The sequence below is a fragment of the Geotrypetes seraphini genome, chromosome 18 (genome assembly GCF_902459505.1).
Source record: "Geotrypetes seraphini chromosome 18, aGeoSer1.1, whole genome shotgun sequence".
Taxonomy (NCBI): domain Eukaryota; kingdom Metazoa; phylum Chordata; class Amphibia; order Gymnophiona; family Dermophiidae; genus Geotrypetes; species Geotrypetes seraphini.
Genome location: NC_047101.1, coordinates 17522885 through 18600001, shown reverse-complemented (window position 1 = coordinate 18600001; position 1077117 = coordinate 17522885). Strand labels below are relative to the sequence as shown.

The following is a 1077117-nucleotide window of genomic DNA, read 5'->3' as shown; positions in this document are numbered from 1 at the left end:
CCAAGAAGGAAAAAAAAGAGAAGACCTTAGAAGAAAAGGCTGAATTATTGGATATGCTTCACAGAGTAAAGTCAGCCTCCGCTGGTGCTCACTTATCCTCTTTGTCTCTTCCTCCTGCACTGCATGTAGTACATGTACAGGACGATGAGGCTGAAGACACCGCCTGAGTAAGAGATAGGTACTATATGTCAGCAAAAACGGCAATAAATAACTTGTTTTCCAAAACAGTGGCAAAAGTGAACATTGATTTTTATTCGCGATGTCATCATATTTACGAGGGTTTTAACAAAAAGACCGCGAATAACATATAAAAAGTTATTCACGGTTTTCCCATATTCACAGGTCAGCTCTGCCCTTAACCCCCACGAATACGGAGGGAGAAGTGTAGTCTTATAAAGACACATCCAAGAAAAAGTTCTTGCAGATTCTGTATCCAGCTCTGTATCGGTTCATTGGCTCTTCAAGCAGGCAGTGGCCAGTAGATGAAGATAAGATGGGGTGTACTGCCATTATTTGTCCATTTATTTCATCCTCAGATTTGATGTGCTGCCTTCCAGCAATTATCACAAGGCAGGCACAAATGAAATAGAATATATGTAAAAAAAAATGACAATACATTAAGGGGCCCTTTTACAAAACTGTGGTGAAAAGTGGCCTTAGCATGCCCTTATATCAGCGGTCTCAAACACGCAGCCCGCAGGCTGCATGCAGCCCCCAGGGACTATTTTGCGGCCCGTGATCTGTCCTCTCCACTTCACAAGTTTTCCAATTGTGGAGAGGACAATTGCGTTCAGACCGTGACTGCTGTAATTGGACTTGCAGAAGTCTCTCTGGAGGGAATGTCGGCAAATGGCTCGCTGCTCGCCTAATCTGCTTCCCTTCCCATCTTACTGCCCTCCCCCAAGCCACCGCAATCGGGGAATGGGCCAGCGCCGAGGTCTTAGCTCTCCCTGCTTATCTTTCCCAGCTCGGAGCTGACCAATTCTCGCCACCCGACATCAATTCTAACATCGGGGAGGAAGTTCCGGGCCAGCCAATCGCTGCCTAGCTGGCCCGGAACTTCCTCTTGGATGGCAGAATTGATGTCGGGTGGTGAGAATTGGTTGGCCCCGCGCTGGGGAAAGTAAGCAGGGAGAGCTAAGACCTCGGCGCTGGCCTGTTCCCCGATTGCGGTGGCTTGGGGGAGGGCAGGGAGAAATAAAGAAAGAAAGGGGGGGGACAGGGAGACAGAGAGAAAGAAGGGAGACAGGGCACAGACAGAAAGAAGCATGGAGAGAGAAAGACAGAAAGAAAGGACGGGCATGGAGAAAGAAAAAAAGAAAGAAATGGGGCAAGGAGAGAGAGAGAAAGACAGACATATAGAAAGAAAGGGGGCATGGAGAGAGAGAGAAAGAAAGAAGGGGGCAGAGTGAAAGAAATAAAAAGTTGGGGGAGGGAAGGAGACAGATGCCAGACCAGGGGAAAGAAAGGAAGGAAGGAGGGAGGGAGAGAAAGGAAAGAAAGAGATGTCAGACCATGGAAATAGGGACGGAAGAAGAGAGAGATAGAAGGGAAGGTAAGACATGGAAATGTAGATTTTGAAAAGAAAGCAGAAAAATTGAATATTAAGTTAATGCCAAAGATGGATGCAACTACGTTATAGCAAATTACAGGGATTGTCTATGACCAATAGTCAGTAAAAGGCTATGTGTATAGAAAGAAACTGACTATATAATAAAGTAATTACCAGTGTGGAGAAAATGAATAACTCATTAACTACGCTCAGAGAACTGAAACTCTGAAGAGGGGGTGAAAACCTCCTCTTGAGGTAAGAGTTTACCTTCCAATCATTGCATATGTTTCATGAAAAAACACATTCTCTGAACACTGGTTGAACATATATTAGTGATTGAACTTGCTTATAAGGCTGGCGTAAGTATTCAAATTTCATATGCCACAAATCTCACTAGATTGCTAATTTGGACCACTTATCTTGTAAGTATAACTCTCAGGGGTCTCAATGCGGCCCCGTTTCGTGTTCTGCTTCAGGAGACCCAGAAACACTTAATTGAACGATGTACTCATTGGGACTCTGTACAACAGTAACAGCTTTCCGTGAGAAAATCAATTGCAAACTTCAAAGGTTCCAAGCAACCTTGGAACCTTTGAAGTTTGCTTGGAACCTTTGAAGTTTGCAATTGATTTTCTCACGGAAAGCTGTTACTGTTGTACAGAGTCCCAATGAGTACATCGTTCAATTAAGTGTTTCTGGGTCTCCTGAAGCAGAACACGAAACGGGGCCGCATTGAGACCCCTGAGAGTTATACTTACAAGATAAGTGGTCCAAATTAGCAATCTAGTGAGATTTGTGGCATATGAAATTTGAATACTTACGCCAGCCTTATAAGCAAGTTCAATCACTAATATATGTTCAACCAGTGTTCAGAGAATGTGTTTTTTCATGAAACATATGCAATGATTGGAAGGTAAACTCTTACCTCAAGAGGAGGTTTTCACCCCCTCTTCAGAGTTTCAGTTCTCTGAGCGTAGTGAATGAGTTATTCATTTTCTCCACACTGGTAATTACTTTATTATATAGTCAGTTTCTTTCTATACATAAAGATGGATGCAAGGCAGAAAGTGAAGATGGAGAGAAAAACAGTCAAAGGACAAGAAGGCCCTGGAAACATAGTTAAAAGCACAGAAAAATAAAGTCACCAGCCAACAAAGGTAACATAGTAACATAGTAGATGACGGCAGATAAAGACCCGAATGGTCCATCCAGTCTGCCCAACCTGATTCAATTTAAAAAATTTGTATTTTTTTTTTTTTTCTTCTTCTTAGCTATTTCTGGGCAAGAATCCAAAGCTTTACCCGGTACTATGCTTGCGTTCCACCTGCTGAAATCTCTGTTAAGACTTACTCCAGCCCATCTACACCCTCCCAGCCATTGAAGCCCTCCCCTGCCCATCCTCTACCAAACACAGACCGTGCAAGTCTGCCCAGTAACTGGCCTTAGTTCAATATTTAATATTATTTTCTGATTCTAAATCTTCTGTGTTCATCCCACGCTTCTTTGAACTCAGTCACAGTTTTACTCTCCACCACCTCTCTCGGGAGCGCATTCCAGGCATCCACTACCCTCTCCGTAAAGTAGAATTTCCTAACATTGCCCCTGAATCTACCACCCCTCAACCTCAAATTATGTCCTCTGGTTTTACCATTTTCCTTTCTCTGGAAAAGATTTTGTTCTACGTTAATACCCTTTAAGTATTTGAACGTCTGAATCATATCTCCCCTGTCTCTCCTTTCCTCTAGGGTATACATATTCAGGGCTTCCAGTCTCTCCTCATACGTCTTCTGGCGCAAGCCTCCTATCATTTTCGTCGCCCTCCTCTGGACCGCCTCAAGTCTTCTTACGTCTTTCGCCAGATACGGTCTCCAAAACTGAACACAATACTCCAAGTGGGGCCTCACCAATGACCTGTACAGGGGCATCAACACCTTCTTCCTTCTACTGACTACGCCTCTCTTTATACAGCCCAGAATCCTTCTGGCAGCAGCCACTGCCTTGTCACACTGTTTTTTCGCCTTTAGATCTTCGGACACTATCACCCCAAGGTCCCTCTCCCCGTCCGTGCATATTAGCTTCTCTCCTCCCAGCATATACGGTTCCTTCCTATTATTAATCCCCAAATGCATTACTCTGCATTTCTTTGCATTGAATTTTAGTTGCCAGGCATTAGAACATTCCTCTAACTTTTGCAGATCCTTTTTCATATTCTCCACTTCCTCTTCGGTGTCTACTCTGTTACAAATCTTGGTATCATCTGCAAAAAGGCACACTTTTCCTTCTAACCCTTCAGCAATGTCACTTACATACATATTGAACAGGATTGGCCCCAGCACCGAACCCTGAGGGACTCCACTAGTCACCTTTCCTTCCTTCGAGCGACTTCCATTAACCACCACCCTCTGGCGTCTGTCCGACAGCCAGTTTCTGACCCAGTTCACCACTTTGGGTCCTAACTTCAGCCCTTCAAGTTTGTTCAACAGCCTCCTATGAGGAACTGTATCAAAGGCTTTGCTGAAATCCAAGTAAATTACATCTAGCATATGTCCTCGATCCAGCTCTCTGGTTACCCAATCAAAAAATTCAATCAGGTTCGTTTGGCACGATTTACCTTTTGTAAAGCCATGTTGCCTCGGATCCTGTAACCCCTTAGATTCAAGGAAATACACTATCCTTTCTTTCAGCAACACTTCCATTATTTTTCCAACAACTGAAGTGAGGCTCACCGGCCTGTAGTTTCCTGCTTCATCCCTGTGACCACTTTTATGAATAGGGACCACATCCGCTCTCCTCCAATCCCCAGGAATCACTCCCGTCTCCAGAGATTTGTTGAACAAGTCTTTAATAGGACTCGCCAGAACCTCTCTGAGCTCCCTTAGTATCCTGGGATGGATCCCGTCTGGTCCCATCGCTTTGTCCACCTTCAGTTTTTCAAGTTGCTCATAAACACCCTCCTCCGTGAACGGCGCAGAATCTACTCCATTTTCTCGTGTAACTTTGCCAGACAATCTCGGTCCTTCTCCAGGATTTTCTTCTGTGAACACAGAACAGAAGTATTTGTTTAGCACATTTGCTTTCTCCTCATCACTCTCCACATATTTGTTCCCAGCATCTTTTAGCCTAGCAATTCCATTTTTTATCTTCCTCCTTTCACTAATATATCTGAAAAAATTTTTATCTCCCTTTTTTACATTTTTAGCCATTTGTTCTTCCGCCTGTGCCTTCGCCAAACGTATCTCTCTCTTGGCTTCTTTCAGTTTCACCCTGTAGTCCTTTCTGCTCTCCTCTTCTTGGGTTTTTTTATATTTCATGAACGCCAACTCTTTCGCCTTTATTTTCTCAGCCACTAGGTTGGAGAACCATATCGGCTTCCTTTTTCTCTTGTTTTTATTGATTTTCTTCACATAAAGGTCCGTAGCCATTTTTATCGCTCCTTTCAGCTTAGACCACTGTCTTTCCACTTCTCTTATGTCCTCCCATCCTAACAGCTCTTTCTTCAGGTACTTTCCCATTGCATTAAAGTCCGTACGTTTGAAATCTAGGACTTTAAGTATCGTGCGGCCGCTCTCCACTTTAGCCGTTATATCAAACCAAACCGTTTGATGATCGCTACTACCCAGGTGAGCACCCACTCGAACATTAGAGATACTCTCTCCATTTGTGAGGACCAGATCCAATAACGCTTTTTCCCTTGTGGGTTCCGTCACCATTTGTCTGAGCAGAGCCTCTTGAAAGGCATCCACAATCTCCCTACTTCTTTCCGATTCCGCAGACGGAACATTCCAGTCCGCATCCGGCAGGTTGAAATCTCCCAACAGCAGAACCTCCTCTTTCCTTCCAAACTTTTGGATATCCACAATCAGATCCTTATCAATTTGCTGCGATTGAGTCGGAGGTCTGTAGACTACACCCACGTAGATAGAAGTTCCATCTTCTCTTTTCAGAGCAATCCATATCGCTTCTTCCTCTCCCCAGGTCCCTTGCATTTCGGTCGCTTGGATATTGATCTTTACATAGAGAGCTACTCCTCCACCTTTATGACCATCTCTGTCCTTCCTAAAAAGATTATATCCCGGTATGTTTGCATCCCATCCATGTGATTCACTGAACCATGTCTCTGTGATAGCAACAATATTTAGATCTGCCTCTAATATCAGGGCTTGCAGATCATGAACTTTGTTGCTTAGACTGCGAGCATTTGTGGTCATCGCTTTCCAGCTATTTTTCAGCGATAATCTCCTTTTTCGTATGGATTTTTGTGTCGTTTCACTTTCCGTTGCAATACTAAGAAATGAATTGCTGATATTGCTTATTTTGCAGCCTTTACTACTATCACATCTTTTCTTGTTCTCTATAATTGTCCTTCGTACATACACCACCCCCACCTTCTAGTTTAAATGCCTAGAAAAATATTGTCTAAATTTCTCTGCAAGGTTTCTTTTTCCTGCTGTAGTAATATGTAGCCCATCAGTGCAATATAGCTTCTTGACCTTCCATGTATTTCCCCATCCTCCTATGTACCTGAAGCCTTCTTGATGACACCAGGCTCTGAGCCATCTATTAAAGTCCTCTGTGTTTTTCACTCTTTGCTCTCCTTTTCCATATGCAGGCAGTAAGGAAAATGATTTTATTTTCAATATAGTGATTGAAATGTGTCAGTTTTGAGAAAGGAAAGATATTAAACTTTAAATGTGAGGGCTGCAGAAAAAATAGTTAATGACAATTTTGCATAAGGTAAAACTCTTTATAGTTTATAAATCTTTCCTTTAACTGTTAAAGGAAAGATTTATAAACTATAAAGAGTTTTACCTCATGCAAAGTTGTCATTTCTTTAATAAGACATTAACTATTTTTTCTGCGGCCCTCCAAGTACAGTGGTGCCTCGCATAACGGACGCCTCGCACAGCGAACGCTGCGCACAACGAACTTCAGGTCTTGCTTCCCACAACGAACTTCGTTTCACACAACGAAGTCGCCCGAGCTGCATCCTTAACTGCCCTCTCTCCGCCTGGCTCCCTGTGCAGTGGCGCTACATATTTTAAACCCCCCTGCCGCCGCTGCTGCATATTTTTAAGCCTCTGCCGCCACCGCATATTTTTAAACCTCCCCCCGCCGCCACATATTTTTTTAAAAAAGCCACCACTTTAGGATCCCCCCACCCCCAAGAGAAGTGCATTTGGTGACTTGAGGAACCAAGGAATCCACTTTTGGGGAAACAAAACGATTGTTAAAAGTGTCTACCATGGGATAAAGCCAACACATGGTGCAAGCACATTTCATCCTTAAGCGCATCTTTGACTCTGCAGCTGCCGGCATAAAGGCAGTGATGGCCTCTTCCTTCGTGGTCAGGGCTTGCCATTCCAAGTTCCACCATGATCCTGATGCTGTTGTGCTCTGGGACCTGGATTTTCTGGTCTTGGGGGTGGACTGTTGGCTGATGCCCTGTATGACATGTTAAAGATTTTCTCTAAGCTGGTCGCCTATTCCATCTCGGCTCGCAAGATGCTGTGGATCTGTCAATGATCCCGTGATTCGTCCTCTAAGGCGACCTTGAGCCAGGTGCCCTTTAAGAATTAACTTATGTTCAGCCAAGGGTTGGATGACCTTATGGCCAGTGTTTAGGATCATAGACCTAAGTCTTTGCCTGTGAATAGGTCCCACCCTTCCAGGGGTTTGGGGTGCACTAATTTTCATCCCTCAGGCATTCTCGTTCATATTCAGGACCCCCAGCAGCCCTCCTCTGCCATACCACGGAGCGTGGAGGCTCAGCTTCTCTTCCTGTGGGCAGAGAGACACTTAGTGGCACTGTCAGCAGTGCATGTGGCTGGAATGGACAACTTTCAGGTGGATTTTCTCAAAGGGTGTTTGATTGCATAGTCCCACATTTGACCTCATGGCTACTGCGGCCAACAAGAAAGTCAGTCAGTTCTTCAGTCAACATCACAAGGCAGGCAGCAAAGGCCTAGACACTCTGGTTCAGCCCTGGCCATGGGAAGGTCTCCTCCATCTTCCCTACGTGGCCCATGATAGGGTGTCTGTCACAACGGATAATTGCCCATAGAGGTCCTGTGATACTTGTCACAACCGATTGGCGGAAGCGTCCGAGGTATGCCGAACTGGTTCGGCTCCAGTGGGATATGGGTCACCGGCTCTCTTGTCACTCCTCGCCTCCTTAAGTAGGGCCTGATTGCACTGCAGTATCTGGACCACTTTGGTCTTACGGCCTGGCTATTGAGAGAGCGGCCTTAACTGGCCAGGGCTATTCTTTGGTGGTGATTGTCACGTTGCTTCACAGCAAGAAGAAATCCATAGTGGCTGCCTATGCGAAGGCTTGGAGATGTTTTCAGGCATGGTGTGTCCTGAGACAGGTGGACCCGTCTGTTCTGTTGATTCCTCGTATCCTGGAGTTTCTGCAAGATGGCCTGATGAAAGGCCTGGTGGTGGCTTCTCTTTGGGTGCAGATTGCTGGTCTTTCTTGAATGGGCTCTTCTTCTCTGAGGGGCTCTTTAGTTGCTCATCCAGATGTCGTCTGTTTTCTGCGGATCGGTCTGAGGCTTTTGCCTCTGCCTCGCCTTCCATGTCTGTGTTGGAATCTCAACCTGGTTCTCCATGCTCTGACTCGTCTGCCTTATGAACCTCTAGAGCAGACATCCCTCATGGATCTTAAGGATCAAGACTATATTTCTGGTGGCCATTACCTCCACCTTTTGGGTTTCGGGACTTCAGGCTCTTTCCTTTTGGGATCCCTTTCTGTGTATTATGGATTCTAGTGTAATGCTGTGCACTGTTCCTTCTTTTCTTTCAAAAGTGATTTCCACTTTACACATGAATCAAGAAGTCTGGCTTCCTGCTTTGCTTCCTCCAGCTTGAGGGAGCAGGACTGAGTTTTGCAGTCCTTGGATGTGCGCAAACTTAACCTGGAGGATATGAATGATTTTCGCCACATTGACCATCTTTTTGTTCTGATGGGTCCTGCCCCCAGGAATAGGCTGGCTTCCAAGACCACCATTTCCTGACGGATCTGTATGGCCATTTCCGCAGCTTTTGTTGCATCTGGAAAGAAGCTCCCCTCCCTGATAGTGAGGGCTCATTCTACCAGAGGTATCTTGCCTCTTGGGCAGAGTCATCAGTGATCTCTTTGTAAGAGATTTGCAGGGCCGCTACCTGTTCCTCTTTGCATATGTTCACCAAGTTTTATAGGATTGTTGTGGCAGCCAAGCAGGATTCTGATTTTGGTTCCTCTGTTTTGGCAGCAGGCTCATCAGTCCCACCTTAATTCTCTGGGACTTCTTTGTTATGACCCACTGGTCCCAGAATAAAGTGGGATTGTACAAGAACGAAAGATTAGGTTCTTACCTTTGCTAATCTTTCTTGTAAATCCACACTTTATTCCGGGAACCTGCCCTGTGCTTTGCTGATTCGCCTGTCTTTCCAAGTACTGGTAAGCTGGATTTCTGACAGCCTTTATAAGAGTTCATCAGAATGGGTTTAGCACTTAGTTTTGGGGGGTCCTTAGTTAGGGCTCTCCCTTCTGACAGTGCAGGCTATGTCTCCTTATAGCACTGTTTTCTTGTTATTCAGGTTTCAAATGTTTATTGACCTGGTTAAATTATGTTTAATTGTTGCTGTTTTGTATTTCTTGATATGAGCAGATTAGACCTATTTGTCCAGGAGTATACCCGTACCCCTCTCTCTCGTTTTTGTCCTCTACAGATGTTCCTGGCTGCTTTATGACTAACTGATTCCTGGGAGGCCAGCGCTGGGGAGGGAGGGGTGGAGCTTGGGTCTCTGAGATTTGGGGCTTCCTGCGGAGTCCTGGCGGGTGGACAGGGTTAACCCATTGGTCCCAGAATAAACTGTGGATTTACAAGAAAAAAGATTAGCAAAGGTAAGAATCTAATCTTTTGTTCATGTCCACAGGAGTGTTCTGAACTGTAACATGCCCATTTGTCGTACCTTCTAATGCCCCCCACTTTGCCCATTGCACCATGGGGAAACAATAGATGGAGTGTTATTTTTGTGTTCCTGTCTCCTTGTATCCTGTGCAGCCACACCGCTCTCACAGATCTTAGGACAGCCCTGCATGCACATTAACTTGTCCCTCCAAACATATCTGTCTTCTTGATATACCAGTTTAATTTTATAATAATCACAAATTGCTCCACTCGTAAGGCTGAGTGTATTAACTCAACGGAAGAAAAAGTCTCAAATTTGTTCCGGCAGGGCATAAATGCTCAAGCCTCCTCCACCCACACCATCGGCATAAAAAACTTCCATGGAGAATATACAATTGCCACTATGCTAATTTTAAGTGTAGGACTGAGATGTTATTTAGCAACACTTACAACTGTGTTGTAAAATTTTCAGGTGGCATCTTGTCTACTAGCCAATGTTTCACAGTAAACAACCATTTCTTCAGGACTTCCTGACCTCCACTTTCTTTACACACATTGTATTGTTTGCTCGCACGATCTCACCAGAAAAGGAATAACTTAATTATTTTTAATCTGAAAGGGAATAATTTAATTATTTTTAATCTGAGCAGTTATCTTTCCAACAATTATAATTTTCAGATACAGAACATCAAATGTAGTATGTGAAAATAAAGTAATAAATTATTATAAATGTTAAAAAAAAAAAAAAAAAAAAAAAAAAGCCACCACTGCTGCAACTTTAATCTCACCCGCTCACTCGTAACTGGTGGTCTAGCAAATTTCCCAGCCAGAAGCGCAGAGATCAAGAGCAAGCCTTCTGTGCTACTGCCTGGGCCTGCGCTGATCTCTGAATGGCTGCAGTCAGCTCTCGCGGGACTCACAAGAACTAACAGCAGCCATTCGGAGATCGGCATGGGCCCACACAGGCGTGCAGAGGAATTGCTCCTGATCTCTGCGCTTCTGGCCTGTACGCCACTGGCTGGGAAAGATGGGAGGAATTAAAAAAGGTACCGAGGGGGGATGATTAAAAAGGTACTGGGGAGTATGTGGGGGGTGATTATAATACACAGCAAGGATCAACAAAACCCCTGTCTCCCCTCCCCTTCACATATATCCCCTCTACTATCAAGAATTTATCTTTTTTTATGTCATCTTAGCATATTTTATGCTACAGAACGAATTATTTTTTTTAACATGTATTGTTATGGGAAAATGCGTTTCACATAACGAACTTTTCGCATAACAAACTTGCTCCTGGAACCAATTAAGTTCGTTGTGTGAGGCACCACTGTACCTACAAATCCAAAATGTGGCCCCACTAAGGGTTTGAGTTTGAGACCACTGCCTTACATAGATTATTCCTGCGTGCTAAGGCCATTTTTACCACAGAGGTAAAATGGCTGATTTTCCTAGACATATGTTTACAGATTCTCCTTTGCAAGAGGTAATCAACAATTTAAATTATCTCTTCCTTCCAAGAAAGGGATTAAAGGAGTGAAGATTTTTAGTCAATCTCTGATTTTAAAGTTTTCTCAACTTTGGAATGATCTTCCACTCCTTTTAAGGAATTCTGGTTCATTTCAACTTTTCCATAACTCTTTAAAAACCATTTTATTTGCTAAACACTTTGAAAATTAATCTCCTGAAACTTAGTCATATTCTTTATGGTTTTTATTTGTTAAGTTAACTATTGTAAACTAAGTCGAGCTTTCTTGGAATGATGTCTCGGTATATAAAGCCAAGCCTTAGATTAGATTAGATTAGATTAGCGCTGTACGTCAAAACGTGGAAGAGACAATCAAAAGAGCTTACAATCTAGTTAAGACAGACAAACTGGACAAGAAGGTGCATCAATACACAGTGCTCAGGTTGGGGAACCATATACAGCTGCATCATCAAGAATTCTGGGTATGACCCCGATGCATTGTGATGTCACTGAGCGTTCACACAGCTTCTGCTACTCCTAATCATTTCTATAGCGCTGCACATCAAAACATAGATGAGACAGTCCCCGCTCAGAAGAGCTTACAGTCTAGTCAAGACAGACAAACTGGACAAGAAGGTGCATCGATAGTGCTCAGGTGGGGGAATTACAGAGGGAATAATGTGACAGCTATTGGTGCTTAGAAGATGGGTTGGAGTTTGGAATTGAAAACAGCTTCAAAGAAGCGGACTTTGAGTTAGGATTTGAATACTGCCAGAGACGGAGCTTGACGTACCAAGTCGGGCAGTTTGTGCCAGTCATACGATGCAGCAAAGTAGAAAGGATGGAGTTTGGAGTTGGCCATAGAGGAGATAGGTGCAGATAAGAGAGACTCACTCGATGAACGGAGTGCCCGGGGGGGGGGGGGGGAGAGATACTGAGGAGTTGTGGAGCGAATACACTTATAGGTCAGTAAGAGGAGTTTGAATATGCAGAAACGGATAGAGAGCCAATGAAGTGATTTGAGGAGAGGGGTAATGCGGGCATAGAGCCATTAATGGATTATGAGGCGTGCAGCAGAGTTCTGAACAGATTGAAGGGGAGAGAGATGGTTTAGCTGAAGGCCAGCAGGCTGCAGTAGTTTAGGTGAAAGGTGATGAGGGTATGGCCATGGCTAATTTTTCCATTAGCATGTAGCCATTAGTAAGCAAACCCAGGGCAGGATTTACCTATAGGCCAAGTAGGCACATGCCTAGGGGCTGAAATGGTCAGGGGGGCCCGATGAAGGAAGGCATCAACATTGTTTTTTCCAAACGGCGATGGGCCCCTCCAGCATCGATTGGCAACGCGGGCCCACTCCTGATCGGCAAAACGGGGCCGCCCCATCGATGGAAAGTAAGACAAGCAAGCAACGCGGTAAAGAAAGGCAACGGGAACTGTAATTGTGAAAGTGGTGCTGCTTGCCCAAAGCTTCCCTCTGACGCAGCTTCCTGTTTCCGCCTGGGCGCATGGTAGGGTGGGGTGGGGCAGGGGGGGCCCAGTGTACTTGTGTGCCTAGGGGCCCTCGACGAATTAATCCTGCTCTGAGCAAACCCCTACTGTCACCCATTATGTAGGTGGTAAGGGTGCAAAAAAAACCTCGAATTGGAGGTGCTGCAGAAAAAAAATCACGCTCAAAAAATTAAACTACTCCACTATACTATTCCGCTGGTTATAACGGCCGTCACCACTCTACCCTCTTCTGCCAGGCTATACTAGAGAGTCGGGGAAGGCCTCAGAAGCCACGGGCCAAATGTTGCACAGGTGCTACAAGTAGGGGGCCAAGGAACTTCAAACCATCCCTCCCCCACTCAAACTTCTATCGTTGGCCACAGTCTCCCCTCTCTCATCCTTTTTTTTCCTTTTTAAAAATTTACTTTAAATCTTCAAGCACTGGCACAGTCCACAATAAAGATAAACAAGCAGAGCTAATAATTGCTCATCTTATCTCCGATAATGCGCTGCTTGCTTTAGGTCTCTTCACTTCCTTCAGACCGCCTAGTGCAGGCCAAATCGAAAACGGGTAATCCTCCCGACTGTAGATCTGGCGCATGTGGTTAGGGTGCATGCGCCAATCGGTTAGGGCACAGCAATGTAGTAGCTGCCCTAACCGATTAGAACAGAACACTTTGCTCTCCAACCCCCAGCGCGTGGGTAGCATGCCCCGATCCCCAAATTACCACTGGACACCCGAGTGCGCCCCATGGAAAGACATTGTTTGTTGCAGTAGGCACAAAGGCCCCTAAATAGAGCAACAGCCAGTGTTACAAAGACATACTGGTGGTCATCAATTATAATAAGCCTTCAGCCGCAATTCATCATTCTTGCAGTTCTCGGTTGGCTTCTGCCTTTCCTTGGCAGGTTTGTAACATCAGTTGGCAAAGAGAAGGTGGTGATAATGATGGCGATGTGTTTGGGCTTCTGTAACTGTGTCTTGCTGACAGAATATGTCAAGGTCAGATATTTTTTTTTTTTTTTTAATCTCCTGTAATGTTTGGAGGAGAATACAGACTATTAAATCTAATTTTTTTTTCATCCAGAGAGATGATGTTGGTGGATTATTAATCTCCAAATTTATAATCTCCAAGCGAATTAGATATTAACACATTTGAGATAAGTCATCTCTCCTTAAATTTGAAAAAAATTATATATATATATATATATCCTATATAATAAAACCCTAGCCGCTCCTATCTGCGTGCTTCCGTGATCAGTAGGTCTGTGGCCGCAGGAGTGCGCATGGCGCGACTCCCCAGCCTTACTTCCCAGCATCTGTGAACTACTATTTTGTTTTTCTCCGTCCCTGTCAGTCCCTCTAAGCTGCACAAGCGCGTTGGATCGAGCTTCAGACTACGGACCCAGAAAGCCGCCGCCGCGGCTCTCTCATCTTCCGACGCAAGTGCAGCACATGAGAGGAGCCGCGGCGGTGGCGGCTTTGAAAACGGCTCCCTTGCGGCGCTTTACAGAGAGTCACAAAGGCGACAGTCCCCCGACAGATATTCTCGGAGTGCCCACCCCCACCTCCTTTTTTTGAGATCCATCGACAGGCTCCCCAGCCTTCTTCCAACACCTACCAAGCCCCCAGTGCTGCTTTCAGCTCCTCCTGCACGGGGCCCAAGCCGAGCCAGCCGAGCCGAGCCAGCGATAACAAACAGCTGAAAAAGGAGGCGGCACTCTTCCCCACCCGAAGCCCTACGCCCGCTGCTCACACATGCCAAACTCCCACGCAGCCGACAGGAAGATCTAATAAGACAGCTCTTTTAGGCTGCAGTCCAGTTCCTCTTTACAAACAATCTGAAAAGCCGCTGTCATGGCAATTCCTCTACCATTTCTTCAAATAGAAGACGTTAAAAAAAAAGAAACAAAGCGGCTAATGCTGCCCCTCCATTCAATGTTTTTTCAAATTTATATATAAAATTTTTTTCAAATTTAAGGATTTTTTTCAGGCTCAAAAATCCTCAGGCATGTTTGAACAGTACCTAGACTTCCCTCGAGCCTATCGCTATGCGTTCCGGTGGTGACCTCAGAATCACTAACAGAAAGAACTTTTAGATGCTGTGCCATTAGTAATCCACTGTTCAAATCCAAATGATGTTACTTTATACTACAATATCTGAACTCACAATACAGTCTCCAAATTTATCATCTCCAGGCGAATTAGATATTACCACCAGCTTGAATAAATTCTTCTGAGCCTCAGCGGCTCCACTCCTCCGCTGACGTGGTATTTATATATTTAAAAGCTTTAAAGAATATTAATTAAATAAATATTTAGTTTAACATAAATTTAAAAGGAAACAGAAAATACAATTGAGCCAGTGACGATCTGACACATAAATCTTCACTGCTATGAAAGTTTACTGAGCGGAGGAGTGGGGCCGCTGAGGCTCAGAAGAATTTATTCAAGCTGGTGGTAATATCTAATTCGCCTGGAGATGATAAATTTGGAGACTGTATTGGGAGTTCAGATATTGTAGTATAAAGTAACATCATTTGGATTTGAACAGTGGATTACTAATGGCACAGCATCTAAAAGTTCTTTCTGTTACTGATGCTGAAGTCACCACCGAAACGCATAGCGATAGGCTCGAGGGAAGTCTAGGTACTGTTCAAACATGCCTGAAGATTTTTGAGGCTGAAAAAAATTCAGAGTGTAGATGACCCCAAAACGGTGGCGCCTGAACGGTTCCTGAGTTAAGTGTTTTAATTGACCATTAATGGTGCTGTAAATGACCATGCCATTAAAAACCAATTAAAAATGAATTAATTAAAAAATAGTGAGTGCCACGAGGCACCTACAAAAAAATGGTGCCTGAATTGCATCTATGTGGATGCTTACCAGTGCAGAATGTCCAAAGAGGTGTGGTTATGGGCGGGGTTAACGTTCAGCACCACTAAGCACGATTCTAAGTTGAAGACAGGCACCGGAAATGTAGGCCTCTTAAAACCCTGCCTATTTTTGACGAAGACTGCAGCTCTCAAAATGGCACCATAGTTTGAGTGATATGCGACCGGTGCCATATTTTTAGGTGCCAGCCAATTCTGGCGCCGTTTTGAGAATCTGGGTCAAAGTTCCTGGGGCATTATGAGAGGGAAGCAGCTGATTTTTACAAGCCAATCTTAATAATGGACTTTTCATTTAGGAAATTATCCAAACCTTTTTAAAACCCTGCGAAGCTAACTGCTTTTAGCACATCTCCAGCAACAAATTCCAGAATTTAATTACACGTTGAGTTAAATGGCACTATGCAGATGAAAAACAATGTTTACCACAATGTGATTGTTCATTTGCAAAATGTGGAGTATAGTTTTGGTAGAACAGCTCACACAAGACTTTGTGATTTATTGGTGAGGCTGAAGAAAGCAACTTGGGCCTTGAAGAAAAATCCCTTTTCTCCATCAAATAATCTATCCATATTTAGTTATGAGTTAGAAAAGGATCATAAATTTCAAATTATTTTTTGTGAAAACCCATTTGGACACATAGAAGCATCCCTATGAAGGGTGGATTACGTAAAAAATGGAATAGCATGCATACATAGATCTTTTTGGACCCCTGTTCATTTACAGAAATTGGATAGTTCTCAGTCTAACAGATGCTGGCACTGTCATCTCGATGTAGGGGACATTGGATCATCTGCTGTTCTATTGTCCCTTGATACTTAAATTTTGGAGATCCATTTGGGATCAAGTGAATAAAATATTGGAAAATCCAGTGGCATTGATGTATGATACTGTGCTATTTGGCTCATTAGTGAGGGCTAAAAGCCTAATATCTTTCCAAAATAATAAACTTCTCTTTATTATGACAGGAGTTGCCATACAACTTATTTTGAAGAACTGGGACCGGTTAAATTATAATTTCTGGTGGGAATCGTTATGCCACATTTTTAAAATGAACGTATGATTGCTATACAGCAGGGTCGTTATAGGAAATTTAAGGAAGTTTGGGAGCCATTGACAGAATTCTGTAAGGAGTGATTACAGATTTTGAACATACACGTCCAGGTTGGGGAAATACTTTTAATTTAATTATGGTTGAGTGCAATTGTTGGGTATATAGAAGGGGGAGGATACATATATTTGTTATGAAATATAATTTGATTGAATTTAAGTGCTGTTAAAGTGTAAAATATCTGTATAATATGTTGCACTTATTTTAAGCGTTAAAATGAATAAAGATATTAAAAAAGAATAGCATGAATCTGACTGATTTTTATTTCACTCTTTCATTTTGCAAAATGTTTCAATTTCCTTTAATTTTTTTCTTGTCATTCCTTTTTAGTTCTCTTTATAACAATTTTTCAGTTTCATTCTTTATTTTTCCTATTACATGTCATTCAAGTCTTCTATAGCTTATTGGAATTATTGATGTCTTTTGCATCTTCTAAATTTATTTTCTATACTTTTCTTCCCTCCTTCACCTCTTCTTCTGTTTTGGTTTTCCTTTTCTTCCTTCCACTTTCAGTATTTCTGTCTCCTGCCTTATCCATGTCATAGAAACATAGAATATGACGGCAGAAAAGAGCCACTAGCCCAACAAGTCTGCCCACTCTAAGGACCCTCCCCCCTAAGCACTTCCACGAAGTGAACCCACATGTTTATCCCATTTTTTCTTAAAATTGAGCACTTTGCTTGCCTTAATTACCTGAAGTGGAAGATCATTCCAACAATCAACCACCCTTTCAGTGAAGAAATACTTTCTAATGTTGCTATGAAATCTCCCACCCCTGAGTTTCAACGGATGCCCTCTTGTTGCTGTAGGTCCTGTATGGAAAAGATATTTTCTTCTACCTCAATACTGCCAGTTACATATTTGAACGTCTCTATCATATCTCCCCTCTCTCTGCGTTCCTCGAGAGAGTATAGCTGCAACTTACCTAGACGTTCCTCATATGGGAGATCCTTGAGTCCTGAGACCATCCTGGTGGCCATTTGCTGAACTGACTCCATTCTTAGCACATCCTTTTGATAATGTGGCCTCCAAAATTGAACACAATATTCCAGATGAGGTCTCACCATAGATCTGTAAAACAGCATTTCAACTTCGGGCTTCTGGCTGACAAAACTTCTTCGGATGCATCCCAGCATTTGCCTAGCCTTGGATGAAGCTTTCTCTACTTAATTGGAAGTCTTCATATCTTCACTAATGATTACTCCTAGGTCGCGTTCTGCAGCAGTTCTTGTTAAGGTCTCACCATTCAGAGTGTAACTACTGCATGGATTTCTGCTGCCAAGGTGCATAACTTTACATTTTTTGGCATTAAAACTCAGTTGCCAAGTTGTGGACCATTGTTCCAGTAAGAGTAGGTCCTGCGTCATACTGTCGGGCATTGTGCTTTTGCCCACTATGTTGCACAGTTTAGCGTCATCGGCAAATAATGCAATTTTGCCTCGAAGTCCGTGAGGCAGGTCCTGTACAAAGATATTAAATAGGATGGGACCCAAGACCGAGCCCTGCGGCACTCCACTGATCACTTCCAATGTTTTAGAGGAAGCACCATTTACCACCACCCTCTGAAGTCTGCCACTGAGCCAGTCTTTAACCCATGCCATCAATGTTTCCCTAATCCCAACGAACTCATCTTATTCAATAACCTACAGTGTGGAACACTGTCAAAAGCCTAACTAAAGTCCAAGTACACAATATCCAGGGACTCTCCCATATCTAGCTTTTTCGTTACCCAGTCAAAGAAACTGATCAGATTGGATTGGCAGGACCTTCCCTTTGTAGATCCATGTTGGTGGGGATCCCTTAGTCTCTCATCGTTTAGGATTGGATCTAATTTGTGTTTAATCAACGTTTCCATAAGTTTACACACTATCGATGTGAGATTTACCAGTCTGTAATTTTCAGCCTCTGTCTTGCATCCCTTTTTGTGCAGCGGAATGACATTAGCTGTTTTCCAGTCCATTGGGACTCTTCCTGTACTCAGGGAAAGAGTCTAGACTTTCAAATTCTCCTCTCTGTCTCTGCTTTCTTCTAACTCCCCCCTCTAGTTTTTATCCTGATTATCTCTAGGATTCTGCATCCTTTTCCCTGCTGTTTTTTGTCACCTCCTTTCTGTCTCTACTCTCCTTCCTTTCCTCCCTCTTTCCTTCCCTCTATTAGCTCTTCCTCTCCACTGTTTTTCTTTGATTGAATCTTTGCCTCACTCTGTCTTTGATTTCCTCTGCAGCCATGCATCTTAAAGTGAACCTAGTTCTCATTTTTTGCTGTTTCACTTTCCTGCTTCACCACCTGTCCCATTTTTCTTCTCCTCACCTCCTTGATAACAATTCCGTTTCATTGCATTTCTCTTCAGTATTGAGCCGAATGCATGTAAACATTTTTTCTAACTTATTTGAGCCAATTTAGAGCTATTATGGGGAGTTATGCAACCAGTGACTCAAGCTTTGTACAGGAGAGAATGAATTTCTAGTTCTCTCCTCCAGAAGACAAAGCTGTCAGGCAGAATGTCCAGAAGCATCACTCATGCAGTACTTCAGTAATTGGACTCACCCAGGAAAGGAGTAAATAAAAGTGATCCTGGGAGGATTGCACAAACTGCTGAGATTTTCACAAATTGAAAACAGATTAGTCTGTGCCAGCCTCTGTTCCTCCACAGATGAAGCTCTAGAGTTCCCAGGAGCTAAGGCGTCCATTTCTCTTTCTTCAGCAATAAATCCTTATTGTGTTCCCTGACCAAGTGAAAAAAGTTTGTGGACATTTCAGGACCCTCTGAAAATCAACTTATAGAATCTGACTTCGCCCAACTTCTCTATGCCTTCGTCCTCTCCCACATGGACTACTGCAATGCGCTATTCAACAGTCTCACAGCAAAGAATGTACAATGCCTCCAACGTGCACAAAATACAGCAATCGGACTTCTAGAAAACCTTCACGCCCAAAACCCTGTCTCTCGGGCTCTATCATCAGCGACTGCGACTTTAAGGGCTTGATGCTAGCGTACAAATCCCCGCACAACATGGCACCAGACTACATGTTAGCTAAGCTTCCTCCATATGTGCCAGATCACTCCACTCCCAGGATGAAACACGCCTCCAAACACCCCCTGGTTGCATCCTTCAACTACAGAGCGCCAGATGATGATTCCACTCCCATTTCTTGCCAAACTACCGCAATCAACTGCCCCCGCAGATCAGATCCCTCAAAGGACTCCTGAACTTTAGGAAAGCAATTAAAATTTACCTCTTTACCTAGTCCCTTGCCTATTGGAATGAGATTCTATGTACATGTTAGCCAGGATGAACACATTGTATTATAAGTATGTTTTGATTGTATTCTATGTATGTTATCCAGTAGCCCATTCGGAGCTCATTAGGGAGAATGGGATAGAAAATGAAATAAATACATATTTCTTCTTCATGCTTGAATTTTTGAATGTATTTTTCACATTTTGTTATGTTAACAATTCAGATTTACATACATTTAAATGAGTTTCCTCTCATCAGTGTAGGATACTCCATATCTTTCAGGGGGAAAATACATTGGGAGGAAACCATACACACAATGCAATGCAGCGGCTCCTCGCGCGTCCCGTGCCTCATCCAGAAGTATTCCCTCTGACGTTGCAACGTCAGAGAGGCGGCTTCTGGTTCAGGTGCAGGAGGCGCGTAGAGCTGCTGCACACGGCTTCGTGCACACTGTAGCTGTGAGGAGGAGGGAGCCGGCCAAAAGATAACACCAATATTGGTCGCCGTACCTTAAAAAGGATATGGCGATACTTGAGAGGGTTCAGAGGAGAGCGACACGTTTGATAAAAGGGATGGAAAACCTTTCATATGCTGAGAGATTGGAGAAACTGGGTCTCTTTTCCCTGGAGAAGAGGAGACTTAGAGGGGATATGATAGAGACTTACAAGATCATGAAGGGCATAGAGAGAGTGGAGAGGGACAGAAAGAGAGAGAGAGAAAGGGAGACAGAGAGAAATAAAGAGAGAGAGAGAGAAAGATTGGAGAAACTGGGACTCTTTTCCCTGGAGAAGAGGAGACTTAGAGGGGATATGATAGAGACTTACAAGATCATGAAGGGCATAGAGTGGAGAGGGAAAGAGAGAGAGAGAGAGAGAAAGATTGGAGAAACTGGGTCTCTTTTCCCTGGAGAAGAGGAGACTTAGAGGGGATACGATAGAGACTTACAAGATCATGAAGGGCATAGAGAGAGTAGAGAGGGACAGAAAGAGAGAGAGAAAGGGAGCAGAGAGAAAGAGAGAGAGAGAGAAAGATTGGAGAAACTGGGTCTCTTTTCCCTGGAGAAGAGGAGACAGAGGGGATATGATAGAGACTTACAAGATCATGAAGGGCATAGAGAGAGTGGAGAGGGACAGAAAGAGAGAGAGAGAGACAGAGAGAGAGAGAGAGAGAGACAGAGAGAGACAGAGAAAGATTGGAGAAACTGGGACTCTTTTCCCTGGAGAAGAGGAGACTTAGAGGGGATATGATAGAGACTTACAAGATCATGAAGGGCATAGAGAGAGTAGAGAGGGACAGATTCTTCAAACTTTCAAAAAATAAAAGAACAAGAGGGCATTCAGAAAAGTTGAAAGGGGACAGATTCAAAACAAATGCTAGGAAGTTCTTCTTTACCCAACGTGTGATGGGCACCTGGAATGCGCTTCCAGAGAGCGTAATAGGGCAGAGTACGGTACTGGGGTTCAAGAAAGGATTGTACAATTTCCTGCTGGAAAAGGGGATAGAGGGGTATAGATAGAGGATTACTGCACAGGTCCTGGACCTGTTGGGCCGCTGCGTGAGCGGACTGCTGGGCACGATGGACCTCAGGTCTGACCCAGCAGAGGCATTGCTTATGTTCTTATTAACACCGGGAGCATCGGATTGCGGGCTGCATAAAACGGCCAAGTTTGACACCTGTGGTTTATAGAATGAGGGCTGCAAAGCATTATGGTACATACCCATACCGGGGGGGGGGGGGAGGGGGCTCTTGATTTTCTGCATGCTTCTTCTTGCGTGTCGCCCTGTACCACAATCTTTAGTAAGAATGGTAAAAGCACACAGAAATGGAATTGTTCCACCCTGAGTAACACTGACACACTTTGCTTTTAAGCAGGCTTCGCCTCATGTCATGCTCTGATTCCGCCACTGCAGTTTCAGCCCCACTCCACTGCTTCCAGTGCAAAGATGCAATGGATCTGACAGTCAGAGATGCATCTACTGAAGCAGAGAAGGAGGTGGGGGATGGGAGTGGCAGTAAGGCATAGCTGTAACTCATGTCTGGGTTTGTGGTACAAGTTCAAGTTAAATTGACACACATTATTGTTAAATAATGAATTTTTTTTTTCCCCATGAATGTAAGGGTTCAAATACCGCTTCGCGCACTGGTGGTTTTTATGACTATTATTCCATCGCATTTATTACAATGTTGCAATGCTGATATAACGCACGTTATAAGGATAGTTGGAATGCCACCCAAGTCACATAACTCAGTGTGGCAGCACTCATAGATCCATATATCCACGTGTATATCTAAACCACCTTTGAATTCTTCTTCAATAAATTATGCTTTAATTGTATTCTTTAAAGTTTTCATTTTATGTGTATAAAGTTAAATAAACTTAGTTTTAACTATGTTACTATGTAAATAATGTTGCATCACCCCTCGCCAATGTGTTTCAATACTTCATCAGGGTGTCATATCAGCATTGCAACACTGTAATAGATGCAATGGAACAATATTGTAACATTTTAATTTTAGCGCTATAGCGGTAGCAGTTAGTTGAATTTAAATGTGCATGAGTCAAGTCTCTTTCATTTGAAATGAAACTCTACAATGAGAGGGCATAGGATGAAGTTAAGAGGCGATAGGCTCCGGAGTAATCTGAGGAAATTCTTTTTTACGGAAAGGGTGGTAGATGCGTGGAGCAGTCTCCCGGAAGAGGTGGTGGAAACAGAGACTGTGTCTGAATTCAAGAGGGCCTGGGATAGGCACGTAGGATCTCTTAGAGAGAGGAAGAGATAATAGTTACTGCGGATGGGCAGACTGGATGGGCCATTTGGCCTTTATCTGCCTTCATGTTTCTAGGTTTCTATTTTCTGACTTTGAGCATGCCATTTCAGGGGTAGTTCTATAAATTAGCACAGCGGGGTTTAAAAAAGATTTCTGCCACTATGTCATTATGAGTTCTGGGCTCAAGCAGTAATGGAAATGATAGCATAGGGAATGTTGGTGGGCTAAGGACAGGGGTGTAAAACTCAATCACATAAGGGGCCAAAATCTAAAACATAGGCTAAGTTGTGGGCCAAATTTTTAATTAAGATACTTAGGGGTCCTTTTATGAAGGTACACTAACTGATTTAGCACGTGCTAAATGCACCCCTTAATAAAAGGACCCCTTAGCCTTATTTGATCACTCCATTGGGTAATTGTTCCACTGCTTGACTAGTTCAAAGTTAAACTCTCCCTAATCTAACCAAAATCTTCCCTACTGCAATTTAAAACCATTGCTTCTTGTCTGTTCCTCAGTGAAGGTGAAAGATGAGTTATAACAATCCTTTAAGTTTATATGTATGTCTTTGGCTACCACTATCAAGTTACCTCTGAGTTTTCTTCAGGTTTAAATGACAGCTTCTCCAATTTTTCCATGCATCGTAATATTTTCATTTTAGAATTATATAACGAAACTTTTTGCCAACAGAACACTCAGGCTCACCTCGTAACCTTTCTCAGCACAGGGAAAGCAGGTGCATGCAGTCTGGAGGACCAGGCGAACATGAGCGGTGACAGCAGCCGACCGGCAGTCGGGAGGACCAGGCGGACCCGAGCGGCAATGGCAGCAGGGAGGACTAGGCAGCTGGGAGGACCTAGCGAGCACGAGTGGTGCCGATGCTGGGAGAACCAGGGTGCAGGCAGCCGGGAGGACTAGGCAGCTGGGAGGACCAGCCAAACACGAGCGGCGATGGCGAAGGCAGAGGATGGCGCTTGTGAAGAGCAGCGGCAGTGGTGATTACCCCGGTGGCAGTAGAAAGAGTAGTCGTGTTGACCGTGGTGGGGGGCACAGCATTGCAAAGCATGGCGGCCGTGAGACGAGAGGCGCAACGCATCCTTCATGTAAACCTGCAGCTGATGCGGCACTTGTACCTGATTGGGTAAAAAAAAAATAAAAAAAAGTCTGCCAGCGGGCCAGCTTAAGTGCAAATTTGTAATTGTCTGGCGAGCCAAATTTTATTCCGCGGGCCAGAGTTTGACATGTCTGGCTTAGGGTTACCATATTTTTCTCTGGGAAACCCCGGACACATGACCCTGCCTCATTCCGCCTCCAGCCCCACCCCATTTTTCCCCAGCCACGCCCAGTTCTGCCTCCAGCCCCACTCCCGCAAAGCCTCCTCTCTTCTGGACGAGCTCCATCCACGTAACTGTAACTATATCGCTGATGCCACTACCCTGGATGCCTCCTTCCCTCACTGCGCTGCTGGGTGGATGCAGGTGGGGCATGGGCATGTCTTCACACATGAAATATGTTGCATGCATTGCATGGTGCAGTTAGGCGCACCAGCCCACAAATGCCAAAGACCTAGCTTAAGTGGGTGGATCGCAACGTAAGGTGCTGACTAACCCTAGAATTCCATAAGGAAATCTTGGTGCAAAGATTCCATTACAGAGGTGGTGTTTGGCGTGGCACAGAGTGAAAAAAGTTTTTTTTGCTGCTGCCAGAGAACCCATTTAATACAAATGCCATGGAGCTGTGGCATTAGCAACCTCGGCCAGGCCAGCATCTGTGGTCGTATGGTAGGCAGCTGATTCTGTAGCAGCTGCTGTTTGAATCGTATGAGAGAGGAGAACCCGAATAAAAGTGCCAAAATGTATCAGGAAGGGGGGGAGGGTGTCATAAAGTCTGGAAGGGTTCTGAGTTTCTCGGCAGAAACTAGGTCACTTAGCAGCGCTTGCAGTAACAAACAACTGCTCTTAAGACAGGATTCAGTCTAGCTACAAAAGTCACCTGAAATTACGAGTAGCACAGCTAATTGGAGTCTTGCGCTCTCCGAGTAAGAACGGAAAGTCTTTTGCCCATCTGTAATGACTCATAAACATTGTAAGTAGCATCAAATTTCACTCGACTATTTGCCTGCTGGCTTATACATACAGAAACTTGGATGTAATTAGTTTTTTCATAAAATACAATTTGCTGATGGCTAGCGAAATGGATTTATGGACCCTGATGATCATTGTTTGACCCCCCCCCCATCCTGACCATTTCGTCTTGTTCACATACCTCCCACTCTGCAAAGCCTTCTTAATTGGAAATAAATTGTTCTCTTACTTGCACCTTCTGGTAATTTGAATTTTCTATTATTTGTCATGTGAGGGAAAAATCTGAATATCATTAAAGGCGCCATTTACTACATCACATTTCTAATGTTCCTGTTAATGAAACCTAAATGAATAATGCTTGATGGTAATTGCACCTTGGGGATAAAAATGAATATGGCAGTCCGGAAGGCAAAATACGATGCTACAGTGATGTATGTGTGTGTTTCGGGTGTGATTTCTGGGACTCAGAAGGCTCGTTTCATTATAAGGAGTTTAATTTTGCACAAGGAAATTTAGCAGCTGCAGGGCCAGATCCAAGTTAAGATAAATCTAGGGTTACCTTATGGCTCTAGAAAAAGGAGAACGGATTGAGACATCCTGGTTTTACTTCCATTGCTTTCAATGGAATTAATACCCGGATATCTTAATCCATCCTCCTTTTTCTGGAGCCATATGGTAACCCTTGATAAATCTGCCTTAGTTCCCCAGACTAGAGAGACATATGCTAATTGTTGCATCATGGTGAGAGTGAAGTTTAAGCACTTTTGTGGTTCGGAGTCCAGTTTTTAAGATTGTGAACTCTGACTGAGCTCTAAGGTTGAACTTTACCTCTTGAGGAAAGCTAATTATCCTCTTGAAAAAATGGAATTGTTTTCTTGTGGCAAAATTTTGAATATTCCATCTGACAGTAGTCTTTTTATACATTGGTTGAGTCTCAGGAAATAGAAACATTGTGCCATTAACCAAGTTCACCCAACGGTGTCTCAATAATGACTGAGACTGGTGGCATCTTATAGGTTAACCAATTTATTGAGGTATGAACCTTTGAGGACCGAAATGGACTCTGGTCCTCGAAAGCTCATGCCTCCTATAAGGTGCCATGTGGCTCTGTCATTTTTGTTACACCAGACTAACACGATTACTCCTTTGAACCTTTCTCATATAGATTCCTTGGAGTACATGTATAGTTGCATGGGAACCTGGTGCATTGACGATCTGTAGAATTAATGTTCATTCTCGTGGTGTCAGCCATGCTTGTGAAACTGCCATTCAGCACGGCACTAGCCATGTGATGTTATAAGACCTCACGTGGATTAAAAACTGGCTATTGGATAGGAAACAGAGGGTGGGGGTAAATGGACAATACTCGGACTGGAAGAGCGTCACCATTGGGGTGCTGCAGGGCTCGGTGCTTGGACCCGTGCTTTTCAACATATTGATAAACGATCTGGAAATGGGTATGACGAGTGAGGTGATTAAATTTGCGGACGATACGAAGTTATTCAGAGTAATGAAGACGCAGGGGGATTGTGAAGATCTGCAACGCGACATAACCATGCTCGAGAAATGGGCAGCGACATGGCAAATGAGGTTCAACATGGATAAGTGTAAGGTAATGCATGTCGGGATCAGAAATCCCATACGTGAATAGAAGATGTCCGGGGCGGTACTTGGAGAGACCCCCCCAGGAAAGGGACTTGGGAGTACTGGTCGACAAGTTGATGAAGCCATCTGTGCAATGTGTGGCGGCGGCGAAAAGGGCAAACAGAATTCTAGGAATGATTATGAAAGGGATCACGAACAGATAGAAGGTTATCATGCTGCTGTACTGGGCCATGGTACGCCCTCACCTGGAGTACTGCGTCCAGCACTGGTCGCCCTACATGAAGAAGGACATGGTACTACTCGAAAGGGTCCAGAGAAGAGCGACTAAAATGGTTAAGGGGTTGGAGGAGTTGCCGTAAAGTGAGAGATTGGAGAAACTGGGCCTCTTCTCTCTTGAAAAGAGGAGACATGATTGAAATATTCAAGATAATGAAGGTCATAGACTTAGTAGATAAAGGCAGGTTGTTCATCCTCTCCAAGGTAGAGAGAACGAGAGGGCATTCTCTAAAGTTAAAAGGGGATAGATTCCGTACAAACGAAAGGAAGTTCTTCTTCACCCAGAGAGTGGTAGAGAACTGGAATGCTCTTCCGGGGGAATGCCGACATGGTCTCCAAGTCAAGATTGTCGCAAACCCTCTCCCCACTACATGTATAATTTCGCCCCGAAAACACCGCTCCCTTCATGCACGCACTTGTCGGTGTGCGCATATGACGGAGCAGAATTGTCGAGGCGCAATTGTCCTGCGCGCTATTGACGGTGTACCATTTAAGCTGGCAATAAACCAGAAAGGAAAATGCCTAGCATACCAAATGGGTCTATCGGCCCATGATCTACTGTTAGTTATCATCTTTGGCCATCTGCCTGAAGCAGCCAACCATTTACTCTGTAAACAGAGGGGAGAAATAAGACTGAATAAGCCCAACGTGGGCAGGAGATTCCATATAATTATTTGGCCTCTGCAATGTAAAGCTTCATATTCTATCATGTTTTGCATTTCCTTCTGCTAAGGTATGTCGATAATAAAAAAATACTTCAATAGGCTACTCTTGTTTCAGGCAGCATCCAGGGACAAGGAATTTATTGGACTAATTCTTAAGGCTGAATCGTATAGACATTTCAAAAAGCTTTTGAAAACTTATCTGTTTGAAAAATTCTTGTAATTTTAAAATCAGGACTCGATTATCTGTTACTTTGGGCTCCTTTAACTAACCACGCACTAAACGCTAACGCGTGCATGTTAGTCTATGGATGCATTAGTGGTTAATGCATGTGCATATTTATGGCGCACTACATGCACGCTAAAACGCAAAGCGCACCTTAGTAAAACAGGGGGGGGGTTGTGTAATTCCTGAGGTTGTCTCAGCTTCTTATACTGTGACCCGCATGGAACTGTATAGGTTTTGCGGCATACAAACGATAATGTAATGTATTCTGCTAGTAAATATCATGAAATCCTTTGGCACTCGCAAAAATCAGCAGTGGCGATAAGAATATTAGCCGCAGCATTGTAAATTGCATTTTGTTGTTTTCTTTTATTTGCACTTACCCATTTAATACAAGGCTTTCCATACGAGCCAACCTATGTATTTAACTAAGAAATTGTCCTGGTAGGTTATGTCGAGAGCATTGCGTTCATCCCCAAAAGATCTGCTTCAGTTACCTGATCTTAAAGACGTACGTCCTTCGATGACTAGAAAAAGGGCCTGTTTGTATGTTGGAATCTAGTTAGACGATTTCTAAGATTTAACCTCTTATTCTGTTTTTCAGAAGTCAATTAAGACATTGTTATTTCATCAGTATTTTGCCAAGTAGTTTATGGGAGCCCGAGACCCCATGTTGATGGGCGGAATGTAGCACGGGGCTGGTAGGGCCCGCGTGTCGCCCATCAGCTGGGGTTGTTAGGTTAGTTGGGGAGGGGGGAAGTAATTGGGTGAAGGGCCCATTGGTGTAGGGAGATTTAAAATAATTGGTGGGGAGGCAGGGAAGGGTGCGGGGGTGAGATTTTAAAGCCGGGACCTTGGAGGACTCGGCTTCTTCCGGCGTCCTCCAGGGCGGCTTTTTCCCAGACGCCCGCCGATTGTTTTTGGCAGATCTCCCGAGCTACTGGTCATGGGGCTCATCAGGTGATGAGCGGTGGGCCAGCGGGGAGCTGTGCCTGGTGGGTCAGGTGACATGAGGGACATGCCACCCCTCTGACCTTTGCTGAGGTGGCGGGGTCGAGGGCACTGAAACTATGTAATTCCCTTCCACAACCACTCCGAGAAGAACAAAATCTCGATAAATTTAAGAAGAGCCTAAAAACATTCCTATTTCTTGACGCATTTTCTTCGGTTTAAACATCTCTTTATTATCATACTTTTACATACTATTCTTCATCACATACATTTTTCCCCACCCAATTTGTTATAACCCTAACCCTTCTATCTCCATTTTTCTCTCTACAATGTAACTTTACCCACCCTTTCCCCTTTTGCCCTCACTATCCAGTTGGTCATGTTAAAGTCTTCAATGTACACTACGTATTTTAATTTATTTTAATATTTTATAATTACTTGTACCATTTCTTTTAGAAAATTTTTTTTTTAAAACTTTATGTAAACCGGCTAGATATTTGCTTGATAGTCGGTATATTAAAATTCTAATAAACTTGAAACTTGAAACTTGATTTGGTAGCTTGGGAGGAGCTCTTTTAGTTATGATGATAATTGAAGTTACGATATGTTAATGTTGTGGATTAATAAGACTGAGCTGTGGCTAATTTTTACCATCATAAAGTCTGTGGTGTGTTTGTGGTAAAAGGGGGGTGGGGAAGGTTATAATGGGAAGGTGGGTGTGAGTTTGTAGGCGGACAGCAGGGCCTGTCCAGATCCCGCTGTTAATGCACTGTGGTTATATGTAACTGAAGAAATCTTTTGCAGTCAGCAGCATTTAAGGAAGTTTTATTGCAAACATAGCTATTTTAGCTGATTTTATGTGAAATTGTGATTTATTTAGTATAATATCAATTTTTAGTATTGTACATTTGTATAACAGAAATTGTTAGCATTGTACATTTCCTAGTTCTGATGTAAGTAGCAGTATATCAAATTTATTATATCCCATCCAATATAAGAATAAACCCGATGAGAAAGAACATAACAATTCATAAGAAACCCCAAGACAGAAAAAGATAGGATAAACACTACTTCAGGCCAACAACAATTAGAAATCAGAAAACAGAAAAATCAAAGAAATCAATGAAAGGAAAATGAGAAAAAGGAGACCACAAACCCTGCATAATAGAAACATAGAAGATGACGGCAGAAAAGGGCTACAGCCCATCAAGTCTGCCCACTCTGCTTACCCACCCCCTGTCTATGCCCTAATGACCCAATTTCCTTATCTTGACCCTCGTAGGGATCCCACATGGGTATCCCATTTATTCTTAAAGTCTGGCACGCTGTCTGCCTCGATCACCTGCACTGGAAGCTTGTTCCAATGATCAACCACTCTCTCTGTGAAGAAATACTTTCTGGTGTCGCCATGAAATTTTCCGCCCCTGAGTTTGAGCGGGTGCCCTCTTGTGGCCGAGGGTCCCTTGAGAAAGAAAATATCATCTTCCACTTCGACACGTCCCGTGAGGTACTTAAATGTTTCGATCATGTCTCCCCTCTCCCTACGTTCCTCGAGAGTGTAGAGCTGCAATTTGTTCAGTCTCTCTTCGTACGAGAGACCCTTGAGCCCCGAGATCATCCTGGTGGCCGTCCGTTGAACCGATTCAATTCTGCGCACATCTTTACTGTAATGTGGCCTCCAGAATTGCACACAGTACTCCAGATGAGGTCTCACCATGGCCCTGTACAACGGCATTATGACTTCAGGCTTTCGGCTGACGAAACTTCTGTTGATACAACCCAATATCTGCCTTGCCTTAGATGAAGCCTTCTCCACTTGATTGGCAGTTTTCATGTCTGCACTGATGATTACTCCTAAATCTCGTTCTGCTGAAGTCCTAGTTAATACTTACCAGCTCTTCTATTACACATAAACCATAATAAAAGCAGGTAAAGAAAGAAGAAATTTGCCTCACAATACACAAATGCAAACCAACACAACAAGGCAAAAGAGTTTTCCCACAAGTTTATTTTAGAACATAAGAAGCACCGTCTCCAGATCAGACCCTTGGTCCATCAAGTCCGGTGATCCGCACACGCGGAGGCCCCGACAGGTGTACTCCTGGCGCAAATTTTAGTCACCCATGTCCTTCTATGCCTCTCATAGGAGATGTGTATCTAGTTTGCTTTTGAAAGCTAGGATGGTCAATTCCGCAATAACCTCCTCTGGGAGAGCATTCCAGGTGTGTGAAGCAGAACTTCCTGATATTTGTCCTGGACTTGTCCCCCTTTAGCTTCATTCCGTGTCCTCTTGTCCGTGTCAAATTGGACAATGTAAATAATTTTTTCTGCTCTATTTTGTCGATCATATCACCTCGCAGTCTCCTTTTCTCAAGGGAGAACAATCCCAGTTTCTTAAGTCGATCTTATCAAGGTTTTACAATCAGGTACTTAAGCCTTTTTCCCTGTCTGTCCCGGTGGGCTCACAATCTATCTAATGTACCAGGGGCAATGGGGGGATTAAATCACTTGTCCAAGGTCACAAGGAGAAGCGCGGGGTTTGAACCCACAACCCCAGGGTGCTGAGGCTGTAGCTCCAACCACTGCGCCACACACTATTTTCACAGAAAAGACTGGTCAACTATTGACTTTTGATGACTTTTGAATGTTGTATTAATAAAGCAACTGTTGGGTTGACTTATGACATCTCTTTTTTGCCTCGTTGCGTTTGTTCACATAAGCCATAGGGCTCCTTTTACTAAGCTGTGCTTGTGGTTTTAGCGCACGCTACATTGCCACGCATGCTACACGCTAATGCCTCCATAGAGCTTGCGTTAGTATTTTTTTGTGTAGCGCGGGGTTAGCACGCGCTAAAAAATGCTAGTGCAGCTTAGGGCTCCTTTTACGAGGGTGCGCTAGGGTTTTTAGCGCCCGCACAAAATTGCCGGGCACCATAGTGGGTGCTAGCCAAAAATCTACTGCCTCCTAAAAAGGAGGCGGCAGTGGCTAGCTTGGGAATTTAGCGCACGCTATTGCACGCGTTAAGGCCCTCGCGCACCTTTGTAAAAGGAGCCCATAGGGCCATATTCAGACTTCAGAGGTAGCAGGAGAGAAATCGTAGGAACAGAAGTCAAGCAAGAAGAATATAATGGGATTCCAACTTTATTGACGGACCCGACTGTGAAAATCTCCAGTTAGCGCCTGTCTCAAAATCAGCTATTTGAGGAGTGTGGGGGGAGGGGCATCCTGGGAGTGGGACCAGCACTTTGCCAGTTAAATGCCGATATTCAGCTGCCCAAGATTACTGTACTACATAAATAGAATAAATATAAAGTCAGTCCTATCTTTATGTGGTACCTCATAGCCAGTTAAGTACTGAATATTGCTTTTAACCAGCTGTGCGTTCGCTGGCTCCACAAATCCAAGGATGCAGTGCTGAAGCCTGGACATGGCTTGGCATAGCATTTCACAGCATAATGCTGGGCGGCGATCAGCAAAACACTGAACGCCTCTGAGTGAATATCGATCCTCCTCTGAGTGAGTAGGTTTGATGGTCAGGGCCACATCCACAATCGACTTAGCAAAGAATAAATTGTCAAGTTAAATTCAGTCCATGGAATAAGCTGAAATTCTCTCCCCAGTGCAGATTGATAACCTAACCTCTACTAATAAAAAAACAGCTTTTCAGTACTGCTTCTGGATGTCAGAAAGATCTATAGCTGTCCCAGAAAGGAAAGGGGGCACTGAAAATGGGTCTGCCAGCCCAGGGGGTATTGACTCATCTAACACTGTTACTACTGCCTTTGCATCTGGACCTATCAAATATAGGGGTTCATAATTTTGTAGAACAGAAGATTCACCTGTATCTGAATGCCAGCAGACAGATGCATGGATTTTTTTTTTTCTGTGTGCATGCTCAAGATTCATGTTGCATGAGCAGTATGGAGCTGCCTCTAATTGTGTGCATTTCTAGGGCACTGTCTTTCTTCTATTTTTGTCCTTGATCTCTTTTCCGCTGTATCTTCTGCACAGGTTCATCTCCCTGCTGCATTTGTCTTGAATTGTGCTTTTCCAGACAGCTCAGCACCCCAAGCCCTCTGTTATTAATTCTCCCCCTGCTCATCTTCTGGGTTTAGACTCCTTTCTTACACAGATAGTCCTCTCAGGCACCTTTATCTTACTGTATCATTTTCATTTCAGATGTTTTTGCTTTGTTCTGCTACCCTATGTGGGGGTATTTTTTTGTTGTTGTTTGTTTGTTCTTTAATTTTAGCCAATCCTTAAATATCTTCTTTCATAAAAGCTTGGAACAAATCAAAATTGTGTGCGTATCTGTGTCAGTCGAAAGATTGTTATCAAGTGAGATAATCCTGAGACTTTGAATATCAAATACACTGTGGGCCAGATTCTGTAAACATTACCAAATCAGCGGGCACCTTGAAAAAAGGTGGCGGCTGCGTGCCAGTCATGCTTAGGCGCGATTTACAGACTCACACCTTGATGGCACCTTTTGCAAGGCGACTTTCACATCCATAACTGTGGCAGCCCCTCTGTGCACAAGTGGGCCCTCTGGCGCTGACAAAGCCGTTCCCGCGTCCCCCACACAGATTCTAACAAGCCCACCACTACACTGCAGCCTGCACACCACTACATTGTGATCCCCAAGTATTCACGTGCACCCGGCACCTGCAAGATGACTGAGGATATCTTATACTGCAGAACACAAGGCTGTGCTTGCAGGACAGGGGGAGCAGGAAGAGGAGCTGATTGACAGGGGGGAAAAAAAGGAAGGGAGGCCTACTTCTGGACAGGGGGAGCAGGAAGAGGTGCTGATGGGCAGGGGGGAGGAAAAAGGAAGGGAGGCCTACTGCTGGACAGGGGGAGCAGGAAGAGGTGCTGATGGGCAGCGGGGGGGGGGGAAGGAAGGGAGGCCTACTGCTGGACAGGGGGAGCAGGAAGAGGTGCTGATGGACAGGGGGAAGGTAAAATGGGAGCAGTGAAGGGGTGGTGGTGGACACAGGGGAGGTAAAAGGAAGGGAGAATGGACAGGGGGAGCACGCAAGGGGTGGTGGTGGATAGCCAAAAGAAAGATAGAAATACAGAAAGCAGCTAAGGAGACAGAGAGAGAGAAAGAAATAAAGACAGACACACACACATATATTCTAGCACCCGTTAATGTAACGGGCTATAAAGCTAGTATGTAATAATGTTTGAATGTGATTTTGCACCTGTTGCCAGAAGTTATGAACCATGGGACAATAGAATAACATATGATCTAGCCTTCCTTTTTCTTGTCCACAAGACCAACATAGAGGAGAATATTCGTAGTTAATTTTATCTAGTCTAACAGGAGTCCATATTACACGTTTGATTACAAAAAATAGTGATTGTTTCATGGAGGCAGATTGACAACATCGGATGCGTTTAAGGCAGTGATTCCCAACCCTGTCCTGGAGGAACACCAGGACAATCGGGTTTTCAGGCTAGCCCTAATGAATATGCATGAGAGAGATTTGCATATGATGGAAGTGATAGGCATGCAAATTTGCTTCATGCATATTCATTAGGGCTAGCCTGAAAACCCAATTGGCCTGGTGTTTCTCCAGGACAGGGTTGGGAACCACTGGTTTAAGGAACATGATTTGCCATTGATCATCAGATATAGACACCATTAGTTCCCGTGACCATATGTCACGTAAACCATCAATGCTTCGTTTCTTTGCTCTAAATGTACCAGTATTTTATACCAATTTGATGCTTCGTGACCTAACCCCAATATTTTTTTTACATTTTGATAAACAATTCATTCCCATTTGTGCATTCCACTCCATTCACAATTTTTATAGTGTTCTGCCTCTCCTCAGCCATTCTTCTCCAAGCCGAAGAGCGCTACCCTCTTGAGCCTCGTTCCATTCCCTTTATCATTTTGGTCATCCTTCTTTGTAGGTTTTCCAATTCCACTACATCTAATTTGAAATGCAGCAAATAGAACTGCATGCAATAATCAAGACGTGGCTTGGGACCGAGGGTTGGGGGCTAGGGGGTTGGTGGAAGAGCAAAACTTTGATTTTGGGTCGGGTGTGGGTTCATATAGCTGCACCCACAGCCCTTTTTAAGGGATGGGATATAGGGGTGGGGTTATATAAGAATATAATAGAAGTCAAATGTGTACCACAGAATTTTCTTTGCTGTTATTGTCAAAAGTTTTAATTAAAATAAACAAAACCCTGTAAAAAGATATCTTTGGCTGCCTGTCAGGATTTCCCTTTCATTTCACATTTTGCTAAAGGAAAAAAAAAAAAAAGGAGAGTTGGGCTGTGGATCTGTGCTGAAATCAATGCTAGTCTGGAGGCGTTTGCAAGGGTAGGACCAGGTAATATAATGTACTAATAGGAATACACTCCGTTTGGTGTCTCTGAGTGTGAGAATGATATAATTACATAGAACCTGGCGATTGAAGAGCAAACAGGAAAGAAAAACAGTCCCCCAAAGCCTCTCAAAGAGAAGAAGCTACTTCAGATGCTAAGGATGCAAAACATTTTGAATCATGAGTATCAGAGGCAGATTAAGGTCACATTAGTATATATTTCTCCCCTTCTCCGCCCTCGGCTTTGTTAGCTCTACCCTCTTGTTCTTTTATTATTAGAAAGTTTGAAGAATCTGTCCCTCTCTACTCTCTCTATGCCCTTCATGATCCTATAAGTCTCTATCATATCTCCTAAGTCTCCTCTCCTCCAAGGAAAAGAGACCCAGCATTGTTTGCATTGTGTTTCCTTCTTTTAAGGCAATCTGTCTCAAGAAGATACTTGTACAGTCTTTTTTCTTTCTTGGCAGCTTCAATGTGGAATGCTGTTCCAGTCAAGGTCAAATACATTTATTTATTTATTTAGCCCTTCCTCTCAAAGGAGCCCAGAATGGGTTACAAGGGTCTAAGCAGGACAAACTTTGGTGGGAAAAACAAACTTAGTGTACATAGCGGTATAAATTTCAGCTTTTACAGTATAGTCATAACATACAGATTTGGAAATTTAGACTTAGTGGACATAGGGTGTTTCAAATTGCAGCATTTTCCGAAAAGCCATAGCCTATGGTGGTTTGAATCACATCATTTTCCGTATTGGATATAGCCTAACATAAGGTAAAATAGCTTTGTAGGTTTGTGCGTCATTGAAGTATGGTGGTTTTTTGGTCCGGTGGTCTGACGTAAGGGCCAGTCAGGGATGCAGACGTAAGCTAAGGAGCTGGGTTTGTAAAGAGGAAGGTTTTCAAGGCCTTCCTGAAGTTCCAAAGACTGCTTAAAGATCTGACAGATGGGGGGGGGGGGGATGATGTGCCATAATCTGGGTATGAAATGGGCTGTTTCAGATGTGAGTGAGCATCTAGGTGGAATGGCTAGCCGTTTTTCAGCTTGGGATCTCAGTGATCGGTTGGAGACATAAATTTGTAATTTTGATACTAGGTAGCTTGGTGTCATCTTGTGGAATGTCTTGAAAGCTAGAACCCCTATAGGTTGATCTGCCAAAATCATAAGACTTTTTATTTTGGAAAATCTTTGACTGGACTTTTTTTTTAAAGTATATATCTTTAATAGTTTTGTAAACCACTTTGAGACTTTTCATTAGGAAAGAAGTGGTATAAAACTTACAACGAATAGTCACTATTAGGCAAAACTAAGCTGTTGCCTAGGGCAGCAGCTTCAAGGGCAAAGCAAAACAATAGTCCTGCCAGTCACACAAACTCACAAGAACCATCAGCCTGTACTTTTAGGCAAAGGGAAAATGGGAATTTCCAAACAACCCTTTTACTCAGGTAGATGACGTCTGGAAATTACCCTCATTTCCTCTGAATTCTAAAAGCTTGAATGCACAATTTCATGGCTTAGAATAATGTCTGGTATAATTATGAAATTAGCCCCACCCCCCTTTTACAAAACCATGATAGCGGTTTTTAGCGCAGCTCAGTGCACTGAATGCTCTGTGTTCCTTCCGACGCTCATAGCGCTATAAACTGCTTTCATGATTTTATAAAAAGGGGGCGAGGTAGGTTTTAATCAGTAGTAAGTACCAATAATGGGTCTTAACTGGTATTAAAGTTTAATATTTAAATGGATTATGTACAATTAAGTGTTTTTACAGGACTATTCTGGGAGGCATGCCATTAACGTGATCATGCTTGTTGAATTTGTCAAAATCTCTGGGGCTTTGAAATTAATTGAGGGGTGTGAAAGGCTAAAGATTTTCCTAGGACATGTAATACTCTTGTATTGACCCTGTTCATCGCGCATCTGATGAAGTGGACTCTGGTCCTCGACAGCTCATGCCTGAATAAATTGGCTTATGTCTAAGGTGCCACCTGCCTCTGCCAGTCATGATTGGCTCGAGACATCTTATTGCTCTCTCACTTAATAGCCCAACACAAAGAATCTAAAGGAGGCTGAACGTTTTCTCAGAACTGCCTTTCAGAAAGATGACCCCCCCCAAAAAAAAAAAAAATGAGGAATTAACAAAACCCTTCAGAATGTGTAGTCACCACCTGAACCCAGTATCAACAGAGACGGGCTAAGCCTACGGTGCTTTTAACAAACAAAATAACCATGCTGTTTTTAAAATAATTTCCATAATAAATTAAACTACCCGGTGGCGTAGCGAGGGTGAGAGGCGTCAGGGCAATAGAAACGAAAAGTAGCAATAGTGATATAACCATTTTAGGAGCTTGCCATCCCGATTTTCTCCCCTATGCCGGGAAAACAGAGCTCCAGACCATCAGAAAGCAGTACAAAGTCAGTGAGAAAGGGCACAACTGAAACAATCCCATTCTTCCAAAACTTTCCATCCTTCCTGATGGGCAGAAGATGCATTCTGCAGAGTTGCCACCATCCCTTGCCCAATGGCGTTCACAGTTGATCCTGCAGGCATCGATGGAGCGGCGCTTCTTTACAGACATTGACTCTTCACGGGGACGCAGCTTTGCAAAAATTTGGGAACCTCTCTGGACTACTCTAACCCCTGTGGCACGTAGTTGCCTCCTAAATTGCTGAGGTGACAGGTGCTGCTTGGACTGACTGTTGGTTGTTATTACCCTGGCAGGGAGGGGTGGATGGGATAGGGAGGTTGGGGAAAGTTGGGGGGGGGGAGGAGGGTCTGCATATACGACTGAGGGTTGGGTCTGAAAATTGCCAGTTCTGTTGTTTGTGTTCAGTTTTTGGCAGGGCCTCTTCTGTCTATTCGATTGTTTGCTATATTGTGTTTTGGTGGCTGGAAGCCTTGTTGGTTATGGGAATTTGACAGAACTGAATAAAGATGATTAAAAAAAAACCCAAAACAAAACCTTTCCTTCTTTCAACAGATCTGGGGCTAGAACAGGGGTAGGCAATTCTGGTCCTCGAGAGCCGGAGCCAGGTCAGGTTTTCAGGATCTCCACCATGAATGTGTATGAGATGGATTTGCATGCACTGCCTCTTTGAGATGCAAATCTATCTCATGCATAGTTATTGTGGATATCCTGAAAACCTGACCTGGCTCCGGCTCTCGAGGACCGGAATTGCCTACCCCTGGGCTAGAAGATGCCAATGAAAGAAATCCATCCTAGAACTGTTTATCTATCTGGGCCAAAGACTTGTGTAGTTTTTCCAATTTTCCCAACAATCACACTCATTCTCAAACCAACAAACCAGTAATTATTTATTTTACTTGCTAAGTTTCAGTATAAGATGTCCACCCCCCTAACTCCCCAAGATTGGTAAAACCTGTACTCAGTTGATTTGAACTTGGTATAAAATGCTTATAATTGTTGTTGATCCTTTTTGCAGCATATGGGGTGAAAACCGTAGAAGTTTGCCTGGCTTCGACTACACTGCCCCACGGCTGGAGTTGCAGTAGAAGCTAACTCCAGCCTCTCCCCCCCCAATCCATCTTGCCATATACAGGACACAGACCTTAGAAGTTCATCCGGCATCATCTTCCTTCCCTGCTGCGGGGCTTCTATTTAAGCACCACTCCTGTACATCATAAATGAAGATATAGGGGTCCTTTTACTAAGGCGTGCATGTGCGTGCTAAATGGTAACGCAAGGCAACACGTCCATAGGATATAATGGACGTGTTAGCACATGATAACATTTAGTGCGCGCTAAGACTCACAAGCGCGCCTTAGTAAAAGGACCCCATAGTTTTTGATCTGTTGAGTTTTGGGTCAATACTCTCTACACATTTTTGAACGTAACTGTTTTTGCCTCCACCACCTCCATAGGGAGGGCATTCCAGGCATCCACCACCCTCTCTGTGATGAAGCATTTCCTGACATTACTCCTAAGTCTACCACCCTGCAACCTCATATTATGTCCTCTAGTTCAGTGGTTCCCAACCCTGTCCTGGAGGACCACCAGGCCAATTGGGTTTCAGGCTAGCCCTAATGAATATGCATGAGAGAGATTTGCATATAATGGAAGTGACAGGCATGCAAATCTGCATCATGCATATTCATTAGGACTATCCTGAAAACCCGATTGGCCTGGTGGTCCTCCAGGACAGGGTTGGGAACCATTGCTCTGGTTTGACTGCTTCTCCATCTCTGAAATAGATTTGCTTGTAGATTAATGCCCTTCAAGTATTTAGACGTCTGTATCATATCTCCTCTATCCTTTCTTTCCTCCAGGGTATTCATATCCAGGCATCCAAGCCTCTTCTCACATGTCTCTTGGCGCAATCCCAATATAATTTTTGTTGCCTTCCTCTGGACCTTGAGATGCCAATAGCTTTGCAAAATAGTTGAGCGGAGTGCCGACAGCATCACTTCTCATGACCCACGTCTTCAGCTTCGCCTCACCTTTTTTGGCTGGATTGTTATTGATGGAATTAGCCTAGTCCGGTGTTTCTCAGCTCGGTCCTGACCTGGAGTACCCTCTTTTCAGTCAGGTTTTCAGGATATTGTGATATTCTGCCTATGCCTGCTAGGTTTGTCCCCATAGCAGTGCGCAAACCAGAAGCAGATGCACTTTAAATCTCAAGCTGACAATTTTGAGGATATTTCTTCTTTGGCCTCTAGAAGGAGCAGGAGAACAAATTTGCCTGTTCCACAACACACACACACAACTCTAGCTTAGTTCCCAGCAGACAGTGCAGGCTGAAACTAGAACCAGCAGGAAAGCCTTTGCACCTGAGAGTTTGGGGCATGGCTGCAGGCTTTTACTCCAGAAAGTAGAACAGCTAGAGAGGTGGAAAAAGAAGGAGCAGCAAGGAAGGCAGGAATGCTCAGGGCTGAGAGTGCTGGGTGGTAGTGAACCATCTGAATGCATGAATCTGCTAGAGGCTGGTTCGGAGCAGCTGGAGTTCTGGAAACCAGGAAATTCAAGCCATGGAGCTGGAGCCATACCACGAGCAGCTCACTGGGACATTGCCTATGGAAATTTGCTGCACTAAGGGCAAGTGAGTTAAAATTGCCTTATTTTTTCTGTTTTTGGATTTGCTTATGAAGAACTGAATATTTTGGGATAAGCTTACTGGATGCTTATGGCCGTATAACCCTGAAAAAGGTGTGGTGCTCCGTGGTACCCAAAAGAACTGTTTTGTTTCTTTTTCCCTCTGTGTGGGGGAAGGGCTGTTAATAGTCCTAGGAAGTGGGGACTGCTCTGTGTTTTTCTGTGTTGGGTTTTTGAGGACATATTCTTTGCATAAAGAGCACATCCCCCTGGCAAGCACGTCATATGCTGGTATCTAGTGCATTAGCACTAGGGCAGGCTGAGTTATCAGATATAAGTCCAAGAAACTGTTTTGATGATGTGGAATTTTTGCTGAAGAAGCTGTGACGACTTGGAGAAGCCAGAAATGTGAGTTTGAGTTTATTTTTATTTCCAATAATGAGAGTCTCAAGTTACAGGGGTTTCAAAGAACTTTATTGATTTGCAGTAACACAGAGACTGATTGAAAATGCCTTTCTTTTTGTGTGAACGGTGTCCTACTGGTAAAAGGACCATACTTTTTGTGCTCGGAACCATTTGACACTATTGCCTTCTTTTGGACCTGGAGCTGTTTAGACCACAGGTGTCGAAGTCGGTCCTCGAGGGCCGGAATCCAGTCGGGTTTTCAGGATTTCCCCAATGAATATGCATTGAAAGCAGTGCATGCAAATAGATCTCATGCAGATTCATTGGGGAAATCCTGAAAACCCGACTGGATTCCGGCCCTCGAGGAGGGACTTTGACACCCCTGGTTTAGACCCTTATGCAAGAAGGCTGGTTTAAATGGGGTTTTTTTGGCTTGAATAAACTAGGTCCTTGTCATTTGAAGCCATACTTACCTGGTACTGTGGTGTTTTCCTGTGGTTGCTTCCTTTCCTTGTGAAGCCCGCCGCGGCTCACAAGAGGTTTCCTTGCCACTGGTGCCCTAGGACCCATTGTCCTGAGGCTGCCTATGACAATATCCACACTGAATTGGCATAAACTTGATTTGCATACACTGCCTCCATTATATGCAAATTTCTCTCATGCGCATTTATTGCGGATAGCTTGAAAACCTGACTGGCAAGGGGGTACTCCAGGACCGAGTTGAGAAACGCTGGCCTAGCTTATTCTCTTGCCCCCTCTTTTACAAAGGTGCGCTAAGCTTTATAACGCGTGCTAAACGCTAACGCGTGTATGTTATTCTATGGACGCGTTAGCGGTTAGTGCACGTGTTGATTTAGCGCACGCTAAACCCGCGCTAAAACGCTTAGCGCGCCTTGGTCACTGGGAGGAGGGGGGAGGAAAATAATAGTCTTCACTCCTCCACTCTGCAGCTTTCTTTTATAAAATTCTTTATTTGATAATTTCTTAATACAGCAATATTAGAAATCAGGAAAAAAGGCGCATAGGAAAACGTAACCAGCCATTATAATTATTAAACGGCTTTACAAGTCCACATTATGGGGAGAGAAGATGCAGAAAACAGAATAAGAAAAACAACAACTTGCATTGGCTGGAAATTTTAAATCAAGTTTCAAGTTTAATAATTTTTTGATTAATCGCTTAATCATATTTCTAAGCGATGTACAGTTTAAAATTACATTTGTTGGGTGACAATACAAAAAAAAAAAACCCAATACAGAATTACAATCAATTTTAACATACTCATAACATTAGGTAAGGAGGGATGAAATACAAATCTTTAAAGTAAAGAGAAAACATTTAAGGAAAAATACAAAAGGTTAACAAAATAACAAAGTATAATAAGATAAAACTTAATAGGGTTATCGGATATTAAAATTAGTTTTCAAAGGCATCCTTAAAAATAAATGTTTTAAAATTACTTATAAATTTTCCGAATTCCTGTTCTTCCCTTAAAAATATTGGAAGGGCATTCCAAGTCTGTGGTGCAGTAACTGAAAAAATAAATTGCCGTCTTGTATTAATAATTTTCAACGCTTGGAGTGGATTTAAACTGATTTTTTTTTCCTCAGGCTTATTCAAAAGAAACAATTCTAACTGGCTTGGTTCCAAAAAAGTATACGAAGTATTTTCCCACGTAACCAGGCATTTAGAAGGAAACTTGACGAAAAAGGAATCTCCCATTGCCAGGATTTAAGGCCTCGGCAAGAGAAAGGCCTTATATCTAATTTGAGTCTGCCTGGAAACATCCAGGGAAAATTGAAATAGGTTGACCGTAAAACACTCTGCAGCTTTCTTTACCTTCAAACATTCAAACCGCAATTCTGTTATTAACTTTTAGACTGCTGGCAGGTTCCTCCGAACTGAAGACCCGCCAGCAGCGTAAAAGTAGGTTCAGCAACTTTGAATATGATGAATGACACCTGCTGCTGAATCAATGATTCTCCCAGGAAGAGGGATACTGTGGAGAGGATTATTGTTTAACTTCGCTGTTGCATTTACTTCCAGATATTATTGTGGGTCTTGAAAGCAGAAGCAAAAGAATGATAGACAGGGGGAGGCGAGCGATAGGACGGGGAAGGAAAGCCAGAGGGAGCATGGATTATATTTCAGAGCTGCTTATCTTCTCTGCAAAGGTGTTCGCTGCTTTTTCCAGTAAACCCTAACTTAGCAAAAATATACCTAGAGCAAGACATTTGGACTTAATTAGACTTAAGATCAGACAGCAAGGAAATAATATAGTGCTTTTATCACTGCATGCACCTGGTACACTGAAATTCTTGAAGAGGAGAAGAAATATAAGAGGAATGAACAAAGCCTAAGGGATAATGGTTCTTATTCAAGTGGTTTTCTTGTGGCAGTCAGGAATTTGGCGGGTATCGGTGAGGGAATATGATGAAAAGTCTCTAATCCTCCCATGTTTTGAGAGAGAAGTTGATGAAAGCAGCTGGATTGGTTTAGCAAGCCCCTTCATGGCATGTTGTAAGCATTACACATCAGTGTTCTGGAAAAGCATTGGGATCACAGCCGTAAGAAAATTGTGGGAAACGACTGATAAAAAGCTGGATGCCAGAAAACTGGATATATTGGTAAAAGGGGTGGTAGACTCAAGAGCAATGTAAGGAAATTCTTCTTTATGGAGAGGGTGGTGGATGCCTGGAATGTGCTCCCGAGAGAGGTGGTAAAGAGGAAAACAGTGACGGAGTTCGAAAAAGCATGGGATGAACACAGAAGATCTAGAATCAGAAAATAATAGCAAATATTGAAGGACTAAGGCCAGTACTGGGCAGACTTGCATGGTCTGAATATGGCCGTTTGGTTGAGGATGGGCTGGGGAGGTCTTCAATGGCTAGGATAGTGTAGATGGGAGTTTTGATGTAGACTTCAGTAGTTGGAACCTTAGCACAGTACCGGGCAGAGCTTTGGATTCTTGTCCAGAAATAGCTAAGAAAAAAAAAACCCCAACAACAACAACAAATTTCTAGATTGGATCAAGTTGGGCAGACTGGATGGACCATTCAGGTCTTTATCTGCCATCATCTACTATGTTAGAAAAACAGCAAAACAGCATGGAAGTGTTGGTCCTAAGCGATTACTCAGTGAATCGTATGGAGAGAGGGAAGAAATACAGTTTGAGACCAAGAGAAGGTGGCAGAAAGATACAGGCATATTTCCCATCATTTTGGGTGCCACAGGCTTGATCAAAAGGAACTTCCAAGAGCCCATACATGTTACATAACATAACACACCAATCCACATATATACCGCAATGCCTTTCAGTTCTAAGCAGTTTATAAGAGTCAAGAAAACTACATACACAGTAAATTATAAGCTCACTTATAAAATTTATCAAATAAATGGGTTTTCAACTTCTTTCTAAACACCTAAGAACTACAACCTGGTGCCAACTTACTAAAACTCTTATCCCAGCACACGCTCTGAAAATGCTGCTTATAAATACAGCCTTTAACTGTGGGAAATGAAAATACAGTATTTTTTACGCAATGATGGTTTTCTGCCTACACATCTGAAATGGTCAACTAGATTGGTTGGCACTGCAAGCATCGTGACAAGTGTTTACAGTAAATTGTAAAGACTGAGATTATGCTCAACTTACCAAGGCGTAGGAGTAAGGTTCATTCCTATCCTACAGTGCGCAGAACTAACCCATTTGGAGAAGTTGCAGCATAGAGTGACATTATAGTGGACTAGTCTGAAACTCTAGGGATGCACATGGGGATTTATTTTTTGGGTTGCTTGTTTTTAGATTTTTGGCCTCTTTATTTAAGTTTAAGATTTTCAGTTAATTTCATTCATTTGTAAGAATTTTTTAAAAATATTTAAATTTTATTCTGGGTTTCCCCAAATATGTGGTAACAGCACAATTATATTGTATAATGACTTTCTTATTTCGGGACACTTTTAATCAAACCTAAATTTTTTTTTTTTTCTCTCTCTTTTTTCTTTCTCTCATCAGGCAAGCATCCATCATTTTCACGCTTCCCCTTCCCTTCGTTCAATCCCCCTCCCACTTTTCCCATCTCATCTATACAATGTAACTTTTTCCCTTTCCTCCCCTATTGCCCTCACACTCCAGTACATCAAGTCTTTGTCATTTACGTTTAATTTTAGACATCTTTATGCACATTCTACTACATTTAAACTCTTTATTAATTTTATTGTTAACCGGCCAGACAATTGTTTGATGGTCGGGATATTAAAAACTAATAAACTTGGAAACTTGGTAATGAGAGGGCATAGGATGAAATTAAGAGGTGATAGGCTCCGGAGTAATCTGAGGAAATACTTTTTTACGGAAAGGGTGGTAGATGCGTGGAACAGTCTCCCGAAAGAGGTGGTGGAGAGAGAGACTGTGTCTGAATTCAAAAGGGCCTGGGATAGGCACAGGGGATCTCTCAGAGAGAGAAAGAGATAATGGTTACTGTAGATGGGAAGACTAGATGGGTCGTTTGACCTTTATCTGCCATCATGTTACAATGTTTCTATAATCATAAAGTTCTATGACATCATAATGCAGGTATAAAGAGCCTTAGCCAATAGGGAGAGGAGGAGTGGATGCTGCAGATAGGCAGACTGGATGGACCATTTGGCCTTTATCTGGCCCATCCGCAGCATCCTTTATTTCCTCCTCTCTCTATGAGATTTCACATGCCTGTCCCATGCTTTCTTGAATTCAGACACCGTTTTTGCCTCTACCACCTCTACTGGGAAACTATTCCATGCATCTACCACATTTCTGTAAAAAAGTATTTGCATAGATTACTTCTGAACTTCATTGATTGTCCCCTAGTCTTTGTAGACTTCAATCATATCTCCCCTCAGCTGTCTCTTTTCCAAGCTAACCTCTTTAGTCTTTCCTGACACAGGAGAAGTTTCATCTCCTTTATCATCTTGGTTGCTCTTCTTTGAACCTTTTCTTGTTCCATTTTTGAGCCGCATGACTTTACAAAACCATCTCCCTGCTGGGAAACTGTTGGCCCCGTCTGCTGGTGATGTCACTGGAAGTACGTGGGAGATAAGCGAGGAAAACACACCGGAGGGAAGAGAAGTCATTAGATGAATTCAAAGGATCATTTAAAAAGCTTTCTATAAAAAGATGCATTCGACAGATAGGATTCCTACGAGGCTTTGCTTATTATTTTTCCTGTCCTCATGTTTTGAAATTGTGACTTGATCAAAATTTTATTGAACCTGAAACTTGACACAGTCACATTGATGAAGGAGCGTGACTAAAGAGCTCCTTAGGTTGCTCCTTTATTTGGGCTGGTGTTTGGGACAGTGGTTGGGACTATCAGTGAGTCCAGCCACTGGTGGTTATTGGACAAGGATGATATATTAATAATAATAATTTTATTGTTATATACTGCCAAAACCATGGAAGTTCGAGGCGGTTTACAGCAAGAAGCGCTGGACAATCAGCAAAGAGGTTACAATCAAAGTCAACAATACAATCTTACATAATGAAAGAATTGGAAAACTATATAGTTTTTAGGGTTACTGGTTGAATAAGCAGAGCAGTATAGAATCTTAGTTTACAAATCGATTTGAACAAACTCGTTTTTACCAGTTTTCTAAAATTGAAGTAGGATGAGGAGAGCGTGATAACGTTACTAAGCGAATCGTTCCATTTGCCTGCCTGGAAGGCAAGAGTTCTGTCCAAGAATCTTTTGTAGTGGCAGGCTTTTATTGTCGGATAGGTGAACAGATATATTCTTCATGTGGGCCTAAAAGAACTTGTCAGATTAAAATGAGAAACTAGGTAAGTGGGGGCCAGACCAAATATTGATTTATAACACAGACAAGAGGAGCAATTGGAGAGGGTAAGGAGACCTCCTTGAAAGTGGCAGAAATTTGGGATCGGTGCCCTTTGGGGGTCGGGGGAAATGTTGCATGTGGGTTTAATTAATGCACATTTTGTTAAGGTAATGGCGGTTGCGATAAGTGACATGATTGAGGAGTATGATTTGGAATGTCTTAGGAGTGATTGAGTCATGGTTGGAAGATACCCATATGGTGATTGCGAATGGGTGTTGTCGAGCTGAGTATGCATGGGGTTGGCAGTGTTGTGGGATTAATAATAATAATAACTTTATTCTTGTATAGAAACATAGAAACATAGAAATAGACGGCAGATAAGGGCCCACAGCCCATCTAGTCTGCCCACCTTAATGTCCCTCCCCTACCTTTGCCCTGTGAAGAGATCCCATGTGCCGATCCCATTTGGCCTTAAAATCAGGCACGCTGCTGGCCTCAATCACCTGTAGTGGAAGACTATTCCAGCGATCAACCACTCTTTCAGTGAAAAATAATTTCCTGGTGTCACCTCGTAGTTTCCCGCCCCTGATTTTCAACGGATGCCCTCTTGTTGTCGTGGGACCCTTGAAAAAGAAGATATCTTCCTCCGCCTCGATGCGGCCCGTAAGATACTTGAACGTCTCGATCATGTCCCCCCTCTCTCTGCGCTCCTCGAGCGAGTATAGCTGTAATTTGTCAAGCTGTTTTTCGTATGGTAGATCCTTGAGTCCCGAGACCATCCGGGTGGCCATTCTTTGCACCGACTCCAGTCTCAGCACATCCTTGCGATAATGCGGCCTCCAGAATTGCACACAGTATTCCAGGTGGGGCCTCACCATGGATCTATACAATGGCATAATGACTTCCGCCTTACGACTGACGAAACCCCTTCGTATGCAGCCCATGATTTGTCTTGCCTTGGACGAAGCCTGCTCCACTTGATTGGCAGACTTCATGTCCTCACTGACGATTACCCCCAAGTCTCGTTCTGCTACCGTTTTTGCTAGGATCTCACCATTAAGGGTATAAGACTTGCATGGATTCTGGCTGCCCAGGTGCATAACTTTGCATTTTTTGGCATTGAAGTTGAGTTGCCATGTCCTAGACCATCGCTCCAGTAGGAGTAGGTCGTGCATCATGTTGTCAGGCACTGAATCTTCGTCTGTTGTGCATTTGCCCACTACATTACTCAGTTTGGCGTCATCGGCGAATAATGTTATTTTACCTCGAAGCCCTTCTGCCAAGTCTCTTATAAAGATGTTGAATAGGATTGGGCCCAAGACTGAGCCCTGTGGTACTCCACTAATCACCTCCGTCATTTCGGAGGGGGTGCCGTTCACCACCACCCTTTGGAGCCTACCTCCAAGCCAGCTCCCAACCCATTTCGTCAATGTGTTACCTAATCCTAAAGAACTCATCTTGCTCAGTAACCTGCGGTGTGGTACGCTATCGAATGCTTTGCTAAAGTCCAGGTACACGATGTCCAGGGACTCCCCAATATCCAGCTTCCCCGTTACCCAGTCAAAGAAGCTGATCAGGTTGGATTGGCAGGATCTCCCCTTAGTAAATCCATGTTGTCGGGGATCCCGTAGATTCTCTTCATCCAGGATCTTATCTAATTGGTGTTTGATTAGAGTTTCCATTAGTTTGCTCACTATCGATGTTAGACTCACTGGCCTGTAGTTTGCTGTCTCCATCTTTGAGCCTTTCTTGTGGAGTGGAATGACGTTAGCCGTCCTCCAGTCCAACGGGACGCTGCCTGTACTAAGGGAGAGGTTGAAGAGCGCGGACAGTGGCTCCGCCAAGACATCACATGGAAGTTCTATGCGGTTAACAAATGAAGAGACTGTACATTTACAGCGAAGTTACAATTTCAGTAATGTTACATTTGCATTTTAGACGATACATTTTCAGAGATGTTACATTTACATTTTAGACGATACATTTACGGTGAAGTTGTTTTTTCAGCTAGGTTGACATATACTGAGTAGTTACATTTGCTGTAAGTTACATACAGCGGTGTTACAAATAGCAGTGTTACATACGGCGGTGAAGAGTCTGGGGTGAGTCGAGATCAGAGGACGAGGCAGGGAAGAGGGTGGATAGAGCAGAGGAATTTGTCAAAAAGGTAGGTTTTGATTAACTTCCTGAATGTTTGGTAGGGGGGGGGGGGGAATTGGAGATGAGAGTTGAGAGGCATTTGTTCCATTTGCCCGCTTGGAATGCTAGGGATTACGAGGGATGGAGGTTTTTCTGTTGGTGTCTCGAAGTGTTCCCAGATGTGACATCAGCGGGAGAGCTGACGAGGTCCCGAAGAGTATGTTTTTGACCGCCGCGAATAACAACTTCAACTAGAGATATGGGAAAAGGAAAAGGTACGTGTGCGTGGAGGGGAGGGATGGGAAGAAGCGGGGGGTGGGGGGGCATAGAATTAGTGCCGGCACCCCCCACGAACATGGCACCCAGGGCACCCCCTCTTACTATGCCTAAGATTTTACATATGTCATTCTTCAAACCAGATAGTAAACTTTTACTATCATTTCTTTTGCAACCCTATCTTTTTCACTTTTTCAGGATCCTCAGCGCCACTACTCAGAGCTCAAACAGATCTCATTGCTCAAAGCTTTACGTGCCAGCTCGTCATCGGGTCCTTTTTCTACTTATTTTCATATATGTAAACTTATTTGCTTTTATATGCTCTACTTATTTTATTTTATTTTTATCATTATTTAAGCATGTACTTAGCTTTTAGCTTATCTTGTGGTCTCTGGCTAGGGGAACATCACGCCAACATGTTTCGCTATTAAAGCTTTGTCAAGGCTTAACCCCTATGATAGAACAAAAGCTGTACTTATTTGCTTGTCCTCTTTATAACAAACACAACTAGTAACAATCTCCACTATGTTGCACTGTATATTTTTGCTCACCTCATTATTTAACCGCCAAAACCTGCAACCACTCTGTCCTTAGCTATGGCGGCGGCGTTCTTTTCTGAAGTTCAAATAGAGCGGAGCCCTGTTTTGCCGAAGCTGCGTCAGTACGCAGCGTCAGAGGGCCACCCCCTCAAACTAAACTCATAGTATACATAATATTATTTAAAGAAGATAATTGCCATTATTTAGGCACCCTCCTTACCCAGAATCACATTAGATCAAGGATCCCCACTCTAGCTCAGCATTCAAACCATGTGGGACAACTGTATTTAAGGTGTAAATCCAACGTTGCGCTTTATAATTCAGAAAATCTTCACTATTACCTCCCTCCCGTCCCCATTTTACATAGGCACAGCAAGCTGGGATTCTGTACACCGTGCCTAAGTGTGATTGACATGCGGTCAGTGCCATTTTTTTCTAGACGCCATTCATAAAATCAGCCCCTATGTTTCTTTTGTCAGCACTCGAATGGACTCTTGTGTGATTCGATCTGCCCTATCCTCTATTGAGTTCCTTTCTTTTATTTGGTTTCATAATTTTATTTTGTGACCTGCTTTGACTACAAGTAAGGTGGTATATTAAGCCCATAATTAACGATAATCAGCAAATGATAAACGCATGCTGGAATTTCATCCAATCGTTACTACTATTAATTATCTTTATAGCGCTACCAGACGTACGCAGCACTGTACAGAGTCACGGAGGAGACAGTCCCTGCTCGAAGGAGCTTACAATCTAAACAGACAAGACAGACAAACAGGATGCCATGGATACAGTTAGGGGAATGATTAATCTGCTGGCCTGGATAGTGGGCAGTGGGGAGTAGGGTTATGGATTAAGTGGGTTTTTAGTTTGCTTTTAAACAAGGGAAGAGGTGTGGCGGATAAACTTGGGTAGTTTATTCCAGGCATGGAGTGCTCTTTTGCAGAGTACCAGTTTAGTATGGATCTTCTGAATGTCTAATTGGGTACCATCAGGGCTGTGGAGTCGGAGTCGAGGAGTTGGAGTCGGGGGAAATTTTGGGTACCTGGAGTCGGAGTCGGAGTCAGAAGTACAAAAAACGGAGGAGTCGGAGTCGGAACATTTATCTACCGACTCCATTTTTGAACTTGGCATACCAATCACGAGCGATTCTTTCAGCTATAGCACCCACTATATACACAGCACAAATGTTGCGAGCAGCTTCTGCGGCCTTAGAACCTTGATTAAAAGCAAAAAGAAGGTGGTGTCGAAAATGCTCATTTCTCTCAACTTGACATTCCATTTTAACGATCTGAAAATTAACCAGTGCTGTGGAGTCAGAGTCGGAGTCAGAGTCAGAGTCGGAGGAAATTTCGGGTACCTGGAGTCGGAGTCGGAGTCTGAAGTACAAAAAACTGAGGAGTCGGAGTTGGAACATTTATCTATCGACTCCACAGCCCTGGGTGCCATTTACTGCATTCCATCCATGTCACTTAACCCCTCTTTTACTAAGGTGTGCTAATCAAATTAGCGTGCTCTAAATGCTAGCGCGTCCATAGACTAACATGCACGTGTCAGTGTGCGCTATCTCGATTAGCGCACCTTAGTAAAAGAGAACCTTAGTGTGACCTTACCCTGCTGGCATTTTCACGAGTAGGTATATGGTTACATACTAGTAATCTATGAAGGGAAGGGTAAAACGCGGACCTTACGGACCTCGTGGATCTAAAACCGCACGTCCTTAAAAACCCGAGGTCCGTGCATTGACAAGTCCGCCTTCGCTTTCCCTGCAGCTCAGCTCAGGCCCCCGGCTCCCTCGCGGACCTCACGGATCTGAACTGCACATTGCATCCTTAAAAATCCGAGGTGCGCGCCACTTTTGCGGTCCGTGCCACTTTTAGTCTCTGGCTCTGACAGACAATTTAACTCTGACGGATCCTAATGCTTTTTCCCTCCCTATGCTAGGATCCGTCAGAGTTAAATTGTCATAGAGGTCTGTCAGAGCCAGAGACTAAAAGTGGCGCGGACCTCGGATTTTTAAGGACGTGCGGTTTTAGATCCGCAAGGTCTTAAGGTCCGTGAGGTCTGCGTTTTACCCCTTCCCTTCTATGAATTTACGTGCACAAGTATTAGATAAATGCTAATGCTCAGTTACAGCCTTGACAGTCACATGCTGTATGTTAATACGCGCTAATGTCTCAGATGGGAATGCCAACAAATGAACGCCCCGTGACATTTCCTTTAAAAGCAAATCTGAAAAGTAGAAGAAACTCTTTTGAACTGGCCGTAATTTCTTGAGCCAATCGGGAGACCCTTTGCAGCATCCGTTGCTTTTGCCTCTTTTGTAGGACAATAAAAGAAGGCCTCGCCTTGGCAACCTTCCGGAAAAATAAAAATAAATCTCCACGATTATTGATTCTTAAGGAAGGAATTTTGGGTGGCTTAATTGTTGCAGCAACATTTTCATTTTCATCATTTGCCCATTATGCATCCATCTGGACTTAGTTGGACGGTATCCAAGCTAGTAATCCAGCATTCAAGCATCATTAGGACATGGTTGGTAGACACCAGATGCATATGATAGCCCAGTTTCAGTTTTGGACTATAGAAGATTGTTTTGTTTCCTGGAAACACAGAAATAATGAACATATTTTCTTTCTATCTGCAAGATCTATGACGAGAGAGTTGCCAGATCAGCACAGAATATTTTCTTTCTTCAGCACCATGTATTTCGTGCCCTTCTGCTGTTCACATTTGTAAGTTAAAGCTGGGCATCCATTGTATTCTAACTATGTCTTATTCATATTCATTGGGGGTTATACTGGAAACAAGATTTATTACTGAGGTTCAGTCTCCTCTCTAAAGTTCATTGGCGATCTCCATGGTCTTCTCGCTGCAGTGGCACTCAACACATAAGAACATAAGAAGTTGCCTCCGCTGAGTCAGACCAGAGGTCCATCGCGCCCAGCGGTCCGCTCCTGCGGCGGCCCATCAGGCCCATTGCCTGAGCAGTGGTCCTTGACTATTTTTATAATCTGTCTCTACTCCTATCCCTATCCTTAATCCTTATCTGTACCCCTCAATTCCCTTGTTCTCTAGGAACCTATCCAAACCTTCTTTGAAGCCCTGCAACTTGTTCTGGCCTATCACAGCCTCTGGAAGTGCGTTCCACATATCCACCACCCTCTGGGTGAAAAAGCATCTCCTAGCGTTTGTTCTAGACCTGTCCCCTTTCCATTTCTCTGAGTGCCCCCTTGTACTTGTGCTTCCCCATAATCTGAGTTCTGCAGGACATGGGCAGTCTGCAGGGGTTGCTGGCCTTGCATAGTTCAAACCGCCAAAAAGGCTAGAACGCAGCTGGCGTGGAGAAAGGTGACTGGCATCACCAACTAGTCCTTAAGGATTGGCAAATTGGGGCTCATGTTCAGAGGGATAACGTTGGCTTGCAAGCCTGTTCTTCTTGAATATAGCACTTGGGTTCAGACGGGGACCAGAATAACTTGGGAGACATTGGCAAATTAATCCACACTCTCCACAGTTTATCAGCATTGAGCAATTTTGTCCAGGCCAGAACTGGGATTCTGAACCAAACCTTTTACTAGAAAATAGTCAGACTCTATATGTTGGAATTGTATGAAAGAAGCTGGGACTCTTGATCACATGCTTTTCCACTGTGCTCAAGTTCGTTCCTTTTGGACGTGCATTTGGGACACCATAAAGTCTATTACCAATTGTTCAGAAGAAATTTCCTTTGACATTATAATTCTCCGATCTCAACATCCTTGTTTTACACAGTCAAACTGTCCTCCTAAACTCATTGATGCAATGTTTGTGACTGCCCTTATGCACATCTTGAAAAATTGGAAGTCCTCTTCATTACTAAACTACACCTTTTGGTGGAATTCTTTGAGCATGTATCATAAATTTGAATCATATGCTTATGAAAAGAAAAATATAATTCGACTTTCCAAAAGTTTGATACAATGTAAATCACCCTGGAAATTCCTGGACTCATATGTTCAATCTATTTCATAGACACTCCTGTCTCCTTCTTCTTCTTCTTCTTCCTCTTCTTTTTCTTTACCTTCATCTTTTTCCTCATTTTATTCTTTTTCTTTCTTCCTTCAATTTCTCTTTCCTCTTATCTTTTCTTTTATTATTTTTTCATGAACAGTCCTAGTACTTTGGATCTTTTAAAACGATTCAATTCTACATTGCACACTGTAACTGAATATTTGTTATGCTAAATGTTTTGTTTTATTTTTTGATATCTTGTACTTGAACTGTTTCTTATATTTTTTCAAAAAACTCAATAAAAAATATTGAACTAAAAAAAAAAAAAAAAAAAGAAAATAGTCAGACATCTTAATGCTTAATACTCCCAAGGATTTTACACTCCTCAGGAAATTTTTTTTTTCCAGACTTCCCCAGAATCACCACATAGAGCTGAACTGACCACAGAAGTGGTCAAAGGAACTCTCTTTTTATTTACTGGCCCTTCCTGCCTAAATTCAGGAAATCCACTACATCCTCTTCTCCCTGTTGCTTTCTTGTGTTCCAAAGGCTCTTTTATTTATTTAATTTTCTATACTGAGGGAGTTCAGAATGGTTTACATGAATTTATTCAGGTACTCAAGCATTTTTCCCTGTCTGTCCTGGTGGGCTCACAATCTATCTAATGCACCTGGGGCGATGGGGGATTGGATTGCCCAGAGTCGCAAGCAGCAGGCTGGGATTCAATTTACAATCTCAGGGGGTGTCAGGTCAAAAGTGTGCCGCGACAAAGGCGCGCCCAGACAATTGAGTGCAGCGCGGAGGCGCGCGCCGCTCTAAATTACTGGTTTTAGGGCTCCGACGGGGGTGTGTGTGGGGAGAACCCCCCCACTTTACTTAATAGACTTCACGCCGCGTTGTGGGGGCGGTGTGGGGGGTTGTAACTCCCCACATTTTACAGAAAACTGAACTTGTTCCCTGTTTTTAGGGAAAAAGTTCAGTTTACAGTAAAATGTGGAGGGTTACAACCCCCCAAACCTCCCATAACGCCAGCGCGATGTCTATTAAGTAAACTGGGGGGGGGTTCCCCAACAAAACCCCCTGTCGGAGCCCCTAAAAACTGTAATTTTGTGCGGCGCACGCCTCCGCGCTGCGCTCAATTGTCGGTGCGCGCTTTTGTCTTTCGCGCCGTTGTCTATGAACCATCTCAGGGTGCTGAGACAACAGCTCTAACCACAGTAATCTCACAAGACTGAGGTGAATTTGGTTTATATTTGAGTCAACTTTTTTAACCCCCTATTTTTGGGGGGGAAGGGTTACAGAAGGGTTACCTCGGTTTATATTTGAGTATATTGATCTGACCTAGTCTGGCTATTCTTATTATTTGTTCTTAACTTAGGCCCAAATTCTGTAACCATCTGGCGTCCTTTGTCACCTACTCTTTTCAATATATACTTGATTTCCCTGGCTAACCTTTTACAAAAACTTAGGGCTCCTTTTACTAAGATGCGCTAGCATTTTTAGCGTGCGCCTGAGCTACACGCCAAAAGCTCAATGATGGCGTTAGCGTCTAGCGTGTACGGCAATGCAGCGCGTGCTAAAACCGCTAGTGTAGCTTAGTACAAGGAGCCCTTAAAGTCAGATTCTATATCTATGCTGATGACATTACTGTGTTATTGCCTATGTCATCTTTTTCCGAGGACGCAAAAGTCCAGATTGCTGAAAATTTGGCAAAGATACAACTCTGGATGTTTAGATTTAAACTTAACTCAGATAAAACAAAATTTTTTCTTGCCAGCCCCAATGATACCATTTTAGACAAACAGGTTTTAATCAATGATCAAACCTTTGAAATCGTCCCTTCCATTAGGATTTTAGGGGTCACGCTAGATAGACAGTTAACATTTGAGGATCACACTGACCTTAACATAAAACGATGTTTTATGATCCTCTGGAAACTCAGGACCATCAAAAGATGCTTTGATTTTGTTTCTTTCAGAATTTTGGTACAGTCTCTAAATCTGTCTGTCCTCGACTATTGTGATATTGTCTATCTTGCATCATTTATGAAAACTTTACAACGTTTTCGTTTAGTACAAAATACGGCAGTGCGCCTAATCTTTGGCCTGAAGAAATTTGATCACATTAACCCATTTTATCGGCAATTACATTGGTTACCTTTTGAGGCATGTATTCTTTTTAAATTTGGTTGTCTTTGCTTTAAATCTCTTTTTGGTTTGGCTCTGGGATATCTAGCCTCTCAATTTATTTTTTACCTCATTAAAAACCACTCGTAATAAGTTAATGTGTATGTATCCTTCAGTTAAGAACTGTTGTTACAAGAAATTTTTGAATAAGACATTTGCCTTTCGACTAGGCAAACTGAACTCTTGGTTAAGCCCGCTTATTTGTCAAACAGATTTTTATAATGTTTTTAGAAAGTTTTTAAAAACACATTGGTTTGATAAGTTTGTTAAATGATTATTTATCATTAATTTGATGTACTTTTCACTGATTGTATAGTTTTTCTTTGTTGTTAACCGCCTGGAACGTTGTGGATGGGCGGTATACAGGAATAAATTTATTATTATTATTAACCGGCACCTAATGTTATTTTGGCGCCTATTTTGGAGGTGCCCAACTAGATAGGCGCCAACCTTTTAGTTGTGCCTAGAGCTGGCCTTTAAGGGCAAATTCTATAAGAGGTGCCCAAAAGGTAGGTGCCTATGTAAGCGCGAAACGCGCTGAAGAGCAGCGATTCCTCAATAAGGCGCCTAACACATAGCCATGCCCACGCCTAACGTGCATAGCGCCTATATTTTTGAAGGCCCCCTAAATTTTTAGAGGCACCTTATTGCAGAATCGCTCTTTCTTGATAGGCGACTAAATTTCAATTATTGATTAAAACGTTTAATTGAGTTTGTTAATCAATTTAGATAGCGCCTATCTAGTTGGGCGCCTCCAAAATAGGTGCCTAACATTAGGCGCCGGTTACAGAATTTGGGCCTTAATGTCATACTATAGTCATGATGGGTTTCCCATAAAATTGACTCTGTATTCTAGTGAGAATATCTTACTTGCCATTACGTAGATGAGAACAATCATTGGGAAGCAATGCAGTTTGAATGGAGAAAAAAATTGACTATAAATGAAAACTTTGCCTTCTGTTCTGCCCTCTAATTAAAAAAGTATAAAGAACATAATTCACAACTGCATCATAAAAATGGAAAATATAAGTGATAGAAATTTCTATGCTCTTTATCTCATTCGTCAATGACGCAGTGGTTGGAGAAAGTTGTTACCGAACGGGAGAGGGAGCCTTGATAAAGCCCTGTGAGACAGACGGGCGAAACATGTTGGACATTTATGTTTCTACCCTCCCGACTAGCGTCAACTAAAAGCTAAGTACTTTAAGAATACCTATACTTTAGTCATAACACTAAAATGTTACACTTAACTAAAAAATCAGGTCCAGTGACGAAAGGGTGCATAAAGCCCGCACTATGAAATATATTTGAGTGCGTGGTGGCCCTCTGAGGATCTATATAAAAAATTTGTGAATAAATAAGTTTAAAATGGAGTAAGGCACATTTGTAAGATAATTTCTTGCATTTAACGGACTGAATTATGCAATAGTCTCCATTTAAGTTAACCAAGTGCTGAGATTTTCTTTATCTCATGCAACATCTGTTGTGCTATTTCCCATGTTCAGATATAGGAATTGGGTTCTCCTTGCCAAAAGTAGACTTTGCTTCATAACACAAGCTTTTATGGATAAGTTAAGGCAGTTCTGGGTTTTTGGTGCTGTTTTAGTAAAAAAAAAAAAAATAAATCCAATTTCATCACTTATGTTGAAGATTATGTTGGCCTCTACAATCCGCTACTCCTTCCTCATCTAAAGTTTTAGAACTTTGTTCTCTTAGATTCACTCTAGGTCAGGGGTCTCAAAGTCCCTCCTTGAGGGCCGCAATCCAGTCGGGTTTTCAGGATTTCCCCAATGAATATGCATGAAATCTATGTGCATGCACTGCTTTCAATGCATATTCATTGGGGAAATCCTGAAAACCCGACTGGATTGCGGCCCTCAAGGAGGGACTTTGAGATCCCTGCTCTAGGTTATACTACTTCATTATTTTATAAATTTTTTATAGATTCCTCTAAGTGAGCTTATGCTCATATTAAAATAATTTGGCCCTCTGAATCTGCCTGGTCTGGATTCGATGCCCATTGGTTTCAATTCTTCCAATAATCTCAACGGCCTACTTTGTCAATAAGTCTTATTCAAACATTATATTTTCTTTTTCATAAGGCTTATTGGACCCCCCCAGTAAACTCCACAAAACACATTTATTAGAATCGAATAAATGCTGGCACTGCAACAGTCAGCTGGGTGACCTCAAATACACAATTTATGAATGCTCAATTATTCAACCGTTTTGGCGGTCGATATGGAAGACTATTTGTACTATCCTTCCTATTTCTGTCCCATTGTCTTTCGAGATTATACTGTTTAAATCTCTCGCCGTGCCTGCTGATTTAAATGTCTGGAAGTCTACTTTATTTGATACTTTATTAGCCGTTTCCTTACAAATGATTACTTCCCATTAGAAATCCGCTCAATTACTAAACAGTACCTTTTGGTGAGCTACAGTCTTGATGATACATAGTTATGACTGTAAAGCCAACTCTATTACTAATAAGCGTTCTAAAACTAATAAAATATGGCTCCCTATAACGAACGTTATTTAGGATATCCAACTGTTGTATCTGCTGTATTATCTTGAAGACTTCTCTGTATATTTACTATATACTATCACTGCTGTGTAAATGTTAATCTGCTGGGATCTCTATAGGGATTTCCTGTATTGCTCCTGACACATGACTTCATATATTTATCTCATCCTATATAGGTGCATGTTGTCTCCTGTTGCACCTATGAGTATGTTCATATCTGAACAACATGATACACCATTGTACTTGTTGTATTAAATATTTTCAATAGAAAAGATTTTAAAATGAAAAAAATGACTATAAATGAAAACTTCGCCTTCTGTTCTGCCCTCTAATTAAAAAAGTATAAAGAACATAATTCACAACTGCATCATAAAAATGGAAAATATAAGTGATAGAAATTTCTATGCTCTTTATCTCATGCAACATCTGTTGTGCTATTTCCCATGTTCAGATATAGGAATTAGGTTCTCCTTGCCAAAAGTAGACTTTGCTTCTTAACACAAGCTTTTATGGATAAGTTAAGGCAGTTCTGGGTTTTTGGTGCTGTTTTAGTAAAAAAAAAAAATAAATAAATAAAAAATCCAATTACATCACTTATATTGAAGATTTTTACTAATTTGCCTCCATCATAATGCTGTATGTTGAAGTTCACTGACTAGGAGGCATAGGAGAAATAGGAGCTCATTTTCAGACTTTGGGAGGCAGCCCGGCTACCTCCCACGGTTGGCAGTGAACTTGGAAATTTAAAGCCAGGGCTATATCGGGTGACCGGCACTAAGGGCTCCTTTTACTAAGGTGTGCTAGCGTTTTTAGCGTATGCTGCATTGCCACACACGCTAACCCCGCGCTATGCACCATAAACGAACACCAGTTTAATGCTGGCATTAGTGTCTAGCGCACGGGGCAATTTAGCGTGCACTAAGCACGCGCTAAAACTGTTAGCGCAGCTTAGTAAAAGGAGCCCTAAATTTCCAGGCTATAGTTAGCCACTTTTAACGTAGCCAGCCAAACTGAGGCGGAAGCTTCCGAATAATCTCTATCATTGTATCTTCAATGGAATGATTACACATTTCCCTCCGTATTCATGGTTTCAGCATTTGTGGTTTCGATTATTTGCCGTTTTTAGCTTGCTGGATCCTTCCCCCCCCCCCCCCCATTATGTCAGCTTGCACAGCGAAATTGCTGATTCCAAGCGTTTACAGAGAAAAATCACAGATTCCTGGCACTTTCTTCACCGTGTTTTGCCTCTCCTTCAGGAACAGGCCAGGTCTCCCACCATGTTATTCGCAGTTTCACCACATTCACGATGGTTTTTAATAGAAAACAGCGAATAATATATGAAAAGATTACGTGCGGTTTTTCTATATTCGCTGGTCTGTTAATTCCCTAACATAGCGAATACGGAGGGAGAAGTGTATAGGAATGTAGCTCAGACAGTAGTACTGTCAAGCCTTGATTACTGCAATGCTATTTTGTTGAGTGCAGTGACGTAGTAAGGGGGGGGGGGGGGGGGAGACCGCCCCAGGCACCATCATGATGAGAGCGCAGGCATCCATCCCCTTCGTTTCTTCCCTTCATGCCATGTGCACACCGCTTCCCTTCTCCTGTTCCTCTGCAATGTTCTCGGCTGCTGTCGCGCCAGCATTGGCTCTTCCTCTGATGTCACTTCCTGGACCTGTGCCTAGGAAGTGATGTCGGAGGAAGAGCCGATGCTGGCGTGACAGTAGGTTGGGGGTTGCTGTTCATGCCGGGTTCGTTGCAGAGGTACAGGAGAAGGGAAGGCGGTATGTGAACAGAAGGAGGGGGCCAGGAAGGAGCGTGTGGAGGTGGGTGGGGCAGAGAAGAGGGCAGGTAGGGTGACTCTCACCCACGCTACGCCACTGGTTAGGTGTTCCCTGAAATATATTGAATGCTCTACAGATTGTGCAAAATCCAATTATTTGCTCTTTGTATGGGTCGACAAAAAATGAGCACGTATCAGAATATTATATTATTTATTTTATTTATTCGATTTTTTAGCCCGTCCTCCCAAAAGAGCCCAGAACGGGTTACAATGAATATATTGGTGCATTAAAATTATAAGTAAGATAGGTACTTAGAAATTCCCTTACTGTCCCGAAGGCTCACAATCTAACTAAAGTACCAGGAAAAATGACAATTAGAAGAGTAATAAAGAAAGAAAAGAGAGATAGAGGAGAAAAATAAGAAAATAAACATAATAAGATTACAATGATCTAAAGGAATTTGAAAGGTTAAAAAGAGGGGAGATAAGAATAGATGCAGAGGGAGAACCGATGAAGCAATAGAAATTTAAATGAAGCTTTATTGGCTTAAGATTAATTTTTGAATTAGGTATAGATTATAGTTGCTTACCTATTTGAGCTTACATGGGTTGGCTTCCAAATATTTGGTTGAGAGCATTTCATGTTATGCTGCACTTCCAAAGTTGCACTCTGCTGGGCACGGTGGTCTTTCAATACCATCAAGAAAGGAGTTAAGGTTACAGATCATTAGAGTAGGTGTTTTTTTTTTTCCTGCGCAGGTCCAGCAGAATGGAGCAATCGTCCGTTATATATAAGGCAGCAAGGGAATTTGACCATGTTTAAGCGATTGTTAAAACATCATAATGATTTAATTTGCATACTAGGGGGGGGGGGGGCTCTAGGCATGTAAATCTCTCCCAGTTTTCCATGCGTTAGAGTTACCCTGACAACCTAACCTGGTGGTGACTTCTGAGGACTGGAAGTGAAGGACAGGGCCCTGAAACCTTCTTGGTAAGTTTTATTATTGAAATTCAATTTTACAAATATTTGCATTTTTTTACTGTATTATTGTATTTCGCTGATTGTCCAGCTCTTTTTAGTGTAAACCGCCTGGAACTTTTGGTTATGGCGGTATAAAAGAATAAAGTTATTATTATTATTCTTGGAAGAAAACAGCTTACACGAAGTTTAAAATTTCCAGCCACCGTGAAATAACTTTATGGTACAAATTATTGACGTTTAGTTCTCTTACATTCTTATGTAATGTTCATTGATTTTCCAGTGAAATCCTTGTCATAAACAAGGAGTCACCAGCAGTTAGATTTTTGTAAGAACATCATTTCACAGGAAGATGCTTCTTTTCTGCTTCGCTAGTTACTCTATTCACCGGCACACTTCTTATCTGTTTTTAATAATTACCTTAGGTTTAATTCTTCATGTTTTTCCTTATTATTTTCCATTAATATTGGCAATTTCAGCCTGCATGATGAACTTCCTATTAGTGATAGATAAGCACTTCTTCTCTTCAGATATTGGCTTTCATTAGAGCCAGATGCCTTTATCTCTTCGCTGTGAAGTTTACAGACAAGCCTGGCTTTCATGTTTTCTAAAATGAATATATATAAGACAGATCTGCATAAATTTAGCCTGAGATGCAGGTTAATTTGCACAGTTAACTTATCTTAAACCAGTTCTGCTTGTGGTCCATGGAAACCAGTGTTGAGAGCTGCTGATCTATATACACGTGTGTGTGTGTGTGTGTGTATATATATATATATATATATATCTTTTTACATTAACTCTAGGTTGTCAAAATAGTCAAGAGGAACAGATTTTTTGTTTCTTAATAAGCATATAAAGCACATCTTTTCAGAGGACCTAACCCTTCATCCTCCATTCCCCTCGGTTGAATTCTTTTCAGCTTCAGCTAGATAAAGGTCAGCGTACTGTCTAATTCATCTGGGTTTCCGGCTGTTAAATTTCTTTCTTATTCTTGGAGGAATCCAAGACCTACCTGACCTTTTTATGTTGCTAGATAGCATCTTGTGTCCCTCATGGGACAACTTACAAGGCGGAGAGGAAGAGAGGCGGAGAAAAGGACGCAGACTGAAACATAGCAAAAGACAGGCGGGGGCAAGTAAGAAAGACGGGGAGAGAAAGTAAGCTTAGAGGAAAGCTATTTATGCAAATTGTCATTCGGAAAATGAATGGTCATTTGTAGTGACATTCTAGCTACTCTGCTGTTGAACACAAAAACAGACTGGGATCCCAGTAGGACGGAGAAAGCTCCTGCACAGAACATGTCAGCCATTTTGGTTGTACCACAGAAAGGCAGTATATCAAGTCAGTGACCATGCTCACGAAAACCGATGCCATTTTGACTATAAAATGACACCAGTATTATAAGTATCTTGGTTCTTTAGGACAGTTATATATTGTAGAAGTTGATGAATAATGAAAAGTAGCCTGAACTGCCTGAATTATCTTTGTGCAGCAATTGGTTGACTCGTATGGCATTTTAAAATGAACACAAAGGCCCTGATTCTTTAAAAGATGCTTACAGTTAGGCATCTAGATCGGTGCGCCTAGCCCAGGGGTAGGCAATTCCGGTCCTCGAGAGCCAGAGCCAGGTCAGGTTTTCTGGATATCCACAATAAATATACATGAGATAGATTTGCATCTCAAGGAGGCAGTGCATGCAGATCCATCTCATCCATATTCATGGTGGATATCCTGAAAATCTGACCTGGCTCCGGCTCTCGAGGACCGGAATTGCCTATCCCTGGCCTAGCCAATCTAGGTGCTTAACTTATCCCCCTCCCCCTTTTACAAGGCCACGTTAGACTTTTTAAATCACAGGCCATGGCAGTATTAGGTCTGACGCTCATATGAGCATCAAAGCTAAGACTGCCGCAGCCGATGATAAAAAAAAAAAGCCTAACGTGGCTTCATGGGGGGGGGGGGTGTTAATTTTTAAATTGGCTTAATTGGTGTATCACCGGCACTAAAAACCACGTTACGGTTTTATATAAGGGGGAGGGTGTTAATGTTTTTATAATGATGATTTTAGTTTGTATGTATGCTAGACTTGAATGAATGTTCGTCCTTTCACTTAAAGTCATTCTTTTCTAATTGTAACATCATTGTTTTTGTAAGCCGCTTTGACCTTTTGGATTTAGCGAGATATCAAATAAACTATAAACATATGAATAGCCTTCCTGGGTCAGACCAAAGGTCCATAAAGCCCAGTAGTCCATGCTCATGGTGGCCAATTCAGGTCACTAGTACCTGGCCAAAACCTAAAGAGTAGCAACATTCCTTGCAGAATCTCAAAGAATAGCAAGATTTCGGAATCCCAGATAGTAACAAGATTCTATAATCCAAAATACTAGCAACATTTCCATGCTACCATTCAAGGGCAAGCAGTGGATTCCTCATGTCTTTCTCAATAACAGACTATGGACTTTTCCTCCAGGAAATTGTTCAAACCTTTCTTAAAACTAGCTACGCTGTCCGCTCTTACCACAACCTCTGGCAATGCGTTCCAGAGCTTAGCTATTCTCTGAGTGAAAAAAATATTTCCTGCTATTGGTTTTAAAAGCATTTCCTTGTAACTTCATTGTGTGTCCCCTAGTCTTTGTAATTTTTGATAGAGTGAAAAATCGATCCATTTGTACCCGTTCTACTCCACTCAGGATTTTGTAGACTTCAATCCTATCTCCCCTCAGCCATCTCTTTTCCAAGCTAAAGAGCCCTAACCTTTTTAGACTTTCCTCATATGAGAGGAGTGCCATCATCTTTATTATCTTGGTTGCTCTTCTTTGAATCTTTTCTAGCGCCATTATATTATTCTTGAGATAAGGAGACTAGAACTGAATGCAATACTCTTGAGGTCGCACCATGGAGCGATACAGAGGCATAATATCACTCTTAGCCTTGTTAACCATCCCTTCTTTTATACTGTGTGGACTTGATAAGGAAAAAATGCTAACACATCTGGGGGTTTTTTTTTCCCTTAGAAATCACAGATATATGCTATGGAGAGAATTTTGGAAACTAGAAAAAGCTTGCAGCGTTGATCCTTGTAAGTTATTGACATACAGTTCATACAGGAAATTCTCCTAATCTAGTGACAGCAGTTTATCTGATCTGGTTATCATCCCAGCTATGCTTCTGATCACTTGGTAGTGTTAACTAAGCTGCTGATCTCTTTTGCAATGAGCTTGAAGCTTATTTTCTCACAGAGCTTATGATCAGTGCTCCTTGCACCTTAAAAGTCATTTTCAATAAGTATCTGGGCCTGCAGTAGACTTTTATGTCCTTACCATAGTTGCTGAGAGCTTCTCTTCCATAGGCAAAGCTGTCAATTAACTGCATAACTTAAGTCAATCTTGCATTCTTTAATTTCCCTTTCCTATGGGTTTTTCCTCTTCTTGTTTTCTGAACGTTTAGAGATGAATATTTAAAAAATAACCCACAGTGTAAGGCCTTGTGAAAGTATAACTCTTCACTGGGAGTTGATAGTGCTGCTATGGGTTCATATAATAAATTTTTTTAAAAAAAGGATTGCATATCTGCCTTTCTTAAAGAACCCATTGTCTGTTTTGCATGTCAGGACCATTTTCTCAGTGATGAGTCCTTGAGAAAGCATTACCCAGTCCCAAAAGATAAAACAAAGATGAAGAACCTATGATAGGTGTACTCAAAGCAGTTCTACTGGGATCAGGTGATAATGACATGTATGTCACCTGATGCTGTTGCTTATTTTGACGGGAATTTACGTGGTGCATTCTGATTTTGTCAGATGCTTGTTTTATTATATGTATTCTTTGTAATAAGTATTTATTCATGTTTAGTTATGAACTGTAGATAGGCAGGCTTTACTTTCATAAATAAACTGAAACTCAATGGCATGCCGTTGACATCACCATCCACTAACTTTATAGTCTACAACTCCTAGCATGAAGACATTTGGCTTCACAATCCATCTCCTGCTGTCCAGAATTGGACAACTTTATTGATGGGAATTTCCCCTAACAGATAATTCCCACGGAGCTAGAATGACCCCAGGGTTGTGGGTTTTATTTGCCAGAAGATCCTGTTTTACATCCTTATAATGACTTGCTTGTTGCAGGTTTCTGGGTCTTGCTGCATCTTAGGTAGAAACCGACGTTTCAGCCATCATGCTGTGGCTTTCTTCAGGGTATGCTTTGAACTCTGCAATATGACTTTGGAAATAGTGGGTTCACTGACTTGATTGGGAACAGGGCAGTCCACCAATTTGAATTTTGGCGGGAAAGTCAGTTGGTGAGAAATTTGAGTTTGCTGTGAAAATCCATAGAATGGAAAAAGTCTCTGTTAGGTTTAAAGATGTTCTCCCTGTGGAGCTGGGTTAGATGTTCTCTCAGGGTTTCCGCAGCTGGCATTGTGCTTGTTGCAGGTTTCCGGGTCTCGTTGTGTCTTTGTCAGGTAGAAACTGACATTTCAGCCACCATGCTGTGGCTTTCTTCAGGGTATGCTCTGAAGTCTGCAGTATGACTTTGGAAATAGTGGTTTACTGGCCTGATTGTGAACAGGACAGTCCACCAATTTGAATTTTGGCGGGAAAGTCAGTTGGTGAGAAATTTGAGTTTTGCTGTGAAAGTCCATAGAATGGAAAAAGTCTCTGGTAGGTTTAAAGATGTTCTCCCCATGGAGCTGGGTTAGATGTTCTCTCAGGGTTCCCGCAGCTGGCATTCTGCTTGTTGCAGGTTTCCAGGTCTCGCTGCATCTTTGTCAGGATTAAAGAGACCAACTGACTTTCCCACCAAAATTCAAATTGGTGGACTGCTCTGTTCCCAATCAGGTCAGTGAACCTACTATTCTCCCCCCCCCCAAAAAAAAAAAAAGGCAGTGCATCTAAGGTTTTAATGCCTACTGGCGCCTAAGACAGTGATGATATTTACATTTCTATCCAGGCAGCTAACTGGATATAGTTACAACGGCCTTTTTGTTGTGGATAACTTCTGGCTCCAGATCCATGCCACTCTCATAATGCTCTAGTACTATTCAGGTAGTGTTGTGTTTAAGATGCTACCTTTTCCTAGGTAAGCCCTTGTTCTGTGACTCGTGGATTATTCCTAAAACCTTTTTCAAATAGAGGAGGGGGGATGTAAAAAAAAAAAAAAAAAAAAGATTGTCTCCTGGTGTCACATACACTAGGTATACCACTGAGACAAATTATGGTCTCTGTTGCACATGGCGATAGTACAATGGCCATTGAATATAACAAGTGAACCAGGTCTCAATAGCTTCCTCGCAGTTCCTGGTAGATTTGGACTGTTATCCGTGGATGATCCTTTTTGCCCACAATATCCAGCCTCTATCTAGATACCCCCATTTTGTAAAGAGAGTTTACAAAACATAAAAAGAGGGGATGTAATCAGGAGAAGAGATTATTATATGCTAGAGAAAAGCCAGGTTTTCAGTTGTTTTCGGAATAGTTGGAGGGAGTCCAGGTTCCGCAGCGGGACAATGAGGTCATTGCAGAGGCCGGTGATTTTGGAGAGGAGGGATCTACCCAGTTTACCTGCGTGGAGGATGCCGTGTAGAGAGGGGAAGGATAGTTTATGTCTGTGGGCAGATCTGGTGGTAGTTGGTGTCGGGGCGAGGAAGGATAGAGGGATTAGGGGCGGAAGGATGCCGTGAATGATCTTGAAAGCCAGGCAGGAGCATTTGAAATGAATTCTGGAAAGTACTGGGAGCCAGTGAAGATTGGTAAGTAGAGGGGAGACGTGGTCATATTTGCGTTTAGCAAAAATCAGCTTGGCCGCAGTGTTCTGGATAAGCTGGAGTCTGCGAAGACCTTTTTTTCATTAGGCCTAAGTAGATGGCGTTACAATAATCGAGTTTGGATAGGATGATGGATTGTACAAGGACGGTGAAATGCTTTTGGTGAAAATAGGATCTTACTTTCCTCAGCATGTGGAGGCTGAAAAAACAAGATTTTGCCAGGGAATTCAGGTGATCGTTGAAGGAAAGGGAGGAGTCGATAGTGATGCCAAGGACCTTGCTTGAGAACTCAAGGTGTAGAGCAGGGCCTGTGGGTAGGGTGAAGAGGGCGGGCAGGTGAGCTAATTTTGGGCCGAGCCAGAGTAATAATTACCGGCAGAGTTGCTATTTTGTTTAGGCTGTGTATTTGAATGTGAAAGGTGTACAAGCTGTAGCTATCGAGAAAGCAGACAAGGCATGAAGGGGTGTGTGTAGCTGTCCAGATTGATCCAAGTAAGCTGTGTGCTCGGCAAATGCTATGTTTGTTCTGCTTCCGTACCTCTGTGTTATGCAGGGTTTGTGTCTATTGCGATATTATGAGCTGGGAGGATTTGGGAAGACTGATGTAAAAATCCTTATGTTGTGGAAAGGTGCTTACTTCTGTGCTGCACTATGAACGTCCAGGCAATGGGGTTTTAGGTTTGTCTTCTGTTTCACAAATACTTTGGAAATAATATTCCCCTAAAATTAGTATGTAAACTCCAAGATATATTCACCCGAAGTGGTTCAAAACACAATATACAAAAATGATACCAAATACCACTTCCAGAGAGTATGTATCCAAAATTAATTCTGCAATGGTTATAGCTACTCAGGAAAAGGCCTCAGAATGGGAGCTTACGCAAAGTCCTATCATGGGCTGAAACTTCAGCGTAACTGCTCCTGCTCCAATCACTGGCCCCAAAAACCTGAGGGTATATTCAATACAGTTTACTTCAAGTTTGAATAAATATAAATTTTTTAAACTTTTTTTAACTTTTTATAAGACCTTTATGTAAACTGTAACTTTTTGATAAACTATAGATACATCTCTCTATTAGTTTGCAATAGAATTTGACAACTAAGTACTTATCTTAAACGTTGTCATTGTAAGTTCAGGAGTTGCCTGTAAGTTGCCAAAAATTGCCTAAAATTAGTATGCCATAGTTAAGTCATTCTTTACAGTGTGTCCTTGGCACGAGGGGCTGCCGAAAAGTTCTCAGCCCGGCCAATCTCCTAAATTCTGAGCATTATTTTGCCGCTGTAGCCGAAAAGAATGCCATTTTGTTTTGCAAAGTGCCAATGTGCAGAATCATAATGCTATGTTTTTTTGACATTGTTTCAGCTCATTGATTGAACCGTGTCAATGAAAAGTGTGGAATGTTCAAGTGTGGAATTCCGAGCTACCATGAAGTTTCTATTCCTGCAGAAGAAAACTCCAAAGGAAATCCTTCAATGTATGCTGCAAACATTGAGTCACAAATGCCTATCATACTCCATGGTGAAGAACTTTCCATGGTGCAAACTTTCAGCAAGGAGATTTCAAGACCGAAGATGCAACAAGGTCTGGGAGGTCTCAAACAGTGTCACCTCCTGAAAATGACCATATCCATGACTTGATTATGCCAGATCAGCGAATATCAGCTACAACAACTGCTGAGACACTACAGATATCCAGAGAATGTGTTGGGTGTATAATCCGCAAGCAGCTGGGTATGCAGAAGCAGTTAGTCAAGAATGCTGCAAGAATCATGCCTGATTCAATCAACTTAGACCATGAAAATGGACACAAAGGATCCTTGTACGGAAAAAGGATGGAATCAAAACAAAACTTATCAATGCATAGACAGCAATTCCAGTTCTCAAAACTACACTCTTTATAGAAGCATTCCAATAAAAGATGTTTTGCCTAATGCTGGTTTTAGGATGACTTGTACTATGAGGAGCTACGAACCATGGCTTTTTAAGATGTAATTACCCATCTGTAATGTAAGTCTTGTTTGTTCTGTTTTGTGTATGTTACTTTTGTAAGGCCGCCCAGGAATAGGCGGTTGACAAATTTTTTTTAAATAAAATACTTTTCAGATAGGCATCGATAGGCATCGGATGGTGCTTTAACTTAGGGGTCACTGGGCGCCATTCTGTGTTCCATGCAGAACTCTTAATTGGACATTAAAAAAAACCTATTAACTTCAATGGTGCAGCCAAATACCACGCCATTTAAGCTAATTGAAACAATTTGGGTTGCGTGCGGATTTTGGATAGGCTCACTAACTCAAAATAGGAGGAGTGGAGGAAAAATGATACACAATTAAATTCAAAATAACTCTCCACTGATTAATGGACCAGATGCCAGGATATTAATGTAAACGAAAGAAAAATCCTCAGCTATTGGTGAGTCATTAGACCCCACCTCCACCTCATCATTGGCATAAAAAAACTTTTGTATATAGCATTAACGGTGGCCTGTCACATGCGCGTAGGCCAATTTCACACTGACAATTGTGCCCCGACATTTGCGCGCAAGGACAAATGCATGAGGTGACTCGACAATTAGGATACTATTTTGTCTTTTGGAGGGTTACAAAATAACCCTCTTTTTTGAGTGGGTTGGGGAGAAGCCCCCCCCCCCCACTACACTCAAAACATTCACTTCCTATCTAGTGTTAGGGTTAGGTTTTAATCATGATCATGGATATCTGGAAGGCCCTGATTTGCTCAGACTCCTCAGGCCCCGCCCCTTGGGAGGCACCTCAAGCTGAAACTGGAAATTTGTGTGATGTCAATCCTCAAGTGAATGTAAACCAAAACCTCCGGGAAATGCCGCGAACAACTTCAACTAGAGCAGGGGTATCAAAGTCCCTCCTCGAGGGCCGCAATCCAGTCGGGTTTTCAGGATTTCCCCAGTGAATATGCATGAGATCTATTAGCATACAATGAAAGCAATGCATGCAAATAGATCTCATGCATATTCATTGGGGAAATTCTGAAAACCCGACTGGATTGCGGCCCTCGAGAAGGGACTTTGACACCCTTGAACTAGAGGGATGGAGAAGGGAAGGGGATTGCGCACATGGAGGGGAGGAATGGGAAGAGGCGGGGAGGGGAGGCAGAGAGGAGGAGAAGTGCCAGCTTTGGGAATGATATAACACAGTCATTTAACAGTATATAAGGAAGCGCAGCTGTGGTGTGGTGAAGCCTAAACAGAAAGTGAAAATTGAAAATTTGGGTGATGTTAATCCTCAAGTGAATGTTCCTCAAAGGAATTTATATCCGGGCAACACCGGGTGATCAGCTAGTCCAGTGTTCTTCAACCTTTTTACACCTATGGACCGACAGAAATAAAAGAATTATTTTGTGGACTGGCATCGGTCCGCAGACTGGCGGTTGAAGAACACTGGGCTAAGTCGTGGGCCAGACCCTGCCCATCTCTACCCAATCTCCACCCCGACCCTGCCCCCATAGTTCTAATCGTAACACTATTTTTTTCCATTTATTTTTCATATATACACACAATATAATCTTATTAACAACGCATCGATCGCACCGCAGACTGGCAGTTGAAGAACACAGTTTTGGGCCTGATGCACATGCCGGCCCTGTGGACCGGCAGGAAATTTCTGTGGACCGGCACCGGTCCATGGACCGGTGGTTGAAGAACACTGAGCTAGTCAGTTTATAAAGTCAGGGGAGTTTGTTTTAAAGGTGTTAAATTTGAAGAGAAGTATTTAATATGTAATTCTGTGACAATGCTGCTTTTCTGCAGTGCTCTAAACCTAAACCTCTTTTAGCTCTCTTGATAAATTGAATCTTTTTTTTTTTTTTTTTACTCTCTTTCTTTAGTTTCCATTTTGATGCGAATGTCGTATTGTTTATTTATTAAATCTCCATGTAGGCTTGAAAAAGCCGTCTCCAGCAGAGACCACTCTTGCACCGAGTGAACGCACAACCGCTTCAAGGAGGCAAGCTTTCTCTGTTTTTGCGAGACGGGGGGCTTTGTGACATTTTGGCTCGACACGCATCCTCTTGAAGTTCATTACGGATCCAAGACTCGGAAGCTGGGGGAGAGTGGATGCCATTACAGAACAATGGCAGCTTCATTAAAACAAACTCCCTTCCAGAGGGGAGGCGATGGCATAGGAGAAAATATTGCTGACGCTGTACGGAAGACAGGGCACCGAGCATTTAATGAGTGAGCTCCGTTGCTAAGAGTTGCTGATGATCCCATTCCTGCCTCTTTGAGAGAAAGGTTATCAAATGTTTCCCTCCTCCCCCTCGCTTCTCCTGGGCGCCTCTTTTATAAAGGATGGTATTTACACATGGCTAAACCATAAATCTTCCTGACCTTCTTATAGTTAGAAGCATTTAAAGATGCATTATTCCTTTTTCTTGGGGACAAAAGTCCATAAAGCCATCTAAAGCAAAGATAAAACCATTTCTCTGTCAAGTCCAATAATCCACAGGGCATTTGGTTCTTCCACCAGACAGAAAGAAATTGCTTTTTAGTTTTTCACTCTTTTTTCTTGGTTTGTTTTTGCTTCCTGTAAAGTACATTTTAAGTGTAGTACTTTGATATAATCTGGGCTTCTAGCAAGCATACAATCTGTTCTGCTATTGTGGAAGGGTGGTGACAGTTAAATGGTAAGATATCGAGGGGTGCTGTAATCTCCCCAGATTAATATTTCACAAGACACAAGTACATTTTAAGGGGTGATAGAGAAAGGCATAGGAGTGAATGTGTTCCCTCTGTTGAATGCTAAAGATAATTGGTTTATGGCCACAGATTCACAAAATTTACTAAATTGCTTTAGGTGTTTAGTATGGCTTTTAATGAGTGTTTGCTAACTGCATAACGTTAATAATTATTAAAAAGCTAATGTAAAAATTCCAATGAGTTGGCATGCAATGGCCATGGAATGCCCAAGTCCAAAACAGTAACATAGCAACATTTCAAGGTTTCTATAAGAAGTCAGTGTAAGGTATTACATTACATTACATTACTGACTTCTATTCCGCCTGTACCTTGCAGTTCTAAGCGGATTACATCAGAAGATAGCTGGACATTTCCAGGAACAAAAGATACAATTAAGAGAACTGGACATTTCCAGGAAAAAGTTACAATTAAGGAGCTGGATACATTGTACAATTAAGGAGCTGGTTCATAATGAAGTTTTGAGAAGAGGGTAGACGGCAAATGACAGCAAATGACGGCAAATAAAGACCCGAAAGGTCCATGCAGTCTGCCCACCCATACAAGCTCTATAAATTTATAATTTAGTGGTTCCTTTTTCTTAGATATTTCTGAGCCAGAAATCCAGAGCCCTGCCTGGTAGTGTGCTTAGGTTCTATCTACTGAAGTCTCCATCAAAGCTCACTCCAGCCCATCTTAACCATCCCAGCCATCGAAGCTCTCCACCGCGGGAAGGGGTAAAACGCGGACCTGACGGATTTCGTGGATCTAAAACCGCACATCCTTAAAAATCTGAGGTCCGTGTCCCTGTCAGTTTCTGTCTCTGACAGACCTCTATGACATTTTAGCTCTGACGGATCCGTCTCGGCATAGGGAGGGAAAAGTATTAGGATCCGTCAGCGCTAAAATCTCATAGAGGTCTGTAAGAGACAGAAACTACTAGTGGCAGGACACGGACCTCAGATTTTTAAGGACGTGTGGTTTTAGATCCGTCAGGTCCGTGTTTTACCCCTTCCTCTCCCCAGCCCGTCCTCTGCAACACAGCAGATCAATGGAGACAAGAGCGGATCCCAAATCAGATCAAATCTCCCTTTAGTAAACCCAAAATACCCGACGTGGGCCACATTTCACCCTAAATAAGTGCTCCGTTAGCTGCCTGAAGATTCACTGTCCTCCATCCCCAGGGTGGCAACTGCTGATGCTGTCAATACGAACCAGAACTGAGTTTCGAGCATCTGCCACCCCTGGGGAAGGTGCTGAGGTTTTAAAGTGTCTTTGAGAGTGTAAACATTTTTAATAATAATAATAACAAATTTAATATTTATACCGCAGTACATCTTGGTTCTATGTGGTTAACAATAATGAAAAGCTGAACATAAACAGCGATAGTACAGCAATAGCATTAAAATTTGTGATTGCATCAGGCAAATTTATCAAAAAACATAAGTTAACATTTTTCCTAAAAGGTTGGTAGGAATTAGAAGCCACAATCAAACCACGTAATGTTTTCTCCATTTGGCAGCTTGGAAAGATAAGAGTTCGTTCAAGAAATTTTGTCTACATGCATCCTTTTAAGGATGGAAAAGAGAAAAAAGAACAGCCACATGTACGGCATACATTACCTGAAAGTCTGAAATGTTTCAACCTGTAACATGGTACACTTCCAAGCAGAGTCTTATAACTGATACAAGAAAATTTGAAACGTATTCTCGCTTCAACAGGAAGCCAATGCAAGTTCCCAAGACAAGGGGTTATGTGTTCAGATCTCTTCAAGTTATAGATCAGATGAACCGCCGTATTCTGGACAACTCTCATCTTCCTAAAAGTTTTCTTATAGGAGCCCAAATAGACAATATTACAATAATCTAGTAGGCCCAAAAACAGAGACTGCACCAAGAGTCTAAAATAGGTGAAATCAAAATACGCTTTAATAGTATAGAGTTTCCAGAGAACAAAAAATGCTTTTTTTAACCAAGGAATCTACTTGAGTATCAAATATCAGATCGCGATCTAAGACGACTCCCAATATTTTAATAGTAGGATCATTTAATTTCAAGGAAGTTGCCTTAATTTTATCCAGTGGGCTTCCTAGAAAGACTTTAGTCTTTTTACAGTATAAACCCCTGCTGCAACCCTTATTTGGGGTAAAACATGGCCCACATCGGGTATTTTAGATTTAATAAAGGGAGATTTTATTTGATTTAGGATCTGCTCTTGTTTCCATTCATGGACATGGAATGGGCAGGAGCTGTAGTCTAATGTGAGGTTATGACACTAATATGGGGACAGATTGTTTAAATGGTGCCGATACAATTTGGAACTCAACACTGTTCTATATAGGGCGCTCTAGGATAAGCACTCTTTATAGAATAGCATTGAATGTCGAATTTAGCGCTCAACTTTAGGCATTGAATTCGGCATTCAACTGAAACCAGATCCCCACAAATAAAATGTCAAACCAAGAGAGCGGGGAAAGTTCTTGAAACAACCAACTGAGGATATACTAGAAGCAATACTCCGGACAAACCTTTTGAGTTCTTCAAATAGATCCTTTATTATTACGCATCAGGGATCAGAAAATTTGTGCTGTATAAAAACCTCCCAAATGGTAAAAAAGAAAGTAATTGTTTGTCTTTATCGGCGATAACTTCTTCACCGCCAATTTTTGCTGCCGTACCCCAGCAATTTGCTGCAATGGCGGTGAAGAAGTTAGTTACGATAGAAAATACGATAGTTAAGATAGAAAATTACGTTCACTTGGGCAGTGAAATAATTTGTATTCCTCCTAATTCACTTTGAGTTTCAGGTCGGAAAGAGCCAGTAGCTAAATCCAAATCTAAGGATGTTTAGGGGCTCATAATAAAAAAACAAACAAACGTCTAAAAAGTGGCCTAAATGGCTACTTGGACGATCAAAAAGCCTGATCGTCCAAGTACCCATAATCAAAGCTGGTTTTAGACGTATCTAAAACCAACTTAGGCCTTTCTCCTGCCTCTAAACGCACAGATAGAAAAGAGGCTTTTTTAGAGGAGGGGAAAGGGCAGGAGGTGGGCCAACCTAGGCATGCAGCAGGTATAACCAAAACTTTAGGCAGGTTGTCTAGTCGGCACTTATACGTTTTGACTTAGACCAAGTCAAAACAGGTCTAAGTGCCGAAAAGGGGCCACTGAGCTGATCGTGGCTGCAGCAGCCCCCTACAGCAATGATCGCGGCAGGAGAGATGGCTCATCTCCCATGCCGCGATCCACCCTTCCCCCCCACCACAACGATCAGGGCAGGAAGGAGCCCAAGCTCTCCTGCCTGCGGCCCCCCCCAAACCCCCAATTACATTCGGGGCAGGAGGGATCCCAAGCCCCAGGTGGGGCCTGAGGCGCCTGGGCCAACCAGAATAGGCCCGGGAGCCTTAGGCCCCTCCTGTGGGCGGGGCCTTAAGCACATGGGCAGGGTTGGGCGTTTAAACAGCTGAACGTAGAGGCAGGCCATTATAAAAAAAAACCTCCTTTTGGACGTTTTTTTTGATAATGGACATTTTCCCTGCTTCTACTTTCAATGTTTAAGGCCTTAGGCCAAAAGGGGACTTAGACGTTGTTTTTTTTATTATGGCGCTCCACTTTTTTACTGAAAGCTTCTATACCGCTGCTAATGACTGGGAGAGTCAATTAAGAGTGATTTATATGAGCTTCTGCAATGGTGTTACAATACATGAGCTTCTGTAATGATGTTACAATATAGAGTTAGCGTTTTCTGGGTTGGGTCTCAATACAGCCCTCTTAAACCATAAATCAATCCTCTTTCTTATTTCCGCCTATAATGTGCTGTTGTTTTAAACTGACAGCATTTGCAGTTTCCTTTCATGCCATTTCCTCTCTGAAATGACACCAAAAAAAACAATGAAATGTCTTCCCATCGCATGCCAAAATGATTTAAGATCCAATTTACTAAACCTTGTTAGATGTTTAATGTAGGGTTTTTTTTAAATAATTCTTTATTCATTTTATAACTTATATCAAATACATCAACATTGGTATTAACATTTTAACATAGATATATCACTTGAAATTCTACAATTAATCTTATCAAATTAAATTTATCCCCTTCCCTCCCATCCTTTTATATTGCATAAAAACATTTTCCAATAATAAATACCCCCCTCCCCTCGCCCAATTTCCATTTGTACTAATCAGGGAAGAAAAATATATACTCATTCTTTACAATAATCTGATAATGGCCTCCACACATCCTGAAATTTATTAAAATTCCCTTTTTGAATGGCTAATGTTCTTTCCATTTTATAAATATGGCATACTGAATTTCACCAAAAACTAAAGTTCAATCTATCCCAACTTTTCCAATTAAGTGTTATTTGTTGTATGGCAACTCCTGTCAAAATGAGCAATAATTTATTATTTGTAAGGTAGAGGATATTTGACTCTTAGCTCTCATCTCCATGCCAAATAATATTGTATCATAGGATAATGCCACATGATTTTCTAATAAACAATTTATTTGACTCCAAATTGATTTCCAAAATTCCATAATAATGTAGGTTTTAATGTGTAGCTCAAAACACAATTAATGTACTGTGTTAACAGTGTGTGCTAACTCCCATGTTAAACATGAAATTATATGTTAGGGTAACATAGTAACATAGTAGATGACGGCAGATAAAGACCCGAATGGTCCATCCAGTCTGCCCAACCTGATTCAATTTAAATTTTTTTTATTTTTTTTTAAATGTGTGGTGGAGGGGCTTGCAATTAATTTTGCAATTAATCAGTGTTTTTAGGTACGTGCCTTTATATTCACCATAGACCAGGAGTAACTGCTCACACCTAAATATTGAAACATAAATGCTGACTTGCCCGGTTTTTATAATGACATGTGGACACCCAGACGCTGTTATAGAGTAGCATATAGTCCCTGCCATTTGGCCCCGATTCTATAAAAGATGCCAAAAATTAGGTACCTGGATTGGCATGCCTAGTCAGACTGGAGAACATAAGAATTGCCGTACTGGGACAGACCAAAGGTCCATCAGGGCCAGTATCCTGTTTCCAACAGTGGCCAACCCAGGCTACAAATACTTGGCAAAAACCCAAATAATAGGAACATTCTAGAGCTCAGATTATGATGTCATAAAGCCTCATTCCACCAATGCCTAAGAGCCAAACTCATCAGTGATGTCACAATGGCTTGATTATCCTATACTTGGCTCACATAAGAATTGCCATACTGGGACAGACCAAAGGTCCATCAGGGCCAGTATCCTATTTCCCACAGTGGCTAACCCAGGTCCCAAGTACCTAGCTACTGTATATCCCAAGTAGTAAAACAGATTTTATGCTGCTTATCCCAGGAATAACCAATGGATTTCCTCAAGTCATCTCGATAATGGCCTGTGGACTTCTCTTTTAGGAAATTATCCAAGCCTTTTTTAAACCCCGCTAAGCAAACTGATTTCCCACATTCTCTGACATCCTTTATAGAATAGCGTGGGTTGCTGATTTTTTTCCAGTGCCCAAATTTAGATGCCAGTCACCGAAGCTGGTCCTAAATGTCTTCGTATGCACATTTTCAATGGCTTCTTGGAGCAGTGGAGCCACGTGGTAAAGCTAGTACAGTTAAAACTTTGTTAAAGCTACTTTGCAGGTTTCATTAATGCCTCAGTATAAATTTAGGTAAAAACTAACAAGAAGCAATAGAAGAAAAATGCAGCAAAAAATCGCCACAAGGCCGAGACAGGTCCAATTAAACTGCAGGGGTTTTTAATATAAACAAAACTGAGTTTAATTAGCACTGTTCTGAAAGCTGTGAGCAGCAACGCCAGCTGCAAAGCCTCAACCCTGGCTTCTGCTCTCATTTGTCCATTACCTTACAAGCATTCATAATTCAATTACTTTGAAGTACAAAAAAAGTCTATTAGTAAATCTTTTATTCACTTACCTCATGTGAGGATCAATAAGGAGAGCTAGGCATTCTGGCCCTGAGCTCCACGATGGCTCCCATTAGGAAATTTAAATATGAGTAAGACAAGAAAGCTTGCAGGGGAAATGGGATTTTTTTTTTTTTTTAATGGAGGAAAATGGACGACGTGCATGAAAAAGGTTCATTAGGATGCTGAACTGGGAACCTAAAAGATTTAGGGCCCCTTTTACCTCAGAGTATCACGAATAACATTCAAAATAGCTTGCATCATTCACCGCATACTTTATGGAAACTCTGCGGCCTCACTCATCCAACTCTTCTCAATAGCATGGTCTACTTCCCACAGAACCCTCAACCGGATGCTACTAAATTACATAAGAACATAAGAACATAAGCAATGCCTCTTCTGGGTCAGACCTAAGGTCCATCGTGCCCAGCAGTCCACTCACGCGGCGGCGCAACAGGTCCAGGACCTGTGTAGTAATCCTCTAACTATACCCCTCTATCCCTTTTTCCAGTAGGAAATTGTCCAATCCTTTCTTGAACCCCAGTACCGTGCTCTTTTATTCTGCCATTACCTTGCGGTTCAAGGCGGATTACATAAGAGGTTATCTGAGCATTTCCAGAAGAGTTACAGAGTTGAACGGGTTACTTCGGGGGACTGACAAGCTTCTTGTGGTGTTGGTTTGATGGATTTCTTGAATAGCAGGGTTTTTATTTCTTTTCTGAAAATTTTGTAGTCTGGAGTCGTGGTCAGTAGATTGGAGAGTTAGTGGTCTAGTTTCGCTGCCTGCATGGCCAGTAGGCCATCGTACAATTTTTGGCATTTGACGCCTCTGATTGGGGGGTGCATGATGGTGTCTGGGTTCTCCTTTGCCTGGTTGTGGTGGCTCTGATAAGGCGGTTGTTTATATAAGTTGGGCTGTCACCATCCATGGCTCTAAATAGTAGACAGTAAAATTTGAATAGTAACTCTCCCATCCACTAAAGATCTTCACTATAAACGAGTTTTCCACTCCACGTTTACCTTCCTAGGAGTCAAAACTTGTAATGGCCTTAAAGAAAAGACCAGAACTGAACCTTGCCACATCATCTTCCGAAGAAAACTGAAAACCCATCTGTTTGATACTTAATCTCCTTTACCCTCTCTTCTCTCCCTTTCCCTTCCTCCTCTCTCCCCTTTTTTTCTCTCCCCTTCCTCTCCCTCTTACCTATCCACCTCCTCTCTCTCCATCCTCTTTCTCTCCCGTCTTACCTCTCTTTACAGTCACCTTGAGCCTGTATAGGTATGAGCGACGAACAAATAGAAGATTAGATTAAAGTTTAGAGTAAGGTGATATAGCACGGTGAAAATATGCAAAGCGGAAAAAGGATGTGGCCACACTAAACTCCAACCTACCTGCTAAGCACCAATACCTGTCTTCTCATTCCCTCTGTAGTTCCCTCACCTGAGCACTGTGTTTAGATGCACCTTCTTGTACAGTTTGTCTGTCGTGACTAGATTGTAAGCTCTTTTGAGCAGGGACTGTCTCGTCTGTGTTTTGATGGAAAGCGCTGCGTATGTCTAGTAGCATTATAAGAAATGATAAGTAGTAACAGTACTTTTTTAAAAAAATCTTTATTGATTTTACAATCTTCAATAGTGCAATACATAAATATATCATATATAATAAGTCAATATAAGCACATTTAACTTTCAAATATACATAACCAACCAGTTTCTCCCCTTACCCCCACCCTCCCACCTAATAATAATTTAATAAAACACAGAAACATAGATTTCCCCAATAACCTTACCATATTAGCCATATCCTTCCATCCTCCCACCCATCCCAAGTGTAAATATTAAAAAAATCTAATATGACAGAAATAACCCCCCTATTACCCCTCCACTCTGCTGCTTTCAACCACCAATCGATAGCCTGGAGTATTGGCCCTGAAGCAATGGTTTATTCCACGAAACGATCGTCGGCCAGTGGTTAATACCAGTGGTTTCTCACTATTCTTTTCTTGGCTATTTTGAGGCTCCCACCTGCAATAGGCTGTGTGCGCAAAAAATTTCATCTGTGCACATTTTAAAGAAAAACTAAATTTGTGTGCGTTATAAAAATGATTGCCAGAGGGCCCGGAGTTCAGTTATGGGCATTTATGGGCAGGTCTTTGAGTTTAGTCTAAATTAACGAAAACACAATGTAATTTTAGTTACACTTTATGTTAGTTACACTTTATGTAACATAAAGTCTCATTTCAATAAACATAAATTATGTTTCATTGAAATGTTTCATTGAGCGCTACCTATAAATAAGGTATCATTGTACTTTATACTTAAAATTTAGAAAATAACAGCAATTTAGTTTTCAAAGTATTTCCCTACAATCTTTCATATTTATCCAGTCTGAATAAATTCTGTCAAGATCTGTTGAGCCTCCATCTTGAAGGTGACTCTTAACACGCATCAGCATTTCCAAATGCTCTAAATGTAAACGATTCCTTTGTTTAGTCTTCAAATTGTTCATTAGACTAAAACCACACTCACAATCTGAACTAGATGCTAAGAATGTGGCACCAATGTCCATCAATTTTGCTAAATCTGCAAAGTGATCATTCTGAAATGCAAATTTCGTCATATCTGGAAAGCTGTTTATCAGATTGCTTTTGATTTTTTTCTGCAACAAGGAATTTAAAGTCATTGTATTGCTGAATAATAACACTTTCCTCCGGAAGAAATTGTTTATACTTTAAACAAAGAGATCTGATATGTCCATTTCCGAAGTCAAAGTCGCATTGTGATATTGCTGTACAGTCAAAAGCAGACCATTCCTCAACTTCATTTTCAGGAAATCTTTCACCCAAATGCAAACATAGGATGTTGATGAAGGTTAATATGGAATTAGTATCCACTGAAACTTTTTCTCCAGACCTCATCCTGTTGTCAAGAAGACTATTGACTTTATCACTCCACTTAACCTTGTCGCCTAAGTATTGCATTCGAAGTTTGTTCAATTTACCCTGTGCAAGATGATAAGCTTCCAATGGTGTCAAACCACGTTTTTGAAATGCCAAGGTTAAGGAAGCTAGTTCTGATAAGACATCATTCAAAACTTCAAGTGTAATATGAAATTGTTCACTGTTCAGCTTCTTATAGCAGTACTTTGCAATAGGATCATTATCTTTGTCTTCTTCAAAATATTTTAACAGGGGATCATAATTTCAAATAATTGCTTTAAGTGCAAAGTGTCTAGATAACCAGCGCACTTCATTCAGAGGTCTGAAAGCAATTGATTCACATTCAGAAGCATCTGCTATTTCTTGAAATTTGCATCGTTTAGTAGAAGACCGACAGAATACCATGTACACAGTTCTCATTACAGTTTCTACTTCTTTCATCAATTTTACTTCTTTCCATGAATCAGAAAGTCCCAAATCTTCCCGATGTGCAACACAATGTTGCTACACTAAATGTGGAATGTCTTTTCTCAGCTGTGCTGCAACCAGTGTTCCCTCTAAGCGGGCGGGTGTTGTGAGCAAACTTTTTTCACTGTGAGCTAAAAATATCGGGCGCCAGCAAGTTATGAGCCAAATAAATATGTTGCTTTCTACCACAGAACTTCCTTACGTTTGTATGGAATCTATCCCCTTTCAACTTTAGAGAGTGCCCTCTCGTTCTCCCTGCCTTAGCTACTAAGTCTATTCCCTTCAGTACCTTGAATGTTTCTATCATGTCCCCTCTCAATCTCCTCTGCTCAAGGGAGAAGAGGCCCAGTTTCTCTAATCTTTCGCTGTACGGCAACTCCTCCAGCCCCTTAACCATTTTAGTTGCTCTTCTCTGGATCCTTTCGAGTAGTACCGTGTCCTTCTTAAAGTACCAGTGCTGGACGCAGTACTCCAGGTGAGGGCGTACCATGGCCCGGTACAGCAGCATGATAACCTTCTCTGTCTCTTCAGTCCAGCATCTGCCCCTTCCATTCACTGTCTGTCTTTCCCTGCCATCTCTCCTCCTGCCCCCCCCCACCCCCCAATTTGGTCTAGCATCCATCATCTTCCTTCTGTTCCCCTCATGGTCTGGCATCTCTATCCTTCCCTCCCCCCTGTGGTTTTTAGCATATCTCTCTTCTCATTTCCTCCACTCAGATCTGATCATTCTCTGCTCTCTCTTCCCTTTTCTTCTCTGGTCTTCCTTCTCTATTTTCTGCCTCCATCTAAATTAAATTCTTTCTTACTATTTAGTCCCGTTTCCCTCTTTTCACTGTGTCTACACACAGCTTGTCACCCCTTTCCCTCACCCCTCCATTATCTTACTATTTTCTTCCCCCTTTATTTATCTCCTCCTTCCATCCAGTATGTGTTCTTTCCCCACTTCCATTCAGCATCTGCTCTCCCTTCTCAACTGACATCCATCTGCCTTCTGCTCTCTCTCCCTTCTTCTCACTTCCATCATCTGTCCCCTTCTCTCTCTCTCTCATCTCCTCCATTCCATCATCTGCCCCTTCTCTCTCTCTCTCTCTCTCCCCCCCCCCCAACTTCCATCATCTGCCCCCCTTCCCCTCACCTTTGTGGGTCACTTTCTTTCCCCTGAGGGTGGCTCATGTCACAGGGGAAGCTTTGGCCGAGCAGAACCGCTTGATTGACAGTGGAACTTACTTGATTGATGTCGATGCTGGGGCCCGTTGCCGTTTGAAGGAAAAAAAAAAAGGTGGAAAAAAGGAACCTGTAAAGGCGAGAGGAAGGGAAACCTCCAGGACAGCTGCTTTTTGCCCTCCTTCAGCGGCCCAAGAGTTCAGACCAGCAGCGGCAGCTCTGTATGCTTTTAACTTCGGCACAGAGCTGCCCCTAATCAATAGTTTAGCGCGGTTTCATGAGGCAGCCTCGGGGCCTTTGATAGCCGGCCCGCTTCGATGATGCGATGTGGGCCGGCCTAGCAAAGGCCCCGAGGCTGCCTTATGAAACCGCGCTAAACTATTGATTAGGGGCAGCTCTGTGCCGAAGTTAAAAGCATACACAGCTGCCGCTGCTGGTCTGGAGGTGCGGAGACAAGGCAGGAGGCAAACGCGGTGGAAGGCAGGAGTCCCGGCACAGCGACTACAACAGGAAGTTGCAAGTCAGCTGACGCCGGCCTTTCGTTGCGGCGGGGACCGAATCCTTCGCGGACCGGCAAGATTTTGTTTGCGGACCGGCGGTTGAAGAACTGTGCTCTACACTGTGTGCGCTGTGACGAGAAACTTGTGCGCTGCGAGGTAATATTTTGAGCGCCAGCGCACCCCAGCGCAGCTTAGCGGGAACGCTGCAACACCATCTATTTTGCCCAGCATAACAGAGGTACCATCAGAGGTGAACATAACCATTTTATTCAGGTCAAGTTCATGTTCCTATAGAATTCCCTAATTGCTGTTACTATTGCCTATGTGGTGGGGAATATGTCTAAAGTGCTGCAACGTGTAGAAAGCTTGTAAGGTGTGTGCTGACTTTAAGTTACAGTTAACAGGGTGAATTTGCTTCAGACTCGGTTGACTATGCAGAAAGACTGAATCAAAAAGAAAAATACCAGCTTCACCCGCCCAACACTAACATGAGAATCCACCTCCTTAACGTCAAAAGACCAGATGTGCAGTCTTGGAGTGATACTGGATGGCCACCTGTCCCTCTCCGCCCACATCTCGCAGGTGGTCTCCACCTCTTTCTACTCTTTGCGCCAACTGAGAAGGACCAAACCCTACATCTCTAAACCTGACCTGCCTCAGCTCCTCTATGCCTATGTACTCTTCAGGATGGACTACTGTAACTCCATATTTAATGAAGTGACCACAAAAGAACTCAAACACCTCCAGCGGGTTCAAAACTCAACAATCTGCCTCTTGTACAATATCAATTACCATGATCCCATCTCCCCTAGCTCTCCAGGCAGAGCACTGGCTACCTATCAACAAACGCTGCATATTTAAGGCCCTTGTAATAGCTTACAAAAGATTCCACATCACCACCCCAGCCTCCATTACGTCCAAGCTACATCAGTACACCCCTACCCACCCCTCCACTCTGATGCAGAGAGACGACTATGCATCCCCTCCCAGGAAGATCGCTCCAGATGGAAACCGCACGTAAACGCTCCTACAGTCACTTTGTCCCTCGGCTATGGAACCAACTGCCTGCACAGGTCAGATCACAAAACTCACTGATGACCCTCTGAAGAGCAGTGAAGACCTTTCTCTTCAACTAAATGGCCACCAGCAGACAGTCTCCTCTATATACACTTCTTCCAGTGAACGCATGTTATGCAACCAGTCACGTCCTTTATTAACAGTCAGTGGCATACCTAGCATATGTGACACCTGGGGCCCATCATTTTTTGACACCCCCCATCTGTATGAAAAACATGATTTTTAGTAACAAGCCACTTGTCACACATGAGTACCTAGGAAAAGGCAGCATCTTTCATACTGCAGTGAACAGTACAACATCAATACACTCACTGTAAAACTAAACAAGCCAGACTAGTACAGATCAATCCTGCAGTCAAGCCTAACAAAAAAACATGTCTTTCGAACACACAGAACACAGAAAATACCTTCTCCTAGTATGGAATATGTAATCACAAACTAACCCCTCCCTCTTTTACAAAACTGTAGGGTGGATTTTCGCCACGGTGGTAACAGCTTTGACGCTCATAGAATTCTGAGCATCAGAGCTGCTACCACCATGGCTGGCGCTAAAAAACGCTCCACAGTTTTGTAAAAGGGGGATAAAATAGAAATACATAGACAAAGGTTAAATTGAACCAGTAAGAAGCTGGACTCTGCATACAGTGCACCACAGAAACAGTGACACACGTCTCCTAAAGCAATAAATAGAATATTTTTTTCTACCTTTGTCTTCTGTGGTTTCTGCTTTCCTTATCTTCTTGTAACTCTCTTCCTTCCATCCACTGTCTGCCATCTCTCTTCCCCTATATGGCATCTTCTCTCCTTCTATGCCCCTTCCAGAAACTGACAACACTGGAAGAGTGGGCCAAAAAGTGGCAAATGAGCTTCAACATAGGGAAATGCAAGGTCATGCATGTAGGGAAAAAGAACCCGATGTTCACTTACAAAATGGGGGGATCACCGCTAGGGGTAAGTAACCTTGAAAGAGACCTAGGAATGATGGTAGACACAACATTGAAGGCGTCGGCGCAGTGCGCCACAGCCTCAAGGAAAGCAAACAAAATGTTGGGTATCATTAAGAAGGGTATTACGACCAGGACGAAGGAAGTCATCCTGCCACTGTATCGTGCAATGGTGTGCCCGAATCTGGAATACTGTGTCCAGTACTGGTCGCCGTACCTCAAGAAGGACATGGCAGTACTTGAGGGAGTCCAGAGAAGAGCAACTAAGCTAATTAAGGGTTTGGAAAACCTCTCATATACTGACAGACTGAAAAAGCTGGGGCTGTTCTCCCTGGAGAAGCGGAGACTTAGAGGAGACATGATAGAAACCTTCAAGATCCTGAAGGGCATAGAAAAAGTAGACAGGGACAGGGACCACAAGTACAAGGGGGCACTCGGAGAAATTGAAAGGGGACAGGTTTAGAACAAACGCTAGGAAGTTCTTTTTCACCCAGAGGGTGGTGGATACATGGAACGCGCCTCTGGAGGCTGTGATAGGCAGGAGCACGTTACAGGGATCCAAAGAAGGTTTGGATAGGTTCCTAGAGGACAAAGGGATTGAGGGGTACAGATAGGAGTAGAGGTAGGTTATAGGGATAGGAGTAAGAGGTAAGTTATAGAAATAGTCAGGGACCACTGCTCAGGCAATAGGCCTGATGGGCCGCAGCGGGAGCGGACCGCTGGGTGAAATGGACCTCTGGTCTGCCTCAGCGGAGGCAACTTCTTATGTTCTTATGTATGCCTCCCCCTTCCATCTCTCCTTTCACCCCCATTGGTCTGGCATCTCTCTCCTCTCCTTCCCTCTCTCACACCTTTCCTCTGCAATCCCTTTCCCTTTTTTCCCTCATTTTCCTTTTCAATTTATTTTCTACATCTGTCTAGATTACGTTCTTACTACCCTCTCATCAATGTCCTTTTTTACTGTCTACCTAAAGCTTGCCACCTTTCCCTCACCCCTCCAGTGTTTCCCTAAATCAATCCTTTTCTCCCCATCATGTGCCCTCCTTTTATTTATCCTCTCCTTCCATCATGTACACTCTTTCTCCAACCCTTCCATCTAGTACCTTCTCCTCTCTCTGTCCACTTCCATGCAGCGTCTGCTCCCCTCTTTCTCTCCTCCCATTCCCTTCCTGCATTTGCTCCCTTATCTCTCCCGTCTGCACTTCCATTCAGCATAGGTTCCCCACTACCATCCAATGTCTGCCCTTTCTCTCGCCATCCACCTCTCTTCAATCAGCATCTGCCCCCTTTCTTTTCCTCCAATATCCTTCCCCCTTATGTCTCTCCCCTTTCTCTGTACATCAATTCTATCAGCACCACCCTTCCATACCATCCTGCCCCCTTTCTTTCCCTCCACCACTCTTCCATTCCAGCAATCCTGCTCCTTTCTGTCCCTTTATGCAGCAAAGTCCCATGATGACTGTAGTTGCCAGCTGCCAGTCCACCCCACTCCGACGTACTTGCTTTGGAGCGGACTCAGTAGCCGCATGCTGGAAGGTCCCGTGATGACTCGTCTGCTGGCTCTGCTCCGGCAGACGCAGGGAGTTGTAGCAAAGTCTCGCAATGACTGCGTCTACCGGGTCCACCCCCTCCGACATAACTTACTTCTTCCGAAGCAGAGCCAGCAGACGAGTCATCATGGGACCTTCCTGCACCTCAGCACGGCTGCCGACTCTGCTGCAGAGAAAGTAAGTCCAGTAGTTGACTCTAATCAATCTTCAGACCTCCACTTAATCAAACCAACAAAATAATTAGCTGGAGATTCTTAATTATTTGTTTGTACAAAGTGTTTATATTCTTACGGACCTCAGCGGTACCATCTGTATGCCACTAAACTTTTAGATCATACAGAGCACTGGCACCCCTAATTGTCATTGGTCCCTTATAGTGATAAATTTTTTCATATATAAATATTTTTAAAATATTTGTAAATAGTTGAATAAATATACTCATCATCTGCTACGCGGGTGGGGGTAGGCACTCAGTGCCCCCAGTGCCTCCTTCCTGTGTCCTTAGTGTCCCCAGTGCCTCCTTATGTCCCCCCCACTGCCTTCCAGATTTTGTCCACCCCCAAAGCCAGCCTGCCTGTCTGCCTACCTATCTCTCTCCCTCCCTGCTGCGCTAAAGCCAGCCAGCTTGCCTGCCTACATCCTGCCCTCCCTGCTGTGGAAAAAAGAAAAAAAAAAAAGCGCCTCTCCCCTTCCTTTCCCCCGGTCCACACCTGCAATCTTACCTCCCCCCACCGACAAGAAGTCCAACGTCAATTCTGATGTCGGAGAGGACATTCCGGGCCAGCCAATCACTGCCTGGCTGGTCCGTAACGTCCTCTCCAACATCAGAATTGACGTTGGAAAGACTTCTTGTCGGCGGGGGGAGGTAAGATTGCAGCGGCGCGGGCCGGGGAATTGGAAGGGCAGGAGGACCCAGACCTGGCCGGCTGTGCACCCCCCAAGCCGTGCACCCAGGGCGGACTGCCCCTCCCACTCCCCCCCTGGTACGCCACTGTTAACGGTAAACATCTCTTTGTAATTTACTGTGAATGTCCTTTTGTAACCCGTTCTGAGCTCACAGGAGGACGGAATAGAAATCTAAATAAATTCATTGAACTTGGATATGCTAGGGTTGGTGGAACCTGCTGATTGTTTTATGTTTAATTGAAACTTTTTCTTTTCTTTTTTTCTTTATTTATCATTTTCAAACTTATATCAAGCATATTAACTTGTACAGAAAGAAGTTAAACATGAGAACAAATTCCATCAAGTTGACATTACAACAACAGAAAAGAGAAAAAAAAAATATGTTAACTTTACTCAAGTCCTACAATAGGATCCAAGATTAACAAAATGTGAGAAAATTAAGAAAATAGTCAAGGATATAAAACTGTAGAGCTGAGAGCTAATGATGTTCTTCCTTCAAACGAGATAATGTCAAGGTTTTTTTAAAATCTTTATTCAGGAAATAATCAGCTAGATCCTGAGAACTGGGTTGGGTGGTGTGTTTGATGGGTCTGGCATTGGCAGTGCTGTTAAAGTTCTCATTAAGTGGAAGAGTTTCTTAGGGCTGAAGGTCCTATTTCTGTGGCAAAGTATGCTTTCTCTGTTTCTGTCAACAGAAGAACAAGTGGGGCGTGGGATAGACGACCACGTCAACCTTGGGGTAGACAATCTTTATTTGTATAAATCAATTCACAATAATAATACTACCCAATACATATTAAAATCCATGTCAAAAAAAAGTCCAAGAATGGAAAGTCCTGGTGCTATCAATGGGGGGGGGGGGGGGGAGGGGGGTGGTAAGTGCGTGATCATTTTTTTTCAGAATTCCCACATTGCCTCGCTTTGGTCATGGGGTCTTTTAAGCTAAGGCTAGTCAAACTGCCTTTTCTTCGGAATGAAATGAAACATTCTTTCTAGCAGAATCTGAACTTTCTAATTGAATGCAGGTGAGGAAATAACAATATTATGTCACGGAAAATAAAAAACAAACCAACCAAGCCCCCAAGGTAATTGCGCCTAAGCCTGTTTACCTTGATCTAACACTGGCAGTTCTGATAACAGTTGGTCTGATGTATTGGCACAGGGCGAGTGATTTGTTTTCTCACCTTCTTTCCATTTGGATGACAACTCTATTTCCGAAGACAGCTGCTCATGCATAACATTACAAATAGACACTATCCATCTGATAAACTATCCTCTGCTTAATAATTTATATCGCTTGATCTCTTCTGAAAGGTTAGGCTTATGTTAAAATAACAACTCTGAATAGGGCAGCCTGTTATTTAAAGATAGATTGCTTCACCCTCTTTGTCAGGGAATTGTAAGTCAATGACAACATTGGGGTTGTTTTTTTTTTTTTTTTAAGTTTCAAGTTTAATTAATTTTAATATACCGACCATCGACGTGCACCTGGCCGGTTTACAATGCTAAAAATGAAAGGTTAAAATAAATTTTTGTAGGGGGGGAAATGTGAACATTAAAGGCTCCTTTTACGAAGGTGCGCTAGGGGCTTAACGTGTGGAATAGCGTGCGCTAGCCGCTAACGCCTCCTTTTGAACAGGCGGTAGATTTTCGGCTAGCGCGTGCTAATCCAGTGCGTGCAATAAAAACGCAAAAGGAGCCCTAAATAGACAAATTACAAATACGAACATGAGCTTGAGGGGAAAGGGGGAGGGGGAAAGTTAATAATTACATCATTAAGGGTGAGTGGCGTCTGGGGTGGTGGCGCTCCTCCCTACACTCTTCCCTGCCCCCCTCCCGGTTGTGCGTGCGCACCCGCTTCCCTTTTCCCGTACTTTTTGTAACGGCTCCAGTGTGAGCAGCGTGCCCACGTCAGTAACGGCTCGCCCTATGACATCACTTCCTAGGTTCAGGATCCGGAAGGGATGCCAGAAAGAGCGCCGATTCCCATGTCGATAGCAACCTTGCACTGGGAAAGTTAAAAAAGGTACGGGGGAAGGAGAAGAGCGTGGGGGGCGGGGGCAGGGAGGCAGAGAGGAGGAGGGGTGCCACACCCTTAGGAAGACTGCGCCCGGGGCGGACCGCCCCCTTGCAACCCACTTACTACGCCACTGTATTAAATTAGTTTCATCGCTGATAGATCCATTTTATTTTATTTTGGTCTTTTTATGGATCTAAAATATATTTTTTGTAGTTGTTTTCCCATTTTTTTTATATTGTTCTTGTTTAAATATTAAAGCATGCGCACCGCAGGTTAATAAGCAATACCATGGAGTGTGCTGTGGAAGTTAAGGATGGTTTTGCAAAATAGTGTTAAGGGACATGCTATATGTGGATAAGTATGCACAAACACATGCATCTGCTAATCTAAATATTTATGTATATATTACACATGCAAATCTTAATGCCTAGTTTACAGAATTGCTATGATTGAGGAAGGCACTGTTTAAACATCCAATTATTTGCATGGAAATTATGTAATCGCAGTTCTGAAAATCATCCTTCTCGTGGTATAAGGAGGAATAAAAAAAATCTCACATTTTAAGCTCTGTATTAAAAGTTGAAAGATGAAAAGTTATGGCACACACGCGGCTGTTTTCTCTGCTCTCTTTTGCTATAGCAAAATCACAAAAATAGTTGCTGGTCTCTGATCACAGACTTCATCGGAAACTCAGAGCATCTGTGGTGACAAAGCATCACGCAGACTGCCTAGCAGGGCAACAAATGCTATATTAGGGAATACAAGTGTGAGCCAGATGTTCCCGCCATATTGGTATGCTGTCCTTTTTCTACAGCTGCAGAGATTTATCGAAGTTCAGCTTCGCATGTACTCTGTTACAAATACTGGGAAACTACAAATCCCTACGGCAGTTTTTCTTTTGATGATTTTAAGCATGGACCCCCTTCATCTCTTCATAAGAACATAAGAAGTTGCCTCCACCGGGTCAGACCAGAGGTCCATCGCGCCCAGCGGTCCGCTCCCGCGGCGGCCCATCAGGTCTGTGACCTGTGAAGTGATTTCTGACTATTCCATAACCTACCTCTAGTTCTATCTGTACCCCTCAATCCCCTTATCCTCTAGGAACCTATCCAAACCTTCCTTGAACCCCTGCAATGTGTTCTGGCCTATCACATCCTCCGGAAGCGCGTTCCATGTGTCCACCACCCTCTGGGTAAAAAAGAACTTCCTAGCATTTGTTCTAAACCTGTCCCCTTTCAGTTTCTCCGAGTGACCCCTAGTACTTGTGGTTCCCCACAGTCTGAAGAATCTATCCCTGTCTACCCTCTCTATGCCCTTTAGGATTTTGAAGGTTTCCATCATGTCTCCTCCAAGTCTCCGCTTTTCCAGGGAGAACAACCCCAGCATTTTCATAATGCATATTGAAGATGATTAAAACAGCCACCACTTTATTTGGTATTTCTGGCAGTGTGATATTCTTTCTGCCTTAAAGAAATGTTGGAAAAATTATAAATAAAAGCTTGAAAATATTTGTCCTGTCTGTGGGCAATAACACTCTGAAAACTTAATGGAGCAGAACTAAATTTGGCACTGGAGAAACGACACAATGAATTTTTTAAAAAATGGGTCAGACTGGAACAGTAAGTGCAGAAAACTTCAGGAAAGGAAACTATGAAGCAATGAGGGAATTGGTAAGGAAGAAACTTAGGAACACTTCCAAAAAATGGCAAACAGTAGAACATGCCTGGTCTTTTTTCAAAGACACAGTGAGCGAGGCACAAAATCTGCACATCCCCAGATTCAGAAAGGGGTGCAAAAAGGGTCGAACAAAAGACCCAGTATGGATGACTAAAATAGTGAAGGAAGCGATAGGCAATAAGAAAAATTCATTCAGGGAATGGAAAAAGGACAAAACTGAAGGGAACCAGAAGGAGCACAGGAAGTATCAAAAAGAATGTCACCGTGTGGTTCGAAAAGCCAAAAGAGAGTATGAAGAGAGGCTAGCCAGGGAGGCACGAAATTTCAAACCGTTCTTCAGATATGTTAAAGGGAAACAGCCAGCTAGGGAGGAGGTAGGACCGCTGGACGAAGGAGACAGGAAGGGAGCGGTGAAGGAGGAGAAAGAAGTCGCAGAAAGACTCAACATGTTCTTCTCGTCTGTATTTACAAACGAAGACACAACCAACATACCGGAACCTGAACAAATATTCAATGGAAATCAAGCAGAAAAATTAACATCCATGGAAGTGAGCCTTGATGATGTACACAGGCAGATAGAAAAACTTAAAACTGACAAATCCCCGGGTCCGGACGGAATCCATCCCAGGGTTCTGAAGGAATTAAAGGAGGAGATAGCGGAACTACTGCAGCAAATTTGCAACCTATCCTTGAAAACAGGCATGATCCCGGAGGATTGGAAGATAGCCAATGTCACGCCCATCTTTAAAAAGGGATCAAGAGGTGACCCGGGAAACTACAGACCAGTGAGTTTGACTTCGGTTCCGGGGAAACTGACGGAAGCACTGATTAAAGAACACATCGATGAACATCTGGAAAGAAACGAACTTTTGAAAACAACCCAACATGGTTTCTGCAGGGGGAGATCGTGCCTAACGAACTTATTGCACTTCTTCGAAGGAATTAACAAACGGATGGACAGAGGAGACCCCATAGACATCATATACCTTGATTTCCAAAAAGCCTTTGATAAGGTGCCTCACGAACGTCTACTCCGGAAACTGAAGAACCATGGAGTGGACGGAGACGTACATAGATGGATCAGAAACTGGTTGGTGGGTAGGAAACAGAGGGTAGGGGTGAAGGGCCACTACTTGGACTGGATGGGGGTCACGAGTGGTGTTCCGCAGGGCTCAGTGCTCGGGCCGCTGCTATTTAATATATTCATAAATGATCTAGAAACAGGCACGAAGTGTGAGATAATAAAATTTGCGGACGATACAAAACTATTTAGTGGAGCTGGGACTAAAGAGGAATGCGAAGAATTGCAAAGGGACTTGAACAAATTGGGGGAATGGGCGGCGAGATGGCAGATGAAGTTCAACGTTGAGAAATGTAAAGTATTGCATGTTGGAAACAGAAACCCGAGGTACAACTATACGATGGGAGGGATATTATTGAATGAGAGCAACCAAGAAAGGGACTTGGGGGTAATGGTGGACATGACAATGAAGCCGACGGCACAGTGCGCAACAGCCGCTAAGAAAGCAAATAGAATGCTAGGCATAATCAAGAAGGGTATTACAACAAGGACAAAAGAAGTTATCCTGCCATTGTATCGGGCGATGGTGCGCCCGCATCTGGAATACTGCGTCCAATATTGGTCTCCGTACCTTAGGAAGGATATGGCGTTACTCGAGAGGGTTCAGAGGAGAGCGACACGCTTGATAAAAGGGATGGAAAACCTCTCATACGCTGAGAGATTGGAGAAACTGGGTCTCTTTTCCCTGGAGAAGAGGAGACTTAGAGGGGATATGATAGAGACTTATAAGATCATGAAGGGCATAGAGAGAGTAGAGAAGGACAGATTCTTCAAACTTTCGAAAAATAAAAGAACAAGAGGACACTTGGAAAAGTTGAAAGGGGACAGATTTAAAACGAATGCTAGGAAGTTCTTCTTTACCCAACGAGTGGTGGACACCTGGAATGCGCTTCCAGAGGGAGTAATAGGGCAGAGTACAGTACAGGGGTTTAAGAAAGGATTGGACAATTTCCTGCTGGAAAAGGGGATAGAGGGGTATAAATAGAGGATTACTGCACAGGTCCTGGACCTGTTGGGCCGCCGCGTGAGCGGACTGCTGGGCATGATGGACCTCAGGTCTGACCCAGCAGAGGCATTGCTTATGTTCTTATGTTCATTGCTCAATACATATTGGAGAGGGAGTTCCAGCAGCTGTAGTATGGAAATATTGATACACTGAAATGCAAGAGTTAATGAATTGGTTCTTTTAAATTGTGTCTCCCCTTTCTCCTTTCTAAATCACAAATACATGTAGAACTAGTAGATGCACACACAGGAATTGGAAAAAATTCTATGAAACATTCTCCATATTTTGCTCTCACCCCTATTCCTTCAGGGCCAGCTTTTAGTGATTCAGAAGATGTGTATTTTTTTTTTTTAATTGATAAGTTCTACTATGAAAATCTAGTGAAGGAATCAGGTTTTCTTATAATTGCTATTTAGAATGACACCTAGTGACTGAACTATGTAATTTGCTACTAGCTGCAATTTATACTGCCATCTAGTGGTGGAGAAGAACGTGATTGAAATTTGAAATGCATCTTTACAAATCTGTTAACTATGACATGCAGTGGTTAGATATATAATTTCAGTTAGCCTATTATTATTTCCAACCAGTTGAATGTTTGGAAACCACTCCATTTGAAGCAAACACACACACACAATTCCATGAGCCATGCTCTGCAGTCTCTCCCCACCTGTTATAATTTTTTAGGCAGAGACAAATAAGGTGGCACTTCTAGCACTGTGGCACCTTACAAAACTTTTGATAGGAAAACCTGGGATCTTTAGATGGGCTCTGAAAGTCTATGACTGTTCAAGTCCAGTTATTCACTTATGCATTGATATATATTGATATATTCCAATTCTCCCTGGAAAAGCGGAGACTCAGAGGAGACATGATAGAAACCTACAAGATCATGAAGGGCATAGAGAAAGTAGAGAGAGATAGATTCTTCAAATTTTCAAAACATAAAAGAACAAGAGGGCATTCGGAAAAATTGGAAGGGGATAGATTCAAAACAAATGCTAGGAAGTTTTTCTTTACTCAGCGGGTGGTGGATACCTGGAATGCGCTTCCAGAGGACGTAATAGGGCAGAGTACGGTACTGGGGTTTAAGAAAGGATTGGACAATTTCCTGTTGGAAAAGGGGATAGAGGGGTATAGATAGAGGATTACTGCACAGGTCCTGGACCTGTTGGGCCGCCGCGTGAGCGGACTGCTGGGCGCGATGGACCTCGGGTCTGACCCGGCAGAGGCATTGCTTATGTTCTTATGTTCTTATGATAATGTGCTGTCAATAAATTAGCAAAGATTCATTTCCTGTCCTAGGATTCACCTCTAACGCTTTCCATGACAAAAGCTCAAATTGACAGTTTTGGATGTCTCAAGTAGCCTAGTGTGGTATTCAAAGAGTGATGGGCTGTCAGTTTGGCATCAGAGGGTTCTCTCCCTCTCTTCTCCCTTTAGGGGGACACTTTTTATCGTAAAATAATTTAACAAGGACTCCTAGGAGCCCCTAGGCATCCCTTCTAGCACATCACTAATTTCAAAGGGTGGAAAGAAAGGTCAACACTGCAAGGTACAGGCGGAATAGAAGTCTCTAATGTAATGTAACACATCATTTGAAACTGATAGCATTATTGGACTGACAATATAGGCTTGTGATTAGTTTTCAAACGCTATGCTTCCTGCAGCTCTAAACCCGATTTCAAACAAGCAGTTGCTAAACACTCAGTGGCAGAGCGAGGGTGGGAGTCACCCGTGATGGAGGCGTCCCTCCCCCGCCCTCATCTCCGCCCCCCTGTTCCTTCCCCCGATCCCCCCTGCCATGCATGTGCCCCCTTCCCTATACCCCTAGTTGTTCACTGTCGCGAGTAACAACTTCAATGCGTTCCTCGCGACCCCGGCAGCTCTCCCTCGGACACCACTTCCTATGCGCGGCATCCGGAAGTGACGTCGGCGGGACAGCTGACGTGGTCGTGAGGAACGCGTTGAAGTTGTTGCTCAAGGCGGCGAACAGCTAGAGGTACGGGGGAAGGGAAGGAAGGACGTGCGCGTGGCAAGGGGAGGAGTGGGAAGAGGCGGAGGGGGGCCGGGCCCCCACCAACATGGCCTTGCCACCCCCCCTTTATTACACCACTGTAAAATACTTATCAAATATTAGGAACTTGAATTAGGAGGGAGAGAATGATACGGGGACAAATTTTTCCCCGTCCCAAAATAACTTATTTACCCATCCCGGCAAGTTCTTTTCCTGTCTCTGCCCCATTTCTGCAAGCTCCATCCTCATCTGCACAAGCCTTGAACACTTTAAAATCCTAAGTAGCAACATTCTAGAGCTCAGATTGTGATGTCATAATGCCTCATTCCACCAATGCCTAAGCTCCGTCCTCATCTGCACAAGCCTCAAACTCTTTAAAATCCTAAGTAGCAACATTCTAGAGCTCAGACTGTGATGTCATAATGCCTCATTCCACCAATGCCTAAGGTCCGTCCTCATCTGCGTCTCAAACACTTTATCATAAGTAGCAACATTCTAGAGCTCAGACTGTGATGTCATAATGCCTCATTCCACCAATGCCTAAGGTCCGTCCTCATCTGCGTCTCAAACACTTTATCATAAGTAGCAACATTCTAGAGCTCAGATTGTGATGTCATAATGCCTCATTCCACCAATGCCTAAGCTCCGTCCTCATCTGCGTCTCAAACACTATCATAAGTAGCAACATTCTAGAGCTCAGATTGTGATGTCATAATGCCTCATTCCACCAATGCCTAAGCTCCGTCCTCATCTGCGTCTCAAACACTTTATCATAAGTAGCAACATTCTAGAGCTCAGATTGTGATGTCATAATGCCTCATTCCACCAATGCCTAAGCTCCGTCCTCATCTGCGTCTCAAACACTTTATCATAAGTAGCAACATTCTAGAGCTCAGATTGTGATGTCATAATGCCTCATTCCACCAATGCCTAAGCTCCGTCCTCATCCGCTCAAACCTCGAACACTTTAAAATCATAAGTAGCAACATTCTAGACCTCAGATTGTGATGTCATAATGCCTCATTCCACCAATGCCTAAGCTCCGTCCTCATCCGCTCAAGCCTCAAACACTTTAAAATCATAAGTAGCAACATTCTAGACCTCAGATTGTGATGTCATAATGCCTCATTCCACCAATGCCTAAGCTCCGTCCTCATCCGCTCAAGCCTCAAACACTTTAAAATCATAAGTAGCAACATTCTAGACCTCAGATTGTGATGTCATAATGCCTCATTCCACCAATGCCTAAGCTCCGTCCTCATCCGCTCAAACCTCGAACACTTTAAAATCATAAGTAGCAACATTCTAGAGCTCAGATTGTGATGTCATAACGCCTCATTCCACCAATGCCTAAGCTCCGTCCTCATCTGCACAAGCCTCAAACACTTTAAAATCATAAGTAACAACATTCTAGAACTCAGATTGTGATGTCATAATGCCTCATTCCACCAATGCCTAAGCTCCGTCCTCATCTGCACAAGCCTCAAACACTTTGAAATCATAAGTGTTCGAGGCTTGTACAGTTAAGGCAGAGCTTACAGGAATGGGGCAGGGACAGGGACAAAACTCGTGGGAATGGGATGGGGAAATTGAGTTCCTGCGGAGATGGGGAAAAATTTGTCCCTGTGTCATTCGATAGTAAGAAGCATTGTTTTTTTTTCAAAACAAGGAGGTCAGGAGAGGCTGATAGGGCCAGATTCTGTAATTGGTAGCTCAAAAAGATGGGCACCTAAAGTTAGGGTGCAACACAATGATGTCACACGCAATGTGCGCATGCATGTGATGTCACTGCATTGCATCCGCACATGCGTAGATGCCGTCCTGACGGTGGAAGCTTTTCCAAAATCCAGACAAAGTGCCGAGTTTTGAAAAGCCATCCGGAGGCCCGGACGTGTCCTTTAAAAAGAAGACCTGCCTGGATAAATCCTAGGAATAAGCAGTAGATTTCCCCCTAGCCATCTCAATAATGGCCTATGGACTTCTCTTTTAAGAAATTATCCAAACCTTTCTTAAACCCTGCTAAGCTGATTTCACCACATTCTCCAGCAACGAATTCCAGAGTTCAATTACACTTTGTGGAAAGAAATATTTTCTCCGATCTCTTTTAAATCTACATTACATTACATTACGGATTTCTATTCCGCCTGTGCCTTGCGGTTCTAGGCGGATTACAATATAGAAATTATCTGGGCAGTTCCAGTAGAATTACATTTCAGGATAAGGGTAAGTTACAGGAACAGTTAAGGATAACGGTACTTCAATTTCACAGAAGATAATACATATCACAGAAGGTAATACATGTCAACTGAATCAAGTTAAATCGGGTGTAGTGTAAAAGAGTTACAGTACATTCTGGATCACAGACAAAGAGATACTATAGGTGGGTGTTTCCAAAGGCGTTGATTGGGGACTCATTGGGAGGTGGTTAGGGTGATGGGAGATACTTTTTGAACAGTAGTGTTTTTATTTCTTTACGGAACTCTACTACTTAGTAGCTTCATCGCATGCCCCCTAGTCCTAGTATTTTTAGAAAGGGTAAACCAGCGATTCACATCTACCCTTTCTACTCCACTCTGTATTTTATAGACCTCTATCAGATCACCCCTCTATCTTCTCAAAACTGAAGAGCCCTAGCCACTTTAGCTTTCCCTCATAGGGAAGTCGTTATATTGTAAATGCTTTCTGTCTTTATCTGTTTTTAAGTCCATTATTCTAATTTGTATTTTATTTGTATCCCATGTATTAGCTCACCTTGTTGTGAACCGCCTAGAACTTTTTTGACATGGTTTTCTGTTAGGATTGACGGTGTAGGATTGATCTGTGCTAGTCTGGCTTGTTTAGTTTTACAATGGGTGTATTGATGTACTGCTCACTGCAATATGTAAGATGCTGCCTTTTCCTAGGTACTCATGTGTGACATGTGGCTTGTTACTAGAAATCATGTTTTTCGAACAGATGGGAGGGGGGTGCCAAAAAATGATGGGCCCCAGGTGTTACATATGCTAGGTACGCCACTGCATAAACCGATCGGTTTGCTTAGTGAATCTAGCCCTAAGTCCCTGTTGACCCTATCACAAGTAGAAATATACTTTCTTCAAAAGTATGTTATCACTTTCAATATAAGACTATTTTTATATTAAACTTAGGTTTGAATTTAAAATGCATTTGACCTTTGTACAATACCCCTGCTATTGCACAGCAGATATGATTAAGCCTGATGAATAAAATATACTAAACAGCATATTTAAAACCATTCAAAATAAATGATGTTCCGATCCTCTGGAGAAACAGTTCCAACTTACGTGGACTCCACGCGCCAGCTGCTTTATTCAATTTTTAGAGTATTTAACTCATCAAAGACCAGGGCAGACTAACAGACGTCGCTAAAAAAGAATATTACAGTGTAAGAGATTGTAACAGAATTGTTGAGTGTTGCTTAAAAGGGGAGCTCTAACAGATCGCCAATTATAAAATAAATCCTTACCCTAGGTCTCAAGCCTTCCGGTACTTTGCTAAAAAATTGTCAAACGAGGCATTTGCAAATTAGCATTTACAGAGCGATGGAATGAGGATGGTCAAACTCACATAATGGTTAACACTTTCGACAGAGCTAGAAGAGACTTGTGTGAAAAAGAACACTGGGGAAAGTAATTGCTCCACCGCAGTAATTGATATAGAAAAAGGTTGAAGGGTGATTTACTGGAGACCCCAGTTGAGAAGAGCATTTCTCAGCTTTACTGATTGTCTTCCAAGACATGGCAGAGGCTGCTGCAAATAGAACAGACACTTAGCTACCCGGAAGCAACCTCTCTGCTGTGCTTCCTCAGACTGCTAATGGATAACGGCATCACATTTATCACAGAGCTCTTATGGACCATAGTACACGACGGCAGATAAAGACCTATATGGTCAATCCAGGCTGCCCAACACTCACATTCGTTCTCAAGGCAACAGACCAGTACAGTAGACTCTATGGGTGTGTAATAGCATACGTTAAACTGCTGGCGGTGCTAGCCGCTAACGCCTGCCTTCAGCAGGTGGTAGTTTTTTTGGCCAGCGTGGGGGTTAGCGCGGCTTGATAAAAGGAACCCTATGGTAACCAGAACTCAAGCAACCAGCAAAAAAAAAAAAAAAATCAAAATACTGTAATACTTTAAATAAAAATGAAGATAAATTTCCACCAGAAATTAATTTTAAATTTAAATTTGGCACCCAACACCTGAGCATGCCCACGCTTTACCTACCACATGTCCGGTAGTTTGTCTGGAACAGTTTATGGTATGGCATAGTATTAGTTAGTACAAAAGGAAGTGGGAACGGATAATGAACAGATCTTCAACAGAAGGTGCTTTGGCTTGCGCAAAGTGTGCCTAACAGATCTTGACTTTGCAAGCCAATGGTAGTCATATAATCAACTATAATCAGAGAGATGGAATATCATAACAGAGGACAGAGAGAAAGGGGGGATTGTAAGCAGAAGAAAGACAGAGAGAGAGAGGCCTGGAACAAAGGGGAAAGACAGGAGGCAGATGTTGGACTATGGGAGGTGCAGACAGAGGGGGAGAGACCCTGAGAAAGAACAGAGAGATGGAAGATCATAACAGAGGAGGGAGAGAGAGGGAGACCTGGAGCAAAAGTGGTGGTAGGTACAAAGGAGAACTGACAGTGTTTCTGGGGAAGATAAGCAGAGGGATAAGAGAGATTGCATTTCAAAAATTTGTTAAGAAGTTTTGTTTTTAATACTGTTTGTTATCATATATGATATTTTAATTGTACATCGCTTAGAAAGTGTTATAGGCGATTCATCAAATAAAATTGAACTTGAACTTGAACTAGAGAGACCTGGAGCCAAAGGGGATGGGGATGGATTGTGAAAGAAATGTTGGATGCGAAAGAAAGATTGGATGCACAGTCAGAAGGAAGTGCAACCAGAGATTCATGAAATCACCAGCCAACAAAGGTAGGAAAAATGATTTTAATTTCAGTTTAGTGATCAAAATGTGTCAGTTTTGGAATTTATATCTGCTGTCTATATTTTGCACTATATTTGTCAATTTTTCTACAGTTGCTACTGAGGTGACATTGCATATTTTAAAGCCATCTGCCTTGACATTTTGGTCCTCCCCCCCCCCCGAATATAAATGATAATTAACATTTTCTCTGCGTACAGTGTGCTTTGTTGTGGTTACCTTATGTATTAATAAGTTTATATTGTGTGTATATGAAAAATGGATGGAAGAAATTGCATTACAATTAGTATTATTATTATGGGGATGGAGTCAGGGGTGGAGTTTGTTTGGGTCTGGGGCGGAATTTGGCCGGGGGTACTTAGTTGGTATTTGTTAGGCTTAGGGGATACTTGGCTTGAAAAGATTGAGAAACACTGCTATAAACGGTGCCTAAATTGGCCGGTGCTTAAAAAAAATTGTGCCGAGCACGTGTCAATCACACTTAGGTTCCATATACAGAATCGTGGCTAGTGGCACTTATGTAGAGAGTTGCGTGGGGACAGAAATCCCACCCATCCCCACCCGTCCCCGCCAGGATCCTCTCCATCCCCACCCGTCCCCGCCAGGATCCTCTCCCTCCCCACCCGTCCCTGCTAGGATCCTCTCCATCCCCACCCGATCCCGCCAGGATCCTCTCCATCCCCACCCATCCCCTCAAGGAATTACCTCTATCCCCGCCCATCCCCATAAAAAGCAGCAATTACTTCTGACAGGATCATCAATTCTACAGTTTCTTTTGTGTTTGCGCTGCTGTTTTCCTTGTGGAATCTCTTTGGTGGAACCCATTTTTTGTTTTCTGTTCAGGTAATTAACTTATAAACCCTCTCTTTTACTAAGGCTGACGTGTCCATTATATTATATGGACGAACCCTGCTTCCAAAGCCTTCCATCCCCATGGCAGTCCTATTGGCTAGAGGGGGGGTCCCCGTGGGAGTCCTGTGGGTTAGGGGGGATTCCCGTAGGATCCGCGGGATTCCCGCGATCCCTGTTCCCGTGAAGACCTCTACACTTATGTCAAAACTTAAGTGCCTGAATTGTAGGCCAGGGTTTTAAAGGCCTACATTTCAGGCACTTAAGTTTTTGAAGAATCGTATTTAGCGGCATTTTAAGTCATGCTCTGCCCATGGAAGAACCCACATAGGCGTTGGGGGTCGCTAAGCGCCCTGTGATAGGTGCCTATCTTTTATAGAATGAGATAGTCGGCTATCAGTGGCATTGTGAGGATGAGAAGCGCCTGGAACGGTAGCACCCCTCCCTCTCCCTCATCTCCGCCGCTCCTTCCCCGTTCCCTCCTGTCGCTCATGCGCCGTCCTTACCTTTCCCTGTACCCCAGTTTTGTATTGCTGGGGTACACTTATTAAATAATTTACCTGGCCATTAAAGGCTGTGTACGAACTGTGCTAACTTTAAGACGTTACTAAAGACACAACTTTTTGTTAATGCTTATTTGTAAGGAGGCTGTTTCCTCCTTCAACTGCTTTGATAGTCAGTCACCATTTATGATGAGAAAATAGAGATTTTTAAAAAAATATGTTTTATTAGAAATTTTATATGTTTGTCGCTGGAAACCGCTTAGATATTGAGCGGTCTATAAATGTTTTAAATAAATAGTTGTTAACCACTGCGAGTGACAATTTCAACGTGCTCCTGGTGACCCCGGCGGCTCTCCCTCTGACATCATTTCCTATGCGCGGCACCCTAAAGTGACTTCAGCGGGAGAGCTGACGCAGTCGCGAGGAGCACGTTGAAGTTGTTGCTCGCAGCGGTGAACAACTAGTGGTACGGGGATAGGGAAGGGGGGTGCACGTGTGGCGAGGGGAGGAGTGGCAAGAGGCAGAAGGGGCGGAGAGGAGGAGGGGTGTCAGCACCCCCACCAACATGGCACCCCTTTGCCCTTCCCTTACTAAGCCACTGCGCACAATAACATATTTTTAGTGATTATTGAGGCTATTAAAGGTATTTTGCCAATTAAGTTTGGCGCCTAAATTTTGGCGCCATTTATAGAATCAGCCCCTAAGTGTAGAGTTTTGTTCCTCCCCCCATAATATACTTTAGTGTCCCTTAGGGGTCCTGTTACTGAGGCGCGCTAGCCGTTTTAGCGCTCGCTAAATATTAGCACGTGCTAAACGCTAACGCATCCATTATATCCTATGGATGCGTTAGCGTTTAGTGCACGATAAAACGGCTAGCGCGCCTTATTATAAGGACCCTTTAATATACTTGTCAATTTACCTCTTGGCCTTTCAGCAGGCAGGGCAAGGCACGGCTACCTCTGCGATGTTATTTCAGAATGCACTGGAACAGTGACGTAGCAAGGGTGAGAAGAGCTTGGGGTGGTGATGCCCTTCCCCCGCCCCTACACATGCCTTTCCCGCCCTCCACTGCTGTGCACACGCATCGCTTCCCTTCCCCCATAACTCTGTAACGTTGCTGATGTGAGCAGCAACCCCAACCTGCTGATGCGCCTGCTTGGGTCTTCCCTCTGATGTCACTTCCTAGGTGCGGGCCCAGGAAGTGATATCAGAAGAAGAGCCGATGCAGGCAAGGATCAACAAAACCCCTGCCTCCCCTCACAAATATCCCCTCTACTATCAAGAAAACTGAAGTCAAATTGCTACATAGAAAAATCAAGCTAACAGAATTCTTCGGTCACACGTGGCAGGAATAGTGTTATGGGAGTACAATTAGGGCAGTTGCCCCCTGGTCAAAGAGAGAGTTCAAAGCCAATTGGAGCTAAAGAAGCACAGCCTGGGCTTTGCAGTCCCCAGTTATGTCTAAAGCCAGCTCTAGCAGGATACATATTTAAAATCTGATATATTTTAATCACAAAATAAAAAATACATTTTTTTCTACTTTTTGTTGTCTGGTCATTTTATTCTTTACATCACATTGGTCTCAGGCTCTGGTTTCTGTTTCCATCTGTCTACACTTGCCAGGATCTCCTGACCATTTGACATATCTTCCTCCTCCATGTTCACCATTCATCTTCCATCTCTGTATAAGTTTTTCCCTCATGTTCAGCAAGCATCTCCCTTCTCTGTCTCCCATACTTCCCTTTCTAGTATTTCCCCTTTGCCCATCTCCTTGCCTTCATCATTTCACCATTCTATGATCCCCTCCTTCCTATGGCCCCCCTGTCCAGCATCTTCCTTCTGTGTTCTTATTCTCCCTCATTTCTAGCCATCTTCTCTCTGTGTCCATATACCCTCCTATGTCTAGCATTACCCGGCTGTGGCCATATGCCATCCCCATGCAGATGCAGCATTTCCCTTTTTGTCCCTGTTCCTATGCTCCCATCCATGCCCACCATCTCCCCTTTGTTTCTATATCTCCAGCTTCTCCCTTCTCTAACTTCCTTACACCAATGTGTCTCTCACCAATGTGTCCTCCCTCCACTATTCACTCACTCTTCCTTCATATCCATGGTTCAGCTCTTCTCTTTCCCTTTCCTTCCTCCCTGCAGGTCCTGCATCTCTCTCCCTTCCCTGTAGCCCCTTTCCCATGGGTACAACACCTCTATCCCCTCCCTTCAGCGCCCAGGTGTAGCTCTGGCACCTCTCCATTCCCTCCAGCTCCACTCCACCCACCACATGGGCCAAGCACCTATTTCCCTTCCCCCCCAATCCCCAGACCAGATCCAGCAGTTGTCTCCCTTCCCTTCAGCTCTAGCTGGTTCACCAGCCCAAGCAACTCCCTCCCCCCTTTGCGGGTGTAGCAGCAGCAGCATCCCCCCTCGCAAGTCCAGCATCCCCTCTCCCTTCCTCCATATCGCGGGTCCAACATCTCCCACCCTCGCACCCTCCCTTGCTCCCGAAGGCAGGCGGAAAAAACAAACAAACAACAAACCTGCAACTCTCCTGGGTTGGCCTTTTCGCACCTCGTGGGGCGGACCTACCAGCCTGTAAGAAGTTTCCTGCATGCAGGGCTGCTCTGATTGGAACATTCTTCCTGCTGAGTCCCTCCTTCCAATGTAACTTCCAGCCGGAATGGTTACTGTGGATGGGCAGACTGGATGTGCCCTTTGGCCTTTATCTGCCATCATGTTTCTACATTTCTATGTTTCTAATGTTCTTATGCCCCAGGTACAAAAAACCTCACCATTTTGGGAGCCTACTAGGGACAAAGAAAGTACCTGCATATAATGTGTATAGCACTGCATATGTCTAATAGCATTATAGAAATGATTAGTAATAGTTCCTTGCTAAAGAGTTATGGGTGAAAAGTTTCCAAATACAAACCTACTCTTCCAATCAGCTAACAAGACCATTGTCTAGTGCCGTAGTTCCCAAAGCTGTTCTGGGGGCACCCCAGCCAGTTGAGGTTTCAGGATATTCACACTGAATATTCATGAGAAACATTTGCATGCACTACCTCCATTGCATCCTGACAACCCAACAGGCTTGGGGTGCCTTCAGGACCAGACTTGGGAAACACTGGTCTAGTGTTAATCAGGGCTTAATTTCAGGGGCAGCGAATGCAGTCGCAACACTACTTTTCAAACTTTGGAGCAACAGCCTTTGCTTCGGTCCCTTCCTTTCTGGCAAACTGCAGAACAAAGGACGGAAGGGGTAAGCTTGGAGCCGATCAGATAACAGTCTGTCCACTCCCTAATCCATCCCTTCTTTTTCTATTGCTCCTGGCCCTGCCGTTATTCTATCTCCCTTGCCCTCCTTCAGCTCCACAGTTCCTACTTAACTTTCTGTCTTGAAATTAAGCCCTGGTGTGAATACTATATCAAGCTAGTGCAATATTCCGGACAGTGTGAGATGGACAGCCTTGTCCAAGTGGGTTGACAGTTGGCGAAAGGATACCATAGCAGACTGCAGTGTACCTAGGCGTGAGAGCGGCTATTCTGGGATTCCAGTGGGACTCATTACCCAGATATGACTGTGGCAGATCACAAAACCTGTCAATCAGGATCTTGCTGTATGACTGCTATCGTAAATGGGAATGCCATTAGACAGAAGTTTAATTCTGTCTGGTGCCTCTTGGGAGCCAAACCTTTTCAAAACCTAAAGATGAAGACACAGAGCAGGAGAACAGGGCATTGCAGACAGGCCATAAAAGCGCACCGTCAAGAGTTATTTCTGTTTGATAACACAGTTTCACACACAAGCAACACAAAACATATGGCGAACATAATTGCTCTTCATGTTAGATGCTTAAAACAAGTGCATTAACTATTGCAGTGCCAGAGAGGGTGGATCACAGTTTGGGACAATAGAGGGCAACAGGGGAGAAGGGAATCTTGGGGGCCCTTTTATTAAGTGGTATGATATGAGGGCGTGTCATAGAATGTCATGTGACTAGTCAGGCAGGCAAGCCGGCTCATCTTGCAGGTAGCGATGCAATTTGCTTTTGAAATATTTAATAGTGTTAAAAAAAAAAAAATTAATAAAAGTGCGGAAATAAGATCCCTTGCAGTTTAGGAATGTGTGCGCACCCAATAATATTTTAATATTATGTATTTTTTCAGGGGGGCATGTCAGTAGGGTCGCCAGATCTAATCTAATCTAATCTAAACCTTAGGTTTGTATACCGCATCATCTCTACATTCGTAAAGCTCGACACGGTTAACAAGAGTTAGGGTAGAAAGGAACTCCAGTGGAGGGAAGAGGCAAAATGAAGAGAAAATTTAGAGGACTAGAATAACCAGAGAGGGAGGAGGAGTTACATTTTTGAGAATAACCAGGTTTTCAGATGTTTACGGAAGAGTTGGAGGGAGCTCAGATTCCTAAGAGGGAAGGTAAGGTTGTTCCAGAGCTGAGTGATTCTGAAAGGGAGGGAAGAACCTAGTTTTCCTACAAGTGAAACGCCTTTTAGAAAGGGAAAGGAAAGTTTCAGCTTTTGGGTGGATCTGGCAGAATTGGGGTTAGAGGAATTCCAAGAAAGAGGAATGAAGGGAGGGAGAATACCGTGTAAGATCTTGAAAGTGAGGCAGGCACATTTGAAGTGGACTCTGGAGATAATCGGAAACCAGTGGAGCTTGGATAAAAGCGGTGAGACGTGGTCGAATTTGCTTTTTGCGAAGATAAGCTTAGCAGCGGTATTCTGAATCCGCTGGAGTCTTTGAAGGTTTTTCTTTGTTAGGCTAAGGTAGATAGAGTTGCAGTAGTCCAGTCTGGAAAGGATGGTGGATTGGACAAGGACAGCAAAGTGTTTTTGATGGAAACAGGATCTCACTTTTCTCAGCATGTGAAGGCTGAAGAAACATTTTTTTTACTAGGGAGTTGAGGTGGTCGTTGAAGGAAAGTGTAGTCAATGATGACTCCCAGAACTTTACTAGAATATTCAAGATGCAGAGTGGAGCCAGAGGACAGTGGGATGGAGATGGGCAGTTGGTCCAATTTTGGGCCGAGCCAGAGAAGTTTTGTTTTAGATTTGTTCAGTTTCATCTGCACAGTGTAGGCCCAGGATTGAAGGTTCGATATACATGAGGATATGTTCGCCGAGAGGTTGGTGAGGTTCCGGTCGGTCTCGAGGAGGACAAAGATGTCGTCGGCGTAAGTGTAGAGTGTTTCAAGGGGGGAGAGATGGAGGAGTTTAAGGGATGTCTGGGGAAACCTGGACAAGTCCTCTTTTTAGAGGACTGGGCTCCCAGATGATTTTTCCAAAACCCCGTCGAGCTCCGGCTGCATCCGGAGGGCCTCTGAGCTTGCGCGGGTGACATCACACACATCCCCACATTCTCCAAAGCCTCCAGACGTGGCTGGAGCTCATCCAGAAAAAGAGAGGAAGTTTTGTGGGGGTGGGACTGGGGGGGCGGAACAGGGCAGGGATGGGGGCAGAAGTAGGTGAGGCTGGGGTGGGGCTGGAGGCAGAATGGAGAAGTGCCATGTGTTCGAGAAAAATATTGCAACCTATGTGTCATCGGTAGAGAACAGGTGTTTTTGTGCTAAACATTTAGTGCATCTATATTACCACACACTAACTTCTTAGTGCATAGATAATAATAGCCTTACTGGATCAGACCAATGGTTCATCAAGCTCAATAGCCCGTTCTCACGGTGGCCAATCCAGGTCACTAGTACCTGTCCAAAACCCAAGGAGTAGCAACATTATAGCATCTCAAAGAATAGCAAGATTCCAGAACCCCAATGAGAGCAACAATCCGGAGCTGAGATTGTGATATTATAATGCCCCAGACCACGCCCCCATAATAATACTAATTATAACACCATTTTTTCCATTCATTTTTCATATATACACACAATATAATCTTATTAACACGTAATGGTTAACCACAAAATTAAACTACACAAAACACACTGGATGATTCTCAACATTCATTCCTACCAGAACACAGATAACCCCTATGCAAATACGGGACCAAAAACTAAAAGTACTAATATATTAAAAAAACACCCTAAGATTCAAGATTCTGCATGCAATACAACCCCCAGAGAAAAATAAACAAATATATTTCTTCTTGAGCAGTGCAAAAGATAGACAGCAGATTAAAAAGCTCAAAATTGACACAATTCAAACACTAACTTGAAAATAAAACCATTCCCTTTACCTTTGTTGTCTCCCTCCCTCCCTCCATGCAGTGCCTCCCTCCAGCGGGTGTCTAAACTTCTGGCCGGCTCCAACCTGGTCATTTTGTGCGGCCTGCGGTCCAATGCCTCCCAGTGTCATCTTGTGGCCGGCTCCCTCCTCCTCACAGCCGTAGTGTGCACGGAGCTGCATGCAACGGCTCCTCGTGTGTCCTGCATCTGAACCGGAAGCCTTCTCTCTGACGTTGCAACTTCAGAGGCAATGCTTCTGGATGTGGTGTGGGACGCGTGAGGAGCCGCTGCACACTATGGCTGTGAGGAGGAGGGAGCCGGCCACAAGGTAAAACTGGGGGCATCGGACCGCAGGCCGCAGAAAACGACCAGGCAGGCCAGATTTGGCCCACGGGCCTTGAGTTTGACACTTGTGTCGTAGAGGATCTGGGGAGGGGTGGGGAGAAGAGAAGAAAAAGCCAAAAGAAAGAGTTTGCAAGGAAAGGCCAGGAAGAGTCAGTTTTGCTGAAAGGATTGAGTAAACAAGTACACCTTAAGGTTATTTTTTAAAATTAGGTTGATAGGTGAGCTCTGTTCTGATGTAGCGAGGGATGAAATTCCAAAGGGAGTGTGCGAAACACTGATGGGCCGATTCTCGGAACGTAATGCTGGCGCTAGAGCCAATTAGCATTGGACTTGCACCGAGGTTAATCTGCGCAGAATGTTCAGAGGGCTGCAGCTGAGGAAACGGACTCGCCAGAAATGGTATTTTAAATGTAGTTATACTGATGTAAATGAGGCCCTTTGCTCTTCCTTCCCAATGCTCAGAGAACAGCGCACAAACAAACCCTGCCTTTACTTCTGGAAACCTAGTGCCAGCTCGGAGCTGGCGTTGAGATGCCTTGGAGGGGGGGGGGTCAGCGCTCAAGAAAAAGATCTGGGTGTCAACATGGACAATATGCTGAAACCTTCCGCCCAACCTTCCGCCCAACCGCGGCAGCCAAGAAAGCAAACAAGATGCTAGCAAATTATTAGATGGGGATGGTAAACAAGACTAAGAATGTTATAAGGCCTCTGTATCACTCAATGGTAGAACCTTACCTTGAGTATTGCATTGAGTTCTGGCCTCATCTCAAAAAAGATATAGCGGCACTGGAAAAGGTTCGAAGAAGAGCGACGATGGAACTCCTCTGGTATGAGGAAAGACTAAAGAGGTTAAGGCTCTTCAGCTTGGAAAAGAGCTGGCTGAGGGGAGATATGATTGAAGACTACAAAATCCTGAGTGGAGTAGAATGGGTACAAGTGGATCGATTTTTTTTTACGGCATCGAGATTTACAAAGACTAGGGGACACTCAATGGAATTACAGAATAATACTTTTAAAACCAATAGAAGGAAATATTTTTTCACTCAGAGAATCAGCTCTGGAATGTGTTGCCAGAGGATGTGATAAGAGCGGTTAATGTAACAGCTAGTTTTAAAAAAGGGTTTGGACAAGTTCCTGGAGGAGAAATCCATAAACTGCTGTAGAGACAGACATGGGAGAAGCCACTGCTTGCCCTGGATCGTTGACATGGAATGCTGCTACTATTTGGGTTTCTGCCAGGTACTTGTGACTTGGATTGGCCTCCATGAAGACGGCATACTGGACTAGATGGACCATTGGTCTGATCCAGTACGGCTATTCTTATGTTCTTATGATGCAAAATTGTTTAGCAAAAAGAGGAGAATGGGAAAAAACCCTCTTTCTAAAAGACATTGATAGTATGCAGGCTCCATAACTCCAATTGCTATGCAAAACAAATACATCAGTATGTATACTGCATCACACAGTATTCAATGGATTGGATACTGTTTACTTGGATTTCAGCAAAGCTTTTGATACTTTTGCATAAGATTCTCATTAATAAACTAAGCAGCCTAGGGGTGGTTCTCAAGGTGATGGGTTGGATTAGAAATTAGTTGGGTGATAGATGACAGAAGGTGGTAAATGAAATTCTCTTTGAGAAATGCACGATTAGTGAAATGCCTCAGTGATTGAGCCTGGGGCTGATTCTGTTCAATATCTTTGTGAGACATAATGCAGAATGGTTAGAAATGTATGTAGAGACAGGCCATGATTCTATAAATGGCGTCTAACTCCCAGGTACCGTTTGGCACGGTGGTCAGTTTAAAAAAACGTCTGGATTATTTCCTAAAAGATATGGCTTGGGGAAATCCATTGCTTATTCCTAGGATATGTAGGATAAAAATCTGTTTTACTACTTGGGGTCTAGCTAGGTTTTGGACATGGGCTGGCCACTGTTGGATACAGGATACTGTCCCAGTACGGCAGTTCTTATGTGAGTCAAATATAGGATAAAGCCATTGAGACATCACTGATGAGGTTGGCTTTTAGGCAATGGTGCAATGAGGCATTATGACATCATAATATCAACTCCGGAATGTTGCTACTCTATGGGTTTCTGCCAGGCACTTGAGACCTGTTTTGGCCACTGTTGGAAACAGGATACTGATCTTAATGAACCTTCAGTCTGTCCCAGTATAGCAATTCTTATGTTCTTAACCATTAGGCACTGTGGTGCCTAGCAGAGTCAAATCCTTTGGCGCATTGCCATTTAGGCCAGTGTTTTCTTGGTCTAAATCGTTCCCAAACCTGTCCTGGAGAACCCCCAGGCCAGTCGGGTTTTCAAGATAGCCCTAATGAATATGCATGACAGAGATTTGCATATAATGGGGATGCCAGGAATGCAGATCTGCTCCATGCATATTCATTAGGGCTATCTTGAAAACCCGAGTGGCCTGGTGGTCCTTCAGGACAGGCTTGGGAACCACTGGTCTAAATGAAGGCGCCTATGTCAATCCATGCTCAAACTCCGCCTCAAATCTGCTGTGAATTTCCCCTAACCATGCCTACTTGTTTCTGGGTGCCTCGGTGTAGGCCTCTACCTCTGGCACCCAGTAGGTGCCTACCAGTAAATTAATTTTTTTTAATTGGTTTTTGAATTGCTTCATAATGGTGCTTTCAATTAAGCTGATTAATCCAAATAAAAATATTAACTTAGGCACCTAGATCGGCTAGGCATACCCGATCTAAATGTCTAACTGTAGGCATGCTTTATAGAATCAGGGCTTTGGTGTTGCATAAGAGTATTTTTCCCTATGTAAGTGTTATGTAAATAAAGATTTTTCCATAAGTTGGTAAGGTATGAAAGAGAGTGTTTCTGTTTATTCCGCATAGAAAGAGGCAGTGATGCATGAGGTGTACTCTAGTCTGGACCTCAGGAGGGAATGGGAGTTAGCTTTTTCCTTGCAAGTCCAGAGAGAAACATGCTCTTCTGAGTGGTGAAATGAGGTTTAGACTGTGGGTGCAGTGGCTAGAAGAGGAAGAGTTTGCTAGTTAAAGGAGAGATCCTATTCTACTGTGCAGGCTGGAAAATTCTTTGCGGCAGTCCTTAGCACTCTTGGAAGTTCCTTGCTCTTCTGACTTTCCCCAACTGCTTTTACACTTCCTGGTTGAGATCCCACCCAGGCTATAATTGGTCTTAGTTGGGGCTAATTGACACTAATTAGCAGTTACGCGAGTAGATGGTAAGCTCTTTTGAGTGGGGACTGCCTCCTTTGTGACACTGTAGAGCGCTATGTACGACTGGAAGCAGTCTAGAAATAATTCATAGTAGTAGTTAACTGCTATTAGTTGCAATTCTATAAGTTGCATTCCCCAAATCCATTGGGAACCAATGAAAGAAGAAATGGACCTGGGAGGGGCTTCAGCAGGTTGGGGACATCAGGCAGTCACACGCACTGGTTATAGAATGCTAACATTTACATGCCTGTCTCCCCCTACAGTTAGGTGTGAGCAATTACACCCGCCATTGAGCTGGCATAAGTGCTCGTGCTGAAAATTAGGCATGCAAATGCAGATTTATGCTCCTACTAGTGTTTAAGCCCGTTACAATAACGGGTGCTAGAGTAGATGTCTGTATGTCTGTTTTTTGTTTTTTATTTGTCTCTCTCTCTCTCCCTGGACGCTGTCTGTCTGTCATTCTTTGTGTCTGTGTCTCTCCCTGGTCCCCTGTCTGTGCGTCTTTCTTTCTGTCTGTCTCCCTGGCCCCCCTGCTTGCCAAAGCAGCCTCCTTTCCCTCTCCCCCTGTTGTGCAATGCCTGCCTGCTTCTTGGCCCCCTTCTGTTCCCCCCATGATTGCTGTCTGCCCCCAGAACAAACATCCCCCCAAAGCAGCCCCCTTTCTCTCCCCCCCTGGCCCCCAGTTGTGCCATGCCTGCCTGCTCTGTGGCCCCCTTATGTCCCCCCCCCCATGATTGCTTTCTGCCCCCAGAACAACGGGGAGTCGTCGACTTGTTCCCTACTGGTGCGGCGTGAAAGTTGCTGGGCTCCTCGGTGGGGGCACTGAGTGGCCGCGATCCCTCTCCTCCCAGAACCCCCCCCCCCCCGGAGGAACGGAGATCGGCGGTGTCTTCTATCCACTGCTGAGTTACCGAAGAGCAGGGAGTACCGCAATGGCGGCCAGTGCTGCGCGTGTAGGTAGGAGCTGGGGACTCGCGCATGCGCACTCCTGCTTGGCCACGGACCTACAGAACATGGAACAGGGATTACAGATCACGAAAGTTGGAGTGCGCATGCGCGGCTAGCGTTTTATTATATAGGATAATGGCATCCTATAATGGGTGTAACGTATGTAACAGCTGGCACTTTAGGGGTTTTTGTCCCCATTGTGAGCTGTGTATACTGAGGACTCCCCATATTTCACATAAATTTAATAATAATTTTTTCATGTATTATTTCATTTCTGGTTTCAGCTGTCTCTTCCTATCACCCCTGCTTTAGGGTTAGGGAAGATCTTTCTTTTTCATTATTTGGGTTTCTTCCCATTTTCGGGTTTTTGGATTTCTTTCCCTATAATGGCATCTGCCTGCGAATCACTGTTATAGAATCCGCGCTTGGGCCCAGATTCTATACAATATGCCTATAGTTAGGCAACTAGATTGGTGCACCTAACTTAGTTATTTATAAAGCATAATTGGTGGCAATAACAAGATTAATTGGCTTAAATTAAAATTAATTTGCTTTCTAGGCACCTAACTAGGCCTCGCGCTTTCATCTAGGTGACTAATCCAAGACACCACCAGAAAGTGTGTGTAGTTAAGGGCGGATCGTGGGTGTGCTTTGCTTGTAGGCGCCTAAATCGGACTTAGGTGCCGGTATTTAGGCCAACAAAACCCTGCATAAATAAGGTGGGCCTGTGGTTTGACGTCTACCAGTGCCTAAGTCCAGTTTAGAGGCTGCCAGGCGCAAGCCTATAAATGGCGCCTAACTCATGATTGAGGTGCGCTGTGTGCTGCATTCCTCAGCGCTTACATTTTAGGTGCCGTTTACAGAATCGGGGGCCTTAGTGTGCATCATCCTAGTACCCCCTAAACCCCGTTTGCCAACAACCCAACCACAATTCTCCAGCTTTCAAAGAACAAAACCGACCTTTTTCACTGTAGTTCGTACCTACTTATGCCCTCCTTAACCTGCTACTTTCTGAAATACTTTCTGTGTAAGATACCTCTACTTTCTAATGTTTAAGCTTCACTTTCAAACATTTATCTTACTGCAGACTCATGTACAGTAATTAGACTCGTTCTGTCCACAAATTGTCTTTGCGTTGCTTTGCAAATCAGATCACCCTCTAAAGCTCTGGACAGTTCTTTGGTTTTTACATGTGTAAAATTTAATAGTTGAACTTGGATTTCCTTAAAAAGCCTTTTCTCTCAGCAAATGCCATCTTCAAATATTAATAATCCTTAACCTTTTGAATGCAACATGGGAGTTTTAGGCTCGGCCTCGGAACTTGTCAGTGTTTAAAATCCTTGTAGACATTGTTCATTTCAGAAGTAGGGAGTAGGAAGGGCAGAATCTATCCCGCTTCAGTCATGAAAGATACAGGTGCCGTTTCTGAGCACAGTGTACTGATACACCTTCTTGTCTAGTTTGTCTGTCATGACTAGATTATAAGCTCTTCTGAGCAGGGACTGTCTCATCTGTGTTTTGATGTACAGCGCTGCGTATGTCTAGTAGCGCTATAGAAATGAGTAGTAGTAGTAGAAGTTGTCTGAACATTCAGTGACATCACAATGCATTTAGGTCAGGGGATATTCCTTGAAAAAGCTACTTACAGCGAAACATGTCGGTATGACATTCCTCTTGCCAGAGACCACACGAAAAAGCTAAGTGACAGCTTTTAAACATTGATCAAAAAATATCTTAATTCTAAAAATGTTTTGATAAAATGCAAGAGTGAATAATAGTATGATTAAATTAGATAGAAAAACAGGACCCGATGACGAGTAGACACATAAAGCTTGGAGCAATGAAATGTTATTGAGCTCCAAGTGGTGCCGCTGAGGATCCTTTAAACTGACTCAAAGTCTTTGTATGCATAAGGGTATTCTAATGGTGGAAAAGATACACTGCCATTTGAGATATAATTTCGACTGAGGACCCTTGTGGAATAATTAGATTGTGTTATTGCAGAATAAAAAACATCAGAAGCATCAAAAAGATAACAATGGACTTATCTCAAGCAGTCTTGACCATGCTGTAATGTTACAATCAGGGAGGCGCAGAAATATTAAAGTGCCATGATGAGCTTCACCAGCTGGCAAACCAATTAGTGATATGTTCCCTTATATCCAAAAATCCATAATATAATCTAAGATCCAAAAGGTGAAGATAAAAATATCAAAGTCTATACAAAATTTCAATAATCCATGAATGTGCAAACAATGCACACATTTTTAGGTTACTCTGGAGGTAGGGAGTAGAGAATGACACGGTGACAAAATTCATCACCGTTCCCGTCCCTGCGGATAACCGGGGGAAATAATCCCATGTCATTTTCTAGTGTCTATTTCAACCTCAGTCCTTCTACACCAGCATTCTTCAAAGCAAAGCTTGAGGGTCAGTGGTTGTGGCCATTCATGCTCTGATTCTTATGTGAGCCAAGCATAATGAAGCCATTGTGACATCACTGATGTGATTGGCTCTTAGGCACTGGTAGAATGAGGCATTATGACATCACAATATCTGGATACCAGAGACTGTCATTCTTTAGTGTCTATTTCAACCTCAGTCCTTCTACACCAGCATTCTTCAAAGCAAAGCTTGCGGGTTAGTGGTTGTGGCCATTCATACTCTGATTCTTATGTGAGCCAAGGATAATGAAGCCATTGTGACATCACTGATGTGATTGGCTCTTAGGCACTGGTGGAATGAGGCATTATGACATCACAATATCTGCTCTGGATACCAGAGACTGTCATTCTGTAGTGTCTGTTTCAACCTCAGTCCTTCTACACCAGCATTCTTCAAAGCAAAGCTTGAGGGTCAGTGGTTGTGGCCATTCATACTCTGATTCTTCCCTCTCTCCTTAAAGAATGATATGAAGATGGTTTACCGCGGTTATCCACGGGGACGGGAACGGTGATTAATTTTGTCACCGTGTCATTCTCTAGTAGGGAGGGCTTGTGCTTTGATGTATAAAGTTGTACATTCTTTTAGCCTTCCAACTGCATTTATGCATGCTCACGTCACTGAGCACATATTTATTTATTCAAAGATTATTTAAACTTCTATTAAACAGATACAGTAAAACCTTGGATTGCAAATAACTTGGTTTGCAAGTGTTTTGCAAGACAAGCAAAACATGTGATTAAATTTTAACTTGATATACAAGCATAGTCTTGCAATACGAGTACATACAGTATACACGCGTCACATCATCACAACTGAGCCGATGGTTCTTCTCTCTCTGACGCTGCGGGAGTGTAGTGACTGTTCTAAATGAGTGAGGTCTTGCAATTCGAGTAAGTATGATATTTTGTATTAAAGTTTTTGGGTTGTGGAACGAATCGTCTGAGTTTCCATTATTTGCTATGGGAAAATTTGCCTTGATATACGAGTGCTTTGGATTACAAGCATGCTTCTGGAACGAATTATGCTCGCAAACCAAGGTTTCACTGTAGTTTATTCAGGGCTGCAGGTAAGTCTGGTTCGATGAGTATGAGTCATGTCATCTGCACAGATGTGGAACTGAGCATCTGTTGACCAAATCAGCTCAGCTAGAGGCTTGAGGTAGAAGTTAACAGAATTAGCTTTCTTCGAACTGGACTTTCTGAAGCTGGTTAGGTAAATATGTCACAGAGAGATTCTGATGATGGTGATATCATAAATCTCTTTTATTGGTGGTGGCAAAGACCTTATATTGCTTTTAGTGATCTCATCAATCTTGCATTCTGCCAGAAGTAGAGACGTTGGTACTGACTTAATATGATATCCATACAAGAACAATCTCCTGTAAAGGAGCCACAGCGGAGAACATAAAAACCGAAAATAGTTCTCTAGCTACATATCATTAAACTAACCAGGCAGATGGCTGTTTCGAAGGGATGGGAATCCTCCATGGATTATAGCTTTAAAGCTTATCTCTTCATTTTGACTTTATTTGTAGACAGATCTACGGTTTAATGGCAGGGAGAGCACAATGAGCCATCTCAGGGTTTTTAGTTCTCAGTTGTAAAACGGATTTTGCCTAGTACTCTGGGACTGTTAGCCAGATGAATTGAACTCATGTGATGCATACCTGTAGGAAGAATATTCTCCATCATCTTCTTGATTTGTGCGCTGTTGCTCTCTTATACATATACATTTCAAACAGTTAAACAAAGACTTCATTTTATTTTTTAATATTGAGTATATGTTATACTTCCATTCATTATACACATCATGGTGGTTTGCAGTTTATAGACTGAAACAGAACAAGAATATATATTGTAGTAGTCAAAGCCTCAGACCAGCTTGAAAGTATTCTTAGCACTATATGCCCATGTAGTAATTCAGCTAAATACATCTTTCTCAGTCACCAGAGGTCTCCTTCCCAACCAAACGGTCCTTTCTGGTCCTAAAAAGGCCCACAATCTATCTTATAACTCTAGGGCTCCCTCAGGCCTTTATTGGGTACTGTCTTTTCTCCTCCCTGCCCCGCTGCGGAACCTAGGCTCATTCCAATTATTCTGAAAGCATCTGAAAACCTGGCTTTTCTCAAAAATGTAAAGCTATCTATTTAAAATGTAAAGCTAGCTATCCTCTTTTTAACCTCTAATTTCTTATTATGTCCTTCCCTCATTTATTGAATTACCTGTAAACCGTGCCCAGCTCTATCTTTATGGAGATGATGCGGTATGCAAACTTAAGGTTTAGTTTAGTCTTTTCTCTCAGGGTGAAAAGAAAAAGAGGTCAACATAATATTAGTCCATTTTCTTGCCCCTTTTGTTGTCTCTGGTGTCCTCCCCCGTTAACCAGGAGGGTTTGTTCTACCTTCTGGTAAGTCCCCATTCAATTGTTTCTCACTTTTATGCAAATAGATATGCAAATAAGGACTCAGAAACCTCCTCTCAGTCACAAGTCCTGGTTGTAGGTAAGTCCAATGCAGTTTAGGAAGTGTTGTTTAACTTATCAATCCCTGTTCACTTAGGTACCACCCCTTGGGATAGTTCTTTCTCTTGCTAAGATTTATCCCACCAACCACTTACTGTCATCACCCTAAGCTGAAAGGATAGTTGGGAACCTTCCCTGCCTTCATACCGATTAGGTCTCTTTCGGGGTTTCAGCATAAGTCAATGCTATGTCCTTGGGATCTTACTGAACCTCCTCAAATGTCATTTCAATTTTCTTAGTCCAAGTTATCCAGAGGTATAAATCCACTATGAATAGCTCATAAACTTAATTCCTTTTAGTTACTATCTAAGGGGCTGAGCCTCAGATCCCCGTGTGTTGTATATGTTTCACAAGCACACTAGAAAGGGAATTAACCTCACTGGCTCATGCTCCCCTCCTGCCCTGTTGTGAATCAAAAACACTTTTAGTTCTTAAACTTATGGTTTTTAAACAAGGACTTAACTTTTAGATCCTGGGCAGGGTGTTGTTGAAAATAGGCAGTGAAAATCATTTTTATTCAATATTTCCTGCTGTCTCTGCGCTAGTCCCTTCGCCAATGTTAAGCTAGCTGTCCGTTTCGCCCTCAGGCTGCATCAGGGCTGTGGACCAGTGTAATGTCTAAAAGAGAAAGAGCAATAGCAGGAGAAGCTGTTCAAACTTACTGTGGCTCTAAAAGTTAAGTCCTTGTTTAAAAGCCATAAGTTTAAGAACTAAAAGTGTTTCTGATTAGCAACAGGGCAGGAGGGGAGCATGAGCCAGTGGCTACTTAATATAACATAGATTCCGTACGAACGTAAGGAAGTTTTTCTTCACCCAGAGGGTGGTAGGTTTCAGGTTTATTTAAAAATCTGATATATCGCCTTATCAAAATTCAAAGCGGTTTTACATAATATTTAAAAAAAAAAGTATAAAAAGAGCGTACGATAAAAACAAATTACAAATAGTGCTACAAACATTCAAACGCACTGACAAACATTAACTTACCGGATGGAAAAGGGCAGAAATACAATTTGTATAAAGAAAAAGAGGGGGAGAAGGACCAAAACAAAAGGAAGGGGAATAATAAAATAAATAGTCTAGTATTTTGTAAAATAGGCTAAAAATGATTAAAAAATGGCAAGGAACTGATTTCCATTACCGTCCTTAGAAGGACTATTATACACCGAAAGCGTCTTTAAGTTACTTTTAAATTTATCAAGGAATGTAATTTCTCATATAATTTGGTGCTGAGTTCCAGATGGTAGGGGCCATAACAGAAAAAATGCTAGTACGCGTAGTGTTAATGTATCTTAAAGAAGGGATGGATAGCAAATTTTGAAAACTGGAACGCTCTTCCGGAGGCTGTTATAGGGGAAAACACCCTCCAGGGATTCAAGACAAAGTTAGACAGGTTTCTGCTGAACCAGAACCGTACGCAGGTAAGGCTAGTCTGTTAGGGCGCTGGTCTTTGACCTAAGGGTCGCCGTGTGAGCGGACTGCTGGGCACAATGGACCACTGGCCTGACCCAGCAGTGGCAATTTTTATGTTCTTATGTTAACATTAGTCGATTTTTTTCCAGCATCATCAAAGACTGTGCCATTTACTAAATGACTTATGCATGTTTCTGTAAGGGAAATCATCCAAACCTTTTTTTAAACTCTGTTAAGCTAACTGCTCTCCCCACATTCTCAGGTAATGAATTTCAGTACACATGGTGACTTCAGAAAGTATTTCTTCACCGAGAGGGTGGTCGATCATTGGAACGAACTCCCACTGCAGGTGATTGAGGCCAACAGCATGGCAGATTTTTTAAAATAAATGGGATATTCACGTGGGATCTCTAAAGATGTAAAGTTTCAAGTTTCAAGTTTATTAGGATTTTATATACCGCCTATCAAGGTTATCTAAGCGGTTTTTACAATCAGGTACTCAAGTATTTTCCCTCTCTGTCCCGGTGGGCTCACAATCTATCTAACGTACCTGGGGCTATGGAGGATTAAGTGACTTGCCCAGGGTCACAAGGAGCAGCGCGGGATTTGAACCCACAACCCCAGGGTGCTGAGGCTGTAGATCCAACCATTGCACCACACACTCCCCCATAAAGGGGGTGGTGAACAAATTCAAGGCGAAGGGTCACTAGAGTGGGCAGACTTGACGGGCTTTGGCCCTTTTCAGCTGACATTTTTCTATGTTTCTATATTATGAAAAAGTTACTATGGAGCATCGAGTTCATTTTGCTTGATAGATGTTTTTATAATCTCTTAGAGGGCGATACTCTTAAAATGACCGACAGTTGTGCTGTAGTAAAAATAAACATTAAAAAAATGTGTCGTTATGCCACGAGCATCTGTGCCAAAATCAGAATGTACCGTGACTGATATGAATTCGGGAACATCCAACTGTGAGGTTTACTCTAGAGGGTTAACTGTACATTATTACTCATCATCTGTTTGAATTATTTTTCATTTTCAGACAGTTTTCAGTGACTGGATTGAGCCTGCATACTAAACATGCAGGCTTCATCATTTCACAGGTTGTTCTTATACCAGTGGTCTCAAGGTCAAACCCTTTGCAGGGCCACATTTTGGATTTGTAGGTACTTGGAGGGCCTAAAAAAAATAGTTACCGTAATGTCTTGTTAAAGAAATGACAATTTTGCATGAGGTACATAAGAACGGTCTGTGTCTGTGCATGGCTGTTTGGAGGAGGATGGGCAGGGGAGGGCTTCAATGGCTGGGAGGGTGTAGATGGGCTGGAGTAAGTCTTAACAGAGATTTCGGCAGTTGGAACCCAAGCACAGTACCGGGAAAAGCTTTGGATTCTCGCCCAGAAATAGCTAAGAAGAAAAAAAAAAAAAAAAAAAAAAATTTAAATTGAATCAGGTTGGGCAGACTGGATGGACCATTCGGGTCTTTATCTGCCGTCATCTACTATGTTACTATGTTATGTTAACATAAGACTAGCCTTACTGGGTGAGACCAATGGCCCATCAAGCCTAGTAACCCATTCTCACGGTGGCCAGTCCAGGTCACTAGTACCTGGCCAAAACCCAAGGAGTGGCAACATTTCATTCAAAATCCCCAAAGAGTAGCAAGATTCTAGAATCCCAAGGAGTAGCAACGTTCCATGCTACTGATTCAGGGAAATTAGTGGCTTCCCCCATGTCTTTCTCAATAACAGACTATGGATTTTTCCTCCAGGAACTTGTCCAAATCTTTCTTAAAGCCAGCTACGCTATCTGCTCTCTGCTCTTACCACAACCTCTGGCAACGCGTTCCAGCGCTTAACTATTCTCTGAGTGAAAAAAGTATTTTCGTTTGGCTAAGTCTTAATAATAATATTGTAATTTTATAGCTAAAGAGACATACGATCAAGAAACTGTTTTATTTTACTTTTGTGATTATGATAAACATACTGAGGGCCTCAAAATAGTACCTGTTGGGCTGCATGTGGCCCCTGGGCCGCGAGTTTGAGACCACTGTTCTTATCTGCAAGCAACAAATAAATAGACCAGGGCAGAGGACATTCATAGCATATTCCCTCTATTTCTGCTGTGCTTAGTGCACGCTTGGTACAGTGGCAGTGGCGTAGTAAGAGAGGTGCGGTCCGCCCTGGGCACGACTTTCCTAAGGGCGCAGCGCCCCTTCTCCTCTCTGCTACTCCCCGCTCTTCTCCTTGCCTCATGCGCACACCTTTGCCTTCCCCGTACCTGTTTTTAACTTCCCCAGCGTGAGGTTGCTGCCCGCGTTGGCATTGGCGCTCTCTCTGATGTCACTTCTGGGACCTGCATCTAGGAATTGACGTCAAAAGGGCGAGCCGACACCGACATGGGTATGCTGCTCACGTCAGAGAAGTTAAAAGGGTATGGGGAAAGGGAAGGGGGTTCGTACGTGATGGGAGGGAGGGTGCCACCGCCCCAGGTGGCATTAGTTCTTCAGAACTAGAAGTTTATCAGGTACAACATAATATGCAAAATTAAAATTAAGTTGATAGTGTCCAAACTAACTCTGACCCATTAATGTCTAACCGGGAAACAAATTTTTAATTTTTTTTTTTTTTTTTTTGGGGGGGTGTTATACAAAAGGAGGTGATGAACTCCACTTCTGCTGACCTGAGATTAATATTTTGGCTAATGTTTGCTTCAGGGGTCCATATGTCATATTCTCCATATTGAGAGTTGTCAAACGCAAGTTTTAAGGAACTGATTCTATAAACGGCAGCTAAATTGGTAGGCGCTGTTGGAAATGACACTTACTGCATGTCAATCAAAGGTAGGTACTATAAATTCCTTCACTTATATGTCAATGAGAGAAATATACACAACGATGTATGGAAATTCCAATGGTTGTATAGGCTCACCATTCACATTGTTGCTATAATGATGAATTAGTTGTACAAGGGTGAAAAGACTTCAAGAGCTCACCAGTGCAGGATATTAGATAACTCTTGTCCGGTCACCACAATTGTGAGCAATCATTAGTATTTTTTTTTTTTTTAACCCTAATTATATGCATACCACTATACGCTTTTGAGCTACAAACTGACATTAAGCAATTACTTAGCTTTTTGCTAGAAGCTGGTGGATGAACAGCCAGGACCTTTAATAATAATAATAATAATAATAACTTTATTCTTGTATACCGCAATACCATGGAAGTTCAATGCGGTTAACAGAGGAAGAGACTGTACATTTACAGCAAAGTTACAAACATGGCAATGATAAGGCATATAATATATAGGCGTAACAAGGACACGCCATTTAGATAAACAGAATCGATTATGAGAGGCCATATAGTGGCTTGGCAAGGTAGGAGGGTTCAGAGTTTAGAGGCATATCAAGGGCAGGAGAGGGGGAGGGGAGTTAGAGGAATTTGTCAAAGAGATAGGTTTTTAATGAAACTTTATTCATGAAAGTACCCATATACACTGCTTCACCTTAGGCCACCCTGAAGGGCACCCTCCATCTTGGGGAGCATGCCGGGTTCATTAAGGCTATCCACTAATAATAATAATAATAAATTTATTTTTATATACTGCCAAAGCCATGATAGTTCGAGGCGGTTTACAACAAGAGGCGCTGGACAATCAGCGAAGGAGTTACAATTCAAAGTCATCAAAGTAGTTACAATACAAAGTCGAAGAAGTTACAATGCAAAGTCGTCGGAAATAAGGTACAGGTTGGGAGGAGCGATACACTAGATTCATAGGTTACAATCGGTTAAACAAATTCGTTTTTATTGATTTTCTAAAATTGAGGTAAGATGAGGACTGGTTGATGATGTCAGCCAGCCAGTCGTTCCATTTACCTGTCTGGGAGGCGAGAGTTCTGTCCAGGAATCTTTTGTAGCAGCAGTCCTTTCACGATGGCAAGGAGAACAAATGAATTCTGCGTGTGGACCTAATGGATCTGTCCAGATTAAATTGAGAAACCAGATACATAGGGGCCAGGCCAAAAATTCATTTATAGCAAAGGCAAAAAAATGTAAACAAAACTCGTGCTTCCAAGGGCAGCCAGTGAAGTTTTTGATAGTAGGGACTGATGTGTTCCCATTTTCTCAACCCCAAAATCAGTCGAACCGCTGAATTTTGAATGATTCGGCGTCTTTGTAGGGTTTTTTTTTTTTTGAAGGTACCCAAATAAATGATGTTGCAGTCGTCAACTGTGCTTAGAATGCAGCTATCAGAGCTAAGGCTGGGCGGGTGAATCTATATACAAAACTATGCATCTACCCAGAGGGTAGGAACCAATTCATAAGAATATAAGAATACTGGGTCAGCCCAATGGTCCATCTAGCCCAGTAGGCCAATCCAGGTCACAAGTACCTGGTAAAAATCTGATCCCAGGGCAAACAGTGGCTTACCTCATGTCTGTTTTAATAGCAGACTATGGACTTTTCCTTTGTTAAACCAGCTACGTTAATTACTCTTACCACATGCTCTGGCAGTGCGTTCCAGTGCTTAACTATTCTCTAACTGGAAAAATATTTTCTCCTATTGGTTTAAAAAAATTATCTTCCTGTAACTTCAATGAGTGTCCCCTAGTCTTTGTAATTTTTGATGGAGTAAAAAAATCGAGCCACTTGTACCCATTCTACACCACTCAGGATTTTATAGACTTCAATCATATTCTATAAAAAAATATTGAATACTAGTGTCTCAGTAAAAAAAAATTTAGGGAACAGCATTTACAGTATGTCAGCTGTAGAGCTGGGGTAAGTTTATGTGTCTACGTTCTGGTGATGCACAAGTAACTTACAGTGCTTTATAAGTTACATAGATATCTTCTTCCACCTCCGTCTATGTGAGTCCTCATACATAAAATATGTAAAATGCATACTATGTAAGATATGCAGATATTTACAGTATACCCCTTCAAATTCGCAATTCGCAGACTCAAGTCATTCACGATATTTTCTGGTCAGAAAATACCACAAATGACTGACCAATGGAAAAGCTCTCTACGCTCAGCCAGCCTTCCCTTTCCCAACCTGCGGTCTTCCCTAGCCACGCACCTCCCGTGCCCCCTCCCACAGCATGCTGAGCAGAAAATCACCACCACCAATCTCTGGAAGATGCCACCGACTAAGGCAACCAGGGCACCTTTGCTGGGGCTGATCGCGGGGAAACCTCGAGGGTCAGCACTGTGGCACTGATGATCTTGATAAAAACGTTTATTTGAAAAAGATGCAGATAGCAATGAAATAAAAAACACGGTGAATAAATTATGGGTATAGCCCGACACGGGCTGTCTTTCGGTCGTGAAACAACCTTCTTCCGGGGTCCAGTATTGCTATAAACCACAAGTTAAGGAATTGTGAAACCCCCCCGCCCCCCCATAAAAGATTAGAAGAGTACGTTCATTTGTACTCAGTATTTTTTCTCACAATTCCTTAACTTGTGGTTTATAGCAGTACCGGACACTGGAAGAAGATTGTTTCACGACCGAAACACGGCCCGTGTCGGGTCTATGCCACAATTTATTTACTGTGTCTTTTTGTGTTATTGTACACTTTATTTCGTTGCTATCTGTACTTTGTTCAAATAAAAGTTTTTATCAAGATCATCAGTTCCACAGTTTTTGGGTTTTGTTTTTTTTGCCTTCTGCTCTGCTTCTGTTTTTGTGGAAATATTTTAGTGGACTTTCCTTCTTTTTCCCTGTTCTGGCTTAAGTGATTTGCCCAGGTCACAAGGAGGAGCGGTGGGAATTGAACCCAGCTTTTCAGTGACTGGGGGGAAAATGGATATTAGTAGCCATTCATGGCAGGAGGTCTGAACAATAACAGTTATCAATGCATCTTCTTTTTACTTGGGTTATACATTTGTTTCACACTGACGGTGACCTTGAACCACAGTTTCCCATTTGTAGCAAGAATGTCATTGTATCTCCACATTAGGTTCGGAGAATACTCATATCTGGCCAAGGACATCATTTTTTCAGATGCTGTGTGCATAACAAACCACTCGAGTCTTCTATGCTGTCTCCGAGCATAACCATGGATTTGAAAGATGAAGCCGGGCTTTGACAGGGCAGTGCTCTTGTTTGAAACAAAGAAATCCTTTGAATATTATCAAGGACAAGAGACAATTACTGACCCAGTCGGCTGTTTTCATAAGCATTTTTGTAGGCTTGCTCCCATGCTAATGATGCCATAAAAAAACCTTAATCTAGTGCTATGGGGCTGACTTTCGTTTGTTTTTCGAAAACACATATCTAAAAGCAAGAATTCCAATGCGGTCTTCTAACACATTGTATTATAGTTTTAAAAGACCCAGAGCAAAGCAGTTGTGTCTTGTCCAAATCTTTCTCTTCTTTTGAAGGGAACTAAAATGCAAAATGTTTTGTCGCTTTCATTACCTCTCACAGAACTCACAAGACCCTAGATAACCTCATAAAAAAGTTCAAAGTTTGTATATGCCATAAAGCATATCAAGTACAGCAGGGGTAGGGAACTCTGGTCCTCGAGAGCCGTATTCCAGTCGGGTTTTCAGGATTTCCCCAATGACTATGCATGAGATCTATTTGCGTGCACTGCTTTCAATGCATATTCATTGGGGAAATCCTGAAAACCCGACTGGAATATTGCTCTCAAGGACCGGAGTTCCCTACCCCTGAACTACAGTATATATTTTCTGTATCAAAACTGTCTCCAACTTCTTATATAGCATTAAACTTTTGAAAAAGAAATGTAATGTCTATAATCCTGACCTTTGAGGAATAAGATCCTTTATCCATTCAAGATGCAACAATCAACAACAGTAGAATTTGACCACTAGCAAATACAATGCTGTAACTATACAAGAGCAAAGGATGGGGGATTCATTACATTACATTATGAATTATATTCTTTTATTACCCGTAAAAGTTCATTGTGGATAACAAAATCTAATACACCAGGAACAAATCGGGTTAAAGAGTTCTAAGAGAAAAATTCTCACATCAGTCAGTTCAAAAAATTGTACATAAATATGTTTTTAACAATCTCTTCAGTGTCATAGAATCACACTCGGCTCTTATTATTATTATTGTCAAATGTGACACAAACAAGAGGTCATAGACTGAAACTGAGGGGCGGCAGGTCCAGGACAAATGTCAGGAAGTTCTGTTTCGCACATCTCTTGGAATGCTCTCCCGGAGGAGGTTGTGACGGAGACTACTATTCTGGGATTCAAGCGCAAGTTGGATGCACACCTTCTTGCAAATCACATTGAGGGATACGGGTAATCAAGGTCTCCATCAGGGAGCACCTAGATTGGCCTCCGCGTGTGTGGGTCTCCGGACTAGATGGACCTAAGGTCTGATCCGGTGAAGGCGTTTCTTATGTTCTTATTGTCAAAGAATATATCACACTAGAATTCTTTTTCCCCTCTAATCACTTACCTGGATCCCCCAATCCCCCCCCCCCAATAGCAGCACTTCCTACCTCAACTCCAAAACCAATAGCCCATGTAGTCTATCAGTCCTCTTCCTTCTTTGACCAAGCCCCTTTTTTTTGGCCAACTGACCCCCACATGGTGTGTAGAAGAGGATCGAAACTCATCATAAAAAGTGAACACAAATTTCAATGTTTTGGCTCCTTTCACATTATTTATTGTTATCTATAATATTTATGTTAATGTATTTACATTTATGATTGTTATATATTATTTATGCATGATTATATTTAGACCCCTGGGACAGGCATTTTATGCAGAAACATGCCCCATGTCGGGTCCAATGGCAATACATTTTACTGAATTTTCCTAAATCTGGATGGCCCATGTTGCTTTTTTCTTGATGTCCTCACATGGTGTGTCCCAGGATGCACTGTTCTGTATAGGGTCATGTGTCATCATTTTCCAAGATGGCAGCACAGAAGTAGGAGTGAGTGGGCATCTCCTCTGGGAGGAGAAGGACTGAAAGGTTTTGGGAGGGGGTACATTTGACTATCAAGGCTGTTTTTTTAATGTCAGAGGCAGGAGGGTATGTTGGGGTGCAGGGAGGGGGACTGCTAGCCTACCTGGGATATATGATGTTGGGGAGATGCAGACCAGGTGATTCTTTTTAAAATGTTCTTATTCTTATTAGTGTAATGAACCAATCACCACTCGTACTGGCAAGAAGAGGCATATTTATAAGAGACTTGGCAGAAGGGCTGCGAGATAAAATAACATTATTCGCCGATGACGTCAAACTAAGCAATGTAGTGGGCAAAAGCACATAAGACATAAATTCAATGTCCGACAACATGATGCACGACCTACTCCTACTGGAGCGCTGGTCTAGGTCCTGGCAACTCAGCTTCAATGCCAAAAAATGCAAAGTCATGCACCTGGGCAGCCAAAATCCATGCAAGACTTACACCCTTAATGGCGAGATCCTAACAAGAACTGAAGCAGAACGAAACTTAGGGGTGATCGTTAGTGAGAACATGAAGACTGCCAATCAAGTGGAGCAAGCTTCATCCAAGGCAAGGCAAATCATAGGTTGCATACGCAGGAGTTTTGTCAGCCGTAAGCCTGAAGTCATTATGCCATTGTATAGATCCACTGTGTGCAATTCTGGAGGCCGCATTACCGTAAGGATGTGCTGAGACTGGAGTCGGTCCAGAGAATGGCCACATGGATGGTCTCGGGACTCAAGGATCTCCCGTACGAGGAATGGCTGGATAAGTTGCAGCTGTACTCACTCGAGGAACGCAGAGAGAGGGGTGACATGATCGAGACATTCAAGTATCTCATGGGCCGCATCGAGGTGGAAGAAGATATCTTCTTTTTCAAGGGTCCCGTGGCAACAAGGGGGCATCCGTGGAACATCAGGGGCGGGAAACTGCACGGGGACACCAGGAAATTCTTTTTCACTGAAAGGGTGGTTGATCGCTGGAATAGTCTTCTACTTCAGGTTATTGAGGCCAGCAGTGTGCCTGATTTTAAGGCCAAATGGGATAGACATGTGGGATCTATTCACAGAGAAAGGTAGGGGAGGGTCATTGGGGTGGGCAGACTAGATGGGCTGTGGCCCTTATCTGCCGCCTATTTCTGTGTTTCTATGTTTATTTTAATCTTGAGCTGAGGAGTACAGCCACAAATTTAACATTAATAGTTAGGAGATTTAAAAATATCAAACAGTTATTCTACCCCGCATAATTTAAACCATCCAAGAATGAAGGGTAGCATCAAAACATTATATCTCTCCAGAAAACACACGAGTCTCCCTAATCCTACTGCAAAAACATATTTCACCACTTAAAGCTGCATAACAGTTTTAGTCCACACATATTTTAAAAACGTTTTTTCATAAAGCAGTGTTTAGAAGTGAAATCCCTTTTGAGCGAGATGTCGTCTCACAAACATGTATGCCAGTGAATCCCACGAGTCAGGTCTACGGACCGAAACGCCAGGAAGGGTCAGTATAGTAGCTGTACCCGGGCATTGGGAGTGTAATTCATACAGCTCTGGAGTCCTAATGGACAATTAAGTAGAGTCTCACACGTTGTTGTTTTTTGAAGTTGACTATGATTGAGCTGAAACTTCAATATTGCTCTTATTAAGGTATTCAGTAGATCAAGGGGAGGAGGAAGAAACAAATGGTTATATTTGCTTGAAATTGGTGAAGTGGGTACTGAAATAGCTGTGCTATAAGAGGCCCCATGATCCCGTTCCAATTGAAATTCTGATGTTTCTCTCCTTCATCTGTACCTTCTTGGTTTGTTTGGGATTTGGGATGCTTTTTTAAAAAAAAATTATTTAATTATTGATTTTTAACTTAAATACCAAGTATTACAACTTGTACAGAAAGCAATTAAGCCCAAAGACACTTTACATTCAAGTATATGACTTTTATATTTTTTTTATATAACAATTTTTATTGACAGAATCGAATAATTTAATTTCCATATGAATTAATTCAATCTTATCTACACCCCCCTTAATTCCATCCCCTACCCATTATCTTCCCCTAAATGAAATCAAAAAGCATCGGCTTAAATATACTCAAGTCCTCTATAAAGATCCAAGATGTTCAAATAGCGAGAAACTGAAGAAATACAAAAAAATTCTCCCTACCTTGGAGAGGGTGAACAACCTGTCTTTATCTACTTTGTCTTGAAACCCTGGAAGGTGTTTCCTCCTATGACAGACTTCGGAAGAGCATTCCAGTTCTCTACCACTCTCTGGGTGAAGAAGAACTTCCTTACATTTGTACGGAATCTATCCCTTTTAACTTTAGAGAGTGCCCTCTCATTCTCCCTACCTTGGAGAGGGTGAACAACCTGTCTTTATCTACTAAGTCTATTCCCTTCATTATCATGAATGTTTCGATCATGTCCCCTCTCAAGAGCTGTGATATTGGATGGTGACTATGTTTCTCTTTAGCCATAAAGCTCTATGACCTCACAATGCAGGTATAAAGAGCCGTGAGCCAATAGAGAGAGGAGGATATAGTGGATGCTGCGGATGGGTAGACTGGATGGGCCATTTGGCCTTTATCTGCCATCATGTTTCTCTGTTTCTATAAAAGCAGTAAATTATCCATAGTTACAGTGGAGTTCCCGAAACCCAAACTGGAGCCCCGGAAGACTCAGGTTTGAGCATCCTAGTTTAGACTCTCTATTTTTGTCTGTGCCATTATACTTATGATACAATTCCAGAAAACAGAAAAAGAGTACCCCCTACCATGAAGAGTCCTTGAGTACAGGAAGGATGTCTGTGCCTGATAATCCAGCTATAGTAATGAGTTGTTTTCAATTACCATTCTGTTGCCTTCTTTAATGTTTTTCTTCTGCTGAATACCCATTGCTACTAATGAAACACACTCTAGCTTTATGGTCCCTGTTGTAGAAACATGCTGGGCTTAATTGCTTTGTCTGCATAGCAAACAGACGTTCTGAACAATTAGACAATAATATGCAAGTGAGATAGAGGAAGTGGCAAAGGATTCTTTCCTTTTAATTACGTGGAGAGGGCACCCCCATGGTTTCATATCGGTACTGGAGCGCTGGTTTTTGATGGCATGCAATGAAATTTAAAATTAGATCTAGTACATTTTTAAAAAACTTTCCTTTGCTATGGTATACAACAGAAATAGGCATTGTAATGTAATAATTTTCTTCACTTCTTCTTATTCTCCATCACACTATTCCTTCCCCCCCAATTCTTTTTCCTATCGTGTGTCTCGGATGACGGGACATTCCAAAAATGACATAGACAGTGGATAAACAGTCTGTATGGACTAATAAAGAGCCAGGAACATAAAATATTTAAATTTACAGACTTATGATTTATTTACATTATGTTTACAATAGCCGTAAATGATAACAGTGAATAATACAAAACGTTGCTAAAATAATTACGATTGGAACCAGCGTAACGTAAAATTTATTACAGATTGGCTAGGTGTGCCTATGTAGGCATCTAAATTAATTGAGTAAATGTTAAGTTACTCAGTTACATTAGGCGCTTACATAGCTAAATTGGCACTGATAATCAGCACCCAACGCCTCTTAATTGGCGCTAATTGGAGTTAATTGGAAGTTAGTGCCTAACTTGGAAGGCATGATTCTACACCAGTTAGGCGCCTAGTGAATAGTTAAAAGTAGGAATGTTTCTGAGTTAGGTGCCATTTATTTATTCATTCAATTTTCTATACTGTTCTCCCATGGGAAGCTCAGAATGGTTTGCATGAATTTATTCAGGTACTCGAGCCTTTTTTCCTTTCTGTCCCGGTGGGATCACTATCTATTTAATGTACCTGGAGCCAATCAGGGCCTTCAGCCCCTCCCACTGCATCCCAAGATGCAATGGAAGGGGGGAAACTCCGTCATTTGCACCATGCAGTCCTGTAGGCAGGAGGGAGTGAGGAGGAATGTGGGGGATATCAAGGGGATGTCAGGGGGAGGGGTGTAGGGCTCTGCGGCTCAGCTGATCCTGGCGGGGGGAATCCCCATCAGTTGAGCCACCAGGAATCCCCCAGACCGGTTCAGTTGATGGGGATTCCTTCTGCCACGATCAGACTAGAGAGCTGCGTGGGGACAGAAATCCCACCCATTCCCGCCCGTCCCTGCCAGGATCCTCTCCGTCCCCACCCATCCCCGTCAGGATCCTCTCTGTCCCCACCCATTCCCGCAAGGAATTACCTCATCCCCTCCCATCCCCATAAAAAGCAGCACTCTCTGGGTGAAGAAGAACTTCCTTACGTTTGTACGGAATCTATCCCCTTTCAACTTTAGAGAGTGCCCTCTCGTTCTCCTTATCTTGAAGAGGGTGAACAACCTGTCTTTATCTACTTTGTCTTGAATCCCTGGAGGGTGTTTCCCCCTATGACAGACTTCGGAAGAGCATTCCAGTTCTCTACCACTCTCTGGGTGAAGAAGAACTTCCTTACGTTTGTACGGAATCTATCCCCATCAATTCCACAGTTTCTTTTGTGTTTGTGCTGCTGTTTTCCTTGTGGAATCTCTTTGGTGGAACCCTTTTTTGTTTTCTGTTCAGGTAATTAACTTATAAACCCCCTCTTTTACTAAGGCTGACGTGTCCATTATATTATATAGATGAATCCTGCTTCCAAAGCCTTCCATCCCCATGGGAGTCCCGTTGGCTAGAAGGGGGTCCCCATGGAAGTCCCGTGGGATAGGGAGGATTCCCATGAGACCCCCGCGGGACCCGTGGGATTCCCGTAATCTCTATTCCCGTACAGATCTCTAGATAAGACAAGGTAGTTGGTGGGTACGTTTAGAAAACTTGATTTTGTACGTTTTTCGCGTGGACATTTTTATTTTTGAAAATGGGCAAAAAATGTAGACATCCTAAGGACCAAAACTTATACCTACTCATTTTCAAAAATTTGGCAGTTTTGAAAATGTACATTTTTCCTGCTGGGTTTGTGGATGTCGTGCACAAAACGTCCATCCTCAGACTTAGGCACATTTTTGATTATGGCCCTCCACGTATTCAATGCATGAACCGCCTTTATTCAAAGTCTTTACAAATTGTTTCATCAGTCCTAGCTTTATATGTAGTGGTGGTAATATGATTCTATCTCGTACTACCAAAGGTTCATTGATTACATTTTGTCGTCTATATATTCCCTCGGAGGCCAATTTTTTTTGCCCAATGTTCATGTTTGGATCTACTGTCCCAAAGGCATAAATTCAGCCATATCTAAGAAACTAGAGCTGATGTGGTCTATCCAATGCAAATTTCTGAATTAGTGCCCCATATAACCCCAGGATCAGGTCAAAAACCCAAGGCACCGAGAATTTTTGTTGTTGTTGGCCTGTGTAATCAATATGGGGCAATAGACTGTACCACAAGAATGCAGGACCTTCAAAGTAATTAAAGTAATCAAGCCGTGTCGTTACAAGAGATTTTTCGATAGATTGCTCGGTTTTCAGGCAGGTAAAATGAATATATGGTTAAGTACTATTATTTTTCAGGCACACTTTTAGGAAACTACTGAAAACTGATTTATTTGACAAATTTATAAACTGATGTTTTAGAATTGAAAGGTAAATGTACATTGATTTTATACCCAGTACATTTTATTGGATCTTAATGTATTAGCAAATTGTATTTTAGCAAATCTTATTTTATTCATTGATTGTATAATTTTTTATGTATGTGAACCGCCTAGAACTAAGTGGTAGGGCGGTATATAAAAAGAAAATGATTATTATTAATTATGGCTCACCCTTAATCTTTGTAACATTGCAAAGGTTTTCTTAATAACCAGTTTAACTTGATAATCCATAGAAAACAAATTATCTAGCTGAACCCCTAAAACTCTTGTCTGCGAATCAGATTTATAATTATTATTTCCAAGCGCTGCTAATGTTCTCCTAATTTCCTACACAAAATAAGGAGTGGAATTGTCCTAATGAGACTTGTGAACACAAGCTGTTATGAAAATGTCATTTTATTCATCCAACTAGTCTTTAAGCCCGTTACATTAATGGGTGCTAGAATAGATGTGTATGTCTGTCTTTCTTTCTTTCTTTCTTTCTCTCTCCTTAGCCGCTTTCTGTCTGTCTTTCTTTCTGTCTCTCTCTCCTTGGCCGCTGTCTGTCTTTCTTTCTTTCTTTTTCTCTCCTTAGCCGCTTTCTGTCTGTCTTTCTTTCTGTCTCTCTCTCCTTGGCCGCTGTCTGTCTGTCTTTCTTTCTGTCTCTCTCTTTCCTCGGCTGTCTACCACCACCCCTTGCCTGCTCCCTCTGTCCAGCAGTAGCCCTTCTCCCTTCATTTTACCTCCCCCCTGTCCAGCAGCACTTCTTCCCTGCTCCCCCTGTCCATCAATACCTGTCCAGCAGCACCCCTTCACTGCTCCCCCTGTCCAGCAGCAGCCCTTCTTCCTTCATTTTATCTCCCCCCTGTCCAGCAGCACCTCTTCTGTGCTCCCTAATACTTGTTCCGAAACCGCCATGCCTACTCTTCCTCCCTTCCGGCTTCCTGGTCTCTTCTGGACCACCGGCACGAACCGCTGCTGCTCTTCATTCACGTCTGGCCTCTTTTTCAAAGCCCTCTTCTATTTCTGTCTGTCTATCAATGTCCCTGCCCACTGCCTGTCTGTTTATCATGCCCCTTCTCCTACCTACCTTTTTATTTGGTTTGGTTTTTTTTTTTTTGGGGGGGGCAACTGGCACACAGTAACTGCTGTTTTATTGTACTTGTATCCCCTCTCCCCAGAGGGTTTTCTCTTGTTGTCTTGCCTACCTCCTTAAATTGAGGACTATATAGTTAGCATATTGCTTTGTATATTTTCTTTAGTCTGTATCGACTAAATATTTGTATTTCAGTATTTCCTGTACCATTTTATGGTTGTATAGAAATTATAAATAAATAGAAAATTAAAAAAAGTACTTAGGCATCTATAATTACTACTATTATTCCTTATCACTTATATAGCGCTGAAAGGTTTACGCTCTGCTCGGAAGAGCTTACAATCTAACATGGACAGACAGACATGACATATAGGGTTGGAGATGCAGAACCCAAGGTGAGAAGAGTTAGGAGTCGAACGATGTATAATGAACAATGTAGGCTTTTAAAACCCTGGCCTACATTGTAGGCAGGCATGATTCTGTAATGGTTGCCTAAATGGGACTGACATGAAAATAGGTGCCAAACTTTAGGCGCCTATCTTTTTAGGCACCCAATGACAGAATCTGTACCTTAGTGACCATAGTTTTACCACCATGTCAATAGAACCAAAAAGTACGAGGAGGAGACATTTGACCTTTTTAAAATGAGTTTTTCCTTTTGTTCTTTTCCTCGCCAGTTCCTTTCTCTTTCTGGTTTTCTTCACCTTGCTTTAGCTGAGGAGTCGTAATGAGAAACAGAGGGTTAAATAAAGCTGGACAGCCAGGAGATTATAAATCTTTACACTCATTCACTCATGCAAGAAATCTCCTTCTTTGGCAGTAAAGAAAGTAAATATTTGCTGTAAAAAGCAAGAGAAAGAGTACGATCAGAGTTGCAATCATCAATCACCATGTAGCACATTCCAGTAGGAATACAATGAAGAAGAAAGGCAGAAACCATCTTTGTCACAAAAAATTCATTTTCAGCTATAGAAGACACAGGTGATTTTTTTGAAAGTGAAAGCAGACATCTTATCTTATATGAGAAAATAGAAGGGCATTGCCTATACAGTAAAACCTTGGTTTGCGAACATAATTCATTTCGGAAACATGCTAGGAAGTTTTTCTTTACCCAGCGCGTGGTGGACACCTGGAATGCGCTTCCAGAAGACGTAATAGGACAGAGCACGGTACTGGTGTTCAAGAAAGGATTGGACAATTTCCTGCTGGAAAAAGGGATAGAGGGGTATAGATAGAGCAGTGATTCCCAACCCTGTCCTGGAGGAACACCAGGCCAATCGGGTTTTCAGGCTAGCCCTAATGAATATGCATGAGAGAGATTTGCATATGATGGAAGTGATAGGCATGCAAATTTGCTTCATGCATATTCATTAGGGCTAGCCTGAAAACCCAATTGGCCTGGTGTTCCTCCAGGACAGGGTTGGGAACCACTGAGATAGAGGATTACTGCACAGGTCCTGGACCTGTTGGGCCGCCACGTGAGCGGACTGCTGGGCACGATGGACTTCGGGTCTGACCCAGTAGAGGCACTGCTTATGTTCTTATGTTATGTTGTAATCCAAAACACTCATATATCAAAGCAAATTTTCCCATAAGAAATAATGGAAACTCAAGATGATTCCTTCCACAACCCAAAAACTGTAATACAAAATACTATACATACTTGTATTGCAAGACCTTGCGTTTTTTTTAGAACAGTTACTATACTCCCGTCAGAGAGAGAGAGAGAATCGTCAGCTCAGTTGTGATGACATGACGTACGTATACTATATGTGCTTGTATTTCAAGACCTCACTCGTTTAGAACAGTCACTACACTCTCACAGTATCAGAGAGAAGAACCATCGGCTCAGTTGTCATGCACGTATTCTGTACGTACTCGTATTGCAGGACCTCACTCGTTTATCAAGTTAAAATTTAATAAAATGTTTTGCTCGTCTTGCAAAACACTCGCACACCAAGTTACCTCCGATTCAAGATTTTACTGTAGCAGTCTTAAAAGTCCAGTGTTCGAGGGATTGCTGCAGGAAAGGCAAACAATAGTACCTTCAGCAGTTTCTAGGGCCAATTTCCACAGAACCCACATGGTTCGAGGAGCGCAGAGAGAGGGGGGACATGATCGAGACGTTCAAGTATCTTACGGGCCGCATCGAGGCAGAGGAAGATATCTTCTTTTTCAAGGGTCCCACGACAACAAGAGGGCATCCGTTGAAAATCAGGGGCGGGAAACTACGAGGTGACACCAGGAAATTCTTTTTCACTGAAAGAGTGGTTGATCGCTGGAATAGTCTTCCACTACAGGTGATTGAGGCCAGCAGCGTGCCTGATTTTAAGGCCAAATGGGATCGGCACATGGGATCTATTCACAGGGCAAAGGTAGGGGAGGGACATTAAGGTGGGCAGACTAGATGGGCCGTGGGCCCTTATCTGCCGTCTATTTCTATGTTTCTATGGTTGCAAACTTAGGGGCACTTTTAATGCATGCCCTTTCCCCTGGATTTTATATATGGTACCCAGAGTTGGAAGCTTAGTTTTGAGTGTCTTTCTGAGATGTGCATGCAAATAAATTGGTTGAGTTCATAATAATGGGTGCTAGCAGTCAATTAGGAGAGTGTGGCACCGTGGTTAAAGCTACAGTCTCAGCACCCTGAGGTTGGGGGTGCAAACCCACGCTGCTCCTTGTGACCCTGGGCAAGTCACTTAATTCCCCCCATTGCCCCAGGTACATTAGATAGATTGCGAGCCCACCAGGACAGACAGGGAAAAATGCTTGGGTACCTGAATACATTCATGTAAACTGTTCTGAGCTCCCCTGAATAGTGTGAAAAGTTTCTGTCTCTGGTAACCAGAGCTGGTATTGTGATGTCATAATGCCTCATTCCACCAATAAGAGCCAACCTTATCAGTGATGTCACAATGGCTTGATTGTCCTATACTTGGCTCACTTTTACTACATTTTGATTTCTAGAGTGGCGCAATGGTTAAAGCGCCCTGAGGTTGTGGGTTCAAACCCAGGCTGCTCCTTGTGACCCTGGGCAAGTCACTTAATCCCCCCATTTCCCCAGGTACGTTAGATAGATTGCGGGCCTGCCAGGACAGACAGGGAAAAATGCTTGGGTACCTGAATAAATTAATGTAAACCGTTAGGAGCTCCCCTAGGAGAACGGTATAAGTAAATAAGTATTGATGTTAATAGGCACTCATTAAAATCTGCTGCACATTTGAATGCATGCTCTTCTGTAAGCATGGTACCTAACTCCCATGATGTGTATCTCAAAAGAGGGTGTAGCCATGGGTGTGTCAAGGGCATTCTGAAAAGTTACATGTGGAATTACAGAATATTGTCTAAGTGTGCCTTACTTGGGTGTTGGCATTTACAGTATACCAGGTACCCAAAAGTTAGGCATGGATCCAATCTAAACGTTATTCTATATAAGATCTGTGCCTTTTATAGAAAAGCAAGTTTCAAGTTTAAGTTTCAAGTTTAATATATATTTGATTGATCGCTTTATCGGTTTCAAAGCGATTTACACATGATTAAAATTACAATATAAAAGAAGTTTTAAAAATAATTAAAGACAAACGAGACATAGACAGTTACGAGATGAACTGGAAACATTGGGATAAGTAGGGGGAGAAATGACAATATATTTAAGCAGAGTGGGAAACAAATAAAGGAAAACACATATGGATGGATAAGAGTAGGGATAATTGAAAAAATGTTATAGAGAAGAGAATAGATTGGTTCCAAGACTTGTAAAAATATATTAAATGAGACCAAATAGTATTAAATAACAAAGGCATCGTTAAATAAGAAAGTTTTTAGTTTACTTTTAAATTTTTCTAAGTTGAGTTCTTCACGTAGATAATTGGGGAGAGAATTCCAGGTTTGGGGAGCTGAATTTGTTTGGGTACCATTTATAGAATTTCCCCCTTTAAGCCAATGTTCAAAGAGAAGCTCCCCACATTGCTTTTCTTGGGAAGTGAGCAAACATTGCATAAGTAACGTGTGAGCAGTGGCTAGCTATTTTGCACATGCTCCCGATGTGGGTGCTGAGTGAGTGAAAATAGCTCGTCTGCCTTTAGAATTCAAAAGTACGAAGGGGTGCTGAAAAGTTCTCAGCCCAAAGAAGACGAGCATGATGTGGATACGGTTCAATCATTGATCTGAAACAGTGTTATAAAAAAAAAAAACCACAGAGAATTTTGTTTCTGCAAATTGGCACTTAGTGAAATAAGATAACACTCTTTTCAGCTATAGTGGCAAAATAACACTCAGAATTTAGGAAGTTGGTTGGTTGGGATGAGAACTTTTCAGCACCCCCTCGTACATGTTCCGTTTTTCTTCTCTGGATCTAAACATATCCATGCGGCTTAAAGACATATACCGAAGCAAATTCACTAAATGGTGCTGAAATTTAGGTCAATCAAAATACAGAAGGAACATACCAGGCATACGAATGGGATATAAACAAAACAAATCTTTACCGGCAATTTTGGCATAAGACTTCATCAGGAGTCCATATCAAAATCAGTGCTTTTTTTTTATTTTTTATAATTACACACAGCTCTCTTGCGCTTATATTTTGTAATTATCAGAATACTAAATCAAACCATATTTTTTGGGCTGCCAACCTTTAATCTCTATTCACAGCTCAATAAAGATATGTTATTACCTTTCAGCACTGCTGTCTGGACAGCTCCTGTGATGAACAGAGACTGGAAATGTGAAAGGGAAAACCCATTTTGGCTTATTGTCTAGGGTTCAAGTGAGTTGTAACTTTTAAGGAAACAATTATGCTCCCCCTCCCTCTAAATATATGTGACCATCTCTGAGAAAAGGTGACTAAAGTCACCAAAAACAACAAAAAAATAAGGTTTTAATGATAGAAACTTTCAAGATCATGAAGGGCATGGAGAAGGTAGACAAGGATAGATTCTTCAAACTACGGGGAACCACAGGCACAAGAGGGCACTCGGAGAAACTGGAAGGGGACAAGTTTAGAACCAATGCCAGGAGGTTCTTCTTCACACAGAGGGTTGTGGACACATGGAATGCGCTCCCGGAGGAAGTGGTCAGGCAGAGTACGCTACGGGGATTCAAAGAGGGATTGGATGGATTCCTGAAGGATAGGGGGATTGAGGGATACAGATAAGGGTAGATAAGAGTATGGAAAGAGTATAGATAAAAACAAGGGGGCTATAGGGCTAAATCAAGATAACATGACAGGTCATGGACCTGATGGGCCGCCGTGGGTGCGGACTGCTGGGCACGATGGACCTCTGGTCTGTCCCAGCGGAGGCAAATTCTTATGTTATTAATTCTGTTTGCAATATAATAGTCCAAAACCCATCTTTTTAAGTGAATAAATAATAATGAAAAAGTTCATACATATAACTTTTGCAGACTGCTTATGGACCTATGACATGAAAAATCAGCCATTTTCAACACTTTGGATTTACTACTTTTAAGGGAAAGGAGCTGGGACTGGATATTTTGCCTTTTTTTCTACCCGTCAACATCTATTCTTCGTGCCTTCATGAAAGATTATTAGTACTCGCCGGTCAACAACATTCTTAATAACCGTCCCCATGATTTGGAATTATTTGCCATTTTATATTAGAGAAGAGCAAATCTGGATCAGTTCAAAAGGAGCATTAAAATGTTTTCTTTTTAAAGACGCCTTCGAACACACTGACTTTCCTTTCTCTGCTTTTAAGATATCCAGCGATAAAGAAACTGTTCCCCTTGTTCCTGTTGTTTTTCCCTTCAACATTCTTTTTTCAATACCTTCACCCTTATTACGTCTTGTTTAATTCTATGTCAATTCTATGTGTCCTGAATGTATATGATCATTGTTTTAGATTTTGTTCTCCCCTTTTTATCATTGTAAATCGCCTAGAATTTTGGATAGGCGTTTAATCAAATTTTAAATAAAACTTGAAACTTTTTATGATTACAATCAAAGCAGTTTACATATTATATAAATGCACGTATTTTTATACCTGGGGAAGTGGAGGGTTAAGTGACTTTCCCAGATCCACGAGTAGTCTCCGTGGGAATCCAAGCCAGTTCAGCTGGTTTTCAGGCTACTCCTCCACTCTACTTTAATCACCTTTTCTCAGAGACAATCACATATTTGACTACCTCCACCAGGGTATAAAAACTACATTTTTAAATTGATGAAATGGATGGTTTTAAGAAAGGTTTGGACAAATTCCTAGAGGAAAAGTCCATAGTCTGTTATTAAGACATGGGGGAAGCCACTGCTTGCCCTAGATCAGTAGCATAGAATGTTGCTACTGTTTGGAGTTCCAGAATCTTTTTCTTACTCTTTGGGATTCCAGAATCTTGCTATTCTTTAGGATTCTGAATGGAATGTTGCTACTCTTTGGGTTTCTGCCAGGTACTTGTGACCTGGATTGGCCACCGTGAGAATGGGCTACTGGGCTTGATGGACCATTGGTCTGACCTAGTAAGGCTGTTCTTATATTCTAAGTCCCCAGACCCAAGGAAAGAATGATCTTGCATGGCTGGTGACATCATAGTTTATTTGGATGTTTAGAACTCAGTGGACTACAAGTAAGCCATGAACATTTGATTTAGTAAGACAGCTCCATTTTAGGGCGTTCATTTTCCTTGTACCTGGTTCCCATGAACATATAACTTATCTTCATAAGCTGATCTCTGAGAAGAGATGCCTGCTTGTCCTTGAACGTGGAAACCTCTATGCTAGTTTGACAGGATCTATATCAATATCATTATTAGCTTCTTTAGATTTTTAATATTTACCCATCCGCTGACATGCTTGAGAAGCACCGATTGACTCTCTTAGGAAATCTTCACCTCATCTAGCAATTTGTACATTTTGTGCTTCGCTGAGTCCTGGGATTGATCTGCCCTTGTTATGTACCAAGCCCTTTCATGCACAAATCTTAACACTGGCAATCATAAAACAGAAGTGAGGAGCTGCTCATTAATGGATTGCAGCAAAATTCTTTTGGAAGGCGACCCAAGCGGAGGTAATTAGCCACTGATGGAACAAAACACTAGGAATCGCAGTGAGATCATAATCCCCTTTGTTTTGATGGTTCATTACAATCGCCTATTATTATTATTATTATTATAGAAAGCTAAAGAACAAGTCGTGATGGAAACACTGACCCTCAGATTCTATATTTGCTGCCAAAAATTTGGGTGCGGATCCAAAATGTGCATACAACTTAATTGGTTAACAAGCTTATTAATGAGCAATAATTGGAGGCCAACAACCAACTAGTGACATTAATTGGTGCCAATTAAGATTTGCATGCACCTCTGGCTGCAAGCTATTCTGTAACACTGGGTACTCAAATCCCATAGCGTATATCCCAAAAGGGGAGGGGCCTGGGAACGTCAGGGGCATTCAGTGTTGTAGAATATGGGGGATCTATGTGCTTTGTATCAGGTTTCAGCTGGTGTAAGTCAGGCACCCAGAGTTGGGCGTGGGAATCGGCTAGTAGCTATTGTCTAAAGCAGGGGTAGGCAATTCCGGTCCTCGAGAGCCGGAGCCAGGTCAGGTTTTCAGGATCTCCACATTGAAGATGCCTGAGATCTATTTGCATGCACTGCTTTCAATGCATCTTCATTGAGGAAATCCCGAGAACCCGATTGGATTCCAGCCCTCGAGGACCGGAGTTGCCCATGTCTGGTCTAGACCAGGGGTAGGCAATTCCGGTCCTCGAGAGCCGGAGCCAGGTCAGGTTTTCAGGATCTCCACCATGAATATGTGAGATGGATTTGCATGCACCGCCTCCTTGAGATGCAAATCTATCTCATGCATATTTATTGTGGAGATCCTGAAAACCTGACTTGGCTCCGGTTCTCGAGGACCGGAATTGCCTACCCCTGGTCTAAAGGGTGCATACCCTTTATAGAATAGTGCTTTGTTTCGATTTTTTTCCAGCACTGAATTTTGAGCATCATTTATTCCTGATTGCGTGTTAATTTCGGGCACTTATCTTTTACATGAATCGCTGCTATGGAGGTGCTTTATAATGCCTAATGCCACTTCTGGCGTTAGCCATGCCTATAGTGACATTAGGTGCTCCTTTTACAAAGGCGCTTAACGCACGGAATAGTGCATGCTAAAATGCCGTGTACGCTAGCCGCTACCACCTCCTTTTGAGCAGGCAGTAGATTTTTGGCTAGCGCACGCTAATCCAGTGCGTGCGGTAAAACCCATAGCGCACCTTCGTAAAAGGAGCCCTAGGTGTCAAAAAGCACCTCCATAGCCACAATGAAGGGGCCATTTTTCTAGGTGCTCATAGGTGCTTACATATATATTTTTTAAATGATTTTAATTGTGTTTAAATGGCTTTTTACATTATATTACATTAGTTTCTTTTATTCCGCCAATACCTTGTGTTTCTAAGTGGATTACAAAAGGAAGAGATTCTGGTCATTTCCAGAAGATTACAGGGAAGCTATTGGTTGTAACATTTGGAGTCTTGTGATGGAGTCAGGATAATTGGTTGCATCAGGAGTTTGTCTTGACATATTTCTTGAAAAGCCTGTTTTTTTCCCCCCTCCTGAAGGTTCTGTAGTTTGGTGCTGAAATCAGTAGATTGGAGATGCGACTGTCTAGTTTCGCTGCTTGCGGGGTGAGTAGTCCGTCATGTATTTTGTTACGCTGAACGCCTTTGATTGGAGGGTGGGTGAAGGGCGTCTGGGTTCTCCTTGGTCTGGAAGAGTTGTTTTTCCACTTAAGTTAGGCTCCAGTAGGGCACCTACCAGCGTCTAACTTAGAGGTACTCTTTATAGCATGAGTCTCATGTTTTGTTGACCATCAACAGCATTAAATCCAGAAATTCAAAACTGGGCTTTGTCCAAGCACCAACATTGAATTTCCAGGTTTATGGAACCAATGAACGCCTAGCCAGTTAACTGCAATATTCATCACTTAACCAACTATGGGTTACTGCATAAAGACAGGACTGGCTTTTCTGCGGTCCTGTTTATAATTAACCTGGCTGGTTAAGTGTTGAACATTGGTACTTGACTGGCCAAATGCAGACTCCGCTAGACAATTTTCAATTCAGCACTAATCTGTTATTTTCAGCCATACTAACCAATTAAATGCTACTTAAAATTAATTGTTAGCTCTAAACAGGCAATCTAGCAGACCAGGAGCCATTTATTTTTCTCTTTTTCTGGTGCAGTACCTGAGTTGGGGGGGGGGGGAAGGTTCTCTTAGGTACCCTTAGATACCCTTGGGCTGACCATATTCCCTTAGGGCTCCTGATATGGAGCTACGAGTAAGTTGGAGTGGTATGGGCATTCGCAATACAAAAGCCTTGACTTGGTAGAATATCGAATGCCTATTAGTTGCCATCCCATGCAATGACTGGCAAAAAAAAACCAACATACCAAAGCAGAATAATTTAGAGGCATGCAACAGTGAAAGCAAACATGTTTAGAAGATTTATTGAAAACAGATTACCTTAAATTTATTGCAAATTATTGATTTTAGCATTTTAAGGTTAATAAGGTTTGCTCTGTCCATTCAGTGCAACTGCTCTGAGAAGAGTAATGAGTATGCCGGGATGTATAAGCTATTTAATTAAAGGAAGCGAGAGAAGCAATGGATTCTGACACAGATCTTAATTTATATGATGGAAGCGTGAGAATAGGTGGGTTCGGAAAAGCTGAGCAATTGGGAAGATTGTGGGGTTGATATTCAATGCAAGTTAACAGGGTCGGAAAGGCTTCTACCTGGATAACTAGCAATGATCAAGCCAGGTGCTCATATTCAAAAATTTAAAGTCCACTAAACAATTCTCTCTTTCTATTCAGTATCAATTAGTAAAATGGTGGAGCCAACTCCCCATTAAATTGTGCTCTTGTGGACAATATCTTACATTTAGAAAACATTTAAAATCTTTTTTTGCTTCAAGATGTTGATTTAATTACAAACTGATCGTACTGTCAAATGGATTCGAATGATCTATTGTAGCTTCCTGGGAAATTACCTTGATTTCTTTAACTTGTAATCTGTTATCTGAGTAGGTAAAGGCAGAACTGAAAATCTGGGTAACATGACATATAGGGGTCGTTTTATCAAGATGCACTAACCGATTTAGTGCACGCTAAAGATGAGCCCGCCCTATATGCTAAGATGCCCATAGGAATATAATGGCTGTCTTAGCATTTAGCACGTGCTAATCTTTTAGTGCACCTTACTAAAAGGACCTCATAGTGTTGGTGAGTGTCAGTTGCAGTCAACCAAAAAAGTGGGAAACAAAATTTGGCATACATAGGACTCAACACCAGCTGTGTTTTAGCTAACATGCCTTGGTTTTCAGGCATGGATTCATGGCTAAGTTCTGTTATTTCTCAGGCCTGTTCATGCATGTCCTTTAGGAAACGATTGAAAACTGATTTATTTGAAAATTTTGTAAACTGATGTTTCAGAATATGGATTGGAAATTTGCACATTGATTTTACAGTTGTACTTTTTAAGGAATATCTATCTATTTTTGCGAATGCATTTTAATCAATTATTGTATAATTTTAGTTGTTTTTAGATTTTGCACTTTTATTCACTGTTTGTATATTTTTGGTACTGTATGTGAACCGCCTAGAACTATGTGGTAGGGCGGTATATAAAAAATAAAATTATTATTAATTATTATTATTATTCATCAGGAGTCCGCATCTAGAAAAGATACATACTAATAAAATAAACATGATAATATAAAACAATAAACAAAAAATAAATGAGTATTTAAAAAAGGCATCTTACCGGATAGCTCCCCAAAAGAGATCAATGAAAATAAATAAAGAGCTCTTATAAAAACAACCATCTAAAAACAAATGTGAATGCAAACAGAGATTAAATAGGATTCTTATAATACATAAAAGTATAAAGCATCCATGGATAATAAATTTACAATATGTTGAAACTCATAATTAAAAAAAAAATAATGTTTAGCACCACTGGACAACTTGGACGAGCAACAATTTCAGCTGACATTTAAATAAAATTAGCGACATAATACAAAAATCCATTTCAATATGAAATTGTAATTTATAAAAGACTCCAAAATGATGTCAAGGCAAAACATATGTAAACTCTGTGTTGTCTCCTTGTGCATGATTGAGAAGACAGCAGTACATCCGTGTCTTGAATTTTGTGCAAGAAAAATGAATTCCCGCAATGTTTTGCCTTGATATCATTTTTGAGTCTTTATTTATATTTGTACTTTTATGAATGAATTGTATTAATAAAGAGCCTTTTTTTACACTTTGCCTCATCTTGTCACCCTCCAGTGTGCCAGTTTTTGTTTTCCACTTTTTCTGGTGATTTGGCTGTTTTTTTAATGGGTTAGCCATAATTTCTTTGTTTTTTGTAGACTGTCTAAGCGTAATCGGGGTAGAAACAAAATTCACCCAGGCATCATCAATATTCAGCGACACTATTGAGATAATTATATAGTTAACTTAGTACACAAAAAAGGCTGCTCAAAATTACCATTCCCTCCCCCCCTTTTATTACAAAGCCACAAAAATGGTTTTTAGCGCAGGCTGGTGCGCTCAATGCTCTGCGCTGTTCTCAACACTCATAGAGTTCCTAAATTCAGCGCACCAGCCTGCGCTAAAAACCGCTTTCACAGATTTGTAAAAGGTGTGTGTGTAGGGGGGGGGGAAGGGTTAACCAGATAGCTATCTGCCCATTAATATTGGTGGTACCTGGATAACTCCTGGTGTTACATAGGAGACCCAAAGACAACAAGGAGTAAAACATTCAGCTGTGTAGGTGCCATTGAAACATTAAGGGCTCCTTTTACTATGCCCCTCATGATCTTGTAAGTCTCTATCATGTTCCCTCTAGGTCTCTGTTTTTCTAGGGAAAAGAGCCCTAGCTTCTCCACTCTTTCAGCGTATGAAAGGTTTTCCATACCTTTTATCAAGCGCGTTGCAAGATTAAATTGGCTAATGAGCCAATTAACACCAATAATTGGGAGCTAACGATCAACTGTTGGTGTTAATTGGGTTTTATTGTAGACAATATGCTGAAGCCTTCCGCCCAACATGCAGCGGCGGCCATAATAGTAACAAGATGCTAGGAATTATTAGAAAAGGGATGGTAAATAAGACTACGAATTTTATAATGCCTCTCTGTTGCTCCATGGTATGACCTCACCTTCAGTATTGTATTCAATACTGGTTGCCGTATCTCAAAAAGAGTTATAGCAGAATTAGAAAAAGTTCAAAGAAGATCAACAAAGATGATACGAGGTATGGAACTCCTCTCATATACGGAAAGGCTGAAGAGGTTGGGGCTCTTCAACTTGGAAAAGAGACAGTTGAGGGGAGATAGGATTGAAGTCTAACAAATCCTGAGTGGTGTAGGATGAGCTCAAGAGGATCGATTTTTTTTTTTTTTTTTTACTCCATCAGAAATTACAAAGACTAAGGGACACTTGATGAAGTTCAGGGAAATACTTTTAAAACCAATAGAAGGAAAAATATATTTTTTTTTCCATTCAGAGAATAGTTAAGCTCTGGAATGCATTGCCAGAGTAAAAGCAGTTAATGTAGTTGGTTCTAAAAAAAGGTTTTGACAAGTTCCTGGAGGAAAAGTCTGTTAGTGAGACAGATATGGGGAAATCTAATGCTTGCCGTGGAATCAGTAGCATGGAATGTTGCCACTATTTGGATTTTTGCCGGGTGCTTGTGACCTGGATTGGCCACTGTAGAAGCAGGATATTGGGCTAGTATCCTGAACCATTGGTCTGAACCTATATGGTCTTAAGTTCTTATAGACCATCGGCCTGACCCAGTATGGCTATTTTTATGTTTGTTTAGTTTTGACATTTCTGTACATTTTTTCATTTCAATTCACACGTTTTCTTAATAATTTTTAAAACCTGCTTTTCAATTTTTAAACCTGCTTTAATTGTCTTTGTGCATGTTTATTTGAAGGTTAATGTCCTTTAAACTGATTTAGTATAATTAAAATTTTTGTAGTAGAGTACCTGTGGGGGGGGGGGGTTTAGTTATGGGGGGTTGGGTTCCATTGGTAGTTGGTTTTGAGTCTATGCTTTTGGGTGGGGGAGGGGGGATGTACGGTTTTGTACATTTATACTATGCTTACAGTTTATTGGTTCGAGTGGGAGGAGGGATGATGGATGGCCTAGTCCAGGGCCCTGGTTAGTGTCTCTGGGCCTAAGTCTTTAGGAGGATTAATTAGGTAGGTGAATTTGCATTATGCACTTATAAAATGTTGATGACTGTTCTTTTGTTGTGGAAGCTGCTCTAGTGTTCCTTGCTTGACTTTGCTATCATCTGTCTGCTTCTGCTGTTTTGAACAATAAAATCGTTTGAACATAACATTTTTATAGTATGTTAAAGAATATACTGTATATCCCTATGTACTGTATATATGAATGTGTAGCATAGTCACTAGGCAAAACAATGCCCTGGGCAATCCTTTCTTTCGGGATTGTGTGCACCCAGACTCACAAACGGACTCAAAAGGGTAATGCAGCATCCTTCCCCTAAGCTTGGCACCCAAGGCAGGCGCCATGCTTGCCTATCCCTTGCACCAGCACCGCAAATGAACATTCTTGGATGTCTATGCAGAAAGGCTTGATTTATGCGAGTGAAGAGATGCGTGCTGCACTGGAATTCTACTCCTTCCTCCTTTGTGTAAAATAATCATTAATTTAATTTGCATGAAAATGTCAAGTTGCATTTGTACTCTACTTGGTGCTCTGCCTCAAAGGGAGTTGTTGACTTTATTTAACATGAGCAAAATCAAAACTGTTTCTCTTGGTTACGATTAATGATTCTATTGGGTTGAACAAAGAGACTGCTAATGTGGTCAAAATGTAGGGTTTTCCTTTCTAAAATGTTAAGATGGCCCACTGGGTACTAGTAGCAACATTGTCAGTCCTTGGCAATGCTTCATCCTCTGCACCAGCATGGCTATTATTTATCCTGCAGGGGCAACTAAGGAACATTGGAAGCTAATGTTAAGGTATCTGTATTCTCCCTAAAGTTTACCTTCCTTAAAGAAAAAAAAAAAAAGTTAAAAAGGAGCAACGAAAGCTTCCGGAAAAAATGTTTTAAATACATTCATTAGCAGCTTTTCTGTACTGCACTTCACATTATCTTAATTTCCATTAAAGCTTAGACATCATTAAAAAAAAAGAATTAATATCCACTTCCTCTGTTGATTTTCTTTTTGTAAAAACAGAGACAAGCTTTGAGACAGAGAGAGCTTCTTTAAGAGTCATTCATATTCAGAATGAGAAATGTACCCCCCTTTTACAAAACCGCGATAGCAAATTTTAGCGCAGGCCGGTGAGCTGAATGCTCTGCGCTGCTCCCGACACTCATAGAGTTCCTATGAGTGTTGGGAGTAATGCAGAGCATTCAGCGTGCTGGCCTGCACTTAAACACTATTACGGTTTTGTAAAGGGAGGGGGGTTAGTTATAGGAAGGACACATAATTTGGGAAGAACACATACGGTAATTTGGGAAGAACACATAATTTGGTTAGTTAAAGGAAGAACACATAATTTGGTTAGTTAAAGGAAAAACACATAATTTTGGCCAAATAATGTTGTGTTAAGGGCTAGAATTAGTAATTGGTGCTCAAAATTTGGTACCGAAAATATCAACACTGAATAGTATTCTATAAAGGGCGCACCGGAATTGGTACCCAACTTTGTGTGCAAGCATTTATACCAACTGAAACCAGATATAAATCTCAGCGTTCAAGTTGGGACCAGATCCCCCAAATTCTAGAATGCTCCTGACCTGCCCATGTCCCCCCCCCCTCGCTATGCCCCTTTTCATATCCACAAAGAACCAAAAAAGAATTACTGCAGAAGCAATGTATATGATGCCAAGTCTTTATTCCCAACACAACGTCGTTATAAAGTGGTACACCTTTGTAATGGTGGAACAGGGACCTGACACGGTCCACGTTTCAATTGACCAATCTTCCTCAGGGGTCTGAAAGAATTCACAAAGGCCCACAATGATGTGCTAGGAAACCGAACCACTTATAGGTACGAGAATGCCTTGAAGTGCTGCGTATCAGAATGAAACTGATCAGCAAAGTCTGATCAGCAAAGTCTGATCAGCAGCACTTCGTTATTTTTTTTTTTATAATTCAAATCTGTTCATTTTTAATGCGTTTACCTGGTTCATCAGTTTATTATTATATATATATTTTGTTTGTTTGTTTGTTTATTTTTATTGTCTCAGCCTTTGGTACTTTTAATCTATTAGGGCCTCTTTTACACAGACTCTGGATCCCTGAGGAAGGCAATCTTTGCTGAAACAAGGCCCATGTAGGGTCAAGGTTCCAGTGTGTATTTTTGTTACAATTTTAATAAAGCACTGTATAAGTTTTACCTCCTGGCTCCAAGTTCTGGTTCCATTTTGTGTGTTTTTGGACACTCCTGTTGTGTTGCGAAACCCTGGTCCTTTGCCTCTAACTTTGGGCTTGCTGCCGTTGGTATACGCCCTCTTAGCGACACTTTTGGATTGCGCCTCTTCCAAAGCCATGTGAGCGAGTGATGTGTGGCCGATTCAGTCCTTATGGGCATCAGAGCATTTACCGCATCAGCTTTGCAAAAGAGGGGTTTAATAATTTATTAATTTTGACTTTATCACGTATGTACTTTTTCATGTATCTCTGTCTAAGGTTTATGTTGACTCCTGATGCATGCTTCTTAGCCAAAACATGGCCAAGTCTAGTCCTCCTTATGTAATACCCTAGGAAATAAAAACTCTTGGACTTCACTACTTGGCGGTCTTTCGATTTGTGATACCCCATTTTTTGTGTCTTCCTTGTGCATACCTTTGGGATGACTTCTCTCTCCTTCATCTTTTCTTTTGAAATGAGTGCTTTCCATAGTCCAGAAATCATGCTGTTGCCATAATATTCAATTTATCACCTTAATATCTATAGTAATGGAGGAATTAAACCAGATAAGAGTTCCAGAAGAGTGATAGTCCTCGAGGTCTGAATATCCAAGAATATTTTTTTAAATGCAGTGTTTAAAGGCAGTGCCAACTGCAGAGTTGAAATATTGACCTGAAAGTTTTCCCAGTTTCAGAACAACACAGGCAGAGTTACAAGGTATCTGGCAGTTCCATTTTGTCCATCTGGAAATTCAGAAGGGTGCGAGAGGTAGATTAGGGATAAACCATGAAAGTAGTGATGCAAATAGATCTCATGCATATTCATTGGGGAAATCCTGAAAACCTTACTGGATTGCGGCCCTTGTGGAGGGACTTTGACACACCTGATTATTGAGTACAGCGACGTAGCAAGGGTGAGAGGCCCTCCCCAAGCTTGACTCCATCCCCTCTGCCATGCGCATACCCCTTCCCTTCTCCTGGACCTCTTGTTGTTCACTGCCATGAGTAACACGTGCTACTCGTGACCCTGATGGCTCCCTCCAACATCACATCCTATGTGCGGCGCCCAGAAGTGACATTAGCGGGAGAGCTCACGCGGTCACTAGGAACATTTTGAAGTTTTTGCTCACAGCGGGGAAGGGGGAGTGCGTGTGGTGAGGGGAGGAGTGGGAAGAGGCAGAAGGGGCGGGGAGGGGTGCCCCCACCAACATGGCCCCCGGGGCAGACCACCCCTTACAGAATGAGTATTCCCGACAAGCAGATGGGGAGAGTCGTCAAAACTGACACATGATGCGCTGACTTATGGAGAGCTTTCGACCACACAAGGACTTCTGTCATGTGTCAACGTTACTTATCTTAAAAATACATTAAGAGGGCCAGCGATCTAAACAAAAGGTCACTAGTCAGAATAAATCACAACAGTGTCACCTGCATTTAAAAATGACAAGCCACAAAACTCCCCGGACTAAGTAGAAAGCTTTCTGACCCATGCATTTCTAAACACAACAGTTGCTGAAATATGTGAAACAACGAGAATGGAATTAAATTATTTATGTAGAAGAAATTGGGTGGCATCGTGAAATAAACCTTAAATACAGCAGGAAAGGCTGTAGAAGAATTGAAACAGTTTGCTGAGGGCTCGGGCAGTGCTTGGAATCTGGCTTCAGATTCCTAGTCTGCAGGGGCCGGTCGGGAGGTATAAGTGGATCAGGGAGTGCCAGTGATCCAGGGAGAGAACAAACATGGCAGCTAATTGCAGTTAGTTATTTAATAATTTATAGATTACCTTCCTGGTCAAATGGACGGAGCTCTTAGAGGAGACACATGTCTAGCCTTTAGACCAGCTAGGTTACCCTAAAAAACTTGGGCATGGCATATACCAGTGGTTCCCAAACCTGTCCTGGAGGACCCCCAGGCCAGTCGGGTTTTCAGGATAACCCTAATGAATATGCATGAGAGCGATCTGCATATAATGGAGGTGCCAGACATGCAAATCTGCTCCATGCATATTTATTAGGACTACCTGAAAACTCGACTGGCCTGGGGGTCCTCCAGGACAGGTTTGGGAACCACTGGTATATGTCATTGCTTCAGGTGCAGTTTTAGAGTGTGACCCTTCCAGGAGCAGGAAAATACTTACTGTACCTGAATGTAACTCTTTTTGACTTACAACTTAAAATAATCCAAATAAATAAATCCATTCTAGGAGGACAGGGGAAGCAGAGAGTAGTTAAGTGCCAATGACTCATACTTGAGTCCCAGCGACTTGATGAATTATAGATGTAAAAAGAGATTGGTTTTGTGTTGGTCTGGTAAGGTCTTCCATCATCATCCCCATGGTTGTTTTCAACATGTCTTGCCATCTGATTGCAGGTCTTCTTCTTTGCCTGGTTCCTTCGATCTTCCTAGAGAATACCAAGCAGATAATAATGTAGGGCCTGATATTCAAAGGGGTTTAACTAGGCAGGGGAGGCTCTTGCCTGGTTTAACCCTGCTGAGCAGACCAGTTGCTGATACTCAGCAGCACTTAACTGGGTATTGCCACAGAATATCTTCTAACTGGCCATTCCCTAACCAACTAGGTGAGGGGCAGTCTGGGGACAGAGTTTGGGTGGAACTACAATTCAGCCAGTTAAAGGCGCTAATCAGTCTGCCAACTGGCTAAGTAAACACATCGGGGGAAATTCTATAAATGGTGATTGAATTGTAGACGCATACATTAATAAAAATCAATTTCAAAATTAGAGTTAATGGCATCATTAATGAGTTTTAACAAGCTCGTAATAACAAAAAAACATTAAGGTTAATTGGGTGGTAGGCATTTAAGTTAGTAGGCACCTACACTTCTGGTGTGGGCACCTACACCCAGGTGTGTAACACCATAAAGGCATGGTTAGGAGTGGATTGGGGTGTTTTTTATTTTATATTTTTTTACTAGGCGTCATTAGGTGCCTCGATGTAGGTAATGTAAGCCCTGGCCTACATTAGATACACCTACAAAGTAGGCACAATTTTGTTAGTGATTCCTAACACATGATTGACATATCTAGGCACCTAGGCACTCGAAGCCCAAATGATGACGTTATGGCTGTCTTATTTTGGTCACAACATCAGAGGAGAAAGATCATTGGAGAAGGACATTATGTTTGGGAAGATCAGGGGAACCAGGCAAGGGGGGTGACCTCCGATCAGATGGCTGGACGTGTTGAGGGCAACCATGGGGATGATGCCGGACTAGCACAAAACTGATCTTTTTTTAGATCTGTAATTCATCAAGTTGCTAAGACTCGAGCACGAGTCAATGGCACCTAACTAATCCTCCCTTTTGCAAAACCGTAGCACAGTTTTTAATACCGGTCGTGGAGATCATGACAGGTCATGACAGGTCATGGACCTGATGGGCCGCCGCAGATGCGGACTGCTGGGCACGATGGACCTCTGATCTGACCCAGTGTAGGCAAATTCTTATGTTCTTATGTTCTTAAGATTGCTTTGTGAACCATACAGGCTATCTATGGAGAAAACTCAGAAGGATTAACTTCCGATACTAAAGTCCCAAATTCCTTCTTCAATTCACGCACTACACAACACTACAAACCATCCTTCCCATCTCCTCAACAAGTACGGCGAAAGAAAGTATTCAAAACTACATTTGAATACCAAGGACCTCTCAACTGGAACAAACTGCAAGTACACCAAAGACAACCTATCAACTACCTTGAACTCCAGAAGAAATTAAAGTCATACCTCTTCTCACTACAGTCACTTTCCTACCCTTCAGCCCTTCTAAACCAACGCTCCTTCTAACAACGTAACTCAAGAACTTGATCTAAATCTTATGATAAACCGCTTAGATTCCTTGTAGAAAATGGCGGTATATAAGACACTGTATTGTATTGTAAACTCTTTGAGATGGGAGATATGACACATAGGCATGGTCTAGTTTCCTTATATTCATTCAAAAATATAGGCTCTCCTTTACTAAGGTGTGCTAACTGATTAGCACGCACTAATCACTAATGCATGCATGTTAGACTATGGACATGTTAGCGTTTAGCGTGCACTAATTCGATTAATGCGCGCTAATCGGTTAGCGCGCCTTAGTAAAAGAGGAGGATAAACTTCACAGTTTACTGTTCAATTCAGTGGCAATCTAAATAGATATAAAAATAGATGCGGGCTAACATGGCTTCCAATAGTGAACTTAGTGGTACAAAAATATTTTGATCCTTTATCGTTCAGACTATTGGTGCAGGCATTAGTTTTATCTATTTTAGACTATTGTAACAGCACCCAAAAAAATTCTAAGGAAATTAAGGATAATTCAGAATACAGCTGTTCAATTGATTTTTGGTTTAAAAAAGAACTACCATATTAGTCCATTTTATCGTTTACTTCATTGGCTGCCTTTGGAGGCAAAGAGTATTATTCAAATTTTCCTGTATCTGCTTTAAGCTGATATTGGGATTGTCTCCAGCTTACCTTTTTCCTCATTTTGTGTTACATAGACCAGGATGTCCGGGGTGGTACTTGGAGAGACCTCCCAAGAAAGGGACTTGGGAGTTCTGATCTACAAGTCAATGAAGCCATCCATACAATGTGTGGCGGCGGCGAAAAGGGTGAACAGAATGCTAGGAATGATAAAGAAGGGGATCATGAACAGATCGGAGAAGGTTATCATGCTGCTGTACCAGGTCATGGTGCGCCCTCACCTGGAGTACTGCGTACAGCACTGGTCGCCGTACATGAAGGAGGACACGGTACTACTTGAAAGGGTCCAGAGAAGAGCGACGAAGATGGTTAGGGGTTTGGAGGAGCTGCTGTACAGCGAAAGATTAGAGAAACTGGGCCTCTTCTCCTTCAAACAGAGGAGATTGAGAGGGGACATGATCAAAACATCAAGGTACTGAAGGGGATAGACTTACTAGATAAAGACAGGTTGTTCACCCTCTCCAAGGTGGGGAGAATGAGAGGGCACTCTAAAGTTGAAAGGGGATAGATTCCGTACGAACAAAAGGATGTTCTTCTTCACCCAGAGAATGGTGGAAAACTGGAATGCTCTTCCGGAGTCTGTCATAGAAGAAAACACCCTCCAGGGATTCAAGACAAAGTTAGACAAGTTCCTGCTGAACAAGGACGTACCCTGATAGGGATAGTCTCAGTCAGGGCACTGGTCTTTTACCAGAGGGCCGCCGCGGGAGCGGACTGCTGGGCATGATGGACCACTAGTCTGACCTAGCAGCGGCAATTCTTATGTTCTTATGTTCTTATCAAAAGAAACTAGAAACTTCTACTTATTTACTTATCCAAAAATGGGTGTAGATATAAGTTTCAAGTTCAAGTTTCAAGTTTATTAGATTTTAATATACCGACCATCAAGCAAATATCTGGACGGTTTACATTAAATTTAAAAAAGACAGATAAGAATAAGAACAATTGAAGAATTATTTAGCAATTTAAATAATATATAGTGAACATTAAAGACATTAACAAGACGGACTTAACAGTGAGGATAGAGGGAATGGATGGGTAAAGTTACATTGTAGGTAGAAAAAGGAGAAAGAGGGGTTGGGAAAAAAACATGTTGGATGGGGATAAAATATATGAAATGTTTATAAAAGAGAGAAATTAAATAGAAGAGAAATTAAAAAGAGAGAAATTAAATAGAAGAGAAGGCATCACGAAATAAAAATGTTTTTAAGTTTTTCTTAAATTTGTCAAGATGTTGTTCGTCTCGAAGTGGTTGTGGAAGAGAGTTCCACAATGTCGGGGCTGTTACCGCAAAATTTATTTTTCGTGTGTAATAAAACTCTTTTATAGACGGAATCAATAAGAGATTTTGATTTGAAGATCTCAAAGTTCGAGTAGAGCGCTGAGGAATGAGAAGTTTGTGAAGATATAGCGGCAGGTGAGAAGATTTTATTTTAAATGACAAAAGTATAATTTTGTAGGTGATTTGATGTGTCACGGGTAGCCAGTGAGCTTCTTTCAGAGCTGGCGTAACATGATCATATTTACCTAGGTTATAGATGAGTTTTATTGCGGTGTTTTGTATAAGTTGAAGACGTCGAATTTCTTTTTGTGGGAGGCCATTGAGTAGGGAATTACAGTAATCCAGGTGAGAGATAATTAAAGAATGGACAAGAATGGATAAGACCTTCTTAGATAGGACCCTAGCATTTCAAGTTGGTAGGCAACAATCTTGGTTAGGTAAATGGATTCAGCAAGCTATGTTATCCTAGTGCAGTTTTCGGAAATGAATTAAGACCACTTTGTTCGATAAGTTTATTACTTGGTGAGTTTTATTATTGAAATTCTATTTTACAAATATTTGTATTTTTTACTGTATTATTGTATTTCACTGATTGTCCAGCTCTTTTTAGTTTAAACCGCCTAGAACTTTTGGTTATGGCGGTATAAAAGAATAAAGTTATTTTTATTATTATTAATCTGCTCTGTCATCTAGCTTTCATTTTCGGTAGCTTAGGTGGATGTTAAGGATAGCAAACTGAGGTTGTGTTTAGGTGCTCTGGTACAGCTTTTTTTGTTGTTGTTGTATGTGTATTTCTCACCCGCCCTTATCCAGGGCGAGTTACATATTAACATGCAAAATAAAACATTTACATTTGTTGTACAAAACGCTTCAAGGACACGCTATAACAAATTACATACTTACATATCAAATCAAATTACATATAACATACATGTCGCATCAACGACGAATATCATTTAAGGCCAAAAACTGGCCAAACCCACACATACATCAAAATATAAAATTCCATAAATCATCATAAGTCTTGCCTGCTGTATGCTGAGCAGAGAACTTCATTCAGTCAGGGTTGTTCCCTCCTGTCAAATCATGATGACTGAAATGGACTTTACAGGGCACATATTTTCTCTGCAGTGCACACTCTTCTAAGAGTCCCTTCTGTTCGACAATTATTCCATGATACAACATGCGAGACTATTTATTCGGTGGTTGCACCCACAATGTGGAACACCCTCCTTTTGGCCCTTAGACAGGAGACTAACTCCAGTAAGTTCAAATGCAACCTCAAAACCTTTCTCTTTAAAGATGTCTACGAGATTTATACCTAGGATCAAACGCATATGAGACTCAGACAAAGGCCAATCAGCAAACAGTAAAAGATCAAAATTATTGTTAGAAGACAAAGGGATTGAGGGGTACAGATAGGAGTAGAGGTAGGTTATAGGGATAGGATTAGAGGATTAGAGGCAGTTACAAAATTACTCAGGGACACTGATCAGGCAATTAGGCCTGATGGGCCGCCGCGGGAGCGGACCGCTGGGCAGGATGGACCTCTGGTCTGACTCAGCGGAGGCAACTTCTTATGTTCATTTTAATTGTAATTTCTTATTTCTTGACCAGTAGGACAAATGCTATCACGTGGCGATGTGCTGTGTGGATACTGGGAAAGAAGGGAGAAAGGAAAACGCAAGACTGCCTTAATTTCTTGAAATACAGAAGTACAGTACTTCACTTTTCCTTCAGTGAGTTTTAAAAGCATTTCCTCTCGAGGCTTAAATACAGCACATTTGAGATGAATTATGCACTGAACCAGAAATGAATTTCTGCCTCATTGTGCCAGTAACCTCAAATGTCTTTGAAGCCTCAAAAGGAAATGCATTTAGAACTAATTGTAGAGAAAGTTAAATGAGGGTTAAAATGGAAATGACATTCATTTCTATACCATTTTCTGGAAATTTAACTGCAACGCGTTGCATGCACTGTAATGAAATATTATCTTTTCACGCAACTGGAAATATTTGCAAAGAGCATCCTATAAGGATTGCACAAAGGTTGTTTTATTGGGTGGATGGCTTGTGCCTCCCAGCTGCAGGTGGGGCTGGCAGGCTCTTCCACATCTTCACGTGCTTCTGAGTCTGCCATGCCCTGGACCAGGGAGGAGAAGCTGCTGATTGCCAGTCCGCCTGACTCCACCACCAACCCTTTGGTGTGCTCAGGGCGCTGTGTCTAGGATGATTCATCATGGCTGCGACAAAACATCCTATGATGAACGGGCTATGATAATTGTCCCATTCTGGCCTATGAGGATTGGCAGCAGGATGTGAGGCTCCAAAATAGAGCAGAATAGAGCAGTGGGGTGGGGTGCAGTACTGCTTCCTCTGCTGCTAATACTGTTGGACCCATGTGGGGGTTTTTGCTATCTGTCATTACTGCCATCGGACCTGTGTGGAGAGGGGTGCTGCTGCAGCTTTCCGCCGGAGGAGCTGGAAGCTGGAGGGATGGGAGAGAAGGTGCAGGACTCATATGTGGAGAGGGGTTGGCTTTTACTGTGGCTGAAGCTGGAGAGAAGGGACAGAAACACTGGACCCAGGGTGGGGTGGGGGTGGGGGACTGAAGGAAGGGAGAGAGACACTGATCCTTTGGCTGACGTTAGGGGGAAGGTAGAGAGATGGACCTATGGAGTGGGAGCTGGAGGGAAGGGAAGAGAGAGAGAGAGAGAGTGCTGGCCATATGGCATGGGGGTGTCAGCGGCACTGGTGGTTGGCTAGATATAGAGGGAAGGGGGAAAAGCACTGGACCCATGAGAAGGACTGGAGCTAGAGCTGGAGGGAAAAGAGAGAGGTGCTGGATCCATGGAGGGAGGCTGGAGGGAAAGGAGAGAGACTCTGGACTGGGGCCCGTAGCTGGAGGGGAAGGAAGAGAGATGCTGGACCTATAGGGAGGAGGAAAGGGAAGAGAGATGCCAAACCAAGGGAATGAAGAAAGAGGGAGTGAAATACATAACACAGCAGGGGATAAGAGAGAAGACGGGACACTGTTGTAGAAGAGGAAGAGAGGGGAGAAGCTGGGCACAGGGAGGTATACAAAACAGAGGGGAGATAGGGATAGGGACACAAAGTGCAAATGCTACATGGGGGAAGTATAAGGACACAGAGGGACAATGTCAGACATGGGAGGAGTAGATAGACAAAGATGGAAGATGCTAGACATGGGGAGAATAGGAACACAGAAGACAGATGCTGGACTTGGGGGGCTTAGTGGCACAGAGGTGTGATGCTGGACACAGGGGGATGGGATAGGGACATAGAGTGGTGAAGATGAATGCGGAGGAAATGGGAGATACTAGAAAGGGACATATAGGGGACACAGTGAAGGGAGATGCTGAATGTAGGGGGATAATAGGCACAGAGATGGAAGATGGATGGTGAACACAGGGAAAGAAGAAATGTCAAATGGACAGAAGACCCTGGCGAGTGAGTTAAGAGAAGACAAACAGAAACCAGAGCCTGGGACCAACATGAACTGAATAATAAAATGACCAGGCAATAAAGGGTAGAAAAAAATAATTTTTTTTGCTATTTTGTGATTTGAAATATGTATCCTGCCAGAGCTGGTGTTAGACAGGCTGAGGTCCAGGGTAGAAATTTGGGAGGGGAGCCTCAAGCCCATTACCAGACCATGCATAAATGCGACAACATAAAATAGTCCTATCTCTATGTGTTAACCCATGGCCAGTTAAGTTGTGAATAAAGACTTAATTGACCATGTGTTGCCCGGTGACACATAAATACCATATAATACAATTTTTATTTGTATACCGCCAATACCTCCATGAAGTTCACAGCGGTTCACATAAGTAATTACGGTGATACAAATTAAAAACTAGTGTTACAATATTTAGGAATTATTAGTAACAAATTCATGAAATAGATAGGTATTTAGGTCTTTTTTTGAAACACTTAAAATGAGATTGCTGGTTAATATTAGTTGGTAATGCTTTCCACAGTTTTGCTGCTTGATATGCCTACGTGGAGTTTAAAGTTCTATTGTATCGAATGTTCCTAATGACTGGATACCAAAAAGTATCAGGTTCAAAGATGGATTATTAGAAGATTTAACGAGATTTGGCATATAATCAGGAGTTTCTCCAAATTGTATTTTAAATAGAATACAACAGAATTCATCAAGTATTCTCCCTTCTATAGGTAGCCAGTGTACTTCACGTAAATAAGGTGCAATCTTATCACTTTTCTTCAATCTGAAGATTAATCTAATGGCTGTATTTTGTAGTGTTTGGAGGCTTTTTTTTCAAATTATAAATTTAGGGCAATCTAAAAAGGTGGACATTGGATATTTATTGTGGAAGCCCAGACATGCCCAGCATTGGATATTTGGGAGTAACACCTGCAGTGGTCAGCAAGAGGCTGACCGCCACTGATTGAATATTGATCCCCTAGTTTTTCCCTGGGCTGAACTGCTCTAGGCCTCTGCAGGGTGTCCACATACCTTCATTGTTGCTGCTCAAATCTAGGCAGCTCCTTTAATGACCCTTTGTTCACATGTACACTAGAGAATGACACGGGGACAAAATTCATCACCGTTCCCATCCCCGCGGATAACCGCGGGAAATAATCCCATGTCATTTTTTAGTGTCTATTTCAACCTCAGTCCTTCTACACCAGCATTCTTCAAAGCAAAGCTTGAGGGTCAGTGGTTGTGGCCATTCATATTCTGATTCTTCCCTCTCTCCTTAAAGAATGACATGAAGATGGTTTCCCACAGTTATCTGCGGGGACGGGAACGGTGATGAATTTTGTCACCGTGTCATTCTCTAATGTACACCACTGTATAGAGAGACTTGATGGCCAGGGAAACTTCTGGCTAATTTGAGATCTCATCCTGTAGCAGTTATTTTCTTAAAAAATACAAAAAAAATCTGTAGACCCCCCAAAGGAAACAATATTGTCCATGGATTGATCATATTTTGTCATAGCTTTTCAGGTTATAATTAGCTCTAATTGCTTGGACTATATACCATGTTACCAGCTTCTAACATGCCAATAGGGAGAGATTTGCAGTTCTATAAATTTGAACTAGATTTTTTTTTTCTCCCATCAACTTTGAGTTTCTGATTCTTTCAACTATGTTGCCCACTTCTTGGCTTCCTTCTCCATACAGATTATGCCTGACCCAAATAGGTGTTTTGACATTGCAGCTGACTCTCTTCCCACACTCCTTTTGCGCTGGCGAGTTGAGAAGTTAACAGATGGGGAAACATTTGAGCTGTAGACTCAATCCATGACAGTATCCAGGTTTGTCCTGACTGACCTGTTCCAAGAAATTTGGATCATGTGTTCCTGAATCGACTGGAAACTCTCTCACCTTCTTCTCATACTTTTAGCAGCTATTTGGGAGAAATCCATCTACTATTGCTTTCAGCTTATCAGTCTTCAAGTCTGCAACGAAACACAACAGATTGTCAGGATGTGACATTGTTCACTTCTCTGACAGCATCCAGCATGTCAACTGATATGACTGTGCATCTCTCAGCTGCTATAGTGTTATTTTCAGTAGCATTAAAAGAATTTGATTACTTTGTCTATTTTGAGGTTTTGGGGGGGTTTTCCCCCCTAATTTTGCACTCACTCAGCTGCCCCTCACTATCTCTCTTCACTTATCTCCCCCATGATCCCCTGTGAGCTCCGCTCAGCTAGTAAGTCCCTCTTATCAGTGCCCTTCTCTTCAACTGCCAACTCCAGACTCCGTCCTTTCTGCATTGCTGCACTGTATGCTTGGAACAAGCTGCCCACATCCCTACGGCAGGCTCCGTCTCGGGCATTGTTCAAGGCCCAATTAAAAGCCCACCTTTTTGAGAATGCTTTCAACTCCTAACTCCTTTCACCTTGGGTTCTGCATCCTCAACCCTATATGATCCCTTTCATGTATATTTATTAGGGATATCCTGGAAGCCCAACCCATTGGTGACCTTCAAGGACTGGGAATAAAGACCACTAGTTTTGGGCCTTTTGGGTGGGCCATTCCTCCATCACCCCTGCTGCTCAGTTACCGTGATTCAGGCTGCTCTGGAACAAGAATTGAACTTGTGCACATAATTTCTTATCAAGGGCAAGATAATATGGACTTTTTACTCAAACAATGTTTATTTAGAATAAGGTTGCCAACTGGATCCAGATTTGCTTGACAGTGTTGATCCAGTTCTGGGTTTACAACATTTCATGCAAAGACTTATAATACAATTTTCCCATTGCATTGCCTAAGACAAACAGGACTGGATTATCCCAGTCAGGCGAACTTGGATTTAGTTGGAAACCTTAATTTATAACATTTTATTGAAGAAATCCAATAAATATGCAATAAAATAATCATTACATAATAAATTTACCATATTAACATTTCATCACATGTCATTCATTTCTTCAAAATAAATTTTTAAATTACCTATTACAACTATCAATATATTCCCCCTTTTACCTTCCACCCTTCCCTTCACCCCTTCCCTCCTCTCCCCCCATTATTTTATATATAACTTTTTATTGAAGAAATGCAATAAATATATAATAATATAATAAAATAAAATGGAAACCTTAATCTAGAATCACAAGATGGCTTTAGGTCATCAGGGTCAGGAACAGACTGAGCCAGTCCTGGTTTTACTCTCACTGAATATAACGGGGATAAAACCTTTCACCCTGTCTTTGATCTGGTGCTATCTGGTAACCGCATCCTCAATCGACCATTTGATTAGCACCATTATTATGCCAACAGTGTAGTAACAAATCCTACATCTTAGACTTTTAATCTTCTGTTTAATAAATGTCCATGACTATCAATATTTTCTCTTGCTCATCAGCTCCAGATGTGAGCGAGTAAAGACTCCGTTACCCACGAGAGCCCGTGCTCAAATGCGAACAGATATTTGAATCACCTCCTAAATGTTAGCCTGTGTTTCTCAGTAAGATTTGCTGCTGTTGGTACAAGAATAAAGGGGAGAGCATCAGACAACATTTTGTGCACTTCATGTAACAGAGCAAATAAACTTTTAATTTACTTAAAATCTTCAGACATTTGCTGAAGGGGGGGGGGGGGTGAGCGATGTAAACATTAACACAGTGCAAACCAAGCACTTGGAATGAAACAGATCTTTAACTTGGAACGATCCCTTGAAACAAACTTAGACTTAATTATTTCTGCTTTATTGGACTGAGAATTTTATGTTCACTTTAAAAGTGTCCTTACCACCCCCCCCCCTCCCTCCCGTGATTCTCAATGTTTTATATTGAAGCTTTGGTAACATTCATTGCATTCCAACACCTGGTAATTTGTGTCACTTTCCATTCTTGGGGAGGGAATAGGAGGGATGATTGTTGTTGTTTTTTTAAAAAAAAAATATTTTATTATTTTATTTAGTTACAATAGTGTAATACATTTGATTGAAAGTAACAAAATATTACAAAGAATACACTATCTCAAACAATAATATTACAGAATCATAGCTATACCCAACCCCTTTGCATCAATTATTAATATTGACAATATTAAACATTCTAAATATGAAGAATTAATATCCATATATATCAGTATCATTCCCTATCCCACCCCCCCCATCCCAACCCAGATGTGTAATGAAAAAAACTCAGAAGGTATTATTTTATCTTTTAATGTGAATCAGCAAATAAAGCCAATGGACTCCATATTTTGTTAAATAAAACACTAAACCCTAAATATTCTGCGTTCATTCTCTCATATCTATATGTATTACATACATTTGTCCACCAAAATGTATAATTTAACCTGTCATGATTTTTCCAGTTTGTTGTGATCATGTGAACCGCAATTCCAGTTAAAATCAAGAAAAGATGACTTTTAAATTTATCAAGGGGAGGTTTAATATGTAAAATAGTACCACAAATTATTGCTTCGTATGTTAACGGAATAATTGTAATATGGGATGATTGTAATATGTATGGAAATACTTGAATTGTATATTTGCTTAATTCACTCATTACAATGTTATAATTGGAAATCAAAAGAATGGGGGGAAGGGGGAAGGAGGAAGGGGGGAAGGAAAGAGGGGAAGTGTATAGAGGTATAAATAGGTCTTATGGAAATATATTTTGGAGGAATGATAGAAATATGTATGGGAAAATTAGAATTGTGAATATAATTGTAATGAATATCTTATTGTATTATATTATTTGTATATTTTATTTGAGTCCTTGAATAAGATGTTATAAATTAAACAAGGTTTATGGCAAGATTGTTCATCGTTAAAATAACACATGGCTAGAAAACCATTTTTTTCTGATTTACAACTCAAATAGCATCGGTGGACAGTAATCCAGCCGTGAGCTGCCTACTGAACAACCTCAAAGCCGTATCATCTGTCATGCATGGTGTGGCCATTAGCGAATGAGACCTGGCTCGACATTTAGCGACATGCTTCTGTGTCGTTTTCAACACGAACACTGTTTCCTGAGGATTCGTGCCCTGCCATATGTTTAACACATGCTATCATCACACCATATTTATTTTAGTTATCACCTTTTTGGGGAAAAAAAAGGTACTGATGGCAATGCGCAGCAGGTGTAAACTGAACAGAGACAATCTACAATTACAACGCTGTAAAATATTTATATAACAATACACCTAATTACGCACATTCTAGAGGAGAGAAGGGATAGAGGAGATATGATACAGATGCTTAAATATTTGAAAGGTATTAGTGAACAAATGGATCTTTTGCAACGATGGGAAAGCTGTAGAATTTGAGGACAGGAAATAAGCTTCAAAGACTTAAAAGCAACAGTAGTTGGGCAATCATTGAACATTTTAATTGTGAAATGAAAACATTTAATCGCACGATTAAATGTGCTCAATCATGGCATGCAAAGGTGAAATAGGAAGCTGTGTCAGGGAGGGGTAGGACTCGGAACCACTAATGACCATTTCTATCATGCTACTATTTATTTATTTAATTTTTTATACTTCTCCCAAGGGATCTCAGAACAGTTTACATGACTCTATTCAGGTACTCAAGCATTTTTCCCTGTCTGTCCTGGCGGGCTCACAAATCTATTTAACGTACCTGGAGCAATGGAAGGATTAAGGCCCCGATTCACTAAAGTCAGCGATCGTCGCGAAACCTGACGATCACTGCTAACCGACCTGATTCACAAAATGGCCCACGGCGTGTTTTTCCCATGGTTTGCCCACTTTCTGATCCGGCCATGCAAATTTGAAAGATCCCATGCAAAACAGCCAAGCGATTGATTCACTAACATTTGCTTGGCTATTTTGCAGACTGCTGTAGACCTGTCGGTAACTGTTACCAAAAGAAGAAAATGGATCACTAAGACATCACATTGGTGTATATTTAAATATTTTTCTAAATACACTTTTTATGATCCATAGAGACCCCCTCTTCTATGATAGTAACTGTGTTACCGACATATGGCACAGACATTTTGCATGTATTACACACACAAAATATCTGCCCCGTAAAAAAAAGAAAAAAAAACCCCAGGCAGACCTATCAAAAAAACAGCAACCCCCCCCCCGACAAACGCATGCCCCCTAGCACGCGGTGACCCACAAATGGCAGGAGGGATACCCAATCCTTCCTGCCACCGCAATGCCCACTCCCCTCATACCTTTGTCGTTGGGAGCAGGAGGAACCGCAAACACCTCCTGCTCCTGTTCCTCCACCTCCACCCAGCCTGCTACACCACTGGACCTTAGGTCCCTCCCTGGTGCAACATGTGATGCACAGGGAGGGGCCTAAGGCCCTGATTGTCTCAGACACCTCATGCTCCTCCCTTAGGAGGACCCTGAGGCATCTGAGCCAATCAGGGACTTCCTTAGGAAGGAGCCTAAGGAAGTCCCTGATTGGCCAAAATAAGGAGCCTAAGGAAGTCCCTGATTGGCTCAGATGCCTCAGGCCTCTCCCAAGGGAGGAGCATGAGATGTCTGAGCCAATCAGGGCCTTAGGCCCTTCCCCATGCATCACGCCTACCGTCCTACAGTCTCCTAACGGACCAATTGGGACACATGTTTAAAAAAGAAATCAATGCGGCGAATGATGCCCACAATGGTAGGCATCTGACTCGCACCTATGGAAGTGCCTAGGCATGTCTATGGATGCCTAAGGCCAGCGTAAGTGTGGCTTATGCCAGAAGTGGCCTTAGGTATGCTTAGGCGCTTCCATAGGCACAAATCAGACACCTTAAATGTAGGCCTGTGTAACACCGACCTACTTTTAAGCCATCTGTACAAAAAATAGACGCAATTCTGGTGATTGACATGAGGTAGGTGCCTATTTTGCAGGCACTGTTTCCAGGATAGCTCAGAGCAGGTTGCAAGTTTACATACGTAACAAAGAATGATAAAATGCGCCTGTTTAACTTTCAAAATCCTATATGGTATCCTCTCTCCCTTTATCCCTCTTTCTTGGAATTCCTCAAACCCTAATACCACCAGATCCTCCCACAAATTAAAACTATCCTTCCCCTCGCTAAAAGGCATTTCCCACACAGGAAAGCTAGGGACCTCCCTCCACTTCAAAATCACTGAGCTCTGGAACAACCTTACCTCCCCTCTTCGGAACTTGAGCTCTCTCCAAGTTTTCCGCAAACATCTGTAAACCTGGCTTTTCTCAAAAAATGTAAGTCTCCCTCCAACTTAGGAATCAAGGAAACTCTTATATCTTGGCATCCCAAGTCCTCTAAATTTTCTTCACACTTCTACCTCTAACCCTCTGTTGTAGTTCCTTCCTATTTCTCCTACTGTAAACCGCGTCGAGCTCTACGAACGTGGAGATGATGCGGTATACAAACCTAAGGATTAGATTAGATTAGATTATGATACAGGAAACAGAAGAACACCTCACCTTAGGATATAAGCAGACGAGCGGAAAGGCAAGGGAGGCGTCTTTTCAACCAAGGATTGGATCTTCATTCAAATTAAGTTGTCCCAACAAGGATCCCAGTTTCGGCGTATGGACACTCAGGGGACACTTGGGTGGTGGGCATGGAATCCAAACCACACTTTTGAAGACAATCTGCAGCGCTCTGAGCAGTGCAAAATGAAAAAAAAAATATAACATGACAAACGTGGGACAGTGTGATACAGCATGGCAGCTTAACATGATAAACATAGGGTCCCTTTTACTAAGCTGCGGTGGCGTTTTTAGGGCGCGCTGCGGATTAGCGGGCGCAAACCCCCGCGCTATGCGGAAAAACTAACACCAGCTCAGTGGAGGCGTTAGTGTCTAGCACGCGCGCTAAGCGCACGCTAAAACCGCCAGCGCAGCTTAGTAAAAGGAGCCCATAGTATTATAAGTGTGGCAAACATATCATGGCAGACATAGTATTATACATGGTGAACACAGTATTATACATATACTAGTGTTTAAGCCCGTTACATTAATGGGTGCTAGAGTAGATGTCTGTCTGGGTTTTTTTTTCTTTGTCTCTCTCTCCTTGGACGCTGTCTCTCTGTCTGTCATTCTTTCTGTCTGTGTCCCTCCCTGGCCCCCTGGGGGGGGGGGGGCAACGACGACGAACTGCCTTACAGTGAGTGAGGGGGGAGTCGAAGCACGCATGCGCACTCCTACCTGCCACGGACATACGGATCACAGAATACGCAGATAGGAGTGCACATGCCCGCTTAGCGTTTTATTATTATAGACAAATGCAGCATGGCAAACATAGCATAGTGCTTGCTAATAGCATGTAATAATGTGGTTAGCGTGAGCCAACATGGTTAATGTCCATTGATGAATATAATTTATTTTCAGGATCTAGCATTACTTGGAAATCTCTCCTCCTGCCTAGCCACCTGTCAGAAAGGTATTCATTTTACAAAATGGTTCTAATACGGAAAAGGTTATATTTCTATTCATCACCTCATGCAAACGTGGACAATTCACCTCGCCTCAAGACACGCACAGACAACGTAACTCATGGGTTGGCTTCACTTTGTACCAACCTGTGCCAAGACCATTTATCGAAATCTCTTGGTTTAAACCTTTGGTAGCATAAGGACAGCAATATAAACCATTTGTTGGCAAGATTGCATTATCCGTTGGACAGTGAGACTCGAGGTAGTAACATTTTATAGATTGCTGGCAAAGGCAAAGACCTGAGATTTCTGTTAACCATTACAGAGCAATATGTTTGAAAAATTCAAAAATCTACAGTCTGTCTTGTGAGCTAGTGGTATAATTTGAACTCTGCCCAAGCAAATTGTAGGTCTTTTGTTCCTGCTGTAACTGGGGGATCATATGTTGCTTCCATACTTATTCTCCCCTTCCAATATTTCATGGGCCAAAGGGGTACAATCTGAAAGCTGAAGAATCGTGATGTGATTCGTGGGACTGCCTGGGGCTTCTCTAGTCACCCGAAAGTCTTATTTCAGTGCCGTTAGGGCTAAAGATTTACCTTCATTGAATGAAAATCCCACGTTAACTTGTGTTCCAAAATTGAAGAAGTTTACTGGATTACTTGCGAAATAGTAGTAGGTTGACATAAAAAAAACACATTTTTTTTCTGATATCAACAAAGTAAATTTAATTCAAAGAGAAATGTAGTGAGGTCTCCATTGACTCAATGTATTGCCCACCATCAGGCTATGCCCCGAAACTATACTTGATTTTTTTTTGGGGGGGATGGGGGGAACTCCATGTTACCTGAATTCTGCTTGATACTATATTGTTGACTCTCACTTTCATTTAAAATATTGGATGGTACTTCTGGCACCTTTATTTCCTCCTTCATTGCTTCAACCGCAACTGGAGAGTGTCCTGCTGTGCCCTTCTCCTCTGTAGAAAGCAGTGTTCTCTTTCATTCGGTTTTGTGTGGGTGTGCCCTACTGTTGGCGCCTAATTTTTGTAGGTGAGAAGCCAAGGCAGGGCATCCCTTCTTCCTCAACATGCATATCCTGCTTCCTTCCCCACACCATTCTCTTTCTTGCCCTACATCACCAGTATCTTCTCCCCCCGTTACTTAACCCCTACCATCCCCCATTTCCAGCAAATCTTTCTATGAATGCCTGATGAGCAGAAGTAGCCCTGTTGCCATTACTGCTGCTCCTTCCTGTCTGTGCCAGGCCCGTGCGCATATTCAAAACTCATAGGCTGGCACTCTCTTTAAGGTGATATCGGGCATTGTGAGATCAGCAAACGGAAAGTGATAGTTCATTGCTCCTTCTGCTTTCCAGCCTTACTGTCACCCATTATACGTACAGTAAGGACTTATGTGCTAAGAATATACCAATCAGAGTATGGCCCATTGAGTGCATTCTATAACAAGGCACCTAACATTTCGCAATGCCCATGATCAGCCCCTGGCTACTCCCCCTTTTCAAATTTGCACATTGCAACTAAGTACATAAGTACATAAGTAGTCGCCTCCGCCGGGGCAGACCAGAGGTCCATCCTGCCCAGCGGTCCGCTCACGCGGCGGCCCATCAGGCATATTGCCTGATCAGCGGTCCCTGACTAATTTTATACCTACCTCTACACTTATCTCTAAACCTTCCACTGCTCTTATCTGTACCCCTCAATCCCTTTGTCCTCCAGGAACCTATCCAGGTCTTCCTTGAAACCCTGTACTGTGCTATTTCCTATCACGGCCTCCGGAAGGGTGTTCCATGTGTCCACCACCCTCTGTGTGAAAAAGAATTTCCTTGCGTTTGTTCTAAACCTGTCCCCCTTCAATTTCATCAAGTGACCCCTTGTTCTTGTGGTTTCTTTCAAATTGAAAAATCTGTCCTTGTCAATCTTTTCGATGCCCCTCAGGATCTTGAAGGTCTCTATCATATCTCCTCTGAGTCTCCGCTTTTCCAGGGAGAACAGCCCCAGCTTCTTCAGTCTGTCAGTGTATGTAAGGTTTTCCATACCCTTAATCAGTTTAGTTGCTCTTCTCTGGACTCCCTCAAGCATTGCCATGTCCTTTTTGAGGTACGGTGACCAATACTGTACACAGTATTCCAGATGCGGGCGCACCATAGCCCGGTACAGTGGCAGGATGACTTCCTTCGTTCTGGTCGAGATACCCTTCTTAATGATACCTAACATTTGGTTTGCTTTCCTCGAGGCTGTGGCGCACTGTGCCGACGCCTTCAATGTCGTGTCTACCATCACTCCCAGGTCTCTTTCCAGCTTACTGACCCCTAGCATTGATCCCCCCATTTTGTAAGTGAACATCGGGTTCCTTCTCCCTATATGCATGACCTTGCATTTCCCTACGTTGAAGCTCATTTGCCACTTTTTCGCCCATTCTTCCAGTGTCGTAAGATCCCTTTGGAGATCTTCGCAATCTACCGTGGTTTCAACCTTGCTGAATAGTTTGGTGTCATCTGCGAATTTGATGACCTCACATTTTGTTCCCGCCTCCAGGTCGTCAATGAATATGTTAAACAGGAGCGGTCCCAGCACTGACCCTGGTGCATACTTTTTGTATAATTGCACGTTCCAAGGTGTGTGTGTAACTTTTAATTAGTGCCAGTTATCATCAATTATGAGGTGTTTATTGCTAATTATCATCGCCGATTAGACCAATTAAAGTTTCAAGTTTATTAAATTTTTGTTATGTACGCAATATCAAAAGCTTCAAAGCGTATAACATTTTAATAATGGGGGGTAGAACAAAACTCCTTAACATAATTACAATCAAATTCTATCCATTCTAATACATAACTGGTACGGAAGGTGAAAGGGATGAACTACAATCTTTAAAGAGAGAAAGAAAACATTTAGCGGGGGAACACATTTGGTAGGTAACACAGAAAGGAAAAAAAAAAGATGAATCTATAATCTATACAGAAATCTAATTTAGATCTAAAAAGTTTGGTGTTTTGTAAAATTGTGTTGTCTATTTTTCAAAAGTGTCCTTGAACAAAAAATTTTTTAAGGAACGCTTGAATTTTTCTAAAGAAGATTCATTATGAATATAAATTGGTAGATTGTTCCAAAACTGGGGTGCTATAACTGAGAAAATGGTAGATCTTCTGGCTCCTATTATCTTTAATGAAGGGATAGTCAATAGCTGTTGTGTTGATCTCAATGTCCTGGATGGAGAATACGGTATTAAGAAAACGATGTAGAAAAGTTGGAGCATGAGTTTGTTGAATTATAAAGGTTAACAGTAAAATTTTAAAGGTTATTCTATGTGTGATTGGTAGCCAATGAGCTGCTTGTAGAAGTGGTGTAGCGTGATCGTATTTTTTTGAGTTACTGATAATTTTTATTGCTGTGTTCTGTATTATCTGTAATCTTCTTATTTCTTTTTGTGTTATGCCCTGATATAAAGAGTGAACGCCAGAATATAAGGGGTTGTAATCCTTATATATATATAAGCCTAATTCATGAAAAAATTCTAAAGACATACGATCCTCATCGAGGCCACCTCCCCACTCAATTTGTATTCATAGTAGGCGACTTTACACCTCCACTCATCACTGGATCCTTACATTTTAAATGTTTTTGTATCCTTTTATGCGCTTATATTCTTTTTATACAGACTTTTATTCTTTTTTTACTTAGATAATTTATAAATATCAGTTAAAATAGGTTTACTTAGCTTTAATCAGCTCAATTTCTGGTCTCATTTCACAGAACGGGGGATAACCGACATGTTTCACCCATGTGTTCTACAGCGGTTTTTTTCAAGGCTATCACTCCCCATAACTTTCACTCCATCCCGAAGAGACCAATTTCCTTTCCGAGACCAGAAATTGAGCCGATTAAAGCTAAGTAAACCTATTTTAACTGATATTTATAAATTATCTAAGTAAAAAAGAATAAAAGTCTGTATAAAAAGAATATAAGCGCATAAAAAAAAACAAAAAAAAAACATTTAAAATGTAAGGATCCAGTGATGAGTGGAGGTGTAAAGTCGCCTACTATGAATATAAATTGAGTGGGGAGGTGGCCTCGATGAGGATCGTATGTCTTTAGAATTTTTTCATGAATTAGGCTTATATACAACCCCATATATTCTGGTGTTCATCTAATATAATAAAATGCTAGGCCGCGCATGCGCACTTCCTATGTGTGCGCCGGTTTTCCGTGAGCTGTAGCGACACATAGGAAGTGCGCATGCGCGGCTTACGATCTGTCCTGCTCCCTCTTCAAAGACGCAGCGGTCCAGAGGAGAGCAACGAGGATGATAAAGGGTATGGAGAACCTTTCATATGCCGAATGGTTAGACAGGCTGGGGCTCTTTACCCTGGAAAAGCGGAGACTGAGAGGGGACATGATACAGACTTATAAAATCATGAAGGGCATAGAGAAGGTGGAGAGGGACAGATTCTTTAGACTAGCAGGGGCAACTAAAACAAGAGGTCATTCAGAAAAACTGAGAGGAGACAGATTCATAACGAATGCAAGGAAGTTCTTCTTCACTCAACGGGTGGTAGACACCTGGAACACGCTTCCTGGAGAGGTGATAAGACAGAGTACAATTCTGGGGTTCAAAAAGGGACTGGATGACTTCCTGAAAGCAAAGGGGATAACAGGGTACAGATAGAGGTTTACCTTACAGCACATTGAGCTAATAGGGTATGGATATTTTAGGTTAGGTAGGGAACACTTTCAGGTCATGGACCTGGGGGGCCGCAGCGGGAGCGGACTGCCGGACACGATGGACCCCTGGTCTGACCCGGCAGAGGCAATGCTTATGTTCTTATGAGAAAGAAAAGATTCCCCGTCCTACCAGCTGTAGAGCGAGAAAATGGAATTCTCAAATTCCCCTGTAGCTTCTGTGGGAAATTTCACACATACTTTGTGCTTATTATTGCATTTCTTACTACAAATAAGACTAATCCGCTCCCGGTGACCTGGCTGTTGCAGCTTCAGCTTGTTCTTAATCCTGAGTCAGCAGAAACAAAATAAAGTTTGCTCACATCAGTGAGACACTTTCCATTTTCAGATCTCTTGTAATAGCCCCCTTTCCTATCCTTAGTCTCTCCAACATAGCCACAGGCAGGAACACAGTGAATGACTTTCAGAGTTGTAAGTTGAAACGTCAAAAGGGCCTTTTCTAATGCCTGACTGAAAAGTCAGCTTGGGTTAGAGTACTTGCTTCCCGTTATAATTTTAGGCCCCCTTGCTCACTTGTGCATTTTTAAGATAAGAACAAGGGTTTAATCTTTGAAGCAGCAATGATGCCGAGGAACCTCAGAAATCCTTAGCTCTTTCCTCCCTCTGCTGGTGTTAATTATGAACCCACAAATAAATTAATTTAAAAAAAATAGACTCTACTATATGTGTATAAAAATGATTTTTGAAGATACAGAATATTTCAAAATCGAGGGCATGCATTTTTGTGTGAACAGCTTAAGGATGACCTCCATGCCAATCTGTCCTGACTGCATTTTCATATACAGTGGAACCTTGGTTTACGAGCATAATTTGTTCCAGAAGCATGCTCGTAACACAAATTACTCGTATATCAAAGCAAGTTTCCCCATAGGAAGTAAGAGAAACTCGCTTGATTGTTTCCACCTCCCCTCCCGGCCACCGGCGCTGCTCCATCCCATTACATCCCCAAAAGATCCCCACCCCCACCTTTGTGGCCACTGGTACGCTTCCACATCCCCCTCCCACAAACCGGCATCGTCCCCCCCCCCCCAACTGAAGCCTTACCCCCAGTCTGGCACTGGCACGCAGCACCAACCCACAGGAGGTGAAGATCGTGCTGCTTACCGGACTGGGCCTTGAGCATCTGCGCATGCTCAAGGCCTTCTGGTTCCTGCCTCTCTCCGAGATTAACTAAGAACATTCTGGACTTTTGCAGTTGGTATTTAGCACTGACCCACGAACATACACCTGAATGATTCTTTCTTTCATTTTGGCTTTGTCTGAAGCCAGTGATGTGCAGAAATCTCAGATTCATTCAGAAGCCGGCAGGAAGCGTGTTGCTCATGCTTCTGATTTGGTTCCTGGGATTGGGCTGAAATTACGACATACTCAAATTTTTAAAAGTACGGTAGATATGATAGGGATTGTACCTTATAATCTGTCCTGACCCCACTAAGGCTACGAGGGGGGTGCTGAAAAGTTCTCAGTCCAGCCAAGAAGAGAATGATATGGATATTGTTCAATCAATGATCTGAAACCATGTCAAATCACAGAATTCTGTTTCTGCAAATTAGCATTTAATGAAATAGCACTCTATTCAGCTATGGTGGCAAAAAAACCCCCAAAACGCTCAGAATCTAGGAATTTGGTTTCTTGGGCTGAGAACTTTTCCCTCGCAGTATGAAGAGTTTCAACGTCTGGTAACAAGAGCTGAAATTGTGAGGTCATAATGCCTCATTCCACCAATAAGAGCCAACCTCATCAGTGATGTCACAATAGCTCACTTTTATTACACTAAATTCTTATAGACTTTGGCTAAAGCCCAAGATAATATATCCAGAATGGATGTAATGGAGAAATACTAAGGATCTCAAGCGCTCACAGCTATAAGCCTGACGTATTTTTCAAGCTAATAACCACAGGGTGAGCTATCACCGGTCCTGTATATTCTCCTTTTTCTTCGATTTTTGAAGCTAAGCACTTCATAACTATATTCTCAAATGGGAGAGTACTGTTTAAATAAATGAAGACCAGTACATAAATTGAAATAAGATTTGTAAAGTATTTAATACATTGAAAATATTGAAATCATGTTTAACGAATTTACTTCAATTTTTTGAGACCGTGAACAAGCAAATTGATAGTGGAATGCCGGTGGACATAATATATTTGGACTTCCAGAAAGCATTCGACAAAGTTCCACATGAGAGACTTCTCAGGAAACTACAAAGCCATGGAATAGAGGGAGATATACAAAGGTGGATAGGCAAATGGCTGGAAAACAGAAAGCAGAGAGTGGGCATAAATGGGAAGTTCTCAGACTGGGAGAAAGTGACTAGTGGTGTGCCCCAGGGCTCGGTAATTGGGCCAATCCTATTTAATATTTATATCAATGACCTTGAAGACGGAATATCCAGTGAGATCATTAAGTATGCAGGCGACACAAAGCTATGCCGGGCAATCAGATCGCAGGAGGATAGCGAGGAACTCCAGAGCGACTAGTATCAGTTAGAGAAATGGGCAGAGCAATGGCAGATGAAGTTCAACGTGGAGAAATGCAAAGTAATGCATTTAGGTAGTAAGAATAAGGAACACGAGTATAGAATGTCAGGCGCAACTCTAGGTAAGAGCGAACAAGAAAAGGACCTGGGTGTACTGATAGATAGGACCCTGAAGCCGTCGGCACAATGCGCGGCAGCGGCAAAGAAAGCAAACAGAATGTTAGGCATGATAAAGAAAGGAATCACGAGTAGATCGGAGAAAGTCATAATGCCGCTTTATAGAGCAATGGTCAGACCACACTTGGAATACTGTGTCCAACATTGGTCTCCCAACCTAAAGAAGGATATAAAACTGCTGGAGAGGGTGCAGAGACGAGCAACGAAGCTAATAAGAGGTATGGAGAACTTGGAATATGAGGAATGACTCAAGAAACTGGGACTGTTCTCCCTTGAGAAGAGGAGGCTGCGAGGGGACATGATCGAGACGTTCAAAATGCTGAAAGGCATCGATAAAATAGAGCAGGAAAATAAATTATTTACATTGTCCAACGCGACACGGACAAGAGGACATGGTTTGAAGCTAAGGGGGGACAAGTCCAGGACAAATGTCAGGAAGTTCTGCTTTACGCAGCGAGTGGTAGACGCCTGGAATGCTCTCCCAAAGGAGGTTATTGAGGAATCCACTGTGCTAGGATTCAAAGGCAAATTAGATGCACATCTCCTTACGAGAGGCATAGAGGGATATGAGTGACTAAAACTACATCAGGTGTATACCTGACTGGGCCTCCGCGTGTGCGGATCGCCGGACTCGATGGACCATGGGTCTGATCCGGAGATGGCAGTTCTTATGTTCTTATGTTACCTCTTCTCCCTTGTAACCAAAAAAAAAACAACCCCAAAACTGTTGTAACTTCACTGGAAATGTCCAGTTAGCTCTTTTGTAATCCGCCTTGAACTGCAAGGTATAGGCGGAATAGAAGTCCCTAATGTAATGTACTTGGATCCCTATTTCTTAATTTTGTGGACTAAAGAATGTATTATTCTTTCTTTCTTTCCCTTACATTTCTGTTGTGAGTGGTGTTAGGTTTATTAATTTTCTTGGATTTTTATTGCAAATCTGTACTCAAGTATTAATGTGCTTGTTTAAAATTTTGAAAAATTGAATAAAGAATAATAAAAATTTTTTTAAAAAATTGTGAGCCCACCAGGACAGATCGGGAAAAATGCTGGAGTTCCTTGAATAAACCCATGTAAACCGTTCTGAGCTCCCCTGGGAGAAGAGTGTGGAATCTGAATAAATAAATATAATACCTGATTAATTGCTGAATATAGGAGACTTCAGTTTGAGCACATTTAAGTCTGTTCTGAACCAGTTGTATTCCGATCGACATCCCGTGTAGTGGCTTCATTATTAGATGTGCGTATGCATCCGTGGCAGTGTGGTAGGCTGCCTTTGGAAGACACTTATTCCTTTCCTGGTGTAGTGGCAAAGTAGCTCTGTGTCTCCCAAAATATGCTGCATTGTGACAGCCACTGTGAACACAAACCGAGTGTAATTAACACTCCCGAGTGTGAATGCACGCCTGCTCCCAGCCTCCGCTGCGAAGCCCTCAGACTGCTCTGGGAGAAGGAGAAAGCTGTCATCCGTAGGTAGCAACAAAGGCAGAGAAGCTGGTGGAAAACATGACAGCTGACCTGCCCTGGCGGTAATTACAGGCCCTCGGCTAGGCTGGTGGCAAGAAGGAGAGCAAAACAAGCACTAACTAGCCAATTAAGACAAGGAAAGTAAATTTAGAAAGTGTGTAGGGTGTTGAGGAAACTACAGGCCTCTTCATTCTGGGTAGCACTGGGGAAAGAAAATGAAATAAAAGATAACCTCCTATAATATGTCATGATATTTTAGGCAAAAGGACTGCATTACATGTCTGGTTGTGCTATTATGCAGTATTTGGGGGGGGGGGGGGGGGGAGGGGATATCAATAGGGTTCCATTGATGGTGAACAAATCTTTTTTGATTAAGGGGCTGGATTAAATCAACTGAGGACTTAAGCACAGCAGGGCGATGGGGTCCCTTAGCCCTTCCATTGCTTAACTGAAAAGACATTAGGAATACAACCCAAAATATCACCTATATTAGCAATGATTAGAAAAACAATGACATTCATATTGGATAATGGGTATGTCAGCAGTGAAAGAGTTAAGGGCATGATAGCTAGAGGGGGGGGGAACCTATGTTGGAGCCTCACTTCCCTTGGTCCCTTAAACATGTGCCTATTTTGCATAATGGTTAATCCAGGGCGGGAGTAGAGATAAAAACGGCATTGGAATTCAAGAAAGCTTGGGAGAAGTACATAGGATTTTCTAAGGGAGTGAGAGAGAGAGAGAGTTGGTGGCATGGATGGGCCATATGTTTTTTTTAATCTGTCTTCACTCTGTTTCCATGTTTCTACATGTATGAAGTAGACTGTGTGGGGCATATTCTATAAACATTGTCCCGATTGTAGGCGTTCTTCTGCTGTCTAACCAGCCAACAGGGATGCACGTTTTCTAAAAAGCAACCCGAGGCAGGCCACCTACACTGTAGGCATCTGTCGCGGGTCAGGGAGGCACCTAGGGACGCTAAAGCTGGCCCAAGGCTGGGCGTGGGCTTGGTTTTGCCTGGATGTAGCCTTAGGTGAGTTTAAGCGGCCCTAGGTGTCAGTTTAGCAGCTGCGTCCATTTGAAATGTAAGCCAGCATTTCAATGGCCTACACTTCAGGTACCTGTCGCGGCCCTAGGCAGACACCTAGGGCCGCTAAAGCTGGCCCAAGGCTGGGCGTGGGCTTGGTTTTGCCTGGATGTAGCCTTAGGTGAGTTTAAGCGGCCCTAGGTGTCAGTTTAGCAGCTGCGTCCATTTGAAATGTAAGCCAGCATTTCAATGGCCTACACTTCAGGTACCTGTCGCGGCCCTAGGCAGACGCCTAGGGCCGCTAAAGCTGGCCCAAGGCTGGGCGTGGGCTTGGTTTTGCCTGGATGTAGCCTTAGGTGAGTTTAAGCGGCCCTAGGTGTCAGTTTAGCAGCTGCGTCCATTTGAAATGTAAGCCAGCATTTCAATGGCCTACACTTCAGGTACCTGTCGCGGCCCTAGGCAGACGCCTAGGGCCGCTAAAGCTGGCCCAAGGCTGGGCGTGGGCTTGGTTTTGCCTGGATGTAGCCTTAGGTGAGTTTAAGCGGCCCTAGGTGTCAGTTTAGCAGCTGCGTCCATTTGAAATGTAAGCCAGCATTTCAATGGCCTACACTTCAGGTACCTGTCGCGGCCCTAGGCAGACGCCTAGGGCCGCTAAAGCTGGCCCAAGGCTGGGCGTGGGCTTGGTTTTGCCTGGATGTAGCCTTAGGTGAGTTTAAGCGGCCCTAGGTGTCAGTTTAGCAGCTGCGTCCATTTGAAATGTAAGCCAGCATTTCAATGGCCTACACTTCAGGTACCAGTCGCAGCCCTAGGCAGACGCCTAGGGCCGCTAAAGCTGGCCCAAGGCTGGGCGTGGGCTTGGTTTTGCCTGGATGTAGCCTTAGGTGAGTTTAAGCAGCCCTAGGTGTCAGTTTAGCAGCTGCGTCCATTTGAAATGTAAGCCAGCATTTCAATGGCCTACACTTCAGGTACCTGTCGCGGCCCTAGGCAGACGCCTAGGGCCGCTAAAGCTGGCCCAAGGCTGGGCGTGGGCTTGGTTTTGCCTGGATGTAGCCTTAGGTGAGTTTAAGCGGCCCTAGGTGTCAGTTTAGCAGCTGCGTCCATTTGAAATGTAAGCCAGCATTTCAATGGCCTACACTTCAGGTACCAGTCGCGGCCCTAGGCAGACGCCTAGGGCCGCTAAAGCTGGCCCAAGGCTGGGCGTGGGCTTGGTTTTGCCTGGATGTAGCCTTAGGTGAGTTTAAGCGGCCCTAGGTGTCTGCCTAGGGCCGCGACAGGTACCTGAAGTGTAGGCCATTGAAATGCTGGCTTACATTTCAAATGGACGCAGCTGCTAAACTGATCGCGGCAAAGAAATTTCCCTGCCGCTATCAACTGGGCGGCCGTGGCAGGGAACCTCGGAACCCCACCGCAAGTCAGCCGGCAGGAGGGATGCCAACTCCCTCCTGCCAGAACCCCCAAAACAAACCCTGACAGGAGGGATGCCCAGTCAAAACACCCCCGACACACTCCCTTTTCCCCGTAGTCAGGGCAGGATTAACCAATAGGCCAAGTAGGCACTTGCCTAGGGCCCGAAATGGTCAGGGGGGCCCAATGAAGGAGGGCATCAACATTGTTTTTTCCAAATGGTGATGGCCCCCTCCAGCATCAATCGGCAACGCAGGCCCCACCCCGATCGCCAACGCGCCCCCCCCCCCCCCTCCTCATCGATGGAAAGTAAGACAAGCAAGCAACGTGGGTAAGAAAGGCAACGGGAACTGTAACTGTGCAAGCGGTGCTGCTTGCCCAAAGCTTCTCCCTACGCAGCTTCCTGTTTCTGCCTGGGCACATAGTGGGGTGGGGCGGGGCAGGGGGCCAAGTGTACTTGGGTGCCTAGGGGCCCTCAACGAATTAATCCTGCCCTGCCCGTAGTTAAAAAGTGGCCATAATTTATAGTGTCTTAAAGGGATACATATGTGCCCCCCAGTCCAGGATCCAAGCCTGTGCTTGCCCACCATACAATTATGCTCTATGGTCATCGCATCTTGAAAAATATATAGTGGAATTAGGAAAACTACAGAGAGGGCGATCAAAAGGTTTAAACGGTTGGAATGATTCCAGTAAGAAAAAGGCTAAAACAGTTAGGGTAAATATTAACCTTTACTTATAGGGGCATGTTTGTTGGAAGGCTGTGGATGGGAGTGTTGTACGAGGGTCATTTCATAAATAATGCACACTATTTTTTTTTTTAATCTACATGTTTTATTTTGTTTTTGCAAGTATTTCTTTACAATCCTTCAATATAGTCTCCCTGATTTGCAATCACGGAGCCCCAATGTCCGGGAAGCTTCATTATTCCATCCAAGACACCGTTTTAGTTCAGTTGCCGAATGCCTCGGGGACCGGTGGAAGAAAGCTCTTCCAGAGATGGTGGTCTCATGTCTGGACTGTAGGGAGCATGAGGTAACACCTCCCAGCCGTATTCGTGTAGTTTTTCCAATGACATTTCCTGTGTGCGGGCGAGCGTTGTCGTGAAGAATGAGTGGCCCAGCCAAGAGCAACTGAGGTTGGGTTTTGTGCATTTTTCTGCGCATTTTTTTTTTTGCAAAAAATCACAATAATACACTGCTGTGACACTTCTTCCTCATGGAACTTTGTCTGTGATGATGATGCCTTCATGATCATAAGCAAAAAATCATCATTTGTTTGACTTTTGAGCTCATCAAAGATGGAACTCTTCACTCGTCATTGAAAAACTACGCGAATACGCCTGGGAGGTGTTACCTCATGCTCCCTACCGTCCAGACATGAGTCCACCAGACCTCGCCCTTTTTCCAAAGTTGAAACAACCTATGTGAGGACATCGTTTTGCATCTCTGCAAGAGCTTTCTTCAGCCGGTACCCGAGCCATTTGGAAACTGAACAAAATGGTGTTATGGATGGAATAATGAAGCTTCCCAGACATTGGAACTCGGTCATTGCAAAGCAGGGAGATTATAATGAAGGATTATAAAGAAATACTTGAAAAAAAACCCCAATAAAACATGTAAATAAAAAACAAAAATAGACTCCCTATTTGGACAGTTTGTCTCCCCGTGTTCGTAGTCGTATCTTGAATCGACTGCAGTTGTATTCCATTCCGCCTGTCTGATCTGGGGGGGCGGAGGGTTGGGGGGTGGGGTTCTGGAGGGGGTCTGCTTTGGGGGGGGGGGTAGGGGTGGGGCGCTTTGTAACCTGAGAGGACATAAGTGTCCAGTCCTCTTGGGGGAGGGTAGCCATGTCTTCTATATTTGACTTTTTGCCCGATGTTTGTACTTGTTGTAGTTTGTTGCTTAATAAAAAACAGATTTCACCTAAAAACCAAAAATAGTGTGCATTATTTATGAAATGACCCTCGTATATTAAGTATTTATTGTTTCAAATGTTTATAGGGTGTGGGTGGGTGCGTGCATTTGCTTGGCGTATGACATTTGTCGATAGGCTCTGCGTTTGTTGTTAAAAGGCTCAGTGTGACTTGTTTGCGGATGAAATATATGCTGGCTGCAGTCTGGGCAACCAGAGACATCCTTACGGCCAGATTAATTTCTTAACCTTGTTCACCTTCATGTCGTAGGTCGGGATCATCGCTTGCTGAAAGAAAATATTATTCCACCAGAGTTTACTGCAGAGTACCCCTTCCCCCAACAATATTGACTTAATCGCTGGACTGTGTCAGCAAATATTAGCCACTTTGTGCATCTTTATTTTGGGTCAGGAGGTGGAAGGGAAATTTTCCCCAGAGTATTGCAGAATGCAACCTGCTATTAGCACCGGAATAGCTTTAATGAGCATACACAATGTTTGGGAGATAGAACTCAAGGGGCTGTTATTTTGATTTGCTAAAGATAACATCTAAGCAAATGTTTTGGATCCCTGAGCGGCTTCAGTACTGCTTGTAATCTCTCAACGTCTTGAAAAGAAGACACCCCCCCCCCCCCCCCCCCCCGGACATACAGTGTCCAGTCTTCTGATCTGATTACTTAGTGCTGCTTAAAGAGATTCAGAAATGAAACTCACAAAGTTTCAGAATTGCACAGTCAAAGATAAGTACGCAAGATGTGAAGCTCAAAGGGAAGAGAGATTCTTTCTCTGATAGTGTTTAAAGTTACATGGAAATATTGTTAAAACAAATAGGAGAAAATATATTTTTTCACTCAACAAATAGTTAAGCCCTGGAGCTCATTACCGGAAGAGGTGGTAACAGTTAGTACAGCGGGGTTTAAAAAAACGGTTTGGACACATTCTCTGAGACAGAGATGGAGGATGCCACTGCTTACCCTGGGATTAGTAGCATGGAATGTTGCTACTCTTTGGGGTTCTGGAATCTTGATACTCTTTGGGGTTCTGGAATGTTGCTACTATTTGGGGTTCTGGAATGTTGCTATTATTTGGGGTTCTGGAATCTTGATACTCTTTGGGATTCTGGAATGTTGCTACTATTTGGGGTTCTGGAATGTTGCTACTCTTTGGGTTTCTGGAATGTGCTACTATTTGGGGTTCTGGAATCTTGATACTCTTTGGGATTCTGAAATGTTGCTACTATTTGGGGTTCTGGAATGTTGCTACTATTTGGGGTTCTGGAATCTTGATTCTCTTTGGGGTTCTGGAATGTTGCTACTATTTGGGGTTCTGAAATCTTGATACTCTTTGGGATTCTGGAATGTTGCTACTCTTTGGAGTTCTGGAATCTTGATACTCTTTGGGGTTCTGGAATGTTGCTACTATTTGGGGTTCTGGAATGTTGCTACTCTATGGGGTTCTGGAATGTTGCTACTATTTGGGGTTCTGGAATCTTGATACTCTTTGGGATTCTGGAATGTTGCTACTCTTTGGAGTTCTGGAATCTTGATACTCTTTGGGGTTCTGGAATGTTGCTACTATTTGGGGTTCTGGAATGTTGCTACTATTTGGGGTTCTGGAATCTTGATACTCTTTGGGATTCTGGAATGTTGCTACTATTTGGGGTTCTGGAATGTTGCTACTCTTTGGGTTTCTGGAATGTGCTACTATTTGGGGTTCTGGAATCTTGATACTCTTTGGGATTCTGAAATGTTGCTACTATTTGGGGTTCTGGAATGTTGCTACTATTTGGGGTTCTGGAATCTTGATTCTCTTTGGGGTTCTGGAATGTTGCTACTATTTGGGGTTCTGAAATCTTGATACTCTGGGATTCTGGAATGTTGCTACTATTTGGGGTTCTGGAATCTTGATACTCTTTGGGGGTTTTGGAATGTTGCTACTATTTGGGTTTCTTCTATGTACTTGTGAGTTGGATTGGCCACTGTGGAAACAAGATACTGGGCTGTATGGCTAGTCTTATATTTTTATGTTCATCTCCAGTGATACTGATTCTGCATGTGAGAAGACAGGGAGAATTCCCAATAAATAAGTCAATGATCAACAGCCTAGAATCCTGTTTAGTAAAGATTAGCATGTACTTTAGGAGCTCGTGTAGTATCTGTTGGTGTGATGGGGCTTGTTAATTTGTATGCGCACTACATATCATACTTTGTGGTGCAAAAAAATTGAGCTTGAGCGAAGAATGGGCAGGGATTGTACATTTTAGAGAAGGAAAAGTATAATGGATTTATTTCTTGCTGTCACTTAGGGTATAGGGGCAAGGCTCTTGCCTATATAACTATGGCGAGAGCTTGGTAGAACAACCTCCTGTTATTCCTGTGGACAAAGAAAGCTGCTTTTTTCACGAGTTTGGTTTAAGGACTCTTTGGACCACCTGACATGGACTGCACCAAGAGTTCAGGTCAGGCCAAGCCAGCCTTTTGGAGCCTGGACATGGGAAGACCACAGCACCCATGTCTATTGAGACTTGGGTAGAGGACCGTTGACAGGGGTGGCCGGATAGGCGAAAGAATCCAGTGGGCTGTACGAGGGGCCGCTGAAAAGCTCTCAGCCCAACCAGCGAAGTTGGGGCAGTCTCCATCAAGGGCTATAATAATAATAACAGTTTATATACCGCAGGACCGTAAAGTTCTATGCGGTTTACAAAGATTAAAAGATGGTACAAATTGATTGAACTTAATAGAGGTGAAAGAAAGTGGTTAATAGGTCAAGAGAACCATTATTGAAGAGAGAGAGAGAGTTGTACGGGTCAACTGTCTAGATACTTCAGGAACAGATATGTTTTTAGGTGCTTCCTGAATTCCTCATAAGTAGTGGGCGAAAGCAATTGTTCTAGATCTTTACCCCATAATGCTGCCTGATGTGAGAGAAGGCGTAGAAGGTGTTTTTTGAGTTTACATCCTCTAACTGGGGGGGAAACGAAGTTCGAGTGTGAGCTTCTCTTGTATCTGTTGGCTGAGAAGGAGAAAAGGTCAGTTATGTATTTAGGGGCTAGTCCGTATAGTACTTTAAAGCAGAAACAGGCGAACTTAAACTTTACGCGTGCCTCCATCGGTAACCAGTGCAGCTGTCGGTAGTAAGGTGTCACATGATCAAACTTCTTCAGCCCGAAAATTAGTCTGAGTGCTGCATTTTGCATTAATTGTAATCGTCGCATATTCTTCTGAGAAATTGCTAAATAGGCGATGTTACAGTAGTCAAGTTGACTCAGTACTAGGGATTGTACCAGAATTCTGAATGCTGACATATCAAAATATGCTCTAATGGATCGAAGCTTCCAGAGAGTGATTTTTTTCCTTTTTTCATTCCTTCGGAACCAAAAAGTGAAAAATCGCTGGCCTAAGTGGATAGCCCTCGATGGAGACTGCCCCAACTTCGCTGGTTGGGCTGGGAGCTTTTCAGCGACCCCTCGTACGTATGACGCCCATGCCATACGCATCACCCAGAATTCCCAGTGATCAGCAGTGCACCCAGTACTAATGCTGAAGAAATAATGGCGTTTCATCAACGCTGTGATTCAACGAGGGAGTCTGCGATCTTTAAAATATGAGGGCACATATTTCAGCCATTAAAAAAAAAAAAAAGAAAAATCCCTAAGGGTCCTAGTAATCACATTGTTCAATTCCAATAACGTCATTAGGATAATCATCCTCTTTCCTTCATTAGAATTTTATGGGCAAGTATTTAACGAATGCCATCAAAAGTCTGTGAATTTCAACTCCCTGCAGGCAGCTCCGGGTCTCAGTACAAAGACCAAAGAGCACTTTCTTGTTTCACTCATGTAGGAAATTAAGCAAGGAGCTGTCAATTAACCAGTTCAGTTTTGCCTCTTTATTAGCGGCATCATTCATAATCATCGTAAGATTATATGACCTCTTTAGATATTATGAAAGCACAAAGTGGGAACACAAGGCTCTGGATACCCAGAAAATGTTGTTTATTCAAATAGTAAGATTAAAATCCAAATAAAAGCAACCGCAGGATTTATTTAGGTAGAGAATGTGTCACTGATGGTACACGCTCACAAAAGTGAGACTCGCACCCTACACGGTCCGTGTTTCGGCGAACACTGAGCCTTCCTCAGGGGTCCTTGAATATAAATTGATATTAAAATAGAACCTAAAGATAATACAAAACAATGAAAAGAATGAAAATGTAGTGAAACGAAACCTGAGGCGTGAGGTGACACAAAGGGCTCCTTTTACGAAGCCGAGGTAGCGGCTTTTAATCATGCGCTAACCCCAGCGCTAGCTGAAAAACTACCACCGGCTCAAGAGGAGACGATAGTGCCTAGCGCGGCCGGCAGTTTAGCGTGCGCTATTACGCGCGTTAAACCGCTACGGCGGCTTTGGAAAAGGAGACCAAAGTGAAAATGAATAAGAGATTTAGTTGATGGGTGCTAAAATACGGTAAATCTCATTTTCATTCTTTTCATTCATTCTTTTTTTTTTTCTTTTTTTATATCATTGTTAGGTTCTATTTTAATTTAATTAATTTTTTTCAAAGATATTTTATTTTTCAAAATAAAACCAATACAAAATACCAAAACCATACAGCAAAGACACAGAATAATACAGCAAAAGTAAAACCCCAATCGCCCAATGTCTTCCCCACCCCAACTATTTTAATTTTAATGTCAATCCTTTGCTCGTGTTTGCTCATTAGATATTACAAAGGAAAGACAATGCCCTCTGTTTGTCTTGGTCTTGCAAGATGATACTATAGAGAAATTTGGTATTTATTGGTTTGTTTGAGTTTTTTAATCTAATCTAATCTAATCCTTAGGTTTGTATACCGCATCATCTCCACGTTCGTAGAGCTCGACGCGGTTTACAGTAGGAGAAATAGGAAGGAACTACAACAGAGGGTTAGAGGTAGAAGTGGGAAGAAAATTTACAGGACTTGGGATGCCAAGATATAAGAGTTTCCTTGATTCCTAAGTTGGAGGGAGACTTACATTTTTTGAGAAAAGCCAGATTTTCAGATGTTTGCGGAAAACTTGGAGAGAGCTCAAGTTCCAAAGAGGGGAGGTAAGGTTGTTCCAGAGCTCAGTGATTTTGAAGTGGAGGAAGGTCCCTAGCTTTCCTGTGTGGGAAGTGCCTTTTAGCGAGGGGAAGGATAGTTTTAATTTGTGGGAGGATCTGGTGGTATTAGGGTTTGAGGAATTCCAAGAAATAGGGATAAAGGGAGGGAGGATACCATATAGTTTTGATGTTTTTGTTTGGACTGCTATAGGGGGCTCTAACCATAACTAACCCAGAGAAGTCAGAGAACATACAATCACCAGCTCCTGAAGATGACAGGCTACAAAATGGGAGAGCTGTAGAAATGGCAGTGCAGAGTTGAGATGGTTAGATGCCTTTTGTATGTTCTGGCACAATTAACAAGTACAGATTTTATCCACAAATAGGAGCATCAACCATAGCCGAAAATATTAAAATGATTCCTTTACTTTGGTACCACTGCCACTCGTATTATTCGGCATTATTTCTAGCACTTCTAGAGATACCCATTGATGTGCACAAATATTAGGGATGGCCATTCGTTTGAAATAAGTGCTATTTGCCGCCAAGCCTTCACTATGGGCATATAATGCCTGGTCTCCTTAAAGAGTGTGTGCAATTTGCACCTAGAGCGTGTCCTTTCCCGATGGCGTGCGCATGCATCAGGAAACTTCACACCATCAAACACCACTTCGACCACCTCTCCTTCCGTTTACTGGTCCAATCATTAATCTTAAGCATACTGGACTACTGTAATATCATATACCTAGGAGCCTATAAAAACACCATCAAACGTCTAAAAATAGTACAAAACGCCGCCGTCCGCCTCATCTTCGGCCTCAAAAAATATGATCACGTTAGCCCCTATTACGCTAAACTCCACTGGCTGCCGGTGGAGGCAAGATTCACCTTTAAATTCGCTTGCCTCTGCTTCAAAACCTTTGCAGGCTCTTCACCAATCTACCTATCTGAGCACCTTGAAATTGCTGGCCCCTCACGTACTCGAAATACCTACCTGTTCTCCTTTCCCTCCCTGAAGGGCTGCCTCTACAAAAAATTCCTTGACCGATCCCTAGCATTCCAAGCAGGCAAATGGAACAAATGCCTCTCTACTCTCATCTCCAATTCCCCCCACTATCAAACATTCAGGAAGTTAACAAAAACCTACCTTTTTGACAAATTCCTCTGATTTTTCCTCCCTCCTCCTCCCTTCTCTTCTGACCTCTCCCCCCCAGACCCTTACCGCCTCATGTAACACTGCTATTTGTAACGCTGCTGTATCGAACTTATAGCGAATGTAACTACTCTGAACATATAACCTAGCTGCCAAAATAACTTCACCGTATATTTATTGTCTAGAATGTAAAGGTAACTTGACCGAATATGTATCGTCTATAATGTAAATGTAACATTAACGGAATTGTAACTTCGCTGTAAATGTACAGTCTCTTCATCTGTTAACCGCATAGAACTTCCATGGTAATGCGGTACACAAGAATAAAGTTATTATTATTATAATAAGTAGTGCGTACTTTTTAAGGGAAGTGCACACTATGGACTAAATTCAACAAATGACGCATAAAAAAATCAGCACCGACCAAATACCACCGAGTACTATTCTTTAAATGTTGCTTATAGTTAGGCGCAGTCATTTACATCAACTGAAATGTGTAAATCCTCACACCTAAATTAGGCGAGGATCCCTTCCTTATTCCATAACTACATGCAGAAATTGCAGAAATGCCCTTAATCCAACCATAATGTAGCAATAATATTAGTGGCTATACATTAACTGGAATCCAATTTAAACTCTACAAACCATATCAAACTTCCAGTATTATTTATACCAACTACTTTTATGCCAAACCTTAAACCAATTAAGGATGGTCCAGATCCTCAGAGGGTTAAACTACCCAATGGTTCATGTGAAACACATCACTGAACCCAATCTTCATAGGATCGATTGTGCCTAATTTTTATTGTATATATAATTTTATAACATTTCTTTTTACTTTTTACAATTTACTTTTTTAATATTTCCTTAAAAGTACTTAGCTTAAATAACTTTAAGGGAGCGCCTCCACCAACATATCTATGTTTCAATGCTTTCGTCAGGGTTGAGGCTCCCGATTTAAATTATCATGCTTTCAAGAAACCACTCCTCTCAATAAAAAGCATGATTATATATCGAGAGGAGCGGTTTCTTTAAACTAAACTAAACCTTAAGTTTATATACCGCATCATCTCCACGGATGTGGAACTCGGCATGGTTTACAAGAACTTAAAATATAGGAAGAGAAGGAAAAATAAGGTTTTCATGAACTTATATATAGAAGAGAAGAGTAAGGGGGGATAGAATTACATTTTAGTGAAAAGCCAGGTTTTCAGTTGCTTGCGGAATAATTGGAGGGAGCCCAGGTTCCGCAGTGGGGTAGTAAGGTCGTTCCAAAGACCTGTGATTCTGAAGAGAAGGGATTTTCCCAGTTTGCCTGCATAGCGAATACCGTGTAATAATAATAATAATAATAACAGTTTATATACCGCAGTACCGTTAAGTTCTATGCGGTTTACAAAAGATTAGTGAAGTACAAGTTGAGTTGACGTACAAGTTGAGTTAACTTAAGGGATGTGGGAACAATAGGGAGAAAGGGCAGGAACACCGTTAGAGAGGGGAAAGAGAGAAGTGGGTCAGCTGTCTAGGTATTTCAGGAATAGGTGAGTTTTGAGGCGTTTCCTGAATACCTCATAAGTGGTGGGCAATAGGAGTTGTTCTAGGTCTTTACCCCATAGAGCTGCTTGATGTGAGAGAAGATGCTCATGGAGGAGAAGGATAATTTATACCTTTGGGCGGGTCTGGTAGAGTCAGGACTCGAGGAGTTATAAGATAGTGGGATTAAGGGAGGAAGGATGCGGTGAATGATCTTAAAAGCCAGGCAGGAGCATTTTAAATGGATTCTGGAAATCACTGGGAGCCAATGAAGTTTGGCTAGGAGTGGGGAGACATGGTCAGACTTGCGTTTTGCAAAGATCAACTTGGCTGCAGTATTCTGGATTAGCTGGAGTCTTTGAAGCATGATAATTTAAATCGGGAGCTTCAACCCTGACGAAAGCATTGAAACATGGATATGTTGGTGGAGGCGCTCCCTTAAAGTTATTTAAGCTAAGTACTTTAAAGGAAATATTAAAAAAGTAAATTGTAAAAAGTAAAAAGAAATGTTATAAAACTATATATAAAATAAAAATTAGGCACAATCGATCCTATGAAGATTGGGTTCAGTGATGTGTTTCACATGAACCATTGGGTAGTTTAACCCTCTGAGGATCTGGACCATCCTTAATTGGTTTAAGGTTTGGCATAAAAGTAGTTGGTATAAATAATACTGGAAGTTTGATATGGTTTGTAGAGCTTAATCCAACCATGACACTCCCATTGCTACGTCCTCTTTTTGGACACGTGCGTTAAATTTAATTTTTCCAACTAGCACCAATAATTGCTGATTAAGAACCCAATTATCAGGGCACAAATGGTGGGGTCCTTATATTAAGGTGCGCTAACCGATTTAGTGCGTGCTGAATGCTAAGGCACCCATAGAATATAATGGATGCCTTAGCATTTAGCGTGCGCTAATCTTTTACATATGCTAAATTGATTAGCATGCCTTAATAAAAGGACTCCTATATGTCCATATGCCAGGATTGTATACAGGTCATCCAAAGTTGGGTCTGGAATTTTCAAGCAGATCTGAGATGCGTGTGCAACTTAATGAGGAAATGGACACCAATTGGCCACTTAATTGATGCTAATTGGAGATTGAATGAAATTGCATTTGGATCTCCCCTGTACTGTTCTATAACGTGGCATCTACCCTTTCCCACACAAAACACAACAGAGGATAGGGTCATAAGAACATAAGAATAGACTTACTGGGTCAGACCAATGGTCCATCTAGCCCAATAGCCTATCTAGGTCCCTAGTACCTGGCCAAAACCCAAACAGTAGCAACATTCTGGAATCTCAAAGAGTAAGCAAGATTCCAGGACCCTAAACGGTAGCAACATTCCATACAGAATCTCAAAGAATAGCAAGATTCCGGAATCCCAGAGAGTAACAAGATTCTAGAATCCCAAAGAGTAGCAACATTCCATACAGAATCTCAAAGAATAGCAAGATTCCGGAATCCCAGAGAGTAACAAGATTCTAGAATCCCAAAGAGTAGCAACATTCCATACAGAATCTCAAAGAATAGCAAGATTCCGGAATCCAAGAGAGTAGTAAGATTCTAGAATCCCAAAACATTCCATGCTACCAATGCAGGGCAAGCAGTGGCTTCCCCCATGTCTTTCTCAATAACAGACTATGGACTTTTCCTCCAGGAAATTGTCCAAACCTCTTACCAAAATCTCTGGCAAAGCATTCCAGAGCTTAACTATTCTCTGAGTGAAAAAATATTTTCTCCTATTGGTTTTAAAAGTATTTCCCTGTAACTTCAACAAGTGTCCCCTGGTCTTTGTAATTTATGACGGACTGAAAAATTGATCCACTTGTACCCGTTCTACTCCACCCAGGATTTTGTAGAGTTCAATCATATCTCCCCTCAGCCGTATCTTTTCCAAGCTGAAGCGCCGTAACTTTTATAGTCTTTCCCCTTTATCATTTTGGTCGCTCTTCTTTGAACTTTTTCTAGTGCCGCTATATCTTTCTTGAGATAAGGAGACCAGAATTGAACGCAATACTCTCTTGGCTAACTCTGAATATTTAGCGGCATTAAAACAGATATTGCATCAGAATATTCATGGTTAGCACCGGGGCTGATTTGTGGGAGTTCCAGGGGCTGAGTTGGCACTTCAGTGGTCGATTCAACCACATATGATAACTGCAGAAATTGGGTCGCATGAAAAGCAGTCCTATCTTTATGCACTTCCTGTTAACGTGGTTAAGGGCTGAATATTGCACTTAACCACATAAGTTTAACAGCTAACATACAACTGGATATTCATGGCCTGGCAGTGAAAACATAAAAACACTGACCACTGTCAGCTGAAAATAGTCTATTTATTGTATCAAATCTTCCTATGAATATCTAGTCATAGACTAATACACCCCCCAAAATATTTATGGTTATGAGTGAAAATGTTTTCCCTTTTACTTTTTAATTGCCTAAGGGGAAAAAAGACTTCAAGGGCTCACGGCTGCCTGATTTTAGAACATATCTTATCAGGTCAGCCTCTTGTGGGCTTTCATCAGTCTCCCCCCAAACCCCTTATTTTAGGCATATTATATTATATATTTATATAATGTTCACAATGAATTAACTGCATACTCGCCGTTGTTGCCTCCCGTCGCAGTATATCAAGAGCCGTGGAATAAAAAAAATAAATAACAGCCAATGGGCTTTTAACCTGGATTTGAATAGGGCAAACAGTAGAACCTGACCCAGCAACTCAGGAAGTTTATTCCAGGCTTATGGTGCAGCAAGATGGAAGGAAAAGAGTCTGGAGTTGGCGGTGGAGGAGTCGGGCACAGAAGTCCATCACTTACTTTACCACTGTCAGAGATGGTGCAGCAATGTCAGAATTTCGGTTGCATGGGGGCAGGCAGGCTCCCAGGGGATTCCACAGCTCTTCCCTGTCTGCTTGATTGAAATTGTGATGTTGGTACACCATTCCTGATTGTAGGAACATGGGTGTCAGATTCCAACACTCTTTAGAGCAGTGGTTCTTAACCTGGGTTCGACCGAACCCCAGGGGTTCGGTGAGTCAGTCTCGCGGGTTCGGCGGAGGTCAAAACACACCTCCGACTCATATAGCGTGCAATCCTTTGAGGATGCTGAACATAAAAACGAAGAAAAGGAACAGACTTTGTTGCGAAAATGACATGAGAGTGGCACTTGCCAAGGTAAAGCCGCGCATTTCTGAACTGGTCACTGAGAGGCAACAGCAGAAGTCACACTGATTTGCAGTAAATTTCATTATTATGCTATTATTATTCGAAATATAGGAGAACTTTTTTGTTTTCAAAATTGATATTATTTTTTCCCTCACTGTATACCTATGTTTTGAATTTGTAAAAATCATATTTTATTTTTCCAATAAAGAAGGGTTCGGTGAACACGCATATGAAACTGGTGGGGTTCAGTACCTCCAACAAGGTTAAGAACCACTGCTTTAGAGGGAAAGTTGCGTGCGAATCATTCATATTCCAAAAATACAAGGACTAGGGAACATTGCGATGAAGCTAGTAAGTAGTAGATTTAAAACAAACTGGAGAAACTTTTTCTTCACTTAACGTGTAATTAAACTCTGAGATTAGTTGCTAGAGAATGTGGTAAAATCAGTTAGATTAGCAGGGTTTTAAAAAGGGTTGGATAATCTCCTTAAACAAAGGCTCATAAGCCATTGTTGAAATGGCTTGGGGAACTCCACTGCTTATTTCTAGGATAAGCAGCTTAAAATCTGTTTTGCTCCTTGGGATCTTGCCAGGTGCTTGTGACCTGGGTTGGTCACTGTTGAAAACAGGATTCTGGACTTGATGGACCTTTGGTCTGTCTCAGTACGGCAATTCTTATGTTCTTATGTGAGCCACGTGTAGGACAATCAAGGCATTGTGACATCACTGATGAGGTTGGCTCTTAGACATTGGTGGCATGAGGCACTGTGATGTCAGAATGCTCTGGACTGGTGCTACTCTTTGGGTTTCTGCCAGGTGCTTGGGACTTGGGTTGGCCACTGTTGGAAACAGGATACTGGTGCTTGATGGACCTTCAGTCTGTCCCAGTATGGGAACTCTTATGTTTTTATGTTATTCCAAAATCAGAGCATCACATCTGAAGACTTCTCAGGTTTAATAGAAACAAATATATTTCTAAGATTAATCTTAAATTATATATGCTATCAGTTGTGAAAAGGAATCACCTGGGAACCCAGGATCAGATGAAGCCTAGGATAAGTTCCCAAGGAAATGAGGCTTATTGCGCACACATTTGCAAGGAACCCTACCCGGCTACTCCTGGGGCTTGGCAGGGAGCCCCGCACGTCCTAATACTTCACACTGCCTCTTGCTGGTCTTCATTTTAAAAGACTGATTACTACATTAAACCAGGACATAAAATCACCAATATTCTCAAAGAGCTCTCACAGCTGGAAAAAATGAACCCGCTGTGGCAGATGCGAAATGGAAACCAGCCCTGAGCTCTAATTCAGGTAGCCGACTGTGTCCAATGCAAATGTGGTATTTTACTCATTCGCTTGACACAAAATCCTGCAGTTTATTATTTTTTTTTAAATTATCCAGTAAAGAGTTATAAATAAATGACAAAATATGCTGAGCCCAGCAGTATACTTTCCATGTCCTGTTATTCTATTTCCGAAGCCCCTACGGAGCTCTGTCGGTGTACAGATGTACTCCTGGCTCAGCTATGCCCCGTTCTTGACCAGTGTCTTAATTCCCTGTACTGCTCTGCAAATGCCACTTCACACTGTTCAGTCCATTTCTTTCTTGCCAACTTTAAAACTCCAACATTGCACCTTATTCCTGGTTTGTAACATCCCTACTAGAGAATGACACAAGGACACCTAAATTTCCGTGCAAATGCTTAGTCTCATATGGAAGTGATAAGTATACCTTTTTTGAACCAGTCCAGTTAGAAGACTTTATTAAAGGAAAACTTTTTTCTGAAAGTATAATTTCTATTGTTAATAACTTTATATATATTGGAGGATGGTATATTATCTATATGGATTGGCCAATTATTGCCTGCTATGTTAAATGATAGATAGATTTTTACTTTTTATTTAATACTGGCGACCATTCTAATGTGAACTATATCATGGATGATTTATTTCCTTTATATGTTAAGTTGTATCTTGTTTACAGAATTTGATGGATATTCGTGAATATTTGTTATTATAATGAATAGTCAAATAAAGAATTAAAAAAAAAAAAAAAAAAAAAGAGAATGACACAAGGACATATTTGTCCCCGCAGGAACTCAATTTCCCCCGTCCTGTCCCAGCGAGTTTTGTTTCTGTCCCTGCCCCATTCTTGTAAGCTCTGCCTTAACTGCACAAGCCTCGAACACTTATGATTTTAAAGTGTTTGAGGCTTGTGCAGATGAGGATGGAGCTTAGGCATTGGTGGAATGAGGCGTTATGACATCACAATCTGAGCTCTAGAATGTTGCTACTTATGATTTTAAAGTGTTTGAGGCTTGTGCAGATGAGGACGGAGCTTAGGCATTGGTGGAATGAAGCATTATGACATCACAATCTGAGCTCTAGAACGTTGCTATGTAGGATTTTAAAGTGTTTGAGGCTTGTGCAGATGAGGACGGAGCTTAGGCATTGGTGGAACGAGGCATTATGACATCACAATCTGAGCTCTAGAATGTTGCTACTTAGGATTTTCAAGTGTTTGAGGCTTGTGCAGATGAGGACAGAGCTTGCAGGAATGGGGCCAGGACAAGAAAAGAACTCGTGCGGATGGCACGGGAAAATGAGTTTTTGCGGGGATGGGGAAAAATTTGTTCCAGTGTTATTCTCTAATCCCTACCTACACCATCAGAGAGGTAAAAAGGAGAGAAAACTGAAGGAAGATGGGGTAGAAGCAGAGAGAGAGAGAGAGAGAGAAAAAAAAAAAAAAGAAGAGAGAGACACATATCTGCTCTGGTTTTCATATTAACTAACCTCATTAACCACATGTCATAATCTCTCCCACAAGTGAAAATTGGGTCTTATTGGTTTAAACTGAAGACATCATAAACTGACCTCTTCTGGCAGCTGCCTACCCATCTGCTGTGGGCTATGGATGCCAAAGGAATGCAGCTGACACTCTCCTTATGTGATCTGCACGACCAAACATCTTAGATCTGGGCAATTTGCCTTGATATTTATAGAATCCTATCCTTGCCATCAAGGGCTTGGTGGAAAGAGGTAGAAAACAGTGCTGTCTTGGGCAACATCCTCTTCCTCAGCTTCCTGAGGACCACTCACCACTTTTAACTGTGCAGCACTATAGAATGTCCCACATAGTTCATAGCAGTTGTCAGTCTCCAGACTTCAGAGGAGAAGGATATGACCTTACGAGGGGCTGCTAAAAGGTTTTCAGCCCAACCAATGAAGTTGGGGTAGTCTCCCTCTCCAGCAATTTTCCACTGTTTTTCATTTTGTATTTTTTCTGACTAAGTGTGTAGCCCTCAATGGAGACTGCCCCAACTTTGTTGGTTGTGCTGCAAACTTTTCGGCGACCCCTCTTAAGTATTACCATACTCTTTTTTCACAAAGAGTGTCAAGAAAAGTGTGGAATAACTTGTAAGTTTCATGGCTCCACATCATTCTCTTCTTGGTTGGACTGAGAACTTTTCTGCAGCTCTTCGTATTGTGAATCACTGTCATAATGCCTCATTCCACCAAAGTGTCAAGAGAAGTGTGGAATGACTTGTAAGTTTCATTTCTCCACATCATTCTCTTCTTAAGAACATAAGAAAATAAGCAATGCCTCTGCTGGGTCAGACCTGACCCATGCTCACGCGGCGGCCCAACAGGTCCAGGATCTGTGCAGTAATCCTCTATTTATACCCTTCTATCCCCTTTTCCAGCAGGAAACTGTCCAATCCTTTCTTAAATCCCAGTACCGTACTCTGCCCTATTACATCCTCTGGAAGCGCATTCCAGGTGTCCACCACACGTTGGTTAAAGAAGAACTTCCTAGCATTCATTTTGAATCTGTCCCCTTTCAACTTTTCTGAATGCCCTCTTGTTATTTTATTATTCGAAAGTTTGAAGAATCTGTCCCTCTCTACTCTCTCTATGCCCTTCATGATCTTATAAGTCTCTATCATATCCTCTCTAAGTCTCCTCTTCTCCAGGGAAAAGAGACCCAGTTTCTCCAATCTCTCAGCATATGAAAGGTTTTCCATCCCTTTTATCAGACATGTCGCTCTCCTCTGAACCCTCTCGAGTAATGCCATATCCTTCTTAAGTTACAGCGACCAATATTGGACGCAGTATTCCAGATGCGGGCGCACCATCGCCCAATAAAATGGCAGGATAATTTCTTTTGTCCTGGTTGTGATACCCTTCTTGATTATACCTAGCATTCTATTCGCTTTCTTAGCAGCCGCTGCGCACTGTGCCGTCGGCTTCATTGTCATGTCCACCATTACCCCCAAGTCCCTTTCTTGGGTACTCTCATTCAATAACATCCCTCCCATCGTATAGTTGTACCTCGGGTTTCTGTTTCCCACATGCAATACTTTACATTTCTGAACGTTGAACTTCATCTGCCATCTCGTCGCCCATTCCCCTAGTTTGTTCAGGTCCCTTTGCAATTCTTCGCAGTTCTCTTCAGTCCGAGCTCCACGAAATAGTTTGGTGTCATCCACAAATTTTATTATCTCACACGTCATCCCTGTTTCTAGATCATTTATGAATATATTAAATAGTAGCGGCCCGAGCACCGAGCCCTGCGGAACACCACTCGTGACCCTCCTCCAGTCCGAGTAGTGGCCCTTCACCCCTACCCTCTGTTTCCTACCCGCCAACCAGTTCCTGATCCATCTATGTACGTCTCCGTCCACCCCATGGTTCTTCAGTTTCCGGAGTAGATGCTCGTGAGGCACCTTGTCAAAGGCTTTTTGAAAATCAAGGTATACGATGTCTATGGGGTCTCCTTTGTCTATCCTTTTGTTGATTCCTTCGAAGAAGTGCAATAAGTTAGTTAAGCATGATCTCCCCCTGCAGAAACCATGTTGGCTTGGTATCAGAAGTTTGTTTCTTTCCAAATGTTCATCAATGTTTTCTTTTATCAGTGCTTCCACCATTTTCCCCGGAACCGAGGTCAGACTCACCAGTCTGTAGTTTATCCCAGGACAAGCAGGCAGCATATTCTTAACACATGGGTGACGTCACCGACGGAGCCCTCGGTACGGACCTTTTTAACTAGAAGTTTCTAGTTGGCCGCACCGCACGTGCGCGAGTGCCTTCCCGCCCGACGGAGGAGTGCGTGGTCCCCAGTTTCTTCGTTTCCGCGGAGCGAAGAAGACGCGTGTGTTTTTTCAACGGCCGTTGAAACCACTTTTTTGCCTTCCCGCTCGCGCTTTTTTCCTTATTTTTTCTCTCTCTTACCTTCGGGTTTATTTTTCTTTGATTTGCAAAAAAAAAAAACAAAAAAACTTTGCTTTTTCGCCTTTTTTCTTTCGTTTTTGCCCCGGCGGGGCCTGTTGCCAATATACAGGCCTCGGGCTTCGATTTTGCGGAGGCTATCTTCCCCTTCATGCCCCCGCAGGTCGGTTTTAAGAAGTGCCAGCGGTGTGCACGCCCGATCTCCATAACTGACCCACACAATTGGTGTTTGCAGTGTCTGGGTCCGGAGCATCGGGCGGACTCCTGCACCCGCTGTGCCACTCTTCAAAAGAGAACCCTTAAAAACCGAAGAATTCAACAAACTCTTCTCTTCGGCACCGAGTCGGCGATGGACTCCTCACCTTCAACGGCGGTACCTCAAAAATCGGCACCGTCGACCTCGACACCGACCGACCCCACATCGGCGTCGCTGGCGCCAGGTAAGCCGGCTAAGAAGCCTTCCTCTTCCCTCGAGCGCCCTCCAGCTACGGTGGCGACACCGTCCCTACCGGCATCGCACCGGTCCCGCAAACGCTCTGCCCCGATCTCGGTGAGTGCCTCGTCATCGGCCTCCTCATCGCCGGGGCGTGGAGCGGCATCCAAGGAACCGAAGAAAAAGAAAGCGGTTCCGATGCCACCCCTAGATGACCGTATCTCGGCCATCTTAAAGGCTCAACTCCAGGAGCAGTTGAAGAAACAACTTGAACAACTGTTGCCCACTATCCTGGCACCGCTCCTTCCGGTACCAGACCGGCCCGAGCCCCGTACCGAGCCCCCGGTGTCCACCCCTTCGGTACCGGTGAACACCTCCATGCCGATCCTTTCGGCCCAACAACTTCATGGCGATCCGGTGGTTCATTCTCAGGCCACATTGGATCCTCCTCGGCACCAGGCGGTACGGCATTCTTCTCGGGACCGAGATCGATGCCGGTCGTCCTCCCCTGGTACCGTTTCGGTGCGCTCTGGAAAGTCTTTGTCCAAGACTCGCCATACCGCGCCCTCCACCCCGGTGTCTCGACATGCACCAGAGGTCAGGGACCCTGACTTATGGGAGGAAACTCCTCTCGGTACCGAGGAGGATCCCTCCTCATCTGATGAGGAACCATCGGCACCCGATGCCACCTCTAAACCAGAGCAGTCCTCATTTTCTAAATTTCTGAGAGAAATGTCTGCTGCCCTGTCCCTTCCCCTAGAATCTGACTCAAAAAAGTCTCAAGCCTTTCTAGAGGCTTTAGACTTTGAGCAACCTCCTAAGGAGTTCCTCAAGCTTCCCGTGCATGACATCCTACGGGAAACGTTCTACAAAAACTTGGAAAATCCCCTCACGGTACCGGGAGCCCCCCGTAAACTGGACAACCTTTACCGTGTCATCCCTATTCCTGGATTCGACAAATCTCAATTGCCCCATGAGTCCCTTCTGGTGGAATCCACCTTAAAAAAGACTCAGGGCTCCAGTGTCTATGCCTCTACCCCTCCTGGCAGAGAAGGTAAGACCATGGACAAGTTTGGCAAGAGGCTTTACCAGAATGCCATGCTTGCCAACAGGGCAAACAACTATTCCTTCCATTTTTCTTTCTATCTGAAACACTTGGTCCAACAACTGTCTGCCCTCCAGAAGTACCTTCCTGAGCGCAAGGTCCCGCTATTCCAACAACACATCTCTGGCCTTCTCCAAATGCGCAAATATATGGTCCGCTCAATATACGACTCCTTCGAGCTCACCTCTCGGGCCTCTGCCATGGCCGTAGCCATGCGTCGCTTAGCCTGGCTCAGAGTCTCCGACCTGGACATCAACCACCAGGATCGTTTGGCCAACGCCCCCTGTCTCGGGGATGAACTCTTTGGAGAGTCACTGGATTCCACCACCCAGAAACTCTCGGCCCATGAGACCAGGTGGGACACCCTGATCAAGCCGAAAAAGAAGGCTCCGCCTGCCCGACCCTATCGGCCTCAATCATCTTACCAGCGGAGGTTCTCAGCCAGGCCACTCAATCCGCCTCCCCAACAATCTCGGCGACCCCGTCAACAGCAGCACCATGCCCAGGCTCGATCTCAGGCCACTCAACCCTCTAAGCCTCCTCAGCCTGCTAAACAATCTCAGCCCTTTTGACTCTTCTCTCCAGGGCATAGCCAGTCATCCACCCTCGCTACCTCTTCCACAGCCTATCGGGGGTCGTCTCACCATTTTCTCCAGCCGTTGGGAAGTCATCACGTCGGACCAGTGGGTCCTCAACATCATCCGCCACGGCTACTCTCTCAACTTCCAGACTCTTCCACCAGACAACCTTCCCGTAGAGTCTGCTTCACACTCATCTCAAACCCCCCTCCTCCTGAGGGAGGTTCAATCCCTCCTCCTTCTCAATGCCATCGAAGAAGTGCCTCCAGATCAAAGGGGTCAGGGATTCTACTCCCGCTACTTCCTGGTTCCCAAAAAGACGGGAGACCTCCGTCCCATTCTCGATCTCAGGGACCTCAACAAGTGTCTGGTCAAGGAAAAGTTCAGAATGCTCTCCCTTGCCACGCTTTACCCTCTTCTTTCTCAACACGACTGGCTATGTTCCCTGGACCTCAAAGAGGCCTACACTCACATCTCCATCAATCAGAATTCTCGCCGCTACCTGCGGTTCCAGGTGCTACACCACCACTATCAGTACAAAGTGCTACCGTTTGGCCTCGCCTCCTCCCCCAGAGTCTTCACCAAGTGCCTTATAGTGGTGGCGGCCTTCCTCAGGTCTCACAACCTCCAGGTGTTCCCCTACTTGGACGATTGGTTGGTGAAAGCACCTTCATCTCAACTCGTGCTACAAGCTACTCATCACACCATCTCTCTCCTCCACCTCCTGGGGTTAGAGATCAACTACCCCAAGTCGCATCTGCTTCCCACCCAGCGACTTCAATTCATTGGAGCAGTTCTGGACACCACGCTGATGAGGGCCTTTCTCCCCTCCGATCGCCAGCGGACCCTGCTCCATCTCTGCCGTCAGGTACTCATGCATCCCTCCATTCCTGCCCGACAGATGATGGTCCTCCTGGGTCACATGGCCTCGACGGTGCATGTCCTTCCTCTGGCACGTCTCCACCTTCGTACGCCTCAGTGGACTCTCGCCAACCAATGGTCACAGACTACAGATCTTCTTTCTCATCCCATCTCTGTGACATCATCTCTTCAGCAATCTCTCCAATGGTGGTTGAACTCCTCAAATCTTTCCAGGGGTCTACTTTTTCATCTGCCCCCCCACTCTATGATCATCACCACCGATGCGTCCCCCTACGCGTGGGGAGCTCACCTAGGAGATCTACGCACCCAGGGACTTTGGACCCCACAGGAGCGTCGTCATCACATAAACTTCCTGGAACTCAGAGCCATGTTCTACGCCCTCAAGGCTTTCCAACATCTTCTCTGCCCTCAAGTCCTCCTCCTGTGCACAGACAATCAAGTCGCCATGTACTACATAAACAAGCAAGGCGGCACCGGATCTCGCCCCCTTTGTTTGGAGGCTCTGCGCATCTGGACCTGGGCCACGGACCGCAATCTCTTTCTCAGGGCGGTCTATATCCAGGGCGAACAGAACTCTCTGGCCGACAATCTCAGCCGCATCCTTCAACCTCACGAGTGGACGTTGGACCCTCCGACTCTGCTCTCCATCTTTGCTCGATGGGGCACTCCGCAGGTGGACCTCTTTGCAGCACCTCACAACCATCAACTGCCCCAATTCTGCTCCAGACTCTTCTCTCCTCACCGTCTGGCTCCGGATGCATTCCTGCTCGACTGGAGGGATCGGTTCCTGTATGCCTTCCCTCCACTTCCTCTGATGTTGCGGACCTTGTCCAAACTCCGCAAGGACAACGCCACCATGATTCTTATCGCACCTCGGTGGCCTCGCCAACACTGGTTCTCACTCCTGCTCCAACTCAGCTCCAGGGAACCCATTCTCCTTCCTGTGTTTCCTACTCTACTTACGCAGCAACATCAGTCTCTACTGCATCCCAATCTGTCTTCGCTCCACCTGACAGCTTGGTTTCTCTCGGGCTGACCTCTCCAGAGAACCTATCTCAGCCGGTCCGCCTCATCTTGGACGCCTCCAGGAAGCCGGCCACCCTCCAATGTTACCATCAGAAATGGACCAGATTCTCCTCGTGGTGTCTCCGGCATCGTCAGGAACCCACCTCCTTAGCGGTGGAAACTGTATTGGAATATTTACTCTCGCTGTCCAATGCTGGCCTCAAAACTACCTCCATCAGAGTCCACCTCAGTGCCATCACTGCGTTTCATGAGCCTATTCTCGGAAAACCCCTCACGGCTCATCCTCTGGTTTCCAGATTTATGAGAGGTCTCTTCAATATCAAACCGCCTCTCAAGCCTCCTCCTGTCGTCTGGGACCTCAATGTGGTTCTCTCTGCACTCATGAAACCTCCGTTTGAGCCTCTTGCCACTACTTCGCTCAGGCTTCTTACCTGGAAGGTGCTTTTCCTAATTGCCATCACCTCTGCCAGGAGGGTTAGCGAACTGCATGCACTGGTTGCTGACCCACCATTCACTGTTTTTCACCATGACAAGGTTGTCCTGCGTACCCACCCTAAATTCCTTCCCAAGGTGGTCTCGGCTTTTCACCTCAACCAGTCCATTGTGTTGCCCGTCTTCTTCCCTAAGCCTCACTCGCATCCTGGGGAACAGGCGTTGCACACGCTGGATTGTAAGCGTGCCCTTGCTTACTACCTTGATCGTACCAGAGCTCAACGAACATCCCCTCAGCTATTTTTATCTTTCGATCCCAACCGTTTGGGTCGTCCTGTCTCCAAACGGACACTTTCAAATTGGCTTGCTGCCTGTATTGCATTCTGCTATGCTCGGGCCGGTCTCTCACTGGAAGGAGCTGTCACGGCCCACAGAGTCCGAGCTATGGCTGCTTCTGTAGCTTTCCTCCGTTCCACGCCCATCGAGGAAATCTGCAAGGCGGCCACTTGGTCCTCAGTTCACACGTTCACTACTCACTACTGTCTGGATGCGTTCTCCAGACGGGATGGACACTTCGGCCAATCTGTGTTACAAAATTTATTTTCCTAATGGCCAACCATCCCACCTCCCTCTTTGTTAGCTTGGAGGTCACCCATGTGTTAAGAATATGCTGCCTGCTTGTCCTGGGATAAAGCACAGTTACTTACCGTAACAGGTGTTATCCAGGGACAGCAGGCAGATATTCTTACGTCCCACCCACCTCCCCGGGTTGGCTTCTTAGCTGGCTTATCCTAACTGGGGACCACGCACTCCTCCGTCGGGCGGGAAGGCACTCGCGCACGCGCGGTGCGGCCAACTAGAAACTTCTAGTTAAAAAGGTCCGTACCGAGGGCTCCGTCGGTGACGTCACCCATGTGTTAAGAATATCTGCCTGCTGTCCCTGGATAACACCTGTTACGGTAAGTAACTGTGCTTTCCCGGGTCACCTCTTGATCCCTTTTTAAAGATTGGCATGACGTTGGCTATCTTCCAATCCCACGGTATCACGCCTGTTTTCAGGTATAGGTTGCAAACTTGCTGCAGTAGTTCCACTATCTCCTTCTTTAATTCCTTCAGAACCCTTGGATGGATTCCGTCCGGACCCGGGGATTTGTCAGTTTTTAGTTTTTCTATCTGCTTGCGCACGTCTTCAAGGCTCACTTCCATGGATGTTAATTTTTCTGCTTGATTTCTATTGAAGAATTGCTCATGTTCCGGTATGTTGGTTGTGTCTTCGTTCGTAAATACAGACGAAAAGAACATGTTAAATCTTTCCACGACTTATTTCTCCTCCTTCACTACTCCTTTCCTGTCTCCGTCGTCCAGCGGTCCCACCTCCTCCCTAGCTGGCTGTTTCCCTTTAACATATCTGAAGAACGGTTTGAAATTTCATGCCTCCCTGGCTAGCCTCTCTTCATACTCTCTTTTGGCTTTTCGAACAACACGGTGACATTCTTTTTGATACTTCCTGTGCTCCTTCCAGTTCCCCTCAGTTTTGTCTTTTTTCCATTTCCTGAATGAATTTTTCTTATTGCCTATCGCTTCCTTCACTATTTTAGTCAGCCATACCGGGTTTTTTGTTCGACTCTTTCTGCTCCCCTTTCTGAAGCTGGAGATGTACAGATTTTGCGCCTCGCTCACCGTGTCCTTGAAAAAAAACCAGGCATGTTCTACCAGGCATGTTGCCATTTCTTGGAAGTGTTCCTAAGTTTCTTCCTTACCATTTCCCTCATTGCTTCGTAGTTTCCTTTCCAAAAGTTGAAAGTTGTCGCTATGGTTCTTTTACCTTTCGGTATTCCTACTTCAACTTTGAACTTGATCATATTATGATCGCTGTTTCCCAATGGTCCCACTACTTCCACTTCCTTTGCAGGGCCCATTAACCCATTTAGGATTAGATCCAGAGTGGCATTTCCTCTCGTCAGTTCTCTAACAAGCTGCTCCATGAACCAATCTTGTGTACCCTCCAGGAATTCTGTCTCCCTAGCGCATCTTGAGCTTCCAAGATTCCAGTCTACCCCGGGGTAGTTGAAGTCTCCCATAATAACTGTGTAACCGCTTTTGCATTCTCGCTTCATCTCGGCTTCCATTTCTCTATTGATATCTCCGGTTTGCCGGGTGGATGATAGTATAGGCCCATCTTTATTTCATGTCCTTTCCTACCCAGTATTTTAACCCATAGCGATTCCAGCTTGTTGGTCAGACTAAGAACTTTTCTGCAGCTCTTCATATTGTGATCTCATAATGCCTCATTCCACCAAAGTGTCAAGAGAAGTGTGGAATGACTTGTAAGTTTCACGGCTCCACATCATTCTCTTCTTGGTTGGGCGGAGAAATTTTCAGTAGCCCCTCGTATTACCATTCCGTGAAAAGTGCTCATAGTCTAAGAGCTCAATCAAAATGGCTTGTACAGGTTTCTAAATCTAGTCCCTAGACTGAAGTTCTCTAAAGTAGGCACCTGAATTGTAACTCACCTTGAGAACATGTTTGGAAAGGTGAGTAAGCAAATTTAAAACCCAAATGCACACCATTGCCAATTGTACTTGGATGTGGTCTAAACAGAATTGTGTCTGGAATCAAGTGATTCATATCTTAAGAACTTAACGTCAATGGAAAGGCACTTCATGAAAGGTTTGACGTGTTTGCTCAAAATGTGTTTCAGAAAATTAATTAGACTGCAAATTGACAGAAGCCAAATTTTTTGATTGCATGGCACAACTTAATTAATACTCCCATGCGCGGACTTTTATAGAGAAACACCATCTGATTTATGATTTTAATCAGGTCAGTCTTTGCTGATACCCACAGTGAAAAACAAAATGGTTTTTTTTTTTTTACAGGCTGCTTGTACACAGGAAGGCAGGAGTCCGCTTTCTCCAGCATTTCTGCATCTCACCCTTGCTGAGTCTGCTTCCTCAGTCTCCTGGTGATCTCAGGCTATAAACTTGATCGTATAGGCCTGGCTTCTATTTTATGAATTCCCGAGCAATGTAAATGAAAAAAATAACCTAGTGATATTTCACCAGTGGCGTTTCTTTTCTCTTACTGCAAACAAAAGAATATTCCGGACTTTTATTCCAGGGGCATTCAGCTCTATCATGTGGAGATTTCCTCTTCGGCACCCTTTTTTTTTTTTTTTTTTTTTGCATTTCTATGAATACAGCATAGTGAAGAGCTTCCAGCTCTGAGATGGCGCCTTTATTTGTGACTAAAAGAAGGACTTTTGGAGGATAATGTTCTAAGCCATTTATGTCAGTAAAATTATGTTATTGAATGCTATTTACAAATGGCACACATTAAAAACACGGGAGTAATTTTACGTTGTAAAATAGACTTAACCCCTCCCTCCCCCCTTTTATCAAGCTGCGCTAGAGATTTTTAGCTGGCACGGTAAATGCTCCAACGCTCATAGAATTCTTATGCATGTTAGACCACTTCACTCACTGATCTGCGCTAGAAACCTTTAGCACAGCTTGATAAAAGGAGGGGGAGGGGTTAATTTCTGGGTGAACAACCTGGAATACAGTTCTGGCACTCCTTTTCAGACAAAACCAGAGAAAATTGATCCTAAAGAATCCAAGAGAAAAAAGTCCAAGAGAAACAACCCCCCCCCCAAAAACAAACAAACCCCAAAACAACCCACTATAGAGTGACCATGTTCCTGAGATGGACTTTACTGAAAATTTCAAAGTTCCAAAGGTACAATTAAGCAATCCACATGAGAATGAAATAATCCACATAAAACCCTGAAAGCGTAGTGAAGGAGTCTGGGACTGGTTTTCCTAAGTGTTGAACTAAGTTTTCTCTTTAATAAAATGCTGAATTATGTTTAGCTGCAGACCTAACATCTCATGTTTGAGTCTGCCTGCACTGGGGGTGTTAGCTTGGGCATTCTAGCTTCTTATGGCTATCTCAGCATACATGATATTGTATTCCGCCCTCCTGGACATGTAACAGAAAGACTGCAGGGCTTAGATAAGTGACCTGCTAGTGACCTGCTAGTGTGAGCTTAGGACCAATGATTGTTAAGAAAAGTAACACGTGAAAAGTTTTTTCTAGAATTCAGTTGTATAGCCAGAAGAATGTATAAATATCTCTGAAACTTCCTGGTTTCGGGACTTCTGAAGCCAGCTTTGGGTTCAGGGCTCCGCATATGCTGAATAAAACTTCTGTGCTTTCTTCAAGTCTCTTAAGTTTTGTGGCTGACCAAAGTGACCTTTCAGTAGGACTCAACACGGTCCACGTTTCGAAAAGATAGTCTTCTTGGAGTCCTATAAATGATAGTGTACATTGGAGACTCCAGAGAAGCGTGGGGGTTCTGTTTCTGCCCCTTCCAGGCAGTCTGCAGGGAAGAGAGGGGGAGGGGTGAGCATGAATAGCGACTTAAAAAACAAACAAACTTAACAACATTCAAGCCAGTTCTTAACATACAATTATTAAATTGTTTTCTATCCCATTCTCCCCAAAGAGCTCAAAACGGGTTACAGGTTAAACATATACAAAATACAGTTAACAGGTTACAATATAATATAATTTCAGTATAAGTTTATCTAATCTAATCTTCTTTTTCTGCGTCACACATACCTAAGCAGGCTCAAGGTGACTTAAAAAGAGAAGTGAGAGGAAGCGGAGAAGGGGAGGAGACATGGGGGGAACATTTGGGCAGGGGAAGATCTGAGATGTTCAAGTTGTCAAAGAGGTAGGTTTTCAGTTTTTTTCCGGAATGTGGTATAGTCGGGTTCCGTTCTGGTCGTTTCAGTGAGGTCATTCCAGGTTTTCACCCCTAGGAAGGTAAGCATGGAGTGAAAAATTCACTTGTATTGGAGATTCTTTGTTGAAGGATGGTTTAGTAGTATCCTGTTAAGGGTTCTGTGAGAGGTAGACCATGCCTTTGAGAAGAGTTGGATGAGTGGAGCTGCTGAGTTTCCGTGTATTATTTGGTATACGATCCATGAAGTTTTAAATTTTATTTGCAATGGAATGGATAACCAGTGAAGTTGCTTGATGAAGGCTGGTTGTGTCCTAATTTGATACACACTAGGGGGGTCTAATACCAATAAACATAATATACAGTTTACAGGTTGCAATTTGCCATAGTTATCCTTAACAGTGCAAGTTTTTTCGATGCAAGTTTTTATCCTAACATGATACATACAATCCATTTATACTGAAATAAAGCAAGCAGCAGACCACAGGGACATTCAGGGCTGAAATCTGTAAACGGCATCTGAATCAGCAGACGCCTAGAAAAAAGACACCAGCCATGTGTCAGTCATGCTTAGGCGCCATTTACAGAATCACGCCTTATGGAGCCTATCAAAAACTTAGCCGCTGGGAATTTAGGCCAGTCTTTTACTTTAGGCCTGGGTTTCACTTTAGAGAAACATAGAAACACAATGGCAGCTAAAGGCCAAATGGCCCATCCACAGCATCCACTATCTCCTCCTCTCCCTATTGACTAAGGCTCTTAACATTTGCATCTCCTCTTCCTATAGGCTAAGGCTCTTTACACCTGCATTGTGAGGTCATAGAGCTTTATGGTTATAGAAACATGATGGCAGATAAAGGCCAAATGGCCCATCCAGAACATCCACTATCTCCTCCTCTCCCTATTGGCTAAGGCTCTTAACATTTGCATCTCCTCTTCCTATAGGCTAAGGCTCTTTACACCTGCATAGTGATGTCATAGAGCTTTATGGTTATAGAAACATAGTAGCATGATGGCAGATAAAGGCCAAATGGCCCATCCACAGCATCCACTATTTCCTCCTCTCCCTATAGGCTAAGGCTCTTTACATCTGCATTGTGAGGTCATAGAGTTTTATGGCTATAGGCTAAGAGGTACATTATCGAAACAAAATTATGTCTCAGAAACCCACCTAAATCAGCACTTGGATGACCATATGCCGAAAAGCAAAATGGGTTTTAGACGTATCTAGAGGCATCTTAGGACTCTTGACTACCGATGTGCATCCAGAACGAAAAGGGGCATTTTTCGAGGAGTGATTAGGGTGGGAGGTGGGCGGGATGTGGGCTGACCAAACTTAGTCATCCTGTAGCGATAATCGACAGTTTGATGAGACTGCCTAGATGGAACTTATACATTGTGACTTAGGCGATCTAAAAACAGGTCTAAGTGTCCAGAAGGTATCCAAAGTGACCAGATAACCACTGCAGGGGCAAAATACAGACCCCCCACACACTCCCCCAGTGATCACTAACTCCCCCACCACACCACCATAAAAATCAGAATAAAATCATACATAACTGCCTCCAGAACATCAGCACCTGGTATAGGAAAGCCTAGTAGAGCTGAACAAGGGTGGCTTAAGTAGTCTGGGGGGTGGGCTAGTGAACCCTAGAGAGGAAGACCCAGGCCCATAAGCCACTCTAACCATTGCATTCATGGTGAAAAATGTGAGCCCACCAAACCCCCCCAACCCTACTGTACTTCCATATAGGTGGCACCTGCAGCCATAAGGGCTATTGGGGTAGACAGGTAGGTATAGTAGGTTTTTGGGGAGGCTCACCATGATCTGCAAGGGAGTTGTGGAGAGATGTTTAAGTGGCACCCTTTTTGTGAAGTCTGGGTGGCCAGTCCATCAGTTTGCTGACTGCTCACATGTCCAAAAGATCTTGCTCTAGACGTTTTGGACTTGGATGATTTTTGGGACGAGAATGCGGTATAAAGAGAGATGACTTGGCAGTCTGGACGATCAAACGGCTGGACATATAATTAGACGATTCTCAAAAAATATATATTTTGGACATATTTTTCAAGAATGAACTTTAGACGCTGCCAACTTTGGGTGACTAGCACCTTAGGCCCAAAACGGGCTTAGACGTTTTTTTTAAAATTATGCCGCTCCTCGGCTCTTAACACTTGCTTTGTGAGGTCATAGAGTCTGCCCATCCACAGCATCCACTATCTCTTAGCGGCCAATTAATTTTTTTTTCTTTTCATAGTAACATAGTAACATAGTAGATGACGGCAGATAAAGACCCGAATGGTCCATCCAGTCTGCCCAACCTGATTCAATTTAAATTTTTTTTTTTTTTTTTTTTTCTTCTTAGCTATTTCTGGGCAAGAATCCAAAGCTTTACCCGGTACTGTGCTTGGGTTCCAATTGCCGAAATCTCTGTTAAGACTTTACTCCAGCCCATCTACACCCTCCCAGCCATTGAAGCCCTCCCCTGCCCATCCTCCACCAAACGGCCATACACAGACACAGACCGTGCAAGTCTGCCCAGTACTGGCCTTAGTTAAATTTTTAATATTATTTTCTGATTCGAGATCCTCTGTGTTCATCCCACGCTTCTTTGAACTCAGTCACAGTTTTACTCTCCACCACCTCTCTCGGGAGCGCATTCCAGGCATCCACCACCCTCTCCGTAAAGTAGAATTTCCTAACATTGCCCCTGAATCTACCACCCCTCAACCTCAAATTATGTCCTCTGGTTTTACCATTTTCCTTTCTCTGGAAAAGATTTTGTTCTACGTTAATACCCTTCAAGTATTTGAACGTCTGAATCATATCTCCCCTGTCTCTCCTTTCCTCTAGGGTATACATACATATTCAGGGCTTCCAGTCTCTCCTCATACGTCTTCTGGCGCAAGCCTCCTATCATTTTCATTGCCCTCCTCTGGACCGCCTCAAGTCTTCTTACGTCTTGAGGCGGTCCAGAGGAGGGCGACGAAAATGATAGGAGGCTTGCGCCAGAAGACGTATGAGGAGAGACTGGAAGCCCTGAATATGTATACCCTAGAGGAAAGGAGAGACAGGGGAGATAGGATTCAGACGTTCAAATACTTAAAGGGTATTAACGTAGAACAAAATCTTTTCAATTATGAGTTTGTTAAAGCTCATAATGGAAGCTATTAAGGTAAGTGCCTAGATCGGCATCGCTTATAGAATCTGGCCCTCAGTTCTTCTGCATGCACAAACACGTCAATGTGAGCACACCTTCTAGAATTGTCTGAATTCCACTGAACACATGATGTATATTCCTACAATACTTGAATAATAAATGCTCTGTAGTCACTGCACAGCTTAGACTTGACAGCTATTAGTTGGCTTCGTTGACACTTCTTTGCCACTTAGCCAGTCATTTTTAGTAACAGCTTTACTAATGCCCTTAGCCATGTAAACATCTTCAAAAGTTGGCCGTAACAGCTCAGGTCGTGGCTTCTGAAATGGTATCAGTTCTTCTTTTCAGCTTCTGCCTGTCGAATGACGGTACAAGTTGACACATTTTGTTCAGATGCTGCTAAAATGTCTTATTTATGTCGTTTCTCTGGACAGATCAATGAGGATCATAATATTCACGGTCACTGGCTAGGGCACCATTACGGAAAAAAACTTGTTATCCGTGTCATTGTTTTATGCAATCAGTTACCACAGTGAAAACTGCGAGCCCAAATTGTATTCCACAGGGTTCTAATCTATTTGATTTGCAATAAGTCCAGCTGATATTTTTCGCTTTCTTCTTCTTCTTCTTCTTTTTTTTTTTTAATTTGCATCAAGCATTTCAGCTTCACTTAAACACGTGTTAGCTGTTGCACTGGCATTTAAGGACTCTCTATGAATGCTGTGTCAAGGCGTGTAAAGTTAAACTGACTATGCCTGACTATAACAGAGACTAAGAGTTTGCAAATAATCAGAGAGCAGAAAAGACGCTTGGGCCTGGATTATGTATAGTTCGACCCAAGTTGTGCGTGCAAATGTGGCATAGTGTATCTTTTCCGTATTTTTCTCCTGTGCCAAATTTGGGGCTCCTTTAACCCTTTCAGGACCAAGGGACATATTTGTCCCATAACTTTAAAATCCTATAAATTTTGATTGGGATAGTCTACAGTTCTAAATTTGATATGTACGGATTCCATATGATACTGCCTTTATGTAAACAAACTGGTTCCGACATTCATTCATTAGCGTCGTTGCCAGATTGACGAGAAGATTCACTTGCCCCACTGTCCATAAGCCAGAAGTGTGATTTTTTTAAATAAAAATAATGATATTTCACAAAAAAAATCAATTTTTTGGCATCTGCAAGCCCTTTTTACCATAAAAATGTCGTCAAAACCACAAAAATTGGCCTACGATCCTTATGGTCCTGAAAGGGTTAATGAAGCCTCGTTGGCGGTTTAACGCACGTAATAGCGCACGCTAATTTGCTGGCCGTGCTAGCCGCTACTGCCTCCTCTTGAGCAGGCGGTAGTTTTTCGGCTAGCGCAGAGGTTAGCGCGCGCTAAAAAGGTGCGTGCAATAAAGCCATTAACGCGGCTTCGTAAAAGGAGCCCTTGGTCTCACTCCATTGGGTTTTTAGAGAGCTATTTTGTTGGCAGACAGATGACCAGACAGACATTTTTAATATATTATATATATAACTAGTCTTTAAGCCCGTTACATTAACGGGTGCTAGAATACTGTTCACCCTCTATGTTGCCCCTTCCATTCACTGCCCTCTCTTCTCTTTCTATCTCTCTCTTTCTCTCCCATATGGCCTCTCTCCATCTCCTCCTTCCTTTTGCCTTGGTCTGGCATACCTTCCTCCTTCCCTCCCCCTCTGCTCCCTTTCCTCATTTAACTACTTCATTTGGCAGCAGCAGCTTCACAATTCATTGCTCTCTGGCCGGTCCTGTCTTCATGAAAACAGGAAGTAGGCAGGACCGGTCATAGAGGAAGGCCTGAAGCCAGCAACAGCAGCGAAATGTAAACGCTGCTGCTGCCTGAAGCACCCGAGGCAGACGCTTCTCTCCCCTCCCAGCCCAACCCCCGCTGACTCTGCGACCCTCCTAGCAAGATGACTTTAATATCAAACAGGCTGCTTCGGCTTTCTTCTGCCGTTGAGTCTCTCTGTTGCGTCATTGATGACGTAATCAGTGACGCGGCAAAGGGACTCAACTGCAGGAGAAAGCCAGAAGCAGCCTGTTTAACGTGCAGCGACTGCCAACGCTGGAGGGATGTTTGTACCGGTGCAGAAGCGATATGTCTCTCCCCCTCCAGTACCTGTGCAGCACTTTGCTGCGGCGCATCCTCCCATGGGGGGGGCGGGGTGTTTGCACAGTGGGAGCGGGTGAGAGCGGCGATCTCCAGTTGGGGGGGAGGGGGTGAGAGCGGCGATCTCCAGTGGGGGGGGGGTTTGCAAAGTGGGACCCGGGTCCCGGGTGAGAGCGGCGATCTCCAGTTGGGGGGGAGGGGGGTGAGAGCGGCGATCTCCAGTTGGGGGGGGGTTGCACAGTGGGAGCGGGTGAGAGCGCCGATCTCCAGTTGGGGTTTTTTTTATTTTTTTTGTTTTAAGTTGAAAGCTGGCGCTGCAGCTCCTCTCTCGATCCTGGTGCAGTTCGAGAGAGGAGCCGGTACCATTCACAGTGAGAGGCGGGGGTGAGGAAGGCCGCCGCAGCTGTGTAATTTTTTATTTTTATTTGAAAGCCGCCATGAGCAAGTGGTGACGTAAAATCCGCGCATGCGCAATCGTGTTTTCGCGACGGATCAGGGAACACGTTTTTTTTAGTGCGCATGCGCGGCCTACCATTTTATTATATTATATTATATATTATATATATGCTTAGGGAATTGCTCCTGTCAACTCGATTTTCTCTTCCCCTCTACTGTCTGTATGACAGACACATAGAGAACCAACAAATAAACACTGGTATACATACACCTATAGGCAAAGTTATCAAAAAGCAATATGTAATAACAAAATTTATTGAACCCAACATATAGCGGCAAAGATAAAAAGTGGACCCGACAATGACCACATTTTGACTATTTGCCTGCATCAAGAGTAATATTGTAGCATCATTCAATTAACAGTAACATAGAAACTTCGAAAATGATGGCAGATAACGACCATATGGCTCATCCAGTCTGCCCATCCACATCATCCACTGTTTCTTCCTCCCCCTAAGAGATCCTACGTGCTTGTCCCAAGCTTTCTTGAATTCAGATGTAATAGGAAGTGACAGGTATCAACGATCAGTATTTGCATCCATATCCAGCGTGACTTGAGGGTTTAAACCACGGGTGTCAAAGTCCCTCCTCGAGGGCCGCAATCCAGTCAGGTTTTCAGGATTTTCCTAATGAATATGCATGAGATCTATTAGCATACAATAAAAGCAGTGCATGCAAATAGATATCATGCATATTCATTGGGGAAATCCTGAAAACCCGACTGGATTGCGGCCCTCAAGGAGGGACTTTGACACCCCTGGTTTAAAACATTAGGTTATTCCTTGAGGTTGGCTGCATCCCTCTGTGAGGACTCTATTCCTGGGATTTTAACTGGATTGAAAGTTTTTAGAGTGTTGTTCATGAAGTGGCATCTGTGGGCCTTTAGAAGTACATAGCATGGTATGGTGTGGAAGTTATAAGTTGGCTGCTTGTGAACAGACAGAGACAGAGGGACAAACATGAGCTTTTAGTTTCCAACCCACACACAGAGCACATTATGGGAGCAAGAACTATTTCTCCAAGGCGCATAGGGCAAGGGTCTTGCAATACTGTGAAGCAAGACAGGCATTAGACATACAAGGCCCAAGGGAGGTTTGGGTATATGGGTTCAGGGGAACTGCCTTGGTTGTCATCTACCAACAACAACTCTGTTATGATGACAGCAATTTTACACGTAAGTGTGAGCTTGTCCTGGATCGATAGCATGGAATGTTGCTACTGTTTGGGTTTTGGCCAGGTACTAGTGACCTGGATTTGCCACTGTGAAGACGGGCTACTGGGCTAGACGGACAATTGGTCTGGCCCAGTAAGGCTATTCTTATGTTCTTATGAGAGCCAATTAAAAGACAGTCAAGCCATTGTGACATCACTGATGAGGTTGGCTCTTAGGCATTGGTGAAATGAGGTATTGTGACATCACAATGTCAGCTCTAGAATGTTGCTACTATTTGGGTTTTTGCCAGGTACTAGTGACCTGGATTGGCCACTGTGAGGACGGGCTACTGGGCTAGATGGTCTGGCCCAGTAAGGCTATTCTTATGTTCTTATGAGAGCCAATTAAAAGACAGTCAAGCCATTGTGACATCACTGATGAAGTTGGCTCTTAGGCATTGGTGAAATGAGGTATTGTGACATCACAATGTCAGCTCTAGAATGTTGCTACTATTTGGGTTTTTGCCAGGTAATAGTGATCTGCATTGGCCACCATGAGGACGGGCTACTGGGCTAGATGGTCTGGCCCAGTAAGGCTATTCTTATGCTCTTATGTTATGTTCTTCTCTTTGATGGGTTCCAGGAAAACAAGCATGTTGGATACCACACTATAATGCAAATACACCATAATAGGAATGTGAGAACACATTACTCTCTACCCCATCTTACCTCCCCATCCCTCCCCTAGCATAATCGCCTTGATCGGCTCACCCTGATTTCCTCTGCAGGTGTAGCCAGTGGGTCTCCAAAACTACATTGTCCCACGTGGTCCCGACTTCAGTGTAAAACTGGTAGAGAAGGAAGCAGCAGGCAGGAAGCACTGCTTGCCAAATCGTCTTCTGAAAAACCCTCTCTGAAGAAATGAAAAAATGACCAGTTTGCACACCCCAATTCTATTTTTGATTGATCCTCTACCTGTACCAATCTCACTGTGATTACATTCTGCTTCAATCTTTCATTTGCTTTTCAAAATACCCAATCTCGTGCACTGTATGATTACCCAAGGAAAGCGTGAACCTGCAGAAAATTGATGTTGTAATGAAATAATGAAATTGATGTTGTAAATATATAGCCGTTGTGGTGAGAAACAAGTTGAAAACATTCATGTATCACCATGACTGAATTGCAAGAGGAATAGTAATCTCACACCAATATAGGGAACCTGTATTAAAAATAAAGCAAGCTGAGTCATACAAGATGAAAGAGGTGCAAGTCTCTGGGACTCTTCTTATCTACTGCAAAAGAAAGCCTGAGATAATGGCATCCATTACAAATTAGCAGTCTCATCCAAACAGTATGTCTGCATTTTAAGCCTTCTAAATAAAGAGTAGTTATAAAAACATTTAATGAGTGAACATACGTATTTTCAAGATGGCGCCTGGCTAGATCATAGATTGTGGTGCCTCCTTTTCCTATAAGAACATAAGGATTGCCGCTGCAGGGTCAGACCAGTGGTCCATCGTGCCCAGCAGTCCGCTCACGCGGCGGCCCCCAGGTCAAAGACCAATGCTCTAAATGAGTCCAGCCTCACCTGCGTACGTTCCAGTTTAGCAGGAACTTGTCCAACTTTGCCTTGAATCCCTGGAGGGTGTTTTCCCCTATAACAAACTCCGGAAGAGCTTTCCAGTTGTCTACCACTCTCTGGGTAAAGAAGAATTTCCTTACGTTTATACGGAATCTATCCCCTTTTAACTTTAGAGAGTGCCCTCTCGTTCTCCCTATCTTGGAGAGGGTGAACAACCTGTCCTTATCTACTAAGTCTATCCCCTTCAGTACCTTGAATGTTTCAATCATGTCCCCTCTCAGTCTCCTCTTTTCAAGGGAGAAGAGGCCCAGTTTCTCCAATCTCTCACTGTACGGCAACTCCTCCAGCCCCTTAACCATTTTAGTCGCTCTTCTCTGGACCATTTCAAGTAGTATTTATCTTATTTTTGTTTACTTTGTTTTATTTTTTACTTTTTTGTTCTGTTGTGGTTTATTTTGTGTTGCCGTCCCAGTTTTCAACATGATTTATATTTTTCTGGAGCTTAAAGTTGCTATTTTTATTTTATTTACCTATCCCTCCTGTTTGACCATTGGCTCTGGCCCAATGGTCGTAGGTTTATTACTTATTACATTCCGGGAGATCGGCCCTGTTAAGGGCAGCTGGATTTTCCTCCATCAGTGGCAGAGCTCCGATTTTGGCGTGACTCGCTCTCGTGCTGGTGGAGCTGTGATGCGCCTGACAGCTATACCATTAGTTCCCGGTTTCCTCAAGAGCCCGGAGAGGGTAGTGCACCGTTGCCCGGTGGTCAGGGACCAGAGACGGTTGCCAAGAGTCTGTGTGGTTTGTGAGTGTCAGTGGTGGGTTGATGCTGGCATCAAGGGACCTCCTGTGGGCCTGCCTTCCCTCCTTGGCTTGCTATCTTCGGCCATTAGGCCTCTCCTGCATTGGTGGATTTCCACTCCTGTTTCGGACTGATGGGGGAGGTGACACAGACATTGGTTTCCTCCTCTGTCAGAGGTCGACCGTCTGCTTGCCTGCCACGGTGGTGTTCTGCTGTGGCGACAGAACTGTCTTCTGCTTCAGCGAATCAACAGCCTTGCACAGAACTGATGTGGCTGATGAGATGATCTTTAAAGATTGGCCTTTATTGTATTCCATTTTATTTTATTTTTCTGTAAGATTTTTTTTTTTTTTTTGCCTTTTCTTTCCGATCAATCTCTTCTTTTTATAGAGATCTTGGTATTGTTTTTCTCTCCTATGTTTATTGCTTTTTCGGTTTTATATATATATATATATATATATATACACATATGTATGTGTATATGTGTATGTATATATATATATATATATATACACATATGTATATATACACATATGTATGTGTATATATGTATATATATATATATATATATATATATGTATGTGTATATATGTATATATATATATGTATGTGTATGTGTATGTGTATGTACATATGTGTATGTACATATATGTGTATGTGTACATGTATATGTGTATATATGTATGTGTATATATATATATATATATATATATACACATACAGTTCACACCACTTCCGTCTTAGGCACTTTAGCTTAGATTGTGAGCCCATCTGGGTCAATTAGGGAAATTCTATGTGCTAATAATTTTATTGTATGTAACCCGCACAGAATTGTAGAATGCAGCAAGATATATGTCTTTAAATAAATAAATAAATATTGTTAACTTGGTGCATTCCAAAAGATATGTGGTCATTTGAACTTTTAGTATTCTTCTCATACTAATTATAATTCCAACCCTTCTGCCTTTGTATCTGTGTGCTGTGTGTCACCTGGAGCAGAGAGGGAATAGGACAATGAAACCAAGTGCAGTTATGTATCAGACCATTAGATGTCACTGTCAACCAAGTTCAAAGGATAGATTGTTACAGTTTAACCACAGAATGCAACTATCCCATAGCAACAGGTGTTACCATGCTTCTCTACCACTAGTTGGCAGTACATATAGCAGCAGCTACAGAGTTCAGCCAGACAGGCACTGTACATAGCAGCCATTAAGAAAGTTGTATGGTGCAGTTACTAAGGGCTAGATTCTATAAATGGTGCCTAACCGCCCCTAACTTTTAGGTACCGGTCAATTAGCCATTAGATTCTGTTCATAGAATCATGTCTGGCGGAGCCTAAGGAGACGTAGACATCGCTAGACATCCTAGAGGTAGATGCCGGTATATTTAGGGGTGCCAGATTGCTAAAACAGAACAGCATACGGATGGTGGTTATGAAAAAGGGGCAGCCTTGACAAAGCAGAACGCGAAACATGTTGGCAAAGCTAATTCCAGGTAATGAGGACAAATCTATGTTAAGTGAATTTTTTGCTAGACCTCAAACACCCAAGGCACTACTTTTTGATTCTATTCATGCCCTTGCTGGGGTGGTGTTTTCATCATTGGTCTTAGCAAGTGGCGTGTGCAACAAATTCTTTTATATGAATTAATTTTCAACAGGTCTGCATAAATTATAAAGTGCATGAAGTGCTGTAAAGTGCTATAAAGTGCTGTAAAGAAAAGGCACTTATTTTTATGCCCGACGGCTTCCCAACCGTTTCACTCCTAGTTTCGTCCGGGGCTAGGCCTCCTTTAATACAGACACCAATATCTCCAAAAAAACAAAATCAATTTAATTAAAGAAGCCCTCATTTTGGGCTAAAAGACGCTGCTGTTCTTAGCACTGCACTCTGCCTGTGTCGCAGAACGCAAAACATGTGGGCAAAGCTAATTCCCCATGTATAAAACCACAAGCTAAGTAAAATCCAAAATAAAATTTTTTTTCTGCTATAAGGATTAAAATTAAAGAAATAAGTTTGATAAAATATGAGCCAATGAAGTCCAGACACACAACGCTTAAAGCTATCTATCTTCTTAGTCCCTCTCCTTTATCCCTTCATTGTAGTTCCTTTCCTCTTAACTTCTGTAAACCGTGCCGAGCTCTGCGCTTGCGGAGATGGCGCGGTATACAAACCTAAGATTTAGTTTAGTTTAGTTTAGTTTAGTTGTTGAGGCTCTGATAAGACGGATAACATGGTTGCATATGAGAAAATATAGATTGTTTATATGCATAATTGGTCTGAAGAGTTAAAGTTATCCGGAAAATAATATTGAGCTGAATTGGGCAATGAATAAATTCAAGACATTATCTCATTTTATAAGCCATCATCATTCATAGCAGAAATCAAAGCCTAACTTGTAGGCATTAGTCGGCATGGTTGTCAATAAGCTGCTAGGCGCCACTTATGGAATCATGCTCAGCAATGCCTAGGTATGCTTAGGCGTTGCTCAATGTCCTTGCAGTAGGCGCCTATTTTCCTGGCCTAATTTACCGGCATCTAGCATGGATGCCTAGTGACACCTATGTCAACCACGCCTATTCTCCTCCCTTAACCATGCCTACTTCTCAAGTAGGCGTCATTAGGCATCGGTAGGTGTCGCTCCAAGTGCTGTGTGTAACTCTTTAATTGTTTTTTCATGATTATTTTTTTTTTTATTAGACATCAATGGTGTGGTCAATTACCACTCCAATTAAGCCAATTAAAACAATTTAAGTTGCATGCAGATTTCAGTTAGGCATCACTAGGCAGCCCAATTAGTTTGCCTGGTGGCGTTTTAACTAGGCATTGTGTGTAGAATCTGGTCCTCGGTGCGCCGAAGTGAGACACCTAAATGTTGGCGCACCTCATAAAAGGTACAGAGATATTTTCTACGGATCAAGGTTCAGCTGGCAGCAGTCATAATTTGTTTTAAGCACTGTCCGACACCAGCTAAATTAACCTTGGAAATTCATAAGAACGTAAGAATTGCCATCTCCGGATCAGACCCTAGGTCCGGTGATCTGCACACGCGGAGGCCTTGCCAGGTGTACCCTGGCCTAGTTTTAGTCCCCATAACACCGTATGCTTCTCAAGGGAGTTGTGCATCTAATTTACCCTTACCCGTATCACTCTATGCCACTCTTAAGGAGATGTGCATTTAATTTACCCTTACCCGTATCACTCTATGCCACTCTTAAAGAGATGGGCATCAAGTCCGGTGATCCGCACACGTGAAGGCCCCGCCAGGTGTACCCTGTCATAGTTTTAGTCCCCATATCACTGTGTGCTTCTTAAGGGAGATGTGCATCTAATTTACCCTTACCCGTATCATTCTATGCCACTCTTAAGGAGATGTGCATCTAGTTTACCCTTAAATCCTAGAACGGTGGATTCCGCAATTACTTCCTCTGGGAGAGCATTCCAGGTGTCCACCACTCGCTGCGTGAAACAGAACTTCCTGATATTCGTCCTGGACCTGTCCCCCCTCAGCTTCAGTCTATGTCCTCTTGTCCGTGTCACACTGGACATTGTAAATAACTGCTTTCCCTGCTCCATTTTGTCGAATCCTTTCAGTATTTTGAAAGTCTTGATCAGATCCCCTCACAGTCTCCTCTTCTCAATGCTAAACCCTGTCTGTGCACCGACAGTGAAAATGCAGGACTTTGGTGGCACCCGGAAGTTATGTGGAGACTGATATTGAATTACAAACAGCAAACAAGGAACAATAATAGTTATTAATACAGTTTTAAAAATGGCGTTTAGAATCCAAAAGTAGAGTAAAATAACTCAGCATAGGGAAAAACCCTTTTTTTAAACTTTCATAGAATCAATCATTGCACCATCTTGTTAGAATAAATGATTTTTAAATAACTTCATAGATTCATAAGTAATTCTTAAATCTCCATAATGTGAAAATAAAGTCCAAAGTTTTGTGAAAAGCTAATATAAGTAAACAGATTATAGTTTCAATGTCTCTGCAGCGGTGACCCAGCGGGGTTCTGACGCGTTTCGCCGTCCTGGCTTCCTCAGAGAACCCGCTAATGCTGTGTGTGACCTTAAAAAATAAATCCTTTTCATCTCATAGAACACGAGGAAGTTTCTTTTCCCTTTTGAATTAGGTACCCAACTGACAAGTCTAAGGATTTATTTTTTAAGGTCACACACAGCATTAGCGGGTTCTCTGAGGAAGCCAGGACGGCGAAACGCGTCAGAACCCCGCTGGGTTACCGCTGCAGAGACATTGAAACTATAATCTGTTTACTTATATTAGCTTTTCACAAAACTTTGGACTTTATTTTCACATTATGGAGATTTAAGAATTACTTATGAATCTATGAAGTTATTTAAAAATCATTTATTCTAACAAGATGGTGCAATGATTGATTCTATGAAAGTTTAAAAAAAGGGTTTTTCCCTATGCTGAGTTATTTTACTCTACTTTTGGATTCTAAACGCCATTTTTAAAACTGTATTAATAACTATTATTGTTCCTTGTTTGCTGTTTGTACTACATTTCCTTTGGAACAATATTCAATTTATTCAATTACCCAGTTGTATTATATTGGGCACCAGGACTGATATTGAATGCCATTTCCGCATATCTAACAGGGCAAGGTTAGGACTGCCCTTTTCGCAGTCCAACTGGACCTGGGATCCAAGAAAGCCAGAGATTTGGTTTTGGCCTATTATAGCAAGGTACTCATAGGTTTATGTGAGAGAATTTCATGAGGACCCCCCCCCCCCTTCACAACTCTGAGAAGCGCATTAGACCATCACAGCTGGTCACAACTTGCCTTAGGGATGTGGGTGCTGATCCTGAATACCCCTGGTAGTTGCATCCCTTCCAGCTAGGGTTACCATATGGCTCCAGAAAAGGAGGACGGATTGGGACATCCGGGTTTTACTTCCATTGCTTTCAATGGAAGTGAAACTCAGGTGTCTTCATCTGTCCTCCTTTCTTCCGTTGCTTTTAGTGGAAGTAAAACCCGGATGTCTCAATCCGTCCTCCTTTTTCTGGAGCCATTTGGTAACCTTACTTCCAGGACCACCCTGACTGCGCCAATGAACCATCCCAGAACTGCACTGCCAGTGCAAAGGGGAACAGAGAGATAGTCAATGTCACTCCCATGCTTAATATCTATCTCCTAATATTTAACTCTTGCTAAATGTGTAATTTATGATAATTACATTTTATGTAAAACAGAATAGAACACATTATTAACCTTGATTAACAGAAGAAATCTGTCTGAATTTCAACTCGGTGTATTCTGAAACTTGATTTCTCAGATAAAGAGGATTAATTAATTACATAATCCCTACATAATGTGTCTGGGTAAAACAGCGACAAATAATACGCACATTTCCTGACATTAGCTGCTTATGTTTGTTTTGAATATGGCCTTCGATGTTTCCTAAATAAAATCGCTGATGCAAGAGTCATATTTATTAAAATTAAATACATATTTCAAAAGGGTTTAGGCACCAAACTTTGACCCTCTTTTATGAAGCCGTGTTAGCATTTTTTATCGCCGGCCATGGCGGTAAAAGTACTGACGTTCATAGGAATTCTATGGGTGTCGAAGCTATTATCACCGTGGCCGGCAATAAAAAAATGCTAACACGACTTCATAAAAGGGGGGTGGGGTGTTGAGAGTTAGGCTTTTAAATTGGCCTCTTTGAAAATATATTAGGGCCGAAAGCCTAAATATATGCTCAAAATTTTGCACGTTTTGATTTGACTTTTTGTTTAAAATGGAAGTATATCAAATAAAATAAAATCAAATCAAATAAAAGGTAGGACCTTTTACTATGGGCTCCTTTACGAAGATGCGCTAGTGGTTTAACACGCATAATAGCGTGTGCTAAACCGCTGGATGCGCTAGCCGCTACCGCCTCCTCTTGAGCAGGTGATAGTTTTTCGGCCAGCGCAGGGGTTAGCGCATGATGAAAAGTCACGCGCATTAAACCCGCTAGCGCGGCTTCGTAAAAGGAGCCCTATGATTCACTAATGGATCTGGCCTACAATCTATAATTTCCTCTCTTACCATGGTCTTAACTGCACCTCAGAACAAAGTGGGGTTATCCAGATGCTCATAATTAAAAGTAGAATATTTCTACCATCTCTTCCAAAGATATTTGTGGAATTCCACATTCCAGTTAAAAAAAACCAAAATGTAGGAAAGCACAAAGTACCTCTGAGCTTGCTTTTCCCAGGGATTGCCAAATCCAACTGGATCATAACATGATCGTAGAATGGCTTAACTCTAATATGTTATCACTTAACATTAATAAAACCAAAGCAATGCTTTTTCCAAATAAGAAAGGGTCTTTTTGCTCTCTCCAATCAAATTCAAGTCTGTTCCGGTTCAGTCAGTCAACTTAATCAAGCTCGTAGGGATTACTGTACTCTAGATGAGAACCTCAATTTTCATGACCGCATAAGCACAATAGTTCGAAAATGTTTTCACCGCCTCCGGATGATCCGTTCTTTCTCTAACTTTCTTGACTATTCTGCTGTAAATATTCTTACTCATTCTCTTGTCATTTCCTGCCTGGACTACGGTAACGCTTTATATCATGGAATTACAAAAAAGGAGATCAGACGTTTACAGAATACTGCCGTTAAAATCATATTCAAGGCCAAGAAATTCAACCTTGTCACTCCCCTTCTGATTGACAGAGCTGTACCATGCAATCACAAATCAACAAAATAATAAAAGCATCATTCGCAACTATGAGAAACCTAAGACAAATTTGAAAATTCTTCGACAAGAAACAATTCCAACTTTTGGTACAATCTCTTATCCTTGGACTAATAGACTACTGCAACATATTATACTTCCCCTGCCCAGCGGCCATGATAAAGCAACTACAAACATTACAAAATACAGCCCTAAAACTCATCTACTCATTGAAAAAATATGACCACATCACAGAGGCATACCACGACTCACACTGGCTCCCAATACAAGCAAGAGTACACTTCAAATTCTATTGCCTACTATTCAAAGCTTTTAACGGAAACAGCCCAGCCTACTGGACCAACCGACTAATTCAAGCCACCTCAACCAGACACAGAAGAACCCACTCACTATTCACACACCCGCCAACCAAAAATGTCAAATGAAGAAAACTATATGACAACCTAATGGTCACCAGAGCAGCAAAACTAGACAGACAAATCGCCAATCTGCTGTCTTTAACCACAGACTACAAAACCTTCAAAAAAGAAACAAAAACTCTACTCTTCAAAAAATACATAAAACCTATCTAACACGACCAGTTCCTTCTCAAGCTCCACCTACCACACTGTCTACTCCTATCAAATCTAAAATGTTCAAATTACCCAACACGTATTACCTTAATTTCTCGACAATTCTTATGTAATCCACCTATATATATCTTGTAACTTCATGACAATTCTTATGTAATCTGCCTTGAACCGCAAGGTAATGGCGGAATATAAATCACTAATGTAATGTAATTAAAGCCCATTGGCATCCTATTGATCGTTGTATCACTTATAAAACATTACTGCTAACATTTAAAACAAGAAAAACAGGACAGCTGGAATTTATCAACAAACATCTGATCCCATACTCTTCACCACACACCCTTCAATCCTCAGACCAGAATTTATTAGTAGTTCCATCGCTTAGACACATCTACACCAGGAGAAATTCCAGTTGTTCCTTCCCTTTGGAACTCGATGCCTAACTCCTTAAGAGAGACATCTATGGAGAAATTCAAATCCTTCCTTAAAACGTTCCTTTTTAAAGATGCTTTCCAAGTTTGACTGTCCTATTAAGGATTTTATAAACTTAATTTCAGTCCACTTCAGTCAGACTGCTAATTGTTTTGTATTTTCCTGTGTTTCTCTCTTTTCTTTCTTTATATTGTAGTTCTCCCTTTTTTCCCACTCATTTCCGTATGTCCTTTGGTCTTATCTGTCTATTGTTTTAATCGATTATGTTGTTTCTTTGTTATTGTTTGCTTCCCCCTTGATTTTATTGTACAACCACTTTGAAATCTTTGATAAGGTGGTATAAGAAATTTTTAATCAACTTGGAATCTTAGATCATTAAGGATCCAATCACAACAGTCTCGGCTCTGTGGAACAGTGTCCTTAACACAAAGATATGAGAATGTGTTGGGTGAACTCTTGACTTATGCATTAAGGGGGGAAATTCTAGAAACAGCACCTAAATTTAGGCAAAAAAACAACACCATTAAAGCGTCTACCGGTGCCTAAATAACATGCACGGGAATCACGCTTTAGGCCGCCAAACGTCACTATGGGTGTGGCTAATGCCGGAAGTGGCATTAAGCGGCCCTAAAGCGCCTACTTAGGTGCCAGAAATGTAGGCCCAGAAAACCCTGGTGTTCTTTTCCAACGCCTATCTTTTGCGAAAGCCGTCGCTTGATTGACACATGATCAGTGGCCTTTTTTAGGCAGCCACCAATATCGGTGCTCTGTAGAGAATCTGGGCCTTAGTCTCTCCTGCAGTATGAGAGCTCACCAGGCATCTATTAAATATCATTGAACTAGGGTATTCCCTCTAGATGAAGGCTCTCATTCAATGGGCTCATTTTTCTAGGTCAATGGTCTCAAACGCAACCCTTTGCAGGGCCACATTTTGGATTTGTAGGTACTTGGAGGGCCTCAGGAAAAATAGTTAATGTCTTTTTAAAGAAATTACAATTTTGCATGAGGTAAAACTCTTTATAGTTTATAAATCTTTCCTTTTGGCTAAGTCTTAATAATAATATTGTCATTTATAGCCAAAGAGACGTATGATAAAGAAATGTTTTTATTTTACTTTTGTGATTATGATAAACATACCAAAGGCCTCAAAATAGCACCTGGCGGGCCGCGAGTTTGAGACCACTGCTCTAGGCTAAGGCTCTTTACACCTGCATTGTGATGTCATAAAACTTTATGGTTGTAGAAACATTCTAACATGATGGCAGATAAAGGCCAAATGGCCCATCCAGAGCATCCACTATCTCCTCCTCTTCCTATTGGCTAAGGCTCTTAACATTTGCATCTCCTCTTCCTATAGGCCAGTGGTCTCCAACTCAAACCCTTTGCAGGGCCACATTTTGGATTTGTCAGTACTTGGAGGGCTTCAGAAAAAATAGTTAATGTCTTATTAAAGAAATGACAATTTTGCATGAGGTAAAACTCTTTATAGTTTATAAATCTTTCCTTTTGGCTAAGTCTTAATAATATGATCAAGAAAATAGTACCTCGTGGGCCGCATGTGGCCCCCGGGCCGCGAGTTTGAGACCACTGGTCTAGATATATGTCATAAGAACATAAGAATAGCCATATTGGGTCAGACCAGTTGTCCATCTAACCCGGTATCCTATTTCCAAAGTAGTCAATCCAGGTCACAAATACCTAGCAGAATCTCCAATAGTACCAACATTCCATGCTACCAATCCCAGGGCAAGCAGTGGCATCCACCATGTCTGTCTTTATAGCAGACTATGATCTTTTCCTCCAGGAACTTGTCCAAACCTTTTTTTTAACCCATCTACGGTAACTACTGTTAGCACATCCTCTGGCAACACATTCCAGAGCTTAACTACTCTCTGAATGAAAAAAACATTTCCTCCTATTGGTTTTAAAAGTTTTACTCTGTATCTTCATCAAATGTCCCCTAGTTTCAATAAATCTTGATACACTAAAAAACTTATCCACTTGTACCCATTCTACACCACTCAGGATTTTGTAGACTTCAATCCTATCTCCCCTCAGCCGTCTCTTTTCCAAGCTGAAGAGCCCTAACCTCATTAGTCTTTCCTCATACGAAAGCAGTTCCATTCCTTTTATCATCCTGGTCACTCTTCTTTAAACCTTTTCTAGTTCCACTATATCTTTTATTGAGATAAGGCAATACTCAAGGTGAGCTCGCAGCATGGAATAATAGAGAGGTATTATAATATTCTTATTTAACATCCCTTTTCAAATAACTCCTAGCATCTTGTTTGCACTTTTTGGCTGCCACCACACATATGCAATATTAAAATCCCATCCATTAATATTTCATGCTCCTCAAACTACTATAGCCTGATAAAAACAAGGTACCTAATGTTTTGGCACATAGAAATTCACCAGTACCAGGGGTCATGGCACAGAACTTTGCACTTTCCGGATCTTTAATTATGATATGTATTGTGTGCTAAAAATCTGTGAAAGAGCACTGCCACCCCTTTCCTTTTGGAACCCAAAGAAGGCAAGAGTATTTCCCCTACTGACTATCTTTTCGGTAACGGGACTAAATCGTGCGAGACAACAGCGCGCCGACAACTGAGCGCAAGATTGACGGCACGCTGAAGAAAAGCACTATTTTAAAGGGTTCTGACGAGGGGTGTTAGTGGGGAACCCCCCTATTTTACTTAACAGACATCGCACTGGCGTTGTGGGGGGGGTTTGGGGGGTTGTAACCCCTCTCATTATACTTGAAACCAAACTTTTTGCCTGTTTTTTAGGGAAAAAGTTCAGTTTGAATTTTGGATGCAGGAACCCATACTTTTACCTTGTTTAAAAAGGTCAGTCTCAATGATATTGTATGCTGCTAACAATTATGCCAGTCGCTTGGTGGTGGTGGTGGTGGTGGGGGGAACCTTCCCTTTTCCTCCAAGGTAAGATTTATCAAGATTTTTGGTGCACTAAACAGGGAGAGAGGAAGAGAATCAAGAATAGGGTTACCAGACGTCTGGATGTCCCCGGCTTTGTCCGGGTTTTGAAAAGCTTTCCTCCACATTGCGTCGGGCAGGAGTGGAGACAGGGGGGAGAGCCTGGCAGGGCAGAAAGGGAGGGGGCTCGGTGCAGAGCAAGGGAGGGAGGGGGGATAGGATGGAGAGCCTAGCAGGGCAGGGAAGGAAAGAAGGGAGCTGGATGCAGAGCCTGGCAGGGAGTGTGTGTGTGTGTGTGGGGGGAGGGGGGCTCAGTGCAGAGCCTGGCAGGGGAGGGAGGGAGAGAGGGGGGCAAGGCACAGATCCAGGCAGGGCACATGAATATTAACCACCCCCTAGTCTTATATTTGAGTCAACCTTTTTTCCTCCTTTTTTTTGGGGGGGGGTACCTCTTCTTATACTAAAGAATAAATGATAATTTATAATATAATATTTTTCTTTATTTTTCTTTATTTCCCGAGGCACTTTACAATGTGAACCCGCTTGGGACAGAGAGGGAAGTTTTTCAATTTGCCTTAAGACAACACAATGTATGTAACTCGTAAACCACTTAGGTTATAAGCAGAATAGAAATGTTAAAAACAAATAAATAAAGGTACTGGTAATATGTTCCACTGGAAGGAGCAACCCAGCTGAAGGCAGTATTTGAAGAAGAGTTCAGTGGGAGTTTAACCAAAGAAGGAACAACCATAAAATTGGCCTGGGAGGATAAGGATGATAAAAGGGTTCAAATAGAGAGGACGTCCAGTGTAATATGCGCAGTGAGTAAGGCTGAGTGATGGGGATACACGGGCTGACCGCCAAGTATCATAAATTAGTGTCTACAATTTTTTTTGTTAGCGCCCCATCTCTTTGGAACAGTATTTCTTCACAGAGAGAGTGGTTGATCATTGGAAAAAGCTTCCAGTGCAGGTGATCGAGGCAGACAGCGTGCCAGACTTTAAGAATAAATGGGATACCCATGTGGAATCCCTACGAGGGTCAAGATAAGGAAATTGGGTCATTAGGGCATAGACAGGGGGTGAGTAAGCAGAGTGGGCAGACTTGATGCCGTCATCTTCTATGTTTCTATGTTTCTATTACACTAACAGACTTCAAGTCGAAATTAAAGACATTTCTCTTCCTTGACGCTTTTGAAACCTAACTGTCCTTTTAAGGACCACCTAGTACCTAGAAGGATTCTTAATACCTGCCCCCCTCCCTATTGATTTTTCCCTTACTTGTTTTCTTTTTCTTTACATATTGTAGTTCTAGCCCTTCTTTCCCTCTTGTCTCTGTTTGTAAAATTTTTTATTAAGTCTTTTAAAGTTAGTATTTTCCATAGTGTTGTGTGTTTTTAAACTGTATTTTAGTTAATAGTCAGTTTTAACATTTTTGTACACTGCCTAGAAGGTTTGATTAGGCGGTATAAGAAATTTTAAATAAACTTGATTAGAAGGGAGAACAACCAAAAGACGACACGAGCATGCAGTAAGGATTTTATTGCTCTATTATTCAGATAAGGGTTCAATGACCTAATCCTTTGAAAGGCCAAAAAAGACCCCTTTTCCGCTTGAAAAATATGAGAGCCAAAAGAGCGTGAGCTATCCAAAGGATACCATGAGAAAGAATGGAACCTTTAATTGGGATTAAGGTGTCTTTAAAGAGACCAATTATGTCAGACCAGCCATAATGCTTGTGTGTTCAAAACACATTTGTCTAGGCCAGGGGTAGACAATTCCGGTCCTCGAGAGCCGGAGCCAGGTCAGGTTTTCAGGATATCCACAATAAATATGCATCAGATAGATTTGCATCTCAAGGAGGCAGTGCATGCAAATCCTTCTCATACATATTCATGGTGGAGATCCTGAAAACCTGACCTGGCTCCGGCTCTTGCGGACCGGAATTGCCTGCCCCTGGTCTAGGTTTTTGAATCAGGTTATCTTGAAATATCTGACCCCAAGAATCGAGGGCAATCAGGCACAGTGGGATCAGTGTTTTTTCGACAATAAGGTTGCAAATGTTTCCTGCTTCTGTTGTAAGGAAAGACAAGGGGGATGTCGTAAACAACTGAGATAAGTCTTTATTCAAAAGAGTAAAATCCCAACAAGGATCCTAGTTTCGGTGTTTGGAAGACACCTTCTTCAGGGGACACTTTGTTGGAGACTATGCAAGGATTTTTGCTGCTCACGTCACTTTTTATTTGCATCGTCTCCAGCAAAGTGTCCCCTGAAGAAGGCGTCTTCCAAACGCCGAAACTAGGATCCTTGTTGGGATTTTACTCTTTTGAATAAAGACTTATGTCGTTTGCTTAAGACATCCCCCCCTTGTCTTTCCATGTGTTTTTTTGCTAATATACCAAGACGAGGGGCTTTTCTGTTTGGCCTGCCTGTTTTTTGTTTTACATATTACAACAACATCTCTGAGGGTTTACTGCTAATTAGGGTTTTTCCAAATCCTGTTTCTGGTTGTGTCAATATTCCTTTATTTTCTATTGCTATTTTAATGTGTGTTTGGTCCGTTTATCTTCACTGTTATGCCTATTTAGCCATTGTACACTGCCTTAATGTCTTTGATGAAAGGCAGTTAGTCAAATTCATAAACATTACAAATAAGGCTGTGGTTCTTTTTGTTTGCAGTTAGTATTGAAGTAGGTATTTGTAAAATTGTGTATTTGTTAGGCATGCAAAGATATGCATGTACAGCTGGTATACAGTACAGTACTCTCCCGAAATCCGCAGGGGTTCCGTTCCAGGAACCCCCACAAATTTCAAAAAACTGCAAGGCAGGGGAGGCAGGAGAGGGCAGCTGGAGTGCCAGCGGGTGAAGAAAGTCACTCGCGGTCTGCTTCGACCGCCTCTTCCTGTAGTAAAGTTGGGCTACACCAATCAGGAGCTGCTTTGACACGCAGCTCCCAATTGGTGTAGCCTAGGGGTGTCAAAGTCCCTCCTCAAGGGCCACAATCCATTCGGGTTTTCAGGATTTCCCCAATGAATATGTATGAGATCTATTAGCTTACAATGAAAGCAGTGCATGCAAATAGATCTCATGCATATTCATTGGGGAAATTCTGAAAACCCGACTGGATTGCGGCCCTCGAAGAGGGACTTTGACACCCCTGGTGTAGCCCAACTGTACAGGAAGAGGCGGTCGGAGCAGACCGCGAATTCACGAGTCTGCGATTCGCAAACCACGAATTCGCGGGGGACCACTATACCTATATCTTCACTCAGGCTGAAGAAGGGCATTCCCTGTGATCGGCTTGGTAGGGGTTTGTGTTTTATCAGATCTCCACGCATGTGTTTAAGTAAACCTGCAAAATATGTGTGCTCAGTGGCGTAGTGGGGGTGAGAGGCGCCCCTCCTATGCCCTTATCTCCGCACCCCCGTTCCTTCCCTGATGCCCCCTGCTGCGCATGTGCCCCCTTCCCTTCCCCCGTGCCTCTAGTTGTTCACCGACACAAGTAACAACTTCATCGTGCACCTCGTACGCCTCCATCGTACCCCAGCGGCTCTCCCTCTGACATCACTTCCTTTGCGCTGCACCCGGAAGTGACATTGAAGTTGTTGCTCGTGGCGGTGAACAACTAGAGATACAGAGAAAGGGAAGGGGGGCACGCGTGTGGGGAGGGGAGGAGTGGGAAGAGGCGGAGAGGGTGGAGAGGAGGAGTGGTGCCACAATATGGCGCCTGGGGCGGACTGCTCCCTTCCCCCCCCTCACCGTTTACGATGCCACTGCATGTACTGGCAAAAGAAAGTGGCCAACACATACCGTCAGGTTCTGCGGTCATTCTGATTTGAGCGCGGATCCCAGATCTGTGTGTAAACTAGCTAATGAGGCACTACTAATCAAATATTGGAGTTAACAAGCAGAAATGAGAAGCTATGCTTAAATCTCATAGGGTGCAACTCTAAGGGGGCATGGCCATGGGAAGGGTGTGGGTGGATCGCGGTGTTCCCCAGAAATTAGGCACAATGTTAAAGATCGCTTAAATATTTCTTCCTACTAGATTAGCGTGCATTTCACACTTAACTTTGGGCCTGAACATTTACGCCTGTCAAAGGCTGGCGTAAATGCTGATGCCCAGCTGATGACAGTGTCAGTTTAATAAAATGTAAGGATGGTCGCACCCCCACAATGTTAGGTGGTAGGGGTTAAGTGAAATGCGCACTGACCAACGCCAGGTCCCAGGTTCAGTTCCCTCACCGATGACTCACCAGGAAGTAGAATCAGAGGCACAGCCAGAGGTTTTTGCATAAAGAATATATTATAGAAATAGTCTTACAGAAAAGCAATATTTATAAGCATTACAATTAAGTAGAGAGTATTATACTTAAATAGAGAGCCCAGCAGTTCCCCTGCCTTACAGAGTCCAGAAGGAATTGAGTGTGAAGTTTCAGGGAAAGGCAGAGAGAGAGAGAGAGGGGGATGGGGTGATGCTTTGTGTTCCATAGATAAAGAGAAGGATAGACAGAGAGATAGAGAGAGCTCAAGAGAGAACCAGAGTGCCAAGCCAAGAGCCAAGAAATAGCTAGATAGAAAGAGAGAGAGAGGGCCAAGACCCCTCTCCTGATAGCTTGATAGGAAAAGAGACACACACTTGATAGAGCCGAGAGCAGGCTTTTATACCTTGGAATCTTATTCTGACTAGAGAAAATATTGTATCTCCCAGTATCTTTCTGTTTAGAACTTGCAAACTGTTTGAGACAATGGTCAATTTAATTGACAAAGGAGAGTGTGACATCTGCAAGCATGGTGATGGGATTAAGTCTCTGGCTTGATCTGTGCACCATTGTCCTAAGCACCCTCTTAATCAGACATTAACACCTTTTAGCTAGTCATGATTCAATCAGGGAAACTTAAAACCATATCAGGGAAACTTAAAACAGTTTCCCTGCACTAAGGGTCTATCTGCCTTCCCATGCCAGAGCCAGATTGATATAATCTCCCATAGGCCTCTAGGCTGACAGACAGATGTGCAAATACTTGCAAATATTTCTTCCTATGTTAAGCACAATGTTATAATCGAGTAAGAAGAAATATTTGCGCATGTTTGCATATCTATCTGTCATCAGTTGGGCATCAGCATTTACACCAGCCTTTGAGATGCCCAGAGATGCTGGCAAGGAGGAGAGGCACCGGTACTGGCTAATTACTTACAGGACTTGCCTCTCACAGCTTTATCTGCCATCATGTTTCTATTTGAAGGAAATACTTTTTTTTACAGAAAGGGTGGTAGATGCATGGAACAGTCTCCCGGAAGAGGTGGTGGAGATAGAGACTGTGTCTGAATTTAAAAGGGCCTGGGAAAGGCACATGGGATCTCTCGGAGAGAGAAAAAGATCATGGTTACTGCGGATGGGCAGCTCTATGACCTCACAATGCAGGTGCACAGAGCCTTAGCCTATAGGAAGAAGAGATGCAAATGTTTATAACCTTAGCCAATAGGGAGAGGATGAGATAATGGTTACTGCGGATAGGCAGCTCTATGACCTCACAATGCAGGTGCACAGAGCCTTAGCCTATAGGAAGAGGAGATGCAAATGTTTAGAACCTTAGCCAATAGGGAGAGGATGAGATAATGGTTACTGCGGATGGGCCATTTGGGCTTTATCTGCCATCATGCTTCTATGGGCTTAGCTACCATTGAGCAAGTTCAGCAATATTTATTTATATATTTTTAGTATTTATATACCACTTAATTAGCCTATGTGGTTTAAATTCAGGTACTCAAGCATTTTCCCCTGTCTGTCCCGGTGGGCTCACACTCTACCTAATGTACCTGGGGCAGTGGGGGATTAAGTGACTTTCCCAGGGTCGCAAGGAGCAGTGCAGGATTTGAACCCACAACCTCAGGGTGCTGAGGCTATAGCTCAAACCACTGCGCTACACACTCCCTGCTGCCTGCAACTGAACCCTCTTTTCCACACGCCGAAGTCCGGCGACTGTCATCACTCCGCCCTTGCACTTAGCTACTTACCTGTCTGCCAGGTCCTTCATAGCTACAGCATCAGAGACAGTGCTAAAGGCTGTCTCTCTGGCCAGCGGGACCTATCCTCTGCCACACCACACTGCACCGATTCAACTTCCTGTGGGCGTGGTGTGGCAGAAGAAAGGTTCTGCCAGCCAGAGAGGCAGCCTTTAAGTGTGGTCTCTGACACCGAAGCTGTGGAGACAGGTGAGTAGCTGAGTGAGTGTGTGTGTGTGTGTGTGGGGGGGGGGATCCATCCAGGTCCTCCCACCCAGGGCCCACTGAGTTCCAGCTACACCACTGTGGTCAGCATTTACGAAAATAAACTGACTGACGCCAGCTGTGTATCAGGGCGACAAATTTGTTGGGCCGTTGTTCAAAATGGAAGTCTGTACACACTTCTTTTCCAAATATTTTTGATTAATTTTAGCAAGTAAATACATCAGAGGCAAATAATACAGGCAACATAAATGAATTACAAAGAATAATACACAATTACAGTGGTGCCTCACACAACGAACTTAATTGGTTCCAGGAGCAAGTTTGTTATGCGAAAAGTTCGTTATGTGAAACGCGTTTTCCCATAACAATACATGTTAAAAAAAATAATTCGTTCTGTAGTATAAAATATGCTAAGATGACATAAAAAAAGATAAATTTTTGGTTATTATTTTTATTTAGATACATCTAAAAACATAATTGTTTTTTAAAACAACACACATTTTTTAAATTTAAAGACAGACTAAGTAGAGTCACACTGTTTTACCCCACATTCACTCCTTCTAATTATTTCCCGTTTAATTTCAACAGAAATCACCTTCCTGCTTTTTTTAGAAGCCATGATATACTGTATAAACAATAATTTTACAGTGAGAGAGGGCAGAGTCTCAGCGGCAAAAACTGGGACTGTTCATTTTTTTTTTTTCTTCTAGCATCGGGGAAGCGGCGAGAGTAGCTCCGCCCCCCCCAACGCATCAGCAGTAGGCGCCGGGCCCCTGCGAGCCGACGGTCCGCCACTGCACAGGGAGCCAGGCGGAGAGAGGGCAGTTAAGCGCAGTGCCTGCGCGGAAGGATGCAGCTCGGGCGACTTCGTTGTGTGAAACGAAGTTCGTTGTAGGAAGCAAGACATGAAGTTCGTTGTGCGCAGCGTTCGCTGTGCGAGGCGTTCGTTATGCGAGGCACCACTGTATGTTGAAAACAACAGAATAGAGGAAATAACCTAAAACAAATTAGACCAATTAAACATAAAATAAAGCAAAATGCACAAGAGCTGCGGACAATCTTTTCAGCTATAGAGGTGTCAAGCGAGATTACAAAGGCCCTCTTTTACAAAGGCGCGCTAAGCATTTTAGCGGGGATTTAGCGCGCGCTAAATCAACGTGTGCGCTAACCGCTAACGCATCCATAGGATAACTTGCACGGCATTAGCATTGAGCGCGTGTTTAACGCATGCTAATATTTAGTGCGTGCTAAAAAGCTTAACGCCCCTTTGGTTTCCACAGAAATCGTCTCGCGGGGCCCATTTCTTATTGAAGCTAGCAATACTGTCATGTTTGAAAGCAATGATTTCATCAGATTTTCTAATTATACACAAATGATTCCACCATTCGTGATAATTGAGATTAGAATTGTCTTTCCAATTGCAGGCAGTGGGCTCCTTTTACTAAGGTGCACTCGGGCTTTTTACACACAGAATAGCGCGCGCTACATCGCCCCACGTGCTAGACCTTAACGCCAGCATTGAGCTGGCGGTAGTTCTAGAAGCGTAGCGCGTGGTAATTTCCTGCGTGCGCTGAAAACGCTAGCGCACCTTAGTAAAAGGAGCCCTATGTGATGGATAGTCAGAGCTATCATAGTGTCAAATATTTTTTTCTTTTTAAAAACTTTGATGGAATCGAGATATCAGGGTTTGAGGAGCGCAAAATAATGGCCTTATAAGAGATAGGCAAGCCAATGTCTAATTGAGTTAGAGAAAAAATTCTAGGCCATATACTTGACCAGAACAGATGTACGTTAGGACAGTGTTTTTCAACCTTTATACACCTATGGACCGGCAGAAATAAAAGAATTATTCTGTGGACCGGCATCGGTCCGTGGGCAAGCGGTTGAAGAACACAGGGCTAAGTCATGGGCCAGACCCCGCCCATCTCTACCCAATCTCCACCCCAGACCCCGCCCCCATAATAGTACTAATTGCACCTTGCACGTCCCCTGCCTCATCTGGAAGCCTTCCCTCTGACATTGCAACGTCAGAGAGAAGGCTTCCGGTTCAGGCGCAGGATGCCCGTAGGAGCCACTGCCCGTGCACTAAATCAGTTAGGAAGAAGGAGCTGGCTCAAAGATAACGCCGCATCGATCGCACCATGGACCGGCGGTTGAAGAACACTGTTTTGGGCCTGATGCACGTGCTGGCCCTGTGGACCGGCAGGAAATTTCTGTGGACCGGCACCGGTCCATGGACCGGTGGTTGAAGGACACTGCGTTAGGACATTTATAAAGGAGATGTATAAGAGTGCCAGGCTGTGTATGGCAAGACCAGCGTTTCCCTGATGAGACTCGGGCCCTCTTTTACTAATGTGCGCTAACCAATTAGCGCGCGCTAATTGAATTAGGGCACGCTAAACGCTAACGCGGGCATGTTAGTCTACGGACGCGTTAGCGTTTAGCGGGCACTAATTGGTTGCAGGGGTGAGTGTCTGTGCATGCTTTTAATTAGAAAATTTTGCCAATAGCTATATAGGGAAAAGACTGCATCTACTATTTACATATGCATTGAGCTATAAAAAATCCCCTCAAAATCAGTCAAAGTATTAGTACGATGAATCCACTACTGCCATTTATGACTTCCATTGCAGAGTTTTCTGCTTATTAAAAACTCTGTGTGACTCTCAACGGCTTCCATTTTCACATGTTGTTACTTTTAGCTGTAGAATAATATTCATCCTGTTGTCAGAATCTCTGAGGTTAAAATGATATGTTTTGCTAGTTTATAATTGAATATTTATGCATGAGAAATGCTGTCCAGCAGAGCTTCCAGCACCAGTATATACAAGCTCACTTGCTCTCTGCTTCTATCTCATTTCTAAAATAAACACATTAGGAGTCGGTAGTTTTGCATTTCAAAAAGAATCCAAGACAAAGCTTTCCGCGTAATAAGCAGCTGAAAGTATATTTCTCATGGAAGTGTTTGAATTGCTAGGCTGAAGCAAACTGTTCAAACTGCTGTGAACAGATGGCTCCGTTCTTCGTAAGGACTGAAATTCGTGGAGGAGGGGGGTTCGAGACGTTACAGACTGATGTTTACTAACGTATCTGCTGCCAATTATTACAGGAATCGAAAGTGATTCCATATTTGAAACATAGAAACATAGAAGATGATGGCAGAAAAGGGCCATAGCCCATTAAGCCTGCCCACTCTAAAGACCCCACCCCCTTGATTTTACCCCCCTAGAGATACCACATGTGTATCCCATTTCCATTTTTACCCCCTAGAGATACCACATGTGTATCCCATTTCCTTTTAAAATCTGAATGCTTTGGTCAAAATATAATTGGAGAAGAAGCAATTCACAAACACTAAAAAAACAAAACAATCTCAAAAATTCCCCTTGGAAACTATAACCCGGGTGGCCTAGTTGTTACAGCTACAACCCCAGCATCCTGAGGTTGTGAGTTCAAATCCCACACTGCTCCTTGTGACCTTGGGCAAGTCACTCAATCCTCCTTTGCCCCAGGTACATTAGATAGATTGTGAGCCCACTGGACAGATAGGGAAAATGCCTGTGTACCTAATCCAATCTAATCCTTTAGTTTTATATACTAACTAGTCTTTAAGCCCGTTACATTAACGGGTGCTACAATATATGTATGTCTTTCTTTCATTCTTTCTTTCTCTCTCTCTCCCCTTGGCCGCTTTTTGTACTTTAAAGGGTGCTAGAATATATGTGTGTGTGTGTGTCTCTATTTCTTTCTCTCTCTCCTTAGCCGCTTTCTTTCTTTCTGTCTTTCTTTTTCCTTGGCTATCCATCATCACCCCTTGCCTGCTCCCCCTGTCCATTCTCCCTTCCTTTTACCTCCCCTGTGTCCACCACCACCCCTTCACAGCTCTCCTTATGCAGCAGCAGCCCTTCTCCCTTTGTTTTACCTCCCTCCTGTCCAGCAGCACCTTCCTTCTCCCCCTGTCCAACATTAGGCCTCCGTTCCTTTTTCTTCACCCCCCCTGTCCATCAGCACCTATTTCCTTCTCCCCCTATCCAGCAGTAGGCGTCCCTTCCTTTTTCTCCCCCCTCCTCCTTCTTATCCCTACCCCCTCCTCCTTCTTATCCCTATGATACACTTACCTTGCTCTGCCTCTGATCAGAGGCTCCCGACAGCACCCATTGGAAAAGTTTCCTCTGCGGTATCCCGCACCCCTCCTGACACGACTCCCGCTGTCTTTCTTTCTGTCTGTCTCTGTTCCTGGCCCCCTTTGTCTTTCTGTATATCTCCCTGCCCCTGTCTTTCTTCTTTTCTTTCTGTCTCCCTTCCTCCCTCTGTCTGTCTGTCCAAAGCAGCATTCCTTCCCCCTCCATTTCCCTCCCCCACACCATTTCCCTGTGCACCTTCCCCTGTGTCTTTCTTCTTGTAGCGTTTCCTCTACCCCCTTTCCCTTCCCACAGTCGCGACTACAAACGCGTGCCCGAGTCCTTTGCCGCCCCCCCTTCCCTTCCCTTACCGCGGGCCCGACTGGCGATTTAAGCAGCGTGTCAGCACTCTTCACACGCTGCTTCAGGTCCTTCTACTGCCCTGATTTACTCTGGCACGTCCGGAGCAAATCAGGGCAGTAGAAAGGCCCGAATCAGCGTGTGAAGACTGCAGACACGCTGCTTAAATCGCCAGTCGGGCCCGCGGTAAGGGAAGAGGGAGGGGCGGCAAATGACTCGGGTCCCAGGCAGCGGAAAGTTGCAGGGCTCCTCGGTGGGAGCGCTGAGTGGCCGCGAACCCTCTCCTCCCAGACCCCCCCCGGAGGAACGGAGATCGGTGCCTACAGCCGCTGGCTTCGGCGTCTTCTATCCACTGCGGCCAACCCTAGCGGAAACAGGAAGTAGTCAGAGAGAGTGGGCCGCAGTGGACAGAAGACAGCAAAGCCAGCATTAGTGCAGTGTAGTGCTTTTTTCTTTATTTTTAAAAGCGGGTGAGCCGGCGAGAAGGAGGAGGTGGTGGTTTTGGCAGTGAGGAACAGAGATCGTTGGTGGCGCGAGATGGAGAGCAGGTGACGTAAAACCCGCGCATGCACACTCGTGTTTCCGCGACGGGATCAGGGAACACGATTTTTTTAGTGCACATGCGCGGCCTATCATTTTATTATATTAGATTCATAAGAACATAAGCAATGCCTCCGCTGGGTCAGACCTGAGGTCCATCGCCCCCAGCAGTCCGCTCACGCAGCGGCCCAACAGGTCCAGGATCTGTGCAGTAATCCTCTATCTATACCCCTCTATCCCCTTTTCCAGCAGGAAATTGTCCAATCCTTTCTTGAACCCCAGTACCGTACTCTGTCCTATTGTGCCCTCTGGAAGCACATTCCAGGTGTCCACCACACGTTGGGTAAAGAAGAACTTCCTAGCATTCGTTTTGAATCTGTCCCCTTTCAACTTTTCCGAATGCCGTCGGCTTCATTGTCATGCCCACCATTACCCCCAAATCCCTTTCTTGGGTACTGTCATTCAATAACATCCCTCCCATCGTGTAGTTATACCTTGGGTTTCTGCTTCCCACATGTAATACTTTACATTTCTCAACGTTGAACTTCATCCGCCATCTCGTCACCCATTCCCCTAGTTTGTGCAAGTCCCTTTGCAATTCTTCGCAGTCCTCCTTAGTCCGAGCTCCACTAAATAGTTTGGTGTCATCCACAAATTTTATTATCTCACACTTCGTCCCTGTTTCTAGAACATTTATGAATATACTAAATAGCAGTGGCCCGAGCACCGAGCCCTGCGGGACACCACTCGTGACCCTCCTCCAGTCCGAGTAGTGGCCCTTCACCCCTACCCTCTGTTTCCTGCCCGCCAACCAGTTTCTGACCCATCTAGAGGGCTCGACTCAATTTACAAATATTAAAAATCAAAACAAAGAAAGTATCATGGCTGACAGATAGAAGATCCTTAATTAGAAACATTAATTTATTAGGGATTTCTGAAATAGGTGAGTTTTTAACTTTTTCTGGAAAACTGATAATTGGAATTTCATTTGGGGAATATATGGAGGGCTGAGTCCCTGTAGGTATGTACTTTTTCTGATTATTTGGTGTGGAGGGAAATAGTTGTACATTAATGTCTATAAGTTTAATGTGCATTTAGTGTAAACTTATGTATATTGAAATGGTTTGTTTGCACTATGGTAGTTTGGAAATTTAATACAGATTGCAAGAGAAACGCACACATTTGAGGGATGGGTTGCATTGGTACAGGGCCCAGAGAAATTTAAGCTCATCCCAAGGCAGTTTGCTAAGTATGCCACCTGTATGGTTCATGAGGAAAAATTGCTGCCAGGCAAGGGCTTTTGGCTAGTTGTTCTGTGTCCATGGACTAATTATTCCTGGAGTTGAGACAAGAATTTAACATCACGAAATTCAGGAGGAGCTATGTCTCTTCTCTTTCTGAATTTTATGATGTTAAATTCACGTCACAACTCCAGGAGAAAATTAGTTCACGGACACAGAACAACTAGCCAAAAGCCCTTGCCTTCCTTCCAGTGGCGTGCGGTTAGGGCCTTCGGGGCCTTCACTTTCCTCCTAAAGGCCCTGAGGGCACTTCTCTGAATTTTATTGGCTGAGCAGGCAAGAGGCAGCTGCTGCTCAGGCAATTAACTTCAAATCAGTCCTGTCAGGGCCTTCAAGGGGGGTTTGGGGGCTGTGCCAGAACTTCTCTGCATTTGGTGTGTGGCCTGAACAGACGGTCCCGACTTCTCATCTGGATGGCAGAAAGACTGTAACCTCTGACGCAGCAGTGCAAAACAGATTTCCCCATCGGGTTTACTGGCTGCGCTGTCTGGAGGTTGGAGTTCCGAGTGAAGTGCTCTGTGAACTACTCAGACCATTTTGGCAGCTAAGTTTTCTCTGGTTTTTTTCTGCTTTTGGATTTTTTTTTTTTTTAAAGTTGTTGGTGACTTTATGTTATTGTACGGGTCTTGGTCACACAATTTGTTTTTTGATTTTGGCGTGCCTTTGTATGTGCTGGCTTTTCCACCTATAATTATCACTACATGTGTGCACGTATTTCCATCCTTTTGAGTGTTTTCTAGAAAGTGGAGTTTTTTTTGCCAAATGAAGCTGAACTGAGGCTTTTTCTCCACTTTTCTTTGGTTTTTTTCTGATTTTGAGTGCTCGGGTTGTGTTTGTGTGAGCCCGTGTGTGTGTTGGTGGGGTGTGCGGCCTTGCAGTGTCTTTGAGGCCTCCTTATGTTTCCATTTAGGACATATTTGTTAGTAGGAGTGGTTTGGAGAATCCCCAGCCTAAGAGCCCTGCTTTTTTGCTTGTTTACGTTTTGTTTGATGTAGTTTGACTGGTTGAGTAGGTTACCTACTCGACAAATCAAACGGCAAGAAGCAAAAAAAAAAAAGCAGGGCTGTAGAAATGGGGATTCACTGAATCCACAAAACCAACTCAAATCAGAACCCTATATGGAAAAAGATACACCCTCTGCAACACTAAAAGGCCTTACTCACATACACTCATCAACCATACAACAAACAAGGAGAAAAAGAAAAAGAAGTGGAGAAAAAGGCCTCAGTTCAGCTTCATTTGACCAAAAAACTCCACTCCTTAGAAAACACCACTCCTGCATGAAAGACAAAAAAATGTACAGAGAAAAAGCAACTGTAATAGCCGGTTCATAGACAACGGCGCGAAAGACAAAAGTGCGCACCGACAATTGAGCGCAGAGCGCGCCGCCGCGCCGCTCTAAATTGCAGTTTTTAGGTGCTCCGACGGGGGGTTTTGTTGGGGAACCCCCCCAGTTTACTTAATAGACATCGCGCCGGCGTTATGGGGGGTTTGGGGAGTTGTAACCCTCCACATTTTACTGTAAACTGAACTTTTTCCCTAAAAACAGGGGAAAAGTGAAGTTTTCAGTAAAATGTGGGGGGTTACAACCCCCCACACCCCCCACAACGCGGCGCGATGTCTATTAAGTAAAGTGGGGAGGTTCCCCCCCATGCCCCCCCCCCCCCGTCGGAGCGCTAAAAACAGTAATTTAGAGTGGTGCGGCGGTGCGCGCTGCGCTCAATTGTCTGGGCGCGCCTTTGTCCCGGCGCGCTTTTGACCTGACACCGTAATAGCCTGCAGAGAGATATCAAAAACAGCACGCCAGGGCACTCACGCCCAGAAATGGTGATATCAGTGGATAAAGTGAAAACTGTAGCAATACGGTCCAGTACATAGCATGAAAAAGCAAAAAAACTGAAAGAAAACCACTTAGCTACTACTGGCTGCTTCAATAAAGCCAGGCAGCCGCTGCGCCCGATGGGGAACCCTCCGTTTCGCTTCGTGTCGCTGCGTCAGGGGTGAGTGGAGTTTTTTTGGTCAAATGAAGCTGAACTGAGGCCTTTTTCTCCACTTCTTTTTCTTTTTCTCCTTGTTTGTTGTATGGTTGATGAGTGTATGTGAGTAAGGCCTTTTAGTGTTGCAGAGGGTGTATCTTTTTCCATATAGGGTTCTGATTTGAGTTGGTTTTGTGGATTATACTGACCCTGGTCCTGAGGTAAAGTGTTTAGATTCACTGAATCCCCTGAAAGTCCTCGCCGCACGCCACTGCCTCCTTCCAATATGATAGCAGCGCTGGGCGTCAAATAATGGAGTTTAAATATTAAGTGGCGAATGGCGCCTTCTGGAAATCCCTTAAGTAGTCTCTCTGGCTGCTTTATTTTAATGCTTGTTGTCATTTATTGTGAATTGAATGTCCTTTAATTTTGCTTATAATGTGTTTTAACTGTGGTTATAAACCAATTTTGGATGACTTTGTGCCAGGCTTTATAGACAAATAAAATCCCGGACCTTATTAGCCCTCCCTCACTGCTTGATTTGGCAACTTCACTTCTTCATTGCTCAGAGCCTTTGTGTATCAGAGTCTAATTGAGAATTGTGTCTCCTGTACAGATACAGTCCAATTAGTGTTTTCTCCAGCAATACAGCACTCCAATGGTGAAGAAAAGCAAATGAAGCAATTCTATTCAAATGAACAGGGTCTGGGTCTGAAACTCGGATCTCAGCTGGTTGCCTCTTTCTATATGACTGCCATAAATCCGCTGTGAAATGTACTCACTGATTATAATATTTCACGACTCGGTATTGTACCGTTGAATACTTTATCAACTGAGATCATATAAAAAGGTGATCAACGTTTAATGTTAATTTTTCACTTGGATTTTATGTGACGCGGAAGTCTCTTTCCCTAAACTGCAATAAGCACCAGCACGCACTGGCCACAGGTTAGAAACACATACCGCGAGATGCGCTCGGGCACTTTTGCACGTCCAGAGCACACGGATTCTGTAGTCGTCTCTGCTCTTTTCTTGCTGCTCCGATTTTGTGCAAAGGTTTCCCTCTTCTGTTGCTTGTTGAAAATCCGTGTCAGCCATTCAGTGATGCCGATCGGGAGTAGAGGTGAAAAAAAACCCCGATCCTCTCTTTTCACAGATCCTAAGCTAGAGTTCTGAGTGATTAATCTGTCTGTTAATTCTTGTCTCTCTGTCTGTGGATCTCGCATCCATGCTGGAGAGTTCCCATTAATCTCTGCCGCTCTTCCTCTGCCTAACCATGAGTCTCGTATCATTCTATTGCTATAACCAGGTTAATGATTACTGATGTCATCGTGTTAATAACTACCGTATTTCCCTGCCCATGAATTTGAGTTGTACGCCCTTTAAGCAATAGACCTGCCCTACTTCATCATTGTTCCTTCTCTGTTCTCTGTGGATATGAGTTCACCCGTTGAACCTTTAGTCACCTAGAATACCTAATTGCTGTAATTTCTCACTGTCCAAAGCAGAAGGTTCACCCAGTGAATAGTGCCTGCTGCCTCTACTTAATCACCTCAGTCTTCTACTGTTTGGAAAACTGTGAAAAGCAGTGACATGAGGCCTGCGTTAATCACTCAGAGGCCTCTCTTTGCATACCGACTCCGAGTGGCAGCAGTACCAATGAACAGGCCAATTTCTCACTGTCTCTATCTTTTCTCTTCAAAGGACACAGATAATATTTCTGTCTGAGACTCTGCTCTCTCGGCTGTATAATAGCACATTAGCGTACCATCTTACGGACAAGATCTATTGGCTGGATTGAAGATTACACAAGAGTGAATAAGGAGCTCTTTTCCTAATTAGTACAACGTCATTATCAACACGCTGCTCTTCCCAGAGTATCGATATTGTCTCCTTGGAGAATCGTTTTTCCGATGACTTTCATCTCGAGGGCAATTCTATGAAGGGCGCCGAAGGATAGATGCCAAGATGCAGTGTAAAATCTATCATGGCATCTGTACACCTAGATTCTGTTATAGAATACTTCTGTAAGTCAACATTTATGCTCCAATATTTAGGTGTATCAGCTTACGCCATGACAATAGCAGGCCTCCTAAGAAGACCCCCAATAGACTTGAAAACCTATTCAGACTAACAAAAGAGTTATTCACAACATCGCAAGGAGACAACTAAAGCCTGTATGTTCACTTAAAATGACCAAATTGTATGCTAAACTTGACTCTCTGTATATCTAACGGTGCTGTACACATGCAAATTCATAATTTGTTTGTCTTTGCATTATGTATGTCAACCTTGTTACCCGTTCTGAGCTCACTGGGGAGGACAGATATAAAACTAACCAAATAATTAAACAAATGTGACACTTTAGTGTGTAACTCACAGTATTCTATAAGTTATATAGAGCTCGGCCTTCGACTTGGTGGACCACAAAAAATTGTTACAATGTTTAGACGCAATAGGCATCGGAGGCGAGGTACTTGACTGGTTCCGAGAATTCCTTACGACCCGCACCTATCAAGTACGCTTCAACCGCAACCTCTCTAAAACATGGAGAAACCCATCAGGCGTCCCACAGGGATCCCCACTATCCCCACTACTCTTCAACGTCTACATATCTTCACTAGGCACGCAGCTGGCCCAGAGGGGTATAAAAGTATTTAGCTACGCGGATGACTTCACAATCATTAACCCGTTTAATACGTCTCCCTCCGAAATCACCCCCACAGCAACAGAAGCGCTAAACCTGATGGTACAATGGACCTCAGAATTCAAACTGAAGCTCAACTCAGACAAAACTAAATTCTTTATAGCCTCGCCACACACACATATCGCGACAAAATCACTATGCATAAACAATCTTAACTACCCCATTCAACCAACAATGAAAGTTCTGGGGGTAACACTGGACCAAGGTCTAACCATGAAAGACCATGTGGACTCCCAAGTCAAAAAAGGGTTTTTTACTCTATGGAAACTCAGATCCATTAGAGCATACTTCGACGCATCAGCATTCAGAATCCTGGTACAATCCCTAATACTAAGCCACCTTGATTATTGCAACATTACCCATCTGGCAATCTCCCGAAAGCAAATGCAGAGACTACAACTGATACAAAATGCAGCAGTCAGGCTGATTTTCGGGCTGAAGAAGTCCGATCACATAACCCCTTCCTACCGACTCCTGCACTGGCTGCCAATGGAGGCACGTACGAAGTTCAAGCTGGGATGTCTATGCTTCAAGGTATTATCTGGTCTAGCCCCTAAATACATAACAGCCCTCTTCTCATTCCCAAACAACAGACATGAAAGAAGTGCACACCTGAAATTCGTCTCCCCACCGGCTAGAGGATGCAAATATAAGAGATACCATCAACAACTTGTATCGTATCAAGCAGCCTTATGAGGCAAAGACTTAGAAAAACTAATCACACTCACAAACAATTATGGAGAATTTAGGAAACACCTAAAAACATTCCTGTTCTCGAAATACCTAGGTAACGAACAAGAACAATAGCCCCCTTCGCAATCCCACCCAAATCTGATCTTGTAAACTGCTAACCCCTAATCACTAACAATGAATGCTCCATTCAATTTATGGAATTTTTCTAATTCATTGTAAACCGCATGGTACTTCATGGTCCTGCAGTATACAACCTGTTGTTATTATTGTTAATGCTGTTACTACCAGATGAACACTGCCATACTCTGTAAGTAGCTGTCTGTACAGTTTCTTTTTGTTGTAAACCGCCTAGAAGTCGCAAGATTGTTGGCGGTATATAAGAATAAAGTTATTATTATTATTATTATTATTATATGTATAATTGTTGGACACAGCCATTTTCCACTTATGAGCGCCGCTTGTGAACCCCCATTTACTTTTATATACTAGAGGTCAAATTCTATAAGTGGCATCTGGGTCAGGCATCACTAAGCGATGCCTAATTACATTACACACGCAATTCAAACTGAATTAACAAGCTTCATTGGTAATTGACCATGCCATTGAACTTTAATTAAATTTTTTTTGTTAATCAATCAAGTAAAAGTTGTGCGTGGAATTACAAGCGGCACCTAGTGATGTCTAAGTCCAGGTACCCTCCAATGCCTAATGATGCCTACTTGAAAAGTAGGTATGGTTAGGGTAGTGAATAAGCATCCAAGATAGGTGCCAGTATGCCAGCGCCTATCTCTAGGAAGCCTAACAATGCCTAAGTCCACTTGGGTACAGCTAGGTGTGATTAAGAACATAAGAACTGCCATACTGGGACAGACCGAAGGTTCATCAAGCCCACTATCCTGTTTCCAGCAGTGGCCAACCCTGGTCCCAAGTACCTGGCAGAAACCCAAATAACAGCAACATTCCAGAACTCATATTCTGATGACTTAATGCCTCATTCCACCAATACCCAAGAGTCAAACTCATCAGTGATGTCACAATGGCTTGATTGCTCTATACCTGGCTCACACAAGAACATAAGAATTGTCATACTGGGAAAGACTGAAAGTCCATCGTGCCCAGTATCATGTTTCCAACAGTGGCCAACCCAGGTCCTAAGCACCTAGCTAGATCCCATGTAGCAAAACAAATTTTATGCTGCTTATCCTAGGGAAGGGTACAGATAGAGGATACTATGCAGGTCCTGGACCTGATGGGCCGACGCGTGAGCGGACTGCTGGGCATGATGGACCTCGGGTCTGACCCAGCGGAGGCATTTTTTATAAGCATTGGATTTCCCTAAGCCATCTCAATAATGGCCTATGGATTTCTCTTTTAGGAAATTATCCAAACCTTTTAAAAACCCTGCTAAGCTAACTGATTTCACCACATTCTTTGGCAACAAATTCCAAACTTTAATTACACATTTTGTGAAGAAATATTTTCTCCAGTTTGTTTTAAATCCACTACTTAGTAGCTTCATCGCATGTCTCTTAGTCCTAGTAATTTTGGAAAGAGTAAACATGTTGATGGGCGGAATGTAGCACGGAGCTGGTAGAGCCCGCGTGTCGCCCACCAGCTGGGGTTGTTAGGTTAGTTGGGGAGGGGGGAATGCTCTCCCAGAGGAGGTTATTGCGGATTCGACCGTCCTTGGATTCAAAAGCAAACTAGATGCACGTCTCCTTACGAGAGGCATAGAAGGATATGGGTGACTAAAAATTACGCCAGGTGAACATCTGGCAGGGCCTCCGCGTGTGCGGATCGCCAGACTAGATGATCCAGAGATGGCGCTTCTTATGTTCTTAACCTATTAGCTCGCGCTGAATGCTAACGCATGCGTTAGTCTATGGACGCGTTCACGTTTAGCGCACCTTAGTAAAACAGGGGATTAGTCTAAGTGTACAGCTTCGCCTATTCAATTTTTAGATTGAGCACGTGAGACTAGTCAAAAACCAGAAGGTGACTTTGGAGCAGCAATATCTTTTTTTCATTATTTTGCTTTCCTGGAATTACCTCAGAAGAATCAATTGAAGCTGTTTTCATTTTATTCTAGAGAGGTCTAAGTTGGAACAGAACATTTCTAGGATGGCTGCACAAAAATCACACTGGGGTTTTATTTATTTTTTTTGGGTGGGGGGGGTTTACTTCTTTATTAATTTTCAAAACAAGAACAAAGTGCATTAAATTTTACATACAGTTATTATCATAGACAGCACTTACAATCGATCAATAACAATACAAATTATATTCCCCCCCTCCCTTCCACTACATCCATCAAGGAATAATACAATATATACCCTCTCTAACTGAATTCCATATGTATTTTTCATACAATTCTTCACTGTCAGTTTAATTTCCATCCTATAAATTCACATAGAATTTTTCTTTATTTTCTTTATTTATTTTTATTTCTTTATTTATTATTAATATTTCTCTTCTTTATTAATTTCCAGGTACTTTAGTTAGATTGTGAGCCTTCGGGACAGTAAGGGAATTTTTTAAGTACCTTCTTACTTCTCATTTATAATCTTAATGTATATTTTCTTCAAACCGCTTAGAACCTAACGGATGTAGCGGTATATAAGAAATAAATTACATTACATTACATATATTTCCCCACCTCCCTGGATGTGTGTGAACCTCCTTTTATCTTTACTATTACAGCGCCTCAGACTTGGAATTCACTTCCACTTTTCTTAAGAGAGGAAAAGAACTTGGAAAAGTTTAAGAGCAAACTTAAGAATTTTCTTTCTAAAGATGCATACAATATTTAATTGAATTGCCTACTGCTCTTCTGTTTATTTTTAAACCTTCAATTCAGTTTTGTCTTTCCCTTCCTGTTGTGTTTAACCTCTAATTGTTGACTCCTACATTACTTAGATTGTATTTTTTCCTTGCCTTACCTATTGTTTCATTGTGTTCGTAAATGAGTTTTTTTTATTATGTTTTGCAAACTTAGTCCCTTTGTTAGTTTTCTATGTTTATTTTATGTATATTTTAACTATGTATTTTGCTGATTTGTACATCGCTTAGAATTTGGAATAGGCGATTAATCAAATTGTAAATAAACTTGAAATAAACTTGAAACTTTAGTGATCGGTTTTTACAAATGTCGCTAATGGCCTCCAAGTCTCATTAAATTTTTTTTTTAATTTCTCTATTCATTTTAAAGCCACGATTAAGTGCAGGATATAATACAATCAAATAACTGTATACAAGCACTTAAATACATTTACAATTATAATTTATGACAAATAGATATATCACCCCCCCCCCCCATTATATTCAAAAAGTACACTGAAATTGAGAATTGAAAAATACATTCCAACCCGCTCTCCCACCCACCCTTGACGTGTATGACCAAAGGGCATAATCACTAATCACTTTTTACAAAATTTTGTCAACGGCTCCCAAATCTTCAGAAACTTCTTATAATGTCCCTGATGTATAGCCATACTTCGTTCCATCTTAAAAATATGACATATAAACTCCCCACCAAAAGGTATAGTTCAGTCTATCCCAGTTTTTCCAATTCCTTAAAATAAGCTGAATGGCAACCGCTGTCATAATAAATAGAAGTTTATTATTGTGAGATGATATTTGGCTGTTATCTCATTAAATTTTTTGTAATGTCCCAGCTGTTCCAAATTCATTCGCTCGTGTTTGTTTTAATAACAGCACAGAGCTATATCAGAATAGAATATGGAATAGTAAATTCAAAGAATATCATTGTACAAAGGAGGAAATGAGATTGTTAAGTAAGATAGTTTTCACAATTTACCCAATGTCTTCCTTGGTGACGGGACTAAATCGCGCGAGACAACGGCGCGCCAACAACTGAGCGCAAGGTTGACGGCGCGCCGAAGAAAAGCACTATTTTAAAGGGCTCCGACGGGGTGTGTGTGGGGGGGAACCCCCCCACTTTGCTTAACAGACATTGCGCTGCCATTGTGGGGGGTTTGGGGGGTTGTAACCCCCCACATTATACTTAAAACTGAACTTTTTCCCTAAAAAACAGGCAAAAAGTTTGGTTTCAAGTATAATGAGGGGGGTTACAACCCCCCAAACCCCCCACAATGCCAGCGCGATGTCTGTTAAGTAAAGTAGGGGGGTTCCCCACCAACACCCCCCGTCGGAACCCTTTAAAATAGTGCTTTTCTTCGGCGCGCCGTCAACCTTGCGCTCAGTTGTCTGCGCTCAGTTGTCGGTGCGCCGTTGTCTCGCGCGATTTTGTCTATGAACCGTCTTCCTTTCCCTCCCCCTTTTCTTTCGGTCTTCTAGTTGGAGTTCAAGCATCTATTCTTCTTCATATGTATCAGCTAAACCAGCGTTTCTCAACACTGTTGCATAGTAAGGGGGGGCAAGGGGGACATGTTGGTGGGGGTGCCGGCACCCCTCTTCCTCTTCCCATTTCACCCGTCCATGTGCGCGTTCCTCTTCCCTTCCCCCACACCTCTCGTTGAAGTCGTTGCTCGCGGCGGTCAACAACATGCTCTCTGCGACCCTGTCGGCTCTCCCGCTGATGTCACTTTGGGTGCTGCACATAGGAAGTGACATCAGAGGGAGAGCCGAAGGGGTCGCGAGGAGCACGTCATTGATTGCCGCGAGCAACGACTCCAACGAGAGGTACAAAGGAAGGGAAGAGCGCATGCAGCATGCGGGATCGGGGAAAGAGCGGGGGGATGAGGAGATGAGGGCGGGGGAGGGGCGTCACCACCCCAGACGCCTCTCACCCTCGCTACACCGTTGGTCCCGGAGTAACCCTTTGCCAGTCAGGTTTCGGGATATCCACAATGAATATGCGTAAACTTGATTTGCATACACTGCCTCCATTACATGCACATTTCTTTCCTGCTTATTCATTGTAGGGAAACTGTGCCTGCCGTTACACCGACAAATCCGCGCAGGACAATTGCGGCAGGAGAAATGCACCTCGACAATTACACGCATGGACAAGTGCGCGCATGGACAATTGCGGTGGTAATTGGTCGTAAGTGGAAGGCCCTGATTTGCTGACACTCCTCAGGCCCCTTGGGGGGGGCCTGAGGAGTGTCAGCAAATCAGGGCCTTCGTGTTAGGGTAAGGTTTATATCATGATTATGGTTCCCATAGTCATGATATAAACCTTACTCTAACACTAGATAGCAAGTGAATCTTTAAAGTGTAGTGGGGGGTCCCCTCACCCCCCTCAAAAAAGACAAAATAGTATCCACCGCCACAGTTGTCCATGCGCACAATTGTCGGTGTGCATATTTCGGAGCGCAATTGTCCTTGCACTCAATTGACGGGTCACCGTGCCTGCCGCATGTCAATCAAATTTAGAGAATCGTGCCTACCAGTGCCTAACTTAGGCTCCAGTATATGACGCCAAGACTTCTCTGGCCTAAAATACCCCGCAGCTAACGCAGACACCTACCGGTGCCTATTGTTTTCCAAATCCAAGCTCCGCCCCTATCCATGCCTATGTTTCATGTAGGCGTCAGTGGGCGCCACACTGATTTCTACTTTTTGAGCCCCTGTCTCGCACACAGCTTTTACGGATCAGTTTATTTCCGACAGCCATTTTTATCCATAAATCTTTACCATAGGACTTCATAGGGACCCCTGAAGAAGACAATCTGTCGAAACACAGCCCGTGTTGGGTCCAGGGTCCAAAGCTTTTCAGCGGACTGCGTCCTAGAGGTTTTTATGTGGTTTGGCAAGTATTAATATTATTTTAATATTAATAAAGTCCATCTCAGGAACATCATTTCTCCACATTGTTTTTTTTGTTTCTTTTTGGATGTGTCTATGCAGATCATTGGGTCAATTCTCTTGTCTTCGTCGGAACTTAAATTAATCATTTTTTAAAATTGTGTTTTGATTGGCTTTTAATGGCATTTTCAATTATCACGCCGTTTAAGCTAATTAAAAAATATTAGGTTCTGTGCAGAAATCAGCTCAGTTCTACTAGGCGCCGCTGTTCTAGGCAGCATTTAGCTTCTCAGATGGTACACCGACAAATGTGCACCGTCAACCACGCCCGTCAAATGTGCGCACCAACTGCACCCAGCCCAATGGCACACCGTCAATTGTGCTAGTGTTAGGGTAAAGTGTAGAAGATTATAGGAACCCCACCCCTCAAAAAAGAGGGTTACTTCGTAACCCTCCAAAAGTCAAAATAGTATCCGCTGTATGGAGCGGAATTGATGGCGCGCCATTATCCTGCATGCATTTGATGGGTCACGTCTCAGACAGGTTGTGCTCTCTTTTTTTTAAACAAAAGAAAGCAGAAGGAGGGGAAAGAAGAAAGTCCTTTGGTTCGTGCCTTCTGAATTGAGACTCAATACTTGATTTTATTCCGCTTTTGCTATTAAAAAGTTCACAGTGTTTATTTCAAAATATTTTATTAATGAATGGCAAGCATAATGGAAACTTAAAAAGAAAGCTGATCTCGGAGCTGGACCTGCCACTAGGCGGACACAATATCTGCCTAAAACGGCAGCAGGAGGGGGAGCAAGAATGCTGTATCTCACCTGCCCCTTTTTCTCTTCCTTTTGCCACTGCTGCTGCTTCTTCCACCACCCTTCCCCTTCTGGAGCCAAACAGGAAAGTGAATACAGGGCCTTGGAGCACAAGCCTATGTGTGAGCACTGTCATTTCCTGCCCTCCCCTTCTGATGCAAGACTTCCTCTCAGGGGAGGTGGGACACAACAGCACTTGCGCCAAAGCTTACACTTCAACACCCCATGCCAGCACTGAATCCTCTTGCCTCCTGTGCTCTGGAAGAGGGTGGGTGATGGCAGCAATGGCAGCAGGCCTGCTAAGAAAATGGGAAACAGGGGAGATGCTGGACACAATGGAATGGAGATAGGACATGATATACTACATAAATGGTGGTGGTGGGAGGGAAGGGGAAATGCTGCATTGTGTGTGTGTGGGGGGGTGTAGGGAAGGGGAGATAGGAGATGCTGGATACCAGGGGATGGGGAGAGGAGATGATATGCTAAACTGATTGGTGGGGGAGAGAGGAGATGCTGCAGTTTGTGGGGCTTGGGGTAGAAAAGGGGAAATAGGAGATGCTGGATATTGGGAATGGGGAGAAGAGATGATATGTTAACCTGGTTGGTGGAGGTGGGAGATGCTACATTGTAGGGGGGGCAGGGAAAGGGAGATATGAGATAGAAGTAGAGAAGAACAGTTGCTGGACTTGGAGGGGGTGGGATAAGGCTTTGAGCTGGCCCTAGGGTGATTTTGGGAGAGGTCACATGATTGAAGGTTTTCCCAGGTATGTCAGATACCCTTGGACCAGTCCTGCTTAATATTCCACTCCCTACCACCACCCAAAATTATCACAAACAGTTTCTTAAAAATTTATGCAATACAACCTGATACAACAGGGACCTCAAGATTGTAATTTTACTTCTGAGGCAACAAAATAGTCGGTAACAATCCTGTTTTGCAAAAGGAGGTTTATCCCTTTAAGAAGTGGCATGCAAGACTCCCTTTGAAGAAGAGCTGTTACAGAATGTCTTGGAGCTGGCCAATCATTCCATAAAGAAACCAGATCTGTGAATGCAAGCTTTGTCAGTCAGGCTTTGGGACTAAAATCAATAGCAAAATTGTATAATTAAAAAATAATCTCTCGCAGTGCGTCTGGCAATGGGTAAAGGTCGGCTTCTCAGAACTGACTGCATTGATTTATCAGGGACCTTTGATGTCAATGGGTTGTGCCATTTCATTAGACAACTTTGCAAATGTTTTCATTTTCTCCTGGCACACAGAATGTAATAATTGCTTAATATGGTTCTATATATTCTTGAAATACCCAAAATGTGGTGTGAAATTCTCATTCACTATAGCTTTGGCTCACAACAGATTTACTAAGTATTTGATTTTCATATGAGTTGCAATGAAAATCTTCCAATTATCCACGTCATTCCTTCAGTACCATACTGCCATTCTGAAAATGCTCGCGCATGGGCTTTGTACTGAGAATGGCAAACTACTGTAGCTCATTTATTATAAGAGGGAAAAGACAGGTCAAAATAAACAGAGAAGAGAGCAAATGAGATTTTGAAAGACTGGTCAAAAAATGGAAGTATGGGTAAAGTGTGTGTGTGTGGGTGGGAGGGGAAGAGGAAAACGAGTATACAAAGAGCTGGTATGTCATCCATAGTTGCAAACTTTCATATTGAAGATAGTGCTTGATGAATATTTTAAGAATATTTTTATTTCCATAATAGTGTACAATAGTGGAAAAACCTGGCATTCATTGCAGTAGAATCTGCTGAGGGCAAAAGCTTATTTTTTAAACTTTATCTAGTTTTTAATGCCAACAAAAAATGCAATACAATTTATATACCAATAATGATAATCAACCAAGCACTTATAATCAATCGGTATCTATACAAAAGATAAAAATTAGAGCAAAAGCTTCTAAGGCTGAAGATGAGGGGGGGGGGAGAACCCCCTCTGATCCCCTCTGATCTCTGCCAGAACCTTCTGCTTCTTTCCTCTTTCCAAGTCTAACACTGTTTTTCATATCTAATACCAGCATTCTTTTTCTCTCTTTTCCTCTCCTTCCTTAAAGATGGTATAACCCAGTGTTCTGAAGAAATTTCCTGCCGGTCCATGCAGTGGCTCCTATGCGCGTCCTGCACCTGAACCTCGATGCCTTCCCTCTGACACTGCAATGAGTCACGGCTTTGTGCACTGCGGCAGTGAGGAAGAGAGAGCCGGCCCGAAGATGACACCGAGGGTGGCATAAAAAGGCCAGGCGGGAGCAGGCCAGAAGGTAAGGCATAGCATGGAGGGAGGGAGACAACAAAAGTAGGGGGAATGATTTTATTTCTGAATTTAGTGACTGAATTGTATCAATTTTGAGAATTTACATCTGCTGTCTGTATTTTGCACTATTCAGGAAGAAATGCATTTATTTCTTTTTCTCTGGAGTTGTACTGCATGCAGAGTCTTGAATCTTAGGGTTTTGTTTATATATATTAGTACTTTTAGCTTGTGGTCCCGTATTTGCATAGGGGTTATCTGTGTTTTGCATGTGTGGCCAAGGCCAGGTGTTCTGGTAGGAGTGAATGTTGAGAAGCATACAGTGTGCTTTGTGTAGTTTAATTTTGTGGTTAACCATTATGTGTTGTTAATAAGATCATATCGTGTGTATATATGAAAAATGAATGGAAAAAATAGTGTTACAATTAGGGTCCTTTTATCAAGCTGCGGTAGTGGTTTAACGTGCGTAATACTGGGCGTTAGACCGCCTGCTGCGCTAGCCGCTAACGCCTGCATTGAGCAGGCGTTAGTTTTTTAGCCGGCCGCGGGGGATAGCGCGTGATAAAATGTCCGACACGCTAACCCCGCTAGTGCGGCTTGATAAAAGGACCCCTTAGTACAGGGGCGGAGATTGGGTGGATATAGACGGGGTCTGGCCCACGACGTAGCCTGTGTTTTGGATTTCGGCCCCTTAATGTGATTGAGTTTGACACCCCTGCAATAGAAACTGTGTCTGTACAATACAGAAGCAAACACGACAGTAAGCAGAACAGTGTCTGACGGGGGAGATTAAAAGAGATGTAAAGCAATTTTGTATTATAGGAGATTTGGTTGGTTTTGTTGTAATAAACTCCATAATTACTTTCAAATTTAAGTCTACAAAGCAGAACTATGACAAGAGTTATGCTATATACCAGTGTTCTTCAACCGCCGGTTCGCGGATCGGTGCCGGTCCACAAAATAATTCTTTTATTTCTGCCGGTCCATAGGTGTAAAAAGGTGCAAGAACACTGGTATAACCCAATTCAGCTGCAGTACCAGAAGTAGCCATTAGGTGTGAGTAATGCCTACTGTTCATAGACAACCCCGTGAAAGACAAAGGCGTGCACCGACAACTAAGCGCAAGACGGAGGCGCGCGCTGAAGAAAATTACAGTTTTTAGGGTATCCGACGGGGGGTTTTGTTGGGGAGCCCCCCCCAGTTTACTTAATAGAAATCGTGCCGGCGTTATGGGGGGCTTGGGGGGTTGTAACCATCCACATTTTACTGTAAACTTAACTTTTTCCCTAAAAACGCCCCCACAACGCGGCGCGATCTCTATTAAGTAAAGTGGGGAGGGGTTTCCCCCCCACACCCCCCCCATCGGAGCCCTAAAAACAGTAATTTTGTGCAGCGCGCACCCCCACGCTGCGCTCAATTGTCTGAGCGCGCCTATGTCCCAGCGCGCTTTTGACCTGACACCAATGCCGGTTCATAGATAACCCCGCGAAAGACAAATAGGAGGGACTGACAATACAATACAGTGACAAGATACAAACATTGCAAATGCGTTTTATACATATATCTTAATATAAGGGGATCCACTGATCCACCTTAGAGGTAATATGCTTCTTCCAGTTGAGGGCACTGGGAAAAATACTTTTAGTGGGTGTGATGGAAAGAGGTATTCTAAGAGTGCATAGGAAGTACTCCCCTATTGGAGAGATTTATGGGAAACATTTCTCTATTTGAATTGTAGAGGTTGTGTGGAGTTAGGCGGCAGTAAGGAAGATGGATGAGGAAGAGAAGGATGTATAGAGGAGCAATAGCTGGACGCTGTCTTTATTTCTTTTCAACTATATCTCACCCTGAGAACAGAATTAAGTGGGATAGGACTGTGTGAATGAGGAGTAAAAGCAGCACCAGAGAGAAAGTTTGGATGCTGGGATCCATGAGGTGTCCAGGGAGCATGAGCAAGGAACATCAGAGGAGCCACAGGAGGCATAGGGGGAGGGGGAGTCCCTAGGCTCCTACTCAGAATCCTACAGTTGTAGCCCTAGCGAATTAATAATAAAGTATGCGTAAGAAGAGAAGGTGACTGAACCAGGAGAGAGCAGAGTAGATAAGGACGTACAATTCTGGAGCGCTTGAGGGGGGTATCTAAAGCTGAAATCTAACCAAAGAGGTGTCATTTTGTTCTGAAAGTAAGGAGGGAGAAAGGAAATGCATAAAGATCCAAAAACACAAAGTTATTCAGTACCGGGTTTACCAATTTTGATGTTTTCCTAAGAATGACTATGAGCTCCGTTAGTAAAGAAGTTGGATGAATGTTTTGAAATATATATGTCGTGCAAACTTTTACAAGAAAAACAGTGGACAGGCAAATGCTATACAAATTCCAACAAAGAAGAAAACAGCCAAAGAAGAATATAAAAAAAAATAAAAATGTAAAAAGTCTATTTATTCAATAGCATAAAATATTAACACAGGATAATGAACTGGATTTGGATTTAGCTTAAGCCCATGTCTTAGCAGCATCTTCCTCAGACATCATTGTGCTGAGCTCCTCCCCTCAGCCTCTCTTTGGTTTCATCACATACTGTTTGGTTAATCAGGGGAACTGAACATTATCCCGACCCCTTCCCCTGCTTGCCAATTTGTCAGGGTGAGGTCAATTGCTCCCTTCCAGTGGCCAGGCTAGCTTTTCCTTTACCATAGGGTGATAAAGTTGTTCTGCCTATGATTTGGGGTGCTCCTTTCAGGCACCTGGTGCTCAAAGTGGACTGGATAGGCTTTATCATTGCACTTGTCTTGAAGATGCTAATGGAGTGACAAGAAATAAATTGATTGCTTGAATTGAAATGCTTTGAATAACATGCTATTTTACTTTTTATGTTGACCGTGCAGTTAGATATTTCTTGAATTTTCAGATTTGTGGTTTGGGTTAGAGCTGGCAACTGGATTGGGGGTATCCCATTCTTGATAACACAGTTTTGGACAGTGAGAGTGCAAGCTTCTTTAGTCTTTGGCTTTCAAAGCACTTTGACACTTTCCTAAAGAGAGATACAGTGGAAATCAATAATGGCATTGAGAGCAATATAAATCTAAGCAACCTCAGTTGTCACATATAAAGTGACACTCTAATAATAAGTGTAATCAATTCTTTTGTAATAAGCAGGATTTTCTGTAAGAGGTCAGGCACAAGTTTAACTTAAATATATCCTTAGCCGCTTCTGTTTCACCAATGGTTTACTCCCGGCACTAATTTCCATAGTACATATTTTTCGACAGTGTGCATAATTTTACCTGCAGACAAGACAAGTCATTTTCAGATGACCCATCTCTATGACTAAACATGTGGAGTGGCATAATAAATAAATAAAAAAAGTCTAAGTCCATTTTGGGCCTAAGTTGCTAGTCGCCCAAAGTCAGAAACGTTCAAAGTCCATTCTCGAAAAATATGTCCAAAATATACACGGCATATTTTTGAGAATCGTCTACTTGTACGTCCAGCCGTTTGATCGTCCAGACCATTAAGTCATCTATCTTTATACCCCATTCTCGTCCAAGAAATCATCCAAGTCAGAAACACCTAGAACAAGACCTTTTGGACGTGTGAGGGACCAGCAAAGTGATGGACTGGACACCCAGACATGGCAACACAGTAGTGGGGCACCTTACAGGGCACTGCTGAAAACTTCACAAAAAGGGTGCCACACAAACATCTCATAACAACTCCCTTGCAGGTCATGGTGAGCATAACACCCCCCAAACCTACTATACCCATCTACCTACCTCCCCAATAGTCTTTATGTCTGCAGGTACCACCTATATGGCAGTACAGTAGGGTTTGGTGGGCTCACATTTTTCACCATGAATGCAATGGTTAGAGTGGCTTATGTGCCTGGGTCCTCCTCTCTATGGTTCACTAGCCCACCCCCCAGACTACTTAAGCCAAGTCTGTGTAGCTCTTTTAGGCTTTCCTAGTAGTAGTAGTAATTTTGCTCCTGATTGGTGTTTGTATAGTTCAACAAATTGGCTTGAATTTGCTAAACTTTCTCTTTGAATCTATTGGCATTGACTTACATAAGCAGTTCTGAATATATTAAAATAAGGCAGCAGGGTGACTAGAGTATGAATAAGCAGTTTTGGCTTCTTGTCCTAATTCTGAGGTCAGATCATTTAATTTACTCGACACCAGATGTTGAAGAGTCATCGGGAGTCATCATGAGGCTGGAGAGGGGTTGGGAGTTGTAATGCAATATAGGGTTTTAATTGTGATTCATTAGATTTCAATGCGGGTTCTATGAATGGCCAGCCTTAAATATTTCCAACTATTGAAATAATTGTGAGGGCAACTAACAGTGAATATCAACGAGGCCCATATAAGCTCCGGCACGGTGCCCAGATGTGACCCAGCACTGAATATTGGGGGCTAATTTTGCTGGCAACAATAAGCATTTTACAAAAACGCTCACCATCCCTGGTTGATTATCAGGGGAGTGAGTTTAAATAGCATTCAGTTCATATCTGGCCCTTGTAAACTTCATCTGAAACAGAGGAGTTAAAAAAAAAAAAAGTGAAATGTTTATACCATACTTTTCCCAACACTTTAAACTATTGGTGCAGTTACAGAAAAGGCTTTTATCTTAGGATGTGGAAAGTTGATTCTGAAGGTTTAAGCGTAAAGCCAAGCCATGCTTAATCCACTCCTTGAAGCTAGTGTCAGCTGAAAAGACAGAGCATCTTCAGAATCCAGGGATCGGCAGGTACAATAGAGCAGCTTGGTATTACTTAAGAATCTGTGAGATTGTCTCTGCTCTGCCTGCAAATTAATCTTACATTTTCCCGAACCTGCTGCTGGAAGGGACACTGAATTGTTGCCTTCCAATCCCTGCTTAATTCAGGTATTAAAACACCTTATCTTCCTGCTAAAACTTAAACTGTGCGGTGTATAAAACAAATTCCTCTGGTCTTCCAGCTGATATGTTCAGTCCTTTGTGTGGCTTTCCTGTACATAAATTTCCCCCTTGGCCCCATGTAATGAATTCTTGTGCTTAAGTACGAGCTGCTACAGTCTATCATAAGCCGATATGGAGTTTAGAACTTCACAAAAGGCAAAATACAAAATGGCTGCCGCGTTAGATACATGGATCTTTGAGTTATCCAATTTTAAAGCAGTTGGATCAGTTATTGAAGGCATAGGCATCAGAACGGCAAAACTGGCGGTCAGTTATGGCTTTATTCCCCAACCCATCTCCTCCCAGCTGCTGTAATTTTAAGCTAATTAAAACAATTGGGGTTGTGCATGGATTATAGTTCGGCAACTCTAGACGCCCTCAATGTAGGCACCATTCATAGTAGTGTTTCTCAACTCGGTCCTGGAGTACCCCCTTGCCAGTCAGGTTTTCAGGATATCCACAATGAATTTGCATAAACTTGATTTGCATACACGGCCTCTATTATATGCAAATGTATTTCATGCATATTCATAGTGGATATCCTGAAAACCTGACTGGCAAGGGGGTACTCCAGGACCGAGTTGAGAAACACTGATTTACAGAATCTGGCCCATTGTGCACACAGGTTTTATTGTGCATGTCAAGTACTAGTGTACTCACAGAAACACGTTTGAAAATTATCCTCATAGGGCCTGATTCTCTATATCATGCCTAAAATATTAGCAGCAACTAGTGCGGCGCTAAACACAATTCTATAAAAGTTATGCACAACTTGTAGAATCACACTTAGTGCCAGTTATGAATCCTAACTTTTAGGCACACCCATGTAGGCCAAGGATAAGCTGGGCCAATCAGAACTTTGGGCCCCTTCCCGGTTGCATGCATCCGGGGAGGACCCTAAGGCTCTGATTGGCCCAGATGCATTAGGCCCCACCTATAGGGAGGGCCTTAAACAACCTGTGCCAATCAGACTCTCAGGCCCCTCCCTGGTGCTTCCTAGGAAGCATCGGGGAGGGGAAGGCCCGCCATTTTGAAGAGGTGGGCCAGCTGGCCGGAGGGAGTAGGCATTCCTCTGGCCAGCCATTTGAAAGTAAGGTAAGGGGGAGAGGGCAGGGGTCATCAGAGGCACGGGGGTTTCATGGTGGCAGGAGAGCTTGGGCATCTCTCCCGCTGCCCAGGGGAGTTGGGAGCTGTCGGTTGACAGCAGGAGAGATTGGGAATCTCTCCTGCTACCAGGGTGTGTGTTGATTGGCAGTGGGAGAGACTGGGCATCTCTCCTACTGCAGGGCGTGTGTGTTGGTTGGCGACGGGAAAGATTGGACATCTCTCCCACTGCCGGTGGATGTTTCTTGGCAACTGGAGAGATTGGGTATTCTCCCGCTGCTGAGAGGGTGCTGGAGGTGTGTGTCTTGGTGACGGGAGAGATCAGGCATCTCTTCTGCTGCCGAGGGGAGCTATAATACATGCCCTCAAAAATCTTGCTTTTACTTCTCCCACAAAAATAAAAATAAAAAATAGACAATTTATGATTCTTCCTGTAATTTTTTATTTTTTTCATTAGCCACAATCGAAACACACCGCACAATGCTGTCATTATACCGGCAGCCCCAGACCAGTCACTGGTTTTTGTTGCCAAAAGCCAATGGTGCTCTTGGAAAATAACTCAGTGATTTTTAAGAATCCATTGGAGTGCTGGTTTCATTATTCAAGGCCCATTTGCATGGCAGTGTCTGAGACTGCTAGAAATCTTGCTAAAGACCGCGATAAGCCATTTTGATAATCCACCGCTAAAATGCAACCAGTTTAGTGACCACGTTAAAGTTATGAGAATCTGGCCCTAAGTGTTCTTCTGTGGGACTTAGTGTGGCGTCTAGCAACACCTAAGTAATGTAATGTAATGTAATGTAATTTATTTCTTATATACTGCTACATCCGTTAGGTTCTAAGCGGTTTACAGAAAATATACATTAAGATTAGAAATAAGAAAGGTACTTGAAAAATTCCCTTACTGTCCCGAAGGCTCACAATCTAACTAAAGTACCTGGAGGGTAATAGAGAAGTGAAAAGTAGAGTTAGAGGAAAAATAAAAATAAAATAAACAGTCCAGGCACTCTCCAATGCCTTGAAAAGTAGGCATGGTTAGGGGCGGAGAATAGGCGTGGTAGGCTTAGGTAGGCCCAGTCTAAGTAGAGTCAGGCCTGACTAGTTCCTGGGGAATACCAGGTGCTGTAAACTACAGGGCCCTATGTTGGGCAGCAGCAACATAGTGGGAGAAGGCAGTGGCAAACCAAACCTGTACTCTGCATTGAAACATCAGCCATGGGTCAGTGGTCAATTCAAAGGCATACACGCACACTTGTGACCTGGGTTGTCCACTGTTGGAAACAAGGTACTGGTCTTGATGGATCTTTGGTCTGTCCCAGTATGGCAGTTCTTATGTTCTTAAGTGAGCCAAGTATAGGACAATCAAGCCATTGTGACATCACTGATGAGGCTGGCTCTTAGGCATTGGTGGAATGAGGCATTATGACATCACAATCTCAGCTCTGGAATGTTGCTACTCTTTGGGTTTCTGACCTGGCCTACAGCCTGGCTGCCCTTGATAGGCCTGCTCTTGCTATCAGAAGCTAAGCAGAGTCAGACCTGGGTGGGAGACCACTGGGGAATACCAGGTGCTACAGGGCCCACTGTTGGGCAGCAACATAGTGGATCTACACACTGCACAGGAGAAGGCAACAGTAAACCACTCCTGTACTCTGCCTTGAAACATCACAGGGAGGACTCCTCACTATGCATGTGGCCAACTCAAAGACACACACACTGGTTGATTGAGAACTGCATGATATGTGCAATGAAATCAAATGAGATTCCAAAAGTTGGATCATAAAGAGGAGAAATTTGGAAAAATATTTGTTTTATTTTATCTAAATGAATTTCATAGAAATTTATGGTTAAAAAAAGAGACAAATACGGTGCTTTTAGATTCTATATTTGTGTTGGTTGATTTAATTTGCTTATAATCATCTCTAAAATGTAGTGATTTGTGCCCAGTTTAGATGTGCCTGTGCCAAATTATTTAAAACTGGCACTTCTTTTAAAAAAAATAGCAGCTGGCAGCCTGCAACGAAATTGTTATTACACAACTAAATATTAATAATCCTTTAAAAAAATAGCTGAAGGAAATGTCTGATAGAGAATTAGTGACCTCGGCAACCTTACTTTTGACAGTAGCTCTCGCACCAGATAAAAACTGGTTGCTGAGACTTTTCTTTAAAAATAAACAAAAAGAGTTTTTAGGTTGTAAAATTCAGATGTTCCCAGATTTGGCCAAGGATACGCAGAGAAGGAGACGAGAATTTTTGTTAAGGAAACCTGGTGTTTTATCTCTGGGGGCGACTTTTTACTTGCGACACCCATGTAAATGTGTTGTTAATTATCATTCTCATAAATATGTTTTCTTTGAGCCATCTCAACTGACAACTTTTCTCTCAACTGCATCTCTGGAGAAAGAAAGTGCTTAGTTTAAGAAAGGGTGCCTTAATCTCATCCGACTAGTTATTACCTGGTTTAAATAATTTCTTTGATTCGCCTATTTCCCTTCTTGGATCTCTTTGAGGACTTGAGTAGAAATTTATGCTCATATTCGATATTCTTTGATATATGTTTTCATTTGTATTAATTTCTTGCTAAATTTCCTTTCTGTACAAGTTATGCTTGAATATATTGAAAAATTCAATAAATATTAAATTAAAAAAAAAAAAAATAGCTGAAGGTAGCCACTTTAAATTGTGAATGTCTACTTGTAACCCGTTCTGAGCTTCTGGGAGAACAGGATAGAAATGGAAATAAATAAATAAATAAATACATGAATTAACGGCAGGAATATTATTGGTATACAGAGGTAGAAATCTGAGGATTAATTACCCTGTTGCTGGAACAGATGTGTATTTCATTTTGTCGGAGCACTTCAAATTACAAGTATAGAAATTATCTTCATAAACACATGCTTTTAGAATTGTAGTACAGCATTTGGTGCTACAGAGGCTGGACTACTGCAATGCTCTTTTTTTAATTTATAATTTTTATTGATTTTATATAATAACATACAAAGTGCAAGAAAATATCATAAAAAAATCAAACAAACAGCACTTTTCTACGACATCGCATTCTTAAAACAACCCAAACTTGCTCCCACCCATCCCCCCCTTACCCCTCCTGGATGTGTATAAAGAATATGAATTATACAAAAAATAATTTGAATAAAATAAAAGAAACCATCATATACCGCCATGGTCTTTAACAAACATATCCAATGGGCTCCAGATGTCATTAATTGCAATGCTCTATACCAGAGAATATTTTCCTCTACGTGTAGGGCATTGCAGCTGGTCCAGAATGCTGCAGCACGGTTGATCTGTGGTGGTTTGAGGTTCAACCATCTCACTCATTTCTTCAAACAACTGCACTAACTGCCTGTTAAGTGCAGAATTATATTCAAGGTGCTGGTGTTAATATTTCACGTCATCCATCAGGGAATACCTTGGAATTTATCTCAAAATATGACGTATCATCCACAGTGTTCTTTGAGGTCAGAGGCAGCAATGCGTCTTTCATTAGACGGTTTACATAAAGTGAAATATCCTGGCACAAGAGCAAAAGTATCTCTATGGACAGTTACGGATAGAAATATGGAAGCATGATGGCAGATAAAGGTGAAATGGCCCATCCAGTCTGCCCATCCGCAGTAACCATTATCACTTTCTCTCTCTGAGAGATCCCACGTTGCCTATCCCATGCTTTCTTGAATTCAGACACAATCTCTTTCTCTACCACCTCTGCCAGGAGACTGTTCCACACATCTACAACCCTTTCTGTAAAAAGGTATTTCTTTAGATGACTCCGGAGCCTATCACCTCCTAACTTCATCCTATGCCCTCTCATTCCAGAGCTTCCTTTCAAATGACAGAGACTCGACTCGTGCACATTTACACCATGTAGATATTTAAACATCTGTATCATATCTCCCATCTCTCGCCTTTCCTCCAAAGTATACATATGGAAATCTTTAAGTCTGTCCTCATACCCCTTAAGACGAAGACCACGCACCATTTTAGTAGCCTTCCTCTGGACCAACTCCATCCTTTTTATAGCTTTTTGAAAGTGCAGTCTTGAGAATTGTGCACAATCTTCTAAATGAGGTCTCACCAGAGTCTTATACAGGGGCATCAATACCTCCTTTTTCCTACTGGCCATACCTCTCCCTATGCAACTAGCATCTTTCTAGGTTTCGCTGTCACTTTTTGAACCTGTTTGGCCACCTTAAGATCATCACCTACAATCACACTCAAGTCCCGCTCTTCTGTCGGGCGCATAAGTTCTTCGCCCCCTAAACATCCCTTTCCTCAGAGCGATCTCCATTGATCACTACCCTCTGCCGCCTTCCAATCAACCAGCCCGTCACTTTGGGACCCATCCCAAGGGCACTCAGTTTATTTATTAGACGTCTGTGTGGAACTGTCAAAGGCTTTGCTAAAATCTAAATACACCACATCTAGTGCACATCCTTTATCCAATTCTCTGGTCACTCAGTCAATGAAGTTGATTAGATTTGTCTGACAAGACCCTACCTCTAGTGAATCCTGAACAGAGGTTGGTTTAATATAGGTAATACCCTATGCCATTTTAAAATAATTTAATTGGTAATGCTTTTTCTTGGGAGAAGTATGTTTATTTTTTGTTTAATATTGGAGGAAGATGCAAGAGTAATATGTTGCTGTTTTTATTTTTGTTTTAATGATGTTTATTATATATTTTATATGTCATTTGTATCTTATGTATGTGATTTTGTAACCCGCTTAGGATTTAAGCAGAACATAAACTTTTTAAATAAATAAAAGTTAGGAACCCATTATACCAGTGGTTCCCAAACCTGTCCTGGGGGACCCCCAGCCAGTCAGGTTTTCAAGATATCCCTAATGAATATGCATGAGAGAGATTTGCATATAATGGAAGTGACAGGTATGCAAATCTCTCTCATGCATATTCATTAGGGATATCTTGAAAACCTGACTGGCTGGGGGTCCCCCAGGACAGGTTTGGGAACCACTGCATTATACTGTAGAAATCGCGCTTAGTGCCACCTAAGTGTGCTTAGGAAGTGCCAAGCTTAAGTGCCCGAGCTTAAGTGCCCAATATCACCTAACTCAAAAGCATGCCCCCGATCCACACCTAACCACGCCCGCTTTTAACGAGGCGCTTTGCACTAAGCGCCTGTTGTAGAATCACGCTTACCAAATTAGGCGCCTAAGTTTCAAATGATTCCAATTAATGCCAATTAAAGGAGTCACACCACTTTAGTTTATTAATTAACCCTGTTTTTGACTAAGCTGCAGTAGAAGTTTCTTCCGTGGCCCCGAGCGCTAAATGCTCCGATATAGCTCTGACGCTCAAAGAACTCCTATGAGCGTTGGGGTATTTAGTGCTCCAGGCTGTGGTAGAAAGCTCTGCCGCAGCTTAGTGAAAGAGGGAGGGAGTAAGTTAGGTGCCTATGTCAGCTAGGTGTGCCAATATAGGTGCTTAACTATAGGTGCACTTTAGGGTAATTTCTAGGGTTCACTTTAAATGCGTCTGCCTAACATTCAAGATCTTTCATGCCACTCTTCTTCCTCTAATTCCACTATCTTGGAATTTTGCGAGTCCTGATGCTAGCAGATCCATCCAAAATCGTAGACGATCTTTTTCCTCATTAAAAGGCGTTATCTATGCTGGAAAATTAAGGAAATCTCTTTTCTTCAAAATCACTGAGCTATGGAGTAACCTTTCTACCCAGCTACAGAATCTGGGCTCCTTCCAATTATTCCGAAAACATCTGAAAACTTGGCTATTCTCAAAAATGTAAATTTCGCTGCACTTTCCGTATTCACTAATTCTTATTACACTTCTCCCTCGTCATTCGCGGGGAATGCGGGTAGAGCCAGACTGCGAATGCCGAAAAATCACGATTATCTGGCTCTGACCCACCCCCACCTCCCTGCCGCCTTCCCGGCCTTAACTGGTGGTTTAGAGGGCTTTCGGGGCAGGAGCGATCTTCCTACGCTCCTGCCCCGTGCAGATCGCCATCAGGAAATGGCTGTAGGGAGTTCCTGACGTAGTCTCGAGAGGCTATGGGAACTCCCAACATGGACCGTGTTTCGGCAGCCTGTACCTTCATCAGGAATCCTTAGAAAAAGGAAGACACATATGATGTTTTTCACGATATAACTGCAATTTTAATAGTGTGTGTGACAAAGTGAGGTGAAATGCAATTTTGGAAAATTAATAATATGTGTGACGTAGTGAAGTATTGCCAGGGCAGGATTAATTCGTCAAGGGCCCCTAGGCACACAAGTACACTGGGCCCCCTGCCCCGCCCCATCCCACCATGCACCCAGGAGGAAACAGGAAGCTACGTCAGAGGGAAGCTTTGGGCAAGCAGCACCGCTTGAACAATTACAGTTCCCGTTGCCTTTCTTACCCGCGTTGCTTGCTTGTCTTACTTTCCGTCGATGGGGGGGGGGGGGGGGCTGCGTTGCCGATCGGGGTGGGGCCCGCGTTGCCGATTGGGGGGGCCCGTGTTGCCGATCGATGCTGGAGGGGCCCATCGCCGTTTGGAAAAAACAATGTTGATGCCCTCCTTCATCAGGCCCCCCTGACCTTTTCGGGCCCTAGGCACGCGCCTACTTGCCTATTGGTTAATCCTGCCCTGAGTATTGCGACATGTGGGCTACCACCACCGTGAGAAATACTAAATAATACATAATGGTGTGAATCATGCTGAGCATAACACTTAACCAGCTATGTTTTATCTGGCTGCCTTTGTCCAGAAATTTATGCTGATGGTCAGACATGGCCTGGAATTGAATATCTGGGAATATAGCCATCGGTGATCAGCAAAACCCTGACCACTCGTGACTGGATATCGGGCCCATTCTTTTCAGTATTTTTTTAAATTTACTAATCACATTTATAAAGAAATTCATATGACAACTCAAGCCAGCTTCACTGTTGGGAAACTTCCTTCTCTGGACGTCATTTGTAGGGTTTTCAGTGTGTATCACTATATTTAATTTTTGCACATAAGCAGCATTTTTCTCTGCATTTTTTCTTATGTTACCATTTGAAACAGCGCCTTAAATATATAATATATTTATCTCTATAACCCAGATTAGCATATTTGAATATGAAGCCATGGGTACTGCATGCAACATAATATATAATTGAATTCAATGCTAGCAGTAAAAATAAATTAGCAGAAAAACTCTGCGCATGTGACAGAAATATGGTTACAGCAAATAGTCCATTCTATGGTATACAGTGACTAAAACAACAGCCACGACTACTCCAGGAAGACTTACTGCATAATGATTTTTTTAATTACTATATAGTACTTTTGGAAATAGACACTTGTGAGAAAAATGGCTACAACATTACACTTTTTGTTATTTATCTTTGGCAAATGAAATCACAGTGTTATTCAAAACTCTCTTAAATAACCTCCAGAAATGCCTGCATGAACCAAATGAGGCTAAATAGTCTCTAATGGAACCAAATGAGGCTAAACGACCTCTAATGTACATTGGATTCTAAAGATGGAGAACTAGAACAGCTGACTGCCTACTCGGTGCTATACTCGGAGAGAGCCCCCAGGGAAGAGACTTGGGAGTATTTATAGACAAGTCAATGAAACCGTCCGCGCAATGTGCGGCAGCAGCAAAAAGAGCAAATAGAATGCTAGGCATGATTAAGAAGAGGATCACAAACAGATCTGAAAAGGTTATCATGCCGTTGTACCAGGCCATGGTATGCCTCCACCTGGAATACTGCGTCCAACACTGGTCGCCGTACAAGAAAAAGGACATAGTACTACTCGAAAGGGTCCAGAGAAGAGCGACAAAAATGGTTAAGGGACTGGAGGAGTTGCCATACAATGAGAGGCTAGAGAAACTGGGCCTCTTTTCCCTTGAAAAGAGGAGACTGCGAGGCGACATGATTGAAACATTCAAGATATTGAAGGGAATTGACTTAGTAGATAAGGACAGGTTGTTCACCCTCTCCAAAGTAGGGAGAACAAGAGGGCACTCTCTAAAGTTGAAAGGGGATAGATTCCGTACAAACATAAGGAAGTTCTTCTTCACCCAGAGAGTGGTAGAAATCTGGAACGCTCTTCCGGAGGCTGGAACACTCCCTTCCAGGGATTCAAGAAAAGGTTGGCTAAGTTCCTGCTGGAACAGAACATATGTAATGCTAGACTCAAATAGGGCACTTGTCTTTGACCTAAGGGCCGCCGTGTGAGCGGACTGCTGGGCACGATGGACCACTGGTCTGACCCAGCAATGGCAAATCTTATGTTCTAAGACATTCCGGTATTTGAAAAAAGATGTTCTAACTGTTGACAATACTTGTTCCTTCATTGATAGAGCATAGCGCTTAGCACTGAACTAGTCGGCACCGATTTTTTTTAGGCAACATACACTATTGGGCCCTTAGGCCACGATTTTATAAAGTCCATCTAAAGTTAGGCGCCAGTATCGGCATCTAATTGAGCAATAGGCTTAACCAGCGCCCACCTCATAATTGGCCTTAATTGGACTTAAATGTAAGTTAGGCGCCTAACTCAAAATCTTGATTGTATAGAAAGTAGGCGCCTAGCCCAAAGTGCTTACACTAAATGTGGGCATGGTTCGGAGTGGATCATGGGCGTGTTTTCAGTTAGACGCCTCTGTGAATTAGGTGCCATTAGCCTCTGATATCGGAACCTATCTTTAGGTATAGGAAACCCTGGCATAAATTTGGGGGATGCATCAATGTTAGGACGCTGAGCACTGCATAAGTAAGCTTAGGCAACGCTGAGTGTGATTCTATAAAGGGCACCTATGTTTTATATAAAATCGGTGCCGATAGCAGCACCTAACTTTAGGTGGACTTTATAGGCCTTACTGCCTAAAAATGGGTGGGTAAGTGCTCATGCGGTAATTTTTTTTAACGGCTGTGCACTAATGGTGACATAAGCGCATGGCCATTAATTGAAAAAAAAAAAAGGAAATCAGCCCGCCAAGACAGCACCCAGGGCCGTCCCCCCCCCCAACTCGCCCCTCCCTTACCACGTCCCTGGCTATATTTCAAGTTCTTCTTTCACACGCGAATCACTTTGCACTTGCTCACATTAAGGGCTCCTTTTACTAAGGTCCGCTAGCGGTTGTAGCGCACGCACAAAATTACCGCGCGCTAGCAAAATTATTACCGCCTGCTTAAAAGGAGGCGGTGACGGCTAGTGCACGTGGCAGTTCCGCGCATTAAGGCCCTAGCGCACCTTCGTGAAGAGAGCCCTAAATGTCATCTGCCATTTTGACACCCAGTCTCCCATGGTCCTCTTGCAATTTTTTCACAGTCTTCTTGAGATCTGACAAGTGCTTTTCCCTGGCCCTTGGAAGTTTAGCGATTCTTGTGGTGTTTACGGTGGAATTCTGCTTCCCCCTTCCATAATTCAGCTCTCTGTGAGCACGAGCCGCGCAGCGCTGGGTTGTTTGAGTTGATTTTACGGTTTCAAGTCTCGTGAGAACTGAAACCACGAGATCAACCTGAACTTCCGACATTGCGTGGCTCAAGCTTGCAGAGAGCCAAGTTGTGACGGGGAAGCGGGAATCCCGCTGTTTCTTCTGAAGCTGAAACCAGGTGAGGGAAAAGAAACTGAGTGAAGGCTGGGAAAGTTCCGCGAATGAAATTGACTGGGTGAAGGCTGAAAGGGGGGGGGGGGTGAGAACAAGACTGGGAGAAAGCTGGGGAGGGTGCAATGCTGAGTGTATTTTGCCACTATTTGATGAAACATGCAGTAAAATACAATGATGTGTATTATGGCCCTGCCGATGTTAAAAAAATATATCAAATATGGCCTCTGATAGAAAAAGGTTGGACAAATCCGATCTAGAGGATGAAATCTCAAAAGCGATTTTGGGCCAGTAGGAACTCCCTCGGCTTATCCTATTTGTCTTGAGCGCACAACTTCCAGAGAGCGCCCAGCCTTGGATGGAAATCTAAGGGCTCCTTTTTATTAAGCGTTTTTAGCGCATGCAGGAAATTATCGCGCGCTACGTTTCTAGAACTAACGCCAGCGCGATGTTGGCGTTAAGGTCTAGCACGAGTTAAAGCCCTAAATCCAGGTCACCAATGCCAAAGAGCACAATACTGAACCTGAATCTGAAGAGCTGTTTGAAATATTAATTTTATTGGCGTTTTCTTTCAAGAATGACTTTTTATTGTGTTTTACTGTAAACTTTCAATTTTACTTGATATTTGAACAACTTTCTTGTTTTTCTCAATCATAAAAAGTGCTAAATCAGCTGCACGGGATATGCAAGCATATACTGTAGATTGCAATCTTGTTGCACTGAATACATGTGTATAGAAAACTCTTTGTGAAGTCTCATTTCCTTTCGATATATTTCGTAGGGGTATTAAAAAAAAAAAAGCAGTTTTAATAAATCCAGACTGCTGTTACAATGAAAAATTGCTGAGCCGGGAAGCTTGCTGTAATGGATATGTCACTTTAAGTCTTTAGATCTGTTTCACTGTCTAATTAAATTTGCACAAAAAGCATAATTCACAATCGTATCCTTCCAGTGTCAGCGAGAAGTGATATAAATGTCTGCATATGATCTTTATTCCGTTAGGCATAGATCTGCTCTGTTTTTCTTCCATTCCTGATGATGTCAATTCCTGGAGAAACAGCATCATTTCTGACCAGAGCTACGTTTCAAAGAAATGAAACATAATAATAATAATAACAACAGCTTATATACCGCAATACCGTGAAGTTCTATGTGGTTTACAAAAGATTAAGCAAAGGTACAAATTGACTGACTTCAAGAGGGGAAGAAGAAAGAGAAGTAATTAGACAGGAAATTCATTGTTGAGGAGAAAAGTGATCAAAAGGACAGTAGGTTGCTATTGAGAGGAAAGAGATAAGTGGATCAGTTGTCAAGATGTTTTAGGAACAGGTGTGTTTTTAGACGTTTCCTAAATTCCTCATAAGTAGAGGGCGAAAGTAATTGTTCTAGGTCTTTACCCCATGATGCTGCTTGGTGTGAGAGAAGGAATTCATGGTGTTTTTTCAGTTTGCAACCTCTCACTGGGGGGGAAACGAAGTTGGAATGTGAACTTCTCTTGTGTCTGTTGGCTGAGAAGGAGAAAAGGTCAGTAATGTATTTGGGGGCAACTCCGTGTAATGCTTTAAAGCAGAAACAGGCAAATTTGAACTTTATGCGTGCCTCCATCGGCAGCCAATGTAGCTGCCGGTAGTAGGGTGTCACGTGGTCAAATTTCTTTAGTCCAAAGATTAGTCTGACTGCCGCATTTTGCAACAGTTGTAGGCGTCGCATATTTTTTGGGGGAAATTGCCAAATAGACGATGTTACAGTAGTCAAGCAGGCTTAGTACGAGGGATTGGACTAGGATTCTATAAACCGATGTAACAAAATAAGCTTTAAGGGATCTGAGTTTCAGGTGTTCACTATAAGGGGATTCTTTTTTGCACAAGGAGAAATAGGTCGGTTTGTAAGGCAAATGGCGGTTTCTATCATTGGTGATGCATCTGGGTAGGAAAAACAAGGAACATGAATAGATGTAACATTAGGCAAATGCGAACAAGAAAGGGACTTAGGGGTACTGATAGACAGGACCCTGAAGCCGTCGGCTCAATGTGCGGCGGCGGCAAAGAAAGCAAACAGGATGTTGGGCATGATAAAGAAGGGCATCACGAGTAGATCGGCGGACGTCATAATGCCGCTATAGAGAGCAATGGTCAGACCACACTTGGAATATTGTGTCCAACACTGGTCTCCATACCTTAAGAAAGATATAATCCTGCTGGAGAAGGTGCAGAGGCAAGCCACGAAACTAGTCAAGGATATGGAGAATTTGAGCTACAAAGAACGCCTCGGAAAACTAGGACTGTTCACCCTTGAAAAGAGGAGACTGCGAGGGGATATGATAAAGACTTTTAAAATATTAAAGGGATTCGACAAAATGGACCAAGAACCAGCATTATTCACTTTTTCAGATGTGACACGGACAAGAGGTCATGGACTGAAACTGAGGGGCAGCAGGTCCAGGACAAATGTCAGGAAGTTCTGTTTCGCACAGAGAGTGGTGGACGCTTGGAATGCTCTCCCGGAGGAGGTTGTGACGGAGACTATCGTACTGGAATTCAAGCGCAAGTTGGATGCATACCTTCTTGCAAATCACATCGAGGGATACAGGAAATCAGGGTCTCCAACAGGGAGCACCTAGCTTGGCCTCTGCGTGTGCGGGTCGCCGGACTAGATGGACCTAGTGTCTGATCCGGTGAAGGCGTTTCTTATGTTCCTATGTTCTCATTACACCCTGATTGGCGGATTAGTTTTAATTGAAATGGATTTCTTTGCACTTTTAAATATGTGTTGGTTAGAGCGGTGGTTTCCCAACCCTGTCCTGGACGACCGCCAGCCAGTCAGGTTTTCGGGATCGCCCTAATGAATATGCATGAAAGAGATTTGCATGTAACGAAGATGATAGAAGTGCAGATCTGCCGCATGCATGTTCATTAGCACTATCCTGAAAATCCGACTGGCTAGTGGTCCTCAAAGGATATGTTCTTTTTTTTTCTAATGCGTTCTCCTTCATTATATAGAAACATAGAATACGACGGCAGAAAAGGGCCGACTAAACTAAACTAAACTAAGCCTTAGGTTTATATACCGCATCTTCTCCACTGAAGTGGAGCTCGACACGGTTTACAGAGTTTAAAAAATATGGGAAGAGAGAAGAGAAAGAGTTTACAAAGCATAAAAAGAGGGGATGTAATCAGGAGAAGAGATTATTATATGCTAGAGAAAAGCCAGGTTTTCAGTTGTTTTCGGAATAGTTGGAGGGAGTCCAGGTTCCTCTGTAGCGACCCCACATGTTTGTCCCATCGTCTCTTGAAGTCGAGCGTGCTACTAGCCTCGACTACCTGACGTGGAAGACCATTCCATCTATCAATCACCCTCTCGGTAAAGAAGTGTTTCCTGGTGTTCCCATGAAATCTTCCTCCCCTAAGTTTTAGCGGATGTCCTCTTGTCACCGTGGGACCCGTAAGAGTGAAGATTTCCTCCTCCTCCTCGATGCGGCCCGTTATGTACTTGAAAGTTTCTATCATGTCCCCCCTTTCTCGGCGCTCCTCGAGTGAGTATAAGCGCAGACCGCTCAGACGATCTTCATATGAAAGATCTTTAAGTCCCGAGACCATCCTTGTGGCCATTCTCTGAACTGACTCGATTCTCTTCACATCCTTTTGGTAATGTGGCCTCCAAACCTGGACGCACCTCCAAACACAACTTATCCACCAAACGTATGCACATGTTGCTTGACAAACATGCAGTAAGGACCGCAGAACTACAGGACAATCATCCTTCAACATCCTGAAAATAACACAGAGAACTCTAAATTCAATGCATACACTGATCGTTAACCAATGCAGTTCTTGCAAAATTGGTGCGATACGATCAAATTTGGATGCCCGTACACCAGTTCCATTTACTTCCTTCTTAACTGTATACCTTGAGGGGCACAAATTCTCCATCTGCTGCCAAATACGGACTACAGCGTCAAGTGGAAGTTCGACACAGCTGCTCCTGCAGCTTCATTATGACACTTTGTGGGATTCATTGTTATAAATAGACTTTTTATTTGCCAAGAATCATGCTGAGTGTTTTTACTATAAATCTGTCAATTCTTCTGGTTGGTGGTGTTAAATTCCTTAGCTGTATCTTAAAGAGTATGATTGAGTACCTGAATAATTTGTAATGCACAAAGAATTGTAGGATATGCGGAATATAAATTATTAAATTAAAAAAAAAAAAAAATTAGGCGTGACTTCCGATAGACAAAACAAGACCTATTGAAGGATGCATCGCATCTGCTAATGCTAATTAATGTTTTTTTTATTTTATTCATATTAAAACTTTCCATAAGTGTGATACAGTATACAATCAATACCCCCTGCTCTCCCATCAGTTTCCCACTCAAAAGACCCTAAGTATCCCACCCTCTCCCTTCCCTAATTACCGTATTTTCACGTAGATACCGCGCACCCGTGTAAAACGCGCACACGGGTATAGCGCGCGGGGAACACAAATTTATGTAAAAAAATTTTAATATAGCGCGTACACGCGTATACCGTGCATGCTTAAACCTCCTCCCGCCTACTCCGAACCGGCATCCTCCCCCCCTCCCCGCTCGCTTACCCGCGTTTTACAACTTTTTTTTTCAATCCGATCCGGCATCCCCCCTGCGAACCGGCATCCTCCCCCCCGCTCGCGTCACCCCCCCCTCCCCCGTGATCCTACATCCCCCCCAGCACCGCAAAACTTCTCTTACCCGATTGGGCACCAGCACCAATGCACAGAACGTGCCAGTGCCAGTGCCCGAAGATCCTCCCTCGTTGGTTTGGGCTGGGCTGGGCGGTGCAGTGCAGGAGAGATCCTCCTTCTTCCTGCGCCGGGCTGGACTAGGCTTTGAGCATTTGCGCATGCTCAAAGCCTTCTGGTCTCGCTCTCTCCGAGTTATCTCGGAGAGAGCGAGATAATCTTGATGAGGTATTCATCGGAATATTGTATGTAACTTCGCTGCGTGTGTGCGGTTTCTTTTTGCTGTGAACCGCTTTGAACTGTTATGGTACTGAGGTATGCAAAAATAAAGTTATTATTATTATTAAGGCTTTTGACCGAACACTCTAAAGCAGGGGTGTCAAAGTCCCTCCTCGAGGGCCGCAATCCAGTCGGGTGGTTCAGGATTTCCCCAATGAATATGCATGAGATCTGTTAGCATATTCATTGAGGAAATCCTGAAAACCCGACTGGATTGCGGCTCTCGAGGAGGGACTTTGACACCCCTGCTCTAGGGTTTAGACAGAAAATTAATTATATCTTTTGAAACAGACATGCTGCACATAGAATCGGTTCATAGACAAAAGCGCGCGCCGACAACCCAGCTCAGACAACTGAGCGCAAGGTGGAAGCACGCCAAAGAAAAACAGTATTTTAAGGGGCTCCGATGGGGGGTGGTGGTGGGGAACCCCCCCACTTTACTTAACAGAGATTGCGTTGTGGGGGGTTTGGGGGGTTGTAACCCCCCTCATTTACTGGAAACTTAACTTTTTCCCTCTTTTTTAGGGAAAAAGTAAAATTTTCAGTATAATGTGGGGGGTTACATCCCCCAACCCCCCCCAATGCTGGCGCGATCTCTGTTAATTAAAGTGTGGGGGGGGGTTCCCCCCATTCCCCCCCGTAGGAGCCCTTTAAAATACTGTTTTTCTTCGGTGCGCTTCCGCTTTGCGTTCAGTTGTCTGCGCTGGGTTGTCGGCGCGTGCTTTTGACATGTCACCCATAGAATCTGCCTAGGAGGAACTTGCTGCATTCCATGCTATTATGCTCACAGTAGAAGCCATGTGCTCAAATAATCTGCGCACGGCTCTACCCCAAGTCTTTCCATCTATGTTTGAACACGCATAAAAAGCAATTCTAGAAACAGTGCACAACAGTTATTTGAACCTGGCGTAAGCAAGGGAGTGCCTAAATGAGCAGTTAGGCCTGCTAGTACACTATCCATAGGGTTACCAGTTGTCCGGATTTACCCGGATATGTCCTTTTTAGAGGACTGTCCATGCGTCTGGACGGTTTTTCATAACCCGGCACTTTGTCCGGGTTTTCAAAGCCATTGAGCTCAAGAACGCGTCTGGAAGGGCATTTGCCCAGTGCGGATATGACATTGTCGCGACGCAGCCATGTTTTGGAGATGCCCACCAGACGCGGCCTCGAAGAGACAAGGTTTCTGTGGGGCCAGGGTTGGGGGTTGGAACGGGTTGGGGCCAGGACAGAACTGGGTGGGGCCACGCATCCCCTTTTTTGGAAAAAAAATATGGTAACCCTAAGTATACGCTAATCTGTAAGGTAGTGCATAAGTGCTTTAGCTCACCTCTACAAAGAAGGGATGCACATGGGAATGCCATTGGCATGTCTGCTATCAGATATGTGGCACTTTTAAGTGCAAGACCAAAGAAAACTGCAGACAGATGTATAAAAAATGCAGGCTAAATTTATTGAACCAAAATCATGAATGCGGTTAATGCTACCACCTTCAACCAAACCAGAGGGCCCGACACGGTCCATGTTTCGGTAAACACGCCTTCATCAGGGGTCCTAATGAATCAAAATAAAACATCGGACAGAGTATACTACGGGGGTTCAAAGAAGGATTGGATAAATTCCTGAACGATAGGGGGATTGAGGGATACAGTAGAGGTAGAGATAGGTTTTAGATAGAGTATGGATAGAAGGATAAAAGGGATCAAAGGGCTTAGAGAAGGATCACATTACAGGTCATGGGCTTGATGGGCCACCGCGGGTACGGACTGCTGGGCACGATGGACCTCTGGTCTGACCCAGCGGAGGCAACTTCTTATGTTCTTATGTTCTTATCTCAATTGTACATGATAATTAAAATGTAAATGAAAATATAAGACATGTAAAAAGATATAGATATCACAAATGGTTTGAGTGGCATAAAGAATAAATATGGTGTCATGCAGAAATTCTCGTGGTAACCATCAACATGTTAGGACATGGTGATCAAAGTGCTGAAAAAGCATGCTTAAATACAAGTATATGCAAATAAGAAAGAAGAGGATATAAAAACTAGGAATATAAATGTCAACCTACCCAGGTGGATAAGGTATCAGATAAAACCGCAAAACATAAACTGCAAAATTGAAACTGAATTATAAAAACAGTAAAATTAAAACTAAATAAAAAACAGAGAAAACAGACTTTAGAATCCTAAAACATAAGACATTTCAAAAATTCTGGAATATGAGGGCAACACTAGGGCATGATTCTGGAAAAAACCTGCCGACTCCAGCAGCGTCTGCAGCACTCTACACACGCTGCTTCGGGGCCTTCTACTGCCCTGATTTGCTCTGCCGCATTTCTGATGATGTCATCAGAGATGTGCCAGAGTAAATCAGGGCAGTAGAAGGCGCCGAAGCAGCGTGTATAGAGTGCTACAGATGCTGTTGGAACGGCAGGTTTCTTGGGACCGCGGGAAGGGAAGGGGGGGGGTGGCAAGGGACTAAGGGAGCCGGCCAGACCGCGGGAAGGGAAAGGGGGGGGGTAGGGGAAACGCTGCTGCTGCTGCACAGGGAAGTAGTGTGGGGGGAGGGAAATGGAGGGGGATGGAATGCTGCTGCTGTGGCTGCTGCACAGGGAAGTGGGGGGGATCAAAATGCTGCTGCTGCATAGGGAAGTAGGGTGGGGGGAAATGCTGCTGCACAGGGAAATGAAGGGGGAGGGAATGCTGCTGTGGCTGCTGCACAGGGAAGTGAGGGGAGAGAAATACTGCTTCATAGGAGGCAGGGAGAGAGACAGATAGATAGAAAGAAAGACAGTGGGAGGAAGGGAGACAGAAAGAAAAGAAGAAAGACACAGGGGCAGGGAGAGACACAGAAAGACAGACAGACAAAGGGGGCCAGGGAGAGAGACAGACAGAAAGAGAGACAGCGGGAGGGAGGGAGAGAGAGACAGAAATAAAGACAGACAGACATATATTCTAGCACCCATTAATATAACGGGCTAAAATACTAGTGTCAAATAAAATGAGGGCAACACGGGACTGACAATACGAAGGTTACATAAATAAAATAAGTAATAAGTGGAGGAAACAGGGCCGGGTAAGGATGACAAAATAATAATGACGAAACAAAGCCGCTATTAGTGCGTAACATCGTGGGCCTAAAAAAAGAGCACAATGGAAGCATATAAAACTTGCATGCAACGCAGATAAGGTTATGCTTAAAAGAAACGTTTACTATACTTTATAACTAAACCTGTTCTTAAATAATGCGTGACGTCAAAAGAGTAAAAGTTAAGTACTAAAGAGACGTGAAGCTTAAAACACTAGAAACCGTAGTGCACCAACTTACACCTGCCCTTTACGCTGGGTTTTACTAAATGCTGGTAGAGGTTTCTACCGCAGGCCGGCGAGTTAAATGCTCCGACGCTCATAAAATTCCTATGAGCATCGGAGCATTTAACTCGCCGGCCTTCGGTAGAAACCTCTACCGCCGTTTAGTAAAAGAAGCCCTTCGACCAGTGATTTTCCACCTTTTTTTCGTCCCGTCGGAAAAATACAGAACAAAAAAAAAAAGCGGAAAATCGCCGGTCTAAGCGCGCAGCCCTCTATCGAGACTGCCCCAACTTCGCCAGTTGGGCTGAGAACTTTTCAGTGGCCCCTCATATACCTACCACCACGCTGGTTAAACATATGCGTACTGTGGAGCTCCCACCCCCCTCCTCTCACACAGCTATTTTTTAGGCAGATTTAGTGAGTCAGTTTACAGACAATCAGTTTATCCAGATCATTCGTTAAAAAAAATTTAACATCTTGATCAACTAGAGGGCAATAAATAACATTTTAAGAAGAGATTATCTGTCAGAATTTCTATTACGTGTGGGTATCCTCAGTCTGTGAATATGAAAAAGCAAAGGTCCACCTGAACACATTTTTCTTTGGTTTTCTTTTTTTTTTTTCTCAGTTTAGTGTAAATTCTGCCTTTTAAAAAAATATATGAAAGTGGGAAAAAGATAAAGAACTACACCGCTAAGCTAGACAACAGCAACTGAAGCTGTGAGAACTGTCATAGTACATCACATCCTCTCCCAGGCCGGCAGATTCCCCACTGCGCACCGGTACTTCAGAGCTGGCTGTCCCCCCCAGACGCACATCTAGCCCACCACCTCCAGTGGATTGCGTTTTTATGGCAGCTGCTGCTTCTCGGGCTTCTCTGTTATCTCAGTCAGGTAGCCCAAACGTCTTGCTCCTTTCTCACATTATTACTTTCTGACAATCAGAAATGAGTCAGATGAAGGCTGGGAATCAACAGATATTTGCAACTCCTGTTCTTTGACAGCGTGGCGGATAAGAGGCAGCTGTGCTCCTTTAGTGATTCGTTTTCATATCAGTGAGTGAGCCAGTGAACTTTTCTGTTGAAATGTATTCTCATTATATTCTGGTAGCACATCAAAACATGACTTGTGAACAGCAAATTTGAGGAACAGGAGGAGGAAGGGAATAGAAGAGGAGTATGTGAGAGACAGATTCTCTCTGGATTTATAAATCAAAATTGAAATACCACTCGAGCAAGTAAAGATTCTTGATAAACATTAAAACTCATCATACGTTACGGACTGGCCACTTTGGGTGTTCCAAATGAGACTGCATCAGGGCCACTGCGAGGGTACTGGATGTCTTAGATAATCTTTCATTCTTGCACCATTGACACCTGCTACTCCTATTTATTATTTCTATAACAATGGTTTAATGTATGCAGTGCTGTACATTAAACAAGCAACAGAGGGTCCCTGCTCACAAGAGCATACAGTCTAATTATGACAGATACACAGAACGGATCAATAGTTACTGTTCATGAAGGGGGATACAAAGGGAAGAAGAGGTGAAAGGTTAAGGGCTACAGAGGGAATGAGAAAGAGATATTGTATATTACAAGTTGAAAGTGTTAGGAGCTAAACGCAGTTTCAAAAAAGTGGGCTTTGAGCCTGGAGTTGAATACTGCCAGAGATGGAGCCTGGCAGTAGTGAGGGGAGGGGGCAACCCCCCTGCGCATGCATCCCCAACACCCACTGCGTATACCCCTTTCTTTCCAAACCCCAGGAACCCTCTGCAAATACATCGCTCTCCTAGCGGTGCACAAAAGAGAATTTCCCCCTCGTTTCCATAGCTGCTGGTATCTGAAACTAAGCCCCCCCCTTCTGACTTCCCCAATCACTCCTACCACCCCAAAACAAAATCCTAGTGGGCTGGGGGAGGGGGGTCACGTCAGCCATCCTCCAGCTCGATGACCCTCCAATGCCAATGCCCCCCATACCTTTTGTTGAAAATCAGGCAGGATTGATGCCCATTCCCTCTTGCCTTGAAGGGCTGCCTCTTCAAAATGGTGGCTCTTCCCTCCCTCCTGGGGCATTCTGGGATGCACTGGGAGGGGTCTAAGATTCTGATTGGCTCAGGTGCCTAAGGCCCCTCCCCTGGGAGAAACTTTAGGAGCCTGAGCCAATCAGAGCCATAGGCCCCTCCCCGCTGAATGCTCTGAGAGTTCCTATGAGCATTAGAGCAGCACAGAGCATTCAGCACACCAATCGGTGCTAAAAACCTCTTGCGTGGTTTTGTAAAAGGGAGGTTAACTGTGGAGGAGTGGAGGAGTAGCCTAATTCTTACTGCAGTGACCTGAGAAGTAGAAGAATTGGGTTCAGTTCCTACTGTAGCTCTTTGTGACTCTGGGGAAATCACTTAACCCTCCATTGCCCCAGGCACAAAATTAGAACTTGTGTATAATATGCAAACTGTTTTAATTGCAACCACAGAAAAGTGGTATATCAAATCCCATCCCCTTACAAAGTGAATATTTGCATAGGGGACATACACAGGGGTAGAACATGGACAGATCATAGACTGGGCTCCTCCTTACACGTGTACCTGCCACATTTAGATTCCAGCTCTATAGCTCAGTTTTGCACGTGCTGGGGAGGGGGGGGTGCAAGCCCACACAGAAGTGGCAGCGACCACAAGTGGGAAGAGCTTTTCTGCTGGCACGGATGGGGATCCTCTCCACTCCAGTGTTAGGTATGTGGGGATCATGGGAGGGGGAGGAGCCAAAAAGTGGCAGCAGGGCAAGGCAATATTTTGTGCCCCCCCCACACCTTTTGATCCCATTACCCCAGCACTGTATGAAGTACACTGGCTACCTATAAGAATGCAGACCATTTTCAAGCAACTATCACCTTTAAGCGCTTTCACGGCATGACCTCCCACTACATCAGGGATCTCAAAGTCTCTCCTTGAGGGCCCCAATCCAGTCGGGTTTTCAGGATTTCCTCAATGAATATGCATTGAAAGCAGTACATGCACATAGATCTCATGCATATTCATTGCAGAAATCCTGAAAACCCGACTGGATTGCAGCCCTCAAGAAGGGACTTTGAGATCCCTGCACTACATGGTGGAAAAGCTCCCTGACCAGACCATTCAGATGGTTAGGATAGGCTGGAGTGGGCTTTGATGGCAACCCAGCAGTGAGAACCTAAAGAAAGTACTGGGCGGACTTCTATGGCCTATTGCCAAGAAATATTAAAGAAAAGACAATTTAACCATGTATAATGAGTGTGACTACTGGGCAGACTGGATGGACCGTTCAGATCTTTATCTGCTGTCATATACATTTACTATGTTAGCATGCTTTTCCACACTGAAAATTCAATGCAGAAGTCATGCCTAACCTTCAGAATTCCCCTGTTACAGTTTTGCAAATCATGTAAATGTGAAGGCATTTTCACTGCAGGAGGTTCAGATGGTGTGGGCCTCATGGGGTTCTTTGAAAGAGGAATAGACTGAATTAACAGGGATCGTATGCAGTGGCAGAGCTGCTACCACTGCTGGCTCAGAGAAGAAAGAACCATGTACTACTGCTACTGCTATGAATTATTTCTGACGCACGCAGCACTGCACAGAGTCACAAAGAAGAAGAAAACAGTCCCTGCTCGAAAGAGCTTACAATCTAAACAGGCAAGACAGACAAAACAGGATGCCATGAATACAGTTAAGGAGAACGGTTAATCTGCTGGTTGGGTTGGAGGGCAGGACAATCATGCCATTGTGACATCACTGAGGAGGTTGGCTCTTATTGGTGGAATGAGGCATTATGACATCACAATCTCAGCTCTGCTTCCCAAAGGCTGAAACTCTTCTCACTACTACTAATTATTTCTATAGTGCTACCAGACGTACGCAGCGCTGTACAGAGTCACAAAGAAGACAGTCCCTGCTCAAAGAGCTTACAATCTAAACAGCCAAGACAGACAAACAGGATGTCATGGATACAGTTAAGGGGAACAGTTAATCAGCTGGCTGGGTTGGAGGGCTTTCTGCTTGTACTTTCTACTGTTTCAGAACTGACATATATCCTTGGAGGAGCAGGGAAGAAAGGGACAAGGGGTATGTGCATGGGGGAAGAAGAGAAGGATGATCATCCCGATCATAAAAGACCCAAAAGGAGATCTACCATCCAACTACAGACCCATAGTCTCAATCCCTTTATATGTCAAGATAATGGAAGGCCTCGTAGCTAAACACCTCACCAACTAACTAGAAAACCACAACTTACTCCACCCTACACAGTCTGGGTTCAGAACCAACTACAGTACAAAGACATTACTAGGTTCCCTCCTGGACACAGCTAGACAACACCTCAGCACAGGCAAAAAAATCTGATTATACAACTAGATCTCACCCTAGACCATGACATCCTACTACAAATACTAGAAACAACATGAATCACAGGTAAGGTGCACACTTGGTTTCAAGGATTACTACAATCTAGGACCTACAGAGTAAAGACAAACAAAGAAAAATCAGAACCATGGTCTAACTCCTGCGGCGTACCCCAAGGGTCGCTATTATCCCCAACACTTTTCAATCTCTACATTATGTCCCTCGGCTCCTGCCTAGACAAATTAGGCTTAACCTCTTATAGCTATGCAGATGCCATCACCATCCTCCTCCCTTTTGATCAACCAACACCCACCATGACAGACACACTACATAGAACACTAGATACAGTGGCAACATGGATGAAAGATCACAAACTTAAATTGAACCCAGACATAACAAAATATATACTTCTCGAAAAAAATAAAACCTCAACCATAGCAAACTTAGTAATAAACTCAATCACATATCCCATTCAACCCACCCTATGACTCCTGGGAGTGATGATAGACAGATGCTGTACAATGCAACCACAAATCAACAAATACAGAAATTGTTCATGGTCATGCGAAACTTAAGGCTAATCTGAAAGTTTTTTGACATAAAACAATTCCAGCTCATGGTCCAATCCCTAGTCCTTGAACTTCTAGACTACTGCAACATCCTCTATCTCCCCTGCCCCACAGTCATGATAAAACAACTACAAACAGTACAAAACACAGCTATGAGACTGATCTATTCGCTGAAGAAATATGACCACCTCACCACTGCATACCTCGACTCACACTGGCTCCCAATACAAGCAAGAATATTATTCAAATTCTACTGTCTATTTAAAGCCATAAATGGAGACAGCCCAGCCTACTTGAACAACCACCTTATCCAAACTACCACAACCAGGCAAAGGAGAACCCAGACACCATTCACACACCCTCCAATCAGAGGCGTTAAATGGCCACGTAGGCAGCGAAACTAGACCACTAACTCTCCAAACTACTGATCACGACACCAGACTACAAAACTTTCAGAAAAGAAATAAAAACCCTGCTATTCAAGAAATCCATCAAGACAAACTAACTCCGCAGGAAGCATTTCAATCTCCCAAAGTAACCCGCTCAACTCTGTAACTCTTCTGGAAATGTACAGATAACCTCTTATGCAATCCGCCTTGAGCAGCAAAGTAATGGCGGAATAAAAGTCACTAATGTAATATAATGAGAGATGAAAAAGCGTGAGGGGCAGAGAGAAAGTGAATCGGGGGGAGGGGGGGAAGGGGAGCAGAGAGAAAAAAATTAAAGCAGCAGAGGAAGATTTAGGGAATACAGAGAAAACATAGAACCGTCAACTCTGGAAAGGGGGTGGAAAAAAAATGGTTGTTTACCCTGTTGGTAGGGAGGGAGGACAGGAAGATTAAGCCTGGAGATGGGTTTAAGTTTAGTTGGAGGGAGAGAGGGAGAACTAGGGAGTGAGATTGTTGGGAAAGGTTGGGTCTAATGAAGCATAGAGCCAGGAAGAGGGTTACAGACCTGGCCACCGAATAGCAGAGTTTAAAATTGCAGGCCATATTAACAGGGTGAAGGATTGTCCTTTACAGTAAGCTTATATATTACAAGGCAAAGTGCAGAAAGGGGATGAGCAAAACTCATGAGGTGCTCCTGGGCACACATTACATTAAAATGAATGATAATAATAATAATAATAACAGTTTATTTATATACCGCAAAACCGTGAAGTTCTATGCGGTTTACACAATTTAAAATACAATAAAAGCAGCAGGAAATTAGAGAGTAAGAACCAATGGCTAAAACCCTAAAAATCTGATAATTACATAGTGTAACATTTTACAAATTAACTACCTAAGTACTTCAGAAATAAATGTGTTTTTAGGCTGCCATATATAGAAGAAAAGAGTAGCTTTTAAGGTGTGCACAAAGCAAGAATATTTTTTCCAGGTCTGGGGCAGCATAGAAGGATCGGTTGAGAGGATTTCGTGCCAGTTTTGGGGGTTCTGAATAACATGTAAATCACAAGTCAGCAGCTTTGAGGCATCAGGCCTACACTCCCGAGGGAGGTGGTGGAGAGGAAAACGGTGACAAGAGTTCAGACACAGGATGTCATGGATACAGTTAAGGGGAATGGTTAATCAGCTGGCTGGTTTGGAGGGCTTTCTGCTTGTACTTTCTACAGTTTCAGAACTGACATATATCCTTGGAGGAGCAGGGAAGAAAGGGTGTAGGACCAGACAAGCGTGGGATGAACACAGAGGATCTCTAATCAGAAAATAATGGGTATATATTGAAGAACTATGGCTGGTACTGGGCAGACTTGCACGGTCTGTGTCCCGTATATGGACATTCAGTTAAGGATGAGCTGGGGAGGGCTTCGACGACCGGGAAGGTTTAGATGGGCTGGAGTGAGCTTTGACGGAGACTCCAGGAGATGGAACCTAAGCCCAGTACCGGGCAGAGCTCTGGGTTTCTGGACCAGAAATATCTAAGAAAAAGGACCATTTATGTATAACAATTTTTATTGAAAGAATCAAATAATCAGTACAATAGGATAATACAAAAATACATTCAATACAATAAGAATTACAATAATATTTCATACAAATTTAAATCATTCTTTCAAATTTAATTTCCATATGAATTAATTCAATCTTATCTACACCCCCCTGAATTCCATCCCCTACCCACTATCGTCCCCTAAATGAAATCCCTCACCCTGGATGAAAGTTGACAAAAATAAAGAATTAAAATAAATAACTGGAATGTAATTATTAAACCTAATTTTCATAATAAATCATTGATAACCAAACTTCGTATTTTTGGTGAAAGATTCTGAATATAAGGATCCCAAGCGTCCATAAAAAGATGAGGTTTTTTAGGCGAACCTCGAACCTCCCAACTCTCAAATAAAAATAAGCGATGTAATTGATTCCTCCAATGCCAAAAACTTGGAGATTCTTTCTGCAACCAAAATTGCATAATACATTTATGCCCAGTCATACAGGCTTTCTGAAATAAAAGACATTTTAGTTGGCCAAAAAATTTAAATTAAATTATTAATTTATAGAGCATGTACAGTTGGGCAGACTGGACGGACCATTTGGCTCTTTATCTGCCGTCATTTACTATGTTATCAGGTTACTCGTATGTTACACTTAAATCACCTTGAAAGGTGAGGCCAGGGGTCAGAGCTGTGCCAGATCTCAGATGCCACAAGCATTTTAAGCGTTTGTCTCTCTCTTTTTTTTTTTTTTTTTTCCAGTGATTCTTCAAACTTTCAAAACATAAAAGAACAAGAGGGCATTCGGAAAAATTGGAAGGGGATAGATTCAAAACAAATGCTAGGAAGTTTTTCTTTACTCAGCGGGTGGTGGACACTTGGAATGTAATAGGGCAGAGTACGGTACTGGGGTTTAAGAAAGGATTGGACAATTTCTTGTTGGAAAAGGGGATAGAGGGGTATAGATAGAGGATTATTATGCAGGTATGTTGGGCCGCCGCGTGAGCGGACTGCTGGGCACGATGGACCTCAGGTCTGACCCGGCAGAGGCATTGCTTATGTATCTTATGTAACTTTGAAGGACAGACGAAAGATAACAGCTCATGTTCCACATGTGCACCTATCGTTCTGCGAATATCATCACCCTCACAAGTGTTTTATGCAAAATGACTATGTATGTGCAGGAGCAAGACGCATGCTGGCGCTTAATGTTTGGTTCAAACACGTGCCCAGTGGGCCGTTCTCCCCGCAGAATGTTATGCCCATGTGTCTAACCCTCGATTAGCGCACAGGCTTTGCATTTTTGGAAATTAGCATCTCGTTCGTTTACCGCGTCATAACGGTTGTAATTTTTGCAGTAGAAACTGTGCTCAGTCATTCACTCACGGCTCTACCACATGGCTTTTCTACATCGACCCCTCGGTGTCGGGAGACGCTGCCTGTGGCTATCCTCAAACATCTGAGAAGTCGCCTGAAACAGCCTAGCCAACCATGTCAAGCAAGTGCTTCTTTGTTCTCCTTTCAGCATCTGTTCCTTCACAGATCACAGCACAGTTCCAGGTCCCTAAGGCAACACTGGCATCACTTCGATACAACTGGTTTTTAAACACAGGTGAGCACCAACTTAATGCCGCAGTTGCGATCCTCAACTATGCCTTGTGATGTGATTAACCCTTAGTTGGCAGCTTTCCTGGCTTTTATTGGAATGCCAGCTGCTCTGTCTCTCTGTTCTCTCAACCTACCACACTCTCCTGTGAGCATCCTGTGCTTCCCTGGGAGATCTCTATATCTTCAGCATCTTTTGTCCCATTCGCGTTCTACCTGGCTGAGGCAATCTGTAATTATCCTCACACGTATACCTTCATTACTATCACATTCCTCTGAGGCTGGATATTCAGTAGTACTATATGGCCAGGCCTTGACAGATGGCTAGAGCAGAAGAAGTCTGGAGATGGAATGAGGGAAAAGACAGGCACTAAAACAGTACTACATGCTAATCCGCAATCAGTGGCATAATGAAGATAGGAGGCGCTCAAGGCAATTGGTGCCCCCCATGCCCTCCTCTCTGCCCCTTAGATGGAGGGTGATAGATAAAATTCAAGTAGGGTGGGAAAGTGGCCCTTATGAGAGATTTCTGAATTACCAAGAGCAGAGATGGATATACAGGCAAACCTCGGTCTGCGAGTAACGCGGTTTGCGAGTGTTTTGCAAGACGAGCAAAACACTCGAGCAAATAATTTTAACCTGCAAAACGAGTGTTGACTCGATAAATGAGCGCGGCCCACCCCCCAAACCCTTACCTCCAGCGAACACCACCAACCCATGCCGGCACCACCGCCTTGCCCATGCTGCATCCAGCTCCGCCGGGAACAGGAAGTGCAATCTAAGATGGTGGAGCTTAGCCAAGGGCATGGCCGCAATGGCGGACTGGGATGCACAGAGCGACGAGGAGGCCGGGCACTGGGGGGGGGGGTGAGGGTCCTCTGCGGGAGAGAGACCTTCGTCGTCCGCCTGGAGAGGCAGCAAACAGCGACAAAGTCCTCCCCGAGAGAACTGGAGGAGCCACGCGGATAGGTCCGTGGCCGAGGTAGCGGTGGAGGTGTCACTAAAGATACAACTCTGGCAATGAATCTATTAAAATTTTTGGGATGTGGAACGAATCGTGCGAGTTTCCATTAATTCCTATGGGGAAATTCGCTTTGATATGCGAGCGCTTTGGATTACGAGCATGCTTCTGTGACGAATTATGCTCGCAAACCAGTTAGTCCCGATGGATTGAATACTGAACTGGAATGGATGATTTTGATTTGAAAACGTTGTGCTACCTGCAGTGTTTCTGATTGGTTGATAAAATCATAATTTATGATTTATAATCATAATAATCATAATATAATCATAATATAATCATAATATAATAATCATAATATAATCATAATAATCATAATTTATGATTATTTCTTTTTTTTTAAATTTTTTATTCTTTATTGATTTTTAATCAAAAACAGTGTCATACAAATGAAAGAACAAACGATATTCCACATATTACACTATTATCTATACAGGTAATTTTTATTCATTTTTTTAAAACTCACAATAAGTATAACACAAAATACAATCATTTTTTACTTTAACAATACTTATTACATCATCAAATTATAGCTTTCATCAAATATCCCCCTCCCTTATATCCAACAATTAATCATAAACAAAATAAATCATAAAATATTTCCAATCCCCCCACCCCATCCTGGTGATTATGATTATTTCTTGGTATTTTATAGGGGAAGCTCCTTGACAAAGCAAGATGCGAAACGTGAATTCATGTCGGAGCCCCAAAATTTAACTTATGAGATGAGTATCGACAGCAGACAGTCTGAGAAAGTATAAAGCAATATTGATTTGTTGAAATAAAAAAAAAAGAGAGATAGTTGTAAATATTGCATAGGACCGATGTAGAGGCTGGCAGCGATGAGCTCAAAGCAAATCAATAATGCTTTTGAGAGTAGCCGCTGAGGTCTTTTGAGAATCTTTTTGAGTAGTCCCAAGCGCTGTATAATTGTTGAAGGAGAAACTTTGAGATATAAGATTTGGATTACTTCGCCTCATCTTATGTCTATAAAGCCAAATTAAGAGTATTTTATGACACTGCGTCTAGGGCTCCTTTTACGAAGCCGCGTGACTTTTAATCATGCGCTAACCCCAAAGCTAGCCAAAAAACTACCGCCTGCTCAAGAGGAGACGGTAGCTGCTAACGCGGCCAGCAGTTTAGCGCACGCTATTATGCGGGTTAAACCGCTACCGCAGCTTCGTAAAAGGAGCCCCTAGGGTCTGATTCTATATATGAGGCCTAAAAATTAGGCACCGGCTAGCACCGGGAAGGGGTAAAACGCGGACCTTACGGACCTCGCGGATCTAAAACCGCACGTCCTTAAAAATCCGAGGTCCGTGCCACTTTTAGTCTCTAGCTCTAACAGAGCTCTATGATAATTTAACTCTGACGGATCCTAGCATAGGGAGGGAAAAGCATTAGGATCTGTCAGAGTTAAATTGTCATAGAGCTCTGTCAGAGCCAGAGACTAAATGTGGCGCGGACCTTGGATTTTTGAGGATGTGACGTGCAGTTCAGATCCGTGAGGTCCGCGAGGGAGCCGGGGTCAGAGCTGAGCTGCAGGGAAAGCACCTTGGATTTTTAAGGACGTGCGGTTTTAGATCCGCAAGGTCCGTCAGGTCCGCGTTTTACCCGCTAGCAATTTTATAAAAGCTAAGACACACTTTACAGAATCACGCTTAACACCACCTAAGCAAATGTAGGCATCACTAGATCTCCTGACTTTAGGTGTACTCGATTTAAACCAGGGCCTAATTATCCTCTCTGTTTGAATTCCAAAGTATTCAAAGTCAGTGGCAACAATCAGGTTACTGGGAGTGACAATAACTTATCATACCATCAACAAATCAGTACGATAATTCAAAAATGCTTTCATAGGCTCCACCTGATCCACTCTATCTCTAATCAGCTTGAAACCCCTTCTCTACATTTGTATTTATTCATTCTGTCCTGGTGGGCTCACATTCTATCTAATATACCTGGGGCAATGGGAGAATTCAGTGACTTGCCCAGGGTCACAAGGAGCAACAAGGGATTTGAACCCACAACCTCAGAGTGCTGAGGCCGTAGCTTTAATCACTACACCACACGCTCTAATCATGTCTCAGTTGCAAGCCGAAAAACGGCTTGACAAATTCCAGCTCTACTCGCTCGAGGAGCGCAGAGAGAGGGGAGACATGATCGAGACGTTCAAGTATCTTACGGGCCGCATCGAGGCGGAGGAAGATATCTTCTTTTTCAAGGGTCCCACGACAACAAGAGGGCATCCGTTGAAAATCAGGGGCGGGAAACTACGAGGTGACACCAGGAAATTCTTTTTCACTGAAAGAGTGGTTGATCGCTGGAATAGTCTTCCACTACAGGTGATTGAGGCCAGCAGCGTGCCTGATTTTAAGGCCAAATGGGATCGGCACATGGGATCTATTCACAGGGCAAAGGTAGGGGAGGGACATTAAGGTGGGCAGACTGGATGGGCCGTGGGCCCTTATCTGCCGTCTATTTCTATGTTTCTATGTATTGTAATGCCCAATACCAGGGGTAGGCAATTCCGGTCCTCGAGAGCTGAAGCCACAATAAATATGCATGAGATAGATTTCCATCTCAAGGAGGCTGTGCATGAAGATACATCTCATACATATTCATTGTGGATATCCTGAAAACCTGACCTGGCTCCGGCTCTCGAGGACCTGAATTGCCTACTCCTGCCCTATACCAAGGAATTACCCAAAAAGTACTCGGGGAAACTACAAATAATTCAGAATACTGCCGTAAAACTTTTATTTAAAGCAAAAAAAAGTTTGATCATGTAACCCCCCCCCCCTTTTAATTAAGGCACACTGGTTACCCATATAACATCAGCTGACTTATAAAATTCTACTCCTAACCTTTAAAACCAGAACGACACAATCCCCAGCATTCATTAATAAGTACCTTACTCCACTGGTTCCCAACCTTGTCCTGGAGGACCACCAGGCCAATCGGGGTTTTCAGGCTAGCCCTAATGAATATGCATGAGAGAGATTTGCATATAATGGAAGTTGGATCATCGGCGTCGGCTTCCTGAGTCCCGGAACTGTAGGTGTGATGTCGGTCTGGGGAGGAGGGAGCGAGTAGTGAAGAAAAAAAGTGCCTAAGCCACTGTTATTCGATTCTCCAGCACTGCAGTGGCTTCCCTATGTCTGTCTCAATAGCAGACTATGGACTTTTCCTCCAGGAACTTGTCCAAATGTTTCTTAAGCCTATGAGTAGTTATATTAACCACAGTAACCACATCCTCTGGCAATAAGAGATCCTAGAGGTGCAGACAGTGGCATAGTAAGGGATAAGTAGGGGACGGACCACCCTGGGTGCTGTCTTGGTGGGAGCGCTGGCACCTCCCTGCCCCCCCATGCCATGCTCGTGCCCCCCTACCTCTTTAAATCTTCACCAGCGCAAGCAACTACTCTGGCCTGCTGCTCGTGCCGGTCTGGCTCCCTCTGAAATCACTTCTTGGTCACGTCGGCCAGGAAGTGACATTGAGGGCCAGCCAATGCTGGCGCAAGAAGCAGGCTGGAGATGCTACTCCTATTGGCGAAGATTTAAAGAGGTACAGGGGTGGGAAGCGAATGTGGTGTGTGGGGCAGGTGGGTGGCAAGGAAGGATGGGGGGGGGGGGGGTGGAGATGAGGGCGCGGGGGGTAGGCCAGCGCCCTGGACGCATCCTACCCTCACTACGCCACTGGGTGCAGAGAGTATGCCCAACAAATTAGATGCTGGAGAGTGATCTTCCCCTGCCCCTTAAATCCCTAAAGAAGAAAGTGAGTTCTCCTCTCCACTATCTGCAGCACCCAGTTTGCCCATAGACTTCTCATCATTTCTTAGCTCTCCATGTTTTCTTACTGTTTATCACTGATTCCCCATGCAGTTCTTTCTATCTGCTTTTTTCTGGCTGTGCTTTGTTTTCCTTTGCATAATTCAGCCTCTCATTCTCTATTAATTCTCTCTGGTTGCTATGTGACCAGGGTTTTTCTACTGTTTCTATATTTTAATTTCATTAACCTCCAGGGCTCATATATTTGTAAAACGCCTCCTTGAAGAAATTTGTTGGAGAAAGTGTAAAATATCTGACATTATGCATGTATTTCCTATGTTATTTAGGAATCTAGGGCCCCTTGTACAAAGCCGCGGTAGTGAGTCCCAGCATGACAAATCTGATGAAGCTCGTAGAAATTAAACGGGCTGCTTCGCATTTGCCGCACGGGAAATACTAGAGCAGCTTTGTAAAAGGGACCCATAATTGTAATAGACACATTCATAAATCAAAGGATAACAAGGGATGTCTAGTGATGCACTCCGCCCCTGATTGGCTCTGGCACCTAAGGCCCCTCCCAGTGGGAGGGGAAAGGGCTAATTTTAGATGGTGGGAAGACATCCAGGCAGCAATGTCAGAGAGGCAGGCTGAGACTTGGGCCTGGATTTCCATAGAAATTTCAGGTATAGAGAGGTAGATTTGCGAGTCGTCAGCATAGAGGTGGTACTGGAAGCCATGGGAGGAGATTAGCACACCAAGAGAAGAAGTGTAGATTTAGAAAAGACGTTGGAGATCATCGTCTCTTTGTGTTCTTTTGTAATCTAAGGAAATACTTTATTACAGAAAGGGTGGTAGTTGCATGGAATAGTCTCCTGTGGTGGAGACAAAGACTGTCTGAATTCAAGAAAGCACGGGACAGGGACATGGGATCTCTTAGGGAGAAGAGGAGATAGTGGATGTTGCGGATGGGCCGTTGGCCTTTATCTGGCGTCATTTTCTGTGTTTCTATTACAGATAGGAATTAAAGTGTTGCCATACCAGACTATGACAATGAATTAATTTCTAATCTGAAATATGCAAATGATTTGCAGAAAGTTCAGTAGTGATATATTTTAAATGATGGTAGGATGGCCCATCAAACATGTAAAACTGAGTAAAATGTAATTTTTACTTTTTTGCCTGCCATTGTATCTACATTTGTAAAATTTACCTAGTGGCTAGGGGGGTTCATAGACAAAAGCCCGCGACGACAAAGGCGCGCTGACAACCCAGCGTAGACAACTGAGCACAAGGCGGAAGCGCGCCGAAGAAAAACAGTATTTTAAGGGGCTCCGACGGGGGGGGGGTGTAGGTGGGGAGCCTCCCCCACTTTACTTAATAGAGATCGCGCCGGCATTGAGGGGGGGGGTTTGGGGGGTTGTAACCCCCCTTATTTACTGTAAACTTTACTTTTCTCCTCTTTTTTAGGAAAAAGTGAAGTTTTCAGTATAATGTGGGGGGTTACAACCCCCCAAATCCCCCACAACACCGGCGCGATCTCTATTAAGTAAAGTGGGGGGGGGGTTTCCCCACCTACACCCCCCGTCGGAACTCCTTAAAATACTGTTTTTCTTTGGCACGCTTCCGCCTTGCGCTCAGTTGCCTGCGCTGGGTTGTCTGTGCGTGCTTTTGGACCTGTCACCGGCTAGGGTTACCTGGGTACAGCTGTTTGGGGCATGGGCTACAAGAAAGGAGCTAGGGAGACCGGTCTCTTATCCTTTCCTTAATTCCAATGTATGTACTGGTAAATGATTCTGAGAAATAAATTCAAGTCGTTAGTATTTATTGGTGAGGGTCTGGTGTTAATGGAGAACTAGCCCCCGGCGCCTGTCCCTTTTCCCTCCAGCAGAGCCATAGCAGTGGAAAAAATAAAAAGCACTCTGAGAAAAGAGTCCTCACTGAACACCTTGGATTTATTTTTATCTGTTCCCAACTCCCATTAATAACTCTCCCACCCATCGTCAATGGAAACCATTTGTATTATTCAAATGCATCTCGTCCTAAAGCAATCTTTTCATAGTGCATGATGCCTGAAAGTAAGACATTTTGAATAATAAATCGAGCAAGCAATTGATTTATGACCTTCCCCCCACACCTGACATAAGCGTTATCCTGAATGCATAATTACTTCTGCAGACAGTAATGTCCATCTTTTACCTGGGATAGGACACATTTTGCTAAAAACTCAATCTGCACATCGGCTGCCTTGTCTAAAAGTGTGTACGGCCAATGAATGCGGAATTAGCATTCCATTAGCAGAGGATGAAAAGCGAGATTTGAATAAATAAAAAGAGCAAGAGCACTGAGCGAAAAGAAACACCCTGTGTCCTGAAAGAATGCAGTTGAAGGGCACCCTACTAGACTGGTCCTCGGCTCAGAGTTGCCACGTTACCCACTTCCAAGAGGGAAACTTTTTTGCCCCATCCTGGTTTTAAACTTACAGACCACAACAGTGTGGCATTTGTCGTCCTTAATTTAAAATCCAGAAAAGACCTAAAACCTCTCTCCCAGAACTGGGTAACATAGCAGTTTTGTCACTGTGCACCAAAACTTTTGATGATTGGGGGGAGGACCTTTTGTGTTTGGGGGGGTGGAGGTGGGGTGGGGAGACCTTTTAAAACTGGAATGCTCTTCCAGAGTCTGTCATAGGGAAAAACACCCTCCAAGGATTCAAGACAAAGTTAGATAAGTTCCTGCTGAACCAGATTGTACTCAGGTAGGGCTATTCTCAGTTAGGACACTGGTCTTTGACCAGAGGGCCGCCGTATGAGCAGACTGCTGGGCATGATGGACCATTGGTTTGACCCAGCAGCGGCAATTCTTATGTTCTTGTGTAATGAGTGCCAACTCATATCAATAATTAGTTGTTAGTACTTAATTATGGTTCATAGACAACCCCGTGAAAGACAAAGGCGCGCGCCGACAACTGAGCGCAAGACGGAGGTGCGCGCCGAAGAAAATTACAGTTTTTAGGGGCTCCGATGGGTGGTTTTGTTGGGGAGCCCCCCAGTTTACTTAATAGAGATCGCGCCGGGGGGTTGTAAGGGAAAAAGTGAAGTTTTCAGTAAAATGTGGGGGGTTACAATCCCCCCAAACCCCCCACAACGCCCCCACAACGCGGTGCGATCTCTATTAAGTAAAGTGGGGGGTTCCCCCCCCAGTCGAAACCTAAAAACAGTAATTTTCCACGGCACGCACCTCCGCGCTGCGCTCAATTGTCTGCGCGCGCCTTTGTCCCGGCGCGCTTTTGACCTGACACCCTTAATTATTGATGGTTCAGACTGAGCCTATTCTCCAATTTATATGTATGCACATCTCAAAAGCACACCCAACGTTTTGCATGCAACTTTGGGCACCATATATAGAATCTGGGGAATGAATATATATATGAGATAGATTCACATGCACTATTTCCTTTGTATGCAGTTGAATCTCATTCATATGCATTGTGGATATCCTGACCACCCAATTAGGACTTGGTTGACAACCGCTGCAATGAAGGTTCACGTGAATTGTTCCAGACTTTGTTGTGTCTCTACAAGCAGATCAAAAACTGTGTCCACATGGAAGCTGTGATGTTCATGAGCTCTGGTGAACTCTCACCATCTGCAAACATAGGAAGCACCTTCGTCATCCAAGAGCTCAGGACACAATGTCCTCCACGCATCTCTTAAAACAATAGATAAAGACAAAGTGACAACAAAACACAATAAAGTCTGGAACGATTGTCTGCCTTGTAGTTGGTAATTTATGGTCCGGAGCAATTAGCATCAAAACCTTTTTAGCCATTAGTTTAAGAGATGTTTGGAGGACATTCTGATGAATGTGCCTCTTCTTTTGGCTCAATACGGGTTTTATGTATGTGTTGAGATTTGGCAATTGTGGACACCAGTTTTTGTGACCTACCTGAAGTATGGAAGAACACTATTTTGTTTTACCTTCAATAAACAGACATCTCAAAAATTTCAGGGCAAGATCAATAAAAGGCAGCTTTCTTGATGCCTAGACTATAGCCCTCTAAATGTTTCATACTATTTCATAATATTAAGAACATAAGAATAGCCTTACTGGGTCAGACCAATGGTCCATCTAGCCCAGTCTTCATGGTGGCCAATCCAGGTCACTAGTACCTGGTCAAACCCAAAAAGTAGCAACATTCCATTCAGAATCCTAAAGAACAACAAGATTCTCAAATCCCAAAGAGTAACAAAAGATTCTGGAACCCCAAAGAGTAGCAACATTCTATGCTACCGATCAAGGGCAAGCAGTGGCTTCCCCCATGTCTCCCTCAATAACAGACTATGGACTTTTCCTTCAGGAACTTGTCCAAACCTTTCTTAAAACCAGCTATGCTGTCCGCTCTTACCACATCCTCTGGCAACGCGTTCCAGCGCTTAACTATTCTCTGAGGGAAAAAAAAGATTTCCTCCTATTGGTTTTAATATTACATACTTTGTTTTCACATTTTGCAATACAGTCCAACAAGGGAATTAATTAGTATACGTTAATACACATTTTTTTTTTTAATTGTGTATTTATATCTGTTATAAAGGGAAGAAAGGTAATTCAACAGTAGCAAAATGCAGAAAACATCAAAGATAAAACTAAACGCAATCTAAAGTCCACAATATGGAGATCACTGCTGCAAAATAGGGAACAAATGAATGAAAAAAAACCAAGAAAACATATACGAGTATCTCTTCGTCTAGAATAGAAAATTATGCTACTATTAATTATCATTAAAATTATGCAACAGTATGTTCTCTAAGGCTTCCGCAGCTGGCATTGTGCTTGTTGCAGTTTTCCAGGTCCTGCCGCATCTGGTGAAGCATAACCGATGTTTCAGCCATCATGCTGTGGCTTTCTTCAGGGTACACTGTGAGATCTGAAGTTTATCTTTATATATAGTGGGTCCTTGGACCCAATTGGTGGGGCCTGATGTGAATGAGGTAAGAAAGCACATTGGTCACCAATTAGAATTTTGGTGGAACGATGTGGTGGCCGCATTAGTCCACTCTTCAAGGTAATATCTATATAATAAAACCCTAGCCGCGCATGCGCACTCTTAACTGCGTGTTTCCATGATCTGTAGGTCTGTGGCCACAGGAGTGCGCATGCGCGAGTCCCCAGCCTTCTTCCCAGCACCTACCTACACTGCCGGCAGGACTGGCCGCCAGCGCTAGACTCTCCACAATATTCGGCTCCTCTCACCAGCCGCACCAGCATCGGAGAAGGCTTCCGACACTGGCGGGGATCGAGAGGAGCCACGGCGACCCCTCGCGGGGTGGGAAGGGAAGCGCCGAAAAACCACTCCAGCCGCTACGTTCGTCGCGGTCCCGACTCCAGCAGCGTGTGCAGCACTCTACACACGCTGCTTCGGGGCCTTCTGCTGCCCTGATTTGCTCTGCCGCGTCTTTGATGATGTCTTCAGGGACGTGCCAGAGTAAATCAGGGCAGTAGAAGGCCCCAAAGCAGCGTGTGTAGAGTGCTGCACAAGCTGCTGGGATCGGCAGATTTGTCGGGTCCGCAGGAAGGGAAGGGGGGTAAGGGAAATGCTACTGCTGCACAGGGAAGTGGTGTGGGGGGAGGGAATGTTGCTGTTGTGGCTGCTGTACAGGGAAGTAGGGGGGGGAATGCTGCTGCAAAGGGATTTGGAGGGGGAGGGAATGCTGCTGTGGCTGCTGCACAGGAAGTGGGGGGCGAAAGAAAGACAGACAGCTAGCACCCATTAATGTAACGGGCTAAAATACTAGTGTAGAAATAAAACAAAACATAAAGGAAAAAAAAAAGTAATACCTTTTTTTTATTGGACTACCTTACCTCCTCCGCCCCCACCCTCTTTTACAAAACCACAGTGCGATTTTTAGCGTCGGCCATAGCGGTAACAGCTCTGAAGCTCATAGGAATTCTTTGAGCGTCGGAGCTATTACCGCTGTAGCTGGCGCCAAAATCCACGCTACAGTTTTGTAAAAGGAGGGGGGGCTAATGTAGTTCATGATCAGCTTTCTAAGTTAACCCTTTCTTCCTCAGATCGAAAGCTAATCATAAACTACATTAAGTTAGTCCGATAAAAAAAGGTATTATTTTTTTTCCCCTTTATGTTTTTGTTTTATGTCTACATATTACGAATTTTGGTGGGAAAGTGCATTGGTCACCAATTTGAATTTTGTTAGGGAAATCTGTTGGCCTCTTTTTCCTATAGAATGGAAAATTCTCTGGTGATTTTAAAGATGTTCTTCCTGTGAAGCTGGGTTATATTTTCTCTTACGATTCCGCGGCTGACATCATGCTTGTTGCAGTTTTCCTGGTACCGCCACATCTGATTAGGTAGAACCAACATTTCAGAGAATTTTCCAGTCTATGAGGAAAAGAGAGCATTAGAGTTTCCCACCAAAATTTCAAATTGGTGACCGATGGACTTTCCTGCTTCAGTCACCTCAAGCCCCCAACCAATCGGGTCTGAGAACCTACTACATATAAAGACAAACTGCAAACCTCACAGCATACCCTGAAGAAAGCCACAGCACAATGGCTGAAACGTTGGTTCTACCTGACCAGACATGGCGGGACCCAGAAAACTGCAATAATTATGCAACAGTACTTTGTCAAACAGCTTTACCTTGAAGAAAATCTCCAAATGGGTAGGATTAGAATATTCACAGTTAGCCATGGATAAGTGATTTAAGTGGCCAGGAGCCTCTCTGGGCTGCTTAAATCATTTTGCATATCAGATGGTACAATTTACATATGTTCAGGCTATAGGGCTGGTGTAAGTGCAAGCAGCTAGGGCAGGGGTAGGCAATTCCGGTCCTCGAGAGCCGGAGCCAGGTCAGGTTTTCAGGATATCCACAATAAATATGCATGAGATAGATTTGCATCTCAAGGAGGCAGTGCATGTAAATCCATCTCGTACATATTCATTGTGGATATCCTGAAAACCTGACCTGGCTCCGGCTCTCGAGGACTGGAATTGCCTACCCCTGAGCTAGGTTAAAAGAATAAGCAGGTGCTTTTTTCAAGTTTATTCTCTTATCCTAGGTGCCCTTTTCTAGAATTACCTTCCGTAAGCCTGAGCCCAAATTTCACTGAAGTCTCTATATCCCACCCCCCTCCCCCACCCTCTTCCCTGCCCCCCTGCCGTGCACACACACCCCTTCCCCCTACCTTTTTCATTTCAGCGCAAGCAGCCACCAACTTACTGCCCGCGTGTCTAGGCACGGGTCTTGGAAGTGAAGGAGAGAGCGCCAAAGCCGACGCGGGCAGCGAGTTGGTGGCTGATCGTGCCGAAGTTAAAAAGGTACGGAGGAAGGGAAAGGGCGCATGCACGTCAGGGGGAGGTGTGGGAAGGGGGGGCGGAGAGGAGGAGGGATGCCGGCGCCCCATGCAAGATAGTATCCAGGGCAGACAGCCCCCCTCACACACCCCTTACAGAGTCACTGACCCCACGGGAATTTAGGCCCAAATTCTGTAACCGGCTCCTAATGTTAGGCACCTTTGTTGGAGGTGCCAACCTAGATAAGCGCCTATCTAAATTGAATAACCAGCTCAATTAAGCTTTTTTAAAAATAATTTTTATTGAAAATTTTTTATATTACAAACATACACTCCAAACAGAACAACAGCAGACAACGCAAGGACCTCCGTGTCGATCCTTTACGAAGGCCTAAAAGACCCAACCCAACCCCCCCCCCCCCCGCCCCAGAAGACCAACCTAACCCCCCTCCACCCCCCCACAGCACTCCAGTGTCAAAAGTTCAGGGGAGAACTTCTGGCTCTATGGGACAGACCTTCCCATACAGGGGGTCCAAATTCTCTGAAATTTCCTCCAGGGACCAGGGCCACCTTTATGTACATCCAGGTATTCAAATTTTAATAAGGTAAACAGTTCATTTCTCCACGTCGTTACCGTAGGTGTCTCAGGTTGACGGCACAACTCAAGGATACATTTTCTGGCCAATAAGGATGCTTTGTGTAACAGCAAATTACCCCCTCTAGACAAGCCCAATGTGCTAACTTGGGAAAAAAACTAAAATATCCGCCCGCAGCGGAATCCGCTTACTCAATATAGTTTGTAAATACAGGCCAAAAGGTCTGAAGTCGGTCACAGGACTGAAACATATTTAATCAGCACTAATTAAAACGTAGGCGCCTATCAAGAAAGAGTGATTCTGTAACAAGGCGCCTCTAAAAATGGAGGCGGCCTTCCCAAAAAATAGGCGCTATGCATGTTAGGCACGGGCGTAGTTTCGTGTTAGGCGCCTTGTTACAGAATCGCATGGCCGCCTAACTTTTAGTTACATAGAAACATAGAAAGGTGACGGCAGAAAAGGGCCATCAAGTCCATCAAGCCTGCCCACTCTATTGACCCACCCCATTGAGTCTGAGTGCTAGTGACCTAGTTCCTCAGCTCGACCCTCGTAGGGATCCCACTGGATGTCCCATTTATTCTTAAAGTCGAGCACGCTGGTGGCCTTGATCACCTGCACCGGAAGTCTGTTCCAGTGATCTACCACCCTTTCCATGAAGAAATACTTCCTGGTGTCACCACTAAACGTCCTCCCTCTGAGTTTGAGCGGGTGCCCCCTTGTGACCGAGGGTCCCTTGGGAAAGAATATGTCGCTTTCCACCTCGACACGACCTATGACGTACTTAAACAATTCAATCATGTCACCCCCTTTCCCTGCGCTCCTCTAGGGTATAGAGCTGCAATTTGCCCAGTCTTTCTTCGTATGAGAGACCCTTGAGTCTGGAGACCATCCTAGTGGCCGTCCGCTGGACCGACTCAGCTCGAAGCACATCTTTCCGGTAATGTGGCCTCCAGAATTGCACACAATATTCCAGATGAGGTCTCACCATGGTTCTGTAGAGTGGCATTATGACTTCAGGTTTGCGGCTGACGAAGCTTCTATTGATTCATCCCATCATCCGCCTTGCCTTGGATGAGGCCTTCTCTACTTGTTTGGCAGCCTTCATGTCTGCACTGATGATTACCCCCAAGTCCCGTTCCTCTGAAGTCCTAGCTAGCGTTTCTCCATTCAAGGAGTATGTTCTGCATGGATTTCCGCTGCCGAGATGCATGACCTTACATTTTTTAGCGTTGAAGCCCAGCTGCCATGTCGAGGACCAGTTTTTCAACGTGATCAGATCCTGCGTCATACTGCCTAGAGCTGGCCTATTTATTGGGCGCCTTCAAAATAGGTGCCGCTCGGCGCAATTCAAGTAAAATTGGGCGCTGTTTTGTGAATCGCGCTGAACGGTGTCTATTGCGGCCCCCAAATGCTTCTGTAAGTCACTATTGCTGTTATAAACTGTTTAAGAGGTGGTTTTATTTGGGTTGTTTTGTTTGTTTTTTTTACTGCTGACACATCTACAGCTCTTTTTATGTTTCTGTAAGAGAACCTTGTGTACAAGTACACAGTAGAGTACATGATTCATGATAATGTGACAGATCCTCTCTTTCTGATTATATGGTGACCCTCACCTACCTATCTGTTGGCATGCAGAGCTAAACCCTAATAAAAGCCCATTTCGCTTAACATGATAAATGTCATTCATTCGTAGATAGAAACCACAACTTTTCGAGGGTCATCTACAACGAAATTTTGAAAGGCCTTCAGAGGGCACGGCCTTAACTGTAATATTTGCTACTGAAATTTGAATAAATGTAATTTTATTCCCCCCTTACTCTTCTGTTCTATATATAAGATCTTGTAAACCTTTTTTTTCCTTCTCTTCCTATATTTTAAGTTCTTGTAAACCGTGCCGAGCTCCACAACATCCGTGGAGATGATGCGGTATATAAACTTAAAGTTTAGTTTAGTTTAGTAATATAGTATAGCTTGTGAGACATAAGGGTGCAGGTCCGTATGTGATGGGGCTAATGACATTTAGGGGTCCTTTCACTAAGCTGAGGTAAGAAATAGCCGTAGTCCGCCCTTAGGAAGGTCTTTCCCACGCACTAAGGCAATTTTTACCATGACCATGAAAAAGGGCTTTTTTCTATGTGAGCGTGTGCTAATGTTAGCATTAGCATTTGGTCATTTAAAAATATTACTGCAGCAGCACTTACTAAGGGGTCTTTGGTTCATAGTCATTCGTGCGCTGACATTGCAGCGCTGACAATTCAGCGCAAGGCACCAGTGCGCCGCTTAAAAAGCGACTTTTAAAGAGCTCCGACGCGGGGTGTGAGTGGGGAACCCCCCAGTTTACTTCATACTCTTTGCTCTGCCGTTGGGGGTTTGGAATCCTCCATTATAGAGTAAACACAACTTTTTCCCAATTTTTTAAAGAAAAAGTTAAGTTTTCTCTATAATGTGGGGGATTGCACCCCCTCCCAACGGCGGCATGAATAGTCTGAAGTAAAGTGTGTGGGGGGGTCCCCACACACACACCCCGTCGGAGCTCTTTAAAAGTCGCTTTTTAGGTGGCGCGCTGGTGTCTTGTGCCAAATTGTTGGCACTGCAATGTCAGCGCACTGAATTCTCGCGTGCTTTTGTCCCATCACCCGGGGTCCTTTAACTAAGGTGCGCTAAAATGGCTAGTGCGCCTTAGTATAATGACCCCCCCAATTTTTTGTTTTCATTTTCTAGTTTGAAAATGGCCATTTTCTCTACTGGATTTTTGGATGTTCCCCCCCCCCCAAAAAAAAAAAACCCTCTAAAATCGGATTGTGACATCCTATTGAAAATACCCCTACTCATATAATACAATTATACAATGAGCAACACATGTTTTTCCGTGTTTGCTTTTAAGGTGGCAGTTTTCAAAACTGCGCAGACAATTGCGTTGCAAACGTCAAGCAAAATTGCCCCCATAAATATATCCATCTGGAAAATGGAAGGAGGGGGCTTGCTCCAGGCAGAATGAGAACTGCTTATAAGGAAAACCTCTCTGTCGTTTTCCATATCTAGCATGGTGGACCCTTAAACGTGAACACTTTTTGCAGCAGGTTCCAACCTTAATGGATTCTCTTTAATAAAATGCACGGATGTTTTGTTTAATGAAAGAAGATGAAAAGTTGCCTAGTGGGAAAACCTGAGTGGAAGGTATTTAAAGAAAGATCCCTAGAGCATTCAGATCAGTTCAGACTTTGAAATCTATTCAATGAACCATTCTTTGCATTTCAATGTGGCATTTCAGTTTTCCTTTTTGTTTCTAAATATACATACTACCGTGTTTCCCTAAAAATAAGAGTGTCTTATGTCCATTTGGGGCCCCAAAAAGGCACTAGGTCTTATTTTCGGGGTATGCACATGATCATCTCTCCCTCCCTCTCCTTCACCCCAATTCTTCCTCTTTTCTTTCGCTCTCCCACATGTGCAGCATCTTTCCTCCCATCCCCCTGTGCAGCAGAAGTTTATTCAGCTTCTATCCTTCCCTCCCTCCTATCCCTTATGCAGCAGAACCCTTGCCCAGCTTCTATCCATCCTTCCCTCCCTCCCATCCCTTGTGCAGCGGAACCCTTGAGCACTCCCCCCACACTGCGCAGCCCTGCTGACCCTCCATCCTTCTCTCCCCGCCGACTGCGAGCGAGCCCTACCTTCAAGCGAAGCAGCGTCGGACCGGCAGCACTCTAAACAGGATGCTTGGCCTTGTCTGTCGGGGCAGAGTGAAATCCCTGATGGACAAGGCCAAGCAGCCTGTTTAGAGTGCTGCTGGCCCAACGCTGCTTCGGTTGAAGGTAGGGCTCGTTCGCAGTTGGCGAGGAGGGAAGGAGGAAGGGTCAGCAGGGGTTTGGATGCATGGTGGAGGAGGGGGGGGAAGGGGTTGAAGAATTGCCAGCGAATCCCAGGACTAGGACTTATTTTTGGGGTAGGGCTTATATTACGACCTACCCCAAAAATGATGCTAGGTCATATTTTCGGGGAAACATGGTACTTGTAGCAGTCTCCTAAAGATCTTCTAAGCACAAAGGAATCCTGTATGGAAGGAATGCAACCAAAGAGACTTAGTGGTGCTTAGAAGGCAACTCCAGTAATTGGGAAGCAAGCTGGGCCATCCCCTTCCCGGTTCATCCTGGAATGCACCGGGGAAGCGGCCTAAGGCTCTGATTGCCTAAAACCTCTTTCATAGGAGGGGCCATAGACACCTGGGCCAATCAAGGCCTTAGGCCTCCTTCCTAGTGTATCCTGGGATGCAATGGGTGTGACCTAAGACTCCAATTGGGCAGGGATATTTTTCCCTGATCAGCTGAGCCGGCAGGGCTCTGCCAGTTCACCTGACCAGGAATTCCCTTGCTGCGCTCAGTTCGGCAGTTTTTGAAATGCTGGCCAGCATTTTGTTGGCCTACATTTCAGACGTCTGTTGCAGCCCTAGGGAGACGCCTCGTGCCACTTAAGCTTGCCCAAGGCCACTTCCAGGTGAAACCACACCCACGCCCAGCCTTGGGCAAGCTTAAATGTTCCTAGGCATCTCCCTGCAACTGTGACAAACGCCTACAGTGTAAGACAGCCTGCCTTGGGTTTCGGGTTTTTTTTATAAACGTGCATCCCGATTGACTGCCAGACAGCAGTAGGACGCCTACCTCTGCCTACAATAGGGACCCCTGTTTATAGAATCAGCCCCTCTGTGCCCTGATTGTGACTGGGAAGATTTGGATGGGCTGGAGTGGGGCTTCGATGACAGCTTCAGTAGTTCGAGAACAAGGACAGTGCCAGGCAAGGACAAATGAAGATTATGTATGTACAAATTGTACCAGCGGCGCCTTTCTCAAGGATGCGTAGCAACTCCTAAATCCACTTAGGTGTTGCTAGGCATGATTCTATAAAGGATGCCTAGCGGTTGATTGACAACTGCACGGACCGGCGCTTAAAAGTTAGGCCCTAAGAGCATCTCCTGCCTGCTTGAACCCTGTTGAATATCAAACCTACTGTAGTGCGTTTTATTTTTGTATTGTTTTGCCTTTCTAAATAAATCTGAATGGTTTTTAGGTCTCATAATAACAGCCAATTGCCCGAAAAACACGTGAATAAATGAAAATACTGAGAGACCTCTTAAACAGAAACTCTGGTACCGGAACAAAGATGAATACTTTTCCCGTTCTTATAAATAAGCCACTGGCTTCTTCACCAACAATTAAGTAAATCACTTCCTCTCCCATTTATATATTAACAGTGAACTTGGAATTTGACAGGCTGGGCATTGCTCGTTATGTAATTAATGGAAGCTGGGCAATCTTAAATCAGACTGCAGAAGAAACCATCCATCTACCTGCCCTTAGTCTGTCCTAACGCATTAGCTGATTCTATGTGCGAAACCAGAATACTAACTTTGTTTCACAGTACAAGCTGCTACGTTCGTGAAAAGGCCCTTCTGTCAAAGTCTACGTTTATCAATAGAAGGTATAAAACAATGCATCCTACAATGAATAAATTAACATAACATAAAACTCACCTCTATGCGGTTCACAAAAGATCATGTGTACAAAAGATGAGAAGAAAGGCAAAGCATGCCTAATTTTCAAAATATTCAGTAAAAAGATACATTTTTAAGACACGTCGAAATTGTAGCTAAGAGTAGGTCGACATAATTAAGAAATCCTTATCCCATAATGCCGCCTGAAAGGACAACAGACGTTGTTGAAATCTTTTAAATTTACAACCCTTGGCAGATGGAAAAGAGAATAGTGCGTGTGATTTCCAGGAATGTTTGGAGTTATTGAATGTAAATGATTTATTTATTTTGATTTCTATCCCGTCCTCCCAGTAGCTCAGAACGGGTTAGAAGCCAACATTCACAATGGAAAACATTTTGGACAGTCCAAGACTATACAGCAACTTAAGTACATTTTGGACAGTTCAAAGACTATACAGCAACTTAAGTACATTTTGGACAGTACAAGACTAAACAGCAACTTAAGTACATTTTGGACAGTTCAAAGACTATACAGCAACTTAAGTACATTTTGGACAGTACAAGACTAAACAGCAACTTAAGTACATTTTGGACAGTTCAAAGACTATACAGTAACTTAAGTACATTTTGGACAGTACAAGACTAAACAGCAACTTAAGTACATTTTGGACAGTTCAAAGACTATACAGCAACTTAAGTACATTTTGGACAGTACAAGACTAAACAGCAACTTAAGTACATTTTGGACAGTTCAAAGACTATACAGCAACTTAAGTACATTTTGGACAGTACAAGACTAAACATAACATAGTAACATAACATAGTAACATAACATAACATATAGTAACATAACATAGTAACATAACATAGTAACATAACATAGTAACATAACATAACATAGTAACATAACATATAACATAGTAACATAACATAGTAACATAACATAGTAGATGACGGCAGATAAAGACCCGAATGGTCCATCCAGTCTGCCCAACCTGATTCAATTTAAATTTTTTTTTTTTTTTTTTCTTCTTAGCTATTTCTGGGCGAGAATCCAAAGCTTTACCCGGTACTGTGCTTGAGTTCCAACTGCCAAAATCTCTGTTAAGACTTACTCCAGCCCATCTACACCCTCCCAGCCATTGAAGCCCTCCCCAGCCCATCCTCCACCAAACGGCCATATACAGACACAGACCGTGCAAGTCTGCCCAGTAACTGGCCTAGTTCAATATTTAATATTATTTTCTGATTCTAAATCTTCTGTGTTCATCCCACGCTTCTTTGAACTCAGTCACAGTTTTACTCTCCACCACCTCTCTCGGGAGCGCATTCCAGGCATCCACCACCCTCTCCGTAAAGTAGAATTTCCTAACATTGCCCCTGAATCTACCACCCCTCAACCTCAAATTATGTCCTCTGGTTTTACCATTTTCCTTTCTCTGGAAAAGATTTTGTTCTACGTTAATACCCTTTAAGTATTTGAACGTCTGAATCATATCTCCCCTGTCTCTCCTTTCCTCTAGGGTATACATATTCAGGTCTTCCAGTCTCTCCTCATACGTCTTCTGGCGCAAGCCTCCTATCATTTTCGTCGCCCTCCTCTGAACCGCCTCAAGTCTTCTTATGTCTTTCGCCAGATACGGTCTCCAAAACTGAACACAATACTCCAAGTGGGGCCTCACCAATGACCTGTACAGGGGCATCAACACCTTCTTCCTTCTACTGACTACGCCTCTCTTTATACAGCCCAGAATCCTTCTGGCAGCAGCCACTGCCTTATCACACTGTTTTTTCGCCTTTAGATCTTCGGACACTATCACCCCAAGGTCCCTCTCTCCGTCCGTGCATATCAGCTTCTCTCCTCCCTGCATATACGGTTCCTTCCTATTATTAATCCCCAAATGCATTACTCTGCATTTCTTTGCATTGAATTTTAGTTGCCAGGCATTAGACCATTCCTCTAACTTTTGCAGATCCTTTTTCATATTTTCCACTCCCTCTTCGGTGTCTAAACAGCAACTTAAGTACATTTTGGACAGTTCAAAGACTATACAGCAACTTAAGTACAGGAGAGTGCAGAAAGGAGGGGGAATATAAGGGGGTCAAGGGGTAATTTGCAGTTAGAATTTCAGTTGAAGAGGAGGGTCTTTACTGCTTTCCAGAAGGCCATCAGAGAGTTCTGAATCTGATTTGTGGGGGGAGTTGGTTCCAGAGATGGGGGATGAAGTGGCTGTAGGAGCGTTTGCAGGCGGTTTCTGACAGGAGAGACCTTCCGGGGGGGGGGGGGGTACATAGGCGTTTCTCCATTTCAGAGAAGGCGGGTGGGGGTGTATAGGGTTAGCTTGGATCCTATGTATGCTGGAGTGGTGGCGTAGATTCTTTTATGTGCTATCACCTAAGAGATTCTAAGAGATATTCTGGAATTAAACCTGCCAGCACCTTAAAGCAGAGACAACCAAAACGTGAACTTAATCTGCGGTGCCCTATAATGAAACCTAGCCTATACGTCCTAGAAGAAAGAAGGGAAAAAGAGATATGATAGAAAAATTAACATATATAGCAGGTTAAAGGTCATGGAGGATACCACAGGAGTGCACCTGAATATAATAATAATAATAACTTTATTCTTCTATACCAGGGGTGTCAAAGTCCCTCTTCGAGGGCCACAATCCAGTCGGGTTTTCAGGATGTCCCCAATGAATATGCATGGGATCTATTTGCATGCACTGCTTTCATGGTATGCTAATAGATCTCATGCATATTCATTGGGGGGAAATCCTGAAAACCCGACTGGATTGCGGCCCTCGAGGAGGGACTTTGACACCCCTGTTCTATACCGTCATCACCAGCAGTTCTAGGCGGTTTACACAAAAGAGAAGCTGGGCAGTCAGCGAGAATACAATCACACAGTGAACACACTAATTACAATCTTAAAAAACTCCTAATTTGGGTAATGAATTTGTGAAACAAAGTGGTCTTAACTCATTTCAAAGTGGTCTTAACTCATTTTCGAAAAAAACAGTAAGACAAAGCTTGATGGATACATTCACCTAACCAAGATTGCAGTTTGTAATATCTCAGCTCTTACTTGGTCTTCCAATCTCTTTTTGCACACATTTCCTTTTGTCTAGTCATGATTGGACTGGATGACTTCCTGGAAGCAAAGGGGATAGCAGGGTACAGATAGAGCAGTGGTTCTTAACCTTGTTGGAGGTACTGAACCCCACCAGTTTCACATGCGTGTTCACCGAACCCTTCTTTATTGGAAAAATAAAATATGATTTTTACAAATTCAAAACATAGGTATACAGTGAGGGAAAAAATAATATCAATTTTGAAAACAAAAAAGTTCTCCTATATTTCGAATAATAATAACATAATAATGAAATTTACTGCAAATCAGTGTGACTTCTGCTGTTGCCTCTCAGAGGGATTAAAATATTAAGATAGGTATCACACGAGGTACCATCACAACAGTTACAATTCGACTACTGTGCGCATCAAATCCCCTGCAGCACAGATAGGCCAAGCGATGTTGCGTGATCACCTGCAGCCAATTATGGACAAGCGGGGCGTATCATCATGAATCATAAGCGCTTCGGTCACGTTCAATCATCTATCAGTTAAATCACAAATTTTGATCAGGAATTGATTGATGTATATAAGGCGTTAGTTACAGATTGATAGATCAAGAAACCGAGTACACGATCAGTCTTGATCAAAACCACTGAATAACTGATAGACGATTGAACGTGACCGAAGCGCTATATGAGTCGGAGGTGTGTTTTGACCTCCGCCGAACCCGCGAGACTGACTCACCGAACCCCTGGGGTTCGGTCGAACCCAGGTTAAGAACCACTGAGATAGAGGGTTACTTCACTGGACTTTAAGCGAACAGGGTATGGAAGTTGTAGGTTAGGAGCACTTACAGGTCATGGGCCGTGGGAGCGGAGCGGGAGCGGACTGCTGGTCACGATGGACCCCTGGTCTGACCCGGCAGGGGCAATGCTTATGTTCTTATGATTAAAGAGAAGGGAAGGGTCTCCCCCTCAAGATCTTATTTGCTGGAACTGCACTTAAACCCATTTTCCTAGTGCCTAATTTTAACCGATCGTTATAGAATTGCCTTCATAATGTACGAAGTATATCTCAAGAAAATCATCTTCCTCCATGAGGAGCCACAGAGAAAGTGATACATTCACCTCAGTTTTTCTGTACATGAATTACACGGTGAAGTTCATTATACAGGGTGCCCAGAAAAACACTCCTTGATTTTAAATGGTTACAAAGCTAAAAATTATTGGAACATTCTTTCACCTTTGAGGCTACGGTTTCATCAGCTCATGAAGTTTCGTATGGTATCTGTTGATTACATAGACTCGATGTGCGCCCCACCTGTTACTCGGCAAACATCGATGCAATAATCGAGCTCGGAACAGACTCTCCAAAGCATATCCGGCGTGATCGCGTTTATAGCTTCAGCGATGCGTTCCTGCAGATCATCCATAGTTGTGGGTAGTGGAGGCACAAACCCCCAAAGGAAAAAGTCACAAACAGTAATGTCCGGTGATCTCGGGGGCCACTTGAGGAACACCTGGCCATTTTGTCACGTTGCATTGTCTGAAAGTTGTAACTTACGCACCAATTGCAGCTTATAAGGGTGAAAGTGCAAGCGATTGTGTGAGATCTTTCTAACCGTGCTTTTTGGGACTTGTATTTGCTGTCATCTTATTTATAAACGTATTCCAATAAGTTTTGATTTTGTAACCATTTAAAATCAAGGAGTGTTTTTATGGGCATCCTGTATACTGTAGCACTTGCCTTAGAAGTCGTGCACAGTCTTGGCAAGCTGGTCTGTCTGTCATTATCATGATGGATTCATCACGCAGACGATACGCTTCAAGAAGCACATCACGGGGGCCTTTGTTTTGCTAGAGCAAGTCTGTTCTGTAACTTCCATGTCTTTCCTGCTTCTTGTACTGGTCTCATCAGACAATGCCCTTCTGCTTATCCAGTAACACTGGCTCCTAAAAGAATCAACATGGCTCTTTCATTCTACTCGGTTGTTTTATTTCCCCAGGGGCTCACTTTAAAAACAATTGAACCATTTTCAGAGGAGATAACTCTTTTGTCCTGTCATTTCAATTTTTAAAACCTGGTTTATTCATTTATCATATATCCTTTTTCTCATCATTTTCTTGGCATTATGAACTCTGCATTAATATACTCTGGGAAGCAATATGAGCAAGCCAGTGAACCATTAGTGACTGCAAGACCAGCTAATCAAATTTAGAAGCTCTTTCTTACCCCTCGTACTGGAGATTATTGATATTATAACTTTTTTTTTATTATTCACCAGATACTCTTATCCAACTGGTAACTTCTTTTTTCAACAAATGCCGTAATGATGGGAAGTCTACTCTCCATTCCAAAACATTCACCTTTTTGTTGCCTTCTAGCCTGAAAGTAAAAGATTGGATAATTTTATAGTAATAATTTTTATTTTTATTTTATTGTAACCCGTTCTGAGCTTCTGAGGAGGATGGGCTATAAAAATGAACAAATAAATAAATAAATAAATATTTGAACAATAACAGTGTTTATTCCATGTATCCACACATCTTATCCCACTGTAGTCAAGCGAAAAATATATTTCAAAAGTATTAAATTGAAATTTAAAAAAAGTGTAATAATGTGGCTGGATAAGTGGCATTCTTATTCTATATGCTTTCCCCCTCATTCTAAAACTTGGCACCTGATGTTAGCCAAAAGAAGAGAACATAAGGACTGCCATACTGAGACAGACCGAAGGTCCATCAAGTCCAGTATCCTGTTTCCAACAGTGGCCAACCCAGGTCCCAAGTACCTAGCAGAAACCCAAAGAGTAGTAACATTCCAGAACTGAGATTGTGATGTCATAATGCCTCATTCCACCAATGCCTATGAGCCAACCTCTTCAGTGGTGTCACAATGCCTTGATTGTCCTATACTTGGCTCATATAAGAACATAAGAATTTAATTACTGGGAAAGACCGAAAGTTCAGTATCCTGTTTCCAACAATGGCTAACCCAGGTCCCAAGTACCTAGCTAGATCTCAAGTAAATTCCAAGCATTATGTTGCAACTGTAGCTGCAAAGAGTGTTCTCTTATTTTGGCACGTGCCAATTTGCAGAAGCAAAATTCTACATTTTGAAATGGTTTCAGATCATTGATTGAACCTTATCCACGTCGTTCTCTTCTTGGTTGGGCTGGGAACTTTTCAGCACCCCCTCGCAGTGTGAAGACTTTCAGTCTCTGGTAACCAGAGCTGAGATTGTGATGTCATAATGCCTCATTCCACCAATAAGAACCAACCTCATCAGTGATGCCACAATGGCTTGATTGTCCTATACTTGGCTCACTTTTATTACAATCAAGGGGGTGCTGGAAAGTTCTCAGCCCAACCAACCAACTTCCTAAATTCTGAGCATTATTTTTCCACTGTAGCTGAAAAGAATGTTATCTCATTTTGTTAAGTGCCAATTTGCAGAAAAGAAATTCTATGTTTTGACCTTGTTTCAGATCATTGATTGAACCTTATCCACATCGTTCTCTTCTTGGTTGGGCTGAAACCTTTCAGCACCCCCTCGTAGTGTAAAGACTTTCAGTCTCTGGTAACCAGAGCTGAGATTGTGATGTCATAATGCCTCATTCCACCAATAAGAGCCAACCTCATCAGTGATGTCACAATGGCTTGATTGAAAGTTCTCAGCCCAACCAACTAATTTCCTATTGCAGCAGAAAAGAGTTATCTTATTTCGTTAAGTGCCAATTTGCAGAAACAAAATTCTGTGTTTTGACCTTGTTTCGGATCATTGATTGAACCATATCCACGTCGTTCTCTTTTTGGTTGGGCTGAGAACCTTTCGGCACCCCCTCGTAGAATCAAGCTAAGTGGCAGTTTGCATCACAACTTTTAGGCCAAGGACAACCAGGCCTATAAATACCTGTGCCTAAGTTGTGCGCAGATCGGGCATATTCTTTTTTTTTTTTTTTAAACATTTTTATTATTTTATTTAGTTACAATAGTGTAATACATTTAATTGAAAGTAACAATATATTACAAAGAATACACTATCTCAAACAATAATATTACAGAATCATAACTATACCCAACCCCATTACCATCAATTATTAATATTGTCAATATAAAACATCTTTAATATGAAGAATTAATATCTATATTTTCATTACCTTTCCCTACCCTACCCCCCATCCCATCCCAGATGTGTAATGAAAAAACTCAGAAGGGAACATATTATCTTTTAATGTGAAACAGCAAATAAAGCCAATGGACTCCATATTTTGTTAAACAAAACCCTAAACATTCTGCATTCATTCTCTCATATTTATATGCATTACATACATTTGTTCACCAAAATGTATAATTTAACCTGTCATGATTTTTACAGTTTGTTGTGATCATTTGAACCACAATTCCAGTTAAAATCAAGAAAAGACGGCTTTTAAATTTATCAAGGGGCATATTCTATAATAGTTTGCATAAATTGAAGGAACGCCCACTGAAAGGGGGTTATATCAAATTCCATTCCCTTCCCCTCACAACACATAAGGTAAGTACTATGGATTTCCTATACACACTAGTTTAAGTCAATTTCATGCCTACCTTTAGGCCACACCTCCTTTGGAGATATATTAGGCATACAAATTATAGAATAAGAGTGCAGATCAGATATATGTGTAACTAGTAATTACTGCTTCTTAATGCCAATTAATAATTGTTACTATCAATATAGCCAATTACTTTAAGCACATATCTAATCTAATCTAAGGCTTGGCTTTAAATACCGAGTCATCATTCTAAGAAAGCTCGACTCGGTTGACAATAATTAACTTAACAAATAAAAATCATAAAAAATAAGACTAAATTTCGGGACATTAATTTTCAAAGTGTTTAGCAAATAAAGTGGTTTATAAAGATTTGCAAAAAAAAAAATAAAAATTGAAGTGAGCCGGAACTCCTTAAAAGAAGTGGAAGATCATTCCAAAGTTGAGAAAACTTCAAGATCACAGATTGACTAAAAATCCGTACCCCAAATTGTGCGACTAACTTTGAGCATTCTATACAGAATTCTCCCCTTACTGCTTGGGTTGGGACCTCACACGTTCTGTTAATCTCACCACTGGCTGTCTCTAAAAGCCAATCCGCTGCAGGGTCACTCATGCTAGATGAGGAACTGGGTGGGATTGAAAATATTTATTGGCGTTTGATATCTGTGGAGAAGTTCAGGACAGTGTCCTCTAAGCATTTTGCCTATCTGTCCCAACAGACTCACAATCTAACTATGATACATGGGGCAATGAAGGGTGGGGCGACTTGACTTGAGGTAGCAGCTCTAACCACCAGGTCACTCCTCTGGCTTCCTGACTAAGAAGTCTGGTCGTTATACAGTATATTTATCCCTGTATTGACAATGATTGTCATCCTGCAAGTGTTTATGAGGGGGCCACTGAAAAGCTCTCCACCCAATCACGAAAGCCGGGGCAGTCTCCATCGAGTGCCCCAGCTTTCCTGGTTGGGCGGAGAACTTTTCAGCGGCCCCTCGCATTCCATTATGGTAACACGAATGAAACAGAATCCTGCTTTTCTCACTGGCTGTATCGTCGTTCTAAATCTTTTTTTGTGGAACCTAAAGAAAAATAGAGTCCACAAAATTAGTTCATCTTTTCCTTCGCCATATTGAGCATACATTGCAAACCAGTAAGGAAACTGGCTTGCACTGTAAATTCAGGGACTAACAGAAAGAAGATTATCGAAGGTGTAAACCTAATCTTCCAGTCTGCTATCCTATGCTTGCCATGCTAGGCTTGTATATACAGTACTCCCCCGATATTCGCAGGGGTTCCGTTCCAGGAACCCCCGTGAATCTTGAAACCCCCCCCCCCACGAAAACGGTTTTTAGCGGGGGAGACAGGAGAGGGCAGCTGGAGCTCCGGCGAGTGAAGGAAATCACTCGCGGTATGCTCCGACTGCCTCTTCCTGCACTAATGTCGGGCCTCACCAATCAGGAGCTGCTTTGACACTCCGGCTGCTCTCTCCTGCCTCTCTGGCTGCCCTCTCCTGCCCGGTCGGAAAATTCCGCGAATGACTGAGACCGTGAATTGCCGACCGCGAATGACCGGGGGAGCACCGTATAATCCAATGTCTGCCGCACTATGTTTTACCATGCTTTCTTATGTACGGAAACTTGTAACCTGTTCTGAGATCACCTGGGAGGCAAAGGCACGAGAGCCTTTCTCAGCAATCATAGCAGTAGTAAGCACTTAAATTAGAATTAATAGGAACACAAGCACCCTTTGGTACACAGCTTGGCACGAATTGCAAAGCTATAATAACTCTGCTTCCTAACCCCTGTTAAACAACACTTAGCATTTATTTTTATCATAATCTTTATTTAAAAGAGATTATCTGCTAACCCACAGGGCAACGCCATCTGTCACATGAACTTAAACATGGCTGGGAAGACTGTGGTAATGCAGCCTATTGACTGTACTTTGAGAGCAACATTTCTCCCGACATAAGCTGGAGTCTTGTAGTGTCGGCCACTGCTTTCTCTCGGAACAAAAACGATGATGTTTTTCTGGCCCTCCAATCTGATTTTCATTTCATGTACAATTCTGTACTCAAACCACATAAACAAATTGTTCGGTTGTGGTCGTTGACCGGCATTACGTTTCAAACCCGGTTTCAAACTTTTAAGAGAGAGAAAAAAAAAAGTTTCATTCTCATGTAGCAGCATATAACAGACTTTTCGTTCAAACTGTTTTCGGTATTATCAATGGCATAAAACAGCGCTGGATTTTTTTTTCATTAAAAACTGTGTGGCCACAAGGACAGAATGAAAAAATTGAGTGGCATCCTTTTTATTGACATGTTGGATGATTCTTTGGTATGGCGGGCGAAGGAGGAGCAGTCATCAGACTCCCCCCGCTCTTGCCACAATCTTGGGGTTGTGTTAAAAGGAGTCAAGGTTATCATAGACTTTAAAACCCATGACATTATTACCGTATTTTCACTCATATACCGCGCACCCGTGTAAAACACGCAAACGGGTATACCGCGCAGGGAACACAAATTTATGTAATAAAATGTCAATATAGCGCGCACACGCGTATACCGCGCATGCTAAAACCTCCTCCCGCCTACTCCGAACCGGCATCCTCCCCCCCCCCGCTCGCGTCACCCCCCTCCCCCGTGATCCTACATCCCCCCCAGCAAAGACAACTCTTACCCGATTGGGCACCGGCACCGGCACCAGCACCAATGCACAGCATGTGCCAGTGCCAGTGCCCGAAGATCCTCCCTCGTTGGTTTGGGCTGGGCCGGGCGGTGCAAGAGAGATCCTCCTTCTTCCTGTGCCGGGCTGGACTAGGCTTTGAGCATTTGCGCATGCTCAAAGCCTTCTGGTCTCGCTCTCTCCGAGATTATCTTGGAGAGAGCGAGACCAGAAGGCTTTGAGCATGCGCAAATGCTCAAAGCCTAGTCCAGCCCGGCAGAGGAAGAAGGAGGATCTCTCTCGCACCGCCCGGCCCAGCCCAGCCCAGCCCAAACCAACGAGGGAGGATCTTCGGTCACTGGCACATGCTGTGCATTGGTGCTGGTGCCAGTGTCGGTGCCCAATCGGGTAAGAGTTGTCTTTGCGGTGCTGGGGGGGATGTAGGATCGCGGTGGAGGGGGGGTGTCGGAAGCCGGAGGGGGGGGAGAATGCCGGTTCGCAGGGGGAATGCCGGATCAGAATGTAAAAAAATATTGTAAAACGCGCTCACACGTGTAACGCGCATGGTTATGCACGGTTTGTAAAATCATGTATAACGCGCGCGTTATATGCGTAAAAATACGGTACCTACGAGGAGCAGTCTTGATTTACGTACAGTCACAAAGGTTGAAGGATACAATATTCTTGTTTGACATCTAACACTTTTGTGGTATTCCCTGCTACCTCTGATCATAGAGGCTTTTTCCAGGGTGTATACTGAGGGCCGGATTCTGTAAACGGTGCTTACATTGGCAGCATCTACAAAGACTGTGCAGATATGTTTTGCACAAATACATTTACTGTATCGAGTGAGGCCGATGTTGGCATCTTTTTTTTTTTTTAATCTTTATTCATTTTTAAAACTTTCAATAAGTGTGATACCATATACAATCAATTTCATTTAACATCACTTAAAACTCTTACAAAAATTTCTTCATAACAATTACCTTCCCTCCCCGACAATCAGTTCCTTATTCAATGACCTTAAGTATCCCACCCTCCCCCTCCCTCCCCCTGGATGTGAACAATCAGCATAGAAAAAGAAAAAATATTATCAGTCCTTACAGTATTTTTCTAATGGTCCCCAAACCAACTTAAATTTCGTTAAATGCCCCTGCTGTATGGCCAGATTACGTTCCATTAGATGTTGGCATCTTTGACAGGCAATGGGCTTGTCGAGGATTGACTATTGCAATGCCCTGTATCGTGGAGTGACTAAGGGCTCCTTTTACGAAGCAGCAGTAGCGATATAGGGCATTGCAAATAGTATAAAATGCATCAGCCAGCCTGATTACAGGAACCTCAACATATGCTCATATTACACCTTGGCTTCAGAAGTTGCACTGGCTGCCAGTGGCATTTAGGGTACAGTATAAGACTGCAATGGTTTGTCATCAGTTTTTGTATGGTACAATTCCGGAGTATTGTAAGAGCAAGATGATTATTTATCATCCTAAAAGATTGTTACGCTCTGAAAATTCTGCTTTGCTAAAGGCCAATGTGAATCCGAAGTATGTCAAAATTTGTGCAATGACCTTTTGTCGTGCTGGGGTCAAATTATGGAATTCGCTGGTAGGGCAGTTGAGAAAATGTGCCGATAGAGGAACCTTCAGAGAGCTCCTCAAAATGCACTATGAGTTCAAATTTTGGTGATCTGTCTCTGTTTTGTATTGGTTTTTTAGGCACTTAGACAGTATCGAAATTTTAAAAATAAATAAATATGGAAAACAGCTGGGTGTCGGTCACGCTTAGGCGCTGTTATCAGAATCATGGATAATGACACCTAAGAAAAACCTTAAATGCCTGCAATGTAACATAGTAGATGACGGCAGATAAAGACCTAAATGGTCCATCCAGTCTGCCCAACCTGATTCAATTTAAATTATTGAGGTTTTTATTTTTTCTTCTTCTTAGCTATTTCTGGGCAAGAATCCAAAGCTCTGCCTGGTACTGTTCTTAGGTTCCGACTACTGAAGTCTCCGTCAAAGCTCACTCCAGTCCATTTACACCCTCCCAGCCATTGAAGTCCTTCCCAGCCCATCCTCCCCCCCAAACGGCCATATACAGACACAGACCGTGCAAGTCTGCCCAGTACTGGCCTTAGTTCAATATTTAATATTATTTTCTGATTCTAGATCCTCTGTGTTCATTCCACGCTTTTTTGAACTCCGTCGCCGTTTTCCTCTCCACCACCTCTCCTTGGAGCGCATTCCAGGCATCCACCGCCCTTTCTGTAAAGAAGAATTTTACTGGCCTGCATTGGAGGTGTCTAAGTTCCTTAGTGAATCATGCCTGACGGTGCCTAAGTCCCGCTCCACCCCCTAACCATGCCGACTTAGATGTAAGGCGTCTTGGACACCCTGCTGTAGATGCGTTTCCGATTCCTACACTACAGATGCCTCCCGGTGCCTACTTTTAAAAAAAATGAGTTTTTAATCGGTTTCAAACAATGCGGTCAATTACTGCACCAATTAAAATCAATTAAAATAATTAGGCAGCCTACCACTGCCTGACTTATGGCAACATTTATAGAATATGACCTGAGTGTACAACTAAGCAGAATTAGGGAGATGAAACCGGAACCAAATGCTCTTATTTTGGAGCTCAGACTGAACCAATAGCTACTACAAAATCTCAGACAGGTGGCAACGAATGAGAGCAACAGCTGTGGCAAGGGTAAGAGATTGATAGAGACATGCAGGCAGGTTGGCAGATAGGAGGCACTGAAAGGAGAATCACAGATGAACCAGTAAACTGAAGTTGGCAGCAGAGTCCTATAATTCAGGAATGAAAGAGTGTGACAAATTGCACATTGGAAGGTGGAGGTAGCAGCAGGTGGCATCTGGCAGAGGCCAAAGAAAGAAGGCTGCCGTGTTTTCTAACTCAGGCCAGACCATCGTGACACTAAAGCAAGTAGGCCAGCAAAAACAGCAGTAATCACACAAGTGACCACGAGACATGAGAGTCACACATATCAGTCAGTCTTTTGTTTTCAAGTTTGTAGAGATCTGGAATGAACCGCAAGGTAAGGGCGGAATAGAAATCCCTAATGTAATGTAATGTAATGTAACTTCCCTACTCCATTAGGTGTTTAGGCCAGCTGCAATTATTTCGTAAATTCCTGAAAACTTTGTTGTTCTCGAAATTCTTAAATGGTTTAACTACAACCTCAATGAAATTATAATATTATAGTTATTTTTCTTATGCTTTTCTTATTTTTAGTTTTTAATTAGTACTTCCTTCTCCTATGTTTTCTGCTATGTACTCTAGTCTTAATTATATGTGAACTGAGTCGAGCTCCACTGGGAGATGACCCGGTATATAAACCAAAGATTAGATTAGATTAGATCTTAAACCTGGCCACAATTGCCAATCTAGGTCAAGCCATTATGGAACTAAGGCAGTGGTCTCAAACTCAAACCCTTTGCAGGGCCACATTTTGGATTTGTCGGTCCTTGGAGGGCCTCAGAAATAAATATTTCATGTCTTATTAAAGAAATAACAATTTTGCATGAGGTAAAACTCTTTATAGTTTATAAATCTTTCCTTTTGGCTATGTCTTAATAATAATATTGTCATTTATAGCTAAAGAGACATATGAGCAAGAAACTGTTTTATTTTACTTTTGTGATTATGTTAAACATACCGAGGGCCTCAAAATAGTACCTGGCGGGCCGCATGTGGCCCCCGGGCCGCGTGTTTGAGACCACTGAACTAAGGCATACAAACAGACAGACCAAAGCAGCACTTGTATGCATGGCCAGCCGCTAAAGATCTTGGTTGATGCAAAGCATTAAATTAATGTGTCAGGAAATTGAAAATTTGGAATGGGGCGGGGGACTTTGTGCAATTCTGAAGACATATAGGGGCTCATTACCTCCTATCCCATGATTTTCTAATTTCCTATGAAGTCTTTCACGAGGTACTTTGTCAAATGCCTTTTGAAAATTCAAATATATAATATCAACCAGCTTACCTTTATCCATATGTTCATTAACCCCTTCAAAGAAATGCAGTAGATTGGTGAGGCGAGATTTCCTTTGACTAATTCCATGTTGGCTTTCTCTCATTAATCCATGCTTACATAACATAACATAAAAATGTATTTATATACTGCAATACCTTAGGAGTTCTATAAGGTTTACATAAGAAAACAGTGACAATAAAAACCAAATGAACTAGAAATTACAAAAATTTCTTAAGCGAGTAGGTTTTTCAATAATTTCCTGAACTGCTGGTAAGAGACAGAGCTAAGTAGCAGATTTTCAAACTCTTTATCACAAGAAGCTGCCTGAAAAGATAGGAGTCGCCGAAAATAGCTCACGTATAAATGACCCTTTACCGATAGAAAAGCAAACAAATTACAGTTACTTCTTGGGCGTTAGAAACATAGAAACATAGAAGATGACGGCAGAAAAGGGCCATAGCCCATCAAGGCTGCCCACTCTAATGACCCCACCCCCTTGAATTTACCCCCCTAGAGATACCACATGTGTACCCCATTTCCATTTTTACCCCCCTAGAGATCCCACATGTGTATCCCATTTCCTTTTAAAATCTGGCACGCTGCTGGCCTGAATCACCTGAAGTGGAAGTTCATTTAATAAGTTAACGAATAAAAAATGATCCACAAGATAATGAGACTGTGCCAAACCATGTACGACTTTGTAGCATATGCAACCAAAATGAAGGGCTCCTTATATTAAGCCACGCTAGCGGGGTTAAGGCGCACGACTTTTCATCACGCGCTAACCCCCGCCCTGGCCTAAAAACTACCGCCTGCTCAAGAGGAGGCGGCAGCGGCTAACGCGGCCGGCGGTTTAGCGTGCCTTTGTAAAAGGAGCCCCAAATCTGACGCTGGCCTCAAACGGTAACCAATGTGGTCTTTGGCAATAAGGTGTGACATGATCTGATTTTTCAGATTGAAAATTAATCGATCCAAAAATACGTAGAATTAATGACTGTACCAACAGTCTAAAAGAAGAAACGTCAAATATGGTCTAACAGTCTGTAGTATCCACAACATATAGAAACTTTTCCTTACTAAATAAAGCATCTGTATTTGAAGTCATTAAAAATAATTGGTACACGTCGTACCTCAATTTTTTCTGTGACAGCCCCTATGATCTGGAATACTCTTCCTTTACACTTAAAAATGGAAAAAAAACTTAAAAAATTTTAAAAGCACTTTAAAGTGCTTTCTTTTTAAAGATGCTTTTAATTGATCAACAGTGTTTTAGTAATTAACCTATTCTTGTTTCTTACATTTATTTTCCCAATCCCCTTTTGTGTTTACCTTAAATGTTTCTCACATTTTCTATATCGATTGCATTTCTCCCCCTATTCCTATTCGTGTCCAGGGGCTTTTTGGCCCTTTTTACCCAGTACGTATTTGTTGTCAGTCTTGTAGTTTTTTATAGAGATGTATGTTTGAATTGTTAAATTTTTGTTTAAAAGTTAATTTTAAATCTTGTTCAATTCTTTGTAGTTTCGAAAAAGCGTTCAATCAAAAACCTGAATAAACAATAATAATAAATAATAATAATAATTTTGATCTAAAATAACCCCTAGAATTCATATAGTATATAATATGTATGTGTTCTGTCATTTTCTTCTTAATAATAGTCTCTACCATTTTGCCTGGCACCAATGTCAGACTCATCGGTCTATAATTTTCCGGATCACCTCTGGAACCTTTTTTAAAAATCAGCATCACACTGGCCACCTTCCAGTCTTCTAGTACTCTGCTAGATTTTGAAGAAAAATTACAAATTGCTAATAGCTAGGCAAGCTCATTTTTCAATTCTATCAGCACTCTATGGGCGTAGGAACAGGGGTGGCCGCAGGGGCAATGGCCCCTCAAAATTGGTGGTTGGCCAGAAGAGATGTCTCTCCTGCCTCCCCCCAACTGCCTCCTCCCAGCTGCTCTCATTTTAAATCTTGTGAGCCTGCTGCTGTCGGTGTGCCCCAGAAGTCTTCATTCTGCAGAGTCCAATTGCTACAGAATGAAGACCTCTGGGGCAGGCCAATGGCAGCAGGCTCACTTGTTGCTACTGCCTGAAGATTTAAAATGAGAGTGGCCAGGGAAGTAGGGGAGCCGGAGAGAGGGAGGTCTAGGATGGAGCTTTTGCCCCCACCCCTTCCAGGGTACACTCCTGTCACTGCCTAGGGCAGGGATGTCCAATGTCGGTCCTCGAGGGCCGCAATCCAGTCGGGTTTTCAGGATTTCCCCAATGAATATGCATTGAAAGCAGTGCATGCACATAGATCTCATGCATATTCATTGGGGAAATCCTGAAAACCCGATTGGATTGCGGCCCTCAAGGACCGACATTGGACAACCCTGGCCTAGGGTATACTCCTGTCACTATCCTTTTCCCTTGTTCCAGGATGGGGGACCAGCAGAGCCGATGGACCCACAACCACTCTATGCACTATTCTACTGTCTAGAGGAAGGGGTGCTCTGTCCCGGGTACCCCACAGCATGTATGCCTCCATTCTTGCTCTCACTCTTGAGGCACACACATGCACATAAGAACATAAGAATAGCCACTGCTAGGTCAGACCAGTGGTCCATCGTGCCCAGCAGTCTGCTCACGCGGCGGCCCTCTGGTCAAAGACCAGCGCCCTGAGGCTAGCCCTACCTGCGTTCATTCCGGATCAGCAGGAACTTATCTAACTTTGTCTTGAATCCCTGGGGGGTGTTTTCCCCTATGACAGCCTCCGGAAGAGCGTTCCAATTTTCTACCACTCTCTGGGTGAAGAACTTCCTTACGTTCGTACAGAATCTATCCCCTTTCAGTTTTAGAGAGTGCCCTCTCGTTCTCCTTACCTTGGAGAGAGTGAACAACCTGTCCTTTTCCACCAAGTCTATTCCCTTCATATTTGCTGTATATCACAGTCAACTAATTTCAAATGAATCATATGCTTAAGTGATAAGATACTTACCTTTGTCAAAGGTTCCGACAGACAAAGCCCGTTTCGCTCCTGCGTCAGGGAACCAAGAGGGTAAAAAGATTTTTTGATGGCATTTAAAGCATATGTGATGACTGGGTGGTGAGGTGATATTCTTGGAACTTGTCCCTTGTTTTGGCCTTCAAGTCTCAGCTTTTTGAAATGTGAATTCTATATACTAACAAAATATTACATCTATGTGAAACAGCCTTTGAATCTTCAACAGAGGAGTGACTTTTGCTCTTGATATCACATCAGTTGAGCTCACCCTCATTGAGATATATTTCACCATTCATTTTGGTTTCCCCATTCATAGATTGACTGAGCTCTCTGTCTTAGCCTGCTTCAGCAGACCCCTCACACTTTTCCCCATTTTTCTTACCTCTCTACAGCTTCTCATCAACACCCCTCCCTCAATGCTCACTGTTTCCACCGACTGTCCCCTAGGCTCTGTGTGGTTCCCTCCCCCCCCCCCCGCCCCAGCACTTGCAGCTCATCCCTCTTGTGACTACCATAGCTTTCCCATTGCCTCGATCCTACCACAAGCTCTGCACTGGAAGGAGAGAGGTGGAGGGCTGGATGGCTATAGAACGAAGAACTTTGAAAATATTCAGCCACTTCAGCAATCCTTCTGGCTTCAAGGCAGCTAATTTACAAATCTGTGAAATATGGAAACGATCCAATTTGCATTCCAAGCCTCCTGAGTCCTGACCACATCTGACAAGGCACCCTAAGCCTTTGGGCCCTAGGAACATGTCTAGTTTTCTTATGCCTTAATGGGGGCCCTGAATGTAATTGTCCTCCCCCCTGTTGTCGGATTCTATTTTTCTGCAAATGATGTGAATAAAAGATCCCAATTGTCTATAGAAGCATGAGCCCAGAAGCTAATCCATTCATTTCTTCACTTGAAAATAAGATTTATAATAAAGTCATGCTGTTCAAAATATTCAATGTCAGACAAAAGCCAGGAGTATTTTACAGAGTAATACTCTATATTATAATTACCTATTATTTATTTTTTCATACAGAAAAATTCTCTGATAGTTTCTAACAGCAATAAATCAATTAATATATTACAATACCAGGATGCACAGAGGTTGCTGCCAGGCTTGTCTAAAAACTTACATCAAGAGAAATAAAATAGTGCTGGAGAGCTAAATGAGAGAAGAACCCCCCTTTCTCCAAAAATTAAATATGGCGAGACAACTAAAAAAGAAGAGGATAAAAATGTAGAGAATGACATGGGGACAAACTTTGTCCCTGTCCCCGTGGTTAACCACAGGAAACCATCCCTGTGTCATTCTTTAAGGAGAGAGGGAAGAATCAGAGTATGAATGGCCACAACCATTGAACCGCAAGCTTTGCTTTGAATAATGCTGGTGTAGAAGGACCGAGGTTGAAACAGACACTACAGAATGACAGTCTCTGGTATCCAGAGCAGATATTGTGATGTCATAATGCCTCATTCCACCAATGCCTAAGAGCCAACCTCATCATGATGTCACAATGGCTTCATTATCCTATACTTGGCTCACATAAGAATCAGAGTATGAATGGGCCCAGCCACTGACCCTCAGGCCTTGCATTGAAGAATGCTGGTGTAGAAGGACTGAGGTTGAGATAAGACACTAAAGAATGACACAGGATGGTTTCCCACGTTTATCCACGGGGACGAGGATGGGGCTGCCAGCATTGCATTGTTTGTGGAATATGTGAAAGATTTGCACGGAGGGTTATGTTGAATTGCCTTTGATGCAGGAATTTTTACACCCCTGACGCAGCAGGAGCAAAACGGGGATTTTTCCGTCGGGTGGGCTGACTATCTACGAAGGGTTGAGGTGCTTGTGAGTGAGCATGATTGGAGACAGCTGGGACTTCATGGACAGCTAAATGTTTTTCTATATCCCTTGGTCAAGTTGCAATATTTATGACTGTGCCTTTGGATTGCAAACTTCTTCCACACAATGTTCGTATTAAGATTTTAGCGGTCTGGTTGTGAGGTGTTTTTTGGGGGGCTGCTACTGTGCCTCATTTTTTTTCACCACTGTTTTTGATATACTGGAGATGCACAAGTGGAGTTTTTTCAGCCATATGAAGCTTAACTGAGGCTTTTTCTCCACATTTTTTCTGTGTAATTTTCAGATTGTGGGTGTATGGGTGGCCTTGCAGTGTCCCAAAAGAACCTTGAGTGTTCCATTTAGGGCACATTTTGAGGTGGTTTTTTGTGATTGTGTCCCTATCCCTAGGTAGTTTGGACAAATTCTGCCCCCATGTCAGTACTTAAGTTCCTGATCATGGAGGCAGCACAATTGTTTGCTCAGAAATAGTCATATAACTTGGCATTATAAAGTTGGGGCTAAGAAACATGCGAAACAATCACTCTTAGATCTTGTAAAGGTCAAGGAGAGAATCCAAGAAGGTTGTAGCCTTTTGTTTAATGAATATTCATATTCATAATATTAAGGGGTTGTGATCACTGTACCTTTAAATTTGTAAGCATGTATGTGCGCACTCTGATCATGAACCCTGCGTACACAGCAAAACATAGAGGTCCAGATTCAATGAAAGATGCCTAAAGTTAGGAACCTAGACTGGCGCTTAACTGATCTAGGCACGTAACTTAACTCTGGCTTTTACAAAGCTGTGCTAGAGATTTCTACCGTGGGCTGGTGAGGTAAATGCTCTGACGCTCAGTTTTGGAGACCGTATCTGGCAAAGGGCATAAGAAGACTTGAAGCGGTCCAGAAAAAGGCGATGAAAATGGTAGGAGGTTTGCACCAAAGGACGCCCGAGGAGAGACTGGAAGCCCTGAATATGTATACCTTAGAGCAGGGGTGTCCAACCTGCGGCCCCGTGAAGTATTTTGTGCGGTCCCGGTCAAGGGCGATGCAGTGTTTTCCTTTGCTGCCCCCGGGTGTTTACTGTCTTGCTGGCTCCCTCCTCTGTCTTGCTGCAGCGTTTGCGCGGCCCCCAGAAACATTTTTTTCGGCCAATGCGGCCCAGGGAAGCCAAAAGGTTGGACACACCTGCCTTAGAGGAAAAGAGGAACAGGGGAGATATGATTCAGACATTCAAATACTTGAAAGGTATTAATGTAGAACAAAATCTTTTCCAGAGAAAGGAAAATGGTAAAACTAGAGGGTATAATCTGAGGTTGGGGGGGGGGGGGGGGGTGGTAGACTCAAGAGTAATGTTAGGAAATTCTTCTTTACGAAGAGGGTGGTTGATGCCTGCAATGCACTCCCGAGGGATGTGGTGGAGAGGGAAATGGTGACAGAGTTAAAAAAAAAAAAAAACATGGGGTGACCTCTAATCAGATAATAAGGGTACATATTGTGACCAGTCAGGCTCCAGGCCTGCCTTGGTCCATGTTAAATCTGATAGAAAGGGTTGCAAGAAGCCCAAAAAGGGGATTTCCAAGGCCAGCTCCCAGTACCAGTCAGACCAGCTGGGTGATGTCACAAACCCAGAATGGGGGAACAGGGAAACCCTACCCAGGCACTACCCTCTAAACAGCAGACCTAGAAACCTATTCCTGGGAATAGGGAGCAATGCTATTTTCCCTAGTGTCCACTGGGGGAGCCAGAGAGAGACCCAGGTGATAGCGGGCTCAGCCAGGATAGAGCTTGGCTCCCCAAATGAAAAGCCTTCAGGTTTGAATAGGCTGTTAGAGAAGATAGAGAGGAGGAACAGGCCTCTCCCCGAGGAGAAGCTTCCAAAGTGGAGGAGGCAGGTTCTGCCACAAAATTGCAGCTCCAGCCCAAGAGGAGCTGATGGAGTTCCAGGAAACATTAATTCCCCAGGAGCTGTTCCAGGAACCAGACTTGAGGGATGTGGATTTGGCTGCCATTTGCAAGTACTGATTGGAAAACTGTGAGTTGTTTTTTTTAATTTTTCTGTGTTTGGAATGGAACTGTTTTGTTTTTGCTTTTGCTATTTTGCTGAGGTAGTGGTGGGTTGTTTTTTTTTTTTTGCCTTTTCCATGGACTACCAGAACTGTGGGGGTTTTGATTGCTGTGTTTGGTTCTCGGCTCATGCTGGTAGGAAGCTGAGATTGTCTTGTGGGAGAAGTTTGTCATTATCTGGGAGGGAATTTTGAAAGCTGTTTTTTTGTGCTTTACATAATACAAACTTGAGGCAATTCTCCTGGCCCCAGCGGTGCCGTGTTAGCTGGAGGCTTTTTTGTGTTTGGGTTGTTTGAATGCTTGGACTGCTACAGCTAAGGAGCTGGACTTACCTGGGACCTGCATTGAGCAGGCTGGGGAAAGAACTTTGGAAAAGCAACTGAGTGAATAAGTACAGTTTTGGGAGTTGAGGGAACTGTGTGGAGAAATCCTGAGCACTACACAGGATTTTCCTTGAAGGTTTTTTTTTTTTGTTTTTTTTTTTTTAAATTACACTTTGTTTTAGCTTGGCACATTCTGACTATTAAAGCTATTGTGAGAACTGTTGTAGTTGGAATTTTGTGTGTGTGTGTGTGGGGGGGGGGGGGGGGAAGGTTTATATAGTATTTCAGTGCCTGCAGGGTTGACTCCTTTCTGAGTCACACGCCAGGATCATTTTTTTGCTGTGGCCACTAGGGACACTATTGAATCCTGCCTAGAGACCCTGGTGGTGGCTACAGTATATATTGAAGAAGTAAGGCCAGCATTGGCAGACTTGCATGGTCTGTGTACCGTATATGGCCATTCAGTTGAGGCTGGGATGGCTTAGATGGGCTGGAGTGAGCGCTGACGGTTCATAGACAATGGCGCGAAAGACAAAAGCGCGCGCCAACAATTGAGCGTAGCGCGCGCCGCCACGCCGCTCTAAATTACAGTTTTTAGGGGCTCCGACGGGGGTTTTGTTGGGGAACCCCCCCAGTTTACTTAATAGACATTGCGCCGGCGTTATGGGGGGTTTGGGGGATTGTAACCCTCCACATTTTACTGTAAACTGAACTTTTTCCCTAAAAACAGGGAAAAAGTGAAGTTTTCAGTAAAATGTGGGGGGGTTACAACCCCCCACACCCCCAAAACGGCCCCACAATGCTTCACAATGTCTATTAAGTAAAGTGGGGGGGTTCCCCCCCCACGTCCCCCTGTCGGAGCGCTAAAAACAGTAATTTAGAGCGGTGCGGTGGCGCGCGCTGTGCTCGCCTTTGTCCCGGCGCACTTTTGACCTGACACTAGCTCTGACGGAGACTCAAGTAGATGGAACCTAAGCACAGTATCAGGCAGAGCTCTAGGTTTTGGCCCCAAAATATCTAAGATAAAGAACAATTTAAATTAAATCATTAAATTATAGAGTGTATTTTTGGGCAGACCGGATGGACCATTCGGATCTTTATATGCCATCATTTATTTTATTACTATGTAATAAATTAGAACATAAGAATAGCCTTACTGGGTCAGACCACTGGTCCATCAAGCCTAGTATCCAGTTCTCACGGTGGCCATAATCCAAGGAGTAGCAACATTCCATGCTACTGATCCAGGGCAAGCAGTGGCTGGGGTATCTGACTATCCTTGAGATTTGAACTGGTGACCTTTGCAAATTGGAAATCGTGCTTTTACTCACTGAGCTACAGGTGCTTTTAAGATGGACAGGGGGAAAGCCACAACTAATCTCTGAAGTCGGTAGCATGGAATTTTGCTCCACTATGGGATTCTGCCCAGTACCTTAACCTGGAAAAGGATATTGGGCTAGATCAGGGGTAGGGAACTCCGGTCCTCGAGAGCTGTTTTCAGTTGGATTTTCAGGATTTCCCGAATGAATATGCATTGAAAGCAGTGCATGCAAATAGATATCATGCATATTCATTGGGGAAATCCTGAAAACCCGACTGGAATACGGCTCTCGAGGACCGGAGTTCCCTATCCCTGGGCTAGATGGACCATTGGTCAACCCAGGATGGCTCTTCATATGTACTTAAGTTCTGGAAGTACTTTTTAAGCACTTTTTATTACTATAGATGGTAATTTAGTTTGTGGTATTATATCTTGAGGCTGCAGTTAGTAAATATATGAATTTGTCTATGCCAATAATTTGGTAGTCTCCTGGTCACATGAGCTTAATGGAACTATTAAAATATAACGACGAGACCTCTGCAGGCCTCTGAATGCCAAGTCTCCACTGAAGGAAAAAGGTCATGTCCTCGCAATGCAGTCTGGGAAAAGTCACACGAGATTCGAGTAGCAGAAATAGTAAAACTCTGCTCTATTAAAGTGAGAAGGATGAACCGAGCTTTAAAATCCAACTGGGAGGTGGATTTTACATTTTAGACAAGTGCCTGCAGTGCAAGAGAGCCAGCTGGGCAAAGCAGAAAAGCAAGGTAGATAGTATTTAGTTAGGAACATCATATTTGTTCTGGTGAGCTTCTTTCAAACATTAAACCAACTGGGAAATGGTAACTAGCAATAAAATTCTGCCAAGGTACACGTTTTGCTTTGATAGCAATTCTAAAAAATGGGGGGGGGGGGGGGAGGTTGTTTGTTTTTTCTGAAAGAGATAGGAAATCTTCCTGTTAACCTCTCTTTGCCAATAAGAGGTAGTGGGTGCCTACTTCATGAAACCGGAGGCCACCGATTCAAATCTTGCCCTGACAAAACAAGAAGGGAGGCAGAAAATCGATACCAGTTCAGCTTTTTTTTTTAAATTTTATAATGTAATTTTTATGGTAATGTTGAAACAGATATTGAATTACAGCAGAAGCAAGTGCTTCAAAAGGGAACACAGAAAACCTCCGCCATCATAATGCCTAAAGCCAGCAATTCTATAAACTGGCAGCACAAGGGGTGCATTTAGGCCCCCTTATACGAAGCCGCAGTAGGCTTTTTTTTTTTTTTTTTTTTAATCACCGACCATGGCGGTATTATAGTTTATTGATTTATATCCCGTTACAGCCCATAAATACACAATTATTGCAGCTTTTACATACAATACAAATGAATCGGACAATAAGAACCTTTCAGCGACCGGAGCTTGAAGCTATCGTAAGAACTCACTTCCCATAGTTCATCTTAAAAAATAGAAACCTCTTCAGTGATGTCATCGCATTGAGATCTGCACATGTGCAGAGGCCCTCTAGACCTCGGGGAAGGAAACAGGAGGTTTGGCGGGGGGTGGGGGGGGGTGGGAGGGGGGGAGATGGTGGTGGAACAGGGTGGAGCAAGAGGTGGAATGTGGTGGGGCCAAGGGTGGAACGGGATGGGGCCAGGTGTCTTCATTTTTTTTAAAGAGGAAATGCTGGCAACCCTACCTACACGTGTAAATGGGAGCCCTGCCTGTCCTGCCCAAGGTTTCACCCATTCTCTGGCTTTGCTCCAGTGCTCCACCCCTGTATACACTCCCTTGCAAATAGGTCATTTATAAGACAGTTCATATATTTATAGAACAGCGCTTAGGTAGTATATTAGAACAGTATTCTTCAACCTTTTTACGCCTATGGACCGGAGGAAATAAAAGAATTATTTTGTGGACCGGCACCGGTCTGCGGACTGGCGGTTGAAGAACACCTGGGCTAAGTCGTAGGCCAGACTCCGCCCTTCTCTGCCACCATAATAGTACCTAATTGTAACACTGTTTTTTCCATTCATTTTTCATATATTCACACAATATAATCTTATTAGCAACACATAATAAACCACAAAATTAAACTATACAAAACACACTGTATGCTTCTCAACATTCATTCCTACCAGAACATTCCTACCCGCGCCTCATCTGGAAGACTTCCCTCTGACGTTGCGACATCAGAGAGAAAGCTTCCGGTTCAAGCGCAGGACGCGCATAGGAGCCGCTGCCTGCGGCTTTGTGCACTGCGGCAGTGAGGAAGAGGGAGCCGGCCCAAAGATAACGCCGCATCGATTGCACCGCGAACTGGCGGTTGTAGAACACTGTTTCGGGCCTGATGCACATGCTGGCCCTGTGGACAGGCAGGAAATTTCTGCGGACCGGCAACGGTGGTTGAAGAACACTGTATTAGAATACATGCATGTAAGTGTGCACCTATGAGTTGGGTTACCATTTTTTGGGCCGCAAAAATCTGGACACATGACCCTGCCCTGTTCTCCCTTCGGCCCTGCCCAGTTCCACCTTTGGCTCCGCCCCATTCTGCCTCAGCCCCTCCCAGTTCAGCCTCCAGCCCTGCCCCCCAGAAACCTCCTCTCTTTCCCAAGCTCTGGCAGTCTGGAGTCTGGAGCATGTGCGGATGTGTGCGATGTCGTCCGTACATGCTCAGATGCCTTCCAGATGCAGCTGGAGCTTGTCGGGGCTTTCTAAAACCTGGACAAACGGCTGGGTTTTGGAAAGTCCGTCTTGGACCCCAGGTCATGTCCAGGTTTTCCTATGAGAGCATATGCTAGCATTCTGTACATTTACCCGTGCGATGGGTGCATAAATGATAAGCCCCCAGTTTAGAGAATTGCCTTTATTGTGGCCATGTTCCAGATGGGTGGGTTGATCAAAGCTGCTCGCTGAAAAGGAAGGAAGATTTTTTTTTCCTGATCATGGCCTAGAAAAGGAGCCACTGGGGATAGTGATTCCATATCTCTCAGGTGCTGTTTGGACCATTACTGGCCCAGATCCTCCTACCATTCTGTTTGCTATTCTGCTTCATACCAGACAAGAAATAGTGAATTAGGTAAAACTATAGACCAGGGGTGTCCAACCTGCGGCCCGAGGGCTGCATACGACCCCGTGAAGTATTTTGTGCGGTCGAGGGTGATGCAGTGTTTTCTAATCTAATCTAATCCTTAGGTTTGTATACCACATCTTCTCCACATTCGTAGAGCTCGGCACGGTTTACAGGAGATGAAATAGGAGGGAACTACAATAAAGGGTTAGAGGTCAAAGTATGAAGAATATTTAAAGGATTTGGGATGCCAGATATGAAGAGTTTTTGAGGACTTGGGATACCAAAGTTGGAGAGAGGCGTACATTTTTCAGAAAAGCCAGGTTTTCAGATGTTTGTGGAAAACTTGGAGAGAGCTCAAGTTCCAAAGAGGGGAGGTAAGGTTGTTCCAGAGCTCAGTGATTTTGAAGGGGAGGGAGGTCCCTTGCTTTCCTGTAAGGGAAATGCCTTTTAGCGAGGGGAAGGATAGTTTTAATTTGTGGGAGAGTCTGGTGGTATTAGGGTTTGAGGAATTCCAAGAAAGAGGTTATAAAGGGAGGTGTTTACCGTCTTGCCGGCTCCCTCCTTTGTCTTGCTTCAGCATTTGCGCAGTTTGTGTGGCCTCAGAAAATTTTTTTTCGGCCAATGCGGCCCAGGGAAGCCAAAAGGTTGGACACCCCTGCTATAGACCTTCAGCCCTGCTAAGGCCATCCACCTCCGTGCAGGAGTTGTAAGATCTCTACATTTGTTGCGTATTTGACTTTTGCATAAAACCAGTTTCACAACAGTTTTAAGTGCATTCCACGCTGACTGAAAGCAATTTATTTTTTCACTTTTAAACGGCTTTGAAATTAATTTCTGAACTTCTTGATGTAGGTGTATTCTGGAAAGATTATGTAGATTTGCTATAGTTGTCCTTTATCTTTATTTTCTGTTGTTTTTCATCCACACATCCATGGGGGTTGGGAGCAGGAGGGGGTATATCTTTTGTTTTGGTATTATTCCTGATGGTAATGATGGATGGGGAGGGAATTTTTATCTTTTGTATAGATACTGATTGATTACAAGTGCTTGATTGATTATCATTATTTGTATGTAAATTGTATTGCACTTTTTGTTGGCATTAAAAACTAAAGTTAAAAAAAAAAAAGAAAAGAAAGATTCTGTTAACTGAAGATATTGTATTCATAGGGTTACCAGATTTTCCTTTGGCCATGCCCCCAAGACCGCCCAGTTTCGCCTCTTTCCCGCCCTGTTCCTCCCCCCAGCCCCGCCTCCAGAAGGCATGCGTGCATGTGCGGACACGCTGCCGCGGCGTTGCATCTGCACATGCACGGATGTCCTTTCCCGACGCGATTATGTCGGGAAGCTTTCAAAACCTGGACAAAGTGCCGTTCGGACCCCCCGACTTGACCTCAAAAGGAGGACATGTTCGGGGAAATCCAGACGTCCGGTAACCCTATGTATTCATAAAGGGCCTCTTTTTTTTTTTTTTTTTGCCACTGCCAGGTCAGACCAGTGGTCCATCCTAGCCAGCAGTCCACTCACACGGCGGCCCTCAGGTCAAAGACCAGTGCTCTAAATGAGTCCAGCCTCACCTGCGTACGTTCCAGTTTAGCAGGAACTTGTCTAACTTCGTCTTGAGTCCCTGGAGGGTGTTTTCCCCTATAACAGACTCCAGAAGAGCGTTCCAGTTTTCTAACACTCTCTGGGTGAAGAAGAACTTCCTTTCATTTGTACGGAATCTATCCCCTTTTAACTTTAGAGAGCGCCCTCTCGTTCTCTCTACCTTGGAGAGGGTGTACAACCTGTCTCTATCTACTAAGTCTATTCCCTTCATTATCTTGAATGTTTCGATCAAGTCTCCTCTTTTCAAGGGAGAAGAGGCCCAGTTTCTCCAATCTCTCACTGTACGGCCTCGGTAAAATGCACAGAAACTCATAGAAATTGAATGGGCTTCGGTGCATTTTGCTTCACCACACTCACTACCGCGGCTTGATAAGAGGCCCAAAGCTAAAAAAAAAAAAAAAAAGGAGACAGTCTGAAGCCTGATTTCCAAAAGATTGGTTTCTGCTTGTTAGCTTTAATGTTGGCCATCACCATAACTCAAAGCGCTTATTGCAGATTGTGATATCTTTTTCAAAGTTGATACTTGCTGTAAGCATAGGAGTGGATTATATGAAAAACTCTTTAACAAAACAAAGCCTGTTTCTGCATTCATGATTTTGCATTGTTCCCCTTCTGGAGGTGTTGCTGTCTCTCAGTGTGATGGAGCTTATCTCTACTAGAAGTAACAAAGTGAGTTGCTACACACTCGAATTTTATAATTACAGATTTGGCTTTTCAGCAACCCATTTATCTCCAGGTACTGGATTTTAGTTCTAGCAGTCTCAAAAGCATCAGCATCAGCATTGCTATTAGAGAATGACACGGTGACAAAATTCATCACCGTTCCCGTCCCCGTGGATAACCGTGGGAAATAATCCCATGTCATTTTCTAGTGTCTATTTCAACCTCAGTCCTTCTACACCAGCATTCTTCAAAGCAAAGCTTGCGGGTCAGTGGTTGTGGCCATTCATACTCTGATTCTTATGTGAGCCAAGGATAATGAAGCCATTGTGACACCACTGATGTGATTGGCTCTTAGGCACTGGTGGAATGAGGCATTATGACATCACAATATCTGGTTACCAGAGACTGTCATTCTGTAGTGTCTGTTTCAACCTCGGTCCTTCTACACCAGCATTCTTCAAAGCAAAGCTTGCGGGTCAGTGGTTGTGGCCATTCATACTCTGATTCTTCCCTCTCACCTTAAAGAATGAAATGAAGATGGTTTCCCATGGTTATCCACGGGGACGGTGATGAATTTTGTCACCGTGTCATTCTCTAATTGCTATAGAAATATCGAATCCATACAATTATGTCAGGAGTAGCGGCGTAGCTAGGGTGAGAGGCGCCCCTCCTCTGCCCTTGTCCCCACCCCCCCGCCAGGCACGTGAGCCCCTTCTCGTTTCCTGTACCTTTTTCAACTTCTCTGATGCGAGCAGCATGCCCGCGTTGGTGTTGGCTCGCCCTTTGACGTCACTTTGTAGGTGCGGGACCCAGAAGTGACGTCAGAGTGAGCGCCGATGCCGACGCGGACAGCAATGTCGCTCGCACCAGAGAAGTAAAAAAAAGGTACGGGGGAAGGCAAGGGGTGTGTGCGCACGTCAGAGGGGTAGGAAGCGGGTGGAGGTGCAGAGGATGGGGTACCGGTGCCTCTAAAAAGATGGCGCCCGTGCGGACCGCGCCCCTCTTTCTCTTTTCTATGCCACTGCTATAGAGTTTTCACAATCTTAATGCTCCCTCTTTGTTTCTCTTCCACCTGCTCTGTGGGGTCTTGCATTTCTTTTTTAGTGCATGCTCCAACGTCTCATACTTTGCAAAAAGTGAGTTTTCTTCTTCCGGGTCTCATTAATAATAATATTAATTTTATTCTTTTTTTTTTTTAATTTATTTATAAGATTTCCACATTATCAAGCATATCATCTTGTACAGAAAGTGTAATCAAGAAAACATAATATTTAAATTTACTTTCAATTCTGAAAAGAAATCAAACTATAAAAAGAAAACACATCTTAACTTAATCACACACTAGTCCTCAATTTTAGGATCCAAGATTAACGCTAAGAGTAATTTAAATTAAAGGATAACTTAAACGAAATCACTTAATCTGCTGCTGGAAGAGAGCTAATTATTACATGAATGCAGGTGTTTCTTCACACTCAAGACGCTTCAGAGAAAGGAAAGTAGTCAAATGAGCCGGTTCTACAAACACATATTTTAAGGAATGGTATCTAAGAAAAAAGAAACCCCCTATCTGAGTCACACCTGGTTTCAATATGAGAAATTCCCTTCTTCTCTTCTGAGTCTCTCAGAAATATCCGAATGTGGAAGCCCAGGAAGTCCTTAGATCTATTTTTAAAGAAAAGTTTAAGGATCTTGATCCCAATGAATTAAACCAGTGGTTCTTAACCTGAATTCGACCGAACCCCAGGGGTTCGGTGAGTCAGTCTCGCGGGTTCGGCGGAGGTCAAAACACACCTCCGACTCATATAGCGCGCAATCCTTTTCGAGGATGCTGGACATAAAAACGAAGAAAAGGAACAGACTTTGTTGCGAAAATGACACGAGAGTGGCACTTGCCAAGGTAAAGCTGCGCATTTCTGAACTGGTCTCTGAGAGGCAACAGCAGAAATCACACTGATTTGTAGTAAATTTCATTATTATGTTATTATTATTCGAAATATAGGAGAACTTTTTTGTTTTCAAAATTGATATTATTTTTTCCCTCACTATATACCTTTGTTTTGAATTTGTAAAAATCATATTTTATTTTTCCAATAAAGAAGGGTTCGGTGAACACGCATATGAAACTGGTGGGGTTCAGTACCTCCAACAAGGTTAAGAACCACTGAATTAAACAAATAGGTCATCAAATTGAAACTGTAAGCGTTTTTTAAAACCTTTTTTTCTTTAAAAAAAAAGGCCGTTAATATATAGACTGTTCAATTAATCTAAACAATATCCTTATATTCTGACTGAATTCATTACAGATGATTAAAGCATCTCAATCAATTCATTCTATACTTCTTCTTAAATGATCCCATCCTTTGTGTTCAAACCGTACATGTTTCTTTTTTTTATAAATTGTATTTCTTCCCATTACCCATTTGTACTAATTTGTGATAGAACAAAATGATTTGTATGTAATGTCTTATCTTATTTTATTTTGTCCACCCTGCTCTCTTTTTATGTATTGGAAACATGTAATGAGCATTGAAATATATGATATTGCGTAAAAATCAAAATCTATTAAACTTGAAACTTGAACTTGATTCAATCCTTGTCTGGCGCTAAAGCTACAGTCGATAAGAGAGCGGCTGGAATAGCCACTTCTCTATCTGATTGTTCCAATAAAGTAGAAACATCCAAGGGTTCTTCCTGTGGTTTTCCGTCATCTTCTTTCTTTTGAGGATCTTGATTTCTTGTAGGTAAATAATATACCCTTGTAAGAGGTGGTAAAGAGTTCTCAGGTACTTTAAGAATCTCCAGAAAGTAACGCTTTATCATATCTCGTGGGGAGATTGATAGAATTTTTGGAAAGTTAATTAAGCGCAAGTTGTTAGCCTGGCTATTATTTTCAAGGGCTTCCAATTTTTCCTCATAATTAAATTATCTTTAACAAGTAAATTTTGATTACCTTTTAATTATTTTTAAGTCCTTATTTTCTTCTTGAATGTCGGACTTCAGCAATACAATATCTTGCTTTAAAGATTTAATTTCTTCTTTCTGATTTTTAATTTCTTTATCCAAGTTTTTTATTTGAGGATTAAGGGAATTTCCCAAATTGGACACTAAGTCCCAGAGAGAGTCTGAAGTAGAGGTCTGCACGGGAATGAGGATCGCGGGAATCCCACGGTCCCGCGGGAATCCCTCCTAACCCACGGGACTCCCACAGGGACCCCCTCTGGCCCACGGGCCTCCCATGGAGATGGAAGGCTTTGGAAGCAGGGTTCGTCCATATAATATAATGGACACGTCAGCCTTAGTAAAAGAGGGGGTTTATAAGTTCATTACCTGAACAGAAAACAAAAAAGGGTTCCACCAAAGAGATTCCACAAGGAAAACAGCAGCGGAAACACAAAAGAAACTGTGGAATTGATGATCCTGTCAGAAGTAATTGCTGCTTTTTATGGGGACGGGCGGGGATGGAGGTAATTCCTTGCGGGGATGGGTGGGGACGGAGAAGATCCTGATGGGGAAGGGTGGGGACGGAGAGGATCTTGGCGGGGATGAGTGGGATTTCTGTCCCCGCGCAACTCTCTAGTCTGAAGTGACTTCAGGGGGTTTAACAGGAGAAACAAACGTTACTTGTGCCATTAAAGATTGTTCAGTCGGCTGGTTTACCTCTCTGAGGTCTTGGTCCTCTTTAGCCAAAGTTGTCCCGGTCGCTGGTTCTTTCGAGAGGAGAAAATCACTCTGGGTTGTTTCAAGTAGCGAGCCCTCCGACGCACCTGCCTCTCGAGAAGAGAACACTTCCTCCCCAGGCGTGCTCTCCTCTCGCAGGGAGCTGGCTCCCAGCGGCAATGGCTGAAGGGGAGGCGTCCTTACGTTGGGGCTCAGTGTAACATCTAGCCCATGGGTATTATTCTTATATACCGCCAAAGCCAGCGGATGGCCACCAGGATGGTCTCGGGGCTCAAGGATCTCTCATACGAAGAGAGGCTGAACAAATTGTGGCTCTACTCTCTCGAGGAACGTAGGGAGAGGGGAGACATGATTGAGACATTTAAATACATCACCGGACGTATCGAGGTGGAAGAAGATATTTTCCTTCTCCAAGGACCCTCAGCCACAAGAGGGCATCCGCTTAAACTCAGGGGCGGGAAATTTCATGGTGACACCAGAAAGTATTTCTTCACCGAAAGAGTGGTTGATCATTGGAACAAGCTTCCGATACAGGTAATCGAGGCCAACTGCGTGCCAGATTTTAAGGGTAAATGGGATGCCCATGTGGGATCCCTAAGAGGGTGGAGTTAAGGATGGGTCATTAGGAGCGTGATCTCCAGGAGTGGGCAGACTTGATGGGTTATGGCCCTTATCTGCCGTCATTTTTCTATGTTTCTATAGCCATAATAGTTCGAGGCGGTTTACAAGAAGTGCTGGACAATCAGGGAATAAAACACAATATAAAATCATCAGTACGTACATACCATGTAAAAGTAAAACAGTAAATCCTTAACTTACAAATCGATTAAATAATTTTGTTTTTACTAATTTTCTAAAACTAATGAGGAATGCATAATGATATTATCCAACCATTCATTTAATTTACCTGCCTGCTTGATTGCTACCATGGTACAATATTCACACCCCTAAATTCTATAAATGTCCCCCGACGCTCAGTGTTAGGCAAATAATATATTACTAAGGGCTCCTTTTTCTAAGGTGCGCTAGCGTTTTGTAGCGCACGCAGGAAATTACCGCGCGCTACGCTTCTAGAACTAACGCCAGCTCAATGCTGGCGTTAAGGTCTAGCACGCGCGGCGATGTAGCGTGTGCTATTCCACGTGTTAAAGCCCTAGCGCACCTTAGTAAAAGGAGCCCTAAGTAATATCTTATGGTTTATTATAACGTAGCGTATAGTATTTCATGAAGAGGTAACAAAACTGTGAACAATAAATCTAAGAGGATAGAATGGCAGTTATCAAAGGAAAGAAAATAAATTGAAGGAAAGGGTAAGAAAAGTACGAGTAACAGTAATATATTACTGGCACCATATCACTAGTAATATATTACTTTTAAAAGTATTATTAGCCACTGTTGAGTAAGTTATTTTCGTAAACAGTCACTAGTTTCATTAGGAAACAGGAATATGTTACAGTTCCTAGTCCAGGTAAGTCACTGTGAAAAATAGTGCATTACAAATAAAAGTAATATATAATATAATAAAACGCTAGGCCACGCATGCGCAGTTCCATCGCGTGCGTCCGTTTTCCGTGAGATGTACAGCATCTCATATAGGAGTGGCATGCGCCCGAAACACTCTCTCTCCTCCCCCGAGGCTGATGTCGGACGCGGCGGCTGTCTCCCCCGAGGCGGATGATCTAATGGGAATTAATGTTCTTCGCTCTGCCCTGCTCCTTGCCTTACTATATTTTTAAGTTGAAAGACCAGGCAGCGACTCCTCTCAGGATCTCCACCTGCGTCGGAAGTTCAATGCAGTCGGGGATCTTGGAGAAATCGATAAAAGAACAGATTTCCCCATGGTTTAATTTGTTACTACCGCACTAAAAAAAACAGCCTTTAAGGGTTTAGCTTTTAACCTAGCTCCTACTCATTGTTTTTTTTCTTAAGTTGAGGAGGAGGGGGGGGGAGTGAAGGACCCTTTTACAGTTTTGGATTAATGTAGGCTGGCATACAATACCTAACAAGGATACTGTGTAGTTTACAGCAGGCAATTGCTATCATAAAACACTTGGAGAGGGGATTACTGTAAAGCCTTTAGAGCTATTCAAATCCAGAAGTGATTTCTTAACACTCAAACTATGCAACTACAAAATTTTGGAGTGTGCCTTGTTTGGGGTCTTGTGTTTTATGGGATATAAAAACATAAGAACAGCCTTACTGGGTGAGACCAATGGTACATCTAGCCCAGGAGCTCATCTTCACAGTGGCCAATCCAGGTCATTCGTACTTGGCAAAAACCCAGAGTAGCAACATTCCATTCAGAATCCTAAAAAATAGTGTTTTTGGACGAAAATGGGGTATAAAGATGGATGAATTAGCGGTTTGGACGATCAGACGGCTGGACGTACAGTTAGATGATTTTTTGGGGGGAAAAAATAGGTTGGACGTATTTTTCGAAAACGGACCTTTTCCCATGTCCGACTTTGGTCAACTAACGACATAGGCCCAAAACAGACTTAGACGTATCTTTTGATTATGCCCCTCTATGGTAGTAAGAATAATATGATGAAATATTCTAGATCAGTGGCTCCCAAATCTGTCCTGCAGGACTCAAGCCAGTCAGGTTTTTAGAGTATTTGCAGTGGCTATGTACGAGACAAGTTTGCTTGCACTGTCTTACGTATTATGGAACATTGTCATTTATTCATTGAGAACGTGTTGAAAACCTGACTGGCTGAAAATTCTCCAGTACAGGCTTGAAAGCCAGTACCCCAAGACCCTTCTATAAGACGAACACCTAAATATGTGCACCTTTTGTGTGCTCAGATTATAGAATGCCAACGTTTATAGGCATGAGTGCAAATGCATACGGTGTTCATGGGGGTGGGGCACGGAAGGACTATAAATATTTTAAATAAATCTCTCAAAATTATGTGCACATGTTTTGAAAGGAGCATAGCCAGATGGCCAATTTATGTTGGGCTTGAGTCCAGAGGGTGGGCTTAAAAATTAATTTTTTCCCACTTTCCATTACATTACATTACATTAGTGATTTCTATTCCGCTTGTGCCTTGCGGTTCTAAGCGGATTACAAGTTAGAAGACTGGACATTTCCAGGAGCGTTACAGTACATAGAATCAAGAATGTAACATGTTACAATTGTTAGTCTGGAACATTTCCAGGAGAATTGAAAAGCAAAAGAGTAGATTTATAATAGGTTATTGTGATGAATAGAAATAGTACAGTCGGGATACAGTAGTGAGTTGTACAATGTTGAGGTGTTGCTGTGGTGGAGTTGGTGGTGATCATGAGAGTATTTTCTAGTGCTATAGTGAGGTTAAAATGATGGGAAGTGTTTTTTGAAGAGATGAGTTTTGATTTCTTTTCAGAATACTTTAATGCCTGTTGATTTGATCAGTAGATTGGAGAGGGTAGTGTTAATCTTTGCTGCCTGTGTCGCCAAAAGGCTGTCGTACAATTTCTTGCGTCGTGTACCATTGAGAGGGGGGTAAATGAATAGGCTCTGAGTTCTTTCCTTGGCCCCCCTCCCCCACACCTCTCTCTGCTTCTCCTTCATCAGACCAAAAGAAATACCTGAGCTGGTGGGGATCTGAAAGTCTTGCCAGCTGAAGATCTCTTCCCGGCAAGGAACCCTTACACCTCGGGCAGCTAGCGGCAGTGTCCAAGAGCCGCTGGCATGGCTAGCCTCTACGCATGCCGTGCGTGAGAAGTGGGTGGGGGGAGCAGTAGCTCAGGGTGTAAGCATGTAAGTGTTTGGCAGGGCTTGCGGACCTCCACCAGCCACGCCAACGAAGGCCTGATTCCGGGTGGGCCTGAGTCCAAAGCGGGTGGGCCTCGGCCCCCGGCCCACCCAGAGACACTTGTGGCTTTGCTACTGTATTATGGAATAGTCTCATTTACACAATAAAATACCATATTTAGGTACACGCATGTATGTCTGCCATAGATATGGTATAAGTGGATGCCCCTAAAATGTTGGCATGTATATGCTGACGTATGCTAGCATTTTATAATGGACCCTATGCCCCCCCAGATCCTGTTATAGAATTTGTGCATAGTGCACTTAACCTTGCATCCAAAATTCTGCTGCTTGACTTATATTCCACCAGTGTTGCTATGCTCACATTAATCCTCTCCTCAATCAATTCCACATAAAGTTCAAACTCCTCTTACAAGTGTATTCACTCTGCAGCTACCTCAGTATCTCTCCTCTCTTATTTCTCCTTATCCTCCTTCCTATTGACCAGTTAAGACTCTCTTAATCTAATCTAATCTAAACCTTAAGTTTATATACCGCATCATCTCCATGAGAATGGAGCTCGACACGGTTTACAAGAACTTAAAATAGTGGGTAGAGAAGAAGAAAAAGGATTACATGAACTTATGTGTAGAAGGGGGGAGAGAAAGGGGGGAAGGATAGAGCTACAATTTGCTGAAAAGCCAGGTTTTCAGTTTTTTGCGGAATAACTGAAGGGAGCTCAGGTTCCGCAGCGGGGTGGTGAGGTCGTTCCAAAGACCTGTGATTTTGAAGAGAAGGGATTTTCCCAGTTTGCCTGAATAGTGGATGCCGCGTGGAGAGGGGAAGGCTAGTTTAAGCCTTTGGGCAGTTCTGGAGGAGTCGGGACTGGAGGAGTTGAAAGACAGTGGGATAAGAGGAGGCAGGATTCCGTGAATGATCTTGAAAGCCAGGCAGGAACATTTGAAATGGATTCTGGAGATTATTGGGAGCCAATGAAGTTTGGCAAGGAGTGGGGAGGCATGGTCAGACTTGCGTTTTGAGAAGATCAGTTTGGCTGCAGTATTCTGGATTAGCTGGAGTCTTAGAATACTTTTTTTTGATAGATTTAAGTAGATGGCGTTGCAGTAATCTAGTTTGGAGAGGATGATGGATTGGACAAGGATGGCAAAGTGTTGTTGGCTGAAGTAGGATCTAGCTTTCCTCAGCATGTGAAGGCTGAAAAAGCATGATTTTGCCAAGGAGTTGAGGTGGTCATTGAGGGAGAGAGAGGAATCGATAGCGATACCAAGGACCTTGCATGAGAACTCGAGCTGTAGTGTATCGCCTGTGGGTAGTGTGAAAAGTGTGGGCAGGTGTTCGAATTTTGGGCCGAGCCAGAGTAGTTTTGTTTTAGATTCATTTAGTTTCATCTGTACCGAGAGGGACCAGGCACGGAGTCTCATTATGCAAGTTGTAATGTTTTCGTGGAGGTTGATGAGGTTCTGGTCAGTCTCAAGGAGGACAAGGATGTCATCTGCATAAGTGTAGATTGTTTCCAGGGGGGAATAGTTGAAAGAGTTTCAGGGAGGACATGTAGATGTCAAAGAGAATAGGGGAAAGGGGTGATTCTTGAGGGTCACCGCAAGATGGAGTCCAAGGAGTGGACATGGTGCCATTTGTGTTGACGGTGTAGGAACGGGAGCGTAAGAAGTTTGAGAACCACATTAGGACGGTGGAGTCGATTCCAATCTCGGAAAGTTGGTAAAGTAGTATGTCGTGATGGACGACATCAAAAGCAGCGGAAAGATCGAATTGTAGTAGGACAGCGAATTTGTTACGTGAGTGTAGTTGTTGTACCTTTGAAATTAGGGAAACTAGGAGGGATTCAGTGCTAAAGCACTGTACCCTTCTCCCGTATTGCCAGCTCCAGACTCCGTCCCTTCTATCTTGCTGTACTGTATGCCTGGAACAGACTGCCTGAGTCAGTATGTCAAGCTCTGTCTCCGGCAGGAATCAAATCTAGGCTAAATGCCCATTTTTTTCAAGGCTGCTTTTAACTCTTAACTCCTACTCTCTTGTAAAGCGCCCATGTCTGTTTTATCATTCCCTCTGTAAGAAATTCCCTAACCTCTATTTGTCCTGTTTGTCTATTTTAATTAGACTGTAAGCTCTATTGAGCAGGGATTGTCTCTTAGATTTTAATGTACAGTGCTGCATATATCTAGCAGGGCTGTAGAAATGATAAGTAGCAGTAGTAACCTTTGATGTACTTTATCAAACTGACCCCTAGAAGTCTAAACTGCTCCCTCTTACGTACCTGGATAATGAGAAGGGTTCAGCTAGTGTGACTTAGAATTCCATCTTCTCGCTGCGAAATGCATGAAAGATTTCTGGCCAGTGCTTTTTGTGTTGTTTACTGTTATATTTTCCAGAAGAAGCTTTCCAACTGAATCAAAGCTTTTTCTTCAAAATGATAGATGGCAGCATTCACTGGGGACAGACTGAGGAGGGGTTCAGGCTTTCTTTTAATCCTATTTTTCAAGTTCTGATCTTTCATTACTGCTTGTCACAGCCACAGCCACAAGTTCACTCCGAGTTGAAAAACTCCAAAAGCCGCAGGGAAGTCGCCAAGTGTGCCGAGGTCTGAAGAGCTTTCATGCAACACCCAAGCACTTCAGGGTCATCATTCAGGAAGTCACGAGCAATTAGACAGAGACAGGAAGCGTGAAAAGGTACGTGGAAGAAACCTGCCTACACAGACCATCTTCATTTATTCTCTTGTGCCATACACCAGAAATGTCAAGGAATAGAAGCCAGATGTACAGTATGCTAGATCATCAAGTACTCTCAAGAACTCTATATGTGCACAGATATATCAAAGCTTTAGTAGCCACCTATATATTTAAAATTTAAGATTTTTCACACTATGTTCCTCAGAATGCCACACTTTAAAATCGTGTGGTAGCCGTCCTCATAGGAACTTTATATCGTGTGTTTCCTCAACATAAATATTCCTTTGCTTTATATTCATATTCATAATAATTTATAAAGTGCTAGTGCTCATTTGAAGATGCCGACTTAGCTATCCAAACGCAAGTGCAAAATTGTTACTTAGCTTAAAACCGGGTCTGCCTCAATCCCCACCGACGCGTTTCATTATTTCATCAGGGTCGGAGACGGAGAAAGCAGAGCGGTTCAGAATTTTAGCAAAACGCTAAATCCCTATGTTATTCGCCAGGGCTGCAGCATTTTGCTAAAATTCTGAACCGCTCTGCTTTCTCCGTCTCCGACCCTGATGAATTACCTCCATCCCCATAAAAAGCAGCAATTACTTCTGACAGGATCATCAATTCCACAGTTTCTTTTGTGTTTGCGCTGCTGTTTTCCTTGTGGAATCTCTTTGGTGGAACCCTTTTTTTGTTTTCTGTTCAGGTAATAAACCCCCTCTTTTACTAAGGCTGACGTGTCCATTATATTATATGGACGAACCCTGCTTCCAAAGCCTTCCATCCCCATGGGAGTCCCATGGGCCAGAGGAGGGTCCCTGTGGGAGTCCCGTGGGTTAGGGGGGGGGATTCCCGCGGAAACCCCCCCGCAGGACCCGCGGGATTCCCGCGATCCTCGTTCCCGTGCAGACCTCTACTCTGTAACTGCCAAGAAAATTCTCAACGGCATCCTGGACGGCTTTCCAGGCGGTTTTCTCTGGCCCGAACAACAGATCTTCAAATCTCTCGTCATTGATGACGTGTCTGATCTGTGGACTGACAAAATAACTTCCTTAATCGTGGCATCGGTTATTAATTGCATGTATAACAAAGTATAACAAGAACTTGTAAAAAAACGCACTGCTTTGTTAAAATGGTACGTGATGCGTAATTTTCAACGTGATTTTCGTGGTCAGCAACCATAAATCTGTAAGATAAATCTGAAAGTGTTGAAGAAGCAAAAAGTTTGTTGTCCAGTGTTTTCAGAGCACTTAGACACACAACGTGCCATTGGTTTCTATGGCACTTGGCCTGTATTCTATAAATGGCACCATAGATTAGGCAACAGTAGGCATCCTACAACTGTCTAACTTAATTGCTTTAATTGGTTTTAATCGGTGTGGTAATTGAGAAGTTTTCTAAAACTAAGGTAAGAGGGGGCCTCGAGTATCATTTGGGCAAGCCAAGGGTTCAGCTTAGCCGCCTGGTAAGCAAAGGTTTTGTTGAGAAATCTATTGAAGTGACATAATTTTAGGGATGGGAAGACGAACAGCTGGATTCTGCGGGATTTCTTGTTAGTGAGATTCAGAGTGAAATGGTGATTGAGGTAACTTGGTAGTAGGCCAAAAACTGTTTTGTAGCAGAAGCAGGCAAATTTGAATAGGACTCTGGATTCGAAAGGGAGCCAATGCAGTTGGTGGTAGAAAGGCGTGATGTGGTCCCATTTGTTCAGGCCGAATATAAGGCGGACGGCAGTGTTCCGGATCAATTTTAGTCTCCTCATGGTTTTCTTTGTGGAGCTCAAATAAATGACATTGCAATAGTCTAGTACACTGAGCATGGAGGACTGTACTAAAAGGCGAAAAGAGGAGTCGTCAAAGTATTTTTTTATGGTGCGCAGTTTCCAGAGCACCGAGAAGCATTTCTTGACAGTGAGATCGGTGTGATTTTCTAGCGATAGATGTTTGTCTAGAGTGACTCCCAGTATTTTTAATGTTTGTTCGAGGGGGAAGACCAGACCTTTCACCTGGATTGTGGAGTCTTTGATTTTTTCATTGGGGGAGGCTAGGAAGAATTTTGTTTTGTCCGGGTTTAGTTTTAATCTGTAGGATAGCATCCAGAGTTCTATCTGATTGAGTATGCTTGTGATGCAGGCTAGAAGTTCTGGGGAAAAAGTGGAGAGTGGGCTGACTATTGTGATGTCATCTGCATAGATGAAGAATTTGAGTTTGAGGTTATGAAGGAGGTTACCCAGGGAGGCGAGGTAGATATTAAATAGTGTGGGGGACAGGGGGGAGCCCTGTGGCACCCCGCAGGAGTTAACCCAGCTAGGTGAGGAAGAGTCGTTTTTAAGTACTCTGTAGGATCTGTTTTGTAGGAATCCGCGAAACCAATTGAGGACCTGGTCGGAGATGCCTATGTGGGTCAGGCATTCAAGGAGAATGTTGTGGTCTACTAGGTCGAACGCACTGCTCAAGTCAAGTTGAAGGATCAAGGCGCTGGAGCCCAGGCTGAAGAGGGTGTGCAAGTGGTCAATTAAGGCTGCTATGATGGTTTCGGTGCTGTGGTCTGTTCGAAAGCCCGATTGATTGTTACTTAGTATGTTGAATTTATCCAGATAAGCGGTGAGATCAGGCTTTTACCACCCCTTCAGCTATCTTGGTGAAAAGAGGGATGCTAGCGATTGGTCTGTAATTAGAAGGGGCGTTTGGGGGTTCTTTCGTGTTTTTTATGATTGGGGTTAACAAAATATGGCCTTGGTCTGGAGGAAAGTATCCTGAGGAAAGTAGGAAGTTCACCCAGGTTAGCATGTTGGCTTTGAAGTGGATGGGCGCAGTTTTCATGACGTTTGGAGGGCACTGGTCTTTGACCATAGGGCCGCCGCGTGAGCGGACTGCTAGGCACCATGGACCACTGGTCTGACCCAGCAGCGGTAATTCTTATGATTGCACGGTGACACTGTGGGAAAAGGACCACCGGTTTCCTTTTTAGGTTCTAACTGCTCAGTCAGCCACTTGCCTCCATAATTAGGTCTGTGCCAGATCCATAAATATACTGATCTAACTACCGTATTTGCCGGCGTATAAGACGACTGGGTGTATAAGACGACCCCCCAACTTTTACAGTTAAAATATAGAGTTTGTTATATACTCGCCGTATAAGACGACCCCTTCTTCCGCACACCTTCTGCACAACAAATAGTTGCACTATGTATTTTATTACACACTGCCTTTAATGTAAACTGTAAAATTGCAGGACATCAATGGGACAGGAGTGCCAGCCCTACACAGCCCTACACAGCGGCACGCCTCCTGCTCGCCCCTGCAACTTCCTTAAGGGCTAGACTCCACACACGGCCGCATGTGCGAGAGACGTAGTAAAGAGAAAAGGGGTGGGGCCAGAGCGCCGCTGCTTCCCGCTGCGCAGGATGAAGGAGCTGGCACCCTTGTCACGCTGATGTCCCGCCATGGCCCCGCTGATGTCCCGGCAGGTTTACTAGTACCGTAAGCACCGTAAGGAGGTAAGGAAGGAGATGTTAGGGCATGTAAAGTAAGGGCATGTAAACAGTACCCGGCGTATAAGACGACCCCCCGACTTTGGGGAGGATTTTAAGGTACTGAAAAGTCATCTTATACGCCGGCAAATACGGTATTTGCTTTTGCTAGCGTCCTCTTCTCTTAGGACAAGCAGGATGAGTCGGCCACATATAGGTGTTGTCCCAACAGCTCCCAATTTGCGGATAAGCTCTCCAATAGCTCAGAGAGATTTTTTTTTTTTTTTTTCCTCTGAGCACGTGCAGTGCCCGGGCCCCACTGGGCATGCCCGAGCCCTACCCATTTCCCCCTGCTTCCCCCTAATCCCCAGTCTTATTTGCGACTAGAGCCTTCTATGTTAATCAGAAAAGCCAGCCTCGTTACAGGTCCCTTTCTACAATCTGACTGCAATAAACCAAAACACAATTTCCTTTTATAGACCATACAAAGCTGCTCTTGATAAATGTACTTCTTCAAAGTTTTTCTTCCTTAAAGAGTAACTTATTATAATTACATGATACTTGCCTTCTAATTGAACTCAGAAGTCTAATCAGCATTAGCTCATTTCGAGCACTGTGCATACATAATCTCACACAGACACACACATGCACAAACATTCAAATGTCATATTTCTAATAGAGGCAATGAAAGAGCCTCCATTCTCCAGAATTACATTGTGCAGTCGGAAAATGTGCTCCAGGTCCATTATGCATAAATGGCGAGGAGGGAGCTTTGCAGGGGTACTCTTAAATTCCTCAGCAAAGCTATAATTAGCTGTAATAGTACCCGGAGTAACTTCACTGCAATATTTCTCAGCAGGAAAACAATTATACTGCAGGAGTATAACTAGACAGACATGCTGTAAACACCAGAAAACTTTCTGTAGAAATGTGTACTCTGTATGGTTAGTATTCTGAATTCATCCAGAAGAAACATAATACTTTGCTAATTAGTCATCAAGGATGAAGCGCTGCATTTTTTTTTTTTTCTCTTTTAATTTTGCAGATGTCTAATGTAACAGACTGGCATGAATATAATTCAGTGCAAGAGGTTTGGTTTTACACTAGTTTATATTTTTTACACCCTCTAGTTAAAATATTGTACTGAAGTAGTGAATCATAATGACCCCTGGTTGCTTGCATTTCTAAGAACTTAAGAACATAAGAATTGCAGTCCGCTCACGTGGCGGCCCTCTGGTCCAAGACCAGCGCTCCAACTGAGACTAGCCCTATCAGCGTACGTCCTTGTTCAGCAGGAACTTGTCTAACTTCGTCTTGAATCCCTGGAGGGTGTTTTCCCCTATGACAGACTTCGGGACATTGTTCCAGTTTCTACCACTCTCTGGGTGAAGAAGAACTTTCTTACGTTTGTCCGGAATCTATCCCCTTTCAACTTTAGAGCGTGACCTTTCGTTCTCCCTACCTTGGAACAACCTGTCTTTATCTACTAAGTCTATTCCCTTCAGTACCTTGAATGTTTCGATCATGTCCCCTCTCAATCTCCTCTGTTCGAGGGAGAAGAGGCCTAGTTTCTCTAATCTCTCACTGTACGGCAACTCATCCAGCCCTTTAACCATCTTAGTCGCTCTTCTCTGGACCCTTTCGAGTAGTACCATATCCTTCTTCATGTACGACGACCAGTGCTTGGATGCAGTATTCCAGGTGAGGGCGCACCATGGCCCGGTACAGTGGCATGATAACCTTCGCCGATCTGTTCGTGATCCCTTTCTTTATCATCCCTAGCATTCTGTTTGCCCTTTTTGCCGCCGCACATTGCGCAGATGGCTTCATCGATTTGTCTCTCTTTTTTTTTTTTAGTTTAGAAAAGTTTCATTTCCATTCATACATTGAAACAAAACACCAGAAATAGCAGAAAATCAATAAATATACACAACTAACAGTGTATAGTGCTATACAAAGAAACAACAGTATTGTAATATCAATCATAATAAGGTTGTATATCTGTCAGTTGGTTCTCAGATAAGGCGTCACTTCTGAACATTTTCTCTTTTCTGCAGCATTTAGCTCATATTTGCAAGTAGTACAAACCAAGTTCCAATATATATTAAGGTCTGGAGATGTATTATCTTTCCAGTTAGTCGATAATGACTCAGAGAGACAAGAAGATCTAAGAGTTATGATTGTTAAGTCGAAAACAAAGCATTCACACTTTGGACCCTTTATGGTGCTTCTGACTGCAGCAACTAGAAATCAAACTGTAGTAAAAGTGAGCCAAGCCATTGTGACATCACTGATGAGGTGGTTCTCTTAGGCGTTGGTGGAAGGAGGCATTATGATGTCACAACACCCGCTCTGTTCTAGTTATGAGAGGCTGAAACTTTTCACACTATTTATTTATTCAATTTTCTATACTGTTCTCCCAAGTAGAGAATGACACGGGGACAAATTTTTCCCTGTCCCCACAGGAACTCATTTTCCCGTCCCATCCTGGAGAGTTCTTTTCCTGCCCTGCCCCCATCCCTACAGGCTCCGTCCTAATCTGCACAAGCCTCAAACACTTTAAAATCTTAAGTGTTCGAGGCTTGTGCCGTTAAGGCAGAACTTACAGGAATGGGGCAGGGACAGCGACAGAACTCGCGGGGACAGGATAGGGAAATTGAGTTCCTACGGGGACAAATTTGTCCCCCGTGTCATTCTCTGGTTTCTATGCATAACCTGAGGGGATGTTCGATCCTCTCCTGAGGCCTTTTAGTGATTTTCGTAAAATGTAATAAAGATTTATGGTGGTGTTATTTTGTGCCAGTGTATGCATTTGTATGTGTGTGTGTTTTGTAATCTGTAAATAGATTGTAAGCTCTTCTGAGCAGGGACCATCTATTGAATGTTAAATGTACAGCGCTGCATATGCCTTTCAGTGCTATAGAAATGATAAATAGTAGCAGTAATTCAAAGATTTCCTGAATTCTACTGTATCACTGCTCTCTCTCTCTCCATTTTCAATTCTTTTCGTTGCATTTCTTAAGGTCAAGGTATCAAAAGACTGTGAGTATTTATGAATTTTGAGTTCTGATACCAACCTGAAACTTCATTGGATGCTTGTGACCTGGGCTGGTTGCTGTCGGAGACCTGAAGCTGGGCTTGATGGATCTTTGATCTGAGCCAGCAGAGTACATCAATCGTCTTTCTTTCTGTGCACTTGACTGTATAAAACATTTGCACTTTTATCAAAGGTTTATCATTCTTTGCTGATGTTTGAAGACGACAGAAGTCCTGTATTCTCTGAAACGATTTCTCGTACATAACCTATTTAGCATCTCCAGCTATTTGATTCCGCATTATATACACCTGCCACCTGTTCCTTTTCTCCTCCTTTATATGTCCTGTGAGAGTTAGCAAGGCCAAGACTGAGACTCTTCTGCATGCTATTTTAATTGCACATCACTTAGTGTTCCCTTGATCTAAGGAGATTCATAAAAATGGCTACAAATACATTTTCTTTCCTCCCAAACCCCATCCTCTCTCTGCATTTTCCCATCTCATGGATAACCCTATCGTCCTCTGTTTCCTCAGGTCATCATCATCGGCCATCTTTGTCTCCAGCCTGTGTCTAAAAGATAGGCACTGAGCAATGCAGTCCATTGCGGCTGTCAATCTTGAGTTAGGCGCTGTTTACCAAATTGCGAAAGACAGCAAACTGTGGAGAAACACAGCGTTCTTGACTTTCCTTTATGTCGTTAAGATATCTTCGAACAATGGTAAAGTAAATCCACACCAAACGTAGAAAACATTTTTGGCTGTCGAGCCTTTTTCAAGGGTCCAGTCGTGAAGCCGATGATCGGTATAGCGGAATAGGATTTCAGCCTGGAAGAGTCCGTAGTGCAGAGCAAGACAATTAGCTTGTTATTCAGTTCAATTGCATGTGGAAATTTGGCGCCATTTACAGAATTAGGCAGCATAACCCTGATTCTATAAAGTTAGGTGCCTAGATCAATGCGTCTAGTTGATCTAGGCGCCTACTCAATTAATTAAAAGGCTTAATCTGCATTGATAATTAACAATTAGCACCTTGTAACTGATGTAAATAACCAACCTGAATTTATCAACATATTTATCTAATCATACCTTACTGTCCATCTAAAGCCCTTCGTTCTACGTCTCGAAATCTGTTAACGATCCCTTCTTTAAGGCATATCAATACCATTAGATGCAATAATTTTGCGGTAACCGCCCCTTCTCTTTGGAATTCCACCCCTAACCATCTCCGTTCAGAAGTTTCTCTTCCTCAATTTAAAATTAAGTTAAAACATTCTTATTCCAAGACGCTTTTGGCACCTAACTGCCCTTAGGGCTAAATTTTATTTTGTTTTAGTTTTTTTAAATCCCCTTCCTATCGTACCTAACCTTTTATGTTCACTTTACTTTAACCATTGCAGTTCCTTCCTTTTTTTCTTCCTTTTGTTCCTGTTAGTCTAAAGTTTGTGTATTGTCTTGTTAACTCATCATGAAGTTCATTTATGTAAGTTGATATTGTCTGTCCTTTTTTTTCATATTTAAATTTTTATTGAAAGTTTTATATAAATATTACAAACCAAACTCAACAACAATACCACATAGAACACACAAGGACATTAGTGTTTATCCTTCACGGAGACCTAAAAGATCCAACCCTCCCCCTCCCCCCACCAAAGGACCCACCCCTGCCTAACCCTCCACCCCCCATCCCAGCACTCCAGTATCAAAAGTTCAAAAGAGAACTCCTAGCTCTATGGGACAGACCCTCCCAAACAGGAGCCCAGATTCTCCTAAATTTCCTCCATTGACCAGGACCACCCCTGCGAACATCTAGGTATTCAAATTTTAATAACGTAAATATTTTCTTTCGCCACATAGTTATAGTGGGCGCCTCCACCTGGCGCCACAACAAAAGGATACATTTTCCGGCATTGGCTGTTCCTTATTAGTACTTTATTTGTACACCGCTCAGAAGTTTGATTGACCGGTATAAATTTTTTTAAAATAAACTTGAAACTGCACTTAATTGGATATTAGGCATCTAGTCCAAAGAGCCAACTAGAAAGTAGGTGTGATTAGGGGGCAGTTTTTGGGCATAGTTTTCATGTAGGTGCCCGTTTTGGACTTACGTACACTCGTTTAGGCCAAGAAAACCCTGGCATAAATAAGGCGTGTCTAAGGATAGGACGCCTGTCGATGCCTAAGCCCACTGTAGGCGCTACAAAGCGCCATTCTATAAAGGGTGCCTACCTTTTACAGAATCACGCTTAAACGCCAACGCTACTCGGCCATGTATAAAATCAGGGCCTATATGCGGGTACTTTCTCTGTTCCTAGAGGGCTCACAATCTAAGTTTTGTACCTGGGGCAATGGAGGGGTCAGCTGACTTGCCAAAGGCCACAATGAGCTGCAGTGGAAATTGAACCCAGTTTACCAAGATCAAAGCCTTCTATGGTAACTATGGAAATTTAACCTGCAAAATGTATATATTATATATTGATATTATATCCCTAGTATATGTCAAGCTCAAATAATGACTTGCATTACAAACTTGCACTATAAGGATGACTGTGACAAACTGTAACCTATAAATTATATATCAGGTATATTGGTATTAGACCCTAATATAAAGCAAGTTAGGATAATAAGACTTGTGACATAAAGGGCTCCTTTTACTAAGCTGCGTTAGGGCTTTAACGCGTGGAATAGTGCGCTACAATGCCATGCACTAGACCAGGGATGTCCAACCTGCGGCCTGAGGGCCGCATACGGCCCCGTGAAGTATTTTATGCGTCCCCGGTCGAGGGCGATGCAATGTCTTCCTCTGCTGCCCCCTGGTGTTCACTGTCTTGCCGGCTCCCTCCTCTGTCTTGCTGCAGTGTTTGCGCGGCCCCAGAAATTAGGGGGGGGAGGGCAATGCGGCCCAGGGAAGCCAAAAAGTTGGACACCCCTGTACTAGATGCTAATGCCAGCATTTGAGCATTTTTTATACACAGGGCCAAATTCTATAAACGGCGTCCCGATTGTAGGCGGCCAACTGCTGCCTAACTAGCCAATCGGGATGCATGTTTGGGGGGGGGGGGGGAAAGTCCCAGGCAGGCTGCCTATATTGTAGGAGCCTTCGGGAGCCTAGTGAGGCGTGTAGGTCTGCCTAAGCTCACCTAAGGCTAGGCGCGCCCGTAAGTAGACTTGGGCGGGCCTAGGTGGCCCTACGCATCTCCCTAGGCCCACGATAGGTGCCTACAATGTAGGCCGCTGAGCTTATCGCGGCAAAGGATCTCACTGCCACAATAAGTTTAGCAGCTGCATCAACCTGTTCCCCCCCCCCACTACGAAGACTATGAACAGGAGGGATGCCCAATCCCTCCTGCTGGAACTCCCCCCCCCCCTCTGAACGTCACCGGCAGGAGAGATGCCCAATCCCTCCTAACCAAACTCCCCCCTCTGAACATCGCCAGCAGGAGCGTTGCCCAGTCCCTCCTGCCGGAACTCCTCCCGAACATCGCCGACAGGAGGGATGCCCTGTCCCTCCTGCTGGAACCCCCACTCAATCCCCCACTCAATCCCAAACATTGCCGGCAGAAGGGACCTTAGGGATCTGGCCAATTGGAATCTTAGGTCACTCCCAGAGCATCCCAGAATGTACTGCAAGAGGGTCCTAAGATTCTGGTTGACCCAGGTACCTAAAGCCCCTCCTATGTGAAGGGCCTTAAGTGCCTGAGCCAATCAGGGCCTAAGGCCCCTCCCCAGTGCATCCCATGATGCACTGGGAAGGGGCAGGCCCACCATTTGTGCGAAGGTGGGCCATCCAACTGGAGGCAGGAAGGATGCCTCCAGCTGGCCATCATTATAAGTTAGGGGTGTTCCAGGGGGATGGGCTGATGGGATCTGGGGGATAGAGGAGGGGAAGTCTGGGGCTGGGTGGGCTGGGGGAGTCCGGTGGGTGACTTTATGGGGTGGGGGGATGCTAGCAATGTTTGGGGGTGGGGGAGTTCCAGCAGGAGGGACTGGGAATCCCTCCTGTCAGCAATGTTTAGGAGGGGTTTCGGCAGGAGGGACTGGGCAGCTCTCCTGCCTGTAATTTTTGCAGGTGGGGGGGACGGGTTTCTCCTGGAGATATCAAGGTATGGAGATCCCTTGCCGCGATAATTACATTACATTAGTGATTTTTATTCCGCTTGTACCTTGCGGTTCAAAGCGGATTACATATGAAGAGAACTGGACATTTCCAGGAGGGTACATGACATTGGAGAATACAGATTGAGGGTATAGACATAATAACAGAATGAGGGTAAAGACTTAATAACATTGGAAGATAAATCAGGTTACATTACATTACATAGCAAGTAGTCTGTTTCCATACGTTGGTAGATAGTCGGTTTCGGTAGGATAATTTAGGTTTCAGGTAGCTTTCTGTGCCTTTCTCCAAGGCAACCCGATTCTCTAACTGGTGCTTGTGACAGTTGGAGATTTGTGGTATTAGGCGGGTTTAGGTGTCTGTCCGTGAGGACAGGCGCGATTCAATATAAGATGCCAGCGCGCGATTCTCAAAGGCTGCTTAGGCAGCTTCTGAGAGTTGGCGTCCTATACAGAATCTGGCCCAAAATGTACGCTGCAACAAAACAAAAAGAAGAGTTCCAACCTAAACTGCAGTAAAAAAACAACCAAGAGCAAACAAGACAAAACTGCAGATCTGTACAAGACGCAGGCAAAATTTATTTGTGACAAAAAATGTTTTAAAACCCTTTACCAATCAGGGGACCCGACACGGTCCGTGTTTCGGACAAACCTTCGTCAGGGGTCCATGGAAAAAATAGAGGGAAAAAACCCAAAAGTCACAAAAAAACTGTATAGTGGCAGCAAGGTATGGGCGACGTCAAGATCCGGCTTATTACAGTTTTTGGGTTTTTTTCCCTCTATTTTTTCCATGGACCCCTGACGAAGGTTTGTCCGAAACACGGACCGTGTCGGGTCCCCTGATTGGTAAAGGGTTTTAAAAAATTTTTTTGTCACAAATAAATTTTGCCTGCGTCTTGTACAGATCTGCAGTTTTGTCTTGTTTGCTCCAAAATGTACGCTAACAGGGGAAACTGTATCTCTGCTATAAAATAGCAAAGTGGAAAATGGGTCAAGTCACAATTGGTCTTTCCAAATTCTTCACCAAAGGAGGTGCGACGGGTCAACCATCCTAATATCATTACAACAAATGCAACGTTTTTGAAACGTAAGACATTTTGGCTTTGCATTCAACTAAGATACGCTCAAAAAGTAGTCATTGTTTATGTGTAATGTCTAAGTTGTGCCAAACTTCTAAAGCGTTGAATAAGAAAAGCCAATTGACAGCCGACACAATGCAGTCAATGTCCCTCAAGAGAAAATGAGCTTTTGTTTTGCTCTTCCCCGATTTCTTGCTAACGAAGACACAAACGCATATTCATCGCCTTTGTTTCTAGTAATCAAAGCAGACAATGAAAAGAGGCTTTTATGTTTAAAAACCATGATCACACAGTATTTTGTCCAAATTAAAGTTCATGTTGCACAATCACAAAAATAGAACTAGAACAGTCAGTAAGATCATGGATGGGTCACATTAGATGAGCAACAGTTCTACAAAGTTATTCATGCTTCTTTTTTTTTTTTTTCTTCTGCATGCGCCATTCTTTTTGCCTAGATTAAAATTACACCTTTAGCTATTATTTCAGACTTCCAGAGCTGTGCAATTTTATGGTAGTTCTTAAAGAGTCTCCTATGGACTCCGCACCATCTGCTCCATGTTTGTAAGAGTGTCTAAGAATTAGGGTAGAGAATGACACGGTGACAAAATTCATCACCGTTCCCATCCCCGCGGATAACCGCGGGAAACCATCTTCATGTCATTCTTTAAGGAGAGAGGAAAGAATCAGAGTATAATTGGGCACAACCACTGACCCTCAAGCTTTGCTTTGAAGAATGCTGGTGTAGAAGGACCGAGGTTGAAATAGACACTAGAAAGTGACATGGGATTATTTCCCGCGGTTATCCGCGGGGACGGTGATGAATTTTGTCACCGTGTCATTCTCTAAATTAGGGGCCCTTTTACTAAGTTGTGGTTCATAACTCGGGACTTTCCCGCACGCTAAACCTATGAAGGGGAGCCGAAAAGTTCTCAGTCTGACTGACCAACTTTCTAAATTCTGAGCGTTATTTTGCTACTGTAGCTGAAGAGAGTGTTATCTTATTTTGCCAAGTGCTAATTTGCAAAAACGAAATTCTATCCACATCATTCTCGTCTTGGTTGGGCTGAGAACTTGTCAGCACCCCCTCACGGTGTGAAGACTTCTAGGCCTGGATTCTGGATTGGGTGCCTGGTCTCAGAAGCCACCTAAGCGGCTTTTGAGATTTGCACACGGGTGGCCTATACAGAATTTCCCTAAGCCACCTAACCACCAGGACTCTCTAACTGGTGCCCATCTTACAGGTGCTGGTTAGAGAATCGCTTTGCCGCTGAGCTGATTGTGGCAAGGGAATCTCCCTGCCATGATCAGTTTAGCAGCCGCAGCAACCCTTCCCCCCCCCCCACGAAGACTACCGGCAGGAGGGATGCCCAGTCCCTCCAGCTGGACCCCCCCCCTGCAAACATCATTGGCCCAATCCCTCCTGTTGGAACTCCCCACCTCCCAAAGATTGGCAGGAGGGATGCCCAGTCCCTCCTGCTGGAAACCCTCATTCCAAAAAGTAGCCCATCCCCACCCAGATCCCCCCTACGTTATTGAGATGGTCAGCTGGAGGCATCTTTCCTGCTTCCTTCACTAGAATGGTGGACCTGCCCCTTTCCGGTGCATCGTGGAATGCACCGGGGAGGGACCTAAGGCCCACCTGGGCCAACAAGAATCTTAGGCCTCTTTCGCAGAGCATTCCGAGATGCACTGGGAGTGGCCTAAGATTCCGATTGACCAGATCCTTTAGGCCACTCCCTCCTGTTGGCGATCTTTGCGGGGGGGTGGATGGGTTCAGGCAGGAGGGACTGGGTATCCCTCCTGCCAGTACTCTTCATGGGGGATGGATTGCCATAGCCGCTAAACTTATCGCACAGGGCAATCCCTTGCCGCAATAAGCTCAGTGGCTGTGTCTGCTTGAAATGTAGGTTAGCATTTTGCTGGCCTACATTTCAGACACCTATCACAGGCTTAGGGAGGCACCTAGGGCCACCTAAGCTTGTCTAAGGCCACTTCTGGGTGAAACCACACCCACAACTAGCTTCCACACCACAACCTGCTTCCCTAGGTTCATGGAGGGGCCTACAATGTAGGTGGCCTGCCTGGGATGATATATTTTTTTTTTTTTTTTTTTTTAATAACATGCATCCCAATTGGTGGTTGGACAGCAATAGGCCACCTAAAATCGGGATGCCATTTATAGGATTTGCCCCTTAGTCTCTGGTAACCAGAGCTGCGATTGTGATATCACAATGCCTTAATCCACCAATAAGAGCCAACCTTATCAGTGATGCCACAATGGCTTGATTGTCCTATACTTGGCTCACTTTTATTACATACAAGGGGGTGCTGAAAAGTTGTCAGCCCAAACAACAACCTTTCTAAATTCTGTCGGTTAATTTGTCACTGTAGCTGAAAAAAGTGTTCTCTTATTTCATGAAGTGCCAATTTGCAGAAACAAAATTCTATGTTTTGACATTTATTTCAGGTCATTGATTGAACTATATCCATGTCATTCTCTTCTTGGTTGGGTTGAGAACTTTTCAGCATCCCCTTGTGACATCACTGATGAGGTTGGCTTTTATTGGTGGAATGAGTCATTATGACATCACAATCTCAGCTCTGGTTTAGAACCCCTTTTACAGCAACTAACTTTCCATTAGGACTGGGTTGAAAAACACTGACCTACATAACCAAACGGATGATTTATAACAAATGTATTTTATCTAGCTAGTTATTTTTTTTTTTTTTTTTAATTTATACCGATATTTTTCCTTGGAATTAGCTTTATATTGATTGAGTTTATTTCAGAGCCAAAACTCATATCTGGTCAGGTTGAACCAAAAGTTGCAAATCCTCAGTTTGTTTTCCATATCTTGTCACTCATGAGTATGAGTGCCTTTCTGCTTTAATTTGAAGTGTCATTTTTTTTTTTTTTTTAATCTATAGTTTAAGTTCTTGACTACAGTGTGGGGATTATCTGACCTGTGCTGTGTATGTCTGTGCGTTAGCCAAATCAAAACTCAACACTAAACACCTTATGATGGATCAAAAGACAGGTGACTTATGAAAAGTTTCATACAATAGTGAACTGAGCTCCATTAGACTGTAGCAAGCATGTTAAAATAAATGTGCAACTAATGCTCATCTTTTCTTGTAAAAATAAATAGCTATTTTAGCAGTGACACACAACCTCGGGGCACGAACAAGCTAAATATATGTTTTACTGGAAATGCCAGCCACAAAGCATGCTTCTAATTGTTTTCCTGTAGAAAGAACTGTAAAAATAGAAGTGACGAGGGAGAGTCAAAATAATGGAGAGGAGGGAGAAAGAGATGTAAAGAATAAAAAAAAAAAAAAAAGAAGAAGCAGGTGGAGTTTTCCCCCAGTAGTTTTACAACTGTATATATTTCTAAAGCAATAAAGCGTGATTTTCACACAGCAGGTGGCCCTTCTGCATTAAACGCAGATTAGCAATGGGAGGGAGGGAGGGAGGGGGGGACTTCTCTCCATATATGGCATCCTTCAGGAAAGTTAAAAATAGTGTAAGTTCGCAGCCTATGAGTGCATTACTGGGGAGAACTCGAGCAGACGACAACTTCTAGGTAGGAACCTTTACTAATCTACTGCTTTAAAAAAAAAAAAAATTTTCATGTAAGAAGAGAGCATTGTCTATCCGTGGACAAATATCGATCAATCGAGCAGGGACTGGAGTTCTGAATTGCTCTGTGGCACAGCCTGGTTTATTTATTTATTTCTGCCGGCTGGCTTGGAGAAGCTAACTTGCAGAACTGGAAATCAATAGTCTGTAAGGGAATCGCAGCAGAAAGGCCGAGGGTCTCTCTTCCACAAAAACTGCCCCACAGCAGAAATGAACGCCTGGCTGGATGTTGCCCTGATGAGACGTACGAAGGTTTCTAAGATTATTGTTGCAGGTGATAAATCTGTCCCATTGTGGCAGAGGTCTGTGTTTCATCGGGCCCTGAAAAACCGAAACGCAATGGCAAGAGATTTACGTTGGCACTTGGCTTTCTCTGTAATAGTATGGGGAAACAGTGAACTCCTAAAGAAAATAAGTTCTGAATTATGATTCTTCCTCCCTGTTTGCAGAAAGGGTTATCAACCTACGGGGCCCATATACAAAAGTGTAATAAGCCTTTTAACAAGTCATTAGCGCATGCCAACTGGCTACCTCAGAACTCATTAAAGTATTTTGTGGCAATTTGCCTATTTGTGCATGCTAACCCACAAATTACCTATTTTTAAAAAAAAAATTCTTGAAGGGGGCGTATCATGGCTAGAGAGTGGGCATTCCCGTTCTATCCCACTAACACAGTGATCTGAAACTCACAGCCCACGGGCCACATGTGGCCCGCCAGGTACTATTTTGAGGCCCACGGTATGTTACCATTGTTCTGGAACGTTGTCCGCCTCACTGCTGTAACCTCGCGCAAGCGCTTTCCTGCATCTGTACGCGAGTGTGAGGTAGAGCGGAGAGGACAATCACATACAGATGCAGGAAAGCGCTTGCGTGAGGTTACGGCAGTGAGGTGTAAGTTTACCATTGGAGGCAGTGCAGCTTGTGCGTGTGTACGTCATCGCGTGAACTGTCATGAAATTCGGCACCTCTCTTGGCGGTGACTGCTTGATGCGAGATGGCGGTTGCGGACGCGACCACCGGACACTTGAGGCACAAGTTTTTCAGGCACAAGTCGGATATTGATCCTCCCCTCTACAAAAAAGCCTAGAGGACTACACCAAAATCTTGTCTCTTGCAGTTGTTACTTTAGATTAGAATCTATATCACAATTTTGCATGAGGTAGTTTATAAATCTTCCCTTAATAGCTTCTGATAATTTCAGCTCTACACAGCTGAAAGCAGTGGAAAAACTATCTAAACTTCATTTTCTGCATGTTGCACTGCTAGCTGTGTAGAGCTGAAATTATCAGAAGCAATTAAGGAAAGATTTAGAAACTATAAAGAGTTTTACCTCATGCAAAGTTGTCATTTCTTTAATAAGACATTAACTATTTTTTCTGCGGCCCTCCAAGTACCTACAAATCCAAAATGTGGCCCTGCAAAGGGTTTGACTTGGAGACCGCTGCACTGGCACATTATGATTAACACATGCTCACTGGATAACACAGTTAGCACAAGAGGGTTTGGTTACAATCGAAACGGTTTACATATTTTATATAGGCACTTATTTTGTACCTGGGACAATGAAGTGCTAAGTGATTTGCCAAGAATTACAAGGAACTGTGATGGGAATCAAACTCACAACCTCAGGGTGCTGAGGCAGCAGCTCTAACCACCAGGCTACTCTTCCACTCCACTCAGCACCTAGCACTAACTACATAGGAGGTATGTTTACTAAAGGGCATTAGGAATTGCAGTTAACATGGATTTTAGCGCATGCCATCTACAAATCTAACACTATTTTTTGAGGGGAATGTTTTTTAAACAGATTGTTTGCAAATGTAGTCATTAGAATAACCATGTGCTCCCCTGCACTCTTTCCCACCATGTCTGCCCCCTGTATTCTTCTCTGCTGCCCGCATCCCCTCATACCTCTTCGAAATCTTCGCCGGCAGCAAGCAGCATCTTCTAGCTGCTGCTCATGATGGCCTTAGCTCTCCCTCTGATGTCACTTCCTGTAATAGTTTACACATCCCAGAGTGTGTGGATAGCACGAGAAGGGATCTATCAAAGCTTGAGGCATGGTCCAGAAATTGGCAACTAAGATTCAATGCTAAAAAATGCAGGGTCATGCACTTGGGTTGCAGAAATCCAAGGGAATGGTCTAGTAGAAGGGGTGAAGTACTTCAGTGTATGACAGAAGAGCGGGACTTGGGGGTGATCATATCTGATGATCTTAAGGTTGCCAAACAGATGCTGTAGAAAAGGTGATGATCAAAACCAGAAGGATGCTCAGGTGCATAGGGAGAGAAATGGCCAGTAGGAAAATAAATGTGATACTGACATTGTATCTGTCCAGGTCCCTGTGTGACATTCTGCAGACCACATCTTCAAAAAGAAATAAATAGGATGGAGTCGGTCCACGGGATGGCTACATAATTGGTCAGTGGTCTCTCTTATAACAGCCTGTTATGACAGACTTATAGACCTAAATATAAGATCATAAGAATTTCCGCTGCTGGGTCAGACCAGTGGTCCATCGTGCCCAGCAGTCCGCTCATGCGCCGGTCCTTAGGTCAAAGACCAGTGCCTTATTTGAGTCTAGCCTTACTTGCTTATGTTCTGTTCCAGTAGGAACTTATCCAACCTTGCCTTGAATCCCTGAAGGGTGCTAACCCCTATAACAGCTTCCGGAAGAGCGTTCCAGATTTCTACCACTCTCTGGAAGAAAGGCAGGAAAGAGGGGATAGACACATTTAAGTATCTCCATGTCATCCCCTATAACAGCCTCCAGAAGAGCGTTCCAGATTTCTACCAATCTCTGGAAGAAAGGCGGGAAAGAGGGGATAGATAGACACATTTAAATATCTCCATGCCATCAATATAGAGGAGGTGAATTATTTTCAAATGAAGGAAAACTGGAATGAGAAGGCATAGGATGAAGTTAAGAGGTTATAGTCTAAGTTGTAATCTAAGGAAATGCTTTTTTTATGGAAAGTGTGGTAGACAAATGCAAAGTGATGCACATTGGGAAGAATAATCCAAATCAGTTACCTGATGCTAGGGTCCACCTTGGGAATAAGCGCCAAAGAAAAAGATCTGGGTGTCATCACAGACAATACGTTGAAACCTTCCACCCTTGTGGAAGGGCGGCCAAAAAAATCAAACAAGATGTTAGGAATTATTAAAAAAGGGATGGTAAATAAGACTAAGAATGTTATAATGCTTCTGTATCGCTCAGTGGTACGACCTCACTTTGAGTACTGCATTCAGTTCTGGTCTCCTTATCTCAAAAAAGATATAGTGGCACTTGAAAAGGTTCAAAGAAGAGCGACCAAGATGATAAAGGGGATGGAACTCCTCTTGTATGAGGAAAGACTAAAACGGTTAGGGCTCTTCAGCTTGGAAAAGAGATGGCTGAGGGGAGATATGATTGAAGTCTACAAAAATCCTGAGTGGAGTAGAATGACTACAAGTGGATCGATTTTATTTTTTATTTTATTTTATTTTTTTACATAAAGATCTACCAAGACTAGGGGACACTCGCTTAAGTTAGAGTAATAATTTTAAAACCAATAGGAGTAAATATTTTTTAATTCAGTGAATAGTTAAGTTCTGGAACGCTTTGCCAGAGGTTGTAGTAAGAGCCGATGACGTAGCTGGTTTTAAGAAAGGTTTGGACAACTTCCTGGAGGAAAAGTCCATAATCTGTTATTGAGAAAGACATGGGGGGAAGCCACTGCTTGCCCTGGATCGGTAGCACGGAATGTTGCTACCATTTGGTTTTTTGCCAGGTACTTGTGACTTAGATTGGCCTCTGTGACCATTGATCTGACCCAGTAAGGCTATTCTTATGGTTTTTTTAGTCTCCTGCTTGAGATGGCGGAAACAAAGGCTGTCTCTGAGTTCAGAGCAGCTTGGGAGAGGCACATGGGATCTCTTAGGAAGGGGAAGGGATAGTGGAGGCTGCAGATGGGCAGACCAGATAGGCTGTTTGGCCTTTATCTGCTGTCATGTTTCTATATTTCTATGAAAACCATTAACCTTTCTATTTTGATTTTGGCATTTCCATATCTGTTAAAATCTCTGCTATTAGCAGGCAAGCACCGAGCTACAGAGACATCACAGCTATAAAGTGATGAGGGCCATCCTTGAAAACTGAGACATTAACAGTTAGGCATGTGTTTGACTGTTAGTGCCAGTAAATGAGCCTTTGGTTTACCATAACCCTTCCCTTATAGGCTTGTGATGAAAGAGCTTAACTTAATTTTCAAATAGTTAACAAAGCGCCACTAGCTTTTCTATGAAAAACAAAACAAAACAGGTAACACTGTAGGCTTATTAATGCCACACTGTGACAGTGATATTTCTTTAACAGTACCCGTCCCTTCTGAATGCAATATAAATCAATCCTTATTGCTATGAAATTGATTAGGCAAAACTGCCTTCAACTGTGCACAGCATTATTTGGCAGAACCGTCCGTGTGCATTTATCTCATTTAAAAGAGAGAGAGAGAGAGAGAGAAAGAAATAAAAATAAAACCGCTCTGTCGATATCTTTGTCTCCCTTGATTTCTGATGTAAACCTTATATAACCGGAAACCATGACCAAGGGGCCACCGATCCCTCCTTGAATCTTGCTGAAAACAGTCACAATTATTAGTCGAAGCTGTATCAGCTGGCGTTCTATGTTTAAATGTGTTTATTCATTTTAACGTGCAAAAAACAGCCACAACCAGAGTAAACAATACAGAATACAGACATATTTGCACAAGATCGAAATCACCCCTCCCAACCCCCAGCCCCCCAACAGAAACCTAAACAGAAAATCCCTGGAGAGAAAAAAGCACAAAAGAAAGCAATTAGGAGTTCAAAAGTCTATTCCTGGCCACCGAGGTAAGGGTCATCCAAAATCGCTCCCAAATCACAGTAAATCTGCATCCCGGTCCAGAATCAAGATCAGTGAAATGCCTACGTTCCAAAGAGGCATGGATGATCATCAAAGATTTCCATTGGCTGTAGGTCGGGGCATCGCTAGCTAGCCACTGTAGTAGTATTGCTTTTTTACCAAGTAATATGGCTCGAGCCAAAAAGGCTGACATGCCTTTAGGTTTGGGAGAGACAACAGCATAGAAACGATAAAGCGCTCTAGGGGACGGAGACCACCGCCGACCCCAAAGAGTGGGAATGGAAGATCCCAAACGATGCCAAAACTGAAGGACACCAGGGCAAAACCAAAACATATGGCCCAAGGATGCATTTACTTGCGAACATTTAGGGCATTGATGAGTCTGAGAAATGCCCATCCTGTAAGCTCGTATGGGTGAGATGTAAAGGTGAAGGATAAATTTCAGTTGTAGTTCCCAGTGCTGAATATTAGTAGATAGTTTTACTCAAAGTTTTGAGAACTTGCTGTATCTGACACGAAGTAAGAGTACATTGTAAATCCTTAGCCCAAGTTTCTGCTAAAATATCAAAGTTGTGTCCAGATTGACTGTCACGAATACCCACGTGATGAAAACGAAGTGGAATTAATTGCTGTGCAGAAAAACTGAACATTTCAGAAAGAGTCTCATGACAAGTGTTCGTTAAATGGTTTAGAGGCAGCGACTGTATATAATGACAAAAGGGATCTGGGTGTACTGATAGATAGGACCCTGAAGCCGTCGGCACAATGCGCGGCAGCGGCAAAGAAGGCAAATAGAATGTTGGGCATGATAAAGAAAGGAATCTCGAGTAGATCGGAGAAAGTTATAATGCCGCTTTATAGGGCAATGGTCAGACCCCACTTGGAATACTGCGTCCAACATTGGTCTCCCTACCTAAAGAAGGATATAAAACTGCTGGAGAGGGTGCAGAGACGAGCAACCAAACTAGTGAAGGGTATGGAGAAACTGGTATATGAGGATCGACTTAAAACACTGGGATTGTTCTCCCTTGAGAAAAGGAGACTGCGTGGGGATATGATCGAGACCTTCAAAATACTGAAAGGAATCGACAAAATAGAGCAGAGAAGATTATTTACATTGTCCAATATGACACGGACAAGAGGACATGAAATGAAGCTAAGGGGGGACAAGTTCAGGACTAATGTCAGAAAGTTCTGCTTCACACAGAGAGTGGTTGGCATCTGGAATACTCTCCCAGGGGAGATTATTGCGGAATCGACAGTCCTAGGCTTCAAAAGCAAACTAGATGCATATCTCCTTGAGAGAGGCATATAAAGTATGGTTGGCTATAAAATAAACCAGGTGTATACCTGGCAGGGCCTCCGCGTGTGCGGATCACCGGACTTGATGGACCGAAGGTCTGATCCGGAGATGGCGCTTCTTATGTTCTTATGTTCTTATGCGAAAAGGTCAGCTTCAGACAGTCCGAATGTATGTTGTAAAGACGCAAAAGAGGCAAATCGCCCCTCATCCGTATATAACTGAAAAATATAACATAACCCCAAAGAGGCCCATCTCTGAAAAGACACAGAATGAATACCTGGTAAAAAAAATCTTCAGCTGGCGTTCTAAAGTTTGATTTTTATCTTTAACTTTATTGTAAATTCATTTGGCTGGTCAGGAATGGTTCCTGGTTAGTCCAAGAGCACATAGCTGGCGGCTATCTGCCGCCGACCATCCAAGTCAGCAGCTAGCCCGGTGACCAGCTTTGCCACGTGACATCATAAGAGCCAGCTCGGTGGGTGCTGAGGGCGCTCGGGCACCCCCAATGTTGAACAGACCCCCCTTGGCTGTGTTCAGGAGAAGTGATTTCCATTGGGTTTAGCATCCCCAATAATTTTGAAGAGTAGGCTCCAGTGCGTGATATCGCCAATCACTGCCAACGTTCAGCAGCTTGCCGGCTAAGTTCTGTTGCCAGAGAGGCCCGCATAAAAAGCAAGTCTATGGGGGTGTGGGGGGTGTGGGTGTCTTTTACTAAGGCGTGCTAGCCGATTTAACGCTCGCTTTTTGACTTTTTAGATTTTTACTCTGATTCTATAAATTATCTACAACATTACTGTTATGCATTTTGTTTTAAACAAAATAAATGTCCCCTTTCTTGCTATGTGTTCCCAAATTCTATTTTCTGCAGTTGTGAGGTCACCCTGTGTCTATTAACCCTGTATGAGATTATCGTGCATTTGCTGCTGATTGCAAGAGCATTATACCGCTGCTATTATTTTCATCTGCAGTGCTTGTTTTCCAAGCTTATATTATAAGATGTCAATGGGATGCTTTGAACTTGCTGCTACCATACCTGACTGCTTCAGTAAGAATCCCATCTAGGCCCAGAGCCTTCCAGCATCTTGAGTTTTTCTTGCCAACAGCTTATGAATAGTGGAAAACAATGAAACAAAATCAATATCTGCAGTTCTTAAAAGAAGGAAAACATAGCTAACTTGGTGATATTACAGCTTGGGTTTCATATAGCTATGCATCTCGTACCTTTCAAATAGTTTTGAAGGCTTTGTTAAAATTATGCATATCAATTATTTTTTAATTGATCCTCTTTAACCCCTTTTATATGAGGGGGGTGCTGAAAAACTCTTGCATCTCCCTCTCTCTTCCCTGCTGCACTCTCCCACTCTCTTCCCTCCCTCCCATTTCCAGGCATCTTTCCATCACTCCATTCTGCTCCTGGATCTATCTCCCTCCTTCTCCCCTTCCACCTCCTGTGTATCTTTCTCTCTACCTCTCATGTACTACCCCCATGTCCAACACCTCTCTCTCTCCCTTCCTTGTGCCCTATGTCAAATCTAATCTAATGCTTAGTTTTGTATACCGAGTCCTCAATCTGAGAAAGCTCGACTTGGTTTACAATGGTTAGATAAGATAATAAAAATATGAAATGGTGATTAAATTAAGCAAGTAACAACATAGCAAGAATGGAAGAGAAATTAATTACCAAAGTGTTTGGTAAACAGAATGGTTTTCAAAGACTTGCAAAAGGGTGAAAGAGAACTAAAACTTCGCAGAAAAAGTGGAAGATCATTCCAAAGTTGGGTGAACTTGAAGGACAGGGATTGACCAAAAGCTTTGATTCTTTTGATACCTTTACTAGATGGACAAGATAGCTTAAATTGTTGATCACCCCTTGCAAAAGAGAATCTATAAAGATTCCAAGATAGAGGAACTAACGGGGAAAAAATTCCAAAGAGAATTTTGAAAATCTCTCTATCCCCCTGCATGCAGGCACCATCTTTCCCTTCCTCCCCTCCATTATATGCAATTTCATCCTCTCCCCTAACTATGCATGTCTCCATCTCCTCCCCTATGCCACCATCTTTTCTGCCTCTCACCCTCCCCTCCCCCTGTGCCACCAACTTTCCTTCCTCTTATCTCTTCCCTCCCCCTGTACCACCAGCTTTCCTTCCTGAAGTTCCTTTCACCTCTTCCCTCCCTTATGCCACCAACTTTCCTCCCGCTTACTTCTTCCCTCACCCTGTGCCAACAACTTTCCTTTCTCTCCTTCCTGTACTCCAGATTTGCTTCTTCGGGTCGCGGTATCAGCACTGACTCACACATGCTGCCTGCCGCTAACCCGGAAGTCTCCCCTCTGCCGCAGAGAGACTTCTGGGTCAGCAGCAGGCAGTGTGGGAATTGCTGCTGATACCGCTACACTGTAAGAACAGGCTGCTCTCAACCTGGGCTTCCCTCTGCCGTGTCATCAGTTATGTCATCAGTGACGTGGCAGAGGTCCAGGAAATGAGTTTTGATTATCAGCACTTGGACGTTTTGGAGATAAAAACATCCGAGTGCCAACTTAGCGCTTTTTTGGACGTTTGAATGTTTTGATTATGAGCCCTGGAGTGTGTAGTTGGATTGTATAATTTAGATGTAATTTAATTTATTAAGTTTCAGTTCCATTGTACTCACAGAGAGCTAGACATATTACAAGTTGATATGTACATAATCATAATACGGTACTGCTTCTAAATAGACTGGATTCTGTGGTCCAACTTGTACAGAATCCTTTTTTTTTATTACTTTGTAATTAAAAAGTAGCTTTGAGTGCTACTTTTTTACATCTATTTGAGTATTTTTTGGGGGGATAAGGCTTTCTACTTTTACTTTTTTATTTAAGTATTCTTAAAAAAATAACGACCAGCAACACTGGAGAGACGCATGGTGGGAGACTTGACTCTTGGCCCGGGTCGCAAATTTTGTCAGGTGTGGGAGCACTTCTGGAAGGACCTCACACCGCATGCTCGCAGTAGACTTTTGAATCTTTAAGATTTTATTCCCACTCTCAGCTGTTGGACTGGCTATGGATTCTTGGGGAGGGGGGGGGGGGGTTGGGAGGGGAACTGATTATATTGTTGAAAATATTATTTCCTGAATGGAACTACTGTTTGTATTTGCTTCTTACTGCTGGAATAATAAAAATCATTTAAACAACAACAAAAAAAATAACGACCCCCCAAATCTGACCATCATGTTTATGCTTATTAAAATTTAATACGCCGCTCAAGCTTACAACAGTTCCAAGTGGTTCACAACTTCAAAAGCACTACAAAGCGCAGAAAAGGCCTAAAAACATTCACACTAGCCATTCTCTCTAAAAAGATATTTTTGATGACTATATGTATGTACTATCGCAAAAGAGTGCCTCTGTACAATCAGCGTTTCGGATACGGCAGCATAGTCAAGGTCCTTTGATGAATAAGAATCAAATGCAGCTTTCAACTGAAAAAAAAAGAAAAATGTTCCTTAAAAGACCTTGTACAATTGCTCTCCAAGCCTAAAAAAGATCTCCATTCAGCTTTTTCTTCCTTCTAATAGAGGATACAGAACCCTGCAATTGCTGCCTTAGCTACTTCCCAGAACATGAATGGGTCATTAGGATACTCCTTAATATATTTTTCATATTCACCCCAATGCATTCCGAAAATCAATTAAAACCGCCCTATTCCACAAATTCATCGACTAAAACAGACCACCCTCTCTCACTATGATATTCCCCTCTGTAAACGCTATTACAATCTCTCAGGAAGCTCCAAATTTCATGTATTCTTTACCCATGGAACTCCAATTAGTATGTAACTTTTCTATTTTAGGCTTCTTGTTATTCGCTGACTGTCCAGCCTTCTTTCAATGTGAAACGCCTAGAAGTCGCTTGACTATGGCGGTATAGAAAAATAAAGTTATTATTATTATATTAAGATATTTAGCAAATTCAGGGTCTGCCATTAAACTCACCCTGCATCTACCATTTGTCTCCACTCTCTCACAACAAAAATCCATATATGCTGGTGCATGATCCGATCAACTGGGTGCCCTCCGTCTGCAGTCACAATGCTGGAAAAGGAAGTTATTTTGATACCAATATACCTTGGACAGTGTCAGGGGGGGTTCAGGGGTGTTGACAAGAGGAGTGGGCATCCCTCCTGCCTGCCAACTTCATGTGGGGGGGAGGGCAAGATCCCTGCCGCAGCCGCACAGCTGATCGTGAAAACCCTGGCCTAGATATCTGGTGCCTTTCTTTGCTGGAGGTGCAGTTCTCTAATGCAATTGACATGTGATCGGTGGCCACTTTTAAGGTGGTCACCGACAACAGCGCCATTTAGATATTCCAGGCCTAAGTCCTAAGACAGGCTTAGCATGTGAGAAAAGGCTTACCATAAAATGTGTTAAAGCATTTTATGGTAAGAACATAAGAATAGCTTTACTGGGACAGACCAATGGTCCATCAAGCCCAGTAGCCCGTTCTCACGGTGGCCAATCCAGGTCACTAGTACCTGGCCAAAACCCAAGGTGTAGCAGTATTCCATGCTAACAATCCAGGGCAAGCAGTGGCTTCCCCCAAGTCTTTCTCAATAACAGACTATTCCTCCAGGACTTTTCCTCCAGGAACTTGTCCAAACCTTTCTTAAAATCATCTATGCTATCCGCTCTTACCACATCCTCTGGCAACGCGTTCCAGAGCTTAACTATTCTCTGAGTGAAAAAAAATTTCCTCCTATTGGTTTTAAGAGTATTTTCCTGTAACTTCATCAAGTGTCCCCTAGTCTTTGTAATTTTTTATGGTAATTTGCCTGTTTGTTTGCTTTAACATGTTACGTAACTCCCCTTTTCTCAAGTTAAATGCTGAGCAGCTCATTATATTCCTATGGGTGGCTTGGCATTTAGTTCATGCTATTTGGCAGTTGGCTTGATAAAAGGTGTATGTGTGTGTGTGGGTGGGTGGGGTGGGGTTAATTTAAAAAAATATATTTTTAACAGGGGATGTGTCATGTGTGGTGAATGGGTTTGGAAGTGTAAAGCAGCTAGCATGTTAGGATTAATATGCGTTAACTAGTTATCACTGGGTTAACGCAGGAGTATTTAGCAACTCAGTAAGTGCTCCCAAGTTAATTTTTTGCAGGCTTCATGTGCTAATGGACAAATTAGTGTGGGAGCTGCAAAAAAAAAAAAAAAGAAGATAAAACCCTATTTTACTCCCATGTTATAAATGAGTTAGCATATGGGAGAGTGCAGCATTAAAATGCGACAGAAATGATTTTATATTTTAGGGCAAGGGCCTCCAACCTTTTTCAAGTAAAGGGCCACTATTAGGTAATCAGAAAGCTTTAAGAGGCACAAAAAAGATGACTTTTGATTTTAAAATAAAAAATTATTCTTACCTTTCTAATCATCTTGTTCCTCCTTCGTTTCCTGCCCTATATCAGTCTTTCCTATTCAAATGAGCGGTCAGGTGCAGGCATGGGCGATGCATGCATGGATGGATGTGTCCATGTTTCGGTTCATAGACAACTCCGTGAAAGACAAAGGCGCGCGCCGACAACTGAGCGCAAGATGGAGGTGCGCGCCAAAGAAAATTACAGTTTTTAGGGGCTTTGACGGGGGATTTTGTTGGGGAGCCCCCCAGTTTACTTAATAGAGATCGCGCCGGCGTTGTGGGGGGCTTGGGGGGGTGTAACCCTCCACATTTTACTGTAAACTTAACTTTTTCCCTAAAAACAGGGAAAAAGTGAAGTTTTCAGTAAAATGTGGGGGGTTACAACCCCCCAAACCCCCCACAATGCTCCCACAACACGGCACGATCTCTATTAAGTAAAGTGGGGGGCCGCCCCCCCGTCGGAGCCCTAAAAACAGTAATTTTCTGTGGTGCGCGCCTCCACGCTGCGCTCAATTGTCTGCGCGCGCCTTTGTCCCGGCGCACTTTTGACCTGACACCCATGTTTCTGGTAGAGACTGTCTTACATAACTAGTTTCCCTTTGAAAATTTGGGTTGAAGTGGAGAAGTGCACTGGTACAAATATACCCGTGTGCGTGCTGAAGGGAAATTTTCAGCTTAGCAGATTTACCAAGCGGATTTACCAAGTGAGCTATTAAGCAACCCGGGCAAATGCCTTTGAAAATTGTCCTAATACTGCTTCCATTCTGTCTATATCTTTTCAGAAGAACGAAAAAAAACCTAAATATTTTCTTTCTTTCCCCCCCACCCCATTTGTGAACCTTTTTTTTCACATGTAAAACTTTGTAAATGTATATCTTGCCCATAAATCTCACTCTCCAGAACAGTTCTCCCTAGGGTTACCATATGTCTCCAGAAAGAAAGAGGACGGATTGAGACATCCGGCTTTTACTTCCATTGAAAGCAATGGAAGTATAACCAGATGTTTCAATCTGGCCTCCTTTTTCTGGAGCCATATGGTAACCCTATGACCTTTGGCATCTCTGCTTTCCTAGTCACTATCCTCATTCATAAGACATTTGACAAAGAGCCACAGGAAATTAAAAAGTTACAGGATAAGAGAAAGCGCCTATCATGGACTGGAAACTAGCTAAAGGACAGGAAACAGAGAGTAAGACTAAATAGTTTCCCAAATGAAACAAGATTAATGGTTGAGTGCCCCAAGGATCTATCCTGAGTCCTGTGTTATTTAACATATTCATCCATGGTCTGGAAATAGGCTCACCGAGTGTGGTGATCAAATCTGGAGCTAGCACAAAATTACTCTTAAGTTGCTCGGAGTGAAGCCAGCAGCTCGAGACTAGACTGAGGGTGTTTCTTCTTCCAGCTGTAAATGATATCTCCAAATACAGTAATTACATAAGGCTGCAATTATTTTTCTTACAGCTCTGAGGCTAAGTGAGGACATATAGGACCGGATTCAGTAAATAGCACCCAAATTTGGATTCTGCGAAAGTTCGATCCCAGCGCTAGTCTGTAAAGGGCATTCTGGAACAAGTGTTCTTTATACAAGGGTAAATCAAAAATTAAAGGCAATTGTTACATAACCAGCGAAATGCAACATATGTTACATAATTAGCGAAATGCAACATATGTTACATAACCAGCGAAATGCAACATATGTTACATAACCAGCGAAATGCAACATATGTTACATAATTAGCGAAATGCAACAAATGTTACATAATTAGCGAAATGCAACATCTAATATAATAAAGCCCTAAGCGCATGCGCACTCCCACCTGCGTGCTCCCGTTTTCCGTGCGCTGTAGGGACCCGCAGGTAGGAGTACGCATGCGCGCAGCCCACGCTCGCGGCAGCAGAAAGAAGAGGCCATACAGTGCCGCGTCTCCTGCGGCTTCAGAGTGTGAACTGGCCAAGGCGACGTCAGTGGAAGCCAGACCGGAGCTGGAAGGGAGAGGAGCTGCTCTCCTCCCCTCCCCCAATGGACTTTAATTCCTGGCTCCCAGGCTTCTTCTCCTGCTCCGGCTGGGCCTGCGTAAAAAACCCCAAAACCCCCAGAGCTCGCTTTGGGTCCGGCAAGGGCTGCGGGTCCTGAAACCTTCCGATTCAAGCAGCGTCTGCAGCACTCTACACACACTGCTTCGGGGCCTTCTACTGCCCTGATTTGCTGGGCAGTAGAAGGCCCTGAAGCAGCATGTTGCAAACGCTGCTGGAATTGGAAGGTTTGTCGGGACTGCGGGAAGGGTAGGGGGTGCGGGAAGGGACTAAGGGAGCCGGCCAGACCTTTGGAAGGGAAAGGGGGGTAGGGGAAACGCTGCTGCTGCACAGGGAAGTGGTGTGGGGGAGGGAAATGGAGGGGGAGGGAATGCTGCTGTGGCTGCTGCACAGGGAAGTGGTGGAAGAGAAATACTGCTGCATAGGAGGCAGGGAGAGAGACAGATAGATAGAAAGAAAAGAAGAAAGACACAGGGGCAGGGAGAGACACAGAAAGACAGACAGACAAAGGGGGCCAGGGAGAGAGAGACAGACATAAAAACACACAGACATATATTCTAGCACCCGTTAATGTAATGGGCTAAAATACTAGTATGTTACATAATCAGCGAAATGCAACATATGTTACATAATTAGCGAAATGCAAAGGTCCCACGGGAACAAGAGGGCATCCGTTGAAGCTCAGGGGTGGGAAATTTCATGGCAACACCAGAAAATATTTCTTCACAGAAAGGGTGGTTGATCGGTGGAATAGTCTTCCACTACAGGTAATAGAGGCCAGCAGCGTGAAAAAATGGGATAGGCATGTGGGATCTCTTCACGGAGGAAGTTAGGGGGTGGGTCATTAGTGTGGGCAGACTAGATGGGCCGTGGCCCTTTTCTGCCCTCAGTTTCTATGTTTCTATGTTTCTATATGTACATAACTAGCGAAATGCAACATATGTACATAACTAGCGAAATGCAACAAATGTTACATAATTAGCGAAATGCAACATATGTACATAACTAGCGAAATGCAACAAATGTTACATAACCAGCGAAATGCAACATATGTTACATAATTAGTGAAATGCAACATATGTACATAACTAGTGAAATGCAACAAATGTTACATAACCAGCGAAATGCAACATATGTACATAACTAGTGAAATGCAACATATGTACATAACTAGTGAAATGCAACAAATGTTACATAACCAGCGAAATGCAACATATGTTACATAATTAGTGAAATGCAACATATGTACATAACTAGTGAAATGCAACATATGTACATAACTAGTGAAATGCAACAAATGTTACATAACCAGCGAAATGCAACATATGTTACATAATTAGTGAAATGCAACATATGTACATAACTAGTGAAATGCAACATATGTTACATAATTAGAGAAATGCAACATATGTTACATAACTAGTGAAATGCAACATATGTTACATAACTAGTGAAATGCAACATATGTTACATAACCAGCGAAATGCAACATATGTTACATAATTAGAGAAATGCAACATATGTTACATAATTAGAGAAATGCAACATATGTACATAACTAGAGAAATGCAACATATGTACATAACTAGCGAAATGCAACATATGTACACAACTAGTGAAATGCAACATATGTACTTAACTAACGAAATGCAACATATATTACATAACTAGCGGAATGCAACATATGTACATAACTAGCGAAATGCAACATATGTACTTAACTAGCAAAATGCAACATATGTTACATAACTAGCGGAATGCAACATATATACTTGTACATTGCTTTTGGATAGTTTGTCCATGCACAGTGCAGTGCTCAACCTTTAGTCGTGTGGCAGCCACAAGGTCAAAAACATGGGCGCTCCATTGCAAGATTTCACCATTGAAAAACAGTGTGGAGTAGTGCACTTTCTTTGGGCAGAGGGAGTGAAACTTGTGGAAATTCATTGGATATTGACTCAGTATGGACAGAGCACCATGAATCAATGGAAGGTTTACGAATGGGTAAAAAGGTTTAAAGTGGGAAGAACAGGTGTAAGCTATGAAGGTCGTTCTGGTCATCCATCAACATTGCACACATAAGAGCACATTGCAAGGGAGGATGCCTTGATTAGAAAAGACTGACAGAGAACAGTGTCTCAATTGGCTGCAGATTTGGATATCAGCTATGGATCTGCATTTGCCATAATTCATGATGACTCGGGATACAGGAAAGTCTGTACCCAATGGGTTCCCAAACAGTTTACTGATCTGCACAAGGAACAGCATGTTGAGGTTGTGACCCAGTTCCTGAGATGGTATGAAGAAGATCTGAGTGTTCTGGAGAGAACGGTCACTGGCAATGAGACCTGGGTGCATCACTACGACCCGGAGAGCAAAAGACAAAGCATGATGAAGTAAAGGAAGCGGTGCTCACCTGGCTTTTAGGAGCAGCCAAAAACCTTCTTCTCTGCAGGAATGCAGAAGCTAAGAACATAAGAATAGCCTTACTGGGCAAATGGTCCATCTAGCTCAGGAGCCTGTCCTCACGGTGGCTAGTCCAGGTCACTAGTACCTGGCCAAAACCCAAAGAGTAGCAACAGTCCATGCTACCAATCCATGATAAGCAGTGGTTTTCCCCAAGTCTGTCTCAATAACAGATTATGGACTTTTCCTCCAGGAACTTGTCCAATCCTTTCTTAAAACCAGCTACGCTATCTGCTCTTACCACATCCTCTGGCAACGCGTTCCAGAGTTTAACTATTCTCTGAGTGGAAAAAAAATGTCCTCCTATTGGTCTTAAAAGTATTTCCCTTTAACTTCATCGAGTGGCCCCCTAGTCTTTGTAACATTTGGCGGAGTGAATAATCGATCCACCTGTACCCATTTTATTCCACGCAATATTTTGTAGACTTCAATCATATCTCCTCTCAGCTGTCTCATTTCCAAGCTAAAGAGCCCTAACCTTTTTAGGGGAAGGGGTAAAACACGGACCTCGCGGATCTAAAACCGCACGTCCTTAAAAATCTTTTAGTCTCTGGCTCTGACAGACCTCTATGACATTTTAGCACTGACGGATCCTAATACTTTTTCCTCCCTATGCTGAGACGGATCCGTCAGCGCTAAATTGTCATAGAGGTCTGTTAGAGCCAGAAACTACAAGTGGCGCGGACCTCAGATTTTTAAGGACGTGTGGTTTTAGATCCGCGAGGTCCGCGTTTTACCCCTTCCCCCTTTTTAGTATTTCCTCATACGAGAGGAGTTCCATCCCCTTTACCATCTTGGTTGCTCTTCTTTGAACCTTTTCAGAACAAGATCTCATACGATTTTTCTATGGCTTTCTGCTCTTGACCTTTGCCCTTGCTTTACTCATGCTTTGGATCACCCTTTTTTCTTGACTTCTTAGCTTATATCGTTAATTGTGTGGGCAAAATTTCACTGTGACTTCCCTTCCCTTTTGCTGCACTCCTTCCCTTCCCCAACTTTTTTGTTTTTATCGTGACCTTCCCTTTCTTTATCCCCCTTGTACCCATTTTTGTTAGTATGTTGGTTGTAATTTTGTTTTTGTTTATTGCCTCCCTTGTTATGTCTTTTTACTTTTTGTTTTTTAATATACTGTTATTGTAAATCGCTTAGACTAACTGTGGTTGTATTTACGGTATATCAAATAAAGTGAAGCTTGAAACTTCGTTGGGCTGAGAACTTTTCAGCGACCCCTCGTATTGTGATGTCATAATGCCTCCTCATTCCACCAATGCCTAATAATAATATCAGTTTATATACCGCAGGGCCGTGAAGTTCTATGCGGTTTACAATGATTAAAAGGTATTACAGATTGAGTGGAATAAACAAAGTTCGGAGTTAGTGAATAACAGATCATTTGTTGAGGACTAAGATTGTATAGGTCAGTTACCTAAGTACTTCAGGAACAGATGTGTTTTTAGGCGTTTCCTGAATTCCCTATAAGTAGTAGGCATGAGCAGTTGTTCCAGGTCTTTACCCCATAATGCTGCTTGATGTGAGAAAAGATGTTGGTGATGACTTTTAAATTTACAACCTCTAACCGGTGGAGAAACAAAGTTCGGATGTGAACTTCTCCTATGTCTGTTGGTTGTGAAAGAGAAAAGGTCTGTTACATATTTAGGGGCTAAGCCGTAAAGTTCCTTGAAGCAAAAACAACCAAACTTGAACTTCACACGTGCCTCCATCGTCAGCCAGTGCAGAAGTCGGTAGGAAGGTGTCACGTGATCAAACTTCTTCAGTCCACAAAGTAACCTAACCGCTGCATTTTGTACCAGTTGCAATCGCCGCATGTTCTTCTGGGAGAGTGCCAAGTAGGTGATGTTACAATAATCGAGTTGACTCAGTATGAGGGATTGTACCAGAATTCTAAATGATGAGACATCGAAGTAAGCTCTGATGGACCGAAGCTTCCAGAGGGTGAGAAAGATCTTTCTAATCAAGGAGTCTACCTGGACTTTCATGGTCAGACTCTGGTCCAGTGTTACTCCCAATACCTTCATAGTGGGTTGAATGGGATGACTAAGGTTATTGATGTACAGTGATGCTTTAGTGTCAAGTGGGTGTGGCGATGCTATAAAAAATTTTGTTTTCTCTGGGTTTAGCTTTAGTCTGAACTCAATCATCCATTGCTCCATCCAATTTAGTACCTCTGTTGCTTTGGGGGTGACTTCTGAGATAGAGGTATTGAATGGGATAATTATCGTGAAAAGCCAACCTCATCGGTGATGTCACAATGGCTTGGTTTCCCCATACCTGTTCCCAATTACTAGATGCATTTGCCTCATGGAAACGAAAAGTGTCAAGAAACGTGTGGAATAACTTGTAAGTTTCATGTCACCACATCATTCTCTTCTTGGTTGGGCTGAGAACTTTTCAGCAGCTCCTCGTATTGTGATGTCATAATGCCTCATTCCACCAATGCCTAAGAGCCAACCTCATCGGTGATGTCACAATGGCTTGGTTTCCCCATACCTGTTCCCAATTACTAGATGCATTTGCCTCATGGAAACGAAAAGTGTCAAGAAACGTGTGGAATAACTTGTAAGTTTCATGTCACCACATCATTCTCTTCTTGGTTGGGCTGAGAACTTTTCAGCAGCTCCTCGTATTGTGATGTCATAATGCCTCATTCCACCAATGCCTAAGAGCCAACCTCATCGGTGATGTCACAATGGCTTGGTTTCCCCATACCTGTTCCCAATTACTAGATGCATTTGCCTCATGGAAACGAAAAGTGTCAAGAAACGTGTGGAATAACTTGTAAGTTTCATGTCACCACATCATTCTCTTCTTGGTTGGGCTGAGAACTTTTCAGCAGCTCCTCGTATTGTGATGTCATAATGCCTCATTCCACCAATGCCTAAGAGCCAACCTCATCGGTGATGTCACAATGGCTTGGTTTCCCTAGACCTGTGCCCATTTGCTAGATGCATTTGCCTCATTGAAACAGAAAAGTGTCAAGAGATGGGTGGAATAGCTTGTAAGTTTCATGTCACCACATCATTCTCTTCTTGGTTGGGCTGAGAACTTTTCAGCGGTCCCTCGAATTGTGATGTCATAATGCCTCAGTCCACCAGTGCCTAAGAGCCAACCTCACTGGTGATGTCACAATGGCTTGGTTTCCCTATATCTGTGCCCATTTGCTAGATGCATTTGCCTCATTGAAACAGAAAAGTGTCAAGAGATGGGTGGAATAACTTGTAAGTTTCATGTCACCACATCATTCTCTTCTTGGTTGGGCTGAGAACTTTTTAGCGGTCCCTCGAATTGTGATGTCATAATGCCCTAGTCCACCAGTGCCTAAGAGCCAACCTCATTGGTGATGTCACAATGGCTTGGTTTCCCTATATCTGTGCCCATTTGCTAGATGCATTTGCCTCATTGAAACAAAAAAGTGTCAAGAAAAGTGTGGAATAAACTTATAAGTTTCGTGGCTCCACATCATTCTCTTCTTGGTTGGGCTGAGAACTTTTCAGCAGCCCCTTGTAGCTGCGTCTGTCCCAAGGACTGGGTTGAGAGCCTGTGTTTTAATGCAAGCTTTTCTGAATTGGCTCCTCCGTCTTCCTTCCCATAAAAAACCACAAGCCTATTGCTCTGAATACTTGTTTTCCTAGGCCCCCTCTATAGCCTGCTAAACAGATTCAACTCTGATTGCCTGCATTTCTACTAATTACTGTACTTTCAGCCTACCAGATATATCCAGTTACTAGTTTGTAACGGCAGCCTTAGCCAACCTCCCATGATCATGCCATTTAATCAGTTTAGCTATCTTCCAATTTACTTGGTTTCTTTTCAGCTTTTTATCTCTTTTATGCCCATTTTGTTTCTCCTCAAAATATCTAACATATGATTCTGGTTCAAGGGAATAAAGCTATTATCAAAGACTTCCCTAATTCCTTCTGTGCGCTCGAGTTCCTTGCAGACTACAAAGTTGTCTCCTAGGTGAATTATTCTGATACTGTACAGATGGTGAAATGAAATGTGAATTACAGAGCATTTGGTAACTATCTAGATATGAGAAATCGAGCCAGTACCCCGGGCTTCTGATTTTACTTGTACTGGAGCAATTCAAACTGAACCAGGACTCCGCAAAGAAAAATGGGCCGAGACGGTCCACATCAATCATCCGTCAAGAGATATCAGTTGAGGCAGCTTGCTGAAAATGCCAGTTTTTTTTTAATTTCTGAGATCCTCTGCTCAGCCCAGTCACAGTTCTGCACCGTGAGTTTTGTGAGGAAAACATCTACCTTGACGTGGCACAACTGGCAGCCCGTGACAACATTGCTTCGCTGGGTTGCTGGAAACAGGCCTCGCGGGGAAAATTAAAAACAATCTGAGGAGACTCTGAGTAAATGGTACTAAAAGAAGAAACAATTCTACCACCTACCTATGTGGGATCCCTACGAGGGTCATGCCAAGGGATAGGGTCACTAGGGTATAGACTTGAAAGAGAGGGTCAGTAGAGTGGCAGTATAATTACAATTATACTTAAGAGGGTCTGGAAGCCCTGAATATGTATACCCTAGAGGAAAGGAGAGACAGGGGAGATATGATTCAGACGTTTAAATACTTAAAGGGTATTAACGTAGAACAAAATATTTTCCAGAGAAAGGAAAATGGTAAAACCAGAGGACATAATTTGAGGTTGAGGGGTGGTAGATTCAGGGGCAATGTTAGGAAATTCTACTTTACGGAGAGGGTGGTGGATGCCTGGAATGCGCTCCCGAGAGAGGTGGCGGAGAGGAAAACTGTGACTGAGTTCAAAGAAGCGTGGGATGAACACAGAAGATTTAGAATCAGAAAATAATATTAAAGATTGAACTAGGCCAGTTACTGGGCAGACTTGTACGGTCTGTGTCTGTGTATGGCCGTTTGGAGGAGGATGGGCAGGGGAGGGCTTCAATGGCTGGGAGGGTGTAGATGGGCTGGAGTAAGTCTTAACAGAGATTTCGGCAGTTGGAACCCAAGCACAGTACCGGGTAAAGCTTTGGATTCTCGCCCAGAAATAGCTAAGAAGAAAAAAAAAAAAAAATTTAAATTGAATCAGGTTGGGCAGACTGGATGGACCATTCGGGTCTTTATCTGCCGTCATCTACTACTATGTTACTATGAGGGTCAGTAGACTTAAAAGGGTGGGTCAATAGTGTGGGCAGACTTGATGGGCTGTAGCCCTTATCTGCCGTCATCTTTCTATGTTTCTATTCTACCTCTACTCTCCACCCACACCCCCCCCCCCTTTAAGTTTCCAATCTGTGTCTTAAAACACATCAATTTTCCATGCTATTTACTGAGTGATGATGCTAGCCGTTGGAAGAAGAATTACAAAATGGCCACGATGTTTAGAGCATTTCTTCTCTTCTCCACTTTGGTTGGTTTACTAAACTCTGTCCAGTTTGATCATGTTAATTTATTCATTTATTCAGTTTCTATTCCGTTCTCCCAGGGGAGCTCAGAACTGTTTACATGAATTTATTCAGGTACTCAAGCATTTTCCCCCGTCTGTCCCGGTGGGCTCACAATCTGTCTAATGTACCTGGGACAGTGGAGGATTAAGTAACTTGCCCAGAATCACAAGGAGCAGCCTGGGTTTGAACCCCCAACCTCAGGGTGCCGAGGCTGTAGCTTTAACCACTGCGCCACTCTAGAAATCAAATGTAGCAAAAGTCAGCCAAGTGTAGGACAATCAAGCCATTGTGACATCACTGAGGAGGTTGGCTCTTAGGCATTGCTGGAATGAGGCATTATGATGTCACAATACCAGCTCTGGTTATCAGAGGCTGAAACTTTTCACACCATTTATTCATTCAATTTTCTATATGGTTCTTCCAGGGGAGCTCAAAACAGTTTTTTACATGGATTTATTCAGGAATTCAAGCATTTTCCCCTGTCTGTCCCTGTGGGCTCACAATCTATCTAATATAACTGGTTTTAAGAAGGGTTAGGGCAATTTCCTGGAGGAGAAGTCCATAGTCTGTTATTGAGGAAGGCATGGGGGAAGCCACTGCTTGCCCTGGATCGGTCTCGTGGAATGTTGCTACTCTTTTTTGCCAGGTACTAGTGACCTGGATTGGCCACTGTGAGAATGGGCTATTGGGCATGATGGGCCATTGGGACTGACCCAGTAAGGCTATTCTTATGTTCTTTAACCACTGCACCACTCTAGAAATCGACATGTAGCAAAAGCGAGCCAAGTATAGGACAATCAAGCCATTGTGACATCACTGAGGAGGTTGGCTCTTAGGCACTGGTGGAATGAGGCATTATGACATCACAATCCCAGCTCTGGTGATCAGAGGCTGAAACTTTTCACACTGTCCATTTATTCAATGTTCTATACCGTTCTCCCAGGGGAGCTCAGACCAGTTCTCATGAATTTATTCAAGTACTCAAGCATTTTTCCCTGTCTGTCCCGGTGGGCTCACAATCTATCTAATGTACCTGGGGCACTGGGGGATTAAGTGACTTGCCAGGGTCACAAGGAGCAGTGTGGATTTGAACCCACAACCTCAGGGTGCTGAGGCTATAGCTTTAACCACTGCACCACTCTAGATATCAAAATGTGGTTTTCTACATGTCAAAATGTAGATATCGAATGTAGTTTTCTATGCCATTTTTCGAGGGGAGCTCAGAACAGTTCACATGAATTTGTTCAGGTAAGAACATAACAACCTAAGAAGTTGCCTCCGCTGAGGCAGACCAGAGGTCCATCTCGCCCAGCGGTCCGCTCCCGCGGTGGCCCATCAGGCCCATTGCCTGAGCAATGGTCCCAGACTATCCCTATAACCTACCGCTACTCCTATCTGTACCCCTCAATTCCTTTATCCTCCAGGAACCTATCCAAACCTTCTTTGAAGCCTTGTAACGTGCTCCGGCCTATCACAGCCTCCGGAAGCGCGTTCCATGTGTCCACCACCCTCTGGGTGAAAAAGAACTTTCTGGCATTTGTTCTAAATCTGTCCCCTTTTAATTTCTCCGAGTGTCCCCTTGTACTTGTGGTTCCCCATAATCTGAAAAATCTGTCCCTGTCTACCTTTTCTATACTCAAGCATTTTTCCCTGTCTCTGTCCCAGTGGGTTCACAATCTGTCTAATATACCTGGGGCATTGGGGGACCATGTGACTTGCCCAGGGTTACAAGGAGCAGTGCGTATCGTGAAAAACCTTATACTAAAACCAAACTGGAATTTTACGGAACACCAGACCAGCTTAACCAAAAGGCATCGAAGGCAGCAGTGTCTAAGGAATGGCCAAGAGTAGAGAAAGCAAAACAGTAGATCCTGAAAGTCATCCATTCCCAAAGGACCATCAACACATTCTTTACCCGGTTACCCAAGCCCTTCTCTCACGGCTACTGCAGGTTAGCATATTTGGACTGTTTAATTTTTCCACGAATCCTTACCTTAGGACTATCAGGGACCCCCTGAGGAAGAATTCTTGTCGAAACACGAATTGTGTTGGGTCCAAAGCTCTCAGCGGACTGGGTCCTAGAGGTTTTTATGTGGATTGTCAAGTTGAATCATTAATAAAGTCCATATCAGGAACAATACTTCTCCACAGTGTTTTTGTTTCTCGAATATTAAAATAGCCCATAACCTGGGTAATGGGAAATTGCCTTCATTACATGTGGAAGGAAGGTAAGGGCTTGACAGTTAGTTAAAAGGGGGATTGGATATAAAGCTGAAGGTTTATCTAGAGTGACCAATACTCATGTACTAGATTTGCATAACACATATTATGCTGTTTCAGGGACGTAGCAAATCAATGCTCTTATCTAGAAATAACAGTAATAGTTGTCTGCTCTTACCTATCTAACTAGGGGTAGTCTTGACCACCCTGTATGTCTGTGAGCCACCAGGACTCAGTGTATGCCCTGATTTCATCTTTCCCAACAATCCAAAGGATCCCACTGTATAAGCTGGCCCTCGGTCGATGCTAACCTCTTGAACCCCAGTACGCACACTTGTGTCCATACTGACCTCCTCCCGACATCCAGACAAGAGGGTGAGGTGCACCTGTCTTCTCTTGAGTGAGCTATGTTGCCAACCCTATGAGCTCTGGGCTACCCCCTCCCCACCCCACCCCTGTGGCCTTTCTGATGGTCTCCAACCCTTTTTGATTAATCACTTAGGTCAGTCCTACCCCCATTAATGCCACAGTCCAGGATTGTGAACCCTCGTGTGCTCACTTTGGTCGCTGCTCCAGTTCTAAAGGAATGCATAGTGAAATGCTTGCCCTGAAGCCCTATGCTGTCCAGACTGATCGAGCACTGGGTCAGACCAATGGTCCAATGGGCTACTGGGCTTGATGGACCATTGGTTTGGCCCAGTAAGGCTATTCTTTTTCTTATGTTCTTATGAGTCCGGGTGTACTGGCAAACTGACAGAGCAGAGCAGGCGACTAGCCTGGAAAGCTGATGAAAAGTCGGTGGAGGATGCTGCAATGCCACAAGAAATACAGAACTGGTGCAGGTTTAACCGCAGCTAATTCCTAGTTGTTCTAACATTCCTTTTAGCAAATTACAAGAATTTATGGTGGGTGCAAGATTAATTATGCATAATTTATTGTAATTCAATTAAAATACTTCAAATGCAATGTAACATTTTGTCGATGTAATAAACACAGCTAGAGTACAGAAAATTGTAAATAAATATCTCGTTTCATCTTCATTCATTTGTTGGAAGATCCGTGAACAGCTGACAATTTAAGCACAGTTACTGTGAGAGAGCCTTTGTCCAGGGCAGGATTAACCAATAGGCCCAGTAGGCATGTGCCTAGGGCCTGAAATGGTCAGGGGGGGCCTGATGAAGGAGAGCATCAGCATTGTTTTTCCAAACGGCGATGGGCCCCTCCTGCATCGATCGGCAACGTGGCCCCCCCCGCCCCGATCGGCAACGTGGGCCCCCCATCAACGGAAAGTAAGACAAGCAACGCGGGTAAGAAAGGCAACGGGAACTGTAATTGTGCAAGCTCTGATGCAGCTTCCTGTTTCCGCCTGGGTGCATGGTGGGGTGGGGCGGGGCAGGGGGCCCAGTGTACTTGTGTGCCTAGAGGCCCTCGATGAATTAATCCTGCCCTGCCTGTGTCCACAAATGGTCAGGGCTGGTTTTTAACCTTTAGGATAACCGGGTATCGCCTAGGGTTGCAGCTTCTAGGGAGCATCAAAGGATGCAGATGCGGTCAAAGGAAAGATCCCGAGAGTCACACAAAGTATCATCAGGATATAATTCTAATTGCAGGGAGATTAATCAATTTTCGAATAGCTCAATTTAGGTCATTATGTACCATGCATTTTCGAGTTAACGTGAATCCACCTACCCCCGTCATTAACAGACTTCCTTCCCATCGTAACGCTTTCTTTGCAAAGTCTGGACACTTGGTAAAATAACTGCTAGCAGGTATATGTGCACAATCCCCTTTTATTAAACCACGCTAGTGGTTTGTAGCGCCGGGTGCCCCGCTGAATGCTGCACACTGCTCCCGACGCTCACAGGAACGGTAGTGTCCACTGTAATGCGAGGCTTCCTTTCCCCCCCCCCAACAGAAGCGCAAACACTTGTAAGTTTACTGGGGGATCCCCCCCACGCCCCCTCAGAGCACTAACAGGAACTGTATTAAGGCCACGGATAAGTTCTGCGCAGACTTGTTGGCACATTTTTGTCCCGTGTGTTTTAGTTACAGTCCCTTTACTAAGCTGCGGTTAAAGTGGCTTTACTTTTCCCTTATGCGGGTGTTTTCCGCGTGCTAAAACCACTTTCACTGCAGCAATTAATGGCCATGCGCTAAGAGGGTATTAGTGCACAGCCATTACAAAAACACCTGAAAACATGCTGCCACTTGTTTTGTAGATGGTAAGGGCTTTTATGTAGCTATCAAAGTTCTTAGCTTTCCCTACCAACAATAGTCTCCGGACCCTGAGCTCTCTCCAATTCTTCCGCAAACATCTGAAAACCTGGCTTTTTTCAAAAATGTAATACCTACCCCATCTTTGGCATCCTAAGCCCCCCAAATATCCTTCTCACTAGACCCTTTAACCGGTGTCAGGTCAAAAGCGCGCCGGGACAAAGGCGCGCCCAGACAATTGAGCGCAGTGCGCGCCGCCGCGCCGCTCTAAATTACTGTTTTTAGTGCTCCGACAGGGGTGTGTGTGTGTGTGGGGAACCCCCCACTTTACTTAATAGACATCACGCCACGTTGTGGGGGTGTTGTGGGGGGTTTGGACGGTTGTAACCCCCCACGTTTTACTGAAAACTTCACATTTTCCCTAAAAACAGGGAAAAAGTTAAGTTTACAGTATAATGAGGGGGGGTTACAACCCCCCAAACCACCCACAACGCCACCGCGATCTGTATTAAGTAAAGTGGGGGGGGGGCTCCCCAACAAAACCCCCCGTCAGAGCCCCTAAAAACTGTCATTTTCTTCAGCGCGCGCCTCCGTCTTGCGCTCAGTTGTCGGCACGCGCCTTTGTCTTCCGCGGTTTTGTCTATGAACCGTTCAGAGGTACAAATTTATGTCTCAGGGAATCTGCTCCCTCTCCATCACATTATACACACTTTATTAATAAATAATAAGAAAGCATTTTGCAATAAGGTCACCAGTTTCCTCTTGATCCATCAATTTTCTAGCTTACTTTTGGTTTTATTTGTTAAATTCATGTGCTGTTTATTTATTTACCACTGTCAGCCCTCATCCTGTGAAAATGTTTAGTCTATTGACATAAAAAAATAATAAACGATCTCTAAGGGAACCCCCCCCCCCCCACAAAGTAAACTATGGCTACTTTAGATTTTTGTTTACTTCTGACATACTCTCCGAATTGTGTAATTTGACCAAAGGCCGAAGCCCCTATAGCCAAACCACCCAATCCAGATTAACAATCCATACACAATGGAGGTTTGGCTATAGGGGCTTCGGCCTTTGGTCAAATTACACAATTCAGAGTGTATGTGAGGAGTAAACACAAGTCTAAAGTAGCCATAGTTTATTATTTTATGTATAACAATTTTTATTGAAAGAATCAAATAATCAGTACAATAGGATAATACAAAAATACATCCAATACAATAAGAATCACAATAATATTTCATACAAATTTAAATCATTCTTTCAAATTTAATTTTCATATGAATTAATTCAGTCTTATCTACACCCCCCCCCTTTAATTCCATCCCCTACCCACTATCTTTCCCTAAATGAAATCCCTCACCCTAGATGAAAGTTGACAAAAATAAAGAATTAAAATAAATAACTGGAATGTAATTATTAAACCTAATTTTCATAATAAATCATTGATAACCAAACTTCGTATTTTTGGTGAAAGATTCTGAATATAAGGATCCCAAACCTCCATAAAAAGACGAGTTTTTTTAGGCGAACCTCGAACCTCCCAACTCTCAAATAAAAATAAGCGATGTAATTGATTCCTCCAATGCCAAAAACTTGGAGATTCTTAGAGCTCGTTTATTATTATTTTTTGTATTCAAATATTTTCATCTCTACATTATACACAACAAGACTTGTTTTATAGTTTCCTTACAGGAGCGCTGGAATGCTGTTCCGGGGTCTGTTGTAGGGGAAAACACCCTCTGGGGTTTCAAGACTAAGCTGGACAAGTTCCTGCTAAACTGGGACGTGCACAGGTGAGGCTGGACTCATTTTTGAGCACTGGTCTTCGACCCGGGGGCCGCTGCGTGAGCGGACTGCCGGGCACCATGGACCACCGGTCTGAGCCGACAGCGGCAATTCTTATGTTTTCTGTTTTTTGACTTAGTTTATTGACATAGTCATACTGCAACTTTAAAAATAAAAATCAATTTAACTCGGGGATCTCAGTCCCTCCTTGAGGGCCGCAATCCAGTTGGGTTTTCAGGATTTCCCCAATGAATATGCATTGAAAGCAGTGCATTCACATAGATCTCATGCATATTCATTGGGGAAATCCTGAAAACCCGACTGGATTGCGGCCCTCAAGGAGGGACTTTGAGATCTCTGTATAATTAACTCCAAGCTAAGCTAGTCTTGACAAACGCCATTCAATAGACCCCAAATGTTAAATATTCAGGAGGGGGGCATGGAGAGTGGATGTGAGGAGAGGAGGCAGAGAGCTGTCGGGGTCTTCACCTCTGCCAGTTTAGTCTAATTCCTTCTGGCGGTTTTTTTTTTTTGAGAGAGAGAGAGAAAAAAAGAGAGTGCTGTGAGATTCCCAAACAAAAGAAGACTTTTAGGCAAATGGGTGGAGAAAATCATTTCCGGAGTATGATTGGTCAGTGGGTCAGGCACTTGAAAGAGTTAAATGTTTTCCCAAATTAGTGTGAAATTGAGCAGGGGGTGGAGACTCCCGATCCCACAATAGTGATTAATCATTGGGTAACTCGGCGTGGCTGGAACGAGTTAGGTCGGGTTTAAAAATGGAACCCCCAAGGCGCGCTTTAGGCTCGGTCTAGCCAGACCAGACGAGCTTCGCGAGCCGTTGGAAGAAATGCGCTGGGAAGAAAGCCGGGGCTGAGACTGGGGTGGGGAGAGGGAAAGCGGCGAGAGGGGGGGCAGAGCGAATGGAAAGCGCTGCCGCCGCTCAGAAGCAGAGGCAGTGTGGAGCAGGGACGAGCTCCAGCCTCCATCCTCGGCTCCTCGGCTCAGGCCAGAATGTAGGATCCGGCTGCCCCGTCCGTGCACCCCGCAGGATGTCTTAGGAGCGGGAGCGCCTGGCTGCTGCCGGATCCGACCTCCCGGGAGCCCTTCGCATCCTGCTGCTGCTCCTTGGCTCGCTTTTCTGCATCCCCCCCCCCCCGGTCTGCAGGCTGAAGGAAGGAAGCGATGATCTCCTGATTCCCGGAGCACTTCTGCTTCTCGCTTTCCCAGCCCCCCTCTCCTCCACCGATGGGATTTACCGGATTCACTTCCCCGGCTGCCGCCGCAGCCAGCAGCTGTTGCCGGATTCGGGGCTTCTAGAGCCGCCGCTGGGCGAATCCCTTCCCCAGCCCTGCCTTCTGCTCGTCCGCACCGCCAGGCACCGGGGTGAGTCGTTGTCAAATGGAGTGGGGTGGGTGGGTCGGGGAGAGGTTTTTCTGTTCTGTTTTTCTAAAGCTTTTCTCAACTCGCTTTTGGATGTGGTAGGAAAAAAGGTTCCATCACCGATGCAATATTTTCCACTGGCCCTTGAGAGCCGTAATGTACCATATTGTGTGTGTGTGTGTTAGTGTTGTGTCAAGGGGTCTGACAGATACTTCTGAAGTTCTCTTAGATCTGCTGTTGTGGTGTGCTTGAACATAAAAACCTGTCCTGTAGACAAAATATAACTCCGGCTTGCAAAAGGGTAATAATGCAGTGTACTCAGCCCCCCCCCCCCCCCTCTAAATTCTAGTTTCTTGTAGTTTTTGATTTGGTACCTAAATGCTTTGGGTTAGTGCTTTCTTGAACAAGAACTTAAGTGCTGGGGGGGGATAGATTTTAGACATGCCCACACCTGGCACTCACTATATACATCGTGGTGGGTGGGAGAGCCTCTAACGGAGAAGTCAAATTCAGACTGATTCATAATTTAGAGAAAAGACAGTTTAATAAGTGGAGCTGAAAGGTGTCATCTCCACTGGTCCTTGGAATATTATTTATGGCACGGGAGTTAAGACAGAAATGTTAACAGGTCAGAGGCAGATGTGCTTAGTGATCGGTGACAGCACTAGATGAGAAGAAATTGGTTCATTAAAGCCTTACCATGCTGGGTGAATATTAAATGGCGTTTGGGAGAAGGGAGATGCAATAAAGATAATGTTATTCCTGGATATCACACAACACACTGCTATAAATAATCTTCAGACAAGTCTTGAGAAATGATCAGGATGGGATAACTTTTTTTTTTTTTGGGGGGGGGGGAGCTCTAAAAGGCTCTGGTTGGTCCTGAAGGTCACGATCAACAAGTGATGGTTTTTTTGACCGCACGCTCTCTTGTGATTTTGACATCACGGTATGGTTGTTGCAATTTCACCTCTTTTAACCGGCTAAACGAAACCTGACTCTTTTATCTTTGTGAAGGTCAGTTCAGTACAGACCTTTTAGAATACTAATGGTTTTGTTACTAAACAGAATTCTTTGATTTACTGTGGCTGTTTGCTTGCCAAGACTTTATTAACTTTAATGGTGCTAAGCCATCTATATGCTGGTACAGTAGTGTGTTTATACTACAAGATGTGTTCTCTATAAGAAACATTGTGTCAAGCATCCCACTGCCAAGAAAAATAGATCGTCATCCTGAAGACTCTGAAACATCGTTAGCATTTTGTATCCCACCATTACATAGATGTGGGTTGGGTTTTTTAAGAAAAATATTTTTTATTTTGTATGGTTGATGTACTTGACAACTCTTTAGAATGTGGATGTGACATCCATAAGAAATAAGAATAGCCTTGCTGGGTCAGACCAAAGGTCCATCAAGCCCAGAGGCCCGCTCTCACGGTGGCCAATCCAGGTCACTTGTGCCTGGCCAAAACCCAAGGAGTGGCAACATTCCATTCAGAATCCTACAGAATAGCAAGGTTCCGGAATCCCAAAGAGTAACAAAAGATTCCGGAACCCCAAAGAGTTGCAATATTCCATACTGCCGATACAGGGCAAGCAGTGGCTTCCCCCATATCTTTCTCAATAACAGACTATGGACTTTTCCTCCAGGAACTTGTCCAAACCTTTCTTAAAACCAGCATAAGATACATATGTCATTCTGGGTGATACTAAAGGTTCATCAAATCCAGCATCCAGCCACTGGCCAATCCAGGTCACTAGAAAGTTTCTGGAAGAGCCCAATTACTAGATCCATTCCTTGCGTGGGGTATTGTGAGGTCTTTTTGGCTAATTGTTGATTTTACTTGTCTCCTTTTGGGAATTTGTTGAAACCCATTCAAAGCTCCGGTACGTTGGATGTCTGGCAAAATATTTGACTGCCTGATTTTGTTGGTTGGGTAAAAAAAATAATATATATTTCCTCCAGTTTAATTTAAATCTGCTGCCTGTTTCATGGAGTTCTGATACAGTTTGAGCACAAGTTTTACCCAAGTAGATTCACAATCTATGAGCTGTACCTGAAGCGCTGGAGAAGGACTCGACTCCTCCAAGGTCACAGGGAGCATCAGTGGGAGTAACCCTAATCTAATCAAGGCATTATGGTTCGCCTTAACCAGAATTGGCTCAAGGTGGATTACAATAAGTAGGATTTGATACGATAATTCCTCCTTAATTGAGCAAAATCAATAAAATACAAGCAGAAGCGAACCAATTACTTAAGGGGTAAATATAGTCAGAAGAGAACTATACGGCCTCCCTAACAATCATTTCACAAGGTAGCTCATTCCACAAATAGGGGCCGATGCCACCCCATTTAACTGCCTACGTGTAACGTGTAAGGAATCCTTAATCTGACTTCCTGTAACGATCTTAAATTTCTTGAAGCCAAATAAGGAGAAACCATTCCTTAGCAATAGCCAGGAGCCATAAGAACATAAGAATTGCCGCTGCTAGGTCAGACCAGTGGTTCATCCTGCCCAGCAGTACACTCACGCGGCGGCCCTCAGGTCAAAGACCAGTGCTCTAAATGAGTCCAGTCTCACCTGTGTACGTTCCAGTTTAGCAGAAACTTGTCCAGCTTAGTCTTGAAACCCTGGAGGGTGTTTTCTCCTACAACAGACTCGGGAAGAACATTCCTGTTCTCCACCACTCTCTGGGTGAAGAAGAATTTCCTTACGTTTGTACGGAATCTATCCCCTTTCAACTTTAGAGAGTGCCCTCTCGTTCTCCCTACTTTGGAGAGGGTGAACTATCTGTCCTTATCTACTAAGTCTATTCCCTTCATTATCTTGAAAGTCTCGATCATGTCCCCTCTCAGCCTCCTCTTTTCAAGGGAAAAGAGGCCCGGTGTCTCTAATCTCTCACTCCTCCAGCCCCTTTACCATTTTAGTCGCTCTTCTCTCGACCCTTTCGAGTAGTACCGTGTCCTTCTTCATGTACGGCGACCAGTACTGGACACAGCATTCCAGGTGAGGGCGTACCATGGCCCGGTACAGCGGCATGATAACTCTCTTCGATCTGTTCGTGATCCCCTTCTTAATCATTCCTAGCATTCTGTTCGCCGGACCATTAAATATATATATATATATTTTTAAAGGTAAACGGAATTCTCACCTTGACTGGCAACCAATGAAGTTTTGCTAAGAAAGAGCTAGCTCGATTATTGAAACTGCCTCCCAGCAATTGACTTTGCTGCCGCATTCTGGTTTCCCTGGTTCTTAGGAAAGATGTAGAAATGGGGAAGACCCAGTGGGGAGATCATAGATCAGTGCACAAGTTTATACATTTCCTCTCTTTCCGTAAGTTCCTTAAGTCTTCCTCATTGCTTCCATTCCAAATATATTATTCCTTTGTACCAATTGCACACTTTCACCTAAGCAAATAGTGTCCCATCTGTCAGATTTCTAATAAAATAAATCTTCCATGATTCGTTAATTTCAATGCATCTTGCAACTGCAGTGTTGTGTTGATACATCCTTTTAATACATATTAACATAGTGCAGTGCATTCTTTAAGCAGTTCCCCACATTTTTATGGTAGCTATCTTTTTTTTTTTTTCCAAATTTAGGTAAGACTAATGTAATTGCAAGCAAATTATGAGATTTGCTTACTACATTAAAACTGCTTTGTTCTGAATACCAATGAAAGATCCATCTGGCTAGATAAAGGGCAGAACATCGTTTGAATTTTTTTTTTTTTTTTTACATCTGCGATGCTGCACAGCCGAAATATTTAAATGTCTGAAATGTTCTAGGCTAAGTGAGAATCTCTTTGCCCTGCTCTTTCTGGAGAATTTTCTCATCCAGCTCAAAACTTCAAGAGTAGCTATTGTCAGCTTGCCAACATGCTGTGAATAATTTTTAATAATTTTGGTCCTAATTTAGATTAGGAATGTGTGTATTGAAGGATGCTGAAGGAACATGTACCTTTTTGAAAGTCCTCTTAAATGTCACAGGAGCTGATGGAATGCCTGCATTTGTTTGTCGTTTTGCAAAAGCTGTCTACCAGGGTCTAGTGAAGCCATGCCTCACTAGGTAGCTTTGGGTGATGAGTTGTGTGAATCGAAAGAGTTTTAAGAGAGACGGTGCACAGGAATGCTCTGCTCCCGCAGAGATGGCGTTTTATAATATGTTTTTTTTTTCAAATCCAGTTTCAAGGCAAGTTGCGAATCGGGAATTCTCTTCCCCAGAGGGCTTATCTAATGCAGTTTCCTAAGCTGGCCCGGGAGTCCACATTGTCAGGCATGAGATTGATTTGCATACACTGCCTTCATTGTAGGCAAATATTTTGTGCATATTCATTAGGGTTATCCTGGAAACCTAAATGGCACGGGGGTATTCCAGGACCAGCTTGTGAAACACTAACCTGAAGGCATCAATATTTGAAAGCTTCTGTACCGCTGACGGGTCTGTCTCTGGATGCAGAGCTGCCCATTCCAGGAGGAAGACTTTTTGGCTAGTCTTAGTTTTAAACTTGCATCCCAAAGCAGTATAGTGTGTGTCATCCATGATTCTACCCATTGAAATCAGTGTTGCAGGTCCTATTATTTATTTTAAAAAATGTATAACCCTCTCTCCTTATACACCTCCCCGAGAACTCCATTCCTCAGAAGCTGCTTTTAGCTGTACCCTTCTCCTCCACTGCCAATTCCAGCCTTTGTTCCTTTCATCTAGCTGCCCCCTATGCCGGGAATAAATAACCTGAGTTTGTCTGCCACGCCTCTTCCCTTGTTTAAAAGCAGACTGAAAACCCACTTCTTTGACACCCCTCTAAACAGACAAAACAAGATGCCATGGATACAGTTAGGGGCAGTGGGGAGTAGGGTTACGGATGGAAGGCTGCGATCAAAGTCGGTCCTCGAGGGCCACAATCCAGTCAGGTTTTCAGGATTTCCCCAATGAATATGTACGAGATCTATTTGCATGCACTGCTTTCATTGTATGCTAATAGAACTCATGCACATTCATTGGGGGAAATCCTGAAAACCTGGTTGGATTGCTGCCCTCGAGGACCATTTAGATTGTAAGCTCCTTTGAGCAGGGACTGCCTTCTTTGTGACTCTGAACAGCGCTGTGTACGTCTGGTAGCGCTATAGAAATAATTATTATTAGTAGTACATTTGACAGTTCTGTGTGGGGAACAATAAAACATACATAAAAAAATATGCAACCAATAAAACTCCATGCAAAAAAGAAAAAGTTCATCTAGAAGACATTCTAACATAAAACCTACTGATAAACGCTCAAACAAAATTTATTTTCAGACATTTTCTAATAATGTACCAGGATGAGGTTGGCAGAGATCCAAGACTGGCCATAAAAGTCTTCCTTCTGGAATGGAAAACTTGGCAGCTCTGTTGATATTCAGTGGCAATAAATGCATAGTCCAGACTGTCGATGGAAAAACAGTTTGTTCAAGTTATAAATTCGCAACTGGCTATGAACAAACCGGTTCAAAGTTCAAATTATACACATGACCTCAGACACCCGAGACACTACTATAATGCACTTCTTGTCTGAGCTGGGGTGAAGTGTTCATCATCGGTCTTGTGCAGGATTTATTATTAAGTACAGGCAAAATAATTTTTGTGCTCTTTTGTGGTGGAATAATTCATATTCGGAAGAGCATTTAACTTAAGGCCCGAGGGCTACCCAGCCGTTTGATGGGTAAGTTTCCTGGACATAGGTACGACGAGCGAGGTGATTAAATTTGTGGACGATACAAAGTTATTCAGAGTAGTGAAGACGCAGGGGGATTGCGAAGATCTGCAACGTGACATAATCAGGCTCGAGGAATGGGCATCGACATGACAGATGAGGTTCAACGTGGACAAGTGTAAAGTGATGCATGTCGGTAACAAAAATCTCATGCACAGGATGTCCGGGGCGGTACTTGGGAGAGACCTCACAGGAAAGGGACTTAGGAGTTCTGATCGACAGGTCGATGAAGCTGTCTGTGCAATGTGCGGCGGCAGCGAAAAGGGCGAACAGAAAGCTAGGAATGATAAAGAAGGGGATCACGAACAGATCAGAGAAGGTTATCATCCTGCTGTACCGGGCCATGGTATGCCCTCACCTGGAGTACTGCATCCAGCACTGGTCTCCGTACATGAGGACGGACACGGTACTACTCGAAAGGGTCCAGAGAAGAGCGACTAAGATGGTTAAGGGGTTGGAGGAGCTGCCGTATAGCTAAAGATTGGAGAAACTGGGCCTCTTCTCCCTCGAACAGAGGAGATTGAGAGGGAATATGATCGAAACATTCAAAATACTGAAGGGAATAGACTTAGCAGATAAAGACAGATTGTTCACCCGCTCCAAGATAGGGAGAACAAGAGGGCACTCTCTAAAGTTGAAAGGGGATAGATTCCGTACAAACGTAAAGAAGTTCTTCTTCACCCAGAGAGTGGTAGAAATCTGGAACGCTCTTCCGGAGTCTGTTATAGGGAAAAACACCTTCCAGGGATTCAAGACAAAGTTGGACAAGTTCTTGCTGAACAAGGATGTATGCTGGTAGGGCTAGTCTCAGGGCGCTGGTCTTTGACCAGAGGGCCGCCGTGCTGGGCACGATGGACCCAGCAGTGGCAATTCTTATGTTATGTTCTTATGACTGATGCTCATCAAAATCACACCTGTGTCTATTTTGACATTGGAAGTACTCGTGTGCTCTCCTCACATCACTCAGATAAAGACCGATGATGAACACTTCACCCCAGTGGAAATCTGTCAATTTATGTCTCCCTCCTTTTAATATAACTTGTAAAATGCTTAGAAATCTTGATTTGCGTTTAATCAAAATTTTAATAAACTTGGAAACTTGAAGTACATTATAATAGTGTTTTGGTGTTTGAGGTCTTGTGTATCATTTGAACTCTTTACCAGTTTGTTCATAGCCAGTTGTGAATATATGCCTAGTATCATCAGGGTCCACACCAGCGCTACCTGCATAGTTCTGGGGTAGATTATGGGTGGTCTCCAGTTACCTTGATAGCAGCTGTCGTGGGGGGGGGGGGAGGGCAGTAAGCCCCAGGCACTGTCGGAGGGGGGGCAGTCCACCCTGGGCACCATTTTGGCCACTTCCCTTCCTCCTTACCTCTGTAACGTTCCTGGCGCGAGCAGCAACTCCAAACCTGCTATCATGCCAGCATCGTCTCTTTCTCTGATGTCACTTCCTGGACCCGCACCTAGGAAGTGACATCGGAGGAAGAACCGGTGCTGAGGCGACAGCAGCTTGGGGGTTGCTACTCGTGCCAGGAATGTTAGAGGTACAGGGGACGGGAAGTGGCGTGGGCACAGTAGGAGGGGGTGGGGGGAGGAGCATGTGGAGATGGGGGAGGGGCGGGCACCTCTCACTCTTGCTATTGCACTGGATAGCATTAATATGCCACGTGCTATCTGGGTAACACTATTGATTATTTCTTTATCTGGATATTTGGTACCAGCCACTGTCCAGATAGCACTGCTGAATACCCAGAACTTCTTAGCTGCCTTTTTTTTTTTAAAAAAATCCATTTGTTCATTGCAGCTCAAAATCAGGCTATACATTTTTGTACAAGAAGGGAATACAGTACTCCCCCCAATATTTGCAGGGGTTCCGTTCCAGGAACCCCTGCAAATCTCAAAAACCCGCGAATACGGTTTCTCATGGGGGAGCATGAAGAGGGCAGCAGAGAGCCGCGAGTGCAGGAAATCACTCGCGGTACGCTCCGACCGCCTCTTCCTGCACGAAGTCGGGCCTTATCCAATCAGGAGCTGCGTGTCAAAGCAGCTCCTGATTTCCTGCACTCGCGGCGCTCCGGCTGCTCTCTCCTGCCTCTCCCGTTGCTCTCTCCTTGTCGGTGGTTCGCGGTCAGAAAATACAGCGAATGACCGGGACCACCGACTGCGAACGACCGGGTGAACACTGTATTGGTGGGAGAAGTGGGATCCGAATTAGGTTTTCCTGGTTTCTAGCCCATTGCCCTCTCCCAGGTATGGACTGAATTAACCCTGGATATTCAATTCCAGAGCATATGTAGTTCCGAGCATTAACTATCTGGGCATGTGCACTGACCTAGAAGTTAACAACATTTCAAGTTAGATTAGAGAAAAGGCTGGCCTAACTTTATGTGCTTGCTTAGCTGGTTAGCAGGCTGAATATTTTCTGCTAACCAGCTTTAGTGCTGGTCCCAGTCAAGGTTCGTGTCGAGACCACCCCTAGCCTCGTCAGTTGGGGGATGGTCAATTAATGGAGCTATTTAATGCATTTCTGGGTTGTGCTTCTGAATACTGGTGGTCGACCCGCTCAGTGGAGTTTAACTGGAGAGGAGCGTTTTCTTCCTGGTTAACCCCCCCTCCTATGAGTGACAGAGCTAGTACTGAATTGGTCGGCGATAAAAAAGCCTAATGTGGCTTCGGGGGGGGGGGGGTGTTAAACCCTTTGAATATTGGCTCCTTCTGTTTTTTTCTTTCAATGTCTTGTACTTGGCTGATAAGTACATCATAATGATGCAGTAATCGCATTGTGAATAGGAATCCTTCATTCCATAATAATTGTCATGTCTACTGAAGTCTCAGTTTAAAACCAAAAAACCTACCAGACAGACCAGCATAAATTGTGCTGATCCTATCTTAGGAAAAGAGGGGAGTGAAAGTGAGGCATAGAATAATTACAAGACAAATGTGTTATGATTGGGGAAACATTACTGCTTTCTGCATCTTATATTACCAGCATAAATTACACTATATACTACTCAAAGGCACCATTAATCGCATTTGCATTATCCTCATTTGCTGTTGTCCGTCTCTAAAAGGATGACACCTGTCGCTATTCAAAACGTTCCCCTACAATTAGTCCAAAATATTAAAATTTTAGGGGTAATTTTCGATAATAAACTTTCTTTTCACGACCATATTAGTAACATCATGAAAATTACCTTTTACAGATTACGTAAAATTCGCTCTATTTCAAAATTTCTATGTCCCAAATCACTCAACATTCTGATTCACTCTTTGGTGATGTCTAAAATAGACTATTGCAATTCTCTATTTAAAGGAATTGCTTTACATGAAATAAAACGTCTCCAAATCATACAAAATGCATCAATTAAATTAATAACCAAATCCAGAAAATTCGACCATGTGACACCGCTTCTTAAGGATGCTCACTGGCTTCCAGTTATTCACAGAATAACTTTTAAACTTTGTATAATCATCTTCAAAACTCTATATAATATGACCCCCGCTTTTTTATTTAAATTATTAATTCCATATTCTGCAAGGAGAATTTTAAGATCCAACGAACAAAACTTATTGTCTATTCCAGTGTTTTTCAACCGCTGTTCCGTGGCACACTAGTGTGCCGCGAGATGTTGCCTGGTGTGCCGTACGGTCAGGGCCGCCATCAGGGCAGTACCACCAGTCTAGGGAGAGGGGCGGTCTGCCCCACGTGGACAGGAGAGAGCTGGACGGGGGACCCGCGGAGTTCAATACATCTCGAGCCGCGAGGCTCGTCTTCTGTTCCTGCCTGCCCTGCAGCTAACATATAGCCGATCGCAAGCGTTCCCCGATGTCAGCGCTGACGTCGGAGGGAGGGCTTAAGCAAAGCCTGCCCTCCGACGTCAGCGCTGACGTCGGAGAATACTTCCGTTCGGCTATTTGTGTGCGGCAGGGCAGGCAGGAAGCAGAAGACAAGCCTCGCGGCTTGAGCTTCGTTTTGCTGAGAAAGTTGCAAAGATGGGCTGGGAGGCAAACACGGAACACAAAAGGGGGGAGGGAGTGCGTTTTGGACACAAGGCATGAACTTGGGAGAGAGGAAGGGAGGGAAAGAGATGCTGAGGTGGGGGAGGGAATGGGTTTTTGGACACAGAAGGCATGGACTTGGGAGAGAGGAAGGGAGGGAAAGAGATGCTGAGGTGGGGGAGGGAATGCGTTTTTGGACACAGAAGAAATGGACTTGGGAGAGAGGAAGGGAGGGAATGAGTGTTTGGACACAGAAGGCATGGACTTTGGAGAGAGGAAGGGAGGGAATGAGTGTTTGGACACAGAAGGCATGGACTTTGGAGAGAGGAAGGGAGGGAAAGAGATGGTTGTGTACATGGGGAATAGAAGAAAGGAGAATTTTTGGTCATAGGGAGGGAGTGAGGTACAGATAGTGGCATACCAGGGTGGGGGGGGCAGTCTGCCCCACCCCGGGTTTACGTCCCAAGGGGGTGCACAGCTGGCCACCCTCCAGTGTTGTCCCTAGGCCGGCAAACTGCGGCTCTTTAGCCACTTGAGTGCCACCGCCGCCAACGGTGTTGTTGGCGGTGGCAGCATTATAAAATACTTTTTTTGTGTTTATTTGATTCCTATTCAAGAGAATTACTTTATATATAGTCAATATAGGCACAGAGTTAAATTTTTTAACATTTTCTAATGGTGGTGTGCCTCGTGATTTTTTTCATGAAACAAGTGTGCCTTTGCCCACAAAAGGTTGAAAAACACTGGTCTATTCCTTCATTAAAAAGTATAAATATGAGAAGGCAATTTATTTTTTCATGTACTGCACCTCAGACTTGGAATGCCCTCCCTATTTTATTAAGGGAGGAGAAGGAATTCGGAAAATTTAAAAGTAACTTAAAAACTTTTCTTTTTAAAGATGCTTTTGCAAACTGATTTTTTTTAATGTTACTACTCCATTGTACTTTATTATATTTTTTTTAACTATTACCCTTGTGTTTTTTCCCTGAATGTCTCTTCTTTACTTTAATGAATTGTATTTCACCCCTCCTTACCTAATGTTAAGAGTATGTTAAACAGTGTAAATTTTTTTTTTTAAATATTTGTATGTATTGTACAGTTACCTAACAAATGTAAATTTTAATGTGTACATCGCTTTGAAGTTTGATTAAGCGATTCATCAAGATACCTAATAAACTTGAAACTTGAAACACCAGTTGAGCTATTGTATTTCATGTAGAAACTGTCTTGTGGAGCTCAATGGGCAAACTCGGAGCCGTTCGGTAAAGTCATGCAGTTAGTGCTTGTTCGTTGCCATGTTTGCAAGTTGTGCATTGCATTGTATAGAAATCGCAGAACCTTGGTACCGAGTTTGTGTATTGTGTGCGTTATATTATCTATTTCCTAAATTATGTGTTAATACCTTTCTCTCACTGTCTCTGTATATTATATCATGCAATAATTAACACCATGTAAACTGTTTGATAAATAATATATGAGTATATACACTCTCTTATATTATAAAGTTATTTCTGGTTATATTTTTCACAACTCTCAGGGCTCTTGTTTCCTTGACCAACAGGACAAATCTCCATTTTACTGGGGAAGCTTAACATACGAGGGTCATTTCATAAATAATGCAGACTATTTTTTTTAAATTTACATGGTTTTTTTTCCTAATATTCCTTTACAATCCTTCAATATAGTCTCCCTGCTTTGCAATGACCAAGTCCCAACATCCGGGAAGCTTCATTATTCCATCCAAGACACTGTTTTTGTTCAGTTGCCGAATGGCTCGGGTACCGGTGGAAAAAAGCTCTTCCAGAGATGCAAAATGATGTCCACGCATAGGTTGTTTCAACTTTGGAAAAAGATCGAAGTCTGGTGGACTCGTGTCTGGACTGTAGGGAGCATGAGGGAACACCTCCCAGCTGTATTTGTGTAGTTTTCCAATGATGAGTGGAGAGCTCCATCTTCCCCACGACCCAAAAAATTTCAACGAGCTCAATCAAAAGTCAAAAAATGATGATTTTTGCTTATGAAGGGATTCTAAGGGCTCCTTTTACAAAATACCTCCATTAAACTTATAACAAAAACCAGGACATTTGATCATGTAACTCCTCTTCTTAGAAAGGCACACTGGCTACCTGTATCCCACTGGATAGCATACAAATTATGTTTACTTACTTACAAATCCCTACTTTATAAAACCCCAGCATTTATTTTTAAATTATTAATTCCTTATACTTCTAACCGAACGTTACGATCGAATGAACAGCACTTGTTGACGATTCCATCCTTTAAGATCATTAATACAAGACGACAATTTATTTTTTCTGTTACGGCCCCTCAAGTCTGGAACTCTCTTCCTATCTATTTGAGAGAAGAGCGCAATCTTGATAAATTTAAGAGTAATTTAAAAACCTTTCTTTTTAAAGATGCTTTCGATAATAATTTTTTTCTTTTTGATTTACTCTGTTGATTATGATTATGGAATATTTAGATCCCTTGCCTTATGTTTTTTCCTTGATTGTTCTGCTCTTTTAAACATTTTGTAGTTCACTCCCCTTTTCCTTATATTTACTTGTTTGTTAAGTTTAATAGTCCTTCCTGGACTTAATTTTATGTTAAGTATTGTATTACTCCCTTAATACTGTAATTTTATTATTATGTTCATCGCTTTGAAATATGATTAAGCGATTAATCAAAAACATTATTAAACTTGAAACCACAAGATAGCGTGCGCTAGCTGGAAAATTACCGCCTGCTTAAAAGGAGGTGGTAGGGGCTACCGTGTGTGGCAATTTAGCATGGCGCTATTCTGCGCGTTACAATTTAGTGTGCGCTATTCCGCGCATTAAGGCTCTAACACCCCTTTGTAAAAGGAGCCCTAAGTGTGCCACGAGAGATTCCAGAATTTTACTTTATTTTTAAAAATTCCCTTCATTAAGTATACACTAGAGTGGATGGCATGTACATCGTGTACGCAAGACTCTTGTCAGCGTTATGAACATCTGTGTGCGTAAGGATACAACCGCCCAGGCAAGCATCATTCTTTGATGTGATTGATCCTTGAACACTTGAGCAACAAAACAATCCAAGGCTTTTGCTACCATTTGGATCTTATCTTTGTGAACTTGGATTTTCAGCTCTGATAGAAATTAAATTGAAAAATAGAGAACAACTATAGATGGTGGGTGTTGAAATGCTTGTTTGCTTGTCAACTATCCAGCCATGTTTTGAATTAATTTGCACTCAAAAACAAGCACATCCATCACATTGATTAGCAATTCTATTCTATCTACTTTATTCCCCCTTCCCCCCCTTGCGGCAGTAACGGCTCCACAGCTCATAGGGTGGGGGTGGGGGGTTAGTTTCATTGCTTTTAGTTACTCATGCATACCGTAGCTTAAAGAACTTTAAATAACTCTTAAATTTAATTTTGTTGGTTTTGCAGTTTTATAATTTCAATTATAACGTGCCGTGAAAAACATTTGCTCCGTTTAGTGTGCCGGAGCTAAAAAAAATTTGAGACACACTGATCTGACCCCTAGGGCCAAAGTTGCACATGTATATCTGTGCATATGCCTGATTTGCACGTGCAATTTAATTGATTAAGTTAATCGGCACTGATAATTGGTAATCAACAAATGTTAATTGGCACTTTTAGTTAAGAAATTATACCCATAACTTTCTGAGCATATTCTGTAAAGTGGTGTGTGTAAATTCTAATATGTGGATCTCCAAAAGGGGACATGGCCAGGAGAGGAGCATGGACAGGTCATGGGCATTCCTAAGTCATACTGCTGTAAAATTCCTCCTATCCATGCACAACTTACCAAGTTTCCAAGTTTATTTACATTTTATTATGCCGATCATCATCGGGTATCTGACCCATTTACAAAGCTATAAAAATATTAATATAAATATAAGAGTACATGGAATATTTTTATTTATTTATTTATTTATTTAGATTTTTATCCCGTCCTCCCAATAGCTCAGAACGGTTTACAAATGAACATACACAGTGGGGAGCAACTAGACATATAAGTGGTACAACAGGTTTAGTGATTGGATTTAGTTTTTGGAGAGAATTAAATACAGGGAGAGAAGCAGAGAGAGAGAAGGGGGAAATACAGTAGTTTAGTTTAAGGAAAGTTATAAGCGTATAGGTACAATTTGTTAGTGGATAGAGTAAGAGAGGGTCATATTGGACTTTCGGGAAGGTGGTAGGAGAGTGGGGGGTGGGGCTTAAGGGGGGGAGAAGACAGAGGATATCTTTAATTGAAGACGAGAACATGGACGTACACAAGTTTGGGAGAAGAGGGGAAGGTTGTAATTGCATCATTAAATAAAGGAGGAGGGGGAAAAGACATCAGGGAGGGGGGGTCGCTTCTTAAAAGCGGTTCTTTATTTAATGCTGTTGGGGTATGGTCAAATGCTATGATATGCGTCTTGAAATAAAAAAGCTTTAAGTTTAGTTTTAAATTTATCAAGAGTTTTCTTGGCGAAGGTGAGATGGCATAGTGTACCAAAGAGTTGGGGCTCTAACAGAGAAATTAGTGTTTCGAGTGCAATAGAGTTCCTTGATTAGGGGGACGGTTAGTAAGGGCTCCTTTTACGAAGGTTCGCTAAGGCTTTAACGCGCGCTACACCTTAACGCCAACATTGAGCTGGCGTTAGTTCTAGAAGCGTAGCGAGTGGTAATTTCCTGCGTGCGCGCTTTAGTAAAATAATAATTTTATTTCTTATATACCGCTTTACCATAAGTTCAAAGCGGTTTACAACAAGTTACATACAATGAGAGTAAGAGATGTTTACAACGAGATACATACAATGAGAGTAAGAGATGTTTACAACGAGATACATACAATGAGAGTACTTTCTGGGATACAAATTGCAAATGGAAGAGAACCAAGATGGTTTGAATCAAAAGGAAGTATCTAGTCAGAGATTGGGGTGCAGGGGAAAACAATTTGGGTGGAATACCTATACAAATGGGAAAAAGGATGAGTTAATCTAAAATCAAGAAAATTGGGGATTGGGATGAGGATAGCTGAGGGGGATTGGGCAAGAATTGGGAATTAGGATTTGTTAAAGACGGGTCTTCAGTGATTTTCTGAAGTCGGTGTAAGAAGTGGCCTCGAGAATGGGTTTGACGAGCCATGTGTTCAGTTTGGCTGCCTGGAATGATAACATTCTGTCTAGGAACTTCTTGTAAAGACATGATTTCAGGGATGGGTAATTAAAGAGATTTATTCTGCGAGAGCTCTTATTAGAGCTGTTGAGGATGAATTGAGAGGCGAGGTAAGTTGGTAGCATCCCAAAGATAGCTTTGTAGCTGATGCAGGCAAACTTGAAGAGTATTCTGGATTCCGCCAGCAACCAGTGGAGTATCTGGAAGTATGGGGTGATATGTTCCCATTTTTTTTTTAAACCAAAGAGCCCTAAATTCTGGTCGGCCAATCCGAGGGTCCGTAGGGAAGAGTAGGGAATGATAAGTTTGTCCAGAAAGGCCTGTGAGCGTGTATGTTTGATTTTAAAAGCCAGCGGAAGGGTTTTTGTATGTGGCGCAATGTGAAATGGGTAGCCAGTGCGCTTCTCATAGAGGAGTGACGTCGTATTGTCCTGCCTTATATATGAGTTTGATTGCCTGACATGTTAGTCATGCATAAGAGTGCTTATGGGGGTCCAGAGAAGAGCGATGAAAATGGTAAGAAGTATGGAAAACCTTTCGTATGCCGACAGGCCAGAACATCTGGGGCTGTTCTCCCTGGAAAAGAGGAGACTTAGAGGAGACATGATACAAACTTTCAAGATCCTGACAGGCATAGATAAGGTAGACAGGGACAGATTCTTCAGACTGTGGGGAACAACAAGTACAAGGGGGCACTCGGAGAAACTGAAAGGGGATAGGTTTAGAACCAATGCCAGGAAGTTCTTCTTCACCCAAAGAGTGGTGGACACATGGAACGCACTCCCGGAGGTTGTGGTAGGGCAGAAGACACTACAGGGATTCAAAGAAGGTTTTGATAAATTCCTGAAGGATAAGGGGATTGAGGGATACGGATAGAAGTAAGGATAGGTTTTTTAGGGCAGGAAACACTTGACAGGTCATGGACCTGATGGACCGCTGGGCGCGATGGACCTCTGGTCTGATCCCGGTGCAGGTAACTTCTTATGTTCTTATGTTCTTAAGTGCTACTCTATTAACTGCATCTAACTTTAGGAGGTATTTTATAGAATTGCACCAATTTCTAAGTTTTATTTAGAATATGGCCTTACTGTGCATTAACTATATTACAAAAAATGCACAGTTATTTACACTTGCTGGTCAGCCTTCTCTCCTGCGCAAACAGTTAATGTACATTAACTGCCTCTGACTTTAAGCTGCAATCTATGTCCACCTCATCCAATTAGGACAGGGATCTCAAAGTCCCTCCTCGAGGGCCGGAATCCAGTTGGGTTTTCAGGATTTCCCCAATGAATATACATTGAAAGCAGTGGATGCAAATAGATCTCAGGCATGAGATCCTGAAAACCCGACTGGATTCTGGCCCTCGAGGACCGGAGTCGCCCACCCCGGCCTAAATGTATGATTTTTTTAGCATTAAATTTTAGTTGCCAAACTCTAGACCAGGGATCCCCAAGTCCCTCCTTGAATGCCGCAATCCAGTCGGGTTTTCAGGATTTCCCCAATGAATATGCATTGAAAGCAGCACATAGATCTCATGTATATTCATTGTGGAAATCCTGAAAACCCGACTGGATTTCGGCCCTCGAGGAGGGACTTTGAGACCCCTGAATTAGGACATGCCATTAAGTAATAGTACAGTGCAGTTAGCATGCACTAATTCCCACGTTAAACTGCTTAGCACAGTGTTTTTCAACCTTTGTACACCTATGGACCGGCAGAAATAAAAGAATTATTCTGTGGACCGGCATCAGTCCGTGGACCGGCGGTTGAGGAACACGGGGCTAAGTCATGGGCCAGACCCCGCCCCCATAATAGTACTAATTTCACCTTGCACGTCCCATGCCTCATCTGGAAGCCTTCCCTCTGACATTGCAACATCAGAGAGAAGGCTTCCGATTCAGGCGCAGGATGCCCGTAGGAGCCGCTGCCCGTGGCTTTGTGCACTGAATCAGTTTGGAAGAGGGAGCTGGCTCAAAGATAACGCTGCATTGATCGCACCGTGATGGCCGGTTGAAGAACACTGTTTTGGGCCTGATGCACGTGCCGGCCCTGTGGACCGGTAGGAAATTTCTGTGGACCGGCACTGGTCCATGGACCGGTGGTTGAAGAACACTGGCTTAGCACACTTTAGTAAATGCATCTTTTCATCTGTAAGGGTCTCTTCTATTAAACTGCGCTAGCAGTTTCTAGCGCAGGGAGTCGCACTGAATGGCCTGCGCTGCTCCCAATGCTCAAGAGTTCCTATGAGCATCGGGAGAAGCGCGGGCCATTCAGCGCGGCTCTCTGCGCTTAAAAACTGCTAGCGCAGTTTAATAGAAGAGGGAGTTAGTTTTTTTAGCAAAGATTATGGTTGGATTTCTTTTTTTTTTGCTTTTTTTCTAGCAGGGTAAATTGACTGACTGGATCTTTTAAACTGTGTAGAATGTTTCCATTACATGTTTGCTATGAGTCTGACGAGAGCTGATTTCCTACGAGACCATTTTATTCTTTAAAAAATCTTTACTGCAGTTTGCTTTGATATCCTTAATCAGTGACCTTCATGTCGACCTCTTGTTTGTAACTGGGAATATAGTGCTAGCTCGCCTGCTAAGAAATATGACAGCTAAATACATTTTATTGGATTATTTGTAATGATTCCAGAACATGGCACAAATCCACTACAGGTTGACTTATTGTCCATAAAGTCTGTCCATTTGGGACCCTCAAGTGGTTCTCTAAGTCTCGGAGTTCAAAGATTTTATTGTTTGACCTGTGGCAATATGGGCTGAGGGCCAAGAAAATAAAAACAGATTTTTCTTAAGCTAAGTTGTCAACTAGTTGCCCAAAAAATTATACCCCTGACACAATTTTCTGTGGCAGCACACAGGTAAATTCTGTTGCTAGCATTTGGAAACTCTGGCATGTTTTAAGCCACATTTTGCTGCATAGAGGAAATGGGACATCCCGGTTGGGTCTTTCACATTTTTCACAAGTATCTTACAAAAGGCTCTGCTGAATGTATGGCCTCTTATAAAATCCATATGATGCTACATTTGCCACCACATAGGGTGAAAGCAGTGATTTTAGAAACTTAGATGTGCAGCATTACTCAGCAGCTTCCTTCTTTAAAAGTCAGTGATTATATATGGAATCGAAGAGATAAGAGGTCTGTAAAATCCTGAGTGGAATGAGTAGACGTGAATCATTTGTTTACTTTTCACAAATATAAGGGGGGGAGGTACTTGATGAAGCTACTAAGTAGTACATTTAAAACAAATTGATTAAAGAAATATTATCTCCCACGTGTAATTAATTAATCTGTTGAATTTGCTGTCAAGAGAATGTGGTAAAAGCAATTAGCCTAACAAGGTTTAAAAAGGTTGGACAAATTCCTAAAAGAAAAGTCCATAAACCATTATTAGGATGGACTTAGGGAAAATTCACTGCTCATATCCGAGATAAATGGCATAAAACCTTTTACTCTTTTTGGATCACGCCAGTTAACTTGTGACCAGGATTGGCCACTTTGGGGAAACAAGATACTGAGCTTGATGGACCTTCATGTCAGTCCCTGTACAATGATGCGTATGTACTTGCCCCCAAATTTCTACAAAGTACACCTAAAGTTAGTTATCTATATCTAGGGTTACCATATTTGTGAAGACAAAAAAGAGGACATATGACTCCACCCACAGCCCCGCCCACACTCCACCCATTTCCTTGGTCCCCCTTCCCATCCTCTGTACCCTTTCTCTCCTTTCAACCTCCTCTCCTGCTCTGTCTCTCCCTTCCCATCCAGCACAACCCTACTCCGTTCTCTTTTCTCCTGCACTCTTTCCATAATGGTTCTCCAGCCCTCCTCCCTTCTCTGACCTCTGCTGCCGCTTCCTCTCATGATCTCTCTATCCCCCAACTCCCTCTCCTACCTCCTCCCCGGCTGCCTGCTGTAATTTATTCTTCAGGCAGCCGGCGGCAGCAGCAACGAGGTGAGCTTCTACCGCAGGTCTGCTCCGGAAGCCACCTCTCTGCAACGACTTCCTGTTCCCGCATAGGCGGGGTTTGCATCTAGGCACTTCCAGGGCAGGCTGGCGGCAGCAGGCTCATCTTGTTGCTGCAGCTAGCTACCTGAAGAATAAATTAGAGTGGCTATCCGGGGAGAAGGTAGGAGAGGGAGTTAGGGATAGAGAGATTGCAAGGGGAAGCAGCATCGGAGGTTGGGGGAGGGGGGCTGAAAAAACAGGTGGGAGAATCGGGAGAGCTGGCTAAACCCAGACACTCCCCCCCCCCCCTTTTTAAAAAATCAAACTGGACACCTGGACAGTCCGTTGTCTGGTAACCCTACCTACATCAGCATGCTTTACCAATCTAGATGACTAACTTAATCGAGTAATAGGCTAAATTGTTGTCCATAATCAGCACTTAACACTTCTTAATTGGCGCCAATTGGAGTTAATTGAAAGGCACCTACTGCAAAGTGCATAGTTAAAAGTGGGCGTGGTTAGAGGTGGATCGCCCCCACGCCACCCTCGATCGCCCCCACGCCACCTTCTATCGCCCCCACGCCACCTTTGATCGCCTCCCCCTCCGCCACCTCTGATCGCCTCTCTCCAAGTCCCGGGGCCGTTTTTATTTTTTTTTTCAATGCTAACGAGCGATTCTCGGGGGGTGGGGGGCCCGGGGAAAAAACTGAACGTTGAAACCGTGAATAGGGAGGGGGAAGTGTAAACTATTTGCAAACCTAGAGAGAATGTTACTTAAATAACTTAACTTGCTAGGTCCCCATGTTTTGCTAAACTGGATATGACTAACAAGACTTGTCAGCTCCAGTACAGTTGATCTCTAGACTCAGGAGTCGGCGTCACTATAATCTGTCCCTCATTAGCCCTTTAGATGCCATCAGAAATATCTGTAATTAGGGGGCAAAGGGACATTCTTGAGTACATGCCAGGTGCTAATATAAGTGGTAAGGCATGGTGCCTACAGTTGAGGCTGACCTTTCTCTTTGACCTTGCAATGAATTTGGAGAGGCATAAATTGAGTGGGAAAAAGTCCCAGAAAATGAAGTTTTTTTTGTTTTTTTTTCTAAAACTTCAAAATCACATATGCAGCTCCACCATTTCCTCCTCACAGATCTCATTCCCCATATTTTACATGAAAGATGGTAGAAAATAGAATTGAAAGTAAAGCTTTATTTCCAGCTTTTGTTAGATTCAGTCGAGACAGTTTTAGAAGCAGCCATTCTCCCAGGCACTCGCTTAAACATGCACTAAGTTCATTTCACGTTCTGACGGGCCATTTGCTTTTTCCTCGCGTCCCCTTCGGATATTTTCAGCAGAACTCATAGGTATAGCACAGGGGTAGGCAATTCCGGTCCTCGAGAGCCGGAGCCAGGTCAGGTTTTCAGGATATCCGCGATGGATTTGCATGCACTGCCTCCTTGAGATGCAAATCTATCTCGTGCATATTTATTGTGGATATCCGGTCCTCGAGAGCCAGAGCCAGGTCAGGTTTTCAGGATATCCGCAATGAATATGTATGAGATGGATTTGCATGCACTGCCTCCATGAGATGCAAATCTATCTCGTGCATATTTATTGTGGATATCCGGTCCTCCAGAGCCAGAGCCAGGTCAGGTTTTCAGGATATCCGCAATGAATATGTATGAGATGGATTTGCATGCACTGCCTCCTTGAGATGCAAATCTCTCGTGCATATTTATTGTGGATATCCTGAAAACCTGACCTGGCTCTCGAGGACCGGAATTACCTACCACTGCATTTTATTTCACCTTATTCTTACTTGCAAGCAGGATGCACACACTCTTGCTTGCTACCACATATGGGGAATCTCTTATCCTCAGATTTCAGAAAAGGCAGGCTTTCAGGCTATTTTAGTTAGTTAGTTTTCTATTCCGTCCTCCTCAAGAGCTCAGGACAGGTTACAAGTTGCCATAGTTACAGTACAAGTTTTTATCCTAACTCGACACGGAAATACTTTTAAAACCAATAGGAGGAAATTTTTTTTTTCACTCGGAGAATAGTTAAGCTCTGGAACGCATTACCACATTATTTTATACGGAGACAGTCCAAACTACCTGAATAACCGCCTCATCCACAACACCGCAACCAGACATAGGAAAACTCACACCTCATTCTCATACCCCCCCTCCCCCCCCCGGTTAAGGAGGTCAAACAGAAAAAACTATATGATGGCCTCCTAGCCACTCAAGCAGCCAAACTAGACAACCAAATCGCCAATCTACTGACGGCATCCCTCGACTACAAGACTTTTAGAAAAGAAATAAAGACCATACTCTTCAAGAAAACTCTGAAAAAAGAAATAATACCGCAAGTCTCAAACTCCACCTCCCACTAAAGCCAACTACCCCAAACAAATAACTTTACCCATTTATTACTCTTTTTGAAAATGACCAATTTTTTTTTTTTTGTAAGTTCTTATTGTAATACATCTTGGATAATTCTTTTGTAATCCGCCTTGAACTGCAAGGTAATGGCGGAATAGAAATCCCTAATGTAATGTAATGTTAGGGTGATTTTAGTAGGGATATCCTGAAAACTCAATCGGTTTGTGGCTCTCAAGAACCAGAAGTTCCCCTGCCCTTGTCTTAAACAAAATACTCCTAATACTCAGGCTGAACCTTTGTCCACTCCAGGCAACAGGTTGCCATATAAAATGTAAATACCACCAAAGGATCTAGTACAGTGGTTCTTAACCTTGTTGGAGGTACTGAACCCCACCAGTTTCATATGCGTATTCACCGAATCCTTCTTTATTGGAAAAATAAAATATGATTTTTACAAATTCAAAACATAGGTATACAGTGAGGGAAAAAATAATATCAATTTTGAAAACAAAAAAGTTCTCCTATATTTTGAATAATAATAACATAATGAAATTTACTGCAAATCAGTGTGACTTCTGCTGTTGATTGATAGATCAAGAAACCGAGTACACGATCAGTCTTGATCAAAATCACTGAATAACTGATAGATGATTGAACGTGACCGAAGCGCTATATGAGTCGGAGGTGTGTTTTGACCTCCGCCGAACCCGCGAGACTGACTCACCGAACCCCAGGGGTTCGGTCGAACCCAGGTTAAGAACCACTGATCTAGTAGAATTGTTCTAGAATTAGAAAAGGTACAGAGAAGGGCGATGAAAATGATAAAAGGGATGGGACAACTTCCCTATGAGGAAAGGCTAAAGCGGCTAGGGCTCTTCAGCTTGGAGAAGAGATGGCTCAGGGGGATATGACAGAGGTCTGTAAACTAATGAGTGAAATGGAAAGGGTAGATGTGAATCGCTTGTTTACTCTAGGACGTAGGGGGCACGCGATGAAGCTACTAAGTAGTAGATTTAAAACAGACCCGAGAAATTATTTCCTCGCGTAACGTATAATTAAACTCTGGAATTTGTTGCCAAAGAACCTGGTGAAATCATAGTAACATAGTAACATAGTAGATGACGGCAGATAAAGACCCGAATGGTCCATCCAGTCTGCCCAACCTGATTCAATTTAAATTATTATTATTATTTTTTTTTCTTCTTCTTAGCTATTTCTGGGCGAGAATCCAAAGCTTTACCCGGTACTGTGCTTGGGTTCCAACTGCCGAAATCTCTGTTAAGACTTACTCCAGCCCATCTACACCCTCCCAGCCATTGAAGCCCTCCCCTGCCCATCCTCCTCCAAACGGCCATATACAGACACAGACCGTACAAGTCTGCCCAGTAACTGGCCTAGTTCAATCTTTAATATTATTTTCTGATTCTAAATCAGTTAGCTTAGCAGGATTTTTAGAAAAGTTTAAATAATTCCAAAAGAGAAGTCCATAGTCCATTATTGAGATGGCTTGGGGAAATCTACTATTCTTAGGATAAGGCACCATAAAGTTTGCTTTACTACTTTGGATCTAGCTAGGCTCTTGGGACCTGGGTTGGCCACTGTTTGGAAATAGGATATCAGGCTTGATGGACCTTAGGTCTGTTCAGAAATCCTAGTGAGAAGATTAAAAAAATTGGCAGAAAATATAAAACCCTACAATTTGTCAGGGGAGGACCTCTCGTATACTGACAAGACTGAAAAAGCTGGGGCTTTTCTCCCTGGAAAAGCAGAGACTTAGAGGAGACATGATAGAAACCTTCAAGATCATGAAGGGCATAGAAAGAGTAGACGGGGACAGATTTTTCAAATTATGGGGAACCACAAGCACAAGGGGGCACTCAGAGAAATTGAAAGGGGGAAGGTTTAGAACAAACGCCAGGAAGTTCTTTTTCACCCAGAGGGTGGTGGATACATGGAACGCGCTACCGGAGGATGTGATAAGCAGGAGCACGCTCCAAGGCTTCAAAGAAGGTTTGGATAGGTACCTGGAAGACAAAGGGATTGAGGGGTACGGATAGGATTAGAGGCAGTTACAAAATTAGACAGGAACACTGTTCAGGCAATTAGGCCTGATGGGCTGCCGCGGGAGCAGACCGCTGGGCAAGGTGGACCTCTGGTCTGCCTCAGCGGAGGCAACTTCTTATGTTCTTATGCTCATTTGTAGAACTACCATAGTTGGTGGAATTAAGTCTAATATGTATTGTACTGCTGTATTTTGTGTCTTGAAGACCCAGCCAGCTATGGGGTGATGAGGACAATTGGGGACGTGTCACACTAAGCAGTGGTCAGTCATGGAACATAACTATTGTATACCAATGACCCCTTCAAGTTGTCCTTTCACGAAGAACACAGAACATGGTACATTTAACCCTTGTACTGAACCCCTTGTAGGGATTGCTGCGACATTCTCCATCCAAAAGGCATGATATATATACACATCTGTCTCTGCCTGTGCAACTGTAGCCTAACCGAGAAAACAAATTATTATGGTGTGATAGGCCAAACTTATCTTAGTTATGCTCCAACAGCATGGAACTGCAGTTAGTAATACTTTTTCTTCAGATTTATGCGAGTCATGTTGGTAAAACTTTTTTTTTCCTCTGCATCTCTTCAGAAAGCTGAACTCTAAGATGGAAGGAATTTACAAGTGTAGGTCTTGGATCTGTGGGAATGCATGTATTTTGTAAGGAACTACCACACAGTTTGAGAACCACTGGCCTAACTCAGTCCACGTTCAAACTCCGTCCTTAACCACTCCTACTTTTTGGATAGGCACCGAGTTAGACACCTACCAGAAAATGAAACCTTTAAAAATTGTTTTCTAAATTTTAATGGCGTTTTTCAGTTAACAGCGCCAGTTGAACCAATTAAGTTAGGGGAATTCTTAGGGGAATGTTCTTTTAAGGGGAGGGTTCTTTTGAGTGGGCAAATGTGTTGGGCCGACGGCCCTTTTCTACCGTCATGTTCTATGTTTCTAACTTTAGGCATATTTTTTCTAAATAGAACCAGGGCCATTGTGTAATTTCCTTTGGAGACTTACCATGTGATTTAGCAGCATACAACAATTTCTGTGGAAGCTTTTTAAACACAGGAAATATATTGTACAGAACTGCGATACTTTATGTAGCAAATTGAAGAGATTTGGGGCCCTTAGAGTAACCCAAGATTGGAAATTTTGAATACGGTCCTATAATCTCTTCTAAGCACATAACAGAGGGACAGATTCTTCAAACTTTCAAAAAACTACACGAACGAGAGGGCATTTGGAAAAGTTAAAAGGGGACAGATTCAGAACCAATGCTAGGAAGTTCTTCTTCACCCAACGGGTGGTGGACACCTGGAATGCGCTTCCAGAGGGCGTGATAGGACAGGGTACGATATTGAAGTTCAAGAAGGGATTGGACAATTTTCTGAAGGAAAAGGGATAGAATGGTATAGGTAGAGGGTTACTATACAGGTCCTGGACCTGATGGGTCGCCGCGTGAGCGGACTGCTGGGCATGATGGGACCTCTGATCTGACCCAGCAGAGGCACTGCTTATGTTCAGACTTGAACATTGTCAAGCTGGAGGTCCCCTGCTATTTAAATTTTAGCATCAGGAAGCTACCTTCAACCCTGGTACCTTCTAGCCCAGGGGTGGGCAACTCCGGTCCTCGAGGGTTAGAATCCAGTAGGGTTTTCAGGATTTCCCCACTGAATATGCATGAGATCTATTTGCATGCACTGCATTCAATGCATATTCATTGGGGGAAATCCTGAAAACCCGACTGGATTCCGGCCCTTGAGGACCGGAGTTGCCCACCCCTGCTCTAGCCTCTTAAAGGTTCACGCAGTTTTGCTATAAAGCAGTGGTTCCCAACCCTGTTCTGGAGGACCACCAGGCCAATCGGGTTTTCAGGCTAGTCCTAATGAATATGCATGAGAGAGATTTGCATATAATGGAAGTGACAGGCAAGCAAATCTGCTCCATGCATATTCATTAGGACTAGCCTGAAAACCTGATTGGCCTAGTGGTCCTCCAGGACAGGGTTGGGAACCACTGCTATAAAGTATTGGATTTCAAATTATCCAAGCAAGAGGAAAAAAGGCTCAGACTTGCTAACATAAAAGCTAATGAAACATACATTATTGAATCTTCGTTCGAGATACTTCTGTTGCTGGCCTTTATGGAAATTAGCAAGGTTAGTGCTGAATGATTTAAGCATCATTGCCCGTTATGTGCCTCCTTGTCTCATTGTAATGCTTTATCACTTATTTTGGGATAGAAGCTAGCGTAATCCCTTTCCACCAATCTTGGTGGTATTTGAAAGTAAACATGCACAAAATATTGTGTGCCACCTGGTACCATGGCATCAAATCAACAAGATGGCAGTAATCAAAATTGCTATCCTGCTGTAGACTTCTGATTGTAGATCAGAATAAGAGTACTTATGTACACAGTGGAAAGCATACAAATGGGTAAAAAACAACCTATCTTGTTTAAACAATTTTAACAAATGAAGGGGCACTTAGTGAGCCCTTACCTGGGTCTTTCTGTGCACTAAGCCAAGGGTTAACAGACATCCAGATTTCCCCTGACATGTGTTCCTTTTGAGGGGATCCGGACAACTTTTCAAAACCCAGAAGACTTGAAGCGGTCCAGAGGAGGGCGGCAAAAATGATAGGAGGTTTGCGCCAGAAGACGTACGAGGAGAGACTGGAAGCCCTGAATATGTCTACCCTAGAGGAAAGGAGAGACAGGGGAGATAGGATTCAGACGTTCAAATACTTGAAGGGTATTAACGTAGAACAAAATCTTTTCCAGAAAAAGGAAAATGGTAAAACCAGAGGACATAATTTGAGGTTGAGGGGTGGTAGATTCAGGGGCAATGTTAGGAAATTCTACTTTACGGAGAGGGTGGTAGATGCCTGGAATGCGCTCCCGAGAGAGGTGGTGGAGAGTAAAACTGTGACTGAGTTCAAAGAAGCGTGGGATGAACACAGAAGATTTAGAATCAGAAAATAATATTGAACTAGACCAGTTACTGGGCAGACTTGCACAGTCTGTGTCTGTATATGGCCGTTTGGTGGAGGATGGACTGGGGAGGGCTTCAATGGCTGAGAGGGTGTAGATGGGCTGGAGTAGGTTTTAACGGAGATTTCGGCAGTAGGAACCCAAGCACAGTACCGGGTAGAGCTTTGAATTCTTGCCCAGAAATAGCTAAGAAAAATTTAAAAAAATTTAAATTGAATCAGGTTGGGCAGACTGGATGGACCATTCGGGTCTTTATCTGCTGTCATCTACTATGTTACTATGTTAACTAGAAACCCGCACATTATGCAGACAAGCTCAGGATTGCAGTGCATTTGTTTTGCTCTGCCAGTCTGCTATTAACCGCAGTACGTGGGGTTAAAATATTTTTATGTTGAAACATTTTATTGAAGAGATCAATCAAATATACAATAATACATTAAGTGCTATTACAATTAAATTCAAAGCTCAAATATTACATAAATAATTTTATAATTTCTCCAAAATATAATTTCCATATTACCTATTCATAATACCATATATACCCCCATACCTTTCCCACCCACCCTTTTCTCCCCTTCACATCCCCCCCCCCCAAATTTTGTTAACGGTATAGCAGTACACTTCTCCCTCTGAATTCACGAGAGTTAGGGGCAGAGCCGGGCCGCGCATATGGAAAATTCACAAATAAATTTTAGGGCTGACTCTCACCCACCCCCACCTCCCTCCTGCGTCCCGGACCTCTCCAGACGTTACCTGGCGGTCTAGCAGTGACGCAGGGCAGGAGCGATCTTCCTACGCTCCTGCTCCGTGCAGAGCTGTCATCAAAAATGATTGCCGTGAGTTCCCATTGTAGTCTCGTGAGAGCACAGGAATTCACGGCAGCCATTTTTGATCGACGGCTCTGCCCGGGGCAGGAGCGTAGGAAGATCGCTCCTGCCCCTCGTCACTGCTAGATTGCCAGGTAAGGTCTGGGGAGGTCCGGGCAGCCTTTAAAACATCAGAGCAGGTAGATGATGGATTAGGAGGATGAAAAAAATTGCGAATAGCCGAATTCGCGAGTATTAAATTTGGAGGGAGAAGTATAGTAAAAAGGCCAAATATAAACAAGTACAATGAATGAGGTAAACTCAAAATCAAAAAGTTGAAACTTAAGAATAAGACTACCATGAAACAGTTTCAAAAATATACTTGTAACAGCACTGAACTTCAAATGAGAGAGAAAATACTTAAAACAACTAATAAGTACACATCAGAACATTCAAATAACACAGATATGACGCTAAGGCTTATCTACAATACAGCTTATCCTTTTTAGAACATATATTCTGTGAATAGTTTGTTCTACAATGTGGAAAATTTCATTTTAGATGGGAATGACATAAAAGGCTAAGATAAATTGTTTATTTTATCATATTTATTTTTTTTATTTTTTTAAAAAAAGCAGTTCCTTATTAGCTCAAGCTATTTCTTTTGAAAGTTCAGAACTGAGAACCTGTGCCATAGTGGGACAGCTGCCAGGGTTTATTTCATTATGTTGGCCCAAAGTTACTAACTGAACTGAGACTGTTCCTTGTCCTTTTTTGGTTATAGATAAGGAGTCCATCCTTCTCCGAAAGGCATATACTGTACAGTAAAACCGTGGATTGCAAGTAACTTGGTTTGCAAGTGTTTTGCAAGACAAGCAAAGCATTTGATTAAATTTTAACTTGATATACAAGCAATGTCTTGCAATACAAGTACATACAGTATACACGCGTCACATCATCATAACTGAGCCGATGGTTCTACTCTCTTTGACGCTGAGGGAGTATAGTGACTGTTCTAAACGAGCGAGGTCTTGCAATATGAGTACATATAGTATTTTGTATTAAAGTTTTTGGGTTGTGGAACGAATCATCTGAGTTTCCACTATTTCCTATGGGGAAATTCGCTTTGATATACGAGTGCTTTGGAGGATTACAAGCATGCTTCTGGAACGAATTATGCTCGCAAACCAAGGTTTGACTGTAGTTTATTCCGATTTTGATCGCATGTTAAGAGGCTGCTCCTCTTCTCTGGAAAAATAATCCCTTTTGAAGGAAGCGATGAGCAGAGCACCAAAATCTGTTATTCTGTTATTGTTTTCCCCTTAGAATAAACGGCTGAACATTTGGCATCGATTACGAGCACAGCCATTGGCAGTAGTGAAGATAATGTTGGCATAAAAATGTTTCATTTGTTGTATACAGTATTGTAAGTAGTCATGAGAGAGCTTTTAATTTGGGGTTCATAACTTTTTCTCATTCTTTTCCCTTGCACAAGTGTGCTTAATTAAACTAAAAGCTGTTTCCCATTCCCTCATCCTCCCTCCCAGAATCCAGATGCTAGTGGTGTGACAGAAAAGCTGAATGTCATACTAATAGCGTTTGGGAGGACTGTCTGGCGAGCAACTAGGAATTGGACTCGAATGGTCAATGGCTATTCTCCCTTAACTCTATAATCTAGTATCAACTGTTAGGGCTCTTCAGCTTGGAAAAGAGACGGCTGAGAGGAGATATGATTGAAGTCTAGAAAATCCAGAATGGAGTGAATCGATTTTTCACTCCATCAGAAATGACAGAAACTTGCAGTGGTTCCCAACCCTGTCTTGGAGGACCACCAGTCAGTTGGGTTTTTGGGATAGCCCTAATTACATTACATTACAGTAGTGACTTCTATTCCGCCTATACCTTGCAGTTCTAAGCGGATTACAGTAGAAGATAGCTGGACATTTCTAGGAAGTTACAATTTAGGGTCGGTTACATAGTAGAGGCATTGGTGAGAGATAGAAGGAAGGGTGGAGAATTGAGGTTTACTTGTAGGGAAGATACAGTTTGGGGTAGGTTAATTGATAGAGTCATTGAGGAGATATTAGTAGAGGGGTAGGAGGTCAGCTGGAAATTTGCAAGGAGGAGGGAGGATGCGAGGGAGGATGTGAGGTGGGGGAGGGGTAAGAAGGCTGTATAGATTTTTTGAATAGCAGAGTTTTGATTTCAATATGGATGAGAGAGATTTACATATAATGGAGGTGACAGGCATGCAGATCGGCACCATTCATATTCATTAGAGCTATCCTGAAAAACTGGCCATTCTTATGTTCTTAGTATGCCCATTTTGCACCTAGTATGCAAAATTGCACACACAGATGCTGCCAGTTGCACGCGTAGCTTGTTAAATAAGGCTCTAATTGGCGTCGAACAATAATTGGCTATAATTTGAGTTAATTGACTTTAATCAGCACTGATTTGCAGTTAAGTACATATCAGCCCTTTAATTGGTATTAGGAATCTTTGCATTGAGAGGAGTAGGGACAAATTCAGGTGCATATCTAGCACGTGTGCGTGAAGGTTATAGAATACTGTACCTACTTCTACTATTAATTATTTCTATAGCGCTACCAGATGTATGCAACTGTACAGAGTCAAAAGAAGACAGTCCTTGCTTGAAAGAGCTTACAAACTAAACAGGGAAGACAGACAAACAGGATGTCATGGATACAGTTAAGAGGAACGGTTAATCTGCTGGCCGGGTTGCAGGGCAGGACAGTCAAGCCATTGTGACATCACTGAGGAGGTTGGCTTTTATTGGTGGAATGAGGCATTATGACATCACAATCTCAGTTCTGCTTCCCAAAGACTGAAACTCTTCACCCTACTACTATGAATTATTTCTATAGCGCTACCAGGTGTACGCAGCACTGTTGAGAGTCACAAAAAAGAAGGCAGTCCCTGCTCTAGAGAGCTGGCAATCTAAACAGACAAGACAGACAAACAGGATGTCATGGATACAGTTAAGGGGAACGGTTAATCTGATGTCTGGGTTGGAGGGCAGAGGGGAGTCCAGGACAATCGAGCCATTGTGACATCACTGAGGAGGTTGGCTCTTATTGGTGGAATGAGGCATTATGACATCACAATATCTGCTCTGGATACCAGAGACTGTCATTCTGTAGTGTCTGTTTCAACCTCAGTCCTTCAAAGCAAAGCTTGCGGGTCAGTGGTTGTGGCCATTCATACTCTGATTCTTATGTGAGCCAAGGATAATGAAGCCATTGTGACATCACTGATGTGATTGGCTCTTAGGCACTGGTGGAATGAGGCATTATGACATCACAATATCTGCTCTGGATACCAGAGACTGTCATTCTGTAGTGTCTGTTTCAACCTCGGTCCTTCTACACCAGCATTCTTCAAAGCAAAGCTTGCGGGTCAGTGGTTGTGGCCTTTCATACTCTGATTCTTCCCTCTCTCCTTAAAGAATGACATGAAGATGGTTTCCCGCAGTTATCCGCGGGGATGGGAACGGTGATGAATTTTGTCACCGTGTCATTCTCTATGTGTAGGAACTATTACGTCAAAACAATGCCAAAGTTACTGCGTCAATAGTGGGAGGACTACTCGGAGTATGTGGTTTTACAAAATAGTGGAGAGAAAAGCCTCAAACTTATATGGCAGTAACTGACAAACTTTGTTGTAAGCTGCCCAACTTCTATTATACAAAAATAGGGGAAAATATTTCTTGAATAAAGGAGAAAAAGTCAAAGTGGCAAAAAAATACCCAGAGTGCTCCCTTATACAAAGCGTACATATTCACAATACTTCTCACTGTATCACTTATTTGTAGCAAAAAATATATATGCTCAGAGACCTGGAGGTCAAAGGAAACAAGCTCCAAATGGGACCTCACTGCCCAATCATCGCATATATCTTCTTGGTACTCAATGTAAAAAAAAAGACAAAACACGTTTCGATCCTGCTTCAGGGAACCCAGAGATAACGACAGTAAATCCGTGTCAAAACTTTTTTTTTTTTTTTACAGGATCACTTTTTACAGGATCACTTTTTTTTTTTTTTTTTTTTACAGAATCCCACTTTCTTTCAACTCCTCGTGCCCTGACTCCACCAGGACCGCCCATAAATTAAAACTATCCTTCCCCTCCCTACATGGTATTCTCCACGCAGGTAAACTGGGAAAATCACTTCTTTTCAAAATCACAGGTCTCTGGAATGACCTTACTATCCCGCTGCGGAACCTGAGCTCCCTCCATTTATTCCGCAAGCAACTAAAAACCTGGCTTTTCTCTAACATGTAATTTCTTTTCCCTTACTTTTCCACTCGATTTATAAACTTATGTAAACCTTTTCCTACCCTTTCTCATTTTTAAGTTCTTGTAAACCGTGCCGAGCTCTACTTCCGTGGAGATGATGCGGTATATAAACTTAAGGTTTAGTTTAGTTTAGTTTAGGATCAGGACTCCGTGAGAAAAGGAGCTTTCAACAGGTATTTCAAAAAGCTGAAACTTGCTGGTTTTGCAAGCAAGTTGGAAGTTTCAGCTTTTGAAATCCCCTGTTGAAAACTCCTTTTTCTCACAGAGTCCTGATCCAAATTACCAGGATATGTCGGAGGGCGCTGAAGAGACTGGGGGGTGAGCATTTTCTCTCGATTCACGTGTGTAGGTACGTTCCAGTACGTATTTATTAATTCTATGAGGTGCTTGGTTTGCAGTCCAGAAAAATGTAAAATAATTAAAAAAAAAAAAAAAAATATTCAGGCAAAAAAAAAAAAAACCCACCACAAAAACTGAAGGAGAATGCGACAGGTGGGGTGGTATTTGAACGGTGTAGCTAGGAAAGAGAAGATGAACAGATATGGTGGAAGGATGCCATTTATCTAGAAAATGTGCTTTTCATTCACTTTGGAGACTGCCGCTCAACTGTGCCTGCTCAGTCTCATTATCCTGAAACATAAGGTCATCTAGCATTAAATAGCCATTGTGTGTCTTGAGTCCTCTAATGAATTAATAGCCTTCATGCAGGATTATTATCTGTAACGAAGTAGCAGTACATTAGTCGGTTCTTTGTATTTCCATGGCATCCTAAAGTGAAAGTATTGGTTCAGGAACAGACACATTTGAAGAGGGAAGACAGTTCTATAGGAGGGGTAGATGGTATGCCAAGAATGTGTAAGATCTGGGGGATCTTATACGAAGAGACTAGCTATAATTGGTATCAACTGCTAAGTGTGTCACGCTATTTTAATGGGGTTGTAATGTTTTTTCTCTCTTTTTTTTCTTTCTGCTGAATCCCTTATGCCTGTCTACTGGAGATGTAGGCGATAATGGCGTCCCACATATTACTACTTTATATGACAGCAGAATCACAGTCTCCAGAATCAGATATGATTGAAGACTACAAAATCCTGATTGGAGTAGAATGGGTACAAGTGGATTGATTTTTTTTTTTCACTCCGTCAAAAATTACAAAGACTAGGGGACAGTCGATGAAATTGCAGGGAAATATTTTTAAAACCAATAGGAGGAAATATTTTTTCGCTCGGAGAATAGTTAAGCTCTGGACCGTGTTGACAGAGGTTGTGGTAAAAGCAGATAGTGTAGCTGATTTTAAGGAAGGTTTGGACAAATTCCTGGAGGAAAAGTCCATTGTCTGTTATTAAGACATGGGGGAAGCCTCTACTTGCCCTGGATTGGTAGCATGGAATGTTGCTACTCGTTGGTTTTTGGCCAAGTACTAGTGACCTGGATTGTCCACTGTGAGGACGGGCTCCTGGGCTTTATGGACCATTGGTCTGACCCAATAAGGCTATTCTTATGTTCTTATGAATCTCTGGATAAAGTACTGGTTCAGCAATTTAAATTTTCTAACATTCAGATTGTTCAGCAGCAGGAGACAGATAATTTAGCAAAGTGTTAAAGTTTTTGCTCCAATGTAGATATTTTAAGGTTTGAATTTGGAAGTGGATAAATTAGAGCTGTCTGATGTGGCAATTATCAAAGATAATATAGATGATTAAAAAAAAAAAAAAAAATTGGAAAGTTTTGGAAAATCTTTCTTGGAGTAAAAAAATCTTTGCTTTGAATCCACAACCTCGGGGTGCCAAGGTTGTAACTTTAACCACTGCGCCACACACTCTCCCCTCATATTAATAAGTGTTGTGCTCCAAACAAGGTCCCTTTTGAGAACAGAATTATTGCTTGAAGATTAATTGCTGTCTGCTGATAGTTCGGAATGCTCGGGGGATGGGGGAGGGAAGAGCTCCTTTTTAATTCAACAGCGTTAATTGTTTTATGTATAGTAGAATAGGATCATGATTTTTTAAAATTAATATTTCAAGAATGGATCTCTCTGTGGCCCTCACGTTTGTGCTTTTCTAGATTTGGCAAAGGCTATCTAAAGGTGATCATTTCCCCCTTTTTTTGGTCCAGGCTACGACAGATTGGTGGGCATTGCCTTTTGAAATGTAGATGTCTTGGTTTGGTTTCCCCCCCCCCCCCATAGAACAGGAATTCTCAAACTTTATTTCAGTTGGGACACGCTAGATCAGGGCTGCCCAAGTCCGGTCCTCGAGATCTACTGGCAGGCCAGGTTTTCAGGATATCCACAATGAACATGCATGAGAGAAAATTCTTCGACCCAGCACAATTCAGGCTAATTGTCCAATCCCTAGTCTTAGGTCTACTGGACTATTGCAATCCCCTCTATCTACCTTGACCTGCCAACATGATAAAACAACTTCAGACTATACAAAACACTGCCCTCAGACTGATCTACTCCCTGAGAAAATTACATATTACAACTGCCTTCCTAGACTCTCACTGGCTACCTATGCAAGCATGAATTCAATTCAAATTCTACTGTCTATTATTCAAAACATGAAATGGCTCCGCCTCCCCCCCCCTATCTAAACAACCGCCTAAACCAGAAGAACTCCAACCCTTTTGCCTTCCCTCCACTCAAGGGCACTCAGCGCAAAAAGATATTTGATAACCTTCTGGTGACGCAAGCAGCAAAACTTAACCACTCCATCTCCAACCTGTTGACGGCAACGGGCGACTTCAAAACTTTTCGAAAAGAAATCAAAACCCTACTTTTCAAAAAATTTATCCAGATATCTTAACCCAACCCTTCCCCCTCCTCATAGATAAATTCTCCCCCAAAACCTACACTTAAATAATCTCTTCCTCCCCCCCAAAACACCAACCAAGTATTCAGATCCCTGAAATGTAACGTAATCTTATTTGTACTCTAACTGTAATCTATTTGTTATATCACACAGTAGCGTACAGTCAATTTAATATCCAATTTGCAAGTTCTTCCAGAATTAATCCAGGTACCTCTCCTCCCTTGTAACCAAAAAAAAACAAAACCCCAAAACTGTTGTAACTTCACTGGAAATGTCCAGTTAGCTCTTTTGTAATCCGCCTTGAACTGCAAGGTATAGGCGGAATAGAAGTCCCTAATGTAATGTAATACCAAGAAGGCAGTGCAGGCAAATCTCTCTCATGTATATGTTCATTGTGGATATCCTGAAAACCTGGCCTGCCAGTAGATCTCGAGGACCGGACGTGGGCAGCCCTGCGCTAGACCGTGTCCACATGTGACACACAGCATCATGACCCTCACAGATCTGGGTCTAGTACCATTCAGCGCGGCTGATTCAGCATGGCCGTTTAACCACAGCTGATTTCATCACGGCCGTTGTAATGGTGAGCGCTTACCGTGCTGAAGCTGTGAAGATTTTTTTTTGGGGGGTGGTAATAGCCCTCCACCCCCACCCCCATTGGTGCTTCTTTCCTTTCCTTTCACCCGCCTGCAGTCTTCTCCTGCCTCCGCATCATCTGGTGACTTCAAAGTCTGAAAGGGGAGGGAGAGGGGGGTTATCATCATCACACATCAATCAGGTGCATTGTAGGTTTCCCTTTATATTGGAACAGAAAGTTGTCCAGAGGGAAAGACATCTGGGGTTAAAGGTCGACTTGGAGAGGGCGTCTTAAATATTAAGAGATGAAACGGCTCGCGCTGAAAGGGCCATGATGAATGGCTGTGATGAACTGTCCCATGCTGAAAGGACCATGCAAAATGGGCCACACTGAAACGGCCGTGCTGAATTGTCCCATTGGGTTCATACAACAACGCGGAAGACAAAGGTGCGCGCCGACAACTGAGCGCAAGATGGAGGTGCGCGCCGAAGAAAATTACTGTTTTTAGGGGCTCCGACAGGGGGTTTTGTTGGTGAGCACCCCCAGTTTACTTAATACAAATCACGCCGGCATTGTGGGGGGTTTGGGGGGCTGTAACCCCCCACATTTTACTGTAAACTTAACTTTTTCCCTAAAATCAGGGAAAAAGTGAAGTTTTCAGTAAAATTTGGGGGGTTACAACCCCCCAAACCCCCCACAATGCCTCCACAACGCGGCGCGATCTGTATTAAGTAAAGTGGGGGGGGTTCCCCCCATCGGAGCCCTAAAAACAGTAATTTTCTTCGGCGCGCGCCTCTGCGCTACGCTCAATTGTCTGCTCGCGCCTTTGTCCCGGCGCGCTTTTGACCTGACACCGTCCCATTGCCACAGATCTTTGGTCTGATGCAGTGCAGCAGTTCTTATAAGTTAAATGTAAACATGCTTTGCAGCCAGAAAAACCCTACCAACCACTAGCAGATGCAGATCAGAATTAGGACATTTATCGGTGGAAGTCCCTTGACCTCTTCGGTCGACTTCTCAAAATCTCTTAACTATCCCTTCCCTGAAAATTGTAGGCACTAGAAGACACAATATGTTTTCGGTAATGGCTCCTCAACTGTGGAACTCATTGCCTCAATATATTAGAGAAGAAAAGGATCTTACTTCCTTTAAAAAATCCTTAAACTATCTTTTTAAAGACGCTTTCAAGATTTAAATTTTAGACATAACGACAAAATGCTTTAGGTCTTTAACTCTTTACCCTCCCTTTCGTCTTTCCCCTTTTTTGTTTATTCCCTCTAAGAAAGAATTGTAACTTTTCCCTCCTTTCCTCCCCGACTCATGTTTGTTATATACTTGTAAGTATGATGTTATTTTGTTGGTTTTTACAACCATATTTTTTTTAGAAAGTTGTACATCGCTTAGCAAATTGAATAAGCGATTCATCAAATATCAATAAAAACTTAAAAAAAAAAAAAAAAAAAAGTCGCCATACAGAAAATAGTCTAATTCTCATGTCATCTGTGGAATAGCCCAACTTCAAGAACCGGAAAAAGGAGAGAAAATCGCTAATAATGAAACGCTCCCCTAATGTTATAAACTCAAGGACAGTTAACGGCAGGAACCAGGCACACTGAAAATGGTTATAAAATTATTTTTGGAAGGAGTAATTGGTGCAAGAATGTGCACCTCAGGCACATGTCGGTCCATGACGAATGTGAGCCATACAAGGCCCTACGTCTCGCATCATTTATCGCCTTCAATTTTTGATGTGTGTTCAAAAAAAAAATCTAATAAATGTGCATTGGATACCACTAAAATACTGCCGCCAGAATGTGAACACCGAAAACGCTGAAAGCTCAGTCTGTTGTAGAATGCGAATGCAATGGAGTCCACCTACCTCTATTTCTAAATAAAGGGATATTTGGTCCACTAGGAAATGCTGAAGAAAAAGCCAAAAGGGAACCTTTATGATGGAAACACCAGTCGTAAGGCAGAGATGTCCACTGCCAAAGTCCGGATCAACCAAAACAGTCTTTATTGACGACAGCAAAAGTGTGTACTTGTATCTTCATTGGGGATTTTTTTTTTTTTACTACTCGGCTCTTTGTTCAGCATTGTCACCATTTGTTTCTTTTATAAGAAGACTACTACAAAATAGACTCTTGACAAAGGCTATTTTAGCCGAAACACTGTCGGTGTCGAGTCTACACTCGCTGCCATCAATTGCTTTGGCACCTACATTTGCCTTTATCAATAGACTGTTTTGGTTGATCCAATTGGTTTTCCCTCTGGACAACTTTCTGTTCCAATATAAAGGGAAACCTACAATGCACCGGTTTTCAGTAAAATGTGGGGGGTTACAACCCCCCAAACCCCCCACAATGCGGCACGATCTATATTAAGTAAAGTGGGGGTTCCCCCCACACCCCCTCCCGTCGGAGCCCTAAAAACAGTAATTTCCTTCGGCGCGCGCCTCCATGCTGCGCTCAATTGTCTGCTCGCACCTTTGTCCCGGCGCGTTTTTGACCTGACACCCAATGCACCTGATTGATGTGTGACGATGCCCCCTTCCTCTTTCAGACCTTGAAGTCGCCAGATGATGCTGTGGACATCTCTGCCTTATGACTCTTTTGTGCACACATCTCCCTCCGTATCCACGAGGTTAGGGGCAGAGCTGGCCCATGAATATTAAAAAAATCATGAATAATATTCGGGCCAGTTCTGCCCCTAACCTTCAGTTCCCTCCGGTTATTTTAAGCCAGGGGTAAGGAACTCTGGTCCTCGAGAGCCGTATTCCAGTCGGGTTTTCAGGATTTCCACAATGAATATGCATGAGATCTATTTGCATGCACTGCTTTCAATGCATATTCATTGGGGAAATCCTGAAAACCCGACTGGAATACGGCTCTCGAGGACCAGAGTTCCCTACCCCTGTTTTAAGCCCTGTAAGCCCCCCCTTAAGCCTTACCTGGTGGTCTAGCGGGTTTTCGAGGCAGGTGTGATCTTCCCACGCTCCTGCCCCCTGCAGATTGCTCATAGGAAATGGCTGCCTTGAGCTCCCGTCGTAGTCTCGAGAGATTACGGGAGCTCAAGGCAGCCATTTCCTGTGAGCGATCTGCACAGGGCAGGAGTGTGGGAAGATCGCTCCTGCCCCGAAAACCCGCTAGACCACCAGGTAAGGCTTAAGGGGGGGGGGGGCTTAAAATAGCCCAAAAAATTTAAATGTTTTTTTTTGTTTTAAAATAGCGAATAACCGAATCCGCAGATGCTGAAAGCGCGGATTCAGAGAGGGAAGTGTACTAGGAAACGTTCATTTGTCTGCTTTTAAAGGGGGGGGGGGGAATCTCTTTTGAGATAAGGTAAAGGACCAGATTAAAAAACATTGCATTATGCTTTAGAGTTAGACCAGTGGTTCCCAAATCTGTCCTGGGGGACCCCCAGCCAGTCAGGTTTTCAAGATATCCCTAATGAATATGCATGAGAGAGATTTGCATATAATGGAAGTGACAGGTATGCAAATCTCTCTCATGCATATTCATTAGGGATATCTTGAAAACCTGACTGGCTGGGGGTCCCCCAGGACAGGTTTGGGAACCACTGAGTTAGACCCTCTCTGCAGCCATTTCTTAAAAATATCTTTTAATTCACGAAGATGGCATTCTGTAACTTGGGCTCCTACGTAAATACTCTGGTGCAGTGTTTCTCAATTCATTCCTGGAGTACCCCCTTTCCAGCCAGTTTGTCGGGATATACACAATGCATATACATGAACATGACTTGCAAACAGTGCACAACTGCAAGAGAAACCGTCACATGGGAGGGACATAGGTGGGTGTCTGTCGGTTGCATGTGCAAAGTCCCACTGTCACAGAGCAGGCATAAGTGTTCATGCATTGTTGCAATTTTATGCTAGTATTTTATAATGGATTTGGCGCAAATTTGCCATTGTAGCATATTTAGCTTAGTGCTCGGACCTTTGGCGTAGGGTTATCAGATGTCCGGATTTCTTCGGACATGTCCTTTTGAGGACATGTCCGGGGGTCCAGACGGCTTTTCAAAACTCAGCACTTTTGTCCGGGTTTTGAAAAGCTTCTATCAAATCGCCATTGAGCAGGAGGGTATCCGCGCATGCTCGTAATGTCACTCGAGAGCAGGCAGCGGGAGGCGGGGTTAGGGCGGGGATGGGTGGAACTGGTTGGGGGTCTGGATTTTCCAAATGGAAAATCTGGTAACCCTTAACTAATTCAAAGGCTTATTTCCAAAACCCATTTTAGTTGCATCCGAGAAAAAGTCCTGTAAACATAAATATGTTTCATTTCCCACAAGAGGTGGAGTACATATATATTCAGAAGGCTAAAATAAGATAATTATCTTACATGAGTTGTGTTTTTATATGTACAAAATGTGAAGTTTTAGAGACAAATCGTATACATTTCATTCTATGCCAGTCTTGATCACACAGCGTCTTAAAATTGAATCCTAGGATGTGTTAGAATAGATGCAACATGTTAACCCTTTCAGGACCATAAGGATCGTAGGCCAATTTTTGTGGTTTTGACGACATTTTTATGGTAAAAAGGGCTTGCAGATGCCAAAAAATTGATTTTTTTTGTGAAATATCATTATTTTTATTTAAAAAAATCACACTTCTGGCTTATGGACAGTGTGGCAAGTGAATCTTCTCGTCAATCTAGCAACGACGTGTGACCAGTCAGGTATACACCAAGCACAGGTCCCAGTCTGCTCAGAAAAGAAAGAAGTGAAAAAGAAATCCCGGGGAGGAATTGGGAAGGATCAGATTATGAATGAGCTAAATAATAGCACTGACCACCGGGGGAGCCCAAGAGGCCCTTGGAACACTGCCAGGGCTGACACAGCAGGGCGTTTCCCCAAACTATATAACCCTGTCTCTCCCAGTAGAAAAACAAGCAGGCTAGGAAGGAAGCTAGGTCCTTGCCTTCCTAAGGATCCTGTCCAGCCAGACAGGGACAACGAGTGCCAACCTATGGAAGTTGAGCAGTTTGAACAGCCGGGTGAACTATCTCAATCTGAAGAGCTCATGGAAATCCCAGAGGCTTGGACTTGTGAGGCGAATGAACCTGAACCCATGCAGGTGAACTTAATGCTGAGCCACAAACAGTGAAGGTGTTTGCAAACTGTTTGTGTGCTGTGTTTTGCTGTGATAGCTTAGAGAGAGAGTGTGGGAGAGGATTTGCTTCCACCTGGGAGGGAATTTGTAGTCTGTTTTCAGGCCAGTAATTGTGCAAATCCTGGGACTCTCTCTTTTTCCTGGCAGCCATAATTTGTGATTGCCAGAGGCTGGTTTTTCCTTTATTTTTGTGCTATGGACTAAGAAGGAAGGATACCTGAATGTTGGATTATAATTTTGGGTTTTGGGACTGAATAAAGCAACTGCTTTCCTGCAGTCTAAGTAAGCTCTAGGGAGCCAAGGTCTTTGTATGAGGCAAGACCTAGAAAACTGTGGCAAAGTAAAGCTGATAGCTAAACAAGCTGACTTTTGTTTCTTTGCCCCTTTTGGCAATTGTTTGATTTTCTTTTTCTCTGATAATTGCTGTCTATAATCTGGAGGGAAAAATATCAGAATGCTGAGTGACATTACTTACCTGTTCCAAAGACATTAAGTAAAGTGAACTGTTTATTTAACTTGACTGAGTGTTGGAACTTTATTTTTGAGTTTTGTTTTTTTTTGAATCCAGTCCTACAGGAAGACTCCATGTCGGGTCTCACGCAAATGTTCATTTTCATGTGTAGCCGTGCTCAGAGCCTTAAAATCCTATCTGGGATGGCTCAGACGGCCACATAATTGGTATCAGGAGTGGGATATTGCGCCTCCTGTAGGACACTGGTGTGAATGACATTTTTGGAAAAAAAAAAAAAAAAACGTTTTTTTTTTTGGACTTGTGCTGGAAAAGGCTTTTTGGCTTTCTGTTTTGGTCAATTGAACTGTGGACTAGTTGTTTGGCCAAGGAGTCTAATTTTTTTTGTGCTGTTTGAGTGCTTAATCTAAAGTTTCCTGAGATTTATGCAGAGGAGGAGTTTCCAGCCGGAAACCGGAAACCCGGAGAATAAATCTACAGTATTTCCGTGGGAGGAGCACTGTGGAGTTCAGTGGGAGTGTGGAGTTGGTGAACGTCAGACCGGAGTCCCAGAGCCGTGCGGAGAGAACCAGAGCAGAGTTCCTGAGTCGGTTCCAGTGGACCGGAGGTCCTGAGTCGGTTCCAGTGGACCAGAGTACCAGAGGGAGACAAGCCGTGCGGAGAACGACTGGGGGCCAAGGAGGCCTAAACACCAAAGGCGCAGACTCACCAGTTCTATCGGTAAGAGTATCTAGGCTGGGGGGTCTGGTAAAGGGGAGGAACACGGGTACCAAGCAGCCACACTTGGGTTCCTTTTCTTTTTGTTTACCTTACAGGTCCTCGATATGGAGCAGACCCAGTTATTGGCAGCATTGGTCGAGGAAGACCGAAGACAGGCTGAAGAGATAGCAGGAATTCTAAAAATCAATGAGTCTCGTTGGCAACTCCGCCAGGACACTATGCTACAACAGTATGCGGAACTAATGGCAACTGTACAGCTACAGGCCAAAGTAGCTGCGCAGATACTGCAACAAGCAACTGCTCAACCCACAAGACCAGAAGTAGCTAACCTGACCTATTCAGCTCCGGTAGGAATGAACTCTTTGACATATTTAAATAGGAGCGAGGGAGAGTCTGGTGACAACCCTGAGGATGTATGTTGCTGGTTTGAGAGTCCCGTGCCTGTCCTGGAAGTTATTAATAACCCAGAGCTTTTAGGAGGAGATGCATATAGAGGGCAGGGACACTTACTAAGGCAGGACCCCGGGAATTCACACGGGAGGTGGGGAAAAAAATATATTTCCAAAGATTCTCCTACCCCTGCAATCAGGCTTAAGCCGCAAGGAGGAAGTAGTAAAGATTATGCCGGTAGGAGACGGGGACGCACACAAAATGGGGGTAGCACAGTCAACCTATCCAACCAGAGAAACGGGGCTAAAGTCAGAGACCCCCGAATAAGTATTCCCAGGCAAGGCTTGAAGCTCACATGCACTACTCCGGTGTCTGTGAGAGGAGAAAAAACCATAGCTTTAATTGACACAGGGGCTGATCAGTCTATGATGTCGGTACGTTTCTGGAAGAAGGTATTTCCCGGGGAGAAGGGTCCCGATAATATAGGGCGAGTCACGATTAAATGTGTACATGGAGATAGTAGGCACTATTCGCTTAGACCTACCACCATTTTACATCACGATAGGGTATATCAGGTAGCGGTAGCTTTGGTTCCTGAGGCTCCATTTGACCTAATCCTGGGCCAGGATTGGCCGGGGTTGGGAGAGTATCTAGGTACCAAGCATAGTTTTGTAAATACGCGGTCTCAGGGTTTATCTACAGGAGATCCGGAGTTTGAACTAGGAAAAGTGTTCCCCTTTCAAGACGGAGTAGTAGAGAAACCCACTCAAAGACAGGCAAGAGCTTCAAGGGCTCAGAGAAGAAGGCAGCAACAATTGAGAGCTCAGTCTCTTAGGAGGGCGGGTGATTCTCAAGAGTTCCCCAGGTTGCCTCAGGAAATAGTTAATACTTTTCCCACGTTTGCTAAGGAACAAAGAACAGACCCTTCCTTACAGGAGGTATGGAGTCAAGCTTCAGGGCCTCACGCAGGGCGGAGTGGCTTTCGTATTAAAAAGTGGCTCCTGTATAAGGAATGCAAAGAAGGGGAGAATCCAAAGGAAGTCAGTGAACAGTTGGTAGTACCTAAGGGATTCCGGAAAGCCATTTTACAGACTGCTCATGATTCCCCATTAGCCAGTCACAAAGGAGTACAAGCTACTCAGATTCAGGTACTCCGCCGGTTTTTTTGGCCCGGACAAAGAGGGGAAATAGAAGACTTTTGTAAGACTTGCCCGACCTGTCAGAGGTTAACCCTGAGTAAGCCAGCGAGAGCTCCTTTGATTCCCATTCCCATAGTTGAAGAACCGCTCAAAAGGTTAGCCATGGATATCATTGGACCTTTAGAGCGGACTCCTAGAGGCCACAACTTCATCTTTGTGGTGATGGATGTTGCCACCAGGTTTCCCTGGGCCTTTCCGCTTCGCCGAACTTCCTCAAAAATCCTTATGAAGGAGTTAATGGGGTTGTTCTGCGCCATAGGTTTTCCACGGGAGGTATTATCAGATCAAGGGAGCAATTTTTTATCTAGAGAGATGGAAAAGTTCTGGGAAGACCTAGGGGTCAGGCACATTAGGACCTCTGCCTATCATCCCCAGGCAAATGGGATGGTAGAGAGGTTCAATCAGACCCTGAAGCACATGTTAAAAAAAGGATTAGGGAATAACATTAAAGATTGGGACTTGTTTATCCCGTTTGTCCTCTTTGCTGCTCGTGAACGGGTACAAGACTCGCTGGGAGTAAGTCCCTTCGAGATGCTATATGGAAGGGCTCCTAGGGGATTATTAGATATAGTTAAGGAGGGTTGGGACCCTCCTGAGGAGCATGACATGAATGTTATTTCCTATCTCTCCCAATTAAAGCAAAAACTTACCCAAGTGTCTAAACTGGGAAAGGAGAATCTTGAATGGGCCCAAAAGAAACAAAAAGTGTATTATGACCGTAAAGCAAAAGAGCGTCAGTTTATGGTAGGTGACAGAGTGCTAATTTTGGTACCGTCTGATCCTCATAAATTTTTAGCTCACTGGAAAGGCCCGGCAACGGTAATAGGGAAAGTAGGACCTGTGAGTTATAAAGTCAGGGACGAGAAGGGCCGCATACAAACCTACCACATAAATCTGCTTAAACCTTGGCGAGATAGGGAAGTCCTAGCTCTGGTGGCACAAAGGTGCCAGGAGGATGATTTGGGGCCCCAGGTTGCGGATTGGGAACGGGTAGAGCAAGTGAATATAGGGATGGAATTATCATCCATACAGGCCCAACAGGTCCAAGCTTTGGTTAAGAAATTTGCTGATGTCTTCTCTTCTATTCCAGGGCGTACCAAAGGTGTCTCTCATGATATCATAACTGACCCAGGTAAGGTGGTTAGAGTACGTCCCTATAGATTGTCAGAAGACAAGAAAAAATTGGTTACTGAATTAGTGCAGGAAATGCTGACATTAGGGGTTATAGAACCCTCACAAAGCCCCTGGTGCAGCCCTATTGTTATAGTCCCCAAGGCTGATGGTTCATCATGTTTTTGCATAGATTTTCGGCAGGTGAATGAGGTGTCACAGTTTGACGCCTTCCCAATGCCCCGCGTGGATGAATTATTGGATCGCCTAGGGCAGGCTCAATACCTTACCACCATTGATTTAACCAAGGGATATTGGCAAATCCCGCTGACTAACAATGCAAAACCAAAAACTGCTTTTAGTACACCCTACGGGTTATACCAGTTTACCCGTATGCCATTCGGTTTACATGGGGCAGCGGCGACTTGTCAAAGGGCAGTAAACGAGGTATTGAGGGGGCATCAGTCATATGCAGAAGCCTATTTAGATGATATAGTGATATATTCTTCTTCTTGGGCTCTGCATCTTGAACAGGTGGCAGCAGTACTGACTTCATTAAGGAAAGCTGGCTTTACAGTTAATCCTAAGAAATGTTTTTTGGGGCAACGTGAAGTCAAATATTTAGGATATACCGTGGGGAAGGGGCACATTAAACCCTTAGTAGATAAGGTACAATGTATCCGTGAATATCCTCAACCTCATACCAAAAGACAGTTACGAGGGTTTTTGGGATTAATGGGGTACTATAGACGATTTATTCCTGATTTTGCTACCAGAGCAACCCCACTCACTAACCTATTGAAGAAAGACGCCCCGGACCACTTACAGTGGGGGACTGAGAGCAGAAAGGCTTTTCAGGATCTTAAGGACAGTTTGTGTAGACAGCCCGTGTTAGCTGCCATTGACTATACGAAACCACTGATATTACAGACTGATGCTTCGGGCTGTGGTTTAGGGGCCATATTGAGTCAAGAAAAACAAGGTATTGAACACCCAATTTTGTATCTGAGTAGAAAGTTGCACCCTAACGAAAGAAGCTACGCTGCAGTAGAGTTAGAGTGTCTAGCAGCAAAATGGGCGATGCAAACACTAGAACACTACTTAGGTGAGCGACAGTTTACACTAGTCACTGACCATGCGGCATTGAAATGGCTAGGGACTATGAGGAACAACAATGCCCGTCTGACAAGATGGTACTTAGCCCTACAAACCTTTAGGTTTACGGTAGTTCACCGGCCAGGTCATTTGAATACCAATGTGGATATCCTGTCTCGTATCCCTGAAAATGTGGAACGTTGCCAGGATAACCAATCACTAACGGTGGGGGTATGTGACCAGTCAGGTATACACCAAGCACAGGTCCCAGTCTGCTCAGAAAAGAAAGAAGTGAAAAAGAAATCCCGGGGAGGAATTGGGAAGGATCAGATTATGAATGAGCTAAATAATAGCACTGACCACCGGGGGAGCCCAAGAGGCCCTTGGAACACTGCCAGGGCTGACACAGCAGGGCGTTTCCCCAAACTATATAACCCTGTCTCTCCCAGTAGAAAAACAAGCAGGCTAGGAAGGAAGCTAGGTCCTTGCCTTCCTAAGGATCCTGTCCAGCCAGACAGGGACAACGAGTGCCAACCTATGGAAGTTGAGCAGTTTGAACAGCCGGGTGAACTATCTCAATCTGAAGAGCTCATGGAAATCCCAGAGGCTTGGACTTGTGAGGCGAATGAACCTGAACCCATGCAGGTGAACTTAATGCTGAGCCACAAACAGTGAAGGTGTTTGCAAACTGTTTGTGTGCTGTGTTTTGCTGTGATAGCTTAGAGAGAGAGTGTGGGAGAGGATTTGCTTCCACCTGGGAGGGAATTTGTAGTCTGTTTTCAGGCCAGTAATTGTGCAAATCCTGGGACTCTCTCTTTTTCCTGGCAGCCATAATTTGTGATTGCCAGAGGCTGGTTTTTCCTTTATTTTTGTGCTATGGACTAAGAAGGAAGGATACCTGAATGTTGGATTATAATTTTGGGTTTTGGGACTGAATAAAGCAACTGCTTTCCTGCAGTCTAAGTAAGCTCTAGGGAGCCAAGGTCTTTGTATGAGGCAAGACCTAGAAAACTGTGGCAAAGTAAAGCTGATAGCTAAACAAGCTGACTTTTGTTTCTTTGCCCCTTTTGGCAATTGTTTGATTTTCTTTTTCTCTGATAATTGCTGTCTATAATCTGGAGGGAAAAATATCAGAATGCTGAGTGACATTACTTACCTGTTCCAAAGACATTAAGTAAAGTGAACTGTTTATTTAACTTGACTGAGTGTTGGAACTTTATTTTTGAGTTTTGTTTTTTTTTGAATCCAGTCCTACAGGAAGACTCCATGTCGGGTCTCACGCAAATGTTCATTTTCATGTGTAGCCGTGCTCAGAGCCTTAAAATCCTATCTGGGATGGCTCAGACGGCCACAGACGCTAATGAATGAATGTCGGAACCAGTTTGTTTACATAAAGGCCGTATCCTATGGAATCCGTACATATCAAATTTAGAACTGTAGACTATCCCAATCAAAATTGATAGGATTTTAAAGTTATGGGACAAATATGTCCCTTGGTCCTGAAAGGGTTAAAAAATACTGAACTAAGATTTAAACTGCAAAACCTCTTTCTGTTGCCTGTTTATCCAAATGTCTCTACACATGACAACTAGCATACCACATTAATGTCTGTTGCATGCCATGCTACCTGGCATTTTAATGGCTATAGAATGTACAAGATTTAACTAGTTTTGGAATTAACCTTTGCCTGGACTTGGCTGAGGTTTTTTTTAAAATTTTTAACTTGGCTGCAGTCAAATGCCTAACACACTTTTCATCTCAACAATTGGTTACGTCAATAAATAACAATTTCCTTTGTCTGTATGACACTGTAGCTCTTTTTTTTTTTTTTTTTTGCCTAAAATGGACTTAGTGGGTTTTGGAAATAAGCTCTTCACATGACAGCGGCTCTCTGGTAGGCCAGTAGATCCCTTTTCTCTTTCCACACAGAATTTAATATACTGCTCTAATTATTTTTACTAAGGTGCCTGCCAGGTGGTGAAAAGTACCATCCATAGCCTCAGGTCCTGTTGAGTGTTTTCATTCCCCCTGTATAAATAAAGAAATCATTGCCTTGGTTTTTCACACAGCAAGCTCTGTTGTGGCAGTGGCACCTTGTTAAAATGAAGAAGTGTCTATCTTACAGATAAGGTATACAGTACAAACTAAATTTTCTGTACTTTGAGAGAATTGCTTTGGAACATAGAAACATGATGGCAGATAAAGGCCAAATGGCCCATCTAGTCTGCCCATCAGTGGCATCCTCTATCTCCTCCTCTCCCTGGCTAAGGCTCTTTACATCTGGCCACTGTGCGAACGGGCTACAGGGCTTGATGGACCATTGGTCTAACCTAATAAGGCTATTCTTATGTTCTTATGTTCTTCTACTATCTACTTCAACAACTCCTGGCCATAATGGATCTTCCTTCTTTCCTTCCTACCAACATCAACTCCATTTTTTGTAAGATTCAAAACTGGTCTGACACCTCATCCAAATATGATGTCAAATTTTATTCAACTCACTTTGCCCATTTGATATAGGAAAGAAAAATTGTACATTGTTTACATATGGATGAAATGCATTACCCAATGATGTCGGATATAAAGCAAACAGAAGTGTAGACTTCTTAAACTTGAGGTACCCCACTATTTATAGTCGGCTTTGTAGAAATACATCCATTGTTTTTTACTTGCATAGATCTATCTTGAAAGTAGGAAACAAACCAAATCAATCGATGAAAGATCCTCCTTGTCCCATATTAGACAAAGTACCTAATAAAACCTTAATATCAATCGTATCAAAAGCAGTTGACACATCCAATGACACCATACAAAAGGTTTTATTTTTATCAATTCGTCTTCTCAACTCATCCATCATGGAAACGATCAACGATTCAACACTATGGCTTCCAGGGCTGGCATCATGATTGTTGCTGTTGACCAGGTCTCGTTGCATCTGGATGGGTAAAACTGACGTTTTAGCTGTCATGCTGTGGCTTTCTTCAGGGTATGCTGTGAAGTCTGCAGTTTGTCTTTACATATAGTGGTTCAACTGGCCTGATCTGAGAACAGGGAGGTCCGTTGGCCATGAATTTGAATTTTGTTGGGAAAATGTTTGGCGGGAAAGTTTGAAATGTGGCAGGAATGGCTGTTAGACACAGTTTTCATTTCTGGTGGGTAAGTCTGTGGTGACATTAAATTCTGTCAGAAAAAAAAGGGGAGGTGTAAGCTTTTAGATGGAGGGAAAAGGTGTTTGTCTTCAGCCCTAGTCTGAGTGGAAAAAAAAAATGTCCTCCTATTGGTTTTAAGAGTATTTCCCCGTGTCCCCTAGTCTTTGTCATTTTTGACGGAGTGAAAAATTGATCCACTTGTACCCGTTCGACTCCACTCAGGATTTTGTAGACTTCAATCCTATCTCCCCTCAGCCGTCTCTTTTCCAAGCTGAAGAGCCCAAACCGTTTTAGTCTTTCCTCATACGTGAGGAGTTCCATCCTCTTTACCATCTTGTCTTTCTTTCGCACCTATGCAAGTCTTTTATAGTGAAGTAGGCGTATACTTGACTTTATAAAAATAGGTATGTAAAAATGTGCATTAACTAGGCATTATAAACTGACCCTTCACACATCTTTCTATCCATAACCAATACTAATAACAATCTACTATGTCACCTGGTAAATCAATTCTTTAATTCTTCTTTATTAAACATTGAAGAAACATGTAAAATGTTGCTCAGGTCCATTTTTTTCATTATTTTGACAGTCTTTATCAACGTATGTGTGTGTACATTGGAGTATGTACTGACAAACTTCTGTTCATTTATGGAATTTTAAGACATTTTCTCAATATTTTTTCAGTTCATTTCACACATTTAGTTTTTTTTTTAATGCATGCAGATTGACTTCATGCACATTAAATTGATTTTACATATGCTAAACTTTTTCTTTTAATTTACTGCCGCTATTTTAGAAATTCCATGCACCCCTAAACTATACTGTACAAGCTACAATATAGTATGTGGAGATCATCTTTTTTGTGGTTATTAGATTACAATATCTTCAACAAAAAACATCCAACAATCCACCCAGCATTACAAACAATAATACATATAAATAGTATTCAAAATTGGAGAAAAGACCTCAGTGTCTAATAGGAGTGCCAAAAACAACTTCCTATTTAGACAAACCTATCTCAGTATTCTGACTTTGAGACAGGCAGACACATCCTCGGTCAAAAAACTCCAAGATAAGTGGAAAAATATTTCTTATTATGACTATTATCTAAGTATATCAAAATAACATCACACTTATCTGAAAAAGTAGTCTTCGTAGTACTTGACTGTAGAAGCAGGAAAAACCCGCACAGTGGAGCATGAGCAAAAATGCAAAGTGGCTATTAAGAACATAAGAATTGCCGTTGTTGGGTCAGACCAGTGGTCCATCGCGGCGGCCCTCTGGTCAAAGACCAGCGCCCTAACTGAGACTAGCCCTACCTGTGTGTGTTCTGGTTCAGCAGGAACTTGTCTAACTTTGTCTTGAATCCCTGGAGGGTGTTTTCCCCTACGACAGACATCTCCACCGCTTGCAAACTGCTGCCACAATTTCCAACAAGGCTCCCTGTTTCGCAAACAAGCTTCATCAGGGAATTGCTTTTTTTTTTTAATTCTGGAAGTTGTTTTTGGCACTCCTATTAGACACTGAGGTCTTTTCTCCAATTTTGAATTGTTTGTAGTGCTGGGTGGATTGTTGGTTGTTTTTGCCGAAGATATTATATTGACATCCTTTTTTGTTTTTTTTGAGTTTTTTATTAGATTACAATGGCATCCTCTGCAAAACTGGAAAATGGATGATTTCTGAATGTTCAAATCTTGAGTGTGAAATGTTATTTAGCGTGTTTTAAAACATTTATTTCCAGGCTACGATAAGGCAACAAAAGATGGAACATTTTGGAAGGGGGCTGTAGACTTTCTATAGTCGCCTGACAATAGGGACAGAGAGTTCTGTAAATAGATTAGCGAGAAATTGTAACCATGGGAGATAATAATGCTGTTATACTGAAGAGAAGGGAAGTACATAACCTTATTGCGCATTTGCTATTGTATTGGACCCAACTGAAATACTGTATGATTTTTTTGAGAGCCCAATTTTGGGGTGGAACTTTCTATTGAAGGATAAAGAAAGTGGAGGATGACTGCTGCCTTATGCCTAAAATAGTCCTGCGAGATTTTGAAACTCATGTAGACAAGGTCTGATATCCTTTTGACAAACCCTTTATATAGTGAATTACAATAATTGATTTTTGAAATAACAAGGGAATGGATCAGAATATTGAGATAATGAGTATCTAAAAGTGGAACTAAAGACCTTAGTCTGAGTTTGTAGAAACAATTCTTGACAAGGGCACTGATTTGGGGACAGTAGGTTTGTTTGTTGTCAATAATGTTACCTAAGATTTTATATGGCAGTAGAGTAGAGTTTTGGGGTTTGGGGGGGCTCACATTTTCCACCATGAATGTAGTGGTTAGAGTGGCTTATGGGCCTGGGTTCTCCTCTCTATGGTTCACTAGTCCACCCCCGAGACTACTTAAGACACCTGTATGCAGCTCTGCTAGGCTTTCCTATAGCAAGTGCTGATGTTCCAGAGACAGCTTTTTTTATTCTGATATTTGTAGGGGGTCAGTGATCATTGGGAAAGTGTGTGTGTGTGGGTCCTTTACGTCATCTCTGCAGTGATTATCTGGTCACTTTGGATACCTTTTTGCTACTTATACCTGCATCATCTGTCATATCGTTTTAAGTTTCATCCAGGAAGTCTTTTGACATATTCAGTTGTCCTTGCAGGATGACTAAGTCTAGGTTGGCCTACATCCCGCCCAAATACCACCCTAACCACTCCTCCAGATATGCCCCTTTCTGCTCTGGGCGCAAAGTGGTATTCAGAGGCCTAAAAAGTCCCTAGATATGTCCAGAAATCCGGTTTGATTATCGGCACTTGAACTTTTAGATCATCCAAGTTCTGACTTTGGTGGGATTTTAAACGTGTTAAGTTTTGATTATGGGCCCCATAGTTTTACTGAATAACTACTAAAATATAATAAGTTGATAACAAAAACACATTTTCTTCTCATGTTATCCATAAATTAAACTTTAAATAGATCAATATTGGCTCTGCGTAGCCCGTTGGGGGACAAGAGGAGAAAGAGGAAAGGTGCAATGGTTGAGGAGGCTATAGGAAGAAGAATTACCAGTGGGGAAGACAGCCCCCTTCAGACATTTATTTATATTTTCTATTTTGATGGCAGGAATTCAGGATAGTTGTTGCTGGCAACCCATCTCCTAACAAGGCACAGTGGTGCTGCTTTAGGATTGGTGGCTTTGGATCGTCGCTCGTCTCCTCAGTTGTCCTTTTTAATGACTAATTTTAAAGATATGCAGGGTCCTCTCTCATCCACATATACCTTTTCAAATTACTGCAGAAATTTCTCTTCAAGTCTCTGGATTCTCCTTTCTGGATCCCCTTCATATCTTTCTTTTTCAGTTTCTCTCCACTGAAAATGTCAAAAAACACTTCTGGTTCCTTTCTTCTCTCCAGTAGCAAGTGCAGGAAGTCCTACTGAGCCTATCGCCTTAGAAATGGGCCTTGGTTCCTTGTCTAATCTAATCTAATCTAATGCTTAGTTTTGTATACCGAGACTTCAATCCAGGAAAGCTCGACTCGGCTTACAATGATTAGTTTCCAAAATGTTTAGTAAACAGAATGGTTTTCAGACGAAAAAAGGGAAGGGAACCAGAACTTCTTAAGTGAAGTGGAAGGTCGTTCCAAAGTCGAGTAAACTTAAAAGACAGAGATTGACCAAGCAAGGAATCTCTTTATCCTCTTCTTTTCTCCAGGAATCCTCTCTAGAGTCCTCTGAAACTCCCTCACAGGCAGTTCTAGAAAATGTCTCCTTCTGGAATCACCTCAAAGAGCCCAGAACATTCTGAGATTCTATGTATACTTCTCAACTGTATGTGGAGGCCTTCCTTTAAAGTTATGTTGTAGAGAGATACCTAATGAGAAATTTGAACTATGATCTTTGCTCTAAAATTATTGAAGATTGATATGTAATTCCCTCCACCATAGCATGATTGAGGTGTATTGAAAGTATTTTATGTATGTTGCCTTCTGTTTAATGTAAAACTTAATCTTTATATATTGCAGTCGTTCTGCAATAATCCAAAAGACCTGTTTGCTAAGGTAAAATTTTAAATAATTTCTCTACAATCCACAAATCCTTATTCACGTTGAGTGGCCAAAATCTGACATGAAGATCGATGACCAAATTTTTTAGGGCAAGGGCTTAGCAACAGAGATCAAAGGGAAAGTTAATTCCTTTGTTTTTTAAGATATTAAAATGGACGGGAAAGATCTGATTTATTAAGTCCCTCGAATCTGTGCAACACATCAGTATAGAGGAGAAAGAACTTTGCCTTCATCAAAATGCCGTGCAAGTCATGATGGATGGCTATTGAAGACACAATAATGGCTTGTATCACTTTATGCAGATTTGAGCTCCTGGGTTACTGCATGTCTGGCACTTGGCAAAGCTCAGATAACATTTACATCAGACAGTCTATGTAATTAAATATTACCCTTCAGTTGACATCTTCTTTTAAGGCATTTTTATACATTCTTCAAACTGTGGGGAGCCACAAGCACTAGGGGTCACTCGGAGAAATTGAAAGGGGACAGGTTTAGAACAAATGCTAGGAGGTTCTTTTTTACCCAGAGGGTGGTGGACACATGGAATGCACTTCCGGAGGATGTGATAGGCCAGAACTCTGTACAGGGGTTCAAGAAGGGTTTGGATAGGTTCCTGGAGGATAAGGGGATAGAGGAGTACAGATAGAACTTGAGGTAGGTTATAGGAATGGTCAGAGACCACTTCACAGGTCACGGACCTGATGGGCCGCCGTGGGAGCGGACCGCTGGGCGGGATGGACCTCTGGTCTGACCCAGTGGAGGCAACTTCTTATGTTCTTATATTCTAATACTTGACAATCGGACAGGATCAAACAGCAAATTGTGTCTGTAAGAAAAACCCCTGAAAATTAGTAAGGTGCTAAAGCATTTAGTAAAGGGTATGTGTATATGTTCTAGTCTACCCAAAACTATTATTGGAAGTAGATCAACTAATGGTAACATATGAATCAGCTGATTTGCATGCTGTAATATTCAAGTTATACCTTGCTCATTATTAGTTAACTTATTTTCTCCGCCCTTCAAATGATCAACTCATATTTGTAAGCCTATGAAAATTCCACAGATCAGTAAGATTGTGATCAGCTTCCAGGAGGAAGAGCACATGTTCTTCTATTGGGTAGGGTTACCAGACGTCTAGATTTCCCCGGACGGCTTTTCAAAACCCAGCACTGTTGATGTTGTACAGGTCGTTGGTGAGGCCCCACTTGGAGTATTGTGTTCAGTTTTGGAGACCGTATCTGGCGAAGGATGTAAGAAGACTTGAAGCGGTCCAGAGGAGGGCGACGAAAATGATAGGAGGTTTGCGCCAGAAGACGTAAGAGGAGAGACTGGAAGCCTTGAATATGTATACCCTAGAGGAAAGGAGGGATGGGAGATATGATTCAGACGTTCAAATACTTAAAGGGTATTAACGTAGAACAAAGTCTTTTCCAGAGAAAGGAAAATGGTAAAACCAGAGGTCATAATTTGAGGTTGAGAGGTGGTAGATTCAAGAGCAATGTTAGGAAATTCTACTTTACGGAGAGGGTAGTGGATGCCTGGGATGCGCTCCCGAGAGAGGTGGTGGAGAGAAAAACGGTGACGGAGTTCAAAGAAGCGTGGGATGAACACAGAAGATTTAGAATCAGAAAATAATATTGAACTAGGCCAGTTACTGGGCAGACTTGCACGGTCTGTGTCTGTGTATGGCCGTTTGGTGGAGGATGGACTGGGGAGGGCTTCAATGGCTGAGAGGGTGTAGATGGGCTGGAGTAGGTTTTAACGGAGATTTCTTCAGTAGGAACCCAAGCACAGTACCGGGTAGAGCTTTGAATTCTTGCCCAGAAATAGCTAAGAAGAAAAAAAAAAAAAAATTGAATCAGGTTGGGGAGACTGGATGGACCATTCGGGTCTTTATCTGCCGTCATCTACTATGTTACTATGTTAATAGCTCATAAGGCGTTTTATGAAATGACTCCTCATTTGGTATGTATGGGGTGGTCTGGCCCACGACTTAGCCTAGTGTTCTTCAACCGCCGGTCCACAGAATAATTCTTTTATTTCTGCCGGTCCATAGGTGTAAAAAGGTTGAAAAACACTGGTTTAATGTCTGTGTTAGGCTACTATTGCTGCTCATGTAAGGTTACCATTTATGGGGGGGGCCGCAAAAAAAACCGTACACATGGCCCCACCCTATTCCACCTCTGGCCCTGCCCGGTTCCACCTTCGTCTCTGCCTCATTCCACCCCGCACCCTCCCAGCTAAGCCTCCAGCCCCACCCCCACACTTCCTCTCTTCTTCCCTGACGAGCTCCGGCCGCATCTTGAGGGCCTGAAGCATGTGCAGATGTGTGTGACATTTGCGCATGCTTCGGATGCCCTCTAGATGTGGCTGGAGCTCGTCGGGGGCTCTCCAAAACCTGGTCAAAGTCCGTCGAGGATCCTAGATAGTCCTCTAAAAAGAGGACATGTTTGGGTTTTCACGGATGTCTGGTAAGCTTAGTAAAATGGCCCCTAAGTTTGTACCTCAAGCATTGATTAGAGCAGTGGTTCCCAAACCTGTCCTGGGGGACCCCCAGCCAGTCGGGCTTTCAAGATATCCCTAATGAATATGCATGAGAGAGATTTGCATACCTGTCACTTCCATTATATGCAAATCTCTCTCATGGTCAGAGAGCCCTAAGCCAGCTGGAAGCTAAAGAAGCACAGCCTGGGCTTTGCAGTCCCCAGTTATGTCTAATACCAGCTCTAGCAGGAAACATATTTCAAATCTGAAATATTCTAATCACAAAATATAAAATAGTCTACCTTTTGTTGTCTGGTAATTTTATTCTTCAAATCCCATTGGTCTCAGGCTTTGGTTTTGGGTTCCTTCTGTCTTCATCATGGCATGGCTGGCTGCTGAAGGTAAAATAGGCCCAAGAGGAGCTGGGGAGGAATTGCTGAGTCTGACACAGGCACAATCTTCTTTTACTACAGGAGCAAGACTTTTCACTGCTTCCACGAGGCGGTGAAAGGTCTTGTCCCCATCACTGCGGATTTACTGCAGTGACCACGGTTTACCGTGGTAAACGGTCCCTGTGTCATTCTCTACTCACAAACTTAAAGTACTGAGGCAGCAGCTCTAACCATTAGGCTACCTCTCCACTCGTTATGTTATTTGTCCACTCTGGTTGGTCTAGGGATTGTCCATTTAGATCTGACTAGGATTGGACAGATGAAAGGTGAGAAAAATAAATTATGGAGGGGAAGAAAAGAACTGAAGTGCATTACTACTGCAGGGAGGGAAAGAGTGATAGAAAACTTCACTGCAATATTTTACTACAACAGCCACTTCGATTTGAGCTTGGAAACAAAAATGATTAGAGATATATCTCAAAGGAGCCTGTTATGAACCTTGAGGACAAGATGAGAAGATAGATTAGGAAATGCACATGCTGTTGTGTGACGGGTCTGGTATAAGGACTTAGCTGGCGCGTTCGTCTTGAGTATTTCAATTCCTCTGATATTGCCGGGGATAAGAGTAATAAACAGAGAGAAGGTGTTTCACAAGGAAAGAGAACCCTAGATTTTCAGTGCTCTGCCTTTCAAGCAATGAGCAGCACTGGAATAGGACAGAGGAGACGTTGAGTTAATTCTAGATATGAAACCTAATATAGAGTTTTGCAGACATCTGCTGGCACAGTACCCATAATTCCAGTGCTGTCAAAGGTCACATGAGTGGAGTAACTTAGCTGGAGGCATTCGGAGTACTAATCAAACTACAGCCTCTAAAGCAGTGGTCTCAAACTTGCGGCCCGGGACCCACATGCAGCCCGCCAGGTACTATTTTGAGGCCCTCGGTATGTTTATCATAATCACAAAAGTAAAATGAGTCAGTTTCTTGATCCTATGTCTCTTTAGCTATAAATACAAATCCTTTCTGGACCGAACCTTCATGTTCCAAGCAAGCAGACAGCAATCCTGGCTGGGAAACCACATAAATAGAGCCAGACAGACCTATGGTGCATTCCGAAAATCAATTAAAACCGTTCTATTTGACAAATTCATAGCCTAAACAGATGACCCTCTCTCACTATGATATTTCCCCTTTTCAAACCTGATGTAATTTCTCATGAAACTCCTAATTCCTATGTAACATTTCTCCTCTTGCTTTCTGTAATTCGCTGATTGTCCAGCCTTCTTTCGATGTGAAACGCCTAGAAGTCATTTGACTATGGCGGTATAGAAAAATAAAGTTATTATAATATTAGTATTATAAATGACAATATTATTATCAAGACTTAGCCAAAAGGAAAGATTTATATACTATAAAGTGTTTTATCTCATGCAAAATTGTCATTTCTTTAATAAGACATTAACTATTTTTTCTGAGGCCCTCCAAGTACCTACAAATCCAAAATGTGGCCCTGCAAAGCGTTTGAGTTTGAGAACACTGCTCTAAAGAGAACTAAGGATACAATTATGAAGTTACACTAGATGTCAGGGCATCACACAGATTATAGATCATCTCTTATGGATTGTAATTCATGTTGTGCCCAGTTGTGAATTGATAGCCTTCTCAGATCAGTTTGTTATCCCCTTCGTAATCATTCCTAGCATTCTGTTTTCCCGTTTCGCCGCCACCGCACATTGACTTGTCTACAAGTACTCCCAAGTCTCTTTCCCGGGGGCTCTCTCAGAGTATAGTACCAGACATCCTATATTTGTGCATATGATTGTGTTGAATGTATCGGATTTATGGCTTGGAACAGTTTGAATAAGTATAATGAAGTGTTTGATACACGGTACATTCTGTCCCTTACGAGAAATGTCTTTCTCCTGAAGAAGCAGCGAGTGAAACACGAAATCGTGTAGGTAGAGGAAGAATGTTTTGAGCATTACGGACTGTTTGAAGCTGACATTTGGATTTTGGTTTTGCACCTAGATTTGGGGGATTTTTCATGTTTTATTTCTTACGTTGGATTTTTCACCTGGGGGAACATGCTATTAACCTGCAGTGTTGTGCAAAGAAAAGATCGCAGTTCATCTAATCAAGATAAATGACATTTTATTTATTTGCAAAACTGATGTTAAAAGACTTACCTATTCTTTGCTTATCCTGACAGTGGGTTGGTCAGGTGGGCTATTGGTGCTATGATGTTATAAGTACACCGTTGTAGGCTGGATTGATGTAAGTTATACTGAGCACTTTATATATATATATATATTTTAAAAATATAATTTATAAAGAGAAAATACATTTTAAAATAAAGTTTTTGGGCAGATTTTTCTATTTGATTTATAGTAACAGGTTCAAAAATCTTAAATAATTAGAAATTGATTTTCTCCTATCTGGTTTGTATAGTCTAAGCCAGTGGTTCCCAAACCTGTCCTGGGGGACCCCCAGCCAGTCAGGTTTTCAAGATATCCCTAATGAATATGCACGAGAGAGATTTGCATATAATGGAAGGGACAGGTATGCAAATCTCTCTCATGCATATTCATTAGGGATATCTTGAAAACTTGACTGGCTGGGGGTCCCCCAGGACAGGTTTGGGAACCACTGATCTAAGCTATGATATATACTCAGTGTGAACAATAACACAGCAGGCTAGATCGACCAATTGGTCTTTATAGGCTGCATTCTACAAACGGTGCCAGTATTTATGGCTGCCTAATAAACAGCTGTTGATCACGTTTGTAGAGTTGTGGCTTCATGAAAGATAGGTGACGGAAATGTTTTCAAGACCTACACTTCCGGCGGCGCCTACCTTTTACGTGAATCGTGACTGCGGAGGTGCTTTATGACTTCTAATGCTTCTTCTGGCTTTAGCCACGCCTACAGTAGAATTAGGTGTCATAAAGCACCTCTGTAGCTGCAATGCAGGTGCCTTTATAAAGATGCATTCAATATATAGATAGAGTAATCAAGTAAATACAATATCTTGACCCTAATGAATTTAACGAATAGGTCATCAAATTAAAAAATTTAAGCGCTCCTTAAAACCTTTTTTACAAAGAGGCTTTTAACACATAGACTGTTCAATTAATCTAAATCAATATCCTCAGATCCTAATTGAATTTATTACACAAGTTATTAAAGTATCTTCATTCTATTCATTTTACACCTTTTCTTAAGCGATACCATCCTCTGTGTTCTTACCTTAAATGTTACCTTTTTTTTTCTATAAATTGTAGTCCCTCCCATTATCCATTTTTACCAGTTTGTATCAGTTTGTAATAGAACAAAAATGATCTGTATGTAATGTCTTATTTTATCTTATTTTATCCACCCTGTTTTTTTTTTTATGTAACGGAAACATGTTATACGCATTGAAATATGACATTGTGTAAAAATCAAATTCTATTAAACTTGAAACTTTTTTTTTTGTGTAGCTTGAAGGCAATAGAATAGAAGTTGTAAAGGATTTCAATCTCCTGGGCTCTTTTGTAAACAAAGAAGCTCCGCAGAATAGCACTTGGTCGTTCTTCAATGAAGGCTCTCGACAAAGTATTCAAAGGCAAGGAGGTAACACTCCAAATGAAGATCAGACTTGTCCACGCACTCATTTTCTCAGTGGTCAGTTATGGTTGCAAAAGTTGGACACTGCAGAAACAAGACAGAAAAAAGATTGACTCGTTTGAGCTTTGGTGCTGGAGAAGGATTTTAGGCGTGCCGTGGACAGCCAGAAGAGCTAACAAATCGATTCTGGAAGAGATCAACCTTCTATGTCACTCGAAGCCCAAACGATGAGGTTATGACTGTCGTATTTTGGTCACACCAGAAAAGAGAGATCACTGGAGAAGGACATCGTGTTTGAGAAGATCGAAGGAACCATGCGAAGAGGGCGTCCTGCAATCAAATGACTGGACACGTTGAAAACAACCACGGGGATGATGCTGGAGGACCTTTCTGGACTAGCACAAAACTGATTTCTTTTTAGAACCGCAATTCATCAAGTCGCTAGGACTCAGGCATGAGTCGATGGTGCCTACATTAAAAAATAAATAAATTTAACGATATTTTGCACTTAGGCACCATTTATAGCAGTGGTTCCCAACCCTGTCCTGGAGGACCACTAGGCCAATCGGATTTTCAGGCTAGCCCTAATGAATATGCATGGGGCAGATTTGCAAGCCTGTCACTTTCATTATATGCAAATCTCTCTCATGCATATTCATTTGGGCTAGCCTGAAAACCCGATTGGCCTAGTGGTCCTCCAGGACAGGGTTGGGAACCACTGATTTATAGTATATGGACCTTAATCTAACATGCTAATATATATACCCACCCACCTAATCTCCTTTATGGTAGGTGGGATCTAACTTTGCCTTAGTTATTCGGTGCTTGAGCAATCCTAGTTGAGTGGATGGTGTGGTGAACCAACTTGAGGGGAATTGCTCACTCTCCAGGGTTAACCAACCAGTTCTGGAACTGCACAGACGAGGGGTTCACCAAGCAGATGGTATGAGTCCTTTCTAGCTGGTGGAAATGTCAGACTGCAGTTTTCTTGGTCGTTCCACGGGGTCTGTTTATTTACTGGAGTAAAGAGAGTGACAGTGCCTAATTCACAAGCAGTTCAGTGAAGGGATGTTATCTCTCATCTGAGCTAACAGCATGGCATTCACAGTTTTGGCAGTATTGTTTCTGGCAGGAACTGGCACAACATTCGTCTCCCGGCTCCATGGAACTATTTAGAGTAGTATAACAGAGGAGCTGAAATCTCTGTACTGTAATGCCAAGTTTCTGAACACTGCGCAGTCAAAGCATCACTCGTGCTCATGCTTCTTTCAGAAATTCCTCCCAAACCTCTTCTGCGTTGCCAATAAGCCATTATCAGGCAGATAATAATAATAATAATAATAATTTTATTCTTCTATACCGCCACAATCTTGCGACTTCTAGGCGGTTTACATTCAAGAGAGCTGGACATTTCAGCGAGTTACAATATGCAGATAGTCAGAGGAAATATAGAGTAGAGAAACTTTGAGAAAGCGGAAATGTAAGCTGTACAGTTAATATATAAAATATACAGTTTGCTAGGAAATTTCCGAGAGGACCTGTTAGGAAAAAGTCGCGAATTACAAAAAAAAAAAAAAAATACAGCAACAATTACAATATACAGCGAAATTCCGAGAGGGTCTATTAGGAAAAGGTCGTGAATTACAGAAAAATACAGCAGCTTATCCCTAGGTGTAAGTAACGTGATTTGATTATTTGGAATCCTGCCAGGTACTTTTGACCTGAATCAGCCATGTTACAAACAGGATGCTGGACATGTTGGACCTTTTGGCCTGACTTTCTTATGCTCTTATTTCCTCCAAGGTGTAAGCTGGAAAGCCAGCCATAGAGTTAAGAAGAAAGCTTACTGGAGATGTTCCTCTTACAGCTTCCTCATGGGTACTCCTCCACACACAATCAGAGGCATAGTAAGGGGATGGGGAGGGGGGCAGACCGCCTCAGGCGCACCTCTTTAAATATTTACCGGCTCGAGCAGCATCTTCTACTTGCTGGTGTCGGCTCCCTTCTGATGTTACTTCCTGGTTGCAAGACCAGGAGGTGACACCAGAAGGGAGTTGATGCCGGTGCAAGTAGCAATTAGAAGATGCTGCTCGAGTCGGTAAACATTTAAAGAGGGGGGGGGTCTGCCCCCCCACCCTCCCTTACTATGCCTCTGATTGTATGTGGACGAGTACGCATGAGAAAGCTATAAGAGGAACAACTCCAGTGGAAGATGCTGGTGAACACATCAAGAGGTATGCAAGGGATGGGGGTAGGATGCCCAAGCAGTGGGGAAGAGTGGGGAGTAGGAGCGCACTGTGTGGTGATGCTGGGCGCCTTTGCTCCGGGTGCCAACCTCTCTCACTACACTACTGCATACAATGGAATGGAAGCAGTGTAAGAAAATCTCTCATGCATATTTATTGTGGATATCCTGAAATAACTAGATGCTAATTGATGTTAGAGACTAATTACTGGCTATACTTGGTCTTGAAGCTACGCTTGGCACTTGCGCACATAAGCTTCCATATTTCGGTATTCTAGAAACTGTGCAAACAAAATCAAAAGCAAGAATTGCAAGGGGGTGTGGACCTGGGAGGGGCATGAGTGGGTCAGGTGTGTGCCCAGCATTTGCACATAAGAACATAAGAATAGCCTTTTTGCGTCAGACCATCAAGACCTGTAGCTCGTTCTCACGGTGGCCAATCCAGGCCTCTAGTACATGGCCAAAACCCAAGGAATAGCAATATTCCATACAGAATCTCAAAGAATAACAAGATTCTTGAATCCCAGATACTAGCAACATTCCATGCTACCGATCTAGGGCAAGCAGTGACTTCCCCCATGTCTTTCTCAATAACAGACTAGGGGCTTTTCCTTCAGGGAATTGTCCAAACCCTTCTTAAAATCAGCTACGCTATCCGCTCTTACCACAACCTCCTATTCGTTTTAAAAGTATTTCCCTGTGACTTCATTGAGTGTCCCTATCTTTGTAATTTTTGACGGAGTGAAAAATCGATCCACTTGTACCCGTTCTACTCCTCTCGGGATTTTGTAGCTTGCAATCATATATCCTCTCAGCTATCTCTTTTCCAAGCTGAAAAGCCCTAACCTTTTTAGTCTTTCCTCATACGAGAGGAGTTCCAACCCTTTTATCATCTTGGCCACTCTTCTTTGAACCTTTTCTGGTGCTGCTATATCTTTCTTGAGATAAGGAGATTAGAATTGAACGCAATACTCCAGGTGAGGTCACACCATGGAGCTCACAGATTATAGAATACTAGCATTTACATCAGTCCTTGAGCTGGCATAAATTGGGTTAGTATTCTGTAAGGACGATTACACGTATAGAATTCATGATTAGCAAGCATAATCCTGGAGCCTAAATTTAAGTGATCTGTAGAGAATTACCCCTACAATATAGCTTGCCTTCTGTCAGAAACCAGAAGCGATTCTCTGTGGTTCTAGACCAGGGGTGTCAAAATCCCTCCTCAAGGGCTAAAATCCAGTCGGGTTTTCAGGATTTCCCCAATGAATATGCATGAGATCTATTTGCATGCACTGCTTTCATTGTATGCTAATAGATCTCATGCATATTCATTGGGGAAATCCTGAAAACCCGACCGGATTGCGGCCCTCGAGGAGGGACTTTGATACCCCTGTTCTAGATATCAATAATTTAGAACAGTGGTTCCCAACCCTGTACAGGAGGACCATCAGGCCATTCGGGTTTTCAGGATAGCCCTAATGAATATGCATGGAGCAGATTTGCATGCCGGGCGCCTCTGTTCTTTGCAGATCCCTATCATGAATATTCATTAGGGTTAGCCTGAAAACCCGTCTGACCTGGTGGTCCTCTAGGACAGGGTTGGGAACCACTGATTTAGAACACTATTTCCCAAGTCACGCCTTGCTAGTCAGGTTTTCAGGCTATCCACAATGAATGTGCATGAGTTTTATTTACATATACTGCCTCTGTAGTATGCAAATTTATTTCATGCATATTCATTGTGGATATCCTGACTTGGGAAACACTGATTTAGGAGATTAAAGAAGGATACCAAATTAATGGTCCCTTGATATGGTGGTGTGACTCCATCTGAGGAAGAACTTCTCAAATGAGAAATTACTAATGTTATTTATTCTCCGAACTAAAACACATATTACTGCTCTGTCTAGATCTATCTTTAAAGGCAGTAATATAAACAGTAGAAAATATAAGAGAGTCGGGACACGGAATTGCTTAATGTCAATTCTGTGCCTTAAGGCAATTATATACTAAGCTTTAGTTAACTTGGTCCAATTAACTTGCAAGCAACTGAGCTGCTGAGTAGAATAATCTCAATCTGATTAATTAGACCGTTCCTTTGTATAATTTAAGACTTCAACTGATTATAAAACAGAGAAATGTTTAGTAGTAAACAATACATAGAAAAGTAGTGCTGTGGTGGATATATTTATTTGGCTATATTACCATTTCGTTGTCAGTCTGCCAGGCTGACTGAAAGACTCTACCCCCTAATTCTATAACTGGGTACCCACATTTACTTGCCCCTTGCAGGGGTAAATTTACAGAATACAATTGCTTTTGTGGGTAAGTGTACACTTACATGTATAAATGCTTTTCGGGTACCTATACCACGTATTTTGTAAGGGTGGATAAAAGTATAGAGCTTGTGTAGGGTGTGCTCCTATTTTTTTTGACGATATACACATAAAATAGCATTCTCTAAGTTACTCACATTGGTCCTGATTCTGGAAAGGGCACCTATGTATCCATCACCGGTAGGCGCCCTTTCCAGAATCGTGTCTATTTTCTTCTACAGATGCCTTAAATCAGGGGTCTCAAAGTCCCTCCTTGAGGGCCGCAATCCAGTCGGGTTTTCAGGATTTCCCCAATGAATCTGCATTGAAAGCAGTGAATGCACATAGATCTCATACATATTCATTGGGGAAATCCTGAAAACCCAACTGGATTGCGGCCCCCTGTCCTACAGTAATAATCAAGGGTTTAGGTCAGACATGGGCAACTCTGGTCCTCGAGGGCCGGAATCCAGTCGGGTTTTCAGGATTTCCCCAATGAATATGCATGAGATCTATTTGCATCCACTGCTTTCAATGCATATTCATTGGGGAAATCCTGAAAACCCGACTGGATTGCGGCCCTCAAGGAGGGACTTTGAGATCCCTGTCTTAGGTGGTTTTGGGAAGGGGGGGAGTTAGGAATCTAGATGGTCTAGGCCAGTGGTTCCCAACCCTGACCTGGAGGACCACCAGGCCAGTTGGGTTTTCAGGATCGCCCTAATGAATATGCATGGAGCAGATTTGCATGCCTGACACCTCCATTATATGCAGATCTCTCTCATGCATATTCATTAGGGCAATCCTGAAAACCCGACTGGCCTGGTGGTCCTCCAGGACAGGGTTGGGAACCACTGGTCTAGGCCAGACATGGGCAACTCCGGTCCTCAAGGGTCGCAATCCAGTCGGGTTTTCAGGATTTCCCCAATGAATCTGCATTGAAAGCAGTGAATGCACATAGATCTCATACATATTCATTGGGGAAATCCTGAAAATCCAACTGGATTGTGGCCCTCAAGGAGGGACTTTGAGATCCCTGTCTTAGGTGGTTTTGGGAAGGGGGGGGAATTAGGAAACTAGATGGTCTAGGCCAGACATGGGCAACTCCGGTCCTCAAGGGCCGCAATCCAGTCGGGTTTTCAGGATTTCCCCAATGAATATGCATAAGATCTATGTGCATGCACTGCTTTCAGTGCGTATTCATTGGGAAATCCTGAAAACCCGACTGGATTGTGGCCCTCAAGGAGGGACTTTGAGATCCCTGCCTTAAATGTAGGCCAGTGTTTTACAGGCCTACATTTTAAGGTGTCTGATTCTCACCTACGAGAAACGTCTAGGCATGCCTATGAACGCCTAAAGCCTCTTCTGGCAGAAACCATGCTTACATCGGCCTTAGACATCTCTGTATGTGCTTCAACAATGCCTAAATTGTAGGCGTACTTCACCCCATCTTTTTTTTTTTTTTTTTAACATGCATCTCACTTGGTCAGTTAGACAGCGGTAGTGCGCCTACAATCAGGATGCTGTTTTTAAAATCGGGCCCATTGTGTGTCCCGCCCATACTTCATCCAAACACCTCCCATTTGAGCCTATGTTCTTTGTATAGAATGAGCTTTTACCATTCTGGGTGCTTAATTAAACAAAAACAGTGGAAATGACAAAACCAAGAAGAAAGAGACAAATTCTTTAAAAGTCCTTTATCTAGAAACTTGACTTGACAAGGGCCATGTTTCGGCTAAATGGCCTGCATCAGGAGTCTGAAGATGAATATCATGATAATGGATTCCAAATCATAGCGCCAATAATGATAAATCCAGTAAATCAAAAGCTGTAGAGGAATACACCTACTCCTAAACGTCTAATCAAAGTTATTTATGGAATAAGTTTGGAGACAAGTTTGTTGGAAGTACGTTACCGGGCACATTGGCGCTTTGATGTGGGATCCATCATCGCGCGATTCATCTAGCTGAAACATGCCTCGTGTTGAGTCCAGTGAAGGCTTTAAATAAAGGATTTTTGAAGAGTTTGGCTCTTTCCTCTTGGTTTTGTAATCTCCCACTGTTTTTGTTTCAATTTGCTTTTTATGTGGAGGATTGTTCTTTTGGAGTTTTTTTCCCCTTGCTCAATTATAAACACATATAGGTCCTTTTACTAAGGTGCGGTAGTCGATTTATTTAAATATTAGCGCACGCTAAATGCTTACGCGTCCGTAGACTATAATGGGCATGTTAGCGTTTAGCGCACGCTAAGATGCGTAGCACGCCTTTGTAAAAGAGGGGGACATTTACAGAACTAACTTGTTACACAACAAATTTGTATAGGTTGCAGATTAGGGTTTTTTCCCTTTTGATTTAGGTTATAGGGCTATGTAAGCGGACTGTTTTTAGGATGTTTATGTATGTTACGTTAGTTCTGAATGTTAAGAGTTTTATGTTTTGCCTCTGCGTGTTTTTCGTAACCCGCATAGAGTTTTGGATATGCGGATTATAAAGAATTTCCTTACTGTGGTCCTTTCATATACGTCATACCAAGATTCTTGAAAACCTGATTCTGTTATAATAATAATTTATTTTTATATACCGCCATACCATAGGCGGTTCACAACAGCAAGGCTAATACATACAATGCAGATAAATACATCAAGATAAAATACATCATATGCAGATACATGCAATGCAGATGAAATACATCCAATTAAAATGAGAAAGATCATACGGTACTTGGGCCGATCCTTTTTAATATTTATATCAATGACCTGGAGGAAGGAACATCCAGTGAGATCATCAAGTTTGCAGATGATACAAAACTATGCCGGGCAATCAGATCGCAGGAGGATAGAGAGGAACTCCAGAGTGACTTGTGTCGGTTAGAAACATGGGCGGAGAAATGGCAGATGAAGTTCAATGTGGAGAAATGCAAGGTAATGCATTTAGGCAATAAGAATAAGGAATACGAGTATACAATGTCAGGTGCAACTCTGGGGAAGAGTGAACAAGAAAAGGACCGGGGTGTACTGATAGATAGGACCCTGAAGCCGTCGGCACAATGCGCGGCAGCGGCAAAGAAGGCAAATAGAATGTTGGGCATGATAAAGAAAGGAATCTCGAGTAGATCGGAGAAAGTTATAATGCCGCTTTATAGGGCAATGGTCAGACCACACTTGGAATACTGCGTCCAACATTGGTCTCCTTACCTAAAGAAGGATATAAAACTGCTGGAGAGGGTGCAGAGACGAGCAACAAAACTGGTGAAGGGTATGGAGAAACTGGAATACGAGGATAGACTTATAACACTAGGATTGTTCTCCCTTGAGAAAAGGAGACTGCATGGGGATATGATCGAGACCTTCAAAATACTGAAAGGAATCGACAAAATAGAGCAGAGAAGATTATTTACATTGTCCAATTTGACACGGACTAGAGGACATGTAATGAAGCTAAGGGGGACAGGTTCAGGACTAATGTCAGGAAGTTCTGCTTCACTCAGAGAGTGGTTGACACCTGGAATGCCCTCCCAGAGGAGATTATTGCGGAATCGACCGTCCTAGGCTTCAAGAGCAAACTAGATGCATATCTCCTTAAGAGAGGCATATAAAGATATGGTGGACTATAAATTACGCCAGGTGTACACCTGGCAGGGCCTCCGCGTGTGCGGATCGCCGGACTTGATGGACCGAAGGTCTGATCCGGAGATGGCAGTTCTTATGTTCTTATGTTCTTATGTTAAAAGTTAAGACAGAATGCATTAAGATACTAACCTATTGAATAGTTGTATCACTGTATCTCTCTATACACACTTTTAAAATGTTTTAAAACTTCCATGATATCGGTAAACAAAATTTAAAGAACTGCCTTGCTATGGCTGTAGTGGCGATATGCCATGTCGATGATTTTGCTCTGAGGTTATTCTACTGTAGACTCGGGGGGGGGGGGGGGCATTTTATATCCTTCCTGTATAGCTCCGATCATTGTCTGCTTGAGTCATGTTTTCTGCTCGTTTCCTCTTCATTTTGTGCAATTATATTTTTGTCAATATTTGGTCTCCTCGCTGTCCTGTTTTTTTTTTGCTTATGTTGCTAGGCAGATAGAAGGACGGTAATTAATTCAGGCAAGATGGGCAGATTTCTTTCGCTCTCTGGGGAAGCCCTGTGGCATGACTTCAGCTAGTTAAAAACTCCAGTTGTGAAGCAATACACAAGATGATGCATAAGCGTATATGCTGAGTAATAGACAATATTTGGGGAAACATGAGACTCCCTGGCACACGAGCCCCCTGTATTACTAAGGTGCGCTATGCGTTTTAGCGAGCGCGAAATATACACCCGCACTAACTGCTAATGCGTCCATAGACTAACACGCACACGTTAGCGTATAGCGCACGTTAATATCTAGCAAGCGCTAAAATGTTTAGCGTATCTTTTGTAAAAGGAGCCCTAGGTTTTGAAAAGAATGCCATAAAGTTGCATTTGGGCAAGATTCATTTATCACTTTTTACAAACATACCTATTTGCCAATATAACTTTTTTTTTTTTTTTTTTTTTTTATGATGCCATTTGTAAGAGTTTTTATAAAATTGTTAACTATAGACCTGGCAAATATTGCTAAAACTTAATAGAGAATCTATGCAAAGGGAAAACCCTAGAAAACATAGAACAAAGAAAAGTGCCTCTCTCAAAGGGGCTCATTTTCAAAAGAGAAAAATGTCGTCGTCCCCCCCCCCCCCAAAAAAAAAAAAAAAAAAGCATAAAGTGACATTTTGGATGTTTCTCTTGCTAAAACATCCAAATCACTATTTTCAAAACCTGTATTTTAGACATTTTTTTTAGACCATGGGTAGGGAACTCCGGTCCTCGAGAGCCGTATTCCAGTCGGGTTTTCAGGATTTCCCCAATGAATATGCATTGAAAGCAGTGCATGCAAATAGATCTCATGCATATTCATTGAGGAAATCCTGAAAACCCGACAGGAATACGGCTCTCGAGGACCAGAGTTCCCTACCCCTGTTTTAGACTGTCTAAATTCCAAGGAGGTGTGTTGAAGGTGTGCTTTTGGGTGGGCATAGGGCAGGCTTTGGACTCGGTCATTTTGCTGTGATAATCCAACATTTAACAAAACGCCCAGGGCACCATGTTTGGGGGCTAGACCTGTTTTAAAAATGAACAGGGGCCCAAAAGGTGACCAAACTGACCAGATGACCCAATGGAAAATTTAAGGCATGATCCCCCTTACTCCTCCAGTGGTCACCGATCCCCTTCCACTACCCAAAGATATGAATGAAACAGTACATTCCAGCCTGTATGAGAGCATCGGACGCATCTCGGCAGAACCAGGGTTACCAGATTTTCCCCGAAGGAAAATTCAGACCCATGACCACGCCCCCAGACCTACCCAGCCCTGCCCCTTGCCCCACCCCCTCTTAACCTATTCGTATATCGGGATGGCATCCGCGCATGCACAGATGCAACCTGATGAGGCCACATGTGTCTGCGTGTTCGCGGATGCCGTCCTGACGTCGGAAGCTTTTCAAAACCCGGACATAGTCCCGGGTTTTGAAAAGTTGTCCAGACCCCCAAAAGGTGGACATGTCTGGTGAAATTCGGAAGTCAGGTAACCCTAAGCAGAGCAGAAAGGCATTTTAGGGGGTAGTGCAGTGAATGCCACATTAAAAAGTCCCAGGTACACATCTCACCACATCTGCTTCTATTGTACGGTGAGCCCTCCAAAACCCACCCAAAAATCTTAACTGTACCCACCTATACACCTCAGCAATAGCCCTTATACCTCCAGATGTCATCTTTATGTATTGGTATTGGGGGTGGTTTGGAGGGCTTACCCATAAGCAATTTATGGTAAGATGTGTAGCTGGGACTTTTTTTTAATGTGACGCTCACTGCAGTACCGTATTTTCACGCATGTTATACACGATTTTACAAACCGTGCATAACCATGCGCATTATACGCGTGAGCGCATTGTTTTTTTACATAGTTCCCCCCCCCCCCCCGACGTGCGATTCATCACCCCGAAGGACCGCTCGCACCCCCACCCCGAAGGACCGCTCGCACCCCCACCAGAAGGACCGCTCGCACCCCCACAGCCTCCCCCCCTCCCCCTCCCGCATGGAGAAGCTGCCTACCGTTGTTTCCAGATGCCAGTGAGCCCAGCTGCTTCCTCTGCCGGCGGTCCTGCCCCTTTTCTGAGCCCTGCGCTGCGCTCCTTCATCTTCCGGCGGTCCCACCCTTTCTCTGATGTCAGAGAAAGGGCGGGACCGCTGGAAAAGGAAGCAGCGTAGCGCAGGGCTCAGAGGATTTACACAAACTGAAACCTTGGGGCAAATTCTATAAGAAACGCCCAAAAGTTAGGCGCTGAAATAAGCACCATTAAGCGCGTAAGAGCAGCGATTCTGTAACGCACGCAAAATATCTGCCCGATTAATAAAAAAAAAAAAAAAAAAAGCGGCAGAAGCCCCGACTGGGTGTTTGCATGCAAATGATTTGCACCTCCGTGCAAATCATTTGCTAGCAAAAAAAGATAGTGAATCAATCGCTGTTTTAAAATCGGCCAAACAGCGATTGAATCGCTATTTTTAGTGAATCTGGGCCTTAAACCTGAACTAATTTTGCAAACACACTGGGAGGGAGCTGTTAACAAGCTGTTTGTTTTCTAAGGTGAAGTGAAGAAATCCCAGAACGAGGGTTAAATGGGTCAGCTTATGTGCTAGAGAGTAGAGAATGACAGGGGGACAATTTCCCTGTCCCGTCCCCGCAAATTTTGTCACTGTCCCCGTCCCTGCCCCATTCCTGCAAGCTCTGGCTTAACCACACAAGGCTCGAATACTTATGATTGTAAAGTGTTTGAGGTTTGTGCAGTTGAGGACAGGAATGGGGCAGGGACAGGTAAACAGGGACGGAACGGGAAAATGAGTTCCCGCGGGAACGGGGAAAAATTTGTCCCCGTGTCATTCTCTACTAGAGAGGAAGGTCTGGGTGAAAAAGGAAGGCAATTTGGGGAGATTGCCTGCCTCTTTTGTCTTGTGTCTTGCCTCAGTGAACCAATCTCGGGATGCTTATGCTCAAAAGTGTGCCATTTTCCATTTCTATTCAAAATATTGTTGTGAATGACTTTTTCATGCACTCCCTATGATATTTGTCACTTTCCTATCTCCACTTAATCTTCAACCATGCAGAGGTGTTTTTGACAAATATATCTTGTTGCATAGTGACTGTAGTGGTAATAATATTGGAGACTTCTTGGCATTGCTCCAAATGTTGTTTTCACATTCCAGGCAGCCTTCCTTGCAGTGCATGCTGATGGGGGGGGGGGGGGGAGGGGGTCTGTAATGCAAGCTAATACATTATCCTTCATCTCATTTTTGTGCCCAGCCATGGGTGCCTAGTTAAAGAATGACACATAGTAGATGACGGCAGATAAAGACCCGAATGGTCCATCCAGTCTGCCCAACCTGATTCAATTTAAATTTTTTTTTTTTTTTTTTCTTCTTAGCTATTTCTGGGCGAGAATCCAAAGCTTTACCCGGTACTGTGCTTGGGTTCCAACTGCCGAAATCTCTGTTAAGACTTACTCCAGCCCATCTACACCCTCCCAGCCATTGAAGCCCTCCCCTGCCCATCCTCCTCCAAACGGCCATACACAGACACAGACCGTACAAGTCTGCCCAGTAACTGGCCTAGTTCAATCTTTAATATTATTTTCTGATTCTAAATCTTCTGTGTTCATCCCACGCTTCTTTGAACTCAGTCACGGTTTTACTCTCCACCACCTCTCTCGGGAGCGCATTCCAGGCATCCACCACCCTCTCCGTAAAGTAGAATTTCCTAACATTGCCCCTGAATCTACCACCCCTCAACCTCAAATTATGTCCTCTGGGGCAAATTTTTCCCTGTTCCCGCAGGAACTCAGTTTCCCCGTCCTTACGTGTTTTGTTGCTGCCCCATTCCTGTAAGCTCTGCCTTAACCGCACAAGCCTCAAACACTTATGATGTTACAGTGTTTGAAGCTTGTACAGATGAGAACGGAGCTTAGGCCAGTGTTTTTCAACCGCTGTTCCGCGGTACACTAGTGTGCCGCGAGATGTTGCCTGGTGTGCCGTACGGTCAGGGCCGCCATCAGGGCAGTACCACCAGTCTAGGGAGAGGGGCGGTCCGCCCCACGTGGACAGGAGAGAGCTGGACGGGGGACCCGCGGAGTTCAATACATCTCGAGCCGCGAGGCTCGTCTTCTGTTCCTGCCTGCCCTGCAGCTAACATATAGCCGATCGCAAGCGTTCCCCGATGTCAGCGCTGACGTCGGAGGGAAGGCTTAAGCAAAGCCTGCCCTCCGACGTCAGCGCTGACGTCGGAGAATACTTCCGTTCGGCTATTTGTGTGCGGCAGGGCAGACAGGAAGTAGAAGACAAGCCTCGCGGCTTCAGCTTCGTTTTGCTGAGAAAGTTGCAAAGATGGGCTGGTAGGCAAACACGGAACACAAAAGGGGGGAGGGAGTGCGTTTTGGACACAAGGCATGAACTTGGGAGAGAGGAAGGGAGGGAAAGAGATGCTGAGGTGGGGGAGGGAATGGGTTTTTGGACACAGAAGGCATGGACGGGAGAGAGGAAGGGAGGGAAAGAGATGCTGAGGTGGGGGAGGGAATGCGTTTTTGGACACAGAAGAAATGGACTTGGGAGAGAGGAAGGGAGGGAAAGAGATGCTGAGGTGGGGGAGGGAATGCGTTTTTGGACACAGAAGAAATGGACTTGGGAGAGAGGAAGGGAGGGAAAGAGATGCTGAGGTGGGGGAGGGAATGCGTTTTTGGACACAGAAGAAATGGACTTGGGAGAGAGGAAGGGAGGGAAAGAGATGCTGAGGTGGGGGAGGGAATGCGTTTTTGGACACAGAAGAAATGGACTTGGGAGAGAGGAAGGGAGGGAAAGAGATGGTTGTGTACACGGGGAATAGAAGAAAGGAGAATTTTTGGTCATAGGGAGGGAGTGAGGTACAGATAGTGGCATACCAGGGTGGGGGGGGGGGGCGGTCTGCCCCACCCCGGGTTTACGTCCCAAGGGGGTGCACAGCTGGCCACCCTCCAGTGTTGTCCCTAGGCCGGCAAACTGCGGCTCTTTAGCCACTTGAGTGCCACCGCCGCCAACGGTGTTGTTGGCGGTGGCAGCATTATAAAATACTTTCTTTGTGTTTATTTGATTCCTATTCAAGAGAATTACTTTATATATAGTCAATATAGGCACACAGTTAAATTTTTTAACATTTTCTAATGGTGGTGTGCCTCGTGATTTTTTTCATGAAACAAGTGTGCCTTTGCCCAAAAAAGGTTGAAAAACACTGGCTTAGGCATTGGTGGAATGAGACATTATGACATAACAATCTGAGCTCTAGAATGTTGCTACTTAGGATTTTTAAATGTTTGAGGCTTGTGCAAATGAGGACGGAGCTTAGGCATTGGTGGAATGAGACATTATGACATCGCAATCTGAGCTCTAGAATGTTGCTACTTAGGATTTTTAAGTGTTTGAGGCTTGTGCAAACGAGGACGGAGCTTAGGCATTGGTGGAATGAGGCATTATGACATCACAATCTGAGCTCTAGAATGTTGCTACTTAGGATTTTTAAGTGTTTGAGGCTTGTGCAAACGAGGACGGAGCTTAGGCATTGGTGGAATGAGGCATTATGACATCACAATCTGAGCTCTAGAATGTTGCTACTTAGGATTTTTAAGTGTTTGAGGCTTGTGCAAACGAGGACGGAGCTTAGGCATTGGTGGAATGAGGCATTATGACATCACAATCTGAGCTCTAGAATGTTGCTACTTAGGATTTTTAAGTGTTTGAGGCTTGTGCAAATGAGAACTACTTTTAACTTGAGTATTTGAACAGTGGCAAAGCATATAACAGTTGCAGAGCTATCCATAAAGTCTCTCTTGCATTTTTATTCTGTAAACTAATACTTCTGTGTTCCATTTACTTATCTCCTACCACTGAGGGGGCAGGAGTTAACACAGTAAAAAAAAAAAAAAAAAAAATTATTCACTCAGCCTTAGTAAGGTTTCATAGAGACTGCTTTGGGACCATAACTGTCAAAGCTAGGAGCCTGCATCCTTTGAATATTAAGCCCTAGGTATTTGTCTGGATATATCAACAGTGTCGGGGAAACTCCTGGCTGAACCTGGGCTCCACCAGTCAGGACAGTGCAGCCTTTCTTAAGCTTTTTTATTTTTTTTTAGCTCTAGCACACTAAATGGTGCAAATGTTTTTCCACTGCATATTATAATTGAAATGATAAAATTGCAAAACCAACAAAAAATTAAATTTTGAGTTTTTTTATTTAAATTTCTTTAAGCTATGTATGTATGAATAATTGTAACACTGGTGAAACTAAACGAGATAGAATAGAATTGCTAATCAATGATATGGATGTGCTTATTTTTGAGTGCAAATTAACTCAAAAGATGGCTCAATGGCCGACAAACACGCATTTCATCATCCACTTATCTGCAGTCATTCTCTTTTTCGATTGAATTTCTGTCAGAGCTGAAAATCCAAGTTCGCAAAGATAAGATCCAAATGGTTACAAAGCTTTGATTGCTTTATTGCTCAAATTAGGATAATTACTGCATAAAATTATTTTAAAAATTACTTGCCGTTAGTTTTCATGGACAAATCACATCAAAGAGTGATGCTTGTCTGGGTGGTTGTATCTTTACGCACCCGTTGACAGACTCTTGAGTGCATGTCATCTATTCTAGTGTATATTTATGAAGGGAATTTTTAAAAAGAAAAGTGAAATTCTAGAATCTCTCATGGCACGCCTAAAATCTCATTGGGGTACACCACTGTGCCATGGCACACAGTTTGAGAGACACTGGGATAGTGCTACAGAATCATTGCCCACCAACCTAGCCAGCAGATTGACTGTTCCCCTTAATTGTATCCATGATATTCTGTTTTCTGTCTTGTCTGTTTAGAATGTAAGCTCTTTCAAGCAGGGACTGTTTTATTTCTGACTCTGTACAGCACTGCAAACATCTGATAGCACTATAGAAATAATTAATAGTGATGGTAGAATGCTATTCAAAAATCTGGGTCTGGTCTGTCACTAATCCAAGTAGCTGTATCAGCTGTCCAGATAAGGGTCATTGAATATTGGATGGTTATTGCCATGCATCATATAAGCACAGGATTTATTGCTTATACCAGAGCATAGATGGATAAGTCTAGCTTGGAGAGAGATCCTTCCCATAGTAAGTGGACACAGACATATGGTCCTTGTTTATTGAGGAAGCAGCCTTTTGTGTCCTTCTCTTGAACGCTGCTTAGAAACTGTGAAGAATGCAAATTACATAAGCAGTTAAATAGAAAATATTTTCCACAGGAAATTGGCTTTCAATGTATTCATGAGTTGTAATTCAAAAATTGAAACACTTATTTGCAATACTGAATACATACTGTGCATCTCATTGCCTTAGTGCCTCAAAATTAGACAAGAACTTTATTAAAACGGTTTTAAATTGAGATTTCTTGATTTTGAGTCTGAAAATATCCATAGGGTGCTTTTCGGGGGGAGGTGGGGGGAAGGGGATTGGTATGGAAGATATTGTAGAGTGATATAAATTTGTATATCCTAGTGACTAGTTTACAGACCCAGAAAGAGTCTTAGAGGGGTAGTTATCAAGGCAATAATTCATGTTATTTGCCTCTTAACCATATTATAACCTTTTATTACCCTAGTGCACATTAGTTTAGGTTACCATAGGTGACAAAAGCATATGTAAACATAATAATGTAGATTGGAAGCTGCATTATTCTTGGAAAAATGCTGCCCACAAAAAAACTTGTAGTGTTTTTCAGTCCTGGGAGCATCGGGCCAGTAGGCCACAGTACTTCAAAGGAGCCGTAGCAAATCCCTGATTCCTCCCTGACGCAGAAGCTGGCCCCCCTTGACACCCCTGACTTTGTTACACTCCCCTCCCCCCCATAATTCCACCCCAAGGTTATTCCTGGGGAATAACCATCCCAAAGTCTCCACTGGATGACCCCTAGCTGTAGCTTCATGGTTCTACTGCTGAAGGTCATATAGTAGATGACGGCAGATAAAGACCTGAATGTAACATAGTAACATAGTAACATAGTAGATGACGGCAGATAAAGACCCGAATGGTCCATCCAGTCTGCCCAACCTGATTCAATTTAAATTTTTTTTTTTTTTTTTCTTCTTAGCTATTTCTGGGCGAGAATCCAAAGCTTTACCCGGTACTGTGCTTGGGTTCCAACTGCCGAAATCTCTGTTAAGACTTACTCCAGCCCATCTACACCCTCCCAGCCATTGAAGCCCTCCCCTGCCCATCCTCCTCCAAACGGCCATACACAGACACAGACCGTACAAGTCTGCCCAGTAACTGGCCTAGTTCAATCTTTAATATTATTTTCTGATTCTAAATCTTCTGTGTTCATCCCACGCTTCTTTGAACTCAGTCACAGTTTTACTCTCCACCACCTCTCTCGGGAGCGCATTCCAGGCATCCACCACCTCTCCGTAAAGTAGAATTTCCTAACATTGCCCCTGAATCTACCACCCCTCAACCTCAATTTATGTCCTCTGGTTTTACCATTTTCCTTTCTCTGGAAAAGATTTTGTTCTACGTTAATACCCTTTAAGTATTTGAACGTCTGAATCATATCTCCCCTGTCTCTCCTTTCCTCTAGGGTATACATATTCAGGGCTTCCAGTCTCTCCTCATATGTCTTCTGGTGCAAGCCTCCTATCATTTTCGTCGCCCTCCTCTGGACCGCCTCAAGTCTTCTTACGTCTTTCGCCAGATACGGTCTCCAAAACTGAACACAATACTCCAAGTGGGGCCTCACCAATGACCTGTACAGGGGCATCAACACCTTCTTTCTTCTACTGACTACGCCTCTCTTTATACAGCCCAGAATCCTTCTGGCAGCAGCCACTGCCTTGTCACACTGTTTTTTCGCCTTGCCCAACCTGATTCAGTTTAGATTTTTTTTAAATTTTTTCTACTTAGCTATTTCTGGGCAAGAATCCAAAGCTCTACCCGGTACTGTGCTTGGGTTCCAACTGCCGAAATCTCCTTCAAAACCTACTCCAGCCCAGTCAACGGCACAATGTGCAGTAACCGCGAAGAAGGCAAACAGAATGTTGGGTATTATTAAGAAGGATATTACGACCAGAACAAAAGAAGTCATCCTGCTGTTGTATCGGGCAATGGTGCGCCCGCACCTGGAGTACTGTGTTCAGTATTGGTCACCGTACCTTAAGAAGGATATGGCAACACTTGAGAGGGTCCAGAGGAGAGCGACACGAATGATTAAGGTCATGGAAAACCTCTCATACACTGAAAGATTGGAGAGACTGGGGCTCTTCTCCCTGGAAAAGCGGAGACTCAGAGGAGACATGATACAGACCTACAAGATCATGAAGGGCATAGAGAAAGTAGAGAGGGACAGATTCTTCAAACTTTCAAAACATAAGAACAAGAGGGCATTCAGAAAAATTGGAAGGGGACAGATTCAAAACAAATGCTAGGAAGTTTTTCTTTACCCAGCATGTGGTGGACACCTGGAATGCACTTCCAGAGGACAGAGTACGGTACTGGATTTCAAGAAAGGATTGGACAAATTCCTGCTGGAAAAAGGGATAGAGGGGTATAGATAAGGAGCTACTGCGCAGGTCCTGGACCTGTTGGGCCGCCGCGTGAGCGGACTGCTGGGCATGATGGACCTCGGGTCTGACCCAGTGGAGGCATTGCTTATGTTCTTATCTACATCCTCCCAGCCATTGAATCCCTCCCCAGCCCATCCTCCCCCAAACAGCCATATACAGACACAGGTCAAGCTCCATATATGGCAGTCTGATCCCTAGTACCCCAGGTTACCGATAGAGATTGTGGCTGCCATTTTGCGAGGTTTTACTAAACCAATGTAAAAGTTTCTACTGCAAGCCGGTGAGTTAAATGCTTCAACACTGGGAGTCACTTCCCAGGAAAAGGATCTAGGTATCATTGCTGAGGATATGTTGAAACCCTCAGCTCAATGTGTGGCAACAGCTAAGAAAACAAATGGAATTATCAGGAAAGGAATGGAAAACAAGGATGAAAATGTTATAATGCCCTTGTATCTCAATGCAGTCCCAAATCAATAAAACATCCCAGAAAGCTTTTTTAATTATGAGAAATCTACGTAAAATAAGAAAATTCTTCGACCCAGCACAATTCAGGCTAATTGTCCAATCCCTAGTCTTAGGTCTACTGGACTATTGCAATTCCCTCTATCTACCTTGTCCTGCCAACATGAAAAAACAACTTCAGACTATACAAAACACTGCCCTCAGACTGATCTACTCTCTGAGAAAATATGATCATATTAAAACTGCCTTCCTAGACTCTCACTGGCTACCTATGCAAGCACGAATTCAATTCAAATTCTACTGTCTATTATTCAAAGCATTAAACGGCTCCGTCCCCCCTATCTAAACAACCGCCTAAACCAGATCCTCACCTCAAGACAAAGAAGAACTCCGAACCCTTTTGCCTTCCCTCCACTCAAGGGCACTCAGCGCAAAAAGATGCTTGATAACCTTCTGGCGACGCAAGCAGCAAAACTTAACCACTCCACCTCCAACCTGTTGACGGCAACGGGCGACTTCAAAACTTTTCGAAAAGAAATCAAAACCCTACTTTTCAAAAAATTTATCCAGATATCTTAACCCAACCCTTCCCCCTCCTCCTAGATAAATTCTCCCCCAAAACCTCCACTTAAATAATCTCTTCCTCCCCAAAACACCAACCAAGTATTCAGATCCCTGAAATGTAACGTAATGTACTCTAACTGTAATCTATTTGTTATATCACACAGTAACGTACAGTCAATTTAATATCCAATTTGCAAGTTCTTCCAGAATTAATCCAGATACCTCTCTTCCCTTGTAACCAAAAAAAACCCCCAAAAAACCCAAAACTGTTGTAACTTCACTGGAAATGTCCAGTTAGCTCTTTTGTAATCCGCCTTAAACTGCAAGGTATAGGCGGAATAGAAGTCCCTAATGTAATGTAATGTACAGCCGCTCTTCAAGTACAACGTGCAATTCTAGTTGCCATATCTTAAAGAAGATGTAGCGGAATTAGAAAAGGTACAGAGAAGGGCAACTAAAATGATAAAAGGGATGGGATGACTTCCCTATGAGGAAAGGCTAAAGCAGCTAAGGCTCTTCGGCTTGGAGAAGAGATGGCTCAGGAGTGATATGATAGAGGTCCATAAAAATACTGAGTAGGGTAGATATGAATAGCTTGTTCACTCTTTTCGAAAATGCTAGGACTAGGGGCATGCGATGAAGCTAGTAGATTTACAGCAGACTGGAGAAATTTATTTCTTCACACAACGTATAATTAACTCTGGAATTTATTGCCAGAGAAGGTAGTGAAATCAATTAGCTTAGCAGGGTTTAAAGGAGGTTTGGACAATTTCCTAAAAGAGAAGTCAATACGCCATTATTGAGATGGTTTGAGGAAATCCACTTCTTATTCTTAGGATAAGAAGCATAGAATCTGTTTTACTATTTGGGATCTAGCTAGGTTCTTGGGACCTGGGTTGGCCACTGTTGGAAACAGGGTGCTGGGCTTGATGGACCTTCGGTCCGTCCCTGTACAGCAATTCTTATGTTCTTATGTGAGCCAAGTATAGGCCAATCAAGGTACTGTGACATCACAGATGAGGTTGGCTCTAAGGCATTGGTGGAATGAGGCTTTATGACATCACAATCTGAGCTCTGTAATGTTGTTACTATTTGGGTTTGTTTGTTTTTTTAATTTGGATTTAATACATTTACAATATCATAAAAGATATCAAGGAAAAAAAGGTTTCCATACAAATTTTCAATACAACAAACAATACAAAAAACAATCCTTTACAAGCCCACAAATGGGGAAACATATTGCTTATTTACTAACTTAGTTTTAAAGGAAAACAAAGAAATGGGTTGAGGACATGTCCGGGGGCCCGGACGGCTTTTCAAAACCCGGCACTTAGTCTGGGTTTTGAAACGCTTCCCCTGAAATTGTGCCGAGCAAGAGGGCATCCGCGCATGCCTGACCAGAGCAAGCAGCAGGGGCGTGGCTAGAGCGGGATTAGGGGCAGGACTGGGGCGGGGATGGGCGGGCCCAGGGAGGCGGATCTAGGAGAGGGGTCTGGATTTTATGAACGCAAAATCTGGCAACTCTATCGCTGTAAAATATGAAAATCACTGCGTTTGTACCGCAGAAAGGCGAAATATCAAATTCATGACCCTTCACCCCACCACACACACACTATTTAAGCCAGTGGTTCCCAACCCTGTCCTGGAGGACCCCCAGGCCAGTCGGGTTTTCAGGATAGCCCTAATGAATATGCATGGAGCAGATTTGCATGCCTGGTACCTCCATTATATGCAGATCTCGTTCATGCATATTCATTAGGGTTATCCTGAAAACCCGACTGGCCTGGGGGTCCTCCAGGACAGGGTTGGGAACCACTGATTTAAGCAATAGTGTATCTTTTTGACAACATAGGAACCCCCCTTCCCCAAAGCATTATATCTTTTTTTTCTTTCTCTCTCTTGTCATTTTGGCTTAATTTAAAAGCAACATGATAGAAGAAAAGAAATGTCATTTTGAACAGAAGCATCGTATTACTTGAAAGCACTTTTAATGTCATGTACTCCTAGTATTGTTTCACAGGCTATACGATCTCATGCTCATAATTTCTTTCTGCTTATTAGCTTGTAGAAATCTATCATAAGCCTCCTCAGTATTCTTTTTTTTTTTCTCTGGGCTAAAAGCTTTAGATTTTTAGCCCTTTTTTGTATGAGACTCCCGGTCCTTATACCATTGTGGGTTTTGTGTTTGTTTATGCTTCTGTTTAATCATTCTTGTCTTGGTTGTTTTATTTGGCCGATGGCTGCCGTGGCGCCATATGGCTGGTGTGGGGAGAATGCTTTGCAAAATCCGAGTTCCTTGCTTTGGAAGAGGATAGATATTTTTCCTTCCAGTTTTTATAGTGTGAAAGATTTGATATCTTTTTTTTTTTTTTTTTTTTTTTACATGAACGATGTAGGCTTTCTTTTTCCTCCTTTATCATTCTAGGAACATCTGTGCTTGCTGCATACATCTGGGTTGGATAAATAAAACTTGTCATCTCGTAGGAAAAGCGAAAAGTTTCAGGAATGATTAATCAAATGGTGCTCTACATCTCAAGTACAAAACAAAAGTCCTCACCTCAGATTTTTTTTTTTTTTTTCGGGGGGAGGGGAATATACGTTTTACAGCCTATCGGGTCTGAAAACGGAGATGCATATGGTTGTATGTAAGAACAGGTTAAGTGGATTTCAAGGATGTGAAAAGAACTGAATGTGCATGGGAAAGTTAGAGCAGTAGTTCCCAACCCTGTCCTGGAGGACCCCCAGGCCAGTCGGGTTTTCAGGATAGCCCTAATGAATATGCATGGAGCAGATTTGCATGCCTGGCACCTCCATTATATGCAAATCTCTCTCATGCATATTCATTAGGGTTATCCCAAAAATCCAACTGGCTGGTGGTCCTCCAGGACAGGGTTGGGAAACACTGAGTTAGAGAACTATGGAGCACTTTTAATAAACTGTTTAATGCTAACAGCGCAGAATAGCGCTTCTCGCCGATTTGGGGGGGCAAATTTTTCTATGCTCATTTATGGACTAGCTCAGGGGTGAGCAACTCCGGTCCTCGAGGGCCGGAATCCAGTCGGGTTTCAGGATTTCCCCAATGAATATGCATTGAAAGCAGTGCATGCAAATAGTTCTCATGCATATTCATTGGGGAAATCCTGAAAACCCGACTGGATTCCGGCCCTCGCGGACTGGAGTTGCCCACCCCGGGACTAGCTCCTTTTGTACTATATTATGCAAATAGAGTACTTAACTAGATTTGATTTGTGACTTTTCACTGGCTTTTACAAAGCTGCGGGAGAGGATTCTTCTGTGGACCGGAAACGTAAATGCTCCGACACTCGTAGAATACTTATGGCACATTTTCCTCGATGGCCCACGGCAGAAACCTGTACCGCAGTTTTGTAAAAGGAGCCTGTTGTTTTTGTTCATGGTGAAAAATGCATGAGAACTCCCCTCCCTACCCCCCCCCCCCCCCCACGGTACCACATGAATGCAGTGCACTGAAAATATTTATTACTAATTTGAAAGGCATAGGGGAAAATTCTATAAGAGGCACCTAACTTACCTCCCCCCCTATACCCAACTCTTCCTCGCCATGACCCTTCCACCTCGCCCCCTAATTCCAAGGCCCGAAACTAATTATACTTTCCACCTTGAATCTCATGTACTGACTAAATGTATCTTTATGGTAACCCACCTGTATCCCTTACACTGACAAAATGCACCTTGATAGTAAACCACTTGTATTGTAACCCACTTGCATCCCATGTACTGACAAATGTATCTTTCAGATTACGGGGAACCACAAGTACAAGGGGGCACTCGGAAAAATTAAAAGGAGACAGGTTTAAAACAAATGCCAGAAAGTTCTTTTTCACCCAGAGGGTGGTGGATACATGGAACGCGCTTCCGGAGGCTGTGATAGGCCGGAGCACGTTACAAGGCTTCAAAGAAGGTTTGGATAGGTTCCTAGAGGATAAAGGAATTGAGGGGTACAGATAAGAGTACCGGTAGGTTATAGGGATAGTCTGGGACCATTGCTCAGGCAATGGGCCTGATGGGCCGCCGCGGGAGCGGACCGCTGGGCGAGATGGACCTCTAGTCTGCCTCAGCGGAGGCAACTTCTTATGTTCTTTTTGTAAACCGCTTCGAACTTCACGGTATAGCGGTATATAAGAAATAAATTATTATTATTATTATTATTTTACAAACCCATAGTGCGTTTTTTAGCGCCGGCTGTGGCAGTAACAGCTCTGATGATCAGAGGAATTCTATGAGCATTGGAACTGTTACCGCCACGGCCAGCGCTAAAAACCATGCTACAGTTTTGTAAAACAGGGGGGCGGGAAGGGGGGGTTACTTAGTAAATTGGCTGGTCTACATTCCAGGCACCTATGTTTTAAGTTAGGAGTGATTCTGTAATTATTTAGCGTTTAGATTATTTAGATTAATTAGATTTAATTTATTTCTTTAATTTTTAATTTTTTTTTTTTGGGGGGGGGGCGGGTGCTTTATCGGATGGTGCAGTTGCTTCACTATGAAGCTTAAGCATTTTGAAAAAGTGACTTTCCTTAGTTTGTAGATTCACGTGATAAACGCGGTCCGAGTACAACAGAAATGGCGAGTCCTGGGGGACAAATATTCAGATGGTCGTGTGGATATCAGGTGTTGGCCAATACTAATTTGCAAAGTTCATTAACAAATTTGTCTGCTGTTGACTTTTTTTTTTGGGCTTTATTTCGAGCTGAATTTGATTAGAACTGTTGAAAACCATGTAATAAGCTTGCCAATCAAAATAAATCGAGCCATGTTTCTTTATAGCATTGATTTCGGGCTCTGCACCTTGTGTGCTCCACAGACTCGGGGGGCGGGGGGTAGTAGAGTGGGTAGGGAGTAGAGAGTTGCGCGGGGACAGATATCCCACCCGACCCCGCCCATCCCCGTCAGGATCCTCTCCGTCCCCACCCATCCCCGTAAGGAATTACCTCCATCCCCGCCCGTCCCCATAAAAAGCAGCAATTTCTTCTGACAGGATCATCAATTCCACAGTTTCTTTTGTGTTTGCGCTGCTGTTTTCCTTGTGGAATCTCTTTGGTGGAACCCTTTTTTTTGTTTTCTGTTCAGGTAATTAACTTAAACCCCCCTCTTTTACTAAGGCTGACATGTCCATTATATTATATGGACAAACCCTGCTTCCAAAGCCTTCCATCCCCGTGGGAGTCCCGTTGGCTAGAGGGGGGTCCCCGTGGGAGTCCTGTGGGCCAGAGGGGGGTCCCCGTGGGAGTCCCGCGGGTTAGGGGGGATTCCCGCGATCCCCGTTCCCGTGCAGACCTCTAGGAGGGAGTTGTATAAAGAAAACAATGTGCAACTTTGCTAGCCAGTTGTTTATAGGTAGACTCTGCTGGTTTTCTTCGCAGTCAGGGAACTTAGGGCTCCTTATACTAAGCTGCGTTAGGGCATTAACATGCGGAATAGCGAACGCTACAATGCTAGCCATGTAGCGCGGGGTTAGCGTGTGCTAATCTGCTGCGTGCGCTAAAAACGCTAGCGCACCTTAGTAAAAGGCGCCCTTAATGTGATTGTCATCATGTGGCTTATGTCCACATATTACTCTGTCTTGTACACTTGGATTGTATTATGTTTCGAGTTGCTTCTAAATAAAGTTAAAAAAAAATTAAAAAAAAGAGAGCTTTGCACACACTTTTCTTCATACTGGACATGCGGCAGTGATAGATGTCATCTTCCCCTTATTTTCCTACCATCCTCCGGCTTGAAGGTTCTTGGCCAGGCATTAGACAATAAAGCTCCAATTTTTCATCAGCTTTTGCACTTGGGTAAATTTGTCCTGCTAGAGCTGGGGGATTATAGTGAAAATGGTTTTACCGCCAGGGCAGGAGAGGAAGGGAGGGTGATTTCTCATATTGCCCACTTTCGTTTAACAGAGCAGAGGATTATAAAGTGAGTCAAGTTTCAGATTGAGGACCTTACTTTGTTTTCCTTCCCCTTTGGTTAAACTTTATAGAGGCCTCCTTTGACAAATTATTGCACGGACTGCTTTCCCAGCCCTGCCGACTTGAATTCTAGAACCGAAACTCTATCCTAGTGTCTCTCAAACGGTGTGCCCCGAAGAGATTCTGGGTGTGCCACGAGAGAGTCCAGAATTTTACTTTATTCTTAAAAATTCCCTTCAAAAGTTTACACTTGACTAGATGACATGTACCTTGCATATATGAGTCTGTCAGTGTTATGAGCGTCTGTGTGCGTAAGGATACAACCGCTCAGACAAGCATCATTCTTTGACGTAATTGGTCTTTGAAAAAACTAAAGGCAAGTAATTTTATTAAAAAAAAAAAAAAAGTAAAAATTCTCAATAAAATATAGTTGTTCATCAATCAGTAGGATGAGCGGTGCCCCTTCCCCACCCTCTTCACCACTTCCCTGCCGTGCACACGCCCCCTTCCCTTTCCTCGTACCTTTTTAACTTCTCCGGTGTGAGCAGCATGCCCACATTGGTGTTGGCTCACCCTTTGACATCACTTCCTAGGGCAAGTTACTCAATCCCCCCTATTGCCCCAGGTACATTAGATCAGTGGCTCCCAACCCTGTCCTGGAGGACCCACCAGTCAATTGGGTTTTTGGGATAGCCCTAATGAATATGCATGACAGAGATTTCCATATAATGGAGGACACAGGCGTGCAAATCTGCTCCATGCATATTCATTAGGGCTGTCCTGAAAACCTGACTGACGTGATCCTCCAGGATAGGGTTGGGAATCATTGTGAGCCCATCGGGACAGACAGGGAAAAATGAGTACCTGAATAAATTCATGTAAACCATTCCGAGTTCCCCTGGGAGAACAGTATAGAAAAGTGAATAAATAGTGCGACAAGTTTCAGCCTCTGATAACCAAAGCTGGTATTGTGATGTCATAATGCCTCATTCCACCATTGCCTAAGAGCCAACCTCATCAGTGATGTCACAATGGCTTGATTGTCCTATACTTGGCTCACTCTTACTACATTTTGATTTCTAGAGTGGCACAGTGGTTAAAGCTATGGACTCAGCACCCTGAGGTTGTGGATTCAAACCCACACTGAATAAATTCATGTAAACCGTTTGGAGCTCCCCTGTGAGAACAGTATAGAAAATTATATAAATAAGAATGCTACCAGAAAGACATCCTTGTCCCTGCTTTTTTTGCCACTCATATGTTGGATGTTCCAGTTTGTAAAATGGCTGTTCATGCTATGCATTGACATCCATCTCATATATTTTCAAACAGGAAATCCTGGTGCATTTCCTGTTGGAATGTATATACAAGATGGAACATTTGTTGGATGTTATGAACTGGACATTTCTTCTATTCTGACTTTGACGCCATTGAAAAATGCTTTTCCATTTTTATATAAAGGGGTCTTTTTACTAAAAGATAGCCTTTCCGTTCATTTAATCTTTGGATATCCTTGGAAACCCACAGTTGGTTGTCAATTAATGCCAGAAGTTATGGTGCTTTTTAGTGAGAGAAACACCTGTTCACTCGAAGTAAACAAAGGTTGAAAGCATTCATTTCAATTTGGTTGATGAATGATCATCAGATAATACAGACTTTTGGCTAGCATGAGCTGCAGCTGGACAGGAGGTAGTGATAAAAATATTTCAGTTTACCTCTGGTGATAAAATATGATCAGAAGCACGAGAATCATTGTAATATATGTGTGTCTGCCTTAGGATTTCATGCTTACATGACTAAATTAGCTGATGCATATGTTTAATGAGGAGAAAAAGTACCTGTGATCAACTTGACTGATGATAGTGCAAGCTGGAAGGACACAGATGGAAGTTTATCATTCATTCTCAATGTGTCTTAACGGAGAGCATGAATGTGTTACTCTTGATATACGATGTTTCTGCGGTACCATCAAAATGGTTTTCTATCTTTGCTCCTTTGGAGAAAGTTGTGTACAAGGATTGTGGAGCCACTTTAATGCTTTATTATATTGGTCTTTGACTCCTTTAGAAGAATGGAAGATTTCAGACTCCTGAGGTAGGCCCATTCGAGCCGAAACACGCCGATTGTGTTGAGTCTTGATACACAATAAAAGTGATTGGGCACCAGAGTCTCCCTCGCTGTTTGTTTTCTACTTTCTGAGTTTTTGGGAAGATGCTATCTCGTGTTTTCATGGGACCACCAAAATGATTTGGTTTTTTTTTTTAATTATTTATTCATTTTCACATCAAAGAACAAAAACACTTTGACAAAGGAAATTAAATATACATTTAAGAAATTATTATCAAAACACAAGAAGAGGAGTAAAACACTCCTATTACTAATACCATGATCATAGTCCACATTTGGGAAAGGTGAAGCCATACCCAGTCAAGGGGAGTTGACTTTAAGAAATCATTCACAGTCATATTAACACATGTCCTTCATAAGTACAGGGTTCTTTTGGTTATTTACATTTAGGCCTGAGTAGCGGAAATTACGGAGGGGTCTGGAGCCTTAATGGCAGCCTTTCTTTCCCCCAAAAACTGCAATTGTTCTGGTTCATAGAAGATATATTTGTTCGCCTGATAAGTAATACAACATTTACAAGGAAATCTAAGCTGATAGGTTGCTCCCAAACCCAAAACTGACTGACGAAAACATCGGAAATTTCTTGCGTCTAGCCTGCGTCCACTTTGAAACATCAGGAAAAAATAGCAATCTTGTGATCATAAAATTCAACATTTTCAGTTCTGTAGAAGAGACGAAGAACGGCTTCTTTGTCTTGCAAGAAAACAAAGGTCACAAGCAAAGTAGCTCTTGCTGAAATTTCAATCTGTGAGGATTCCGACATCCACCACCAAAATGGTTTACATATTCCACACGACTGCTTTTCTTTGTCCCTAACAGGCTCTCAGTCTACGTCTTGCACCTGAGACTTGCTCAGGAGCCACAGTGGGAACTTAACCGAGTTCTCGGCCCACCATTGCTATGACTTATGAGGCTATCCCATCAGATGCTTGTCCTAAAACCATTGGAATGGCTCTTTGGCTCGGAAATCCTAAAAGAGAGACACGTGCAAATGGCTCACTTTTGCTTCTCCTAGAATTTTCCTTGAGCTCATTGAAACCATGCTATAAGGAGTGCGTCTGGCAGCTAAGCTCCCTGTTTTGGGATTTTTGATGCTTCATGATGGTCTGGCGCCTTCTTGAATAGTTGTCTAATTGGGATTTTAGCAGATGAGGTGCTAATGTTTTTATTTGATGCTCCCCTTGATATCAGTTTAGGTCATGTTGATTTTGCTGAATTTGTGTGGTCATGTATTGTTAATTATGCTCATTTTTAATGTGTGTGTTTTACTGTTAAAAGTTTTGTGGCCCTTCATTATTTATTATATTTAAATGTAATGGATATTTTATGTGTTTATTTTGATGGAATTAAGGCTGCAGATGCTTTTATGTATAAATGATTTATTTCTGATATACTTACAATCTTATTGTGATACTAGTCTTTAAGCCTGTTACATTAACGGGTGCTAGAATAGATGTGTGTGTCTTTCTTTCTTTCTCTCTCCTTGGCCGCTGTCTCTGTCTTTCTTTCTTTCGGTCTCTCTCTTTCCTCGGCTGTCCACCACCCCTTGCCTGCTCCCCCTGTCCAGCAGCAGCCCTTCTCCCTTCGTTTTACCTCCCCCTGTCCAGAAGCACCTCTTCCCTGCTCCCCCTGCTCTCCATCAATACCTGTCCAGCAGCACCCCTTCACTGCTCCCCCTGTCCAGCAGCAGCCCTTCTTCCTTCTTTTTATCTCCCCCCCCCTGTCCAGTAGTACCCCCTTCTCCTTTCCATGCTCCCCCTGTCCAGCATCCGCTAGCCCGGGCAGCCCCCAGCACACTCCCCCCCCCCCCCCCCCAAAGCAGCCCCTTTCCCTCTCCCCGCCTCTTCTTACCAGCATGGGACACCTCGCAGTAATTGCTGAGACAAACCGCTGCTCAATCCACTGCACACGCCACAAATCACGGCGGCAGGGATCACGGCCTCCTAAGTGTGCATGCGTACTTAGGGTTTTATTATAGAGGATTACCATTTTGCATTGTTTTATTTAAGCTTTTATTTTGGATGTTTTGTTCATATAGCACCTAGATTCTTTATATGATTAGGCAGTTTAACAATTCAATTAATTCAGCAAACTTTGTTCCTGCTGTTTTTCCTTTAGAATGTATTGAATTTCAATAAAATAGATTGTTCCTTCTTGACCCTTTGCATCTCCTCTTCATTATTCCTGAATTTTACATATGGTTTTCACAATGACGTGCTGTTTAGATTTGAAGGCCCTCTAGTAAATGCCAGTAATTTTTTTTTTCCCCTTTTTTCTTTGACCCTAGATTTAACGTTCTGTAATGCTGACCTAGGTTTATTGCAAAGCTGAGCAGCCCTACAATCCGCCACCAAAATATTCAAAATGTCTAATCTTATTGACGTCATAAAATAGCCCATATTATCTCAGGTACAGTTCTGGAGACCATACCTTCACAAGAATATAAACAGGATGGAGCTGGTCCACAGAGAAGCTACTAAAATGGTTCATGGCCTTTGTGATGATGGTATGGGGGGGACAGACTTAATGATCGGAATATTTTGGACTTAATAAGAACATAAGAACATAAGCAGTGCCTCCGCCGGGTCAGACCATAGGTCCATCATGCCCAGCAGTCCGCTCCCGCGGCGGCCCAAACAGGTCACCTGTCTGAATCATCAGAAGGGGCCCCCTTGCCACCCTGGTTTCCCATTGAAGTCCTATCTTCCCATCGAAGTCCTAACCCTCCGGTTTTGCACATGCACGACCTGGTCGGGTTTCTATACTTATTTCCTGGATACTTCTCTCAGTATCCCACGATCCCTTTATCCCTCAGGAATCCGTCCAATCCCTGTTTGAATCCCTGTACCGTACTCTGCCCGACCACCTCCTCCGGCAGCGCATTCCAAGTGTCCACGACCCTCTGGGTGAAAAAAAACTTCCTTGCATTTGTTTTGAACCTATCTCCCTTCAGTTTCTCCGAGTGCCCCCTCGTACCTGTTGTCCCCTTCAGTCTGAAGAATCTGTCCCTATCCACCCTCTCTATGCCCCTCATGATCTTGAAGGTCTCTATCATATCTCCCCTGAGCCTCCTTTTTTCCAGGGAGAAGAGCCCCAGCTTATCCAACCTCTCGGCGTATGGGCAGTGTTCCAGCCCTCTTACCAGTTTTGTCGCTCTCCTTTGGACTCTCTCAAGCACCGCCATGTCCTTCTTGAGGTATGGCGACCAATACTGCACGCAGTATTCCAGATGCGGACGCACCATCGCTCGATACAATGGCATGATGACTTCCCGCGTCCTGGTTGTGATGCCCCTCTTTATGATGCCCAGCATCCTGTTGGCTTTTTTCGAGGCTGCTGCGCACTGTGCAGATGGCTTCAGTGATGCATCCACCAGCACACCCAAGTCTCTCAAGTCTGCTGTCTCCCAACAATGCCCCCCCCCATTTTGTAGTTGAACAACGGGTTCTTTTTCCCTATATGCATGACCTTGCATTTTTCCACATTGAAGCGCATTTGCCATTTGTCTGCCCAGTCCTCCAGCTTCTCCAGGTCCCTTTGCAGGTCCTCACACTCCTCCCTGGACCTAACTCTGCCGCACAGTTTGGTATCATCTGCAAATTTTATGACCTCGCACTTTGCCTCTTTTTCCAGGTCATTGATAAATATGTTGAAGAGTAACGGCCCCAGCACCGATCCCTGTGGCACACCGCTTGTGACTCCCCGCCAGTCAGAATATTGGCCCTTTACTCCAACCCTCTGCAGTCTACCCGACAACCAGTGCTCGATCCATCTGTGCACATCTCCTCCCACCCCGTGGTTCCACAGCTTCCTAAGCAGTCTTTCATGTGGCACCTTGTCGAAAGCCTTTTGAAAATCGAGGTAAATGATGTCGATGGGTTCCCCATTGTCCACCCGACTGCTTATTCCCTCAAAGAAGTACAGAAGGTTCGTTAAGCATGACCTTCCCTTACAGAATCCGTGCTGGCTTGTTCTCAGTAGACCATTTCTTTCAATGTGCTCGCAAATGCCGTCCTTGATCATAGCTTCCACCATCTTCCCTACAATTGAAGTCAGGCTCACCGGCCTGTAGTTCCCAGGGTCACCCCTCGATCCCTTCTTGAAGATAGGTGTGACATTTGCCAATTTCCAGTCCTTTGGTACCTCTCCAGTTTTCAAGGATAGGTTACAAACATGCTGGATTGTGCCCGCTATTTCCTGTCTTAGTTCCTTCAGAACCCTTGGGTGGATCCCGTCCGGACCCGGTGATTTGCCGCATTTTAACCTGTCTATCTGTTTGAGGACATCCTCCTTACTTACCTCTATGTGTTCCAATTTTTCAGCCTGTTCCCCACTCATGAGCTCCTCTGAGTCCGGTATATTAGATGTGTCCTCTCTCGTGAAAACCGACGAGAAGAACGTGTTCAACCTCTCAGCTACCTCTTTATCCTCCTTAATCACTCCCTTCCTATCCCCATCGTCCAACGGCCCCACCTCCTCTCTCGCTGGTCGTTTCCCCTTTATGTAACTGAAGAATGCCTTGAAGTTTTTTGCCTCCCTGGCCAGCCCCTCTTCGTATTTCCCTTTTGCTTTTCTAACCTCTCGGTGGCATTCTTTTTGGCATTTCCTGTGCGCCTGGTGGTTTTCCTCCGTTGGGTCCTTTTTCCATCTCCGGAAGGATACTTTTTTGTCATTTATTGCCCTCTTTACTTCTGCTGAGATCCAAATCGGGTCCTTTGACCGCTTGTTCTTGCAGCCTTTCCTGAAATTGGGGACGTACATTTTTTGTGCTTCTTGCAGGGTGTCCCTGAATAGGGTCCAGGCGCTTTCCACAGTCTCCATCTTAAAGATATTTCTGAGCTTCTTCCCCACCATTTTCCTCATAGCAACATAGTTCCCTTTCTTGAAGTTGAGCGCAGTTGTTGCGGTCCTCCTTACTATGGGTGTCCCCCTTTCTAATGTGAATCTGATCGCATTGTGGTCACTGTTGCCTAGTGGTCCTCCCACTTCTACCCCGCTTGCAGGCCCCCCTAATCCGTTCAGGATGAGGTCAAGAGTAGCACTCCCTCGCGTCGGTTCCCTGACCAGTTGCTCCATGAAGCAGTCCCTCACAGCTTCTACAAATCCTGTTTCCCTAGTGCAGTTGGAGTGACCCGTACTCCAGTCTATCCCCGGGTAGTTAAAGTCCCCCATCACTGTTACATTTCCAGTCCTGCACTCCTGTCTCAGTTCAGCTTCCAAGTCGTGTCCGACTCCTTCTGGCGTACTAGGTGGGCGATAGTACATCCCCAGTTTTATGTCTGCACCCTTGTTTCCCGGCAATTTGACCCATAGCGATTCCAGCCCCTCTGCCTTCTTTGCCATATCCATCCCGACTGAGTCGATAGAGTTCTTTATATATAGTGCTATGCCTCCCCCCTTCTTGTGGGTCCTGTCCCTCCTGTAGAGCTTGTACCCCGTCAGCGCCACATCCCATTGATTCTCCTCAGTCCACCATGTTTCTGTAATTCCAATTATATCCAGGTCTTCCCCCTTGGCCACGACCTCTAGTTCACCCATCTTGGCCCTGAGGCTTCTTGCATTTGTGTAGAAGCACCGCAGGTCTCGTCGTTTTTCCTCCACCTCTGCATTCACCTCTGCATTCACCTGGGCCGCCTCTCCTGTTCCCTGTACTTCTGCTTTGCCCTCCGCCTTTACCCTTGTAGCTTTCAGCTTCCCCACATTTCCGCCACTCCACTTCCCCGCTTTTCCTCTGGGTTTTCTTGCCCCCTCCTGGGCCCCGGCCTCTGTTCGATCCCCCTCGCCTTGTTTAGCCCCTATAATGCCCTCAGCTTTCGCTTTCTTGCCATCCAGTCCCCCTGTGTCTCCATGCCCCTCAGTCTCCTCCTTCTCCCAGCAAGCTCCCTTTACCTGTTGTTTCCCTCGCTGTCTGATCATGAGATCCACCGGTCCCTCTACTTCTTCCTTGCAGTCAGCCCGTTCAGTATCTGTTCTGGATACTGTTGTCCGAAGCGTCAACATCAGATCAGCTGTCGGCTTTCCCCCTCTCCTCAGTTTAAAGCCCTCTCGATCTCCTTCCTCACATTGGCAGCCAGTAGTCTAGTTCCCTCTGTGCTCAGGTGCAGGCCATCCCGCCGGTAGAGCTTACTCTTTCCCCAGAAGGACGTCCAGTTCCTCACAAAGTGGAAGCCCTCCTCCTGGCACCATCTCCTCAACCATGCATTCACAGCCTGGAGGTCTGCCTGCCTCTTTGCATCTGCTCTCGGTACAGGTAGGATCTCTGAGAATGCTACCCTCCGGGTATTCCGCTTCAGTTTTCGTCCCAGGACCCTGAACTGGTCAGTCAGCGTGGCCATGCTGAAGTTCCTCCGGCTCACATCATTCGTTCCGACGTGGATTATCACCGCTGTCTCCTCTGTCTCTGCTCCATCCAGGATCCTCTCGATCCTATCAGAGACGTCTCGTGTCTTGGCCCCTGGGAGACAAGTCACTAGCCGGTCCTCCCTTCCTCCAGCTACGTGACTATCTACCTCTCTCAAGATCGAGTCTCCTACCACAATAGCAGACTTCCCTTTCCTCAGCAACCTCCTCTGTCTCAGGTCCGTGTCCTCGGTGTAGTGTGGTGTCTCACCCTCGGGGTCTCGGTGAGTCACGGTCTCCTCCTCTTGTGTGGTTCCTCCGCTAGGTCCTTCCTCGGTTTCGCCTTGTGGATCCTGGGTCTCGTCTGCCGACATCCGTCTGTGCAGCTGCTGGTCCTGTCCTTCCACCTTCCTATAGGCCTCCTCGATCAGAATATTTTGGAAGAAATGCATGAGAGGGGAGATGGCAGACAGACAGACATTTAAGTACCTCTGTGGCATAAATGCATGGGAAGCAAGGAAAGAAAGCTTTGGAATTAGGGGGCATAGGATAAAGATGGAAGGGGATGGAGCAAACTAAGGCAACCCTTCTTTATGAAAAGGGTGGTAGATGTGTAGAATGGTCTCCCGGTGGAGATGAAGACTGTATCTGAATTCAAGAAAGTTTGGGACAAGTACAGGGGATCTTTAAAGGAGAGGAAGAGATGGTGGATGATATAGGACCTCTAAAAGAGAGGAAGATATAAAGATTGAACATATCATATGGTCTCTCTCTGCAGTTATTTTGTATATTTCTCTTAGGCAGTTTTCAACGAAATATGAGAAAAAGATTATGTAAGTGGGTGTATGCAATTAGCATTTACAGTAAAATTTTCATAGTCAGAAATACAACAAAACTTCTCCTTGAACCCTTGGTTGTCTTTTCTTATCATTTATGTAACTTACATTACATTAGTGACTTCTATTCCGCCTGTACCTTGCAGTTCTAGGCGGATTACATCAGAAGATAACTGGACATTTCCAGGAGAATTACAGTCTAAAGGGCTGGTAACATAGAGACTTGGAGGAGAAGTTACAAGGAGGTTAGCGAACATAGGAGAGATTACAAGATGAGTAGAAATCAGAAGAAAACTGGACATTTACAAGGAAATTACAATTTGGGGGACTGGTTTCATAGTTGAGTCTTTGAGGAGAAAGTGCAAGGTGAGTAACAATTTGAGGGGGAATGTACGAAGGGAGGGGTATTGAAACTAATTATTCCTATTTTGGTTGAAGAAAAATTTGAAAAGGACTATGAAGGAAACAAGTGGAGTTGTACAGTGAATTAATATTTCCCTGTAAAGCAAGCTAGCAGTTCCTTGAGTTTTTATATTTTGAGATTTTTAAATTACTTGTACTGTATTTTTACTTGCACTGTGTTTTCCCGGTATACCAAAATGGCTTGAGCTACTTTTGAGTAAGATTCTGTCATCTATACTACTGAAAGGCACAATAATATACTGAATTTATATCCTAGTTCCATTCCCAGTTCAGCCCCATATAACACTTTGGCAACTAGACTGTAATAATATATGGATGATATAATTTTGCTGTTTAGATGGGCCATTAAAAATAGTAATAATGATGGAGCCATGACCAAAAAAAAAAAAATACCCTAAACGGATATTTAATTTCATATTCAGATTGTTTTGAGGCAGTTATTCCTTTAGGAAAAGGCTGGTGGAGGGAAACTCCAGGCCTAAAATTCCACCAGTCGGTCAGTTTGCAGGATATCCTCATTGAATATGTATGAGGTTCATTTCCATGTACTGTATTATATGCAAATACATTTTATTGGTCATTTAAAAAGAATGATTCAATTATCAATAGCCATCCTGCTTTAGATACATGAGTGTATAAATCTTCTCTTCTCCCTCGAGGCCTGAACCTGCCTTCTCAGCCCCATTCCTGCACCGTTTGAAGCTGTCATGCTTTACAATGAAAAGGGAGAATGAACGTGTTACGTCATATAGGACTCCTTTTACTTGCCCGCAGTAAGTTCTGCATATGTGCGCACAAACCACGTACTAAAAAAATGGAAGGGACGGAGAGTAGGTATGATGTCGTAAAACAGCGCAGCCACATTACCATGCACTGACGGATTAGTGTGGGATTAGCTCCTAAGCTCTTATTGCCTGGCAAACCGTAGCGTTGCTACCCTCTCTCCTCCGTGGCATCCCAGCATCTGCTCTCCTCTCTTTCAACCCCGTCCTTCACCGGTATACCTGGCAGTGATTCATTTCTGCTGTCGGCTCCAGGCCCAAAGGCTGCATCCTGCCAGACAGGAAACAGGAAGTGACATTGGCGAAGGTGGAACATGGCAGAGGACTTCAGGGCCAGCACCATCAGCAGAAATGAATTGCTGTAGGCTCCAAGATCAGTGGCAGAGCTAGGGTGATAGGCACCCAGGGTGATGGTGCACCTCCCCTTGTCTCTGCCCCCCACTGCTCCTTCCCTGATCCCGCCTGCCACACGCACCTCTTTCCCTTTCCCCATACCTCTAATTGAAGTTGTTGCTCGTGACGATCAACAACGGGCTCCTCATTCCCGCCCCCAGCTCTGCCCCATCCTTCCCCCCCCACACTTTCTGTTCGTTGGGCAGGAAAGTATCCACGCATGTGACACAATGACGTCGCATGCATGCAAATGATGTCACTGTGTTGCATCAACGGATGCTCCCTCTCTCCCGATGTCTTTTCAAAACCCGGCCAAATTGCCAGGTTTTGAAAAGCCATCCAAACCCCTGGACATATCCTCAAAGGAAGGACATATCCGGGGAATTTGGATGTCTGGTAACCTTAAATCTGTCTGAAGGATCTCGGCTGAAAGTGGAAAGAACAAGATGTCTATTTACAACTGGGATTAGTGGTGTAGTAAGGGGGGGGGGGGCGGATTGCCCCAGGCACCATCTTGATGGGGGTGATGGCACCTCTCCGCCCACCCTGCCGTGCATGCACCTTCACTCCCCCCTCCCCCCACTGTACCTGTACCTTTTCACCGGCGCCAGCAGCAGCTCCGACCTGCTGCTCACGCTGGCCTCGGTGCTCCCCTCTGACGTTACTTCCACGTCCCGGAACAAGGAAGTGATGTCAGAGGGAGCAAGTTGGAGATGCTGCTCGCGCCGGGGGAAGCTAAAGAGGTCCGGGTGAGGGAAAGGGGCACCTGCGCGCAAATACCAGCATGCATCTGTCCTGCGTGCATTTGACGGGTCACGGGAAGGAGTGGGGAAAATGGCGAGGGGGCACCACCGCCCTGGGCACCTCCCACCCTCACTGCGCCAGTGCCTGGGGTCCAGCTCCCTGTGGCACAGGGTTTCTGAACACAGTCCTCAGGACACACCCAGCTAGTCAGGTTTTCAGGATACCCACAATGAATATGTATGAGGTAGATTTGCATAAAGTGGAAGCTGTGAGTGCAAATACCGTTTTGTCTCGTGCATATTTATTTTAGATGCCTTGAAAACCAGGCTTGGCTTGGTGTATCCTGAGGATTGGGTTGAGAACTGCTGCGGTAGCACGAGCTCAAGCTCCAGGGAGGCGAATGACGGACATCTTGGATAGGATTCTCCATTTTGGATTCCCCAGATTCAGTATTTTGGAGCGTGAATACTCTGCAAATTCTATTGCATCAATGGACAGGGGATGACTCTGCAGTTAGAAGAGAAGGACTATTATTGTTATTTACTCCCTTTTCATCTATGGATTGTAGGGTTTATGTGCGGAACTTGGGAGATAAACGAGACAATTTGGAGTCTAACCAGAGCATTCAGCACTGATTATTGAACAATGCTGTACAAACGCAAGAACCAGAGCTAGCAAGAAAATATTTCCTTAGTAGGAAGGAGAGAGTGTGAGGATCATGTCAACGAATGCAAAATTTACAACCAGCGTCATAGTGAGGGGGTGGGGGGTGGACCGTTCCATTCGCAATCTTCACAGGGGTGCCGGCTCCTCTCCTCTACGACTCCCGCATACCTCTTTATATGCTAGCTGGGGTGAGCAGCATCTTCCACCTACTGCTCGCGCTGGCCTTGGCTCCCTTCTCCCTCGACCAAGACGGGAGCCAAGGCCGGCGCGAGCAGCAAGTGGAAGACGCTGCTCATGCTGGCAAACATTTAACCCCCTCCCCTCTTTTTTAGCTAAGCTGCGCTGACTGATTAGCGCACGCTAATCGCTAACGCGTCCATAGACTAACATGTACACGTTAGCATGTAGCGCGCGCTAAATAGATTAGCGCACCTTTGGAAAAGAGGACATTAAAGAGGTAAGGGAGGGGGTGGGGCACACAACATGGAGGGGTTAGAGTAGGGGGGGGCGCATAGCGTGGCGATGCCAGGCACCACCACCCCAGGTGCCAACCTCCGTCGCTATGCCACTGGTTACAGCTAGAGTTCTTTTACTTCTACATATATCTATAGAGCTAATAGATACATGCAGTGCTATACACATTATCTAGGCAATTCTATAAATGGAGCCTAAAATTAGGGATACAGATGTTCTGGAGATAATTTATTAAACATTGACATATAAAACCATGAAAATTCAATTAAAAAAGTACAATGATAAAAAATATTGTGATAAAAATCCAACCGGACCCTACATGGTCCGTGTTTTGGCGAACACGCCTTCCTCAGGGGTCCAATGGTTTGCAAACTCACATATAAAGAGTTAGACTGATAACAGTCTATTGTCTTTAAACATTTTTTTGCTACTTCAGCTTGTCTGCGGAGTTCTTTGCTCACGTGTTTAAAGACAATAGACTGTTTTCAGTCCAATTCTTTATACGTGAGTTTGCAAACCATTGGACCCCTGAGGAAGGCGTGTTCGCCGAAACACGGACCATGTACGGTCCGGTTGGATTTTTATCACAGTATTTTTTATCATTGTACTTTTTTCATTGAATTTTCATGGTTTTATATGTCAATGTTTAATAAATTATCTCCAGAACATCTGTATCTACAGTTTTTTGTTTTTGTTTTCATCGGTGGATTGTTTTCACTGTGGATCATTGGGTCTCCCCATTTTTCTTTGTTGGGCAGACTAGATGAGCCATTTGGCCTTTTTCTGCCATCATGTTATAATGTTTCTATAACCATAAAGCCCTATAACCTCACAATGCAGGTGTAAAGAGCCTTAGCCTATAGGAAGAGGAGATGCAAATTTTAAAAGCCTTAGCCAATTAGGAGAGAGATAATGGTTACTGCAGATGGGCATTTTTTTGCTACTTCAGCTTGTCTGCGGTGTTCTTTCCTGACAGATTTAAAGACAATAGACTGTTTAAAGTCCAATTCTTAAATGTGAGGTTGCAAACCTCTGGACCACTGAGGAAGGCGTGTTCGCCGAAACACGGACCGTGTAGGGTCCGGTTGGATTTTTATCACAGTATTTTTTATCATTGTACTTTTTTCATTGAATTTTCATGGTTTTATATGTCAGTGTTTAATAAATTATCTCCAGAACATGTGAATCCACAGTTTTTGTTTTTGTTTTCATTTTCATTGGTGGATTGTTTTCACTGTGGATCATTGGGTCTCCCCATTTTTCTTTGTTGTGCTTAAAATTAGGGACTAATTCCATGCCCAACTTTAGGCCGACCACTGCCCTAGGGTATCTCAATGCTCTGCTGGCATGTCTGTGTAGCCAGTCCATTAAAAATCCTGGCTTCCCTCCTCTATGTAAATGGATTCTTTTGGACTCTCTTAATTTTGATTTTTTAATTTTTTTTTTTTATAATGGCAAAAAAAAAAAAATTAGACATTTAGCTGGACAAGGAGTCTAACTGGGCCATTAAAAAAAAAAAATTAGACATCTTGCGGGTTCAAAAATGACATTTTCTCAAAATGTCCAAAGTTGGACTTAGATGTCCTATCAAAAATGCCCCTCCACAGGGAAATACTTTTAAAACCAATAGAAGGAAATATTTTTTCACTCGGAGAATAGTTAAAATCTGAAACGCGTTGCCAGAGGTTGTGGTAAAAGCAGATAGCTTAGCTGGTTTTAAGAAAGGTTTGGACAAGTTCCTGGAGGAAAAGTCCATAGTCTGTTATTGAGAAAGACATGGGGGAAGCCACTGCTTGCCCTGGATCGGTAGCAAGGAATGTTGCTACTCCTTGGGTTTTGGCCAGGTACTAGTGACCTGGATTAGCCACCGTGAAAATGGGCTACTGGGCTTGATGGACCTTTGGCCTGCCCAGTAAGACTATTCTTTTATTCTTGTGACATTTACTGTTTGTATTGTTTTGTCATTCTTACTCCTAGAAAGTTTTTTTTTAAAAAAAAGACCTTTAAATGTTTTGCATGAGAAATTGTAATATTTAGGAAGAGATTTGACGTTTTCAACCCTTTTCACCGTTGTAGGTTAAATCAGGAGATGGTATTAAGCATTTATTTTCTGAGAATAATATTCACGAGGCAGATGCAGATTTAACTGTCTTGGTCATTCCCTGGCACATAAAAATGATACTTCAATCATTCGATCTGTCAGGCTATTACTGTGAATAAGGTTCAGAAGTCAAGCTTACCTTCTCCCCCCTCCCCCCCCCCTTTTTAAAGGCTCTGTATACTCCAGCCAAAGCTGATGTGAGCTATGCGCTGTACTGTCAGTGGTGTCCTGGAACAGGACTGTTGCTGCAACCATAGTAAACTGTGAAAAGACTAGAGCATGAAATCTCTCAGAAAAAGGCTTGCCATACCAAATGCTCAGCCAGCATTCTGATAATCCCCTACTGATGACTTCCACATTGGCTGTCAGTATTGTGGCAGATCCACTGCACAAATCTAGTGTTAGATTTAAAAGCCTAACAGAGAGGCAGCCCGATATATTTGCAGAATCTTCTGGAACAATATATTCTACCTTGGAGTCTCGGAACATCCCAGTGGTCCTTTCTAACTGTGCTGCATACGACGGTGGCCAAATTAGCTTGTACTTGACAGTGGAATGGTCTTGACATTTAATCTGCCTATGCAACTCGTTGCCAATCACCATACAGCAGACAAAAGATTTAACTGTGTGTTATGTTTTTTATAAAAAAAATTTTAAATTAAGGCTTGGATTTACAAGCAAGCTTTTAAAGATTGACACTCTGCTTTTCAGGTGATTGATGGCTTACGTTGTAATTAATTTTATTTTGTTGACGATAAAGGAATTTTCTCTGCTGTAGTTCCCAGATGAAATTTAGCGTTTGGCCTTTAGGGGGTTGGGAGCGTATTTATTATGGAATAGTAATTGTTTTATATGGATATATAGGTGCTCTTTATCTGTATTTTCCTGTGCGGCGGCAGCAAAAAGGGCAAACAGAATGCTAGGAATGATAAAGAAGAGGATCACGAACAGATCAGAGAATGTTATCATGCCGCTGTACCGGGCCACGGTACGCCCTGACCTGGAGTACTGTGTTCAGCACTTGTCTCCGTACATGAAGAAGGACACGGTACTACTCGAAAGGGTCCAGAAAAGAGCGACTAAGATGGTTAAGGGGCTGGAGGAGCTGCCATACAGTGAAAGATTAGAGAAATTGGGCCTCTTCTCCCTCGAACAGAGGAGATTGAGAGGGGACATGATCGAAACATTCAAGGTACTGAAGGGGATAGACTTAGTAGATAAGGACAGATTGTTCACCTTCTCCAAGGTAGGGAGAACGAGAGGGCACTCTCTAAAGTTGAAAGGGGATAGATTCCATACGAACGTAAGGAAGTTCTTCTTCACCCAGAGAGTGGTAGAAAGCTGGAACGCTCTTCCAGAGGCTGTTATAGGAGAAACACTCTCCAAGGATTCAAGACAAAGTTAGACAAGTTTCTGCTGAACAGGAACGTACGCTGGTGGGGCTAGTCTCGGTTAGGGTGCTGGTCTTGGACCAGAGGGCCGCCACGTGAGCAGACTGCTGGGCATGATGGACCACTGGTCTGACTCAGCAGTGGCGATTCTTATGTTCTTATGTTTTGGTATTTTTAATTGTTATAGGACTTAATGCTTTAGGGCACTTTTATATGCTTACAAGTTTATGATAAACTTCATCAGAACCTGGTATAAGGACTATCCATTAGAAGGAAAAATTTCAAGGCCATTTCCACAGGTAGTGTTTTTTCTTGTACAAAAGGTATATTATAAATTATGTTCCTGATATGAGGGCAAATGCGTGTGTATATACCTCTGTGTGCAACTTTAATCTAGCTCAGCAGAGGCATTCTTGAAAATTTAATTGCATGCATGCAAATTCATCCAGAAAATTTGTGTGCCAAATAGTTTTTTGGAGTAACTTTCAAAGTAGACACATAACATGTACTTCTGCTTTGAAATCCAGAGAAGTCTACACAGAGAAAAGTGCATGAATATATTTTTTTATGTTATGTTAATCAAGGGTTTTTTTTCCCGCCTTTACCTATTCAGTTCAAGGTTGGATTACATTACAGGAGCTTGGGTCAGTTACCCAGGAAGTTACAAATCACAGATTGACACAGACATTCAATAGGATTGCTAGAATAGGTAGATCAGTACAATTACTAATGCGCTAGCCGATGTAGTAACGCATACATTATAGTCTATGCACGTGTTAGCGTTTAACGCGCCTTAGTCAAAGGGGGACAGTTAGGTCATAGTTTCAAATATACGGTTACAGGTAGTATCAAAAACTCAGAAATGGTGAATTGACCACTACACATTCACAAGGTTGCGTAGAAGGTATGAAGAGCTACAACAGGAGTCGGACAGGGCTCTACCGGGAGGAAAAGCCTCAGACAAAGCCCTCCCACCGCCACAGCTGTGGCACGAGGTGTTCAGGCGGAGAACCTCATCGGCATAAAAACCTCCTGGAGGGCAAATGGCTCTATGTTGTGCAAAATATGGCAAAAAGTCAATAAATATATCAGGTGGTCACACTTAAAAGGTAATTTAACTCAAGAACTTATCTTTTGTCAATAGCTCGGTCGGAACACCAACGATGGCCAGCGTTTCACATCATGCTGCCTCAGGGTATAACCTCCGACCGTGAGCTAAAACACAATAAGACAAAAGTAAAAATATCCTAAATGGGTTACATTTTTATCACTCTAATCTTCTCAGGTGCAAAAATTGAACATACCTTTCAAAACGGGACACCGAGAGAGTGTCTCCTTCCACAAAAGTTGGCGGCTAGAGCACGCAGCTTATAGAGATTTAAATGCGCTACCGGAAGTGACCACATGGCGTCGCCATAGAGACGGACACGCCAGTGTGAAACCTCCAGAAAGCGCGCTAAGAATTTAAAAGGGAAAACTCAAATTGAATGACCAAATTTAGAGCAAATTTTCATGCAAAATGTCAGAACTTGAAGACAAAAAGATTTAAGGGTTTAAAGGTTTGAAGGTTTCTATGCCGATGAGGTTCTCCGCCTGAACACCTTGTGCTACAGCTGTGGCGGTGGGAGGGCTTTGTCTGAGGCTTTTCGTCCCGGTACAGCCCTGTCTGACTCCTGTTGTAGCTTTTCATAATTACAGGCAGGTCATTGTTGGCTCTTTATTTTGTCTCAGGAGTTGCATTATTAGACCGTTTAAGGAATGATCTTTCACAGTTCCCATTTCAGTTACGCACTTCAGAGTTGACTCCCTGGGCCCGATCCTATTCAACATCTTTATAAGAGACTTGGCAGAAGGACTGCGAGGCAAAATAACATTATTCACCGATGACGCCAAATTAAGCAATGTAGTGGGCAAAAGCACAACAGATATAAATTCAATGCCCGACAACATGATGCACGACCTACTCCTACTGGAGCACTGGTCTAGGTCCTGGCAACTCAGCTTCAATGCCAAAAAATGCAAAGTCATGCACCTGGGCAGCCAAAATCCATGCAAGACTTACACCCTTAATGGTGAGATCCTAACAAGAACTGAAGCAGAACGGGTGATCGTCAGTGAGAACATGAAGACTGCCAATCAAGTGGAGCAAGCTTCATCCAAGGCAAGGCAAATCATAGGTTGCATACGCAGGAGTTTCGTCAGCCGTAAGCCTGAAGTCAATATGCCATTGTACAGATCCATGGTGAGGCCCCACCTGAAATACTGTGTGCAATTCTGGAGGCCGCATTACCGTAAGGATGTGCTGAGACTGGAGTCGGTCCAGAGAATGGCTGCCCGGATGGTCCCGGGACTCAAGGATCTCCCGTACGAGGAACGGCTGGATAAGTTGCATCTGTACTCACTCGAGGAACGCAGAGAGAGGGGTGACATGATCGAAACATTCAAGTATCTCACGGGCCGCATTGAGGTGGAAGAAGATATCTTCTTTTTCAAGGGTGCCCGGCAACAAGGGGGCATCTGTGGATAATCAGAGGAGGGAAACTGCACGGGGACACCAGGAAATTATTTTTCACTGAAAGGGTGGTTGATCGCTGGAATAGTCTTCCACTTCAGGTTATTGAGGCCAGCAGTGTGCCTGATTTTAAGGCAAATGGGATAGACACGTGGGATCTATTCACAGAGAAAGGTAGGGGAGGGTCATTGGGGTGGGCAGACTAGATGAGCCGTGGCCCTTATCTGTCGTCCATTTCTATGTTTCTATATGTAAATGGATTGCAACAATATTAAAATGAACACTCTAATTGATGCCCAGATGATGCACAAAATGAGGCACCGGCCTATAATAATCCAAATTTAGCAACAGGTTAGAACATAAGATTTGCCACTGCTGGGTCAGACCAGTGGTCCTTCATGCCCAGCAGTCCGCTCCTGTGGCGACCCTTAGGTCAAAGACCAGTGCCCTAACCGAGACTAGCCTTACCTGCTTACGTTCTGGTTCAGTAGGAACTTGTCCAACTTTGTCTTGAATCCCTGGAAGGTGTTTTTCCCTATAACACACTCCGGAAGAGCGTTCCAGTTTTCCACCACTCTCTGGGTGAAGAAGAACTTCCTTACATTTGTACGGAATCTATCCCCTTTTAACTTTAGAGAGTGCCCTCTCGTTCTCGCTACCTTGGAGAGGGTGAACAACCTGTCTTTATCTACTAAGTCTATTCCCTTCATTATCTTGAATGTTTCGATCATGTCTCATCTTTTCAAGGAGAAGAGGCCCAGTTTCTCTAGCCTCTCATTGTACGGCAACTCCTCCAGTCCCTTAACCATTTTTGTCGCTCTTCTCTGGACCCTTTTGAGTCGTATTGAAATGTGTGTGTTAGAAGCATATACGGGCAGGTCTGGGTCACTGATTGCTTGTGGAAGTTCATAAAAATACTTTTTATGGGATTGGAGACCATTCAATATACGCTTGTATAAAAAAAAACGTGTCTCATGCATGTCCGTTAAATGTATATACCGGCTAATCTGGAGCTGCCGATTGCAAATGTCCTTCCGAAGCAATGTAGAAAACAGAATATATGTCTTGGTGTTTTCATATTTGCATGGTTTGTTAGTTCTTTGCCCCCTCCCCTCTTATGATGTGCGCCGGTGATGCACTACAAAAAAGGCATGCTTGTGATTGACTCATGTCCCTTTGATGTAGCTATTCTGTGCATGTGTCAGTCGCTTTCTCCTTCGACTGAAAGAATGGGACCTCCACGAAACTTGTTTGCATGCAAAATTGTTTGATCACCAATTGTCGTTTTTAAAATTGTACAATTTACCGGCACCACTGCGACTCGCAGGATATTAACGACGATTTTAGTGCCTCCGGCTCTCAATCTCTGGACGCCAGAACTGATATTGTGATGTCATAATGCCTCATTCTACCAATGGTTAAGCATCAGCCTTATCAGTGATGTCACAATGGCTTGAATGACCTATACTTCACTTTTATTACATATAGCAGTGATTTTGGGTGGGTTTTTTTTTTTTTTTTTTTTCCCATTAAGGGATGAAGTTATTGTCAGTTAGTGTTAACCCTAGCTAGTAACTGTAGTACGTCTCATTGCATAAAATGAGACCAGTGTTAAAATAGCAGGACGTAGGGCTCCTTTTATGAAGGCGCGCTAGTGGTTTTAGCACATACTAGCCGACAAACTACCGCCTGTTGCGTGTGTGGCATTTTAGTGCGTGCTATTCCACGAGTTAGGGCTCTAGTGTGCCTTCGTAAAAGAATCCCTTAGTAGTAATACGAGGGTAGCCCACATCGATAACTACACCCCTTTGAGAAATTTTCAGTACAAGCTTAGGAATTCAGCTCTAAGAAATTCTCAGAGGCCTGTTTAAGAACATAATTCTTATAATTAGGAACATTAATCCTTTGATACTGGGCCCTTCATGTCATTAATTCTAAGATACTAACATCTATCTGCAGGATTTCAGCGTATCGGAGAATAGCCATGAACCCTGGAACACTTTCAAAATTGAGAAGTATTAGCTAAGTTGTTTGGAGAAGGATTTTGCTTGTTTCTAGATCAATCAATATCAGTGGGCATTAACAGTTATGAAATATACATTGATCCTAGCATGTCTCCTTAAATTTATGCTTTGCTAGTTCAAAATCATAATAATGACCTCTCTGTCAGCTGTTTACTGTCTTTTTGTGCTAGCGTGGGCTAAAAGCGTGAACTTGGCTTTACCTCTAGAATTTAATTCTTCCACCGAGGCATTGACTGCCAGGAAATAGACTCTGCTGGCAGCATTGCTTAAGTATGGATTAAGCATTACGATGGAATTAAAAATTCTATTAACTATAATTACATGGAGTGCAGGCTGCTAAAACGCTGCAGATTCCTATAGCCAATCTCTCATCAAGCTACAGGGCCAATGGGACTCAAAAAGGCAGTTCCATTACTTTTCATGGAGCCACCCATGGACTAGGTACCAGTTCCTATCAAATGGTATCATTTTACGTTATCTAGCTAATATGTACATTTGAAAAGCTTTTCTGTTTCTGCCACATTTGCTGTTCTTGCGCATTGCACTCCAGCGTTATGTGACTATAGACAATTAAGACCTTTATTAGACCTTTCCTTCCTTCCATTCTCTCTCTGCCAGCTTCATCTCAATCTCTTGCCTCTCTATAACGCTGTTTTTCCTTTGTTTACTCAATGCCACCATGCCATCAGCCCCTCATGCCAATGCTGCAATCTCTGCTCGCTTGCACTGAGCCACATGATGGCGCCACTACTTCCTTTCCTCATGCAGCTCAGGTGTAACGAGGAAGAACAGTGGCATACAGAAACTGATTGCAAGGGTTGGCAGAGGATGGCGGCATAGGGGTAGAGTTACCAAATGGCTTCAGAAAAAGGAGGACATCCAGGTTTTGCTTCTATTGCTTTCAGTGGAAATAAAACCCAGATGTTTTGGTCTGTCTTCTTTTTTCTGGAGCGTAGGGCATCAGAAAAAGGTGGGGTCAACACCTGAGGGTCCTGTTCTCGCAGTTCTGCAGGGGATTGGGATCTCCTGGTATGGTTACTTTAGAAGTGATGCAGAATGGAAAATGGTTTCAGAAGGGATTTAAATGTAATAGAAAGGCAACTTCACCAACATGCTTCACCACATCTTGTATTCTGCTCAGGCCTCTACATTAAAGGTCTTGGTTGCAAGCAGATCAATACCAAATGCAACAGTTTATTTGGCATAGATCTACTCTTTCTTAAAAAAAAAAAAAAAAAAGAAAGACTTCAGACACAGTAACTTTGAAAATTACTGTTAAGAGTATTTTATCAGTTCAGTCCTTGCTTTGATCAGTTAGATAGGAAGTGGATGTGTTTTCAGGACATGAGGATCATTTCAAGGATTGCAAAAGCAGCACAGTCCATCCATGTGCTGTAATAAATTGACTCTCTTTTTGTACTCAGCAGTAGAAAACATTATATAGTGGTTTTCTCGGTTTGGTAATTATATTACACGAGTCCTTGGTTTCACCTTCAGGTCCTGTGAGTCTTAAACCCTGGAAATGTGTATGTTGCGCTCCTTCGTTGCTGATGAATGTATGGAGGGGCATAATCGATGGAACATCCGTGGCACACACGTGTCGGTGACGTTGGATGTCCCCCGGAAACAGCCGATAACAGAAGCATTTTCAAAGTAGATTGATTATATGAGGACTGGATGTCCCACATGGAAGCATCAAGAGACGACCTCGCAGGACGTACAAAGTTGTCCAAGTTCCGCCGATTATACGCCCCCACTAGACGTACACACTTGGCCATCTATTAGTTGTTCTGGCAAATGTCTCAAATGGTGTCAAAACATTGTTGCACGGGCGTGACTAGCTAATCACTACCTTAAACCACCTACCAAATGTTCTCCCTAGACATACAAACCACAGGCAATCGCTATTCCAGCCACACCCAACACCAACAGTTCTCAGTCAGTCAGCCCACCCCTCTCAGACAAACACAGGTGGGAAACTCAGCACTCACTCTGGGTGACAGGTCAAAAGCACGCGACGACAAAGGCGCGACGACGACCCAGCGCAGACAACTGAGTGCAAGGTGGAAGCGCGCCAAAGAAAAACAGTATTTTAAAGGACTTCGACGGGGGGTGTTGGTGGAGAACCCCCCCCCCCACACACACACACACACTTAACAGAGATCGTGCCGGCATTGTGCAGAGTTTGGGGGGTTGTAACCCCCCCACATTATACTGAAAACTTCACTTTTTCCCTAAAAAAAGAGGGAAAAAGTTAAGTTTCCAGTAAATGAGGAGGGTTATAACTCCCCCCCCCAAAAGCAGGCGCGATCTCTATTACGTAAAGTGGGGGGGTTCCCCACCAACACCCCCCGTCGGAGCCCCTTAAAATACTGTTTTTCTTCGGCGTGCTTCCACCTTGCGCTCAGTTGTCTGCGCTGGGTTGTTGGCGCGCCTTTGTCGTCACGCACTTTTGTCTATGAACCCTCACTCTGCAGCTCCTGGCACGCGGTACAGACAGAGACAACACAGCTACAGAGAGGGAGCAAGACGAAATGGAAGGGAGGTAAAGAGATGGAGATGCAGGTATCAGGTAGGAGGGATGGGGAAGGGAGGTAAAGAGATGGAGATGCAGGTATCAGGTAAGAGGGATGGGGAAGGGAGGTAAAGAGATGGAGATGCAGGTATCAGGTAGGAGGGATGGGGAAGGGGCAGGGGCAGGTCACATACTGATAGAGGCAGGGACAAACACCCAAATGCTGGCAATGTAATTAGGGTTACCAGATGTCTGGATTTTCCCGGACATGTCCTCCTTGTGAGGTCATGTTCGGGGGTCCGGTTGGCTTTTCAAAACCTGGCACTTTGTCCGGGTTTTGAAAAGCTGTGTCGGGCAGGGAGGAAGCCCTCCTGCCTGACAAGAGCAGGCAGCGGGGGGCTAGGCCAGGATTAAGGTGGGTGTAACTAGGCGGACCTCGTGGACCTTGTATTGAAACTGAATGCTATGCTACTCTGTTTTTATGATGTTACGGACTCAAAATGATGGAGGAGGAGAGAAAAGTCTTACAGAGAAAGCCTAGGAAAATTTGGGTATTGATCTAATGACGTGATGAGAGCATGTGTTGCATAGATGTTCTCTTGCACCCTGGTTCTCCAACTTCACCTCTTTCCACAACCACGTTCAACCATGACCATTTAAAAATGACTGGTGGAGGGAAGGGGGAGGGTGGCCAACCCAACCCAACCCAAACACATGACCCGCTTCTTGGACACAGTGAAAAGGTTTGTTCAATCTCGGGGATGCTCAACATCTACAGAGCTGGCTCCTGTGGCTAGACTAAATTTCTATCAACTATTCTGCGAAATACAGTTCTCTACTTGGTTTCATTAAGAACATAAAAAGTAATATATCGCTTTTTTTCCCACTATATAGTCTGCACTTCATACATACTAATGCGGCACATGTGTGAGGGTTAGACGCACAACGTTATTTTGCTATCATAGTATGAGGGTAGACTTACTCTGAAACCACACAGCCTCTTTCTGGTTATACCAGCCCTGATGGTGTCCCTTTAAATTATTCAGAACCACATTCTCTTTTCTTTGGTTTATTGTTTTAGATAGAAGTTTGGCTTGACGAGCTAATGCTTCTTCTAAAATTGGTTTTGCTAATACAGGATTGAACTACAGTAAGTGCATAACGAGTGGAAGTTTTTTCTTGAAGTCGTTGGTTGTTTTTTTTTTTCCCAAAGGGTGCGCACAAGCTTTAGTTAGAGCCAGTATAATCAAGGTTAGGGCTCTGATAATGTGTGCAAGCGCCTGGCTAATATAGGACATTTTGCTTTGCAGTGTATGGTACAGTAAGCTTTTGATTTCCCTGTGCTTTGTAGATAAATATTTCATCTGTTTTGATCTTTCACTGTTCATTGTTATAGCTGATTCAATTTGTGGTAGAGTAATTCCATGATAAATTTCATGCAGTGATGGAATAAGTTTCTGGAAAATGTGATATACTAGTGAAGGCAGAGGTTTTTTTCTTTTTAAATATTTCTCTTAGCATCATTTCTTTTTTTTTTAATTTCTTCTTTGGCTTGTAACATTCTTTCACTGTGATGCATATATTGAAAAACGTGCATATATTTTTTTTAATTTGAAGACCTTGCCAGTGGCGCAGCGAAGGTAGGAGGCACCCGGGATGGTGGCGCCCCATGCACCCTCCTATCTGTCCTCCCCCCCCCCCGCTTCTGCCATGCCATCCCCCATCACGCCCTCCTCTCTGCCCCCTGCTCCTTCCATGCTACACTCACGCACTTCCATGCCACATTCCTTCCATGCCACTCCTTCCATGCCACACTTGCGCACTTCCTTTCCTCCCCATACTTTTTAAAATTTTCGGCAGAGTGACCAACTTCTCCGGCCTGCAGCTCATGCCTGGCTTTCCCTCTGATGTCACTTTCTGGCCCTGCAACCCCAGAAGTGGTTTCAGAGGGAGCCCATGCTGGCAAAGATACTAAATAGGTACGGGGAGAGAAAGAGAGGGTGTGAGCATGGCGGGGGGGGGGGGGGCGAGAGGTGTTGGCATCCCCTCCAAGATGGCACCTGGGGGTGGTCTGCCCCCTCGCCCCCCTTACTATGCCACTGGACCCCACATTCACACCAAAGGCACCTCCTAGGTCCCCCTCCAAGACTTCTCTGGACTTAACGATTTACCTGGTGTCTAGCAGCTGTGGCAACAGTGATTCAGAATCACTCCTGCCCCATGGGACACTGGGTTCAAAATAATTCTGGTGACCCTAGCTCCCTTATTTGTTAGCATGACCCCCCTACTGATAGTACTGTGAGACATTCAACCAGTTCCATTTTTAAATGTGGCACCAAATGGGCAGGAGTGACTGGGGACTGCCAGCTACTAGATATTGAGAACCCCTCCAGTAGTCTCGGTGCTTTCAGGCATGGGGGAGGGAGAGTAGTCCAAAGATATGGGCATAACATCTGTCTATTACATGATGAATGTACAGTGCTGTGTAAGCCTTTCAGTGCTACAGAAATGATAAATAGTGCCAGTAGTTAAAGGATACCTAAATTTTCATGCATTTGATAGGAACAAGGAATGGGTTAATTGTTAGGAATCCAAGCAAACTAGAATTCTAATGCCATTGTTATTAACACTTCTTTCACCTTAGACAAGTCACTTTCCTCAAGTATCTACCTTGGTTGGGAATTTTTCAGGTTATAATTAGGAAAGGCAAGCTTAAAATAAATGTTAAGACGATTGAAAAATTGCAGAGGACCTTGCAAGACTAGGAGAGGGGTATCAAAAAGGCAGATGGCGTTTAATGTGAGCAAATACGCATTTTGAGCGCTATATATAGAACTGAGGAGTTATGAAAACCACTTTGGTTGTACCCAGTGGTGTAGAGAAGGTAGGAGGTGCCCAGGGCGATGGCACTCTCCTCGTGCCCTCCTCTCCGTCCCTAACTCCTTCCACAATGCCCACGCCACATTTGTGCCCTCCCTTCCCCCTGTACCTCTTTAAACCTTCGCCAGAATGAGCAGCTTCTCCGGCCTGCTGCTCATGCCAGCGTGCACTTTCCCTCTGATGTCACTTCCTGGCCCCGGACCAGGAAGTGACAAGCTAGAGCAGCAACAGCTGCTGCTAGTTGGGAGGGGTGTGTGGAGAAAATGTAGCAGCTCCTGCTGCTGCTTCTAGTCCAGGGGAGGAGTAGCTGCTGCTGCCAGTTTGGGAGGGGGGAGGCTGCTGCTGGGAAGGGGGAGCTGGAGCTGGTGATGAAGGAAGGAAGAAATTCTACTGTTGATCAGGGGAAGATGGAGCTGGTGGGGAGGGAAGGGAGAGCAGCTTCTGCTGCTGGTTGGGATCAACAGGTCAATATCATCCAGTTTTTCTTTTAATGCTTGCACTTTGCTTTGTAATGGCCCCGGACCAGGAAGTGATTTTAGAGGAGAGCCAGGCCAGTGCGAGCAACGGGCTGGAGAAGTTGCTTGCACTGATGAAGATTTAAAGAGGTAGGGGGAAGAGAGGGCACAAGTGTGGTGGGGGTGGGGGTGGGGCGGATAGGTGCCGGTGCCCCCACCAAAACAGCATCCAGGGCATTCTGCCCCACCTCTTAATACACAACTGGTTGTACCATAGAAAGGCTGTATATCAAATCCACAACCCCTTTTGGGAATCTGTAGCTCAGTGCACACTTCGGGTTTTTCTCTCCCAAAATTTTGAATACATGTGTCTTTATTTCAGGCACTTTCTTTAGCACACAATTTCACAGGTCAGGTAGCTGCTGTGAAAAATACTGTCTCTTACAGATATTTCCAAGTGGGATTTCTTCCTGCCATTCTCTGCTTCGGTGCCCATTTGTCATGTGATATTAAAGTGCACCGAGTTTCCTCTGTCCTGTCTGAGTTCTTCAATTGTTATTATAACCCAGAAGTACCTTGTGCCAGGCAGAACATAATAGTCGAGCTTTCCTTGCAGCTTTATTCTGAAATATCATTTATCAATTTTAACAACTAGAACCCAATAAAAAAAGAGATAAAAGGTTAAAATGTAGTGTTTCCAAAGCATTAATATCCTGCAGTTGCATTAAAGGGGAATTTATGGGACTGATTTTTTTTTTTTCCCCCTAGTTTTCAAAAGTGGTCCAAAGTATTGAAAATTGTAAATGTTGTTTGAGAGCTGTCCACCCATTTATAGTTGCTTAAGGTGTAAGACGGCCTCGAGTGCTTTCCCGCAGTGTTGAATGTTAATGATAGCCTGCAAGTCTGTGACACTTGGATCACTTTATCAATCAAAAGTGGCACATTCTGCCGAGCCAGCCACCTGTCCTACTTCATCAGTGTCAAGATGTCTTTCACTGAAGGCCACAGGTGCCCAGCTGTCAGCCAGAAGTAAGCGCTGGGCTTATCCTGGGAGAAAGTTGTATTCTAGGAGTTCACTTAACATCGAGTTACTTGCCTAATGACCTCTTTTATATGTCACTATGGAAACAAACAAAAAAAATGCAAAGATAATTTTCTGTGGCATTTTTTTCATAGTCGGGGACATCTGTGTTCCACGATTCTCCTGTCTGGAATTCCAAAAAGACTGATCAGAGATTAGTAAATAGGCAAAGGCTATCTGCCCATCCAAACATAGTGGCTGCTGCAGATGGGCAAACTGGACGGGCCCTTATCTGCCATCATGTTTGTATGTATAACAATGATGATATTTTCCGGCATCTACTTTCAACGAGAATCGCATCCATAGAGGTTGCCTGTGTCCACTTTCGGCGTAAACCACACCTATTTTAGATGTAGGCGCCGGTAGACGTCTTTATTGGCAGGAGTTGGGACGCCATCATTTGTAGGCGCTTACAAGTGCCTGCATTTTTTAATTAGATTTTAATTAGTTTTAGCAGGGACTGTTTCTTATGTATTTAATGTACAGCGCTGTGTCTGGTATCGTTATAGAAATAATACAAGTAGTAGTAATAGTGTTTTTAAATGACATGTCAATTACCGCGCCGTTTATCATCAATTAAAACAAGTTAGGTGGTAGAAGAGAGCCTACCACTGCCTAACTAACTAAGAGAATTTGGGCCTAAGTGGCTTATAAGCCACTGCCAGCTGCAAACAGAGAAAAACTTCAAATATTCAATGCTGGGGTATGCCCAGCCCTTGGCATTGAGTTTCCAGGTACATGTGCACTGGGCACTGGCTGATATTCAGACTGGTGCTCGTTTAACTCAATGCTGTGTGCAAACTAATCAGTTATCAAGCCATTAACAATCGGTGATGTTAAATGCCACTAACTATGATTTGCACGCAGATATGCCTCTGCTCTCTCCTATAACACAGTGGAATTAAATTGTCTAGCGTTCAACTGAAAGGTGGGGGAAGAGGGCATTGGAGGGGCATGGGCATTCCTAAACTTTAGGTGCAGTGTTACAGAATAGGGTCATTTGCACGTCCAGCTTTCATCAGTTGGGCATGAGGATTTACACCGGGTTTAAGTCATCGCCAGAGCAGGATTAAATCGTCAAGGGCCCCTAGGCACACAAATACACTGGGCCCCCTGCCCCGTCCCACCGTGCGCCCAGGCGGAAACAGGAAGCTGCAAAATTACAGTTCCCTTTGCCTTTCTTACCCGCGTTGCTTGCTTGTCTTACTTTCCGTCGATGGGGTGGGGCCCGCATTGCCGATCGGGGGAGGGGGGAGGGGGCCGTGTTGCCGATCGATGCTGGAGGGGCTCTTTGCCGTTTGGAAAAAAAACAACGTTGATGCCTTCCTTCATCGGGACCCCCTGACCATTTCGGACCCTAGGCACGTGCCTACTTGGCCTATTGGTTAATTCTGCCCTGGCCCTTGAATTGTGTGGATTGCCCTTTATGGAATACGAGTTTATTATTTGGGATTTATTAACGGCCTTTTTCATGAAGAGATTCACCTAAAGCGGTTTTCAATACACTGAATAGTAATCAGGTATAGAGTTGCCAGGTGTCTTCCTTTTGAGGACAAAGCCCGGCACTTTTGAGGACAAAGCCCGGCACTTTGTCCACTTTGGAGGTGGTGGAAATGAAGACTATATCTGAATTCAAGTTAGCCTGGGACGGGTTTGTGGGATACCTTAGGGCAGGGGTGTCCAATGTCGGTCCTCGAGGGCCGCAATCCAGTCGGGTTTTCAGGATTTCCCCAATGAATATGCATGAGATCTATTAGCATACAATGAAAGCAGTGCATGCAAATAGACCTCATGTATATTCATTGGGGAAATCCTGAAAATCCGACTGGACTGCGGCCCTCGAGGACCGACATTGGACACCCCTGCCTTAGGGAGAGGAAGAAATGGTGGATCTTGTGGATGGGCAGACTGGATGGGCCATTTGGTCTTTATCTGCTGTCATGTTTTTATGTTTCTATTTAAGTTTGAAATTTATTCTTTTTCAGGTGAGCAGGGAGTGTCAGTCCAAGGGGAGGGGGGGGTGAGTTATCAACATGGGGTCTAATATTAAGATGTGTTAATCCCAATAACTAGGTCTCGTTACATAAAATGGGACTTGGGCTAGCCAGCATTGATAACTACACCCCTAAATCATTTTCTCTGCAATTTAGTGTTTAAGTTTTAGTCTGTCACATTGAACTTTATTAAATATCATCATTCTTTGAGGCTTACAAAACTGGGCCCCTAACACAGCTGGCATCAATCTATACTAATGACACATTTATCCATCAGACTGACATTTACGGCTGACTGCAACATTGGTAAGGAAGATATGAGATATTTAACATTATAATGATTCAAAATGTTGTTGTGTGATCGTGGCACCGAGGTGCTCCCCTCTTCAAAGCCAGCATGCACCCCAAAAGAGGGAGAAAAAGCCTCAGACTAATGTAGCAGTATAGAACCAAAAGGTACAAATCAAAACTGCCTCGATCACACATTTTCAATCGTTATATGAACATATTATATGTTGTGCGTCCTCGTATAATTTAACACATTAATATTTAACATTATACCAGAACAGGGAAGATGCAAAACATGAGTTTTCTAAAAATACCCATTCCCCAATAAAACACAGACTATAATATTCAACTGTATAAGGAATGCTTAAATTGAAATATCTAATTTAGATAGTTTTAAATCATATGTATGTTCAGTGAAGCCAGTTGTTTATGTAATGCCACTGAAACATCTAAATTATTCATCTATCTCATGGTGCCAGGATCCTAGTCCTGCCCACATCATGTCGGCTATCCCTCCGATGTCACTTCGTAGGCGCGGGGCCCAGAAATGACATCAGAGAGAGGCAACACCGAGAGCGGGCAGCACATTGATAATGCAGCTTTCACAGGAAAAATGAAAGAGGTACAAGGGAAGGGGCGCATGCGTGTGGCAGGGGGTTTCGGAAGGGGTGGAGAGGTGGACTGCGCCCCCCCCCCCTTATGCCAGTGGGCATATTTTGTAACAGCGCATTTAAATTCTTAAAATGCCCAAGCTCCTCCCATGGCCACACACCCCTTTCTAGAATTTATGCGGCCATCTTTGTAGAATACACCTATCAGGTTCAAGAGCTGCAGTAACTTTTTTATTTTTTCACATAAAAGGTTGGGGGTTGGATTGTTGCACTGCAGACTTTTTGCTCTAAGAGAATTAATTAAAACCTCACTTTTTTTCCCCCCCTCTGGCGATATTAGTCACCTTTTGCCAGAGATGCTCAAGTATAAGCCCCTTGTTTAAAAGCAGTCTGAAAACCCATCTTTTTGATATAGCTTTCAATCTTTAACCCTACTCCTCTGCCCTCCAACCCAGACCGCTCATTGACCGTTCCCCTTGACTGTATCCATGACATCATGTTTGTCTATCTTGTCTTTTTAGATTGTAAGCTCTTTGAGCAGGGACTGTCTTTTTTTGTGACTCTGTATAGCACTGCACACTTCTGGTAGTGCTATAGAAATAATTCATAGTAGTAGTGTGAAGAGTTTCAGTCTTTGGGAAGCAGAGCTGAGCTTGTGATGTCATAATGCCTCATTCCACCAATAAGAGCCAACCTCCTCAGTGATGTCACAATGGCTTGATTGTCCTGGTCTCCCCTCTGCCCTCCAACCCAGACAGCAGATTAACCATTCCCCTTAACTGTATGCATGACATCCTGTTTGTCTGTCTTGTCTTTTTAGATTGTAAGCTCTTTTGAGCAGGGACTGTTTTCATACTCTTTGTGACTCTGTACAGCGCTGCGTGCGTCCGGTAGCGCTATAGAAATCATTAATAGTAGTAGCAGTAGTTGACTTTTGCCCAACCTTTCTTTGTCTCACAACAAATCCTCTTCTCCAAATGTACACTTTTGGGCCATTTTCTAGGATTGCCAAAATGAAGGGTAGATCAGGCCTCAATTGAAAAATCATCCAATTAATGCCGCTAGCAAATATGGCCCCTCTTACTAACGCATAGCGTGGAGCAGCTGCAGACGCTAAAACCCACGCTATGCGTTAGTAAAAGAGGGGGATGGTTTTGAATATCAATTTGAAAGTATTCTTTTATAATAAAACTATATTTTAAAAATATTAATCTTGATACATATCAACCACATAGGGCGCGCGCTATAGCGCACGCTAGACCCAAAATTACCGCCTGCTTAAAAGGAGACGGTAGCGGCTAGTACGTGCGGCATTTTAGCGCGCCTTTGTTAAAGGAGCCCATACTAGTGGAGTCGACAAATTTCCAGTTGATGATCTTTTTTTTTTCCTTTTTCATTTCTTACCCGTCTCCAGTAGTCTTACTGCGCCGTTCATCGGAGGCTGGTCTGCCAGAATATCGAAGTGTTAGAGCATTTGATTCACAACATTCTTATTGCTTCTAGTAAATCTATCAGATTAGCAGCTTGCTAAAGATGATTTTGTATGCTGAAGCTAGTTTAAAGCTTAGATTACTGTCAACACTAGAGACATTTGCAGTCGGTGAACCAACGAATGAATAAAAAATTATCTCCGATGAAAGGTAAATTACTTTTTGGGCAACGTAGCCCAGGCCTAAAAAGATGAAGATGATGGTTTAAGATTATATCGGGGAATGATGCTGTTATTATTTGTGCAGAAAGCATCAAATATCTGCTTTACAACTCTGTAGAGCTGCATCTTTTGTACAGAAAGCTGTCAGCAATTATAGAACAGTGTGTTTCCAGTTATTTTGTAAGCTAATTTTCCTACGATAGGAAGAAAAAAATCCCTGGAAACTCGCTGGAAGAACTATATAGCCTTCGATGGAGAAATGTTTAACTTGCTTTTTTACCAAAGTTTGCAAACCACTCTCTTAAACATGATTACATTACATTACAGTAGTGACTTCTATTCCGCCTATACCTTGCAGTTCTAAGCAGATTACAGTAGAAGATAGCTGGACATTTCCAGGAAGTTACAATTTAGGGGTCGGTTACATAGTAGAGGCATTGGTGAGAGATAGAAGGAAGGGTGGAGAATTGAGGTAGTTCTAAGCGGATTACAGTAGAAGATAGCTGGACATTTCCAGGAAGTTACAATTTAGGGGTCGGTTACATAGTAGAGGCATTGGTGAGAGATAGAAGGAAGGGTGGAGAATTGAGGTAGTTCTAAGCGGATTACAGTAGAAGATAGCTGGACATTTCCAGGAAGTTACAATTTAGGGGTCGGTTACATAGTAGAGGCTTTGGTGAGAGATAGAAGGAAGGGTGGAGAATTGATGTAGTTCTAAGCGGATTACAGTAGAAGATAGCTGGACATTTCTAGGAAGTTACAATTTAGGGGTCGGTTACATAGTAGAGGCATTGGTGAGAGATAGAAGGAAGAGTGGAGAATTGAGGTAGTTCTAAGCGGATTACAGTAAAAGATAGCTGGACATTTCCAGGAAGTTACAATTTAGGGGTCAGTTACATAGTAGAGGCTTTGGTGAGAGATAGAAGGAAGGGTGGAGAATTGAGGTAGTTCTAAGCGGATTACAGTAGAAGATAGCTGGACATTTCCAGGAAGTTACAATTTAGGGGTCGGTTACATAGTAGAGGCATTGGTGAGAGATAGAAGGAAGGGTGGAGAATTGAGGCATACTTGTAATGGCAGATAAAGGCTAAATGGCCCATCCAGTCTTCCCATCTACAGTAACCAATATCTCTTTCTCTCTCCGAGAGATTTCACGTGCCTATCCCATGCCTTCTTAAATTCATACACGGTCTCTGTCTCTACCACTTCTTCCAGGAGACTATTTCACGCACCTGCCACCCTTTCTGTACTCCATCCTTTGCCCTCTCATTCCAGAGCTGCCACCCTTTCTGTACTCCATCCTTTGCCCTCTCATTCCAGAGCTTCCATTCAATTGAAAGGGACTCGACTCACATTTACGACACGTAGGTATTTAAACATCTCTATCCTCGACCACCTTTCCTCTAAAGTATACATATTGAGATCTTTAAGTCTGTCTCCATACGCCTTATGATGAAGACCACACACCATTTTAGTAGCCTTCCTCTGGCCCGACTCCATCCTTTTTATATCTTTTTGAAGCTGTGGGCTCCAGAATTGTACACAATATTCTAAATGCGGTCTTAGCAGAGTCTTCTACAGGGACATCAATACCTTCTTTTTCCTAGCATCCTTCTAGATTTCGCTGTCACCTTTTCAACCTGTTTGGCCACCTTCAGGTCATCACATATAATCACACCCAAGTCCTGCTCTTCTGTCATGCACATAAGTTCTTCACCCCCTAAAATGCACCATTCCTTTGCGTTTTTGCAGTCCAAATGCATGACCTTGCATTTCTTAGGAACACGATAGGGTGAACACATAGAAACATAGAGTATGACGGCAGAAAAGGGCCGACGGCCCAACAAGTCTGCCCATTCAAGAACCCTCCCTCCTCCCTCCCTCCTTCGGGAATCCATCTTTTAAGCATTCCTTTGGAGCGACCCCACCTGTCTGTCCCATCATCCCTTGAAGTTGAGCGTGGTTCTGGCCTCGACTACCTGATGTGGAAGACCATTCCATCAATAAATTACCCTTTCAGTGAAGAAATACTTCCTGATGTCTCCATGAAATCTCCCCCCCCCCCCCCTGAGTTTTAGCGAATGCCCTCTTGTCGCCGTGGGACCCGTAAGACAAAATATTTCTTCCTCCGCATCAATACGGCCCGTGATGTATTTGAATGTTTCTATCATGCCCCCCCTTTCCCTGTTCTCTTCGAGAGAATATAAGCGCAGCCTGCTCAAATGTTCTTCATATGGCAGATTTTTTAGTCCTGAGACCATCCTAGTGGCCATTCGCTGAATCGACTCCATTCTCTTCACAGTGGAGATACCCAGAATTGCTGAGGATATGATAAACAAAGTAGAGATAACTAGAATTGTCAGGATGTATGTAAATCTAACATAAACATAGAACACACAATACAGGTATTATGTGTGCAAATAAGTAGGATTTAGTATGAACATAGTACACAATATTAGTATTATAGGATGGTATAAATGTGTGCATTGGATTGATATGATATAATTTTATTTTTAAAATTTATAGACTGCTTAAGTCTAAGCAGTTTCCATACAAAACATACATAATATTCAGTCAAACAACAAATTACACGTTATAACTATTATGGCCAATTTCTGTTACATTTATGATCTAATAAAATATGCTCAACATAACTTCAAACTTAAAATTCCTTCAAAATCCCTCACCTAATCATGACATTCTGGGTAAGGGCGAGAGTAAAAATCATCAAATTTCTGTATAATATATACTAATACTGGATCATTCTTCTGTGCTATATCATGAAAAAGCTCATGTATTGTATCACCTTTACAGAAGCTCATGTGAACCACTCTGAGTTGACTCCCCAGTCAATTCAGTGGTAAAGAAGCATTCAATAAAACAGTAAACAATATGCACCTGGGACTGTTTTAATATTGCTGCTTTTTATCATTTCTATAGCGCTGAAAGGCATAGGTGGCGCTGTACATTTAACATACAATAGACGGTCCCTGCTCAGAAGAGCTTACAATCTAACATTAATACAAGATTTCTTTTGAGCCTACATACCTTTGGCTATTTCTTGTTATATTGTGATGCTTTGCCTTTTTCTTTCTTATGCCTTTTATTGGATCCTCACCAAATATTTAGTAAATAAAAAAATAAATCAAAAAACCTCCAAAGGAGAAACAATCAAAACTGCAGTAGTGGTGTAATGATCACAAGACAGACAGACAGTTCATCGATTTATATAAATGGGATATCAGAATGACCCCTGGAGTCGACTAACTCCTTAGGTCAGGCAATTCCTCATGCATCCCTTTTTTTGAAAAGATTTTTTTTTAAATAGTTTTTATAAATAATTTTTAAATATTAGTTAAATAACTTAGCTTTTAGGTATGAAGCTGTCTCATTGCATATTATTATCTCCAGCATGGACGCTTGGAGAGATGCTTCAGCGTTCAATTAACGCTTCATACCTAAAAGCTAAGTTATTTAACTAATATTTTAAAAATTATTTATAAAAACTATTAAAAAAAATCTTTTCAAAAAAAGGGATGCATGAGGAATTGCCTGACCTAAGGAGTTAGTCGACTCCAGGGGTCATTCTGATATCCCATTTATATAAATCGATGAACTGTCTGTCTGTCTTGTGATTTATTGGATCCAGCTTTAATGCCCCGATTCTATAACATAGGCACCGTGCAACGCGGCGCATAATGGTTGTCACTCTTGAGTTAGGCGCTGTTTATAGAATCCCAGTTAGGGGCACCTAAATTAGACTTAGGCTCCGGTAGGCATCAAAACCTTAAGCTCCACCTATATATGCAAGGGCTTTCTTGGCCTAAAAACCAGCATCTTAAGATAGGCGCTTACTGGTGCTTAAGTCCAATTTAGGCATCTAGATCCGCCCCCGGGCCTGCCCAGTTCTACCCATCCCTGCCCCGTTATGCCCCAGTCCCACCACAGTCCCTCCTAGCTCCGCCCCAGCCCCCTGCTCTTGTCGGGCAGCGCATGCCCGGATGCAACACGATGATGTCATGCACGTGCGCCCGATATCGCATGGCATGCATGGATGCCCTCCCCCCTCCCCCGACGGTGATTTCGTAGAAGCTTTTCAAAATCCAAAGTGCCAGGTTATGAGAAGCTGTCCGGACTCCCGGACATGTCCTTCAAAGGAGGAGAAATCCGGATGTCTGGCAACCCTACCCACGATCCATCCCAAACCATGCCTACTTTCTGGTTGGTGCCTTTGTTTAAGCACCTACAATCGAATTGTTTTTTTAATTGATTTTCAGTTAATGGCACCGATTAATCCTAATTGAATAATTAAGTTAGGCACCTAACTTTAGGTGTCTTTTATAGAATCAGGGCCTAAATGTATAAATGTCCTTGATTATTAGGTTGCACTTATGTTGTTCCAAACATTGCTCTTGAAACACCTCCCTTACCCTGACTAACGAGAAGTGCCACTGCAGACATACTTGAATCCCCATGGGGTAGGCAGTTTAATTTCTGCAGTTAAAACACTGCTTTACCCATGCATATAGTTTTGAAAATTACCCTCTGTAAATATATATTCCTTCCGAAGCATTTGTAGCTGGATGAACTAGACAACGACACAATTGGGTTTCTGCAGTTGCTTATTTAAGACTTGTGTTTGCCCAGATTAGCTAACTCTAAACATTGATATGCAGTTCATTAGCAGGCTTTTGTTCTGTTCACACATCTAATGTTTTTGGCTTCAGTGACAAATATTCTGAAACGTCTCTGGAGTTCATTTAATTATTTAGTCAAAAGCATCACTTTATCACAAAGCTGATAAAAAAAAGAGACCTATACATTACAAAGTTGTCTGCTTTGTAACTTCTCAATCTTATTTGTTTACCAAACTGTTTTCCCTCTCTCTAGAGAGTTACATTTCAAACGAGATTAGTCTGTGATTTTTTTTTTTTTTCCTCTAGGATGTTGTCAGACAATTGTTATCATATTGTCTGATTTCTGTATTGCTGTTGTGTTTAAGGAGATGTTTAATATTGAGGCCAAAACTCAGCAGGTGGTCTATAACAGGAGGTCATGAAACATTTATTTAAAAAAAAAAAAAAACATTTTTAATCTGCCTTTATCCAAGGCAGCTCACAAATTTCCATACATAATAAAATGCACGTTCTAAAAGGGGGGCGTACATCAAACTGAGGAAAAATACAAGGTCACAATATCGTATCGCATCTACAGCAAGACTATGGGCTCCTTTTACTAAGGTGCGCTAGTGTTTTTGGTGCATGAAGCAGAATAGCGCGCGCTAACCCCGCGCTATGTGGCTAGAACGCCAGCTCATAGAAACATAGAAGATGACGGCAGAAAAGGGCTACAGCCCATCAAGTGTGCCCACTCTGCTTACCCACCCCCTGTCTATGCCCTAATGACCCAATTTCCTTATCTTGATCCTCGTAGGGATCCCACATGGGTATCCCATTTATTCTTAAAGTCTGGCACGCTGTCTGCCTCGATCACCTGCACTGGAAGCTTGTTCCAATGATCAACCACTCTCTCTGTGAAGAAATACTTTCTGGTGTCTGCAGCAGCCACTCTCTCCTCCTCTCCCTATTGGCTAAGGCTCTTAACATTTGCATCTCCTCTTCCTATAGGCTAAGGCTCTTTACACCTGCATTGTGATGTCATAGAACTTTCTGATTATAGAAACATAGAAACATGATGGCAGATAAAGGCCAAATGACCCATCATAGAAACATAGAAGATGACGGCAGAAAAGGGCTACAGCCCATCAAGTCTGCCCACTCTGCTTACCCACCCCCTGTCTATGCCCTAATGACCCAATTTCCTTATCTTGACCCTCGTAGGGATCCCACATGGGTATCCCATTTATTCTTAAAGTCTGGCACGCTGTCTGCCTCGATCACCTGCACTGGAAGCTTGTTCCAATGATCAACCACTCTCTCTGTGAAGAAATACTTTCTGGTGTCGCCATGAAATTTTCCGCCCCTGAGTTTGAGCGGGTGACCTCTTGTGGCCGAGGGTCCCTTGAGAAAGAAAATATCATCTTCCACTTCGACACGTCCCGTGAGGTACTTAAATGTTTTGATCATGTCTCCCCTCTCCCTACGTTCCTCGAGTGTAGAGCTGCAATTTGTTCAGTCTCTCTTCGTACGAGAGACCCTTGAGCCCCGAGATTATCCTGGTGGCCGTCCGCTGAACCGATTCAATTCTGCGCACATCTTTACTGTAATGTGGCCTCCAGAATTGCACACAGTACTCCAGATGAGGTCTCACCATGGCCCTGTACAACGGCATTATGACTTCAGGCTTTCGGCTGATGAAACTTCTATTGATACAACCCAATATCTGCCTTGCCTTAGATGAAGCTCAATGCTGGCATTAGCGTCTAGTGCATGCGGCATTGTAGCGCGCGCTTTTCCATGCGTTAAAGTCCTAACGCAGCTTAGTAAAAGGAGCCCTATATCTGAGCAATTATCAAGTAACATCATTCTTTAATTTAGTGCACAGCTGTCCAATAACGTAACTAAAAAAAAAAAAGGCTTATTTGTTCAGTTTCCCCCCCCCTTAGAAATCTTGATTTGCGTTTTATCAAAATTTTAATAAACTTGAAACTTTATATTCGCTTAAAGAAAGTGTGGACAAACAAATGGGTTTTAAGCAGCTTCCTGAATTGCAGAAGATTTCCACAAAAACGTAACGTTCCGGGCATCCCCATCGATGGTCCAAATATGGAGAAACAGGAACTCTTTCTTCGTACATGATGAACGTTATTCTCTGTTTTTATATCCATCAACCCGTCACTTTACTCCAGATCCTGGCACCATGAGACTTCATTTTTAATTGCCTGAGGATATTTGCCCCCTATTTTATATACGAAACATCAGGGATAGCCCCTAAAGTTTTTTTGTTTTGTTTCCTTTGTCAGTTGCACAAACAAAAGGTTGACCCTTGATGTTCCACAGAAATAAAAATCCAACAAGAACAAGCAACACGGTGGAGAGGATGATGTTCAAGATGCAGGCTTTATTAAAAGTGCAATCCAATAATCCACGTGAATAAACCTCTGGGACCCAAAACGTTGGGGACTTTGGGCCCAACACGGGCCGTGTTTTGACAGAAACTGTCTTCCTCAGGGGTCCCTGAAGGTCCTGCTACAAAATCTCGTGGATCGAAGCCTAAAAACAATCATAAGCGAAACTCTGCGCGAATGCGAAGTCCTCAAAAGCGGGTCAGTTGCAGCATCCTTCCTTTTGTTTTGCTTCATCTTTATTTTATTGACAACGCATTAAGGCCCGGATTCTCGTAACGGCGTCCAGAAGTTAGGCAGCAGAAGGTGTCCTACCACTGTCTAACTAATTGGGCTGCATGTTTTTAACAACAAAAAAATCAATGTGGCAAATGGCACCTACATTGAAGGCCTACAGAAGCGCCTAGGCATGCCTAATGATACCTGAGGCTGGCATGGGCATGGTTTATGACAGAAGTGGCCTTAGGTGACCCTAGGTGCTTCCTTAGGCACAAGACAGGTACTTTAAGAACATAAGAAGTGCCATCTCCGGATCGGACCTTCGGTCCATCAAATCCGCAAACCACACACGCGGAGGCCCAGCCAGGTGTACACCTGGCGTAATTTTTAGTCACCCACCACTTATAGAGATGCAGCAACCACCTAAGCTTTTTTACTTATTTTTTACTTTTTACTTATTTTTTACTTTAACAAAAATTTCCTTCAGAAAAACTTCTTCAGAAAAATTATTATACTGTATTCACTCAGGAAAAAGCCTCAGAGTAGGAGCCCACGCTCAGTCTTATCATAGACTTATCTTTCAGCGTGGTTTTTTCGCTCCATGGTTCCAGTCATTGGCTAAAAAACCTGAGACTCAATTTTTAATACTAAATAGTTCAAAACGTTTTTATCATAAATATCTTTTCAAATTTTTTAAATCTTTGAAATAGCTACTTTTTTTAACATATAGCTGTGGATGCAACACTTCCTTAGTTTGAAAAAACTAGCAACCAAGCACTTATCTCAGCGTTCGTTTTATGTGCTGTCATGCTGTAAAATAATTGCCGCTGCCTGCCAACGTTTCGCGGATATAACATTTAGTCCACTGCTTCAGGGCTAAGGGCAGAAGCATTCAAGCATTGTTCTCAGCTGTAAATAATACAAAAAAGAGAGAAGAAACTGACTTAGTAACGTTTCTTATCCTAGTTCACCTAAAACAGAGTGTAACTTACTGTTCTCAGCTGCAAAGGATTTTCCAAACCGAGGCAAAATTTCAAAGATTTTTTCAAAGATTTAAACGTTTTGAACTATTTAGTATTAAAAATTGAGTCTCAGGTTTTTTAGCCAATGACTGGAACCACGGAGCGAAAAAACCACGCTGAAAGATAAGTCTATGATAAGACTGAGCGTGGGCTCCTACTCTGAGGCTTTTTCCTGAGTGAATACAGTATAATAATTTTTCTGAATAAGTTTTTCTGAAGGAAATTTTTGTTAAAAAGTAAAAAATAAGTAAAAAAGCTTAGGTGGTTGTAGCATCTCTATAAGTGGTGTGTTTCTTTATATTTTTGGTAGAATATTCTCTAGAGCCACTTTGGGTGACAGTCTCTGAGTAATTTTTAGTCACCCATATCCCTCTATGCCTCTCATAAGGAGATGTGCATCTAGTTTGCTTTTAAATCCTAGGATGGTCGATTCCACTATAACCTCCTCTGGGAGAGCATTCCAGGTGTCAACCCCTCTGTGCATGAAGCAGAACTTCCTGATATTTGTCCTGTACTTGTCCCCCTTTAGCTTCATTCCTACATTTAAGGCGCCTGTTATAAAAACAGCTGCGATTCTATTAACAGCGCCGATGCGCAGTTAACATGCGATCGGCGGCAGTTTCTAGGCGGCCACCGATACTGGTGCCATTTATAGAATCCGGGCCTAAGAGTTTGTCATCTTTAAGAGTGCATGCTGTTACTATTATTTTTAGAGCGCTACCAGACTCCCGCAGCGCTATATAGAGCCACAAAGAGTAAGAAAACAGTCCCTGCTCGAAACAGGCAAGACAGACAAACAGGATGTCATGGATACAGTTCAGCGAGTCCCACGAGAACTGACGGCAGCCACTCAGGAAGTGGCGTGGGCCCAGGCAGGAGCGTGAAAAGCTCGCTCCTGCCCGTGCCAATACTCGTTGGACCACCAAGCTACGAGGGGGATTTTAAAAGGTACAATGGGGCAGGGGTGTTTCAAAAAGGCCAGCCCGTGCTAAAAACCTCTACTGTCGTTTAGTAAAAGAAGTCCAAAATTTGTCAGCTGATAAAGTCTTTTTGCATTCTCATATTGTCTGACAATCATGTGGCAGTTGGAATAGTGTAGCCAAAAGCAATAAACCTTAAGCAATTCACTTTTTGGGATGAAGTCTTAAATTTGTCTTAATTACACCCTAACCTAAACAAAATGGGTCACCATCTGTTCTTATAGAGGAAAAAAGAGAAAGAGAGAGAACAAACAAGACTGCCGCTCAAGTCTACTATTCTAAATTAAAATGACTGAAAAGAGCTCCCTTAGGCCTTTGAGTACAAATATTCTATTAAAACAATACTCTTAAAGCGAACAAAAAGTTGATTTAGATTAAATCTGATCTAAGACTCTCGGGAAGTTCAGATAAATAGTTCTTGGTCTAGAAAGGTTCTCTAGGGGGTAGATCTAGCAGCCACGTGACAACATATTTCTTCAAGGTAAGAATGACGAACACATATAGGACTAAGGTCTATAAATGACTCCGAAAATGCACTAAGTACTTTGTACTATTCAATAAGGCACTAAAAGTTGGGCATCATTTATTTATCTAATTCTTTTTATATCCCGTCCTCCCCAAAGAGTTCAGAATGGGTTAACAGGTAGAGAATGACACGGTGACAAAATTCATCACCGTCCCCGTCCCCGCAGATAACCGCGGGAAACCATCTTCATGTCATTCTTTAAGAAGAGAGGGAAGAATCAGAGTATGAATGGCCACAACCACTGACCCTCAAGCTTTGCTTTGAAGAATGCTGGCGTAGAAGGACTGAGGTTGAAACAGACACTACAGAATGACAGTCTCTGGTATCCAGAGCAGATATTGTGATGTCATAATGCCTCATTCCACCAGTGCCTAAGAGCCAATCACATCAGTGATGTCACAATGGCTTCATTATCCTTGGCTCACATAAGAATCAGAGTATGAATGGGCCCAGCTTTGCTTTGAAGAATGCTGGAGTAGAAGGATTGAGGTTGAAATAGACACTAGAAAATGACATGGGATTATTTCCCGCGGTTATCCGCGGGAACGGTGATGAATTTTGTCACCGTGTCATTCTTTATTAACAGGCTAACAGTTTACAGGTTGCAACTTCCCATAGTTACAGTGCAAGGTTTTGCAATGCAAGTTTTTGTCCTAACTCGACACATACCGAGGATCTAGAAGGAGGCTAGGTTGCATAGGGAGAGGCACGGCCAGTAGGAAAAAGGAGGTATTGATGCCTCTATATAAGACTCTGGTGGGACCTCATTTAGAATATTGTGTACAATTCTGGAGGCCGCCACCTTCAAAAAGATATAAAAAGGATGGAGTCGGTTCAGAGGAAGGCTACTAAAATGGTGTGTGGTCTTCATCATAAGGCGAATGGGGACAGACTTAAAGATCTCAATCTGTTTATAGAGGACACGTCCAGATGGCTTTTCAAAACCTGGCACTTTTGTCCAGGTTTTAAAAAAGCTTACAGCTCGGGACCGCATCGGGAGGGCAACAGCGGCAGGTGCAGATGCAACGCGGTGATGTCATGTGCACATGCCAGTGCTGTCATCGTGTCACGCATGTGCAGATGTCCTCCTGACGTGGCTCTGAGCATGAGAACAGGTTGAGGGGGTGGGGCTGGGGATAGGGATGGGGCAGAACAGGGCGGGGCTAGGTAGACTGGGTGGGCCTGGGGCGGAGCTATGGGAACTTAGATGCCTATAATGTAGGCTTTTAAAACCCTGGCCTACATTTTTAAGTTTTAGTTAGACTTGATTCTGTGATGGGTGCCTAGCTTTAGGCGCCTATCTTTTTAGGCATCCAATTATAGAATCTGTCCCTCGGTGTGATTCTATAAAAGGTATGCTCACCTTGTAGAATTCGTGCTAAGCATCTTTCTAGTTGTTACCAAATTTTTTAGGGTGCCATAAATAGAATTTGGCCCTTAGATCTTGAGCCCCCCCTCCATATTTAGCCCATAAAGGGTTAAAATCTAAGTGAGGGCACAAGCTGGTGTTGGTTGCATGTAGGAATTTTAGCTACTTATTTACATACAGTGGAAGAATCTCTCAACCGGCAGACCAGATGGGCCAATTTGGTCTTGATCTGCCATCATTTACCATTTTACTGTGTGATAGTTAAATCAAAGCAGGGCAAGCCACTAATTAGATGAGAAAAATGCAAATCATTCATAGCGCAGCCCATATAAATATGAACTGTTTGCAATTCATAAATCCAGATTTCCTAGCTAGGGTAGGAACCTCACATCTGCTCAGTTTGAATTGCTCTAACCCAGTTAGGTTTGTACATGTGCTCTATTTAATTGGTTTGAACCTGCAAATTCACGTGTTAATCCAAATGAAAGTAAAGCCACAATACTGAAAAGAAAATCTGATGTGAAACAGATAAAGCCAAATAGACTCGGCATTTAATTTAATTGGGTATTCACTAACCCACTCTTTTACAAAGGTGCGCTAAGCCAGTGTTCTTCAACCACCAGTCCATGGACCAGTGCTGGTCCACAGAAATTTCCTGTCGGTCCACAGAGCCAGCATGTGCATCAGGCCCAAAACAGTGTTCTTCAACCTCTGGTCCATGGTGCGATCGATGCGGCGTTATCTTCGAGCCAGCTCCCTCTTCCTAACTGATTCGGTGGACAAAGCCATGGGCAGTGGCTCCTACGGGCATCCTGCGCCTGAACCGGAAGCCTTCTCTCTGACGTTGCAACGTCAGAGGGAAGACTTCCAGATGAGACACGGGACGTGCAAGGTGCAATTAGTACTATTATGTGGGCGGGATCTGGGGTGGAGATTGGGTAGAGATGGGCGGGGTCTGGCCCACGACTTAGCCCCATGTTCTTCAACCGCTGGTCCACAGACTGATGCCGGTCCACAGAATAATTCTTTTATTTCTGCCGGTCCATAGGTGTAAAAAGGTTGAAAAACACTGTGCTAAGCTTTTTAGCACATGCTAAACTCTAACGTATGCATGTTATCCTATGGACGCGTTAGCGGTTAGCGCACGCATTGATTTAGTATGTGCTTAATCCACGCTAAAACGCTTAGTGCGCCTTCGTTGAAGAGGGCCTAAGGGCAATATTCTATAAATAGCACTATAAGTTAGGTAAGAGCAGGCGCCACCCAACTTAATTGCTTTAATTGGCATTAATCGGTACAATAATTGACCACGTGGTTTAAAAAGTCAGTTAAAAAGTCATTTCAAAAAGGTTGGCGCCTATAGGCACCTCCCCAAAAACCAGACACCGTAATCATGTCTACAGAGGGACCTAAGTTGAAAGTTGGCCTGGTTTATGCCGGAAATAACCTTCGACACCTCTGTCTAACCCAGGGGCTGGTAATGTAGGCCTGCGAAACCCTGGCCACATTACTGGCGCCTATGTTGGGCATAAGCCATGAGTCTCTTAACAGCACCTACATATGGTTGACATGCAGCGGGTGCTGTTTTTGCCAATGTAGGCTCCATTATTAGAATCCAGCCCTAAGGGGTCTATGTACTAAATTGTGCTAATTTTTTTTTTAATAGTTACCTTGCATTAATTTTGGCATTTAACACATGGTCACTACAAGAGCTTTGTTAACTTCTAGAGCCCAAATCCTGTACATAGCGCTATAAGTTGGGCGCGCAAATCAATGCACACAGCCAGTTTGCGCAAACAACTTAATTGTTCAACAAGACCAATCAGCGCCAATTATTGGCAATTGACACATTTTATGTGACACGGAATTGGCACAACTTGGTAGACACATTCTATAAAGAGGTGTGCGTCAGTTCTAGTGTATGAATCTCAATAGGGGGCGTGGCCCAGAGAGGAGCATGTGCAGATCATGGGTGTTATTTGTTAGATCTAATGTCTTCTTTTCCTAAATGCTCTTCAAATAAATAATTTTCAGTTTAATTTATGTGTATTGTGCTCTGTCACCTCCACCACAGTCATATCAAAGCAGATACATTGACCATAGAAACATAGAAACAAACGGTAGATAAGGGCCTTGGCCCATCAAATCTGCCCACCCCAATAACCCTCCCCTACCTTTCTCTTTGAAGAGATCCCACGTGACAATCCCATTTTGTCTTAAAATCAGGCACGCTGCTGGCCTCAATTACCTGTAGTGGAAGATTATTCCAGCGATCAACCACCCTTTCGGTGAAGAAGTATTTCCTGGTGTCACCGTGTAGTTTCCCGCCCCTGATTTTCCACAGATGCCCTCTTGTTGCCTTGGGGCCTTTGAAAAAGAAGATATCCTCTTCCACCTCGATAAGGCCCATGAGATATTTGAACGTCTCGATCATGTCTCCCCTCTCTCTGCGTTCCTCGAGTGAGTATAGCTGCAATCTTTACTCACTCGACCATGATTAATAAGGAACCATCGAAGCGCAATACTGTTCCTGCACCTATTCACCTCAAGTGGGGTTTTATTTTTTATACTGTTCTCTCTCACATTGCAATGTTGTACTTACATAGTGACTGGAACAAATAATTTAAATGGCACTTATCTTTTCTTGTTTTGTAGCTGAAGTTTAATCAGCAAGGTCCTCTTAAAATCGTGTCTTCTATATTCCGCTGACATCCAAAGGTGAAAATAGTGAAGTTAAACGTGAAAAAATATAAATAAAATATATATATATATATCCGTATCTTTATTTCCATATTGCAGGACATCTGCTGAGTTAATATATAGAATATAGAAGAATGTAACAGACCCATGCTGAACTAGCATGATTTGTAGTATAATAATAATAATAATTTTATTTCTTATATACCGCCAAAGCCATGGAAGTTCTAGGCGGTTTACAGTAAGAAGAGCTGGACAATCAGCGACATGGTTACAATGTAGAATCAATGAATACAAGTACAAGAATGCAAATAAAATAAGAAGAGATTGATAACTCCTCCCTCTCCCCCAAGTCCATTAAAATTTGCTGTGTTGATGATCACATGAACTTGAAGCTTTCCCCTTCCTTTACTAACACGGTAGCGCGGGTTTTAGCGGCGGTGACTGCTCCGGCGCTCATAGCATTCCTCTGAGCATCTGAGTAATTACCGGCGCTAAAACCCACGCTGCGTGTTAGTGGGGGAGGGGGAGGGGTTTGTTTGGTCTCGGTAAGTTCAGTTCTACGGACATACAGTATATTGGTTTCAGCATTTTGAAGTACAGGCTAACTTTGTAATATATATTTTGGGAAGATTTACAAGCTTATTTCGGTACACAGGATGCACATTTTGTGCCATCATAAAACTCTTGATTTATCCAGATACCATTTACAACAATCTGATTTCTCTGTATATCAAAATGCTTTTCAGTCCTTTTTCTAATGCATCAAAAATAACTTGGAAGCCATAAAAATGAAGCCTGTGGTATACTTTATGGCAATGGTCTCAAACCTGCGGCCCGGGGGGGGCCACATGGCAGCCCGCCAGGTACTATTTTGAGGCCCTCGGTATGTTTATCATAATCACAAAAGTAAAATAAAACAGTTTCTTGATCATCTGTCTCTTTAGCTATAAATGACAATGTTATTATTAAGACTTAGCCAAAAGGAAAAATTTATAGTTTTACCTCATGCAAAATTGTCATTTCTTTAATAAGACGTTAATTATTTTTTTTCTGAGGCCCTCCAAGTACCTACAAATCCAAAATGTGGCCCTGCAAAGGGTTTGAGTTTGAGGCCACTGCTTTATGCTAAGAGAATGGATTTTACTTGTACATCCTGAATTTAGCAAATTTACAGGGTCTGTTACCAAAATACATTAACATGCGAACATACATCATTTCACATTAATACACCGTGTTAGTAATTAGGCCCAATTGTGATGAATGGAAGCTGCGTTAAAATTGACCTGTTAATCGTGGCTCAGTAAATCACCCCTCTTATAAGGATCTGTAGGGGTTAGAAGGGACTACCAAAGTGATGGCTGAACCAAAAGATTCATGTCTCACTTAGACATAAAGATGTACAATATATATGTATATTCTGGCAAAGAGAAAAGCACAAACAGAATAAAAAGACTAAGATCCCTAAAGGGTATGAATAATGCACAGGGAAGTTCAAAAACAGGATGTTATAATAAATTCAAAGGCTGGGGTAGATTCATGAGAACATAAGAATTGCGATTGCAGACCAGTGGTCCATCGTGCCCAGCAGTCTGCTCACGCGGCGCCCACCCCACCCCGAAGGACCGCTCGCCCCCCTGGCCTCCCCGCACCACCTATGAAGCAGCACTACCTATGCTCCCGACCTTGCCGTTCAATCCCCCCCCACCACCCCCGAAGGACCGCTCGCCCCACTGACCTTCCTGCACCACCTATGAAGCAGCCGCAGCAGAATCGCGATATCAGCGATCCCTGCGCTGCTTAGGCGCTGCTTCCTGCGCCGCGGTCCCACCCCTCCTCTAACGTCACAGGTGGTGCAGGAAGGTCAGTGGGGCGAGCGGTCCTTCGGGGGTGGGGGGGGAATGAACGGCAAGGCCGGGAGCACCCCCTCAGGGCTGGCACCCGGGGCGGACCGCTCCTCCCGCCCCCCCCTTGGTACGCCACTGCTTTAATCAGCGCTTCCATCATCTTTCCAGGGACCGAGGTCAAGCTCACCGGCCTGTAGTTTCCTGGGTCTCCCCTTGAGCCTTTCTTGAAGATGGGCGTGACATTTGCTATTTTCCAGTTGCTACTCTTTGGGTTTCTGCCAGGTAACATAGTAAATGACGGCAAATAAAGACCTGAACGGTCCATCCAGTCTGCCCATTAGTTATACCCATTAAAAATACGTGATTAAATTAACTGGTCTCTTCTTTGATATTTCTGTGCCATAGATTGTAAAGTCCTCCCGGTATTGTCCTAGGTTCCAACTGCTGGAGTTGCTGTCCAAGCCCCCTCCAGCCCATCCAACCATCCCATTGTTTGCGGGATACTTATCATAAAGTCTGGCCAGTAACGCTCTCATGTTCCAAGTTAGTGGAGTTCCCATTGATGCCTTTTCCCAGCCCCATCCTACCCGGAATCACCATATATGGAAAACAGACCGTGCAAGTTTGCCCAGTACCGGCCTTGGTTCTTTAATTTTTACCATTCATTTTCTAATTAGAGATCCTCTGTGTTTATCCCATGCTCTTTTGAATTCCGTCACGGTTTTCCTTCCACCACTTCCCTCGGGAGGGCATTCCAGGCATCCACCACCCTCTCCATGAAAAAGAATTTCCTAACGTTACTCCTAAGTCTTCCTCCCTGCAGCCTCAACTTATGCCCTCAGTTGTACCATTTTCCTTTCTCTAGAAAAGATTTGTTTCTACGTTAAAACTAAATTCTGTGGTGACTTAGGATTTTTCCTGATGCCTCTAGAGCTACGCAATGTAGAAGGAAAGAGTTTTTGAGGATAAAACTTAGAGTTTTGGCTCTAGAGGCATCTTTTATTTAAAATTTCCTTGTAAATGTTTAGTTAAGTTACATGATGTTGAATATGTCCTTTGGGATCCCATTCAATTACAACAATTTCTAGTTGCTCCTGAGCAGAAATGAGTATTATTCTTCTTGTATGTTTCATTGCTAAGTTATTGAGGAGGAATGTATCCCTAAAACGGTAAGGAATGATACAAGGTTCACGTAGGTGAACTGAGAATTATTTCCTTTTATCTTTTCTTTATTTTCTTTGTTGAATGTAGTAACCTGCTCCCCCTTTTAGTGGGCTTATAAAGGATTTATGCATGATGTATTATGTATTTTGTTTGTAGATTCTCTTTTTTTCCTTATATTATTGGATAATGTATTATTCAAACTATAATTAGGATTTTATATACCGCCTATCAAGGTTATCTAAGCGGTTTTTACAATCAGGTACTCAAGCATTTTTCCCTCTCTGTCCTGCATATTTATTGTGGATATCCTAAAAACCTGACCTGGCTCTGGCTCTCAAGGACCGGAATTGCCTACTCCTACTCTAGGGTGTACTGTACATATTCAGGGCTTCCAGTCTCTCCTCATACATGTTTTGGTGCAAACCTCCTACCTATTTCATTGCCCTCCTCTGGACCACTTCAGGTCTCCAAAACTCAACACAATACTCCAAGTGGGGCCTCACCAACAACCTGTACAGGGGCATCAACACCTTCTTTCTTCTACTGGTTATGCCTCTCTTTATACAGTCTAGCATTCTTGCCACCGCCTTGTCACACTGTTTCTTTGCCTTTAGATCTTTGGACACGATCACCCCAATGTCCCTCTCCCCATCCATGCATATCAGCCTCTCACCTTCCATCCTATAAGGCTCCTTCTGATTCCTAATTCCCAAATGCATTACTCTTCATTTCTTTGCATTGCATTTTAGTTGCTAGATATTAGGCCATTCCTCCAACTTTTGCAGATCCTTTTACATGTTTTCCACTCCCTCCTGAGGGACTCCACTACTCACCTTTCGTTCCTCCGATCGAAGTCCATTGAACACCACCCTCTGGCATCTGTCCGTCAACCAGTTGCATAGTAATTGAAGGAGAGGGGTACCTGGTACCATTGGCTAATGAAAGAGTGAACTCTGACATGCCCATCTTGTCAGAGTACATGTGATGACATCCTGAGGTCCATCTTGTCAGAGTACATGTGATGACAACTTGAGGTTCCTAAAAGCCAATAAGAACAGTCACAGATGCATGCCTGAAGGAGTGTGCCCAAAGAGGCATGCCGGGCACCTTGGAATTTAATGTCTCCTTATATATATAGTATAGTGTCCTGATATGCAAACTGAAATTTGAGCCCATGTGTATGCAAATTACTTAACAAGCTTAATGACACCAATAATTGGGTACCAATAACCAATTATTGTTAATTGGCACTCATTAATATTTGCATCTGGCTATATGCTATTCTATAAGGCAGTGACCCTAACTCCCACAGTGCATATCTCATAAGGGTGTGTGGTCACGGGAGGGCGTGGCCATGTTGGGGACATTCTGAAAATTTGCATACTTAGGTACACTGCCCCAGTATTCTATAACTTGAGTGCCAGCATTTATACCAGGTTTCACTAGGCGTAAGTTTGGTGCCCATAGTTAGGTGTGAAATCTGTGCTGAAGTGCTATTCTATAAAGGGAACGCAACAATTTTTTAGGAGGCTTAATTTTTGATTTGCCATTTATAGAATCGGGCCCTTAATGCTTGGAGAGATGGTAGCTGGGGGTTACTTTTAGGGTCTTAGCATTGTACTTTCCAAGAAGTTAGGGTTGTGTTTTCTTTGTACTATATCCTAAACTTCTCTTCCCTTGATGTGGGCTAGAGGGTTCTTATATCCCCCCCCTTTTTCCTTTTACGAAGCCGCATTAGACTTTATCACTAGCCGCGGCAGTATTAGCTCCGACACTCATAGGAATTCTATGAGCGTCGGAGCTATACCACCATAGCCAGCGATAAAGCCTAGCGCGGCTTCGTATAAGTGGAGAATAATGAAGTATTATGTACTTATAGATGCTTCAATAGCTGGGAGGTTTTTTTCTGAACATATGCTAGTATTTCCAATGCAGTTTTTTTTTAAATGTAAAAAAAATAAATAAATTTTAAAAAAACAAGGTAATTTTTCCCACCTAGGGGCCATTTTATAAACACATAGATACCTATATGCCTTTATAAAATACTAGTGGCAGGAATCATGCTTTGAATGCAGGCAGGGACATATGTCTGCAAAAAGCAGGTGCCATTGTTTGCGTGTAAAGCTTGAAATGTTCTCAGAGTATTTATTTGCCCGTGTACTTGTAAACTCTGCCCACTCTCTACCCAGATCACGCCTCCAACTACATCTAATGGCAGTGTATCAACCTTCTTGACAACACATGTATACAAATACTTCCATTACTTTTGTTTGAGGCCTTTTCATGTGCATTTATAGCCTTATACACACAAAAAAAAACTTTTAAAAAATTTTCCTTAATAATCTATATCATCCTTATGCCCTCTCAAATTTATTTTCCTCTGTAAATACGTCCTAAAGCCAAATTTTTATTATTTTCACAGGGTGTAGACTGTGTCGCTGCTGATTATACAAGCTTCTGAAATGCGGCCCAGTACATGGTGAGTAGATTTCTGTTTTGTAAGAATATCTTTTGCTTAGAGATGAAAACCTTCAGTGGTCTGGTCCATCTTTCTCTCTTTTTCCATTTCTTTGTGTTCCTGTTTCCCTTTGGTGTGACTGTTATCTGTGGCGGGTGTAAAGCTGCCAGGAATTCTGCGCTTGTGTGCTGCTAGACTGAATTTTAAGAAAATGTTAAATGTTTTTGAGCTGAAATTTTATATTCAAAGTGGATTTGAAGATTTCTGATGTTTACCGACCATTTTTAAGAGTGTTGTTATTTTTTAACATTTTATGGAAACCGTATAGGTAATATACGATATATAAATTTTTAAATAAATAAATATTGTGACCTGCTTTGGGAAAGGCGAGATCCAAATAAATAAACCATAACAAATTAAACCAAGTCCTACTAAGCCAAAAACCAAAATAAAGAAAGTAAAATTAAACAACTTATGGACAGTGATTTAATTTTTAAGTCGGCAAGCTTTCCTGGCTATTTACCGCCCTTGTTCACATTACCACAAGCACATTTGTAATACTAATTTTTTCCTCCTGTTTTGTCATTATTTTAAAGCATTTTTGGTAACTTTCAATGGAACATACCATATAAAACTGTTGTGTAATATGGAGATCACATAAGGTACCAGGATATGATATAAAACGTGAACTTGAGTTTTATGATTCTGTTTTCAAAAGAACTTGTCTTGTTCTTTCTGTAGATATGAAACATTGGCATATAGCTGAACAGAAGGCATGTCCAGGGGGTGGAGTTAGGCTAGAGCATGGGTGGAGTCACAATTTGTGTACATATTTTATAAAACATGTGCACACAAGTGAAAAGCGTGCACTGCCATTTGCACCTGATCTCCAGCAGCCATGTCTGCCATTAGTCCGTATTTTGCAAATTGTGGATACATAATTCAAAATCTATATGCGCGCAAAAAACCTTCAGTGCAGGGTTAGAATGTGAGAATAGGCTACCACAAAATACATTAAAGTGTTTTGTGGTAATTCGCCTGTATTCATTCAGTAAACCCTCCATTTCTTCTTCTTTTTTTTTTTTTTTTTTTATTAAAAAAATTAAATTGGGGGGAGGGGTCATGCCATGGGAAAAGGTTGGGTGTTAATGCATTCTCTTACTATTGTGTTATGAATAAGTTAACATAGGAGCACCTAACACAGGAGAAGGTAAGTGCTCCTTAATTTTTTTGGAGGCACTTGCTCCTGGATTTACATTGGTATCTTAGAAAGTCGTAGCTTTTACTATTAAATGAATAGCCATGTTGGTCCACGGTGTACATTCCGAGTTCTTCAAAGGGCATATGGACTAACATGCTATCCTGCGTTAAGTGGTGGGAGAAAATACTTTTTATTATGCAATATGGGACTGTGCATTTATACAACAGTTTAGTTCGGAGAGTGCTATATTTAAGTAACTTATTGGGACAGAGGATCCTTTATCTGTTGAGTTTATGTTGTTTGACATTTCTGTCAGGGTGTATGTGGAGGGAAAGGACAGAAAGTGTTGATTTGTAGATTGATGGTACCTGGCAAAAAATGTAAATTATGTTCTTGGTCGGTCTCAGTTCCTCCATCATATTGGAACTGGAGAGCCCATGTTCGGACTTTGGTTCTATGGGAAATGAAAAGGGAGGGTTGCGTGTGACTGCACACCAACTCTGCCCAGAACCTGCCCATGATGTAATTTTGGAAGGGGGGGGGAAAGTAATTCTCTATAGAACAGGTGCTAAGATTTACATCTCCAGTCATGGTACATGGGTTTGTCGTGCCACTGGGGCTTGCGTGCATCTGAGAAGCTAAAAGATATGCCGTCGGTAGTTTCACTACCAGCAGGGCCTCCCAAGGTGGACAGCTTTCACGGAGATGTCAACCTAACAATGTACCACCCATCTGGGCAGCAGCAGATGGGCAGTGTTGAAGGTAGAGGATCGCATTTGATGCGACAATGGCAACATCAAATTTGTATTGCGCAGAAGAAAGGCCCAGTAATCTACTTCTGTATTCTGCCACGAAAACTTGATGTTCATCAAGTCGCTAGGACTTGAACATGAGTTGATGGACCTAATAACATTTACATGTCTATTATGTATGTAAATGTTTAGAATAATAGCACATATACAACCTTATATATGCATTTTCGAAAGCTATTAAAAACCCAACTGTTCTCAAAGTTCTTGTAATCCCTACAAAGTAGCATATTGATATGAAACTATTAACTTATTGATGCCAATGTTCTATCTAGTGTAGCTCACTGATCTTGGTCAGCTCACCTCTTTTGCGATATATAAATAAAAAATTCTGTTATGTTACAAAGAGTCTGATTCTATAAATGTTGCCTACCAGTAAGCACCTAGACTGAGTTAAGTGCCTAACTTAATTTTTTTTTTTTCATTGGTTCAGTTGGCGCTGTTAATTGAGCAGCACCACTATAAACTAATCTAAAAAAAGATTTTAGAAACGTAATATTTGGGTAGGCACCATGTAAGCATCTACAGAGGGGCACCTACTAGTGCTCAGCGGCTCCTACCTGAAAAGTGGCCGTGGTTACCGGCAGAGTTTGGGCATGGAAAGAGTTGAGTACTGGCATTTTAGGCCTAATAGCGCAGCGCCTAAGTTGTAGATGCCTAGCGACGCCTAACTCGGGCGCTTCTAGACGCGATTCTACAAACGGCGATTAACTTTGAGTGATATGCGGTAGGCGCTATTTCCAGTGACCCCTACCAAGTTAGATGCTGTGTATAGAATTGGGCCCAAAATGCCAAAATTTCACCTGTACGCTATTCTGTAAAAGTGTGCCTATCTTGCATAGTGTGTATTTTACAGGTGAGCACGCACATGGGCGTGTGTAAATTATAAAATACTATAAGTTATGGCTGTGTAAGTGGTTGCCCCTAAATTATGCGCACACATCTATAAGGCAGCGGCATAGCCAGAGGTTGATTTTTAGTTTTTAGTGGAGGGGGAGTGAACTTCCGGAACCAAACATATCCTCTCAGTCTCCCTACTGTGACGATTGTTCACCCCCCCCCCCCCCCCAAATCATACTTTTGCTGGTAGGGATGTTCAAATTTTGCACTGCACATCTCATCTGAAAAGTGCGGGAATTGTCTATTCCAGTCTCTGACACCAGCACTTCTGCGGATGCTTAGTTCAAATACATGAACTGAGCATGTGCGGAAGTGGCTCGAGCACCCTGCCGACTTTCTGTCGCTCAGGCAGATCTCCAGAATGTGTGTGTGGGGGTGGGGGTGGGGAGGGGGAAAGATGACCCTGCTGGCTATGCCACTGTTAGGCTAGAATTCTACAAGGGAAATAGTATTTTCCTTTATAGAATAGGTTTCTCTTGGTAACTAAACACAGGCACTGTTATAGATTTGCCCTCGCACATCTATAAATTCCTCTGAATATTGCTCTGACTAAAGTTAAGCAGTGATATAAATGGCAATGGAAAAATCAGGCTAAGCCCATAAATTTGAAAAGATTTATTTTATTTCCTTCCCAAGTAAAAGAACATTTTGAAGTTGGAAATGTGCAAAAGAAATTTATGTTTTCTATTTTTTTTTTTTCCTCTTGGAACATTGTTACATTGGTGTTCGTTTTATTCATCAAATGTGCAACTTAGATTGAAGAATGCAACGCAGTCTTTAGCAATTCAAGGTTGTAATGAAGGCAGGGTTCACATTTTTTCTTGTGAATTTACTGCTTATGGATCGAGTTAAGAGAAAACTGAAGTTCCTCGTTTACTCACAGCTGCAGCAGGAGGGTCTGTATCTACCACCGGTTGCTGCAGTTGCATATAAATTTTGCTGTGGGGTAGGATTATGTCCGTCAGGGAAGATGTTGGGTTGTAAAATCCAGTCACGTCTTCTCCTGCCTCCGAGGTGTGCAAACTCGGCACCACTTAGTGTCGGTTACAATTATAGATTTTTATAATTCAGATATCTGCCCTTAAAACTGGATTAAAATCATTAGTCTAATAGGCATAAACATTAAAAAGCCCTTAAACATTTGTTATAGGATTTCAACTAACTTCTTAAATAGGAGAGACTTCATATTTATATATTGGTGGGAGTATGTGGCACAGTGGTTAGAGCTATAGTCTTGGCACCCTGAGGTTGTGGGTTCAAATCCCTTGTGACCCTGGGCAAGTCACTTAATCCCCATTTTCCCAGATACAATTAGATAAGTGTGTTGATTAAAACTTGATACACCGCCTTGTCTTACAAAAGATAAAAGAAGTGGCGTAGTAAGGGTGAGTGGCACCGGGGCGGTGGTGCCACTCCCTTGCCCTCTTCCCCACCCCCTGCCACGTGCGCACACCCTTCCCTTTCCCCATATTTTTTAATTTCTCCGGCATGAGCAGCATGCCCACGTCTGTGTCGGCTCGCCCTTTGACGTCGCTTCCTAGGTGCGGGTCCCGGAAGCGATGTTGGAGAGAGCGCCGATGTTGATGTGGGCAGCAACCCTGTGCCAGAGAAGTAAAAATGGCAAGGGGGAAAGTGCACACAGCAAGGAGGAGCGAGGGGTGGAGAGGCGGAGTGATGCCACACCCTTAGGAAGACCGCACTCGGGGGATAACATGCACGAGTTAGCATTTATTGTGCGCTAAAAAGCATAGCACACCTTAGTAAAAGAGGGAGAAAATAACGAACTACAATTTAAAATAGGAAAAAGACCAATCACATGTTCTTGGAAAAATAGAGGAGAGAGAAGATAATAGAAGGGACAGTACTGAAGACCATCATCCAACTAAGCCTCAGGCAGAACTAATCAAACATCGCGATCTAATATGACACAATAGGATAGGAAATGTCCATTGCAGAGTAATTCGTTGCAAAAGAGTATGGGCTGGATTCTGTAAATGGCACCGTTATTGGATGGCTGCCTAAAAAAAACAATGTCTCATATAACGCCGGTTTTGAAACAGTTGCACTGGCTGTCAATGCAGCAAAGAGTGCATTTCAAAGTCTTGTCCATAATACATCAGATTTTGCACCATGTATTTCCTGCTGTTTTGAAATGATTTTTTGGAATCTATCAGCCAAGGAGGGAGTTGGAAAATAACATGGAAGTATGCTTTGGGGAGATGGTAATTTCTCATTCCAGGATTGGTGGGACTATGGTACAGTTTTAATAACTGGTTAAAATGTTTGTTTGGTCAACTTTTATGACTGTGATGATGTAAACCGTATATATAATAGACGGTATACAAATTTTTAAATAAATCATGCAACAATACAATGCAAAACAAATTTTATTTGTATAATGCCAATTCCTCAAAAGATTCACAGCAGTTTATATAAAAATAAAACTGCAGTATGAACAGAGTAATATTCTAATCTTTGCTCTTAGATGCCCAGGAATAATGATAATTGTACAAATATTTCCAATCAAATATTGTTTATTAAAAATTAACAGAAATCTTGTTTCAAAAGGCATTTGTACAATGGAGACACATACAACCAGATATGTAAAATGCACCTCTTCTGATAAAATGGTCTCAGAAAACCTATTCTGGTTCGTTCATTTATGTACTCTCGTAATGATCAATATTACATCACTCCCATCTCCCAATCAGCCAGCAGAGGCTGTCCTTATGTATTTGAACAAAAAAATTTGTTTTAGCTCTTATAGGTACCAGGCTTAAAGAAAAGTTTTACATATTATATATTTGTCCACAGCAATTTCTGAATATGCATAAAACATTATAATATACCCAAAGAAAACTCCCTCTCCCAGTATTCTTTAAAAGTTTAAATCAAAGCAGTTCTCTGACCCTACAGAACTCATGCTTTGGAAAAACTTACAGTTTCAAGTTACAGTAGAGAAAACCTATACAACCCCCCCTTAATGAGAATTCCTATACTGGAGGTTAAACTAGCTGACTTTGTCCCTGGCTTTAACTTAACCATTTCCATATATTGCCTCTGAAATTTCCAAAACCTAAAATTTTATAGTAATTTAAAATGCACATTTTATATGTAAAGACACACCCAAAATTCACACACATAATCAAACATATCCTAACACACATTCTGGGATCCCGTCATATTTCATCTCATATATGATAATTATTATCCAAGTACATTTAAGAGATCTGGGGTTCCTTCTTTACCAAGTAATGGAATATGAGATCAGATATTCTCTGAGCTAGCTAGTTCAGGAACATCTGTTATCAATTAAACCACAAGGATTTTAGGCGCAAACCTGAAATATTTTTTAGACAAAAACAGAGAATATTGAACAGAGAGATAGAAATAAATTAATATCTCTATAAATGTGTTATGTATACCTATATCTAATTTCCCTTATGGTCTTGCTTAATCCAGCAAAGTACATAAAGAGAATATTATTATACTTATTCTTAATGTTAATCTCTAGTGTTTTTCTGACCTGGGCTGCAATCCATGTTCAAATTTTTATATTTTTATACCTAACTTTTCATAGGCTTCTAATTGGGTGTTGCCCTGACTATCACATATGCATTACTAACTAGATTTACCCAGAATCATATGAAAAGTAGGTATCTTGTATGTATCATGCACACTATCCATTTCAGTACTGCATGCCACAGCGCCCCCTGTCTATTGGTGCCACTACTCAAGTGGTAAAAAAATGTTAAAAGAATTTACGACTTATTCAGCACATATTAAATATGATCAAGGCTTATTTAAAAACTGGTTTAATAAACAATTATAATAATCTGATCTGGCAAAATTCTCCAAAGTTTAGCAGCCTGATAAAGCCCATGTCATGGTAAACATTCTAGAATGTTTTATCCTTCTTACCTGCGGAAATAAAAAAAAGGATTGTTGTCTCAACCCATATGATTTAATTTCCGAATAACATCAACAGTGGACATCCCCTTGATATATTTTAAACAACGTACAAAAAAAATGTGAACTGAATTCTAGCTTCAACCGGAAGCCAGTGTAATTTCAACATATATGGTGTAATTCTATCTCCTTTTTTCAATCCAAATATAAGCCTTATAGCCGTGTTTTGCAAAGTCTGTATTTTATGCAATATCAACTTGGGGCGATCCCCCCCAAAAAGTAATATTATAGTAGTCTGTCAATGATAAAAACAGAGATTGTACTAATAAAGGAAATTGATAGTGATCAAAATACTTCCTGATCCTCCTCAATTTCCAAAATAACCCAAAGGATTTTTTAAATCAACGGAGTGACATGAGGGGGTTAATGATAGATTACTATTGAAAAATACTCCCAGAATCCTGATAGTTGAAACCACTGGATAATCTATATTATCAGTTATTAAAGACATCATAAAATCCTGAATAAGGGGGATTTGCTATCAGTAATTTGTTTTTTTTTTGTCTGCAGAATCGTGGCTTTCATCAAAGGTAGGTGCTGGAAATGTAAGCCAGGGTTTAAAAGGTCTTGGACAGAACATTTAAGTTCCAAGCGAACAGACAGCAAATCTGGCTGAAAAACCACATAAACGAACCCAATACGACTTATAATGCATTCCGCAAATCGATCAAAACCGCCCTATTCGCAAAATTCATTGACTAAAACAGTCTCCTCCCCCACTAGTACTCCCCTCCCCAACAAACGCCTTTCTCTCTCTCAAGAAGCCCCTCCTTTTCTGATCTTCTCTACCCTTAGAACTCCAACTTATGGATGTCCTAAATCTCTCAGATATTCTTTGCCCATAGATCCCCAATTTAACATGTAAGTTTCCCATCTAGACTATCGCACTGCATTAAGACTCCTTGTACGGTATTATATTTAGACTTATTATATGTTATTGTATTTAGACTCACTGTATTGTTTTGTAAGTGGATCTACGATATCGTATTGTATTAAGATTTTTGCTATTCGCTGAATGTCCAGCCTTCTTATAATGTAAACCGCCTAGAAGTCGCCTGACTATGGCGGTATAGAAAAATAAAGTTATTATTATTATTATTATTATTATTATTATGTCCGGTGCCTACTTTTGATGAGAATCGTGTCTATGGAGGCGCCTTAGAACGCCTATGGTCATTTCCGGCATTAACCATGCCAACTTCGACCTTAGGTGTTTCAAGGTGCCTCTGTAAATGCAATGAAGGTGCCATATTTCTAGTCACCAGTAGCCGTCTACATTTTTGTTTAAAAAGTGTTTGTTTGCTTTTTAATGGCTTTACTTATTAAGGTAAGGAGCCTACTGATGCCTAAAAACAACAGTTCCTGTTCTGTTCCTTAGGAGAATTAATTCATCCATATTCAGGACTTTTCAAATCATCTTTCAGCCAGAAATGTTTCAAAGTTATAACAAATAAAATTAATTTGATCTTACACATTAAAAAAGAAATGCAACTTGGCAGGGATGCTTCTTGGAAATGTTATTTAACTCCCACACTCCGAGTTTCACAATATGTTGTCAAGGTATGCTTCCACATTACAAACAAAGCAGCAAAGTATACATTTAACATTCATTTAGAAAGGAATAGTGTCACTACAGCCTGTAGAGATTTGTAGTGGCATTATCCAGATTCTGCCGCTGAAAACCCGGGTACAGATTCAGTCAGCACTGTTTATCCAGGCATCAGCACCTGCTACCCGGATAATATCGAGCTGTAAAATCCTGCATCACAGTAGTTGCACTACAGGGCAAGGTCTAGGTCAGGAATCGGCAAACCTTTTAAAGCAAAGAGCCAATTTATCCTAAAAATTTGACCCCAGATTTACAAAGAGCTGCAATGGGTAGAGAAGGGAGTTTGAGATATTCCAGGCTTCTCACTCTCTTCCCTCCCCAAGGTCTAGATTCTCTCCCCTCTGTCTTCCCTCCAACCTCTCACAGTTCTCTGCAGCTCTCTTCCCTCCCCCTGCCCCCAACCCATAGCCAAGGTTCCCCTCTCCAGGCCCAGAACCTTTAACTTCCCTCCCAACCCCATGATCCCCCACGAATCGATCATTTTTAACACCCCTCCCACCTAGAGCAGGGAGGACTGTCCCCCTTGCCCCCCCCCTTCTTGGTTTCCAAAAATTAGTAAAAAATGTATTAAAATTAGTTTAATAAATAGATTACCTTATTTCCATTTTCTATTTATGAATGTTTATCAATATAGCTACAATACTACTTTATTCTAAAGCAACAAAAAATATAAAACTTTTTTCTACCTTTTTATCTTTTCTGGTTTCTGCTTTCCTCAGCTTCTCTTCACTCTCCATTTCATCCAATGTCTGCCCTCTTTTTGTGCTCCTGCCATTTTTCTATTTGTCTTCACTCCCTCCCCCATGATCTGGCATCTGCTTCCCTTTCCCATGCCCTGGGATCCCTCTACTCTCTTCTCCTTCCCCCTCCATGCTCTGGCATCTCCTTTCCTTCCTTTCCCTCCCACCCTTCCTTCCCGATGCTCTGACATCTGTCTCCTTCCCTTCTCTCCCTCCATGCTCTGGCATTTCTCTCCTCTTCTTCCCTTCCATCTCCTCCTCTCCTTCCATGCTCTGGTATTTCCTCTTTCCTTTCCCTCCTTTTTCCCTAGTCTAGCATCTCTATCACCTTCTCTTCCCTCCCATGCCCTGGCATCTCTTTTCCCTCCCTCCTTCCTTCCTTTTCCTCCCTCTTTTTCGTTCTTTATGGTCTCGCATCTCTCTTGTTTCCTCTCCCTTCCCTGGTCTTCCTTCTCTCTTCTTCCTTCTCCCCAATAGGGTGCAGTATTTCTCCCCTCCCTTTCTCACCCTGCGGTTGGCAACACAAAGTTAACAATTTGCTGCTTTTGCTGGTGTCGGGCCTTCCTCTCTGCTGGGCCTGCCTTCGCAGAAAAAGGAGGTAGGGTGTGGGATACGGCAGAGAGGAAGGCCCGACACCGACAAGAGCAGCAAATTGTGAACGCTGCTGCTGCCAGAAAACAAGTACTTGGTGCCAGCCCTCAGAGATGTCATCGGAGCACCCTTTTGGGCTGCACCTGGGGCGGACTGCACCCTTGGTATGCCACTGCTAAGAATGTTAATTTTGATGGCCATTTTTTTTCTTCTTAGGAACAAGGTTATTGAGTGTGCACTCTTCCGAAAGGGTACATTATTTGAAGAAAATGGCTCTTTCTGAAACAGTGCACAGTATTTTCCTTATGGCAAGTATCTCTTCTTTTTTTTTTCCATTCATTAAGAATTGTCTAAACCTGAGAGGTAACAGATACCAGCAAACCACACTGGCACAATTTTAAATTGATCAATAAATCAGTTTCCTTTGCTTTGGACCCTGATGGTACCTTATTCAGTGACACTGTGTAATTGGTGGAATATGCATTATATAAGGTGTTTTAAAAAAAACAACTTCTTGCTAAGCTAGGCTGGATAGCTTGAGCTATGGAACCGCAGAGAAGACTAAACCTGAACTACAAATTGGTTTGTTGACAGCTTTTGTCAGTGTAAAGCCCACTTGCCTCATAAAGGAACCAGGTCAGTAACAGAAAAATTATTAGAAGGACGAAGAAGCTCTTCGTGGCATCGGGCAAAATAGGAACACACAGCGAAACCAACTCCCGTCAAATTGAATTACAGGTGTTACATTCTTCTGTGTTTAAATGAAGCGATTATAGGATGGGCCTTACAGATTGCTTTGGCAAATAACTACAATTTACTTGAATCCCAGGAGATGAGAGGCGAGGCACTTGGAGACGTTTTCAATGTTTCCATAACAACAGAAAATTACTCCCTTTTCTTTCTGAAGTGTGGTTTCTTCATGATGCCCACTTCGACATGGAAGGACTCGTACAGGTGGCACAAATGATTATTTTCCTAACTTTAAAAAAATATTTCAATTTATATCAGCTTACTCTTACTCTTTGAGAGTATGTAGTAATTAGGATATGAAATTCTATTTATAATTCGTCTTCCGCTTATCCTACAATTCTAAGCGGATCACAAAATATTCAGGTACTCGAGCATTTTTCCCTGTCTGTCCTGGTGGGCTCACACTCTTATCTAATGTACCTGAGACACTGGGGGATTAAGTGACATGCCCAGGGTCACAAGGAGCAGTGCACGAAGTCAGTTTTTAACAATATAACCTCCTGATTCTATAAACTTGTGCTTGCAGTATAATAGCATGCAAAGTTAGAAACGTAGAAAACATTGTAACATGATGGCAGCTAAAGGCCAAATGGCCCATCCAGTCTGCCCATCCGCAGTAACCATTATCTCTTCCTCTCTCTAAGAGACCCCACGTGCCTATCCCATGCTTTCATGATTTGAGACACGGTCTCTGTCTCCACCACCTCTTCCGGGAGACTGTTCCATGCATCTACCACCCTTTCTGTACAAAAGTATTTCCTTAGATTATTCCGGAGTCTATCACTTCTCAACTTCATCCTATGCCCTCTCTTTCCAGAGCTTCCTTTGAAATGAAAGAGACTCGACTCATGTGCATTTACGCCACAGGGGTATTTAAATGTCTCTATCATATCTTCCCTCTCCCGCCTTTCCTCCAAAGTATACAAATTTAGATCTTTAAGTCTGTCCCCATACGCCTTATGATGAAGATCACATGCAAGTTTTAGAATTAATGAAAATGATGTGCGTAGCTTAGTTGCTAAGGGCCCCTTTTACAAATGCTCTGATGCCCATTCAGTCTCTATGGGCGTTGGAGTAGGGTTACCATTTTTTGGGGTTGCAAAAATCTGGATACATCTCCCTGTCCTGTCCCGCCTCTAGCCCTGCCCCATTCCACCTCGACCCTGCCCGGTTCTGCCTTCGGCTCCGCCCCAGTCCCTCCCAGTTCAGCCACCAGCTCCACCCCCACAAGCCTCCTCTCTTCTTCCCCGGCAAGCTCCAGCGCATCTGGAGGGCCTGGAGCGTGCTCAGATGTGTGCGACATCATCCGCGCATGCTCAGGTGCCCGCCAGATGCGGCTGGAGCTCGTCTGGGCTTTCTGAAACCCAGACAGACTGCAAGGTTTTGGAAAGTCTGTCTGGGTCCCTGGACTGTCTTCTAAAAAGGGTTTTCCCGGATGTCTGGTAACCCTACGTTGGAGTATTTACTGCACTGGCCTGCGTTATCAGGTTTTGTAAAAGAGTGGGTAAATTAGCCGTTAATTGGCATTAACAACCATTAATTGACACAAATTTGCGGAAAGACGTCCCAAAAATGGCACAAAGGTGAACCTTGACCTTTTCTCGCCAAAATGTCCAATTCGCCATTTTCAAAACCGACTTTCTAGACATTTTGCTATGCTTTTTGTCTGCAGAGCATCTAAATCTTAATGGGGGTTTGTTGGAGGTGTGTTATAGGTGGAATTTGGGCAGTTTTGCAACAATAATCAGACTTCTACATTTCCTAATTTACAAAATGTCCAGGGCACAATTTGGACATTTGGGACTAGACCTGTTTTTGGGGGTTTTTTTTAAATTAATTTATTCATTTTTATAACTTACATCAAGTGCATCAAAAAGTAACACCATTTTGACTTAAAATACATCACTTGAAATTCTTCAAATTACATAGAATTATCCCTTTCCCTCCCTTCCCTTCAATACCTCATAACGCATACACCATATAATAAAGTCCCTCCCCCTCCCCTCACCCCATTCTTTCATTTGTACATATCAGGGAAAATAATACCTATTCATTACAATAATTTGTTAATGGCCCCCACACATCTTGAAATTTATTAAAATCTCCTTTCTGAATAGCTAATGTTCTTTCCACTTTATAAATATGACACACTGAATTCCACCAAAAACTGTAGTTTAATCTATTCCAATTTTTCCAATTACAAGTTATTTGTTGTATGGTGACTCCTGTTACGATAAGTAAGAGTTTATTATTTTTGGAAGATATTTGGCTCTTAACCCTCATAGACATGCCAAATAATTCTGTATCATACGATAATGCCACATGATTTTCTAATAAACTGTTTTTAAAAATGAGTAAGGATCAAAAAGGTGCCAAAACTGACCACTGGAAGGATCAAGGTGGGCCTCCTCCCCACTCCCCCAGTGGTCATTGATACTGTCCCACCCCTCAAAGATCTGAATGAAACAGTACATATCTGTTTCTGACAGTTTCAGATAGCATGGCCAGTCCTAATACAACATCAAGCGGGTGTCTGGATTAACATGGCAGACAGTGCAGTGGTCTCCAGAGAAGGAGACCCAGGCCCATATCCTACCCTAACTTGTAAACTTGTGAGCCCACTAAAATGCACCAAAAAAACATACTGTCCCTACATATAGGCAACACCTGCAGCCATAAAGGCTATTGGGGTAGTAGACAGGTGGATCCAGTAGGTTTTTTTTTTGGGGGGGGGTGTTTTGGAGAGTACAGCATACAATGCAAGGGAGTTCTGGTGAGATGTGAGCGCCACCCTTTATGTGAAGTTCACAGCAGTGCTCCCCAAGGTGCCCCACTGCTCTGCTGGCATGTCTGTGTAACCAGTCTACACCCAAATAGTTTGCTTTTGGACATTTTGCATTTGGATGCTTTCATATTCAAAAATGGCCGAAAATAATAGACATATTAAACGTCTAGATAGGTCATTTGTTTGGGCGGGGGGAGATAAGACGTGCTTCTTCTATGTTTTCCTGAATTTGGATACAGTCCTGGTCTCCACCTGCACCAGGAGGCCATTCTATGCATCTACCACCCTTATAATAAAGTATTTCCTTGAATTACTGTGGAGTCTATCTTCATCTAACCTTCATTTTATGCCCCCTCATTCCAGAGCTTCCTTTCACCTGAAAGAGACTTGCCCCCTGGGCAACAGGCAGTGGCAAGTACCTCTTTTTTACAGCTTTAGGGAGCCTGCTAATGAAATGGAACCTTCTGTTGCTAACAGGGCCAGTAGTAGGATAGCTAGTACTTTGGTGGGAAATTGAAATTGGTGATCCTGCCTCCTCCCCTTTAACGCTTTTGGTGATTGCACTGGTAACGGTGTCCTTTTTTTTTCCCCTGCTCAGCATCTCCTTTCTATAGTGGATGCTTCAGATGTGCCCCCTGTACCAGTGACGTTTCTATAACCATAACATTCTATGACATCACAATGCAGGTGTAAAGAGCCTTAGCCAATAGGGAGAGGAGGAGATAGTGGATGCTGTGGATAGGCAGACTGGATGGGTCATTTGGCCTTTATCTGCCATCATGTTACAATGTTTCTATAACCATAAAGTTCTATGACATCACAATGCAGGTGTTAAGGGCCTTAGCCAATAGGGAGAAGAGGAGATAGTGGATGCTGTGATGGGCCATTTGGCCTTTATCTGTCGTCATGTTTCTGCTATCCTACCCTCTTCCCAATGCCATCATTGGCTCCCACTCCACCCTTATGTAGGCAGAGAGAAACAAACTGGAGACACTCATCTCTTGGCAGTCATACAGATCACATGTTTGAAAGGCCAATCTATCCAAATTCAAGTTCTTTCCAAAGCGGTCTTCTAAGATCTTATTCTATCTTATGCTTTCTTTGCATTTTGAGAAGCAGTGAGAGTTGTTTTTAAGCTATTTTTGGATTCTAAACTCAAATTAAAGTTAATATGTTAAAAGTAATCAGTAACAGATGTTAGAAGCTGGTGTGAAACCTTTTCATAACAAGAGTAACAAAAGAACCCATTGTAATGCTTTTAAATCATTCTTTATGGTTTTATTTCTTTAAGTATAGTAGCTGCTCTGTGGATTTTTATGTGCTTCAGGATTTTATCCCATGGGTAATATATCTCATTTATTGTCTCAAACACTTATCCTCCAGTTCTGTTTTTGAAGGATTTAATGTTACACTGCTTATTGTAGTGCATGATTTGATGGTACGCAAGCTAGTCCTCAGGACTCCTCCTCCTCTCCCAGCCAGTTTTATTTTCACGATATCGCTAATGAATATGCATGAGATATTTGCATGTATTGGGACTCTACTAGTGCTACCCAATACATTTTCAATTCGATTTGGCCTATTGATTTTTTTTTTTTTTTTTTTTTTTAATTCGCTTTTCCTGCCCAATCGGGTGGGGGTGTTCTCCCCCAAACATTCTGGCGGGTTTATTTTGTAAACCAAACAGCTACCAAAACAAGGAGAACTTCGTGAACTTTCAACCATAGAGGTGCTCAGAACCTTGAAAAAGGTGGTGAAAGCACAAACCGGGGACAAGCCCCTTTATTGATCGCTGTCTTCCAGCTCCCCTACCCTCCTCCTTCTTCATCAGCCAAGTTCGGCTAAAGTTGTTGTAAATCCAATAAATGGTGGTAAATTGGCCAGTTCGGCCCTGCCCCCCCCCCTCTATTGATCGCTTTCCTCCTTCTCTCCTTCCCACTTCCGCTTCTTCAGCCATGTTCGGCTGAAGGTGTTGTAAATCCAATACATTGTTTGTAAATCGGCATGTCAATGCGGATCCTAATGTAATTGTTGTGAACCGCCTAGAACTCGATGGGCATGGCGGTATATAAGAATAAAATTATTATTATTATTATTATTAAGTGTTTCAATGCTCTATCATCGCATCATCTTTGTTGGTAGAAAGAATTCTTTAAAAGACTTGTGAAACAAAATTAACTGTGATCACAAAATTCTGTGATCAATAGTGTCTTTAACACTTCTAATATGTGAAAAAACCTAAACTTAACTTGCACGGGTGGATAGGAAGCAGTCTCACTCCACAGAATCTCAAAGAATAGCAAGATTCCGGAATCTCAGAGAGTAACATAGATACGGCCGCTGAGCTGATCACCGCAAGGAAATCTCCTTGCCACGATCAGCTGAGCGACAGCGCCACAACAGGAAACCCCCCCTCCACGCAAAGTCCCCTGGCGGGAGGGATGCCCACTCCCTCCTGCCCTTGAACCCCTGAACCTTTCAGGAAGCAGCTGGACAGTTGGCATGTCACTGAACCCCTTCCCTCCCTGTTGAAGACCGGCAGAAGGGATGCCCACTCCCTCCTGCCCCCCCTCCCGAACCTGCTCTTAAATTTAGTGTTAGCACTCATTTGCCTAGATTTATGAACCTAATTTATGGATCTGTTGCTGAAAATAAGTATTAGGGTTCCTCGCTTTTATTTCTACCCTTAGTCCACCCCTGTTAGCATTTTTAAAGTTTCTAAATGTAGGTGTTCAGTGAAATTTTGAGCGTAAACATAGGGACTTGGCCCTAATAAATGATCCTGCAGGGCAATTCTACAATGGGGCTCCTTATAGGAGTCTATTCTATAAAGGAAAGTAAGGCCCGGATTCACTAAATGGCGCCATTATTAGCAGTCGCCTTAAAGGCGGGCCCTGATCGCATATCAATCACACAATGGCGCTGTTTACAGAATTGCACCTCTAGCAAAGGTACGTGCCGGAAATGTAGGCCAGGGTATTTGAGGCCTACATTTTCGGCAACCTACCTTTGGCGTGAATTGCATCTCCGGAGGCGCCTACTGGCACCTAATACTACGTCTGGTGTTAACCACGCCTACAGTGGCGTTGGTCGCAATTTTGGCAGCATTTTTTCTTAGGTGCCAGCCAGAGCCTTGTAATTTCTTTTAAACAGCGCTTTGGACTTAACTAAGGCGCCTTTTATAGAATATGAGCCTAAGTACGTAATAAGTGCGATAGTCAGCCCTTGGCATTCAGGGCCAGAATCTGCAAACGGCATCTATATCGAACAACAGCTACAAAAACAGCGCCATTTGCTTGTTAATCGCGTGTAGACGCCATCTACAGAACTGCTTTAAAATTTAGGCGCTGATAATAGACCTTTTAAACCCTGGCCTACACCACCGGTGCCTAAGTTTGACTAAAAATCGCGGCTGACGGCACCTAAGTTCGTCTCCACCCCTAACCATGCCTACTTTGACTTTAAGCGCCATGCTTATATGCTATTTCGGTGTGCCTACCTCTCAGCGCCTACTTTATTAAACTAGGTTTTAATTGGTTTTTAATGGCGCAGTCAATTACCATGCCGATTAAAACCAATTAAAGCAATTAATCTAGTTGGCAGTAGTGAACCCACCAGCGCCTAACTTTTGGTGCTATTTCTAGAATTCAGGCCTGTGTGACTTGTAAGCTTCTTACAGCCTCAGGCTGAATTAACCCTGGATATCCAATGCAAAGCGTGTCCATCCCTTGGCCCTGAATGTGGAGCTGTAACCCAGAAGCTGACTGCATACCTACCAATATTCAGACCAATGAGCAGAAGTGGGGTGGAGGGTAGGGTTACCATCCAGATGCCTAGACCTGACCCCGGGCCGGAGTCAGGTCAAAAGCGTGCTGGGACAAAGGTGCACCCAGACAATTGAGCGCAGCGCGGGGGGTGCGCGCCGCACAAAATTACTGTTTTTAGGGCTCCGACGGGGGGTGTGTGGGGGGGGAACCCCCCACTTTACTTAATAGAGATCGCGCCGCGTTGTGGGGGGTTTGGGGGGTTGTAACCCCCCACATCTTACTGAAAACTTCACTTTTTCCCTGTTTTTAGGGAAAAAGTTAAGTTTACAGTAAAATGTGGACGGTTACAACCCCCCAAACCCCCCATAATGCCGGCGCGATCTCTATTAAGTAAATTGGGAGGGCTCCCCAACAAAACCCCCGTCGGATCCCCTAAAAACTGTAATTTTCTTCGACGCGCGCCTCCGTCTTGCGCTCAGTTGTCAGCGCGCGCCTTTGTCTTTCGCGGGGTTGTCTATTAACCCCCCGGGCCTGCCCAGTTCCACTCATCCCAGTTCTGCCTCCCTGTGCCTGTTTTCGTTGGGCAGGACATCCGTGCATGCGCGGATGCCCTGCACGATGCAATGTGGAGGAAACCTTTTCAAAACCCAGACGAAAGTGCCAGGTTCTGAAAAGCCATCCAGAATCCCAGACATGTCCTTAAATTACACAGGCATTTCTGGAAAGTAACATTGCACATTTCATTTGTACAGACGTTCTTGTTTGCTTTGCATCAGCATTCAGCACAGTGGACAGAGGCACTGGATACTCTTTAAAAGTTTGAATTACCCAAGAACAAGGCTATGTGCTAAGCTGAATGTGTTTTAACTGAGGGATTGTTCAACTCTCTTACTTGGAAATGCTCATTTGGCTTCACCGAATGTGCAGACCAGGCCGCATGAGTTAGTGCTTTCTCCTCTCCACCGTCGGTGACTGATTAGGAATTCTCCGACAGGCTGTATGTCTCTGGACTCATGGAAAGGTAGTTCTACGTCTTAGAGATGCAAATTTACCTTGACTGGGATTCTGGCTTGGTGGGGGGGAAGGGGGGCTATTAAAAATTGACTGGTCGAAGATCAGCATCAACAGCTGCGGAATTGTAGTGAGGCCTGCTGCAAAATTCATTTACCTTAGAAGGCAAGTTTCAAGTTTATTGGGATTTGTTATCTCCGCAATATCATATTTCAATGCGTATAACAATTGGTTTTTAAAATTACATTACATTACATTAGTGATTTCTATTCCGCCATTACCTTGCAGTCCAAGGCGGATTACATTCAAACTAAAAACAAGAATTGCATTCAAAATTTGAAGGAATAGAATAAGCGATGACATTAAATTTTTAAGGTAATAAAATCGTTGGTTAATAAAATAACAATTTAAAAAATTGGGGAGGACAAAACAAGATAATATAAACAAATTTTCACATTCTATTACAAACTGGTACAAAAGGCAAAGGGGGTGAACTACAATTTTTAAGGAAAGAAAAAGAAACATTTAAGGAAAAACCCATATGGTGGGATCACATAACCAAAACAAAACTGCAGAAAATGTATAAGGTGCAGGAATTTATTCAATCAAACTCATAGAACCATATATAAAAAAACATCAATAAAATGATAATATCCCAAAAAATGGTTCACATGACAAGAACCATTTGGGGGGGGGATATTATCATTTTATTGATGGTTTTATATATGGTTTTAGGATTTTGAATAAATTCCTGCACTTTGTACATTTTCTGCAGTTTTGTTTTGGTTTTCTGCTTTGCATCTGTGCTGCAAATCCTATTGGTTTTTGGTTGTTGTTTTTTTCCTTTGCCTTCCTTAGAAGGCCCAAAGCAGCACAACCACTTTGATCCAGAAACAGAGGTGACGCTTACTCTGCGTGAGACTGTACTGAGAATAGGGAAAGGGGCTGCAGTTCTCAATGAGCGTGAGTTAGATTGTCAGCTCTTCTGAGCAGGGACTGTCTATTGTATGTTAGACTATACAGCGCTGCGTACGCCTTTCAGCGCTATAGAAATAATAAATAGTAGTAGATCTCCGAGAGAGTACACTTTATAATTGTGCAGGACAGGGTGATGCTTGTCTGATCTAAAGGCTGGTAGTTATTTGGGTTCCGTCCTGAATATTGTTGTGACTTGGATAAATACGGGCGGTTTCTTGATGCCTAAATGTTCATTGTCAGTTTCTGGCTACAGACCAGTGTTGAATATCTGGGTATATAAAGAGCCTGTGGCAGCCGGTGTTTAAAAAAAGCGCTGACTGTACTGACCTGCATATTTTTTATACTGTACTAGAGCTGCATTTCTAGACTAAAATTTCTAAGAAGCATCTAATATGCTCAAAAGACTCTGATACAGTACAGATCGTTGAGATGAGAATGTCCCAGAAAGCCAAGTTGCAATTTCCTATGAAAGTAGACAGATGAGATTAGAGAATGACACGGTGACAAAATTCATCACCGTTCCCGTCCCCGCGGATAACCGCGGGAAACCATCTTCATGTCATTCTTTAAGGAAAGAGGGAAGAATCAGAGTATGAATGGCCCCAACCACTGACCCGCAAGCTTTGCTTTGAAGAATGCTGGTGTAGAAGGACTGAGGTTGAAACAGACTCTACAGAATGACAGTCTCTGGTATCCAGAGCAGATATTGTGATGTCATAATGCATCATTCCACCAGTGCCTAAGAGCCAATCACATCAGTGATGTCACAATGGCTTAATTATCCTTGGCTCACATAAGAATCAGAGTATGAATGGCCCCAACCACTGACCCGCAAGCTTTGCTTTGAAGAATGCTGGTGTAGAAGGACCGAGGTTGAAACAGACACTACAGAAGGACAGTCTCTGGTATCCAGAGCAGATATTGTGATGTCATAATGCATCATTCCACCAGTGCCTAACAACCAATCACATCAGTGATGTCACAATGGCTTCATTATCCTTGGCTCACATAAGAATCAGAGTATGAATGGCCACAACCACTGACCCGCAAGCTTTGCTTTGAAGAATGCTGGTGTAGAAGGACAGAGGATGAAATAGACACTAGAAAATGACATGGGTTTATTTCTCGCGGTTATCCGCGGGGACGGGAACGGTGATGAATTTTGTCACCGTGTCATTCTCTAGATGAGATCTCCATGCGACTCCAGCGCCAATTGATTCCAGCAATAGGGTGACTTATTCTTCCAAGGTATCACTTGTATGCACGTGAGCGTGCAAATTTTAACTGAGGGGATTTCTCATTTAATTTCTTTAGCAGGCCTTAAAGCGTAGTTTACCCCCTAATTTTAGAAAAAAAAGCATCAAAAACTCTATCCAAATTGTGCATGCAATTTAATTGAATAACAAATTAATTAGTGCTGATAGTTGGCATCTTGACAAGCTTATTTGCTTGTTTGGTTTTATATCCCATCGTGCCAGGAGAGCTCTGAACAGGTTACAAATTTACATACATAATAAAGCGTATTTATACAAAGTGAAGGCAAACATGGCATGGCAGAGCTTGTAACATAACATAACGATAATTTTATATACCGCTTCAACCTCGCAGCTCAGCGCGGTTTACATGAAAGAACTGCGCATACGCAGGGAAATGACAATTCTATATAAAGAATTCAAGGAGAAAAAATGGAACTATAACAGTTGAGATGCTTTAATTCTTCGTAAAGAGATGAGTTTTTAATAATTTCCTGAGGCTAATGTAAGATTGAGAACTGGAGATCAACTTACCAAAGATCTTATCCCGAAGGGTAGCTTGGTAAGCGAAACTTCAGCTGAAAAATCTTTTAAATCAACAACCCCTAAACCGCGGGAAAAGCAAAAAATCTAATTTCACAAACATGGCATCTACCATTTGCAAAAAGGAAATGCTCAGAGATGTAAGTTGGAATTAAACCACGAAGAGTTTTGTAACAACACCCAAATTTAAATATAATTCTCAATTCTATTTGCAATCAATGAAGTTTCTGATCGTAACCTGAGCCATGATCGAATCTCGTAAGATTACGGTAAATATCAATCTGACGGTGGTGTTCTGGATGAGTTGAAACCTCTTGTGTTTTTTTTTAATTTGAGGCCAAATAGATCAGATTGCAGTAGTCTAAGGCAGTGGTTCCCAACCCTGTCCTGGAGGACCACCAGGCCAATCGGATTTTCAGGCTAGCCCTAATGAATATGCATGGAGCACATTTGCATGCCTGTCGCTTCCATTATATGCAAATCTCTCTCATGCATATTCATTAGGGCTAGTCTGAAAACCCGATTGGCCTGGTGGTCCTCCGGGACAGGGTTGGGAACCACTGGTCTAAGGTACTCAGAATCAAAGACTGTACCAACAGTCTAGATGCGTTAACAAAGACGATATAACATATGACAAATACAGTGGAACCTTGGTTTACGAGCATAATTAATTCCAGAAGCATGTTCGTAAATCAAGTTACTCGTATATCAAAGCAAGTTTCCCCATAGGAATGAATTGAAACTCGCTTTGATTCGTTCAACCTCCTCCTCCTCCCCCCTGAGGCTACCGGTGCTGCTCCATCACCCCCTCCCCCCCCCCGCTCTAACCAGCATCGAACCCCCCGAACCGGCATCGCACCCCCACCCCCCCGCAAACACCCCCCCGCGAGAACCGCATCGCACCCCGTGCTGAAAGCAGCATCCGCCCGCCCTTCCTCCCAAACATGCTCCTTACCCCATCTGCCGGTTGTGCCACTGAAAAAAATCTCCCGCCTCTTGCCTGGGCTGGGCCTTGAGCATGCGCAGATGCTCAAGGCCCAGCTCAGACAAGAGGCGAGATTTCTTTGTGAAGAAGGGTGGGCGGATGCCGCTTTCAGCACGGGTGTGCGATGCGGTTCTCGCGGGGAGGGGGGGTGTTCGCGAGGGGGGGAGTGCGATGCCGGTTAGAGTGGTGGGGGGGGCGTTTGCGATGCCAATTCTGGGGGTGCGATGCCGGTTAGAGCGGGGGGGAGGTGCTCATGTAGCAGAACATGCTCTGTTTGCGAGACAAAAGTTTGCTAAGCTTTTTGCTTGTCTTGCAAAACACTCGAAAACCGGGTTACTCACAAACCGAGGTTCCACTGTATAGTATTTCAAGAAAGCCTGGGATAGGTACGTGGGGTCTCTTAGAAAGAAGAAGAGATAATGGGGTCGTTTTACTAAGGTGCGCTAGCCCTTCAGCTTGGAAAAGAGACGGCTAAGGGGAGATATGATATGATCGAAGTCTTACAAAATCCTGAGTAGAAAGGGTACAGGTGGACCAATGTTTTTTACTCCATCAAGATTTACAAAGACTAGGGGGATACAGTTAGAGTAATACTTTTAAAACCAACAGGAGGAAATATTTTTTCACTCAGAGAATAGTTAAGCTCTGGATGTGGTAAGAGTGGCTAATGTAACTGGTTTTAAAAAAGGTTTGGACAAGTTCCTGGAGGAAAAGTCCATAAACTGCTGTCGAGACAGACATGGGAGAAACCACTGCTTGCCCTAGACTGGTGGCATGGAATACTGCTACTATTCGGGTTTTTGCCAGGTACTTGTAACTTGGATTGGCCTCCATGAAGACGGCATACTGGGCTAGATGGACCACTGCTCTGATCCAGTTCGGCTATTCTTATGGTCTTTGATCCTGATGGAGAAAAATCTTCTTTTTTTTTTCATTTTTGAAAACTGTGAAGAACCCTTAACCTGACCTATTTCGCTCGATAACTGATTCGACTGCTCGCTAAATCTCTCCCCGCTAACGTGAAAGCAAAGCCAACTAGACTTAACAAAGTAGACGTGCGTTCTCCTACCCAGACAAATATAAACAGTTGCTTTCTCTATGTGTATCCAACAAGCACTGCATGGTATTTGGATGAACAATTTGCCTTTCATTCCTATAAATTGTTATTGCCTTTTTATGCTCTGCAGCTCAAGTAAAAGTCCATTTTCAAAGCCTGCCTTTGTCAGAGGCAAGCTCCACAACTTTATACAGTTGACAATGAATGGACCAAAGTCCTTTCTGAAAAGTGCCATAAGTTCTCATTAGGGCGTTCTTTAGCGGTAAGCATTTCTCTTCTGTTCAATGCATATCAAAAATCTATTCTAAGCTATTTCTTCTTTGAAAATAAAAGGAAAAAGGATTTCATAGGCTGCTCTTAATCGTACGGGTCTTTTTACTAAAGCACATTAATGGCCTCCTTTTACAAAGCCGTGCAGAAGCAGCCCTGAAGCCCTTTAAATTTCTATGGGCTTCGGGGCCGTTGGCGCAGCCGCGGCTTTGTAAAAGAGGCCGTGAGGATCACATTTATCAGTGTGGACTATCATTAAGAAGATATTTTGTTTTTATCACAGGTCCCATTTTATGCAGTGAGAACTAGATAATAAAAACAAATCTGACCGTTTAGCCCACGTTGCTATCTCTTTAATTTAGGGGAGGAAAAAAAAAGAAATCTCTCTAGAAATTGAAATCGTTGCTATACACCAGGGGTAGGGAACTCCGGTCCTCGAGAGCCGCATTCCAGTCGGGTTTTCGGCTTTTACGAAGGTGCGCTAGCGTTTTTAGCGTGCGCTAGCCGAAAAACTACGTGCCTTCGTAAAAGGAGCTCTGTAATCTGTAATCAAATGATATGCCTCTGACCCTGTATTTCCTGTCTGACATCTGAGGCTGTAGTTGCCAATAGAATGTTTTATCAGCATGGATCAGGGGCAAGGAACTCCGGTCCTCGAGAGCCGTATTCCAGTCGGGTTTTCAGAATTTCCCCAATGAATATGCATGAGATCTATTTGCACGCACTGCTTTCAATGCATATTCATTGGGGAAATCCGGAAAACCCGACTGGAATACGGCTCTCGAGGACTGGAGTTCCCTACCCCTGCTATACACGGTATAATAAAAGCAAACCAAGTGTAGTCCAGTCAAGCCACTGTGACATCACTGATGAAACCGGCTCTTAAGCATTGATAGAATGAGGCATTATGACATCACAATACTAGCTCTGGCTACCAGAGATTGAAACTCTTCACACTGAGGGGGAGACATTATCTCTGTAGGCTACGGTTAAAATGTGTTTTTACCACAAGTCATGTTGTTTTAGCACAGGTCCCATTTTATGCAATGAGATTTAGTAGTCCTTTCGCTAAGGTGCGGTAGCCGATTTAGCGCAAGCTAAATATTAGCATGTGCGAACGCGTTCATGGGTTATAATGGATGCGTTTGCACGCCTTAGTAAAAGGACCCCTTAGTTTCTAATAACCAGGGTTAAAAGTACTCAACAGTAGCCCACGTTGATAGCTATCAGACTCATAATCAAAACATTTAAATGTCCAAAAACCTACCTATGTAGACACTTGGATGTCTTGCCAATAATCAAAATCAACTTTCTGGACGTCCAGCAGGACTTTCAAGCCACTGATGTTCTGGAGGCAGGGATGCACATTTTTATTCTCATTTTTATGGGGGGGGGGGTGTCAGTAATCACTGGGAGAGTGTGTGGGCCTGTACTTTGTGTCTGGGCACTTAGACCTGGTTTTAGAAATACAGAAACGTGATGGCAGATAAAGGCCAAATGGCCCATCCAGTCTGCCCATCCGCAGTAACCATTATCTCTTTCTCTCTTCGAGAGATCCCACGTGCCTATCCCAGGCCCTCTTGAATTCAGACACAGTCTCTGTTTCTACCACCTCTTCCGGGAGACTGTTGTCCTTCAACAAGGACGAAAGCAGGAAAGGAAAATAGCAGTGAATGTACTAACCATGCTCTCAGTGTCTATTAGATCTCTTTTTGTTTTAGGGGCCTTTTTTAGTAAACTGCCTTATCCTTGAAAAGAGAAGACTGAGAGGGGACATGATTGAAACGTTCAAGATAATGAAGGGAATAGACTTAGTAGATAAAGACAGGTTGTTCACCCTCTCCAAGGTGGAGAGAACGAGAGGGCACTCGCTAAAGTTAAAAAGGGATAAATTCTGTACAAACGTAAGGAAGTTCTTCTTCACCCAGAGAGTGGTAGAAATCTGGAATGCTCTTCCGGAGGGTGTCATAGGGGAAAACACCCTCCAGGGATTCAAGTTCCTGCTGAACCAGAACGTACACAGGTAGGGCTAGTCTCAGTTATGGCGCTAGTCTTTGACCCAAGGGCCTCCGCGTGAGCGGACTGTTGGGCACGATGGACCACGGGTCTGACCCAGCAGCGGCAATTCTTGCGTTCTTATCCTTGAAAAGTGACCGCTGCATGGTAGCTACAAATTTAATGCGGCATTTATGGGGAGGGGGGGGGTCTTACGAGTTGTGCTCCAGGTTAATGTGAAAACAGCGCCGTCCCACATTAACTCTGCAATACGAAATGCGACGCATTAGCTGCAAATCTCTTGCATACTCATTCTCCGCCTATGCCCTACCCCTCGATACAAACCCCCCGACACCCATTGAATCCCTATGGGCGTTGGGAGTGAGTAACGCAGCTTGCTGCAATAAATTGCTTTGGTAAAAGTGGGCCTAAATCGCTTAACATAGTAACATAGCAGATGACGGCAGATGAAGACCCGAATGGTCCATCCAGTCTGCCCAACCTTACCCACTCTTTAAATGACTGATTTAATTTATATTTTCCTCTGCCTGATACTGAAAGAAAAACACACATGAAATTTGTCTCCCCACCGGCTAGAGGGTGCAAATATAAGAGACACCATCAACAACTGCTATCATATCAAGCAGCCAAATGGGGTAAAGACCTAGAAAAATTAATTATGCACACAAACAACTATGAAGAATTCAGGAAACACCTAAAAACTTACCTATTCCTGAAATACCTAGGTAACGAACCGGAACATCAACCCCCCTCGTAACATCACCACATACCTGAACGTGCAAACTGAACCCCAACCCCTATTCGCTAAATATGAACACTCTATGAACTTACGGAATATTTCTACTTCTGTGTAAACAACTTGGCACCTCCTGGCCTTGCAACGCACAAACTGACGTTAACATCATTAATGTCATCAGATGTACACCGCTATATTCTCTAATTCGTTGTACGAAATATACACTGCTATACTCTTTAATTAGCTGTTCGTAAAGCTTCACTTGATTGTATTTACAGTTTCTTTTATTGTAAACCGCCTAGAAGTCGCAAGATTGTTGGCGGTATATAAGAATAAAGTTATTATTATTATTATTATTACTTAGGTTCCATCTACGAAGTCTGCCCAGTATTGACCTTAGTTCTTCAATATTTACTATTATTTTCTGATTCGAGATCCTCTGTGTTCATCCCACACTTTTTTGAACTGTCATCATTTTCCTGTCCACCTCAGGAGCACATTCCAGGCTCTTGAGTCTACCACCCCTCAACCTCAATTATGTCCTCTGGTTTTACCATTTTCCTTTCTCTGGAAAATATTTTGTTCTACGTTAACTGCTAAATTGCAGCTCTGCGTTAGCAGTTACCATGTGGTAAACTGCTCAGTACGTCCTGAGCACGGTTCAGTAAAAAGGCTCCTCATTATTAGTTCTCGGCTTGATTTTAATAAACATGATAATAAAATTGCTTTGAATATTTCTTTTGCCACTGCTGTTTTTGTAACGATGTATTGGTTTGCTTCAGATGTTTTATCCTATAGTTTGGTTTGATATTTTTTCTATTTTGCTATTCTCTGCTCACAATATTATAATAGCTTTCATCCTCTACTTTGATGCAATGAATGAGCATTTTCTCTGTGATCATGCCTGCCTCTGATCTCTTTGAGAAAAGTCTTGGGTTGCTATATGTCATGCACTTTGGGGTCCCATTCCTTTCAAATAATTCAGTTGATCCTTATCCTCAACAGAGAGAATTATACCATCAATGGTTGCAACCTTGGCATTCAAAAACCTTCAAAGTATAAATGAGGTGCAGAAGCAAACAATTTTCTATGGCGATGAATTTCCTGAACAATACATCATGATATGAGATTCACAGGAGGTAGACTATAGAAGCTATATTTGCACAGAAAAGGTAGTGAAGGCAAAATAATTCATGGGATAAGTTCAGCACTTCACACAATGTGTAATTAAACTCTGGAATTTGTTGCCGGAGAATGTGATGGAATCAGTTAGCTTAGCGGGGTTTAAAAAAGATTTGGATAATTTCCTAAAAGAGAAGGCCATAATTGAGATGACATGGGGAAGTCCACTGCTTATTCCTAGAATAAGCAGCATAAAATCTGTTTTACTTCTTGGGATCCAGCTAGGTACTTGGGACCTGTGTTGGCCACTGTTGGAAACAGGATACTGGACTTCATGAACCTTAGGTCTGTCTCAGTACAGCAATTCTTCTGTTCTTATGTTAGCCAAGTATAGGATAATCAAAGCATGTGACATCACTGATGAAGTTGGGTCTTAGGCATTGATGGAATGAGGCTTTATGACATCACAATCTGAGCTCTGGAATATTGGGTTTCTGCCAGGTAATTGTGACCTGGGTTAGCCACTGTTGCCAACAGGATACTGGGCTTGATGGACCTTCAGTTTGTTCCAGTATGGCATTTCTTATGTTCTTATAAGCACAGAATATTAGCAGTTGGAAAAAAAAAAATTGAGAAAGTTGAAGATCAGCTAAAGTATATGACACTGGCCCAGCATAGAATAGCAGTGTCAGACTCTTTCAGCACTGGCACTCGTATGGTAAGGAAAGTGCTGGTAGGTGGACGGCAGCACCGTTCATCTTGGGTGCAGAAGGGAGAAGGGCAGTGTCGGTGGTTCCCATGGGCGGTTAGAGTGGAGAGTAGCAGTGCTGGTGGCCTTGAGGAGGGGGAGGGGATAGAGTGAAGGATGGCAGCACTGGTGACCCTAAGGGGAGGTTGGAGTGGAGGGGTAGCAGTATCGGAGGTCTTCGGGGGGGGGGGGGGGGGAGTTTAAAAAAAAAAAAGGTCCAGATCATGTGACATCCACTTTCAGAGATCGTAATGCGCATACCTGCATTATTAATTATACTGATACAATATTCATATCAATTTAAGGCAGTACAGCATGACAACAGTAATTTTATGGTGAAAACTGTATCAGAAATGGGCAAAAATATTATGATTTGTGGTCATGTTCTACTGCCCTGCCTATTATCCTTCTTCCCAGGGAGGGGCTAATCACCTTCTAAAAATGACTCAGAAATAATATCCCTTATACTATCTATGCCCATCTGTTAATACCGTAATGTTGGAAATGTAGAAACCTTGACCTCGTCATCCTCTTCAAAATAAATCATATTCTGTTTATGCATTTGATATGCTTTTACATCCATTATCTCTTATTCTCATATGCAGAACAATCCATTGACTATTTCCCTGCACTGCAGAATCGTTTATAAATCAGCTGTTTCTGCAAAGCACCTACACCCCTCATTCTATGAGTATCGAAATGGATGCACCAAGATCTGGATTCTGTTAACGGCACCAGTAGGTGCCTTGATCACGCCTACTGGCACCTAACTTAGGCGCGCTAACCGATGTAGCGTGCGCTAAAGATTAGCATGCACTAAATGCTAAGATGCCCATAGAATATAATGGATGCCTTAGCATTTGGTGCGCGCTAAATCAGTTAGCGCGCCTTAGTAAAAGGACCCCTTAATCGCTTTAAACTAAACTAAAGCTTAAGTTTGTATACCGCATCATCTCCATAAAGATAGAGCTCGACACAGTTTACAGGTAAATTCAATAAATGAGGGAAGGACATAAGAAATTAGAGGTTAAGAAGAGGATAGCTAGCTTTACATTTTAAATAGATAGCTTTACGTTTTGGAGAAAAGCCAGGTTTTTTGATGCTTTCGGAATAATTGGAATGAGCCTAGGTTCAGCAGCGGGAAAGGGAGGTTGTTCCAAAGCTTTTTCTTTTTCTATTTCTTCTCTTTCTTTCTCTCTTTCTCTTTCTTTTTTTCTCTTTCTTTCTTTCTCTTTCTTCTCTTTCTCTTTCTTTCTCTTTCTTTCTTTCTCTTTCTTTCTTTTTCTCTTCTTCTTTCTTTCTCTTTCTTTTTCTCTTTCTTCTCTTTCTCTTTCTCTTTCTTCTCTTTCTCTTTCTTCTTCACTTTCTCTTTCTTTCTTTTTAAACTAAACTAAACCTTAAGTTTGTATACCGCATCATCTCCATAAAGATAGAGCTCGGCACGGTTTACAGGTAATTCAATAAATGAGGGAAGGACATAATAAGAAATTAGAGGTTAAGAAGAGGATAGCTAGCTTTACATTTTAAATAGATAGCTTTACGTTTTGGAGAAAAGCCAGGTTTTCAGATGCTTTCGGAATAATTGGAATGAGCCTAGGTTCAGCAGCGGGGCAGGGAGGTTGTTCCAAAGCTTTTTCTTTTTCTCTTTCTTCTCTTTCTTTCTCTCTTTCTCTTTCTTTTTCTTTTTCTCTTCCTCTTTCTTTCTTTCTTTCTTTCTCTTTCTTCTTCTCTTTCTTTTTCTCTTTCTCTTTCTTTCTTTTTAAACTAAACTACCTTAAGTTTCTATACCTCATCTCCATAAAAATAGAGCTCGGCATGGTTTACAGGTAATTCAATAAATGAGAGAAGGACATAATAAAAAAATTAGAGGTTAAGAAGAGGATAGCTAGTTTTACATTTTAAATAGATAGCTTTACGTTTTGGAGAAAAGCCAGGTTTTCAGATGCTTTCGGAATAATTGGAATGAGCCTAGGTTCAGCAGCGGGGCAGGGAGGTTATTCCAAAGCTCAGTGAATTTGAAGAAAAGGGATTTCCCTAATTTCCCTGCATACATGACGCCTTTTAACGAGGGGAGAGATAGTTTGAGTATGTGGGCGGATCTGGTAGTGTCAGGTCTCGAAGAATTCCAGGATAGTGGGATTAGGGGAGGAAGAATGCCATGTAGGATCTTGAAAATTAGGCAGGTACATTTTAAGTGAATCCTAGAAATCACCGGAAGCCAGTGAAGTTTTGACAGAAGCGGGGAAACATGATCAAATTTGCTTTTTGCGAAGATCAATCTAGCCTTAATTTAATGATCGCTCTAAAGTTGGAAGCAGGGTTAGAAAGCTCTAAAGCCCTGTTTCCTTGAGCACTTGAAGTCTTTTCTTAACTACAAGGCTGGTCTAAGTATAATTAAGAATAATTTAACAGATAGCCAATCCTATTATTATTGGGTCATTTGTAACCATCTGAGTATGGCACATTGCTTCTTTGTTAAAAACAAACAGCCCTTCATCAACTGTACAGTTGTTAGAGATGGGTTAGCATATATGCTTCAATGCAAGTTTATTTAGTCAGTTTTCTATTCCGTTCCCCCAGGAGAGCTCAGAATGGTTTACATGAATTTATTCAGGTACTCAAGCATTTTTCCCTGTCTGTCCCGATGGGCTCATAATCTATTTAATGTACCTGGAGCAATGGGAAGATTAAAGGGCAAATTCTATAAGAAGCGCCCAAAACTTAGGCGCCGAAATAGGTACCGTTCAGCGCGATTCAAGTAAAATTGGGCGCTGTTTAGTGAATCGCACTGAGCGGCACCTATTTTGGAGGCGCCCAATAAATAGGCCAGCTCTAGGCACGACTAAAAGTTAGGTGGCCATGCGAGCGCTTAAGCGCGCTTAAGAGCAGCGATTCTGTAACAAGGCGCCAGACATGAAGCCACTCCCAGGACCTAACATGCACAGCGCCTGTTTTTTTTTTTTGAAGGCCGCCTAAATTTTTAGAGGCGCCTTGTTACATTACATTACATTAGTGATTTCTATTCCGCCAATACCTTGCGGTTCAAAGCGGATTACATAAGATTTATCAGGAGTTACAAGAATTGTAACTTTACATAAGAATTGTCATAGGAATTGCATAGGGGTTATATAAGAATTGTCGGGAACTTGAGGCGATTTGTGTTGGGTAAGAACATAAGAAGTTGCCACCACTGGGTCAGACCATTGGTCCATCGCGCCCAGCGGTCCACTCTCGCGGCGGCCCGTCAGGTCCATGACCTGTAATGTGGTTCCTGTCCGTTTCTGTAACCTACCTCTTCTTTTTTTATCTGTAACCCTCAATCCCCTTTTCTTTTAGGAACTTGTCTAAACCTTCCTTGAAACCCTGCAATGTGCTCTGGGCTATCACAACCTCCGGAAGCGCGTTCCATGTGTCCACCACCCTCTGGGTAAAAAAGAACCTCCTAGCATTTGTTCTAAACCTGTCCCCTCTCAATTTTTCCGAGTGACCCCTTGTGTTAGTGGTTCCCCACAGTCTGAAAAATCTGTCCCTGTCCACTTTCTCTATGCCCCTCAGGATTTTGAAGGTTTCTATCATGTCTCCTCTAAGTCTCCGCTTTTCCAGGAAGAAGAGCCCCAGCATCTTCAACCTGTCAGCATACGAATAGTTTTCCATACCTTTTATCAATTTAGTTGCTCTCCTCTGGACCCCCTCGAGTACTGCCATGTCCTTCTTGAGGTATGGCGACCAGTATTGGACACAGTACTCCAGATGTGGGCGCACCATTGCACGATACAGCGGCATGATGACTTCCTTCGTCCTGGTCGAGATACCCTTTTTAATGATACCCAACATTCTGTTCGCTTTCTTTGAGGCCGTTTCGCACTGAGTTGATGCTTTCAATGTTGTGTCCACCATCACCCCCAGGTCTCTTTCAAGGTTGCTTACCCCTAGCAGTGATCCCCCCATTTTGTAGCTGAACATCGGGTTCTTCTTCCCTACATGCATGACCTTACATTTCTCTATATTAAAACTCATTTGCCAGTTTTTTGCCCTCTCTTCCAGTCTTGTTAGGTAATTAGAAACATTTTAGATTTGAAAGGGGTAGTGGGTGTGGTGGGTGGAGATTGGGAAGGAACTGGTTGTATTAAATAGGTTTGATGGATTGTTTTGTAGAGTAGGGTTTTAGTTTCTTTTTTGGAGGTTTTGTAGTCTGGTCGAGGACAGCAGATTGGTGATTTGTCCGTCTAGTTTTGCTACTTTGGAGGCCATTAGATTGTCGTCATAGTTTTCTTCGTTTGACATTTTTGCATGGCGGGTGTGTGAATAGTGAGTGGATTCTCCTGTATCTGGTTGAGGTGGATTGAGTTAGTCGGTTGTTCCAGTAGGATGGGCTTTCTCCTTTAATAGCTTTGAAAAGTAGGCAGTAGAATTTGAAGTGTATTCTTGCTTTTATTGGGAGCCAGTGTGAGTCGTGGTATGCTTCTGTGATGTGGTCATATTTTTTCAATGAGTAGATGACTCCTTCTTGATAGGCGCCTAAGTTTCAATTATTGCTGATTGAAAAGCTTAATTGATCTTGTTATTCTATTTAGATAGGCGCTTATCTAGCTGGGCGCCTCCAAAATGGGTGCCGGTTACAGAATTTGGGCCTAAGTGACTTGCCCAGGTTCACTTGCAGCAGAGTGGTTTTGAACTCACCTCCTCAGGGTGCTGAGGCTGTAGCTTTAACCACTACACCATACTCACCCCCAATACTATAACACAAGCCATTATTTATTTATTTAAAAAATTTCTATACCGTTTACAACTAAACGGTTTACATAGTTTGCATACATAATTTTAAAACGAAAGCATGATGCTCCCAGGGGAAGGGAGGGGGTATTTCTTTTGTATGGTTCTATTCCTTTATGAAATATTGGTTGGGTGGGTTTTTTTTTGTAATGTTGTATGGATTTTTGTTTGATTATAAATGCATATGTGATTAATATTATTTGTATAGATACTGTATTGCATTTTTGTTAGCTTTAGAATCTCAATAAAGATAAAAAAAACAACAAAAGCATGATAAAATAAACATAATAATAATAATAATTTTATTTCTTGTATACCGCTATACCGTGAGGTTCAAAGCGGTTTACAGTATAGATGACCTTAGGCGCCCGCTATGCATGATTCTGTCAAACTTAGGTGCCAGTAATGTAGGCCAGGGTTTTGAAGTCCTACATTACTGACATCCCCCCCAAGGCCTACATTACCCCCTCCAAGGCAGATCCATGTCCAGACCTGAAGCAACACCCAGACCCCCCTTCCCAAGGCAGGAACATAGAAACAAACTTTAAAAATCATGAGTACAAAATAATACATAACTTTGCATAACAATCATGAATAGTTCATCTTGTCTACCAGAGAAGAAAATTATTTCTAGAGAAAGGCAATCTACAAATAACTGCGTCTTTAATGATGACGTTTGGCTCATAATAAGTTTGTGTGTGCATGATGAAGTTTTCTCCACTGAATTCTATGGAACTGGTGTAGGTTAGTGTTTCAGAAAGTATGCAAATGAGGGCAGACATTTTTAGATTCTTTCTTATAAGAATATAACAGTTTCTTACTGGGTTAGACCAAAGGTCCATCTAATCCAATATCCTGTTTCTAACAGTGGCCAATCCAGGTTCCAAGTACTGACAGTCCCAAAATGTAGCTACTTAACCTCAGGGATATGCAGTGGCTTTCCCCATGTATATTTTAAGTTCATGGACTTTTCCTCCAGGAATTTGTCCAAACCCAGCTTTTTTGACTGCTTTTACAGGTAACATTTCCTGCAATGAGTTTCGGAGTTTAACTATAAGTTTGAGTTAAAATACATTTGACTTCATCAAACGCACCCCCCCCCCAAAAAAAAAAAAGTTATCCGTATGATCAATTAGCCTCTCCTCATATCATATCAAACCAAAGCTAAGAAAGAAAAAAAAAAAGGATTAATGGTGGTAGGAGGGAAGGTGTAAAGCCAGAGATGTTAAAAGTATTATGAAAAGCGAGCAGATAGAAATGAGCTTTAGTCTTTGTGTTCAGTGCTCATCTCTCTCCAGCACTTGTTGCCCCAGGTGAAATGATTTTCTTCAAGTGCTGCGTGGCTTCGTTATTATATTATTATTTTAATAGGGAAAGAAAGCAGCACCAGAACATAAGACAGATTAGCTTTACTAATCTTTCTGTAACCTACCTGCAGGCAAAGCAAAAAATAAAAACAATGTTTTATCTAAGTGTGATTGTCAAGAAATATGTAATAGTGAAGCACCGTAGCGCCTTTCCAACAGTTTCAAGAAGCAGGTACTGTGCGTGTTTTGCAAAATGCTGCCTAGCACTATCTCAAGTACAGTTTTATCCCTTTCTTGCTGGGTAATTTGTTTAGGTCAGCAAATTAGCTAAGGGTCCTTTTTACTAAAATGCATTACGCACGTACCCCAAGATTCTATGTATGGTGCCCAATTAAACTTTCCCACCAAAATTCAAATTGGTGGACTGCCCTGTTCCCCGTCAGGTCAGTGGGCCCACTATTTGCAAAGTCACACTGCAAAGCATACCCTGAAGAAGGCCCCAGCATGGTGACTGAAACATCGGGTTCTACCTGACAAAGACGCAGCGAGACCTGGAAACCTGCAAGAAGCAGATCAGTTGGAAAAGTCCTTTAAACAGATGTTTATTAAGGAACCACATTTAAAATTAACAGTGACCTGCGATGAAATATATTTTTTAAAAATCCCTAAAAGTGCTGGGTTAAATCTGAACTTGGCAATAGAGAAATACACGAAGACTAATTTTTCCCCATCTCTATCCCATCCCTGTGAGTTTTGTCGCTGTCGCTGTCCCCTTCCTGTAAGATCTGCTTTAACCGCACAAGCCTCGGTCACATGGTTTTAAAGGGTTTGAGGCTTGTGCAGATGGGGACGGAGCTTGCAGGAACAGGGAAGGGACAGGAAAAGAACTCGCCGGTGCGGGAAAATGAGTTCCCGTGGGGATGGAGAAAAATTTGTTCCAGTGTTATTCTCTACTTGGTAATTCAGGATTGTACCGTGTGTTTCACTTTAAGCTTGGATTCTTGCGCATTTTAATAAAAGGGCCCCAATGTGCTCTAATGCTGGAGTGCACATCTGTAATTCTAGGTGTTAGTGAACTATTGAATCAGGTCACATTCAGTGTCCATTTAGATGTGAAAGAACTGAAAAGGAGGTGACCGTTGAGAGATGCCATTTCTGGGGGAAAAGATGCCCTACAATTCGTATGTATAGCTTACTGGCGGAAAGTTAGTGAAAGCCTATTACTTTCCTGTTGCGTTTGGATCCCTTCCCTAAGGGGGGACTAGTTAACTTTGTCCTGCATGTTTATTTTTATCTTTTGTGTTTTATTATTATTTCTTGGATGATTGTTCTTGATGCTGTGTGCTTTTTCTGTCTTTATTTGATGTTCCTTTCTGCTTTTGGATTTGCATTGTACACTGAGTGGAGTAGACCGGGTACAAGTGGATCGATTTTTCACTCTGTCAAAAATGACAAAGACTAGGGGGACACTCGATGAAGTTACAGGGAAATACTCTTAAAACCAATAGGAGGAAAATTTTTTTTCCCACTCGGAGAATAGTTAAGCTCTGGAACGTGTTGCAATAGAACATGGTAAGAGCGGATAGCGTAACTGGTTTTAAGAAAGGTTTGGATAATTTCCTGGAGGTAAAGTCCATAGTCTGTTATTGAGAAAGACATGGGGGAAGCCACTGCTTGCCCTGGATCGGTAGCATGGAATGTTGCTACTCTTTGGGGTTCCGGAATCTATTGTTACTCTTTGGGATTTCGGAATCTTGCTATTCTTTAGGATTCTGAATGGAATGTTGCTACTCTTTGGGGTTCCGGAATCTTTTGTTACTCTTTGGGATTCCGGAATCTTGCTATTCTGTAGGATTCTGAATGGAATGTTGCTACTCTTTGGGATTCTGGAATGCTGCTACTCCTTGGTTTTTGGCCGGGTACGTGGGACCTTGATTGGCTACCGTGAGAACGGGCTACTGGGCTTAATGGACCTTTGGTCTGACTCAGTAAAGCTATTCTTATGTTCTTATGTTTGAATAAATCAACAGTAAGCGTGCACCTAAAATGGTACTTGTCACCTGTGTGTGTGTGTGTATGTGTGTAGGAGGGAGACATGCTAATGCACTTTCATGCTACTTTATAGAACAGCATGTACATGCTCAAGTGCTTCATTGCTAGGCAATTACACGCAAGGCATGTGCGACTGCAAACATGCAATTATAGAATTGCCCTTATTGTACAGTAATATTATTAAGTTAATGAGAATGTAATTATTTTAATTCACTTTATATTACATTAGAGATTTCTATTCCGCCAGTGCCTTGTGGTTCAAGGTGGATTACAAAAGAATTACAAAAAAGGTATTACATGAAGAAGATATCTGGTAATTTCTAGAGGAGATAAGGAGTAGATGAGGTTGCTTTGGGGCATTGGGAGGTGGGAAGGAGCTAGCGGTATTAAGTCATTTGCAGGAATTTCTTGAAGGGTAGAGTCTTTAGTTCTTTTCTGAATGTGTTGTAGTCTGGGGTCATAGTTAGCAGATTGGAGATTTGGTTGTCGAGTTTTGCTGCTTGTGTGGCTCGGAGGCCATCGTATAGTTTTTTCCGTTTGACTTCTTTGATTGGAGGGTGTGTGAATGGAGTATGGGTTTTCCTATGTCTAGTTGATGTAGTTTGGATGAGACGGTTGTTCAGGTAGGTTGGAGGGTGTGTGAATGGAGTGTGGGTTTTCCTATGTCTAGTTGATGTAGTTTGGATGAGACGGTTGTTCAGGTAGGTTGGAGGGTGTGTGAATGGAGTGTGGGTTTTCCTATGTCTAGTTGATGTAGTTTGGATGAGACGGTTGTTCAGGTAGGTTGGAGGGTGTGTGAATGGAGTATGGGTTTTCCTATGTCTAGTTGATGTAGTTTGGATGAGACGGTTGTTCAGGTAGGTTGGAGGGTGTGTGAATGGAGTGTGGGTTTTCCTATGTCTAGTTGATGTAGTTTGGATGAGACGGTTGTTCAGGTAGGTTGGAGGGTGTGTGAATGGAGTATGGGTTTTCCTATGTCTAGTTGATGTAGTTTGGATGAGACGGTTGTTCAGGTAGGTTGGAGGGTGTGTGAATGGAGTATGGGTTTTCCTATGTCTAGTTGATGTAGTTTGGATGAGGCGGTTGTTCAGGTAGGTTGGAGGGTGTGTGAATGGAGTGTGGGTTTTCCTATGTCTAGTTGATGTAGTTTGGATGAGGCGGTTGTTCAGGTAGGTTGGGCTGTCGCCGTTTATGGTTTTAAATAGTAGACAGTAGAATTTGAATAGCATTCTTGCCGGAATTGGGAGCCAGTGTTGAGTTGAGGTAGGCCTCTGTGATGTGGTCGTGTTTCGTCAATGAATAGATAAGTCTCAGTGCTGTGTTTTGGATTAGTTGTAGTTGTGTTATCATTGTTGCTGGGCAGGGGAGGAAGAGAATGTTGCAATAGTCTAATGTCAGAATTTATAAATAAATCATGTTGCACGCCTTTTTTTTTTAGCCACGCCCCCCAACAGGAGATCCTACCTTATTAATAAACAAATCGCCTCATGAGGCGGATAAAACAGCGGCTAAAGAATGTATCGGTCGTGCTGAGCAGTGTGTCAGTCTTTTCACTTTAGCGCATTGGAAGACATTGACATAAGCATTTAGCTTATAAGAGAGAAAAGTTGCAACACACTTTCTTTTTTTTGTTGTTGTTTAATTCTTTATTGATTTTCAAATTTTGACAGTGCAATCTAATATAATAAAAGCCTACTCGTGCATGCACACTCCTATCTGCGGGTTCCGTTTTCCGTGCGCTGTAGGGCACCACAGGTAGGAGTGCGCATGCGCACGAATCTCTGTCTCTCTTTTCCCCGAGGCGGATGTCTGCTGCGGCGGCTGTTTTCTCCTCCCATTGCCTGCCAGTCTCAACCATGACCCCCCCCATCTCCATTGACTGCCCAGCCTCACACCTAGCATCCCCTCTCTCCCTTGCCTGATAGCCTCACCTGCCCCGCCTTCCTCTTCCTGCCAGTCTCAGCTGGGCTCACTCTTCCCCTCTTCCCTCCCCCCTGGCAGCCCTGAACCTGTTCTCCGTTCCCCACCAGTCTCCTTCTCCAGCGGCTAATCCACCATCGCCTCCGTCACCGCTCGACACTCTTCAACAAGATGGCGGGATCGCTGGTGGAGAGCGACAGGCCGGAGAGTGGCACAGCGGGGGCAATGCAGGTGGAGACTGTCGGCCTTGGCGGCTGCAGGCCACAGCAGCTTTCCGGAGGCCAGACGCAAGGTGTGCTGCTGGACAGGGGAACAGACCGGGGGGGGGGGGCGGGAGAAAAAGGAAGGGAGGCCTGGGCAAGGGGAAAAGAAAAAGGAAGGGAGGCCTACTGCTGGACAGGGGGACAGGAAGAGGTGCTGATGGACAGGGGAAGAGACGGGGGGGGAAGAAAAAGGAATGGAAGCCTACTGCTGGACAGGGGGACATGAAAGAGGTGCTGATGGACAGGGGGGAGATAAAAAAAGGGAGAAGGGCTGCTGCTGGATAAGGGAAGCAATGAAGGGGTGGTGGTGGACACAGGGAAGGAAGGGAGAATGGGTGGACAGCCGAGGAAAAAGAAAGACAGAAATACAGAAAGCGGCTAAGGACAGAGAGAGAGAAATAAATAAACACAGATACACACAAATATATTCTAGCACCCATTAATGTAACGGGCTATAAGACTTAAAAAAAACAAAATTAATCCATTACCAATCCTTTTCTCCCTCCCTTCCTCACATAACTATTATACTGCATATGCATATATTATTACGATATTATAGATAAATACCTAGAGCAAACCCAAATGCCTTCCCCCCCTCCTCCCCCCCCCGGATGTGTAAGGAATCCGTAAAAAGGGAGATACCTGACATTCATTGCAATTCAACATATGCAGTCAATGGGCTCCACACCTTATTGAATATCATACTAGACCCCAAATACTCCGCATTCATTCTCTCATATTTATACGTGGAACAAATATTTGCCCACCAAAATGTGTAATTCAGTCTGTCGTAACTCTTCCAGTTACGTGTAATCACTGTTTCATATTGAGACTTGGGACTCCTGAGGCAGGCCTTATGGCCGAAACACGTACGTGATGAGTTTTCACTACAATAAAGATATTAAGCACCAAAGGTTGCCTGCTCTGTTTTCTTTGTGTCTACACCTTTAATAACATCTTGGACAAAAATAATCATATGATGATGCAGTCTATAGAATACAGTAAAAAAAACTTGGTTTGCAAGCATAATTAGTTCCGGAAGCATGCTCGGAATGCAAAGCAGTCGTATATCAAAGCAAATTTCCCCCTAGTAAATAATGGAAACTGAGACGATTTCGTTGCACAACCCAAAAACTTTAATACAAAATACAGAACTATACGTACTTGTATTGCAAGACCTCCTATGTTTCGAACACTCACTACACTGCGGGTGAATTGGGCGTAATGCTTTTTATTACGTTCAACCGCGCTCAGCGTGAGATGTGCGTATTGTGCGCGCTTGAACCGCGGGTGCTTGTGTTATGTTTAGCCATGCTCAGCGATGCGTGTCTTTGTGTGAATGTAATGTAATGTAATGTAATTTATTTCTTATATACCGCTACATCCGTTAGGTTCTAAGCGGTTTACAGAAAATATACATTAAGATTAGAAATAAGAAAGGTACTTGAAAAATTCCCTTACTGTCCCGAAGGCTCACAATCTAACTAAAGTACCTGGAGGGTAATAGAGAAGTGAAAAGTAGAGTTAGAGGAAAAATAAAAATAAAATAAACATTTTAACAAGACAGCATTGATCTAAATACTTTGGAAGGTAGAAGAGAGGAGAGAAAGGAATAGAAGCAGAAGGGGGAGCCGTTGAACAGTAGAATTCTGGAGAAATTTAAATGATAGAAATAGAACAAAACAAAGACAAAAGGCAAAACAATAGATAAGATTAAAGAGAAATATGAACTTGAGTGGCGCGTGTATTCGTGGCTCGTACTGCAAGACGACGCTCGTTTATCGAATTAAAATTGAATAAAATGTTTTGCTCATCTCGCAAAACCCTCGCAAACCACATTACTCGCTGTCCAAGGTTTTTAACTGTATTGCAGGAATCCCTGAAAATAGAATGCAGTATAATCTCGTTATAACGGGACTTCAAGGGACCTAGAAAAACGGTCCATTATATCCAGAGTCCGTTATAGCCAGAGTTGCATTTTTAAAAATCTTTATGTAGGTCAACTTGAAACAACGTTCAATCAATGAATAACAGTCACTGCCCAAGCGTATCAGCAACATCAAGAACAAAACTCAGCAAAACATTGGCATGGCACGAAAAATTTGCAAAACCAGAACACTAAAAAATGTTCTAAAGCATTATGTCGTACTGTACTGGAAAGAAAAATATTCTGTCATTTTCTTCTGGGCTACATTTTGATACTGTATCAACGGCACGCAACGCGCCTTGTAGGCGGAGCCTGCATGTCCGTTATAGCTGAACAAAACTACTGCTAAAAGCGGTTCATAGACAATTGCGCGCAAGACAATCGCGCGCTGACAAAATCGCGCAGACAACCCTGTCACCATTAAAAGCAGCTCTGGGGACCAAATTGGTTGTCCGTTATATCCGAAAGTTCGTTATATGCGATGGTTTTCTGTATGTTTATAAAGACGCACGGCCAGGACCAGCAGACCTCGTCCGCTATAGGCGAGGTTCCATTATAAGCGAGTCTGTTATAACGAAATTATATTGTATTGCAGATTTGTCATCTGTATTTCATGTTTGTGTAAGCCATAAAAAGAATAACCAGTCTCTCTAATGAGCCCACAGTTACCTTATGTACCTTCCCTAATGTAGCGAACCCATTATCTTTGTATAGGATCATTACTGTTCCTTGTTTTGCAGTGGCAAGTAGCTGATTCAGTATTTTAATTCCCTAGAGGCTCACGCTTGCTAGCTTAGTTCTGAGTGTTAACCTATTTGGCAGCTTTAGCAATATACAGTACAGGAACTTGTTCGTCTGCTGAGAGTATCAAGATATATTAGACCCATCTTCCCCTTGCTGAAGTGTGCCATGCCAGCTCCATCTGGTCTGCAGAACTGCCGAGAAAAAGAAAATTGAAGGGAGAATGTCCTGGAAATACTCTAGTGTACGTTGACTACCTACATCCGTGTGAGAACCAACAGTCTTTAATCTTTGCTGTACTCTGGTGAGAGAGAATTGGGTGCAATTTTAATCAACTTGCAAAAATACATTACATTAGTGATTTCTATTCCGCCTTTACCTTGTGGTTCAAGGCGGATTACATAAGAATTGTTATGATCTTAAGAAGTACATATTGAAAAGATATTAAGAAGTACTCAAGGAATAGTTTGAACATTTTCTAATTTGCTAAGGAGTAGTTGGTAATGCAGGAGGAATTCGGAATATTATTGGTTGTGTTATATTGGTTTTATGTATTTTTTTGAAGAGTAGGGTTTTTGTTTCTTTTTTGAAGGTTTTGTAGTCTGTGGTCGAAGTCAGTAGATTGGTGAGTTGTCGGTCCAGTTATGCTGCTCTGGTGGCCAGTAGGTTGTCATACATTTTTCTTCGTTTGACATTTTTGGTTGGCGGGTGTGTGAATATTGAGTGGGTTCTCCTGTGTCTGATTGAGGTGGATTGAGTAAGTCGATTGTTCCAGTTTCCGTTTATAGCTTTGAATAGTAGGCAATGGAAAGTGTATTCTGGCTTGTATTGGGAGCCAGTGTGAGTCATCGTAGGCCTCTATGATATCTGCCATCATGTTACAATGTTTCTATATAAAACCACTACACAGATATTCATATACTAAACCTCGTTACCAGAGACTTCAATAGAACAGGTATACAGAATATCCGGAGAAAAGACCTCAGTGTTCCAAGAGGCAAACTCGGGGAACTTCTATGGCAATTATGTTTCTATAACCATAAAGTTCTATGACATCATAATGCAGGTGTAAAGAGCCTTAGCCAATAGGAAGAAGAGATGCAAATGTCAAGAGCCTTAGCCAATAGGGAGAGGAGGAGATAGTGGATGCTGCGGATGGGCCATTTGGCCTTTATCTGCCTTCATGTTTCTATGACTGCCGTAACCTCATGCATGCAAATTTTAAGCATAATGTTTTACGTGATACTCTAGTATTCTATAATAGAAGTAAGCAGCTTCTTTCTTTTGTTGTGTAGGCACCGCATAAGCAGTGGCACCCCCTGCCACGGGCACCCCCCCTTCCCTTCCCCCATACATTAACCTGTCCGGCGTGAGCTGCATGCCCTCGTCGGTGTCAGTTCACCCTTTGATGTCACTTCCTAGGTGCGGGTCCTGGAAGTGATGTCAGAGAGAGCGCTGATGCCGACACGGGCAGCAACCTCGCACCGGGAAAGTAAAAAAAGATACGGCGGAAGGCAAGGGGGCGCTTGTGCATGACAAGGAGAGGGGGGGTACCATGTCTTTAGGAAGATAGTGCCTGGGGTAACCACCCCCTTCGCCCCCTCCTCTTACTAGGCACCCTCTAAACATTTTTTGATTACAGATGTCCTACAAACTGGGCGAGTGTAGGGTGGGAGAAAATGGTGAGGGCACCACTTTCATATGCAGGGGTATCAAAGTCCCTCCTCGAGGGGCTGCAATCTAGTCGGGTTTTCAGGATTTCCCCAATGAATATCATGACATCTATTAGCATGCAATGAAAGCAGTGCATGCAAATAGATCTCATGCATATTCATTGGGGATATCCTGAAAACCCGACAAACAATCCAGTTGGGTTTACAGGATTTCCCCAATGAATATGCATGACATCTATTAGCATGCAATGAAAGCAGTGCATGCAAATAGATCTCATGCATATTCATTGGGGATATCCTGAAAACCCGACAAACAATCCAGTTGGGTTTACAGGATTTCCCCAATGAATATGCATGACATCTATTAGCATGCAATGAAAGCAGTGCATGCAAATAGATCTCATGCATATTCATTGGGGAAATCCTGAAAACCCGAATGGATTGCGGCCCTCGAGGAGGGACTTTGACACCCCTGTTATAGAGAGTGTTTCCAGAGAGACCCTATCTTGCAAGGGAGGAAGAGGAGTTTTCATGTGGTCATGATAGAACACTCATGCACTTAATAACCTAATTTATCTGTCTTCCTTGTTTTTCATGTACTCCAAACCTCAGTGAGTGCTATTAGCATGCAGCACAATAAGCAGAGAGGGTATCATGGTGTTCAGTTTTATAATCTTAAAGTGATTTTATAGCCCTGTGGAAGGACAAAAGCACACGATGGCTGTCTTTTAAAATTTAAACCACAAGGTGACATTAATTACCAGCTTATGGCAAAACACAATCTATAATTCAGTAGTACAATATACAGGGCTAGCCTTTCACAATTTTCAACAGAGTGATGGGCAAAAGGTGGTCTACTTTTATTTATAATGCTAAAAGTTATCTTAGCTTAATTGGCTTAAAGAGCATTCTGTCACCTCATTGCATAATTAAATATGATCTATGCCAGGGGTAGGGAACTCCGGTCCTCGAGAGCCGTATTCCAGTCGGGTTTTCAGGTTTTCCCCAATGAATATGCATTGAAAACAGTGCATGCAAATTTTTAATATTTTTCCATGTATTGCACCCACACATCCAGGGGGGGGGAGGGTAGTATATCTTTTGTTTTGGTATTATTCCTGATGGTAATGATGGATGGGGGAGGGAATTTTTATCTTTTGTATAGATTCTGATTGTTTATAAGTGCTTATTTGATTATTATTATTTGTATGTAAATTGTATTGCACTTTTTGTTGGCATTTTTATTGGTTTTTTTAAAAAAAAACTACTGTAAACCGCATAGAACTTTACGGCCTTGCGGTATATAAATTGATTATTATTATTATTAATAATAAAAACTAAATAAAGTTTTATTAAAAAAATAATATATATATATATATATATATATATAGTGATATTAGTCTATTTGAGCATTCCTCTGGGACTAAGAAGGTGGAATACAAGATTAGATAGGATTATTTATCATATTTTTTTCCCCTAAGATATTTTATTGAAAAATTATATAGGAAAATACAAAGAATACTGGAGATAATCCAGTGTCATAATTAAATATCGAATAATAGGTAAATACAAGAAATACAGAACATGTAAGTACAGTACAAGCATGTTATTTATATCTCAAAATACAACATATTGTCCCTCTTTTAATAAAATGCGCTAACCGATTAACACATGCTAATCGATTTAGCGCAATCTATGGAAGCATTAGCGTATAGCGTGCGATAATTCGATTAGCATGCGCTAATTGGTTAGCACACCTTAGTAAAAGAGGGGAATTTATAACAAGGAGTGAAGGGCAGGCAGTATGTAGAAAATATCTGATTTCAGGGTGAGTCAAACAAAGTAGAAAGGGATTGTAGGTAACCATATAAAGGAGACCATCTTTTATTAATTATATTGTATTTTAATGTGATATGATAGAAACACACTAATATAGTTTATTTTATTTATTTAAAATGATTTGTAGCCCGCCTATCTACAAGTCTAGGCAGGGACCAATGTGAACATACAAAATAATAAAATACAATGGCAATACACGTAAAAAAAAAAAATCATAAAACATCTGAACATCTTTACATAATCTTAAAATTACATCTTCAAAAAGACGGTTCAGAGCTGGTGCCAACCACAGCCTACTGCTAAAAGCTAGAATCTCACACGCCTCCACTGCTTGTGCCAAAAGCACGTGCAAATAATACAGTTTTTACCTCTTTTCTAAACTGACAAAGCACGTTCAATTGACGCATAGAAACCGACAGGACGTTCCACAGAACTGGACCCCGAGCCACCAACGAGGAATTCCTATTGCCAGCAAGTTTCACGGTTACTAAGGATGGAATGTCCAATCTCAAACTGTCAGCAGGCCGCAACTCACGGGTAGGAGAGCGCCATCGAAAAAGTGAGCGAACAGCTCTAGGACAATGGCATTGAAGCGCCTTGAACATCAAACACGAGATCTTAAATTCTACCCACATTTCAAGAGGCAGACAATGAAGCGTGCGTAATATCGGGGGCCACGTGATCAAATTTGGACGCTTGTGCGATAAGGCGAGCAGCGGCATTCTAAAACCACGTGTAGGCAGCCCTGCGTGAATAGTTTAGAACTACGTTCTAACAGATTACATTCCAGGCCCCTTTTCAAGGACTGAATAAAAGCGTTGTACTTTGTCATCAATGTTAATATCCACTAATGAAAGACATCCTAACCTACAGATGCCTGGAGGCAACCCATGGGCATCGCCTCCTAGAAAATATATTTATATAATGAAAGGAAGGGGACCCGAGGAGCTCTGCTGAGGAAAACGCAGGCGTAGCAATTAGCATATCGGGCTCGAAGCAAAGACAATCCAAGAACAAGAAAATGGCGAGACAGCTCAAAAGTTAAAATATTATTATGGGACACGTTTTCTTTGGACTGAGATTGCTTAGTTCCTAAAGTAAGACTGAGGGATGTCAAAGAATACTCCCTATTACACTCGTATTTTATTATCCCTTATATTGTGACATCTGCATCAAGCTAAAGTTACTTATGAATGTGAAGCCTTATCTATTTATATTATATTGGGAAATGCTCTCGCTTTCATCTGCTGAAATGCAGAATATTTTGTAACTGGAGTCACTGAAAGGCTCAAACACAACCTATAAACTGTTATTAAAGTCCATAAAACAAGTCAAAGGCAAATGTAGAGATTAACTGATAACATGATGCAGTTAGCTACATCTTTATGGGCACCTTGCTCTATCCTGCATTATCTATTTTTCACTATTATTTCTAGAGCGCTACCAGACGTACACAGTGCTGTATAGAGTCACAAAGAATAAGAAAACAGTCCCTGCTCCAAAGAGCTTACAATCTAAACAGGCAAGGCAGACAAACAGGATGTCATGGATACAGTTAAGGGGAATGGTTAATCTGATGTCTGGGTTGGAGGGCAGAGGGGAGACCAGGACAATCACTGAGGAGGTTGGCTCTTATTGGTGGAATGAGGCATTATGACATCACAAGCTCAGCTCTGCTTCCCAAAGACTGAAACTCTTCACACTACTATTACTACCACTAATTATTTTTATAGCGCTACCGGACGCATGCAGCGCTGCAGAGTCACAAAGAAGAAGGAAACAGTCCCTGTTCAAAAAGAGCTTACAATCTAAACAGACAAGACAGACAAACAGGATGTCATGAATATAGTTAAGGGGAACGGTTAATCTGCTGGCTGGGTTGGAGATACAACAATAAGGCAGAAATAGTCAAAAAGGTTCACAAAGGGGGCGCTCAGGATCACAGCTGTGCACACCACGCAAACCGCGTGAAAACTAACGAGATAATCTCAAATTTTTAAGGGTGCTCTCAGTGTGAACAAGCAGCAACAGGAGACAAGCTCCGACACTTCGTAACTCAGGTAGAGGTAATATACCCCCACCCGCACACCATCACTGAGCACCCAGGGTGTGCAATAAATCAAGGTGAAAACGTTCACAAATCAAAAACGAGTGAATCAACTAAAGTGAGTAACAGGTGAGACCTGAGCGACCCCTGGGTTGGAGGGCAGAGGGGGAGTACAGGACAATCAAGCCATTATGACATCACTGAGGAGGTTGGCTCTTATTGGTGGAATGAGGCATTATGACATCACAATCTCAGCTCTGCTTCCCAAAGACTGAAACTCTTCACACTACTACTACTACTACTACGAATTATGTCTATAGCTCTACCAGATGTGCGCAGTGCTGTACAGTCACAAAGGAGACAATCCCTGCTCAAGTGAGCTTACAGTCTAATCAAGACAGACAAACAGGATGCCAGGATAGGAGTTAGAGGGGATGGTTAAACTGCAGGTAAGGGTGGTGAGAAGAAGGGAGTAGGGTTATGAGTTGATGGCTCTCAAAATGGTGGGGTTTCAGCCTGCTTTTGAATAAGGGAAGGGGCGTGGCATAATGGTTATGCCCAGCAGTTTCCCCCAAAGTGCTAGAAGTTCCCCTAGCAGTTATTGCAGAGATTTTGTTCCAAATGCACCATAATATTTGCAGTTATTTTACATTAAATGTACATGGTAGCTAACCTCAATCAATAGATCCCCCCAACTGTCTTCATAAAATCAATTACTTTCTCCTTGAAGCTGACACATTAACTTTGCTAAAAAAAAAAAAAAAAATAATGGGGAAGATATGCAAAGGGCTTTACCAGGCAGAAGAGGTTATTAAACCAAAGTAAACAAACCAAAAAACAACCAACCATCAATAATAGTCTTTTCTCAAAGCAAAAAGAAAAGAGAGAATACTACATATTTGTAATATACATATCAAGTTCCTCCCATATTTTTCTCCTCCCACGTTGTATCATAAATATAACATAGAGGTACTCAGTATAAAGTAAATTCCACCAATGTTGTCCTGTTATCAAATATTTTAAAAGCAAAAAAAAGAATTTCCTCTGTTTTTGAGAAAGTGGGTTGGTCAGTCCACACAATTTCCAGATAATTATCTTATACACTTATGTTATTTCAAAGTAGGATTTCATTGTAGAATAACTCATGTATATCGTCACTTGCCATGTAATAAATGCTTTATAAAATTGCCTTCTTACCGTGCACAGCAATATGAGTGGGACTGAGCCTTTTTTTAAAATTCCCTGGGCACGTCGCAGTTCTTTACACATTAGTGACAATATTTTTGGTCTCGTATGTCTGTTATTAAAAATAAAAAGTCCTCCCTGCTGTTTTAATAGCCCATAATATTATCTTGGCCCTACCAGGCAGCTCTTTTAGTGTCATGCTGCAATCACTTTCAAAGCTTATATGGGTTTTATTTACCGTGCCTTGCTTTTGACTTGTCAGATACAGCAATCAAACTTAATACAGTGGTGACAGACAGAGGCACCGCGGCCTCCACAGTTCTAAGAGGCTTCTCAATATGAGGGAAATGACGACGAAAAAAGCAATCCACTGGCTTGAACGATGTGCATCACTTGGTGCCCCTGGGCACCCCAAATTACCCTCTGCCATTGATAGGGCACAAGAGGATGCACTTTCACATGGCTGTGCCAATGCCAACCTTACCCTAGTATTTTGTATCAGAATATTGATGCCAAGGTGCCCTTCTTGTCCATGGCTAACCGTGAATATTCAGCCAACTCCTTTTACAAAGCCGTGGTAGCGGCTGCAGCTGCGATAATCACTCCGATGCCCATAGGGATTTAATGGGCATCGGAGCGTTTGCTGCATGGAAGCCGCTGCCGCAGATTTGTAAAAAGAGGGGTGCCTAGGCTGAGGCATTGGTTTCTAGAATTACCCTTTAGTTGGCAGATGGCGAAACGGCTGCTTTACATTGAATGAGATCAACGGTGCCAAGTAAACAGGCATTTGGAGATGCAGATCTCCCGTAAGAGCTTCTGACCAACCATGCCAAATAAAGGATTAATATATGAACCTTAACTAGAGAATGACACGGGGAAAAAATATGTCCCCGTCACCGCCCTGTCCCCGGCCCACCATCCTCTGCACCGCCCCGTCACCATCACTGCCATCCCTTTCACCGCCCCATCACCATCACCGCCATCCCTTTCACCGCCCCGTCACCGCCACTGCCATCCCATTCACCGCCCCGTCACCGTCCCCGCAGCATCCATATAAGCCTTAGTACTGTAATATTTAGCTTATTCCTTTCTTATAAATCAAAGTTCCTGCTGCTGAACTAGAGAAAGAGATGTTCAGCTGGCAGGGCTTTGTTTATAAATTTTTATCAACACAACTAATATACTACTTTATCCTAAAGCAAAAAATAAATAAATAAATAGAATTTTTTTTTCTACCTTTGTTGTCTGGTTTCTGCTTTTCACATCTTCTCATTCAATTCCTTCCATCCACTGTGTGTCTTCTCTCTGCGTCTTCCATTTGCTGTTACTGTGCCTCTCCCTTCACCCCCCCCCCAAATTGGTCTAGCATCCATCTTCTTCCCTCCGCTCCCCCATAGTCTGGCATTTGTCTTCTCCCCATCCAGCATCTTCTCCCCACTCTGTCTTCCACATTTCCCTTCAGGGTCTGTTCCTCTCCACCCTCCTTCAATGTTTGTTCTATTCCTTTCCAGCACCACCCTTCCCTCACTCCTTTACCATCTGTTCCTTTCTACCACCCTTCAGCTCCTCTTGCGTGGCCTATCTATCTACCTTCCTCCCTCTTATTTTCGTGGCATGTTACAATGTAATTTGTGCAAGCCACTGGAGCCTGCGAGCTCGGTCCCTGTCCTATCTCCACAAACCATCTCGCTTCTGTGCTCCTATTTTCCCCATTTCTAATATCTCCCCTATGTATCTGCCATTGCCCCCCCTGTGTCCATATACCATCCCCATGGCATGTCCCCTTTATGTCTCTGTCCCTATGCCCCATGCACATGATTTCCCCTATCTTCCTCTTCCATACCAGTGTGTCTCTTCTTTTCAACCCCATCTAGCTTCTTTCCCTCTTTCTTCCCTCCCCCTGCTTCCAGCATCTGGCTCACCTACCTGTCCTCCCCTTGGCCCAGAATCATTTCCCCTTTCACTCCCTCCTTCCAGTGTGAGCCAGGAACACACGCGGTCCCCGCAGCCCCCACCTGCCCGCCCGCCTGATCGATTGTAGCTTTTAGCCAGCTCCCTCCCTTCACCTCACCTTAGTTTGCAGGCTTTCTTTTTCGGCGACCTGCACACTTTCAAAGAGCCGCGCGGCTGCTCAGTGTTCAATCTTCTGCTCTGCTGCAACTTCCTGTTTCCGGTTGCGTCAGAGCAGAAGATTGAACACTGAGCAGCCGCGCGTGCGGGTCGCCGAAGAAGAAAGCCTGCAAACTAAGGTGACGTGAAGGGAGGGAGCTGTCTAAACACTACGATCGATCAGGCGGGCAGGGGCTGCGGGGACCGCGCGATCCTTGATGCCTCACTGCAGAGACAAGACCATTCACCGCTATTTTTCTTTCCACATTTCGGCAGGTTACCCGCGGCTAAACGCGGCTAGCCGTGGGTAACCGCCACCGTGTCATTCTCTAACCTTAACAAATCGAATTTGTGCCCCCCCCCCTCAGCCCCTTCCCCGCCCCGCAGGTTGGGGTTGCTGGTCGTGGTGGGGATGTTAAAGTGTTATGGAGCAAGGGAAGGGGCACGCGTGTGTGGTAGTGGATGGGTGGTGAGGAGGGTGGGTGCTGGTGCCCCCACCGAGATGATGCCTACACCACTGTCCACCGGTTCTCAGATCACTGTGCGAACTACTGGGGCACTCCATTTCAAATACAGTGGTATCTTGGATTACGAGCATAATCCGTTCCAGGAGCATGCTCGTAATCCAAAATGCTTGTTTATCAAAGCGAGTTTCCGCATAGGAAATAATGGAAACTCCCTTTGATACCCCCCCGAGGCCAGCGGCGCTGCTCTATCCCCCCCTCCCCCACGAGAACCGGCATTGCTCCCCCCGAAGGCCCCCCTTGCAATTCAGCACCCTCCCCCTGCGATTGGGCAATCCCCCCTGCCGCGATTGGGCACCCCCCTGCCGCTTCTTTCTGTCACCTGGGCACCGGCACCAGCATGTCCTGTGCATTGGTGCCGGTGCCCAAACATCGGCCTCCTTCTCTCGGAGAGAATCTCGGAGAGAGCGTGAACTTGCAGGCCTTGAGCATGCGCAGATGCTCAAGGCCCAGCAAGAAGAGGAGTCCGATCTTCAGGCACATGCCGGTGCCCAGGCCCAGATGAAAATAAGAAGCGGCGGGGGCGAGTGCCCGATCACGGCGGGGAGGGGGGTGGGGGGTGCCAGATCGCAGGGGGGCGCCGCTGCAAATCGAGGCACGCTCAGTTTCCGAGGCGCCGATTTTGCAAATGCTTTGCTCGTCTTGCAAAACACTCGCAAACCGAGGTACCACTGTACTTTTCCTTTGCTCTTTGTCTCTAACTACACCCACATCATCTGTTTATGAAAGGACTTGGCTCTATTACCTAATCAGGGATGCAACTATGAATAATAGCAGAGAAAGTGGGGGGTACCCTCATGCCCACCTGTGATGCTGGACCAGAGAGGATTTACCTTCTACCATCCTTATATCCTAAGTGGTTTACATTCAGGTACTTTATCGTATTTGCCTATCTGTCCCGGTGGGCTCAAACTCTATCTAGTGTACCTGGGGCAATGAGGGGATTAAGTGACTTGCCCAGGGTCACAAGGAGCAGTGAGGGATTTGAACCCATAGCCTCAGGGTGCTGAGGCTGTGGTTCTAACCCATCCATTGCTCCAAGTATAAAAGAAGTACCTGTCTATAATTTGTAAACCACTTTGATTGTAACCACGGAAAGACGGTGTATCAAATCACATTCCCCTTTCCTTTCTCTGTGCTCTAATGATATGTGTTGGAAAGTTATCCAGGACTGAAAGAAAGTGGCATATAGGTCATAAAAATAGATGAATCATTCATAGACATGACAGCTGGTAAATATTTGTTAATATTTGGAAAAAAATTGAAAGACCAGCCAAGAATCACAGAAGCACACAGTCCTGGCATTTGGCAATGAAAGATAATGTGCTGACAAAATATATTTATTGGTGAAACTCACGTTCCCGGAATATGTATTAAGATTTACAATATGACCAGATCAGTATAGTGAGAAGGAATGACCAGGACCTATTCAGAAAGACCACAGACGCTAGAACAGGGGTGTCAAAGTCCCTCCTCGAGGGCCACAATCCAGTCGGGGGTTTCAGGATTTCCCCAATGAATATGCATGAGATCTATTAGCATACAATGAAAGCAGTGCATGCAAATAGATCTCATGCATATTCATTGAGGAAATTCTGAAAACCTGACTGGATTGCGGCCCTCGAGGAGGGACTTTGACACCCCTGCGCTAGAAGTTCGCATAAGTCATGTTAGCGTTGGTGGGGGGGGGGGGTTTGGATTATTGTGGGTCCTTGGGATTAGAAATGGGAGGAGAAAGGTCCTGGGTGTAAATAGAGGAGGGGGGATCTTTGGATGCTTAGCTGCCCATTTTGGAAAGGAAGTGATGTTCTATAGGCAGCAGTAGTAGAAATTCTACTCAAGCAGCTCGACGGTAGAGGTGCCCAGGAGAAGAAGAGACCCTGTTTGCAGCCACTCTTCACCCTTCTGCTCTGCCTCATCAACCTACTGCATTTCTTTGAAGGGGTAAATGAACATGTGGGTAAAGGTGAACCGGTTGACATTGTGTATTTGGATTTTCAGAAGGCATTTGACGGAACACCTCATGAAAGACTTCTGAGGAAATTAGAAAGACTTGGGATAGGAGGCAGTGTCCTTTTACGGATTGAGAACTGGTTGAAAGACAGAAAACATTAGTGGGTTTAAATGGTGAAGAGTAAATAGTGGGGTGCCCCAGGAGTTTGTGCTGCGACCGCTGCTTTCTAACATATTTATCAATGATCTAGAGAAGGGAATAACTAGCTGATGATACAAAGTTGTTAAATCGCAAGAGGATTGTGAAAAATTGCAAGAGGACCTTGTGAGACTGAAAGATGGCATCAAAATAACAGATGATATTTAATGTGAGCAAGTGCAAAGTGATGCATGTGGGAAAGAGGAACCCGAACTATAGCTATTGTGATGATGGGCTCAATGTTAGAAGTCACTGCCCAGGAAAAGGATCTAGGTGTCATTGCTGAAACCCTCAGCTCAACGTGCGGTGGTGGCTAAGGAAGGAAATTGAATGTCAAGAATTATCAGGAAAGGAATGGAAAAACAAAGATGAAAATGCTATAATGCCCTTGTATCGCTCTATGGTACGGCCGCAACCTGAATACTATATGCAGTTCTGGTCACCATATCTCAAAAAAGATATAACAGAATTCGAAAAGGTACAAAGAAGGGCGACAAAAATGATAAAAGGGATAGGACAACTTCCCTATGAGGAAAGGCTAAAGCGGCTAGGGCTCTTCAGCTTGGAGAAGAGACGGCCCATATAAAATAATGAGTGGAGTGGAAAGGGTAGATGTGAATCGCTTGTTCACTCTTTCCAAAAATACTAGGACTAGGGGACATGCGATGAAGCTACTAAATAGTAGATTTAAAACAAACTGGAGAAAATGTTTCTTTGCACAACTTGTAATTAAACTCTCGAATTCGTTCCTGGAGAATGTGGTGAAATCAGTTAGCTTAGCGAGGTTTAAAAAAGATTTGGATAATTTTCTAAATGAGCAGTCCATAGGCCATTACTTGGGGAAATCCACTGCTTATTTCTAGGATAAGCAGCATAAAATCTGATTTACTACTTGGGATCGAGCTAGGTACTTGGGACCTGGGTTGGCCAATGTTGGAAACAGGATACTGGGCTTGATGGACCTTCGGGCTGTCCCAGTATGGCAACTCTTATGTACGCCAAGTATAGGATAATCAAGGCATTGTGACATCACTGATTAAGTTGGTGGAATGAGGCATTATGACATCACAATCTGAGCTCTGGAATGTTGCTACTCTTTGGGTTTCTGTCAGGTACTAGGGACCTGGGTTGGCCACAGTTGGAAGCAGGCTACTGGGCTTGATGGACCTTCAGTCTGTCCCAGTATGGCAACTCTTATGTGAGCCAAGTATAGGACAATCAAGGCATTGTGACATCACTCGTGAGGTTGGCTCTTAGGCATTTGTGGAATGAGGCATTATGACATCACAATCTGAGCTCTGGAATGTTGCTACTCTTTGGGTTTCTGCCAGGTATTAGGGACCTGGGTTGACCACTGCTGGAAACAGGATACTGGGCTTGATGGACCTTCGGGCTGTCCTAGTAGAGCAACTCTTATGTACACCAAGTATAGGATAATCAAGGCATTGTGACATCACTCGTGAGGTTGGCTCTTAGGCATTTGTGGAATGAGGCATTATGACATCACAATCTGAGCTCTGGAATGTTGCTACTCTTTGGGTTTCTGTCAGGTACTAGGGACCTGGGTTGGCCACAGTTGGAAGCAGGCTACTGGGCTTGATGGACCTTCAGGCTGTCCCAGTATGGCAAGTTTTATGTTCTTATTCTTAGCTGTGTCGGCAGGGGAATAACTGGGCAGACTGTATAAAGCAATTGGTCTTTTTGTCCCCTCATCTACGATTTTAAAATCCATGAGATGATATATTGTAAATCTCATACAGACCCAGTAAATTCTCTACCCAGGCTTTAGGCAGGGTTTATGAGTGTGACTTTGCCATTTATCTTTAAGTGCTGAACTAATGGTTCTAAAAGTGAATGTTGCCTTCTTGTACAGAGAACAAATGCAGCAAAGGCATCTGAGGTCAGGAACATCTAACCTGTGCTGCCGGTATTATGTTATGATAGCTGTTACGTTACTTTGGTCTCCTGTTACAGGGTAGTTAGCCTTTCTTTCTATATTGCATAAATTTGGATAGATAGCTAGGTACACAGAGAGAGAAAAAATTGAGAGATACAGAGAGATTTTTAAATCACTTTTATGAAGAGATTCACCTGAGGCAAGACGGCAGCGTTACTTTTTCTTTTCTTTAATCCATTGTTTGGCCTGTCTTGGTTGGTAAAGGAATTGCATAGCATTTGCTGCTGCATTTTAATCAGCCTGTCTCATTCAGAGTAACAGAGTAACATAGTAACATAGTAGATGACGGCAGATAAAGACCCGAATGGTCCATCCAGTCTGCCCAACCTGATTCAATTTAAATTTTTTCTTCTTAGCTATTTCTGGGCAAGAATCCAAAGCTCTACCCGGTACTGTGCTTGGGTTCCCACTGCCAAAATCTCCGTCAAAACCTACTCCAGCCCATCTACACCCTCCCAGCCATTGTAGCCCTCTCCAGCCCTTCCTCCCCCAAACGGCCATATACAGACACAGACCGTACAAGTCTGCCCAGTAACTGGCCTAGTTCAATCTTTAATATTATTTTCTGATTCTAAATCTTCTGTGTTCATCCCACGCTTCTTTGAACTCCGTCACCGTTTTTCTCTCCACCACCTCTCTCGGGAGCGCATTCCAGGCATCCACTACCCTCTCCGTAAAGTAGAATTTCCTAACATTGCTCTTGAATCTGCCACCCTCAACCTCAAATTATGTCCTCTGGTTTTACCATTTTCCTTTCTCTGGAAAATATTTTGTTCTGCGTTAATACCCTTCAAGTATTTGAACGTCTGAATCATATCTCCCCTGTCTCTCCTTTCCTCTAGGGTAGACATATTCAGAGCTTCCAGTCTCTCCCAGTTCAACTAATGATTAGGGGTTGAAATGTGACTTCAGCAAGCCCTCTTCCCTTCCGTGCCCCAGCAAATGAGAAGGTAGTATAGAGCAGACGTTCTCAACAAGAGATACGAACAGCACTGCATAGTCCTCCCGCCCTCTTTCATCTTCAACCCCCCTAGTGAAGCCACAGTTGTTGCTGCTGCCACTGCCCCTGCATTTAATTTTGTAGTCTTGGTCCCATGGCTTCTCCCAAGCTACTTTATTGCATCAGTGAGCTAACGGCAGCAATTCCTACACGCTGCCTGCTGCTAAGAAGCTTCTCTTCTGCCAGGTTCCATCCTCTGTCGGCATTTCCTGTTTCTGCCCGGGGAGGATGCAGTAGAGGAGAGGCTTCCGGGTTAGCAGCAGGCAGCATGTAGGAATCGCTACCATTAATCCGTTGAAGCAAGAGGGAGCATGTTAGCTGTGAGTGGGGATGGGGGAGGGAGGGAGGGAGGGAAGGAAAGAAAATAAATATGTTGCAGGATGGATGAGAGTGGTGAGAAAGGGAGAAATGGACATGGGGTGAAGGGGAGGGAGAGATGGTACATGGAGAAAGAGCATGCTAGTTATGAGTGGGGTTGGGGAGGAAGGAAGGAAAATTGCAGAAGGGGTGAGTGATGAGAGAGAAATGAACATGGAGTGGAAGGGAGGGAGAAATGGTGCATGTGAAGAAAGCATGTTGTGAGTAAGGTTGGAGAGTGGGAAGGAAGGAAGGAAAATTGTTGCAGGAGTGGTGAGAGAGGGAGAAATAGACATGGGGTGGAGGGGAGAAAGAAATGGTGTATGGGGAGAGACCATGTTAGTTGTGAGTGGGGATGGGGCGATATGGACTGGGGGGGCAAGAAGGAGGGATCTTACACTCGAGGGAAAGGGTGAGGAGAGAGAAAGCATGCAGGAGGCAGAAAGTATTGGACTCATGGAGTGAGAGAGGGAGAGATGTTGGATGGGGAGTGTAGAAAAGAGAGAAGGAGGAATGTCACACTCTTCTGCCTCGTTCCACTTTTCAGTTTCGTGGATGTTTTTCAAAAGCATGAATTTGTGAAAGATACTATGGTTTACACCTTTCCCCTGATGTAGCAGCGTAGGTGTTGCGAAACAGGAGTACTTACTGTCGGGAGGAGTTTGTTTGTGGCGTCTGAAGAAGGAAGCTGGTTTTTTTGACACAAATTCAGATAAGTGTCATTTTCACGCTTTTTGGTCTTGTTAAAACAGTGAATTTCAAACTGGACTGTGATATACTCAGCTGTATCTGTTCTGTCTTGAAGGGTTTTTTTTTGCAGTAAAATACACTTCTCCCTCCGTATTTGCGGTTTCAGCATTTGCCGTTTTGATTATTCACGGTTTTTACTTGCTTCCTCCCTCCCCCCCCCCCAAAATTACATCAGCTTGCATAGAGAAATCGCTGATTCCGAGCGTTTACAGAGAAAATCGGCTATTCCCAGCACTTTCTTCACCGTGTTTTGCCTCTCCTTCAAGAACAGGTCAGGTCTCCCACCATGTTGTTCGCAGTTTCACCATATTCGCGATGGTTTTTCATAGAAAACAGCAAATAACATATAAAAAAGTTATTCACGGTTTTTCAGTATTTGCGGTTCTGTTAATTCCCTATCACTGCGAATACGGAGGGAGATGTGTACAATGAATCATCCTGTTTAGAAGCACACCTTTTGAAAGTAAAAGTTTATGAATGTATGAGAGACTCACAGTTTATTTATTGTGGCGCTTTTTCCAGACCAGTGATGATACAGACTGCTTAGGGTACTCTGTAATCCCGGCAGTCTGCGTATGAGGTCTTGTTTTTGTGCTTATCATTTTGATGTGTCATGTTCTGACTGGATGATTGTGAGATCCTGCAAGGACATATTAACAGTGCGTTTATTTCTTTTTTTGGTTTGGAGGAATCTATACAGCTGTTTGTCCCGTGTATCGATTGGTTTATTTCAACAGTGGGATTGGGAGAGGGCCAGAAAGGAGGAAGGGAGGGGGAGATGTTGGACTGCAGAAACGAAATTAAAAACTAAACTAAAGCTTAACTTTGTATACCGAGTCATCATTTTAAGAAGGCTCGACTCGATTTACAGCAATTAAATAAACAGGGAATGATTTACAAATAATAAATAGAAGATATAGCAAAATTTCAAAAGAATTAGTTTTCAAAATGTTTGGCAAACAGAGTAGTTTTTAAAGATTTATGGAAAAATTGAAATGAACTGGAACTTCTTAAAAAAAAAAAAAGGGGAGATCATTCCAGAGTTGAAAGAGTTTAAAGCCCAAAGATTGACTAAAGATCTTGACTCCTTTAATCCCTTTTTTAGAAGGAAGGGAGAGTTTTTAAATTGTTGGATACCTCTTGCAAAGGAGAATCGGTAAACATTCCAAGGAGGAAGGGAAGGAGAAATGATACACGGGGGGAAGAGGTCGGACCTAGAGAAGGGGAATGGAAGGAAGGAGAGAGAGATGTCGGACCACTGGAAGGGGGAAGGAAGGAGAGAGAGATGGTCTAAGGGAAGGAGGGGAGAGTGAGATGCTAGACCAGGGAATGGAAGGGAAGGAGGGGAGAGAAAGATATCAGACTGTGGGAAGGAATGAGAGAGATGTCAGACCACTGAGTCACTGAGTTTTTGAATGAATAAAAGAGATTTGTGGAATAAATTGAGTCCACCAGTCTTGATTGGACATCTCCACTCCTTGCTTTGTAGCTATGGGTAACTTGTGCAACTTTTTTCATGTGTCCTCAGCATAACCTTCCCTGGTCCTATCTGTCCTGAGAACATAGTCAGATACAGTGGCATAGCGAGGGTGAGAGGCGCCCCTCCCCTGCCCCCTCCGCTCCTTCCTCAGTCCCCCCTGCTGTGCGCCCCTTCCCTTCCCCCTAGTTGTAAACCGCCGTGAGCAACAAGAACTTCAACACGCTCCTCGCGACCCCCATCGGCTCCCCCTCTGATGTCACTTCTATGCACGGCAACCCGGAAGTGACGTCGGGAGAGATGATGCGGTCACGAGGATCACGTTGAAGTTGTTGCTTGCGGTGGTGAACACCTAGAGGTGCGGAGGAAGGGAAGAGGGTCGCGCACATGGCAAGGGCCTGAGTGGGAAGAGGCGGGGAATGGAGAGGGGGAAGGGTGCCGGCATCCCCACCATCATGGCACCCGGGGTGAATCGCCCCTCCTCCCTTACTGTGCCCCTGGTCAGACACACTACTAGCAAATGCCCATGAAGCAAAAATAATTGTAGCTGCTAGAACAGATGGAAATATTATACCCAATGGACATGGTCAGGTTTTCATTATGGGGTCCTTTTACTAAGGCGTGCTAGCCAATTTTGCGTGCGCTAAATGCTAATGCGTCCATAGGATATAATGGACGCGTTAGCATTTAGCCCGTGCTAAATCGGCTAGCACGCCTTAGTAAAAAAGGACCTCCTATATTTTTGCAGCTGGAAAGTTCATCACTTTGGATCCATTTTATGACATATTTGCTGACATCAGCAAATGGGATTTTAACTCTCTTTCATAAAGAATGTAGACCTCAGCTGTTCAAATAGCATTCATGAAATGCTTATGCTAATTAGGGAACCAGGATAATGTATTTAATTGTTTGATTTAGGGTATGCATGCATAAACAAATGTGAAATGTTTTCCGAATAAGTATATGGAAAAACAGCTAAAATATTCACAGCGATACTTGTCCAAGCGTATTTTAAAATGTAAGCACTGGGAAATTGGGAGATTTTTACAGTTTTTTGCCTCTTAACTCCTTTATTTAATTAACGTATTTACATTTAGATACTGTTTTCCTGAAAAAAAATATTATTATTCAAAATGGTTTACAAAGCACATAAGAACAGTAATAGTGAGAAACAAAGAATAAATGCTGAGATTTAATTTAATGTAATTCTTAGATACCGCTAAGATGCCCATAGAATATAATGGATGCCTTAGCATTTAGCGCTTGCTAAATCAGTTAGAGCGCCTTTAACAGGACCCCATTAAGAGGCGTCGTTAAGGTACAATCAAGTTGGCCTTTTACTACACCTTAGTTTATCGTGGAAGTGGTTAGCAACTCCCATTGTACTTGAATAATGTAACTTGTGATTAACCTCACTTCACTTGAGACCTGCTAAGCAGTTATTTCTCAGGAGCTTTCTTAACCCTTTCAGGACCAAGGGACATATTTGTCCCATAACTTTAAAATCCTATAAATTTTGATTGGGATAGTCTACAGTTCTAAATTTGATATGTACGGATTCCATAGGATACTGCCTTTATGTAAACAAACTGGTTCCGACATTCATTCATTAGCGTCGTTGCCAGATTGACGAGAAGATTCACTTGCCACACTGTCCATAAGCCAGAAGTGTGATTTTTTTTAAAAAAAAATAATGATATTTCACAAAAAAAATCAATTTTTTGGCATCTGCAAGCCCTTTTTACCATAAAAATGTCATCAAAACCACAAAAATTGGCCTACGATCGTTATGGTCCTGAAAGGGTTAAGGAGGTCAGAGCTGAAGCAAACGTCCCCCCCCCCTAGACACCCCTTGAAAACACCTCCCAAAAATTCCCTTCCCCTATAGATGCCCCCTAAAGAACCCTCTCCTTCTACGGTGCCATGATTATATATTTCAATGTAAAAAAAATGTTATTCTATAAGCAAAGGATGGGGAAAAGTCCTTTATGAATAAGGCTCTTAATAGATTCTAGGGCAAAACATATTGCAGAGTGTTTAAAACACCAAGTACATCTTCTCTCAGGGTTTCCGCAGCTGGCATTGTGCTTGTTACAGGTGTCTGGGTCTCGCTGTGTCTTGCCAGGTAGAAACCGACATTTCAACCGTTCTACGGAAAAAGAAAACAACTGACTTTCACAACAAAATTCAAATTAGTGGACTGCCCTGTTCCCAAACGGCAGACTTCAGAGCATACTCTGAAGAAAGCCACAGCATGGTGGCTGAAACGTCAGTTTCCACCTGACAAGATGCGGCGAGACCCGGAAACCTGCAACAAGCACAAAGTACATCCTTTTTTTAAATTTTTTCTCTCCCACAATGAACCATCAAGTTGCTTACTTACTACTCTTGCCAGACTTGGACTGAAACCGCTGTAGGGAAAGGACCTTGTAGCCATGTAATTCATCTTGCAATATGTCCTGTCTGTCATTGAGTACACTGACAGCACTTCATGAGGATTTATCATAGTTTTATTAAGCTTATGTCGCTGACTTCCATGTCCTTAATGCAATATTAGGCAAGCTCTTTTTTCTTTATCCTTTAGTTAACCGTCATGTTTTATTAAGTGGTAACTAAATTAGTCTTTCTACATTTAGCATAACAAGGCCCCTTATCCAGAGTTCCTCCAAAGTTAAGACTGGAAATTTGGTGTGATAGAAACTTCCGGTGTCATATTTTCTGTAGCCTATTCAACACCAGTAACATAGGGGAATTTTACACTCGCTCACCGTGATTTAACAGTAAAAATTAATACACATTGGGGGGCATTTTTAAAACATACTTTTAAGTCCAATTTGGATGTATGGCGCTAGACGTCCAAAGTATGTATATATGTATATATATATATATATTAGTCTGTTAGCCCGTTATATTAACGGGTGCTAGAATATATGTCTGTTTGTCTGTCTTTCTTTCTTTCTTTCTTTCTGTCTCTCTCTCTCCCTGGCCCCCTTTCTTTTTCTGTCTTTCTGTCTCTTTCCCTGCCCCCTGTGCAGCAGCAGCAGCAGCATTTCCCCCCCTCCCCCTAAAATAACCTCTTAACCACTCTGATCTGAAGAAGCCAGGAGGTCCATAAAATTTTAATAAACAGACATGCTCTAGTTCAAAATGCCTGCTGCACACTATGCAACCTGTTTTCTCGTGTTATAGTAAGGTGCCCACTGGCTGTTTAGATCTTGCACGCACTCTGGCACTAAGAAGCTGGGCACAGGTCCAGTTGGGTGACCTACCATGAGCCTGGCAAGAAAGCTGTGTGAAGCTCATATACAGTTCGCTTGTCATCGAGCTAAACCTAACTGGGATTAAGAAAACTAAGCACAGTGACACTTTACCTTCGCCTGGGCAGCCACAAATGTGATTTTGCTAAAAGTTTTCTACCGCAAGGAAACGCATGCTGAAAAAAACAAAAAAATCCACCCCACACAACCTTCGGTCTTAAGACAACCGCTTCTGATTCGTTTAAAGTTTCTGCTCTAGCTGCCTACCCCTCCTTTCTATGGAATTTTTTTTACCATCAGTCTCTTCGCTCTTAATCGGTGCCCTGCCTTGTAGCCGGTGTCGCCATGTTGGGGGCTGTAGGCAGTTGTTTGGTCGGGGCCCTGCGTGCGTTGAGAGGGGGGGGAGGGGGAGGGGGTTGGGGTTGTGGCTCGTGGAGGCGATTGGCGGCTGGCTGCGGTCCTGGCTGGAGTCCTGGCTCGTGAGAGGAGCCGCAAAAACTTCTGGGGTCTGCGACAGACCGAAGCATGGTGAGGGGCAGAGGCCGGAGGGGGGCAAAGGAGGAGACTTATGGTTGAGGCTCGGGAAGATGACGGCAGAACTCCGCGTTCACTCCCTCTGTGACAGGGTAAGGTGCAGACCGTCTGTTGTGTGGTGACGTAGAAAGCGCGCATGCGCACTCTCGCCAGCACATCCCGACAGATCAGATCTCAGGGAACACGCGGCGAGAGTGCGCATGCATGTCTAGCATTTTATTATTATAGATATATGTATGTATTTTTAATCCTCTATCTGAACATCCAGGCCATTGGGACGCCCAGACCACCAGGACATCTATCTTTATACAACATTTTTGACCAAAATTTCATCCCAAACACCCAGAACAAGACCATTTGGACTAATGGACTGGCCACCCAGACATAGCAACGGGGCACCTTAGAGGGCACTGCTGTGAACTTCACGGAAAGGGTACCAGATAAACATCTCACCAGAACTCCCTTATAGGTTATGGTGAACACCCCCAAACCCATTGTACCCACCTGTCTACAACCCCAATAGCCCTTATGGCTGCAGGTGGCACCTATATGGCAAAAGAGTAGGGTGTTTTGTTTTTTTTGGGGGGGCGCACATTTTCTACCATAAATGTAGTCATTAAGAGTGGCTTAAGGACCTGGGTCCTCCTCTCTATGGGTTCACTAGTCTACTTAAGACACTGTGTGCAGCTCTAGTAAGCTTCCCCATACCAAATGCTGCTGTTTTAGAGATAGGTCTGTATGTTTTTGTTCTCATTTTTGTGTGGTGGAAGGGGGTCAGTGAGCACTGGAGGAGTGTGGGGGTGTCTTACCTTGATGCATACAGTGGTCTCTGGTCAGTTTGGACACATTAGTGGCATTCAGACCCTTCTAAATCAGGTCTAGTTCCAAATGTATAAGTTCTGTCCAGGATGTCTTGCAAAATAAGATATGTGGTTGCCTGCTAGTTTTAGGATAAATGATACTGTGAAGATTTATGAAATCTGGGTTTTAAGATGTAATTATTCATCTGTAATGTAAGATGTTTGTATAAGTCTTGTTTGTTTTATTTTATGTATGCAACTTTTGTAATGCCAATTAGGAGTAAGCGATTGATAAACCCCAACCATGACCCTCCCATTTCCGTCTTCTTTTTGGCACCGTGTGTAAATTTTCGGCACGGATTCCGCACTTAAATTTAAATCGAAGCCAATTAATGAGAACAATTGCTTGTTAAGAAGTCAGGAATCGGTGTTAATTGGCGTGTCATTCACTTAAGTTGTGCACACAAATTGGGCACAAGCCATTCAAAACGCCATTCAGGGGTAAGTGATGTTAATTGACCCTAATTGGCGCTAATTTGTAATTATGCATATAATTGCACTTGGGTACAATTCTATAAACATTGTGCATGCAAACTTATTCTATAACAGCAATTTTATGCGCAGTTGTTACAGAATTGACGCTTAGCACCATATTTCTGGCACCATTTCTAGACTCTACCCCTAAGTGCAAATTCTGTCTAGTAATTATTGGGGGGGGGGGGGGGTGCCCAGCATGCTCACTGCAGCTATCGCACTGAAATGTTCTTTACCGTACGTTAAGATTGTTTGCAATTAACACGGATGCACTTTGGCCCAGATTCTATAAATGGTGCCTGAAGTTAGGCGCCTAGATTGGCGCGCTTAGCTGATCTAGGCACCTAGCTTAATTTTCTCAATTGGCTTAATCGAAAGCGCCATTAGAAAACAACTAAAATACGATTTAAAAAAAAAAAAAAATTAGCCGGTAGGCACCTAACTTGGTTGGCGTCTACACCAAGATGCCTACCAGCAAGTAGGAATGGTTAGGGGAGAAGATTTGCTACCGTGAAACTCTAAAAATTCTAAAAACAGTTCAATCAAAGATTGGGACAAAAGAGTCAACTATATGGTTGCTCAGAAGACCCCCTGAGGCAGATTAAGAGCCGAAACACTGACAGTGTCGGGTCTCTTTCCTCTGGAATAAAGAAATATATGTCCCAGATCTTCAAGCGTCTACACTCTTTATTGGGTGATATAGGAGTAGAATTGTGGCAGATTTTGGGTGTGGTTTGACTTAGACGCCAGTAGGCGCCAACCTTAGGCGCACTCATGTAGGCCAAGAAACCCCTGGTCTAAATGGCAGTGCCCCTAAGGATTCAACACCTACTGGCATCTAAGACCTGCTTAGGTGCCACTAGGCGTGATTCTATAAATAGCACCTAGCGGGTGATTCATAAACGGTGCTGAACGAAGCCTAGGATTTAGATGCTGTTTACTGCCTCCTCTTGATAGTGCGAGGTAAGTACTGTGCGCTAACTGCCGTGTGCAGTCCCCTCCTTTTCTTCACTCACAATCTTCCCAATTTCCACCCCCTAACACAGCATGCAGTTGATGCATGAATTAAAATGCACTTAGGGTTACCAAATTTTATCTCGCCCCTGTTGACTGTTCACCGGGCAAGAAGGCATCTGCACATGTGCGGATGCCCCTCTCCTGACATGATTCTTTTTTTTTTTTTTTAATTTAATTTTTATTCAATGAAAAACCAAAAACATACAAAGGATATAACACACCAAAAATTCCAGTACAGATCAAACAGTTGTAACATGACTCTTTGGCCAACATATAGCCAAAAGAAGAACAGTACCAGACATTCATCCTGACGCCGTACAGCAGCCAATGCCAAACGTGCCGCTGTAACCACAGTTGCAATAATACGAGAAAATTTAGAAGGAACTCCCTGTGGCGTCAAATTTAAAAGGGCACATCCCAAATCTTTAACCATAAGCACTCCACAAATATCCGATAGAACAGAGAACACCATATCCCCAAAAGGACCCACCCTTGGACAAGTCCACCAAAGATGTGCAAATGTGCCGGACGCCCCACAGCGATGCCAACAATCATCTGGGATAGCAGGGTTAATCCTATGCAGTCTTTCAGGAGTATAATACCATCGATACAAAATTTTGTACCCATTTTCCACCAAATGACTAGCAATAGACGGCTTAAGGAGAGATCGTAAGATAGACTTCCACTGGCCCGCTGTAAAAGTGCGACCTAAAAGCGTCTCCCAATAAGCAAAATATTGCACAGGGGGTATATCATTCAGCAAAAGCAACCCATAGAGACGCGAAATACAACCCCTCCCACTAGAGGCCTCCCATACCTTATCCCAAGCAGTGGAATCCAAAAGAAGATCTGGCAAAGCTACATGATTCTTTTTACATTAGGGATTTACATTACATTAGTGATTTCTATTCCGCCATTACCTTGCGGTTCAAGGCGGATTACATAAGAATTGTCATGAAATTAGGTAATACATAATAGGTAATTTCCAAAACCCAAAGTGCCGGGTTTTGAAAAGCCTTCTGGACCCCCGGACATGTCCTCAAAAGAAAGACAAGGCCAGGGAAATCTGGACGTCTGGAAACCCTACATGCACTGTCATGCCACCACAGTAACAACACACGCTAATTCACATGTTAACTGCTTAACACACTAGTAAAAGGGCCCCATAGTATGTTGATGAAAAGATATGCCAGCACCCTATTCTATAAATCAGTACGTTGGCTTCTAGTTTTTTCATAACTGGCATTCTTGGGAAGTGAAAACTGAATATACATAACGAACCTAATTAATAGACAAGTAAATAATTAACAGTGCCACCTTTGTATATTTTATATTTGATGATAAATTAACATAAGAGTAATATATCAGTCTGCCCTTTTGCAGCCAACTCTAAATCGAGTCAACTGCAGGCTTGTCCACATCAGATGAACTGGAGGTGTAAATTTGCTTTCATGGTCAAGCTGATTGTCAACACATGAATGATAATAAACTCCAGGGTAGATGTAATCCAGCCAATTATTCTACAAGCCACTTTTTAAAGCATTTTTACTCTCACCGGTCAATATTTGACTTACAGAAACGATTCCTTCTCAAATTTTACAAGTCCTGCTAAATTATTTACCGTCGCACATGTCGGCTTTCCCTCTTTCCTGCGTGATTTCTGCAGACATCAGTGACTTCCTATCCACTGTAAAGATATTAACTTCATCATATTATATTTTCACTAGTTGGCCAGGAAACCCATTAATCTCACTCATCTTGGCCAGCAGACCTTGGTGGTAATGATGTATTTTCGTACACACAAACAACATAACATCGTGCTACAATTTGTCACATCCTGATCTTATTACCCTAAATTTACCACCCCATATAAGAGCCAACTTGTAACGCATGAGATAATTCCATACATGTCCGTTGGTTTGTGTTCCGTTATTTAAAAGTATGATGTAATAAATACAGCATCTTCTAATATAATAAAAGGCTACTCGCGCATGCACACTCCCATCTGCGTGCGTCCGTTTTCCGTGAGATGTAGGGCATTGCAGGTAGGAGCGCGCATGCGCGCGAAGCTAGCTCTCTCTCCCTCCCCTCCCAGGTGGATGTCGGCTGCGGCGGATGTCGGCAGCCCGAGACGGATGTCGGCCGCGGCGGCTACTGGCCGCCCGAAGCTCTCTCTCTCTCTTCCTGCTCTCCACCTCGCGCAAACCTAAATCCAGGGAAAACGGCACTATCGGTAGAAGTTTATTTTTAAGATTAAAGGTGCTGCTGCGGCTCCTCTCACGAGCCGCACCTGCGTCGGAGAAGGCTTCCGACGCAGGCAGCGAACTTGAGAGGAACCGCGGCGGCAACTTTAAACTTAAAAATAAACTTCTTCCGGTACTGCCGTTTTTCCTGCTGTGCCCTCTCAATCTCCTTAACCACAGTGAGTGCAATGGTAGGCCAGACCGTGGGAAGCAAAGGGGGAAATGCTGCTGCACAGGGATCTGTAGGGGAAGGTAAATACTGCTGCTGCTGCTCAGAGAAGTGGATGGAGAGGGAAATACTGCTGCTGTTGCTGCACAGGGAAGTGAGGTTGGGAGAGGGAAATGCTGCTGCACAGGGAAATGAAGGGGGAGGGAATGTTACATATGGAGCAGGGAGAGAGACAGATAGAAATAAAGACAGACAGACAGCGGGAGGGAGGGAGACAGAAAGAAAGAAAGGAAGAAAGACACAGGGGCAGGAAGAGGGACAGAAAAACAGACAGAGAAAGGGGGTCAGGGAGAGAGAAATACAGCAGGAGGTATAGAGAGAGAAAGACAGACAGACATCTATTCTAGCACCCGTTAATGTTAACGGGCTTAAAGACTAGTGTCATATAAGATCCTAAATTGCTTTAGGAACATTTAAAAAATAATTTAAATGCCAGTATAATAGTTTATCTTTTGTGTCAGATTTTATTTCCGCACCTTCCTAGAAGAATGTTGCTAGGCAGACTATGAATAAACTCTCCAGTGGTCGGCCCAGGGCGATCAGTGATTTAAAAGTGCTGGCCACTGCGAATTAAATCTGACCTTGATGTTCAAGGTCAAGCCTAATCTAGGCATTGGCATTGAATATCCAGAGACAAAGAAAGGTACTGCAGACCGATGCGCAAGATGCAGGCAAAGTGTATTTAGAACAAACAAATTGTTGCGTACAAACAAACCACGGTCCGTGTTTCGAACTGAACGTCTTCCTCAGGGGTCCCCAAGAGTGGTAGTAACAAGGCACACTCAACAAATGCCTGATCTGTATATTGTGTACGTAGACGGTGATAATATACCTCAGGCTTTTGTGGCATGTCCTTTGTTACAACCACTGGTTTTTACAATCAGGTACTCCAGCATTTTCCCTATCTGTCCTGGTGGGCTCGCAATCTATCTAACGTACCTGGGGCTGTGGAGGATTAAGTCACTTGCCCAGGGTTTGAACCCACAACCCCAGGGTGCTGAGGCTGTAGATCCAACCACTGCGCCACACACTCTGACCTGCCTGGAACGGGGGGGTTACAGTTCCATGCTCTCGTCCTCCTCGGGCACTGGAGTAGCTGAGTCTTCCCATTGCATAGCAAGGGCTGGGGAAACTTTCCTCTGCTGGCGTTTCCTCTTTGAGGCTCACGTCCTTCACCTCACAGTCACCAGTGTGGTACTGGTATGCCTCCGGCGGTGTCCTACTCCTCCCCCTTTCACCTGGCAAGGTACGGGAGATAAAGGGATCTGCATCACCTTGTCCCCTCCCCATTAGCAGACTCGGGCGATTTCTTAAATGGGCTCTCACTCTGTACCTGGATGTTCTAAAGCTTTGAGGCTTTTTTCTTTGGGAAGTTTTAAGAAGAGACCTATGCTCAGCAGAGGGTATAGGGGGCTAGCTGGGCACCTGGCACAAGATCCTTATTGCGCAGTGCGGGGTCACTGCCACAGTGTCTACTCACTGCCGTTTCTGCTTTTTTGATTAACCTTATACTTTCACTGCTGCATGCACTCTGTATTCTTGCTCTATTTTAGTGAAATAAGCTTGCATGCATTTGGGGGCTGATTGTATAATTGTTTCCTAAAAATAGGCACCGGCCGTGTATTAGTCACACTTAGGGACCATTTACAGAATCATGGCTAGTGGTGCCCATGTAAAAACGTAGGCGCTTTAAATGTAGGCGAGGGTTTTGAAGGCCTACAGTTCAGGCACCTCGGTTTTTGGGGAATCATGCTTAGTGACACCTAAGTTGCGCTCCGCCCATAAAAACACCGATATGGACGTTAGGTACCGTTAAATGCCATGTGATAGGCACCTATCTTTTATAGAATCGGATAGGCCAGGGGTAGGCAATTCCGGTCCTCGAGAGCTGGAGCCAGGTCAGGTTTTCAGGATATCCGCAATGAATATGTATGAGATGGATTTGCATGCACTGCCTCCTTGAGATGCAAATGTATCTCATGCATATTTATTGTGGATATCCTGTAAACCTGACCCGGCTCCGGCTCTCGGGGACTGGAACTGCCTACCCCCACCCTACAACAAAGGTAGGCAATTCCGGTCCTCGAGAGCCGGACCCAGGTCAGGTTTTCAGGATCTCCAAAATGAATATGTATGAGATGGATTTGCATGCACTTCCTCCTTGAGATGCAAATCTCTCTCATGCATATTTATTGTGGTTATCCTGAAAACCTGACCTGGCTCCGGCTCTCGAGGACCTGAATTGCCTACCCCTGTTTCCAATTAATTCCAATTCCTATTAAGGATATTTTGCCAATTAAGTCAGGCGCCCAAGGAGTGCCTAACTTTAGACACTCTTTATAGAATTTTGCTGTTCTTTCCTATCCTCTGGGATGCCTCTCTACCTTATTGATTGCAACCTTGATGCATGAGCATTTTATGTAATTTATTATATTTTTTTCTTTTTTGTATTGCTTATGGAAAACATGTTGACTGTAAATGGTGGTTTCATTCGTAGTTCTGTCGCTCTTGACCTGCAAACATATTTCCTCTATGCAACTTCTAAGAAATCAGTTCTGGGTTTCAGTTCTGTCATTGGTGATGTTGACTTTCGAAGGCTAATGGGAGGTTGTTTAATGAGGGTGTGAGCGTGGGCTATATCTGAGTCCACAAGAGAGCGAGTTGAGTTGGACGCCATAAAAGGTTTCCAGCTGGGTGCGATGACACATGCTATAATCCATCAATAATTTCCCTGACATAGAATGAATCAAAAAGAACCAGGGAATATCTTTGCATTGTGTTCATTGGAAAACTTATAAAATCAGGAATGAAGCAGACAAAAAGAGGGGAAGAAAAGATACGAATAAGAGAAAATATAAGTACAGTAAAACCTTGGATTGCAAGTAACTTGGTTTGCAAGTGTTTTGCAAGACAAGCAAAACATTTGATTACATTTTAACTTGATATACACTTCTTCCTCCGTATTCGCACTGGACTGAATTGTGAATACGTAAAGACTGCAAATAACTTATCATATGATGTTTCAGCCTTCCCTGCCCTGCCTGCGGCCTCCTTCAAATTGAGCCCGGTGCCACCATGACAGGTCCTCCTCAGCAGCTGAGAGAGAAGGGGGATGGTAGACAGGGGGTACCTCTTCCCTGGCCGGAGGAAGCCATACTTACGCTTTATCCACCAGCTCCCGCACTTTCCACATATTCAGCATGTTGGCGGCTTCCCCACAACAGGGATGGACTGGCATCGGCTGGTCCTTACGCGGCCTCTGGAACCGGATGGGAGCGCGGAGGGGGTGGGAGAGGGGAGGCAGCCCACCATGGATTTCCTCTCCCACTCCCTGGAATCCCGACAGAGCAGCCTGCCTCCAAAGCTGCTGAAAGTCCAGTCGCTCAGGCGGAGAGTTGCAGCATGCACGTTACGGCGCTCTGCATGGGAAGGCACGTCCTCTCGCAGGGCAGCCCTGGGAGGTATAATTCGTGGGGACGGGAGCGAGGACTTTGCTTCCTGTTTTTTTCAGTTTATAGTAGTTCCCATTTCTGCACTCATGGAAAAACAGCGAATAATTAAAATCACAAGTGCAGAAACCATGAATAGGGAGGGAGAAGTGTACTGTACAAGCGATGTCTTGCAATACGAGTACATACAGTATACACGCGTAACATAAATCACAACTGAGCCGATGGTTCTTCTCTTTCTGATGCTGCTGTAGTTTAGTGACTGTTCTAAACGGGCGAGGTCTTGCAATACAAGTATGTATAGTATTTTGTATTAAAGTTTTTGGGTTGTGGAACGAATCGTCTGAGTTTCCATTATTTCCTATGGGGAAGTTTGCTTTGATATAGAAGTGTTTTGGATTACAAGCATGCTTCCGGAACGAATTATGCTCGTTCAGTAAAACCAAGGTTTTACTGTATTCTGAAAAAAAAACCACAAAAAACCGAGTGAGAGAGAATTAAAATAGAAGACACCAGAAAGAGAAGGAGCGAGCATTAAAAAAAAAAGTGGGAGGGCTAGAGAATGCAAAATGGACACACTGAGGGAAAAATGAAGTAAGACAAAGTTTTACATTTTTAGAGAATAATTGTTTATAAATGCCTAAGTGGACTCTTATGAAAGTATGTCATGCACAGGGGAGGACTCTGGAGTGTGTGTAGCGTTACATTTTCCATGTGTCTTTTATAGCATGTGCAAGTATAAATATTGGCGCCCAAATCTAGATGCTATGGTGGGAGGAGGCATAATCCAAACTTTGAAATGTCCAAAAAAAACAGCCCAAGGCGTCCTAATAGCAGGGAAGTCCAACTGCAGATAAAACCAACTTTCTGGATGTTCAGTAGCACTTCTAAGCTCCTGTGCGTGCAGAGCTTAAAGGGGTATATTGGGAGGTGTGTTATGGGCGTCCTAAAGCAGGGATCTCAAAAGTCCCTCCTTGAGGGCCGCAATCCAGTCGAGTTTTCAGGATTCCCCCAATGAATATGCATTGAAAGCAGTGGATGCAAATAGATCTCATGCATATTCATTGGGGAAATCCTGAAAACCCGACTGGATTCCGGCCCTCGAGGACCGGAGTTGCCCATGTTTGACCTAAACCCTTGACTATTGCTGTAGGAAAGGGATCTCAAAGTTCCTCCTTGAGGGCCGCAATTCAGTCGGGTTTTCAGGATTCCCCCAATGAATATGCATTGAAAGCAGTCCATGCACATAGATCTCATGCATATTCATTGGGGAAATCCTGAAAACCTGACTGGATTGCGGCCCTCAAGGAGGGACTTTGAGATCCGTGTCCTAAAGCAATAATTGAAGCTTTCCCAGGACATCCTGGGCAGAACTTACACGCCAGGACCTAGATAAAAGTAAAATTGGTTTAAGTGCCCCAAAGGTGACCAAACTGACAAGATGACCACTGGAGGGTTTATTGCATGATCTCCCCCTCCCCCCCTTGTTTCTCCAGTAGTCACGACCCTCCTTCCTCAACCCAGAGAGGGAATACAACAATAGGCTTGCCATCAGCTGATCGTGGTAGGGGAATCCACCATCAGCTGTGCCAGCATGACTGCATCAAAACCGGCTGAGCTGACGGGGATTCTCCTGCCGCGATCAGCCAAGGTAGTTGGGTACATCTGCAAAGCTTGCTTTTGTGCATTTTTCATGTGCATTTTATTTTTGAAAATGGCCCAAAAAGATAGACGTCCTAAGGCTCAAAACGTCTACATAGGTCATTTTCAAAAATAAAAGATAGACGTCTGGCTGTTTTGAAAATGGACATTTTCTCTACTGGATTTCTGGATGCTTTTTTCAAAACATCCAAATTAGACTTAGACGTCCTATCGAAAATATCCCTCCACCTCTGCAGAATCTAGGCTAGCATTTTACAAAGACACTTTACAAAGTCGTGGCAGCGTTGCTACCATGACTTTAGAAAAGGGCCCTTTAGGGGAGAAGTACGAAGATGTCAACAACCTATGGTATAATAGTCCTGCAGGTTGCCGACTACCATAGTAAATGACTAACACTGTTTGAAATTCACCTCACAAATAACATTTATTTCAATGGCCAGTGTCATTTCTCACCCTCCTCCACCCTCATTAGCCCCCCAAATCAAGCCCCCAACCCTTCAATCACATTCCTCCCTGATCAAATAGTCCCCCCCCCCAACCATCTACTAGGTCCTACCCAACCTATATCTACCTAGTGGTCCAGTGTCTTTGGGCAGGAGCAATCCCCAGTTACTTCTACCCTGCCGGCACCAGCTCTGAAATGGCACCCCCTAGTGGTAGTCTTATGCTACTACCACTAGGGGGTGATGTTTCCATATTCTAATTGCCCAGATAGAACAAAAACAGTAGAAAGATGTTTGTCACATTTAAAACAGAATGGAAAATTATACATTCAATAAGTAATATTCATGGTATATACAGGTTTGGTTTGAGGAAGACCACGCTTTGATTAATATCACAGAAAGGTGGTATATCAAATCCCATTACACCCTTCAGTTCTAAAGTTCCACGTAGTACATTTGATGTGGAAATGAAAAGAAGCTGGGTGCTTTCTCTGCTACAATGCAGCTACTATGTCAATTTCTTAGCCCATAATTACAGAAGGGGTTATTTTTAGCATTTACAGATTTGCAGAGTGATTAGACGAATAACAATTTGCCAATTGCTTGTAATTCATAGGTGCTTGATTTGAAGAAGAGGTATTGGTTAATGTTCTGTTAAACCAGCAATCCATCTTGATGAAATTGTTTATGGGCTGAGACATGCAATGCTGAGATGCGTTTCTACATTGTGCTGTTGAGTCCCCTGAAATCAATATTTGTAATGGAAGCAGATTCTGTGTACCATCCCTGCTTAAAACAAATACCTAGCTTAAAGAATCGTGTTATCCTCAGAAGGGGATCCCAACCCTTATATACAGTTATGCTGTTAAACTGTTATTGTGACCTCTCCTTCATATTACATAGGTACAGCATCTGATTAGGTGTTTACAAATTTGTCCGCAAAAAAGAGGTAGGTATTAGAGAATGACACGGTGACAAAATTCATCACCGTTTCCGTCCCCGCGGATAACTGCGGGAAATAATTCCATGTCATTTTCTAGTGTCTATTTCAACCTCGGTCCTTCTACACCATCATTCTTCAAAGCAAAGCTTGCGGGTCAGTGGTTGTGGCCATTCATACTCTGATTCTTATGTGAGCCAAGGATAATGAAGCCATTGTGACATCACTGATGTGGTTGGCTCTTAGGCACTGGTGGAATGAGGCATTATGACATCACAATATCTGCTCTGGATACCAGAGACTGTCATTCCGTAGTGTCTTGTTTCAACCTCAGTCCTTCTACACCAGCATTCTTCAAAGCAAAGCTTGAGGGTCAGTGGTTGTGCCCAATTATACTCTGATTCTTCCCTCTCTCCTTAAAGAATGACATGAAGATGGTTTCCCGCGGTTATCCGTGGGGACGGGGAGGGTGATGAATTTTGTCACTGTGTCTTTCTCTAGTAGGTATTGTGAGCAATGGAACCCTTTACATTTGTCTTGGTGGGGGAGAGTTCAAACGGTCAAAATGATGATTTTGCCCGTGGTTTGTTACCAAATGGGTATGATACCAGTTTATTTTCAAGGGTCCTTTTACAAAAAGTTGAATGGTATTTTGACAAAATTTATTTGGCTTGGGAAAAAAGCAAGAATTGCTTTAGTATCTCTACAAAAACCAATTGGGGAGGGTGGGGTAAATTTTCCCAATTTTTATAGGTATCAAGCCTATGTATTGGATCCTCCCTGAGCTCTTGGAACATCAGTCAGATTGATTATATCTTGAATGGAAAATCATGTCCCCGATGCGACTGTCTCGTATATTAAATATCAAATTACCTAGTTATGCTAAGGACAATGTGATTTTCTTGGATACATGGAAACCAATTAAATTTATTGATAAATTAACAGATCCCCATAATGAAATCTACTTTGCAGTCCTTATGGTTAAACTCCAAGATTCAAATAGGCGGTTCTGGGATCGCTTGGAAGAATTGGATGCAGGCAGGTATTCGGACATTAGATGACGTTATGTCTAATGGAAATCTGCTTGATTTTTCACAATTGCAACAATCATTTGAAATTTTAAAATCTCAACAATATAGGTGGTTGCAGTTGAAGCAGGCTATTCAGAGTGGGTTCCCTGAATGGAAAAATTTAAAAACTTATTTTAGCCTGCAGATCCTTTGCTACCAATCTGATCTAGTAGGACATCAGGCTGCCCAGTGATACAAAATGATTTCTGGATTTTTGAATAAAAAGCCAAAAAATAGTCTTAGAGATAAAACAGTATATTTCTGTGTTTCGGTGGCCACAAATTTGGACTTGGAGACTGAAACGCACAGCGTCAGCATCTATGAGACAAACATGGTTATTTTTGTTACATAGGATTTTCTGGTCCCCAGTTCGGTTAAATAAAATAGATAGTTCTAAGTCTAATAGATGCTGGCATTGTCAAATGGATATAGGGACTCTGGATCATCTGTTATATTTTTGTCATTTTATTTTTATATTTTGGAAATCAATCTGGGAACAAATAAATTTGGTTCTGGATTCAAATGTTCCGCTATCATACGAAGCTATAATATGTGGAACGATACTACATGTGAAACCTACATTAGATAAATATAAAAGCCGTCTTTTTATGATGACAGGTATAGCCATTCAATTGATTACGAGTACCTGGAAAAACCATGACAGATTAAGTTACACTTTTTTGATGGGTAAATGTGTGTACTACATACAAATATGAAAGAATTAATGCGGAGAGCAGGGGATTTAGTAGTGTATTTAACAAAGTTTGGAGTCCATTGACTAAATTTGTGGATTTATAATAATGTCTATTTATTTTATATTTCCTTTTGTTCATTTACCTTTACACATCCATGTGGGGAGGGGGTTGGAAGGAGGGAAATAATTATTGATGACATTGAGGTAACTATTTCCCTTCAATTATATTATATATTATTTTATATTATATTTCTATTATAGGTAGGAAATTAGAAAATCTTGAGTGATATATAGTTAACTGTACAGATATTAGTGCAATGTATGTAATAGCTACTGTTCTTTTATTTGTTTGACACTGTTTTTAGATTAAAAATCAATAAAGATTTAAAAAAAAAAAAAAAAGAGCTAAGTGCCACTTAGCCAACCAGGAAACAAGAGAAAAAGTAGCATGAAGATCAAATAGACACAAGGATTTATTCAGCAAAGGAAACACCTGACATCGCTGTGTTTTGTCTCAGTGATACAAGATTCTGAAAGAGTTTCATGTTGCTGATCTAGCATAATAATAAAAAATGATTGCCAGCCAAAGATTGAAGTGCCCCGTTGCAAAGGAATGACGACAAAGCCTCTGTGTATACAGTAGCAGAGTCCCATCATCACTATTGTGAAGCATTGGATGGTTGGCAGCCCGTTTTGGCAAAATTAGGTGCTTGATGTCTAGGCCCCTACTCAAGCCACAGCTGCCTAAATTCCTAAAAAAAAAAATAACAACTCTCCTGCCAGATCTCCCTTGGGCCTGTTACTTGCAGACCCCCTCCCTCTAATTAGTGCTGTTCTTTTGTCATTAACACTTGCAATTAACATACAAATATTAATGGTGATTAAAACAACACATTAATACATACAGCCTTTGGTGGTTGGTGCCGTGGGCTGCACTGAGCACCCACAACCAAAGCCCATCTCAGAAGAAACCCTGAAGGACCCCCCCCCTGTCAAGGGCATCCATTCTCTTCCCAAAAGAACCCCCTTTCCAGAAAACTTTTCCATCCTAAGGAAAATTCATCCCTTCCTGAATATCCAGATCTACCTGAAGGATACCCTGCTGGTCTAAGGTGTGGTGGGCATCAGCAAACTTCTTAGCATTTTTTTGCTACCTCATCTTGTCTGCGGTATTCTTTGCTCACATGTTTAAAAACAATAGACTATATCCAATCCAATTCTTTATATGTGAGTTTGCAAACCATTGGACCCCTGAGGAAGGCATGTTTGCCGAAACACGGACCGTGTAGGGTCCGGTTGGATTTTTATCACAGTATTTTTTACCATTGTACTTTTTAAATTGAATTTTCATGGTTTTATATGCCAGTGTTTAATAAATTATCTCCAGAACATCTGTATCCACAGTTTTTGTTTTCATCGGTGGATTGTTTTCACTGTGGATCATTGGGTCTCCCCATTTTTCTTTGTTGGGCATCAGCAAACCCCAGCTGCTGCTGCCTGTGGCCAGCTCTGGGTTCAATATGGCAACTATGACCTCTACAGGTAGTCCTAAAGCCTACTTCTAAAGATTGTAGCCACCATTCTGAACCCAGAGCAGCATGGGGAGCAGTGATTGGAGATTTATTTTTTAAAAAATTATACACCGCCCTCAACTAGGCATTTACAGAGTACGAACACAAAAACTTAAGAATAAACATCACAAAGCAAAATCTTAAAAAACAAACAAAAAGCCCAACTACTCTTAAAATAACTCACTGTGCCACTGAAAACCTTGAATATTTCACAAAAACGCTGTTACAAACGATTGCATTTTCAGTATTTTTAAAAAATCTTAATTGATCAGAACACAGCCATAACTGTCCCACCAATGCGTTCCATAGCTTAATACCTGCAAAACAAAAAGCAGCGGATCTGGTTTCAGCGCATCTACCTCGCATTATCGGTTTCAACAACGTTTGATTTTCAGAGCTCTATCGGACTGATAAAGTAGCGCCACCCTAGCAAAGTACCATAGTACTTGGTGGTAGATAGCTTGATGAATTACAGAAATCACTTTATATTGGACTCGAAATGTAATCAGACCGACGTCAGTGCATGCGTGTGATATCACCGCATTGCATCCCATGCGCAAATTGCCATCCCGACGTTGCTCGCTGCTAGACGCTTTCAAAACCTGGACAAAGTGCCAGGTTTTTCAAAGCTGTCTGGACCCCCCCCCCCCGCCCCCCAAGACATATCCTCAAAAAGAAAGACATGTCTGCGGAAATCCGGACATCTAGTAACCCTAGTTCGTGATATACAAAAGATAGGGCCTGCATTACTTGTGGCTACATTTCTTGAGCTCAAATCGATCAGTATATTAATTCACTCTGGTTAGGGCCAAATTGGACTACTGCAACTCCTTACTAATCAATATTACACAGAAAGAGAAAAGACGCATTCAAACCGTACCAAACACAGCGGTCAAACTCATTCACAACGGTAAAAAATACGATCATGTCGCTCCCCTACTGATTAAATCCCACTGGCTCCCAATTAGCCATCGTATTACTTTTAAAATATTACTCTTAACTTTCAAAACCTTAATTTTCAAAGAACCACAATTTATCAACCGATTGCTTATTCCTCATAACACTTGTCGCTCTCTTCGTTCGACGACCCAAAAGCTCCTTACAGTCCCTTCACTAAAAATCATAGGCACTAGAAGGCATGATATGTTCTCTGTAATGGCTCCCCAATTGTGGAATGCCCTACCCCATTACATCAGAGAAGAAAAAGACCTGTCAATTTAAGAAACTTTGAAAAAGCCATCTTTTTAAATACGCATTTAACATTAAATTTTTTTTTATTTAACTTTTAACCCCCTTTTAGATACAAATATTAGGGCTCGAATTTCTTACCCTGGCCTATTGTTTCATCCCTATTTTCTCTCTCTCCATAAGCCATAAACATGTAACTTTACCCCTTTATCCTCACGTGCCATGTACGTCTTAAAATTGTTGTCCCAAGACTTGTGTTTATTATTTATTCATTGTAACCCGCTTTTATGAAATTGTTAATCGCTTAGTAAATTGAATAAGCGATCCATCAAATATGAATAAAAACCTGAAACCTACTGCAATGAGATTCGCAGAAGGTGGGGCCACCATCCCTCTTGGCTGCTTCAATGGGTTCATAGACAAAACCGCCGAAGACAAAGGCACGCGCCGACAACTGAGCGCAAGACGGAAGCGCGCGCCGAAGAAAGACTGTTTTTAGGGGCTCCGACAGGGGGTTTTGTTGGGGAACCCCCCACTTTACTTAATACATATCGCGGCAGCGTTGGGGAGGTTGGGGGGTTGTAACCGCCCTCATTATACTGGAAACTTAACCGTTTCCCTGTTTTTTAGGGAAAAAGTGAAGTTTCAGTAAAATGTAGGGGTTACAACCCCCCAAACCCCCCACAACGCGGCGCGATCTGTGTAAAGGGGGGGGGTTCCCCCCACACCCCCCGTCGGAGCCCTTTTAAAACAGTCCTTTTCTTCGGCACGCACCTCTGCGTTGCGCTCAGTTGTCTGCGCGCGCCTTTGTCCCGGCGTGCTTTTGACCTGACACCCTTCAATGTAGCCTGCAGAAAAGAGCTTCTTTCCCTCCCATTTGCTCAGGCATGGCCCAAACACACCTCTCACTCCAGCTAAACATTCTTTCTGAAATGAATGCCTGAGGTGATATGGACCTCCAATGACAGAGAGCCAGCAGCTCCCTACTGCTATGCAGCCTTGTTTATTAGAATTGCCAGTATAATCACAATATAGAATCCCTTATAAGAAAAATATTCTTGTGAAAAACAAGTCAAAAATAGTGTAATGCAATAAAGCAATCAAATTAATAAATAGCTTATACACTTTATTAATTATAAATTTCATTCATATCTTTCAAATTGCATCAAAACACACACACATATATATATATATATATATATATATATATACAAAACCTAAACAAACCATAAGCTAAAAATCAGTAAACCAAAACACATACATAAATACGGAAATACAAAACCAAGACAGCCAAGGGATTTGACTTAGTTCATCAAGAAAATATTCAATAAATCACTTAGCTTAAAATCCAGTAAAATCAAGGCCACAGGTGGGCAACCTGGTTTTGTATATATATGTGTGTTTTGATGCAATTTGGAGGATATGAATGAAATTTATTTATTTTTTAAAATCTTTATTCATTTTTAAACTTATAAGTGTGATAACATATCCATACAAATAACCATAAATATATCACTTAATAATCAACAATGATACATATAATATTTTCTTATCTCCCCCTCCCCACCCTTATCTATCATATAATCAATACCTATACAACATGTAACAATAAAAATACCCTCCCTCCCACCCCATAATTGAACTTGTAAATTTAAGGGAAACAAGATTTTTCTAATCATTACAATACTTTGTTAATGGTTCCCAAATATCTTGAAATTTCCTGAAACAACCCTGTTGTATTGCAATAAGTCTCTCCATTTTATAAAAAGTTCAATTATGGGGTGGGAGGGAGGGTATTTTTATTGTTACTTGTTGTATAGGTATTGATTATATGATAGATAAGGGTGGGGAGGGGGAGATAAGAAAATATTATATGTATCATTGTTGATTATTAAGTGATATATTTATGGTTATTTGTATGGATATGTTATCACACTTATAAGTTTAAAAATGAATAAAGATTTTAAAAAATAAATAAATAAATAAATTTCATTCATATCCTCCAAATTGCATCAAAACACACATATATATACAAAACCAGGTTGCCCACCTGTGGCCTTGACTTTACTGGATTTTAAGCTAAGTGATTTATTGAATATTTTCTTGATGAACTAAGTCAAATCCCTTGGCTGTCTTGGTTTTGTATTTCCGTATTTATGTATGTGTTTTGGTTTACTGATTTTTAGCTTATGGTTTGTTTAGGTTTTGTATATATATATATATATATATGTGTGTGTTTTGATGCAATTTGAAAGATATGAATGAAATTTATAATTAATAAAGTGTATAAGCTATTTATTAATTTGATTACTTTATTGCATTACACTATTTTTGACTTGTTTTTCACAAGAATATTTTTCTTATAAGGGATTCTATATTGTGATTATATATGCTATAATTGAATCCTTTTTTTGAATTATTTTTCTCTCAATTTTGTTTTGAATTGTATTAGAATTGCCAGACCATAATTCTCCTTAAGAAAGCAAATAAGTTAGGCAGTTTGGCTTATACAGGCAAGGGCTGAATATTGATTTAACTGGGTAAAAAAATAAAAAATAAAAAATCCTGGATGTTCAATATTGAAGCCCGAACAGGGCCCAACATTGAATATCCAGGAATAACGCTGGAAGTGGGCAGCATAATCACATAATCACAGTCTGAATATTAGGAAGATGGTCTTTATCGGTCTTCATTTCTTTTTCTCTGTTTCTAAGGCATGTGACCCTGGGGAATTGGGTGTGATTCCCAGTGGAGCTCCTTGTGACTCTGGGAAGTCACTTAACTCTCCCATTACCCCAGGTACAAAAAATAAGTACATCTATGTAATATGTAAACTGCTTTGAGTGAAACCATCGAAAGGCAGCATACCAAATGCTAACCCCCTTCCCTTTCCTTTAAGTATAGATTATATGTCCATCAAAATAATACAATTGACATGGCACGTTGCAGACATTTTGTAAAGATGGTTCAAACTCTTATTCTTATGAACATACACTGCTGTTTCTGCTAACTTTAATGAGTTCAAGAGATAGAAGTGATCAAGTCTACACGAGCTTAATTTGATAACTAAGCTACTCCGATCCTAACTTTCCAGATGAGATGTGTTTTTTTTACTTGTATCGCTTATCTCCAGAAACAGTCGCCGGCTCCATTGTTAACACACATTTTAACTAAAGGGGCTGATCTAGTCCCGATTGCCAGACTTTAAATTGGCTTCCCCTGGAGTTAAAGATGAGTGCATTAGGGCCGTCGCTGTGCCAATCAGTTTTTAGATGCATTAGGTAATGGATAGCATACCCCCCCTCCCCCAGCATATACACATGCATTGATTGCTTAACATCTGGCCCGGGAATAGAGAGACCGACAGTCTTTGAATATTTAACCAGAGGATAAGTGGCTTCTTCCAGTTAGGCTTCCCATCCCCAGATCCCACAAGTATTTAATCTTTGCCAAGCCATAAATAATTTTTACTTCTTGTAGTTGGATTTTTCTAATGAAGATACCCACACTGTGGCCTGAGCCAGGACTGGTGAAATACTTACTGTGGTCATGCTTATAAGATAAGCGTCTAAAAACTCAACTGTTCCTAAAGTATCTAGACAACTGACCCACTCATCTTCTTTCTCCTCCATAGTGTTTCCTCTGTCCTGTTAATCTCTTTCTCCTCAACAACGCATTTCCGGTCCTATTAAAATCTCCTCTTCTCCCCTCTTAAATTCAATCAATTTGTACCTCGCTTAATCTATTGTAAACCGCATAGAACTTAACGGGATTGCGATATATAAACTGTTATTATTATTATTATAAGAATAGCCTTACTGGGTCAGACCGATGATCCATCAGCTCACGGTGGCCAATCCAGGTCCCTAGTACCTGGCCAAACCCAAAAGAGTAGCAACCTTCCAGCATCTCAAAGAATAGCAAAATTCCGGAACCCCAATGAGAGCAACATTCCAGAGCTGAGATTGTGATGTCATAAATGCCTCATTCCACAGTGCCTCAGAGCCAACCTCAGCAGTTACAATGGCTTCATTGTCCTATACTTGGCACAGATAAGAACATAAGAACTCAACTGTTCCTAAAGTATCTAGACCAGTGCTTCCCAACCCTGTCCTGGAGGAACACCAGGCCAATTGGGTTTTCAGGCTAGCCCTAATGAATATGCATGAAGCAAATTTGCATGCCTATCACTTCCATCATATGCAAATCTCTCTCATGCATATTCATTAGGGCTAGCCTGAAAACCCGATTGGCCTGGTGTTCCTCCAGGACAGGGATGGGAACCACTGATCTAGACAACTGACCCACTCATCTTCTTTCTCCTCCATAGTGATTCCTCTGTCCTGTTAATCTCTTTCTCCTCAACAACGCATTTCCGGTCCTAATAACTCTCCTCTTCTCCCCTCTTAAATTCAATCAATTTGTACCTCGCTTAATCTATTGTAAACCGCATAGAACTTAACGGTATTGCGGTATATAAACTATTATTATTATAAGCTTACTTTTATTTGCTTCAAGAAAGACCATAGAGTCTCGTGTTCTTTGCGCAACACTTAGGCAACCTCAAGATCAAGCTCAAACCGTTAAAAGTGATACCTAAAACTGTAGAAGCGTGCTAACTCTGTACAATTTTAAACCATATGGCACTGGGGAAGCAATAGGGTTACCAGATTTTTGGTCGGAAAAAAAAAGAGGATGCGTGGCACCATTCTGCCCCAACTCCGTCCCCACTCAAAACCTTGTCTCGTCGGGGTCATGTCTGGAGAGCATCTGCGCATGCTCGGATGAGCCATGATGACGTCACTTGTACACATGTGACATCACCACATCGCATCCACACATGTGCAGATGCCCTCCAGACATGGCCCCCCCCCCCCTAATCTCAGTGCTTTTTCAAAACCCAAAGTGCTGGGTTTTGAAAAGCCGCCCGGACGCCTGAAAAGAGGACATGTCCGGGTAAATCCGGATATCCTAAGAAGCAGCTTTCTCCTCGATTGCTCTCGCTCGTACATCCATATCTCTCCAAAACAGTTTATTTAGACAGCAAAATCTGAATGCCTTATGCCCTCCAAACAAAACGAAGAGGCCAAGGTGTGAGATTTTCTGGTCTTTGAGGGAAAGGCAGAAAGTAGTCAAAATATCTGAATGTATGCTATAGGTAAATGAGAAATAAAACAGTGGAGGCTGAAGGTCAATTTTATTGCTGTGAAGTTCAGCTTAAGATCCCAAATGTTAACAGATCCCTCCCAAGATCAGGCATTTCTCATAGACCTGGGTTGTACTATACTCCTGTAGGCATTCTTTCAGTTGCTCAAAATTCTGCGAACGCAGTATCTGTTCTCCTGCAGTGCCCTTTTCTGGCCTTAGCATTCACGGCGAGGAGCCTACGGCCCTTTAGCCAAGGACTGAATATACAATGTTTCACTCCCTGTGTTGCAATTTACAATGCATTTTGTTTGTTTATTAAATCTTTCGATACCGCCTATACATTAAAAATAGAAAAGGAAAAGAAATTGACATTTCTAAAACGTATTATCATCATAATATCATTCACGCACCCTCCAATCAAAGAAGTCAAACGGAAAAAACTATATGATGGCCTCCCATCCACACAAGCAGCAAAACCTGACAACCAAATCTCCAGTCTACAAAACGGTGACAGGATAATCGCGCGCGAGACACCAGTGTGCCGACAATCCAGCGCAAGACAGAAGCGCGCCGCTGAAAGCCGCTGAAAAACTTATTTTTTAAGAGCTCCGATGGGGGGGGCGTGGGGAGGATCCCCCCCCACTTTAATGCATAGTGTTCGCGCTGCAGTTGGGGGGGGTGCAAACCCCCCCCCATTATAGAGAAAACGGAACTTGTCCTGAAAAAAAATCGGAAACTGTTCCATTTTCTCTATAATGTGGGGGTGTTGCACCCCCCACACACACCCCCAATGGCAGCCCAAACACTATGCATTAAAGTGTGGGGGGTTCCCCCCAGCCCCACCCCCATCAGAGCTCTTAAAAAATAAGTTTTTCAGTGGCGCACTTCTGTCTTGCGCTGAATTGTCAGCGCGCCACTGACTATGAACCGTACAAAACATTCAGAAAAGAAATAAAGACTCTACTTTTCAAGAAATTCCTGTAAACGACTTAATACCGCTCGCTCCTTCCCACTTCCCAATACCTTCCCGATTCCCCAAAGCAACATCATCTACTCTTTATCTCCTCTAGAAATTACCAGATATCTTCTTGTGAAATGTTTTTTGTAACTCTTTTGTAATCCGCCCTGAACCGCAAGGCAATGGCGGAATAGAAATCTCTAATGTAATGTAATACCACTAAAACTAATATATAAAATGTAAAAATATATAAATACAAATTAATTCAAATTAATACAAGTTAATGCAGACTGCAGTCCCAGATTCAATTACTCAATTTAAAAAGGCCATTTGAAAAAAAAAAAAGTGCTTTTAGATGTCTCTCAAAGTTTTGAAATGATTCTTCCTTTCTTAACTCTACTGGTAAATTGTTCCATAATATTGGAACTTTTACAACGGTGCGCTAAGCTTTTTAGCGCACGCTAAAAATGCGCTAAATGCTAAAAGAGGGGGTAAGTAAAAATAAAATGCACCATTTCTAGTTGAGGCAAGGTGAGCCTCCGAGATATGGGGAACAGCTACTCTATTATCATTTCAAGATCTCAATAAACGCCTAAAACAACACTAGGTTAGAAAGATATGACGGTTGTAACTCAAACAAAGCCCTATGCGCCAACATCAGAATCTATAAATTTGATTCTAAATTCCATTGGTAACCAATGGAATTTCAAATACAAAGGAGTTACATGATCATAGATGTGTGCAGTGCACGACCTAACAGCCGAATTGCAGCATTTGCAGCATTGCAAATGGTTTAGGCACCAGTGAACCCCAAAGCAAACAATAGGCAATATTACAGTAATCAAGCTGACTGAGTATGAGGGACTGTACCAAAATTCTGAATAATGAAACATCAAAATAAGCATTAATGGATTGAAGCTTCCAGAGAGTAAAAAAGCCCTTTCTAACCAAAGAATCCACCTGATTCTTCATAGTCAAACCCTGATCCAGTATTATACCCAATGGAATTTTTTGTTTCTTATTCTTAATTTGAGTGTTGGGGTGAAAATAGGCGGAAGAACCATCAGCAATCTGAGATATGCAGATGATACTACCCTGCTGGCAGAGAATGAGAATGACTTCAAGATGTTGATCCTGAAGCTGAAAGAAGAAAGCAAGAAGATGGGACTTTACCTGAACGTCAAGAAGATCAAAACCATGACTATAGCTAAAAAGAAAGTCCACATAAAGATCATCAATGAAGAAATAGAAGTGATTGACAGCTTCATTTTCCATGGGTCCCTCATTGATCACAGTGGCGGTTCAACAGCAGAGATCAAGTGTTAATTAGCACTGGGGTGTGCAGCCATGGTAAGCATGGACCAAACATGGAAGTGCAAGAACATCTCGGTCACCATCAAACAAAAACTGATCACTCCCATTGTGTTCCCCGTCGTGCCATATGGCTGTGAGACATGGACTCTCAAGAAAGCAGATAGAAGAAAAATTGATGCCTTTAAACTAAAACTTAACTTTGTATACCGAGTCATCATTCTGCGAAAGCTCGACTCAGTTTACAGCAATTAAATAAACAGGGAATGATTTATAAATGATAAATAGAAAATAAATAGCAAAATTTCAAAATAATTATTTTTCAAAATGTTTAGCAAATAGAGTAGTTGTTAAAGATTTACGGAAAAATTGAAATGAACTGGAACTCCTTAAAATAAAGGAGAGATCATTCCAGAGTTGAGAGAATTTAAAGTCCAAAGATTGACTGAAGATCTTGACTCCTTTAATCCCTTTTTTTAGAAGGAAGGGAGAGCTTAAATTGTTGGCTACCTCTTCCAAAGGAGAATCAGTAAACATTCCAAAATAAAGGAATAAGAGGATTAAAGATACCATGTAGAATTTTAAAAGAAATACAAGCCAATGAAGACTGAAGCAAAGGGGTCACATGGTCAAATTTATGTTTTCCAAAGATCAGCTTTGCAGCCTTTGAGCTGTGGTGCTGGAGAAGACATCTCCAAATCCCATGGACAGCTAGGATCACCAACAAAGATGTTCTTGACAAGAGTTGCCCCTGGAAGGCAAGATTACCAGGCAGAAACTGACCTATTTTGGACATATGATGAGGGCAAATTCACTAGAAAAGGAGGTGCTACTCAGAATAGTCAGTGGTAAAAGGAAGCAGGGGAGACCAAAGGCCCTGTTGGCTGGATATTATCAAGAATGACATGGAAATGAACATCAAGCAATTGAAAAAAGCCATGGAAAACAGGGAAGTGTGGTGAGGATTGACCTACAGAATATCTGAGGGCTGGACGTGACTGAATGGATAGTACTGTTATTCTTAATTACTTTTTGACTATTTATAATTATTTCACATTGAAAGTATAGAGTATGCTGTTCAGAACAATGAAACAAATTCCTGTTTGTGTTTTAGACAGCAGAATGTGAGAAATATGGAGACTTTTACAAGGCACTATAATATGACTTATTAAGCACCTGTTTGAAGAGACTTACCTAAGGTGGTGTATCTCAGCTTAGACTAGAAGTCAGAAAATTAAATTAAAATGATAATATACCAATAATAATGATAATATAACAATTATAAATACAGTGTCAGCTCAGTGCACATTAAACATAGACACTTAATAAACAGCCTAGCCTGGAAGTAAGCAAATTAAATTATAACGATAATATAATATAATAATAACACTTTGTATCATCTAGATTTTTTCCTGGAGTGATGCCAATTCCACTGTGGACGTTAATAGGAAACTCTTTAATTTTCACTTCAGCAGATTCTGCTACATTAATTCTTTGCTTTTTTTCCCCCTCTAGCAACTGCCTGAAACTCCAGTACTTTGATGTATATTCCAGGAAGCCTTTTTTTTTTCTCTCTCTCTCTCTCTTTTTGCTAGTTCATTACTTTGGAACTCCAGTAACAAGTTTTCTGTATTTCCTTCGGCATCTCGTGGTCCTTCCATTTTCTGATGAGATCATCATTATCTTTGAGGTAGAGAGGCTTTGCTCGTATTTTCACCCATCTGTAGTTCACGGAGCAAGTAGAGCACTGTCTGGTTACACATGAATGCTTTACAAATTCTCCTCATGACTCGTAACATGACAACTCTTGCCAGTTATAGAATGTGATTGGATACGAGTGCAGTGCATGTAGATATAATACCTGTAACTGTACATTATATATATTGATATGAGATCCCTAGTGTGTGTCTAGTTAGGATAAAAACTTGCACTGTTAAGGAAAACTATGGCAAATTGTAATCTAGAAACTCTATATTATGTTTATTGGTATTAGACCGGTATGAGTCGAATTAGGACACAACCTTATATCATAAACTTGTACTGTAATTATGCCATAATCTGTTAACTGTATTTTATGTATGTTTAACCTGTAACCCGTTCTGAGCTTTTTGGGGAAAACAGGATGGAAAGTGAATTAAATAAATACTGTGAAAGATGATGAGACTTTTAGCTTCAGAGATGCTTTGTGAGTCTTCGGGACTGCTTTAAGCACATCAAAGGGTTCATTCTGTCCTGGAAGAAATCCATTACAATCCATGGTGTGTGGGGGGGAGAGGGAGAGATCAGTTCACGGATTATTTCCGCAGAACAGCCAAACAGCACTAGGCGCCAGCCTTATGAAAAGGTAAATCTGGGAGAGTGCTAAAATCCAGGGCACCCCTAGGGAGTGATGCAAGGGAAGTACAGATGAACCTGTGGAATGCTTTCTTGTACCTATGAATGCTGCATCGAAGAAATGTGCATGGTGCCAAAATATTTTTGTGCTGGACCACCCTATCTCTGTGTAGGCTCGGTATTAGGAAACAATTCAATGAGTTTGCCACTGCCTAGAGACCTGAGGGATTCCTTCCCCTAGTTATAGAGCTTACACTGGGCCGAAGAATAGGGACTCAGCCCAAGTGTCAGGTGTGTGCTTCTTTGCTGTTTGTAGGACTAGCAGGGAACTACATATAGTAGACAAAAGTTTGGAAGAACTTTTTACAACTTATTAACAAAATGCAAGGCAAAAGAAAACAGATTTGTTGATTATAAAATGTGTTTCTGCAAAAGTCATATCTGTAAATTTATCTCTCTCTCTCTTTCTCTCTCTCTCTCTCTTTCCCTATCTCTCTCTTCCCCCTCCCTTTCTCTCTCTCTCTCTCCTATGAGGTTTTCTCTGGGAGCTTAGTACTTCATCGTGGAATTATTTTCCTCAGTGGGACTCAGGCAATGTGGCTGTTGGAGATTCCAAAACCCCACCAGTTGAAGACTCCCAGCATCTCTTCCTTTAGGAGACAGGGAGTCACTTAACACCACACCCCTGCCCCCCCTCACCATCACTTTTAAATCCTTTAGTTCTTCATCTGCAGTCAGTAGCAATACATTCCATCTGCTCATGCCATCCCAAGCCTTCCCTCTGATACAACTTCCTGTTCACAGAACCAGGAATTTACATCAGAGGGAAGGCTGTATATTGGACAGAATCCTTTCTTATAAAAAGACAAACAAGGGTAGCATGGCAGGGGAATAGAAGCAACTAGAAAGAAATGGACAGAGGGGTATCGCAAGGATCAGCCATGTCGCCCATGCTCTTCAACATCTTCATCCAACCGCTGGGGAATTTCATCAGAGAACTGGGGTGGGAATGCTACATCTACGGGGATGAGATTCAACTGATCATTCCACTAAAGAAGCAAAATGTGAAAACTAAACAAAAAGTTAAAACATGCCTGGGGAAAATCTTCGGATGGCTCCAAACAAATGGACTAGTAGCCAACAAGGAGAAAGCGGAACTATTACTAATTAACACATGGGGAGGAAATAGCCCAAGATACCAATTAACATTGAACGGCAATACCATAAAATCTTTCATGGATGGGGTAAGAAACCTAGGGGTATGGTTGAACCCAAACCTATAACATAAAAATAGGAGTGGAAATGTCCTAAAAAGATGGTGGACACATGACAACGCAGATCAAACGCATCGTGAAAAATGCATATGGCAAACTCTACTGGGTCAGAGGACTCAAACCCTACCTCACCTGCCAAGCAATGTTCAACGTAATAATAACCCTGGTACTGTCGATTTTGGACTACTGCAATGCAATCCTACTGGGCGTTCCAACATACATGATTAAACCGATTCAAATGGTACGAAACGCAGCAGCAAGATTTCTGCTGGGAAAATCGAGGCACACGAGTGCCAACCTGCTACTGAAAGAACTACACTGGCTCCTGATTGAAAGCAGGGTGAAATTCAACATCCTATTGCTGACGCACAAAATCATTCATTTCTCTGAACTACAATATCTAGCAGCCAGACTACATCAGCACGCAACAACATGTGCCCTACGCTCGAGCCAAAATCACCTGCTGGAAATTCCCTCTTTTAGAGACATCAAATACAAAAGAGTCAGGAAAAGAATGTTCTCGGTGATGGCTCCAAGCTGGTGGAATGCCCTCCTGAAGGAACTAAAACTAGAAAAAGATACCGGAAAGTTCAAGAAAGGGATAAAGACCATCCTCTCAATAGACTACTTTAGCCAATAAAACAACATAGAGGAGACAGTTGGCTAGTCCCCCCCCCTCTCCCCCAAAATCAGGAACTCGATAGGAAGAACACAATAGGATATAAATAGACCAAGGGCTGAAGCCCAGAAAACTAGACTCTAAGGAAGATAATACTTAAAAGATAAACATAAAACATAATACAGATACATATATATAGACTATATTTAGTTGAATAGGCCAAACTCCTCAGGAGATAATGTAAATATTGTATACTTAGCTGCAATAGTAAACCTAATATTAGATGTGAACATAGGTAGGATGATCTATTTGGGATGAACAAATACACATAAGTAGGATGACTGATTATGCCATAATTATGCTGGTATTAATAACTCTGTATTGTAACACCTTGCAGAAGCTCTTTGTAACTCTGTATTGTAACACCTTTCACAGAAGCTTATTCAAACCACTCTGAATTGACTCCCCAATCATTAGCAGCGATATAGAAGCTCACAATAAACATAACTGGCTCACAAAAACCCAGATATTCAATGTCGGAAACCAGACAGATCCTGGCATTCAGTATCCAAGAATAACCGCTGCGGCAGTCAGGAAAAGGTTGAATATCGGCTGGAGAGGTTAATATGGTAAAGGATCTGTAAATATGGTCAGCCAGGAGATGGCAGCACATTATGCATTTAAGTTAAGTGCTTTCAGGATGTCTCTGAGCTCAGAATCTGAAGGGAGGGCAAGAAGAAATGGAATTTAATGTACTCTCTCCTCTGGAAAGAAAAAGCGACATAGGTAATAAATTAACAGCTCTCTTCCTGGGCGTGGCTGAAAAGTCAGGAAGAGGTGAATTAAGAACTGGAGCAGAGCAATGGGAAGGTCCCTACGGGTCTTAACTACTTGAAAGACAGTGTTCATGTAGTTGATCGGAGTCAAGACAGGGAGCCACGCAAGGTCGTTACTTAACTCTAATAACTGAACACACAGAGCAGAGAAAACAAAGTTATGTATTTAATAGAAGTGATTTGTACCTTGTGATTTGAATTCTAAAAGCCATGAACTTTCTCAAGAGGAACGTACCAGTGAAAGATTAAAATAAAGCCACAGTTGAAACGTTCCCTGGCCAGGACACCGATTGCCAACAGCCCCCAATTAGCAAGGCAATAACGCATTTAGCAAATTAGTGAAGCAAAACCTCTCTGCAGAGTAGAGTGGCTCGGAACATTTGCACACAAGCCTTTAATTTTCCAGAGAAGGAAGGCAGAATACATTTTATGAAAAAAATATATTCTGCGGGTTGTTTATAATGCATGGCTGTTAGAATAACAGCTGTATGACCCAGAGGAAGAATGCCGATGTGTTTAGAGCGGGAGCTCAAAGTAATTCACATAGCTCGATGTGCATCTCTTCCCCCAGAAATTCAGATTTCTTAATGCATGTTAAGGAAATACACCAAACAAATAGGAAAAAAAAAAAAAAATCCCCCCAACCCCCTCCCTAAAATAAAAAATGGCATTGCTTAGCATTAGCTAACGCTCACAATTTTCTCACCCTCTCATAACCACACTTTAAATCAAGGAGGTATATAAATTTCAAATTCTGTAACCAGCGCCTCATGTTAGGCATCTATTTTGGAGGTGCCCATCTAGATAGGCGCCTATCTAAATCGAATAACAAGATCAATTAAGCTTTTTAATCGGCAGTAATTGAAACTTAGGCGCCTATCAAGAAAGAGCGATTCTGTAACAATTTAGGAGGCCTTCAGAAAAACAGGCGCTATGCATGTCAGGCATGGGAGTGGCTTCATGTTTGGCGCCTTGTTACCGAATTGCTGATATGAAGCATGCTTAAACGCTTGCCGGGCCGCCTAACTTTTAGTTGCGCCTAGAGCTGGCCTATTTGTTGAGCGCCTCCAAAAGAGGTGCCGCTCAGTGTGATTCATTAAACGGCGCCCAATTTTGCTTAAATCACGCTGACCGGTGCCTATTTTGGCGCTTCTTATAGAATTTGCCCCAAAATGCTTTGCTGAAGGCATAAATGCTCAAAAGGGTAGAGTAGCATATCATTGTTGTCTAATTAAACCTCATTCCGAATGAATATGTATCAGCAACTTCACAACTGATATTAGAAATAAATCAGTACTGCAAGAAATTTGCTAAATTAATGTTGTCATATTTTTTTTTCTGATGAAGTGGGGTGAATCCCAGCACAACTTGAAACATTTGTGGTAAAGTTTCAACATAGACTGGCTCAGCACTCTCATCTAGTGGCAGTTCTGTGATACTGCGTTAAAGTGCCCAAAAGGCCTATTTGAGTCCGTTGTTCACCAATGAAGAGTATTCTAATAGTGGAGTTGCCTGAAAGGGGGGTGTGGGAGCTAGATTCAGTTTATACTTGTGACCAGTGCATTTTTTTTTCAAGGGATCTGGCCAATTGGAAACTTAGGCCACTCCCAGTGCATCCCCGAATGCACTGCAAGATGGGCCTAAGACTCAGGTGCTTAAGGCTCCTCCTATGGGAGAGGCCTTAAGCACCTGAGCCAATCAGGGCCTAGCCTGCTGCTCGCGCCAGCGTCGGCTCTTCCTCTGACATCACTTCCTGGACCCTTGACCAGGAAGTGATGTCAGAGGAACAACTGATTCTGGCATGAGCAGCAGGTTGGGGTTGCTGCTTGTGATGTGAACATTAAAGAGGTACAGGGGGAAAGAAGGGGTGTGCACATGGCAGGAGGAGGTGGGGAAGGAGCGGGTGGGGGAGGGTTGAAGAAGAGGTTGGGGGAGGGGTGCCACAGCCCCAGGCACTATGCCACTGACTAGGGCTAAAAACAAAGAGTCTTAAAATTAAGGATCTTGCAGTTCAATCAAGTTAAGACATCACATGATCGTACAATTTTCCATTCCACATCAATTTAGCTGCTGTGTTTTGGATGGCTTGTAATCTTTGAATTTATTTCGTCAATTTTTGGGTGGGCCCATACATTATCTCTCTGCTCTGTCATGCCCGCTCCCCTCCCACCCCCAAGGGATGGCCAAATCCTGCAGACCTCCTTGTGCCATATAGGCAGCAGAGAAGTTGATGGCATGCTTCCAGCTGCTGGCACTCCCGATGCATGCTAGGAGCAGGAATTCTCTCTATCCATTTGATAATCTTCTTTTTAACTTTTTGTTACAAAAAAAAAAAAATCTTCAATTTGCCCCTTGTACATCTCTTTTGTCTTGAAGGCCCTAAATTCTGAACAGCATGGCGAACGGCACCCACAATTATCCCTGTATTGTTCATGATGTCACACACAAAATAAACCAATCAGACATTCTTCAAGCGACGAAGTTATTCCCGTCCTCAAGTAAGTTTACATAAGGCAGCTGCATAGAGCCGATTGGAAAAAAAAAAAAAAAAAACTCCGTAGTAAAATTTGTCACATCACAGTGCCTATTTGAAAATGACTGATTATATTGATGTCTACACAACAATTTATGCTGTACACTCTGTCTTATTTATTCTCCATTAGCTGCTGATTTTTCCTCGGCTAAATTAGTTGTTATAATTTAATGAGGCAGTCACAGCTGCAGAAATTCTAATAAGTAAATACATAAAAACAAATATCTGATTTGTTTACATGAATAAACAATCGTGTGCCTGTGACGGTTGCACTGTCGCATGTCTACCTAGGACACACCACCTCTTCTCACACACTTTCCTTCTCTGAGCGACTGTTAAACACATGAACCGAAACCTATTCTTTCATTAAGTGAACATTCTTTCATTACTCACCTATCAGCAGCTAAAGGTGGGATTGAAGGGTTGGGCTGAAATCATTTGCCTAGGTATTATATGTGCCGTACCTTCCGGAAAGGGGAAAATAATAACAGTAGCGCATAACTTTTTGAGGATCTCCAGTGGAGCATGTAACCTGGAGCACATGAAGTGAGAGGCAGCAGTGTCTAATGCCATTTGTCACCGCAGGACGACCTATAAGAGCAGCCTGAGTACTGAGGCATACTGCCAAAGGGTGTAGAGCAGGGGTGCCCAACACGTCGATCGCAATCGACCAGTAGCTCAGGAAGGCAACTCGAGTCGATCGCACTCGTGTTGCCGTCCTGATCTACGGGCCGATCAGCCTTCCTCTCCAGTGTTCTCCCTAGGGCCTTTTAGCTGGGCGGTCCGCCCAGCTGTCATCTGCTGCTGCTGAACATTAAAAAAAACACCCAAAAAACTGGCTTGGAGATTTCAGTCCCTAGCGAACTTATGCTCCGGGCTCTAACGTGTGCGTGCCGGCTTCTCTTCTCTTCCCTCCAAAACCGGAAGTTATGTCCGGGGGAGGGGGGGAGAAGGGAAGCCGGCACGCACATGTTGAGAGCCCTGAAGCAAGCGTTCGCTACGGGCTAATGCGGGAGACAGGTTAGTGAAGCATTTGTTCTTGTTCCTGCCGGGTCCTGCCTACTTTCTGTTTCCGCAAAGGCAGGACCCAGCAGCATTTCCCCCAATAGATTGATCACGATCTTGGGCTGATCAGCCTTCCTCTTCCCGACGGCTGAATGGACGTCGGGGAGAGGAATGCTGGTTGGCCGAAGCAGGGAGAGCTTGGGGCCTGTTATTGGTGGCGTTTGGGTCCTGGTCCCCGATGGTAATGGCAGTGGCAGTGGCTTGGGGGAGGGCAGGGAGAAAGAAAGAAAAAGGGCAGGCAGGGAGACAGAAGGAAAGAAGATAAACAGAAAAAAATGAAAAGGAGGCAGAGAGAAAGAAAGGGCAGGGAAGAGGAAGGAAAAGTTGGGGGGAAGGAATGAGGTCTGGAGGAGAAGAAGCATACAGGCTAAAAGAAGGGAAGAAAGATTGTATGCACAGTCAGAAGAAGAAAGTGCAACCAGAGACTCATGAAATCACCAGACAAGGTAGGAAAAATGATTTTATTTTAAATTTAGTGATCAAAATGTGTCTGAATTTATATCTGCTGTCTATATTTTACACTAAGGTCCCCTTTTACTAAACCGCAATAGAGGTTTTTAGCGCAGGGAGCCTATGAGTGTCGAGAGCAGCGCTGGGCATTCAGCGCAGCTCCCTGCGCTAAAAACTGCTATCGTGGTTTAGTAAAAAGGGAGGGGGGTATATTTGTCTATTTTTGTATGGTTCTTACTGAGGTGATAGTGCTTAGAGTCATCTGCTTTGACCTCTTTGAAAAACCCTGGAATAGGAATGATAATTAACATTTTCTATGCGCACAGTGTGCTTTGTGTTTTTTTTTAATTTTATTGTTGGTAGATCATTTTGACTTGGTCATTTAAAAAGTAGCTCGCAAGCCCAAAAAGTGTGGGCACCCCTGGTGTAAAGAATGACATGGAGACAAATTTGTCTCCGTCCCTGCAGGAACTCAATTTCCCCTTCCCATCCCTGGGAGTTTTGTCGCGGTCCCTGTCTCTGCCCCATTCCTGTAATCTCTTCCTTAACCACACAAGCCTCAAACCACTCTGGCACCTTGAAAACGTCATGTAAACAGCATTTTTCACTTAGCTTAGGAGATTCACACTTCTACCTCTAACCCTCTGCTGTAGTTCCTTCCTATTTCTCCTACTGTAAACCGCATCGAGCTCTACGAACGTGGAGATGATGCGGTATACAAACCTAAGGATTAGATTAGATTAGATGGTAGGGCGCCTACCGATGCCTCAAAAACTGGAGCCGTTTATAGAATATGGGCCTTAGCGCATCTACAAAACCCCACGCTAACTGGTTAGCGCAAGGCTGATGCATGAGCCCTTAACCACCTACAAAATAGACGTCGTGATTCTTTTTAATGGCAACATTTTTGCCGTTCCTGCGGCGTTCTTTTGTAATCTGGCGCCATTATAGCAGGATTAGTGCATGGGGGCTGGTGAATTTTCCCCTGAAGCAGCCGATGAAACAGGAATCCTTGTTGGGTTTCTTCTGACCGGAACTGATCTTTGGGCAGTATTTGGAAGTTGTATCACTTTGAGACGTGCACAGATTTATAGGACCGTATCAGATAAGTGACTTCTTGTGCACCTTTAATGCAGAGAGAGGGGTGACATGATAGAGACGTTCAAATACGTTACTGGCCAAATTGAGGTGGAAGAAGACATGTTCTTCCTTACAGGCCCTAAGGCGACAAGAGGGCATCCGCTAAAAATCAGGGGCGGGAAATTCCATAGTGACACTAGGAAGTACTTCTTCACCGAAAGAGTGGTTGACCATTGGAATGATCTTCCACTTCAGGTTGTTGAGGCCAATAACGTGACTGACTTTAAGAACAAGTGGGATCAACACGTGGGCTCACTTCAAAGAAGAACTTAGGGGGGGAGGGTTATTTGAGTGGGCAGACTTGTTGGGCCGAGGGCCCTTTTCTGCCATCATATTCTATGTTTCTCTATTTTTCTATGCTGCAAGGTTGACGGTATATGGGTTGGAGTTTATTTTTTTAAATGCCAATGACCAATGGTGTAACAAGGGTGAGAGACACCCGGGGTGGTGCCCCTCCCCTGCCCTCATCTGCGCCCCCCTCCCCCCTCCTTCCCCGATCACACCTGCCACACCCCCCCTTCCCTTCCCCCTTACCTCTAGTTGAAGTTGTTGCTCGTGTCAGTCAACAATGTGTTCCTCACAACCTCATCAGTTCTTCCTCTGATGTCACTTCCTATCCGCGGCCAACGCCTGTGCAAGCAACAGGCTGGAGAAGCTGCTTCTGCTGGCAAAGATTTAAAGAGTTCTAGGGGGGAGGGAGCAAGTGTGATGTGGGTGATGGGGAAAGGGGATGCAGAAGGATCGGGGGGGGGTGCAGAAGGAGGGTGTGAGGGATGCCACTGCTGCGGGGGAAGGGAGCGCCTCCTTCCCTCGCTGTGCCCCTGACTGGGTTAGACTGATTATTGGCTGCTGTTAGGAAGCTCCAGCCTATTTTAAATGTTGCAGTCGAGGTGATTCATGTACAGTAAATGATAGGTTAGAGTGAGGCTATTACTCCTGTCTCTGCATCGGCTTCCCTTAGAGTCGAGGATTACATTTAAGATTATTTGCTCACTTTTAAAGGCTCGTAAGTCAAGTAAAGCTTGTGATTTTCGTTTTTACCCTCTTCATATTAAATCCATCACAGGGGCTGCAGGATTTTGTTGTGGTTGCCGAAGGCTGTTTCCAACCCTTCTCGTAACTGCTGATGCTCTGTTAGGCCAAATATTCATTGGGCCTTGGCCTCGGTAGTCCACTTCATTCCACTGCCTATGTTTACTGAACAATGTACTTAGATGAGTTCCTTCTACTTTATTCAACTATTCGCGTACTTTGCATTCAGTTTATCCTATCTATACAGCTCGACTGCACTGGCCCTTTTGTCTACCTATGATGCATGATCTATGATATGATGCATGATCTACTTCTACTGGAGCGCTGGTCTAGGTCCTGGCAACTCAGTTTCAATGCCAAAAAATGCAAAGTCATGCACCTGGGAAGCCGAAATCCATGCAAGATTTACACCCTAAATGGCGAGATCTTGACAAAAACTGAAGCAGAAAGAGACTTAGGGGTGATTGTCAGGGATGACATGAAGTCTGCAAACCAAGTTGAGCAAGCTTCATCCAAAGCAAGGCAAATCATAGGTTGCATACGCAGGAGTTTCGTCAGCCGTAAACCTGAAGTCATTATGCCACTATATAGATCCATGGTGAGACCGCACCTGGAGTACTGTGTGCAATTTTGGAAGCCACATTACCGCAAGGATGTACTGAGACTGGAATCGGTCCAGAGAATGGCCACCAGGATGGTCTCGGGACTCAAGGAGCTCCCATACGAGGAGCGGTTAGGGAAGTTGCAGCTCTACACACTCGAGGAACGTAGAGAGAGGGGAGATATGATCGAGACTTTCAAGTACCTCACGGGTCGCATCAAAGTGGAAGAGGATATCTTCTTTTTCAAGGGTCCCGCGGCAACAAGGGGACATCAGTGGAAAATCAGGGGCGGGAAACTGCACGGTGACACTAGGAAGTTCTTCTTCACCGAAAGGGTGGTTGATCGCTGGAATAGTCTTCCACTTCAGGTTATTGAGGCCAGAAGCGTGCCAGATTTTAAGGCCAAATGGGACAAACATGTGGGATCTATCCGCAAAGATAGATAGGGAGGGTCATTGGAGTGGGCAGACTTGATGGGCCGTGGCCCTTATCTGCCGTCTATTTCTATGTTTCTATGTTTCTATTAAGATGTTTTCATTTGTATTGTATTGAACCAACTGCGTTAAAAGCGTTTTTCCAGAACTGTCCCTGGGATTTGGACTAGATTGCTTACAGTTAAAATGTGCTTTGATTATCTTCATTTTTGACACTTATAAAAGCCTTTCTGGCCAATATTAAATAGTTCTTAACTGACTAAATCTGAATATTCAATGCCAGGTAACTGGTTATCTTTGTTGAATATTTCCAGTTAGCAGCTAAAATTTAACCGGCTATATCGTGCAATCAATGGCAATTTTCTAATCTAATCTAATGCTTAGTTTTGTATACCGAGACTTCAATCCAGGAAAGCTCGTCTCGGTTTACAATGATTAAAGTTAGGCCAATAAGGGCGTATAGAGAATTATCAAGAAAGATTAGTTTTCAAAATGAGACTTACGAAAAAAGGGAAGGGAACCAGAAATTCTTAAGCGTTCCAAAGTCGAGTGAACTTAAATTTTCTGTGCTGAGAGGCCAAGTTTGTAGTAGCCAAATCAGGTCGCTCCAATAGCAGTCCTCGTTTTGGCCCCTAGAAACTCATGGCCCCTTTTATCAATCTGCACGAGAAGGTTTTTTTTGCGCAAGCTGGCGCGGTAAATGCTCTGATGCTCATAGAATCTTGAAAAATTTAAGAGCAAACTAAAGAGTCGTCTTTTTCAAGATGCATTCAATGTTTAATTGAACTGCTTTTGGCTCTTAATCCATTTTAACTACTTTCATTGTTTTTTATTCCCGTTCCTATTGTTTTTAACCTTAATTGTTCTACTTTTATAACTAGATTGTATTTCATCCAGAGTTTTCCCTATGTTTTTATTAATGTATGTGTAATTTAATTTATTATTATGTATTAGTAGTTATGAAACTTGTTGTTTATGTTTGTAATTTTATTTACTACAATGTATTAGTAGTTATAGTATATCTCTTTTATGTTTGTCTTCCTATACAGTGGTACCTCGGTTTACGAGTGCACCAGTTTGCGAGTGTTTTGCAAGATGAACAAAACATTTGCAAACTTTGTGCCTCGTAAACCGAGCTTGCCTCGCTGTACGAGCGTTCCCCCCCCGCGATCCGGCATCCCCCCGCTCGCTTTGCCCCCCCTCCACCGCGATCCTACTTCCCCCCCCCCCCCCGAGCAGTCAATGACACCCTATACCCAACTTGGCACCAGTGCCGGTGGCCGAAGATCCTCCCTCTTCTGGCGCGGCCTGGGCTAGGCGGTGCGTCGGAGATCCTACTTCTTCTGGTCTGGGCTGGGCTGGACTGGCTTTGAGCATTTGCGCATGCTCAAAGCCAGTCTAGCCCAGCCCAGACCAGAAGAAGGAGGATCTCCGACGCACCGCCCAGCCGCGCCAGAAGAGACAGGATCTTCGGGCACCGGCACTGGTGCCAAGTCGGGTAAAAGGTGTCATTGACTGCTCGGGAGGGGGGAAAGTAGGATCACGGTGGAGGGGGGGGGGCAATGCAAGCGGGGGGGATGCCGGTTTGCAGGGGGGGGAAGCTGGATCGCGGGGAGGGGTTTGGAACAGCGTCAGATTCCTCAAGGGGGGGGGAGAATGGAGCAGTGCCGGTAGCCTCGTGGGGGGGGGAAGAGGTGGAACCAATCAAAGCAGTTTCCCTTACTTCCTATGGGGAAACTTGCTTTGATATACGAGCAATTTGGTTTACGAGCATGCTTCTGGAACGAATTATGCTCGTAAACCAAGGTTTCACTGTATTTTGTAATTATATCACTTTGTACATCGCTTAGAATTCGGAATAAGCGATTAATCAAATGTTATAATAAACTTGATAAACTTGATAAACTTGAGCATCAGAGCACTTACCTCACCGGCCCACGCTAAAAACCCCTAGCCCAGCTTGATAAAAGGGGGAGATAACCAGCCATCGCTGAATATAGATTTAGCTGGTTAAGTTTACCCCAGCCAAAAATAAACTGGATATTTAACGCAATTCATCTGAAATGGCCCAGCATTTGAATATCCACAGTCGCTGCTGACCACAGGAGATAGCCGGCCTGCCTGTCACAGTCTGAATATCAGCCAGATAGCTCCTTAATAGTTGCATGACTAATATAGGGATAAATTTGCATAAGTGATTTGGGCGAGACTTGAGATGCTATTGGGAGTGAAGTTTCCCTAAATTTTGTTAATGTTTTCTCACTTCGGTTTTGGGTCATTTATCTCCTAATTCTAGAAACTTGCATGTAGAATTGTTCGAATAACATGCAAAGTTGTGCATGCAAGTGTCAGTTGTGTGAATAACTTAATATAATAATTGACACTAACAAATTGATTTTATTTTTGTCTTATTGGAATTTATTAACTTCTATTTACTGTTCTCTACTTTGCAACTGAAAGGGAGGCATATAAGTAAAGTGTTCCTCCGCGAATTCGCAGACTCACTAATTCGCGGTATTCCCCGACCGCCTCTTCCTGTACTAAAGCCGGGCTACACCAATCAGGAGCTGCGTGTCAAAGTAGCTCCTGATTGGTGCAGCCTGACTTTAGTAACAGGAAGAGGTGTTCGGAGCATGCTGCGAGTGATTTTCTACACTTGTCGGCGCTCCAGTTGCCTTTTGACAGGCGAAAAACCGTATTCACGGTTTTTCAAAATTGGCGGGCCTTCCTGGAACGCAGCTCCTGCGAATATTGGGGAAGTACTGCATTGACATTAACCCCCCTCTTTTATTAAAGTGCGCTAACCGATTAACATGCGTTAAATGCTAACGCGTCCATAGACTAACATGCACGCGTTGGTGTTTATCGCGTGATTATCGGTTAGCACACCTTAGTAAAAGAGGGCCTAAATTAAACCGGGGTGTTCTGGATAGAGAGTTGCACAGGGACAGAAATCCCACCCATCCCCGTCAGGATCCTCTCCATCCCCACCCGTCCCCGCCAGGATCCTCTCCGTCCCCGCCCGTACCCGCCAGGATCCTCTCCGTCCCCGCCCGTTCCCGTCAGGATCCTCTCCGTCCCCACCCATCCCCGCCAAGATCCTCTCCGTCCCCACCCATCCCCGCCAGGATTCTCTCCGTCCCCACCTGTCCCCGTCAGGATCCTCTCAGTCCCCACCCATCCCCGCAAGGAATTACCTCCATCCCCGCCCGTCCCCATAAAAAGCAGCAATTACTTCTGACAGGATCATCAATTCCACAGTTTCTTTTGCGTTTGCGCTGCTGTTTTCCTTGTGGAATCTCTTTGGTGGAACCCTTTTTTTGTTTCCTGCTCAGGTAATTAACTTATAAACCCCCTTTTTTACTAAGGCTGACGTGTCCATTATATTATATGGACGAACCCTGCTTCCAAAGCCTTCCATCCACGTGGGAGTCCCGTTGGCTAGAAGAGGGTCCCTGTGGGAGTCCCGTGGGTTAGGGTGGGATTCCCGCGATCCCCGTTCCCGTGCAGACCTCTAGTTCTGGAGTGGCGCTGCATCTCATGGTTCAGGTGAGGGCTCCACGGTTGTTCCAGGGGCAACCTTTCAGCTCTTGTCCCCGTCAGTCTGCTGCTTTAAAGCCAGAGACTTTTGGGTCCTAACAAAATCCAGACTTTTATGTATTACATAGAATGTGTTTATTTTTAACTTTATTTTAGACCAGAATCCAAGTTTTTAGAGGTTTGAGTTGCTAATGAAGCATAATACATTAAAATAATCCACATGAAATTAGTTTTTAGAGAAGTACCCATTAAATACAGTTATTAAATTTTATCTCCCTAGTATAATTAGGGAAATCTGTGTTCCATAGGTATGTTTTATTGGTCTTATGGGGGTTAATTGTCTTTGGAACATTGAACCAAGGGATTGTTACATGCTACGTGACATTTTTTTATGTTGCACTTATTCAAAATCTGTTTTTATCTAGAAATCTATGTACTAAATATTTTCCCTATAAACTTAAAAGGTGGAAAATACTTTAGCACACCTGGTACATAGAAATTTACCTTAAAGATTATGAATATATGGTAGCTAAAAAGCCTCTGTTTTATTGATGGCTATAATGACACTATGCTGTAATTAATTATGGGGGCCTTTTTCTAAGGCGCGCTAACTGATATAGCGTGCTCTAAATATTAGCGTGCATGCTAGATGCTAACACGCCCATTATATTCTATGTACACCCATCAGCAAGTACAGAGCAAATTATATCATTTAAATAGCGTATATACACAACATATATCCTACTCAGTTCCAGATATTATTAAAACTCTATTGATTAAATTTTCAAACATTTACTATTTTGTTCTATACTGATATAACAATAATTTAATTTGCAATACTTTACATAATGCCATACACCAGGGGTGTCCAACCTGCGGCCCAAGGGCCGCATGCAGCCCCGTGAAGTATTTTGTGCGGCCCCGGTCGAGGGCGATGCATTGTTTTCGTCTGCTGCCCCCGGGTGTTTACCTTCTTGCCGGCTCCCTCCTATGTCTTGCTGCAGTGTTTGCGCATTTGTGCGGCCCCAGAAACATATTTTATGGCCAATGCGGCCCAGGGAAGCCAAAAGGTTGGACACCCCTACACAATACCAATCACCCTAAATTTAAAAATGAAAAGTATGTAAAGTATTGTGAATTAAATTATTGTTATACTAGTGTGTATGCCCGTTACATTAACGGGTGCTAGAGTAGATGTCTGTCTATCTGGGTTTTTTCTTTGCCTCTCTCTCCTTGGATGCTGCCTATCTGTCTTGTCATTTTTTTCTGCCTGTGTCTCTCCCTATGTCCTTAGTGCCCTCAGTGCCTCCTTCCTATGTCCTTAGTGTCCTCAGTGCCTCCTTCCTATGTCCTTAGTGCCCTCGGTGCCTCCTTCCTATGTCCTTAGTGCCCTCGGTGCCTCCTTCCTATGTCCTTAGTGCCCTCCGTGCCTCCTTCCTATGTCCTTAGTGCCCTCGGTGCCTCCTTCCTATGTCCTTAGTGCCCTCGGTGCCTCCTTCCTATGTCCTTAGTGCCCTCGGTGCCTCCTTCCTATGTCCTTAGTGCCCTCGGTGCCTCCTTCCTATGTCCTTAGTGCCCTCGGTGCCTCCTTCCTGTGTCCTTAGTGCCCCCAATGCCTCCTTCCCGTGTCCTTAGTGCCCCCAGTGCCTCCTTCCCGTGTCCTTAGTGCCCCCAATGCCTCCTTCCCGTGTCCTTAGTACCCCCAGTGCCTCCTTCCCGTGTCCTTAGTGCCCCCAGTGCCTCCTTCCCGTGTCCTTAGTGCCCCAGTGCCTCCTTCCCATGTCCTTAGTGCCCCCAGTGCTTCCTTCCCTTGTCCTTAGTGCCCTCAGTGCCTCCTTCCTATGTCCTTAGTGTCCTCAGTGCCTCCTTCCTATGTCCTTAGTGCCCTCGGTGCCTCCTTCCTATGTCCTTAGTGCCCTCGGTGCCTCCTTCCTATGTCCTTAGTGCCCTCGGTGCCTCCTTCCTATGTCCTTAGTGCCCTCGGTGCCTCCTTCCTATGTCCTTAGTGCCCTCGGTGCCTCCTTCCTATGTCCTTAGTGCCCTCGGTGCCTCCTTCCTATGTCCTTAGTGCCCTCGGTGCCTCCTTCCTATGTCCTTAGTGCCCTCGGTGCCTCCTTCCTATGTCCTTAGTGCCCCCAGTGCCTCCTTCCTGTGTCCTTAGTGCCCCCAATGCCTCCTTCCCGTGTCCTTAGTGCCCCCAGTGCCTCCTTCCCGTGTCCTTAGTGCCCCCAATGCCTCCTTCCCGTGTCCTTAGTGCCCCCAGTGCCTCCTTCCCGTGTCCTTAGTGCCCCCAATGCCTCCTTCCCGTGTCCTTAGTACCCCCAGTGCCTCCTTCCCGTGTCCTTAGTGCCCCCAGTGCCTCCTTCCCGTGTCCTTAGTGCCCCAGTGCCTCCTTCCCATGTCCTTAGTGCCCCCAGTGCTTCCTTCCCTTGTCCTTAGTGCCCTCAGTGCCTCCTTCCTATGTCCTTAGTGTCCTCAGTGCCTCCTTCCTATGTCCTTAGTGCCCTCGGTGCCTCCTTCCTATGTCCTTAGTGCCCTCGGTGCCTCCTTCCTATGTCCTTAGTGCCCTCGGTGCCTCCTTCCTATGTCCTTAGTGCCCTCGGTGCCTCCTTCCTATGTCCTTAGTGCCCTCGGTGCCTCCTTCCTATGTCCTTAGTGCCCTCAGTGCCTCCTTCCTATGTCCTTAGTGCCCTCGGTGCCTCCTTCCTATGTCCTTAGTGCCCTCGGTGCCTCCTTCCTATGTCCTTAGTGCCCCCAGTGCCTCCTTCCTGTGTCCTTAGTGCCCCCAATGCCTCCTTCCCGTGTCCTTAGTGCCCCCAGTGCCTCCTTCCCGTGTCCTTAGTGCCCCCAATGCCTCCTTCCCGTGTCCTTAGTGCCCCCAGTGCCTCCTTCCCGTGTCCTTAGTGCCCCCAATGCCTCCTTCCCGTGTCCTTAGTACCCCCAGTGCCTCCTTCCCGTGTCCTTAGTGCCCCCAGTGCCTCCTTCCCGTGTCCTTAGTGCCCCAGTGCCTCCTTCCCATGTCCTTAGTGCCCCCAGTGCTTCCTTCCCTTGTCCTTAGTGCCCCCAGTGCCTCCATACTGTGTCCTTAGTGCCCCAGTGCCTCTGTCCTGCTTAGTGCCCCCATTTCCTCCTTCCTATGTCCCCATCACTATCTTCCAGACATTGTTCCACCCCCACCCCCCGATGCCAGCCTGCCTGCCTCCATCACATCCCCCTGAGCAGCATGTTTCCATTTACCCCCCCCATTGACCCTCCCAACCAACCCTCCCACCGCTATACGGCTGACATACCTCCCGGCTCCAGCAGCGTCTGAGGCACAGTAAACACGCTGCTTCGCTTCCTTCTGCTGCCCTAATTTCCTCTGCCGCTTCTCTGATGATGTCATCAGGGACACGGCAGAGGAAATCAGGCCAGTTAGTCATAAGTTAGTCGCCTGGATCATAAGTTAGTCGCCTGGATTGATTAGGCGCTCTGATCTAAGCCCCTAAGTGTAGGCCTCTTTTCTAGAATTGGGGGCTTACTGTACAAAAATAAGCACAACCCTATTTTTTCCACTCTAACTCGTGAGTAAATCCCAAAAGGCTGATGACCGGAACTGCTGCAGAAAGCCCAGCAATAGTAACTATACCACAAAAACACCCATCGCCATCATTTTTTTTTCATACCCTCAGAGCCCATAATTAGCTGGAAAACAAGCACCTCTCAGAATAGAAGGCTTGGTTATCAGCCGTTTGATCTGTCCAGAATACTGCCATGAGCCAGTTCTTCTTCTGGTGAAAAAAGAGCAACAGTAGATATCAGAATGCACCTGGCACCAAGTTAAAAAAAAAAAAAAGTACGAAAATCTCCTTGATGGACTTCAGCGCTTAAAGGTGGTTCAGACAGGGTTCTGCGAATCACAAAGTTCACTTGAGTGAAGATGAGCACAAGCAGGAGCTGTAATTACAGCAGTTTTCCCTTTCATTCCCTGACAGTGCTGATATATGTAAGTTTTTCTCATATGCCCAGATGCCAGCTCAAATCTTTGGTCTAAGAATAGCTTGAATCCAACAGTGGGGAGCCTCGGGGGGGGGGGGGGGGGGGGGAAAGAAAGTGGCAGCAGTCTCCAGTGGGATGGGATGCTGCGACTGCTTTGAACTATCCCGGCATATTTACAAAGCGTGCATCCATCTTCTGGAAATGAATTCTTGGGGCAGTTTTTCACCTTTTGGCGTTACATCTCTTAGCGTCTTTGTGGAGTTGCTGAATCCACTAAGATTTCTCAGCGAGTACCACTGATGGTTCTTTATTTCTTTATTTACTGCTGACCATGGGGCCTGCCAACACTGCTCCCTCTAAGCCAGGGGTGTCAAAAGTCCCTCCTCGAGGGCCGCAATCCAGTCGGGATTTCAGGATTTCCCCAATGAATATGCATGAGATCTATTTGCATGCACTGCTTTCATTGTATGCTAATAGATCTCATGCATATTCATTGGGGAAATCCTGCAAACCCGACTGGATTGCGGCCCTATCTCGACAGACACAGGCGGGTTCCCTGGAGTCCTAAAGAAGGTGCCTTGTTCCCAGAGGCGTTGCGAGGGGGAGTGGTGCCCCCTCCCCCACCCTCTTCTCCACCCCTTCCGCTGCTTCCCCAACCCTCCTGCCGCGTGCGCGTTCCCACTTCCCTTCCCTAATGCCTCTTTAATTTTCTCGGCGTGAGCAGCATCACGAACTTGCTGCCCGTGTTGCATCGGCTCTCCCGCTGATGTCGCTCCCTAGGCGCGGGACCCGGAATTGACGTCAGAGAGAGCCGACACCGACGTGGGCAGCAAGCTCAAAATGCTGCTCGTGCTAGGAAAATTTAAAAAGTATGAGGGAAGGGGCGCACATGCATAGCAGGGGAGTTCAGGATGGAACGGGTGGAGGAGCAGAGAGGAGGATAGGTGCCGGGCACACCCCAAGTTGGCACCCAAGGCGGAAACCCCCCTTATTATGCCACTGCTGGTTCCTCACTATGGAAAGTGTGATAAGTGAAACAGCACCTCCCACTGGCAGGATTGTAGATGGAGGACTCCTGCTCAGTTTAAAGGGAACAGTGGTGACAGCCCTTGTAGACTGCTATACTGTTAAGAGGCAGACAGTTGGAAGCAGCTAAGTTATCATGTGTCTGCCAGGATAGGTTTTCTTTCTGCCTAGCTCAGATCTACTGTCTGCCGTACAGTACTTCCCCGAGATTCACGGGGGTTCCATTCAAGGAACCCCTGCAAATTTTGAAAAACCACAAATGTGGTTTTTCGTCGGTCAAGAGGCAGGAGAGGGCAGCTGGAACCCTGGCGGGTGATGACCATCACTCGCGGTCTTCTCCGACTGCCTCTTCCTGTAGTAAAATCAGGTTACACCAATCAGGAGCTGCTTTGACATGCAGCTCCTGATTGGTGTAGCCTGGCTTTTACTACAGGAAGAGGCGGTCAGAGCAGACTGCGAATGAGTGAGTCTGCGATATGCAAAACGAGAATTGGCGGGGGAACACTGTACTGACTTTTCCACTTATTCTCTTACCAAGTTCGATATTCTTCTAAAGTATTTGTACTTCTCTACCTGTTTACTGACCCTTTTTCATCTAGTTGGCTCAAGATGCCTAGGCATGGCCTTTCTCCTCTCCTCTTCCACCTGGTCTCATTGTCCCTTTCATTGGGGGTTGTCCCACAGTCATGGAAAAGAGCTGTAGTCAGACCATTTCTTCAAGCCGCTTCACTAAACCATCTAATTATCGGCCAGTTTCTAATCTTCCCATTGCCCTAAAGAAGCTACTGAGAAAATTGTTTTTGATCAGCTTTCAGCCTATATCGATTCATTAAGCAACGAGAGAGTTTACAGGCCTTGAAAAAATGGTTAAAATGCCATTTGTTCTATTGTATGATATATACAGTATCATGACTTTATTGGCGCTGCTGTGATTATTTTATTTGTTTATTTATTTTTAAAATTTATATACCCTTTAAAACTAAACGGTTTACATAATTTGCATACACAATATTAAAATGAAGGCAAAATAAAAACAAATACATGATAATCGCCAGGGTCCACTATAAATGTGCCTGTTTAACTTTCAAAATTCTATATGGTATCCTCCCTCCCTTTATCCCTCTTTCTTGGAATTCCTCAAACCCTAATACCACCAGATCCTCCCATAAATTAAAACTATCCTTCCCCTCGCTAAAAGGCATTTCCCACACAGGAAAGCTAGGGACCTCCCTCCACTTCAAAATCACTGAGCTCTGGAACAACCTTACCTCCCCTCTTCGGAACTTGAGCTCTCTCCAAGTTTTCCGCAAACATCTGAAAACCTGGCTTTTCTCAAAAAATATGTCTCCCTCCAACTTAGGAATCAAGGAAACTCATATCTTGGCATCCCAAGTCCTCTAAATTTTCTTCACACTTCTACCTCTAACTCTCTGTTGTAGTTCCTTCCTATTTCTCCTACTGTAAACCGCGTCGAGCTCTACGAACGTGGAGATGATGCGGTATACAAACCTAAGGATTAGATTAGATTAGATGTAATAAAATAAACCTGCATATAGTCCTCAGGAAAATACCATAATGTGATAGTAGAGATCATAGATAATTCATCAACTTTAGCAGAAGTACCTAAAAAAATGCATCTACCAATAGCTGCTTCTTTCATCATTTTCTGAACCTGCCCTTTTCACAGCAATTTCGTATCTGACCCACCAAGGAGTTCCATAACTTAACTCCTGTGCAACAGAAAGTCTTTTTACTGGTCTCAACGAGTCTTGGATTCACAGACGTCTTCGGTAGAGCTAAACTCTCAGAACGCAAAGATCTTTTTGGTGTATAGCTGAGTATATTACTTTTATGTAATTCTGGGATGTTTCCATACGTAAATTGATGGCAAATCATCGCTGCTTTATATTGAACTCTGAAGGCGACTGGAAGCCAATGCAATTTTTTGAGATATGGTAAAATATGATCATAGAGAGATTACTGTTCTTATGTCAGTTTGTCATGTCATTTGGTGGTGGTTTAATTTTTTGTAAAATGATTGTAATATCATTTGTGTATATTTATGAATATTTTGACGTACTCCGCCTTGTATTCCTCTTTTTGGGTGCATGCTGGGTTTGAAGAGGGGGGTACCTCGGTGCTACGATCACACAACATTTTGACTCATTATATGAACATAATATATGTTGTGTGTCCTCGTATAATTTGTTAACGGATTATAAACAAACCAAACCAAAAAAAACAGATTTTGCATCCTAGACAATCAGGAGTCCGATCTAACCATAGCACCGAAATTACTATTAACACCTTACTTACCCTCCCCCCCTTTTTTATTACAAAACCGCAAAAGCGGTTTTTAGCACCAGCCGGCGCGCTGAATGCTCCACGCTGCTCCAACGCTCATGGAGGTCCCATGAGCGTTGGACGCAGCATGGAGCATTCAGCGCGCATGCCGGCGCTAAAAACTGCTTTTGTGGTTTTCTAAAAGGGGGTTCAGTGATTTGTAACATAACATAAATTTTTATTTCTATACCATAAAAGCCTTTCAGTTCTATGCAGTGTACAAAAGAGATGGGATGACCGTTGTCAGTGAGCTACGACAGATAGAAGAACATTGCCATCAACGAGTTAACAATAGTTCGCAGCATACTGATGGGAAACTATTGTTAACTTTCTAAAATGGATATATGAGATTAATATTCTAACCATTTGGCTCAGTTCAGGATTAGGAAGTTGCACGGGGACAGAAATCCCACCCATCCCCGCCCGTCCCCGCCAGGATCCTCTCCATCCCCACCCGTCCCCGCCAGGATCCTCTCCGTCCCCACCCATCCCCCGCAAGGAATTACCTCCATCCCCGCCCGTCCCCATAAAAAGCAGCAATTACTTCTGACAGGATCATCAATTCCAGTTTCTTTTGTGTATGCGCTGCTGTTTTCCTTCTGGAATCTCTTTGGTGGAACCCTTTTTTTTTGTTTTCTGTTCAGGTAATTAACTTATAAACCCCCGCTTTTACTAAGGCTGACGTGTCCATTATATTATATGGATGAACCCTGCTTCCAAAGCCTTCCATCCCCGTGGGAGTCCCGTGGGCCAGAGGGGGGTTCCTGTAGGAGTCCCATGGGTTAGGGGGGATTCCCGTGGGACCCCTGCGGGACCCGCGTGATTCCCATTATCCCCTTTCCCATGCAGACCTCTAGTCAAGACAGACAAACTGGAGAAGAAGCTGCACCAATACACAGTGCTCAGGTGGGGGAACCATATACAGCTGCATTATGATGTCATCAAGAATTCTGAGTAAGACCTCAATGCATTGTGATGTCACTGAGCGTTCAGATAGCTTCTGCTACTCCTAATCATTTCTATAGCACTGCTAGACATACACAGCGCTGCACATCAAAGCATAGACAAGACAGTCCCCGCTCAGAAGAGCTTACAGTCTAGTCAAGACAGACAAACTGGACAAGAAGGTGCATCAATAGTGCTCGGGTGGGGGGAATTACAGAGGGAAGGATGAAACAGGACATGGGCACAATTCAAATCCCACACTGGAATTTCTGTCAGTCATCCAGCCAACACAATTTTGACTGCTAGTGTCTGGATAGGATCAGGTAATAAATAATCCGAGACAAAAATGCCCATTGCAGTCAGCATTTAAAACAAGGGTGCCCAACCTGCGGCCCAGTGAAGTATTTTGTGCGACCCCGATCGAGGACGATGCAGTGTTTTCCTCTGCTGCCCCTGGGTGTTTACCGTTTTGCCAGCTCCCTCCTCTGTCTTGCTGCAGAGTTTGCACGTTTGTGCAGCCCCAGAAACATTTTTTTTTGACCATTGCGGCCCAGTGAAGCCAAAAGGTTGGACACCCTTGATTTAAAACAAAACAAACAAACAAAAAAAAAAAACGGTCTGCCACAGTTTAAATATCGGTGGGTCTGTTGTTATTTGTCAATCACAGGATCCATAAATTGCCTTCCGAACAAAGTGTTGACACTGCTCTTCCCCAAATAACAAGCCTTGTGTCTGTTTATCGAAAGTGTAAATATCCCATTTTCCCCAACATTATCCTCTTATCAAATCGGTGACGGGACTAAATTGCGTGAGACAACGGCGCGCCGACAACTGAGCGCAAGGTTGACGGCGCGCTGAAGAAAAGCACTATTTTAAAGGGCTCCGACGGGGGGTGTTGGTGGGGAACCCCCCTATTTTACTTAACAGACATCGCACTGGCGTTGTGGGGGGTTTGGGGGGGTTGTAACCCCCTACATTATACTTAAAACTGAACTTTTTCCCTAAAAAATAGGCAAAAAGATTGGTTTCAAGTATAATGAGGGGGGTTACAACCCCCCAACCCCCCCCACAACGCCAGCAGGATGTCTGTTAAGTAAAATAGGGGGGTTCCCCACCAACACCCCCCGTCGGAACCCTTTAAAATAGTGCTTTTCTTCGGCGCGCCGTCAACCTTGCGCTCAGTTGTCTGCGCGCCATTGTCTCGCGCGATTTTGTCTATGAACCGGATATTAACACTGCTCTCTTCCCTCCTATTGTTTTTTCCCCATACGTGTCTTATTTACTATCTCCTTTCCCCATCTTTTCCTTTTGTTTAATATGTTTTGTCAGGTTAGTTCTATTCGTTTGTTTTGTTTCCCCCAGAAATTTGTAATTTTATTGTTTTGTACATCGCTTAGAATTTTTGAAAAAGCAATTAATCAACTTTATAATAAACTTGAAGAGAATAATGTCGGGAAGAGAGGGATATTTGGAGGAAGACATGTTTGGAAGATTATATGACCAATAAGAGTTGTAATTTTTAGGGTTGAAATAACACCTGTGCTTTGAGTCTAAGGATCTCTTTCTTCACATTTTATTTGAGTATGAATGAAGTATTTTTTTGTTACTAGTGTTCTGAGAGCCAGTGAAGCCAGAATTCAAATCCCAGTTTCTCCTTTATAACCTTGATCAAGTTGTTTCACCCTCAATTGCTAATTTACTAGTATACATTAGAATGTGTTAATATGATTTAACTCTTGTTAAATAATGCAAGCCTCATTATTCTCACCGTGCACTCGGCTCATATTAATGCATATTAATTCATTATTTTACATTAGTAAATGAGGTCTTGAGATTGGAAGCCCTCTTGTCTAGAGAGTTGACAACTGCATCTGAATTTGTAACTCACCTTGAGCTCTGATTTCAAAAGGCGAGTAATTAGATTTACAAATCCAAATTTCGAACTTGACTCTTTCACTTGATGAAATACGCTGGTGCCTGGTCTGTTTGATTAGTATGGATTCGGTAGCCCAGCTGAATAAATGAAACAGGTTGCTTCAGTAGCATTTAAACTAGAAATGGCATGAAGAGGTGAGGTGCTTGCTTAAGAAGCGGAAGGTCAGCATTGTATGCAATGAGACCAAGATTCTTGCAACCCAAAAGCAAAAGAGACCGGAGTAAAAATTGGGTAACAGTAAGCAATAATGCCCGAGTAGATTGAGTATTTGAAATCAGCAAATGTGAGTCATTAGGGAGGGAGGAACCAATTGAGTATTTGAGTAGATTGAGTATTTGAAATCAGCAAACGTGAGTCATTAGGGAGGGAGGAACCAATTGAGTATTTGAGTAGATTGAGTATTTGAAATCAACAAACGTGAGTCATTAGGGAGGGAGGGAGGAACCAATTGAGTATTTGAGTAGATTGAGTATTTGAAATCAGCAAACATGAGTCATTAGGGAGGGAGGGAGGGAGGAACCAATTGAGTCGGCACCTCGGAGATGGTACCTAGTTTCTTAGCATCCCTATTTTCTGCTGTCTGTTTACTAGATAAGCAAAGCCTACTCGCTGCCGCTTCAGGTACCATCATACTCAAAATGGCAGTGCCTTGCCCACTGTTTGCCCTGGATCGGCAGCATGGAATGTTGCTACTCTTTGGGATTCTAGAATCTTGTTACTCTCTGGGATTCCGGTATCTTGCTATTCTTTGACATTCTGTATGGAATGTTGCTACTCCTTGGGGTTTGGCCAAGTATTAGGGACCTGGATTGGCTACCGTGATAATGGTGCTACTGGGCTTGATGGACCTTTGGTCTAAACCAGTAAGGCTATTCTTATGTTCTTAATAACTAGGGTTAACAGTATAATGACATGTCTTGGGTGTGTTGCTATCAATGTGGACTACCACTTAAATATGTTATTTTATCACTAGTACAAAAACAAACAAAGAATCCAACAGAATTGCAGAAAAATATCGAATCAAACAACAAAAGCAAAAACTGCAGTGATGGTGTACAAGACGCCAAGTCTTTAATGAACAGTCATAAATATAAAACAGTTTGTATCCAAGAGGGTTGATGAACCAAGACCCGACACGGTCCATGTTTCGAAGAGACACTCCTTCTTCAGGGGTCCTAAAATGTATCATTTACAAAGAGACCTGATGGATAACAACTGTGTTGGTGAACAACTAAGCAAGCTGTGTGAGTTCCTACGCAGTGCAGGGCAATGAAACCTAGTACTCGGTATTCAAAATGATTTAATTCTCCTGTCTGTCAGGGGCTAAAAAGGCATTTTCAGCTGCGCTTAACCAAATAGTGCCACTGAAAATGCCCAGTTAGCACTAAAGTTGAAACTGGCTATTTTGGAGGCATTCCAGGGGTGGCGTTAGCTCGTAGACGGTTAAGATAACTGCAAAAAAATGCTTCTTTGTTTCATAGCTAGTTAAGTGTTAACTGTCACACTTAAGTGGCTAAGTTTTATCCGACTCTCTACATCTAAAACCAGGGGTGTCAAAGTCCTTCCCCGAGGGCCGCATTCCAGTTGGGTTTTCGGGATTTCCCCAATGAATATGCACGAGATTATTATTATTATTATTATTATTAGGTTCTTATATCCCGCCATACCCAAAGAGTTCTAGGCGGTTTACATTCGTTACATTAGGATCCGGTCTGAACCCGGATTTACAAAAAAATTTTTTTTCGGAATTGCAGGTAGCGCGGAAGGAGGCACAGGTTTATCGTAGTTGGGTTAGAGGATAAAATGGAGGGAGTGGGAAACCAGAAGAGGGGGGGGGAGAGGGAGGTGGGGGTGGGGGGGGGTTGGAGTGTATTTGGAGATCTATTTGCACGCACTGCTTTCATTGCATACTAATAGATCTCATGCATATTCATTGGGGGAAATCCTGAAAACCCGACTGGATTGCGGCCCTCGAGGAGAGACTTTGACACCCCTGACCTAGAAATTCAATTCTGGCGCATGGACGTGACCTAGCCCTGAATTTCCAGGTTTAACGCTGGCAGCAGTCGGCAAAATGCTGATTGCAGACAACTAAATATCGGGACCCTAGTTACTAATAACTGGGGTTAACAATAAAATTGCATGTCTTAATGGTAGCTCACATTGATATTTGCCATCCCTAAAAGAAAAAAAAGAAATGTCTCTAGAAATCAAAATTACTGCTTATATGTAATAAGAGTAAGCCCAGCATAGCATAATAAGGCCATTGTGACATCACCGATGAGGCTGGCTGTTAGACACTGGTGGTATGAGGCATTATGACATCACAATGTTGGCTCTGATTACCAGAGACAAACTTTATTGTACGAGTAAGGAGGGAAGTTATCAATTTTGGGCTACCATTAGGACATTTTATTTTACCACTAACATATAATATGCTATTTTAGCAAATGTCCCATTTTGTGCAATGAGTCATAATTGCTAGTAGATGGGGTTAAAAGTAGGGTTATCAGACATCCGAATATCCCCGGACGGCTTTTCAAAACCCGACACTTTGTCCGGGTTTTGAAAAGCCTTCTCTCAATCAAGTTGGGCGGGAGGCGCGGGGTTGCTTCCTGCCCGACCAAAGCAGGCAACAGGGGGCAGAGCATGGGCGGGCACGGGGGCGGGTCTATGGTGTCCGGATTTTACAATCGTAAAATCAGGCTACCCTAGTTAAAAGTAAAATAAAATATCTTAACTGTTGCTCAGGTTGATTTCATTTCTCATGTAAACTGACAAGAGATTTCACAGACTAAAATGCCAGCCTGCTCAGCATACAAACCATGGCCTATTGGAAACCTCTTTATAGAGGGGTTTCATCTGATAGTACATCAGAATCAGGAGCTGCCAGAGAGGGTATGAGCATGGATATTTGACCTAGGTCTTATAAAGAAAGTGGGCTTGTTTCTAAAGTGAACATGAAATTAATTTGGCTACTGGATTCTTCCTTAATTATATATGTTTGCACAATTTTACAGCTAAAAATCTTCCTCAAGCTGTTTTTTTTTTGTTGTTTTTTTTTTTTGGGGGGGGATTCATGAATTCCAGGATTCTGAGGCCTCCTAACTTGCACTGGCCCAGATCACTGTAATTCTCTGTAAAGCCCAGGTCATAATCTGTTGGATAAGAGAGGGGGGGGGGGGAGACTTCTCACTAAGATTATAAGGTAGAGGCAGAAGTACTGAACACACTGTTATTGTGGATGTGAATCCTGGACTCTGTACTTCAGACAACAACGTGGACAAGTTCAGCAGTTCACTAGCACTCTCTGAAATCCACATGCCAGGGAAAGTGGCAAGACAAAATCTTTAAAAGACTTTGAAAAGTGTCAAATTTACTAGAATGGAGGGGATAAGAACATAAGAAGTTGCCTCCGCTGAGGCAGACCAGAGGCCCATCTTGTCCAGCGGTCCGCTCTCGCGGCGGCCCATTGCCTGAGCAGTGGTCCCTGACTATTTCTATAACCTACCTCTACTCCTATCCCTATAACCCACGTCTATTCTTATCTGTACCCCTCAATCCCTTTGTCCTCTAGGAACTATCCAAACCTTCTTTGAAGCCCTGTAACGTGTTTCTGCCTATCACAGCCTCCGGAAGTGTGTTCCATGTATCCACCATGGGTGAAAAAGAACTTCCTAGCGTTTGTTCTAAACCTGTCCCCTTTCAATTTCTCCGAGTACCCCCTTGTATTTGTGGTTCCCCATAATCTGAAAAATCTGTCCCTGTCTACTTTTTATATGCCCTTCAGGATCTTGAAGGTTTCTATCATGTCTCCTCTAAGTCTCCGCTTCTCCAGGGAGAGCAGCCCCAGTTTTTTCAGTCTGTCAGTTTATGAGAGGTTTTCCATACCCTTTATCAGCTTAGTTGCTCTTCTCTGGACTCCCTCAAGTACTGCCATGTCCTTCTTGAGGTACGGTGACCAGTACTGGACGCAGTACTCCAGATGGGGGCGCACCATTGCGCGATACAGTGGCAGGATGACTTCCTTCGTCCTGGCCGTGATACCCTTTTTGATGATACCCAACATTTTGTTTGCTTTCCTTGAGGCTGTGGCGCACTGTGCCGATGCCTTTAATGTTGTGTCTACCATTACTCCCAGGTCTCTTTCAAGGTTACTTACCTCTAGCAGTGATCCCCCCCCATTTTGTAGGTGTACATCGGGATGATGGTGAAAGCTCAGATTTAAGGGCAGTCTACATCCAGGGCAGGATTAATTCTTTAATAGGCCCCAGGCATCCAAGTACACTCAGCCCCCCTGGACCAATCACTCCAAGGCCTTGCTTCCCCCCCCCCCCCCCCCCCAATGTGCCTCCTCTTGTAACAGTGTACCTCCAGGTCTGGCTCCAGAAGTCCACGTAGCACTTTCTCCTTCCTTCTTATGGAAAACCCTTACATGTCCTCATTTTAGAGGACTGTCTGGGTGTCCGGATGGACTTTCCAAAACCTGGCAGTGTCCAGGTTTTGGAACACCCCAAGTTCCAGCTGCGACTGGAGGGACTCTGAGCATGCACAGACGACATCGCATGCATCCGCGCATGCTCGTAAGCCCTCCAGACGCAGCTTGGAGGTCGGGAAAGAAGAGACAAGGTTTTGTGAGGGTGGGACTGGAGGAAGAAGAGGGCGGGAGTGGAGATAGAACAAGGCAGGGCTGGGAACAGAACAGGGTGGGGCCTTTCATCCGGGATTCAATGCAGCCAAACTTGCAGTCTTCAAAACGCCACAGGCAGCAGTTCCTACACACTGCCTACAGTTGACCTGTAAGCTTTCCCTCTGACACAAAATCCCAACTTCAGAGGAAAGGCTGCAGCTTATTAAATACAGTGAGTTCAGCTGCACTGAATCATAGAGAAGGCAAGAGGAGGCAGAACTTGGATGTCTGGAGCTGGGCCCAGAAGCAGGTACACTGATGTCATCGGAGCAGGCAGCGTTCCAGGCCCCCCCCAAACTCTTCAGGCCTGAGGCACTAGGCCTACCTTTAATTCTGCCCTGTCTACATCATAAGAATGGAGGGCATCAGAATGCCCAAATTGTACTCTATGGCCAACTTAAAAGTGTTAGAGCAAGAGAGAGAGAAAGAAGTCAACAGCTAGAGCATAAAACTGAGTTGCCCAGCCTAGAAGAGAGACAGCCTACGTCTGAAAAGCAGCAGCAAAAGAGGCACTGTGACCTATGTAGGGTTACCATATGGCTTCAGAAAAAGGAGGATGGATTGAGACATCCAGGATATACTTCTACTGAGAGCAATGGAAGTAAGGAGGACAGATAGAGACATCTGGGCTTTACTTCCATTGAAAGCAATGAAAGTAAAATCTGGATGTCTCAATCCATCCTCCTTTTTCTGGAGCCATATGATAACCCTAGAGACCTTTGAAGTGTCCCTTGAAAGAGACCCAGGTCAGCAGAGATAATAGCCAACCAGGTTTTAGCCACTACCCACTAATATTCATTGGAAATAACCAGCTTTTTTCTGCTGAATATTACCAATTAGTTGGCCAGACATTATTTAACCAGACAGGAGTCATTTCTGGTCAGTTAAATAGCACTGAATATCAGGCAGAAAGTTCTTGTACTTGGAGTAGAAGAAACAGAAACATGAAGGCAGATAAAGGCCAAAATGGCCCATCCAGTCTGCCCATCTGCAGCATCGGCTATCTCCTCCTCTGCATCATGCTTTCTTGAATTCAGACACAGTCTTTGTCTGCACTACCTCTATCGGAAGACTATTCCACGCATCTACCACTCTTTCTGTTAAAATCTAATTCCTTAGATTACTACTGACCCAATCACCTCTTAACTTTATCCCATGCCCTCTCATTCCGTTGCTTCCTTTCAAATGAGAGACTCGCTTCAAGCACATAGGCATTGAAACCTCTTTATCATATCTCCTCTCTCCCGCCTTTCCTACAGGTATATATATATATTGAGATCTTTGTCTGTCCCCATCAGCCTTATGGTGAAGACCACCGATCATTTTAGCTGCCTTCCTCTGGACTGACTCTGCTGTGCTCTGATAAGAGCTCTCTCCCAGGTCCTGGGACTCAGCTTTCCAATGATCGGGCAAGCAGAAAAAAAAAAATTGGCACCCTTTCTAGCCTGAAGCCAGGACAAAATCCATCTCGCTATTCTTCCGGGAATAATCTAGAGACGATTTTTTTTCTTGCAATACAATTCACTGGGCAACGGTATTGCGTCAAATATGGGTGTTTTTAACGTTCTCTGCACATTCGCCTGCTTCCTCCCTCCAAGAATCCTACAGAAGGGTGACATGAATACATGTCGATGATAGAGGAAAAAAAATGAATCTAAAATTCTGCAGGGGTTCTTAGTCTGAGAAATATGATTCGAATATGCGTCCACACTTGCAGCTGTCCTGAAGTATCTTTGTCCTTCCTTCTTTGTCCCAGTACATTGGCATATTTGCATGCCCTGCTTGTACATATGCAGTCTTTATGGATATACTTTTACCTACTGTACGTCCGCATTGAGACAAAATCGGCTGTGTATTATCCCCATTCTGTTCTAATAAACAGAGACATGGTGTTGCCTTGGTATTTTCTACTCATTTTCTCCTGTCAGCATGATTTCCTTATCCCATTTTTCAAACTTTGCCATGGGATTAATACAACTCGACTCTGTTGCGCAGAATACATAGAGTAGGGTACTTGAATGTGGAAGTAATGGGAGCAGCGGCGTAGCAAGTGTGAGTGATGCCCGGGGCGGTGGTGACCCTCTCCTGCTCTCTTCCCCGTCCGCGCCTCCCCCCCTTTCCCTTTCCCACACCTTTTAAACTTCCTTGGCATGAGCGGCATGCCCCCCCGTTGGTGTCAGCTCACCCTTTGACGTCACTTCCTTGGCGCGGGTCCCAGAAGTGATGTCAGAGCGCCGATGCCGACGCGGGAAGCAACCTCATGCCGGGGAAGTAAAAAAAGGTATGGGGGGAGGCAATGGGTTGCATGCGCGGAAAGGAGAGGAGTGGGGGGGAGGGGTGCTGCGCCCTTAGGAAGACTGCACCCAGGGCGGACTGCCCTCTCTCCCCTCCCCCCCTTTAATACTCCCTTCGTTTTCCCTCCTGTGGTGATCCAGAAAATAACCTTAGCCTCAAATGTCATCTCATTCAAGGTGTTAAAATTACTTGCAAATAAAGCTTTGCGTCTTTATTTAACTGAATAGCATCATTCAATGAACTCACTTCCTTTCTATAAACTAAAGTAGGCACCTTTTGTTACTTTATAAAACAGGCTCCTATAGAGACCTTCTGACACTCTGTTATCGAATTTCTGTTCTTGTTTCTATTTGACAGTGTCTCAAACTTTTTTTTTTTTTTTAGCTCTGGCGTACGAAACGGAGCAAATGTTTTTTTGCGACACGCTAAACCAGGGATCTTAAAGTCCTTCCTTGAGGGCCGCAATCCGGTCGAATTTTCAGGATTTCCCCAATGAATATGCATTAAAAGCAGTGCATGCATATAGATCTCATGCATATTCATTGGGGAAATCCTGAAAACCCGACTGGATTGCGGCCCTCAAGGAGGGACTTTGAGACCCCTGCGCTAAACGGAGCAAGTGTTTGGTGTGGCACATTATAATTGAAATGATAAAATTGCAAAACCAACAAAAACTTAAATTTAAGGGTTATTTATTTAAACGTTCTATAAGCTATGTATGGGTAATTGTAGCAACGGTAAAACTAAAGTAGATAGAATCGAATTGCTAATCGATGCAAAGGCTGTGCTTGTTTTTGAGCACAAATGAATTCAAAATGCGGCTCGATAGTCGACAAGCAAACATGCATTTTCGGCAGCCACCGTCTACAGTCACTCTCTTTTTTTGTCAGAAAATCCAAGTTTACAAATGTAAGACGATCCAAACAGTAGCAAAACCGTGATTGCTTTGTTGCTCAAGTTAGGACCAATCGTGTCAAAGAATGATGCTTGTGTGGGCGGTTCGATCCTTACGCACGCAGAGACTTTTAACATTGGCATACACTGATGCAGTCCACAAAGCTGCGGGCAGCGGCTCCTTGCATGTCCCGCGCCTCATCTGGAAGCCTTCCCTCTGACGTTGCGACATCAGAGAGAAGGCGTCCGGTTCAGGCGCAGGATGCGCATAGGAGCCACTGCCCGTGGCTTTGTGGGCTGCATCAATGAGGAAGAGGGAGCTGGCTTGAAGATAAAGCTGCTTCGATTACACCGTGGACCGGTGGTTGAAAAACACTGTTTGGGCCTGATGCATGTGCTGGCCCTATGGACCAGCAGGAAATTTCTGTGGACCGGCACCGGTCCACGCACTGGTGGTTGAAGAACACTGATCTACGCAATGCTTCCTCATCAATTCTCCACCCATAACCTGCCTCCTAGCGCAAAAAAGCACTTAGCACATAGTTCTAACGTGTGTTAACCCTTGGAATACTGCAAAAACTCTTAACCCCACAGTTGGGTGCTAGCAGTCATTATGCAGTAAACCTTAGGTTACGGGAGAAATTCTATAAGAGGCGCCTAAATAAATAGGTGCCTAACGTACCCCCTCCTTTACAAAGTCACGCTAGCGTTTTTAGCGCCAGCCGCCACGGTAACAGCTCTGACGTTCATAGAATTCCTATGAGCGTCCGAGCTGTTACCGCAGCTGCTGGCATTAAAAACACTAGCGTAGCTTTGTAAAGGAGGGGGTTAATTATTAAATTGGCTTCAATTATGAGCTCATAATTGGAAAAAAAAACCCTTACCGCAATCTGGCACCGGCACGCAGCACCAACCCAAAGGACGTGCCGGGGCCGGAAGATCCTACCTCTTGCCGCTGGTCTCTGCTGGACTGGGCCTTGAGCATCTGTGCATGCCCAAGGCCTTCTGGCTCCTGCTCTCCCCGAAAATAAGACCTACCCTGAAAATAAGCCCTAGTTGAAGCGCTGGATTAGCGGGCAGCAGAGCTTCCCCCCCCCCCCGCCGACCCTTCCAGCTCTCCCTCCCTACGCTGACCGCAAGACCGACATACGATTACCTTCTTCCAAACGGCAGCGTCGCAGCAGCAATCTAAACAGGCCGCTTCGTGCCTTCTCTCGTCGGGGCATTTCTCTGCCGCATCACTGATGATGTCATCAGCAACGCGGCACACGCAACGCCCCGGCGGTAGAAGACTCGAAGTGGCCCGTTTAGATTTCTGCTGCGACGCTGCCGTTTGGAAGACAGTAATGGTATGTCGGTCTCGCGGTCGGCGTGGGGAGGGAGAGCTGGAAGGGTCGGTGGGGGGATAGAAAGATGCTGCGGGTTTGTGATTGGGCATTGTTCACCAAAAATAAGACCTAGTGGGGTTTTTATGGGCCCAAAATGAATATAAGACAGTGTCCTATTTTGGGGGGAAATCTGGTAGAAGTAGAAGTATATGTATTCTGTATTTTGCAATGACAAGGCGCATATACTCGAAAAAGAAATTCCATGTTTGAACTTATACCTGCTACAGGTCTTGTGTGTGACCCTCGCTCTCCAAGGTCAATGCTCGTTTGTACCTGTCCTTTGGAGGAGTGATGGGAGGTAACAAACTAACATAGTAGATGACGGCAGATAAAGACCCAAATGGTCCATCCAGTCTTCCCAACCTGATTCAATTTAAATTTTTGAAATTTTTTCTTCTTAGCTATTTCTAGGCAAGAATCCAAAGCTCAACCCGGTACTGTGCTTGGGTTCCTACTGCCGAAATCTCCTTTAACACCTACTCCATCCCATCTAAACCCTCCCAGCCATTGAAGCCCTCCCCAGCCCATCCTCTACCAAACGGCCATATACAGACACAGACCGTGCAAGTCTGCCCAGTACTGGCCTTAGTTCAATATTTAATATTATTTTCTGATTCTAGATCCTCTGTGTTCATCCCACGCTTCTTTGAACTCTGTCACCGTTTTCTTCTCCACCACTTCTCTCGGGAGCGCATTCCAGGCATCCACCACCCTCTCCATAAAGTAGAATTTCCTAACATTGCTTTTGAATCTACCACCCCTCAACCTCAAATTATGTCCTCTGGTTTTACCATTTTCCTTTCTCTGAAAAAGATTTTGTTCTACGTTAATACCCTTCAAGTATTTGAACGTCTGAATCATATCTCCCCTGTCTCTCCTTTCCTCTAGGGCAGGGGTGCCCACACTTTTTGGGCTTGCGAGCTACTTTTTAAATGACCAAGTCAAAATGATCTACCAACAATAAAATTAAAAAAAAACCACAAAGCACACTGTATGCATAGAAAATGTTAATCATCATTCCTATTCCAGGGTTTTTCAAAGAGGTCAAAGCAGATGACTCTAAGCACTATCACCTCAGTAACAACCATACAAAAATAGACAAATATACCCCCTCCCTTTTTACTAAACCACGATAGCAGTTTTTAAGCGCAGGGAGCTGCGCTGAATGCCCAGCGCTGCTCTCGACACTCATAGGCTCCCTGCGCTAAAAACCTCTATTGCGTTTTAGTAAAAGGGGACCTTAGTGTAAAATATAGACAGCAGATATAAATTCAGACACATTTTGATCACTAAATTTAAAATAAAATAATTTTCCCTACCTTGTCTGGTGATTTCATGAGTCTCTGATTGCACTTTCTTCTTCTGACTGTGCATACAATCTTTCTTCCCTTCTTTTAGCCTGTATGCTTCTTCTCCTCCAGACCTCATTCCTTCCCCCCAACTTTTCCTTCCTCTTCCCTGCCCTTTCTTTCTCTCTGCCTCCCTTTCTTTTTTTTTCTGTTTCTCTTCTTTCCTTCTGTCTCCCTGCCTGCCCTTTTTCTTTCTTTCTCCCTGCCCTCCCCCAAGCTACTGCCACTGCCATTGCCATCGGGGACCAGGACTCAAACGCCACCAATAACAGGCCCCAAGCTCTCCCTGCTTCGGCCAACCAGCATTCCTCTCCCCGACGTCAATTCTGCCGTCGGGAAGAGGAAGGCTGATCAGCCCAAGATCGTGATCAACCTATTGGGGGAAATGCTGCCGGGTCCTGCCTTCGCGGAAACAGAAAGTAGGCAGGACCCGACAGGAAAAAGAACAAATGCTTCACTAACCTGTCTCCCGCATTAGCCCGTAGCGAACGCTTGCTTCAGGGCTCTCAACATGTGCGTGCAGGCTTCCCTTCTCCCCCCCCCCTCCCCGGACATAACTTCCAGTTTCGGAGGGAAGAGAAGAGAAGCCTGCACGTACACGTTAGAGCCCGGAGCATAAGTTCGCTAGGGGCTGAAATCTCCAAGCTGTTTTTTTTGGGGTTTTTTTTTTAATGTTCAGCAGCGGCAGATGACAGCTGGGCAGACCGCCCAGCTAAAAGGCCCTAGGGAGAACACTGGAGAGGAAGGCTGATCGGCCCGTAGATCAGGACGGCAACACGAGTGCGATCGACTCGAGTTGCCTTCCTGAGCTACTGGTCGATCGCGATCGACGCGTTGGGCACCCCTGCTCTAGGGTATACATATTCAGGGCTTCCAGTCTCTCCTCATACGTCTTCTGGCGCAAGCCTCCTCTCATTTTCGTCGCCCTCCTCTGGACCGCCTCAAGTCTTCTTACGTCTTTCGCCAGATACGGTCTCCAAAACTGAACACAATACTCCAAGTGGGGCCTCACCAATGACCTGTACAGGGGCGTCAACACCTTCTTCCTTCTACTGGCTACGCCTCTCTTTATACAGCTGTGCTCACATCTCTAATCTCGCATCCCTCTCTCCAGTCCTGTTGCCCTTATAACCCCCCAAACACATTAAGGGCTCCTTTTACCAATCTGCGTTAGCGTTTTTAGTGCGCGCAGCTTTTCAGCGCGTGCTAAACCCACGCTACGCGGCTAGAACTAGCGCCAGCTCAGTGCTGGCATTGGTGTCTAGCGCACGCAGCAATTTAGCACGCGCTATTCCGCGCGTTAATGCCCTAACGCGGTTTACTAAAAGGAGCCCTAATATTCTCACTTTTCTTCTCAGACCATGTTATAGCTGCAGTGGGATTTTTTTTTTTCCTACCTATTCAAGCACTTTTTTTGCGTAACGTCTGTGCTAATTGAGGAGCGTAGGAATAACCATAAAATTATTACTAGTTATTTCTTCACTCCTAGTCTTTTGGTAACATGATAACATTTTAATGGATTTTTTAAAATTGCTTCAGCAAACACAAGCATTCGAGTGTCTTTCTCTTTACAATAGTTGGACAATGGTGAGTTGTATTCCTAGAAGATAATAAAGGCCAAAAGAATAAAAAGAAATCCAGAAACAATTCTTCTAAAATTACCACAGTAAAGGCAAAATGTGACTACACTAGACATTATCCCTTCCACTCGGCTCATACGTGTAGATCTTGCATGGGATAATTTCTCCGTAGCGTTGCTAGTCTTTTGTGTGAAGCATCTTTTGTTTTGACACACTGTTCGTGGAATTAACTACAGAATAATCCTGGTACTTTTGCGCCACACGATACAATACAATGAGATGAAAGCAAAATAAACTCACGCAGTGTGTGAAATATGGTGAAAGGGCCTTAGGATAGATTTCTTATTGTATATAAAAGACTCTGTCGGAGGGCTGAGGAATCCTTTTTGTTAATTGAACGGTGGCTTTCTTTTTTTTTTAATATATTAGTAACAGAATGTGAATGAAGAGTGAGAATGGTCGAGGGTTCAAGTTTCAAGTTTGTTTAAAATTTGATTCGATCCCGATATCGTGATCCAATGCGATTTACAAATATAAAACCAGAGTTTTAGTAAAAGACTCGCATGCTTTAAGACTATAACAATACACGAAACAGGAGGAGAATGGTTTGAACTACAATATTTTGAGGGTTAGAACAGTAGGATAGGGAATTGTTTCCCACTTAATTTTCTTTTCTTTTTTTTTTTTAATTCTTTATTAATTCTCAAACGTTGACAGTGTATTACAATTAATATAACTATAACAGATTGCATAAAATACACCATATTACACACATTATTAAAGAAAACATCCATTTTCCCCCTCCTCCCAATTATTAATATATTAAATCATATTATTTATTACAATATTATATGTAAATTTTTTTAAACTCTTCCAAATACTTTCCCCTCCCCTAAATTTTCATTTAGAGGATATTAGCTCACTGAGGAATTTGTGTCCTATAGAATCTGAGATGCTCGATTTGAAAGCGTCCTTGAAGAGCCATCTTTTTAAAAGACCGTTAAACTTATTAAGGGATTTGTTCTTCCCTGATATGTATTGGAAGGGAGTTCCAAGTTTGTGGTGCTGTAACTCATTAAGGCCGTGATTCTGTAAATGATATCTAGCGGCATCTAGCCAGGAAGCACAGTTGTCAACCAACTGCTAGGCGCCATTTGTAGAATTGGGCCTAATGGTGCCTAACTTGACTTCGGCACCAGTAGGTGTCTTAATGTTAGGAGACGGTATTTTACTGTGCCCAAAGTAGATTCCTAGGGGGGGCCTAAGGCAATCCATGCCCATTTTATGGGAGGTGCCATTAGGCACCTCAGTATAGATACCTACACGGTGTCTAACTATGTAGATGCCTACCCGAAAATTAATTTTGGTTTTTTAATGGCGCTGTTCCATTAACCTCGCCATTTGAACAATTAAAAAATGAAGTTAGGCACCTACAATGGTAGGCGCTGTTTAGAAAATAATTGCCTAAATGTGTGCCTGCTTTTAGGCACCAAGAAAGTGCCTGTTTGGAGACCACCTTATAAGGTAACGGAGGAGTAGCCTAATGGTTAATGCGGTAGGCCGAGAACCTGGTGAACCAAATTCAGTTTCCACTGCGGCTTCCTGTGTCTCTCAGCAACAGAGGCGTAGCGAGGGTGAGGGGTACCCGGGATGGTGGCATCCTACCCCGTCCCCCGCCTTGTCCCCGCCTACCCCTGCTCTTTCCCTGATCCCACCTTCTGTGTCCCCCCCTTCCCTTGTACCTCTAGTTGAAGTTGTTGCTCACGGCGGTCAACCACGTGCTCCTCGCAACCCCGTCGGCTCTCCCTATGCACGACACCCAGAAGTGACACCAGCAGGACAGCTGATGGGGCTGTGAAGAGTATGTTGTTGACCGCTGTGGACAACCAACTAGAGGTAGGGAGAAGGGAAGGGGGGGGCCCATGCATGGAGGGGAGAAATGAGAAGAGGCAGGGGTGGGGGAAGAGAGGAGGAGGGGTGCCAGCGCCCCAAACAACATGGTGCCCAGGGCGGAGCATCCCCCTTGTCCCCTCTTAGCGCACCTTTGTAAAAGAGGGGGTCAGTCTCTCCCGTCTGTGCTAATATTTGCTGAGTCTCCTTGCACTGTCCCTACTGATGTCCCCTCTGGGGAGACAGTACGTCAGATCATTCGACGCAAATGCCCAAACCATTTCCGGCCTCTCCTTTTATTGCCTAGGTCAGGGGTGTCAAATGTCAGTCTTCAAGGGCCGCAATCCAGTCGGGTTTCAAGATTTCCCCAATCAATGTGCACGAGATCTATTTGCCTGCACTGCTTTCATTGTATGCTTAATAGATCGCATGCATATTCATTGGGGAAATCCTGAGAACCCGACTAGATTGTGGCCTTCGAGGACAGACATTTGACACCCCTGGCCTAGATGATACATTTTATATTTGTCAATTTTCAGGTTTAATGATTATTTGATATATCACCTATCATAATACTAAGTGATAAGAACATAAGAAGTTGCCTCCACTGGGTCAGACCAGAGGTCCATCGCGCCCAGGGATCCGCTCCCGCGGCGGCCCATCAGGCCTATGATCTGTGAAATGGTCCCTGACTATTCCTATAACCTACCTCTACTTCTATCTGTACCCCTCAATTCCCTTATCCTTTAGGAACCTATCTAAACCTTCCTTGAACCCCTGTAGTGTGCTCTGGCCTATCACAACCTCCGGAAGTGCATTCCATGTGTCCACCACCCTCTGGGTAAAAAAGAACTTCCTAGCGTTTGTTCTAAACCTGTCCCCTTTCAATTTCTCCGAGTGCCCCCTTGTACTTGTGGTTCCCCACAGTCTGAAGAATCTGTCCCTGTCTACCTTCTCTATGCCCTTCAGGATTTTGAAGGTTTCTGTCAGGGGGTAGACAAATAAAAGTACATATTGACAAATATGAAGACAGAACGGACTAACATGATACAGAAGAGAAAACGAAAAAGGATAAAAACAGTGGGGGTAGTAGGGGTTTTATTTAAACTGTTGGTTATCAGCAAGGAATGGAGAAAGTAGGAAAGTTGGAGATTAGATCATTATTCAAAGGCATCGTTATATACAAAAAAAGTTTTAAGAGCTCCTTTAAATTTATCTAGGCTTGCTTCCTCTCTAATATAAGGGGGGGGGGGAGTATTCCAAGTGAGGGGAGAAGTTACGGCGAAGTAAGTGGCGTGGCGAGTACCGAATGTTTTAAGAAAAGTAAGTTTTGGGAGGAAGATCTGAGAGTTCCAAGCGGAGTATGAGGGAGAAATAACTTATCAATGAAGGCCGGTTCTCCTGATGCAGCTTATGGTTTGAGGTCCTGGAGAAAAATTGTGTTCTGACAGTTTTTAAGGGATTCATTAACATATTATAAAACCAGAAAATTATTTTGCTGTTACTTTTTTTTAAAAACTATTTCCTTGCTGGTTATATCTATAAAGTGACTTAGGTCCTATCAAGTGACTTAACGTTCATGCAGGAAGTTGGTGAAGAGGCTGTAATTTGGGTCCTTAAACCCCCAGGAGTTCTCTACACTCTTTAGTCCTTTTTGCTAACATTGATGTAATAGAAATGTCCTACAAAACATTATGTTTCAAATTCTGATACTCAGATATTCATTACCTATTGAACTCCAAACTATACGTAACTTTCCCTTCTACAATATTGTATTATATTTAGACTCATTGTAGGATACTGTATTTAGACTTATGTATAGTATTATATTCAGACTTATGTATTGTATTGTATTCAGACTTATGTATTGTATTGTGTTCAGATTTTTGTATTATATTGTAGTTAGACTCGTACTATATGGTACTGTATTGTATACAGAATCTTTGTATTGTATTGAATGTTGACTTATTGTATCGTATTGAGACCTCTTGTTATTCGCTGATTGTCCAGCCTTCTTACACTGTAAACCGCCTAGAAGTCGATTGACTATGGCGGTATAGAAAAATAAAGTTATTATTATTATTATTATTATTATTGTTTCTTTAAACACTTCGCAGGTGTAAGGGGTTTTTTCGTCTTCATTATTTCAATTGCTCACAGTACGCAAATAAACCATGAATCACTGCACCTTAACAATGAGGCCATAGTCATGGAGGAATGATTATGAATATTCATGTAATTCGGGGGATGATGTAATCTCTCTCTCTCTCTTAATTTCTTAGCCTAGGAATTTCAGGGAAGTTGATTTCTTAAAGAGTAACATGGGCAGCGAGGATCTTGGCGCAAACCGGAAGCTTTTTCTATTGTTATTACCATATCTATAAAATCACTAAAAATATTTTGAACATGAGAGAGCAACACACAGATTTCGGAAAAGCCCTCACAATGAGGGCAGCCTTCAGTATTCATCCATTAGTTACCAGACAGCAGCTGGTAGTGCCTTATAGACTAACAGCTTCACTGAAATATGATCTTTTAAAGGCAAGTGCCCTTGCTGTTGGATGCATGGTTGTGTGTCTTAGTGTTTATAATAATTATTGGAAATAGTTTGCATTTCCTATGTTATCCACAGATTTTATTTATTGGGATTCATTAACTGCCTTTATGAAGACATTCACCCAAGGCGGTGTACAGCAAATACAATTCAATATAAAACTTACAATTTTGTGAACAGCATAACACTAGTAAAAAAAAAAAAACCGCCAAATATAGCTGGTTTTAAGAAAGGTTTGGATAAGTTCCTGGGAGAAAAAAGTTACTGAGAAAGACATGGGGAAGCAACTACTTTCCCTGTATCGGTAGCATAGAATATTGCTACTCCTTGGGTTTTGGCCAGGTACTAGTGACCTGGATTGGCCACCGTGAGGACGAGCTACTGGGCTTGATGGGCCATTGGTCTGACCCAGTAAAACTTTTCTTATGTTCTTACACGAGTCAAGTATAGGGCAATCAAGCCAATGTGACATCACTGCTGAGGTTGGCTCTGAGGCACTGTGGAATGAGGCATTATGACATCACAATCTCAGCTCCGGAATGTTGATCTCATTGGGGTTCCAGAATCTTGCTATTCTTTGAGATGCTATAATGTTGCTACTCCTTGGGTTTTGGCCAGGTACTAGTGACCTGGATTGGCCACCGTGAGAACGGACTACTGGGCTTGATGGACCATTGGTCTGACCCAGTAAGGCTAGTCTTAGGTTCTTATGTAAACAAAGAAAACTCCAAAATCAGCAAAGTGAAATGTAGTAATAGGACTACCCTGAAACAGTTTCAAAAATATACTTATAACAGCACTGAAACTCAAAAAGCAGAGCTGTAATACAATGTCAGCGTAATATGCATGAGACGCCTAATAATCCCACATCGGAACATTCAAATAACATGAATATGACGCTAATGCTTAACTTATTATATACCCGAGGGGCCGAGTGTAAAGATTACATGGGGACAAGGTGGGTGGTACAAAATCTGTTGAGACAAACAGATGGTTGGCTAAATTGATGAAGGCTGAGTTCATAGCAAATTTACAACGTACTCCCTTCCTTCAACTTATTTTAGTTCTAACGTGTTCTAGTCTATTATGAGGGCTTATATTCCACCTTATTCCATTTGGATTCTGAGTGAATTACAAAAAAGAAAAGTCAACTCTAATGTGTTGAGAGTTCTTAACATCATGATAAATTGAACACACTGACCTACTGAGTGAAAGGTACCAAAAGTGGGGTTTGCAAATTATTTATACTACAAAAAATTGGGATAGCAACTGCAGCGCAGTGCTTAAAGCTACAGCCTCAGCACTCTGGGGTTGTGGGTTCAAACCCACGCTGCTCCATGTGACCCTGGGCAAGTCACTTAATCTCCCCATTGCCCCAGGTAGATCATGTGCCTATGGGAACAGACCAGGAAAAATAAACTGTGATGTGGGAATAGTTGAACCGGCTACATAAGGGTAACTTCCTTGAGACAGCTTCAGTGAAACATAATTCTATGTTGGAACTTGACACCCCCCTCCCCCCTAGCCATGTTGATGCTAAAGATGAGTATTTTTTATTTTTTACAAATTCTTTATTGATTTTTAATTCAAATACAAAGTGCGAAAATTTTACAAACAAGTAATACAATGAACAGCACTTACATCCAATCAAATACAATACAAAATATATTTCTCCCCCCCCCCCTCCCTCCCACCCTTCCTGGATGTGTGTGAAAAACAAATAGGAATTAAAAAGCTTATACAATTAATCAGATTTAACAAATTCCATTAATGGACCCCATGTTGTTTTAAATATTTTATTATGTCCCAATATTTCCAAATTCATTTTTTCATATTTATAACATTGACAGAAAGTTTCCCACCAAAAGGAAAAATTGTCCCAGTTCTTCTAATTCCTGGTGATAATTATAAGAAGTCTGCTTTTATACCTGTCTAATGGATTTTTACCTTTCAAAATATCCCACATATGACCACATCGTAGGACAATGCAATTGATGTTTCCAGTATCATTAATTTGTCCCCATATTGATTTCCAAAAATTGAGTATCAAGGAACAATAAAACAACAAATGATCCAGTGTCCCTACTTCAAGATGACAATGCCAGCATCTATTAGACTTGGAACTGTCCAACTTTTGTAAACGAACTGGGGTCCAAAAAATTTTATTAACGTTAAACTAAATAAATTATTAATAAAGTTTAAAAATTAGAAGAAATCATAAAATAGATTTAAAGCTCTAAGACCAATGATGATTTGGGTGCCATCAGTCTGTGGGTGAAAATTAAATACACAAAGCGGCACCGCCGAGGTCTTTGAATGGTCTACTTAAGGTATAAGTTTGTAGAAATTGCTGTGGATATAGATCTTAAGAAAAAGCTGAAGGTATAGTTAAAAAATGAGAAACATTTATCAATAAAAAGTAATTAACCCTAGAAATTGCATACTCCACTACAGGTACCCCTCCCAAACAGATCCAAACCCTGCAAGCACATGCCCACTGCTCTGTCAGCCACCACCTATCAACATATGTCTTGCTATCTCTCAATTCTCCTGGAACCTACAGAAATGACCCCTGGTTGCTCCTACCCTATCACCTATCCTATCGGTATCAAAAGAAAATAACAGAAAAGCACATTCCTATCTGAGACATCAAACAAGTAATTGGGGCTAGTTTCAGGTGCAGTTCATGGAGATAGTAGCTTGGTTTCATTTTCACCAACTAATTTAGACCAGAAGTGGAGGAGTGGCCTAGTGGTTAGAGCAGCTGCCTCGGCACCTAAGGATGTGACTCTGGGCAAGTCACTTAACACTTCATTGTCCCGGGTTACAAAATAATGTAAACCACACAGAAAAAGCGGTATGCAAGTCCCATCTCCTGCTTTTAAGATCACAAGAATAAGAATGTAGGATTGAGCATAAGTAAAACTCAGGAGACTAGATGAAAAATAACATAAAAGTATAATTAAGGACCAAAATAAAAATGCCAGGTCACTAAATCTAGGAAATGCCTTAGTTTCTCACATTACCAAACGTCCGGGAAAATCCAAACATGTCCTCTTTTTTATAGAGGACTATCCATGTGCCAGGACGGACTTTCCAAAACCCAGCAATTTGTCCGTGTTTTGGAAAACTCTGGCCACATCTGGAGGGCGTCTGAGCATGTGCTGGTGATGCAAGTGTCCGCGCATGCTCGGAGGCCCTTGAACGTGACCTGAAGGTCAGAAATTAAAAGAAACTTTCTGGGGAGGAGCTACTCAAAAGGGTCTAGAGAAGAGCAATTAAAATGGTTAAGGGGCTGGAGGAGTTGCTGTACAGTGAGAGAATAGAGAAACTGGGCCTTTTCTCCCTTGAAAAGAGGAGGCTGAGAGGGAACATGATCGAAACATTCAAGATAATGAAGGGAATAGTCTTAGTAGATAAAAACAGGTTGTTTACCCTCTCCAAGGTAGGGAGAACGAGAGGCCACTCTCTAAAGTTGAAAGGGGATAGATTCCGTTCAAACGTAAGGAAGTTCTTCTTCACCCAGAGAGTGGTAGAAAACTGGAACGCTCTTCTGGAGGCTGTTATAGGGGAAAACACCCTCCAGGGTTTCAAGACAAAGTTAGATAAGTTCCTACTAGACCAGAACGTACGCAGGTAAGGCTAGACTCAGTTAGGGCTCTGGTCCTTTACCTAAGGGCCGCTGCAGGAGCAGCCTACTGGGCACGATGGACCACTGGTCTGACCCAGCAGTGGCAATTATGTTCTTATGTAGAGGTGGAGCGTGGTGGGGCTGGGGGGCAGAATGGGGCATGGCCATGCATCTGGGATTTTTGGCCACAAAATATGGTAACCCAGTGGTCTCAAACTCGCAGCCCGGGGACCACTTGCAGGCTGCTAGGTACTATTTTGAGGCCCCGGGTATGTTTATCATAATCACAAAAGTAAAATAAAACAGTTTCTTGATCAAATGTCTCTTTAGCTATAAATGATAATATTATTATTAAGACTTAGCCAAAAGGAAAGATTTATAAAGAGTTTTACCTCATGCAAAATTGTCATTTCTTTAATAAGGCATTAACTATTTTTTTCTGAGGCCCTCCAAGTACCTATAAATCCAAAATGTGGCCCTGCAAAGGGTTTGAGTTTGAGACCACTGTGGTAACCCTACCTTTTATAAATAATAGAAATAAATAGAGTTGAATGCAGAAAAAAATGGACTTGCTTTTAAATATGCTTTATATCTCGACTTCTGCTGCTGCTTAAGGGAATTGTTAAAATATTCATAAATCCTTATAATCAGCCAGCACTTTCAATAAGAAGAATCACAAATGGGCATATAGATTCTGGAAATACAGATGTTGAAATTTCACTGGCCAGAGGTTAATTTTTGTCTCAAAATAACAAGCAGCTGTAATGCTAACAGAGTCTTCCTAAATCTTTTATGTGTTTTTAAATACTCTGGTGAAAGGGATGAAGCACAGAGGCTTGATGGCATTGCTGCTGTACTGAGAAGAATGTGAATTAAGGCTAGATTCAGATAATCCATCGCTTTAATGTGCCTTTATGGCTTGGTAGTATTATTATGTGAAGAACTACCATGCTAGTATGTTAATTTCATTGGGGTTGATATTTAGCAGTGGCAAGTAACATTGAAAGTCCTGAAAATATCAATCCCTCAATAAATTAGTATATGAGTAGCCACCAATCTTAGCATTTTTGTTAACTTTAGACCAGTGGTCTCCAACTCAAACCCTTTGCAGGGCCACATTTTGGATTTGTCGGTCCTTGGAGGGCCTCAGAAAAAAAACAGTTAATGTCTTATTAAAGAAATGACAATTTTGCATGAGGTAAAACTCTTTATAGTTTATAAATCTTTCCTTTTGGCTAAGTCTTAATAATAATATTGTCATTTATAGCTAAAGAGACATATGATCAAGAAACTGTTTTATTCTACTTTTGTAATTATGATAAACATACCGAGGGCCTCAAAATAGTACCTGGCGGACTGCATGTGGCCCCTGGGCCATGAGTTTGAGACCACTGCTTTAGACTACCCCTGATACATGACTTTATCTGCTCTCATGGTCATTTGGGAATCATTCCTAACTGACCCCACTAGGAATCAGATGTCTTCAAGATGGATCCCAGGGCTGTTGGGGGGGGGGGGGTGGAGGGTGGAGGGACCTCTGAGAAGATGAGAGCCAAGGCTGACTAGAGGCCCTCCTGGATGGAGGACTTATTGAATTGGGGGTGGCTTCCAGGTTAGGTGGGGGTCTTTCATTGGAAGGGAACTTCCAGTTTGGGGGTTGTCAGGAGGAGGACTCGGATATGGAAGGGACCTTTGTTTGGGGTGTTGTGATTAGGAGAGGTGGGGGCCTAGGATGGCATCAGTGGCTTTCATCGGCCCCTTTAAAAAGTGGCTGGAAGCACTGGGCCGTGGCTCTGAGGCCCAAACTTCCCAGGACTGTAAAACATCCTTACATTTTTCCTGGGTTATTTTTCCAGCTATAAAAATCAGAGTTGTGAAATGTTTAGAATATATTAACTTGCTTGACATCTCATTGCTATGTATTAGGGTTCAATAATATACTAGAAAAAAATTCCACTATCACTTATTCAGAGAAGTGCACTCACTTTTTAGCTATAACGGGAAAAGGCCTCAGAAATAGAGCCTACGCACGGTCAAAGACTGAATTGATCAAATTGATCGGCGTAGTTGTCACGCTCCTTGCTCCAGTCATCGGCCAACAAAAACCCGTTTATTTAACTTTATTTCTAGAATGCTTAAATCCTATTCTATCATAATAAATTATTAACTTTATATTATTTAAAACTTAACTTATGTTCTAAAGCATTTTTATGAGTTTTCTTTTTTTATAAAGCATTTTTATAGGTTTTCTTTTTTATAAATTTTCATGCACAACTCTATATTCACTGAAAACAGTGCTGTAATTGTAACTTAGCTTCACAGTGGTACGGATGCCTCCCACATATGCCAACACGGCCAGCGTTTCGCGGCTCTATCAAAAAAACCACTGCGTCAGGGCCGGATTCAGGGCATTCCAACAAATATTTACCTAAGAAAACAAACATATTCAATTAATATTCTTATCCAAAACCAAAACCCAAACAAAGGTAAAGAATCTTCAGTACTTACTACACTGTGCTATTCAATCAGCTATTTTCAGAAAGAGCTCAAAATGGCGACAGCCTCTCTTTAAATCACCCATGAGTATACTGACATCATTTCCTGGAACTCTTAAAGGAATAGTCCCATTATATTATACAGACCTTCAGAAAGAAGTGTACTATGGTTACCATATTTTCTTCTGCAAAATCTCCGATATATGACCCCCACCCCACTCCGCCTCCAGCCCTCTCTGTTCTGCCCCAGTCCCACCCAGTTTGCCTCCAGCCCCGCCCCATTTGCCCCAGCCCTACTTTCTTTGTATTCAATGGCCAATACTTATAAATCATATTGACTCCTCAGATAAGCATTACAAATTTAAAGATGCAGAATGAGTTGGCATATTCCATGTGCGACTAGATATAACAAGGAGTAAATCAATTTCTCTTAATTTCTATGCCCTACGATCAAATGATCATCAATGACATAGTTCATACTAAATAAAAATAAAATGTTTTGAAAAATAGTCGTACAAAAGCCATTGTGAAAAATGTGTGATCTTTGAAAAGTGCTCAGAGCCGCTTAGAGAACATATTTGGGACCATCATGACACTTTTCTGTCCCTTGTTTCACCCCACTAAATAGGTCAACTTGTGCCATACATAAGAACATAAGAATTTGCCTCCGCAGGGTCAGACCAGAGGTCCATCGCACCCAGCAGTCCGCACCCGCGGTGGCCCATCAGGTCCATGACCTGATGGGCCACCACGGGTGCGGTAAGTATTAAACATAAGTATTAAAGCAGCCCTTATATGTTCTTCTAACAGGATGCTTTCTTCCACTTCAATTCAATACAGCTCAGCAGGATTCTTCAAAGGACTGTAATCAATAACGCCACTACTCTTCCATATTACATTTCAATACTCCCCTACTCAGACCTGAGTTTCGCCGACAAAAGGTTTCCTCAGGAGGAGTAATAACTACAAACCATCAACATAAAATAAATGAATAGCAAATGTCAAAAATACTCGCATTCCTCATAAGGCGTATGGGGACAGACTTAAAGATCACAATCTGTATACTTTGGAGGATAGGCGGGGGAGGGGAGATATAATAGAGACATTTAAATACCTACGTAATGTAAATGCGCATGAGTTGAGTCTCTTTAATTTGAAATGAGAGGGCATAGGGATGAAGTTAAGAGGTGATAGACTCCGGAGTAATCTGAGGAAATACTTTTTTACGGAAAGGGTTGTAGATGCGTGGAACAGTCTCCCAGAAGAGGTGGTGGAGACAGAGACTGTGTCTGAATTCAAGAGGATAGGCACGTGGGATCTCTTGGAGAGAGAAAGAGATAATGGTTACTGCGGATGGGCAGCTCTGTGACCTCTCAATGCAGGTGCACAGAGCCTTAGCCTATAGGAAGAGGAGATGCAAATGTTTAGAACCTTAGCCAATAGGGAGAGGATGAGATAATGGTTACTGCAGATGGGCAGCTTTATGACCTCACAATGCAGGTGCACAGAGCCTTAGCCTATAGGAAGAGGAGATGCAAATGTTTAGAACCTTAGCCAATAGGGAGAGGAGGAGATAATGGTTACTGCAGATGGACCATTTGGCCTTTATCTGACATCATGTTTCTATATGCAAAAATATAATCATATAAATGCTTATATACTCTACTAAATACTTGTACTGTATGCCTCGGCACAAAACAAAGTGGGAAAATCATATTCCATGTGCACCATATTTGCTTATGGGCTCAATGGCCACATCAGGACTCTGGCAAATAATTCATAAGCTGCTGCCGCAAAATAGAATAGTTCATTTTTTTTGTAAAATGCAAACAAGAGGTTGACTGATACCTTAAACTCCACAAGTTTTTTGTTCTTGCCAGTTTTCCATTTCTTCTTGTTTATTTTATTTGTAGACATTTTTATTTATTTATTTAATTCATTTTGTATCCCGCTGTCTTCAACGAGCTCAGAACAGGTTACAACTTATATATACATAAAATACAGCTGACAGGTTATACTATGACATAATTACAGTACAAGTTTACAATACAAGGTTGTATCCTAACTCGACTCATACTAGGGGTCTAATACCAATAAACATAATATAGAGTTTCTAGATTACAATTTGCCATAGTTTTCCTTAACAGTGCAAGTTTTTATCCTAACTAGACACACACTAGGGATCTCATATCAATATATATAATGTACAGTTACAGATACTATATCTACATGTACTGCACTCGTATCCAATCACATTCTGTAACTGGCAAGAGTTGTCATGTTACGAGTCATGAGGAGAATTTGTAAAGCATTCAAGTGTAACCAGACAGTGCTCTACATGCTGCGCGAACTACAGATGGGTGAAAATACGAGGAAAGCCTCTCTACCTCAAAGATAATGATGCCTGGAGGAAAAGTCCATAGTAATGTAATGTAATGTAATGTAATTTATTTCTTATATACCGCTACATCCGTTAGGTTCTAAGCGGTTTACAGAAAATATACATTAAGATTAGAAATAAGAAAGGTACTTGAAAAATAGTCTGTTATTGAGTCAGACATGGGGAAAGCCACTGCTTGCCCTGGAATGGTAGCATGGAATGTTGCTACTGTTTGGGGTTCTGGAATCTTTTGTTAGTCTTTGGGATTCCAGAATCTTGTTATTCTTTAGGATTCTGAATAGAATGTTGCTACTCTTTGGGGTTCCCAAATCTTTTGTTACTCTTTGGGATTCCGGAATCTTGCTATTCTGTAGGATTCTGAATGGAATGTTGCTACTCTTTGGGGTTCCGGAATCTTTTGTTACTCTTTGGGATTCCGGAATCTTGTTATTCTGTAGGATTCTGAATGGAATGTAGCTACTCTTTGGGGTTCACGAATCTTTTGTTACTCTTTGGGATTCCAGAATCTTGCTATTCTGTAGGATTCTAAATGGAATGTTGCTACTCTTTGGGGTTCCCGAATCTTTTGTTACTCTTTGGGATTCCGGAATCTTGCTATTCTGTAGGATTCTAAATGGAATGTTGCTACTCTTTGGGGTTCCCGAATCTTTTGTTACTCTTTGGGATTCCAGAATCTTGCTATTCTGTAGGATTCTAAATGGAATGTTGCTACTCTTTGGGGTTCCCGAATCTTTTGTTACTCTTTGGGATTCCGAAATCTTGCTATTCTGTAGGATTCTGAATGGAATGTTGCTACTCCTTGGGTTTTGGTCAGGTGCTAGTGACCTGGATTGGCCACTGTGAGAATGGGCTATTGGGCTTGATGGACCATTGGTCTGACCCAGTAAGGCTATTCTTATGTTCTTACTCCTTGGGTGCCTAACGAATGATCATGTACCCCTAGGGTTCTTTTGTGAATAATCATTCCATAACTTTCCCGGTAACATGAACCAGGCTAAGTCTAATTGGTTATTTATGGTGCAAACCACCAAAATGTTAAGATCGCCCTGAAGAATGTTTGTTCAAATATGTTGTGGGTAATGACATTTTCTAAAAACACAAGAATGTAATAATAGGTCTAGATGCACATGCGTGTTTTATTTTGCAGAGTTATTCTCATGCTTCAGGCTTAGACTGGGAGAAGAATCTCATCCTCTTGCACGAAACGCCTTGTTAAGATTATTTTGTGGCACTCGTTTCATTATAAGGTAGTTTCGGTGTGATGCGGAATCTCCTCCTCCTTTTCTAAACCTTTGGAGCCCCTGTACCATATGCAGATGTCATTGCCTACTTTCTGTCTAATTAATCAACCAATATCTTTCCAGCAGCTCTGCTCGTCAACAGGGATTGTACCTAGGTAGTATTTAATCATTCTGCATTTCAGAGAACTCTATTAACAGTCGCTAACAATCTGAATTTGCTATCACTCTTCATTCGCCTTCCTTAGAACTTTCTTTTAGGCATTGATGCACACACGGGGCATTATCTTTATACCATGCATTTATCACTGGAATGGCTTAGAAATTGAATTTTGACCTCTAGAAATTTTCTGCACAGGCCAAGGTCGGGTCTCTCTAGCTCCCCCAGCAGTGTGAGGGGCTCGTGCGTTACCGTGCCCCTTGCTGTAGGTGTTCTAAGGAAAACAGAAAAGCTTTCGTTTTTAGAGCTTTCGGTGGGAAACCTTGCATGGACATCAATGGGGCTTATTTACTAAACCGTGCGTTAAGATTTTTACTTAACGTGGTTTAATTTGAGATTTTACAACATGTTTGTTGCAGATTTAATCCAGCAATTAGTGGATGCATTTGTGGTATTTTTTATTTATTTATTTTTTTAAATTCAGGCTATGCATTAATATTCCCATTAGCATACTTTGTATGACAAAATGAAAAATACAGAGGAACTGGAGGAAAAATACAAAAACAATAAGCCAATAATCTCCAGTTTAAGCGCTGGAAAAGTGCACCAAACTTAATCACTTTAAGTTTTATGCATTCAGTTCAATTCAGTGAGTATACATCTACTGGGGAAATTGCCTCAGAAGCTGCAGAGCAATCAATGCTCCAGAGCTATGAAGGGGAGCTTAAATAGTTCATTAGCTCCCCTCCAACATTCTATCATAGGCAAAAAAAACTCCGTTAAAGTAGCTTAAACGTTGATTTTATTATGGGTCTAGTATACTAACGCTGAGAGTTTTACTAGCCGTGAAGAAATGATTTTTTTCAATCATGAAACGTTGGCCTTCGTCGGCTTGTTAAGAGGAAGTCCTATTGGTGCTTGCATCACGCTACGGAGTTCGTATGCTGAGAAGCAAGTTAAGTGATGCTTGCACTTTTTTGAACTATAATTATAGCATATGAACTCCGTAGCGTGATGGAAGCACCAATAGGACTTCCTCTTAACAAGCTGACGAAGGCCAACGTTTCATGATTGAAAAAAATCATTTCTTCACGGCTAGTAAGACTCTCAGCGTTAGTATACTAGCCCCATAATAAAAGAATAAAGACCCCCCCCCCCCCATGGTAGTGAAAACGTCAGGAAGGATGCCCACTTCCTCCTGCTATGCTAAGTCCCCCCCATGTGAGAAAAAATTGGCAGGAAGAATGCTCACTCCCTCCTGCCAACAGTGGCCCCCCTGTATCAAGCACCACTCCCCAAACCATCCCCTTTCCCCCAAAAGGCAGGAGGGAAGCCCAGTCCCTCCTACCAACAGAGGCCCCCCATGCCAAGCGCCACCCTCCAAACCATCCCCTACCCTAACTCTTCCCCTCTCAAAGGCAGGAGGGATGCCCCTTTGAACCTTCCCCTACCCTCCAACCCCTTCCTCCCATACCTTTGTGTGAAGAGAGGAGGAGGGAGGCTCGGTCCTTCCCAGCTCTGAGGCCCGCTGATCCAAAATGGCAGACCTTCCCCTCCTCAGTGCATCATGTGATGCATGGGGAGGGTCCTAAGGCCCTGATTGGCTCAGATGCCCAAGGCCCCTCCCAAGGGGCGGTGCCTGAGCCAATCCGGGCCTTAGACTCCTCCCTCTGTATTGGGGATGGCCGTCATCAGCATGGGGCTTTTTTTTTTTAATGAGGCAGATATTGTGCATGTGTAACACACACAAAAAAGGGTTCCTGCCTCGAACAGCTGAGTGTCAAAAAGCTGTATCGGGGCTTCCCCTGCCTCTCAGCTGTTAGGGCTTCCCCTGCTGGCTCTGCGCATGTGTGAGAGTCACTCTCATAGTGATGGGAATGACGGGGATTATGATGAACCTCCACGTGAATCATTTGCCTACAAAATTTTTAGTGCATCAATAGCTCTTTTAGAATTGGTCAAAAAACAGATCGGAGCAGACCCACGCAGTCTTACCAAATCCTTTTTAGTGCATCTGGGTCCAAGTTAGGACAGCCTTGTGTCTCCTAATTTTGTGTGTTTACTTAATTGGTTAGTGGACTGAATATAACCACTAAGGGAGGAATTCATCAAAGCGCTCTAAGCGCGTTATCACATGCATGGGCAGACACTAACTGCTAGACTCCCATGATATAATGGGTGTCTTTAGTGGTTACCTTGCACTAACATACTTGCACATGCTAACGCTATTGCAGCCCTTTGATGAATTCCTCCCGAACTGACTAAGTTGTGGCTCACCTAAACGTTGCCCCCAGATGCCCCAAACCTTGCTGGTTAGGGAATGAGTAGTTTAGAGGAGATATTCAGTGGCAATACCTGGGGGAAAGTGCCTCTGAATGTCAGCAAACAGCCAGCTCAGTAGGGTTTAACCAGGCAGGAATTAGCACCTTTGGAGACAGGGTCCGTAATTTTTTTTTTTTTAAGTTGGATTAAATTAAATCGTCATGCAATTATGGCCAATGTTAATCACATTTTTATGGTCTGTCCAATCAAAATTGTAGCTAGACCAGCACACTCTTTAAACTCTAATGATATTGAAGCTTGTTCTGAGGCAAGGACATGGCTGTCTCTTGTGTAAATTTTTTTTTTTTTTCCCCAGTAGCCGTACAAAACTCAGCTATTCATTACCGCTACTGCACGGTTCCATATGGTGAGCATTAATCACTATTGAACAGAGTAAACAACAAGAATCTGTATCGGATCCTTTATGCGTTTCTCAGATTATGGTGAGTGAATGATTTCATCGTGACAAGTCAACGAAACACACCTGAGGCTCCCCCACAGCAAAGTGTCAAACAGTTCCTTCAATAACACCTATCTGCAGTTAATTAAGTTTCTATCGCTGTTTGGTATGAACATAAGAATTGCCGCTGCTGGGTCAGACTAGTGGTCCATCGTGCCCAGAAATCCGCGCCCGCGGCAGCCCTTGGCTCAAAGACCAGTGCTCTAACTGAGTCTAGCCTTACCTGCGTACCTTCTGGTTCAGCAGGAACTTGTCTAACTTTGTCTTGAATCCCTGGAGGGTGTTTTCCCCTATGACAGACTCCGGAAGAGCGTTCCAGATTTCTACCACTCTCTGGGTGCAGAAGAACTTCCTTACGTTTGTATAGAATCTAGCCCCTTTCAACTTTAGAGAGTGCCCTTTCGTTCTTTCTACCTTGAGTAATGTCTTCCTTGAAGAATTTATATACTTCTCTTCAGTGGGGCCAAGATATGTTGGTGAGGAATAAGGAACTCGCAGCACAAACTAGTATACAAAACAGGTGTAGAATAAGGCCTCAGTTAAAGCCCGAAAGGACTGGGGAATGCCACAATTCGAGTACAGTTTGGTACAAACCAAATAGACATAGGGTTGCCAGATTTTCCTTTTGGAAAATCTGGACCCCTTTGGCCCCGCCCCCCAAGCCCACCTAGTTATGGCCACCCCTGCCCTAATCATGCCCCCAAGTCCGCCCTGGCCCCGCCCCACTGCCTGCTCTTGTTGAGAAGGAGAAAGTCCGAGCATGTGTGGCCATCACGCGATGACATCATCGTGTGACGGCCGCACATGCGCGGACTTTTCCTCCCTGCCCGACACAGTTTTTCAAAACCTGGATTTTCTCCTATCATATATAGTTTCTGGTCAAATTGCAACTGTTTAAGGGCTCCTTTCACGAAAGGTGCACTAGCGTTTTTAGCGCCCGCACCAGATTGCGCGTGCTATAGCGTGCGCTATCCAAAAAACTACTGCCTGCTCAAGAGGAGGCGGTAGCTGCCAGCATGCACGGCATTTTAGCGCGCGCTATTCCATGCGTTAAGGCCCTAACGCACCTTCGTAAAAGGAGCCCTAAGAGTTTCTGTAAATATTATTTGCTAGAATCGTTTTGCTGTTGAAGTGCGTTTATAAACGAGATTAGGAGCATCTCTAATTAAGGTCCAGCATTGATGAATTCCATCTTCCCTGATATCGTTTCTCCGTTGTAGCAATGTCCTGGTGAAACCCTTCTCTGTGCTCATCACTAACACTACCAAGATTATTGGGGAGGGGGGGAAATCTAATTTGAGGCAAACTGTTTTAATATGTCACAGATTGATATAGCATGTACTCCAAGCATTAGAAAATATAGTGAAAATGTTAATTTTTTTGCATTATCTAATCTAATCTAATCCTTAGGTTTGTATACCACATCATCTCCACGTTCGTAGAGCTCGACGCGGTTTACAGTAGGAGAAATAGGAAGGAACTACAACAGAGGGTTAGAGGTAGAAGTGGGAAGAAAATTTACAGGACTTGGGATGCCAAGATATAAGAGTTTCTTTGATTCCTAAGTTGGAGGGAGACTTACATTTTTTGAGAAAAGCCAGGTTTTCAGATGTTTGCAGAAAACTTGGAGAGAGCTCAAGTTCCGAAGAGGGGAGGTAAGGTTGTTCCAGAGCTCAGTGATTTTGAAGTGGAGGGAGGTCCCTAGCTTTCCTGTGTGGGAAATGCCTTTTAGCGAGGGGAAGGATAGTTTTAATTTGTGGGAGGATCTGGTGGTATTAGGGTTTGAGGAATTCCAAGAAAGAGGAATAAAGGGAGGGAGGATACCATATAGGATTTTGAAAGTTAAACAGGCGATTATAATGCTCTTTTGCCAAAAATCAGAAGGTTATATCAAAAAAATTAAGGTCAGTTTTGAATTCAGCGACCCCAAATCACTATAGAACACTCACTACAATTCATGTCCCATAAGCTCTATTGCACGGTGAGGGGGGTGGGAGGGGAGTTAAGATTATAAGCCCTTTGAGGCTTTCTACTGTACCTGAATAAAGTTCACTTTGAACTATACTAGTAGAAAGTTGTGCGCTAAATGTATTGTATCGATTTATTTAAATCATTTTTTAGCCCAGTCTTAAGTACAACAAGTGGTGTACAAAATGCTTGCTGAGAATTCTGGAGAAAAAGTAGTGTGTTTGCTGATCACAGAGAAAAAAAAAAAATCATAAAAGTAAAATCCCCTGCATTTATTTAATAAAAGTTTGATTGTTTGTGCAGTTTTTCCAGCCCAGACCTGGGTATGCGCAAGTCCTTATGAGATTTGAAAGAATGCTGAGTTTTTGATCTTGTCGGGGTTGAAAGTACTTCATAAAAGTCAGAATTAGTGTGCAGATATCTGGAACGCGGCTTCAGAGAGGCACTAATGAGGCCACAGGAGAGCAGCCTGCTCCGCAACCCTAGTGCAATGACCCCCCGCTTGAAGAACACCACACAGAAATGATGAATTAATGTGTGTATGCGTGGTTTGGGGGTGGTTGTTTTTACGTTTTAGCATTTTTATTGAAGGAATAAAGTAAATAAACGTTTATGTAATACATATAGATATTCATTACAAATGATTTCATGCATTTTGAAAATTCAATTCACATATTCTATTAAATACAATCATTCCTCCAAATATTTATATAATAAAACCTAATCCCCCCCTTCCCATTCCCCCCTCCCTCCCAGGATGGAAGGAGTGACAAGGACAACCAGGTATAGGATACAATGAATACAATAAAAGCTTCAATTCAATTCATTAAGAATCAAACTTTGTGCTCTAGGTGAAAGCTTTTGAATGAAAAAAAAATAAAAAAAAATTGCAAAGTACCTGGTAATGAATAGTGCCATTCGGTTTACAGTTTGTAGATGTGCCATCTGAAGTGTGTCATTTCCCTTGAGTGACAATTTGCACATTCTCCTGACTTGTGATTTTTGTCCCAAAAAGTAGTGTTCAATAAACTAGAAAGTGAAATGGTGATTGCATGGATATTTGTTCTGCATACATCTGCCGTGTTATCACTGGAGTTTAATAATCAAAGCATTTTTGAGTCCTTGTCACTGCAGAGACAATCGAACCAAGTGAAACTGGTCGTGACACGAAGGAAAACAAACGCTTGATAGGACTTAGGCCTTCTTTTATGAAACTGTGATAGCAGTTTCTAGCGTGGGGAGTGGCGCTGCTCCCGATGCTCATTGAGTTCCTATGAGCGTCGGGAGCAGCGCGGGTCATTCAGCGTGGCTCCCCGTGCTAGAAACTGCTATCGCAGTTTCGTTGAAGAGGGGGTAAGTTTCTGAAGGGAATGACATTTGAAAGAGAGAGACCGCAACTGGATTTTTTTCAGTTTAAGTTGACTACAAAAAAAAAAAAAAAAAGGGTCAAGGTGCCATAGTATGAAATTCAGAGAAGGTGCAGGATAGGGTTACCTTACCATATGGCTCCAGAAAAAGGAGGACGGATTAAGACATCCAGGTTTTAATTCGATTGAAAGCAATATAAGTAAAACCCGGGCGTCTCAATCCGTCCTCCATACTTCCATTGCTTTCAATGGAAGTAAAACCCGGACGTCTCAATCTGCCCTCCTTTTTCTGGAGCCATATGGTAACCTAGTACAGAGGCTTCTGAAAATAAAATACCCCCCCCCCCCCAAAAAAAAAAAAAAAAAAATCAACCAAATATATGTTTGATTAAAGAGGTTTATGAAGGCAGCTACATTATTATAGTCAGAGCCAGAGAAGCTCTTGCAATCATGGTAGGGCTGTGGAGTTGGAGTCGAGGAGTCGGAGTCGGACGAAATTTCGGGTACCTGGAGTCGGAGTCAGAAGTACAAAAAACTGAGGAGTCGGAGTCGGAACATTTATCTACTGACTCCATTTTTGAACTTGGCATACCAATCACGAGCGATTCTTTCAGCTATAGCACCCACTATATACACAGCACAAATGTTGCGAGCAGCTTTTGCGGCCTTAGAACCTTGATTAAAAGCAAAAAGAAGGTGGTGTCGAAAATGCTCATTTCTCTCAACTTGACATTCCATTTTAACGATCTGAAAATTAACCAGTGCTGTGGAGTCAGAGTCGAGGAGTCGGAGTCGGACGAAATTTCGGGTACCTGGTGTCGGAGTCGGAGTCTGAAGTACAAAAAACTGAGGAGTTGGAGTCTGAACATTTATCTACCGACTCCACAGCCCTGAATCATGGCAGTGTTCTGAGCTGACAAATTCTTCCTTGTCGATGGTATAATTCCTTGGTCGTTGCTCCCAAGTGAGCCAGGTTTTCAGGATATCCCTAATGGCGATGCATAAAAGAGATTGGTATGCAACAGAGTTAGTAGGCGTGCAGATCTCTGTCATGGATGTTTGTTGTGGATATCCTGGAAGCTTGCCTGGCTGGGATGCCTCCAGGACCAGGTTTGGGAACTAGGGGAGCTCAGAATGGTTTACATGAATTTATTCAGGTTCTCAAGCATTTTTCCCTGTCTGTTCTGGTGATCTATCTAAGGTACCTAAGGCAATGGGGGTGGCGGGTGGTAAGTGACTTGCCCAGGGTCACAAGGAGGAGTGTGGGTTAGAACCCACAACCTCAGGGTGCTGAGGCTGTAGCTTTAACCACTGCACCACACTCTCCCCCTAGCAATGTGTGTCCCTTGTGAAATGGTTCTTAAACCTGTCCCGGAGGGTTTTCAAGATACCCCTGATGGACAAACATGAGACAGATTTGCATGCCTGTCTCCTCTATTATATGCAAAATCTGTTTCATGCATATTCATCAGAGAGATCTTGAAAACCCGACTGGCTGAGGGTCCCCCCAGGACTAGGGTTACTAGACGTCTGGATTGCTCCGGACATCTGCGCATACACGGATATGATGCGATAATAATAATAATAATAACAACAGTTTATATACCGCAGGACCCTGAAGTTCTATGCGGTTTACAATGATTAGAAATGTTACAGATTGAGTGAATAAACAAAGTATAGATTTAGCGACAGGTGGTTCTTGCGCTCGGTTGTTAAAGACTAAGATTAAAATAGGTTGGTTTCCTAAGTATTTCAGGAATAGATGTGTTTTCAGGCGTTTCCTGAATTTTCCATAGGTAGTAGGCACAAGGTCTTTACCCCATAATGAAGATGTTGGTGATGACTTTTAAATTTACAACCTCTAACCGGTGGAGAAACGAAGTTCAGGTGTGAGCTTCGCTTGTGTCTGCTGGTTGAGAAAGAGAAAAGGTCTGTTATGTATTTAGGGGCTAAGCCATAGAGTACCTTGAAGCAAAAACAACCAAACTTGAATTTCACACGTGCCTCCATCCGTAGCCAGTGTAAGAGTCGATAGGAAGGTGTCGCGTGATCAAACTTCTTCAGTCCACAAAGTAAGTCTAACCGCGATGTCCTGCGTGTGCGCGGATGTCCTGCCCGACGAGAGCAGGTAGCGAGGGGGGGGGGGAGGCGGGGGCTGGAGCATGGCGGGGCTGGGTGGAACTGGGCGGGCCTGGGTGCGGGTCTAGAGGTTCGGATTTTCCAGATGGAAAAATCTGGTCACGCGACCCGGAACAGGTTTAAGAACCACAGCCTTATAGTATCAGATGCCGTTGACATCGTATGAGCTGCCATGCCTGAGGGCCCCTTTTTACGAAGGCGCCGTTAGCGGTTTAACACACGTAATAGCGCGCGCTGAACCGCCAGCCGCGCCAGCCGGTAATTTTCCGGCTAGCGCGTGACTAAAAGCCACACGCGATAAAGCCGCGAACGCGGATTCGTGAAAGGAGCCCTCAAGTTTTGGCTTGCCAAAGCAGCTTTGTACTACTCTTCTGTAATGGGTTTGGTGACACCGCCACATTATCACTTAATTAGTGCCGTGTGCCCCTTTGTCACTTTCGCAGTTAGGCATCACTTTACAGAATTGCCCTAGCGGTAAAATAGCGACTAAGGGATCCTTTTACGAAGCCGCATTAGCGGCTTTATCGCACCGCAACATTTTATCACGCATTGACCCCCGCGCTAGCCGAAAAACTACCGCCTGCTCAAGAGGAGGTGGTAGCTGCTAGCGCGGCCAGCGGTTTAGCGCGCGCTATTACGTGCGTGAAACCACTAACGCGGCTTCGTAAAAGGAGCCCTAAGTGCACTTAAGCATCTAACTACCCTTTCACCACTGTTTTGGCATCTAACTGCCATTTGAATGCCAAAAAAATGAAATAAACTCATGGCCGATGAGAATCCTTAGGTTCTTCTAATCTGCCCATTTTCATTCCCGTCACGTAGCCGGAGGCCTTGGTTGATCTTTGCCTTACCTTCTTTAAATCTATGGAATTGCTGTGCTGATCTCATCCTTTCATGAGCTTAGGTACAGTTTGTGTCTCCACCGCCCCCCTTGGGAGTCTGCTCCATGTACCCATCACTCTTTCCGTGGAGTAATATTTTCTGGGGTTGCTCCTCGATCCTCCCTCCTTGGAGCCTCGCACTGTGACCTCTTGTTCTGCACAGTATCATTTTCTCTGAAAAACGTTTGCTTCCCGTGCAAGATCTTTCTCTTTGAATCTAGATGACATTCTGGGGGATGTGTAAGAGCAAGCTCTGTTCATTAGTTGCTCCTTCTGAAATCGAATATGTTTGCTAGCCTGCTCGGATGCTAATTTCCTGTGTATTTGTTCATTTTTCTGCATTTTATTTTCTGCTCTTATCAAGGGAGCCTTACAGAAAGAAAAGTATAAACTGCAGGGCCAAAAAGTACAAAACGTCTGCATTATTCCCATTTCATGGATACTTGGTGATGTAGTTATTTATTTTCTGCCTATCAACTAAGCAGATTACAAGTTGAACATACATAAATGACACATAACAAAAAATACATAGTCAAATAAAACCAGTCCTAAAATACAAGCCCAATAACCGTCAATAAAAAAGTCCTAGGAGATGAAGACATCAAAGCAGTGGTTCTTATCAATAGAAAGCTTTAACGAGTAGGTAAGTTCTCAGTCGTTTTTTGAATGATCCAAAATTGGAACATAAGCTAATACACATTTTTAAAAACTGTGCAATATGCTGACTTATGGAAAGGTAAAGTGAAAATGATGTTTTTGCTCAGATTTGAAAACAAGAGAGAAAAGAGGAGGTGCTTCTCCTTAAAAGTCCTGAGATGAGAACACGTGGATTAAAAACGGAAAAGAATACTGAATTGTAACTCTGTGCGGATGAGGGATCCTCATCCGCGCAGAGTTACAATTCAGTATTGTTTTCCGTTTTTAATCCACGTGTTCTCATATCGGAACCCCTGAGGAAGACAGCATTGTCGAAACACGGACCGTGTTGGGTCCACAGCTCCCAATGGTTTGGGTCTTAGATATATTTTATGTGGATTATCAAATTGTATATTCTTGAATAAAGCCTGCATCTTGAACATCACCATTACCACAGTTTTCGTTTTCGCTGGATTTGCATTTTCTGTGGGGTTAAGGGTCAATCTTATGCTTATATCCTACCACGCTTGCCCATCTTTCAAACACTACAGTCACAGGCTGGGTAAATACATCCCAATCGGTGGGGTAGTAAGGGGGAGGGGGCACGTGGGGGCAGACTACCCTAGGCAATGTCTTGGAGGGGGCACCGTTACCCCTCTTCCTTGCAGCCCCCTCTTGTATATCTTTAACTCTTCACCGGTGTGAGCAGCATCTCCAACCTGCTGCCCGTGCTCCCTCTGAAGTCACTTCCTGGTTGCGGGACCAGGAAGTGACATCAGTGGGAGCGCCAACGCCATTTTGAAATCTGGAACAATATTGGAGACCCCCCCCCAGCATCATGAACTGACACAATAACTTGTATACTCTCAACAGCACAAATGGGATAGACATTCATATGAATCGATACATCGTTTGGACTGCCACACTGGGGACCAGCCAACCACAGACAATTGAGTTCAACTTGTTTGGTTGAGTCTAGAGAATGAAATGTAGCTCTTCCAGAGGCTGTCGTAGGGGAAAACACCCTCCAGGGATTCAAGAAAAAGTTAGACAAGTTCCTGCGGAAATGGAACGTACGCAGGTAGGGCTGGTCTCGGTTAGGGCGCTGGTCTTTGACCTAGGGGCTGCCGCGGGAGCGGACTGCTGGGCACGATGGACCACTGATTTGACCCAGCAGCGGCAATTCTTATGTTCTTATGGGGACAAATTTTTCCTCGTCCCCGCGGAAACTCATTTTCCTGTCCCATCTCCGCAAGTTCTTTTTCTGTCCCTGCCCCATTCCTGCTGCTAGAGGGAGTTTTAAAGATGCTTTTACTGCAATGCCCTTCTCACGATCTCTGAAGTATTTTGTACGCGAGGTGTGAACTTTTCCAGCAGCTAAGCCTGAAAATGTACTCCATTCCAAAAAAGCTCTTTTAAAAATAAGCAACTGCACTAGTCTAAATTTAATTTATGAACCCTGTAAATGCTTTTAACCTTGCTGTGCTGATAGAAAACATTTAATATGCGTGACATTCTCAAAGTCAAATGACAAAAGCTTTTTTTTTTTTTTTTTTTTTTCCTTTTGTGTTTTCTTTCAAAATAAAAAATGATTGTAGCTCTCTGAAAGAGTTTAAAGATTGGTAAGCAATTTCTGGGTATAATTATTCTGGTCAATATTCAGCCAGTTGCAGTCAGTATTTTATGACCATCCCTAGGTCCCCTCTCCCCATCCCCTTTTTACAAAACTGCAGAAGAGTTTTTTTGGGGGGTTTTTTAGCACCTGCCGGCGTGCTAAATGTTCTGTGCTGCTTCGATGCTCATAGGAACTCGATGACCATTGGAGCAGCGCAGAGCAATCTGCGCGCTGGCTGGCGCTAAAAAACCTCTTGTGCGGGTTTGTAAAAGGGGGAGGGTTAATGGGTGTTTTCCAGGTGCTGGCACTGAATCTTGACATCTGCCTGGATGTGTGTAGGCCACTGGAATTTATATAGGTGCCGGCAAATATACAGCGGGTACTCGCATGATATATCTGGGCTGGTCTCAAACTCTCTCTCCCCCCCCCCCCCTACACACACACTTCCAGAATTAAGGATTGGTGACTGTTGTCTTCTGATGAACTGACATACTATGGGGCCCTTTTCAAAGCTACTTTATGTTGAAAAGTGGACTGCAATATCGGTAGTGCGTGACTTTCCCGTATATTGAGGCCGCTTTTAGCATGGATGTAAAATAGCCACATTGCCTATTTCCCCCTTTAACGGCAACACGTTAATCTCTCAATTAGCAGATGGTCATTACCAACACCTATTTGCTGGGCAGTAAGGGCCAGATTATGTATAGGATGCCTATTGGCTCCTAACTTCAGAATCCACGTTCAACTTAAAAAAAAAAAAATTGGCTTTATTGGCTTGATAATTGACCGCCAGTTTTCAGCCAATCAAAAAAAACAAACAATGAATTAACATGGAAACATATAAACATGATGGCAGAAAAAGACCAAACGGCCCTTCGAGTCTGCCCATCCACAGCATACATTATCTCCTCCCTATAGGATCTTTACACCTTCATTGTGATGTCATAGAAATTTATGGTTATAGAAACATAGAATGTCATACTGATATCACAGCTCTAATAGATATTTATAATGTTAAGTAAAGTGCTCAGACCCTTCAACCAAAATTTGTTTAGTCTTGCCAATGGGACAATCATCGCCTTTTCTGTCCCATTACCTTCCTTCATTTCTTGATCTGATATATCAATAAATCTTATGATATAATTGTAAAGATCGAATAAGATGAAAAAAACAGACTTATCTGTAGATGTTATTAGGAAAGCTAGTTGAAATGTCTTTTGGCAGCCATAGACTGAAATCAATAATGGTGCCAGTGCTCAAAGTAAAATGCAGCAAATTCCACTTAAATCAAAAGGCCCCGCGACTCAAGTTTTGCACTCTTCCTCAGGAGGGTCACTTATCAGCAATCTCAACCTTGGAAGACAAAAATAGATTGAGCTGCATGCATAGAAACATGATGGCAGATAAAGGCCAAATGGCCCATCTGCAGCATCCACTATCTCCTCCCCTCCCTATTGGCTAAGGCTCTTTACACCAGCATTGTGATGTCATAGAACTTTATGGTTATAGAAACATTGTAACATGATGGCAGATAAAGGCCAAATGGCCCATCTGCAGCATCCACTATCTCCTCCCCAACCTATTGGCTAAGGCTCTTTACACCTGCATTGTGATGTCATAGAACTTTATGGTTATAGAAACATTGTAACATGATGGCAGATAAAGGCCAAAAGGCCCATCCAGTCTGCCCCTCTGCAGCATCCACTATCTCCTCCTCTCCCTATTGGCTAAGGCTCTTTACACCTGCATTGTAATGTCAAATAACTTTATGGTTATAGAAACATAAAAACACTCAATGAAGTTGGGAGTAAAGTACTAAAAAGACAAATTCTCAAAAATTTCTATAGATTTCTTCCAAAAAGTGAATTTAAAATATCATATCAAATAGAGTATAAATATGTATAATTGTGCTCAGTGAAAGCCCAAACAAGCTTTTGGTATAAGAGCTCAGGGCTGTATCAGCTCAGGCTTAAATACATCATAGCACCCCCTCCTTCCCTACCAATAATCTTGATTTTCACATTTTTGAACAAGATGAAAAATGTCAAAAAAAGAATGAAGGGTACTTATCTCAGCTGGAACAGATGTTATGTCCTGGGCTCACAATACTTCAAGTCCAAAGTGCTCAGGGCTCCCCATTCATATCAAAAAACCCAAAATCAAAAAACCAAAAAAGTAAACCATAATCCATAAAATATTCTACAATGTCCATAATCCAAACATCACAAACTTCTGTGATGTTTGGATTATGGACAGTGTAGAATGTTTTATGGATTATGGTTCACTTTTTGGATTTTTTTATTTTGGGGGTTTTTTTTTAATGTGAATGGGGAGCCCTGATCACTTTGTACTTAAAGTATTGTGAGCCCAGGCGTAACATCTGTTCCAGCTGAGATAAGTACCTTCATTCTTTTTTTTTTTGACATTTTTCATCTTGAATTCAGACACAGTCTTTGTCTCCACCATCTCTTCTTGGAGGGGGGGAGGTGGAGAGGGGGGGGGAGAGACGGATGGACAGACACACATTTACCACCCTTTCTGTTAAAAAAAAGTATTTCCTTAGATTACTCCAAGCCTATCACCTCTTAATTTCATCCTATGCTCTCTCATTCCAGAGCGTCCTTTCAAAGGAAAGAGACTCAACTCATGCGCATTTACGCCAAGTAGGTATTTAAACGTCTCTATCATATCTCCCGCCTTTTCTCCAAGGTATACTTATTGAGATCTTTAAGTGTGTTCCCGTACACCTTATGATGAAGACCACGCACCATTTTAGTAGCCTTCTTAGAGTTTTGCGTTGAACTCTTAGAATGTCTAGTAACGCCTACGTCAAGGTGCCTTCTGATGCCTAATAACACCTGAAAAGTAGGTGTGATTAGGGGCAGAGAATACACATGCTTATCTTAGGTGTTGCCAGGCATCCGAGTTAGGTGCTTGTAAATTAGGCCAAGTAAAACCTGGCTTAATACACCGGTGCCTACCTCCAGCATTCTTACTAGTGATGCCTAAGCAGGCCACTAGGTGGGATTCCATAACTGGCGCCCTAGGTGCCATTTATAAAATCCAGCCCTAAGAGCTCCTGCGCTAATCATTTCTCCTCCCTTTTACGAAATTGTAGCGTGGAATTCTATGAGCGTCGGAGCTGTAACCACCATGGCCGGCGCTAAAAACCTCTATGGTTTTATAAAAGTGGGGGTTAGCTTACGATGATGCTGCTGCACTAATTAATTAGGTTCATAGTCAAAAGCGCGCGGCGACAAAAGCGCACCGAGACAACTGAGCGCAAGGCGGAAGTCCGAGCCGAAGAAAAACAGTGTTTTAAGGTGCTCTGACGGGGGGGTGTTGGTGGGGAACCCCCCCACACTTTACTGAATACAGATCGCGCCGGCGTTGTGCGGCGTTGTGGGGGGTTTGGGGGGTTGTAACCCCCCTCATTATACTGGAAACTTTACTTTTTCCCTGTTTTTTAGGGAAAAAGTGAAGTTTTCAGTATAATGTGGGGGGTTACAACCCCCCAAACCCCCCACAACGCCGGCGCGATCTGTATTCAGTAAAGTGGTAAAGTGGGCCCCCCACCCATCCCTCGTCGGAGCCCCTTAAAACACTGTTTTTCTTCAGCGCAAGCTTCTGCCTTGCGCTCAGTTGTCTCGGCACGCCTTTGTCGGCGCGCACTTTTGACCTGTCACCATTAATTAACACTGGGCAGGTCTATTCTCTGTTTCCAAACATGCCCCCAGCGCTAAAAAATATTTTCTATTTTTTTGGTGTGTGGCTAGCCCACTCTGGACACAAAACTACTGTGGGAAGCTTGAGCGTGCCCCACAGTAGTAGATTTTAACCTGTAAAAGGACCCTATGTATATTAGAAGCAGGGCTGGCTTAATCTATGGCCCAGGTGAGGCTCTGGCCCAGGGAGCCAGCGGCAAACACCCAGGACAGTGAAGTCACTGGTCCATAAATTAAGCTCCTTAAGTCACTGCTGCCTGATCCCGACGGGATGTAGCCATGAGAGGAAAAGGCCAATGTCAGCCTCAAAGGAGGGAAGGGCTGCACTTCCCTCCTCCCTCTTGACGCTGCTGCTTGATACTGACGCTGGCGGCAGGTGGCTTATGAAGCCACATTCTATTGGAACTGGGTAGTAGTGTCAGATGAGGAAAGTGGCCTGGGAGGCAGGGCATGGGAGGGGGGGCGGGGTGTGTAGCGCCAAAACAGAAATGGGTCCAGGGCATCATATCGTCTTGAGCTGGCCCTGATTAGGAGGGAGAGATTTGCTCTGTCAGCCCTCTTGACGGGGTGTATACTGTACAGCTGAAAGACTATTGCAAGTTCTAAAAGATTTTTAATTACAGCTGGCAGCAAAGAACAACCAACGATCAAGATCTGAGAAAGTGGATGGCTCAAAGAAAGAAAGAAATCACTTCATTCCCCTATTATTAGAAGGGAAAATTATGGATGATCACAGGGAGTGAAACGCTATGCAGAGTATGGGTGCTGTGGCTAGATCTGAAGAAAGAGCTTGCTAATAGCCAAATTAAGGCAAATTGTGCTTTAGCAACGGAGAAGGGAAAATGTCTGTGTTTTGATTCCAAGGAGATGGCAAGAAATTTCAGAAAAGAAGAAAAAAAAACAAACAAACTTGGCACAAGCTTCATAGTTGTTGATGGTTTAATTATGTATATAAAAATTGTGATTTTAATGAAAAAGGAAATTAAGGAGGAGATGTACGTGCCTTCTATGAATCCTACTGTGTAAAGGGAGACGACTCAGATGGCATATTAAAGCGCCCATCTGGGAAATTGTCATTCCGTAAAAACAATACCACATGGCACTGCATCAATATGCTTTCTCCATAATGTTCGTGTCATGTTTGCTGTCTTTACAAAGAACATTTTCGCTGGCTTCCAGTTTTGCAAGCCAAGCTAACTGATGGAGTAGTTAGATAGAGCCTGTTTCGCCTTTAATACCTCATCACAAAAGGGCTCATTTAGCATTCTGCAACCATAGCTGTGCTGTCCTCTGTTTGAAAGGGAAAGAGCAAAAGCTTTGATTTTTGGCTAGAGCCGTACGGCCTGACACATACTCTGAGTGACTTTACAAGAAATGCAGGTATGAAACATGGGCATGGCGGTGGCGTACTGATGCCGTACCGTTTGGTCTCGTTTTCAAGGACAACGTGATTTAGAAGGTGAATGAAGGTTTGAACCTACTACAGAACAGTTGGCTGTGAGTAAATAGGATACTTAGATTTAGAAACAAGACATCAGATGGCAAACCCCCTCGGAGCGTGTTGCAATCTGCATAATGTTGAACAACAAGCAGCATCTGCTTTTTCACATGATTCTAATGCACTGTGCAGGAGATGTAAATTACACCCCTATAGGTTATCCTAGATCTGAGGGGTTGATTGTAAGGGGGATGGGACTAGATATACTGCGTTTTCTGTGGTTACTGGGACAGACCGAAGTTCCATCAGGCCCAGTATCCTGTTTCCACAGGGGCCAACCCAGGTCCCAAGTACCTGGCAGACACCCAAAGAGTAGCAACATTCTAGAGCTGAGATTGTGATGTCATAAAGCCTCATTCCACCAATGCCTAAGAGCCAAACTCATCAGTGATGTCACAATGTCGTGATTGTCCTATACTTGGCTCGCATATGAACATAAGAGCTACCATACTGAGTCAGACCGAAGTTCCATCAGGCCCAGTATCCTGTTTCCACAGTGGCCAACCCAGGTCCCAAGTACCTGGCAGAAACCCAAAGAGTAGCAACATTCCAGAGCTGAGATTATGATGTCATAAAGCCTCATTCCACCAATGCCTAAGAGCCAAACTCATCAGTGATGTCACAATGTCGTGATTATCCTATACAGTATAACCTTGGATTGCAAGTAAATTGGTGTGTGAGTGTTTTGCAAGATGAGCAAACCGTTTTATTACATTTTAACTTGATAAATGAGTGAGGTCTTGCAATACAAGTATGTACAGTATATGCGCGTCACATCATTACAACTGAGCCGATAGTTTTTCTCTCTCTGACACTGTGGAAGTGTAGTGACTGTTCTAAACAAGCAAGGTCTTGCAATACAAGTATGTACAGTATACGCACGTCATGTCATCACAACTGGACCTTTCAGTATCTTGGCACCTGGATGTTTTATAGAGTTGACACATGGCATGTACCTATTGAAGTGCCCTCTTATAAAACTGTCACCTAATTTCATAACATAAGAATAGCCTTACTGGGTCAGACCAATGCTCCATAACGCCCAGTAGCCTGTTGTCACGGTGGCCAATCCAGGTCAAAACCCAAGGTGTGGCAACATTCCATTCAGAATCCTAAAGAACAACAAGATTCTGGAATTCCAAAGAGTAACAAAAGATTCCAGAACCCCAAAGAGTAGCAACATTCCATTCAGAATCCTAAAGAGCAACAAGATTCCGGAATCCCAAAGAGTAACAAAAGATTCCGGAACCCCAAGGAATAGCAACATTCCATTCAGAATCCTAAAGAACAACAAGATTCTGGAATTCCAAAGAGTAACAAAAGATTCCGGAACCCCAAAGAGTAGCAACTTTCCATTCAGAATCCTAAAGAGCAACAAGATTCTAGAATCCCAAAAAGTAACAAAAGATTCCAGAACCCCAAAGAGTAGCCACATTCCATTCAGAATCCTAAAGAGCAACAAGATTCCGGAATCCCAAAGAGTAACAAAAGATTCCGGAACCCCAAGGAATAGCAACATTCCATTCAGAATCCTAAAGAACAACAAGATTCTGGAATTCCAAAGAGTAACAAAAGATTCCAGAACCCCAAAGAGTAGCAACATTCCATTCAGAATCCTAAAGAGCAACAAGATTCTAGAATCCCAAAAAGTAACAAAAGATTCCAGAACCCCAAAGAGTAGCAACATTCCATTCAGAATCCTAAAGAACAACAAGATTCTGGAATTCCAAAGAGTAACAAAAGATTCCGGAACCCCAAAGAATAGCAACATTCCATTCAGAATCCTAAAGAGCAACAAGATTCTGGAATCCCAAAGAGTAACAAAAGATTCCAGAACCCCAAAGAGTAGCAACATTCCATTCAGAATCCTAAAGAGCAACAAGATTCCGGAATCCCAAAGAGTAACAAAAGATTCCGGAACCCCAAGGAATAGCAACATTCCATTCAGAATCCTAAAGAACAACAAGATTCTGGAATCCCAAAGAGTAACAAAAGATTCCGGAACCCCAAAGAGTAGCAACATTCCATTCAGAATCCTAAAGAACAACAAGATTCTGGAATCCCAAAGAGTAACAAAAGATTCCGGAACCCCAAAGAATAGCAACATTCCATTCAGAATCCTAAAGAACAACAAGATTCCTATTGGTTTTAAAAGTATTTCCCTGCAGTTTCATTGAGTGTCCCCTAGTCTTTGTCATTTTTGAAGGAGTGAAAAATCGATCCACTTGTACCCGTTCTACTCCACTCAGGATTTTGTAGACTTCAATCATATCTCCCCCTCGGCCATCTCTTTTCCAAGCTGAAGAGCCCTAACATTAGTAAGACAATCAGCTATGCTAGATCTTTCCTTTAAGAACAAGATGACTAGTTACCAACCGAAAAGATCATTGCGCTCTGAAAATTGTGCGCTGCTGAGGGCAAATGCTAATACAAAATATGTGGAAACCAATGAATTCCCCTTGTTGGACACCTACGGAAATGTAGTGATAGGGATGCATTTAGAAAGCTACTTGAAGCAGTTTGTAAACGCGCTCCTTTAAGTCATGATTTTCCCTGTTTGCTGATTTTCCAAAAGAATTGAACTGATTTGGGGTTTATTTGTTGTCAAATTTTATGTATGTAATATTTTTGTAAAGCATTTTGGTTTAAAACGGTTTAGAAATTTTTAAACTAATGTATGGGAATTGTCCCACCTCTGCGATATGTCTGTCATCACCATTAGTTAACTCTCTTATCTATCTTCTCACTTATCTCTATTACAAGTCTTTCTCTAACTTTCTTTAGCTAACCTGTACTTTGTATGTTAACTGTTCACCCGTTCTAGGCTCTTTTGGGAGGATTGGCTAAAAAAAAAAAAGAGATTAAATAAATAGTAAATAAATGTTTGTAACAGACAGGAGATGCTGCAATGTGATTAATTAATTATTTTTTTTTAAATCACGATTAGTAATGAATGTCCGATAATCGCCAGGGTCCACTATAGATGCGCCTGTCTAACTTTCAAAATTCTATATGGTATCCTCCCTCCCTTTATCCCTCTTTCTTGGAATTCCTCAAACCCTAATACCACCAGATCCTCCCACAAATTAAAACTATCCTTCCCCTTGCTAAAAGGCATTTCCCACACAGGAAAGCTAGGGACCTCCCTCCACTTCAAAATCACTGAGCTCTGGAACAACCTTACCTCCCCTCTTCGGAACTTGAGCTCTCTCCAAGTTTTCCGCAAACATCTGAAAATCTGGCTTTTCTCAAAAAATGTAACTCTCCCTCCAACTTAGGAATCAAGGAAACTCTTATATCTTGGCATCCCAAGTCCTCTAAATTTTCTTCACACTTCTACCTCTAACCCTCTGTTGTAGTTCCTTCCTATTTCTCCTACTGTAAACCGCGTCGAGCTCTACGAACGTGGAGATGATGTGGTATACAAACCTATGGATTAGATTAGATTAGATGTATTAATCACAGAATTAACTGTGATTAACTTGCAGCCAGGGCTGGCTCAACCTATGGACCAGGTGAGGACTAGCTCAGGGCGCCAGTGATAAAGGGTGGCAAAACCACAGTCTGGCATCTCTTCCTCTCTTCCCTGTCTACTGTGGGCGAGGAACCGGAGGGGAGGGATAGATGCCAGACCCGGATTTTGAAATGTTGGCACCCTTTATCCCCAGCAGATAGGGTAGGGAAGAGAAGAAGAGCTACCAGAGTGCAAGTTTACAGCTTATTCAAAATTCAGCCGTCAAACTCATTCACAATGCAAGAAAATATGATCACGTTTCTCCGTGAGTCACACTGGCTACCGGTCTCCCGTCGCATCACCTATAAAATTCTTCTGCTCACGTTCAAAATCAAGTCAACTCATTGTCCGTCTTTTTTAGACAAACGCCTCATTCCCTACGCCTCCCCTCGAGCCTTGAAATCCGCCGGCCAGAACCTCTTAACCGTTCCATCAATCAAAGACCTTTTCTACACTCGTAACAACCAACTTCTCCGCTGCTGCTCCTACCCTCTGGAATGCTATGTCATCACGCCTCCGTCTCGAAAACTCCCTTGACCAGTTCAGGTCTAAACTTAAGACCTTTCTATTTCAGGATGCCTTTCAAAACACAAGCTAGACTTCCCCTTAGCTGTTCATCAGTGCTTGCTAAGAACCGCTTTTAAGAAGCAACCTCCACTCCCTATTTGTTTTTTCCCCTTCCTCCTCGTTCCTCCATTTTAATTTCAACCTCGATGTATTTATGAAACCTTCCCTCCCTTGTTATCTTTTGTATCAACTCCCTCATCACTCAGGCGTTTTTGTCTAGTTCCCCCCCCCTTTTATTTTTTTATTTTTCCCTTTAATTATTTTAAAGTGTTAATTTTAGCTCTGTAAACCGACCAGATACTTGTTGATGGCCAATCTATCAAATTATAAATAAACTTGGAAGTTGGGTGGAAACAAAAAGAGTTGGCTTAGGGCACCATAGCCCCTTGAGCCAGCCCTGCTCGCAACCCCCGTTTTACTTTTTCTTCTGCGTTAAACTACAAAACGTAAAGCTTATCAACTCGATGCAGTGCCTGTTTAATGCCATATTACTCCCCCCCCCCCTACAACACTCGCATATACACCCCAGATGAGCTAAAACTCAAGCACCCGTCCACATAAGGCTTTCAGGGCATAAGCCAGATTAATGGGATGGTTATATGTATGCACCGAACTGCACAGATGTTAAAAAAAAAAAATACTGCGACTACAAACGCCATGAACAGCATTTGATTCTGTAGGAAGATGCTGCCAAAACACAAACTAAACTAAACCTTAGGTTTGTATACCGCATCCTCTCCACAATCGTAGAGCTCGGCACGGTTTACAGGAGTTGGGAGAGAAAAGAACTCCAATGAAGATTAAAGGATAAAGTGAGAAGAATATTTGGAGGGCTTAGTATGCCAGAGAAGGAGTAAGTATTACATTTTTGAGAATAGCCAGGTTTTCAGATGTTTGGAGAAGAGTTGGAGAGAGCTCAGGTTCCGAAGAGGGGAGGTAAGGTTGTTCCAGAGCTCAGTGATTCTGAAGGGGAGGGAGGTCCCTAGTTTTCCTGCACGGGAAATGCCTTTTAATGAAGGGAAGGATAGTTTTAATTTGTGGGTGGATCTGGTGGTTTTAGAATTTGAGGAGTTCCAAGAAAGTGGGATAAAGGGAGGGAGGATGCCGTGAAGGATTTTGAAAGTTAGACAGGTGCATTTAAAGTGGACCCTGGCGTTTATCGGAAGCCAGTGAAGCTTAGACAGGAATGGTGAGACATGGTCAAATTTACTTTTTGCGAAGATAAGCTTAGCCGCGGCATTCTGAATCCGCTGAAGTCTATGAAGGTTTTTCTTGGTAAGACATAGGTAGATTGAATTGCAATAGTCCAATCTGGAAAGGATGATAAGATTGGACAAGGACGGTCAAGTGTTTTTGATGGAAACAGGATCTTACTTTCCTCAGCATGTGAAGGCTGAAAAAGCATTTTTTTTTGCCAAGGAATTGAGGTGGTTGTTGAAGGACAAAGTAGAATCGATGATGATGCCCAGAACATTGCTTGAGAACTCAAGCTGCAGAGTGGAGCCAGAGGACAGTGGGATGGAGGTGGGTAGTTGTTTTTTTTAGAATTCAAGGTATTGCCTTAACAAACACAATAAAGGAATGTTTGTTTTTGTCTTGCAAATCGTTTTTGAATATTAGATGGACTTTCCACCCACTTCATGCAGTAGATACAGCTTGTGCCCAGCTATTTCCATAACAACAGATGTGGTTTTTCACATGAAATAAGGTTTGGCTGACAGCTGTCTTTTAAATAAGATAATTGCAGATTAATTGTACTCGTAATGATCTACTGTGTCATGTAGATATGTGACAGCACAATGCTACCCCATAATAGCTGGGTGTACATAATGGTTTGTTGCCAGAGGTAAATGAGTATTAGGTAGGGTGCCAGTCGCCATGTATGAATCACTAATTCTGATTTAAATGGAATGATTCAAACCAGAGTTGGGAACAATGTTCCCTCTAAGGATTGATGAGGTGTGTGCAAAAAAAAAATATGCATGAGCAACAAGTTATATACTCCACAAATTTATGAGCAAGCGCGCATGCGCACTCCTATCTGTGTGTTCTGTGAGGTGTAGGTCCGTGGTCGCAGGAGTACGCATCCGCGGGTCCCCAGCCTTACTGGTATGTTCATGCTGTTTTTGGTCTGCCCTGCTCCTTGCCTTGCCTTAGTGTATTTTTTAAGCTGAAAGACGTGGCAGCGGCTCCTCTCACGATCCCCACCTGCGTCGGAAGTCCGATGCAGTCGGGGATCTTGAGAGGAGCCGCCGCTGCATCTTTCAACTTAAAATACACTAAGGCGAGCAGGGCAGACCGAAGCTTCGAAAAACATTTCAGGCGGCGGTGCGGAGCGGTGGATGGAAAAAACAAGGCTCCGAGTAGGACGCGCAGGCACGGCGTCGCCCGAGGAGAAGGACAAGCGCCGGACTCGCGCCGCTTCCGTCCCCTTTCGGGGTGCCCGATTCCAGTCGCGCCCACTGCGTATTTTAGTGAGCAACACGAGAAAAATTATGAGCGACGCCAGTGAAAATAGTGAGTGATTGCTCATGTGCTCAGCTTAGAGGGAACATTGGTTGGGAATTGGTTCCACTCTCACCTATTAATTTACTGTGAACATTTTCTGGCCCTGGATGCTGACTGTAGATCCAGTGGCATAACCGGACTCTTATTATATATTTCTTTTCTTTTTTCTAATTTCAAATAATCTTTATTGTAGTTTGAGAAATATAAAAGCGTGCCTACGAAATTGTCATTTGTAATACATATCGTGAATATTCAGGTTGAGAAACAGCTACAATTATGTTTTATAGGAATATAGAAGTGATTATACATGGGCAAAATTGTAAGTTTAGAATCACTCAAACAGAACCAGTAATCGAGCAACAGTGTTCCGGAGGCCTGAGATGCACGGCCTCTTTTACAAAGCTGCGCTGTGCTAGCGGCCCCGAAGCCCATAGAGATCTAAAGGGCTTCGGGGCTGTTGCCGCGCAGCTTTGTAAAAGAGGCCGACAATGTGAAGAAAAAGAAGATTTTTTTTAAATGCGTTGATAGTTTGCAGGAGAGCATATTAAGACTGTGAGAATTTAAGGGGGAACATTAAGACATTTAATTAATCTGAAAGAGTGGAGCCCAAAATAACTCATATTTCCATAATTTATGTTTGTTAAGCCAGATAAATTTTTCCCTGCCGGCAATACGCCAGACCTTATCCAGCCATAAACGTTGTGAGGCGGTAATTTTTCGGCTAGCGTGCGCTAATCTTGTGCCCTCTCTTAAATTCATTAATACTCGACGACAAGTTATCTTTTCTGTCTCAGCCCCCCAAATCTGGAATTCTCTCCCTATCTATTTAAGGGAAGAAACAAACATAGAAAAATTCAAAGGTAAGCTGAAGAGTTTTCTCTTTAAAGATGCCTTTTCTAATTAATCATTTCTACACTAATTAATAATAATTCTTTTACCTCTAATCTTTTACTGAAATATTCAGCCTTTTCCTTTTCCTTATGTATTTTCCCTACTTGTTTTTCTATCTTTAAAATATATTGTAACTTTTACCCATGCTTTTCCTCATGTTTCGTTTTTTGTTGTTTTTTTTAATTTTTGTCAATAGTATGTTCAGTCTTATTCAGTGTATTTTTCCCCTTTTATTGTAATTTTAGTAATATGTAAATCACTTAGAATGTGGATTAAGCGATTAATCAAATTTTTAATAAACTTGAAACTTGCGTGCGCTAAAAACGCTAGCGCTTCCTTAGTCAAAGGAGTCTTAAGTCTTTCGTTTGCAACTGACATAGCAGTGGTAAATAATTACGATCAAATAAGCACTCTCTCTTATTACATTTCATTGCTTGCAAGCACACAATATAATCCTAAGGCTCTTTATACTAGTACCTTAACGAGATTTAATTAAACAGCTCAGTAAAACTAAGATGCAGACAAAAGTCCAACAGTGAGAGGGGTGCTATCCAGCAACTTAGTAACATAGTATATGACGGCCGATAAAGACCCGAATGGTCCATCCAGTCTGCCCAACCTGATTCAATGTAAATTTTTTAATTTTTTTCTTCTTAGCTATTCTGGGCAAGAATCCAAAGCTCTACCCGGTACTGTGCTTGGGTTACAACTGCCGAAATCTCCGTCAAAACCGACTCCAGCCCATCTACACCCTCCCAGCCACTGAAGCCTTCTCCAGCCCATCCTCCCCCAAACGGCCATATACAGACCGTGCGAGTCTGCCAAGTACTGGCCTTAGTTCAATATTTACTATTATTTTCCGATTCCAGATCCTCTGTGTTCATCCCATGCTTCTTTGAACTCCGTCACCATTTTCTTCTCCACCGCCTCTCTCAGGAGCGCATTCCCGATAGCAGTTTTAGCGCGCGCGCTAGACCTTAACACCAGCATTGATCTGGCATTAGTTCAAGCCGTGTAGCGCAAGTTTAGCACACGCTAAACTCCCACGTGCGCTTAAAACTCTACCACAGCTTAGTAAAAGGAGCCCTAAGTGTTAGATGTAATGATTATCTCCCGCATGGTGAGAATTTGTATGTGTGTGCTTGGTGCAAAGAGCTCCTAACTGTAAAAGAACAAGTCCGTTATTTTGAGGCTAGAGTAACGGACTTAGGCCTAGATTCACTAAAACTCACCGATCTGGATCATTGTTGGGCGATTCTTGGCCGCGTTTTGACCAGGGCTGTGGAGTCGGTAGATAAATGTTCCGACTCCTCAGTTTTTTGTACTTCAGACTCCGACTCCGACTCCAGGTACCCGAAATTTCCTCCGACTCCGACTCCTCGACTCCGACTCCACAGCACTGGTTAATTTTCAGATCGTTAAAATGGAATGTCAAGTTGAGAGAAATGAGCATTTTCGACACCACCTTCTTTTTGCTTTTAATTGAGGTTCTAAGGCCGCAGAAGCTGCTCGCAACATTTGTGCTGTGTATATAGTGGGTGCTATAGCTGAAAGAATCGCTCGTGATTGGTATGCCAAGTTCAAAAATGGAGTCGGTAGATAAATGTTCCGACTCAGACTCCTCAGTTTTTTGTACTTCAGACTCCGACTCCGACTCCAGGTACCCGAAATTTCCTCCGACAAATCGACTCCGACTCCACAGCACTGGTTTTGACGAGCGACTGATTCACAAACGATTCACGCAAATGATCTGATCGGATGCACGCCCTACATCGATCCCGCATGCGCCTCCTACCCTCGTTACACCACTACAATTAACATCTAGGGCTCCTTTTACTAAACTGTGCTAGCGGTTTTAGCGCATGCGCTAGACGCTAATGCCTGCATTGAGCTGGCGTTAGTTTTTCCGCGTAGCGCGCTGGGTTAGCGTGCGCTAATCTGCAGCTAAAAATGCTACCGCAGCTTAGTAAAAGGAGCCCCTAGGATTTCTTATAAATTTACAATCTGGGCTCACAAAATTCATTAATCAGGTCTGTCTTGCTTCCTTTCTAAGTTCCAGATACCATAATTGCTCAAGGTCACTGTCATTTTCATCTAGTCAGCAAAAGATCTTGTCTCTTCCTCTATTCTTCTCTTCATGTACTCTTAATTATGTAACTTTAATCTCCACAATATTTCTTTTTAATTCTTTCCACTTTTATTCCTTTATTGAGATTTTATTTATTGAGATTGATTACCGTATTTTCACTCATATACCGCGCACCCGTGTAAAACGCGCACATGGGTATAGCGCGCGGGGAACAGAAATCTATGTAAAAAAAATTTTTATATAGCGCGCACACGCTTATACTGCGCATGCTGCTAAAACCTCCTCCCGCCTACTCCTTCTGGCCTGCGAACCGCCATCCTCCCCCCCCCCGCTCACGTCACCCCCGCGATCCTATATCCCCCCCAGCACCACAAAGACAACTCTTACCCGATTGGGCACCGACACCAATGCACAGGATGTGCTAGTGCCAGTTCCCGAAGATCCTCTCTCATTGGGCTGGGCTGGGCGGAGCGAGGGAGATCCTTCTTCCCTGTGCCGCGCTGGACTGGGCTTTGAGTATTTGCGCATGCTCAAAGCCCAGTCCAGCGCGGCACAGGGAAGAAAAAGGATCTCCCTCGCACCGCCCAGCCCAGCCCAGTGAGAGTGGATCTTCGGGCACTGGCACTGGCACATCCTGTGCATTGGTGCCGGTGCCGGTGCCCAATCGGGTAAGAGTTGTCTTTGCGGTGCTGGGAGGATGTAGGATCGCGAGGGAGGGGGGGTGACACGAGCGGGGAGGGGAGGATGCCGGTTCGCAGGGGGGATGCCGGATCGGAATGAAAAAAAAATTTGTAAAACGCGCTCACACGTATAACGCGCATGGTTATGCACGGTTTGTAAAATCGTGTATAACGCGCGCGTTATATGCGTGAAAATACGGTAACCACCTTTATGAAGAGAATCACCCAAGGTGGCGTACAACACCTTTCTTCAACACTATTTCCTTCAACACTAAATCAAATGTTAATAAACCTTAAACCTAAACAGGCCCCTCAGTTTGATTTTCATAACCATATTGTCATGCCACAGAGTATTTCACTTTTCATTTCTATTTTCTGAAGTTAAGAAATAAATTTATTTATGACATGCTACCAACTGACCTCCGACCTCTTTTCACCACTGACCATAATAACTTACACCTTGCAATCTGCTCAAGCTATCAATTTTGCAATCCCCAAGGCCAAAATAGACCTTGGTAAAGATGAACTTCAAACAGTTCAGCGTATAGCACATAAAAAGAAAATACTTTTGGGCTTAGCTAAACTGCTCTATTAAACACATTGTGAAATAATTAGAGCACTGTGTATTTCAATTTAGATGAATAAATTAACAATAGGGACAACTTTGTCATAATATGTCATTTTCAAAATAAACTTTGAGGGCTAGATTCTCAAAACTTTGGGGTAAAAACTGATGGGCCGCTTTTGCAGCCGTTGCTTTCGCGATTTCAAAAAGGAAAGTCGTTCTCAAAATAAACGTGCATGCAGATGAGGTTGGCAGAGAGCAGCGAAGGTTCCCTATATTTACATGAAATGAGATGTTGGTGATAGTGATCGGCACATGTACAGAATACGCCATGAAAGAGGTGTAAATGTGTGTATGTGTGTGGGGGAAAAGCAACGCCGTAAGCACACATCAGAATTGACGTCGGGCGGCGAGAGTTGGTCGGCCCCAAAGAGAAGCAGGGAGATCAAATAACACGGTGCCGGCCTGAGAAGGGAAGGGAAGCAGGTTGGGCACCACTGCTCTAGATGAGCCGCACTCTAGGGAGAACAGTGGACCGCCCCCCCCCCCCCCCCCTTGGTACGCCACTGGAGCAGCAGCGTGTCTGGCCGGCTCTTCTGTGGATAGCGCAAGGAGCCGCCAACCCGCGGCTTTGAACGGAACGAGCCGGCCAGACACGCTGCTGCTCCAAAAGGAAGATAATGATCCAGTCCAGACCGCAGGCCGCAAATAAAATCTGGAGAGCCACATGCGGCCCGTGGGCGGCGTGTTTGAGACCGCTGACCTATACCCATCTCATTCAATTTGTTGATCGACAAAATACGATCGACCGAGTCAAAAGTTGCACCGATTTCGAATTGTAACAAAATGGATTGATAATCTTGACTCAATCATTGCTTAACTTTAGTTGTTAATGTTAGCAATAGCAGCTCTGCACTGTGTTTGGGTCAAAACCCAAACTGAAGCATCATGTAGACAAGAAAAACGATCAATGAACCTTGAAAGCTGCTTATTCACTAATGCTTCTAAACTTTTGGTTAAGAAAGGGTATATCGGCAACCGGTCTGATAAAGTCTGTGATAAAGTCGCCATTCTATTGTTTAGGAACAGGGATGATGACGATATTCTCTGTGTAAAGGTTCTCCAAACGGCCCAGAGTGAGTCTTTTTACATAGCGGGAGCAGCAATCTTGCTGAAACGCTTATGCGACAGTGTGAATATTTTCCAGTTCTTAATAATTCCGTGTGTGTAAAGAGGTGATATGATAGGTGAAGAAAACAATCAGATGTGTGACTTTCCTACTCATGGCTTTCAAGAGACAGGATAGACAGAGTGAGAAAAAAAGGTTAAATTCAAAATCTATAATAATGTGAGTATGATTAATTTTTTTGGCCTAAGGACTAACAGGATAGGGTGAAATTTCTCTCTCTGCCTTTTGGATGAAGGGTAGTGTTTTCTGTCAAACATCAGGAGGAGGAGTTGGATAACTTGGTGCCTCCTTTTAGGTGCCACGATGTTGCTTCATGGCAGACTGCCCAGTAATGGCATCTAGTCATCCAGATTCCATTACAGAATCCTAACGTTATTTGACATTGATGTATCAAACATTGGGTTTGGGCCCACGCAAAATTGCAGCGCCCCCAAAGTCCTGCCAGCTGAAGAAGTCCTGCTCCGGTGGCTCGGAAAGCTCCAGGACTCACTGCAGCCGGTGGCGTTTTCTGTGGGCCACTGCAGTGCCGGACCACCTCCCTTCTCCTCACACTCAGTGGCACATGTGCAGGAGGAAGAAGGGTCAGTTTGGTAACAGTTCATAGAGAGTGCCACCAGCTTCAGCAAATGCGGGAGCATTCTGGGCCACCGGAGCAGGACCTCTTCAGCTGGCGTGGGATTCCCAGCGACTTCGGTTTATTGAATTGTGGGAGAGGGAGAGGGAACGGGAGAAACAGTCAGGCCCATCCAAATTGGCACGCCTGGCTACGACATGGTAGGGTTGTCCAGGAAAACAAAAAGTAGGAAAAACTGTGTAAATTGAAGTGGTTTCCCATGAATTTGATTGTGCTTGATCAGAAAATATTTTTTTTAAAGCCCATTCTGGGGTCACTGAAAGTCACTGATTACATAAAGCTCGATTTTTCTTACAATATGCTGCTATTTTTGCTTAATAGAGTAAATTTCTTGGCATTATAGCGATAACTTTAATGTTTTCGAACTCAGCAATGATACATTGATAAAAAGACCTAGTGCAGGCCTTGTTGCAAGGAGTTGAACAGCTTTGCTGACTTTATCCTGACCATCTCAAGAAGATATTGAATGCCTGAGTGTTTGGAACGCCATTGGTAGATGACTACACCAAAGTGTACGTGTTTAGCTATTAGCGAAGTATGTTAAATTTCTGTTATTTTCCACAATAAAGTGCAGATATTGAAGGTTCGTTTAATAAAATACTGCTAGATTTTTTTTATTTTTTTTTGCATTAATGCCTTTTTTATCAATGTATCATTGCTGAGTGCGAAAACATAAAAGTAATCGCTATAATACCAAGAATTTGCTCCATTAAGCAAAAACAATAGCAAATTGTAAGAAAAACAGAGCTTTATGCAATCAGTGGCTTTGAGCGGCTCCAGGATGGGCTTTAAAAAGTTTTTTTAAATTGTCTGGATCAAGCACAATCAAATTCATGGGATAAACTTCAATTTGCACAGTTTTCCCAATGGAAAAAAAACTGTACGATGGCCTTCTAGCCACACAGGCAGCAAAACTAGACCACCAACTCTCCAATCTACTAATCGCGACCCCAGACTACAAAACTTTCAGGAAAGAAATAAAAACCCTGCAATTCAAGAAATCCATGAAGACTAACTAACACCGTATGAAACATTTCAATCCTCTGAAGCAACCCGCTCTACTCTGTAATACCTCTGGACATCTCCAGAAATCATAAGAACATAAGAATTACCACTGCTGGATCAGACTAGTGGTCCATCGTGTCCTGCAGTCCGCTCCCGCGGCAGCCCCTTAGGTCAAAAACCAGTGCCCTAACTGAGACTAGCCTTAACTGCGTACGTTCTGGTTCAGGAGGAACTTGTCTAACTTCGTCTTGAATCCCTGGAGGGTGTTTTCTCCTATAACAGCCTCCGGAAGAACGTTCCAGTTTTCCACTACTCTCTGGGTGAAGAAGAACTTCCTCACATTTCTACGGAATCTATCCCCTTTTAACTTTAGAGAGCGCCCTCTTGTTCTCCCTTCCTCTTCTGTAATCCGCCTTGAACCGCAAGGTAATGGTGGAATAAAAATCACTAATGTGATGTAACCTTAGGTTTTTCTGGACAACCCTAACTTCATGACTGCAGTTACTCCAGCTATAGACCTGATATAACTGTCAGCAGCCTAAATGCAGCAAGGACTGACATAACTTACACCAGGGCTGCCCAAGTCCGGTCCTCGAGTTCTACTGGCAGGCCAGGTTTTCAGGATATCCACAATGAATATGCATGAGAGAGATTTGCATACCAAGAAGGCAGTGCAGGCAAATCTCTCTCATGCATATTCATTGTGGATATCCTGAAAACCTGGTCTGCCAGTAGATCTCGAGGACCGGACTTGGGCAGCCCTGGCTTACACTATTCTGTAAATAGCATATGTAAACAGTAGCCCTACCTGTTCCCATGCTCCACTTGTGTGTCTTCCCCACTTGCAGTTACTAGCTGTGCCCAGGGAGGCCCAGCCAGGCCCAGGGAGGAGGTAGTTGGGGGAATTGGGAGAGCCGGCTAAACCCGGACAGAATCCCCATTTTTCATAAACTGTCTGGGCAGCCAGACAGTCCTCGAAAAAGAGGACGTGTTTGGGTTTTCCCGTATGTATGGTAATCCTAGGCACACTCCCCTGCCAAGGATTGGCTGTTAAACCCTTGCCTATCCCAACGAGCTACACTTCTCCCTCCGTATTCACGGTTTCGGCATCGCGGTTTTGATTATTCACAGTTTTTAGCTTGCTGGCTCCTTCCCCAAAATTACGTCAACTTGCATACAGAAATAGCTGATTCCAAGCGTTGACAGAGAAAAATTGCCGATTCCCGGCACTTTCTTCTCCTTCAGGAACAGGCCAGGTCTCCCACCATGTTATTCGCGGTTTCACCATATTCAGAATGGTTTTTAATAGAAAATAGTGAATAACATATGAAAAGGGTATTCGCTGTTTTTCTGTATTTGCGGTTCTCTTAATCCCCTATCACAGAGAAATATGAGTGATTTGAACTGCTGCATTCTTACCAAAGCTCTGACAGATTTTGTTAAAAGATCATTTTGGTGAAGCTAGGGGTACCAGATTTTACTTTAGTAAAACGTAAGACCCCTAGACCTGCCCCCAGTTCTACCCATCACCGCCCCCCTCTCCTGCTGCCCGCTGTCGATGCGATTTAGAGGGAAGCTTTTCAAAACCTGGTTTGCCGCGTTTTGAAAAGCCGTCCGGACCCCCAGACACATCCTCGAAAAGCAGGGTATATCCGGAGAAATCCGGGTGTCTGGTAACCCTAGGTCAGGGATAGGCAATTCCGGTCCTCGAGAGCCGGAGCCAGGTCAGGTTTTCAGGATATCCACAATAAATATGCACAAGATAGATTTGCATCTCAAGGAGGCAGTGCATGCAAATCCATCTCATACATATTCATAGTGGATATCCTGAAAACCTGACCTGGCTCCGGCTCTCGAGGACCGGAATTGCCTACCCCTGCCCTAGGTGAAGCAAAGGCCTAATCAGAATTTCTCTGAACCATCTCCTTTTTCCAGATATATATGAAAATGCAAGCTTTTTATTCTGTGTGTATGTGTTGTGGCTTTTTTTTTTGTAATCAAATAGCTGTTGGTTTATCATTTGCTATTCTGCCCTATATCCTCTGAATGCTCAGAAGGAGCTCTTTCTTCACCACCCCGTGGCTACAGCAAGCAAAGCTGAGACATAAATAGATACATGCTCCCTGGCTACCAATCTGAAACTAGTAATGAAGAGCCATCTTAAATGGCTTGAAATCAGCTAGCTGTGGTTTCTCTCATGCCTCCCTCCAGACATGAGCCATTACATGCAGGATTTCATTAGCAGAAGTGAGAAATCCCTTTGTCCTGCTAGTAATTTGGAAATGTGTTATGTCAGCATGTCTAATTACAACTTCGTCCAGCAAGGTTAGGTGGGAGCTCACTGACCATCAGCAGTCCTAAAAGTTAGACAGAAATATGCTGCTTCTGTATATTAATCGACCTTCTAAACAGCAGTTTCAGAAAAATTCTTGAACTGTTTGGAGCTATAGCCAACGCGGCAATGTTAAAGCATTGGCAAACTGGACATGTGCCCAGAGCCCTCACCCGTGGTCTAATCCATTGGTTTCCCAGGCAGATGGTTGCCTTTCTAAGTCAGCTGCTGGCAGAAAAAAAGGGGGAGGAGAGAATTTCAGCTTCTAGTGCCCTCAGAGGTCTGTTTATATTCTTTGTTCCCTGTGCATTGTCCTTCGGTTGGAAGGAAAACCTGCTGCTTCGTCCTCTGCAATTAGAACTACGCAAGGCCTTGCTTGTAGAAGATTTAAAATATATAATTTTACACTGTGAGTCCAATATACTTGCTTGATTAGGGTTGACATAGAAAATAGACACATGATGGCAGATAAAGGCCAAATGGCCCATCCAGTCTGCCTATCCGCAGCATCCGCTATCTCCTCCTCTCCCTATTGGCTAAGGTTCTTTAAACCTGCATTGTGATGTCATAGAACTTTATGGTTATAGAAAGATGATGGCAGATAAAGGCTAAATGCCCATCCAATGTGCCCATTCACAGCATCCACTATCTCCTCCCCTCCCTATTTGCTAAGGTTCTTACACCTGCATTGTGATGTCATAGACCTTTATGCCTATAGAAACATTGTAACATGATGGCAGATAAAGGCTAAATGCCCATCCAGTCTGCCCATTCACAGTAACCATTATCTCCTCCTCTCCCTATTAGCTAAGGCTCTTTACACCTGCATTGTGATGTCATAGAACTTGATGGTTATAGAAACATGATGGCAGATAAAGGCCAAATGGCCCATCCAATCTGGGCAGCAGTGGCAACGGCAGCGCTCTGGGGGGGGGTTGGGCATCCAACATTCCTCCGACATCATCATCAGTGCACAAAAAGTGAAATCATTCAGACAAAGCATGTGTTAGTGTGTTAATTGTTAAGTTCATAAGTGCAGGATGTACAGAAGTCGGACGTTCATATCTCGGGGACTGCCTATAGAATATATAAAATACAGGGGTTAGAGTTTTCTGTATTTCCAAAAATATTCATTTTGATCATTTTTGATAGCTCATAGTTTTCAGTAGGGGAGCAGTGTCATGTGGTGCGCAGACTTTTGAAAGAATGCGCTCTTATCTGTAATTTGTAAATACGCAATGGCATACCTTTGGAGAAAGAGTATTGCACTCGTTAGGAATGAGTGCGCTCCTTTTCCACATTTTAGGTGGCTATGTCGTGAAGAGCGTATAGTTCTGAGGGATTGTGCCCTGAGGAAACCTGAACAGGGTGAAACATGTTGGCGTACTCTGTCCCTCTTGGCTAAACCACCCAAGTTAAGTTAAGCACTTCATTTATAATTATTTATTGAAAACATAAAAAAATATTTATTAAGATAAGCATAGTACATCTTCATATTAAATAATACCAGTGTCCCGATGACGATTGGGGGCATAAAGCCAGTTGCCATGAAAGTATATTGAGCTTCTGGTGGCACCTCTGAGGGCCTGGAGAAATCTTTCATAATAAGCACTTTTGATCTAGAAGATACTTAGGGGAGGTTTACATTAGAAACATAGAAACATAGAAAGATGACGGCAGATAAGGGCTATAGCCCTTACCCCCAACGGTGTTGCAGTACATATTCTTCTATAAAGCATTTCCACATTCAAGCCTCATACACCTTTTCCAAATGAGGCACACTATATCAAAATACTGCGCGCTTTTATTGACCAATGAGAAAGCAGGAGGATTTTCTGATTTTTGTGCTCGTTTTCAGGTTTTAATAACATGCAACGACATAGGATGTGATCGTGAACAGCCCAACCCTAGAATCAAGTGGTTTAGCCTAGGGCAGACATGGGCAACGCCGGTCCTCGAGGGCCAGAATCCAATCGGGTTTTCAGGATTTCCCTGATGAATATGCATGAGATCTATATGCATGCACTGCTTTCAATGCATATTCATCGGGGAAATCCCGAAAAGCCAATTGGATTCCGGTCCTCGAGGGCCGGAATCCAATTGGGTTTCAGGATTTCCCCGTTGAATATGCATGAGATCTATTTGCATGCACTGCTTTCAATGCATATTCATCAGGGAAATCCTGAAAACCCAATTGGATTCCGGTCCTCGAGGGCCGGTATCCAATTGGATTTTCAGGATTTCCCCATTGAATATGCATGAGATCTATTTGCATGCATTGCTTTCAATGCATATTCATCGGGGAAATCCTGAAAACTCAATTGGATTCCAGCCCGCGAGGATCGGCGTTGCCCATGTCTGGCTTAGGGGTTATTTTAATCCCAGCTAGGAGTGGAGGAGCGGCCTAGTGGTTAGAGCAGCTGCCTCAGTGCCCTAAGGTTGTGCGTTTGATTCCTAGTGCAGCTCCTCGTGACTCTGGGCAAGTCACTAACACTTCATTGTCCCGTGTACAAAATAAGTACCAGTCTGAAATATGTAACCACACAGAAAAAGCAGTATATCAAGTCCCAACTCCTTTACCCTTTATCGCTTTCGTGTATGAGATAGAATCTAGGAGTTACATCCTCCTGCTGAATTTCATCTCAAAACCTGCATATTATTATTGTATTATAACATCACTACAGAAGCTCTGTATTGTAACACCATTACAGAAGCTCGAGGATTGTAACACCAGAAGCTCATGTGAACCACTCTGAATTGACTCCCCAGTCATTAGTAGTGGTATAGAAGCTTTGAATAAACATATTATAGAACTATTTTCTAATCTTAGATTCTTCTTTGTCTCACACACAGCATTTCTGGTCAGACAACGCACATCAAGGCTTATAGAGGACATCAGAAGACATGTCACAAATAGAAACAAAACTAGTGAACTGTAAGGAGGCCTGGACTGACACTGCCTAGAGATACACTTGGGAAAAAAAATAATCTTTGCTTTGTGTCATGTTATTTCATTTCAGCTTTTTTTTTTTTGTTTTTTTTGTAGCCTGTCATTTTCTTTTCCCATTTATGTTTGCTTCCTTTGTTTTATTTTTGCATGTGATATACTTGGGGTCTATCACACCCGTCGCCCCACCCCCAGGCCCTCCCAGTTCTACCTAGCCCCGCTCTGTTCCACCCAAGTCACACCCCACTCCGTCCCAGCCTCGGGCTCCCCCCCCCAACCTGTTCTCGTGCTCGTAGCCACGTCGGGAGGGCATCTGCGCAAGCGCAGGTGTGATGCGATGACATCGCACGCCTGCGCACGTGGCGCGTGACGCCACCCTGTTTCATCTGCGCATACGCAGGTAACCGTCCTGACATTATCCCCGAGGTGGCAGCTTTTCAAAACCCGGACAAAGTGCTGGGTTTTGAAAAGCCATCCGGGCGCACGGACATGTCCGGGTACATCCGAACATCTGGTAACCCTAGCTATACAGTCATGTGAAAAAATTAGAACACCCCCATGAAATATTCAGTTTTTTCTTAAGAAATGTTCACATATAAGAACATAAGAATTGCTGCTGCTGGGTCAGGCCAGTGGTCCATCGTGCCCAGCAGTCCGCTCCCGTGGCGGCCCGTAGGTCAAATACCAGTGCTTTAAATGAGTCCAGCCTCACCTGCGTATGTTCCAGTTTAGCAGGAACTTGTCCAACTTTGTCTTGAATCCCTGGAGGGTGTTTTCCCCTATAACAGACTCCAGAAGAGCATTCCAGTTTTCCACCACTCTCTGGTGAAGAAGAACTTCCTTACGTTCGTACGGAATCTATCCCCTTTCAGTTTTAGAGACTGCCCTCTCGTTCTCGCTACCTTTGAGAGGGTGAACAATCTGTCTTTATCTACTTTGTCTTGAATCCCTGGAGGGTGTTTTCCCCTATAACAACCTCCGGAAGAGCGTTCCAGCTCTCCACCACTCTTTGGGTGAAGAAGAACTTCCTTACGTTCGTACGGAATCTATCCCCTTTCAATTTTAGAGACTGCCCTCTCGTTCTCGCTACCTTGGAGAGGGTGAACAACCTGTCTTTATCTACTTTGTCTTGAATCCCTGGAGGGTGTTTTCCCCTATAACAGCCTCCGGAAGAGCGTTCCAGCTCTCCACCACTCTTTGGGTGAAGAAGAACTTCCTTACGTTCGTACGGAATCTATCCCCTTTCAATTTTAGAGACTGCCCTCTCGTTCTCGCTACCTTGGAGAGGGTGAACAACCTGTCTTTATCTACTTTGTCTTGAATCCCTGGAGGGTGTTTTCCCCTATAACAGCCTCCGGAAGAGCGTTCCAGCTCTCCACCACTCTTTGGGTGAAGAAGAACTTCCTTACGTTCGTACGGAATCTATCCCCTTTCAATTTTAGAGACTGCCCTCTCGTTCTCGCTACCTTGGAGAGGGTGAACAACCTGTCTTTATCTACTTTGTCTTGAATCCCTGGAGGGTGTTTTCCCCTATAACAGCCTCCGGAAGAGCGTTCCAGCTCTCCACCACTCTTTGGGTGAAGAAGAACTTCCTTACGTTCGTACGGAATCTATCCCCTTTCAATTTTAGAGACTGCCCTCTCGTTCTTGCTACCTTGGAGAGGGTGAACAGCCTGTCCTTATCTACTAAGTCTATTCCCTTCATTATCTGGAATGTTTCGATCATGTCCCCTCTCAGTCTCCTCTTTTCAAGGGAGAAGAGGCCCAGTTTCTCTAATCTCTCACTGTACAGCAATTCCTCCAGCCCCTTAACCATTTTAGTCGCTCTTCGCTAGACCCTTTCGAGTAGTACTGTATCCTTCTTAGTTATCTCTGGAAAAGAAAGTAATGCAATTGCAGGTAACCAAGAAAAGTTTTCCTTGTTTTACTCATGAAACAAAAGGAGTGTGTGGCGCAGTGGTTGAAGTTACAGCCTCAGCACCCTGGGGTTGTGGGTTCAAATCCAGCGCTGCTCCTTGTGACCCTGGGCAAGTCACTTAATCCTCCATAGCCCCAGGTACGTTAGATAGATTGTGAGCCCGCCGGGACAGAGAGGGAAAAATGCTTGAGTACCTGATTGTAAAAACCGCTTAGATAACCTTGATAGGCGGTATATAACATCTTAATAAACTTGAAAAATGTGCCGTAATGTTTTCGTAGCTCTTTTCCTAGCTTGTTCCTGCCAATAGGGAGCAGGCAGTTGGGTGGCAGAAATGCTTTGCATAATGTGCTCTTTTTAAAATTTTGTGGAATGATGCATGCAAACACAAACAGGGAAAAAAAAATGATGTAGCAAAAATGAAAAGGTTCAATATTCGGCTTCTCCTACCCCAATATTCGGCTTCTCCTACCCCAATATTCGGCTTCTCCTACCCCAATATTCGGCTTCTCCTACCCCAATATTCGGCTTCTCCCACCGGATATGTAGAAGCATATACCTGAATATTTACTCTGACTGCCTTGGCACTGTCCAGTACTGAGATGTCTGTGGGTGGAGTTAGGGGGAGCCTGGAGTTACCCGGGCATCGCCAATATTCAGTGGAGAACCCCAGAGAATTATCTTGTAATTATCTTGTAGGAAAAAGAAAGGGCTGCTCCAGAGCACCCTGGCACCAACTAGAGAGAAGAAGCAGACAGAGTATAGCAGAAAGACGCAGGGAGCAGACGGAACAAGTGCACGGTTTTCCCCTGAAGAAGCCTCTGGGTGAAATGGGGCTCCCTTTGGGAGTTTGACACCGAGAGTCACGGTACTGACTGGACCTTTGTCTACCAGTTAATTGTCACTTGCTCCTAGATGGAAATATTTTATTAATATTTACAGTTTAATGTTCAATCATTTTTTATTGAGTTTTAAAAATAAAATACACCTAACAAAAATCTGACAAAGAATATCATCTCAACTCAGTTAATACATTGTAGATATATAAATTCAAAGAAATCAACAATCAATTATCATCGCAATACAAACACGGTAAAGTACCTCCCAACACTCCCTCCCCCCTTCCCCCTCCACCCATCCCATTTCCAAATATTACTAATAAATAAAACAAAGAAAAACATAGGAAAAATGACGGCAGAAAAGGGCCCTAGCCCATCAAGTCTGCCCACTCTAATGACCCACCCCCCTCGACTTTACCCCCCCTAGAGATCCCACATGCGTGTCCCATTTACTTTTAAAATCTGGCACGCTGCTGGCCTCAATCATCTGCAGTGGAAGTTCATTCCAATGATCAACCACCCTTTCGGTGAAAAGAAATACTTCCTGCTGTCGCCATGAAGTTTCCCGCCCCTTATTTTTAGCGGATGCCCTCTTGTGGCCGAGGGTCCTTTAAGAAAGAAGATATCATCTTCCACCTTGATACGGCCCGTGATATATTTGAACGTCTCAATCGTGTCTCCTCTTTCTCTACGTTCCTCGAGTGAGTACAGCTGCAACTTATTCAGCCTTTCCTCATACGGGAGAACCCTGAGCCCCGAGACCATCCTGGTGGCCATTCGTTGAACCGACTCGACTCTCCGCACATCTTCTTGGTAATGTGGCCTCCAGAATTTTACACTTTCTGATTACAAATGTAATGAGTTCAGTACAAAACTGTGTGTAATATTTACAGTTTATTATTTATATTCCGCCTTTAAATAAGGCAGATTACAACCAAACATGCACAATTAAAAAATAACAAAACAAATATGTAGATGATGTTATAACAATTTTTTAAAATTTACACAAATCTTTTTGTTGCTTGATGTATTTTGGCAGCCTGAATACCATCCGATATTTTTGAATATTATTGGACATTATTGCACATTAGTCATATATGATGGTAGAAAGGAAGGAGGCTTTTATGACTGATGATTAAAGTCAGCCTATAAGAGGTCACAATAAGTACATATTGAACCCGGGACTACAGAATGACTTGGAGACAAATTGTTCCCTGTCCCCACAGGAACTCAATTTCCCCATCCTGTCCCCGTGAGATTTGTCACTGTCCCTGCCCCATTCCGGTAAGCTCTGCTTTAACCGCACAGAGCTTGCAGGAATGGGGCAGGGTTAGGAAAAGAACTTACAGGGACAGGACAGAAAAATGAGTTCTCGCGGGGATGGGGAACAATTTTTCCTCATGTCATTCGCTACTTGGTAGAACAATATAGAAAACTGACTAAGTTTCAGCCTCTCATAACCAGAACAGAGTAGGTATTGTGACATCATAATGCCTCCTTCCACCAATGCCTAAGAGCCAACCTCATCAGTGATGTCACAATGGCTTGATTGTCCTGTACTTGGCTCACCTTTAGTACATTTCGATTTCTAGAGTGGTGCAGTGTCGAGAATGACACGGGGACAAATTTTTCCCACTTTTTGTGAGTTTGTACCAACTAGAGTGTCATGGCTCTCCTCTAATTTGGGGGGCTGAGTGTAACCCCTGAGGTAGATAGATAGGGTAGTTTTTGCTGTAGTCGGCATGATCTAAACGTGCTCTGTAGCTGGTGCATGTAGATATGTGGGAGGAATGGTGACTACATGAGTGAAATAAAATAGTGAGACGGCATGCTCCGTCGCTGGCAGTGTTCAAGTCCAAGTTAAAAGCCCACCTCTTCGAGAGTGCTTTCAACTCCTAACTCCTCTCACCTTGGGTTATGTATCCTTTAACCTTATATGTCAGGTTAGATTGTAAGCTCTTCAGAGCAGGGACCACCTATAAATGTCAGCCCACCTCTTTGAGAGTGCTTTCAATTCCTAACTCCTCTCACCTTGGGTTCTGCATCCCTAACCCTATATGTCAGGTTAGATTGTAAGCTCTTCAGAGCAGGGACCACCTATAAATGTCAGCCCACCTCTTCGAGAGTGCTTTCAACTCCTAACTCCTCTCACTTTGGGTTCTGCATCCTCAACCCTATATGTCATGTCCATCTGTCCATGTTAAATTGTAAGCTCTTCAGAGCAGGGGCCATCTATAAATGTCAGCCCACCTCTTTGAGAGTGCTTTCAACTCCTAACTCCTCTCACTTTGGGTTCTGCATCCTCAACCTTATATGTCATGTCTGTCTGTCCAAGATAGATTGTAAGCTCTTCCGAGCAGGGACAGTCTACTAAATGTCAACATGTACAGCGCTTGCTATGCCTTTCAGCGCTATATAAGTGATAAATAGTAGTAGGGTAGTGGTGGAGGAGAGCAGTGGGAAGAAACAAGAGGCACGAGAGACCCATTCTTGTAGCTGAATGTTCGTTACGTAAATCTCTAGAGCCAAAGGAAAGCGCGGACATGGTTAAAAATGTAATTTGCTGCAGATCTTGAGTTTGCTTTGTGTTTTCCAGGCCCAGGAAGAGTGCAAATTAGTTTAATGGAAACCCTGGAGTGTGTTTGCTCTTTCAAAATGGCCTGAAAGCAAAGCTCTTTCCTATTATTTAGTAGCTTCAACAGATATGCAAATGAATTTATCAGTCTTTGAGCAGGTTTACTGCACTTTGGGGAATGTGGATTTCTCCTTATGGTCAATTAATGAGCAAGAATCAGCACTCCACATGAAAGCGCATGTGTCTTTTCATTAGCACACACCAGATCATATATTGTTTTCACTTATAAAAGATACGGCTCTTGTAATGAACGTGTGAAATCTAGAAGCACAGATAGATGGGCATGGAATTGCAGCAGGAAGTGCACAGACAGCTCTGGCGTGGATGGTGAGTCGGTGACTTCAAAGAGGCCGGGGAGAAAAGAAGTTGAGCTCATATGGCCTAAGTCTCCTCCTTCCAAGAAACACGCCATTTGTTGAATAGTGCAGGAAGCCGAGCCAGCAAACAGTGGTTAGAACAGTGGACTGAGGGCCAGGAAAGCCTGGTTCATATCCTGTCCCTCTGATCGTAGGGAAGTCGCTCAGTGGCGTAGCGAGGGTGAGAGGCAACCATAGCGGAGGCGTCCCTCCCCCGCCCTCATCTCTGCCCCCACCCGCTACCTCCTGCTGTGCATGTGCCCCCCACCCTTCCCTCATACCTCTAGTTCACAGGTCTTAAACTCAAGGCCCGCAGGCCGAATCTGGCCCGCCTGGTCATTTTATGCAGCCCGGCAGTCCAATGCCTCCAGTGTTATCTTGTGGCCGGCTCCCTCCTGAACAAGCTGGGTGAGTGGGCAAAAAGATGGCAGATGAGCTTCAATGTAGAGAAAATGTAAAGTCTTGCACATAGGGAAAGAGATCTATTTGCATGCACTGCTTTTATTGTATGCTAATAGATCTCATGCATATTCATTGGGGAAATCCTGAAAACCCAACGAGATTGCGGCCCTCGAGGAGGGACTTTGACACCCCTGTCCTAGTATGAATGTAACTCGTCTTGAGCTCTAACTGAAACAGGTGCTTGTTTTGTTTTTTAATGGGGCAGATATTGTGGGTGTGCCCCGAACAGCTGAGTGGTATGAGGCTGCTTAGGGGCTTCCCCTGCTGGCTCTGTGCATGGTGTGAGTCGCTTTCACAGCGATCAATCGGGCGGGAGACGCGAGAATTACGACAAACCTCCGTGCAAATCATTTGCATGAAAATGTGGTGGTGCGTCAAAAGCTCTTTTAGAATCATCCAAAAATCGGATCGGCGTGGACCTATTTAATGTATCTAGGCCTAGGAACTAGATGCATTACAGAGGGATCGGTAAGACCGCGTGGGTCTGCTCCAATCCAATTTTTCGCCAAGTCTAAAAGAGCTATTGATGTACTTAAAAAAAAAAAAAAAAAAAAGTTTTCTTGCAAATGATTTTTTTTTTTAATTTATAACATTTTTATTGAAGAAATCAGTAAATATACAATAATATAATACAATAAAATAGTCATTAAATTAAAATTCATCATATTAATTTCCATCAAAATATGTTTCCAAAAATACCCATTACATCTCTCAATACCCTCCCCCTAATTCCTACCCCCTTCCCTTTTCCCTATTGATCTCTCCCCCCTATCCTCCCCCAAAATTTAGTTTATAACTTTTTATTGAAAGAATCATACTAAACCCCCAAACCCAATGACAAAAATAAAGAATAATAAAAGTAAAGAAGACTTTTTTTTTAATGGGGCAGATAATGTTTGACCAGTCGCTTTTTAAAAATTGCTTGATTTGTGCATTGCCAAGCGATGATAGTGCATCAATCGCTCGGGTAGTTTGCATGGCGTTTTAATATTAAATAGCTAATTTGCATGGCTGGATTAGAAAATGAGCGATTGAGGTGAAAAACACGTGGTGAGATGTTTTGTACCTCGGGTCAGCAAATGCGATCGTTGCTAAAGCAGTCAAAACTGTTTAGTGACGATTGTTAACTTTAAGCATCTACGTCAGTGGTCTCAAACTCGTGGCCCGGGGGCCACATGTGGCCCGCCAGGTACTATTCTGAGGCCTTCGGTATGTTTATCATAATCACAAAAGTAATATAAAACAGTTTCTTGATCATACGTCTCTTTAGCTATAAATTACAATATTATTATTAAGACTTAGCCAAAATCTAATCTAATCTAAACCTTAAGTTTATATACCGCATCATCTCCATGAGAATGGAGCTCGACACGGTTTACAAGAACTTAAAATAGTGGGTAGAGAAGAAGAAAAAGGATTACATGAACTTATGTGTAGAAGGGGGGAGAGAAAGGGGGGAAGGATAGAGCTAAAATTTGCTGAAAAGCCAGGTTTTCAGTTGTTTGCGGAATAACTGAAGGGAGCTCAGGTTCCGCAGCGGGGTGGTGAGGTCGTTCCAAAGACCTGTGATTTTGAAGAGAAGGGATTTTCCTAGTTTGCCTGCATAGTGGATGCCGCGTGGAGAGGGGAAGGCTAGTTTAAGCCTTTGGGCAGTTCTGGAGGAGTCGGGACTGGAGGAGTTGAAAGACAGTGGGATAAGAGGAGGGAGGATTCCGTGAATGATCTTGAAAGGAAAGATTTATAAACTATAAAGAGTTTTACCTCATGCAAAATTGTCATTTCTTTAATAAGACATTAACTATTTTTTCTGAGGCCCTCCAAGTACCGACAAATCCAAAATGTGGCCCTGCAGAGAGTTTGAGTTTGAGACCACTGATCTATGTCTAGATCACTTAAGAACATAAAAATAGTCACAGTAGGCAGAATAATGGTTCATTTAACCCAGTTTCCTGTTTCCAACACTGGCCAATCCAGGTCATAGTACCTGGCAGAAACCCACATAGTAGCAACATTCCGGAATCTCAAAGAGTATCAGGATTCCAGAACCTCAAATAGTAGCAACGTTCCAGGGCAAGCAGTGGCTTCTCCCATGTCTTTCTCGATAACAGACTATGGACCTTTCCTGTACTTTGTGACCTTGATTGCAGTACAAAATAAAAGACCACCCTATTTAAAAATAGAGAATAGCAAATGCAGAAAAAATATGAAATCTCTAGTAAAAAAAATATATATTTCAACAAAATGTAACTTGGGTCCATCAGAAGCTAAGTCCATTGCCTAACTGTTGGGATTCTCATGTGATTATTTTGGGAAGAACAAAGAGAATATTCAGACACACTTCCTCAAAAATAGGTGACAGCCCTAAAGATGTTAGTTCCCAATGTGAAGATTATTTGCTAAGAGGTTAGCAGCCCATGAATCTGCTTCAGCGAGAGAGATGCATTGCTTCTCCCACCTCGTATGTCTACTTCTAATTTTGGCTGCTGTGTTCTGAACAAGCTGAAATTACAGAAGTTTCTTAGGTAACCTCAAATAAATATGGTTACAATAATTCAGATGGCAGATATTTTTTTTTTTTGATCAATGTTTACACTCGGATTCGGGGGGGGAGGGGTAGGATGAAATAGGTCATATAGAAATGTATATTGAAGGAATGATAAATTTCATATTTTATTATAATTTCATTAATTACTTCAATACAATGTGAATAGAAGGGAGATGGGGATAATAGAGAGGTTGATATGGGTCTTATGGAAATATATTTTGGAGGAATGATAGAAATATGTATGAAAATAGGGGAGGGAGAAATAAGGGGAAGGGAGGTGGGGTAGTAGGGGGGTTGATATGGGTCTTATGGAAATATATTGTAGAGGAATGATAGAAATATGTATAAAAAAATAATAATTGTGAATCTATTTGAAATGAAATCTAATTGTATTATATTATATTTAATTATTTCCTTCAATAAAATGTTATACATTAGATCAGTGTTTAAAATTGAAAATAATTTTCTTTTTTTTTAGACTTCATTATATTGCTCACATTCTCCCTCTCTACCTTCATTGTTTGCTGTTGCCTTGTTTTTATATTTCCTTTCTACTCTCCTTTTCCTTCATCTTATTTCTTTCAGGACACTTTCCATCTTTACCCATGTATTTTACTTGTCTCATCTTTCAGTTCTATGCCTTATTGCTCCATTTGCCTTTGTCTTATCTCAACCTTCCCCTTCTAGTGCATTTCAAATGTCTGAATGGTATTAATAATGTATAAGAAGTAAGTCTTCCCAATTGAAAAGGAAGTTCTGGAACAAAGGGTCATGAACTTGAGACTCCAAAGAGAATAGATTCAGGAACATTGGGAAATATTTTGTCATGGAAAGGGTGTCAGATGTATGAAGCAGATGGTGGAGGCTAAGATAAAAATAGACAACGCGGAATAAGCACAGTTGCAAAAAAGTCAGGAGAGAGCAAAAGAATGACCTAGCAATACTACTGGCCATGAAGATAGAAGCTAAAACTCCCCAGAGTCCGAGTTAGAGATGGAGCATCATCTGATAAGGCCATGGAGGATGTAGGAAGCCAACCTTTGAGGCATCTATTTACAAGTTTTTATGGGACTCGTAATCAAAATGAAAATAGGTCTAAAAACCCGCCTAAATCGGTACTTGGACAATCAAAAAGACCGATAGAAGGCTTTGAGCATGCGCAAATGCTCAAAGCCTAGTCCAGCCCGGCACTGGAAGAAGGAGGATCTCTCTCGCACCGCCCAGCCCAGCCAAACCAACGAGGGAGGATCTTCGGGCACTGGCACTGGCACATCCTGTGCATTGGTTCTGGTGCCAGTGCCGGTGCCCAATCGGGTAAGAGTTGTCTTTGCGGTGCTGGGAGGGATGTAGGATCGCGGGGGAGGGGGGTGACGCGAGCGGGGGAGGAGGATGCCGGTTCGCAGGGGGAATGCCGGATTCGAATGAAAAAAAAAACATGTGTACAACGCGCTCACACGTATAATGCGCATGGTTATGCACGGTTTGTAAAATCGTGTATAACGCGCGCGTTATATGTGTGAAAATACGGTACATAAGAATAACCTTACTGGGTCAGACCAATGGTCCATCAAGCCCAGTAGCCTGTTCTCCCAATGGCCATTCCCAAGTTGTAGCAGTATTCCATGCTACCGATACAGGTCTCTATTGCAACCTCGCTATCAGGATGCTCTGTCTTCCCTTTTGGGGGGAATATCTTTTAAATTGTAGGTCTATTGTGCGCGCAGTTCTTCAAGATTCTTTTATCTCATATCAGTTTTTCTGTGACATAGAGAAGCTAAATAGTTCTTTAAGAACAAATGTATTTTATGTCAAGCATGGGGCAAGGATAAGCCGGATTTTTCCTTTTTAAAAGTAATGACGGTGCATAACACTGGTAAAGTTATCCCAAATGGACAAAGGAGGGCAAAGGGAGCTGTGGCAGCCACATGAATAGTCCTGGCTAATAGCACTGCTTGAGAATTACTGCCCACATTATTTGAAAATGATTCTTGATGATTACATTATTGTTGGCAGAAAAAATGATCACTTTCCATTATACTTAATAACGAGTTCAGCGAGCCCTGTATGCCTCAATTGTTTCCTAGAGGAGAAGGCCATAAGCAAAAGGAATCATTAGTTTAATTACCCAGGAACTAAGACTTGGGGAGACGAGGGGCAAAGGTTCAGGATGTATTATTTTCTTCTTTCATACACGTATACAGTATGAAGGATTCAACTTTCAAACTATCCACACTGGATTTAGGCTTCATTATTTGCCTTTTCAAAATCCAGTCTTAAGGCAAAATACAGTTGGGGACGTGTTTCCATTTCATCAGTTTTATGTACACAGAAAACATAGAAACATAGAGAATGATGGCAGATAAAGCTCATAAGGCCCATCAAATCTGCCTATCCATATCATCCACCATCCCTTCCTCTCCCGTAGAGATTTTGCATGGTTGGCACACACTTTGAGGTCAGATACAGTCTTTGTTGCTACTACCCCCCCTCCCCCTCTCTACACACATTTTCCACCTTTTCTTATATTACTCTTGAGTCTATCATCTTTCACCTTCATCCTATGCCTCCTCTTACAGAGCTTCCTTGATAAAACACAATAAATAATTTCAAATAAATGAAGAGGGGTAAGAAGTGAGGTTACATGGTCAAACTTACCTTTTCTGATCAGCCAGGTTTGATGATACCGTGGAGGTAGCATGCATAACCCACAGAGAATGTGGTAGAGTCAAATTGTGGTTAGAGCAATGAGCTGTGAACCAAGAAGGCCAGGGTTCAAATACCACTATGTTCCTTGTGATCTGAAACAAGTCATCTAACCCTCTGTTGTCTTACAAAGAAATATTTGATACCTGAAAGTAACTTGCCTTGAGCTACTACTGAACAGGAATAAAATAAATGACAGCAACAACGAAAACCAAAGAGCCCTAGACATTTGACAATGGTGTCATCCAGTGACTGGATTTAGCATCCAACATTTTATGATGCCTAGTTGAGGACTCTAACCTCAGTGATTGGGCTAAAGTTAATTGAGATAGGAGAAAATATCCCCAGGTAGTTGCCAACGAAGGCTCATGGTATAATATCCCAACTCTGGTTTTGATTAATCTAAAAGTCTAAAAGATCAGAAGGAAACTGCCTAGCAAGCAAAAAAATCAAACTGCCTATGTCTCTCGAAGCCCAAATGATGAAGTTACGACAGTTTTTTTTTATTTTGGTCACACCATAAGAAGAGAGAGAGATCACTGGAGAAGGACATCCTGTTTGGGAAGATTGAAGGAACCAGGCGAAGAGGGTGACCTGCAATCAGATGACTGGACACGTTGAGAACGACCAAGGGGATGACGCTGGAGGTCCTTTCTGGACTAGCACAAAACCGATTTCTTTTTAGATCTGCAATTCATCAAGTCACTAGGGCTCAAGCACGAGTCAATGGCACCTAACAACAGCAATAAGGGGTCTTTCTAGACTACTATGTGTTCCAACCAGTTTAGCTGCTTAGAATCCTTTCAAATATGCCGTTTGGCCAGTCTGAGACATAGATAGACAGACATTGCATTAAAAGAATCGGCAAGAAATTTCTCTGAGATTCCTTCTTCTCCCTGCTCTAGAATTTCAGAACCTCCAAGACTCTGTCCTTGATGAAGTAGGAAATGGAAAGAGCATCGCTGTTGTAGTGCCTGGCCTGCACGAAATTCTTGATAAATTGCCTGTAACACTGTAAAGCTCATAATTTATATTCTGAAGTGCCTAAGAACAGCTTGCCATGGACGGTGTAATCCATCTAATTTAAAACTATGCTTCTAAAAACTTTGTTTTAATGACTTTTCCTTTCTACTTTGTAATTACCCCAACGATTCTGCTACTGCTGCTTCTTTTTCAGTAGGGCCAGCTTGTAACTAGTTAAACAGCATGGTCTCTAACATTCATATTTTTCTGAACAGTCCCACAGCGACACGAGGGCATCCGTTAAAACTTAAGGGGGGGAAGATTTCATGGCGACACCAGGAAATACTTCTTCACCGAACGGGTGATCGATCGATGGAATAGTCTTCCTCGCCAGGTGGTCGAGGCCAGTAGCGTGCTTGACTTCAAGCGTCGATGGGACCAACAGGTGGCGGTACCACAGGGTTTTGCTTAAAAGATGGATTTTTCAGGGAGGGAGGGTTCGTCTTGAGTAGACTTGTGGGAGGGAGGGTTATTGTGTGGGCAGACTTGTTGGGCCGCCGGCCCTTTTCTGCCGTCAAACTCTATGTCTCTATAGTGTAACAATGCAAACGCATAAGATAGTGTGTAAATACTGTATACGCAGTCAAAACGACTAAGGGCTCCTTTTACGAAGGTGCGCTAGCGTTTTTAGCGCATGCACTGGATTAGCGCGTGCTAGTCAAAAAAACTACCGCCTGCTCAAGAGGAAGCGGTAGCAGCTAGCGCGCACTATTCCGCGCGTTAAGGCCCTGACACGCCTTCGTAAAAGGAACCCTAAGGCCCTCGTCTATCAAACTGCAATAGCCGTTTTTAGCACAGGGAGCCGCGCTGAATGGCCTGCGCGGCTCCCGACGCTCATTGAGTTCCTATGAGCGTCGGGAGCAGCGCGGGCCACTCAGCGCGGCTCCCCACGCTAGAAACTGCTATCGCAGTTTTGTAAAAGAGGGTGGTAAATGTAAAAGATATGTAAATGCAACCACACTAAAACCAAAAGTGAGTGCAGTATTGAAAGCCATCACAGGAACACTCTAACTCTGTATTGCAACCCATTTGCAGAAGCTCAGGCATTGTAACGCCTTACAGAAGCTCAAGTAAACCACTCTGTATTATTGACTCAACGGCACAATGCGCAGCAGCCTCAAAGAAGGCAAACAGAATGTTGGGTATTATTAAGAAGGGTATTACAACCAGAACGAAGGAAGTCATCCTGCCGCTGTATCGCGCGATGGTGCGCCCGCATCTGGAATACTGTGTCCAATATTGGTCGCCGTACCTAAAGAAGGACATGGAGATACTTGAGAGGGTTCAGAGAAGAGCGACAAGAATGATAAAAGGTATGGAAAACCTTTCATATGCTGAGAGGCTAGAAAGGCTGGGGCTCTTCACCCTGGAAAAGTGGAGACTCAGAGGAGACATGATAGAGACTTACAAGATCATGAAGGGCATAGAGAAGGTGGAAAGGGACAAATTCTTCAGCCTATTGGGAACTACAACAACAAGGGGGCACTCAGAGAAATTGAAAGGGGACAGGTTTAGAACCAATGCTAGGAAATTTTTCTTCACTCAGAGGGTGGTGGATACCTGGAATGCACTTCCGGAAGCTGTGATAGGACAGAGTACATTAAGGGGATTCAAAGAGGGATTGGACAAGTTCCTGAAGGATATGGCAATTGAGGGATATAGATAGAGGTAGAGATTGGTTCATAAAAGGGTATAGATAGAAGAATAATGAGGATTGTAAGGTTTTAGCCAAAGGATCACTTACAGGTCACGGACCTGATGGGCCGCCGCGGGAGCGGACTGCTGGGTGCAATGGACCCTTGGTCTGACCTAGCGGAGGCAACTTCTTATGTTCTTATGACTCATCCAGTCATTAGTAGCAGTATAGAAGCTTTCAATAAACACAAACATCAACATTTGCAGATGTGCCATCGGGTATTCATATCAATTCTTCATCCACCCGAGTGAAAATATTCAGCTTGGCTCGATTTTTTTTTTTAACTTAGCTCAATTTTTTTGCATTCAAGAGTACTAAGGGAGAGTCAGATGACAATAGCGCAGGGGTGGGCAACGAGGGCGGGAATCCAGTCGGGTTTTTAGGATTTCCGCAATGAATTATGCATGAGATCCATTTGCATACAATGGGAAGCAGCACATGCAAATGGATCTCATGCATATTCATTGGGAAATCCCGAAAACCTGACTGGATTCCAGCCCTCGTTGCCCACCCCAAGCTGAATATTTTCACTCGGGTGGATGAAGAATTGATGTGTATATTAAATCGTCAGAGTGCAGAAATTTGAAAATTTTGTGACCATCTGTGGGAAGAACTGTTAGATTGGATATTCATAGGCACATTGACTACTGACTGGGTAGCTGAAGGGGTTACAATAGTGGATGAAGCTGCATTGCAAGATGGAAAGGATAATGGTTTCCTGGTGCTAGGCCTATTCCAGTCCTAGGTAAAACACATCATCACATTTATAAATAAAAGCAGAGAGTAGCACTGTCATCATGCCACAGTGCAAAGTCTTACAGAATATTTAATAACCATAGCTGAAGAGACAGAAGAAGTTAAGTGTTTGACAGTGGTTGGCCTCTTTGGGAACGGCATGGGACCAGGCAGGAGCATGAAAAGCTCGCACCTGCCTTGTGCTCCGCTCTACCGCATGAGAGGACAGACGACCAGTGAGGGAGCGGCAGGAGTGCAGAACGCTCCTGCCGATACAGCACTGGACCAACGCTGGAATAAAAAAGGTACTGGGGTGGGGGTATTCACTCCATAAGTCAAACCCTTATTTCCACCCACTTTATGGGGAAAAAAAGTGCGTCTTACAATACTATGCCTTGAAGCATCAAAATACACCCGAACTGACAGACACGTAATGAAGATTATCCCTGTATGCAAACTGCTTTTATATAGCAGCATCCATCAAGCCCATGTACAGGCATGCCCAGATTGCATCATTTCCATGGACGTTATGCAACCTACCCTGACCGTTCGCTTAGACATGCCCACACTATATCCAGCAAGGTATAATGTGAGCAATAGGCCTATATTAAGAATTAGGCTAAGAATTAATTGCATTTGTCTGAAAGTATAACAAGAAATTGTAAAAATGTACTTTTTTGTTAAAACGGTACGTTTAAACGTGATTTTCATGGTCAGCAGCCAAAAATCTGTGTTGAAGAAGTAAAAACTTTGTTGTCCAGTGTTTTGTATACCTAGAGAAGAAACAGGGGATGTATGGTAGACCTATTCAGGCCTCCCACAGATACATTATAGAAACAAGAAGAGAGAGACTGTTTTAGGTCAAGAAGATTCTGTGGGATAGCCTCAAGCAACATCAGCAAATATTTCTTTACCGAAATGCAAAAGTGGTGAAGAGGAATTTTTTTTTTTTTATATAAAGCATGGGATAACCACAGAGGATCTCTGGTGACGAAGCAAGTAGAGAGTATGGAGGCAGGGCCGACTAGATCAACCTGCCAAGTTAGCATTTGTCTTGTGCTGCGGTAGTGCTCTTCCGAAAACTGCAAATGTGTGCACTCTAGAGCCGATTCTCACCGCACGTGGAGGAGCGCTGTCAGATTAGGATCTGTTACAGAAGCGTTTGCTCTGAGAGCAAGGCAAGGCCATCCTTGTGGAATGAGAAGGGTGGGTAAAAGCTTTTAATGCACAACATGTGTTTTCATTTGATATCTGGAGCCAGACCAGTAGCTGCTTCCAAGAGCCTGCAAAGCTTCAAAGCTAAAACAATGAGCATGCTGTCCAGGAAATTCTTTCGGGTGTTGGGCAGGGACTTGGCTGCAAGTCCCTTATTAGTGGAATGTGATAGGAGCAGATTCAGCAAAGAGGATAGGCCTTGTGTCACTGAATGGGGAAGCAATAGCAACTTCTGTCTTTCTTCCTACCTTACCTCCCTTTCCTTGCTTTAGAAGCTCGTATGATGGCCAGCTGCTGAGTGAAGGGTAAGGAGCATAGAAGTAATTTAAGAATTTTTTTTCACAAAATGTCTTTTTATTGCAGCTTGTAAAAGTAGACTGTCTTCTGTGAAGCAGAGTTACGACAGTGTGGGGGTGGTGCGGAAAATCTGCTACTTGTTTTCTGTAGAAACGCACAAGTTCTGGCTTCTTTAAATGAAAATTACAGTTGTTTCTGCTGTCAGACTGCACTTAATACGAGTGTCTCCATATTAATCCAATCATCAAATAACTTTAAATCTTAGCTCTTTCTATTTAATTCTGTTTGCTGTTTAGTCTCAAAAATGGCTGAGATCTCCAGCTCAGTCAGGACTCAGCTTGGGTTCTGACCTTGGTTCAGTTGGGGCTTATTCTGAATTCAGACTTTGGCTTAGCCAGAGCTTAGTCATTAACTGAATATGATGTACTATATATTTCTTTTTTAAGATGTCTGAATTGTTTGTGAAGTATTATTATGTGTGTTGTTGTTGTTGTACTGTAGGGTCATGAAATGGTTAACTGTTGTTTAAAATATTGCTCTGGCCTACATAGCTGAAAACAGTGTACAATCTACTGACCTCCTCTGCCTAAAATGTATGTCCCTGCCTTACCACATTGTAAGCTAAATAGATAAGAGTTTGAGCCATGATGTACCCTGCCCTTCTGTACATGTAACATTTAGAACTGTAAGATTTAGATAAGCAGAGAAATGAGCTAGTTTCCTATAGGACTATAAGTTGTAGCCCTGAACCTATCATAAGTGCTGGCTTAGGACCAATAATAATTGTAGAAAAGTTATAGAAGTAACAAATGAGAAGTTGTAGTTTTTGCATGTATTAGTTTGCATATGTTTAGTGAAAAGGGCATAAAAGTCCATGCATTTCCTGATTCTAACACTCTAGTAAGCAGGTTGTTCACTGTACTAGAGTCCGGCATGCTGTAATAAACCTCTTGTACTTTCTTCACGCCTCTGACTTTGTGTGTCCAAGTGACCTTTCAGTACTTCGTCTTGTAAAAGGCAGATTATAAATAAACAAACCATAAACTCAGCCTGGGCTCTAATGCTGGTTCATCTGACACAGAACTTGAGATCAAAAATCAGCTGGTTCAGTTTATCCTGTGTTTAATGCTGTTTATTCATTGGTTGAGCCTGACTCAGTTGTGGCTAAGCCTGGATGCTGATATTGATTTAGTTGAGGCCTAGTTTGTTGGTTTAGTCAGGGCTTCGCCTGAATTTTGACATTGTTTTAGTTGGAACTCAGCCTGAACTTTACAGAACTCTCTCATTATCTCAGTCTGGGCCCTGATGGTGGTTTACTTGGGGCTCAGACTAGACATGTTTGTCCTAGTATGTTTGCTGCATGGTACTTGCCATTAGTGGTCCATATTTCAAAGGCCAATCCAAAATCAAAAGAACCCAAAGACTAACTTGTGTAATCCCTAGCCCAACCTCAAGTCAGATGCAGGAGCTCTTCTGGGATTTTAGGTGTCCACCAAACTACCCATGCTCCAAGGAAATTTTGATAGTAAGGGAAAGGAAGAAGATAGTGTTTACATTTTATGGGAAATCATCTTGCCCAGCAGAGCAGAACCACATCACACATCAGTTGGGGTTGTTTCAAAAAAAAAAAAAAAAAAATAGTTTACTGCAGATAAACAAATTAACAAATGATATATCAAGATCTGATAATCCAGAGAGAAATCAAAAATTCAAAACAGTTCAAAAATTCACAATCCATCTGTACACACAAGGGATTTTCCTGTACACACCCTGGATTTTGATAGAATTGGTATGGCCTCTCTCTCAAGTACAAGAGACATAACATTGTTCCTGTCATACTGAAGAACTCCTGCTAAATCTCTTTCAAACAGCAACTGTAGAATGTCTCTTTTCTTCTTCAAATAGAAGCTCTAGATCTCCGTCACTTCAAGTTACTCTTTGGTGAAAAATGAAAATAATGAGTTTGAGTTTAAAGTATTTCCACCAACTTTGATTTCTGTTCCACTCAGGATCCACTTGGGGTGCCTGAGAGCTCATTCCTTGAGCTTCATCATACTCTTCCTAGAATGAAAGGATCAAGAGTCAAAGTGGACTCGTAAAGAGGCAATGTGGTAATGTTAAAAGAAAGAAAGTCCCTTCTACCACTGTGTCCAAGTATAGGATGTTACATGGACCCATATGAGCTTGTCATCTATCATGTGTTAGGGGGATCCCATACATACCTATGTCTGGATACTGTTCACATAATACATTTGGGGGGATCAGGAGGTTATAAGCAGTTGGTCCATACTTTCTGCACCCTCCACACAGTCAGTAAATCAGATAACTCCCGTACTGGTGTTCTGAACCAAAAAATTTACTCAAAAAGTTTGAGCCAAATAATTGAGACAACAAAAGGACCAGAGACAGTACAATTTAAGAACATAAGAACAGCCTTACTGGGTCAGACCTAAGATCCATATAGCCCGGTTTTCTGTTTCCAAGACTGGCCAATCCAGGTCACAGTATCTGGCAGAAACTCAAACTCACTGTTGTAGTCTCGTGAGACCACAGGAACTCGCAGCACGGCTCTGCACAGGTCAGGAGTGTAGGAAGATCGCTCCTGCCCTGCGTCGCCGCTAGACCACCAGGTAAGGTCCGTGCTTCTGGGGCGGCTACTCACCTCCTCCGCCTCCGATCGCCTCCCTCCTCGCCTCGATCCAAGTCCCGGAGCTGTTTTTTTAAATGCGGGCTGCCAACGAGCGATTCTCGGGGGGGGGGGGGCTGGGAAAAAACTTTGTGAATAATTAAAACCGCGAACGTCGAAACCGCGAATAGGGAGGGGGAAGTGTATCTGTGTAGCTGAAATGGCCTCTTGCTTATCATTTTATAAAAGAAAGGCTATAGAAAAAACAGTCAGTAGGAAGATTACCATTCTTTCTTTTGGGTTTGAGATGTAGTCGGGAAAAAGAGAGAAAAATGTAAGTTTGTCATTTCTTTATTTATTCACTTTTCTATACCATTCTCACCAGGGAGCTCAGAATGGTTTACATTAATTTATTCAGGTACTCAAGCATTTTTCCCTGTCTGTCCTGGTGGGCTCACAATCTGTCTAATGTACCTGGGGCAATGGGAGGATTTAGTGACTTGCCCAGGGTCACAAGGAGCAGCGTGGGTTTGAACCCACAACCTCAGTGTGCTGAGGCTGTAGCTTTAACCACTGCACCACTCCAGAAATCAAAATATAGTAAAGGTGAGCCAAGTAATGGACAATCAAGCCATTGTGACATCACTGATGAGGTTGGCTCTTAGGCATTGGTGGAATGAGGCATTATGATGTCACAATACCAGCTCTGGTTATCAGATACTGAGGCTTTTCACACTAGTTATTCAATTTTTCTATACCATTCTCACCAGGGAGCTCAGAACAGTTTACATGAATTTATTCAGGTACTCAAAGCATTTTTCCCTGTCTGTCCTGGTGAGCCCACAATCTATATACCTGGGGCATTGGGGGACCAAGTGACTTGCCCAGGGTCACAAGGCGCAGTGCATGTCGACTCAGAACCCACAACCTCAGGGTGCAGAGAATTCAACTACAACACCTGCACCACATTCTGACATAGTACAGTAGAAGGTAGCATGGCAAACATTATCTGATAGGGATGGCAAAAATAGTTAATAAAGCATGGTAAAATAAAATATGACAAACATGGTATGGTGAGCCTAGTATTACAAAGACAATACTTTTTTTTTTTTACAGAAAGGGTGGTAGATGCGTGGAACAGTCTCCCGGTAGAGGTGATGGAGACAGAGACTGTCTGATTTCAAGAAAGCCTGGGATAGGCACGTGGGGTCTCTCGGAGAAAGAGATAATAGTTACTGCGGATGGGCAGATTGGATGGGTCGTTTGGCCTTCATCTGCCATCATGTTACAATGTTTCTATAACGATAAAGGTGTATGACATCACAATGCAGGTGTAAAGAGCCTTAGCCAATAGGGAGAAGAGGCAGAGATAGTGGATGCTGCACATGAGCAGACTAGATGGGCCATTTGGCCTTTATCTGCCATCATGTTTCTATATTTCTATAACCATAAAGGTCTATGACATCACAATGCAGGTGTAAAGAGCCTTAGCCAATAGGGAGAGGAAATGCAAATGTTAAGAGCCTTAGCCAATAGGGAGAAGAGGAGGAGATAGTGGATGCTGCACATGAGCAGACTAGATGGACCATTGGCCTTTATCTGCCATCATGTTTCTATGTAACGACTTGGCAAAATTGGTAAGGCAAGCATGCATAATGAAACACAGTTTAGAAGACATGAAACATAAAACACTGTGGCAAACATGGCATGAAAGACTGAAGTATGGTAGACCGTGTGGCAGACATAATATGGCATATAGTATGGCAGAGTGTGGAACAATATTGTATTATAATTCTTGTCATCAAGATATAATTTATTTAAGCTTAGCTCTTTTTTTTTGTTCTATTTTATTTATTTTTACGTTGTAAAGCATCTGAGATATAGTGCCACATCATCAAAACCAAATGCTGATCCTACCTACTTTTACTGAAACGTAAGGAAAAACATTTTAGAGGCCTTGTATTACCAGCCTTGCAAAATCAAGAGGCCTAGTTCCAAGAAGAATCCCTGGGATGCTGATTTAATATATATATATATATATATATGCAACCACACTCCAGTGGGATAGTGGGATACTGTTGTAAAGATCAGATGCAATAGCAACAGAGGTGCAATAAAGTATAGGGGATGCTTTGACTGACTGTTAATTGCTAGGGTGTGAATTTCTGCATGCATCTAAGAAGTCAATCTTCTTACCTCAGTCAGAACACAGAGGAATTAATTTTCCTCTTCTGGCTGTATCACAGCAGTCCTCTGTGTGTGCGATTTACTTTTCTTTGTTTGGTTTCAGATGCCTCAGGAACAGTATACAAACAGAGACACCATGCACAGCTCGGAAGGACCCCATATCTATAAAGTTGGGATTTATGGCTGGCGGAAGAGATGCCTGTATTTCTTTGTGCTTCTTCTTATGATTTTAATCTTGGTGAACCTAGCTATGACCATCTGGATCCTCAAGGTTATGAACTTCACAATTGTAAGTAAAATGGCACAAAGCGGAGGGTGTAATAAAAATGGTTATATGTTCATGCAATTCAGGTCGTATTATATGTATGATGGAGGGACTTTCTAGGCATGGGCGGATTCAGATGTAGTCAGTGGCATAGTAAGGGAAGAAGATGTGTGTGTGTGTGGGTGGGGGGGACAGGGGATGACTTCCCTGGGCGCCATCTTGGTGGGGGCACCAGCACCTCTCCACCCCCCAATGCCATGCTCAGGCCCTCCCTTCCCGGTATCTATTTAAATCTTCACCAGCGCAAGCAAATTCTCTGACCTGCTGCTCATGCTGGCCTGGCTCCCCTCTGAAATCACTTCCGGGTCATAGGGCCAGGAAGTGATGTCAGAGGGAAAGCCAACGCTGGCACGAGCAGCAGGCCGGAGAAGCTGCTCATGTTAGCAAAGATTTAAAGAGGTATGGAGGGAAGGGAGTGCACGAGTGTGGCATGGGGGAGGGGGTGGGCAAGGAACAGGGGAGTGCGGAGGAAGAGGGGGGCACCGCTGCTCCAGCAACCTTCCATCTTCGCTATGCCACATTTTTTTTAAATTTCCAACTGTTAAAATTAAGGGCTTTTACTAAGGTGCGCTAGCGTTTTTAGCGCACGCACAAAATTACCGCGTGGTATGCTTCTAGAATAATGCCAGCTCAATGCTGGCATTAAGATCTAGCACGCGCGTTAAGGCCCTAACGCGACTTAGTAAAAGGAGCCCTAAGTAAACCAAATAACTTATCCTGCCTGGGCAGAACTCCCTAGTTCCACCTGCCTACGTGCAGTTAATTCCTTGAAACTGGATGCCAATCAATTGGTTGACAGACTGCCAGACGAAGGAGATGGATGTTGAGTGACTGGAGAAAAAGATTATGAATTATTGTACTGTAATGTAATATATCATTTATATTCTGTCAACTCACTTAAACAGCTCAAAGCAGATTACACATACTGTAAATGTTTCTGGGGAAAAAAAAACCAGAGACGAAATTACATGAAATTACATTAAACAATAATATAGAAACATAGAATGTGACGGCAGAAAAGGGCCAACGGCCCCAAAAGTCTGCCCAATTTTGATCCCTTCCACCCTCGAGAAACTATCCTCTATCATACCTCAGTAGCGACCCCACATGTCCCATCGTCTCTTGAAGTCGAGCGTGCTACTAGCCTCGACTACCTGACGTGGAAGACCATTCCATCTATCAATCACCCTCTCGGTAAAGAAATATTTCCTGGTATCCCCATGAAATCTTCCTCCCCTAAGTTTTAGCGGATGTTCTCTTGTCACCTTGGGACCCGTAAGAGTGAAGATTTCCTCCTCCCCCTCGATGCGGCCCGTTATGTACTTGAAAGTTTCTATCATGTCCCCCCCTTTCTCTGCGCTCCTCGAGCGAGTATAAGCGCAGACTGCTCAGACGATCTATGGACGATCTGTCCATAGACATTCCCGAAAAGAATTGCATGAAATACTTATTAAGCAGAAATGTCTTAAACATTTCGAAAAGGAAAAGTAAGACTTTACCCCCTCTTTTACTAATGTGTAGCACGGGTTTTAGTGCTGGCAGCGGCGGTAACTGCTCTGCATATACTAAGCCACGCTAGCCGTTTTGGCGTGCACTAAATATTAACGCGCTGTAAATGCTAACACGTCCATAGACTATAATGGACGTGTTAGTGCTTAGCGTGTGTTTAAAAGGGTTAGCGTGCCTTAGTGAAAGGACCCCAGAATTCCTATAAGCGTTGGAGCAGCTACCGCCGATGCCGGCGCTGAAACCCGCGCTACATGTTAATAAAGGAGGGGAGTATTATTCTTTTTTTTTTTTTTTAATATTCTTTATTCATTTTCAAAATTACATTAAGTGTAAAATATATTCATTCACAGTAACAATAAATATATCACTTATAAACAATCATTGGTACATTATATAAATTTTATCCCTTCCCCTTTCCCATCCCTCCCATCCATATCTTCCATTATTATATAATATATGTAATAAGAAAAATACCCCCCTCCCTATATCCTGAACTGATAATTAAAATTATGTGCTCAGTATCAAAATGCCTAGTTACAGTAAGGACAACAGAATACTAGCCGATACATGGAAAACTTTACGGTATGTAAGCAATTTAACAACTATTCCAATTTACAAATCTACAAGTCAATCTATATGGGTAAACTCCAAGATTCAAATTGGCGGAGAAAGGCTAGTCTGGAAGCATTGGATGATAGCAGGAATACATATATTGGATGATGTTATTTCTAATGGTGCCATGCTTGAATTTTCACAGTTGCAGCATAAGTTTGGACTTAATAAATCAGAAAATTTTAGATGGTTGCAACTGAAGCATGCCATTCAGGCGGGGTTCCCTGATTGGAAAAACCTTAATAATCATTATAGTATGGAGTTTCTTTGTTTTCAGACAGACTTCTTGGGTCACCAGGCCGCCCAGTGGTATAAAATATTAAGTGGGGAGTAGTATTCTTAATTCTATAGGTAAAGACTTGAATGGACCTGTAACAATCTGAATTTTCTAAAATTTTCTTATAGAAGACTCTTAATTCTGAAGGAAAATAAATCAGTCATGACTTCATTTTGCTCTGGAAGACCTCAAGTTATTTGGAAAAGAAAGTAAACCTAATGCCTGAAACGGTCTTATAATTCATGCATGCCAACTTGAAGTCTACATAAGCTTGTATAGGCAATCAGTGCAAGTGAATAAAAAGGGAAAAATCGTTTTAGCTGTTGCATTTTGGATTATCTGAAGTTTGGTGCATGATTTCTTTAATATAATTGTATAGAAACTATTATTCTAGAGGTCGCTGAAAAGATCTCAGCCCAACCAAGAAGAGAATGATGAGGAGCCATGAAACTTACAAATTATTCCACACTTTCTTGACAAAGTGCGGAATAACTCACAAGTTTCATGGCTCCTTATCATTCTCTTCTTGGTCGGACTGAGAACTTTTCAGCGGCCCCCTCATAATAGTCTAAGTGAGACAAGATAACTGCTCTCACCAATAAAGAAAAATGTTCTTCAGAAAATAACAATCAACTTGACCAAAGTTGTCATAGTTTCAAAAACCAGTGGTGATGGACTTGGGGTTTAAATGATAAAGCTGAATCCAAAAGAATCCTCAATTTTTTTGAAGTACGCTGCACTTTAAAAGATAACCTGTTTGGTAGTATTGATTTCTTTAGGTGAGATGTATCAGAATGGTTTAGCCAAAAACAATTTTTATTTCCATTTTTATTAAGTTTAAGACCATGAATTATTAAGTTTAAGACCATGAATACGACTTTGTTCTTCCATTCTCAGAGGATGACCTCCCAATAGAAGAAGTACTGTTCTTTGGTCAAGGGTATACCAATAGCCGTAGACCCGTAATTTTGCGCCAAACTAAAATGCTCTTGAATTTTAGGAAAGGGTTGAAAACTCTGCAGTATGAACGTTCATTTGGTTCTAGTATTGAGAACACTTAATTTTTTTGTTCTATTTTATATGGATTCTGGTTTTGTGTTTTTAATGTACTGTGTATGTTACTTTATTACCCGCTTAGATTTGTAGATGGGTGGGTTATAAATAATTTTATATAAATAAATAGCTGCTCTCCCCTGCTAGAACCTCAAAACAAGTTAAAAGTTCAATTGCTCAGAGTGGAGATTAAACTTTAATCGGATAATAATGTCTGTTGGTTTGATAGTTGCAGGGATTGTTGAAGGATGTTGAGTCTTTTGAAAGAAGGATTGGGGGATTTGGTGAAAAAAGAATACTTTTTGAAGACGAAAGAAAGTGACAAGAGGTTAGGGACCCACAGTGTGTTCTTGAGCCTGAAATAGAAAACTATGCTCTCCAGGGAGGGGTGAAGAGAAAGCCCCTAAGACTAGAGACTCAAGAAATGATCAGTAAAGTCGGAGAATATACTTTGGGAATTTGAACTTGGCGGGTTTCTTGATGATTGGAGGAAACAGGTCATATGCAAGGGATTGCCCATTAAAAACCAAATCCTACCAGGAAGTTTGATTTACATTGTGTACAATTCTAGAGGCTGCACCTTCAAAAAGATATAAAAAGGATGGAGTCAGTCCAGAGGAAGGCTACTAAAATGGTTTGTGGTCTTCATCATAAGGCATATGGGGACAGACTTAAAGATCTCAATCTGTACACTTTGAAGGAAAGGCGGAAGAGGAGAGATATGATAGAGACATTTAAATACCTACGCGACGTAAATCTCCATGAGTTGAGTCTTTCATTTGAAAGGAAGCTCTGGAATGAGCGAGCATAGGATGAAGTTAAGAGGTGATAATCTGAGTAATCTTAGAAAATACGGTACTTTTTACAGAAAGGGTGGAAGATGTGGTGGAGACAGAGACTGTGTCTGAATTCAAGAAAGCACGGGATAGGCACGTGGGATCTCTTAGAGAGAGAATGATACGGGAACAAATTTGTTCCTGTCCCTGCAGGAACTCAATTTCTCCATCCCATTCCCACAAGTTTTGCTGCTCTCCCTGTCCCATTCCTGTAAGCCCTGCCTGAATTGCACAAACCTCGAACAATTATGATTTTAGTGTTTGAGGCTTGTGCAGATGAGGATGGAGCGTGCAGGAATGGGGCAGGGACAGAAGAAGAACTCGCCGGGACGGGAAAATGAGCTCCCACGGGGACGGGGAAAAATTTGTCCGTATGCCATTCTCTAATACAAATGCAGCATACACAACTGTGGGGACAGAACAGAAAACACAGATGAAACCAATTTTATAAGTGATCTATATTACCTAAAATTTCTCTTTGTAAAACATAACTTTATCATGTCATCTGTATTTTGAAATTTTTTTTTAAATATTTTAATTAATTTGTAGCATACTTTATTGAACTTCCCAACTTTCTTTATACACCTAATGCAAAATAGAAATATAGAAACATAGAACATGACGGCAGAAAAGGGCCACGGCCCATCTAGTCTGCCCACACTAATGTCCCACCCCCTAACTACCTCCATGAAGAGATCCCACATGCCAATCCCATCTTTTCTTAAAATCTGGCACGCTGCTGGCCTCAATTACCTGTTGTGGAAGATTATTCCAGCGATCAACCACCCTTTCGGTGAAGAAATATTTTCTGGTGTCGCCATGAAATTTCCCACCCCTGATTTTCAACGGATGCCCTCTTGTTGCCGTGGGTCCTTTAAGGAAAAAGAGATCCTCTTCCATCTCGATACGGCCCGTGACATATTTGAACGTCTCGATCATGTCTCCCCTCTCTCTGCGTTCCTCGAGTAAGTAGAGACATGATCGAGACGTTCAAATATAGTCCATCAGTTGGCCCAAAAACCCAGCAGCAGCACTTCGTGCTCCAGTAAGAGATCTGATTGAGCTCTTGACCCAAGCTTTTGCTTTTCAAATCAGCAATGAGTAGGAATGCTACAGAGGTGGCATTCATAGATCTCATAATCTAATCTAATCTAATCCTTAGGTTTGTATACCGCATCATCTCCACGTTCGTAGAGCTCAACGCGGTTTACAGTAGGAGAAATAGGAAGGAACTACAACAGAGGGTTAGAGGTAGAAGTGTGAAGAAAATTTAGAGGACTTAGGATGCCAAGATATAAGAGTTTCCTTGATTCCTAAATTGGAGGGAGACTTACATTTTTTGAGAAAAGCCAGGTTTTCAGATGTTTGCGGAAAACTTGGAGAGAGCTCAAGTTCCGAAGAGGGGAGGTAAGGTTGTTCCAGAGCTCAGTGATTTTGAAGTGGAGGGAGGTCCCTAGCTTTCCTGTGTGGGAAATGCCTTTTAGCGAGGGGAAGGATAGTTTTAATTTGTGGGAGGATCTGGTGGTATTAGGGTTTGAGGAATTCCAAGAAAGAGGGATAAAGGGGGGGAGGATACCATATAGGATTTTGAAAGTTAAACAAGCGCATTTATAGTGGACCCTGGCGATTATCGGAAGCCAGTGGAGCTTGGCCAGGAGCGGGGAGACATGGTCAAATTTACTTTTAGCGAAGATGAGCTTGGCCGCGGCATTCTGAATCCGTTGGAGTCTGTGGAGGTTTCTCATAAGTGAGAAAATCCTGGTCATCTTAAAACAGTGTCTTCTATAACCGAAACAAGTATTCATTCCTAACACATATATGCCAGTGCGTCCCAATCTTATTGTGGCTATGACACTTTGATGGTGGCCAGATAAATTTCTGTGACCCCCCCCCCCCCCCTTTGAGCTGCAGAATAATGACGTATCAAGAGCCCACCTAGGTCGTGACGCCAAAGGCAGAGTTTTGGGACCCTATTCGGAGTCTCAACCTACAGTTTGGGAAACGCTTATAGACATAGATCTACCCAGTAACTCTACTATTCAGTAAAGAAAAGTAGTCACTTACACCCCTCCCTCCCCCCTTATAAAGGCATGTTATGCTTTTTTATTCCCGGCCATGGTGGTATTAGCTCCGACACACAGAATTCCTATGAGCGTCAGAGCTAATACCACTGCGGCTGCCGATAAAAAAAAAAAAAAAAAAAAGCCTAACACAGCTTAGTAAAAGGAGGTGTATGTGTGTGTGTGAAGGGGGGGTTAATTTACTTTCCTTTTATAGTATAGGTACCACACAGGTGTGCCTTCACAGAATTTCCCCTTTCACCTCGTGTGTCTAAGCTCCTCAAAATTAGTTTTTGAAAGCCATTTCTTTGAAGAATCCAGTCATTTCTGGTTGGATAAATTGTACCTATGTTCCAGTGTTTATAATTGAATATGCATTTTAAAGGTTTTGGGGGGAAGTGGGGCGGAGTGGGGGAGTCTGTAATTTGCTTAAAAGCAGTTAAAACCAAAGAAAAGTTTCTGACTGAGCTGAGCTGAGAACCTAAAGCTTTTGATACTGCTTGCTTCTTTTGGGAAACTCAAAGGATAGTGTAACTTGTATTTATAGGAGATTGACTGTCTTAGTATTACTTTAAAAATCATTGTGCCGTAACCAGCAGAAGAATGAGATTTGAGTTATGGATGCATGAACTTGTAAGAAAGAAGAGAATCTTAAATATAAGGCGTTAAAAGTGTGCTCTCTCCAAGTTCAGTGCCTTTATGAGATGCTGTAAATAAAACTGAATGATAACATCCAAAGTAGTCACTGAAAAGGTTTTAAATTTTATGCAGAATGCTACAGATAATGAAATGTATTGGTAACAACCTGATTTGATTATATCAGCAGAACTCGCAGAAAATATGCTTTTCTGGAAGCGTTATATATTAGGGATGTAATTGTAGAGTGAATTGTAATACCTCCTCCTGTCTTCGGGGAGCAGTATAACATAAATGAGTTATAGAAGTTCCTAAGAAATCAGTCGTTCCCAGCACTAGCATTAGTTCCGGTAACAAAAGTAGAACAATGTTAATAAGGAGTAAGGCACAAGGATTTGTAAATTGTGCTGTAACGATGTAGTCTGGCGTACACACTTTGGGCCATATTCTATAAAAGGCGTCCTGATTGTAGGCAGCGGTAGGCGTCCTACCGCTGTCTAACCAGCCAATCGGGGCACACGCTTAAAAATATACAACCCGAGGAAGGCCACCTATACTGTAGGCGTCTGTCATGGGTGCAGGAAGGCGCCTAGGGATGCTTAAGCTCGCCCAAGGCTGGGCGTGGGTGTGGTTTCACCCAGAAGTGGCCTTAGGCGAGCGTAAGCGGCCCTAGGCGTCTCCCTAAGGCCGCGATAGGCACCTGAAATAGACACACCTGCTAAACTGATCATGGCAAGGAAATCTCCCTGCCGTGATCAGCTGAGCAGCTGCAGCCGCGACAGGGAACCCCCGATGTCCACTCCCTCCTGCCAGCACCCTCCTCCAACATCCTCAATAGGAGTGATGCCCACTCCCTCCTACCGGCACCCTCCTCTAACATCCCCGGCAGGAGGGATGCCCACTCTCCCCCACCATCCTCGGCAGGATGAATGCCTACTCCCTCCTCCCGGCACTTCTCTCCTGATGGGGATTGTTTAGTGGTTTGTGGAAGGAGGGATTGGGCATCCCTCCTGCCGCGGACAGTGTAGAGAGGTTTGGGGGTTCCCTGCTGCTGTCACTCAGCTGATCGCAGCAGGGAGATTCCCTTGCAGTTCTCTAAATGGTGTCTGTGACATGGAAGCCGGTTAGAGAATTGGGGTGGTTAGGCATCTGTCCATTAGGACAGATGTGATTCTATATGGGACACCCCTGTGCGATTCTAAAAAGCCATTTAGGCGGCTGCTGAGATGGGTGTCCTATACAGAATCAGGCCCATTGTCTTCACTTGCATTAAGTGCTAATGTATAGCTGATAGTTGTGCTTTTAGTTGGGGGTGATGGTGCTGGGACTTTTGAGGGGTGTTTATTGGGTCAACAAACAGGGATTGTTTTCTGGCTACTGGCTCTGTGTTGGTTCCGTGCAGCTATTTTGCTCTCACTGTATTTACAAATTCAAGAATTTCCTCCTCAGAATATGCATTCATTAGTACACATTCAGTTAGCATGCTTTTAAACTACCGTATTTTCACGTAGATAACGCGCACCCGTGTAAAACGCGCACACGGGTATAGCGCGCGGGGAACACAAATCTATGTTAAAAAAATGTAATATAGCGCGCACACGCGTACACCGCGCATGCTAAAACCTCCTCCCGCCTACTCCGAACCGGCATCCTCCCCCCCCCCCGCTCGCTTACCTGCGTTTTACAACTTTTTTTTTTCAATCCGATCTGGCATCCCCCCTACGAACCGGCATCCTCCCCCTTCCCCCCCCCCCCCCCCCGCTCACTTACCCGCGTTTTACAACTTTTTTTTTTCAATCCAATCCGGCATCCCCCCTACGAACCAGCATCCTCCCCCCCCGCTCGCGTCACCCCCCTCCCCCGCGATCCTACATCCCCCCCAGATTATCTCGGAGAGAGCGAGACCAGAAGGCTTTGAGCATGCGCAAATGCTCAAAGCCTAGTCCAGCCCGGCGCAGGAAGAAGGAGGATCTCTCCTGCACCGCACCGCCCAGCCCAGCTCAAACCAACCCAAACCAACGAGGGAGGATCTTCGGGCACTGGCACTGGCACATCCTGTGCATTGGTGCTGGTGCCGGTGCCCAATCGGGTAAGACATGTTTTGCGGTGCTGGGGGGGATGTAGGATCGCGGGGGAGGGAGGGCGACGCGAGTGGGGGGGAGGATGCCGGTTCGCAGGGGGGATGCCGATCGGATTGAAAAAAAAAAAGTTGTAAAACGCGCTCACACGTATAACGCGCATGGTTATGTACAGTTTGTAAAAATCGTGTATAACGCGCACGTTATATGCGTGAAAATACGGTACTGAGTGTGTGCAAAATCTCTAATGTGTGTATTACCCTACAAATGAAGGTGTGTACCGTGGATTTTCATGCATTACTGATATGAGCTGTGCGTGAACATTTTTTGTACTGAGCTGCTCCTCTTTCCTCCTAAACCCTCTGCTCCTCCTCCTCTGTTCTCCATCTCTGTCGAGAGCTTTCATTGAAGAGCAACCAAGTGCTGTTCTGCGGACTATTTTCATCCCTGCTAGTTGCTTCTTTGTTTATGAAAGAGTCTAGAAGATTGAAATTCTTTACAACTTCTATTCTATCGCCTTCAAGCTCAAAATCTTCATCTTTTCCATGTTTATGATCGTCATCTTGTTTATGTTGAGTTCTAATCAGCCCGCAGGCACGCCTACTTGCACTTCATGCCCAAACTATCTCATCCCCTCCCCCCCCCCCCAATCTATCAGAGAGCTGGACAACTTATGGAACTTTAGGAAGGCCATGAAAACCTTCCTCTTCACAAACCCAGCTCCATGGAAAAGTCCAAGCCTGAATGATCTCAGATAAACTCATAAATTAGGCCATAAACATGTATAGTTAGAGTATCTCGGATGTTTATATCTACTATAGCATGTATAGTTAACTAGTATATTTCTGTCATCGTTCCAAATCTGTCCTGGTGGACACTCTACCTAATGTACCTGGGGGCAATGGGAGATTAAGTGACTTGCCCAGGGTCACAAGGAGCAGCATGGGATTTGAACCCACAACCTCAGGGTGCTGAGGCTGTAGCTCTAACCACTGTTAGGTGTGATTGATTTGTGTTTGAGTTCTAGCAACTTGATGAATTGCAGATCTAAAAAGAAATTGGTTTGGGCTAATCTAGTAAAGTCCTCCAGCGTCATCCCTGTGGTTGTTTTCAACGTGTCCAGCCATCTGATGGCAGGTCGCCCTCTTCGTCTGGTTCCTTCGATCTTCCCAAACATGATGTCCTTCTCCATTGATCTCTCAGAGGTTTGGATAACTTCCTGAAAGAGTAGTCCAGAAGCCGTTATTAAGATGGATATGAGAAAATCTACTGCTTATTACTGGGATAAACAGCATAAAATCTGCTTTTTTTCCTTGGGATCTTGCCAGGTACTTGTTTCTTGGGTTGGGTTCTGTTGGAAACCGATACTGGGCTTGATGGACCTGTGGTCTGTCCCACTATAACAGCAAACACAACAACAAAGGTGACCAATTGGTGTTCAGACTCTTTCTTTTATTAGGATGGACTCGACACGATCGTGTTTCGGCCCACAAAGGGCCTGCCTCGGGAGTCCCAGTATGGCAGTTCTTATGTTCCTTACCCTTTGCCCTCTGCCCCAGCACAGGCAGGGAAAGTACATTATGCTGTGTGGCCATTAAAATGTCATTAAATCATCCCCTGCCTTTTCTATTCAATTGCTCTGTTCTTAAAGATATAGATATATTATATAGATATATATCTGTATAATATATCTATAGACACGTGACATGGAAGCCGGTTATATTATCTACTAGTCATTAAGCCCGTTACATTAACAGGTGCTAGAAAACTGTTCACCCTCTATGTTGCCCCTTCCATTCACTGCCCTCTCTTCTCTTTCCATCCAGTGTGCGCCCCCTCTCTCTCTGTCCCATATGGCCTCTCTCCATCTCCTCTTTCCTTTTCCCTTGGTCTGGCATACCTTCCTCCTTCCCTCCATGCCCTGCCATCTGTTCTTCCCTCCAAGCCACTCTCCCCTGTGCTCACTTTCCTCCTTCAACTACTTCATCGGGCAACAGCAGCATTCACAATTCATTGCTGTTGCTGGTTTCAGGTATTCCTCTCTGGCGGGTCCTGTGTTCATGAAAACAGGAAGTATGCAGGACCGGCCAGAGAGGAAGGCCTGAAGCCGCAACAGCAGCGAATTGTAAACGCTGCTGCTGCCTGAAGCACCCGAGGCAGACGGTTCTCTCCCCTCTCAGCCCAACCCCCGCTGACTTTGCGACCCTCCCAGCGAGATGACTTTAATAGCAAACCTCCCTCCAGCGTTGGAAGCCGCAGCACGCTAAACAGGCTGGTTCGCGGCTTTCTTCTGCCGTTGAGTCTATCTGTCGCGTCATTGATGACATCATTAGTGACGCGGCAGAGGGACTCAACTGCAGGAGAAAGTTGCGAAGCAGCCTGTTTAACATTCTGCGACTGCCAACGCTGGAGGGAGGTTTGTGTAGAAGCGATATGTGTCTATGTGTCTTCTATGTGTCTCTTCCCCTGCAATACCTTTGCAGCACTTTGCTGCGGCGCATCCTCCCATCCTGAGTCTGTTTCTCCCGCTTTGTGTAGCCGCCGCATACGCACTCTGGCCACGGACCTACGAATCAGGGATTACAGCTCACGCAGGTCTGAGTGCGCATGCGCGGCTAGCATTTTATTATATAGGATATAATATAGATATATATATATCTATAATATCTATATTATATCTATATAATAATATAGATATATAGATAGATATATAATAATAATAATATATACACTCATACTACTAAGCTGAAGAAGGTGTCAAATAGAGATCCATATGTGAAATGCCAAAAATGTTATGGCTGTCGGCCTCTGCCGTTCATGTGTTAGCAGACTTTTCGCTCCCAGCTGCTTCCCACTTCTTTCCATTTTTAAATGTGATGGGAGAGATTACAACGTCCTGTTATTCCTTAAGAAATATGCTGCTAACTGCATATACCGTAAAACCTGCTGCAAAAAAAAAAGACAGGATGACTTAACCTTTAAGTGTGTTTTAAGAGCCCCAGTAATTGCTTTCAATCTGAACCTTTGAGACTTTTTACATATCTGGATGGGATTCTCCATAAATAAACACCCTCCTCCTTAGTCTTAAGTGAGAAGAAATAGTAGTGGATAAATGATTCTTCATTATCGCTTGTGCAGTCAAATTAAAGGTTAATTAATCAAAGGCCAGATTCACGAGGTGCTTTGGAAATTTAGGTGAGTACAGTTAATCTTTTTTAATTGCAGAAAAGGTTATTGCTTGTGAATTGTAACCTTGACAGAACTTCCCGACAGAGATACAGGAGTTTGCATGTTATAACTGGTTATTTTAGGAGCTAAATAGATGTTTTAAATTCATGGTTATTTCAAACAGTTCATCTGGTATGTTTTAATGAATTAAAAAAAGTGATTCACCCAAAGCGATTTATAATACATTGACTAGTAATCTGGCGAGCAGCACCTCTAGTGATGGTGCCCATCCCCCCCCCCCCCCCCCCCCAGGCACAAGCCCCCTTCCCTTTTCCCGTACCTTTTCAATTTCTCCTCTCTAATATTTCCAAAATCCGTCCTCTTCTCTCTGAACACACGACCAAAACCCTTGTCCACCCTCTCGTCACCTCGCGCTTAGACTACTGCAACGTACTTCTTTCGGGCCTCCCGCACGCCCACCTCTCGCCTCTTCAGTCCGTTCAAAATGCGTGACTCATATTCCGTGAGAGCCGCTATTCACACATTTTCCCTCCCCTCAAGTCGCTTCATTGCCTTCCCGTCCATTTCCGAATACAGTTTAAACTCCTCTTGCTGACTTACAAGTGCATTTGCTCTGATGCCCCCCCCAATATCTCTCCTCACTTATCCCTCACCCCCCCCCCCCTGTGATCTCTGCTTATCGGGCAAGCCCCTCTTATCTGTACCCTTCTCTTCCACTGCTAACTCCAGACTCCGTCACAGGCTGCCTGAATCAATACGCCGTGCTCTGTCCCTGGCAGTGTTCAAATCCAAGCTAAAAGCCCATTTTTAAAAAAAAATCTGTTTTCAGCTCTTAACTCCCACTCAACTGCTGTCAACCCACTGTATCATTTCCTCTATCATTATCTCCCCAACCCCGAAATGTCCTGTTTAAATTAGATTGTAAGCTCTTCTGAGCATGGACCATCTATTGTATGTTGAAATGTACAGCGCTGCATCCGCCTTTCAGCGCTATAGAAATAATAAATAGTAATAGTACCAAGTCGGTGTCAGCTCGCCCTTTGACGCCACTTCCTAGGTGCGGGCCCTGGAAGTAGTGGCGGAGCACCAGGGAATTTAAAAAGATACGGGGGAGGGGGGGAAGGCAAGGGGCCCACAGCAAGGAGAGGAGCGGAGGGGGGGGGCAGAGATGATGAGGGGTGCTGCGCTCTTAGGAAGATTGCACCCAGGGCGGACCCCCCCCTCCTCCGCACCTTCCTTACTGCAACCCTGGTCATCAGGTGCTCTTAGATATCTTTCCACATCTGTCCCAGCAGGCTCAAAGACCCTGAATCTGTAAGCGGCGCCTTGCGTGGCACCTATAAAACAGGTGAGTACCCCTTAACAGAATCACGACTCCCAAGTTTCCCTAGGCGCCAGAAATATAGACCAGGGTTTTTTTTCTAGGCCTACATTTCCAGCTCCCAGGTCCTTCCTGAATCACAGAATTTGACTTTTAAAATCATGTTTGGGAATTGATAAAAAAAGATTCCCCCCCCCCCCCAGATTATGCCTTTTCAGTAGAATTCGACCATACTTGTCTCCTGGTATGTTCAGGGTCATTTTGCAGTCTATGGTCCTGTCTTGCTTGGACTATTATAATCTTGTGCTCTTGGGTTTGCTAGAGAATGACACGGTGACAAAATTCATCACCGTTCCCGTCCCCGCGGATAACCGCGGGAAACCATCTTCGTGTCATTCTTTAAGGAGAGAGGGAAGAATCAGAGTATGAATGGCCACAACCACTGACCCGCAAGCTTTGCTTTGAAGAATGCTGGTGTAGAAGGACTGAGGTTGAAACAGACACTACAGAATGACAGTCTCTTGTATCCAGAGCAGATATTGTGATGTCATAATGCCTCATTCCACCAGTGCCTAAGAGCCAATCACATCAGTGATGTCACAATGGCTTCATTATCCTTGGCTCACATAAGAATCAGAGTATGAATGGCCACAACCACTGACCCGCAAGCTTTGCTTTGAAGAATGCTGGTGTAGAAGGACTGAGGTTGAAATAGACACTAGAAAATGACATGGGATTATTTCCCGCGGTTATCCATGGGGACGAGAACGGTGATGAATTTTGTCACCGTGTCATTCTCTACCAGGAACCCTGTTAGGTGCTTTACAGGTTGCACAGAATTCAGTGGTTAGAGCCCTTTTTCCGTTTGGAAAGGACTCAGCATGTCACTGAATACTGTGCGACGCTATACTGGCTGAAATTAGAAGATCAAATACATTTCAGGTTGCTTGTGATGGTGTATTTGTGTTTAAATAGGTTGGCTCCTGCAAGTCTGATGGGTACTATTCATGCAAAATTGCGCTCTGTCCATCGTGGCGATTTGTCTGTGCCATCCATAAGGGACGTGAGAGGGGAGACATGATTGAGACGTTTAAGTATATCACTGGTCGTATTGAGGTAGAAGATAATATTTTCTTTCTGAGAGGACCCTCGCCCACAAGAGGGCACCCGCTGAAAATAAAGGGCGGGAAGTATCATGGTGATACCAGGAAATACTTCTTCACCGAAAGAGTGGTTGGCAATTGGAATGAGCTTCCACAACAGGTGATCGAGGCCAGTAGCGTGTCAGATTTTAAGAACAGATGGGATGCTCATGTCGGATCTCTAAGAGGAAATGGGACGTGGGTAGTTAGGAGGGTGGGTGGGTCAATAGAGTGGGCAGACTCGATGGGCCTTGGCCCTTTACTGCTGTCACTTTTCTATGTTTCTATGACTATGTTCTCCTGTAGGGGACCCCAGGAATGGAATCTCCTACCTTTGTACATCAGAAAGCAATGTAGTCTCGTTGGGTTTAAGAAGTTATTAAAGAGAGGGTTATCATGCCGCTTTTACTGGGCCATGATGCATCCTCACCTGGAGTACTGTGTCCAGCAAATGAATGTAATACAGCTCACTCTTGAAACCTAATAGTACTTATTAAAAGGGATGGGACTTGCACACCGCTTTTTCTGGGTGTGGTTACAATGAAAGCAGTTTTACATATTTCAGACAGGTACTTATTTTGTACCTGGGGCAAAGAAGCGTTAAGTGACTTGCCCAGAGTCAGGGAGCTGCAGTGGGACTTGAACTCGCAACCTCAGGCTACTGAGGCACTGCTCTAGCCACGCCTCCTCTCCCAGTGGTCTACGTTGCTAACTTTCCCCCTTAATGTGAAGAGTTTCAGTTTCTGGTAACCAGAGTTGAGATTGGGATGTCATAATGCCGCATTCCACCAATAAGAGTCAACCTCATCAGTGATGTCACAATTGCTTGATTGTTAAGGGTAAAGGACTTGATATACTGCTTTCTCTGTGTGGTTACAATCAAAGCAGTTTATATATTTTAAGAGAGGTACTTATTTTGCTCCTGGGGCAGTGAAGTGTTATGTGACTTGCCCAGAGTCACCACAAGCTGCTGGGGGAATTGAACTCCCAACTAGAGAATGACACGGTGGCGGTTTACCCGCGGCCACCGCATTTTAGCTGCGGGTCACCCGCCGAAAACGGGGAAGAAAACTAGCAGTCGCTGCAGCGATGGGGACAAGGCCATTCACCGCCCGCGGGGCGGTGAATGGTCTTGTCCCCTGCAGTGAGGCATGAAGGATCGCACGGTCCCCGCAGCTCACACCCGCCCTCCCAATCGATTCCAGTGTCCAGCCAGCTCTCTCCCCTCTCCTCACCCCAGTCCGCAGATCCTCCTCCTCGGCGACCCGCACGCTACCAGAGAGCCGCGCACACCCGCCGCTGCTCAGCCTCGATCTTCTGCTCTGACGCAACTGGAAACAGGAAGTTGCAGCAGAGCAGAAGATCGAACACTGAGCAGCCGCGCGTGTGCGGCTCCCTGGGAAAGCGCGCAGGTTGCCAAAAAAGAAAACCCACAAACCAAGGTGAGGAGAAGGGAGAGAGCCGGCCAAACACCAGGATCGACCGGGCAGGCAGGTAGTGGCCGCGGGGACGGTGACGGGGCGGTGAATGGGATGGCGGTGATGGTGACGGGGCGGTGAAGGGATTGGCGGTGACGGGGCGGTGCAGAGGATGGTGGGCCGGTGACGGGGCGGTGACGGGGACAGATTTTTTCCCCATGTCATTCTCTAATTGGGATGTCATAATGCCGCATTCCACCAATAAGAGTCAACCTCATCAGTGATGTCACAATTGCTTGATTGTTAAGGGTAAAGGACTTGATATACTGCTTTCTCTGTGTGGTTACAATCAAAGCAGTTTATATATTTTAAGACAGGTACTTATTTTGCACCTGGAGCAGTGAAGTGTTATGTGACTTGCCCAGAGTCACCACAAGCTGCTGGGGGAATTGAACTCCCAACCTCAGGCTGCTCTAACTAGGCCACTCCTCCAACTGATTTTAAAACGCTTTCTATTGATTTCTATGATATCATGCAGGATGGTTCAGGAGCAATATCAGGGCAAAGCCAGCAGGTATTTCACCATTGGCCATTTTTGGTTCTGATATCTGAATACCTAATGGCATTATTTCCTTACTCTCCCTTTCCTATCAGAATATTTAAGAACATAAGAATAGCCTTACTGGGTCAGGCCAATGGTCCATCAAGCCCAGTAGCCCGTTCTCACGGTGGCCAATCCAGAAATGCCAAAGAGAGGCAATTTAATCATAAGAACATAAGAAACGCCTCCACCGGATCAGACCGAGGTCCATCCAGTCCGGTGCTCCGCACACGCGGCGGCCCATTTAGGTACTCTTTTTTGGAGACCCGACTTTACCGTATCCCTCAATATGATATGCAAGAAGGTGTGCATCCAACTTGCGCTTGAATCCCAGTACAGTAGTCTCTGCCACAACCTCCTCCGGGAGTGCATTCCAAACACCCACCACTCGCTGTGTGAAGTAGAACTTCCTGACATTTGTCCTGAACCTGCTGCCACTCAGTTTCAGGCTATGACCTCTTGTCCGTGTCACCTCTGAATATGTTAGCAATGAGGTGAATGGATAATGAGTGTGACTATTGGGCAGACTGGATGAGACCATTCAGGGCTCTGTTTTTTGCAGCCATTTATTGTGTTCTACATCTGGAAGGCGGAAAAAGAGGAAATGATTCCTGTGCTGTTTAGTGAATATGTCCAGGAGTGTATGCTTTAGGGATCTGTGATGCTCACATGCAAGTTGTTTGGGGTTGGGGGGGGGGGGGTAAAGGAAACGATCCCTGATTGGCAGTTCTTGATGAGCTGAATGTATTACCGTGAAATAAAGGACAGTAAATTAAGAACCAGCTGTGTATTATTAGGAAAATAACTTGTCGTGCTGGGTGGCAGGAATTAAATGAAGCTGAGGAGGAAGGGGGTCCTCAATCACAGCCTCCTCCATTTGAAAGAACTAGTTGAAAAGGTGGCGTAGCCAATCATATGCTGTTTTGAAATTCTTTTCTATTTAGAATGTAGACATATTCAATAATTAGCAATCTTTCTGATTGCAACATTTCATTTGTGTGTTTTCTTCTTTTTTTAAAAAAAATTATTTATTCGTTTTCAAACTTACAATAAGTGTGATAAAATGTCCAAACAAATTAACAATATCTATATCACTTAATAATCATCAATGGTAACAGTGATAAATACTTAACTCCCACCCTTCCCCTCCTTACCTATCAAATAATCAATACTTATACAATACATAACTATAAAATTTCCCCCCCCCCCCCTTCCCTCACAATTGAACTTGTAAATTTAAGGGAAAAGAAAATTTCATCTAATCAGTCCAATACTTTGTTAATGGCTCCCAAACATCTTGAAATTTCTTGAAACTACCCCTCTGTATTGCCAGAAATCTCTCCATTTTATATATATGACATAAGGAATTCCACCAAAAATTATAATTTAATCTACTCCAGTTTTTCTAATTATACGTAATACGTAAGCTCAAAATCTTCATCTTTTCCATGTTTATGATCGTCATCTTGTTTATGTTGAGTTCTAATCAGCCCGCAGGCACGCCTACTTGCACTTCATGCCCAAACTATCTCATCCCCCCCCCCCCATCTATCAGAGAGCTGGACAACTTATGGAACTTTAGGAAGGCCATGAAAACCTTCCTCTTCACAAACCCAGCTCCATGGAAAAAGTCCAAGCCTAAATGATCTCAGAAAAACTCATAAATTAGGCCATAATGCTAAGTTCCTCACCAAAGCATGTATAGTTAGAGTATCTCGGATGTTTATATCTACTATAGCATGTATAGTTAATTAGTGTATTTCTGATGTTTTCTATTTACCTTAATTCTATCATTATACCACTAGCACAGTGGTATTATATTATACCCAAGCACAGTACCGGGTAAAGCTTTGGATTCTCGCCCAGAAATAGCTAAGAAGAAAAAAAAAAAAAACAATTGAATCAGGTTGGGCAGACTGGATGGACCATTCGGGTCTTTATCTGCCGTCATCTACTATGTTACTATGTTAGCTTTCCAAATACATCTTGTCGATAATTCTCTTGACTATACTGTATATGCATTCCTGTAACTTGTTCTGAGCTCTTTTGGGAGGACGGGTTAAATAAATAATCCCATGTTATGACTTTCAGCTTTGACTTTTCGCAGTAGAAACAGCATGTCTTTCTTTGCTGCTGGTGATGAGCATTGTATCATCTGCATAGCATAAGTTGTTTATATTTCGGCCACTAACTTTGAAACCAATGCTCTCTTCTTCCACTCTTGCTTTCCTGAAGATGACTTATGTAAAGAACATGAGAACATAAGAATAGCCATACTGGGTCAGACCAATGGTCCATCAAGCCCAGTAGCCTGTTCTCATGGTGGCCAATCCAGGTCACTAATACCTGGCCAAAACCCAAGGAGTAGCAACATTCCATGCTACCGATTCAGGGCAAGCAGTGATTTCTCCAATGTCTTTCTCAATAACATACTATGGACATTTTCTCCAGGAAATTGTCCAACCCTTTCTTAAAACCAGCTATGCTATCCGCTCTTACCAATGCGTTCCAGAGTTTAACTATTCTCTGAGTGAAGAAACATTTCCTCCTATTGGTAAGGTGACAAGATGCATTCTTGCCTGACGCCACGTTGTATTGGAAACCAATGAGTGTTGACATATTCAGTTCTCACTGCAGATTCTTGATTTTTGTAGAGGCTCTTTATCAGCTGAGTTGTGTTTGGGTATTCCCATTTGTGCCAGAGGTCTCCATAGTTTATTGTGTTCCAGCGAACAAAATCTGCTATCTGTCCCTTCGTTAAAAATTATCAATACAAGGAGACAATTTATTTTTTCATGTACTGCACCGCAGACATGGAACGCCCTTCCTATTTTTTTACGCGAGGAAAAAGAACTTGGAAAATTTAAAACTGAACTCAAAACCTTCCTTTTTAAAGATGCTTTTATAACATAATTTTAGTTTTAGTATCATGTTTTCCTATATGAAACCTGTGTTAATTATTTCCCTTTGTGTTTCCCCTCAATGTTTCTTCTTTACTTTATGAATTGTAGTTCATCCCTCCTCTCCCATGTTTATCAATGTTAATAATCACGAGTTCTTACCCATTATTTAAATAATTGTATGTACTGTATTGTTTGTTTTATTTTTTTTTTATATATTTAATAATTGTTAAATTTAAAGTGTACATCGCTTAGAATATTTGATTAAGCGATTGATCAAGTCAACTAATAAACTTGAAACTTGATCCACACAGTCAGAAGCTTTGCTGTAGTCAATAAAGCAGAGGTATAGGGGCTTTTGGTATTCTTTGCTCTTCTGCAAAATCCATCTAACATTGGCAATGATGTCTCTTGTTTGTCAACCTTTTCTTACACAAGCCTGAAACATAGAAACATGATGGCAGATAAAGGCCAAACGGCCCATCCAGAGCATCCACTATCTCCTCCTCTCCCTATTGGCTAAGGCTCTTAACATTTGCATCTCCTCTTCCTATAGGCTAAGGCTCTTTACACCTGCATTGTGAGATCATAGAACTTTATGGTTATAGAAACATGATGGCAGATAAAGGCCAAATGGCCCATCCAGAGCATCCACTATATCCTCCTCTCTTCCTCAAGATCCTGTGGTTGTAGGTTCAGGCTCAGCACTGTTCCTCCTGACCCTGGGCAAGTCATGTAACACTCCATTGCCCCAGGTACGTTAAATTGTAAGCCCACCAAGTCAGATAGGGAGATATACTTGAGCATCTGAATGTAATACACTTAGGCCCTCTTTTACAAAGGCACATAGTAACATAGTAGATGACGGCAGTTAAAGACCCGAATAGTCCATCCAGTCTGCCCAAACTGATTCAATTTAAATTTTTAAATTTTTTCTTCTTAGCTATTTCTGGGCAAGAATCCAAAGCTCTACCCGGTACTGTGCTTGGGTTCCTACTGCTGAAATCTCCGTTAACACCTACTCCATCCCATCTACACCCTCCCAGCCATTGAAGCCCTCCCCAGCCCATCCTCCACCAAATAGCTATATACTGACACAGACCATGCAAGTCTGCCCAGTACTGGCCTTAGTTCAATATTTAATATTATTTTCTGATTCTAAATCTTCTGTGTTCATCCCACGCTACTTTGAACTCAGTCACAGTTTTACTCTCCACCACCTCTCTCGGGAGCGCATTCCAGGCATCCACCACCCTCTCCGTAAAGTAGAATTTCCTAACATTGCCCCTGAATCTACCACCCCTCAACCTCAAATTATGTCCTCTGGTTTTACCATTTTCCTTTCTCTGGAAAAGATTTTGTTCTACGTTAATACCCTTCAAGTATTTGAACGTCTGAATCCTATCTCCCCTGTCTCTCCTTTCCTCTAGGGTATACATATTCAGGGCTTCCAGTCTCTCCTCATACGTCTTCTGGCGCAAGCCTCCTATCATTTTCGTCGCTCTCCTCTGGACCGCCTCAAGTCGTCTTACGTCCTTTGCCAGATACGGTCTCCAAAACTGAACACAATACTCCAAGTGGGGCCTCACCAATGACCTGTACAGGGGCATCAACACCTTCTTCCTTCTACTGGCTACGCCTCTCTTTAAACAGCCCAGCATCCTTCTGGCAGCAGCCACTGCCTTGTCACACTGTTTTTCACCTTTAGATCTTCGGACACTATCACCCCAAGGTCCCTCTCCCCGTCCGTGCATATCAGCTTCTCTCCTCCTAGCATATAGGGTTCCTTCCGATTATTAATCCCCAAATGCATTACGCTGCATTTCTTTGCATTGAATTTTAGTTGCCAGGCATTAGACCATTCCTCTAACTTTTGCAGATCCTTTTTCATATTTTCCACTCCCTCTACGGTGTCTACTCTGTTACAAATCTTGGTATCATCTGCAAAAAGGCACACTTTTCCTTCTAACCCTTCAGCAATGTCACCCACATACATATTGAACAGGATTGGCCCCAGCACCGAACCCTGAGGGACTCCACTAGTCACCTTTCCTTCCTTCGAGCGACTTCCATTAACCACCACCCTCTGGCGTCTGTCCGACAGCCAGTTTCTGACCCAGTTCACCACTTTGGGTCCTAACTTCAGCCCTTCAAGTTTGTTCAACAGCCTCCTATGAGGAACTGTATCAAAGGCTTTGCTGAAATCCAAGTAAATTACATCTAGCATATGTCCTCGATCCAGCTCTCTGGTCACCCAATCAAAAAATTCAATCAGGTTCGTTTGGCACGATTTACCTTTTGTAAAGCCACGTTGCCTCGGATCCTGTAACCCATTAGATTCAAGGAAATACACTATCCTTTCTTTCAGCAACACTTCCATTATTTTTCCAACAACTGAAGTCAGGCTCACCGGCCTGTAGTTTCCTGTAGTTTTAACGCACACTAAATCAACGCGTGCGCTAACCGCTAATGCGTTCATAGGATAACATGCCCGTGTTTGCATTTAGCGTGTGTTTAACGCACCTTTGTAAAAGAGGGGGGTTAGATTATATGCAGCGTATAAATACTAAATAAAATAAATATAAATTTTAGCTAGTGCAGTTTTGATATAATTAATATAATATAATTTTTGTTGAGTGTTAAAGCGTTTGGGGGGCTATTTCACATGTTTTGGACTTTTGTTAATTCAACTACCTTTTCTGCAAGAGAGTAAATAGGTAAAAATTGTTCCCTTTTCAGTCCAGATATTATCAGGGCTGTGGAGTCGGAGTCGAGGAGTCGGAGGAAATTTCGGGTACCTGGAGTCGGAGTCAGAAGTACAAAAAACTGAGGAGTCGGAGTCGGAACATTTATCTACCGACTCCATTTTTGAACTTGGCATACCAATCACGAGCGATTCTTTCAGCTCTAGCACCCACTATATACACAGCACAAATGTTGCGAGCAGCTTCTGCAGCCTTAGAACCTTGATTAAAAGCAAAAAGAAGGTGGTGTCGAAAATGCTCATTTCTCTCAACTTGACATTCCATTTTAACGATCTGAAAATTAACCAGTGCTGTGGAGTTGGAGTCGGAGGAAATTTCGGGTACCTGGAGTCGGAGTCAGAAGTACAAAAAACCGAGGAGTCGGAGTCGGAACATTTATCTACCGACTCCACAGTCCTGGATATTACTACTGATAGCCCCCACGACAGCGTCATGCTCCCAGTATAAAAGGCAGTAATTAGAACCTTATTAAATCCGAATGTGCAAACAGAGTGAAACATTGTGGACAGATTTCTGTTTCTCCTCTGAAATGTTCTGTAATTCTGTTCCAAGCAAAGTAGCAGAACTGTAGCTTCATCAGGAGCGAAGGCATTCCCTGTTATATTTTGCAGCCCAGCTGTGTAGAACAGAACTAGAAATGGTACATTGTGTGCTTCAGGCAACTACTTCTGATGCACGGGGAATCCAAGAGATTGCACCGAGTTCAGTCTTAAGCATTGCTTAGTGATGTCCGTGTGCTACATGTGCAGTCTTAAACTTTAAAATAGCATATTATTATCAGGTGACTCAGATTCTAAATTTCTGCATTGCCTCTGGCAGGTCACTTAACCTCAGCCTCATTTTGCCAAACTGTTGTTGGCTGGTGGTTCAATAATAGCAGGGGAGGAACAAACATTCCACGGAGAAACACCCCCCCCCCCAGCAAAGAGTGGAGATGGCCAGGGGGATAATGATGTCACTGGAGCCACACTCTGGTTGTCTTCCATTTTTTTATTTACTGCTAACACCGTTCAAAAAGATTTTTTTGCTTTAGCATTATAGGCCATGAACGAGCGAGGTTATGAAGACTTTCTGCTTCAGTAGCATTTTGAAAAGTGGACTGTTGGATCAACTGATTATGGGCTCCTTTTACAAAGCCACAATAGAGGTTTCTACCGCGGGCCAGCGAAGTAAATGCTCTGACGCTCATAGGAATTCTGTGCGACCTTTGCGCTTCCAGCCAGGTCCCGTGCCGCTCAGTGGTTGGCTGATGTCAGTTCTCACTGAGATGCGTGGGACCAGGCAGATAGCGCAAAGGTCACGCTCCTGTGTTGCACCGCTCTTCTACTAAAGCCAGCCAGCTGTCCAGGAGAACGCGCTGGACCACCACAACTTTAAAAAGGTACCGGGGGGGGGGGGGGCTTCGGGTGGGCTGCTTTGGCTGCAGGCGGCTTCGAACTGTGTGCGGCGGGCTCCTTCAGCTGTGGGCAGCTTCAGGCTGTGGGCTTCGGGCGGGCTGCTTGGGCTGCGGGTGGCTTCAGGCTGTGGCTGGGCTCTTTCGGCTGCGGGCGGCTTTGGGCTAAGGGCTGCGGGTGGGCTGCTTCAGGCTTCCCAGCATCAGACCACCAGACGCACCCCCCTGTAGAGTAGGACATTTTTTTCCCTTGGTTTTTCCTCCTGTACAGGGGGGATGCGTCTTATAGAACGAAAAATACGGTACCTGCAAATGCCTTAGTGCGATAGATATTCTGAATCGTATAGAAAAGTGTTTTCTTTTCATCGAACTTTTATATACTGTCCAATATTTATGACTGTGGCTCTGTAAAATGTATAGGATTTCTACGGTATATATATTTTTAAATAAATAAAAGAGAACATTCCAGGTTTTACCTGACGTCTGGTAACCCTGGTTAAAATTATGGCGTAAAATAAAGCAACAAAATTCAAATTATATCTTTGTCTACCCTACAGAAACAATGGCAAGAAGGCAATGTTGCACACTTGAAAAACTTAAAAGGGTTTGGTTCTGTAAATAAGGCATAAGTCATTTTTGAAAACTGCTATATTAAAATACTTAAAAGTATAATTTGATACCAGAAGCAGAGTATGAGCACTTGGTTTTCAGGTGAATTCCGCTCAAGATGATTAATTAGCTCTGAATTGAACCAAAATGTTCCTAATGGACCTAGTCAAATAAGCTATTACAATTTGTCTAACTCAGTTAAATTCTCTTCTGCTTTAAATCTTTAAAATGATTAAGTATTGTAATGTTAAATTGATGGCTGCTTATAAGATAGATTTTTCTTAAAGGAAAAAAAAAAAAATTGCATTTCAACATTAAAATGAGCGTGTAAGCAAGAGAAGTTGGATTGGACCCAATGACCTGGTGCTGCAGAGCTTGTAAAATTGACAGTATCCAAAGGCAGCGTTCTCCAACGTAGCCCCCAAAGTCTTTTTCAATGCGGCCCTCAAACAGCTGACTGGAACGCTCTTCAAATCCTGTAAATGAGTTCATTTCAATCTTGCCCACTTGATAGAGTAACTGCAAACGGTCAGGAGTCTCATGTATGGAATTTGCTACTGTTAAACTAAACTAAACTAAACCTTAGGTTTGTATACCGTGCCATCTCCACAAGCATAGAGCTCGGCACGGTTTACAGAGTTAGGAAGAAAGGAACTCCAATGAAGGGTTTATAGGAAAGGAACAAGAAGAAAGAGAGGGACAAGGGTCCTAGAGAGCAGGAGGTGTTGGCTCTTTTCAAAAATCTAAGTTTTCAGTTGTTTGCAGAAGAATTGGAGGGAGTTTAAATTTCTGAGCGGGGATGTGAGGTTGTTGCAGAGTTCTGTGGTTCTAAATGGGAGGGATGCTCCTAGTTTTCCTGCGCGGGATATACCTTTTGTAGAAGGGAATGATAGTTTCAGTTTTTGGGAAGATCTGGTGGAGTTAGGGTTAGAGGAGTTCCAAAGGAGTGGAATAATGGGAGGAAGGATGCCGTGTAGAATCTTGAAGGCTAAGCAGGCACATTTAAAGAGGACTCTGGAGTGTACTGGAAGCCAGTGGAGCTTGGACAGGAGTGGAGAGACATGGTCGACCTTGCCTTTTGCAAAAATAAGCTTAGCCGCGGCGTTCTGAATTAGCTGAAGTCTATGGAGGTTTTTCTTAGTTAGGCTTATAAAGATGGAGTTGCAATAATCCAGTCTAGAGAGGATGGTGGATTGAACAAGGACGGCGAAGTGAGAATGATAAATGATGATAATCCAAAATAAAGTGAGTTAAAAAAAAAAAAAATACAGTGGTACCTTGGTTTGCGAGCATAATTCATTCCAGAAGCATGTTCGTAAACCAAAGCGCTCGTATATCAAAGCAAGTTTCCCCAAAGGAAGTAAGGGAAACTCGAATGATTTGCTCTACATCCTAAAAACAGACTCCCTCCCTCCCCCCCTCCGAGGCCACTGGTGCTTCTCGTTTCCACCCCACCCCGGGAACTGGCTTCTCTCCCCCTGCGGCCTACCCCCAAACCCTTACCTGCTGCGAACACAGGCACGCACCAAACCACAGGTCATACGTGTGCCGGTGCTGAAAGAGCCTGCCGCTGATGTTCTATGCCGGGCTGCTGTGGGGCCTGAGCATCTGCGCATGCTCAAGGCCTTTTGGCTACAACCCGTCTGGATTCCGGCCCTGAAGGCCCGGAGTTGCCCACCCCTGGTCTAGCTGGAGCTTGTGAACAGCTAAGCAACGTTATAAATTTCAAAAATATTGTCCAATAGTAAGAGAAGGGAAGAGTAGCCATAAAAGTGTGCAAACACCTCTGCATAAAGTGTTACCTGCCATAAAAAATTTAAAGAGGCTGACCCCCCTCCTTGACTAATGCGTAGCGCGGGTTTTAACGCCGGCAGCAGCGGTAACTGCTCCGACGCTCATAGGAATTCTATGAGCATCGGGGCAGGGACCGCCGCTGCTGGCGCTAAAACCCGCACTACGCGTTAGTCAAGGAGGGGGGTGAGAGAGAGAGCAATCAAAATAGAGCAACGCCCGATTCAAGTAAACGCCCCATATCCGTAATTTGGTAAAGAAGAAAATGAACCATGTTAGAATGCCCTTGCAAGAGGGAAATGGACCTAGAATAAAAACAAATCTTTTAGCTTTGCAGAGCATTGAAATAACGAAGACGCCTCTTAGATCCCAGCCCTAAATGTCCAGTCCGGTGAGCATTCCTACAGACCCGTCCTACGTATCTCCTGTTGATAACAATAATTGAAGTTATTGGCCCTGCAAAGCTGTGGAGAAGGTAATAAATGACCAGCTGTACCACCAAAGAAAAAGTAATCTGTTCAGTAATTACTGGCAGTCGGCTCTTGCCCGTCTGTGAAATATTAATGTGTTGCTTGATCGGCCTGTACAGCATTCTCAATCATTCTCCTAGAGAGCGGCGGAAGCCCCAACAAAGTGTTCACAATCCTTTAGTCAACTCATTTGCGGGCAGGAAAAAGAAAAATAAGATGTTATGGCGTGATACTAAAAATAACAAAACTTACCAGCTTTTACAGAGAAGCCGCTTGAATTAGTGTTTTGGAAGTTGTGTACACCTGGTGCTGGCACTTTCATTTAGTGCATGCTTTAAATCAAGGTTTACGAAGCAGATTGCATTTTTTTTTTTTTTTTTGTTCTCGAAAAAATTAAGTCACACGAGTCCCTCGGCAGTGTTCCAGTAGATGCCTTTGAAGTAGCAGGTTGTACCGTTAAACGTGCGCACGGTTACAATCTCGGTCGAGCCTATTTTCCACCATGTTGGACCTTATTCAACTGCAAATATCTGTTGGCTTGCCAAGAATGCAATAATATCTAGTACGTTTCCTGATTCTTAGCATCAGCCACAATCAGGATATTGCTTTTCTTTGAGGCCTTATGACGACCTGTTTATGAATACAAATCTCTTCAGGAAATCGTTTGAACAGAAGCAAGGCAGTGTGAGGTTTGCTTCAATGTCTACCTTTTTTTTTTTTTAAGCTGACATGCTTGCAGACTTGCAGGCTGAGCATAAGAATTGCCATACTGGGACAAACCGGAGGTCCATCAAGCCCAGTCTCCTGCTTCCAACAGTGGCCAACCCAGGTCCCAAATACCTAGCTAGATCTCAAGTAGTAAAACAGATTTTATGCTGCTTATCCTAGGAATAAGCAGTAGATTTCCCCAAGCCAACTCAATAATGGCCTATGGATTTCTCTTTTTTTGAAAATGATCCAAACCTTTTTTAAACCCTGCTAAGCTAACTGATTTCACTGTATTCTCCGGCAATATATTCCAGAGTTTAATTACACCTTGGGTGAAGAAATATTTTTTTTTCCAGTTTGTTGTAAAATCTACTAATTAGTATCTTCATCGCTTGCCCCCCCCCCCCCCAAGTCCTAGTATTTTTGTAAAGAGTAAACAAGTGATTCATATCTACCCTTTCCACTCCAATCAGTATTTTATAGACCTCTATCATATCACCTCTGAGCCGTCTCTTCTCCAAACTGAAAAGGAGGTATTCCACCACCTCCCTCTCCAGCTTGGCAATGTAGTCATTAAGAATGGTTTAGCCCAGGGGTTCCCAATAGGTCGATCGCGATCGATGGGTAGTTCACCAAGGCAAAGTGAGTCGATCACCCAGGACTCACTTTGTCTTGGCGATCTATCGGGCCGATCAGTCTTCCTCTCCCCGACGTCAATTCTGCCGTCGGAGAGGAAGTTCGGGCCAGCCAATCGCTGCCTGGCTGGGCGGAACTTCCTCTCCGACGGCAGAATTGACGTCGGGGAGAGGAATGCTGGTCAGCCCAAAGCAGGGAGAGCATGGGGCGGCGTTGGCGTCGGCTTTGGGGCCTTTAATCCATTGGTGGCGGTTTGGGTCCTGTTCCCCGATGGCAGTGGCAGTGGCTTGGGGAAGGGCAGGGAGAAAGAAAGAAAGAAAGGGGGCAGGCAGGGAGACAGAAGGAAAGAAGAGAAACAGAAAAAAAGAAAGGGGGCATGAAGAGAGAAAGAAAGAAAGGTCAGGGAGAGAGGAAGAAAAAGTTGGGGGAGGGAATGAGGTGTGGAGGAGAGGAAGCATACAGGCTGAAAGAAAGATTGGATGCACACTCAGAAGAAGAAAGTGCAACCAGAGACTCATGAAATCACCAGACAAGGGAGGAAAAATGATTTTATTTTAAATTTAGTGATCAAAATGTGTCTGAATTTATATCTGCTGTCTATATTTTACAATATGGTCCCCTTTTACTAAACCGCAATAGTGGTTTTTAGCGCAGGGAGCCTATGAGCGTCAAGAGCAGCGCTGGGCATTCAGCGCAGCTCCCTGCGCTAAAAACTGCTATTGTGGTTTAGTAAAAAGGGAGGGGGGTGGGTATTTGTCTATTTTTGTATGGTTGTGACAGTGCATAGAGTCATCTGCTTTGACCTAAACTAAACTAAACCTTAGGTTTGTATACCGCGCCATCTCCACAAGCGTAGAGCTCGGCACGGTTTACAGAGTTAGGATAGAAAGGAACTCCAATGAAGGATTATAGGAAAGGAACAAGAAGAGAGAGATAGACTGGCTGGGGTGAAGGCAAACGTCTCTCCCTGCATGGCCGCTTCCTTTCCGCTTCTCTTTATGTAGCTCATTGCCACACTCCCTCAGCCTGGATAGGAAGATGGGGCTATGTTTCTATACGGCTGGATAAGTTGCAGCTGTACTCACTCGAGGAACGCAGAGAGAGGGGTGACATGATCGAGACATTCAAGTATCTCACGGGCCGCATCGAGGTGGAAGAAGATATCTTCTTTTTCAAGGGTCCCTCTTTGACCTCTTTGAAAAAACCCCGGAATAGGAATGATAATTAACAATTCTATGCTTACAGTGTGCGTTGTGGTTTTTTTAAAATTTTATTGTTGGTAGATCATTTTGACTTGGTCATTTTAAAAGTAGCTCGCGAGTCAAAGTGTGGGCACCCCTGGTTTAGCCTATGCTGTCTACCTATTAGGTCACTACAGACCCTATTCATCTGTTATCCTTGCCACTACCAACTCTACTTGACCCAAGCACACTTGCATGCTTTGATTGATAGATGGTGACAGATAAAGACAACAGGAAATAGCATGTGTTGGACTTCACCCCAACGCACCCGCGCATGCGCAGATGCCCTTCCAGATGCGTCCCCGATCTCAACGCTTTTCAAAACCCGGAACAAAGTGCTGGGTTTTGAAAAGCCATCCGGACGCCTGGACAGTCCTCTTAAAAGAGGACATATCTGATAACCCTAACCCCCTGTTTTACTAAGGTGCGCTATGCGTTTTAGCGCGTGCTAACGCGTCCACGGACTAGCATGCACGCGTTAGCATTTAGCATGTGGTTAGCGCGCACTAATATTTGTAAAAGGAGCCCTAAGTGTGTGCAGATAGATACTATGTATATTCATTGGAGAAATCCTGAACACCTGACGGGGTTGCAACCCTCAAGGGCCGAAGATAGAAACATAGAAACATAGAATATGACCGCAGAAAAGGGCTGTAGCCCATCAAGTCTGCCCACGCTATTGACCCACCCCCAGACTTCACCCGGCTAGAGATCCCACATACATATCCCATTTATTTTTAAAATCGAGCGCGCTGCTGGCGTTAATCACCTGCAATGGCAGCTCATTCCAATGATCGACTACCCTTTCGGTGAAGAAATACTTCCTGGTGTCGCCATGAAATTGCCCGCCTTTGATTTTCAGCGGATGACCTCTTGTGGTTGAACGACCTTTAAGAAAGAAGATATCGTCTTCCACCTCGATGCGGCCCTTGATATATTTAAAAGTCTCAATCATGTCTCCCCTCTCTCTACGTTCCTCGAGCGAGTATAGCTGCAGTTTATTTAGTCTTTCCTCATATGGGAGGTTCTTGAGTCCCGAGACCATCCTTGGTGGTCATTCGAAGATGGCCACCCCTGTGCTAGAAGAAACCCTGAATCTATCGTGGCAGTACAGCTCACCCTGTTGTGCCATAATCCCTGTTGGCGCTGGCTCAAAAGGACTGAGGGAGGGAAGATGTTGGAGGCGTTATCAAATCCTGAGACCCAGAGCATTGAAAGCTGCGAGTTTGCAGATAAAGGTGCCGAGAGGTATTTTGCTGAGTAAAACGTTACCACTCTCAAAGAGCAGAACAGACTGAAAAGTCTATTTGTCATTATTTAATCTCTGCTGAGGGATCAGACAGATAAAAGAAAACTTAAGAGTAATGACATAACCAGAGAACAGATCCTTGGATACCCAGAATGAATCAGAGTTAAGCTTTACTTTCACTTGTCATTGTTTGGCCAAGAGAAGCAGATATTACTTTATATATAAACGTACTGTTCTTATCTTTTGTCTCCTTACCCATCCTTTTTCATTTCTTCTGGAATTGTATTTAATCCAATTTTTTATTTAACCCCCTCCTTCTCAATTTGCATTTTATGTCATAATTGTTTTTAATGTCCTGCTTGTTGGATTTTTTATTTTTCCTATTTTTAATCTTTGTAAATTGCATTGGATGTGGATATTGCGATTATATCAAATATCTTAAATAAACTTGATATATATGAACTACTAAACCTCACGGATCTCTTCCACTGGTGATAGGAACTAGTATTTCTCTGTACCAGAAATACACCACAGTGCAGTTCTTATTCAGTGAGGGGCTAATTCTTTGAACAGTGCCTAAATCGGCCGGCACCTAGAAAAATGGTGCTAGTCGCATGTCAATAGCACTTAGTCTCCATTTACAGAATTGCAGTGAGCAGCGCCTATGTGAAAAAAATAGGTGCCTGAAATGTAGGCGAGGGTGTTAAAGGCCTACATTTCAGGCGCCTAAGTTTTTGAAGAATCACAGTTAGTGGTACCTAATAGAGAATGACAACGGGGACAAATTTTTCCCCGTCCCCACGGGAACTCATTTTCCCATCTGGTGAGTTCTTTTCTTGTCCCTGCCCCACTCCTGCAAGCTCTGTCCTCATCTGCACCAGCCTCAAACCCTTTCAAATCCTAAGTAGCAACATTCTAGAGCTCAAATTGTGATGTCATAATGCCTCATTCCACCAATGCCTAAGCTCCGTCTTCATCTGCACAAGCCTCAAACACCTTAAAATCCTAAGTAGCAACATTCTAGAGCTCAGATTGTGATGACATAATGCCTGGGTTTTTTTTCTTTGTCTCTCTCTTTTGCTGCTGTCTGTCTGTCTGCCTCTCTGGCCCCCTGTCTGTCTGTCATTCTTTCTGTCTGTGTCTCTCCCTGGTCCCCTGTCAGTCTGCCTTTCTTTCTTTTTCTTTCTCTCTCTCTCTCTTTGGCCGCTGTCTGTCCGTTACTCTTTCTTTGACTCTCTCTCTTTTGCCGCTGTCTGTCTCTCTGGCCCCCCTGTCTGTTTGTCATTCTTTCTTTCTCTCTCTCTCCTTGGCCGCTGTCTGTCTGTCTTTCTTTCCGTCTGTCTCTCTCCGTGGCCCCCTGCCTGCCTTTCTCTCTCTGTTGCGTCATGCCTGCCTGTCTCTCCATGGCCCCCTTCTGTTTCCCTCCCCCCAAGCAAACCAAGATTGTGTCTGCCCCCCAGCACACCCCTCCCCCCAAAGCAGCCTCCTTTCCCTCTCCTTCTCAACTTCCCTGTGCAACAGTAGTACATCGTGTCATTCTTACCAGCAGGACTCATTCAACAACTAAATATCTCTTCTGACAGCCGGATGTCTCGCAGCACCCGCAGGAGACAAATTTCCGTTGAAACTGTCATGTGCAGCATGCGCCGCGCGTCGCAAAAAGCCGCACGCACCGCAAATGGAACACAGCCACAGAGGCACAAATCATGGCGGCAGGGATCATGGCCTTGTAAGTGCGCATGCGCGCTTAGGGTTTTATTATAGAGGATTTAAAAAAAAAAAAGCATTGGTCCTAACTCAGATCCATATGGTTCTTCACTATTCATTTTCTTCTATTTCAAGAACTTGCCATTTAGAGAGAAATTCATCAAGATGCAGTAAAAGTTTGCCCTGTACCGCATTTGCATGGTAATGAGATGCAAAACATGCACTTGCATCTCATTACTACCTAATGCGTGGCGACTTAAATTTCACTGCAGTATTTGAGGTCAGGCAGTGAATGGGGCTTTTTAAGTCACGTTAAGGCTCAAATAACACGACGTAAGGTCCTAATTCTATTTGATTAATCCCTCTTTAATCCGACTCTGCTTCCTATCTTTTAACCAGTTCCCAATGCATTCTTTAAATGTAATTTTTATTTCAGTTTTCTGATAAAAATAAATACAAAACCAACGCTAAGGGCTCCTTTTACTAAGGTGTGCTAAAGATTAATGCGCGCTAAATGAAAAATACTAATGTAAGCTCTATGGAGGCGTTAACACAGGGGTAGGGAACTCCGGTCCTCGAGAGCTGTATTCCAGTCGGGTTTTCAGGATTTCCCCAATGAATATGCATTGAAAGAAGTGCACGCAAAGAGATCTCATGCGTATTTGTAGGGGAAATCCTGAAAACCCGACTGGAGTACGGCTCTCGAGGACCGGAGTTCGCTACCCTTGCGTTAGCGTTTAGCGCATGCGGTATTGTAGCGCGCACTAAAACACTTAGCGCGCCTTTGTAAAAGCAGCCCTAAGTGTCCAAGAAAAGTAATATTAAACAATAGCTCCCCTCCTTCCCCACTCTTGCTACGTCTTTCGTTAAGTATAGCTTTTTTCATTTTCTTAGGCGTTCACATGCACTGCATGAACTAGCTCGCCTTTATCCACATGCTTATTCCCACCTTCAAAAAAAATGTAGCATATTGTTCAGGCAAGACTTCCCTCGACTGAATCTATTTTGACGCTGCCCCATTAAACGAGTTATCTCAATTAGAGAATGACACGGTGACAAAATTCATCATCGTTCCCGTCCCCGCGGATAACCGCAGGAAATAATCCCATGTCATTTTCTAGTGTCTATTTCAACCTCAGTCCTTCTACACCAGCATTCTTCAAAACAAAGCTTGCGGATCAGTGGTTGTGGCCATTCATACTCTGATTCTTATCTGAGCCAAGGATAATGAAGCCATTGTGACATCACTGATGTGATTGGCTCTTTGGAATGAGGCATTATGACATCACAATATCTGCTCTGGATACCAGAGACTGTCATTTTGTAGTGTCTGTTTCAACCTCGGTCCTTCTACACCAGCATTCTTCAAAGCAAAGCTTGTGGGTCAGTGGTTGTGGCCATTCATACTCTGATTCTTATGTGAGCCAAGGATAATGAAGCCATTGTGACATCATTGATGTGATTGGCTCTTAGGCACTGGTGGAATGAGGCATTATGACATCACAATATCTGCTCTGGATACCAGAGACTGTTATTCTGTAGTGTCTGTTTCAACCTCGGTCCTTCTACACCAGCATTCTTCAAAGCAAAGCTTGCGGGTCAGTGGTTGTGGCCATTCATACTCTGATTCTTATCTGAGCCAAGGATAATGAAGCCATTGTGACATCACTGATGTGATTGGCTCTTATATACTTTTGGAATGAGGCATTATGACATCACAATATCTGCTCTGGATACCAGAGACTGTCATTCTGTAGTGTCTGTTTCAACCTCGGTCCTTCTACACCAGCATTCTTCAAAGCAAAGCTTGCGGGTCAGTGGTTGTGGCCATTCATACTCTGATTCTTCCCTCTCTCCTTAAAGAATGACATGAAAATGGTTTCCCGCGGGGACGGTAACGGTGATGAATTTTGTCACCGTGTCATTCTCTAATCTCAATCCTTTTTCATATAAAGAGCCGCAGTACACATTTAGATCTACAATATACTAGTTAAATATTATCAATTTTGTAAACTGCCTTGTTCAGATGGGTTATTAAACATTAATACTAATATTGATTCAACAATACATCATGGAGATGTTTTTAAAACTCACTTTATTTTGTCTTGTCAACAGTAGTAAATATCATTGAGACACCAGAGTAACACACTTAAGAAATTGCTTGCCGTTATTGTATCAAGTGATTAAACATGAAATATTGACTCTACAACACAGATAGGATATATTTAAACTCACTTGACTGCAGCTTGTCAACTGTAGCAAAAGTCATTAATGAGGTACCTTTGTCTGCATATTGTTAGCAGAGTAGCAAACTATGGTTCATAATTTGTCTTGCACGTTTCATAATAGACTTAAGAGACTGTTTGCAGTTAGTCTGTTCATCAGTGATGACTTTAAAATGCTCTTAGTTGAAAAAGTCTATTCACATAGATAAGTGGAGCCAAAAATTGAAGTCGAAGGACCGCCGGAGGGATGCCCACTCCCTCTGGCCAGCAGGCCTTCCTCTTTAAACTGTCAGGCCTTCCCAGTGCATCCTGGGATGCACTAGGAGGGGCTTAAGGCCCTGATTGGCTCAGGCACTTAAGGCCCCTCCCTATCCCAGGAGGCACTGGGCCAGTGTCCCGCAAACTTTTCTGGTTGGCGACACATTAAATGCAGTGCCCCGGACGGAAGGCACCTGGAAGTCGATGCGATGACAAGTGTGGAGGCCCGTCTTGCCGCAACCCCACCGTTACAGGGATCCGGGAGGTGCAGGGAGAAGAGGAGAGATGCAGACCAGGAGGAGTGTCATCCACGCCGGCTGATTTCCTACAGGACGTGCCTCTCGCCGTGATACACAGCACTGGGCAGAGGAGGATCCTTAGGCGCTAGACCCAATCATGGCCTTAAGCCTCCAAGTGCATCCCAGGATACACTGGGAAGGCCCACTATTTTGAAGAGGCGGGCCTGCCGGCTGGAGTGGACATCCCTCTGGCTATCCTTCAACTTAAAAGGTACGAGGGGGGCAGTGGGGTTGTCAGGGAACCAAAGTCATCTGCTGGCAGGAGGGAATGGTCATCCCTCCTACTGTCCTTCAATATAAAAGGTACAGGGGCAGGAGCCATTGGCAGGTTACCAGGGAGTTATCGGGGGGGGGGGGGGATCCCCATCAACAGGAGGGAGTGGGCATCCCTCCTGCCAAATGGGGGCATCAAATGACCCTGGGGGAAATCGATGGGAGAGAGGGAGGAATGGGGGGTCTTTTTAAAAAAAAATTTGTTGGCAGGAGGGGATTTTTTTGTGGTGGGGTCTGAGCTGTCAAGCCTTACTTTCCTGTCATAGTACATTTTGAAACAGCCCAATTTCCACAGAAAGTTTTCTATGCTGTGATCAGGGAAGCCTCCAGTGCAATTTCAGTTGCAAGCTGAATTTCTTGCAAATCTTATGCACCATTCCCTTCTTTTCTAGCTTGATAAATTATTTATTTCAGTTTATTTATTTTTTAACCCATTATGCTAAAGCCAAGATGCATGAAGCCATATCTTGTTTTTCCCCTTTCTGTGGGAAATCTAAAGGTTTTCTTTAGTCGAGCATGCCTTAATGGAGAGTATCTAAATCAATGCATGCTGGTATTTCAAGGTTATGGACATCCCGATTCTGCTTTTGCAAATGGAAGTGATCTTTAGCAGACGGAACAATTGTCTCCACGTTGCTTCTGCAAGAATAGAAGATTAATGTTTCCCCACCTAAAAGAGCCATAGAGTGTGACTTCTGAGGCAACTGTGCACATATTCTTAATTGAAAAGTAAAGATGTCAATTTCTTTCTAATTCTGGTCCTGCTTGGTAAGTTGCAAGCACCTCTTAGTAAACGTGAAGTGTTGATATGGCCCATCTTTCTTTACAACAAAGAAAAATGGGGAGATCCAATGATCCACAGTGAAAACAATCCACCGATGAAAACAAAAAACTGTGGATACAGATGTTCTGGAGATAATCCGGTTGGATTTTTATCACGGTATTTTTTATCATTGTACTTTTTTAATTGAATTTTCATGGTTTTATATGTCAGTGTTTAATAAATTATCTCCAGAACATCTGTATCCATAGTTTTTTGTTTTTGTTTTCATCGGTGGATTGTTTTCACTGTGGATCATTGGGTCTCCCCATTTTTCTTTGTTGGGCAGACTAGATAAGCCATTTGGCCTTTTTCTGCCATCATGTTACAATGTTTCTATAACAATAAAGCCCTATGACCTCACAATGCAGGTATAAAGAGCCTTAGCCTATAGGAAAAGGAGATGCAAATGTTAAGAGCCTTAGCCAATAAGGAGAGAGATAATGGTTACTGCAGATAGGCATTTTTTTTGCTCCTTCAGCTTGTCTGCGGTGTTCTTTGCTCACAGGTTTAAAGACAATAGACTGTTTTCAGTCCAATTCTTTATATGTAAGTTTGCAAATTCTTTATTGGACCCCTGAGGAAGGTGTTCGCCGAAACACGGACCGTGTAGGGTCCGGTTGGATTTTTATCACTGTATTTTTTATCATTGTACTTTTTTATTTGAATTTTCATGATTTTATATGTCAGTGTTTAATAAATTATCTCCAGAACATCTGTATCCACAGTTTTTGTTTCCATCTTTCTTTACTAAACAATGGAAAAAGTCCCTAATGTTGTCAAACAAACGTTATACTTGACTTTTCACACAATTGCTTTCCAATATGTTTATTCTTATATAACGCAATTGAGCTCTCGGATACCTGCACTGATCGGTCATAGATTTTTAGATCAGTTTCAGCAGGTGATAGATATTCATCGAGCTCGGTGTGTATTTTTCTTAACTTTTCTTTATTCGTGCTTACAATAATTTAAAGTGCTTCGTGCAATAAATATATGAAAAACCAGCCCAGCACTTATCTTAATTACTGCCAGTGCTTCTTGTATGTAGCTTTTTGATGGCCCAACGGGACCCGTTTCGCCAAAATAATGGCTTCTTTGGGGGGTCTGCGTCTTTGAAAACAGCCATGACGGAAAAGGTTTGACGCACGCACAGTTCTGTTTTCAAATACTCCACCCAGGCTCCCTGGTTTTTCATATATTTATTGCACGAAGCAGGGAACACACACCTTGCTCACCGCTGCCACCGCTGATCCTCCTCTTCAGAGCAGCCTGCGTTCGTGGCCGACTTTAAAGTACCTCGCAGGTCGCTCTCCGACCTCAGTAGCACGGGATCGCGTCAGAGGGAACGTGCTACCGAGTTGGAGAGCGGCCTACGAGGTACGCTAAAGCCGGCCACCATGATCGCAGGCTGCTTTGAAGAGAAGCAGGCCAGAAGACGCCGGGATGGAGGGAGGATAAGAAGAGGATCAATACAGGGGGCCAGGGGGAGAGGGAAAGGGGGCTGCTTTGAGGGGAGGGGTGTGCTGGGGGGGAGACAGAAGGGGCCATGGAGAGATAGGGATAGGGAAAGGGGGCTGCTTTGGGAGGAGGTGTGCTGGGGACAGACAGCTTTGCTCTGGGGGGAGACAGAAGGGGCCATGGAGAGACATGGGGAGGGAAAGGGGGCTGCTTTGGGGAGAGGGGTGTGCTTGGGGCAAACAGAAAGGGCCATGGAGAGATAGGGAGAGGGAAAAGGGGCTGCTTTGGGGGGAGGTATGCTGGGGACAGACAGCTTTGCTCTGGGGGGAAGACAGAAGAGGGCCATTGAGAGACAGTTAGGGAGAGGGAAAGGGGGCTGCTTTGGGGGGAGGTGTGTGCTGGGGGCAGACAGCTTTGCTCGGGGGGGTGAGGGGGGAAAGACAGAAGGACACAGTCAGCGGCCAAGGAGAGAGAGATAAAGAAACACAGACAGACAGACACATCTATTCTAGCACCCGTTAATGTAACGGGCTTAAAGACTAGTTTAAGAATAAACATATTGGAAAGCCATCTTTCCTTACTCCATTTTAGCGGGAAAATAATTACCTGCTGGAATATAATATTGCCTTTTCAAAACATGTATCTGGGACGCATGTTACAAATTAAGGGGCCCTTTTACTAAGCTGCGGTAAAAAAAAAAAAAAAAAATTGCCATGGCACATTCTTACGTGGGTCTTTCCCAAACACTAAGGCTGTTTTTACTGCAGCAGCAAAATGGCTGATTTTCCATTATTTGAATTAATGGCCATATGCTAATGTTGCCCTTAGCACATGTTCATTAAATAAAATTAGCACATGAGCGTTTACTGACACTTATTTTGTGGGTAGTAAGGTCTCATACGCTAATCCTATAGTAACTACTTAGAGCATGGAAATGTAGCTGCATAGATTAGGACAGAAATGCCCCAGACATGCTCCCTCTGCAAAAATAATAGATTCGTTTAGCGTGTGGTTTGAGCACATGCAGATTTGGAATTTACCGAGGTTGTCCCACAGTGATCCCTTTTAAACTGAAGTAAGCACGCATTTGTTCTTACCACAGCTTAGGACTAGAGTTCCTAAGTATTCCAAAAGATTGATTATGGACATGGAATTTCAATTAAGTTCAGTTTCAGGAGGATTTTCTTATTTTTTTTTAATGTTTAAAAACTTTTATTGAGTTTAAAAAAAATAAAATATAAATAACAAAAATCTTACAAAGAATATCATCTCAACTCAGTTAATACATTGTACACTTCTCCCTCCGGATTCGTGGGGGATAGGGGCAGAGCCGGACCGCGAATGGCGAAAAACCGCGAATATCCATCTCTGACCCACCCCTGCCTCCCTCCCGCCTTCCCGGCCTTACCTGGTGGTCTTGCGGGCTTTTGGGGCAGAAGCGATCTTCTGCCCCGTGCAGATCGCCATTAGGAAATGGCTGCTGTGAGTTCCCGTAGTCTCTCGAAACTATGACGGGAACTCCCTACAGCTATTTCCTGATGGTGATCTGCATGGGCAGGAGCGTAGGAAGATCGCTCCTGCCCCGAAAGCCTGCTAGACCACCAGGTAAGACCGGGATGCCGGGGGGGAAGACTTAACGATGGTTTTTTTTTTTTTCTTCTTTTTTCTCCCTCCCCAAAAAATCGCGAATATGTGAAATCGCGATTGTCGAAACCGCGAATGGGGAGGGGGAAGTGTAGATATATAAATTCAAAGAAATTAACAATCAATTATCATCACAATACAAGCACGATAAAGTACCTCCCAACCCACCCTCCCCTCTTCCCCCTACCCATCCCATTTCCAAATATTACTAATAAATAGTGCTTCACTTTCTGATTACAAATGTAATGAGTTTACTACAAAGCTGCCTGCTCTGACTGATAATTGCTGTATATAAGGTTCCCAGGTCATCCCAAATTTACTCTGTTTTTTTAATAAGACCAGGAGGTCGCCCTAGCTTCCATAATCATAAGAGCATGAAATGCTGCCCTCCAATGCCAAAATGAGGGTGGACTTTCTTCCAACCAATGTTGTAAAATACATTTTTGACCTATAATAAAGGATTTATGAAATAAATCCCTAACCCCTTTCTTAAAAATCCTGTCCCATTGAAGAAATAATACCATCTGGGGGGAAGGAACCCCCAATTCTAGAAATAATTGATCCATGAAAAACACAAATAGCATTCCAAAATTTCTGAATTTTGGGACACAACCAAAAAGCATGACCCAATGTATTATCCATTTTTTTTTTTTTTTTTGCATTTTAGGCATATTCTTTTTTTTTTTTTTTAGTTCAATAAATTTTTATTGAGTATTTTGGAAAAATACAATGAGCAATTCAAATACATATAACAAATAACATTTTGTATATATATGATCTATAAATATGCAATTAACTATAAAGGACCATAATATTAAGAAAAGCTCAGAGTAATGAAATTATTTGTGAAGATTGTATGAGAAAAGAAAATGAGATAAAATAGAATAAAAATTAAAAGAGAAAGGAAATAAAGAGAAAAAAGTGAGGAATAGATAGGGGAAGACAGAAGTGTCTACAAAGTAGAGCGAACATATGAATCTAAGAATGACCAGGGTGATTTTTTATTTTTCATATTCATGGATATTCGGAGCGAAACTCTATTTTCATATGCATATGATTCATATTTATGGTACATACAGAGAGAGTTCCACCAAAACGTATAATTTAGTGACGAAGATAGTTTCCAATTTTTTAAAATATGCATGAGAGCAGTCACGATCATGGTATCAATAAGTTTAGGAGGGCAATTTGATTGTGTGAAACAGGGATGTTGAGATCGAAGGATTATAATGTCCATAGAAATCTCTTCCGAGCAGTTAGTAATAGATTGTATGGTGTTCCAGACTTGGGTCCAAAAAGAGCGGACCAAAGTACAATGGAGAAACATATGATCAAGAGTTCCCTCTTCTTTCAAACAGTTCCAGCAAACTGAATCTTGTTTTAGTTTGGCTTTCCACATGCGATATGGGGTCCATATTGCATTCCACATAACAAAGAGCATTGACTGTGAAACTCTAGAAGATAAAAGTGGGCGGTTTGTTGAAGACCAAAAGAGTTCCCAGTCAATGTCCGAGAGCGGAATGGTTAATATATTATCCCAGTGTTTCATAGCATGATATGAAAAAGTAAAGGATTGATCTCTTAGAATATTATAGAAAAAAGATATAGCTTTTCCTTTTGATAGAGACCACGAAGACCAGTGGTATATAGTATTTTTGGAAGTCATAAAGTCATATTGTATATACACAGAAGATAATATTTCACTGAGTAAAATCCATTGTGGATAAGCAGAGGATGGTAGCAGGTATGTGGAACAAAGTATATCAAAAGGAATTGTCGTATTAAGAGTAAATAGTTGATGAACAAACCATATACCTGCCCGCTGCCACCGTTTCCATGAAAGGGATTTGCCTTGGTTTTGTATTTTGGGATTATTCCAAAGGGATATGAGTGGGCTAATCCTAACTGAGATTTCGGCTATATCATCTAGGTGATGGAGAGCATGCTGCGTTGAAATGAAAAGAGGATATTTTCTCAAGTGTCTGGGTATTGATATCGTTAGTAAGCAAGAGATGTGAAGAGGTTTGCATAAAAAACATTCCATTTCAAACCAAGAAGGAGGGTCTTGAGAAAAGGAGTCATTAACCCAGTAGGCTCCATATTTAGCTAATGAAGCAATATAATAGTGATAGAAATCAGGGAAGTTAAGACCACCGTTAATTTTAGAGGCTTTCAGTTTGGCTAGAGCAATTCGAGGTTTTTTCTTGTTCCATATAAATTCAGATAGCTTCTTATTTAGCCAATGGAAAAATGATTTTTGGCATAAAAGAGGGAGCATTGAGAGAATGTAATTAATTTTAGGTGCTAGGGTCATTTTGATGGATGATATCCTGCCCCACCAAGACAAGTATAGTGGAGACCACCTAGATGTAGTGTTAAGAACTAAGTTTTTGATTTTGGATATATTAAGATTTTGAGCAAGGACTGGATCTTTGTGTATTAAAATCCCCAAATATTTCACAGCTTCATTTGACCATGTGAATGGAAAGTTAGTCAAGTCTGATTGGAGAATGTTATTGTTCAGAGGAAAGATTTCTGATTTCTCCCAATTGACAGAGTATCCTGAGAAGCAGGAGTATTGTTTGATGATGTGTATAAGATGAGGAAGAGAAGATTGAGGGTTCCTAAGAAAAATTAATACATCATCAGCATAGGCTGCTAATTTGAAGTCTCGGTTTAAGGAGGGGATACCGTTAATTAGTGGGCTTTGTCTAATAGCAGAAAGAAGAGGTTCCAACACTAAATTGAAAAGTAGTGGTGAGAGAGGACAGCCCTGCCTAGTGCCTCTGTGAAGGGGAAATTTATTGGATAAAGAATTGTTAATTAGAATACGAGCGGTAGGACTGTGATAGATTGTTTCTATCCATTTCGTGAAAAATGAGCCAAAATTATACCATTTTAGGACATAGAAAAGAAAAGGCCATTCCACTCGATCAAAGGCTTTTTCAGCGTCTATAGCTAGGCCTATTATTGGGTCTGTCAGTGTTTTAGCGTGAGCATTTATATGGTGAAAGAGGCGCAGATTATCTCCTATATATCTTTGTTTAATAAACCCCGTTTGATCTTTATGTATAAGATGTGGGATCGCTTTGGTGAGTCTTAATGCAAGTAATTTTGCCATTATTTTATAATCTAAATTGAGGAGAGATATAGGTCGGAAGTTTTTAACCAAGGTGGCGTCTCTGTCAGGTTTAGGAATTACTACAATGGTGGCTTCAGTGAAATTAAATTGTTTATCTGGATTGGAATGAAGGAAATTATAGTATGTAAGTAGATGAGGAGCTAAGATGTTTCGAAATTGTTTATAAAATTCGTTAGTGAAACCATCTGGACCAGGGGCTTTCCCAGTCGGTAGGGAAGATATAGCAGTTTCTATTTCTGTTGTGGTTATCTGAGAATCTAGTTCCAATTTAACAGGGTCCGATATGGTCGGGTGAGATAAGGAGGAGAGAAAAGAGTCTATATCTGATTCAGGAGCCTTAGATTCAGATTTGTATAATGAAGTATAAAAATTTTCGAATTGAGAAGAAATTGAAGATCTGGTTTTGACTAATTGTCCTAATGAATTTTGGATAGATGTGATATATAGTCTTTTAGATTTAATTTTAAGATATCTGGCTAAAGGGCGACCCATAAGATTATCACCCATATAATGGCCAGAATTAGAGATGAAGATATCTCGTCTGGCTGTGCATGAAACTAGAGTATTATATTCATATTTAAGTTTTTGGATACTTTGGAGAATAGTTGGGTCATGTAGATGATTAGACATATGTTGTAGTTCTAGTGTTTTAATAGAGTTTTCTAATTCTTTTTCCTTTTTCATGGACTGTTTTTTTTTCCAAGAGGCAATTTTTATCAGTTCACCTCTAAGGGTTGCTTTGTAAGCTTCCCAGATTATGGAAGGACAAATTTCAGGATCTTTAGAGTTATTTTCAAAGAATTCTACTGTGAATGAATTGATTTTTTCAACAGTTTCTTCATCTAAGAGTAGGGCGTTGTTTAGCCGCCAAGATGGAGATTCTTTACGTGGAGCCGAAATAGAGGTGTATAAAGAAATGGCAGCATGGTCCGTAAGAGAGATTGGATGGATAATAGTATTAGTGAGGTCTTGAATGAGTGAAGAGGATATGAGAAAGAAATCGATTCTCGAGTATGTATTATGTGGTGGTGAAAAATGTGAGTATTCTCTACCTTTCGGGTAAAGTAATCGCCAAGGATCTACCAGGGAGAAGGCATTTTTTAGAGCTTGAAGAGCTGTGAAAGATTTGGATTTGGATGGTTTACAAGAAGAAGATCTATCAATATACAAGTCTTGGATTTGATTAAAGTCCCCTCCCAATATTAGAGAACAAGAACTGAATTCAATTAGCGCTAACTGAATGTCTCTAAAAAAGTCCGGGTGATCTTTAACCGGGCCATATATATTGAGAAGAACAAAATCCTTTGAATGCAACGCAGCATGTACCAGACACCATCTTCCCTCCGTGTCTGTTTTAATTGAATGAATAGTGGGAGAGAGATTATCTTTAAGAAAGATTGAAACACCATTTTTCTTTTGATGAGTTGCAGGGGAATATATATGAGCGGAATATCCCTTTAGTTGAAATTTCGTGGCGGCAGCAGATGGGAGGTGGGTTTCTTGTAAGAAAATTACATCTGGATGTTTGTTGGACACATAATTATATATTACATTACATTACATTACATTACATTAGGGATTTCTATTCCGCCATTACCTTGCGGTTCAAGGCGGATTACAAAAAGGTTAGTTTAAGGACAGAATTACAATGAATACAGAATTACAGAGTTACAGAATAACAGAATTATATGAATTGTAGAGAATAGCTTGAGAGGTAATATGAAGATATTGAGGGCTTTTAGTGGTCGTGTTGTTATTTCTGTTTTAGGAATTTCTTGAAAAGTGTGGTTTTTATTTCTTTTCTGAACGTCTTATAGTCTGGGGTGGTCATCAGAAGGTTGGAGATTTGGTTATCTAGTCTTGCAGCTTGTGTGGCTAGGAGGCCGTCATGTAGTTTTGTTCTTTTTTGTATCTTTTTTGTATCTTTTTTCTTTTAATGGGATGATTTAGGCCATTCACATTAAAGGAAAAGACATGTAGGTCAGCCATAATATATGATATGCAGTGGAGAAATATGCAGTATATCACATTTGTCTAGAAAGAATGATTGATATAATGTTGAGATTAAGTAGACACTCCTGTCTAAGAAGAAAGGTAGAAAAAATATTGAAATAAAAAAGAAGAAATCAGTAATAACAGCATAATATGTGGTCAGAAAGGAATTATACCAAACTATTATGCTTATCTTGAAGTATTTTAAAGATGCTCCTATGAGCATAGAATGACACATGTAAAGCATCTAACAAAATCCACACCTAATCGATAATATATAATGTGAGATTAGTGTGCTTAACTTATTAGGCTATACAAAGTATGTATTTCATTACATAGCATATTAAGATAAGAGCTTATTGGTTCAGATTAAGATAACTAAAATGAGATAGTCGGGGGGGCGTGGCCTGATCGCCACGAGGAACAAGCGGATGGCTTAACGGCTCCCTATAAACACGCCTAATTTAACAAAACTGTGCTTATACGCTATGATTTTTTTTACATAGCAAGATATATTTTACTTTAGGCATATTCTTGTATCAACACAAGCAAAATGTAAAGCTTGAACTTGAGAAACATAAGCTCTCATAACCATTCAAAATAGACTCTCTATAATAAGTGCAAGAAATTAATGATTTTCCATATTTTTTAAAATTTATTCATAAGTGTTTCTACCTTTTTTCTAATTCAGTCATTCCATGTGGTTACCAAGGAATTCCTAAATATCTGTTTTTACCTCAGGATACACTATTCTTCCAGTAGCCAAGAAGAATTTGGATGAATTGGGCCTAATCTGATTTGGTTAGACATCACTGCTTTCACCGTTAGCAATGAATGATGGATTTTAAAGAAACTCATTTTGTGTAACTTATTAGCTGCTTCATTAAGTCATTGATTTTTATCATGAGTTGCTTGGTCCTTTCTTTTGATCCATTAACACGATTTTTCCTTTTAAATAGAAAATGTTAGTAAGAACTACTTGTGCAAATTAAAACACTGAAGGCAATATACTGGGCTGACAAATACATTACATTAGTGATTTCTATTCCGCCTGTGCCTTGCGGTTCTAGGCGGATTACAAATTAGAAGAGATCTGGACATTACCGAGAGAATTACGTAACAATGATTACCGAGAGAATTACATAACAGTGATTCATGTACTTTACATGGTCTGGTAGAGGATTATAAATTATAAGATATCTGGATTTTTCCAAAAGAATTACATAGCAGAGAATCAAGTGATAACAGGATACAGTGGAGAATATCAGTTTACACGGGTTACAGAAGAAAGATTACCAAACAATGAAGGAAGAAGTTTGTTGGATACTGAAGGTGGATGCTTATTTAGGAATCAGAATAATTTTGGAAGGTGAGGTTCTAGGAGTTGACTAATGTGTTATTCACGAGAGGGAGAGCTTGTGCGAAGGGGAGGAGATTAGTTAGTGGGGACGTGTTTGTTGAATAGAAATGTTTTGATTTCTTTTCGAAACACTTTGATGTCTGTTGTTTTTGATCATATTTTTTGATCAAATACTTTCTCTATTATATTTCTGCATTTTCTCAACAGAATGAGAGCATTTATATTTTCACCTCCTCAAACCTGTTCGATTTAATAAGCTAAAAAGAGCAAAATAGTATACCTTCTGAATGTGTACTTCCTCACATGTAGATTATCAAAAAAAAACTCTTGCGTGGGTCTAAACTAAGGAGGCAACCTAATATTTCAAGTAACCAAAGAACCTCGTTTGTAAAGGTCTCATATATGTAACTTAAACACTTCAAATAGAAGTGTTCTGCTTGATTTAAAAAGGGAATTTCAGTAATGGGAACTTACCACAAGGTAAAGTATCCTGGCAGAACCACGCCTTTGACGCTGTTAAACGAAACTTATACGGGTCCGCCATTTACATCATATTTTCTCTTTGTGAATTTTTCTTTAGCACTTGGAAATTAAAATAATTCCGAGATTCTCGGAGAGAACGAGAGCTACCAATTTTTGTTTTTCCACTTGTTCTACATGTTCAATTCATTGAACTGTCCCATATGTCTGTCCTACTATCTCTCAAACATCGTGGATAGTTTGCTTACGATCTGCAAACTTATGCAATCGGTAGCATGGAATATTGCTACACCTTGGGTTTTGGCCAGGTACTGGTGACCTGAATTGGCCACCGTGGGAACGGGCTACTGGGCTTGATGGGCCATTGGTCTGACCCAGTGAGGCTATTTTTATGTTCTTATGGTTTCCGGTGTTGTGCTTGTTGATGACCAGCATCTAATCTAATCTAATCCTTAGGTTTGTATACCGCATCATCTCCACGTTCGTAGAGCTCGGCGCAGTTTACAGTAGATGAAATAGGAAGGAACTACAACAAAGGGTTAGAGGTAAAAGTGAGAAGAATATTTAGAGGACTTGGAATGCCAGATATAAGAGTTTTGGTACCAAAGTTGGAGAGAGGCTTACATTTTTGAGAAAAGCCAGGTTTTCAGATGTTTGCGGAAAACTTGAAGAGAGCTCAAGTTCCGAAGAGGGTTGTTCCAGAGCTCAGTGATTTTGAAGTGGAGGGAGGTCCCTAGTTTTCCTGTGTGGGAAATGCCTTTTAGTGAGGGGAAGGATAGTTTTAATTTGTGGGAGGTTCTGGTGGTATTGGGGTTTGAGGAATTCCAGGAAAGAGGGATAAAGGGAGGGAGGATACCGTGTAGGATTTTGAAAGCTAAACAGGCGCATTTATAGTGGACCCTGGCGATTATCGGAAGCCAGTGAAGCTTGGCAAGGAGCAGGGAGACATGGTCAAATTTACTTTTAGCGAAGATGAGCTTGGCCGCGGCATTCTGAATCCACTGAAGTCTGTGGAGGTTTTGCTTGGACATCGTGGACAGATGTTCGTCCATCCTTGAAGCGTTTGTACCAAAGAGAGGTGGCTTGGGCACATGGCATTATCTCCAAAGGCTTCCTGGAGCATACGATGGGTTTCTGCAGCAGTTTTTGAGAGTTTGAAACAAAATTTGGTGCAGATTTCTTTGCTCAGTAAAATCCATCCTATCGAAATCTGCCGAGTCACTTAAAACCACAACCTTGCGAGATCGCACAGAACAAAACAACGTGACCACTCGGCTGCACGCCCTTTGGCACACTGATATACAAAGCATACTGCTAGATACCTCTAGCGGTGGAAGGGCACACTATGTGCAGTTTGGGCGCGCTGTTCACGTTCCCTGAGCTTTTGGGTAACACCTCGTCTGGTCTGGGAAGTTGGCAGCCAACTGCCATTAGTAGCAATAGAGCTCCACGCTGTATTACTGAAGGCATCGCCACCAGATCGATCCAAAAAGACAACATATCACAAAAACACATTGAAGTTTAAAAAGAATATGTGCACTGAAGAACTTGTTGAAGCGGTTCATAGACAAAATCGCGCGAGACAACAGTGAGCCGACAACTGAGCGCAAGATTGACGGCGCGCCGAAGAAAAGCACTATTTTTAAGGGCTCTGATGGGGGGTGTGGGGAGGACCCCCCCCACTTTACTTAACAGACATTGTGCTGGTGTTGTGGGGGGTTTGGGAGGTTGTAACCCCCCACATTATACTTTAAACTGAACTTTTCCTCTAAAAAACAGGCAAAAAGTTTGGTTTCAAGTATAATGAGGGGGGTTACAACCCCCCAAACCCCCCACAACGCCAGCGCAATGTCTGTTAAGTAAAATAGGGGGGTTCCCCACCAACGCCCCCCGTCGGAACCCTATAAAATAGTGCTTTTCTTCGGCGCGCCGTCAGCCTTGCGCTCAGTTGTCTGCGCTCAGTTGTCGGCACGCCGTTGTTTCGCGCGATTTTGTCTATGAACCGCTTCAACAAGTTCTTCAGTGCACATATTCTTTTTAAACTTCAATGTGTTTTTGTGATATGTTGTCTTTTTGGATCGATCTGGTGGCGATGCCTTCGGTAATACAGCGTGTAGCTGGGGGTCTCATCGAATGGCTTTGTCTCGCAGCGACGTGAATGTTTTGGGCATTTCTTGGGCATTCTTATCTGCTCTGGAATTGTGTAGGAGCAGTAATCAAACTCCCAGTTAAACACGCCTGATATTATTTTATTCAGGGGGAAAAAAAAAATCAGAATAAGAAATCAATTAACGACTGGTGATGGTTTGTTCTACAAATTGATTTCAGATTTTGGCAGCTATGAGACAAAGATCTGCCAAAATCGATGAGCTTACGATGTTAAAATACAGACAAGAGTGTGTATCAGTTAATTAGTCATCATCTTTTAATTTATGCTGAAAGCTTCAGAGACTAGGAGCATGATAGTGTTACTGTGAATGCTCATTCAGATTGAACCATTATGTCATATACTCTGTTACATGCTTAATCTCCTTCTATTCTCAGCATTCTGTGTCTCTCACATTACTTAAATGTTCACTAGTGGTTTCAAAGTACCGCATTTGCCGGCGTATAAGACGACTGGGCGTATAAGACGACCCCCCAACTTTTACAGTTAAAATATAGAGTTTGTTATATACTCGCCATATAAGACTACCCCTTCTTCCGCACACCTTCTGCACAACAAATAAAACTTAAAAGAACATCAGAATTTATTTCAACAATTTTAATTAATTCACTAAAGCTGAATAGAACAATAAACCCATGGGAGCTGCCATGCTATTTGTTTTCTAAACTGTTAACCAAACTGAAACTGTCAATGATAGAAGGAAGATAACACATAGAGGGAGAGAGCAAGTGCCGGGCAAGTCCCTAGCAAGTTTGCTGGCATGACAGTTTCCCTTTAAAAGCCTTCAAAAGCCTCCTGTTCGCCCCCGCAACTTCCTTAAGGGCTAGACTCCACGCACGGCCGCATGTGCGAGAGACGTAGTAAAGAGAAAAGGGGTGGGGCCAGAGCGCCGCTGCTTCCCGCTGCGCAGGATGAAGGAGATGGCACCCTTGTCACACTGATGTCCCGCCATGGCCCCGCTGATGTCCCGGCAGGTTTACTAGTACCGTAAGCACCGTAAGGAGGTAAGGAAGGAGATGTTAGGGCATGTAAACAGTACCCGGCGTATAAGACGACCCCCGACTTTGGGGAGGATTTTAAGGTACTGAAAAGTCGTCTTATACGCCGGCAAATACGGTAATATCGTAAAATATGTGTCTTTCAGAAGTAATGAATACTGGAGTTACCTTAAAATACACAGACCAAGAGAAAATCAGTGGTGTACCAAGGGCGGGGGAGGTGGGAGTTGTCCGCCCAGGGTGCAGGTAATAAAGGGGTGCCTTTTGATGTGGCTGATGGGGGATTTCAAAGTCCCACCCACTGAAAATGCTCAGAAACAGGAAGTTGCATCTTGGCGAAGGCTCCAGGGCTGATGCAAAACAGTGCGTGTGAATGCTCTGGAGGCTGAGAGACCAGACCGCCTGTAGGGGAAGAAAGGAGAAATGCAGGGCACAGAAGCAGGTTTCCTATGCCCATCTAGGTGTCAAATACGCTAGGTATGCCAACGGGACAAAATTGTGAGAAATGATAAATAGAAAATGGCACGGGGACAAATTTGTCCCTGTGCCCGCAGGAACTCAATTTCCCCACCCCGCGAGTTTTTGTCACTGTCCCTGTTCCATTCCTGTAAGCTCTGCCTTAACCACACAAGCCTCGAACCCTTGTGATTTTAAAGTGTTTGAGGCTTGTGCAGATGAGGATGGAGCTTAGGCATTGGTGGAATAAGGCTTTATGACATCACAATCTGAGCTCTAGAATGTTGCTTCTTATGATTTTAAAGGGTTTGAGGCTTGTGCAGATGAGGACGGAGCTTAGGCATTGGTGGAATGAGGACTTATGACATCACAGTCTGAGCTCTAGAATGTTGCTTCTTATGATTTTAAAGTGTTTGAGGCTTGTGCAAATGAGGACGGAGCTTAGGCATTGGTGGAATGAGACATTATGATATCACAATCTGAGCTCTAGAATGTTGCTACTTAGGATTTTTAAGTGTTTGAGGCTTGTGCAGATGAGGATGGAGCTTAGGCATTGGTGAAATGAGACATTATGACATCACAATCTGAGCTCTAGAATGTTGCTACTTAGGATTTTAAAGTGTTTGAGGCTTGTGCAGATGAGGACGGAGCTTGCAGGAATGGGGCAGGGACAGGAAAAGAACTCACATGGGCGGGATGAGAAAATGAGTTCCCGCGGTGTCAGGGAAAAATTTGTCCCCGTGTCATTCTCTAATGATAAACACTCAGATGTTTGTAAGCTATTATTGCATGGGGGGTGGGGATCACTAGTTCATTTAGTTTTAATATTTTCTTCCATTTTTTTCAACTGTTATGGTATTTTGCAATATTCTCTGGGCCTGAAATGTTGTTGTTTTTTTTTAAATGCTCCTACATTTAAGAACCTAGTTTACATTCCATATTTCTCCCTTATTTTCAGCTGAGAAATCAAAATTTAAAGTCCCAAACATTATCCCTATCATTCTATGAAGGCCTGGGGGTGGAATGGAGTGGGGCCGGCCAGAACAGGGCGGGCCATGGGTCCAGATTTTCTGTTTGGAAAATCTAGTAACCCTATGTCAGTGGTGCACCTTAATGTTGATGCATGAATCCTGACTGGCACTAATAATCTGTAGCAGAAACTGGTTTCCTAGATCTGTTGATAGAATTTCCACTTAGGCTCCAATTCTATAAACTGCGCCTAAAACATAGGTGCTGAGGAATGCAGTGCATAGCGCATGTCAATCTTAAGTTAGGTGTCGTTTACAGAATCGCACCTAGCAGCACCTAAAAGTTAATTTAAGCGCACCTTATTTAGGCCAGGATTTTCTTAGCCTAAATACCAGTGCCTAAGTTAGTCACCTGCCAGGCCTAAGTCCAAAATAGGTACCTACATGTAAAACTCACCCATGATCTGCCCCTAACTAGGCCTACTCTCTGGTAAGCACTTTGGACTAGATGCCTACCATCTAATTAATTTTAATTTAACACAATTATGAAGTGCCAATTTCTTGTTATTGGCGCCAATTAAATTTTTAAATAAGCTATGCACCTAGATCTGGTAACCCTACTTGGTCCCCCTTCCCATCCCCTATACCCTTTTAGTGTTTCTCTCTCTCTCCCCCTTCTATCTAACCCCCCTCTCCTGTGAGTGCTTCTTTCTTTCTTTCTCTCTCTCTCTCTCCTTTCAACCCCCTCCCCTCAGATTCCCCTCTCTCTCCTTCCAACCTCCTCTCCTTCTGTTACTCTCCCCTCCCATCCAGCACTACCCTACTCCATGCTCTTTTCTCCAGCACTCGCTCCTTTCCATAATGTTCTCCATCCCTTTTCCTTACCTCCATGCTGTTTCTCCAGTCCCCCTCCATGCTGTTTCGTCAACCCTCCATTCCTCCATGCTGTTTCTACAGCCCCCTCCCTCCCTTCCCTCCTCCGATGCTGCTTCCCCTCATGACTTCTCTAGCTCCCAACTCCCCTATCTACCTCCTCCCTAGTCCCGGATGCTGTAATTTAATCTTTGTTGAGCTGGTTTATTAATGGTTTACAATGTTCTATGTATGTAATATGATAAGTTTTCTATAGAAAAAAGTTCCCATGGAATAAAAAAAGCAGCAACTGAAAGTCCAGTGGGACCATTTAGCTTGTAGTTTGCTCAATTCTCTTACCTATTTCATTAGCTCCTGAAACCTTTTGAATCTATCTTGAGGACACTTTTATTTCTGTTCCAATACCAAGAAATGCAATTCACAGGCATTCAAAATATTTCATATTGAAGTGTTTTGCCTTAGAGTATGGGATTTCCCCCCCCCCCCCCCCACTGATCCTCGTGTTTCCGGCATGCATCAATTCAAAAGTCTAGTTTATAAACCCCATGTGTTTCAGATCACTGGAATAATCAGCATAATAAACCACACATTGGCAAATAACAGTTAATAAAATGATGCACTGAATCTTTAATCCACTCGCTAGCGTCTCAAAAGTTTTGGTTAATTGAGCATGTGGTTCAAAGATAAACAAACAAGTTATATGTGATATGGTTTTAGTAGACTTGCTTAATATATCTGTAACAAAGCTTTTAACTGATTAAAACTCGTATTTCTCAAAACTCTCCCAAAATCTAAGCTCTAATTGGAATCCACATTTTAGAGGAACAGTAAAGTAGGGTGCAAAATAAAAATAGATACATTTTCCTCAGCCCCCTAGGAGCAGAGGGCATTGATTTATTAGTGGTTCCTGACACTCCATAATATAAGCTGAAGGGTATTAACGTAAAACAAAATCTTTTCCAGCGAAAGGAAAAATGGTAAAACCAGAGGACGTAATTTGAAGTTGAGGGGTGGTAAACTCAAGAGCAATGTAAGGAAATTCTTCTTCACGGAGAGGGTGGTGAATGCCTATAATGCGCTCTCGAGAGAGGTAGTGGAGAGGAAAACGGTGATGGAGTTCAAAGAAGCGTGGGACGAACACAGAGAATCTAGAATCAGAAAATAATATTAAATATTGAACTAAGGCCAGTACTGGGCAGACTTGTATATGGCCATTTGGGGGAGGATGGGCTGGAGAGGGCTTCAGTGGCTGGGAGGGTGTAGATGGGCTGGAGTAGGTTTTGATGGAAATTTCAGCAGCAGTACCGGGTAGAGCTTTGGATTCTTGCCCAGAAATAGCTAAGAGGAAAAAATTTAAATTGAATCGGGTTGGGCAGACTGGATGGACCATTCGGGTCTTTATCTGCCGTCATCTACTTTGTTACTATGAAAGAGGAGAGGGGAAATTATACCGCCTTAAGCAAGGAAATGTACATTTGTGAGAGCACATGAATTCAACTCATAATGTCAACAACTCCAACTGTGACCTTAGTTGGCCTTCTTAGGAGCCATTCTCTGAATGTATGCCCATAATTAAGCTTCCAGAGGGCACCGGGTAGGAATCTATTCTATAAAGGGAAGTAGAAACTTAAGGGCTGATTCTGTAGGCGGTGCCTGCCACGTGTCAATCACGTCCAGGCGCTGCTTTCAGAATCGGGGATACTGACGCCTAGTAAGGACCCTTGGCACTGAAAATGTAGGCCAGAGTTATAGAGGCCTACAATTGTGTTTAGCATCGCCTAATAACGCTGAAGTCCGCCGCCACCCCTAAACATGTCCACTTCTGGGCTTTGCCGTCACTAGGTGAGGTTAGGCGCCATGGACCAAGGCGCCGGTCCCAGAGGCCGCCTAGCGTTGCTTAATTTTTTTAATGAGGTCTTAATTGATTTTTAATGGCGCAGCCAATTATCACACCACTTAGAACCAATTAATACCCTTAAGTTAGTCGCAAGTGGACACCAGTGGTTTTCGAGAATCCGACCCTTAGGGTCTGATAATCAAAAGCAATTTAGCTGGCCACTGACTGGTTAAATCGCTTGGTTGCGCTATTCATTAATATTCAGCAGCGTATAACTGGCTAAATGCCTTTGAATATGGAGGTTAGTGCCGAGCAGAAAGCTTATGTCGTGGGCATTCCTGGGGCAGAGTCAGCACGTGGCTGCTTTAGTAGGGTTACCAGATTTTACTCACGTAAAATTCGGACCCATAGCCCAGCTCGGTTCCACCCAGCCCCACCCATTATGCTCAAGTCAGGACCCGTTCCGCCTGCGCATGATGTCACCACATTGCCAATAACTTTCCAAGTCACCTATCGATGGAGGTTGTCTTAAAGTGGTTTTACATTCAGGTACTCAAACATTTTTCCCTGTCTGTCCTGGTGGGTCTACAATCTATCTAGCGTAATTGATTGGAAAAAACCCCACATTTATATGAGATCCTAATTTAGAGCTTAAAAGGTAAAGGTATCTAAAAATAAATAAATAAAAACATGATCCTAAGCAAAGTCATGGACATACCGTATTTTCACTCATATACCGCGCACCCGTGTAAAACGCGCACACGGGTATAGCGCGTGGGAAACTATAATTTATGTAAAGAAATTTTTATATACCGCACATGCTGCCCTGACTCTCCCGTCGCCGCCCGACTCTCCTTTCGCCCACCCCGACTCTCCTCTCCCCCTTGAAGTCCTGTCCCCACCCTGAAAGCCTGATGCCACCCCCCCCGACGTCCGATTCACCCCCCTGCAGGACCGCTCGCACCCCCACCCCGAAGGACCACTTGCACCCGCACCTCCACCCCGAAGGACCGCTCGCACCCCCACAGCCTCCCCACTCCCCCCCTCCATCATGGAGAATTTCCTACCGTTGTCCTGCTGCTTCCTCTGCCGGCAGTCCCGGCCCTTCTGTGAGCCCTGCGTCTGCGCTGCTTCCTCTTCTGGCGGTCCCGCCCTTTCTCTGACATCAGAGAAAGGGCGAGACTGCCGGAAGAGGAAGCAGCGCAGACGCAGGGCTCACAGAAGGGCCGGGACCACTGGCAGAGGAAGCAGCAGGACAACGGTAGGAGCTTCTCCATGATGGGGGGGGGGGAGTGGGGAGGCTGTGGGGGTGCGAGTGGTCCTTCGGGGTGGGGGTGCGAGTGCGAGCGGTCCTTTGGGGTGGAGGTGCGAGTGGTCCTGATGTCGGGGGGGGGGGGACTATGTAAAAAAAAAGTTGTAAAATGCGCTCACGCGTATAACGCGCATGATTATGCACGGTATGTAAAATCGTGTATAACGCGCGCGTTATATGCATGAAAATCCGGTAACCAACATATCATGAAGACGTGTTTGCTGCTGTGATTGAACCAATCAGCACATACATTATAGAGTAACATCTACCTACCCCCCCTGCCATGTAGATGGGTAGTAATGATAACTTTTTCATACACCTTTTGGAACCAAAACTTGCACCTAGAGGGCCTTATTCAGGAAATAATGCCCCAAGTCAGGGTCCAAATAGATTCATGCTGGACTAGTATTCTAGCATCTGGCAGGAGGGGCTGGGCATCCCTCCTGCTGGTAGTCTTTGCGGGAGAGATTGGTTGCCTGGGCCGCTAAACTGATTGCAGCAGCCATGATCAGCTTGTTGGCAACCTCATCGGAACACAAACCTATTTTGACTTTGTCTAAGTCAAAATGTATAAGTTCCGCCCAGTCAACCTTGTCGAACTTTCGATTATCACTGCGGGACGACTAAGTTTGGTCAGCCCACATCCCGCCCAGCCCCTGCACAAGCCATTCCTCAAAAAATGCCCCTTTTTTTGCTCTGGACGCACAGCGGCAATCAAGAGGCTTAAGATGCCTCTAGATACGTTTAAAACCCGTTTCGATTATCAACACTTGGATGACCTATCTTTTAGGTTGTCCAAGTGCCGATTTAGGCGGGTTTTTAGACGTATTTTCGTTTCGATTATGCACCTCTTAGTCTTCTACTGGTCTTTGAAACTCTCTCCCAAATTTCTGTTCAGGTCCCCAGTATATGTAGCTATGGTCCTGGGCCCAGGTAGAGAGTTTAACATGTACCTGGAATTGAACTCAGTATTAAGCTGCCAGGTACTTCTGGCCTGGTTTGATCACTGTTGGAAACAGGATAGAGGGCTTAATGGACCTTTGGTCTGACCCAGTACAGAAATTCTTAAGCTCTGGCATGAAAATGCACAAATCCAATCTGTCCAGTCCCTCGCTACAAATGGAACTTCATTCACCGTCACAGTTGACGAGGTCATGCAGAGTGTCTCCTGACACCGTTTTTCTATTTCCGCAGTCGGGAAGCAAGACCTTTGCTTCAGGATTTTTTCTCTTTCTCTCTGCATGATACATTAATCTTTAGACAGTTTGAAAGGAATGAATTTGGTTTAAATGCACAGCAGTGCCTTTTGTACACATCATATATTCCAAAGAACTAAGCACCAGAACTGCTATTATATATGCACTATATTGTACTGTTTGGGAAAGGGCAGACGTGTAAGTCAAGCCTTTCAGGACCATTATGTTGCAAAAGCTGACAAGCGATTGTTTCTTTGGGTATATCTGTCTACCACTGCCTGCAACCTGGTGTTCATCTCACCGATAGATCCCAATGCCTCATCAGCAGGTGGTCAGAGGACAGAAGGGGGACGTAAGATGAAAATAGGAGCATGACATATCTACATAGATTTTTTTTACTGGAAAATGAAAGGTAAAGAAGAACTTCAGAGGGGGTTATCACATCACGGTGAGCCTCGTGCATGCACTGAAATGCCTACTTTATTTTACGTAACCTCTGTTGTTTTGGCATAGACTTTGAAACTTCTAGTGGTCTAGTCCAAAGAATAACTGGGCATATGAATGGCCATCTACGATTTTTTTTTTTCTTGCCCAGAGACAGAGACTCGAGGGGGGGGGGGGGAGAGAGAGATGCCAGTACCCCCAAGATTCAGTAAAGATCATACCCTGCCAATCAAAAGCTTGCTCCCCCTGATCTAAGTTCTAGTGTGGAGGATTATGGAATTCTGTGGTAGCCAGAAGATTGCTATTTTGGAAATTCTGAAGTTGCCTCTTCCGAAGCACCCTTTTAATGGCTTTATTCTAAGGAAAGTAGTCTAGCTCTTCTCACACGTATTTGTTGCTATTGAAGTGATATGGTCATGAATGATATTGAGGAAAGTCTTTTGATGTGTTGCATACCGTGGTGGATCTTCGCTAGAAAATAAATCAGACTAGTTTGAGACTACCTAGGACTGGAGAGACACAGGAGTGAGTAAAGATAAGGTCACGTTTTTCTAAGCAAATACATAAGACTAGAATCAAGATCTCATGACCTGGAAGTTATGACTCCTCAGGTCAACGGTGTTTTTCCATTACAGTTATTATCTAGCAGTGGGGATTGAACACGTACGGTAAATCATGCATATAATGTGGTTTGTTTCTGGAGACTCTGGAATATGTCTTCATTATCACACTGGTACAGTTTCAGGGTGATTTTGGCCTGTGATGATGAAGAAACTTTGGACCATCTGATTACTTTAGTGTGTACATGAAGTGATAAAGGAGACAGTATTCAGCCAATATTTAGTGGCACTTAACTGGATAATATAACTGAATGTTAACTTGCTATTCCCTAACCAGTTATTCTAGGGGCAGTCTAGGGGCTGGGTTTGGGCATTTAGAAGCAATCTTCAGTCCACTAACTGTCTAAATTAACCAGGCATAGTCTAAATATCAGCCAGTACCCTGTTAACCTCTGGCTTGCCAGCCTAACTCAGATATTCAATGCTGGAGGTCAGAAATACTCAGCCATTGAATATATGGGGGTTAATTCAGGCAATGGCTGTGAGCGGCTTACAAGCTACTTACCGCCTTGGGCTGAATATTGGGCCCAAAGTGTTTATGGGAGCTTTTGGGGCTTGGGTATGAAGCAACTTGCAGGGACTTTGTAGGCATGGTATTGCACAAAATCTCTTTGTATTCTCATGCATGTGCACCTAGCTTTTGGGGTCTGCAAGCTATATAAGGAACAGGATGCTGTGGTTTTCTGATTTTGGTTTTACCTGCAGCATGCAAAGGTTTCCCCCCCCACCCCAGTTTTTAATTTTTTTATTTATTTAAAAAATTTACATACCGTGTATAATCTAAGTGGTTTCCATAAAATTAACATGCATAATTATAAATTCAGAGCATAAAATGGACAGACTTCCAGTCACTCCTAATTAATCGATTAGCGTGCCTTAGTAAAAGGACCCCTAAAATGACAAACTTCACTCACTCTCCACAGACAACCAGTTCTCGGCATTAAAAAAAAATCCTACAAACCATCTATTTATAATATAGATCGGGGTAGGCAATTCCGGTCCTCAAGAGCCACAGGCAGGTCAGGTCAGTGAATATACTGTATATGGCATGGATCTGCATGCACCGCCTCCTTGAGATGCAAATCTAGCTCATGCATATTTATTGTGGCTATCCTGAAAACCTGACCTGGCTCCGGCTCTCGAGGACCGGAATTGCCCACCCCTGACATAGATGATCAAGAACCGCCTGCTTGTGGACTCCAAACACCAATACAGAAACTACTTATTCCACGAGGAGCAAACGCAACCTAAACTAGATTGGCTCTACACCAGGGGTCTCAAAGTCCCTCCTTGAGGGCTGCAATCCAGTCGGGTTTTCAGGATTTCCCCAATGATTATGCATGAGATCTATATGCGTGCACTGCTTTCCATGCATATTCATTGGGGAAATCTTGAAAGCCCGACTGGATTGCGGCCCTCAAGAAGGGACTTTGAGATCCCTGCTCTACAAATAAACAGCCACATAGTTCGGGGATGACTGATTTAAGGACAGACATGGAAATTTCTACAGGTATACTTGTCCCAGTTGTCATGGCCGGCTGTGAAACCAGCTCTTCTTTACAGCCCATGAAAGAAAAGTTGCTTAACATGAAAGCATTTCAGTCAGAGACCATCTTCCTCAACTCCTGAGTCAGAAATTAGAAAAAAATATTATGTCACTATAATTTGCCTCGCATCTCATCAAGGAAACCTCAGCAGCTCATCCTAGCAAATCACAATTATCTTCTGTCTTCATGGGTCCTCTTTAATCCTCCAGCTTTTCTCCTCCTAGCCAAATGGCAATTATGCATATCTCCGTCACTTCTATTTTAGATGGGAGCTTCTTCCATGGATTAATTATCGCAGCTAGTTAATGAGTTACTGGCATTGACTTCTATATTTCAAAAATTCCAGTGTTGCCGATTTGCGATTATGCAATTAGACAGGACGTTGCATTATTTCAAAGGGACGCAATGCTAAGATTGTTAACAGTGATTGTTGTAATTCTGTTACAGTGAAAATAAGGTTGCAAACTTCTCTCTTTGCATGTCATTTCTAACCACTCTGGGGTTGATATTCAAAAGCCTTATTAGTGATACCATATCTGGATTAAAACACACACAACAAATGAGCTAGGATTTCAAACCAAGAATTATCTGGATAATGTATAAAAATTCCCAGATAGTAACATAGAGGGCCGACTTTGGACATTTTGAGAGAATCGTCCATAAATTGGATGGAGAAAATGTCCATTTTCAAACTTGCAAGACATCTATCATATTTTTTTTTTTTTAATGACCTATTTCGAACAAAAAAGGCCAAATTAAAAAATGTCCAAGCCATTTTGCATGTAGGAGGGGGCAAGCATTTTGAAAAGGTCAGTCAGCGGAGCCACCAGAACTTCCATAAGCACTCTCGGATGTACACCATCCGGCCCCATCACTTTGCCTACCTTTAATTTAGCTAGCTCCTTACAAACGCAACCCTCTGAAAATCGATCAAGGTCCACCACTACTCTATCCCTATTCACGTTTGTCTTATGTGATCCCGCTCCCAGCGCTTCAGCCATGAACATAGAACAGAAATATTTGTTACGCAAGTCAGGCTTTTCTTTATCGGCTTCTACATATTTCTCCCCTTCACTTTTGAGTCTCACAATGCCGCTTTTAAGCACATAAGCGTTGCCTCTGCCGGGTCAGATCAGGGGTCCATCATGCCCAGCAATCCACTCCCGCGGCAGCCCCCCAGGTCCATGACCTGTAAGTGGTCCTTTACCTAAATTTTTTATTCCCTAATAATTTAATATCCTGTATAGTAACCCTCTATCTATACCCTTCAATCCCCTTCTCCTTCAGGAAATCATCCAATCCCTTTTTGAAACCCAATATCGCACTCTGTCCTATCACCTCTTCTGGAAGCGCATTCCAGGTGTCCACCACCCTCTGAGTGAAGAAGAACCTCCTAGCATTTGTTCTGAATCTGTCTCCTTTCAATTTTTTTCTGAATGCCGTCTTGTTTTTGTTGTCCCCACTAGTCTGAAGAATCTGTCCCTCTCCACCTTCTCTATGCCTTTCATGATCTTATAAGTCTGCATCATGTCCCCTCTAAGTCTCCGCTTTTCCAGCTTCTCTAGCCTTTCAGCATATGAAAGGTTTTCCATGCCTTTTATCATCCTTGTTGCTCTTCTCTGGACCCTCTCGAGTATCGCCATATCCTTTTTAAGGTACGGCGACCAGTATTGGACGCAGTACTCCACATGCGGGTGCACCATGCACTTCTTCCTTTCACTGATATATCTAAAAAATGTTTGTCTCCCCGTTTTACCGTGTCTCTGGGATTTCGGAATCATGCTATTCTTTGAGATTCTATATGGAATGTTGCTACTCTTTGGGATTCTAGAATCGTGTTACTCTCTGGGATTCCGGAATCTGGCTATTCTTTGAGATTCTGTATGGAATGTTGCTACTCTTTGGGATTCTAGAATCTTGTTACTCTGGGATTCCGGAATCTGGCAATTCTTTGAGATTCTGTATGGAATGTTGCTACTCTTTGGGAATCTAGAATCGTGTTACTCTCTGGGATTCCGGAATCTGGCTATTCTTTGAGATTCTGTATGGAATGTTGCTACTCTTTGGGATTCTAGAATCTTGTTACTCTCTGGGATTCCGGAATCTGGCTATTCTTTGAGATTCTGTATGAAATGTTGCTACTCTTTGGGTTTTGGCCAGGTACTAGTGACCTGGATTGGCCACCGTGAGGACGGGCTACTGGGCCTGATGGACCATTGGTCTGACCCAGTAAGGCTACTCTTATATTTTTAATAACTAACTGAATTCATTCATCACGCCCCTTCCCTTGTTGAAAAATAGTCTAAAAACCCACTTTTTTATATAGCCTTCAATCTATAACTCTGCTCCCCGCTGCCCACTGCTCACCACCCTAGCCAGCCGATTCACCATCCCCCCCTAATTGTATCCCCCACCCTGGCATCCTGTCTATCTGTTTTGTCTCTTTAGATTGTAAGCTCTTTTAAGCAGGGACTGTTTCCTTCATGACTGTACAGGGCTGCATACGTCTGGTAGCACTATAATTAATAGCAGTAATAGTAGATTGCTATTTTACAAGATAACCATGAATGTATAGGCACATACATACTTATATGCTGGTTTTCAAGCTGTTGAAATTTTTATTTCACTAAAATAGATGTTAAAGCAGCACATCCCCAGTGCATAAACATCTATTTATCATGAGTTTTAGAAAAGGCTGTAGATCGGCAGATTCTGTTCTGAAACTCTGGTGAAACTTGGGTGTCAGGTCAAAAGCGCGCCGGGACAAAGGCGCGCGCAGACAATTGAGCGCAGCGCGGAGGCGCACATCGCAGAAAATTACTGTTTTTAGGGCTCCGACGAGGGGGCGTGGGGGAGAACCCACCCGCTTTACTTAATAGAGATCACGCCGCGCTGTGGGGGCGTTGTGGGGGGCTTGGGGGGTTGTAACCCCCCACATTTTACTGAAAACTTCACTTTTTCCCTGTTTTTAGGGAAAAAGTTAAGTTTACAGTAAAATGTGGAGGGTTACAACCCCCCAAAACCCCCACAACGCCGGCGCGATCTCTATTAAGTAAACTGGGAGGGTTCCCCAACAAAACCCCCCGTCGGAGCCCCTAAAAACAGTAATTTTCTGCGGCGCGCGCCTCCGTCTTGCGCTCAGTTGTTGGCGCGCGCCTTTGTCTTTCGCGGGGTTGTCTATGAACCGAAACTTGAGACGTCCTGACTTGAACATCTCAGCTCTTGACTTCTGTTTCCTTCCTAAAAATGGGACTGAGCAGCTCTTTTCTGCTAAGGACGGATTCATTACCAAAACCACATCACTTTAACTGAAGTACAGATTAATTGTAGATTAAGCAACTTTTGCTGATAACTCCAAAAAAGTATTAATGCAGTCTGCCGTGACTTGTCGTGCTTATTAATTCATCCTTCTGGGGAAAAAAAAAATTGTACTGTGTTTCTGGGTTGTTTTGGTTTTTTTTTTTAAGTTTCCATGACTAATCAGTATCTCCAGACAAATGCATGCAGGAGATAATCTTGAATGTTGGGCTTAATTAGTTTTTGCTTTGTTTAAAATCATGCCATTGTGCGAATCTGGGCTAACCAGCCACTGATGAATGCTGATGAAGGAAACCATCAAATTAGAACATCAGTCGCTGTCCAAAAGGGTTTGCTCAGGGTCCGCACTGGTAGCCGGTTACGCTTGCCACAGAAAGCCAAAGTAACCAGCGTCAATGTTCTGCTAATCAGTAGCCTATCGAGTTGACAGTGATGGGTGACAAACATGCACCAGTGAGCAGTAATGAAGTTGCTACGGGATCAGTTCAGCGTAGGCTTTTCAGGCTAATTAGGTAGACAAAAATGTTAATTTAATCAAAGGAACATGTATTCATTAAACAAGGTGTGTAAGAGCTGAAGTAGAAAATGAGTTTGGTTATTGAATGAGTGAATGCAGAGCTGCGGGGATACCCTGTGAGGTTAATACACAGCACTGATCCTGTAGCGCAGGGCTGCCCAAGTCCGGTCCTCGAGATCTACTGTCAGGCCAGGTTTTCAGGATATCCACAATGAATATTGGGTCCACTATAAATGCACCTGTTTAGCTTTCAAAATCCTATATGGTATCCTCCCTCCCTTTATCCCTCTTTCTTGGATTTCCTCAAACCCTAATATCACCAGATCCTCCCACTATCCTTCCCCTCGCTAAAAGGCATTTCCCACACAGGAAAGCTAGGGACCTCCCTCCACTTCAAAATCACTGAGCTCTGGAACTTGAGCGCTCTCCAAGTTTTCCGCAAACATCTGAAAACCTGGCTTTTCTCAAAAAATATAAGTCTCCCTCCAACTTAGGAATCAAGGAAACTCTTATCTCTTGGCATCCCAAGTCCTCTAAATTTTCTTCACACTTCGTAGAGCTTGACGCGGTTTACAGTAGGAGAAATAGGAAGGAACTACAACAGAGGGTTAGAGGTAGAAGTGTGAAGAAAATTTAGAGGACTTGGGATGCCAAGATATAAGAGTTTCCTTGATTCCTAAGTTGGAGCGAGACTTACATTTTTTGAGAAAAGCCAGGTTTTCAGATGTTTGCGGAAAACTTGGAGAGAGCTCAAGTTCCGAAGAGGGGAGGTAAGGTTGTTCCAGAGCTCAGTGATTTTGAAGTGGAGGGAGGTCCTTAGCTTTCCTGTGTGGGAAATGCCTTTTAGCGAGGGGAAGGATAGTGGGAGGATCTGGTGGTATTAGGGTTTGAGGAATTCCAAGAAAGAGGGATAAAGGGAGAGAGGATACCGTATAGGATTTTGAAAGTTAAACAGGCGCATTTATAGTGGACCCTGGCGATTATTCTTATCAGTATCATCCTTAAAAATAATTAATGCAAGACGAATAGACATTTTCATGGTCACTGCCCCACAAACAGGGAATCATCTATCAGCCAATATTAGAGAAGAGTCTATGCTAGAAAGATTCAAAGGCTCCCTGAAGACGAGTTTTCTTTTCAGAGATGCCTTCGAGAATTGAACCGCTAGTCACCTAGCGGCAAATTCTATAGGAAGCGCCCAAAAGTTAGGCGCCTATATAGGCACCGTTCAGCGCGATTCAAGCACAGTTGGGTGCTGTTTAGTGAATCACGCTGGGTGGCACCTATTTTGGAGGTGCCCAAGAAATAGGCCGGCTCTAGGCACAGCTGAAAGTTAGATGCCCATGCGAGGGTTTAAGCACGCTTAAGAGCAGCGATTCTGTAAGCAGGCACCTAACACGTAGCCACGCCCACGCCTAACATGCATAGCGCCTATTATGTGGAAGGTGATATTTTCTTTCTCAAGGGACCCTCGGCCACAAGAGGGCACCCGCTCAAACTCAGGGGCGGAAAATTTCATGGCGACACCAGAAAGTATTTCTTCACAGAGAGAGTGGTTGATCATTGGAACAAGCTTCCAGTGCAGGTGATCGAGGCAGACAGCGTGCCAGACTTTAAGAATAAATGGGATACCCATGTGGGATCCCTACGAGGGTCAAGGTAAGGAAATTGGGTCATTAGGGCATAGACAGGGGGTGGGTAAGCAGAGTGGTCAGACTTGATGGGCTGTAGCCGTTTTCTGCCGTCATCTTCTATGTTTCTATGTTTCTATTTTTTTGAAAGCCGCCTAAATTTTTTAGAGGCGCCTTGTTACAGAATCGTGCTTTCTTGAAAGGCACCTAGGTTTCAATCAGTGCCGATTAAAAAGCTTAATTGGGCTTGTTATTCAATTTAGATAGGCGCCTATCTACTTGGGCGCCTCCGAAATAGGTGCTGGTTACAGAATTTGGTCCCTAATCCTTACGCCGCATAAGTCACTAGACTGAAATTTGCGTCTCGGACTCCAATCAGCTGTTTTTGACCCCCATGCCCCATTATGCTTAGCCCTTTTTGCGTTCTTCTTTTCCGTAACAATTTTGTAGTTCTGTGCCTTCAAGTAAGTAATGTTGATGTCTGTTATTTCATGTTGTTGGTTTACCCCAGATTTTTATTATTATGTAAATCGCTTAGAAATTTTATAAGCGTTGCATGAAGTTGTTTTTTTTTTTTTTAATAAACTTGGAGTACTGATTTCTGTGTTGCCTTAAACCCCTCCACTATTCTCATAACACACAGAGAGCAGTGTGCGAGACTGGGCACTGAGAATCACGTCAAAGAATACAGAAGAACTGTTCCAGAGGTGGCACTGCCAACAAATCTATGGAGCGTATGTAGGGAGATTTAAAGCACTGGGAGGCAAGCCGGCTTGAAGGAGCTGAAAGAGGAGATAGGATGGTGATGGCAGACTCGGGGGGATGCGGGGAGAGGGAATGGGGATTTGAGACTAACTGGGATGGAGTTGGGAGATAGTTTGTTAAGCAAAGGAGCTAGCGAAAAGGGATAGAGAATATTTTACAAAAGAAATGAGAGAGAAGCATTTGGTTTTCTACACGTGATTTCGTAATGAAATTTGGTAGGCGGCAATTGGAGGCCAAGCTTAGACATAAACCCCTATCTCTGCACATCACCAGGAAGCCCTTTACCTGGGGCCTGCAAGCTTTCAGATTTATCCACTTCTTACCCCTTGTCAAGTAGCTGCAATTATAGTGAAGTCTATTTGAATCAAAAATTACCCATTTCACTCCCTGACAACACCAAGACAGCCTTGCTCCATAAATAGGAGGGTTGACGGACAAGGGCCATATTTAAGAAGATTGGGGTCATGTAATTTGCTTGTCTAGAGACTGAAGTACCCAGTAACACAGGACAGTGTAGCCTTCAACACCGGATCATTTAGTCAGTAGCCAAATTCCAATGGAGATGAATAATTTCACTCAAGCACAACCTGAAAAAAAAAAGGTGTTTTTTTAAATTTTATTTTGTTTTCCATTCCTCTCAATTTTGTTTCCATCCCAGCATCCAGTTGTGAGATAAGCATCTTTAAAAGAAAATAACGAATGATGAAGGCATCTGAGGGGCTATTATAGATTGTGGAGTGTATAATTAAGTTTTACACTTTTCCTGCATTCCCCTGTTGGATATAGAGGTGGGCTAAATGGTAGAGATATTACTTCTCAGAGATTGTGTCGCAGTGGTTGAAGCTACAGCCTCGGCACCCTGAGGATCTGGGTTCAAACCCACACTGCACCTTGTGACCCTGGGCAAGTCACTGAATCTCCCCCCTCCCCCCATTACCCCAGGTACATTAGGCAGATTGTGAGCCCACCAGGACAGACAGGGGAAAAATGCTTGAGTACCTGAATAAATTCATGTAAACCGTCCTGAGCTCCCTTATAGAAAATTTATATAAATAAAATTATAGAAAATCCCTTATAGAAAATTTAATAAATAAAATTAGAAAAGACATTAATCTGTTCCATTCCAATCCTTAGGTTTATATACCGGGTCATCTCCTGAACTAGGGGCTAATTTTCTTTTTCTTTTTGTTCATACATGTCCAGGGTGGGGTGGGGTGGGGGGGGAAATATTTTATGATTTCTTTTGCTTATGAATAATTGTTGGGTATAAAAGGGGGGGGGGATATTTGATGCGAGTTAGAATTTGAAGATATATTAAGTGATGTTAAAGTATAAAATGTATGTATTTTATGTTACACTTATTGTGAGTTTAAAAATGAATAAAGATTTAAAAAAAATAAAAATAAGGAAATGGAAACCGAAGCTAATTTAAGAGATCTATTAATCAATATAGCAGGAGTACATTCTTAAATCCTCAGTAAGGTTGCTTATATATTGATTGTTGACAAAGTAACGTTTTTAAAGATTTCTAAAAGTATATAGAGAGAAAGTACAGTGTTCTCCCGGTCATTCGCGGTCGGCGGTTCGCGGTCCCAGGCATTCGCAGTATTTTCCGACCGCGACCAGAAGAGGACAGCTGGAGAGGCAGGAGAGAGCAGCCAGAGCACCGGCAAATGAAGGAAATCACACGCTGTATGCTCCGACCGCCTCTTCCTGCACTAAAGTCGGGCCGTACCAATCAGGAGCTGCGTGTCAAAGCAGCTCCTGATTGGTACGGCCCGACTTTAGTGCAGGAAGAAGCGGTCGGGGCATACAGATAGTGATTTCCTTCACTCGCTGGTGCTCTGGCTGCTCTCTCCTGCATCTCCCGCTGCCCTCTTCAGTCTCCCCCACGAAAAACCATATTCACGGTTTTTCAAGATTCGTGGGGGTTACTGGAATGGAACCCCCTCAAATTTTGGGAGAGTACTGTAGTTCTAATCTCAACAGGAAGTTCATTCCAGATTGAAGTGAAAATGTATGTAAAAGAACGGGAAATATAACCTAATACCTTCCTTTAAATGAGGGGAAAGAGAGTTTTATTGTTGTAAAGTTTGTTTTTTTTTAAATCTAATTACCGTATTTTCACCCATATACCGCGCACCCGTGTAAAACACGCACACGGGTATAGCGCGCGGGGAACACAAATTTATGTAAAAAAAATTTAATATAGCGCGCACACGCGTATACCGCGCATGCTAAAACCTCCTCCCGCCTACTCCGAACTGGCATCCTCCCCCCCGCTCGCTTACCGTAAAGAGCATTTTTTTTTCATTCGAATCCGGCATTCCCCCTGCGAACCGGCATCCTCCCCCCCGCTCATGTTAACCCCCCTCCCCCGCGATCCTACATCCCCCCCCAGCACCGCAAAACATCTCTTACCCAATTGGGCACCGGCACCAGCACCAATGCACAGGATGTGCCAGTGCCCGAAGATCCTCCCTCGTTGGGCTTGGCTGGGCGGTGCGGTGCGAGAGAGATCCTCCTTCTTCCTGCGCCGGGCTGGACTAGGCTTTGAGCATTTGCGCATGCTCAAAGCCTTCTGGTCTCGCTCTCTCGGAGAGAGCGAGACCAGAAGGCTTTGAGCATGCTCAAATGCTCAAAGCCTAGTCCAGCCCGGCGCAGGAAGAAGGAGGATCTCTCTCGCACCGCACCGCCCAGCCCAGCCCAACCCAACGAGGGAGGATCTTCGGGCACTGGCACATCCTGTGCATTGGTGCTGGTGCCGGTGCCGGTGCCCAATCGGGTAAGAGATGTTTTGCGGTGCTGGGGGGGATGTAGGATTGCGGGGGAGGGGGGTGACGCGAGCGGGGGGGGGAGGATGCCGGTTCGCAGGGGGGATGCCGGATCGGATTGAAAAAAAAAAAGTTGTAAAATGCGCTCACACATATAACGCGCACGGTTATGCACGGTTTGTAAAAATCGTGTATAATGCGCGCGTTATATGCGTGAAAATACCCATTGACTCCTTCATTTCACAGATCAGAAGGGTTTAGATGTGATTCAAAAGGTTCAGAGGGAAGAATAAATTACAGAAACCAGCCTCAGGATGGGGTTTTTTTTTCTATTAACAACTACTTGCCATCCTTTTTGGGAGGAGTGCCTCATATTTATGGCTCTTTTTCCTGGTAGCTGTTTATCAAAATTGCAGTGCTTAGGAGAAAGAGCCGCCTTTTATCAGATTGCCTTTTTTAGGCAATTGGGAGGCCACATAATCGAAGCCATCCCAGAACAGAGAAGAGGTTATTTGATACCTCGACAAGAGGAGCCGAGGATAAACCTCCAACAACATGAAATTTTATCCTTCGTAAGGCAATGAAAGTGGAGCACAAATCGGGAAATCCGTGAGCTGGTGCTCTCCAAAGCCTAGGAATACGCTCAGAGGTTAAAAAAAAAATCTGCTGCATCAGCTAATTTGTCGAACGAAATGAGTTTCGAAGAAGGTTTTGCGAGGGTGCACAGCAGGTGCTTTGAGAGTTACAGGACTGTAATGAGCCTGACAGCTGATTTATTGAATCAGAATTGGAATGGCCTATCGCAGCCGAATTTTCAGAAATACCCAAACAAATTAAAGAGCTTTTAACAGCCCTTAAGTTTTAACTATATGTTAATGAAAGTCATCTGTAAGTAGAGCGATGTTGTTCAGTTGCATTAACCGGTCGCAGTGATTTTATCTTGGTGGAGATGCACCGATTGGGCGATATCGCTTTCGTTACTCATGCTAATCAGCTAGGCATTGGCTTTTATTGCTTAGGAAACCAAAATGCTTTCATTGTATGCAAATGATTCTCATGCATATTTATTGTGGAAATCCTGAAAACCCAACTAGGTTGCAGCCCTCGAGAACTGACTTTAGCACCCCTGCTCCAATGGTAATTATACACGTAACTGCTAATTAGTGCCGAGTGCCAATTAATAGCAATGAAGGCGGCAGTGATCCAGGGCTAGCAGGGTTGGAAGATCGGGACTGCACAGGCTTCCATTGTTGCTTGCAAGAAAAAAAAAACCAAGACTTACAAGATCATGAAGGACATAGAGAGAGTAGAGAGGGACAGAAAGAAAGAGAGAAAGGGAGACAGAGAGAGAGAGAGAGATAGAAAGAAAGAGAGAGAGAAAGGGAGAGAGACAGAAATAGAAAGAGATAGATAGAGAAAGATTGGAGAAACTGGGACTCTTTTCCCTTGAGAAGAGGAGACTTAGAGGGGATATGATAGAGACTTACAAGATCTTGAAGGGCATAGAGAGAGTAGAGAGGGACAGATTCTTCAAACTTTCGAATAATAAAAGAACAAGAGGGCATTCGGAAAAGTTGAAAGGGGACAGATTCAAAACAAATGCTGGGAAGTTCTTCTTTACTCAACGTGTGGTGGACACCTGGAATGCGCTTCCAAAGGACGTAATAGGGCAGAATACAGTACTGGGGGTTCAAGAAAGGATTGGACAACTTCCTACTGGAAAAGGGGATAGAGGGGTATAGATAGAGGATTACTGCACAGGTCCTGGACCAGTTGGGCCGCCACGTGAGCGGACTGCTGGGCACGATGGACCTCAGGTCTGACCCAGCGGAGGCATTGCTTATGTTCTTATGTGAGCACGTTCTCAAAAAGTAGAGAACACACAAAAAAAGAAACAAGTAAAAATAAGCAACCCGACCTTATGTTTCCCAAGGCATCACTTTTAATCAAATAATTATTGCCCTTTTTAGGATAAACAATTCTCTGATGGTCATTTGGTGAAGTGACTTGTGCTATGCAAAAAAGTTTAAATCAATAAAGTGCTCAGGATAGAGTTTTGGCCCTGGAGGCATCCTTTTATTTGAAATTTCCCTGTAAATGTCTGGTTAAGTTACAAGATATTGAGTATGCTTTTTGGGATCCTATACAATGACAACAATTTTTAGTTGCAAGAGAACAGAAATGAGATTTTGTTTCATTTAGTTGAGAATATGAGGAGAATTAAATAAATAATATCCCATATTAAGGAATGATTCAAGATTCTTTAGTTTGAATCGAGAATTATTGTCCTTTATTTTCCTAAATTTATTTGATTAGAAATAGCAATATGTGCTCCCCATTAATGTGGGCTTAAAAGGAGTTATGTATGTATGGTTTGATTATGTATTGATTTATGTATTTATCCTTTTTTCCTTTGGAATTATTGGATATTGTAAATGTATTCAAAATTTATAAATAATTAAAAAAAAAAATAAAAAAAAGTGCTCAAAGTGCATAAAGTGTCCAAGAAAGGAAAACACTTCTCATACTCGCCCGATGGCTGCCCAACCATTTCACATTTTTCGTCAGGAGCTGTGCTTCCATAAGCTATTGACCAATGTATAAAACATTTCTTTAGGGCTTCAGACATGCCAATCGTTGTTCGCTAATGCTCTCGCGATACAACCATAAAATTTTTATATTGGCTATGGCTGTGGCTTCTTCATTTGCCCATTGATTCTATAAATAGTTTTTTTATATATATTTGTTTATTTTAAATCTATAAAGTGCTTCTCATAAATACTTATAAAAAAGTTAACTTATCTTTATAAATTCTCCTTAATAGGATCGGGTCGGGGCTTGTCACATCGACATGTTCCGCCTTAACGGCTTTTTCAAGATATCAACCCCCTTTGTTTTTTACCAGACCATCCCGATATTTGCTACTTTTTTGATCTATCAAAAGATCAAAAAAGTAGCAAATATCGGGATGGTCTGGTAAAAAACAAAGGGGGTTGATATCTTGAAAAAGCCGTTAAGGCGGAACATGTCGATGTGACAAGCCCCGACCCGATCCTATTAAGGAGAATTTATAAAGATAAGTTAACTTTTTTATAAGTATTTATGAGAAGCACTTTATAGATTTAAAAGAAAAAAGATAAAAAATATTTAAAATAAACAAATATATATAAAAAAACTATTTATAGAATCAATGGGCAAATGAAGAAGCCACAGCCATAGCCAATATAAAAATTTTATGGTTGTATCGCGAGAGCATTAGCGAACAACGATTGGCATGTCTGAAGCCCTAAAGAAATGTTTTATACATTGGTCAGTTAGATAGAAAAACTTTGGTATTAGACTAATGTGAAGGAGGTGACTTAATATTTACTTATCCATAAGCTATTGCACATAAATCTAAAAAATATACAAACAATAATTACTTGAATAATAATAAAGTGCAAAAACTAGCAAACGGTACATGATTATGAATATTCTAAATCTTTAAGAGTGGCGCGGTGGTTGAAGCTACAGCCTCAGCCCCCTGGGGTTGTGGGTTCAAACCCCGCGCTGCTCCTTGTGACCCTGGGCAAGTCACTTAATCCTCCGTAGCCCCAGGTACGTTAGATAAATTGTGAGCCCACCGGGATAGACAGGGAAAATGCTTGAGTACCTGATTGTAAAAACCGCTTAGATAACCTTGATAGGCGGTATATAAAATCCTAATAAAGTTGAATAAATATTAATAAATATTTTGAAATGACATGTCACTCATGATGCAGAAACGGAAAATTCTTATTCAAACTAAACCTGTAACCCGATACCAGGATACAATGTAATCCTCAGCCCACAATGTTGTGAGCCGAAGAAAACGTGGTATTAATGTGTTTTACAATTCAAGCAAACTGTTATATTTATGAATGAAAACCCTAATTATAACTAAATGAAAATAGATAACATAAGCACATAAGCAAGGCCTCTGCCGAGTCAGACCATAGGTCCATCATGCCCAGCAGTCCGCTCCCGCGGTCAATGACCTGTAGTGATCTATTACTCAAGGCCATTTTGTCTTGTATAGTAACCCTCTAATTGTACCCCTGGATTCCCTTACCCTTCAGGAACTCGTCCAATCCCTTTTTGAAACCCAAAACCGTCCTCTGCTCAACCACCCCCGCTGGAAGGGCATCCCAGGTGTCCACCACCCTCTGGGTGAAGAAGAACTTCCTAGCATTTGTTCTGAACCTATCTCCCTTCAATTTTTTTTATTTTTTTTATTTGAGTGCCCTCTAGTTTAAGATCAAAACGTACTCTCAATGAAACGTACTCTCAGTCTCAATCTGCACAAAAATGTCAAAATGGCGGCGGCGGTCAAAGTGATGCCTTGGGAAACATAAGGTCTGGTTGCTTATTTTTACTTGTTTCTTTTTTTGTGTGTGTGTGTGTTCTCTACTTTTTGAGATTTCTGTTTTTTGGACAATTTTTGTTCTCTTCATTTTCAAGTTTCAAGTTTATTAATTGATTTGTTCAATCGCTTAATCTGATTTCTATGCGATGTACAATAAAATATGCATACATAAAGAGACAAAAACATTACATACACTTAATTAATTATAATATAAACAAAAGGAAAGAGGGGATGAAATCCATTTTTATAGTAAAGAAAGGACATACATGGTAAATACAAAAGGAAACTGGGAAGAGAAAAAAAGAAATAAAAAATAAAATAACACTTTATAATAAAATTTAATTAAGTAGCAAATGCATCTTTAAATAAAAAGGTTTTTAATTCGCTTTTAAATTTCCCAAATACCTTCTCCTCCCGTAAAAACATGGGAAGCGCATTCCAAATCTGGGGAGCTGTACATGAAAAGATAAATTGTCTTCTTGTACTAATAATTTTTAGTGAAGGAATTGATAAAAGGTTCCGTTCACTAGATCGTAAGGTTCTTTTAACTGAATATGGGATAAGCAACCTAAATAAAAATGCTGGAGTCTTATTTTCTAATGTTTTAAAAATAATTGTACATAATTTATGCGTAATTCTATGAATGACTGGGAGCCAATGAGCCTTTTTAAGGAGTGGTGTCACATGATCAAATTTTTTAGATTTTGTTATTAATTTAATAGAAGCATTTTGAATAATTTGTAATCGTTTAATTTCTTGTAAAGCAATTCCTGTAAATAATGAATTGCAATAATCGATTTTAGACATCACCAGAGAGTGAATAAGAATATTAAGTGCTTTGGGACTGAGAAATTTAGAAATAGATCGAATTTTCCGCAACCTATAGAAGGTAGTTTTAACAATACTACTAATGTGCCATATTTGCTGCGGTAACCATGTATTAGCACTTATCACACGAATTACTGACTTACAAATACACTCGCTCCACTGCCCCTCACTATCTCTCTTAACTTATCTCCCCCTCCCTCATGCTCCGCTCAGCTGGTAAGTCCATCCTTACCATCCTTATCTGTGCCTTTCTCTTCCTCTGCCACCTCCAGACTCCGTCCCTTCTACTGTGCTGCGCCTTATGCTTGGAACAAGCTGCCCGAATCCCTATGACGGGCTCCGCCTCTGGCAGTGTTCAAGGCCCAGTTAAAAGCCCACCTCTTCGAGAGTGCTTTCAACTCCTAAGTCCACTCACCTTGGGTTCTGTCTCCCCAATCCTTTATGTCATGTCTGCCTGTTTAAGGGCTAGATTCACAAAGTAAACCAATCGGTTTGCGACCGCTTTACTATCAGATTTCCCTCCGGCCTGATTCACTTACCTCTCCTGCGATCCGCTTTGAATCTGTGCATGCAAATGAGGTGAAACGCTGCAAAGAAGGCTGGGACGCGATTCACAACACCAAATTTCCAATCCAACTGGGCTGGCCGATCACCTGAAGAAGCGACTGCTGGGGACCAGTCGAAAACGTCTTTCTGACTGGAAGCCCTGCTCTCTGCCCTGCAATCTCTCCTGCCTGCTCGCCCCGAATGCCACGCTGCTCTGCCTCAATCTTCCCCGAATCTCTCCTGCCACATCGCCGTTCTCCTGCCCTTCCCGCACAGCGAGCCAGTGGTCAGGGCTAAAAACCAAGAAGTACTTTTTCACAAACGGTGGTGGATGCTTTGATTGTCCTTCTAGGGGGAATACTGGAGACAAAAATCATGACAGAACTCAAAATTGTGTATGATCAACACAGAGGATTCCCGCATAGAAAGAGTTTTAAGTAAAAAAAAAAAAAAAAAAAAAGGTGACATCTCAGACGGGCATGCGCAGACTATCTACAGATGGTCTGCGCATGTGCGGGGATCACTATAGAATGATCCGTGTAGGCAGATGGGGGCGTTCCTCTGATTGCCCCCATCTGCATATTTTTCATTCCTGAATTCATCGGACCTGCCCGGATCAGACCCGGATTGGGCCCAATCGGGCAGGTTAGTGAATCCCAGCCTAAGTTAGATTGTAAGCTCTTCTGAGCAGGGACCATCTATTAAGTGTTAAAATGTATGGCACTGCGTACGCCTTTCAGCACTATATAAATTTTAAATATTAGAAATAGTAGTCATCACAGCTTGGTACAGGGGGCCCCCGTAGATTGAAATACAGGACTGAATTCAAAACGCACCTCGTTTTTCCTGAGTTCTAAAGGAATGCTCAACTTTTCAACAAATCAAATTATGTATTCATTGATTTTCATTTTAAATAATTTAAAAGAGAACATTATATTTTCTGCCTCAGAGCTGATTGCGAAAAGGTAGCTGAAATAAAAGAATTGAGTTTGTTTCAATTTTGGTTGTACTTCGTTCTATAATTGTTGACGTAACCTCGATAGAATTTAGTTTGGAGAGCAGCAAAGCCATCATCTGAAATTTTGTTTAGATGGTTCTGACAGCACTCTGATCAAGACCCCCTCAGTCGACTAAAAATTGTATTTCAAAAACAGAAACAAAATAAATGTATCCTTGATGCCTGCTTCCCAATCTCCCTCAAGAAGAGAAAAAAAATCTAATGATATGTTACTTATATGTTTTTTGGGTAAACCTAGCTATGTATTGTAGAGAGAAAGAAAGAGCTCGTTATCAGGAATAATATGCTTTTAGGTGTGATTAAATTTAAATCATTAACAGCACTTAAATTAGTGATTGGTCGAAACAGAACGGGAAATACCATAAATTAGGCCTTCGGTTTCAATTCTAGTCTTTTGAAACTTGTGTGGCTGACTAGGAAGGCCTTGGCTTAGCTCCCAGCTCTTCATGGCAAGCATGAGTAGGATGTCATTATAAAGGCACTTAGATTCCAAGTGTGCCACAAGAGAGTCCAGAATTTTACTTTATTTAAAAAAATTATTTTCATAAGTATACATTACATTACATTACTGATTTCTATTCCGCCTCAACCTTGCAGTTCTGGGCGGATTACAAAAGAGACATCTGGACGTTTCCAGGATGATTACAAAGAGACTTCTGGACTTTTCCAGAAGAGTTACAAGAAGGAGAACATTTCCAGAGGAGTTACAAGAAGAATGGTGTAGTATAGTTTAGGGCAGTGGTTCCCAACCCTGTCCTGGAGGAACACCAGGCCAATTGGGTTTTCAGGCTAGCCCTAATGAATATGCATGAAGCAAATTTGCATGCCTATCACTTCCATCATATGCAAATCTCTCTCATGCATATTCATTAGGGCTAGCCTGAAAACCCGATTGGCCTGGTGGTCCTCCAGGACAGGGTTGGGAACCACTGCTTTATAGCAAAACTGCGTGAACCTTTAAGAGGCTAGAGCAGGGGTGGGCAACTCCGGTCCTCAAGGGCCGGAATCCAGTCGGGTTTTCAGGATTTCCCCCAATGAATATGCATTGACAGGGTTGGGAATCACTGGTTTAGGGAATGGGATACGGCAAGGAGGATTGGGCTTTTCCAGTGGATATACAATTCGGGATGCTGTACAGATAGGAGATAGTGCAGTTTCAGTATATATACAGTTAGAGAAGCAGTTGACAAGCTTGGGCTTTGAGGGGAAGGGTAACTGGTGAAGGAGGGAGAATGGGGGAGTCACACTGAGGGGAATCCAGGTTGGAGTTATGACATCTGTAGAAATTTTTTGAATAGATGGGTTTTGATTTCTTTGCGAAAAGATTTGAAATCGCTTGTTGTCATCAGCAGGTTGGAGATGGCGTGGTCCAATTTCGCTGCTTGCGTCGCTAGTAGACTGTCAAACATCTTCTTACGCTGGGTGCCTTTGAGTGGGGGGTAGGTAAATGGAGTCTTTGACATGTACGCAAGAATCTGTCAATGTTATGAGCGTCTGCGTGCGTAAGACTACAATCGCCCAGACAAGCATCATTCTTTCATGTGATTGGTCCTTGTGATTGGTCCTTATTTTTTCGGTAACCGCTCCACAGACTTGGAACGCCCTTCCAATTTATTTACGAAAGGAGCATGATCTGGGAAAATTCAAAAGTAATCTAAAAACATTTCTTTTTAAAGATGCCTTTGGTATTTAATCTAATAATCCTTAGGCCAGTGATTTCACTGTATTATATTATGCTTTTATTTGTTTCCCTCGTGTACTTTTCCTTTTTTGTTCTGCTTTTTTATATTGAATTGTATTTCGCATCCCCTTTTTACCTTATGTTATGAATATGATAATTGTGATTATCCTTGAAAACTAATGGCACGTAATTTTATTTTTTTATGCCGCAGTTAACCTCACTTGAGCAGCAAAGCAATCAAGGCTTTGCTACCGTTTGGGTCTTCTCATCTTTGCGAACTTGGATTTTCAGCTCTTGACAGAAATTAAATTGAACAAAAGAGAACGAATGCAGATGAGTGGATGATGAAATGCGTGTTTGCTTGTCAATTATCGAGTGGTATTTTGAGTTATTTTGCACTCAAAAACAAGCATATCCATTGCATTGATTAGTAATTCTATTCTAAATAATTTCTCGTTGTTACAATTACCCATACATAGCTCAAAGAACTTTAAATAAATAATTCTAATTTTTTGTTGGTTTTGCAATTTTATAATTTCAATTATAATGTGCTGCAGAAAACATTTGCTCCGTTCAGTGACTTCCTGGAAGCGAACGGGATAACAGGGTACAGATAGAGGTTTACCTTACAGGACATTAAGCGAACAGGGTATGGACGTTTTAGGTTAGGTAGGGAACACTTACAGGTCATGGATCCGGGGGGCCGCCACGGGAGCGGACTGTCAGGCACGATGGACCCCTGGTCTGACCCGGCAGAGGCAATTCTTATGTTCAGTGTGCCATAGCTAAAAAAAAAAGTTTGAGAGACACTGACATTTAAGAACTTAACCATAATAATTACCAGTATGGTGTTTTACACGAGTACCTACAGTACCTGGATCCAAAAAAGTACAGTCAAACCTTGGTTTGCGAGCATAATTCGTTCCAGAAGCATGCTTGTAATCCAAAGTACTCGTATATCAAAGCGAATTTCCCCATAGGAAATCATGGCAATTCAGACGATTCATTCCACAACCCACAAACTTTAATACAAAATACTATATGTACTCGTATTGCAAGACATCGCTCATTTAGAACAGTCACTGCACTCGGGGCAGGATTCACCAATAGACCAAGTAGGCACGTGCCTAGGGCCCGAAATGGTCAGGGGGGGCCCGATGAAGAAGGGCATCAACATTGTTTTTTCCAAACGGCGATGGGCCCCTCCAGCATCGATCGCCAATGCAGGCCCCCCCCGATCGGCAACGTGGCCCCTCCCCCATCAACAGAAAGTAAGACCAGCAAGCAACGCGGGTAAGAAAGGCAACGGGAACTGTAATTGTGCAAGTGGTGCTGCTTGCCCATAGCTTCCCTCTGACGCAGCTTCTTGTTTCCGCTTGGGCGCATGGTGGGGTGGGGCGTGGCAGGGGGGCCCAGGGTACTTGGGTGCCTAGGGGCCTCAACGAATTAATCCTGCCCTGACTGCACTCCTGCAGCATCAGAGAGAGAAGAACCATCAGCTCAGTTGTGATGTGTGTATACTGTATGTACTTGTATTGCAAGACATTTGCTTGTATATCAAGTTAAAATTTAATAAAATGTTTTGCTTGTCTTGCAAAACACTTGCAAACCAAGTTACTTGCAATCCAAGGTTTTACTTTACTAATATTCCATGCTACTTACTTCCAGATTAGAGAGTTGCACGGGGAAAGAAATCCCACCCATCACCGCCAGGATCCTCTCCGTCCCCGCCAAGATCCTCTCTGTCCCCGCCAGGATCCTCTTCATCCCCACCCATCCCCGCCAGGATCCTCTCCGTCCCCGCCAGGATCCTATCCGTCCCCACCCGTCCCCGCCAGGATCCTCTCCGTCCCCACCAGGATCCTCTCCGTCCCCACCAGGATCCTCTCCGTCCCCACCAGGATCCTCTCCGTCCCCACCTGTCCCCGTCGGGATCCTCTCCATCCCCACCTGTCCCCGCCGGGATCCTCTCCGTCCCCGCCAGGATCCTCTCCGTCCCCGCCAGGATCCTCTCCGTCCCCGCCAGGATCCTCTCCGTCCCCGCCAGGATCCTCTCCGTCCCCGCCAGGATCCTCTCCGTCCCCGCCAGGATCCTCTCTGTCCCTGCCAGGATCCTCTCCGTCCCCACCTGTCCCCGTCGGGATCCTCTCCGTCCCCGCCAGGATCCTCTCAGTCCCCACCCGTCCCCGGCAGGATCCTCTCTGTCCCCACCCGTCCCCGCCAGGATCCTCTCCGTCCCCACTCATCTCCGCAAGGAAATACCTCCATCCCCGCCCGTCCCCATAAAAAGCAGCAATTACTTCTGACAGGATCATCAATTCCACAGTTTCTTTTGTGTTTGCGCTGCTGTTTTCCTTGTGGAATCTCTTTGGTGGAACCCTTTTTTTGTTTTCTGTTCAGGTAATTAACTTATAAACCCCCTCTTTTACTAAGGCTGACATGTCCATTATATTATATGGACGAACCCTGCTTCCAAAGCCTTCCATTCCCGTGGAAGTCCCGTGGGCCAGAGGGGGGGTCCCCGTGGGAGTCCCGTGGGTTAGGGAGGATTCCCACGGGACCCCCGCAGGATTCCCGCGATCCCCGTTCCCGTGCAGACCTCTTTTCCAGATATTAACAGTGACTTTTCCCAGGTCTGTCATAACAGTTTATGGTCTTCTCCAGGAATTTGTCCAAACCTTTTTTAAACCCAGCTGTGCTAACAGTTTTTACCACATCTTCCAGCAATGAGTACCAAAGCTTCACTATCCCCCTCTTTTACTAAGGTACGCTAACCGATTAGCGTGCACTAATTGAATTAGCGCACACTAAATGCTAACACGTCCATAGACCGCCATGCACGCGCTAGCGTTTAGCACTCGCTAATCGGTTAGCGCACCGTAGTAAAAGAAGGCCTTTGTGTTGAATGAGAGAAATATTTTCTCCAATTTGCTTTAAAAACCTTACTTGATACTAGAGAATGACACAGGGAAAATATTTATCACCGTTCCCGCCCCGTCCCCGTGAGCTCATCCCCGTCCCCGCCCACGCGAACTCAGTCCCCGTAATCAGAAAGTGAAGCACTATTTATTAGTAATATTTGGGAATGGGGTGGGTGGAGGGGGGAAGGGAGGATGGGAAGCGGAGAGGGAGTGTTGGGAGGTACTTTATCGTGTTTGTATTGCGGTGATAATTGATTTTTGATTTCTTTGAATTTATATATCCACAATGTATTAACTGAGTTGAGATAACATTCTTTGTAAGATTTTTGTTATGTATATTTTATTCTTAAAACTCAATAAAAAATGATTGAACATAAACTCTGAGAGATCCCTTGAAGGAAAAAAAAAAAAAAATTAGGTGACGGGACTAAATTGCGTGAGACAACGGCGCGCCGACAACTGAGCGCAAGGTTGACGGAGCGCCGAAGAAAAGCACTATTTTAAAGGGCTCCGACGGGGGTAGGTGGGAGGGGGAGCCCCCCCACTTTACTTAACAGACATTGCGCTGGCATTGTGGGGGGTTTGGGAGGTTGTAACCCCCCCACATTATACTTAAAACTGAACTTTTTCCCTAAAAAACAGGCAAAAAGTTCGGTTTCAAGTATAATGAGGGGGGTTACAACCCCCCAAGCCCCCCACAACGCCAGCGCGATGTCTGTTAAGTAAATACCAACACCCCCCGTCGGAACCCTTTAAAATAGTGCTTTTCTTCGGCGCGCCATCAACCTTGCGCTCAGTTGTCTGCGCGCCGTTGTCTTGCGCGATTTTGTCTATGAACCAAAAATTATGTCATGCTTTGTACCTACTGCTTGTCCCAAGTCATATCCACCACATCTCCTCAAGGACACTCTTAGATGTGGCGTGGCTGACTTTTCTTGTCATGAGGAAGTTTCTGTTCCAGTTCAAGCATTTCTCAGCACCAGTGAGAGAGAAAAATGTAGAAAGTCAGAGATGTAACTTTTGTATGGAAAAAGCTGCCTGTAATAACTAATGGCTGAGTCAGTTCTGAATCTATGAAATAGCATTTTGCTCTCCTGCCCCCTGACCTTAAATTTGCTTTCAAATTGTCCTGTCAATTTATTCTGTCTATTTTCAGGTAATTACTCTCCTAATGCTTAAATAAACCTGAAGGCCTGGATTCATAAGGGACCCAACTCTCGCCGCACGGCAAGGGGGTGAAACACATTTTCAAACGGGGCATATTCCACTGGGGCTAGACAATTGCAAGTGTGTACCTGTCTTCCTGTATAAAATTTATAAGGGAGAGAGATACACAGTGCTGACAATTTTATTAGCTGCGATGGTTTGTCAGGCATTTCATTATGTTCTGTGAATTTGTGGAGCTAACTGAGGTCCAAAGGGAATAGGGCCGCTGGGAGATGTGTGCGTGGAGGACAGTGCGGGGAGTTTACACCACCCGTCACGGGGGTGGGCAGCCTCGGCCCTCGAAGGCCATAAGCCCTGTTGGGTTTTAAGGATTCCTCCAATGAACATGCATGAGATCTCTTTGCATACACTGACCCTGAGTCTGTGCACGGCACCTAACCAATTTTCTGCATGGAACCTACATTTTATAATTGGCTTAAATGGCTTAATTGAAAACACCGTTAAAAGCCAATTGCAAAATTAAAGTTACGCATGGAAATCAGCACGGTACCTATGCAAAAAAAAGGGCGGTGTTAGGGGGTGCGGTTTGGGCATGGAATGACTTGGGCATCAGTAGGTGTCTGTTAGGCACTGATAAATTAGGCCAGGAAAACCCCGGCCTAAAATTATGATGCCTACCTAACTGGAGTTAAGCACCGCTAGTCGCGATTCTATAAACGGGGTCTAACTCTGACATGGCACCCACCGATGGAGAGGCCATGTATAGAATCGGACCCACAGTGTCCATTGTATGCAAATAGACCTCATGCATATTCATTGGGGGAAATTCTGAAAACCCAACTGGGTTGTGGCTCTCGAGAATCGAGGTTGCCCACCCCTGATCTGTCAAAAGAAGAGTTATTTCTAGAACAGTGGAAATATAAGACTGCCTGGATGGGATCTAGGAGAAGGGTTGAGGAGTGTGTGGCGCAGTGGTTGGATCGACAGCCTCAGTACTCTGGGGTTGTGGGTTCAAACCCCGCGCTGCTCCTTGTGACCCTGGGCAAGTCACTTAGTCCTCCAGAGCCCCAGGTACGTTAGATAGATTGTGAGCCTACCGGGACAGAGGGAAAACGCTTGAAGTACCTGGATGTAAACCGCTTTGGGCGTGGTTGTAAAACTACAAAAAGGCGGTATACAAGTCCCAGTCCCTTACCCTGATGTCATAATGCCTGGCAGAAACTCAAAGAGTAGCAACATTCCAGAGCTCATATTGTGATGTCATAGTGCCTCATTCCACCAAACTCATCAGTGATGTCACAATGGCTTCAATGTTCTATACTTGGCTCACTTCTGATATTATTGGAGGACAGTGTGGTGCAGTGGTTAGAGCTACAGCCTCAGCACCCTGAGGTTGTGGGTTCAAACCTCATGGTGCTCCTTGTGACCCTGGGCAAGTAACTCAGTCCTCCATAGCCCCAGGTACATTAGATAGATTGTGAGCCCACCGGGACAGATAGGGAAAATGCTTGAGTACCTGATTGTTAAATCGCTTAGATAACCTTGATAGGCGGTATATAAAAACCTAATAAACTTGAAACTTGAAACTTCCCTCCTTATTCATTGCAGATATCAACATGAGCTACCTTTTAAGATGTGCAATTTTACTGTTATCGGCAGTTATTAGTAACTAGGACTCACTGCATAAAATGGGATTTGTGCTAAAAATAGAATAAATTAGGAATCAAATAACATGCCGAATAGTGGCCCACATTGGTAATTTCAGTCTCTGGTAACTAGAGCTGATATTGTGATGTCATAAAGCCTCATTCCACCAATGCCTAAGAGCCAACCTCATCAGTGATGTCACAATGGCTTGATTGTCCTATACTTGGCTCACTTTTACTACATTTTGATTTCTAGAGTGGCGCGGTGGTTAAAGCTACAGCCTCAGCGCCCTGAGGTTGTGGGTTCAAACCCTGTGCAAGTCACTTAATCCCCCCCCCATTTCCCCAGGTACATTAGATAGATTGTGAACCCCCCCGGGACAGACAGGGAAAAATGCTAGAGTACCTGAATAAATTCATGTAAACTGTTCTGAGCTCCCTGGTGAGAATGGTATAGAAAAATTGAATAACTAGTGTGAAAAGATTCAGTATCTGATAATCAGAGGTGGTATTGTGATGTCATAAAGCCTCATTCCACCAATGCCTAAGAGCCAACCTCATCAGTGATGTCACAATGGCTTGATTCCCCTGTACTGGATTCACTTTTATTACGTACAGTATAGCAGTGATTCTGATTTCGAATGACGTCGTTTATTCTTTTATTAAAGGGGGAAGTCATTAATCTGGGCTACCGCGAAGATGGGTTATTTTTCCAGGTGTTAGTAATTAGGTCTCATTGCATAGGTCCATTAGATGGATTGTAAGCCCAGCAGAACAGGCAAGAAAAAATGCTTGAAGTACTTGATTTCATGTAAACTGTTCTGAGCTCCCCTGGGAGAATGGTATAGAAAACGGAATGAATGAATAGAATGGTGCCTGTCCTAAAATATTGCGAGTTAGAGGTAAATAACAGTCCACTTTGATAACTGTGTTCTTAGATCTATACAGAATGGGAGAGAAAAGAAGACATATTTGCTTCATCAATATTTTAAAATGTAACTAAACTAAACCTTAGGTTTGTATACCGCACCATCTCCGCATGTGCAGAGCTCGGCACGGTTTACAGAGGTAGAGACGAAAGGAACTACAAAGAAGGGATATAGGAGAGGGACTGAGAAGATAGAGAGGGACAGAGTACTAGAGATTAGATTTTTGAAAAGAGCCAAGTTTTCAAGGGTTTGCGGAAGGAGTGGAAGGAGCTAGAATTTCTGAGCGGGGATGAGAGGTTGTTCCAGAGTTCTGTGGTTCTAAAGGGGAGGGATGTTCCGAGTTTTCCAGCGCGGGATATACCTTTTGTAGAGGGGAAAGATAGTTTCAGTTTTTGGGAGGGTCTAGAAGAGAGCGGGTTTGAGGAATTCCAGAAGAGTGGGATAACGGGAGGAAGGACGCCATGTAGAATCTTGAAGACTATGCAGGCACATTTATAGAGGACTCTGGAGTATACTGGGAGCCAGTGAAGCTTGGAGAGGAGTGGGGAGACGTGATCGAACTTGCATTTTGTGAAAAAATGTAGGCTATTGCTTGTTTTTATTTGATAAGGGAGCTAGTTGTAAGTCTCAAAACACCATTAGCTTGAAAGCTAGATTAAAATGTGAGAATTATAAGTGTAGATCGTTGAATCGCAAATTCTGTGGCACGGCACAGTAATGTGCCTCCTGAGATTTCAGGTGCGCTATGAAGCGCTGGGAGGGGGGGAGCAGGGAGAGGAGAGGCACCGATACCGGCTGACTGTTTACAGGACGTTACAGTCGCAGCGAGAGGCACGTCCTGTAAGCATTTAGCCAGCGCCTCTCCTCTCCATGCATCTTCCCTTCTGGCACCCCCCACTGGCGGCTCAGGGCCCGTCTGGAGGGCCTTCGCGCATGCACGTGACATCACATCAATGTCAGTGCACGTCTGGATGCCTCGAGCCGCGGCCACTACGTGCAGTGTGAGACACTGGTGTAGATAGTGGGCAGTGTGGTTGAGCTTGGACATTTTCATCCAATAATATACCCCCTCCTTTACCAACGCATAGCGCGGGTTTAGCAGCGGCAGCAACTGCTTCGATGCTCAGAGGAATTCTATGAGCGTCGGAGCATTTACCGCCGCTGCCGGCGCTAAAATCCACACTATGCTTTAGTAAAGGAGGGGCTAGATAGCATTTTTGTCTTGCAAGTTCACATTATTTTCTTACTTTCAAGATATGAGGGTCATTTCGTAAATAATGCACCCTTTTTTTTTTTTTTTTAATTTACATCTTTATTTATTTTCAAGTATTTCTTTACAATCTTTCAATATAGTCTCCCTGCTTTGCAATGACCAAGTCCCAACATCCGGGAAGCTTCATTATTCCATCCAAGACACTGTTTTTGTTCAGTTGCCGAATGGCTCGGGTACCGGCGGAAGAAAGTTCTTCCAGAGATGCAAAACGATGTCCACGCATAGGTTGTTTCAATTTTGGAAAAAGGTCGAAGTCTGGTGGACTCATGTCTGGACTGTAGGGAGCATGAGGTAACACCTCCCAGCCGTATTTGCGCAGTTATTCAATGACGAGTGGACAGCTCCATCTTCCCCACGACCAAAAAAATTTTGACGAGCTCAATCAAAAGTCTAAAAATGATGATTTTTGCTTATGATCATGAAGGCATCAAGTTCCATTTGGAAGAAGTGTCACAGCAGTGCATTATCGTGAGTTTTTTTGGTTGTTTTTTTTTTTTTACAAAAAATGCACAGAAAAATGCACAAAACCCAACCTCAGTTGCTCTTGGCTGGGCCACTCATTCTTCACGACGACGCTCACCCGCACATAGGGAATGTCATCATTGAAAAACTACGCAAATAAGCCTGGGAGGTGTTACCTAATGCTCCCTACAGTCCAGACATGAGATCACCAGACTTTGACCTTTTTCCAAAGTTGAAACAATCTATGCGTGGACATCGTTTTGCATCTCTGGAAGAGCTTTCTTCCGCCGGTACCCGAGCCATTCGGCAACTGAGCAAAAACGGTGTCTTGGATGGAATAATGAAGCTTCCCAGATGTTGGGACTTGGTCATTGCAAAGCAGGGAGACTATATTGAAGGACTGTAAAGAAATACTTGAAAATAAATAAAGATGTAAATTAAAAAAAAAATAAAAGTGTGCATTATTTACGAAATGACCCTCATATCTTGAAAGTAAGAAAATAATGTGAACTTGCAAGACAAAAATGCTATCTAGCCCCTCCTTTACTAAAATATGTAAATTTAAAAAATGAGTGTGCATTATTTATGAAATGTCCCTCGTATTTCCAGCTGTATCTATAAATGATCATTAGTCTAAAATGCAAGTTTCTTTTTATTTATGTGTAGTCATGCATATTAAGGGCTCCTTTTACAAAGGCGCGCTAGCGTTTTTAGTGCGCGCTAGCCGAAAAACTACCGCCTGCTCAAGAGGAGGCGGTAGCGGCTATTGCATGTGGCAATTTAGCGTGCGCTATTCTGCGCATTAAGGCCCTTACGCACCTTTGTAGAAGGAGCCCTAAGTTTACGCAGATGACACCACAGAATTTGCAGAAGTTGAAGGAAAGATCGAATGCACTCCCTAAAGTGGCTTCACCTGTATATTTTTTCTCCTCACAGCTCTTTATCCTATTTTTCTTACATTTTGCCCTCTGTGTATCTTCTTATGCCTTTTCATTTTGATCCATCTTGCCTCTTCCCCCTCGTTCCTTCATTTTCTCATCTGTCTCTTTCTTTTCATTAACTTTCTGCCTCTCCGTTTTCTTCTCTGCGTGTGTCCTCCCTCTCTCTCCATTTCCTGAGCCCACTTGGCTAACTTAAAAAGCATCTGTCACCTGCATGAATGAGTTACTGCAGGGCACTACAGATTGCTTGCAATGAAATTCTCTCAAAAGAAACCAAACGGGCCCAAGTAATTGTGTTGTATATTATCTAAAAGTGATTTGTTTCTTCTTCTCTGCAAAACAAAGCCAAAAGAAAAAAAAAGTGAAAATATGCTATAATATTTGTCAGCCCTCCGGTATCTGGACATCATAACCAATAGGGTGTTTTGGTTTGTTTTTTTTTTCTCTATTTCATTTCAGGACGGAATGGGAAATCTGAGAATCACCGAGAAGGGGCTAAGATTAGAAGGAGATTCTGAATTTTTGAAACCTCTCTATGCCAAAGAAATCCGATCCAGACCAGTAAGTTCTTGAAAGGGCAGGAAATGATTTGCATTTCTGGGGTTTGCACTTTGGGCTTGAAAATGTTGTGTCTAAACCGATTGCAGCACTAACCTGCCAAGCAGGGCAGATAAAAGATGATCCGGCCTACTCAGCCCCCATCTCTCTGTGTGAAAACAATTCCCAGACGTGAAAGATGGGTGATAGAAATGCTGAAAGACAATGTAAATATTATTGAATCAGTCAGATGGGGGAGAGTGTGGCGCAGTGGTTAAAGCTACAGCCTCAGCACCCTGGGGTTGTGGGTTCAAACCCAGGCTGCTCCTTGTGACCCTGGGCAAGTCACTTAATCCCCCCATTGCTCCAGGTACATTAGATAGATTGTGAGCCCACCGGGACAGACAGGGAAAATGCTTGAGTACCTGAATAAATTCATGTAAACCGTTCTGAGCTCCCCTGGGACAACGGTATAGAAAATTGAATAAATATGTAGTATGAAAAGCTTCAGCCTCTGATAACTAGAGCTGGTATTGTGACATCATAATGCCTCATTCCACCAATAAGAGCCAACCCCATCAGTGATGTCACAATGGCTTGATTGTCCTATACTTGGTTCACTGTTGCTACATTTTGATTTCTAGAGTGGCGCAGTGGTTAAAGCTACAGCCTCAGCGCCCTGAGGTTGTGGGTTCAAACCCTGGGCAAGTCACTTAATCCCCCCATTGCCCCAGGTACACTAGATAGACAGACAGGGAAAAATGCTTGAGTACCTGAATAGATTCAAGTAAACCGTTCTGAGTTTCCCCGGGAGAACGGTATAGAAAATTGAAGAAATAAATAAGATGTGCATAACTGATCCTAGGTTTGTGTAGGATTTTCTGGCTAAGATTGTCTGATCATCTTAACCCCCAAACTTGATCATCGATGAAACTGTTCTGTCGTTAGCAGAGGGTGAAAGAAACGATCATGCAAATTTTGCTCCCACATCCAAGGCCTCAATAAAAATTATTTAATTTCATTAGATTCTCAATAGAGTTACCATATTTGTGAAGTGGAAAAAGAGGCAATGTGACCCTGCCCCCTCCCCCTCCCCTCTGGCCCTGCCCCCCCCCCCCAAAGCTAGTTTTAAAAATTAAACAGCACCTTGCATGCAGGCTCACATTCATTTTCTGTCTTTCTGTGCAAATATAATCCACACCATCTACTTTACTGCGTCCAACTCTTTCACACAGACTTTCTTCCTCCGGATCTCGCATACGGTACCCAGTGAGATTTCCACTAGCTTTGCACATGGTTCTCTTGCGCCTGCTCACTCCCTTTACTCCCAGTCCCCTCGTCTTGCAATTAAATCTTTGGGTAGCGAGGTGAGCCTGCTGCCATTGGTCTGTCCCATAAGCCACCTCTCTGCAGCAACTTCCTGTCCCGCATGGGTGGAACCTGCAGAGAGGCAGCTTCCAGGGGCAGGCTCACCTAGTTTTGGGTTACCAGACGCTGATTTCCCCTTTGGAGGACATGTCCGGGGTCCGGACGGCTTTTCAAAACCCTGCACTTTGTCTGCATGGATGCCATTTTGGGGAGGGGGGGAACGAAACAGGGCATGACAGGGGTGGAACTGGGCAGTCCTGGTGGCGGGGCCATGAGTCCGGCTTGTCCTGAAGGACAATCTGGTTGCCCTAATCTAGTTGCCACTTCCCAAAGGTTAAATTGCAGCAGCCAGGGAGAAGGTAGGTGGGGGAGCTGGGAGAGCTGGCCCTGCCAAATTGGGTGGACCTGCAGGCTGGCTAAACCCGGACAGATTCCCCCATTAAAAATACCGTCCAGACACCTGGGTAGTACTCTTAAAAAGAAGACATGTCTGGGTTTTCCTGGACATATGGTAACCCTACCAGTCACACCCCACTGTCCAGAATAATTTCCATTTTCTCACCCCCTCCTTCCCTCCCATGGCGTAGAAGAGGGACCGGGGGAGAGAGGTCTGCACCGGGCACCACCTTGGTGGGGCATTGGCACCTATCTTCTTCCCACACCCCCGCTCCTTCCTGACTACCCCCCCTACCCCCCTCCCACCCCCGTCGCATGTGCATGCCCCTTCCCTTGTACCTCTTTAATTTCCCCGGTACAAGCAGCATCACGAACTTGCTGCTCGTGTTAGTGTCACTTCTGGGTCCCGTGTTCTGTCATGAGCTTGGGTAAAGAGGCAGAGAGTACACAAAAAATGTCAGAATGATGATGAGGGCTACCACTGGCCTCCGGGCCTTACACTGAAGAACATTGGCTTACAGAATCCTGTAAGGCACGCCTGTCCCTGCCACATATAGGAGCCTGCAGTTACACTGGGTGTATGGTCGGTGTAACTGCAGAAGCTTACATGATACTGAACATAAGAATAGCTTTACTGGGTCAGAGCAATGGTCCATTAATGCCTAGTAGCCCGTCCTCACGGTGTCCAATGTAGGTCACCAGTACCTGGCAAAAACCCAAAGAGTAGCAAAATTCTATTCAGAATCCTACAGAATAGCAAGATTCCGGAATCCCAGAGAGTAACAAGATTCTAGAATCCCAAAGAGTAGCAAGATTCCGTACAGAATCTCAAAGAATAGCATGATTCCGGAATCCCAGAGAGTAACAAGATTCTAGAATCCCAAAGAGTAGCAAGATTCCGTACAGAATCTCAAAGAATAGCATGATTCCGGAATCCCAGAGAGTAACAAGATTCTAGAATCCCAAAGAGTAGCAACATTCCATACAGAATCTCAAAGAATAGCAAGATTCCGGAATCCCAGAGAGTAACAAGATTCTAGAATCCCAAAGAGTAGCAACATTCCATACAGAATCTCAAAGAATAGCATGATTCCGGAATCCCAGAGAGTAACAAGATTCTAGAATCCCAAAGAGTAGCAAGATTCCATACAGAATCTCAAAGAATAGCATGATTCCGGAATCCCAGAGAGTAACAAGATTCTAGAATCCCAAAGAGTAGCAAGATTCCGTACAGAATCTCAAAGAATAGCATGATTCCGGAATCCCAGAGAGTAACAAGATTCTAGAATCCCAAAGAGTAGCAACATTCCATACAGAATCTCAAAGAATAGCAAGATTCCGGAATCCCAGAGAGTAACAAGATTCTAGAATCCCAAAGAGTAGCAAGATTCCGTACAGAATCTCAAAGAATAGCAAGATTCCGGAATCCCAGAGAGTAACAAGATTCTAGAATCCCAAAGAGTAGCAACATTCCATACAGAATCTCAAAGAATAGCAAGATTCCGGAATCCCAGAGAGTAACAAGATTCTAGAATCCCAAAGAGTAGCAACATTCCATACAGAATCTCAAAGAATAGCATGATTCCGGAATCCCAGAGAGTAACAAGATTCTAGAATCCCAAAGAGTAGCAACATTCCATACAGAATCTCAAAGAATAGCAAGATTCCGGAATCCCAGAGAGTAACAAGATTCTAGAATCCCAAAGAGTAGCAAGATTCCGTACAGAATCTCAAAGAATAGCAAGATTCCGGAATCCCAGAGAGTAACAAGATTCTAGAATCCCAAAGAGTAGCAAGATTCCGTACAGAATCTCAAAGAATAGCAAGATTCCGGAATCCCAGAGAGTAACAAGATTCTAGAATCCCAAAGAGTAGCAACATTCCATACAGAATCTCAAAGAATAGCATGATTCCGGAATCCCAGAGAGTAACAAGATTCTAGAATCCCAAAGAGTAGCAACATTCCATACAGAATCTCAAAGAATAGCAAGATTCCGGAATCCCAGAGAGTAACAAGATTCTAGAATCCCAAAGAGTAGCAACATTCCATACAGAATCTCAAAGAATAGCAAGATTCCGGAATCCCAGAGAGTAACAAGATTCTAGAATCCCAAAGAGTAGCAAGATTCCGTACAGAATCTCAAAGAATAGCAAGATTCCGGAATCCCAGAGAGTAACAAGATTCTAGAATCCCAAAGAGTAGCAAGATTCCGTACAGAATCTCAAAGAATAGCAAGATTCCGGAATCCCAGAGAGTAACAAGATTCTAGAATCCCAAAGAGTAGCAACATTCCATACAGAATCTCAAAGAATAGCAAGATTCCGGAATCCCAGAGAGTAACAAGATTCTAGAATCCCAAAGAGTAGCAAGATTCCGTACAGAATCTCAAAGAATAGCAAGATTCCGGAATCCCAGAGAGTAACAAGATTCTAGAATCCCAAAGAGTAGCAACATTCCATACAGAATCTCAAAGAATAGCATGATTCCGGAATCCCAGAGAGTAACAAGATTCTAGAATCCCAAAGAGTAGCAACATTCCATACAGAATCTCAAAGAATAGCAAGATTCCGGAATCCCAGAGAGTAACAAGATTCTAGAATCCCAAAGAGTAGCAACATTCCATACAGAATCTCAAAGAATAGCAAGATTCTGGAATCCCAGAGAGTAACAAGATTCTAGAATCCCAAAGAGTAGCAAGATTCCGTACAGAATCTCAAAGAATAGCAAGATTCCGGAATCCCAGAGAGTAACAAGATTCTAGAATCCCAAAGAGTAGCAAGATTCCGTACAGAATCTCAAAGAATAGCAAGATTCCGGAATCCCAGAGAGTAACAAGATTCTAGAATCCCAAAGAGTAGCAAGATTCCGTACAGAATCTCAAAGAATAGCAAGATTCCGGAATCCCAGAGAGTAGCAAGATTCTAGAATCCCAAAACATTCCATGCTACAGATCCAGGGCAAGCAGTGGCTTCCCCCATGTCTTTCTCAATAACAGACTCTGGACTTTTCCTCCAGGAAATTGTCCAAACCTTTCTTAAAACCTATCCGCTCTTACCACAACCTCTGCCATTAGAGACTGACATGAGGACAGATTGTCCCCGTCTCATCCCCGTGAGCTCTGTCCCTGCCCCTGCCCCATTCCTGCAAGCTCTATCCTCATCTACACAAGCCTTGAACACTTTAAAATCATAAGTGTTTGAGGCTTGTGCGGGTAAGGCAGAGCTTGCGGGAATGGGACAGGGACAGAACCTGTGGAGATGTGGCAGGGATATTGAGATCCCACGGGGGACAAGGACAAATTTGCCCCCGTGTCATTCTCTACCCCAGCATCCTCTACAGAGTAATCTTTAATGAATATATAAATTGTTTCAATGCTGAAGAATATTTTCAAAAATTAAAGCCAGTTTTGCAGTGCACTTTGGAGAAAGGTGAATAATTTTAACAATGTACCTGCAGCCATGTTTAGGATAGCTGGAAATGCAGATTGCTTCATACACAGAAGACCTACTGTATTTGTTATTAACAATATCTGGTCGTACATCTGTAAACCGAGATGTAAAATAATAATGTGTCAGAGTACAAGGTAAAAAGGCGATTAGAACTTGAGTTTTCGTCTCCTAGCTACTTGCTTCGAAATGCAAAGATAAGGACTTTGGGAACATTTCTTCATGTTTGGTGGGATTGTCTTCCTTTGCAGATTTTTTGGAAACGTGTTGTAGGTTGTTTATCACAATTGTTACAATTTGTGCTCCCGTTGGTACCTACGGAATGTTTATTGGGCTTACATAATGTGTGTGAACATGCTTGGCAAACTAAACTCCGCCGTTGGGGTCTGGCAGCGGCTAAATGTTTAATTGCTAGTCACTGGAAGAGATCTGAGGCACCAGCTATCTTAGAATGGTCTCTGAAATTTCATCTTATGTGTACCATGGAACTTTCCATTGCCAAACGGCATGGGTACTATTTTTCATCTATTCGAACTTGGACTGTTATTATGGACAAGATTGATACTTTGGTTTAAGTTTACTGGGGTTGTAGGGGATTTGGGGGATTGATGATGTGGGGATGACTGCCTGAACATAAGAAACGCCTTCACCGGATCAGACCTAGGTCCATCTAGTCCAGCGATCCGCACACGCAGAGGCCCAGTTAGGTGCTCCCTGTTGGAGACCCGGATCTCCCATCTCCCATATCCCACAGGGAGTTGTCCACTTTGGATGTTTCAGTTTATTAGGGAGGGGTGGGGGGATTTGAGATTGAATGCATGGGATATCTAATTATCTATGACATTTTGTTATTGCTTTTCTGTGATTTCTGATTCTGCTGTTCTTCTGTTTTGTTACATACTGTGGAGGTGATTGTGATATGATATCCACATTTTGCTTGTATATCAACAAACTTCTAATAAAAATTTTCAAGTTAAAAAAAAAAAAATGCAAAGATACTGTGTCATTAGAAGGCATTTGCAGCGTAAGTCCTTTGTGTTAAAACAGTTAAAGCCAAGAAAGCTCAAACAGTTCGCCTGAATTCTTCTGTCCCTGGTCATAATTAGGGTTGGAGGAAAACGGGTTGCTTTGAAGATGTCGGCAAACAACTGCTTCGAGAGTTCTGTATTAATAGCACATCAACGCCGCGTGTCTGCTGTGTTGTGGGTATTGAGATTTGTGGAGTAATCAATACCCTGTTCGATACTGTCTGCAATTATCCTATTGAAGCTTTTTGCACTAGTGAAGTTGCAAACCTCAGCTTTGTGTGATGAGCTTAAAGGATGAAGTTTATGCATTAATAAAAAAAAAAAAATTCTGTATAGTAACTTAATCGCAGCATTAAAACAGCAACGGTTGAAGAATGATAGGAAAATGATCAAGGTCTATGTTTACTTCGCTGAATCTGGGCAGGGGAAACTGATCAAGTGGAAACAGACCAAACGTCTTACTACGAGTTTCTGTGTATGATGTGAGTCGCTTAAACAAAGTGGGATAAAAAAAAACAACACGGTATCTGGATGAACACACACAATTTTTTTTGTAGGACGGATTCAAATCATTGTGTTTCAAGCTTACAGTATATGCTGTGAAACAGGAACATTTCATTCTTTATCCTGGGTAATACAGTGGTATCTTGGAATCCGAACTTAATCCGTTTCAGAACCCCGGTCGAGTTCCAAGACAATTTTTCCCATTGAAAATGGTGTCAGGTCAAGAGCGCGCTGCGACAAAGGCGCGCCCAGACAATTGAGCGCAGCACGCGCCGCTCTAAATTACAGTTTTTAGCGCTCCGGGGGGCGTGGGGGGGAACCCCCCCCACTTTATTTAATAGACATCGTGCCGCGTTGTGGGGGCGTTCTGGGGGGTGTGGGGGGTTGTAACCCCCCCACATTTTACTGAAAACTTTACTTTTTCCCTGTTTTTAGGGTAAAAGTTCAGTTTACAGTAAAATGTGGAGGGTTACAACCAGTGTTCCCTCTAAGCTGCGCTGGCGTGCGCTGGCGCACAAAATATTGCCTCGCAGCGCACAATGTCACGTCACAGCGCACGGCGTACGGAGATGGCAGGCCGCGGCGAGAGGAGAATCGGGCGAGTTGGCGCTGGCGCCCGATATTTTTAGCGCACGGGGAAAAAATTTTGCTCACACCACCCGCCCGCTTAGAGGGGACACTGGTTACAACCCCCCATAACGCCGGCGCGATATCTATTAAGTAAACTGGGGGGTTCCCCAACAAAAACCCCTGTCAGAGCCCCTAAAAACTGTAATTTACAGCGGCACGGTGGCGCGCGCTGTGCTCAATTGTCGGTGCGCGCTTTTGTCTTTCACGCCGTTGTCTATGAACCATTGAAAATAATAGAAACTGGATTAATCCGTTCCTTGATCCCACAAACTCAGACAGCTAGACTGGCAAAGTCAGTAAAATCGGGACACCCACTGGCACAGACAACAAGATCGGGACTCCCACTAATCCCAGTCTACAGTATAAATTAACTGGTTACTGATTTAGTGTGTGGGGGGGTTGTTTTGTTTTCAGATCAAACTGCCCCACTTCCAGTATTAGCCTTTTGCTTTCATGGCCTTGTGGAGGTATAAATATTCAACTGGAAGTGATCAGCATTGTTTTGGCTACAGGTGGCGTTATGCCTGGATATTCCAATTGGTGTGCCGCCGTTAAATTACATTACATTAGTGATTTCTATTCCGCCAAAGCCTTGCGGTCGGTTATCCCTTGTACGGTTTAAGTGTGAGATTCAGCACATAACAGCATAAGTGAAAACCAGGCAACGACTGGACTGGAAGAGAGTGTGGCATAGTGGCTAGAGCTACAGCCCCAGCACCCTGGGGTTGTGGGTTCAAACCCCATGCTGCTCCTTGTGACCCTGGGCAAATCACCTAATCCTCCACTGCCCCAGGTACATTAGACGGGACAGATAGGAATAATACTTGAAGTACCTGTATGTAAACCACATTGAATGTAGTTGTAAAAGTACAAAAAGACAGTCTACAGGTCCCAATCTCTTTCCCTGATGTCATAATGCCTCATTCCACCAATGCCTAAGAGCCAATCTCATCAGTGATATCACAATGGCTTCATTGTTCCATACTTGGCTCACTTCTGATATTGTATTGGAGGAGAGTGTAGTGCAGTGGTTAAAGCTACAGCCTCAGCACCCTGAGGTTGTGGGTTCAAATCCCGTGCTGCTCCTTGTGACCTTGGGAAAGTCACCTAATCCTCCACTGCTCCAGTTACATTAGACGGGACAGATAGGGAAAATGCTTGAAGTACCTGTTTGGAAACCGCTTTGAATGTGGTTGTAAAAGTACAAAAAGGCGGTATACAAGTCCCAATCCTTTCCCCTTTAAATTGATCTGATTTGTCCATTCAGTTTAGGAAGATAAATGTTGAATATTGTCTGTGGAGAAGTCTCATACTATTTTTCACTGGTGTCAGAAAAGGGGCATCAGCATAAATTACCATAACAGACTGATTATTGGTTGACTCCATTGTTTAAGCAGTGGTGTGGGGCAGTCTACCCTGGGTGCCATGTTGGTGGGGGCGCCAGCTCCCCTCCTCGTCCCTGCCCCTGCCACTGCCTCTTCCCACCCCTCCCCTCGCATGCCCCCCCTTCCCTTCTCTCATCCCTCTAGCTCACTGCTGCAAGCAACAACTTCAACGTGCTCCTCGCGACCACGTTGTCTCTCCCGCTGATGTCATTTCTCGGTGGCGCACATAGGAAGTGACATCAGAGGGAGAGCCGACGAAGTTGCCGGGAGCACATTGACGTTCTTGTTGCTCGCGGTGGTGAACAATTAGAGGTGTGGGGGGAAGGAAAGGGATTGCTTGGCAGGGGAGGGGGATCGGAAAGGGGAAGGGAGATGAGGGGAAGGGAAGGGTGCCACTGCCCCAGGCACCTCTCACCCTCACTAAGCCACTGTTTAAGTACTGATTTTTGCCCTCCTAAATGACCCTGCATTTCTGAAGGAAATTATGGGGTTGATATGGCAAGCAATTTAACCAGCCGCCCCCTCCCCCCCATGCTGATTAAATTGCTTGGCATATCATGGGGCAGGGGTCTCAAAGTCCCTCCTTGAGGGCCGCAATCCAGTGGGGTTTTCAAGATTTCCCCAATGAATATGCATTGAAAGCAGTGCATGCACATAGATCTCATGCATATTCATTGGGGAAATCCTGAAAACCCGACTGGATTGCGGCCCTCAAGGAGGAACTTTGAGACCCCTGGAATTAGGAAAGGGAGTGGATGCTTTTGGGAGGGGAAAGATGCTTTGGGAGGGGGGTCTTTCGAGGGGCATTTTTGGGAGGGAGTTTTCCAGAGAAGGTGGAGGTTCTTGGAGGTTCTTCTGGAGGGATATCTTGGAGGGCTCTTCAGGAGGAGGAGGTTCTTGGGGGTATTGGGAGGGGGTGGGTGCTCTGTGGGGCTTCAGGAGGGGTCGATACTACTCTTGAGTCTTTGGCGGGGGGATTCTTTTGTGGAGACTCTTAAGGGATTCTGGGAGAAGGCTAAATGCTCTTGGGGAGGGGGTTTCAGGAAAGCATTGCAATTGCAAGGGTCTTCAGGAGAAGGTGTTTTTTGGGGGAGCTCTGTGGGAAGGAATTTCCCTTAGGGAAGGGCTTTAGGAGGGAGATTGGCAACTCCCTCCCCCTCCAGCTCACTATCTGATTAAATAACATTTGCTGTCCCAACTTGACCCAGTTAGCTAAATATCTCCATTATCTGGTTAACTGCCCAGACAGTGCCATTGTGGTGGTCAGAGGGGATACTGAGCAGCTTAATCTGAACAGCAGTTAACTATAGAATTCATTGCAATAAGTTTTTAATTAGGCCATTTAAAATTGCAATAAAAAAATTTTTTTAATTGCACTACAGAAGTTATACAGATAGATATACTGAAATTTACCTTCTCTAATTTCCTTGCCACCCTATTAATTGATATTTGATGCATAGCAGATATCTAAGTATAACAAAATATATTTTGCAGACATTTCTTTCTGCGTGATGTAGGACAATTACAGATCAAGAAATAAACCCTGACCACCCTAAGAATTATAACTCACTCTGCCATGCCCCAGCCCTGCCCACTTTAGCCTCCCCAAAACAGCTGAGTCACCGCCTGTATTTCATATTTATTTTTATTTTATTTCAAATATTTATCTGCCTAGGCAGCTTATAATAAAACATTCTTAATCACTTTAAACAAAACTAACATTAAAACTAAAACTGAGCTCTCCTGGGAGAACGATATAGAAAATTGAATGAATAATTAACTGAATTTACATCACCCATAAACTGTAATAATAATACAAAACAGGCTCTACAAGGCCTGTAGCCCCAAACACCATAAATATCATGAACCCACCCCTGGGGTCATCCAATGCATTGTGGGACCAGCTACCCTGACGTTAGAGCTCTCAATGGCATAAAGACTGATCAAGATCAAGGTCCCTGATCAGATCCCAGAGCCAGACTGGTGCTGGTCCCAGGACTGTGGGGAGGGGGAGGGAAAGGTGAGGGCTTGTACTGAGATGGTAGGAATTTTTTTTTAATCAATTGCTGGGGATTGGATGGTCCTGTAGGAATGATGGGAGGAAAGGAAGAAGTGAGGGTTTAGAAGGGAAATGCAGTAGGAATCGGCTCACTCCCATGCAGAGATGCCAAGGGTGATCCATCCCAAAGAGTTATTTTACCATACAAGGAGTCTGAAGGCCAAAGAACAAGATTTTTTTTTTTTTTTTGACAGTACATGCAGAGTATACAGTACATCTAGATAGAGAATGACATGGGAACGAATTTTTCCCCTTCCCCACGGGAACTCATTTTCCCGTCCCGTCCCCACAAGTTCTTTTCCTGTCCCTGCTCCATTCTTGAAAGCTCCGTCCTCATCTGCACAAGCCTCAAACACTTTCAAATCATAAGTATTCGTGGCTTGTGCGGTTAAGGCAGAGCTAACGGGAATGGGACAGGGACAGAGACAAAACTCGTTGGGATGGGTAAATTGAGTTTCTGCAGAGACAGAGAAAATTTTGTCCCCGTGTCACTCTCTACATGTAGATTGATTTACCGTATATACTCGAATATAAGTCGATCCGAGTATAAGGCGAGATACCCTTTTTCCCCAAAACAGGATGACTCGAATATAAGATTGGCGGGTGGGGGGTTAATATTCATGTGCCCTGCCAGAATCTGTGCCCTGCCCCCCTCTCACTTCCTCCCCTGCCAGACTCTTCACTCCGCCTCCCCCTCACTCCTTGCCAAGCTCTTCACCCAGCCTCCCTCCCTCCCTGCCCTGCCAGGCTCTCCACCCTGTCCCCCTCTCCCTCCCTGCCAGACTCTTCACTCCGCCTCCCCCTCACTCCTTGCCAGCTCTTCACCCAGCCTCCCTCCCTCCCTGCCCTGCCAGGCTCTCCACCCTGTCCCCCCTCCCTCCCTGCCAGACTCTGCACCCAGCCCCCCTCCACCCCTCCCTGCCAGGCTCTGCACCCAGTCCCCCTTCCTGCCTGTACCCTGTCCCCCCTCTCTCTTGATGTGCTGCAGGCCTCCACCAGGCCTGCCATATGACCTGGTGGGTCAGAACAGGAGGGATCCCTCCTGTGTCCTGGCCGACTCTGCCAAATTTTTTTACCTTCCTCCCTCCCCCCCAGTACCTTTTTGAATCCCTGGTGGTTCAGTGGTGTACCGTGCAGGAGTGAGCTTTCTGAGCTCCAGTCCAGTATTAATTACCATGGGCTAGTTTGTGCTTTTTGTTTGAAGTCGTGGCCAACTTTATATATGAGGGGGTGCTGAAAAGCTCTCAGTTCAGCCAAGAAGAGAATGACTTGGATATGGTAAAATCAATGATCTGAAGCAACGTCAAAACAGAATGGCTCTTCAAATTGGCACCTAACAAAATAAGATACAGTGGCAAAATAACGCTCAGAATTTAGGAAGTTGGCACTCCCTCGTATCATTGGCTCTCTCCCATCTTGTGTGTTAGAGGGATATTATTCCATAGCTCAGTTAAGAAAAGAGTATCTACAGATGTATAAACACTTTATGCAATACAGCCACATGCTGTTTGTGATGTTCCAACTGAATCAAAGAAAAACCCGAAAAATAGGGAGCTGACAAAACTAAGAAAGAAAGAAACTCCCAAGCCCCAAGAAGGAAAACTGTGTTCAGGGAAAGAGACTGCCCACAAGAACAATTGGAGTAAAAAATTACTCGCTTAAAATAATCCAAAAGAAATAAAGGATAATTTATAAAGAGAGCCCTCAGTCACACAACCAACCTCCGACCTCCGGAGGAAATGGCTGCCACTGGTTTGCACCTAGAAGGTGTCAACTGTGAAACATCCTAGGGCTCTCTGTGAATTTAGTGCTAAATAACACAAAAGTGCTATAGTGCAGATAAATCAAAAGCGTGCACTGCGAGCAGTCTCTTCCCCTGAACCAGGCGGGCAAAAGATACAAGTCTCTTTCCCTGAACCCAGTTTTCCTTCTTGGGGCTTGGGAGTTTGTGATGTTCCAACATCAGTGGCTTGTCCTAACCTCTCTTTTTTTTTTTTTTTTTGTTCAATAATATTTATTAGAATTTTCAGAAAACATAGCATAATACAGGGAATAAGTAACAGGAAGGAACATATATGCTCTCTTGCAGGATTATTACAATGCAGATAAAGGGTGTGATAAAATTATCAAATGTATGATATCAAACGACTATACATTACGCAGAGTGTCCATTATTAATTAGAGTATAACCATCACTATGGTAAATGTTAATTTGTACAAAAGTGCAGAACTTTACTCCAAGTCTTATTGAAAGATGAGAACGTATACCGGGTAAAGCTTTGGATTCTTGCCCAGAAATAGCTAAGAAGAAAAATTTTAAAAAAAATTTAAATTGAATCAGGTTGTGCAGACTGGATGGACCATTCGGGTCTTTATCCGCCGTCATCTACTATGTTACTATGTCATGGCGACAGATTTTTCATAATTAGCGTACATAGAAATAGTATTCCACCATTCAGTATAGTTTAAAGTATTAGGGTAGGGGAAGCTGTGTGGCTGCAGATGCTTGGTTCAGTGGAAACAGTGCAGGTGTGGAGGCTGGGGACTGGAAAGGAATACACAGGTGTTTCACAAGAGGACCAGATATGTCGATCCTTTGCTTTTTCTTTTGCAAAAATTTGGAAAGACCTCCCCGTAGAAGTTAGACTTCTTCCTTCTCTATTAACTTTTCGGAAAACTTTAAAAACTTACCTATTTCAGAAATCCTTATCTGGCTCTTTTAATCTAAATCAGGGATTATAAATGATGATGCCCGTACCTTAATATCTTGTTCTCCTTGTTTTGTTTTGTTTATTTATTTATAATTTTCAAATTAAATACAAAGCATAAACTTTGAAAGAAACAAAACAGAATACGATATTCCCAATTTCCCCTTTGGGGATTAAAATTATACAATATGAATAAGAAAATATAATATGAAATATACTCAAACTAAGTGGAGGGGGGCAATGATATTAATCCTCCAGGGAGAGGAAATTAAAACAAAAAGAAAATTACTAAGCCATAGAAATTGAGCAAATCCTTCAACTTTCTAACTGCCTTGATTTTTACACTTTACACCTAGGCTGCAAATGAAATCCCCTTACTGGATCATAAAATATATATCTAACCTCCTGATATAAAATAAAGCATTTACATGGAAATCTCAATTGGAAAAAAAGCACCTAAGGAGAGTACTTTATCCCGATAAGCTAGAGTTCTTCTTGTTTTACAATTAATTTTTGTGAACTGAGTCGAGCCCTATTATAGGGATGAATCGGTATATAAAACCACAGATTGGACCAGATACCAGTTATCCGGATTATGATTTCCGAAAAGTTTGCCACTCAGACGGTTGTTCTTTCTGATGCTCGCTGCAACCTCAGGGAGTAGGAGCCTGCATCCAGCGCTACTTATCAGTACCACGCAGCCCTGTCACAGGACCTTTCATGGACGTATTGTGACTAGCCCTGGTTCTGTACTGTCAAGGTATCACCTGGGGACAGAGCTGTCTCCTGTATGCTTTTGCTGAGCCTGTGTTCTAGACAAAATGCTGAAGTGACGCACACTGGTGCTGACACAGGCAGCTTTTAAGGAATGCATTTCAGAAGTGCTGAAAGCTTTTTACTTTCCTCTAATGTACCGTAGGTGTGAAAGTGTTTTATGGAATAATCTGTATTGTAGCATCCATGCAAAAAGATGTACAGTGCACAGAATGCTGCAGGGAGATTTTTACATGGATTGTCTCAAAAATGGCTTTTCTCAAAAATGTAAGTCTCTCTCCAACTTTGGTATCCCCAAAACTCTTCTTATCTGGCATCCCAAATCCTCTAAATATTCTTCATGCTTCGACCCCCTAACCCGTTGTTGTAGTTCCTTCCTATTTCATCTCCTGTAAACCGTGCCGAACTCTACGAACGTGGAGAAGATGCAGTATACAAACCTAAGGATTGGATTAGATTAGGTTGTCAAAGAATTATCATATTTTGCCCATTTCGAAGGAACTCCAGCGGTTGCCAGTTAGCTGGCACACTCGGTTTATAGGGCTAATGTTAATTTTTAAAGTTTTGTACAGTGAAGCTCCCTCATATGCTGGCTTCCTCATTGAAGCTCTGTCAACTAGCACGTTCCTTGAGATTTTTTTTAAAAAATTATTTATATTCCGCAAATCCTACAATTCTACGCAGATTAAAAATTATTCAGGTATTCAAGCATTTTTCCCTATCTGTCCCTATCTATCTAATGTACCTGGGGCACTGGGGGATTAAGTGACTTGCCCAGGGTCACAAGGAGTAGTGTGGGATTTGAACCCACAACCCCGGGGTGCTGGGGCTGTAGCTCTAACCACTGTACCGCGCAAACAAATGTTCCAACTTTCAGACAGATTAGACTTGATAACTATCAATCTTCTATTGTGTAATTTGAAGGAGCCAGACTATGGACTATACCATCATATTTATGGAGTCCACAGCCGCACCTACAGTTTAGGAAACACGTGAAAATGTATTTGTTTGAGCAGGCTTTTAATTCATTTTCACAGTCATGAAGGGTTTTAGATTGTAGCCAGGGGCATAGCCATACACCCTAAATTCGGGTGGACCTGGACCCAAGATGTCTGGAAAGAAAAACCCTGCCCTGTTGCCACCCCACAGGCAAAGATCTGCTATTTTTAAAAAAAAAAAAGTATACGGGAGGGGGAGAATTTGAGAATTCTCAGCTGGAATGATCTTATTGAGAACTGACCTCTTGAAATGCAGTTCTTATGTTTGGTGATTTGTTTTCTTTCCCTGGAAGAAGAGCAAAGGGGATCTAAGGGTATTTTACTTCCTCCTTTATTTAAATAAATATTTTTAACTTTTATTTATTTATTTTTTCATCTTTGTTACTTTGATTTAAGAGGTACTGACACTCAAAGCGGGGAAAGCCCTGTATCGCAAACTGTGTGCCGCAACATGCTGGCGAGGAGGAGAGTCGTCCACGCCGGCTGCCTGCGGCGAGAGGCACGTCCTATAGGAAATCAGCCGGCGTGGACGGCTCTCCTCCTGGCCGGCATTTCTCCTCTTCTCCCTGCACCTCCTGGATCCCTGTAATGGCAGGGTCTTAAGAACATAAGAATTGCCGCTGCTGTCCAGAGGTCCATCGTGCCCAGCAGTCCGCTCACGCGGCGGCCCTATGGTCAAAGACCAGCGCCCTAACTGAGACTAGCCCTACCTGCGTATGTTCTGGTTCAGGTAGGCAGGTAGGCTAGTCTCAGTTATGGCACTGTGGGCTTCCACACCTGTGCAGACGTTGACACGATGACATCACACATGCGCGTGACATCATTGCATCAACTTCCAGGCAAACAGAATGCTAGGAATGATTAAGAAGGGGATCACGAACAGATCGGAGAAGGTTATCATGCCGCTGTACCTGGCCATGGTACGCTCTCACCTGGAGTACTGCGTCCAGCACTGGTCTCCGTACATGAAGACGGACACGGTACTACTCGAAAGGATCCAGAGAAGAGCAACTAAGATGGTTAAGGGGCTGGAGGAGCTGCCATACAGCGAAAGATTAGAGAAACTGGGCCTCTTCTCCCTCGAACAGAGGAGATTGAGAGGGGACATGATCGAAACATTCAAGGTACTGAAGGGAATAGGCTTAGTAGATAAGGGCAGGTTGTTCACCCTCTCCAAGGTAGGGAGAATGAGAGGGCACTCTTTAAAGTTGAAAGGGGATAGATTCCGTAGAAACGTAAGGAAGTTCTTCTTCACCCAGAGAGTGGTGGAAAACTGGAATGCTGTCCCAGAGGCTATCATAGGGGAAAACACCCTCCAGGGATTCAAGACAAAGTTAGACAAGTTTCTGCTGAACAGGAACGTACGCTGGTAGGGCTAGTCTCAGTTAGGGTGGTGGTCTTAGACCAGAGGGCCACCGCGTGAGCGGACTGCTGGGCATGATGGACCACTGGTCTGACTCAGCAGTGGCGATTCTTATGTTCTTATGTGCCTTCCGGCCGGGGCACCGCATTTAGCTTGCCGCCAGCCGGAAAAGGTTACGGGTCAGTGATATAGACTGAATGCACACTGTAAAGCGGAGATTACCCGAGATCAGAGAGGGAGAATAAAAGGGGAAGCAGACGTAATTGCAAGCCTGTTTTTAGAATGAAAAGTAGGCACCTAGGTCCGAATTCTCAAAATGGCGCTAGAATCAGCCGGTGCCTGAAAAAATGGTGCCGGTCGCACACCGCTCAAACTATGGCGTCATTTTGAGAACCGCAGTCTGCGTTGAAGATTTTACAGGCCTGCATTTCCAGTGTCTATCTTCGGCATAGAATCATGCTTAGTGGCGCCGGACATCAACTCTGCCTATAACCCCTCATGGCTTATGGCTTATTGACTTGTAGCCCGCTTTGTACAAAGCAGATACCTAAACAATTGACCCGCTCTCCCTCTCCCTCCCCCCTCCCTATTCCACCTGAACTTACAGCACTGTTATAAATATAATCTGTTATCTTCATCTTATCATAACTCTACGTTGCTTTTTATCCCCAACAGGTCCTGTCGGACATTACCTACTAAAATGTACATATTACATTTTCGCTCAGCAAATTGTATTTCTATACTATTGCCTCCTGAGGTCTCTGATCTCTGTATTTCCTCTGAATATCTACTTATTGTATTTCGCTGATTGTCCAGCTCTCTACAGTGCAAACCGCCTAGAAGTCGCAAAATTGAGGCGGTATAGAAGAATAAAGTTGTTATTATTATTATTCCAAGTGTTACATACATAATTAAAACAGCTTCACAGACAATACAAGCAAAACAAGCAGTCAAAACATATTAGCGACCAGCGCTTACAGTTATCGGAAAGACTCAATTCCCATATTTCTTTTTACAAAATAGAAACTTTTTTCAGAAATTTCTTAAAATTGTACACATTTCTCTGCTCACGTACATATTGAGGGATCTCATTCCATGCTTACGGGCCTATACAAGAAAACGTGGTTGCCCCTCGACACCTTCGACCACTATTGTTTATCAGATGGCACCGACAAATCACCAGATTCCACAGAGCGGAGTTTCGGGAGTGGAACATTTAATAATAACTTTATTTTTTTTCTATACCGCCACAATCTTACGACTTCTAGGCGGTTTGCACTGTAGAGAGCTGGACAATCGGCGAATTACAGAATACAATTAGTAAAAATACACATATTTCTCAAAGTTATCAGCATGGCAGAATACTATCAACCTGATACCTTGGTTCTAGCCCAGGTACACACAAGTACACCATGACCAGCAGTTTGTAACGTATCCGGTAATGTAGTATTCTGACACATGTTCCCGCCTTCCTAGTCTAAAAAGTGTCCTAACAACCGAGGCTGATATCCAAAAGAGCACAAGTTAAATAGCTTTTACACTACATTACATGGGGCAATGTTAGGAAGTTCTACTTTACGGAGAGGGTGGTGGATGCCTGGAATGCGCTCCCGAGAGAGGTGGTGGAGAGGAAAACGGTGACTGAGTTCAAAGAAGCGTGGGATGAACACAGAGGATTTAGAATCAGAAAATAATATTAACTATTGAACTAAGGCCAGTACTGGGCAGACTTGCACGGTCTGTGTCTGTGTATGGCCGTTTGGTGGAGGATAGGCAGGGGGAGGGCTTCAATGACTGGGAGGGTGTAGATGGGCTGGAGTAAGTCTTAACGGAGATTTCGGCAGGTGGAACCCAAGCACAGTACCGGGTAAAGCTTTGGAGTCTTGCCCAGAAATAGCTAAGAAGAAAAAATTAAAAAAATTTAAATTGAATCAGGTTGGGCAGACTGGATGGACCATTCGGGTCTTTATCTGCCGTCATCTACTATGTTACATTATTATTAAATAGCTTTGAATATGGAGAGGCTTCTTTTTGGTAGAAGTATTTAGATATAAGACAGAATCACTTGTACCAGCCCATGCCTAGATGTTAGCCAGAACATGTATAAATTATAGTCTTTCAGAATTTGCATGCGCAGACTCCGCCCAGGCGCCCATCCACTGTCAAAATATACACCATTAAAACATGGTGTGTACTTTTTCACCAGATAATGTTCTATAAGAGATCATTTACATATTGTATGTAAGCAGTCAGTGGCGTAGTAAGAGGGGGGAACCAGGGGGGGGGGTGCCTTGTTGATGGGGCCATGTTTGTGGGGACGCCGGCAACCCTCATCCGCTCTGCCCCCCCCACCTCTTCTCACTCATCCACACGCACGCCCCTCCCTTCCCCTGGACCTCTAGTTGTTCACCATTGCGAGCAATAACTTCAACGTGCTCCTCGTGACCGTGTCGTTTCTCCCGCTGATGTCACTCCCCCTGACGTTGATGTGGCTCGCACATATTCACTCTGATATTCCTGAAAACCTGAGAGAGTTGAGAACTAGCACCATATAAAATTACAGTACTCCCCCCACCCTGAAATTCATGGAACACCTGTAAATTTCAAAAACCGTAAATGCGGTTTTGAGCTTGTCAAAGGGCAGCTGGGGCACCGGCAGGTGCAGAAAATCATTTGCGGTATGCTCCGACCGCCTCTTCCTGTTACTAAAGTCAGGCTACACCAATCAGGAGCTGCTTTGACGCGCAGCTCCTGATTGGTTTAGCCTGACTTTAGTACAGGAAGAGGCGGTCAGAGCATACTGTGAATTAGTGAGTCCACGAATCACAAATTCACAGGGGAACACTGTACTCCTATCATGTCTTATATGTACTGTATACACTATTATGATTTCTAATTAACCCCTCCCTTTCCCCCAGTTCTTCTTTGATTGATTGTACGTGACTGTATCAATTGGTTATTGGCTACACAATGGTGATAGCTTATTTCCCCTTCCTTTTTCTTTGCAAAGCACTTGATGTTTTGTATTATAATCAGTGCATCATTTAAATTAACCTAAAGATAAACCTGTAATCTCAATTGCTCAGATTTACTGCTGGTGCTGGTTTTAATAAAAAGCCCGAGAGCTTGTCTCGACGGGCGGCTCTAACGCGGAGCTGGGAGGCCCGCGGAGCCGTCCGTTGGGGATATGTTAGGAAGGGGTGGTTAGGCAGGCAGGGAAGACAAATCGAGGGGAGGAGGTCTTTCCGGCCGTGGGAGGGATCTCAAAAGGGTCGGGTAGGGGCCGCAGGGTAGGGTGGGGAGGGGGTATATAAGCAGGGCTCTCGGAGGACCGTAACGGTTTCCGGTCCTCCGAGGCTGCTTTCCCGCCCTCCCGCCCATTGGTTCAGAGGGGTGCAGCGTTGGGTTTTCGGTTGGCGGTATCCCGAGCTACTGGCGGCTGGTCTCATCATGGGATGAGTGGTGGGCCGGCTGGGAGCCGTGCCTGGTGGGTCTGATGACCCTGGACAAGGGGGCATGTGGGGTCATGCCACCCCTCGGACCCTTGCTTAGACGGCAGGGTCGGGGGCCATTTTCATCTATGTCGGTAGCTCGGGATCAGGGTCACAATGGTGATACCATTGTGTGGGTTTAATCAGATAAACTGTTATATAATGCTGTTTGTATATTTGGTTTATTATGCAAATGTTTTTTAAATATGTTTATTTCACAATAAACAGGGCTGCGGCCAGTTTTCACCAATCTGGTGTGCGTGTCTTTTTGGGAGGGGGAGGGGTTTGGATTGGAGTTTCAAGGCTAGGATGAGTATGCTTCAGGGTAGCGGGCTGCTCCAGCTTCCGCTGTTAGTAAGCATTTTCACTTCTAAGAAAGCAATAGGGACCTACTAATGCTGCAAAACCAGGAGTTTCTGCAAATTTGTGATTAAGACCCTATTTCAGCCATGCAACATTCAGAGGGGTGTTTGGGTTTTTTTTTTCCCCATATGAATTGATTTTCCATAGGCACTGAATGGGGAAAGGTCCGTTCTTTCTCCAAGATCATTCCACATGAAAAACGAGAGATATGCGAAGTTCTCCAAGAAGAGAAAGGAGCATATTGTGTCTCCCAGTTGAACATATTGTACACAAAGCATTATTTTCCCTGCCACTTGCATGGGAACACGAGCATCGTGCTGTCTTTAATTAAGAAGTTAACTGGACCATGACGCATTGCCTGACTAAATGCAAAGTGATTTGTACCGAGTCGAAGAGACACATTATGGCTGTTTCCATTGTCTTCCTGTGCACATAAATTATGGAGATTATTTTCAGCAAACCTGGACGGGTCATCTAGCAGTCCACCTACAACGCAAGCTCCTTGCCATGCTCAAAACAGAAATTGTCTTTTTCAACATGGCCATTTATTATGTGTCACCATCTGCTGCTTATGGGTTATTATTTCCTGTATCAAAGCAGACAAACAAACTTTGCACCGAGCAAGTACATTTTGTGCTTTGGGGGGGCCGCTGGATGACAGCAATGGCGGTTTTGCTGTTTCTAATCCTCATAAAGAAAACCGAAAAAACTCTGTGGAGTGACGATGTTCCTAAATGGACTTTATTTGAAAGTGTCAAAGTTCCAAAGGTACACTGAAATCATCCACATAAAATAATTTCATCCACATAAAAGCCTTAAAGGACCTAGTGCGCTAGGGATACAGGACCAAACACGGTCCGCGTTTCGACAAAAAGTCTTCTTCAGGGATACCTGGGGGGTCCTATAAAGGTGAGTACGTGGGAAACAATTGTGTGGTGAGCCGGAAGTGAGACACCGCTTGCTTGTTTCCCACATACTCACCTTTATAGGACCCCTGAAGAAGACTTTTTCTCGAAACGCGGACCGTGTTGGGTCATGTATCCCTAGCGGACTAGGTCCTTTAATGCTCTTATGTGGATGATTTACTTTTATGTGGTTGAAATTATTTTATGTGGATGATTTCAGTGTACCTTTGGAACTTTGACACTTTCAAATAAAGTCCATTTAGGAACATCGTCATTCCACAGAGTTTTTTTGGTTTTCTCTGGATTTTCTTCTTTGTGGATATTTTGGGGTCAATTCCTTTTGTTTTTTGCTTGTTGCTTTCTAATCTGCACAACTCATCAGGGACCAGAATATTTAAGTATCTAAAATAACAGTCTAGACTCATTTTCAGAGGAGCGGTGAAGGTGCACCCTCTACGTGATTTCTGTGGATTAAGCAAAAAAGCCCTTTCAAAGACAGTGCGATATTCTTAGCAAATCCGAGGCACTAGGCATCCCAGAGAGAAGGGGCAGGGAGTCTGGCACGTGTTCACTCATGTCTTCCGAGCAACTGAAGAAAAGGAGTTGCTTGACAGCAAGGATAAAGTCTTCAGATTGTATGGATGAGTAACTTCATAGTAAAAGGGCATCCGGAAGTAGGAAAGGAGACTTTTCCTGCATGAAAACAGACTAATTTCATGTAAAATCTGATTTCAGGTCCTGATTAATTTAGAAACATAGAAACATAGAAATTGACGGCAGAAAAGGGCCTCAGCCCATCAAGTCTGTCCACACCAATGACCCACTCCCTGACTTTTATTCCCCTAGAGATCCCACGTGAATATCCCATTTTCTCTTAAAATCTGACACGCTGTTGGCCTCAATCACCTGCTGAGGTAGCTTGTTCCAATGATCGACCAGTACTTCCTGGCATCACCTTGAAATTTCCCTCCCCTGACTTTCAGCGAGTGCCCTCTGGTCACCGAGGGCCCTGTAAGACAGAAGATATCATCTTTGACCTCTATACGTCTCGTAATATACTTAAAGGTCTCAATCATGTCTCCCCTCTCTCTTCGTTCTTCCAGCGAGTATATCTGCAGTTTTTTTAGCCTTTCTTCGTACGTAAGTTTCCTGAGCCCCAAGACCATCCTGGTAGCCATTCGCTGAACCGACTCAATTCTCAACACATCTTTCCGGTAGTGCGGTCTCCAGAATTGAACGCAATACTCCAGATGAGGTCTCACCATGGATCTGTACAGCGGCATTATGATTTCAGGTTTTCTGCTGACAAAACCCCTACGGATGCAGCCCATCATTTGTCTTGCCTTGGACGAAGCCTTCTCCACCTGATTGGCAGCCTTCATATCATCACTAATGATCACTCCTAAATCACGTTCTGCCGTGGTCCTGGACAAGGTTTCACCATTTAGTGTGTAAGTTGTGTGGATTTTTTTTACCTAGCACCTAATAGATGTAGAAGTGATTTCTAGAAGCCTTAAGTGCTACTTGTACATATAAAAAATGGTTTTATACATATAAAACAACACATTTGCATAAATAAAAATTTTGGAAAAGGTGCTACTTATACATACAGGAGCCGATATTTAGGCGCCAGCATGCTTAAAGCCCGCCGCTGGTGCCGACCCCAGATATTCAGTGCCAGGTCGTTTGATAACCCCTGGACTTGGACAAAATGGGAGATATGTTTATGTTGGTTTTTTTTATGTTTATTTTATTAATTTGATGAATCGCCTATCCATAATTTACTAAGCGATTTACAATAAGATATATAAACATTTTAAAAAACATACAAATAATATTATATAAAAGGTAAAAAACTGACTCATAAACAGACGAAACAAGAACACAAAATGATAAAAGGAGAGATAGGGGCCTGATTCTATCAATTGTGTGGTACGGTGAGGGAGGAGGGAAGTAAAGACATGCGCGTGGGGGGGGGCAGAGAGCAGGTGGGGTGCTGGAGCCCCCACCAAGATGGCCTCTCTCCCCCTTACTATACCATAATGACTTGGATAAGTGGATGGAAAGTGCTTTAACAGCTTATGCAAAGAGATTTCTTACATTTATGACTTCATTTTTGGATTCTTTTTCTAGAATTATCAGCTTTCAGATATTGTTAATGAGTGACTTTGAGGCCAGCCCACCCTGTAATTATGAATAGTGTAGGGATGCGTTAATGGCTCATTATTCTGTATGTTCAAATAAAATTATGCTTTGATATGATCAAATTATAGGGCGAACGGCGTGGACCAGCATTTATTTTATTACTGTGTTGCATTCGTGCATTAAGGATTTCAACAAAGCCTAACCCTTCCTCGGAGAGCAGTAAGGGAGAGACGGGAGCTTCCCTTAAGAAAAATAGAAGTCCTTTATGGCCTTGGAAGATAACTAAAGTAGCCAGCGAGAGTGCAGAGAATGCCTCACGGGTAGAAATGAACAGAGACACTCCAATAGAGAGCTATGCGCTGATGCTAAAACTCTGAGTTGAAGATGTCAGAGGAGCCAGGATGGATCCATAGGCCACCCCACCAGGAGTTTTTGCGGCTCTTGATACAGGTGTCGTCGCCAAAACACAGCTCCATTGAGTCCTTCTGTTTTGCGCCACAGACCGTTGCGAAAGGGAATGGGGACTTGTACTCTGCCTTTTTGTGGCTTTGGCATTTCAAAAGCTGACTTTCAAAGCGGTGGGCGCCGTAGGATTAAGTGACTTGCCCAGGGTCACAACCGCTGGGTGCAGAGGCAGCAGCTCGACCAGTGAGCAACACCTTCCTGCCTTTGTAGATGAACACAGTACTTAGAACCAGAACATATGCAGGTAGGGCTAGTCTCAGTAGGGCGCTGGTCTTTGAACAGAGGGCCGTCGCGTGAGCGGACTGCTGGGCACGATGGACCACTGGTCTGACCCAGCAGCAGTAATTCTTATATTCTTATTAAAGACTCCTTTTTTTTAACCTAATTGGTTTGCTTTTGCTTGATTGTATTCCTCACTTTTTCACCTTTTTGTTGGGTTCATAGACAACGGCGCGAAAGACAAAAGCGCGCGTCGACAATTGAGCGCACTGCGGAGGTGCGCGCCGCACAAAATTACAGTTTTTAGGGGCTCCGACGGGGGGTTTTGTTTGGGAACCCCCCTCCAGTTTACTTAATAGGCATTGCGCCGGGGTTTGGGGGGTTGTAACCCTCCACATTTTACTGTAAACTGAACTTTTTCCCTAAAAACAGGGAGAAAGTTCAGGTTTCAGTAAAATGTGGGGGGTTACAACCCCCCACACTCCCCACAATGCCCCCACAACGCGGCGCGATGTCTATTAAGTAAAGTGGGGGGTTCCCCCCCACACACCCCCGTCGGAGCCCTAAAAACAGTAATTTAGAGCGGCACGCGCCTCCGCGCTGCGCTCAATTGTCTGGGCGCGCCTTTGTCCCGTCACCTTTTGTTGTCATCATGTCTTTTCGTATATACATTGTAAGCTGCAAAATCACATCTTATATAAATCAGTGTACTTCTGCTGGAACATGTAAACGTCCTATTGATAATACTCCTTTTTTTTTTTTTTTTTATGAGCAGGTTCGTTTTTAAAATTGCCTTTTCGATTGTTCGTGGTATCAAATGGATAAAATGCTCAGCACATGGCCAAGCTTTATAAAATACTTGTGCATTTTTAAACAGGCAATTTAAGGTTTAGGTTTACTGTACTTCCCTCGAGAACTGACGGCAGGCATTGAGGAAGCAGCGCGGGGCCAGGCCGGATGCTGAAAAGATCGCTCCTGCCCTGCACTGCTGGCTGCGACATTGGAGGAAGCAGCCGTCAGCCTTCCAGGAGGTATTTAGCAGCGAGGGAGGTTTTTAAAAAAAAATAATTTTTATTGAAAATTTTTGTTTTACACAACAAAACTCAACAACTGTACAACCAAACAAGAGCAGACCAAGTAAAGTCATCCGTGTGAATCCTTCACGGAGACTTAAAGGATCCAAACCCCTCGCCAAATAAACCCTCCCCATCCCGAGGGAGGTATTTAAGGGGGGAGGATGATGTATAGGCCACCCCATTGTATAGGCCAATGTAGGTTTTAAAACTCTTAGATAAGCCGCGGCTAGTAACATGGGGTGGCTTATCTAAGTGTTTTAAAACCTACATCGGCCTATACAATGGGACGGCCTATACATGGGGAAATACGGTATTATTACCCAAGGCAGAGTACAAACCACATACATAATGAAACAAAACCAAATACACCACATATAGTATATCCATAAAACAAACAAATCCACCTAGAAATATATGTGCAATCACAAGAGTGCATCCAGTCCTAACAGAGAAGCTCATGGCATTGAGGTGTCTCTTGATCCATAGAGATGACTTGTATCAAAGTTGTCCTCTTACCACTAATCGTATAATGCTGAGCAGCGGTGTAGAAAGGGGGGTGCGAGGGGGGCGGTCTGCCCCGGGCAAAGTCTTACTCGGGGCGTTGGCACCCCACCTAATCTCCACCCTCCCTTCCCACTCCTTCCCCGTCACTCGCTCGCCCTCGCTCTTTCCCCGTATCTTTTTAACTTCGGCCTGAGCAGCTCTTAACATTTGCATCTCCTCTTCCTATAGGCTAAGGCTCTTTACACCTGCATTGTGATGTCATAGAACTTTATGGTTATAGAAATATTGTAACATGATGGAATATAAAGGCCAAATGGCCCATCTAGGCTGCTCATCTGCAGCATCCACTATCTCCTCCACTCCCTATTGGCTAAAGCTCTTAACATTTGCATCTCCTCTCCCTATTGGCTAAGGCTCTTTACACCTGCATAGTGATGTCATAGAACTTTATGGTTATAGAAACATGATAGCAGATAAAGGCCAAATGCCCATCCAGCCTGCCCATCCGCAGCATCCACTATCTCCTCCATTCCCTATTGGCTAAGGCTCTTTACACCTGCATTGTGATGTCATAGAACGTTATGGTTATAGAAACATTGTAACATGATGGCAGATAAAGGCCAAATGGCCCATCCAGTCTGCCCATCCACAGTAGTGACTTCTATTCCGCCAGTACCTTCCATCCATGTTTAGTTGAGTTTCTTGCTTCTCAAGAAGGTGCCAACAGTTATTGAATGAAGGGTTCGTGTTTATGGTTGAATAAATAATCCAAGTGAATTATTTTTGTGTGAGTTATTCATTAAATGGGATTTTCTTTCTATCTTATTGGGGTTAGGAATAGAGCCTAATCATGTTTTGAGTATATAGTCTGCTAAAGTCCAGACCGTCCTCGAAAATTCACAAACTTTTCTCAGCCCTCTGCACTTTTTTCTTCAACTTCTTTTCCTGATGCCCTGTTTTTCAGTTTATTAATGGTCTGCATACTATTCACAAAATCAGCTGCAAGACCATCTAAATGATGATGGGAGATGCTATCCTTGGATGCTCTTGGTGGACAGAAATGTCCTTATTTTTATCCAAGTAAATATTTCAACAACTAAGTACCACAGGAGACGTTCCAGTCTGATGCTAGCACATCAGACACATGTTCCCCGAACTGATGCTAGCACAAAAAAGGTGCAGAAACTTGTTCACTGAGTTTGTTGAAAAGGTGCACCCACCATGAGACTAGAGACAAAACGAAGGCAGGTAGCCCAACTTGGTACAGTTGATTGACTTTAATAGGTTCTGATTATGCTGCTCATATTGCATGAAATTAAAAAGCTTACAAATGTTATGAGCCATTACCCTTCCATTAAAAGGAGCTTATGACATGTTAGCAACATTAATGGAATTCTTTTCTGAAAGCCATAGGCAGCCTCGGTGCAGTTTCTTCTTGAAATCCAACCTGAAGGCTTGTTCGGGATGTGTACTGCTGACCTGTCTCTTCTAGTGAGGCCTTGCCTCAGCAAGCGATGTTGCAGTCGAGGTAAAGGCCTGAGGGATCCCGAGTAAATGGTCTTTTCTTGCAGTGCTGACCATTATTATGCCAAGTTCTGCTTAGCTGGATAACTGTGCATTTTCACAACTGCAGTGCTCTATGCTGGATGGGACTCAGGTTGAGGGGAATTTTAGAGGATGAGTTAGAAGTAGGAAGAAGGCTAAAATATATAAACTTTTTTTTTTTTTGGGGGGGGGGGAGAGTTATCAAGCTGTCTTAGGGCAGCAGTTTGCTTTATTAGCCCCATAACATGATTTAAAGAGCTATAATGCTGAGTTTCTTAACCTAATACAACACTAAATAAGTTACCCTGAGCTGCATAGAGATGAGATGTAAAATATTCAAATGCATACACTATGTAAATTCCATAATGCAATTTGCTGTGAATTCTAAATGAAAACCGCAAGTCACATTATACCGCTAAAATGATGGTAAAATAACCCCAGACAGAATTGGGGGGGGGAGGGGGGAAGACGTGTTACCATCTTTGAAGCATCCAGCCGCAAAGCTTGGCCTGATCCTCTAAGCTATCACTTCCAAGAGTTATTCACCACCTGATAGCCCCCAACCGTAGTCCTATTTTATTCTGTAGTAGTTTGATGGGTTCCCAGACAGACGTGGCCACTAGCCATTCTTGCTCTTCCAGTGCCATCACACAAAATGGTTCCCTCTAGTGTTAGTTTGACAGTATTACTACTAGGAGTCTTGTTTACTTATACGCTTCCACTGGCCCTGCCTGTGTGTGTCCATATACCATGCAATAGTTTCTCTAGAATAATATGTCCTTAGGCATTTCAATGAGATATCAACATTGAGTAAAAACATCCAAGCTAACTGTGCAATATTTGACAACGTTGTGACTGAGCATGCTGATAAATTGGATTTTAGAACAAGTATCATCTGTTTTACCACTTAATCGTGGATAAGTGTAAAGTGATGCATGTCGGTAACAAAAATCTCATGCATGAATACAGGATGTCCGGGGCGGTACTTGGAGAGACCTCCCAGGAAAGGGACTTGGGAGTTCTGATCGACAAGTCGATGAAGCCGTCCACACAATGTGCGGCGGCAGCAAAAAGGGCAAACAGAATGCTAGGAATAATAAAGAAGGGGATCATGAACAGATCAGAGAAAGTTATCATGCCGTTGTACCGGGCCATGGTACGCCCTCACCTGGAGTACTGCGTCCAGTACTGGTCGCCGTACATGAAGAAGGACATGGTACTACTGGAAAGGATCCAGAGAAGAGCGACTAAGATGGTTAAGGGGCTGGAGGAGCTGCCGTACAGAGAAAGATTAGAGAAACTGGGCCTCTTCTCCCTCAAACAGAGGAGATTGAGAGGGGACATAATCGAAACATTCAAGGTACTGAAGGGGATAGACTTAGTAGATAAGGGCTGGTTGTTCACCCTCTCCAAGGTAGAGAGAACGAGAGGGCACTTTTTAAAGTTGAAAGGGGATAGATTCCATACAAACGTAAGGAAGTTCTTCTTCACCCAGAGAGTGGTAAAAAACTGGAACGCTCTTCCGGAGTCTGTTATGGGAAAACACCCCCCAGGGATTCAAGACAAAGTTAGACAAGTTCCTGCTGAACCGGAATGTAGTCAGGTAGGGCTGGTCTCGGTTAGGGTGCTGGTCTTTGACCTAAGGGCCACCACGTGAGCGGACTGTTGGGCACGATGGACCACTGGTCTGACCCAGCAGCGGCAATTCTTATGTTCTTATGTTAATCAAATCCTGGTACTGAGGGATTTATCTTTAAAATCTCAGATGGACTGTCTGGAAAATGCTCAGCGGAAGTATAACACATATTTTAAATATCTGGAGATTTGGGGCTATGGCAGAGAGCCACACCCCATATGGAATGTTCCAAAAGAATTAGTTGGCACTCAGCAGCTGAAAGACATGATGGTGCTTTTTATGGGGACGGGCGGGGATGGAGGTAATTCCTTGCGGGGATGGGTGGGGACGGAGAGGATCCTGGCGGGGATGGGTGGGATTTCTGTCCCAGCGCAACTCTCTACTTCGGAGAGAGGAGACATGATTGAGACGTTTAAGTATGTCACTGGTCGTATCGAGGTAGAAGATGATATTTTCCTTCTTAAAGGACCCTCGGCCACAAGAGGACACCCGCTGAAAATAAAGGGCGGGAAGTTTCATGGCGACACCAGGAAATACTTCTTCACTGAAAGAGTGGTTGACAGCTGGAATAAGCTCCCAGTGCAGATGATCGAGGCCAGCAGCGTGCCGGATTTTAAGAACAGATGGGATGCTCATGTCGGATCGCTAAGAGGGAAAAGGTCATCAGAGAGCGATTAAATAGGGGGGTGGGTCAATGGTGTGGGCAGACTCGATGGGCCTCGGCCCTTTTCTGCCGTCACTTTCTATATGTTTCTATATGTAATGAATGGGATGATGATCGTGAAGGCATCTGCATAACTAAAAAAAATTTATCTTTAGTTGGGACAATTGCGCACCTAGTGATGACATGTAATGGGGACAATGGGGTTGAGAAAGCAACATGACAAACGATCCACAAGACTCAATATCAAGGAAGGAAGAGAAGCAGACCATATGAAAAAAACCAGTATGTCTCACTGCTTGCGATTCCCAGGTTAGATTCTCTCTTCACTTATCCCCCCCCCTATGATTCCCCCCCCCCCGTGAGCTCCGCTCAGCTGGTAAGTCCTTCCTTTCTGTGCCCTTCTCTTCGGCTGCCAACTCCAGACTCCGTCCCTTCTACCTTGCTGCACCGTATGCTTGGAACAAGCTACCCAAAACCCTACGGGGGGCTCAGTCTCTGGCAATGTTCAAGGCCCAGTTATAAGTGCACCTCTTTGAGAGTGCTTTCGACTTCTAACTGCATCCCCAACCCTATATGTCATGTATGTCTGTCCAAGTTAGATTGTAAGCTCTTCCGAGCAGGGACCGTCTATTAAATGTTAGTGTACAGCACTGCATACGCCTTTCAGCGCTACATAAGTGATAAATAGTAGTACTGTAGTCTAATTGGTCTAAAGGTTTGTCTCCTTGTTATTTTTAATATTTTTTCTGTACAACGCTTTGTACCTTTGGATAAGTTGAATAAACTTAAACTTAAACTTTTTACCACTTTGATGAGGCTTGGACTTTTTATACCAGCTGGTTATTTAGTGAACAAAGCTATGTCGAGCAAACTTGTTTATTCTTGGGATCTAAAAAATAATAATATAGACTGTCTTCTTCATGTGATCTGCTTCTATGGCCAAGAAGAGAAGACAATGAGGAGGTAGAAATTTTGGCACTCTCACCTCCCTTGCACCACATTTGACCCTTTGTATGGCTTTTGTCACCCTTTCCAGTAGGGTCTAGAGCAAGGGTGGGCAGCAAGGGCCGGAATCCAGTCGGGTTTTCAGGATTTCCACAATTAATATGCATGAGATCTATTTGCATGCACTGCCTCCCATTGTATGCAAATAGATCTCATGCATATTCGTTGGGAAAATCCTAAAAACCCAATTGGATTGCGGTCCTCGTTGCCCACCCCTGGCCTAGAATGATTCATCATGGCCGTTTCATCGTTGAATTGGCCACTTTGAATCATCTGCAGCAGCATCTGACCTCTTGTGTGTGTGTGTGGGGAGTGCTCCCCACCCACTCACAAGGAAAGAGCGCCCCCCCCCCCAAACGTAGAAGCACCGTGCTGTCTTACAAACCTCTTGAAAAGTTCACTGGCCTGAGTAGCATCTTCTACCTCCTGCTCACGCCAGCTTTGGCTCTCCTCTGACATCACATCCTGGTCCCGCCACTAGGAAGTGACATCAGAAGAGAGCCAAGGTCAGCCAAGCAGAGGACGGAAGATGCTGCTCGCGCCGGTGAGCTTTTCAAGAGGTATGTGGCGAGCAGCAACTTCCACCTCCTGCTCGCGCCAGCCTCTGCTCCCCTCTGATGTCCCATCCTGGTCCTGCGACTAAGAAGTGATGTCAGAAGATAGCCAAGGCCAGCCGAGCAAGGGGTGGAAAATGCTTCTTGTGCCAGTAAATTTTTCAAGAGGTATGGGGGGGGGGGATGGAGAGGAGGAGAGGCACTGGTAGGGGAGAGGAGAAGAGGCACCGGCAGGAGGGGCGGAGAGGAGGAGATGAATCGGCGGAGGGAGAGGGGGGAAGAAGAGAGGCACTGGAGAGGAAAGGATGATTCATCGCAGCCACGATGAAACAGCCATGATAAATCATCCCATTCCATTCCAGCATGCTTATCCTCAGCAATGGTAATATAATAATCTTCTTGAGTATGCCTTTTCTGCCCCTTCGTACTAAAGTATGAATGCTAGCATATCACGCAAGGCTGTCCTAGTACCTATCGCTGTGACATATCAAGATTTTCAAATTTTTTTTTTTTTGGCTCTGCACACTGCCTAGACCTAGGGTTTATAGGCAGGATGACATATAGCCTAGATACGGAAACTGCGCTTCTCTCCATAAGGACGTCTACGCCTGTGAAATAAGTTAAATCACATTTTATTGCATTTCATCTAATGCTTTTCATTAAAATAAAATCACATATTCATTGCACTGGGCAGGATTTCAAAAATTATATGGCTTCTAATCACCTACTTTTGTCTTTTTAACTTAGCACTTTTGGAAATCTGTTAAGCTGCTTTCCTACATCCCACATTTCCCCTGCTCATAAAAATAACTGTAACCCTTTAGGCTGTGGAGTATTTCAAAACTATGCCCGAGAAGCAGGAACACTAGCCCTTAGTTTCAAAACACCACTGGTCCATTATGACATGTTGTTAAGAATGTGACTACTGTGTTCTAATAGGCAGATGCAGAAAAAGAGAAGTGAACAAGTTAAACCCCCCCCCCCCCGTGTCTCTCTTAACCCTTTCAGGACCAAGGGACATATTTGTCCCATAACTTTAAAATCCTATAAATTTTGATTGGGATAGTCTACAGTTCTAAATTTGATATGTACGGATTCCATAGGATACTGCCTTTATGTAAACAAACTGGTTCCGACATTCATTCATTAGCGTCGTTGCCAGATTGACGAGAAGATTCACTTGCCACACTGTCCATAAGCCAGAAGTTTGATTTAAAAAAAAAAAAATAATGATATTTCACAAAAAAAAATCAATTTTTTGGCATCTGCAAGCCCTTTTTACCATAAAAATGTCGTCAAAACCACAAAAATTGGCCTACGATCCTTATGGTCCTGAAAGGGTTAATAGTAGATTATGGACTTGTCCTTCAGAAACTTGTTCAAACCTTTTTAAAACCCAGCTATGGTATCACTGCAACTAATTCTGAATGGATTAACAGACGCAAACCTACGTGTTAAAAACAGCAGTTCGTTGCCATTCAGCTTTCTAGCAGTTCCAGTGCTATATTTTGGGCTATAACTGGGTAGTTTCTGCTTGAACATAACGTTTGTTTCCTGTGTAAAATACAGATTTAAAGTCGCAGCGCAAACTGAGATACTCTGGTTAAGGGGGGGAAAGCTATCCCTTTAGCTCAGGATTGCAGGACTGACTTGCTTTCGGTTAATAAGTCTGCAGAATGCCACTTTTTATGAGGTGAGAGCTTCCAAGAAATGGATGGGCTTAAAAAAGGAAATAAAACTTTCCGGTCACACAAGGACCTTTTCAACTGTTTTTCTTTCTCGTGCAACCACAAGATGTGTAATATATGCTGTCTTTTTTTTTTAATTTCAATTTATATACAAAGCATTAAACTTTGACAAAGTAATAAGTAACAAATATAACCAATTAATATTCATTGGATTTTAAACTTAACACAACAGGAAACATAATCTAACTTAATATATAGTCCTCAAGTAGAAAAAGGAGGCAGGATAGAAAGGAAAAATCTCCTCCAGGAAAGGAGATTACAACCACTATTTTCAAACATGAGTTATGCTGAACTTCCCTGAGTTGCAAAAGAAACGTAACTGATCTGGGTCATAAAAATATATTTGTTTTGCTGATATAAAATAAAGCATTTACAGGGGAACATTAATTGAAAAAAAGGCTCCCAATGAGGTAATTTTAGTTTGATATGTTAGAAATTATTTTCTTCTAATTTGAGTCCATCTTGAAACATCTGGAAAAAACATACATGCATATTCTTTCTCCCAATATGCTGTCTTTAACACATTTTTAGATCTCACATGGTATGGCACAGTGTGCAGTATCTAATATAATAAAACGCTAGGCCGCGCATGCGCACTTCCTATGTGTGCGCCAGTTTTCCATGAGCTGTAGCGACACATAGGAAGTGCGCATGCGCGGCTTACGCTCTGTCCTGCTCCCTGTTGAAAGACGCAGCGGTCACCACCTCTCCGCTCTCTCTTCCTCCCCCCCGCGGTCCCCACTCAATTGACGTCCATACAAATCAATAAGATGCAGAAGCTGGGCCCATGTAGGTTGGGATCGCCTCACGTCTGCTTTACACCCTCCCCCCAAACATCAGCAGGGTAGGCTGTATCCGTCAGATGGGTTGTGTTAATCAGAGGTTGTTGACAGGAGTCTCGGCCCGATTCGGATGGCAGCGCTGTATGCCTGCACCAAGTGTAACCTAGCGGTTCCCGTTCGAAGGGGCAGCAGCTGTGCAAGGTAAAGCCCGGTAGATAGGGGCCACGCTCAGTCTGTGCAGCCTCCCGGTCTCGGGGGTGACTTTCCCCTGGATCTCCCGGCACAGGGCTCAGATGCGCTGGGGGAAACCCGATTAGTTGCTTCGTTATTATCACTGAGGAGGCGGTCGCTTGCACGAGATCAGTACGAGATTTAGTCCCAGGCCCTTAAGGTGATTCAGCCCCAGGGCCAGAAGAAGACAGGGAGAGAACTGGCTTGCCCCACTGAGGGGGGGGGGGGGGGAGAGGGGATTTTGGATTTAATGCTGGCGCCTACACTAGGAACTTTCCAGTTCATGTAGCAGAAACAAAATGAGATTTGGGAACCTTGACTTCTGATTCTCAGCCTGTTTTTCCTAACTGGGGCACGAGGAAGCTAACAGATGCAGTGAGGAAAGAGTTAAAAGGGGGCTTGGAACAAGGTTACACATACACACAAATAAGTAAATAAAAAGACAGACACACACATCTATTCTAGCACCCGTTAATGTAACGGGCTTAAAGATTAGTATATTATAAAAAGGCATTTCATTACTGTCACTTTACCATCACTAATAAGAAACAAATTGTATTGTCCCTTGGCAGTGACCTTGGGCGTTGCCTTCTGAAACAAGGAAAGCAGTTAAATTTCTATGACATAAATCAATCCGTTTGTATAGAAAGAAAAAGCTGCAAGTGCTATTTTGCTCTCTGTTGAAAAGAACATTTTGCCTAACAGCTTCATCAGGGCCTGTGTTAGATGCATACAAAAAAAAAGCATGAAAAAAAGAAATTTAATCTACTTCCGAAAAAGGAAAATCAATCTGCTCCCTATGAACATATCACATTGTGCACAACTGTGTTATTATTTTTTTTTTATGTACATTTTAGCTTTACAGTAAATGACTGGACTGGAAGATAATTATAAGCATGAGTCGCATTGTTGGCGATATACTGGAATGGAGAACCCCATCGTTTATGGAGTGAAGTCATGCACGCTCCTATACTTATGCTAATGCCGTGTGGTTGCTGTAAGATATTTCTTTCATGCTTTAGGGAATCCACATTATATTACACTTTAGAGCAAGAGATGATTGAGAGAGGACCTTTTAAAAGAAAAAAAACCCTAAACATTTCATGTTCTTGTGTTCTAGGACCCAGCTCACAATGTTTTCTAGCCATAGATGAAGAAAACAAGAAAATCTGTAGTGAAATCATATCCACGGCATATACTTTCTTGGTTATCCTCTTTCCTTCTTTATATTCCTAATACCACCAGATCCTCCCACAAATTAAAACTATCCTTCCCCTCGCTAAAAGGCATTTCCCACACAGGAAAGCTAGGGACCTCCCTCCACTTCAAAATCACTGAGCTCTGGAACAACCTTACCTCCCCTCTTCGGAACTTGAGCTCTCTCCAAGTTTTCCGCAAACATCTGAAAACCTGGCTTTTCTCAAAAAATGTAAGTCTCGCTCCAACTTAGGAATCAAGGAAACTCTTATATCTTGGCATCCCAAGTCCTCTAAATTTTCTTCACACTTCTACCTCTAACCCTCTGTTGTAGTTCCTTCCTATTTCTCCTACTGTAAACCGCGTCGAGCTCTACGAACGTGGAGATGATGCAGTATACAAACCTAAGGATTAGATTAGATTAGATATTTGGCTATGTGATTTAATTCTCAAATGGATGGCGCAACGTTTTGCTGGAGTCTTGTATTTTTTTCATAACCATCCACCCTAAAGGTCATTTGGGTTGCAAAAACCCAAGGGAGCAGTATTATAGGGGATGAGGTCCTTCCGTGCACAGAAGAAAAGCAGGAGCTAAGGGTGGTCATTTCCGATACTCCTAAAGTGGCCAAACAGGTGGAAAAGGTGACAGAAAAGCCAGTAAGATTCTAGGGATAGCCGGCACAAAAAAAGCAATAGAGCCTCTTTTTAAACATCCTGTCAGTCAGACCCTGTTTGGAATACTGTGTGAAATTCTGGAGGCAGCACTTTCAAAGAGATATAAACTGGATGGCCGTTTGGGGGAGGATGGGCTGGAGAGGGCTTCAATGGCTGGGAGGGTGTAGATGGGCTGGAGTATGTTTTGACGGAGATTTCGGCAGTTGGAACCCAAGCACAGTACCGGGTAGAGCTTTGGATTCTTGCCCAGAAATAGCTAAGAAGAAAAAAATTAAAAAAAATTTAAATTGAATCAGGTTGCAACCGAACTGGGGTCCAAAAAATTCTATGTAATAAAAATAACCATGTTTGTCTCATAGATGCTGACGTCGTACATTTTAACCTCCAATTCCAAATTTGTGGCCAACGAGATACAGAAATATACTGCTTAATCTCGATGCTCCAAATATCTCTAAGACTATTTTTTGGTTTTTTATTGACAAATTCAGAAATTAATTTATACCACTGGGCAGCCGGATGTCCTATTAAATCTGTCTGGTAGCAAAGGATTTGGAGACTAAAATAATTTTTTTAATTTTTCCATTCAGGGAACCCACTCCAAATGGCCTGCTTCAACTGCAACCACCTATACTGTTGAGAATGCAAAATACCAAATAATTGTTGCAGTTGTGAAAATTCCAGCTGTAGATGAAATAGATGCTGGCACTGTCATACTGATACAGGGACTTTAGATCATCTGTTATTTTTTTGTCCGCTGATATTTGGTTTTTGGAAGTCAATTTGGGGACAAATAAATATAGCCTTAGAATCAGATATTCCATTAACATACGAAGAAATAATTTGTGGCACTATTTTACATATTAAACCTCCCCTTGATAAATTTAAAAGTCGTCTTTTCTTGATTTTAACTGGAATTGCGGTTCAAATGATCACAACAAACTGGAAAAATCATGACGGGTTAAATTATACATTTTGGTGGAGAAATTTATGTAATATATATAGATATGAGAGAATGAACGCAGAATGTTTAGGGTTTAGGGTTTTATTTAACAAAATATGGAGTCCATTGGCTTTATTTGCTGATTCACATTAAAAGATAAAATAATACCTTCTGAGTCTTTTTCATTACACATCTGGGTAGGGATGGGGGTGGGGTAGGGAATGATACTGATACATATGGATATTAATTCTTCATATTTAAAATGTTTTAATATTGTCAATATTAATAATTGATGGAAAGGGGTTGGGTATAGCTATGATTCTGTAATATTATTGTTTGAGATAGTGTATTCTTTGTAATATTTTGTTACTTTCAATCAAATGTATTACATTATTGTAACTAAATAAAATAATAAAATATTTTTTTTTAAAAATTGAATCAGGTTGGGCAAACTGGATGGACTATTCGGGTCTTTATCTGCCGTCATCTACTATGTTACTATGTAATTCTATAAATCTGTGTGCCTAAATTGAGGTTTAACACACAAATTTGCATGTGCTGTTTATAGATTAAGATGAGTTGCGTGCACAGTTTAATATGATTGGCTTTAATTGGTGTCAATTGGTACTAATTAGCAGTTGTGAGCGCACTTGTTTCTCACTTCCGGCTCACCACACAATTGTTTCCCACGTACTCACCTTTATAGGACCCCCAGGGACCCCTGAAGAAGACTTTTGGTCGAAACGCGGACCGTGTTGGGTCCTGTATCCCTAGCGGACTAGGTCCTTTAAGGCAGTGGTTCCCAACCCTGTCCAGGAGGAACACCAGGCCAATTGGGTTTTCAGGCTAGCCCTAATGAATATGCATGAAGCAAATTTGCATGCCTATCACTTCCATCATATGCAAATCTCTCTCATGCATATTCATTAGGGCTAGCCTGAAAACCCGATTGGCCTGGTGTTCCTCCAAGACAGGGTTGGGAATCACTGCTTTAAGGCTCTTATGTGGATGATTTACTTTTATGTGGATGGAATTATTTTATGTGGATGATTTTAGTGTACCTTTGGAACTTTGATACTTTCAAATAAAGTCCATTTAGGAACATCGTCACTCCACAGAGGTTTTTTTTTGGTTGTTTTTGGTTTTCTCTGGATTTTCTTCTTTGTGGATATTTTGGTGTCAATTCCTTTTGTTTTTTGCTAGAAACGAAGGGGGCGAACAGGGCCGTGCGTAGGAGTTAAGCATACAAGTTATGGGTTACTCACCTAACTACCAACAGTTAGGGCTGAGCACTTAAAAGCAGCCTTTGAACTGCGCGGAACTGTATTATCCCAGCGCCTAAATTTTGGTGCCTTTTCTGGAATCTATTCCATACGATGCAAAACTTTAGCACGGCTTAGTAAATGGATAGGAGTCTGCAATGACTATTTGTCTGCTTTGTGGCATTTCATAGAGATTTAATACCGTGGCTTTAACCTTTCAGAAGTGTGACAAAGGTAACAGGGAGAAGGAGTACAGATAATCACGCATTATTGCTCTTGACAGAACGAGGCTGATTAGCCGTCACCTATTACTACTCAACGTTGCACAGTTCAGTACTTGCACAAGATTATATTAATATGATAAGCGTGGCTGACTGAGAGTAGCACATGGTAATCATCCCTAAATGCAGAAGAAAGGTGACATGAACAAAAGTCATGCTCGGATAATGAAAAACGGAGCTTTTGCGAGCCAAGCATAGCAGAGGGGATTGTAGGTCAAATGCTGAACAGGGTGACGACATATCACCATCGTAAGTTTTGAAATGTGCATTTTTGCAATATTATAACTTTTTTGTTTGCTTTTTATGTAGAATATACTTATTTTTAAAAAAAAGTTAAGAAGCGTTTTATTAAATTTGCAAAACCACGGGGCGGAGTATCGTGAGTGTTATGTTAGAGTGATCTATAGGGCCTATCTTACTCAAGCTAATTGCATAAAATGGGAGGTATTGACTCCCCTTTGTGCCTGAAATGCGGCCGGGACCCCAATACTTTCGCTCACTCTTTTTGGGATTGTTGGACTATACAGGTTTTTTGGAAGGCTATTGTTTGCTACTTCCGTGGCTTATTTTTGAGCGTCATTGTGGGTCTATCTGGACTCCTTAACTCCTAGAGGGCGCAGTCTCCTGTTGAATCCTCTGGCTTAGCCTTGTTGAGGTTCTTGGCACTTTCTCCTGGGATCGGTCACCGCAGTCCAAAAATTTTTTTATTTATAATTTTTTTCCGATTAGTTGAGTGGGGGATGGACTTTTAATTGGATCTGCTGGGGGCCACCAGAGCACGGGCCTTTGGCAATTTGGAGTTTCGTCTTTTAGCTTCTGTTTGCTTTTGGGGATGGGGGTGGAGGGTTTGTACGGGTGGAACGGGATGGTTGGGGGGGGGGGAGTTCGGGGCTGGGGGGTTGTTTCTTCTGTTTTACCTCTACAACGCATTGACTTTTGTATTCCTGGAAGCTTATTCATTGCCATTGTTGTCTTTGTTATGTGATGTTTCCTATTCCTTCTAATAAAAAGATTTGCGCGTGAATTTGCAAAAACACATACTTAGGCCCAAATTCTGTAACCAATGCCTAAAGTTAGGCACCTATTTCGGAGGTGCCCAACTAGACAGGCGCCTATCTAAATTGAAGAACAAGCTCAATTAAGCTTTTTAATCAGCACCGATTGAAACATAGGCGCCTATCAAGAAAGCGCGATTCTGTAACAAGGCGCCTCTAAAAATTTAGGCGGCCTTCAAACAAATAGGCGCTGTGCATGTTAGGCATACGTGTTAGGCGCCTTCTTACAGAATCGCTGCTCTTAAGCGTGCTTAAGCGCTCAGCTAGGCGCCTAACTTTTAGTTGTGCCTAGAGCTGGCCTATTTCTTGGGCGCCTCCAAAATAGGTTCCGCTCGGCGTGATTCATTAAACAGCACCCAATTTTGGTTCATAGTCAAAAGCGCGCGATGACAAAGGCGCGACGACGACCCAGCGTAGACAACTGAGCGCAAGGTGGAAGCGCGCCGAAGAAAAACAGTATTTTAAAGGGCTCCGACGGGGGGTGTTGGTGGAGAACCCCCCCACACACACTTTACTTAATAGAGATCGCGTTGTGGGGGGTTTGGGGGGTTGTAACCCCCCTTATTTACTGGAAACTTAACTTTTTCCCTCTTTTTTAGGGAAAAAGTGAAGTTTTCAGTATAATGGGGGTTACAACCCCCCAAACCCCCCACAACGCCGGCGCGACCTCTGTTAAGTAAAGTGGGGGGGGGGGTTCCCCCCCACACCCCCCGCCGGAGCCCTTTAAAATACTGTTTTTCTTCGGCGCGCTTCCGCCTTGCGCTCAGTTGTCTGCGCTGGGTTGTTCACGCGCCTTTGTCGGCGCGCGCTTTTGACCTGTCACCCCCAATTTTACTTGAATCGCGCTGAACAGGGTCTAATTAGGCGCCTAACTTTTGGGCGCTTCTTATAGAATTTGCCCTTTCGTGACTCTACCTTACACAAACCAGCTAGAAAACAAATAGTAGTGAGTCGCAAAATCGTCTTAGGGAGTATGAATGTACTTGTTTTTCATGGGGTTTTTTGTTGGAAACCGCTTAGTTTGTAGGCGGTGTATAAATGTTTAAATAGTCTGCAATTCAGTCCTGATTGCTGCTGAGATCTAAGGGACATATTTACTGCGCTGTGTGAATCAGCTAGTGCAGGTTTGGCCACACGTTAAAAAGTAGCACAAGCCACACTAACAGCTAACACACAATGAAGCAGCCAGTGCAGGTAAAATACCACTCTATCTGCTTAAAGGGGAAAGGGGGTGGGACTTAATATACTGCTGCAGTGATCGGAGTACTACACCCTGAGGCAGCTGGGATATTTATATTAGTGAAATGCTGGCCACCGTCAGTGTACCCTGATCTGCAATAGAGTAGACACCCCGGATGGTGTGAATAATTTGAAGAAAGACCTAGTGAAGTTTGAAAAATAGTTTGAAATTTGGCCGCTAAAAATTTAATGCTAAGAAAGGCAAGGTCATGCATTTGGGCTGCAAAAACCCGATGGAACAGTACAGTTTAGGGGGTGAAGATTTATGTTCACGACAGAAGAGTAGGACACAACTGTGGAATGCACTACCACAATACATTAGAGATGAAAAACACATAAATTCATTTTAAAAAAGCGTTAAAAACTTATCTTTTTAAAGACGTGTTCAAGATCTAACAACGAGACCTAACACACGAAACTTTAAACCATTATTTTGCTATCTTCCTTCTTGTTTTTCCCTCTTTTTGTACTCGCTCCTGAACTAAAAATGGTAACTTCTCCCCGCTATCCCCATGTCTCGTGTTTGTCTTAGAGTTAAAAGTTGTGTATGTTTCACAACCTATGTTTTTATAAAGCTGTACATCACTTAGTTCAGTGATTCCCAACCCTGTCCTGGAGGAAGCTCTGGAATGAGAAGGCATAGAATGAAGTTAAAGCGTGATAGGCTCAGGAGTAATCTAAGGAAATGCAGTGGTACCTCAGAATCCGAATGCCCCAGAACTCGAAAAACTTGGACTCCAAACTATTTTTTGAATTAAATTTTGCCCGGAATCCGAACACTGCTTTGAAATCTGAACGTACGGGAACTGCAAGCGCAGCTTCCTATTTCCGCCTGGGCGGTTTGCGTCAATTGTCTTGGGAACTCGAATGTTTTGGAACTCGGACAGGGTTCCGAAGTACCCACTGTACTTTTTTTTACAGAAAGGTTGGTAGATGCATGGAACAGTCTCCCGGTAGAGGTGGTGGAGACAAAGACTGTGTCTGAATTCAAGAAAGCATGGCATGGACATGTGGGATCTCTTAGAGAGAGGAAGAGATAATGGTTACTGCGGATGGGCAGACTGGATGGGCCATTTGGCCTTTATCTGCCATCACGTTTTTTGTTTCTGAATTTAGATAAGTAGCTTTGACTGTTCCATTATACACGTTTCTTTGATTTAGAAATTTTGAACTTTTGCATTGCACAAGCTTTTTAAGTTCAGCCGCGTCAGAGGAGGATTTTTTTTTTTTAAATGCCTATGAGGTTTCCCCTACCCCGCTTACAATTCAGCGCCCAGTCTCTGTTGTGGGGTTCTGAGGCTTTTTTCTCCTTCTCTCTTTGGTAGCTATGTATGGCATGTTACAATGTTTGAGATTCAATTCTGCATTTAAGTATAGTGCCGGTAATTGCTAATTGCACATCTTTAATCAAACTGTGTGCATATATATTTGAATGCAGAAAGGCGGTAACAATTTTATTGCTTCATAGAAGAATTGGTTATACATTTATTTTGGTATGTTCTATGCTCTTGAACGTGTGGTACTGTTTATATATTTTAGACAGGTACTTATTCTGCACCTGGTGCAATGAGGCGTTAAGTGACTTGTCCAGAGTCAAGGAGCTGCAGTGGGAATTAAACTCACAACCGCAGGGTACTGAGGCAGCTGCTCTAGCCACGCCTCCTCTCCCAGTGGTCTATGTTGCTAGCTTTCTCCCTTAATGGGTGAAGAAGAAATTCCTTACGCTTGTACGGAATCTATCCCCTTTTAACTAATAGCGACCTTCAATGACTAGCAGTTTGAACCGGGCATAGTAACATAGTAGATGACGGCAGATAAAGACCCGAATGGTCCATCCAATCTGCCCAACCTGATTCAATTTAAATTTTTATTTTATTTTTTTTTTTTTTCTCCTTAGCTATTTCTGGGCAAGAATCCAAAGCTTTACCCGGTACTGTGTTTGGGTTCCAACTGCCGAAATCTCCGTTAAGACTTACTCCAGCCCATCTACACCCTCCCAGCCAATGAAGCCCTCCCCAGCCCATCCTCCACCAAACGGCCATACACAGACCGTACAAGTCTGCCCAGTAACTGGCCTAGTTCAATATTTAACATTATTTTCTGATTCTAAATCTTCTGTGTTCATCCCACGCTTCTTTGAACTCAGTCACAGTTTTACTCTCCACCTCCTCTCTTGGGAGCACATTCCAGGCATCCACCACCCTCTCCGTAAAGTAGAATTTCCTATCATTGCCCCTGAATCTACCACCCCTCAGCCTCAAATTATGTCCTCTGGTTTTACCATTTTCCTTTCTCTGAAAAAAGATTTTGTTCTACGTTAATACCCTTCAAGTATTTGAACGTCTGAATCCTATCTCCCCTGTCTCTCCTTTCCTCTAGGGTAGACATATTCAGGGCTTCCAGTCTCTCCTCATACGTCTTCTGGCGCAAGCCTCCTATCATTTTCGTCGCCCTCCTCTGGACCGTCTCTAGTCTTCTTACGTCTTAGTACTAGTAACCAATTTTGTACCATTCTACCTCAAAGAAACCTATACTTCAAATGGTTTACGTGTGATATTTGAAAGTTCACTGAGGTACATCAGAAACAAATGATAATAACAGATTTATTGTTTTCTCCTTCTGAAGTCTATCTGAAAGATTCTGTCATTTATAATCAAATGACTGACACGAGAACAAGTTGCTACGGAAATAAGATCAAATTATGATTTAATACAGGCAGGCATTTCCTAAATAAATAAAGCAGCTCTACAGTTCTTTTCCAGACAAGATCGGAAGAATAAACAAAATCAAAAATGTAATTACCACAGGGCTAGTAGAACTTGCGAGATATGATGAGGGAACCAGGCTGTTATCTGAACATTACCTCACCGTGACATTATTTCCATTTGTTTGAGTGCTACTATTGCTATGAATTGTTCATCTAGAATCTCATTTACAGGATGGGGCATTTCATTTTTACAAAATGCCTAATCAAGTTTCTCTTTAACAATCCCTAAAATTGAATTTCTCCTCCTCAGATGTTAAGGATAGGGTCACCGACCTTACTCTTGAAGTGTTATCTTTTCAAGTAAATCTACATTACGAGAACATACAAAATGAAGTTAAATTGTCAGACCTACGGGATATAGTGTCAAAACTTCAGTTAATAATATAAGAATTGCCATACTGAGATCGAAGGTACATCAAGCCCACTATCCTGTTTTCCAACAGTGGGCAACCCAGGTCACAAGTACTCGTACGTGGCAGGAACCCAAATAGGAGCAACATTCCAAAGCTCAGTTTGTGATGTCGTAAGAGCCAACCTCATCAGTGATGTCACAATGGCTTGATTGTCTTATACTTGGCTCACATAAGAACATAAGAATTCCAGTACTGAGTCAGACCGAAGTTCCATCAGGCCCAGTATCCTGTTTCAACAGTGGCCAACACAGGTCCCAAGTACCTGGCAGAAACCCAGAGTAGCAACATTCCAGAGCTGAGATTGTGATGTCATAATGCCTCATTCCACCAATGCCTAAGAGCCAACCTCACCAGTGATGTCACAGTGCCTTGATTGTTCCATACTTGGCTCACATAAAAACATAAGAATTGCCATACTGAGTCAGACCGAAGTTCCATCAGGCCCAGTATCCTGTTTCCAACAGTGGCCATCCCAGGTCACGAGCAACGTGGCAAGATCCCAAGGACTAAAACAGATTTTTTGCTCCTTATCCTAGTAATTAATGCTTTCTTGGCCACAAATGACCAAATACAAGTCAATTCAGATGTAGCTTAGATCATGTTAAAACACAGCAGGATACACTTGGACATTTTTTAATTCCCAGATCTTCAAGGTACAGATGCAGAGAGAGTCCTCATCTCTTCCACCATCAGTGGGAGACTGTTCTACACGCCACCATTTCTGAAAAGAAAAATTTCCTTGGGTTACATCCCCTTTTACTTTCATCCTATGACCCCTCATTTCAAAGCTTCCTTTTAGTTAAAAGATACCTTCCTCCTATGCATTTATACCACAGAGGTACTTAAAATGTTTCTTATCATATCCCTTCTCTTTCACCTTTCTTCCAAGGTACGAGGTCTGACAATTAGGTTCACCGTGCACTTACGTTGTCAGCACTCGTATACATATTGAGATCTTTAAGTCTGCTCCCATACACTTTATGACAAAGACCGCTGAACATTTCAGTAGCTGCCCTCTGGACTGACTCCATCCTGTTTATATCATGTTGAAGGTGCAATCTCCAGTAATGTACACATTATCCCATAGATATTTATGGAAGGGTATCCTGAAAGGCAGACAGGTTAGCAGCTCTCAAGAACTAGTTAGGCATCCTTAATTTATTGCATATGTCCTAATATAGGGGACATGGATCCCCCTTTTACATAGGCCGTCTAGGTAGAAATAGGGATAGCCAAGTTGGGATGTTTAAAATTTGCAAGATATTTTACAAAAGGCTTGCTGAAGAGAGTGTCCTTTGCAAAAATACCTAAAAGGTTGTGGAAATATCATTCATCATTGGCAGCACACAGAGTAAGAATATCCATTTTACAATGAAAATGGTTCAAAGAAAGAGCAGCATCTTTTGAGGCTGGATTATGTAAGTAGAAGCGCTACGCATGTAGGAGGGCTGATTTTGCAGAGAAAGGCGGGACATGATAGTATGAAACATTAAAATACATCACAGGCCACATCAAAGTGGAGGAGGAAATCTTTTTTCTAAAGGGTCCCACGGCGACAAGAGGGCATCCACTAAAACTTAAGGGAGGAAGATTTCATGGTGACACCAGAAAATACTTCTTAACTGAACGGGTGATTGATCAATGGAATGATCTTCCCCACCAGGTGGTCGAGGTCAGTAACGTGCTCGACTTCAAGAGTCAATGGGACAAACAGGTGGGAGTACTACGGAGTTATGCTCAATCGATAGATACTCCAGGGAAGAAGGGTCCCTGAGCGGGCAGACTAGTTGGAGGGAGGGTTCTTGAGTGGGCAGACTTGTTGGGCCATCGGCCCTTTTCTGCCATCATATTCTATGTTTCTATGTTATCCGTGAGAGGGCCAGATTTTACAGAGCCAGAAACAGTGGCGTAGCGCAGGATAGTGGTGCCCAGGGCAGTGGAACCCTTCTCTGCCCTCTTTTCCTCCCCCATTCCTTACCGACTCCTGCCACGTGCGCATTCCCCTTCCCTTGCCCTGTACCTCTTCAATTTTTCCAGCGCGAGCAGCATCACGAACTTGCTGCCTGCGTCGTGTCGGCTCTCCCTCTGGAAGTGACGTCAAAGAGAGCCGACATCAACATCAGGCAGTGGGTTTGTGATACTCTTCGCACCAGGAAAATTAAAGAAGTACAAGGGAAGGGGGGTGGGAAAGAGCGGGGGGACAGAGAGGTGGATGGGTACTGGCACCCCCACCAAGACAGTGCCTGGGACTGACCACTCTCCCCCTTTTTGACAAATTCATTGCCTAAACAAATGACCTTCTCTCACTATGATATTTCTCTTCACAAACCTGATGTAATTTCTCATGTAACACTTCTCATATAACCCCAATTTCTATGTAACATTTCTCCTCTTGCATTCTGTAATTCTCTGATTGTCCAGCCTTCTTTCAATGTGAACCGCCTAGAAGTCTTTCGACTATGGTGGTATAGAAAAATAAACTTATTTTTTTTATTATTATTATTACGCCACTTGCTGGAAATATGCAAGGCAGTCATTTAAGGAGATGACCCATAAACTCACTAGAGAAGTGAACACAATTGCCCCTCCAAAGCCAAAGTCCAAACCAGCAGTTAGGAGAAATACAAGACTCAGTGCAGGTGTTTGAATGTCAAAAGCGATGGCGCAGAAAAGGAGGGTGGACCGCTTTGGGCACTGTCTTGGTGAGGGCACCGGCACCTCTCTTCATCTCTGCCTCTGTACCTCTAACGCTTATCTGGCATGAGAAACATCTCCGTCCTGCTGCTTGCACCAGCCTTGGCTCTCCCTATGAAGTCACTTCCAGGTTGTGGGACCAGGAAGTGACCTCAGAGGGAGAGCCGAGGCAGGCAGCAGGTTGGAAATGCTGCTCACACTATCGAAGAATTAAAGAGGTGCAGGAGAGGGAAGGTGTATGTGCGGTGGGGGGCAGGGAAGAAGGGGGATGCCATCTCCCCTCCCCCCCCAAGTGTCTCCTACCCCTGCTAAGCAGCCTGGGAGAATAGTATAGAAAACTGAATAAATAGTGTGAAAGATTTCAGCCTCTGATAACCAGAGCTGGTATTGTGATGTTATAATGCCTCATTCCACCAATGCCTAAGAACTAACCTCATCAGTGATGTCACAATGACTTGATTGTCCTATACTTGGCTGACCTTTGTTATATTTTGATTTCTAGAGTGGTGCAGTGGTTAAAGCTGCAGCACTCTGAGGTTGTGGGTTCAAACCCACGCTGCTCCTTGTGACCCTGGGCAAGTCACTTAATTCTCCCCCCCCCCCCCATTGCCCCAGATACATTAGATAGTTTATGAGCCCACTGGGACAGACATGGAATAATGCTTGAGTACCTGAATAAATTAATGTAAACCATTCTGAGCTCCCCTGGGAGAACATTATAGAAAATTGAATAATTTATTAAAAAAATACTTGTGTATGCATTCTGACATTCTGGTCATTTATGGTGACTCAATGTTGGTGACTTCTGGGCCGAATTCTATAAACGCACCATAGGCGCTGCTCCGCATGGTTCTCAATCAACCACTAGGTGCTGTTTATAGAATCATGCCTAGCACTGCCTAAGCAGACTTAGGTATCGCTAGGCATCCTTGAGGCAGGTACTGGTATATTAGGCCAGGCATTATCTGGCCTAATTTACCAGTGCCCATCTCCGATGCCTCACAACGCCTAAGTAAACCACGCCTATTCTTTGCTCATAACCACGTCTACTTTTCAGGTAGACATCACTAGGCTTAGGCGTCTCCAGGCATCCTAAGAGTTCTGCGTGGAACTCTTAATTGATAATATTTTTTTTAATTGGTTGAAAACTGGCACAGTCAATTACTATGCCAATTAAGCTTCTTTTTTTTTTTTTTTTTTTAAAGTTGCATGGGCATTGCTAGGCTTCCTTGATTAGGATACCTAGCAGCATCTAATGTAGGCTTCCTATACAGAATCTGGCCCTCTATATATGGAATGATCTCCACATGCCATGTGACCTCCTTTAAGTCAGGAAAGGATGAGCCTACGTACAAAAATCTTTACAACAATGATTTGAGTTGTGCCAGTGGATTCCTAAATGAATCCAAGACAAGTAAGGTTCAGGTAGCTTGGCAGTAAAAAGCTGATCATGCCATGTTAATTGGGAAAATGAGCCGAGCTCCTGAATTAGCTTTTCTATTTTGAATTTGTCCAGCAGCAGCTGTAATTCAATTAGAGCTGAACTAGGCCGTCATTGCATATTTAAAATGCAGTATAATTATTTTTTTCTTACACTTGTCAGTTGTCTAAAATGGCCTCAACTATCTGGCACAATGATTGTGGCAAGCATCTCTATTAATTGGGTCTTGCTTTTTCTAGGATAGTTATTAGCTACTGTAACTCCAATTATAATCATGCATAATTACAATTAAATTGTTTAATGTCATTTCAGTTAATATTTGCAGATGAAATGTGTTATTTTCCCCTTTCACTGTAGGAAATTGCATGCAATATCTTATTAAAATATTTACATCGCACTCTACTGATGTTTAAACAGTGTTTAAATATTAGAACACACAAAGCTCCATTTCCTTGACATCACTTTTTTTTAGATAACTTCCTGTCTTCTCCCACCTTGATATGTACAACTATTATCTTGTCAGTTTCTCTTGGCAAGGTTTCCTCTGTTAAAGCCTGATCAAATTCTCTATCTTCCTAGTCTCCCTGGTACATTGATAAGTTCTGAGGTCTCCGAAGTACTGGGTAAGAATTTGGGGAGTATGGGAGATGTCGTTCATTCTGAGATGTGGAAATTTTTCCATAAGACCAAGAGCAAAAGTTTCAAAAAGTGGAAGCTAAATTTTGTTTCTATAATTGCAACTCACATTGGGTCCCTTTTATTAAAGTGTGGTAAGTTTTCCACTTACCACACAATAACAGCAAAAATGAACATGTGGCAAGTACGAGGGGCGTTCAATCATTTATCTATCTCAGTCGGAAAGAAAAGAGTTTTCAAAAAATGTTTTGTTTTATTTTTCAATATAGTCCCTTGATAGCTCCATACACTTCATCCACTTTTTTTGTGATGACTTTCACTCCTTTGAAAAGAATTCTTCTGTTTGATCTTCAAACCAGGACGTTACAATTTCCTTGACGTCTTCATCACTTGAATACCATTGTCCATGGAGAGATTTCTTCAAAATTGGAACAGGAAATAATCTGAGGGAGCCAGGTCAGGATTGTAGGGTGGATGATTCAGCTGCTGAAACCCACATTCTCGGATGGCAGCCTGTGATTGTTGTGACATGTGCATTGGCGCATTTTCATGAAGAAGCCGCATGCCTGCTGTGAGTTTTCCTCATCTTTTCTCCTTGATTGACTCCCGCAAAGCAATCATTGTGTTGACATAACTCTCCCCGGTTATGGTTGTCTTTTTGTGGCATGGAACTCCAGAAGCAAAAGTCCTTCATCATCCCAGAAGACAGTTGCCATGACTTTGCCTGAAAATGTTTCTGTCTTGAACTGTTTGGGGATGGGGGATGACTTGTGCTTCCACTGCATAGACTCCCATTTTGGACTCAGGATCTCTGTGATAGACCCAAGTCTCATCTCCAGTCACCAAACAATGAAAAAAATTCACTTGGTCTTCACAGAGCATCTCCAAGTTCTCCTGACAGCACTGGAGCCTTGTGGCCTTCTGACATGGCATCAACATTCTCGGAACCCATCTTGCACTAATCTTGGACATGCCTGACTTTTCATGAATTATTTTCCAAACTGTACCTGGTGAGATGCCGATTTCTTCAGCTATTTGGAAAACCTTAATTTGTCTGTCTGACAGAATTAAATTTTGGACTTTCTTGCACATATCTGTGGAAGTTGCTTCCACGGGCCATCCAGTGTAAGGGTCATCTTCAATAGACTATCTACCCCACTTAAACTGCTTGCTCCAAAATTTTACATTGTAGGATGATGGGACAGACTCACCATAAACTGCTGTTATGGATCTCCTTTGGCTTTTTCCATTCTTTTGTGAGAAATTTTTATCACTGAACAGTACTCCAAATCTAGCACTTACCTGATTCGCATGAGGACTCTCCTGACATCCTGTCTCTTGGAATGTGACTTTCACTGAGCCACAACTGTGCATGAATAACCTTGAGACATGTTACAACATGCACAGACTTGTTTCAACATGCTTGCTACTTTCTTTCATATTTGGGAGATAAATTATTAAACTCCCCTCGAACAAAGGGGCAGATAGCATGGGAACACCTTTACTCTCACAGAAAGAAGAGACATTGCATAATTCAATTTAAATATACAGTATGGTAATATCAATCAACAACATACAATGAAAGCCAGCGGACCTTTAATTCTAGAAAAGGATCCTGATTTATGCTTTTATTCTTCTGATTATACTGTATTAGATCATTTAGAGCCAGGGGTGTCAAAGTTCCTCCTCAAGGGCCACAAACCAGTCGGGTTTTCAGGATTTCCCCAATGAATATGCATGAGATCTGTTAGCATACAATGAAAGCAGTGCATGGAAATAGATCTCAAGCATATTCAGTGTGGAAATCCTGAAAACCCGACTGGAATGCGGCCCTCGAGAAAGGACTTTGACACCCCCGATTTAGACCCTCTTCTAAGTCCAAATTCCTAATGTTTTTGGTTTTGCACAAATTCCAGCCGTTCTGAAATGCAGGGGCCATATTTGCCTTAATCCTCAAGCGATGTTGGTGATTTTGAGCCAATCGGGGCCTTTGTCCCTTTGTACATGCTGTCGTCATATAGATCTTTGTTTGCCTCTTCTGTCTCGAATGAGCTGTAAAGTGTCTCTTCACTTCATCAACATATTCCCTCTCCAGATCCCACACACCATGAGAACGTAAGCACTGCAATACTGGGACAGACTGAAGGTCCATCAAGCCAGAATCCTGTTTTCAACAATGGTCAGTTCTAGTCGCAGTTACCTGGCAAGATCACAAAGGAGTAAAACGGATTTTATGCTGCTTATCCTAGAAATAAGCAGTGGATGGCTTATGGACTTTTCTTATGAAAATTATCCAAACTTTTTTAAAACTCTGCTTAGCTAACTGCTTTTACCACTTTCTCTGGCAGTGAATTCCAAGACCCACTCTATTCATGATTATAAGTATACTTGGAGTTTCAGTAAGGAAGTATCCTCTATAATCAAACCCTAAGCGCGCATGAGCACTTAACAACGCCGTGTTCCCTGACAGCGTGATGTGTGCCTCCGTGCCGAATTCTATTTCAGACGCGTGGGGCGGCTTGTGGCGCATGCTGCGATTTGAGCGGCAGTGGCAGTTTGACTCCTGCGCTGTCGGGACGCCTATTCTCACCCCCCGGACCAGCAAACGTAGCAGCCGAGGGGCATTTGCTAGGCCGGCCTACTTTGATAATGTAAGGTGGGCCGGCCTAGCAAAAGCCCCGAGGCTGCCCGGGCTAGCGGATGCTGGACAGGGGGAGCAGGGAAAGGAGAAGGCCTGCTGCTGGATAGGGGGATCAGGTAAGAGGTGCTGCTGGACAGGGAGGAGGTAAAACGAATGGAGAAGGGCTGCTGCTGGACAGGGGGAGCAGGGAAGGAGTGCTGCAGGACAGGGGGGAGGTAAAAGGAAGGGAGAAGGGCTGCTGCTGGACAGAGGGGAGGTAAAAGGAAGGGAAAAGGGCTACTGCTGGACAGGGTGAGCAGGCAAGGGATGGTGGTGGACAGCCGAGGAAAGAGAGACACAGAAAGAAAGACAGACAGCGTCCAAGGAGAGAGAGAGAAAAAGAAAGACAGACACACACATCTATTCTAGCACCCGTTAATGTAACGGGCTTAAAGACTAATAGTGTATAATCTAAAAGAAGCCGAAAGACCACACTCAATATTGCAGCGAACAGAGGTCATTGAGAAACAAATGGTCATGGATCTGGCTGATTCTTTAAAAAATGTATCAGGTTTCCCATTGAAATAGTTTGAGTTCAGTTTGGAAAGCAGTATTTCACGAAATCCATTGCTAATATTAAATAGTATTAATTTGCTGTTTTATAGTTAATGCTATGGACTAGATCAAAAATCCAGCTTCTGAATCAGTTTATTTTGCAAAATTAATACTGTACATTGGCTTTGCATTCATCTCTGGCTTAAGTGATGCTTTTGCTGTGCATCCTGCTTTTGTCTTTTATGAATTCTTATGGGAGACAAATGGCTTTTACAGTGTATTCTCATTACTTTGTGTTTTGGTTGAGCACATCTCAAACACCTCGTAGGAAAAAAAAGTCAACTCTAAGAACAGCTTTATGAGCTTCTAATATTGATTTCCTGATGGTGAGGCTGCTGGGAACCCCTGAATAGATATTCCATGAAGTGCTATAAATATTCCTTTGCCGCTTACCTTTCTATTTAAGCATTCTGTTTTCTTTGCTCCTGTTTCATTTCTAGAGAGTGATGAAGTCTTTGTGTTGCTATTCTGGGAATTTGGAATGAAACAATATAATTGTTTTCTATTGAGGTCGTGAGTTTTAATTCCCACAGCAGGGAAATCGGGTCGCAAACCGATCGGTACATAATCGGTTTGCTTAGTGAATCTAGCCCGTAGCGCTGTAACCATAATTAAATACGAGGGTCATTTCACAAATAATGCACACTATTTTTTTTTTTTTTTCATTTACTTACGTTTTGTTTTGTTTTTCAAGTATTTCTTTACAATCCTTCAATATAATAATAATAATAATAATTTTATTTCTTATATACTGCCAAAGCCATAGTAGTTCGAGGCGGTTTACAACAAAGAAGGGCTGGAGAATTAGCGAATACAGATACATTTAATATATGTAAGCAGGAAACAGGTACAATATAAGGAGTCAGATGTAAGGTGAGCAGGAAGCAGAGGTATGACAAAAGAGATCTTGGGGGACAAGGGTCAAGTAAGAGGTCTTAGGCTCCCTGCTTTGCAATGACCCCGAGTCCCAACGTCCGGGAAGCTTCATTATTCCATTCAAGATACCGTTTTAGTTCAGTTGCTGAATGGTTCGGGTACCTTGTGACCTGGGCAACTCACTTAACACTTCATTGTCCCAGGTACAAAATAAGCACCTGTCTGAAATATGTAAACCGCTTTGATTGTAATCACACAGAAAACGTGGTATCTGAAGTCCCATACTTTATATTCAATGCTGAATCTGGGCACTACCAGCTGAAAGTACCTACTGGTACTTATGTGGGTCCTGGTAGGTGGGAGACTCGGAGGGGTGGGTGCAGGAGGGATGGGAGAAAAAACTGAAGGGCAGAGATGGGGAGGGTTAGGGAGAGGATAGAGGAGGTGGTGGACAGAGAGAGGAATGTCGGCTTAGGAGGGGAAGAAAGAATGACTGCTGGGGAGGGGAAAAGCAGGGCTGAGGGGGGGGACTCTTGGGTTAAAAGAAAAGCAGAGTATGACTTAGGAATGGGGATAAGAGAAAGCCCAAGAGGTGGAGAATGAATGAGTGGGCAGAGTTGAGGGTTGGGGGGGGGGGGCAGGGTGAGAGAATGCTGGGATAGGGTGGTTGAGGGGTGGTTTAGAGCAGAGTGGTTCCCAACCCTCTCCTGGAGGACCACCAGGCCAGTCAGGTTTTCAGGATAGCCCTAATGAATATGCATGAGAGAAATCTGCATATAATAGAGGTGCCAGGCATGCAAATCTGCTCCATGCATATTCATTAGGGCTTTCCTGAAAACCCGACTGGCCTAGTGGTCCTCCAGAACAGGGTTGGGAACCACTGGCTTAGAGAGATACTTCTGGGGATGAAGTCATTGGGAAAAGTGAAGAGAGAGCTGATGCTGGGTGGGGACATAGAGAACAGAGAGAACAGGTTTTCTCTCTAGGAGACATGTGCAGGGATCATTGATCTGGGGGAGGGAGACTGGTTTGTGGTGCCACAAGATAAGAGAAGGTGTGTTTAGTGAATCCCCTATTATGAATGCTGGTACCCAGAATTATCTCATTAATAATTGTGAATACCCAGAAAACTCCAGTGACTGGGGGATGACGGGAACAGGCTTGTGAAGCTATGTTTTATAGTTAAGTTTTATCAGATGGTTCTAGATTTTCCTAAAGAAGCTGAGCCAATAAGGATTAGGATAGACATACGGTCTCGCTATTTTTATTTAAAAGAATGGTGCTATAAGTTCATAGATGCAGCTGAGCAAACCCAAGACTGGCTCATCTGTCTCTGATGGCTTGGAGCCAGCAAGTAGCCCTTTTTTTTGTTGTTGTTGAAAATTAGGCTCGTGCAGGGGTAGGCAATTCCAGTCCTCGAGAGCCGGAGCCAGCTCAGGTTTTCAGGATATCCACAATAAATACGCATAAGATAGATTTGCATCTCAAGGAGGCAGTGCATGTAAATCCATCTCATACATATTCATTGTGGATATCCTGAAAACCTGAGCTGGCTCCGGCTCTCGAGGACCGGAATTGCCTACCCCTGGGCTAGTGTGCTACCCAAAATGACACCTAGATGAGCTGAGGGAGGATATTAAACCTGAGCAGACGGCAGCTCTTGCTTTAAATCTCTTCCTTCCTAGACTGCGCATTGTAAGGGCAATCCGTTTCTTGCACTGAATCTGACCTGAATCTCATTAGCTTTTCTCTCATCCTCTTCTTGCAGAGGAATCCACTATACCTCCAATCAGCCAGAAACGTGACGGTGAATATTCTTAATGAGACAAAAGTTGTGACCCGACTGGTAGCAGGTAAGAATAATAAAAAAGCACAAGGAAGTTCTGATGAGACTATGGTAACTTCATAGATTGCAGTATAGGGGGGGGGGGGGGGGAAAGTCATTTGTAGAAACATAGAAACATGATGACAAGTAAAGGCCAAATGGCCCATCCAGTCTGTGCCCATTCACAGCATCCACTATCTCCTCCTCTCCCTATAGGCTAAGCCTCTTTACACCTGCATTGTGAGGTCATAAAACTTTATGATTATAGGCTAAGGGGCTCAAAATCAAAACAAAAATGCGTCTAAAAACCCGCCCAAGTCGGCACTTGGATGACCTAAAAGACAGGCCTAAGGGCCAGATTCTGAATAGGACAGCTTTTAAGATTCGCACATGGGCGTCCTATATAGAATCACCTAACACCACGATTCTCTAACTGGCATCTGTCATAAACAGCGGTTAGAGAATTGGGTTGCTGCTGAGCTGATCGAAGCAAGGGAATCTCCCCCCCCAGGCCCCCCCCTGTGAAGACTACCGTTGGGAGAAATGCCCATCCCTCCTGCCGGAACCCCCCTAAGCTGCCCCCCACCACCAAATGTACATGGCAGGAGGAGTGTTCAATTCCTCCTGCCGCCACCTCATCCATACATCCACCGGTAGGAGGGATACCCAGTCCCTCCTGCTGGTACCCCCCACTGAAAGGCATACTCACGAACCCCTCCCTCTAAGCCCACCCGGACCCCACAGTACCTTTTTTAAGTTGGCCATCTGGAGGGATGCTTCTTCCTTCCAGCCGGCAGGCCTGCCCCTTCCCAGTGCATCGTAGGATGCACTGGGGAGGGGCATAAGGCCCAGATTGGCTCAGGCACTTAAGGTCCCTCCCCTATGGGAATGGTCTGATGGAGCTGACCAATCGGAATCTTAGGCCACTTTGGGACATCCCAGAATGAACTGGGAGAGAGGCCTAAGATTCCATTTGGCCCAGGTGCCTAAGGCCCCTCTGTCTAGGGACGAAAACCATAGGGACCTTTTTTTACTAAAATGTTCTAAGGTTTGGAGTTAACACAGAATTTTCCCAGGCATTAACTGTAAATCTAATGTGGCATTTTTTTTAGGGCATTTTAAATTTTTATAAAATTCAGGTCACGTGCTAATATTGGCATTAGTACGTGGAACCTGCTAGGCATTAACACAGGACCGCTTAACATTATCCAGTTAGCACGCATTGGACCTCTTTTACTAAGCCATGGTAGAGGTTTCTACCGCGGCCCAGAGTGCTGAATGCTCCGATGCTCCTCCAACGCTCATAGGAACTCTCCGAACATCGAAGCTGCATTTGAGCATTTAGCGGTCTGGGCCACTGTAGAAACCTCTGCCGCGGCTTAGTAAAATTTGGCCATTGAGTATAATGCATCAGTTGAATAACATTTCCACATCCATTCCTCAACCACTCCCTGAAAAATTATTTGAAAATAACTACAGAACATCTCACTGACTCTGTTAGTGCACATTATGGGCTTAATGTCCTTTAAAGAATGACATGGGGACAAATTTTTCCTCATCCCTGTGGGAACTCATTTTCCTGTCCCGATCCGGCAAGTTCATTTCCTGTCCCTGCCCCATTCCTGCAAGCTCCGTCCTCCTCTGCACAAGCCTCAAACACTTTAAAATCATGTGTTTCAGGCTCGTGAGGTTATGGCAGAGCTTGCGGGAATGGGGCAGGGACAAGGACAGTGACAAAACCCGCGGGGATGGGGCGGGAAAATTGAGTTCCTGCGGGGTTTGGGGACAAATTTGTCCTCATGTCATTCTTTATCCTTTACTAAAAGGGCCCCATAGTTTGCTTTGACTTTCTGAAGACATGGACATGGCAACACATCTCTGCTTTTTGAATATTAAAGGAAAATGAAAGGGTTGCTTATCAAAGATCACTTCCCTTCTGTTGGCACTTTCCTATTGAGCGAAAAATATGTAGAGCCATAATTTAAAGAGCAAATGCAAACTGCACTAATAGATCTGTCATCCTGAGCCCTGAATATTGAAGTACCTCGGTTATTTTCCGCGGAGGTAAATGGTGAGTCAGAAGCAATGTTTGTATGAATTAGCTCATAACAGAGTTGGTTAGAAAATTCTAATTTAAGAACTACAAATAACTATTGACTTCTGCCAAAATGAAACATTAGTCTAGATGAATAGTCAATGTACCGTTTGGAACAGGGCCCTTGACTGGCCTTGGGAGAAAGTCTTCTGAACGACGGGAAAGGACTAAAAAGAAACGGTCCAACATTTTTCAGCGGCCAAAAGCATCAAGAGAGGTGGTGACAGAGTACACGATGGAGGCTGGAACCAAAACCACTTTATTTCACCAGCATGTACTGTGTCATCATCTCACTTTTTACTTTTGGTACCTTCAGTGTAAGGATACCTTCCTTCTCTATATATTTTAAATTTTTTTTTTTTTTTTTTTACACATTTTACAACAGCCCATATAGAGCAGCAAATTTTAGAGGTCTACTGATCAAAGCACAGTGGCCCTATAAAAGAGTAAGGAGTTATCTTCCACTATTGCTACCATTGCACCTCCATACAGCAGGGGCTGCTAACCTAAGACTGAGCGGACTACATGTCCCAGACCGCACTGGGCTTTACAGCTCAGTGCTGAGCCACCTTAACGAGATAACTCTGCTGAGTCAGGGCCGGGACTCAGGAAGAAGGTGTTTATCCACAGAGGAGAATCATTAAGGGTGGTCCTAGAGTGCAAGGATCCTGAAGGAGAGAAACCTTTCCTAGCAGTGGTTGCATTCAAGCCCTGGGGAGAACTGGAGTGAGAAAGCTAGCCAATAACCCATCCAGGAAAACACTAGAGAGGTGAGACTCTAATCTAAGACCTCTCTAAACTGAACCTGCTTGTTTAAAGGTGACTGTCCTATATTTAGGGCATGGCAGCTGAGCTGAAACCAGTTGACACTGTTGCTGGAGAAAAGGAGTTTTTCTCCTAAATGTTCTTCTGTTTGGACTATTTAACAAGTGAAATAGGAACCAGACTTATGGTGCTTTAAAGCTGAGAGAACTGTGGAATGTGTTCTTGGGACTGCTTATTTGAATAGAGAAGCTACTTCCCCTAAGCCTGTGAAGGAGCAGGCTCGAAAGAGTGTGTAAATAAAAGTTTTTCGAATGCATGTGTACAGGGTAGGGTTGCCAGATTTTATTATAGTAAAATCCGGACCACTAGACCTGCCCCCAGGCCTGCCCAGTTATACCCATCCACACCCAATCCCAGTCCCGGCCCCAATCCCATCCCCAATCGAGAGACTACGGGAACTCACGGCAGCCATTTCCTATTGGCGATCTGCACTGGGCAGGAGCGTAGGAAGATCACTCCTGCCCCGAAAGCCTGCTAGACCACCAGGTAAGGCTGAGATGCTGGGGGTAAGGCGGGAGGGAGGCGGGGGTTGGTCAGAGCCGGACCAGAAGATATTTGCAGTATTTCACCATTTGCGGTCCAGCTCTGCCCCTATCCCCCGCGAATCCAGAGGGAGAAGTGTACAGGACAATCAAGCCATTGTGACATCACTGAGGAGGTTGGCTCTTATTGATGGAATGAGGCATTATGACATCACAATCTCAACTCTGCTTCCCAAAGACTGAAACTCTTCACGCTACTACTATGAATTATTTCTATAGCGCTACCGGATGTGTGCAGCGCTATACAAAGTCACAAAGAAGACAGTCAATGCTCAAAGAGTGTACAATCTAAACAGCCAAGACAGACAAACAGGATGTCATGGATACAGTTAAGGGGATCAGTGAATTAGCAGGCTGGGTTGAAGGGCAGAGGAATAGGGTTAAGGATTGAAAGCTATATCATAAAAGTGTGTTTTCAGTCTGCTTTTAAACAAGGGAAGGGGCTGGATGGACAAACTCAGGTAATTTATTCCAGGCATAGGGGGCAGCTAGATGAAAGGAATGAAATCTGGAATTGGCAGTGGGGGAGAAGTTCAACGCTAAGAGTGACTTAACTGAGGAATGGAGTTCTCTGTATGATTTCAACTGTCTTAAAATTTCTCGCATGTCTCTCATCTGTGATCTGCTCTCACCGTCATATTTCTCAGAGTTCCCCCTGACTAGCAGAAATCACTCACCGATATCCCTTCCCCCCCATCTTCCAAGTAACGGTTGCTGAATGGAAAAGTTATCACACAAAAGGGCTTATGAAATGCTCCAAATCAAAATGCCAGTCTGAACAACTCATAAACCCATGACCTATAAAAACTAGTTTATAAATGGGTTACGATGTGTTGATAGACCACTTCAAGACGGTGAAGAGGACCAAAACTGAATCTTAAAAACCAGCAAATATCATCTTCAGCACATTTCTTCCTTGCTTATCTGTTTACACCACGAAACGTGGCAACTACTATAGCTAAAACATCAAGATGGCACTCCCTATTAGAGAATGACACGGTGACAAAATTCATCACTATTCCCGTCCCAGCGGATAACCACGGGAAACCATCTTCATGTCATTCTTTATGGAGAAAGGGAAGAATCAGAGTATAATTGGGCACAACCACTGACCCGCAAGCTTTGCTTTGAAGAACACTGGTGTAGAAGGACTGAGGTTGAAACAGACACTACAGAATGACAGTCTCTGATATCCAGAGCAGATATTGTGATGTCATAATGCCTCATTCCACCAGTGCCTAAGAGCCAATCACATCAGTGATGTCACAATGGCTTCATTATCCTTGGCTCACATAAGAATCAGAGTATGAATGGCCACAACCACTGACCCACAAGCTTTGCTTTGAAGAATGCTGGTGTAGAAGGACCGAGGTTGAAATAGACACTAGAAAATGACATGGGATTATTTCCCGCGGTTATCCGCGGGGATGGGAACGGTGATGAATTTTGTCACCGTGTCATTCTCTACTCCCTATAGAATCTCTTTCAGAGCAGTTTTCCGTCAGAACAGCAATGCAACTGCATTCGGACCTCCCTTCTCCCAAGAAGTCATGGTACATGGGCTTGTCGTGCCACCGGGGGCTTGCGCGCATTTGTGACGCTGAAAGCTGTGCCATCGTTAGTTTCACTACCAGCAGGGCCTCTCAAGGTGGGTGAGTTTCAGCGGAGATGTCAAACTAATGATGCACCACCCATCTAGGCAGTAGCAGCAATGGAATGGGCAGTGTTGAGGGCGGCGGATCGCATTTGATGCGACAATGGCGACGATATTGAATTTAGACTGCGAAGAAGAAAGGCCCTGCAATCTACTTCTGTATTCTGACCGCGAAAACCTTGATATCGCTGTCAAGTCACTAGGTCTCGAACACGAGTCGATGGCACCTAACACACACTCCCCCAAGAAAAAAAGAGAACATTCCATCAGCGTCGCAATCTGTCCCAGCTTCTCTAAACGGCATCGTTGTTTTTAGGCGCCGGTTTAAAAAAAGCTCAGTTTAAAAAAAAACAAACCCAAAACACGCTGTTTAAATGATGTTTTTATCTGGGTAGCAAGGTGCCTGCTGGTGCCTAGAAAATCTGTGCCGGAAGCGCCACCTAACACCACTGCAGACGTGGCTAACATTGGAAGTGGCATTAGGCAGCCTAAAGCACCGATGGAGGCGCAATTCACATCACAGGTAGGCACCGGAAATGTAGGCCCTATGTTCCTGGCATCTACCTTTACCGGAGGCATGATTCTGTAACCGGCGCCATCGACACGCGATCGTCAGCTTCTTTTAAGGTGGCTGCTGACAACGGCGCCGGCTATGGAATCCAGCCCTCGGTGTCGTTTAGCTCTCGCTACTGGATTCTGAGCAGAGTCGCGTTCAGGTCTTTAGCTTGACACAAAGCTGTTGGCGACCCTCCGCCGCTGCCTTTCTTATCTTCGTTGTATTTCTGTAGGCTTTGGTACTGTGATAGCTCCATGTCCCTCCTTACATCCTTAATGTTTCTTAAACTAATCCAGCAGTCCACTGGGGGGGGAGGTATTTTAGCTTACCAACCCCAGAAGGTACATAAAGAATTTTTAAGAATTTGAATAAAGAGGGTTCAAACATAAGTGATGTCATACTGGGATAGACCAGTGGTAGTAGTGAGTGAGAGAGGTTCCCAGGGCAGTGGTGCCCCCCCCCCAATCCTGCCTGCTACACACACTCCTCTCTCGCTCCTTCCTTGATCCCACCTGCCTTGCGCCCTCCTCTTCCCTTCCCTTACTCTAGTTGAAGTTGTTGCTCGTGGCAGCTAACAATGTTCTTCTTGCAACCCCGTCAGCTCTCCCTCTGCGTAGCACCTGGAAATGACATCGGTGGAAGAGCCGGTGGGGTTGCGAAAAACATGTTGACCGCCACAAAAACAACATCAACTAGAGGTATGGGGGCAGGGAAGGAGGGGGTATGCTTTTGGAGGGGAGGGATGGGAAGAGGCAGGCGGTGGAGAGGATGAGGGATGCCCACACTCCCACCAACATGGTGCCAGGGGCGGACCCCCCCCCCTTACTACGCCACTGGGTCCTTCAAGCCCAGTATCTTGCTTCCAACTGTGGCCAATCTAGGTCACAAATACCTGGCAAGATTCCAAACAGGGAAGGAGGAGGAGGCAGTAGCCCCTCTGGCTTTAGCTGCCTACCCTCACTAAAGGGGACGCTTTTAAAACACCTTTTTAGGTATAACCCCCCCCCCCCCAAAAAAAAAAAAAAAAAAAAACAAAAATAAAGCATCACAACATCAAAAAACAAAAGGGCAAGAATAGCAGAACTGAAATGGATACAGATCGCAGAAACCTCAGGAGTAAAAATTACCAGAATGGCAGGATTTCAGGGGCAACGCCTCCCAATGAGTGAGTTCTCAACATTCCCTTAACAGTAATGAGCCTCACTCCTAATCAGTGTATGTGGACTATGATCTTCATCTCTCAAAAGTACTGCCAACCCTTGCCATAGTACTTGCAGTATTTCAAAGAGAGCTTTTCTCTGGAGTTTGTAAAGATATTCCAAGTATAGCAACCTAACAAGGTTTTTCTTGGAAATTTTGTCTTTATCAGTATAAGAACAATTTCTGTATCTTTCAGTCACCTTTTCTTAGTCTGTCTGTATCACTTGGGACTTGAAGATATTTTCTCTTTCTCTCTCCACACTAGGTATAAAATAATCACTTGGCACTGATATCTCTGTTATTAGGGCCATCTTCATGCATTTCTCCTTTATCACTGGTCCCATTTCCATGTTTTAAGCTTATTGGATGGCATATAAATTTACCACTTAATCACACCTTCATAATTCTCATAGGATCATAATCTTAGGACTTTTTCCGGTACACCAAAGTATATGACAAGACTTCTTGGTGAATCCTCTGACTCCCTCTGGTAGTACTGATAGGTCTCTTCACCTGATCTCTTTGCTAGGTCCCACTGCCAGTCATCAAGCCTAAGCCACCCCTGGACTCCAGGCTCTACCAGCCCTCTAGCTATTCCTTCTTTCATGCCCTTCCCAACCAGTCTCTCTCTCTCTCTCTCTGAGGGCTCTTCCTGAGTACTCCTTCCAGTACTTCAGCCGCTCTCTATGAGTACATATCCACCAGGCCCCCTGCCGGTCATCAAGCTTGAGCTGCCCTTGGACTCCAAGCTCTGCCGGGTAGGCCAGTCTGTCAGGCTTTCCGAGGGTTAGACCAAAGCCAGCATTTCTCCCCTTGAGAGTTGTCTGGCTTTAGAAGGAGCTTCTGCTGTTCTCTTAGCATGGGAACTGTCCTTTTCAGCACCTTACTTCACTCAGAGTGAGTGGACAGCTCCCAGCAGCCTTAATGCAAATGAGCTCCACACACCATTGCTCAGCCTTCTTCTGCTGGCTTGTGACAGGAACTTACACTCTCACGAGTACCCACCTTCTCCCTTATTCATGGATTCCAGGCTAGATACCTCAAACGTCTCAATTTTCCTCTTTTCCTGGAAAATACTGTTGCAGGATTCTAGTATAAAATATCACAAAATCTCTCCCAATACTTCCACTAAGTACCTCTATTGTCTATGCCAATGAACCTCTTTAAACACTAAATTACTCAATGAACCTCAGAAACACTCAAAAATTCCTCACTAGCAAACCCTCAAGGCAATTTCTTCCTAAGTATTTGAAATGCATGAGGGTTCATTCCCTCACTCCATATACTGGACTTCCCAGTAGGTAAGGAGGGATGCACTGTGTCACTGACCTCCTGAGGAATACAACAGACTCACTCCCAATGCTTCCGATAACATCTCTACTGACTCTTCTTCCAGCCGTTCCCTTGGTCTGAAGGCTTCTCCAGCACCTCCACCTCATTAGGCCTATATGCCCTAAAGGAATTGCTTCACTTTTCCTAAGGACCTTCCTATTAACCTCATCCTCTATTACATCACAGGATGGGAACTCCCATTCGTAGCGATGGACACACAAGACCCATTCTCTATTACATCACATTGTTTCATAACGCACAAACATTCTAGGGTAGGTTGCAGAAACATCCTCAGCATAAATACAGAGGACAATTCAGGGGCCATATAGACTGAAAGGTTTTTCCAAATTGTGTCAATGGAAGAAAAATGATGCATGGTACATAAGGTTTTTACAATCGGAACTGAATCCCAAACCTCCCTCTCATAATGCAGGCTTGAGATGGCTGATAGAGTATTACATTCTTCCATATTTTTCTTCTATAAATAGAGTAGTCTAGAGATGGAGGGAAGAATTGCTGAGTGGCAGAGTCAGTAATCCATAAACCTCTTGTTTCTACATTAGATTGGATTGTCTGACTTGCTTACAGAACATCTGGCCTGCAGTCAGAGCGCTAAATAATGAAATAAGTAGCTTCAGTAAGCAATGATTTAAGCTGCAATTGTGAAAATCACCTTGAGGAGAGGAATAAATTCAATCCTAAGCTCCCATATTCTCACATTCAAAAGGAACTTATGGAGCTTGTTGATTGGCTATTTATTTCCGCTAGAATGCTTGGTTTGCTTGAATGATTCTCTTTTGACAGAGCCGAAATCCTCAGACAACTTTTATACTGTAATAGACCACACTGCGAGACATTTATTGAAAAGCATATAAAAGCTATATGATTTTGAGTATCACAGAACACTGAAATTTTCTGGCCATACCAAGGTAATCCTCTTTTTTTTATAGAGAAGCAGTAAGGCCATGGACTGTCACATGCAAAGAAATGTCCATATCAATTATTGGGGTTCACTTTTCTTATAAAATGCGCACCATTCACCAGAATTTCTATCATGTAAGCGCAAATCCCAAATCTCGTAAACTAATGAGTCAGTTAGGTGCTAACACTCAATTATTGGCGTTAACAGCACTTAATTGGCAGATTATGCCAGGCAAAATGGTGGAAACAATTATAAAAAATAAAATTGTGGAACACGTAGACAAATATGATTTAATGAGACAGAGTCAGCATGGGTTCAGCCGAGGAAGATCGTGCTTCACCAATTTGCTTGACTTCTTTGAAGGTGTGAATAAACATGTGGATAAAGGTGGGCCGATTGATGTAGTGTATCTAGATTTTCAGAAAGCTTTTGATAAAGTTCCTCATGAGAGGCTCCTGAGAAAATTAAAGAGTTATGGGATAGGTAGCAAAGTTTAGTTGTGGATTAGGCATTAGTTATCGGATAGAAAACAGAGGGTAGGGTTAAATGGTCATTTTTCTCAATGGAGGATAGTAAACAGTGGAGTGCCACAGGGATCTCTATTGGGACCGGTGCTATTTAACTTATATATAAATGATCTGGAAATTGGAACGACAAGTGAGGTTGTTAAATTTGTAGATGACACTAAACTTCAAAGTTGTTAAAACGCATGCAGATTGTGAAAAATTGCAGACTGATTTAGGAAATTGGAAAACTGGCATCCAAGTGGCAGATGAAATTTAATGTGGACAAATGCAAACTGATGCACATTGGGAAGAATAACTCAAATCACAGTTACTGGATGCAAGGGTCCACCTTGGGGTTAGCGCCCAAGAAAAGGATATGGGTGTCGTCGTAGACAATACGATGAAGCCTTCCACCCAATGTGTGGCGGCGGCCAAAAAAGCAAACAGGATGCTAGGAATTATTATAAGACTCTGGTGAGACCTCATTTAGAATATTATATAAAATTCTGGAGATTGCACCTTCAAAAATATATAAAAAGGATGAAGTCGGTCCAGAGGAAGGCTACTAAAATAGTATGTGGTCTTCATCATAAGGCGTATGGGGACAGACTGAAAGATCTCAATCTGTATACTTTGGAGGAAAGGCAGGAGAGGGGAGATAAGATAGCGGTGTTTAAATACCTACATAATATAAATGTGCATGAGTCGAGTCTCTTTCATTTGAAAGGAAACTCTGCAATGAGAGGGCATGGGATGAAGTTGAGAGGTGATAGGCTCCTGAGTAATCTTAGGAAATACTTTTTGACGGAAAGGGTGGTAGATTCATGGAACAGTCTCCCGTAAGAGGTGGTGGAAATGGAGACTGTGTCTGAATTCAAGAGGGCCTGGGATAGACATGTGGGGATTTCACAGAGAGAGAAAGAGATAATGGTTGCTGCGGATGGGCAGACTAGATGCACCATTTGGCCTTTATCTGCCGTCATGTTTCTATGTTTCTATTAAAAAGGATGGTTAACAAGACTAGGAATGTTATAATTCCCCTGTATCACTCCATGGTACGACCTCACCTGGAGTATTGTGTTCAATTCTGGTCTCCTTATGCCAAGAAAGATATAGCGGCGCTAGAAAAGGTTCAAAGAAGATCAACCAAGATGATAATGTTGCTGCTCTTTGGGTTTTTGCCAGGTACTAGTGACCTGGATTGGCCACCGTGAGAATGGGCTACTGAGCTTGATGGACCATTGGTCTGATCCAGTAAGGCTATTCTTATGTTCTTATGATCTGCCCTATACCCGATTCTATAAAATGTGTGGCACTCAAAAGAGGTGTGGCCATGGGAGGGGACATGGGATCAGGGATGTTGCTAGAGATTAGGCATGGTGTTATAGAATACCTGCATTTGCACGCCTAACCGCCATTATTTGGGCTCAAGACTTTACACCGGCTTATGGCAGACATTCAGAGGTGGGCGCAAACACTGCCCCAAGCTGATATTCGGTAAAGAGCACTCTGCGTAGAATACTTTTTTAGCAGGTTTCATACCAGTTCCAAACTGCCCGGTGATCATCCACTGTCCCAAAATATATTTATGATTCATTTCAAATTGTTTCAAATGCTTTAAAAAAAAAAAAAAATTATATAAGGGCTATTATGCTGTACTTAGGGCTCTTTTACGAAGGCGCGTTAGAATAGCGCTCATTCAGAAAAGCGCTCGCTAAAATGCCACGCGCGCTAGCCGCTACCGCCTCCTCTCGAGCAGGCGGTAGTTTTTCGGCTAGCGCACGCTAATCCGGTGCGTGCGCTAAAAACGCTAGTGCACCTTCTTAAAAGGAGTCCTCAGGAGGTGGCCTAAGGAATAAGAGAGAGAGTCAGATATCACTCAAGGTGCAATGAATCCTATATTTAAACTGAACTAGAAAATATAGTACAATCAATGTCGCACCATTACGAAAAAAACGCGCATTGGCTTCCTATTAACCATAGAATAACTTATAAATAGGCACTCGTCACATTTAAAGTTTTACAATTCAATGCGCCACTATTCCTAGACCGAGTCATTATTCCGTATTCTCCTTCCCACTCCTTAACGATCCAAGGACAAAAATCTACTTACTACTCCATCCCTACGAATTATAAATACTAGACGTACCACACTCTTCTCTGTCACTGCTCCCCAAACGTGGAACCTACTACCAGCTCAGGTAAGAGAAGAAAAGAACCTCGAAAAATTTAAATCAAAACTAAAAAGTTTTTTGTATAGAGATGACTTTAATGAATTTGCCTTTAGCTGAGTTACTATTTCCATTTGAAGTAGGCAAGCATTGATCTAATATAATGACTCCTATTGTTTTATCCTTATTTGTTCTCTTTCCTATACCAAATTGTAGCTCTTCCCCGATTTCCCTATGAAATGTACATCTCTCTATCCCTATATTGTATGTTTCCCTCTTCTTAAAAAAAAAAAAAATTTTAATTGTTCATCACTTTGTAATCTTTGAAAAAAGCAATTTTATCAAATACGAAATAAACTAGAAATACCAGAACATACTAGGAATTAGCTTGATAGTAGTGTCATGTGGAGGACCTAGCTTTAATCCCTGACTCAGAGCTTTTGCTCATCCAGCTTAAGAAACCACAGGTCATTAATGGGATACTTCTTTTTTTTTATGATTTGAGTGTGAAGGCTGACCGAATTTCAACTTGCGGCATGGAAACTGAGCCGAAATTCAGGTTCGGGTTTCTGCTGAAAATGCCACTACATTTTTGGCAGAAACTATAAACTCTGTTCCCCCCCCCCCCATCACTTCAACCATGCTTGCTCTGCACTAACATGCAAAATTCTTGTGAGCTGGATGGCACGGGATGGCTCTGGGAGGATCCTTGATAAAGCTGTAATAGCAAAATACTGCATGTTGGATCTAACCTCCCCAGACCGCAAAACTGAACAGTCATAAAGATAAGTAAAAAGCTGTGTTTTTAGCAGATGAAAATTAAAAAAACTATTTCTGAAGTAGTATTAAGTCCATTTGAAAAAAAAAAACAAAACGGAGAAATAACATAAATAGAGATTAGCGACCAAAGACGATTTGACACGTAAAGCTTTTACATAGTAACATAGTAGATGACGGCAGATAAAGACCCGAATGGTCCATCCAGTCTGCCCAACCTGATTCAATTTAAATTTTTTAATTTTTTTTTTTTTAGCTATTTCTGGGCAAGAATCCAAAGCTCTACCCGGTACTGTGCTTGGGTTCCAACTGCCGAAATCTCCGTCAAAACCTACTCCAGCCCATCTACACCCTCCCAGCCACTGAAGCCCACCCCAGCCCATCCCCCACCAAATGGCCATACACAGACACAGACTTATTGCTCTGAAAGTATGTTGAGCAGTGAGTGGTGCCACTGAGGTCTTTGGGAGCGATGGCGAAATTGTGTTAATATTGTTCTGCGTTGATGGTATAACTTGGGTATATTGAAGATCATATACATGGCATTTTTTCAGCCCAAGTATAAGTGAAATAAAAATACACCTACCGTATATTAAGAGCCTTTATAAAATAGAGCATACATACCTAAATATGTTCTTTGCTTAGGTGTCCTGTTCTAACAAAATAAGGGGATAGTTATCAACGTGGGCTACTGTTAAGATGGATTAACAAAGGCAAAATCAACAAGATCTGCAGTTAAGGATGCGAAACAAAACCAAGGAGAAACTGAAAAAGAAGCACGTACAATCATGCAGGCTATATTTATATTTATATAAAATAATTGAGTGCGGTGAATAATACCACCTTAAAACCAAACCTAGGGACCTGACATGGTCCGTGTTTCGGTTAACAGGCCTTCATCAGGGGTCCCAGGTCGATAAGGGATCAAGTAAAACCGCAAACAAGAAAACTGTGAAAATAACCCATAGCCTGTAAAAGATGGTCTTATTCACCGCACTCAATTATTTTATATAAATAAATATAGCCTGCATCATTGTACGTGCTTCTGCAGTTTTTCCTTGTTGTTATTTTACCGTAAGTCATGCTATTTTAGGACAGGGTCTCATTGAATAAAATGGGACACTATGCTTTTTTTTTTTTTTTTTTTATTTGTTTATAAAGTTTTACAATATTTCCACGCATATACATCTTGTACAGTAAAGTGAGATCAAACAACATATTAAACTAAAAATCCAAAATTAATATGTACTATAAGGAAATACTGACCTAGTTGATCTCACACTAGTCCTCAATATTATTGGATCCACAATTAAGAGTAGAACATATATAATTCATATTATTTAAATAAGAAAAATCCTTAACTAACTTAAGTGCAGAGAACTAACTTTCCATGGACGTTGTTATTCCTTTTTCAAGACGTTTCATTGAGAGAAAACTAATCAATGAGATGGCTCTGTAAATATATACTTCAATGACGAATATCTAACTACACATTTACATGGATAGGGGACACTATGCTAAAATAGCACAACGTTTGATATAATGGCCCCTCTTAACGGTAGACCATTTTGATAATTCCCCTCCCCCCAAAAAATGCTTTAAAGGCAGCATTGATACTGTAGACCAGGGCTGCCCAAGTCCGGTCCTCGAGATCTACTGGCAGGCCAGGTTTTCAGGATATCCACAATGAACATGCATGAGAGAGATTTGCATACCAAGAAGGCAGCGCAGGCAAATCTCTCTCATGCATATTCATTGTAGACATCCTGAAAACCTGGCCTGCCAGTAGATCTCGAGGACCGGACTTGGGCAGCCCTGCTGTAGACCCTGTGAGGGTGACACCTAGTGGCCATACATAGGTGTCTCAATTCCAGGCTTCCAGAGGGAGCCTTGCTGATTGGACCATGACCAACAATGGTCTACCTGATTTCATCAACAGGTTATTAATCCCCCACACCCCCCATCGCACATTACGTTCTTCTAATCAAAACCTGTTATCCATTCCCTCTTTAAGACACATTGGCACCATGCGTACTAATTAATATCTTTTCTGTTACGGCCCCTACCATCTGGAACTCAGCACCATATTATATAAGAGAAAGTTCATCATTTGATAAATTTAAAAGTAGCTTGAAGGCCTTTCTTCTTAAAAACGCATTTGGAATATAATAGTCCTTTTAAGGACTGTAATGGAATTTCGCTCCTTGCTTTTTCTTATTCATTTTAGTCTTTTCTACAAAGTGCTAGATTATTTATTTTTTGCTCCCTCCCTTTTGTTTTGATCCTTCTCCCTCTCTTTTTCATTACACAAATGTATTTCTACCCTTTTTCATTTTGTTTCGGTAAGTTAATGTTCGTCTGTGTGTTTGATTGTCTGTTTTAATAATTATAATTTGTTTTTAACTTATGCCTTTCTACTCTTTGTTTTTATATATTATGTAAAACCGCTTTGAATTTTGATAAGGCGGTATATTCAAATTTTTAAATAAACCTGAAACCTACAGTCATTGTATTAAATGGCCTATAGTAGAACATGAAAAAGAGAGAAGAAACAGTCAATAGAGAATTACCTGGGGACAAATTTGTCCCTGTCCCCGCAGGAACTCAATTTCTCCATCCTATCCCCATGAGTTGTGTAGCTGTTCCTGTCCCTGCCCCATTCCTGTAAGCTCTGCCTTAACCGCACAAGCCTCGAACACTTATGATTTTAAAGTGTTTGAGGCTTGTGCAGTTTAAAGTGTCTTCTCTTTAAAGAAGCCTTTAACTGAATCCACCAAATCCATTATGAAGTACCATCCTATGATCTTTCCCATTCATAAAACTATAGCATCAGTATTTCTCTCATTTGATCTCTCTCTACTACCATCTTTCTTTCCCCCCTCTCCTAATGTACTTCCCTTTTATGTACTTTTCTTTAAAAAAAAATTGTATTTCTTCCCCCCTTTCCTAATGTTTCCCTTGTTCAATTTACCCCTGTTGGTCTAATTATAAAGATTATGTATTAGTGATTTTTTTTTTTTTAAATTTCATTTTATTTCTGTAAAACGCTTTGTAATTTGAAAAGCGTTTAATCAAATTATTTGAATAAACTTGAAACTTGATGAGGACGGAGCTTGCAGGAATGGGGCAGGGACAGGAAAATAATTCGCAGGGACGGGATGGGAAAATGAGTTCCCGCAGGGACGGGGAAAAATTTGTCCCCATGTCATTTTCTACTTGAGAGAACAGTATAGAAAATTAAATAAATAAATAGTGTGAAAAGTTTCAGCCTCTGATAACCAGAGCTGGTATTGTGACATCATAATGCCTCATTCCACCAATGCCTAAGAGCCAACCTCCTCAGTGATGTCACAATGGCTGGATTGTCCTATACTTGGCTCGCTTTTTCTACACTTTGGTTTCTAGAGTGGTGCAGTGTAGAGAATGACACGAGGATAAATTTTTCCCCGTCCCCACAGGAACTCAGTTTTCCTGTCCCGTCCCCTCAAGTTTTGTCGCTGTCCCTGCTTCATTCCTGTAAGCTCTGCCATAATCGCACAAGCCTCGAACACTTACGATGAGGACGGAGCTTGCAGGAATGGAGTAGGAACAAGAAAAGAACTCACCGGGATGGGACGGGAAAATTAGGGCTCCTTTTACAAAGATGCGCTAGTGTTTTTGGCGCAAGCACCGAATGAGCGCGCGCTACCTGAAAAACTACCGCTGGCTCAAGAGGAGGCGGTAGTGGCTAGCACACGCGGCATTTTAGCGCGCGCTAAAACCGCTAGCGCACCTTTGTAAAAGGAGCCCTTAGTTCCCGCGGGGATGGGGAAAATTTTGTCCCCGTGTCATTCTCAATAATGTAACAAGCAAAAAACAAAAGGAATTGACCCCAAAATATCCACAAAGAAGAAAATCCAGAGAAAACCAACAAAACTCTGTGGAGTGACGCTGTTCCTAAATGGACTTTATTTGAAAGTATCAAAGTTCCAAAGGTACACTAAAATCATCCACATAAAATAATTCCATCCACATAAAAATAAATCATCCACATAAGAGCCTTAAAGGACCTAGTCCGCTAGGGATACAGGACCCAACACGGTCCACATTTCGAGAAAAAGTCTTCTTCAGGGGTCCCTGGGGGTCCTATAAAGGTGAGTACGTGGGAAACAATTGTGTGGTGAGCCGGAAGTCAGACACTGCTTGCATTTGCAAAGGCTCTTATGTGGATGATTTACTTTTATGTGGATGGAATTATTTTATGTGGATGATTTTATTGTACCTTTTGGAACTTTGATACATTCTCAATACTGTGGCATAGTTGAGCTGAAATCCCAGAGAAACAGGAGGGGACACTGCCAGACCCCCAAATTCCCTTTGACCTGCATTGAAAGACCACACTGTAAATGCTCAAATAAACTAATGCCAAAATCAGTCATTAATGTTTTCCTTTCCACAGGATCGCGGGCGATAGAAGCATGCGGAAAAAGGTTTGAAGTGAAATCAAATTCGGGAAAATTGCTGTTTTCTGCAGATGACAATGAGGTGGTGGTTGGAGCAGAGAGACTGAGAGTTTTAGGTAATGAAGTACATTTTTTACTAAGCTTTTTTGGAAGGTTATTTCAAGGTCTTCAACAAGATTAAAGAAGTTCAAAGGTAGTATTGCTTTTCTTCTGATACACGAAGTGCAGATGAAATCTACTCTACAGAAAGATAAACTCGAGAATAATAAATATTTCACAGTTTTTTGATAAGTTGACCTCCTGTGCTCCCATTAGGACAGAGTAGGCTTGTCTAAGCTCAGTCCTTAAGGGTTGCAAACAGGCCAGGTTTTGGGGTTCATAGACAGTAACGCGGAAGACAAAGGCGCGCGCCGACAGCTGAGTGCAAGACGGAGGCGCGCGCCGAAGAAAAAGACTGTTTTTAGGGGCTGCAACGGGGGATTTTGGGGGGAGCCCCCCCACTTTACTTAATACAGATCGCGGCGGCGTTGTGGGGGGTTTGGGGGGTTGTAACCCCCCACATTTTAGTGAAAACGTAACTTTTTCCCTAAAAACAGGGAAAAAGTTAAGTTTTCAGTAAAATGTGGGGGGTTACAACCCCCCAAACCCCCCTCAATGCCCCCACAATGCGGCGCGATCTGTATAAAGTAAAGTGTGGGGGGGTTCCCCCCCACGCCCCCCGTCGTAGCCCCTAAAAACAGTCTTTTTCTTTGGCACGCGCCTCCACGCTGCGCTCAGTTGTCTGCTCGCACCTTTGTCCCAGCGCGCTTTTGACCTGACACCGGTTTTGGGGATATCCCTAATGAAAATACATGCCCACTACATCCATTGCATATCCTATTGTTTTTAACCTTAATTGTTCTACTTTTATAGCTAGATTGTATTTCATCCCGAGTTTTCCCTATGTTTTTATTAATGTACGTGTAATTTAATTTATTATTATGTATTAGTAGCTATGAAACTTTTCGTTTATGTTTGTAATTTTAATTACTACAATGTATGAGTAGCTATGGTACATCTTTTTTATGTTTGTCTTCCTATATTTTGTAATTTTTATCACTTTGTACATCGCTTAGAATTTGGAATAAGCGATTAATCAAATGTTATAATAAACTTGAAACTTGAATTAAGGATGTTCTGAAAACCTAGTTTGCTTGTAGCCCTCAAGAACCAAACTTGGGCAAGCCTGGGGCAGAGGTTAGCAACCCAGTTGTTGGGACACACACCGGACCATTCTGGCTTTCAAGATATCCACAATGAATATGCATGAGGTAAGATTGCATGCGCTTCAGTGAGGTGGGGAGGGGGCGGACTGCCTCAGGTGTCGTCTTCACGGGGCGCTGGTGTTTCTCCTCCTCTCCGCCCCCTCCCGTGTCCCTCATGCAAAGTTTGCTGGCTTCCTTCTGATGTAACCTTCTGGTCCCGGGACCAGGGCGTGACGTCTGAAGGGAGCCGAAACCGGTGTGAACAGCAGGTGGAAGATGCCACTTGCACTGGCGAACATTTCAAGAGGTACACGGGGGCGAGGGCGCTCAAGTGGCGGGGAGCGCACAGTGCGATGATGCTGGGCACCAATCTCCCTCACTATGGCACTGCATGCATTGTTCCCGTTGTGAGAAAATTTATCTCGCACACATTTATCATGAGTATCCCGAAATCCTAATTGGATGGGTGTGTCCTAAGAAGTGAGTTGAGAACGCCTACCCTAACGATAGTTCAGGTTATATTATCATAGTGTGAGCTACTGTGACAAGATTTGCCTTCTCAGTGTATGGAGAGAGGCAGCATAGTTGGCTCAAATGATAGGAGCAGCTCCTGAAGTTTGTTTGGCTTAAGTGGCATAGCAAGGGAGGGGGCGGGGCACAGACCGTCTTGTGAAAGCGCTGGCACCTCTCCACCCCATCCCGCCATGCTCACGGCCTCTCTTCCCCGCCCCCTATACCTCTTTAAATTGTCATCAGCGTGAGCAACTACTCTGGCCTGCTCACGCCAGCCTGGCTCCCTCTGAAATCACTTCCAGGTCGTGGAGCCAGGAAGTGACATCAGAGGGAAAGCCAACGTTGGTGCGAGCAGCAGGCCAGAAAAGCCGGCGAAGGTTTGAAGAGGTATGAGGGTGGGGCGAGCATTAGTGTGGCGTGGATGCAGTGGTGGGGGGAGGGGGCACAGGGAGGCCACCGCCTCAGGTGCCCTCCTACCTTTGCTTTGCTACTGTTTAGATTTGGGGGATCAATGTAAGTATCGAGTCTAGCTATATCCCAAGATTCCTGACTAAAGGGGGAGTTGTATCTCCCAAAAGATATTTTGATGTCCGGTGTGTTATAGACCCACAGAAGCTCAGGCACTTTGTTGTTTTTCGCTCATTCTTGAATTGCTGTTAAACAGATAGACAATGTATTTCAGTATTTCAATACAATTTCAGTTCGTATTTTTACTGCTGTCATTATCTCTTGCCTATGTTTGACTTAATCTTGCTGTACATTGCCTTGAGTGAATTCCTTCAACAAGGCGGTAAATAGATTCCAATAAATAAATCAAAGTATATTTATGCTTATATATGTTTGTGATATTGAGCGAGCAAACAGAGGAAAGCTTAATGAGCACTGATTTTGTTGGCTAAAGAATGGTCAATACCGTGACATAGGCCCTCTTTTACAAAGGCGCGCTAAGCGTTTTAGCGCGCGGCATGCGCTAACGGCTAACGCGTCCATAGGATAACACGCACGCGTTAGCATTTAGTGTGTGTTTAGCGTACCTTTGCGAAAGAGAGGGGAGAGACTTCACTTACAACTATATCTCAGCCTCGTCTTCGGTACGTACCCAGGCCGTCTGCTTTTCTGCACATTTAACAAAGACTTCACCTGAAGCAGATATTCCAAGACAGTGAAGGCCGCACTTGCAAATTTATCTCATCCATACTTATTTTGGATAACCTGTAAACCAGACAACTGGGTATTACATTACATTACATTACGGATTTCTATTCCGCCTATACCTTGCAGTTCAAGGCGGATTACAAAAGATTTGTCTGGCCATTCCCAGTGAAGATCACATTACAGAAGATTTGACTGGACATTTTCCAGTGAAGGGGGGGGGGTAGCTGGATAGAATTCTAGGGGACCTTACGGGTTGGATAGTAAAACCGGCAGTGCCGAACTGTGTGATATTAGCAAATGGAATACAGTTAGAGTAGGCAAGATTACAGTCTATTTTAGGGGTCTGTTTACTTGAAAGGTGTTTAGGTGGGATATTTGGGGGAGAATTATGTGGCGGAAGGTGAATTCTCTGGAGGTAGGTGAATTATCTGGAGGTAGGTGAATTAGCTGGAGGCAGGTGAAGAGGGTTTAAGATATTTGGATGAATTTTTTGAAAAGCAGGGTTTTGATTTCTTTACGGAATGTTTTGAAGTCGTCCGATGTTGTCAGTAGGTTGGAGATGGAATGGTTGAGTTTTGCTGCTTGTCCAAGTTTCCAAGTTTATTAGTTTTTAATATCCCGACCATCAAACAAATGTCTGGCCGGTTAACAATAAAATTAATAAAGAGTTTAAATGTAGTAGAATGTGCATGAAGATATCTAAACTTAAACATAGATGACAAAGACTTGACGTACTGGAGAGTGAGGGTAATAGGGGAGGAAAGGGAAAAAGTTACATTGTATAGAAGAAATGGGAAAAGTGGGGGGGGGGATTGAACGAAGGGAAGGGGAGGCGTGAAGATGATGGATGCTTGCCTGATGAAAGAAAAAAAGAAGAGAGAGAGAGAGAGAAAAAAAAAGAAAAAAAAAAAACATTTTTTTTAGGTTTGATTAAAAGCGTCCCGAAATAAGAAAGTCTTTAGATTTGTCTTGAATTTGGCTAATTGTTGTTCGTCACGAAGGTATTGTGGAAGTGAGTTCCATAATGTAGGGGCAGTTATAGCGAAATTTGTTTTGCGAGTATAATAGAAGTCTTTTAGGGATGGAATATAGAGAAGTTTGTGGTCCGATGATATTAATGTACGAGTGGAACTTTGAGGAATAATGAGTTTATCAAGAAATGTAGGTTGATGTAAGAGTTTGATTTTGAAAGTGAGTAGAATAATTTTATAAGTGTTGCTTGTGTTGCCAGAAGGTTGTCAAACATTTTCTTGTGTTGTGTGCCTTTGAGTGGGGGGAAGGCAAAAGGGTTAGGGGTTCTTCTATGTCTTGAGGTGGAGATCTGGTTTAAGCGGTTGTTTAGGTAGGAGGGGGAAGAGCCGTGTACTGCTTTGAATAATAGGCAGTGGAATTTGAATTGAATTCGTGCTTGTATGGGTAGCCAGTGGGAGTCTAAGAAGGCAGTTGTTATGTGATTGTATGTCCTAAGGATTGAGTTCAGAACCACTGGCCTAGATTACTCCAGTGGACCGAGAGAGAGCTGCAACGCAGAACTCAAACCCCCCCGGTCCTCTATCAGCCTAACCCACAGGGGGTTTAATTAACTTCTTTGATTTATAAATGCCTTTCCGAAAAGCTTGAGGCGCTGTACAACAGTTGCATGCTCCAAATCAGGAAATGTGGCAATAAAAATATATAACTATATGTAAATGTTTCCTTCATCTGAGGTTGCCGTGAAATACAGTTGTCAGAGATGCATCTGTTTTGTGTCAATTCTTTTTCCTCATTCTGTTATTGAAATCAACACATTTCTATTGTGTAGGACAGTGTAGAAGTTTAGCTACTGAGTTATACAGCTGCAGATTCTTGGTATAACTGGCTAATGTCTTAATGTAAGAAAAGAAAAGGGGGTCGTTTGGATCGTTATAAAAGCTGATTTTTCTTAATAATGACGGAAGTAGCCATTCAAATGATAACACGCAATTGGAAATGTTATGATCGACTTAATTAAACTTTCTGGTGGGCAAACTTGTGTTCTAGATACAAATATGGAAGAATGAACGCTGAAATTTTAGGTTATAGTAAAGTATTTAACATGGTGTGGAGCCCATTGGCATCATTTATTGGGTCACAATAGCTGTCATGTACTTTTCTTTTTATCTGACCTCCTTACACATCCAGGGTGGGAGGGAGGGTGGTGGGAAATGTATTATTGTTTGTTATTGATATTTTACTTATTGTATGGAAATTATAAATGTATTTCTACTTTTATTAGTTAAGAGGGGAGGGGGGAGAAAACGAGTGTTTTTCGAATTATTTGCATATTTAAAGTGCGTTTCTTGATTCGTTTATGTTTAAATTCATTGTATGAAAACAAAAACTGTGGATACAGATGTTCTGGAGATAATTTCTTAAACACTAACATATAAAACCATGAAAATTCAATTTAAAAAGTACAATGATAAAAAATACAGTGATAAAAATCCAACCGGACCCTACACGGTCCGTGTTTCGGCGAACACGCCTTCCTCAGGGGTCCAATGGTTTGCAACCTCACATATAAAGAATTGGACTGAAAACAGTCTATTGTCTTCAAACCTGTGAGCAAAGAACACCGCAGACAAGCTGAAGGAGCAAAAAAATGCCCATCTGTAGTAACCATTATCCCTCTCCTTATTGGCTAAGGCTCTTAGCATTTGCATCTCCTCTTGCTATAGGCTAAGGCTCTTTATACCTGCATTGTGAGGTCATAGGGCTTTATGGTTATAGAAACATTGTAACATGATGGCAGATAAAGGCCAAATGGCTCATCTAGTCTGTCCAACAAAGAAAAATGGGGAGACCCAATAATCCACAGTGAAAACAAAAACTGTGGATACAGATGTTCTGGAGATAATTTATTCAACACTGACATATAAAACCATGAAAATTCAATGAAAACAGTACAATGATAAAAAATACTGTAATAAAAATCCAACCGGACCCTAAACGGTCCGTGTTTCGGCAAACACACCTTCCTCAGGGGTCCAATGGTTTGCAAACTCACATATAAAGAATTGGACTGAAAACAGTCTATTGTCTTTAAACATGTGAGCAAAGAACACCGCAGACAAGCTGTTTTCAGTCCAATTCTTTATATGTGAGTCTCTTTCATTTGAAAGGAAGCTCTGCAATGAGAGGGCATGGGATAAAGTTAAGAGGTGATTGGCTCCAGAGTAATCTGAAGAAATACTTTTTGACGGAAAGAGTGGTAGATTCGTGGAACAGTCTCCCGGAAGAGGTGGTGAAGAGGGAGACTGTGTCTGATTTCAAGAAAGCCTGGGATAGTCACATGGGATCTCTCGGAGAGAGAAAGAGATAATGGTTACTGCGGATGGGCAGACTGAATGGGTCGTTTGGCCTTTATCTGCCATCATGTTACAATGTTTCTATGACAGGAGTTGAAGCGGGTGAATTGACACTCAAATCCCTGAAGAAGCATGATAGCGAAACAGGGAGCCCTGTTGGATTGTGTGGAAGCATGCTGGCGGTGATGTTTGAGTAGCTGCCATGCTTTGAGCTTATTCTTCACGGAGCGGGATTTTCCTGCTTTCAAGTCTCAGTACTACGACCAAGATTATTGAGAAGACAGCATTTTTCAGATAAGTGACTACATTGAAAAGGCTGAAATTGAAATAGACTGTGATTTTTTGAAAGAGATTTAAATATTGTGCCTTCATGTAGTAGATTTTCACTTATCTGGGAGTTTTTTGACCAAGGATGTGTCTGCTGGTCTCAAATCAAATTATATTTGAACCAGCTTGTCTACACAGGTAGCTTTGTAGAGCCCCTATTGGACACTGAGGTCTTTTCTCCTTTTCATATAATATATGTAGTCCTGAGCTTTAGAGGGTGTGTTTTTTGGATATTGACAATGTTTCTATAACCATAAAGTTCTATGACATCACAATGCAGGTGTAAAGAGCTTTAGCCTATAGAAAGAGGAGATGCAAATGTTAAGAGCCTTAGCCAATAGGAAGAGGAGGAGATAGTGGATGCTGCAGATGGGCAGACTGGATGGGGCATTTGGCCTTTATCTGCCATCATGTTACAATGTTTCTATAACCATAAAGTTCTATGACATCACAATGCAGGTGTAAAGAGCCTTAGCCAATAGAGAGGGGAGGAGATAGTGGATGCTTCAGATGGGCAGACTGAATGGACCATTTGACCTTTATCTGCCATTATGTTACAATGTTTCTATATTAACTACAAATTAGAGAGATAAGTTTCTTTGCAATCTGTGACACTGATTACTATATATTCTTATAATCACAGCTATGGTCCAATTAGAAATTTTTCTTTTATAATTATGCAAAATACATTATTTAAAATATATTTGTGAAGTGCTCAGACCAGGAAACCCATATGATAGTGATGTCACTACAATGAGGTTTACAAGGGGACCATCATCGCCTTCACAAGTCCCCTGCCCTCCCTATATACTAAAACCTATCTAATAAGTACGTTCAGCTTGTGGTACTTATCTGTGTTGGGGAGCGATTAGATGTTGACTCTCATTGGTGACTTATTATAATTAAAGTGCAGGTGCTTCAGTAAAATCCTGAATGTTTTTTTCTTTTCTTAACTAAATTCCCGTCCCTCCGACCCGGATTTCGTTTCTTCGTCAGGGAGGGACACTAAGAAAAATTCAAACAAACAGTGTGTGTCAACTTAACAAAATAAATTTGATAATGGTGACTTTAAAATCTAAACACTATTGAATTCATAAAGAGCCATTATTCAAATTCTTATAAACATCTTAAATTTAAATATTACCTCATAAAGGCTCGCTAAGTACAGGAGCAGTCAAAGTGGACGGGCCGTCTGAACCTCTCTGCTGAAAACGCACTATTTATATTAACTGGCCGGAAGCGGTAATGAACCCGACATCTGGAAGTAAACACATCATCATATGGTTACTCACAATGACTATATTGCTAGCCATTCAATGTCTAAATTTAAACCCTTTGGCTTCTGAGTGTGCCAGTTATATATCAGACGCTGTTCTTTTTGTATTAGGGATCTCGATATGTCACACACTGTTTGTTTGAATTTTTCTTAGTGTCCCTCCCTGACGAAGAAACGAAATCCGGGTCGGAGGGACGGGAATTTAGTTAAGAAAAGAAAAAAACATTCAGGATTTTACTGAAGCACCTGCACTTTAATTATAATAAGTCACCAATGAGAGTCAACATCTAATCGCTCCCCAACACAGATAAGTACCACAAGCTGAACGTACTTATTAGATAGGTTTTAGTATATAGGGAGGGCAGGGGACTTGTGAAGGCGATGATGGTCCCCTTGTAAACCTCATTGTAGTGACATCACTATCATATGGGTTTCCTGGTCTGAGCACTTCACAAATATATTTTAAATAATGTATTTTGCATAATTATAAAAGAAAAATTTCTAATTGGACCATAGCTGTGATTATAAGAATATACAATGTTTCTATAACCATAAAGTTCTATAACATCACAATGCAGGTGTAAAAAGCCTTAGCCAATAGGGAGGGGAGGAGATAGTGGATGCTGCAGATGAGCAGACTAGATGGGCCATTTGTCCTTTATCTGCCATCATGTTACAATGTTTCTAAATAATATCCTGGTTGCCCCTGAATGCCTTTTCCTGTGTGCATTTAGGCTTGCGCTGAACCATCAAAAGAGAGAAGCCTTTGGATGTTATATTTCAGTAACCTTGTACCATTTACAAAATTTGTGATTTTTCCCTTCTCTGTCTCTTTTCTCATTATTATGAATTATGATATTGTTTCTGAGAAAAGCCTCAGAGTGGTTTCCTGGTGCACCAGATACTTTAATGTGTTCATATTTCTCTTGGCGATCACACGCGTGCCTCAAGCTAGTCAGACTTGTAATAGGTTCCACCAATAATTATGTCCTTTTAGATGCCGTTATTGGTGTCGCAGGTGTCAGTGTCAGCTGAAATTTATTTGCGATAGTGATTTTGACCCGCAGTGCCCTGGTTTCAGTGGAAAAGCGTGCGAGGCCTGGAATGCAGCCTGAGCGGAGTATAGAGATCAGAAGAGCAGTTATTCATGCTGACAGTTCTGTGTCTCATTCATGCAAATTAACCCTTTTCACCTCTGCATACAGTGGATTGGATTCACTTGCTAGGTTTGCTGCGCAAGGTGATTTGTTGAGCCTTTTTTAAAGGCATAAAACTTAATATGGGCATATTATGATATGAAGCTCTGGCCACTGGAATATATCAATGCAACTAAAGTGGAAAGATATTGACTTTGCTTACCCAGCTGTAACTGAAGTAATAAGAACAATAAGACTAGCTTTACTGGGTCAGACCCATGGTCCATCAAGCCCAGTAGCCCGTTCTCAAGATGGCCAATCCAGGTCACTAGTACCTGGCCAAAACCCAAAGAGTAGCAACATTCCATACAGAATCTCAAAGAATAGCCAGATTCCGGAATCCCAGAGAGTAACAAGATTCTAGAATCCCAAAGAGTAGCAACATTCCATACAGAATCCCAAAGAATAGCAAGATTCCGGAATAGACTTTTCCTCCAGGAAATTGTCCAAACTGCTCTTAAAACCCATACGTTGACCGCTCATTGTTAACTTCTCTTTCCTTCTGTTGGAAACTGTCGTAAAGAACAGGCAACAAATTTAATAGTTGAATAGAGGTGGCTGTGAATGTATCCGGGAAGTGCTGTCATTGCAAAGCACATTAGGATTCTGTTTGGATGAAAGGCATGATTTTAATTAGTGATTCTCAAACCTGCCTAGGATATTTTCAGTACGGAATGGCTCTGGGACAAATTTGTCCTCATCCTGTCCCCACGAGTTTTGTCATTGTTCCTGTCCCTGCCTCATTCCTGTAAGCTCTGCCTTAACCGCACATGCCTCGAACACTTATGATTTTGGATAATAATAATAACTTTATTTTTCTATACCGCCATAGTCAAACTGACTTCTAGGCGGTTCACATAGATAGAAGGCTGGACAATCAGCGAATTACAAAATGCAGGAAGAATGAAGTTACATCATGAATTAGAGAAGCATGGGGAAAGAATACATGAGAGAAGAAAGATGTTACATAATACAATGGGGTTATAAGGGGGAGAAAAAAAAAAAAACCTGAGAAAGGTGATCTGATTAAGCAAGGAATTTGCCAAATAGAACAGTTTTAATTGATTTTCGAAATGTGTTGTAGGTCTGTCTGGCTTTATTTATGTGGTTTCCCAGCCAGGATTGCTGTCCGTTTGCTTGGAACATGAAGGTTCTGTCTAGGAAGGATTTGTATTTGCAGCCTGTGATCTTTGGGTATGCAAATATGTTTTTGTTTCTGGTTGTATGTGTGGGGTTGTGTAGGGTGAAGTGTGTTTGCAGGTAGGAAGGTGCTAGGCCCCAGACTTGTTTGAAGCAGATACAAGCGAATTTGAACAAGTATTCGCGTCTCCACAGGTAGCCAGTGTAACTTCTTGTAATAGGGGCTAATGTGGTCTTTTTTTCTCAGTCCGAAGATCAAGCGAACTGCAGTGTTTTGCACTAATCTTAATTTTTTTACTGTTTTTTTTTTTTTGGATACCCAGGTAGGCGATGTTGCAGTAATCTAGGGTAGATAGGATCAGCGATTGCGCCAGTAATCTGAATGATGTTGTGTCAAAGTATTTTTTAATAGTCCTTAGCTTCCACTGCATGTAAAAGCATTTCTTCACCAGTAGGTTTGTGTGGTCAGTCATGGTTAAGTGAGTATCTAGAGTGATGCCCAGTATTTTTATGGTTTTGGCGATTGGATATTGATGGCCGTTTATTTTTAACGACGTTTTCGTTATTTTGTTGTTGGGGCTTGCCAAAAAGACTTTTGTTTTCTCTGCGTTTAGTTTTAGTTTGAAGCTGGTGGTCCATTTTTCAATTTCTGTCATTTTGTGCGAGAGGTTATCTATAGTTTCAAAACCAATTAAAACTTAATATCGATCTGTGTCTGTGTATGGCCGTTTGGTAGAGGATGGGCTGGGGAGGGCATCAATGGCTGGGAGGGTGTAGATGGGCTGGAGTAAGTCTTAACAGAGATTTCGGCAGTTGGAACCCAAGCACAGTACCGGGTAAAGCTTTGGATTCTTGCCCAGAAATAGCTAAGAAGAAAAATTTTAAAAAAAATTTAAATTGAATCAGGTTGGGCAGACTGGATGGACCATTCGGGTCTTTATCTGCCGTCATCTACTATGTTACTATGATAAGACTGAGGTGTTTATACATCGACCGTGGTAAAAACTTGGCAGCCTCTCCATCTGAGATTTCACTTGCAAGTCAAGTTGTTCTGTACGTAAGCAGTGTAGGTACTTGGGAGTTGTGTTTGATTCCACGCTGTCCTTCAAACCTCAAACTAAGGCTGTTATTTCCGCCGTGTTTTAAAGCTGCGTTTATTAAGGAGGCTTTGTGACTATCTTTCAGATGGTAACTGTTGTACAGTCACCACGTTGATGATAACGCCTTTGCTTGACTACTTTGATTCCGTTTATTTATGTTTCCCTAAATATGTTTTGTGAGCATTGCAGCTAGTACAAAATGCTGCGGCACACCTTATCGTTCACGCTTCAAAATTCGATCATATTATGATACTTTGTGAGCTCCAATGGCTGCCCATTGGCATGCGGGTCAAATTTAAGGTTCTCTGTGGGATGCATAAGGTTTTTCAGCATAATTGCCCATTAAGTGTCCGCTCTCTTCTGCGGTGATATTGTCGGTCGCATGATTTACGGTTTTTAGAGAGTTCGAGTTTAGAGGTTCCATCTTTAGCAGTGGTGAGGCTTATGGGGAATCGTAAGTCTATGTTTTCTGTCCAGGGCCCGGTGCTATGGAATGCTTTACCTTTGTGTCTGTGCCAATCTAAAATGCTCTGGTCTTTTAGAAAAGAGGTGAAAACTGTATTATTCAAACGCTTTCTTGGATGAGTAATGTTACAGTTGAGTCGTGGCCGATCTTTTCTACTCCAAGTAGCAAATAATAAGTTACTGTACACTTCATGCTCCCTGGTTTTTTTGTTGTTGTTGTTTTGAATTTGTTAGTTTTAGTCAATTCGTGTTTGATTTTGTTTGTATTATTTAATGTGAGTTTGTATGTGATTTTGTTCCTTGCTTGGATTTGTGGATAAGTGGGTTATAAATAATTTTAAATAAATTAATAAAAAATTTAAGTGGTTGAGGGGCCGGAGAAAAATTTGTCCCCATGTCATTCTCTAATTGTCAGCCAGCCACTTTTTTCAGGTTATTCACAATGAATGTGTAATAGGTACATTTGCATATAAGAAAGGTAATACATATTTATTGTGTATATCTTAAATACCTGTATAGCTGGGGGGCCTCCAGAACACGTTTGGGAACCATTGACTTAGGGGTGTTTTCAACATGGGCTACCATCAAGATGTGTTAAACCACTAACTCGTGCGATTTGGAACAGGTCCCATTTTCTGCAATGAGGCCTAGTTACTCTTATGGTTCTACTGTTATTGGTATAGCAAGAGGCATTTGATTGTGTGAAAGGCAAGGAGGGAAGGGTCTGAAGAACGAAGAATAGAATGCTAGGCATGATAAAGAAGGGAATCACGAGTAGATCGGAGAAAGTTATAATGCCGCTTTATAGAGCGATGGTCAGACCACACTTGGAATACTGCGTCCAGCATTGGTCTCCATACCTAAAGAAGGATATAAAAGTGCTAAAGAGGGTGCAGAGACGAGCAACAAAGCTGGTGAAAGGTATGGAGAACCTGGATTACGAGGAAAGACTTAAGAGACTGGGGTTGTTCTCCCTTGAGAAAAGGAGACTGCGAGGGGATATGATCGAGACTTTCAAAATACTGAAAGGAATCGACAAAATAGAGCAGGAAAAAACATTATTTACAATGTCCAATGTGGCACAGACAAGAGGACATGGGCTGAAGCTAAGGGGGGACAAGTTCAGGACAAATATCAGGAAGTTCTGCTTCATGCAACGAGTGGTGGACACCAGAAGAGGTAATTGCGGAATCCACCATTCTAGGATTTAAGGGTAAGTTAGATGTACATCTCCTTATGAGTGGCATGAAGTGACATGGGTAAGGGTAAGCTAGATGCACTTCTCTTTACGAGAAGCTTAGAGCGATATGGGGACCAAAACTATGCCAGGGTACACCTGGCGAGGCTTCCGCATGTGCGGATCGCCGGACTTGATGGACCTAGGGTCTGTTCCGGAGATGGCGCTTCTTATGTTCTTTATGATGGTGATAGTTTAATAGTGAAAGATTAATTTTTTGGTATAATGGTCATAATCTATCATATGTGCTGTTTGTTTGAATACTATGTATGTTTTTATGGAAACTTCTTAGATGTAAGCGGTCTACAAATTTTTAAAATAAATAAATACTAATAGCTGGGGTTAAGAGTAACATCTTAATGGTAGCTCACATTGATAACGTCCACTCTAAGAAAGAAGAAATGTCTCTAGAAATCAAAATTGCTGCTGTATGCAATAAAGGTGAGCCAAGTATAGGTCAATTGCGCTATCGTGACATCACTGAGGTTGATTCGTAGGCACTGATGGAATGAGGCACTCTGAGCCTGATACTCAAAAACGCGCGTCCCAATGCACGTTTTAAAAATAAAACCAAACAAACCTCTCCGAGGCAGGATGACCACACTGTAGGCCTCCATAGGTGCATAGCGATGCTTAAGTATGCCCAAGGCAGGGCGTGGGTGTGGCATTGCCAAGAAGTGGCCTTGGGCGGGCTTAAGCATCGTGGCGTGTCTACATGGACATTAAACAGATGACTTAAACGTAGGCCTGCAAAATGCTGGCCTACAATTTGGGCGTCTAACCAGGACTGTAGACATGATTCTCTTTTGGACGTCTGGGGGGGGGGGGGCGGCGAGCCTGGACCTAGATACTTGCTGCCACAACACTGTACTACCCTATTCATAGGTCTAGTGGGCCTGTGCATAAATCTAGGCCTGCTTACATCCAATGTAGGGTTGCCATATAGTTCCAGAAACATAGAAACATGACGGCAGATAAAGGCCAAATGGCCCATCTGCAGTAACCATTATCTCGTCCTCTCCCTGTTGGCTAAGGTTCTAAACATTTGCATCTCCTCTTCCTATAGGCTAAGGCTCTGTGCTGCATTGTGAGGTCATAGAGTTGCCCATCCGCAGTAATCATTATCTCTTTGATCCCACGTGCCTATTCCAGGCCCTCTTGAATTCAGACACAATAGAAACATAAAAAAGGAGGATGGATTTTTATTGGCATTGAAAGCAATGGAAGTAAAACCCGGATGTCTCAATCCATTCTCCTTTCTCTGGAACCACATGTTAACCCTATGTTCCTTAAGCTGAGTGGGAGTCGTCTAACCAGTGGAAGATGGTGTTTCAATAGAGACAGGCAGTTTCCCTGGGGTCCTGCAGAGCTTGCCTGTTCCCAGTGGCGTAGTGAGGGTGAAAAGCGCCCGGGATGGTGGCACCCCACCCCCACCCTCTTCTCCACCCTGCCACCACCATCCACTCCTTCCCCACCCCCTCCTGCCGCACGCCCCTTCCCTTCCCTTCCCCCGCACCTCTTTAACATTCCCGGTGCGAGCAGCAACCCCAGCCTGCTGCTTGCACCAGTGTCGGCGCTTCCTCTAACATCACTTCCTAAGCTTGGGTCCAGGAAGTGACGTCGGATAAAGAGCTGATGCTGTCCCGAGCAGCAGGTTGGGTTTGCTGTTCGTGCCGGGAATGTTAGAGGTGCAGTGGAAGGGGCCTGCCTGCACAGTAGTGGGGAGGGGGGTGGAAAGGAGGATAGGTGCCGACGCCCCCACCAAGACCCCACCCACCTTTATTACACCACCGCCTGTTCCTCAATTTTGAGAATGTGATTTAAAACAGCGCCCTCCACTGGCAGGAATGTATGTGGAGGATTCCTGCTCAGTTTAGAGGGAATGTGGCTCATTTTCTTTTAGCTAAAAGATGGGCAGAATTCTATTATTTTGTATTTTGGGAAGTGGAACTACAAACAGATTTATCAGGCTACAACTCCAATTCTCATAACTACTATACCGCTGACATGTGAAGAAGCATGCTTAGGTTGTATACTGCCCAGCGTAGAATTTCTCTCTTAACTGGATTCATCTATTTTTTTATTTTATTTTTTTGTGATTCCAGCCTCAAAAGGTTGAGAGCGTCGGATATTTGTCAGAGATAATAGCTTCCCTTTTTATCTAACCTTTGAAACCCCAGTTCAGTCGATCTCCCTAGTTACCAGGCAGGACGCCCCATGTCCATTGTCGTTACAACAGTTGCTGGAAAAATGCACAGCTCTGTCATACCCTGAGAGCTTCTTTTTAACAAGGTCTGTGAGCAAGTGAACTTCTTTTGGCTTTGATTTAAAGACCTTTCCCATTCTCTCAGTGCCAGGATGAATGTGGTTCATTTTCTGTCTCTTGCTGCTCCACTACAGACAAGAAGACTCTAAATAAAAAGTGTCCCCCCCCCCCTCCCTCTGCAGTGTGTATCTCTCACTCATAGGTCCTGGCTGTTAGTTCATGCTCTACTTGCCCTAACAATTTGTAGCATTTTTTATTTAAAAAATTCCCAGCCGAGCCTGCCAATTGTACTAGGGACTCGGATTTTTACTCTCTTTCACATTAATCTTCAAGAGTGCATTACCACAGAAGATCAGATTTCTACACATATTATATCTGCAAAGATGGCCTCCCATGCTTTCATCACTATTTTAAGTTGTCTGTCCTTACAGAGGAATTGTATGGGTTGTTATGGGGGGGGGGGGGGGCAATTTTTGTTCTCGGAAAAAAAATAACTGAATCCAAATATTTAAAACTTTGTCGCTCCTGCTGATATTCCTCAAGGGAAGGAAGAAGGTAAGGTTACTATAAAAACATAGGAATTGCAATACCGGGACAGACTAAAGCCCAGCGTCCTGTTTGCGATAGTGGAAAATCCAGCTCACAAGTTCCTGACAAGATCCCAAAAGAGTAAAACAGATTTTATGCTGCTGAGTCTAGAAATAAGGTAGCGATCATTAACCCAAAACTCAAAAAAAAAAAAAAATATCAAATTTTGGCTAGATTCAAATATGCCGTCGCTAAACATTGACAAATCAAACGTTACGACATTCCCTTTCAATGAAGGATTAGCTTTACAAGCCCCGTTAGAATTTAATGCTTTGCCCATTGAAACTGTATCTTCTCTAAAATTGTTAGGGGTCACTTTAGATAGCAAATTTTCTTACCACTTACATATTAGTACCGTGGTGCAGCGCGGTTCCTCTCCGAACTTATGGATGAAGCCTCCATGAACATCTTAATCCACTCCCTAGTTATTTCATGCTTTGACGACTGTAATGGCCTCTTCAAAGGCATACCAAAGGTTCTGCAGAATACGGCAGTAAAAATCATCTTTAACGCAAAGAAATATGACCACGTCTCACCCCTTCTGCACAAGGCGCACTGGTTGCACCGAATCGGTTACAAAAATCCTTCTTCTAACTTTTAAAACCCGTCTAAGTAACCAACCAGAATTTATCGACAAACTTCTTATTCCTTATAACCCCTCCAGATCTCTTCGTTCTGCAGCATAAAACCTTCTAAATATTCCATCCCTAAAACATATCAACACTTTGAGATCCAATAACTTCTCGGTAACCGCACCTTCCCTTTGGAACTCTATCCCCAACTACATACGGGAAGAACCTTCCTTAGGCCCTTTTAAGGCAAAGTTGAAGACTTTTTGTATTCTTAAACGCTTTTGATATATAACTGCCCTCGAAAGGGCAAAAAAAATGAAATATCTGTCGCATTCCCCATCGTATTTTCCTTTATTGGTTCTTTGCTTTGCATATTGTAGTTCTGCCCTCTTTCCCTCTCTTTTTTTCTTTGTCCAAGAATCCTGTTTGTTTGTTACTTGATGCCCCCAGTAATGACATGTATTTTGTTTTAATATTTAAATTGAACTATAGTATGTTGTATATGTTTCTGTTGTGCACCGCTTTGTATTTCCGATTAAACAGTATAAGAAATTTTTAATAAACTTTGAAACCTTGCTTTATGGACTTCTCTTTTAGGAAATTATCTAAACCTTTTTTTTTTTTTTTTTAAACCTGCAAAGCTATGAATTTCAGGGTTTAATTGGCATGTTCAGTGAAAAAATATTTTCTCTGGTTAGATTTAAATTTTACTACTTAGTAGCTTCATTGCATGCTCCCGTGGAAGAGTAAACAAGTGATTCACATCTACCCATTCCACTCAGTATTTAGGCCTCTATTATATCTTCCGTGAGCCGTCTCTTTTTCAAGCTGGAGAGCCTCAGCTGCTGTAGACTTTCCTCATAGGGAAGTCATGCCCATCCTCTTAATCATTTTCATCACCCTTCTCTGTACCTATTCTAATTCCGCTATATCTTTCTTGAGATGTGGTGACCAGAATTGCACAGTTTTCAAGGCGCAGTCGCAACATGGAGCTCTACGAAAGCATTTTAACATTCTCATTTTTGTTTTCCATTCCTTTCCTGATCATTCGTAAGATTCTATAGAATCAGAAAATAATATTAAATATCGAACTAAGGCCAGTACTGGGCAGACTTGGCCGTTTGGGGGAGGATGGGCTGGGGAGAGCTTCAATGGCTGGGAGGGTGTAGATGGGCTGGAGTAGGTGTTAATGGAGATTTTGGCAGTGGGAAACCAAGCACAGTACCGGGTAGAGCTTTGGATTCTTGCCCAGAAATAGCTAAGAAGAAAAAATTTAAATTGAATCAGGTTGGGCAGACTAGATGGACCATTCGGGTCTTTTTCTGCCGTCATCTACTATGTTACTATGGTATTTGTTTTCTTAACTGCCGCTGCACATTGAGCAAAGGGTTTCGATGTATCACCTAGATCAGGGGTGTCCAACCTGCGGCCCAAGGGCCGTATGCAGCCCCGTGAAGTATTTTGTGCGGCCCTGGTCGAGGGTGATGCAGTGTTTTCCTCTGCTGCCCCCGGGTGTTTACTGTCTTGCCGGCTCCCTCCTCTGTCTTGCTGTAGCGTTTGCATGTTTGCGCTGCCCCAGAAAAATTATTTTCGGCCAGTGCAGCCCAGGGACCCCTGACCTAGATCCTTTTCCTGGGTAGTGACTCCTAATGTGGAATCTTGCATCGTGTAGCTTTGCCAGGTGCATCTATGATACTGTTTCTGGGAAAGAGGGGTGTTGGGGAGCAACAGGGACTCCCCCTCGAGCTCAGTTTCAGTGGCTGAGAAGTGCTTAGAGTTTATGGAGGAGCAGATCAGAGACAGAGGAGAGTGTGGTGTAGTGGTTAGAGCTATAGCCCAGAGGCACCCGGGGCGGTGGCGCTCCACCCTTCTCTCCACCCCCGTGCTCCTTCCCCGATCCCACCTCCCACGTGCGCCCTCCGCTTCCCCCCCCCTCACTTCCCCGCAATCCAGTCAGGTTTTCAGGATTTCCTCCATGAATATGCATGAGATCTATGTGCATGCACTGCTTTCATGGCATGCTAATAGATCTCATGCATATTCATTGGGGAAATCCTGAAAACCCGACTGGATTGAGGCCCTCAAGGAGGGACTTTGAGACCCCTGCTCTAGTTGAAGTTGTTGCTTGCAGCGGTCAGCAACGTGGTCCTCGCAACCCCGTCGGCTCTTTTTGTCCGACATCCCTTCCTATGCACAGCGCCCGGCAGTGACGTCAGCAGGAGCGTATGCAAAGAGTATGTTGTTGACCGCTGCAAACCACAACTTCAGCTAGAGGTACGGGGGAAGGGTTAGGGAGGAGAGAAATGGGGAGAAGCGTGGGGGAGGGGGCAAGAGGAGGAGGGGGTGCCTGCGCCCTCACCAACATGGCGCCCAGGGCAGACCACCCCCCTTTGCTGCGCCACTGCTACAGCCTTAGCCCCCTGAGGTTGTGGGTTTAAACCCCGTGCTGCTCCTTGTGACCCTGGGCAAGTCACTTAATTCTCCACTGCCCCATGGGACAGATAAGGGAAGTGCCTGTATGCAAACCGCTTTGAGTGTGGTTATAAAACTACAAAAAGGTGGTTCACAAGTCCCAATCCCTTTCGCTGATGTCATAATGCCTCGTTCCACCAATGCCTAAGAGCCAACCCCAGCCTCATCAGTGATGTCACAATGGCTTCATTGTTCTACACTTGGCTCACTTCTGCTATTGTATTGGAGGAGAGTGTGGCGCAGGGGTTAGAGCTACGGCCTCAGCATCCTGAGGTGGTGGGTTCAAACCCCGTGCTGCTCCTTGTGACCCTGGAGTCACTTAATCTTCCACTGCCCCAGGTACATTAGATAGACTGTAAGCCCACTGGGACAGCTAAGGAAAATGCTTGAAGCTACAAAGAGGTGGTATACAAGTCCCAATCCCTTTCCCTGGTGTCCTAATGCCTGGCAGAAACCCAAAGAGTAGCAACATTCCAGAGCTGAGATTGTGATGTCATAATGCCTCATTCCACCAGTGCCTAAGAACCAACTTCATCGTGATGTCACAATGGCTTGATTTTTTTTCCTATACAGTACTTTGCTCACTTCTGGTATTGGAGGAGAGTGTGACACAAGGTGTCAGGTCAAAAGCGCGCCGGGACAAAGGCGCGCGCAGACAATTGAGCGCAGCGCGGAGGCGTGCGCCGCTCAAAATTACTGTTTTTAGGGCTCTGACGGGGGGGTGTGGGGAAGAACCCCCCCACTTTACTTAATAGACATCACGCCGCGTTATGGGGGGTTGTAACTCCCCACATTTTACTGAAAACTTAACTTTTTCCCCATAACGCCGGCGTGATGTCTATTAAGTAAAGTGGGGGGGTTCCCAAACAAAACCCCCCCGTCGGAGCCACTAAAAACTGCAATTTTCTCCGGCACGCGCCTTTGTCTTTCGCGCCGTTGTCTATGAACCGTGGCACAGTAGTTAGAGCTACGGCCTCAGCATCCTGAGGTGGTGGGTTCAAACCCCCACGCTGCTCCTTGTGACCCTGGGCAAGTCACTTAATCCTCCACTGCCCCAGGTACATTAGATGGATTGTGAGCCCAATGGGACAGATAAGGAATTGCTTGAAGTGCCTGTATGTAACTCATTCTGAGCTCCTTTGGGAGGAAGAGCTAAAAAAAATAAAGTCATTTCCCTGCCTGTAAGTTTACCTAATTTTTGTTGTGCAAATCTGGTACATCTTAGTGAGGCAGGAAGGGGTCATCCCCCCACTTGAGGTGACTCGCCCTATAGAAATGATGATATGACTCAAATATTCAAGCTCTTCATTTCTTGAAGTGTGTTATTATGAAATATATAGAACACAATGGAAAAAGTCTGGCAGGTATGTGCCAGATAGATGAGAATTATGCACTAAAAATGCCAAATCAGCAGATAAAATCCAGCTGTTCCCATTCTTGTCTCTGTTCCTTTTTCTGCCCTTCCCTGCTCCCCTCCCCGCCTCTTTTTTTTTTTTTTTTTTCTTTTTCAGCTCTGTCTCTTCCTTCTTTGTCTCTTTTCTTCAGCAGCGGATATTTTTATCTTTCCTTCTTCCTCTGTTTCTACTGATTCTCTTCCTTGTTCTCTGGAACCTCAGTTTTATTTCCAATTCGGTTTTAATTCTGCAATGTTCCTCTTACAGCCCGTTGATCATTCAACAGCGGCAGAGGATCGGCCTCCTCTTGCAATAATCGCTTTTAGTTAGTTGAAATGCATTTCGGCCCAGATTCTCAAAACGACGCAGTTTGGAAGGCGCCAGTAGGCACCCAAACAGCACCTAAGTTAAGTGTTTTAATTGGCCATTAGCGGTGCGGTAATTGCCCCGCTGTTAAAAACCAATTAAAAACTAATTAAGAAAAAAAGGTACCTGAATCGCATCTACGCAAATGCTTACCAATTCCAAACGTCTACTAAGGCCCAGATTCACTAAAGACAGGGAGTCGATGGCCGATTTTAAAACAGCAATTGATTCACTATCTTTTTTGCATGCAAATGATTTGCAGGGAGGAGCCTGAGGCGTCTGAGCCAATCAGGGCCTTAGGCCCCTCCCCATGCATCGCATGATGTACCGGGGCGGGGCCTAAGGCCCAGACAAGTCAGCAGGAGGAGAAGGAGCAAGGTGACTTTACGGTTCCTGCTGCTCCCATTGCTGGAGCCATACGGAGCAGGAGGGACTGAGCACCCCTCCTGCTCCCAACAGATACAGAGAAGGGGAGGAGGTGTTTGGTAGTAGTGTCCTGGGTGTTTGAGGTCTTGGGTAGCAATCATTTGAAGTTTTCATCAATTTGTTCTCTGTGCTATTGTGACAATTGTTGTTTTGGACAAATTGCTATTTTTCCATATTGAGTTTGAAAACTGGTTTAGTGACGATCGTTAGACGATCGCTGACTTTAGTGCATCTAGCTCTTAATATTAAAAGGATTTGACATAATAGACCAGAAAGAAGCATTACTGACATTTTCAGATGTGACACGGACAAGAGGTCATAGCCTGAAACTGTGTGGCAGCAGGTTCAGGACAAATGTCAGGAAGTTCTGTTTCACACAGCGAGTGGTGAGCGCTTGGAATGCTCTCCCAGAGGAGCTTGTGGCAGAGACTAGTGTGCAGGGTTTCAAGCGCAAGTTGGATGCACACCTTCTTGCAAATCATATCGAGGGATATGGGAAATCCGGGTCTCCAACAGGGAGCACCTAACTGGGCCTCCGCGTGCGCGGATCGCCGGACTAGATGGACCTAGGTCTGATCCGGTGAAGGCGTTTCTTATGTTCTTATGTTCTAATCTCTATCTTTCCATGCCAATTTTGGAGCTCAAGACTGTAGAAGCCTACCCGGCAGCAGTCCAGCTTCTCAACTACTTGAGTTCTCGTTGAAGCCCCCTCCAGCCTTGAGCTTGGTCTCTTTTGCCATTTACAGGATCCAGACCACAGAAGCTCTCTCCAGTTATGAGGTCAGCTAAGTTTTTGCTTTAACTGGATTCCATCCTTTCTCTATATAGTGTTCCTCTGTGTCTTCCCACATGTTATTGAATTCCGGCACCGTTTCATACGTAACTGTAAAATACATCTTCTGAAATTTTGTAAGACATGTCTAATTACTTCATATATTATCATTGTTGGTTTAATTTGATTACTATTTCCAGACCTCACTCCCTACCCACCCACCCCTACACAAAGAGAGGTTGGAAAGAATTCCATGGACTACGCTTCACTTGCCCCCTCCCTCTCCCCCCTACCCCCAGTTTAATATATTTTCTTCCCTTGGCACTCTATTTTATGATTTCAAGATCTTGAATGGGCGGAAGGCAATATTTGACTCATTTTATGTAAGTAAAAATCAGTTTATCCATGTTAATCAGCTGCCTGGAAATTGCCCACCCTCAGGGCAGCTGAAAGACACTGTAAAGTGTTCTGGCTAGCTAAGATACTGTTTAGCCATTTGCTGACAATCGAACTCTGAGGGATTGCTGCTTCAAATGAAGGCGATTGCTATTGAAAGGAAATATGTGGGTTAAGCAACCTCCGGAAACTCAGTAGAAAGGAAATCGTTTATTTATCCATTCATTTGACTTGACTACATGTCTAATAGATTATTATTATTTAACTATGGTACAATACAATGCAAGATCATTTGAAGGCAGCCAGTTACCCCTTTCACACCTGAATTAATCCTAATAAAATATCTTTCATTTATAAAATAATTAAAAAAAAAACAACAAAAAACCCAGGACTAGTCCTTCTTGAGCTAACAGATCTCAACCCAGCAGGAGCTGCCCAAAAAGGGCTTATTAATCTTCTAAGTGGCTATTTTTGAACTAACAAGAATAGGCCACCACAAGAGAGTCAGATGTTTACGTTGCCGATGGTCATTTCAGGGACAGGACGTCTGAAAATGTCATGCGCTGTGCTAAAAGCACAATTTACCTGGCCTCCAAGGAGTAGCTCGGCATGCACAAGGGTGGGTAAGTAAAATTGGTCCTGAAATTAAAGTCTGGAACATATAAAATGACAAGAAAAGAAAAAAAAAAACCCCAAACCCAAGTGTCCATTAATTTTTTTTCTTATGGGCTTTGTTCAGCTCAGCATGCTTTCCTATGAGGAAGGTGCTGGCAGCATAATAAATGATGCAATCCAGAAAGCCCAGCTTTTACGAAAATAAGTATTTCGCGTGTGGTTTACTAGATGGTAACAGCTAGCCCAGAGCTCCATTAAGGGGCTTTGTGGTGATTTAGCAATTACCACACAGTAAACTGTGTTTTAACCCCAGTCTATGAAGGTCACCCAGATTTGCCTAAAACTGGGCGCAGATCCCATATCGGTGCCCAAAATAATTTAGGGGCTCCTTATACAAAGACACTTGGCTTTTCTGTCGTCAGCCACGGCAGTATTAGCTCCAACGGTCATAGAATTCAAATGAGCGTCGAAGCTAATACTGCCACGGCCGGTGATAAAAAAGCCTTATGCAGCTTTGTAAAGGGGGGGGGTGGGGATAGTTAATTGTCTCCAATGATTTTATTACTGGACCTAAGAAGCACTTATTTAAGAGTAATTATGATTTGGGTGTTGATCTGACTAGGCAAGGGGGCGTGGTCTTACTGTGCAAGGGGGTGTGGTCAAGGGCAGGGCCTGGTCTGGTCAAGGGTGTTCACAAAAGGTGCATGTAATGTTACAGAATAGCGGGATTCATCTGGTTTGAGTGCCAAATTCGGCACTTGGCACCAGAGTGCTCATCCTGAAACGCCCTTTATAGAACAGCATTGAGCCCTGAAATTTTTTTACTGACAGTTTTTGCCACCGTTTATCGATTCTGCCCTAAGTGCTTTTTGTGTTAGGGAGCATAGCATTGGCAGAGAGTGAGCATAGAAAGCATTTGGGCACGAAATAGGACGGGACTTGGGGGTGATAGTATGCGATGATCTTAAGGTTGGCCAAAAAAAGATGAAAAGGCGATAGTGAAAGCTAGAAGGATGCTAGGGTGCATAGGGAGAGGTATGGCCAGTAGGAAAAAGGAGGTATTGATAGCTCTGTATAAGACTCTGGCGAGACCTCATTTCAAATATTGTGTACAATTCTGGAAACCGCATCTTCAAAAATATATAAACAGGATGGAGTCGGTCCAGAGGAAGGCTACTAAAATGATCAGTGGTCTTCACCATAAGGCATATGGGGACAGACTTAAAGATCTCAATATGTATACTTTAGAGGAAAGGTGGGAGCGAGGGAGATATAACGGAGATGTTTAATGAGGGGGCATAGGATGAAGTTACGAGGTGATAGACTCAGGAGACAATCTAAGGAAATACTTTTGTACAGATAGGGGGTAGATGCGTGAATACTCTCCCAGTAGAGGTGGTGGAGACAGACTGTGTCCAGATTCAAGGAAGCGTGGAATAGGCACATGGGAGCTGTTAGGGAGAGGAAGAGATAGTGGATGCACTTTCCACACCTTAACATAACATAACATAAAATTTTATTTATATACCGCAATACACCGTGAAGTTTGACGCGGTTAACAGGGGTAATATAGAGGATCATTCATAAGAGGGGAAGGCACAACAATAAGTAACATAATTAGGTTTATATTATAATATTAATAATAATAACAGTTTATATACCGCAATACCGTTAAGTTCTATGCGGTTTACAATAGATTAAGCGAGGTACAAATTGATTGAATATTATCAGCTACTACTTATCCTGTTGATTTTGTCCTTTGGACCTTCTATGAACCTTTTCGAATGCTCGTAGTATTTTTAGAGAATTCTTAAAATTTGTATTCTCAACACTGGAGTGGCACCTAGTAGACCTACAGACACACCCGTGAGGCAGGTCTCCACTTGGGGGCCGCAACACGGACTGTGTTGGGTCATTAGCTGGATCCTTTCAACATAAGGACATTACGTCCATAGGACTTTTGACATATGTGTCTTTATGTATGAGATTTTGTATTTGTTTTGAATTTATTAAAATATAATTTGCTTGCCCCAAGGTTGACGTGTTCTCTTTCTGTTGGATCTTGCGTGGGGTTTTTTGTTCCTTTTCTTTGTTCTATACATGCATGCGTGATGTCATCACATCGACCTACACAAATGCATGGAGGCCCTCCGGCCGCGACCCTGAATTTGTCACTTCACCGGTAGGGGATCCTGAGGGGGGAGATGCTGGGAGGGGAGGATAAATGCTTGTGCCGGCTGACTACCTATAGCAGGGGTAGGCAATTCCGGTCTTCGAGAGCCGGAGCCAGGTCAGGTTTTCAGGATATCCACAATAAATATGCCTGAGATAGATTAGCATCTCAAGGAGGCAGTGCATGCAAATCCATCTCGTACATATTCGTGGTGGATATCCTGAAAACCTAACCTGGCTCCGGCTCTTGAGGACCAGAATTGCCTACCCCTGGCCTATAGGACATGCCTCTCGCTGTGAGACACATATCTTGTAAGAAGTCAGCCAGTGCCAGCATCTCTCCTCCTCGCCGCATCTCGCAACACACGGTTTGTGATACACTGCGTTATTGTATTCGGAAATGGATGGGAAGCCAATGAAGTGACTTTAGGAGAGGGGGATCGTGAATATAGCGGCTCTCACGTAATATGAACCGTCCAGCCGACCCGTTCTTATTTCCTCTCTCTTCCTAACTCTAGGGATCTCTCCTAATCTCTCTCTCCTACTCCTTTTCTCTCCTTCTTGTCCACTGCAAACATGAAAGATCAGATCCAGCTGAAATGGGAAAGGTGTCTACCGTCAGCAAAAACAAATCAGCGGAAAAAGCACCAAAGGGAAACATAACGGCTATGTAGTTTAATCATCAGTTTGATTTAATTAAAATTAAGCAATCTGGCATTGATAAACAAAAGATAATCATAAAGTGTTTCTTATAACTCTTAATTATTTTTTAGATTACTTTTTAAATATGCCCTCTAGGTGCCACTCGATAGCAATTACCAGTTACAGTATTATCTTTAGACAATAGCATTTGTAATTAAATCTGGAGCAGCTGAAATGAGCACGTGTTTCTTTGAAATTCCGGAGTGCAAATGCTCGATTGCATCTCTACCTTTTAGAGCTGTCTTGAGACACCTCGGCACTCCCTCGGGTCACGGCAGGCCGCCTTCAGGAGTGACATTAACCCTTTCAGGACCAAGGGACATATTTGTCCCATAACTTTAAAATCCTATCAATTTTGATTGGGATAGTCTACAGTTCTAAATTTGATATGTACGGATTCCATAGGATACTGCCTTTATGTAAACAAACTGGTTCCGACATTCATTCATTAGCGTCGTTGCCAGATTGACGAGAAGATTCACTTGCCACACTGTCCATAAGCCAGAAGTGTGATTTTTTAAAATAAAAATAATGATATTTCACAAAAAAAATCAATTTTTTGGCATCTGCAAGCCCTTTTTACCATAAAAATGTCGTCAAAACCACAAAAATTGGCCTACGATCCTTATGGTCCTGAAAGGGTTAAGGGCCTCGTTCACTGTTGCTTTTCTGTCCCCTCCAAAGACACAGAATGTCAGATAAGCCCCTAATGCAGAGATCTGTTCCATTGTTCAGGCGGGAGGCCAGTTTGCCGAGAAAACGTCACTGTGCGAGCAAGACCGTCGTCGCCAGACAAAGCAGCAGAGACCCTGTCGACCTCCACCCCATCCCCTTCAAGCTCTCTCCCTCTCTTCCATTTTTTTTTTTTTTTTTTTAAATCTCCTCATATACTTTCTCTGGAGGATGTTTTTTATTTATTTAATTAATTTGTTTCCAATCCCATTGTCCCCAAAGAGAACGGGTTCTAGGTTAAACAGACATAATATACAGTTAACAGGTTACAATTTGCCATAGTTATCCTTACTAAAACTGAACTAAAACTTAATTTTATAGGCTGGGTCTTCAACCCAAAAGATGCTCGACTCGGTTTACAATAATGTAAGTATAGTACATAAATATGGCTTGGAAAAGAGACGGCTGAGGGGAGATAGGACTGAAGTCTACAAAATCCGGAGTGGAGTAGAGTGGGTACAAGTGGATCGATTTTTCACTCTGTCAAAAATGACAAAGAGTAAGGGACACTTCATGAAGTTACAGGGAAATAGTCTTAAAACCAATTGGAGGAATTTTTTTTTTTTTCACTCAGAGAATAGTTAAGCTCTGGAACGCGTTGCCAGAGGATGTGGTAAGAACAGAAAGGTTTGGACAAGTTCCTGGAGGAAAAGTTTCTAATCTGTTATTGAGAAAGACATGGGGAAGCCACTGCTTGCCCTGTATTGGTAGCATAGAATATTGCTACACCTTGGGTTTTGGCCAGGTACTAGTGACCTGAATTGGCCCACCCTGAGAACGGGCTACTGGGCTTGATGGGCCATTGATCTATTCTTATGTTTCCAAAGTGTTTAGTGAACAAGAAAATTTTCAGAGCCTTCCGAAATAAAACGAAGGGACCTAGACTTCTAAGTGAAAGCGGTAACTCATTCCAGAGCTCAGTTAGTTTGAAAATGAAAGAGTGGCTGAATCTTTTGAAAGTTCTGTTTTTACCCCTAAGGGAAGGAAATGTAAGTTTTAATTTATTTGAACTTACAGTGCAAGATTTCCAGTACAAGTTTTATCCTAATCGACACACATAGACAGTTGACAGGTTGAATTTCCTATAGTTACCAGGGCTGTGGAGTCGGTAGATAAATGTTCCGACTCCAACTCCAACTCCGACTCCTCAGTTTTTTGTACTTCAGACTCTGACTCCGACTCCAGGTACCCGAAATTTCCTCCGACTCGGACTCCTCGACTCCGACTCCACAGCACTGGTTACACCATGAGGATCATTGTATCAAACGTGTATTCTACTTGTACGTTTGTTGTTAGAAAGTTTAATAAAAATATTGAAACATAAAAAAAAGAAAAAATGGAATGTCAAGTTGAGAGAAATGAGCATTTTCGACACCACCTTCTTTTTGCTTTTAATCAAGGTTCTAAGGCCGCAGAAGCTACTCGCAACATTTGTGCTGTGTATATAGTGGGTGCTATAGCTGAAAGAATCGCTCGTGATTGGTATGCCAAGTTCAAAAATGGAGTCGGTAGATAAATGTTCCGACTCAAACTCCTCAGTTTTTTGTACTTCTGACTCCGACTCTGACTCCAGGTACCCGAAATTTTCTCCAACTCCACAGCCCTGATAGTTACAGTGCAAAATTTTACAATACAAGTTTTCCTTACATGACACATACTGGGCTCTGGTACCAATATTCATTTCTTTATGATCCATTGGTTGAGGGGGGGGTGGGGGTTAGGTGACGAGATATGTTTTTATTGCTTTCTTAAAGTTGAGGAGTCCTTCAAGGGATCTGACTTGAATTTTGTTTCCCCTCCGGTTAGAGGATATAAATTTAAAAGACATCATCAACATCTTTTCTCACGCCAGGCGGCATTGTGGGGTAAAGATCTGGAACAATTGCTTACGCCTACTACTTATGGGGAATTTAGGAAACGCCTAAAAACATATCTGTTCCTGAAGTCCAAATACGTCCAAGTGCCGATAATGAAAACGGGTTTTGGACGTATTTCTAAACGACCTAGGCCTTCATAGTGCCGCTGAATGACAAAAGCTAAACGGGGCGTTTCGGGAGGAGTGTCGAGGGCGGGAGTTGGGCGGGACGTGGGCTGGCTTAGACTTAGTCGTACAGCATGTATAACCGAAAGTTATACAGCCCGGGATCGACGGAACTTGGACGTTGTGACTTAGACCATTTAAAACATGGTCTAAGTCACAAAAACCCACCTAATACAGTTTTCCCCTGTTGTAGCTCAATTAAGCAGCGAACCAGGAAGTAACCTTGTCAGGAGAAACATTGGGAGATGTGTCCCAGCCTGCTGCATATGAGAATCATAAAAATTAGATCATTGTTTTTTTGGGGTTTTTTTTTCTGATATTGGCTTGGAACATTCCCCATAAGAAGTTTTTGAATGCACAGCCACTGTGATAGTTTTTGATTTTCACTTAAATAGCCATCACATGGACTCCTACTGAAAACATACGTTTACAAGCAAAAAAACAGAGATTGAGGACCTGTTTTACAAAGCCGCGCGGCAACAGCCCCAAAGCCCTTTAAATCTCTATGGGCTTCGGGGCCGTTACCGCGCAGCAGCCGCCAGCGCGGCTTTGTAAAACAGGCCCTGAGTGTTTATTTCTATTGTTATGTAGAGGTGTTTTTGTTTTTTTTACGAAGGAGGCTCTGGTGCTCAATGCCATGTACCAAGACTCGACACAATCGTTGTTTCGGCCCCAAATTTCCTCCAAAGGTTTCAGTTTTCACTCCTTCGAAGGAAATTGGGTTTAAGGATTATGGCTAAGCTTTCTGTTAGGACTTTTACGTTGTCTTTCAGAGCTAACTTTTTATGCTTTATAATATTGGCCTATATTTGACTTGGAAGACTATTGCACTTATCATCACTCTGACTCCAGATTAGAGAGTTGCGCGGGGACAGAAATCCCACCCATCCCCGCCAGGATCCTCTCCGTCCCTACCCATCCCCGCCAGGATCCTCTCTGTCCCCACCCGTCCCCGCCAGGATCCTCTCTGTCCCCACCCATCCCCGCCAGAATCCTCTCCGTCCCCACCCATCCCCGCAAGGAATTACCTCCATCCCTGCCCATCCCCTTAAAAAGCAGCAATTACTTATGACAGGATCAATTCCACAGTTTCTTTTGCTGTTTTCCTTGTGGAATCTCTTTGGTGGAACCCTTTTTTTGTTTTCTGTTCAGGTAATTAACTTATAATCCCCCCTCTTTTACTAAGGCTGACGTGTCCATTATATTATATGGACAAACCCTGCTTCCAAAGCTTTCCATCCCTGTGGGATTCCCGTGGGCTAGAGGGGGGTCTCCGTGGAAGTCCCGTGGGCCAGAGGGGGGTCCCCGTGGGAGTCCCATGGGTTAGGGGGGATTCCTGTGGTATTCCCGCGATCCCCATTCCCGTGCAGACCTCTACTCCAGACGCCTGAGGCAGGCCCATTTGGGGCCGAAACACGATCGTGTCGAGTCTTGGTACATTAATAAAAGGCATTGAGCACCAGAGTCTCCTTCGCTGTTTTTTTTTTTTGTTTTTTTTAACAGACCCATTTTGATATGGGTTCCAATGGACGCCTTGTGAGACTAGGAGCCAAGATATTGAGGTCTGTTTTTCTCCACTTTGTCTTTATGGTTTAATTGTTTCACTTGTGTATGGTCCGAATGGGGTCCTAAGAATTTATATTAAAGAAGTTGACATATTTATTACATCTGTGTCCTTATAAGAGGTAACATAGTAGATGACGGCAGATAAAGACCCGAATGGTCCATCCAGTCTGCCCAACCTGATTCAATTTAAATTTAAATTCAATTCAATTTAAATTGCAGAAAAAGTCATTTCTTTCTTTCTTTTGCCTTGGCATAACATTTTAGGGTATTTAACGCTGCTGTGTTGAATTGCTGCTCCTAACCTTTCATGAACATCGCGATTTGGTGAGCTTGGATACACCTTATGCTCCTAATCTGTCATCGTGTTCTAGGAATCCTTTAAAATGTGGTGGATATAAAAATCTAGGGAGGAAAACAAATAGCATGTAAGGAAAAACAAAAATGTAATTACACTTTGTCTCAGTGATGAAAGAGCCGCAACCTCTCTCACGCCTCTGGAAGTGACGACAGCGGCAAATATGAGAAAATTGAAAGTTCAGAAAGCTGGGGAAGAAATGGCTTGTGACAGTGATTAAGAAGCTGAGCTCGAACTTCCGCTTAAAAATGTCGCAGAGTTAATTTTTTTTTTTTTTTTATTATCTTGCTCTGGGCAGATGAGACAGTAAGTTTAATGAAGAACAAATATTCTGCCCAATATTTGTGTCACAGCTTGTCAAACTGATGTTTTCTACCTCAGAGGAACAAAGACACCGAATTCAGAATAGTAGCCGAGTTGGGGAATAGAAAATACTTGTTCGGTTCTTCCCTTCGCCAATTATGGGATCGGGTTACAAACAGATTAAACAGCAGCAATACAATACAATCATAGTGTTTCTCAGTTATGATAAAGTAGGGCCGCGATGACATGGAAAATGTTGCATCTTTACTGAAGGAGTGGCCCGGTGGTTACAGCTTCTTCCTCGGCATTCTGAGGTTGCAGGTTCAATCCCTGCACTGCTACTTGTGACCCTAGGTAAGTCACTTACCGTATTTTCACGCATATAACGTGCGCGTTATACACGATTTTACAAACCGTGCATAACCATGCGTGTTATACGCGTGAGAGCGTTTTACAACTTTTTTTTACATAGTTCCCCCCCCCGACGTCCGATTCACCCCCCCCCCCCCCGCAGGACCGCTCGCACCCCCACCCCAAAGGACCGCTCGCACGCACCCGCACCCCCTCCCCGAAGGACCGCTCGCACTCCACAGTCTCCCGACCCCCCCCATCATGTAGAAGCTCCTACCGTTGTCCTGCTGCTTCCTCTTGGCGGTCCCGGCCCTTCTGTGAGCCCTGTGTCTGCGCTGCTTCCTCTTCCAGCGGTCCCGCCCTTTCTCTGATGTCAGAGAAAGGGGTCAGGTCAGGAGGGGGTCAGGAGGCTGTGGGGGTGCGAGTGGTCCTTCGGGGTGGGATGCGGGTAGGGGTGCGTGCGAGCGGTCCTACGGGGTGGGGGTGCGAGTGCGTGCGAGTGGTCCTTCGGGGTGGGGGTGCGAGCGGTCCTGCGGGGGGGGGTGAATCGGACATCGGGGGGGGCATCAGGCTTTCAGGGTGGGGACAGGACTTCAAGGGGGAGAGGAGAGTCGGGGCGGGCGAAAGGAGAGTCGGGGTGGCCAGAGGAGAGTCGGGGTGGGCGAAAGGAGAGTCGGGCGGCATGCGCGGTATACGGGTGTGCGCAGTATATAAAAATTTATTTACATAAATTACAGTTTCCCCCGTGCTATACCCGTGTGCGAGTTTTACACGGGTGCGCGGTATATGAGTGAAAATACGGTAATCAAAAATATTAATGAATCTCTCAAACAAAAATATACTCAAAATATATGAAAGGTGCTTGGTAAATAATGTAATCCATCTCACAAGTAATGGTTCTAATAATCACATCTTCCTACTTCTTTTTGCTTTGGATTGTGGATTTTGTACAATTTGCTTTGGACAGTTTTGGGGGATTGATACACTGGACACTGTTTGTGGATTGAAGAGCCTGGTAATGGAATGGTTACTACCCTCAGTTGGATTTTGATTGGAGAGCATCTTGGAATATCAGCTAAAAAAAAGTTTTTCTTTTTTTTCATTCTTTTTTTTTTTTTTGTATATCTTTATTGAATTTTCAAACTGCAACAAGTAATTCATATACATATAATATTACAAGACAAGCACAATAAACTTTCAGACATTAATGTACAATTATATTTTCCCCCACCCTCCCACCTAATATTCAAATAAAATAAAAACCTTCAAGAAACTATCCATAAATTCCCTGACTCAAATTCCAAAGCAACTCCCTTCCCCCTCCCCCCAACCCTGGATGTATATGTTTACAGGTCAATGAAATAAAATCAGTTATCATTCCTTACAAAATATAGCCAATGGCTCCCAAACATCCATAAAATTCCTGTAACGTTCATGTTGGAGGAGTGCAGGGAGAAAGAAAGAAAGGGGGCAGGCAGGGAGACAAAGAAAGAAGGGAAACAGAAAGAAAGGGGGAACAGGGAGACAGAAAAAAAAGGGGGCATGGAGAGAGAAAGAAAGAAAGGAAGGGAGGCAAGGAGACAGAAAGAAAGAAGGGGGCAGGGAGAAAGAAAGAAAAAGTTGGGGGAGAGAATGCAGTCTGGAGGAGAGGAAGCATACAGGAGCCTGAAAGACAAGACAAGCACAATAAACTTTCAAACATTAATGTACAATTATGTTTTCCCCCACCCTCTCACCTAATATTCAAATAAAATAAAAACCTTCAAGAAACTATCCATAAATTCCCTGACTCAGATTCCAAAGCAACTCTCTTCCCTCTCCCCCCCCCCTCCCCACCCACCCTGGATGTATATGTTTACAGGTCAATGAAATAAAATCAGTTATCATTCCTTACAAAATATAGCCAATGGCTCCCAAACATCCATAAAATTCCTATAACGTTCCTGTTGGAGGAGGGCAGGGAGAAAGAAAGAAAGGGGGCAGGCAGGGAGACAAAGAAAGAAGGGAAACAGAAAGAAAGGGGGAACAGGGAGATAGAAAAAAAGGGGGCATGGAGAGAGAAAGAAAGAAAGGGAGGCAGGGAGACAGAAAGAAAGAAGCGGGCAGGGAGAAAGAAAGAAAAAGTTGGGGGAGAGAATGCGGTCTGGAGGAGAGGAAGCATACAGGAGCCTGAAAGAAGGGAAGAAATATTGGATGCACAGTCAGAAGAAGAAAGTGCAACCAGAGACTCATGAAATCACCAGACAACAAAGGTAGGAAAAATGATTTTATTTTCAATTTAGTGATCAAAATATGTTTGTTTTGAGAATTTATATCTGCTGTCTATATTTTGCACTATGGCTCCCTTTTACTAAACCACAATAGCAGTTTTTAGCGCAGGGAGCCTATGAGCATCGAGAGCAGCGTGGGGCGTTCAGCGCAGCTCCCTGCCCTAAAAACTGCTATCTTGGTTTAGTAAAAAGGGAGGGGGGGTATATTTGTCTATTTTTGTATGGTTGTTACTGAGGTGACATTGCATAGAGTCATCTGCCTTGACCTCTTTGAAAAAACTCCAGAATATAAATGGTAATTAACATTTTCTCTGCGTACAGTGTGCTTTGTGTTTTTAAAATTTTATTTCATTTTTACTTTAAAAGTAACTCGCAAGCCCAAAAAGTGTGGGCACCCCAGGTTTACATTATTCCACTCCGCTTTTATTGCACTTTTAGATGTTTATACCATTATTATTTTTGTTTTACCCTTTTTATATAGGGATGCTTTTGAAATCTAAACTTTGAGGCTCGGCACGGTCGACCTTTAGGCCCTCTTTTACTAAGGTGCGCTAACCGATTAGTGCCCGCTAAACACTAACGTACCTTAGTAAAAGAGGGGGTTAGAATGCCCACTGATCGATCCTCATTCCTATTCGCACGCGACTTGCACCACTTGCTCTTACCCCAACCCAATTGTTTTATCCATCATTGTTTTCTTTAAACCTTGTAGTTCTGCCACCTTCCCCCCCCTTGTTTCAGTTTTGTCCATTGTCCCAGTTTGTTCACATTTTTATTTTAAACATTCTTGTGCCTCCCTATTTTAGCGATGTACACCACTTAGAAATTTTTATAAGCGTTTGTATTAAATTTTGTAAAAACTTGAAACTTTGCACTATTTCACTCCTTTTTTCTTTTTTTTTTTGTGCTTTCAGCTGTTCATATAATTGTTTGAACTATTTAAGGCACATTGGGGTACTTTTAGCATCGCCCGTAGAATATAATGGAGTGTTTTTTTGAGTAGAAGGGGGTAGTTTGTGCCTTATGCCATAGAACATCAACAAATATTTTTGATATGGTCTAGCGCAGAAGACACATAAAGTGCTATATAAAATCACGACCTCACAGAGCTCGCAGTCTGGTGATGATACGAGGGAGAAAAGGATATGTATTTCTTAAATATCCATTATGTGCAGAATTTTTTGAAATATTTTATTCTGTAACCTGCCCTGAACTGATGGTTGGGTAGAATATATCTACTAAATATTTGAGCAAGTTGGTGGACCTCGACATCATCTATAAGAACATGGGGAAGGATGAGGATGCAAGGCAGGGGTGTGGGGTAAGTTAGCAAGGAGGGGGGTCATGTAGACAGGTTTGTATAACATAACATAGCATAAAAATCCATTTCTATACTTCAATACCGTTAAGTTCAATGTGGTTTACAAAAAAGAATTGTACAATTAGATGAAATACATTAATTACCCCAAAATCCTATACCACACAGCTATTCCAAGTTTAGGACCTATAAGAAGGATTCAGATCATGTCTCTTCACTCTTATAGTGAGAACAATGCAATGTGCATAATGTTTTTGGTAAATAAAACAGCAAAGTATATTTCATACAAACCAAAATAAACGGTCTCTTTGAATGTAAATCGCCTTGAACCTTTTTAGAAACATAGAAAGCATAGAAAAGTGACTGCCCACTCTTTTGACCCACCCACCCTCCTAACTACATGACGGCAGATAAAGGCCAAATGGCCCATCTAGTCTGCCCATCCGCAGTAACCATTATCTCTTTCTCTTTGAGAGATCCCACTTGCGTATCCCAGGCCCTTTTGAATAGTGTGATTAATAAGTTGTGTATTAGATTAGATAGAGAGACCCATACCTCAAAGGCAAACCATGTTCTTCATGTGTGCCAATGGAGTTCTATGACATGAGGTCATCATGATATGAGTCTCAGAAAAGGGGTAGGTGGAAAAATATCAGAACATTTTTTGCAGAAAAGTATGGAATAACCTCCCATTGGAGATGGTGGAAGCATCAGCAATGAACATAATTCAAGAAAGGATGGATGAGCGCAAAAGATCTCCAGTGGTAAAGAAGAGAGGGGGAGTCAGTGATCAATGGCACTTTGACAGGTATTAAATACAGCAGACAAGATGAGCCTAGCAGTACTTATCTACCACCCCACTGTCATTTTCCATTAATAAGAGCTCTTCCCCCCCCCCACTCTGCCCTCCTAGCATCTCATTAGATCCTTCTCCATTACTTCTACCCTTCCATTTTCTCCCCGCTAATACTTCATACACTTTCGGTGTATTATAATGTGTCAATTTCTGCCTTGGCTGACAGTGCGTACAGAGTTAAGTTATCTCTTTTTTCACGGTAACAGTATCAGAACCATGAAAATTTTGACATTGTCATCACAGGCTTTCATGGGAAAGAATTTCTTTGTGGGCCAGTTTATGGCGGTGTTTTATCCAGCCTACGAACCACACACCTTCTCTGAAGGCTTGTCTGCTCTTCCTGAGCATGGAGACCAAACTTGCTGCATGCAGTATTCTTCTGTCTCATTTTTTTTAAGCCTTGAACAGTTCTCTTTCATCGCAGACTGTAAAAGATCAGGGATTCTTTTAGACTTGCATGACGTGTAACGAATGCCATCCTTGAAGGAATAAATATAAAGCCATCAGAGTCTGTGTTATGTTGATTTCCTGTCTTATTTTTATGGTCGCGCGAAGGGAGAAAGAAGCTAGATGAAATGTCATTCTACTCGGTGTCTTTCTGTTGATCCAAGTCCCCTTTGCAGAATTAAAATATTTGTGCGGTGCATGTGTGAATCTGTTCCATGGATTCCTCAATATGTCTCTAAAAATAACCTTCATTGACACAGCTAGAGCAGGCAAAGGAAACAAGGCACAGTGAAGTTCCTAGCTCTCCCCAAACTAGAACTGTGGACTCTGCAGGGAGTGCATCATTTCAGGGAACAGAGGGCAGCTTAGCATTCAGAGTAGCCTTTAATGCAGTTAGAATTTTCCTCTGGCCATCTCTACACCGCATTACTGCTTAGCATGAGAATGTGTTCTCCTGCCTACCACGTAGACATCCTGCTGGTAATTGTCTTATGAAATCATATAAGGGGGGAAAAAAAAAAGCCTCAGTTATTAAGCCAATGCCACAATTCCACTCAAGAGGAGAAAATGTGGCTAGCAGGGTTGTCAGGTGCATCCAGATTTTGAGGGTAAGGTTAATCTAGTCTTTCTTGTACCGCACCGCGGGCAGGGACTTGCAGTTTGATTTCCCTGTTGCATTCATTAAGAAAAACAAGACTGCGAGTCCCAGCATTCAGGGGTAAACCCAGAACTGAATCGGCCTGCTCTGAAAATCTTGAGCAAACCTGGTGGATGGGAATCTGTCCTGCACTCAGGCACTTACCAAAGTGACACCAACCAAGGCATGAAGATCTCAAGGTACTGACAGAAAGGTAAAACATCTCCAAATGTGCATGAAAAAGCAACAAAAGAGGAATTAAATAGTGCAAATAATGGGATGAACAGCCAACAGTGCAACAAAGAGGAGTGAAATAATGCAAACCATGGTAAGAACAGCCAAGGCACCATGAGAAGGGCAGTTTATTAGGAGCAGCGGCGTGTGAGGTTGGCAATTAAGTTCACAAACTTGCCTCTGCGCGCTTACGTTGGCAGCACTGTACAAACAACTCAGTAAGGTTTCATAACCTTGGTATGTCGGTGTCTCACAGCTGTGTTCGTGTTGACTTGTGGCAGTGCCTTGCTGAGTGGCATTTGTTATTATTGTTGCATGTTTTTGTGTGCCGTTGTGAGAATGTTGGAGCTTGAATTACAATAACAAACATTAAATTTCTTGTTAAACGTGGCAAGAGTGGAAGTGAAATCTGGGACATGTTAGTCAAGTTTATGGGGATCCAAACTACATCAACTAGACATAGGAGGACCAACGCTCCATTCACGCACCCTCCAATCAAAGAAGTCAAATGGAAAAAACTATACGATGGCCTCCTAGCCACCCAAGCAGCAAAACTCGACAACCAAATCTCCAATCAACTGATTATGACCCCAGACTACAAAACATTCAGAAAAGAAATAGACTCTATTTTTCAAGAAATTCCTGCAAACGACTTAATACCACTAGCTCCATCCCACTTCCCAATACCTTCCCGATTCCCCAAAGCAACCTCATCTACTCTTTATCTCCTCTAGAAATTGCCAGATATCTTCTTCTTGTAATACGTTTTTTGTAATTCTTTTGTAATCCGCCTTGAACCGCAAGGCAATGGCGGAATAGAAATCTCTAATGTAATGTAATAATGCCATGAAGAAAACGGCAGTGTACAAATGGATTAAATGTTTTTCTGAGGGGAAAGAAAGCGTCACTGAGGAAGAGAGGTCAGGGCGGCCAGTAACGAGCAGAACTGACAAAAACATTGCAAACATTTATCAAATTGTGCATCAAAATTGTCAGCTGACTGTGAGAAGCACAACAGAACAAGTAAACATCGATAAACATGAAAATCTTGGCATGAGAAGGTTGTGTGCAAAAATGGTCCCAAAAGAGCTCACCGCTGAACAAAAGCAAAGGAGAGTTGAAGTTTGCCAAGACCTTTTGGAGATGCAGAACAATGTTATGGGCCATGTTATCACTGGTGATGAAACATGGGTGTACCAATATGACCCGGAAACAAACAAAGCGTCAAAAGTGCACAAAGGAAGTCGGCCAATTCTCCACGACCAAGAAGGTTTTGCCAGTCCAAATCAAGAGACAAAACGATGTTGCTTACCTTTTTTTGATATCGGAGGAATTGTTCATTATGAATTTGTACCAACTGGACAAACAGTTAACCAGGTTTACTATTTGGAAGTGCTGAAAAGGCAGTGTGAAAAGTTAGATGAAAACGACCTGAACTTTTTTGCCAACAACTCATGGCTCTTGCATCACAACAATGTACCAGCTCACACGGCGCTGTCTGTGAGAGAGTTTTTAGCCAGAAAACAAATAACTGTATTGGAACACCCTCCCTACTCACCTGATCTGGCCCCCAGTGACTTTTTTCTTTACCTGAAGATAAAGGAAATATTGAAAGGACGACATTTTGATGACATTCAGGACCTCAAGGGTAATAAAATGACAGCTCTGATAGGCATTCCAGAAAAAGAGTCCCAAAATTGCTTTGAAGGATGAACTAAGTGCTGGCGTCGGTGCATAGCTTCCCAAGGGGAATACTTCGAAGGTGACCATAGTGATATTCAGCAGTGGGGTATGTATCACTTTTTCTAGGATGAGTTCACAAACTTAATTGTCAAACCTTGTATACTGCATCATTTGATGTGGCTCTTTGAAAAGGTGTCTCTCCTGCCCCCCCAAAAAAAAAAATAAAAATAAAAAAAAGATTCAGTCTTAATACCCCAAGGAAGAAAGCAAGCCCAGCACCATTTTCCTCCAGGTAATGTCTGATACAGAAGACTGCTTCCTCGGTGCTATGCAGGGGCCAAGCTCACCAGAGTGTAGAGAATTCAGTCCCGATGGTTGTTGGAATCAAGATGGCATGCCTCTGAGTTCCAAAGGCAGAACAAACAGCGGCATTGTTTTGCCCTTCCTCCCCCGTCTTGCTACACAGTTATGACAGATAATAATACATTTGATGCTATTTCAAATATCCAGTGTTTTACTTCTTAAGTCACAAAACAAGAACTTACTGTAAGATGGATGGAATTAAAATTGACTATGCCTGAGTCCATACACTTGTGATGAATCTTCTTCTGGATACTTAATTGAGCTCAGTGTGAAGATGTGATGTGATGTGCTTGTGGGATTGCAGTGAGATGGTAGCTGCAGGGTCACATCGGAATCCTTTGTCTTTAATGAAGACTTATTGCCAGAAGTCAACAGCTTCCTCAATATGTCCTGCTTCTGGTGGTGACAAATTGAGAAAAAGATTACATCCTGAGTGAGAAAATAGATGCAGAGCCCATCCAGTAGGAAGAGGGAAAATAATCCAATAATTTTTTTTTTCAATTTACTTAACTATTTATTTATTCAATTTTCTATACTTTTCTCCCAGGGGAGCTCAGAATGGTTTATATGAATTTATTCAGGCACTCAAGCATTTTTCGCTGTCTGTCCTCATGGGCTCACAATCTATCTAATGTACCTGGGGCAGTGGGGGGGGGGATTAGGTGACTTGCACAGGGTCACAAGGAGCAGCATGGGTTTGAACCCCCAACCTCAGGGTGCTGAGGCTGTAGCTTTAACCACTGCGCCACTCTAGAAATCAAAATGTGGTAAAAGTGAGCCAAGTATAGGACAATCAAGCCATTGTGACATCAGTGATGAGGTTGGCTCTTAGGCACTGGTGGAATGAGACATTATGATGTCATAATACCAGCTCTGGCTATCAGAGGCTGAAACTTTTCACACTATTTATTTATTCAATTTTCTATACCATTCTCCCAGGGGAGCTCAGAACAGTTTACATGAAATTATTCAGGTACTCAAGCATTTTTCCCAGTCTGTCCCAGTTGGCTCACAATCTATCTATTATACCTGAGGCAATGGGGGGGGGGGGATTAAGTGACTTGCCCAGGATCACAGCATGGGTTTGAACCCCTAACTTTAGGGTACTGAGGCTGTAGCTTTAACCACTGCGCCACACTCTCCCCATCTTAGTGACAAAAATTAAGGGAAGCCCGTATGTAGAATCTTAAACACTAGGCCTGTGTCCCATGGTCTTGGCCTTATACTTTCGCTCCATTGCATACATGAACACGATGCAGTGCCCTCGGTCTCCTAACCAGTTCAATTCCTCCTATTCCCCCCCCCCCCCTATCAAATCATATGCCTAGCAAAGAGATTTTACTAAGTGAATCTTTACAGCATTTCAAAACCTCTTGCATGGAGCCCGTCACACGCTTTATAACTTCCTGATGGATTGCAAGGAATTAAGTTATTGGGCAGAGAACCATCTAATAGAAACACATTGATGAAATCATTTTTGAGAGACATTAAATGAAACTTAAAATAAGGCTGGAATGGCTTTATGGATTTTTCACTCAAACTGTTTATGAACATTTATCGTCAGTAAATTACAAAGTGTCACAGGGTGAATCGGTGGTATAGTTTTAATAGTAATGTGTCTCTGAAATAAAATTAAAAAAATTATTTATTGCCTGAGGGTCCCTAATTTACATGTGTTTATCTAGAGGTATACATACTACATCATTCTATCCCTATATATAGAAGGCTATTCCCAAGGTATCTTTCATAGGAAATATAGTTATTACTGATGCTACCAATGATACATTAAAATATAAGTAATGTGAATCCAATGGACTGGAATAGTGTCAATAGAGGGGCCAAAAAAAGAGATTAAAAAGTGTAGGTGAAAGAATGGAGCCTTGAGTGATTCCATAAGGTAAGGAGAAGATGGTATATGTTGTTTCTTGATGGTGAACTTGATAGCAGCGATGTTCAAAGTATAAAGTGAATCATTTGTAAAATGTTCTTGTTCTATCTATGCCGCATAGATGGTGAAGTAAGAGAGAGTGTTCTATGGTGTTTAATGCTGCTATGAGATCCAGGGCGATAAGAAAATATATGTCTGTTTGTTTATTGAAATTTGGTATCCCGCAATTTGTAACAGATCGATGCGGCTTACAAAACACAATAAAATCATTTTTAAAACACGAAAAGAATGCACTAGGAAAGACCTAATCTAACTATTAAGGAGAGAGAGAAAAAACACACCTCATTTTTGTTGTGGTCTCGTGAATGCAGTGCTTTGTAAATATTGTCCCCTTTTTGCCTAAAACTGCAAGCTATAGTAAACCTAGTTGGGTTTGGAATATATTGGTTGTCCTGGACTGTTTCATTGACTGTGAGAAGCATATGGTAACATAGTAGCATAGCAAATGACGGCAGATAAAGACCTGAATGGTCCATCCAGTCTGCCCAACCATACATGCTCCATAAATTAATTATTTAGTTTAAATGGTCCTTTTTCTTAGATATTTCTGGGCCAGAAACCCAGTAGTGTGCTTAGGTCCCATCTACTGGAGTCTCCATCAAAGCTCACTTCAGCCCATCTTAACCATCCCAGCCTTCGAAGCTCTCCCCAGCCCGTCCTCAACTGAATGTTCATATACGGGACATGATTTTTCAATTCTTATATACAACACCATTACAGCATATTAATTCGTGTCGGGTTAAACAGATGACATGAATTAATATGCCATACAGATTGTACCATAAGCCAGTTGTATTTGGAGATGTTCTCCAGAAGAAGGCGTGTGTAGTGATAAAATACTAGTGTTTGGATTTCATGTTTAAAGAAGAGATTAACGCATGTTTTTATGGGTATTTGGGATTATACAACAAGTTAAGTGCATTAAGACATGTTCCCTTATGCTACTTGTGTTGCAGTTGGTGATCTATCAAGATGTTTGGGACATTTTCATTTTTTAATGAGTGGGATAGATTATTAAATTGTTGGATGTTTGATTTAAAGCATTTTGTAGAGTTTAGCAGGTTCATATTCAGACTGCAGGAAATTGTTGGCGCTACCTGAAATTCAATGCCAGTGCTGTACCAATGACACTGAATTTCCAGTCTAATTTTGGCCAGCCGAGACATAGCAAGCTATGCAACTATTCAGCGGCTAGCCAGCTAAGTCTCAACGGCCAATGATATATAACCTTTTTAGGTGGTTTTCTTTGGCCACCAAACTTAGCAGACAAACTGCTGAACATTGGAGTTCACTGACTATGTCATGTGACATGGCCAGTCACTGGCCAATCCAGAGATAGCCAGCTATCCCTCGATGGATATTAGCGGATAACCAGCTATGTGCTATTTAGACAGCTGGGAGTCAGCCATTTCCAGTCATCTACTTAAAAAGTGCTGAATATCACACCCATGATATCAGGTATGATATCTCCTCTTTTTAACTTCAAAATACTAAATAGTTTTGAATAATATTTTTGTTTAATCCGTTTGAATAAGAATTTTCTGCTTCACCTTTGTAGCTGTTTTGTGTCCCTGTTTTGATCGAACTTAAAGTTGTCCATGACATGAAAAGGAGCATTCAGTCGTCGGGACACAACCCCATTGGACCCTTGACAGGAGCTGAATTATTTAGCTTTTCATAAAAAGGCCTAAAGCACTGCTATTTATTTTAGCCTGAAAATACATGTTATTCAGCTGATGCATTTCCGCTCTATTAGCCAAAATTATGAGGGTTCTTCCCAAAATTTCCACACTTTCATATTTATGCGGGAAACAATTGGGGTGGGAGAAGTGGTAAGAGGGCATGTCGTAGAATGTTATGTGACTAGTCAGTACAAATCAATCCAATTCTCTCAGTGATGTTGCAGTATCATAACACTTACTTAGGCTTATGCCTATGGGATGTCAGATTGACCCCACGAGCCTAATAACTCATTGGGGCTTTATATTCTTCATGCGTCCCAATTTGGCAAAATACTCATGTTTCATCAAATAAATATTTATAAATAGTTCATAAATAGCTTAAATAACTTAGCTTTTAGCAGTTTACTACTTCTTATTCTAATGTTTTTCCAGCACTTCAACAGTTCTCCCCTTTAGGCTCGTGGGGGCAATCTGACATCCCATAGGCATAAACCTAAGGAAGTGTTATGAGACTGCAACATCACTGAGAGAATTGGATTGATTTGTACCGACTTAATACGACTATAATTGTTTGAGGAGGAAGTGACTAGTCAGGCAACGAGGACAGGCTGCACAGATTGCGGCTATACTCTCTCGAAGAGCATAGGGAGAGGGGAGACATGATTGAGACATTTTTGTTCAAAAACATTTTACCCTCCTTGTCCAATCCATCATCCTCTCCAGATTGGACTATTGCAACTCTATCTACTTAAGCCTAACTAAGAAAAACCTCCACAGACTCCAACGGATTCAGAATGCCGCGGCCAAGCTCATCTTCGCTAAAAGTCAATTTGACCATGTCTCTCTGCTCCTGGCCAAGCTCCACTGGCTTCCAATAATCGCCAGGGTCCACTATAAATGTGCCTGTTTAACTTTCAAAATCCTATATGGTATCCTCCCTCCCTTTATCCCTCTTTCTTGGAATTCCTCAAACCCTAATACCACCAGATCCTCCCACAAATTAAAACTATCCTTCCCCTCGCTAAAAGGCATTTCCCACACAGGAAAGCTAGGGACCTCCCTCCACTTCAAAATCACTGAGCTCTGGAACAACCTTACCTCCCCTCTTCGGAACTTGAGCTCTCTCCAAGTTTTCCGCAAACATCTGAAAACCTGGCTTTTCTCAAAAAATGTAAGTCTCCCTCCAACTTAGGAATCAAGGAAACTCTTATATCTTGGCATCCCAAGTCCTGTAAATTTTCTTCACACTTCTACCTCTAACCCTCTGTTGTAGTTCCTTCCTATTTCTCCTACTGTAAACCGCGTCAAGCTCTACGAATGTGGAGATGATGCGGTATACAAACCTAAGGATTAGATTAGATTAGATTTAAGTATATCACTGGCCGCATAGAGGTGGAAGACAACATTTTCTTTCTCAAGGGTCCCTCGACCACAAGAGGACATCCGTTAAGAATCAGGGGCGGGAAATTTCATGGGGTTACCAGGAAGTACTTCTTCATAGAAAGAGTGGTGGACCATTGGAACGAACTCCCGGAGGAAGTGATCATGGCCAGCAGCATACAAGATTTTAAGAAAAAATGGGATGCCCACGTCGGATCTCTACGAGGGCAGTGTAGAGGTGATGCCACCTGTGAGTGACCCCTTGGGGGTAGTTTGGGGAGGGTTAATAGAGTGGGCAGACTTGATGGACTATGGCCATTTTCTATGTTTCTATGTTTCAGGGTGATTATGTGGAGAAGTGATATAATTTGCTTTTGAGATATTTAATATAGTGTTGAAAAAAAAAGTAAAAGTGTGGAAACCTTTTGAAGATCCCTCATTGAAGCATTAAATCCATACCTGCAGTATATGGTTCTGTTACTCCACCCCTTCTCCAGTTTGCTACAATAATTTCCATTGGATTAGTCACTGAACAACATTAATTAATTTCATTGGAAAGCTAATAACCAGTCTAATTATCTGGAATAAACATACTTTTCAAGAAATCTCTGATTAAATCTTAACATCTCGAATACTTCCTTCCACCTATCTTCTTCCTCACTCTCTGAAAATTCCCACCCTCTTCTCTACTTCACTTGTCATGACCACTGATCTCTTCTTGTAACAGACCAACCTTAAATTCTTTTGTAATCCGCCTTGAACCGCAAGGTAATGGCGGAATAGAAATCTCTAATGTAATGTAATTATTCTCAAATAGTTTGGAAATGTGTACAGGGAAGTCTAAACAGATATGTGCCTTGGCAGCTTATGACAACTTGTAAATGATAGGCGGTTCTGGAAAATGGCAGTTTTAGGCAAAGAATCTGTTCCAGTACTAGAAAGTTGAGACCTAAAACTCTGACTATTTCCATTCTGTGAATGTAGTTTTGAAAGTTTACTTTTAGTACTTGATATTCTGCATTGCATTAAACATATCAATGCAATTTACAATATAAATTACACTTCTCCCTCCGGATTCGCGGGGGATAGGGGCAGAGCCGGACCGCGAATGGTGAAATACCGTGAATATCTTCTGGTCCAGCTCTGACCCACCCCCGCCTCCCTCCTGCCTTCCCCCGACATCTGCCCCATGCAGATCACCAATAGGAAATAGCTGCCGTGAGTTCCCGTAGTCTCTCGAGACTACGACGGGAACTCCCCACAGCCATTTCCTATTGGCGATTTACATGGGGCAGGAGCGTAGGAAGATCGCTCCTGCCCCGAAAGCCCGCTAGACCACTAGGTAAGGCCGGGACACCGGGGGGAAGGCTAAACTGTGGAATTTTTTTCTTTTTTCCCCCTTCCCAAAAAATCACAAATATGTGAAATCGCGATTGCCGAAACCGCGAATGGGGAGGGAGAAGTGTAAATCAAAAACATACAAACATAATTTCTATAACAAGTGCAATGAACAAACCCATTTAAATAAAATAACTAAATAAAACATTTAGGGCTCCTTTTACCAAGGCACACTAGCGGTTTTGGCACATGCTAGCCACTACCGCCTCCTTTTAAGCAGGCGGTAATTTTTCGGCTTACATGCTATAACGTGCACTAATCTTGTGGGTGCGCTAAAAACGCTAACACACCTTTGTAAAAGGAGCCCTTAGTTGTGGTAAAAGCGGATAACGTAGCTGATTTTAAGAAAGGGTTGGACAAATTCCTGGAGGAAAAGTCCATAGTCTGTTATTGAGAAAGACATGAGGGAAACCACTGCTTGCCCTGGATTGGTAGCATGGAATGTTGCTACTCCTTGGGTTTTGGCCAGGTACTAGTGACCTGGATTGGCCACCGTGAGAACAGGCTAATGGGCTTGATGGACCTTTGGTCTGACCCAGTATGGCTGTTCTTATGTGAGGACAGTCAAGTAAACCATTGTGACATCACTGATGAGGTTGGCTCTGAGGCACTGTGGATTGAGGCATTATGACATCACAGTCCCAGCTTTGGAATGTTGCTCTCACTGGGGTTCTGGAATCTTGTTATTCTTTGAGATGCTGGAATGTTGCTACTCCTTGGGTTTTGGCCAGGTACTAGTGACCTGTATTGGCCACCGTGAGAACGGGCTACTGGGCTTGATGGACCATTGGTATTATGTGGACAAAAAAGCAGGGGGGGAGAGTATATAACACAACGGTACTATACCTAATAACATTTCTTTTCAGAGCTACAAAAGGAAAATTATGTAATAAAATCAAAATAGAATCTAAATATTAAATCATTACAAGGCCCCGATTCACCCGTTGAAAAATTACAACTGTTTACTAATTCATCTATATGCCTGAATAAATAACCATGTTTTCAGTCTCGGTTTGAATTTATAATTTGATACTTCTTTTAATCAGTCTGTTGGTAAGGAGTTCCGAAGCTTCGGAACAATAAAGGCCGTATGTGATGAGTCCAGAAGGGACTACCAAAAGATTAGGTTAGGTGTATTGGAATGCCTATATAAAAGGTTTATGAGCAATATAATACACTCCTTACAACCAGGACGAAAGAAGTTATCCTGCCATTGTATCGGGCGATGGTGCGCCCGCATCTGGAATGCTGCGTCCAATATTGGTCGCCATACCTTAAGAAGGATATGGCGTTACTCGAGAGGGTTCAGAGGAGAGCGACGCGTCTGATAAAGGGGATGGAAAACCTTTCATACGCTGAGAGATTGGAGAAACTGGGTCTCTTTTCCATGGAGAAGAGGAGACTTAGAGGGGATATGATAGAGACTTACGAGATCATGAAGGGCATAGAGACAGTAGAGAGGGACAGATTCTTCAAACTTTCAAAAAATAAGAGAACAAGAGGGCATTCAGAAAAGTTGAAAGGGGACAGATTCAAAACGAATGCTAGGAAGTTCTTCTTTACCCAATGTGTGGTGGACACCTGGAATGCGCTTCCAGAGGACGCAATAGGGCAGAGTACGGTATTGGGGTTTAAGAAAGGATTGGACAATTTCCTGCTGGAAAGGGGGATAGAAGGGTATAAATAGAGGATCACTGCACAGGTGTTGGGCCGCCGCGTGAGCGGGCTGCTGGGCACGATGAACCTCAGGTCTGACCCAGCAGAGGCATTGCTTATGTTCTTAAAAGGGAGCCAGGGTTGCTCTTTCAATAATGAGGTAACAGGCTCATTAGATTTTACATTATATTATATTTGACCCCAAAATGAATGTGTACTTTACCTCTAAAAGCATGTGTTCCCTTATAAAATTATCCTCCTCAGATCTGGATTTAAGCTGGATTCCAGCAGGTGCATGGTTCCAGGTCTCAGACTGGCAGAGGTCTTGATATCATAATAATCCAATATGGATTATCATGATCCACTAGATCGAAAGTACGAAACATGTCAAATTGCATGAGAATAACCTTCATGCCTATGCACGTTTCTTGTCTAATCTTGGAGAGTAAAGCACTCTAGCCTCCTTAGTCTTTTCTCATACGAGAGGAGGTCATCCCCTTTATCATCTTGGTCGTTCATTTTTGGAACCTTTTCTAATTCTGCTACATCTTTTTTGAGATAAGGCGACCAGACGTGAACGCAGTACTCAAGGTGAGGTTGTACCATGGAGAGATACAGAGGCACTTATGCAGTTAAATTGGCCAAATTAGAGCACGTAAAAGTCAGTCTTATCTTTAAGTGGTGAATATTGCACTTAATTGTTTCCTATACTGCCTGCTGCAGAAACCTGGTTATCCGATGCCAGTACTTGAACATGGCCCAGCACTGAATATTCAGGAATAACACTGGCAGTAGCTAGAAAAATGTTCACTGCCACTGGCTGACCTAAGGTTTTAAAAAACGTGATAAAGAAGCTTTAAAAACCCAAACCTTGAAAGTAAAAGACCAATCATAGCAAAACATTGATTGCTGACTTTCTATCTATCTGTCTCTCTTCCCCCCCCCCCCCACTTCCCTGTGCAGCAGCCACAGCAGCATTCCCTCTCCCTCCATGTCCCTGTGCAGCAGCATCCCCTCCCCCTCCACTACTTCCCTGTACAGCAGCATTTAGATCCCCCCTTCCCTGTGCAGCAGCCAAAGCATTCCCTCCCACCCCACACCACTTCCCTGTGCAGCAGCAGCATTTCCCTTACCCCCCCTTTCCCTTCCCTTGGTCTTGCCTGTTCCCTTAGGCCCTTGCTGCCCCCACCCTTCCCTTCCTGCGGTCCGACAAACCTGCCAATTCCAGCAGCGTGTGCAGCACTCTACACACGCTGCTTCGGGGCCTTTTACTGCCCTGATTTACTCTGGCACGTCCCTGATGACATCATCAGAGACGCGGCAGAGCAAATCAGGGCAGTAAAAGGCCCTGAAGCAGCGTGTGTAGAGTGCTGCACAAGCTGCTGGAATCAGCTGGTTTGGAGTCGGGACCGGGGCATCCCTTCGCAGCTGGAGTGTTTTGGGCTTCCCTTCCCACCCTGTGAGGTGTCGCCGCGGCTCCTCTCGATCCCGCCAGCGTCGGAAGCCTTCTCCGACGCTGGTGCGGCTGGTGAGAGGAGCCGACACGGAGAGCAGGGAGTCCAGCGCTGGCGTCCAGTCCTGCCGGCGAGTGGTAGGTGCTGGGAAGTAAGGCTGGGGACTCGCGCATGCGCACTCCTGTGGCCACAGACCTACGGATCATGGAAGCACGCAGATAGGAGTGCGCATGCGCGAGATAGGGTTTTATTATATAGGATGACTCCCTGGATTTAGGTTGTGTAAATTGCTCAGCCTCTTTTATTTCATACGCATTTCCCCCCCACCCCCTTTTTTACAAAACTGCAATAATGATTTTTTAGCACAGGCCGGCACGCTGAATGCTCTGCGCTGCTCCCGACACTCATAGAGTTGCAATGAGCGTCGGGAGACGCGCAGAGCATTCAGCGTGCTGGCCTGTGCTAAAAACCAGTATTGCGATTTTGTGAAAGGTGGGGTTTACGCATTGTGCTTAAAGGAACCTTTTGCCTTCAGTCCCCTTTCCTAGTTTACAACCTGGCAGCCTGAAGACTGTTATTATATATATTACCCAGGAGAGATCTAGATTAACAAATATGACATTTTATCAATCAGACAAATATGACATTTTATCAATCAGCTATTGATTTTCTGATTTTTGTTGTCTTTAAAACATACAGCATCACTCTGCCCAATCATTCTATTCTTTGTAAAAGAAAACACCCCTCATCCACCAACCTACCCACCCCACACAAACATCCGAGTAAGGAACTTCGTGAAACTATTTTATAATAAGATTTCCCGGTTGTGTTCTGGACTTTGCCATTATCATCTGATGGTTCTAACATTTGCATTTCTGTCTGTTTGTTGTTCCAGGTGCGGAGGGCACAGTGTTCCCTAAATCTATAGAAACTCCCCATGTCAGGGCAGACCCCTTCAAGGAACTGAGGTAAATGGAGGAATCTCCTTTCAGAAATATGCTATAAATCCTTTGCAGCTTGTTGGAACTCCCACAACAGACTAGTTCGGATTCTGGTGCATAAAAATAAACCAGCGAATTAAGCACCATTCTGGCAATCTAAGAAAAGGGACCAAGTCTAGTGCACACTTACTTGAGAAACAAGGCAATAATGTCAGTTGGGTTCTATTTATCAGATACAACAATGTGTTAATTGGAACGGAATATCTCTGGCAAATGAAATGTTGTGGGGTTTTTTTAATAAGTTTTAAAAATTTTTGGGACAAAAAATATTGATGTTTCCTGATGTCTCTAAAGATACTCAGAGAAGAAGGCGAGAATTTTTGTTGATGAGACCCGCAGTAACTTCTGTTGGTGGAGTTTTTTTTGTGTGCTATCTGTGCAAGTGCATAATTAAATATAAATCCTTTAAATATGTTTTCTTTGATCCATCCCAGTTGACTGGATTTTTGTCTCTAAAACGCCCTGATAAAGAATAAGTTATAACAACTTCTAAATGAAGAATTAATCTCCTACCATTACAGGCTGTCTTATTGTTTTCCTTTTGATTTAAGTACAGTCATACCTTGGTTTGCGAGCATAATTCGTTCAGGAAGCATGCTTGTAATCCAAAGCACTTGTATGTCAAAGCGAATTTCCCCAAAGGAAATAATGGAAACTCGGACGATTCGTTCCACAACCCAAAAACATTAATGAAAAATACTATACGTGCTTGTATTGCAAGACCTTGCTGGTTAGAACAGTCACTGCACTCCTGCAGCGTCAGAGAGAGAAGAACCATCATCTCAGTTGTGATGTGTTTATACTGTAAGTACTTGTATTGCAAGACATTGCTTGTATATCAAATTAAAATTTAATAAAATGTTTTGCTTGTCTTGCAAAACACTTGCAAACCGAGTTACTTGCAATCCAAGGTTTTACTGTATATTGAATTTATTATGTTTAGTCACTCAATTGAATCTTGGAACCCCTTATAATTGAGGACTTGAGAATGATAGAAAATTGTTTGATATTTCCTTAAATTTGATTTAGTGCTTTTATGACTCATTTATCTGAGATCTTAATTTCTGTCAATCTTTCTGTTCAAGATGATTATGCTTGGAAATTTATTTGAAAAATTAAATATAGAAATAAAAAAAAGAAATGGTAGAGATGTGGTTTGTTGCATTTAAATCAGCATCTTCTTGATTATTTAGTCAGCTGAATAACTCGGTCTCTAAGACTTGGTCCCTTTTCTTAAATTATGACACATTAATCTCCTTCCAATCAGCCTTATGTCGTCAATAAGTGATAGGACAATAGGTTTTCTGGTTCTTATTCTCACTGTCAAGAAGCTTAAAAAATGCTAACACACTTTACAGTTACAGTAATTAGGTAGATTTCCAGCCTATAGAACATTGGGGTCAATATTTAAAGCTAGTTAACCAAAATAACTAACTCTCACCGGGCCCGGGCCATTGATATAGCCGGCTCGTAGTTACGCACTAACTGTGAATATTCGGCAGAGATAACTGATTCTCTCACTAACTGTGATAGCAGTTTTTAGCATGGGGAGCTGCGCTGAATGGCCCGCGCTGCTCCCGACGCTCATAGGAACTCAGTGAGCATCGGGAGCAGCGTGGGCCATTCACCGCGGCTCCCCGCGCTATAAACTGCTTTCACAGTTTGATAGACGAGGGCCTAAATATTAGAGGACAGCCAGCTATCTGAGATTTATCTGGTCAGAGGCCTTGACTAACCATTTAAATTGTTTTGAATATCAGGGGGGAGGGGCTGGGATTTAGGAGAAAGACTCCCTTAATCGCTGGTGTAAAGTCTTTGCTGAAATGACCACTTTTCTTAAAATTTATGTGTGCCTTTGAGCTGGTGTAAAGCCCAACACACAAATTTTCCCCATACTGTACATGTTTCCTTTGTAAAGTGAGGGAACACATATGTAGATTTTAGCTCCGCCCAAACCACACCGCCTCTGTAAAATAGAAGCTTTCTAAAGCAGTGATTCCCAAGTCAGTCCCAACCAATCAGGTTTCGAGATATCCACAATGCAAGTGCATGACATTGATTTGCATACTACTTCCATTATATGCAAATCTGGTTCATGAATATTCAGTGTGGATATTCTGAAAATATGACTGGCAAGGGGGGGTACTCCAGGAGACTTGGGGAACACTTCTCATGCCCAGTCCTCGGGGCACATCAAGTTTTCAGGATATTCACCTCCTCCTTGGTATGCAAATCTATCTCATGCATATTCATTGTGGATATTCAGGAAATCCGATAGAACTTGGTATGCTCCAAGGACTGAGTTGACAAGGCCTACTATAGAAGAGTACTATATATAATTAAGCATTTTTAAAAAATAGTTATAGCAAATGTATTTTGCACAAACGTATTTTGCAAAGTATTGTACGTGAGGAGCTACTGGTGAAATGAAACTGTTTACTTGAACCATTATTTTCTAAATGAAAAGAAAAAAAAATCTCTGTGATCTGCATGGTGTAAACATCACAGAACCATATTCAAATAATGTGTTTGTATATTGCATCATAAATTATGCAACCTTATTTTTTAAGCAAATTAATACTTCTATTTGTACATTTTGGCATGTGGGGCAATGAGTTCAGTAAATAGGAAATGGATAATAGTTTACAAGAAAGCTATGATCAAGTATTTACAAGAAGGAAATAAAGTACATTACCGGTAGGAGGGAACTGGTAGAAGCTGAGAAACATAGAAACATGACGGCAGATAAAGGCCAAATGTTCCATCTAGTCTGCTCATCTGCAGCATCCACTATCTCCTCCCCTCCCTATTGGCTAAGGCTCTTTACACCTGCATTGTGATGTCATAGAACTTTATGGTTATATAAACATTGTAAGATAGAAACAGAGAATATGACGGCAGAAAAAAAGGGCTTTTGGCCCAACAAGTCTGCCCACACAAGAACCCTCCCCGCTAAGCACTTCCTCGAAGTGAACCCACATGTTTATCCCATCTTTTCTTAAAATCGAGCACGCTGGCCTCAACTACCTGAAGTAGAAGATCATTCCAATGATCAACCACCCTTTCGGTGAAGAACTACTTCCTAATGTCACCATGAAATCTCCCACCCTTGATTTTTAACGGATGCCCTCTTGTTGCCGTAGGTCCTGTAAGGAAAAAGATGTCTTCTTCCACCTCAATACGGTCAGTAACATATTTGAACGTCTCTATCATGTCTCCCCTCTCTCGGCATTCCTCGAGAGAGTATAGCTGCAACTTATCTAGACGTTCTTCATATGAGAGATTCTTGAATCCTGAGACCATCCTAGTGGCCATTCACTGAACCGACTCCATTCTCAGCACATCCTTGTGATAATGTGGCCTCCAAAATTGAACACAATATTCCAGATGAGGTCTCACCATGGGCCTGTACAGCGGCATTACAACTTTGGGCTTTCGGCTGGCAAAACTCCTATGGATGCAACCTAGCATTTGTCTAGCCTTAGATGAAGCTTTCTCCACTTGATTGGCAATCTTTATATGGTCACTAATGATTACTCCCAGGTCCCGTTCTGCAATAGTTCTTGTTAAGGTCTCACCATTCAGGGTGTAAATTCTGCAGGGATTTCCGCTACCAAGGTGCATAACCTTACACTTTTTGGCATTAAAACTCAGCTGCCAAGTAGTGGACCATTGTTCCAATGAAAGTAGGTCTTGCGTCATAGTGTCGGGCCCAGTTTCTCTGCCTACTACGTTGCACAGTTTAGCGCCATCAGAATAATGCAATTTTACCTCGAAGCCCCTGAGGCAGGTCCTGTACAAAGATATTAAATAGGATTGGACCCAAGACCGAGCCCTGCGGCACTTCACTAATGATGGCAGATAAAAGGCCAAATGGCCAATCTAGTCTGCTCAACTGCAGCATCCACTATCTCCTCCCCTCCCTATTGGCTAAGGCTCTTTACACCTGCATTGTGATGTCATAGAACTTTATGGTTATAGAAACATTGTAACAAAATGGCAGATAAAGGCCAAATGGCCCATCCAGTCTGCCCATCCGCAGTAACCATCATCTCTTTCTCTCTTTGAGAGATCCCACGTACCTATCCCAGGCCCTTTTGAATTCAGACACAGTCTCCGTCTCCACCATCTCTTCCGGGAGCCTGTTCCAAGCATCTACCACCCTTTCCATAAAAAAGTATTTAATTAGATTACTCCAGAGCCTTTCGCCTCTTAACTTCATTCTATGCCTTCTCATTGCAGTTTCCTTTCAAATGAAAGAGGCTTGACTCAAGCGCATTTACATTACATAGGTATTTAAACGTGTCTATCATATCTCCCCTCTCCCGCATTTCCTCCAAAGTATTCAGATTGCAATCTTTAAGTCTGTCCCCATACGACTTATGATGAAGACCACATACCATTTTAGTAGCCTTCCTCTGGACCGACTCCATCCTTTTTATATCTCCAGAATTGTACACAATATTCTAAATGAGGTCTCACCAAAGTCTTATACAGGGGTATCAATACCTCCTTTTTCCTATTGGCCATTCCTCTCTCTATGCAACCTAGCATCCTTCTAGCTTTCGCCGTCACCTTTTCAACCTGTTGGCCATCTTAAGATCATCACATACAATCACACCCAAGTCCCGCTCTTCTGTCTTGCACATAAGCTCTTCACTCCCTAATATGTACCATTCCCTTAGGTTTATCCAGCCCAAATGCATTACCTTGCATGTCATAGCATTAATTTTTATCTGCCAAATTTCAGACCATTCTTCAAGCTTCGCCAGTTCTTTCTTCATGTTATTCATGCCATCTGGCATGTGTACGCTATTGCAGATTTTCGTATCATCCGCATAGAGGCAAATCTTACCCGACAACCCTTCAGCAATATCGTTTATGTAGTGGCGATCACAGAGGACAGCATGAAACACACCCTTTTTTCCAATTAAGTTTGTTTATTAATTTATTTTTCAAACTTATATCCTACTCCATCCAAAGTCCTGGGCGGGTTATATAAAAATGTACATAATACAAATCAATAAGAAATAACATCTAATTACGTGTCCTTTTACTAAGGTGCACTAGTGCATCTTAGCACATGCTAAATGCTAATGCGTGGCAATGCATCCATAGGATATAATGGACGCGTTAGCATTTAGCACACACTAATATGTAGTGTGCGCTAAGACGCACTAGCGTGCCTTAGTAAAAGGACCCATTAATCAGCTTAACTAGGAGGTCCTTTTACTAAGGCACACTAGTGCGTCTTAGCGCATGCTAAATGCTAACGTCTTAGCGCACGCTACATATTAGTGTGCGCTAAATGTTAACGCGTCCATTATATCCTATGGATGCGTTGCCACGCGTTAGCATTTAGCGTGCGCTAAGACGCACTAGTGTGCCTTAGAAAAAGGACCCATTAATCAGCTTATCCTAGGGGGTCCCATTAATCAGCTTAACTAGGGGGTCCTTTTACTAAGGCGCGCTAGAGCGTCTTAGCGCACGCTAACTGCTAACGCGTGGCAACGCATCCATGGGATATAATGGACGCGTTAGCATTTAGCACACGCTAATATGTAGCGCGCGCTAAGACGCAGTAGCGCACCTTAGTAAAAGGACCCCCTAGTTAAGCTGATTAATGGGTCCTTTTACTACGGCACACTAGTGCGTCTTAGCGCACGCTAAATGCTAACACGTGGCAACGCATCCATAGGATATAATGGATGCGTTAGCATTTAGCGCACGCTAATATGTAGTGTGCGCTAAGACGCGCTAGCACGCCTTAGTAAAAGGACCCATTAATCAGCTTTTCCTAGGGGGTCCCATTAATCAGCTTAACTAGGGGGTCCTTTTACTAAGGCGCGCTAGTGTGTCTTAGCGCACGCTAAATGCTAACACTCGGCAACGCGTCCATTATGTCCTTAGTAAAAGGACCCTTAATCATATTCCTAATATAGACCAAACTGTTTTGAGCTTGATCATAAGCTTACTACTATTTCTTAAGAGCAACATGACGAATTATCTGCCGAATAGATCACTGCTCTCAGAAAATTTAGCTTTATTAAAGGCAGATGTTAATCCAAAATGTGTTGAGACCAGCGCAATGACTTTCTGCTGTGCGGGGGTTAAATTGTGGAACTCAATTGTGAGTCAATTCCAAAAATATGGTGGAAAAGGCAAATTTAGGAAACTACTCAAAACAGAATTGTTTGTAGATTGCTGACTTTGGGGGAACTTTTTCATAATTGTTTATACAAGCCTCTTTTGGCTACTGCCTTCCTATTGCTGATTTTCCTGTTTGTTTTGTTTGCTTGTTTTTATTTTGTTCTCTAAATTTATGTGTGTAACATTATGTAAACCGTTTAGGTTTTAAACGGTATAGAAATTTTTTAAAATAGATAAATGCTAAACCCCAACCCTGTGCCAGTAATACAAAACCAACTATGCAAAACCCATCCGCACACTATCCTGTACGACTGTACAAGCAAGATTGTCTTAAGCTCCTTTTTAAACTGCTGCAATCCTGGAAACATCATTGAAAGATATAGTAAAACCTGCTACATTAATACTAACAGTGGCTTTATTGCCGGATAGAGACTGGTTATTAAAAATGTTCGAAGGAGCCCTAGAGCTTGTCTCTATGGGCGTATGGTAACACGGGGCTGGGAGGCCTCGTGTTGCCAGCGAGGCAAGGTGGGGGGGGGGGGAGAGAGAGAGGCCGTTAGTTAGGGAAACTTATTAGAAGGAATAGGGGAGGGGTTACCGCCTAAAGACAGGGCTAGGATAGGGTGAAGTCGAGGTACAGGGGTGGGCAGAGGGAACGGATAAATCGTGACCCTGGAGGACTCAGTTGTTTCAGGTCCTCCAGGGCGGTTTTTCTCCCTCCCACCCTCCCCTGGTGGTGGCCTTGGTGGCTCGGGGAGGCAGGTCTCCCGAGCTACTGGGTGCTGGGGCTCATCCGGCGATGAGTGGGGGGCCGGCTGGGAGCCGTGCCTTGGGGTCAGGTGACCCGGGTTAAAGGGGCATGAGGTCATGCCACCCCTCGGACGCTTGCTGTTTGTGGCGGGGTCGGGGGCAAAGGTTAATGGTTACATGGGGGTAGCTCGGGAGGAGCTTGCTGATGTTGTTTGTCAATAGAGGGTCAATATGTTATGAGGTTAAGTTATTCATGTTAATTTATTGTTATGGTGGATTTAATAAAGAGCTGTGGCTATATACCATAATGAAGTGTGTTGGTTTTTATTTAGGGGTGGGTTATGGGAAAAGGGGTGTTGATGGGTAGCAATAGAGACTATCCAGATCCCACTGTTATTTAAAAATAGACATAAAGAATTCTTGGGACTAAAGATACAGATGTTCCCGGACGTGACTAAGGACACCCAAAAACGTAGACGACAATTCCTGCTCCTTAAACCAGGGGTAACAATGACGGGAGGTCTTTTTTTATTACAATATCCCTGTAAATGTATTATTAAATATAGATCCAGTACATATGTATTCTTTGACCCTTCTCAACTAACAGGGTTCCTCTCTACGAAACGCCTGGAAGGGGGGAAGGGGTAAATGAAATAACACCAATAGTAAAGTAATTAGGTAGACTCCTCTACTGCTATCAGATGGTTTGCTTTTCTTGCTAATAATATGACTTAATTTCATTAGCACTCACTGGAATTCTTGGATCCATATTATGGGATTAATAGTATTGATTAAGAATGTTATTGCCTAATTGAGATTGTGTTTTGTTCAAAATATGTTATTTTTCTTATTTTCAATATTCTGTACAAGAGGTTTCTTGGAAAAATTTTAAAAGTAATAAATAAATAATTTTAAAAAAAAAACAAAACACGCCTTGTTGTTTTGGCATCACTTAGACCTGGCTCGGGGGGACTCTCTGTTCTGTAAACTAGCATTCACTGCTGCTCGATTGGCCATTGCCTCTCGGTGGAATCAAGTGCCTTCTCCCACGTGGGCCCTGGTGGAGCAACGTCTGCTCACTTGGCAGAATCTATATCACTTAACGGCTTTGAGGCATGGTAAACTACATGGCTATGCTCATGTGTGGCGTCAATTTCGGGCTTCTGTGGGGGTTTGTGGTAGGGGTGGTCGAGGGCCTTGAGCTGACCTTGACATTGGACGGGGTGGGCGAAGCTTGGGGGGATCCCATTTCCATACTCCTTTCCAATATTTGGTCTAGGGTTGCTATAGATTATTTACAACCTTATTGAAAGTAGTGGGTATTGTGTTTTGTCCCTGGGGGGTGGGAGGGGGGGTATTGGTTGGGTCTGGGTGGGTATTATAGTTTGTTATTTCGTTTGCAGGGCTTGCACATGTCTATATTGCTGATTGTAGCTTTGTGAGCTAAATTGGAGTGTGCTATTTTGCTCTTTGTATTTGTGTTCTTGCATTTCATGTGCACTTGCTATGTACTGTTTGGAGTGTTTTTTCAATAAAAGCTTTTCAATTTAAAAAAAAAAAAAAAAAACCCTGAGAAAAAGAAGTCATCTTCCGACAGAATTCTGCCTCTGATTAAATGCATGACCTCAGGACCAGAAGTTCAGCGTGCACATAGCCAGAGCGTGCACGTTGCAGATGTGACCTTTTCAGAACTGCATCTTAGTTAACCACACATGTTGCAGGTTACACAGCCAGTATGTATCATCTGTTAATAGATACGTTTTGTCAAATACAGTTATAAGTAGGGATTCATCCAGACCAAAAATACAAAGATATAGCTGACATACTGAAAATTAAAAATTTTCATACTGAAAAATTGACATACTGAAAATAAAAATTTTTCACGATTCCAGATATATGCTTCATATCTCTAAAAACTGCTTATACTTATTATATTCAGCTGTAGTCCTCGCCAAGTAATGTGGTTAAGTTTGGGATTCGGGCCTTTTACTGCTTGACAGTTATATTGAAATCATAAAAAAACGATTAAAAAAGACTGTGAAAAATAACAAAAAGAAGATTTTGTATGAATGAAAGACGTGAGAATTGATTATTTATACATGTTTTGGAGTTTTTTATAGACCCGTGATGATGAGTGGATAATTGGGTACTTGTGTAGTCCCAACTGCCCTCAATTGAGGTTTATTTTTCTCCTTTTCATCTTTTTCATCTTTTTAATTTTCAGTATGTCAGCTATATCTTTGTATTTTTGGTCTGGATGAATCCCTGCTTATAACTGTATTTGACAAAACGTATCTGTAATATATTTACTATTAGTCTCACGTTTGTGCCCTAAACAAATCATCTGTTAATAGGACAGCAGACAATTCTGAAAAACATCAATTAGACTAATCGTTCGTAAATGTAGTCAAGCCAGTGTAAAGCCATTTATTAATGTTTAGGACGCACCGATGATAGGAGATCGGGTGGGCTGGGCAGTTGGATGACCTGACTGTACTCATAAATGGGGTTGTCATTTCAGTGCTTATATGTAAACAGGACCAATGTGCATATGACCAGAGCGTGTGTTGCAGATGGTGTGCTTAACCAAAGTGATAGAAAAATGAGACTATCACTTAGAGAATGACACGGGGAAAAATGATGTCCCCGTCACCGCCCCGTCCCCAGACCACCATCCTCTGCACCGCCCCGTCCCCGCTATCCCTTTCACCGCCCCGTCTCCGTCTCTGCCGTCCCCTTCACCGCCCCGTTGTCTCTTTCACCGCCCCGGCCCCATCCCCGTCTTCAGCGTCTTCTCCTCTCCATCCCCCCACCCCCAGCACCCTTCACGCAGTCCAGCAGCTCCCTCCCACCGGCCAGCCGTGCATTTCCCTCCCTCCCTTCTTTTCCCTTACCTTTTCTTGTTAAAACACGCGTTTTCTATAAGGCTAGGAGCTGTATTACAGCCGGAGCCTTGAAGTTGCGTCGGGTTGCCGGCTAGAAAAGTCTCCTCCGATGCAACCGGAAACAGGAAGTTGTGTCAGAGGAGACTTTTTCCAGTGTGCAATGCGACTTGACTTCAAGACTCCGGCTGTAATACAGCTCCTAGCCTTATAGAAAACGCGCGTTTTAACAAGAAAAGGTAAGGGAAAAGAAGGGAGGGAGGGAGATGCATGGTAGGCCGGCCGGCGAGAGAGAGTGGGCTGCCGCTCGTTCACCGCACGTTCCAGATGGTTCACCGCCCCGTGCTACCATTCACCGCCCCACGGGGCGGTGAATTGCCTTGTCCCCGAACTTGCGGTGACCATTTTTTGGGGTCACCGTTTTGGCGGGTTACCCGCGGCTAGCCGCAGGTAACCACCACCGTGTCATTCTCTACTATCACTCTGTAATGCAGAGTACAGGGACTGCCCCGGGCGCTGGCGCCTCTCCGTCCCAACATGCCATGCTTGTTCCCCTCCCTTCCCCCTTGCGCCTCTTTAAATCTTCGCCAGCACGAGCAACTACTCTGGCCCGCTGCTCGCACCAGCCTGGCTCCCTTTGAAATCACTTCTGGGTTGCGGGTCAGGACGTGACGTCGGAGGGAAAAGCTAACACCGGCGCAAGCAGCGGGCTGGAGAAGCTGCTTGCGTTGGTGAAGATTTAAAGAGGTACAGGGTGGGAAGGGAGGGCGCGAGTGTAATGCGAGGAGGTGGCATGGAAGGAGCCGGGGGGGGGCAAAAAGGAGGTTGCGGGGGTAGGGGTTGTCACCGCCCTGGGGGGCCTCCTGCCCTCGCTACACCACTTGCAGAGTATGCACTTATCCAATGTGCACATAAGTGGAGTGAAATTCATCAATCAGCATTAGGGTTTTATTGCACCTTAATGTGTGTTAAGGGAATTAGTGTGTGTTAAACACTAACCTCTCCTCCCCCCCTCCCCCCCCAAATATTTGGCCAGGAATGGCTCCTGGCTGACTAAGGCCTGGATTCACTAACCTGCCCGATTGGGTCCAATCCGGGCAGGTCCGATGAATTCAGGAACGAAAAATATGCAGATGGGGGCAATCAGAGGAAAGCCCCCATCTACCTGCACGGATTGATCTATAGGGATCCCTGCGCATGCGCATGTAGATGGTCTGCGCATGCCCATCTGAAACGTGACTTTTGTTTTAACTTAAAACTTTAGTTTTTAGCCTTGCGAGCCCATGGTTTTAACCAGCTTTAAACCCGCAGGTTAAAACCATGGGCTCGCTGGGCGGATAAGGGCAAGAGAGCTTCTTGGAAGGGCAGAAGAACGGCGATGCGGCAGGAGAGATTCAGGGAAAGGCATGAGAACGGCCATGCGGCAGGAGAGATTCGGGGAAGATCGAGGCAGAGCAGGGCGCATGAGGGCGAGCAGCAGAGATAAGAAGCAGGGGCAGAGCAAGGCAGCATTCGAGGCGAGCAGGCAGGAGAGATTGCAGGGTAGAGATCAGGGCTTCCAGTAGGAAAGACGTTTTCGATTGGGCCCCAGCAGTCACTTCTTCAGGTGATTGGCCAGTCCAGTCGGATTGGAAATTTGGTGTAGTGAATCGGGTCGCTGTCCAATTTGCATGCATTTCACCTCATTTGCATGCACGGATTCAATGCGGATCGCAGGAGAGGTAAGTGAATCAGGCCGGATGGAAATTTGATAGTAAAGGGGTCGCAAACCGATCGGTACACGATCGGTTTGCTTTGTGAATCTAGCTCTAAGTACCAGTTAGCTGGTTATCCACCAATATTCAGTGGGAGATAACCGATTATCTCCCGCTAAATATCTGGTTCACGACATAGCCAGTCATCACCAATATTCAGTGACTAGATAGATCTGCTTTATAGATGGGTCTATCTTTTGTCGCTGTGCCTTAGCCAGCCAGCTGATGAATATTGGCCTGGCTAGCTAAGTCAGAGGCAGCAAAGTTTGACCTGGATAGTCAATGCCAGTAGCTGGAATATTCCCCCAGCACTGAATATTCAGGATCGCCACAGACCATTGGATGTAGCCGGGCTGCCTCCCATGGTTTCAATAGCGGGGCCTAAAATCCCATAGGTATGAAATAGTCTAGCACGCACTAATTCTTTTAATGTGCATTCAAGGGGTGTTAAGGCTTAACGCTTCTTGATGGATTCCCTTAATAGTCTGTACATTCAGGTACAGTAGGTATTTGCTTGTCTCCAGAGGACTTACAATCTAATGGGTTAGTAGTCAAAACCGTTATCTGGATAACAGTATCTGCTGACTGCGATATTCAGAGACAGTATACGGATATTGCTTCTGAATAATCTTACAGATTGCCTTAGTACTATAGAGATTGTACGTACAAACAGTCCTGGAATATATCCAGGTAATGGCCATATTCATTTTGCTGCCCAGATAACTATGGGTCTAAAAATCAATGCTAGGAGTTAATTTCTTTACAACTCTATAGTATCTTGTTGCAAGTTAAGTTTCTTTTATTGGGACAGGAGGGGACATAGAGGAATGCAAAGATACAACTCTAATACTTATTTATTACCGTAGTATTTCTTCAACTCACAACATTTGTAAATGATCTGGAAATTGGAATGACGAGTGAGGTGATGAAATATTCAGATGACACTAAATGGTTCAAAGTTGTTAAAACGCATGTGGATTGTGATATATTGCATGCAGACCTTAGAAAATTGGAAGACTGGGCGTCCAAGTGGCAGATGAAATTTAATGTGGACAAATGCAAAATGATGCACATTGGGAAGAATAACCCGAATCACAGTTACCGGATGCTAGAGTCCACCTTGGAGGTTAGCACCCAAGAAAAGGATCTAGGTGTCATCGTACACAATACGATGAAACCTTCTGCCCGATCTGTGGCGGTGGCCAAAAAAGCAAACAGGATGCTAGGAATTATTAAAAAAGGGATGGTTAACAAGACTAAGAATGTTATAATGCCCCTGTACCGCTCTATGGTGCAACCTCAACCTAGATTATTGTGTTCAATTCTGGTCTCCTTATCTCAAGCGGCACTAGAAAAGATTCAAAGAAGAGTGACCAAGATGGTAAAGGGGATGGAAGTCCTCTCGTATGAGGAAAGACTAAATAGGTTAGGGCAGCTTGGAAAAGAGACGGCTGAGGGGAGATATGACTGAAGTCTACAAAATCCTGTGTGGAGTAGAACAGGTACAAGTGGATCGATTTTTCACTCCATCAAAAATTACAAAGACTATGACTAACTCGAAGTTACAGGAAGATACTTTTAAAACCAATAGGAGGAAATTTTTTTTAACTCGGAGAATAGTTAAGCTCTGGAATGCATTGCTAGAGGTTGTGGTAAGAGTGGATAGCGTAGCTGGTTTTAAGAAAGTTTTGGACAATTTCCTGTTATTCAGAAAGACATGGGGGAAGCCACTTCTTGCCCTGGATCGGTAGCATGGAATGTTGCTACTCCTTGGGTTTTGGCCAGGTACTAGGGACCTGGATTAGCCACCGTGAAAACGAGATGCTGGGCTTGATGGACCATTGGTCTGACCCAGTATGGCTATTCTTATGTAAGCCAAGTATAGGACAATCAAGCCATTGTAACATCACTGATGAGGTTGTCTCTAAGGCATTATGACATCACAATCTCAGGTCCGGAATGTTGCTCTCATTGGGGTTCCGGAATCTTGCTATTCTTTGAGATGCTGGAATATTGCTACTCCTTGGGTTTTGGCCAGGTACTAGGGATACTGGGCTTGATGGACCATTGGCTATTCTTATGTACAATGAAAAAGAGGACTTCCAGGGCCAAATGCCAACATAAACTGGAGAACTGTTTGTTTATTTACTTATATCATTTGATGAACTGCCTTTCAAGCTAAAACATATGCCAGGCTGGAGTTAGGGAACAGCAAACAAAGCAATTGCCCTAGATTCCCACGCTATAGGAGGCCCCAAGCCTGCCTCAAGCTAAAGAAGGCATAGTCTACAAGTGGGCTTTCAGACCCAATCCCCAGTTTCTGACTTGGATCTCAAAATCACATCAAGAAAAACATTAATTATATATATATATATATATATATATAATTAAACAACTTTATAAAACCAGGTAACCAAAATAGGCTAATTAAAATAAAAATCACAGTTCTACTACAGTTGACGATGCACGTCATTATAAAGCAATACCGATCGTTAATTTTGACTGATGACTCATTAGCTGAATGAAGACATGAATACTGCTATATAAATGATTAATAATAGTCTTATGCGTGCATTTGTCCTACTTACTGAATCTTCAAAATCTCTCTCTCCCATGATGCACAGAGGTAAAAAATATCGGACTGTTCATAATGTTCTTTTAATTTGATTGGAAATATAGTTGGGACATCAAGAGCTCTCTCCAGCTGACCCCAAAGATTACTGGTGCTACCCCCGAGCCAGGGAAAACATTTTAGAGAGTGCTCCATCGGGAGCCATTGATCCGCCAGGACCGCCGAGGCCGATTAGACGTGTGTGCAAGCCCCGCTCCGCCCCTCCCCCGAGCCAGGGAAAACATTTTAGAGAGTGCTCCATCGGGAGCCATTGATTCGCCAGGACCGACGAGGCCGAAGAGATGTGTGTGCGAGCCCCGCTCCGCCCCTCCCCCGAGCCAGGGAAAACATTTTAGAGAGTGCTCCATCGGGAGCCATTGATCCGCCAGGACCGCCGAGGCCGATTAGACGTGTGTGCAAGCCCCGCTCCGCCCCTCCCCCGAGCCAGGGAAAACATTTTAGAGAGTGCTCCATCGGGAGCCATTGATTCGCCAGGACCGACGAGGCCGAAGAGATGTGTGTGCGAGCCCCGCTCCGCCCCTCCCCCGAGCCAGGGAAAACATTTTAGAGAGTGCTCCATCGGGAGCCATTGATCCGCCAGGACCGCCGAGGCCGACGAGGCGTGCATGCGAGCCCCGCTCCGCCCCTCCCCGAGCCAGGGAAAACATTTTAGAGAGTGCTCCATCGGGAGCCATTGATCCGCCAGGACCGCTGAGGCCGATGAGACGTGTGTGCAAGCCCCGCTCCGCCCCTCCCCCGAGCCAGGGAAAACATTTTAGAGAGTGCTCCATCGGGAGCCATTGATCCGCCAGGACCGCCGAGGCCGATGAGACGTGTGTGCAAGCCCCGCTCCGCCCCTCCCCCGAGCCAGGGAAAACATTTTAGAGAGTGCTCCATCGGGAGCCATTGATCCGCCAGGACCGCCGAGGCCGATGAGACGTGTGTGCAAGCCCCGCTCCGCCCCTCCCCCGAGCCAGGGAAAACATTTTAGAGAGTGCTCCATCGGGAGCCATTGATCCGCCAGGACCGCCGAGGCCGACGAGACGTGTGTGCGAGCCCCGCTCCGCCCCTCCCCCGAGCCAGGGAAAACATTTTAGAGAGTGCTCCATCGGGAGCCATTGATCCGCCAGGACCGCCGAGGCCGACGAGGCGTGCGTGCGAGCCCCGCTCCGCCCCTCCCCCGAGCCAGGGAAAACATTTTAGAGAGTGCTCCATCGGGAGCCATTGATCCGCCAGGACCGCCGAGGCCGATGAGACGTGTGTGCAAGCCCCGCTCCGCCCCTCCCCCGAGCCAGGGAAAACATTTTAGAGAGTGCTCCATCGGGAGCCATTGATCCGCCAGGACCGCCGAGGCCGATGAGACGTGTGTGCAAGCCCCGCTCCGCCCCTCCCCCGAGCCAGGGAAAACATTTTAGAGAGTGCTCCATCGGGAGCCATTGATCCGCCAGGACCGCCGAGGCCGATGAGACGTGTGTGCAAGCCCCGCTCCGCCCCTCCCCCGAGCCAGGGAAAACATTTTAGAGAGTGCTCCATCGGGAGCCATTGATCCGCCAGGACCGCCGAGGCCGACGAGACGTGTGTGCGAGCCCCGCTCCGCCCCTCCCCCGAGCCAGGGAAAACATTTTAGAGAGTGCTCCATCGGGAGCCATTGATCTGCCAGGACCGCCGAGGCCGACGAGGCGTGCGTGCGAGCCCCGCTCCGCCCCTCCCCCGAGCCAGGGAAAACATTTTAGAGAGTGCTCCATCGGGAGCCATTGATCCGCCAGGACCGCCGAGGCCGATGAGACGTGTGTGCAAGCCCCGCTCCGCCCCTCCCCCGAGCCAGGGAAAACATTTTAGAGAGTGCTCCATCGGGAGCCATTGATCCGCCAGGACCGCCGAGGCCGACGAGACGTGTGTGCAAGCCCCGCTCCGCCCCTCCCCCGAGCCAGGGAAAACATTTTAGAGAGTGCTCCATCGGGAGCCATTGATCCGCCAGGACCGCCGAGGCCGATGAGACGTGTGTGCAAGCCCCGCTCCGCCCCTCCCCCGAGCCAGGGAAAACATTTTAGAGAGTGCTCCATCGGGAGCCATTGATCCGCCAGGACCGCCGAGGCCGACGAGACGTGTGTGCGAGCCCCGCTCCGCCCCTCCCCCGAGCCAGGGAAAACATTTTAGAGAGTGCTCCATCGGGAGCCATTGATCTGCCAGGACCGCCGAGGCCGACGAGGCGTGCGTGCGAGCCCCGCTCCGCCCCTCCCCCGAGCCAGGGAAAACATTTTAGAGAGTGCTCCATCGGGAGCCATTGATCCGCCAGGACCGCCGAGGCTAACGAGGCGTGCGTGCGAGCCCCGCTCCGCCCCTCCCCCGAGCCAGGGAAAACATTTTAGAGAGTGCCCCAACGGCGCGCAGCTGTTCGGCGCACCAGCTAAGGCGCACGCTGCGCCTTAGCGTGCGCCTTTGCGAAGCGACGCTGCGAAGAGAAGCTGCAAAGAAACACAAAACGCTGGCCGAGAAAACAGCCACAGTTCCAGCAGCCGACTCTCCAGCCCGCACAACAACCTCAAGGGAGCATTGCTGCAGCTCCATTCCAGCAAGAACGAGAGGTAAGGGACCTCCTCACACAAACGCCACCTACATAAACACTCTTAACCTATCGAGTTCTCTTCATCTTCTCTGCAATCTCCCCGTTGTCTTCCTACTGCTCTTGTAATTTGTCCTCAATAACTCAATCATGTAACCAGCCCCTAAGCTGCAACTTCCCAAAAATTCAACCCTCTTATTCCTATCTATCCTCAATTGCTCCTCAAAGCCTCTACTATGTAACTAACCCTAAATTGTAACTTCCTGGAAATGTCCAGCCATCTTCTAATGTAATCCGCTTAGAACTGCAAGCTGCAGGCGGAATAGAAGTCACTAATGTAATGTAATGTAATATTAGTAACTATAATGAGACGATTTCTTTATGTGGAGAGTTTCATGGTTCAAGTTTCAAGTTTATTAAATTGTTTGATTAAACGCTTTTCCAATTTCAAAGCGTTTTACATAAAATAAAACAGAATTTAAGATGGACTCACTTATACATAATATTCTACTAAACGAACAAGGGTTACATCCTTTAGACAAGAAGAAAACTGGAAACAATGGGAAAGCGGGGAAGAAATACAATATTTGTTAAAAGAGTACATAAAAGGGAAACAAATTGGGGAAATGAGGGGAAAAAATAAGAGACCAAGAAATGTCATAAGAATGAGTATTTATAGTCTATATTTAAGGGAAAAGAAATTAACTGATATTATTGAAAAAGTAAACTGTCAGTTGAAGGCTTCTTTAAAAAGAAGACACTTTAAGTTCTTTTTAAATATTTGTAAATCTTGTTCTAATCTTAAATACAAAGGAAGGGAGTTCCATAACATTGGTGCAGTAACGGAGAAAATTGAAGCACGGCGGGTTCCGATAACTTTTAAAGAGGGAACATTTAAAGTAGATTGTGAAGCTGATCTGAGAACTCTGGACGAACTGTATGGAATCAGGAGCCTGTCTATGAAAGCAGGAGTATTGGTTTTTAATGTCTTAAAGACTAAGAGAGCTATTTTGTAAGTAATCCTGTAAGATATAGGCAACCAGTGAGCACTTTGTAGTAAGGGTGTGACATGATCAAACTTTTTTGAGCCTGAAATAATCTTTATTGCAGTATTTTGAATGAGTTGAAGACGTCTTATATCCTTGGTTGCAGCCTCAAAATGGAGTGACGATGTTGAGAAAAGCAAAAAAAAAAACAAAAAACTGTGGAGTGACGATGGTTTTCTCTGGATTTTCTTCTTTGTGGATATTTTTGGGGTCAGTTCCTTTAGTTTTTTGCTTCCAGCCTCAAAATGGCATCTGAGACCTACTCGTGCTGGTACTAGATTTTAGTACTGTAAAATCCAGACCAATGGCCCCAATCTATCTAATGTACCTGAAGCAGTGCGGGATCGTGACTTGCCCCGGGTCACAGGGAGCAACGCAGGGTTTGAACTCGCATCCTCAGGGTACGGAAGCTGCAGCTGTAACCACTGCACCATACTCTCCAGTTAAAAATAGTTTTTTCTTTAATCAAATATATTATCTAAATAATTTACCCCCTTTTTTTATATCGAGCTGCGCTAGACGTTTTCAGCGCGGGCCGACATGGTAAGTGCTCCAACACATATATGAATTCTAGGAGCGTCGGAGCATTTACTGCGCCGGCTCACGCTAAAAACCTCTTCACGCAACTTGATAAAAGGGGCCTTTAGTAAGTCTAATGTTTTGGAAATAGATACTAGAATTAGCAACATTAATTTTATCCCATTAACTTTAGAACAGGAATTTTTTTTAAGACCAGACTTAACTGGCAAGAGGCCCAGAAATTTATATCAGGCTATTCATCTAGTTAAATCCCCAAAATAACTAGATAAATCACCTGAATATAAACCTCCTATATAGACAAAAGCAGAGAGCATTCTATAAACAGCATCTAAATCGTAGGATTTAGTATGAACATAGTACATGTGTATATACCTAGGATAATTGATTATAATATAAACTAGTCTTTAAGCCCGTTACATTAACGGGTGTTAGAATAGATGTGTGTGTCTGTCTTTCTTTCTCTCTCTCTTTTTTTCTTTGTCTCCCTCTCCTTGGCCGCAGTCTGTCTTTTTTTCTGTGTGTCTCGCTCTCCTTGTCTGCTGTCTGTTTTTTATTTCGGTCTCCTTGGCTACTGTATGTCTGTCTGTCTTTTTTTGCTGTCTGTCTTCTTGGCCGCTGTATGTCTGTATGTCTCCTTGGCCGCTGTCTGTCTTTCTTTCTTTCGGTCTCTCTCCTTCTCTGCTGTATGTCTGTCTGTCTTTTTTTGCTGTCTGTCTCCTTGGCCGCTGTCTGTCTGTCTCTTTTTTTCTGTATGTCTGTCTCTCCTTGTCCGCTTTTTTTTTTTTTTTTTTCAATCTCTCTCCTTGTCCACTGTCTGTCTGTCTTTTATTGCTGTCTGTCTCCTTGACCGCTGTCTGTCTGTCTTTTTTTCTGTGTGTCTCTCTCTCCTTGTCCGCTGTCTGTTTTTTTTCTCTTTCTATATCTCTCCCTGGCCCCTGTCCTTCTGTGTGTCTTTCATTCCCACCTACCTGTCTTTCAGTGTGTGTGTCTCTATTTCTGTCTGTCGATGTCCCTGCTCTGTTTATTGTGCCCCTTTTTCCACCTATCTTTTTTTTTATATCACGCATTGTGTAAAGGCAACCGGCACACAGTAACCCCTGCTGGATATAGTAAACCGCCACCACTCACAGCAAACCGTCATGCGCGCACGTGTCGCACTCGCCGAACATGCGCACACACCGCACGCTGTAACATTTCTCTGCCTGCCATGGAGTTACGGATCATGGAGGCAGGGGACACGCAGGTAGGAGGGCGCATGCGCGCTTAGAGTTTTATTATTAGTGATGTGTCTGTATTGAAAACCATCTCAGAAAACTCTAACTCTGTATTATAACACCATTACAGAAGCTCATGTAAACGCTCATTAGCAGTGGTATAGAAACTTTCAATAATGTGGGTGCCATTTATAGACTGGGACCTAGGGGCACCTAAAATTGATTTAGGTGTCAGTAGGTACCTGAATCTTAGGCGCAGCTTATTTAGGCAGGAGAAGGCAGCTGGGGCGCTGGTGGGTATAGAAAATCACTCGCGGTATGCTCCAACCGCCACTTCCTTATTCTAAAATCATGGTTGCACCAATCAGGAGCTGCTTTGACACGCTTTCTGGCGTGTCAAATCAGCTCCTGATTGGTGTAGTCTGACTTTAGTAACAGGAAGAGGCGGTCGGAGCATACCGCAAGTGATTTTCTGCACCCGCCAGCACCCCAGCTGCCCTCTTCTGCCTTTTGACAGGTGAAAAACCCTATTTGCAGTTTTTCGAAATTCACAGGGATTCCTGGAACGGAACCCCCGCGAATTTCAGGGGACTTCTGTGTTATATTTCTCCCCGCTCTCCTGGATGTTTCTATAAGCCCTGTTAGTATCTAGTCTTAAATATGTTCCCCTAAATTTTAATGATATGTAAATATGATTGATGTTAACCGCTTTGACAATTTTTAGACGGAAACTTGGAGAGAGAAAAATAGATAATGGTTACTGCAGATGGGCAGACTAGATGGGCCATTTGCTCTTTTATCTGCATTCATGTTTCTATAACCATAAAGCTCTATGACCTCACAATGCAATTGTTAACCTATAACCATAAAGTTCTGTGACATCACAATGCAGGTGTAAAGAGCCTTAACCAATAGGGAGAGGAAGAGATAATGGTTTCAAGTTTTCTTTATTTTTGATATTCCGTTTATCAAACAGGTAATCTAAACAATTTACAATATGAAATAGCAATTTGGCCTTTATCTGCCATCATGTTTCTATGTTTCTTATAAGAAAAAAACATGTGGACTCCCAACCTGTTACCTGCAAAATCCTAATGCAGAGTATTTTTTTTTTTTACAGCCTATGTTCATGTGCCTGTTTAATGATAAATATAAATATACTTGAATTGTATTACTTAGGTTATATAGAAATAACCTTGAATAGAAAACAGGTTCTAATAAATGCAAAGTCTTAAAATGTGAAATATAACCGTGCCACTCTGTATGGTGGCTCCGTACTGGTGTGATAACCTAATGCTTCATTAGAATGCTCATACTTTCCTCAAGTACAATGACATTCAGTAGGCCGCTTCCGCAATGACATTTGCAGAAGGAATTCAAGGAAAGAATTTCTTTGGTCGTATTACCATGAATTTTGACTAGGCACAGATAACCAGTAAATGCTGATTCACCCTTGCTTATATAAAATGTGTTTTCAGGTATTGCTTTTCCTGAGGCTTTGTTCGTCCTGTGAAGTCATGCGATGGCAAACCTTCCCCAAAAAACTAAAATGTTCACACAGAGTGCTGCATTTCCTCAATACAAACTCCCTGTAAAAGAGCCTTGCGGTTCATCTTCTGCACAGGCCTCGCAAAGGCTTAACCTTGATTTTGTGTGTTGTTGCAAATGGCTTCCCCATCAGTCAGATCGGGCATTAGAAATATCAGACGCCTTGTTGCCAAGTGAAACTGTCAGCTGCCTGTTAGCTGTGGAATTCCTCTCGTATGAGGAAAGACTAAAAAGGTTAGGGTTCTTCAGCTTCGAAAAGAGACGGCCGAGGGGGAGATAGGATTGAAGTCTACAAAACCCTGAGTGGATTGATTTTTCACTCCGTCAAAAATTACAGACTAGGGGACGCTCAATGAAGTTACAGGAAAATACTTTTAAAACCAATAGGAGGACATTTTTTTTCACTTAGAGAATAGTTAAGCTCTGGAACGCATTGCTAGAGGTTGTGGTAAGAGAGGATAACGTAGCTGGTTTTAAGAAAGGTTTGGACAATTTCCTGGAGGAAAAGTCCATAGTCTGTTATTGAGTCAGACAGGGTGGAGGCCACTGTTTGGCCTGGATCGCATGGAATGTTGCTACTCTTTGAAGTTCCGGAATCTTGCTATTCTTTGAGATTCCGTATGGAATGTTGCTACTCTTTGGGGTTCCGTAATCTTGCTATTCCTTGAGATTCCGCATGGAATGTTGCTACTCTTTGGGGTTCCGTAATCTGCTATTCCTTGAGATTCAGCATGGAATGTTGCTACTCTTTGGGGTTCCGTAATCTTGCTATTCCTTGAGATTCCGCATGGAATGTTGCTACTCTTTGGGGTTCCGTAATCTTGCTATTCCTTGAGATTCTGCATGGAATGTTGCTACTCTTTGAAGTTCCGGAATCTTGCTATTCCTTGAGTTTCAGCATGGAATGTTGCTACTCTTTGGGGTTCCGTAATCTTGCTATTCCTTGAGATTCCGCATGGAATGTTGCTACTCTTTGGGGTTCAGTAATCTTGCTATTCTTTGAGATTCTGCATGGAATGTTGCTATTCCTTGGGTTTTGGCCAGGTATTATGAACTTGGATTGGCCACCGGGCTTGATGGACCATTGGTCTGACCCAATAAGGCTATTTTTATGTTCTTATGTTTGGTCACACATGAAGATAATGTGGCCTTGTGTGACGTGCATTGTCATGTGATTTTCCCTAGCAGAACAGGGTTAGAAAATGGAAATGTGATTTTTGTTCAAGCAATCTGCCAAAAGCCACAGAGTGGCTGAAACAGGGTTCTGTACTTTGCATACAAGTGGAGTGGAGGAATTTGCATGAAATAGATTTGCAGTGGAGGTAGTGCATGCAGCTCTATCTCATGAATATTAATTGTGGATATCCTGAGGACTAGCTTGAGAACTCCTGAGATCCTGACACCACCTAGACCAGACATGGGCAACTCTAGTCCTCGAGGGCCAGAATCCAATCGGGTTTTCAAGATTTCCCCAATGAATATGCATGAGATCTATTTGCAAGCACTGCTTTCAATGCATATTTATTGGGGAAATCCTGAAAACCCGATTGGATTCTGGCCCTCGAGAACCGGAGTTGCCCATGTCTGACCTAGACCCTCAAAAATCCTCTGTGCTGTGTATCAGTCATGCCCCTAGACAGCCGATTTTGGGCAGGCCTGAGCCCAAAGTGGGTGAACTTTTCCCTTCCCCCACCTAGGCTTACCAGACATCCGGGAAAACCCAGACATGTTCTCCTTTTAGAGGACTGTCCAGGTGCCTGGACGGACTTTCCAAAACCTGGCAGTTTGTCCAGGTTTTGGAAAGCTCCGATGAGCTGCGGCCGCATCTGGAGGGCCTCTGAGAATGCGCGGATGACATCACGCACATCCGCGCATGCTCTAGGCCAGGGGTCTCAAAGTCCCTCCTCGAGGGCCGCAATCCAGTCGGGTTTTCAGGATTTCCCCAATGAATATGCATGAGATCTATGTGCATGCACTGCTTTCAATGCATAGTCATTGGGGAAATCCTGAAAACCCGACTGGATTGCAGCCCTCAAGGAGGGACTTTGAGATCCCTGCTCTAGGCCTTCCAGATGCGGCCGCAGCTTGTTGGTGAAGAAGAGAGGGTGGGGGGGTTATGGAGGCGGGGCTGGAGGTTGAACTGGGAGGGGCTAGAATGGAATGGAACAGAACCATGTGTTCAGGGCTTTGCAACCTGAAATATGGTAACCCTATCCCCATCCCTAGCCTGTGCAGCAGCCTTTCTTTCCCTCCCTTCCCAACCTCCCCTAGCCTGTGCAGCCGCCGCTCTCTTTTCCTCCTCCCCCCTCCTCAAAGTCCATGCAGCATTTGTTTCTTTTCACGTTGCCGGCAGTGTTTCCTACATGCTGCGGGCAGCCGACTCGGAAGCCTTCCCTCTGATGCAAAACGCAAAAGCATCAGAGGGAAGTCTCCAGATCAGCCGCTGGCAACAGATTTTGACATCAGGGAAAGGGATTGGGACTTATATAGTGCCTTTGTGCCGTTTTTCAACCACATTCAAAGCGGTTTACATAACATGTACTTCAAGCATGTTTCCCTAACTGTCCTAGTGGGCTCACACTCTATCTAATGCACCTGGGGCAGGGGGGGGGATTAAATGACTTGCCTAGGGTCGCAAAGATCAGCATGGGATTTAAACCCACAACCTCAGGATGCTGAGCCTGTAGCTCTAACCACTGCGCCACCCACTTCCCAGATGTTAACTCATTGCTTGAATGAGTTGTTGTACGTTTAAAATTGCTAATGACGGTTCTTTTCACTTTTTTCTTTCACATTTTGCACTTTGTTTAACAAATTGCTCTTCCATGCTGTAATGATTTGAATATGGCAATGTGCATTACAGTATAAAATTGCTGTGTATCTTATTTGATACAGCTTTATGCACTGAATGAAGTCACGGTAGTAAACCGAGAAGAAAAAACCAAAAGGGGGGGGAGGGGGGCTTCTATTGTCAAGCCGAGAACGGGATGAGTTCATAAAGTTGAAAAATGGAATCCCAGCAGGTTTTAGTAGCGCCAAAGGGCTCAGGTAATGAAGGCCGTGCCAAAAAGAAATGCTCCCTGCCAATGAACTTAATGAAAATCTGCTTACATTCTCTATAATGGGGGTAGACGTACGAGAGAACAGTTTGTACCTGTAGCGCAGGACTTTCCACCGCCGGCAGATAATGGTTCGGGTCCCGCATGGTTCCTTTTTTTGGATTAACCTTTTAAGAGGCAAAAAAGGGAGGTCATGCTGGAAGTCACTGTCTCTTTCAGAAGCTCATCAGAGCTTAATGCATGTAATTAACTGGCTATTCATGGTGGGGTGCTAGTGCACATTGGGGGCGAACAGAATAACATTTTATTGCACGGATCTTATGGATTATTATTGCTCTGTGACTCTTGCTGTCAGTGTGAATCTATCACCGTGGGGGAGGGGGGGGGGTCATACCACGCAAGGGATGATTTTGCAGCTTCTCCATTGTGGGTCTTCTGACGTATCGGTCATTAAAATTAAAAATCCCAAAATGAAAGCACTTGGGGCCCGATTCTATAAACGGGGCTCAAGCACGCCTATGTTGCAGGTGCTACTCTGCGCAGTTGTCAATCAGCTGCTAGGCACCACTTGTAGAATCACGCTAAGCGGCCCCTAAGTGGACTTAGGCCGCCGGTGCATTAGGCCTGGTTTTAGCAGACCTGATAAAAGAGATGTTAAATAGAGAATGACACGGTGACAAAATTCATCACCGTCCCCGTTCCCGCGGATAACCGCGGGAAATAATCCCATGTCATTTTCTAGTGTCTATTTCAACCTCAGTCCTTCTACACCAGCATTCTTCAGAGCAAAGCTTGAGGGTCAGTGGTTGTGGCCATTCATACTCTGATTCTTATGTGAGCCAAGGATAATGAAGCCATTGTGACATCATTGATGTGATTGGCTCTTAGGCACTGGTGGAATGAGGCATTATGACATCACAATATCTGCTCTGGATACCAGAGACTGTCATTCTGTAGTGTCTGTTTCAACCTCGGTCCTTCTATACCAGCATTCTTCAGAGCAAAGCTTGCAGGTCAGTGGTTGTGCCCAATTGTACTCTGGTTCTTTCCTCTTTCCTTAAAGAATGACATGAAGATGGTTTCCCGCGGCTATCCGTGGGGACGGGAACGGTGATGAATTTTGTCACCGTGTCATTCTCTAATGTTAAACTTTAGCATATTTGGCAACTATGTGGGACAAAGAAGTTAGTATTTATATCTCAAGCTCAACCTCATACTTAGTCTTTAGAAAATCGCTGACAACCCACTTGCTTGATACGCTACAGGGCACGCTACAGGGGTTCAAAGAAGGTTTGGATAAATACCTACAGGATAAGAGGATTGAGGGGTACAGATAGACATAGAGATAGGTATAGGAAAGGCAGGGACAGATAGACATAGAGATAGGTATAGGAAAGGCAGGGGCACTAATCAGGTCATGGACCTGATGGGCCGCCGCGGGTGCGAGCTGCTGGGCGCAATGGACCTCTGGTCTGACCCGACATGTAATCCCTAAAATGTAATGTAATCTTATTTGTAATATTACCTAGAAATGTCCAGTCATCTTACTATCCAATTTGCAAGTTCTCCTGGAAATTATCCAGCTATCCTACCTCTTTTGTAACCAAAAAACAATTGTAACGGTACTGGAAATGTCCAGTTAGCTCTTTTGTAATCCGCCTTGAACTGCAAGGTATAGGCGGAATAGAAGTCACTAATGTAATGTAGATACAAATCCTCGAAATGCGTGTTCTTTGTTCCTGCACACTTGACCGCGTTTTTGTCCCTGAAGCGCCATGAAAGGGGTGTAAAATTGAACTCAGAATTATTTCTGATATCTGATGTTGAACTTACGCCCTCTCTTACTAAGGTGCACTAAGCGTTTTAGCGCGCGTTTAGCCCACGCTAAATCCATGCGTGCGCTAACCGCTAACGCCTCCATAGGATAACATGCACGCGTTAGCGATTAGCATGTGTTTAGCGTGCGCTAAAAAGCATAGCGCACCTTAGTAAAATAGGGGGTTAGTTTCCTTAGAAATGTTGTTTCGGGTTTTCTTCGCTTAGGTCAGGATCTCGATTATAAAGATTTTTTTTTTCTTTCTTTTTGCAGATATGGAATTCCTTGCTATTTGCTGTAAGCTAAAACTTTCTTTTCTGTACAAGATTGATTCTTGATATTGTTAACTTTGAAATTGATAAATAAATTTTTTTTTTTAAAGAAAATATTGATAGTGTGACCCATAGTTAGGCATCAGAACAGCATGGATTCTATAAAGAGCATGTTCCTTTATAGAGTAGACTCGCGCTTACTTTTGAATTGTTTTCCAGCTCCTAAATTTGAATGCCATGTAGAGAATGTCCCCCACTATCACAGCAATGCATAAGTATTTATCCAGCCTCTATACACCTGTAGTAGAGAGTTGTGCAGGGACAGAAATCCCACCCATCCCCGCCCGTCCTCGCCAGGATCCTCTCTGTCCCCACCCATCCCCGCCAGGATCCTCTTCGTCCCCACCCGTCCCCGTCAGGATCCTCTCCGTCCCCGTAAGGAATTACCTCCATCTCCACCCGTCCCCATAAAAAGCAGCAATTACTTCTGACAGGATCATCAATTCCACAGTTTATGCTTTGTTCCCTTCTCTCACCGTATGCACTGTATATGCTCTGTATTTATATAGTCCTTCCCTCACCTAAATTGTAAACGTAAACTAGTTTGATTCTATGATTGCTTTGTTATGTTCTTCAAGCACTGTATGTAATTCATCTAACGGTGACAGGTCAAAAACGCGCAAGACAATTGCGCGCAGACAAAATAGCGCAGACAAATAAGCGCAAAGACAATTGCGTGCAAGACAATTCAGCGCACCGACATTTCAGCGCAAGACAATTGAGCGCAGCGACAACTCAGCGCAAGACAACTCAGCGCAAGACAACTCAGCTTGCGCTCAGTTGCTCGCGCTCAGTTGTCTTGCGCTCAGTTGCTCGCGCTCATTTGTCTTGCGCTCAGTTGTCTTGCGCTCAGTTGTCTTGCGCTCAGTTGTCTCGCTCGTGCACATTTGTGAAAATAATTTGCGCTCAATTGTCTTGCGCTCAATTGTCTTGCGCTCAATTGTCTTGCGCTCAGTTGTCTTGCGCTCGATTGTCTGCGCGATTTTGTCCGCGCGCGATTGTCTTGCGCGAAATTGTCTTGCGCGAAATTGTCTATGAACCCATCTAACTGTTGTGAACCGCCTAGAACTCCCTGGGTGTGGCGGTATACAAAAATAAATTATTATTATTCTTTGGTGTTTGCGCTGCGGTTTTCCTTGTGGAATCTCTTTGGTGGAACCCTTTTGTTTTCTGTTCAGGTAATTAACTTATAAACCCCCCATCTTTTACTAAGGCTGACGTGTCCATTATATTACATGGATGAACCCTGCTTCCAAAGCCTTCCATCCCTATGGGAGTCCCGTTGGCTAGAGGGGGGGGGGTCCCCGTGGGAGTTCTGTGGGTTAGGGGGGGATTTCCGCGGGACCCTCACGGGATTCCCACAATCCCCATTCTGTGGTTGACGGCTGAATAAACATCGTGTCCTACAGTTCTAAACATCTGCACACGTAACTAGCATGTGAATATAAACACTGACGTTCAAGAATTAGCTCAAACGTGACTTATATTCTAACTGCACTTTCTAAGTAGCTGAAGTTATATGCAGGGGCAGGCCTTGCAGTTATTAGAGTACAGCCGACAACCCAGCTTCTCTGATTCCTTATATCAAAAGAGCTATTTGTCAGCGGAGGTTGCCCCGGATCACGGAATGTCGCTAACATATTCTGCTCAGAAGGTTATCCATCTTCCTTAAGTGACATTTCTCTCTAGCGCAGATAATAAAAATATATTGGTAATCATGTGTATCTGTTTATGAATAAGATCCAACACACATCTCCTGGAGGCACGTGCACACAGAAATTTGTTTACGATAAGGAAGGATTTTCACGCCTCATTTTACAGTGCGTGCATTTCTTCTTTCCTAGCATGCCTGAAGTGTTTCTGGTGTGCTGGGGGGGCAGATTTCTTTGTAAATCAAATAAAGCCATATAGCTATTCTGTTCTTTAACCATATAATATGTCATACTTTTTAAAAGCATTCTCCTGGTATTCCCGTTTGTAGTAAGGTACTAAAAACATTTTTAAAAAGGGCATTAAGAAAATGTGGTGATAGCTCTGGGGCTACCGTATTTTCTCGCATATAACGCGTGCGTTATACGTGGTTTTTATAAACTGCGCATACCCTTGCGCGTTATACGCGTGAGCGTGTTGTGCAAAATTTTTTTTTACATAGTTCCCCACCCCCCCCCGACGCCCGATTCATCACCCGGAAGGAGCGCTCGCACTCCCACCCCGAAGGACCGCTCGCACCCCCACCCGAAGGACCGCTCGCACCCCCACAGCCTCCCCCCACCATGGAGAAGCTGTCTACCTTGTTTCCGGATGCCAGCCCAGCTGCTTCCTCTGCCGGTGGTCCTGCCCCTTCTCAGAGCCCTGTGCTGCGCTGCTTCCTCTTCAGGCGGTCCCGCCCTTTCTCTGACGTCAGAGAAAGGGCGAGACCGCCGAAAGAGGAAACAGCGCAGCAGGGCTCAGAGAAGGGGCGGGATCGCCGGCAGAGGAAACAGCTGGGCTCGCTGGCATCCGGAAACAAGGTAGACAGCTTCTCCATGGGGGTGGGGAGGGAGGCTGTGGGGGTGCGAGCGGTCCTTCGGGTGGGGGTGCGAGCGGTCCTTCGGGGTGGGAGTGCGAGCGGACCTTCGGGGTGGGGGTGCGAGCGGTCCTTCAGGGTGGGGGTGTGGGTGCGTGCGAGCGGTCCTTCAGGGTGGGGGTGCAAGCGGTCCTGCGGGGGGGGGGGGTGAATCGGACATCGGGGGGGCATCAGGCTTTCAGGATAGGGACAGGACTTCAAGGGGGAAAGGAGAGTCGGGGCGGGCGAAAAGAGAGTCGGGGTCTCCAGAGGAGAGTCGGGGCGGGCAAAAGGAGAGTCGGGCAGCATGCGCGGTATACAGGTGTGCGCGGTATATAAAAATTTATGTACATAAATTTGTGTTTTTCGCGCGCTATACCCGTGTGCGTGTTTTACATGGATGCGCGTTATCTACGTGAAAATATGGTAATTAGCACAGAACATGCCTATTTTTCACCCCCAGACCTGCCCCAGCACTAAAACCAATTCTCATTTTTAGCACGCGGGTAGCATAGGCTGATCTCAAAACTACCATGGGATACCTGAGCACGCCCCACGGTAAACCCTTTTGTGTTGCGGCAAGCGCTCATTAGTGCTTACCGCAGCTTAGTAAAAGGACCCCAAATTAAGTAGACTCTCTACTTAATGAGTGTGAGTGAGAGGCCATATGGAGAAACTCCATCCAGCAAATGATTCTTTAAAAAAAAAAAAAGACAGAATCTAATATAATAAAACGGTAAGCCGCGCATGCGCACTTCCTAAGCGTGCGTCCGTTTTCCGTGAGCTGTAGCACACATAGGAAGTGCGCATGTGCAGCTTACGGTCTGGCCTCATAAGGCAAGACAAGTTGATGTCGGCCGCGGCGGCTGCTGGCCGCCCGAAGCTCGCTCTCTATCTTCCTCCTACCCCCCCCAGGCGGATGTCGACCGCGGCGGCCCGAGGCGGATGTCGGCTGCGGCGGCTGCTGGCCGCCCGAAGCTCTCTCTCTCTCTTCCTCCCCCCACCCCCCAGGCAGATGTCGGCTGCGGCGGCTGCTGTCGGCGGCTGCAGGCCGTTAACATAAGTAGGCCATGGAGTTCAGCAGGAAGGTATGGGGGGGAGGAAAATACTGCACAGGGAAGTGGGGTGGGAGGGAAATGCTGCAACACACGGAAATGGAGGGGCAGAAAAGGGGTTTATGGACAGGGGAACAGGTGCTGAGGAACAGAGAGGGGGCAGAAAAATGAAGACAGGGGGAACAGGAAGGAGGTGATGATGGACAGGGGGAGGTAAAACAAAGGGAGAAGGGCTTCTGCTGGATAAGGTGAGCAGTGATGGGGTGGTGGAGGACACAGGGGAGGTAAAAGGAAGGGAGAATGGACAGGGGGAGCAGGCAAGGGGTGGTAGTGGACAGCCAAGGAGAAAAAAAACAAAAAACGATAGAAATACAGAAAGCGGTTAAGGAGAGAGAGAAAAAAATAAAGACAGACACACACACATATATTCTAGCACCCGTTAATGTAACGGGCTATAAGACTAGTAAAAAAATAAAATGGAATCAACACTATGTTTTTGCACAAACTGGAGTTTGCAATATATATATATATATATATATATATATATTTTTTTTTTTTTCCTGAGTGCAGCCTTTTGCCTGGGTCATTTATTCAGTAATATTGTGTTGGGCGCTCTGAGACAATTTGACCTCAAGTGCGTTGCAAGCTGGCTCTGCTCTGCCTGTTCTGAACAGTAAGTCATGTTACTTCAGAAAGAAAAAGAGCATATGATTCAGCTCAAGCACTATTTTTGGGACATGGAACCAACCATTTTCGCTTGCCTTTAATCTAGCGCTGTGAACTGTAAAGCAGAATTCAGATGGAATAGAGATAAATTGCTGCCCATTGTCTCCAGTGTTCTACTTGCGCCAGCTAGAAGTTGGCCGCATTTGTAACCGAGTAAATGATGACAGATGAAGGCCTTCCCAATGGCTCCGTGCATTATAAATACATGATTAAATTGCCTTATATTTCTAGGCCATAGACTATAGAAGTCTGCCCAGTAGAGTTCAAGGTTCAAGCTACTGGAGTTGCCAATTAAGATCACTCCAGCCTATCTTTACCACCCCAAATTACTGGAATTCCCAAAGCCCTCCCCAGCCCATCCCAAACCGACTAGCCATGTGCAGGATACAGACCATATAAATCTGCCCAGTCCCAGCCCCGATTCTTCAATCAATACCCTTCACTTTCTGATTAGAGACCCTCTGTTTTCATCCAACGCTTTTTAAAATTCTGTCAACGTTTTGCTCACAATCACTTCTCTAGGAGAGTTTCTCTTCCTCAAGCTCCATTACGTAGGAAAAGTCCCTTTGAAAAATGTAGAGGAATCTATGATAGTGACAAGATAGAATTTGTTAATTAGCCACTAGGAGTAATTCATAGGTCATTATTGAGATAGCTTGGAGAAATCCATTGCTTATTCTTAGGATAAGCAGCAAAAAATCTGTTTTACTACTTGGAATCTAGCCTAGGTAGGCCACTGTTGGAAACAGGGTACTGGGCATGATGGACCTTTGGTCTATCCCAGTCATATGTGAGCCAAGTATAATGGCATCATTGATGAGTTTGGCTCCTAGGCATTGGTGGAATAAAGTATTATGACATCACAATATGAGCTCTGGAATGTTGCTGTTATTTGGGTTTCTGTCAGGTACTTGGGGCCTGGGTTGGGCATTGTTGGAAAGAGGATACTGGGCTTGATGGACCTTTGGTCTGTCCCAGTCATGTGTGAGCCAAGTATAATGGCATCATTGATGAGTTTGGCTCTTAGCCATTGGTGGAATAAAGCATTATGACATCACAATATGAGCTGTGGAATGTTGCTGTTATTTGGGTTTCTGTCAGGTACTTGGGGCCTGGGTTGGGCATTGTTGGAAAGAGGATACTGGGCTTGATGGACCTTTGGTCTGTCCCAGTCATCTGTGAGCCAAGCATAATGGTATCATTGATGGGTTTGGCTCATAGGCATTGGTGGAATAAAGCATTATGACATCACAATATGAGCTCTGGAATGTTGTTGTTATTTGGGTTTCTGCCATGTACTTGGGGCCTGGGTTGGGCATTGTTGGAAAGAGGAGACCTTTGGTCTGATCTAGTATGGCAATTTTTATGTTGGTTAGTACAGCAGCCTGAGAACCTGGGGAACTGGGTTCATTATCACTGCAGCTCCTAATGATGCTGAGCAAGTCGCTTAACCCTTCATTGCCTCAGGTATAAAATAAGTAACTGTATGTATTATGTAAACCACTTTGATTGTAACCGCAGGAGGACGGTATCTCAAATCTCATCCCCTTCACTGTAAAATCGTTGCCATTTGTGACTGGGCTTAGAGATCTCTATCCTCATTGTCTAATGAAGGACTGGGAGATAAACCAAAATGAATTAGGCACATGGGGACAATTCAATTTAGGATGCTACAGTTCTGGAACCCAGAAAGTGAGCAATAAGCCAGCATTCTGTGACTGCTAAATTGTGTGTCAAAGCCGTTATTAGAATCCTAGCTTACGTCAGCAGAGATGAACATGTATAAATGTATTCAAGACCAATTACGCCTTATCTCAGCAAGTATATCTGCTTGCACCTAAATGCGGCAGCAGGGCATATAGGGGCCGTACCTCCCCCCCCCCCCCCCCGGTTGTAGATGCATGCTAATCCCTGGATTCTATATAGTTTCAAGTTTTCAAGTTTTATTGTTTTTAATATACTGACCATCAACAAGTATCTAGCCGGTTTACAATGCTATGATAAAATAAGAATTAAAATAATACTTATAAAAGGGGGGGAAGTGAACATTGAAGACGTACAATAACAAATATGAGAGTGGGGCTTGAGAAGAAAAGGGAGGGGGGGTAAAGTTACATTGTTAGGAGAGAAAAAAAAAAGATTTTGAGTTAAAGAGAAAAGAGAGGGATAAAACATTAGGGATAGGGTTGCTTCTTAAAAGCGGTTGGCGGGCTTAGTGATGAGAGGTTCAAGAGCTGTGGAACGCATCTTGAAATAAGAACGTTTTTAGTTTAGTCTTGAATTTATCAAGAAGATTTTCGTGGTGAAGTTGGGATGGCAGGGCATTCCATAAAGTTGGGGCGACTACAAAGAAGTTGGATTTCCTGGTGTAATAGAATTCCTTAATAGATGGAACAGATAGTAGGTTCTGATCTGCTGATCTAAGAGTCCGAGAGGGGCAAAAAGGGATAAGGAGTTTGTCCAGAAAGGGTGGTAGATGCAAAAGTTTGATTTTAAAGACCAGCATAAGTGTTTTATAGGTAATGCGGTGTGTGATAGGAAGCCACTGGGCGTCTTTCAGAAGGGGGGTAACATGATCCTATTTCCCTAACTTATATATGAGTTTTATTGCCGTATTCCAGTCGGGTTGTCAGGATTTCCCCAATGAATATTCATGAGATCTATTTGCATGCACTGCTTTCAATGCATATTCATTGGGGAAATCCCGAAAACCCAACTGGAATATGGCTCTCGAAGACCGGAGTTCCCTACCCCTGGTGTAAGAGGTCGCTAACGTTAGCAACTTCGGTTGCCCTTTTACCTGATAAAGCTTGGATAATGAAGATGCTCTTCCAAAATAGGCGCAAAGAGTTTTGAGGTTCCAAAATTCAAATGAATGAGCTGTAGACGTCGTAATTCATTTTGGGGAATTCTGTTATAAAGAGGTGAATCAGGTTTTCTATTCCGCCTTTGCCTATTCAGTTCAATATCAAATTCCATTACAAGAGGTTGGGTCAGTTACCCAGGAAGATACAATGGACAGTTTGACATGGACGTTCAATAGGGCTGCTAGTACAGGTGAATCAGTACAGTTATTAAATGCAGTTAGGTCATTCTATAAGTGTCACCAGCAGATGATTGACAATCGCACTCAATGGCACCCAGGAGCTACGAAGGTGCTGTTTTATAGAATTAGGGCTGAAATATGTGCTAAATTAGTATTTTATAAAGAACTAGTCTTTATGCCCGTTACATTAACGGGTGCTAGAATAGATATGTGTGTCTATCTTTCTTTCTTTCTCTCTCTCTCCTTGGCCGCTGTCTGTCTGTCTTTCTTTCTGTCTCTCTCCTTGGCCGCTGTCTGTCTGTCTTTCTGTCTCTCTCTTTCCTCGGCTGTCCACCACCACCCCTTGCCTGCTCCCCCTGTCCAGCAGTAGCCCTTCTACCTTCCTTTTACCTCCCCCTCCTGTCCAGCAGCACCTCTTCCCTGCTCCCCCTGCACATCAATATCTGCTCTCAAACCGCGGCTGCTTCCGTTGCAGGTCCGGCCTTACATGGTCTAAGTCACAACGTCCAAGTTCCATCGATCCTGGGCTGTATAACTTTCGGTTATACATGCTGTACGACTAAGTCTAAGCCAGCCCACGTCCCGCCCAACTCCCACCCTTGACACTCCTCCCGAAATGCCCCGTTTAGCTTTGGTCATTCAGCAGCACTATGAAGGCCTAGGTCGTTTAGAAATACGTCCAAAACCCGTTTTTATTATCGGCACTTGGACGTATTTGAGAAATATTCGTCCATGTGCTGACCTAGGCTGGTTTTTGGACGTTTTTCTCTTTCGATTATGAGCCCCTTAGCGCCTTGTATACAGGCATTCCAGCATAACTTCACTCAGCTCTGATCTCATTTGGTAGGTTCAGTAAGTAAAAAGCAGCGTGCAACGAACACCCGGGAACATAGAGACGTGATCTGAAGAGGAACCGAGGGAGTTCCGAAAGCAAGATTTGATGTGTCAATGCCCAAAATTTTTAAGAGAATGCAGTCACGATCCGGAAGCTAATGTTCAGATCTCAGAAGAGGGGTAACACTGAAGTTAAGCACAGCATTCCAGATTAACTGTTAAGTGGTAGATTTGATCAAGAGGAAGACCATGAAAAGAGAATTGCAGTAGTTGGAATGAGAAATGATTAAAGCATGAATCAATACGTTTCTGACCGGTATTCTCTTCTGCTCTATCTTAATGCATGCTTTTTTTTTAATTCTTTATTCATTTTAAAAACTTACATCAAGTGTACAGGAATACATCATTAGTAATAACAATAACACTTGTAATTCCTTCTCATATAATCATAAAAACATAAAAATTATACCCTATCCCACCCACCCTCTTTCAACTATCGTAGTCAAACATATCAAATATAATATAAACATATAATGTAGTGAAAATTTTCAGAAAATCCCCCCAACCCCCCTTTATGTACATATATTCCTCTAAGGAAAATGATGTTTACTCATTACAAAATCTTTCCAATGGCCCCCAGATCTTTATAAAATTATTATAGTTCCCTTTCTGTATTGCAATTGTTCTTTCCATCTTAAAAATATGGCATACCGAATTCCACCAAAATATATAATTGAGATTAGTATAATTTTTCCAGTTATTAGTGATATGCTGAATAGCAACTCCAGTCAAGATTAATAATAGTTTGTTATTATGTGCTGATATTTGCCTTTTTTTCTTCATAAGACATGCCGAACAGAATAGTATCATAGGATAATGCAACATGGTTTTCTAATTAGACAATTTACTTGAGTCCAAATTGAATTCCAAAATATCTTAATACAGGGACAATAATAAAGTAAATGATCCAATGTCCCCACTTCCAGATTACAGTGCCAGCATTTATTGGACTTAGAGCTATCTAACTTTTGTAAACGAACAGGGGTCCAAAACGCTTTTTGCGTCTAGCTCATTTACGAGGGTGGTTTGAAAAGTTAAGTAAAAAAAAAAAAAAAAAACCAAACAAGTCAAAAAAATATTATTTAAAAGAAAACCAGTTACGGTATATTTTTCAACCTAGGGCTCCTTTTACTAAGCTGCGTTAGGGCATTAACACACGGAATAGTGTGCGCTAAATTGCCACGCATGCTAGACCCTAAGGCCAGCATTGAGTTAGTTCTAGCCGCCTAGCACAGGTTTAGCATGCGCTAAAATGCGTGCGCTAAAAACGCTAACGCAGCTTAGTAAAAGGAGCCCGTAGTCTCCATCCCAGCCTGTACAGTGAGTCCATCGGGTGTCCAATTTTTCCATCCCGTCAGAAAAATAGGTTTTGTCAAATTTTTTTAAAAAATATTTAACTTCTTTTTTTTTTTTTTAATCAAACGTTTCAAACTGACTCGTACCTTCTATTTGCTTATTTCATCAGTGAATAGCGGTTTTCTTTGATGTGTGCATTGGAAAATTCTACCGCACACTTTAGATACCAGCCCCAGAATGGAGAAAGGTCCCACAAATGTAAGCTGTTGCAAAAAATGGCTCAAGGATTGAGCTGGTTGAGAACAGCTCCAAGATTCTCATTTAACATTGCTCTGTGGTCTAACTTTTAGCAATCCATTATTCTAATAAAGGCCAGAAACCCGTGCTGTCGTGTTTCAGGAAGGCAACTGAACATGGTCCAGGCTGCCTGGTTGCTGGAGCAGGAGCCTCTGATGGATTGCTGGTGCGCTGGGGGCTGTTGAAAGGAAAATTTATCTCAGGAAAGCAGGGGGAAAGGGTGGGGGAAGTAGCTGGAACAGATTTGATACATTAATAAATCACTGTCATGGCTGTTAATACATGGAAGTCCCTTATAGTGCGAGGGAGGGAAGGGTCAGTTTTAAGGACAGGCTCTCTGCAGCTTTCCTAATCTCGCTCTCCCCAGTACCATAAAGCTGTTAACAGTCAAAAGTCCTTCAAGCAAAGCTCAGTAATAAAAAGAAATCCTCAGAACTCCAGCGACTGTGTCAAAGCCACGATTGACTGATAAAAATTAAAATATAAAAAGACAAAAGACAAAAAAAAAAAAAGGACTGCTTCTCGGTGATGATGGCCTAAGCTCAATCGCCAGGGGACAGGTATTTCTATTCACTGAAATGTCATGTAGCATTCATCGCTCGATCAGCAGTGGTATGTGAACCGAGCAGGCCTGGAGAGAGTGAACATTACTAAGGGAATGCTCACTTTCAAATGAAATCCCCAAACCTGTTCTCAGCTATCAGCTGTAATGGTATTAACAGTGCTAATTTTAATGTTTATTATAGTACATTTCTAGACCGCAAAACCTCACGGATTGATGCGGTTCACTAAGATAGAAAACTAGACATTCCCAGTGAACTACAAAGTAGACATCAATCAATTATCTAAATATTTTACAAACAAGACTAATTTCAGTAACTTTCTGTAATATATCTAAGAAAAAGACCTTCCAAATAGAGAATGTAACTCCCTATCCCAGCTAGTTACCTGAAAAGCAATTAGATGTTCTTTATGCTTATTTTGTATTTTCTCGCCTTTGTACTATAATGTCAACATGGCTTACTTACTATTATGGAAAAGCAAACTTATATGGTCCTAAGGATGGGCAGGAAGAGATGTAGATCTCAAGCCACAGATCCACACAGGAACATAAGAGTAGCCTTACTGGGTCAGACCAATGGTATCCTGTCTTCAAAGTGGTCAATCCAGGTCACAAGCAACTGGCAAAAACCCAAAGAGTAGCAACATTCCATGCTACCGATCCAGAGCATGCAGTGGCTTCCCCCATGTCTGTCTCAATAACAGACTATGGACTTTTCCTCCAGGAATTTGTCCAAACCTTTCTTAAAACCAACTACGCTATCCGCTCTTACCAGATCCTCTGGCAACACGTTCCAGAGCTTAACTATTCTCCGAGTGAAGAAATATTTCCTCCTATTGGTTTAAAAAGTATTTACCTGTAACTTCATCGAGTGTCCCCTAGTCTTTGTCATTTTTGACGGAGTGAAAAATTGATCCGAAAAATAGTAAATCAATCAGACAACATTCCCTAACTGGTAACCAAATAACCAAATGAAGTTTTCTAAGTATACTTCCCCCTCCAAATTTGCGGGGGTTAGGGGCAGAGCCAGCCCGCAAATAAGGAAAAATCACAAATAATTTTAGGGCCAACTCTGACACCCTCTACCCCCACCTCCCTTCCGCTTTCAGGACCTCTCCACACCTTAGCTGGTGGTCTACTGGGGAAACTGGGCAGAAGAGTATATGGGGTGGTCTGCGTGGGCCATGGCCTCTCCATTTTGGAGAAGGGTCCACCTAATCAGCAGCACAGGCCAACGAGAAGATTAGCAGAGGCAGTGGTAGCATCAATAACCTCGAGCCCCCCCAAAATAAAAATTAGCCTTGGCTGTAACACTCAGGGAGCAGAAGGCCTGGATTGAACCCCAGTCTTCTACAGATGATTGTCATTGAGCCAATGGGCCCTCACCAGATCATTCAGTTCTAATAACAGTTTTGCAGATATATGAAGAGGCCAACTCTGTATGCAATGGCGTGCAGCTATACAGATCATCTTAATTTAGCTTGCTACACAAAGATAGACCTGTGTCTTCTAAAACACTTATTGAAATGATGACTGAAGAGCAAGTAACATACTGCATGACAAATGGAGCTAAGAAAAACACAAAAGAGCTCTGAGCTGTCACAGTTGGTCTGAATCTTTCTTGTGTACATTGACTGAATTAGTAGTAATGATAAAAAGCACAGACTTCTCTGGGAAGCGACAGGCAGATAAAATTGAACTGCGCATACCTGATGGAAGGCTTTCAACCGAAGCAGTCTCCCAGCATGCTTAGGGGCAGTTAAGCCCTAATGTACAGTTAGGGCTCCTTTTACAAAGGTGTGTTAGGGCCTTAACGCGCGGAATAGCGCACGCTAAAATGCCGCAAGCGCTAACCGCTACCACCTCCTCTTGAGCAGGCAGTAGTTTTTCAGGTAGCGTGCGCTAAAATTTGTAAAAGGAGCCCTTAATGTGTCAAAAAATATGTAACATTTATAACCTGCTCTAATCTCCAATCAGATTCTAGGCGGATAAAAATATATATATTCTTTTTTTTTTAAATAATTCTTTATTGATTTTTAAACAAGAACAGTGTTATATAAATAAAAGAACAGTATATTATTGCATTCAGTCATAACACTAATATCTATATAGATAACAGAACTATCATTCAATAATGACATTATTTGCATATAGTAATAACATAAGAACCAAGTAAATAATATAAAATGAAACCAAGTTACCTAAAATATCATTATCAATATTTCCTCCCATCCCCCCAATATTAAAAAAAATAATACATCAAAGCTCTCAGCAACTTTACAATAAATCAATTAAAATAATGAGTTTTTTAAAAATGCGCTGAACCTCAGGTTGGATTCGTTAAGGGAAGAACAGCGATTAAAAATATTAGCTATATATTGTCTTCTTTAGAATGGGTGCGATTTTAAAATATTCCATCAATACTTATTAGTTTTGATGCTGAAAAAGCATTTGATAGGGTCAGATGGGATTTTTTGTTTGCGGTTTTAACTAAATATAGATTAATGGGGGTTTTTTTTCAAGAAGCAATTAAAACTTTATATTCAGATACACAGGCTAGAGATTTCTTCAGATTTTTTTCCAATAAATCAAGGAACGAGGCAGGGGTGCCCTTTATCCCCTTTGATGTTTATTTTAACTTTGGATTCGTTAATTAGGGATATTGTTTCAAATGAAGATATTAAAGGGGTAAATATAGGGGCTTTTACTTTTAAAATAGCTGCATTTGCAGATTATATTTTAGTTCATTTAACTAATCATCGTTTATCTTTGCAAACATTATTAGAATGTTTTACAGAATTTGGAGATTTTGCTTAGTTATACTAAATTAAAATTATAAAAATGGCAGAATTTACCATTATCTTTGGGGGTAGGGTAGCTTTATTTAAGATGATAATTTTTCCAAAATGGTTATATGTTTTCCAGATGATCCTTTTGGAATTAAATAACAGTGATTGGCGGAAATTACGAACATTACTTATAAATTTTTGTTGGGCAGGTAAAAAACCAAAATTGTCTTTTGATCTTTTATTGGGTTCGGGGATAAGAGGGGGTTTAGGTCTTCCAGATATTCTTATTTATAGTTGGGCTTGTTTATTAAGACATGTAAGGGATTGGGTTTTTGATGATGATTTGTTTTCTCCTTTGTTATATGAAAAAGCATTTTTTCATCCATATCATTTATTGTTTTTAATTCAAGTGCTGTGTTCAAGATTACCAGATTATCTCTAAAAGGTAATTATATTTTGATTTCATTAAGATCAGTATGGAATAAATTATTGAAATTATGGGATTATCATCAGGCATCAGGTTGTTATGGATTTTTTGCCTATTAAGGAAATTTTATCCCGGGTATGACTAATGTCATTTTTAGATCTTGGGCAAATAAAGGGGTTCAGTTTATTTGCTTAGATTTTGGATGAGTCAGGGAGGTTGAGGAGATTTCCAGAACTATCCTTAACTGTTGGAAATGGGCCAGGGTCTTTGTATGGATATATGCAATTACAACATTACTTGAGTCAAATAAGAAGAGGGGATCTTTCATTGGGTGTTCGTGAAAGGTTTATAAGTTTTTTTAATCAATGTAATGAGTCTCCTATCTCTGTATCTTTGTTACATATGTTGTGGTGGTGCTTGATTCCAAATAGAACATATGAAAGTATTATACAAAAATGGTGTGATGAATTGGGGATTCAATTATCACTTAAAGATTTTAGTCAAGCTATTCATCGTTTCCCTAAAATTATTACAGGATATGTTTGGAGAGAATGTACGTATAGAGTTTTGCCTAGGGCATATTTCTCACAGGTACCAGCATTTCATGCAGGTTAAGTTAATTCTCCTATTTGTATCAAATGTGAGAAAGATCCGAATACTTTATTACATTACATTACATTAGGGATTTCTATTCCGCCTGTGCCTTCCTGTTCTAGGCGGATTACAGTATAGAAAATATCTGGGACATTCCAGTAGAATTACATTTCAGGATAAGAGTAAGTTACAGGAACAGTAATGAGTTATGATACTACAATTTCACAGAAGATAATACTTATTACATAAGATAATACATATAACAGAAGATAATGCATTTTACAGAGGTAATACATGTCAACTCGATCGGTTAAATCGGGTGTAGTGTAGAAGAATTACAGTACATTCTAGATCACAGATAAAAAGATAATATAGGTGGGTATTTCCGAAGTCGTTGATTGGGAGCTCATTGGGTGGTGGTTAGAGTGATGGGAGATATTTTTTGAACAGTAATGTTTTTATTTATTTGCGGAGCTCTTTTATGTCTGTTGTTTTGGTCAGTAATTTTGAGATGTCAGAGTCTATTTTAGCTGCCTGTGTCCCCAGGAGGTTGTCGTAAAGTTTCTCATGCATTGTGGAAATGTCATCTTATTAAATCTTTCTGGTCTGCCATCTTATTATTTTTAGGTTCATTATGGAATTGTCAGTTGGTGGAATCTCCAAGGCAGGGTGATATTTGGTAAAGCTGCGGCTTGTGGGTTTTTTGGTCAGGGAAGAAGTATTCCGTTTCAAAAGGCATGTATGATTGGTCATAAATGCATTTTGCAATATTGGTTACAGAAAGATTGGCCTAGTTATTGGCATTGGACGAATCAATTTCATCATTTAATTTTATTTGAGGTTTGGGAGGTTCGTAAATTTCCTAGACGAACTCAGTTGTTTTTGAAAATTTGGGACCCTTATATACAAAAATTATCTTCTAGAGCAAGAAATATGATTCTTAATACTTTACATTGAAGCTTTGGAATCGTTCTTTGCATTTTTAGTATTTGGTAATTGATGTCACCTTTCGTTCTAGGGTCGGGGTGGTAATAGGGGATGATAGTAATATATGTGGAATTATTTGAATTGTATTTTGTTTAATTCATTTATTACAATATTATAATTAAAAATTAGGGGGAGATAGGGGGAAAGGTGAAAAGGGAAGGAAATAGGGGGAAGGTATTGCTGGGCATCATCAAGAGGGGCATATCAACCAGGACGCGGGAAGTCATCATGCCGCTGTATCGAGCGATGGTGCGCCCACATCTGGAATACTGCGTTCAATATTGGTCGCCGCACCTCAAGAAGGACATGGCAGTTCTTGAGAGAGTCCAAAGGAGGGCAACGAAACTGGTAAGAGGGCTGGAAAACTTCCCATATGCTGAGAGGCTGGATAAACTGGGGCTCTTCTCTCGAGACCTTCAAAATACTTAGGGGCATAGAGAGGGTGGACAGGGACAGGTTCTTCAGACTAAAAGGGACGACAGGTACGAGGGGGCACTCAGAGAAACTGAAGGGAGATAGGTTCAAATCAAATGCAAGGAAGTTTTTCTTCACCCAAAGGGTCGTGGACAAATGGAATGCGCTCCCGGAGGAAGTGATCCGGCAGAGTACAGTACAGGGATTGGACAGATTCCTGAGGGAAAAGGGGATCGTGGGGTACTGAGGGAGGTGCTGGGGTGTTGCATAAGTATAGACAGCTCACCAGGTCGTGCAGGTGCAAGGCCGGAGGGTTAGGACATTGATGGGAAGATAGGACTTCGATGAGAAACCTAGGGGGCAAGGGGGCCCCTTCTGGTGATTAAGGCAGGTCATGACCTGTTGGGGCCGCCGCGGGGGCGGACTGCTGGGCGGGATGGACCTCTGGTCTGACCCGGCAGAGGCACTGCTTATGTTCTTATGTATTGAGAGATGTAATGGGTAATTTGGAAATATATTTTGAAGAAATGAAAGACATTTGATGGAAATTAATATGATGAATTTTAATGTAATGACTATTTTATTGTATTGTATTATTGTATATTTACTGGATTTCTTCAATAAAATGTTATAAATTTAAAAAACAAGACTAAGTATCTTAATAAAAAATTTGGCCTGCGACTTAGCCTGTGTTTTAGATTTCGGCCCCTTATGGGATTGAGTTTGACGCCCCTGCTCTAGGCCCAAGTTAATCCAAATCCTTTCATTGAAGTAATGCAGTTCAGAATTAGTATTTTCATGTCTTCACTTACTCAGAGCTACAGAATGGCACGGGGACAATTTTTCCCCCATCCCCGCTGGATCTCAGTTTCTCCGCCCCGTTCCCGCAAGTTTTGTCACTGTCCCTGCCCCTGCCCCATTCCTGTAAGCTCAGTCTTAACCGCCCAAGTCTCAAACACTTATGATTTTAAAGTGTTTGAGGCTTGCGCAGATTAGGGCAGCGCCTGCTGGATCAATGTCATGGACAGAAAGAGAGTAACATATACAGGGTGCCCACAAAAACACTCCTTGATTTTAAATGGTCACAAAACCAAAATTTATTGGAATATTCTTTCACCTTTGAGGCTGCAGTTTCATCAGCTCATAAAGTTTCGTATGGTATCTGTTGATTACATACACTGGATGTGCGCCCCACCTGTTGCTCGGCAAACATCGATGCAATAATCGAGCTCGGAACAGACTCTCCGAAGCATATCCGGCGTGATCGCCTTTACAGCTTCAGCGATGCGTTCCTGCAGATCAACCATAGTTGTCGGTATTGGAGGTACGTACACTCTGTCTTTCATGTACCCCAAAAAGAAAAAGTCACAAACAGTAATGTCCGGTGATCTCGGGGGCCGCTTGAGGAGCACCTGGCCATTTTGTCGCGTTGCATTGTCTGAAGGTTGTAACTTACGCACCAATTGCAGCTTATAAGGGTGAAAGTGCAAGCGATTGTGTAAGATCTCGCTAACCGTGCTTTTGGGGGACTTGTATTTGCTGTCATCTTATTTATAAACGTATTCCAATAAGTTTTGATTTTGTAACCATTAAAATTCAAGGAGTATTTTTTTGGCCACCCTATAACATATATACTTTTGTTTTGTACTATGAAATATGGTACTCAGTGATACTGTGATACTGTGATAGTGTAAGGCAGTGTTCTTCAACCACCGGTCCATGGACCAGTGCCGGTCCACAGAAATTTCCTGCCGGTCCACAGGGCCAGCACGTGCATCAGGCCCAAAACAGTGTTCTTCAACTGCCAGTCCATGGTGCGATCGATGCGGCGTTATCTTCGAGCCAGCTCCCTCTTCCTAACTGATTTAGTGCACAAAGCCACGGGCAGTGGCTCCTACGGGCATCCTGCGCCTGCACCGGAAGCCTTCTCTCTGACGTTGCAACGTCAGAGGGAAGGCTTCCAGATGAGGCACTGGACATGCAAGGTGCAATTAGTACTATTATGGGGCGGGGTCTGGGGTGGAGATTGGGTAGAGATGGGCAGGGTCTAGCCCACGACTTAGTCCAGTGTTCTTCAACCGCCGGTCCACGGACCGATGCCGGTCCACAGAATAATTCTTTTATTTCTGCCGGTCCATAGGTGTAAAAAGGTTGAAAAACACTGGTGTAAGGGATTGTTAAAATGAGATATGCTCTGTAAATGAATTATTATCTGGTAATATTAAGTCAGCAGACTTTTGTTACCTGTTAATATTGTCTGGTACAGGGGTGGGCAACTCCAGTCGGGTTTTCAGGATTTCCCCCAATGAATATGCATCGAAAGCAGTGCATGCAAAATAGATCTCATGCATATTCATTGGGGAAATCCTGAAAACCCGACTGGATTCCGGCCCTCGAGGACCGGAGTTGCCCACGCCTGGTCTGGTATGTATTTCAATTGTTTTTTTATTGTGAATGTTTACTTTTGTAATCTGCTTTGGATAAAGACGGGCTAGAAATAAACTAAACTAGGCATTTCGGACAACACTGGTTAGCAGTGATATTCGGTGACGCATTCCTAGTTAAGTGCTGCTGAAAATTTATTTATTCAATTTTCGGATCTTTTCCAGATAAGCCCCGCCACTAATGGAAAAAGTGGGCGCGCCGAAAGTTAAGCCCCGCCACCTTTTGCCAGCGCACGCAACCTTAACCAGAGAAGTTCTCAGCACAACGGCCCCACAACGCGGCACGATGTGTATAAAGTAAAGTGGGGGGGTTCCCCCCACGCCCCCCCCAAAAAGATTATAAAAAAGAGGATATGAAACTTAAAATTATAAAAAAATAGGATAAACTGTCGACCATTTTTTTTTAAGGGCTCCGACGGGGGGGGCGTGGGGGCGGAACCCTCCCACTCTACTTTCTACAGATCGCGCCTCTTTTTTATAATTTTTTTTTGGGTGGGGGGGCTTATCTGGAAAAGATCCCAATTTTCTATAAAGCTCTCCCAGGAGAGATCAGAATGGTTTACGTGAGTTTATTCAGGTACTCAAGCATTTGGCACTGTCTGTCCCAGCAGGCTCACAATCTGTCTAATGTACTTGGGGCAATGGGGGGGATTAAGTGAGTTGCTCAAGGTCACAAGGAGTAGTGTGGGTTTGAACCCCCAACCTCAGGGTGCTGAGGCTGTAGCTTTAACCACCGCGCCACTCTAGAAATCAAAATGTAGTAAAAGTGAACCAAGTATAGAACAATCAAGCCATTGTGACATCACTGATGGGGTTGGCTCTTAGGCATTGGTGGAATGAGGCATTATGATGTCACAATACCAGCTCTCAGAGCCTGAAGCTTTTCACACTATTTTTTATTCAATTTTCTATACTATTCTCCCAAGGGAGCTCAGAACAGTTTACATTAATTTATTCAGGTACTCAAGCAGTTTTCCCTGTCTGTCCTGGTGGGTTCACAATCTATCTAATGTACCTGGGGCAATTGGGGGGGGGGGGGGGAATTAAGCAACTTGCCCAGGGTCACAAGGAGCAGCGTGGGTTTGAACCCCCAACCTCAGGGTGCTGAGGCTGTAGCTTTAACCACTGCGCCACTCTAGAAATCAAAATATAGTAAAAGTAAGCCAAGTATAGGAAATCAAGCCATTGTGACATCACTGAGGAGGTTGGCTCTTAGGCATTGCTGGAATGAGGCATTATGATGTCACAATACCAGCTCTGGTTATCAGAGACTGAAGCTTTTCACACTAGTTATTCAATTTTTCTATACCATTCTCACCAGGGAGCTCAGAACGGTTTACATGAATTTATTCAGGTACTCAAGCATTTTTCCCTGTCTGTCCCGGCAGGCTCACAATCTGTCTAGCGTACCTAGGGCAATGGGGGGATTAAGTGACTTGCCCAGGGTCACAAGGAGCAGCGTGGGTTTGAACCCACAATGCCAGGGTGCTGAGGCTGTAGCTTTAACCACTGCGCCACAGTGGTTGGTTAGCTCAGCAGGGTTTTAAACTTGGCGAGAGCCTCTTCTGCCAGGTTAAACTCCTTTGAATATTGATCCCCCTTTTTTTTTCCCTGTACCGTTCTGTTGTTCTATTTGTGTGAAGCACTTTTTGTTCAAAATGTCTGTAGAAAAACATACTTGAAATAGTTCAATGCCAACATAACCCACAGTGAGTGAGTTAACGCCAAGTCAGAATAACGAATGATTCGATCTCCATCTCATCGCATCTTTAGCATGTCTCTCCCAGACTCCATTGGAATATACTCTAAACTTCAGCGGAAGACATGATTTTGTGCTAATTCAATGAAAGCTTGTTTGCCACTAATTGTAAATTTATCATGTTTAGGATGGACTGAAATAACAGTAAATTGGCAATGAATCCACGCTGTGTTGGCATGCAAACTTTAAGTTGCCAGTTTGAATGCTAAACAGCAGACGTTGCATTGACAGCGTCAAAGTGGCAGTGATTAGCTATTGTCTTGGTGCTTCATTTCAACAAGAGCGTCAGCTTATTAAAATGATAGCTTGGGCCCATTCAAGGCAACACGCAATTGCCACAAACAGTTCACGTGAAGCCCAGAGATGCAGGTCTGCAGAAATTGCATCTTGGCTATATGAGTCTAAAACGCATTCTGACTTGTGACATTGTTGCTGTAAATCAGGGGTCTGAAAGTCCTTCCTTGAGGGCCGCAATCCAGTCGGGTTTTCAGGATTTCCCCAATGAATATGCATGAGATCTATGTGCCTGCACTGCTTTCAATGCATATTCATTGGAGAAATCCTGAAAACCCGACTGGATTGCGGCCCTCAAGGAGGGACTTTGAGATCCCAGCTGTAAATAGATTTAATCAAGCCATTTCTGTAGTAGCGGTTGGTCGTGGTTCTTCTCTAAGGCACAATAATTTGGTTGGGGTAATTTTGTAAAAAAAAAATGTAAAAAGCTCTTATATTATGCCAGGGGTAGGTAACTCCGGTCCTCGAGAGCCATATTCCAGTCTGGTTTTCAGGATTTCCCCAATGAGTATGCATCGAAAGCAGTGCATGCAAATAGATCTCATGCATATTCATTGGGGAAATCCTGAAAACCCGACTGGAATATGGCTCTCGAGGACTGGAGTTCCCTACCCCTGTATTATGCCAACCTTTCCTTTGGCATCTCCAGACTTTGTTTCTATTCTTCTGCCATTTTCCTGCCATCCCATCAAAGGGAGCCAATATAATGTTTACTTAGCTCAAGATAAGAACATACACCCCCCTGTTTTACAAAGCTACGCAACAACAGCCCCGAAGCCCTTTAAATCTCTAGGGACTACGGGGCCGTTAGCACAGCCGCTAGCGCGGCTTCGTAAAACAGGCCCAAAGAGTTGCCATACTGGATTTGAAAATGTTTTGGTGCTTTTTGACCACATTTAAAGCAATGTTGTTCTGCAATAATTGACCTATGTATGTTTGTTAATATTTTTATGCCTGTTGTTATGTAAACCGTATAGGTAATATATGGTATATAAATTTTTAAATGAATAAATTAAGCCCAGTATCCTGTTTCCAACAGTGGCCAATCTAGGTCACAAATACCTGGCAAGATCCCCTCCCCCCCCCCAAAAAAAAAGTAAAACAGATTTTATGCTGCTTATCCTAGAAATAAGTAGTGGATTTTCCCAAGTCCATCTTAATAATGTCTATGTTTCTATCTTAATAATGTCTTATGGACTTTTCTTTTAGGAAATTATTTATACCTTTTTTAAACCCTGCTAAGCTAACTGCTTTCACCACATTCTCTGGAATGAATTCCGGAGTTTAATTACATGTTGAGTGAAGAAATATTTTCTCCAGTTTGTTTTACATTTACTACTTAACAAATTCATTGCGTACACCCTAGTCTTTGTATTACTGAAAAAAAAAAAGCAATTCACATCTACCTTTTCCACTCCATTCAGTATTTTATAGACCTCTATCATATCTCCCCTGAGACGTCTCTTCTCCATGCTGAACAGCCCTAGCCGCTTTAGCCTTTCCTTATAAGGAAGTTGTCCCAACCCCTTTATCACTTTTGTCATCCTTCTCCGGACCTCCGCTATATCTTTTCTGCGATGCGGTGACCAGAATTGCACACAGTGTTCAAGGTGTGGTCACACCATGGAGCAATACAAAGACGTTATAACATTACAGAGTTGCGGGTGCAGTGCCGTCACCTCTGGGTTAGTAGCCCCTTTTGCTTATCAGTTGGTATTATGTGCCTGTCTCACGAATCTCATTTAAAGAACTGATTATAATTAGAGATGTTTGTCTTTGTGCCTTGTGTTTTTTGAGAGCTGGCAGCATGATTTCCACTATCTGTCCCATTCCTGCACAGTGAAAATTTCTGAGACTTACTTCTAAGACCAGCAGCCAGGAAGTTCCCCCGTGAACTTTGAAAATGTCCACAGTGCGTTAAGGACTGGATTCAGCAAATGGCACCCATATTTGATTGTCCAAAAAAATTTGCATTAGAGAATGACACGGGGAAAATTTCTGTCCCCGTCACTGCCCCGTCCCCGGACCACCATCCTCTTCACCGCCCCGTCCCCGCCGTCCCCTTCACCGCCCCGTCCCCCTCCCTGCCATCCCCCTCACCGTCCCCGCTCTCCCTTTCACCGCCCCGTCTTCAGCATCTTCTCCTCTCCATCCCCCCACCCCCAACACCCTTCACGCGGTCCAGCAGCTCCCTCCCGCCGGCCAGCCGTGCATTTCTCTCCCTCCCTCCCTCTTACCTTCTCTTGTGGCGAAACTGGCAATTTGTATAAGGCTATGCGCTGTATTACAGCCGAAGCCTTGAAGTTGCGTCGGGTTGCCTGCTAGAAAAGTCTCCTCCGATGCAACCGGAAACAGGAAGTTGCGTCAGAGGAGATTTTTCCAGCAGGCAACGCGATGCAACTTCAAGGCTCCGGCTGTAATACAGCTCCTAGCCTTATGGAAATCGCCAGTTTCAACAAGAAAAGGTAAGGGAAAAGGAGGGAGGGAGGGAGATGCATGGCCGGCGGGAGAGAGGGAGCTGCCGGATCAAACGCTCGTTCACCACGCGTGCTAACCATTCAGTGCTCCACGGGGCGGTGAATGGCCTTGTCCCCGATCTCGTGGTGACCTTTTTTTTGGGTCACCGTTTTAGCGGGTTACCCGCGGCCGGAGCCTTGAAGTCACGTCAGGTTGCCTGCTAGAAGTCTCCTCCGATGCAACCGGAAACAGGAAGTTGCGTCAGAGGAGACTTTTACCAGCAGGCAACGCAATGCGATTTCAAGGCTCCGGCTGTAATACAGCTCTTAGCCTTATAGAAATCACCAGTTTTAAGAAGAAAAGGTAAGGAAAAAGGAGGGAGGGAGATGCATGGACGGCCGGCGGGAGAGAGTGGGCTGCCGGTTTGAACGCTCGTTCACCGCGCGTTCACTCCTTGTTCACCGCTCCGTGCTACCATTCACCGCTCCACGGGGTGGTGAATGGCCTCGTCCCCGAACTTGCGGTGACCATTTTTGGGGGTCACCGTTTTGGCAGGTTACCTGCGGCTAGCCGCGGGTAACCACCACCGTGTCACTCTCTACTTGCACTTTCAGGTTTTTCTGGGGATTCACTTGAGACCTGCATTTATCCCCTTGTGCATAGGTGTCAAATACAGTCTTCTCCTTGCTTTCAGTTTGTTATTTTTATTTTTTAATAAATTTTATTCTTTTCCAATATGAACACTGCAATATAAATATATACATCTGAAACATATCAAACCATTACAAAGCACTTTTGAACTACAGAAATTAAGACATCATTACCCCCAAACACTATATAACTCAGAAATATAAACATATATCAAATATATATGCGGTATCCCACCTCCCCCGGATGTGTATGGGAACGAAAACTAATTTAAAAGAGACATAAATATATAGCTACATATCTTGCATAGATGCAACAAAAGCTGCTAACGGGCCCCATGGGGGCAGAGAAGAGGGTGGATAGGGCATCACTGTCCCGGATTCCTCTCACCCCCACTGCGCCACTGCTTGTGCCAAAATTATGAAACCAGATTCCCTCTATTATTAGAGCATTAGATGGGTTATTGTTGTTCCGGAAGGCATTGAAAACATATATGTTCAGATTTTGGTTACATAAATAGTATAGATTGACATGTATGGGTACATTCTTGTTAGCTACTGTCATGGAATTCTTGCTTTTTGTTGTATGTATATGCTTTATTGGAGTACAAAGTGATGTAAATTACAGAATGAGATTTGGTTATCTCGTAATTAATGAGGATCTTAAGTTTATAATGTATGTCCTATTACATTTGTAAATTTTGTAAACTGCCCTGAGGTTTTTGGGGGGAGGATGGGCTAAGAAATAATAATAATAATAACTTTATTTTGTATACCGCAATACCACGAGCAATTCAGAGTGGTTTACAGAGGACGAGCCTACATAGACAGCGATGTTACAGAAAAAGACTTTCAAATTACATTAGCAAGCCAAGAGTAGTCAGGTATATCCTGAAGTATTTCAGAGATACCACAAGGCAGGAAAGTAGTCAGAGAAATCTATCAAAGAGAGAGGTTTTAATTGATTTCCTGAAGGTTTGGTAGAAGGATGAATTTGAGATGAAGGTGGTTAGACATTTATTCTATTTCCTGCTTGGAACGACAGTGATCTATCAAGGAATCTGTTGTAGATACAGCCCTTCAAGGGTTGGGAAGGCAAACAGATAGGCATTGCATGGTCAAGTGATGCCTGGAAATTCAAAATGGTGCGACAGGTAGATTGGGGATGAACCTGTTATGGTTTTGAAGCAGATGCAGGCAAACTTGAAGATGACTCTTGCCTCCATCGGCAGCCAGTGTAGTATTCTGTAATACGGGCTTACATGATCTGACTTTTTAAGACCATAAATGAGACGGACGGCAGCATTCTGAATGACTCTGAATCGTTTGATAGTTTTCTTAAAGAATCCCAAGTATATAATATTGCAGTAATCTAAGATGCTATCTTCAACTACAAAACCTTCAAGAGAGATATTAAAACCATACTCTTCAAAAAACACATAAAACCTATCCAGCACGACCAATCCCAACCCAACAGCCAACACTCTCTATACCCTTAGTACTCTCTAATATTCTTCTATTTACCAAACGTTATCTAAAACCCCATAATTCACCCTATTCTTATCTCCTAAAGACTTCTACTTCCCGTTGGTAACTCTTCACCCAAAGTTTTTTATTACCTTAAAAATTTTATGTCATCGCTTATTCTATTCCTTCAAATTTTGAATGTAATTCTTGTTTTAGTTTGGATGCAATCCGCCTTGAACCGCAAGGTAATGGCGAAATAGAAATCACTAATGTAATGTAATTAGAGATTGAACCAGAGGTCGAAAACAGAGGAAGTCAAAATAGTGTTTGATGGTACGAAGTTTCCAAAGGGTGCAAAAGCATTTTTTGACCTGAGCATTAGTATGGTCTTCAAAAGTCAGGCATCTGTCCAGGATGACTCCATGAATAAATAAATAAATAAATAAAAGATGTGTGTGTAGATTCAAACTATTTTTATTTATTTATTGTTAATATTTATGATGTACTTTCAGGTACTCAAGCATTTTTCCCTATCTGTCCTGGCGGGCTTGCACTCTATCTAAAGTACCTGGGGCGATGGGGGATTAAGTGATTTGCCTAGTGATGCAAGGAGCAGCATGGGATTTGAACCCACACCCTCAGGGTGCTGAGGCTGTAGCTTAATCCACACACTCCCAACTACCCACACGCTGCCAACAAGCACCAATAATGGAGTGTTGGCACCCAATTATCAGCACTGACTGGTTTGGTTCCACAACCATCCTCTGTTCACTCCACAACTTCAATAAAACAGGCAGTGTTCAGTTTTAAAGAGGCTATCAAATATCCCAGAATGCTGTGCTTCAGACTCCATCTTCCCTGGTTAACTCACTGGCAGATTCTATAAAGTCCGTCTAAAGTTAGGCGCCTACATCAGTGCTCCAAACTTAATTGGTTAATAGGCTTAATTGGTGTCGATAATTAGCACTTAACACCTTATAACTGGCATTAATTGAACTTAATTGAAAGTTTGGAGCCTTTCTGTAAAAAGCAGGTGCCTAGTACAAAGCGCCTACCTAAAAGTGGATGTGATTAGGGGAGGATCGTGAGCGTGTTTTGATCGTGGGTATCTCCTTCTGAATTAGGCGCCAATATTTAGGCGAAGAAAACCCTGACCTAAATACGAAGTGCCTAAAGTTTGGACGCCTAGCAATGCCTAACATCGCATAGGCCAAATACAGGAAAGGAGGTAAATTTGAAACAAATATAGGAAAAAAGAGTGATAAAGGAGGTATATTGCAACAAGAAAAAACCACTCTAATTAGACCTTATCGGTAGACTGTATAAATGATATAATTAGGTCTACAAAATTTTTGCTCAGAATCATGGAGGGGGAAACTGGGGAAAACTCCAGAAAAACCACCTCACCGCCCAATCATCACATGTGAAGTAGACAAAAGTAAATTTGACCATGTCTCCCCGCTCCTGGCCAAGCTCCACTGGCTTCCGATAATCGCCAGGGTCCACTATAAATGCGCCTGTTTAACTTTCAAAATCCTATATGGTATCCTCCCTCCCTTTATCCCTCTTTCTTGGAATTCCTCAAACCCTAATACCACCAGATCCTCCCACAAATTAAAATTATCCTTCCCCTCGCTAAAAGGCATTTCCCACACAGGAAAGCTAGGGACCTCCCTCCACTTCAAAATCACTGAGCTCTGGAACAACCTTACCTCCCCTCTTCGGAACTTGAGCTCTCTCCAAGTTTTCCGCAAACATCTGAAAACCTGGCTTTTCTCAAAAAATGTAAGTCTCCCTCCAACTTAGGAATCAAGGAAACTCTTATATCTTGGCATCCCAAGTCCTGTAAATTTTCTTCCCACTTCTACCTCTAACCCTCTGTTGTAGTTCCTTCCTATTTCTCCTACTGTAAACCGTGTCGAGCTCTACGAACGTGGAGATGATGCGGTATACAAACCTAAGGATTAGATTAGATTATATCATGTCGTAAGAAATTATAAAAGTTTTCATATATAGAAGGCCACTAGGGCTGAACAAAATGTTTAAATGGTATACGTCAAAGCATATTTAAAGAAACTCAGCAAACTTAACTTTCAGCTTGCAGGTTCCGACGTGAGCGTTTCGTTCCTGCCTCAGAGAACCAACGGCGATGTGTAGAAAAACTCATGCGATGGGCATTAAAGATTCAAAAATGAACTCCTGTCTCATGTGAAAAACAAAGAGGGTTGGTCACAGCTCGTTCTCTTTGAGGAGTTTTTCTGGGGTTTTCCCCAGTTTCCCCTCCATGATTCTGAGCAAAAATTTTGTAGACCTAATTATACCATTTATACAGTCTACCGATAAGGTCTAATTAGAGTGGTTTTTTTTCCTTGTTGTAACATCGCGTAGGCGGCACTAAATGTGATTCTATATAGCGCGCCTAACGTCTATGGAATCATGCTTGGCGTCGCCCTAGTTGGCACCAGGTTTTTTAGGCAACCTCTCGTAGAATCAGGCCCTTGGCGCACAAACATTCATCAGGGGTAAGAATATCTCAAGCAGAATGTACCGGAATAAAAAGGGAATTCACTAATACACTGCAGCTCGTTGCAATCTTAGGCAAGTCATCTGACCTTCTGTTGACTTAGATGCAAACTTACAAGCCACGGTAGAGGTTTCTACCACAAGCTGGCAAGGTAAATGCTCCGACATTCGCAGAATTCTTGTGAGCGTCGGAGCATTTACCTCTCCGGCCTTTGTAAAAGGAGCCCTTAAATTGTGACCCTTCCCTTGACGGACAAATGCCTACTCCACAATAACTGATCTCTAGCGCTGTTAATAACTAGTTTCTAACCTTGTTAATTCTAATTAATTTGTAACATCTTTTAACCATTGTAAACCGCATAGAACTTCACAGTCCTGCGGTATATAAACTTGTTATTATTATTACTAGTATTTTAGCCCGTTATATTAACGGGTGCTAGAATATATGTCTGTGTGTCTTTATTTCTGTCTCTCTCTCCCTCCCTGGCCCCCTTTGTCTGTCTGTCTTTCTGTGTCTCTCCCTGCCCCTGTGTCTTTCTTCTTTTCTTTCTATCCTATCTGTCTCTCTCCCTGCCTCCTATGCAGCAGCATTTCTCTCCCACCACTTCCCTGTGCAGCAGCCACAGCAGCATTCCCTCCCCCTCCATTTCCTTCCCCCCACACCACTTCCCTGTGCAGCAGCAGCATTTCCCTTACCCCCCATTTCCCTTCCCGCAGTCTGGCTGGCTCCCTTAGTCCCTTCCCCCCCCCTTCCCTTCCTGCGGTCCCGACAAACCTTCCAATTCCAGTAGCGTCTGCAGCACTCCAAACACGCTGCTTCGGGGCCTTCTACTGCCCAGCAAATCAGGGCAGTAGAAGGCCCCGAAGCAGCGTGTGTAGAGTGCTGCAGACGCTGCTTGAATCGGAAAGTTTTCAGGACCCGCAGCCCTTGCCGGACCCAAAGCGAGCTCTGGAGGTTTTTGGGCTTTTATCCTTCAGATGGCAAGAGCTGCCGCGGCCGACAGGCTCCGCGCCGCCACACGCATGCGCACTCCTACCTGCGGGTCCCTACAGTGCACGGAAAACGGGAGCACGCAGGTGGGAGTGCGCAGGCACGCTTAGGGCTTTATTATATTAGATTAATCTGCCTGAATTCAAGTCACCTTGAATAGCTTCTGTAAATGCCTGAGGTAAACCCAACACCCCTCTCTTCGCCAACCGCCTTGCATTTGAATTTACGGCATCGCCTCTGGACTTTATCCAAAGGGGGGGGGTTTATCATTATTCCCAGCACTTTTCACACTGATTCTTTGAATGTGTGTAAGTGTTACCCTTTAATCCATGGGGAAATAAAAAATGCAGTTTCATTTTAGGGAGACTAGACTTGACTCGGAATTGCATTGTGATTACTTTTTATCAGTTATCATTCTGATGGCCCATGAATTCTTGGTTACTGTCCACAGCACAAGCCTTGTCCCTCGGGAGTCTGTATGAGATCCTTCTAGGAATATCATTATATTAAAATCTAGATACAGGAAGCATGCAATAGATAAAGGTATATGCAACTGAGTTTAAAAAAAAATATATAGAAAATACTTGTACCTTTTTCTAATCATAAGAACATTTGAGAAAAATGACTTATAAGGTGAGGAAAAGAAATTACATTTCATCTTGGATATTCTGGTACTTTCTGAGTAAGTAAAAAAGACAGGAAGTTTGTCACTCGATGGATAGGCATGTATCCTTTATTTGCTGTCATTTTCCATGGTTTTATCCCCCCCCCCCTCTCTCCCACCCCACTGTGGGCTCCTTCCCGATTGCTTATCCCATCTGTGAGGTCTTTATGGGACAGGAGAAATGCAAGGTCATGCATATAGGAAATAAGAACCCGTTGTTCAACTACAAAATGGGGGGGGCACTGCTGGGAGACAGCGGACTTGAGAGAGACTTGGGTGTGCTAGTGGATGCATAAATGAAGCCATCCGCACAGTGTGCAGCAGCAGCGAAAAAAGCCAACAGGATGCTGGGCATCATAAAGAAGGGTATCACAACCAGGACGCGGGAAGTCATCATGCCACTATATCGGGCGATGGTGCGCCTGCATCTGGAATACTGCGTTCAGTATTGGTCGCCGCACCTCAAGAAGGACATGGCGGTACTTGAGAGAGTCCAAAGGAGAGCAACGAAGCTGGTAAGAGGGCTGGAAAACTGCCCATACGCCGAGAGGCTGGATAAGCTGGGTCTCTTCTCTCTGGAAAAGAGGAGGCTCAGGGGAGATATGATAGAGACCTTCAAAATCCTGAGAGGCATAGAGAGGGTGGATAGGGACAGGTTCTTCAGACTGAGAGGGACAACGGGTACGAGGGGGCACTCGGAGAAACTGAAGGGGGATAGGTTCAAGACAAATGCAAGGAAGTTTTTCTTCACCCAAAGGGTCGTGGACACATGGAATGCGCTCCCGGAGGAAGTGATCAGGCAGAATACAGTACAGGGATTCAAACAGGAATTGGACGGATTCCTGAGGGACAAAGGGATCGTAGGGTACTGAAAGGGGTGCGGGGACAAAGGGTCAAAAATTGGATGGGAAGATAGGACTTCGATGAGAAACCAAGGGGTGATTCAGACAGGTCATGACCTGTTGGGCCGCCGCGGGAGCGGACTGCTGGGCGTGATGGACCTGTGGTCTGACCCAGCAGAGGCACTACTTATGTTCTTATGTTCTTATGTTCTTATATTAGGAGTGATCCCCCAATGATTTTCACTCAGCTGATGCAGAAGTGCACAATGTCACTAATGGTTTTCAAAAACAACCACACTCTCAAAATATTTGCAGCACAGTAAACACACACACACACCACGTGAATGCTAAGGAGTAATCCACAGACAGTCTCCCAAAAGTCTGAATAAACACAAAATAGGGATTGGCAAGCGATAACCAAACGGCTTAATATTGTTAAAATTATCACGAGGTAGGAAAAAGCCTCGTATCCCCTCCTCCAACTCCTCTAGCCTGGAACGCCTTGCCAATCCATTTAAGAGAAGAAAGAATTCTAGACAAATTTAAGAGCAAACTTAAGGGATTCCTTTTTAAAGACGCTTTTAGTGATTAATTGAATTTTTTTTCTTTCCTACATTTTATATTAAATTTTTTCCCCTTTTCCTAATGTTTTTATCCTTAATTGTTTCTTTTATATTTAATTGTATTTCTCCCCATAACTTTACCTTTCTTTGATCATATATGTTAATCAGTCATGTTGCTTATGTTTAGTCATGTGATTTTATGTTTTGTACTTTTATGATATTTTAACATGTTTAATATTAAGTCTTTCTAGTTATGTATGTTTACCCTAACTTTGTAATTTTTTAGCTGTGCATCGCTTAGAACCTGGAATACGCGATTAATCAAATCTTATAATAAACTTGGAAACTTTATGGGGGTTAATATAATCACTGGCATAAAAAACCTCCTCTATAATATTTCACTATATAAAAGCCTTGTGCAATGCAGTAGAATCCCTAAGTTGTTTATGCTGCATTGAGAGACTACAGAAATGATTAAGCAGCTAATGCTTCATCAGAGCGATACTGATTGTGTCTGGAAGAGATATACCATCCGTCGACGATGGCCAGCGTTTCGCTTCAAAAAAGCTGCCTCAGGACGTACAGGTAACCAGTCTCTTAGTGAAGCTCCAAGTCAAAAAACATGGTGGCTTCTCAGACTAATTGTTTTCATCCAGATGGCATCAGAGTTCTGTAAGGAAATAAATTCAAAATACAGTGGTACCTTGGTTTAAGAGCATAATTTGTTCCAGAAGCATGCTCTTAAACCAAAACACTCGTATATCAAAGCAACTTTCCCCATAGAAGATAATGGAAACTTGAACAATTCGTTCCACCAATCCCCCCCCCCCCCCGAGGCTACCGGCGCTGCTTCATCACCCCCTCCCCCCGCTCTAACTGGCATCGCACACCCCCGAACCAGCATCGCAACCACCACCCCCCCTCCCTACAGCCATTTCCTAATGGCGATCTGCACGGGGCAGGAGCGTAGGAAGATCGCTCCAGCCCCGAAAGCCCTCTAGACCACCAGGTAAGGCCGGGAAGGCGGCAGGGAGGTGGGGGGTGGGTCAGAGCCGGATAATCGCGGTTTTTCGGCATTCGTGGTCCGGCTCTGCCCGTATCCCCCGCGAATGACGAGGGAGAAGTGTAGTCAAAACTTTAATCAAGTACGTTTTCAAGTTTCTTTATTTTTAAGATACCGTCTATCAAAACAAGTGTCTAGACGGTGTACAATATAAAAAGATTGTAAGGGACAATTAAAATAGGTAAATAAAAGCAATATTTTATCAAATATTAAAAATACCAGACGAATTCGGATTAACGTATATGAGATGGAAGGAAAGCAGGGGAGGGAAGGTTGTTTAAAATACATCGAAGTAAAATTAATAAAAAAGGACGGTAAATGGGGAGTGGCAAAAAACATTAGTTTCAAGTTTATTAGGATTTTATATACCGCCTATCAAGGTTATCTAAGCGGTTTTACAATCAGGTACTCAAGCATTTTCCCTGTCTGTCCCGGTGGGCTCACAATCTATCTAACGTACCTGGGGCTATGGAGGACTGAGTGACTTGCCCAGGGTCACAAGGAGCAGCGCGGGGTTTGAACCCACAACCCCAGGGTGCTGAGGCTGTAGATCCAACCACTGCGCCACACACACAGGAGGGGAATCATTTCAAAAGAAGTCTTAGATGTTTCAAAGCTTCACATGAATCAAGGAATTAAGAGGCTGAAGCTAATACTAAAGAATAAAGTCATCTTTAAAGAGGAAGGTTTTAAGTTTGGCTTTAGATTTTTCAAGCGAGTTCTCTAATCGAATGTCCAATGAGAGGGGGCGGTGACTGAAAAGATGGATTTGCGAGTAGTATCGTAAAATAGTTCCCGTGTTGGAGAGTAAATTTGGATTATTTGATCGGAGGCTTTAAGTACTCTGTACAAGGAGGGAATGAGCCTCAGCTCCCCGTCTTCAGTCAGATAAAGGGCTCCTTTTACGAAGGTGCGTTTAGAGCCTTAACGCGCGTGCTAGCCGCTACCGCCTCCTCTTGAGCAGGCGGTAGTTTTTCGGCTAGCGCGCGCTAATCCGGTGCGTGCGCTAAAAACGTTAGCGCACTTTCGTAAAAGGAGCCCAAAATCTTGCTGAGAGACTAGATAGGGTAAACACCTCATTGGCTTGTAAGAACCCTCCTTGTGAGTGTTATTTGTCCTCTAATGCAGGGGTGTCCAACCTTTTGGCTTCCCTGGGCCGCGTTGGCTGAAAAAAAAAATTTTTCTGGGGCCGCGCAAATGCTTCGGCAAGACAGAAGAGGGAGCCGGCAAGACGGTAAACATCCGGGGGCAGCAGAGGAAAACAGTGCATCGCCCTCGACCGGGGCCGCACGAAATAATTCACGGGGCCGCAGGTTGGACACCCCTGCTCTAATGTCTTTATAAGAAAGTAGCTAGACACAGGCTTAGATTTGTGCACAGCTCAGGCATGCCCCAGTCATAAACAGTGACTTCTAGTGAGGTTACAGCAGTGGTCTCAAACTCGAACCCTTTGCAGGGCCACATTTTGGATTTGTAGGTACTTGGAGAGCCTCAGAAAAAACAGTTAATGTCTTATTAAAGAAATGACAATTTTGCATGAGGTAAAACTCTTTATAGTTTATAAATCTTTCCTTTTGGCCAAGTCTTAATGATAATATTGTCATTTATAGCTAAAGAGACATATGATCAAGAAACTGTTTGAGTTTACTCTTGTGATTATGATAAACATACCGAGGGCCTCAAAATAGCACCTGGTGGACTGCGAATTTGAGACCACTGCTATAGGCTAAGGCTCTTTGCACCTGCATTGTGATGTCATAGAACTTTATGGTTATAGAAACATTGTAACATGATGGCAGATAAAGGCCAAATGGCCCATCCAGTCTTACCATCCGCAGCATTCACTATTTCCTCCTCTCCCTATTGGCTAAGGCTCTTAACATTTGCATCTCCTCTTCCTATAGGCCAGTGGTCTCCAACTCAAACCCTTTGCAGGGCCACATTTTGGATTTGTCAGTACTTGGAGGGCCTCAGAAAAAATAGTTAATGTCTTATTAAAGAAATGACAATTTTGCATGAGGTAAAACTCTTTATAGTTTATAAATCTTTCCTTTAGGCTAAGTCTTAATAATAATATTGTCATTTACAGCTAAAGAGACATATGGTCAAGAAAGTGTTTTATTTTACTTTTGTGATTATGATAAACATACCCAGGGCCTCAAAATAGTACGTGGCGGGCCGCATGTGGTACCTGGGCCGCGAGTTTGAGACCACTGGGTTACAGCTACTTATCTTAGCAAGCTGCTTTGTTGAATAAAAAAGTAAGTCTTGAGGAGAGTTTTAAAACTCTTCAAATTAGCCTCCAGACATAAATATTTTGGGAATTTAATTCCATAAGTAAGGGGCAAAGTAATAAAAAGCTTGTGTTCTTCTTCTTTTTAATCTAGCATCCAAATAGGAGAACCATTGTTCAGTGCATTAAACATTAATTAAATCTGAAATTTAATAGGGGAGATACTCCATTTGCCCAGGAGTCATTTTGCCACGTCATTCTGCGCTAATTGTAAACCATCTACTTCACCTTGCGAACAACCACAGCCATTCCCATGCAGAGCCCAGAGACCTAAGTTCTGCTTAAAGCAGCGCAGACGCAGACGCGCTCTGGAAAGCTAGAATGAATCGAAAGACAGGCTAGGCTTATTTTAACCTCACTTTTATGTGTAGTTTTCAAATCAGTTCTGCTCGTGCAGGAGGCAGGAGCATCATTTCAAAACCCTCAAGCAAATAACTCACTGCTCCCTTCCTCGTTTGTGCGTAGAGTTTTCGGCTCATGACTTAGAGAGGTTTCTGAGGGATCCAGGGTCACAGCCATTTGATTTTTTTTTTTTGGGGGGGAGAACTTTGCAGTCATGCGCTGCTTAGATTTCTAGGTAATTGCATTCGACTGAGACCAGAATGCACGCCGTCTTCAGAGCCAGCCTTTCCTCCTGGCTGCAAAATTTCACATTTCATTTCCTCTGCGTGCTCATTTGCATGCAATTTTTTGTAGACTTTGTCAGTCTTCTCCAATACACTGAGCAGGAACACATACAGCAAACTAGAGCATCCCCCCCCTCCCACCTCCCAGACTAGGAGAGCATAAACACATTTGAGTTACATCAATGAAAACTGTATTTGTATAGTTCTAATTTAGCTGAAATATTTTATAGTACTGTCTTTTCCACAGCGGCTCTGCCTGAAGTAGAAGTGATAGAAATGCTTTCCCTGACTGCCACTTGGGGCTTTGCTCTTTATTTTTATTTGTTTTCTTTACCTCCATTAAGCCTTGTTATTCTATTTTCTGTCATGGATTACTGCAGATGGGAAGGGATTTTGCATTTACTTTACACTAGAGAATGACACGGGGAAAAAATCTGTCCCCGTCACCGCCCCGTCACCGGCCCACCATCCTCTGCACCGCCCCGTCACCGCCGATCCCTTCACCGCCCCGTCACCGTCACCGCCATCCCTTTCACCGCCCCGTCACCGCCACTGCCATCCCATTCACCGCCCCGTCACCGTCCCCGCTGCATCCATATAAGCCTTTTTCCTTTCACTCCCTCCTTCCAATTTGAGCCGGGAGCACTAGCGATCGCACGGTCCCCGCGGCCACTACCTGCCTGCCCGGTCGATCCTGGTGTTTGGCCGGCTCTCTCCCTTCTCCTCACCTTGGTTTGTGGGTTTTCTTTTTCGGCAACCTGCGCGCTTTCCCAGGGAGCCGCACACGCGCGGCTGCTCAGTGTTCGATCTTCTGCTCTGCTGCAACTTCCTGTTTCCGGTTGCGTCAGAGCAGAAGATCGAGGCTGAGCAGCGGCGGGTGTGCGCGGCTCTCTGGTAGCGTGCGGGTCGCCGAGGAGGAGGATCTGCGGACTGGGGTGAGGAGAGGGGAGAGAGCTGGCTGGACACTGGATTCGATTGGGCGGGCGGGTGTGAGCTGCGGGGACCGCGCGATCCTTCATGCCTCACTGCGGGGGACAAGACCATTCACCGCCCCGCGGGCGGTGAATGGCCTTGTCCCCGTCGCCGCAGCGACTGCTAGTTTTCTTCCCCGTTTTCGGCAGGTGACCCGCGGCTAAAATGCGGTGGCCGCGGGTAAACCGCCACCGTGTCATTCTCTACTTTACACCTTCTTCCGTTGTAGCTATATCTGAGATAAATGTAGGTATTTTCCTCTCCTTAGGGGGCTTACAATCTAAGGGCCCGCTATTCAGCCAGCAGCAATCAGTGTTTTTCTGGCCACTGGCGGTGTTATCTTCAGAAATTCAATGCCAGGCCACGTCACTGTGTTAGGTGCCATTGCCTCAGGTTCACGTCCTAGCGATTTGATGAATTATAGATCTAAAAATAAATGGGGTTTGTGCTATTCCGGTAAGGTCCTCCAGCGTCATCACCATGTAGGATTCCCAGAACTCACGGCAGCCAATCAGCTGGCGGCTTTGCACAGGCAGGAGCGAAGGAATGTCGCTCCTGCCACGATTCACTGCTGTTCCAACGGGGATACTTAAGGTATGCGGGGGAGGGAGATAAAAATAATTAGAATCAGGCTGGGACAGGAGACCCAGCCACCGCTGGACCACCGGAGATACTTAAGGTACACGGGGAGGCAGAATAGGGCTAGAATCAGGCTGGGACGGGATGCAGGAAGGATCTCTCCTGTACCGGTCACCGCTGGACCACCAGGTCTCATGGCAGGCCTGGCAGAGGCCTGCACATAGGTTCGGAAGAGGGAGGCAGGTCAATGTTGACCCGTATACAAACTGAGATCTCATTATGGGGTCATTTTTGGGGGCCCAAAAATCTCGGTTTATATTCAAGTAGGTACAGTAATTTAGAGAAAGTTGCACGTGGAATCAGAAAGCTACATGAAAATGATCTCAGAGTAGGAGTGGATAAGCAAGTCCTGCTTCAGTACTGTATTTGCAGCAGATGTTAGGCCTTGTTTGTGTGAGATTAGCAAGTTAGTTGCTTCTTCTATTAAAGGCTTGGGAGAGGAGCCAAGCTTTCACCCGATTCCTGAAGTACAGATAAATTTGTGTCGAGCGAAGCTTTTCAGGGAGTGCATTCAAAGAGTCTGGGAGCTACTCAGGTGAAGGCTTGTTAGCATCCTGCCATCCAGTAATTTACCAGGAAATTCAGTCTAGAATTCACAAAGGTTTGGATTCATTGCAAGCAGACAAATAACTCCAGCAGGTTACGTTATCATCTCTCTTTGTTTCTGGCAGGCTGGAGTCGCCCACCCGATCTTTGGTAATGGAAGCTCCAAAAGGAGTTGAAATCAATGCGGAGGCTGGCAGCCTTGAAGCCATGTGTCGGACAGACCTGAGACTGGAATCCAAAGATGGAGAGGTAGTGCCCAGGAAAATGTTTTGCTTTTTTAAGGAAAGGAAATTTATTAACCTGAATTACTTCTATTTAATTTGAAATCCTACTCTATTATTAAACTGTGATCCTAAAGGAATTGGCACCCAATACAATAATTAAAAATATTATTGGTGTATGGCAGAGGACATTCCGTCTGACGCTTTGAATTGATTTTAGATTTCTCTAGTGGTGCATTCTTGCCCCCGAAAAAGAGGCAAAATGTTCAATAATCAACAATCGCACACTCAAGTAAATCTCACGTCTGAGTGTGGCGTCTGTGACATTTAGGGCCTCTTCTATCAAACTACGCTAGCAGTATGTAGCCCGGTGAGCTGCGCTGAATGGCCCACGCTGCTCCCGATGCTCATAGAGTTCCTTTGAGCATCGGGAGCAGCGCTGGCCATTCAGCGCGGCTCTCTGCGCTAAAAACAGCGCAGTTTGCTAGATGAGGCCCCAAGTATGTATATACCCCCCCCTGTGCTAAGCTGCAGTAGAGGTTTCTACCGTTGCCAGGAACAGTAAATGCGCCAACGCTGCTCTACTGCTTATCGCAGCAGGGAGATTCCTTGCCACGATAAGTGTAGCGGCTGCATCTATAATAACCCGATTGTCTAACCGGCGTCTGTAACATGGACGTCGGTTACAGAATCGGGTTTATTTTAGGCAGCCTTAGGCCTGACTCTATATAGGACGCCCGTCAGCTTCTGAGACCGGGCGTCCTATACAGAATCCGGGCCTAACTGTCTACTTTGAATGATCTGTAATCTTTGATGTCTGTCCAAGTCTTCTTTGCTTTATTTTATATATGTTCTTATTTGTAAAGCTGCCTAGGAATAGGTGGTTGAGAAATCTTTTAAATAAAGAAATAAATGCCTCTAGTTGATCACTGCCGTGAGCATCAACTTCGACGCGCTCTTTGCGACTGCGTCGTCTCTCCCGCTGAGGTCACGTCTCGGTGCCGCGCATAAGAAGTGACATCGGAGGGAGAGCCGACAGGGTCGTGAGGAGCACACTGAAGTTCTTGCTGCTCAAGGCGGCGAACAACTAGAGGGGAAGAGGGGCGCGCACACAGCGAGGGGGATCGGGGAAGGAGTTGGGGGGGGGGAGATGAGGGCGAGGGAGGGACGTCATTGCCCCGGGCGCCTCTCACCCGCGCTACTCCATTGGGAACGGGGACAAATTCTGTCCCCATGTCATTCCCTATGCATACTCACCGTTACACGCCTGACAGCTATTGGGTAGCATAAGTGCATGGGTGTAACTGTGAACTTACACTAGTATTCTATAATGGAAATTATGTATGTACAGTGTTCCCCGTGAATTCACGGTGCGTGAATCGCAGACTCGCTCATTCACGGTCTGCTCCGACCGCCTCTTCCTGTAGTAAAGTCGGGCTGCACCAATCAGGAGCTGCATGTTAAAGCAGCTCCTGATTGGTGGAGCCCGACTTTACTACAGGAAGAGGCGGTCGGAGCAGACCGCGAGTGATTTTCTTCTCCCGCCGGTGCTCCAGTTGCCCTTTCCTGCCTCCCCTGCCTTTTGACGGGCGAAAAACCGCATTCGCGGTTTATCAAAATTCACGGGGGTTCCTGGAACGGAACCCCCGCGAATTTCGAGGGAGTACTGTAATTGCTGATAATAAAATTAGCATTTAACTCGCAACATCTGAGTGCCTAACTATAGTTGATCTTTGGAGAATGACCCCCTAACGTAAAAATAATGTATGTGGGATGAATGAAATGAGGGATACTATTTCTTCCTTCCACATTCACTGAATGAAGTAAATGGTACCGCTATGCTCCAAGAGGTGTTTTTTTTCTTTCCATTTTTAGATTAAGTTGGATGCTGCAAAAATCAAGCTACCTAGACTGCCTCGAGGCTTGTATTCCTCAACAGGATCCCGGCAGAAAGTCTTTGAGATCTGTGTCTGTCCCAATGGGAGACTGTTCCTGTCCCAGGCAGGAGCTGGTTCCACCTGCCAGATAAACACGAGTGTCTGCTCTTAAAAGACGCTGGAACAGAGCGTTGAGGCAGCAGGAAGACTTTTTCTGCTTTCACGGATTTGCGGCTGCCAATTATTTTTTACTAGAACACAGAGAGCCTATCAAAGACATTTTTGTGTGCGTGTGTGAATATATATATACATATATACATAAACAGATATATATATATATCCTCTGTGTAAATTGATGTTTCAGTACAAGGAATTCCAGGGTGACCCTGTTACGTTTGTGTACGATTTCACGCTTCTCTCTCAAACTAAAACTGACAAAGAAGAAAATTGGGTTTCAGCGTTTCCAAGTCCGCTCTAAAGGAGTATGAACTTATACGCGAAAGCTGTTTTCTGTCTCCTAACAGAAATAAAGGTGAACGGCCGTGGAAGATAAATCAGGTTAGATGAGAACCCAATCGAAAAAAAAAAACCTTAATTTTGCATCATACAGGAAAGCTAGGGACCTCCCTCCACTTCAAAATCACTGAGCTCTGGAACAACCTTACCTCCCCTCTTCGGAACTTGAGCTCTCTCCAAGTTTTCCGCAAACATCTGAAAACCTGGCTTTTCTCAAAAAATGTAAGTCTCCCTCCAACTTAGGAATCAAGGAAACTCTTGTATCTTGGCATCCCAAGTCCTCTAAATTTTCTTCACACTTCTACCTCTAACCCTCTGTTGTAGTTCCTTCCTATTTCTCCTACTGTAAACCGCGTCGAGCTCTACGAACGTGGAGATGATGCGGTATACAAACCTAAGGATTAGATTAGATTAGATTAGATAGCGGATGCTGCGGATGGGCAGACTGGATAGGCCATTTGTCCTTTATCTGCCATCATGTTTCTCTTTTTCTATAACCATAAAGCTCTATGACATCACAATGCAGGTGGAAAGAGCCTTAGCCTATGGGAAGAGGAGATGCAAATGTTAAGAGCCTTAGCCAATAGGGAGAGGAGGAGATAGCACTTCTACCTCTAACCCTCTGTTGTAATTCCTTCCTATTTCTCCTACGAACGTGGAGATGATGCGGTATACAAACCTAAGGATTAGATTAGATAAACTAATTGGCACAGCCAACAAAACTTTCAAAGCCAATGAAAGAAACACCTCCCCCTTGTAACTTTGAATATAATAATACAGTAGCAAGCTATTTACCCAAGTAAATTTGTCTGTCTGAAAATTGCAGCTAAACTTGTATCCGGAATACCACAGCATGGGTATTCTTAGTCAAGTTAAAATCAGGGCTGGATTTGGGTAGGGGGTTGAAAGCAGTGTGCATACATTAGATTTTCAGAACTGTGAATTACTGTTCCCCCTACCACGGTCCATTTCCCTTTTCTACCCACAGAAAGAACAAGCGCGGAGGATATGAGTTCTAGTGTATATGTAAGGAGAGTTGACAAAGAGAAAGTAGTTCGCTGGTTTCTTTTGTCAAACTAGCTATGAAGCACATGCATTTTTAAAAAAAAGCATCTACCGTATTTTCACGCATATAACGCGCGCGTTATACACGATTTTACAAACCGTGTATAACCATGCGCGTTACATTCGTGAGCGCGTTATCCCCCTTTTTTTTTACATAGTTCCCCCCCCAACGTCCGATTCACCCCCCCCCCCCCGCAGGACCGCTCGCACCCGCACCCCGAAGGACCGCTCACGCTTGAACCCGCACCCCCACCCCGAAGGACCGCTCGCACCCCCACAGCCTCCCCCCCCATCATGTAGAAGTTTCCTACCGTCGTCCTGCTGCTTCCTCTGCCGGCGGTCCTGCCCCTTCTCTTAGCCCTGCGTCTACGCTGCTTCCTCTTCCGGCGGTCCCGCCCTTTCTCTGGGGGTGCGAGCGGTCCTGCGTGGGGGGGGGTGAATCGGACGTCGGGGGGGGGCATCAGGCTTTCAGGGTGGGGACAGGACTTCAAGGGGGAGACGAGAGTCAGGGTGGGCTAAAGGAGAGTGGGCTGGCCAGAGGAGAGTCAGGGCAGGCTAAAGGAGAGTCAGGCTGGCCAGAGGAGAGTCGGGGCGGGCGAAAGGAGAGTCGGGGCGGCATGCGCGGTATACATGTGTGTGCGGTATATAAACATTTATTTACATAAATTACAGTTCCCCGCGCGCTATACCCGTGTGCGCGTTTTACACGGATGCGCAGTATATGAGTGAAAATACGGTATATATTTTGCAAAAATCTGGGCTCCATAAAAAAAAAAAAAAATCACAAGTCCTAAGTGGAAATATCAGAGAACAAAAAACGGTCTGCTGAAATAAATCCAATATTTAAACTATTCTTGAGTATCCATTTTTAACCCCTATGTGGTGATCATAAATATTATAGTCTTATAAGTATCAAAATTTAAAAGTCTGCAATCCAGTGCAGTGCAAATCATCCAGATACGTAAGAACATAAGAATAACCTTACTGAGTCAGACCAATGGTCCACAAAGCTCAGTATCCCGTTTTCACGGTGGCCAATCCAGGTCACAAGTACCTGACCAAAACCCAAATAGTAGCAACATTCCATGCTACTGATCCAGGGAAAGCAGTAGCTTCCCTCCACGTCTGACTCGATAGCAGAATAAGGACTTCTCCTCCAGGAACTTGTCCAAACCTTTTTTTAAAACCAGCTACGTTAACTGCTCCCACCCCATCCAATCATTACGAGACATCTGAAAACTTCTTTCTTCAATCTATCAGATGAAGCACCTCAGGAAGAAAAAACCTGACAGAGGCCTGTGTTTTGCCCATTGGCTGCTTCAGGGCTTCAAGACAAAGTTGGACAAGTTCATGCTAAACTGGTGAGATTGGACTTGTTGGGAGCACTGGTCTTGACCTTGGGGCTGCCGTGTGAGCGGACTGCTGGGCAGAATGGACCATTGGTCTGACCCAGCAGCGGCAATTCTTATGCTCAGCTGCCCACATGGAAGGTTCTTAGGGCACTTACGATAAGAGGGTAGGCAGGCACCTTTTTCAAACCTACCGTATTTGCCGGCGTATAAGACGACTGGGCGTATAAGACGACCCCCCAACTTTTACAGTTAAAATATAGAGTTTGTTATATACTCGCCATATAAGACTACCCCTTCTTCCGCACACCTTCTGCACAACAAATAAAACTTAAAAGAACATCAGAATTTATTTCAACAATTTTAATTAATTCACTAAAGCTGAATAGAACAATAAACCCATGGGAGCTGCCATGCTATTTGTTTTCTAAACTGTTAACCAAACTGAAACTGTCAATGATAGAAGGAAGATAACACATAGAGGGAGAGAGCAAGTGCCGGGCAAGTCCCTAGCAAGTTTGCTGGCATGACAGTTTCCCTTTAAAAGCCTTCAAAAGCCTCCTGTTCGCCCCCGCAACTTCCTTAAGGGCTAGACTCCACACACGGCCGCATGTGCGAGAGACGTAGTCAAGAGAAAAGGGGTGGGGCCAGAGCGCCGCTGCTTCCCGCTGCGCAGGATGAAGGAGCTGGCACCCTTGTCACACTGATGTCCCGCCATGGCCCCGCTGATGTCCCGGCAGGTTTACTAGTACCGTAAGCACCGTAAGGAGGTAAGGAAGGAGATGTTAGGGCATGTAAAGTAAGGGCATGTAAACAGTACCCGGCGTATAAGACGACCCCCGACTTTGGGGAGGATTTTAAGGTACTGAAAAGTCGTCTTATACGCCGGCAAATACGGTACTTTATACAGAAAAGTAGATGCCTACCTCTTTACAGAAGACACATATTTAGAGTCAGATCACTTAACCAGCCATGTAGCCGGAATGATGATGCCACTGACTCGTGGCAACACACACAGTGAGGAATCTACCCGGAGATGTTTCACGGCAGAGTACAAAGAGCGTTGGCTATTGCCTTCTCTCATGCAGTGTGTGGCTACCTTTATCTCATTGCTGCTCGGCACAGGTCCCCTCAGTTTACACCACCTGGTATTCCCAGGCAGTCTCCCATCCAGGTACTACATAGAAACATAGAAACAGACGGCAGATAAGGGCCCACGGCCCATCTAGTCTGCCCACCTTAATGTCCCTCCCCTACCTTTGCCCTGTGAAGAGATCCCATGTGCCGATCCCATTTGGCCTTAAAATCAGGCACGCTGCTGGCCTCAATCACCTGCAGTGGAAGACTATTCCAGCGATCAACCACCCTTTCGGTGAAAAAGAATTTCCTGGTGTCACCTCGTAGTTTCCCGCCCCTGATTTTCCACGGATGCCCCCTTGTTGTCGTGGGACCCTTGAAAAAGAAGATATCTTCCTCCGCCTCGATGCGGCCCGTAAGATACTTGAACGTCTCGATCATGTCCCCCTCCTCGAGCGAGTATAGCTGTAATTTGTCAAGCCAGGCCTGACTCTACTTAGCTTCCAATGGCATGAGCAGGCCTACTGTGGGCAGCCAGGCCATAGGCATATAGCCAGGGCATGTGTAAATTATGGAATACTATAATATACATGCATATTTCTGCCATCAGATCATGGTACATACGAGTTGGTGTTCTATAAGAGGCTGTTTATATATGTAAGTGGTTACTTACTACTGTAAATAACTAAAATTCTGTCATTTATCTGCTTTCTTATCACCTACAATTGGGTGACGCCATATAGAAATATTCCTTTTCGTGTACAGGCCTAGGTGGTATCAAAATTCCAGTAGGTAACTGGCTATGGAAGCAAATAAGCTTCTCTGTTTCAACATTATGTTTTTTGATAAGGATAGGATCCCATTCTAGGTCACCAAAGACATGTATGCTAATGAGTGGAGGAGTGGCCTAGTGATTGGAGAAGCTGCCTCGGCATTCTGAGGTTGTGAGTTCAATTCCCACTGAAGCTCCTTGTGACCCTGGGCAAGTCACTTAACACTGCTTTGTCCCAGGTGCCTGTCTAAAATATATAAATTGCTTTGATTGCAATCACACAGAAAAAGCAGTTTATCAAGTCCTTTACCCTTTACAATCACGCAATTGTGACATCACTGATGAGGTTGACTCTTATTGATGGAATGAGGCATTATGACATCACAATCTCAACTCTGGTTATCAGAGATTGCAACTCTTCACATAAAGGGGGAAAGCTAGCAGCATAGACCACTGGGAGAGGAGGCGTGGCTAGTGCAGCTGCCTCAGTACCCTGAGGTTGTGAGTTCAATTCCCACTGCAGTTCCTTGTGACCCTGGTCAAGTCACTTAACGCCTCATTGCCCCAGGTGCAGAATAGGTTCCTGTCTAAAATATGTCAACCACTTTGATTGTAACCACACAGAACCCCCCCCCCCCAGTATATCAAGTCCCATCCCCCTTCTGGCTTTTTATGTTTTCTATTAGATTCTGTCCATTAGATTCTGTCCATTGTCTCTGACCAGAGGACAAGGTCCATAAATTCCTCAATTTGGCAAAAGTAACTTTTTAGACATTGACTAGCTTGGCTGTCTGCCACTCTTATTTCTTTGCATAGGTTGCTGAAGGTCAAGTTGACCTTACTAAAGCAATTGGTAAATGCGCGTGTTTATTTTCATAGGTAGGAGAACATAATGGCCTGATGGTTGGCGCAAAAGGGTATGGGTTCAGGACGCCTATCTTACAATCCTGGATCTATCGCCAGGTTCTCGCGGTTTGTGGCAGCTAACGATGATCTCCACTGAAGTCAATGCCAGTGTAGGAAGTTGCCATGACAACCCACACGGACGCCACAGGACAACCATGGTTATGCAGAAGTATAGTGCTAACCATAGCATGTCTGTTTCTGTCATAGTTCGTCTAACTATGATCAGGTGATAATAATATTTTTCTCTCCCCTCCCCCTCCCCTATTTCAGAAAATTTAGCCTAACATGCATGAAATGAAGTCAAATCTGCTGCAGCAAATGGCAATATCAAGTGATTGCAAGTATAGATTTTGTATGGGGGAAAAGTGCTTTGAAAATAATTTTGAATATACTAGACAAGTCACGGTACCTTGCATTCACTAAGAAATAATACCTTTTACTTTTATAATGCTGCTGAAAAATGTGCAGCACTTGTACAATGGTGATAAATCCCTTCCCAGAGAATTTATAATGTAAGCGGGTACTTGAGGCAGCTGGAGATAAAGTGAACCAAGCTGGGATTTGAACCTTGGTTTCTCTGGTCTTCTGTCTGTTGCTCTAAGCCCTCTCCTGGAGGCACTCCCAGCCAGTCAGGTCTTCAGGATTACTCCATCAAATATGCATGAGATACTTGAGATACAGTATATGTAAATCTATCTCATAGTAACATAATAAATGATGGCAGATAAAGACCCGAATGGGCCATCCAGTCTGCCCAACCATACATGCTCCATAAATTAATCATTTAAATTAAATGGTTCTTTTTCTTAGATATTTCTGGGCCCAGAAACCCAGATTCTATCTACTGGAGTCTCTGTCAAAGCTCACTCTAGCCCGTCCTAACCATCAAAGCCCTCCCCAGCCTGTCCTCAACCTAATGTCCATTCCTTGTGATAATCCTGAACTATCACTGCTTGAGTTTCCAGTAGAATGTCAAGAAACACTGTCCCAACTACAAAGTCCCTTCCTTCTTCCTAATAAAACCTAATAAAATAAAAATTTTCTGGTTAACAAGACAGCCATGACAAAATCTGTAAACTATACGTTAGAAATGGTTAGCTCTTTCTTTCTATTAGAGACATTAAACAGCTCTGCTAATTCCATTGGACACTTGTTCCTCAGTCTATACGTTCACGCAAATGGGATCACCCAGGATAATTTTGTATTGGGACACCGGAATATACCATCTCTGTTCAAAGAGGGAGAATGTGCCTATGCCTTAAGTCAATGCACTCTGTAAAGACAAGCACATCATTTTCATCTTGATCTTACAACTGGTTTGTGTTTTCTTTTTTTTTTTTCATGAGTAGTATGGGGAAAGGAGGGATGGGTGGAAGCGTGGTTTTGTGATGATTGTTAGACGCTGGCCAGGAAGAGAGTGTGCTTTAGTTAACCATATAAAGCTGAGTTGCCTGGAATATTACACTTGAATCAGAGATACTCTGTGTACCTAGAATGGGAGACAGCTCTGTGGATCCTGCAGTCAGGAGTCAGAGCGATGACCCCTGTTCTTAAAGGTTCGACAGATCTGTGTACCCTATACGTAAAGCAAGATACTGTGCAAGGCTGAGTGTGCCCTGCAGCTGGAAGTCACACAAATGGGTGTAACTAAATTTGCAAAAGTAACAGAGCTGTATCCACTCTGGACCTTGAATTAAGTGTGAGACTGAGGCAGCTGGGTATAGGTATAACTACATGCACCCAAGGGTGAGACAGCTCTGCACTCCTTTGCGTAACCTGGGCTGACTAGTGCCACGGTATATAAGTGTATTCTTTGCTCCTTTTACTTTATAATGTGTGCTTTTTTAAAAATTTATCATGAAATCACCAAGTCAAAGATCCATTTCAAAAATAGTTGACTGCACTTTGCATTTGATTTCTAAATATACCACAAGGTTAAGAAGAGAGAGCTTTTCTTTGGATCTTAACCAACACATTAGTCTGCCTGCTACTATTTTTAGATTTGGGGAGGGGGGTTGTTTTTGTAGGAATTCAAGACTTTCCCTCTCCCATATTTAAATCTCTCCATTGCTCCTGTTTATCTGTTCTTTCAGCTGAGAGTAGGTGTCTACAGTTGGCGTCGGTGGTGTTTGCCAAGGAAAGTAATCCATAGCATGGAGTTAGATTACCTCTCATCAATGAATAAGATGACCTTTGCAGGCCAAGGGTGAGCATGTTAGCAATTCAGAGTACTTGGTTTACCAAACCTGTCTTGTGGATCCCACAGCCAATTAGGTTTTTAACATATCTAGCTTATAATCATGGTACATAATAGTTGGTATTCTATAAGAGACTGTTTATGTATGTAAGTGGCTTCTTATTTGTGTAAATGACTAGAATTGGGCCATTTTTCTGAATTCTTACCATCTTCTCCATATAGAATTACTCCCCCCCCTCCCCCAATTCTGTATATAGCACCTAAGGTTGTGTGTACGTAGCCAATGTGCATTCATAACTTAATTGATTAACTGGCTCAATCAACACTGATAATTGCCAATTAACACTTGTTAATTTGTGCTAATTGGCATCAGTTAGAAGTTATGTGCACAATTTGGTAGCCCCTGTGCCACGTCTAGTGCATGAATCTAAAAGGGGACGTGGCCAGGGGGTGGATCATGTTTGTGCCTAAAAGTTATGTGTCGACCAACTGGTCAGTGCATTACTTAGGCGCATGCATATAGGCCTGGTTTAAGGTGCCCTGAATGGGTGCGCCTAAAAGTTATGACATGCACCTGCGCTAAGTGTGGTTCTATAATTTACGTGCAACTTTTACAGAATTGGGTTTAGCTTTGTGCTAGTTGGTGATGGTTTTTAGGTGCCATATATACAGTGAGCCCTTTAGGCCCTGATTCTTTAAAAGTTTAGTGCCTAGATCGGTGCACCAATCTAGGCGCCTAACTCAGTTTTCGTAATTGCTTAATTGGCACTGGTATTTGAAAGTGCCATTAAAAAACCAATTTAAAATGGTAGGCGCCAAACTCGACAGATACCTACCACTTCGAAGTAGGCATCTAAGCTGAGGCACCTACCAGCAAGTAGGTGTGGTTAGGAGCGGATTGACTTAGGCACACTCATTTAGGCCAAGAAAGCTCTGGCCTAAATGTCATTGTGCTTAAGGATTCAACACCTACCGACAGGTATTAACAGTTAGGCTCCACTAGGTGTGATTCTGTAAACAACGCCTAGTGAATGATTGACAATCGCACCTAATGGCGCCTACAAGTTAGGCGATAGACCTTGATTCTATAAACATCGACATCAGCCATCTTAAAAATGGACGCTGATTACGTCACATGTAAACGACGCCTAGTGAATGATTGACAATTGCACCTAATGGCGCCTACAATTTAGGCTATAGACATTGATTCTATAAATAGCACCATCGACAGCAGCCATCTTAAAAACGGACGCTGATTACGTGTCAATCACATGACAGCGTCATTTATAGAATTACGGCTTTGGAAAAGGTAGGCACTAGAAATGTAGGCCAAGGTTTTCAAGATCTACATTTTTTTGCCACCTACCTTTCACATGAATTGCGCCTACGGAGATACTTTATGATGCTTAATGCTACTTCTGATATAAGCCATGCCTAAAGTGACATTAGGTTCATATAGCGCAGGGGTGTCAAAGTCTCTCCTCGAGGGCCGCAATCCTATCAGATTTTCAGGATTTCCCCCATGAATATGCATGAGATCTATTTGCATGCACTGCTTTTATTGTATGCTAATAGATCTCGTGCGTATTCATGGGGGAAATCCTAAAAACCCGACTGGATTGCGGCCCTCGAGGAGGGACTTTGACACCCCTGATATAGCGCCTCCGTAGGCACGATATAGGCACCATTTCTTTGGGCGCTGGTAGGCACCTAGAATTTATTTTTTTTAAATGGTGTTTTGCATTTAACTTAGGTGCCTAAGTTAAACGCCATTTATAGAATATGGACTTAGGAGGCATCAAATTTTCAGTAGGAAATTGGCTATTAAAACAAATAAGTTTCTCTTTTTGAACATTATTTTTTTTATGTTGTTAAGGGGCTCATTCTAGGTCACCAAAAGCATGTTGGCTAATTCTGGCTTCGACCTTTAACTAGAAGACAAGGCTCATAAATTCCTCAGTTTTGGCAAGAGTAACTTTTTACACCGAGTAACTAGGCTGCCTGCCACTCTTAGTTTTTGCAAAGATCACTGAAGGTCAAATTGACATTTGATGCAGATCTATCTGATGTCTACTCACTGTGGATATTCTGAAACCTGACTGGTGGGATAACTTGCACAGGTTTGGGAAGCCATGTACAAGGACTATTTTGCCATTCACCAGTCTATAGGAGGAAAATATCTTAGCCTTTTCCTGTCGTGTGTCCGGGATGATGGGACATTCCAAAAATGTCGTTGCCATCATGGATAAACAGTCTGTATGGACTAATAAAGAGCCAGGAACACAAAATATTGGAGTTTACAGACTTAAGACTTATTTACATTATGTTTACAAGAGCGGTAAATGATAATGGTGAATAATACAAAACTTTTGCTAAACTAATTACGATTGGAACCAGCGTAACGTAAAATTTATTACGACAGGAAAAGGTTAAGGGTCAATATGAAACCCACAGTGGTCTGGTTTTAAAGTTACTGACAGTCACGGACTGAATTAGACCCGGATATTCAAATCTAGGCCATGTTGGGGCATTAAAGGGCTGATTCAACAAACGGCACCTAAATCGTACGGTGCCCCCCCCCCACCAAAAAAAAATAAAATAAAAGTGCTAGCTGTGTGTCAGTCACACTTACCATTTTCAGAAACACAGCTAGCAGCGCCTATGTAAAAATTTAGATGCCTTAAATGTAGACTGGGCTTTTAAAGACCTATACTTCAGGCACCTAAGTTTTTGGAGAATTATGCTTAGCGGCACCCGTGGAAACGCTCCACCCATAGAAACACCCACTTAGGCGTTAGGCACCTCTAAGCACAATGCAATGGCGACGGGACTAAATCGCGCGAGACAACGGCGCGCAGACAACTGAGCGCAAGGTTGACGTCGCAGCGAAGAAAAGCACTATTTTAAAGGGCTCCGACGGGGGTGTGTGGGGGGGAAACCCCCCCCCACTTTACTTAACAGACATTGTGCTGGCGTTGTGGGGGGTTTGGGGGGTTGTAACCCCCCACATTATACTTAAAACTGAACTTTTTCCCTAAAAAACAGGCAAAAAGTTTGGTTTCAAGTATAATGAGGGGGGTTACAACCCCCCAAACCCCCCACAACGCCAGCGCGATGTCTGTTAAGTAAAATGGGGGGGTTCCCCACCAACACCCCCCGTCGGAACCCTTTAAAATAGTGCTTTTCTTTAGCGCGCCATCAACCTTGCGCTCAGTTGTCTGCGTGCCGTTGTCTCGCGTGATTTTGTCTATGAACCCAATGCAATAGGCGCCTATCACCCACTAAAATTTTGTTTTAATCAGTTATGTAGTCTAATAAGGGTATTTTGCCAATTAAGTTAGGCGCCTTTTATAGAATCAGCCCCTGAATGTTCAGGGTCTTGAGCTGACCTGGAAATTACATGGGTGCTAACCAATATTCAGTGCCAAAACCAGCACACCTAGCCAGGCAATGATCGAACTTGCTTTTACTGTGGTCCTTTATACTCCATTAGGTATGTGTAGGATTACCAGACGTCCGGGAAAACCAGGACATGTCCTCTTTTTAGAGGCCTGTCCAGGCTCCCGGACAGACGTTCCAAAACCCAGCGTTTGTCCAGGTTTTGCAAAGCCCCTACAAGCTCCGGCCACGTCTGAAGGGCCTCTGAGCATGTGCGGATGACGTCACACACATCCGCGCATGCTTCAGGCCCTCCAGACGTGGCCGGAGCTCGTCACAAAGAGAGGCGGCTTTCTGGGGGTGGGGTTGGGGCTGGAGGGTGGAATGGGCAGGGCTAGAGATGGAACCAGGCGGGGCTAGAGGCAGGCTGGGGCGGGGCTGGAGACGGAATGGGTGGGGTTATGTGTCCGGGGTTTTCTTTTTTTTTTTTTATATGGTAACCTAGGAATGTGGGCCCCAAAATGAATATGGGTGGTTCTGGCTCTGCCCCTGAACTTCCCCAGGGCCAATATTCAACAGTAAGATTTTGTTTAGTGCTGTTGAATATTGACAGACGACCAGCTGACCACACTTTAACTTGGCCGGAGGAGCCCTTTCTGCCAAGTTAAATTATTCTCGGTCTGGAGGGACCCCTTAGTGAATCAAGCCCTAAATTTGAAATATCCCATTGAAAAGTTGCCTCGGATCTACTAGATTTCCTCAGTATTTATAGATACAAGTATGTTCTTTTAAAGCGTAAAAGAATGCTTTACTTTTAGCGTACCTTGTTAAGTCCTTGCATTGATGGGATGTCATGGAGCAATTCAATGGGTTTTGTCCATGAAGTTTCCTAAAAAGTCTTTATGGTGAACAAAATGCCTTATGCCTCTCCGGATAACCCAAAGGGATCATCAAAGCAAGACATTTCCAGAACAATTGTAATCAGTAGTTCAGTAATATCTCGACAGCAATTAGTTCTTCTTTCCAGTTACTCTACATGTCGCTTGGAGCCAAACTGCAATATTGTGTGTGTAGAGCAGCGTATCGCAAACTGTGTGCCGTGAGACCCCCCCAGCGAGGAGGGGGTGCACTGGCTGACTGCTTTCAGGACGTGCCTCTCAATATAGAGGCAGCAGCCTTAGGGCTATCATTTCATGGAATTTGGGGGGGGGGAGGGGGAGCATCAGTTCAATAATGGGACCTTGGCACCGAAATTCCATTATTATAGAATGGCAGCCCAAGGTGTACCGTAGGTGCACCAAAAACGTAGCAAGCCTTAAATTGTGCTACCGTAGACATGATGTGACTGTTGGTGCATTAGTGTGGCAAGGGAACATATAGCTTGCAAGTTACTATAAGATATGTATATCAGTTGGAGCCCTGCCCACTGACACACCCCCCTAGCGCTTACATACCAAACCAGTTGCGCGCATTTTTATAGAATGGTGCGTAGCATACTTATTCGCCTACCTGGCGGGAGGCGGGGAGGGGGAGGGGGTCAGCACATAACTGTAGTTATGAAATTCTGTATGTTGCTTCTCATAAACTAAAATCCAAAATACACAAGAAAGGATGTGTCCAAAAAATCTCAAACTCACAAAAACACCCCTCAGAAACCAGGGCTACGTCTCAGAATTTATAGCAAAAAAAGGAGAAAAAGACCTCAGTGTCTAACAGGGGCTCTGAAAAGCTTCCCAAATAGACAAGCCAGTCTCAGACAGAGTTTGAAACTGGCAGACACATCCTTGGTCAAAAAACTCCTTCAAACTCTATTGGCATATTCAGAGTCACACAACTCGTTTTATAAACTTTAAAAAATTTTTTAAATAATTTTTCATGAGTAGTGTCAAAAAAGTAACTTATCTGAACAGATAGCTGCTTAAACTTAGTCCTGGGGTTAGAAAGCAGGAACAAAAAATGCTCCGTGGGAAGTCAATTGAAAGCTAATTCAAGCGTGTCCATTGCAACACTTCCACATCCATCCAACAGGGTTCCCTGTTTCGCTACAATGCTTCGTCAGGGATTTGAGCGTCCATTCACCCGCTTCCACTCCTGTCATAAACTCCCATGCATTCCCAAGAGTCGCCACATTTGCAACATTCACCAATGACCATCTGTTTGATGCATAGTAGAAAAGTTACGGCATTGCCCTGCATGAATCGAATGGATTCTAGTGTGCTGAAGATATTTGTGTGGGGGGAGGCAATATTTAAAATATTACATTGCATTACATTAGTGATTTTTACCTTGCGGTTCAAGGCGGATTACACAAAAGATTATGTGGACATTTCCAGGAGAGTTACCGAGTAGAGCAGGTTACTTTGGGGGAGATCTGGACATTGTTTCAGGGTCATTACAAGACAGGTAATTTAGTTAGAAGGTTGTGGGATCTGGGCGAGATTGAAATGATTCCTGCGGTGTTAGTCTGTCTTGATGGATTTCTTGAATAGCGGGGTTTTGATTTCTCTTCTGAAAGCTTTATAGTCTGGTGTCGTGATCAGTAGATTGGAGAGTTGATGGTCTAGTTTTGCTGCCTGCGCTCGGGCGTTGGGGATGCTGGCACCTCTCCGCCTCGCCCTACAACACCACAGCACTCTCACGCCATCCCTCCCCCCAACCCATATTATCTTCGCTAGTACAAACAACTTCGGCCTACTGTATGCGCCAGCCTGGTTCCCCTCTGAATCACTTCTGGGTCACGGGGCCAGGAAGTGATGTCAGAGGGAATCCAACACTGGCGCGAGAAGCATGTTTGCAGTAGCCACTCGCACTGGTGAAGATTAAGAGGTACAGGGGAAGGGAGAGCGCAAATGTGGAATGGGGGGTGTTGAAGGAGTGGGGGTGCGGGGGGGCACCACTTCCTCAGGTGCCACCTACCCTTACTACGCCACTGCCCATTATTAAAAGATGTGAAATCATTTGAATACCAACCCACCAGAAGTGAAACTTCTGGGAAGACACATTTACTTTACGTACTAGAGAATGACACAGGGACAAATTTTTCCCCGTCCCCGCAGGAACTAAATTTTTCCATCCCATCTCCGTGAGTTTTGTCGCTGTCCCTATTTCTGTCCCACTCCTACAAGCTCTGCCTTAACTGCACAAGCCTTGAACACTTAGGATTTTAAAGTGTTTGAGGCTTGTGCAGATGAGGACGGAGCTTAGGCATTGGTGGAATGAGGCATTATGACATCACAGTATGAGCTCTAAAATGTTGCTACTTAGGATTTTTAAGTGTTTGAGGCTTGTGCAGATGAGGACGGAGCTTGCAGGAATGGGGCAGAGACAGGAAAAGAACTCGCGGGGCGGGAAAATGAGTTCCTGCGGGGATGGGGAAAAATTTGTCCCCTTGTCAATCTCTAGTACGTACTAAGGCCTCCTCTCCTGACTTGATTGCATAGTTTTCCTTGAGCATTTTGGGCGATACCAAGTATGGCAAATCAAAAGTCTGTCATTCCTTATGTCACCCTGACTGGCAACATGTTCTGATTTTGAAATGGAAATAAAACTAAATTAAGTCACAACCCCCCCACTTCCTCCCCCCTCCAAAAAAAAAAAAAGTTTAATAGATTCTGTGAATATTTTTTGCCTCCTTGGAAAGCCTCACACTTAACATTTCCTAGAGCACCTGAATGTGCCAAGAGAGACAGCATTGATATCAGCTGGCATGTAGTTAGCAATGAAAGAGAACTAGTTAAAACTCTTATCCATGTGGCCTCTGTGGCAGGTTGAGACTCAGTACCGCAGGTAGAGTTGGCCCCCTTGTAGTTTTCATCAAATGTGGTGCCTCTCAGCAGAAAAAGAATTTCACCCGGGTTGCAATTTTTTTTAGAATGCCCATATCTGTCTAACACTGTTTTGATTCATTGAAGGGGTGATGAATGAGTTAACCTTCCAACCACAAGACTCGCACTCATGCCTAAAAGTAATACATCCTAAAGCATTTTGCTTCTATTCTGCTGTAATTCTCTCTTAATCATCGTAGACTCAATGACTATACACTGTTGCTAGAGGCTTGATCTGTATGTGTTGGCACGCTGCCCATGTTTCATAAAGGTTACTACACTCTGGCTATTTGCTGTGAAGAAAAATGCCATCTACTTTAAAATAACACATCCAAACACTTAGCCAGCCAGTCCTATATTTCTAAGTAAAATGTGTGCTCTCTCTTCAGATGTCTGTGTGTTCCAGCTCAAGGGCTTCCTATGGAACTGAGCAGTTAACCAAAATGCAAATTTATTTATTATATTAATACCTTAGAAACACTCAGAAATACTGACCAGAGCGTGGTAAAGCCAATTCCTTAACATACTACTGAAATGGGACACTCACCATTGTGTCAATGTTATTGACTTGTGTTTCAAGCCATACCTTGTATGACATCTTTGAAAGCAGTGTCGTTCCTTCCTACTTCATTGCTGGTACGAGGCTCTCTTAATCGTGGAGTATCAGATTTTTTTTTATAAATCTTTATTCATTTTGAATTCTTTCAACAAGTGTACAATATTATTACAAATAACCAGGCAAATCGATCATTTGGTTTAATGGGACAGAGTCAGCATTGGTTCAGCCAAGGGAGGTTTGAATAAACGTGGATAAAAGTGAGCCAGTTGGTGCAGAGTATCAAGATTTCGAGAAAATGTACGGCAAAGTTCCTCATGAAAGACTCCTGAGAAAATTTGAATTGCGTGGTAGGAGGCAATGTTCTGTTGTAGGAATAGGTTATTGGACATCAAACAGAGGATAGGGTTAAATGGCCGTTTTTTTCAATGGAGCAGGGTAAATCGGTATCTGTACTGGGACCAGTGCTATTTAATATACTTATAAATAATCTGGAAATTGGAATGACAAGTGAGGTGATTAAATTTACAGATGACACAAAACTATTCAAAGTTGTCAAAATATATGAGGACGGTGAAAAATTGCAGGAAGTCCTTAGGAAATTGGAAGACTGGGCATCGAAATGGCAGGTGAAATTTAATGTGGAGAAATGCAAAGTGGCACACATTGGGAAGAATAATTCAAATCATAATAAACGTATGCTAGGTCCACCTTAGGAATCAGCACCCAAGAAAAAGACCTGGGAGTCATTGTAGATATTATGCTGAAATCTTCTGCCCTGTGTGCAACTGAAGCAAAAAAAAAAAAAAAAAGCAAACAGGATGCTAGGGATTATTAGGAAAGGGATGGTAAATAGACCAAGATTATTATAATGTCTCTGTATCGTTCCATGATGTGTCATCACCTTGAGTACTGTGCACAGTTCTGCTTGTCATATCTCAAATAAAGATATGATAGAATTGTGTAGAAAAGGTTCAAAGAAGAGCAACCAAAATGATGAAGGGAATTGATTTTCTCTCGTATGAGGAAAGACAAAAGAGGCTTCTTCAGCTTGGAAAAGAGATGGCTGAGGGGGTCTACAAAATCCTGAGTGGTTTAGGGAGAACGAGAGGACACTCTCTAAAGTTAAAAGGGGATAGATTCCGTACAAACGTAAGGAAGTTCTTCTTCACCCAGAGGGTGGTAGACAACTGGAACGCACTTCTGGAGTCTGTTATGGGGGAAAACACCCTTCAGGAATTCAACACTAAGTTAGACAAGTTCCTGCTGAGCCAGAATGTACGCAGGTAAGGCTAGTATCAGCTAAATCGACCTAAATAAATCCAGGAAAAATTCCATCTAATAATGAAGGGAATAGACTTGGTAGACAGGTTGTTCACCCTCTCCAAGGTAGGGAGAACGAGAGGGCACTCTCTAAAGTTGAAAGGGGATCAATTCCGTACAAACATAAGGAAGTTCTTTTTCACCTAGAGAGTGGTAGAAAACTGAAACGCTCTTCCGGAGTCTGTTATAGGGGAAAACACCCTCCAGGGGCAGATAAAGACAGATTGTTCACCCTCTCAAGGTTGGGAGAACGAGAGGGCACTCTCTAAAGTTAAAAGGGGATCGATTCCGTACAAACGTAAGGAAGTTCTTCTTCACCTAGAGAGTGGTAGAAAACTGTAAGCTCTTCCGGAGGGTGTCATAGGGGAAAACACCCTCCAGGGATTCAAGACAAAGTTAGACAAGGTCCTGTTGAACCAGAACGTACGCAGGTAAGGCGCTGGTCTTTGACCTAAGGGCTGCCGCCTGAGCGGACTGCTGCGCACGACGGACCTATGGCCTGATCTGGCAGCGGCAATTCTTATATTCTTATGATTTTTCACCCTTTCAAAAAGTACAAGGGGCACTCAATGAAATTACATTGAAATACTTTTAAAACAAATAGGAGGAAATATTTGTGTACTCAAAGAACAGTTAGCCAGAGGGTGTGGTTACATTGGTTAGCATAGCTGGGTTTACAAAAGGTTTGGACCTGGAGGCAAATACAGTCTACTGTTGATACTGACATGGGGGAAGTCATTGCTTGCCCTGGATAGGTAGCATGGAATGTTGTTACTATTTGGGTTTCTGACAGATATTATGACCTGGATTGGCCACAGGAAGTTGGGTTAGATGAGCCATTGGTCTTTCCCAGTATGGCTATTAAGTTATTACGGTTAAAGTCCTGATGGTTAACCTTTGACCTAGCAACGGAGTTTTAGATGTGTTTACCCCATCTTGAACTTTCTCTACTTTTTATGTGACAAATGCGGTACATAAGTGCAAAACTTGTAACATTACCAAAAAAGCAGTAATAACTTTTTATCTTAAAGGTCAGCATGCTTCGATCTACAGTTTCATTATTCCTTTAGAACTCTTAATATCTTTTCATCTCACACAAAGGAAATCCCGTAACGGGAAGTTCCCTTAACCCTTTCAGGACCAAGGGACCTATTTGTCCCATAACTTTAAAATCCTATCAATTTTGATTGGGATAGTCTACAGTTCTAAATTTGATATGTACGGATTCCATAGGATACTGCCTTTATGTAAACAAACTGGTTCCGACATTCATTCATTAGCGTCGTTGCCAGATTGACGAGAAGATTCACTTGCCACACTGTCCATAAGCCAGAAGTGTGATTTTTTTAAATAAAAATAATGATATTTCACAAAAAAAAATCAATTTTTTGGCATCTGCAAGCCCTTTTTACCATAAAAATGTCATCAAAACCACAAAAATTGGCCTACGATCCTTATGGTCCTGAAAGGGTTAAGATGCAGCATTAAAATATCCCGGTCTAATCACATCTTTTTGATGGATAGATTTTTTTTTCTGGCTTTTTAACATCATCTGTGCAGCACCTGATATTTCTATTAACTGGCGCTGATAATAGGATTGTGTTTGACCCGGCAAATCATTTAGGAGCTCCATCACTGAAACACTTTAGGTATTTAATGCAGATTTTAACCACCCTAACAATTAGCATGTCCACCTCACTAACAGTTACTGCCGCATGAAAACGATTATCATGCTAATTGTCATGTTAAACTTTCAACGTTGAAATTGCCACCGGGGAAACATATGATTAGTGGAGAATGGCAGAGGCTTCGCCGTGCAATTAAAATGGGGGGGGGGGGTCATTATTGTACACCGACTGTTAACGCGGCAGTGCAGACCATCTCAAGAGGTGGAGTTAACTGCAATCCATATTGTGCCATTAATGTGCGGTGATGAGCTTTGTCCCGTGTTAGTGGCATGGCCGCCCTCTCAAAAGTGCAGGGAAATCCCCCCAAATAGATACCGCAAAAGGTTTTGCACTCGGGAGGTCATTTTATAACATGGAGTCTAGGTTGAACAAACGGGACGGCGCCTGTTTTGGTCATATTTTAGAAAGACGCATAGACTTTATAAAATACCAGCGCAAATTCAGCATTCCTGTTCTGGATATTACATCCTCGTGGAGCAGATGCAAATATTTGCAATTTACACGCGCAAACTGCGACTCCACCCCTATGCACACCTATTGTAAAAGATTGCACTGGATACTATTAGACATGGACCTAGGGCTCCTTTTCCGAAGCCGCGTTAGCGTAATAGTGCGCGTTAATTTCCCGGGCCGCGCTGGCCGCTACCGCCTCCTCTTGAGCAGGCGGTAGTTTTTCAGCTAGCGCGGGGAGTTAGCGCGCGCTAAAGCCCTCTTGACGCAACGTACGCATTTATAATGGCGCTGATAACATAGTGCCGGGCGAAAAGAACGTGTGATGGCCTGATCGCATGCCCGTTTTCGGTAGGCATTGCCGGAGATGGGTTCTGGGTGAGCGCGGTGGAGTTTTCGAGGACGCGCGTTTTTTTTTTTTACATTTGCTTGAGTAGGTGCGTATGTTTACATCCGCATTCGAGTTGCAATTTCTGCCATCGGAACCTGGCATATATTTCCCACCAGTCAGTATTCCGTGAGAGGTCATTTCTGCGTATAAAGCATGAGAACGCTGCCTATGGAATAAAGTAGACAGCTCCATACAGAATCACTTCCTTCCTGTGCTTTGGGTGCAAAGCTTTGGCACGCATTAGAAAGCAAGGACGTTAATGTTTAGATAGTATTATTACTGCTGCTTATGCATAGATGATTTGTACTGCTCAGCCTAAACATTAAATAAGAACCTTAATTAGCATCTTATGACTAGCGATCTCACTGCTATCAAGCTGCAGCTCATATGATTGAAGACCAAGAACAGAGCTGGCCATTAAAACTAATTTGACTTGCTATTGAAATGAATCGTTATTGGAATGGACTAAGAATATAAAGTGATGAAATATATCACTCCCTTGGAAAACAGTTTTAATTTGTGGCACAGAGTTTTAATATCCTAGATTGGTCCTAGTGGAGTCTTTGTGGACTATGGATCCTTTTCAAGGACCCCCAAAACTGTGGGCGCCTGGGGGAAGGAAAGGGGGGCAAGGAGAGGTCTTTGCCTCCCCTTTGCCGGACTTAAAGACTAAGGCCCCTATTTACTAAACCCACATTTATTGTAACGTTCAATGCATGCTAACAGTTAATCTCATGCGACTGTTAGCTTTCATTAATTGCCATGTCAAACACAAAATATGTAAAATTCTTATTAGGGGACGTGGAATGGGCTGAGACTGCCCCTTGCGGTTACTTTGCATTTGACTGCTAACGCAGCAGTCGATCACATGATGCAATTAGACCTCCAGAGGTATGCCTAACTGCTTTCCACATTATTGTTCTGCCATTAATGTATGCTAGCAATTATTTCTCTTGTGTTAACTGCATGGTTGCCTTTTCGCAGAGTTCTTGCAGCTAATGTGCCTTAACGTTGGCTGTTGGTGCACATTAGGTTCAAAATCTTAGCCACATCTTAATAAGTGATCCTGTTTATGCTTTCCAGCTCTTTCTATGATTTTCTTTTCATAGGTGCCTGCACCTTTATTTTGCTCCCTCCTGAAAATGTTCTGCAGGAATCCTACATCAAAAGCTTACGTACCACTGTATATATCGTTTTGGTCATTTTAAAGGAATCATGACTTACAAAGATTACAGGGTTTAAATGTTAATGGATTACAGATAAGTCGATTGTGTTTAGAAATGTCAATGAACCACCAAAAGCTTTGAAATGATATTTCAGGTAATCCCAAAAGCACGAACCATGCTGTTTTGTCGAAGTGAAAATAGTTGTCTGTCAAGTTTCGTTGTTGGGGTTGTTGCATTTCACATGACATCATAACAGCACCGTTGACGAACCCTCATGTGGTGTGAAAAGCAACAGTGCACGCTTTTTGTATTGCCAGAAAAGTTGTTATATGCGCCACTTGTAAGCCATGTCTAACAATTCACTGGAACCTAGCAATATTGTCTGCCTTTGCCACTGATGTGTCGGCAGACAACCTAACTGAAATATCTCTGTCACCCCAGTCCAAAAGGCAGCATAAGTAGCAAAAGCAGTATTGTATTAGCATTATCATGCTTCAAAATGTCATTCATTTCAAAGTGTTATATATTTGGCTTAAGCAATAAGGCATGGGAGGGAAAGATTTGACACTTGAAGAAACTCTTGGAACCACCTTTAACATACAAGGTAGGGATCTCGGGCAATGTTGATTATATGATTTGGGGGAAAATATAGCAAAACTGAAATACTGAAATTCTTTCCAATCTTCGGTATCACTTAATTTACCCTGCCCCCTCCCCTTTTACAAAACCGCAAAAGCGTTTTTTTAGCGCAGGCCAGCATGCAGAATGCTCTGCGCTGCTCCCGACACTCACAGAGCTCCTGTGAGCGTCGGGAGCCGCGCAGAGCATTCAGCGCACCGGCCTGCGCTAAAAACCGCTTCCGCGGTTTTGTAAAAGGGGGTTTTAGTTTTGTATTCTGCTGATATCTGAGCAGATCGCATAGGGGGCCTTTTACTATGGCGCGCTAGCTGATTTAGTGTGCGCTAAATGCTAACGCGTCCATTCTATTCTATGGGCGCTTTAGCGTTTAGCGCACGCTAATACGTTAAATCGACTAGCGCACTTTAGTAAAAGAGGGGGGATAATTAACAAGCATAATCATAAAAAAGACAAAAACAATACATCATAAAATCATACATCATAAAATCATATAAAATCCTATAACAAATAACATCTGTATGTCCACCCCCTCATTTTCCCTGTAGTGTAGTTTATTTGAATTTCATTTCTTGATTGGTGTTGTTGATTATACCCAAAATCCCTTTTAGATAAAAAAAAAAAAGAGGGTTCCAAGAGAAGAAGGATTTTTATTGGCTAGTGTCTTCATTTTCACCATCATCAGAGCATCCTCCTGCTTTTGGTATGTTGCGTTTCATATGGCCAGTGACTGTATTTTTTTCAGCCACCTGAGATGTGGCAATAATTGTAGCAAACTAGTGTCCTGCAGTGCCTTATTGCTTAAATATCAAAGGGATTTCTTAAATGAATATTATTATAAAAGGTAGAGATGATGGGGAGCAAAAGTGGGAGTTAAACTGTCTTAATACTATTTTGATTGTACTGCTAAGGTTCAAGAGTGGAACGGATTAACACAGAATTATATACCATTCTGGATGGTCATTTATGGTTTGATATTAGAATTCCCACTGGTTTGATATGGTTTGATATTAGAATTCCCACGTGGTTTCCCCATGGCCAGCCATTAGATGCTTCTCCACGACAGTTCAACGGTTTGCTTTCTATAATCAGACCAATAACCAGTGAGTTCAATAGTGTACACAAGACAAAAGAAATATCTGAAAGTTTTTAGTTTTTTTTTTTTTTTTTGCAATGGGGTTTGATTAGGTTGGTTTTAATTATCCATATCTTGTGTGCGTGTGTGTTTGTGTGAGGAATATAAATAGCTTTTTTTGTACTGAATAACATCAGTCCTTGCACACTCTATGCAAAATTTTGTAAGCATTGCAATAATGCTAATGAATTATACAAGGACCTATTTTAACTTTATTACACTTTCTGTATAAAAAAGATTTGTATTTAAATGATTTCAACTGCAATCTTGTAAAATATTAATAAAATAATGATTGTTAAGAAGGGAATACATGCTCTTCTGTTCCCCCAAGAAGATCGAGTGAATCACTGATAATTATGGGTAACTGTATGGGATCTTTCTAATAACTGCCAAGCCACTCATTTTGGTGATATTTTATAAAGAAACATAGGTGCCTATCAGGCTCATAATCAAAAGACATAGACGTCCAAAAAGCATCCTAAATCGGCACTTGGACATCGTAATTGCCAGGACATCCAAGAGCTGATAATCGAAACTGTCTTTCTGGACGTCTAGCGAGGTGTCCCAGCCTCTGTGCATCCAGAGCACAAGACGGGCTTGGCGGAGGTGTGCTATGGGTGGACTCTGGGCTGTCTCAAGGGCAGATTAGACATGGACATCTTGCAGTGATAAACATTTTGCAAGACATCCTGGACGGAACTTAGACATTTGGAACTAGACCTGTTTTAGAAACGTCTAAGTGCCAGATGACCACTGCATGCATCAAGGTAAGACACCCCCAGTGCTCACTTAACCCCTTCCACCACACAAAAATGAGAACAAAAAGGTACATACCTGTCTCCAAAACAGCAGCAGCTGGTATGGGGAAGCCTAGCAGAGCTGCGCAATGTGCAGCGGCCTCAAAGAAAGCGAACAGAATGTTGGGCATTATCAAAAAAGGTATCACTACCAGAACGAAGGAAGTTGTATCGAGCAATGGTGCGCCCACATCTGGAATACTGCGTCCATTACTGGTCACCGTACCTTAAGAAAGACATGGCGATACTTGAGAGGGTCCAGAGGAGAGCAACTAGGATGATAAAAGGAATGGAGAACCTTTCATATGCCGAAAGGTTAGACAAACTGGGGCTCTTTACCCTGGAAAAGCGGAGACTGAGAGGAGACATGATACAGACTTATAAAATCATGAAAGGCATAGAGAAGGTGGAGAGGGGCAGATTCTTCAGACTAGCGGGGACAACAAAAACAAGAGGTCATTCAGAAAAACTGAGTGGGGACAGATTCAAAACGAATGCAAGGAAGTTCTTCTTCACTCAGAGGGTGGTGGACACCTGGAACGCGCTTCCAAATGAGGTAATAGGACAGAGTACAAAACTGGGGTTCAAAAAGGGACTAGATGACTTCCTGGAAGCGGAGGGGATTGCAGGGTACAGATAGAGGGTTACTCTACAGGACATTAAGCGAAAAGCGTATGAGAGTTTTAGGGTATGAGCACTATCAGGTCATGAACCTGAGGGGCCACCGCGTGAGCGGACTGCCGGGCACGATGGACCTCTGGTCTGACTCGACAGGGGCAATACTTATATGTACTTATGTGTCTTAAGTAGTCTGGTGGGCGGGCTATTGAACCATAGAGAGGAGGATCTAGACCCATAAGCTACACTACATTTATGGTAGAACATGCGAGTTTACCCAAACCCTACTATACTGCCATATAGGTGCCACCTGCAACCATAAGCGCTATTGGGGTGGTACACAGGAGGGTATAGTACGTTTTGGAGGGATCACCATAAATTATAAAAGGGTTATATATCTGGTACCCTTTATGGGGTGTTCACAGCAGTGCCGTCTAAGGCAGTGGTTCCCAACCCTGTCCTGGAGGACCACTAGGCCAATCGGGTTTTCAGGTTAGCCCTAATGAATATGCATGGAGCAGATTTGCATACCTGTCACTTCCATTATATGCAAATCTCTCTCATGCATATTCATTAGGGCTAGCCTGAAAACCCTAATGGCCTGGTGGTCCTCCAGGATAGGGTTGGGAACCACTGCTCTAAGGTGTCCCATTGCTCTGTCAGGATGTCTGTGTGACCAGTCCATTACTATGCTGGTCCCATCCACGTCCAAATGGTCAGGATTAGGAGGCTTTCAACATGGATGTTTTTCCGATCAAAAATGGGATATAAAGTTAGATGACCGGTGGCCAAAACATCTAAGTAGATGATTTTAAAATATAAATATATTGGACAACTAAGAGTTTACCATTTGAAAATGGCCATTTTTGTTCCTTCATCTTTGGACATTCAGCTGGAAACGTCTAAGTTGGACATAAACATTAAAAAAAAAAAAAATGTCCAACCACATGGCTTTATAAAATACCAACACAGATCCAGCATTCATGGTGTGGACACTGCTGAAGTGAAGAAAGAGGTCAAGGATCCCCTGAGGTAGTTTCTTTGAGGACATGTTGAAGATCTGTTGGACGTGTTGGTAATTTCTGCTGTACAGATAGTGATTTCTATGGGGCTTATTTTCTAAAGAGAAAAATGTCCAATTTGTGCTTTGTCTGTTAAAACATCTAAATTGCCTTTTTCAAAACACATTTTTAGACATGTTTATCAATATTATAATGAAATAATTTAACTCCTCAAAATACATTTCCACCCCCCCCCTTTCCCCCCAGATGTGTAAGGAATCTATTGAAAAAAGAAATAAACATGATCCTAATTATAATGCAAAAAAATTAGTCAATGACTCCATACATCGTTAAAGGACTTACTCGTCCCCAAACGTTCCGGCATCACCCTTTCATATTTATACGTGGTACACACATTTACCCCAAGATATAATTACCCGAAGTGGTTCAAAACATACTATACTAAACTAGTCATTAATACCACTTCCAGACAGGATGTATCCAATATATATTAATATTCATTCAGGAAAAAGGCTTCAGAATAGGAGCATACGTACAGTCCTATCACAGACTGAAACTTCAACGTAGCAGCTCCTTGCTCCTTGGCCAATGATTAGAGCAAGGAGCTGCTACGTTGAAGTTTCAGTCTGTGATAGGACTGTACGTATGCTCCTATTCTGAGGCCTTTTTCCTGAATGAATATTAATATATATTGTACATACATTTATCCACCAGAAAGTGAAATTAATCCTATCATAGTTTTTCCTATTATGAGTAATCAATTGAACCCCTATTCCTGTCAAGATCAGGAAAAGGCGACTTTTATACTTATCTAAAGTAGGTACAGGGGTGTCCAACCTTTTGGCTTCCCTGGGCCGCATTGGCTGAAAAAAATGTTTCTGGGGCCACACAAATGCGCAAACGCTGCAGCAAGACAGAGGAGGGAGCGGCAAGATACACCAAGGGGCAGAAGAGTAAAACACTGCATTGCCCTCGACCAGGGCCACACAAAATCCTTCACGGGGCCGCAGGTTGGACACCCCTGGTTTAACATGAAGTAGCGTACCACATATTATCGCCTCATATGACAAGGGGATAGATGATTCAAGAATGAGATTAATTTGTCCCCAATGAGATTAATTTGTCCAAGTATCAATGGACAAAAATATAGCAGATGATCCAAAGTCCCTATATTAATATGACAACGCCAGCATCTATTAGATTTGGAACTATCTATTTTTTGTAAACGAATTGGGGGTCCCAAAAATCCTATGCAAATTCCATATTTGGCGTAAAAAAAAAAAATTAGTGCTTCTCAGAATGGCGCTTAGTGCAATTCTATAAAAGGCTCCCGCTATGTATCGAATCGGACTTAGCGGCCGTACGCAGCAAATCATGTAGGCGCGCCCATTTAGGCCAAGGGAAAAACCAGGCCTAAACGCTCGTGCCTAAGTGGTGTGCGGAAAGGGTGTGTTCTATAAGAGTGCGCCGAACTTTCAGGAATGCTCACGGTCTGCCCTTGTTCCTCCATGGGCCACGCCCCCTGTTGAGACCCGCGCAAAAGCGGTGATGTGCACCACTTTATAGAATGCGCCTACCGAGAAGTGCGTGCAACTTCTAATGGGTGCCAATTAGCATCAATCATTAGGTGTCAATTGATAATTAGCACCAATTGGCCCGTTAAACCGGCTGTGCCCGCCACTTGGCTAGTGTGCACTGATTTGCACACACAACTTGTGGTGTCGTATACATAATTGGGGGGGTATGTACATTTTGCAGGTGTTTGCAGAATGACGCTTAGATTCCCTGCTAGCATTTTCACAGGTGTGCGTGCACAAATGCATATAAGTGATAGTGTTAAAACATTTATGCACACAAGGGGCTCGTAAATGGGGGTGGTTAGATCGCAGGCTTGCCCTTTAATGCCAACCATATGTTGAAGATCTTTATTCAAGACCTGGAGATGCTCAAAAACAGGCATTCAATTTGAAAGCAAACTGTACAATATAATTTGAATGTTGACACTTGTTGCTGTTCCCCTGTGTGGGTGGGGGGGGGGGGGTGTTTCTGTGTTGTTTTCTTGCAGCTCCCCTACAGAGCTACCAGTTTTAGTGACAGATAAAAACGCCAAATGGCCCATCCAGTCCACTGCAGGGTGGTTCCAGGCAGCTGTAGGACCCAGATGGTAACTCATAGAACAATGGGTAACAAGCCCAGCCAGCAGTCAGAGCCTGACACAATGCTTTACCCCCTGTCGATGCCACAGCTTTCCTTGTGCCAAGTCCTGCTGCGATTACCACAGAGTTGCCACATGGAATTTATTGGCATCTATCTGCTTTCCAGCTGTCTGCTTTGGGTGCATCATTTTCCTCATAGCGAGTCTGGATGACAACAAATTCATTCAAGCACAAAACAGGAAGCCCCAATATTCCACAGAAAAAAGAGCAAACCAAAAGAAAACAAACTGTGGGAAAACAGAATGTTCTTGGCTTTACTTTATTTCTTAAAGACATCTTCGAACATGGGCTGGGGTCCAACCCCCCTCCTCCCCCCCCCCCCCCCACACACGTACACACACACTCAACCCCAACACTTTTGCAACTAGTGAGGACGAACTATGAGCTAGATTCACTAACCTGAGTTCTGTGTCCGATTGCAGGCAAGCCGACAAATTCACTAAAGGCCCTCATGCAAATGGAGGGTGATCGTTGGCACCCCTCCCCCCCCCCCCCCCCCCCCCCCACCGACTGCACGGATTGCTGGAGAGCGATCCTTGAGCATGCACAGACCCATTTTCCTTGACTGTAGATGGTTTGCGCATGTGCTGGTTCTTTCGAAAAATAAAAGAACAAGAGGGCACTCGGAAAAGCTATGCTAGGAAGTTATTTTTTTACCCAACGTGTGGTGGACACCTGGAATGCGCATCCAGAGGACATAATAGGGCAGAGAATGGTACTGGGGTTTAAGAAAGGATTGGACAATTTCCTACTGGAAAAGGGGATAGAGGGGTATAGATAGAGGATTACTGCACAGGTCCTGGATCTGTTGGGCCGCCGCGTGAGCGGACTGCTGGGCGCGATGGACCTCAGGTCTGACCCAGCAGAGGCATTGCTTATGTTCATATGTTATGTTCTTTTTCTTTTTTTTACTTACTGTACTGTTTACTGTGTTTGTTTTTTTTACTTCGCGAGCCCGTGGTTTTAACCTGTTTTAAACCCGCGGGTTAAAACCACAGGCTCGCACTGCGGGGCTGAGCAGGGCAAGAGTGGGGGCTGAGCAGGGCTGGAGAGTCAGAGCAGAGAGCAGGGCGGCCAGAGCAGGAGAATCGGGGCAGAGAGCAGGGATTTAGCACAAGCGACTGGTCCTCGCCAGTCGCTAGTTTTTTGATTGCCCAGCCAGTCGGTGTGCCAGAAGACAGTTTAGTGAATCGCATCCTTCCTGCTTTGCAAGCCGATTCCCCTCATTTGCATGCACGGATCGGATCGGTACACAGGTTAGTGAATCGGGTTGGAGGGAAATCGGGTTGCAAAGGGCTTGCAAAACCGATGGTACACGATCGGTTTGCTTAGTGAATCTAGCCCTGTAATCACAAATTAAGTGAGATTTTGCTCCTGTGTACAGTCACAAGTGTTATAATTAAAAGTGTGAAAATACATAAGAAAATACCTCTTAATAACATTTCAAGGGCTAGTGCAATGATTGAGAAATAAGCTACTGCACTGATGGGTAAAACCACTGATGGTCTCATCTGTTTATCTCTGAGCACTTTATAAGCACTATGGTATAAACTAGAAATTTACATAGTGGTGTCTATCATTATCAGTTTCTCTTATACCAAGATTCATTTGGCAGCAGACAGAAATCCAATTTCCCCGAATTATTTGGGTATCTTGTAAAGCTCATACACGTTTCCGAACCTGCAACCGGGCAACTCTGTACGTTTCATCATGGCAGATGAGGGAGACGTGTCGGTGAGAGTACGCCAGAGGTGTGTGATTGAATTTTGTGTTAAACTTGGAAAGAGCGGTAATGAAACTCTTTGAAATGCTACGGCGGTGAAACAATTAGCCGTGCCGCATGCTCTCACAGCCACGTCTTCCTCATCCGCCACGACGAAACGTACGGAGTTCTTCCTCTCGCTTGGAAGACTACGGCGGTCCAGCTTCGGGTTCAGAAGCGTCGGTGTGCGAGTTTCACGAGAGCCAGCGTGGCGTCGCCACACCTGCTTCTCGGAAAGAAAAAAAGCAGGGGGCGGTCCCATAACTTGTCAAACTTACCTCGTATAAGTTGCGAATGACTTTTATAGACTGGCGCTAAACGCTGCACTGGTCGTCACAAATTTCTATACCAGGGAGCCCTGGTAGCAGATCTGACCAAAGCCTGAAAAGGATGCAGAGCTGGCAGCATTTGCAAAATGATGACCGTTCCTCTACTTCGGACAAATGGGCATGAACATATTAAAATTGAAGAGGGTTTTTTTTTTTCCTAACATAGTAACATAGTAGATGACGGCAGATAAAGACCCGAATGGTCCATCCAGTCTGCCCAATCTGATTCAATTTAAATAATTATTTTTTTATTTTTATTTTTTTCTTCTTAGCTATTTCTGGGCGAGAATCCAAAGCTTTACCCGGTACTGTGCTTGGGTTCCAACTGCCGAAATCTCTGTTAAGACTTACTCCAGCCCATCTACACCCTCCCAGCCATTGAAGCCCTCCCCTGCCCATCCTCCTCCAAACGGCCATGCACAGACACAGACCGTACAAGTCTGCCCAGTAACTGGCCTAGTTCAATCTTTAATATTATTTTCTGATTCTAAATCTTCTGTGTTCATCCTACACTTCTTTGAACTCAGTCACAGTTTTACTCTTCACCACCTCTCTCGGGAGCACATTCCAGGCATCCACCACCCTCTCCGTAAAGTAGAATTTCCTAACATTGCCCCTGAATCTACCACCCCTCAACCTCAAATGATGTCCTCTGGTTTTACCATTTTCCTTTCTCTGGAAAAGATTTTGTTCTACGTTAATACCCTTTAAGTATTTGAACGTCTGAATCGTATCTCCCCTGTCTCTCCTTTCCTCTAGGGTATACATATTCAGGGCTTCCAGTCTCTCCTCATACGTCTTCTGGCGCAAGCCTCCTATCATTTTCGTCGCCCTCCTCTGGACCGCCTCAAGTCTTCTTACGTCTTTCGCCAGATACGGTCTCCAAAACTGAGGCATTTTCACCAGCACATAGAGATGTGAAAACCCACCAACGATCTTCTAGTTTCCGTCCAAATTAGAGCTGTACAGTGGCTACTTTTCCTTGTTGCCAGCCCATTTGCAAGTCTAATGAGTGGCCCCTTATGTAGAAATCAGTGTTCCTTCCCTAATTGTACTGTTGTCATTTCTAGCCTAATGTACAGTGAATTCAAAATCACTTTAGTTATTTCAACTAAATTGAAGTTAAACAAAGTCCCCAATTATGCAAATGAAAATGGCTTATTGGACTGAGTAGGAATAAATGATTATGACTATAATTACTGCTTTCCCAAGACTATTTAATAATAATAAAAAAAAAAAATCTTCACTGAAACCATTGTCCCATTAATATGTGCAGAACCGAGGAAGAAAAGTCGGAATTACTGACTTCAAAGTCAAGTAGCACATCTGTTACCTTTATTTAGAAATGAATGCTTAAGGACTGTTTTAACTTTCCAGGTCAATTTGCAGCAAAAAGGAAGAATAAAAGCAAGCGGGGGAATGATTACACAATTACTGTCCTTTCACTATGATATTTATAATATGGACGGAGAAAAGAAAGCTGGAGAAAGGTTTCACGGCGGCAAATCGGGGCAGATTCAGGGGCTGCAGAATCGGCGAGAGTCCTGCCGTGCCTTGGCACAGAGTTAAAGCAAGTCAACGGCGCCGTAGGCGGGTGTCTCTCTTTTTTTTTTTCCTTAGGCTTCCACAGCAGTGTCACGGTTCTTGCGGCTGTCTCGGTGACGCCGCATCCGAGTTTGCTTGGGCGATGTTGCAGCTGTATTGCGTCGTGCTGAAGAAAGTCAGAGCAAGATGGCTGAAACATTGGTCAAGCAAACTCGGACGCGGCACCCTTCGGACACCTAAGCTAACGCACGGCTATTCATCGCAGTGTGCCAGAAAGGCTCAAGGCGATTTACATTCAAAGAGGCCATAAATTTTTACGAAACCTTTAAGTAATTGATGTTAGTCCTAATGTGAGCAGGTAGATTATTCCAAATTGTAATGGCAGCCCTCAGTGTAAGATTCCAAGCTGTAAAGAGCAACTGCAAGCATGGCAGGATTAATTCGTCGAGGGCCCCTAGGCACACAAGTACACTGAGCCCCCTGCCCCACCCCACCATGCGCCCAGGCGGAAACAGGAAGCTGTGTCGGAGGGAAGCTTTGGGCAAGCAGCACCGCTTGCACAATTACAGTTCCCGTTGCCTTTCTTACCCACGTTGCTTGCTTGTCTTATTTTCCGTCGATGGGGGGGGGGGGGGAGCTGCGTTGCTGATTGAGGGGGGGGCCCGCATTGCTGATCGATGCTGGAGGTGCCCATCGCTGTTTGGAAAAAACAATGTTGATGCCCTCCTTCATCGGGCCCCCCTGACCATTTCGGGCCCTAGGCACGTGCCTACTTGACCTATTGGTTAATCCTGCCCTGACTGCAAGAGACGCTCTGGTGCTTAATACAAGCAGAGCCGGCAATTCCAGCCGCACACCATCATCGGGGGCGCTCAAGTGTGCAAATTAATGGGATTATAATTAGTGAAAAAGTGTTCACATAGAGTGCCAAAACCAGTAAAAAAAATCTCACTTGGCATGTAAGGCCCCTAGTATAACCCCACCCGCAGACCCAAGGCAGTAAAAACAGCCCCTTTCTTTGCCTTGCCTGCCCGCGCTCAGACCTCTGGCTGTTTTTCCCTTGGTCCGGTCCCCGATGAAGGGGCTTTAGCCCGGAAACCTTGCTGGCTTGGACTTAGTGGACCCAGGAATGATTGCCTTCCTCAATCTGGGAACGTTGAGGAAAAACACTGGCTACCAGTAAACCATAGAATTACCTATAAAATAGCACTACTTACTCATAAAATACTCACAAATAAAGCCCCGGCATTCTTAGGAAGATATTTAATACCATACACCCCCTTAAGATCTTTAAGATCAGAAGACAAAGCCCTACTAACAGTCCCTTCTTTAAAAGTTATATATTCTAGGAGAGACATTATTTTTTCTGTTTCAGCTCCCCAAATCTGGAACTTACTCCCACTTAATCTAAGAGAAGAAAAACTATTAAACCAATTTAAAAGTCTCCTAAAGAGTTGGCTATTTAAAGACGCTTTTTAATAGATCAGGCTTATTATACTTTAGGTTAGGATGAGGAGGTCATAGAAATATGTGGGTATTTGTTTCCCAACCCATGTGTCCTAAATCTATACCCAATTTTATTTCTGGTTTTATTTTTTTATTATTGTAATTAAGCTACCTCCCCTCCTAATGTTCTATTGTTAATTAGCAGTGTATGTCATGTATGTGGATTTTATTATTTTATTTAATTTTTAACTGATGTAAATCGTATTGAAATTGGATTATGCGAACAAATCAAAGAATCTATTAAACTTGAAACTTTGTAACTCTCCTCAGCGACTGTTGATGGTAAAAGCAATTCAGCTAAGTACCTGGAGGGTTTTTTTTGCCCCTTGTTGATTCTATTGCTATGTTTACTATGCCTCGGGTCTGCGGGTGGGGTTATTCTAGGGGCCTTACACGCCAAGCGAGACTTTTTTTTTTTTTTTTTACTGATTTTGGCACTTTATGTGAACACTTTTTCACTAATTATAATCGCATTAATTTGCCACCCCGATGATGGTGTGCGGCTGGCGTTGCCGGCTCTGCTTGTATTAAGCACCAGAGCTACCCTTGCAGCTGCTCTTTGGAGCTTGGAACCCAACCCTGAGGGTACACGCTCACGAGTCTAATTTATTTAACCTTATTAAATGGTTTGATAATTGTTTCTAGGCCAGATTTCTCACTTGACACGGAACGTCTCAAGGTACGTCCATACCGTTTGATGGTGACAAGATGACACACATTTGATGCAATCTGCCTGTAGACATGTTCTATGATAGCGCAGAGGCGGAGACATGAATTGTGCACATGCTTTCTTAACTAGGCCCTTATACCTGTGCTTCTTCTGCTTATATTTACACTTGCTTCCATGCAATGAACGGAAATACATGCAAGTATTTAAGCCTCAACTGCAGGTTTTGCCTTGAAACAGGTACCTTATCGGCCTTCCGATCTAGACACCGGTTATAAAATTTATTTCTTAAGAGAGGGCGATGGCGATAGCTCAGATGGAGAAACCCTATCAAGATTTTAGTGAATGCAAGCACAGATTGCTCTCGATACACTATCATGATCCCGTAGAAAGAAGAAAGACATAGGAAGGGGCCTAGTCCAATTTTTAAGGTTTGTTTTTTTAAAAAATTTTATTGCTTTACAGCTGGAAGTGTAATGCAACATGAAAACTAGCCACAGAACAAAGGAATTTTTCTTAACAGTTATGGTTAATACTGTATGTTCCTTTTCACACTCTGGGTCAAACGGGTTTGATGTTTCTTTCGCAGCGACAGATTCATTAGTGCAAAACAAGGACATCTCGCTATGCATACGCATCATGTTCCATAGGCAAGATGTAACATAATGTTAACAGAGTGAGAATGAGTGGGGAAAGCATGCCTCGGAGGTGCATGTCGACAGAGCACGGCAACTGTCTCTTTGCTCTGATTAATGTGACATCATCCCAGATCTCTCAGTTCTCTTACAAATGAAGACCTATATTCCGTCAAACGAGTGTCTACATTCTGCTGTAATCGCTTTTTTTTTTTTTTTCCCCCTCCAGTGCGGCAGTCGGTATCTGTTTCCATTAGCACCGAAGGCATCGATGACCCAGGAGAATCAATGCAGGACATGAACTTCACCTGTGTGTTCAGTCTGCTGCAAGAGATTGTTTTTCATGGCTCTATAAAGCGAATAAAGCGTTACACCTATAGTGTTTTCACAAGAGCGAAAAAGTTGGTGTTTGGGGGTTTGTTTGTTTTTTTGCAAACTCGCAAGTTGTGCCCTTATTGTAGATTTTTGAGTGTGTTTATTTTGCTAAATGTGTAATTTTCCAAACTCAGAGTGTGCTATTTAAAATATATACCTACCAACAAACAAGTCTACAAATGAATTAGAAACTCTTTTACCCCTCCCCCCCCCCTTTTACAAAGATGTGTTAGGCTTTTCTATCATCGGCCGTTGCAGTATTAGCACACGGCCCTTTAGGCAAGAGTGTGTGGCCTTTGTCATCTGAAGGTATGGGGATGTCAGGGGGTTCAGGAATGTGGGGGAAAGTGTTCAGGTGTCCGAAGATATTGGAAGGTGTTGGCAGGAGGGGTGTAGGGCTCAGCAGCATTTTTTTTTTTAAAAATTTCGTTAGTTTGGAGGTGTACTGGAGGGGATCGGTGCCTGGGAAGGAGGGAGGGAGAGAGAGAGGAATCTCCCTGCTAGTTCAGCTGATCAAGGCAGGGGGAATCCCCGTCAGCTGAGCTGGCAGGAATCCCTGAAACTGGCTCAGCTGATGGAGATTCCCCTGCCACGATCAGCTGATGGCAAACCCTCAATGTTTCCCCCCCCCCCCAATCTTTGGGTGGTGGGAGGGTGTCGGTAACCACTGGGGGAGTAAGGGAAGATCACGCCTTAATCCCTTCAGTGGTCGTCTGGTCAGTTTGGGCATCTTTGGGGCACTTAGACGCAACTAAAACAGGTCTAACTGCCAGCATCTAAGTTCCACCTAGGATTTCCTGGGAAAGCTTTGATTATCGCTGCAGAACATAAGAAATGCCTTCACCGGATCAGACCTAGGTCCATCTAGTCCGGCCCATATTAGGTACTCCTTTTTGGGAGACCCGGATTTCCCGTATCCCTCAATATGATTTGCAAGGTGTGCATCCAACTTGCGCTTGAAACCCAGTACCGTAGTCTCCGCCACAACCTCCTCCGGGAGAGCATTCCAAGCGCCCACCACTTGCTGTGTGAAACAGAACTTCCTGACATTTGTCCTGAACCTGCTGCCACTCAGTTTCAGGCTATGACCTCTTGTCCGTGTCACATCTGAAAATGTTAGTAATGCTGCTTCCTGGTCTATTTTATCAAATCCTTTTAATATTTTAAAAGTCTCTATCAAATCCCCTCGCAATCTTCTCTTCTCGAGGGTGAACAGTCCCAGTTTTCTGAGGTCTAAGCCCCCCTCCCCCCCCCCAAACACACCTCCCAACATGCCTCTTTGTGCTCTGGATGCACAGCAGCCTAGAAGTGCTGCTGGACGTCCAGAAAGTCAGTTTTGGTTATCGGCACTTGGACGTCCCGGCTATTAAGACGCCCAAGTGCCGACTTGAGCTGGTTTTGGGACGTTCCAAGGTTTTGATTAAGAGCCTCATTTTCACTATTTCTGTCGGTTCATAGACAACCCCGCGAAAGACAAAGGTGCGCGCCGACAACTGAGCGCAAGACGGAGGCGCGCGCCGAAGAAAATTACAGTTTTTAGGGGCTCCGATGGGGGGTTTTGTTGGGGAGCCCCCCCAGTTTACTTAATAGAGATCGCGCCGGCGTTGTGGGGGGTTTAGGGGGTTGTAAGCCTCCACATTTTACTGTAAACTTAACTTTTTTCCTAAAAACAGGGAAAAAGTGAAGTTTTCAGTAAAATGTGGGGGGTTACAACCCCCCACAACGCGGCGCGATCTCTATTAAGTAAAGTGGGGGGGTTCCCCCCCACCCACCCCCGTCGGAGCCGTAAAAACAGTAATTTTCTGCGGCGCGCGCCTCCACACTGCGCTCAATTGTCTGCGCGCGCCTTTGTCCCGGCGCGCTTTAGACCTGACACCTTTCTGTCAGTGGTATTTTAACAGATTCTACTACCTCCCCCCCTCGTCTCCCCTCCCCCTTCATTAGAGAACTCGAGCATGGATTAACCTCCGATTTTATGGGCTTCAATCTTTTCACTACATTCTCAACCTTCCCTGCCGTCACTTCTCTAAAACATGTAAATGTTTTATTGAGTGGCTCTCTTTCTCTTCATGAAACTTTTGCACATGATCTAATTGGGCATTCAATTGCTCAAGCTTCCTCTGCAAAAAAAAAAAAAATAGTGCATATTCTTCGGGATCTATGGACATCTTTTCTTTTCCCCTCCCTCTTATATCACATAAGTGATACTTATTATTCAAGTAAAATTCATGAATCTTTACTGCATCAAGTAACTCCTTGGGTCTATTTAAAGATTCATGAATTTTACTTGAATAATAAGTATCTCTCACTATGGTACAGAAAGAAATATATTCATCCTTCTTAATCACAAATGGGATCTATATTCTAGTCTATAAGCAGCACTCAACCTGGAGGGCTGTTTATATTAGAGCGCTGATTTTTTTTTTTCAGCGATATTTATAGAATCCTCTCCTTAGTATACACAAATACCCAAAGCCTATGTCTGACCGTGCCATGATTTGCCATCCAATGAGCGTGATGAGTTTCAGTTCCAGGGAACCAGTCACCAGGATTGCTATTATTTTTCAACATCCATATGTCCAAGGGAATACCTGAGGCATCAAGTACCTACCTGATGGTCAATTCCCGGCACTATCAGAAGCTCAGGTATGTAGCTGAGGGAAAAAAAAGCTATGGAAAACAATGCTGAATCAGAAAAGGTTCAAAGAAGATCGACCAAGATGGTAAAAGGGATGGAACTCCTCTCGTATGAGGAAAGACTAAAACGGTTAGGGCTCTTCAGCTTGGAAAAGAGATGGCTGAGGGGAGATAGGATTGAAGTCTACAAAATCTTGAGTGGAGTAGAACGGGTACAAGTGGATCGATTTTTCGCTCCGTCAAAAATGACAAAGACTAGGGGACACTCGATGAAGTTACAGGGGAATACTTTTAGAACCAATTGGAGAATTTATTTTTTTTTTTTTTCACTCAGAGAATAGTTAAGCTCTGAAACGCTTTGCCAGAGGATGTGGTAAGAGTAGATAGTGTAGCTGGTTTTAAGAAAGGTTTTGGACAAATTCCTGGAGGAAAAGTCCATAGTCTGTTATTGAGAAAGACATGGGAGAAGCCACTGCTTGCCCTGGATCGGTAGCTTAGAATGTTGCTGCACCTTGGGTTTTGGCCAGGTATTAGTGACTTGGATTGGCCACCGGTATGACCCAGTAAGGCTATTCTAGAAATAATAAGAAAAATCTACTTCACATCTCAAACTGAATGCAAATATATTTCACAAATATGGTACATATGCTGAAAACCCAATATTGTTTATGAACCTTGAGGTAGGGATACCAGATATTTTCAAGTACTCAAAGACAGGCAGCCTTGTTTTACCTTCATATGATGTACATAGGGTAAAACCAAAACTATTAAACGCCTAAGTCTTAGCTCCACTTTCTGAGAATTCACAAAGTCTAGAGGTGAGCAACAGCAAAACAAACCTAATGGGAATAAAAAGGCTATCCAGAGCTTCAGAACCAGTTTTCTTGAATTTGGACATCTTTCAAGATGTAGAATAAACCAGAGGAAGGCTCTGTTCACTTTCCCAGCTAGAATTACTAACTGGTTTCACTTTTTGGCATTGTACAAATGCTGTACAGATTTCAGAAGTTTTGAATGCTGTATTTACTCATTTTATTTTTGGAGTTAGCTTAGTGATGTGGTAAGGGGGGGCAGTCTACCTAAGGGCGTGGCTCCCCACCTCCTCTCCGACACACCCCCCCCCTGCTCTTCTCCTTGCCGCATGCCCCTTGCCTTTCCCGTACCTTTTTTTTACTTCCCAGTGCGAGTTTGCTGCCCGCGTCTGCATCGGCGTTCTCTCTGACGTCACTTCCGGGACCCGCACCTAGGAAGTGATGTCAAATGGCGAGCGGACACTGACGTGGGTTTGCTGCGCACGCTGGAGAAGTTATTAAAAAGTACGGGGAAAGGAAAGGGCGTGCGGGGGTGGGGAAGAGTGCAGGGGAGCCCCGGGCCTCGTTCACCCTTAACTACACCACTGATTTATCACGTTCATTTTTAATAGCTCAAGGTGAGTTGATTCAGGTAAGCAAGACATTTACAGCAGGTTTGAATGGGGGGATCTCTCAGGTTTCAATTGAGTAAGTTTGGCATCCAGAGTTGGGCGTGGGAATCGGCTCTGAGCACTATTCTATGCAAAATCTTGGTGCCAAAATGTCATTATAGAATTACAGCTCAGGGGCTGATTCGACAAAGGGCACCTAAATCGGCCAGTGCCTAGCAAAATTGTGCTGGCCACGTGTCAATCACACTTAGAATCAGCCCCTAAGTGCATAGCATTGGGGCACCAAAACATGATGTCAATTTATAGAATTTCCATGGACGAATAGAATGCTAGAAGGGTATTACTACCAGAACGAAAGAAGTTATCCTGCCGTTGTATCGGGCGATGGTGTGTCTGCATCTGGAGTACTGCGTCCAATATTGGTCGCCGTACCTTAAGAAGGATATGGCGTTACTCGAGAGAGTTCAGAGGAGAGCGACACGTCTTGATAAAAGGTATGGAAAACCTTTCATATGCTGAGAGATTGGAGAAACTGGGACTCTTTTCCCTGGAGAAGAGGAGACTTAGAGGGGATATGATAGAGCCTTACAAGATCATGAAGGGCATAGAGAGAGTAGAGAGGGACAGATTCTTCAAACTTTCAAAAAAATAAGAGAACAAGAGGGCATTCGGAAAAGTTGAGAGGGGACAGATTCAAAACGAATGCTAGGAAGTTCTTCTTTACCCAACGTGTGGTGGACACCTGGAATGCGCTTCCAGAGGACATAATAGGGCAGAGTACGGTACTGGGGTTCAAGAAAGGACTGGACAATTTCCTGCTGGAAAAAGAGATACAGGGGTATAGATAGAGGATTACTGCACAGGTCCTGGACCTGTTGGGCCGCCGCGTGAGTGGGCTGCTGGGCACGATGGACCTCAGGTTTGACGCAGCAGAGTCATTGCTTATGTTCTTATGATGTTTTAGCCCAATCACTGCTGGAATAAAACTACTCTGACATACTTCAAAGAAAGGCAAAAAATAAGTGTCACAGTGATAGATATGCTCCGGTAAAGTATTTATATATATATATTTAAAAGAAGATTCTAAGTTACAATAAATTATTTGCAATTAAAAAATATTTATGATCTGTTAAATGCAGTTAACATTGCAAAGCTATATAAAGTGACCCCTAATTGCGTATTAAAAGAAGATGTGCTTTTTTTTTTTTTTAACCTCTCAATGCATAAAACTAATTAGCTGAGGAGTACGTAGCTGGAGTTGGACTGTAATTTGGGTTCAATGCAATGAAGTGAAAAGGAGAAGCAACATTTAGCAAAGGCGCACTCTAACCGAAATGTGGTCAAGAGTTTTCTGAAATCCTCCAAAAGCCTTATTAACATGCAAGTTGTGGCATTGGTGCATCACATGCCACTGTCTGCCCTGCTAAGAACTGTCCCAGTTGCTTAGCTTGAAAGATATCTCCCCTTGTCCTGGTCAATTTTGTTATCTTCTCTATTTTTAAGAACATAAGACTTGACCTACTGGGACAGACCGAAGGTCCATCAAGCCCAGCTTCCTGTTTCCAACAGCGGCCAACCCAGGTCCCAAGTACCTGGCAGAAACCCAAAGTGTAGCAACATTCCAGAGCTGAGGTTGTGATGTCATAATGCCTCATTCCACCAATGCCTAAGAGCCAACCTCATCTGTGATAGAAAGGTTTGGACAAATTCCTGCTGGAAAAGGGGATAGAGGGGTATAGATAGAAATTTACTGCACAGGTCCTGGACCTGTTGGGCCGCCGCGTGAGCGGACTGCTGGGCGCGATGGACCTCGGGTCTGACCCAGCAGAGGCATTTCTTATGTTCTTATGTGATGTCACAATTAGAGAATGACACGGGGACAAATTTGTCCCCATCCCCGCAGGAGCTCAATTTCCCCCGTCCCGTCCCTGTGAGTTTTCTCGCTGTCCCTGCCCCATTCCTAAAAGCTTTGCCTTAATTGCACAAGCCTCGAACACTTAGGATTTTAAAGTGTTTGAGGTTTGTACAGATGAGGGCACAGCTTGCAGGAATAGGGCAGGGACAGGAAAAAATCTCGCCGGGATGGGGAAAAATTTGTCCCCGTGCCATTCTCTAGTCACAATGCATTGACTGTCCTGTGCCATACTGGGACAAGCTCAGTATCATGTTTCCAACAATAGTCAACCCAGGTCCCAAGTACCTAGCTAGATCCCAAATAGTAAAACAGATTTCACCCCCCAATATTTACATTTATTAGCTACTAAAGTCAATACAGCTGGAAAAGTCTCAACTGACGACCTATACAAAGTATTTCAGTTTTACCTGTATTTCACCTATGGCCGCATCCCTTCTGACTTTCATGACTTTCTAGCATCCAAGGCTAGACAAATGGTGGGATGCATCCGTAGAGGTTTCGTCAGCCGGAGGCCCGAAGTCATAATGCCCCTGTACAGATCCATGGTGAGACCTCATCTTGAATATTGTGTTCAATTCTGGAGACCACATTATCAAAAAGATGTGCGGAGAATCGAGTCGGTTCAGCGAATTACCACCAGGATGGTCTCGGGACTCAAGAACCTCCCATATAAGGAAAGACTGAATAAACTGCAACTATACTCGCTCGAGGAACGTAGAGAGAGGGGGGACATGATTGAGACTTTTAAATATATCACGGGCCGCATCGAGGTGGAAGATGATATCTTCTTTCTTAAAGGACCTTCAACCACAAGAGGTCATCCGCTGAAAATCAAAGGTGGGCAATTTCATGGCGACACCAGGAAGTATTTCTTCACTGAAAGGGTAGTCGATCATTGGAATGAACTTCCATTGCAGGTGATTAATGCCAGCACCGCGCTCGATTTCAAAAATAAATGGGATATGTATGTGGGATCTCTAGCCGGGTGAAGTCTGGGGGTGGGTCATTAAGGTGGGCAGACTTGATGGGCTACAGCCCTTTTCTGCCGTCATATTCTATGTTTCTATGTTTCTATGTTTCTATATGCTGATAGAGCTAGGCACCATGCCTTATAGAAGAGTGTGCAGCCAGATACACATGCGCATTTTAATGAGTGCCAATTATCTTCAATAATTGGTTTTAGCACTCAATTACTGTTAAGGGCTCGTTACTCAATTATATTGCACACGCATCTCGGGCTGGATTGATTTGCATGCAACTGAAGCAATACATGCAAATCAATCACAGGCATATTCATTGTGGAAATCTTGAAAGCCTGACTGGGTTGTGGTCCTCAAGGTCTGTGCTTGCTCGCCACTGCTCTATCATTAAGAAGGGAATTACAACCAGGACGAAGGAAGTCATCATGCCACTGTATCGTGCAATGGTGCGCCCACATCTAGAGTACTGCGTCCAATATTGGTCGCCGTACCTCAAGAAAGATATGGCGATACTTGAGAGAGGGTCCAGAGAAGAGCTACGAAAATGATAAATGCCATGGAGGACTGTTCATACGCTGACAGGATGGACAAGTTGGGACTCTTCTCCCTGGAAAAGAGGAGGCTGAGGGGAGACATGATAGAAACTTTCAAGATCATGAGGGGCATGGAGAAGGTAGACAAGGATAGATTCTTCAAACTACGGGGAACCACAGGCACAAGAGGGCACTGAGAGAAACTGGAAGGGGACAAGTTTAGAACCAATGCCAGGAGGTTCTTCTTCACACAGAGGGTTGTGGACACATGGAACGCGCTCCCGGAGGAAGTGGTCGGGCAGAGTACGCTACGGGGATTCAAAGAGGGATTGGATGGATTCCTGAAGGATAGGGGGATTGAGGGATACAGATAAGGGTAGATAAGAGTATGGAAAGAGTAAAGATAAAAACAAGGGGGCTATAGGGCTAAATCAAGTAAACATGACGGGTCATGGACCTGATGGGCCGCCGTGGGTGCGGACTGCTGGGCGCGATGGACCTCTGGTCTGACCCAGCGGAGGAAAATTCTTATGTTCTTATGTTCTCTAAGGGTGATAATGATATTCAAAATATTCCTCACTTTGGGTTTATTGAACAGTACTGTGGTGGGGTACACCATCGAAAGCGTGCAGGACATTGGTGCGCCCTGACATTTGCACACAGGACAGGCTTCTGCCGGTGTGAGTCCTTCCCGTTTGCATTCTGTGTGTGTGGTGGGGGGGGGACCTCCCCTACACATAGAACTGCTCAAACTCCCGTTGGGGGCATTTAAAAACTCCCGTTCTCCTTCCCATTTCGCTCTTCGGGAGTTTTCAGTGTAGTGGGAGGGTTCCCCCCCCACACACACCCTCAACGGGAACACGAGGCGTTCTAAGTGTAGTAGGGGGTTCCCCCCTACATCCCCCCCCCCCCTTCAGAGCGCAAACGGGAAAGCCTCAAACTGGCGGAAACAGTGGCACACATTTGTCCAGCACGCAAATGTCAGGGTGGGATTGTCAGCACGCCAATGTCCTGCGCGCTTTTGACGGGTCACCCTGTGGGGTACACCGTCGAAAGCACGCAGGACAATTGGAGCGCCGACAATCCCGCCCCAACATTTGCACGCAGGACAAATGCACGATGCCGCTTCCGCCGGATTGAGGCCTTCCCGTTTGCGCTCTGAGGGGGGGGGACGTGGGGGAGAATCCCCCACTACACTTGGAACCTGTAGTGGTGGTGCTTTGTTTTGTTTTTGCTTTCAGTTGTATAAGTGCATTATTGCACAGTCTGCTCGACTAGTGTCCTTCAAACCCTTGTGGCAGGTCACACCCAGAATCTTGTTTGGCCCATAAAACGTAGAAGAATTTTCACCTTGTAGATGAGCTGGAGCAAAGATCTAGTCGCACTGCCTGCTTCTGCTGCTTTGCAGTAAACTGGGTCCTAGCTTGCAGGGTAATGAAAACAGCAGGATATTTCTAAATCCCGAGGTACAGACATTTACAGATGGTCAGATTTGGTTGAAGGTAAAAGGATTCAGTGAGGTATGTCAGTATGCCATTCAAAGATGCTGTAAATTCCACCCATCCGTCCTGAACGTAGCAGGAGTTGAAGAGTAAATGCGCTAACACTGGACAAAGCAATATCTGTTCATTAAGCATAGCAGAATAAAATACTGCCACAGAGGGATATAATACATAGACTGGTTAGCTAGAGGGATGCAGTGTCAGCTGTGAACATATGTGTATACCTGAAGTGGTTCAGGTCATTGTACTGCTGAGTCAGCTTTTCACCCTCCTTGATACACTAGATTAAATTTATAACATTTTATTGAAGGAATCCAATAAATATACAATAATATAATCATCAATAATAATAAAACTCTAAGCGCGCATGCACAGAGTTTTGTGATTCCTGGCTCCTGAGGTGTGCCTCCGTGCTGAATTCGATTTTCGAACACGGAGGCAGGCCAGAACACTGCCGCTGCGCTCAGTTGTCTCGGTGATGCCTTTGTCGGCGCGTGCTTTTGACCTGCCGCTGGCTTCGCCGTAAAACAGCCTAAAGTATGCACGAGCGTGCGCCTAGGTATCTTTAGCTTCCCAGGCATGCCGGGGCTGCACTTACGCTGCTGTTCTCGCCGATCCAGTGCACCATCGCCTGGTTGTGCGACGCATCCCCCCACGGAGCACGAACGAGGTGCTGAGCAGCGCGAGCCGCTCCCCGGCAGCAGCCGCTGCTCTTCCGAAGCACCCCGGGGAGACAGGCAGCTGGCAGGGTCCGAGCAGGAGCAGGAGCAAGGGCAGGGTCCCCCCGGGGGGGAAGGCGGCGGGGGGGCCCCCTCCAGCACCATGATCACCGGCGGGCGAGGAGCAGAGTGACAGGATCCGGGCTCAGGGGCGCGGGGCGGCGACGCCATCTACTGGCGGCGATCCAACAGGACACCCAAGCGGAGGGGAAGGGGCTTTTTAGTTGCCAGGTCCCGACCAGGCATCGCCTGAAAGGCACTTTAGATTCTTTTCCTCATCTAGAATGCACGCAAAATACCGCTGCTGTTGCTGCACAGGAAAGTTTGGGGAGGGGGGAGGGAAATGCTGCTGCACAGGGAAGTGGGTTAGGAGCAGGGAGAGAGACAGATAGACAAAGGACAGAAAGAAAGACAGGGGCAGGTAGAAAGACAGAAAGAAAGATAGACAGACATATATTCTAGCACCCGTTAATGTAACGGGCTTAAAGACTAGTTATATTTATATTCACAATATTAATTTTCAAATATATGTCAAGCATTCCTTCAAAATAAATTTCCATATTACCTATTACATAGCTCTATGCCCTCCCCCCTGTTGCCTACCCCTTTCACCCCTCCCTCTCTTCTCCTCCTCCCTGCCCCTCCTCCCCCCCCCCTGTTATTATGTGTAAACCTTTTATTAAAGAAATAAAATAACCAAAAAACTAAACCCCCCCAAAAATCATAGCTTCAATGTAAATCATTAAGAATTAAACTTCTTGCCTTAGGTGAAAGATATGGAATATATGGATCCCAAATTTCCATAAAAAGATGAATTTTCCTAGAGGAACGCCTAACTTCCCAAGTTTCAAATAACAATAAACGATGAAACTGGTTCCTCCAATGCCAGAAACTAGGCTCTTCTTTCATTAACCAAAATTGCATAATACATTTATCTCCAATTCTACACACCTTTTGAAATGAGACGCTTCTTTTTTCCAAACCCCCCCCACAAACCGCAGCTTTACCAAAAATGATTCCCCTTGATGAATCCACAACAGAACTACCCCATAATGAGCCCAAAAATAACAGGATGGCAGACCAGAATGACCTAATTAAAGGGCATGACCCAAACGCATGAGTTAAAGTACCAGGATCCTTATCACACTTGATACAAATTGGGGTGTTAATTAAACCGGCATGAAAAGCTTGAATTTGTGAAAAATAAGCTCTAAGTAAGACTCTAAAATGAACATTCCCTCCAAATAGAGCCCGTAATAACTTTTGGGATTCTATTAATAGCTTGCGTAAAATTCATAAGTGAAATTTGACTTCCCAATTCCTCACTCCAACTAGATTAAATAATAAACAATTGCATCATTTTTATTTATGTGAGATTTTCTAACCACCTTTATGAAGAGATTCACCCAAGGTGGTGTACAGCAAGTACAATTCAACATAAAACGTACAAGTTTAACAGTATAACAGGAGTAAAAAAAAACCAACAAAAAACAACCCCCCCACACACACAAATATAAACATAAATACAATGAAAGAGTTAAATTTAGTACATTGAAACTTAATAATAGGACTTCCATGAAACCATTTTTAAAAAAAAAAAAACAGCACTGAAATTCAATTAAGAGAGATATAGGGCTCCTTTTACTAAGGTTTTTAGCACGCGCTATAGCGCACACTAGCTGAAAAATTACCGCCTGCTTAAAAGGAGGCGGTAGCGGATAGCGCGCGGGGCATTTTTGCACACCTTTGTAAAAGGAGCCCATAGGCCCTCGTTTACAAAGGCGCGCTAAGCGGATTTAGTGCACGCTAAATCAATGTGTGCGTTAACTGCTAACACGCCCGTATTATAACATGCACGTGTTAGCGTTTCACGTACGCTTAAAAGCTTAGCACACCTTTATAAAAGAGGGGGGATAGTGCAGTATATACCAACAGGGTATATACATATACTTAGCTAATCATCTAATAAGCACAATTGTGACATTCAAATAAAATAGATATGATGCTCGACTTCAAGGGACGATGGGACAGACAGGTGGGGTCGCTCCAGAGCAGTGATCTCAAACCTGCGGCCCGGGGGCCACTTGTGGCCCACCAGGTACTATTTTGAGGCCCTCAGTATGTTTATCATAATCACAAATGTAAAATAAAACAGTTTCTTGATCATGTCTCTTTAGCTATAAATGACAATATTATTATTAAGACTTAGTCAAAAGGAAAGATTTATAAACTATAAAGAGTTTTACCTCATGCAAAATTGTCATTCCTATAATAAGACATTAACTATTTTTTCTGCGGCCCTCCAAGGACCTACAAATCCAAAATGTGGCCCTGCAAAGGGTTGGAGTTTGAGACCACTGCTCCAGAGGAATGCTTAAAAAGATGAATTCCCAAAGGAGGGAGGGAGGAGGAGGGGTCTTGAGTGGGCAGACTTGGGCCGTCGGCCCTTTTCTGCCGTCATACTTTTATGTTTCTATGTTTCTAATGTTTTTATATTATAACTTATCCTATAGCCAAGGGGTCAAACGCTGATATTAGATGGGGACAAGACGGGTGGTACTGCGTGTGTTAGGATAAACAGATGGGAGGCTAAACTTGAGGCAAGTTGTTTATACAGTTGAACAAGGTATAAGGAACTGATTTAGTTAGTGCATGTGTCAAGCTAGTCCTGGTGCAGAATGAGCGTATAGTCAATCACCCTATATATTAAAGACTTGGGTCAGTGTATCGCAAACTGCATGCCGCGGCACACTAGTGTGCCTTCTGAGATTTCAGGTGTGCCACGGCACACTGGGGGGGAGGAGGAGAGGCGCTGGCGCTGGCTGACCGCCCGCAGGACGTGCCTCTCACAGCGAGAGGCACATCCTGTAGGCAATTGGCCGGCGTCTTTCCTTCTCTCCGTCCATCTTCCTGGCTGGCAACCCCCACCGGCGTCTCAGGGCACATGCACGGGCATCGGCGTGATGATATCACGCATGCACATGATGTCATCACGCCGATGCCCGCGCACTTCCGGGTGCCTCGTGCGGCGGCCACTACCTTTTGTGTGCTGCAGCTCGAGAAAGTTTGCAGGACACCGGCTTGGGTGAAGAGCCAGGCTTTTTACCCGCTTCCTGAGTCTGGAGTTAGACGTAGCCCCTCTGGAACTAAATTCCAGAGTGTGGGGACCACTCCTGGTTAGGCTCGCTGGCAGGTATCACATCACACAATTTATTTTGATCACGGTACAGATAATTATGCTCCCTGAGAGGACTTCAGAGGCTTGCTTGTTCTTTAAGTATTCTGGCCTATTTTGTCTTGAGGACTTTGAAAATCAAAGAGAGATTTAAATTTAGCCCTGCAAGGTACAGCCAGTGTAGTTTGTGCAGGAAGGGTGTGAAGTGGTTGTGCCTCTTGCAGCCTGCTGCAGCATTCTGAATTAGTTACAGCTAATGCAAACTATTTTTGGTTAGACCATTGTCCAGGGCATTGCAGTAGTCTAATTGTGATGCTATCATGCATGGACCACTTTGGTCAGACTTGTCTCTTCACTATATGGAGAGAGATTTTGCAGCTGCCAAAGACGATAGAGATAATTTTTAAGTTCAAACAATTTTTATTGATGCAAACAACAACAAATACAACATTAAAACTTGTATAACAATGATGATGCATCAAATATAATAATATGATGAATATATTGATGTGGTCAATATTACATACAACATCAAGGTGCTTAGTATAATAATGAATGTAGACTAAGGCACTATTTTCAAATCAGTTTGAATGAAAAGTACAGCTAACGGTGACGTACGGTGGGATGGAACCTATAAATCATGTGATTTTAAGCCGGCCAGCCATTTCGCTTTGGCGCTTTGGAGGCAGAATGTTTATGAACGGTAAGAATGATTTAAACACGTTTTAGACAATTATATTTGGCAATAACGCTACAATTAGCCGGGAAGGTAGATTAGCATAACTCAGACTTGTACTTTATATTTCACAGGGAGTTGGAGCCTTGAGGAAGCCCACTAATATACACGGGCGAAACATGTTGGTGCTGTTACAAAAACTCCCATATACAGCGTCTTGCTAAACAAGCCAACAGCTTAAAGCTAAGTACCTTTAGTAGTGAATAACGCACTTATAATATTGCAAATAAGCATAAAAATTAAAAAATATTGGTCCCAATGAGGAGGGTGAGCATAAAGCCACGTACCATGAGAGTAATCGAGTAGGTGGTGGCCCGCTGAGGGACCATAAACTGCTAATGAATATCAAACTGAATGAATGTAATTAATGCAGTGAGATAATTTCTCCCTGTTGAAGCACACTAGTATAATAATGAAGCATCGAGTAAAATACATCCCATATAAACCTAGAAAATACCTTCATCCCCCATCAAACCCCACTCACTCTATGTATGACTACATGTTTTAAATCATTTAATACCTTCTACCTTCCCTCCCCAAACCCTCCCTTCCCTTCCCCTTCCAATGGTACTCTCTACCCCTCCTCAATCTCAGTTAGGACACCCATCTTAAAACCGCACTATGACCTTTAGGAAATAAGGCTTGCAAATATGGATCCCATATTTGCATAAACAATTTTTAAAGGTTTTTTTTAATTTGTGGGATCGGAATGAGCGGTGAGTCTAGCAGTATCCCAAGGCTCCTGACCTATGATTTTAAGGGGAGTTGGGCGGGTTTTTAGATGTATTTCAGTTTTGATTATGAGCCCCATATTGTGCAAAGGTAGCACACACAACATCTGTTGCCATTAAAAAAAAAGGCTTCCTGCCCCAAACAACTGAGCAGCCAGGAGGCTGTTCAGGGCTATCCCATACAGGCTCTGAGCATGTGTCAGAGTTGGTTTACCAATGACTGGTGGGGTGGGATTGCGGCAGACCTACGAGAAACTCATTTGCATGGGATGCCATTTGACCATCATAGAAACATAGAAACCGACGGCAGAAAAGGGCCACGGCCCATCTAGTCTGCCCATACCAATGTCCCACCCCCTAACTCCCTCCGTGAAGAGATCCCACGTGCCAATCCCATTTTTTCTTAAAATCTGACATGCTGCTGGCCTCAATTACCTCCAGTGGAAGACTATTCCAGCGATCAACCACTCTTTCGGTGAAGAAATATTTTCTGGTGTCACCATGAAATTTCCCACCCCTGAGTTTCAACGGATGCCCTCTTGTTGCCGTGGGACCTTTAAGAAAAAAGACATCTTCCTCCACCTCGATACGGCCCGTGACATATTTGAACGTCTCAATCATGTCCCCCCCTCTCTCTGCGTTCCTCGAGTGAATATAGATGCAACTTATCCAGCCGTTCCCCATAAGGGAGATCCTTGAGTCCTGAGACCATCCGGGTGGCCATTCTCTGAACATCGATCATTGTTTGGAAATCAGACAAAAAGTCGGCCCACAGTAACCCACACAGTCTTAACGACCATTTTTAGTGCATCCACACCAAAGTCATTAATATATGTTCAACATTTAAAAGCAATTTGCGGCCATCTCTGCTGTCCATGTTTCCAGTGCTAAAACCCTCTGAACATTCCACAAAGATATATATGCATGCTATTCCCACGCTAATTGGCCTCACTGCTGGCAATAGGTTTGAGAATCGGCCTGCTGGTTATCGGTCCCCTGCTCTGAACATTAGTTTATTACTCCACTCTAAATCAATATTTTAGAGACATTACTTGCCTTGTTTTGGTTTTCCTAAGGCCAGCTTTTTCCTCCCTCGGAACTTTAAGCTGATTATCCTTTTTTTGCTTACAGGATGAAATTACTCTCCAGTGTCCTGCCAGGTATGATATCACTTGAATTTGTTCAGTGAAACAAAATATCAAGATCGCCTAAAAGTCATCTGTGTATTATTTCACACCATGATGGGTTGGGTAAGGTTCATTCTGACATTCTAAAGTTAAAAGAGAGAAAGTGGGAGATTACCTCCCAAAAAAATCACATCATGATCACCTATGGATCAAAATATCCTCATAGGACGCTTTCTTAAAGGAAACAGATGGCGAGTCAATCCTCCTAGCCAACCAAAGAGACACGTGCGCCACCAGCGTGGATTTTGAATGCAATGCCAAGCAGAAAACCTTGGCCTCTTTCGCTCTTCAATGTGCTAATTGCAGTTTCAAAATGAAAGCAATTTGCAGTTTATCTTGCGGAATAATTAGCTACGGGGGGAGGGCACAGAAGGATCGCAACATACCAGTGGCGTGTTGCCAGGGACCAGCACCCAGCTGTTAGCTTTGATCCCCTCATTTTTCAGCCTTGACACACCTTAGCTTTCAGCGGTCTGTGCACAGGTAATTATTTTTGTATAAATCTACATTTTTTTTTAATGTCGAGATATAAAGACGCCTACGAAGGGATTTGATTCTGTTGCAGTCCACAGTTCTATTATCCGAGAGTATTTTATCTCCTTAGCATCGTAAAGAGCTTTGCTGACTCGCTAAACAGAACCGAAGTCCTTCTCCGGGGATTTCTAGGTAAGCAAAGAGACAGCTTAACAGCATTACAATTTAAAACATGCAGTCATTTCCAGTTTAAATGCCAGTGATATGTTAATGTGACAACAGGTCAATCAGAGCGCTCTAGAGAAAATGTAAATAAAGTTCCATTCTTTGGTGCAACGCTTTCTTAAGATCTGCTTTGAAATAAGTCAAGTTTGCAAAAGTAATCTGCACGCTGCCTTCAAAAGTAGAAAAGACATCAAGAAAACAGGTTGACGAACATGTCTTCCAGGTTTATTGCTTTAATTGAGGTATCCTGGCTTTTGATTGTGCAGAAATGATGCTTTCTGACAAAGAGGCTTAAGATGACTAGTCGATAATTGCAACTGAGCAAGCGGAGCATCAGCAAAAGATGAAAATGTTATAATGCCTCTCATACCACTCTAAGGTGATTGGCCGCACCTCGAATACTATGTGCTGTCCTGGTTAGGCACACCAATCTAGTCACCAACTGTTAGGTGTCTTTTATAGAATCTGGGCCATACTGCAAGATTCTACACAGGCCATCCAATGTCAGGTGCACAATTTTGGACACAGGTGCCAGTACTACGCCTAAACTAATTTGTTAATCAAATGATAATCATCAGCGTTGGTTGGCATTAATCAGGATTTACAAGGTCTGTTCAAAAAGTTCCAGGACTGATTTAATAAAAATCTATTAAACAATCTTACAACTTATTCCATTGAGTCCCCTTCAAAGCACGCCCCTTTCCTACGTATACACTTTTCCCAGCTTCGTTTCTACTTCTGGAAGCAGTCCTTAAACACATCTTCAGGAATCGCCAAAAGTTGTTGCATCAAGTTTTGCTGTATGTCTTCAATGGTGATGAATCACTTTCCTTTCAGCATGGATTTAAGTTAAGGAAACAAGAAAAAAGTCAGCAGGGGCCAAGTCTTCATTTGGTTGCTCAAGAAGATTCTGACAGATCATGATGTGGATGCTCTTCTAGTCATCGGTCAACTGTGGAACAAACTTTGCTGTAACGCAACACATCCCCAACTTCTCTGTTAGAATGCTGTGGCATGAACCAATGGAAATGTTACATTCCTCTGCCAATTCTCTAACAGTTAATCAACGATTAACGTGCACAAAAACCCTCAGCTGATGTTGATGGTCTTCCAGTTCATGTATTGTCAGCACCCTGAGATTGTGGGTTCAAACCCGCATTGCTCCTTGTGACCCTGGGCAAATCACTTACTCCCCCATTGCCCCAGGTACATTGAGTATGAGCCCACCCATTGGTTTTCAGTCTCCTATAGGATCACTGTAGCAGTTATTAAGAAGTGGATGCACTGCAACAGGCTTAAATTAAGCATCCAGAAAACGAAGGTGATGTGCATCGGGAGGTCACTAGGTTTTTATGTTCCAGTTGCTCTTGATGTATTGGGGGAAACAGGAGGTGAAATATCTTGGCGTTCACATTTAAGGGGCCGGTGCAGGCATTAGTGCGGAAGGTGTTCTTTCAATTCCATCTGGTAAATGGTCTTCAACCCTATTTGTCAGCCCATTTGTTTAAAATAGTCCTGACAATAATTGTTCCTTCGGTAGTTTGGTACTCCTGGGTGTACCTGGGAGTTGGCATTGTGTGCGCTCCAGGTAGCCCAAAATTCAGTGATTAGAACTTTGTTTAGGTTGGGGAGACGAGAACACATGACAGAATAGTATGTGAGTTTGTATTGGGTGACATTGAAGGACAGGATTCGCTTGTAGCTATTACTAACCGTTTATAGAAACACTAGTCTTGTAGCCTGTTACATTAACGGGTGCTAGAATATATGTGTGTGTCTGTCTTTTTTAAATTTTTCTCTCTCCTTAGCCGCTTTCTGTATTTCTGTCTGTCTTTTTTTTTTTCCTTGGCTGTCCACTACCACCCCTTGCCTGCTCCCCCTGTCCATTCTCCCTTCCTTTTACCTCCCGTGTCCTCCACCACCCCATCACTGCTCACCTTTCCAGTCATTTTTGTACCCAGGGACATTAAGGCTTGAATCGTCTGTCACGACAAACACATTTTGGCAGCTGCTGAAGGAGTGGACATGTAGGAAACAGTTTCCCTAAAGGATCTTCATGAACACTCAGGTCCATTGTTGACACAAGGGAGGGAAAAAAACAGAGTGCCTTTGGCACTCAAGAAATGCATTATGACCCCTTTAAAGGCACACTCTAGCTTTTGCTGTTTCTTTATGGAGTGTCCTTTGCTTAAAAAAAATAAGAGCTTCAGAGTTTGCTTTTAAGATGTACGTAGTGAAGCTTTTGAGTGACTGTGTTACATAGAAACATAGAACACGACGGCAGAAAAGGGCCACGGCCCATCTAGTCTGCCCACACTAGTGGCCCACCCTCTAACTACCTCCATGAAGAGATCCCACATGCCAATCCCATCTTTTCTTAGAATCTGGCACGCTGCTGGCCTCAATTACCTGTTGTGGAAGATTATTCCAGTGATCAACCACCCTTTCAGTGAAGAAATATTTTCTTGTGTCGCCATGAAATTTCCCACCCCTGATTTTCAACGGATGCCCTCTTGCTGCCATTGGTCCTTTAAGGAAAAAGAGATCCTCTTCCACTCAATATGGCCTGTGACATATTTGAACGTCTCGATCATGTCTCCCCTCTCTCTGCTTTCCTCGAGTGAGTACAGCTGCAACTTACCCAGTCGTTCCTCATATGGGAGATCCTTGAGTCCTGAGATCATCCTAGTGGCCATCCTGGTGAGTTGTGATACGTGAAATTCAGTGACATCCCCTCCCCCCTCCCCACCCCACACATGCAAGTCCGCTTTCATAAGAACATAAGAATTGCCACTGCTGGGTCAGACCAGTGGTCCATCGTGCCCAGCAGTCCGCTCACGAGGCGGCCCATAAATCAAAGACCAGTGCCCTAACTGAATCTAGCCTTACCTGGGTACGTTCTGGTTCAGCAGGAACTTGTCTAACTGTCTTGAATCCCTGGAGGGTGTTTTCCCCTATAACAGCCTCCGGAAGAGCGTTCCAGTTTTCCACCACTCTCTGGCTGAAGAAGAACTTCCTTTATGTTTGTACGGAATCTATCCCCTTTTAACTTCAGAGAGTGCCCTCTCGTTCTCGCCACCTTGGAGAGGGCGAACAACCTGTCTTTATCTACTAAGTCTATTCTCTTCATTATCTTGATTGTTTCCCTTGGTTATCTGCGGGGACGGGAACGGTGATGAGTTTTGTCACCATGTCATTCTCTACATGCAGGGACTTGTCATGGAGTGGCCTAGTGGTATATCTTGAGATATCTTCAGAGATATCTTGAGAAGGTACTTGAAGATGGAACATGTATAGCACTGACAATTCATGTACATCATTATGTGAGGGTAATTCTTACAGTAGACCAATGATGAAAACGCTATCTTTTCTCTAGGACCAATACGGCCGCTGGCAAGATGCATTATACCAGTGTACCGCAAACTGTGTGCCTCCTGAAATTTCAGGTGTGCTGCGAGACTCTGGGGAGAAGAAGAGGCGCTGGCTGATTGACTACAGGATGTGCCTCTGAAGTGGAGAATCCATTTCTTCTGTCAAAGCATCTAAACCAGAGTTTTCAGACGATCTGTGGGACTTAGCCACAGAACAAATTGAGCCCATGAGCTAAAAGGTATAACCAAAAAAAGAGCCTTCAGGGATCAATTAACCCATCCAATGGCATAGCGAGGGTAGGCGTGCCCAAGGCAGAGCTGCATTTCTGGTGTCCCCCTCCCCATCTCCATCCCCGCCATGCATGCTCCCTCCTCTGCCACCAAAACCGGGACCCCCTGACATCCTCCCCAACAACAAACACCCTCGCCTTCCAATCACCTCTCCCACAAAATCCTGGTTGTGCTGGGGGGTTCAGTTCAGACCTCCCCCCAGCTTGAGAACCCTCCACCCCCCAACACCACCTCCCCATACCTTTTGTCGCAAATCAAGCAGGAGGGATGCCCCCTCCCTCGTGCCTTAAAGGGCTGCCACTTCAAAATGGTGGTCCTTCCCCCCTCCCAGTGCATTCTGGATGCACTGGAAGGGGCCTAAGGTCCCGATTGGCTCAGGTGCCTAAGGCCCCTCCTCTAGGGAGGTGCCTGAGCTCATCAGGACCTTAGGCCTGTTCCAGTGCATCCAGGATGCACCGGGAGGAGAAAGGGCTGCCATTATGAAGAGGCAGCCCTTCAAGGCAGGAGGGAGTGGGTATCCCTCCTGCCTGATTTTCGACAAAAAGTACAGCGGGAGGTATTGGAGGTGGAGGGTTCTTAAGCTGGAGGGGTGATCTGATTTGAAAACCCCCCCCCCCCCAGCCCACTAGACCACCAGGATTTTGTGAAAGAGGTTAAGGAGCTCGGAAGGCGGGGCACTTGGTGTCTGAGGGAACGGAAGGTGCGCACGCGGCAGGATGTTGGAGAGAGGAGAAGTGCTGGCGCTCCCATCAAGACGGCACCCGGGTTGGACCCCCCCCCCCCACTTACTACACCACTTGACCCACCCAGACTACCTAACTTTCTTACCTACATTGATCTAACTAAGGATATGTCCCAGTGGTCAGCCATGCAGGTTTAACGACCTGTCTGATTCAAGCAAGTTAGTGTTGTTTCAACTGTTAAGGGTTAGATAAGCAGACACGTTCCCCTGTGCTAGCTGTGCATTGAAGGATCTTGATGTACGGGTCCATACAAAGCTGTTTCTCATATCGCAGTTCTTGATTCTTATCAACTTTTCCCTAAGATGAGTATCCAGCTGTGCTCTTATTCCTGTTCAAGATTTCCTCACGTTGCTTGCTGTTAACAAAAGATCAATGTCGGTGTAATTACCTACTCAGGAGCTTGGGGTTTTGTGTGCGGCAGTTCCTTTTTAAGCTTTTTTTTTTTTTTTTTCACCACGGTACTCTGACAGTTTGAGGGAAGGTGACTTCTCGCATTATTGCAACCATATCCGCTGCAAAACTCCCCCTCCGCCCTCCCCCCATCCCAGTATTATGTCAGAAAATAAAACTGGAGCTGATTTTTTTTTTTTTTTTTTTTTTTTTGAAAGACTGCCTTCAAAATGACAGCCTCTGCTGGCAAAACGATTACAGGGTTCATTTACAGTTATGTTCTCAATCGGAAATCTGTGGCATAGTTCTTTTGTGTACAGCATGACATTACTAGGCAGATCTAAAGACCAGGACTGGCCCAGTGGCTTGGTGGCATGTAACGTATGCTGCCATGCATAGGGTTACCGTATGGCTCCGGAAAAAGGAGTCAAAAAAAAAACCAACAAATATTCAGAATAAAGCTGCCAATAGTGGAAGGTAACAGGCTGAAAGGCAAGTAATTAACATGGAGAAAAAGACCTCAGTGTTTCGAGGAAACAACCAAGAAACTATATGTTCAGTTATAAACTGCCATACAAAACACATCCCAGGTCAAAAAACTCCATAGAAAAGATTCATAAAGATACAGTTTAAAATACACACGTTAAACTGCAAAAAAAACCAGCAAAAAACTGTAAAAACTTGCACTTATCTTCCATTCATCTCCAATATCCGTTGCTCCAATACGGAACCAGACACACTTTTCAAAGAATGAACTCAGTATTCCCAACAGGCCCTGTTTCGCCAAGTGGCTGCGTCAGGGGAATTTTCCCGCGGAAGATTTTTTGAAGCAGTTGCTCTCTTTCTAAAGATATTCCCCTGACGCAGCCACTTGGCGAAACAGGGCTTGACCCAGTAAGGCTGTTCTTATGTTCTTGGAGCAACGGATATTTATTTCCACTGCTTGTGGGAGATGAATGGAAGATAAGTGCAAGTTTTTACAGTTTTTTGCTGTTTTTTTGCAGTTTAACTTGTGTATTTTAAACTATATCTTTATGAATCTTTTCCATGGAGTTTTTTGACCTGGGATGTGTTTTGTATGGCAGTTTATAACTGAACATATAGTTTCTTGGTTGTTTCCTCGAAACACTGAGGTCTTTTTCTCCATGTTAGTTACTTGCCTTTCAGCCTGTTTCCTTCCACTATTAGCAGCTTTATTCTGAATATTTGTTGGTTATTTTTTTTATTTTTTTGGATATTCAGCTTGTATACTTCCGGAAAAAGGAGGCCAGATTGAGGCATCCGGGTTTTACTTCCAGTGCTTTCAGTAGAAGTAAAACCCGGATGTCTCAATCCGTCCTCCTTTTTCTGGAGCCCTGTGGTAACCCTAACCATACAGAGGTAAAACTTACTGGTGTTCTGCCACACTGGTTTGCTGAAGTACTGCTGCATGAGTAGAGGTTCCGGGTATGCATGGGAGATGATACAAGCACCCAGTGAACCCAGTGAAATGCTCTCTTACAGGGTTCTGTACTGGTCCCCTTCATAAGAACATAAGAATAGCCTTACGGGGTCAGACACAAAGGTCCATCAAGCCCAGTAGTCCGTTCTGACGGTAGCCAATCCAGGTCCCTAGTACCTGGCCAAAGCAACATTCCATTCAGAATCTTAAAGAATAGCAAGATTCTGGAATCCCAAACAGTAACAAAAGATTCCGGAACCCAAAGAGTAGCAACATTCCATGCTACCGATCCAGGGCAAGCAGTGGCTTGCCCCATGTCTTTCTCAAAAACAGACTAAGGACTTTTCCTCCAGGAACTTGTCCAAACCTTTCTTAAAACCAGCTACGCTATCCGCTCTTACCACATCCTCTTGCAACACGTTCCAGAGCTTAACTATTCTCTGAGTTATCTGCGCCAATTAAGCTTTTTAAATACTTATAAGTAAGACGCCTAGATCAGCTAGGCATGCCCATCTTGGTGCCTAATTTTAGGCTTCATTTATAAAATCAGAGTCTTAGCACCTAAATGATATAGTGCGCCAGTACAGAGTGAGTGCCCATGGGCAAGTCAGGGGTGTGTCTTACAGTTGCTTGCGTAAGTTCTAGAATGTATTAATTATGCACACAACTGCCAATTTTTGGAGTGAGTATTTAGACCAGTCTTTGACATGATGTGCTCATTCCTAAAGTTAGACACAGGCGTGCCAACTTATACTTTGTTCTAAAACAACAATTTTACAGGACAATTGCACTTGGCACCCATATTTTTTGCACAATATTTTTTTTTTTTTTGCCCCATTACCTAAGAACATAAGAATAGCCATATTGGGTCAGACCAGTGGTCCATCTTGCATAGTATCCTGTTTCCACAGTTGTCAATCCAGATCACTGTGTACCTGGTAGAATCCCAAAGAGCACAAATTCCATGCTACTGTTCACAGGGCAAGCAGTGGCTTCCCCCTTGTCTGTCTCAATAGCAGATTATGGACTTTTCCTTCAGGAACTTGTCCAAACCTTTTTTAAAAAAGCAGCTACTTTAACCGCTCCTATCACACCCTCTGGCAACGCGTTCCAGAGCTTAACTATTCCCTGGGTGAAAAAATATTTCCTCCATAAAGGATCTCTAATTATAAAACGAAGGATGTAAATTAAAGAACTAAGGCCGGTACTGGACAGACTTGAACGGTCTATGTCCCATATGTGATGATTTGGTATAGGATGGGCTGGGGAGGGCATCAATGGGAACTCCACTAACTTGGAACATGAGGATATTACTAGCCAGACTTTATGTTAGAGAACCTGCAAACAATTTGATTGGATAAGCCAGAGTGAGCTTGGATGGCAACTTAAGCAGTTGGAACCTAGGACAATACCAGGTGGACTTTAGTCTAAGGCCCAGAAATATCAAAGAAGAGACCAGTTAATTTAATCACGTATTTTTAATGGGTATAACTAATGGGCAGACTGGATGGTCTGTTCAGGTTTTTATTTGCCGTCATTTACTATGTTACCTGGCAGAAACCCAAAGAGTAGCAACGTTCCAGAGCTGAGATTGTGATGTCATAATGCCTCATTCCACCAATGCCCAAGAGCCAAACTCAGCAGTGATGTCACAATGGCTTGATTAGATGGCAACTTCAGCATTTGGAACCTAAGACAATGCCAGGTGGACTTTACAGTCTATGGCCCAGAAATATCAAAGAAGAGACAAGTTAATCTAATCATGTATTTTTAATGGATATAACTAATGGGCAGACTGGATGGACCGTTCAGGTCTTTATCTGCCGTCATTTACTATGTTACCTGGCAGAAACCCTAAGAGTAGCAACATTCCAGAGCTGAGATTGTGATGTCATAATGTCTCATTCCACCAATGCCCAAGAGCCAACCTCAGCAGTGATGTCACAATGGCTTGATTAGGTGGCAACATCAGCAGTTGGATCCTAGGACAATACCAGGTGGACTTTAGTCTAAGGCCCAGAAATATCAAAGAAGAGACAAGTTAATTTAATCACGTATTTTTAATGGGTATAACTAATGGGCAGACTGGATGGACCGTTCAGGTCTTTATTTGCCGTCATTTACTATGTTACTATTGGTTTTAAAAGTATTTCACTGTAACTTCATCGAGTATCCCCTAGTTAGGGTTGCCAGATTTTATCCTCAAAAAAAGAAGACCTATGACCCTGGACCATTCACATCTGGTCCCACCCCATTCCACCAATAGCCTTGCCCTGACCCCACATAAACCCCATCTCTTCAGGGCCACGGCTGGGGGGCATCTGCTCATGCTCAGATGCCTTCCAGATGCGGCCCTGAGCTCAATGGTTTTCAAAACCCGGATAAAGTGCCGTTTTTGGAAAACCCATCTGGACGCCTGGACAGTCCTCTAAGAAGAGGACATGTTCAGGTAAATCTACGCGTCTGGTAACCCTACCCCTAGTTTTTCCAATTTTTGATGAAGTAAAAAAAAATCGATCCACTTGTACCCAATCTACACCACTCAGGATTTTGTGGACTTACATAAGAACATAAGATTTGCCTCCGCTGGGTCAGACCAGAGATCCATCGTGCCCAGCAGTCCGCTCCCGCGGCAGCCCATCAGGTCCATGACCTGTAAGTGATCCTTTATATCCTTCAATCCCTTTTATCCTTCCTTATCTATATCCTTCTAACTGTACCCTTCTTTATCCTATATTTTCCCTATCTATATCCATCAATAACTTTTTCTTTCAAGAATTTATCCAATTTCTCTTTGAAACCCAGTAAAATACTCTGTCCTATCACACCCTCCGGAAGCGCATTCCAGGTGTCCACCACCCTCTGAGTGAAGAAGTACTTCCTAGCATTGGTTCTAAACCTGTCCCCTTTTAGTTTCTCCGAGTGCCCTCTTGTCCTTGTAGTTCAACATAGGCTGAAGAATCTGTCCCTCTCCACATTCTCAATGCCCTTCATGATCTTATATGTCTCTATCATGTCTCCTCTGAGTCTCCGCTTCTCCAGGGAGAAGAGCCCCAGTTTCTCTAGCCTGTCTGCGTATGAAAGCTTTTCCATACCCTTTATCATACGTGTAGCTCTTCTCTGGACCCTCTCAAGTATCGCCATATCCTTCTTTAGGTACGGCGACCAGTACTGGACACAGTACTCCAGATGCGGAAGCACCATTGCTCGATACAACGGCAGGATAACTTCCTTCGTTCTGGTTGTAATACCCTTCTTGATGATACCTTGAGGCCGCTGCGCATTGTGCTGTGGGCTTCATTGTGGTGTCCGCCAGCACTCCCAGGTCCTTTTCAAGGTTACTTTCCCCCAGTACCAACCCCCCCCCCCATTTTGTAGCTGAACCTTGGGTTCTTTTTCCCTACATGCATGACCTTGCATTTCTCCACATTGAAGTTCATCTGCCATTTTTTTGCCCACTCCTCCAGCTTGTTCAGATCCCTTTGTAATTCTTTGCATTCCTCTACTGTTCTAACCCTGCTACAGAGTTTGGTGTCTTGAATCATATCTCCCCCCCCCCCCCCCTCGGCCATCTCTTTCCCTAACCCCATTTCCTGAATCTACCCCTTTGTGTCTTGGGAAAATGTTTAGTGCATCTGGAGTTCTGTGTGACCTTGAGTATTTCTCTTTATCTCGCTATGGCTCAGTTTAGTCAGTGGGATTTGGATAATATTATTCTGTCTTTGTTCAGCCCTTTGGAAGCCGTCATGCAGATCAAGCACTAAAATTGGCTGTCTTATTTTCCCCCTCTCAAAAATTGTTCTTTGCATGCCTCCAAAACATTAAATTCGAAAGCTTGGTGGGATCGTGTTTGGATTAAAGGCACCATATAAATGCTAATAATGCCTTTTCTTATATATTTCGTATGCATTATACCCTCCCTTTTATATAACCTTTATGAAAAGGACAAAGTATCTAGTCCTGTTCTCGTGCTCAGCTTGTCTGTATTTTATAAACTAATCTAAAATGTGGTCTGTCCACATAGCATATTATCTTCCAAATAAATTAATTTCTTTCTGTTATGGCATTACAGCATCAATTAAAATCTCAATGACGCGTATTCTGCTCATCGACCTGTGTTTACCACTCTCAACAGCACTCTTCAGCCCCACAAGGTTACTGAAGTGCTGTGGGATGGCCTGGGTAGTCTTTCATGCAGCTTTTAGCACGTATTTGTGACCATCTCGGGGGTGGGAATAACGTTGTACAGCAAGCAAAAGTTCAAACTTGAAATTTTTTTTAAGACTGTGTACAGTAGGGTTGCCATATTTTAAAAAAGAAAACCCCGGCCTACTCCCGGCCTACTAGGGTGTTTAAGTCGGGTTATGTTGCCACCTCCACCTGACCTAAATGCTCTCTCGCAACTAGCACCTTCCTGCATGCTTTTTGGACCTGTCCGTTGGTTCGCTCTTTTTGGGCGGCCTTGGTCCGTTGTATGTCCACGTCGTTACAATGTTCGATTTCTTTGTCGGCTGAGGGTCTGCTGTTGGATGGGTGTGAAGCCTTTCAGGTGGCCAATAAAGGTGGCCTTTTGTTGCGTAAAAGTACATTGGTGGGCAAGAAAGTTATTCTGTCAGTCTGGATGAGTAATGCTTCCCCCTCTTTTTGGGATTGGCGTAATAGACTCCATACTTCTGGTGCTTGTTTGTATGGGGAGGAGGGTTTGGGGGTCTGTATTTTCTATAAGATGGACGGGCTGTACATGCCTTGCGCCGTTGTTTTGCATTGCTCTGGCGTGCTTTTCACATTGTTCTATATGTTTGTCTATCAATAAAAAGATTTGACACAAAAAAAGAAAACCCCAGACACATGACCCTGTCCTGTTCGAACTCCAGCCCTGCCCAATTCTGCCTCAAGTCCCGCCCCATTCCACCTTCCAGCCCCGCCCCTAGAAAACCTCCTCTCTTTGCGACGGGCTCCAGCTGCGTCTGGAGGGCGTGTGACAACCTCCGCGCATGCTCAGAGGTCCTCCAGATGCGGTCAGAGCGTGTAGAGGTTTTCTAAAACCCGGACAAACGCCAGGTTTTGGAAAGTCTGTCCGGGAGCCGGACAGTCCTCTACAAAGAGGACATGTCCGGGGTTTTCCTGGACGTCTGATCACCCTACTGTACAGACCCATCACATGAAAAATCAATCGCTTACTGCCATGGGATTGCATATCAGGCCCTCTAAGCTGAGCAGCAGTCCAATACCTACAGCTCTGCCAGTAGGGGATGCTGTTTCACTATCACATCTTCAGTAGTGGGGACAAGCAAGCTCTGCAGCCAGGGCCGGATTTTCCTATAGGCTAACTAGGCTTCAGCCTAGGGCCTCAAGATCAAGAGGGGCCTACATTCAAATTGTTAGCAAAATTAAAATTACACTATTCTAAAAACAGTAAACACTAAAACACTGAACCGAAAATAAGGAGAAATTCTACACTTCGGGATCGGAACCGGCTTGCGCAACGGGGCGCCGACTCGGCTTCTCCCTTTCTTTTTCTCGCCCTGGGAGGAGGATCGGGGAGGGAAAGACGTCAGTCCAGAAACAGCTGGGCAAAGCCCAGCCCCGTTGGGAGAGAGGCAAAACGTGGATCCGTCAGGATAAGGCGGCCCAGACTGGCATCGGAGGGGGGTGGGGGGGGTTTAATGGAAGGCAGGCAGGCAGGATGGCATGGGGAGTGTTCAATGGAAGGGGGATGGGAGGCAGGCGGACATCGGAGGGGGGGTGAGGTGAGGAAGGATGCACTAGGGGCACTATGGACATAGGAAGGGGCAATGTTGTGTGTTATGTTTGATTAGTTATTGTTACAAGTACTATATATGGTGCTGAGAATAAATGTCCAAATAAGTGTTCTCAACTTTTTTTATTTATTATCCGTGTCACATTTTTTTAAAAAGGTTAGTACCAATAACAACATGTTTCATTTAACATATTGATATATATCACAGTAATGATGTATTTTATTATCTCTCATGTAATTTACAAACTTAAAAATGGGAGGTGAAAGGGCCTCATAAGTGGAATAGCCTAGGGCCTCTTTTCATCTAAATCCGGCCCTGTCTGCAGCACTCCTACCTGTCCATAGCAGTTAAAAACCCAATATTGAAACACCGCCACCCACTGTATGCAGTGTAGTTGGAGGACTCTCGCTATTCTTAAAGGGATCAGGGCATAAGTATTAACCCATCTGAATATAAAATGCCAAAGCATGTGTAAGCCACCTCAGTGTAGTTTAAAGCATTATTTCTCTTGAAATAGGAGTTGTCCTTTGCTGTCTGTCTGTATGCTAGAGCGCTTGACATCTCTGGCAGAGAAGCCTGTGTGGAGGTACAATGCATATTAGCATCCTTCGAATATGTCAGTCGGTAAATGCAAAACGTGCGGTTGCTGATAACACAATTCACTGGGGTCAGGAAGGCAACGGAAGAAAGAGTCATCTCACAAAGGTGACAGCAGACCTGTGTGCAATGCTGGCTGTGAAGCATTTGTTCATATTGTGGTGGAAAACAGAGGGAAATACTGCAACGTTCTGATAAATGGCTTCTGGGAGGGAAGGAAAAAAATGCGACTTAACAAGAATGGCTGCCTTCAATGAAATTCATGACAGGACTTTTTTGTGGCAGATAGGAAGAAGGAGAAACCCATCAGAATACAAGGCTTCATATACCGCTTTTTCTGTGTGGCTTCAAAGTGGTTTACATATTTCAGACAGGTACTTATTTTGTACCTGGGGCAAAGAAGCGTTAAGTGACTTGCCCAGAGTCAGGGAGCTGCAGTGGGACTTGAACTCGCAACCTCAGGCTACTGAGGCAGCTGCTCTAGCCACGCCTCCTCTCCCAGTGGTCTACGTTGCTAACTTTCCCCCAGAGTTGAGTTTGTGATGTCATAATGCCTCATTCCACCAATAAGAGTCAACCTCCTCAGTGATGTCACAATAACATGATTGTAAAGGGTAAAGGACATGATATACTTCTTTCTCTGTGTGGTTACAATCAAAGCAGTTTATGTATTTTAGACAGGTACTTATTTTGCACCTGGGGCAAAGAAGTGTCCAGAGTCACAAGGAGTGTCCAGAGTGCCCAGAGTCACAAGGAGTTCTAGAGGATACTTGGCCCCGCCCCCAGCCCCACCCAGCTCTGCCTAGTTCTACCCCCCCAGCCACGCCCCCAGCCAAACCTCCTGTCTCTTTCCCCGAGGTCTGAAGGGCCTCTGCACATGCGCGAATGTCGACATGATGATGTCACATGCATGTGTGCGCGCATATGATGTCATCGCGTTGACATCTGTGCATGCACAGAGGACCTCCAGAAGTGGTCCCGAGCTTGGGGACTTCCAGACCCAGGTTTTGGAAATTCCTCCGAGCACCCGGACATGTCTGGATTTTCCCGGACGTCTGGTAGCCCTACTCACAACCTAACCACTAGGCCACTCCTCCACCAATCCAAGTGCTCCATAAATTTAAGCAGCAACCAGCTGAACTCTCAGCCTCCTCTTAATCGTGATCTAATGAGTGGGGCAGGTTCATATGTGTTCCTAAGAACAAGCAGGATCCACAGATCATGGCAGAACAGGAGATGAAATATTAGCAGCTTTGTAGATATCATGGATATCTCGTTTAAAAGAGGCACCCGCCTGCATCATATAAACGAAAGCTCTTTTATATTAGGCTGCAGTGAGGGCTTGAAGTTAATGCACGTTAACTGCAAACGTTAACCCACGATAGCTGTAAAAAAAAACAAAAAACCTTCACATCAATTGTAAGCGCCATTTCTAGCACTACAGGGTAAATTCTATAAGAAGCGCCCAAAAGGCAGGCGCCAAAATAGACACCGTTCAGCGTGATTCAAGTAAAATTGGGCGCTGTTTAGTGAATCACGCCGAGAGGCGCCCATTTTGGAGGCGCCCGAGAAATAGGCCAGCTCTAGGCACAACTCAAAGTTAGGCGCTTCAGCACGCTTAAGAGCAGCGATTCTGTAACCAGGCACCTAATACAAAGCCACGCCCACGCCTAACCTGCATGGTGCCTATTTTTTGGAAGGCCACCTAAATTATTAGATGTGCCTGGTTACAGGATCGCTCTTTCTTGATAGGCGCCTAAGTTTCAATTATTGCTGATTAAAAAGCTTAATTGAGCTTGTTCAATTTAAGTAGGCGCTTCTCTAGGTGGGCACCTCCCAAATAGGTGCCTTTCAGGGTTTGAGCCTCATAAGGGAAGATAGCCATGCCAGTAATTCGGGACCGTGCTAGCTACCACATATTACTGGGGTGGCTTTGCTACACTTCGAAAGGTAGAGTTAATTGTTCTGTGCAATCTGCCATGTTAGTACAGCAGACTCTCAGTTAACCGGCACCCATGGGGATTGATCGCTGCCGGATAAATGTAATTTCTGATTGCTTGAGAGTTACTACGTATTAAAAATAGGCCTAACTAATACTATACCCCAGGGTTACCAGAAGTTCGAATTTCCCCAGACATGTCAGGGAAGACATGAAGTCTGCAAACCAAGTGGAGCAAGCTTCATCCAAAGCAAGGCAAATCATAGGTTGCATACGCAGGAGTTTCGTCAGCCGTAAACCTGAAGTCATTATGCCACTGTATAGATCCATGGTGAGACCGCACCTGGAGTACTGTGTGCAATTCTGGAGGCCGCATTACAGCAAGGATGTGCTGAGACTGGAATCGGTCCAGAGAATGGCCACCAGGATGGTCTCGGGACTCAAGGATCTCCCATACGAGGAGCGGTTAGGGAGGTTGCAGCTCTACTCACTCGAGGAACGTAGAGAGAGGGGAGATATGATCGAGACATTCAAGTATCTCACGGGCCGCATCGAGGTGGAGGAAGATATCTTCTTTTTCAAGGGTCCCGCAGCAACAAGGGGGCATCCGTGGAAAATCAGGGGCGGGAAACTGCACGGTGACACTAGGAAGTTCTTCTTCACTGAAAGGGTGGTTGATCGCTGGAATAGTCTTCCACTTCAGGTTAATGAGGCCAGCAGCGTGCCAGATTTTAAGGCCAAATGGGATAGACATGTGGGATCTATCCGCAAAGATAGATAGGGAGGGTCATTTGAGTGGGCAGACTTGATGGGCTGTGGCCCTTATCTGCCGTCTACTTCTATGTTTCTATGTCCTCTTTTTGCTCACATCGAAGGGGCACACATGCACGGCGGGGAGGGGGGTGGGAGAGGTGCACCACTGCCCCGGGTGCCGCTCAGCCCGCTACACTACTGCTTTGAGCATTATTTATAGAATAGCACTAGGCATTGATTTTTTTAGACGCCATTTATAAAATTGAATCCCGAGTGTGTCGGATTTACTGTAGAATCTTAAATTCTTACATATTTTACCTCCCTCCCTTTTACAAAAACATAGCGTGGTTTTTAGCGACAGCTGCAGCGGTAACAGCTCCGACACTCATAGGAATTCTATGCGTGTCAGAGATGTTGCCGCCACGCTACGGTTTTGTAAACGGGGAGGGGGGTTAATTGGGTATCTAAGCTTCCAATACGGAGATTCAATCAAGACATTTGTTGTTTGATAGGACTTGGACCCTTAAGACGGAATAAAATGCACTGCAAAATATTTATATGAATTATGGATGTTACTTTCAGTGTGAACTGAATTTGCAATTCAGTCACTCGTACATTAGAATTAGTCAGTTTGTCATTATTGTAGACAGACTTTGCTATTAGCACTAAGTAATGGGGAACCCACTGAGTCAGTGCTGAGTTTTTAAAAAACTTTTAATTTTCAGTGATCCACAGTCTCCAATTTAATTTAAACTCTTGTGTCAGTGTTTTAATTAATACATTTGTTCTGCACGGCTATACATAGACAGAGGCACTTGAATATATGTATAATTCAGTCAGTGCCATTCATTTTAGAGCCTGTCTTTCCAAAGAATGCACGTTCCCTCCAAACAAATAAAATTAGCCAAAATAAACCCAAAATTCCCTTAAACAACATAGGGAATTACAGTGTGCGCCTCAACTGTACGCGCGCCTCTTGCTTTCGAGTGCTGGCTCTTACCCTGGGAATCGGCTTCCCCTGTAAGAAATTCAAACAAGTCCTACAGACACACAGGTCGATGTTCCAAATGATTTCACTGGCAGTTAAATTGCTCGTTCGGAGATAACTGGTCAGTGGCGCTCAACTGGTTGGTGCCGCTGAAAATGTCCGACTAGCACCTGTGTCAAAAACCAGCTATTTTAGGGCATTCCAAGGGCGGGGACAGTGCTCCTATTCAACAGGATAAGTCCATTTCTAAACAGTCGTATCAACTCCTGGGACATAACAATGAGCCAACGATGACCCTCTTGAACTTGTAACTACCGTGTTTCCCCGAAAATAAGACAGGGTCTTATATTAATTTGTGCTCCAAAAAACGCACTGGGGCTTATTTTGGGGGAAACACGGTATCTACCCTTGACACTTGCCATGCTATGCCTATCCCTCCCTCCCATCCCTTTGGCGCCGGAACACCACCAACATTGCTGATGACATCATCAGTGACATAGCAGGGGGAAGGCCACGAATCAGCCCGTTCAGAGCGCTGAGGCTTCAGAGCTATGTAAAGTAGTCAGTGGTATTCTGGTGCACAAAGGGATGGGAGGGAGGGATCTTAACTAAGGCTTATTTTCGGGGTAGGTCTTATTTGGGGGGAAACAGGGTATGTGTTTGTAACTGTATTAATAGCTGTACTGATCTGCCTGTACTAGCAACTCTATTGAATGTTGGTGTCAATCTGTCCATTGTAACTTCCTGGGTAACTGACCCAACCGCTTGTGATGTAATCTGACCTGGAACTGAATAGGTAAAAGCGGAATAGAAAACCTGATTAGTATAACATTACAAAAATCCATCCTATCTTTATGCAATGCCTCATAGCTTCTTAAACTCTGGCGTAGTAAGGGAGGTGGGGGTGGGGAGTGGTCGGCCCCGGGAACGGTCTATGTAAAGGGCATAGGCACCCGTCCTCCTCTCCGCCCGCCCTGCTGCGCACGTGCGCCCCTTCCCGCGTACCTCTCATTTTTCCCGTGCAAGCAGCATTACCAACTTGGTGCCCGCATCGGTGTCACCTCTCTCCGACGTCACTTCTGGGCTCCGCGTCTAGGAAGTGACGTCGGAGGGCTAGCTGGCAAGGGCGGCAAGCTTGCGCTGTTATGCTCACCTGGAAAATTAAAAAGGTCCGTGGGAAGGGAAGGAACACACGTGTGGCGGGAGGGCGGAGAAGAGGGGCGCTACGCCACTGCTCTTAAATGCTGACTATCGCGCTTTAAAGCCGGCTCACCAAACTTGGAAATTCAATGTCCGAGCCCAGACACAGTCTGGCATTGAATTTCTAGACATAACATCAGTGATGGTGAGCAAGCACTGAATATCGACCCCTGTATTATTTTATTAAAGCATTCCCTCCAGGCTGATGGGTTGTTCAGCACTGTCAGGTCTCTGATCTGCAGCTTACCTTGTAAACCCTACCCCCCCCCCTCTTGTTCCTTAGCCTGTGTAATAGTATTCTATCTTTGTTATTTTTCATTTCATAGGTTACCTTTGTTACTTTCCCTTTTCATTGCCCCTTCTCTCAATTATTTTGTAGATGATTTGAGTTGATGGGAACCCCCGCGAATTTTGAAAAAACGCAAATGCGGTTTTTCGCCTGTCAAAAGGCATGAGAGTGCAGCTGGAGCGCCGGCAGGTGAAGAAAATCACTCGCGGTCTGCTCCGACCGCCTCTTCCTGTAGTTAAGTCAGGCTACACCAATCAGGAGCTGCTTTGGGTGTCAGGTCAAAAGCGCGCCGGGACAAAGGTGTGAGCAGACAACTGAGCACAGCGCGGAGGCCGAAGAAAAAGACTGTTTTTAGGGGCTACAAGGGGGGGGGGGTCCCCCCCCCACACACACACACTTTACTTAATACAGATCGCGCCGCGTTGTGGGGGGTTTGGGGGGTTGTAACCCCCACCTTTTACTGAAAACTTAACTTTTTCCCTGTTTTTAGGGAAAAAGTTACGTTTTCACTAAAATGTGGGGGTTACAACCCCCCAAACCCCCCACAACCCCACCGCGATATGTATTAAGTAAAGTGGGGGGGGCTCCCCAACAAAACCCCCCGTCACAGCCCCTAAAAACAGTCTTTTTCTTCGGCGCGCACCTCCATCTTGCGCTCAGTTGTCGGCGCACACCTTTGTCTTCCGCGTTACTGTCTATGAACCGCTGCTTTGACACGCAGCTCCTGATTGGTGTAGCCCGACTTTAGCACAGGAAGAGGCGGTCGGAGCAGACTGGGAATGAGTGAGTCCACAATTTGCGAACCGCGAATTAGCAGGGGAACACTGTAGAGTTGACCATGGACCGTAGCAAAAATGTTTGGGCGTCTTAGCCCTCGTTTTCACCTTGGAACTATTTTCTCCCTGGATGCGATTGATCATACATAAGAACATAAGAAGTTGCCTCCGCTGAGGCAGACCAGAGGTCCATCTCGCCCAGCGGTCCGCTCCTGCGGCGGCCCATCAGGCCCTTTTGCCTGAGCAGTGGTCCCTGACTAGCTTTATAACCTATCTCTACTCCTATTCCTGTACTTACCTCTACTCCTATCCCTATAACCCATCTCTACACTTATCTATACCCCTCAATCCCTTTGTCTCCCAAGCCAGTTTTTCAACAAACCACTTCCTGCTGAGAAACCCCTCAGCGCTGTGAAATCCACGGACATCAGATATTGCTTACATACATTTAATAAAATTTAACAGATAACTAACATTGAAGGAGAGAGAGCTTTGAGAGAGAAACTAATATGTTCCTTATATTTCTGCCACCGGCTCTTCCTATATTACTGTAAAAACTGTGGTTTGGGTTTTGAAACAGCCATAGAGTTGCGCCATTGAACCGAAGAACAGGCAACTGCATTTCCCACAGCCCCGGATTTTGAATATGTAAAAGAATAATCCTGAAAAAGCAAAATTCTGATTTGTCATCACTTTTATAACAGTTTGATTCATGAGAGTTCATCTTTAGATAAGAAACAGTATATAAACATGTATATTTCCGCCTTATGAAAGGCGCATTGGGCTTTTTGTAAATGCAAAATTACTTCAGCGATACTCAGATTGGTTAACCCCTACTACCGTGTTTCCCCGAAAATATTAATGTGGGGTACAAAAAACACACTAGGGTTTATTATCGGGAATGTCTGATTTTTTTCATGTACAACAATCATCTCTCCCTATCTCTTCTCCACCCCAATTCTTCCTCTTTCCTTTCTCCTCCCCCTTTGTGCAACAACTTTCCTCCCCTCTCACCCATCCCCTTGTGCAGCATCTATCTATCCCTCCGTCCCACCCCCCTGTGCAGCAGAACCCCACCAACCCTCTCACCCATCCCCTTGTGCAGCATCTTTCTATCCCTCCCTGTGCAGCAGAATCCCAGCGACCCTCCATAGAAACATAGAAACTGACGGCAGAAAAGGGCCACGGCCCATCTAGTCTGCCCACACTAATGACCCACCCCTATGAAGAGATCCCACGTGCCAATCCCATTTTTTCTTAAAATCTGGTACGCTGCTGGCCTCAATTACCTGAAGTGGAAGATTATTCCAGCAATTAACCACCCTTTCGGTGAAGAAATATTTTCTGGTGTCACCATGAAATTTCCCACCCCTAAGTTTCAGCGGATGTCCTCTTGTTGCCGTGGGACCTTTGAGAAAAAAAGATATCTTCTTCCACCTCGATATGGCCCGTAACATATTTGAATGTCTCGATCATGTCTCCCCTCTCCCTGCGTTCCTCGAGTGAGTATAGCTGCAACTTGTCCAGCCATTCTTCAACTCTCAGCACATCTTTGTGGTAATGTGGCCTCCAGAATTGTACACAGTATTCCAGATGGGGTCTCACCATGGATCTGTACAATGGCATTATGACCTCGGGCTTACGGCTGACGAAACTTCTACGGATACAACCTATGATTTGTCTAGCCTTGGATGAAGCTTTCTCCACTTGATTGGCCGCCTTCATGTCTTCACTAATGATCACCCCCAAGTCTCGTTCTGCTACAGTCCTTGATATGGTCTCACCATTTAGTGTGTAAGTCCTGCATGGATTTTTGCCGTGAGACTGACATACCTCCGCTCCAAGGCCTCCAAACACTGCAGCAGTGGCAGCGCTCTGAACGGGCTGTTTTTCGGCCTTCCCTCTGCTGTATCTACCTGGGATAAGTCTTATTTTCGGGGAAACACGGTAGCACATTGGGTTTTCAAGCTATCCATTTGGGTCACATTTTGAGATTTCTATGTAAAGCACCTAATAAATAACCAGAGGTGGACTGACCACTGGGGCAATAAGATCCCCCCCCCCTCCACTCTCCCCTAGCTTCCATCTCATTTAGTCATTTTTGACAGGTGTTTGGGGTCCATGACCTTTAGTTCCCAGGGGTCCAAATCACTGTCAGTCCGCCCCTGCTGGTAACCATTCATGACAATACGTTGAAATATGCTTCCATGTACTGCTTCCAACATATGAAAATGTATCTCATGCGTATTTGTTATAAATATGCTGAAAACTTGATGAGTTGAAAGGGGAGCCTCCAGACCAGTTTGAGCACCACCGCTACAGGAAATAAATCATACAGTACAACATATGTAACAACCGGAAGATACTCCAATTGAGTTCACCGGCCAGGAACAGCCGCCAACCCGTTGACTCATTTATACGTGGCTATCTGGTCATTTTCATTGCCATTTAAGTGGATGCTGGCACTGAAAATGACCTCTTAGTTCTGAAGTGGAAGCTGCCCGTTTTGGGGGTTGTTTCAGGGACAGTCTGACTAGCTCCCAATAATCAGAGCTAACTGGTAATTTATTCATTTATATCCTGCTTTATACAAAGTAGGTCACAATAAAAATATATAAAAATGCAAAAACACTAATACAGACATTACGGGCCTAAGAACAATAAGCAAATCAGCAGCCAGTGCTCATATATGCACACAACCCCCCCCCCCAAAGAAAAATATAGGACTGCATAAATACCATGTTTCCCCCTAAATAAGACAGTGTCTTATATTAATTTGGGCCCAAAAAAGACACTAGGTCTTATTTTCGGGGTATGCACATGATCATCTTTCCCTTCCTCTCCTTCACCCCAATTCTTCCTCTTTCCTTTCTCTCCCCCACATGTGCAGCATCTTTCGTCCCCTCCCTCCCATCTCCCTGTGCAGCAGAAGTTTTCCCAGTTTTCCCTCCCTCCCATCCCTCATGCAGCATGACCCTTGCTTGCCCAGCTTCTATCCATCCATCCTTCCCTCCCTCCCTCCCATCCCTTGTGCAGCAGAACCCTTGAGCACCCCATCCCCCCGCCCCCACCACACAGCCGAACCCCTGCTGATCCTCCATCCTTCCCTCCCTGCCGACCGCGAGCAAGCCCTACCTTGATCCAAAGCAGTGTTGGCCTAGTTCGTCGGGGAATTCAATCTACCGCGTTACTGATGATGTCTTTGTAAAAGGGGGTTAGTGAGGCCTGTTCAGGAGCATAACTCTCAAAGCTAAAGGCATAAATTCATTGAATATTGGACCTATCAATTTTACAATCCCGTTACCAATTGTTCTTATAAATATGTCAATGTTTATTATATTTAATTATAAATCAGGTAAATCAAGGTGGTATACGATTAAAATCATAGAAAGCTTAATAAATGAAAAAACAAACAGTGAATAAGGTAATTACAAAAGTGCATAAAGGTAACATAAAACTTCTAATAATAATAAATATAAATTCAAATAAAATCCAGATAATTGCACAAGTAATAGCAAACATCATAAAACAAATCATGTCCTTTCATGGTATAGGAGTCAACCATTGTTACTAGCATGGAATGATGTGATTATTTGGGATTCCGGAATCTTGCTACTCTTTTGAGATTCCGCATGGAATCTTGATAACCCTTTGGGATTCCGGAATGTTGTTGCTATGTGGGTTTCTGCCAGATACTTGTGACCTGGATTGGCCACTGTGGGAACAGGATATTGGTCTGGATGGGCCATTAGTCTGACCCAGTATGGCTCATCTTATGTTATGTGGCTCACTGATTGAGCTGCTTCCTCTGTACCCAGAGGTTGTGAGATCAAATCCTGGTGCTGCTCCTTGTGACCATGGGCAGGTCACTTAATCCTCCAGTGCCCACCGCTTTGAAATGCCAAAGCAACGAAAAGGAGGCATACAAGTCCCCATTCTCTTTCCCCTTGAGTGCGGTAAAGCTTAAGTCTGTAGACTGCATACAATCGTAGACCTGTACACAGTCATTCACTGTGGAACGTCTTACCTGCTGCACAGTGGCGCAGTAAGGGTGAGCAGCGCCCGGGGTGGTGGCGCCCTACCACACGCGCTTCCCTTTCCCAGAACCTTTTTAACTTATCCGGAGTGAGCAGCATGCCCATGTTGGTGTCGGCTCGCCCTTTGACGTCACTTCTTAAGTGCGGGTCCTGGAGGTGACACCAGATTCCTGGAAGTGGCGTCTGAGACAGCACAGATGCCGACGTGGGCAGCAACCTCATGCCGTGGAAGTAAAAAAAGGTACGAGGTAAGGCAAGGGGCGCACGTGTACAGCAAGGAGAGGAGCAAGAGGGGCAGAGAGGAGGAGGGGTTCCACGCCCTTAACAAGATGATGGTCAGAGTAGGCTTATGCCTATGGTAAGCCACCCTGCTGTGTGAGTCAACCCTATTGCATTGTCAACTGTTGTATCATGCTGTCCACAAGCTTAAGGGCCCCCATATGTATAAAGTCACCCCTTCCAGTGATCATGTCTAAACTCCTTTCTTAGCTGAGCGTCAATAACCAAAATTTCCTTGTTTACCTTGGTCCAAGGCATGGAAGATCTCAAATTGAAATTGAAACTGGATCTTGGAAGTAATCTAGAAATAGAAGCCTGTGTCTCTGGATTTATTTTATGGGTTGGGGGTCCCACACAGCAATAACACTATTTTAGCAATTTCCTATGCCCTCGTTTAATCTGAATTGTCCAGTACCGAGATCAACTGGTGTCTCAGGGCAAGTGCGGAAAATCAAGTGATACGGAAGTAGCAGTCTGATCCTTGTCAGATCTAGATTCCGTTTCATTCTCCCTCGTGAAGTATTTCAGATGCTTTTTGACATTCTTATTAGTTCCAATAATTATAAAGGGGAAGACTGTTGCATAAAGTATAGAAAACAAAAAGCGAACATCTGAAAGGTAGGTATTAACGTTATTGCCTAGCATAGTATAAAGAAAGATGGAGTTTTCCACTCCAAAGAAAATGACATAAAGAGTGACCAATGTGACAACAGCCTTAGCTGCTTTCATCTCTGGCATTGTCTCTTGACTTCCAGAGCTACGGATTTTCCTCATCTGACTTTGGTGTCGATACAGAAGTTGAATGATGGCCGTACTTGCCAGGATCATGAGTACAACAAAGATAACATCTCGAGTTAAGAGTGTTAAACCATGTCCATGATACTCAGCTTTAGTTGGAAACAGTACCACACAGTATCCCAAGTTAAAGATGAACTGATTATGTGTCAGATTACCATACTGTGACCCAGATAGTGAGTAGACAACTGAAGATATGCACAGCAACAAATTTAGCATCAATATTGCCAACACAATTGACATTACATGCTTGGATGCTCTGGCGTTCCAGGTAGCCCACTTGGAAGACGGTGGGTTGATGATTGCAAATTGAAGACAGCTCAGGACACATGTCAACCCTATTGCCATTGCTCTGGATAGACGAGAGAGATAAATGATGGTTTTGCACCCAGTGTTGTTGAACAGATCTTGTACTCCAAAGACAAGTAAGGTGTCAGGTATCCCGCGGGTTAAGAGCATGATTGTGTTGACAACAGAAATCAAACGATGATCTTGTCAGTGGGAAATATCTTCTTTCCAGAGTGAATAGCAATCGCATAGGACACTGAGATAGCAAAGTTGCTTGGGATCCCAGCAAGGGCAAGAAGGAGGTAGAGGATGCCCTTAAAAATAGAATAAGAATCCATTTTGTCGCTGAGAAATAAATGCTGGGCTTCCTGCAATTAGTCTACAGTCACACAGGAAAACTGAAGAGCCCTTTCTGCAAACTGTCTTGTCAGAAAACTCAAAATCTCAACAGTGGTTGGAAACAGTAGTTGACAAACACACTTAAACAAATGAGGAAGTTGGAAGAGGAAGAGGAATCTTTCATAAGAATTTTATATTGAACTAGTCTTTAAGCCTGTTACATTAATAGGTGCTAGAATAGATGTGTGTGTCTTTCTTTCTTTCTCTCTCTGTCCTTGGCCGCTGTCTTTCTTTCTTTCTATCTTTCTTTCTTTCTCTGTTTCCTCAGCTGTCCACCACCACCCCTTCCCAGCTCCCCCTGTCCAGCAGCAGCCCTTTTCCCTTCGTTTTACCTCCCCCCTGTCCAGCAGCACTTCTTCCCTGCTCCTCCTGTCCAACAGCACCCCTTCACTGCTCCCCCTATCCAGCAGCAACCCTTCTCCTTTTTACCTCACCCCCCTGTCCAGCAGCACCCCTTCCCTGCTCCCCCTGTCCAGTAGTACCCCTTCTCCTTTCCCTGCTCCCCCTGTCCAGCATCCGCTAGCCCGGGCAGCTCCCAGCACACCCCTCCCCCCAAAGCAGCCCCCTTTCCCTCTCCCCTTCCACTTCTTACCAGCATGGGATACTTTGCAGTCAACCACCACTCAATCCATTGCACGCGGCACAAGCCGTACGCGCCACAAGCCGCCCCAAGCCGGCGCACGCACCACAAATGGAATTCGGCCACGGAAGCACACATCACAGCAGCAGGGATCACGGCTTCCTAAGTGCGCATGCAGCCCAAGAAGGCTTATAATACACCCCTGGATTCTAAAGTTGCAAGCACAACTTTGGGGTGCAAATCCACAATTCTAAGCGGGTAACAAAAATCGTACATGATGTTAATTGGTGCTCATTAAAACTTTTGTGCTTAACACCCATGGCCCCAAAAGGGGCGTGGCCATGGGAAAGTCCTGGGCATTCCGAAAAGTGGCGCGCAGTGTTATGGAATTTCAGGAACATGTGCCCTACTTATGCGCCAGGATTTACACTGGGTTTCAGGAGGCGTAAGGTCCTCGTGCCCATAGCTGGGTGTGGGAACCGGCGCTAGAGCAGAGGGATGAATTTTCAGCACCATTTACTGAATCCAACCCTTCCGAAATTTAGGTGGCTACCTGTACAGTTTTCTCCATTGTAGATGAAGGAGTAACCTGGTGGTTAGAGCAGCAAATTAGCTTCTCTGTTTGAACATTATTATTATTATTTTTTAATAAGGATAGAGTCCCATTCCAGATCACCAAAGACTCATTGGCTAACGAGTGGAGGAGTGGCCTAAGCAGCTAGAGCAGCTGTCTCAGCAACCTGAGGTTGTGAGTTCAAATCCCACCGCAGCTCATTGTGACTCTGGACAAGTCACTTAACACTTCAATGCCCCAGGTACAAAATACTTACCTGTCTAAAATACAGTACGTAAACCACTTTGATGCTAACCAAACAGAAAAAAGCAATATATGAAGTCCCATCCCCTTTACATAAAAATAAAAAAAGTTTAAACAGCACAAATTTGAAACCTGTATGGAGCAGTGCTAATTATCAAGTCTTCAACCTCATCCTCTCCGCCCAAACCCTTAATCAGTATGGGCCCAATTCTATATATGAAGCCTAAAAATTAGGCGCTGACTGGTGTAGCACTAAACGCGATTCTATGAAAGTTAGGCCCATTTTATAGAATCACACATAGCGCTGCCTAAGCGGCCTTAGGTGTCGCTAGGTGTTCTAAGTTTAGGCTACCATATTTATGCCAGGGTTTTCATGGCCTAAATGAGTGAGCCTAAGTCAAAACACACCCGAGATCCACCCCTTGGACTAGGCACCTACCTCAAAGTGGTAGCTACCTACCAAGTTAGACACCTAACATCCAATTAAGTGCAACTTAAGTCCGATTAAGTCTGTTAAACAAGTTAGACACCTAACATCCAATTAAGAGCAACTTAAGTCCAATTAAGTCTGTTAAACATGTTAGGCACCTAATATCCAATTAAGAGCAACTTAAGTCCGATTAAGTCTGTTAAACAAGTTAGGCACCTAACATCCAATTAAGAGCAACTTAAATCCGATTAAGTCTATTAAACAAGTTAGGCACCTAACATCCAATTAAGAGCAACTTAAGTCCGATTAAGTCTATTAAACATGTTAGGCACCTAACATCCAATTAAGAGCAACTTAAGTCCGATTAAGTCTATTAAACATGTTAGGCACTTAACATCCAATTAAGTGCAACTTAAGTCCGATTAAGTCTATTAAACAAGTTAGGCACCTAACATCCAATTAAGAGCAACTTAAGTCCGATTAAGTCTATTAAACATGTTAGGCACTTAACATCCAATTAAGTGCAACTTAAGTCCGATTAAGTCTATTAAACATGTTAGGCACTTAACATCCAATTAAGTGCAACTTAAGTCCGATTAAGTCTATTAAACATTTTAGGCACCTACATTGGCTAGGACACTCCAATGTAGGCACCTAACTGTTGGCGGATGATATCGAATTTGCCTGTAAAAGCCTGCTCTCTAGAATGAGAGAATAGTGCTGTTTATTCAGAGTTTCGTCCTTCTGTTGTTTCATTCAGTTTTCTCGTTCTTAATGATGCATGCGCCTGCTCTCGGAGCCCTGGACTGAAATCACATGTCATCAGAGTCACTGAACTGTAACAAGATTAGATTCCTACAACATATGGTGCATTTGAACAGGTTGTTTAGAGCAAGTGAATTTAAAAAAAACAAAACAAAACCCCTCTGCAAGCTGATGTTAGTCAATGAAGTAGACTACAACCCCTCCCCCACAACCAATTATTTTATGCAAAGCCAAAATATTTGAGGAACAGAAAATGTTTTCAGAAAAAAAGCTTACATTGAACCATGTGTTTATAGTATGCTTTAATTAGGGTAATAGCTATGGATACTAGCCGTGGGTATGGTGTACAATCGCATCTGTTTATTTTATTTTTTTTATTAGAATTTATTTACTGTCATTTTGAAGAAACTTACCCCAGGCAGTGTGTAATAGGAATAAGCCAGATACAGGCAAGAGGCAATCAGAGCATCTAATATAATAAAATGGTAAGCCGTGCATGCGCACTTCCTATGTGTGCGCCGGTTTTCCGTGAGCTGTAGCGACACATAGGAAGTGCACATGTGCGGCTTATGGTTCTTTGAAAGACGCGGCGGTGGCTACTCTCACGATCCTCGCCTGCGTCGGACTTCCGACGCAGGTGGGGATCATGAGAGGAGCCACCGCCGTGTCTTTCAACTAAAACAAAAAAAAAAGTCAAGACGGATGTCGGCCGCCGCGGCTGTCGGCGGCTGCAGGCCGCGGCAGCTGTAGCCCGCCGCGGCCGAGCACGGAGATGGGCCGAAGTTTTTTTCAACTTCAGAGTTAGACTACTGGAGGCTCGGGCTGTTAGGTCCAACACGCGAAAAGAAAACAAAAGAAAATAAAGAAAACGTTCCCCCCCCCCCCCCGCCGAAGAAGCAAAAGGTGGAGGAGGGGCGTGAGGAGCCGGAGAGCTGTATGTAAGTGTGTGTGTGCGCGTGTGTATAGCCTAGGAGGAAGTGCAGCAGGAGCAAGGAGGTGGGGAGAGTGGATTTCCCCTACTTGGATGTCAGGCATCAAGAGGATTGGAGTAAAAGCTTTGGTCCTGTGATCCTCACTCTTTTCCTGGGGCTACTGCTGGACAGGGGGAGATAAAAGGAGAAGGGCTACTGCTATATGGGGGGAGCAGGGAAAGGGGGGGAGGTGTTGCTGGACAGGGAGGAGGTAAAAATAAGGGAAAAGGGATGCTAGCACCCGTTAATGTAACGGGCTAAACAACTAGTTAAAAATATTCAAATAACAGTACATAGTATGGCATAGTATGCTACTTACAATGTCAACACTATACACATTAAAATATCTTTATTTATTTAACCCCCGCTCCCCTTTCACTAGAGGTTTCTAAACTAAACTAAACTAAACCTCAAGCTTATATACCGCATCTTCTCTATAAAAATAGAGCTCGACACGGTTTACAAAAAATTGAAGAAAAAAAAAATACGATAGGGATAGTAGAGAAGGAAACGAAGATCACAATTTTGAATAAAGTTTTCCAGAGAGCCCAGATCGCAGCAACTGGACAGGAAAATTACTCCAGAGCTCAGTAATTTTGAAAGGAAGAGACTTCCCTAGTTCTCCAGTAAAGATGACGCCTTTCAACGTAGGAAAGGATAGTTTAAGTTTTTCAGTGGGTCGGTCTCAGATCTCGTAGAATTCCAGAATAGAGGAAGTAGGGAAGGAAAAATGCTAAACAAGATCTTAAATGTAAAGAAGGCACATTTGAAATAGACTCTAGAAATGATTGGGAGCCAGTGACGTTTTAGCGAAAGCGGAGAAACATGATCAGATTTACCTTTTGCAAAGATCAGCCTAGCCGCAGTATTCTGGATCAACTGAGGTTTCTACAGAGGCCTGGAGCGTTAAATGCTCTGAAGTTGCTCCAATGGAGCTTTGGAGCAGCATTAGCACATTTAGCGTTCCAGGCCACAGTCGAAACCTCTACTGCGGTTAGTAAAATGTGTGTGTGTGTATATTTATTTATTTATTTACTGTCTTTTGAAAAAAAAAATTCATCTAAGATGCTGTACAGCAAGAATACGCCAGATAAAAGCAACAAAGAATTAATAGTGAAGAAAAATATTCAACTAACAGTATACCTGTTGCTTTCATTGTCAACGCAATGCACATGAAAATATCTTCAAAGATATCGCAAGAGGTAAGCAGAGATGGAATATGCGTATGAACAGAAAAGAGAGAATAACAGGAGTTTGATAAGCGGGATTAATTTATGGAAAAACTTTGCATAGAGTCATGAAAGCTGTATCTGTTTTCAGTCAGTCCTGCAGCAGTGAGTTCAGCCGATGCTAATTAGTTGCATCTTCCATCAAAGGCTTGGGAGAAGAACATAAGAGGTTGCCTCCGCTGAGGCAGACCAGAGGTCCATCTCGCCCAGCGGTCCGCTCCCGCGGTGGCCCATCAGGCCCACTGCCTGAACAGTGGTCTCTGACTAATTTTATAAATTACCTCTAATCCTATCCCTCTAACCTTACCTCTACTCTTATCTGTACCCCTCAATCCCTTTGTCCTCCAGGTACCTGTCCAGACCTTCTTTGAAGCCCTGTAGCGTGCTTCTGCTTATCACATCCTCCGGTAGCGCGTTCCATGTATCCACCACCCTCTGGGTGAAAAAGAACTTCCTGGCATTTGTTCTAAACTTTTCCCCTCTCAATTTCTCTGAGTGCCCCCTTGTACTTGTGGTTCCCCATAGTTTGAAAAATCTGTCCCTGTCCACTTTTTCTATGCCCTTCATGATCTTGAAGGTTTCTATCATGTCTCCTCTGAGTCGTCACTTTTCCAGCAAGAAAAGCCCCAGCTTTTTCTGGTCGTGATACCTTTCTTAATGATACCCAACATTCTGTTCGCTTTCCTTGAGGCTTTCATCTGGTTTCTGCAGAAGACATAGAGGGTCATTTTCAGTATGACGTCCAAACCTGAGTTTGAACGTTTTTCAGAAGATACACAAAAATCCTATGGCCTCCCCCATTTACCTTAAAGATGTCCCATTACAATCAGTTACGACTATTAAAGTTCTTGGTGTTATCATTGATCACAAACTAATCTATCATGAGTAGATCAGTGTGTGTTTTGTAAAGCCTCCTCTCAATCGCGATAGGCAGGAGGCAATCCGCACATGTGCGGATTGCCTCCTGCCCAACCAAAGCAGTTGGTGGGGGGGCGGAGCTAGGGCGGGACTGGGTCTAGGGTGTCCGGATTTTACAATCGTAAAATCTGGCAACCCTAACTCATGTCAATCTCCTACAATCATTATTTCTGGCATCTCTCTCCCCTCCTTCCTTTCCCTCCTCCCCACTATGTGGTCTGGCATCTCTTTTTCTTTCCCTTCCCCTGCCTTAGTCTGGAATCTCTCCCTCCTACTTCCTTTGCAATCTCTCTCTTCATTCCCCCCTCCCCTTACCCATCCAGCAATTTAACATCTCTCCTTCCTTTCCTACGACCTCCTGTGGTCTGGCATCTTTATCTGCCCCTTCCTTTCCTTCCCCTGGAAGTCTGGCATCTTTCTTTCCTATCTCCACGATACAGCATCTCTCTTACCCTCCCCATGGTATTCCCCCACCCTCCCTCCCCGTGAGATCTGGTGCTCACTCACCGTTCTTATAAATAGATAAATAGAATAAATACCTTTTAGCTCGGCAGTACATATTCCCCGTGCCAAATATCTTAGACTCTATTTATCTACTTATAAGATTTTCTAAAATTTTATATATTTAAAATTTAAAATATTTGCATTAATTTGCTGTATTTACTCATAGGGGGATTTCCTTGTTAAAGCCTATTTAGGAGAAACGTAGTGCTATGTTGGAGTGACCCCCTCCCGCGTAGACTAAGATGAGTATTACTTTACTCTTATAAATATCTACTCTATTGTAAAATAAATGAAAAAAAGCTATAAAAAGAATAGAATATGACCGATGACGATCTAGGTGCTGTTATGCGGTATGCATGAAAGTACAATATGCATTCTGTTGTACAGCTGAGGTCTCAGAAATCACTCTAAGGCTTTTCTGGATATGAATGTGCATTATATATAGCCTTAGTAGATAACTCAATAAAGTGATATAGCCCAGTGGTTTTCAACCTTTTTACACCTAAGGACCGGCAGAAATAAAAGAATTATTCTGTGGACCGGCATTGGTCCGTGGACCGGCGGTTGAAGAACACTGGGCTAAGTTGTGGGCTAGACCCCGCCCATCTCTACCCAATCTCCACACCAGACCCCGCCCCCATAATAGTACTAATTGCACCTTGCACGTCCCGTGCCTCATCTGGAAGCCTTCCCTCTGACGTTGCAACGGCAGAGAGAAGGCTTCCGGTTCAGGCACAGGATCCCCGTAGGAGCCACTGCCCGTGGCTTTGTGCACCGAATCAGTTAGGAAGAGGGAGCTGGCTCGAAGATAACGCCGCATCGATCGCACCGTGGACTGGCGGTTGAAGAACACTGTTTTGGGCCTGATGCACGTGCTGGCCCTGTGGACCGGCAGGAAATTTCTGTGGACCGCCACTGGTCCATAGACCGGTGGTTGAAGAACACTGATATAGCCGACTGCTGCTAGTAGTCACTATTGTCATATGAGGTTAGGACATAAGAGCATGTCAAACCCATTGTCAGTGCATGCCATCTTCCATGCTAAAGTTCATTTGAGAGATGCAGTGAACACAGGTGGTATTTCGCACAAGCTTAGTTAGAACCAGAAATCTATTGTCAGAAAGACTTGGAAAGGTTGATGGCAAGACCACACTGCCCTCCAGTGGCCAGATGCATTTTATGCAGACAGTTTTCAGAGCCATCATAATCATGCTACAACTATTGTATTTCCATTTCAATAACGATATCTATTTGCAAATCATGGGCACTGCAATTGACACCAGGATGGCACTGAAATATGCAAACCTCATAGCAGAACTGGAAGAGATATTTTTGAATACGCATCAGACTAAAACCCTAATATACTACCGGTACAGTACTCCCCTGAAATTCGCGGGGATTCCGTTCCAGGAACCCCTGTGAATTTTGAAAAACCGCCAATGCGGTTTTTCGCCTGTCAAAAGGCAGGGGAGGCAGGAGAGGGCAGCTGGAGAGCAGGAGAGGGCCGCTGGAGCGCCAGTGGGTGAAGAAAATCACTCGCGGTCTGCTCTGACCGCCTCTTCCTATAGCAAAGTCGGGCTACGCCAGTCAGGAGCTGCTTTGACATGCAGAAAGAAGCAGTCAGAGCAGACCGCAAATGAGTGAGCCCGCGATTCATGAAAAACGCGAATTCGCGGTGGAGCACTGTATATTGATGACTTTTTAATGATTTGAACTGAGGGAAAGTGTCTCTTTCCCTCAGTTCTAAACTGTTTAATTTTAGAATTCTTTCAATTCAGATTTTGGGCACGCTTTGTGCTTAAGTGCCTAAAGTGGACTTAGGTGCCAGCATTTAGGCCAAGAAAACCCTGGCATAGAAGATTAACCCAAAAACCCCACACATATAGTTGATCATATATTATAAACTATACAAAAACTCTTCTACTATGAATAAGCAAGGTAGTACCGGTGCTATAAAAAAGCAATAAGATGTTGACGCTTTCATAGTTTACACTAGAGAATGACACGAGGACAATTTTTTTCCCGTCCCCGTGATTTAGAGGAGGCTTTACAAAACCCAGACTAAGGGCTCCTTTCACTAAGCTGCGTTAGCATTTTAGCGCGCGCTGGCGTTAAGGTCTAGCATGCGGCAATTTAGCACGCGCCATTCCGCGCGTTAAAACCCTAACGCGGCTTAGTAAAAGGAGCCCTAAGTGCCGGACAAAGTCCTTGAAAAGGAGGGCTTGTCTGTGGAAATCCAGACGTCTGGTAACCCTATGTACGAGTCCAAGCAAAACTGAAAGTGAAAGCATACATTGGCACCTGTTGTCCTGAGCTTAAATATGAGCTTTTCAAAAAATGTAAGTGCAGACAGTTTTTGGGAAAAGTTTATATATAAAGGCACAGATTTGTTCATGCACAAAAGAGGGCATGTGGCCCCGCCCCATTCCGCCTCCAACCCTGCCATGTTCCACCCCCTAGCCCCACCCCATTCTGAACGGAACAAGTCGTTTCTGTACTGCATAACCGACAAGTTCGAAGCGGTTTACAAAATTAAAAAAAAATAATACAATCTAAAGAAAATGGATGAATTTGGGAACAAGTGTGTCATCGGTTGCTTTCGAAAAGGATTGTAAGACACGGAACTCAGTAACAAAGGTTTCAGTTCCTTGTCCCAGAAAGCCGCCTGATAAGAAAGCAAAGATTGGTGGCATTTCATGTAACGACAGCCTTTGGCAGAGGGAAAAGTAAAAAGCTATTGTGTGAACTGCGTGAGTGCTTGGATTGAGTAAAGGAAAACAATTCAGATAAGTAAGTGGGTGTCGTGCCGAAGAGGACAGCAAATTCTCTTATCACTTACACGTTAGTACCGCTGTTCAGCGCTGTTTTCATTGGTTAAGAATGGTGAGATCCCTCTCCAAACTTTTGGACGAAGCCTCTATGAACAGGTAATTGAGGCCAGCAGCGTGCCAGATTTTAAGAAAAGATGGGATTGGCATGTGGGATCTCTTCATAGCGGTAGTTAGGGGGTGGGCCATTAGGGTGGGCAGACTAGATGGGCCGTGGCCCTTTTCTGCCGTCATTTTCTATGTTTCTATGTTTCTATTCTAATTCACTCTCTAGTTATTTCATGTAGTAACTATTGTAACGCCCTCTTCAAAGGTATAACAAAAAAATGAAAGAAGGAGATTGCAGATCCTGCAGAATACTTCAGTAAAAATCATCTGTAACGCAAAGAAATATGACCATGGGCTCCTTATACTAAGCTGCGATAGCGGTTTTAGTGCGTGCTAAATTGCACTAGACGCTACTAGCATGGATAACGCGACCATTTATTTTTTTCCCTTCAAAATGGGACAGGACACCCCCCCCCCCCCCGGATCCTCCCTGGCCCCCACCCCCTCCAGAACCCATTATATATAGTGCAAAATATAGACCGCAGATATAAATTCTCAAAACTGACACATTTTGATCACTAAATTGAAAATAAAATCATTTTTCCTGCCTTTGTTGTCTGCTGATTTCACGAGTCTCTGGTTACACTTCCTTCTGACTGTGCATCCAATATTTATTTCATTTCTTTGTCTCTTTCTTTCTGTCTTTCTTTCTCTCTCCTTGCCCCCCCCCCTTTTTTTTTCTTTCTGTCTTTCTTTCTCTCTCCCTGCCCCCCTTTTTTCTTTCTGTCTTTCTTTCTCTCTCCCTGTCCCCCCTTTTTTTCTTTCTGTCTTTCTTTCTCTCTCCCTGCTCCCCCCAAGCCGCCGCCGATTTCTCCAAGATACTGCCGCCAACGCAGCAACAGGCCAGGTGCATGCAATGACTGCACTATTCTTCTCCCCCCCCCCCCCCCTCCATGTCAATTCTGATGTCGGAGAGGAAGTTCTGGGCCAGCCAGGCAGCGATTGGCTGGCCCAGAACTTCCTCTCTGACATCAGAATTAACATGGGGGGGAGGGGGAAGGCTTGTGCAGTCGCTGCATGCACCTGATCTGTTGCTGCATCAGCATTGGGAAAGCAGGGAGAAATCCCAGGTTTCGCAATCGCCTGTCCCATTGTCCCCATGCACAGCTTTGGGACGCTCTTTCTGAAAATGGGACATTTCGGCGTCCCAAAACTGTGGCACGGGGACAACGGGACAGGCGATCTAAAAACAGAACGGTCCCATTCAAAACAGGACGTATGGTCACATTAAACATGGGTAAAATGGGAATGCCATTTGCTTAGAGCATTGCAGGACTGGGTTTCTGTGGCTGTTCTTGCACTATGTGGGGTTTGCGTTCTTGGTTTTAGCATTAGAGCTTTGAGCATCAGCGTCTTGGATCCTAGCACTGATTGTGTTTAATACAGGGAAAAAAAGAGAAAGGACTCGTTACTGGGCTGAAAGAGAGTCCGATTGGCCAATGCTTCCATTGTGACATGAACAATAAGAACATAAGAAATGCCTTCACCGGATCAGACCTAGGTCCATCTAGTCCGGCGATCCGCACACGCGGTGGCCCATTTAAGTACACCTTATGGGAAACCCGGATTTCCCGTATCCCTCAATATGGTTTTCAAGAAGGTGTGCATCCAACTTGCGCTTGAAACTAAGAACAGTAGTCTCCGCCACAACCTCCTCTGGGAGAGCATTCCAAGCGCCAACCACTCGCTGTGAGAAACAGAACTTCCTGACGTTTGTCCTGAACCTGCTGCCCCTCAGTTTCAGGCTGTGACCCCGTGTCCGTGTGACTTCCGAAAATGTTAACAATGCTGTTTCCTGGTCTATTTTATCAAATCCTTTTAATATTTTAAAAGTCTCTATCAAATCCCCTCGCAGTCTTCTCTTCTCTAGGGCGAACAGTCCCGGTTTTGTGAGACGTTCCTCGTAGCTCAAATTCATTTGGGATCCATCTTCATGAGCAGATTCTGTGGAATCAACTATTAAACAGTTATTCTATTTTTAGAAACCAGTTTAATCTTTGCATTCCTCTTGAATGTGATTTGAAATATTTCCAGTAGGACGTGTCTGTTCCCTGAGGAAAGCTTTTTTTCCTCTCAGTGGAGTTTGACATCAGTATTTTGGTCTGATCAGATGCAATGGTTGAGAGTACTCAGCCATTCTAATCCCTTTATACTGCACAAGAATGTTAAATAATTCACAAAGCAAGATTTGCAGACAGTAAACATATCCTTCAGAGGATGGATTACATAGAAATTCACCACGGGCGGGCATGTCTTTACGCTTAATTATTCTACTGCAGTTGTATTGGTACATAGATCTGAAGACACAGGGGCAGTGCTGGCTTCCAACTAGCACTCCCTGATCATTGCATCTCATGGTCATTCTGGAGGGACTAATCGTAACAGTCCCCAAGCTAGCTCACTTTTTGAGCCATTCTGTGTCCAGTCCTAGCTGTAATTCTGATGCAGATATCAATTGACTCTGCAAGCCACTGAACAGTAAATGGATGACTTTTGAGCTGCCAACCCTTTTGAAGACATGCTCTGAAGCTCTACACCCAGCGTTCTTCAATGCAAAGCCCGGGGGCCAATGGCAGCTCTCATTCTCTTTTATGAGGGGTTTTTTTTTTTCTGCGACTCTGCCTCTCTACCCAGGCTCAGGACACAAAGGGGAAAGTGGATGGGGCGGCGGGGGAGGAGTGCATACTTGAAGGACATAAAATTTAAATTATTAGAAGGAACTGGAGTACAAAAATGCATTCAAGCAAATACAAACTCCAGTGAAAACTGAGTATAATGCCTTAGTCCCTCTTTTACAAAGGTGTGCTATGCTTTTTAGCGTGTGGTAAATATCGTACGCTAATGTATGCATGTTATCCTATGGCCGTGTTAGCGGTTAGCACATGCATTGATGCACTAAATTCACACTAAAACACTTAGCACACCTTTGTAAAAGAGGGGGTTAAATCACTTTTTATCTTCAACCATCACATAAGTTTCTAACTCTTTCTCTAATACAGGTTTATCTTTAAGAAATAACTCTAATTTGGATGGATCCAGAGGAGGGCGACGAAAATGATAGGAGGCTTGCGCCAGAAGATGTATGAGGAGAGACTGGAAGCCCTGAATATGTCTACCCTAGAGGAAAGGAGAGACAGGGGAGATAGGATTCAGACGTTCAAATACTTAAAGGGTATTAACGTAGAACAAAATCTTTTCCAGAGAAAGGAAAATGGTAAAACCAGAGGACATAATTTGAGGTTGAGGGGTGGTAGATTCAGGGGCAATGTTAGGAAATTCTACTTTACGGAGAGGGTGGTGGATGCCTGGAATGCGCTCCCGAGAGAGGTGGTGGAGAGTAAAACTGTGACTGAGTTCAAAGAAGTGTGGGATGAACACAGAAGATTTAGAATCAGAAAATAATATTAAATATATATTGAACTAGGCCAGTTACTGGGCAGACTTGCACGGTCTGTGTCTGTGTATGGCCGTTTGGTGGAGGATGGGCAAGGGAGGGCTTCAATGGCTGAGAGGGTGTAGATGGGCTGGAGTAAGTCTTTACAGAGATTTCGGCAGTTGGAACCCAAAACACAGTACCGGGTAAAGCTTTGGATTCTTGCCCAGAAATAGCTAAGAAGAAAAAATTAAAAAAAAAAAAAAAAAAATTTAAATTGAATCAGGTTGGGCAGACTGGATGGACCATTCGGATCTTTATCTGCCGTCATCCACTATGTTACTATGTTTCCATAGGATATTAAACACTTACATGGAAATCTAAGGAAGAAAGAATGACGCCTTTGCTTTGTAGACTTTGCCTATTAATTTCTATTATTGATGGGCCCCTCTCCTTCTGTTTTGACCCAAGTCTGTCCTCCTATCCTATTTACGATGTAATTCTTCCCTCTCTCCTAACGTTTCCTGTACGTTGTTGTGTCCTGCGGGCAATACCAAAATCTGCCATAGAGTAGACACGCCGGATGGTGTGAATAATATGAAGAAAGACCTGGCGAAGCTTGAAGGATGGTCTGACAATTGGCAGCTAAAATTTAATGCTAAGAAATGCAAGGTCATGCATTTGGGTTGCAAAAACCCGAGGGAGCGGTACAGTTTAGGGGGTGAAGAACTTATGTGCACGACGGAAGAGCAGGACTTGGGTGGGATTGTATGTGATGATCTTAAGGCGGCCAAACAGGTTGAAAAGTTTTATGTGCTTCAGGGAGTTGTATCCTTTAGGATTCTGAGGTCCTTTTGTTTAATATTTAGAAGATTGGCTGACTTTGGAGTTCCCTGCATTAAGCTTTGACACTCTGATATTTAAACTTTGCATTACTAGTTAGTACAAGTGTCTTTGCTCTTATTTACAGACAGTAGGTAATAATGAAACACATGACAGGACAAAGACTAAAACTGAGACGATAGGGAAAATGGGGAAGAACGACATTATTTAAAGTGAAAAGAGGGAGAAGGGAAGAACAGGGGGAAGGGAAAACACAGAAACCGGCAATGCGCAGGTCTAGAATGCCCGTAAAACATCCTTCAAAAGGTGGTCGTAGGCCAAAGGCATCCTTGAGCGAGAATGCTTTTAAGTTGGTCTTGGATGTTTAGTGGCATGTTCTTTCGTAGGTGGTTAGGGGCTGAGTTCCAGAGCGTAGGGGCAGTAACAGAGAAAATATCAGTTCGCATGGTGTTGGGATAGAAAGTTTTGAGTAACCGATCGGAGGGGATCGTTGGGGGAGAATATGGAATTAAGAGCCTATTGATGAATTCTAGTTGACCACTGGCTCTAGTTTTGAAAGTCAATAACATAATCTTATATATTATTTGATGTTCCACTGGTAACCAGTGGGCGTTGATCAGTATGGGGGTAACGTGGTCAAACTTTCTTGTGTGGGTTATACTTTTAATTGAAGCATTCTGCACTATTTTTAAGCGTCTAATTTCTTTCTGGATTATTCCTTAATATAAGGCATTACTGTAGTCAAGGCATGAGATCACTAACGAATGGATAAGAATGTTTAGTGAAGATGTGTCTGGCGCAGTGTCCAGCAAACTTTCTCGAGCCGCAGCACACTAAAGGTAGTGGCCATGGCTCGAGGCACCTGGAAGTGCGCGGATATCGCTGTGATGACATCACGCGCATGCATGACATCATCATGTCGATGTCCGCAGACTCTCCAGGCGGGCCCTGAGACGCCAGTGGGGAAGGGGGTACCAGAAGGGAAGAGGACCAGAGAGAAGGATAGGTGCTGGCACCCACTGCCTACAGGATGCGCCTCTCCTCTTGCCCAGTGTACCGCGGCACACCTGAAATCTCAAGCGGTACAGCGCACAGTTTGAGATGCACTGGTCTGGCAGTTCGGCGAGTGAGCGTATCGTACGTAAGCACTGAAAACATTTTTTGAACAACTAAGCTAATTTGATCAAAGTGGCCCCGGCTTAAAAATTAATAAAGACCGTGTTCTATAGTAGTGGTCTCAAACTTGCGGCCCGGGGGCCACATGCGGCCCACCAGGTACTATTTTGAGGCCCTCAGTATGTTTATCATAATCACAAAAGTAAAATAAAACTGTTTCTTGATCATATGTGTCTTTAGCTATAAATTACAAAAATTATTATTAAGACTTAGCCAAAAGGAAAGATTTATAAGCTATAAACTATGAAAAATTGTCATTTCTTTAATAAGAAATTAACTATTTTTTTTCTGAGGCCCTCCAAGTACCTACAAATCCAAAATGTGGCCCTGCAAAGGGTTTGAGTTTGAGATCACTGTTCTATAGCATCCCAGACAGCCATTTAGTTACTGGATCTAGTTATCAACAAAATCCAGGGCATGTGACTGGTAAGAACAAGAACTCAGTATTCTATTAGCTTTACAGAGGTAATACCAAGGAAGTATATTTTAGAAGTATTATTCCCATTCTCAATCAGATGAGGATACCTTTAGTGACTAATGACATTTCAGAACAGAATTCATAAAAACCCATTTGCATGGTAATAAAGTCTGTGTTTAGAATTCATTACAATGTCACTGATAGCCACGAATTCACTCCCCGTCCGCGTGCGTCTTGCTTCTCTCTCCGTCCGTGTTTTGCCAAAATGTATTATTAGTGAAGGGCTAATAGACACTTGAAATATCATGTTCCTTGTTCTTTCCCCTTATCTTCTTATGCTCAGCGGTGCCTCTTGTACTCGATCAGGCCCCAGATCTGCCATGTAAATACATTAGCGTGTCACGCAATGCATTATAAGTGTGGGCAGCTGAGAAAATGAATGGCGCCTAATGGGTTTAGTTTGACGTGTGCTGTCAAACAAACACCGGAGCAATTTACAAGGTGTTTCTCTGTCTTCGACACAGCGATGCTCAAGCCACTCTTCCAGACGCGACCAGGTTTTTCAGGCCATCCACACTGAATATGGATTCCAGACGACACCTGGGGGAAGGGGTAAAACGCGGACCTATACCCGCACGTCCTTAAAAATCTGAGGTCCGTGCCGTTTGTGGCTCTGATAGACCTCGGTGACAATTTAGCGCTGACGGATCCGTCTCAGCATAGGGAGGGAAAAGTATTAGGATCCGTCGGCGCTAAAATGCCACCGAGGTCTGTCGGAGCCAGAGACTAGTGGTGGAGCGGCTCTAAAACGAATCCTTTAAACTGGTTTCCTGCAGCCCCAGTAAATCGGCTCTGACAGACCTCGATGACATTGTAGCGCTGACGGATCCTAATACTTTTCCCTCCCTATGCTGAGACATAGGGATCCGTCAGCGCTAAATTGTCACTGAGGTCTGTCAGAGCCAGAAACTTAACTACAAGCGGCACGGACCTCAGATTTTTAAGGACGTGCGGGTTTAGATCCGCGAGGTCTGTCAGGTCCATGAGGTCCGCGTTTTACCTCTTCCCGACACCTGTTCTGTAATTCATGTTACAGTATCGCCCGGAACAATAGGAGGCTGTAAGACGAAACACACAAGTATCTTTTTATCCTTCGTCTATTTTTTTGAAAAACCTCTACCAACGTGCGACGTCAGGACGGCATCTGCGCAAGCGTGGATTCAACGTGGTGATGTCACACGCATGCGCAGATGCCATCCCGATGAACAAACAGGTTGAGGGGGCTGGGGGGTGGAATGGGGCGTGGCTCGTGCAGAAAGGGGCATGGCTGGGTGGAATGGGGGCGGAGCCATGGGTCTGGATTTTCATTTACGAAAATCTGGTAACCCTACGCAATCTACCAAACATATCTGTTGTCCTGTGATTTTTTTTTTTCCCCCAGATTGAGCAACACTGCCAGAAGTATGTTGAATTCTTTTGTCCACTTCCTGAGGCAACAGGTGCAAAACACTGACGGCGTCGGAGGTGGGAGCTCAGCCTTAGAAACATTATCCTCCCACCCACCCACCCTGGACGTGTACGACCAAAGGGCATAATCAGCAACAATCAATCTGTGCAAAATTTTGTCAGTGGCTCCCAAATCTTCAGAAACTTCTTATAATATCCCTGATGTATGGCCATAAGAACATAAGAAGCGCTGTCTCCGGATCAGACCTTTGGTCCATCTAGTCCGGCGATCCGCACACGCGGAGGCCCTGCCAGGTGTACCCCTGGCGTAATTTTTAGTCACCTATATCCTTCTATGCCTCCCGCAAGGAGATGTGCATCTAGTTTGCTTTTGAATCCTAGGACGGTCGATTCCGCAATAATCTTGTCGGGGAGAGCATTCCAGGTGTCCACCACTCTCTGAGTGAAGCAGAACTTCCTGATATTAGTCCTGAACTTGTCCCCCCTTAGCTTCATTCCGTGTCCTCTTGTCCGTGTCAAATTGGACAATGTAAATAGTTTTTTCTGCTCTATTTTGTCGATTCCTTTCAGTATTTTGAAGGTCTCGATCATATCCCCTCGCAGTCTCCTTTTCTCAAAGGAGAACAATCCCAGTCTCTTAAGTCG

The 1077117-nt window shown here is 43.3% G+C and overlaps 2 protein-coding genes across 7 annotated transcripts; one reads left to right on the top strand and one right to left on the bottom strand.

Annotated features, from left to right (window-relative positions):
- Nucleotides 1-322104: 322104 nt before the first annotated feature.
- On the top strand, nucleotides 322105-1019409 carry SGCD (sarcoglycan delta). Of its 6 annotated transcripts, XM_033926951.1 has the most exons (11): nucleotides 383291-383777; nucleotides 519205-519261; nucleotides 713706-713891; nucleotides 799761-799862; nucleotides 854311-854395; nucleotides 871386-871505; nucleotides 920679-920751; nucleotides 983597-983720; nucleotides 985568-985855; nucleotides 993348-993460; nucleotides 1019325-1019409. In XM_033926951.1, the coding sequence occupies exons 2-9, from the start codon at nucleotides 519259-519261 to the stop codon at nucleotides 985739-985741; spliced, it is 867 nt and encodes a 288-aa protein (XP_033782842.1). In that variant the 5' UTR covers nucleotides 383291-383777; nucleotides 519205-519258; the 3' UTR covers nucleotides 985742-985855; nucleotides 993348-993460; nucleotides 1019325-1019409. The 6 variants fall into 6 exon arrangements, with proteins under 6 accessions (XP_033782843.1, XP_033782842.1, XP_033782840.1 ...); XM_033926952.1 differs by lacking the exons at nucleotides 383291-383777; nucleotides 1019325-1019409 and adding an exon at nucleotides 322105-322165 and having other exon boundaries at nucleotides 993348-994938; XM_033926949.1 differs by lacking the exon at nucleotides 1019325-1019409 and having other exon boundaries at nucleotides 993348-994938.
- Nucleotides 1019410-1058995: 39586 nt separating this feature from the next.
- On the bottom strand, nucleotides 1058996-1059984 carry LOC117351832 (olfactory receptor class A-like protein 1). The gene is given in 2 exon segments (XM_033927676.1): nucleotides 1058996-1059843; nucleotides 1059846-1059984. Coding segments are annotated over 2 exon segments (987 nt in total).
- Nucleotides 1059985-1077117: the final 17133 nt, after the last annotated feature.

Coding starts and splice junctions, on each gene's coding strand:
- SGCD (XM_033926951.1), top strand. Junction 713,892..799,760: donor AGGTTATGAACTTCACAATT/GTAAGTAAAATG, acceptor ATTTCATTTCAG/GACGGAATGGGAAATCTGAG. Junction 920,752..983,596: donor GACCCCTTCAAGGAACTGAG/GTAAATGGAGGA, acceptor TGTTTCTGGCAG/GCTGGAGTCGCCCACCCGAT.